At 42.5% G+C, this 1,139,213-nt stretch overlaps 6 protein-coding genes and 3 pseudogenes across 30 annotated transcripts; 4 read left to right on the top strand and 5 right to left on the bottom strand.

The window, feature by feature from the left end:
- Positions 1–11,233: 11,233 nt before the first annotated feature.
- On the top strand, positions 11,234–150,480 carry CYFIP1 (cytoplasmic FMR1 interacting protein 1). Its single transcript, XM_053582044.1, is given in 33 exon segments — positions 11,234–11,389; positions 60,102–60,224; positions 60,300–60,389; positions 62,279–62,356; positions 62,587–62,688; positions 63,588–63,769; positions 74,154–74,250; positions 74,339–74,467; positions 75,484–75,588; positions 80,798–80,889; positions 82,035–82,152; positions 90,968–91,090; positions 92,476–92,601; positions 93,059–93,169; positions 110,360–110,526; positions 112,155–112,302; positions 113,005–113,260; positions 113,263–113,544; positions 114,466–114,622; positions 115,884–115,980; positions 116,472–116,548; positions 116,651–116,759; positions 119,394–119,513; positions 125,167–125,366; positions 127,404–127,491; positions 136,469–136,612; positions 138,220–138,310; positions 140,311–140,441; positions 141,929–142,001; positions 143,822–143,916; positions 144,705–144,943; positions 146,597–146,744; positions 148,779–150,480. Coding segments are annotated over 32 exon segments (4,257 nt in total). The 5' UTR covers positions 11,234–11,389; positions 60,102–60,107; the 3' UTR covers positions 148,944–150,480.
- On the bottom strand, positions 21,881–22,039 carry LOC128579848 (phorbol-12-myristate-13-acetate-induced protein 1-like). The gene has a single exon (XM_053582064.1). It carries the CDS (start codon positions 22,037–22,039, stop codon positions 21,881–21,883), a length of 159 nt encoding a protein of 52 aa, XP_053438039.1.
- Positions 150,481–151,703: 1,223 nt separating the features above from the next.
- On the bottom strand, positions 151,704–188,342 carry NIPA2 (NIPA magnesium transporter 2). Of its 10 annotated transcripts, XM_053582056.1 has the most exons (10): positions 188,057–188,341; positions 187,257–187,302; positions 184,509–184,582; positions 180,150–180,236; positions 178,848–179,224; positions 177,632–177,863; positions 175,346–175,402; positions 163,985–164,075; positions 162,126–162,286; positions 151,704–153,330 (listed from the first exon to the last, which is right to left on the bottom strand). In XM_053582056.1, the coding sequence occupies exons 6-10, from the start codon at positions 177,768–177,770 to the stop codon at positions 152,702–152,704; spliced, it is 1,077 nt and encodes a 358-aa protein (XP_053438031.1). In that variant the 5' UTR covers positions 177,771–177,863; positions 178,848–179,224; positions 180,150–180,236; positions 184,509–184,582; positions 187,257–187,302; positions 188,057–188,341; the 3' UTR covers positions 151,704–152,701. The 10 variants fall into 10 exon arrangements, with proteins under 10 accessions (XP_053438031.1, XP_053438032.1, XP_053438033.1 ...); XM_053582057.1 differs by lacking the exon at positions 180,150–180,236; XM_053582058.1 differs by lacking the exons at positions 178,848–179,224; positions 180,150–180,236 and having other exon boundaries at positions 188,057–188,342.
- An 11,695-nt stretch (positions 188,343–200,037) lies between these two features.
- Positions 200,038–244,603, bottom strand: NIPA1 (NIPA magnesium transporter 1). Its single transcript, XM_053582043.1, has 5 exons — positions 244,329–244,603; positions 222,339–222,386; positions 221,124–221,214; positions 218,127–218,287; positions 200,038–202,173 (listed from the first exon to the last, which is right to left on the bottom strand). The coding sequence occupies exons 1-5, from the start codon at positions 244,489–244,491 to the stop codon at positions 201,662–201,664; spliced, it is 975 nt and encodes a 324-aa protein (XP_053438018.1). The 5' UTR covers positions 244,492–244,603; the 3' UTR covers positions 200,038–201,661.
- On the top strand, positions 244,598–520,334 carry HERC2 (HECT and RLD domain containing E3 ubiquitin protein ligase 2). 11 transcript variants are annotated; one of them, XM_053582025.1, is made up of 93 exons: positions 244,598–244,642; positions 266,886–266,988; positions 282,952–283,066; positions 320,157–320,294; positions 338,684–338,903; positions 358,610–358,710; positions 359,182–359,338; positions 360,880–360,990; positions 361,516–361,687; positions 363,546–363,719; positions 366,599–366,787; positions 367,678–367,829; positions 369,064–369,221; positions 369,318–369,431; positions 372,889–373,140; positions 375,329–375,522; positions 377,692–377,892; positions 379,815–380,043; positions 380,136–380,260; positions 381,232–381,410; positions 386,401–386,585; positions 388,438–388,593; positions 390,129–390,314; positions 409,710–409,880; positions 410,253–410,356; positions 411,677–411,827; positions 412,945–413,159; positions 413,443–413,575; positions 413,671–413,798; positions 413,889–414,084; positions 417,649–417,782; positions 418,582–418,755; positions 418,833–418,969; positions 419,087–419,238; positions 419,893–420,084; positions 421,894–422,081; positions 423,066–423,258; positions 424,681–424,863; positions 426,748–426,929; positions 427,508–427,655; positions 427,733–427,929; positions 428,017–428,247; positions 428,894–429,032; positions 430,377–430,520; positions 433,776–433,918; positions 437,475–437,745; positions 437,842–437,978; positions 439,136–439,234; positions 441,856–442,024; positions 442,125–442,250; positions 445,034–445,142; positions 445,262–445,401; positions 448,657–448,847; positions 449,959–450,064; positions 450,151–450,242; positions 451,707–451,882; positions 454,856–454,967; positions 459,591–459,672; positions 460,040–460,183; positions 461,969–462,059; positions 462,343–462,520; positions 462,712–462,793; positions 462,876–463,047; positions 463,754–463,898; positions 464,729–464,954; positions 469,499–469,667; positions 470,737–470,917; positions 471,499–471,639; positions 476,963–477,154; positions 480,827–480,980; positions 484,140–484,247; positions 485,686–485,817; positions 486,352–486,510; positions 486,596–486,714; positions 487,445–487,570; positions 488,040–488,195; positions 488,557–488,672; positions 488,762–488,960; positions 492,685–492,899; positions 497,851–498,028; positions 498,873–499,034; positions 501,183–501,274; positions 501,560–501,699; positions 503,388–503,575; positions 507,254–507,451; positions 509,605–509,688; positions 513,227–513,368; positions 513,481–513,675; positions 514,476–514,588; positions 515,139–515,329; positions 517,470–517,575; positions 517,907–518,119; positions 519,345–520,334. In XM_053582025.1, the coding sequence occupies exons 2-93, from the start codon at positions 266,917–266,919 to the stop codon at positions 519,615–519,617; spliced, it is 14,505 nt and encodes a 4,834-aa protein (XP_053438000.1). In that variant the 5' UTR covers positions 244,598–244,642; positions 266,886–266,916; the 3' UTR covers positions 519,618–520,334. The 11 variants fall into 11 exon arrangements, with proteins under 11 accessions (XP_053438000.1, XP_053438006.1, XP_053438010.1 ...); XM_053582027.1 differs by lacking the exon at positions 244,598–244,642 and adding an exon at positions 266,163–266,274 and having other exon boundaries at positions 424,684–424,863; XM_053582026.1 differs by lacking the exon at positions 244,598–244,642 and adding an exon at positions 266,164–266,274 and having other exon boundaries at positions 437,475–437,742.
- On the bottom strand, positions 317,993–318,584 carry LOC128579841 (26S proteasome non-ATPase regulatory subunit 10-like; annotated as a pseudogene).
- A 4,046-nt stretch (positions 520,335–524,380) lies between the features above and the next one.
- Positions 524,381–1,059,957, top strand: OCA2 (OCA2 melanosomal transmembrane protein). Of its 6 annotated transcripts, none has more exons than XM_053582036.1 (24): positions 524,381–524,479; positions 537,666–537,922; positions 591,873–591,971; positions 602,198–602,362; positions 611,447–611,504; positions 613,629–613,701; positions 619,493–619,653; positions 621,357–621,448; positions 622,622–622,775; positions 643,146–643,217; positions 644,686–644,751; positions 645,357–645,413; positions 646,363–646,487; positions 649,143–649,281; positions 662,547–662,679; positions 693,598–693,745; positions 695,497–695,554; positions 697,495–697,603; positions 740,751–740,878; positions 830,883–830,942; positions 831,497–831,601; positions 843,467–843,560; positions 847,758–847,851; positions 1,059,376–1,059,957. In XM_053582036.1, the coding sequence occupies exons 2-24, from the start codon at positions 537,687–537,689 to the stop codon at positions 1,059,458–1,059,460; spliced, it is 2,511 nt and encodes an 836-aa protein (XP_053438011.1). In that variant the 5' UTR covers positions 524,381–524,479; positions 537,666–537,686; the 3' UTR covers positions 1,059,461–1,059,957. The 6 variants fall into 6 exon arrangements, with proteins under 6 accessions (XP_053438011.1, XP_053438014.1, XP_053438015.1 ...); XM_053582037.1 differs by lacking the exon at positions 524,381–524,479 and adding an exon at positions 525,873–525,983; XM_053582039.1 differs by lacking the exon at positions 591,873–591,971.
- On the top strand, positions 638,893–639,640 carry LOC128579842 (probable ribosome biogenesis protein RLP24; annotated as a pseudogene).
- A 22,176-nt stretch (positions 1,059,958–1,082,133) lies between the features above and the next one.
- On the bottom strand, positions 1,082,134–1,130,821 carry LOC128560362 (chromobox protein homolog 1-like; annotated as a pseudogene).
- Positions 1,130,822–1,139,213: the final 8,392 nt, after the last annotated feature.

Raw genomic sequence — 1,139,213 nt, 5'->3', positions numbered from 1 at the left:
TGCAGCCGTCTCTGGCTGGATTCGAACCTGCCAGCTTAGGTGTCTCTGGCTGGCTCCTTACCCACTTGAGCCGCAGGCACCAAGCCCTTTTTCTTTTTTTTAGAGACAGAATCTCACTTTGTCACCCTTAGTAACAGCTCACAGAAACCTCCAACTCTTGGATTTAGGTGATTCTCTTGCCTCAGCCTCCCAAGTAGCTGGGACTACAGGCGCAGTCATCTTTTAAATAGAGATAGTCTGGCTCTTTTGGCAAAAGTCTATATACTTAACAAAAACCAAATATACTACAACACATTCTCGTAAATGAGTTACCGGTGTTACTAAACTGGATAGAAGGTAATTTTTTTGTTTGTTTTGCTTTCTTTGAGACAAGGTTTTGCTTGGCTGCCTGGGCTGGAGTGCAGTGTTGTAATCACAACCCACGGAAACTTCAAACTCCTGAGTTCAAGCAGTCCTCCTGCCTCCACCTGGAACCAGAGATGTGCATCGCCATCATGCCCAGCTAATTTTTTTTTATTTTTTGTAAATACACAGTCTGACAATGTTGCCCAGGCTGTTCTCAAACTCCTGGCCGCAAAGTAGTCCTCCTGCCTCAGCCTCCCAGAGTGCTAGGATTACAAACATGAGCCACCATGCCCACTAGAAGGTAAATATTTAGAAAAGGAAATGTTTTCATTTAAGAAAATTAGTATTTGGAATGTTTTGTCACTTAAAGTAAGATTTCATTCTGTGTCTATATTTTCCCTTTTCTTGAGATTTACAGAGTTGCTGAGTGGAGATTACCAGGTTTACATTGGAGGAAGTATAGACTTTACAAACTGTCACCAGGAAATGACCTGTGAATGAAATTAGATGTGAAACTGCCCTGTAGACAAGAGTGAGAGGGAGACCAACTGGCTAGAAAGGAAAGTTGGTCTGCAGAGCATGCCAGTGGAATTGGCCTGTCAGGTTTTCCTGTGTTGGAGAAAGATGGCCATACCTTTGGTACTTCACCTCTCTCTGTCATAATTGGAGGGTTGCTGGGAAGAGCAAGACCTATGCAGCAGAGTCAACCCCAGAAGCAGCTATAGCTGAGACTCTCTCTGCACTCAGCACACTCAGGGGTGAAGGATCTGAGCATCACAGGATCATGACCTGTGCAGCAGAATCAACCCCAGGAGCAGTTATAGGTGAGGCTCTCTGCATACAGATCTGAGGGGTGAAGGATCTGAGCATCACGGGATCATGGCCTGTGCAGCAGAGTCAACCCCAGGAGCAGTTATAGGTGAGGCTCTTTCTGCACACAGATCTGAGGGGTGAAAGATCTGAGCATCACAGGATCATGGCCTGTGTAGCAGAGTCAACCCCAGGAGCAGCTACAGGTGAGGTTCTCTCTGCACACAGCACAGTCAGGGGTGAAGGATCTGGGTATCATGTGATCATGACAACTACAGCCATATGATTGAGTTTTCTGAATGAAAAGACATTTTACACTAAATCTAAGAGCAGTTCCTTAGCTCATTTGTGTGTAAGAGCCAATATTATAGCTGGCATGGTGGTTCACCTATAATCCCAGCACTGTGCGAGGCTGAGGCAGGATAATTGCTTGAGCTCAGGAGTTTGAGACTTGTCTGAGCAAGAGCGAGAGCCTGACTCATTAAAAAAATAAAAAACCGGGCGGTGCCTGTGGCTCAGTTGGTAAGGCCCCGGCCCCATATACCGAGGGTGGTGGGTTCAAACCCGGCCCCGGCTGAACTACAAACCAAAAAATAGCTGGGCGTTGTGGTGGGTGCCTGTAGTCACAGCTACTTGGGAGGCTGAGGCAAGAGAATCACTTCAACCCAGGAGTTGGAGGTTGCTGTGAGCTGTGTGATGCCATGGCACTCTACCGAGGGCGATAAAGTGAGACTCTGTCTCTACCAAAAAAACTAAAAAACCGGCTTGGCGCCTGTAGTACATTGGTTATGGAGCCAGCCACAGACACTGAAGGTGGCAGGTTCAAAGCTGGCCCAGGCCAGCTAAAAAAACTGCAACAAAAAAAAATAGCCAGGGGTTCTGGTGGGTGCCTGTAGTCCCAGCTACTAGAGAGGCTGAAGCAGGAGAATTGCTTAAGCCCAAGAGTTTGAGGTTGCTGTGAACTGTGATGCCACAACACAAAACCTGAAAAACCCAGCTGGGTGCCATAGTGAATGCCTGTAATCGGCAGCTTCCAGAGGTTTAGGTGGCAGAATGCCCATAGCCCAAGTCTTGAGTGAACTATGACACCACTGCACTCTGCTCAGAACATATGGTGGGACTCTGCCTCAACAACAACAACAAAATAATATATAAAATAAAAGCTGGTGCTAGGATATACATTGCCCTGTCTTACATGTGAAATGGGTTGGATCTCTTTTACTTAGTTTTTCTTACATTTCTTTTTTTTTTTTCTCTTTTTATTTATTTATTTATTTTTGTAGAGACAGAGTCTCACCGTACTGCCCTCGGGTAGAGTGCCGTGGCGTCACACGGCTCACAGCAACCTCTAACTCTTGGGCTTACGCGATTCTCTTGCCTCAGCCTCCCAAGCAGCTGGGACTACAGGCGCCCGCCACAACGCCCGGCTATTTTTTTGTTGCAGTTTGGCCGGGGCTGGGTTTGAACCCGCCACCCTCGGCATATGGGGCCGGCGCCCTACTCACTGAGCCACAGGCGCCGCCCACATTTCTATTTAGACTTTTAAAAGATTTTTTTAAAGCCATAAGTGTTTTTCCAGTCAGGTGCATAAGAAGTCTGTATGTCATCACTCCCAGCCATAGTAAGGAAAACACTGAAACTGAAAATTAACTCTTATATCCATCAGAGAATTGAGGTCAATAAGCAAGTTAGTAAAGTAGTATTTACAGAATCGAGGTGATGGTTACATGGGTGTCCACCATAAAGTTCCTTCAACTAAAGTTCTATGTTTGGAATTTTTGGAAATATGTTGCAAGAAACAATATCATAAAATGACATTGAAAATACTGATTTTCCAGGAATGGATTAACAAGCTGTGGTATATGTATACCATGGAATACTATTCAGCCATTAAAAAAAAAGATGGAGACTTTACATCCTTTGTATTAACCTGGATGGAAGTGGAACACATTATTCTTAGTAAGGCATCACTAGAATGAAGAAGGATTAATCTATGTATTCAATTTTGATATGAGGACAATTAATGACCTAGTACACGGTGGGGGTTGGGGGAAAGGGGGAGCAGAGAGTGCCAAGGACGGAGGTGGGTGGGATCTCAGTGTGTGACACACCTCTTGGGGGCAAGACACAATTGTAAGAAGGACTTTACCTAACAAATGCAATCAGTGTAACCTGGTTTCTTGTACCCTCAATGAATCCCCAACAATAAGAAAAAGAAAATGCTGATTTTCAGGCTAGGTGCCTGTAGCTCAGCAGCTAGGGTGCCAACCACATACACCAGGGCCGGCAGGTTCAAACCCAGCCTGAGCCTGACAAGCAACAATGGCAATTACAACCAAAAAGTAGCTGGGCGTGGGCGGCCCCTGTAGCTCAGTTGGTAGGGCACTGGCCCCATATACCAAGGGTGGCAGGTTCAAACCCAGTCCCAGCCAAACTGCAACAACAAAAAAATACCTGGGTGTTGTGGCAGGCACCTATAGTCCCAGCTACTTGGGAGGCTGAGGCAAGAGAATCGCCTAAGCCCAAGAGCTACAGATTGCTGTGAGCTGGGACGCCATGGTACTCTACCAAGGGCAACAAAGTGAGACTCTGTCTCTAAAAAAAAAAAAAAAAAAAATAGCTGGGCGTTGTGGTGGGCGCCTATTGTCCCAAGCTACTTGGGAGGCTGAGGCAAGAGAATTGCTTAAGCCCAAGAATTGGAGGTTGCTATGAGCTGTGATGCCATGGCATTCTACCAAGGGCGACGTAGTGAGACTCTGTCTCAAAAAAAGAAAATACTGGGTCGGTGGCGCCTGTGGCTCAAGGAGTAGGGCGCCGGTCCCATATGCCGGAGGTGGCGGGTTCAAACCTAGCTCCGGCCAAAAAAAAAAAAAAAAAGGGTGGCGCCTGTGGCTCAGTGAGTAGGGCGCCGGTCCCATATGCCGGAGGTGGCGGGTTCAAACCCAGCCCCGGCCAAAAAGCACAAAAAAAAAAAAAAGAAAGAAAGAAAATACTGGGCAGCACCAGTGGCTCAAGGAGTAGGGCACCGGCCCCATATCCCAGAGGTAGTGGGTTCAAACCCTGCCCAATCAAAAACTGCAATTAAAAAAAAAAGGTGAGGTGGCTCATGCAAGTCAGTATTCCTAGCACTCTGGGAGGCTGAGGTAGGTGGATTGCCTGAGCTCACAGGCTCAAGACCAGCTTGAGCCAGAATGAGACCTTGTCTCCAAAAATAGCCGGGTGTTACAGCAGGCGCCTCTAGTCCCAGCTACTCGTGAGGCTGAGACAAGAGAATTGATTGAGCCCAAGAGTTTGAGGTTGGTGTGAGCTGTGACTCCATGGCACTTTACCAAGGGTAACATAGTGAGACTCCATCTCAAAAAAAAAGAAAGAAAGCTGCAAAGATGGATCGGATTAAATTGTAGAGAGCTCTGGGTACCATTAAATGTGTCACATGAACTTTTGGGCTGCAAGTAACAGAAATCAACAGTATTATTATCCATTGCTACACAAGTAACAGAAATCAACAGTGTTATTATCCATTGCTACCCAACAAATTACCCCATACTTAGCGCTTTAAAACATCTGTTGTCTCACAGTTTCTGTGAATCAGGGGTTTGGGTGCAGCTTAACTGGGTGCTTCTGGCTTAATAAAAGTGTCAGGGCTGGGTGCAGTGGCTCATACCTATAATCTTAGCCCAGGTGGGTGGATTTCTTGAGGCCAGAAGTCCAAAACCAATTTGAGCAATAAAAGACTCCATCTCTTCTAAAAAAATTAGCCAGGCATTGTAGAGGGTGCAGTGAGCTATGATCACACCACTGCACTGCAGCCTAATCAACAGAGTGAGACCCTGTCTCAAAGGGATAAAAAAGCAAAATATCAGGGTTGCTGCAGTGATTCCAAGGCTCTATGAGAGAATCTGCTTCCTGGCCCTTTCACATGAATATTGGCAGGACTGGGGTCTTAGTGGCCATTGGCCAGAGACATCAGTCCCTGGGCCTGGTCCTCTCCCCAGGGCTACTCACAACATACCCACTGGTTTCCGTCAGAGCACTGGCTGAGAGATGTAAGCCATAGTCCTTTTACAGCCTTTTACTGAAATGATATCCTATTACTTTTGCTATATTCTATTCAAAAGTGAATGTCTAGGGTGGTGCTTGTGGCTCAATGGGTAGGGCGCCAGCCCCATATGAGTGGTGCGTTCAAACCTGGCCCTGGCCAGCTAAAACAGCAGTGACAACTGCAACCAAAAAATAGCCGGGCCATTGTGGTGGGCGGCTGCAGTCCCAGCTACTTGGAGGCTGAGGCAAAGGAATCGCTTAAGCCCAAGAGTTGGAGGTTGCTGTGAGCTGTGATATTACAGCTCTCTACTGAGGGTGACAAAGTGAGACTGTAAAAAAAAGAAAAAGTGAATGTCTAAATCCAGCCCATGTTCAAGAGAAGTGCTTATATATGGAATGGGTACCAGAGACGAGGACTGTAGGCGTCACCACAGAAGCTACCACAGTCTGCCCTCTGAATCCTTCATGTCATTTGAAATACCAAAGTACAGGCACCCCCTTTCCAAGGATCCCAAAAGTCATTCCACTGCAGCATTAGTTCAGAGGTTGGAACAGCATCATCCAAACCAAGTTCGAGTGCTGAAGGGGCATCTCAGTGTAGCTCCTTAAATACAGCTCCTCACGCAGTTCCTTCTAGTCTGAACATATGTGACACTAAAGAGGCAAGTGGGGCGGCGCCTGTGGCTCAGTCGGTAAGGCGCCGGCCCCATATACCGAGGGTGGCGGGTTCAAGCCCGGCCCCGGCCAAACTGCAACCAAAAAATAGCCGGGTGTTGTGGCGGGCGCCTGTAGTCCCAGCTGCTCGGGAGGCTGAGGCAGGAGAATCGCTTAAGCCCAGGAGTTGGAGGTTGCTGTGAGCTGTGTGACGCCACGGCACTCTATCCAGGGCCATAAAGTGAGACTCTGTCTCTACAAAAAAAAAAAAAAAAAAGAGGCAAGTGATCTCCCCACACGCAGATATGCCATGGTGAGACAAGCATGGGGTAATTGGTGCAGATGGAACCTGTTCACAGGGGCCGGAGAGATGGAAATGGGAAGAAGATTAAGAAGGAGTCAGTGATCCAGCAATCCAGCTGACCAAAGGTGGGCGCTCCTCTCTTGACTAGGTCAGAGTAACTCCCCATAGCTCTCGGTCCTGCCTTCTGGCATCTGGGTTCTGCCTTCAGTCATCTTTCCTTTTTTTCTAAAAGGTATCACATCTGCAGCAGAATTGTTTTCTCAGCTTCCTTCTGACAATACAATTCTGGGAGCCCAAAAGTCTTTCCTTATCATAAGATCTCCGTTTCTTTCAGTCTAAATTGGCAATTTTTCTGGTAACATTACACTATTAAGAACTTTGTGGTGCTTGGCGCCCATAGCACTAATGGTTACAGCACTAGCCACATACACTGAGGCTGGTGGGTTTGAACCTTGCCCAGGCCAGCTAAACAACAAAGACAACTACAGCAACAACAACAAAAAGTGGTGGGTAGCAGTAGTTTCAGCTTCTAGGGAGCCTGAGGCAAGAGAATCACTTAAGCCCTAGAGTTTGAGGTTGCTATGATCTGTGACACCATGGAACTCTACTGAGGGTGACATAATGAGACTCTGTCCAAAAAAAAAAGAAAAAAGGCAGCACCTGTGGCTCAGTGGGTAGGGCCCTATATACCGAGGGTGATAGGTTCAAACCCAGCCCCAGCCAAACTGCAACAAAAAAATAGCCAGGCATGCCGGGCGCGGTGGCTCACGCCTGTAATCCCAGCACTGTGGGAGGCTGAGGAGGGAGAATCGCTTGAGCTCAGGAGTTCGAGACTCGCCTGAGCGACAGTGAGACCCCGACTTGTGAAAAAAAATGCAAAAACCCAGCCGGGCGCCGCGGCGAGCGCCTGTAATCCCAGCGGCTTCCGGAGGCTGAGGCAGCGGGGTGCCCGCAGCCCGAGTCTGAGGTTGTGGTGAGCTACCACGCCCACTGCACTCTGCTCAGGGGCATAGGGTGGGACCCTGTCTCAACAACAACAACAACAAAAAAATAGCCAGGCATTGTGGAGGGCACCTATAGTCCCAGCTACTCAGGAGGCTGAGGCAAGAAAATCGCCTAAGCCCAGGAGTTGGAAGTTGTTGTGAGCTGTGATGCCACAGGACTCTACCGAGGGTGATAAAAGTGAGACTCTGTTGGGCGGGGTCTGTGGCTTAGTGGGTAGGGTGCCGGCCCCATATACCAAGGATGGCGGGTTCAAACCTGGCCCTGGCCAAATTGCAACAAAAAAATAGCCGGGCGTTTTGGTGGGCACCCAAAGTTGTAGTCCCAACTACTCAGAGGCTGAGGCGGGAGAATCACCTGAGCCCCGGAGTTGAAGGTTGCTGTGAGTTGTGTGAGGCCACGGCACTGTACTGAGGGCCATAGGGTGAGACTCTGTCTCTAAAAAAAAAAAAAAAAGAACTTTGTGGATTTCCCGTGAATCCTTTCAGGTTCCCTCTATTAGACAAAAGCCACAACTGTAAATTTCTTTAAAATAAACTCCCCAGGAAGCGCCTGTAGCTCAACGGTTAGGGCGCTGGCCACATGCGCCCTAACCACTGGGTTTGAACTTGGCCCAGGCCCGCTAAACAAATAAACAAAAGTAGCTGGGCATTGAGTCAGGCATCTGAAATCCCAGCTACTAGGGAGGCTGAGGCAAGAGAATCACTTGAGCCCAAAAGTTTGAGGTTGCTAGGAGCTATTATGCTACAGTACTCTACAGAGGGCGACAAAGTGAGACTCTGTCTCAGTAAACTAGATAAATAAACTCCCCGCTGCCTTGGATTCCTCCTGAGTAGCAACCTTGTGTGTCCTAAAGACTTTGTCGTTTGAGAGGAGCTGTGAGATTTAATTTATTCACAGAGCCTTATGTGTCAATTCTCTCAGGCACAATTTTTTATTCTTCTGATGTCTTTTTTGTTTGTTTGTTTTTCTGATGTCTTAAGAAAAGATTTTACGGGCGGCACCTGTGGCTCAGTGAGTAGGGCGCCGGCCCCATATGCCGAGGGTGGCGGGTTCAAACCCGGCCCCGGCTGAACTGCAACCAAAAAATAGCTGGGTGTTGTGGCGGGCACCTGTGGTCCCAGCTACTTGGGAGGCTGAGGCAAGAGAATCGCTTAAGCCCAGGAGGTTGCTGTGAGCTGTGTGATGCCATGGCCCTCTACTGAGGGCCATAAAGTGAGACTCTGTCTCTACCAAAAAAAAAAAATAGCCGGGCATTGTAGCGGGCGCCTGTAGTCCCAGCTGCTCAGGAGGCTGAGGCAAAAGAATCCCGTAAGCCCAAGAGTTAAGAGGTTGCTGTGAGCCGTGTGACGCCACGGCACTCTACCCGAGGGCGGTACAGTGAGACTCTGTCTCTACAAAAAAAAAAAAAGAAAAAAAAAAAAAAAGAAAAGATTTTACACTGACACCTTCAGCTTCATCTTTAGATTATGTTTATTTGGTAGTGCCATGTATTTGATTTTGCTTGAAAGTTGTTTTCTTACCTTAGCATAATTTGCCATTTATAGAGGCTGGGAAATTTCAAAACCATTAATTCTGTCTCCCTTTTGTTTAAAAGAGCTTCTTTCATATTGTCACTTTCCTCTCACATCTTACAATATCCAGCAAGAAGAAACCAGGAAGCATCTTTAATACTTTGCTTGAAAAATTTTACTTAGTTCATTAGGTATAATTTGTTCTTACCAGGTAACTGCAGGCAACAGCATTGTTAAACTCTCTCTCTCTTTTTTTTTTGTGTGAGACAGAGTCTCACTCTGTCACCCTGGGTATCAGCATAGCTCACAGCAACATCAAACTCCTGGATTCACCAATTCTCCCAAGGCTAGCTAATTTTTCTATTTTTAGCAAGGTGAGGTCTCACTCTTGCTCAGGCTGGTCTCGAACTCCTGAGCTCAAGCAATCCACCTGCCTCAGCCTTCCAGAGGGCTGGAATTACACGTATGTGCCACTGCATAGGCCAGCATTGCTAAATTTTCTTATTATTTTATTTTTTTGTAGAGACATAGTTTCACTTTATTGCCCTCGGTAGAGTGCCGTGGCGTCACACAGCTCACAGCAACCTCCAACTCCTGGGCCTAGGCGATCCTCCTGCCTCAGCCTCCCGAGTAGCTGGGACTACAGGCGCCCGAATTTTCTTATTATTTATTTATTGAGACATAGTTTCATTATGTCACCCTCGGTAGAGTGCCATGGTGTCACAGCTCACAGCAACCTCAAACTCTTGGGTTTAAGCGATTCTCTTACCTCAGCCTACCGAGTAGCTGGGACTGCTGGTGCCGGCCACGATGCTCAGCTATTGTTTTTTTGTTGTTGCAGTTGTCATTGTTGCTTAGCTGTCCTGGGCCAGGTTTGAACCATTGAGCCTTGGTGCACGTTGCCAGCACTGTAATCACTGTGCTATGGGCGCCAAGCCCTTTTTTGTGTGTGTGTGTGTGACATGGTCTCATTCTGTTTCCTGGGCTAGAGTGCCATGTCTTCAGCCTAGTTCATGGCAACCTCATACTCTTGGGCTTAAATGAGTGATCCTCTTGCCTCAGCCACAGGAGTAGCTGGGACTATGGGTGCCTGCCACAACACCCCCGCTATGTTTAGAGATAGAGTCTCGCTCTGGCTCAGGCTGGTCTGGAACTCATGAGCTCAAGCAATCTGCCCATCTTGGCCTTCCAAAGTGCTGGGATTACAGACATGAGCCGCTGTGCCCAGCCTCCACTAATTTTATCTTGCTTTGCTCAGGCTGGCCTCAAACTACTGAGCTCAAGTGATTTTCCTGACTGGGCCGGCCTCCCAGAGTGCTAGGATTACAAGTGTGAGCCACGTGCTCTCCCTAAATTATGTCCTTTATAAACAGCATATATTTGGGTCTTGTTTCCATCCAACGTGATAATTTCTGTTTTAATTCATTTACATTTAGCGTATTTAGTAGTGAATTTAATGATTATGTGTCTAGTCCACGTGATTTAATGTAATCTAATGTTGTTGTATTTAAGTGTTCTCTGTCTTCCGTGCTTTTTGTTACTTCTTTCCTGCCTTCTTCTGGACTGAGTGTATTTTGGTATTTTACTTTATCTCCTCTTGAATTTTTGAAATTATATTTTGAAAGATTCATTGCTTTAGGGATTATATTTTAAAATTATCACATTATACCTTAGATTTGTGTTCTATCATCTATAGTGTAAAAAATCTTTGAAATCTAACTTAGCCTTGGCCAAATGTTAATCAAAGCTCCTGTTTTGTGAAGAAGTGTGAGGAATCTTTGGAGTTTCCAGAGAGGGTGATCTCAATATTAAGGCAACCGGTGGATTGTTTTAATCCTGGTCAGGATCCATTGGCTGTTAACTTTTGGTTTTATCCAGAGCACAGTCAGGGGGCAATTGAACCTGTGGTGGTTTTCACTATGTGAAAGCTACACTAGAAACCCTGATGCTCATCCCTATTGTTTTCCATAAGAACCAAGGTCTGGAGTGAAGCGGAAGTTACGTGGGTGGGCTTGGGTTAAACTGGGTAGTTTAGGGCAACTTTTCTAAGCATGTTTGTGACGAGTTTACTCTATTAAGCTTTTTCATGATTGTTTTTTTGGGACTGGTTCAAGTCAGGTTTTCTCCTGCCAGCCATTCCCACAAGTCTGCATACGTATCTGCCCACGGCTCAGAGGGAAAGTGAGGGTTGCAGTAGGCCCGGGAGGCGCGTACCTGCCGCACCTGCCGCGCCGGCCCCCAGCCGCCTGCCGCGCTCCCGCTCGGCGGCGGCGAAGGGAAGGTGGGGCCTCCTCACGTGGTGGTGGGGCGCTGCATTAGCGCGCCCGGGGTGTCCCCCGGGCTCCTGTCCTGCCCTGTGGAGCCCCGGGACGCGGTGCGGACCCAGTTCCTTCGGTACAACTCCACGCCTGCTTCGCCCCGGGCTCGCGCAAGCTGAGGCCGCTGGCCGGCAGGTGCTGCTCAGGGCCCTCCGCCCGGGACAGCACCTTCGGCCGGCGGCGAGGAAGGGGAGGGTGACGCCCAGGCAGGAGGCAGCGGCCTGGCCGCGGCCGAGGGAGGAGCGCTGGGAGGAAGAGGCCGAGCCGGGAGCCCCCGCCCTGGGAGGAAGGGGAGGAGGCCGAACGCTTCCTGGCGCATTCCCGGCCCGCCCGAGTGACTCACTCAGGCAGGAAACTCCCAGGGCCCGCCCGGGACCCTCGAGCCGCCGCCCGGGACCCAGGTGAGGAACCTCGCCGCGCTCGCTCCTGCCCTGCGGCCTCCGTGGGGTCCCGGTCGTCCTTGGAACTTGGGCCGGATAGGGCGGCGGCGGGGCCGGGATTTGACCCTAGGTGGCGCGGCCTCCCTGGCGGCGCGGCTTCCTTGGTCTCCCCGGCCTCCTTGTCCTCCAGTTCCGGGCCTCCGCTCTCCGGCCCCGGGGTCCCACACATCCCAGGCCTACCCTTACGGGTCTCCGATCGCGAGCGCCCCGACCCCGTGTGCCCGGGGTCAGCAGCCGGGATCCCGCGGCCCCGGCACGTGGCGGGGCTCCCTCTGGCTAGAGTGGGTCGCCGTCGTGCGTGTTATTGTTGGGAAGGAAGGCGCTGACGGATGCTAATCTTGCACTGAGGTCGTGCGATGACACCCCAACCGGTTTTTGTTCCGTGCCCCTGTTTGAGAAGCAGCGGGAGGTCGTGGTCTGAGGAATCCGGCCTGCAAATTAGGGGAGATTGAGTTTTGGGCTTTGTTAGAGGCGCGATCGCGACGTGGGCAGCCCTCTTACGCGCCGCATCGGCATCATGTATTTTAAGCCTAAAATGCTGGTGTTTAATTTGCAGCACGTTGGCGGGTGAGAAAAAGGGTGGAAGAATATTTAGGAAATGGGATGTAAGGAGCGATTTTAAGCTGAGCTAGGCGTCCGGGCGTTGTGAATTCCGCTGTTAAGTTTGGATACTGTCGACGGCGATTGCGTCTTGGTCCGGATCCCCGGGGATCTGCTCCCGCGTGGGCGTCGGAGATGCAGGAATGTACCTTTTCCGTGGTGAAGGGCACCGTGTGCAACACCTGACTGTTTTTTGCTGCGTTACGAGCCCGGTAGTATTTCTTGGCTGTCTTCTCACAGGATTCCCCAAGTGATGCGCGGCTGAGGCGGCGGGTATGCCTGGAGCTCTGGCTCCGGCAGCTGTGCACGCCAGCTGGGTGACAGCGCTGCAAAGTCCGGGCCAGGTCGTCAGCCCGAGCTGCATCAGCTGTAAGCCGGTGAGGGTTGCACACGTGCTGTCCCTTATCCCTGAGGGTGGCTAATGGTTTTCCTTGGAAAATCTGTATCTGCCGGCACAAGGCCTGAAAGAACCTAATCACGTTTCAAATAAACGTGGGCGGGGCAGGTGTGCATTTGTAGTTCCGCAGGAAAACGGTGCTGAAGTGGTGCGACTCCTGCTGCCCCTTTCCAGCAGCAGCATCCTCACTGTGACTGAGGCAAGGCAGAGCTGCGGAGAACCTTTCCTGTCTCAGTGCGTTTGTGTGTTAGAAGGTTATTCAAAGAAAACGTATCCCTGAAGTTTGTGTGTGTTTACATTTATTTTAAAATTTGCATATAGTAAAATTCACTTTTTGCCATACAGTTCAATGAGTTTTAACAGATGCATAGAGTCATGTGTCTCCCACCACCATCAGAGCGCAGAGCAGTTCCACCACCTCCTCCCTCTGTGCCCCTCCCTCGTAGTAGTTCCATCTCTTCATCCTCCCCTCCCGGCAGCCACTGATCTGTTCCCATATCTGCCATCTTGCTTTTTCCAGAGTGTCATGAGTGGGCTTTGAATCTAGCTCCTTCACTTGGCATAATGTGTATGAGATTCAGGTGTGCTGCACTTTGTCCCTGAGGAGTAAAGATGCAAGGGCTTGAAGAAACAGCCTGAAAGAGAGATTATTATTATTTTTTTTTTTTGTAGAGACAGAGTCTCACTTTATGGCCCTCGGTAGAGTGCCATGGCATTACACAGCTCACAGCAACCTCCAACTCCTGGGCTTAAGCGATTCTCTTGCCTCAGCCTCCCGAGTAGCTGGGAGTACAGGCGCCGGCCACAGCGCCCAGCTATTTTTTGGTTGCAGTTCAGCCGGGGCGGGTTTGAACCCGCCGCCCTCGGTATATGGGGCCGGCGCCTTACCGACTGAGCCACAGGCGCGCCCAAGACTAAAGTATTTTTAAGTGATGAGAAAAGTTGTAAAACTCCCAGTTTATTAAAAAATGTCAACAGCGTGGGACTACTTATACAAAAAGAGCAATCTTTCCTACTTCTGCTGTAGTGTATAGTCTTTTCTGTGCATACATAGCTTTTTTTGGTAACAATGAGATTATATTGAGTATATATTATACATTTTCACTTAATGATCTTTGATTAAAGTACTTAGATGTGTGCAGTATACATACACACATTCCCCTCAATCTTTTCGATAACTGTATGGTATTTCCTAGTGTGGCTGTATTATCATTTATTTAATCAGCCTCCTGTTAATTGACATTATGTTTATTTACCATTTTCTACCACTGTGTTCCTGCTAGGGGACAGTGGTCAATGCTTGTGTCTGTGTCTTTGTGCATATACTCAGCATTCTAAAGGTGAATTTGGGTTTAAATAATAGCTAATATTTTTTTTAATAGCTAATATTTCATGAGTATTTTTTTTTATTATTTACTTACTTTTATAGACACCTTGCTGTGATTCATAAGCATTTCTCTCTCTCTCTTTTTTTTTTTTTTTTTTGAGACAGAATCTCACTATGTAACCCTCGGTAGAGTGTGGTGGCATTACTGCTCACAGCAACCTCAAACTCTTAGGCTTAGAGATTCTCTTGCCTCAGCCTCCCAAGTAGCTGGGACTACAGATGCCCACCACAAGGCCCAGCTATTTTCTGTTGCAGTTGTCATTGTTGGTTAGCTGGTCCTGGCCAGGTTCAAGCTCACCACCCTTGGTGCATGTGGCTGGTGCTGAAAGCACTGTGCTATGGGCTCTGAGCCATTCATGAGCATTTGTTACGTTGTAGGGATCATTCTCCAGGCCAGGGTTACTTTGCTGATAAAGGTCCAGGTGGACCAGTCTTCTCTCTCAGCCCTCCTCATTGGGTCTCCATCTGATTACTGACTTTTCATTTGAATTTTACTAGTACCAGCTTATAGAGAGGTCAGCTCAGTTTGTGTAGTGCTGCCCAGATGGCCAGAGGGTGGAAGGACAGAGACTTCCCCAGCAGGGGAGATCAAGTTGGTCCTGGCAAATTTGACTTCTGTTGATGTCTGCTTCAACAGTGATTACCGAGTCCAGGTGGGCAAGTTGCTTGGCCTAGGATGGCCCATTTTCCTTTAACAGTGTGGAACTTACTAAATCATTAAGAAGAGCAAATGAGATAATATAGGAAAAGTGCTGTATAAGGGAGAGTTACTCTTTGTATTATCTTTTCTGAAAGATTTTATATTTGAAAACTATATTAAAGTATGAAGTTTAACTAATATGCATGTTCTGGCTATTTTTATTGGTTTTGCTACTTCAGTAACAAAATTTAGCTGATCCATAGAGGCCACAGTTGGAGCATGGGTCAATTATGTTGGCATAATTTAAAAGGTTTATTTTAGGGGCGGTGCCTGTGGCTCAGTGAGTAGGGTGCTGGCCCCATATGCCGAGGGTGGCGGGTTCAAACCCAGCCCTGGCCAAACTGCAACAAAAAAAGTAGCTGGGCGTTGTGGCGGGCGCCTGTAGTCCCAGCTGCTCGGGAGGCTGAGGCAAGAGAATCATGTAAGCCCAAGAGTTAAAGGTTGCTGTGAGCCGTGTGACGCCATGGCACTCTACCGAGGGTGGTACAATGAGACTCTGTCTCTACAAAAAAAAAAAAAAAGGTTTATTTTAGCCAGTGCAATAAGATCAGAAAAAGAAAGAAAAAGCAGCCAGACATGGTGGCTCAAGCCTATAATTCTAAAGCTGGGCACGGTGGCTCACACCTTTAATCCCAGAACTCTGGGAGGCTGAGGCAAATGGATGGCTTGAACTCAGGAGTTCAAGACCAGACTGAGCAAGAGTGAGACCTGTCCCTACTAAAAATAGAAAAACTAGTTGGACATTGTGGTGGGCATCTGTAGTCCCAGCTACTTGGGAGGCTGAGGCAGGAGGATAGCTTGAGAGCAGGAGACAGGGGTTGCTATGAGCTATGACACCACGACACTCTACGCACGGTGACAGACTAAGACTCTGTCTCAGAAAAATAAAAAAAGAAAAGAAAGAAAAAGCATACAAATTGGAAAGGGAAAATAAAACTATCCCTTTTTGCAAACAACATGATTACATAGAAAATTGAAGGAATCTGTGAAAAAAACTATTAGAACTATTAGCTCTAAAAAGCATTAGAACTAATTAGCAAGGTTATAAAATCCAACATCAAAATTGATGTTATTTCTATATACAGTGGTCCTTGAGGGATACATTCCAAGACCCTCAGTGGATGCCTGAAATCTTGGAAACCAAACCCTATATATACTATTGTTTTTCTATACATAAATAACTGTGATAAAGTTTAATATATAAATTAGGCACCGTAAGAAATGAATAACAATAGGCTTGGCATCTGTGGCTCAAGCGGCTAAGGCGCCAGCCACATACACCTGAGCTGGCAGGTTCAAATCCAGCCCGGGCCAAAAAATAGCCTGGTGTGGCAGATGCATGTAATCCCAGCTACTTGGGAGGCAGAGGCAGGAGAATCGCTTGAGCCCAGGAGTTGGAGGTTGCTGTGAGCTGTGATGTCAAGGCACTCTACCCAGGGTGACAGCTTGAGGCTCTGTCTCAAAAAAACAAAACAAATAAACCCCCCCCAACAAAAAAAATTAAAAAAATTTTTAAGAAATTAATAACAATATACTGCAATAGTTATGTGAAAATGTTCTGTCTTTCAAAATTACCTATTTTATTGTGCTCCCTATTTTCAGAGGGCAGTTGACTGTGGGTAACTGAAACCACAGAAAGAGAAACTGTGGATGACAAAACCACAGATAAAGGGGGACTACTGAACTAGCAGTGTACAATTAGAAAGTGAAATTAAAAGAAAAATACCATTTCGGTGGCTCGGAGCCTGTAGCACAGTGGTTACAGTGCTGACCACATACACCAAGGCTGGCGGGTTTGAACGCATGCCGGGCCAGCTAAACAACCATGACAACCTCAACAAAAAATAGCCAGGCATTGTGGCAGGCGCCTGTAGTCCCCACTACTTAGGAGGCTGAGGCAAGAGACTCGCTTAAGCCCAATGGGAGGTTGCTGTGAGCTGTGATGCCATGGTACTCTATCAAGAGCGACATAGTGAGACTCTGTCTCAAAAAAAAACAAACAAAACATTTCGGTAGCTTAAAAAAAATCACACTTAGATACAGTTGAATGAAACATATATAGAACTTGTATCCTGAAAACTACAAAAAGATGATGAAAGAAATCAACGATCACTTAAATAAGTGGAGAGACATACCGTGGTTGTGAATTGGAACACTGACCATAGTAAAGATGTCACTTCTCTCTAAACTGATCTGTAGATTTAATACAATACTAATTTTAAAATTGAAGCATGATTTCAAAACAAAAATTTTAAACAACTTTATTGAGGTATATAGTGTAATTACTTTATAAAATTTACCAGAAATATATAGTTGACCCTTGAATGATGTGGTAGGGCCCCCCCCATGAGGTTGAAAAATCTATATAAGTTTTGAGTTCCCCAGATTTTACTACTAATAGTCCACTGTTTTTTTTGAGACAGTCTCAAGCTGTCGCCTTGGATAGAGTGCTGTGGCATCACAGCTCACAGCAACCTCCAACTCTTGGGCTTAAGCGATTCTCTTGCCTCAGATTCCCAAGAATCTGTTGCTGGCGACTGAGCCACGGGCACCACCTAATAGTGCACTGTTGACTAGAATCCTTACCAGTATCTTAAACAGCTGATTAACACATATTTTGTATGTTATGTATATTATATATTGTCTTCTAGAGAAAAAATGTTACTAAGAAAATCATAAGGCAGGGAAAATACGTTCATTGTTCATTAAGTAGAAGTGGATCATCGTAAAGGTCTTTGTTGTCATCTTTGTGTTGATAGAAGGGAGAGGAAGGTTGGTTTTGCTGTCTCAGGGGTGGCAGAGGCAGAAGAGGTTGAGGGGACACTGGGTGGGCAGGAGAGTCAGGTACACTGGGGTGACTTTTATTGAAAAAAATTTTCGTGTAAGTGGACCTGCACAATTTAAACCTGTGTTGTTCATTGGTCCATTGTGTGATGATATTTAGAGGATTTACAGTTGTGCAACTATCATCATACTCCAATTTTAGATCATATTCGTCAGCTTAATAAAATCCCTCATTCCCATTTACAGTTAATCCCCATTCCTAACTCCGTCCCAGGTAATCACTAGTATATGTGTATTAATACTTTCTGTCTCTTATAGATCTGCTGTTTCTGGACATTTAACATCAAGTATGCAATATGAGGTCTTTATGTGTGGCTTCTTTGATTTACCATGTTAAATTCATTGGTATTAGAACATGCATGAGTATTATTTAATTCCTTTTTGTTGCTAAATTGTATTCTATCGTAGAGACCTGTCATATTTTGTTTGTTGGTAGTTGTTCCCACTTTTTGCGTTTTATGAATAATGCTGCTGTGAAGACTTAGATGCAAGGCCTGATGAGGTCGACAAAGAATAGCTGATGGACAGGGATTTATATGAAAGGGAAAATAAACTAGAATAGCTGCAAAAAATATTTAAGCAAAAATGAATGAGGGAATCACCCTACCTTTTTTTTTTTTTTTTGAGACAGAGCCTTAACCTGACCCCCTGGGTAGAGGGCTGTGGCATCACAGCTCACAGCAACCTCCAACTCCTGGGCTTAAGTGATTCTCTTGCCTCAGCTTCCCAAGTAGCTGGGACTACAGGCGCCTGCCACAACGCCCGGCTTATTTTGTGCTTGCAGTTGTCATTGTTTGACGGGCCCGGGCTGGATTTGAACTCGCTAGCTCTGGTGTTATGTGGCTGGCGCCTTAGCTGCTTGAGCCACAGGCGCTGAACCTCCCTACCTGATCTTTTAAAAGCTATAATAAAGTATATGTATAATTTACCTTTTTAGCTGTTTTTTTTTTTTTTTTTTGAGACAGTCTCTCACTATGTCGCCCTGGGTAGAGTGCTGTGGCATCACAACTCACAGCAACCTCAAACTCTTGGGCTTTAGCGATTCTCTTGCTTCAGCCTCCTGAGCTGTGACTGCAGCGCCCACCACAACGCATGGCTATTTTTTTTGGTTGCAGTTGTTATTGTTGTTTAGCAGGCCAGGGCTGGACTAGAACCCCCTAGCATGTGTCTGGCACCCTACTCACTGAGCTGCAGGCGCCGAGCCCATTTTAGCCATTTTGAATGTAGTTGAGTGGCATTAAATGCATTTACATTGCTGTACAACCATCACCACTATGTATCTCTATAGAACTTTTTGTCATCCCAAGCTAAAACTCTCTCCATTGTTCTAGTAACTACCGTTTTTTGTTTTTTTTTGTAGAGACAGAGTATCATCTTATCACCCTCGGTAGAGTGCTGTGGCATCACACAGCTCACAGCAACCTCCAAATCCTTGGGCTTAGGCGATTCTCTTGACTCAGCCTCCCAAGTAGCTGGGACTACAGGCGCCCGCCACAACACCCGGCTATTTTTTTGTTGCAGTTTGGCCGGGGCTGGGTTATGAACCCGCCACCCTCGCATATGTGGCATATGGGGCCGGCGCCCTACCCGCTGAGCCACAGGCGCTGCCGCCCACTACCGGTTTTTTTTTTTTTCTAACTACTGTTAGCTACAAGTAACCACCTTTCCACTTTGTATCTCTATTCTAGGTATCTCATGTAAGTGGACTCATACAGCCTTTGCCCTTTCATTTCACTTATTTCATTTACTATAGTATCTTCAGTGTTCCATCCATTTTGTAGCAGGTGTTAGCTTTTCATTACTTTCTAAGGCTGAATAATATTGCATGCCACATTTTATTTTTCTATTCATCTGTTGATGGATATTTGGGATTTTTCTACCTGTAGTATGCTGCTTGTGAACATTTGTGTACAAATGTCTGTTCAAAACCTTGCTTTCAATTTTTTGAAAGTTGAAATGGAATCACAGGATCATAGGATAATTTACTGTTTAATTTTTTTTTTTTTTTTTGAGACAGAGTCTCACTTTGTTGCCCTTGGTAGAGTGTGGTGGCATCACAGCTCACAGCAACCTCAAACTCTAAGGCTTAAGAGATTCTCTTGCCTCAGCCTCCCAAGTAGCTGGGACTACAGGCACCAACCACAACGCCCTGCTATTTTTTGGCAGGCCCCGGGGCAGGTTCGAACCTGCCAGCCACTGAGCTACAGGCATCCAGCCAACTATTTAATTTTTTTTGAGGGACTGTTTTGTATAGCAGCTTCACCATTTTACAGTTCACACCAACAGTATAAAATTTCAGTTTCTCTACATCCTTGGCAATACTTGTTATTTTCTGTTTGTATTTAATAGTCATCCTAATGGGTGTGAAGTATCTAATTCTGATTTTAATTTGCATTTCCCCATGATTACTGATGCTGAGCCCATCTTCATGTACTTATTGGCCATTTTACATATCTTCTTTGGAGAAATGTCTATTCAACCCTTTTGCCCATTTTTGAATCAGGTTGTTTTTTTGGTATTGAGTTTCAGCACTTTATATATTTTAGATATCAATCATTTATCAGATATAATTAGCAAATATCTGTTGGCTATCTGTTCACTCTCTTGATGGTGTCCTTGGATGTATAACACGTTTTATTTTATTTATTTATTTGTTTTGAGACAGAATCTTACTTTGTCACTCTCAACAGAGTGCTGTTATGTCATAGCTCACAGCAACCTCAAACTCTTGGACTCAAGTGATTCTCTTGCCTCAGCCTCCCAAGTAGCTGGAACTACAGGCACCAGCTACAATACCTGGCTATTTTGTTTTTGTTTTTGAGACAGAGTCTCACTATGTAGCCCTTGGTAGAGTGCCATGGTGTCATACCTCATAGCAACCTGCAACTCTTGGACTTAAGCGATTCTCTTGCCTCAGCCTCCCAAGTAGCTGGGACTAGAGGAACCTACCACAATGCCTAGCTATTTTTTTTTGTTGCAGTTGTCATCATTGTTCAGCTGGCCCGGGCTGGGTTTGAACCTGTCAGCCTCGTGTATGTGGCCGGTGCCATACCACTGTGCCACGGGCGCCAACACCTGGCTATGTTTAGAGACAAAGTTTCACTCTGGCTCAGGCTGGTCTCGAACCTGTAAGCTCAGGCAACCCACCAGCCTTTGCCTCCCAAGTGCTGGGATTACAGGCATGAGCCACTTTGCCCGGCCTATAACAATTTTAATGTTGTTTTTTTTTTAATGGTGATAACTTTTAATAGTTTTATAGTGACAACATACCAATTTTCATAGGTGTTCATACATTTAAATAGTTATAGACCATAAATACCCATATGGCAAAATATCTACCTCTTGGCAGAAAAAACATCTTTCCAATTAAACAGCCTTAAGTAATACTGAGAAAAACAAATGTGAGATAATTTTTCATAAAAAGTGACTATACCCTATATTATTTTTACTGTAAAAATTCAAGTAGTTATAAAATTCTTGTCTCATAACTCAAAAATGGAACTTTAACACACACCTTCAAATGAAACAAAAATATTTTGATTATAAATAGATAAAATAGTTACTTCTGAAATTCAATCATGCCATTATTTTTGTGCATGTCTATATGGGATTTGCGTTATGAATAAGAAATATCTGTCCCTTTTTTAATCAAAGTATATTCTAATTATGAAAATATTATTTATTTTAAAGATTGCTTTTCATAGGATACACACTGATTAGTATTTTAATTTTTAGGAACATCTTTAGAATGTGTACTGGCCTTCATAAATTTTAACTACATCAGTTGAAAAGTTCTGTTTTTTTCATTTTCCCTAGTTATTCCAAATCCTCTTTTCTCATTTTATGTTCATTTTGCAAGACTTAACTGGCACCAAGTAGTACTCCTATAAAACCCAATTTTTTCAAAGTTATTTTCCAGTTTTCCACACTTTCCAGTTAACCCCACGGAACATATTTAATGAAAGTCATCTGAACAGAAGTAGTACAATTTGAATCAGAACAAACAAATTAACTTATTTTACATTATGTAGTGACCTATGCAATCAACATTCAGTATAACATTCAGTGTTCTCAGAATGAAATTTGTCCTTTTCACAAGACAATATATATATAAACTAAATAGTATACAGTGCTCTGGAGTTGGCACTGAAAAGTAAAAAACAAAACAAAAAAAAACCCAACACTGAACTGTTTCTTTCAGCCTTAATCTTATTTTTAACTCCTTTTATACCAGGCTGGGCAATGACCTTCTGCAAAAATAACAGAATCATCCTCTAACTAAAAAAAGTTTTACAATGTTCTCACATCCCCAAAAATGATATATGAACCCCCCCCACAGAAATTCTGAGGTATTCCATCTTCACTTTTCAAGGGCGTCCACAAGCCAGTGAATGCTCCTTCTCACTCCTCTCAATTACATGCAAGGAGACCTCTCTTCGAATTGATGAAATTTGTACCACTTGCACCTATTGAGGGAAACTTCCCTTTTGAAGGAGTCCCCTTATGCTCAAGTTTTTGTTGCAGTCACGTTCCTGAGCAGAAGAATTTCGTTATCAGATTCAGAAGTTTCTGCTGGAAATTCAGTTTGTCTCCCAGTCTCCTGAGCTGAGCAGCACCCTCCTCTTCCAGCTCAGTGCGCCTGGGGCTCGGCTGTGCGTTCTTATGCACCTTCTTCCCGGCCATCTCGGCAAGTGCCGCTGCGAACGCTGCTGCGGATCCCCGGGTCTCAGTCTCCCAGCCCGAGCACCTCGGGCATCTGCAGGACGTGAAGTGCGTGCGGGCCGGGCGGGATGGGTTGGCTGGATGGGAAAAAACCAGAAGCACGAAGCTGCCAAGCACTGTGCCAGGAACCTCTGAGGTCCCCAACGCATTTTAATTTTGACATAGTCCATTTTTTTTTTTTTTTTTTTGAGACAGTCTTAAACTGTCACCCTGGGTAGAGTGCTATGGCGTCATAGCTCACAGCAACCTCCAACTCCTGGGCTTAAGCGATTCTCTTGCCTCAGCCTCCCAAGTAGCTGGGACTATAGGCACCCACTACAACTCCTGGCTATTTTTTGGTTCTAGTTCTCATTGTTTGGTGGGCTCAGGCTGGGTTCAAATCCACCAGCTCCCATGTATATGGCTGGCTCCCTAGCCGCTTGCGCTACAGGTGCTGAGCCAACATAGTCCAATTTATGTGTTGCTTCTTTTCTTTCTTTCTTTCTTTCTTTTTTTTTTTTTAGACACAGAGTCTTACTTTATCACCCTCAGTAGAGTGCAATGACATCACAGCTCACAGCAACCTTCAACTCCTGGGTTTAGGCAATTCTCTTGCCTCAGCCTCCTGAGTATCAGGCTTGTTGAGATATAATTCATATATCATACGTAATTTGTTACACCCAAGAATCAGGGTCCCCAAGGACCACACGAGAGAGTCAGACACTGATGCAATCACACAAGGACATTTATTCAAGCTCGAGCCTGGGCTGTCGGCAACCCCAGACGCAGCTGGGACCAAGAGCCCTGTGCTCGCAGCGCATGGGGGGTTTTTTATGAGGGGGATATGGGGTGATATGGAGTGTGGCCCTTGCATTGGTTATTTCTTGTGCCTATACTAGAGTTCAAGGCTGATTGGGTGGGTGGGTGGCGGAGGCACTTCAGGAGATAGGGACGCATCCCGGGAGATAGGGAGGGGTGTGGTTTACTGAGAAATGAAACTGGGAGATAGGGATGCATTCCAGGAGATAGGAAGCTTTCAGGTTTTCTAAAAATGGAGGATGAAAGACAAAAAAAAAAAAAAAAAAAAGCTCCAAATGGCGTCACAGCATCACTGGGTCCTTCATTCCCCTCTTCTCCTTATAACTAAGAGGACCCAATCATGGGACCTCAGTGGTGAGTCTGGAATCATCAGGGGAGCTTGAGTGGGTTGGCAGGGTCTTTCTCGAGCTTCCATTGTGGGATATAATCCTCCTTGATGGCAAACGGGTCTGCCAACCGGATGTGAGTGTGATGGACCCATGCAGCCATGCCGTCAACCTTGAGTGCAGTGGGGTTGGTCAGGATCACAGTCTAAGGCCTTTTCCACCGTGGTTCGAGAGTTTCCTGCTTGTGTCTCTTGACATAGACCCAGTCCCCTGGCCGAAACTTGTGAGGCTCTGGGATCAGGCCTGCCGCATAGGTGGCACTCAGGCGGTTCCAATTCTCTTTCTGAGCCTGCTGGTAATAGCTATTGCGTGAACTGAGACGCGAATGAGCAGCAGCTTTGCTGAAGGTGTAAACTCGCTCCTGTAATTATTAAGTCAAGAAACAGACTATACACCGTGGGATGGCATATAGCAAAGTTCTTTATTCCAAGTTTAAGTTTTATACTCTTCCAGTCATGTACACACCTAATCCATTATCTATTAGCTGAATTTTAACTTGAAAGGAAATATTTATCATATCAATGTAACCACTTGTGTAGTAAATCTCTTCCTCTAAACAGTGACTAGTTTTCCGAGCAGGGCACAAAGACAAAAACAGCTATAGGGGAACAGAGTTAATAGAAGAATATCTTCAAGCATTCACTCAGTTTACTCAGTATGAAGTAACGACTGTGACCTTCCTTCAGGGCAGAGCACCTATAGACCTCTGACAATATGTTGTTAACATATGTCAACCCTCTGGCCCGTATCTCTGAGGCAGGGCGGCATGCCCTTGGATCTCAGGCTTCACGGGGTGTACTGCTTCAGAGAAAAGGCCTAAGGAATTTTTACAATTCCAAAAAAACCTAACTCTGTGAGTAACCCAGGGGGGTCCAAGCCTCTTAAGCTTCTGGAAGAAAAGCATGTCATTTTAAACTCACACTGAATTTACTTTGTGTGCTTGATGTAGGATAAGTTTATTTCTAAATATTATCCTACAATAGCGGAGGGAAAGGAGAAAATCTTCATCATTTGCCTCTGTTAAAAGATCTATGCGGTTATTTGGAATAATAGGAGGTGGTCTCCCATAGAGAATTTCATAGGGAGAGAGACCTAGGGGGGGAATTTCTGACACTATATACGGCAAAGGGAAGGAGAGCCATCCAGTCCCCGCCAGACTCCAGGGTTAATTTGGTTAAGGTCTCGCTTTTTTTTTTTTTTTTTTGTAGAGACAGAGTCTTACTTTATCGCCCTCAGTAGAGTGCCGTGGCATCACACAGCTCACAGCAACCTCCAAATCCTTGGGCTTAGGCGATTCTCTTGACTCAGCCTCCCAAGTAGCTGGGACTACAGGTGCCCGCCACAATGCCCGGCTATTTTTTGTTGTTGTTGTTGCAGTTTTGGCCGGGGCTGGGTTTGAACCCGCCACCCTCGGCATATGGGGCTGGCGCCCTACCTGCTGAGCCACAGGCGCTGCCCTGGTTAAGGTCTCTTTTAAAGTTCTATTCATTCTTTCTACCTGCCCTGAGCTCTGGGGCCTGTATGCACAATGTAATTTCCAGGTTGTTCCCAGTGCTGTGGCTACCCTCTTGAGTTATTTGAGATATAAAGGCTGACCCATTTTATGAGCCAATTATAGCCAGCAGTCCATACCTGGGAAGAATGTTCTCTAGCAGCTTTTTCGCCACGGTTTGAGCAGTTTCATGTTTGGTGGTGAAGACTTCTACCCACCCTGAGAAAGTATCTACAAAGACTAAGAGTTATTTGTATCCATACCAACCAGGCTTAATTTCCGTGAAGTCTACTTCCCAATACGTACCAGGCTTGGTGCCCCTTGTGCGGGTGCCTTGAGTAGTAGGTCCGGCTTGGGCATTAATGAGCTGGCAAGCTTTGCAAGTGTTAGCTGTCTGTTCCACATTCACATCCATTCGCTCGCTCTTAATCCATGCATGTCGGATTAGATCTCTTAATTTCCTACTGCCCATATGGGTTGCTTGGTGCATGCACTGTAAAATGTCTAGCCCCAGCTGCGCAGGGAGGACGATTTTCCCATTGGCTGTGCACCACCAGCCATTATACTGGGAGGGGTTATGTGCCTGAGGGATGGTGCCGATCCAGGCCAAGTCCTCCGGGGTGTATTTGGGCTCTTCTGGCAGGACTGGAGGCCCAGTGTTGGGTAGATTAACTGTCAGGGCCTGGATGGCTCTGAGGGCTGCACTTCTGGCAGCCTTGTCCACCTGATGATTGCCCTTTTCCACTGGGGTAGTGGGCTTTTGATGTCCTGGGCAATGGATGATGGCTAGATTTTTTTGGTAGCCATTTGGTAGCTAGTAAGTCTAGTATTTCTTGTTTGTTTTTAACAGTCCTCCCCTCCGCTGTCAGCAATCCCCTCTCCCAGTAGATGGCTCCGGGTATGTGAGCAGTGGCGAACACGTATCTGCTGTCAGTATAGATATTAAGCTTTTTTCCTTGGCCTAGAACCAAAGCCTTGGTGAGGGCAATTAATTCAGCCCACTGGGCAGAGGTTCTGACTGGAAGAGGTTCAGCCCGGAGTGTACCTGCCTCAGAGACCACCACTGCCCACTGCGTACTGTTGGCCATCTTTTATAAAACTGTCATCTGTGAACCAGATCTCCTCAGCATCCCGCGGCAGTTGGTCAGTCAGGTCCTGGCGTGTGCTGTGGACTTAGGCTAGGATATCCTGGCAATTGTGGAGTGGTGTCTCCACATCTGGGTTGGGCAGGAGAGTGGCGGGGTTTAGGGCAGTGCAGGGCAAGAACTGGATTCGTGGTGGGTTAAGTTACAAGCTCTGGTAGTGTGTTAGACGCGCGTTGCTCATCCACCAGTCTGGGGGTTTCAAGACACCTTTGATGGCATGGGGCGTGGTCAGCAACAGTTCCTGCCCCAGGGTGAGTTTGTCTGCATGCTTTACGAGCAGCGCAGTGGCTGCCACAAGTTGGAGGCAGGGGGGCCATCCTGACACCACCGGGACTAGTTTTTTTGATAACTAGGCTACTGGGTGGGTCCAGGGCCCCAAAGTCTGGGTCAACACCCCCTTGGCTATCACTTTATGTTCATCTACACAGAGATGAAATGGTTTTGTAATGTCAGAGAGCCCCAAAGCGGGGGAAGAAAGCAGAGCAGTCTTAAGTCTCTGAAAGGCTAATTCTCTTTCTGTTGCCCACTCGAAGGGGTGCCCCTCCCTCGTGGCTTCATAGAGGGGTTTTGCAATTTTAGCAAAGCCTGGTACCCAAAGTCGACAGAATCCTGCAGACCCCAGAAACTCTTGCACCTGCCTGGGGTTGGTTGGTCGGGATCTTGAGTACAGTCTGCTTCCTGGTCTCAGTGAGCCACCTTTGACTATCTTTAAGGGTGTATCCCAGGTAACTTACAGTTTGCTGACAGATCTGGGCTTTCTTTGCTGAAGCCCAATACCCCCCATCCCCCACTGTGATGAGCAGGTCTCGCGTGCCTTGTAAGCAGTCCTGTTCGCTGATGGCTGCCACTAGGATGTCATCTGCATATTGGAGGAGGGTCAGATTGGGGTGCTGCCTGCGGAACTCACCCAGGTCCTTGTGCAGGGCCTCATCAAAGATAGTTGGAGAATTCTTTTTTTTTGTAGAGACAGAGTCTCACTGTACCGCCCTTGGGTAGAGTGCCGTGGCGTCACACGGCTCACAGCAACCTCTAACTCTTGGGCTTACGTGATTCTCTTGCCTCAGCCTCCCGAGCAGCTGGGACTACAGGCGCCCGCCACAACGCCTGGCTATTTTTTTGTTGCCGTTTGGCCGGGGCTGGGTTTGAGCCCGCCACCCTCGGCATATGGGGCCGGCACCCTACTCACTGAGCTACAGGCGCCGCCCAGTTGGAGAATTCTTTAACCCTTGTGGCAAGTGGGTCCATGTTAGCTGTCCACTGATGCCTCTCTCCGGGTCACTCCACTCGAAGGCGAACAGGGCCTGGCTCTGGGGCGCCAGCGACAAGCTGAAGAAGGCATCTTTTGAATCTAATACTGTATACCAGGTCTGGGACAGGGCCAGTGGGCTTAAGAGGTTGTAGGGATTTGGTACAGTAGGGTGAATGTCCATTACCTGCTTATTAACCACCCGGAGGTCTTGAACTGGCCAGTAATCATTAGTGAGGGTTTTTTTAACTGGTAACAAGGGGGTGTTCCATGGGGACTGGCAGGAGATCAGAATCCCGGCATCCAGTAGCCGCCGAATGTGTGGCAGGATTCCGTTTCTGGCTTCGGGGGTCATGGGGTACTGTCTTATCCGTACCGGCTCAGCTTCAGGCTTGAGCTCGACTATGATCGGGGCCCAGTGTTTTGCCAGTCCCACTCTCCCCGTTTCAGCCCAGGCTGACAGGTAGGACTTCAGTTACTCAGAGATATCCGCTTGGTTCGGTGGCAGAGGTCGTTGATGGAGTCGATACTCATCCTCTAAGTGCAGGATGAGTACATGAACAGGATGCCCCTGTCTGTCCATAACCTGTGGCATTCCTTGTTTGAAAGAAATTTGGGCTCTGATTTTACTAAGGAGGTCTCTATCAAGTAAAGGGTAAGGGCAGTCTGGGATGACCATAAATGTGTGTGACACTCGGCCTATCCCCATGTCCACTGTTCTTAGACTTCTTTCAGAAATAATTTAATTAATCTTAAAAATTTTTCGGGCAGACCTTCTCATAGCACACCGTTTGAAAATCACTGCCCTACAGCCATAATTCTTCTCTATCAAGTAGTTTAGATTCCAACAATTCTGCTCATACATTAAGCAATTCAGTCTATGCATACACATATATAATGGGGAAACACAGAGAATGATTTTTAGCTTATGCTGAAGACTTCATTTTATCATTTTCTTATTAACTATTACAAAAAGACAAAACCATTACCTGCAGTTTGAATTCATTAAACAATATCAAAGAAAACAGAAAACAGGAGGAAGTAGGCAAACTTATGCTCGCACCTCACTCAACTAGTTTTTGGCATGAGCTAAGTGTAATTAAGTTACAGACTGTGGTCTCTGAATTCACATCAGATGCTAATGGCCAATCTCCCTCCAGGCACTCGTGTGTCCTCTAATCTGTCCTTGAAAATGGCGTTTTCATGAAGGCAGATGTATACTAATGTTACTTATTTCATTATCAAGGTCATTATGCTTCCCCACTAGGATGTGGGCCCGGTTTCGAGGGGGATCCTTATTGTCCCATTTTTTGAACAGTCTCTGACCCAGTGGCCAGTCTCCCTGCAGTGTGCACACTGATCTCTCTGTAGCTGAGGTCAATCCCCCTGGGGCACCTCCCTACTTCCTCCGGCAGCCAGTTTCCGCAGCCTCTGCTCCTTCTCTTCGGAGCCGCTTACCATGGCAGTGAGCAGGATCTTAGCAAGGTTCTTGGTCTGCTTGTTGCTGGCATGTGTCTGTTTTCCTCTGGGCTCTCTCAGTTGTTGTATAGTCGTTCAGCCACCACCAGCAAGTCCTGCATAAAAAAAGCCATCGTAACAGCTGCCTTACTACTCTCCGCCTCTGGATCCATGAACGTGTAAGTGTGGAATGCCTCCATGATCTACTCTAGGAAGGCGGATGGGGACTCATCTGTCTCTTGCTGTACATTTCCTACTGTGGCCAAATTAGTCGGCTTCCTTGCCGCTTTCTGGAGACCCCCCCATTAGAGTCTGGCGGTAAACTCGGAGCCTCTCCTTACCTTCTGCCATATTAAAATCCCAATATGGCCGAGTCAGTGGGAACACGGTCTCAATTAATGTTGGGTTCGTGGTAGGCTGCCTATTGTTGTCCAGCGTCCAGGACGGACTTCGGTGCCTCTGCCAAGATTCCCTCTCCTCGGTAGTGAAGAGGACCTGTAGCAGCTGCTGGCAGTCGTCCCAAGCGGGCTGATGGGTGAAAAAGATAGAATCTAATAGGTCAATAAGGGTGACGGGTTTTTCTGAGAACTTAGGCTTTTGTATTTTTCAGTTGTATAGGTCACTCGTGGCGAAAGGCCAGTAGTGTAGGGTTCCCTCCTCAGCAGGGCCCACCGCCCAGAGTGGTAAGGCCGTAGAATCGGCTACAGCCCGCCCAGGCTGTCTAGATGCGTTCCGTAAGGCCCTCCTGTGGGTATGCGGTGGATTGCCGACAGGTGGTGCTGCTGCCACTTCAGCCTCTCCTGGGACTGGCTGGGCACTAGGGCGTGCCTGGATCAAGGGAAGGTAGGGCAGGGAGAAAGCTTTTCTGGGCTCGCCTCGCTCCACAAAACAGGATACAGGGGGGCTAGTCTCTTTGGGCTTAGGCTTTTTCTGCAGGGCAAGCACTGTGCTGGCCTCAGTTTTCTCCAACCAGGGCAGTAAGATACTTTTCAGCCTCAGGGAGGGGGATTCTCAACCAGATTCTGCTGCTGGCGTGCTGCTGCAGGGCCTGAGAGGGTGGGGGCGTGGGCGCAGCTGCCTCCGTTGCCACATGTGTCACCATCACCAGGGCCCGAAGCAGGGGGTGCAGGCACAGCTGCAGCTGTCTCCGCCACCACCCATGCTTTGGCTCGGTCTGGCTAACCGGAGCCCAGGCCGCCTTCTGCAGCGCCATGGTTGCTCCCTGCCTGGGCCCCGTGCCCCTGCACCGGCCCACTGCGCTCCTCACTGAAAACGCTCCTGCAAAAGGTCTCAAGTTTATGTTTCTTCACCACTAAACCCAGGTTCTAAGCTCGGGCCAAAAGTCCTGGAAGTGGTCAAGGATAAGTGAAAGGGGAGTCGTCTGAGTCTTATGGTCAGAGTCGCCCAGCCAACACACAACACAACACGACACAACACACACAAAAGAAAAACAAAGGCAGACACGGCCGCAGACTGAAGTGAAGCAAAACTGAAAGTGAATGGACAGCCTGGTGCTCGTAGGGGGGCATAGCCCACCCCTACTCAAAAGCCGTAAGGGGATCGATTCCACCTGATCCCCACTGTAGGAGGCTGGGGATTCCACGTCCCAGCCTTCCCCATGGGAGGTGGGAACATCTTCTGCTACCTCCGGTCTGTGGCCCTCCAAAGTGTTCACCTAGGCTGTCTTCTGACCACAACCCCAAACCTGGGCAGTACAGAAAGAATTCACAAAGACAAAGACACGTATACTTACCGGCCCTCTGGGTGGGGTCTCTCGGGATCTTGGGGCTTCCTGGCCAACGCACCAAATGGTTTTTTTTTTTTTTTTTGTAGAGACAGAGTTTCACTTTATTGCCCTCGGTAGAGTGCCGTGGCATCACACAGCTCACAGCAACCTCCAACTCCTGGGCTTAGGCGATTCTCCTGCCTCAGCCTCCCGAGTAGCTGGGACTACAGGCACCTGCCACAACGCCTGGTTATTTTTTTTTTTTTTTGTAGAGACAGAGTCTCACTGTACCGCCCTCGGGTAGAGTGCCGTGGCGTCACACGGCTCACAGCAACCTCTGACTCTTGGGCTTAGAGCGATTCTCTTGCCTCAGCCTCCTAAGCAGCTGGGACTACAGGCGCCCGCCACAACGCCCGGCTATTTTTTTATTTTTGGTTGCAGTTTGGCCGGGGCTGGGTTTGAACCCGCCACCCTCAGTATATGGGGCCAGCACTCTGCTCACTGAGCCGCAGGCGCCGTCCAACAACGCCCCAAATGTTACACCTGAGAATCGGGGTCCCCAATGACCACACGAGAGAGCCAGACACCGATGCAATCAAACCAGGGTGTTCATTCAAGCTCAAGCCTGGGCTGTTGGCACCCCCAGACACAGCTGGGACCGAGAGCCCTGTGCTCACATCGCTTGGAGTTTTTATGAGGGAGAATCGGGATGAGGGGTGTGGGAAGCAAAGTATGGCTCTTGGATTGGTTATTTCTTGTGCCTATACTAGAGTTTAAGGCTGATTGGGTGGGGGAGGGTGGAGGCATTTCGGGAGATAGGGATGCATCCCCGGAGATAGGGACGCATTCCATTCTGGGAGATAGGGAAGGGTGTGGTTTACTAAGAAACGAAACTGGGAGATAGGGAACTTTCAGGTTTTCTAAAAATGGAGGATGAGAGACCAAAAAAAGCCCAAAATGGTGTCACAGCATCACTGGGTCCTTCAAATTCACCTGTCTAAAGTGCGCAGTCCAGTGCTTTTAGTATGTTCAGAGCTGGGTAACCATCTCCACAGTCAGTTTAAGAGCATTTCATCATCCCATGGGATAGCCTGATAGTCACCCCCAAATTGCCTGTCATACCCACCTGTCTTCCCCCTGCCCCACCCCCAGGCAGTATTTCATTTACTTTCCCTCTTTATGTATTTGTGTGTTCTAGACTCTCCCCACTTGCCCATCTGATTATAAAAATATCTCCACCGATCAACATGTCCTTAACCTTCCTTCCCCCTAAGCGCCCCAGCCTCTGGTAACCACCTATCAGCTCTGTCCTTTTATGACATCAGTGTTTTTGGATTCCACATAGAATGAAATCATGCAATATTTGTCCTTCTGTACCTGGCTTATTATAATGTCCTCCAGGTTCAGGCGCCCTCCACAACGCCCTGCTATTTTTTTTGTTGTAGTTGTCATTGTTGGGTTGTTACAAATGACGAGATTTGTTCTTTTTGTTGATGGATAGTATTCCTCTCTGTGTGTGTATGTTATACTCATGCACATGTATCTGATTCTTCACTAGCTGTCTCTTGTTGGACAGCTAGGTTGATTCCACATCTTGACTATTGTGAATAATGTTGCAATAAATGCTGGAGTGCAGATATCTCTGATTTCATATCCTTTGGATACATACCCAGTAGTGAGATTGCTGGATCATATGACATTATCAATATTTTGAGGAGCCTCCAATATTATTTCCCATATTGACTGTACTAATTTATAGTTTCGCCAACAATGTGTGAGGGTTTCCTTACACAAGTCCATCAACAATTGTTACCTTTTTTTTTTTTTTTTTTTTTTTGAGACAGAGCCTCAAGCTGTCACCCTGGGTAGAGTTCCATGGCATCTTAGCTCACAGAAACCTCCAACTCCTGGGCTTAGGTGATTCTCTTGCCTCAGCTTCCCAAGTAGCTGGGACTACAGGCGCCCGATACAATGCCCGCCTATTTTTTTTGTCATTGTTGTTTGGTGGGCCCTGGGCTGGATTCGAACCTGCCAGCTCAGGTGTATGTGGCTGGCGCCTTAGCCGCTTGAGGCATAGGTGCCTAGCCAACACTTGTTATCTTTTGTCTTTTCGATAATAGCTATTCTAACAGGTGTGAGGTGATACCTCACTGTGGTTTTGATTTGCATTTCCTGATGATTAGTGATGTTGAGCATATTTTCTTTTCTTTTCTTTTTTTTTTTTTTTTGTAGAGACAGAGTCTCACTTTATGGCCCTTGATAGAGTGCCATGGCCTCACCCAGCTCACAGCAACCTCCAACTCCTGGGCTTAAGCGATTCTCTTGCCTCAGCCTCCTGCGTAGCTGGGACTACAGGCGCCTGCCACAACGCCCGGCTATTTTTTGGTTGCAGTTTGGCCGGGGCCGGGTTTGAACCCACCACCCTCGGTATATGGGGCCGGTGCCCTACTGACTGAGCCACATGCGCCGCCCTGTTGAGCATATTTTCATACACCCGTTGGCCATTTATAAGTCTTGTTTTGAGAAATGTCTTTTCAGGTTTTTGCCCATTTCTTTTTGAGACAGAGTCTGACTTGTCCTTGGTATGGCATCATAGCTCACAGCAACCTCAGACTCTTGGGCTCAAGCAATTCTCTTGCCTCAGCCTCCTGAGTCTACAGGCGCCTGCCACATGCCTAACTATTTTTAGAGACAAGGTGTTGCTCTTGCTCAGGCTGGTCTTGAACCTGTGAGCTCAGGCAATCCACTTGTCTCAGCCTCCCAGCATGCTAGGATTATAGGCATGAGCCACTGTGCCTGGCCTATTTGCCCATTTTTTAATAGGGCTATTTGTTTTCTTGCTATTGAGTTGAGTTCCTTACAAATTTTGGACATTAATGTCTTTTTCTTTTTTTTTCAGACAGAGTCTCACTAGTCGCCCTTGGTAGAGTGCTGTAGCATCATAGCTCACATCAACCTCAAACTCTTGGGCTTAAGTGATTCTCTTGCCTCAGCCTCCCAAGTAGCTAGGACTACAGGCCCCTGCCACAATGCCTGGCTATTTTTTGGTTGTAGTTGTCATTGTTTGGAAGGCCTGGGCTGGGTTTGAACGCGCTGGCTCCAGTGCATGTGGCTGGCGCCCTAGCCCCTGAGCTACATGTGCTGAGCTACACGTGCCAAGCTATAGAAATATTTTTTTCTATTTCTGTGAAAACTGTCATTGGCATTTTTTTTGGCCGGGGCTGGGTTTGAACCTGCCACCTCTGGCATGTGGGGCCAGCGCCCTACCCACTTGACCACACAGGTGCTGCCCTGTCATTGGCATTTTGATAGCAATATTGAATCTGTACATTGCTTTGGGCAGTATTTATCATTTCTTTTCTTTTCTTCTTTTTTTTTTAGTGACAGAGTCTCACTTTATTGCCCTGGGTAGAGTGCCATGGCGTCACAGATCACCGTAACCTCCAATTCCTGGGCTTAGGCGATTCTCTTGCCTCTGCCTCCCAAGTAGCTGGGACTACAGGCGCCCACCACAACGCCTGGCTATTTTTGTTATTGTTGTTTGGCCAGGGCTGGGTTCAAACCTGCCACCCTTGGTATATGGGGCCAGTGCCCTACTCACTGAGCCACAGGCACTGCCCAGTATTTATCATTTCTTTTTTTTTTTTTTTTTTGTAGAGACAGAGTCTCACTTTATGGCCCTCGGTAGAGTGCCGTGGCCTCACACAGCTCACAGCAACCTCCAACTCCTGGGCTTAAGCGATTCTCTTGCCTCAGCCTCCCGAGTAGCTGGGACTACAGGCGCCTGCCACAACGCCCGGCTATTTTTTGGTTGCAGTTTGGCCGGGGCCGGGTTTGAACCCGCCACCCTCGGTATATGGGGCTGGCGCCTTACCGACTGAGCCACAGGCGCCGCCCGTATTTATCATTTCTTTTTTTTTTTTCTTTTTTTTCATTTCTTTTGTTATCAGTGTTTTTGGGGTCATATCCAAGGGATTGTCGACAAATCCAATGTCATGAAGCTTTTATCCTATGTTTTCTCCAAGAGTATTATTATAGTATAGTTTTAGCTTTTATATTTAGGCTGAGCGTTGATCAGTATTGGTATAAGGTAATTATTCAGCTTAATTCTTTTGTGTGTGGATATCCAGTTTTCCCAACATTATTTGTTGAAAAGATTGATCTTTTTCCATTGATTGTTCTTTTTTCTCTCTCTTTTTTTTTTTATTGTTGGGGATTCATTGAGGGTACAATAAGCCAGTTACACTGATTGCAATTGTTAGGTAAAGTCCCTCTTGCAATCATGTCTTGCCCCCATAAAGTGTGACACACACTAAGGCCCCACCCCCCTCCCTCCATCCTCTTTCTGCTTCCCCCTCCCATAACCTTAATTGTCATTAATTGTCCTCATATCAAGATTGAGTACATAGGATTCATGCTTCTCCATTCTTGTGATGCTTTACTAAGAATAATGTCTTCCACTTCCATCCAGGTTAATACGAAGGATGTAAAGTCTCCATTTTTTTTAATGGCTGAATAGTATTCCATGGTATACATATACCACAGCTTGTTAATCCATTCCTGGGTTGGTGGGCATTTAGGCTGTTTCCACATTTTGGCGATTGTAAATTGAGCTGCAATAAACAGTCTAGTACAAGTGTCCTTATGATAAAAGGATTTTTTTCCTTCTGGGTAGATGCCCACCCATTGATTGAAAATCATTTGACCATATACTTGAGAGTCATTTAATGGCTCCTTAGTCTAATTCATTGGTCAGTGTATCTCTCTTTTTATGGCAGTGTTACACTGTTTGGGTTTCTGTAGATAAGTTTTGGAATCAGAAAGTGTGAAAACTCCAACTTTACTATTTTTCAAGGTTGTTGTAGTTATTTTGGGTTCCTTGGGATTCCATATGAATTTTAGGGTAGGTTTTTCTATTATTATCATTATTATTTTTAGACAGAGTCTCAAGCTGTCACCCTGGGTAGAGTGCTGTGGCAACCTCAAACTCATAGCTTACAGCAACCTCAAACTCATAGGTTCAATTTATGCTCTTGCCTCAGTTTTTCTTTTTTAGTAGAGATGGGGGTCTCGCTCTTGTGATCCACCCATTTCAGCTGCCCAGAGTGCTGGGATTACAGGCATGAGCCACTGCGCCTGGCTTTGTTTTTCTATCTATTTTTGCAAAAAGCCATAAATACCATTGGAATTTGAAAGAGACTGCATTAAATCTTTAGATTTGGATTGTGTTGTCATCTTAATAATATTACATTTTCCAATCTGTGAACAAGGGATGTCCTTTCAATTATTTGTATCTTTAATTTCTTTCAGCATTTTTACTTTATTTATTTATTTATTTTTTAGAGACAAAGTCTCACTCTGTCACCCTCAGTAGAGTGCCGTGGCATCACAGCTCATAGCAACCTCAAACTCTTGGGCTTAAGCAATTCTCTTGCCTCAGCCTCCCGAGTAGCTGGGACTACAGGCACCCACCACAACGCCCGGCTATTTTTTGTTGCAGTTTGGCCGGGGCTGGGTTGGAACCTGCCACCCTTGGTATATGGGGCCGGCACCCTACTGACTGAGCCACAGGTGCTGCCAGCATTTTTACATTTTTTTCGTGTGGAACTCTTTCACCTCTCTAGTTACCTAGTTTCTTTTTTTTTTTCTTTTGCTTATTTATTTTTTGGAGACAGGGTCTCACTTTGTTGCCCTTGGTAGAGTGCTGTGGCATCACAGCTCACAGCAACCTCAAAACTCTTGGGTTCGTATGATTGTCTTGCCTCAGCCTCCCAAGTATCTGGGACTATAGGTGCTCTCCACAACGCCTGGCTGTTTTTAGAGATAGGGTCTCACTCTTGCTTAGGCTGGTCTTGAACTCTTTTGTTTTGAGAGACAGAGTGTCACTATATGTTGCTCCTATATGTAGCTGGGACTACAGGCACCTGCCACAATGCCTGGTTATTTTTGTTGTTGTTGCAGTTTTCATTGTTTAGCTGGCCCAGCTGGGTTTAAACTCACCAGCCTGGGTGTATGTGGCTAGCACCATACCCACTGAGTTACATGCGCCGAGCCTCATTTGCCATTTCATGTGTTATGAGGCTACGTTGGTAGGTAGGTATGTGCTAATGATTGTTACTAATGGATTGACTCTTTTATCATAATGTTTGTAGTAATTTTTGTCTTCAAGTCTGTTTTGTCTATTATTTGTCTAGTGTTACTATAGCTACTTCTACTCTCTATTATTCTTTGAATGATATATACCTTTTTCCATTCTTTTACTTTTATCCTATTTGCGTCTTTAAATTTAAAATATATTTTTGGTGCAGATAATACTTGGTTCATTTTTACATATTTGGTTCATTCTATAAATCTCTGCCTTTCAATGTGTCTTTTCCATTTACATTTAATGCAAATACTTAACTGTATTTTGCTATGTAAAATGGGCATCTGTGTATAAAGTGCACCTATGTTTTGACCCAAACTTTCAGGAAATGACCCCTCAGGAAAGTGGCTGGCTCTTGGCTGGGAAAGACACTTCTGGGGAGTGCTAACGTTCCCCTGGTAAACACATAGATTGCTGCTTTCCTACAGCCACGAGCTTTGTGAAGGCTGCCCCTTCCCTCTCTCGGGAGCCTTTTCCTCTCTGCCACATCAGGGCTACGGCCAAGATGGCCCCGCATGTGCTGGCAAGGCAGGAGGTTGCTCAGCCATGGTAGCCAGGTGGGTCCCTGGGGCCTGTGTGGGGCTCCTGATCCTGAGAAAGTTGAGTTTCAGACAGGGATCCAGATAAGATACAAGTCCTCACCACCACTCTGACTTGGGGCCATGCAGTTCTTCAGAGCAGACCACATCTCCTGCGAGTGTCTTCAAGGATATATCCACACTCACACTTACTGTTCTAGTCAGGACAACCTTGTACAAGAAGTGATGTGCTGGCTCCATGAGGCTGGACTTTGGACCTCAGTCCTTGTCCTCCCTCCCATAGCTGTGCCCTGCCTCGTCAGTCCTGCCACCACTCTCTCCCTTGATCATGGTACTCAGAGTAGGCCCAGATCCCAGATCCTTGTGGACTGGAACCCTGTGTATCTGGCGGCCCCAGGAGGCCTGCTGGCCTTCTGCTCTAGTATCCACGTATGATGCACATCTGTAAAAACTTAGGCAAAAAGTATGCATCATGGATGGCAAAGTGTAGGGCAGGATTAACATTTGCCTTTTTGTTATTTGTTCTCTTTATGTATTTTATTTGGGAGGCCCAGTAGCCACAAACGTGGGGCTTAAACACTGAGGCTGTGGCCTATTTCAGATTAACAAGGGGATTTTAAAGCACTCCACGGACAGGATGTGATTTGCATTTGGATTTTTTGCATTAAAGGCCTTGTAGAGAGCATGGTCTCAAGAAAATAGAGATATGTTTTTTTGTTTTTACCTCTGTTAGCTTTAAGCCTGGTGTGTGTTTGCGCTTGCTGTTTAGCAGAGCCTCACTGAGTGTTCTTTTTCCTTGTTGGTCCTCCGTTTGTCATGACCACCTCTGCTGTGTGCATGGCTATGGAACAGTGATGAAGGGCATTGCCTTGTGGGTTCCAGGGTCTTCAATTTTTTTTTTTTTTTTTTGTAGAGACAGAATCTCACTGTACCGCCCTCCGGTAGAGTGCCGTGGCATCACACGGCTCACAGCAACCTCTAACTCTTGGGCTTACGTGATTCTCTTGCCTCAGCCTCCTGAGCAGCTGGGACTACAGGCGCCCGCCACAACACCCGGCTACTTTTTTGTTGCAGTTTGGCTGGGGCTGGATTTGAACCCGCCACCCTCGGCATATGGGGCCGGCGCCCTACTCACTGAGCCACAGGCGCTGCCCATTGTTAATAAGACAGATGTGCAGTGAGAGCTACTGTTACCTTGAAACCATCAGATTTGCAGTTTGCATTTATATCCCAGGTTCTCCATTAGCTAGACTTTGTCATGCCCTATGTTTTGCTTTCCCCTAGCTTCACAGGGAAGAAAAACTGGCCCTCGGAAAGCAGTGGGTTCTGTCTTAGAACCTGACTCCATTACCAGGATGTTATGCTTATTACCGATATGGTCACTTGCTCTCAGATTGTCCTGACCAGAACAGTGAGGGTGGGTGTTGATTATCCTTGAAGACACGGACAGAAGGAGGTGTGGTCGGCTCTGAAGAACTGCATGGCCTCAAGTCAGAGTGGTGGTGAGGACCTGTATCATATCTAGATCCCTGTCCGAAACTTGATTTTCTCAAGCTGTTCCTAGGAGGACCAATCTCTGCAAAACCAAGGAGCATTAAAACCACCTGGATCCTTGGCTCATTGGGGTTGGCTGCCCCCAGACATCATTGAACAACTAAGGGTATTAAATTGTCTGTGGGCATGAGAATTCTTTTTTTTTGAGACAGAGTCTTACTATGTCACCCTCTGTAGAGTGCTATAGTATCACAGCTCACAGCAACCTCAAACTCTTGGGCTTAAGCGATTCTCTTGCCTCAAGCTCCCAAGTATCTGGGACTATAGGTACCTGCCACATTGCCCAGCTATTTTTTGTTGCAGTTGTCATTGTTGTTTAGTTGGCCTGGGCCAGGTTTGAACCTGCCAGCCTTGGTGTATGTGGCTGGTGCCATACCATTGTGCTAATTGGTGCTGGGCCTGGGCATGAGAATTTCATGGGCTCTGGAGAGTCAGCCTTGTTCCTGTCCTAAAGATCACACTGATGAGGTTTTTGTAGACACAAATTGTGCTTCCTTGTTTGTTTTGATGGCAGGGTGTGGGGGTGGTAGTGGTGTTGCATTAGTCGGGGTTCTCCAGAGAAATAGAACCAATAGGATGTGTGTGTATATACATAGACGAGAGATTTATTTTAATTGTGGAGGCTGGCATGTCCAGAATTTGTGGAGCAGACCAGCAGGCTGGAGACCCAGCTTGAGTCTGAAGGTAATCTGGAGGTAAAACTCTACTTTTCTTTTTCTTTTTCCTTTTTTTTGAGAAACTCTTGCTTTGTCACCCTCAGTAGAGTGCTGTGGTTTCATAGCTCACAGCAACCTCAAATTCTTTGGCTCAAGCGATTTTCTTGCCTCAGTCTCCCAAGTAGCTGGGACTATAGGTGCCTGCCACAACATCCAGTTATTTTTATTTTATTATTATTATTATTGTTTTTTTTTTTTTTTTTGAGACAGAGCCGCAAGCTGTCACCCTGGGTAGAGAGCTGTGGCATCACAGCTCACAGCAACCTCCAATTCCTGGGCTCAAGTGATTCTCCTGCCTCTGCCTCCCAAGTAGCTGGGACTGCAGGCACCTGCCACAATGCCCGGCTATTTTTTGGTTACAGCCGGCATTGCCCAGTTATTTTTAGAGGCAGGGTTTGCTGTGGTTCAGGCTGGTCTTGAACATGTGAGCTGAGGCAATCCACCTGCCTTGGCCTCCCAGAGTGCTGGGATTACAGGCATAAGCTACCACAACCAGCCAATTCCCTCTTTCTTAAGGGAGGTCAGTCTTTTCGCTCTCAAGGCCTTTCTTTAACTGATGGGATGAGCCCCATCCAAATGATGGAGCGTAATCTACTTCATTCAAAGTCTACTGGTGTAAATGTTAATCTCTAAAAAATGTCCTCACAGTAACACCTAGACTGTAGTTAGACCAATAACTTGGTACCATGTCCCAGCCAACTTGACTCAAAAATAACTATCACAGGCCAGGCCTGGTGGCTCATACCCATAATCCCAGCACCCTGGGAAGTATAGGTGGGTGGAGTTTGAGGAGGAGTTTGAGACCAGCCTGAGTAAGAGCAAGACCCCATCTCTATTAAATATAGAAAAACTGTAGCCGGGCATTGTGGCAGGTGCCTATAGTTCCAGCTACCCAGGAGGCTTAGGCGAGAGAATCGCCTAAGCCCAAGAGCTGGAGGTTGCTGTGAGCTGTGATTGCATAGGACTCTACCGAGGGTGACAAAGTGAGACACTATCCCTAAAAAAAAAAAAAAAAACTAGCTAGGTGGGCATTTGTAGACCCAGCTACTCAGGACGCTGGGGTAGGAGGATCACTTGAGCATAAGAGTTTGAGGTTGCTATGAGCGGTGACACCAGGTACTCTACCCAGGACGGTAGGGTGAGACTCTGTCTCTATAAATAAATAAATAAACAAACAAAAAACCCAGATAAACAAAAACTACCACCAGGAGTGATTTCCCTTTGCACTTTAATACTTTGTGTTTTAGAGCATTACTTCCTCCCACAAAAATTGGCAAAGTGTGGGCTGCATAGTAAGCACTGTGCAGAGGGTGGGAGTCAGGGCTCCAGGTCTTTGAGACTGCCTGCTGACTGGGGAGAACTGATTCCGCCAGCCTGCCCTCTTCTAGGCACAGGTGGACACAGTTGGTCAGCAGTGCCTCTGTCAGACCTTGCAGACAGACTGTGGGAAGCTGTGCAGGTCAGTCAGCATCCACACATGGCCACGTATCCACCGGAATGGACAGAGCTGGATGGTCCTCTCCAGGATGGCTCTGTACAGTGGCTGAGGTCTGAGGCAGCTGCCGCAGGGGATGTGACTTTCTGTCCTGTGCTTTTGTGCAAGAGTCCAAGGTGCATCTCTTATATTTTATTCACACGTCAGGCTCATGACAAGCCATATGGGATGGATGGGTGTGGGGATGGGCCTGTGATGGGCATTTGAGAAGTATACGAAGCTCGTGGTTGCCCTAATTCTGTCCCAGACCCAGGCAGGAGGTGGAGGTGCTGCCTAGTCTCCCTGGGCTGGTGCTCAGCACGCTCCGGCATGCTAGGGTGGCAGGAACCCTGGAGGGCCCCCAGCAGTGTGTGCCCAGATGCAGCCTGGTGCACCTCTTCCCTGTACGCTTCTGTAAAATGAGCCAAGTTGCTAACATGTGCTTACAGTCCTGTGCGTCAGTGACCTGTGATTCCACTTAGAGAGACCCTGAAGTGCATTCCCAGTGCACAGCCGCTGGCGGGTCTCACAGGGGATGCCACTGTCGCCTTAGCTGCAGGAGGGGAAAGGTACACTTGGGCCGAGTTCCTTGTCACTAAGCCCCTCAGCCAGCAGGGAGCAACTGGGATCTATGTCCACTGTCTTCACTCTTGGGTAAGGCTCCCCAAGATTTATAAACAGCTAATGATAGTTGGGGTTGCTGACTGCAGCCCCTCATCCCAGTCACAGCCTCTGGTGCTTCCTGGGGCTTGGGGTGATGGGGATGCTGTCCTCTTGTCCTGAGTCCCCAACCACCAACCAGAATGAATGCTTCCAGGTGCCTCATGTTGCTTGGAAAAGTTCAAATAAATTATATGTACTTATTTGGTATTTCTTCTTTCATCTTTTCCTGGCAAAAATGAAACTGGAGATTTTGGGATGTACAGCATTTTCTCTCCCATCATTTCCCGTGCTGGCTCACCCAGCATTGCACTGGGTGCCTTCAAGACCAGGAGCCCGCATAGAGCTCTGTTTGCCTGTTTTTTTGTTTTTGTTTTTGAGACAGAGTCTCACTATGTCACCCTTGGTAGAGTGCCGTAGCATCACAGCTCACAGCAACCTCAAACTCTTGGGCTTAAGCGATTCTGTTGCCTCAGCCTCCCAAGCAGCTGGAACTACAGGCGCCCACCACAACGCCCAGCTACTTTTTTGTTGTTGCAGTTGCCATTGGTTGTTTTAGCTGGCCTGGGCTGGGTTTGAACCCGCCACACTTGGTGCATGTGGCCGAGGCCCTAACCACTGTACATAGGCACTAAGCCTGCCTGTTTTGGTGGCTTCATACTGGCTGTTATGAGCTCCCCCTAGGCATGGAGTGAGATGACGGGGGTGGGGAGGGGATTAGTGATAGCCCAAGCTGCCTTCTGAATCCTGGAGGGGTCTGTGGAGGCACAGCCCCAGCGGGAATAGCGCTGTGTATACTGTTGTGTTTTGGTGTGCTGGGGCATCATACTAGGTGGTTAGACCACACAGGCGTCTTCTCTCACAGTGGGGTTGACTCCTTCTGAGCCTTCTCCTTAGCTTGTGGGTGGCCATCTTCTCTACTGTCTTCCTGTGGACTTCCCTCTGTGTGTGTCAGTCCTGACCTCTGCTTCTTACATGGGCTGGGTGTTGTTGGATTAGGGACACCCCTAATGGCCTTACTTTGACTTGGTTACCTTGGTGAAGAACCTATCTCCAAATGCAGAGCTTTTTGAGGTACTGGGGTGGGGTGGCAACACCTGGATCTTGTAGGGACACAGCTCAGCCCAGAACAGTTCCCTTATTGGAACTCAGTCTTACCGATGTCACTGTGACCCCCCTGGGCCACACCTTTGATGAGCCGTGGGGCTGTGGGCTCCTGCTGCTCCCTGAAGCTGCCAAGACTGGGGGAGGACGAGGCAGGAGCCAGTCGTGTTGGCTGTGAAAAAAGACTGCCTCCTTGGGGGTTGGTGTAGCTGTGTGGACATCACAGCTGTTGGCACATAGCTAGCTGGCGCGGCCCGTGCGACACAGCCAGGCTGAGGGTACAGCGGAGCGCGCCAGGCCGCCACCCTGCCGAAAGTGCTGTGCGCTGCGGGCAGCTGTGCGGCGTGGTGATCGTGTGGTGTCTCAGTGCCTGTAAACGTGGAAGGGCACCATGGAAATGCGGTGTGCGGGGTAGCTCCGTAATGTTCTTGTGAAACCATAGCTATATATGTGGTTTGTTGATTGAATAGTCCTTATGCGACTCGTGACTATGCCGTTGTCCCTCCGTACATGCCGGGATTGTCCCCAACCTCCTGCCTACAGTGCATTAAAATCTGAGCAAACCAAGTCCCGATGTCGGTCCTGCACAACCCACATATTCAAAAACTTGGCTCTCCACACATGTCAGGAGCATGCTGAATTTCCCGTCCGAGTTCAGTGTGGACGTCCGCGTGTGGACGCACAGCACATTTGCAGCCAGGTATGGTGCTGCGTGTCACAGGCCAGCGCCCTGAGAATTCCTCTCAGTGCAGCCCAGAGGCTCCTGTCACCACGTGGGGCAAGACAGCCCTGAAAATGTATGTGCCCAGAGCCCCCCTCCACCCCTAGGGGTGAGTCTAAAAAGGGGCGTCGCCTGTGGCTCAGTGAGTAGAGCGCTGGCCCCATATGCCAAGGGTGGCGGGTTCAAACCCAGCCCTGGCCAAACTGCAACAAAAAAAATAGCTGGGCGTCGTGGCGGGCGCCTGTAGTCCCAGCTGCTCGGGAGGCTGAGGCAGGAGAATCGCGTAAGCCCAAGAGTTAGAGGTTGCTGTGAGCCGTGTGACGCCACGGCACTCAACCGAGGGCGATACAGTGAGACTCTGTCTCTACAAAAAAAAAAAGGGGGGGGGAGGCATTTGTGCAGAGCCTCCCTGTGCGTGGTGAAGCCGGCGCCTGTTCCAGCTTCCTGGATAGGAATCAGCTCAGGTGCTGAGCAGGACCCATTTCACTGTCAGCCTGGCTATGCCCCAGGGGCAGCCCCAAGAGGAGCCCTGTGTGAAGTCACCTAAGATTTTATGGTCCTTTGAATCATGAACTCACTTTACTAGCTTTGTAACAGAGGGAAACCTTTGTGTGCTAAAACCTCTTGAAAACGTTATTTCCCACAGAAATATTTCTACAGATAATGAAAACTAGGATTTGAGAGTCTTCCTGGCCTGGGAATGCTCCCATCTGTGGGCAGAGCCCCCCTCTGCAGCCTGGGGGAGGAGGGAGAGGGAGTGTCTCACTCTGGCTCAGCCAGAAACATGGACTCTAAGGGGCATGAATATTAAGCTGTCAGTGGTGGAAATTCCAGGATGTATGGAGGCACAGACAAAAGTCATGAACCCTCCAGAACTCTCAACAGTAATTTTATTTCATCCAGAAACTCCACTCCTCCCCTGCCTTGCTCTGTGGTGAAGTGGGTCCTCAAACAAACATTTCAGCATTTCATCTTCTTCACAAATACTTCAAGATGTGTCTCGAAGAGTGAGTTCTTTTGAAAACATAAATGGTGTTAGAGTTTTGCAGCTTTTTTATGGAGCAGAAATGGAAATGGTTTTGCTCTCAGTATTTTTTGTTTTGTAGAGACAGAGTCTCACTTTATGGCCCTCGCCCTGGGTAGAGTGCCATGGCATCACACAGCTCACAGCAACTCCTGGGCTTAGGCAATTCTCTTGCCTCAGCCTCTTGAGTAACTGGGACTACAGGCACCTGCCACAAGGCCCAGCTATTTTTTTGCTGCAATTTGGCAGGGGCCGGGTTTGAACCCCTTGGTATATGGGGCCGGCACCCTACTCACAGAGCCACAGGCACTGCCCCCTGCTCTCAGTATTTTCTAAGGGTGATTTTATTGATCTGAATGTGTAAAATTATTAAGTAATTAAAGATAAAAAATTGAGATATATTTTTAAAACAAAACCCAACACTTTTAGGTGGTGTCTATATTTATCAGTCTGTTTACTTGTTTATCAGTCTATTTGTTAATATATTATAGATATACACATGAAAATGGAATATTATTCATCCTTTAAAAAGAAGAATTTGTGGCAATATGGATAACCTAGAAGACAAAGCAAGTGAAATAAGCCAGGCACAGAAGGACAAATCCTGCATGCTCTCATTTCTATTTTTTTTTTGTGTGTGTGTGGAGACAGAGTCTCACTTTATTGCCCTCAGTAGAGTGCCGTGGCGTCACACAGCTCACAGCAACCTCCAACTCCTGGGCTTAGGCGATTCTCTTGCCTCAGCCTCCCAAGTAGCTGGAACTACAGGTGACCGCCACAATGCCCGGCTAATGCTCTCATTTCTATATGGAGTCTAAATAATTTGAAGGCGTAGGAGCGAGACAGGAATGGTGGCTGCTGGGGGAAGGGGAGGCTGCAATGGGAAGAGGAGGTTCAAAGGTACAGAACTTCAGGCTCAGCACCCATAGCACAGTGGTTATGGCACCAGCCACATACACTGAGGGTGGCAGGTTTGAACTTGGCCCGGGTCAGTTAAACAATTGCAACAAAAAAATAGCCTGGTGTTGTGGCGGTTGCCTGTAGTTCTAGCTACTTGGGAGGCTGAGACAAGAAAATTGCTTAAGCCCCAGAGTTGGAGGTTGCTGTAAGCTGTGATGTCACGGTGCTCTACCGACGGCGACATAATGAGACTGTCTCAAAAAAAGTACAGAACTTCAGTTAGAAGAAAGAGGTTCAGGAGATGTATTGTACAACATGGTGACTGTGGCTAATAATCATGTGTTAGATACTTGGAAATTGCTAAAAGAGATTTTATGTGTTCTCGCCACAAATAATGTTAAGTATGTGAAGTGGTAGATATGCTAATTAGCTTGATTTAACCAAATTTAACCAAGCTAATTTCACACAGCATATACATATATCAAAACATGACATCATATATAGTAAATATGTGCAATTTTAATGTCAACTATATCTTAATATTTTTTGATGTAAAAAAATTGCCAATTGATAATTTTTGTCTCTACATAAGTTTTGGCTCTTTCACACAGACAAAAAAAAATTCCTTTGCAGTGGTCTGAGCTTTCTGATGATAATGCTAAAGGTTTATTCACTCACAGGGCTGGAAGGCCCTCCCTACAAGCCGTCCCATGAGACGGTGGTCCCTAGGACCCTCTCAGTAATGTGGTGATAAAAGTTTTCTTCCCAGGAATGTGGGACTCTGGGTAAAACCTTCCTCAGGGCAGATGTGGGGTTTTTAGGGAAGGAGTTCTTGGTTGGTAAAATGCACTTTACTCTGTGGTGAATGCTGGCATCCCCCCTGCCATGAGGCTCCAACACTATTTATTTATTTATTTATTGTATAATTTTTGGCCGGGGCTGGGCTTGAACCTGCCACCTCTGGCATATGGGGCCGGCGCCTTACCCCTTTGAGCCACAGGTGCCACCCTAATTAATTATTTTTATTATTTTTTGAGACAGAGTCTCACTTTGTCGCCCTTGGTAGATTGCCATGGCGTCATAGCTCCAACTCTTGGGCTCAAATGATTCTCTTACATCAGCCTCCCAAGTAGTTGGGACTACAGGTGCCCACCATAATACCTAGCTATTTTTTTTTTTTTTTTTTTTTTTTTGGTGATGGAGTCTACTCACCTTGGCCTCCCAGATTGCTGGGATTACACACATGAGCCACCACACCCGGCCAACACTATTTTTTTAAATCTATGTATCTATTTTTTGAGACAAAGTCTCACTGTTGCCCTTGGTAAAATGCTGTGGTGTCATACATAGGGAGCACATAGCAACCTCAAACTCTTGGGCTCAAGTCATTCTTTTGTCTTAGCCTCTCGAATAGTTGGGACTACAGGTGCCTACCACAAAGCCTGGCTAGTTTTTCTGTTTTTTAGTAGAGACAATGTCTGGCTCTTGCTCAGGCTGATCTCAAATTTCTGAGCTCAAGCAATCCACCCGCCTTGGCCTCCCAGAGTGCTGGGATTATAGGCGTGAGCCACTGCTCCTGACCAGAAAACACTCTTTAGTTCAAGGGATTATGGCAAATCTGTTTTGAATATTTTAAGTTCCTTTTCTTTTATGTTCACCAAAAGTTTTCAGGGCATATTCTGTTTTTGTTCCTTTTAAATTATTTCAAACTTATAAAACACTGCAACCATGAAAATAGTACAAAGAACATACATGATCAATACGTTTCTCCCATCAATTTGAAGCCCTTTATCTCTAAACACTTTAGTGTTGGGCTAGCACAGTGGCTCATGCCTGTAATCCTAGCACTCTGGGAAGGTGAGGCAGGTGGATTGCCTGAGCTTCAGAATTTCAAGACTAACCTGAGCAAGAGGGAGACCCTGTCTCTTCTAAAAATAGAAAAAACTCACTGGGTGTGGTGGCGGCACCTGTAGTCCCAGCCACTTGGGAGGCTGAGACAAGAGAATCCCTTGAGTCCAAGAGTTAGAGGTTGCTGTGAGCTGTGATGCCATGGCACTCTACCAAAGGTGACAGAGTAAAACTCTGTCTCAATAAATAAATAAATAATAAATAAATAAATAAATGAGGATATTTTCTTAGATGCCACAGGCCAGTAATCAACTTCTAACTCTTTTTATTTAATTTTTAACTTTTTAATTTTCTTAAAGATAAGGTCTTGCTCTGTCACCCAGTCTGAAGTGCAGTGGCATGGTCATTAACTCACTGTAACCTCAAACTCCTAGGCTCAAGCCATCCTCCTGGTTCAGCCTTCTGAGTAGCTCTGGTCCTTTTTCAAAAAGGTTTGCTGTGGGCCAGGCGTGGTGGCTCAGACCTGTAATCCTAGCACTCTGGGAGGCTGAGGCAGGTGGATTGCCTGAGCTCACAGGTTCAAGACCAGCCTGAGCAAGAGTGAGACCCTGTCTCTAAAAATAGCCGGGCATTGTGGCAGGCGCCTGTGGTCCCAGTTAACTTGGGAGGCTGAGACTAGAGAATCTCTTAAGCCCAAGAGTCTGAGGTTGCTGTGAGCTGTGATGCTATGGCACTCTACTGAGGGTGACAGTGAGACTCTATCTCAAAAAAAAAAAAAAAAAGAAGTTTGCTGAGCCCTGCCCAAGCAAATGTATCGTCATTAAACAAGTGATTAAACTGACAGTGAGTTAAGGTCTAAAAATTATTATGTACCCAAGGTACAATTAAAAGAAATCATGTCATCCATCAGTTTACGGAACTTTTTATGGATGTCGGTATTACTTTTAAATTCTCTGAGATTATTTTTAGCTTCTGATAGTGGTGATAGCAATTTGCAGAAGCTGAGATGAAGATTAGAAACCTCTTCCTTCTCTGGGCCTGAGCAAGCAGAGTTCTTCCTACTTGGTAAATTTAGAAGTGAAAGAAGAAATTCGAAAAGGAAAGGCTGAAGAGTTTGATATGGTAAAGAATTAAGACTTTGGTTTCAAAGAAAATAGTCAGTGGCGTGAAAAGGGAAGTAGCGTGACCTGGAAAAAGTTTTACAGCAACTTTCACAAAGTTTTTATCTCTTTAATTCATTAATATAGTAAGTGCATGAAGAAAATATCAAGATTCCAAAGGATTAAGAAAAAAACAAACAGGCAAACCACCCAAGATGGCAAGTCACTAAGAATGACAGCAAACTGGTTACTGTGTAGATAAATATCTTAACCTCAGTAGCAGTGAAGGAAATGGAAATGGAAAGAACATTTAGGTGCTGAATTGCTTGTTAAATTGTAAAAGGTGGAAGTGACCTCCTGGGTACTATGGGAATGGGCCATACTGGCGGTGGACTCTGCTGGGACCATGTTGGAGGGCACCTGGCCTGAGCACCCCAAACATTTAAAGATGGTCAAATGAGGGCGGCGCCTGTGGCTCAGTGAGTAGGGCGCCGGCCCCATATGCTGAGGGTGGCGGGTTCAAACCCAGCCCCGGCCAAACTGCAACAAAAAAATAGCCGGGCGTTGTGGCGGGCGCCTGTAGTCCCAGCTGCTTGGGAGGCTGAGGCAAGAGAATCGCGTAAGCCCAAGAGTTAGAGGTTGCTGTGAGCCGTGTGACTCCACAGCACTCTACCCGAGGGCGGTACAGTGAGACTCTGTCTCTACAAAAAAAAAAAAAAAAAAATGGTCAAATGACCCAAGAAACCTCCTGGGATGCACTGTGAGGACAGCTGTCTGAACGCATGCTCTGAACCTTTCTGCCCAGAAATGGTGATGGCGGTCCTCTCTAGGGTGGCTACCCCCATGCCGCCAGCCCTGGCCCCGGCCCAGGGGTGTTTGTTCTGCACACACAGGTGCTGTGGTGGTGGAGGTTCTCATGGCCTCGGTGAAAGAACAGCTCTCTGTTTTTCTTCCATTGGTGGACAACTAAATGGCCTAGACATCTTTTCCCACAGTTCTTGTGAAGATGAGAGGAAACTGTGACTGTGAGATCAGGATTCTGGTTTGCCTGAGGAGCCCTCCTCTGTCCTTTGAATCCCTCCCTCCTGCCTCACAGTCACCTGGGGATGTACTGTGGCACCTCCCACGTCTAGAGTTGGTGCTTCTGCAGGGAAATCCATGAGGTCCGGGGGACACCTCAGAGCCTGGGTCAGCCAAAGTGGGGAACCCAGGGAACAGGCCACTGTGCTCTACTTTGTGGAAATTGAGAGGTCTTTTGGTGCTTGTGGAGGGAGCTGGGGAGGCTGAGCTGATATTTCCAGCTCAACAGTGGGGCCCTTGGTTGAGATTAGGGAGTAGTGTAGATGGCAGGTGGCCAAACAAGGTCGAGCTTGACCTTGGGCCGGACACAGTGGAGGAGCTTGGACAACACTGGTTTGAGTCCAGCCAGAACCAAGGATGGTCCGAGCCCCTCGTGGGTGTACTTGGAGCAGGCAGGGGATTGGGCTGCTGCAGACCAGCTAGATGGCAGGGGGCCAGGTAAGGGAGGGGCAAGGAGAGGAGAAAGTGCACACCTGGTGGTATGGGGTGCCGGGTGAAGACAGATCTGTTGGCCACTGTGTGGCTTTGGTCATTTTCTTGCAGCTTTCCCTGGAGAGCCCAAGAGGCTGGTGGGCATGGAACCTCGATGCCCGGGGGGCTGTCCAGCAGCTTCCAGGGAGCTGTGTGTGATAGATAAGTCAGGGACAAGGTAGGTGACAGGCAGCCCCTTCTTTTTTTCAACAGCAAGAATTGGAAAAGGTTGAGAACAAATGGGCCAGCGATGGAGTTACTTTGCCAAGTGCCTGGGGAGTGCCTGGTGCACAGCTGACTGCACAGTCTCCTGTGCAGAGCCTTGCCCTGGTCTTCTGTCCAGTTGGGACAGCTTGGGTTACTATGCTATGGCTATGGGGGACCCTGTGCTGGTTCAGGGAGGCTCATACACGGGTCCAGGGGGCTGTGGCGACCTCTTCTGCCTGTCTAGGCTCAGCTTCTGCCCCTGTGGGTGGGGATTAGCCACAGTGGAGTGTGGGGGGTGGTAGTGCCACCTGCACAGGATACTGTCCTCCCAGAGATGCTGTGGTAGGTCTGTTCTATCAGAAAGGAGAACTGGGGTTATGAATACTGTTGTCTTCTTTTGGTGTCTTAAATGTGACTGGCTTCAGTGTGAAAGAGGAACACTACAGTCACCAAGAAACAGCCATCACATGTGTTTAGATCCCAGATCTTGGTGAAAAACAGCCTTCTCCCACCAGTGAGATTTCTGCCGGGCATTGACATTTGTCACACTGCAAATCAGGTTTTCTGGCATTTTGTCATCTCTTTGCCTGGCATATTTATCCAGGAGGTCGAGGTTGGCATTTTCATTTTCGGGAGGGACCCGCTTGGGGCTGTGGGAACAGTGCGCACACAGTCCATCCAGGAGGCCATTGGCGATCGGTGCTGGGACTAATGTCATAGGGAGTAAGACTATTCTGTGGAATACCAGATCCTTTTTCTGCTTTTTCTTCATTTTAAAATTTTAAATAGATTTTTCATGCAAATCCAGAGAAGGGTCCCAATGTATAAAGTAGATAAAAGTAGAACCCCTCTCCATTGCTAGTGTGAGGCACCCTGAGGTTCCGTGGAGTCTGATTTCAAAACCATAGTGGTAAGTAGAGAAAGCCGGTGAAGATGGCAGCAGGAGAGTGACTCAAAGAGTGGCGGAGGCACCTGCAGGTTGGTCAGGGTGGTTGGGTGCAGGACACAGTGACAGGAAGCCAGGAGGCTGTGAGACCACTCAGCCTGGGAGCCTCCCAGAGGCAGCAAGGCCCTGCGGGTGCAGCGGCTGCAGACCTCAAGGGGGAGGTACAGCATGAGGGGCAATGTGGCATGTGGATGTTCACTCCTGAGCACTCAGTGTGCCTGGGCCGCCTGTTTCAGACCTCATTGTCAGGTTTTCAAACTTGGTTCTTATCTGTCTGTTGATGAGGCACTTTCTGGGCTGTATCGAGTTGCTGTTTTCCGGCGAGACTGGAATTTGAAATTTTTTGAAATTGAAATTTGAAATTGCCCCTTAACTGCATTAAAAATAGTGAAATTCTTCAGTAGTAAAGTTCGACTAGAATGTGTTATTTTGGGTTTGAATTATGTACTTTTTGCCTAGCTGGTCACAGCAGCCTTGCTGGCATATTCCCTTGCCTGGTGACACAGGACAGCACATTCTTTCAGCAAGTGGCAGAGAAAGGAGCAATGTGATGAAATAAGCATTTCTTTCCTAGATAATTTATTTCACTTGTAGGCAGATTGCATGAAGGTATTGGAAGTTTCTGCTTTTCTGGGAAAGGCTGTTATGCTGTTGTATAAACAGCATATAAGGCTATATGCTGTTATTTGCATATAGAGGAGGAAGAAAGTCAGCTTGATTCTTGCACATGTTCACAGAGACATTTCAGAGTTTATCTCTGATTACACTGTGTAGTTGGACAAGGGAAATACTTTCCAAGTTGCACACTTAAACGGTGACTGTTTGAAAATGCTGAGAAGACCAGTCTAGCAAAGCACCCTCTCGCCCCAGCCATGCTGTCTTGGCCGACACACAGGCCAACTGTGTCTGACCTGGGTGCTGATGCTGGGCGGGCACCACCGCCTTCAGTTCTGCATTTGCAGGATTGTGGCTTCATCATGTTTTGCAACTTTGGTGTCGAGCTGCCTTGGCAGTTTCTGTTTTAATGTATACAGAAACCCCTTTCAGGCCCTGTGAAAAGCTCCTTTTTCTGTTGGGTGGGGAAAGAAGTATGTCTCAAAAATGTGTCCTCTCATCTGGTAAAGCACAGTGTGTCCAGGGGCTGGCTAGAGTGGCCAGCGAAGGTTGTCCCTGTGTGTCTGGCCACTGCTCAGCTCTGCACCCTCATGGGTGGGGGGGCCCAGTGGGAGCAGAAGTAGGTGCTGCACTTTAGGGAGGGGCACAGTTGGGCCTTCTGGGTGGTGTGGCCTGCCTGTGACCCCCTTGTTCTGTCTGTTTTCTGATGGGACAGCCTGTGGTCCCCCAGCCGTCCTGGCTTGTTTGAAGAAACACATGCACGCTCACTTACACTCAGACACACAAATTCTTCTTTCTCTTTGAATTTCTCTCACTGCTTTAATCTCTGTCTGTTTTTGTGACTTTGTTGCTCTCTTCTCTTTTTCAAGACTGAGTGGTGCTGGGACTAATGTCATTGCCCCTTAACTGCCAGCTGCAGCAGAGAGGCTGCTTCTTCTCCACCTTGTGCTGCCTGGAGACAGGGAGAATGAACAAATCATACTGATTTTTTTTTTAAGTTCTGTTACTCACTGTTTTTTATTTCGAAGCATGTGATGATCATTAGGTTTCACAGAAGTCATCTTCCTTTTCCTTGGACACTCACTGAGTGGAGAAGTGGGGTGTGGCCCCTTGGGGAGTGGGTTCCCAGGAAGCAGTGTAGGACACATGTGCTGGCATCCTGAACCCTCAGGGAGGGAAACATGAGACTGTGGAAATTAAAATGAGGTGGTGTCATTAAACTCTAAATGCTGGCTAGTGCACCATAGAGAGGGTTGAGTGCTGTTCCAAGTGTCACATGTAGCCAGGGCTGTGTCCCAGGGGCTGCCAACACCAGCGGTTGGTGACTGGGCCACATCAGGTGCTCCTGCCTGGACACTCAGCGGCAGTGGCATGAGCAGAGAGATCAGAGGCTGAGCTGGGTGCCAGGGCCAGAAGGATCCACCCTCCACAGCAGGGCTCAAGATCAGAGGAGGGGCTGAGAGGATCCCCTGCTGGGCTGGGATCGCCTGTGTACTCATGTCCTGTGCTCCCTAGCAGTGATGTGCCAACATCTGGTGCTGGGGGTGCTGGCAGCAGTTAGAGATGGGTCACAGTGAATGGACCTCAAAGAGATTGGGGGGCTGGACCTGTGAGGTTTTCAGGGAGCAAGAGGTGATGGGGACATCAGACACTTGGATTCAGAGCTGATTACTCCAAATTGACTTGCCTGGTGTGAAGGTTAGAAGATGCCCAGGTGGAGAGGCCTGTGTGCCTGTGTGTGACAGCTGCTTGCCATCACACGTGACCATGTGTTGTAGGGGCTTTCATGGTGTGGAAAACTTTAAATATAAAAATGTGAAGAGCAGTGGTCTGCCGAGGCAGGGGAGCAGACAGACGCCTTGCCCTGGATGCTCTGTGTGGGCTGGGGGGGTTGCAGGGGTGGGAGGGGAAGCAACAGACACAGCAGTCTGTGGCACATTTTCCTGATTTTATAGGGGATGGGGGCTTATGGATGGTAACTTTTCTTTTTCCTTTTCTATATTTTCTCATTTATCTGTAATAAACATTGCTATTTTTTGCTCTCAGTTTTGTCACTGTGATATAATATCCATAACACAATTTACCTTAACCATTTTCAAGTGTCAGTGCACCGAGAACATTCACATATTCACATCATGGCACAGCTGTCCCTACCATTCCTCTCGGCACTTTTTCATTGTCCCCAACTGAAATTTTGCCCCCATTAAACAATAACTGCCCCTCCCCTGCTCACCCCTGGTAACTGCTGTTCCACTTTCTCTGTGGATTTGACAACTTGAACCTTATGTAAGTGGAATCAGGCAGAATTTGCGCTTTTGTGACAGGCTTATTTGTGCCAGAATAATGTGCCAGGATTTACTTCCTTTTTAAATTTAGTATTCCATATAAATAAACCACACAGACATGGCTATTTTTATACAAAGAAAGACATCTTAATGGGAGTAAGCTGAGCATTCCTTGTGTTTCCTTGAGTGTGACCCAGTGTGTCACTGACCTGGATCACAGCTGCTGCTGCAGCTTTGCTGTGTCTCTCCCCATGCGGGGGGCAGGGGCAAGGGGAGGAAGGCCTGTCCCTGTGAGTGCCCTGCAGAGAAGGCAGGCGGATGCAGCTGGATGAGCCCCAGGCCTCTCCTGGCCTGGTCTAAGATCAGGCAGAAAGGGCAGACAGTGGGCTGGGGACACACAGGGCAGCCCCCATGGGGCTGAGGCCTATCTGTGAACACCCGGCTGTGTCTTCCAGGGCTCCTTTGTTCTCTGTCTGGCCTGGGCTTCTCCTTTTTAATTGTGTGGAGCCGCAAGTTGTGATGATAGACGGAAGCTGATGATGGAAAGAGAAAGGCCAATCTCCTTGTTTTGAGAAGTTTCTGCTGCATTTTAAATTCATAGTTAGAAACATGGGGAAATAATCTTCCCTTCTGGTTGGGAGGAGTGTGCTGTAGGTTCAGTGAGGGCCAAGCTGCTGAGTGTGTGGATTTCCTCTCAATTACTGAGAGAAATTTTTGCTGTCTCCACCTGCCACTGGCCCAGCATAGTTCCCCATCTGTGGGCACACATTCCAAGTCCCTGTGGATGCCTGAACCCTGCGTATACCGTTTTTCCATATGCATAACTACCTATGATAAAATTCGGTTTATAAATTAGGCACAGTAAGAAAGTAAGAACAATAACTATGATAATTATGAAATAGGACAGTAAAGACAATATACTGCAATAGGTTATGTGAATGAGGTCTCTCAAAATACCTCACTGTGCTGTGCTCACTTCCCTTTTCATGACAATGTGAGATGATCGAACTCCCACCTGGTGAGATGAGGCGAGGGCATTGTGATGTCGTGTTAGAACACCACTTACCTGGAACACAGAATTGCCGTTTGGTGACAGTCTGGTAACTGGTAACCTAGTAATCTAGTAATCTAGTAATCTAGATGGCTGCTGAGTGGTCATTGGGCGGGTGGTGAATAAGTGTGGATGCCCTGGACAGAGGGCAGATTCCATGTCCCAGGCAGGACACAGCAGGACAGTCTGCTCAGAATGGCATACAATTTAAAACTTCTGAATTGTTTATTTCTGGAATTTTCTGTTTGATAGCTTTGGACTGCACCTGGCTGTAAGTAATGGAGACCATGGAGAGTATAGCCAAGATTGGGAGGGTCACTGTGTTTTTCTCCCTTCTGTTCTGGCGGTTTTTTTGGTGTAGTTTGAAGCTTTTTGGTTAGCTGCATACACATTTGGGATTGTTCTGTCACCTTAGGGAATTGATTCCTTCTGTTTCTGTGTGCTGTCCTCTCCACCTCTGGAAGTGTCTGTGACCCAGAGTCTGATCTGTCTGCATTGACACAGCCACTCTGGCCTCCTCGTGGCTGGCGCTTGTTTGGTTCCCCTTTTCCCCATTTCCTGTCATCCTGCTTCTGTCATTCTATTTGAGGTGAGTTTTTTTGTAGATGGTGTATAGTTGGGTTAGGATTTTATTTATTCTGATGATATCTGGGTGTTTCTAGATTATTGTGATAATGTCATTGCTGATTTTAGATCTACCACTTTCCTAAATAAAAAAAAATAGATCTACCACTTTGTCATTTGGTTCCTATTAGATCTCTTTCTCTTTTTTCTTTTCTTTTTTTTTTTTGTAGAGACAGAGTCTCACTGTACCGCCCTCGGGTACAGTGCTGTGGCGTCACACAGCTCACAGCAACCTCTAACTCTTGGGCTTATGCGATTCTCTTGCCTCAGCCTCCCGAGTAGCTGGGACTACAGGCGCCCACCACAACGCCCGGCTATTCTCTTTCTCTTTTTTCATTGTTCTGTTTCTTTTTCCTGCTTTATTGTAGGTTATCTAAACATTTTATAGTATTGTAATTTATTCTAGATTATAAATTATCTAACTTGCTTTATCTAGTTCTTTTTGGTGATAAAAAAAGCACATGTTTATTAACTTTTCACATTCTGGCTGGGCACAGTGGCCTGTAATCCCAGCACTCTGGGAGGCCAAGTTGGGTGGATTGCTTGGGGTCAGGAGTTCAAGACCAGCTTGAACAAAAGCAAGACCCTGTCTCTACTAAAAATAGAAAAACTAGCCAGGTGTTATGGCGGGCGCCTTTAGTCCCAGCTACTTGGAAGGCTGAGGCAGGAGGATCACTTGAGCCCAAGATTTTGAGGTTGCTGTGAGCTCTGACACCATGGCACTCTACCCAGGTGATAGAGGATACTCTTTCAAAAAAGAAAACCCCTTTTCACGTTCTATGTATGATTAATCTGCTTTTCTTTACTTCTGATGGAAAGTAGAAATCTTTTTCCCATGTAGATTTGCCATCCCCTTTCACATTATTAGTTGTTTTATATGTACAGAATTTATACACTTGTCTATATCTATAAATAAATATTATTTTTCTTTCTTTTTTTTTTGTAGAGACAGAGTCTCACTTTATGGCCCTCGGTAGAGTGCCGTGGCCTCACACAGCTCACAGCAACCTCCAACTCCTGGGCTTAAGCGATTCTCTTGCCTCAGCCTCCCAAGTAGCTGGGACTACAGGCATTATTTTTCTTTTTTACTTCATAATATTAGGGGGAGGTACATGGATAGCTTTTATAACGTGTAGGGCTGGGCTGTTAGTGTGCTCATTCCCTGAAGAGTGTTCGTTGTGCCTGTTAGGTAGGTTTGTGTCTCTCCCTCCCTCTCCCCTTCTTGATTTCCCGTGGTTTTTACTTCTGCACGTGTGTGCCCATCTGTTAGTTCCAGTTTATTAGGGAGTACGTGTGGTGTTTGAGATGCTTCACTTAGGATGATGGTCTCTAGTTTCATCCAAATGACTGCAAAAGACATTAATTCATTTCTCTTTATGACTTATAAATATCATTTATAACTATTCTATACCTATATAATTTACATTTCTATACACTGAAAACTCCTTCACATGTTATTTTATTTTATTTTTTTTTTAGAGACAGAGTCTTACTTTGTCACCCTCGGTAGAGTGCCATGGTGTCATAGCTCACAGCAAGCTCCAACTCTTGGGCATAGGCAGTTCTTTTGCCTCAGCTTCCCGAGTAGCTGGACTACAGGCACCCGCCACAATGCCTGGCTATTTTTTTGTTGCGGTTTGGCTGGGCCCGGATTTGAACCCACTATCCTTGGTATATGGGGCCAGCACACTACCCATTGAGCCACAGGCGCCGCCCCTCTTTTTTTTTTTTTTTTTTTTTATGGTGAAAAGTTACATATTTAGAATTAGCCAGCTGACTTGGTTTGTTTTTTTATTTATTTTTCTTTCTTTTTTTTTTGTGACAGAGTCTCACTTTATCACCACCCTGGGTAGAGTGCTGTGGTGTCACCACTCACAGCAACCTCAAACTCTTAGGCTCAAGCAATTCTCTTGCCTCAGCCTCCTGAGTAGCTGGGACTACAGTGCCCTGACGTCACAGTGCCTGTCTATATTTTTTTTAATTTTTTTTTTTTTTTTTTTTTTTTTGAGACAGAGCCTCAAGCTGTTGCCTTGGGTAGAGTGCTGTGACATCAAAGCTCACAGAAACCTCCAACTCCTGGGCTCAAGCGATTCTCCTGTCTTCGCCTCCCAGGTAGCTGGGACTCCAGGCACCTGCCACAGCGCCTGTCTATTTTTTGGTTGCAGCCATCATTGTTGTTTGGCGGGCCCGGGCTGGATTTGAACCCCCCAGCTCAGGTGTATGTGGCTGGCGCCTTAGCAGCTTGAGCCACAGGTGCTGAGCTGCCTGGCTGTTTTTAGAGACTGGATCTCGCTCTGGCTCAGGCTGGTCTTGAACCTGTGAGCTCAGGGCAGTCCACCTGCCTTGGCCTCCCAGAGTGCTGGAATTTATAGAGGTGAGCCACTGGGCCCGGCCTGGACTTGGTTTAGCTGATCCCAATTCTGTTGGCAACATCCAAAGCAGGAGCCAATCGAACACATGCCTTCTTCTCACCATCAGGCCTGACCAGGGTGGTGACCGTGGCCACATCAGTGTCATAGAGCCTCTTCACAGCTTGTCTGATCTGGTGCTTGTTGGCTTTGACATCCACAATGAACGTGAGTGTGTTGTCGTCTTCTGTCTTCTTCATGGCAGTCTCAGGGGTCTGGGGAACTTGATGATGGCACAGTGGCCAACCTTGTTTCTCCTGGGATGCTCTTCCCAGGACATTTGGGCTGCCTCCGGAGCATCAGTCTTAGGCCGCGGGAAGGTGGGTGATGTACAGGTCTTTTTTCTGTGTCTGTGGATGCCTTGAGCACGGCCTTCTTGGCCTTCAGTGCCTTCCCTTTGGTTTTGGCTTTGGGAGGGGCAGGAGCTTCCTTCTTCACCGTCTGTGCCATCTTGTGAAAGCTACTAGACGATTCTTTAAAAGAGTTGCAGAGGAGAGAGTCTGGTTCTGTGCACTGGGTATTTACCCCTTTCCTGCTTCTGCTTTGTGATTCACGTCTTCAGCTTCCTCTGTACCTTCCCTTCTGTCTGCAGAACTTTCCTTAGACTGATCTCGGTGCATCCTCTCAATTCTTCCTCATCTGAGAATGTCGATATTTCACCTCCACTTGTGGAGGGTATATTGATGCCTCTGAGGGGAGCAGGGGGAGCGTCAGGGTAGGAGGGTTTGTAAGGAGAGGATGCCAGTTCAGGAATTGGGACGGCTTTATTAGCAGGGAGAGGAGAGAAAGAGCAAAGTGGAGCCTGACCAGGAGCCAGCTCAGCTCTCACAGTTTTAACAGGGTTTTATGATCCCTTATCAGTGGGTTGAATGTAGGAGGGGGTTCCCAGAGGGAGTCATTTCTTCTCCGGTTGTCTCCCCCAAAGTGGCTGCTCTCCAGTCAGGGTCACCAGGATTCCTTCCCACAGGATTCCTAGCACCCTCGTGCCTAGGAATCCGTATAGGTTCCTAGGCACGAGGCTGCTTCTTTTCCAGACTCATGGAGTGCTGTCCTGCGTGCCTCTGAGGAGTCTATAGGCATTCCCGTAGCTGTTGATGCTCTGTTACTTTTCTCTGGCTGTTTCGAGATTTTTTTTTTTTTTTTAAGAGACAAAGTCTCATTTCGTCACCCTCGGTAGGGTGACGTGGCGTCACAGCTCACAACAACCTCCAGCTCTTGGGCTTAGGCGATTCTCTTGTCTCAGCCTCCCGGGTAGCTGGGACTATAGGTGTTTCAAGATTTTTTTTTTTCCTTATCTTTCGTGTTCAACAGTTTGACTTTGATATGTCTGGGTGTGGATTTCTTGGAGTTTATATGTTTGGGATCCACAGAGCTTCTTAAATCTATAAACAGAAGTCTTTCCCAACTTGGAAAGCTTTTAGTCTTTTTTCAGCTATTTTTCACCACTGCTCACTTTCTCTTGTGCTTGGAGGTGGTGAATTTTAGGCCTTTGCAGTTTCTTCAGTTCTTTGTCTCTCTGGCATTCAGGTTAGGTAATTTATGTTGCTGCTTTCAAACTCATGGGTTCTGTGCTCTTGACATCATGGAGGGAATTTTTTTTTTTTTTTCATTTTAACATTTCAGTGTTGTCTTTTAATTTTAAAATTTCCATTTGGTTCATCTTTACATCTTGCTTTTGTTTGTTAGTGTTTTGCTAACTTTCTCTCTTCTGTACTCATTTTGGGAGCTTCAGATTGTTAGGCTTTCCCATAGTGCAGTAGCGGGAAGTGTGCACCATGCCTTTGTGGTGGGGGTCCCTGTGGGCTGCCCATGGTCCTTGTAACCTCTGCCTATCTGTGCAGCTAGACCGTGAGTTTGGGGGACAAGGCTCTCCTCGTTTCCATCTCGGTCCTTGGTGTGTTTGGAAGAACCATTTGTGAGGCTGCTGCACCCAGGGGTGCATTGCAGCATTCCTCCGAGGCTATGCTGGGCAAATGTCGTATTGAAGAGGTTTCTGACCCTCAGCACCAGCAACCCAAGATAAGAGAGTGGCAGGAAGACATAGCACATGCGGTGGCCCAGGTCCCCTGCACTGTAGTGCTCTGGAGGCCAGGATAGCCTGTCCCCAGTGGGCGTGGAGGAAGGAGGGTCTGCACAGGGCTTCTGGCCCATGTGCCCTGGGAGAGGTATAAACTCCAGAGGCCTGGCCATCCCCATGTCAGCCATCCCCAGCACCTAGACCCCGAAGCCACCTCATGAGGTTAATCAGGTACCCCGCACTCGCTTCCTCACAGAACAAGTGGCTTTGTGTTTTGCTCTAGCCCAGGATGGCGGCCCAGGTCACTCTGGAGGATGCATTGTCCAATGTGGATCTCCTGGAGGAGCTGCCCTTGCCTGACCAGCAGCCCTGCATTGAGCCCCCACCATCTTCACTGCTCTACCAGGTGGGTGTCCCAGTGGCTGTGGGGGACACAGCCTGGGCTCTGACCTCTCCATGATTGTTTTTCTCTTCCTTTCAGCCAAATTTCAACACTAACTTTGAAGACAGAAATGCATTTGTCACCGGCATTGCAAGATACATTGAACAAGCAACCGTCCATTCCAGCATGGTAATCCTGTCTGTCTCTGTTTCTTTCTGGGGGAATGACATATTTGAGTGGCAGGTGCATACTTTTTTTGTTTTATACTGCAAAACTATACGGGGAGGAAAAAGAGAGGAAAATGAATGAGATGCATTATATTTTTAAGAAAGTCTTTGTTGGCTCAGTCCCCATAGTCAGTGGTTAGGGTGCTGGCCATATACATTGGGGCTGACAGGTTCGAACCCAGGCCTGCTAAACAGCAATGATAACTACAACAAGAAAATAACTAAGTAGTCCCAACTACTTGGGAGGCTGACGCAAGAGAATCGCTTAAGCCCATAGAATTTGAGGTTGCTGTGAGCTGTGATGATACACCACTCTACTGAGGGCAACACAGTAAGACTCTGTCTCAAAAAAAAAAAAAGTCTTTGTTTTCCTTATTATAAAAATAATACATGCTTTCTGAAGATTCAATGTCCATGGCCTAGAGATGTTTGTCATTATTTCTAGGGCATCCCATTCCTGTTAGCACACACACCCTCTCCAAATCCACACTTACACATACCTGTGTACACCCATGTGGGATTTAGATTTTATTTTTTGAGACAGAGTTTCACTTTGTCACCCTCGATAGAATGCCGTGGCATCACAACTCACAGCAACCTCAAACTCTTAGGCTTAAGTGATTCTCTTAAGAATCTGGTGGCCTCAGCCACCCAGCTAGCTGGGACTATAGGCACCCGCCACAATACCCGGCTATTTTTGTTGTTGTTGTTGTTGTTGTTGTTGTTTAGCAGGCCCAGGCTGGGTTCGAACCCACCAGCCTAGGTGTATGTGGCTGGTGCCCTAACCACTGAACTACGGGCACTGAGCCTGGGATTTAGATTTTATAAATGAATTGCATTGTTACATATTTTAATGATTTCATGCACATTTTCACATCATGAAAATGTACTAGAGAAAGTAATCTTTAATAACTATATAATCCATTTTGTGAATATCCACAATTTTAAGTTTTGTTACATGGTTTCCCCTTTTGGCTATTAAAAAAAGGCTGTGGTGACTATCTTTCTATAATACATATTGAAGACGTGAAGTTGTAGGGTCAAAGGTTGTGAGCATTTTAATTCAGATTATAGTTAACATTTTAAAGGATAAAGGAAGCAATGCAAAAAAAAGAATAGAGCAGAAAAGCAGTTTTTTTTTTTTGAATTTTGGCCGGGGCTAGGTTTGAACCCGCCACCTCTGGCATATGGGACCGGCGCCCTACTCCTTGAGCCACAGGCACCGCCCAGAAAAGCAGTTTTTTGAGTTTTTTTTTGTAGTTTTTGGCCGGGGCTGGGTTTGAACCCAGCACCTCCGGCATATGGGGCCGGCACCCTACTCCTTTGAGCCACAGGTGCCGCCGGAAAAGCAGTTTTATGCAAAGATGAGAATCTTCTTCTCGTGGACCTAGAGTGCTGTGGGAATGTGTCTAGCTTTTCCTCCCATGCTCCTAGGGTGCCCTGCTGCTGAGCCTTCTCTAGGAACCAGGAGACCTGTGTCACTCCGTGAAGAGACTGCTGAGTACCCTCTGTGTGCACAGCTGCACTGGAAGGGTCTCTGTCTCCAGTGTGTTCAGGGCTGGGTGGCGCCAAGGGCCAGCAGCTCATCTGAGATGGTGCAAGTCCCTGACACCCCTCCAGCCTGCAGAAATCCTGAGGTGTTTCAGGTGGTTGTTACAGCCTCACCCCCGCTCTCTGCGTCACTGTCTTCTTAGCAGCTGTCCTTGGCGTGCAGTCCTTAGTGCTTTTCTGTCCATCAAAGAGAGAGTCAGGACAGTTTACGGAGCTTTGCCTAGATCTTAGTAGTTGAACATCTCCCTCTTCATACCTATTTCCCTGCCTGCCTTTGACTTGCCCTGTGTTTTGTTGTAGAACGAGATGCTGGAGGAAGGCCAGGAGTATGCTGTCATGTTATACACGTGGAGGAGCTGCTCCCGGGCCATCCCACAGGTGCCCTGACTACTGTCCCCATCCTTCCAGGCCCCACCTAATGCTCTATGCCCTGTCCAGTCCCGTTTGTTTCTGCCAGGCCAGGCTCCTGTCCCCCCTAGTTTATTGTGGCCCAGCTGTTTGGGACCCCAGATCTAGCAGCCTAGCTTCTATCCGAGACCTGAGCTCTAGTGGCCCGGCTTCTGTTGGGGTGAGAGTCTCTTATGTCACTCTTTTCACATTATTCCTAGGTGAAATGTAACGAGCAGCCTAATAGAGTGGAAATCTATGAGAAAACCGTGGAGGTCCTGGAGCCTGAGGTCACAAAACTGATGAATTTTATGTATTTCCAGGTAAGACAGCAAAATAATCTGAGTGCTTTAGGGCAAAAGAGTGGGATGCCAACATGTTCCCACCCATCCTGTCACCATGACTCACACTCATGGAACAAAGTGCGTGTAAATTAAAGCTGCCATAGCAGTTTCTGAGACAAAAGGGAACTACAGCCTTTTTGACAGTCTAAAGCTTTACTGCCCTTTCAGAGTAAAAACTTCTTTTGTGTTTCACTTCTCTATTTCCTTCATGAAGCCTGCTTTCTGTCCCTTCCAAGTGCAACATTTTGACTTTCTGCCAATTTGTACTTTCAATTCATCTGGTTTTTCAGGTACTGTCTTTCTCTCAGCTTTGTTCTGACAGCCCTTCCTGGTGGTCCCCACCCTGGCTTTGGCCTCCTGGCCCTTGGGTTAGGCAAAAAGTGGGACTTGCTGGGATTTTAAAGAAGTACTTTAAAGAAGTACTCTAAAGATTTTCATTATAATTTCCTTTAGCAAAGGGAGAAGATAGAATTGACTAGGAGATGAGTTTTTGTGTTTTTGTTATGTTTTGAAAGTTAGTAAGAAGAAACCCCTCCTTTTTTTCACATCTGAAATTTACAACACCTAATTTTTATTGGTATTTTTTGGGAACATTTTGTTCAGTAACTGATGGAATAATCAACAAAATTTTCCTACTTAGGGAAATAGATGGTAAATTACAAAATAAAGTTATTTTGCTACAGAGCAAAGGCATATAGGGTCTGCTTTATAGAAGGGAAACCCTTTCCCTGAGTTGTGGAGACTCGGCCCCAGATCCTCATTGGGTTGATATTTTATCAACAAGTAACAGTGAATCTAGACACTGGGCTTGAAGTCAGAATATAGAGTTACCCCCTACTGATCAGCATCTTTTCTGCCTTCCCCATTCCTCTGCTCAGAGAAATGCTATCGAGCGTTTCTGTGGGGAGGTGAGACGCCTGTGCCATGCTGAGAGGAGGAAGGACTTTGTGTCGGAAGCCTATCTCATCACACTGGGCAAATTCATCAACATGTTTGCTGTGCTGGATGAGCTGAAGAACATGAAGTGCAGTGTGAAGAATGACCACTCAGCATATAAGAGGTGAGCTCCAACTTTGTGCACACCATGGATCTTGCAGAGAGTGCCCAGGTCAGTGCCAGGCCTTGCATGTAGCAGGTGTACATCCATTGTGTGCAGAAATCCTCACTCCTGGTTGGCAGCACCTTCTTTTTAGTCTCAAGGCTATGTGAGTGCATACTCCTAGGTATATGGTATGGGGTAGCCAGCAGTTTAAGTGCATGTTGTGGTTTTACAAAGCTAGAGTAGACTCTGGGTCTTCTGGTCATGTGCAGGTGTTTATGGAGGACTTCTGGGTGCTCAACACCCTTGGGCAGATGGATGCACACGACAGGCAGGCCCTGCTCATGAAACACAGGCGTTTGTCTCAGGGAGCATCTTGACAAGGGGGCAGCTGGGCTCTGCAACCCTCTGTGCTGGTCCTGCACCAATGAGGAGCCCTGGCACATGGGCACCAGAGCAATGGTTTGCAGATATGGTCCTTGGACCATCAGGGGTTCTCTTGGGGCCACTTTTAGCTCTCAGCTCCTCCAGGTGGCTCTCCTCCATGACAGTTTTCTTTTTGAATGTAGAGAATTTCTGGAGAAGAGGGTGGCAGGAGGGTTGGAAAGGCAGTCATGGCTCAGTATGTTTCTTCTGGAACACTGTGGGGGCAGTTGGTGGCCAGGAAGAGGCAGGCGGTGGGTGATACAAAATGTGCTGTCTTTTAACAGACTTTCTTTACTAAGTCTGTGCTTGGCACTGTTGAAAAAAAGATGTGTTTTGCTGGAATGAGATGCTAATTTCTTTCTCCTCTGCAAAGCAAGAAATCTTAGCTCTAAAATTAAATTAGAAGAGACTTTGCATTTAAGTATGCACTAGTTATGTTGCATCTTAAATCATATACCTGTTGCTATATCTTTATGATGAAATTAACTTGGAATGTGACACCAAAATGATTTTTGATGGGGTGGTGGTTGAAGTCAAGCCCAGTTGCCCAGAACTGTGAGCCTTATTTATTCATGTGAAATAAACACAATGTTCCCTTCACCATCTGAAATTAGGCTCTGCATAGAAGCCTAGATCTTCAGAACTAGAGAGAGATCTCTGGAGTTCACCTGAGTCTCCACATCCCCTGCTCCCAGCAGTAAAGTGAAGAAGTTTTAAAGGGAAGGGAACATTGGGAAGGGAATGACATGTTACCATATAAGTTAATATTAACTTTAACTATGTATAATTTGTTTTAAAAAAGATTGCACTTTTAAAAAGAAAATCCAAAAATGAGCAAAATCTGCTCCAAATGAGAATGGATCAGCAAAACTTCTCCAGATGCATGAAAAATCAGAGTGAAAGGTCATCCTTAAAAGAAAACAATAATTCTATACCAATGGAAACTAACCTAAATGAGAATATTGAAATGACTGATAAAGAATTTTGAAGGTGGATTGTTAAGAAACTCTATGAAGGGCGGCGCCTGTGGCTCAGTCGGTAGGGCGCCGGCCCCATATACCAAGGGTGGCGGGTTCAAACCCGGCCCCGGCCAAACTGCAACCAAAAAATAGCCGGGCGTTGTAGCGGCCGCCTGTAGTCCCAGCTACTCGGGAGGCTGAGGCAAGAGAATGGCTTAAGCCCAGGAGTTGGAGGTTGCTGTGAGCTGTGTGAGGCCACGGCACTCTACCGAGGGCCATAAAGTGAGACTCTGTCTCTACAAAAAAAAAAAAAAAGAAACTCTATGAAATACAAGAGAAAAGAGAAACCCTACACAAAAAAGTCACAAAACAATGTAGGAGATGAATGAAAGATTCACTATAGAAATCAAATGATTATGGCTCAGTGCCTGTAGCTCAAGCGGCTAGAATGCTAGCCACATACACCAGAACTGGCGGGTTCAAATCTAGCTTGGACCCGCCAAACAATGACAACTACAACCAAAAAAAAAAAAAAGAAGAAAATAGCCTGGCATTGTGGCAGGGAAGAGAATCGCTTAAGTCCAAGAGTTGGAGGTTGCTGTGAGTTGTGACGCCATGGCACTCTACCCAGGGCGACAGCTTGAGACTCTGTCTAAAAAAAAAATGGGGAGGAGGGAGGCGGCACCTGTGGCTCAAAGGAGTAGGGTTGTGGCCCTATATAACAGAGGTGGTGGGTTCAAACCTGGCCCCATCCAAAAACTGCAAAAAAAAAAAAAAAACAGGGCGGCGCCTATGGCTCAGTGAGTAGGGCGCCGGCCCCATATGCCAAGGGTGGTAGATTTGGACCCAGCCCCGGCCAAACTGCAACAGAAAAATAGCCGGGCATTGTGGCGCGTGCCTGTAGTCCCAGCTGCTCGGGAGGCTGAGGCAAGAGAATCACGTAAGCCCAAGAGTTAGAGGTTGCTGTGAGCCGTGTGACGCCATGGCACTCTACCCGAGGGCGGTACAGTGAGACTCTGTCTCTACAAAAAAAAAAAAAAAACAGAGGATAATATATAACACAGTAAAGACCTTAAGAATAGACCAGATCAGGCAGAAGAATCTCAGAGCTAGAAAACATGTTTGAATTCAGTTAGTCAAAGAGAAAGAACAGAGAAAGAAGAGGAACAAACAAAGCTTACAAGGCATATGGGGTTATGTAAGGATGCCTAATACAAGAATCATAGGCATTCCTGAGGGTGAAGAAAATACACAAGGGCTGGAAAATCTATTTGAGTGAGTGCATCAGGAAAACTCTCCAAGTCTTGGTAGAAATTTGGACATCCAGCTGCTAGCAGCACAGTGGACTCCTGAGAGTCCAAGAGGCAATCACCACAGACGTCATCAGACTCAGATGTCATCAGACTCACTCAAAGTTAACATAAAAGAGAAACGCCTATGAACCACATTGTGAAAGCAATGATAACTTACAAAGGAAAACCCATCAGCCTACTGCAGACTTCTCAACTGAGACCTTACAAACCCAAAGGGATTGGGGATCCCATTCTCCTTCTCAAACAGAATAATGGCCAGCCTAGAATTTGGTATCCTGTGAAACTAAGTTTCTTATGTGAGGGAGAAATAAAGATGTTCCAAGGCAAGCAAACACTAAGGGAATTTGTCGAGACCAGACCTGCCCTGCCATGAGTATTCAGAATCGGTAGTATACACTGGACAACATAGTAAACACCCACCAGTATAAAATTACTCAAAGGCTAAAGGTGAGAGCCTAGACACCACAGCGGCTCAAGTGGTAAAACGAAGCAACAGGATGAGTAAAAATCCACATCCACCACACTTATCAAATATTTCAATAAATGTGAATGGCTTGAATAGCCCACTCCAGAAATATGCTGGCTGAATGGACAAAATACATGCCAAAATACATGCCAAGTATCTGTTGTCTCCAGGAATCGCATCTAACCCACAAGGACTCATTCAGACTCAAGATGAAGGGATGGAAAACAATATTCCATTTAAATGAAAAGCAAATGAAAGCTATTATAGCCATCCTCCTATCTGACAACATATACTTCAAATCAGCAAAAGTAAAGAAAGACAAAATGCTCATTATAAAATGGTAAAGGAAACGATTTAATAAAAAGACATTAAAAATCCTCAATATGGGGCAGCACCTGTGGCTCAGTCGGTAAGGCGCCGGCCCCATATACCGAGGGTGGCAGGTTCAAACCCGGCCCCAGCTGAACTGCAAACCAAAAAATAGCTGGGCGTTGTGGTGGGCGCCTATAGTCCCAGCTACTTGGGAGGCTGAGGCAAGAGAATTGCTTCAGCCCAGGAGTTGGAGGTTGCTGTGAGCTGTGTGATGCCATGGCACTCTATCAAGGGCGATAAAGTGAGACTCTGTCTCTACAAAAAAAAAAAATCCTCAATATGAATGTAACACATGTGCACCCAGATTCACAAAGCAGATCCTACCTGATCTGAACAAAATGATAAACAGCTGCACTATAATATCCAGGGACTTCATGCCAGTGAGAGACAAAGAAAGATCCTCCAAGCAGAAAATAAGTGAAGAAACCGTGGACTTAAACAGAATTTTAGAACAAATGGGGCTAAAAGATATTTACAGAATATTCTACTAAAAACCATTTTATATACGTTCTTTTCATCAGTTCCTGGAATATTCCCTAAGAGTGATAACATCCTAGGGTACAAAATACCTCAACAAATTTTAAAAAATAAAAATTATACCATGTGTTTTTCTCAGACCACAATGGAGTAAAACTAGAACTCAATTCTAACAGAAACACTCATTTCTACATAAAGTTGTAGAAACTGAACAACCTACTGCTGAATGTTACGTCAAGGAGGAAATTAAGATGGAAATCAGAAGATTGTTCAAAATAAATGACAAAGGATGTAAATTATCAAAGTCTGTGGGATTCAACAAAAGCAGTCATAAGAGGAAAATTCATAGCCTTAAATGTCTACATCCAAAAGACAAAAAGATCATAAATCACCAACCTAATAATCTCAAGGAATTGGAAAAGAAAGAGCAAACCAATCCCAAACCTGGCAGAAGAAAAGAAATACCTAATGTCTGAACAGAGCTAAATGAAACCAGTAGCAAAAGAGTTGTATAGAAGATTAATGAAAGAAAAAGTAGGGTTTTTTGGTTTGTTTTTTGTTTTTTTTGAGACAGTCTCACTTTGTTGCCCTGGGTAGAGAGCTGTGGCATCACAGCTCATGGCAACCTCAAACTCTTGGGCTTAAGCAATTCTCTTGCCTCAGCCTCTCTAGTAGCTGGGACTATAGGCGCCTACCACAACACCCAGCTATTTTTTTGCTGTTGTGGTTGTCATTGTTGTTTTTTAGCTGGCCCAAGCTGGGTTCGAACCTGCCAGTCTTAGTGTATGTGGCTGGCACCATAACCACTATGCTATGGGCACTGACCCAAAAAGTAGGTTCTTTGAAAAGATCACTAAAATTGAAAGGCCTCCCACTTGATTAACCAGAGAACAGGAAAGAAAGAATCTTAATAAGCTTGATTAGACATGAAAAAGGTGATATTACAACTGATACCCTGCAAATACAAAATATCATCTTGGAATACTATGAAAATCTCTATGCATGCAAAGTTGAAATTGTTGAGGAAATAGACAAATGCTGGAAACACACAACTTCCCTAGGCTTAATTAGGAAGAAATAGAGCTCCCCAAAAGACCAATATCATGTAACAAAATTGAAGCAGCAATAGAAAATCTCCCTCCTAAAAAAATACTAAACCAAATGGTTTCATAGCCAAATTTAACCAGATCCACAAAGAATCTACTGTACCGAGACAGTATATAGTGGTACCTATATGGAAGAAATTATTTCATTAACATAGAGAAGGAGGGAACCCTCCCTAGTTCTATGAAGCCAATATCATCTTGATACCAAAGCCAGGAAAGGGCTCAACCAAAAAGAAAACTACTGACCAATATCTGATATGAATAGATGTAAAAAGTCTTTTTTTTTGCAGTTTTTGGCCAGGCTGGGTTTGAACCCGCCACCTCCAGTATATGGAGCCAGTGCCCTACTCCTTGAGCCACAGGTACCGCCAATATGATGTAAAAAGTCTTAATAACATCCTAGCAAAATGAATTCAGCTGGACATTAAAAAAAAAAAAAAATCGACCATGTAGGCTGGGCTTGGTGGCTCACACCTATAATTCTAGCACTTGGGAGGCCAAGGTGGGTGGATTGTCTGAGCTCACAGGTTCGAGACTAGCCTGATCAAGAGCTAGGCCCTATCTCTAAAAATAGCCAGGCCTTTTTCTGGGCACCTGTAGTCCCAGCTACTTGGGAGACTGAGGCAAGAGAATTACTTGAGCCCAAGAGTTTGAGGTTGCTGTGAGGTATGACGCCATAGCCCTATACCGAGGGCAACAAAGTAAAACTCTATCTCAAAAAAAAAAAAAAAAAGTTCACCATAGTCAAGTGGGCTTTATCCCAGAGATAAATGATTTGACATACACAGACCTATATTCATCACACAAATAAAAGCAAAAGCAAAGACTACACATGATTCTCTTGATAGACACAGAAAAGGCATTTGACAAAATTCAGCACCCTTTCCTGATTAGACTCTTAACAGTACAGACATTGGTGGAACATACCTCAATATCATAGCCATACATGACAAACCCACAGCCAACATGCTATTGAATGGGGAATAATTGAAAGCATTCCTGCTTAGTAGAACTGGAACCAGACAAGGTTGCACACTGTCACTACTTCTGTTCAGTATAATCCTGGAAGTTCTAGGCAGAGCAGTCAGGCAAGGGATAGAAATTAAGGTTATCTAAATAGGGAGAAAAGTCAAACTATCACTCTTGCTGAAGATAAGATCTTATATATAGAAACCCCCAAAGATTCCACCAAGGCACTCCTGGAATTGATAAATAAATTCATCAAAGTCTCAGTTACAAAGTCAATGTCCACAAATCAGTAGCATGCCTTTACACCAGCATAGTTAAGCTGAGAATCAAAGCAAGACTGAATACCTTTTGTAATAGCAACAAAGAAAATAAAATACCATGTTTCCCCAAAATAAGACAGTGTCTTATTTTAAGGTGTGCTCCCAAAATGCACTAGGTCTTGTTTTCAGGGGACACCTTATCTTACCTGTAAGTAGGTCTTATTTTCGGAGGATGTCTTATTTTCGGGGAAACAGGGTACCTACGAATGTATTTAACCAAGGAGGGGAAAGAGCTTTACAGGGAAAACTACAAAACACTTAGGAAGGAAATCACAGTAGATGTAAACAAATGGAAAAACATTATACTCATGGATTGGGATAATCAACATTGTTAACATGTCCACATCCAAAGTGTTTTATAGATTCATTGCAATACCCATTAAAATACCCATGTCATTTTTTGCATATCCAGAAAAAATAATTTTATGCTTCCTCTGTGAAACCTTGAAAGACCTTGCAACCTTAAGTAAAAAGAACAAATTGGGAGGCATTACTTTACCAGATTTCAAGCTATTCTATAAGGCCATAGTGACTCAGACAGCACGGTACTGGCACAAGGGCAGAGACAGAGACCAGTGCATCAGGACGGATACAAAACCATGTGTCGAAGTTGTGGCACATGGACCCTACTCAGGTTGAGAGCTGACAGGGAAAATGGCACTGGAGAAAATGATAATCTATATGAGTTTAAGACGTAGAGTCTGAGAATACCTGGAGAAAGATGAACATTATCTCAGGCCCAGCGGCAGACTGGAACAGGGCAGCAATTTTCTGGCTTCCTCAGAAGGCTTTTATTGATTTCTAACAAGCACACATGCAAAATGCAAATATGGCAAAACATAGAGTTAAAAGAATTCCAAGTCTCCAGGAAGACTGGCTAGGTAAAGATTGGCTAGAGAGAGAGGCTGGGTAAAAAGGTAAGGGGCTGCTAGCAAATTAGCCTTTTTAGAAAGGGGAAGGGGAAAACCAGTTCTATCCCCACAGAGAAAGTAAGCCAGGTTCTCTAATTTAACTGAAGATCTGGACTGCAAAGCATGCAGCTCAGCTTCAGTCCCGCCCCACCTGTTGACTCTTGGCGGGTGCACAGATATAATCTGTCATGTCCAGGCACCTCCAGGCTGTTTCATCTCCTAGTCTTAATGAGCCCCCTGGGATCATGCATCTGGGTGCTTCCCCCTGGATACCCCTGAATTGAGGCAGGGTGCCCTGCTGAGAAGTTGACCTCTCTACCTCTCACAACCATCCTCAAATTGCTGTTTGATCTTTGACAAAATAGACAAAACATCCAATGAGGGAAAGAATCCCTATTCAACAAATGATGCTGGGAAAATGAAAAAGCCACGTTTAAAAGACTGAAGCAGGATGTGCACCCCCCCAACATTCACAAAAATGAATTCATGGTGGATGAAAGACTTAAACCTAAGGTATGAAACTATGAGAATTCTAGAAGAGGCTGGAAAAACTCATAAATGGACCTAGGCGATGAATTTATGACAAAGACATCAAAGGTAATAATAACGAGAACAAAAATAAATAGATGAGACCTAATTACATTAAAAAAGCTTCTGCCCAGCCAAGGAAACGATCAGAATGGAAGAAAATATTAGCATGCTATATGTCTGATAAAGCACTAATAACCAGAATCTGCAAAGAACTGGAGCAAATCAGCAAGAAGACATCAAACAACCCTATTAAAAAGTTTGCAAAAGACATGAACAGAAGCTTTTCTTTTTTTTTTTTGGCCCGGGGCTGGGTTTGAACCCGCCACCTCCGGCATATGGGATCAGCGCCCTACTCCTTGAGCCACAGGCGCTGCCCTGAACAGAAGCTTTTCAAAAGAAGATAGACTCAGGGCCAATAAACATGAAAAATGATCAATATCTCTAATCATCAGGATAGTGCAAATCAAAATCGCCATGAGATGTCACGTAACTCTAGTGAGAGTGATTTGAATCTAAAAGTCCCAACACAGTGGATGCTGGCATGGATGTGGAGAGAAAGGAACACTTCTACATTGTTGGAAGGACTGCAAACTAGTACAATCTATGACATATGAGGATATGTCAAAGAATTGAAAGTCGACCTGCCATTTAATCCAGCAGTTCCACTACTGGGTATTTACCCAAAGGACAAAAAGACATTTTATTAAAAAGATGCCTGCGCTCAGGTGTTTATAGCAGTGCAATTCACAGTTGCAAAGATGTGGAAACAACCCAAGCACTTATCAATACAGGAATGGATTAATGAAATGTGGTATATGCCAGCACGGTGGCTCACGCCTGTAATCCCAGCACTCTGGGAGGCCAAGGCAGGTAGATTGCCTGAGTTTAGGAGTTCGAGACCAGCCTAAGCAAGAGTGAGACCCCATCTCTAAAAATAGCCAGGTGTTGTGGCAAGTGCCTGTGGTCTCATCTACTTGGGAGGCTGAGGCAAGAGAATCACTTGAGCCCAAGAGTCTGAGGTTGCTGTGAGCTATGACATCACAGCACTCTACCAAGGGTAACAAAGTGAGACTGTAAAAACAAAAAAGAAAATGTAGTATGTGTATACCATGAAGTACTACTCAGCCATAAAAAAAAAAAAAATGAACTAATACCTTTTGTAACAACCTGCATGGAATTGGAGACTGTTTTCTTAAGTGCAATATCAACAATGGAAAAACAAACACTACATTTACTCTTAAATTGGAACTAAATGAGGAACACAGATGTGTACACATGGTAGTAAAATTCATTGGAAATCAAGTATTTGGGGAGGGGTCGGGAGGGAATAGGTACATTCACACCCCACAGGTACAGTGCACACTATCTGGGGGATAAACACACAACTTTTGACTCAAAGCGTACAAAAGTAATGCACGTAACCAAAATGTTTGTACCCATGTAGTATTCTGAAATTAAAAAAATAAATAAATAAATAAAAGAAGGCTGAAGTGTATTTTTTGCTCACCTGAAAAAAGTCCTGAATTAGGTAGCCTGAGCTGATGAGCGTGTTCTATGGTGTCTTTAGGACCTAAGACCCATGTTGTCTTCCTACTCTACTCTGCCATGTGTTGCCTCATGGTCCAAAATGGCTGCTTGAGCTCCAGCATCATTTCTTCATTCCAGTCAGCAGGCAAGAAGGGAAAAAGAAGGGCTGTTCCTTATAAGTAAATTTTCAAGTACTTTTCATTGTTTTGGATTGTATCTTATGATCTAGCCCTTGGTCACATGGCCACAGCTAGCTGTAGGGGAGACAAGGTACACTACTGCTCAGTGAAAATTTGGGGCTTATTCCTAAGAAAGAATGTTACAGAGGTTGTCAGTCTCTGACATGGAAACTTTTCTCTGATCTTTAATTAAATCCCCAGGATTCTAGGTTGCAGAGACGTATCCTTATGTGGACAGTTGCCATTGAACTTTCTTGGGGTTGGCCCTAGGTGTGCAAAGTCCTCACCTGCACCTTCAGCATAGCTTATACCTTGTGGTGTGGTCGGGCCTCTCTGTACATGTCCTTTTGTGCAAAGTAGTGGTAGAGCTGAGACTCTGCCTCACAACTCTGGTACCAGTGGTCCCTGTGGCAGTGTGACCAGGGACACATGTTCCTTGTGGGGAAGTGTGACCCAGACAGCTCCAAGCAAAGAGGCTTCACATCGAGGACTGTCTTCCCTGTGGGGCTCTAGTAGTCACAGAGGAGGCGGTAGCCTGTGGATGAGGTGTGTCTGCTGGCACAGTTGAGAGGCCAGTGTGCAGCATTCCACTGAGCAAGTTCATCAGTTACGGCCAGCAGGGCAGTGAGCTGTCTGGAGCTGCGTCAGACACATCTAAGTTGGCAAAAGACTGACCCAGAGTCCAGGGCCAGAGACACTCCAGCAGTCACACCCGCCCTTCGAGAGCTGCATCTCTACAGATACTGTGGAGGAAGGAAGGGGACCCTGATTTCCCCGAGCCTTTTTATTTATTTACTTTTTTAAGTAGCGCTAGATGTGTTTGGCATCTAACTCTTTTTGCTTTCCAAGGGCTGCTCAGTTTTTACGTAAAATGGCGGATCCACAGTCCATCCAGGAATCGCAGAATCTGTCCATGTTTCTGGCTAACCACAACAAGATCACACAAGTAAGGGCTCACGCTCTCAGGCTTGGGTTGATAGGCGGGCTGCAGGCTGGGCGCTGCACTGTGACACAGGTCTCGTTCTGTATTCCAGTCTCTGCAGCAGCAGCTCGAGGTGATTTCTGGCTATGAAGAGCTCCTGGCTGACATCGTGAATCTGTGTGTGGATTACTACGAGAACAGGATGTACTTGACGCCGAGTGAGAAACACATGCTCCTCAAAGTGCGTGTGCAGGGAGGCAGCAGTGCCTGTGCCTGGGACAGCCTTGCTGTGGGATCAGGGGTTGCACTGTGTGGACAGCACCTCACTCCCACACACAGCCTGCACTGCAGGTTTTGGGCATGTCCTGTGAGTGTCTGGGAGGCTGTGGCAGGTGGATTGCATGAACTCAGGAGTTCAAGACCAGCCTGAGCCAGAGTGAGACCCTAACTCTACTAAGAATAGAAAAACGAGCTGGATGTTGTGGTGTGCACTTGTAGTCTCAGCTACTCAGGAGGTTGAGGCAGGAAGATCACTTGAGCCCAAGAGTTTGAGATTGCTGTGAACTAGCATGGCATGCTACCCAGGGTGACAGAGTAAGACTGTCTCCAAAAAAAGGTAGACTTTTGTCATCATATTATTATTCTTTTCCAAATTGGGGAAGTTTTCACCTCATTTCTCATGGGGTAGATGAGAAGGCAATAACTGTTCTTTTTGCTGTGCTCTCCTCCTCCACGCAGGTGGCCTTTGGGGACCCGGGAGGCAGTCAGGGCTGCGGTGGTACTGTCCATAGATCCCCTGGTGATGGTGGAAATACATCTGTGCTGGCTGTGGGAACCCCGGTGTAGTCCCTTGCGGAGCGCAGTGACAGGCACATGACCACACTACATCACGAGTTTGCAGCTCACATACACTGAAGTGTATACTTAGGTGTGGCTGCACATTGCAGTGAAGTTCTAGAACAGCCCTGCTACTCGGGTTAGGCAAGTGCAGGGTATGCTGCCTCAGCTTGTAGTGACTGGCCTCAAAGCCCAACCACCCTTCCATCCTTTTTTAACACTGTTTAGTTAGGAACAAGAACCAGATTTCAGTGAAGAACAAAGGAATGTGTTTGAAGCACCAGAAAAGCAGACTAAAAATATCTCTTGGTGATGCATTTTAAATTGTGTTTACAGAGTTGTCCGTTGTACCAGCGTAAGTACTACTGGGACTTAAATCTTCAACTCTGAGCTTTACTGCACCCTGTTGTGGCTTTTCAGGTAATGGGATTTGGTCTGTACCTGATGGATGGGAGTGTCAGTAACATCTACAAACTAGATGCCAAGAAGAGAATAAACTTATCCAAAATTGACAAGTACTTCAAGGTGAGTTAACATTGTTTCACGTGAGCTTTTTACTGACATATGTGCAGTTTGAACTTTTAGGAAGTAAACCCCAGTATGACCACAGCACCTCTCAGGAGACACCGAGGTTGAAGGCAGGTTGGAAGTCTGCTCATCTTCGCATCTGCAAGAATGATGCTTATCTATCTCTCTCTACCTCCCCTTGCTAGTTTGCAGGGGTTGAATTTCTCTGCCTGGAATTGTGCCATTTGCCTATGTGCTCTCTCGCATCTGGCTGCTCTCAACCCAGCCTCTTGTTTGTGAATTGCATCCCATAGAAGCCCGTGACCGCAGTGCTCAGGTTTCACTGTGACCGGCATCCCTGCAGGAACCCGTGACCGCAGTGCTCAGGTTTCACTGTGACCTGCATCCCTGTAGGAGCCCGTGACTGCAGTGCTCAGGTTTCACTGTGACCCGCATCCCTGCAGGAGCCCGTGACCGCAGTGCTCAGGTTTCACTATCACCCGCATCCCTGCAGGAGCCCGTGACCGCAGTGCTCAGGTTTCACTATCACCTGCATACCTGCAGGAGCCCATAACCGCAGTGCTCAGGTTTCACTGTGACCTGCATCCCTGCAGGAGCCCGTGACCACAGTGCTCAGGTTTCACTATGACCTGCATCCCTGCAGGAGCCCGTGACCGCAGTGCTCAGGTTTCACTATGACCTTCATCCCTGCAGGAGCCCGTGACCGCAATGCTCAGGTTTCACTGTGACCTGCATCCCTGCAGGAGCCCGTGACCACAGTGCTCAGGTGTCACTATGACCTGCATCCCTGCAGGAGCCTGTGACCACAGGGCTGAGGTTTCACTATCACCCGCATCACTGCAGGAGCCCATGACCGCAGTGCTCAGGTTTCACTATGACCTTCATCCCTGCAGGAGCCTGTGACCGCAGTGCTCAGGTTTCACTGTGACCTGCATCCCTGCAGGAGCCCGTGACCGCAGTGCTCAGGTTTCACGGTGACCCGCATCCCTGTAGGAGCCCGTGACCGCAGTGTTCAGGTTTCAGTATCACCCGCATCCCTGCAGGAGCCCGTGACCACAGTGCTCAGGTTTCACTATCACCCGCATCCCTGCAGGAACCCGTGACTGCAGTGTTCAGGTTTCACTGTGACCTGCATCCCTGTAGGAGCCCGTGACCGCAGTACTTAGGTTTCACTATGACCTGCATCCCTGCAGGAGCCCGTGACCGCAGTGCTCAGGTTTCACTATGACCTTCATCCCTGCAGAAGCCTGTGACCTCAGTGCTCAGGTTTCACTGTGACCTGCATCCCTGCAGGAACCCGGGATCGCAGTGCTCAGGTTTCACTGTGGTGTAGCATTCCCCATCATGATTGATCTTACTCACCCAATCTACTGTTGATGGGCATCAGTTACTCCAGGATTTCAGCTCCTACTTGCAGGGCAGCTCTGGCTGCGTGCCCTTGTGCACTGGTGGTTACGAACTTCGTAGTGCCTGTCATGATTTGCATTCCCACCCGAAGTGAGGGAGCTTTCCATTTCCCATGTCCTCACCAGCCTTTGTCACTTTCTTTTGGAGTGGAGGGGGGGCATCCTGAGGGTGGACACGTCATTGTGATTTATTTTATTTATTTATTTATTTTTTCTTAGAGACAGAGTCTCACTTTGTCGCCCTTGGTAGAATGCCATAGCTCACAGCAACCTTCAGTTCTTGGGCTTAGATAATTATCTTGCCTCAGCCTCCTGAGTAGCTGGGACTACAGGCGCCTGCCACAATGCCTGGCTATTTTTTGTTGCAATTTCCATTGCTGTTTTAGCTGGCTGGGCTGGGTTTCAACCTTTCACCCTCCGTATATGGCGCCCTACCCACTGTGCCACAGGTGCCGCCCACATCATGGTGATTTATTGGCTGGTGTTTCCTTGTGGTCTGGTTGATGGTTCCTTGACAGCTTTCTTTCTGTGTGATCACCCTTCTAGGTGTTGCCTCTGTGAAGTTCACTCGCAGACTTCTGCTCTTCTCTTCCCTGTTGATTTGTCATTCTTTATATAGTCTGGATACAACATGTTTTGTTAGGTGCTTTATATATGGATTCTCCCCTATATGGTCACCTTTTCACGTTTCCCTCAGTTTTATTAAGGTATAGCTGAAAAACAAAAATCTTACATGTTTATGGTGTACAGTGTGACGTTTTGAAGTTTGTATGTGTTGTGAAATGGTTAAATCAAGCTAATTAACATATCCATCCCCTTGCATACAGATCATTTCTTTGTGGTTAGAACATTTAAGATCTGTTCTTTTAGCAAATGTCAAATGTACGGAACAGTATTGTTACCTATACTCCTCATGCTCCAGAACTTATTCATCCTGTGTGATTGAAACTTTGTACCCTTGGACCAATATCTTCTCCCCTTGCCACTCTTTTCACTTTCTTAATGGTGTGATTTGATGAACAGTTGTTCTTTTTATGGGGAAGGGGATTTATTTTTTTTAGACAATCTCAAGCCATTGCCCTCGGTAGAGTGCCATGGTGTCACAGCTCATAGAAACCTCGAACTCTTGGGCTCAAGCGATTCTCTTGCCTCAGCCTCCCAAGTTGCTGGGACTGCAGGTGTCCGCTACAATTCCGGGCTGTTTCTTGTTGCAGTTGTCATTGTTCTTTAGTGGGCCCAGGCTGGGTTTGAACCCACCAGCCCTGGTGTATGTGGCTGATGCTGTATATTGTGCTATGGGTGCTGAGTTGCAACGTTGCTTTTTTTTTTTTTTTTGTAGAGACAGAGTCTCACTTTATGGCCCTCGGGTAGAGTGCCGTGGCCTCACACAGCTCACAGCAACCTCCAACTCCTAGGCTTAGGCGATTCTCCTGAGTGGCTGGGACTACAGGCGCCCACCACAACGCCCGGCTATTTTTTGGTTGCAGTTTGGCCGGGGCCGGGTTTGAACCCACCACCCTCGGTATATGGGGCTGGCGCCTTACTGACTGAGCCACAGGCGCCGCCCCAACGTTTTTTTTTTTTTTTTTTTTGTCTCACTCTGTCTCCCATGGTAGAGTGCTGTGGTGTCATAGCTTACAGCAAACTCACAGTCTTGGCTCAAGCCAGTCTCTTGCCTCAGCCTCCCAAGTAGCTGGGATTACAGGCACTATCACAACACCCAGCTGTTTTTAGTAGAGACAGGGTCTCTTGCTCAGGCTGATCTTGAACTCCTGAGCTCAAGGAATACACCTGCCTCGCCCTCGCAGAATGCTGGGATTATAGGTGTGAGCCACTGCACCTGGTAGGGTACCATTTTATTTTATTTATTTTTATTTTTATTTTTTTCTTTGAGACAAAAAGAGCCTCAAGCTGTCACCCTGGGTGGAGTGGGTGGAGTGGCATCACAGCTCACAGCAACCTCTAACTCCTGAGCTCAAGCAATTCTCTTGCCTCAGCCTCCCAAGTAGCTGGGACTACAGGCACCCATCACAATGCCCAGCTATTTTTTGGTTGTAGCCGTCATTGTTGTTTGGCAGGCCTGGGGCTGGATTCGAACCCACCAGCTCAGGTGTATGTGGCTGGCACCTTAGCCACTTGAGCCACAGGCTCTGAGCCGGGGTAACATTTTAGATGGAAGGTTCATACTTATTAGAAGTTTTTATGTTAGTGTACTTCAATATATCAATCTTTCATTAATGGCTACTTTAAGAAATTTTGGTACACAGGTTCAGGAGAATTTTCTACTGTGTTAGCTTCTAGAAGTTTTCTGTTTTCTTTTGTGGCTAAATCTATAGTCCTCCTGGAACTGGTATATGGTGTGAGGTAGGGGTTAACATGCTTGGATTTTTCCCTATATGGATATTCAGTTGGCCTTGATGGGTGATTGCAAAGATTGTCCTCCCCATTGTTCTGCAGTGTTACCCAGATCATAAGTCAGGCATCTGTCTATGTGTGGTCAAGTTCTGTGTACTGCCTATGGTCTTCCAACCCTGCTCCAGGGCCACAGTGCTTTGATTGAAGGAGCTTTCTAACAGATCTGCTGATCTTTAAACGTGTATCTTCATGTTTTGTCCTTCACATTTGTCTTGGCTATATCGTCTCTTCACTTTTTGAAATGTATTTTAGAATTGGTTTGCTGATTTATACACATAATCCCTAAAAAAACATTTTTCCTTCTGCAATTTTGATTGGGATTCCATTGAGCATATAGATCAGTTTAGGAGTCGCCGGACATGGTGGCTCATGCCTATACTTTTAGCACTCTGGGGGGCCGGGGTGGGTGGATTGCTTGAGCTCATAGGTTCAAGACCAGCCTGAGCCAGAGCAAGACCTCATTTCTAAAAATAGCCAGGTGTTGTGGCGGGCGCGTGCAGACCCAGTTACTCAGGAGGCTGAGGCTAGAGAATCACTTAAGCCCAAGAGTTTGAGGTTGCTGTGAGCTATGACACCACGGCACTTTACCAAGGGTGACAAAGTGAGACTCTGTCTCAAAATAAACAACAAACAAAAAGATCAGTTTAGGGAAAATGGACATTTAAGAATACTAGGGGGCGGCACCTGTGGCTCAGTCAGTAAGGTGCCGGCCCCATATACTGAGGGTGGCGGGTTCAAACCCGGCCCCGGCTGAACTGCAACCAAAAAATAGCTGGGTGTTGTGGCGGGCGCCTGTAGTCCCAGCTGCTTGGGAGGTTGAGGCAAGAGAATCGCTTAGGCCCAGGAGTTGGAGGTTGCTGTGAGCTGTGTGATGCCATGGCACTCTACCCGAGGGCCATAAAGTGAGACTCTGTCTCTACCAAAAAAAAAAAAAAACGAATACTAAGGCTTCCTATATAAAACATGATCTATCTCCATTCACTGGGAACTCTGTATAGAATTTTGGGAGTAATAATTTTGTTCAGAGGTCTTGGACATTTTTAGTTATACTAATTTGCATCGTTTAAATTTTTATCGTTTTTGATGCTATTGGAAATTGTTTTTCTTGACATTTTTGTTTTCTAACTGTTGATAGTAGATAGAAATGCAGTTTTTTAAATGACTATGAATCTATCAACATGGTAGGTTAATTTTAACATTTGATAAGTTTTTAATGTTCTTAAATTATATTTTGTTCCTTTCACAGGGAATGTAGAAGTCATTTACAATTTTTGTAGTGAATGATTTGCAGAGGTAGTGTTCAACTAAAGTAATTGTTAGCGTTAGTCATTTTCTTTGTGCTTAGGTAACATGCATAATGATCTTATTTTTTTCTTTGAATACAGCAACTCCAGGTGGTTCCATTGTTCGGGGACATGCAAATAGAACTAGCAAGATACATCAAGACCAGTGCCCACTATGAGGAAAATAAGTCACGGTAGGAGGAGAGAGAAGCTGCCTTGTTTGACCATTCTGTAAAGTCCTCATCTAGAGGCCACACTTTTAACCCTCTGGAACTGAATGTGCACTGTAGTAGCCCTTGACACATGTGCTGATTTATATTTAAATTAATTGAAAAATACAATTAGAAATTGAATCTCCTTTGCAGAATAGCCAGATGTCCAGTAGTTAGTGGCTATTGTATTGGACAGCACACAGAGAGAACGTTTTCATCACCCAGAATTTCTCCTGGGCAGTGCTGGTCAAGAATAGAGAAGTGCAAAAGAGTTCTCAGGGCCCAGTGGTGTGCTGGCAGGTACTTAGCACCAGGCCTGGTGGCAGGGTGGATGACTGCAATTATAAGAGCAGCATATACAGGAATGTCATCTGGAGGCCTTACCAGCCCAGGCCTGTTTGTGCAGGGTCCCTAGAGCTGAGAATGGTCTTCACATTTTTATTTATTTATTTTGAGACAGAGTCTCAAGCTGTCAACCAGGGTAGAGTGTCATGGCGTTATAGCTCACAGCAACCTCCAACTTGGGCTCAAGTGATCCTCTTGTCTCAGTTTTTCTATTTTTAGTAGAAATGGGGTCTCACTTTTCTCAGGGTGGTCTCAAACCCATGAGCTCAAGCAATCCACCTGCTTCGGCCTCCCAGAGTGCTGGGATTACAGGTGTGAGCCACTGCACCTGGCCAATCTTCACATTTTTAAAAGAAAGGTTGTCAAAAAATGGAACAGGATGACTATGTAACCGATGCACTATGGCCCACAAATCCTGAAGTGTTTACTCTCTGGCTCTGAATGGAGGAAGTTGGCCAGCCTCCAGCATGAAGGATCTGTAGCTCACAATTACAGCTCATAGTCCTGTGGAAGACTGCACAGTGCTGGTAGAGTCCCGCAGGAAGCTTTTGTTGACTTTTGCTGAGCTCTCGTACCTGTGACCAACCTGTAGTTGCCATTCACCCATGATTTCGACAAATGAAATTGCATCTCAGTCTCAGGGGTTGGCAAACATTATCTGTAAAAGCCAGAAGAAAACACTCTTGACTTTACCAGACACCCTCAGTTTCCTCAGCCCTGCCAAGGTAAGCCTTATTATTGTGCCTGGTTCAGGTAACGTGGTGCTTTCCCTCCACAACCAGGTGGACGTGCACATCCTCGAGCAGCAGCCCCCAGTACAACATCTGTGAGCAGATGCTCCAGATCCGAGAGGACCACATGCGCTTCATCTCTGAGCTGGCACGCTACAGCAACAGTGAGGTGTGTGCACCCACAGTCACGTCATGTCGCCCCCCAAGAACCCGCCAGGCACCTGAGGTTGCTTGTATTATTTTGCACCTAAACACGAGTTGCTTTTAATAATATAGATACAGCCAGATATAGCCTTCCATCACTTAAGGGACACATTCTAAGAAACACGTTGTTGGGTGATTTAGCCAGGGTGTGACACACCTAGATGTCACAGGTTACTGCACACCTCAGCTATACACGTGGACAACAGGGTGCTGTACTGAATACTCTAGGGAGTTGTAACACAGTGGTAAGTATCTGGGTACCTGATCATATCTAAACATATAAAAGTATGATAAAATCAGATATTGTAATACAATGTTATGGGGCCACCGTCACATGTGCTGCATGTCACAGACCAAAACGTCATCTTGCCGCTCATGATGATTGGCGAGGCAGGGCAGTTAGCATTGCCTATGTCTGTTCAGCTGTATAAAAAGCATCTTTTTTTCTCTCTCTTTTTTTTTTTTTTTCCAGAGGAACATAATCAGAATCCCAAAAGAGAGGACTAAGAGGGTTTATCAATTAAGTAGCATTTTTTTTTAATTGTTGAATCATAGCTGTGTACATTAGTGCACTCAAGGGGTACAATGTGCAGGTTTCATATACAATCTGAAATATTCTCATCAAACTGTTCAACGTAGCCTTCATGGCATTTTCTTAGTTATTGTATGTAGACATTTGCATTCTGCAGTTAGTAAGTTTTGCCTGTACCCATTCTAAGATGCACCGTAGGTGTGGCCCCACCCATTACCCTCCCTCCACCATAACCTCCCCCCTCCCTTCCCCTTCCTTGGCCCTTTCCCCAAAGTCTTGTGCTATAGTTGGGTTATAGCCTTCATGTGAAAGCTATAAATTAGCTTCATAGTAGGGCTGAGTACATTGGATGCTTTTTCTTCCATTCCTGAGATACTTTGCTAAGAAGAATATGTTCCAGCTCCTTCCATGTAAACATGAAAGAGGTAAAGTCTCCATCTTTCTTTAAGGCTGCATAATATTCCATGGTATACATGTACCACAATTTGCTAGTCCATTCGTGGGTCGATGGGCACTTGGGCTTCTTCCATGACTTAGCAATTATGAATTGGGCTGCAATAAACATTCTGGTACAGATGTCTTTGTTATATTGTGATTTTTGGTCTTCTGGGTATAAACCTAGTAAAGGAATTATAGGATCGAATGGTAGGTCTATTTTTAGGTCTCTAAGTATTCTCCAAACATCCTTCCAGAAGGAACGTATTAGTGTGCATTCCCACCAGCAGTGTAGAAGTGTGCTCTTTTCTCCACATCCACGCCAATATCTGGTTTTGGGATTTTGTTATGTGGGCTACTCTTACTGGGGTTAGGTGATATCTCAAAGTAGTTTTGATTTGCATTTCTCTGATGATTAAGGATGATGAGCTTTTTTTCATGTGTTTGTAGATCGTACATCTGTCTTCTTTAGAGAAGTTTCTCTTCAAGTCCCTTGCCCACCCTGAGATGGGATCACTTGTTCTTTTCTTGCTAATATGTTTGAGTTCTCTGTGGATTCTGGTTATTAAACCTTTATCGGAGGTATAGTCTGCAAATATTTTCTTCCATTCTGAGGGCTGTCTGCTTGCTTTACTTACTATGTTCTTGGCTGTGCAGAAGCTTTTTAGTTTGATCAGGTCCCAGTAATGTATTTTTGATACTGCTTCAATTGCCTGGGGAGTCCTCCTCATAAAATATTCACCCAGGCCGATTCCTTCAAGAGTTTTCCCTGCACTTTCTTCAAGTATTTTTATAGTTTCATGTCTTAAGTTTAAATCTTTTATCCAGTGAGAGTCTATCTTAGTTAATGGTGAAAGGTGTGGGTCTAGTTTCAGTCTTTTACAGATTGCCAGCCAGTTCACCCAGCACCATTTGTTAAATAGGGAATCTTTTCCTCACTGAATGTTTTTTTTTTTTTTTTCTCACTGAATGTTTTTAATTGGCTTGTCAAAGATCAAATAACGGTAAGTAGCTGGATTCATCTCTTGGTTCTCTATTCTGTTCCAGACATCTACTTCTCTGTTTTTGTGCCAGTACCAAAACAGCACAAAAACAGAGAAGTAGATGTTTTGATCACTATCGATTTATAGTATAGTCTCAGGTCTGGTAGCGTGATTCCTCCTGATTTGTTTTTATTTCTGAGTAATGTCTTGGCTATTTGAGGTTTTTTCTGATTCCATATAAAACAAAGTATTATTTTTTCAAGATTTTTAAAATATGACAATGGAGCTTTAATGGGAGTTGCATTAAAATTATATATTGCTTTGGGTAGTATGGACATTTTAACAATGTTGATTCTTCCCAGCCATGAGCATGGTATGTTTTTCCATTTGTTAACATCTTCAGCTATTTCTCTTCATTGTGGCCACTTCCATTCTCTCCTCCTGCCCAGAGTGGCTCCGAGCCAGTACTGCTGGCATTTGGACTGGGCAGGAGGGTGGTGACAGTTGCTGGGCAGGTTTGACCTCAGAGAAGCAGTGGAATGTCACTTGTCACATCTTAGCAGGTCAGGCAGTGAAGGGACAACTGGGTGTGTGCTACAAATAGTTGAGAGGAACAAAGGGTCTTTGGGGGCATAGGAACAGAACTGGTCAGTTCCTAGAAGGTCTTAGGAGGAGCATTAATGTTAAGAGGGACAACCGGTGTCTGGGTACATCATACACTCACCATGTCCCCAGTGTGGAGACCCCACCTCACCTCTGCCAGCACAGTCTTTGGGTAGAAATCAGGGCTCTGCCGCCCCTCAGAGCAGGGCATAATAGTAAACTGAGTTAGTAAGGAAAAAAATCAACCTTTGAATGCTTTATTCAATTTATTTTTTAAACATTTGTGGAGATATAATTCACATACTGCATAATTTACCCATTGAAAGTATACAGTTGGAAGGTTTTTAGTATATCACAGAGTTGTGCAATCATCACCACAATCCATTTTTGAGCATTTTCAGCACCCCCAGAAGAAACCAGAACCATTAGCAGTTGCCCCCACCCTCCCTTCTCCAGCACTGGCGATCGACTTTCTGTCTGTACAGATGTGCCTGTTGTGGACATTTTACACAAATGGAATCCCACTTCACTCAGTACTGTTTTCAGAGTTCGCCTATGTGGTAGTGGGTATGTTATTTTTATGGCTATTTGATATTCTGTTATATGGGTGTACCACATTTTGTTTATTCATCAGTGGATGGAAATTTGGGTTATGGATAATAATGCTGCTGTGAACATCAGAAAGGTCTTCTTGTCAGGAAGACACTGAGGAGTGGAATTGCTGAATCATCAAAACTCTATGTCTAACATTTTGAGGAAGCACCAGACCATCCTCAAGGTGGCTGTACCTTTTTATATTCCCATCAGCAAAGGTTGAGGTTTCTGACTTTTCCACATCCTCACCAACACGTCTTACTGCCTTCTGGTGAATGTAAAGAGGTATCTGTTGTGGTTTGGTTTGCATGTCTCTAACAACTAATGATGTTGAGCATCTTTTCATGTGCTCATTGGCCAGTTATATATCTCTTCTTTGCAGAAATGTCCATTCACCTCTGGGAGGCCAAGGTGGGTGGATTGCCTGAGCTCACAGGTTTGAGACCACCCTGAGCAAGAGCAAGACCCTGTCTCTAAAGGTAGCCAGGCGTTGTGGCGTGTGCCTATAGTCCTAGCTACTTGAAGGCTAAGACAAGAAAATTGCCTGAGCCCAGGAATTTCAGGTTGCAGTGAGCTATGATGCCATGGCTTTCTACCAAGGGCAACTAAGTGAGACTCTGTCTCGAAAAAACAAATCTATTCACATACTTTACTGTTGTTTTAACAGTTTGCCTTTTTGGCTATTGAGTTGTTTATTTTTAATATATTTTGGATACCAGTCCCCAACCCAATGTATGTTTTCAAATATTTGAAAAACTTTGCCAAGTTTTTCTTTCTTGATAGCATCCTTTGAAGCATAATTTTAAATTTTTGATGTCCAATTTCATATATTTTTTCTTTTGTTGCTTATATTTAAAGTGAAAAAATCATTGCCTAACACAAGATCATAAGGATTTTCCCTTGTTTTCTTCTAAGTGTTTTGTAGTCATAGCCTTAATTTAGATCTACAGTACATTTTCAGTTAATTTTTGCATGTAGTATGACATAGGGGTCCAAGATTGATTTTTTTTTTGTGTGTATGGATATCCTGTTTTTCTTGCACTACTTGTTGAAAAGACTTCTTTCTCTGTAAAGGCAGCTCATCAAAAATCAGTTGACTTTCGTCGTGAGGGTCTATTTCTGGGCTCTACTAACTTCTTTTTGTCCATATCTCTGTCCTTAAGCCAATACTACACTGTCTTGGTTGCATCAACTTTGAGGTAAGATTGAAATTGGGAAGCATGAGATTTCCAGCTATGTTCCTTCTCAACACTGTGTTGTCTTCTTTGCCAAGACTGTGAATCTTTTGAACTTTTTTTCCATACATTTATTTTATTTATTTATTTATTTTATTTTTTTGTAGAGACAGGTCTCACTTTATCGCCCTCGGTAGAGTGCCATGGTGTCACACAGCTCACAGCAACTTCTAACTCCTGGGCTTAGGTGATTCTCTTGCCTCAGCCTCCTGAGTAGCTGGGACATTTTTTTTTTTTTTTTTTTGAGACAGAGACTCACTATGTCACCCTGGGGAGAGTGCTGTGGCATCACAGCTCACAGCAACCTCAAACTCTTGGGCTCTAGTGATCCTCTTGCCTCAGCCTCCCAAGTAGCTGGGACTACAGGCCTCTGCCACAATGCCTGGCTATTTTTTGGTTGCTGTTATCGTTGTTGTTTGGCGGGCCCAGACTGGATTTCAACCCACCAGCTCTACTGTATGTGTCTGGTGCCCTAGCCTTTGAGCTATAGGTGCTGAGCCTCTTTTGAACTTTCATACAAATTTTAAGATCAGCTTGTCGATTTCTGCCAAAAATTGCAAATGGAATTTTATTTATTTATTTAGAGACAGAGTTTTACTATGTCATCCTCGGTAGAGTGCTGTGGCATCACAGATCACAGCAAGCTCAAACTCTTGGGCTTACGCGATTCTCTTGCTTCAGCCTTGCAAGTAACTGGGACTACGGGCACCCGCCACAATGCTCAGCCATTTTTTGGTTGCAATTGTCATTGCTATTCAGTAGGCCAGGGCCGGGCTCAAACCCACCAGCCTTGGTGTATGTGGCTGGTGCCCTATTCACTGAGCTGTGGGCTCTGATCCAGCAACTAGAATTTTTTTTTTTTTCTTTTTTACAAGGTGTTGATTTTTTTTATTTTTTAATTTTTATTAAATCATAGCTGTGTACAATTATGCAATGATGAGGTACAATGTGCTGATTTATATACAATTTGAAAAAAATTTTTATTAAGTCTTTTGTACATAGATCATAAATACATTTATGCCAATTTCAGTGTGTTGATTATTTGTACAAATTGGAGTGCTTACATCATACTAATCAGCATAGCTTTCACCTCATTTACCCAATTATAGCAACTAGAATTTTGATGGAGATTTGTTGAATCTGTGGAGTATTTCTGTCTTACCATTATTAAGTGTTCCAAACCATGAACACAGGATGTCTTTTTATTTATTTAGACCTTGTTTAATTTCCTTCAACCATTTTTTGTTGCCTTTAGAGTACAAGTTGTATTCTTTTGTTACATTTATTCTTAAGTATTTTGTTCTTTTTGATGCTATTATAAATAGAGTTGTTTTATTAAATTTTCATTTTTAGGTTGTTGCTTAGGCTCTTTTGACAAGAGGGTAAAGATTTGTTTTGAGCTGGGATAGCAGTTGGGTCTGAGTCCTTCAGAGAATCAGAAAATGTCCTTGGCTCGGCCTGCACAGGACACTGAGGCCCCCCAGAGACCCCAGGTCGGGTCACTACCACACAGTGACCAGCAACACCATGTTCTGGACAATTTTTTTCTTTTCTTTTCTTTCTTTCTTTCTTTTTTTTTTTAAACTTCCCATTAGGAAGATTCTCAAACATAGAAGGAAAGGGACCAGCTGTGGCCAGGTACCATCTCAGCTCCCTCGTCAGCCCGTTTCAGAGACCCTTCACCACTGCTATTGCGCCATGGCCTGGGTCCATTTGGAGCAAATCCAAGACAACGTAGCACTCCCTCTGAAGATACATCTCATGTGTCTCATAGGGCTCTTGTAAAACATAACCATAATGTCATTATCACACCTAAAATCATCAGGTACCTCTCAGTATTGAATAGCTGATCGTTGCTCACATTTCCCTAGCTGATTCAGAAATGCTAGTTTTTCATGTTTGTTTAACTCAGGCAGGATCCAAACATCTCTTAAGATGCCCTGTAGTGTTGTACACCTCGCCTTCCATACCCTCTGGTCCAAGTGCATCAGTAGTGAGGCACAGAGGCCAGTCAGAACCCTCTCTGTCCTCTCTCCCCCTCAGCCCTTGGTCAGCTGGGCTGTGACTGCTGGAGTCCAGTGTCCTTGGGACTCAGATTGTCCAGTGTCTAGGCCTGTGAATTCATCATGGCTGCAAAATGATGACCTTTTAATTCTGTTGTTCCTTCTCAACTTCTTGGAGCAGCACTGCCTTGCTCTGAGGTGTAGTCCTCCAGGAGAAGCTTGATTTCCTCTTCTTTTAAAATACAGCCACATGTTGCTTAATGATGGGGATATATTCTTAGAATTGTGTCCTTGGGCAGCCTTGTCATGTGAACACAATGGTGTTGATGGTCTCGTGCACCTGCACAAACCCAGAGGGCACACCCTGCCATACACCTAGCTGTGTGGCACCTGTTGCTCTTGGGCTGCATCCCTGTGTGGCATGAGACTGCTGAATTCTGTAGGTGCTTACAACACAGTGCTAAATGTCTGTGTATAAACGTATCTAACACAGAAAAGATGCAGTAAAAATACGGGGATTTTTTTTTTTTTAAGTTCACCTGTGTAGGGCACTTGCTCTGAGTGGGGCTTACAGGACTGGAATGTGGTTTGGGTCAGTCCGTGGGTGAACGGAGGGCCTGTGACATTACTGTACACTGCGGTACCTGTATAAACACTGTAACTTACGCCACATTAAGTTTACTTAAAATAGTTTTCTTTTTTCATTAATAAATTACTGTAACTTTTTTACTTTATAAACTTTCTTTTTTTTTTAAGAAACAGAGTCTCACTTTGTTGGCCTTGGTAGAGTGCTGTGGCCTCATAGCTCACAGCAACCTCCAGCTCTTGGGCTTAGGAGATTATCTTGCCTTAGCCTCCCAAGTACCTGGGACTACAGGCACCTGCCACAATGCCCGGCTGTTTTTTGGTTGCAGTTTGGCCGGGGCCAGGTTCAAACCCGCCATCCTTGGTATATGGGGCCAGCGTCCTACCTATGGAACCACAGGTGCCGCCCTATAAACTTTTAAATTTCTTTTATTAACTTTTTGACTCTTGTAATAACAGCTTAAAACAAACACATTGTACAGCTGAACAAAATATTTTATATACTATTCTGTGAGTTCTTTCTATTTGAATTTTCTCTTTTGACTGTATTTTTTTTTTTTTTTTACTTTTAAACTTTTTTGTTAAAAACTGAGACATACAGCCATTACCTTAGGGGCCTGCACAGAACCAAGCTGATTGGTATGTCACTGGCTCTAAGAATTTTCATCTGCACCATAACCCATTGGAACACCTTCATGTGTGCTGTGCATTGGAAGTGACATTATATCGTGGATGACTGTAATTATTCCCTAGCATCAGTAAGGTAACGAGTTAATTTTTTTGAGTGCCATTTTGCAGTGAATCCACTTCAGGGTTCTTCTTTTAGTTCACATGCTGAAATCCTGTTCTTAATAACTCTAGCAAGTGTGGTTTGATTTATGTAGCAGTCTGGTCTTAGAGTAGCAATACCAGCACCACCAATCACAGTGACTAGAAATTGTTTTAAGATTTGTTTTGCAGGTTGTTTGGTCTTTTGAGTTTAAATCAAATCAGGATGCTTTTTCTTTTTTTTTGAGACTTAGTTACACTTTGTCGTCCTTGGTAGAGTGCTGTGGCATCACAGCTCACAGCAACCTCCAGCTCCTGGGCTTAGGCAATTCTTTTGCCTCAGACTCCTGAGTAGCTGGGACTACAAGTGCCCACCACAACACCCAGCTATTTTTTTGTTTCGATTTGGCCGGGGCCAGGTTCGAACCCTCCACCATCGGTATATGGGGCCAGCACCCTACTCACTGAGCCACAGGTGCCATCCCCAAATCAGGATGTTTCAAAAGTGCTTGGGAGGGCTCCTGTGGGAGTGTTCACAATATCTGGATATATAATTCCATCCATTGTTTCATTTTGCTCTTGACTTTTAGAGATTGCTTTTTCTTTCTAATTTAAATTCTGTGTCCTAATTACATAAAATATTTACATAGTTCTAATGTCACATCTATTAAAAGCAGTATATTCAGCTAAACTGCCTTTCCCTTCCCTCTGCCCTCCCTTCTCGTAGATAAATGTCCTTAATTTTAAGTGATATAAGCAAATGCACCTGGTGTGTGGTTCTACTTAAGTGCATGTCTCCCTTCTACCACGTCCAGGAGATCCCTACAGGCAGTGGGCAAGCACCTCCTCTTCCTAGGGCACCCCAGAGCACCCGTTTTCTGGGCTCCGTGGGCCACATCACTGTTGCAGGGAGAGTCTTGTGCACACACCGTTTGTATTTTTGCTGTGTGTTTTTGGGATAGATTGTTATGGTGGGCTGTGTAGGATGGTGGGAAAACGCACCTGTGCCATTTCTGATGGTGCTATATTTGCCTACCTGCAGGTGGTGACAGGGTCCGGCCGCCAGGAGGCCCAGAAGACAGATGTGGAGTACCGCAAGCTCTTTGACTTGGCCCTGCAGGGCCTTCAGCTCCTGTCACAGTGGAGTGCACATGTCATGGAAGTGGTAGGTGCCAGCTCAGCCAGGCCTGGGGAAATCCCAACTAAAAACAGCCACCCCAGTGGTTGGTTAGAAGTGCTTTTCTTCCTGAAGTTGCCATGGTATTTTTTCTGCTTTAACTTTGGTCTTTGGGTTGAGAAGGGATGGGTTTTTTATCTTCCACTCTGGAAAGAAGAATGTGTGTCAATATAGTATGTAAACATCAAAGTTCATTTCATTTATGTGTTATCAGTAAAAGCCTTCACCTCTCACAACTTTCTGATATAATTGAATTTGTGCTATTATGATGGCCTTTAGTTTCTCTTTTTTTTTTTTTTTTTTTGAGACAGAGTCTCACTATGTTACCCTGGGTAGAGTGCCATGGCATCACAGCTCACAGTAACCTAAACTCTTAGGCTCAAGCAATTCTCTTGTCTCAGCCTCCCAAGTAGCTGGGACTACAGGTGCCCACCACAATGTCTGGCTGTTTTTGGTTTGTAGTTCACATTGTTGTTTGGCAGGCCTGGGCTGGGTTCGAACCTGCCAGCTCCGGTGTATATGGCCGGTGCCCTAGCTCCTGAGCTACAGGCACTGAGCCTAATTTCTCGTTTTTAAACATTTTCTCTTTGGAGTTCCAGTTGTTGGTATCTTTTGTTGAACATTAATAACATTGTTTCTGGTGTCGTGTAAAATATTTGGATACCTTAAATGATAACAAATTTTCCTATCTATCGTTTATTTTGATCAAAAGAAGTTATCAAATTGGAAAGATTATATGATTATTTAGCAGGCAAACTCTTTCTTTTTTTTTTTTTTTTTCCCTGAGACAGAGTCTCACTACATTGCCCTTGGTAGAGTGCCCTGGCATCACAGCTCATAGCAACCTCAAACTCTTGGGCTCAAGTGATTCTCTTGCCTTAGGCTCCCAAGTAGCTAGGACTACAGGAGCCCTCTACAATGCCTGGCTATTTTTGTGGTTGTAATTATTGTTGTTTGATAGGCCTGGGCTGGGTTTGAACCCGCCAGCTCCGGCATATGTGGCCGGCGCCCTAGCCTCTGAGCTACAAGTGTTGAAATGGCAAACTCTTTTTTTTTTTTTTTAAAGGGTGATAAAAAACTTAGAGGTTTAGATATTTAACACACAATATCCAGGACATTTTGCTTGGTGTGTTTCTTACACCTGAAGTCACACGCTGGGGTGAGTTCTGCCCTTTTGTGAAAATGGACTGCGTGTGTGTGTGTACACACGTACACGTAGGTTTGCATGCCCACACACACTCATGCCCATTTGTGTGACTTTCAGAGTGCAGTAGAAGGCTGACCTTTTGGCTTTGGCCATTGTGGTGCGAGTAAGACTAGAAGCCAAGCAATTCACGTTCACTGTGTGTCTCTGCTCTCTCTGACCACACCAGTATTCGTGGAAACTCGTGCACCCCACTGACAAGTACTCCAACAAAGACTGCCCTGACAATGCTGAGGAGTACGAACGCGCCACCCGCTACAACTATACCAGCGAGGAGAAGTTTGCCCTGGTCGAGGTGAGGACATCTTTCTGCTGTCTCTGCCTGCATGACTCTGGTCTCATTCTCTCTTTTTATTTTATTTTATTTTACTTACTTATTTATATATTTTTTGAGACAGAGTCTCACTTTGTCACCCTTGGTAGAGTGCTGTGGTGTCACGGCTCACAGCAACCTCAAACTCCTGGGCTAAAGTGATTCTCTTCCTTCAGCCTCCCAAGTAGCTGGGATTACAGGTGCCCGCCACAATGCCTGGCTAGTTTTTAAGAGACAGGGTCTCACTGTTATTCAGGCTGGTCTCCAAATCCTGAGCTCAAGCAATCCACCTGCCTCAGCCTCCTACAGTGCTGCAATTACAGGCTTGAGCCACTGCGTCCGGCCCCATCTCTTCCTTTTTAAATGGAAAATCAAAACCGTGAACAAAACTGCTCCACCCCTGCCAAACAAACTGCCTAATTTTTTTTTATTTCAATAGATCTATGGGGCACCAGTACAGTTTTGCTGCATGGACGTGTCTTGTCACACAGTGGTGTGGTCCAGGCTTTCAGGTACCCATCACCTGACTGGTGCACACTGTGCCCATCAGGTGGGTTTCCAGCCCTCAGCCCCTCCCACCTCTGAGGTCTCCCGTGACTGTTGTTCTACTCTGCACAGCCCTGTATGCCCAGAGTTTAGCTTCCACTTATAGCTGAGGACGTTTGGTATTTGATTTTCTGTTCCTGAGTCACTTCATGCAGGATAAAGGCCTCAGATCCCATCAAAGTTTCTGCAAAAGACATTGTTTCCTTTTTTTTTGCAGTTTTTGGCCGGGGCTCGGTTTGAACCCACCACCTCCGGCATAAGGGGTCGGCGCCTTACTCCTTTGAGCCAAAGGTGCTGCCCTGTTTCCTTCTTTTTAAAGTGAGAACTGCCTCATCTCTGTCTTTGCTTCTATGTAGGGCATCCCTTTTGCTTTGGTCAAAATAGTTAAAATAGCCGTGTTGACAGCTCTCTGTGGGCTGATCATTAACTTGCTGAAGAGTGGTTGTGAGCAGAGAGCAGTTTCTCAGGTGCAGGGAGGCCAGATGGGGCTTGGTCCCTGTCATTTGAGAGGGAGAAGGCTGCTAGAGCCCCTGGGCATTTTCCTCTGTGGGGCCACTGGCTCTTTGCTGTCATATTTGTCCAGCTTACAGTGCACTGTCCTCATGATGTACGGACATTCTTATTTCTAGTGTCCACACATTTCTTTGATGGTTTTGGTTTTCTTGTCTTTTTTTTTTTTTTTTAGAGACACTCTCACTTTGTCGCCATGGGTAGAGTGCAATGGCGTCATAGCTCACAGCAACCTCTAGCTCTTGGGCTTAGGTGATTCTCTTGCCTCAGCCTCCCAAGTAGCTGGGACTACAGGAGCCTGCTACAACGCCCAACTATTTTTTTGTTGCAGTTTGGCCGGGGCTGGTTTGAACCCGCCAACCTTAGTACATAGGGCTGGTGTCCTACTCACTGAGCCACAGGCACCACTCCAGTTTTCTTGTCTTGTTTAAGAAATCTTTCAAGGCTTGGCCCCTCTAGCTCAGCAGCTAGGGCACCAGCCATATACACTGGAGTTGGTGGGTTCAAACCCAGCCTGGGCCTGGCAAATAACAATGACAATGACGAAAAAAAGAAAAAAATAGCCAGGCGTTGTGGCTGGCGCCTGTGGTCCCAGCTACTTGGGAGGCTAAGGCAAGAGAACCTCAAGAGTTTGAGGTTGCTGTGAGTTGTGACGCAAGGGTACTCTACTGAGAGTGACATAGTGACACTCTTGTCTCAAAAAAACAAAAACAAAGAAAAATCTTTGCAAACTCTTGGGTCATGGAAATGTTCTTCTGTGTTGTCTCTAGATATTTTACTATTTCTCGTTGACACCGAGATCTGAAACTCACTGGACTTTTTTTGAAATGCATCTTGCCCCCACCATCTATGACCCCGCCCTTGCCTTCTTTGTACTAGAATAAGTGACTGTGCCTGTGTGGGTGTGTTTCTGCTCTCTCTCTCTCCTAATCCATGGATCTGTTTATCTGTTCTTGGTAAAATACTGATGTGTAGCTTAATTTATCATGTCCAGTAAAGCATGTATTTCTGTGTTCTTCAGGAGTTCCTCGGCTATTCTTGCTCTTGGTATTTTCATGTATATTTTAGAATCACTTTCATACTGTACTGCGCAACCTGTTGGAATTTTTTATCAGGATATGAGTAAATCTGTAGATCATACTAGGGAAAACTGACAGACTTCTAATGCAGTTTGCTGTCTGTATCCTTGGTTTCCATATCCGTGGAGTCAACCAGTCTTTAGTCCAAAATATTTTTTGGAAACAAAAATATCAATACAATAATGAACATAAAAATGAAGAATATACAGCATTACAACTATTTGTATAGCATTTACATTTTGTTAAGTATTACAAGTAACCTAGAGATGACGTAAAGTGTACAGAAAGATGAGCAGACACTGTGCCACTTCATATAAGATTTGAGCATCTGCAATTTTATTACCTGTAGCCAATCTCCTGAAGATATCAAGGGACAATTGTATTTGGTCTGTTTTTCTTGGTCTTTTTTTCATTGATACAAAAAATCAGATATACATATTTTTGGAGTGCATGTGATCGTTTGTTACATTCATTTAATCAAATCAGGATAATTGGGATATCCATTAACTGAACTGTCTTTACTCGAGGAACATTTTAATGATTCTCTTCTAGCTATTTTGAAATGTGCAGTTGATTAATGTTATCTAGTTACCCTGTCGGTCCTAAGTCTTTTTTTCAGTATGGTGTATGTCTTCATTTGTTCAGAGATTTCTCATTTGTAATCTGTGGAGAAACATTTTATGTCTTTTCTTGGCTTTAATTCTAAGTATTATAGATGGTTTATTCAAAAAATTTTCTAAATTTTAGTCACTTGTATTTAAAATGTAAATTTGTTGAAGAATTTTCCTTTGTATCTACCAACTTCCTAAACTCATTTATTTATTTCCTTTTTTAGAGACAGAGTCTCACTTTATTGCCCTCTGTAGAGTTCTGTGGCATCACAGCTCATAGCAACTTCCAACTCCTGGGCTTAGGTGATTGTCTTGCCTCAGCCTCCTGAGTAGTTGGGACTACAGGCACCTGCCACAATGCCCGGCTATTTTTTGTTGCAGTTTGGCTGGGGCCGGGTTCGAACCTGCCACCCTCTGTGTATGGGGCCCGCACCCTGCCCACTGAGCCACAGGCACCGCCCTAAACTCACTTATTAATTGTAATAAATTATCCGTAGATTCTTTTTGGCTTTCCTACTTGTATAATCATTATTTGCAAATGGTGATGACTTTATGTCTTCCATCCATCTTTTATTTTTCTTTTTAATCACATGGGTAGATTTCTAGTTGTTAAACAGAGGAGAGGGACCAGACATCCTTGAGTTGCCTCTCATCAGAAGGCTGCTTTCAAGACTGCCACATGCTATTTGCCCAGTTTATCATAGCTTCCCTTCATAGGATAGGAGGTTGCATTCTATTCCTAGTTTGGAAAAAAAACTTAATCATGGAAAGATATTAATTTAAGGCCATGTGAGGTGGCTCACACCTGTAATCTCAGCACAGTGGGAGGCAGAGGCTGGTGGATTGCTTGAGCTCACAAGTTCCAGACAAGCCTAAGCAAGAGCAAGATCTCGTCTCTACAAAAATAGAAAAACTAGCTGGGCATTGTGGCAGGCACCTTGGGAGGCTGAGGCAGGAGGATTGCTTGAGCCCAGGAGTTTGAGGTTGCTGTGAGCTGTACTCTACTGGTGCTCTACCCAGGGCGACAGAGGGAGACTTTGTCTCAAAAAAAAAAAAAGATACTGATTTTATTAAACAGTGCATGCTTTAGAATACTCTTGTGACTTTTTTATTCCAATAATATAGTAAATTTACATGATTGGCTTATTTATTTTCCTTTCTTTTAACTCACTGAGTTACTAAGCTAGCTTTGCTTTCCTGGTATAAACTCACATTGATAATACTGTATTATCCTTTTTATATATTGCCGGCTATTGTTTGCTAATATTTTGCTTAGAGTTTTTGCATCAAAGTAAATGAGTGGGAGTAGGCTTTACTACTACTTTTAGAGGCTGGATGCTATGGCTCTTGTCCATAATCCTAGCACTCTGGGAGACTGAAATGGGAGGATCACTTGAAGCTAGGAATTTCAGACCAGCCTAAGCAAGACTGACACCCCATCTCTACAAAAAGTAGAAAAAAATTAGCCAGATATAGTGGTGTACACCTATAGTTCTAGCTAGTCAGGAGCCTGAGGCAGGAGCATGGCTTGAACCCAGGAGTTTGAGGTTGAAGTAAGCTATGATGACACCACTGTACTCTACCCAGGGCAACGAAGTGAGACTGTCTCCCAAAACTGTGTCTACAGAGGGTTGCAAGAAAAGAATACACATTTTAAGAAAGGAAAAAAACCGTATTAAAATTCTAATACCCAAGTCACGTTTGACTTCTACAATTACAAGTGGTGCTCAAATGTGATTTGCATTCATCTTTGGTTATCAGTATATACTGAGTATTACAGTTTTAATACAGTTGTTTCCTTTGTTAAGATATGTATTCCTTTTGTTGGTACCCTCTGTATGTGCGTGTATGTGTATATATATGTATATATATGAAACTTAGGAAAAATAAACTTATTATATTAACAAAAAAATTACAAAGATGGTAGAAAGAGTTTCCATACACTCCGCTTCCATTTTCCTTTATTATTTACATCTTAAATTAGTACTTTTAATAATAATATACCCATACTGATAATACTACTATCTAAAGTTTATACTTCATTCACACATTCTCAATTTTTCTGTAATGTACTTTTTTCTGACCCAGGATTCCACATGACATCAAGTCATCTTGTCTCCTCTGCGCTGTGACAGTTTTTCAGATTTTTTTTGTGTTTGTGATGACCTTGATGGTGTTGAGGAGTCCTGAGTAGATGGATATGTTTGTTGTAGGGATCTGACTTTTTCCCATGATTAGACCAGTGTGATGGAAGTCTGTGAGAGGAGGACCACAGAGGTGAAATAAAAGTACCCTTCTGGTCCCATCACATCGAGGGTACATGCTGCCAGAGTGACATGTCACTGCTGATGTTGACTTTGGTCACCTGGAATCTGCCAGGATTCTCTACTGTTAAGGCACCTCTTACTCTTACCACACACTAGTTTTTTAAGGATGGATATCAGTTGTTTCGCTTGCACCTGCCGCTTGTACGATACTATCCCAGTAAACTTCAACTCTAATTTATTGGATGATAGCTTCATAAAATTCCTCATGGAATACTTTCTAAAGTGTAAAATTCAGTGCTTTCAGTGTATTCACAGAGTTATATAACCACATGAAATACAGAAAATTTTTGTTATCTCATAAAAGAAACCCTAGCCAGGTGTAGGGGCTCACACATGTAATCCCAGCACTCTGGGAGGCTAAGGCAGGCGGATCACTTGAGGCCAGGAGTTTGAAACCAGCCTGAGGAGCATAACAAGACTCTGTCTCTACAAAAATAGCAATGATAATAATAATAATAATAATAATAATAATAATAATAATAATAATACTAAGTAACCAGGTATGGTGGCATGTGCCTGTAGTCCCAGTGACTCAGGAGGCTGAAGCAGGAGTATCACGACCCCAGGAGTTCGAGGTTGTAGTGATCTGTGATTGCAAGACTGTACTCCAGCCTGGGAAGCAGAATGAGACCTTGTCTCCTAAAAAGAAAAAAGGGCTGAGCGCAGTGGCTGATGCCTGTAATACTAACACTCTGGGAGGCCGAGGCTGGATTGCTTGAGCTCTCAGAAGTTCAAGACCAGCCTGAGCAAGAGTGAACACCTATCTCTAAGAAATTAGCCTAGAGAGGCTGAGGCAAGAGGATCACTTGAACCCAAGAGTGTGAGGTTGCTATGAACTATGATGCCACAGCACTTTACCCAGGGCAATAAAGTGACTTTGTCTCAAAAATATAGATTAAATGTGAAGGAAATGGATCAATATTTGGAATCACACCCTCTCCCTAGACTTAGCCAGGAGGAAATAGAGCTCCTGAACAGACCAATTTCAAGTACTGAGATTAAAGACATAATAAAGAATCCTCCAACCAAAAAATGCGCTGGTCCAGATGACTTCACACCAGAATTCTATCAAACCTTCAAGGAAGAGTTTATTCCTGTATTGTAGAAATTATTCCAAAAAATCGAGGAAGAAGGAATCTTCCCCAACACATTCTATGAAACACATTCTATCACCCTGATACCAAAAACAGAAAAAGACCCAACCAAAAAGGAGAATTTCAGACCAATCTCACTCATGAATATAGATGCAAAAATTCTCAACAAAATCCTAGCCATTAGATTACAGCTTATCATCAAAAAAGTCATACATCATGATCAAGTAGGTTTCATCCCAGGGATGCAAGGCTGGTTTAACATACGCAAGTCCATAAACGTTATCCACCATATCAACAGAGGCAAAAATAAAGACCATATGATCCTCTCAATAGATGCAGAAAAAGCATTTGATAAAATCCAGCATCCTTTTCTGATTAGAACACTGAAGAGTATAGGCATAGGTGGCACATTTCTAAAACTAATTGAAGCTATCTATGACAAACCCACAGCTAATATTTTACTAAATGGAGTAAAACTGAAAGCTTTTCCTCTTGGAACTGGAACGAAACAAGGTTGTCCTCTGTCACCTTCACTATTCAACATAGTGCTAGAAGTTCTAGCCAATAGAATTAGGCAAGACAAGGAAATAAAGGGAATCCAAATGGGAGCAGAGGAGGTCAAACTCTCCTTCTTTGCTGATGACATGATCTTATACTTAGAGAATCCCAAAGACTCAACCACAAGACTCCTAGAAGTCATCAAAAAATACAATAATGTTTCAGGATATAAAATCAATGTCCACAAGTCAGTAGCCTTTGTATACGCCAATAATGTCACGATAAGAAGCTAATTAAGGACACAACTCCCTTCACCATAGTTTCAAAGAAAATGGAATACCTAGGAATATACCTAATGAAGGGGGTGAAGGACCTCTATAAAGAAAATTATGAAATCCTCAGGAAATAGCAGAGGATTTTAACAAATTGGAAGAACACACCATGCTCATGGATGGGAAGAATCAACATTGTTAAAATGTCTATACTTCCCAAAGCAATCTACCTATTCAATGCCATTCTTATCAAAATACCAACACCATACTTTCAACATTTGGAAAAAATGATTCTGCGTTTTGTATGGAACCAGAAAAACCCCCGTATAGCTAAGGCAGTTCTTAGTAATAAAAATAAAGCTGGGGGCATCAGCATACCAGATTTTAGTTTGTACTACAAAGCCATAGTGGTCAAGACAGCATGGTACTGGCACAAAAATAGAGACATAGACACTTGGAATTGAATAGAAAACCAAGAAATGAAACTAACATCTTATAACCACCTAATCTTTGATAAACCAAACAAGAACATACCTTGGGGGAAAGACTCCCTATTCAATAAATGGTGTTGGGAGAACTGGATATCCACATGTAAAAGACTGAAACTGGACCCACACCTTTCCCTACTCACAAAAATTGATTCAAGATGGATAAAGGACTTAAATTTAAGGCATGAAACAATAAAAATCCTCAAAGAAAGCATAGGGAAAACACTGGAAAATATTGGCCTGGGGAAAGAATTCATGAAGAAGACTGCCATGGCAATTGCAACAACAAAAATAAATGGGACTTCATTAAACTGAAAAGTTTCTGTACAGCTAAGGAGACAACAACCAAAGCAAAGAGACAACCTACCCAATGGGAAAGGATATTTGCATATTTTCAATCAGACAACAGCTTGATAACTAGGATCTATAGAGAACTCAATCCACATGAAAAAAGCCAACAATCCCATATATCAATGGGCAAGAGACATGAATAGAACCTTCTCTAAAGAAGATAGACGAATGGCTAATAAACGTGAAAAAATGTTCATCATCCCTATATATTACAGAAATGCAAATCAAAACCATCCTGAGATACCATCTAACCCCAGTGAGAATGGCCCATATCACAAAATCTCAAAACTGCAGATGCTGGCGTGGATGTGGAGAGAAGGGAACACTTTTACACTGCTGGTGGGACTGCAAGCTAGTACAACCTTTCTGGAAGGAAGTATGGAGAAACCTCAAAGCACTCAAGCTAGACCTCCCATTTGATCCTGCAATCCCATTACTGGGCATTTACCCAGAAGGAAAAAATTCCTTTTATCATAAGGACACTTGTACTAGACTGTTTATTGCAGCTCAATTTACAATCGCCAAAATGTGGAAACAGCCTAAATGCCCACCAACCCAGGAATGGATTAACAAGCTGTGGAATATGTACACTATGGAATACTATTCCGCCATTAATAATAATGGAGACTTTACAGCCTTTGTATTAACCTGAATGGAAGTGGAAGACATCATTTTTAGTAAAGCATCACAAGAATGGAGAAGCATGAATCCTATGTACTCAATTTTGATATGAGGACAATTAATGACAATTAAGTTCATGTGGTGGGGAAGGAAAAGCAGAGAGAGGGAGGGAGGGATGGGGTGGGGCCTTGGTGTGTGCCACACTTTCTGGGGGCAAGACATGATTGTAAGAGGGACTTTACCTAACAAATGCAATGAGCGTAAACTGGCTTATTGTACCCTCAATGAATCCCCAACAATAAAAAAAAAAAAAAAAGAATGTACTTTAGAAAAGCAAAAAAAAATATATATATATATTAAAAAAAGGAAAAGGGAAATGCATTTGCAGTTACCCACATTCTTCCCGTCCTCCAACCCTAGGCGACCTCCAATCTACAGTTGACCCTGAATCTGTGCATTTGCCTGTTTCGGGCACTTCATGTACATGGATCATACGGCAGGCAGCCCTTTGTGGCTGTTCCCTTTCACTTATAATGATAATAATTTTCAGGGTCCACACAGGCATCGGTGTTGTGTTCTGTTTATTTCTGAGTAATATTCCATTGCATGGATATGTCACATTTCTTTCTTTTCTTTTTTTTTTTGTTTCGAGACAGAGTCTCACTTAGTCACCCTTGGTAGAGTGCAGTGGCATCACATCTCACAGCAACCTCCAGCTCTTGGGCTTAGGCGATTTTCTTGCCTCAGCCTCCCAGGTAGCCCGCCACAATGCCCAGCTATTTTTTTGTTGCAGTGTGGCTGGGGCCGGCGCCCTACTCACTGAGCCACAGGCACCACCCGATACGTCACATTTCATGTGTCCATCTGTCAGTTGATGGACATTTGGACTATTTCCACCTTTTTTGGGCTTTTTTGAGAAAGAGTGTCATTTTGTCACCCTTGGTAGAATTCCATGGTGTCACAGCTCACCGCAACCTCAAACTCCTGGGCTCAAGCAATTCTCTTGCCTCAACCTCCCAAGTATCTGGGGATACAGGCACCTGCCACAGTGCCTGGCTATTTTTAGAGACAAGGTCTGGCTCTGGCTCTGGCTAGTCTTTTTTTTTTTTTAATTAAACTTTTTTTTTTTTATTGTTGGGGATTCATTGAGGGTACAATAAGCCAGGTTACACTGATTGCAATTGCTAGGTAAAGTCCCTCTTGCAATCATGTCTTGCCCCCATAAAGTGTGACACACACCAAGGCCCGGCTCTGGCTAGTCTTGAACTTCTGAGCTCAGGCAGTCCACCCACCTTGGCCTCCCAGAATGCTAGGATTACAGGCATGAGCCACTGCCTCCAGCTTATTTTCACCTTTTCAATATTGTGAATAATGTTGCTATGAATGTTTGCATTCAGGTTTTTGTGTGGATGAGTATTTTCATTTGTTTTGACTGTATAGCTAGAAGTGGATCTGCTATTTCATTTGGTGACATTATGTTTAAGTGAACTAGGTGACAGTTTTCCAGAATGGCAGTATCTTTACATTCTTCCCAGTAGTAAATGAGAGTTCCAGTGCCCACATCCTCATGACTTGTGCTAGCTTGTCTTTCTGATTCTGGCCATTCTGATGAATGTGGAGTGGTGTCTCATTGTGGTTTGATCTGCATTTTACTATGTGTTTTTTGGCCAAGAGTATGTATTCTTTGGAGAAATGTCTGTTCAGATCTTGTGCCTATTTTTAAATTAGGTTGTCTTTTTATTATTGAGTTTGTGTGTTCTAAATACCAGTTCCTTATCAGACATGTGATTGTCAGTATCTTCTCCCATTCTGGGTTGTCTTGTTTCTTTTTTTTGTGCTCAGAATCTATTTATATTTTAGGTCAATTAATGCAAATTAAGTTTATCTTCTACCACTTCATAGTTTCGTACTAATATAACAAAAAAAAATGACTTTACATTATTGACCTACCAGAAGTACTCTCATTAATATATATATGTTATCATAGTTGGTTGTTGTTTGAGAGAAATTTATGAGGGAAAGATGAAAAAAGTAGAAATGGCTACAAAACTAAAGAAATGAGAAGAGAAACAGAGAAGACACAAAGGAAAAAGGCAGAAAAACCTTAACAAAGATAGAAACCTCAATATTGAAGAAAATAGAAACGGAAAATAAAACCCAACAAAACAAAATGGAAAAAAATTAATACAATATATATTGCCTGGACACCAGCTGGTGCTTCAGGGTTAGGAGACTCAAAGCATACCCTCTGATTCTGCTGTGGGGGCAGAAAGCCACTGTCTAGTTGCCATGGAGACCAGCCCCAGCTTCCTGATGTATTTTACCTCCATTGAGGTTTGGTTGCTTTGCCAGCATTCAACCTCCGCGGGGTTGGGAGCCTGAAGCTCCTGCCAGACCTCTTGGGAGACAGACCTTGACCTTTCAAACAGTGCCCCTTGGCCATAAGGGGTCTGCATTTGGGTGCCCATTTGCCCAACTCTCCCATGGTGGCTGACTGAGATTCATAGGCACACCAGAGCCAGGTACAACAGACCCTGAGGTCTGTTTGCATGCGGCAGCCAGTTTGTAGCCAAGCCATCCCTGACTTCAAACCCACACAGAGGTTGAAACCTGGCTGCCAGGTGCCGTTCAAGTTCACTTGCTGGCTCAATCCTTCCCAAGGCTGTTCCGGCAAGCTCCCAAGTGCAGAAAAAGCAGAACAGACCTTCCCCGTCTCCAGCCCTCCACCAGAGTGCCAGCCGGTCTCTGCATGCACCCAGATACCCACCTGTGCCTGTCTTCCACTTCTTCTGACCACCTCAGCTCCTGGAGTCCCCTGCTGTCTCATTGTGCTCCTGGAATGATGTTTCTGGGCATGCATATCCAGTGAGAGGCGGCTGGAATCTGCTCCCGCAATCTTACCAGGAGCAGCTGGTGAAGACAAGTCTCTAGTCTGCCGTCTTGGCCCTTCCTCGTTTTTTTTTTTTATCTTTAGAACTGGAACAGAATATCAATGACATTTTGAAGTGTGGTAGACTTGATGTTGACTTCTGCTTTCATCCCCATTGGTTTCAAAAACTTGAAAATCCCCAGCCATTAGGTTCAGGAGCAGATAACTTTGCTTTTGGGAAGGAACCTTTACTTTTCCTATGGGGTCTTTTGAAACACAAAAGCTTTTGGGCAGTGCCTTTGGCTGAATGGGTAGGGTGCCAGTCCCTGTGGGGCCGAGGGTGGTGGATTCAAATCCAGCCCCAGCCAACCTGCAACAAAAAAATAGCCAGGCATTGTGGCAGGCGCCTATAGTCCCAGCTACTTGGGAGGCTGAGGCAAGAGCCAGATATTCCCTAAGCCCAGGAGTTGGAGGTTGCTGTGAGTTGTGACGCCATGGCACTCTACCCAGGGCGATAAAGTGAGACTCTGTCTCTACCAAAAAAAAAAAACAAAGAAAAGAAACACAAAAGCTTTTAATTTTGATGATGTCCGATGTACATGCTTATGCATTTTATATCATGTGTAAGAAACCATTGCCTACCCTAGTGATGAGGATTTATTCCTCTTCTAAGAGTTTTATTGTTTCAACTCTTAATTTAAATGTATGATTCATTTACATAGTGTGAGGAAATGATATCTTAAGTGTCCTGAAGACCTCTCTCAAGCTCCATGATGTGATATAATGGTTGGATTCATTAGTTGTTACAGTCAAGGTTATGCTTTATTACAGTGAAAAGTCAGCACAGGCAGGAAGTGCATTGGTGGTGTTCAGGAAGAGCAAGGTGCAAACTTCTAGATGTCTCCTGTTCGTGGAGTTGCATGGGGAGTACTTCTTTCTCTTAGCATTGATGTGTGACAACACCTGCAACATGTTCCTGACAGGGGCAGCTCACCTGATCCTTGGTGTCCAGAATTTTTATTTTATTTTATTTTATTTTTTGAGATAGAGTCACTTTGTTGCCCTCAGTAGAGTACTGTGACATCACAGCTCACAGCAACCTCAAACACTTGGGCTTAAGTGATTCTCTTGCCTCAGCCTCCCAAGTAGGTGGGACTACAGGCACCTGCCACAGTGCCTGGCTATTTTTTTGTGTGTTGTTGTTGCAGTTGTCATTGTTGTTTAGCAGGCCTGGGCCAGGTTCATACCTGCCAGCCCCAGTGTGTGTGGCCAAAACCCTAACCACTGAGCTATGGGCACTGAGCCCATTTCTGAGTTCTTAATTTCCTTCCATTGATCTGTATGTCTGTCCTGTGGTAGTAAATTCTCATAATCTCCTAATATCTGTAAACTATCAGAATGTCTTATTTTTTAATTTTTTTTTTATTGTTTCAGGTTAATTTGAGGGTACAAAGAATAAGATTACAATGTTTGCATTTTTAAGGTACAGTCCTTCCTATAATTGTGTCCTGCCCCCAAGAGGTATGCCTACTTCTTAACAATGTACTGTGAAGTGAGAGCATACCCTTCTATCTCCCTGCTCCCCTCCTGCTTAGTTTTCATTCTGAATCCAGGTAATCATGCCTTGCCTTTATTTTTCTTGATAATCTTTCTGGGCATTGTTGATTTTATTATTTATTCATTTATTAAATGGCTTTGTCTATGTTGAGCATCCTTGATCATATGGTTGTTTCTGGTTTGATTAAGTTTTGCTTTTATTTATTTATTTATTTTAGAGACAGAGTCTCACTTTATTGTCCTGGGTAGAGTGCCTTGGCGTCACACAGCTCACAGCAACCTCCAACTCCTGGACTTAGGTGATTCTCTTGCCTCAGCCTCCCAAGTAGCTGGGACTACAGGCGCCTGCCACAACACCTGGCTATTTTTTTGTTGTGGTTTGGCTGGGGCCGGGTTTGAATCTGCCACCTTCAGTATATGGGGCCAGCACCCTACTCACTGAGCCACACGTGCCGCCCCAGTTTTGCTTTTACATATTTCCTTCCTTCTTGAAAGAGTGGGGACTCAGGAGAAGCTCATGACTCGGGCTGGAAAAGGAATTCTTTTTTTTTTTTTTTTTTTTTGTTTGTTTTCTTTTTTTTTTATTGTTGGGGATTCATTGAGGGTACAATAAGCCAGTTACACTGATTGCAATTGTTAGGTAAAGTCCCTCTTGCAATCATGTCTTGCCCCCATAAAGTGTGACACACACCAAGGCCCCACCCCACTCCCTCCCTCTCTCTTTCTGCTTCCCCCCCTGGAAAAGGAATTCTTATGCCAGGAATAAGGTAGTTTTAGAGAAAGAGAATTTGTTTTACTTTCTCGAGGAAGGAAGAAAAGAAAGGAAAGAAAGAAGAAAGAAAAGGAAGGATAGGAGGGAGGAAGAGAAAGACAGAGAAGCGGGGAGGCGCTACCTTTCATTTCTGTTTTTAGGAGGTTTATTTTGCTGTTCTTATAAATTTGTGATTAATGGTCATCTCAGCCCTCTGGCTTTCTGATGTGAATTTGAATATGTAGTACTCTTCATTTTCATTCAGATAGTCTTTTCGCACTTGCTTTTTGGAACAGTTTAGTGCATCTCTTCCAGGTTTTTGCCTTTTCTTAGTTTAAAAATTTTTATTTTATTTTATTTATTTATTTATTTTTTAGAGACAGAGTCTCACCTTGTCACCCTCGGTAGAGTGCTGTGGCATCACAGCTCACAGCAACCTCTAACTCCTGGGCTTAGGCAATTCTCTTGCCTCAGCTCCTGAGTAGCTGGGACTACAGGCGCCCACCACAATGCCCAGCTATTTTTTTGTTGCAGTTTGGGCTGGGTTCAAACCTACCATCCTCTGTATATGAGGCTGGCGCCCTACTCACTGAGCCACAGGCTCCACCCTTTATTTTCCTTTTTTATCCTAGCTGCATGTAGACCATGAGTCTAAATGTCAGAAAGCCAGATGGGTTGGCTCACTCCTATGTCCCAGCATTCTTGGGGACTGAGGCTAGAGGCTCCCTCAAGCCCAGGAGTGTGAGGCTACTGTGAGCTGTGGTGACACCCCTGCATTCCCGCCTGGGTGCCAGCGCGCTGCCAGACACAAACCAGATCTGTTCTTCCTAGTGCCAGGGTAACCATAGCCAAGAACATGCAGGTTTGAATCATGCAGGAAGGTGATAGAGGCACCCCTTGTGTTCCTACTAATTAATTTTCAGATCAACAGATTATATAAGAATTTCCTGGGGAGATGCTGCCTTAGCTTTTAATCTGTCAAAAATTTTGAAATAAAAAACCTAAAATTGTTAGGACTGAAAACCATTTTAAGATGTTGGAGAATAGGCTTGGCACCTGTGGCTCAAGCGGGTAGGGCGCCAGCCACATACACCTGAGCTCGTGGGTTCAAATCCAGCCTGGGCCCGCCAAACAACAATGACGGCTGCAACCAAAAAATAGCCAGGCATTGTGGCGGGTGCCTGTAGTCCCAGCTACTTGGGAGGCTGAGGCAGGAGAATTGCTTGAGCCCAGGAGTTGGAGGTTGCTGTGAGCTGTGATGCTATGGCACTCTACCCAGGGTGACAGGTTGGGGCTCTGTCTCAAACAAAGAAGATGTTGGAGGACAGTTTTTTTTTTTTTTTTTTAGTCAGAGTCTCACTTGTCACCCTTAGTAGAGTGCTGTAACATCACAGCTCACAGCAACTTCAAACTCTTGGGCTCAAGCGATTCACTTGCCTCAGCTTCCCTTGTAGCTAGGACTACAGGTGCCTGCCACAATGCCCGGCTGCAGAGAACAATTTTAAAGATTTTTCTATGCCTATTAATCATAAGTACAAAGTTCTTTTTAGAAAATATGTCAGCTGGTGTGGTAGCATGTGCCTGTCCTCCTGGCAACCTGGGAGGCTGAGACTAGAGGATCACTTGAGCCCTGAAGTTTGAGGCTGCTGTGAGCCGCAATAATGCTGCTGCTCTCAAGCCTGGACAACAGAGTGAGATCTTGTCTCCAAAAAAAAAAAAAAAAGAACAAGACCTCGTCCTGCGCTGCTCCCAACGCCGCTTGTAGGCCCGGCTCCACTGTTTCCCTCCCCGCGTGCTGCCCAGCTGCCACCATGGCAAACGTGGCTGACATGAAGCTGTACAACGTCCTGGGCGTCCCGCCCGGCGCCAGCAAGAACGAGCTGAAGAAGGCATACAGAAAGTTAGCCAAGGAATACCATCCTGATAAGAACCCAAATGCTGGAGACATATTTAAAGAGATAAGTTTTGCATATAAAGTACTATCAAATCCTGAGAAGCGGGAGTTACATGACAGATATGGAGAACAAAGTCTCCGGGAAGGTAGTGGTGGAGGTGGTGGCATGGATGATATATTCTCTCACATTTTTGGTGGGGGATTGTTTGGCTTCATGGGCAATCAGAATAGAAGTCGAAATAGCAGGAGAAGAGGAGAAGACATGATGCATCCACTCAAAGTATCTTTAGAAGATCTGTACAATGGCAAGACAACCAAACTACAGCTCAGCAAGAATGTGCTCTGCAGTGCGTGCAGTGGGCAAGGTGGAAAGTCTGGAGCTGTTCAGAAGTGCAATGCTTGTCGAGGTTGAGGTGTCCGCATCATGATCAGACAGCTGGCTCCAGGAATGGTACAGCAGATGCAGTCTGTGTGCTCTGATTGTAATGGAGAAGGAGAGGTAATTAATGAAAAGGACCACTGTAAAAAAATGTGAAGGGAAGAAGGTGATTAAAGAAGTCAAGATTCTTGAAGTTCATGTAGACAAAGGCATGAAGCATGGGCAGAGAATTACATTCACTGGGGAAGCAGACCAGGCCCCAGGAGTGGAACCAGGAGGCATTGTTCTTTTGCTACAAGAGAAGGAACATGAGATGTTTCAGAGAGATGAGAATGACTTGCACATGACATACAAAATAGGACTTGTTGAAGCTCTCTGTGGATTTCAGTTCACTTTTAAGCATCTTGATGGATGTCAGATTGTGGTTAAATACCCCCCTGCCAAAGTAATTGAACTAGGATGTGTTCGTGTAGTTCAAGGTGAGGGAATGCCGCAATATCGTAATCCCTTTGAGAAAGGTGATCTTTACATAAAGTTTGATGTGCAGTTTCCTGAAAACAACTGGATCAACCCAGATAAGCTTTCTGAACTAGAAGATCTTCTGCCATCTAGACCAGAAGTTCCTAATGTAATTGGAGAAATAGAGGACGTAGAGCTTCAAAATTTTGATAGCACTCGAGGCTCAGGAGGTGGCCAGAGGCGTGAAGCCTATAACGATAGTTCTGATGAAGAGAGCAGCAGCCATCACGGACCTGGAGTGCAGGGTGCCCATCAGTAGACTCTGCAGACAGACTGCACAGGCGGGTCCTTCCACAGCTGCCTGACTTGTTCCCAGCAATCCAGCTAGAGTGTCTGATCAATCCAGATGAACTGAGGTCTATATGTAACTTTTAAAATTGGTATAGTATCTACAGAGTGTATAATTTAAACTAACCACAAAGCTTTACATCTTCATTTCAACTGTCCCATAGCAGAATAAAGCACTTGAAAGGAAACAAGACTCCCTTTCACACATGGGTTATAAGTTTCAGTCCTGATATCTGTGCTTGATTTTTATCAGTTTTGTGTAGATTTTATGCTTCTTATTTTAAATTCAAATCCCACATTGTAAAGTTTGTACAATTTGTCCTGAAGCTTTGTGTCTGGCTGCACCTGCATAAGCTGCTACAAATAGAATAGTTTCATGGCCAAAAAAAAAAAGAACAAAAATGCCACAGTAAAAACTTCGTATTTTCCTTCTGCTGTTAAATGTGTTGCTGCTGTGTCCTTGACATCATGTATCAGTGTACCAGGCAGATTTGTGATAAATTCGTCTTGCTGTTTCACTTGCTGTCTTAAGAGAGTCTTGAGCTTCTCACAGCTGTAGGAAAGTTGGCTGCAGAAATGATTAGAAACTGAAAAAGCAATAAGAAAACTTGTGCTATAGTAACCGTCATGTCTGGTTAATGTGCTTCAGAAAGTGATAAAGCACAATTACATTACCAGAATTACTGACTGGAAGCAGGAAAGTAATGAGCCACTGGTACCACTTTTCTGTCACATGAATGACTCTGGAAGCTCTTTGTCCTGTAATTGTGTTCAAATGAAATCTTCTCATTTTTTTTCCTATACATATTAGTTGAGTGTGCCATTATTGTATAGCAAGTGTGATTGGGCTACAGAGTCTTGTAACTTGTTTTCTTTTCTAGTTAATATTGTATTTTCTGAATCTGTTTTTCTTCATTTCTGTGTGGATGTAGAAGTGTTTAGAGTCAGATGTGCCCCTGCCCTCCAGGTGCACAGAGCCTCCTCTGGGGAAGAAGGCCAGGGGTGGAGGACGGGGGCAGCTACAAGAGGGGTGGTGTGTCTCTCCTTCTACTCCTGAAAGGGTCCCCCTTGCCTTGTTCCCTGCAGGTGGTAGCCATGATCAAGGGCCTGCAGGTATTGATGGGCAGGATGGAGAGCGTGTTCAACCACGCCATCCGGCACACTGTCTACGCCGCGCTGCAGGACTTTGCACAGGTGACCCTCAGGGAGCCACTGCGGCAGGCCATTAAGAAGAAGAAGAACGTCATCCAGAGGTCAGCCTTCTGTGTGAGCCCCCTGCCTGCCACGTCTTAAAGGCCTGGGATGAACCTGGGTTCCATTGACAGGAGCGTCACAGTTTTTTACACAGGTCCATTTCATTCATCTTCATCTCCAGCTCTGCTTTGGTGAATTTCCTTACATTGTTAATGCAGTGAGTCCAGGTATTGACCAGACAGAGGGACTAAGGAGCCTAGAGACAGTGAATCAAAACCTGCCTCTTGGGTGTGATCACCAGCCCCTTAGGTACACATAGCCCTGCACATCATCACCTCTCAAAGTGTGTCCTCTTTATGTTTTTGCTTTCATCCCTTCTGCCTTGTCCTACAAATCTGTCAAAATTGGTGTAGATACTACAGAAATCGAGTAACACTCTTAAACTATTGTTGATCCTTTAGATCAAGTTGCTTTTCGAGGGCATCTGTGTAAATTAGCTTACAGGCATTCACAGATATATGGCCTTTATCTTCCTGGTTTTAGTTGACATGTTCATCACCCAGCATGCTATGATTTTTGAGCATCAGTAGCTTTCTTTTTTTGAGACAGTCTCACTCTGTCACCCTGGGTAGAGTGCTGTGGCATCATAGCTCACAGCACCCTCAAACTCTTGGGCTCAAGTGATCCTCCTGCCTCACCCTCCTGAGTAGCTGAGACTACAGGTGCCCACCACAATGGCTGGGTAGTTTGTCTATTTTCAGTAGAGATGGGGTCTTGTTCTTGCTCAGGCTGGTCTCAAATTCCTGAGTTCAAGTAATACACTATCCTCACTGCCGAGAGTGCCAGGATTACAGGTGTGAGCCACCATGCCCAGCCTATCAACAGCATTTTATACTGTGATGCTTTCCAGTTTGATTTTTGTCACCACAAGGGCTTACATGGGGTTTCATTCTCAAGTCATGAGGGCTTCTGTGCCATGTTCATTCTTGAGTCTTGCTCCCTACCACTTCATGCACACCCTCACACACGCTGCAGTGTTCATGCAGGCGACCCAGGGGCATGCCTGGCTTTGGAGGGGTTGTCTCTGCAGATGGGGTTCATTTGAGGGATACCAGGTTTGACAAGGAACAGACCCCCGCCACAGAGCCCTTAGAATGTGTAGTGTCATCTCAGTTACTTGGATTTTAGCCAGAACGGTCCCTGGAGGTGATCAGGCTGGGCTGGTCCTGCTGTGGTCTGCATGTGGCTCTTGTGGGCTCTGTATGGTGCAGGCTCTGTATGTGGTGATAGGATCACGTTGTGAGTGAGCTGAGATACACACCCCGTCTCCTTGGCCACGTGGGCTACTTCCTGCTCCTGTTGGGTGGCAAATGCCTAGCCCCTGGCAAGTGAGGCATTCTGCTCTGCTCTGAGTGGGGGTGGAGGTCACCTTAATGTTCTGAGCATTCAGAAAATAAAACATCACTTCAGGCTAATTGGTGCAAAATGTAGCTCGGTCACATCTTCTGAGACTCAGTGACATTCTTAAGAAAACAATGCTGTTGTCTTGTTGCTCCCCTGCCCCAGAGGCTCTTGTATGTGTGAGGTGGCCATTCTGAGAACCTGCTAGTTAGGTGAGGACTCTGATTATAAAAGCCCCCGGGGATGTAGCTCCCTGCCTTACTGATGACTCCCTGGGGCTGTCCAGTGTCCTGCAGGCCATCAGGAAGACTGTGTGTGACTGGGAGACGGGGCATGAGCCTTTCAACGACCCAGCACTGCGGGGTGAGAAGGACCCCAAGAGCGGCTTTGACATCAAAGTGCCACGACGTGCCGTGGGACCCTCCAGCACACAGGTTCTCGTCCTCATGCCTTATCCTGGCTCCATTCCTGGGAGGGGTGATCTGGGGGGCCCTAACACCCTACAAGGCCAGGAATAAAGTGATGTCCCCTAGCTGCTGGGATCTGTGGGTTTTACACTGCTTCTTCTCCCTGCCCGAGTGAGTTAGCTGAGGCACCCTGGATTCTCTGGCATGTTCATTTGCATCCACGAGTTCTGTGTTTCCCAATGGGTGTTTAAATGTGTGCTTATAATTTTTATGTTGAGTCTGCAAGTAATCATTCCCAAAGAGAAAATGCTGGCAGATTATAAAACATTGCTTTCGTGTGTCACGGTTTTAACCTGCCACCACTGTCTCCCCCGGCACGGTCAGGCCTTTCCTGAGCACCCTGCGCTGATTCTCGCCTGATTTGATGCTTTCTACTACTTGTCCCCTCCTGAGCTGGGACCTGCACTTGCTCATCTCTCTGGAGGCTTTATGATCTCTCCTGCCAGTCGTGTAGGAAGTTGTCAGCTAATCATGTTGCTGGCTTTGCTGGAAACCCCTCGAAAGTCTGGGTGTCAGGGTCTGGCCCCTCTGTGGACAATGGTCCCAGGCCGGTGGAGGGTGCTGGACGCCTCCCTTCCTTGTCCGTGCATTTGTCCCATGTCCCTGCCCAGGCATGTGTGTCCTGTTACTAACGGCTCTCTCCGCTCTCCCCTGTCTGTCCACGTCTAGCTCTACCTGGTGCGCACCATGGCCGAGTCCTTGAGCTCTGCTGAGCTGCTCCGGCAGCTCAAGGCTCTGGGCATGGAAAGGCTCTTGCATGTGGTAAACACGTTTCTGAGGCAGTCGTACGCCTACCCGCCTCTTTTAACCTTTGGTGGTAAGACATCACTTGTTGTTCTTGTTGACGTTTGTGGCTTGGAGGTACACTGTGCTGCAAGTTGTTCCTTCCCCCAGTCAGCAGCTCCTGGGCCACTGAGATGGGTGCCCAGATCCTGCGGGGAGCCTGCACTGCCAGGCTCAGCGAGGCTTCCTGCTCCCACAGTCTCCCTGAGTTTGGCGTAACTAATGCACCGTGTATATTTTCTCCCCTACAAATGTTTCCTTGGATAATCCAGCTTTACATGGTGAGAACCATGCTAGAGTCCCTCATTGCAGACAAAAGTGGTTCCAAGAAAACCCTGAGAAGTAGCCTTGAGGGGCCCACAATACTGGACATAGAAAAGTTTCATCGAGAGTCATTCTTCTACACCCACTTGATAAATTTCAGTGGTAAGAGATACTGCTGACCAGTGCCCGGCCCAGCATGTCCTAATACCACTAACACCACCCAGACAGCTTCCACCTGCCTGACCGCCCTGCCCCATCCCTGGTGCGCCTAGATGGTGACATGTCCTGCTGTGGTGGCCTTGCTGGGGCTGGCCCTGCGACATGGACAGGGTCTTCCCCATCTACACAGGCCCAGAAACATAAGTGAATATATTGTGTTGCTTGGATTGAGACCCAGGCATTGATGAGGATCAGAACCGCCCCACATGGGAGAGGTGGCAGGTGTCCTTGAGCAGGCAAGCCTCTTCCTGGGTAGTACGGACCTGGTAGGTGTGCCTTCTGCCCCCAGGGTGTTTGCGTGTCCTCCTATACCCTCCACCTTTGCCTTTGTGCCCACCTCTGCACAGGGCAGAAGCTTCCCATCCTGGCTGCTGCAGGTGTGGGAGTGAATAGCTTTGCTGTTAACCCTATGAGAGTGAGGAGGTTTTTTTTTTGGTTGTTGTTTTGTTTTTAAATAACTGTCTCTATTTTTGCATCAGCTCAACATCCCATGTGTGGTGCTACATCCCAGACGTGGGCTTTTACCCAGAGCACAAGTACAGCCATCCTGTTTTTACTTCCCTTTTTCAAAAGAGCACCTCCCCCCAGTCCTGCCAAGAGGCTCAGAAGGCTGATGAGGCCCCATAGGCCTGACTGTTAGCTGGACACTCAGAATGCGCAGGCCCAGGTGGCTTCGCCTAAAGCCACACCCGATAGTCTTGTCCCTGATGAGGCTCTGGCAACCCCGCCTTGCTCATATCCTTACTGCATGGCCCCAGGCAGAGGCATGAGCACGCAGCATGTGGCCCTTTTTGTGTGGACTCTGCTGGATTTTTCCCTGCCTATGGAAGGTGACCTGGTGTTGTGTTGCTTTAATCTTCCAAGAAACACTGCAGCAGTGCTGTGACCTCTCCCAGCTGTGGTTCCGTGAGTTCTTCCTGGAGCTGACCATGGGCCGGAGGATCCAGTTCCCCATTGAGATGTCCATGCCCTGGATCTTAACGGATCACATTCTGGAGACTAAGGAAGCCTCGATGATGGAGTGAGGGTCCTGGGGCTCTGCATTCCTGGTGGCTGGGGGTTCTCTGTGGGGTGTGAAGGAGGGAGCTTTGGAGAGTGGGAGGAGCTCACATACTACAGTGGGTAGGCTTTTGCCTTGCCCAGGTGTGGGCAGGCCTAGGGCAGGACTGTGGCAAGTCTGGGCCTTCTCCAGGCCTTTGAGGAGAGATGAGGCAGTGCACAGGGCCCCACTGGCATGGCGTACTGTGTGGCACAGCCTCTGAGCCAGATGAAATTAGGATAGGAAATATTGATTGAACAGCTTTGTTTGGTGGGTAGGACTCTGAGCCCGGGTGAAGGGGTCAGTCTTCCAAACTATGAAGTCCATGGAAGAGAAAGCAATTGAAAGGGGAGTATCTTGTGGGGAACAGTTGGGGAGCAGCCCAGTGGTCTTTCTAAGCTTAGCCAGTGGGAGTGCCTGTGCTCTGTGCGCCAGTCCTCACAGGTCCCTTGTAGCACAAAGGCACAACCAGGATGTAGCCTTCCACTCTGTGTGCAGTGGCTGTGCTGTTGATGTGGGCAGAGCCTCTGGACAGCCCGACCTGTGGCAGGAAGGCCAATGTGAAGAGAGGGAGCCAGAGCGGCAACTCCAGGTGGGCGTCCTGGCCCCACCTGCACATGCGGCTGCCCTACTGTTCTTTCTGTTGCCTCCTGAGGCCTCTGGACACTGTTTTGTCCAGATCTGAGCTGGGGAAGATGAGCTTTAGGGTGCAGGCCCAGTGCTGGATGTGCCATGCTCAGCTGTTTAAGGCAGAAAGTTCTTTGTTAAAATAAGAAGATAACTCAGTGACTCTTGGGCTCAAGAAATTCTCTTGCCTCAGGCTCCCAAGTAGCTGGGACTATAGGCGTTGGCCACAATGCCTGGCTAGTTTTTCTGTTTTTAGTAGAGACAGGGTCTCCCTCTTGCTCAGGCTGGTCTTAAACTCCTGAGCTCAAGTGATTGGCCCACCCAGAGTGCTGAGATTACAGGCGTGAGCCACCTCACTCTGCAGCCTTGTACATGGCCTTTGAGTGAGTGTGACCTTCCCATGGGATTCTCGAGCATTTCTCCGACTTGACAGGTGTGATGGGGGCCCATTTGCAGCCACCAGGGGCTCTTGGCAGGGGCACCGTTTGGTGTTGGAAGTGAAAATAGATGTTCCTTGCCTGAGAGAGGAAAACTGAGAGTTGAATTTTTTGCGGAGTTGGAAGCTGTTGGGCACTGACTCTGGAGGGAGCTGGTGGTGACATGGCCGCCCCTGCAGGTACGTCCTCTACCCCCTGGACCTGTACAATGACAGCGCCCACTACGCTCTCACCAGGTTCAGCAAGCAGTTCCTCTATGACGAGATCGAGGCTGAGGTGAGCGCCCAGCACCTCTTCTGTCCGTTTCCTTTTCTTCTGGGTGTTGAAGAATTGCTCCTCCTTCAGAGCACAGGCAGCACAGGCTGTGAAGATGGGTCTGGGGCTTGGGCATCTGCTGACCAGCCTTACAACCAGAGCAGCCTGCCCTCCTCTAGGAGAGGGGCCCAGGAAGGGCTCCTCTGAGAGGCACTGCTGCCTTGGCAAGGGGACCCTGGAATACACAGTGGGGGGACGTTTTCGTGTCCCCTTGCGTGTTTCCTCCTTGGTGAGATGAGTTCTGGTGTAGTTCCCGATGGCTGTTTGGTGGTCACTCCCTCTTGGCCACACCATAACTTATTTAATGTGGTGTTGGTGGCGAGTAGGGTAGTTTCTAGTTTCTTTCTTCTAATAGGAGCCTCTGTTAGTGGCCTTAGCAAAAGATTGTGATTTTCAAGTTGTGTTAATTGGTTTAAGAGCTCAAACTCTAACATGCACTATCTGTTCCTCAGGTGAATCTGTGTTTTGACCAATTTGTTTATAAGCTGGCAGACCAGATATTTGCCTATTACAAGGTCATGGCAGGAAGGTGAGTATCTGTGATTTTGATAGGAAGTCTCAGATAGTTCAGTCTGATGCTTTTGTTAAAACGTACAGTATGTGCAGAATGTCCATCTCTCTTCTGTGCTAGTTTGCTTCTCGATAAACGGTTACGATCGGAGTGCAAGAATCAAGGAGCCACGATCCACCTGCCGCCTTCTAACCGCTATGAGACGCTGCTGAAGCAGAGGCACGTGCAGGTGCGTTGGTCAGCCCAGGCTGCTAGCTACAGGGCACAGTGGTTGTGCTGGGGTTCTCTCATGGCTGCCTAGGGGCTGCCCAGGTTGTAACAAGTATTGTGTCCTCGTGACATGTTAAGCTTTTAAAGACACATAGTTTCTAGTGGATAACCTCAAACACAGTGTGGACCTGAGCATTTTGCACCTGCCCTGCATGGGCTCCTGGAGTAGGTGTGGCCAGAGGGGTCGGCCCCCTCCAGGAATCCAGAAACCAGAGCAAGAAAAGGATGAAGGTGAGTAGCACTCACCAGCTGGAAGCAACAGGCTGGTTTTCTCCTATGTATCTGTAAATCCTGGGCTTAAAGACACAAAGTAGGTATGTCTCTGCAGCAGTAACTCTGGCATGGCGTGGTCCCTCCTGGCTCTCCTTCCTGTTAGAGAGGACCTTTTGCCTACCCTCTGGAGAGGCCCTGCCCGGTGTCTGTGCCCAGCAACATTGAGCTTCCCTCTGTTCACCTTGGAGAGACATAGGCCTAGTCTCAGGCGACCTGCTTTGGGAAAGTGCAGGAATCTCCTCCCAGCCACAGATGACAGTTGCATTTTGTCCAGCTCACAGCTAGGACTCCAGGGAGAAGACTGCAGCTTTTCTGAACTTGTTTGTGCAAGGGGTGTTCACACCACAGAAGTGGGAAAAGTTTCAACTGTTGGTGGATTCCTGTCCTCCAGCTGTTGCTGCTAGGGGGCAGCAAGTTAGTTTGTGCGAGGGAGAGTTGGGCTTCATGGGGGCAGGAACTTGGTCTATCTGCAGATACCCCTCCTCCAGCTGTAGACAGTGGGTGGTGGCAGTTGTTTGAATCTTTTATAGGAGGGACTCCAGAGAAATATGGCAGCCAGGCCAGGCACGGTGGCTCACATCTATAATCCTAGCACTCTGAGAGACCATGGCAGGTAGATCGCCTGAGCTCACAGGTTTAAGATCAGCCTGAGCTAGAGTGAGACTCCATCTTTAAAAATAGCCAGGCGTTGTGCTGGGCACCTGTTTTCCCAGGTACTTGGGAGGCTGAGGCAAGAGAATCACTTGAACGAAAGAGTTAGAGGTTGCTGTGAGCTGTGATGCCACATCACTCTACCGAGGGCGGCAAAAGTGACTCAAAAAAAAAGAAAAACAAGAAAAGACATACCACAGCTCCTTTAAATTGGATGGAGAATGGGCTGAAACCAGGACAGAATCAGTTCGTGCTATATGGGAGACTCCCCCAGCCTAGGACCCTTACCTAGAGGCCTCTGCAGCGCTATCTGACCCAAACTGGAACAAGCTAAGTTGGCCCTCAGAGACTTATGCTGCATCCCCAAAAGGGGGTTGCGGTTTTAGTTGCAAAAAGGTTTCTAGGCTACTGCCTAAGGGTCCCAAATTAGATTAACTCTCAGTAGCTATTAAGGGGTAACCTAATGTTTGAGATAAAAAAGTATAATTAATATAAAAAATAATCTGAAAATACACATGGGAAGGAACCAGCAGAAGAATCCTGGCAACATGAAAAATCAAAGCAGATCAACTCCCACAAGAAGTTACAAGAGAGACAGTAGAAATTACCATTGATACAGAGATTGCTGAAATGTGAGAAACAGAATTGAGAATATGGATGGCAAATTAGATGAATGAAATTGAGGAGAAGATGGAAAAGGAGATCCAAAGATTAGTTCAAAATTGTCTCAAGAAATTTAGAACATGGAGAAAAAAGAATTTCAGAAACCAAAAACAAGGCTTTTGAACTAACCCAATCATTCAAAGAGGCAGGGGGAAAAAAAGAGAACAAAACCAGAATATTCCCTGAGAGAGTTATGGGATACCTCCAAAAGATCAAACATTTGAATTACAGGGATTCCTGAAGAAGAGGATGGTCCCAAAGGCACTAAAGCTCTACTTCAAGACATCACAGAAGAGAATTTCCCAAGCATTGCACAGAAATTCAGATAGTAGCTTCAAAACCCCAGGATGACTCAATCCAAGCAAAGCATCTACTAGGCACATTATAATTAACTTTGCCAAAGTCAATATGAATGATAAAATTCTGCAAGCAGCCAGATGTAAGAGAAGTCTTACTTACAAAAGGAAAAAATCAGGATGACGGCTGACTTTTCAGCTGAAACTTTTCAAGCCAGAAGAGGGTGTACATTGGCTTTAACCTTCTTAAAGAAAACAGTTTTCAGCCCAGGATTCTGTATCCTGCTAAACTAAGTCTCATATGCAAAAGTGACATCAAATATTTTGCTGACATGCAAATGTTGAGGGAATTATACTATGCAAAATTAGACATGTCCAAGCCACACCATGTGTTAGGTGTCATTATGGAGATAGACCCACATGCTCCAGGGCCCTGGGGAAGCTCAAGGTTCTGTCCCCAGATTTAGGTATAAATTCAGTGCAAATGACACTTGTAGAATTTTAGCTCCAGGAAAGTAGGGTAAATACTTAAGTATCATTATTATACATACACATACATACACATATCATTTCACTTAAATTGTTTAAATTTCTATCATAATGTCCTACAGTTAAATTTTGTCTTTTGAAATAGAATGTTTTTGTTTTTTTCACTTGTTCGACTTTTGTGTTCACACTTCCCCTGTGTCCCTTCCTCTTCCTGCCCCCAGCTCCTGGGCAGATCCATAGACCTCAACCGTCTCATCACCCAGTGGGTCTCAGCAGCCATGTATAAGTCCCTGGAACTGGCAATTGGAAGATTTGAAAGTGAAGACCTAACATCAATAGTTGTAAGTACCAGAACTAATTTTACTTGTGTCCTTATTGGTAAAGTGAACTCATGGTTGGTCCAATTCTTGTACAGATAACAAAAGATGTTCACTAATTGAACTTGACTTATCTTGAGTCTGTTTTTTTTCTATCTCACTTTTTAGTAATTTTTTTTTTTTGCAGTTTTTGTCCGGGGCTGGGTTTGAACCCACCACCTTCCATATATGGGGCCGGCGCCCTACTCCTTTGAGCCCATAGTATTCAAAATTGTTGATAGACTTGAAAGAATAAATAATCCCAGTATCAAATAAACTGCAGCAAAAGACATCACACTACTTAATAGCAATTAATAGTAATTAGCTAGTAGGTAAACATTTTTTCAACTTTTTATCATAATAACCTCAAAAAATGTGTATTTTTGGAAATCAACCTGATGTGATAAAGTTTATGCAAAGCAATCTACAAAGTTGATGCAAATTAAGTGTATTGAGTAAATTAGGAAAAAAGCATTTTCTTAAATGGAATAGTAAAGATTGGTCCCCGCAATTAGTCCATAGATCTGATTTGAGCACTGCTAGATTTTTAAATACTTTATAGAATTTGGTAAAATAATTCTGAAGTTTGTTTTATAAAATAAATCATCAAGATTATCAAGTGCTACCCTGAATTTGACAAGGATAACAGTGGAAAACCAGATGTTAGACTGTGTTATCAGTCATAACTAAAACAGTGTGGACTTTTTCCTAAAGCAAAAGATAAAAGTCAGAGGAATTGAGCAGAATCGAGCGCTTAAATGGGTGAGAGCAGAGTCCCACTGCTGGTGTGACCAGCCCTCTTGGCGGGGGTGAAGAACAGGAGGTCTCTCAGGGGTTGTGTGACCCTAGCTCCGTGTGACCCTGACCTGCGACTTGAAGTAGGTACTTGAAGTGGTTTGCAGCTGTCCTGTGGAGGACAACTAGAAAGCTGAATAAAACACAGAAATTACAGTGCGGAAGCCCCTTTAGAACTACAAGTCTGACTCAGTGGGTAGGACACATGCACCGAGGTTGGTGGGTTTGAACCTGGCCCGGGCCTGCTAAACAATGACAACCGCAACAAAAAAATAGCTAGGTGTATTGTGGGCGCCTGTACTTGGGAGGCTGAGGCAAGAGAATCACTTAAGCCTAAGAGTTTGAGGTTGCTATGAGCTATGATGCCATGGCACTCTACCAAGGGCAACAGACTCTGTCTCGAAAAAAAGGAACTGCAAGTCTGTAAAGCACCCTAGGGAACTGCAGTTCCAGAGAGGGCAGACCTCTCAGCAGTGAGCTTAGGGTTTAGTTGATTTTCACAAGCATCAGAGGCTGGGAATCCCAGTGCAGCCCAGGCTGACGGCCCTGCTGAGGGGACAGAAAAGGCACAGAGCTTTGGGTGGTTGTGAGGCCTCCAGTGACCACGCTGCAGACCGGGTACCCAGGTTGCACTAGAGGACTCTGCCAGATTCTGGTGAGGTACAGAAAATCAGGCTGAAGAGGTACATGGTAGGATCCCCAAATCCAGAACAGCATTCCCACAGTCTCTCCATGCTGAGGGTCAGAGACTCACTGGACTCTGAAATGAAAGCTTCCTGGTGGTCAAATTGGAGTTAGACAGGGTCTTTGGAACTACAGCCCAGCCTAGACTCTGCTCCACCCTGATCAGAGGCAGGGTGTGCTCGGTGACAATGACTTCTTTGAGAGCTTCCATAGTTCCCTGAATATGCGTTGCTTAACACTCAACTTAAAATCAATAGACAAGGCTGGGCACAGTGGTATATGCCTGTCATACCAGCACTTTGGGAGGCTGAGGCAGGAGGATCACTTGAGCTAAGGGGTTGTTAGGCTGTTGTGAGCTACTGTACTCCAGCCTGGAAGACAGGGTGAGACCCCGTGTCTTTAAAAAAAAAAAAATATTAATGTAATGGCAAGATCCTGTGACCACATGCAAGAGCAAAAAGCAACAATAGAGACATCTCTTTGGTGATACTGGGTTAGCACACAAGGACTTACAGTAATTGTGATTAATCTGCCCAAGAAGCTGGAGAAACGATGGGTGAAAGACATAATGAAAGGGAAAATTTCTTCAGAGAATTAGAATCCACAAGAAAAGTTTGAAATAGGTATTCTATGCAGGGAACATAATGTTTTTTGAAGAGTTTATGGCAGTTTGAATACAGAGAAGATAGGATTAAGGAACAGAAAGAAATATAAGACATTAGAAAACGTCTGAGCTGAGGAATAGAAAAGTAAGACTTGAGGAAGCAGAAAGGAGCTTAAGAGGCATGGGAGCTAGTGAAGAAAGCTGACATGACTGGAGTGTCGCAGGAGATGGGAGAGAGGTTTGCAGAAGCCTGTCTGAGACCTCGCTGGTCCCTTGGGGGAGTAGGGGGGACTCAGGCTACAGCTCTGTGGACCCACCAGGCCTCCCCTCACCCTGGACCACAGTGTCTTTGAGTCATAATGAATTAATCTCAGTTGAGACCTGGTGTCCAGTAACCCCAAAACGGACTGGTTACTGGGATAAATGGCCGCATGTCCATTTCCACTGGGAAGTATAGCAGCAGGATTTACCCTGTTCACTTTTGTCCATGTCAGAGCACCCGGGGCAGCCATTTTATTACTTGGCTGTGTTGTCCACCTCTTGGCCCCACTGAACTCAGGGAGCCCAGGCTGATGGCTTTGCCTCTTGCTGCCAAGTGGGGGCTGCAGAGGATGGCTTCTGCAGAGCTCTTCAAGGATGCTTGAGGTGAGGTCAAGTTTGGTGGGGCTAGAACAGAGGTTCCATGAACTCGAGATTCAAGTGAAGTAAGATCCTCTTCTGAGACAGAGGTGCATGTGGGAGAAGCTGCCAGGGACAGCATGTGGGCTGATGTGGTTAGGGGTGATGGGGGAGGGAGAAGGCAGGCAGAGCGAGCCAGGGGGTGGGGCAGGAGAGACGAGCCAGGAGGTAGCAGGTGTTGTTACTCTTGGCCCTGGCTGGCCCTTCCTCCCCAACAGTGAGAAAGAGCTTTTTTCACTTAGCAGTCAAGCCATAGATGAGGATCGTGGCCCCAATCCTGTTAAAATGCACATGATTCTTGCAGTTAGCAAGAGCACATGAGAAAGATGGCCCTGAAATGTAGGAAACTGTAACTTTCATCTTTCAAAATGAGCTAAAAGAAATTCAAAAAGTGGTAGTTTCTGTGGAAGAACAATATAACTCAGAATTTTGAAAAATCTGGAAATAAGGTGATTGGAGAAAATAAAGTTTTTGTGTTTGTTTTTTGATTTTATTGAGACAGGAATGCTGGGCCATCAGCCTAGCTCACAGCAACCTCAAACTCCTGGTTTCAAGTGATCCTCTTGTCTCAGTCTCCAGAGTAGCTGGGACTATAGGCATCCTCTACGATGCCCAGCTAGTTTTTCTCTTTTTTGGTAGAGACAAGATCTCACTCAAGAGTTAGGTTGGTCTTGAATTTGAGCTCAAGGGATCCACCTGCCTTGGCCTCCCACAGTGCTGGGATTACAGGTGTGAGCCACTGCGCCTGGAAAGAGAGTTTCCAAAAGAAAAGATGATGGGGCTGATGAAAGAACTAAAAACTAAAGAAAAGAGGTTGTCTCAAAAATGAAGACTACAGTAAAAAGAACATAATGGATGATGACTTAGGAGAAATAAAATCCAAGGAGGAAAACGTTTTAAATCAAGAAGAAGTCAGAGGAAAAAAGAACTTGAGAAGAAGTGATGTCAAAGGCAGAAAACAGAGACCCATCACCTCACGCACATCATAGAGGTCCCTAAAGAAGAAAACCCAAACAACTGAGGGGAATAAAGATTACATTTATTTTTCAACAAAACTTGAAAGTGTGTTTTATAAGCATATATCACATACCTGGGAAAACCGACCCAAACTGGCCTATACCAAGAGATTGCAGTAAAAGTATCAGAAGAGATACTTCTGATAGAAGAGAAGAAAAATCCCTTTGGCTGTCTGAGCAGAGCTGTCAGGAAAAGAAGATCCAGTTTTCCTCAGCCCTTTGCCAGAGCCAAGGAAAGGAAGTGTGAAGCGAGGCTTGGGAGCTGGCCAAACAGATCTTTTGAGAATAAAGGCTGCAGACAGACAGTCATGAAAGTGGAAGGACTCAAGGAAGATAGTTCTTTGCTGTGGAATGAGCTTCAGCCAGAATGGGAGGGCCTCAGGGGGACCCGCACTGAGGACGGTGGGCATGGTGTTTGTGAACACCTCTCTGCCAGGGAACAAGAGGGTCTTTGGGTCCTTCCCTAGATCAGACAGGCAGGGACTCAGACCCACGGCTGCTTTTCTTTGCAAGCATAACTTGGCATGACACCTTGGTGGTTTACCTGTTATTGGCTAAATACGATTTAGATTAAAATTGTTGGTAGAGGCTTTGAACTACACTATACCATTCAATTGCTTTGTAATGCAATTTCGAAATTTACTTATAGTCATGTTAGAATAGGAAAAATCATCCTAGCACTTGGGAGGCTGAGATGGGGCGGATTGCCAGAGCTCACAGGTTTGAGACCAGCCTGAGCCAGAGTGAGACCCCCATCTCTAAAAATAGCTGGCGTTGTGGCAGGCCCCTGTAGTCCCAGGTACTCAGGAGGCTGAGGCAAGAGAATCGCTTGAGCCCAAGAGTTAAAGGTTGCTGTGAGCTGTGATGCCATGGCACTCTTATCTACTGAGGATAACCAAGTGAGACTTTGTCTCAAAAAAAGAAGAATAGGAAAAAGCAGTAGGTGAAATTATTTTTAATAATATCTTTTATTTAACCTTGTATTTTCCCAAATTACCAATTCGGTGCATCCTCCTTACAATGGTGTTACTGAGAGAGACGTGACATACTGGCTCTTCATACTGAATTGGAGTCTGGCACTGGCTGCTGCCTTGGACAGTGCAAATGAGGCAGTCAGTATGAGCATTTCTGGGGCCCTTGGAGAATGTGCTTGCCAGCTCTGCATCCACCTGTGCTTTTTTTTTCTCCTTTGAGTTGGAGTCCCACTTTGTCACCCTTGGTAGAGTGCTATGGTGTCATAGCTCACAGCAACCTCAATCTCTTGTGCTCAAGAGATCCTCTTGCCTCAGCCTTCCAAGTAGCTGGGACTACAGGCATCTGCCATAATGCCAGGCTAGTTTTTCCTTTTTTAGCAGAGACAGGGTCTCTTGTTCAGCCTGGTCTTGAACTCCTGAGCTCAGTTAATCTACCTGCCTCGGCTTCCCAGAGTGCTGGGATTACAGGAATGAGCCAAGATGTGTAGCCCTCTGCCTGTGCTTTTACATAACCCCCAGGGAGAGCTGATTCAGCTGGGACTTGCTGTGGCAGGCTGTGCTGTGCTGCAAGGGGTGGAGGCAGGCTTGAATGGTGTGCTGGGAGGCAGCATGTAGACTGTGCTCTTGTGGATGGCTGGAGGTGATTGCAGCAGAGAAAGGGCAGTGACCCAGTGGGGTGACCACAGAATGGAAGGGGCACTTTGAGGGCTGTGTAGAGGGCACAGTGAGAGGCAAGCTCATGTCGCTGCCACAGCTCACCCTTGCTGGCAGCCACCTTGGTGCAGCCCCCGCTAAGACCTGGAGACCTGAGGGGTGAATCAGGTGGAGGCGCCTGGTTCCTGCCTCGCCCAGAACTGTCCACACACCCTGTCTTTGTGTTCCCACAGGAGCTGGATGGCCTCTTAGAAATCAACCGCATGACCCATAAGCTGTTGAGCCGGTATCTGACCCTGGACAGCTTTGACGCCATGTTCCGGGAGGCTAACCACAACGTATCTGCACCCTACGGGAGAATCACCCTCCATGTCTTCTGGGAGCTCAACTATGACTTCCTGCCCAACTACTGCTACAATGGCTCCACCAACCGGTGAGCATGCTGGCCCATGGTGCTGCTCAGGCGCTACCAGTCTGCTGTTCCCTGTCTTCAGCTCCTTTTACTCCTTCTTATTCCCCACATGCCCCAATCAGAGGTGGACAGAGTTTACCAGTGGTGCAGCATTGCAGGTGTGATGCTTTCAGGGGCCTCCCACAGTGTGAGCAGAGCTTAGGAGCCTCTGGGGAACTGAGTTCCCTCTTCTGAGCATCACCCTGACCTTGGTGCTTCCTACTGGAAAGTTCCTGAAACAGGTGTGTGGACACGAGGCACACACATGAAAACACACACACACATGCAGATACACACGTCTGCACAGCTACATGCACACAGACAGTCACTTGCAGATACATGGAGATAAAACGTTCTTGTACACAGACACATGCGATACACACAGGTACACACACAGACACACATCCTTCTAGCACTGAGGGCTGTGCCAGATGTTCGTTTACTGACGCACAGTAGTCCCGGATCCTTTTGACAAAATCATACCAAGAAGGGAAATGTGCGACTTTCTACTGGGGCCTTAATTTAGGTAACTTTCAGGGCTGCTGTTGATGGGCTTGGCAGCAGTGCTGTGGTGGGCACCGAGCTGACCCAGCAGCCACCTTTCTGCCCCGCACATCCTGTCTGAACACAGGCACTTGTAGTGCAGGCCAAGGGTACCCTCAGACATAACTCTTTTTGTGTATAGCTGTGTTTGGGCAAATGCTTCCTTTTTTTTTTTTTTCCTTAAGTGTAATATGAGTTCATCAAGTTCTTAGAGTTAAATAATTAGCAGATCCACAAGTTTATCTTTGTTATACTTCTTTGCAAAAGTTTTATATGTTTAGTTGATCTTCTCCAGTTTGAAAATATTAGCCATGTTTGATGTTTACGCTGCAAAAGTTAAGCATTTGAGGCCAGATGTGGTGTCTCACACCTATAATCCCACCATTTTGGGAGGCCAAGGCAGGTGGAATGCTTGAGCTCAGGAGTTCAAGACCAGCCTGAGCAAGAGCAAGACCCCATCTCTACTAAAAATAGAAAAACTAGCTGGGCATTGTGGGCACTTGCGGTCCTAGCTACTTGGGAGGCTGAGGCAGAAGGATTGCTGAAGCCCAAAAGATTGAGGTTGATTGAGCTGTGATGATGCCATAGCACTCTACCCAGGGTAACACAATGAGACTTTGTCTTAAAAAAAAGAAAGAAAGAAAATTTAAGCATTTGATTTTAAATAGCCCCTAATCCATTGCCAAGATGAGGCCTCTAGACTAAACCAGTACAGTCCTAAGTACTTGAACAAACCTGTCCTCCCTGATAGCCTATGACTAGAGATCTGAGCATCTGTGACGGCCCATTTTCTCACAGGCTGCCAGCCCCACAGTCAGCACCTTCTGGAGGCACAGCAAAGCTCCATGGTTACCAGTTATCCGAGGATTGGGTTGGGCTCCATGGTTCTGATACCTGCAGACCAGACTCTTTCCCTGAGTTTGAACACTGTTTACAAGGTGTTCCCATTGCAGCTCCTGAGCTTTGGATACATTCATTGTATTTCAGAATTTATCACATTGTATTTAGAATTTATATGTAATTGGGGGCGGCGCCTGTGGCTCAGTGAGTAGGGCGCCGGCCCCATATACCGAGGGTGGCGGGTTCAAACCCAGTCCCGGCCAAACTGCAACAAAAAAATAGCCGGGCGTTGTGGCGGGCGCCTGTAGTCCCAGCTGCTCGGGAGGCTGAGGCAAGAGAATCGCTTAAGCCCAAGAGCTGGAGGTTGCTGTGAGGCGTGTGACGCCACAGCACTCTACCGAGGGCAGTAAAGTGAGACTCTGTCTCCACAAAAAAAAAAAAAAAAGAATTTATATGTAATTCATTCTGTGGTTTTTTGATTGACCAAGATTTCTCCATTTGACAATTATATCAGTTGACTTGGAGGCAGCATTTAATAGATAGGTTATAGAAATTTTTGGAATTTTAAAGAACTACCATTAAAGTTGGTTATCTCTTTTTTTATATCTTTTTCTTTTTAAAATCTTTCTTATTTAGGTTTGTTCGGACAGTATTGCCATTTTCTCAGGAATTTCAAAGAGATAAGCAGCCTAATGCTCAGCCCCAGTATTTGCATGGATCCAAGGTAGGATTGCTAGTATTTCTGTTATAATTTGTAAGTTCATAGCAAAGCTATTTTTAAGTTTAGTTGAAATCAGTTTCGTTGCAATGACTTAAATGTAATCTGCCATGTATGGAATGTTATTGTTTTCCCTTCCTTTCCATTATCATCTTCCTGAGAAGTAACAGTAATTTAAAACAGAAACCAACCACCCATCTCCCCCACCACTGTAAAACTGTCTCGAATTAGTTAGTAGTAACTTGGGCCTTCTGGTAGGTGTCTGGCTGCACCTGGCCTCATTCCTGGTTATAAAACAAGTTGGGAGATTTAAGTTTTAAAACATTGAGGCAAGAAAGTGTGTGGGAGAGGCTCGGGTGTGTTTCTGAGATGGGGCCATAGCTGTCCCAGCTCTATGCCCCAGAGGCAGGTAGGGGGCAAAGTGAGCACAGAGACGGGAAATAAAAAACGACAAGATGTCAGCTGGCAAGTGAGCGGAAACCCCAGAACACTGCATCTGAGATCTGTTAGCTGGGGCAGATGGACGGACAACTCTGGGTATTAGTAATGGTTCATCTTCTCAATATTTCAAGAACTTGTATGGTTCAATAAGGAAAAGCAAAACACTATAGCAAAAAATAAGACAGGTGAAATGAGCAGACACACTCTGCAAAACAAAAAAATAAAAGTAGGCTTGGCACCTGTAGCTCAGCGGCTAGGGCACAGGCCACATACACTGGAGCTGGTGGGTTCACCCAGTCTGGGCCTGCCAAACAACAATGACAACTACAACAACAACAACAAAAAATAGCTGGACATTGTAGTGGGCACCTATAGCTCTAGCTGTTTGGGAGGATGAGGCAAAAGAATACCTTAAGCCCAAGAATTTGAGGTTGCTGTGAGCTATGACACCATGGCCCTCTCCCAAGGGTGACATACCGAAACTCTGTCTCAAAAAAAAGAAATGAATAAAGATAAAATAAAAAGTAGAAATGCAGCCTCACCTGTAACTGGTGAGAAGTATTAACAGCAGTGAGGGGCATAGTGCCTGTCTGGAGGGAGCTGGTTAGAGTACTCGCTAACAGTGACATTCTCTTCCTTGCTGCTGGAGTCAGTGTCCCGGCCCCATGACTCTGGGGGCTACTGGGACTCATCAGTGTGCAAGTGTTCTCACAGGGGGTTGGGGGGGCAGACACTTAGGAAAACAGACAGGTACAAAGTTTGGTGTCTCAGGATGATGACAGGACTCTGTGTGTCCCGTCTGCTGAGTTTCAGAACCAGGGCAGGGAGGGCATGGGCCCTGCCACCCCACACGGCCTGCACCTGGGCACCGGGCCCTGTAAGGTGCCAGCTGGATCAGAGGCATGGAGAAGGACATTCTGGTGCACTCCTTCCTGCCCCTCTGTTCTGCCCCTCTGTTCTTCACAGCGAGACCATCTCCTTTTAGTCCTGTGGGTGCCTGCTGTCCTCTCCCTCAGGCTGGGGCTTAGTGGACTGAGGTGGAAGCATTTGCACCTTGGAGCTAGGAAGACCCCCCCAATCAGTGGGGTGTTTTTGGGGGGCGCCATAGCATCGGCACACACTGCCCACCCTTTGTCCCTTGCAGAGTGGGATCTAGGTGGGCTGAGGGTGACACTGTAAAGATTATGGTGTTGAAAAATTATGTTCTCAGCTCAGCATCTGTAGCTCTGCGGCTAGGGCACTGGCCACATACACTGGAGCTGGCGGGTTCGAACCCAGCCTGGGCCTGCCAAATAACGATGACAATAACAACAACAAAAAATAGCCAGGTGTTGTGGCGGGCACCTATTGTCCCAGCTACATGGGAAGCTGAGGCAAGAGAATCCCTTATGCCCAAGAGTTTGAGGTTGCTGTGAGCTGTGATGCCATGGCACTCTATTGAGGGCAACACAGTGCGAGACTCTGTCTCAAAAAAAAAAAAAAGAGAGAGAGAGAAATCATATTTTCTTTAGTTTTCTAGAGGCTTATTTATTTTTTAGCAACTCTAGGATGGCAATTAAAAATATAATGCAGGGCGGCGCCTGTGGTTCAGTCGGTGGGGCGCCGGCCCCATATACCGAGGGTGACGGGTTCAAGCCCAGCCCCAGCCAAACTGCAACAAAAAAAATAGCCGGGCGTTGTGGCGGGCGCCTGTAGTCCCAGCTGCTTGGGAGGCTGAGGCAAGAGAATCGCTTAAGCCCAAGAGCTGGAGGTTGCTGTGAGCTGTGTGACGCCACGGCACTCTACCGAGGGCCATAAAGTGAGACTCTGTCTCTACAAAAAAAAAATGCAATTTAGCTACTCCAGAAGGGTATGGATGTTTGAATGTGGTGGTTACTTTACAGATGTGAGATGAAGGACTAGCAGGGGCAGCAGCACTGGAGCAGAGAGAGAAGCACGGGGGCTGGGAGCCTTGTTGGTACATGGTCCCAGGGGATTCTGGGCCAGGGATATTCTCCATTCCTAAGATCGGCCATAGTCCTGCTTGTCCGACCTTCTCTCCTGTGGCACCACCTGTCAGTGGACACCCGGGTCTCTGTGTACTGGGCTTCCTGCACCTCCTCGACTTGTCCAGACAGATATGCAGGTGCCCAGCACGTGGTGACCGGGCCTCTCCTCCTGGGGATGGGACAGGTGTGCACATGTACTGTTCCTCACCTCCTGAAACCCTGTGGGTCATTGTAGGACTCAGCTGTACACCCAGCTCACGTGGTCCTTCTAGGAAGGGTTAAAGAAGGACTGAGGCTGATTTTTATGTTATAATGTGATATGCAAATCAAAAGGATATTCTTAAAAAGGATTAGAATAAGAATAAAAGTTCTGATGCTCCCTCAGAACTAAAATAATTTTTGTGTAATTTTACAAGACAGGCCTAGGAAGTTTGGTAAGTAAGATAAAAATTTCTTGGATCTCTGTGAACTAAAAGATTGGCTTGGCTTGCCACTGAACAATTTAATCCCTCTGAGAGGTGTGACCACCAAATAAATTTCTGTTACTCCCTGATGAAGAGAGAAGAATTTGTAGGGAAGATGAGCTGAGCCAGGCAACTCTACCTCCTGCACCTGCTTTCCATCCTACACCCACGAGCCTGGTGAGGGTAACGAGAGGAGTGTGGTTCTGGCTTGATGGTCTGCATGGCACTGGGCCATGTGGGTGGCAGCCATCCACCTTTGGTACTGGGGGACCGAGTCCTGGGAGAGAACCTAGGTGGTGTTTTTTCTTTTTTTGTTGTTGTTGTTGTTTTAAGATAGAGTCTCTCTCCACTGCCGTGGGTGGAGTGCCCTGGTGTCAGAGCTCACAGCAACCTCACTCTCTTGGCCCTCTGACCTCAGCCTCCCAAATGGCTGGGACTACAGGTGCCCGCCACAATGCCTAGCTATATTTTGGTTTTTAGAGACAGGGTCTCACTCTTGCTCAGGCTGGTCTCAAACTCCTGAGCTCAGACAATCCACCTACCTCAGCCTCCTAGAGTGCTGGGATTACAGGCGTGAGCCCCCACGCCTAGCTTGAGTGGTAGTTTTTGAGATCCCAAGACAGCATTGTCAAGTCCATTCTTACGGTCCAGAGCTCATCTGTGTGTCCACCATGGAGTTTAAGGCCCTGAGACAGGACGACAGAGAGACAGCATTTTGTCTGTGTCCAGAAAGACAAGATGTGAGTCCCCTGTGCTGGTGTTGTCGGACCCAGGGGTCTGTCTGTCTTTCATCTAAGCCAATTAATGGAGAAGTGGATGAGAGAATAATGATTTTATTTTTATTTCTAGAAAAGTAATTTCAGAGAATAGCGAGGATATTTCCTGAAAGAGCTGTTCTGTTCTCTTTGGGGTTTTTGTTAATTGTGTATTTTCTTTTCTTTCTTTTTTTTTTTTTTTTTAGAGACAGAGTCTCACTTCGTTGTCGTAGTGCCATAGAGTGCTGTGGTGTCACAGCTCACAGCAACCTCTAACTCCTGGGCTTAGGCAATTCTCTTGCCTCAGCCTCCTGAGTAGCTGGGACTACAGGCGCCCACCATAACACAGGGCTATTTTTGTTGCAGTTTGGCTGGGACTGGGTTTGAACCTGCCACCCTCAGTATATGGGGCCGGTGCCCTACTCACTGAGCCACAGGTGCTGCCCCGTTTATTGTGTAATATATATTAAATAAATTCTCCCTCATAGATTATAAGGTTGTATAAGGTTTTTTTCATCTTAAAGTGGTTATATTCTTAAAGTATTTTTACTTTGGATTAAATTTATACTCAGTCCGTACTTCGGTCTGCAGTTGGGGCGGGATAGGAACGGGTGGCAGACACTGGGGTTGGAGCGTCAGAGGAGCTATCAGAGGTATGCTGCTGCTCCACAGAGGCCATGTCGGCTGGGTGCCCACAGCGGATTCAAGTTTTGGCAGAACACCCTCTGATATTTCTAGAACATAGGAGGTTTGTGAGTTGTTACAAGTCTCCATCCCCAGCCCCCCAGCCTCCCAGCCTCTCATCCTCCTGGGAGGCTGTTTCCAGTACTATGGTTTTGGGATCTGGTCTTGTGACTTTATTTATAGAAGGCATTGTGCAAGAACAGACAATCCTAGATGGCGGCATACAGGTATCTGGACTCGCCACGGCCTGTCCCACAGCACCCTGTGAGTCATGGCTACTTAGGACAACGGCAGCTGCCATCACTGGAGGGCAGTCCCTGACCATCAGAGCACCGTGCCCACTTGGGACAGGGCACCCCCAGTGCCACCCCCATGGCTCATGATGGGGTCCACAAAGCAGGTGCCCTTTGGGGGAAAAAGAGATGACTTGACTTTGATTATTTGTCTTAATGCAACTGTTTGTAACTGAACTTGAACGTCACTGTAATAGATTTCAGCCTCAGATTGAGAAATTATGCCTGTGTCATTTTTGTTCTTAAAACCTAAACCAGTAATTTTTTGTTAGATTGTTTGGACTCTTTAATATAAGAGACACTGATATTGACAGCTCATCTTATGCATGTAATGTGATACTTTTCTAAGATTCCCTCCAAAAAGGCCAGATGCCAAAACACAATGTCAGAGTTGATTGGTGTGTCCAAAGCCAGGTAATTTACAGTGTCTGTGTTTCTGTCAGTTCAAAGAACTGATTAGGTCTTTCTTTCCAAATGATGAACAGGGCTGGTGTCTTGTGGGAATAAAATCAGCTAAGATGATCAATCTGATCATGACAATGTTATCTTTTTGGTTCTTGGGAATGGCACCACTTATGGAATGCCTGCTTTGCTAAAATGCTTTCTTGAGCACAGTCCTGGAATTCCTTTTCCTGTAAGATAAGATTATCTCTAACTCACAAAGACAGAGTGTAGTCAAAGTTAGAGAACGCTGGTTGGAAGGCCAGTTAGTCCACAGCCAGCTTTGTCAGGGTCCCCTGCCCACTCTGGATGGCAGACGAGGCCGGAGTCTGGGCCGGTGTGAGCAGTAGTCTTCCCTGACCCAGCCATGAGGCCCGACATGCGGAGCTCCTGGATTTAAGTGTTCGACAGGGTGGTGCTGTAACCTCCCTGCCTCCAAGTGGTTAACTCATATCCCCTATTTGTTCTCCTGCCTTGTGTTGTCTCTGGGGTGTGTCATCTTTGGGGTACGCCTCGTCCACAGGGATGTTGGGCACATAGGCCAGGGGCCACTGAGTGACACCTCCTGTCACAGCAGCACCTGAGCCAGTCAGGACCACTCTGGGAATGAATTTTCTCTCTTGTAACACGCGGTCATTTGATTTCACTGGTAATTTTCCCATTTTTCTTTCAAGCAAAAACCTTACAGAGAGCCCAATGCCTAAAGCCGCAGTGGTGGAGCTTAGAGGAAGGGGTGTATCTGTGGTTGACTCTGGAGGTTAGAAGACTTGGGCAGGGGACAGGCACAGGTCTCCATGCTATGATTTTGTCCCACCTGGTTAGTGCAGTATATTTTAATCAGTTTAGACTCTGACTCTATTTGGACACAAACCTGGGGATTCACTAAGACACTCAGGACTCACATGCTCACAGCTGTGGCTCATCACAGCAGGATATAGAGCAGGGTCAGGGAAGGGAAAGATGTGCCAGATGGAGTGTGCTCGGAGCCAGATGGAGTGTGCTCAGTGCCAGATGGAGTGTGCTCGGAGCCAGATGGAGTGTGCTCGGTGCCAGATGGAGTGTGCTCAGAGCCAGGCACAGGTTCACAGAGGACACGCAAACTCTTTTTGCCCAGGGAAGAGAAACCAGGTGGACACTCATGCCCAAGGCTGTCCTGGAGCTGGTCACATCAATTGGTAACACAGGGAACATTCCAAGAACTAGTTCCCTGCAGTTACAGATAGGCCCTCCTGAAGATATGTGAGAGTTGAGCAGCTAGGTATACTGTGTTCTTTCTGGTAACCCCTTGGAATCCTGGTGTCGTGCTGTGGTTCTCAGCGTCTGTACAGGAGATATGCAGCATGGTCACAAAAGGAAAGAAGATAGTTACCTAAATGGAGATAAGGTTGCTACCCTTTGCTCAAAGTACTGAGATGCTGGTAACAGTAGACTGTGGTAAGTTATGTATATATGTATATATATGATGCAACCCCTTAAACATTTTTTTTTTAATTTTCACTTATACATGTGTTCATTAGGCTTCCACTTTTTGCCTTCACAAAATTTAAAAGGCTCAACATTTATCAACAATAAGGACCAAATAGGGACCAGAAACAAAAACCTCGCAAAGAACGAACAAAGACAAATACATTCAGAAGAGAAATCAGATGATTGCTGCAACGAAGTATTAAGCAACAAAAATAATAGTAATGCAAAGAAGTAACATTCACATTGTCAAATGAGAGTATGTGTATTATGGAATGCTTTGACTCTGAGGTTCAGTATGGAGTCATCAATTAACTTCTTCTTCTTTTTTTTTTTTTAACTTTAAAAAAGTTTATGTGATTACCCAGGAAGGCAGAGAGAATGTAATGGAGGAATTATAAAACAAGAGATCAGTAGGTTTAAGCCCTAACATATCAATAATTACATTATGTGTAAACGTATAAATGGGCATAGATACAGTTGAAAGTCAGAGATTGGCAGAATGGATTTTTAAGAAAACAAGATTCAACTATGTGGCATAAGAAACTCACTTCTTATTAATGACAGAGATAGGACATAAGTGAAAAAGTGGGAAAAGATACAGCATGCTGGTATTCATCAGTAGAAAGCCAGAGGAGCTATGTAAATATAAAGAAGACATCAGAGGAAAAACATTACCAGGAACATTACATGACGATTAAAGTTTCAAACCACCAGGGAAACATGGCAACCCTAAATGTTTATGCACCAACAACAGAGCTTCTATCCTAGAAGCAAAACCTGATAGAAGTGAAAGGAAGAGTAAGCAAACACTTCTACAGCTCATGTGGGGGACTTCAGTCCTCTCTGTCAGCAATAGAACAAGTAGACACGAATTCAGCAACAGCAGCAAACTGAACATCGTCAGCCATCAGGATCTACCTGAGGTGTGGAGAACGCCCCGCTCACAAGGGCAGGGTGCACACTCTGTTCACCACAGTGGACCATATCCTATGCCATAAAGCAAACCTCAAAAAAGTCAAAAGAATTGACGTCACAGATGAACAGAGGGCATTCTCTGACCACAGTGAACCCACACTAGAAATGGGTAACGAAAAGGTGACCAAAAAATCTCAGACACTCAGATGTTGGCATACTTTTAAGTAATTCGTAGGTCAAAGAAGAAGTTGCAAGGAAATGTGAAAACACATTGATCTGAATGAAATGCAAATACATAGCGTATTACAATTTGTGGACACAGTGCTCACACTGGGGGGAGGTCTTCCTGTTGTCTGTCCATATCCCCAGGGAGCTCAGGGGGGTCCTCTTGTAGGAACCACCTGACCACCTTTCTTCGCTCTCCCAGCCTGGAGCAGCCTGTGACTCCAGGAGAAGATGGCTGCCCCTGCCCGGCCCCTGCCCTGTTGGAGTCTGTCCTTGGGCATCCCTCCCGGGGGTGGGGCGAGACTCGAAGGTGCATTCATTTCTCATTCCAGACCTCCAGACAGCTTCTGTCCAAATGGCAGTTCAATGAACAGTTGAAACACCAAATGATTTTGTTTTCTTTTTCTGTTTTACCAAGTTTGCTTTTCCTAATGGGTTGAACAGGTTTTGGGACACTAATCCCAGTAGGGATAGTGTGTTTTACAAGTAAATTCATGGATCTCCGAACCGGGTGGGGTGCCTGTGTGCGCTGTGTGATCCCCACCTGCCCTGCGTGATCCCCACCTGCCCTGGTGGTCCCCACCTGTGCTCCATGATCCCCACCTGCCCTGCGTGATCCCCACCTGTGCTCCATGATCCCACCTGTGCTCCGTGATCTCCACATGCCCTGCGTGATCCCCACCTGCCCTCCGTGATCCTCTCCTGCCCTGTGTGATCCCCACCTGCCCTGCGTGATCCCCACCTGTGCTCCGTGATCCCACCTGTGCTCCGTGATCCTCTCCTGCCCTGTGTGATCCCCACCTGCCCTGCGTGATCCCCACCTGTGCTCCGTGATCCCACCTGTGCTCCGTGATCCCCACATGCCCTGCGTGATCCCCACCTGTGCTCTGTGATCCCCACCTGCCCTGCGTGATCCCCACCTGTGCTCTGTGATCCCCACCTGCCCTGCGTGATCCCCACCTGCCCTCCGTGATCCCCACCTGCCCTGCGTGATTCCCACCTGTGCTCTGTGATCCCCACCTGCCCTGCGTGATCCCCACCTGCCCTCCGTGATCCTCTCCTGCTCTCCGTGATCCTCTCCTGCCCTGCATGATCCCCACCTGCCCTGCGTGATCCCCACCTGTGCTCCCCACCTGCCCTGCATGATCCCCACCTGTGATCCCCACCTGCCCTGCGTGATCCCCTCCTGTGCACCGTGATCCCCTCCTGTTCTCCGTGATCCCCACCTGTGCTCTTTGATTCCCACCTGCCCTGCGTGATCCCCATCTGCGCACGCCTGTACTGACCTGCTGACCCACCCCTGTCCGCAGGCTTTGAACCTGGCCTACTCGAGCATCTACGGCAGCTACCGGAACTTCGTGGGGCCTCCGCACTTCCAAGTCATCTGCAGGCTGCTTGGCTATCAGGGCATTGCCGTGGTCATGGAAGAGCTGCTGAAGGTCGTTAAAAGCCTGGTGAGCTTCCCTTGATGGACATGCCTCTCTCCGTGTCCCGGATCGGGTTCCCAGCAAGTTGCGGGCATGTGCAGTGAGAGACCTCCCCCGCCTTGCCAAACTCGGGAGAATGGTTTTGTGTTCCTTAACTGATTGGTAGGAGTTAAAAAATCATGAAAATACTGCTTTCCAAACACAGAGTATAGTTGGCCCTACATATCTGCAGGTTCTAATCTGCAGATAATGTTTAAGAAACAAAGCAGCACCTATAGCAACTATTGACACAGCACCTACTCATATCGGGTGTTATTAAGTAAACTAGAGCTGATTTCCAGGGTATAGGGTGGTGCACACAGGCTGTTTGGAGACATTGCCACTTTATTCCAGGCTTTGGTTCCCACAGAAAGTCCCTGCTCCTGCCCCTGGTAAAGGGCCACCGATGTTGCCCAGGACTTACAGGAAACAGCACTCTGGAGAGGGAGACAGGGCCAAGCTGCCTTTGCTGCTTTGTGTTGCGATTGGTGCATGTCTGGGAAAGGGCTGTTCTTTAAAGACTCCATTTTCCACGGGTGAAACACCAGTTTTCGTAAAACATGTATTTCAAAGAAACGTTGGTGTTGGGAGAGTGGAGTAGAGAGTGTTGGCTACGAGAAACTGTAAGTGCAAGGAGGCTGCTGGTGTTTCTGGGGCCAGGGCCACAGGGGTGGCGGCCTGCTCCTGTGCCACCTCCCTGCACAGGCACCTGTCACTCGGGCACAAGTATGGGATTTAGATGGCAGATCCAGGTCAGAATTATGCAGTGCTACCATTTGCCTGGAAGCCTCAGAGTCTCCAAGCCCTTTAGGAGGGAAAGATAGAGAGAATGATGTCATGTGTAGGCTATGAAGGATATGGTTTTTTACTTAGAATATCTGGCATTTATTGAGAAAGCACTTTTTAAAATCTTTATTCTTTTTTTATTTTAATAACCTTTCTGTAACTGATCCCATTTTGTTAAGCTTCTTTATTGCCAAGTACAGATTTTCTAGTCTTTCCCATAGTTTATACACGAGCCAGGGGAAAGCTTGAAGCTGTGTGTTATGGCCACCTGAGTATGGCAGCCCATCAGGACATAGGGTCCTGACCCTAATGCAAAGTACAGCCTAATGGAATTCTAAGAAATTGACAAATCCATGGCCATATAGGTCAGGATGAAAAAAGATTAATTAAACTACAGAAGAGCTGGGTCCTTTCACATAGCCATGACCCAAGACCCACCCAGGCCTGACAAGGACCCCTAGGGTAGGGTTACTGGCACCCCAATCGTGGTGACATGGGCCAGTCTAGATGCCAGACCTAGTCCATCGTGAGAACTGCAGTGCTTCAAGGTAATGATGTGTCATGTGTAACATAGCAGGTGGATCTCTCCCCCTTCTTCTGTCACTCCTTGCCTCTGAAAAGCAGAATTATGGTTTAGAATGTGAATTTAGTCTTGTGAAGACCCCTGGTGAAGGTGCCCCCCCCTTTCCATGCACAGCCAGCATGAGTCTGCAGCCCTGTCCTGCTGACAACTCATTTTTAGGGTGTGCCCCAGCTACAGCCTCCTGGGAGGGCAGAGGCCAGTGGCTGAAGCAGCCTGTCTCCTGCAGCTGCAGGGTACCATCCTACAGTACGTGAAGACGCTGATGGAGGTGATGCCCAAGATCTGCCGCCTGCCCCGGCACGAGTATGGCTCTCCTGGTAAGCACAGGACCCTGGGCTGGGTATAAGTGCCCCCTCAGCACACATGGAGTGCATGGTCACGTCCCTAGAGGAGGAAAAGTCCAGTCTTTAGACCACAGTGAAGGAGTACAGGCCAAAGGTTACTGAAAAATGTTAGATTCACCTTCTCCACATTAGGGCGGGGGAGTGGTGCCCAGACCAGAGTCTAATGTATGCTGTCTGTTTGCCACACTTGCCCTCTCCTTTGGGGAGCAGCATACATGAGCAATTAGGCTCTGGTCTGCCACACTTGCCCTCTGACTCAGGCCTGTCCTGCTTAAAGGCTGGGGGCCCTAGGGCAGATGTGCCCTTCCCGGCCGGGTTTGTGTGGCTTGTAGCAGGCTGGTTTAGGCTATCCAAACAGGTAGCTTTGGCTAGGTGTGGTGGCTTACACCTGTAATCCCAGCACTCTGGGAGTCTGAGGCGGGTAGACAGATTGAGCTCAGGAGTTGGAAACCAGCCTGAGCAAGAGTGAGACCCTTGCTCTACTAAAAATAGAAAAACTAGCCAGGCGTTGTGGCAGGTGCCTGTAGTCTCAGCTATTTGGGAGGCTAAGGTAGGAGGATCACTTAAGCCCAAGATTTTAAGGTTGCTGTGAGCTATGATGATGCCACAGTACTCTACCCACAGCACAAAGTGAGACTGTGACTCAAAAACAAAAGAAAAGAAAAACAAAACAACAAATAGATAGTTTTAATGGTCTCAAGCTGTTTTGCTTGAGTACCTTTGTCAGGGTACCTTTGTCACCTAATAAAACTGCCTTTTGTCTCTTAACCTCATATTTTCTTGAAAGCTGGACATTTGAATACTGGCTTTGTCTTGATCCCACACTCGGGTAACCAACAAGAGACCATCCTGATGGGCAGTCTGTCAGGGTGGCAGTCTCCCAGACACTGCCTGGTGCCTGCACTGCTACTGGTAGTTGAGGGGACGGCAATATGTCCCCTTTGGCTTCCATGAAGAGAAATAACCATCAATGTGCTTTGGAGAATCTAATCTTTTTTTTTTTTTTTTTTTTTTTGCAGTTTTTTTTTTGGCCAGGGCTGGGTTTGAACCTGCCATCTCCGGCATATGGGGCCGGTGCCCTACTCCTTTGAGCCACAGGCACCGCCTGGAGAATCTAATCTTAATTTATTGTCAGAAGGTAGACAAGGAATATTGGAATGATACACCTAATGTGGTGTCCTGAACAGAGATTGGAAATTTTAGGCCAAATCCAGCATAGGTCTGAGCCCACATAGTGGTGACTGGGCACCCTACTGAGAATGGAAGACAGTGAGGGTGGGGAAGCCAGGTGTGGGCTGTGGAGAGGAAGGCCGAGCAGGTGGCCAGCTGGTCCTGTTGGGGTGAGTGGTTTCAGATCTTTCACTCTCTAGCTTTGTTCTTGGTAGTTTCAGTTCTTTTGGGTCCTCTGCGTGACCACATTTCAGAGTGGAGTCAACCTGTCAAGTTTTTGATCAAGTCAGGCTCTCTGGTGCCTTGTGCCTTTCCGTGCCCTGGGACATCATCCAGGACATTGATGAGACAGACACTTGTCTCACCTGTCACTGAGGAAGTTTGCAGGTCTCCCCAAGGAATGTGATGTTAGCTGCAGAGTTCATAGACACCTTTTATCAGATCAGGTTCTTTCCCTTCTGTGCCTGAGAAGATACTGAATTGTAGCCAACATCTTGTTTTCCTTCACTGAGGATGATGATGTGGTCTCTCTCCCTTGTTCTTGTGATGTGGTGACATTCCATGGCCTCCTCTAAGACACAGGCTGACCAGGGAACAGGCATGGCAGCCAAGGTCCCGGACTGCAAGTTGTGTGGCAGGCATGCTCAGGTGGCAAACAAAGCTGATATTGGGGGAAGGACATTGTGGCCATAACCAGGCATGGTGGCAGAGTCAAAGAGCAGGTGCTTGCAGGGGTGGCCCAGGGCTGCTGAGGCTCTGCTCCTCCAACCTCCACCAACCCTGTCCCTGGCCATGTCACACAGGTATCCTGGAGTTCTTCCACCACCAGCTGAAGGACATTGTGGAGTATGCAGAACTAAAGACTGTGTGCTTCCAGAACCTGCGGGAGGTGGGCAATGCAGTGCTATTCTGCCTGCTTATCGAGCAGAGCCTGGTAAGTGCCCGCCAACTGCTCCAGCCACCCAGGGGAAGGTTTTCTGTGCTGAGTTCTCAGTGTGGGAGAGGGAGAGTTGTAGAGCTGGTTCTGTTCTATGGAGACTTTAATTTGAGTTTGTTCCTTATAATTGAAAAAGAAAAGCATAATAGAATTCGTTGTTTCAAGAATATTTTCCTATGTGAATGAACTTGAAAATGTTCTATGACCTAATAATTTGTGACATCTAAGCTAACATTTGACCTACACACACTCTGCGTTACCTGAGGCTGTTGAGCAATGGAAGTGTGGTTCCCTTGACTGAGGAACTGATGGTTACATTTTACTGAATTTTTTAACCAATTTAAATTTAAACACCTACATGTGCCCTGTGGCTGCTATGGTGGGCAGGGACACCTGGAAGCCTGCTGCACTCAGGAAGCAGCACAGTAGGTCTCGAATTCTTTTTTCTTTTGAGACAGAGTCTCACTTTGTCATCCTGGGTATAGTGCCATGGCGTCACAGCTCACAGCAACCTCAAACTCCTGGGCTCAAGCGATCCTCCTGCCTCCACCTCCCAAGTAGCTGAAACTACAGGCACCCGCCACAACGCCCAGGCTATTTTTTGGTTGTAGCCGTCATCGTTGTTTGGTGGGCCGGAGCTGGATTTGAACCTGCCAGCTCGGGTGTATGTGGCTGGCACCTTAGCCGCTTGAGCCACAGGTGCTGAGCTGGGCTCAAGTGATTCTCTAGCCTCAGCCTCCCAGGCGCCCGCCACAACGCCCTGCTATCTTTAGAGACGTGGTCTTGCTCTTGCTCAGGCTAGTCTTGAACCCGAGAACTCAGTTAATCCATCCACCTTGGCCTCCCAGAGTGCTAGAATTACAGGCATAAACCACACCCGTCCCAGACATGGAATTCTGGACTAATTGCCTCTCAGTGGTGTTACTGGGCTGCTTCTCTATCTTCTGCACATCATGACAGTGGATGGTGTCTCTAACCTGTGGTCTATAATGTTAATGTTTACCTCTACTGTCCTTCCTGATGTCAGAACCTTAGAAACCTTTAATCTATTTATCTACCTTTTATCTATTAAACCTACCAATTTATTTGCTGCAAATCTGCAATGTTACTGTAGTCATGGCTGTAATCTGAGCAGTTTGGGAGGCCAAGGCAGGAGGATCACTTGAGTGGGGGGGATGTGCCAGTGGTAAGTGGTGCTGCTCACCTGTGCCTGTGTTTGAGTTAATTAAAAGTAACTAAAATTCAAAATTCAGTCCCTGGAGCACACTGGCTGTATTCTAAGTACTTAATAGACACACATGACTGATGGCTGTTGTAAGGGACAGCTGAGGGCCAGGATGCTTTCATCACCCAGAGTCCTGCTGACAGGCTGCTGAGAGTCTGTTTTACACAAAAAGGGAAAGGTATACCTCGTTTTCAGCACTAGACTCTGCCCTCGCTGTGAGATACACTTCCTCACTCACCATTCTCTTTCTCTGCTCTAGTCGTTAGAAGAAGTGTGTGACCTGCTGCACGCAGCTCCTTTCCAGAACATCTTGCCTCGAGTCCATGTGAAAGGTGAGTCCGTGTGTTCCTCAACCCAGCAGTCTGGGCTGCCCTGCACGGAGCCGGTCATGACCCTGAAGAGTGTACAGAACCTAGTGAAGTGAATACCGAGGAGCTGAGGTTTATATGGCTAAAGTGACATGACGCTCCAAAGTAGTGTGAGAGCAGAGTTGGAAGTGGTTGGTAACTTCTGTAGCAGACGACGGACACTGCTGTTCATGGAACTAGTCTGCTTTCACTTGCATTTGGAATTTTTTTTTTTTTAGAATATATAAGTATACATTTATTTTATATTAGAGAAAGGGAGGTGAGTGGTGGGAAGAGATGAGAACAAGAGAGAAAGGAGCAGAGAGCAGGGAGTGAGAGAAGGGAAGATCGACATTTGGAATTCGTGATGAGTTTTAAAGAAATGAATATTGAGCAGAAAATCAGTCCTGTCATTTTGATTAAAATATCAAATAAACCAGCCAGTTCTGAAAAAGAATTTTCAGCCATCTGGCTCTGAGAAGCACCATGGCAGTTGGCAAGAACAAGTGCCTTGTGAAAGGCACAAAAAGGGAGCTAAGAAGAAAGTGGGTCATCCATTCTCTGAAAGATTGATGTGATGTGAAGGCACCTGCTCTATTCGGTATGAGAAATACTAGAAAACGTGAGTACAGAAGACTCAAGTACCAACATTGCATCTAAAGGCTGCAAGGATCACGTGTTTGAAGTGAATCTTGCTGATTTGCACAATGATGAAGTTGCATTTAGAAAATTCAAGCTGATTACTGTAAATGTTCAGGGCAAAATTTGCCTGATTAACATCCATGGCATGGATCTTACCCATCACCAAATGTGTTTCAAGGTTGAAAAATGGCAGACGATGATTGAGGCTCAAATTGATGTCAAGACTCCCGATGGTTATTTGCTTAGTTCTGTGTTGCTTTTACTAAAAAAAATGCAACAGTCAGATACAGAAGACTTCTTACGTCCAGCACCAACAGGTTCACCAAATGCAGAAGATAGAAATCATGAGCAGAGAGGGAAGACAAATGAAATGAATAGCACTGGAAAAGACACAGGGATCGACTTGCCACTCTGTTTATCCTGTCTGTGATGTCAGTGGAGAGTCATGGTGAAGGTCGTAGTTCTGGAAAAGGTACTGGGGGTGAGACAGGTGATAAAGAGGCGAACGAACTGATGGATATGAACCATGAGTGCAAGAATCTGCTTACAATAAAGATTTTTTTTTTTTTTTTTGAGACAGAGTCTCAAGGTTTCGCCCTAGGTAGAGTGCTATGGCGTCCAGCTTACAGCAACCTAAATTCTCTTGCCTAAGCCTCCCAAGTAGCTGGGACTACAGGCGCCTGCCATAACGCCCGGGTACTTTTTGGTTGTAGTTGTCATTGTTGTTTGGCAGGCCCAGGCTGGATTCGAACCTGCCAGCTCTGGGTGCCCTAGCCACTGAGCTACAGGCACCAAGCCTAATTAATAATGACAAAGAGGCCTATTTGTGAAAAAAGGAAAACAAGAATTTTCTTTTTTCTTTTTTTTTTAATTATTGGGGATTCATTGAGGATACAATAAGCCAGGTTACACTGATTGCATTTTTTAGGTAAAGTCTCTCTTACAATTGTGTCTTGCCCCCAAAAGGTGTGGCACACACCAAGGCCCCACCCCCTCCCTCCTTCCCACTCTCTGCTCTTCTTTTGAAAACAAGAATTTTCAAAGAGAATCTGTATAATGTTAACTTAAAAATCTTGTTTTTTTTTTTTTTAACAGATTTAAACTTTTGTAATACTCTTTCATACAGAGAAGCAGAATGTAATAAAATATTTTTTCTACTGCAGAGGGGGAGAGACTTGATGCCAAAATGAAAAGACTTGAATCAAAGTATGCCCCACTACATCTCGTCCCACTGATTGAGAGACTGGGGACTCCTCAGGTAAAGGCGATGTGACAGCCCTGGCTATGGCCAGCTGGGGTCCACATCAGGGCATGTGACTGGGTTGGGACACAGAGGGGAAGGCGCTGAGAAGGCCAGTGGGCTGCTCAGCCACTTGGGCCTCAGTGCCTCAAGAGGTTTGTAACAGGCCCACTGTGGGTGTGGTTTGTGAAGTTTAAATGTGCTAATACATGGATGGGTCTTTAGCACATCACCTGATGTGTACAACACACACAGTAAATGTCACTCACTGTTGTCATGATGAAACCTTTTTCATAGTTTTCTAAGAACAGATATAGGGGCAGAAGGCAAGTGTCAGAGCAGACCTCTATAGTTATCTACCAACATATGGTGAGTCAGGGTTCTCAGCCTCATACCTTTGCCATTTGGGGCCAGATGATTCTTGGTGGTGGGGTGACCTGCACATCGCAGGGTATTCAGCAGCATTCCTGGCCTCTACCACCTGATGCCAGTAGACCCATCCAACATTTGACACCAGAAATGACTCTGAACATTGCCAAATGTCCCCTGGAGGAGGAGGCAAGATCAGTTCAGTTAAGCACACATGTACCTATGCTCAACTCCCTCGGGCTATGAAATGTATTTAGTCTTCCAGGACGCATAGGTAACAGCTGATAACAGCTGTCTTGTTGATGTTTGCTTCCAAAACCCTCTTCTGCAGCTAAGATGGTTTTTCATTAGGATGTAATGGGACTGGGGCAGTGTGACATCAGAGCATTCCTGCTTCCTGCTGTGGCCCATGAATTCCACACTTTTCCTTTCTGTAGCAAATTGCCATTGCCAGAGAGGGGGACTTGCTGACAAAGGAGCGTCTCTGCTGTGGCCTGTCCATGTTCGAAGTCATCCTCACGAGGATCCGCACTTTCCTGGATGACCCCATCTGGCGTGGGCCTTTACCCAGCAACGGGGTCATGCACGTGGACGAGTGTGTTGAGTTCCACAGGCTGTGGAGTGCCATGCAATTTGTGTACTGCATTCCGGTGGGGACACATGAGTTCACTGTAGAGTAAGTGCCCAGTCAGACACCACCCTCCCACCCATGCAGGTTGGAGTTCAGTGGAGGGAAGGGGCTGCTGGGGGTGGAGTGAGGCACAGAGGTAGGTGTGGCTAACACAGGGACTGCACTTCTGGATGGGAAACTCACTGAGATGCTTTAAGCCTCCTAAGTGGGGCTTCTTTCTTAAGGCCAAAGAGTGGGCTTAGGACTCCAATATTCAGGAGTCTCTGAACCCACTGTACTCTATGCAAATTGGGCATGCATTTTTCTAGAGGTAAAGTTCATAAAGTCATTTTTTTTAAATTAATATGAGGTTTCAAAGATTTAGGTTACATTGTTTTTAATTTTAAGGTAAAGTTCAAGTTGTAGCTGACCCTTCACCCAGGAGGGGTGCTGAACACTCTGACATTGTAATGTTAGGAGAGATCCCACCAGTAGCCCTCCCTCCTCCTCTTTCCCTCTCCCCCTCCTCCTTACTAGACGGTATTTGTGTTTTATCTTTCATGTGAGTGTGTACATGTGTATTGTTTATATATTGGTTTCATATTAGTATTGAGTACATTGGATACATAAAACTCATTCTGAGACAGGGGGTCATAATTATTAAAAAGGTCAGGAAAGGGCTCGGCTCCTGTAGCTCAAGCGGCTAAGGCGCCAGCCATGTACACCAGAGCTGGTGGGTTCGAATCCAGCCTGGGCCTGCCAAACAACAATGACAACTACAACCAAAAAAAAAAAAAAATAGCCAGGCATTGTGATGGGTGCCTGTAGTTTCAGCTACTTGGGAGGCTGAGGCAAGAGAATGGCTGAAGCCAAGGAGTTGGAGGTTGCTGTGAGCTGTGATGCCATGGCACTCTACCCAGGGCAACAGCTTGAGGCTCTGTCTCAAAAAAAAAAAAGTCAGGAAAGGCTGGGCATGGTGGCTCACGCCTGTAATCACAGCATTCTGGGATGCTGAGGTGGGAGGATCCCTTGAGCTTAGGAGTTCAAGGCCAGCCTAAGGAAGATCAAGACTCCATCTCTACTAAAAATTAAAAACTAGTCAGGTGTTGCCGTGGGTGCCAGTAGTTCCAACTACTTGGGACACTGAGGCAGGAGGATTGCTTGAGACCAGAAGCATGAAGTTGCTGTGAGCTGTGATAATACCATGGCACTCTAGCTTGGGCAACAGAGTGAGACTGTGTCTCCCAAAAGAAAAACGGAAAAGGGCGGCGCCTGTGGCTCAGTTGGTAAGGCGCCGGCCCCATATACCGAGGGTGGTGGGTTCAAACCTGGCCCCGGCCAAACTGCAACCCAAAAATAGCCGGGCGTTGTGGCAGACGCCTGTAGTCCCAGCTACTCGGGAGGCTGAGGCAAGAGAATCGCTTAAGCCCAGGAGTTGAAGGTTGCTGTGAGCTGTGTGAGGCCACGGCACTCTACCAAGGGCCATAAAGTGAGACCCTGTCTCTACAAAAAAAAAAAGAAAAACAGAAAAAGTCAGGAAACAGCATACCAGAGGAACTGGAAAAAGGTATTTACCAAAAATAAGCTGATCACCCCTTGCTTAGCACTTTCCTGGTGGAAGCTGACCCTGTGGGCAGAGACAGTAATGCAGAAGACTTGGCCTTTGACATCTGGAGACTTTGCAGTTCCTCATTCATTGCCAATTCTGTTTGTTTCTAGGCAGTGCTTCGGCGATGGGCTGCACTGGGCTGGCTGTATGATCATTGTACTACTTGGGCAACAGCGGCGTTTTGCTGTATTGGATTTCTGCTACCATCTACTTAAAGTTCAGAAACATGATGGCAAAGATGAGATTATCAAAAATGTGGTACGTGGACAAAAGTCTTCCACTATATGCAGACATTTTGTAAAAGTTTACTATTGAGAGTTCTTGTTTCTAGGAATTTTTTCACCCTAGTACATAAAGTACCACCAATTCAAGCTTTCTTTTAATTTCCAAAAGGAATTCAAATTGTCTAGTAAAGCAGTCTGGAAGATAAAATCGTAACTGTTCCATTTTGTAGGTATATTTATGTCTACTTCGGATCTCTCCTCATAGAGTATAGATTTACATTTTCAGAATATTGGCATACTGTTCCAGTATTGTGGCTCCCTACAAGTCAGTATTCTTTTTTGAGTGCTTTGTCTTTGCCATTTTATGGATTCCTTGTAGCTGAATTCTAGAAAATACTCAGCCATTGTCTTTTCAAGTATTTTAACCTTTTTACCATTAGACATGTGTTAATCTCCTTCTAGTCCCCATGTCTCTCACCTGTTGTTAGTTTTCTCCTATAACAGGTTACCACAGGCTTAGCTGTTTGAGCAGCAGTTATCATCATCTCAGTTTTCTGGGTCAGGAATCTGGGTGCGGCACAACCCCCTGGGCCCTCTGCTTATAGTCTCACAAGACCAGAATCTATCATTGGTGCTGTGTTCCCTTTGTAGGCTCTGGGGAGGGGTCTGCTTCCAGGCTCATTCAGGTAGTTGGCTAGGCCTGAGGTCCTCATTCCCTCTCATGCACCTCCAGCAACCACAGTTCCAGCACTCTGCACTTCCAGTCTTCTGCATCCTTCTGCCATGTCCCTCCCTCCTCCAGCTGGAGAGTATTCTCTGCTCCTATGACTATTTGGATGTCCCTGGAGATCCAGGGCACTCCCTCTATCTTAGTCTGCAACTCCCCTCTGCCACGAGGTAGCACACACAGGTTCTGAGGAGGGTGCTGAATGTGGGCTGCTGAGGCTGGTCTACTTTGCATACCCCTGTGTCCTTGGCTCTGTCTGTATCCTGAGCACTTTCTGTAGGTAGCTTGACATCAGTGTGTCTCAATTTTTACTTTCAAAAATTATTATTTTTAAAAGTTCAGTTTGGTGGTAGCTGATAATTGTATTGTCTTAACTGAATTTTTTTCCATCTCATATTTCTTTACACATTTCACATATTTTACATTCCACATCTTTTAATTCTTGTATCTAAAGGCCTTACGAGCATCTAAACCTCTGAAACATTTCCTTGTGTACTGGAAAGCTCTGGTTTGAACATGAATCGTATTCTTTGGTTTTTTTTTTTTTTTTTTTGAGACAGAGTCTCAAGCCGTCGACCTGGGTAGAGTGCCATGGTGGCACAGCTCACAGCAACCTCCAACTCTTGGGCTTAAGCAATTCTCTTGCCTCAGTCTGCCGAATAGTTGGGACTACAGGCGTCGGCCCAGGCCAGATTCGAACCTACCAGCCTCGGTGTATGTGGCTGGCGCCCTTCCCACTGATTTACGGGTGCGGCCCATGAATTGTGTTCTTTCCTCCCAAGATCTGTCTGTGTTTGCTTTTCCTCCTCCCCAGGGACTGACACCCACCTGGGGTCACACTGGCCCTATTTGAGGGTCCTAGCTGCAGTCTCCAAGCGGGCCCAGCAGCCTGCCGCGGATGGCATCTGCTCCTTACCTTGCCCACTCCTGCGGCATGAGCTGAACCAGCAGTACATTACATGTCTTTTCTCATGTTTGTTCTCTATCCAGGGCTGTTACAGAGGGTCTGTCAAAGCATCCTATCCATAATATTGCCAGACTGGAAGTCTGTATTATATTAGTTTACTAGTGTTTCTCTGCCAACTATTTAATCATCTTTTCTCAGCTTTTAGCAGGCAGCGCAGGCCTATAAGTTGTGCGAGTGAGTGGATCTATACTCAGCAGCATGAAACCAACATGAGAAGTGTTTAAGTTCAAAATATATTCATTGTTCTAACGGTTGCACTAAAGAGACATGGTGTGTGTCATTACCATCAGCTGTAGTTTTCTGAGAAAATACGAAAATCCTGACATGTTAAAGCACGAAGAATAGATGTACAGGTGTTGATTTCATTTTTGTAGCCTTTGAAGAAGATGGTGGATAGAATCCGCAAGTTCCAGATCCTCAATGATGAGATCATCGCCATCCTGGACAAGTACCTGAAGTCGGGTGATGGGGAGAGCACACCTGTGGAGCACGTGCGCTGCTTCCAGCCGCCCATCCACCAGTCTCTGGCCAGCAGCTGAGGACACCTGTCCTGGCCCAGAGCAGTCAGTAACTCTAACGCCATGGTTTTTGCTCTGTGAACTATGTAGTGAGATTTTTAGGGCTATTTTTCACTATTTCTGTACCTGTTAAAGAGGGTGCATCTCGATTTAAAAGTTGAATTTTATAAAATTGACTTATTTTTCTAGACTGCACTTAGTTACTCATGCAGATTCTGGTAACTAAGAAGTCTGAGGGTACTGGCTGCCGACTGTTGCCATTGTCCTTATAAAATTATTCTCAACTTTCCTATGGAATGTTCCGGAAGCTCTGACATCACATGCTACTGAGTGTATTCATTTATCCCTTCTTACAAAAATGCTAACGAATGTATTAAAATCCTTTCCCAGTTACCATTAATGATTAACTCTAGCTTTTGTTTACGGATTTTTTGATGCTTTTATGAATAATCTTTTATAAATCATCAGTCCTCTCTTTTGTGTGTTTCACAAAATAGTGAATTTAACTGCTTCTATTAAATCCAATTGTGACAAACTAATTTGTGAGGTATCATTTAAATGTCATAGAAATAAAACTAATTAAATCTATTTTGTGTTCATTCCTTTACTATGACCCTGTGCTGCTTGGCTTGGGCATTATCTGAGCACACAGGATGGGCCCAGCTCCAAGCCCAGAGTGCCTCCAGGATGACGGAGGGCAGGATCGTGACACCACTCAGCACCTGGTTTTTCTTGCCAACACACATGCTTCGCATTTTCCTTAACGTTTCCACAGGCAACTGAGATGTAAAATAGGGCTGGCCATTCCACTCTGGATGCACAGAACACCTGTGTTGTATGTGCCTGTGACCTGGAGATTCTGTGGCTGCCACATTGCTTCCATTCGCCTTTAGAAATGCAACACCAAAGTCGAGGAGCATCAGGCATGGCACAGAAAGAGCAAACATAGGAGCTGCTCTGCTGTGCTGTTAGCCCGGGAGTGGAATGAAGCAGAGCAGAACTTTAATGTTTATTTTTTAAGACAGTCTCACCATGTCACCCTTGGTAGAGTGTCGTGGCGTCACAGCTCACAGCAAACTCCAACTCTTGAGCTTAAGCGATTCTCCTGCCTCAGCCTCCCAAGTTACTGGGACATTAGACGCCTGCCACAACGCCTGGCTTTTTTGTTGCAGTTGTCATTGTTTTATACAGTCCTGGTGTGTATGGCCAGTGTCCTACTCACTGGGACACTGCGCTATGGGTGCCGCCTACAAACTCTTGTTTATAAGTTACCTAAAGATGTTGCTTTTTTGGCTTGGCGCCCATACCACAGTGGTTACAGCATCAGCCACATATACCATAACAATAATGCTAAACAATATTGCTAAACAATTCTTACCCATGTTTGCTAAACAATAATGATAACTGCAACAAAAGAATAGCCATGTGTTGTGGCGGGCACCTGTGGTCTCAGCTACTAGGAGGCTGAGGCAAGAGGATTGCTTGAACCCAAGAGTTTGAGGTTGCTGTGAGCTGCAACAACACGGCATTCTACCAAGGGCAACAAAGTGAGACTGTCTCAAAAGAAAAGAAAAAAAAAAATTACTGATTGATTAGTTTATATTTTATAAAGTCTTAATTTTTTTTTTTTTTTTTTGCAGTTTTTGGCCTGGGGCTGGGTTTGAACCCGCCACTTCCAGCATATGGGGCTGGCGCTCTCCTCCTTTGAACCACAGGCTCCACCGCTAAAGGCTTAATTTTTTTTTTTTTTTTATTATTATTATTTTTTTCTTTTGTGGTTTTTGGCCGGGGCTGGGTTTGAACCCACCACCTCCGGCATATGGGACTGGCGCCCTACTCCTTGAGCCACAGGCACCGCCCAAGGCTTAATTTTTTATAAGGCATAATTATATGCCAAATGTCATACTTATGTACAAAGACAATTTCAAGTGCTATAAAACAAATAAGCAATTTATTAGTTTTAAACTATGCATCTTAATAAGGGCCCTGCCACTCCCCAAGGGGGTGAAAATTGGTTTTGTACATAGCACAGATACAGTACATAAGTAGATATACATTGTATCTGTGGTATTAAAAGTAAATGGGGTTTGGCTGGGCACTGTGGCTCACACTGTAACCTAGCACTCTGGATCACTTAAGGCTAGGAGGAGTTCAAGACCAGCCAGGGCAACATAGCAAAACCTGTCTCTACCATAACCAAAACAAATTTCACATGTTGAAGGGCAGGAAAAAACATCTAAAACCGTTCCTGGGTCAGAAGAAAACAAAGTTGGGAAAATGGCATTTACACGTAGCCAGTGGAGAGCTCTGTGGGATGTCAGTACCACGGGAAGGGAGCCCTGACATAGCCATAGCCACGGGGTGGCAGCTCAGTGCTCTCGCTGTGTAACCAGGCAGGACCAGCAGACTAGGACAGGCTGGAGCCCTTGCTCTTCCACCACCCAGGTGGAAATTCTAGCAATGCTATTTTTTTTTAAGAGACAGAGTCTCATTTTGTTGCCCTCAGTAGAGTGCTGTCGTGTCACAGCTCTTAGCAAACTCTAGCTCTTGGGCTTAGGTGATTCTCTTGCCTCAGCCTCCAGAGTAGCTGGGACTACAGGTGCCCACTATTAATACTATTTTTTTTTGCACTTTCTGGCCGGGGCTGGGTTTGAACCTGTCACCTCCAGCACATGGGGCCGGTGCCCTATCCCTTTGAGCCACAGGTGCCGCCCTATCAATACTTTTTTAAAAGAGCTAATCAATGAATGGCTAGGGCTGAAGTTTAAAGCTGGATGGAGTTTATACCTTTTTTATTCTACCTCTTTTGCTTATGTTGTCTGAAATTTTCCATGAACATTTTTTAATAAGCATTTTCTAATGGTCCAAACAAACTCTCAAGCAAAGTAAAATACTCAGTACAAAGAGCCCATTTTACAAACGTGAAGTTTGTTCTAAGCATTCAGACTTGGGAAAGAACATTGCTTCAACTTGTCTTTTTAATATAACACGAGCTAAATTTAATAACCCTTGTCTTCTGACTTTACTTCCCCAAGTTAAGTCTAAATAACAATATAACTCATAACTATATTTTCATAGTTATATGAAAATAGTTATATGAAAATATAGTTAAAAGTCCAAGATCTAATGTCAAATATCAATCAGAGTTCCCAGCACCATGGATTAGAGGACGAACCTGAAAGCACACAGGAAGCCATATTTGTAGTGACAAGTCACGGCCTGAGAAATACTTCCTTGGGATGATTTCCTATCTTTTTTTGTGCAAGAGTTTCCTTCATCCAGTAACTTAGTTTTCCCTTAAACTAACATTTTAAAATTAAAATCATTCATCAAACAGGAGTCAGTTTTATAGATAAAGTAAATCCTAGGATAATGTATTGGGATGATTCTGTTCTTTCCTAAAAAAACAGTAACTTTATATGGTCAGGGATTAGTGGAGCAGAGAAGACAAATGTACATTTCAGACTTTCATCACCAATTAAAAAATAAAGCATTTTTTATAGACATTAAGACTGCCATTAGTGCATTTACATCTTGGAGAAAGAATCAAATGCACAACAACTCTACAATAATACAATGTCAGTAGACACTGGTCATGTACTGAGGCCATTCCAGTGGGCCACCATCATTTAAAATAGAAGAAAAGTAATTTCTTGGTACAACGAGTTAAACCCTAAAAAAGATTGTCTTTAAAGAACATTATTTAAGGACAATGCATTTTCAGACACATTCTGATATTTAAATTCACTTTATAACAGAATTATACTTTGACATTTTTCTTAAAAAGATGCCAGATTTCCATTTCTTCGGGAGATATTTTCACCATTGTGTTCGATTCCACAGGTTAAGCTTTCTTCATTATTAAGAACTTCATACATATTACAGAGATTGCCATTCACAGCTTTTTCGTCTTTTCGAAAAGACACAGGCAGACTTGCTAGACTGAAGCTGACGTCTTTAAAGGCATGCAGCAAGAATATCCCTACGATGATTGTAAAGAAGCCACTCAGAGTGCCAATGACATCGTCCGCAGGCATATCTTGCCACTCCTTAAAAAGGATAGCTGAACAAGTTAAAACTGATGTTGTGAAGAATACATAATATATTGGCGTCACGATGGATGTGTTGAATATGTCCAGAGCCTTGTTCAGGTAATTGATCTGGGTGCTCACACAGACAACAAGGCTAACCAGCAGAACCCAGGCCAGGGGACGGCGCAGCACTGGCTTCCCAGCAAATACCTCCTTGATAGCGATGCCCAGGCCCTTCACACAGGACACAGAAAACGCTCCAATCACAGAACAGATTGTTATGTACACGAGGATGTTTGTCTGTCCATGCCGAGGACCCACCACAAAGATTAGTATCAAGGCTACAATGACCACAAGCGTTGCAAAGACCACAAAACCTGGGGAAGGCAAAGATATATTTAGTTATCCAGTCAGATGTTCTCAAACACAGAAAATCCAAAACAAAATATAATAAACCATCTAGAAGGAGAAAAGGCATGGGCTGAAGATAAAAATCTGCTTTATTGGCTCAGCGCCTGCCTGTAGCTCAAGCAGCTAAGGCACCGGCCACATACACTAGAGCTGGCGGTTTCGAATCCAGCTTGGGCCTGCCAAACAATGACAACTATAACCAAAAAGTGGCCAGGCGTTGTGGCAGGCACTTGTAGTCCCAGCTACTTGGGAGGCTGAGGCAAGAGAATCGCTTAAGCCTAGGAGTTAGGAGTTGGGGGTTGCTGTGAGCTGCAATGCCACGGCACTCTATCTAGGGTGACAGCTTGAGGCTGTCTCAAAAAATGCTTTACTTTGCTGCCCCAGCAAAAGTATCCCCAGGAGATTTAGATATGCAAACTAGAAGATTAAAATACACTTAGAATTTCCAAATCGATACTCCACTGTCATTTTAAAAAGTAGCATCTGATGCCCACTTAGTGCTCTAACTCACAAGGCAAGGGGAGCAGGTGAGATCAGAACAGGGACACAAAATGGAGGAACAATCACGAGGTGGCTGTAAGTGTTCAACAAGTTATATATGCTGAAACAGAAGTATTTTTAATCAAGTTTGGGGCTGGGCATGGCTCACGCCTGTAATCCCAGCACTCTGGGACACCAAGGTGTGAGATCACTTGAGGTCAGCAGTTCAAGACCAGCCTAGGCAAAGCAAGACCCCATCTCTACTAAAAATAAAAAAAATCTTGGTCCCCACTACTCGGGAGGCTGAGGCAAGAGAATGGCCTAAGCCCAGGAGTTGGAGGTTGCTGTGAGCCGTGACGGCACTCTACTGAGGGTGACAAAGTGAGAGTCTGTCTCTAAAAAAAAAAAAAAAGAAAGAAAGAAATCAGCTGGTCCTAGCTACCTGGGAGGCTCAGGCAGGAGGATCACCTGAACCCAAGAATCTGAGGTTGCAGTGAGCTAGGCACTTTCGCCTGGATGACAGAGTAAGATTCTGTTTCCAAAAGGAAAAAAAAAAAAAAAATCAAGCTGCGCATAAAAGAGGTAAATTTTTTTTAATATTTAGGGACAAGTGGTAGAGAAACAGAAGTCAATTAGAGTACTTGAAAACTCCTTCAGCATTCCGGGTGAGTATCTTTTATCACTTTGTCACAGTGTAACAAGTGAGCCCTGTGGGCAACACACTTTTCTCAGCAATTTGCACTCAACTAACCTCAAACACAGATACTACCCTTTGCACTCTTCTCAGACTCATCTCCCTAAGAATTTGGGAGAAAGGGTTTTTTTTTGTTTGTTTTTGTTGCAGTTTTGGCCAGGGCCAGGTTTGAACCCGCCACCCCTGGTATATGGGGCCGGCGCCCTGCTCACTGAGCCACAGGCGCCACCCACCCTTTGCACTCTTAAGATTAACAAACTCAGGTATGTAGAAGTGAAGTCAGTGTACTATGTTCATGCCTCAAATTCCACTAATAAATAGTAACAGGATTTTCTTTTTCTTTTTTTTTTTTTTGAGCCAGAGTCTCAAGCTGTCGCTCTGGGCGTCATAGCTCACAGCAACCTCCAACTCTGGGGTGCAAGCAATCCTTTTGCCTCAGTTTTTCCATTTTTAGTGGAGACTGGGTTTGGGTTTTTGCTCAGGCTGGTCTCAAACTCATTAGCTCAAGCAATCCACCTGCCTCAGCCCCCTAGAGTGCTAAGTGTGAACCACTAGACCTGGCCAGTAACTGGATTTTTTTTTTTTTTTTTTGAGTCTCACTTTGTCACCCTTCATAGAGTGCCGTGGCGTCACAGCACACAGCAACCTCTAGCTCTTGGACTTAGGCGATTCTCTTGCCTCAGCCGCCCGAGTAGCTGGCGCCTGCCACAACACTCGGCTATTTTTTTTTTAATTGTTGTTGCAGTAGTTTGGCTGGGCCCATGTCCGAACCCGCCACCCTCGGTACATGGGACCACCACCCCAGTAACTGGATTTTTAAAGAAGCAAATACACAGAAACAATAACAGCAAAGGAGATGACAGCAACAAGAACTTGTCAGTCAGAAAGCAGAGAATAACTAGTGACTGACACAGCAGATCCAAGAAGGATGAATCCTGTACTAGCAGTGATCAAAGATTAAAAGTGACTAAGCATGTAGTACAGGATGTCTGAAAGGTGCAAAGTCCACTCAGGAAGCAATGAGACCCCCGTCCAGCTCTGGAGACTGTACCTCCCCTGCCCCAGCAGATAGTGTCTGCACTGGGGGACTCCGAGCCAGGGTGAGACACACATCTGGGCATCAGCTACTCCTGACGCAGCTCCCCAGGTGCCCATAGCCACACAGGAAACTAAGCTTTTTGGGTAGGGATATGACCTGCCAAATTGTTAGGTAAGAAAAGGTAAAGAAGGCGGCACCCACTCAGTGGGTAGGGCCACATACCCGAGGCTGGAGGGTTCAAAACCGGCCCCGGCCACCTAAACAATGACAACTGCAATAAAAAAATAGCCAGATGTTGTGGCAGGTGCCTGTAGTCTCAGCTACTTGGGAGGCTGAGGCAAGAGAGTCGCTTCAGCCCAAGAGTTTGAGGTTGCTGTGAGCTGTGATGCCAGAGTACTCTACCCAGGGCGACAGCTTGAAACTGTCTCAAAAAAAAAAAAAAAAAAAAAAGAGAGAAGGCAAAGACCACCAGGATAGAGACCAAAACAAATGGAAACATGCACAGCCTTTGTTTCTCCCATGCAGCAGATGAAAGCTTTCAAGTGAACACTCCAAAGTATATAAAGCACCTCCCAAGGACAAGAAAGATGACCATGAAGATCTCAGAGATAAGGAGGAAACAGCAGACTAATCCTGCACCCAAGACTACAAAAAAACAGGTGAAATACAAAAATGAAACAAACAAAAAAACCCCCAAACAAACAAAAAAGAAACATTTATTTGAGAGCACTGAGTAATCAAAGCACCCAGGACTTAAGGGACCAAAATTCTGCAAAGGAGAAAAATTGGCCCAATTTTTACTTCTACTTTTGCCTCAATGCAGGACCAAACTTTTGAAATTTTCAGTGGACTGGGCAGCACCTATGGCTCAGTCAGTAAGGTGCTGGCCCCATATACCGAGGGTGGCAGGTTCAAACCCGGCCCCAGCCAAACTGCAACAAAAAAATAGCCGGGTGTTGTGGCAGGCGCCTGTAGTCCCAGCTACTTGGGAGGCTGAGGCAAGAGAATCGCTTAAGCCCAGGAGTTGGAGGTTGCTGTGAGCTATGTGATGCCATGGCACTCTACCTAGGGCCATAAAGTGAAACTCTGTCTCTACAAAAAAAAAAGAAAGAAAGAAATTTTCAGTGGACTGGGTAAAAACAAGTTGGAATAAGTTGGAATTGGGGACTGCCTATGTAGCTGGGACTTCATGAGCCAAGGTCCAGAGAGAAGGGCACAGCAGAGAGCTCACATTTCTCTGTCATTTCCCCTTACAGCTTTTGTGGGCACCTAACCTGCACAGCCAAAGTCAAAAGAGACAAGCTGGAAAGCTGGTCGAGAGGACACTTGGGGCTAAGCAGGATGTCAGGGGTCTCGTCAGACTAAGAAGCAGGTGCTAGAGCTCATGGCTGCCAGGTAGCAGGCCCCAGTCAAGATCCTGCTATCAGCTGGGAGCCAGAGGGTTATAAACAAAAACAAAGGCAGACTGGAAAGAAACCAGACCCAACAAAGCTTAATTCACAACACCTTCGGGGTGAAGGAAGGTGATCTATGGTGCTTTTATCTGCCTACCAGAAAAAATTTAAGTTCTCTTTGAAGCAAAAACACCTTGCTCAGAACCTTTACACTTTTCAATAGCTTATGTCAGGCATTCAATCAAAAATGACAAAGGACACTCTTTCCTCTCCTGTTCCCTTTATAAAAAATGACTAAGAACAAAAAAAATGCCTAAAAGCTAAAAGAAAAAAATAAACCATTTAAAGAGGGTAACCAATAATCCTGACACTGGCATTAGCAGACAAAAACTTTAATATAGGCTCAGCACCCTTAGCACAGTGGTTATGTGCCAGCCACATACACCCAGGCTGGCAGGTTCAAACCTAGCCCAGGCCAGCTAAAAAACAATTGACAACTGTAATAAAAAATAGCTGGTGTTGGCGACGCCTATGGCTTGAGGAGTAGGGCGCCGGCCCCATATACTGAAGTGGCGGGTTCAAACCCGGCCCAGGCCAAAAACTGCCAAAAAAAAAAAAAAAAAAAAAGAAAAAGCTGGGTGTTGTGGTGGGCACCTGCAGTCCCAGCTACTTGGGAGGCTGAGGCAAGAGAATTGCTTAAGCCCAAGAGTTGGAGGTTACTGTGAGCTGTGACGCCGCAGCACTCTACCAAGGGTGACATAGTAAGAACTATCTCAAAAAACAAACAAACAAACAAACAAAAAACCCCTTTAAAATAACAAAGAATCAAAGCAAATGTAAAAATTAAAAATGTAACAGTAGGGGAAAAAGAAAACTCAAAAGAAAGTCTGGAAGATAAAACTTCCCAGAGGGCAGAGCAAAAAGGCAATTTGGTAAAAATGGGGGATAGATAAGAAAACTAATGGTCTAGTTGGTCTAGTTCATGAGTTCCAATCAAGAGAAGAATGAGAATTTCACAAAGAGAAAACAGGAAAGGATATCAAGGAAGTAATTCACGTCAGTTCCCCAGAGTAAGACATAAATTTTCAAATTAAAAAGACTCATCAAGGTTGGTGTTTTCAGAAATCATTGCTGAGTTGTGCTGTTTATTATTTAAAAGCTACTGTGGTCTTTGCTGTGAACCATTATATATAAAACTGTGATTTTAGAAATGGAAGAACAGTCTTGAAGAGGCTACTCTCACTGTTCTCCAGTCTTCTGACAAAGATGGGGATAGGTCCATCCCCCACTTTGTTGGGGGATGGACCTATCCCCATCTTTATCTATTGGCTGACAGTGACAGGCAGCTGGACCCTCTTTGTCTGATAATACTAGTGCCATGGCTCACACCTGTAATCCTAACACTCTGGGAGACCAAGGAAGGAGGATCATTGAAAGGTGTAAACAGTGAGGCCAGAGAAGAGGCTACAGAGATGTTCAGGCCAGGTTTACTGAAAGGGGAGGGTGACCCATCTGAGCAGTGCAAACAAGGTGTCTGCTCCAGGGGCAGTTAGAAACCCTTTTCATATACAGCCTGGAGGACTGGGCACATTCCACAGATTAGAGCCTTTGGGCAGGAACTTCTGAGGGGTGGGGCTAGCCAGATGCTTTGTGTCTTTGTCTTAGAAGAAAAACAGAAGAAAGGGATTTATGTGTGGCTGCATTAGGCCCCTCAATTGTCATGTGACACCAAGAGTTCAAGACCAGGCAGAGTAAGAATGAGACCCCACCCACCTCTACAAAAAATGGAATTACAAAAATTACTGCTTTTGCTATGTATAATGTAGTACTGTATATATGCACACCCAAAGTTTCAGGAAAAAAAAACCTTTTAATTTTTTGAAGGTAGGTGGAAGTGGCCATGGAGAAGCACATCTCCCCCACCACCCACCCTGGTCTGAAGAGGTGTGAGGTGCACAGCCCATCGCTGTAGAGAAGCCAGGAGCAGCCCAGGCAGCAGGTCTGAGTGCTCCAGATAATCTGAGCACCTGACCTCCCCCAACTGTCCCCTCCTGGCCTACCTCATCCCCACAGACTCTCATTTTCTATTTCTACCTATGTCCCATCGGTGGGAACGTGGCCACAGCTGCTCCACTGAGAACCGTGATGGGCTAATTTTCTGGGAAGCTGGTGTGGGGTGCCCTGCCTGCCCCGGGCTTCTGATGACAGATCCCGGTCCCTTCCAGGCTGCTTCATCTCTCCTGAAGCTGGTCCCACTTTGAGGTCTGTGGGGACACACCACACTGAGGAGTCTTCCTTGAAAATACTCCAGTGAAGTGTTCTTCATTCACATTTCTGTTCAGGGACTAGACAGTGACTCCCTTGAGCCATCCAGACCTTGGGCACTCAGTAACATCCATTTAAAGATACTAGTCTTTCCCAAAATTGCAAATCCTACAAGTCACCTGGGGGGACTGATTAAAATTAGATTCTTGAACCACACTCAAATATACTCAATCAGCTCTCCAGGGTATCTGTTCTGTTTTTATTTATTTATTTTGGGGGGGTGGGTGGAGACAAGAGTTTCAAGCTGTCACCCTGGGTAGAGTGCTGTGGCATCACAGCTCACAGCAACCTCTTAACTCTTTGGCTTAAGTGATTCTCTTGCCTCCGCCTCCTAAGTAGCTGGGACTACAGGCACCCGCCACAATGCCCAGCTATTTTTTGGTTGTAGTTGTCATTGTTGTTTGGCAGGCCCGGGCTGAATTCGAACCTGCCAGCTCTGGTGTATGTGGCTATGGCTGGTGCCCTAGTTGCTGAGCTATAGGCGCTGGGCACAGGGTATCCGTTCTGTTAACAAGCATCCTAGAAGGTTCTTCCTACAGGCAAATTTGGCAAACTTCACCAACTCAACACTTTGGGGTTTGGACAAGTCACAGGCTCAAAATCACAATGTATGGAGGCAAGTACCAGAGCTTGTGTTGCTTCACTGCCAAGTACTCTCACAGACAGAAACTTTGTGGGGACTGAGGTCCAAGGTCAAAACGGCAGGCAGGCTACTAATAGAGCCAGGTCTCAGAACTCAGGTCTCCCAGTTCCCAGCTCAGAGATACACCTGCTCAGCATAGTGTCCCAGGGGCTAAAGAATGGGAACAGCTGTACCAGAAAGGGTAGCTCAGAAAAAGCAGGGATCTAGTGACAGGATCCTGGGGCTGATACCTTCACACCAGCTTCCCAGAAAATAAGCCTGCTCTTTCCTGCTCTGCTGAAAATCTCAGCAGAGCAGTCATAGCCATGTTTCCACTCACAGACTTGAGTGGAAACAGGAAATGAAAATGAGAAGATAGGGGCACAAGTGTGGGCCAGGAGGGGACAGCTGGGGAAGGTTAGGTTCTCGGGTTGTCTGGGCCACTCTCACCTGCAGGCTGGACTTCCACAGCAGCGGGCTCCACGCTTTGTGCCTCTCACAAGAGGAAGAGCCACTGAACAGCCACTGCTGCCCTCCTTCTGCCGAGGGCCTGACACTAACCAAGGTATTCTGGCTGGCAGCAAGCCTGCCTCCAAGATTGGAGCTGTCTCCAGCCCCATCAGCCAGGCAGGCTGGAGGCTCCCACAGCTGAAGTGCCTGCCCAGGAGGAGTGTTGGATAGAGCGGACACAATTACTGTATTCTAGGGTATTATTTTTATGTGGATATCATTATTGGGTTTTAGTTACATTTTTATTTTTATTTTTTTTATTTTTTTTGTAGAGACAGAGTCTCACTGTACCGCCCTTGGTAGAGTGCTGTGGCGTCACACGGCTCACAGCAACCTCACAGTCTTGGGCTTACGCAATTCTCTTGCCTCAGCCTCCCGAGCAGCTGGGACCACAGGCACCCGCCACAATGCCCGGCTATTTTTTTGTTGCAGTTTGGCCGGGGCTGGGTTTGAACCCGCCACCCTCGGTATATGGGGCCGGCGCCCTACTCACTGAGCCACAGGCGCCGCCCTTTAGTTACATTTTTAATGCATAAGCATAAATAAAAGAATTAAAAACATTTCTATAGATACAGAATTAGTACTAGCCATGCATATTGCACATACTTATTTTTTCCTCTCTAAAGTTTGGGCAAAAACATGTGCATTATGCATGGAAAAATACAGTAGCTGAATGTGGTGGCATGTGCCCACAGTTCCAGCTACTTGGGAGGCTGAGACAAGAGGATCACTTGAGCCCAGGAGTTTGACACTGCTGTGGGGTGTGATGATGCCACTGCATTCCAGCCTGGATGACAGAATGAGACTGTCTCCCCCGACAAAAAAATCAGTCTGATACCTAGCACAATGGACAAAAATGGACCCACAGCTAGGCATCTTAGGGGGAAATTTCAAAGGACAAAGGGAACATTCTATATTGTTCCAAAGACAACATAATCTGACAACACGAAAGGTAAAGAATCACCTGCCTTTGATTTCCCAACACAACATGGTAGGTTAATGAAAGACATTTTGAGATACACCAGGTACCAAAAACATTCATCTCTGTGCCATTTCCCATCTAGCATTAAAGTGGCACCACCAAAATAATGAAGCAAACCCAGGCTTCAGAAAAGAAGTGACCCAAGAAAAAGCAAATAGTCAAGGGAATGCCTAGGATACTAATGAAAGAAAATACAGATAACAGCTGCTAGCAGCCTCAAGACACAGCCTAGACTGAGGCCAAACAGAGGGTCTAGGAAGGAAAGGCTGGCTCAGCGCCCATAGCACAGTGGCTATGGTGCCGGCAATGTGCATGGAGGCTGGTGGGTTTGAACCCAGCCCAGGCCAGCTAAAAGCAATGACAACTGCAACAACAACAACAAAAAAGTAGCTGGGCGTTGTGGCTGGCACTTGTAGTCCCAGCTACTTGGGAGGCTGAGGCAAGAGAATCACTTAAGTCCACCAACAGTTTGAGGCTGCTGTAAGCTGTGATGCCATGACACTCTACTGAGGGTGACATAGTTAGATTCTGTCTCAAAAAAAAAAAAGAAAAGAAAAAGAGAAAGAAATGAAAGGCTAAGGGCTGAAGGCAGTGGGGAACCTGACTGTTAATTTGTCATAAGCCATATGGGACATTTTCTCTTTATATGCAAATTAAATTCTGATTATAGTAAAAACTAAGAAGTAAAACTAATAAAGCTTTTCTGTTTTCTTACCTGGATCACCTAGTTTCTGAGACATTTCATTTAAGGTCTCAATCTCCTCTTCTTTTGGAGCATGAATGACCATAACTGTGGATCCCAGAATACTTAGCAAACACCCAATTTTCCCATGCAGATTAAGTCTTTCACTCAGAAAGTATGAAGAGAGAATGGCACTATAATGGGGAGAAAAAAAAAGATCAAGAACTTTACTTTTCTCATTTCCAAATATCAACATAACTTGGAATTTAAACCACCACTGTTCTCTAGCCTGAGCAACACAGCAAGCCTCTGTGTATTAAACACATTGAGCTTGTGAATATCCTGGCTTTCTTCAAGACGAAGAAAATGCATAACCATAAAATCAAAAACATTCTAGGGAATAGCCAGGCGTTGTGGCAGGTGCCTGTAGTCCCAGCTACTTGAGAGGCTGAGGCAAGAGAATTGCTTAAGCCCAGGAGTTGGAGGTTGCTGTGAGCTGTGATGCCACAACACTCTACCGAGGGTGACATAGTGAGACTCTGTCTTCCAAAAACAAACAAACAAACTAGGGAATCATCTGCTTCATTAAACACTACTAACATTTTTCTACTTCAATAGGTCAACATAAAATTTATAATACGTAACTAGTTTGTACAAATTTATGTCCTAAAAATCTATATCCAGTCAGGTGTAGTAGCTCAAGTCTGTATGTAATCCCAGCACTTTGGGAGCCGTAGGCAGGAAGATTCCTTGAGCCTAGAAGTTCAAGACCAGCCTGGGCAACATATGGAGACCCAGTCTGTACAAAAAATTTAAAACATACAAAAATTAGCTGGCCATGGTGGCACGCACTTATAGTTCCAGCTACTCAGGAGGTTAAGGCAGGAAGATTGCTAGATACCAGGAGTTTGAGGCTGCAGTGAGCACCACTGTTCTCTAGCCTGAGCAACACAGCAAGACTCTGTGTATTAAAAAAATAGAAAAGAGGGCGGCGCCTATGGCTCAAAGGAGTAGGGAACCAGCCCCATATGCCAGAGATGGCAGGTTCAAACCCAGCCCCGGCCAAAAGAAAAAAAAATAGAAAAGAATAAGGAAAAAGGCAAAGAATTTATATCCAATCTAATGCTTAAAATTTGTTCAACTTTGGCTCAGCACCTGTAGCTCAAGCGGCTGGGGTGCCAGCCATATACACTGGAGCTGGCGGGTTCAAATCCAGCCTGGGCCTGCCAAACAACGACAACTACAACTTAAAAATAGCTGGGCTTTGGCGGCGCCTGTGGCTCAAGGAGTAGGGCGCTGGTCCCATATGCCAGAGGTGGTGGGTTCAAACCTAGCCCTGGCCAAAAACCACAAAAAAAAAAAAAAAAAAATAGAAATAAAAATAGCTGGGCTTTGTGGAAAATGCCTATAGTCCCAGCTACTTGGGAGGCTGAGGGAAGAGAATCGCTTAAGCCCAAGAGTTTGAGGTTGCTGTGAGCTGTGAGACCACAGCACTCTACCCAGGGCAACAGCTTGAGGTTCTGTCTCAAAAACAAAAAACAAACAAACCCCCCCCCATACTTCAATATGGGATTGGTTACTTTAACTACTAATTAAACTAACATAAACAGGACAAGTCTTCTGCTTCTTCAAAACGAGCACCCAGGCCAGGCATAGAGATCTACCCTGCCAAAGTGTGTGTGCAACTGAAACCGAAGTGGAGCTAGTGCTGATTGCAAATACAAGCAAGACAAAGCATTTTCTCCCACAAATCAGTAGCTTACACAGCTATTTCTCCCACAAATCATAGCCCATGCACAGAAGAAGTCTTCAAAGTTGTTGAAATGTGAACTATGTTCGACACCAGTAATTAGGTAACACTGAGCACTGTTTCCAGGTTAGTGTGCCCTTACCTTACTAGGACACTGAGAGCTCCTAGTGGAGTCACTAGCGTGGCTGGTGCAAATGCGTATGCAGCGAAGTTGGCCACCTCACCAGCTCCCACTTAGAGAGAGACAACAAAAGAAAAGTACTCAAATAGGATTATATGTATTTAACTTAGAAATAACTGCATTTTATGTAATATCTATATATATATCATTTCAACTGTATTTAGTAACTTCCACATCTTTTCCTATCTATTAATAAGGGTATGAGTCAGCAAATTTCTAACATTAGAATAGAGTCTACATCAATCACAAACAACTCACATCTATAATTTTAATGTTAATAAAAAAATTAAATAAATATTTACATCGCAGGACAACAAATACAAGTTACTTAACAGCAGCCCACACTGACATGAAGGCCCTCCCTGCAAGTCTCTTTCAATGGTTCCTCCTGTAAAAAGCCCAACTCACAATATATGCCAGGTCCTGTCCTTGGTTAAGAAATGCAGCAGGCAGCAAGGACACCACTCTCATAAAACTTTTACTAAGTGAAGACAGACAACCCAAACACATGTGTCAGGAAGTGAGAGTGCTATGAAGAGGCCAGGCGAGCACAGCAACTCACACCTACAGCCCAGCTACAGGGAGGCTGAGACAGGCGGATCCCTTGAGCCCAGAATTCAAGGTTGCAGTGAGCTGTGCCAACACAGGACTCCAGCCTGGGCAACAAAGTGAGAAGCCCTGCCTCTCTCTCTCTCTTTTTTTTTTTTTTTGTAGAGACAGAGTCTCACTTCATCGCCCATCACCCTCAGTGGAGTGCCCTGGTGTGAAATCACACACAGCTCTAGAAGCCCTGTCTCTTAAAAAAAAAAAAAAAAGTGCTATGAAGAAAAGCTGAGCATGGGGAAAGAACAAACAAAGTACAGGTGAGGGAGAAGGTGTTAGATAAGAGGTCACTGATAAGAGTTTTTGAACAGTTGGAAATTAAGGGGCATATACCCAGAAGACCAAAAATCACACCATAACAAAGATATTTGTATCAGAATATTTATTGCAGCCCTATTCATAATTGCTAAGTCATGGAAAAAGCCCAAGTGCCCATCGATCCACGAATGGATCAATAAATTGTGGTATATGTACACCATGGAATATTATGCAGCCTTAAAGAAAGATGGAGACTTTACCTCTTTCATGTTTACATGGATGGAGCTGGAACATATTCTTCTTAGTAAAGTGTCTCAAGAATGGAAGAAAAAGTACCCAATGTACTCACCCTTATTATGAAACTAATGTAGGACCTTCACATGAAAGCTATATCCCAGTTATAACCTAAGAATAGGGAGAAAGGGGAAAGGGGGGGGGAGGGAGGGGGAAGGAGGGGGATTAATGGGATTACACCTGCGGTGCATCTTACAAGGGTATATGTGAATCCTAGTAAATGTGGAATGTAAAGGTCTTAGCAAAATAACTAAGAAAATGCTACAAAAGCTATGTTAACTAATGTGATGAAAATGTGTCAAACGATCTATGAACCAAGTGTATGGTGCCCCACGATCATACTAATGTACACAGCTATGGTTTAATAAAAATAAAAAAATAAAAAAAAAGACAAAGAAAAAGAAATTAAGTCCCTTTACCAGCAAGGACTTTGAGTTGAAAAGGTGCTGGGGAGTCCTATGCAGGGGAGTCCTATGCAGGGGAGGAGCTGATCTCATAAAAGGATCCCCCTTGGCTGTGCTTTCCAAATAGGCCAATTTTCACTCAGCAGTGAGAGCTCCCTCTATTCCACATCTTTTGCTAGACTGTGGAAATAGGGGATTATTGCATTTAGCCTTCATGTGCATTTCCATTTGTTTATGGGCCAGATGAAATCTTTTAGGGAAGTAGCTACTCACTTTACCTCCTATCTTTTAGATTGTTTTTCTCTTTATTAGTTTATATATTTTAGGCATGAATCTTATTGAGTAAGCATGTGAGTTATCCCTTTCATACTCTGGATTTCCCTTTTAATTGTCTTAATAAACCCTTTCCTCTTTGACCTCTAAAATGTCTTCTATACATGACTTGCTCCTATAAAATGTAATCAGAATTTACCTGCATTCTCAAGTAGCTTTTAGCTAGCATACTCACCCATCCCTACTTATTGATAACACTGATTTCTTTTTTCTTTCTTTTTTTTTTTGAGACAGAGCCTCAAGCTGCCGCCCTGGGTAGAGTGCTGTGGCATCACAGCTCACAGCAACCTCCAACTCCTGGGCTCAAGGGAGTCTCCTGCCTCCGCCTCCCAAGTAGCTGGGACTACAGGCGCCCGCCACATGCCTGGCTATTTTTTGGTTGCAGCTGTCATTGTTGTTTGGCCCCGGGCTAGATTCGAACCCACCAGCTCAGGTGGTATGTGGCTGGTGCCTTAGCCACTTGAACCACAGGTGCCGAGCCAACACTGATTTCTTTAAGGGGGGGGGTAAAAGTTGAAGTCCCACTTTCTGGATTTTGTCTTACTGCTCCCATTTCTTACGGGGCATCTGTCTGGCAATTCAATTTTCTAGTCTTTATTGCTGTAAAAATTCCATTCTTTCCTCCATCCTTTTTTATATGTCTCTAACCTGTAGAGTCTATAATGTTAATGTTTATCTCTACTGTCCTTCCTGATGTCAGAACCTTAGAAACCTTTAATCTATTTATCTACCTTTTATCTATTAAACCTACCAATTTATTTGCTGCAAATCTGCAATGTTACTGCAGTCCAGTTTGTTGTTAGAACTACAGTTCCTTATAGTAAGCACAGTTGTGGTATTGTGTAATATTGTACATTTTAAAATTTTATGTATGGATATTAAGTCCATGAGCCATTTGTTATTACTTTTCTTCATCAGTACTCCCTCCGATGTACTCAGACTTACTCCCTTCCTGTATCTCTGAACTTCCACTTATATCACTTTTCTCTTCTGCTAACTGAACACCCTGTAAATTGGCTTTAGTGAGGTTACACTGTCAGCTGGTCTAGTTTTATTCCTGAAGGATATTGTTACTGAGTAGAGGATTCCACTGCCAGCTACATTCTTGGCACTTTGAAGCTTGTTGCTGATAACTAAGCTGTCAGTCAGACATTGTTTTATTCTGACTGCTTTGAAATACTCTGTCTTTGGTTTTTTGTTAGTTTTACTATGATGTGTTTAGGCCCAATTTCCTTTTCAGAGATTCTTCATTGGTTTCATGAGGCTTCTTCAATCAGTGGTTTGAATAACTGGTCAGTTTTAGAGAATTCTCAGCCATTTTCCCATCAAAAATCTCTTCTCCATTCTGTTTGTCCCGTCTTACTCTAAAACTCCAATGATTCACTGGATCCTCTGTTCCATAACCCTCCTTCCCATCCTTTTGTCTTTGCTTGCTTCATTCTAGATACTTTCTTCAAAACCACCTCTAGTTCACTACATCAGCAGCCGTACTAAACCTACAGTCACGGCAATTTCATTTTCATTATTATTTTTTTTTTTTGGTAGAGACAGAGTTTCACTTTATGGCCCTTGGTAGAGTGCTGTGGCATCATACAGCTCACAGCAACCTCCAACTCCTGGGCTTAAGCGATTCTCTTGCCTCAGCCTCCTGAGTAGCTGGGACTATAGGCGCCTGCCACAGCGCTCGGCTATTTTTTGGTTGCAGTTCAGCTGGGGCCGGGTTTGAACCCGCCACCCTCGGTATATGGGCTGGTGCCTTACCGACTGAGCCACAGGCGCCACCCTCATTTTCATTATTGTATTGTTTTTTTTTGAGATAGAGTCTCAAGCTGTCCCCCTCAGTAGAGTGCTGTAGCATCATAGTTCACAGCAACCTCAAACTCTTGGGCTCAAGTGATTCTCTTGCCTCAGGCTCCTGAGTAGCTGGGACTATAGGCACCTGCCACAACGTCCTGCTATTTTTTAGAGACAGGGTCTTGCTCTGGCTCAGGCTGGTCTCAAACCTGTGAGCTCAGGCAATCCACTTCACCTTGGCCTCCCAAGTGCTGGCATTACAGGCATGAGCCACCACACCCAGCCTCACTATTGCATTTTTTAAATTCCCTAATGTTTATTTAATTCTTCCATAAATCTGTAATATTACTATAGTCCAGTTTATTGGTAGAATTTCCTTATACGAAGCACATAATAATTCCAATATCTGGAGATTCCATGAACCAATTTTCTTCCAGTTTTTCCTAAATTTTCTCAATCTCGTATGCATTTTATTTCTTTTCTTTTTTTTTTTTGTGGAGACAGAGTCTCACTCTATCGCCCTCAGTAGAGTGCCATGGCATCACACAGCTCACAGCAACCTCCCAACTCCTCGGCTTAAGCGATTCTCTTGCCTCAGCCTCCTGAGTAGCTGGGACTACAGGCACCCACCACAACGCCCAGCTATTTTTTGGTTGCAGTTCAGCCGGAGCCGGGTTTGAACCCGCCACCCTTGGTATATGGGGCCGGCGCCTTACCGACTGAGCCATAGGCGCCGCCCTGCATTTTATTTCTTGAGACAGGGTCTCAGTCTACTGCCTGGGATAGAGTACGGTGGTGGTATCATAGCTTATTCTGACCTCCAATTCCTGGGTTCCTGTCTAAGCCTTCTGAGTAGCTGGGACTACAGGTGAATACCACCATGCCCAGATAATTTTTCTATTTTCTGGAGAGACAAGGTCTTACCATGTTGTTGGGGCTGGTTTCAAACTCCTAGCCTCAGGTGATCCCTCTCTCTTTTTAAAATATCTTTTCTTTAACTATTTATTGAAAGTGGCTGGGTATGACAGCTCATGACTATATTCCGACCACTCTGGGAGGCCAAGGCAGGAAGATCACTCAAGGCCAAGAGTTTCACACCAGCCAGGGTGAAGCAAGACCCTGTCTCTACAAATAGTAAAAAATTAGCTGGGTGTGGTGCCATATGCCTATGGTCCTGGCTACTCAGGAGGTTGAGGTGAGGCAGGACTATGTGAATCCAGGAGTGCAAGGTCATAGTGAACTACAATCAGACAACTGTACTCTAAGCCTGGGCAACAGAGACACTGCCTCTAAAAAAAAAAAAGGTGAAGATGATATTTCTTTAAGGAAGAATTTTTACTATCTTCTTCCATGTAGCCAAAGAACACTGGCAGTTTAGGACCAAGGCCAGAGGTATCCAGCATACACAAATGAGACTGCACACTTCCTACTTCACTCTCCAGGTAAACCCTTCCCAGAGTACCAGCCCATTCTTGGCACTAAACTCTGACCCTTCATAGTCCATTTCAAAGGTTCACTCTCAGCTGAGTCCTCTAGAATAGGGGTATCCAACCTTTTTTTCCACTGCCACACATTAAATACACAAACACTGATGAAAACTGATGAGCAAAAAAAAAAAAAAGGTCTATGCATACTTTTCATGATATCCAACACTACAGGAAAAAAAGTCCTGACAAAATGAGCATGCAGACCACAGGCCATAGTGTGGACACCCTTGCTGCTGGAGTCTGCACTTATCTGTAATACATAAGTAGTGTTGCAAAAGTAACTGCATTTCTGCATTGTTGAAATCTGCCATTTGATATTGGAATATATTCTCAAATAAATGGTTACTGGCTGGATGCGGTGGATCACGCCTATAATCCTAGCACTCTGGGAGGCTGAGATGGGTGGATGGCCTGAGCTCACAGGTTTGAGAACAGCCTGAGGAAAAATTGAGACCCCCATCTCTAGGAAAAATAGAAAAACTGAGGCAAGAGAATCGTTTGAGCCTAAGAGGTTGGAGGTTGCTGTGAGCCTTGACGCCACAGCACTCTCCCCAGGGCAATAGCTTGAGACTCTGCCTAAAAAAAAAAAAAGTGATTATTTTATACACCATTTTTATGAACATCTCTTGCTTTATGTTTTTTTTGCTAATGACTAATTATTTGCCATTTATTTTGTATTTAATTTTGGACTATGGAAATGATGATACACAAAAAGTAAATTCAAGCAATTTTCTTTTTCGAGTTCAAAATGGGTCATAAAGCAGTGGCGACAACTCACAACAACACATTTGTTCCAGGAAGTGCAGTGGGGGGTTCAAGAAGTTTTGCAAAGGAGAAGTGCCTTGAAGATGAAGAGTATAGTGATGAGCCATCAGAAGATGAGAATGACCAGCTGAGAGCAAGCACCGAAGCTGAACCTCTGATAGCTACACAAGAAGTTGCTGAAGAACTCAACATCAACCATTCTACTGTTGTTTGGGCATTTGAAGCAAATTGGGAAATTGAAAAAGCTCAGTAAGCGGGTGCCTCATGAGATGACTGAAAATCAGAGCAATCATCATTTTCAAATGCTGTCATTCTTGTTCACAACAATAAACCATTTCTCCACTGGACTGTGCAGTGCAATGAAAAGTTGATTTTATATAATAACTGGCGATGACCAGCTCAGTAGCTGCACTGACAGGAACCTCCAAAGCACTTCCCGAAGCCAAATTGGCACCAATAGGTCATGGTCACTATTTGGTGGCCTGCTGCCAGTCTGACCCACTGCAGCTTTCTGAATCCTGGCAAAATCATCACATCAGAGAAGTCTGCTCGGCAAATTGATGAGATGCACCAAAAACTTCAACACTGCAGCCGGCACTAGATAGGGCCCGATTCTTCTGCACAATGATGCTGGACCACACGTTGTACAACCAATGCTTCCAAAGTTGAAAAAACTGACCTATGAAGTTTTGCCTCATCTGCCACATTTACCTGACCTCTCACCAACCAACTGCCACTCCTATAAATATATTGACAATTTTCTGTAGGGAAAATGCACCCACAACCAGCAGGATGCAGACAATGCTTTCCAAGAGTTCACCAAATGCAGAAGCACAGATTTCTAGGCTACAGAAATAAACAAACTTATTTCTTGTTGGCAACCATGTGCTGACTGTAACGGTTCCTATTTTGATCACTAACGATGTGTTTGAGTCTGGTTATCATGATTTAAAATTCATGGTCCAGGGCGATGCCTGTGGCTCATTGGATAGGTTGCCGGCCCCATATACTGGGGTTGCGGGTTCAAACCCAGCCCTGGCCAGCTAAAACAGCAGTGACAACTGCAACAAAAAATAGCCGGGTGTTGTGGCAGGCACCTGTAGTCCCAGCTACATAGGAGGCTGAGGCAAAAGAATCACGTAAGCCCAAGAGTTCGAGGTTGCTGTGAGCTGTGATGTCACAGCACTCTACTCAGGGTGACAAAGGGAGACACTGTCTCAAAAAAATAAATAAATAAAACAAAATTCATGGCTCAAAACCACACAGACTTTTACACCAGCCTGGTATCTCCAGCTTCTTCTTCTGAGTTCTACTCCTTTCCTGATCTTGGCCAGGTAATTAATTCTTCACTGTCACGTAGCACTTTGATGGTTTTAAAAGGATAATTTTTATATTCTGTCCAGCTTTTTAATTTGTTTTCAGCAGGAATACTGATTCAATTATCTAGTCTACCATTACCATAAGCACTATATCGATTATTGCTGTTCAAATGTTTTCCATAAAATGCTATTCTCCAAGTCATCAGAGACTTCCTTATGGCTAAACTAATGGTCACTTTAATTCTCATGGCACCTGCTCTACATCAATCAACATCATCTGGCCCCAGGAAGTATGCTGCTCCCGAAACACTCCTGTGACACTAGGCTCACTTGAGTCTCCTGCCACTCTCACTGCTCCTTTTGAGCCTCTTTCCCCTCCTGAGAGCTGAATGAACTCAGACTACTCTCAGGCCTCTGATCCTAGGCCTCTGTTTCTATCTATTCTCAGTTCCTACACTATCTCATCCAGTTTTGTGACTTTAAATAGCAATGATGGAGCGGCGCCTGTGGCTCAGTCGGTAGGGCGCCGGCCCCATATACCGAGGGTGGCGGGTTCAAACCCGACCCCGGCTGAACTGCAAACCATAAAATAGCTGGGCGTTGTGGCGGGCGCCTGTAGTCCTAGCTACTCGGGAGGCTGAGGCAGGAGAATCACTTAAGCCCAGGAGTTGGAGGATGCTGTGAGCTGTGTGATGCCATGGCACTCTACCAAGGGTGATAAAGTGAGACTGTCTCTACAAAAAAAAAATAAATAAATAGCAATGATGGCTTGACTCTCAAACTTTTAACTTCAGCATGGATCACTGGAGGACCTTTAGATAGGAACTGCCTATCCAACATCTAACTTCATCTATCTACTTGAATATAGTATAGGCATTTCTAACTTGAACAGATCCAGACCAAACTCCCAACATTACTACCCCACCCCACTCCTGCCGTCAGCCTAGGTCCTCCCTGTACTCTTAACCATCAGTTTAACACCAACTCAATTCTTCTGGTTACTATGGCCAAAAATCATCATGTCATCCTCAACTCTTCTCTGTCACACCCTACATTTTGGTGAGTGAGCAAAGCTTATCAGTTCTACCCTTAGAACATATCCAGAATTCGGCTTAGCGCCCAGTTACCACGCCAGCCACATGACCTGAGGCTGGTGGGTTTGAACTGGCCTGGGCCTGCTAAATAACAATGACAACTGCAACAAAAGAATAGCTGGGCATTGTGGTGGGCACTTGTAGTCCCAGCTACTTGGGAGGCTGAGGCAAGAAAATCGCTTAAGCCCAAGAGTTGGAGTGATGCCAAGCACTCTACAGAGGGTGACATACCGAGACTCTGTCTCACCAGAAAAATAAAATAAAAACACATATCCAGAATTCTACTGCTTCTCACTGCACTCACTGCTACTGCACTGGTCTGTCATTGCCTCTTACCTGATTGTTGCAAGAGCCTCCCATCTGGTTTTTCTGCTTCTGTTCCTATGCATTCTGTGCCTCAACATAGCAGTCATTGAGATCCTATTAAACCCAAGTCTTGGGCGGCGCCTGTGGCTCAGTTGGTAAGGCGCCGGCCCCATATACCGAGGGTGGCAGGTTCAAACCCGGCCCCGGCTGAACTGCAACCAAAAAATAGCCGGGCGTTGTGGCAGGCGCCTGTAGTCCCAGCTACTCGGGAGGCTGAGGCAAGAGAATTGCTTAAGCCCAGGAGTTGGAGGTTGCTGTGAGCTGTGTGATGCCATGGCACTCTACCGAGGGCCATAAAGTGAGACTCTGTCTCTACAAAAAAAAAAAAAAACAAACAAAAAACCCAAGTCAGATTCCATAACCTACAAAGTCAGATCCAGCCACTACTTCCATAACCTACAAAGTCCACAGGATCTGGGCCCTCACTCCATCTGGGCCCTCATAGCGTCATCTCTGAAATTACCTCCTGTTATTTCCTCCCTATTCACTCCCTTCCTGCTACTCCTGCCACTTGAATGTTTCTTGAGGTTTTAGTCATTTAGTGCTACCTAACAAGCACCCTAAAATTTGGCAGTTCAAAGCAACCACCATTTACCCTTATGATCTCTGTGGTTGAGACTTAAGAAATGGGTCAGTAAGGAGTTCTCACTCAGGATCTCTCAAGAGATGCATTCAAGATTTATACTGGGCGGCTCGGCGCCTGTAGTTCAAGTGGCTAGGGAGCCAGTCACATACACCAGAGCTGGCGGGTTCAAATCCAGCCCGAGCCCACCAAACAACGACAACTACAGCCAAAAAATAGCTGGGCGTTATGGCGGGTGCCTGAAGTCCCAGCTACTTGGGAGGCTAAGGCAAGAGAATCACTTAAGCCCAGAAGTTGGAGGTTGCTGTGAGCTGTGATGCCCAGGGTGACAGCTTGAGGCTTTGTCTGAAAAAAAAAGAAAAGATTTACACTGGGGGTGCAGTCTGTGAAGGCTAGAGCTGGAGGGCCCACATCTGGGTGGCTCTCTCAGTGAGGGCCTAGGGGCTTCTCCAGAGTGGGCAATCCAAGAAATCAAGGGAAAAGCTGCAGTGCCTTTTATGATAGCCTCACAAGTCACATATCATCACTTCCACAGTGTTCTTTGATCACACTGAAACAGCACTAATTTGATGTGAAGGATTACACGAAGGTGCACACACCAGGTGGACACACTGAAGGGCATCTTGGACGCTACCCACCACTCATAAATTGGCCAGCCGTGGTCCTACTTCATGGCTTCAGTTACTTCTAATGATTTTCCCTGAAATATCCATATGGGCAGATCCCTCATTTCCTTTACATCTTTTACACAAATATCTCTTTGATGAGACTTGCCCTGACCACCTCCCTGACATTTTAAACCTCTTTATCTTCCATTTTATATGTCCCCTTTTGAATATATTCTTTCTTCCTAGCATTTATGACCACACACAGACATTTTAACTTATTTATCTTGTTTACTGTTTGTTTCCAATCTAGAATATAAGCTTCAAGTGGGCAGGGCTTTTTTTTTTTTTTTTGAGACAGATTCTCACTATGTTGCCCTCCATAGAGTGCCATAGCATCACAGCTCATAGCAAGAGTTGGAGAACTCTTGGGCTTAAGCGATTCTCTTGCCTCAGCCTCCCAAGTAGCTGGGACTACAGGCGCCCACCACAAGACCTGACTAATTTTTTTGTTGTTCTTGTCATTGTTTAACAGGCCTGGGTCAGGTTCGAACCTGCCAGCCTCACGTATGTGGTCGGCGCCCTACCCAGTGAGCTATGGGCATCGAGCTGTGAGCAGGGATTTTTAAGTGGTTTTCTCTCACTAATGTATTCCAGCACCTAGAACAATACCTGGCATAGAGAGATGATCAATAAATACTCAAGTAAATAGTCGAGGCTCAATGTCTTAAGAATAATTTTTCTCATGTACCTTTTTTTTTTTGGTAGAGACAGAGTCTCACTTTACTGCCCTTGGTAGAGTGCCATGATGTCACAGGACTCACAGCAACCTCTAGCTCTTGGGCTTCCGTGATTCTCCTGCCTCAGCCTCCTGAGCAGAGGGGGCTACAGGCGCCTGCCACAACGCCCAGCTATTTTATTGTTGTAGTTCGGCCGGGGCTGGGTTTGAACCTGCTACCCCCGGTATATGGGGCCAACACCCTACTCACTGAGCCACAGGCACACCCTCCCATGTACCTTTTAAAGGCAATCACCAAAACAAGGATAGACAATCTTACCAAATACATAGCTACTTCTTTTTCTACTGAAATGAGAATAGAGGGAGAAAAACTAAAAACAAGATTTCTCTATAACCTTTCACTTTCAAAATTACCTTCTTAAATTGAACACAATTTGTTAAAATACACAGGTGTATCAAATGTTGTAATCAGATGAGTAAAAAGTCTTGTCATTCAAATTAAATAAGCGATTAAACTGCTCAATAACTTCCACATGCTTAAATATTATATATGTCAGTTTTGTTAAGTAGAAAAACAAGATTTATTTAAAGTTTTAAAATTTGCTAATAACATGAGGCTATAGTAGATGCAAATATTTTAACATATAGCTGTTTTCTTAAAATGTTGTCTATACATACTTGATAGCAGTCCAGCCCACCACAACCATTCCTTAAGATATGCATGGCCACCTTGACCTGTGAATGAAGAAACATTTCACATCTTTGGAAGATTATCAGAGTCTTGTATAAGTTACAAGCACTTTACACTACTAGTAATGACGGATTTAAAAATCTGTTGCTGATTATTACCGCTTTATTTTTGTTATTGTTTTGTTGAGATGGGGTCTCACTCTGTTGCCTTGGCTAGAGTACAATGACATCACATCTCAAATGTGCAACCTCAAATTCTGGAGCTCAAATGATCCTCCTGCCTCAGCCTCTGAGTAACTGGGGCTAAAGACACATGCCGCCACGCCTGGCTGATTTTTCTATTTTGTGTACAGACAAGGTCTTACTTTTGCTCAGGCTGGTATCAAACTTCTAGCTTCAAGCAATCTTCCTGCCTTGGCCTCCTACAGTGCTGGGATTATATGTCTCAGCCATCACACCCAGCCTATCACTACTGTAAATAAAGGTTTCTACATCACTGTACAAGGGGATTTCTTAGATAATAATAAGGGAATATGAGGATCATAAGAATGTTTTAAAATGTTTAGGTTTTACTATACTCTAAGGAAGGAATAAAATCAATCCTTACATTCAGCTCACATTTCCTTCTTTTGTTTTGTGAACTCAGCTTCAACAAAGTAAAGAAAATGAACCAGCTCGGTGCCTGTAGCTCAAGCAGCTAGGGCACCAGCCATATACACCAGAGCTGGCGGGTTCTAATCCAGCCTGGGCCCGCCAAACAACAATGACAACTACAACCAAAAAATAGCTGGGCGTTATGGTGGGCACCTGTGATCCCAGCTTCTTGGGAGGCTGAGGCAAGAGAATCGCTTAAGCCTAGGAGTTGGAGGTTGCTGTGAGCTGTGATGCTACAGCACTCTACCCAGGGCGATAGCTTGAGACTCCGTCACAGAAAAAAAAAAAACAGAAAATGAAACAGTAAGAAATAACCCAACTTCAAATAAATTAGTCTGAAGTGGACAAGCCATTTGGGGGAGAGAGAAATCCCACTTACGAGGTGACAGCCTTGGAGACAGTGGTCCTGTGCTGACCAGGACAGGTCTCACACTCTGGGATTGCTAAAAAACACACTCTGCTTTTTCCTTGGCTTTCTTCTTGATCAAACTAATAGTCAGGAAGCAATCAGTATTTAAGCCACTCTCCAAAAGAAAAAGCAAAGGAGAATGAATCCTTTACAAGCATATTCATCATGGATAATTAAAGTACCTCTTCTTGGACAAAAAATGAGGGGCTGGATAGGCAGCGCCTGTGGCTCAAAGGAACAGGGCACTGGCCCCACATGCTGGAGGTGGCGGGATCAAACACAGCCCGACCAAAAACTGCAAAACAAAAAATGAGGGGCTAGGTAAATAAGCAGTAGATGCCAATGCCTTCTCCACTTCACCAATGTGCTCTATGTTTGAAGACTGCTGAATTAGGGCTAACCCTAGCGATGGCACAGGGAAGAGAGAGGGCGCTATTTTTTACTGCCAAAGCAGGTATATTCTTGAGGTCCAATCGGGTACAGAACTGAAGCAGAGGCAGAACAATGGAAAGGGACCACAATGCCCTGTAGCACTGGAAGTTGTCTGTGTGTGTTTTTTTTTTTTTTTTGGCCGGGGCTAGGTTTGAACCCGCCACCTCTGGCATATGGGACCAGCGCCCTACTCCTTGAGCCACAGGAGCCACCCTGGAAGTTGTCATGAATGCTTCAGGGATGTGCCCGAGGTATCAATGGCGTAAATCACATTGATATCCCCCAGGGTCTTGACTTGTCAGCAGTCTCTGGAGAAACAACCTACAAAATCCAGGAGAGTTCACTGAACTGGGTACTCTTCAAGCCAGGGAAACTTTCCTTCCTGTCTGCTAATTTGAGATTATCAGGCAAAATGTCTAAGGTAAAAGTCAGAACTTTCACTGTCATAGACAAAAGATCCCACCCTTCAGTAAGTTCTGATTCTAATCATGGACCCTTATTTCCTTCTCTGAAGACATACTGAAATTCAAAGAAAAGGCTGGACACTAATTTGGCATTGGTCCCTGTTTCCACTTTGACAGTAACTGTAGGAGTTAATAAATTATGGTATCTTCTCACTTTTTATTTTTCTCATTACAAAACTGATGTTTGACTCTCTGTAAACATGTCCAGTTCTGGAACAGTCATAAAGTTTCAAATATACTTACTAAGAATAAAGAGGTGGTCTTCTACAAAGTACATGCTGAAGTCATTTCAAAGTCACATAGAGTACAACCTACCTGCTCTCATTGAGCCTTTTCTAGCAAGTCGCAGAAGGCCTTTTTTTTTCAGAATGAAACTTCCTCCGATGAAAATGCTGGAGCTCATAGCCAACCCCAGGCCAATATAAAAGTCATATTTTCCACGCCCTGGGCTCATTTCGTTTGTGACTTAAGAAGTGCCTGTGAATCACACTGATCACAGAACAGAGAAACTGCTGGTACTGGTGGCAAGATGATGCAGTCTTCAAATCTGAACAATACAAAATGGAATGAGACTTTCACAGAATGATCACAACAGCTTACATGCAATTCAAAATTTTACACTATTTCTCCTCTCAAAAAGAAAAATATTTTCTTCATTATAAATATTAATAAATGTATTCATTACTTAAATTTAGCACCAATTCTTCCAATTATAGCAAAAGATGGTTTAAACTTGGTTTTAAATTGATTTCATAAACTGATTATATATATATTTTTTAAACTCTGATTATATATATATATATATTTTTTAAAGTTTCCAGTTTTATCCAACAGTCCACTGTATTAAAATTTTGCTGATGAGGAAAAAAATACTCTACAGAATAAAAAGTCAGGCTTAACAATATACAAATCTACCTTATAAATAAAATGCATTTATCAATTTCATAAAGTTGAGTCCTTTTGAATAATCTCCACAAAGAAATTCAAATTTTTCTGCCAATACGTGTTCTTTTTAAAACTATATTTGACAAAAGCAGACAGTAATTTATTAATTTAGCCTATTTGGGGATCTGCTGACATAAGGCATATTCCATATTATCTTGTTAGCAGAGGATGACGTGGTTCATAGAGAGATGTCTCCCAGGTCATGGGATGTGGTACTGGTGGCCTTAAGAGAACATGAGGACCATGGCACCCAGAGGGCTCAATCCACAAAAGCATTTGCAAATTTTTTTTCCAAATAGCCAATGCATGAACTTGGCTGACAAATGAACTAAAGCAAACTGTGGATAGCAGAGAAAAAAATAACACTTAGGAAATAAGACTTATGATCAGCTGATTACATAATAATTAGACATACAACTTTCTAGTATATGTTGGATTTTTAGTCCCACAGTTTAACTACTACTGAGTCCCAGAACTAATCTGCAAGTCAGTCAGGATCCTTACTAACTAGCCAACTATTCCATTCTTCAAGTCATAGACTCCGGCCTTTAACCAAAGGAAATTAAACTCCTAGCCCCTCAATTACCTTATTCGTCCACTCAAACAGCACTTCCTGGACATGTGATGCCCTAAGTAATAGGCATTATGCCAAACTCCCTGAATAAAACAGTGATAGCTTTTAGACTTAATGATTAATAGTTTTAGTCTTAAGAGTCATTAGGGGGTGGTGCCTGTGGCTCAGTGAGTAGGGCGCCGGCCCCATATGCCGAGGGTGGCGGGTTCGGACCCAGCCCCGGCCAAACTGCAACAGAAGAATAGCCGGGCGTTGTGGTGCGCGCCTGTAGTCCCAGCTGCTCGGGAGGCTGAGGCAAGAGAATCGCGTAAGCCCAAGAGTTAGAGGTTGCTGTGAGCCGTGTGACGCCACGGCACTCTACCCGAGGGCGGTACAGTGAGACTCTGTCTCTACAAAAAAAAAAAAAAAAAAAGTCATTAGGGATAGACAAAAGATAGTTAAAGGCTTATAACACACTATATTCATAATAAATGCAGTATTGGCTCAGCGCCTGTAGCACAGTGGTTATGGTGCCAGCCACATACACCAAGGGGGGCAGGTTTGGACCTGGCCCAGGCTAGCTAAACAACGACAACTACAACAAAAAATAGCCGGGCATTGTGACAGGAGCCTGTAGTCCCAGCTACTTGGGAGGCTGAGGCAAGAGAATCACTTAAGCCCAAAAGTTGGAGGTTGCTGTGAGCTGTGACGCCATGGCACTCTACCCAGGGTGACAGCTTGAGACTCTGTCTCAAAATAATAATAATAATAATAATAATAATAATAAATTCAGCATTATCACACTGAGTTGATAATCAATCCAAACAAGTGTGTTTAATTTTCCTTCTGAGGAACACTGTGATTCCTGTACACTGCAAGGAAAAGCCTATTCTTCCTCAGCCCACTCACCTGGAGCTTGGCCATCAAGCTTGCTTTGCCTGATGCCAGGCAGTGTAAGCAACACAATGGCCAGTTCCCAGTTCATATGTAAAGAGGTCCCTCACACTTCTGCTTGTCCCTTTGAATCCTGCCATCACCACGTAAAGAGCATAACCTGGGCAGCCCACTGATCACAACAGAGGGAAATGCATAGAAAAGCACTATCCTAGGTGACCCACAGAACTGTGAGCATGATCATAAAGGCTTATTCCAATATGCCACTGCGACAGCTAACATATGTACCTGAACAGGCTTATTACACTAAGTCTAAAATTTCCACCACAATTTATAAAAAACCAAAAACTGTCTGCAGAAAACAGAGCTTCTTGTGAAAGCTGGGTGGTAGGTACTCTTTGGCCACCAACTAAGAAAATGAATTATCTCATTCTGACTTACAGTTTGAAAATAGGGCAGCAGTGTGAATGTCCCAAAAGGAATGTGTTGCTTCACTCCTCTCAGACCTGGTGACACTCTGCTCCCACTCTATGGAAATGAAGGGCAATCACAGCTTAAAGTCTACATCAGAGATTTTTTTTTATTCTTAAGGATTAGCCACAAGGCAGGGGCAGGCTTAAAAACAGCTAAACAAGGGGGCGCCTATAGGTCAGTGGGTAGGATGCCGGCCACATACACGGAGGCTGGGGGGTTCGAACCCAGCTCAGGCCAGCTAAAACAACAAAGACAACTGCAACAACAAAAAAACATAGCCGGGCCTTGTAGTCCCAGCTACTTGGGAGGCTGAGGCAAGAGAATGGCTTAAGCCCAAGAGTTTGAGGTTGCTGTTAGATGTGATGCCACAGCACTCTACCCAGGGTAATAGCTTGAGACTGTCTCAAAAAAATAAAAAATAAAAAAATAACAACACAAAACACAGCTAAACAAGAAAACTTTGCTAAATTTCAATTCAACTACGTTCCCCAACGAGATATGCAGAGCAACGGGTCGGGAACCTGCCTACTTCACTTCTCAGAGGGGCTCAAATGGAATAACTCCCACCCACTAGAGTTATTTGCACATGGCCATCTGTTTTTTTTTGTAGAGACAGAGTCTCACTGTACTGCCCTCGGGTAGAGTGCCGTAGCGTCACACGGCTCACAGCAACCTCTAACTCTTGGGCCTACGCGATTCTCTTGCCTCAGCCTCCCGGGCAGCTAGAACTACAGGTGCCCGCCATAACGCCCGGCTATTTTTTTGTTGCAGTTTGGCCGGGGCTGGGTTTGAACCCGCCACCCTCGGCATATGGGGCCGGCACCCTACTCACTGAGCCACAGGCGCTGCCCGGCCATTTGTTTAATACACATACTAAGTAGCTGTTTATGTACCAGACACAGAAGTTATGAAGATGATCAAAGGACTCCACAGTTGAGAGAACTAAACATTTTAAAAATAACTTAATGAAATTTTAAACACACTTTTAAAGACTCTTAGAATTTTCATCTTATTCTAAATTTCAGCAAATGTGATCTTCACAACTGATTTTACTAATATTTATGAATACTTATAATGTGAACTTCATTAAATGAAGGCATATCAAAAAAGGAATAAACACATCTTAAAGAAAATAAAATGAAATTGGTCAACCTTCCTAAATAATGTGGACAACAGGTAATTTAAGGAGCAGGAAACAATGATTATTTAGTGTCAGGTGCAGCCACTCATGCCTATAATCCCCGCACTTTCAGAGTCCAGGGCAGGAAGGTCACTTGATCCCAGGAGTTCAAGAACAGCCTGGGCAACATAGAAAGATCCTGTCTTGGGCGGCGCCTGTGGCTCAGCTAGTAGGGCGCCGGTCCCATATGCTGGAGGTGGCGGGTTCAAACCCAGCCCCGGCCAAAAAAAAAAAAAACAAAAAAAAAACAAAAAAAAAAAAAAAGAAAGATCCTGTCTCTAAAAAATTAAAAAAAAAAAAAAATTAGCAGGTCATGGTGACAGGCACCTGTAGTCCCAGCTGCTTGGAAGGACAAAGCAAGAGGATCTTTTTTTTTTTGTAGAGGCAGAGTCTCACTTTACTGCCCTCGATAGAGTGCCGTGGCGTCACATGGCTCACAGCAACCTCCAGCTCTTGGGCTTACGTGATTCTCTTGCCTCAGTCTCCCAAGCAGCTGGGATTATAGGCGCCCGCCACAATGCCCGGCTATTTTTTTGTTGTTGTTGTTGTAGTTTGGCCGGGGCCGGGCCTGAACCCACCACCCTGGGTATATGGGGCCGGCGCCCTACTCGCTGAGCCACAGGCACTGCCCGCAAGAGGATCTCTTGAGCTCAGGAGTTAGATAGAGGCTGCAGTAAGCTATGATAGTGCCAGTGTATTCTATCCAGTGTTGGGAACAGAATGAGAACACTACTTAAAAAAAAAAAAAAAAAGAATGTACTACTATTCTTAAGATTTGTAAGCAACCCAACTGCCAAAGTCAACAAACAAAATTATACCAACTGAAATACACATACAGCTTTTCACTGTCACAGCACTTCTGACATTTTATTTTCACAAAGACTTGAAAAAACATGTGGTAAGGGCCTCTGATGATGAGACAGAGATGTTAAGTAATTTGTCACACAGTGGGGGCTAGGACACATTCCTCACCCCCACAGGAGTCTCCTTTTGGTCCCAGACGTGGAACACAAGTGGCAGTTCAGATCAGGCTCCCAGTGCAGGTGTTTTCTCTGCCCTGTCTGTTCCTACTTGTACTCTGAATGGCTACACCATCTTTGTCACCCTTTATGGACACAAGTGCCAAGAGTGCCAGAGGGCTTCTGCCTTTGAAATACCATCCCATGCCTGCTCTGGGTACCAGACCCAGACCTCTGCCTTAGTGTATCTCCCAACCCTGGTCCAGCTCAAATACATGGCATAGCGTGCTGGTCTACAACACACACCTCTGCTAACCTCATTCTTTTGCTTAAAAGCTTAAGTGACTAAGCTGTTTATAGTAAGTCCAAATTTCCAAATCCATCTTTTTATTTTTATTGATTTTTGAGACAGAGTCTTACTATGTTGCTCTGGGTAGAGTGCTGTGCTTAAAAAAAAAAGAGCTCAAGACCAGCCTAAGCAAAAGTGAGACTCCTGTCTCTACTGAAGAAGAAAAGAAAAGAAAAGAAAAGAAAAGAAAAGAAAAGAAAAGAAAAGAAAAGAAAAGAAAAGAAAAGAAAAGAAAAGAAAAGAAAAGAAAAGAAAAGAAAAAAGCAAGCTCACCAGCCATGGCGGTGGGAGCCTGTAATCCCAGCTACTTAGGTAGCTGAGGCAAGAAGATCACTTGAGCCCAAGAGTTTGAGTTTGCTGTGGGCTATGATGCCACAGAACTCTACCCAGAGAATAGAGTGAGGCTCTGTCTCAAAAAAGAAAAAAGTTTACTTACATAAAACATAGGCAAAAATGTCTAACACTGAGCATGCTCTAGGGTGACAGGTGCTCTCAGTTCTGCAATACAGATTTCATTTTCTTTTTTTTTTTTTTTTTTGGCTGGGGCTGGGTTTGAACCCGCCACCTCCAGCATATGGGACCGGCGCCTACCCGCTGAGCCACAGGCGCCGTCCTCGTTTTCTTTTTTAAGCTTGTCAAGTGGGGCTTTTCTTTCTTTCTGAGACAGAATCTCACTATCTCACCCTGGGTTGAGTGCCGTAGCATCACAGCTCACAGCAACCTCAAAGTCTTGGGCTTAAGTGATTCTCTTGCCTCAGCATCCCAAGTAGCTGGGACTACAGGGACTGGCCACAATGCCTGGCTATGTTTGGTTGTAGTTGTCATTGTTTTTAGCAGGCCAAGGCTGGGTTCCAACTTGCCATCCCCAGTGTATGTGGCCAGCACCTTAACTGCTGAGCTATGGGCGCAGAGCTGGCTTTTACGTCTTTCCTAAATAAATTTTATCATGTATGTTTGAGGTTTACAATATGATGCTACAATATACACAGATAATAAAATGGTTACTATAGTAAAGAAAATACCTATAATATGTAGTTAACATTTTTGTGACAAAAGCAACTAAAATCTATTTAACAAAAATCCCTATTACAATACAATTTTAATACTAATCCCCATGTTGTACACTCTATCCCCAAATTTGTTCCTCCTCCGTATCTGCTGCTTTGTACCTTTGACCTCCATCTTTCATTCCTCCCTCACCTCTGCCCCTAATAACAATTGCTTTATTTTCTAGAGAAGTCTATCTTAATATTCACAATATTACAATCACAAAATACACCAATAAAATACCAATCACTCTTCCTATGTAGACGCTATGGAAGAACAAGGTGTATATTTTCATGTGGTACTACTGATTAAGGCACATTCATGCATTTTTACATGTAATATACACTGAGAAAAATTCTAAGCCAAAGGTTCAGAAAATGAAAAACTACAGAATATTAAATATTATAATGTGCCCAAAGCTCTGCATAATTAAAAATTAAATATTTATTTTCTTCCCCAAGCTTTAAATAAGGCAAAGAGGCTCAGGAGTTAAATTTACAGATCTTTTTTGTCTCTGAGAACCAGCCCTCTAGTTTTATCTCTGAGAAGCATTCCTAAAACATTCTGTTGCTGCTCCCGTAGAGCTGGGGTTGGAGAGAAGCCTTATTCCTGAGAGCCTGATCTCATTCACTCCATGTCACTCATGTCCCTTCCACCTAAATATCTGCTAAGTTCTCTTTGGAAGGAGCCCTTTATTCTATAACTGATTGGATGGTCCAATGTCATTTTGATCTACTTTCCAGAATAGAAATAAAATTATAATAATCTTAAGAGTATTTTTTGGGTGGCACCTGTGGCTCAAAGGTGTAGGGTGCTGGCTCCGTATGCCGGAGGTGGCAGGTTCAAACCCAGCTCTGGCCAGAAACTGCAAAAAAAAAAAAAGTATTTTTTAAAACCACAAACACTATTGGTCACTTGATATTTATTAGTGGTGTATATAGTAAATGGTGTAGGCCAAATGTAGAATTTAATTATACTGGCTTAGAAGAGTTTCAGCTTTTTTTTTGCAGTTTCTGGCTGGGGCTGGGTTTGAACCTGCCATCTCCGGCATATGGGGCCAGCGCCTGATCCCTTTGAGCCACAGGCGCTGCCCAGAGTTTCAGCTTTATTCAACTTCCGGAGCAGCAGAACCTAGATTCAAAACAACTTCTCTTTTGCTACCTTTCATTCCACATTCCATCCTCTCACCTTCTGTTAGTAAGAATAATGTTAATATTCCAGCAGCACATTTTTATTTCCTCCATTAGAATAATAGAAAAGCTAATATATTCCCAAGCTGAATGTTCTTTAATTATCTGTATTTTGAATCTGTCTATGCTACTGTAGTTCCAGAATTACTAACTTTCTGGCATGTTTTTAAAGGTCTTCTCTGATAAGAAATGGGAATTTGGCTTCCTACCCTTTTCTGCAACAGCAGTGTTTGGGGGTGATAATTTTGGACTGATACCTAGATTCCTATTTCTGAGTTTTGTTGGCTTTTTGAAAACCTGGCTTTCCTTAAGGTTTGCAGCTTGGTAGCAAAGTAAGACTTTCTTTTTTTTCTTTTTTGTAGAGACAGAGTCTCACCGGACCGCCCTCGGGTAGAGTGCTGTGGCGTCACACGGCTCACAGCAACCTAACTCTTGGGCTTACGCGATTCTCTTGCCTCAGCCTCCCAAGCAGCTGGGACTACAGGCGCCCGCCACAATGCCCGGCTATTTTTTGTTGCAGTTTGGCTGGGGCTGGGTTTGAACCCGCCACCCTCAGCATATGGGGCCGGCGCCCTACTCACTGAGCCACAGGCGCCGCCCAAAGTAAGACTTTCTTGAAAAGACAGAAGAATTGGACTGTAGCTTGTAAACATGTTCCTTTTTTCCACTTTGTCATTGAAAATTGAAGAATCACGGGCGGTGCCTGTGGCTCAGTCAGTAAGGCGCCGGCCCCATATACCGAGGCTGGCGGGTTCAAGCCAAGCCCCGGCTGAACTGCAACAACAACAAAAATAGCCAGGCGTTGTGGCGGGCGCCTGTAGTCCCAGCTACTTGGGAGGCTGAGGCAGGAGAATCGCTTAAGCCCAGGAGTTGGAGGTTACTGTGAGCTGTGTGAGGCCACGGCACTCTACCGAGGGCCATAAAGTGAGACTCTGTCTCTACAAAAAAAAAAAAATTGAAGAATCACTTTTAACTTTTTGAGGTGTGGGTGTCCAAAGAATCAGCGAGGACTATATTTCTGGAATTTCAATAAGGATGCTTAATCTTAAAAACAAAAATAATTGTAAAAATCATCTTATAATAATTAGAAAAAATAAAATAAATAAATCAGAGCTTAAATGAAGCTTATTTTACCAATGGAGAAAAAAAATACATAATATCCCGAAAACAAGTGAAATTCTTTTTAAATTATATCTCCCTAATAATAACAGATACTATTTATCGAGCACCTACATTAACCCTCTTTGTGTGACTTACATCCATCATTTCTATCCTGCACAATAATGAAGAGATGGTATCATTATCCCTTCTTTACAGCTCAAGAAAGCGAACCTCCACAGAAAGTGGACTCTATGCCTGCAACTGATTGCCCAATCACATTAAAAGTTTATAGAGTTCTCAGTATTTACTTCTGCTTGGTTTTCACTGCTATGTAAAGTTAGCTTTTTTTCCCCAGCCTCTAATCTGGCTAATTATTCTTTTTGTTTTTTGAGATAGAGTCTCACTATGTCACCCTCTGTAGAGTGTCATGTAGTCATAGCTCACAGCAACCTCAAACTCTTGGACTTAAGCAATTCTCTTGCCTCAGCCTCCCAAGTAGCTGGGACTATAGGTGCCTGCCACAATGCCCAGCTTTTTGTTGTTGTTGTTGTTGCAGTTGTCATTGTTGTTTAGCTGGCCCGGGCTGGGTTAGAACACGCCAGCCTCGGTGCATGTGGCCGTAACCACCGTGCTACTGGGCGCCAAGCCTGGCTAATTATTCTTAAAAGCGTTTCTGTATTGGGCAGCTCCTGTGGCTCAAGGAGTAGGGCGCCGGTCCCATATGCTGGAGGTGGTGGGTTCAAACCCAGCCCCGGCCAAAAAAAAAAAAAAGGCATTTCTGTATTTATAAATACTACAGAACCTAAAATAAATTTTTTATTTTTTATTATTATTTTTTATTTCTTTTATTTATTTATTTTTTTTTGTAGAGACAGAGTTTCACTTTATTGCCCTCAGTAGAGTGCCGTGGCGTCACACAGCTCACAGCAACCTCCAACTCCTGGGCTTAGGCGATTCTCCTGCCTCAGCCTCCCGAGTAGCTGGGACTACAGGTGCCCACCACAATGCCTGGCTATTTTTTGGTTGCAGTTTGGCTGGGGCCGGGTTTGAACCCGCCACCCTCCGTATATGGGGCCGGCGCCCTGCTCACTGAGCCACAGGCGCCGCCTAAATAATTTAACAACAGTAGTTATAAATTAAAATTTTAACTTACATGTAAGTTTAATATGCTCTCTCATGAAGAAAAAAAAAAAAGCTGAAAGAAGTTAGAGATGATTTATTCACTCTCATTTCCTCGTAAATACTAACCTTTACTCGCATTTAGAATTTTAAACCCTGGCAGAGTAGCTCCAGCCTGGAAAGAAGAAAATACACAAGTAGGCAAAAGTACTGAATAAAGTTACTAAGTACTTTTAAAAATTTGATTACTAGCCTCCTTACTCGTTTTACTAACCAATTAACATAAAATCTACTAAATCCAGCATAAGGTACTGCTTCAACAGACAATTTACAGAAATGAAAGATCTCTACTATCTATTTCCTCTTATTTAAAAAAAGTACTAATGTTTTTAAGGCACGTGGTACATACAAAATTTCTAGAAAAAGAATTTAAGATGTAGTCCTGTACCAAACGAACTGACATTCTAGTAAAGAAATTGGAGAGGCACAAACACAGAACTAAATGTACAGAGTTTTATGCAATTGTTTGGAGAGGAAAATAGAATTGAGTTATTTCATAAAAGTTAGGAAATTACAACAGCCCTGTTCAAAATGTTACAGCACACGTAACGTTCAGGCTTGTACAACTGCCATTATTACCCCCGCAGTAGCTGAAACCACCTTCTAAAACTCATCTAGACAAATGAAATCATTTTAATGAACTTAATGAATAGAAGTCCTGGCAGGGCCAACGAGCTAAGTTTCCATGGGATGCGAACAGCCTTCTGATTCACAGGGGGCTTCCTCACTGCGGAAGAATAGCAAAACCGCTTCCATCCCTAAACACCCGGAAAGGAAAGTTGCCCTGATGGGCCCGTGCCCGCCCCAAACCGGGAGGATGGCCTGCAAGTCAGCCCCTACGCGCCTGCCTGAAAGGAAGTGGTGGCGACCTTAGTCCAGTCGGCAGGCCGGCCGCGCGGCTTCTCCTCGGCAATCTGTCCCTGGGCACCGTGGCTCACACTCCTGCACAGGCCGCCCCCTTTAGCGCTCGCTTAGCCACCGCCTTCCTCGAGGCCCAGTGGGAAGTGAGAGCATCCGGGGCTTCAGCCGTACACACCGCCTCCTCCATGGGGGACCGCAGAGCGGAACCCGCCCTGGTCAACCTCCAGCACCGCCGCCGCCTCCAGCACCCAGGGTGGCCGCGGAAAGCTGGGGCGCGGTCGAATGACGCAAGAAGTCGCGTACGCACGCGCAATGGCGCGTGTCCAAGGCCCCGCCCCCGTGTCCTTGCCTGGGTTTTTTCCCCCCCAGGGCGACCGTCCGCCAAGCGTAGTGGGTGGGCGGGGCGCGGAAGCGGGGCGGTACCCGAGGCGGGGCTTGGGCGGGGCTTGGGCAGGGCGGAGCGTGAACCTGAGTGAGCTGGGAGTTTGGCAATTTTGTATTTCACCAAGTGCCATTTTCTGACCGAGTGGTCAACATCGGAGTTCCGTGTGGCGCTTATTTAAAATGCGAATTCCCAAGAGCAGTCAGCAAGTGAAGCTGCATTTTGTGCAGTGTCCTCGGCGAGGCCCTAGGGGGACAAGCGGGTAAGGAGCGGGTCTCAGGCGGCTAGAGAAGCAGGGACGGCGTCTTCGCCTTTGGGGGCTTTCTTCCCAGATGCCAATTGACCGAACCCTGGAAGGGATGAGAGTTTGTGGTTTAGCGACAGCCTGTCTGGAGACACTTGAAACAGATTTGTTTTTCAGGAGCTGCATAGGAAACCCACGTTAGGCTGTCCCTCCAATGGCTCCTCCTGGAATGGAGAAATTCCCTAGGATCCACTATCATGGTTTCTCCCAAGGAAGACAAAGACAGTTCATTCATAAGAAGCAGGGTAGAGGTCCCCGGTAAAAAATAAAAATTTAAAAGAAGCAGGGAAGAGTAATTTAGCTAGACTGAGTTCTGCTGATAAATCAATGATTCCTTGGTTACAGGTGTGAAAGTCCCTTGGGGATGTTGTTCCTGGTGAGACTGAACACGAAAACACTATTATATTACATTTATATCACATGGGGTGAGAATCTTTATAACATGTTTATTGAAACAAAACGCCAAATATTATTTTCCCTTCTCAGACTTTAATCCTATTGGACAATTGTGTTCTAGACTGTATACACAGCCCCTGACCACTACAGTTTTGGTCATGATACAGCTTCTAATTTGAAAGCTTTTCATCTGCTTTGAGGTTGGCAACCAGGCAACCGTGTGTCTTAGAATTGGTTCAAAGGATCTGTTACTTTCTTGGTCTCAGCAATTTATAGCTAGATGACATTGTCAGGTAAGGAATTACATTGAATGTGGAAAGATGGTTGGCAAGTTGGCCTCTCATGCTACAGTGAATTGATGAAAAATGACTCATTCTCTAGCTACCCACATATTTCCCAATGACTTTGAAGCTCCACTCCATCCCCTGAATCTGCATTGGGCTTGGAACACTACTCAGCAATAAAAAGGAATGAACTATTGATACATGCTATAACATGGCTGACTTTCAAAATAATTATGTAAGGGAAAGAAGCTAGACCAAAAAAGCAGAGTATGGGCATGGTGCCTGTAGCTCAGTGGCTAGGGCACCAGCCAGTTCTCACATCTGTCTGAGCACTTTTTGTAATTGCAGAAGTCAAATGTGCCTTGCATTATTTTGTTATCAGTATATATTGAGTATTACAATTTTAATACTTTTTTTCCTTTCTTAAAGTGTATAGACTTTTTTTGGCACTCTCCGTATAGTGACAGAAAGCAGGTAAATAGTTGCCTGAAAGTGGAGAAGACAGGGTGGATGGAGGAATTACAGTGGGTTTAAAAGGAACTCTGCAGTGATGGGTGTGTCCACTGTTTTGCTCATGGTGACATATTCAAAACTTATGAAACTATGTTTTATATATGTCCAGTTTATTGGATGTCAATTATACATAATAAATATGTTAAAATCTTTGTCATTATTACACAAGCATAGGCAAGACTCCTTATTAAAAGTCATATACTAGGGTGGCACCTGTGGCTCAAAGGAATAGGGTGCCGGCCCCATATACTGGAGGTGGTGGGTTCAAACCTGGCCCTGGCCAAAAAATGCAAAAAAAAAAAAAAAAAAAAAAGTCATATACTAGGAAATCAAATCTTTTTTTTTTTTTTTTTTTTTTTTTTTTGTGGTTTTTGGCTGGGGCTAGCTTTGAACCTGCTACCTCTGGCATATGGGACCGGCACCCTACTCTTTGAGCCACGGGCGCCGCCCCTCAAATCTTTTTTTGTATTAGGAAATTGTATAGTTTTCTTTATGTATAATTTGTTCTCCAATTACTCTGTTTTGGTTTTGATACCACCAGAGCATGAGAACACCATAGCAGATGATTGCTTTTTCTTTAACTAAACTCCTTCCCTCTGGTTAAATTTGCCTTTGGCTTCCCAAGGTGAACAGTGGTGTTCTCTGGCATTTTAAAACATTAGTACAAAGTATTATGTAAATGCTTTTCAGTTAGTAGTATAGTAGTATTTAGTTTATTCAAGGCCATTAGATGACCTACAAATGTAGTAGGGCATTTTCTTCTTCTTTTTTTTTTTTTTGCAGTTTTTTGCCAGGGCTGAGTTTGATCCCACCACTTCCAGCATATGGGGCCAGCGCCCTACTCCTTTGAGCCACAGGCACCACCTGATAGTAGGGCATTTTCTAAAACGTTTGTTGATGGAAGCAGGGGAAAACTCTGAAAAAGATGGGAATAACTCAAAGTATTTGAGTCCTAATCCTCAAAACCTTGTAACCCTGTTACTCCACATGACAAAGGGACTATGCAGAAGGATGTTGAGATGGGGAGATGATCTTGGAATGTCCATGTGGGGCCAGAATAACCACAAAGGTCCTTATAAGAGGGAGCAAGTTGTGTCAGATTCAGAGGATGCGCTATGAGGAGGAGAAAGGACAGAGCATGTGACTTTAAAGATGGAGGGAGAAGCCATGATCCCAGGCATCAAGGCAGCCTCCAGAATCTCAAAAGGTAGGGAATGGATTCTCCCCAGAGCCTCCACAAAGATGTAATCCTACAGACACTCTGATTTTAGCCCTGTAAAACCTGTGTTGCACTTCTGACCTCCAGAACTATCAGGTAATAAATCTGTGTTGATACAAGCCACAGTGTTTGTTGTAACTCATTAGAGCAGCAATAAAAACTGACACAGTGAAGAAGTATGCCAAAATTAAGGGAAGAAGATACAAAGATCCTCCAAATGTCTTTGCCAAAAATAAAGATGCAATTTTATAGATGGATGACCTAATCTGACCTTTCCTCTATCTTCTGGACCATTATTTCAGTTATTCTGTACAAACTTACTGTTTTTGTCACTACCTTGCTCACCAAAGTCTAGTTCCACTTCCAACTTTGTCTAATGTCTAAGGCTGGAATTAATCCCTCTCTTCTCTGAAATGCTAATCAATAGGTCCCTAAATATTTTCTTTCTTTTTTTTTTTTTTTGAGACAGAGTTTCATTTTCTTGCCCTCAGTAGAGTGCTGTGGAGTCATAGCTCACAGCAACCTACAACTCGTGGGCTTAAGTGATTCTTTTGCCTCAGACTCCCAAGTAGCTGGGACTACAGGCACCTGCCACAATGCCCCGCTTTTTTTTTTTTTTTTTTTTGCAGTTGTCATTGCTGTTTTAGCTGGCCAGGGCTAAAACCCGCCACCCTCTGTGTAGGAGGCTGGCACCCTAACTACTGAGCCACAGGCGCCGCCCCCCTGAATATTTTCTTGACTGTGTCTCACCTCTGCAACTAAAAGCTCTTTGAAACCACCAAAGAGTGGCTTTGGTGAGAGGCTAAAGTGATGGTGTACAAATAAGCATGGCTAGCATTGCACGTATGCCAGCAATGTCAAAGTCTATGGGTCATCAATAGGAATGTCACCAAGCAAAAGAGGAACTTGACCTAAAGGTCCTTGGAGGACAGGGACCATGCTGGATTCTATGTGTTCCTCAGAACTAGGCATAACCCTCGCATTCAAGATCCATGCATGGTGAGCAACTAGCACCAGCAACTCCATGGCAGTAACAAACTAGGGCAAGATTTTGTTGAATGACTGCAGAATTGGCATTTATACACTTCACAGCCTCAAAAATCTGTCTGCAAAGGGTTATTCACAGAAATGATGATGGTTTCATAAAATGCTTGTTCTTGATTTCTATATAAGTATACTTTCATCAAAATGTAAGGCCAGGCATGGTGGGTCCTGCCTGTAATCCTAGTATACTGGAAGGCTGAGGCAGGTAGGTCACTTGAGCTCAGGAGTTCAAGACCAGCCTGAGCAAGAGTGAAACCCCATCTCTACTAAGAACAGGAAAAAGTAGACAGGCATGGTGTCGGGCACCTATAGTCCCAGCTACTTGGGAGGCGGAGACAAGAAGATTGTTTGAGCCCAAGAGTTTAAGTTAGGTTGCTGTGAGCTATGATGATGCCACAATACTCTACCCAGGACTACACAGTAAGACTCTTTCTCAAAAAAGTGAATAGGCGGCACTTATAGCTCAAGTGGCTAGGGTGCCAGCCACATACACTGGAGCTGGCAGGTTTGAATCCAGCCTGGGCCCACCAAACAACCACAACCACAACCAAAAAATAGCCGGGCATTGTGGTGGGTGCCTGTAGTCTCAGCTATTTGGGAGGCTGAGGCAGGAGAATCACTTAAGACCAAGAGTTGGAGGTTGCTGTGAGCAGTGATGCCATGGCACTCTACCCAGGGTGACAGCTTGAGACTCTGTCTCAAAAAAAAAAAAAAAAAAAGAATAATTACTTTTGGATAGAACCTAAGAAAAAAATCATTTTACTCAAAATGTTTTTCTCATCTAATAAAATAATTTATAGGACACTAATGAAAATTAATGACAAGATTTATGATGATGCTTAATATTAAGATGCGTTAGAATTTTCAAACGTTCTATGGGCTTAAAATGTAAAATCATATATATGGCTCAAAACATGTAAAAGTTATTAAGATATCAAAACAGACTGGAGTTCTTCAACCCATCATTTCAATGGATTGAGATGGTGAACAGGATGGTGAACTCCTGCACACTTCAAGAATTTGCCTCCAAGACAAATGCAGAGGTAAACTTTTTTTTTTTGAGACAGAGTGTCAACTTGTCACCCCTTGGGTAGAGTGCCGTGGCATCATAGCTCACAGCAACCTCAGACTCTCGGGCTCATGCGATTCTCTTGCCTCAGCCTCCCAAGTAGTTGGGACTATAGGCACCTGCCACAATGCCCAGCTATTTTTAGAGATGAGGTTTCACTCTGGCTCAGGCTGGTCTCGAACCTGTGAGCTCAAGCAATCCACCCACCTCAGCCTTCCAGAGTGCTAGGATTACAGGCGTGAGCCACCACACATGCTCAGCCTAAAACATTTTCTACATTGTTATGGGGAGCTATTCATTGCCACAAAGAAAATAGGAAAAAGCTGAGAAATTAGGATGACCTGGTATCTGAGACTACACAAGCATTTTAAGTAAAGAAAAAAATCAACAGCTGTTCAGCTAGAAATAAGTTATTTTATTTTAAAACACATACATATTAATAAATATTACTGGAAAACTTAATAAATAGCCTTTTTTATTTACATAAGGCAATTACAACATGCCAGGACTACTTCTACAAAGCAAAATATAAGCAAGTCTTAGCCATTGACAAATGTATGTATGCTAATTGGAAGCTCCCAGTACATTTACAATGAACAAATTTTTATGCAACCAATCACTGACTTTTAATTTAGCCTTCTTCCTCTTTCATGATTATAATCCATATTAGAAGAAAAGAATATTACACTTTAGAAAGGCAAAGACACCCAGAATGCTACTGAAAAACAAAACCCCTTAAGTTTTTGTCAAGTGTAAAAACACTAACAGGGTGAGGGACTAATATTATATTCTGACAAATATAGGAAATAGTCTGAACTTTTAAACATGACCCTTTGGCACTATTCATTAGGGGAGCTCCTGATATTTGCCTGGTGTCAGATAGATATTAATAGTTCAATAGGTATCAATCCTCAGGGTTGAGCTGTGTGGACACAGGGAGTTGAGCATCAAACATTACAAATCCAGTGCCACAGAATCAATGTGGTTCACAGGTCATGAAATCTGCAGAACAAACACCTAGGCAGAATGCCAGCAGAGCTCACTATACCGTAAGAGTGGGATCTTTCATTGCAGTGTTATAAAGTCCATGTTTAATTTCCACTGTTTCTTTTTTTTTGTTGTTGAGATAGAGTCTCACTATGTTGCCCTCAGTAGAATGTCATGGCATCACAGCTCACAACAACCTCAAACTCCTGGGCTCAAGCAATTCTCTTGCCTCAGCCTCCCATGTAGCTGGGACTACAGGCGCCCACCACAATCCCAGGTATTTTTTGTTGCAGTTGTCGTTGTTTAGCTGGCCTGGGCCAGGTTCAAACCTGCCACCCTCGATGTATGTGGCTGGTGCTGTAAACTGTGCTACAGGCGCTGAGCCTAATCTCCATTATTTTACAATAGGATATATAAAACCTTTCCTTTAACAAAAAAAAAAAAAGGAAAATTAAAGCTTCATGGAATCATGCAAACTTCACTCCCAGCACTCCCCTGCTTTCTCAGTGTTCAGTCCTGTGCAGACTCTGTGGCCAGGGTGAGCCACTGCATCACTCCCAGAGCATCCTGAACATGGCATTGTCACCCAAGGCCACTAGAGCACTGCTGAAAGTACCAGCACAATTGACTTGGAGAACCAGCCCACTCCTTTAGAGGTAGAAAAACTGAGGCACAAAAGGTTAAGTAACTCACCTATAGGGCGGCGCCTGTGGCTCAGTCGGTAAGGCGCCGGCCCCATATACCGAGGGTGGCGGGTTCAAACCCGGCCCCTGCCAAACTGCAACCAAAAAATAGCCGGGCGTTGTGGCGGGTGCCTGTAGTCCCAGCTACTCGGGAGGCTGAGGCAAGAGAATCACTTAAGCCCAGGAGTTGGAGGTTGCTGTGAGCTGTGTGAGGCCACGGCACTCTACCGAGGGCCATAAAGTGAGACTCTGTCTCTACAAAAAAAAAAAAAAAAAAAAAGTAACTCACCTATATTTACACAATTCAGGGATAAAAATAGAGAAAAGAATAAATAAATCCTCCTTGGCTCATGCACTGGGCTCTAGACTCTACTTTTTAATTGCTTTGGGTACATTTGGAATAGATGTTTACTTACATGATCCCCGTTTCAATGACTATCAACTTTTTACTAGACAACATTTTGTGGTGTAACAAAGTTACATTTTTTTTAAAATGTATTTCTTTTGTTGTATATGAGAAATGTGTAGGGAAACAAATGAATAGCAGTAATGGGCCAAATTCTCATTTCTGTTTCTATAATTCTTGGTCTTTTCAAGTATACAATGGAGGTATAAGAATCTGGCCAGACGTGAAAAATCACCTGTAAGCTGAAGGACAGACCCTTAAAATTAATCACTGTCAACTCTCAGGTGGAAGTGAGGAATACAAAAGAATTGAGGTATTTTATATGATAAACTGTCTTGTGGTGTGACTTTTGCACAAATTAGTCTTTTCTTTCCCACTCAAGTTAACAGAATCTAGCTACAAATATGAGTAAAATATGAATGTGGACATGTCCTTAGGAGAAAAGTCAATGCTAAGAAGTTAACGATACATTTTTGGTCCCTGAGAAGGCAGAACACCAAGATTCCATCCAATCCTGCTTGATGGGGGACAGCCTCCTTGGTGTCAGATGCACTGAGAAAGTTCACTCCTTCAAACATGGAAGCTAATCCATAGTCGTGAACAGACCTCACACTGGAATGTTCTCCTAATTTCCTGCTTGGTCACAAGAAGCCTAAATCAGGATCAAGTAGGTGGCAGAGAGGAGCAGTAGGCGTGGCTCTGTGAACCATCAGCACATTCTCAAGATTCTATTCTTCTAAATTCGTTGAGTGGCTTGGAAAAGAGGTATCATCTCCCAGCAAGAATTACGCAGCAGGTGAGCGGCCTGCACTCAACATCTGCTTCCAGGACTGAACATCTGTCTGCACCTGGGAGACGTGGCATCTCCAGGGCGTGACAGAAGTCTAGGAACTGGCTTCGAGAAGTTGAGCACCGTATTAACAAAAAGCCCAGCTGTTTAGAAAGAAGGAAGATGACAGGCGACATTTGAACGGTGCTCAAATCCACAGGTGAAATTCACAGAACAAAGACCTACATATTACTACTGGGATGAACTTCTGGAAATAAGGTGGCTTGTATCAGCTTGGCTTGAAAAATAGGAATTGAAAGAATTTTTCTTATTGCTGAACAAACAGCAGCGAAGTACATTTACTTCACTAACATTCTAATATGGAAAGATGGGAAAAAGTCTGAGTAATCAGCCTAGCAAGGCTACTAGGAAAACAGATTCCTCCTGAAGTTCCCAGCAAGGTCACTGCCTTGCTCCACGAGTGTCAGGGAGCAGCCTGCCCTCCCAGTCCAGAGGGAGCAGAGAGAGCGGGCCTGCAGACCAGGAAAAAAAAAAAGTTCCAGGTGCTGGGTGGGGGTTGGAATCCTTAATTGGCCCTATACTTCATCAACAGAAGCATCTTTTCAAATGCAAAGATTCAGATGAGAAAATAAGGCATTGTCTGAGTAGGAGTGGGAAGAGATGGTCTATTTAAGTGTCTATCAAGAGTAAATCTGCCAATTGCCATCAAAAACTTTTGATTTTAAGGGCGGTGCCTGTGGCTCAAAGGAGTAGGGCACCAGCCCCATACGCCGGAGTTGGTGGGTTCAAACGCAGCCCTGGCCAAAAAAAAAAAAAAAAAAAACTTTTGATTTTAGAGAAAACTTGAAAACAAGTATACAGGAGGGTTTCGTTTTTTTTCTCAAAGAATAGTATAATAATGAAAATGTTCCATGTACATTTACTTTTGGAAAGACCAATGAGAGACCCATCCCCATTCCAAGCCCAAAGCTTTTTCTTCCTTTGCATTTCCAAATGAATTATAAAAAATGTGAATTTGTAAAATAAATGTTATTCAATCAGAAGTGAAAAGCTCTATGTTAAAGGTGAAAATTAGACCATTTGACGCTGGCCATTTCTTTTTTTTGTTTTTTGATGCTGGCCATTTCATTTGCTTTGAGGCTAGTATGACATACTTGAAAAACAATGGATGACAGAAACTTTGCTCCACTGGAAGAAAAGCTAAAGTATCTGCTGAATGAGTATAAACCTGGGAGATTCTAACTGTCCCAGGACCAGTTCTCAATACTTTGAGGTTTTTCTTTCTTACACTAAGAAAATCATAGGAAATATCATCTACCACCTCTGAGTATCAATGGTATAATTGTGGATTAAAAATATAGTAACATTCACCCACCAATGGATGCATTTAAACTGAGCTTCACATGGAAGATGTAGCAAAATAAACATGATAATTTCCACATGACGAACATACTTTCTCATTATACTTGTTTACCCACAGATATTCTTTCAGTATCTCAAACTTCTTGGGTAGGAAAGTATTTTTATGATTAAAAGTATATTGATACTTCTGCATTATATTTTTATTATTTATTTATTGAGACAGAGTCTCACTCTGGCACCCTGGGTGGAGTGCTGTGGCATTACAGCTCACGGCAACCTCAAGCTCTTGGACTCAAGCAATTGTCTTGCCTCAGTTTTTTTTTTTTTTTTTTTTTTTTTTCTTTTTCTTTTTAGTAGAGACAGGGTCTCAGTGTTGCTCAGGCTGGCCTCAAACTCCTCACTTCAAGCAATCCACCCTCCTTAGCCTCTCAGAGTGGTGGGATTACAGGCCTGAGCCACCACACCCAGCCTACATTGTATTTTTAGAAAGTTCAGTTTAGGGCGGCGCCTGTGGCTCAAGGAGTAGGGCGCCGGTCCCATATGCCGGAGGTGGCGGGTTCAAACCTAGCCCCGGCCAAAATAAAAAAAATAAAAATAAAAAAAAGAAAGTTCAGTTTAATAAATTAAGGCCTGCTTTCCTAAAAAATACTGATGATAAAAAAACAAACCTTTAAGAGCTGATAAACAGTAATGGGCTTTTGAAGCATTTATTAATTATCAGTTAATATAAGATTTTTGTTTTTTTTTTGAGACAGAGTCTCAAGCTGTCACCCTGGGTGGAGTGCTGTGACATCATAGCTCACAGCAACCTCCAACTCCTGGGCTTAAGCGGTTCTCTTGCCTCAGCCTCCTAAGTAGCTGGGACTATAGGCGTGTGCCATAATGCCCAGCAATTTTTTGTTTGCAGCCGTCATTGTTGATGGTGTCCCCGGGCTGGATTCGAACCTACCAGCTCAGGTGTATGTGGCTGGCGCCTTAGCCGCTTGAGCCATAGGTGCCGAGCCTAATATAAGCTTTTTTAAATGTTTAATAATTTTGTTGCTGCTCTTAGTTCTCAAAACACTGACAACCCTTGTACTTTTAACTTACAAAGGCATTTTTTTTTTCTCTATGTCAAACTAGTGTCATTTTATTTAGTCTCTTTGTTTAACACTTTAGGGAATTATTCTCTGAGACTTAAGCAATGGTCCTTTTTTTGCCTAGAAAAAGGCAAAACTTCTTATTAACTTTCATTGGGTATTATTATTATTGTTACTATTTTTGAGACAGAGTCTCACTTTGTCCCCCTTAGTAGAGTGCTGTGGCGTCATACCTCACAGCAACCTCAAACTCTTGGGCTTAAGTGATTCTCTTGCCTCAGCCTCCCAAGTAGCTGGGACTACAGGCGCCCGCCACAACACCCAGCTATTTTTAGAGATCGGGTCTCGCTCTGGCTCAGATTGGTCTGGAACTCCTTAGCTTTGGCAATCCACCCGCCTCAACCTCCCAGAGTTCTAGGATTACAGGCATGAGCCACTGCGCCCAGCCCTTTAATTGGGTTTTATTAAATTTCACGTTCTACTTCACCTAACCTGCTTTAGCCTGTCCCCTCTCCCCTTGGTGGTAACCCCTCCTTAGATGTACATGATACTGCAGTGAAATGTTGGTCTCACTTCATGCTGTGTTCCAATTAATACATACAGGTTACTGCCGACAGAAGAAGTATTTCTTCAAGCCAAATATTGGCATAACTGATAGATATCTTGCATTCGGGACATACAATGAGAGGTTAGGTGAGAAACTATAGAATACTCTGCCATTAAAAAAACAAACAAACGGATATGGCTAGATTAAGAGTTTTCATTTTTGTTAGAAACTGTTTTAAAAAGTAAGTATTACAATTTTTTTTTTTTGAGACAGTCTCACTCTGTCACCCTTGGTAGTGTGAAGTGGCGTTACAGCTCACAGCAACCTCCAGCTCTTGGGCTTAAGCAATTCTCTTGCCTCAGCCTCCCAAGTAGCTGGGACTACAGGTGCCTGCCACAACACCTGCTGTTTTAGTTGGCTGGGGCTGGATTCGAACCCGCCACCATCAGTATATGGGGCTTGTGCCCTACCCACTGAGCCCCAGGTGCTGCCCTACGTATTACAATTTGTAGAAACTGGCCTAAGCCTGAGTGTGTTCTTAAACTTGTCCATGTGTGACAGGCCCTCAGTGTACACACTATGAGACAGTTACTCCCTCTTTTAAGAATCCTATAAGTTGGGCGGCGCCTGTGGCTCAGTGAGTAGGGCGCCGGCCCCATATGCCGAGGGTGGCGGGTTCAAACCCAGCCCCGGTCAAACTGCAACCAAAAAAATAGCCGGGCGTTGTGGCGGGCGCCTGTAGTCCCAGCTGCTCGGGAGGCTGAGGCAAGAGAATCGCTTAAGCCCAGGAGTTAGAGGTTGCTGTGAGCCGTGTGATGCCACGGCACTCTACCCGAGGGCGGTACAGTGAGACTCTGTCTCTACAAAAAAAAAAAAAAAAAAAAAAAGGAAAGAAAAAAAAAAAAAAAAAAAAAAGAATCCTATAAGTTAAATGATTTATTCTGAATGGCAATAAATACTTGCTGAAAGACAATGTGGACATATTTGACACTGGGTATCAGTTACACAGATTGAACAGAAATAAAATGCCTTGTGCTACTTAAATCAACTGTCTTTAAATGAACAACATTTAAGCTACATGCAAAACGGGTCAGTTTGCTCCGATGGGCTTTTTTTTTTTTTTTGAGACAGAGCCTCAAGCTGTCACCCTGGGTAGAGTGCTATGGCATCATAGCTCACAGCAACCTCCAACTCTTGGGCTTAAGCGATTCTCTTTCCTCAGCCTCCCAAGTAGTTGGGACTACAGGTGCCCACCACATTGCCCAGCTATTTTTTTTTTTTTTTTGGTTGCAGCCATCATTGTTTGGTGGACCCCAGGCTGGATTCGAACCCACCAGCTCAGGTGTATGTGGCTGGCGCCTTAGCTGTTTGAGCCACAGGCACTGAGCCCCGATGGGCTTTTTGTCCTGTTTTCCTAGTGAATACATACTGTGTGACACATAATGACATTTGGGTCAAGGACAGACCACATATATGGTGGTGATCCCATAAAGATTATATCAGAGTGTTTTTGCTGTTCCTTTTCTGTGTTTAGATATGCTGAGATACAAAATTGCTTAGCAATGTGTTATAATTGCCTGCAGTATTCAGTACAATGGTCTGCTGTGTGGTTTTATAGCCTACAAATGTCAGGCTATACTATGTGGCCTAGGTGTGTAGTAGGCTACAACATCCAGGTTTGTGTTAAGTATACTCTGATGTTCACACAATGACAGAATCACGTAATGACACGTCTCTCAGAACCCACTTGTCATTAAGTGATGCATAAATGTACTATTATTTCCAATTACTTTACACATTTATAACTTAAATATTGAAATACAAAGTATCATCAAGGAAGTTGCATTATTATAATCTAAGAGAACATATACACAATAATAGTCAAGTTAAGTGAACAATTCAAATGATAAAGGCACTGAAATTGACTTGAGCTATTGAAAAGTCATCCTGCCCACAGTACACTACATCAACTCTTCTCTCTCCATATGCTGTTAAAATGTCTTGGAGTAAGTGGGTGGGAAAGTCAACTTGTTAGTAGATTAAAAACAATTCAGTATATATACTTCTTATTTAGACAACTTACTTAAATGTTAAACATGCTTAATGCAACCTAATGCAACTACGGACACATCCACTGCTATGCAGAGCCAGACATCAAGACGTTTCTTCACTTCCAAAGGCTTCTTTTAAGTAAGGATATCTGCTCTCCTGCAAAGACTAACCAGAAAGAGCCCACTTTTTTCTACTTAAATAATGTTAACATATTTTAAGAGAAAAGAGTACCCATGAAAGCTTCCAGATTAATGGAAATGAAAATGAGATTCATCTTGTCAGAGAGAGATGGTCCCAGCCAACAGTGGGCGACTACGGACTTTGGAGGGCTGAGCCCTGCTCTCCCATCCACCGGCCCGGCCACCCATTATACAGGCAACTCTAACATAAGCAATTGAAGGCTTCTTCCACTTCACATCCAGCCAGGAGCAGAAACCACCTCCAGTAAGGCCAGAAAACCACCTGTTCCTCAAGCTACCCAACCCCCCATTGCATCCTAGTCTGTTTTCATGTTTGATTTGTTCATCTCCCCGAGGTTGAAATTGAACTCTTTGAACACCTGTATCAGGACAATCCCCACAGACACGGTCGTGAACCCGCAGGCCATGCCCAAGAAATCCACCAGCCCTACATTGCTCCACTCTCGGAAGAGGATTGCGGAGGCCAGCAGGACCAGCGTGGTGAAAACGACGTAGTAGATGGCCCCGAACACTGAGGAGTCAAAGCACTCGAGTGCCTTGTTGATGTACCGGAACTGCACGATGATGCTGCAGCCCAGCACGGCCAGGAGCACCAGGCACAGGCACAGCGCCCTCCGGCTGGACGGGTTGTCATGCAGGATGTCTTGGGCCGCCAGCCCAATGCCCTTGGTGGAAGGCACGGTGAAACTCCCCAGCAAGGAGCAGATGCTGATATAGACCATGATGTTGGTGGGCCCGTGGGCTGGTGCAATCCAGAAGATGAGCAGCAGCAACATGAGCAGCACGACACACAGGTAGCCGACAAACACTGGGGAAGAGAGCGCAGGCTGGGCAGAGCTCTGCACCCCCACCCATCTCCCTCCCTCTGCAGAGCCCAGAGATAGAGCTCTGCACCCCCACCCACCTCCTTCCTATTGGCAGAGCCCAGGGGCAGAGCTCTGTACCCCCACCCACCTCCCTCTGCAGAGCCCAGGGGCAGAGCTCTGCACCCTCATCCACCTCCCTCCCTCTGGGTAGAGCCCAGGGGCAGAGCTCTGCATCCCCATCTGTCTCCCTCCATATCCCGACTTGTCTCCCTCCCTCTGGGCAGAGCCCAGGGACATACCACTGTACCCCCACCCCCCACTTGTCTCCCTCCCTCTGGGTAGAGCCCAGGGACATACCACTGTACCCCCACCCCCCACTTGTCTCCCTCCCTCTGGGCAGAGCCCAGGGGCAGAGCTCTGCACCCCCACCTGCCTCCCTCCCTCTGGGTAGAGCCCAGGGGCAGAGCTCTGCACCCCCACCCGCCTCCCTCCCTCTGGGCAGAGCATTTCACCTCTCTTGTCTCCCACTGGGCAGAGCCCAGGGGCAGAGCACTGCACTCCACCTGCCTCCCTCATGCTGGGGCAGAGCACATCACCCCCACCTGCCTCCCTCATGCTGGGCAGACTCCACCTGCTGGAGCAGCCACCCTCAAAGCTGGGGCAATCTCCAATACTGAGGCAGCCACCCTCAACACTGGAGCAGTCACCCTCAACCCTGGGGTAGCACCCTTAACACTAGGGCAGAGCCCAGGCAGCACTATACATCCACTTGCCACCTGCCTCTCCTGTGGCAATGGCATGCGCAGGCAGGGTCTCTAGGGCTCTGCCTTGGGTTTACCAGATCCACTTTCATCACAGAAATAATTTCCAACACTTTTCACCATCTCAACATTCACTGCTCCTATGTGTGTCTGGTGGTTCTCTCTCCTTAGTAAAACCATTTTCATACATCACAAGTCACCACAGATACTCTGAAGTTCATGAAAAAAACCTATTCACAAAATGTTTTTTTTTTTTTTTTTTTTTTTACTTTAGAACCAAATCAACAAACCTTCACTAACGTCCCTCAGGGGGCAGGGCTGCAGTGGAGGAGCCTCAAACTATGGGAATATTTGTGGCTCTGTGGTGATAGGAGAGGGGTGAGGATAGTGGGCAGAAGAATTTGCACATAGCCTCAGGCCACCACAAAATGCTCTGCTGTCCTCCTCACAGCTTCTAAACAGGTTCTTGGGGTTCTAAGTGAAAAATGTGTTTAAAGGCTCGGTGCCTGTAGCTCAGCAGCGAGGGCGCTGGCCACATACACTGGGGCTGGCAGGTTTGAACCCAGCTCAGGCCTGCTAAACAACAATGGCAACTACAACAACAACAAAAATATAGCTGGGCATTGTGGAGGGTGCCTGTAGTCCCAGCTACTTGGGTGGCTGAAGCAAGAGAATCGCTTAAAGCCAAGAGTTTGAGGCTGCTGTGAGCTGTGATACAAAAGCACTCTACTGAGGGTGACATAGTGAGACTTTGTCTCAAAAAAACAAAAAAAACAAAATGTGTTTAGGCTTGAGGCCCATAGCTCAGTGAGTAGGGCGCCAGCCACATACACCAAGGCCTGGGCCTGCTAAACAACGACAACTCCAATAAAAAAATAGCCAGGCATTGTGGCAGGTACCTGTAGTCCCAGCTACTCGGGAGGCTGAGGCAACAGAATTGCTCAAGCCCAAGAGTTTCAGTTGCTGTGAGCTGTGACATAACTGCACTCTACAGAGGGTGACAAAGTGAGACTATGTCTCAAAAAAAAATGTATTTATAATAATGAGAGCCTCGAACCTATTGTATGTATACAACAAAGTAATTTTTGCATGGATTCAACACCCACTGAATTTTTCAGAAGTGCAACTTCTATGTAAATTGAGGGAGAACTGTTCTCTCCTTGATCAGGAACTTCATAAAGAGTTACTCTCCTGGCTTGACACCTGTAGCTCAAGGGGGTAAGGTGCCAGCCACATACACCAGAGCTGGCAGGTTCGAATCCAGCCTGGGCCTGCCAAACAATGACAACTACAACCAAAAAATTGCCAGGCGTTGTGGCGGGCGTCTGTAGTCCCAGTTACTTGGGAGGCTGAGGCAAGAGAATCACTTAAGCCCAGGAGTTGGAGGTTGCTGTGAGCTGTGATGCCTCAGTACTCTACCCAGGGTGACAGCTTGAGGCTGTCTCAAAAGAATTACTGTCCTGAGGGGGTGGAGCAAGATGGTGGCTAAGTAACAGCTTCTTTGCAACAGGGCTTGGTGAGATGGGGGAGAGAAGACTCCAGGCATCTCTGGCTGGTGGGATCTGCCCAGAAATATCCCTTTGGGGACACAGGGAGATAGCGAGAGACTTCTGGACCCCAAGAGGACAAAGGCAGTGGAAAACTGGCAAGTGGTTGCACTCCTTTGGTCTGAGGCTGCCTGCAGGTATAACTATAGCAGCAGCGAGACTGCAAACAGGAAAGGCCTTACCTGGGGGCTGTTTTGATTTTTTGGACTTGGGCACTTGGTTGAACTACCTTGGGAGAACTTGGGTGAGAGTGCAGATGACTTTAAGCATTGTCTAGTTCCCCGGACTGAGCTGCTGAGCCAGAAGGGAACTAATATTGTTTGGTTATGGTTTGCACACACAGCCATTGTGGGAGAACCGCCCCTGCAGGCTCCACCCTCAGGCCCAGAGTGAGGATCAGGCTGGGAGACCTTGGGCAAGTAACCTAGTGACTGAGCAGTGTCAAAGGCGGGGACTAAGACGCGGCGGGTGGGGGTGGGAGGGGAGTGGATATTTCAGTGAGTGTTTGGCACTAGCAGGGCTGCCTTACAGCCTCGGCCCTCAGGGGCATAGAATGAGACCAGTTTTGGTGCACTGGATAAGTGGACAGCCACTTCAGGAGAGATCCCAGTGACAAGTGCTTTCCTGGAAAGCTTCTGCTTAGCCAAGGTTATCAGTTTAAAGTGTCTTTTAAGTGGGCTGAAGAGAGATTTGGGATCTAAACCCTGCGGGGTTTGAGAAATCAGCACCGGCCTCCAGTTTCCATCTCATACAGTGGTATCAGCATTGTGATTAACAGATCACCTGTTGTCCAGACAATATTCAGCAAGATATATATATTGCTTTATTTTTGGTTTTAGGTTTAATTTTTTTTATTTTTACTTTTTTAGAGAGTCTTTATTTTGTTGCCCTCAGTAGAGTGCTATGGCATCACAGATCACAGCAACCTCCAGCTCTTGGGCTTAGGTGATTCTCTGGCTTTAGCCTCCTGCATAGCTGGGAGTACAGGCACCTACCACAACACCTGGCTATTTTTTGTTGCAGTTTGGCGGGGAGGGGTTTGAACCTGCCACCCTCAGTATATGGGGCCAGTGTCCTACTCACTGAGCCACAGGCGCTGAAAGGGTTTTTATTTTTATTTCAACATTTTCCCTCTAGATTTTTCTTTTCTCCTTTCTTCATTTTTCTAGTTTAAATATAATTTTCCATTGTTGGCTTCTTTAACAATTAGAACTTCATTTTTGCTAGTGTTTCTGCCCCTATTATTTGTTTTTTTCCCCTAATTTTATCCTGCAAGGTTTTCTGTTTGTTTAATTTATAGTATTTTTGTCTTTCCTCTCTACTTGGTTGAGGTGGGGTACTGTGTCTGAACAGGCTGAGAAAGAGCTGCTAACCTCAAGGGAACTACCAAACCCAGCACCCCCATAGGTTTGGGGTTTTTAAGGATTAGGTCAATGTACCCTACTTGTACACCTATATTAATCCTATCGCCCCCTTTCTGTGCCTCTCTTCTTTTTGTCAATATTCCCTTTTACTCATCCCCCCCCTTTTTTTTTGGCTAGGGCCAGGTTTGAACCTGCCACCTCTGGTATATAGGGCTGGGGCTTCACTCCTTTGAGACACAGGTGCCGCCCCTCTCCTTTCTCTTTTTTCTTTTCTTTCTTTCTTCTTCTTTTTTTAAATCTTTTTTTCCCTTCTTACTCTTCAATCTTCTCATTCTTCTGGTCCTGTACCAAAAGGATTCATCGAAACCTTAGGCCAGAGGCAAAGTAACTTAAAGAGCAAGAGGAAGTGAAATGAAAATTAAGGCAAGGAAACATAAAAGGAAGGAAAGTCAGCAGAAAAACCTTGGCAACATGAAATGCCAGTCCAGAGCAACCCCCTCAAGAGACCGTGAGGTAGCAACCTATAAAGAAATGTTAGACATGACAGAAGGGAAATTTAAAATGCAGATGATGAAAACGATGAAGGAAATTGCTGAGAAAGTGGAAAACAACCAAAAGGAAATCCAAAAACAGAATCAAATAACAGACGAATGATATGAAGAATATAGAAAGGATATAGCAGAGCTGAAGGAACTGAAGCAGTCAATTTGAGAACTTAAAGATGCAACTGAAGTAACAACAACACATTAAACCATGCAGAAGAAGGAATCTCAGAGGTAGAGGACAAAGCTCTTGAGATAACTCAGATAGTTAAAGAGGCTGAAAAGAAGAGAGAGAAAGCAGAACATTCACTGTCAGAATTATTGGACTTTATGAAGCATTCAAACATATGAGTTATAGGTATCCCAGAAGGGAAGAAGAATGCCCCAGAGGAATGGAAGCCATAGTAGAGAATATTGTAAATAAAAATTTCCCAAATATCACCAAAGATTCTGACACAAAGAATTATCAAAGAAATATCGGGGTGGCGCCTGTGGCTCAGCGGGTAGGGCGCCGGTCCCATATGCCGGAGGTGGCGGGTTCAAATCCAGCCCCGGCCAAAAAAATCACAAAAAAAAAAAAAAAAAAGAAATATCGGACCCCAGGTCACCTCAACTCAAACAGAGCTTCTCCAAGACACATTGTGATGAACCTGTCCAAAGTCAAGAGATTTTACCAGCTGCCAGGAGTAAGCGCCAGTTGACCTACAGGGGCAAATCTATCATGATGACCGCAGATTTCTCTAATGAAACTTTTCAAGCAAGAAGACAATGGTTGTCTACCTTTAATCTACTTACACAGAACAATTTCCAGCCCAGAATTCTATATCCTGCTAAGCTAAGCTTTAAAATTGACAGAGAAATCAAATCTTTTTTTTTTTTTTTTTTTTGTAGAGACAGAGTCTCACTTTATGGCCCTCGGTAGAGTGCCGTGGCCTCATACAGCTCACAGCAACCTCCAACTCCTGGGCTTAAGCGATTCTCTTGCCTCAGCCTCCCGAGCAGCTGGGACTACAGGCGCCCGCCACAACGCCCGTCTATTTTTTGGTTGCAGTTTGGCTGGGGCCAGGTTTGAACCCGCCACCCTCGGTATATGGGGCCGGCGCCCTACCGACTGAGCCACAGGCACCGCCCGAAATCAAATCTTTTACTGATATGCAAAGACTGAGGAAATATACCACAGGATCAGCTCTATAGGAAATACTTCAACCTGTTCTACACACTGACCATAACAATGGACTAACAGCAAAGTAAGCACCAAGAAATTAAAGGATAGAACTTAGCTTCCACAATGATGCAAAAGACAAAACTAAGCAACAAACTTTCACAAAATAAGATGAACAGAACACTACCACACTTATCAATTATCCCAATAAATATTAATGGCTTGAATTCCCCACTGAGAGGCACAAATTGGCTGACTGGATGAAAAAACACAAGCCATCCATTTGCTGTCAGCAGGAAACACAGCTAGCCTCAAAAGCCAAATTAAAACTCAGAATTAAGGGTTGGAAGACAATTTTTCATGCAAACAGAATTCAGAAGAAAAGAGGAGTTGCAATCTTATTTTCAGATACATGTGGATTTAAAGCAACTAAAGTCAAAAAAGACAAAGATAGTCACTTCATATTGGTCAAGGGAAAAATACAACAAGAAGACGTTTCAATTCTAAATATTTATGCACCCAATTTAAATGCTCCCAGATTCTTGAAACAGACCTTACTCAGTCTGAGCAACATGATATCTGATAATACCATAATAAGAGGGGACTTTAACACTCTTCTTACAGAGCTGGACAGATCCTCTAAACAGAAATTAAACAAAGATATAAGAGACTTAAATGAGACCCTAGAACAACTGTGCTTGATAGATGCATATAGAACACTCCATCCCAAAGATAAAGAATATACATTCTTCTCATCACCCCATGGAACATTCTCCAAAATTGATCATATCCTAGGACACAAAAGAAACCTCAACAGAATCAAAAGAATTGAAATGTTACCTTGTATCTTCTCAGACCATAAGGCACTAAAGGTGGAACTCAACTCTAACAAAAATGTTCGACCCCACACAAAGGCATGGAAATTAAACAATCTTCTGTTGAATGACAGATGGGTGCAGGGAAAGAAATAAAACAGGAAATCATTAACTTCCTTGAGCATAACAACAATGAAGACACAAGCTACCAAAACCTGTGGGTTACTGCAAAAGCAGTTTTGAGAGGAAAATTTATCGCTTTAGATGCCTATATTCGAAAAACAGAAAGAGAGCACATCAACAAACTCACAAGCCATCTTATGGACTTGGAAAAAGAAGAACAATCTAAGCCTAAACTCAGTAGAAGAAAAGAAATATCCAAAATCAAATCGGAGATCAATGAAATTGAAAACGAAAGAATCATTCAGAAAATTAATGAAACAAGGAGTTGGTTTTTTGAAAAAATAAATAAAATAGATAAACCATAGGCCAGACTAACTAGAAATAGGAAAGTAAAATCTCTAGTAACCTCAATCAGAAATCATAAAGGGGAAATAACAATTGATCCTAAGAGATACAAGAGATCATCTCTGAATACTACCAGAAACTCTATGCCCAGAAATTTTTTTTTTTTGGCCGGGGCTGGGTTCGAACCCACCACCCTCAGCATATGGGGCCGGCACCCTACTCCTTGAGCCACAGGCACTGCCCCATATGCCCAGAAATTTGACAATGTGAAGGAAATGGATCATATTTGGAATCACACCCTCTCCCTAGACTTAGCCAGGAAGACATAGAGCTTCTGAACAGACCAATTTCAAGCACTGAGATTAAAGAAACAATAAAAAATCTTCCAACCAAAAAATTCCCTGGTCCAGATGGCTTCACACCAGAATTCTATCCAACCTTCAAGGAAGAGCTTATTCCTGTACTGCAGAAATTATTCCAAAAAATCGAGGAAGAAGGAATCTTCCCCAACACATTCTATGAAGCAAACGTCACCCTGATAGCAAAACCAGGAAAAGACCCAACCAAAAAGGAGAATTTCAGACCAATCTCACTCATGAATATAGATGCAAAAATTCTCAAAAAAATCCTAGCCAATAGATTACAGCTTATCATCAAAAAAGTCATACATCATGATCAAGTAAGTTTCATTCCAGGTATGCAAGGCTGATTTAACATACGCAAGTCCATAAATGTTATCCACCATATCAACAGAGGCAAAAATAAAGATCATATGATCCTCTCAATAGATGCAGAAAAAGCATTTGATAAAATCCAGCATCCTTTTCTAATAGAACACTGAAGAGTATAGGCCCAGGTGGCACATTTCTAAAACCGATTGAAGCTATCTATGACAAACCCACAGCTAATATTTTACAAAATGGAGTAAAACTGAAAGCTTTTCCTCTTAGAACTGGAACCAGACAAGGTTGTCCTCTGTCACCTTTACTATTCAACATAGTGCTGGAAGTTCTAGCCAATACAATTAGGCAAGACAAGGAAATAAAGGGAATCCAAATGGGAGCAGAGGAGGTCAAATTCTCCCTCTTTGCTGACGACATGATCCTATACTTAGAGAATCCCAAAGACTCAACCACAAGACTCCTGGAAATCATCAAAAAATAAAGTAGTGTCTCAGGATATAAAATCAATGTCCACAAGTCAGTTGCCTTTGTATATGCCAAGAACAGCCAAGATGAGAGGTTTTTTCTTTTGTTGTTGCCCTCGGTAGAGTGCTGTGATGTGGTGTCACAGCTCACAGCAACCTCCAATTCCTGGGCTTAGGCAATTCTCTTGCCTCAGCCTCCCAAGTAGCTGGGACTACAGGCGCCCACCACAACACTCCGCTAGTTTTTTGCAGTATGGTTGGGGCTGGGTTCGAACCCGCCACCCTTGGTGTATGGGGCTGGCACCCTACTCACTGAGCCACAGGCGTCGCCCAAGATGGGAGGTTAATTAAGGACACAATAGCCATAGGCCCAAAGAAAATGAAATACTTAGGAACAGGGCAGCTCAAAGGGTAGGACACTGGCCCCATATACCAGACCAGGTGGCGGGTTCAAACCCAGCCCCAGCCAAAAAAAAAAAAAAAAATACTTAGGAATATACCTAACAAAAGATGTCAAGGACCTCTATAAAGAAAATTATGAAACCCTAAGAAAGGAAATAGCAGAGGACATTAACAAATGGAAGAATATACCATGCTTGTGGCTGGGAAGAATCAACATTGTTAAAATGTCTATAACTTTTTTTTTTTTTTTTTGTAGAGACAGAGTCTCACTTTATGGCCCTGGGTAGAGTGCCATGGCATCACACAGCTCACAGCAACCTCCAACTCCTGGGCTTAAGTGATTCTCTTGCCTCAGCCTCCCGAGTAGCTGGGACTACAGGTGCCCGCCACAACGCCCAGCTATTTTTTGGTTGCAGTTCAGCCGGGGCCGGGTTTGAACCCGCCACCCTCGGTATATGGGGCCGGCGCCTTACCGACTGAGCCACAGGCGCCGCCCAAAATGTCTATAACTTTCCAGAGCAATTTACCGATTCAACACCATCCCTATTAAAATACCAATATCCTACTTTCAAGACTTGGAAAAAATGATTCTGCGTTTTGTATGGAACCAGAAAAAACCCCTGTATAGCTAAGGCAGTTCTTAGTAATAAAAACAAAGCCAGGGGTATAACCATACCAGATTTCAGGCTGTATTACAAGGCCATAGTGGTCAAGACAGCATGGTACTGGCACAAAAATAGAGACATAGACATTTGGAATCAAACAGAAAACCGGGAAATGAAACTAAAATTCTACAACCACCTAATCTTCGATATAACAAACAAGAGTGTCCATTGAGGGAAAGACTCCCTATTCAATAAATGGTGCTGGGAGAATTGGATGTCCACATGTAAAAGACTGAAACTGGACCCGCACCTTTCTCCACTCACAAAAATTGATTCAAGATGGATAAAGGACTTAAATTTAAGGCATGAAACAATAAAAATCCACAAAGAAAGAATAGGAAAAACACTAGAAGATATTGGCCTGGGGAAAGACTTTATGAGGAAGATTGCCATGGCAATAGCAACAACAGCAATAATAAACAAATGGGATTTAATTAAACTGAAAAGCTTCTGCACAGCCAAGGAGACAACAACCAAAGCAAATAAGACAACCTACCCAATGGGAAAGGATCTTTGCATATTTTGAATCAGACAAAAGCTTAATAACCAGGATCTATACAGAACTTCAATTAATCCACAAGGAAAAAACCAACAACCCCATAAATCAATGGGGAAGAGAGATGAATAGAATCTTCTTAAAGATGACAGATGAGGGCGGCGCCTGTGGCTCAGTTGGTAAGGCGCCGGCCCCATATACCGAGGGTGGCGGGTTCAAACCCGGCCCTGGCTGAACTGCAACCAAAAAATAGCTGGGCTTTGTGGCGGGCGCCTGTAATCCCAGCTACTTGGGAGGCTGAGGCAAGAGAATCGCTTAAGCCCAGGAGTTGGAGGTTGCTGTGAGCTGTGTGATGCCATGGCACTCTACCGAGGGCCATAAGGTGAGACTCTGTCTCTACAAAAAAAAAAGATGACAGATGAATGGCTGGCAAACATGAAAAAATGCTCATCATCCCTAATTATTAGAGAAATTCAAATTAAAACCACCCTGACCCAGCTGCTCGGGAGGCTGAGGCAAGAGAATTGCTCTAAGCCCAAGAGTTAGAGGTTGCTGTGAGCCGTGTGACGCCACGGCACTCTACCGAGGGTGGTACAGTGAGACTCTGTCTCTACGAAAAAAAAAAAAAACAAAAAAAAACCACCGTGAGATATCATCTAACTCCAGTGAGAATGGCCTATATCACAAAATCTCAGAACTGCAGATTCTGGTGAGGATGTGGAGAGAAAGGAACACTTTTACACTGCTGGTGGGACTGCAGACTAATATAACCTTTTTGGAATGAAGTATGAAGAAATCTCAAAGAACTCAACCTAGACCTCCTGTTTGATCCTGCAATCCCATTACTGGGCATCTATCCAGAAGGAAAAAAACCCTTTTATTATAAAGATACCTGTACTAGGCTGTTTATCGCAGCCCAATTTACAATCGCTAAAATGTAGAAACAGCCTAAATGTCCTTCAACCCAGGAATGGATTGGTAAGCTGTGTTATATGTATACCATGGAATATTATTCAGCCATAAAAAATGGAGATTTTGGGTGGTGCCTGTGGCTCAGAGGAGTAGGCGCCAGCCCCATATGCCAGAGGTGGCGGGTTCAAACCCAGCCCCGGCCAAAAAAAAAAAAAAAAAAAATAGAGATTTTGCAGCATTTGTACTAATCTGGATGGAAGTGGAACACATTATTCTTAGAGAAGCAACACAGGAATAGAGAAGTATGAATCCTATGTATTCAACTTTGATATGAGGACAATTCATGACAATTAATGACATAGTAGGGCATGGGGGAAGAGGAGACCAGACAGAGAAGGAGGAAAGGGTTTGGGTAAGGAAAAGAAGGAAAAAAAAAGAACAAGAAAAAAATAGTAACTAATTCTTGCATAAATTGGATTTAATTTTGACCAAAGTACACTACTTAAATATTAATTTTTAATTCAACTTGTTAATATGTTGTTTAGGATACCGCATCCCCATTTATATGTGAAAAATGTTGGTAATTTCCCCTTTATAATAATATATTCTTTCCAATTTTAATGCCATGTGTTTCCAGATTAAGTAGAATGATTTTGAAGTATTTCTTCTTTTTCTATTGTCTATAAGATCTGGCATGATCTGTTTTTTAAAATTATCTTTTACTTTTATTTATAAATATTAGTTGTCTATTTTTTGAGACTTTGGAAAAAAAATAGTAAGAAGTTAACTGATGACTGTATACTGAACTCAGAGTCAAAGCATTCTATAATAGACACACTCTTATCTGACAATGTGAATGTTACTTTTTTTGCATTATTATTATTATTGCTTAATATTTTGATGCAGCAATTGTCTGATTTCTTTTCTGAATGTATTTATCTTTGTTCATTCTTTATGAAGTTTTTGTTTCTAGTCCTTATCTTAAACATTGTTATTGTTATTAAATTTTAAGCCTTTTTAATTCTGTCAAAGCAAAAAGTGGAAACCTAATAAACACATGTATATGTAAAAAAAAGTCAACAATCCCATATATTAATGGGGAAGAGAGATAAATAGAACCTTCTCTAAAGAAGACAGACGAATCGCTAGCAAACATATGAAAAAATGTTCATCATCTCAATTATTAAAGAAATGCAAATCAAAACCACCTTGAGGTATCATCTAACCCCAGCGATAAACGCCCACATCACAAAATCTCAAAACTGCAGATGCTGGCATGGATGTGGAGAGAAAGGAACACTTTTACACTGCTGGTGGGACTGCAAAATAATATAACTTCTTTGGAAGGAAGTACAGAGAAATCTCAAAGAACTTAAGCCATACCTCCCATTTGATCCTGCAATCTCATTACTGGGCTTCTACCCAGAAGGGAAAAAATCCTTTTATCATAAGGACACTTGTACTAGACTGTTTATCGCAGCTCAATTTACAATTGCCAAAATGTGGAAACAGCCTAAATGCCCACCAACCCAGGAATGGATTAACAAGCTGTGGTATATGTATACCATGGAATACTATTCAGCCATTAAAAAAATGGAGACTTTACAGCCTTTGTATTAACCTGGATGGAAGTGAAACACATTATTCTTAGTAAAGCATCACAAGAATGGAGAATCCTATGTATTTAATTTTGATATGAGGACAATTAATGACCTAGTACACAGTGGGGGGCAGGGGAAGGGGAGAACAGATAGAGAGAGAAAGGGAGAGGGGTGGAGGAAAGGAAGAGCAGACGGAGGGAAAGAGGGAGGGGGATGGGGTCTCCGTGTGCAACACACCTTTTGGGGGCAAGACACAATTGTAAGAGGGACTGTACCTAACAAATGCAATCAGTACACCTTGTTTCTCGTACCCTCAATGAATCCCCAACAATAAAAAAACAAGACCACATATTATATCTACTCATTCATATTCACTGATGTGAAATGTTTAAAATAGGTACATCTAGAAAGACAGAAAAGTAGATTACTGGTTGTGTAGGGCTGGGGAGTTGGGGGTGGGTAATGGAAGTGGCTCCTAATGGGCACAGGGTCTTTCTTAGGTGATGGAATGTTCTAAAACTGATTGTTGCACAATTCTATGAACATACTAAAGAAAATACTCATTGAATTGTATACTTTAAATGGATGAATTGTATCATATATGAATTATAATTCAATAAAGGTGTTTAAAATGAAAAAAAAAAAATAAGAGTTACTCTCCCACTCAGAGGATCGTGTTGCTGATGGTGAGACTTCCTGGGCATCTGGGTTGGGGTTACAACCCCCTCTTCAGTCAGTCTGTCTGTAGCTGGCAGATTCCCAGCAGCTTTGCGCAGGGTGTGGGGTCTCTCATAGTTGCACTTGAGCATTTTCATACTGAAATCCATATTTTATTGTAAAGTGCTGTCCTGCTATTTCTCCTTTATGTAACAGTTAGGGCTAATTATATTGATTGCTTTGAGAATTATACGAGGTTGTATTCTCTGTGAATTCTCGTAGATCGAAAATGGACCTGAGGGCACTTCTGGGAACCCACCTGCCCAGCAAACCAGCAGGTAAGGACAGGTAGACCAACAAAGCAAGCGTGGTCACACAAACCGCCAGGTATGGACACGTGGATCAGACAGCAGGGGGCACTTTCCAGAGGTGAGAAAAAGCAGCTAGGGAGCCCTGCTCTTAGAGCAGGTTTGGGAGACAGTATAGGAAAGTGACCCTGGAATGTCAGGGGACAGCTTTCAGGAGCCTGACCTACAAACTGGGGAGGAGCAATGGAAAGCAGGAAGATCCACACGTGTGAGGGTGTCTGGGCCGTGGCAGGAAGCTGAGGGGCTCTGAATGAGAGTGTGCAGGAGTGTCAGGAAGGTCAGGGGGCTGCATGTGGAGCAGCCTGGGTGTGTCTCAGGGGCAGGGGGCAGGGAACTTTCAGGCTGGGAAGGGATATAATTTGATTATGTTTCAGAAGGGCCTAGGCATCAAGATGGCTAGGGTTGGAATGGCTGGGGTAGAGATGGGTGGAAGCAGTGGAGATAACAAGAAGTGTCACCCCAAGGCGGCAGTGCTAAGGGGTAGGAATAAGAGGTGGGCAGTGGCCTGTGGAACAGAGTGGGGCAGGAGTGGGCATACCAGCCATAGGGCCGCTCAGACATGCCTCAGTAGCTGCACCTGAGAATGGGGCAGCGTGGAAAGACAAATGCACACCCAAGAAAACCTCACTATTTTCACGTGATCAACCTTGAATTCTTAGTTGCCTTTTGAGCAGGCAGCCAGATGCTCCTCAGTTTTGTGGCTGTTACCTTCTATTAGGGTCTTTAAACTATTTCATTATCACTCCCCCAAGGAACCATTTGACACTTTTCACTCTAATCACTCATGCTATTAGTTTTTTTTTTTTTTTTTTTTTTGAGACAGGGTCTTGCTCTGTTACCCTGGCTATGGTGCAGTGGCACCATCAGAACTCACCCTGCCCTCTATGAAATTTTAATATCATTGATAGGTGAATATCTGATTACATATTGCATTTACAACTATGCTTTATACATTAAAAGAGGGTGAGGAGGTGTACCTGGCGGCTCACACCTATAAACACAGCACTTTAGAAAGCTGGGTAGAAGGATCATTTGAGAACAGGCTGAGCAACATAGTTCTCTACCAAAAACAAACAAACAAACAAACAAACAAAAAAACCCCACATCTCAGTAGATGCACAACTACAGGCCCACATGAGAGAAAACAAAACTACATTCAAGAACGGTGGGGAAAGGGGGAGATTAGTAATCTCACACCTAATGGGTACAATGGAGAGTACAGGGCACACCTCCTGCACCCTCAACTACAACTTAGACTTTACCTAACAAATGCAAACAATGGGCGCAACGCCTGTGGCTCAGTGAGTAGGGCACTGGCCCCACATACCAGAGTGGCCGGTTCAAACTCGGCCCTAGCCAAACTGCAACAAAAAATAGCCAAACTGTTGTGGCGGGCACCTGTGGTCCCAACTACTCAGGAGGGTGAAGAGAATCACCTAAGCCCAGGAGTTGGAGGTTGCTGTGAGCTGTGAAAAAATAAATAAATAAAACCTTTAAAAAACAAAACAAATGCAAACAGGGTATGTATCCTTATGCTAATCTGAAAAAAATAAATAAGAAAAATTAGCTAGGTGTAGTGGCATTTCCCTGTAGTCTCAGCTACTCAGGAGGCTCCAATGAACTATGATTTTGCCACTGCTCTCTAGCCTGGGTGACTGAGGGAGACACTGTCCCTTAAAAAAAAAAAGTATGAGATTTTTCTCCCTCCAGGACTAGTTTTTACTCTCTGGGGATGATACTGAAAGAACACAAGCCTTACAGAGCTTTCCTCAATTTTCCATTACTTTCCTCTCTTTGAATATCAGGGATCATATATGATTCAGCTGTTTCAGAGATCAAGTACAGATTTAAAATTTCCTCTGAGGCAATTATTTGACAAAAATTCATTCTGGTGTTTTTACCTACAGAAAGAAAAAATAAGAAAAAAGAATAAATTAAGTGGCCACGATAATCTTATTTTATATGCCAGGTTTTAAAAAAAGTTTTTCATGTTAAAAATAAAATTTCTTTCCTGGCTGGGGATGGAGGCTCGTGCCTGTAATCCTAGCACTTTGGGAGGCCAAGGCAGGTGGCTCCCTTGATCTCATGAGTTTGAGACCAGCCAGAGCAAGAGTGAGACCAGGTCTCTACTAAAAATAGAAAAACTGAGGCAAGAGGATCGCTTGATCCCAAGAGTTGAAGGTTGCTGTGAACTATGATGATGCCATGGCACTCTACCCAGGGCGACAGCTTGAGACTGTATCTCAAAAAAAAAAAAAAAAAATTTCTTTCCTATGGTGATAATCAAATTAGCCACTTTTTTTATACAAATAAGTTAGGACCTGAATATGTTGGTATCATCACATTTATCAAAAAATATGTAGCCTTTGCATCTGTCCTTCTGGAAACTGTGAAAGTAAATCCCCCAGGACACTCACATCTGGTTCTCTGATCCCTTTTTTACACCATGACTTTGTGCTCTCGTTTCTTCCAGTATGGGACATAGTTTGCCTTTTTGGGAGTAAATGAGTATCATGATGCTAGGATGAAACATTACAGGGAGATGCAACTAGAATCCCTTTTTCAAGTTTCACAGTATTTACTGCTGCTGTGTCCATCACAGCAAAAGAGGCCACCTCTTCTGGTCTAGACATATCTGTAATCAGATACTGCTGCACTGGCACCTGCCTATGATTCTTGGTGAGTAACACAGGGCAGTCTACTGGCAGTGAAATCTACACGTTGATGTAATTAAGTAGTGTTTCTCATTGCATTTATAAAAACAAAACAAAACAAAACAGAGAAAGAGAAAATAAATTATATCAAAGGGATACCAGGTCTCAGCTCTCAGACAGCACCACATGGGATGGGAGAGGTGCCCAACTGGGTAGAAGGGCAGCAGGAAGGCAATCCATAGGGAAGGAGGCTGGATGGGCAGGGAGTGAAGGTCCACAGGGCTGGGGGCCTGGGCCAGGTGGTGACAGCTTTGGGTGCCGACAGGTTTGCCCAAGCTCCTAGCAGATGTCAGGGCAGAGGCCCGGATGCAGGGCTGGGGCTCCCCACACTCACCTGGATTGGTCAGCTTCTCTTCCAACTCTGCCTGCGTCGTCACGCTCTCCGACTTTGGGGAGTGGATAATGAGCACAACAGAGCCTGCACAGCTCAGCAGACACCCCAGCTTGCCCAAGATGTTGAGCTTTTCCTTAAGAAGGTAAGAAGCTAAAATGGACCTTCAGTGTAAAAAAACAAAGCACAGTGATCAGAGTTTAAATCCACCCATCTGACCTCTTTGTACTAACTGCAGATATTTTGTCTATTAAAAAAAATCACATTTTCTTAATAGCCATTATTATAAATTTCATTTTTAAGAACAGAAAAGATTAGGATTTTATTGAAGTTGTTATTTCAACACAAAAGGATTTTCATACCAATTCCATGCAAAATCACTACATAGTTAATGACACTCTTCTTTTCTTTTCTTTTCTTTTGAGGTAAGAGTCTCACTTTGTCACCCTGAATAGAGTACCGTGGCATCACAGCTCACAGCAACCTCCAACTCTCGGGCTCAAGCGATGCTCTTTTCTCAGTTTTTCTATTATTAGTAGAGGATGGAGTCTCACTTTGGCTCAGGCTGGTCTCAAACCTGTGAACTCAGGAAATACACTTGCCTAAGCCTCATGTTACAGCCATGAGTCACCTCGCTGGTTTAACATTCAAAACTTTAAAAGTAAGGTCACTTTACTTTTTCAAGGCAAAAAATATACATATTCTTCATAAAACATCTATAGTCTTCAGGTTTTATGTGTTCTGTTACTTCCCTGCATCAGTAAAAGGTCTGAATTGGGAAACTTATGCTCAATTCAGTAGGTCACAGGACCGCTCGTTCTCATTTTACTGGTGTGTAATACTCAAGAATACTCGGAACATGAATACCCAGGAGGAGGGCACAGCAGGCCCAGGTGTGTGCTGGATTATTTCCTTTAATCCTCATTTTACAGATAAGGAAACTGAACCTCAGACAGGATCAGCACTGAATCTAAGACCACAAAGCAAACAAAAGAAAAAACCCTGGTCATGTCATACCCATAAAGCCAAAATGCCCATCTTTTCCTTTATGCCACTATATCCCTTTGGCTAGACAGCCTTGTCCTCAAGGAACACCCAGCAATGTAGCTGGGAAAATAAGCAATGTCACTCAAAATACCAACAAAAGATCTAAGAATGCACAGCTGGGGCCAGGTGCATGGCTCACACCTGTAATCCCAGTACTCTGGGAGGCTGAGGCAAGTGGCTTACCTGAGCTCAGGGGTTCGAGATGAGCCTGAGCAAGAGTAAGATCCGACCTCTAAAAAAAATAGCCAGGTGTTGTGGGGCACTTGTAGTCCCACTTACTTGGGAGGCTGAGGCAAGAGGATCACTTGAACCCAAGAGTTGGAGGTTGCTGTGAGTCCATGGCACTCTACCCAGGGCAACAAAGTGAAACTTTTTCTTTCTTTTTTTTTTTTTTTGTAGAGACAGAGTTTCACTTTATTGCCCTCGGTAGAGTGCCATGGCATCACACAGCTCACAGCAACCTCCAACTCCTGGGCTTAGGCGATTCTCCTGCCTCAGCCTCCCGAGTAGCTGGGACTACAGGCGCCCGCAACAACGCCCAGCTATTTTTTTGCTGCAGTTTGGCCGGGGCTGGGTTTGAACCCGCCACCCTCGGCATATGGGGCCCGCGCCCTGCTCACTGAGCCACAGGCGCCACCCCCAAAGTGAAACTTTTTCAAAAACAACAAACAAACAAACAGAAAAACTGGTATTTCATTTTTTTCTTCTATCCTATCTCTGTGTATTGATGATTTCTTCAAAGATAAAACAGAATATAAATTGGTTCATGAGAGGACAGATGTTGAACTATTTAATAAATATTTCATAAAATCATTTTTGGAGGGCAGCAATTATGGCTCAAGGAGTAGGGCACCGGAGGTGGTGGGTTCAAACCCAGCCCCAGCCAAAAAAAAAAAAAAAAGAAAAAAAATCATTTTTGTAATTAGCCTGGTTATCAAAGCGAGAATCCATTTGCAATGTTCAACAGCTGACAGCCTTCACACCTCACTCCTCCCTTTCCTCTTTGTCCCACATCTAGGTAACCTGACCAGAGTTTGTACATGCCCTCGGTCCCTGAAGGTCTTGGTTCCTTGGTACAGGCAGAAATTTCAAACCACACAAGCTCCATTCTAAGCATGTGAACCCCCACCACTCATCTCCTAACTACAGTAAAAACTTAAAGCTTCCGGGCGGCGCCTGTGGCTCAGTGAGTAGGGCGCCGGCCCCATATGCCGAGGGTGGTGGGTTCAAACCCAGCCCCGGCCAAACTGCAACAAAAAATAGCCGGGCGTTGTGGTGGGCGCCTGTAGTCCCAGCTATTCGGGAGGCTGAGGCAAGAGAATTGCTTAAGCCCAGGAGTTGGAGGTTGCTGTGAGCTGTGTGACGCCACGGCACTCTACCGAGGGCGGTACAGTGAGACTCTGTCTCTACAAAAAAAAAAAACAAAAAAACAAAAAAACTTAAAGCTTCCTCCCACTCTCACTCACAACGCTTTTAGGGAATCCATGTGCTGTTGACTATGTGAGTCATAAACCCATTTCCCATCCACTGGTGCCCATGTGTCATTTGTCTCACAAGGTGAGCAGTGGGTGACTGCTCAGCATCCACACCCAGCAAGCGACACTAAGCACCAAATAAATACCAGCTGATCCCTCTGCTTAATGATTTCTCAGAATAACTTGTCATGCTGTCAGGAAGACTCTATAGTCTCTAAGAAGTTTTCCAGGGCAAAGCCCAGGAGAATGAGAGCATCGGATTCATCAGTAGGCATAAAGGAGTTAGAATTTAAAATACACTACAGCAAACTTTAAAAGAACTGTATTTGAAGGGATAAAATTAAATGACAGAGTGGAATACTACTGATCTTCAGTTACAATTTTACTTTTGTCTTTTTGACAACTATTTAAAATGAAAAGGTTTTTTAAATATCTGAACTACATACTAAACACTAAAACACAGAATCTTAACTCTCACCCAAACGGCACTCCAAGGGCACCCAGGGGCGTCACCAGGACCGTGGGGACTGCCGTGTAAGCCAGGAAATTTCCAATTTGGCCAACAGCCACTGTGAAGAAAATACAGGGATACTACCTGCAGTCAGAGAGCTCTCTTTTAGTGCTGATCACATAGTGGAATTCTGCAAGGCTCTGTTCTAACAGGGCTACTTCTTTTCCATTACTTGTGAGGATCAAATCTGGTGTGCCATTTGCACGTTTAAGGGTCATGGTGGCAGACAACAGCCCCACAGCCTCTCTGGTCCAACCAGTTAGGACAGTAGATTCAGTCTCTCATAAAAATGCCCAGCCTATCCAGCAGTGACTGACAGTGTGCGCGGCACTGAGTGTATTTCTACTGTCTTAACATATCCTTGTTTCAAGCCAGGCAGAACTTCCTGTGCCCCTTCACATGGCCTGAGACCTGCTCCAGTGTGGGAAGGTGGCCACAGTGACAGGCAGCTTCCTGTACAGGACTGTTCCTGGGGCTACACCCAGACAGAGCTTTTAAAGGAGCTCTTCAATAGATGGAATCACTGCTGGTTAAGCTGTGTCTTGTCTAAAAGATGACATATGGGGTGGTGCCTGTGGCTCAAAGGAGTAGGGCACCGTCCCCTTATGCTGGAGGTGGTGGGTTCAAACCCAGCCCGGGCCAAAAACTGCAAAAAAAAAAAAAAAAAAAGATGACATATGACAGATAAACCACATAATATTTTTGAAATTTCTCATATAATTTCTTTTACATTTAGAGCTCTTAACTTTATTATTTGCTTTTACATGATAGCACACAAACTTTGATCTGGTCTTTAAGTTGAGTCAAGAATCTCTCCTTTTTTAAACCAACTAAGTTGAGCAAAATGAGATAGCCTCACACATGGAATTTCCCCAAATGCCAAGAACTCAATGACTTGTGAGTAAGCCAGAGCTGTCTTAAATCCTTTAGGCCCAGGACAGGACTAGATTCAGGGCTACTTATGGGCAACACGAGCCTCTGCCACCTCTGTTGGTCCTGTGGTTGTCCATCTTCTCCTTCTCAACATACTGAAGGACAGCAGAGGAGGGACGAGCCTGGGAAGGTGGGGAACAGCCCCCTCTTCTGGACGGACCTCATCTCAGCCCCTTTGCCCTGCTCTGACAAATGGTCAATCTTAACAAAGAAAAAAGACCAGACTGTTCGCCACGCAGGCATACTTACTAGCAATGGTGCCGGCCCACCACACAATGTCTGTTAGATAGGAGGTGCCTGCAGAAGAATGAAAGAAAAAAGGTCAGGAGAGAGTATTTACAAGCCACAGGTTGTCAGCAAGCAACAAACCTAAAAGAGAAACTTTTATGTGAAAACTAAAATTGAAAAGAATTGAAGGCCATGCTGTTTATTCACCCTCTAAAGAATGTTTTGTTTAGTCTATAAATAGCAACGTAAGAGGCCAGGAAAAGTGTTCAAGTAAAGATATTTTTGCCATCAACACAAGCTGACCCAAATAAGCAAAAGAGATCTTTATAAATTGGCTTTCTTTGCCCCAATAACCCACTGTAGAGACACAGATATACTCCACAACAGAGTTTTATGTGGCTCTCAAATGAGATTGGGTCTTTAAAGCCCAAATCTCTCATGCATTTACTGTAACCCATTTATATGATAATTTTATTATCATAAGGTTCAATGGCTTAAATAGTTACTCAACCTTCATAACTTATAAGCCTTCTGAGATGGCTCTGCTTTTTAACCACTGGAGCACTAGAGCCTCACCCTCTCTTGACACCTTCACATTTCACAGGACACTTGCTGTGCCTCTGTCAGGTTAACCCCCCATCCTGGTGCAGGACGTGAGGCCTTACCCCATTGTGCCTCCTCCTGTCCTCTGGGACAGGTGCTTAACAGGGAGGGTCTCCCCACTTTTGAGAAACACTTGTGTCCTGCAGATATGTCAAAATGCTCCTAGTGTTAGAGGGATTTTTTTTTTTTTTACTGCAGATTGAAGTACCTAATTCTAATCAGATGTTTTATGCATAATTCTCAGTAGTAAAACACAGTGATTAAGTATAAGAAACACAGGAGGCCAGGCTGGAGGATCAGAGCTATGAAACTGAACCAATATGTAAGTAGGAATTGTGGAGTTAGAATATCACCATTTAGTTGGGTGCAGTGACTCACACCTGTAATCCAGCACTCTTGGGAGGCAGAGGTGGGAGGATGGCTTGAGCCCAGGAGTTCCATCCTGAGCAAAAGAAAGAACCCCATCTCTACTAAAAATAGGAAAATCAGCCAAGTGTCATGGCAGGCACCTATAGTCCCAGCTACTTGAGAGGCTGAGGCAAGAGGATCACTTGAGGCCAGAAGTTTGAGGTTACTGTAAGCTATGACGCCACGGAATTCTACCCAGGTGACAGAGTAAAACAAATAAACAAACAAACGGAATTCTACCCAGGTGACAGAGTAAAACAAATAAACAAACAAACAAAAAAGAATACCACCATTTGACTACCAAGAATAATCAATGGATACTAAAATAAATATGCTGAGGCAAGAGAATCGCTTGACCCCAAGAGTCTGAGGTTGATATGAGCTGTGACTCCATGGCACTCTACCAAAGGCGACATAGTGAGACTCTGTCTCAAAAAAAAAAAGTTAGGGGTGGTGCCTGTGGCTCACTGGGTAGGGCGCCGGCCCCATATACTGAGGGTGGCAGGTTCGAACCTGGCCCCAGCCAAATTGCAATAAAAAATAGCCAGGCAATGTGGTGGGTGCCTATAGTCCTAGCTACTCGGGAGGCTGAGGCAAGACAATCGCCTAAGCCTAGGAATTGGAGGTTTTTGTGAGCTGTGATGCCATAGCATTCTACCAAGGGCAACAAAGTGAGACTCTGTCTCTAAAAACAAAACAAACAAAAATCATTAAAAAAGATGTCAGTTTATGGAGGAACAGTACTATCACAAAAGAAAAAGTCATCTTTACGAGACGCCTGGCAGACAGCAGCAGCGGGATAGACAGCATCGTGGCCTCTGAGGGGAGGCACGTGGAGGACATAGCAAAACATCTGTCACACTCCTGCCAAACCAAAGCCTAAAACAAATCATGAGGACACAGGAGACAAATCCAGACTGTGGAAAGCGTAAAATCAGCTGGCCTGCATGCTTCAAAAAGAGCAAGGTCATGGGAGACCAAGGAAGGTGGAAGAACTATTGTGGATTAAAGGAAGCCAAAGGGACATGTTAACGAAACACAACACATGATGCCTGACTGGGAGAAAAAAAGGTTGTTATAAAGGACAGGTCTCCCTCACCTTTTAAGCCAAAATTAGGAAAAATTTTTCTGCATCCAAAGGTACTAGACAAGTCAAATTTTTCTTTGTGTAGGAAGCTGCCCCACACCGCTGCTGCAGATCAAAAGTGCATGTGGTCCCCAAGGGTCTCTTTCCAGGAGCACCCCCATGCTCAACCCTGAAGGATGTGCATGGCCCTCTGAGCCCTTCCACCTGTGCCCGTGTCCTCACAGAGCGGGCTGCCCTACAGTCCTTCCTCCTCCTTCAGCCCGGAGCTCAGATAGCCCGCATTCCACTTTAGTCCCCAGCCCTGTCAAAAGTAGATGTTTTTTTGGTACATCAAGAAACAATAGGGCTTCTTTACAGCTTCACCCTCAAGCATCACTGTCCCTGAAGCTCCTGAAGTCACTCAGCGGCACCCTCAGGAAATGCCGGTGCCTGGAGCCTCCTCTCTCCAGCAGGGCCCAGAGCCTTCTCTCTCCAGCTGGGCCAGCTTCTGTTGCTCTTCTGGCCCAACCTCAGCAAGACCGGGAGCCCTGAAGAACACCAAGAGGTTTGTTTGCATTGCCACACTCAAGCCCCCTCCTCACTCCTAACCTGGGAGGTAGCAGTGGCTAAGCTCCGGGGCAGGGGGTGTCCTACCTGCCGCCACATGTTGATTTTTGTGAGGACTTGTTCTGCTTATCTGTGGTGTTAGATATTGCAAAAAGTGTCCATGGACATTTTTTTTTTGTGCTAATCATCTTTTGTTAGTGTTTGTGTATTTAATGTGTGGCCTGAGCCAACTCCTCTTCTTCCAATGGATGGTAGAGAAAATAAAAGGTTGGACACCCCTGCCTGGGCTTCTCTCCACATCAGAAACTGAAAGCTGTGTGGTTGTTGATAACGGTTAAGCCATAAGACAATGATGGGTTTGCTAGTATGAAAATATCGATTGGCAGTGATACTGGCCAAGCATGGATTATGGCTTTTTTTTAAAAGACAGAGTATCCTCTGTCACCTTGGGTAGAGTGCTATGCCCTCAGCCTTGCTCAAAGCAACCTCAAACTCTTGGGTTCAAGTGATCCTGCTACTTCAGCCTCTTGAGTAGCTGGGACTACAGGTGCCCACCACATCACCCGGCTAATTTTTCTATTTTTAATAGAGACAGGGTCTCACTCTTGCTCAGGCTGGTATCAAACTTTTGAGCTCAAGGGATCCTCTGCCTCAGCCTCCCAGAGTGCTGGGATCACAGGTGTGAGCCACCGCACCTGGCCAGATGCATAGCTTTTAATACTTTCCATTTACTATAAATGTGATCAGAAATGGCCTTAAAATACAGCTTTCTAATATAAAAATACAGAGAATTGTCTATATTATTTTCCTTCCTTTTTTTCCAGAAAAAACTGCTTTCACTCACGTGTGCTCCTAATAGCAATGAGAGAAGTTGCTTCTAAAGCAAAGCAAGAGTGGATCACTAGTTCTTTGTACATTAGTGGTTTGACTTCAAGAATGTATAAAAAGGACAGGTGCAGTGGCTCATGCCTGTAATCCCAGCACTCTGGAAGGCTGAGGTGGGTGGACCACTTCAGCTCAGGAGTTTGAGACCAGCCTGAGCAAGAGCAAGACCTTGTCTCTAAAAATAGCTGGGTTATAACTAAGAAAATGCCATGAAGGCTACGTTGAACAGTTTGATGAGAATATTTCAGATTGTATATGAAACCAGCACATTATACCCCTTGATTGCACTAATGTACACAGCTATGATTTAACAATAAAAAAATAAATAAATAAAAAATAAAAATAGGTGGGTGTTAGGCCGGGCTCAGTGGCTCATGCCTATAATCCTAGCACCCTGGGAGGCCGAGGCAGGTGGATTGCTTGAGCTCACCAGTTCAAGACAAGCCTGAGCAAAAGCAAAACTCTATCTCTACTAAAAATAGAAAAACGGAGGCAAGAGGATCGATTGACCCTGAGTTGGAGGTTGCTGTGAGCTATGACACCACAGTACTCTACCCAGGGCAACAGCTTGAGACTCTGTTTCAAAAAAAAAAAGAAAAGAAAAGAATGTCTAAAAAGATGCCACATAGTTTTACAGGGTTCTTTAAAAAGAAGGACTAAGAATCAAGAAATACCCTTTCCTGACACCAACACAGCTAGATGAAACCATTAACTAGAATGAACCTGAGCACTGACATTCACCAATGTACTAATGGAATTAATATAATACTTGAAGCTCTTTTGCACACAGAATTTATTTTCCTAAAGAAATAGTCTGGGGTGGCACCTGTGGCTCAGTGAGCAGGGCGCTGGCCCCCTATACCAATGGTGGTGGGTTCAAACCCAGCCCCAGCCAAACTGCAACAACAAAAAAATAGCCGGGTGTTGTTGCGGATGCCTGTAGTCCCAGCTACTCGGGAGGCTGAGGCAAGAGAATCGTTTAAACCCAGGAGTTGGAGGTTGTTGTGAGCTGTGATATCATGGCACTCTACCAAGGGGGATAAAGTGAGACTCTGTCTCTAAAAAAAAAAAAAAAAAAAAAAAAAAAGAAAGAAATAGTCTGACAATCATGTAAAAGAATAGTTATAGGACTTACACTATCTGATTTTAAGATTTACTATAACTACACAATCAAGACAGTGTGGTAGGGGCATAAGGGCAGATATACACAATGGGACAGAATGGAGCTCCAACATGGGTGCACACGTGTCCAGTCAGATTACACTGCAGCCTCCCTGCCATCTCAGATACACACATTGGAACAGAACAGAACTCCAACAGGGGTGCACCTGCGCCCAGTCAGATCACAATGTAGCCTCTCTGCCATCTGATGGTGAGTAAAGGCATCTCTTCAATAAATGGTGCTAGAGCAACTGGCTGCTGGGAGGGAAAATACTGAACCTTGATTATTTCATCCCTCAGACTATACCCCAAAATTAGCTCAAGATGGCTCATGGACCTAAAGGCAATACTATAGCTATGGAGCTCCAATAAGACACAAGCAGACGGCACAGCAACCTGGGGAGAGGCGAGGGGATCACTTAAACCCAGAAGTTTGAAGTTGCTGTGAGGTATGATGATACTACGACACTATACCCAGGTGACAGAGTGAGACTCTGTCTCAAAAAACAAAACAAAACAAACATGAAAAGACAAGCCACAGAGAAAATACCTGTAATCTCTATGTCTAACAAACTACTTGCATCTATAAAATATATGTTTGTATGTAGATATTACAGATGCAGATACTCCCTGCCAATCAATAAGGAAAAGGTAGAACCTAACATGACACAGACAGAAGTCTTGAGAAGATTCTACACAAGAGAGCATTTACAAATACCCAATCAACTCTGTAAAAGTTGCTCAGTGTCATTAGGTATCCAGGAAATACAAATTAAAATCACAATGAGGCTTTCAGGCCACATACACTGGGGCTGGTAGGTTCGAACCCAGCATGGGCCTGTTAACCAATGATAACTACAACAAAAAAATAGCCGGGTGTTGTGGCAGGCGCTTGTAGTCACAGCTACTTGGGAGGCTGAGGCAAGAGAATGGCTTAAGTCCAAGAGTTTGAGGTTGCTGTGAGCTATAACGCCACGGCACTCTACTCTACCAGGGGGCAAGAAAGTAAGACTCCATCTCAAAAAAAAAAAAAAAAGGTTGCTCACGGCAACCTCAAGCTCTTGGGCTCAAGCAATTCTCTTGCCTCAATCTTCCAAGTAGCTGAGACTACAGGTGCCTGCCACAATGACCAGCTATATTTAAAGATGGGGTCTTGCTCTGGCTTAGGCTGGTCTTGAACCTGTGAGCTCAGGCAATCCACCTGCCTCAGCCTCCCAGAGTGCTGAGATTACAGGTATGAGCCACCGTACCTGGCTAACACATTGTATCTTTACAATCTGTGCAGCCTGCTCTATGTAGTTATCCCTCAATATCAAAAAAGAAGAAATGACTGACAAATAATAGTTAAATTTCTTGACAGTGATGATGGTTTCACAGGCATATACTTATCTTCACACTCATGGAGATGTACATGAAATACGTATGGTTTTTTATGTCAATAGTTCCTCAGTAAAGTAGTTTAAGTAATTTTAAAACAATTTTAATAAAAATGTTAAATTTCTAGGCTAGCCCACACAATGCTGACCATAACAGAACTAAGCACTGTAATAAAGTTACTCAGAGTTTCTATGAGAAATGTCATTTGTGTTTCAGGTGGAAAATAAGAGTCCAGCACCTTGGAACATATTCTCCCTCCAGGGAAGCTCAGCACGGAACCTGTGTTCTGTTTCTTTATCAATCCAACAAATATTTACTGAGAACCATCGGTATCCACAAAGACTTAAAAATATAAGACATAGACATGTGTCTGCCCTCACAGAGTCCTCTTCCTCTTTGCCTCAACCACGGAGGAACTTCTCTTTTTCTTTTTTTTCTTTCTAAGAGATGTGTCACTGCATTGCCCAGGCTGGACTCAAATGATCTTACCACCTCAGCCTCCCAAGTAGCTGAGACTACAGGCATATGCCACACCCAGCTTGTTTGTGTTTTCTTTTTATCATTTCTCCCCTCCCACCCGGCCACAAAGGAGCTTTCTCTTCTCCTTTCCCATCACAGAGATGAGGCTGCCCCCACTCACCCCAAGGGCAGAGAAGCTACAGGGCAGAGGCCTACTTCCCTGATAGGCAGACAGCTGGCATCATACCTGTACTGCTATAACCTATTGCTGTGAACAGAAAAATCCAGGTTAATGAGCTCTCAGATATGTGTACTAGAAAGGAACTGTGGCAGAGAAACCCCAACATGATGGGGTTGCAATTTGTGGCCGGGGCTGGGTTTGAACCCGCCACCTCTGGCATATGGGGCTGGTGCCCTACCCCTTTGAGCCATAGGCGCCACACGGAAAAAATATTTTTAATAAATGTTTATGTTTCTGCCACACTTAAATATGAATATGTCTCTCTTAAGCATTGCTGGTAGGAATGAAAACAAATATAATATTCCTGGAAATAAAAAAAAGAATATATACCTATGTGTTATAAAAACACTACACTTTTAAAACTCTTATTTTAGGCCGGGTGCAGTGGCTCACACCTGTAATCCCAGCTCTTGGAAGGTTGAGGTGGATCACCTGAGCTCACAGGTTTGAGACCAGCCTGAGCCAGAGTCAGACCTCGTCTCTAAAAATAGCCGGGTGTTGTGGTGGGTGCCTGTGGTCCCAGCTACTTGGGAGGCTAAAACAAGAGAATTGCTTGAGCCTAAGAGTTGGAGTTGCTGTGAGCTGTGAAGCCATAGCACTCTACCAAGTGAGACTCTATCTCAAAAAAATAGAATAATATAAAATAAAAAATAAGAAAACTTCTTATTTCCAGGGAACTACCCAAGAGAAATAATCAAAATTTAAATAAAGATTTATATGTATGGAAGCCAGGTGCGATGGCTCATGCTTGTAATCCTAGCACTCTGAAAGGCAGAGGCAGGTGGATAGCGTGAGCTCACAAGTTTAAGACCAGCTTGAGGAAAAGCAAGACCCCATCTCTACTAAAAATAGAAAAACTAGGCAGTACCAGTGGCTCAGTGGGTAGGGTGCCGGCCTCATATACCGAGGGTGGTGGTTTGAACCCGGCCCCACCAAACTGCAACAAAAAATAGCCAGGCATTGTGGCGGGTGCCTGTAGTCTCAGCTACTCAGGAGGCTGAGGCAAGAGACTCGCCTAAGCCCAGGAATTGGAGGTTGCTGTGAGCTGTGTGACGCCACCGCACTCTACTGAGGACGATAAAGCAAAACTCTGTGTCTTAAAAAAAAAAAATAGAAAAACTGAGGCAAGAAGATCGCTTGAGCCCAAGAGTTGGAGGTTGCTGTGATGCCACTGTACTCTACCCAGGGTAAAAACTTGAGACTCTGTCAAAAAAAAAAAAAAAAAAAAAGATTTATATGTATGGATGGTCATTATTTATAATAGCAAAGAAACTGGAAGTGTCCATCTCTAAAAAAAGTAGAATAACATTCATGCAGCTCTGTATGTTTTTTATTTATTTTTTATTTTTTTGTAGAGACAGAGTTTCCCTTTATGGCCCTTGGTAGAGTGCCGTGGCGTCACACAGCTCACAGCAACCTCCAACTCCTGGGCTTAAGTGATTCTCCTGCCTCAGCCTCCCGAGTAGCTGGGACTACAGGCGCCCACCACAATGCCGGCTATTTTTTTATTGCAGTTCGGCCAGGGCCGGGTATGAACCCGCCACCCTCGGTATATGGGGCCGGCACCTTACCGACTGAGCCACAGGTGCCGCCCAGCTCTGAATGTTTTTGAAGAGCACTGAACACCAGGGGGACAAGCCTGAGACAGAATGAACACAAGTGTGGGACACACATCGGCACATTGGGGAGGGACTCTGTGTGTCTGGCCTCATTTTCAGAGTACATGAGTGTAATGTATGTGGGTCCTGATTCTAAAAGAAAACTACGGAAAAACTTAGGATATAATCACAGAAATCACTGATCGGACATGCAAGATTAATAAGTAATTATTGTTAATTTTTAGATGTAATAGGAAGGGCACAATGGCTCACGCCTGTAAACCTTGCACTCTGGGAGGCTGAGGCCGGTGGATTGCCTGAGCTCAGGAGTTCAAGACTAGGCTGAACAAAAGAGAGATCTCATCTCTACTAAAAATAAGAAAAAAAAAAAAAAATATATATATATATATATATTAGCCAGTGCCAGGCATGATGGCTCATGCCCGTAATCCTAGTACTCTGGGAGGCCGAGGCAGGTGGATTGAGTGAGCTCAGGAGATTGAGACCAGCCTGAGCAAGAGCAAGACCCTGTATGTACTAAAAATGAAAATCTGAGGCAGAAGGATCACTTGAGACCAAGAGTTGGAGGTTGCTGTGAGCTGTGACGTCACAGCACTCTACCAAGGGTGACCAAGTGGGACTGTCTAAAAAAAAAGAAGCCAGGCATTGTGGCAGGCACCTATAGTTCCAGCTATTCTGGAGGCTAAAGTAAGAAGATTGCTTGAGGAGAGAGTCCTGCTTTGTCGCCCCTGGTAGAGTGCTATGGCGTCATAGCTCACGGCAACCTCAAACTCTTGGGCTCAAGCGATCCTCTTGCCTTAGCCTCCAGGGTAGCTGGGACTACAGGTGCCCACTACAATGCCCAGCTATTTTTAAACACAGAGTCTTGCTTTGGCTCAGGCTGGTCTCAAACTCCTGAGCTCAAGGAATCCGCTCACTTCAGAATAAATTTATTTCTCGAAAATAAATAAATACAAACTAACAAGTTCAATAACTAGGAAAAACCCCCAAATTACACAGAAATGGGGGTGGGGCTGGCACTGGTCATGAATGATGATTGCTGAAGCAAGTGACAAGTACATGGTGTTCATTATACTATTTCTTCTAAGCTGTATGTGTTTGAACATTTCCACAATAAAAATATATATATTTTGGGCAGCACCTGTGGCTTAGTTGGTAAGGTGCCGGCCACATATACTGAAGGTGGTGGGTTCAAACCTGGCCCCAGCCAAACTGCAACAAAAAAATAACTGTGTGTTGTGGTGGGCGCCTGTAGTCCCAGCTACTTGGGAAGCTGAGGCAAGAGAATCGCCTAAGCCCAGGAGTTGGAGGTTGCTGTAAGTTGTGTGATGCCACGGCACTCTACCGAGGGCCATAAAGTGAGACTCTATCTCTACAAAGAAAATAAATAAAAAACAAATAAATGTATATATATTTTTTAATTTTGAGGATATGTATTTCTGGGCCAGGCGCGGTAGCTCACTCCTATAATACTAGCACTTTGGGAGGCCGAGATGGGTGGATTGCTGGCGATCAGGAATTCGAGACCAGCCTGAGCAAGAGTGAGATCCCATTTCTAAAAATAGCTGGGCACTGTGGCAGGCACCTATAGTCCCAGCTACTCAGGAGGCTGAGACAAGAGGATCACTTGAGCCCAGGAATTGAAAGTTGCTGAGTTGCTGTGAGCTATGATGTCATAGTACTCTACCAAGGGTGACAAAGTAAGACTGTCTCAAAAAAAAAAAAAAAAAAAAGGATATATATTTCTTAGAATGTCTGACAGGTAAGAATTTATTATTTTCTATACCATATCTGTTATACGTATATTGTGCACAGGATTTACTTACTTATTTATTTGGGTTTTTGTTTGTTTTTTATTGAGACAGTCTAACTTTGTCTCCCTCAGTAAAGTGCCGTCATAGCTCACAGCAACCTCCAAGTCTTAGACTCAAGAGATTCTCTTGCTTCAGCCTCCCTAGTAGCTGGGACTATAGGTGCCTGCCACAACACCTGGCTATTTTTATTTTTTTTTGTTTAGTGGGCGTGGGCCAGGTTCGAACCCACCAGCCCCAGAGCATGTGGCCAATGCCCTAACCACTGAGCTACGGGTGCCCAGTCTCAATATTTGGTTTTGAAATATAAGTATTAAATGCGACGAGAAAAAAATGTAACCAAATTTTAACAGCAGCCACACTAAGGCAAGGAGATTAATAATTTTCATTTTCCTATTCACAGTTTCTATACTTCCCAGATTTTAAACAATGACCATGTAGTCTATAATCAGGAAGAAATGCTTTTTTTTTTTTTTTTTTGTAGAGACAGTCTCACTTTATGGTCCTCGGTACAGTGCCGTGGCCTCACCCAGCTCACAGCAACCTCCAACTCCTGGGCTTAAGCGATTCTCTTGCCTCAGCCTCCCGAGTAGCTGGGACTACAGGCGCCCGCCACAATACCCGGCTATTTTTTGGTTGCAATTTGGCTGGGGCTGGGTTTGAACCCGCCACCCTCGGTATATGAGGCCGGCGCCCTACTGACTGAGCCACAGGCGCCGCCCGGAAGAAATGCCTTTTTTTTTTTTTTTTTTGTAGAGACAGAGTCTCACTTTATTGCCCTCGGTAGAGTGCCGTGGCCTCACACAGCTCACAGCAACCTCCAACTCCTGGGCTTAGGCGATTCTCCTGCCTCAGCCTCCCAAGTAGCTGGGACTACAGGCACCCGCCACAACACCCGGCTATTTTTTGGTTGCAGTTTGGCCGGGGCCGGGCTTGAACCCACCACCCTCGGCATATGGGGCTGGCGCCCTACCCGCTGAGCCACAGGCGCCGCCCCGGAAGAAATGCTTTTTAAGAGTAGAACTATTCTGCTTGGCACCCATAACTCAATGAGTAGTGCACCGGCCACATACACTGAAGCTGGCGGGTTTGAGCCCAGCCAGGCCTGCTAAACAATGACAACTGCAACCAAAAAACAGCCCGGGCATTGTGGCGGGCACCTATAGTCCCAGCTACTTGGGAGGCTGAGGCAAGAGAATCACTTAAGCCCAAGAGTTTGAGGTTGCTGTGAGCTTTGATGCTACGGTACTCTACCGAGGGTGACATATGACATAGTGAGACTCTGTCTCAAAAATAAATAAATGAATAAATAAAAATAGGACTACTGGCTCAGTACCCGTTAACACAGTGGTTACAGCGCCAGCCACATACACTGAATTGGCAGGTTCAAACCTGCCCTGGGCCAATACCCAACAATGACAACTGCAACAAAAAATAGTCAGGTGTTGTGGTGGGTGCCTGTAGTCCTGGCTACTTGGGAGGCTGAGGCAAGAGAATCACTTAAGCCCAAGTGTTTGAGTTTCCTGTGAGCTGTAACGCCACAGCACTCTACCCAGGGCAATAGCTTGAGACTCTGAGAAGACCAAAAATCACATTACAACAAAGATAAATGTACCAGACACAAATGTACCAACAAAGATAAATGTTTATTTCAGCTCAACTCTTAATTGCTAAGTCATGGAAGAAGCCCAAGTGCCCATCGACCCATGAATGGATCAATATATTGTGGTGTATGTACGCCATGGAACATTATGCAGCCTTAAAGAAAGATGGAGACTTTACCTCTTACATGTTTATATGGATGGAGCTGGAACATATTCTTCTTAGCAAAGTATCTCAAGAATGGAAGAAAAAGTATCCATTGTACTCAGTCTTACAATGAACCAATTTATAGCTTTCTTATGAATTATAAGCCCAATTATAGCCCAAGAAGAAGGGGAAAGGGGAGAGGAAGGGGAGGGCAGGGGGAGAAGATGGGGGGAGGGAGAGTAATTGGTGGGACCACACCTACGGTGCATCTTACAAGGGTACATGTGAAATTTACTAAGTGTAGAATATAAATGTCCTAACACAATAACTAAGAAAATGCCCTGAAGGCTATGTTAACCAGTCTGATGAAAACATTTCAAATTGGGTGGCGCCTGTGGCTCAAGGAGTAGGGCGCCAGTCCCATATGCCGGAGGTGGCGGGTTCAAACCCAGCCCCGGCCAAAAAAAAAAAGAAAACATTTCAAATTGTATATAAAACCAGCACACTGTACCCCATGATTGCATTAATATACACAGCTATGATTTAATAATAAATAAATAAATAAAATAAAAATAGGACTATGGCCGGGCACAGTGGCTCACACCTGTAATTCCAGAACTCTGGGAGGACAAGGCGGGTGGATTGTCTGCCCTCATGGGTTCTTGCTCAGACCAGCCTGAGCAAGAGCAAGACCCCATCTCTAAAAATAGCCGGGCAATGTGGCAGGCACCTGGTAGTTCCAGCTACTCAGGAGGCTGAGGCAAGTGAATCGCTTCAGCCCAGGAGTTTGAGGTTGCTGTGAGCTATGATGGCATGGCACTCTACCAAGGGCAACAAAGTGAGACTCTGTCTCAAAAAAAAAAAAAGGAATAAATGAATAAAAATAGTACTATGCTTGTGTGCTGAATAATTCCATTATGCCTTAGAGCTCTGACTGGACACAGACAAGCCAGACACACCTGTGCCCCTGTGGCCCAGGGAGCGCCACTCATGGGCTTGTAGCCTGGAAGTATGAGAAGTATGGGTATGAACATTTCCTTTGAGAAAACGGATCTTTTCTAGTCCCTTATGGTTAAAACAAACAAAGTGTTGGTTACTCATTAAGGACTTAAGGGACTGAAAATCTAAATTATATTTTTACTATTTCTATAAATCTTTTTTGAGGCCCCAATACACTCTCTCTCCAAAGCAATTCACTAAGACCAAGGGGTACTGATTTCACGTAGAAATTTAACTACATTGTTGAACTCTTCCTGCTTCTATCACATGAAAACAAGAATAAATTCTTAGTTGCTTTAATGTATTTGGATATCATCTATTCTAGGAATAACCTAGTGTCAGAGCTCCTGTTTTTTTCCCAAATGAACAGTAAAGAAGCCCCTGCCCTAGGAAAGCCTTCCCTACACCTTCCCTGCAGAGGCAGGGTGAGAGACAGCTACTTCAAAATCAGCCCCAGCTGTGTTGAAATCCTGGCACCCACCCCTGCCACCAGCCGTGGGTGTTAGGATCTGTTCTGCCTTATGCCTCCTGGGTTTCACATCTGTCCATATCCCCTCCCACGCTGAACTTTAGCTGGCCCCAAGCAAGCCTGGAGATGCAGCAGAAGAGGCATTACTGGGACCCAGGGAAGCTCCCATGGTAACTTCAGGAAGTTTGGTCCAGGGGAGGCTGACCACAACTGCTCCAAAGACCAAGTGAGAGCCACCCAGCTGAGCCCAGCCAACCTACGGAGCCACGATAGACATGAGTCTGGGACACTGTGGGGCTTTAGTAAGTATAGTCGCCTTCATCTTCTTTTCTTAATGTAATTACAGTGGAACCTCTGTAAGTGGATGACCCACCTTGAGTGATCTAAGAAAATGAGGTCAACTTAAGGAGGTGATCAGCTATGGAGGTTCTGCTGTGGTACAAGTGTCCAAGTGCAGGCTGTGGAGCCTCTCAACTCTCCAGACACTCACCCTACTCTCCCATCAGTGATCTCCCCTCGGGGTGAGATAAAGATCAAAGAGGGTTCAGATTTTTAGATCTGGCAGTAACTCTGGATTCTGTTACTTAAGCAGAGGCTACAGCTGAATGCGGTCAGCTTGGAGGCAGCTCAGAAATTCTTTCATAAATTTTATCAACTTATTTTGGTTTCCAATTTTTAAAAATGTTTAGGTAAATCTTTTCCACCTTCCCCAAATCCTAATTCTTACAGATTCATTAGTGTTGAACCAATGCTTTCTCATGTCTCAATTCTTTGTATATGCATTCTTTTCAGATGTATTAAACAAACAAAAACTCTTAAATAAAAAAAAAAAAAAAAGAAATTCTTTCATAAAATATAAGGCTCAGTTTCTTTCTCCTCATTCCACAAGTGCTCTCGGCTACTAGAGCAGTCAGTGTCCAGTACAGATCTCCAGTGGACAGGACATGTGCCCTGCCTTCAAAGGGCGGTGATCTGAGGGGAATGCAGACAAGTAAACAGGCCATAACCCCACAGGTTTCATGGGCCTGGAGGTGAGAGCCGAGGACAGGCCTGGAGGTGAAGGTCGAGGACAGGTCTGGAGGTAAGGGATGAGGATAGCCCTGTAGGTGAGAGCTGAGGACAGGCCTGCAGGTGAGGGCTGAGGACAGGCCTGGAGATGAGGGCTGAGGACAGGCCTGGAGATGAGGGCTGAGGGTTGTATCAAGAAACAGAGAGACAAGGGACCTCAGGAGCTGGAGGGTACACAGAGGCAGTGGAAGCCGCCGTCTCTCTCTGTCTCCATCTCAGGGTGGGATGGCGAGAGCCACGTACACATATGTAATGGGGAGTCAGAAGCACGAGGATGACGGGAAAAGGAGTGAAAACGCATGCCAGCCCCAGAGCTAGGGAACTAACAAGTATTAGAAACTGCAAGTGTGGAAGGCTTGGGGCCTAGAAGCAGGATGCCTGGTCTCAGTGTCCACTCACGAGACAACTCCCTTCCTCCCAACAGTGTGGGGACTAGAAGCGGGGTGCCTGGTCTCAGCGTCCACACATGAGACAACTCCCTTCCTCCCAGCAGTGTGGGGACTAGAAGCGGGGTGCCTGGTCTCAGTGTCCACTCACGAGACACTCCCTTCCTCCCAGAAGCGTGGCGACTAGAAGCAGGGTGCCTGGTCTCAGCGTCCACGCATGAGACAACTCACTTCCTCCCAGCAGTGTGGGGACTAGAAGCGGAGTGCCTGGTCTCAGTGTCTACTCACGAGACAACTCCCTTCTTCCCAGCAGTGTGGGGACTAGAAGCGGGGTGCCTGGTCTCAGCGTCCACACGAGACAACTCCCTTCCTCCCAGCAGTGTGGGGACTAGAAGCGGGGTGCCTGGTCTCAGCGTCCACGCATAAGACAACTCCCTTCATCCCAGAAGTGTGGGGACTAAAAGCGGGGTGCCTGGTCTCAGCGTCCATGCATGAGACAACTCCCTTCCTCCCAGCAATGTGGGGACTAGAAGCGGGGTGCCTGGTCTCAGCGTCCACTCACGAGACAACTCCCTTCCTCCCAGCAATGTGGGGACTAGAAGCGGGGTGCCTGGTCTCAGCGTCCACTCACGAGACAACTCCCTTCCTTCCAGAAGTGTGGGGACTAGAAGCGGGGTGCCTGGTCTCAGCGTCCACTCACGAGACAACTCCCTTCCTCCCAGCAGTGTGGGGACTAGAAGCGGGTGCCTGGTCTCAGCTTCCACACATGAGACAACTCCCTTCCTCCCAGCAGTGTGGGGACTAGAAGCGGGGTGCCTGGTCTCAGTGTTCACTCCGGAGACAACTCCCTTCCTCCCAGAAGTGTGGGGACTAAAAGCGGGGTGCCTGGTCTCGGCGTCCACTCACGAGACAGCTCCCTTCCTCCCAGCAGTGTGGGGACTAGAAGCAGGGTGCCTGGTCTCAGTGTCCACTCACGAGACAACTCCCTTCCTCCCAGCAGTGTGGGGACTAAAAGCGGGGTGCCTGGTCTCAGTGTCCACTCACGAGACAGCTCCCTTCCTCCCAGCAGTGTGGGGACTAGAAGCGGGGATGCCTGGTCTCAGTGTCCACTCACGAGACAACTCCCTTCCTCCCAGAAGTGTGGGGACTAGAAGCGGGGTGCCTGGTCTCAGTGTCCACTCACGAGACAACTCCCTTCCTCCCAGAAGTGTGGGGACTAAAAGCGGGGTGCCTGGTCTCGGCGTCCACTCACGAGACAGCTCCCTTCCTCCCAGCAGTGTGGGGACTAGAAGCGGGGTGCCTGGTCTCGGCGTCCACTCACGAGACAGCTCCCTTCCTCCCAGCAGTGTGGGGACTAGAAGCGGGGATGCCTGGTCTCAGTGTCCACTCACGAGACAACTCCCTTCCTCCCAGCAGTGTGGGGACTAAAAGTGGGGTGCCTGGTCTCGGCGTCCACTCACGAGACAGCTCCCTTCCTCCCAGCAGTGTGGGGACTAGAAGCGGGGATGCCTGGTCTCAGTGTCCACTCACGAGACAGCTCCCTTCCTCCCAGCAGTGTGGGGACTAGAAGCGGGGATGCCTGGTCTCAGTGTCCACTCACGAGACAACTCCCTTCCTCCCAGCAGTGTGGGGACTAGAAGCGGGGATGCCTGGTCTCAGTGTCCACTCACGAGACAACTCCCTTCCTCCCAGAAGTGTGGGGACTAAAAGCGGGGTGCCTGGTCTCGGCGTCCACTCACGAGACAGCTCCCTTCCTCCCAGCAGTGTGGGGACTAGAAGCGGGGATGCCTGGTCTCAGTGTCCACTCACGAGACAACTCCCTTCCTCCCAGCAGTGTGGGGACTAGAAGCGGGTGCCTGGTCTCAGCGTCCACTCACGAGACAACTCCCTTCCTCCCAGCAGTGTGGGGACTAGAAGCGGGGTGCCTGGTCTCAGCGTCCACTCACGAGACAACTCCCTTCCTCCCAGCAGTGTGGGGACTAGAAGCGGGTGCCTGGTCTCAGCTTCCACACATGAGACAACTCCCTTCCTCCCAGCAATGTGGGCACTAGAAGCGGGGTGCCTGGTCTCAGCGTCCACTCACGAGACAACTCCCTTCCTCCCAGCAATGTGGGGACTAGAAGCGGGGTGCCTGGTCTCAGCGTCCACTCACGAGACAACTCCCTTCCTCCCAGAAGTGTGGGGACTAGAAGCGGGGTGCCTGGTCTCAGCGTCCACTCACGAGACAACTCCCTTCCTCCCAGCAGTGTGGGGACTAGAAGCGGGTGCCTGGTCTCAGCTTCCACACATGAGACAACTCCCTTCCTCCCAGCAGTGTGGGGACTAGAAGCGGGGTGCCTGGTCTCAGTGTCCACTCACGAGACAACTCCCTTCCTCCCAGCAGTGTGGGGACTAGAAGCGGGTGCCTGGTCTCAGCTTCCACACATGAGACAACTCCCTTCCTCCCAGCAATGTGGGGACTAGAAGCGGGGTGCCTGGTCTCAGAGTCCACTCACGAGACAACTCCCTTCCTCCCAGAAGTGTGGGGACTAGAAGCGGGTGCCTGGTCTCAGCTTCCACACATGAGACAACTCCCTTCCTCCCAGCAATGTGGGGACTAGAAGCAGGGTGCCTGGTCTCAGCGTCCACTCACGAGACAACTCCCTTCCTCCCAGAAGTGTGGGGACTAGAAGCGGGGTGCCTGGTCTCAGCGTCCACTCACGAGACAACTCCCTTCCTCCCAGCAGTGTGGGGACTAGAAGCAGGGTGACTGGTCTCAGTGTCCACTCATGAGATAACTCCCTTCCTCCCAGAAGCGTGGCGACTAGAAGCGGGGTGCCTGGTCTCAGTGTTCACTCCGGAGACAACTCCCTTCCTCCCACAAGTATGGGGACTAGAAGCGGGGTGCCTGGTCTCAGTGTCCACTCATGAGATAACTCCCTTCCTCCCAGAAGCGTGGGGACTAGAAGTGGGGTGCCTGGTCTCAGTGTTCACTCCCAAGACAACTCCCTTCCTCCCAGCAGTGTGATGATCCTGCTGGTGACACTCCTCTCAGGGAGGACATCATGAAATCTGAAATTCTTTTATTTTGGAAAACTATACATAAAATTTACTATCCGAACCATTTTTTGGTGTACAGTTCAGCGGTATTAAGTACATTCAAACTGTTGAGTAACCATCACCACCATCTCCAGAACAAGCACCCTAAACTGAAACTCTGTATCCATGAAACAACTCTCCACCCCCACCCTCAAGCAAGCTTCACTCCACTTTTCTCTACGAATGTTTTCCCAAAATTAATGAGGTTACAATTAGTTTACAATGTTTGCATTTGGTAGTTAAGGTCCCCATTGTAGTGTGCACCTCAATGTACCCTTACATTGTGCCTGTTAGGTGGGAACACACCAATCCCCTTCTTCCTCCCCTCTCTCTCATCTTGAATTAAATTTTTTCTCTTACGTGGGTATATATTAGTTTATTTGCTGGTTCATATTAGTAATGAATACATAGGATACTGGCTTTTCCATTCTTGTGATACTTTAGTAAGGTCTTCTGTTCTCCAACTCCATCTAGATTTGTCTCTATGAATTTGTCTACTTTGGGTCCTTCCCATAAGTGGAGTCATACAGTATTTGTCCTTTTGTGGCTGGCTTATTTCACTCAGCATGATGTTCTCAATGTTCATTCCTGTAGTAGCAGGTATCAGAATTTCCTCCCTTTTAAGGGTGAATAATGTTCCATCATATACAGACCACATTTTGCTTATCTATCCATTGGGTGACAACACTTAGGTTGTTTCCATCTTGGGCTACTTTGAATAATGCTGCTATAAACCTGGGTGTACAAATATCTCCTTATGTCCCTGCTTTTGCTTCTTTGGGTAATCCCAGAAATGGAATTTCTGGAACAAATGGCAATTCTCCGTTTAAATTTTTTAGAAATGGCCATGAAAAAACCAGCTATACTATTTTCCATCATCACCAGCAATGCACAAGAGTTCTAATTTCTCCACATCTCAGCCAACATTTGTGGTACGTCTTTTTGACAATAGCCAGCCTAATGCAAGTGCAGTGGTCTTTCATTGTGTTTTTTTTTTTTTTTTTTTTTAAGATAGTCTCCCTCTTGCTCAGCCTGGTTGCGAACTCATGAGTACAAGCAAGGCACTGGTGGCCTTGGCCTCCTAGAATGCTGGGATTACAGGTGTGAGCCACCTTACCCAGCCTTCATTGTGGTTTTGAAGAAAAGGATTTTTTTTTTTTCTGAGACAGAGCCTCAAGCTGTTGCCCTGTGGAATTACGGCTCACAGCAACCTCCAACTCCTGAGTTTAAATGATTCTCTTGCTTTAGCCTCCCAAGTAGCTTGGACTACAGGCACCTGCTACAATGCCCGGCTATTTTTTTTTTTTTGGTCGTAGTTGTCTTTGTTGTTTGTCAGGCCTGGGCTGGATTTGAACCCGCTAGCTCTGGTGTATGTGGTTGGCACCTTAGCTGCTTGAGCTACAGGTGCTGAGCAGAAGAAAAGGATTTTTTAAAGTTCTGCTGGTTTTGGTCTAGGACAGTGATTTCCAACCAGTGTGTGTTGAAAAATTTTAAAGATCATTAATTAAATTATTTTTAAAAGAAGTTCAAAGTACATAAGTATATTCCTTTTTTTTTTTTTTGAGACAGAGCCTCAAGCTGTTGCCCTGGGTAGAGTGCTGTAACATCACAGCTCACAGCAACCTCCAACTCCTGGGCTTTAGCGATTCTCCTGCCTCTGCTTCCCAAGTAGCTGGGACTACAGGTGCCCGCCACAATGCCTGTGTTTTGGTTGTAGTTGTCATTGTTTGGTGGGCCCAGGCTGAATTGGAACCCGCCAGCTCAGGTGTATGTGGCTGGCGCCTTAGCGGCTTGAGCCACAGGTGCCAAGCCTTTTTTTTTTTTGAGACAGAGTCTCACTATGTGGACCTTGGTGGAGTGCTATAACATCACAGCTCACAGCAACCACAAGCTCTTGAGCTTAAGCAATTCTCTTGCCTCACCCTCCCAAGCAGCTGGGACTACAGGTGCCTGCCACAATCCCTGACTATTATTTTTTGTTGTTGTTGTTGCAGTTGTCATTGTTTAGCTGGCCTGGGCCAGGTCCGAACCAGCCAGCCTGGGTGTATGTGGCTGGTGCCCTACTATGGGTGTTGCCAGCCAGTATATTCCTTTTTTATTTTTATTTTTTTTTTTGAGACAGAGTCTCACTATGTTGCCCTCGGTAGAGTGCTGTGCCGTCATAGCTCACAGCAACCTCAAACTCTTGAGCGATTCTCTTGCCTCAGCCTCCTAAGTAGCTGGGACTACAGGCGCCCACCTAAGTCCTTTTTTTGGATCAACATTATTTAAGTGTGATGAGGAAGTTTAACTATAGATTCAAATGTGCCATGAGATTAAAAAAAAAAAGTTGAAGAAACACTGGTGTAGGGCATCCCATGTGGAGTTAACAATCCATCAATCTCTGTTGTTTTAAGTTTGTCAAGTGAGGCAATGGGAAAGGACAGGGAATAAAGAAACCTGTAACTGGCTATGATCAAAGAGTTGTAAACACCACTGCAGTGCAACCAGCCTACCATCCAGTTCTTCAAAGCCTCCAACAAATTCCTGGGCACACAACTTTCCTGAGACTGCCCTCAGGAAGCCTGACCCAGGGGAGCTACACTGCCCCTCGATGACCAATGACCATCCTCTTGCAAAACAGCCTGGCCCATCCTCACCCATGAGCAGCTGGCCTCCACTGCACCTCTTGGCACCGCACCATTTTTTTTTTTTTTTGAGACAGTCTCATTACATCACCTCAGTAGAGCGCTGTGACATCACAGCTCACAGCAACCTCAAATTCTTGGGCTTAAGGGATTCTCTTGCCTCAGTCTCCCAAGTAGCTGGGACCACAGGTGCCTGCCACAATGCCCACCTATTTTTTTGGTTGCAGATGTCATTGTTTAGCAGGCTTAAGCTGGGTTCAAACCCGTCACCCTTGGTGTATGTGGCTGGCGCCCTACCCACTGAGCTACAGGCGCTGAGCCTGCAGGGCGCCATTATTCTAATGTCAGAACTGGCTTTCCATTAATGCCTTCTCACCCTGATTGCTTTTCTTATGCAACCCTTGCTTCACTGGGCCTCTGGCACTAAATACACTCAAGATTATCCGATTGTTTGGCCCCTTAACTCTTTTTTGAAGGCAGTCCTGGCTCAGGGTCCAGGGCGTGCAGGGAAAGTTTCATCCACGTTCTGCAAACTTAGTTTACTATAAAGTGAGTTTAATTCGCACAACCCGTGACCCCCTTGTCACGACCATCCCAGAGAGCGCTATTCTCCTGAGAGTACAGCTAACTCGCGCAGGCCCTTCTTGTCCCTCAGGAAGCAATGTTTACACTCCACATAGCATGCCGCATCCTGCCTTCGGTACGGTGTCTCAGGTCTCAACACAGAGATACCGGCGAAGACCTCTGCTACCCTTTCGCTGCCTACGTAGCTAAGGCGTGGAGTTTGGAGCTTTCCACTGAAGATCATTTGTATTTCGAGGGCTCCAGTCTAAAGCAGAGAAGGCTCAATCTGGGACCCCAGGAACAGATGCCACAAGAGAACACCTGGCGAGTGAGTGTCTCCCCTGCCCGCCGGGTCCTCACTTCTGCACTGGCGCGGCCACCGCAGGCAGCTGGAACCAGCGCATCCGGCTCGCCTAGGGCCCGCCGACCTGCCCCCAATACCGCCCCATCCCCGCGCCGGCCTCTCTGGACAGGTACTGGCTCCCCGCCACTTTAGGAATGCTTTAAAGAGGAAGGACCCTCGGCGGCGGGTGGGTGCGGGCCCCTGGATACATAACCTCCAGCCTACACACAAGCACGGGGGCGCGAGGCTGCAGACGGAGTAAGACGGCCTGGGAACGCAGAAAGAAGTCAGCTGGAGAAACCCTATAAAACTGAGCAAGGCCTCCCCAGGCGTTGGGAGGGGAGAAACACTGGAGGTGACAACGCCACCTGCGATTCCCGGGCCGCGCTCTTAGGTGCGCCGGCGACCAGGACCGCGTCCTACCCGCGCTCGGGCCGGGCGTGGGGCAGCAGAGTCACACCCGCGCGGAGCCGCGACCCCCACGCGCCGCCCGGCGCTCCCCTCCCCCTTCCTGTCCGGAGTCCGCCCTACCTCGCCGCTTGGCGCGCACGATGCCCTTCTTCTGCAGCACGAACGTGGACCCGTTCACCAGGCTCGACACGACGGCCACGCCCAGGCCGAGCGACACGGCGACGGGGCTCGGGCTGCGCGCCCCCTCCCCGGCCGCCGCCGCCGCCGCCGCCGCAGTCCCCATTCCGTCCGCGCCCGCCCTCCGCGCCTGCGCCTGCGCGCCGCGCCCGGCGGGTGGGAGGGCAGGGCTCGGGGCGGGGGAACCGGATCCGCTGCGCTGGGTCTAGGAGTCCCCGGCCTGCGCGGGGTGGCGACGGGTGCTCGAGATCAAGAGGGTGAGTGACCAGCGTCCGCGGGGCCCGGCGGCTGGGGGCGTGCGATCTGTCGGAGGGACGCGGGCCTGGCGTGTGCGGTGGGAGTAGGGGCTCTGGGGTGGCGGGAGTCCGGAGGAGGGTGCTAGTGAGCAGGGGCGGTGGGCGAGGAAGGAGGTCAGGCGACGAGGCTGAACGAACTGAAATACGGACGCCCAGTGAAGTTTTCATCTCAGATAAACCACGAGTATTGTTTTAATGCGTGTCCCATGAAGTGCCTGGGACGGGATGAGCGGGCAGGACGCAGCCCTCGCCGAGACCGCCGCCCCCTGCAGGCATCTCTCTGGTCCAGGCCCACGGAGCCTCCCCGGGACGATTCGAAAGCAGTCAGTTCTCTCTTTGGCCCTTCTTCGTCCTGTGAAGCCAGCTGCTTACACAGTGGAACAGTGTGCTGAATCCTTTCCACATTTTAATTTTTAATAAAATACACAAAAATTACAGAAAGCCTGGAAAATGGGGAAAAATATTTAAAAATTACACAAGCATGGCCGGGCCGGTGGTGGCTCTCTCCTGTTAGCCCAGCACTCCGGGAGGCCGAAGCGGGTAGATTTCCTGAGCGCAGGAGTTGGAGACTAGTCTGAGCAAGACTGAGACCCAGTCTTTACTAAAAATAGCCGGGCGTTATGGCAGATGCCTGTAGTCCCAGCTACTTGGGAGGCTGAGGCAAGAGGATCGCTCGAGCCCTAGAGTTGGCGGTAGCTATGACACCACAGCACTATCGAGTATCAGAAAAAAGAAAAATGTACACAATCTCACAACCCTTACCTACTTATTACTATTTTAGGCATTTTCTCACCTAAAACTAATGTATACATATTTTATATGTTTCCAATACAATGTATGAAATTTCTTTTTTACTTAATATTTTATCATAATCGGTTTCCATATTGTTGCATAATTATGATTATTTTCATGACAGTATAATTTTCATAAAGTTAATTACCATAATTACCTTTCCAGCTGTTGTTGGTTGCCAGATTGCTACCAGTTTTTTTCTTTTATAAATGATGCTATAATGAACAGCTTCATAAATTTTGAAAATACTAGTATAAAGAGTTATGAACCTTTTGCATCTTTGCATACAGCATTATTTTTATGTGAAGCAATAAAAATCATATACTACTTTTGAATAGTATACCATTTGAATGAAGCTATGCATTACTACATCTTTTTTATTGTAGTAACTTATATATAACACAAAATTTACCATTTTATCCTTTCTTTCCCCCTGAGACAAGGTCTCACTCTGTAGTGGTGTGATCATAGCTGACTGTAACCTTGAACTCCTGATCTAAAGGGACCCTCTCACCCCAGCCTCCCAAGTAGCTAAGACTGCAAGCATGAACCACCATACCCAGGTAATTTTTTAAATTTTTTTGTGGAGATGGAGTCTTGCTGTGTTGCCCAGCCTGGTCTTGAACTCCTGGCCTCATAGAATCCTACCTCAGCCTTCTTTTTGAGTTGCTGGAATTACATGCCAGCACACCTATTAATTTTTTATAGAGACAGAGTCTTGCTACATTGCCCAAGCTGATCCTGAACTGTTGGTCTCAAGCAATCCTCAGCCTCCCCAAATTTTGAGATTCTAGGTATAAATACTGCTGTTTTAACCATTTTCAAATTTACACTTCATTAGCATTAACAACATTCACAATGTTGTGCAACCATCACCACTATCTGTTACCAATATTCTGTAGCCACTAAATAGTCACTCACGATTTCTTCCTCCCCTCACTCCCTGGAAACTAATCTACTTCCTGTCTATATTAAGTTGCCTATTCTATTACAGAGGTTTCATGTAAATGGAATAATACAATGTTTGCCCTTATATATAACTGGCAATCGTTTCAAGGTTCATCAGTGTTGAGCATATGTCAGACTATTTTTTTTTTTTTTTGAGGCAGAGTCTTAAGCTGTGGCGCTGCGTAAAGTGCTGTGGCATCAAAGCTCACAGCAACCTCAAATTCTTGGGCTTACGCGGTTCTCTTGCGTCAGTCTCCCAAGTAGCTGAGACCACAGGCAGCCACCACAACGCTGGGTTATTTATTTATTTATTTATTGGTTGTAGTTGTCACGGTTGTTAGGCAGGCCCAGGCTGGATTTGAACCTGCCAGCTCTGGTCTCTGTGGCTGGTGCCTTAGCCACTGAGCTACAGGTGCTGAGCCATGAATTTAATTTCTTTTTATACCTGAGAAATACTCCATTGTATGTAAATACATTCGTTTATCCATCTATCAACAGACTTGGCTTGTTTCTTTTTTTTTTTCCCTGTCTTTTGGCTAATGTGAATAATGTTACAGTGAATATTGGCATGAAAGCCTCTGTATGGGCTCTGCACCTGTTAGCTCAGCGGCTAGGGTACCCGCCACATACACCAGAGCTTGTGGGTTTGAATCTGGCCCTGGCCTGCCAAACAACAATGACAACTACAACCAAAAAAAAAATAGCCAGGTGTTGTGGCAGGCACCTGTGGTGCCAGCTACTTGGGAGGCTGAGGCAAGAGAATTGCTTAAGCCCGAGAGTTTGAGGTTGCTGTGAGCTGTGATGCCACAGCACTCTACCCAGGGCGACAGCTTGAGACTCTGTCCCCCCACCCAAAAAAAGAAGAAGAAAGCATATGTATGGGTTCCCGATTTAAACTCTTTTGAGAATATTCTAGGAGTGGGATTATTGAATCATATGATAATTCTATCTTTAACTTTTTGAGGAACTGCCAAACTTTTCTACAGTGGCTGGATCATTTTACATTCCTGCCAGCAATGTGGAGGGTTCCACTTTCTTCACATTCTCACCAACACTTGCTATTTTCTGCTTTTTTTTGGAGACAGAGCCTCAAGCTGTCACCCTAGATAGAGTTCTATAGCATCACAGCTCACAGCAACCTCAAACTCGTGGGCTTAAGCAATTCTCTTGCCTCAGCCTCCCAAGTAGCTGGAACTACAGGCGTCCGCCACAACACCCGGCTATTTTTTTGTTCTAGTTGTCATTGTTGTTTAGCAGGCCCAGGCTGGGTTTGAACCCACCACCCTTGGTGTAAATGGCCCGCACCCTGCCGACTAAGCTATAGGCATCGCCAACACTTGCTATTTTCCAACTTTTTTCTTTTTCTTTCTTTTTTTTTTTTGTTGAGACAGGGTCCCATGCCCCTGAGCAGAGTGCAGTGGGCGTGGTAGCTCACCACAACCTCAGACTGGGGGCTGCGGGCACCCTGCTGCCTCAACCTCTGGAAGCCCCTGGGATTACAGGTGCTCCCCGAGGCGCCCGGCTGGGTTTTTCCATTTTTTTCATGAGTCGGGGTCTCACTGTCGCTCAGGCGAGTCACGAACTCCTAAGCTCAAGCGATTCTCCTTTCTCAGCCTCCCACAGTGCTGGGATTACAGGCGTGAGCCACCGCGCCTGGCGCTATTTTCCAACTTTATATATAAATATATATATTTTTTATTTTTGAGATCTTAGTATGAAGTGATTATTTTATTTATTTATTTATTTATTTATTTATTTATGTATTTCGACAGAGTCTCATTTTGTCACCCTCCGTGACAAAAGTAGAGTGCCATGGCATCATAGCTTACAGCAACCTCAAACTCTGGGGGGGTCAAGCGATCCTCTTACCTTAGCCTCCCTGGTAGCTGGGACTACTGGAACCTGACACAACACAAGCACAACTCTGGCTTAGGCTGGTCTCCAGCTCCTGAGCTCAAGCAATCCACCTGCCTCAGCCTCCCAGAGTGCTGGGATTGTAGGCATGAGTCATTGTACCCGGCCTAGATTGTTTATTCTTTTTAAATATACTTCTGCCCATGAACATCAATGATGTTTCCTGAAATAAGAAAAAACTTCTTTCATAAGCCTCAGCAGAAGCAAGTGAAAGCCACAGCCATAGCAGTGCCAACATAATCCAGTTATTCACTTAACTAATATTGCCAACATGACAAAAAAAAAAAAATGATGTCAAAAAGCTTCATGCTTGGGCAGTTCCTGTGGCTCAAGGAGTAGGGTGCCAGCCCCATATGCTGGAGGTGGTGGGCCACCGGCCAAAAAAGCTTCATGCTTATTATTTTTCAAAAACTTAATACATACGGTAAATGTCAAAGAATATAAAATATTGCCCCAAATTCCATGAACCCTAAATAACTATCATTACCATTGAGAACTCTAGACATTTTTCCATGTGAGTATATGGGTAAAAGGATAAGGATAGATAGACATTTTATCAAATAGAAAGATATGTATGGCATTTTAATTAAAAAAAATTTTTACTTTAACAGAAGAAAAACTGAAATGAAACTAAAGTAACTACTAAAGTTGAGATAAATACTGTTTTACTATGAGATACCATTTACTAAAAGATACAACTAAAATGAAAATTTGGGAAAACATTAAAAGGTGGGAGTTATTGTGTTTCTTCTTTCTTTCTTTTTTTTTTTTTTTTCTTTTTGGCCGGGGCTGGGCTTGAACCCGCCACCTCTGGCATATGGGACCAGCGCCCTACCCGTTGAGCCACAGGCGCCGCCCCTTTTTTTGTTTTTTTTGAGACAGAGTCTCAAGCTGTTTCCCTAGGTTGACTGCTATGGCGTCATAGCTCACAGCAACCTCTAACTCTTGAGCTCAAGCGATCCTATTGCCTCAGTTTTTCTATTTTTAGTAGAGATGAGGTCTCGCTTTTTGCTCAGCAGTTAGTCTTAAACTCATGAGCTCAAGCAATCCATCTGCCTTGGCCTCCCAGAGTGCTAGGATTATAGGCGTGACCCACAGTGTCCAGCCTATTGTGTTAATTTTAACTTTTATGTTTCAATTTTAGACATTGTCTATTAACTCCTTACAATGATAGATGAGATCAGTAAACTTTTCAGTTCCTCGCAGTTTTTTTTTTTTTGCAGTTTTTGGCCAGGGCTGGGTTTGAACCCACCACCTCTGGCATATGGTGCCGGCGCCCTACTCCTTTGAGCCACAGGTGCCACCCACAGTTCCTTGCAATTTTTATCTTTTTACTTTGTCAACACATATGTTATCTAGAGACTACTATGTATTCATAATTCTTTGTTTGATCTTAAATAAATATTTTCCATTCATCTTTCAGAAAATTTTCAGTGAGTAGTGGTACATGTACATATATTAAAAATGCACAACCATGGGCAGTGCCTGTGGCTCAGTCGGTAAGGCGCCGGCCCCATATACTGAGGGTGGCGGGTTCAAACCCTGCCTCGGCTGAACTGCAACTAAAAAATAGCTGGGCGTTGTGGCGGGCGCCTGTAGTCCCAGCTACTCGGGAGGCTGAGGCAAGAGAATCGCTGAAGCCCAGGAGTTGGAGGTTGCTGTGAGCTGTGTGATGCCATGGCACTCTACCGAGGGCCATAAAGTGAGACTCTGTCTCTACAAAAAAAAAATGCACAACCACAAGTGATATAATCTTTTAGTTCTTTTATGTTATAGAAGGTTTACCTGAACTCCAAATGAAAGACTTTAGTATTTGGGGACTATACTTTCACTAAAATATGGAAGGTATTGTCCCATTGTCCTCTTGCATTAAATGTTATTTAAAATAAGTCTGAGGCCACAATCAAGGATAATGGAACACTAACAGGGTATAAATAATATTAAGAAATGATTGTTAATTGTGTTGGCTGTGATAGTAAAATTGTGGCTATTTTCATGTACTTATCTATTACAGACAACTATTGACGTATTTATAAGTAAAATGATTATGTTGGAGATGTGCTTTTAAAAATTTTATAGCTGGGGGCGGGGCTGTGGCTCAGTGGGTAGGGCTTCTGCCCCATATACGGAGGGTGGCAGGTTCAAACCCAGTCCTGGGCAAACTGCAACAAAAAATAGCTGGGCGTTGTTGGCGGTGCCTGTAGTCCCAGTTACTCGGGAGGCTGAGGCAAGAGAATCGCCTAAGCCCAGGAGTTGGAGGTCGCTGTGAGCTGTGACACTACAGCACTCTACCAAGCATGGCAAAATGAGACTTAAAAAAAAAAATTTATGGCTGGGGTTGGATGAGGTGGCTCACACCTGTAATCCTAGCACTCTGGGAGGACAAGGTGGGTGGATTGCCTGAGTTCACAGGTTCAAGACGCCATCTCTAAAAATAGCTGGGCATTGTGGTGGGCGTCTGTAGCCCAGCTACCCGGGAGGCTGAGGCAAGAGAATCACTTGAGCCCAAGATTTAGAGGTTGCTGTGAGGTATGATGCCACGGCACTCTACCAAGGGCGACAAAATGAGACTCTGTCTAAAAAAAAAAAGTTTACAAGAAAAAAAGTCAGTGTGTCTTTGGAAAGCATCCCAAGAATGGAGAAGTGAGAATCAATGTAATTTATTCTAAAATGAAGGCAGTAGATGATCTAATACAGTGGCTCTCAACCTTCCTAATGCTATGATCCTTTAATACCAGTTCCTCATGTTGTGGTGACCCCCAACCATAAGATTATTTTTGTTGCTACTTCATAACTGTAATTTTGCTACTGTTATGAATCGTAATGTAAATATCTGATATACGGGATGTATTTTCTTTCCTTTTTTTTTTTTTTTTGCAGTTTTTGGCCGGGGCTGGGTTTGAACCCGCCACCTCCGGCATATGGGGCTGGCGCCCTACTCCTTTGAGCCACAGGCACCACCCTACGGGATGTATTTTCATTGTTACAAAGGGGTCGTGACCCACAGGTTGAGAACCACTGATCTAATACAAAGGTGGGGGTAGGGGAATGAGCAAGTGGGGAGAAGGGAGGAGGGAAGGGGATAGGGAGTCGTGGTATACTCCACACCTTTTAGGGGTGGGACACAATTATAAGAGGGACTTTATCTAACAAATGCAATCAGTGCAACCTAATTCTTTGTACCCCTAATGAATCTAAAACAATAAAAATAAATTTGGGGGGGGGAGCTTGGCGCCTACAGCTCAGCAGCTAGGGCACCAGCCGCATACACCAGAGCTGGTGGGTTCAAACTCAGCCTGGGCCTGCCAAACAACAGTAACAACTACAACCAAAAAATAGCCAGGTGTTGTGGTGGGTGCCTGTAGTCTCAGCTACTTGGGAGGCCAAGGCAAGAAAATCGCTTAAGCCCAAGAGGTGGAGTTTCCTGTGAGCTGTGACGCCACAGCACTATACCCAGAGTGACATAGTGAGATTCTGCCTCAAAGAAAAAACAAAACTTTTTTTTAAAAAAAAAAAAAAAAAGTGAATGTGTGAGCCAATTCAGGAATAGATTTCTCAATAGATGACACCTATTGCCACCCCCAGGACAAAAAATTGCACCACAAGAAAGACAGCAAATAGCACTAACAGCCAGGCCTGGTGGAGCAAGCCTGTAATTCTAGCTATTCAGGAGGCTGAAGCAAGAAGATTGCTTGAGGCCAGGCGTTAAAAACTAGTGGGCTCTCCCCCTGCTTGTGAATAGCCACTGTAATTCTGTTTGGGTGGCATAGTGAGATATCATCTGTTAAAAAAAAAAACAACTAAGCTAGGCTCAGTGCCCATAGCACAGTGGTTACAGTGCCAGCCACATATACCAAGGCTGGTGGGTTGGAACCTGGCCCGGGCCAGCGAAAACAACAATGACAACTGTAACAAAAAATAGCTGGGTGTTGTGGCGGGCACCTGTAGTCGCAGCTACTTGGGAAGCTGTGGTAAGAGAATCACTTAAGCCCAAGAGTGGGAGGTTGCTGTGAGCTGTGATGCTACAACACTATACCGAGGGTGACATAGTGAGATTCTGTCTCAAAAAAACCAAAACAAAAACAAAGCTAGGGCAAGGTGGCTCATGCCTATAATCCCAGCACTCTGGAAGGCTGATGTGGGTGGATTGCTTGAGATCAGGAGTTTGAGACCAGCCTGAGCACAAGTGACCTAACCTTTACTAAAAATAGAAAAATTAGTTGGATATGGTGGTGGGTACCTGTAGTCCTGTAGTCCCAGTTACTTGGAAGGCTCAAGCAAGAGGATTTCTTGATCCCAAGAGTTTGAGGTTGCTATGAGCTGTGATGTCAGCAGGGAGACAGACACTGTTTCAAAAAAAAAAAAAAAAAAAATAGGGCGGCACCTGTGGCTCAAAGGAGTAGGGCACCGGCCCCATATGCTGGAGGTGGTGAGTTCAAACCCAGCTCTGGCCAAAAACTGCAAAAGCCCCCCCACCCCCCAAAAAACCAATAATAATAATAATAATAATAAGTAGCTACCATCCAGAGCACGGGTGCAGCACTCCCAGGATATCTACTCACTCCATAGTTTGCAGATGTCAGGGTCATGAAGAAAGACATAACTCAGATAGGTATTGGGTGGAATAACATTTTACTTACACAGAAAAGAGATAGAGCAAGATCAGCTCCAGAAGTGGGCATTAGTCCCCTGGGGTCTTCAATCTGACCTCCAGCCAAGGTAGCAATTTTTAACAGTGATCAGTCGCCTACAAAACTGTGTCCAGCTGCTGTAGGCAAAAGACCTTGTTTCCCTCTTGCCAGGAGCAGATATAACAATGAGGGTGGCCCAATACCATAGGGCATACATGCTTAAGGGGACAACACACGAGTGTGAAACAGAGGACAAGATTCCCACAGAAGACTAAGGCCAGCCCAGGTTGTAAGGGTTCTTCATGTCCTGGGAAGGAAATGTTCCAGTCACAAAGCCCATTAAATGCTGCCAAGCAGGGGTCAAAAGACTGCCTTTATGTGACTGCCTTTCTCAACACATTTTTAAATTAAAAGAAAAGCTGCTCAGGCATGGTGGCTCATGCCTGTAAATCCTAATGCTTTAGGAAGCTGAGTTGGGAGGATCACTTTATGCCAGGAGTTTAAGACCGGCTGGAATAACATAGTGAGACCTCCTTGCTACAAAAAGTAGAAAAATCAGCCAGGCTTGGTGACATGTGCCTGTAGTCCCAGCTATTCAGGAGGCTGGAGAAGGAGGATAACTTGAGATCAGGAGTTTGGGGTTGCTGTGAGTTATAATCATGCCACTGCCCTCATGCCTAGGTAACAAAGCAAGACCTTGTCTACAAAAAATGAAGAAATGAACAAAAATAAGAAGTTGCTAATTGATTTAGTTTGAGTAATGGATATAAAATATATGTACACTGCATGCTTTTCTCTCTTCTTTATCTGTAGATTTGAAAACATCCATAATAAAAGCATATGTGGTTTGTTGTTTTGTTGTTTGGGTTTTAAATCTGAAGCAAGCCTGATTTTTTTTTTTTTGCTTATTTAATCTTCTTCTTTATTCAAAATAATTAATAATTGTGAAAAATATACATTAAACAATCACCTTCTAATTATTTTTAAAATATTAATCCCTACTTTCCATTTTCAAATTGATTTAGATTTTTATTGCACATTCCAGGCATTGCAATCATTAATTTTATTTCCACTAAGTATTCAAAGATAGTCCTTTCTCAAGTTACATAGCATATTTAAAATGATGGTGAGAAATCACATCACTAAAGCTTTACAGTGGAACCTCAGCAAGCCTGATTTTTAAAAACACAAGTAAGCTGACCACTTCAGGGACTGGAACAAAGTGGTCAACACCCGGAGGGGCCTACTCTACTGATGGTGCATATCTCATCTATGAAAGTTAGGTCAACATATGAAGGTGGTCAGTGTAGGGAATTGGTCAACCTCCCTACATTGGTATTTCTTATATCCGCCTTATAAATATATATATGGATGGATTTCTTTATTTCTGGATTTGAAAACAGTATTGATGCACATGAGAAAAATTGAAGAATCTTTTTATTTATTTATTTTTTAATTATTGGGGATTCAGTGAGGGTACAATAAGCCAGGTTACACTGATTGCATTTGTTAGGCAAAGTCCCTCTTGCAATGGTGTCTTGCCCCTAAAAGGTGTGGCACACACCAAGACCCCACCCCCTCCTTCCCTCTCTCTACTCTTCTTTTCTCTCTCCTCCCTCCTTCTTTCTCTCTCTACTCTCCCCTTCCCCCACTTTTTATTCTTCTTAATTATGAAATATTTTAAACACATGTAAAACAGCAGAGAATAATACTTAAAAATAACCATAGAGTGGGTGGTGCCTGTGGCTCAAAGGAGTAGGGCGCTGGCCCCATATACCAGAGGTGGCAGGTTCAAACCCGGCCCTGGCCAAAAACTGCAAAAAAACCCAAAAGTATTAATAGAAAAAAAAAAAAACCCTATAGCCATCTCCCCAATCTAATCACAATATTTTACCATATTTGCTTTAATTTTTTTAAGGAAATAGGTAACAGCAAAGATTCTTTTTGTATTTTTATTTATTTATTTAAAAGAGTTTCACTTTATCACTCTCAGTAGAGTGCTGTGGTGTCACACAGCTCACAGCAACCTCCAACTCCTGGCCTTAGGCGATTCTCTTACCTTAGCCTCCTGAGTAGCTGGGACTATAGGTGCCCACCACAATGCCCGGCTATTTTTTTGTTGCAGTTCGGCAGGGGCTGGGTTTGAACCCACCACCCTCGGTATATGGGGCCAGCACCCTACTCATTGAGCCACAGGTGCCACCCAAGATTCTTTTTTTATATTCTACCTCTTTCTTCTGCCTAGTGCCAACTGAATTAGTTTTTTTTTTTCTTTTTTTGAGACAGAGTCTCTCTATGTTGCCCTCGGTAGAGGGCTGTGGCATCACAGCTCACAGCAACCTCAACCTCTTGGGCTTAAGTGATTCTCTTGCCTCAGCTCCCAAGTAGCTGGGATTATAGGTGCCCACCCCAGCTCTGGGCTGTTTTTTTTTGTTGTGGTTGTCATTGTTGTTTAGGTGGCCTAGGCTGGATTCAAACCCGCCAGCCTGGGTGTATGTGGCCAGCACCCTACCCACTGAGCTATGGGCGGGCGCCACCCCAGAATTAGTTTTTTATCCTTGAAGCTCACTAACTCAATCAGGATGTCTCAGTACTGACTCATCTGTATCATTTTCCCATCATGTGCTACATTTTTTCTTTTGCAGATTGTCTTCTTTCTTTCAGACAATTTTCTACTACTGTATCTTTGAATATCCCCAGACTACTGCCCCGTCCTTTTGGGTCCATCAAATGAATTGCCTATTTTATGGACACCAATTATTGCATCTTTTATATCTGTTACCTTTTTATTACTTATCTTAATGTTTATTCTGTGTCTATAACTACTATAACAGAATAATGCTGATGTCCTGCTTGTTTCTTTAGCTCTGTAGGTTTTCCTTTTGACAAGACAACAATCTAATCTGTTGTCTTGTCATCTGACTTTGAGTTCTTCTTATTTATATGCTTTTTTTTTGGATACAGAGTCTCACTCTGTTGCCCTGGGAAGAGTGCTGTGGCATCAAAGCTCACGCAACCCCAAACTCCTGGGCTCAACAGCCAGCATGCCTGTAATCCTAGCACTCTGGGAGGCCGAGGCCGGTTCATTTCTTGAGGTCAGGAGTTTGAGACCAGCCTGAGTAAGAGTTAGACCCTGTCTCTAAAAATAGCCAAGCATTGTGGTGAGAAACTGAGGCAAGAGAATCAATCACTTAACTATTATATTTTATTTATTTATTTATTTTTTTAAATATTTTCATCTAACTGGTTAACATAGCCTTCATGGTATTTTCTTAGTTATTGTGTTAGGGCATTTATATTCTGTGTGTGTGTGTGTGTGTGTGTGTGTGTGTGTGTGTGTGTGTGTGTGTGTGTGTGTGTGTGTGTGTGTGAGACAGAGCCTCAACCTGTCACTGTGGGTAGAGTGCTGTGGCATCACAGCTCACGGCAACCTCCAACTCCTGGGCTCAAGTGATTCTCTTGCCTCTGCCTCCCAAGTAGCTGGGACTACAGGCGCCCACCACAACACCCGCCTATTTTTTTCTTTTTTGATCGCAGCCGTCATCGTTGTTTGTTGGGCCCGGGCTGGATTTGAACCCACTAGCTCAGGTGTATGTGGCTGGCACCTTAGCTGCTTGAGCCACAGGCACCAAGCCTATTATTATTATTATTATTTTTTTTTTTTTAGAGAGAGAGTTTCACTTTGCCACCCTCTATAGAGTGCTGTGGCATCCCAGCTCACAGCAACATCCAGCTCTTGGGTTAGGTGATTCTCTTACCTCAGCCTCCCAAGTAGCTAGGAGTACAGGCACCTGCCACAATGCCCAGCTATTTTTTCTTGCAGTTCGGCTGGGGCTGGGTTTGAACCTGCCACCCTTAGCATATGGGGCTGGTGTCCTACTCACTGAGCCACAGGCGCTGCCCAAGACATTTATATTCTACATTTAGTAAATTTCACATGTACACTTGTAAGATGTACCATAGGTGTGGTCCCACCAATTGCCCTCCCTCCACCCATCCTGCCACCTCCCCTCCCCTCCCTCTCCTCTTTCCCCATATTCTCGGGATATAGCTTTCATATGAAAGCTATAACTTGGTTTCATACTAGGGATGAGTACATTGGATATTTTTCTTCCATTCTTGAGATACTTTGCTAAGAAGAATATGTTCTAGCTCCATCCATGTAAACATGAAAGAGGTAAAATCTCCATCTTTTTTAAAGGCTGCATAATATTCCATGGTGTACATATACCACAATTTATTAATCCTTTCGTGGGTTGATGGGCACTTGGGCTTCTTCCATGACTTAGCAATTATGAATTGGGCTGCAATAAACATTCTGGTACACAAATTTGGTACAAATATATGGATATATACCTACTAAAGAAATTGTAGGATCGAATTGCAGGTCCATTTTTAGATCCTGAAGTGTTTTCCAAACATCTTTCCAAAAGGAACATATTAGTTTGCATTCCCACCAGCAGCGTAGAAGTGTTCCCTTTTCTCCACATCCACGCCAACATCTCTGGTTTTGGGATTTTGTATGTGGGCTAATCTTACTGGAATTAGATGATATCTCAAAGTGGTTTTGATATGTATTTCTCTGATGATTAAGGATGATGAGCATTTTTTCATATGTCTGTAGGCCGTGCGGCTGTCTTCTTCAGAGAAGTTTCTCTTCAAGTCCCTAGCCTACCCTGAGATGGGATCACTTGTTCTTTTTTTGCTTATACGTTTGAGTTCTCTGTGGATTCTGGTTATTGAACCTTTGTCAGAGACATAACCTGCAAATATCATCTCCCATTCTGAGGGCTGTCTGCTTGCTTTACTTACTGTGTTCTTGGCTGTGCAGAAGCTTTTTAGTTTGATCAGGTCCCAGTAGTGTATTTTTGGTGTTGCTTCAATTGCCTGGGGGGTCCTCCTCATAAAATATTTGCCCAGGCGGATTTCTTCAAGAGTTTTCCCTGCACTTTCTTCTAGTATTTGTATAGTTTCAGGTCTTAAGTTTAAATCTTTAATTCAGTGATAGTCTATGTTAGTTAATGGTGAAAGGTGTGGGTCCAGTTTCAGTCTTCTACAGGTCGCCAGCCAGTTCACCCAACACCATTTGTTAAATAGGGAGTCTTTTCCCTATTGAATGTTTTTAATTGGCTTGTCAAAGATCAAATAATGGTAAGTAACTGAGTTCATCTCTTGGTTCTCTATTCTGTTCCATACATCTACCTCTCTGTTTTTGTGCCAGTACCAGGCTGTTTTGATCACTATCGATTTATAGTATAGTCTGAGGTCTGGTAGCATGATTTCGCCTGCTTTTTTTTTTTTTTTTTTGAATAATGTCTTGTCTATTGAGGTTTTTTCTGATTCCATATAAAATGAAGTATTATTTTTTCGAGAACTTTAAAGTATGACAGTAGAGCTTTAATAGGGATTGCATTAAAATTGTATATTGCTTTGGGTAGTATGGACATTTTAACAATGTGGATTCTTCCCAGCCATGAGCATGGTATGTTTTTCCATTTGTTAACATCTTTAGCTTTTTTTTTTTTTTTTTGCTATTTCTTTTTTTTTTGTGGTTTTTGGCCAGGGCTGGTTTTGAACCCGCCACCTCTGGCATATGGGACCGGCGCCCTACTCCTTGAGCCACAGGGGCCGCCCTTTTTTGCTATTTCTTTTCTTATAGTTTTATAGTTCTCTTTATAGAGATCTTTCACGTCCTTCATAAGGTAAACTCCCAGGTATTTCAGCTTCTTTGGCATTACTGTGAATGGAATAGAGTCCTTGACTGTGTTTTCAGCATCACTATTGTTGGTATATATAAAGGCTACAGATTTATGAGTGTTGATTTTGTAACCTGAGATGCTGCTGTATTCCTTGATCACTTCTAAGAGTTTTGTAGAACAATCTCTGGTGTTTTTGAGATATTATACAATGATATCATCTGCAAAGAGTGAAAGTTTGATCTCTTCTGACCCTGTGTGGATACCCTTGATCGCCCTTTCTTCCCTAATTATGATGGCTAAAACTTCGATTATAATGTTAAAAATTAGTGGAGGCATTTGGCAACCTTGCCTGGTTTCAGATCTGAGTGGAAATGATTTCAATTTATTTAACTCCATTCAATACGATATTGGGTGTGGGTTTGCTGTAGGTGGCCTCTATCAGTTTAAGATATGTCCCTTCTATACTCATTTTCTTAAGTATTCTGATCATGAAAGGATGTTGTATATTATCAAAAGCTTTTTCTGTGGCAATTGAAAGAATCATATGGTCTTTGTTTTTTAATTTGTTTATGTGCTGAATTATATTTATAGATTTAGGTATATTGAACTAGCCTTGAGACCCTGGGACAAAACCCACTTGGTCATGCTATATAATTTTTTTGATGTGTTGCTGGTCATGCTATATAATTTTTTTGATGTGTTGCTGGATTCTGTCATAATTCTTGTTGAATTATGTTTGCATCAATATTCATTAGTGATATTGGTCTATAATTTTCTTTTCTTTTTGTATCTTTTCCTGGTTTACGGATCAGGGTGATGTTTGCTTCATAGAATGTCTTGGGTAGTATTCCTTCTTTTTCTGTATTTTGGAAAATGTTTTGTAATATAGGTACTAGTTACTCTTTAAGGGTTTGGTAGAATTCTGATGTGAAGGCATCTGATCCCGGGGATCTCTCCTTTCTTTTTAGGGAGATTTCGTATAGTTGATGCTATTTTGAACTTGATATAGGCCTGTTCAACATTTCTACTTGAGTCTGGCTAAGTCTTGGAAGGTGATGTGCTTCCAAGCATTGGTCAATTTCCTTCAGATTTTCATATGTGTGAGAATAGAGTTTCTTGTAATATTCATTAAGGATTTTTTGAATTTCTGAGGAGTTGGTTGTTATTTCGTCTTTGTCGTTTCTGATTGATAAGAGATTTTAGTCTTTTTTTCCTGTTTAGGTTAGCCAAAGTTTTATCTATTTTATTGACCTTTTCAAACAAACAACTTTTTGATTTATTGATCTGTTGTATAATCCTTTTGTTTTCAATTTCATTTAATTCTGCTCTAATTTTGGTTATTTCTTTTCTTCTGCTGGGTTTGGGATTGGAATGTTCTTCCTTTTCCAGTTGTTTGAGATGTCCCATTAAGTTGTTAACTTCCTCTCTTTTAATTCTCTTGAGGAAGGCTTGCAGTGGTATAAATTTCCCTCTTAGGATTGCCTTTGAGGTATGCCAGAGTTTCTGATAATTTGTGTCTTCATTGTCATTTTGTTCCAAAAATTTGGTAATTTCTTTTTTAATCTCATCTATGACCCAGCTATTATTCAGCATAAAGTTATTTAGTTTCCATATATATATATATATATATATATGTATTTTTTTTTTTTTTTTTGTAGAGACAGAGTCTCACTTTGTCCCCCAGGGTAGAGTGCCGTGGTGTCACAGCTCACAGCACCTTCTAGCTCTTGAGCTTAGTTGGTTCTCTTGGCACAGCCTCCCGAGTAGCCACAATGCGTAGCTATATTTTTTGCTTTAATTTCACCGGGGTCGTGTTTGAACCCACACCCTTGGTATATTGGGGCTGGCACCCTATCCACTGAGCCACAGGCGCTGCCCTAAGTTCCATATTTTTGTATGAGTATGCAGATTCCTGTTGATATGGAGTTCAATTTTTATTTCATGATGGTCTGAGAGGCTGGAAGGAAAAATTTCTATTCCTTTAAATTTGCTGAGGTTAGACTTATCACCTAAGATCTGATCAATTTTGGAGTATCTTCCATGGGCTGCTGAGAAGAATGTGTATTCTGATTTGTTAGCATGAAATGTTCTGTAGATGTCTGTTAAATCCAACTGTTGAATGGTTAAGTTTAAAGTCTAAAATTTCTTTGCTCAGCTTCTTATTGGGGGATCTATCCAACATTGCCAAAGGAGTGTTAAAATGTCCAACTATTATGGTGCTGGAGGAAATCAAGTTGCTCATGTCTGTTACAGTCTCTCTTATAAATTGAGGCACATTCTGGTTGGGTGCATAAATTTTAATAATTGAAATGTTATCATGTTGAGTGATACCCTTAACAAATATGAAGTGACCGTCTTTATATTTCCTTACTTTTGTTGGTTTAAAGCCTAGTGTATCTGCAAGTAAAATCGCAACACCTGTTTTTTTCTGGTTTCCATTTGCCTGAAATACAGATGACCATCCCTTCACCCTGAGTCTATATTTATCTTTTAAGGTAAGATGAGATTCTTGTATGCAGCAGATATGTGGCCAAAGTTTTTGTATCAAATTGGCAACCTCTGCATCTTTAGAGGACAATTTAAGCCATTCACATTAATTGTAAATATTGGTAAGCTTGGTAGAATTTTGGGTATCGCATTTTTTCCAATGTCCAGTGGACATTTTTAATCTTTTCATCACTGTGGAAATTGGAATTTGATAAAAAGTTTCTGAGCGAGTTTACTTTTGTGGTGGAGGATTGTGCTGGTCATTATGGAGGATAAGTCTGAGAATGTCCTGGAGTGCTGGTTTAGTTATGCCAAATTTCTTCAACATGTGAATGTCATTAAAGTATTTAATCTTTCCATCATAATTGAAACTCAGTTTCGCTGGATACAGGATCCTGGGTTGAATGTTATTTTGTTTTAGGAGATTAAAAGTCGATGACCACCCTCTTCTAGCTTGAAAGGTTTCAGGAGAGAGATTTTCAGTCATTTTAATATTCTTCTCCTTGTAGGTTATGGTTTCCTTACGTCTGGCTGCTTTCAGAATTTTCTCCTTCATTTTAACTTTGGTGAAGTTTATTATATAATGTGCCCAGGAGATGTCTTTTTTGGGTTGAGTCTTGCTGCGGTTCTGCAACTGTCTGCTATCTGAATTTCAGAATCTCTTGGCGTGTCTGGAAAGTTCTCCTTCATAATCTCATAAAGAAGAGCCTCTGTGCCTTGTGAAGCAACTTTGTTGCCTTCAGGGATTCCTATAAGGTGAATATTAGTTTTCTTTGAATTATCCCAGAGCTCTATGAGAGAATGATCTGTTTTTGCTCTCCATTTTTCTTCCTCTTTGAGAGTTTGGGAGCATTCAAAAGCTTTGTCTTCAATATCAGAATTCCTTTCTTCTGCTTGCTCAATTGTGTTATTAAGGGATTCTACTGTATTTCTCAGATCTTTGAGGGCTGCAAATTCTCATCTCAATGTGTCAAAATCTTTCATCATTTTGTCTTTGAATTCATTGAATTCCTGAGACAACTTTTGAAATGCTTCTTGAATTTCTAATTCCAACTTTACCTCTATTCTATTAATCTTATCTGCAATCCAGATTCTGAATTTGATTTCTGACATCTCAGCCATTTGTGCAAGAGAATCACTTGAGCCGAGGAGTTGGAGGTTGCTGTGAGCTATGCCACCGCAGCACTCTATGAAGAGTGACAAAGTAAGACTGTCTCAAATCCCCCCTCAAAACAAAAAACTCTCCTGGGCTCAAGCGGTCCTCTTCCCTCAGCCTTCCCTCTATAAATAAGAAGCTGGGACTATCAGTTCTTATTTATATTCTTAAAAATTATCTGAGTCAGGTGTCATGAAGAGAACCCTGAGGTTTGATGTATCACCAGAAGGATTCACAGGACACAGCACATATCACACTCATAGCTGTGAGTTATTACAATAAAGGAAACAAAGTGAAATTAACAAAGGAAAAAGGTCCATGGGGGCAAAGTCTGGAGAAAAGAAGGACTGTGCTTCCTATGGCATGTGCTTACTTGTTCCAGCAATGACTTATAACACCAGCTGTGAGTTGGTATGTTGGTGATTTGGTGAGTTTCCCAGGGTCCAGGAGTTGAGAGACTGTTACCAGTGATCAGTCATACCCCTAAATCTCAGATATCCTAGAGCAGTATTTTTCATCCTTTTTTATCTCACAGCACAGTTGAATCTATTGTTGAATTTCTGTGGCATGCTTAAATTATGTTGATTAATAAAAATTAGTAATAAAAGAGTATACAAAATAATTTAATTAATGATCTTTAAAAATTTTCGTGGCACCCTGTAGTCCCAGCTACTCAGGAGGTTGAGGCAAGAGAATCATGTTAGTCCAAGAGTTGGAGGTTGCTGTGAGCTGTGACGCACGGCACTCTACTGAGGGTGGCAAAGTGAAACTCTGTCTCAAAAAAATTTTTTTTTCTTTTGTGGCATACCTAAGATCCTCTCATGGCACATCTGTGTGCCGGGGCACACTGTTTGAAAATCAGGGCCCTAGTGCAGTTAGGCACTGATGAGCAGGCTCTCCAAGTTCCCAGATGTCAGCCAACAGCAAACTATAAGAAGCCTTCTTTAAGGACAGTAACCTCAGGCCTGCTATGCTAATCTTTTCTGAATAGCATCCCAAAGAAAATTCTTTTTCTTTTTTTTTTTTTTGAGACAGAGTCAAGCTCTGTTGTCCTAGTTTGAGTACAGTGGTGTCATCATAGCTCACAGCAACCTCAAACTCCTGGTCTTGGTCTCCAGAAATCCTCCTGCATCAGTCTCCTTAGTAGCTGGGACTATAGGTGTCCACCAGGATGTCCAGTTAGTTTTTCTATTTTTGTAGAAATGGGATCTTGCTTTTGCTCAGGCTGGTCTTGAACTTCTGAGCTCAAGAGGTCTTCCTGCCTTGAATGCCCAAAGTGGTAGGATTACAGCTGTGATCCAGTGTACATGGCTGAAAAATTCTAAATTTTTATCGTGGAGTTTTCTTATTCTGTTTCATTTTTAATTAATTAATTTTTTTTGTGATAGAGTCTCACATTGTCACCCTCGGAAGAGTACCATGGGGTCATAGCTCATAGAAACCTTCAACTCTTGGGCTCAGGTGTTCCTCTTGCCTCAGCCTTCCGAGTAGCTGTGAGTACAGGTGCCTACCACCATACCTGGCTATTTTTTGAGTGATGGGGTGTACCTTTGCTCAGGCTGGTGTCAAACTCCTGAGCTCAAGAAGTCTCCCACCTTGGCCTCCCAGAGTGCTGGGATTACAGGTGTGAGTCACTGTACCTTGCCTCCTTTTCATTTTTTAATACTGCTTTCATTTTTTTTCCTGTTGTATGTTTGCAGTAATAGCTTCCCCAACTAAGAAATCAACTAAAGTCAAGGAAGTCTGCTCCTAAAAGTTAGTTGAGTGGATAAACTAGGTATACCAAAGCCTAAAGATTGATTGTATTAACTTTTTTTTTTTTTGAGACGGAGTTTTCTGTTTGTCACCCTCAGCAGAGTACCATGGCCTCACGGCTCATAGCAACCTCCAACTCCTGGGCTTAGGTTATTCTCCTGCCTCAGCCTTCAGAGTAGCTGGGACTCCAGGCACCTGCCACAATGCCTGGCTATTTTTTGTTGCAGTTTGGCTGGGGCCAGGTTTGAACCCATCACCCTGGGTATATGCGGCTGGTGCCCTACCCACTGAGCCACAGGTGCTGCCCGATTGTATTAATTTTTAACGCACGAGGAACTCCTGAAGCTTTAAACTTGCTTAGAATTTCCTAAACTCTTCCCTGCTGAAAAATGTTAATAGATATGCTGTGGGCAACCAGGTAATCATATAGGAAAAATTAAATTGGATCCATTCATTATAACTTATGACTAAATAAATTTCAAGTAGATGATTTTTTTTCAATGTTAAAAATCATTCTATTCAGTATTTTGATTGTAGTTTATGCAACTTTTAAGGCCCAGGTAAGGCCCACCAACTCCTTTTGTATTGTATTATGTCAAGAAAATTGACATAATACACATGCATTTCTTTTAGGTCTCTATCTTTGTGATACATTATTTATGCAGCAATGGATAACTAATGCAGTCTGTCTGCCCTTTTCTCCGGTGTGTAATTTGTTCCTTTATCTGCTGTATTTTTTATAAACTGGACACTACTTTTAACCGTTTGATTAGATTCAGGTTCTACTGTTTATTTTACTATTATTTTTTGAGACAGAGTTTCACTCTGTCCCCCCTGTAGGGTGCTGTGGAGTCATAGCTCAAAGCAACCTCAAAGTCCTGGGTTCAAGTGATCCCCTTGTCTCAGTCTCTCTGGTAGCTGGGAGTCCAGGTGCCCATCAGAATGAATGCCCTACTAGTTTTTCTATTTTCATTTATTTAATTTATTATTATTATTATTTTTTACAGACAGAGTCTCACTATGTCGTCCTTGGTAGAATGCCCTGGTGTCACAGCTCACAGCAACCGCCAGCTCTTGGGCTTAGGAGATTCTCTTGCCTCAGCCTCCCAGGTAGCTGGGACCACAGGCGCTCACTACAACACCCGGCTATTGTTTCTTTGCAGTTTGTCTGAGGCCGGCCACCCTCGGTGTATGGGGCTGGAGCCCTACCAAATGGGCCACAGGTGCCACCGGTTTTTCTATTTTTAGTAGAGAAAGGGACTCTCTTTGCTGAAGCTGGTCTTGAACTCCTGCGCTCAGGTGATCTACTCACCTCGGCCTCCCAGAGCGCTAAGTAGGATCTACTTTTTAACATTAAAAAATGCATAATAGATGGTGCTAGTAATTTTTATTGCACTGAATCTGGAGGCACCCAGTGCCTGACTGTTCCACTTTAGCGGTGCTGGTTCAGTGGGTTTAGGTGATGACTACCCCCTCCATGGCAAAGTGTCCTATCATCCTTTGGTTAAGTTTGGTAGTTTCATCCATTGATATCATTACTCAATAAATACACCAAACCCCACAAAATGGTGTGTGTGTTTTTGCGCTGTCCTTTAAAAAATATTTTCTATTACCTTTGACATTTCTTCTGTGACCTATAGATTACTTAGACATGAGATGTTTAATTTAAACAAGTGTTTCCAGACTGTCCTATTTGTTGATTTGCAGTTTAATTCCACTATCAGAGAACATACTTCATATGATTTCAATTATTTCCAATTTTTAAATTGTTTCATGAGCACTGGCTCATCGAGGTCTGCCCGGCGAAGCGTGCACCCCGAGATGTTCAGGGGCGTCTATCCCACCACCTGACCTGCACAGCCATCCGTACCACCCGCCAGAGTTACCGGTAGCCCTCAGCGACCTGGCGAACTCTCGTGCGTGCGTGCGACGGAAGTCCCTCCTTCCGGCGCGTGCGGTTGGCTCTGGTAGCAATAGGAAGCTCCAAGGAGGAAGAAGAGTAGGATTGTAAGGAAGCTGGAGAGTCGAGAGGAGTTGCGAATTGGTTCCTCTTCCCCATTGGCTGTGACGGCGGACCTGCCTCACTGCGATTGGCTGGGTGTCGGGGCGGCAGGTCCGTGTCGGCCCGCCTCTCGAATCGCGAGAGGCGCCGGTATCGCGATCGCCGGCTGAGCTAGAGGTGGCCAGGAGGCTGTGTTCGCACGCTGGAGGGTGGGTCGCTGCGCTTCAGGTCCTTCTCCGGGGGCCCAAGGGCGGCCGGCGGCGGGAGCGCTGCGGGCCCGGGGCCGGGGCGGTCTAGTCGGGGCGGCGGGCGTTGGCCTGGCGGCCGGACCGTCCGCCGCGCGGGTTCCGGCTGTTTGTCCATGTCTAAGTGATTGTTGTGGATTTTTCTGCTGACTTGATTTTTGATTATTTGTTTCACGCTCCATGCGCTGGTCCAGGCTAAAGCGGCAGATGCATACTGGTGTCATCTGTCGTTGAAAGGATGGGCTTCCTGTCTTCTGTTTATGTGTACACCTTTGGGATTTAAGCGAAAGGGGTTGACATTGTGACTTGGTCGCCTATGACCGGCTGTTCTCAAGGTCTCGCCCGCGTGGTTCAGAAACTGGGCGAGCCCTACCTGTATTGGAAATGGGCTTTGCCCTCCTCCTCCCTCTCTCCATATTTCCCTCTCTTATCCGCCTACTCCCCTCCCCCAACTCTTCTTTCCCCTTTTTCTGATTTTCTTCTTCTTTTTTTTTAATCATATTAAACCTTGCAGGAGGGTCTTTGTAAAATTTTATAATACTTTAGGTATTTGATATTTCTGTTTTTACTTGCAGGCCTCACAACTGGGAAGAGCCTGGAGGAAAGATGCCCTCTGAATCTTTCTCTTTGGTTGCCCAGGCTCGACTTGACTCCAAATGGTTGAAGACAGATATACAGGTAGGGTTTGACATGCCTTTTTCCTGCTGTGTTCTTGCCTTCCTATTTAAGTTTCTGGTGTGAGGCTTTTTTTAGGGTATGTAAAGGGATGTCTTTTGGATCTTGCTATATTCAAGAAGCAGATTTATTTCCTGTAACTTACAATGTAACATTTTATGTTTATTTTTGTAGATTATGTGCAGTGGTATTTTAATTACTTTCATTTATTCATTTTTTTAAAAATGTGGTTTTTATTTATTTATTTTTTATATTTTTAAATATTTTTTATGTTTTTTATATTCACTTTGTCACCCTCGGTAGAGTGCTGTGGCATCACAGCTCACAGCAACCTCCAGCTTTTGGTCTTTAGGCAGTTCTTTTGCCTCAGACTCTGGAGTAGCTGGGACGACAGGCGCCTGCCACAAAGCCTGCCTATTTTTTTGTTGTTGCAGTTTGGCCAGCTCCGGGTTTAAACCCACCATCTTCAGTGTATGGGGCCAGTGCCCTACTCAATGAGCCACAGAAGCCACCCTTAATTAGTTACTTTTAAATGCAAGAAACTTGAGATGTAGTTGTGGAAAAGTTTTTCTTTTTTAATACTGTTGTTTGAGAAGTCTATATAATTCCTGACCACATTTAGGTGACTGTTATTTTTATTGGTAGTTTTGAGATGTTCAATTAACTGTATGGGAAATTGGAGAGGTGGCATGTGGATTTATTATGGTCTACAGAATCTTCCTGGTTTGGGGTTTCGTGTTTGTGTTTCTGGAGAGACAAGTGTTAGTTTATTTGAGCTGTTTGTTTTAGAGTGCTTGGAAGTTCACCTTAGGAACACAAGGAAAGAGAATGTTGGCCTGAGTATCTGTTGTTTTGACTTGTCAGGAAGTTATCAAATAAAAAGTCCTAGTGATATTTCTGTAGTGATTTTTTTTTTTGTCCCCCCAGGCTAATTCTGTTTGCAAATCGTTTGGAAAAATTACTTTTGGAACGCCATATAACCAGTAAAAAGAAGTGTCTAAAATATTTTCTAGTATATATGTGTTCTTCCTTCTTCTCAGAGGTTAATCATTTTAAGTATTGGTATTTCTCAAGTAATCTACCTTTTATAGTAAAATCTTACTTGACTGTTCAAGTCATGTAGTCTGTAAGCAGATCATAGATACTTGTGGGGAAGTGTTATTGTCCCTTCCTAATTCTTTTCCTTCTTTTTTTTTTTTGTTGGTTGTGAAGCAGGTTCTCCCTCTGTTGCTCAGGTTACAGTGCAGTGACATCATCATAACTCAACAGCAGCTTCAAACTCCTGCTTGCAGGTGATCCCTCCCACCTTAGCCTCTCTAGTTGTTGGGACTATAGACGCATGCCACTGGATAATTCTTTTCTATTTTTTAGTAGAGACAGGGTCTCTTTTTTTTTTTAAGAGACAGAGTTTCACTTTGTTGCCCTCGGTAGAGTGCTGTGGCGTCACAGCTCACAGCAACCTCAAACTGTTGGGCTTAAGTTATCGTCTTGCCTCAGCTTCCTGAGTAGTTGGAACTATAGGCGCCCGCCATAATGCCCAGCTTTTTTTTTGTTGTTGTTGTAGTTGTAATTGTTGTTTTAGCTGGCCTGGGCAGGGTTGGAACCCCACTGCATCAGTGTATGTGGTCAGCGCCCTACCCACTGAGCTACAGATGGTGCCCTAATCCTTGACTTTTTGATGGTTAGGCTGTTAGGCGAGTCAAGTCTGGGGCCCTGCAACAACCAGCTTCTAATGCAGGACTCTTTGTGTACCAGACACATATCTGGCTTTTACATAGATAACACTTTAAAGTTTTCAACACTCTTCTGATTGTTGTGTGGAGTTACTTGAATCACCATGTTTTCCTTCACTACTTTCTTTTTTTACATTTCAATTTTTTTCTTTAAAAGGAGTGAGTTGTGTACAGGGGGGTTAAATGCTTTATAGACAAGAAAGTTGGTTCTGTGCTAGAACCAACTTATTCATCATCATCATCTTCATCTTCCTCATCATCTTCATCTTCCTCATCTTCCTCATCTTCCTCCTCTTCCTTGTTTTTCTTGCTTTTTTCAGCCTTGACGACTCCCTTTTTGCTGCATCAGGCTTTCCTTTAGCTCGGTATGCAGCAATATCCTTTTCGTATTTTTTCCTTCAGTTTTGCAGGCTTCTTTTCATCAGGCTGCTTGTCATCCGCGGCAGTGTTATTCCACATCTTCTCCAGCTTCTTTGCGACATCACCAATGGATAGGCCAGGATGTTCTCCTTTGATTTTTGGGCGATACTCAGAACAGAACAAGAAAAAGGCTGAAGGAGGCCTCTTGGGTGCATTGGGATCCTTGAACTTCTCTTTTGTTTCCCCTTTAGGAGGGATATAGGTTTTCATTTCTCTTTCATAACGGGCCTTGTCTGCCTTTGCCATATCTTCTAATTTTTCTTTCTCTTTAGCAGACATGGTCTTCCAGCCTCTCTTAGCACTTAGAAAACTCTGAGTAGTTGACTGAAGCATCTGGGTGCTTCTTCTTGTGCTCCTCCTGACAAGTTTGCACAGAGAATGCATATGATGACATTTTGCCTCTTGGCTTCTTAGGATCTCCTTTGCCCATGTTTAGTTATTTTTCCTCAGTGAGGCACAGAGTCGCCCAGTGCCCATCCGGCTCTCACTTCCCTTCACTACTTTCTGGAAGAGGCATTAAAATACAGAACTGAAAAGTGGGAGTTGCATCACTTCTTATTTTTATAGTGAAATAGCTATCTGATGTGATCGCTAATTTTTCAGTGAACCCAAAAGTCATTTAAACATTAAGAACTGTAGAAAATATGCATTGTATCTCAAAAGTTTTTGGTTCTTAAGACATGAATATTTGCTTGTCTTGATATAAGGCTGAGGGCATGTCTTTGAGCATGAATCCAGAATGGGAATTATCCTGCCCTTTCTTGCATAAGCTGCACTCAGATGAATTTCCTACAGTTCTATTTTTGGATTCTTTGAAGTGGTGCATGAAATTAGATACACATGAGGCAATTTTTTTTTTTACTTTTTATTTTGAAATAATAATAGACACACAAGGAGGTTGTAAAGAAAGTAGAAAAGTCACTATGTACTTTTTATCCAAACTCTCCCAGCGGGTGAATCTCATATAACTATGGTACAGTAACAAAACCTGTAAATATCATTGGTTGCAGTGTGTGTGTAGTTCTGTGCCATTCCATCCAATGTGCCTGCTCATGTAACAGCTACTGCAGTTAGGATACAGAATCTGTTTCTTCACTACAAAGATCTCCCTCCTGCTGCCCCTCGCCCCTCTGTGGTCACACATACTCATACTCTCCTCCTGCCACCATCTCTAAGTCCTGGGAACCACTAATCTGTTCTTTATCTCTTTAATTTTGTTACTGTGAGATTGTCATAGTATATGTGACTTTTAATATTGGCTTTTTTCAATTAGCATAATGCCTTCTACTTCATTAGAGCATTTGAGTATATCAGTAGTTAAACTGGAACTATTTATTTGTCTTCTAATCATCAATTTCTTTTTTTTTTTTTTTTTTTTTTGTGGTTTTTTTTGGCCAGGGCTGGGTTTGAACCCGCCACCTCTGGCATATGGGACCGGCGCCCTACTCCTTGAGCCACAGGCGCCACCCCTAATCATCAATTTCAAATGATTAAACATAAAAGTAAGCTTTTAAAATTAAATTTATTGAGTATAGTCACTTTATACTTAGAAATATTAGTATTAAATGTGTAAATTTAATGTAAATGTAAAATTAGTATTGAAATGTGTAAATGAGTTTTAAAATGTGTAAATGAACATCTTGGTAAATTTTAGTAAGTTTTCTGATTAATAATCCACTTGATAATGACATGTAGAAATAAAAAATTCTTTTTTCCTTTGAGATAGTTTCACTATGTTATGCTTGATAGTGCTGTGGCATCACAGCTCACAGCAACCTCAAACTCTTGGGCTTAAGTGATTCTCTTGTCTCAGCCTCCCAAGTAGCTGGGACTACATGCGCTCGCCACAACGCCTGGCTATTTTTTTGTTGCATTTGTCATTGTTGTTTAGCTGGCCTGGGCCCGGTTCAAACCTGCTAGCCTGGATGTTTGTATGTGGCCGGCGCCCTACCCACTGAGCTACAGGTCCCACCAATAAGATAATTTTTTAAATAGAAGTAACAATTGGTGTTTTGGGCTAGATTCTAAAAGGTACTCTTTGCCTCCAGCATCCACATGTAGCTGCCTCAATAGAAAAATTTTTATTTTCAAAATTCCATGATAGGCCAGGCATGGTGGCTCACGCCTGTAATCCCAACACTTTGGGAGGCTGAGGCAGGTGGATCGCTTGGCTCAGGAGTTGAAGACCAGCTTGAGCAAGAGCAAGACCCCATCTCTACTAAACAGAAAAACTGGCTGGGTGCTGTGATGTGTGCCTGTAGTCCCAGCTAGTTGGGAGGTTGAGGCGAGAGGATCACTTGAGCCCAGGAGTTTGCGGTTGCCATGAGCTATGACACCAGGACAATCTACAGGGGGTGACAGAGTGAGACTCTGTCTCAGAAAAAAAAAATTCCATGATAAAAGCGTTTGGTGATGCTGTGTGTGACCTTTTGTCAGGTTAATTCAAAGCATTGTGCAGCATTGTCAATTTAGATGTCCTGTGCGGGTATTAAAAAAAAAAAAAAAAGTTCAGTTGGTAACTTGACTCTATTGTTTCTTTTTTAGGAGAAAAAATACCCAAAAGACAAAATGTCTCATTGTGTCTTTTTAGTAATGTTTATGTCTACCCAAACAATGTCATTTTCAGTACCACATCTTTCTTTATGGAGAACTTGAAGAGGGATGAAAAAAAGCAGTATATATTTTTGCAACATTTATCATACGGCTATTTAGAATACTATAACTGAATTTACTGTACAATATTGATGTTTGCTAATTTAGAATTATATAATTTCAGTAGTTTTTAGGAGTATTCTTTTTTTTTTTTGAGATAGAGCCTCAAACTGTCACCCTGGGTAGAATGCTGTGGCATCACAGCTCACAGCAACCTCTAACTCCTGGGCTTAAGCGATTCTCTTGCCTCAGCCTCCCAAGTAGCTGGGACTACAGGTGCCTGCCACAACGCCCAGCTATTTTTTGGTTGTAATTGTTATTGTTGTTTGGCAGGCCCAGGCTATATTTGAACTCGCCAGCTCTGGTGTATGTGGCTGGCATACCTTAGCTGCTTGAACTATAGGTACCGAGCTAGGAATATTCTTATGATAAAATAATAGTCTAACATGCAAACAATTTTCCTATATATTGTACTTTTCCTTTATGGTCTCCATCTTTGTGTTTTAAAGGGTAAAAATGGACTAATTTATTTTGCAAACATTTCTTGAAAATGTACCTTGTCAGTGTCATAAGCATCAGGGATATGAGGATTTAAAGCAGATCCTACCCAGAAGCTGCCATGGTCCAGTTAGGAAGCCGGATAGACAGGGATGGTGTAAAGTGATGTGAGTGTGTGAGTGAGATGCCCAGGGCTGGCAGATGTTGCTCACTGTGCACCACTGAGTTCCACCAGGGCTGGAACTGCTGCTCAACATAGTAGTAACTCAAGAAGCAGGCCCAGCCCAGAGTCGCATTACCACACTATAGAGATGAATGGGAAACAGCTTTTGCCTTTGGAGATGACGCTTGTCCCTGGGTTAACGGGATAAAAAGTGATGAGTGCCCTTTTGGAGGCGCATGCAGAATACTAGGAAGTCCAGAGGAGGGTGCCACCTGTTCTCTTCCTGGAGTTTAGTTCCTTCTTTGCTTTGTCATTTGCACCCCCACCTCCAATATTTAGCAGCCTCCTTTCTCCTTGCTGCCAGAATCTTTTCAAAGACTTTTTCAAGACTTCATACAAAGTTGCTATTTAGCAAATACCTCTAAATTTTCAAAGTAATTAGGATAATTTTTTTTTTTTTGAGGCAGAGTCTCATTATGTCGCCCTCGGTAGAGTGCCGTGGCATCACAACTCACAGCAACCTCTTGGTTTAAGTTATTCTCTTGCCTCAGCCTCCTAAGTAGCTGGGACTGCAGGCACACACCATAATGCCTGACTAGGGATAAAATTGTGATGACTTTTTGTAATGACTTTCATGTCTGTAGGATAGATAGCATTGCTCACTTTTTTATCTATGATTTTGATTGTGTCATCCCTATATTTTGGATCAATCTTGTCAGTGTTTTATAACTTACATTAGTCTTTTTTTTTTTTCCTTTTAAAAGATCTAACATTTAGTTCTGGTTCTTGGCAAAGACTAATCATAGTTATCAGGGAAAAGAAATGAGTTTACCATCAGACTTTGACAACAATTCTAGAAAACTGAGTAACATTTAAGGAACCTAGGAAAAGAAAATGTGATTCAAAGATTTTATGTTCTAGCAAAACTGAGTTTTCAGATAAAGACAAGTTTATTAATGAACAATTCAGGAGATACTGTTCCCATGAAACTTTCTAAGGAATTGAGTAGAAAAACATCTTCAGACAATTGAATGTAGATGGACATCGGATTGGAAGTAGGCATTAAACTGTAGTTAGGAGCTGGGCAAAGTAACTCATACCTATATCCTAGAGGAGTCTGGGAGGCTGAGGTAAGGTTTGCTTGAGGCCTGGGCAACATAGCGAGACCCCATGTCTACTAAAACTTAGCTGGGTATGGTGACATGTGCCTACAGTCCCAGCTACTTGGCAGGAGGATCACTTGAGGCTGGGAGTTTGAGGCTGCAGTGAGCTATGATTGTGCCATTGCACTCTAGCCTGGGTGACAGAGTAAGACCTGTCTCTAAAAACAAAACAAAACTTATAGGTACACATAAAACCTAGACTACATAAGTGTTAAAAGGGAAAGAGCATAGGTTATAGTAGCTACCCTGTTTTCCCGAAAATAAGACATCCTCTGAAAATAAGACCTACTTACAGGAAAGATATGACGTCCCCTGAAAATAAGACCTAGTGCATCTTTGGGAGCACACCTTAAAAGAAGACACTGTCTTATTTTCAGGGAAACAGGTTCTATGTGTAGACATTGTGCATAATGTTAATCTCATTTATTGGAGTTTTCACTTTGAGGTTCTTCCACGTCTTTTTTATATCTTGTTTTATTCCTTATAACATCCACATTCTCCTTTATTTTTGAGCACAGGTAACATAACTATCATAGACTTTTAATGTCCTGGTCTGCTGGTTGCATCATCTCTGTTGCTTCTGGATATGTTTCTGTTGGTTGATTCTGTCATTTCTATTGATAGATAGCTCTAGTTATGAGGATATTTGCATGCCTGCTAATTTTTGATTGAATGCTGGATATTATATAATATTATAGTCTATGTTGGATTTTGTTCCTTAAAGAACATTAGTTTTATTTTGGCATGCATGTAAGTAACTTGGGATCGATTTGCTCTTTTCAAAGTTTATTTTCATTTAATTATTTGTTTTTGGAGACAGAGTCTCACTTTGTCATCCTGGGTAGAGTGCCATGGCTTCATGACCTCACAGCGGCCTCAAACTCTTGGACTCAAGCAATTCCCTTGTTTCCTCCTCCCAAGTAGCTGGGACTACAGGCAGCTGCCACAATGCCCAGCTATTTTTAGAAACAGGGTCTTGGCTCTTGCTCAGTCTGGTCTTGAACCGGTTAGCTCAGGTGATCACCCGCCTCAGCCCCCCAGAGTGCTGGGATTGCAGGCATGAGCCACTGCATCCGGCCACTTTTCAAAGTTTAATCTTAATTTTGTTAGCGCTGATCTACAGCCTTTACTCTTGAGCTAATTTATTCACACTACTAAAACAAGATTCTTTTTAGGACTCTGCCTCATCGGTGTATTGGGAGGTCTTTCCAACCCCGTTTTTTGAAACACAAGCTTTACCCACACTGCATGAGTCCTGGGGATTCTCGTGCTTGTTGGCTCATCCTTGGGTAGTTTTCTCAGTCTGGACCCAGATTGGCCTTCAGCCAGAGTACACAAGGAATGTGCACAAGGTGTAAACCCTGCATTTGCAGAGTTTCCTTTCTCTTGTTGGCTGGTCAGTCTCAACACAAGACTTCTGGGTTCTATTTGGGTTCCCTCTTCCTGGGCTGCAATCTGGAAGCTTGTTTCTGGACAGTGTTTCACTTCCCTTAGGGATCACAGTTCTGGGCTTTCTGTTGTCCACTGAAAATAGCTGTGTGATGTATCCTATCTAGTTTTCTAGTTGATTACAGCAAGGAGATAATTTCTTTTTTTTTTTTTTTTTTTTTGGGACGGTCTCACTTTGGTAGAGTGCCCTGGCACAGCAACCTGAAACACTTGGGCTCAAGCAATCCTCTTGTCTCAGCCTCCCAAGCAGCTTGCATTACCAGTGCCCGCCACAATGCCCAGCTATTTTTTTTTTAAAGAGGGGGTCTTGCTCTTGCTCAGGCTGGTCTTGAACCCGTGAGCTCAAGCAGTCCACTCACCTTGGCCTTCCAGAGGGCTGGGACTATAGGCATGAGCCACCTCGCCAGGCCACAAGTGGGTAATTTCTAAAGAGTTAATCCTTCACAGGCAGAGGAAGCTTAACCCCTTCCAATCTGTTTCAATCTAATTCATTGTTATTAATTTTAACTGTTGAATTTTCAGTTCTAGAATTTTCGTGTCTTCTAAAAAAATGTTTTATTGAGGGTCCTTATTTATTAAATATATCCACTTAGAGTGTTTAGTTTGAGGCTGGGTGAGGTGGCTCTTGCTTATAATCCCAGCACTTTGGGAGGCCGAGGTGGGTAGATTCCCTGAGCTCACGGGTTCAAGACTAGCGTGTGCAAGAGCAAAACCTCGTTTCTAAAAATAGCTGGGCAGTGTGGCAGGTGCCTGTAGTCTCAGCTACTCAGGAGGCTGAGGCAAGAGAATCACTTGAGCCCAAGAGTTTGAGGTTGCTGTGAGCTGTGATGCCACGACACTACCCAGGGCAACAAAGTGACTTTGTCTCAAAAAAATGGATAAATAGACAGAAAAAGAGAAATGCATTTGCAGTCACTCCCATTCTTCCCGTCCTCCAACCGTAGGCGGCCTCCAATCTACAGTTGACCCTGACTGTGCATTTGACTGTTTTGGGCACTTCATGTACATGGATCATACGACAGACAAGACGGCCCTTTGTAGCTGTTTCCTTTTACTTAACAATGTTAATAATTTTCAGGGTCCACACAGGCATCAGTGTTGTGTTCTGTTTATTTATGAGTAATATGCCATTGCATGGATATGTCACATTTCATGAATCCATCTGTCAGTTGATGAACATTTGGATTATTTTCACCTTTTTTGTTTTTTTTGAGGCAGAGTCTTACTATGTTGCCCTCGGTAGAGTGCCGTGACCTCACACCTCACAGCAACCTCAAACTCTTGGGCTTAAGCGATTCTCTTGCTACAACTTCCCAAGTATCTGGGACCACAGGCGCCTGCCACATTGCCCGAGTATTTTTTGTTGTTGTTGTTGCAGTTGTCATTGTTCTTTAGCTGGCCCAGGGTAGGTTTGAACCCGCCACCCTTGGTGTACATGGCTGGTGCTGTAACCACTGTGCTATGGGCGCCAATCCTGGCTAATTGTTTTCTATTTTTGGTAGAGATGAGATCTCATTCTTGCTTAAGTTGGTTTCGAACTCCAGAGGTCAAGGGATCCTCCTGCCTCAGTCTCTCAGAGTACTAGGATTACAGGCATGAGCCACTGCACCTGGCTCAATATGATCTTTTAATTGTTTGAACATACTAATATTAAATGCAGTTACTTTGAAAGTGTGTTTAGAAACCGTGTGCAGCTTCTTAGATTCCTCTCTTGGTTGACTCACTGTTCTTCCATTTCTAGTTTCTTCTGATATATCACATACAGGCTTGGGTCTTAGCTTTCTGCCTGCCTACCAAGGAGCCGATGATGGCCTGGAAGGTGTGGGGACAGTGAGTCAACTTGGCAAGGACAGATAAGGGAACTGGGTGATTTTTCTCACAAACATTCTATTTTTTTTTTAGAGACAGAGTCTCACTCTGTCACCCTCAGTAGAGTGCCATGGCATCACAGGTCACAGCAACCTTTAGCTCTTGAGCTTAGGTGATTCTCTTGCCTCAGCCTCCCGAGTAGCTGGGACTACAGGCGCCTGCCACAATGCCCAGCTATTTTTTGTTTGCAGTTTGGCTGGGTCTGGGTTCAAACCTGCCACCCTTGGCATATGGGGCTGGCTCCCTACTCACTGAGCCACAGGCACCACCCCTCACAAACATTCCGGAAAAGCCCCACATACCTAATGAATGTGCCTTTTGGACAATCTCTTGTTTCTGCAGCTCTCTGAGACATGGCCAGTGTACTAACAAAGGGGTTGGCAAACTTTTTCTGTAAATTGCCAAGTACTGAGTATGTTTGTGGGCTGTATGTATTCTTTTGTAACCAGTCACCCTGGCCATTGGCATGGGAAATTAGCCACAACATGAGTGAGTGTGGCTGTGTTTCAGTACAACTTTATGGATGTAGAAATTTGAATGCCATAATTTTCATGTGTCAAAGTATTATTCTTTTGATTATTTTCCAACCCTTGAACAATGTAAAGTGACTTTGGCAGACCCTTGTGTGACACGCCCGTGCCTTCATGTGTCTCCTTGTCCCTCTTCTCCTTTCCTGTACCTACTGCCTGACCTGATGACTGCTGAGTAAACCTTCAGGGCTTCACTTTATTCCTCAGGCTTTTGTTCTTAGTACAAAGTCTGTGTCTGTATTTCTGTTTTCAGAATCTGCTCTTGGTCTGTTTCTATTTTCTATTTTTTAAAATTTTCATTCAAGTGGTCTTGCCTCTTTTCCATTATTATTTTTGTGTTCCTGATATTGTATGTGAAATACTGCAGTGATACTTTGAAGGTCTGGATAACGGTATTTTCCTCTAGAGAGGATATTTTAGGCTAAATGTACTAGTAGTCCTGTCAGGAGCTGACAGGACTCACGGTTAGGCTTGTTCCCTGTGAAGACTGGTCTGCTTGTGACCCACCGTACTTCTGGTGTGTGGCCCTGTGAGGTTCCAGCTTAGAACATGGAGCATTAACCATGCTGAAGGCCCTGTGCTGCTGCGGGTGGGAGTGAGGGCTCTGCTTGGCTTCCTGGTCTCAGCCCTACTGGCTTTGGTTCTCCACTTTCCTTCCTAGGGTCTCAGCTTGCTTGTCCTCACTCCTTTGTGCGTCTTCATTGTCTTCACGCAGATGTTCTTTATGTTCTGGCTACTTTTCCAGTTGTTATAGGAACCTGTTCCTAGCACTTTTTGGAATTGGTATGTTGTCCTAAGTACAACAGATGCTTAGTGTATTATTTTCCTGCAGGATTAAGGGAAAAAAACTTATACCTTTACTTTAGTTAGCTGCAAATATTTGAACAGATTACAGTTCAGGCAAATTTTAAAGATATGAAAAATAAAACATTTTCTAAGCTCTTTTTTTTTTTTGCAGTTTTTGGCTGGGGCTGGGTTTGAACCCGCCACCTCCGGCATATGGGGCCAGTGCTCTACCCCTTAGAGCCACATGCTGCCCCTCTAAGCTCTTAAATTAAGCAAAATGCCGTTTATTCATTTGTCAGATTACTCTGTTTTGGATTACACTGCCTATATCTGTAGTTTTGGGGTAGTCATTTTGATAAATGCATTAGGGTGTGCTTGACCAATCCTCTTTGGGGTTAAAGGTGGCACCTGTGTGATGGCTCGATGGCTCCCCTAGGCTGCCTTGCTGCAGGTGTGGGTGCAGTTGTGGTAGAAGTGGGAAGAAGTGTCTTAGTCTGAGTTAGGCTTCTTCCCAGATCCACCTCTTTGACAGCCTCAGTGTTGTGTGGAGCTGCAGCTGACAGCTTCATTTACTTGACCCAAGTAATTACTGACATAGACAAGTTGGCCCAGTCCTTCCCTGCTTGCTGGGTTCTTTTGATGATGGAAACACCTTTACTTGCTGTATGGTTTCAAAGGTGTGAGATAATGTGAGAGCAAATTGGAAAAGAGTCCTAAGCCCAAATACTACAATTAGAAGCATCTGGGATCTATACCAAAAAAGTCAAAAGAAAATTTAAAAAACCTGTGTCATCACCTACTGGGAACTTTTATGTAAGTCAGCTACTAATGAAGATGGGCTAATTTGAGTCAGTTGTCCAGATACTCTGCGAATTGAAGTGATTTTATTTCCTTAGCAGTCCCTGTCTCCACCGTGGCCAGGCTGCTTCCTCTTCAGGACCTTGTGCCTCCCTCTGTGTCCCTCTCTGCCTCCTGGCCGCCTCCAGGAAAGCTTGCTTTATTGCCTTAGTAAAGTTCCTCTGTCCTCTGAATCCTTTACAGTGCCCAAGCTGTTGTCCCTTTAATGGTGTTTATTTGAATCTGTGCCTAGTTTCCATCTTTGAGTCGTCAGTTCTTAGGAGGCTTCCACAGTCTGTGTCTCTCCAGAAGTCCATTCTCCACAATCCAAAAATGAATTCTTTGTCACCCACACAGTTTCTGTCCTATCCTTTTCCCTCCCTGCATTACCCAAGTGATGGGAGCATGGGCTACAGTAATTGTTCTTGTTTCCATGTACAAGGCTTTCCTCCTTGGCTTGGTTATTTTTTTTTTTATTTTTTTTATTTTTTGAGACAGAGTCTCACTATGTTCCCCTCAGTACAGTGCTGTGTTGTAATAGCTCACAGCAACCTCAAACTCTTGGGCTCAAGTCAGCAGTTCTCAACCTGAGGGTCACGACCCAGGAACTGTATTAAAGGGCCACGGCATTAGGAAGGTTGAGAACCACTGGCTTAAGTGATTGTCTTGTCTCAGCCTCCCAAGTAGCTGGGATTATAAGCACAATGCCTGGCTGTTTCTTTTTTTTTTTTGGCTGGGACCGGGTTTGAACCTGCCACCTCCAGTATATGAGGCCGATGCCCTACTCACTGAGCCACAGGCACCACCCCAATGCCCGGGTATTTATTTTAGAGATGGTTCTCGCTCTGGCTCAGGCTGGTCCTGAACCTGTGAGCTCAGGCAGTTCACCCACATTGGCCTCCCAGAGTGCTAGGATTATAGGTGAGAGCCAGGCGCCTGACTCAACGCTGGCTATTTTTTTTTAGAAACAGGCTGGTCTGGAATTCTTGAGCTCAAGCAGTCCACCCACCTTGGCCTCCCAAAGCGCTGGGATGGTGAACCACTGTGCCTGGCCTGGAACACCAGTGTTTCTCAGCGTAGATAGTCTGAACACTGATGTGCAGAGTCTAGCCAGTCAGGGGCAATGTCCGAGTGTAGTTGTGGCTGAGGACAGTGTTCTCTCCCTTTCCTTGAGTGTTGGCATTATCTCCTAGCCATCACCTTCTGTCCGTTTGCTGAGCACCCCAATCTGAGTCTTCAGCCCTTGCCCTTGGCTGAGGTCTGTGTCATGCTCACTGTGTGGTGCCCGGGGAATCCATGTCTGTTTGCTAAGCACCCCCAGGTCTGAGTCTCCAGCCCTCATCCTCTGCTGAGGTCTGTGTTCTTGCTAACTGTGTGGGGCCACGGGGAGAGCTCCATGTCCATGCTCTACGGTGAATGCACATCCTGGTTAGAATGGACCTCATTCTCATTCACTTCCCTGTGTCTTTCTGTCCCCCTTTTTATTGGATTTGACCTATTTGATGTGAAATCATCTTAAACAATCCACTCTCACTGTCTTGGCTTACTTCATCCCTTGTTTTTGCACTCTTGATAATGTTCTATTTCTCTTTCCATCTTCCTTTGTCTCCAGCCATTGTATTGAAACTGAATTGTTCCTAAAGATGGAGTATAATTCAGCACACCTGGGACTGGGGCATGGTCAGTGTTTGCCTCTCAGCACCTCTGAGGAGGGTCTTAGCTGCCTCCCCTCCGGCAGTGAACAGTGGAACCAGGCCTTTCCATGCTCTTGTTAGACCTTAGGCCCTGACTGCTCATAGCTTAGTTTTTAGGAAGGAGTTTACCTCTCTTTCTGTCACCTAGTACTTCTGCCAAGAGTCCTGTGTTTTGGTTCCAAGTATGTTTATGGGAGTTACCTTGTTAATGGTATGACATATTAAATAGGAGTGCTGAGAGAAGACTGTTGTTTCTACAAAAACAAATTTGGGCGCTTAGTTTTCGATTGCTGTGTAACAAGGGATAACCAGGAATTTAGCAAGTTTTACCTATGTAGGCTCTTATAGTTTCTGTGGGTCAGGGGTCTGGCTGGGGCTTAGCTCAGTCCTCTGCTTTAGGTTTCAGGAGGCTGTAGTCCAGTTGTGGGCTGAGCCACTCCCTATTCTGGTCGCTTGGGTCGCGACCCCTAAGACTATCCGAAACACATCCTGCATATCAGATATTTACATTACGATTCATAACGATAGCAAAATTACAGTTATGAAATACCAACGAAAATAATTTTGTGGTTGGGGGTCACCACAACATGAGGAACTGTATTAAAGGGTCTTGGTATTAGGAAGGTTGAGAACCATCACTTTAGAGTAAATTGCAGTATTGATGTATAGTTTGAAAATCCCTTAAAGTTGAAAAACTTTTTTTTTATTGAAATGGAGTTTTGCTCTCTTGCCCAGATCAGACTCAAACTCTTGGGGGCTCAAGTGATTCTCCTTGCCTCAGCCTTCTAGGCAGTTGGGAGATAAATTTTATATACATGGGTTAATTTGCATGTTACCAGTTGTAGGTTTTGCTTTTTTTATGAATTAATTTTTGAGGATGTAAGCATTTATATGTTTTTTAAATTGTATTTTTATTTTTTTTTTATTAAGTCATTCGTACATAGATCATAAATACATTTATGCCATTATGGGATTCGATGTGTTGATTAGTTGTACAAATTGGCATTTATATGTTTTAAAAGTAAAGACCTACAAAGTATTCCCTCAGTTTTGCCTTCAGTGGTCCCTGCTGCCTTCACTACAACCCCTCTTCATCTCCCCACAGGTCATCTATGTTATTTTCTCTTGGTTTACCTTTTCAGAGCATGTGCACACATATGTATGTGTCCTTTTTTCTTGTTTTCATACAAAAGTCAGCATATATATACTCCTATGCACTGTGCCTATTTATATTTTTTTGGCAATTTTTGGCTGGGGCTGGGTTTGAACCCACCACCTCTGGCATATGGGGCCAGCTCCCTACTCCTTTGAGCCGCAGGCGTTGCCCATGCACTGTGCTTGTTTCACTTAACAATACTTCTTAGATACTTAAATTTATTATTCAATAAGTAAATCATTGATTTATTATTGAATGATGGAATAAATGAGGGTAAATGAGATTTTTTTCCCCCATACATCTTTTATTTATTATTATTATTATTTATTTACTTTTTTTGGTTTTTGGCCGGGGCTGGGTTTGAACCCGCTACCTCTGGCATATGGGACCGGCGCCCTACTCCTTGAGCCACAGGCGCCACCCTTATCTATTATTTTTTTACTTTCATTTTATTTCTTTTTTTTTTGAGACAGTTTCAGTACGTTACCCTCGGTAGAGCGCTGTGGCGTCACAGCTCACAGCAACCTTAAACTCCTGGGCTAAAGTGATTCTCTTGCCTCAGCCTCCCAAGTAGCTGGGACTACAGGTGCCCGCCAGAACGCTATTTTTTGTTGCAGTTGTCAGTGTTGTTTTAGCTGAACTGGGCTGGGTTTGAACCTGCCAGTCTCGGTGTATGTGGCTTGCGCCATAACCACTGTGCTATGGGCGCCGAACCTATTTTTTTTTTTTTTTTGAGACGAGTTTTATTATGTCGCCCTGGGTAGATTACTGTGGTGTCACAGCTCACAGCAACCTCAAACTCTTAAGCTTAAGTGATTCTCTTGCCTCAGCCTCCCAAGTTGCTGGGGATTATAGGCGCCCGGCTATTTTTTTGTTAGTAGTTGTCATTGTTTCCAGGTGTATGGGGCTGGTGCCCTAGCCACTGAGCTACAGGCGCCAAGCCCTGTATATCATTCTTTAAGGACTGAATGGTGAGTATGAGCACTCTTTAAGTTTATCTTGTTTATCATTGCCAGCTTGCTTTCACAAGAGATGGGCTCTGTGGTCTGTGGAATGAAATGGTTAAAGATGGAGAAATTGTATATACTGGGACAGAATTACCCCCGAATGGAGAGCTCCCTCCTAGAAAAGGTAAGGCCTTTAAAGAGTATTTTTTACTTTGTAAAGATCATCATAATTTGTATTTTACAGAATTTTTTTTTTTTGCAGTTTTTGGCCGGGGCTGGGTTTGAACCCGCCACCTCTGGCATATGCCCTACTCCTTTGAGCCGTAGGCACTGCCCCTTATAGAATTTTTTTCTGTAAGGGGCGGCGCCTGTGCTGTAGGAATGGGGGAGCTTTTGAACATAACTCTATGAAATTTTGTTTTTCATTTGATGGTTAATATTTAAAACCACATGGATTTTATTGTTTTATGTGTACCAAAGGCATTTTCGTTGTAACACCATCTGGCTGCATTTTGGTGGTATTTTCTAGTGTCTGATTTGTGGCTTATAGGAACTGGTTGATATTTCTTTAAGTTTTGAAACAGGTCTTGCCTTTGCTAACTATAAATATAATTACAAGATTGAGTGAAAATAATTATTCTCAAAACTTTAACTGTATGACTCTCCTTTGGGAGTATATAAAATGCTAGAAGCCTTTGTTGACTCAGCACCTGTAACTCAAGCGGCTAGGGTTCGAATCTAGTCCGCCAAACAACAGTGACAACTATAACCAAAAAATAGCTGGGTGTTGTGGCGGGCACCTGTAGTCCCAGCTGAGGCAAGAGGATCGCTTAAGTCCAAGAGTTTGAGCTCTATTTTTAGTAGAGGCGGGATCTCACAGCTGTGAGCTGTCATTTCACAGCACTCTACCCAGGGTGACAGCTTGAGATTCTGTCTTAAAAAAAAAAGAAGCCTTTGTTATGCAAGGAAATGCCAGTGAATAATCTGTGGTCATGAAAACTCAGTAAGATTCTTGTCGTTTGTTGGTTCTGGACTTTGTCAGGATATATCAGTTATCAGAATCACTGTTGAGGCTGGACAAGGAAATGTATGCCTGTACCCACCCCAAACTCAATTGCCTCTGAACAGCTTGGGTTGGGATTCATTGCTGAAGTTTGTTAGTCCCACTAGTTGAAGTCATCATGGTGGATAAAGCTGCTTTAGAAAGTATTTCCTCTTCTCTTCTTGGAATGAATTGGGATAGTGTGTACTTGCAAACACATGGAAAAACATATTAGTGTGTCTTTTCAGTTACAACATCTAGCAGTTATCCCTGTTTTGTTTGAAAATTTTTGCACATGAACAGAATAACTGAAAGACTAGACAGTGAGCTGCCACACATCTACCCTGGTCTTACCGCCAGCCTTTGGCTTGCTCCTTGGTGACAGGCTACTGGATTCACATCCTTCTGTCCATCCATTCATGCACCTGTCTCACCGGGGTCTCTTCGGCACTCCATATGTATCATTAACTCAGGTTTAGGTTTTTGTCTTACAGGTAAAATTTGTGTATGATGGCAATGAATACATTTTAAGTTTACCATTCCATGAGTGTTGAGAAGGTAACCTAAACCTTTTATTACTCACTTGAGCCTTTTTGGGGTCTATGGCTGTCCTTACTGCCCAAAGGCATTGGCTGATCTGATAGTTTTGTTCGTTCTAGAACTTCCCATGAATGGAGTCATGTAGTCATGTGTGTTCTTTTATGTCTGGCTGTTTTCACTCTGCATAATGCTTTTGATTCTCTTTCTTTGTGTGTATACCAGTAGTACATTCTGTGTGTATATATTATATGTATATTTTTTCTTTTTTTTTAGACAGAGTCTCAGTCCCTCTTGGTAGAGTGCTGTGGCATCATAACTCACAGCATTCTCAAACTCTTGGGCTCAAGTGATCCTCTTGCCTCATTTTAGTAGAGATAGGGTCTCGCTTTTGCTCAGGCTGGTCTCAAACTCCTGAGCACAGGAGATCTACCTGCCTTGGTCTCCCAGAGTGCTGGGATTATAGGTGTGAACCACCGCACCCGGCCCATTCTGTAAAAGTTTTATACTACTTTTTAGCCTTCCAGTATAATAAAACAATGTTTCCCAAAGTGTTGCCCATGAAACAATAGGTCTTAAAGATGCTCTACTACTTACATGGAAAAACCCAAAGTATATTTTTTATTCACTACAATTGATCATTTTTTTCCTTTGTTCTTTTAAAAATGATGTAATTACAAAGCAAAGCCTAATTGTTCTTTATGTAGGTTCCAACTGAATGGGGTTTTGGAGGACATTTTTGGCATTAAGTAAAAGTTTCTATTTTTAGTGTGGTATGTGTGCTGTTTATTATTAGAAATACTTTATTTGGACTTCGCGCCTGTTGCTCAAGCGGCTAAGGCACCAGCCACGTACACCTGAGCTGGCGGGTTCGAATCCAGCCCGGCCCGCCAAACAATAGTGACAGCTGCAACCAAAAAATAGCCAGGCGTTGTGGCGGGCACCTGTAGTCCCAGCTACTTGGGAGGTGGAGGCAGGAGAATCGCTTGAGCCCAGGAGTTGGAGATTGCTGTGAACTGTGATGCAACAGCACTCTACTCAGGGTGACAGCTTTAGGCTTTGTCTAAAAAAAAAAGAAATTATTTGGAGATAGATTTATATATATAAATCAGTTTTTTAGTTTTATTTATTTTATCAATAGATTTATATATATCAATCAGTTTTTTAGTTTTATTTATTTATTTTTGAGTCAGAGTCTCACTTTGTCATACTGGGTAGAGTGCCATGGTCATAGCTCACAGCAGCCTCCAACTCGGGCTCAAGCGATCTTCTTGCCTCAGTTTTTCTATTTTTAATAGAGGCGAGGTCTTGCTTTTGCTCAGGCTGGGCTTGAACTTGTGAGCTCAAACAATCCACCTGCCTTGGCCTCCCAGAGTGCTGGGATTATGGTTGTGAGCCACCACGCCCAGCTTTTAGATTTATTTTAATGTCAGTTATAGCCAAATGTGAAGAAAATATAGATTACAGTAGAAATCCCTTAAATCTGCAATTTTGTTTTCATTTTGGGGGGTTTTCTTTTAGTTTGCTTGATTGCTTTCTTTCACAGTCACTCACTCTGTGTGGATTCTTTCTGTTGGCAAGTTGATTTCTTCATAGTTCATTTCCAAGAAATAGTGGTTTATCCCCTGGGATAAACTGTCCTTCCTTTCATTTGCTGTCACACTTAGAATCTCCTGGCCCTACTGATAAGGAAAGAAAACTCCCTCCCAGGTAGTAAGCTTTTGTGTTCCCCTTTGGGGTCACGTACCACGAACGATAAGCCCCAGACTTGGCTGGATTACAGGCAGTCCCCAAGTTAACAAGCATCCCGCGTATGTCCAACTTGTGTTTAGGACGCAGGCTGTGACAGCAAGTCCTTGAGTTACGAACATTTGGCGGATGTGCAACTTGCACTTATGAACGGAAGGTATTATAGGTAGTAGGTAATTGTATCTGTTTCAACTTAAGTACAAATTCAACTTAAGAGCAAACCTGCAGAACCCAGGGACTGCCCATGTAGTATTTAACTTTTTCAGGTTTGTGTTTCTTATTAACATTCAGAATCTCCTCCCTTGCCCCTGCCCTCAGTGGCCCCTTAGAACATTGCCTGGGGCTTTAGGATGGTCAGTGCTATACGCCCTAGCCTTACCTTCTTCCTGCATGTCATAATTTGCTGTGTGCTTGGACAGTCTGGTGTTTTCTCTCTGTAAGCTGAACCCTGCGGTGGTAGGAAGGAAAGTAGGCAGCACTGGAGCTCATGCCCATGCCGCCTCGAGCTGGTGGTGCAAGTCAATTGCTCTGTTTCCATAGCCTCCAGTGAGTTCGTCTTACTGTTGCTGTTGTGAGGTGCTCGAATTTAGCTCCTGAGAATAAAACTTGAGGTGTACTTAGCAGTGCTTCCTGTCCATTTCCTAGTGACTGTCGAAGATCCTTTTCCTCTTTAAGACATTATACATATGACTAGCATTCCAGTGTACAGAGTTTAAAATTAAAAATTTTGGGCTAGGTAATATGGCTCATGCCTATAATCCTAGCACTTTGGGAAGCCAAGGCAGGACTGCTTCAGGCCAGGAGTTCAGAACCAGCTTGGGCAACATAACAAGACCCCAAAAATGAATAGGCATGCTGGCATGTGACTGTAATCCCAGCTACTCGGGAGGGAGGCTGAGGCAGGAGGATTGCTTGAGCCCAGGAATTTGAGGCTACCGTGGGTTATGAATCCCACCATTATATTCTAGCGTAGGTGGCAGCCTGTCTCTGAAATAATGTTTTTGATTTCTTTTTTTATTTGTAACATTTTTAGCATGTATAGAGTTAAGAGTGGCATGCTTTCTGTAAAGGGCTGGATGGTAGGTATTTTAAGCTTTGTGGTCCATATGGCCTCTGTCATAACCATGTTATATTGCTAAAGTAGCTTCAGACAGTAAACCAAGGATGTGGCTATATGCCAATGAAACTTTTATTTGTGGACACAAATAAGTGGAGTACACATAATGTTTACAAGTCATGAAATATTTTTCTTTTTGTTATTTTCAGTCATTTAAAAATGTAAACTCCTTTCTTTACATTTGGAGTACACATGACAGTCTGCAGGCTGGATTTGGCACCTGGACTATGTAAAGTTGAGTCTGCCATTTGGAAGCAATACTTGTGTTGTCACCTGAGTCTGTGTTCCTGGCCAGGACCTACTCTGTCAGCTGTAGATTCTGCCTTGGTAAACTGGAGACAATAAAGGCCTGCCTTTTTGCAAGGTCATCTGTAAAGATTTGAAAGGATAATGTACAGTTTTGGGGCCAAAGGCTTTGCCTAGTGCATGTCAGCTTGTTCTTACTTTCCGTTAGCCACTTGTTTTCCCCCCACTAACATTCTACTTTCTTGTGTGTGACCATGTATATCATCTCTCAAACTTCCTAATTCGACTTTTGTTCTCACACTTCCCATGTCGTTAAAGTAAGAGGCCAGGGCGGCACCTGTGGGTCAAAGGAGTAGGGCGCTGGCCCCATATGCTGGAGGTGGTGTGTTCAAACCCAGCCCTGGCCAAAAACTGCAAAAAAATAAAAATAAATAAAAAGTAAGAGGCCAAACGAGACCTGTTTAAGCTTACATTTAGTTTCTCAGATCAGGAGAAATGCTCAGCTGTTGCAGAGTAGGACCCTGTTCTTGGTTTGCTTGGGATATGTTTCTCAGTTCCCTCCTGATTGCAGGCTATGCACTCCAGCCTTGGGACTCAGATCCCTGCTGTGATGTGCTTCCTCTAGGCTGCCTCTGGCTGTCCTTCCTGGGCATGGTTTCTTCTTTTTTCATGACCCTTTCCAGAGGCTGGTTTAGGTTGATTAATTAGGTGTGTGTGGTATTTTTTTTCTAAAGTATCTTTAGAATGATAAATGTTACCTTTTTACTTTTGTATAAAAGTACTCTGGGTATGCTGGATGTTAAATATATGTTTGTTGAATTTCATTGAAACTCTACAGTAATTTTAATGAGAACATTCAAAAAATTTTTATTTGGAAAATTATCATATAGTAAATTTTGTTCCTTTTTGGTGGCTACTTCAGTAGGTTTCAGCACACACATAGATGAATGTAACTCCCACTGTAATCAAGATGGGTCACAGGTTCATTGCTTCAGAGGGTCCCTTGTGTTGCCCCTTCACATCACACCTTCCCTGACTCTGGCCCCTGCCAAACACTGGTCTGTTCTCTGTTAGCACAGGTGTTTCTTTGTGAGAATGCTCTGTAAATGGAGTTAGATGTTGTGTAATATTTTGAATTTGATTTCATTTACTCACCAGTTACATCTTTGAGGCTCACCTGAGTTGTTTTCTATATTCTTTTATCACTGAGTAGAATGCCATCATTTGAGGGTACTGCAGTGTGTTTATCCGTTCACCTACTGATGGCCTTGGTGGTTGCTATTTTTTGGCATTTATAATAATAATCCTGCTCTTCGAGACACAGTCTCACTTTATCACCCACGGTAGAGAGCTGTGGCATCAAAGCTCACAGCAACCTCCAACTCCTGGGCTTAGGCGATTCTTTTGCCTCAACCTCCTGAGTAGCTGGTACTACAGGCACCTGCCACAACGCCTGGCTATTTTTTTGTTGCAGTTTGGCTGGGGCCAGGTTCGAACTGGCCACCCTCGGTATTGGGGCCGGCGCCATACCCACTGAGCTATAGGCACTGCCCATGGATACAGTTTCTATTTCCCTAGGATAAATATTAGTATTGTGACTGCTGGGATATGTGATAAACTTTATAGGAAATTGTCAAACTGTTTCCCAGAGGGCTTTATTATTTTGCATCACCACCAGTAAGGTATGACAGTTTCTTTAATTTATTTACTTATTTATTTATTCATTTTTTGATACAGTCTCACTGTATCACCCTTGGTAGAGTGTTGTGGCATCACAGCTCACAGCATCCTCAAACTTCTGGGCTTAAGTGATTCTCTTGCCTCAACCTCCCAAGTAGCTGGGACTACAGGTGCCCGCCACAACACCTGGCTATTTTTTGGTTGCAGTTGTCATTGTTGTTTAGCTGGCCTGGGCTGGGTTTGAACCTGCCAGCCTTGGTGCATGTGAACGGTGCCATAACCGAAGTGCCACGGGCTCCGAGCCTGTACGACAGTTTCTATTGTTCTGTATCTTAGTTAGCGCTTAGAATTACCAGCTTTTTTATTTTGGCATTCTAACAATTCTGTAGTAGAAGGATCTCTCGTGTGTGTGTGTGTGTGTGTGTGTTTTCTTTCAGACAGAATCTCATTGTGTTGCTCTGGGTAGATTGCCATGGCATCATCATAACTCACAGCAACCTCGAACTCCTAGGTTCAAGTGATCCTTCTGCCTCAGTTTTTTCTACTTTTAGCAGAGATGGGGATCTTGCTTTTGCTCAAGCTGGGCTTGAACTCTTGGGCTCAAGCAACCCACCCATCTTGGCCTCTCAGAATGTTGGGATTACAGGTGTGAGCCATGGTACCCAGCCTGATTGTGGTTTCATTTGTTTATTTATTTATTATTATTTTTTATTAAATTATAACTTTGTACATTGATGTTTCTATGGGGTTCAGGATACTGCTTCAATATACAATGTGAAATGCTTACATTGAACTAAGTAACACATCCATCACAATTATACTCATTTCTTAATAGTTTTGAAATGTACCATTGCATCGTGCACATTAGGTGAGGTTCCCCCAAATACCCTTTCACCTCCCGTATCCCTCTTCCCCTCCCCTCTCTCTCCTGTTCCCTTTTACTTTCTGGACTATAGTTATGTTTTGCCATTCATATGAGTGTGTAGGTGATTATATATTGATTTCATAGTAGTATTGAGTACACTGGATTTTTTTTTTCCATTCTTGAGATGTTTTACTAAGAAGAATATGTTCCAGCTCCATCCAGTTAAACATAAAAGAGATGTGAAGTCTCCATCTTTTTTATTATGTCTGGATAGTATTCCATGGTGCACATATACCACAATTTGTTAATCCATTCATGGGTCGATGGGCACTTGGGCTGTTTCCATGTCTTGGTGTTATGAATTGGGCTGCAATGAACATTCTGGTGCAAATGTCTTTGTTGTGAAATAATTTTTGACCATCTGGGTATATACCTAGTAGAGGATTTGCAGGATCGAACGCTAGGTCTACTTTTAGTTCCTTGAGTGTTCTCCAAATTTCTTTCCAAAAAAGGTCGTATCAGCTTGCATTCCCACCAGCAGTGTAGAAGCATTCCCTTCTCTCCACATCCATGCCGACATCTGTAGTTTTGAGATTTTGTGATGTGGGCTAATCTTACTGGAGTTAGATATCTCAAAGTGGTTTTGATCTGCATTTCTCTGATTAAGGATGATGAGCATTTTTTCATGTGTTTGTAGGCCATGCACCTGTCTTCATCAGAGAAGTTCCTGTTCAAGTCTCTTGCCCACATAGAAATGGAGTTTATTGATTAGTTTGAGGTTTTTTTTTTTTTTTTTTTTGTAGAGAAAGAGTCTCACTTTATGGCTCTCTGTAGAGTGCTGTGGCCTCACACAGCTCACAGCAACCTCCAATTCCTGGGCTTAAGTGATTCTCTTGCCTCAGCCTCCCGAGTAGCTGGGACTACAGGCGCCCGCCACAACGCCCGGCTATTTTTTGGTTGCAGTTTGGCGGGGGACGGGTATATGGGGCCGGCGCCTTACCGACTGAGCCACAGGCACCACCCTAGTTTGAGTTCTTTATAGATTCTAGTTATCAGACCTTTGTCAGAAGCATAACCTGCAGAAATCTTCTTCCATTCTGAAGGTTGTCTGTTTGCTTTACTTACTGTGCTCTTGGCTGTGAAAAGCTTTTTAGTTTGATCAGATCCCAGTAATGTAATTTTTGGTGTTGCTTCAATTGCCAGGAGGGTCCTTTTCATATTATCCCAGGCCGATTTCTTCAAGTGTTTTCCCTGCACTCTCTTCTAGTAATTTTATAGTTTCATGTCTTAAGTTTAAATCTTTTATCTTGTGAGAATCAATTTTTGTTAATGGTGAAAGGTGGGGGTCCAGTTTCAGTCTTCTACAGGTCATCAGCCAGTTCACCCAGCACCATTTGTTAAATAGGGAGTCTTTCCCCTACTTAATATTTTTGATAGGCTTGTTGAAGATCAAATGACAATAAGTAACTGGGTTCATCTCTTGTCTCTATTCTGTTCCATAAATCTACTGCTCTTGTTTTTGTGCCAGTAAAATGCTGTTTTGATCTCTATAGATGTATAATGTAGCCTGAAGTCTGGTAATGTGATACCTCCTGATTTATTCTTATTTCTGAGTAATGTATTTGCTATTTGAGGTTTTTCTGATTCCATATAAAATGAAGTACTATTTTTTCAAATTCTTTAAAGTATGACAATGGTTCTTTAATTAGGATTGCATTAAATCTGTAGATTACTTTGGGTAGTATGGACATTTTAACAATGTTGATTCTTCCCAGCCATGAGCATAGTATGTTTTTCCATTTGTTAACATCTTCAGCTATTTCTTTTCTTAGAGTTTCATAGTTCTCTTTATAGAGATCTTTCATGTCCTTTGTTAGGTACACTCCCGGATATTTCATTTTCTTTGGCACTACTGTAAAAGGAATAGTCTTTGACTATATTTTCAGCTTGACTATTGTTGACATATATAATAGAGTTGTAAGTATTGATTTTGCATTCTGAGATGCTGCTGTATTCCTTGATCACTTCTAAGAGTTTTTATGTTGAGTTCGTGGGATTTTCCAAGTATGGGATTGTATCATCAGCAAAGAGCGAGAGTTTGATCTCCTCGGACCCTATTTGTATACCCTTGATCGCCTTCTCTTGCCTGATTGCGATGGCTAAGACTTCCATTACTATGTTGAATAGCAATGGAGATAGTGGGCATCCTTACCTTGTTCCTGATCTGAGTGGAAATGTTTTCAATTTTACACCATTCAGTATGATAATTGGCTGTGAGTTTGCTGTAGATGGCCTCTATCAGTTTAAGAAATGTCCTTTCTATGCCTATTTTCTTAGGTGTTGGATATTATCAAAGGTTTTTTTCTGGCTTGGCACCTGTGGCTCAAGTGGCTAAGGCACCAGCCACATATACCTGAGCTGGCTGGTTCGAATCCAGCCTGGGCCCGCCAAACAACAATGACAGCTGCAACCAAAAAAAAGAAAAAAAAAAATAGCCAGGTGTTGTAGCAGGCACCTGTAGTCCCAGCTACTTGGGCAGAGGCAGGTTGCTGTGAGCTATATGCCACAGCACTCTACCCAGGAAGACAGCTTGAAGTTCTGTCTCAAATGAGAAAAAAAAAATTTTTTTCTGCATCAATTGAGAGAATCATATGGTCTTTATTTTTTATTTTATTGATGTGATGTATTATATTTATAGATTTGCATATGTTGAACCAACCCTGTAACCCTGGAATAAAACCATCTTGATCATGGTATATATATTTTTTGATGTATTGTTGAATTCTGTTTGGTAAGATCTTATTGAATATTTTTGCATCAATATTCATTAATGATACTGGTCTATAATTTTCTTTCTTTGTTTTTCCTGGTTTGAGGATCAGGGTGATAATTGCTTCATAGAATGTGTTCGGAAGTATTCCTTCTTTTTCTATGATGTGGAGAAGGTTGTATTAACAGGTACTAGTTCCTCTTGAAAGATTTGATAGAATTCGGAAGTGAAACCATCTGGTCCTGGACTTTTCTTTTTTGGGAGATTTCATATTGATGCTATTTCAGTGATTGATATAGGTCTAGTCAAGATTTCTAATTCTTTCTGGTTGGGTCTAGGAAGGTGGTGTGTTTCCAGGTATTGGTCCATTTCCTTCAGATTTTCATATTTCTGGGAATAGAGATTTTTGTAGTAATTGTTGTGGATTTTTTGAATTTCTTTTCTTTTCTTTTTCTTTTTTTTTTTTTTTTTTTGAGACAGAGCCTCAAGCTGTTGCCCTGGGTAGAGTGCTGTGGCACAGCAACTTCCAACTCCTGGGCTCAAGTGATTCTCCTGCCTCCACCTCCCAAGTAGCTGGGACTACAGGCGCCCACCACAACACCTGGCTATTTTTGGTTACAGCTGTCATTGTTGTTTGGTGGGCCCAGGCTGGATTCGAACCCACCAGCTCAGGTGTATGTGGCTGGTGCCTTAGCCGCTTGAGCCATAGGTGCCGAGCTGATTTTTTTGAATTTCTTAAGTGTCTGTTGTTATTTCTCCTGTATCATTTCTGATAGATGATATTAGAGATTTTACTTTTCTATTTCTGGTTAGAAGGCCAAAAGTTTATCAATTTTGTTAATCTTTTCAAAAAACCAACTTTTTGTTTTGTCGATCTTCTGAATGATTCTTTTCAGTTTCATTTAATTTTGCCCTAATTTTGGTTATTTCTTTTTTTCTGGTGGGTTTGGGGTTGGAATGTTCTTCTTTTTCCAGTTACTTGAGATCATCCATTACATTGTTGGCTGCCTCTTTTTCTGTTTTCTTGATGAAGGCTTCCAGTGCTATAAATTTCCCTCTTAGGACTGCCTTTGTAATATCCCACTGGTTTTGATAATTTATGTCTTCATTATTATTTTGTTCCAAAAATTTGGTGATTTCCTTCTTAATCTGTCTTTGACCTGGCTATCATTCAGCCTAAAATTATTTAGTTTCCATGACTTTGAGTATGAAGAATCTTATTGCTGTTCAGTTCAACTTTTATTCCATGGTGGTCCGAGAAGATACAAGGAATGATTTGTATTCTTTTAAATTTGCTGAGGTTCAACTTGTGTCCTAGGATATGATCTATTTTGGAGGGTGATCTGTGGGCTGATGAGAAGAATGTATATTCACTTTTATTAGGATGAAGTGTTCTTTAGAGGTCTGTAAAGTCCATTTGTTCTAGGGTCAGGTTTAAGTCTAATATTTCTTTGTTTAGTTTTTTCTTTAGTTTCTTTCTATCCAAAACTGTCAAAGGGTGTTAAAATCTCCAACTATTATAGTGCAGGAAGATATGAAGTTGTTCATATCCATTAGGCTATGCTTTATGAATTGAGGAGCATTTTGGTAGAGTGTATAAATGTTAATTATTGAAATCTCTTCATGTTGGGTGTTTCCCTTGACAAATGTGTAGGGACCTTCCTTACCTTTATCTTGGTTGGTTTAAAGCCAATTATCTGCTAAAATTGCAACCCCTGCTTTTTTCTTGTTTCCATTTCCCTGTAATATACAAGTCCATCCCTTCACCCTGAGTGTATTTTTATCTTTTACTAGCAGAGGTTCTCAAACTTTTTAACAGGGGGCCAGTTCACTGTCCCTCAGGCCATTGGAGGGCTGGACTATAGTTAAAAAAAAAAAAAACAAACTATGAACAAATTCCTATGCACACTGCACATACCTTATTTTGAAGTAAAAAAACAAAACGGGAACAAATACAATCACACCACTTCATGTGGCCCGTGGGCTGTAGTTTGAGGATCCCTGCTTTAGGGTAAGGTGAAATGCTTGTATACAGCAGATATCTGGTCTGAGTTTATGTATCCAGTCTGCCAGCCTGTGCCTCTTTAGAGGACAATTTAAACCATTGAGAGAATTGATAAGCCTGGTTGTATTTTGAGTGTCATGATCTTCGGATGTCCAGTAAGCCTCTACTCTGAGGCCCAGCAGGGGCTGGGGACCAGCCCTGTCTGCCAAACTCAGTCCACACGGGGCAACCACTCTCCCATTGTGGGTGCCGTCAGAGCCGGGGCTTCTGCACCCCGTCCCACCAGACACAGCCCAAGTCAAGGGTCAACACCACCACTGGCCGGGCGTAGTCATAAGCAGGGGACTGCTCCTCCTCCCGCCAAGTGTCCCTTTCTTCCCACACCCTCTCTCTTCCCCTTTAGTCACAGATTCTGTCCTGATGGTTGGTGGTCCACACTACGCACAGAACTCTCAGGACAAGACCAAACACTCTGCTCTGCGGGGGCGGGGGACAGAACTTCAGACTGCCATGCGAGGGGGAAAGGGTGGACTGGGAATTTGGACTGGTGGGGGAAAATATCTGTTCAATTTTATGTTTGGCGGGGTGGTGTCTAGGTTCATAAGTGGGACCTCCCTGGAGAAAGAGACCTGGAGTATAGTGGCTCTCTCCAGTGAAGTAAAATGAGAGGTATTCTGTTCCTTGCTTGTTCGCAGATAGCCTGCAGCAGGCCTCCTGCTTGGGGAAGAGTTTTTCCGTCCTCTAGTTGATACGCTTTGTACCTGTAATTTGTTTTATTGAATGCTCTTCCTTAGAGTTACAGCTTGCTGAACTTCTTTCTTGTCTCAGCTCCCCATCTTTGGCTTCAGAGTCTTATTCCATCCCATTTATCTTCCTCTGCTCAGGAGCCTGCTGAGGGTTGCTGCCAGTTGGCCATCTTCCCAGAATTCCCCCATTGTGGTTTTAATTTGCATTTCCTTAATGGCTAATTTTATATATATATATATATATATATATATTTTTTTTTTTTTTTTTTTTTCCCTTAGTAGAGTGCCCTTGTGTCTTAGCTCACAGCAACCTTAAACTCTTGGGCTCAAGCAATTCTCTTGCCACAGCCTTCCAAGTAGCTGAGACTATAGGCGCCCGCCACAATGCTTGGCTATTTTTTTTTTTAGAGATGGGGTCTCACTCTTGCTCAGGCTGGTCTCAGACTGGTGACTGCAAGTGATTCACTCGCCTCAGCCTCACTAATGATGTTGAATGTCTTTTCATGTTATTGTTCGCCACCCTTGTATCCTTTGTGGTGATGTTTCTGTTTAAATCTTATGTGCAGAAAAATCTGTATCATGGAACTGGTTAAATAGCCAAGGAGAAGTTAGTTAAAGCTCTGTTCTTTTCATAAATAACCCTAGGGGGTTCCTGTGCTGGGGTTATGGGAATGGCTGAAATGCAACTCCTGACACTGGAGATGAAACAGCAGCTGGTTAGTGATGTATACTCACAGCTCAGGGGATGAGTGGGGTACTGAAGGCCACAGGGCCACATGTAGCTGTGCCTGGGAGCAGAGTGTACCATAGGGAGCCAAAGAGGAACAGGAGGGTGGGAGGACCCTGGCTCTTATGAGAAGGTATGATTGGCTCAATGTGTAACTCTGTGGACTGGCAGGGACCCAAAGCTACTGCTCAAGATGAGCAGGACAGTGCCTGGTCCCGTGAGCAGGAGGGTTGCTTGGCTTTGGGACCTTACCTGTGGGAGCAGAGTAGGGAAGAAGCCTATGCTTAGGCATCTGGGGCCAGATGTGAAGGCAGCACACAATACTAAGCCTTAATCTCAGGCCACACACCACATTGTCCTGTAGATAACATGTCTTTCTTTCTCAGGCACTTTTCAAGGTTTTTTCCTTTGGTTTTAGCCGTTTGAGTATGACGTGTCTGGTTGGGCACAGCTGTCTTTGGGCTTACCTTGTTTGAGGTTTGCTCATAGTCTTCAGGTTTATGTCTTTTGATAAACTTAGGAAATTTGTAGCCAGTCATTCTTCAAATATTTTTGTCAGCATCATACATTTTCTTTCTTTGTTACTTTTCCCCACTGCCCTGTGACTGTTGCCATTTTCAGTCTCTTTTCTCTCTGTTGCTCAGTTCTGAGGTCTACTCGTTTATTTCTCTGTCATCTCCATTCCATTATTGGGTCTACCCAGTCACTATTTTAAAAGGTTTGTTATATTTTTGTATTCCAAAATTTCCATTTTGTTCTTCTTTGAAGATTTTTTTTTTTTTTTTGTGGTTTTTGGCCAGGGTTGGGCTTGAACCTACCACCTCCGGCATATGGGACTGGCGCCCTACCCCTTTGAGCCACAGGCGCCGCCCTTCTTTGAAGATTTTTATTTCTGTTATGACTTTCCTTTTTTTCCATTCTTTTCTGGAAGTCACAGCAGAAATAAACATCTATGTCAGGAAATTTCAGCATCTATCTTTTCATCCTTATCTGCTGGTTGTCTTTTCATCCTCATCTTTTTTTTTGACAGAGCCTCAAGCTGTCACCCATGGGTAGAGTGCTGTGACATCACAGCTCACAGCAACCTCCAACTCCTGGGCTCAAGGGATTCTCCTGCCTTCGCCTCCCAAGTAGCTGGGACTAAGGCGCTGCCACAACGCCTAGCTATTTTTTGGTTGCAGCGTCATTGTTGTTTGGTGGGCCCGGGCTGGATTCAAACCTGCCAGCTCAGGTGTATGTGGCTGGCACCTTAGCCACTTGAGCCACAGGCGTCGAGCCACATCCTCATCTTTTGATTGTCTTTTCTCATGCATGTCAGGGTTGTCGGGGTTCTTCCTATAGTGGATATTTTGTACTGTTTCCTGGTTGTTTTATTTTATTTAAAAAACTGATGTTTATTTTCTGCCAATCTTATTTCCATCTTGTTTAAGAGATCTTCTGAGATTGGTCTTGTTTGACTCCTATGGCAGCAATTAACCTGGCTATATTTAGGTCACAAGCTGTGGCCCACTGTGATATGGGCTGTGATTCTGATGTCAGCTCTGTTGTCTTGTCCCTAGAGTGTGAGTTGGCCCTGCCCTGGTGTGTTCTTAGTGTGGGGATGGGCAGAGGGCCATCTGCTAGCTCAGCCCTCAGTGTGTTTGGTATGTGGGCTGGGATCACATCTAAGCATGTCCAGATTAAGGGAAAACAAATAGTTGATAATTTGATGGGATCACTTTCCGAGCTCCTCCTTCCCAGCTGTCTCCCTGGTTTTGGTCCTTTGGCCAGAAGCCACTTTTCCTGTTTGCTGTATTTGGGCCTATGTGGTAGGAGCACAGAGAAAGAGAAAACCAACAGTGAAGGATTCAGCCTGCTGAATGGAGAAGACAGTTCTCTGAGTTTCAGCCCCTGAAGATTCTGTGGCCTACACTGCCTCCCATCATAATGGATTTCACAGGGCCTGGAGCTAGCGAACAGAGACAAGAAAAGGCAAACACAAGGCAGATTTCCACACTCCACTCCTTTTCCTCTCTTGGAAATAGACTGGAGGGCTTCTCTTGGTGCTGTCTGCCTCAGAGTACAAACTTGTGAATTACGTTCAGGCTATGTGGGGCATTTTAGAGGGAAAGAAATGGTGCGCTCACTGCTGGTTCTGTGTTACTGTGAATTCTGGTGATCTTCTTTCTCAGAGTCTTGAGAATGCTGCTCCATGTACCAGCCTGTGCTGCACGTTACCTTCATGGGATAGATGTGGTGGTGTGTGCACTCACTTTGGGGACCCAGAACCAAGTCGAGGTTTTCGTGTTTCTTCCTACTGTGGGTGATTTTGTATTGTTTCCTGGTTATTTTAAATATTATGTGCTGAGACTGGGTCTTGTTTGACTCCTATGACGGCAATCAGTCTGGTTATATACAGATCACAAGCTGCAGCCCACCATTTTGTGGCCTCTGTCCTCTTGTCCCCAGAGGGTTAGTTGGCTCACACCGAATACTTTCTTAATTTTTGCCTTAAAAATGAAATTTGGCATATATTTTAGGGAATAAAAGTTTCTACCTCTAGAATGAAATGTACACTTCATATTTTTAAAGTAGTTGTTGGTTATCAAGACTCATGTCTAGTAACACTTTCCTTTGTAGTAGGTAAGTTTATATTGTTTAAAAGGTATATCAGAAGAGTGTTTTTTGATACTGGTGGTTTCCTGTGGTTGTGAATTAACAGCTTTACAAGAAGCTGAGGCATCCCAGACTCATTCCTCATGGGACTGTGTTGACCAGAGTATGTGTGCTTGAACACCTAGCTGTAGCAGTGAATCTGCCCATGCAGCTCACTGCAGGCTGCTTATATGGGTTTGGAATAGTGATTCATTAAGTTAGTTACTCACTAAAATCTCTAGAATACGTGGCTAGTTACAACTTGTGATAGCCATATAATATTTTTGCTGTATCAGTCAGAGGGAGAATTTATTGTATTAGGGGACAAGAGAGTATTCAGAGTTTAAAAAATTTTTATTTATTTATTTATTTTTTTTGAGACAGTCTCAAGCTGTTAGCCTGGGCTGAGTGCTGTGGTGTCATAGCTCACAGCAACCTCCAACTCTTGGGCTCAAGACATCCTCTTGCCTTAGGTTTTCTATTTAGAGACGGGGTTTCGCTTTTTGCTCAGGCTGGTCTTGAGCCTATGAGCTTGGCAATCCACCCACCTTGGCCTCCCAGATTGCTAGGATTATAGGAGCCACCGTACTCGGCTTTAATTAATTTTTTTTTTTTTTTTATTGTTGGGGATTCATTGAGGGTACAATAAGCCAGTTACACTGATTACAATTGTTAGGTAAAGTCCCTCTTGCAATCGTGTCTTGCCTCCATAAAGTGTGACACACACTAAGGCCCCACCCCCCTCCCTCCATCCCTCTTTCTGCTCCCCCCCCATAACCTTAATTGTCATTAATTGTCCTCATATCAAGATTGAGTACATAGGATTCATGCTTCTCCATTCTTGTGATGCTTTACTAAGAATAATGTCTTCCACTTCCATCCAGGTTAATACGAAGGATGTAAAGTCTCCATTTTTTTTTAATGGCTGAATAGTATTCCATGATATACCTATACCACAGCTTGTTAATCCATTCCTGGGTTGGTGGGCATTTAGGCTCTTTCCACATTTTGGCGATTGTAAATTGAGCTGCAATAAACAGTCTAGTACAAGTGTCCTTATGATAAAAGGATTTTTTTCCTTCTGGGTAGATGCCCAGTAATGGGATTGCAGGATCGAATGGGAGGTCTAGGTTGAGTGCTTTGAGGTTTCTCCATACTTCCTTCCAGAAGGGTTGTACTAGTTTGCAGTCCCACCAGCAGTGTAAAAGTGTTCCCTTCTCTCCACATCCACGCCAGCATCTGCAGTTTTAAGATTTTGTGATGTGGGCCATTCTCACTGGGGTTAGATGATATCTCAGGGATGTTTTGATTTGCATTTCTCTAATATATAGAGATGATGAACATTTTTTCATGTGTTTGTTAGCCATTCGTCTGTTGTCTTTAGAGAAAGTTATATTCATGTCTCTTGCCCATTGATATAAGGGATTGTTGGCTTTTTTCATGTGGATTAATTTGAGTTCTCTATAGATCCTGGTTATCAAGCTTTTGTCTGATTGAAAATATGCAAATATCCTTTCCCATTGTGTGGGTTGTCTCTTTGCTTTGGTTATTGTCTCCTTAGCTGTACAGAAGCTTTTCAGTTTAATGAAGTCCCATTTGTTTATTTTTGTTGTTGTTGCCATTGCCATGGCAGTCTTCTTCATGAAGTCTTCCCCCAGGCCAATATCTTCCAGTGTTTTTCCTATGCTTTCTTTGAGGATTTTTATTGTTTCATGCCTTAAATTTAAGTCCTTTATCCATCTTGAGTCAATTTTTGTGAGTGGGGAAAGGTGTGGGTCCAGTTTCAGTCTTTTACATGTAGACATCCAGTTCTCCCAACACCATTTATTGAATAGGGAGTCTTTCCCCCAAGGTAAGTTCTTGTTTGGTTTATCGGAGATTAGGTGGTTGTAAGATGTTAGTTTCATTTCTTGGTGTTCAATTCGATTCCAAGTGTCTATGTCTCTGTTTTTGTGCCAGTACCATGCTGTCTTGAGCACTGTGGCTTTGTAGTACAGACTAAAATCTGGTATGCTGATGCCCCCAGCTTTATTTTTGTTACTAAGAACTGCCTTAGCTATACGGGGTTTTTTCTGGTTCCATACAAAACGCAGAATCATTTTTTCCAAATCTTGAAAGTACGATGTGGGTACTTTGATAGGAATGGCATTGAATAGGTAGATTGCTTTGGGAAGTATAGACATTTTAACAATGTTGATTCTTCCCATCCATGAGCATGGTATGTTCTTCCATTTGTTAATATCCTCTGCTATTTCCTTTCTGAGGATTTCATAGTTTTCTTTATAGAGGTCCTTCACCTCCTTCGTTAGGTATATTCCTAGGTATTTCATTTTCTTTGAAACTATGGTGAAGGGAGTTGTGTCCTTAATTAGCTTCTCATCTTGACTGTTATTGGTGTATACAAAGGCTACTGACTTGTGGACACTGATTTTATATCCTGAAACATTACTGTATTTTTTTGATGACTTCTAGGAGTCTTGTGGTTGAGTCTTTGGGGTTCTCTAAGTATAAGATCATGTCGTCAGCAAAGAGGGAGAGTTTGACCTCCTCTGCTCCCATTTGGATTCCCTTTATTTCCTTGTCTTGCCTAATCGTATTGGCTAGAACTTCCAGCACTATGTTGAATAGTAAAGGTGACAGAGGACAACCTTGTCTGGTTCCAGTTCTAAGAGGAAAAGCTTTCAGTTTTACTCCATTCAGTAAAATATTGGCTGTGGGTTTGTCATAGATAGCTTCAATCAGTTTTAGAAATGTGCCACCTATGCCTATACTCTTCAGTGTTCTAATTAGAAAAGGATGCTGGATTTTATCAAATGCTTTTTCTGCATCTATTGAGAGGATCATGTGATCTTTATTTTTGCCTCTGTTAATATGGTGGATAACGTTTATAGACTTGTGTATGTTAAACCAGCCTTGCATCCCTGGGATGAAGCCTACTTGATCATGATGAATGACTTTTTTAATGATAAGCTGTAATCTATTGGCTAGGATTTTGTTGAGAATTTTTCCATCTATATTCATGAGTGAGATTGGTCTGAAATTCTCCTTTTTGGTTGGGTCTTTTCCTGGCTTTGGTATCAGGGTGATGTTTGTTTCATAGAATGTGTTGGGGAAGATTCCTTCTTCCTCAGTTTTTTGGAATAATTTCTGCAGTACAGGAATAAGCTCTTCCTTGAAGGTTTGATAGAATTCTGGAGTGAAGCCATCTGGACCAGGGCATTTTTTGGTTGGAAGATTTTTTATTGTTTCTTTGATCTCAGTGCTTGAAATTGGTCTGTTCAGGAGCTCTATTTCTTCCTGGCTAAGTCTAGGGAGAGGGCGTGATTCCAAATATTGATCCATTTCCTTCACATTGTCAAATTTCTGGGCATAGAGTTTCTGGTAGTATTCAGAGATGATCTCTTGTATATCTGTGGGATCAGTTGTTATTTCCCCTTTATCGTTTCTGATTGAGGTTACTAGAGAGTTTACTTTTCTATTTCTAGTTAGTCTGGCCAATGGTTTGTCTATTTTATTTATTTTTTCAAAAAACCAACTCCTTGTTTCATTAATTTTCTGAATGATTCTTTTGTTTTCAATTTCATTGATCTCTGATTTGATTTTGGATATTTCTTTTCTTCTACTGAGTTTAGGCTTAGATTGTTCTTCTTTTTCCAATTCCATAAGATCTCTTGTGAGATTGTTGATGTGCTCTCTTTCTGTTTTTCGAATGTAGGCATCTAAAGCGATGAATTTTCCTCTCAAAACTGCTTTTACAGTATCCCACAGGTTTTGGTAGCTTGTGTCTTCATTGTTGTTATGCTCAAGGAAGTTAATGATTTCCTGTTTTATTTCTTCCTGCACCCATCTGTTATTCAACAGAAGATTGTTTAATTTCCATGCCTTTGGGTGGGGTCGTGTATTTTTGTTAGAGTTGAGTTCCACCTTTAGTGCCTTATGGTCTGAAAAGATACAAGGTATAATTTCAATTCTTTTGATTCTGTTGATATTTGTTTTGTGTCCCAGGATATGATCAATTTTGGAGAATGTTCCATGGGGTGATGAGAAGAATGTATATTCTTTGTCTTTGGGGTGGAGTGTTCTATATGCGTCTATCAAGCATAGTTGTTCTAGGGTCTCATTTAAATCTCTTATATCTTTGTTTAATTTCTGATTACAGGATCTGTCCAGCTCTGTAAGAGGTGTGTTAAAGTCCCCTGTTATGATGGTATTATCAGATATCATATTGCTCAGACTGAGTAAGGTCTGCTTCAAGAATCTGGGAGCATTTAAATTGGGTGCATAAATATTTAGAATTGAAATATCTTCTTGTTGTAGTTTTCCCTTGACCAATATAAAGTGACCATCTTTGTCTTTTTTGACTTTAGTTGCTTTAAATCCCCATGTATCTGAAAATAAGATTGCAACTCCTCTTTTCTTCTGAATTCCATTTGCCTGAAAAATTGTCTTCCAACCCTTGACTCGGAGCTTTAATTTGTCTTTTGAAGCCAGGTGTGTTTCTTGCAGACAGCAAATGGATGGCTTGTGTTTTTTAATCCAGTCAGCCAATCTCTGTCTCTTCAGTGGGGAATTCAAGCCATTAACATTTATGGAGATAATTGATAAGTGTGGTAGTATTCTATTCGTCTTATTTGGTGAGAGTCCATTGCTTAGTTTTATCTTTTGCATCAGTGTGGAGGTTAGGTTCTGTCCTTTGATTTCTGAGTTCTTACTTTGCTGCTGATCCATTGTGGTGGTCAGTGTGCAGAACAGGTCGAAGTATTTCCTGTAGAGCAGGTCTTGTTGTGGCGAATTTCCTCAATGTTTGTATATCCGTAAATGATTTGATTTCTCCGTCAATTTTGAAGCTTAGCTTAGCAGGGTACAGAATTCTGGGCTGAAAATTGTTCTGTTTAAGTAGATTAAAGGTAGATGACCATTGTCTTCTTGCTTGGAAAGTTTCATTAGAGAAGTCTGTGGTCACTCTGATGGATTTGCCCCTGTAGGTCAACTGGCGCTTACTCCTGGCAGCTTGCAGAATCTTTTCTTTTGTCTTGACTTTGGACAGGTTCATCACAATGTGTCTTGGAGAAGCTCGGTTAGAGTTGAGGCGACCTGGGGTCCGATATCCCTCTGAAAGCAGTGTGTCAGAATCTTTGGTGATGTTTGGGAAATTTTCTTTTATAATATTCTCTGGTATGGCTTCCATTCCTCTGGGGTATTCTTCTTCCCCTTCTGGAATTCCTATAACTCGTATGTTGGAACGCTTCATAAAGTCCCATAATTCTGACAGTGAACGTTCTGCTTTCTCTCTCTTCTTTTCTGCCTCTTTTACTATCTGAGTTATCTCAAGAACTTTGTCTTCTACCTCTGAAATTCTTTCTTCTGCATGGTCTAACCTGTTGCTGATACTTTCCATTGCATCTTTAAGTTCCCTGATTGACTGTTTCATTTCCTTCAGCTCTGCTATATCCTTTTTATATTCTTCATATTGTTCATCTCTGATTTGATTCTGTTTTTGGATTTCCTTTTGGTTATTTTCCACTTTATTAGCAGTTTCCTTCATTGTTTCCATCATTTCTTTCATTGTTTTCAACATGTGTATTCTAAATTCCCTTTCTGTGATTCCTAACATTTGTGTATAGGTGGAATCCTCTGCAGTAGCTACCTCATGGTCCCTTGGCGGGGTTGTTCTGGACTGGTTCTTCATGTTGCCTGGAGTTTTCTGCTGATTCTTCCTTATGAGTGATTTCTTTTATCTGTTTCCTTGCCCTAATTTTCCTTTCACTTCCTCTTGCTCTTTAAGTTCTTGTGCCTATGGACTAAGGGTTACAGGACCAGAAGGGTGATAAGGTTGAGGAGCAAAAAAGGGATGAAAGAAAGGAGGACCGAGTGATAAGAAAAAAAAAGAAAGATAAAGGAGAGAGGGTGGGGATAAGGAATATTGACAAAAAGAAGGGAGGTACAGAGAGAGGGAGACAGGGCAATATAGGTGTACAGTAGGGTACTTTGACACAACCTTAAAAAACCCCACCTTCTGGCGGTGCCCAGTTGGGTGGTTCCCTTGAGGTCAGCAGCTCTTTGCTAACCTGATCAGACACAGTACCCCACCTCCACCAAGTCGAGAGGAAAGACAAAAATGCTATAAATCAAACCAAAACAAGCAAACAGAAAACTTTACGGGGATACAATTGGGTGAAAAAACAAATGATAGGGGTAGAAACACTAGCAAAAATGAAGTTGTATTTATTAAAAAAGGCAGCAATGGGAAATTATAATTAAACTAGAAAAATTGAGAAAGAAAAAGGGATCTGTATGGAAAAGATTGAAATTAAAAAACAAAAGAACATCAACAACGTCACAATAAACAAACAAAAAAAAAAAACAAAGAAAAAAACAACCAAACAAAAAAAAAAAAGAAACAAATACACAACCAAAAACAAAGCAGTTTGTATATGTTATTGAATATTGTCTGGGCAACACGTGGTGTTCTGGGGTATGAGATGTTAGTCACAGTTCTGATACGACTGGAGGTTGCTGATTTCTCAAACCCCAGCAGGTAGACACCCTAAATCTCTCTTCAGCCCACTTAAAAGGCACTTTGAACTTGTAAACTTGCTGAGCAGAAGCTTTCCCAGCTTTCTCGCTGGAATCACTGCTGAAGTTGCTATCCACTTACCCAGTGTGCCAAAATCGGTCTCACTCTGCCCCTGAGGGTTAGGGCTGCAAGGCGGCTCAGACCCCACCCTTAGGCTACTTGGTTGCTGGGTTACAAGCTCCCACGGGTTTCTAGCTCTGCGACCCTGAGGGCGGAGCTTGCCGGGGCAGATCACTGGCAATGGTTCCGTGTGACCCACCGCCAAACACTATTAGCTCCGTCTGGCTCAGCGGCTCAGACTGGGGCCCTAGACAACGGCCAAAGTTCTCCGCACTTCCGCTCAGGCCTTCCCCAGGGCAGTTCAACTCAGTGCCAAGTCCAAGGACATCAAAACAGTTCACAGGTAAGGCCTTTCTGGTTTGTAGTCTCGCTGCTACTGAACTTACAGTTGTGGGTGGGTTTAGACGGATTGAACACATGCGACCACTTGCCGGTTTTGCACTGTTTTAGTCCTCCTCTTGGGGTCCAGAAGTGTCTCGCTGACTCCCTGTATCCTCATAGGAGTGATGCTAGGCAGTTCCCACCAGCCAGAGATGCCTGGAGTCCTATCTCCCCAGACTCACGGTGCCCAGATGCAAGGAAGCTGTTACTCGGCTGCCATCTTGCTCCGCCTCCTAATTTTTTTTTTTTAAGAGACACAGTTTTACTCTACTGTCCAGCCTAGAGTGCAGTGGTGTCATCATAGCTTGCTGCAGCCTTGAAATCTGGGCTAAAGCAATCCTCCCGCCTCAGTCTACTGAGTAGCTGAGAGTATAATGAGGTCTGACAATTAAGTTTGCAAACTATCCTAGAGCTACTGTTGTACGGCACACAAAATGTGCACCAATAGTGAAGGCTACTCAACAAGATACCAACACATGTTGACAAGAACAAAGCTGTGAGACACTGAAACACCAAGGCTATGAAACCACATCAAGTTGCACAGTGCTGCCCACATGAGCTCATGGTGCCAAGTTCACAAACTTAATTGTCTGACCTGTTGACAGCTCTGGTGGCCATTGCAGAAAGAGTTCTAAAATTGCTTTAAAGGGTGGACTAGGCCGTGGCATCAGTGCTTAGCTTCCCAAGGGGAGTACTTCATAGGTGACTATAGTGATACTCAGCAGTTAGGTATGTAGCACTTTTTCTAGAATAAGTTTGCTAAGTTAATTATCAAACATCATAGGCGTGAGCCATCGTGCTTGGCAATATTCAGTTCAGGGTAGGAGTAAAACAAAGTTAATAAATTTGAAAGTGTAACTGATTGAGGCTGCAGTTGACTTAAGGAATGAGCTGTACAATGGTGCATTGCAGAGCCATTGAGCTGAAGGCAGCAGGGGGCCAGTAGTGGTGATGTCTTGGTGGAGGCTGCCCCTACGCATGTGCCCAGTGGCCTATTGTGGTGATGCCATTGTGGGTAGAATTCCAGCAGGTGAAGGAAACAGCACTTGGTAGCCAACTCATGGGTGGACTTGCTTGCTGCACCTTGAAGGAAGTTGGGAAAGATTTGGAGAGTTTGTGCCACAGAGGATGGGGAAGAGGACAGGGAATTGGAGGCATATGTAAAGTGATTACTATGAGCTGAAGTGCTACAGAGAGGTTCTGGGTATGGTTGTTTCTCTTCTACATTTGAAGTAAGTACAGTAATAAGTGCCCTTGCTTTCTAATCTTTCATCCGTTCTGCTTCTTTGGTGTTGCTGTCTGGAAGAAATCCTAGACTGGGAAACATTGTGATTCCACTTTCCCAGTGCCTCTCAGGCCTTGGAGCTTTTGCAGCACTCTAGAACCTGAATTGCCTTTCCCAGCCTTATCTCCACCAGGACAGGCTGGCCAGAGAGGGCCATGGGGGGACATCAGCAAGTCCACAGATGACCACCCCACCTTCCACCCAGTCAGTCAGACAGGAACCTGGGAGTTGGCCTTCCTTGTTAGCCCCTGTGTGCAGCCAGTCATCCCATGCTGTGTGTCCTGCCTCTGTGTCATCCATCCCCTTGCCATGCCTCAGTTAAGGTTTTTGTTTTACAGGGGAGTGTCCAATCTGTGGGCCACATGGAGATTTTGTGAGGACTTTTTTGGCTTGTCTGTGGTGTCAGATATCCTGTAAAGTATGCACTGGACCTTGTTTTTGCTAATCAGCTTTCATTAACGTTTGTGTAGCCCAACTCTTACTTCTTCCAATAAAAAAAAAAGCAAAGGTTAGACATCTGTGTTGACAATCCTCTGTTTACCTCCGAGTCTGCCTTCACCATTTTCAGTGGAGTGGTCAGAATTAACCCCAGAGTGAAAATCGTGGGTGGCTTCTCACTGCTTGTGACATGCAGTTCAGCTTATTCAGTGTATTACAATTTTTATTTCATGATTTGGAACAAGTTTTCCTAGCGAGGCCAATTTGTTTTCATCCTGCTCGTCTCTGACCTTGCAGCCAACAGAGCCAGCCTGCAAATGTCTGAACACAACTTGGTTTCATTCCTCCATGCTGTTGCTCTTCCAGCAATATCATTGTTTACCTTCTTTTTTACCTTTCCTTTTTTTTTTTCTTATGGAGACATTTATAGAGATAAGATCTCACTCTGCTGCCCAGGCTGGAGTGGATCATCATTCATTGTGGCCTTGAACTCCTGGGCTGAAGTGCTTCTCCTGCCCCAGCCTCCTGAGTGTCTGGGACTATAGGAATGTGGCACCACACCTGGCTTATTAAACATTTTTTTTTAAAGTATATTACCTTTTTTTTAAAAAATTAAATCATAGCTGTGTATATTAATGCAATCATGGGATACAGTGTGCTAGTTTTATATACAACTTGAAATGTTTTCATCAGACTGTTTTTTTCTTTTCTTTCTTTCTTTTTTTTTTTTTTTTTGCAGTTTTTGGCCAGGGCTGGGTTTGAACCCACCACCTCCACCATATGGAGCCAGCACCCTACTGCTTTGACCCAGAGGCACCGCCCATCAGACTGGTTAACATAGCCTTCTGGCATTTTCTTGACATATTCTACACCGAGTAAATTTCACATGTACCCTTGTAAGATGCACCATAGGTGTGGTCCCACTAATTACTCTCCCTCCCCCCATCCTCCCCCCTCCCTTCCCCTCAACATCCCCTTTCCCCTTCTTCTTCGGCTATAATTGGGTTATCGCTTTCATAAGAAAGCTATAAATTAGTTTCATAGTAAGACTGAGTACATTGGATACTTTTTCTTCCATTCTTGAGATACATTACTAGAAGAATATGTTCCAGCTCCATCCATGTAAACATGAAAGAGGTACAGTCTCCATCTTTCTTTAAGGCTGCATAATATTCCATGGTGTACATATACCACAATTTGTTAATCCATTCGTGGATCGATGGGCACTTGGGCTTCTTCCATGACTTAGTAATTATGAATTGGGCTGCAATAAACATTCTGGTACATATCTTAGTTGTAATGTGATTTTTGGTCTTCTGGATGTATACCTAGTAGAGGAATTGTAGAATTGAATGGCAGGTCTATTTTTAGATCTCTAAGTGTTCTCCAGATATCTTTCCAAAAGGAATGTATTAGTTTGCATTTCCACCAGCAGTGTAGAAGTATTCCCTTTTCTCCACATCCACGCCAACATCTCTGGTTTTGGGATTTTGTATGTGGTCTGATCTTACTGGAGTTAAATGATATCTCAAAGTGGTTTTGATTTGCATTTCTCTGATGATTAAGGATGATGAGCATTTTTTCATATGTCTGTAGGCCGTGCCCCTGTCTTCTTCAGAGAAGTTTCTCTTCAAGTCCCTTGCCCAGTCTGAGATGGGATCACTTGTTCTTTTCTTGCTAATATATTTGAGTTCTCTATGGATTCTGGTTATTAAACCTTTGTTGGAGACATAACCTGCAAATATCTTCTCCCATTCTGAGGGGCTGTCTGCTTGCTTTACTTGCTATGTTGTTGGCTGTGCAGAAACTTTTTAGTTTGATCAGGTTCCAGTAGTGTATTTTTGGTGTTGCTTCAATTGCCCAGGGGGTCCTCCTCATAAAATATTTGCCCAGGCCTATTTCTTTAAGAGTTTTCCCTGTACTTTCCTCTAGTATTTTTTATAGTTTCATTTTTTAAGTTTAATCTTTAATCCAGTTAGAGTCTATCTTAGTTAATGGTGAGAAGTGTGAGTCCAGTTTCAATCTTCTACAGGTCGCCAGCCAGTTCACCCAACACCATTTGTTAAACAGGGAATCTTTTCCCCACTGAGTGTTTTTAATTGGCTTGTCAAAGATCAAGTAGCTGGCTTCATCTCATGGTTCTCTATTCTGTTTCATACATCTACCTCTCTGTTTTTGTGCTGGTACCATGCTGTTTTGATCACTATCAATTTATAATATAGTCTGAGGTCTGATAGTGTGATTCCTCCTGATTTATTTTTATTTCTGAGTAATGTTTTGGCTATTTGAGGTTTTTTTCTGATTCCATATAAAACGAAGTATTATTTTTTCGAGATCTTTAAAGTATGACAGTGAAGTCTCAATAGGGATTGCATTAAAATTGTATATTGCCTGTGTAGTATGGACATTTTTATTTTTTATTTTTTATTTATTTATTTATTTTTTTTTTTTGGTGGTATGGACATTTTAACAATGTTGATTCTTCCCAGCCATGAGCATGGTATGTTTTTCCATTTGTTAACATCTTCAGCTATTTCTTTTTTTTGATATTTTTTTTCTTAGAGTTTCACAGTTCTCTTTATAGAGATCATTCACGTCCTTTGTTAGGTAAACTGCCAAATATTTCATCTTCTTTGACACTACTGTGAACGGCATAGAGTCCTTGACTGTTTTCAGCTTGACTATTGTTGGTATATATAAAGGCTATAGATTTATGAGTGCTGATTTTATAACCTGAGACACTGCTGTATTCCTTGATCACTTCTAAGAGTTTTGTAGTAGAATCCCTGGTGTTTTCCCGATATACAGTGATATCATCTGCAAAGAGTGAAAGTTTGATGTCTTCTGACCCTATATTGATACCCTTGATTGCCTTTTCTTGCCCAATTGCGATGGCTAAGACTTCCATTACAATGTTAAAAAGTAGTGGAGACAATGGGCAACCTTGCCTGGTTTCTGATCTGAATGGAAATGATTTCAATTTAACTCCGTTCAATACAATATTGGCTGCGGGTTTGCTGTAGGTGGCCTCTATCAGTTTAAGAAATGTCCCTTCTATACCCATTTTTTTTTAAGTGTTCTGATCATGAAAGGATGCTGGATATTATCAAAAGCTTTTTCTGCATCAATTGACAATCATATGGGCTTTGTTTTTTAATTTGTTTATGTGCTGAATGATACTTGTAGATTTACGTATATTGAAGCAGCCTTGAGACCCTGGGATAAAACCCACTTTTTCATGGTATATAATTTGTTTGATGTGTTGCTGGATTCTGTTTGCTAGGATCTTGTTGAATTTTTTTTTTTTTAAATGTTAATTCACTTTATTTTTTTTCTTGTCACCATTTATTTTATTTATTTGTTTTGTTGAATATTTTTGCATCAATATTCATTAGTGAATTTTCTTTTGTTTTTGGGTCTTTTTCCTTGTTTGTGTATCAAGGTGGTGTTTGCTTCATAGAATGTGTTGGGTAGTCTTCCTTCTTTTTCTATATTTTGGAAAAGGTTGAGTAATATAGGTACTAGTTCCTCTTTAAAGGTTTGGTAGAATTTCTGATGTGAAGCCATCTGGTCCCGGGCTTTTCTTTTTAGGTAGATACTGTACAGTTGATGTTATTTCAGAACTTGATACAGGCCTGTTCAACATTTCCACTTGATTCTGGCTAAGTCTGGAAGGTGGCGTGCTTCCAAGTATTGGTCTGTTTTCTTCAGATTTTCATATTTCTGAGAATGGAGTTACACATTGTAATATTCCTGGAGGATTTTTTCAATTTCTGAGGAGTCTGTTGTTATTTCGTCTTTACCATTTCTGATTGATGAAATTAAAGATTTTACTTATTTTTTCCTGTTTAGGTTAGCCAAAGATTTATTTATTTTATTGACCTTTTCAAACAACCAACCTTTTGACTTATTGATCTGTTATATAATCCTTTTGTTTTCAATTTTATTTAATTCTGCTCTAATTTTGGTTATTTCTTCTGCTGGGTTTGGGATTGGAATGTTCTTCCTTTTCCAGTTGTTTGAGATGTCCCATTAAGTTGTTAACTTCCTCTCTTTCATTCTCTTGAAGGCTTGTAGTGGTATAAATTTCCATCTTAAGACTGCGTTTGTGGTGTCCCAGAGGTTCTGGTAATTCTTGTCTTCATTATCATTTTGTTCCAGAAATTTGGTAATTTCCTACTTAATCTCGTCTATGACCCAGCCATTATTCAGCTTAAGGTTATTTAATTTCCATATTTTTGTATAAGTTCGCAGATTCCTGTTGTTACTGAGTTCAAGTTTTATTCCATGATGGTCCGAGAAGATGCAAGGACTAATTCCTATTCTTTTAAATTTGCTGAGGTAAGACTTGTGACCTAAGATGTGATCAATTTTGGAGTATATTCCATGGGCTGATGAGAAGAATGTGTATTCAGATTTGTTAGGATGAAATGTTCTGTAGGTGTCTGTTAAATCCAAATGTTGAATGGTTCAGTTTAAATCTAAAATTTCTTTGCTCAGCTTCTTTTGGAGGATCTATCCAACACTGCCAAAGGAGTGTTAAAATGTCCAACTATTATGGTGCTGGAGGAAATCAAGTTGCTCATGTCTGTTACAGTCTGTCTTATACATTGAAGCGCATTCTGGTTGGGTACATAAATGTTAATAATTGAAATCTCATCATGTTGAGTGTTACCCTTAACAAATATGAAGTGACCATCCTTATTTTTCTTTACTTTTGTAAAGTAAAGAAAATAAAAATAAATAAAATTGGAACACCTGTTTTTTTTCTGGTTTTCATTTGCCTGAAATACAGATGGCCTCCCTTCACCCTGAGTCTATATTTATCTTTTAAGGTAAGATGAGATTCTTGTATGCAGCAGATATCTGGCCTAAGTTTTTGTATCAAATTGGCAACCTCTGCCTCTTTAGAGGACAATTTAAGCCATTCACATTAATTGTAAATATTGGTAACCCTGGTAGAATTTTGGGTATCGCATTTTTCCAATGTCCAGTGGACATTTTTAAATCCTTTCATCACTGTGGAAATTGGAATTTGATAAAAAGTTTCTGAGTGAGTTTACTTTTTGTGGCAGAGGATTGGGCTGGTCATTTTGGAGGATAGGTCTGACAATATCCTGTAGAGCTGGTTTAGTTATGGCATATTTCTTCAACATGTGAATGTCATCAAAGTATTTCATTTCTCCATCATAAATGAAACTCAGTTTTGCTGGATACAGGATCCTGGGTTGAAAGTTATTTTGTTTTAGGAGATTCAAAGTCGATGACCACCCTTTTCTAGCTTGAAAGGTTTCAGCAGAGAGATCTGCAGTCATTCTAATATTCTTGCCCTTGTAGGTTATGGTTTTCTTACGTCTGGGTGCTTTCAGAATTTTCTCCTTCATGTTAACTTTAGTGAGGTTAATTATGATTTGTCTGGGGGTTGTCTTATTCCGGTGATTGTGCTGGGATTCTGAAACTGTCCTATCTGAATTTCAGTATCTCTTGGCATGTCTGGAACATTCTCCTTCACAATCTCATGAAAAAGGGACTCTGTGCTTTGTGAAGCAACTTTGTCACCTTCCGGAATTCCTATAAGGTGAATATTAATTTTCTTCGAATTATCCCAGAGGTCTCTGAGAGAATTTATCCATTTTTCTCTCCATTTCTCTTCCTTTTTGAGCGCTTGGGAGCATTCAAAAGCTTTGTTTTCAGTATCAGAAATCCTTTCTTCTGCTTGTTCCGTTCTGTTACTGAGGGATTCTACTGTATTTCTCAGATCTTTGAGGGCTGCAAATTCTTGTCTCAGTGTGTCAACATCTTTGGTGGTGTTGTCTTTGAATTCATTGAATTCTTGAGACATCTTTTGAAATGCTCCTTGATTTTCTAATTCCACCTTTACCTCTGTTCTATTAATCTTATTTGCAATCCAAACTCTGAATTCGATTTCTGATATCTCAGCTCTTTGTCTATGAATAGGATCTTCAGTTTTGTCCACCGTATCGTTCCTTGGGGGAGTTTATCTACTCTGGTTATTCATGTTACCGGAGTTTTATTGCTGATTCTGCCCCATGATTATTTTACACCGTTTGGCTAGATGAGCAGATAAGGTGAAGTTGGGTTGGGGGGCTCCTGGAATAGAGATTAGCCCTTTACCCAAGGGCTGTGACTGGTGTCTGTACCTTTTCCTCTAGAGCTTCACAAAGGACCTGTGCAGTGCTTAGGCGTGAGACAGTGGGGACCTACTTGGTGTGGCTGGACTAAGTGTCTCTGTCTCGTATTCAGCTAGTCTCTGTCCTACCCTAGTGAATTAGTTACTCTGGGTTGAGGTCTCAGCTGTGGAGAAAGCACTTAAGTCACCCCACCCCTAATGGGCAGCAACTGAAAAAGGAAAATCAAACCTTCCCACAACCATACACCCAGGGTGCCAATTTTGATAGTCCTCAGGTGATCGGTCCATACCAAGAGATCCAAATCAATTGTCCCAGTCTCAAGTGAGGGATTTGAAAATGTCTGTAGCAACTTAAATAGTAGGGGTCTGCGGGCAGCTCTAGTATGACTCATTGTGGTTCTCCTTGGAGTCAGACCCCCCAGTAAATGAATTTGTGTGGGAAGGTTGATATCTCCTTCCCCACCTTGCACCTCTGTCACACCCAGTCACTGGTACCCCCACAGGGCTGTGACCCAGTTTCCTCCACAATGTGCAGATGCTCTAGAGTCTAGGAGTTTGAGTTTGCTTGAGTCACAGAGAGATATTATGTCTCCTTGGCGAGGGACTCGCCACATTCTGCCACCATCCAGCAGGGGAAGCTTAGGCCTGACAACCTTGGGTAGTTAAAGGAAACTGAGTGGGTTCACTCAGTTCCAGCCCCGCCCCCAATTGATGTTGCTGACACTTATATTTGCACAGAATTTGTGATTCTGTCTGGCTATATTCCCCTGCAGACCAGGTGCCGTTTGAGTTCACAGAAACTGCAACTCAACCCCAGTCTGTGCCGCTGCCCAGAGGTGGTGTTTTTGTTTCCTCTGCAGTCTGTGTTGGGGCAGGTGTGGTTAGAGCTTACACTCAGCTTTCGGTTTCCTGCCTGCCTTTGTCCCAGCTATGATCCCCTGAGGGCTGAGTGTTTCTTAGGCTCAATAAAGCAGTCCTCTGGCTCATCCCCACCCTGGGAGTATGCCGTCTCTGCACAAGCGTCTTCAATTCTCCGTCTGGTGCGATTGGCGCAGGCTGGTACTGCCTCAGGCATACCCTTTGCTCATAGGGTCTGCGTTACCATCCCAGATCTATTCCGTCAGCATCTGCTATCGGAGAAGATGCCTGGCTTTCTCTGGTTGCCCAGGGAGACAGGGAGTATCCTTCCAAAATATTTCCAAGGGTGTGAGCCCTATTGTTCCCGCTGCTGCCGCTGATGCTCTGTACTTCAGGGCACCTCCCTTAACTTTTTTTAATAGAGAGAAGGTCTTGGTATGTGGGTTAGGCTGGTCTCATAGCCTCACGTGATCCTTCTGCCTCAGCCTCTCAAAGGACAGAGGCATGATGCAGTGTGTCTGACACTTTTTTTTTGTAGACCTATTTCACACAATTTGGAGTGTGTCTTTTAGGAAACTGTTCCTTGTATAATACCTGTGTTGTTGTACTTGTTAACTTGTTCTCCTGTTAGATTGGAAATTTGTTGAAGGCAGGGTGACACCTTACTGAGGTTTGAGTACTTGACTTTATCAAGCCATCTGGCAGATGGTAGGTATTAAGAGTTGTGCTTATGAGCAGCACCTGTGGCTCAGTCAGTAGGGCACCTGCCCTATATACTGAGGGTGGCCAGTTCATACCTGGCCCAGGCCAAACTGCAACAAAAAATAGCCAGGTGTTGTAGCGGATGCCTGCAGTCCCAGCTATTTGAGAGGCTGAGGCAAGACATTCGCCTAAGCGCAAGAGCTGGAGGTTTCTGTGAACTGTGATACCACAGCACTCTACCAAGGACGACAAAGTGAGACTCTGTCTCCAAAGGAAAAAAAAAAAAAAAAGTGCTTAATTAAATAAAAATATTGGAAGGCTCTGTTTTCTGTTTTTTTTTTTTTTTTTTTTTTTTTCAGTGACAGGGTCTCATTTTATCCCCCTTGGTAGAGTGATGTGGCATCACAGCTCACAGCAACCTCCAGATCTTGGGCTTAGGAGATTCTCTTGCCTCAGCCTCCTGAGTAGCTGGGAGTACAGGCGTCTGCCAACTACGTCCGGCTATTTTTGTTGTTGCAGTTTGGCCGGGGCCGGGTTTGAACCCGCCACTCTCACTGAGCCACAGCTGCTGCCCCAAAGGCTGTATTTTCAAACTATCCTGTTATCTCACTTCTGGATTGGTTTCTGCTAACTGATTATTTTTATTGTGGGCTGTGTTTTTCTGATTATTTTCATCGTGGGTTGTGTTTTTTGCGTCTTTGCAATCTGGAACTCAGACTGGGTGCCAGCCATGTGAATGGGGTAGATATTTTGTGTTTCTTAAATCATCTTGAGCTTTTTTAGTGTGTTTCTGTTAAGTTTCTTGAAAACTATTAAGTGGTCCTTCATTCTGGCTGCATATTACTATTGGCTGGGAGTGTATTCATTCTGGACCCCATGGATCAGAATGAATACACTGAGGTGGTGGGACTCAGATGTGGTATTAAACTGTGTAAGTGAGCATTAGTGCATCCCTTTGACCTGTGTTTCTGCTGCACAGTGAGGTTTGAGAACTTGATTCTAATCCTGGATTTTTCCATGACTTAAGCAAATTTCTAGTGCTTAATTTAGAGGTGTTATATGATTTTACAATTGTAATATAAAAAATTATAGAAAATCTATACTTAATGCGTAGAGGCTTCTTGACTGTTTCTGTAAATAAGACAGGTTCTGTTAGTGTGCCGTGGCAGGGGGTTGGAAAAAAACGAAGTATACTGCTGAGAAGGGGCTTTTTCTTGGGCCTTGGGGAAGGTAGTTGAGTCAATTACACTCTGTAGTTCTGGCACATCATCTCCAAGGTTTTTAATAATGTTTTCCTTTTTTTTTTTTTTAATTTGTTTGGAATTCATTGAGGTTACAAAGTATTAGGTTACACTGATTGCAGTTTTACATAAAGTCCCTCTTATACTTGTGTCCTGCCCCCCAAGAGGTGAGACATACACCATGTCCCCCATCCCCTCCCTGTTCCCCTCTCTCCCCTACCTCAGTCCCCTACCCCACCCTTTGCAATAGCTCATCTCTGCCTTTGTATTAGAATTGAGTACATTGGATTCTTGCTTCTCCATTTTTGTAATGCTTTATTAAGAAGAATGTATTCCACTTCCATCCAGGTTAATACCAAAGATGTAAAGTCTCCATTTTTTTAATGGCCGAATAGTATTCCATTGTATACATATACCACAGCTTGTTTTTTTTTTTTTTTTTTTTTACTTTCAACATTTTATTTTTTAGTTTCTGAAATACAAATCAAAGTACATTTTTGTTACGTATTTTAACAAGCTTTTGACGTTCTTTTTCATACAGAATGACTCAGTACGGGTATCTTAGAACTTCCTTTTAAAAAACCATCCATGTTGGGTGGTGCCTGTGGCTCAAGGAGTAGGGCTCCGGTCCCATATGCCGGAGGTGGTGGGTTCAAACCCAGCCCCGGCCAAAAAAAAAACCATCCATGTTATTTTGAGGGAAAACCTTTATTAAAGAAATATGTGGATACATGGGCTATCGTTTTTCAGTCTTTTAGAGCATGCCCTCCAACTTAAAATTTGGTCCACTCAAATACATATGTGTTCCTTCTGTCACAAAATAACTTAAACTTCATGGTTGTAAAAACAGAAATATTTGGACTAGGTCTGTGTGAGGCTTGCAAAACAAGTGAGGATGTGTTTCAACTGAACATTATAGAATCCACTTAGAACCATCTGGCAAAACAACTGACCTGTTGCTGTTGCACTATTCTGCCTCAGAGCGGGTCAGAAGGTGCATGGGAGGGTACTGAAGACTCTTGACAGCCACAGAATCACATACTCAAAATTAACCAAAATTCAAAACAGAATACTACATGAGAACAGCAGAATAATCTCAACAGTTATTCCATGCCTGGAAAGCAAGTTATAAGCTTAGAACAAGTATGTCAGCAGGAACAAGAGTTAACATGTTTGTAAGACTTTGATGGTGAGAAAACTTCATCATTCATCAATGATGCCTTATGCACAAGTACATTAGTTTCCAGGACACTGGGGACAACAAAAAAACATACACAGTTAAGAATAAATCCCAGCTGCTTAACCTTCTACCATTCTTCTGATTATTAAACCCAGGCCACCCTTGGCCACTTGCAGGGGCGTCTTTTCCTCTTTATTTTCTATGTAAATACTTGCTCCTTGAGACACCAGCAGTTTTACTTCTTCCACTCTCTCCTCGTCACAGGCTAAGTGTCCTTGGCTGCTGCGCAGTGCATTGCTGTCGCCTTATAATGGTCCTTGGCATCTGGATTAGCACCTACCTTCCAGTAACACGACAGCAATCTCATGCCTGTATTTGGAAGCTGCGTAATGGAGGGGAGTACATCCATTTTGATTCACAGCATTCACTTGAGTACCTTTTCCCAGAAGGGCTCTCACAATCTCATCCAGGCCAGCAGAAGCAGCAATATGAAGAGGAGACCAACCCGCATCATCTTTATCATGTACTGGCACACCAAGTTGCAACAAGAATTATATGCCCGGCTGAGCATGCCCAGTGCAAGGCAGTTCTGTTGTCCTGGTCAGTTCTAGTAGCCAGGGATTTATCAGTCAGGATTCTCTCCTTCAATTCCTCTAGCTTCCCGCTGTAGGCCAGATTGCAGACCGTCAGATTAGACACACACCCCTCCATTTCGCTTTCCCAGGATCTCCGCCACAGCTTGTTTATACATTCCTGGATTGGCGGGCATTTAGGTTGTTTCCATGTTTTGGCGATTGTAAATTGAGCTACGATAAACAGTCTAGTACAAATGTACTTAATGAGAAAAGGATTTTATTTTCTTCTGGATAGATGCCCAGTAATGGGATTGCAGGATCAAATGGGAGGTCTAGTTTGAGTTCTTTGAGGATTCTCCATACTTCCTTCCAAAAAAGTTGTATTAGTTTGCAGTCCCACCAGCAGTGTAAAAGTGTTACCTTTTAGCCACATCCACGCCAGTATCTGCAGCTTTGAGATTTTGTGATGTTTGCCATTCTCAGTGGGGTTAAGGTAATATCTCAGGGTGGTTTTGATGTGCATCTGTCTGATGATTAGGGACAATGAACACATTTTCATATGTTTGTTAGCCATGTTTGTCTTTCTTAACTTCAGTTGCTTTAAATCCACTTTTATCTGAAAATAAAATCCTTTCTTCTGATTTCCATTTGCTTGAAGTACTGTTTTCCATCTCTTAACCCTGAACCTTGACTTGTCCTTCAAGGCTAGGTGTGTCTCCTGGAGATAGCTATGGATGATGCGCGCCATTTTAATCTAATCAGCCAAGCCCGTGCCTCTTCAGTGGTGAATTCAATACATTGACATTTATTGAGAGAATTGATAAGTGTGGTGGATTTCTATTCATCTTATTTTATGAAAGTCCATTGCATAGTTTTATGCCCTGTGCCATTGTGGAAGCTACGTTTTGACTTTTAACTTCTGGGTGTTTACTTTGTTGGTGGTCCTTAGAGATATTTACTACTTGTTTATAATGAATGGGATATAATTTCTTTCACAGATTGAACTATATATTTATCATATGTTATTTAAACAGTTATTTACTAATGATGTATTTATACTTCAAGTTTAACATTACTTCTTTCCTCTTCACTTGCTATGTAAGGAGTTTTATGGCCATTGTTCTTGACTGAAACTTTAAATTGTCAATGGCCTAAAGTCATTATTCTCAACTTTTCCTTTGTGTTGCGACGCTGTGGAATCCTACTCTGTCCCTGGTGATGGCCCTGTGTAGCAGTAGTTCTCAGTTGGCAGTGCAGGAAGTCATTGTGTACAGTTAAAAAATGGTTTTTGAATCCTACTCACATTCCATGTCCTTCCCTTTCCTATAGACACACAAACAATTGATATTCACTGGATAAAAGCAATTATCCAGTGTGAAATTCAAGTGGGTAAATATCAAAGACCAAATTTCTCAGTTGTAAAATCTAGTAGGAAATTGATGGAATATCATTTTTGAATACTCATGGTTTAAAGAATCTGAGTAATCTGAGTGATATATTGGTTACTTTATTAAAAGGGTCATTCACTCCTAAACAAATTACACTGGATCTTGTATAGTTATATAATATGTTTTTTACATCATCAAACTGTTGGTTAATGATGTGTGTTGTACCATTTCATTTTTGGGAGGGACATTTGCCAAGAGACTGACAAGTGGCTATTGCATTTTGGAAAGCAGTAACAGATTTAACAATTTTAATTTTCCAGATGATGTTGTTGATATTCAAAGTGGAACAAAGAAAGAAGATCTGAATGACAAAGAGAAAAAGGATGAAGAGGAAACTCCTGCACCTGTGTACAGGGCCAAATCAATTCTGGAGAGCTGGGTATGGGGCAGGCAGCCAGGTAATCTTCTGAGTTTGGTGCTTTGGAAAACTCTATCTGACACTCTTACTCGTTTTCTAAATATCTTAGATGTACTTTTTTTGGTGGTGGGGGAGGAGTCATAGAATTTTCTGAAACATAATTTAAAATTTTTTTACATTGTGATAAAATACATGTAACATAAAACTTAACTATTTTTTTAAATTAAATCATAGCTGTATATATCAATGCAATCATGGGGTACGATGTACTGGTTTTATATACAAAACTTACTATTTTAAATCACTTTTAAGTGAACAGTTCAATGGCTTTAAATACGTTCACATTGTTGCCCAGCCATCACCCACCATCCATCTCTAGGATTTTTTCTGCTTTTTTTTTTCCTCTTATTTAGAGACAGGATCTTGCTCTGTTGCTCAGGCTGGAAGGCAGTGGTATAATCATAGTTCAGTGCAACCTGAAACTCCTGGGCTCAAGGAATATGTTCTTTAGAGAATGTCTATTCAAGTCTTTTGCCTATTTTTGAACTGGATTGGGTTTTTTGTTTTTATTTTTGTTTTTGCGTTATAGGAGTTCTTTATTGTGAATGGGCTTGTACAATCATCTATGTCTTTTATCCAAGCAAATAAAACTCATGTTTTTATTCTTTGCTTCTTTTATCTTGCGTGATTTAGTTTTTTTTTTTTTCTTTTGGTTTTTGGCCAGGGCTAGGTTTGAACCCGCCACCTCCGGCATATGGGACCGGCGCCCTGCTCACTGAGCCACAGGCGCCGCCCGTGATTTAGTTTTTACAATGCCCGATTTAATTTTTTTCTTAATTTTTAAAATACACATGGACGAAATGAATTATTTTCTCGTAAAGAACGATAGACTGTAAAGTAGAAATTCCACCTGAACTCCCATTCCAATTGCAGTTTTCTTCTGAGAGTTAGCCCCTGTTACCAGTTTGCTGTGCATGTTCAGACTTTTTCGTTTGCATAGGCATAGATTTTTTTTTTTTTCTGTGACAGAGTCTCACTCTGTCACCCTGGATAGAGTGCTTTGGCATCATAGCTCAGAACAACCTCAAACTACTGGGCTCAGCTTCCCGAGTTGCTGGGACTATTGGTGTCTGCCATAATGACTGGCTAGTTTTTCTGTTTCTAATAGAGATGGGGTCTTGCTTTGTTCAGGCTGGTCTCAAACTCCTAAGCTTAGGCAATCTACCCTCCTTGGCCTCTCAGAGTGCCTGGATGACAGATGTGAGCCACTGAGCCTGTCCATAGGCATACATTTTTTTTTTCTTTTTTTTGAGACAGAGTCTCACTGTGTTGCCCTTGGTAGAGTACTGTGGCGTTACAGCTCCTAGCAACCCCAAACTCATGTGCTTAAGCGATTCTCTTGCCTCAGCCTCCTAAGTAGCTGGGATTACAGGCGTCCACCATAACGCCCAGCTATCTTTGTTGTCATTGTTGTTGTAGTTGTCATTGTTATTTGGCAGGGTTCGAACCGACCAGCCTTGGTATATGTGGCTAGCACCCCAACCGCTAAGCTATGGGCTCTGAGCCCCATAGCCATACATTTAAATGTGTGCGCATGTGTAAAATTTGTATTTATAGTTAGTATTACCTACCTCATAGGTTGTTATGGGATCAGGAGAGTAGGTCAGGCAAAGTGCTTATGCTGTCCTTCATCTTGCATACAGTATGTGCTGTTATTCAGAAATTTGTTGAAATGTGGCTGGTGTTTTCTCTGTTTTTATTTTGATCAGTCTTGTGGAAGTTATCAATTTAAGTGATTTTTTTCAAATAACCAGTTGATTTCATTGATCTTATTATTTTTTTGTTTTGTTTTTTGAGACAGAGTCTTACTTTGTCCCCTCCGTAGGGTGCTGTGGCATCATAGCTCACAGCAACCTCATACTCTTGGGCTTAAGCGATCCTTTTGCCTCAGCCCCCCATGTACCTGGGACTACAAGTGTCTCCATAGTGCCTGGCTGTTTTTAGAGATGGGGTCTTGCTCTTGCTCAGGCTGGTCTTGAACCTATGAGCTCAGGTAATACACCCACCTCGGCCTCCCAGAGTGCTGGGATTACAGGCATGAGCGACAGATTTTTTTCTGTTTTCTTTTCATTGATCTTTATTATTTCCTTTTTTCTGCTTGCTTTTAGTTCCATCTGCTTCTCTATCTTTTCTTGTTTCTTAACGTAGAAGAATCATAGATCATTGATTTTGGGGGTTTTGTCTTTCTAAAATGTGTTCAAAGCTGTAAATTTTACGGGCAGTGCCTATGGCTCAGTGAGCAGGACGCCGGCTCCATATACCGAGGGTGGCGGGTTCAAACCCAGCCCTGGCCAAACTGCAACAAAAAAATAGCCGGGCGTTGTGGCGGGCGCCTGTAGTCCCAGCTACTAGGGAGGCTGAGGCAGTAGAATCTCCTAAGCCCAGGAGTTGGAGGTTTCTGTGAGCTGTGTGACGCCACGGCACTCTACTGAGGGCAATAAAGTGAAACTCTGTCTCTACAAAAAAAAAAAAAAAGCTGTAAATTTTCCTCTAAGCATTGTTTAGCCACATGTTACAAATTTGGAAATGTTTATTCATTTTCATATTCATTCAGTTGAAAATATTTTCTAATTTACCTGTAATTTCTTTTACATGTTTATAATTTGTATGTATATTATTTAATTTCCAGATATTACTCTGGGAGGCCAAGGTGGGTGGATTGCCTGAGCTCACTGGTTCGAGTCCAGCCTAAGACAGTGCGAGACCTTGTATCTAAAAATAGCTGGGCATTGCAGTGGGTGCCATAGTCCCAGCTACTTGGGAGGCTGAGGGAAGAGAATCGCTTGAGCCTAAAAGTTAGAGGTTGCTGTGAGCTGTGAGACCATGGCACTCTACCGAGGGTGACAAAGTAATACTGTGTTAAAAAAAAAAAAAAAAGAGAAGAAAGAAAGGCCAGGTGCAGGGCTCATGTCTGTAGTCCAAGCACTCTGGGAGGCTGACGCTAGTGGATTGCTGGAGCTCACAGGTTCGAGACCAGCCCCAATAAGAGCAAGATCCTACCTCTAAAAATAGCCAGGTGTTGTGGCAGGTGCCTGTAATCCCTGCTACTTGGGAGGCCATAACAAGGAAATTGCTTGGGCCCAAGACTTTGAGGATGCTGTGAGCTCTGATGCCCTGACACTGTACCAAGAGTTGACAAAATGAGACTCTGTGTCAAAAAAAAAAAAAAAAATCCAGATATTTGTAGATTTTCAAATGTCTCCTTTGAATGATTTCTAATTTAATTTAGTTGCAGTCAGAGAACATATTCTGGGAGTTTCAGTTTTTTAGAATTCATTGAGATTTGTTTTATGGCCAGGATATAATCTTTTCTGTTGACTATTTCATGTTTACTTGAAAAGAATGTGTATTTTGCAGCTCTGTGAAGCTTAGAGATCAAGTTAGTTGACAGTGTTGTTCAAGTATTCTTGATTTGAAATAATTTTGTGCCCACTTTTACTGTTTACTATGGGGAGAGGAGTTGTACTAACACCTGAGATTGGATTATCAAATCATAGAGACATGAGTCAGAGATCTTACTTATTTAAACTTTAAGGATAGCCATATCCTCACTTATATGCACAGGCAAAGCCCAGAGAGATATGGGATGGTTGGAGCAGCTTCCCAGGTCTGTCTGCTTTGTGCTCAGGCTTCTCAGGGAGGTGTGCAGTCACCTTGCATAGTGAGGAGCATTTAGGATGTGGGGTGTCTTCATTTTATAAACTGTATAATTACCAGAGTATATAGACCTTTTAGAACCTTTTCCAGGGAGCCATGTCCCATGAACACATGGGTTTTAGGTATATTTACCCAAAGCAATCTAATGACATCTTGCTAAAAATATTTCATAGATAATGACTCCTCTCTTAACAAAGCCCAGTAGTTTATTTACTAAGAAGACAGTCTTGATGTTCTGTGGGATCAGACCCAGTCACTAGTCTCCTTTCTTTCCCATGTCTTTGTTGCAGTGTGGAGAAATGCTGAGCTGTCTGGCAGAAAGGTCCTCCTTCCTGGGAGTATTGAAATCTCTTGTGTTAATGATGTATTTTTTTCTTCGAGTTCTGTAATTTTTGCCTCATATTTTAAAACTGTTGTGAACATTGTTCACTGTTGATTCTTACGTTTGACCCCTTCCTTCTGCCTGATATTTTGTTCTGAAATGAGCTTGATTTGATCAAGCTCGGTGCTTCTTTTCTTTTCATTTGGTGTTTGAATGGTTTATATTGTTCACATTTTTGGTTTCAACCTGTGTCTGTATGTAAAGTGGGTTTCACATAGACATCAGTTGGGCTTTGCTTCTTTACCCAATCTCATAACCTCTGTCTTTTATTTGGAATGCATAGGCCATTTGGGTTTAAATTCACCATCTCTGATGTTGCTGTATGCATCTTTAAACTTGCAATTGTTCACCTTCAAATGATATTGTACCCCCAACCTACCATGCAGTGTTCTGACCACGGCTTCCTGCTTCTTACCTGTTCTTTTTCCTTCTTCTTGAAGATGTTCCTTTACCATTTCTAGCTCTTCTGGCAGAGAAGTTTCTCAGTCTGTCTGGGCTTTAATCCTGGCTTTATCTCTCTGACTTGGCACAGATTGCTTTTATCTGTCTTGCTTTGGGCTCCTTATCTGTAAAATGGGATAATTAATAAAAGTACTTACTCAGACCGTTGTTGTGAAGATGAGATGAAACACTGTGAATGAAGGTCCTAAATCAGTGCTTGGCAAGCAGAGTGTGTAGATGTTTGGTGCTGTGATTTTAAATTATTTTCTGTTTTGCCTTCCCCTCTTTTACCCCCTCCTAGGCATTGAGGTGCCCAAGGCTAGGGGTGGGGAGGTAGAACCTGTTACCTCCCCTGTTTAGAAGGAACCCAGCCTGACTCATCGTCTCAGGGTGGGCTTTAGTGGAGAGGGTTTCCTCTGGCAGCAATGCTTGTTTCTAGGAGTGGAGCTTACTTAGAACCAGCTATTTACTTGGCAGCCTCCAAGGACCTAGGATTTAAAGCATATTCTTAAGACAGGGAGTCTTGAAGTCAAACTGCAGGTGGAATTTGTATCTTTTAGACTAGTATCTGTTCCTTTAATTACTTTTATTTTTGCTCTCATCTCAACCTAAAAAAGAAAAACACATTAATTTACACTATAGAAACTTAGAACTTGTTTTTTCTTTGACTTAGAGTTGGAATTATACTTTTTCCTAAATTACTGTTTGCAACTTTTTTTTTTTTAAGAGACAGAGTTTCACTTTGTTGCCCTCGGTAGAGTGCTGTGGCATAACAGCTCACAGCAATCTCCAGCTCTTGGGCTTAAGCAATTCTCTTGCCTCAGCCTCCCAAGTAGCTGGGACCACAGGCACCCACAACACCTGGTTCAACTTTTTTTTTTAATGAAAAGTTAAAACATACAGGGAAGTTGAAAGAATTTTAGAGCAAGAGCCACTTACCTTGACTCCACCACTGGCATTTATTCTCCCACTTTATCACAGCTTCTCTACCTCTTTGCCCTCTGTACATCCACCCTCATCCCCCCTCCCCCACCACCCCACATTTCCAAGGAGACTTCCAGACACTTGCCCCTCAACACTGTAGCCTGCAGGTCCTCAGCAGGGGTTCAACACTGCACACTGCCTCAGTGGGCCCTTCTGGGAGTTTTGACACATCACAGCTTTTCTTTTTGTCTAACAGTAGTTCTCAACCTTCCTAATGCTGCGAACTTTGATACAGTTCCTCATATTGTGGTGACCCCAACCATAAAATTATTTTCGTTGTTACTTTGTAACTGTAATTTTCCTACTTTTATGTGGTAATGTAAGTATCTGAGATGCAGGATGTGTTTTCCAAAGGCCTTAGGGGTTGTGACCCATAGGTTGAGAACAGCTGGAACAGAAAGGGTTTGCTGGGCATGTGGTGTTGTAATCTCTTAGTGTTGGAATCTTAGCAGAATCCGTGCTAAGTAATTATTATCTAAGTCAGTGATTCTCTCTGCTGTGTTAGCATAGGACCTTGCAAATGGTATTTATCAAGGGGATGAGGCTCCCATTTCTTCTCACTCTCTTGAGTGTTTTTTTGTATTTTAAGACAGAGTTCTCTCCTTGTCACGCTTGGTAGAGTTCTATGGCATCATAGCTCACAGCAACCTCCAACTCTTGGGCTCAAGTGATCCTCTTACCTTAGCCTCCCAAGTACCTGGGACTACAGGCGCCCACCACAATGCCCAGCTATTTTTTAGAGACGGGGTCTCGCTCTTGCTCAGACTGGTCTAAAACCTATGAGCTCAGGTAGTCTACCTGCCTTGGCCTCCCAGAGTGCTGAGATTACAGGCATGAGCCACCTTGCCTGGCCCCTTTGTTGGGATTCTTAAAAAAACTTTAATTCAGTTTTCTTTCTTTCTTTTTTTTTTTTTTACTTTTTGAGACAGAGCCTCAAGCTGTCGCCCTGGGTAGAGTGCTGTGGCATCACAGCTCACAGCAACCTCCAACTCCTGGGCTCAAGTGATTCTCCAGCCTCTGCTTCCCAAGTAGTTGGGACTACAGCTGCCCGCTACAATGCCCGGCTATTTTTTGGTTGCGGCCGTCATTGTTATTTGTTTGGCGGGCACAGGCTGGATTTGAACTCGTCAGCTCAGGTGTGTGTGGCTGGCGCCTTAGCTGCTTGAGTCATAGGCGCCGAGGTCTAATTCAGTTTTCTTAACAGTTATAGGGTTATTCATATGGTCTATTTTATATTTGGTAAGTTATAGTAGTTTGTATTTTTCAGGCAGTCCATTTTGTCTAAGTTGTCAAATTTAGGTGTGTAAAGATGTTACTAATTATCTTTTTGATGTCTTTAGAGCCTGTTTCATTCCTGATGTTAATAATTTATGTCTGTTCTCTTTTTTCTTTTCTCACTCTTGCTTAGAGGTGTGTCAGTTTTATTGATATTTTCAAAGAACAGCTTTTTGTTTCACTTATTTTTCTGTATTTTTCCATTTTTAGCCTCATTGTTTCTGCTCTTAGTTATATCTTCTCTTTTTACTTTTGGGTTATTTTGCTTTTTAAAAAAATTTAGGTTTTTCAGGTGGGGCCTTATATTATTGATTTGAAAGTTTCTCCTTTTCTAATGTACCCATTTAGGGCTATAAAGTTCTCTCACATCACTACTTGAGTACTTTCCTACACTATTTTTTTTTTTTTTTTTTTTGAGACAGAGTCTCAAGCTGTCACCCTGGGTAAAGTGCTATGGTGTCATAGCTTATAGCAACCTCTAACTCTTGGGCTCATGTGATCCTCTTGCCTCAGTTTTCTTGCTCTTCCTCAGGATGGTGTCAAACTCGTGAGCTCAAGCTATCCACCTGTCTTGGCCTTCCAGAGTGCTAGGATTATAGGCGTGAGCCACCTGGCCCTGCCTTTTGTTGTTGTTGTTGCTTGTTTGAGCCAGAGTCTCACTCTGTTGCCCTGGCTAGAGTGCAGTGGCCTCATCTTAGCTCGCGGCAACTTCCAACTCCTGGGCTCAAACCATTCTCCTACCTCAGCCTCCCAAGTAGCCGATACCACAGGTGCTTAACACACCCAGCTAGTTTTTCTATTCTTTTTTTTTTTTTTTTTTTATTGTTGGGGATTCATTGAGGGTACAATACGCCAGTTACACTGATTGCAATTGCTAGGTAAAGTCCCTCTTGCAATCATGTCCTGCCCCCATAAAGTGTGACACACACTAAGGCCCCACCCCACTCCCTCCCTCTCTCTTTCTGCTTCCCCCCCCAATAACCTTAATTGTCATTAATTGTCCTCATATCAAGATTGAGTACATAGGATTCATGCTTCTCCATTCTTGTGATGCTTTACTAAGAATAATGTCTTCCACTTCCATCCAGGTTAATACGAAGGATGTAAAGTCTCCATTTTTTTTAATGGCTGAATAGTATTCCATGGTATACATATACCACAGCTTGTTAATCCATTCCTGGGTTGGTGGGCATTTAGGCTGTTTCCACATTTTGGCGATTGTAAATTGAGCTGCAATAAACAGTCTAGTACAAGTGTCCTTATGATAAAAGGATTTTTTTCCTTCTGGGTAGATGCCCAGTAATGGGATTGCAGGATCGAATGGGAGGTCTAGGTTGAGTGCTTTGAGGTTTCTCCATACTTCCTTCCAGAAAGGTTGTACTAGTTTGCAGTCCCACCAGCAGTGTAAAAGTGTTCCCTTCTCTCCACATCCACGCCAGCATCTGCAGTTTTGAGATTTTGTGATGTGGGCCATTCTCTCTGGGGTTAGATGATATCTCAGGGATGTTTTGATTTGCATTTCTCTAATATATAGAGATGATGAACATTTTTTCATGTGTTTGTTAGCCATTCGTCTGTCGTCTTTAGAGAAAGTTATATTCATGTCTCTTGCCCATTGATATAAGGGATTGTTGGCTTTTTTCATGTGGATTAATTTGAGTTCTCTATAGATCCTGGTTATCAAGCTTTTGTCTGATTGAAAATATGCAAATATCCTTTCCCATTGTGTGGGTTGTCTCTTTGCTTTGGTTATCGTCACCTTAGCTGTACAGAAGCTTTTCAGTTTAATGAAGTCCCATTTGTTTATTTTTGTTGTTGTTGCAATTGCCATGGCAGTCTTCTTCATGAAGTCTTCCCCCAGGCCAATATCTTCCAGTGTTTTTCCTATGCTTTCTTTGAGGATTTTTATTGTTTCGTGCCTTAAATTTAAGTCCTTTATCCATCTTGAATCAATTTTTGTGAGTGGGGAAAGGTGTGGGTCCAGTTTCAGTCTTTTACACGCAGACATCCAATTCTCCCAACACCATTTATTGAATAGGGAGTCTTTCCCCCAAGGTAAGTTCTTGTTTGGTTTATCGAAGATTAGGTGGTTGTAAGATGTTAGTTTCATTTCTTGGTGTTCAATTCGATTCCAAGTGTCTATGTCTCTGTTTTTGTGCCAGTACCAAGCTGTCTTGAGCACTATGGCTTTGTAGTACAGACTAAAATCTGGTATGCTGATGCCCCCAGCTTTATTTTTGTTACTAAGAACTGCCTTAGCTATACGGGGTTTTTTCCGGTTCCATACAAAACGCAGAATCATTTTTTCCAAATCTTGAAAGTACGATGTAGGTACTTTGATAGGAATGGCATTGAATAGGTAGATTGCTTTGGGAAGTATAGACATTTTAACAATGTTGATTCTTCCCATCCATGAGCATGGTATGTTCTTCCATTTGTTAATATCCTCTGCTATTTCCTTTCTGAGGAGTTCATAGTTTTCTTTATAGAGGTCCTTCACCTCCTTCGTTAGGTATATTCCTAGGTATTTCATTTTCTTTGAAACTATGGTGAAGGGAGTTGTGTCCTTAATTAGCTTCTCCTCTTGACTGTTATTGGTGTATACAAAGGCTACTGACTTGTGGACATTGATTTTATATCCTGAAACATTACTGTATTTTTTGATGACTTCTAGGAGTCTTGTGGTTGAGTCTTTGGGGTTCTCTAAGTATAAGATCATGTCGTCAGCAAAGAGGGAGAGTTTGACCTCCTCTGCTCCCATTTGGATTCCCTTTATTTCCTTGTCTTGCCTAATTGTATTGGCTAGAACTTCCAGCACTATGTTGAATAGTAAAGGTGACAGAGGACAACCTTGTCTGGTTCCAGTTCTAAGAGGAAAAGCTTTCAGTTTTACTCCATTCAGTAAAATATTGGCTGTGGGTTTGTCATAGATAGCTTCAATCAGTTTTAGAAATGTGCCACCTATGTCTATACTCTTCAGTGTTCTAATTAGAAAAGGATGCTGGATTTTATCAAATGCTTTTTCTGCATCTATTGAGAGGATCATGTGATCTTTATTTTTGCCTCTGTTAATATGGTTGATAACGTTTATGGACTTGCGTATGTTGAACCAGCCTTGCATCCCTGGGATGAAGCCTGCTTGATCATGATGAATGACTTTTTTGATGATAAGCTGTAATCTATTGGCTAGGATTTTGTTGAGAATTTTTCCATCTATATTCATGAGTGAGATTGGTCTGAAATTCTCCTTTTTGTTTGGGTCTTTTCCTGGTTTTGGTATCAGGGTGATGTTTGCTTCATAGAATGTGTTGGGGAAGATTCCTTGTTCCTCAATTTTTTGGAATAATAACTGCAGTACAGGAATAAGCTCTTCCTTGAAGGTTTGATAGAATTCTGGAGTGAAGCCATCTGGACCAGGGCATTTTTTAGTTGGAAGCTTTTTTATTGTTTCTTTGATCTCAGTGCTTGAAATTGGTCTGTTCAGGAGGTCTATTTCTTCCTGGCCAAGTCTAGGGAGAGGGTGTGATTCCAAATATTGATCCATTTCCTTCACATTGTCAAATTTCTGGGCATACAGTTTCTGGTAGTATTCAGAGATGATCTCTTGTATCTCTGTGGGATCAGTTGTTATTTCCCCTTTATCATTTCTGATTGAGGTTACTAGAGATTTTACTTTTCTATTTCTAGTTAGTCTGGCCAATGGTTTATCTATTTTATTTATTTTTTCAAAAAACCAACTCCTTGTTTCATTAATTTTCTGAATGATTCTTTTGTTTTCAATTTCATTGATCTCTGATTTGATTTTGGAGATTTCTTTTCTTCTACTGAGTTTAGGCTTAGATTGTTCCTCTTTTTCCAATTCCATAAGGTCTCTTGTGAGATTGTTGATGTGCTCTCTGTCTGTTTTTCGAATGTAGGCATCTAAAGCGATGAATTTTCCTCTCAAAACTGCTTTTACAGTATCCCACAGGTTTTGGTAGCTTGTGTCTTCATTGTTGTTATGCTTAAGGAAGTTAGTGATTTCCTGTTTGATTTCTTCCTTCACCCATCTGTTATTCAACAGAAGATTGTTTAATTTCCATGCCTTTGGATGGGGTCGAGCATTTTTGTTAGAGTTGAGTTCCACCTTTAGTGCCTTATGGTCTGAAAAGATACAAGGTAAAATTTCAATTCTTTTGATTCTGTTGATATTTGTTTTGTGTCCCAGGATATGATCAATTTTGGAGAATGTTCCATGGGGTGATGAGAAGAATGTATATTCTTTATCTTTGGGGTGGAGTGTTCTATATGCGTCTATCAAGCATAATTGTTCTAGGGTCTCATTTAAATCTCTTATATCTTTGTTTAATTTCTGATTAGAGGATCTGTCCAGCTCTGTAAGAGGTGTGTTAAAGTCCCCTGTTATGATGGTATTATCAGATATCATATTGCTCAGACTGAGTAAGGTCTGTTTCAAGAATCTGGGAGCATTTAAATTTGGTGCATAGATATTTAGAATTGAAATGTCTTCTTGTTGTAGTTTTCCCTTGACCAATATAAAGTGACCATCTTTGTCTTTTTTGACTTTAGTTGCTTTAAATCCACATGTATCTGAAAATAAGATTGCAACTCCTCTTTTCTTCTGAATTCCATTTGCCTGAAAAATTGTCTTCCAACCCTTGACTCGGAGCTTTAATTTGTCTTTTGAAGCCAGGTGTGTTTCTTGCAGACAGCAAATGGATGGCTTGTGTTTTTTAATCCAGTCAGCCAATCTATGTCTCTTCAGTGGGGAATTCAAGCCATTAACATTTATGGAGATAATTGATAAGTGTGGTAGTATTCTATTCGTCTTATTTGGTGAGAGTCCATTGCTTAGTTTTATCTTTTGCATCAGTGTGGAGGTTAGGTTCTGTCCTTTGATTTCTGAGTTCTTACTTTGCTGCTGATCCATTGTGGTGGTCAGTGTGCAGAACAGGTTGAAGTATTCCCTGTAGAGCTGGTCTTGTTGTGGTGAATTTCCTCAATGTTTGTATATCCGTAAATGATTTGATTTCTCCATCAATTTTGAAGCTTAGCTTAGCAGGGTACAGAATTCTGGGCTGAAAATTGTTCTGTTTAAGTAGATTAAAGGTAGATGACCATTGTCTTCTTGCTTGGAAAGTTTCATTAGAGAAGTCTGAGGTCACTCTGATGGATTTGCCCCTGTAGGTCAACTGGCGCTTACTCCTGGCAGCTTGCAGAATCTTTTCTTTTGTCTTGACTTTGGACAGGTTCATCACAATGTGTCTTGGAGAAGCTCGGTTAGAGTTGAGGCGACCTGGGGTCCGATAGCCCTCTGAAAGCAGTGTGTCAGAATCTTTGGTGATGTTTGGGAAATTTTCTTTTATAATATTCTCTAGTATGGCTTCCATTCCTCTGGGGCATTCTTCTTCCCCTTCTGGAATTCCTATAACTCGTATGTTGGAACGTTTCATAAAGTCCCATAATTCTGACAGTGAACGTTCTGCTTTCTCTCTCTTCTTTTCTGCCTCTTTTACTATCTGAGTTATCTCAAAAACTTTGTCTTCTACCTCTGAAATTCTTTCTTCTGCATGGTCTAACCTGTTGCTGATACTTTCCATTGCATCTTTAAGTTCCCTGATTGACTGTTTCATTTCCTTCAGCTCTGCTATATCCTTTTTATATTCTTCATATCGTTCATCTCTGATTTGATTCTGTTTTTGGATTTCCTTTTGGTTATTTTCCACTTTATTAGCAGTTTCCTTCATTGTTTCCATCATTTCTTTCATTGTTTTCAACATGTGTATTCTAAATTCCCTTTCTGTCATTCCTAACATTTCTGTATAGGTGGAATCCTCTGCAGTAGCTACCTCATGGTCCCTTGGCGGGGTTGTTCTTGACTGGTTCTTCATGTTGCCTGGAGTTTTCTGCTGATTCTTCCTCATGAGTGATTTCTTTTATCTGTTTCCTTGCCCTAATTTTCCTTTCACTTCCTCTTGCTCTTTAAGTTCTTGTGCCTGTGGACTAAGGGTTACAGGACCAGAAAGGTGAGAAGGTTGAAGAGCAAAAAAGGGATGAAAGAAAGGATGACCGAGTGATAAGAAAAAAAAGAAAGATAGAGAAAGGAGAGGGGGTAGGGATAAGGAATATTGACAAAAAGAAGAGAGGCACAGAAAGAGGGAGACAGGGCAATATAGGTGTACAGTAGGGTACTTTGACACAACCTTAAAAAACCCCACCTTCTGGGGGTTGGGTGCCCAGTTGGGTGGTTCCCTTGAGGTCAGCAGCTCTTTGCTAACCTGGTCAGACACAGTACCCCACCTCCACCAAGTAGAGAGGAAAGACAAAAATGCTATAAATCAAACCAAAACAAGCAAACAGAAAACTTTATGGCGATAAAATTGGGTGAAAAACCAAGTGATAGCGGTAGAAACACTAGCAAAAATGAAGTTGTAGTTATTAAAAAAGGCAGCAATGGGAAATTATAATTAAACTAGAAAAATTGAGAAAGAAAAAGGGATCTGTCTGGAAAAGATTGAAATTAAGAAACAAAAGAACATCAACAACGTCAAAATAAACAAACAAAAAAACCCAACCAAACAAAAAAAAAAAAAAGAAAAAAAAATACACAACCAAAAACGAAGCAGTTTGTATATGTTGTTGAATATTGTCTGGGCAACACGTGGTCTTTTGGGGTATGAGATGTTAGTCACAGTTCTGATACGACTGGAGGCTGCTGATTTCTCAAACCCCAGCAGGTAGACACCCTAAATCTCTCTTCAGCCCACTTAAAAGGCACTTTGAACTTGTAAACTTGCTGAGCAGAAGCTTTCCCAGCTTTCTCGCTGGAATCACTGCTGAAGTGGCTATCCACTTACTCAGTGTGCCAAAACCGGTCTCACTCTGCCCCTGAGGGTTAGGGCTGCAAGGCGGCTCAGACCCCACCCTTAGGCTACTTGGTTGCTGGGTTACCAGCTCCCACCCGTTTCTAGCTCTGCTACCCTGAGGGCGGAGCTTGCCGGGGCAGATCACTGACAATGGATCCGTGTGACCCACCGCCAAACACTATTAGCTCCGTCTGGCTCAGCGGCTCAGACTGGGGCCCTAGACAACGGCCAAAGTTCTCCGCACTCCCACTCAGGCCTTCCCCAGGGCAGTTCAACTCAGTGCCAAGTCCAAGGACATCAAAAGAGTTCACAGGTAAGGCCTTTCTGGTTTGCAGTCTCGCTGCTACTGAACTTACAGTTGTGGGCGGGTTTAGACGGGTTGAATACACGCGACCACTTGCCAGTTTTCCACTGTTTTAGTCCTCCTCTTGGGGTCCAGAAGTCTCTCGCTGACTCCCTGTATCCTCATAGGAGTGATGATAGGCAGTTCCCACCAGCCAGAGATGCCTGGAGTCCTATCTCCCCAGACTCACGGTGCCCAGATGCAAGGAAGCTGTTACTCGGCTGCCATCTTGCTCCGCCCCAGTTTTTCTATTCTTAATAGAGATGGGGTCTTGCTCTTGCTCAGGCTGGTCTCAAACTCCTGAGCTCAAGAGAATCTCCCCTCTGCCTGTCGGAGTACTGGAATTATAGGCGTGAGCCTCTGTGCTTGGCCTTTCACTCACATTTCTGTGTGTGGTATTTGCATTTTCATTTAGTTCAGTTCATATTTTTTAATTTTCCCTGAGACTACTTTGATCTATGGATGAGTTAGAGGTATGTTGTTTAGTTTCCAAGAGTTTGGAAATTTTCCTGTTACTATTCTGTTACTGTCTTCTAGTTTGTTTCTGTTTCTTAGGGGGATATTTCTACATGCTGTCAGTTCTTTTAGATTTGTGAAAGGTTTGTTTTATGGCTCAAGACATGGATTAACTTGGTGTTTGTTTTGTGGATACTTGACAACATTAAATATCTACTGTAGTTGACTGGAATGCTCTGTAACCTTTGATTAGGCCCTGTTGCTTGATGGTGTGGTGAATTCTTCCATTTCACTGATTTTTGTCTCCGTACCCTATCAGTTTTTGAGAGGGAGACTTTTTGTTTGTTTTGTTGCAGTTTTTGGCCCGGGGCCGGGTTTGAACCCACCACCTCTGGTATATGGGGCCGGCGACCTACTCCTTGCGCCACAGGCACTGCCCCAGAGAGGTCTCCAGCTGTAAAAGTCTGTGTCTTTTTCTCCTTTGGTTTCTATAGATTTTATTTTGTTTGGTGCATGCATGTTTAGGATTGCTGTGTCTTAATGGTGGATTGACTGTTTTCTCATTTTGTGATGTTGCTCTCTGATCCTGGTTATCTTTGCTCTGAAGTTGACTTTGTTTGATTTTAAAGTAGCCACTTCTGCTTAAAACTAAGTAATGTTTCTATGGTATTTTTTCTATACTTTTCTTTCAGTCTGCCTGTTTGAAGTCCAGTATGTTATTGACAGTATATACTTGGACTAGTTTTCTAGTCTGTCCTTCCAGTGTCTGTCTTTTAATTGATGTATTTAGACTATTTACACTTAATTCAATGTCATTATTGATAAATTAGCATTTAAGATTGCCGTTTTAGTTTGTGTTTTCTGTTATTCTGCTTTTCATTTCACTGCTTAGTTTGTCCTGTCTCCCTGTGGTTTCCAGGACCATTTTTAACATACTGTTTTGGTTTATCTCTAGTGTTTTTCTGTATATTTTTTATGTCTCTTCTTTTGTGACTTTTCTAGGTAGTATTTTATTTACACATTGAACATCTATAATCCAAAAATCCCAGATGTCCCCAAATTTGAAATTTTTTGAACACTGACATAATGCCACAAGTAGAAAATTCCTCACACGAGTATGAATACTTAACGTGAACTTTGTTTCATACAGAAAGTTGCTAAAAATATCATATAAAATTACTGTTAGGCTATGTGAATAAGGTGTATATGAAAAACATAAATGGCTTTTATATTTAGATTTGGGTCCCATCCCCAAGATACCTCACTATGTATATGCAGATATTCCTAACTCAGGAAAAATCTGTAATCTGGAGCATTTGTTTTCCCAAGCATTTCTGATAAATGATACTTATCCTGTATGTATTCAAAACCTTACCCCAACTTTTCTGGTGCTGCCATTTTCTAGTTTCATTGATTGATAGAAACCTTACCTCCCTTTTGTCCCTTCATGTTTTTCTGTTCATGATACTTGTCTTAAATATTTTCCTTTGTTTACATTTATAACCACATCTGACAGTATTATAAATCTTCAGTCATAATTTAGAAAAATCAAGAGGTGAAGAACAAACTCCCTGTGTCTCCTCACACGTGTCCGAGGTGATGAACAGACTCACTGCATCTCCTCACAGCTGTGCTTGTAACTTGTTTTCTCCTGAGGATTCCTGTTAGTGTTGGCTTTCTGTTCAGAGAACTTCCTGTGGCCTTTCTTGTACTGTGGGTACAAGAAAGCATAGTCTCTTAATTGTCCTTCCTCTGAGAATGTTTTCATTTTCTCTTTTCTGAAGGATGTTTTTGCTGATCTTGGATTTCTGGATTAAAGGTTCTTTTCTTTCATCAGTTGAAAAATACTTTGTACTCTCAGCTGGCCTCTTGGAAATTTGCTTATTATTCTGCTGCAGTTCAGGTGCTTCTCTAGCTGTTTTTGAGATGTTTTCCTTATCCTTTTCAGTTAAATATGGTATGCTCAGAGTGTATTTCTTAGGGTTCTTCCTGTTTGGAGTTTGCTTACCTTGTTGTATCTACAGATTTAGGTCTCTTGCAAAATTTGGGAAGTTTTAGGCCATTTTTAAAAAAAAACTTTTTAAAAAATTATTATGGGCACATAGTAGTTGTGTATCTTTATAGGGTCTCTGTAATGTGCTGATACAAGCCTGTAATTTCAGTTCATCCAGTCAGGTGTTTTTTCTGTTATGAACGTTCCAGTTGCACTCTAGAGGTCATTTTAAAGGGTCATTTTATACCCTGTTGATTCTAGTCACTCTGTTGTGCTATCAAATACTGTTCATTCTGTTAACTATATTTTTGTGCCCATTAACCATCTCCACTTTATCTCCCCCTTCCCAGGCTTTGGTAACTATCATCCTGCTCTCTTATCTCCCTGAGCTCAATTGTTTCTAATATTTAACTCCCACATGTGAGAATAGGAGAGATTTGTCTTTCTGTGCTTAAGCTGTTACTTCTCAGAGCACATTTTCAGCCCGACCTTCTTTTTCCTCTTTCTTACAGGAATGTTAGATCTTTAGTTATGGTCCTACAGATCCCTGGGCCTGTTCTTTTTTTTAATACATGTTTATTCTCTGTATTATTCTGACTGGGTAACTTTTATTTTCCATTTCACTGATTCTTTGCTCTTTTTCTTTCATTTTACTATTGAGCCCATTCTCTGACCTTTTTATTTTGGCTATATATTTGTCATTTGTAAACTTTGCATTTGGCTCTCCTTATGTCTTCAGCTTCCTATTTTTTCATTTATTTCTCGTGTTCATAATTGCTCATTGAAGCATTTTTACCCTGGCTGCTTTAAAATCTTTATCAGATTATTCTCACATCTCTTACCATCAGTCGATTGTCACCATCAGTCAAATGTCTCTATCAGTCAATTGTCTCTTAAATTTAGTTTTAGATTTTTCTGGTTCTTGCTATGATGAGTGACTTTCTCCTGAAATATGGACATTTTCATGTCATGTTGTGAGACTCTGGGTCTTACCTAAGCTTCCTTCTAACTGGCTTTCTGTGGCCCTGCTTTCCAGGGCTAGCTAGCATGTGTATCACCTTGTCACTGCCTGGCAGGTTCAATGTCCAGGCTTCCTGGCTGGCCTGGACACCCTGGTAGGCAGTGTGGGTGGGACTTCTGCCGACTCTCTTGTGGTCTCCACAGTTGTTACTCATTGCCCACTTGTTCAGGGTATCTAAGCATCATGGTTGCCTGCAATAGATGACTGATGCCCTGGGCAGTTAGGATGGCGAGCAGAGGGAGTGTGTCAAGAGGGATGTGTATGCTCCAAGTCAGTTGCTTTCTTTGAGCTTTGGGCTTGTCTCTGGGGTCTGTAGCCCTGCAGAGAGGAAACATAATACTGAAAAGTGGGAAATGAGTGATTTCAGGAAGGGCAAAACTTTGCTGAGACTCAGTTTTTAGAAGAAATTCCTCTGAGGGACATGTCCTTGACAAGGCTTCTCTGTTCTGGAAGGACTCAGGGGCTTGTCAGTTGTCAGTGCTGGGCTGGGTTCCTTGCTTGGAGGGCAACCTGGTAAGGCACCCTGAGAAGGGTAGGGGTGCTGCTTTACCTGCAGATCTTTCTGCTTTTCCATGTTAAGCCCAGTGTGCAATTTGAAGTGTTCTTCTTCTAGTTTTATGTAACTGTTAGCTCTCAGCTTCTGGAGCTTTTGATGCCAAGAGGGTCTGTTCCAAAGCTCCACTATGTCATGTGTCATACTCCAATGTGTGACCTCAGGCCAGTTACTTAACCACTCTGTGCCTCAGTGTCCTCATCTATAATATGTGGATAGTACTATCTCACTTTGGTGGGCATGAGGGTTGGCTAATTTGTGTAAACTGTTTAAACCATTTTGGCACATCATCTGCTCTCAGGTATTACCTATTATCATTATCCACTTTCTCAGCATTACAACAGACTGTGGCCAAGATATCGATCGATAGGTAAGATGTTTTCTTTCTTGTTTTCTAGATGTGAATGAACTGAAGGAATGTCTTTCTGTGCTGGTTAAAGAGCAGCAAGCTCTGGCTGTCCGGTCAGCCACCACTACCCTCTCAGCCCTGAGACTCAAACAGAGGCTGGTGATCTTGGAACGCTACTTCACTGCCTTGAATAGAACTGTTTTTCAGGAGAATGTCAAAGTGAAGTGGAAAAGCGGCAGCATTTCTCTGCCTCCTGTGGACAAAAAAAGGTAATGATAACATAAAGAAGGAATCATGATGTTAGCTAAATATAAAATTCAGGGTTTTTTTTTTTTTTTTTTAAAGAAAAGTTTAATCAAGGTTTTTTTGTTTTTTTTTTTTTTCTTTTTGAGACAGAGTCTCACTATGTCACCCTCGGTAGAGCAACATGGAGTCACAGCTCGCAGCAACCTCCAACTCTTGGGTTTAAGCAATTCTCTTGCCTCAGTCTCCCAAGTAGCTGAGACTACAGGTGCCTGCCACATGCCTGGCTATTTTTTGTTGGAGTTATTGTTATTGTTTAGCTGGCCCAGGCTGGGCTTGAACCCGTCACCCTTGGTGTATGAGGCTGGTTCCATAACCACTTTGCTTTGAATGCTGAGCCTAATCAAGGTTTTGTTTTCTTTTTTTTGAGACAGAGCCTCAAGCTATCACTCTGGGTAGAGTGCCATGGCATCATAGCTCACAGTAACCTTCAGCTCCTGGGATTAAGCAGTTCTCTTGCCTCAGTCTCCCAAGTAGCTGGGTCTACAGGCACCCGTTACAATGCCCGGCTAGTTTTTGGCTGTAGTTGTCATAGTTGTTTGGCAGGCCCGGGCTGGATTCGAACCCACCAACTCTGGTGTATATGATTGGCGCCTTAGCCACTTGAGCTATAAGCACTGAGCCTAATCCAGGTTTTCAATAAAGTCTCTTGGTTCACCTTCTGAAGTTTTATTCTTACTTTCTCTTTTTATATGTTTTGTATAATCTGAAGAATGGATTTGTCACTTTGCTCATATAGTAACAGGCCATCCCATATAATGTGTCATTATTTTAAACAACCTGTTCTGTCAGAAACTGCAGAAGCCAGGCTAGTCAGCTCAAATCCAGTTTCGAAAGTGAGCCCTGAATATTGTGTTGTGTTGTTTTGCTGCTGGGAAAGGAAGAGTCAGATTGTAGTGTTCAGTGCTAAATGCTCTAGGTGCTTCATATTTTTTTCTTACTAATGTGACTTTCTTATTCTTTTGTTATAAGAGATGCTTTTGGGCATATGAGTTTTAATTTGTCAGTCTCTGTTAATAATCAGAGGTATTTACAAACAGCACTAGAATGTTGAAGGCTTGTGTAAAATTGTATTTTTTCTAGGCGGTGCCTGTGGCTCAGTGAGTAGGGCATAGGCCCCATAACCGAGGGTGGCTGATTCGAACCCGGCGCCAGCCAAACTGCAACAAAAAATAGCTGGACGTTGTGGTGGGTGGCTGTAGTCCCAGCTACTTGGGAGGCTGAGGCAAGACAATCACCTAAACCCAAGAGGTGGAGGTTGCTGTGAGCTGTGATGCCATGGCACTCTACTAAGGGCGTCAAAGTAAGACTCTGTCTCTAAAAAAAAAAATGTATTTTTTTCTAAAATGTAGCTATCTACCAAACTTTTGTCCTGAGAAGGCTAAACTACCACTGTGCCTGATGGAACTCATTGTAGGTAGTCGAGAGAGTTGGCTTTGACTGTAGTAGGGACACTGACTCCTTGGAGAACTTCTTGAAAGTATAGGAGGCAGAAAGAAGCAGAGGAAGAATCCTGATCATCTTGCTCCCTGGAGGCGGGAGTGCTCCTTGTAGCCTGTGTCCTTGTTTTCTAATGGTTCTAGTTGAAATCACCTTGCAATCTGCCCTGCATGTTCTTGGCTTCCACATCCATGGATTTAACCAGTTGCAAATTGAAAATACTCTTAAGAAACCCAATAAAAAATAACAACAAATGGTACAAATAAACAATATGGTATAACAGCTATTTACATAGCATTTACATTGTATTAGGTATAAGTAATTTGAAACAATTTAAAAGTGTATAGGAGGATGTGTGAAGGTTGTATGTAAATCCTATGCCATCTTATACCAGGGACCTGAACATCCTTGAATTTCCATGTTAGTGTGGGGGAAGTTTTGGAACCACTTTGCTGCAGATAATGAGGGGCAACTATACGTGTCATATTTTTGAATATAATTTTAGAATAAAACGAACTGACAAATGAGATTCCTGCCCGTTTGGTAATAGCCAGTGGCATGCTTCTCTTTCCTTTGTGACAGACTGTGATGGTCCTTCCGGGGGTTCTGTGTGGGTGGGTGGTAGATGTTAAGATTGTCTGAGCACTCGCGTGCGTTGGTTAAATCAGACTGAATTCCCTCAAATTGAGAAGTGGTTGAGAGCCCAGCTGATTTTTCTGTCTGCTCATTTATTTGTGGTAACATAAGGGTTGTTGGATTAATTATAATGTTTTTCATTAAGTAGAAGAATTCTTAATGTTATAAAAACCTTTTTGAGATAATTGTGAATGCATATGCATTTGTGAGAAATAGTACAAGGATTCTTTATATGCAGGTTACTATGAAGGTTTTGAGACAGAATATGTTATGGTCCATTATTTCACTTCCAAGAAACACAGTCCACAGCGTCCTTTCTGAATGACCCGTGCAAGTTTCACCTTGCTCTGCTCATCAGTGTCACTGGGGAGCCTTCCTTTGTGTCCATCTGCTGCACTGCATCCTGTGGAGCTGGGAATAGAGCACTTTCATGTGATGATTTTCTGTGATTTTAAAGGAAGTTAAGCGAGTCTCAAAGCCTTGAGCATTTGCAACAGGCTTTCAATCAAGAATTTAGAAGAGGCTGAACTTCACTGAACGACAAGGAGAGAGTGGGCACCTGGTGACCACAGTGACTGAGGAAGACATCGCTGCTGTGGAAAAAATGGTTCTTGAAAAAAATTGAGTGAAAAAAAAAAGAAAACAATTGAGTGACATTAAAGGACACTAAAGCAGCACTACAGATTGCACCACTGGCAGTGTCCAAAAGCTTGCACGATTATCTTCAAGCCAGGAAAGTTTCATCCTGCTAGGTACCTTACACTTTGACAGATAAGCAAAAGCACATTCGTGTTGAATGGTGTGAAGAAATGCTGGTTCAGGTTTGATGCAGGCAGGTCTAGATGCATTTCTGACGTTATTGCTGGTGATGAAACCTGGACTCACCAATTTGATCAGAGAATAAATGTCAGTTGACATGGTGGATTTTTCCTGATGAAAACCCACTAACACAAGTGAAGCAGTCCAAAGTATTAGAAAGAAAATGGTGGCAACTTTCTTCCCTGAAAGTGGTTATGTTGCAGCTCTTCCTGTAGAGGAACATAGGACTGTTACTGCTCAGTGGCACACAGCAGTGTACGTAGCAAAAGTTTTTGGGATGCTTCAAGAGTAGTGGCCAAGGACAGGACTGCTGGGGAGCATCTTGCACCAAGACAATTCATCTGTCCACAAACTTCCACCCTACAGTCCTGACCTGGCCCCAGGTGATTATTTCTTGTTCCCTTTAGTCAAAAATTACATGAACAGAAGAATGTTCGAAACCAAGCTTAATGTCACTTGAAGAACATGAGTGGAAAGAGTGTTTCCAAAAGTGGTTCAAAAGAATGCAAAAATATGTAGAATGTCATGGCAATTATTTTGAGAAAATACAGTAATCAGAATGATTTTAAGTTTTGTAATTTTTGTGTATCTCAAACCTTTGATGGCAGTTCTCCTATTTTGCAGTCAGTTTCCCCTGGTGGAAGACATTTGTAAAACTTGAACACAGTTACAACACCTAGGATATTGACTTTGACACAATCTGATTGTCATTCAGTTCTCTGCAGTTTAACAGACCCTCCATTGTGTGGGTGTTTCTCTTTGCAGTTTGACCTTGAGTGGACTTATGTGAGACCACCACTTCAGTAGGGCACATGGATGGGGCCCTTCAATATCCGCACCCATCTCTTTCGCATTCTTCCCGCCTTAACCGCTGGAAACTGCTAACCTGTTCTCTATTATGTAATTTTTTTGAAATTTTTCTCTCTGTGTATTTCCCTTAAGATTTTCCAAGTATTGCCTGTATCATTACTCCTGAGGAGTATTCCATGGTTGTCCATGGAATGTTGTCCCAGTTATTTCCAGTTTGGGGGTATGACAAATAGAGCTGTTATGAATATTCATTTACAGGCTTTTAAAAAATTCAGTCATTTTTCTCTGTTAATGTCCAGGGTTTTGTATGTACATAAGTTTCATTTCTCTGGGATTCAAACCCAAACCCAAGAGTGAAGTTGTTGGGTCTCAGGATTAGGTTTAGATACAACTGTGAGGAACACTAATGTATGAAATTGCCATACTCCCCACCCCCACCCCCAGAGTCAAGGTTCTGGCTTTCATTTTTACTAGTTATGTCCAAGTGTTACCATTTAGATTTGTCACTTTTTTACATTAATCATGATAGATGGTATAGTGATGCTCCTAAATTTTTGTAGAATTCTTATCCTCATTTCTCAGCTTCCTGGATAGTGGTGTATTTTATCCTTCTTGTGGGACTAGCTTGGATAGTTGACTGGTATGGGTGGGGGAAGGTCCAAGCTATTTCTATTTTTTTTCTTGAACATCTGTAAAATAGAGAGGCACTTGCTAATGGTGTAGCACTTCTGAGACCATACACTCTTAGGGCTGTGGGGCTCTTTCTCCAGGTCGAGGATCCTGACTGCCTGAGGAGAACCAGGCTTCATGCTTACTCTGGACCAGCTTTCTCCAAGGCTGTCTTCCCACCTTCTCTGGACAGACTTAGAACATGTGCTTTAGATAGACTTAGAACATGTGAAGGTCCTGTTATACTCTTTATACCTTGAAACATTCATATTTCTTCTTCAGAGGCAAAGATTCCTGTCTCCCAGATACCTAGTGCCCTCCTCAGAGGCAACCTATAACTAGAATTTGTGTTTCCTTCAACCTTTTGACTGTGAACAGGTAGGCATTCTAACGATGTTCATTTGGTAGGAACAAGGCTTGGAGGCACTGTTCATTTTGTAAACAAAAACGTGATGACACATTTTACTACTTTGTCACCTGACTTGAGTCTGTAACCCTCAAATGCTTTGTTCTCAGTATTTTCACAGTTCTACCTGAAATAATTTGTATAAATAGTAGATTCTTGTGGGACTATATATAAATATGGAATACGATAAATTCAAAGAGTCAAGTTTTAGAAGACTCAATCATTGTTGGAGAATTTGGATATAGAGGTAGCTTTAAAAATACTTCTCACATGGTACTGGCACAAAAAGAGAGAGGTAGATGTATGGAACAGAATAGAGAACCAAGAGATGAACCCAGCCACTTACCGTCATTTGAACTTTGATAAGCCTATCAAAAACAAAAATTGGGGAAAGGTTCTCTATTTAACAAATAGTGCTGGTAAATTGGCTGGCAACCTGTAGAAGACTGAAACTGGACCCATACCTTTCACCATTAACAAAAATTGGTTTTCACTGGATAAAAGGTTTAAACTTAAGAAATGAAGCTATAAAGATACTTGGAGAGAGTGCAGGGGAAACAGTTGAAGAAATTGGCCTGGGAGAATATTGGAATTTATGAGGAGGACTTCTCTGGCAATTGAAGCAACACCAAAAAGATATCACTGGGATCTGATCAAACTAAAAATCTTCTACATAGCCAAGAACACAATAAGTAAAGTAAGCAGACAGCCTTTCAGAATGGGAGAATCCACAGAGAACTCAAACTTATTAGTTATTTCATTGTGGGCAAGATACTTGAACAGAAGCTTCTCTGAAGAAGAGAGGCACATGGCCTACACACACATGAAAAAATGCTCATCATCTTTAATTGTCAGAGAAATGCAAATCAAGACCACTTTGAGACACCATCTAACTCGATTAAGATTAGCCCACATCACAAAATCCCAAAACTACAGATGTTGGTGTGGATGTGGAGAGAAGGGAATGCTAATGGTGTAGCACTTCTGAGACCATACACTCTTAGGGCTGTGGGGCTGTAGCACACGTCTACACTGCTGGTGGGAATGCAAGCTAATATGTCCCTTTTGGAAAGAAGTTTGGAGAACACTAAGGGAACTAAAAGTAGACGTGCCATTCGATCGTGCAATTCCTCACCTACGTATATATTCAGAGGACCAAAAATCACTTTACAACAAAGATATTTGCACCAGAATGTTTATTGCAGCCCAATTCATAATTGCCAAGTCATGGAAGCAGCCCCAGTGACCACTGACCCATGACTGGATCAATAAACTGTGGTATATGTATACCATGGAATATTATGCAGCCATAAAAAGATGGAGACTTTATATCTTTTATGTTTAAATGAATGGAGCTGAAACTGTTGTTCTTAGTAAAATATCTCAAGAATGGAAGAAAAAATACCCGATGTACTCAGTACTATTACAAAACCAATATATAATCACCCGCACTTTCATACAAATGATGAAACACAACTATATCCCAGAATGAAGGAGAGAAGAAAAGGGGGAGGCCGGGTGGAGGGAGGGTAATTGGTGAGACCTCACCTATTATGCATAATGCCAAATTTATTAAGAGTAGAGTATAAATGTCTTAACACAACAAATAATTTAAGTGAGGTTAAGGCTGTGTTAACCAGTTTGATGTAAGCATTCCAAATTGTATATAAAATCACATTGTATCCCATAAATGCATTAATGTACACAGTTATGATTTAATAAAATAATAAATAAAAAATAAAAAAATAATACTTCTCACAATGGCCACGCACCATGGCTCACACCTGTAATCCTAGCACTCTGGGAGGCTGAGGCAGGTGGGTTGCTCGAGCTCATGAGTTCAAGACCAGCCTGAGTCAGAGCAAGACCCCATCTCTAAAAAATATCCAAGTGTTGTGGTGGGTACCTGTAGTCCCAGCTACTCAGGAGGATGAGGGAAGAGAATTTGAGCCCAAGAGTTTGAGGTTGCTGTGAGCTGTGATGCATGGCACTCTACCGAGGGCGTCAAAGTGAGACCCTGTCTGAAAAAATAAGAAAATATTCATCACAAAAAATGTTAACTCTCAAGTACCATAGGATCTGACTTGGAAAACGAAAAGTGTAAAACCTGTTTAAAGTTTAAAAGAAGTCAAGGCTTGGCAACTTCAATGGAGAGAAGACAATTTCAATCTGAAAATATATGATTTTGATGCCAGTATATCAGGAATAAAAGCCAATATTCCTAACAATTCATCAATTTTAGAAGTCTTCCAGATGTTTCTCTAAGAACATTTGGTTAATCATATTGAACAACTCTGGAGGAAGAGCTGTTTTCTGGTTAACAATCCTCTGTGTCTCACAGAAAGGCATTTTTCATCTAAGCCCAGCAATCCAACAGGAATACAGCAAGATGCCTGCCGGAGATGTGTTTGCACAAAACAAAGAGTGAAGCGAGACCTCACATCAGTGCATACAGTGTAATGGATTATGCACCAAACTGTGTTTTGAGTTCACCATACGGAAAAGGATTAAGTTTTTACTGATACTTGTTTCATATTATTTTTTAATTTTCATATTTTTAGTTGAATATAAAAATTGAAGCAGAAACCAACTTGGGTGAATTTTATTTTTCTTAGTGAGAAACCAGAAAATGTTCCAGTAGCGCCCATGTATCATGAAGGCTGTTGTGATCGCTGCATACCTCAGGTGGTGTGTTTGTTTCTGAGACCCATAGTCAGTGGGTTAAAAGTTACTTTTGCACTATTTCCAGTGGTTCTCAACCTTCCTAATGCCGTGATCCTTTAATACAGTTCCTCATGTTGTGGTGACCCCCAACCATAAAATTATTTTCGTTGCTACTTACTAATTGTAATTTTGCTACTGTTATGAATCGTAATGTAAATTTCTGATATGCAGGATGTGTTTTCCCATAGTCTTAAGGGTCGCAACCCACAGGTTGAGAACTGCTGATTTAAGCATTCACAGTTAAGTGGGTAGACTGCCCCCAGGGTAGTCGGTCCCACATCCTCACTTCTAATTGAGATATTGTATCTTGGGGAAATCATCCCTAGCATTATCTAATTTTTTTTTTTTTTGGGACTGTCTCACTCTGTTGCCCTCAGTAGAGTGTTGCGGTGTCACAGCTCATAGCAACCTTAAACTTTTGGCCTCTGCCTGCCACAATGCCAGCTATTTTTAGAGACAGGGGTCTCACTCTTGCTTGGGTTGGTCTCGAACTCCTGCACAGAAGTGTCCCACCTGCCTTGGCCTCTCATAGTGCTAGGATTATAGGGAGAAGCCACTGAGCCTGGTGTAATAATTACCTTTTTTCTTTTTTTGAGACACAGTTTCATTATGTCACCCTCGGTAGAGTGCTGTGCCATCACAGCTCACAGCAACCTCAAACTCCTGGGCTTAAGTGATTCTCTTGCCTCAGCCTCCCAAAAGCTGGGACTATATAGGTGCCTGCCACAGTGCCCAGCTATTTTTAGAGATGCTGTCTCACTCTGGCTCAGGCAGGTCTCAAACCTGTGAGATCAGGAGATCCACCTGCCTTGGCCTCCCAGAGTGCTGGGATTATAGGCATGAGCCACTGTGCCGGGCCCAGCATTATCTATTTTTAATAGCATTTCCCCTGATTATGAAAGCACATTATGCTAAATTTGGGGAGTGTAGTCTGTAGTAGAAATACTATACAGTGTGTGTATATTCCGAGGGTGCCAAAAAAATACATACACATTTAGTTAGCTCAGTGAGTGGCAGGTTCGAGCCTGTCTCAAAAAAAAAAAAAAAAATGCATACACATTTAAAGAAAGGAAAAATGTATTAAAATTGTAATACTCAATATGTGCTGATGATGTTTGTTATCTTATATGTTCTGTCTTGTATCTTTTTTAATTGCAGAAATCAAATGTGACTCGAGTATTATAATTTTATTTATTTATTTATTGAGATAGAGTCTCACTATGTTGCCCTGGGTAGAGTGCTATGGAGTTGCAGCTCACAGCAACCTCAAACTCTTGGTCTTCAACGATTTTCCTGCCTCAGCCTCCCAAGTAGCTGGGACTACAGGTGCCTGCCACAACACCCGGGTATTTTTTTGTTGCTGTTGTTATTGTTGTTTAGTAGGCCCAGGCCAGGCTCAAACCCACCAGCTTTGGTGTATGTGGCCAGTGCCCTACTCACTGAGCTACAGGCTCTGGGCCAAGTATTACAATTTTAATAGATTTTGTGTTAAAGTGTGTATCCATTTTTAGTACCTTCTGTATAGATACATGTAAATGCTATATAATATAGAGAATAAAATTGCTTGCTCCTATTATTGAATTTATTATATATGCATTTTCGTATTATAGTTATTTTTCTTTTTTTTTTTTTTCAGGATTTTGAGGTATACTATTTGCACAGCCTTTTACTGCATACAGAATGAAGCTGTGAGATGTTAACATATATGTGATAAAAAGCTTAAACATGTGAGAATGATAAGCACTACACTGAGATGTCACTCCACAGGATGGGCTGGGAGGGGACAGGTGGAGCACAGTGGCCCCTCACATGCTCTGGCTTGTGAATAGCCCAAGTGAACATGGCCCAGCTCAGGGTCAGAGTTCAAGTGTCATTTTCCATGCCCTTCCATTTCACCCACCTGCCTTTCCTGCATAAGGTTTACCCATCATTGGCCTCCAGTCCTACTGGAATATTGCCTCCCTGAGGTTATTTTTTTATTTTTATTTTTATTTTTATTTTATTTTTTATTAAATCATAGCTGTGTACATTAATGCAATCATGGGGCACCATACACTGGTTTTATAGACCATTTGACATATTTTCATCACACTGGTTAACATAGCCTTCCTGGCATTTTCTTAGTTACTGTGTTAAGACATTTATTTTCTACATTTACTAAGTTTCACACGTACCCTTGTAAGATGCACCTTAGGTGTAATCCCACCAATCACCCTCCCTCTGCCCATCCTCCCCCCTCCCTTCCCACCCTCTCCCCCTTCCCCGTATTCTTAGATTATAACTGGATTATAGCTTTCATATGAAAGCTATAAATTAGTTTCGTAGTAGGGCTGAGTACATTGGATACTTTTTCTTCTATACTTGAGATACTTTGCTAAGAAGAATATGTTTCAGCTCCATCCATGTAAACATGAAAGAGGTTAAGTCCCAATCTTTCTTTAAGGGTGCATAAGATTCCATGGTATACATATACCACAATTTATTGATCCATTTGTGGGTCGATAGGCACTTGGGCTTCTTCCATGACTTAGCAATTATGAATTGGGCTGCAATAAACGTTCTGGTACAAATATCTTCGTTATAATGTGATTTTTGGTCTTCTGGGTATATAGCTAGTAGAGGAATTGTAGGATCAAATGGCAGGTCTATTTTTAGACCACTAAGTGTTCGCGAAACACCTTTCCAAAAGGAACGCATTAGTTTGCATTCCCATCAGCAGTGCAGAAGTGTTCCTTTTCTCCACATCGATGTCAACATCTCTGGTCTTGGGATTTTGTGATATGGGCTACTCTTACTGGAGTTAGATGATATCTCAAAGTAGTTTTGATTTGCATTTCTCTGAATATTAAGGATGATGACCATTTTTTCATATGTCTGTAGGCTGTGCGCCTGTCTTCTTTAGAGAAGTCTCTCTTCAAGTCCCTTCCCCACACTGAGATGGGATCATTTGTTCGTTTCTTGCTAATATGTTTGAGTTCTCTGTGGATTCTGTTATTAAACCTTTGTCGGAGACATAACCTGCAAATATCTTCTCCCATTCTGAGGGCTGTCTGCTTGCTTTACTTACTGTGTTCTTGGCTATGCAGAAGCTTTTTAGTTTGATCAGGTACCAGTAGTGTATTTTTGATGCTGCTTCAATTGCCCAGGGGGTCCTCCTCATAAAATATTCACCCAGGCCGATTTCCTCAAGAGTCTTCCCTGCACTTTCTTCTAGGATTTTTATAGTTTCAAGTCTTAAATTTGAATCTTTAATCCAGTGAGAGTCTATCTTAGTTAATGGTGAAAAGTGTGGGTCCAGTTTCAGTGTTGTACAGGTCGCCAGCCAGTTCACCAGCACCATTTGTTAAATAAGGGAATCTTTTCCCCACTGAATCTTTTTAATTGGCTTGTGAAAGATCAAATAACAGTAAGTAGTTGGGTTCATCTCATGGTTCTCTATTCTGTTCCATACATCTACCTCTCTGTTTTTCTGCCAGTACTGTGCTGTTTTGATCACTATCGATGTATTATAGTCTGAGGTCTGGTAGCGTGATTCCTCCTGCTTTGTTTTTATTTCTGAGTAATGTCTTAGCTATTTGAGTTTTTTCCTGATTCCATACAAAACAAAGTATTATTTTTTCAAGATCTTTAAAGTATGACAGTGGAGCTTTAATAGCGATTGCATTAAAATTCTATATTGCTTTGGGTAGTGTGGACATTTTAACAATGTTGATTTTTCCCAGCTATGAGCATGGTATGTTTTTCCATTTGTTAACGTTTTCAGCTATTTCTTTTCTAGAGTTTTATAATTCTTTTTCTAGAAATCTTTCACATCTCCCACCAACCCAGGAATGGATTAACAAGCTGTGGTATATGTATACCATGGAATACTATTCAGCCATTAAAAAAAATAGAGACTTTACATCCTTCATATTAACCTGGATGGAAGTGTTAGACATTATTCTTAGTAAAGCATCACAAGAATGGAGAAGCATGAATCCTATGTACTCAATTTTGATATGAGGACAATTAATGACAATTAAGGTTATGGGGGGGAAGCAGAAAGAGGGACGGAGGGAGGGGAGTGGGGTCTTGGTGTGTCACACTTTATGGGGGCAAGACATGATTGCAATACCTAACAATTGCAATCAGTGTAACCTGGCTTATTGTACCCTCAATGAATCCCCAACAATAAAAAAAAGAAATCTTTCACATCCTTTGTTAGGTAAACTCCCAAATATTTCATCTTCTTTGGCACTACTGTGAATGGAATAGAGTCCTTGACTTTATTCAGCTTGACTGTTGTTGGTATATATAAAGACTACTGATTTATGAATGTTGATTTTGTAACCTGACACACTGCTATATTCCTTGTTCACTTCTAAGAGTTTTTTAGTAGAATCCCTGGTGTTTTCCAGATATACAAACATACCATCTACGAAGAGTGAAAGTTTGATCTCTTCTGACCGTATGTGGATACCCTTCATCGCCTTTTCTTCACTAATTGCGGTGGCTGAAACTTCCATTACAGTGTTAAAGAGCAGTGGAGACAATGGGCAGCCCTGAGTGGGAATGATTTCAATTTAACTCCATTCAATATGATATTGGCTGTGGGTTTGTTGTGGATAGCCTCTATCAGTTTAAGAAATGATCGCATTAATGTACACAGCTATGATTTAATAATAAAGAAAAATAAATTAAAAATAGTACTAAAAAAAACCAAAAGAAATGTCCCTTCTATACCAATTTTCTTAAGTGTTCTGATCATGAAGGGATGCTGGATATTATCAAAAGCTTCTTCTGCATCAATTGAGAGAATCATATGGTCTTTGTTTTTTAATTTGTGTATGTGCTGAATTACATTTATAGATTTACGTATATTGAACCAGCCTTCAGACCCTGGGATAAAACTGACTTGGTCGTGATGTATAATTTGTTTGATGTGTTGCTGCATTCTGTTTGTTAGGATCTTGTTGAATATTTTTGCATCTATATATTCATTAGTGATATTGGTGTATAATTTTCTTTTCTTGTTGGGTTTGTTTCCTGGTTTACTTCATAGAACGTCTTGGGTAGTCTTCCTTCTTTTTCTATATTTTGGAACAGGTTGAGTAATATAGGTACTAATTCCTCTTTAAAGGTTTGGTAGAATTCTGACGTGAAGCCATCTGGTCCTGGGCTTTTCATTTTATGGAGATTTTGTATGGTTGATGCTATTTAGAACTTGATATAGGCCTGTTCAACATTTCCACTTGATTCTGGCTAAGTCTTGGAAGGTGATGTGCTTCCAAGTATTGGTCAATTTCCTTCAGATTTTCATATTTCTGAGAATAAAGTTTCTTGTAATATTCATTAAGGATTTTTTTAATTTCTGAGGAGTCTGTTGTTATTTCGTCTTTGTCATTTCTGATCCATGAGATTAGAGATTTTACTCTTTTTTTTCCTGTTTAGGTTAGCCAAAGATTTATGTATTTTATTGTCCTTTTCAAAAAACCAACTTTTTGATTTATTGATCTGTTGTATAATCCTTTTGATTTCAATTTCATTTAATTCTGCTCTAATTTTGGTTATTTCTTTTCTTCCGCTGGGTTTGGGATTGGAATATTCTTTCTTTTCCATTTGCTTGAGATGTCCCATTAAGTTGTTTATTTCCTCTCTCTTCATTTTCTTGAGGAAGGCTTGCAGTGCTATAAATTTCCCTCTTACGACTGCCTTTGTAGTATCCCAGAGGTTCTAATAATTCGTGTCTTCATTGTCGTTTTGTTCCAAAAATTTGGCAATTTCCTTCGTCTTTTTTTTTTTTTTTTTATTGTTGGGGATTCATTGAGGGTACAATAAGCCAGGTTACACTGATTGCAATTGTTCGGTAAAGTCCCTCTTGCAATCATGTCTTGCCCCCATAAAGTGTGACACACACCAAGGCCCCACCCACCTCCCTCCTTCCCTCTTTCTGTTCCCCCCCCATAACCATAATTGTCATTAATTGTCCTCATATCAAAATTGAGTACATAGGATTCATGCTTCTCCATTCTTGTGATGCTTTACTAAGAATAATGTCTTCCACGTCCATCCAGGTTAATACGAAGGATGTAAAGTCTCCATTTTTTTTAATGGCTGAATAGTATTCCATGGTATACATATACCACAGCTTGTTAATCCATTCCTGGGTTGGTGGGCATTTAGGCTGTTTCCACATTTTGGCGATTGTAAATTGAGCTGCAATAAACAGTCTAGTACAAGTGTCCTTATGATAAAAGGATTTCTTTCCTTCTGGGTAGATGCCCAGTAATGGGATTGCAGGATCAAATGGGAGGTCTAGCTTGAGTGCTTTGAGGTTTCTCCATACTTCCTTCCAGAAAGGTTGTACTAGTTTGCAGTCCCACCAGCAGTGTAAAAGTGTTCCCTTCTCTCCACATCCACGCCAGCATCTGCAGTTTTGAGATTTTGTGATGTGGGCCATTCTCACTGGGGTTAGATGATATCTCAGGGTTGTTTTGATTTGCATTTCTCTAATATATAGAGATGATGAACATTTTTTCATGTGTTTGTTAGCCGTTCGTCTGTCGTCTTTAGAGAAAGTTCTATTCATGTCTCTTGCCCATTGATATAAGGGATTGTTGGCTTTTTTCATGTGGATTAATTTGAGTTCTCTATAGATCCTAGTTATCAAGCTTTTGTCTGATTGAAAATATGGAAATATCCTTTCCCATTGTGTAGGTTGTCTCTTTGCTTTGGTTATTGTCTCCTTAGCTGTACAGAAGCTTTTCAGTTTAATGAAGTCCCATTTGTTTATTTTTGTTGTTGTTGCAATTGCCATGGCAGTCTTCTTCATGAATTATTTCCCCAGGCCGATATCTTCCAGTGTTTTCCCTATGCTTTCTTTGAGGATTTTTATTGTTTCATGCCTTAAATTTAAGTCCTTTATCCATCTTGAATCAATTTTTGTGAGTGGGGAAAGTGTGGGTCCAGTTTCAGTCTTTTACATGTAGACATCCAGTTCTCCCAGCACCATTTATTGAATAGGGAGTCGTTCCCCCAAGGTAAGTTCTTGTTTGGTTTATCAAAGATTAGGTGGTTGTAAAATGTTAGTTTCATTTCTTGGTTTTGAATTCGATTCCAAGTGTCTATGTCTCTGTTTTTGTGCCAGTACCATGCTGTCTTGAGCACTATGGCTTTGTAGTACAGACTAAAATCTGGTATGCTGATGCCCCCAGCTTTATTTTTGTTACAGAGAACTGCCTTAGGTATACGGGTTTTTTTCCGGTTCCATACAAAATGCAGAATCATTTTTTCCAAATTTTGAAAGTACGATGTAGGTACTTTGCTAGGAATGGCATTGAATAGTTAGATTGCTTTGGGAAGTATAGACATTTTAACAATGTTGATTCTTCTCATCCATGAGCATGGTATGTTCTTCCATTTGTTAATATCCTCTATTTCCTTTCTGAGGATTTCATAGTTTTCTTTATAGAGGTCCTTCACCTCCTTCGTTAGGTATATTCCTAGGTATTTCATTTTCTTTGAGACTGTGGTGAAGGGAGTTGTGTCCTTAATTAGCTTCTCATCTTGACTGTTATTGGTGTACACAAAGGCTACTGACTTGTGGACATTGATTTTATATCCTGAAACATTACTGTATTTTTTGATGACATCTAGGAGTCTTGTGGTTGAGTCTTTGGGGTTCTCTAAGTATAAGATCATGTCGTCAGCAAAGAGGGAGAGTTTGACCTCCTCTGCTCCCATTTGGATTCCCTTTATTTCCTTGTCTTGCCTAATTGTATTGGCTAGAACTTCCAGCACTACGTTGAATAGTAAAGGTGACAGAGGACAACCTTGTCTGGTTCCAGTTCTAAGAGGAAAAGCTTTCAGTTTTACTCCATTCAGTAAAATATTGGCTGTGGGTTTGTCATAGATAGCTTCAATCAGTTTTAGAAATGTGCCACCTATGCCTATACCCTTCAGTGTTCTAATTAGAAAAGGATGCTGGATTTTATCAAATGCTTTTTCTGCATCTATTGAGAGGATCATGTGATCTTTATTTTTGCCTCTGTTAATATGGTGGATAACGTTTATAGACTTGCGTATGTTAAACCAGCCTTGCATCCCTGGGATGAAGCCTACTTGATCATGATGAATGACTTTTTTGATGATAAGCTGTAATCTATTGGCTAGGATTTTGTTGAGAATTTTTGCGTCTATGTTCATTAGTGAGATTGGGCGATTTCCTTCTTAATCTCATCTATGACCCAGCTATCATTCAACATAAGGTTATTTAACTTCCATGTTTTGTATGAGTATGCAGATTCCTGTTGTTACTGAATTCAACTTCTATTCCATGGTGGTCCGAGAAGATGCAAGGAATTATTTCTATTCCTTTAAATTTACTGAGTTTAGACTTGTGACCTAAGATGTGATCGATTTTGGAGTACATTCCATGCACTGATGAGAAGTATGTGTATTCAGTTTTGTTGGGATGAAATGTTCTGTAGGTGTCTGCTAAATCCAAATGTTGGATGGTTAGGTTTAAATCTAAAATTTCTTTGCTCAGCTTCTTATTGGAGGATCTATCGAACACTGCCAAAGGAGTGTTGAAATCTCTGACTATTATGGAGCTTGAGGAAATCATGTTGCTTATGTCTGTTGGAGTTTCTCTTATAAATTGAGGCGCATTCTGCTTGGGTGCATAAATATTAATCATTGAAATCTCATCATATTGAGTATTACCGTTAATATGAAGTGACCATTCTTATCCTTCCATTCTTTTGTTGGTTTCAAGCCTATTGTATCTGCGAATAGAATTGAAACACCTGCTTTTTTTTGGTTACCATTTGTGTGAAATATGGACGACCATTATTTCACCTTGAGTGTATATTTGTCTTTTAAGGTAAGATGTGATTCTTGTATGCAGCAAATATCTGGCCTGCCTTTTTGTATACAGTCAGCCAACCTGTGCCTCTTTATAGGACAGTTTAAGCCGTTCACGTTAGTGGAGAATATTGATAAGTCTGGTAAAATTTGGGGTATCGAGGTTTTCGAAAGTCCTGTGGACATTTTTAATCCTTTTACCACTGTGGAAGTTGGAGTTTGATCAAAAGTTTCTGAGTGAGTTTACTTTTGTGGTAGAGGATTTGACTGGTCATTATGGAGGATAGGTCTGAGAATATCCTGAAGTTTGGTTATGGCAAATTTCTTCAACATATGAATATCATTAAAGTATTTAATTTCTCCAACATTAATGAAACTCAGTTTAGCTGGATACAGAATCCAGGGTTGAAAGTTATTTTGCTTTAGGAGATTAAAAGTAGATGATCACCCTCTTCTGGCTTGAAAAGTTTCAGCAGAGAGATCTGCAGTCATTCTAATATTCTTCCCTTTGTAAGTAATGGTTTTCTTACATCTGGCTGCTATCAGAATTTTCTCCTTCATACTAACTTTACTGAAGTTAATTATGGTGTGCCTGGGGCATGTCTTATTTGGGTTCAGTCGTGCTCAGGTTCTGAAACTGCTATCTGAATTTCAGAATATCTTGGCTTGTCTGGAAAATTCTCTTTCATAAGTTCATGGAGAAGAGGGCCTCTGTGCCCTGTGAAGCCACTTCTTCGCTTTCAGGGATTCCAATGAAGCGGGTATTAGCCTTCTTCGAATTATCCCAGAGCTCTCTGAGAGAATGATCCGTTTTTCCTCTCCATTTCTCTTCCTCTTTGAGAGTTTGGGAGCTTTGAAAAGCTTTGTCTTCAATGTCAGAAATCCTTTCTTCTGCTTTCTCCGCTCTGTTGCTGAGGGATTCTACTGTATTTTTTCATATCTTTGAGGACTACAAATTCTTGCTTCAATGTGAGAAAATCTTTGGTGGTTTTGTCTTTAAATTTGTTGCATTTTTGAGACAACTTTGGAATTTCTCCTTGAATTTGTAATTTCAACTTTTGAATTTCTCCTTGAATTTCTAATTCCAAATTTTCCTCTATTCTATTAATCTTGTTTGCAATCCATATTCTGAATTTGATTTCTGACATCGCAGCCTGCTGTTTATGAATGGGATCTTCAGTTACATCTGCCATATTTTTCCTTGGGGAGAGTTGATCTACTGTGGTTTTTCATGTTACCTGAGTCTTTCCGCCGATTCTGTTCCATAATTATTTTACACCATTCGACTTTTCCCCTGCAGCTTTGTTGAGGACCCATACAGTGCTACGCCTTGAGAAACTGGGGACCTATTTGATGTGGTGGGGCTAAGTGGCTCTGTCTTGTTTTCAGCTTGTCTTTGTCCGACCCTAGTGAAACAGTTACTCTGAGTTGAAGTTTCTGCTGTGGAGAAATACGAGCAGTTAAGTTACCTTACCCCCCACAGGCAACAATTGGAAAGGGAAAATCAAACCTTCTTACAACCACACACCCAGGGCACCACTTGGATAGTCCTCAGGCAATTGGCTCAATTAAAAAGGTCCAAGTCAAGTTGTCTCAGTCAGGACCAGTCTCAGGTGGAAAAGTTTAAAAGGTCTCTGGCAACTGGATTGCAGGGGTCTGCTGACAACTCAAATATGACTTGCTCTGGTGCTCTGTGAGGTCAGGCTGACCCACCCAGCAAATAGATTAGTCTGGGAAGATTGATGCCTCCTTCCCCACCTTGTACCTCTGTCACATCCAGTCGCTGATAACCCTGCAGGGCTGTGACCCTGTTGCCTCCAATGAGTAGATACTCCAGGAGTTTGCACCTGCCTAAATCACAAGGAGATCTATGTCTCCTCTGCCTGGCCGCTGCTCTCTGCCTCTATCTGGCAGGGGGAGATGACGCCCGACAACCTCAGGCACTTGATGGAGGCTGGGGGTGTTCACTCAGTTCCAGCCCCACTCCTGATTGATGTTACTGACAGAACAGAACAACTTTGTGGGAATTTGTTTCTGTCTCTGCTAAATTCCCCTGCAGAAGGGAAGATGTTTGGAGTTCCTAGAACCTGTGCCTCATGCCCTGTCTGTGCTGCTGTAGTTTGTATTCTCAGCACAGTTACCTGTGAGTTCCAGCCTCTACCCGACCACCTTTGTTTAGGCAGATGATCCCCTAGGGGCCGGATGCCTCTTAAGCTCAGTAAAGCGGGTCCTCTGGGTCAGCCCCGCCCTGGGAATCTCCCGGCTCTGAGCATGCGTTTTCTAGTTCTTGCGCTCCATCCAGGCGGGTACCGCCTCAGGCAAACCCTTTACTCATGGGGCCTACGTTTACATCCCAGATCTGTTCCGAGGTGGTTGGCACTTGAGAAGATGCCCAACCTCCTCTGGTTGCCCAGAGAGACGGGGGTGTGACTCTGGAATATCCCGGGGTGAGCCCTATTGTTACCAAAAATGGCTGCTGCTTTGCACCTCAGGGCAGTGCTGCTCTGGTGTGGTTCCCTCTCATCCGACTGACCAGCTACAGTCCTGTCCCTGTCCACACCCCTCGAGAAATCACTCAAGAATCTGGACTCCTGGGGGACAGGCCTCCAGACCTCAGAGTGAGAGTGATAGGGGAGTGCTGGGAGCTCAAAATTGCAGGTAGAGAATATATACTGTTTTACACAGTTTTATGCCTGACAGGAGAGCGCCATGGTACCCTGGTAGGGGAAGTAGGTCCAGTTTTTAGAGGGTCTCTCCTGTGGAATATAATGGGAGGATCTGTGAACTCTGCTCATTTGTTTATGGGCCACTCCGAGCCGTTCTCATGGGGGAGGGGACTCCCGTCCTCTTGGTGATGGATTTTGTACCTTTTGTTTGTATCTTTGGGGTTGCAGCTCACCTTAGCAGGGTTGATGCGCATTCTTCAACCTTCTCTCTTGGTGCAGCTCTAATCCACCAGGTTACTTGCTAAATTTCTGTCCTTTAACTCTCCTTCTGGATGGGAGCCTCTGTGGAAAGCTGGGTTCAGTTAGCCATCTTGCCTCCGCCGTGCCTCCCCCTCCTGTTATTTTTCAAGCACTTATCTAAGTTATTTACAGTTAGTTGTAAATGTTTTTTTTTCCCTTTAAAGAAAGACTTGTCCTTTATGAAGGACATCTGATAAAAGGTTTTAAAAAATGAAACTAAAAATCACTTGTGAGCCTACCATCTAAAGAAAACCATTGATCACATTTTGCTACAAATTCTGTCATATTATGTATTTTATTTTAGTATTTGCGCATTCCTCTGACTGACCAGTTACCACCACACGTGTTTTGTCCCCAGCTCCCGGCCTGCTGGGAAAGGGGTGGAAGGACTTGCCCGCGTCGGGTCCCGTGCAGCTCTCTCATTTGCCTTTGCATTCCTACGTCGGGCCTGGAGGTCAGGTATGTGCCCAGCATGCTGTCCTGTTCCCTGACAGAGCGAGAGGTTTGTGTACTGTCCTGTCTGTCCTGCTCCCTGACACAGAGGGAGGTTTGTGTGCTGTGCTCAGCCTGCCAACATGTCCTTGGGCTGAGTACCTCCATTTTCTTTCTCTGTTTCCTTGTTTGTTCAATGAGAATCTGAGAGTCTGGTTGACTTTTCAGTACTATGCTTACAAGATCAAAAAAGAGTGCATGAATACCCTTGCTCCTAGGCAAACCATTGTCATTGAATACTTCAGTCCTAATTTATTTGTAGAAGTTAGTATTGCTCATGTGAGAGCCATAAGATACAGAATTGAGTTTGAGGCAGCTGTGTTAGTTTTTGATGTATCAGAGATTAGAAAAGTGACAGTGACAAATTCTGAGGGGTGGGAAGCCCACCGGGAGAGTGAGGGGAGTGAGCATCCTCCTCTGATGTGTATGTGTGCCCAGGTGAGGATGCGGACCTGTGCAGCGAGCTGCTGCAGGAGTCCCTGGATGCCCTTCGAGCTCTTCCCGAGGCCTCACTCTTCGATGAGAGCACAGTGTCCTCTGTGTGGCTAGAGGTGGTAGAGAGAGCAACCAGGTTCCTCAGGTCCGTCGTGACTGGGTGAGTTCTTCCCTTTTATACCTTCCTGGGGGAAAAGTTCTAGTGTGCTTCAGTCCCATTCTTGCATTTCTCTCCTTGGAGCTAGGAGACTTAATCACTTACACTCCCAGCACACCCTCAGCTCTGTGATTCCAGTCTTCTGTTCTCAGCTTTTCAGAAGGGTTGATTTGACCAAGGAAGCGGTCAAATGGATGAAATGGAAAATAAAATATGCTTTTGTGATTCATGTATTTGTTTTAGATATCTTATACCTTGGTGATTCATGAAGTGTTCAAGCACTTGTGTGGGTCTCTGTTATAACCAGGAGCCACTGCTGTGTGTGATGGGTGGTGTTCTGTTTGAAGATACAAATCTTTAAACAGCTAGTTTTTTTACTGTAAAAATTTAAATGTGAATTATTTGCAAGAAAAAACATGAACTCTGGTCTTGAGTGCTGTGTGTTTTTGTTAAGGTTTTTACATTTATCAAAAATGTATCAGGGCTGCCTGTGTCTGTGCCCCCGGGCTGTGATTCCTTCTCATGGGAGTGCTGGTAAAGGCTTCACCACAGAGCTTAAGGCTGGCGCCTCTGATGTCATGAAATCCTCCCTCCCCAACCTTGCGTTAAGAAAATAAGTTGTTTATTATTGAGTAACAAAGAAAAGTTTAAAAATATTTCTTTGATCTGAGATAAAAATAGGCATAGATATTTACCTGTGGATTCTTAGGTGGTTTTATAAATTGATTCTTCTCCAGTTCTGTAGGGGATTATTGATAATCTTACAGTGTTTTTAAGAGATGGGATATTGCTCTGTTGCCCAGGCTGGAATATAGTGGCATGATCATAGCTTACTATAACCTCAAACTTCTGGGCTCAGTATGCTTTGCCTCAGCCTCCCTAGTAGCTGGGACTTAGGGTGTGCAGCACCATGCCTGGATAATTTTTTTCCCAGTTTTTTTGGAGCCAATTGCCAAGGCTCATCTTAAACTCCTGGGCTCAAGTGATCTTCTGTTATCAGCTGTGGTTATACTATGCCTACCAAGCAATACTTACACTTTCATTGATACAGGAAACATATCTGTAAACATTCAAAACATTATTCATGTTTTGAATAATGATGCTATTTTATGCTTCAGAAACTTGGAGTATGTTCTAATGTAATAGTATCTGAATTAATACTTGTAATGAAATACAGTAGAACCTTCATAGTTGACCACCTCCTTAAGTTGATCCAATTTTCATTGGCCGGGCATGGACCACTGTACATATTAGTACAGTAGGCCTAGTTCCTTGTGTTGACCACCTGTGTGTATGGACCAGTTTGTTACAGTCCTATGGGTGGTCAACTTATAGAGCCTTTACTGTATATCTTCAAAAGTTGTTTTTCTACTTTAAAACCTCTCAATAAATTTGAGTACCATGTCTCAGAAACTTGATTCTAAGATATTAAAAATATATACCTTTCCATGGGAGAGAGAACGTAGTTAGCACATCAGTGAGATTTTAAGCTTGCTCCTTTCTCTGACATTGCTTTGTTCCTGCATCTACTGTTTTCATTTCAGGGATGTTCATGGAGCTCCAGGGACCAAAGGGCCAGGAAGCATCCCCCTGCAAGACCAGCACTTGGCCCTTGCCATTCTGTTAGAGCTGGCCGTGCAGAGGGGCACACTGAGGTGAGGGGTGCAATAGGCTGGGCACACTTTGAGGGGTACCTCTGTGCCTAAACATTCATTACACTTTGTGTCCTTTCCTTGAATTTTTTGCAGTTAGGGTATGTGGTGGTCTTTAATCAGAGAACCATGTCCCAGGGCCTCTCTTCTTTATGTTTGTCTAACATCCTTTTTAATGCTCAGTTTTCTTGGAAGTATTCTTTTTTTTTCTTTTAGTTTCCGTTGAAAAACTATTTTGAGGGAATGATTCTATTAATTTAAGGTTCTAGAAATTTCCTATAGCAAATGATAGTTGAACATCTTAACTGATCTTATATTTTCTATGAACAGATGGCAAATGTCCTGTGCCAAAATCTTGGTGTCAGTTCAGTGATTTTATTGCCACGAATTGTTTCTATGTCATTATTTTAGTTGCCTTTCATATCCAAAGTATTTCTTCACTTTTATTTAGCTATTTGTTTTTATTTTGGGTGGATCATTGGGAAAAAGTTAATCTGTTTTTACTAGGAAACCTATCTTCTCCTTTAGCCAAATGTTGTCTGCCATACTGCTGCTGCTCCAGTTGTGGGACTGTGGGGCGCAGGAGACTGACAACGAGCGTTCTGCTCAGGGCACCAGCGCCCCACTTTTACCTTTGCTGCAGAGGTTCCAGAGCATAATGTGCAGTAAAGACGCGCCTCACGCAGAGGGAGACATGCATGTAAGTCCCATAGCAGCCTTCTTCTTTCAGCTTTTTAAGTAATGGACTTCGGTGAGCAGGATCAGAGTGCTTGTCATGGCAGGGGTTGTCTCTGGGGGTGAGTGGTGATGACAGGAGTGAGTCAGAGAGGACAAGTGTGGGAGGCTGTGGTGTGAGTTCAGTGCACACAGCACGATACCACATGAGCCCATCAGGATCCTTCAGTGTGGCCATGCATGGCCAGAGCCAGCTCTGATGTGTAGGACTGGGCTCTGTGTCTGTTTTAGATTGTGTCTATTTTTTGGGATTTGTGTCTTTTTTTTTTTTTTTTTTTTTTGAGACAGTTTTACTCTGTCACCCTGGATAGAGTGCTGTGGTGTCATAGCTCATAGCAACCTTAAACTCTTCAGCTCAAGTGATCCCTTTGCCTCAGCCTCCCAAGTAGCTGGGACTACAGGTGCCCGCTATGAGCCCAGCTAGTTTTTCTATATTTAGTAGAGATGGGGTCTCTGTTCAGGTTGGTCTTGAACTCTTTAGCTCTAGCCTCCCTCCAGCTTCTAGCACTCCACCTTCCTTGGCCTCCCAGAGTGCTAGGATTTCAAGGCAGAAGCCACCTGCTTGGCTGGAATTTGTGTCTGGACAAGGTCAAAATACTTTAGACTTGTTTGCTGCCATGTTGACTGTGCAGCTTTCCTGCTGCTCTGGCAGAGCCAGAGCCCTTGGTGGATATGGCCAGTGTTTACGTGTTCCCAGCAGCTACCTTTGTTGTGTGTGGCTGTGAAGGGGTATTAGTGGCTATGGAAGATGTAAAAGAAGGCATGTTCACTTCATGAAGGCCTGAGTTGGTAGAGGGATGAAGAGGGTGCACACCTTGATGCTGTTGAAGGTGCAGAGCACTGAAGTGACAACACAGGGAGGCCTTGCTGAAGGCTGTGGCTCAGGGTGGTGTGGGAAGGAGCCAGGTCTAGCGGGGACTCTCACTTCATCCACATTGGAGGAGTCCATGCTGGCAGTCATGCCACTGTCCTGGCCAGCATCTCCCAGGTCAGCCAGTCAGTGTCCGTCTCTTGTTTTCCTCTGACCTGTTTATGGAGAGGACTCAGAGCAGTGAGACAAACCCAAGTCTGGAATACACACTTTTAAATACTCCTTATACAAAACCTAGGTCAACAGTGGCTCACTTTTTCGCCCTTCCTATGTGCTAGATACTATGGGGGGCACATCCCCTGAGTTGTCATTGTACTTGGTCCCAACCATGTCCTGTTCAGGTGAGGACACTGAGCTGGGGGAGTGGTGGGGAGCCAGGCCCTGGGCCTAAACTTCTAGGAGTGCTGCTCTGTGCAAGGACAAGGTAGATTTTGCTGTTCTGGAAAGATGTAGCTATTCCATTATCAGGCTTCAGCCTCATTTAGCTATTATTTTGCAGTGTTTAAACTCATGATAATAAGGCTGTTCTACTTTTAGAAGAATTAGAACTACAACTTAATTTGCGAAATTAAGTTTTCTCCAGAATGGACAACATTTAGATTAAAACAAGGGGTTTTGTTTTTGTTTTAGTATTCAAGGCCAGATTAAGGTGCTGTGCTGTGTTCCCTTGGAGCTCGCTCTGCATTTCTCTGGGGTGGTTTAGTTGTATTTGTGATCTGTGTGAAGTCTGCACCTATGGAGTAACAAGGCTGTGCACATTTATGCAGTAGATGTAGCGATGTGCAGATGTGTAATTGTCATTAACATTGTTATCTGATGGCCAGAATGAGCACATTTACAGATAATCCCTAACTCTGCTAGTACCAAATTATATAAAAAGTGGTTAAAGGCCAATTGTGTTACTTTAGTTTTTCCCACTGTTTGTGAATATGTTTGTTTACTTTTCATCTAGCTTTTGTCTGGCCCCCTAAGTCCCAATGAGAGTTTCCTGCGGTACCTTACCCTTCCACAAGACAACGAGCTCGCCATTGATTTGCGGCAGACAGCGGTTATTGTCATGGCCCATTTAGACCGCCTGGCCACGCCCTGTATGCCCCCGCTGTGCAGCTCTCCGACTTCACATAAGGTAATGGGGGAACAGTGTTCTTCTTGTGTGTCTGCAGTGGGTGCCACTCCTAGGTTGTCTGCCTCTGTAGAGACTTACTTGTTCTGGGATTGGTGGTGGTAGCTGGCTTACAGTTTTGTTTTTTTTTTGAGACAGAGTTTTAAGCTGTCACCCTTGGGGACACAGCTCACAGCTCACAGCAACCCCAAACTCTTAAGTGATTCTCTTGCCTCAGCCTCCCAAGTAGCTGGGACTACAAGTACCCACCAAAACACCCACCTATTTTTGTTGCTGTTGTTGTCATTGCAGTTGTCATTGTTGTTTCAACAGGCCCAGGCTGGGTTCGAACCTGCCAGCCCCGGTGTATGTGGCTGGTGCCCTTACCCACTGAGCTATGGGTGCCACCCTGGCTTACAGTTTTTAAACGTGTTTGTAGTTTAAGGTGTTGCCCGTTGTGAGCAAGCTGAGGTGCACAAGGCCTGAGGACCCACCCTCAGTCCCAAGTTGAGATTTAGGAGATGCGTCCCTGGAGAGCTTGCTCGTATCCACACAGCTCTAGGCATCACACCTTCTGCAGGGAGGCCCTGAGACTCTTCTGTGCTTTGAGCATGGGCTGTCTCTGTAGGAATGTGAGTTATGGTATTGTCAATTATTGTATATTTACAATAATGATGGTAATAATAGTGGTCTGTGTGTGCAGAGAGCCTTTGGGTGCCCACTAAGGACCTCATGTTCCCCCAATGTGTTCATGGCTGGGGTCATATGGAGTAATCCTGGTTTTAAACTCAGGTTTCTCTAACTTTTCATTAATTTATTTATTCTCTCCATCTCCTTAACTTTTGTTTTCTTTTCATTTTTTCTTTCTTTCTTTTTTTTTTTTTTCTTTAATTTATTTGCAGTTTTGGCCGGGGCTGGGCTTGAATCTACCACCTCCGGTATATGGGGCTGGCACCTTACTCCTTGAACCACAGGCACCACCCTTCTTTTCATTTTTTGAGACAGGGTTTTGTTCTGTCACCCTGGCTGGAGTGTGGTGGTATGATCATAGCTCACAGCAACCTCAAACTTGGGCTTTTGCCTCAGCCTCCTGAGTAGCTAGGAGTATAATTCCCGGCTAGTTTTTCTATGTTTAGTAGAGATGGGGTCTTACTCTTGCTCAGGCTGGTCTTGAACTTTTGAGCTCAAGTGCTCTTCCTTCCTTTACCTCCCAAAGAGCTGGGACTACAGGTGTGAACCACCGTGCCTAGCCTAGCTTTTAATTTTTAATATAAAGAATATTCATTTCATTTAATAGTAATTTTTTTTCAAATAAGTAATATAGTCACATAGTTGAGAAGTCAGAATTACAGGCAGAGATACACTGCTACTTCCTCCTCCCGGTTTCACTGCCTACTTGTCCTGACTTTCTAGTCTTTTCTATGACCGTTTGCCATTGTCTGGACTGAATATACAGGTGGACATAACATGGATGAACTTTATGTCCACATTGTGTTAGTGGTGGCATGTTGCATTTCTTCTGTAGCTTGTTTTGCTCATTAAACACACAGTTGGTGCCATAAGGAGGTGTACACATTTTAAGAAAGAAAAAATCTATATTAAAATTGTAATACTCGGGCGGCGCCTGTGGCTCAATCGGTAAGGCGCCGGCCCCATATACCGAGGGTGGCGGGTTCAAACCCGGCCCCGGCTGAACTGCAACCAAAAAATAGCCAGGCATTGTGGCGGGCACCTGTAGTCCCAGTTACTCGGGAGGCTGAGGCAAGAGAATCGCTGAAGCCCAGGAATTGGAGGTTGCTGTGAGCTGTGATGCCACTGTACTTTACCGAGGGCCATAAAGTGAAACTCTGTCTCTACAAAAAAAAAAAAAATTATAATACTCTATATGTACCGATAAGAAAAGATGAACATCTCCAGAGCTGGGCTAATAGGAATTGGTTTCACACTTGAGGCAGTTAGACACTTTGGAAGGTGGTATAACCTGTTTCACCTGGACTGCAGCATCTGGCACTAATTCACAGTACACCTTTCTCCTCACTGTATCCAGGTTCCTTTCCAGAGGAGCCACCCGTTCTCAGTGTGACACTCAGTTTCTCTCTTCTCGCTAGCTGACTGAACTTTTTTCTGTACCAGTTAATTTTTCCAACTAATAGAATAAAGGCAGTTTCCAAAAAAAAAAAAAAAGGAAAGATGAACACAAGTCACGTTGAGCAGGTCTTGTGATTGCAGAAGTCAAGTGTGACTTGAGTATTACAAATTTAATACAGCTTTGGAAAAAAGGAATTTGTTATAAAGTGTGTACGCAGGCTTTTGGTGCCCCTGCATCCTGGCAAGCGCTCTGTATCAGTAAATGGAGCTGCTTTCTTTTGCTGTAGTGGCTCAGTATTCCATTGGTGGATGTGTCTTTTTGTTTTTAATGTGTCTCCTATCTCCTAAAGGTGGACTCTGGGTTATTGCCAAAAATTTGCTATACATACAGTGTTTTGGTGCTGGACTTTGGGTGTGTGTGCCTGTGTGTGCACACTGGTGCCAGTGGCCCCAGTGTGGGTTGATTGCTTTTTGTAACCCCCATCCACAGAGCACTTGTTTCCCAGTCTGGTAGTTGGGTTTTTGCCTGTTGGAGCACAAAACTACCTGGTGTAAGTTTGACCATTTTAAAACACATTTAAGGGTCATTTGTACTATTTTTTACTGGGCTGTGTTAAAATGCAGTGTTATGGAAAGATATGTTCAGTCACCTCATTTTACCTATTAACTGAGTTAATATGGAATATTATGTGTTATTTTGATGTTTTGAATTAATTTCTTTTCTTTTTTTTGGGGGGGGGGTTTATTATCTCAGTGATACTCCTAGACATTTTTTTTGCTGCTGTAAAGAAAATGTTTACTTTGTTATCTTACAGGGATCACTGCAAGAGGTCATCGGTTGGGGGTTAATAGGATGGAAATACTATGCCAACGTGATTGGTCCAATCCAGTGTGAAGGCCTGGCCAGCCTGGGGATCACGCAGATTGCCTGTGCGGAGAAGCGCTTCCTGATCCTGTCACGCAACGGCCGTGTGTACACGCAGGCCTACAATAGCGACACACTGGTGGGTGTCCTAGGTGTTTTGCCAGCACTGTCCCCTTGGTTGGCGGGGCCTCTGCTATGGCTGCTAGTTGTTTGACTTCAAAGGATTGATGAGCAGCTGCTCATTGTATGTTATCAGTCTTGTTTAATAATCTAAGTTTAATTATTACTGTCAAGAATTTGGGCTGTTAAGATCATTAGGAACTCCTTACAGTGAAATGCATGACTGAGGTGGCACCTGTGGCTTAGTGGGTAGGGCGCCGGCCACATACACCCAGGCTAGCGGGTTCGAATCCATCCTGGGCCAGCTAAACAGCAATGACAACTGCAACAACAACAACAAAAATAGCAACATTGTGGTGGGCACCTGTAGTCCCAGCTACCTGGTAGGAGAATCGCTTAAGCCCAGTAGTTAGAGGTTGCTGTGAGCTGTGATGCCACAGCACTCTTATCGAGGGTGACATAGTGAAATTCTGTCAAAAAAAGAAAAGGAAATGCATAGCTGGTCATTATTCCTGTTGCAAAGTGACTTCTCACGTGTAAACTCATTTGACTTGGGGGCTGGGGAGGTAACAAGTGAGGTAATCAGGCTTCATGGGGATGATGACACATTGGGTTGTTCATGTTTCCTTTACAAGAAGGTGCCCCTTCCACTGGCTGGCTGTTCCCTCCGCAGTGTGGCCCAGCATGGCCCCAGTAGGCACTGGTCACACTGCGGAACACTGGGGGCTGCCCACCCTTCTGTCGGTACCAGGTAGGGGGGCTGGAGAACTGGCCATGCAGCTGCCAGAGGCTCATATCTTTTCAGTTAGAGTAGAGTTGTTCATGGGGGATGTGCGATGGAGCAGGGTTAAGCTGTTTAACTTATTCTTGGACTGATGACTAATTTTCTTCCTATTTTTACTCTTTTAGGCTCCACAGCTGGTTCAGGGACTTGCCTCCAGAAACATTGTAAAAATTGCTGCCCATTCTGATGGTCATCACTACCTGGCCTTGGCAGCCACAGGAGAGGTGTACTCCTGGGGCTGTGGGGATGGCGGCCGGCTGGGCCATGGGGACACTGTGTATGTACTGTACACTCCTATAACTGACACCCTGTCCTTTCAGAGTACTGTGTCCTGAGCAGGATGGAATGTACAAAGCGTGTCTGGGTGGGGTGGCACCACGGTGCGCCCACGAGTTGAGGGCAGCACTGATCGGCTTCCCACTTCTTTGCTCAGCTATAGCCAGCTATGTGCTCCTCCTGTTTCATCTACTGAAACCCACCCCCTATCGTCAGAGCTCTCTGAAGCACATCCCACTGCTGTCCCTTCATTCACACACTTTGCTCTTTCCTTGAACCATAACATCTTTTCCACAAGTACAAAAATCAAGTTTCTCAATATTTTGATTACAGTGAGAGAACAGAAATAAAGCTTGTTATAAATGCCAGGTTGTAAAAGTTAAGAGTTCTGGTAGTTTCCTTATAGTGATGGGAACCTTCTTATGCTTTGTTTTGTGAGTGGAGCCTGCTGGGGAGAGCGTTGGCATAGAGTTAGAATTAAGGATGCATGTACATGGTGAACCAGCAAGCCCAGGTCATGTAGGGCAGAGCTCTGAGCAGGGAATGTGCAGCTGCAGGATTTGAATTGACCCCACTGAGCTTTGTGAGGTTAACTTACAAGGAATGAATCAGTTTGAAGTATATGCTTGGATGGGTTTTGGCAAATGCACGTGGTCGGTGCCCCCACAATGAAGATGTATTGCATTTCCACTGTTTCGGAACTCTTTTTCTGTTGGTCCTGCTGCCCACCTCCAGCTCCTGGCAGCCTCGGATCTGCCCTCTGTCACGATTATTTTGTGTTGTCTCAAATTTAATATAAATGAAGTCACATAGCATATATTATATTGTACTTTGTTTCTGGCTTTTTTTCACATGGCGGTGTGAGATCTAGCCCTGTAGTTGGGCCTGTCAGCAGCTGGTTCATTTCCATTGCAGATGGACTACCACTTGGACAATTGTGAATAGAGCTGCAGTGGGTCTACCTGAACAAGTGTTCAATAGAACACCTTTGATCTTCCTACTGGGCACCATGCTTGGCGTTGGAGGTGTTAGGTGTTTTGAGTCCTCTCTTAATTATTTCATAAGGCACCTGAAAGGTCACCTTCCTACATACCTTCAGTGCCTTATGAAATAATTAAGAGAGGACTCAAAAATAATGAGTCCAGATGCTCTTTTTCCAGTAGTGAATTTACTTTGCCAGCACTAATGAGAAATGCCTGGAAGGGCATTCATGTTTGTTCCTTTTCTCCCCACAGGCCCCTGGAGGAGCCTAAGGTGATCTCTGCTTTCTCCGGGAAGCAGGCCGGGAAGCATGTGGTGCACATCGCATGTGGGAGCACCTATAGCGCAGCCATCACCGCCGAGGGGGAGCTATACACCTGGGGCCGCGGGAACTACGGCCGGCTAGGCCACGGTGTGTTGCTTCTTCAGAGCATGGCATGCTGGGGGGTGAGGCGGGAGATAGCTGCTTCTTATGCACTTGAGTAATGGAAATCCTGTTTGTTTGAAGGCTCCAGTGAGGATGAGGCCATTCCAATGCTGGTAGCTGGGCTTAAAGGATTGAAGGTCATTGACGTGGCATGTGGGAGTGGGGATGCTCAAACCCTGGCTGTGACTGAGAATGGTAAGTAGAGCTCTTGCTGTCTGGGCAGGCCCTTGAGGACGTGGATGGCTTTCCTGGAAAGGGTGATTTAGAGGAAATCTCAAGAGGCCACTCACCCTGTCACCCACCTTTAATTGGGTATCGGTGTTGGTAGCCTAAGGGAAAAGGCCCAGGAAACTACAAGGCTTCAGCTTGTGCAGAGCCTGACAGCTGGTTAGCAACTGCCGTCCTTCCTTTGTGGGCATTTTATTTTTTAACTGAAAATGAGAGTTAAAATGGAATTGACATTCTGAGTTGTCTCTGGTTATTATTGTTATTTACATTTCTAAATGTTCAGTTACTCTTGATTCCCTGTGGTATATCCTACTCTGTGTATTCAGCAGTCTGATACTACAGCGTTTGCTGGTTAATGATGGATTTGTTCATTGATTAACTGAAGCAGGGTCTGACACTGTTGTGTGATTATAGTCCACAGGAACCTCAGACTCCTGGGATCAGATGATCTTCCCATCTCAGCCAAGTGCCTAGGATTATAGGCACATGCCCGTGGACCCAGCTGATTTTTTAAATTTTTTGTAGGGATGGGGGTCTTGCTGACTGTGTTGCCCAGACTGGTCTTGAGCTCTTGGGCTGGAGTGATCCTTATGCCTCAGCTCCCAAAGTTCTAGGATTACAGGCGTGTAATCATGTCCTGCCGAGTTTGTTTTTAATTTTAGTTTTGTTCATTAGTTTGTGAGATTGTACTTACTTTCTTTTGGGAGGAAAAAGATTTTGATGATTTGATGGTTAAAATCACATTTTTTTTTTTGTCCCCTGGGTAGAGTGCTATGGCATCACAGCTCACAGCAACCTCCAACTCCTTAGCTTAAGCGATTCTCTTGCCTCAGCCTCCCAAGTAGCTGGGACTACAGGTGCCTGCCACAACACCCAGATGTTTTTTGGTTGTAGTTGTCATTGTTGTTTGGCCGGCCCAGCTGGATTTGAACCTGCCAGCTCTGGTGTATGTGGCTGGCGCCTTAGTTGCTTGAGCTGTAGGTGCTGAGCTAAAATCACATTGATTTTTTTTTTTTTTTTTTTTGCAGTTTTTGGCCAGGGCTGGGTTTGAACCCACCACCTCTGGCATTTGGGGCTGGCGCCCTACCCCTTTGAGCCACAGGCACCGCCCAATCACATTGATTTTTAAAAGCAGCTATACTGATCTGTTCGTCTCACAGAGATCTGTCTTTGACATCTTGTCTGTGGTTGTCATTGCGAGGTCTGTCTATCAGAACTAATCCATCTGCTTTTCCCCCATAGAGTTTGAGTGGTAGATGAAGACTTATTTCTGGGAGTTTCTTTGGGGAAAGATCAAAAATCCTTTCAGACACTTTCATGTACTTGGTGCCTGTAATTCCCACTGCCGCTGGCAGTGTAGAAGCAAGAGCCATCTTGTTCTGTTCCTGGAGTCTGAGAGCAAAGATGGTCTGTGTGTCACCTGCAGGGTTTCTGCCATGAAGTTTTCATGTTGGCATCTCATTTTAAAATATCTATTATTGAATGAATGATAGACATTGCAAACCTTTCATCCAAAAAGTATTTTCTTAACTGAGCTGCACTGGGGTACTGCCCTTGCAGTCTTGGTGTGAGTGTGAAGTTGCTGTGTTCGTACAGCTCCATGGTGGTATGCCAACTTATGAGGCTGTGGACATCATCTGCCTCACTCTGTATTTCTTTGGTGCAGATCTTACAGGGGAACGTCCTGGCTATACTGTTTTTTTCTGCCATGACTGGTATGGTGGAGGCAGTCCGGCTTGGGGTGATGAGCTCACTGAAAACATTGGTGAAATTGGGGAATCTGAAGGTGGGCTGTGTGAACAACAGACTTTTGACCAAAGTATATAGAAGTCCATATGCTCTCTGATTTTTGTGAATGGATCTGCTGTGTTTCCTTTTTGGCTACCTAATAGTATTTCATCTACAGTTTTCAGTGTATATCGGGAGTTTGCATGTTTTGCAAAAAGAGTTGTATTGGGATATAGCCTTGCCAGCTGGCTTGTGTATTGTCTGTGGCTGCTTTCATGAGACAGTGGCACAGCTGACTAGATAACTGTCACAGGGGGGCGGTGGCACAGCTGACTAGATACCTATTACAGGGACCGTACTTGGCACAGAGGCTATAGAAACACTTGATACCTGGCCTATGAAGTAAAGTTTACCACTCTTTGGTATAGATTATTTAAAATAGAAGGGTCACATAGTCACTTATATAGCAACCTGATTTCTACCTTCTGATTTTTTCTCATTTTTTATAGTTTTCTCCTATGCTTGATATAACAATTTTGGTTTTTAGCAATTCACCTTTATGTGTTTTGAGTTTTTACAAAGTATTCAGCTTAGTGTTCACAGTTTTAAAAAAGTATTTATTTTTGCGGTTACATTTTGTTCTTTTATGTGCAATTTAACCAAATCACATAATCGCGCTGACAGATGCACTTGGGAACAAATACAGTGGTGTACTGTGGTCGACCAGTGCGCAGGATGGTGGGAGCAGAAGCATACGGCCTCCTTGGAGAGCAGTCATGAGCCATAGTGTGCTCTGGGCCACAGTGACAGTGCTGAGTGGAGGCAGGGGGGCTTCAGTATATAGTTGAAGCAATTATTATTGAACCCTACCCAGTAAGAATCAGGACTTTGTGTTTCATGTAATTAAAACTAAACGAAAACCCAACCTCCCACCCCCCTTTTTTTTTAAGAGATGGGGTCTTCACTATGTTGCCTAGGCTGGAGTGCTGTGGCTATTCACAGGTGTGATCCCATTACTGATCACATGGGACCTTTGACCTGCTCTGTTTCCGACCTGGGCCTGTTCACCCCTCCTTAGGCAACCTGGTGGTCCCCCACTCCCGGGAGGTCACCATATTGATGCCGAACTCAGTGCAGACACCCGATTGGCATAGTGCACTATAGCTCAGAACTCCTGGACTCAAGCAATTCCCTGTCTCAGCCTCCCGAGTAGCTGGGACTACAGGCACATGCTACCGTGCCTACCCCAACTTTCCCTTTTTAATTGCTTCTTTTTTTTTTTTTGAAACAGAGTCTCACTTTGTCGCCCTTGGTAGAATGACGTGATGTCATGGCTAACAGCAATCTCAAACTCCTGGACTTAAGCAGTTCTCTTGCCTCAGCTTCCCAAGTAGCTGGGACTGCAGGCACCTGCCATAACACCTGGCTGTTTTTAGAGACAAGGTGTCACTCTTGCTCAGGCTGGTCTCCAACCCATGAGCTCAGGCAGTCCACTGGACTCGGCCTCCCAGAGTGCTGGGAACACTGCACTTGGCTTGTTAATTGCTTGTATGTCAACTTGAGGTGTAAACTGGATTTCATTAGGTCAGCCGCTACCCATGTGGTGGTAACTCTGTACATTGGGGACTATTTTGTTCAGCCATTTAAAATTTTTCATGCACATTTATTTATACCTAAATGCATTTGTATTTTTTAGGGCAAGTGTGGTCTTGGGGAGATGGTGACTACGGGAAATTGGGCAGAGGTGGTAGTGATGGCTGCAAAACACCAAAGTTGATTGAGAAACTTCAAGACCTGGATGTTGTCAAAGTCCGCTGTGGAAGTCAGTTTTCAATTGCTTTGACAAAAGATGGCCAAGTTTATTCATGGGGGAAAGGTGATAACCAGAGACTTGGGCACGGAACAGAGGAACACGTTCGTTATCCCAAACTCTTGGAAGGCTTACAAGGTGAGTGTAGAGGTAAACTTTTAAAACCCTTTGGGACAGTTTCTTTAGTAATCTTTAAAAGTTTGCACGGGTTTTCCCCCTTGACCTGACATTTCGTGAGTGGACCATCATTAGAAACTTTTACGAGCGTCTTGGTAGGGACACATAATAATTGGAAATTGTTTTGTCTATGTTAAAAAGTAGCCTGGAATTATTCTCACTGAATGAAATTTGAAACCCATTCAGTTTTATTAATATTTGAGAGCTCTTTCTGTGGCAGGCACTTATTCATCACTCAGTAGGCTGAGCTTCTGTGTGGTGAGGTTCTGTGTGCTTGTAGTGCAGACACTGGTGAGACCATGAGTGTGCCTGTGCTGGGAGGTGGGATTGGGGGTGCTCCCATTTGAACTTGTCCTTGGTGGGTAAATCCTGCTTGATCCGTTGGAAAGGTGTCCAGCATGTGCTATTGCTGGAGAGGACAGAGAGAAGCCAAGCTGTGTGGGGTGTGTACTGGCGCCTGCAGTGTGGGCTGCCAGTGTGGGCAGAGGGCAGGGACTTCTTGAAGAAGGCTCTGGAATGCTTTTATGGGACTTTTACTGGGGAGGTTGTGCTACAGGAAGTGAGAGGACCATCAAAACCATGAGAATTGGCCTGTGAGAGGGGTTTTTCAATGGGGAAACTCAGGTTTCCACCCTGCTTGGCCTGCTGGCTGGGAGGTGGTTTCCACCCCAGCAGAGTGAGCTGATGGCAAGGTTCGGAAGAAGTTGGAGGTCAGCGAGAGAGCATCCAGTGGGGTCTTCAGTGGCTTCACTGGTTTAGGGTTGGGCCTGCTGTGTTTCAACACAAATTTAATCACAAACACAGGCTTTGGTCTGCATTTTGTGCTATAGTGCATTCCTTATGCTTTTGCTTCTTTATTTAGGGGTTTTGGAAGTAGAACTTCTAAGTGGCGAGTTCCTTTCCCTGTCAGTTTTATTTTGAAGAATGTTAATATCTTGATGAGTAGGAGTTTGTGTGCTTATGTGGTATTGATTATTTTTTAGGCTTCTGAGATAAGTTGTAGAGCAGGAGTTTGCTGTATGTCATGGAAGTGTATTTGAATTGCGTTTGCCTTCTTATTTATAGTTTCTTCCTTTAGGGAAGGAAATCAGCTTTCTCACTTGCATTTATTAGATGCAACAATAGCTCAGTATGAGAATATTTAAATTACTGTTGTAAAATCTTTTCCAGTTGCTTTGTTAACTTATGGTAGACTCTTAAGGTAGTATAGAGATTTTCAGCTGTATAATTTTATATGTTGGCATTTCTGAGAAACATCCTTATTGCTGGTCATGTTAGATTTACTAATAAGGAAAAACATGATACTTCGCTAACACCACTTGAATAGAAAAAAAAGTTTTGTAACATTTATATCATATAATTGTGAGAGAAAAATAAATTTATTTTTATAAGAAAGCTTCCTCAGTGAAGAATGTGCTTTGCATGATGATGTCTGGGGCAGGAGAATATGATGTGTTAGTTAAGTTAAGAATATACTCATTTCTGGCGGTGCCTGTGGCTCAAAGGAGTAGGGCACTGGCCCTATATGCTGGAGGTGGTAGGTTCAAACCCAGCCCCACCAAAAACTGCAAAAAATAAAGAATATACTTGTTTCTTCCTAAATGAAAATCTGCATAAGGAGAAAAACTGACATATCCTTTTCATACCCTAGCATTATTCTATTTGTAGGCTGGAGGTCTTAGCAAATTGTATTTGACAAAGCACAAGAGTTTAAATCACATCCTCTAAGCAAATGAATTGTTCTTAATATTAAAACAACAAATTATCAGACTGGGTGCCGTGGCTTACATCTGTAATCCTAGTACTGTGGGGGGCTGAGTTTAAGACCAGCCTGAGCCAGAGTGAGACCTTGTCTCTAAAAATAGCCAGGCATTGTGGTGGGTACCTGTAGTCCCAGCTACTTGAGGGGCTGAGGCAAGAGAATCATTTAAGCCTAAGAGTCTGAGGTTGCTGTGTGCTGTGACGCCAGGGCACTCTACTGAGGGTGAGAAAGTAAGACTTTGTTTCAAAAACAAACAAACAAAAAAACCCAAATTACCCTCAAGAAGTTAAAATTAAATGTCTCTTACCTGAATGGCCAGGTGTAGATATCTTCATGCCACAGAATTCTTAGTCTTGACGCTACAACTACACCCCTGTTTGCTTGTAGGGAAGAAGGTGATTGATGTGGCCGCAGGCTCCACCCACTGCCTGGCTCTGACCGAGGACAGCGAGGTCCATAGCTGGGGGAGCAATGACCAGTGCCAGCATTTTGACACCTTGCGCGTGACCAAGCCAGAACCCACTGCACTACCAGGACTGGACACCAAGCACATAGTGGGAATCGCCTGTGGGCCTGCACAGGTGCTGCATATAGAGCATGCATTGGTATTCTGTAGAACTGGTTTCCACTTGTTCATTTCAGTATGTAGAAAAACCATGAATTTTTGTGTGTTTTCCGTATGTCCTGTAATTATACTGAACCCACTTGTTCTGTGAACTTCCTTGTGGTTTCCTTGGTGTTTTCCTTATAGACAGTTATACTGTGTATACAACAGGGACGTTTTTATTTCTTCCTTTCCTATCTCTGCCTTTTCTGTCTTTTCTTTGCCTTATTGTCCTGGTCACTACTGCCAATGTGATGTTTTACATGAGAGGTGAGAGTGGACACCCCTGCTGCGATTCCATTCTTCACCATCAACTGTGAGGATTTTTTTGTAGATGCCGTAAGGTTAAGGCAGTTTCCTTTAATTCCTAATTTTTGGAAGTTTTTTAAATAAGTCCTGATTGGATGGTGACATTTGTCAAATGCTTTTTCTTCTCAAATGAAATGGTCATGTAGTTTTCCTCCTTAGTTTCTTCACATTTTGGATCTTTACATGGGAACCCCGCCTTGTATTACTGAGGTAAACTTCATCTGGTCGTGGTATGTCATTCTATTTACATACTTGTGAATTTGATTTGCCAATACTTGGTCAAGGATTTCTCTGTTGATGGCTCGTGAGGGATACCGGTTTGTGGTTTTGTTTGCTTCTTTATTTCTTTGCCTGACTTTCTATTAGGGTCAAGCTGGCTTCATACACAATGTTGGTTCCTCCTCTTCTTTTTCCTAGAAGAGATTGTGTAGAATTAGTGTTATTTCTTTGAATGTTTATCTGTGAATTGATCCGAGCCTAGGGATTTATTTTTAGATGATTAACTACAAATTAAATTTCCTTTATAGATAATAGAACTATTTTGGTTATCTGTTTTTTTCTGGTTGGTTTTTGTGGTTTGTGGCACTCATGAGTTGCTCCATTTCATCTTAAGTTGAGCCAGTTTTTTTTTTTTTTTTTTTTTTGTGGTTTTTGGCTAGGGCTGGGTTTGAGCCTGCCACCTACGGCATATGGGACCGGCGCCCTACTCCTTGAGCCACAGGCGCCGCCCAAGTTGACCCAGTTTTGTGTGTGAAGTTGTCCTTGGTATCTTCTTACCTTTTGAAGTCTGTGTGGTCTGTGATATGTCCTTTCTTTCATTCCTGACACTGATAATTTTATCTTTTCTGTTTTTTCTTTGTTAGTTTTGCTAGGGGTTTATCAGTCTTGTTGAACCACCCATTAGTTCCTTTAATTTTACGTTTTTTTAAAAAGATTTCATTGATTTCTGCTCCTGTTGCTATTTTTCCCTTTTGCTTGTTATAGGTTTGCTTTGTTCTTTCTCTATTTTCTTAAGGTAGAAGCTTAGATTGTTGATTTTAGGCTTTTTTTCTTTTGTAATATAAAAGGCATCTACACGTTTTGATGTATTTTCATTTTTGTGCAGTTCACAGTATTTTCTGATTTCTCTTGGGTACTCTTTGACTCATGGATTATTAAGTATGTTATTTAATTTTGAAGTGTTTGGAGGCTGTTCTGTTACTGTTTTGTTACTGATTTCTACTTTAATTCCTTTGTGGTTGGAGAATAAACTCTGAATGATTTCACTTTTACATTTGTTTGGATTTATGTCTCAGAATGTGTTCTGTTAGTAAATATTCTCTGTGTGCTTAAAAAGCATATGCATTTTGCTTTTGTTGGGGGGAATGTCCTATAGATGTCAGATCTGGTTTATCAATCATATTGTCCAGTTCTTCTAGATCCTTGCTGATTATTTGTCCTCTGACTAGGAGGGTAGTATATACCTGTATATTATATATCCAGTATTCCACTGTCTACTTAGAGTTACTACTGTACCACTTCAAGTGGATCGAGATCCTCACTCCTGTCCACCAATGTCCATTAATAATTTTGAGAGTAAGATTTTTTAAGACCTTTTTACTTTTTAGGTACGGCAAATGAAATGGGACTAGTGAAATGGGAGAGAAAATTGAAAGCTGATTGTATACACATGTGTGAATTAGATAGCCGTGGGAGTCCATGTGCATTTGGGCTGTTAGAGGAAGGATAAATAATGATTTAAGGCCTCTTCATTATACACAGTGGTGAATCTCTCCTGTGGGACAGACCAGCAGATGAATTTGGAGAATCATTTTAGGTTCTTCTGTTTCCTCCACAGAGCTTTGCTTGGTCATCTTGTTCTGAGTGGTCCATTGGCCTCCGTGTCCCCTTTGTGGTGGACGTCTGCTCAATGACTTTTGAACAGCTGGACCTCCTGCTACGGCAAGTGAGCGAGGGGATGGACGGCACTGCTGACTGGCCCCCACCCCAGGAGAAGGAGTGTGTGGCCGTGGCCACGTTGAATCTTCTGCGCCTTCAGGTGGTGTTGGTTTCCCTTCCTCCTGCTCCTTTCATAAGTGTCTCAGGGATTTGTAAGAAGGTTTATATGTAAGGAAAGTTTATATGTATGGATTTTAGCCTGTTTGGTGAATTGTTAATGAAAACCTAAAATATTTTAAGGGAAGATTATGATGAAGTCATATGTATGAGGCTCAAAAAACTCGATGTGATTATTTTGTTTATCCTGGAGTCAGTGTCTGCATGCAAGTAAGAGACTGTGGACTGTGTTATTTCTGCTGTAATCTGCTTGTTGGCATTCATGGGGCAGGCTATCTTGGGTTTACTGTTGTTGTGTATGGAGAAGTGACTGGGTGAAACAGCCGGTGACTGAGAGAGATGAGAGAGAGCTCAGCTGACAGCACTAGCCAGTCTCCTCTGGACTGTGAAACCATCCTCAGTGAGATAGCGCCCCCAGCAATACCTTCCTTTCCTCAAGGTGGAGGTGACAGGGAAGTGTCAAAATAGAAGCTCCAGAAATCTTCCTCCCTCCCTCCCTGATAAAACGATAACTGAAATCTTTGGTCATTATATCTTTCTTTGTAATAAAATTCTATAAACTTATGACAAAACCACAGTTTTTCTGGACAAAGCATTAATACATTTTCCCTTTTACTACACAATGATTTCTGTGTAACCCATCACATCCCCTCCCCTTTTTGGCATTGGCTTCTACAGAGCACAGAATTGAACGCAGTGTTTACTGCGGTGATCAGCAGAGGTCTGGAGCAGACGTGTCTTCCTCCAGAGCCTTCTGGGGCAGCTCATCTGTTAGTGACACCTGTGGCGTCGTGTCCTTTCTGTGGATGTGCTCCAGCTGTTTGTTACTTAGTATGGTTTGTGGTGATGTTGCTGTTCTGGTCAGTGCTGGGGAGATTGACTTCATATATGTCTTAGGCTGTTGAGGTTTCCCCAGAGCACAGTTTTGTATCCACTTCTTGGGATTCTGTGGGTTTCACAGGTTCTGGCTGAGTTAGTGTTCATTTCATGATGTGTGACATCCATACCGATGACTGGTGTCTGTTTGACTTCACCTCTTGTCACAGGGCAGGCTTGGCAATGTGTGCCTTCTGGTTGGGGCTAGCTGGTGGGTAGGTGGTCCTGAGTGGCTCCCATCCTTCTGCAGGAAGCTTGGGTTCAGTGGGTTGTTGCAGGCAGTGGATTGTTGCAGAGGGGGCTGCCCCATTCCCCCGTGGTCTTGGCCCAGCTGTCATAGCCCAGAACTGTTTGCCTGCTGCTGTGGGTTTTAGCTGTACCCAGAGACGAGGAGAGGTTCAGGCCAAGGTTAATGAAATGGGACAGAGACCCACCTGGGCAAAGATGGTAGCTGCAATGGTGATAGTTGGGAGCTTGTTTTTATCCTGGGCGTAGGGGGAGAAAGATTCCACAGGTTGCTGGAAGGCTTTGGCAGGCTAGGGTCTTTCCAGGGGAACTCTTGGCATGGGGCCAGGTAGGCCTTTTGTTCTGGGAGGGGAGGTCAGGAAGGGCTTAGCCCCTAACATACGTGGGTTCTGGGTCTGCCTTTGAGGAAGTGCTTTCTGTATTCTCAGCTTGGCTATCTAATCTTTCACTGCATTTTTGGTTTATCATATCCTTGTTTGTCTGTTTGCAGAGTGCGGGGTGGGATGAGGTGCTGTGTCTGTATCATTTAGCCTTCTAGGCTGTCTTGAGCCTCTCCATGTCTGTATTCATAGCTGGGTTAGAAAAAATTCCTCTTTCTTGTAAAGTACCTTACAATGGATTTTGGCAAGCGTGGGTAAGATTCTTTTTTAGTACAACTTATAAAAATAATATGTACTGAGAAATTATTTAATATTTCAATTGAGTTTTGTTCAGTCTTTTATAAGATGTTGGTATTCGTTCTGTTTTAGAGCTTCTGAGTGAAAATTGTTTTTCTCCTTTCAGTTGCATGCTGCCATTAGTCACCAGGTTGACCCAGAATTCCTTGGTTTAGGTCTGGGCAGCATCCTCCTGAATAGCCTGAAGCAGACTGTGGTGACCCTGGCCAGCAGCGCGGGTGTGCTAAGCACCGTGCAGTCAGCTGCCCAGGCCGTGCTGCAGAGCGGCTGGTCTGTGCTGCTGCCCACAGCTGAGGAGCGGGCCCGGGCACTCTCTGCTCTGTTGCCTTGTGCAGGTGGGCTTGGTCAGGGCACAGGAGTGGGCGTAGGTGGGGCTGCCAGAGGGGATGGCACGTCACTCACATTAGCAACATTTTTTCTTTTCCAGTTTCAGGCAATGAGGTGAATATAAGTCCAGGTCGTCGATTCATGATTGATCTTCTGGTGGGCAGCTTGATGGCTGATGGAGGGTTAGAGTCTGCCCTCAATGCAGCCATCACTGCAGAAATCCAGGTATGGTCCCAGGAGCTCACACAAGCCTGCGCAGTGGTGCTACAGACCAGTGAGCTGGAATTGAAACAACCACATTCACACATGAGGAGTTGATCGGATGCCATAGTTAATGGAAAGCTAAAATACAAAGCTTTTAGTCATGTCTAAGTATAAGTATTTTCTTTTAAGTTAAAACTTTTTCATCCTGCTATTAATAATTCTAAAAAAATCATTGAGGTATTATTGAAGTGTGATCAACAAGCTTCTGCTGAAAGTGTCATTGTCAGTAAGCTTGATGGATCGATTATCTTTCCATTGTCCCATCACCCAGAAAGACCCTAGTGCATTTGGTCCCTCAGATCAGATTAATTTTTCCTGCTTGCATACCATGAATGGCATTTGTGTTTGCTCTCTCTTGCCTCACATGATTTTCAGATTCATGCATATTGTTGCGTATATTTCAACTTTGTCTATATTGTTCAGAGGTATCCCTTGCATGGTTATAGCGGTGTTCGGTTTTCCTTTCTTCTTTTGAAGGATTTTTGATTGTTTTGGTTTTTACTTTATAGAGCGACATGTTATATACAAGTCCTTTAGTGTAACATGTCTTCCCCCTGAGTAAATATTTTGTAGTAGAATTTCCCAGAGTGGCTTTGCTATTTACATGTGAACCCGTGTGTTAGAGTGATAGACTCCATGAGCATGGGGCAAATCACATTGGGTGTTCGTTAGAGCCAATATCAGGGATAAAGATTTTAGGGACTTCACAGAGGAGACTGGACACTGGATCCAAAGGAAGAATAGTCTGCTTAGAAACTGAGCACCTCAACAGTGGGTTTCTGGTGGAGGGTGGGAGCCTTTGTTGACGGGCCAGTGTGTGGTTAGCACATGAGGCTGGGCCAGCTGGGCACTGGGGTCAGGGCCTGGCCCAGCGTGCCTTCCTGCTTGCTAATGAGCTCTCTGGAAACCAGCTTCTGTTTTATGAATTACAGGATATTGAAGCCAAAAAAGAAGCACAGAAGGAAAAAGAAATTGATGAACAGGAAGCCAGTGCCTCAACATTTCATAGAAGCAGGACTCCATTGGATAAAGACCTTATTAACACTGGGATCTATGAGTCTTCAGGCAAACAGTGTTTGCCTTTGGTTCAGCTTGTACAGCAGCTTCTTAGGTAAGTAAGATTAATGGTGTTCAGTTTTAAGGGACAATTATTTATTTTCATACTAAGGTAGCAATATCTAGCAAGAATACTGAATAAATATTCTGAGAATTAGCTAGGATAGGCTTTAGGTAAAGAACAGAGTTAAAAATATAGGTTAGTGGAGAGGTTGAGTGAGGAGATTCTAAAGATTTTCATGGAAAAGAAATTGAAAAATTGGAGTATGCAATGAACATATAAGAAGATTTTCATTAATAAGCAGGTAGATGCAAGTAGAAATCATTCCTGTAAGGTTATTTTTTTAATTGGTTGTATCATGGCCTCAATCTGTATGTTATAGATTTATATATTTTTTATTTATTTTTTGAGACAGAGTCTTACTATGTCACCCTCAGTAGAATGCCATGGCATCACAGCTCACAGCAACTTCAAAATCTTGGGTTTCAGCGATTCTCTTGCCTCATCCTCCCAAGTAGCTGGGACTATAGGCTCCTGCCACAATGCCTAGCTATTTTTCTGTTGCAATTGTCGTTGTTGCTTAGCTGGCCGGGGTTAGGTTCAAACCCGCCAGCCTCAGAGTTTGTGGCTGGTGCCATAACCACTGTGCTATGGGCACCAAGCCGTATCTATATTATTTTTAATTTAAAAACTAAAGTAAACGTGGCTGGGCCTTGTGGCTCACACATATAATCCCAGACTCTGGGAAGCTGAGGCAGGTAGATTGCTTGAGCTCATGAGTTTGAGATCAGGCTGAGTAAGAGTGAGACCCTGTCTCTACTAAGAATAGAAGAACTAAGGCAAGAAGAGCTCTTGAGCCCAAGAGTTGGAGGTTACTGTGAGCTATGAGGCCAGGGCTGACTCCACCCAGGGTGACAGCTTGATACTGTTTCTCAAAAAAAAAGAAATATAAAGTAAACGAAAGAATGGTAAGTATTATTTGGGAAGGCCAGATCAGAAGGAAGTAAGAATAAACTAGAAGCTGACCTTGACAAAGGCCAGGGACACTGTCTGCTAGAGCAGCTCATTCAAAAAGAGCGAAAAAATAGGGCAGTGCCTGTGGCTCAAAGGAGTAGGGCGCTGGCCCCATATACTAGAGATGGCGGGTTCAAACCCAGCCCCGGCCAAAAACTGTGAGGGAAAAAAAAAAAAAAAGCGAAAAAATACATTGCAAGGGATCTATTTATGTACGGGATTCGTTAGAAATGAAAAACAATTGAACCTCTAGTTAAAAAAAACTGCTTTCTGGGCAACGCCTGTGGCTCAAAGGAGTAGGGCGCTGGGCCCCATATGCAAGAGACGGCAGGTTCAAACCCAGCTCTGCCAAAAACTGCTTTCTGTAAGCTTAGGCTCCTTGGTGTGATTAGTTTCTGCATGTACTGCTTTCTCTAATGACTGCCTCAGCTGCCAGGCAGAGAGCAGAGGCCCTGGGCAGGGCTGCAGTGCTCAGCTGTGTGGTGGGAGGCACCAGCAGGCCTGCTTTGTGCTGCTAGGAAAACCAGAATTAAGTGCGTATGTGGTGAAAGTTTGAAACTGGATGTTTTAGTGCTAGTCCCAACTTTATTTTGAAAAACTTTTCTCTGAATTTAGTTTTTCAGATCTCATGATTGTTTATCTTCATGGATATTTCACACACTCTGATCTTTAAATTAATAGATTGAAGTGAAGAGGATTGGACTAGTTTAGTCAGTCGTAGTGGAAAGAAATTGGTAGTCGGTTTAGAAAATTTCAGTTGTAATTCCAAGAATAAACTTGGCAGGTGAACCTCCACCCAGCACAGTGATTATGGGCGTGAGAATGTGAGTTAGGTTCACTTTCATGGAGTTAATCAAGGGTCAACACTATATGTGAAACTTGGTAAACGGTCTGTGAAGCTAGTGAATGATGCCCCATGAATATATCAATGTACACAGCTATGATTTAATAATAAAAAAAAAAAAAGGGTCAACACTTAGCACATTGATTATGGGAGTAAGAATAAGATTTAGGTTCCCTTTCATGAGTTAATTAAGGATCCCATGACAACATGGATGTTAAGTGCTTTGTAATTAAAATGTAGAGTTCTGTGCAAAAGTTTTAAAGTGAATGTTTTCCAGAAGTGCTTTTCTAGGTGTCGAGTGCACTTTCCTTCACTGGGGAGGCTGTGTCCTGGTCTGTCAATGTCCCTAGCAGAGGGCTAGTGCTGAGTTTCCTCTGTGGGTCATTTGTTCTCAGGAGGGGAGGCCTTTCTTCCTGGTCCATTAGTTTAGTCAGTGGTAGTGGAAAGAAGTTGGTAGTCGGTTTAGCAAGACCAGCTCTGTTTTACCTGCAGCTGTGTTGGCCTGCCCCGACCCCATCCAGCTGTATACCCGCAGTTGGCTGTGTAGCACTTGAAATGTGTCCAGTGTAGTCAAGATGCTGAATATTTCATCCATTTAATTTTTATCAATTAAAATGAAAATTAAAAACTACATTCAATTATTAGAGAACTTTAAAAGTATGTTTGAAATAACTTGACTGTATCAGTATACTCTTTCAACTGCACATTTTGTGAATTTAAGTGCAGATCAAGTGTTTTCAATGCAGTTTAACTATATGAATGTATCTAACTACATGTATCTAACTACATGTGTAAGATACACAGTGGCTTTTGAAGACTTGGAGTGAAACGCCAGTGTAGAAAGTCTCAATAATTCTTCTTTTGGTTTCATCTTAAATTAAAATATTTTAAATATATTGCTATAAATGTTGTACATTATTATAATTAATGTTATGTGTGTTTTTTCTTTTATTAATGTCATGAATAGAAAATTTTAAATTGCTCCCATTGCTCCACTGCGGCCCTGTCTGTGTGGGACAGCTGTCTGCTGTGTCTTCATCTGCACTGAGTGTGGCTTTTTGGCCATGGTGGTACATGCAGTCCTGTGTAGCACATTGGTTCCACTGCAGATTTATAGTAAACATGAACTTATTAAAAAAATACAAAACGAGAACTTAGGCATAGAAATAAATACTGCCTCACAAAAATTTTGGAAAATAGAAAAAGAAAATTGCATACCCTTTTCACTAACAGCACACCTGTAATCCATAATTTCATTTCTTACATTTTATAAGCATAGATAATGTGTTCCCCTTTGCACAGATAGACATTATTTTCTTACCTTAAGTGTTGGTATTTGAAGGATACTTAATGTGTTGACTTGGCTAATGGAATTGTTGAAAATTAGTATAAGGATGTAAGAGATTTTGAGACATCTCATGCCTTTTTTTCCTTGGAAAACTTGGGTTGAATAAATTGCTGCTTTCCAAAAATAAGCTATGAAACAGATTCAAGAGGAATTTTTTAGTCTTATTTTGGCAAAGAGCCACAGAATATTATTTCTATTTGAAAAGAAAGACCTGTGTAGTTTCTGTAAGTAGTAAACCCTTTAAAATTATGCATTTTAATTATGGCTCTAAATTAAAGGAAATAAGTTAAAAATTATTATTATATTATTGACTTTTGCCCCTTCAGTAGCATAAATGCCAGACTCTAGACTTGTTCCTCTGTTACGATGTTACCAGGTCAGGATGTTGGGTATTGAAGTTGAAAGGTGAGGTGGCAAGCAGTGGAGAGTCCAGTGCATGGCTTTGCTGTGGGGCCAGGCTCAGGTATACTTTTTTCTTAGCAGACCTTTGGGTACAACTTGAGTTGCTGTGGAACTCCCAACTACTGGCTCCTCTGTCTCCTGACCTTGGTCACACTGCTGGTAGTTTCCTAGTGTGAGTCATAGGGGTTGGCCAAATTGACAGCTTTCAGCAAACCTGCTATCACATTATGAATCAAAGAAGTGACGTGAAAAGCATGCCTTTGCCCTTGGTGTGCAGAGATCCCCAGGTGCCAGGCGTCGGCCACCCCAGCCACACATACTTTTGGTGGGAAGGATCTGGAATCCCGTCCTGCTTCAGCTTTTTCTCCTCTGCCAGCTTCCTACCTCCAGTCACGTAGTCCCTTCTCTTTATCCTCATCCTCAGTACCTATGACTAGGCCTGGTTCACCTGTGTGACAACTGGGTTTTATCAGGTATGCCCCCACCCCCTCTAATATGCTTTCACGCTGACAGAAAATGTCCCTTCCTTAAATGTAGACAAGTCGTCATTGTCTTCCTTTTTTTTTTTTTTTTTTTATTAAATCATAGCTGTGTACATTAATGTGATCATGGGGCATCATACACTAGTTTCATAGACCGTTTGACACATTTTCATCACACTGGTTAACATAGCCTTCCTGGCATTTTCTTAGTTATTGTGCTAAGACAGTTACATTCCGCATTTACTAAGTTTCACATCTGGCTCAGCATTGCAGAATCCCGTCCTAGACTCTGGGGATGGGGGTGCCCTGCCCTTCTCTGTTCCTTGTCCTGTTCTCCTGCCCGTGTCCCCTTGAAGACTGCACCAGGAACCAGAACATTACTTCTTCTGATTGCACCTTGCAGGAGCTCTCCTCTCTCACCTGCTGCTGGCTCCTTGCTCACATCACATTGTCATTGGAGTTGAAGCCTATGCCCCTTTGTTGCTGTGTTCTGGGGTGTTTGTGCCTACTCGGGGCTTCCTTGCCATATTCCTCAGCCGGGGGCACCCCCCACATGGCCCAACCCAGCTCTGCCCTTGAGTAGGTGCTCAAGGTAGACTTGAAGGGCAGGGACAGCAACCCGGAAAGTCTTGTCTTTAAGAATAGCATCATGTTTGTATTTGAAGTGCGGCTTTGGACAGAAGACAATGACATAATTGTCTTTTCTTCTAGAGGTTTGTACAGAAGTATTTCTTTCCAAGCAGGATCCTTTCTCATGTTGGGTCACTTTGCACAGTGCTCTGGGAGCACATTATAGCACAGAGCATCTCCTGTCACTGTGTGGTTTGAGGATGACATAGGTTTGAGGATGAAGCCAGCAGCAGCCACCTCATACAGACCTGTGATGCTCCTTCATGTTAGCATTTACCCTTGCCTCTTCTTGTTTAATTTTTCAATCCTCCTTTTCCTCCATAGAAACATTGCTTCTCAGACTGTAGCGAGACTGAAAGATGTTGCTCGCCGGATTTCATCATGTCTGGACTTTGAACAACACAGCCGTGAAAGATCTGCTTCACTGGATTTGCTACTTCGTTTTCAGCGTTTACTGATCAGTAAACTTTATCCAGGAGAAAGTGTTGGTCAGACTTCAGATATTTCTAGTAAGTTTCTTAACATGTGTTTTCCAGGTATTTAGAACTTTTCGATGTAAGCTTTTTGATGTGTCGATTCTGTGTTTCAAGATGTGTGTGGTTCTTATACTATGAAATGCAGTGAATTGGGGGCTTCGTTTTGGTTAAATATTTCTTTATTATACTCATCAATATTGTTAATTTTGTTGTCTTAACATTTAACTTGTTAAGCCATCAGAAATGGGTGTGTTGGGTGGTCTCACAGAGGATCTGTCACATCTGCATGTGTTAGTGATGGAGTGTTGGACACTGACGTGGGGACTGAGCAGTGATAGACTGTTCACATGGCACACTGGGGCCAGCTGGGTGTAGGGGAGGAAGATGGAGTTTCAGCTAAAGGTCCACTTAATTACTGTTAGACATTGGACTAAGTCTTCTGGGGCCAGAGACTTCTCACCTGCAGAATTGAGAGAGCAATGAGGTGGAAATAGGGCAGTGTGTAAGTGCTCTGGCCGAGCGTGCACCAGAGAGGGAGCGGTGCCCTGCCAGCACCCATGGCGGAGGCTGCCTCTCCACCAAGGAGCTTTCTCTGCGAAGCATGGGAAGGCCTACTGCTTTTGTTAATATTTTTTTGAGACAGAATCTCACTAGGTAGAGTGCCGTGGTGTCGCAGCTCACAACAACCTCACAACAACTCTTGGGCCTAAGTGATTCTCTTGGCTCAGCCTCCCAAGTAGCTGGAACTACAGGTGCCTGCCACAACACCTGGCTATTTTTTTGTTGGAATTATCATTGCTGTTTGGCAGGCCCGGGCCAGGCTTGAACCCACCAGCTCACTGAGCTACAGGTGCCAAGCCTGTTTTTGTTAATATTTTTATAGCTAGTTTTTTCTAAAGTAACTCAATTACCTCCTGAAAAGAGTTACACAATTATTGATGGAAACTTTATATTTAAACAGGTGAGTTTTAGTCTGAAAGAGGTGATTGTCTTGAAGGCATAAAGTCACAAGGACTGAAAAGCTATTAAGAGCCATATAGGCAGAAAATCAAAGATTTTTTGAAACTGAAAAAATGTTTAGATTTGTTTATTGGGAATAATCTATAAGCTTTAAGAAAACAAACACTTGTGTACTATATGTGAAATTAAAAAAATTTAGAACCAGTGGGCGACATCTGTGGCTAAGTAGGTAGGGTGCCAGTACCATATACTGAGGGTGGCGAGTTCAAACCTGGCCCCGGCCAAACTGCAACAAAAAAAATAGCTGGGCATTGTGGCGGGCGCCTGTAGTCCCAGCTACTCGGGAGGCTGAGGCAGGAGAATCGCCTAAGCCCAGGAGCTGGAGGTTGCTGTGAACTGTGATGCCACGGCGCTCTACCCAGGGAGGTAAGTTAGACTTTGTTGCTACAAAAAAAAAAAAAATTAGAGCCAGGTGTGGTAGGTAGTGCACGCCTTTAGTCCTAGCTACTTAGCAGGTAGGAGGATTGCTGAGTCTAGGAGTTTGAGTCCATCCTGGGCAACATGGCAAGACCATGTTAAAAAAAAAAAAAAAACAACCCTGTAGGGCAGCACCTGTGGCTCATATAATGGAGGTGGTGGGTTCAAACCCAGTCCCAGCCAAAAAAACCCTGTAAATTAGGACTTCTGTATTTATATATCCAGGTACCTGGGTATGTAGTTCAGAATATAAAATATGTCACTATTTTTCAAAAAACATTCACTATTTTTTAAGTTATGTGATGTAGGAAGAGCCAGGTCCTAAGGTTTAGTAGAGAAAATTATTCCAGGTGGAGAATGTGTAAAGGGAGCATATGGGAGGGGTAGAGAGCCTCACAGAATAAATTTTTAATAGTGAAAATGAAATTTTCGACAATCTTTCTTCAAGGCCCTGAGCTAATGGGTGTGGGCTCCTTGCTAAAGAAGTACACAGCTCTTCTGTGCACACACATCGGGGACATACTGCCTGTGGCAGCAAGCGTTGCTTCCACCAGCTGGCGGCACTTTGCAGAGGTGGCCTGCATTGTGGAAGGAGACTTCACTGGTATCTTTCTTATTTCTTGCCTATGGACTTAATGTTTATTTGGGGAGATTGATGAAAGCTGAAATGTACCCTTTCCTAATAAATCTGCCTGCATTTACTCTATCAATTTTCTTGTCATCCTGCTGTTTTTCCTTTAGTTTTGTTAGTTACTGGCAATTCTGTATGTCATCAGTTGTGGAACTCATAGTACTGTAAATATAATTGGTGATTTAGATTTATATATACTTTATTAGTACTTCAATGATGAGGTCCAGGGTAATTGTCTACTTTTATTTTGATGACATAAGAATTAGTTGCCCCCTTTGGGACCTTAATAAAGTTACCTAATAATTGTTACGTAATACTTTTTAAAATTAATTTTTTGGGGCTAGGTCCAGTGGCTCACACCTGTAATCTTAACACTTTGGGAGGCTGAAGTGGGTGGATCCCTTAAGAGCATCCTGATCTCTATTCCCAGCTATCTGGGAGGCTGAAGCAAAAAGATGGCTTGAGACCAGGAGTTTGAGGTTGCCATGAGCTAGGACAACACCACACATCACTCTTGCCAGGGCAACAAAGTGAGACTGTGTCTTAAAAAAAAAACATGAAGTTAATTTTTTGATGTTAGAGTATTATTTTTGAGTGTTTCTTTCTGGTAGTAAACATAACAATAAACCTTTAGTTGGCAGCGCTGTAGTTCCTTGGGTAGGGTGCCAGCCACATACACTGAGGCTGGCGGGTTGGAACCTGGCCCTGGCCTGCTAAAACAACAATGACAACTGCAACAACAAAAACAAGAAAATAGCCAGGTGTTGTGGCATGCACCTGTAGTTCCAGATACTTGGGAGGCTGAGGCAAGAGAATCACTTAACCCTGAGAGTTTGAGGTTGCTGTGAGCTGTGATGCTACGGCACTCTATGGAGGGCAACAGAGTAAGACTCTGTCTCAAAAACAAAACAAAAAAATTTAGTTTTCTGGGTTTTTTTTGTTTGTTTGTTTTTTGAGACAGTTTCACTGTGTTGCCCTTGGTAGAGTGCTGTAGTATCACAGCTCACAGCAACCTCAAACTCTTGGGCTTAAATGATTCTCTTGCCTCAGCCTCCCAATTATCTGGGCCTACAGGTGCTCACTCACCACAGCGTGATTATCTGGGCCTACAGGTATCTGGGCTCACTCACCATACCACATGGCTATTTTTTGGTTGCAGTTATCGTTGTTTAGCAGGCCTGGGGTGGCTCAAACCTGACAGCCTGAGTGTATGTGGTTGGAGCCCTTATTCACTGAGCTATGAGCGCTGAGCCAAAAAAAATTTAGTTTTCTGAATAAAAGTTCATAGTTCTGTGTTTGAAACAGTGTTTTGTGGAAAATATTTTTATAGTTCCAAAGATTTCTGTTTGATAGCTATCCCTGTTTCAAAAAAAGAGTAGAGATAATCCTTATTTTGTGACTTATTAAAATGTAAACATAGGGGAAATTATTAGTGGCTTATATAGGATAAACACTTTTATTTAAATCTTAGTTTTTTTTGTTTTTTTTTTTCCCCTTTTAAAATATAGGTGTTCTCCTTCCAGAACTGGTGGTTTCTATAGTGCTTCTGCTCAGTAAAAATGCTGGGCTCATGCAGGAAGCTGGTGCTGTTCCTCTGCTGGGCGGCCTGTTAGAGCATCTGGACCGGTTCAACCACCTGGCACCAGGGAAGGAGCGGGACGACCATGAAGAGTTAGCCTGGCCTGGCATAATGGGTATGCTGTTTTCGCTTATAGGACTTAAAGTTGAGGGAAATTTGGTCTTTGTCTGATCTGTTGTTGCCTTTCTGTTTGAAAGAATATTTTACAAAGGAAAACCAATTACTTGCCATGTCCACTGAGGAAAGTGGAAAATGAAGATAGTCCAAATCAGATCTTTGGGCTGTGTTTAAGGAATATTTTCTGTTGGTAGTTGTTAAATCCTGAAAAGGACGTTTTAGAAAGTTCTGGGAAACCCTTTCCTGGGAGATGTCTCTAGAAGGTATTATTGGGGTGGTTTATAAACAGTCAGCTCAGGAGGCATAAATTAATGCAGGAAGACTTTACAAAGTCATCTTTGCTATTTGATGTTAATGAGGTAGGGAATTCTTGGAGTCAGCTGAGCATATCCCATTACTGTTTGTAATGCATGTCGAACTGAGGTGAGACTCATCTTCTCAAAATGTTGAGCTCCGGCATTCTTGAATCTAAGTCATTACTGAAAGAGGAAAACAGTGGTGCCCAGAATGAGGTCCCAGAGGAGATAGATAGTAAGGCCAGGTTTATTGAAAGGGGAAGGCGACCTACATGGGCAATGCAAAGATGGAGCCTGTGCCCTGGGTGCAGGTAGAGACCCTTTTCATATAGTGCTAAAGACCCGGACTGGTGGTTGACTGGAGCTGTCTGCTGCCTCCCTTGTCACCTCAGTTGTCTGAGAACTTAGTCTGGTTGTACCTAGACCTGGCTCAGCTGATCCGCCTATCTGAGGGTCCTAGAGCATTTTGCCCCAACTGCCATTCAGATGTGAGTGAGATTTCTAAACAGCTTCACACAGAGCCCCCAGGCTCAGTTCTTTTCCTTGCTCCAAACTGCTGATGTCCTCACATCCCCCTGGTTCCTTTCTTCACTCCTTTGTCAGTTTGAACCTAATTAGAGGGCTTTGTCACAGTGCTGTGCTCTCTTCTGGGGCCTGTTTGGTTTTTCGTTTCTCACTTCAGGCCCACCACTGAATCCCAATTTAGGCTTCTTGTGTGTCTAACTAGAAGGACCCCAAACTGTTTCATTTTTCCTTTTTTGTTTTTGCTTCAAACCCAAAGCTAGATCTTCTTTTAGGCTTTTTAAGGTCCTATGGACCTTAAGTTCTCTGAGAAAAAACAGGGACACCTGGCCTTTCTCAGTCTTTCTTCGTTTTTGGCTCCTGGGTTTTGGGAAACAAGGGATGCCTTTTTTCTACCCAGATAGGAGAAGGACATGACATCTGAGACATGGGAGCTGACCCTTTCAGCCCCCTGAACAGAGACTCTCCTTCAATCTGAATACAAATTTGAAAACAGGACCTTTAATTTCAATATCTTAAAGACTTAAATAATTTCTTCCAAGAAAAAAAAAGGCAGATGGACTGAAATCATCTATCTTCAGGCCTTTCTCTTCCTCTGCTCCTACGCACCAAGATCTTTGTAACACAGAGACCTAAAACAAGTGTTAGCAATTGTCCTGAGGAGAACAGTCTTAGGGGCTTGGCGCCTGTAGCTCAGTGGCTAGGGAGCCAGCCACATACACCAGAGCTGGCAGGTTCGAAAACAGCCCTGGCCTGCCAAACAATGAAAACAACCAAAAAAAAAAAAAAAAAAAAAAACATAGCCAGGTGTTGTGGCAGTCTCCTATAGTCCCAGCTACTTGGGAAGCTGAGGCAAGAGAATTGCTTAAGCCCAAGACTTTGAGGTTGCTGTGAGCTGTCACTCCATGGCACTCTTCCGAGGGTGACATAGTAAGACTTCATTTCAAAAAAATAAAGAAAATAGTCTTAGGATATTTAACATAGATATTATAATTTTTATTAAACGAGATGAGTTTATTAATCCATAGCCTAAATGAAGCATTTTGAAATTCACTATGTGCTACTTGGTCACATACACTCAAGAAGCATTACTTTTTGTCTAATATAGTACTCTTAGAGCTATGCTTTATTTAAAGATGGAGGCTATTTAGTGCACATTGATTTGAATATTGACCTTTCAGATAGGAGTTAACTTTACTGTCCTCTGATATCTGTAAAGATATAGGAGTTATTTTTATTTTCCTCTGATATCTGTAAAGATGTTTTTATTTCTACTCATATCACATCAATTAATATTCAAGATTTCTAGGGTTGGCGCCTGTGGCTCAAAAGGATAGGGTGCTAGCCTCATATGCTGGAGGTGGCAGGTTCATACCCAGCCCTGGCCAAAAATTGCAAAAAAAAAAAAAAAAGAGAAAGATTTCTATGTTCTCTATTACATCAAATAATATTCAGGACTCGTAATTTGAGGATTAAACTACATCAGTATTTGCTTTTGAGTATTTTTTTGTGTGTGAGACAGTCTCACTCTGTCACCCTGAGTAGAATGCCATGGCGTTTTCATTGACAGCAACCTCCAACTTTTGGACTCAAACAATACTCTGGCCTCAGCCTCCCAAGTAGCTGGGACTACAGGCACCTGCCACATCTTGGCTATTTTTTTTTGTTGCAGTTGTCATTGCTGTTTAGCTGGCCCAGGCCAGGTTTGAACCCGCCAGCCTGGGTGTATGTGGCCAGTGCCCTACCCGCTAAGCTATGGGCGCCACCTGTCCTGACCACTTTTGAATAATTGTAAATATTTTCAGTACAAAGCATCCATGAATATATTAATAATTATACCTATCAAAACATAGAAGTTACTGCTCTTTTGAAAAATAAAATCAAATTATGTGATCTTCACATTTTTCTCTACAGTGAATACACGAAGTTAATGTAAAGTCTAGAAATGTCCTTTAGTTTTTACTTGTGTGAATCCTTTGAGGTACTTACAGTTAAGTTTTAATTAAATACTTCCACACATTTGTTGTCTGGTAAATGTTTTTCTTTGTATGAACTCCCTGGTGATGTCCAAGTTGTATATTTGTAATAAAACTCTTTTTACTTGTATTACATCTGTAGGGTTTCTGCAATATAAATTTTCGGATATTTTTACATTTGTAGGGTTTCTCTTCCTGTCTGTCTAAAGCCTGAACATTAAGTAAAGAATATGCCAGTCTTTACATATTTATGGTTTCTTTGTGGTATATATTTTCTAATGTTGAATAAACCTTGAAAAACAGTTAAAAGTTTTGCTACATTCTTCAAATTTTTAGCATTTCTCCTCAGTATTATGGATTTTTTGATGTTGAGAAAGATGTGACAAGGCTTTGCCAAATTATTTACATTAGTATTTTTTTTCTTTAGTATGTATTTTCTGATGTCTATGAAAGCGAAAATGAGAAGTAAAGGCTTTCCCACATTTGCAGGATTTTGCTCCAGTGTGAATTCTCTGATGTTATCAAAGTATTGAGCCCCATTTAAAGGCTTTGCCACATTCTTCACATTTGTAGGGTTTCTCTCCAGTATGAATTCTCTGATGCTATGTAAGGCTTGAAGTATGGTTAAAGCCTTTGCCACATTGTTCACATTTGTAGGATTTCTCTCCAGTATGAATTCTCTGATGTTTTGTAAAGTGTGAGCCCCATTTAAAGTCCTTGCCACATTCTTCACATTTATAGGGTTTCTCTCCAGTATTTATTCTCTGATGTTGTGTAAGGTTTGAGCACTAGTTAAATAAAGGCTTTGTCACATTCTTAACATTTGTAGAGTTTCAGTCTGGTGTGAATTATCTGATGTCGTCTAAGGTTTCTGCGCTGGTTAAATGCTTTGCCATATTCTTCATATTTGTCAGGTTTCTCTCCAGTATGAATTCTTTGATGTTTTGTAAGGTCTGAGCCCCATTTAAAGGCTTTGCTACATTCTTCACATTTGTAGGGTTTCTCTCTAGTATGAATTCTCTATGTTGTATGAGGTTTGAGCAACCATTAAAGGCTTTGCTACATTCTTCATATTTGTAAGGTTTCTCTCCATTATAAATTACATGATGTTTTATAAGGGTTGAATACTGGATAACGGCCTTGCCACATTTTTTTAAATTTGTACCGTTTCTCTCAGGTATGAATTTTGCTGTGACTACTAAGGTTTAAGCAGAATTTAAAGGCTTTGCCACATTTTTCACATTTCTAGGGTTTCACTCCTGTGTGAATTCTCTGATGTTTTGTAAGATTTGAGCACTGGTTCAAGGCTTTGCCACATTCTTCATGTATGTAGGGTTTCTCTTCAGTATGAGTTCTCTAATGTTTTATAAGTGTTAAGCCCCATTTAAAGGCTTTACCACATTATTCACATTTGTAAGGTTTCTCTCTAGTGTTAGTCCTCTGATATTCTTTGTCTAAGATTTGAAAAATGATTAAAGGCTTTGCCACATTCTTTACATTTCTAGGAGTTTTCTCAACTATGAACTATATTATTTTGTTGTACCTGTGAGTGGAATTATAGAGAAACATCAGCGTACTGAGCTTGAATTAAGCCAGGATCCTTTATTAGGCTGGCCTGTTAAGAGTAGGCTCACACCACAGTCTCGTGACCACCTTAAAGTGGGGGGGGGGGTGCAGTGTTTTTACAGGGCACTTCAAGTGGGGGATGGGAAGCTCTAGCATAAACACACTTATACAGAAGCCAATATCTGCCAGATTAGAATTATAGGGAAGGGTCTCTTACACATCTAAAAACTGCTCACAGACAGACCAGGCAGACTTGTGACAGTATTGTGGTTTTTGCAAGATTTTTTCAGTTCTCACAGAATTCTGCAGCTCTCAGCTAAATTTCCTTCCTGTTTCTGCAGCGTTGCTGCTTGCTGGTTCCACTTGCTCAAAAGGGATGGAGTTAGGGCATCACAATTTTTTAGATTGGATGACTACTCCAAGGCATTCTTGCATTTATTATGTCTGTATGAGTTTTTTCCATTATCTCTGTATGAATTCCCTGAGTTTTAGAATGTTTCCCTGACTGGGGAAAAGCTTCCACAATTCAGCACACTTAATAGAAATATTCTTGGTTATGGACATCATCATGGGTAGGTAATAAGCTTTAAACATTGATGAAGGACTTTCTCACATTGTTTACATTTATACTAAATCTCTGGATATTGAGCTTTTTAGAGATTTTATAGAGCATGAGACTTGATTCAAGGTCTTTTCAAGTTTATTGCATTCATAATTTCTCTCATCAGCATAATCACCTAGGTAATTATTTAAGTAAAATTCTGTAAAAAGGATATCAAAATTTTATTGATTATGTAATGCTTTTTCTAATTATTAATTCCCTGATAATGATTAAGCAACGATGACCGGAAAAACATCTTAGCATACTAATCCCAGTTGTAGATTTTGGCATGTCGGTTGGTGGAAGGATAACAATGTTTTATTGAATGCCTCATCAGTTTGACGACATTCATAAATATGCTCTTCAATTTTAAATCTCTTCTTTTCAGAAACATTTGGCTGAACACATAATCCAAACATATGCCCAGAGGCCTGAGTTTCTCTGGGGTTTTGAAAAGACTGGTCATTGCTTCCTGTAATAGGGGGTGCCGCAGAGACCAGTTTCTATATTTCTCTAACATCACATCTCTACATAAGTTCCACTGAGCAGGGTTCGAGTATTCCCACTCTTCTGGAGTAAATTCTGTGGTGACATCCCTAAACATCCACGGTTCTATTTCTTGGCTTTCATGTTGTCTCAGCATCCTCCTTTCAGATTTTTCAGTACTTGTAGGTCATTAGGATGCAGAGAATGTGGCAGCATACTCAGAATTTACACAGCGAAGGAGAAACCAAATTTTCTTCCCGATTTTGTAATTTTTCAATAGTTAATACTTTCAGCACATTCTTTTCTTTTTGTTTAACAGTGAACTTAAATTTTTTTTGTTACTTTTGTCTCTATATGAAATATGCTTTAGGGTATTAACTTGATTAGTAGGTTACTCATATTAAGGTCCTTTTTTAATTGTGAAGTATAACACATGCACAAAAGTACCCAAAGCAGCTCTGTGATTAATCTCACACACGCGCACACACACACACACCCCGTATTATCTCCACCCGGGCTAAAGAATGGGTCTTAGCCTCCCAAAACACAGCCGCCATCTCCCCAGAAGGTGTCTCTGTGAGGTCATTGGCACCTTCTTTCTCACTGTGTGCCTCTGAACAGATTTGCTTTTCTCTGCTCTTGGACTTCCTGTAAGTGGAATTACACAGCATGTACCCACCAGTGATTGGGGTCTGGCTTCTTTCTTGCTGCATTAGGTTTCTGAGTTTCATTCCATTAGTGAATTCTTTCATTTTTATTGCTATGTACATAGTATGCTACTGTTGGAATATACTACAATTTATTCATTCTACTTTTGTTGGAAATACAGGTGGTTTCCAGGAGTAGGTTAGGGTAAATACTTGGCTTTAAACATTCTTAGGTCTGTTTCTTGGTGGAGTTGCTGCTTTGTAGAGGATGCTTCCATACGAAATGCTCCTTTAGTCATGACTTGTCCGGATAATCATTTCCACTGCAAACTGTGGGAATTCTCACTTGTCCCCACAAGACCCACTCTCCATGATTGGCACTTCCTGTTGCAGCCATTCTGGTGGATGGACATTGGAATCTCACTGTGGTTGCAGTGAGCATTTCCTTGATTATTAGTGTGGTTTAATACCTTTTCATGTGTGCATTGACCAGTGGATATTCTCTTTTGTAAAATTTCAGTTCAGATTTTTTTTTTTGAGACAGAGTCTCACTATGTTGTCCTTGGTAGAGTGCCGTGGCATCACAGCTCACAGCAACCTCAAACTCTTGGGCTGAAGCAATTCTGTTGCCTCAGCCTCCCAAGTAGATGGGACTACAGGAGTCCACCACAACGCCCAGCTATTATTGTTGTTGTTGTTGTTGTTGTTGCAGTTGTCATTGTTTAGCTGGCCCAGGCCCGGCTTGAACCTGCCAGCCTCGGTGGCTGGAGCCATAACCCCTGTGCTACTGGCACCAAGTTGCCAGTTCAAACTTTATGCCCATTTTTCTATAGGGTTATCTTTTTTCTTTTTAATGATCGATAGGAGTGTTATTGTATATTTGAGCTAAAAGCCTTCAGCTTTTGCTTTTTGTAGAGACTTTTCTCTTATTCTGGCCTGTATATTCTCTCTCTCTCTCTCTCTTTTTTTTTTATGAAGTCATAGCTGTGTACGTTAATGCAATCATGGGGTGCAATGTGCTGGTTTTATGTATAATCTGAAATATTTTCATCAAACTGGTTAACATAGGCTTCACAGCACTCTCTTAGTTATTGTGTTAAGATGTATATTCTCTTAATATGCTTCCTTATAAGTAGAAGTTAGTTAATACAATGAAACGGAATTTCGGTTTCTTTTTTTTGGGGCTGGGTCTGTGTTTTAACTCACCACCACCGGTATATGGGGTCGGCGCGCTACTCCTTTGAGTCACATGCGCTGCCCAAATTTGTTCATCTTTTTGTGGTGGTTCATTTTGTGTCCTCAGAAATCTTTTCCCTTAGAGTCTAACAGTTCTCTTTATAGAGGTCCTTCACCTCTTCTGTTATGTATATTGCTAAGTATTTCATTTTCTTTGAAGCTACTGTGAAGGGAATTGTGTCCTTGATTACCTTCTCATCTTGGCTGTTATTGACATATACAAAGGCTACTGTTTTGTGGACATTGATTTTATATCCTGAGATGTTACTGTATATTTTGATCACTTCTAGGAGTCTTGTGGTTGAGTCTCTGGTATTTTCTAAGTATAAGATCATATCATCAGGATAGAGGGAGAGTTTGATGTCCTCTGCCCACATGTCAGTGCCCTTAATCTTCTCTTACCTGCAATCCTAAGAAATAGCAGAAAACATTAACAAATGGAAGAACACGGCTCGGCACCTATGGCTCAAATGGCTAAGGTGCCAGCCACATACACCTGAGCTAGCAGGTTCGAATCCAGCCTGGGCCTGCCAAACAGCAATGCCAGCTGCAACCAAAAAATAGCCAGGCATTGTGGCAGGCACCTGTAGTCCCAGCTACTTGGGATGCTGAGGTAGGAGAATAGCTTGAGCCTAGGAGTTGGAGGTTGCTGTGAGCTGTGATGCCACGGCATTCCACCCAGGGTGACAGCTTGAGGCTCTGTCTCAAAAAAAAAAAACCCCCCACAAATGGAAGAACATACTCTGCTCTTGACTGGGAATAATCAACATTGCTAAAATGTCTATACCACCCAAAGTGATGTGTAGATTTAATGCAATCTCCATTAAAATACCAACATTATACTTTGAAAACCTAGAACAAATAGTTCTTTATTTTGTATGGAACCAGAAAAAAAACCCATATGGCCAAGACAATTTTCTGTAATGAAAACAAAGCTTGGAGGCATCACCTTGCCAGACTTCAGGCAGTATTACAAGTCCACAGTGGTCAGAACAGCATGGTACTGGCATTAAAATAGAGACACAAATGTATGGAACAAAATAGAAAACCTAGAGATGAAATCAGTCTAGCATCACTATCTGATCGTCGATAAACCAAAGAAAAGCATACACTAGGGGAAAGAATCGATACCACATGTAAATGGTGTTGGGAGAACTCGGTAACCACATGTAAAAGCCTGAAACTGGACCTGCACCTTTCACCACTTTTTAAATTGACTCAAGATGGATAAAAGATTTAAATCCAAGACATAAAATGATAAAAATCCTAGAAGAAAGTGTGGGAAAAACTCTTAAGGATGTCAGTCTGGGAAAGATTTTATGAAGAAGACTTCAGTGGCAATTGCAAGAACAATAAAAATAAACAAATGGGACTTATTAAACTGAGAAGCTTCTGCATAACTGAAGATACAGTAAGTAAAGCAAAAAGACAACCTTCAGAATGAGAAAAGACATTTGCATATTTCAAATTTAATGAAGGCTTCATATGTAGAATTTACAGAGAACTCAAATTAGTCAAAAAAAAGAGCAAATAATATTATCTGTCACTAGGCAAGAGACATGAATAGACCCTTCTCTGAAGAACAGATGAATAGCTAATAAACATAATGAAAATATGCTCATCGTCCCTAATCATCAGAGAAATGCAAATCAAAGTGACCACGATATATCACCCAACTCCAGTGAGAATGGCCCACATCACAAAGTCTCACAGCTGCAGATGCTGGCGTGGATGTGAAGAGAAGAGAACATTTTTACACGGCTGGTGGAACTGCAAACTAAACAGCCTGTTTGGAAGGAAGTATAGAGAATCTTCAAAGAACTCAAATTAGACCTTCCATTTGATCCTGCAATCCCATTACTAGGCATCTACCCAGAAGAAAAAAAATCATTTTATCATAAGGATGTTTGCACTAAACTGTTTATTGCAGCTCAGTTTACAGTTGCAAAATTGTGGAATATGTGTACCATGGAATACTATTCAGCCACAAGAGCAATGATTGTATCTTTTGTGTTAACCTGGATGAAGTTGAAACACATTCTTCTTAGTAAAATATAAGAATTGGAAAAGTAAGAATCCAAGTACTCAATAAGAAGCCAATAGATGATATAATACATTCCCAAATAAGAAAAACTCAAGTCAATTCAAGTTTGGGGAGAGGGAAGACGGGAGAGAAGAGGAGGGCAGGGGATGGGTGAGCTCCCACTTACTGGGCATAAAGTAAGGGTGTATGGCACAACAAGAGGGACTCTACCTAACAAATGAAAACATTGTAACCTAGTTGTTTGTACCCTCATTTAACCGGAAATAAAAAAATATATATAGTTGAACCTATAAAGAATTTAAAATATTAAAATGTTTTAAAGGGGGAAGCCTTTCCCTGCCTCTGCTTTTTCCTTGTTGGGACAATGGGGGCCATTCATTGTCTATGGTGAATGTCTAAGGTGTAAGCCTATACCTTGCTCTTTCTCTGTAAACCTTTTTCTTTCTCAGTAAATCTTCTTTTTCAAATTTTCTTCCATATTTTACAAGTTTTATCATACTGTCTTTCCCATTTAAAGCTACTGTACACTTGAACTTGATTTTTTGCATGTTGTAAGGTATGGGTCACATGTCATTTTCATGGTAGGGTTTCTGATCATAAAGTCTTAGTGTCAGCACCTTTGAGTGAAAAGACCATACTTGGTTACTCTTCTGTAGTGCTGCCTTCGTCTCAGTCAGGTGACTCTCTGTACCTGTCTCTGTTCTGATCTCACAGCCTTTCCCCTCTTGTTGCACTTACTAAGACTTCTAGTGCTTTTCTGAGTAGAAATAGTGACAGGAAATCTTTGTCTTTTTCCTAGTAGCTGAGGGAAAGCTTTCCAGATTTCATACATGAAGGATGATGTTTGTGAGTAGGAATCTCTTAGTAGGTATTTTTGAATATTAAGGATGTTTCCTTCTATTTGTGCTTTGTGATGTGGTTTCAGTTATGATTTATTTATTTATTTATTTTTGAGACAGAGTCTTAAGCTTTTGCCCTGCGAGAGTGCCATGGTGTCAAACTCTTGGGCTTAAGTGATCCTCTTGCCTCAGTTTTTCTAATTTTAGTAGAGGTGGGCTTTTGCTTAGGCTGTTCTTGAACTTGTTCTCCAGAAGTCTACCTGCCTCAACCTCCCAGAATGCTAAGATTACATGCCTGAGCCACCGCACCCAGCTATGATTTGATGTTTAATTTCATCAAAAGATTTTTCTGCATTTCCTGATGACATAATTTTTTTCTATTAATAGGTGAATTATTGACTTTTCAAATGGTATATCAGCCTTCTATCTCTGGAATAAAGCTGCCTAGTCGTAATATATTTGTTATATTAATACATATTGCTGGTCTTAGTTTCCCTTTTATTTATTTATTTTTTTGAGATAGTCTGACTCTGTTGCCCAGGCTAGAGTATTATAGCCTCAGCATAGCTCATAGGAACCTCAAACTCCTGGGCTCAAGCAGTTCTCCTGCTTCAGCCTCCCAAGTAGCTGAGAGTATAGGTGCCCACCACAATTTCTGAGTAATTTTTCTATTTTTAGTAGTGACTGAGTCTTGCTCTTGCTCAAGCTGGTCTCAAACTCCTGAGCTCGAGCTTGGTTGTTCAGACTGGTTGGATTACAGGTGTGAGCCACCATACCTGGCCTGGTTTGCTCTTTTTTTAAAAACAATTTTGCATCTATGTTTGTCATTTTTCTATAATTTTTTCTATAACCTGTTATTTTCTTCTTTTTTTATTTTTGGCCGGGGCTGGGTTTGAACCCGCAATCTCCAGCATATGGGGCCAGCACCCTACTCCTTTGAGCCACAGGTGCTGTCCCATTTTCTTTTCTTATATTGCCCCTGTAAGTTTTTTTTTTTTTTCTTTTTCTTTTTTTGGGTGTCAAATGCTCCTTTATTGAAACATTTTCCTTTGTACTTTTTAACTAGCTGGGCATTCCACAGCACCACTGATGACATCATCTATGATGTCATGAGGGTGGTGGCCATCAACATTGCAGCCCACCAACTGGACCATCCCCAGGATCTCTTTAATGGTTCCAGAGAGTTCCCTGGCTAAAGATTGATGCAGCATCTTTAGTCACAATGTTGACAGTCTCATCAAACGTGATATTTCCATTGTGTTTACTGCTTTTCTGTTTCTTTCTGTCTCTTGGTGGTTCCTTGAGGGCTCTGATAATGAGGGCAGAGGCAGAAAGTACCACTTCAGTCTGGGCCTGTCTGTTCTGGAGAGTCAGTTTACTGTAATCCTCAGACCCTTCCAGTCACCGGTTGTCTTGGCAATGTCATCACCACCCTTTTTTTGAGACAAACCCAGGGGCTGATCTTGGGAGGCGCAGGGCAGATGTGGCACTGACTTTGCCACCAGGCACTTCAGGTACACGATTTTGATCTTGTTGTGGTCAAACTTCAGGGGCGTGGTAGAGGTGGCTGGTGTCGGATGAACCTGGATTTGGGACGACCAAAGAAAGCTGCACCTTGGCCTCCTGCAAGCCGAAAGGTGAAAGCCCTATAAGTTCTTTTTTTTTTTTTTGGACAGTCTCACTATGTGGCTCTTGGTAGAGTTTTAGAGCATCATAGCTCACAGCAACCTCAAACTCCTGGGCTCAAGCAGTTCTCTTGCCTCAGCCTCCCGAGTAGCTGGGACTACAGGGGCCCGCCACAATGCCCAGCTATTTTTTTGTTGCAGTTGTTGTTGTTTGGCTGGCCTGGGCTGGGTTCAAATCTGCCACCCTTGGTGCATGTGGCTGGCCAACTGTCCCTATAAGTTTTTGATAACCACCCTTTGCTAACAGTGAAGCTATAATTCAGGAAGAGGGTAGCTCACCCTTGTTAGTTTCTATTAGCAGTCTTTCCATCTGAGAATGTTAGCTAGTTGGGGGAAACTAGCTGATGGACCACATAGTAGGAAAACATAAAAGGCGTTCAGGGGTCTGTACCCATATTGTGCCAGTGCTATATAGTGAGTTGGAGAATGTTCTTTTCACGCCTTTTCTTGGAATCATGTGTATACAAGTGTTAGAATTTGCCATGTAATCATCTTGCCCTGTAGTTTTCTTTGTGACCAATCTGATGGATGGGGTGGGGCAGAGTGGAGACCCAACTTTTAAAAAAATTGCAGTAAAATATACACAACATAAAATACACCATTTTTTTTTTTTTTTTTTTTTTTTATTTATTGTTGGGGATTCATTGAGGGTACAATAAGCCAGGTTACACTGATTGCAATTGTTAGGTAAAGTCCCTCTTGCAATCATGTCTTGCCCCCATAAAGTGTGACACACACCAAGGCCCCACCCACCTCCCTCCTTCCCTCTTTCTGTCCCCCCCCCATAACCATAATTGTCATTAATTGTCCTCATATCAAAATTGAGTACATAGGATTCATGCTTCTCCATTCTTGTGATGCTTTACTAAGAATAATATCTTCCACGTCCATCCAGGTTAATACGAAGGATGTAAAGTCTCCATTTTTTTTAATGGCTGAATAGTATTCCATGGTATACATATACCACAGCTTGTTAATCCATTCCTGGGTTGGTGGGCATTTAGGCTGTTTCCACATTTTGGCGACTGTAAATTGAGCTGCAATAAACAGTCTAGTACAAGTGTCCTTATGATAAAAGGATTTTTTTCCTTCTGGGTAGATGCCCAGTAATGGGATTGCAGGATCAAATGGGAGGTCTAGCTTGAGTGCTTTGAGGATTCTCCATACTTCCTTCCAGAAAGGTTGTATTAGTTTGCAGTCCCACCAGCAGTGTAAAAGTGTTCCCTTCTCTCCACATCCACGCCAGCATCTGCAGTTTTGAGATTTTGTGATGTGGGCCATTCTCACTGGGGTTAGATGATATCTCAGGGTTGTTTTGATTTGCATTTCTCTAATATATAGAGATGATGAACATTTTTTCATGTGTTTGTTAGCCATTCGTCTGTCGTCTTTAGAGAAAGTTCTATTCATGTCTCTTGCCCAATGATATAAGGGATTGTTGGCTTTTTTCATGTGGATTACTTTGAGTTCTCTATAGATCCTAGTTATCAAGCTTTTGTCTGATTGAAAATATGGAAATATCCTTTCCCATTGTGTAGGTTGTCTCTTTGCTTTGGTTATTGTCTCCTTAGCTGTACAGAAGCTTTTCAGTTTAATGAAGTCCCATTTGTTTATTTTTGTTGTTGTTGCAATTGCCATGGCAGTCTTCTTCATGAAGTCTTTCCCCAGGCCAATATCTTCCAGTGTTTTTCCTATGCTTTCTTGGAGGGTTTTTATTGTTTCATGCCTTAAGTTTAAGTCCTTTATCCATCTTGAATCAATTTTTGTGAGTGGGGAAAGGTGTGGGTCCAGTTTCAGTCTTTTACATGTAGACATCCAGTTCTCCCAACACCATTTATTGAATAGGGAGTCTTTCCCCCAAGGTATGTTCTTGTTTGGTTTATCAAAGATTAGGTGGTTGTAAGATGTTAGTTTCATTTCTTGGTTTTCCATTCGATTCCAAGTGTCTATGTCTCTGTTTTTGTGCCAGTACCATGCTGTCTTGAGCACTATGGCTTTGTAGTACAGACTAAAATCTGGTATGCTGATGCCCCCAGCTTTATTTTTATTACAGAGAACTGCCTTAGCTATACGGGGTTTATTCCAGTTCCATACAAAACGCAGAATCATTTTTTCCAAATCTTGAAAGTATGATGTTGGTATTTTGATAGGAATGGCATTGAATAGGTAGATTGCTTTGGGAAGTATGGACATTTTAACAATGTTGATTCTTCCCATCCATGAGCATGGTAAGTTCTTCCATTTGTTAATATCCTCTGCTATTTCCTTTCTGAGGATTTCATAGTTTTCTTTATACAGGTCCTTCACCTCCTTCGTTAGGTATATTCCTAGGTATTTGATTTTCTTTGAGACTATGGTGAAGGGAGTTGTGTCCTTAATTAGCTTCTCATCTTAACTGTTATTGGTGTACACAAAGGCTACTGACTTGTGGACATTGATTTTATATCCTGAAACATTACTGTATTTTTTGATGACTTCTAGGAGTCTTGTGGTTGAGTCTTTGGGGTTCTCTAAGTATAAGATCATGTCGTCAGCAAAGAGGGAGAGTTTGACCTCCTCTGCTCCCATTTGGATTCCCTTTATTTCCTTGTCTTGCCTAATTGTATTGGCTAGAACTTCCAGCACTATGTTGAATAGTAAAGGTGACAGAGGACAACCTTGTCTGGTTCCAGTTCTAAGAGGAAAAGCTTTCAGTTTTACTCCATTCAGTAAAATATTGGCTGTGGGAAAATACACCATTTTTAACATTTTTTATTTTTTATTGTTTCAGTTTAATTGAGAGTACAAAGAATTAGGTTATAGTGTTTACATTTGTTAGGTTAAGTCCCTCTTGTAATAGTGTTCTTCCCCCAAGATGTGTGCTATACACCCTAATATTGTGCCCATTAAGTGGGAGCATATTCATCTCCCTCCCTCATCCCCTGCCTCCGCTCCCTCATGCCCCTGCCTCCCATCTTGAATTGATTGGAGTTTTTCTCTTATGTGGATAATAGATTGTCTGCTGGCTTTATATTAGAATTGAGTACATTGGATTGTTGCTTCTTCATTTGTGTGATACTTTACTAAGAAGAATGTGTTTCAACTCAGTTCCAGTTAATACAAAAGATGTAAGGTCTCTGTCTCTTTTAATGGCTGAATGGTAGGTATTCCATGGTGTACTTATATCCCAGTTTGCTAATCCATTCATGGCTTGGTGGACATTTAGGTTGTTTCCACACGTTGGCAGTTATAAATTGAGGTGTGATAAACAATTGAGTGTAAATGTCCTTATGGTAAAATGAGTTTTTTTCTTCTGGGTAGATGCCTAGTGATGGGATTGCAGGATCAAAATAAACCATTTTAACCCCTTTTAAGTATACAGTTCCAAGGGTATTAAGTACTTTTCTTTTATCGTGCATCCATGACCACCACCATTCATCTCTAGAATTTTTTCATTTTTCACAGCTAAAGCTCTGTGCCTATGAAGCAATATTTAGCCAGTCTGCCCTCCCCCAGCCCCTGGCATCCACTGTTGTATGTTCTGTTTCTATGACCCTGACCACTCAGGACTCTCTGCATGTCAAGAGCATATGGTGTCTGTCCTTCTGTGATTGGCTTCTTCAGCATGTCTTCAAGGTTCATCCATGTTGTAGTGTGCTCAAATTTTCTTTTTTTAAGGCTAAGTTTTTGATATTTTATTGTGTGTATATTGATAGATACTATATTTTGTTTGCCATTCATCTGTCATTGAACATTTGGGTTGTTTCTGCCTTTTGACTCGCATGCATATGGGTACAACTATCTTTTCAAGTTCCTGCTTTCACTTCTATTTGGTATACAGCCAGAAGTAAAATTGGTGGATTATATGGTAATTTTATGTTCTATTTTTTGGTGAATAACTGTATGTTTCTATGTCAGATGTACCATTTTCCATTGCCATCAGTAGTGCATGGAGGTTCTAGTTTGTTCATACTTTCACCAAATTTTTATTTTTCATTTTCAGGTTCATTGAGTTTGTTTGTTATAGTAGCCACCCTAATGAGTAGGAGGTGGTATCTCCTTGTGATTTTGTTTTACAAGTCCTTGATAATTAGTGGTGTTGAACATCTTTTCATGTGCTGAAGAACTATTTGCATACCTGCTTTGGAGAAATGTCTATTCAGGTCCTTTGCTCATTTTTGAATTGGATGGCTTTTTTATTTTGAGTTATAGAAGCTCATTATATATTCTAGATTTGTAGGATTTGAAATGTTTTTTCGCACCTGGATTGTCTTCTCACTCTTAGTAGTGTCACTGGATGCACAGAACAACTCAGCTGTTTTTTTCCTTTGTTGCCATATTTGAGATATCATTGCCCAAGCTTTTAGTGTCATGATGTTTTTCCTCTGTGTTTTCTTCTAAGAGTTTTATACTTTTAGCTCTTACGTTATATCTTTGAGCCTGGTTTTTCTTGCATCATTTGGCAAAAATACTGTACTTTCCCCATTGAAAGATCTTAGTTGTCTTTTCAAAAACCATTTCGCTAACTATGTGAGGATTTATTTCGGGGCTTTCTGTTCTTTTGCATTGGTCTATAAGTTTATCTCATGCTGCTATCACACTTTTTATTCCTTCCTTCTTAGGGTTTTTTTTTTTAGAGACAGAGTCTTTATCGCCCTTGGTAGAGTACTTTGGTATGACAGCTCACAGCAACCTCCCAACTCCTGGGCTTGTGTGATTCTCCTGCCTCAGCCTCCCAAGTAGCTGTGACTACAGGCGCCTGCCACAATGCCTGGCTATTTTTTGTTGCAGTTTGGCTGGGGCCAGGTTTGAACGTGCCACCTTGGTATATGGGGCTGGTGCTATACCCACCTAGCCACAGGTGCCGCCCCTTTCTTAGGGTTTTAATCTGATATTTTTCTAACCTTTTGAGAAATGGATGCTTATTATCACACCGATGTTTTGTAACCTATTTATTATGAGAATTTTGTAATACATACTAAAGTAGATAAAATAGTAAAAGAATCAACTTTAACAAATGTTTACATCCTCCTCCCATACTTTTATGCTATTTTAAAGCATTTATCTCCTTTAAAACATTCTAGGACACATTTTACTTCTGAATGGTAAGGAACTTCATTTATTTACCTATTTAGAGGCGAGGTCTTACGGTGCTGCCCAGGCTGGAATGCAGCATCTGTTCCCAGGTGTCCTCACAGTGAACTGCAACCTTGAGCTCCTGGGCTCCCGTGACCTTCCTGCCTCATCCTTCTGAGTAGCTGGTGCCTCACCCAGCAAGAACTTTAAAAGAAAACTCAAAACCATGATATCATTCTCCTATCTACAAGATTTTTCTTTTGCAGTTTTTGGCCGGGGCTGGGTTTGAACCTGCTACCTCCAGTATATGGGGCCGGTGCCCTACTCCATTGAGCCACAGGGGCCACACACACCCCTCCCCCACCCCCAGCCCTGAGATTTTTTTTTTTTTTTTTTTTAGACAGAGTTATACTATGTTGCCTCAGTAGAGGGCTGTGGAGTCATGGCATCATAGCTCACAGCAACCTCAAACTCTTGGACTTAAGAGATTCTCTTGCCTCAGCCTCCCAAGAAGCTGGGACTATAGGCACGTGCCACGACGCCTGGCTATTTTTCTGTTGCGGTTTTCATTGTTATTTAGCTAGCCTGGTCTGGGTTGGAACCCGCCAGCCTCAGTGTATGTGGCTAGTGCACAAGATTAATAGTGATTTCTTAATCTAACACACTGTCCACGTTAAATTTTCCTGGACTGTCTCAAAAATGCTTTTTATTGGTGGTGATTTTAAGGCAGGGTCTGAGCAGGGTGTGTACCTGGGAATTGGGGGCTAATGCCCCTGTGTTGCTGTCCTCTAGCCCAGTCAACGACACAGATGGAATGAATTATTTATTAAGGGAAGACTGTGGGCTCACTCGGGCTGACAGAGATTGTTCATCTTTATTCACTGTATTATATATCCAAACTCATCAGATAAGAATAAGTAACAATAAAGAACAAAAGCACTAGTTGAAACTGCCGTAAAAATTTCTCCTCAGCATAAATGTTGCAAAGCCCGTACACGTCATTTCTAAGTCTGGAGCATGTAATTTAAAGATAAACTACAGGGACCCCAGGCTGTTTGTTCTGTTCACCCACCTCCCTAAAAGGTTAAATGAAACTTTTGTGTAATTTGAAGTTAAGGAATGAAGAGCAACAGTTCAACCTCAGACAGGTGCTAAATCTCCAGCTGTCTTGGGGAAACATTTCTCAAGGCCTTATCAGCAAGAAGGGAAGAATTAACTCCTGTGTCTCTGCTGTTTTAGCAAACAGGGAGGAATTAACCCCCGAGTCTAGCTTATAGCCAAGAATGGAATTTTCCCGTCTTAGGTTCTCGTACCACAAGGAGCACTTATGAGACAAAGCCACCTTTCTGGGGTGCAGAAAACTGTGCACCTTCACCCCTGGTTGCCTTTCCCAGCAACAGAGCCCCTGCTCTCCTCTCCCAGTGTCTGGCCATACTGTTCTTTCTTCGGAGAAGCAGGGTGTTTGTTCTGGAGAATTTCACATTTTCTGAACTTGGTTGATCACATTCCCTTCCTAGTCCAGCATGTTCTTCTATCAGTTATATTTTCTCTGATCTGGTCAGATCTAGAGGTTTGTCTTTGTATCTATTTTGTTGGGTCTGAATCACATCTGAAGTCTTACTGTGTGCTTTGTGTTGGGTGAGGGCCATGGTCCTGGGTGCCCACCTTTAGTTCTACAGTGTCTGTCCTCTTAAAATTCTTTACCGATCTAGGCACCTGCTGTCTGGGTAACATGAGTTGTAGTTTGCACAGGGAGGGCATGATCCATGGGAGATTTCTCTCCTACTCCCCTTTAACTGTTCTTCATGATACTGAGCTGGTATCCTAGCACTTCCCAAGGTGCCCAGTTAGGTTTTTTTTTTTTAAGTATCGTTATGAATTAAAATTTTATTGATTTGATGTTAACTTGTTTACTTTTATTTTCTGGTTTGTCCTTTCAGCATATATACCTTTAAAGGGATAAATGCCCTCAAGCACATGGTTAGCTGTTTGTCACCAGATTTGATTTGCAGTATTTTTATTTATTTCAGTGTATTTTTTAATTTCTGAAGTTATTTTTCCTTGGAATTTTGTGTTCCATTGAGATGTACTTTGTAATTTTTAAATATATGAGGAATTGTTTTTAATACCTACTTATATTCTAGTTTAATGGCATCTTGTAAGTTCTGTAACTTCACTTCTTTGAAATCTATTGAGATTTGTTCTATGGCCTAGCATATGGCCTGATTTGATAGTCATGCTTATGTTTTTTTTTTTTTAAACGAAAATCATTTTCTAATTAATAAAAATTTCTTTGTAGTATTAGTTACTGAGATAGAAATGTTATTTTCCCATTATGACTGGGATTTATCTATTTCTCCTTGTGGTTCTTTCACACGGTTTGTTGTTTTCAAACTGTATTGATTGGTTAACTGACTGATTTTGCTTTCTTTCTATACAGAGTCATTTTTTACAGGTCAGAACTGTAGAAATAACGAGGAAGTGACACTTATACGCAAAGCTGATCTAGAGAACCACAACAAAGATGGAGGCTTCTGGACTGTGATTGACGGGAAAGTCTATGACATAAAGGACTTCCAGACACAGTCGCTCACAGGAAATAGTATTCTGGGTAAGGCCACATTTTTCACTCCATGGTTAAAAGTTGCAACGTGTCATTTTATGCAAGAGCGTTTGGCTTATAAATGATCTCTTTAATTCTGCTCCAGTCCCTGCATATTTTAATATATGTGTGACTTACCAAGAAATTCAGGTACATTTGAAGAATTTCTCACTGTGATATAACTTTTGTTTCAATATTTGTGGGGACTTGCCAGTTCTGAGTTGGCCCAGACAACTCTGGGAAGAGGGTGAGAGATTGTTATACTCTGGTAACCTCACTTTGGAGTTCACCTGCTTAACTTATTTCCTACTTGCTATTTCTACTGTGTCTGTCTAGGCAAATCGTATTGAAGTCACATTGCTTTTTTCATTTTTGTTTTAGCTCAATTTGCAGGGGAAGACCCAGTGGTAGCTTTGGAAGCTGCTTTGCAGTTTGAAGACACACGGGATTCAATGCATGCATTTTGTGTTGGCCAGTATTTGGAGGTGAGGCTGTGTTCCCTGAGTGCATTGGGGAGACCCCGCATGTGTATTTATGATAGAATGGTTTGACCCTAAAGTCCTGATACCTTTGTGGCGTATTAAGTGAAAAACATAAAGATCCTTTAGAAATTATTTCATAAATGACTTTACATATATTCTTGTTATGATTTATGATGTGCTGGTCTTGAAAAATTATTTTAGAAATTATTAATTTGTAAGAAATGAAGCAATTTTCACATAGAAAAAGAGGTTAAACTTCCGTCTTTACAATTTTCTTGGAAGTTTATTTAGAAATTTGGAATGGCTTACTATATTGAGGTATATATTTTTGGGGAAGAATTGTATAGAAGTATAATTCCTTTTTTTTTTTTTTTTTGAGACAGTCTCATTCTGTTGCCTCTGGCTATAGTGCTGTGGCTTTGTAGCTCACAGCAACCTCAAACTCCTGGACTCACACCATCCTCTTGCTTTAGCCTCCCAGGTAGCTGGGAACACAGGCGCCCACCACAATGCTTGGGTAGTTTTTCTATTTTTAGTAGAGACAGGGCCTTATTCTTGCTCAGGCTGGTCTCCAACTCCTGAGCTCGAGCAATCCACTTGCCTTGGCCTCCTGTAGTGCTAGGATTACAGGCGTGAGCCCCTGTGCCTGGTGAGAAATGTAATTCTTTACAGTAGAAATATGTCCTTCCAATGTATTCATGAGTACTGGTGTTCATATATTGGGATTGGCCTTCTAAATATTCAGATGTCCAGAAGTAATAAAATTCATTAAATGCCCTGGGGAAGATTAACTTTGGTTTGTAAATTGGTGTGACTAGAAAAGTTTAAGAATATTTGAACTCTTAACATTTGTTTGGTGAGTTTGCTTTTCATTAGAATAAATGTATTTTCTCCATATGTGTGGTCATGGTTGTCACACTTTTCAGCTTAGGCTTGTTAGGTCACATTTTTTTTTGTCTCTCATTAGGTTCTTTAGTCATGTAACAACTCATTACATGGGGTATTTTCTGAAGCATTGTCTACAATCACTTTGGAAACTATTTGATTTTCTAAGAAATGTTCTAGCTAAGTTGTTTATGTGTACTTTGATTTTTCCACCATTATAGCTGTGTGTTTACTGTCTGCTTTATAGGGTGTGCAGGGTTTATGTGGTTAACTTGTACACAGCAGTATAATCTCATTATTGTAGGATGTAGACAGGGGCCCAGAGCACCCACTTGTCTTCAACATGGCTGCACATTTTAAGGACATAAGCTGTTTCTTTAGGTTGATGTTTTTAATGAACTTCATTTTCTCAGACTGATGATGAATTTTTCTTTGAAGCCTGACCAAGAGGTTGTCACCATACCAGATCTGGGAAGTCTGTCTTCACCTCTGATAGACACAGAGCGGAATCTGGGCCTGCTTCTTGGATTACATGCTTCCTATTTAGCAATGAGCACGCCACTGTCTCCTGTCGAGGTCGAATGTGCCAGTAAGAAAATTTTGTTTTCTGCTAACTGATTAGCAGATTATTTTAGATGAACTATAAAGTGCCACCAGAAAGTAAGAGAGGGAGAAGAATCACTGAAGTTCTTTGTGACAAAAAATGAGTATAGGGAGACGCAGCTTCTTAGTTAGAGACAGCTATAAGTGACCATCATCTGCTGTCATGGTCTGGGCCACAGAGGAAGCTACGAGTGTGCAGGAAGGTCTCAGCGCCATGAGTCTCGCTTACCACATCCTCTCACAGATGGACCCAGGGTAGCTGTCATCTTCCTGTGTGCCCGGAAGTTGCACAGAATGTGGTTAGCTGTTCCTACTGGGGAATAGCATTCTGCTTGAGAGCAAATGCAAGGCAGGTATATTTTGGAATGGCAGTTTTTGTAATCACTTAAAATGAGGAAGTTGTTCCATCCATACCCTATAAGATGGATCTAAATTTTTCTTCATGTAGTTGCACATTTCCCATCTGTCTGTTCATGTATTCATCCAAGAAGCATCTGTTGACCCGTAGTTGTGGGGTCACCATGCTGGGAGTTCAGGATACAGAGGCAGCCAGGACGTGCCTCTGTACACAGCTATTGCTTGTTTGACGATGAGCCAGGATGCTAAGCAGCTGGAGATACATAAATGGCTGTAAATGATGGTTTTCAGGGAGGAAAGGCTTTGCAATGGCAGCAACCCTGGAATCAGGTGTGGGTGTTCTGGCAGAACCTTGGGGGTGTGAAGGGCACTGCTAGGAGCAGCAGGAGTGTCAGGGGCAGGCTGGTGGGTGTGGACAGCGTTGGTGCTGCATAGCCTCATGCTCAGTGGGCCCTTGGGCGCATGCTTGATGCTGCCCGGCCTTCCTGCTGCCCGCCCTTCCTGCTGCCTGCCTGCCCTTCTGAAGACATGCTATACCTTGGGAAGACAGGCTTCACATAGATTGGCAAGGAGAGTCCAACTAGAGAGCTCCAGGGTAGCAGGAACAGAAGGTGGTATGGGCTCTGGCAGGGAGGCGTGGTCATCCACCTTTTGAATCAAGTATTTACTCGAGCATCTTTTCTTCCATGTTTACTCCTGAGTAGTGCACTCGAGTTTCTCTTTAATATTTGCCTATGCATTTTTAGAGTGGCTTCAATCATCCATCTTCTCTGGGGGCCTGCAGACCAGCCAGATCCACTACAGCTATAATGAGGAGAAAGATGAGGACCACAGCAGCTCTCCTGGGGGTACACCTGCCAGCAAATCTCGACTTTGCTCCCACAGACGAGCACTGGGTGACCATTCCCAGGCATTCCTGCAGGCCATCGCTGACAATAACACCCAGGACCACAATGTGAAGGTGAACTAGGAACCCCCACCCACCCACCCACCCACCCATGAGTATTCTGTCTGGCTGAGAAGTTTGACATGGGAATATCCACATGCACTTGGATTAACATAGCACAGACTTTGTTTCACATGTTGGGAGGGGTGGCTTTGAGGTGAGAGACTGGTTCTGCTTACTTCCCAGGGAGGTTATAGAAGCATTACTGATTGCCAGCGTATCAGAAGCTGTGACACGTCTGGATTCGTCAGGACTCACTGGGTGCCTCTGAAGTCACCTCTAGTCATTTCTTTTGCAGGACTTCCTGTGTCAGATCGAGAGGTGCTGTCGGCAGTGCCACTTGACCACGCCAATCACATTTCCTCCGGAGCATCCTGTGGAGGAGGTTGGCCGCTTGCTGCTATGTTGTCTCTTAAAACATGAGGACTTAGGTATGTAGCTTGATGCCCATGTGCCTGAGCTGTGCTGTGCATCCTGCGACCGACATGTCTTCTCACGCGTCTTTCCCACCCACCCATCTTCACAGGTCACGTGGCGTTGTCCTTAGTTCATGCTGGTACTCTGGGGATTGAGCAAGTGAAGCACAGGACGCTGCCTAAGTCGGTGGTGGATGTGTGTAGAGTTGTGTACCAGGCAAAGTGCTCACTCATTAAGGTGAACAGATTTTAATTCTTCTTCTTTTGTGCCATGCAGTTTCTGAGATGTTCGTTGTTAAAGTTGTCTTTTTTCTATATAACCTTGCAGACTCATCAAGAACAAGGCCGTTCTTACAAGGAGGTTTGTGCTCCTGTCATTGAACGGTTGCGATTCCTCTTCAATGAACTGAGACCTGCTGTTTGCAATGACCTCTCTATAATGTCAAAGTTTAGACCCTTAAGTTCTCTGCCCCGTTGGAGGAGGATAGCTCAGAAGATAATTCGAGAACGAAGGAAAAAGAGAGGTAAGTATGGAAAAGGACGGAAATGATTGCTGAAGTGTGTACTTAGACCGTGTTGTTAGATCTGTGATTTCTGAGTGGAGTTTTGTTACCGTTCATTACATGTGTCATTTCCACCTACTGCCATCATTTTTACATGTATTTATGATTAAATGTAGAAATTGTGCATTTTGAGATCAGATAATGAAGCAACTTAGGAATTGAACCTATTATGATTTGAACTAGTAAATTGATGCTGGTAAAGGTAAACTTTACTAAATTGTTAGGGAAAAGGACATATTTTTTTCAAAATTCGTTGTCCTGGTAATTCCCCCCGGTAATGGGGAATTTAAACTTAATCTTTTTTTTTTTTTTTTTGAGACAGAGTCTCATTGTGTTGCCCTTGGTAGAGTGCTGTGGCTTCACAGCTCACAGCAACCTCAAACTCTTGGGCTGAAGCAATTCTCTTGCCTCCGCCTCCCAAGTAGCTGGGACTATAGGCGCCCACCACAATGCCTGGCTAATTATTTTTTGTTGTTGTAGTTGTCTTTGTTGTTTGGCAGGCCCAGGCCTGGTTTAAACCTGCCAGCCCCTGTGTATGTGGCCAGCACCCAAGCAGCTGAGCTACAGGTGCTGAGCCTTAAAATTTAATTTTGCCTTTCTTTCTTTTCTTTCTTCTCTTTCTCTCTCTCTTTCTTCTCTCTCCCTTCTCTCTCTTCCTCTCTCTTCCTCTTCCCTTCTCCCTCTCCTTCCTTCCTTTCTTTTCTTTCTCCCTTCCCTTCCCTTTTTCCCTTTCCTTCCTTCCTTCCTTCTTCCCTTTCCTTCCCTTCCCTTTCCTTTCCTTTTCCTTTCCCTCCCCTTCCCTTTCCTCCTCTTCCTTTCCTTCCCCTCCTCTCATCTTCTCCTCTCCTCCCCTTCCCTTAGCTATTGTCCAGGCTAGAGGCATAATCATAACTCTGGGCTTACCACAACGTCAAACTCCTGGACTCAAGTGATCTTTCTTGCACAGCCTCCTGAGTAGTTGAGACTATAGGCATATGCCACCTCACCCACGTATTTAAATTGTTTTGTAGAGACAGGACTTGCTATTACTCAGGGTGGTCTCCAATTCCTGGCATCAAGTGATCTTCCCCCTTTAGCCTCCCAAAGTACTAAGATTAGCACCTCAGGCTTGATGATTCACTAAAAGGACTTCACTGGTAGGACACAGAAGAGCAGTCATACTCAGTTATAGCTTACTCCTGCCAAAAATATTAAAATGAGCAGAAGCAAGGTTATGTGGATTATAGGTGTGAACTGCTGTGTTCAGCCCCAACGTAAATAATTTTTTTCTTTTTGGAGACATAGTCTCTCACTCTGTTGTCCTGGGTAGAGGCCGTGGTATCATCATAGCTCACTGCAACCTCAATCTCTTGGGCTCAGATGATCCTCTTATCTCAGCCTCCTGACTAGCTGGGACTTGCAGGCACCCACCGTGAAACCTGGCTAGTTTTTCTATTTTTAGTGGACAGGTCTTGCTCTTGCTCAGGCTGGTCTCGAACTTTTAGCTCAACTAATCCACTCACCTCGACCTCCCAGAGCGCTAGGATTATAGGCTTTAGCCACCTCGCCTGCCCAAGAAATATTTTTTGTTTGGAAATACTAAGTATTATCACACACAGAGAATTACTATAAAAGGGAACTTAAAGACTTAACTTTTGTTTTCATGGAAGCAACAGTGTAAGGGTACAGAAAAAAATTTTCTACCTTAAGTAATCCAAATTTGAGTAAAAATGCATAGAATACTTTAGATGGTCACTCGTGATAAGTAAACTATAGAAACAATGATTTATATTCTTATGACTTCCACTATTCACAGTCTTATAAACAATATTAATCATGGAGTTTTTGATGGTCATTTGGAATTATGAAAAGACTAATGTGTTTTTAGAAGCCATCCCAAATTGTTCCCGAACAAACCTTTCACCAACAGTAACTTGTCTGAATCCCAGAAGTGCTCTGGATCAGGGAGTCACAGCGCTGACTTCGGAGATACCTTTAACCTAGGCATCCAGGAAACTCAGCCAAATCACAGGCGTGGGAGCCAGCCAGGCCTGTCCCAGCATGACAGGGCTGACTCCTTCCCCCATCCAGTCACTTCATATTCATGGATTCTGAGCCCACAGTGTCATCTTTGAAAGTTCCTTGTTTGGGGTTTATAGATTTATTGTGTGATATTTGAAACTAGTTTTCATTTTTTTTTTTTTTTGGAAATTAAGTAACATTACCTCTCACCCCTTTGGCTGAGATCAAATATGTGTGAAAATTAAGTAACTTATGATGTATAAGTGTTATAATTAGTATTCCTGGTGCTGTGTTCAGGGTCCCCAAGCCCTCTCTCAGGCTTGATGATTCACTAAAAGGACTTCACTGGCAGGACACAGAAGAGCAGTTATACTCAGTTATAACTTACTCCTGCCAAAAATATTAAAATGAGCAGAAGCAAGGTGGAAAGTCCAGAAGAAACTAGGCTTCAGTTTGCAATGTCTCTTCCCAGTAGAGTCCCTTAGCTAAGCAGTGGACGTGCATAGCTTTCCTAGCAGTCATGTACGACATTATGCATGAAGAGCTCTTGAGCCGAGGGGCTCATCCAAGCCCAGAACAAGGTGATCCCTGTAAGTCACATTATAAACCTAGACAGACCAGTGGTATGTGGTGTGCTAGACTTCAGGTATACCACAACATTTGCAAGGCAGGATATTCCAGTGGTTCAGAAATCAGCTTCTAGAAGCACCAGTCCTGCAGGGACAGGCCTTTCCTGGAAATCTGCAGGGCTTGAGCAGCCCAGGCCTGTTGTGTTAGCCTATTACTGCCCAGGTCTATGGTGCTAATTTTTCATACTATATTCTGAAGAGATTTAGAAAAAAATTGTAAAGGTATTAAAAAAAAGGTAGGGAAGAAATACCACACATCACATTGCAGATTCAGTAGAAATTTCCCTGAGAAGGCACCAGCTTAATCCTCTGTGCACTGACAGAGAACAAAAGGGATCTAGCTAGTGACAGGCCAGCGTCTGTGGGACGGATGTGACCAGTGGTTTGCTTTGTGTTGCTTATGGGCTAAGTGGTTTTTGTAGTTTCACATTGTTTTAAAAAATAAAAAGAAGGGTAATATTTTTGACACATAAATATTACATGAAGTTTAAGTGGCAGCATCTATAAAGTTCGTTGGGTTACAGCCATACTTTTAGTGCTACAGTAGCAGGGTCGACTATTTGCAATGGACTAAATGACTCACAGAGACTCAGATGTTCACTGTCTGGCACTTGTAGGAAAGCTTGCTGACACCTGGGCTGCCCTCCTCCGGCTGCTCCCTCACAGCACTCGCCTGTGCTGACACGGTGACTAAGTGCTGTCATTGCCTGTCCTGTGAGACCACTTGAGATAGGTGATAGCTCTTACTTTTTTTGTTTGAGCATTATATTTTGCAATGTTTGTTCACATGTTTCTTTGAATAAAATATTCAGCTTTCTTGCAAATTTAAGTATTTCTTAATTAAAAAATTTATTAAGTAAATAATTTTTATAACGAATGATGTTTTTAAACATAGTTCCTAAGAAGCCAGAATCTACTGATGATGAAGAAAAAATTGGAAATGAAGAGAGTGATGTAGAAGAAGCTTGCATTTTGCCTCATAGTCCAATAAATGTGGACAAAAGACCCATTACTATTAAATCACCCAAGGTGAAGTATTTTCTGTGATTCTGAGATTGGCCAACTAGAAACATAGCAAAGGAATCCATGAGTGGGGAAGGGTGTTGTACCTTTGTCCCTAAGCATCTCCAGGGCAGTGAGTGTAGTTGGTGTAGGAGGGAGGCCCTAGGGATGTTTGATGGTTCCTTGTTCAGAGCAGTAGTTGGAGAAGTGTTTTTCTTTTCATTTTTAACACTATGTTGTAGCATTATTTATTCACCATTCAGTTCACTGAATGTATCCTTTGTTCTGGAAACTCTATTAGTCCCCAATGTGAACCATAACTTTGTATGACAAGTCAGCTTGATTGAAAGTATATTTGTGGGGCGGCGCCTGTGGCTCAGTCGGTAAGGCGCCGGCCCCATATACCGAGAGTGGTGGGTTCAAACCCGGCCCCCGCCAAACTGCAACCAAAAAATAGCCGGGCGTTGTGGCAGGCGCCTGTAGTCCCAGCTACTCGGGAGGCTGAGGCAAGAGAATCGCTTAAGCCCAGGAGTTGGAGGTTGCTGTGAGCTGTGTGAGGCCACGGCACTCTACCGAGGGCCATAAAGTGAGACTCTGTCTCTACAAAAAAAAAAAAACGAAAGTGTATTTCTGTAGAGATTAATTCAGTTACAGTCATATCTATAGCATAGTTTTTAAACCATGTATTAGTTACTAAATTTGACATATTTTAACCAATTTAAACCTAGTCGCATTATTTATTTACATGTATATTTGCGTACTGTTTCAGAGCACAAGTTACTATTAATAGAGTAGGCTAATTGTGGAAATTCTTTTCCTTCATTAGGATAAGTGGCAGCCACTATTGAGTACAGTTACAGGTGTCCACCGATACAGATGGTTGAAACAGAATGTGCAGGGCCTTTACCCTCAGTCTGCACTCCTCAGCACAGTTGCTGAATTTGCCCTTAAAGAAGAGCCAGTGGATGTGGAAAAAATGAGAAAGTGCCTACTAAAACAGGTAAAATATGATGAGATCATGTTTCTCTTCATTGGGTATTTGTATAGCGTTTAACTGTGTGTGTTGATATTTTGCAGTTGGAAAGAGCAGAGGTTCGCCTGGAAGGGATAGATACAATTTTAAAACTGGCAAGCAAAAATTTCTTACTTCCGTCTGTACAGTATGCTATGTTTTGTGGATGGCAAAGACTTATTCCTGAGGGAATTGATATAGGGTAAAAGTTTATAACATTTTTTTCTGAATTAAGGGAATTATGACAACAAAACATTATTCTATTACAATTAAAAGTCTGCCGGTGTCCTAAGTAAAATTTTTTATCTTTGTTTGAAAGGGAACCCCTTACAGATTGTTTAAAGGATGTTGATTTGATTCCACCTTTTAATCGGATGCTGCTGGAAGTAACTTTTGGCAAGCTATATGCGTGGGCTATTCAGAATATTCGAAATGTTTTGATGGATGCAAATGCCAAATTTAAAGAGCGTGGTGAGTTTAAAAAAAAACTCTGATGAATAAAAGACTAATAAAATTGATGTTGTAGTAGTGTCGGTGATTACGTCACCGTTATTTCATAGCTTGGCCCTAGTTATATGCTGTGGAAATTTGCAAGTGCCATTTTCACGTTGGGAAAGACTTTAATAACTTTGTACATTAGCTTGATAATCTGCACTGCTTTTAGTGTTCTGTTTACTTTAGAAGACAATCTCGAAGTACTTTATTAAAAAGCTTTTATAGCTTCACATTTTTATGTATATCACTTATACCATGTACCTCAGAGTGTCTGTGTCCTATATTAATATTTATTTCTGAATATTTTGAGCATTCACAGACAAGTGCTAGGATTAGTATTATGGAAGAAAAGTGAAACATAACTGTTGCATTTGAAATTAATAGGGCTCCAAGGCTATTAAGTCTTATAGACAGGTGGAGAGAGCCATGTGCGGGGGTTGTAAGACAATTGCAAAGCATGACAGAGCTACCTGACGTCTACACTCCATCAGGATAGTGATGGATACTATTACTATTTTTCATGGATACTCCCTGAAAAATAAAAGCACAAAGTAATCTCCAGTGCTTTCTGTAGCATTTATACTCTGGTATCAATGCATAAGAAATTTAGGTGGGTCCAATGCTTATTAGGTATCCAGCCTGTTCCCCTGCAAACCATCACCAACGAGAACCCGTCAGGACCAAGCCTAGGGACCATCCCACAAGCACGCTTCCTCCTGGTGATGCTGAGCATGCTTACGCTGCAGCACGGGGCAAACAACCTCGACCTCCTGCTCAACTCTGGCACCCTCGCCCTCACGCAGACAGCACTGCGACTGATTGGTAGGTCGGCACTGGCTTTAGGGCCTCAAGAAAATGCCAAGATTTGCCTTCTTTCTCTCTTTCCTTAAAAAAAGTTTTTGAAGATTGTGGTAAAATATAAATGACATAAAATGTGCCATTTTAACGTTTACAATTCATTGGGTGGTGCCTGTGGTTCAGTGAGTAGGGCGCCGGCCCCATATACTAAGGGTGGCGGGTTAGAACCTGGTCCTGACCAAACTGCAACAAAAAAATAGGCATTGTGGCGGGCACCTATAGTCACGGCTACTCGGGAGGCTGAGGCAAGAGAATCGCCTACACCCAAGAGCTGGAGGTTGCTGTGACCAAGTGCTAATACCACGGCACTCTACTGAGGGTAATGAAGTAAGACTTTGTCTCTAAAAAAATAATAATAAAGTTTACAATTCCTTGGTACTAAGCACTTTCATAATTTTGTGGAGCTATTGCCACTGTCTTGTTCTAGAACATTTTCATCACCTCAAATGCACCTGATTTCGCACTTATTCCCCATTTCTCCCAACCTACAGTCCCAGCACCACAGGGCTGTTTTCTCTCTCTGTGGATATATCGTGTAAATGGAGTTATACAACTTGTGGTCTTGGTGTCTAGGATTGTCTAGAGAACCTGCTGCCCTATCTGTGTCAGGACCATTAGAGCAGTGGTTCTCAACATGTGGGTTGCGACCCCTAAAACCTAACCCATCCTGCATATCAGATATTTACATTAAGATTCATAACAGTAGCAAAATTACGGTTATGAAGTAGCAATGAAAATAATTGTATGCTTGGGGGTCACCACAACATGAGGAACTATATTAAAGGGTCATGGCATTAGGAAGGTTGAGAACCACTGGTCTAGAGAGCCTGCTGCCCTACCTGTGTTAGGACCGTCTAGAGAGCCCCACTGCCCTGTCTGTGTTAGGACCATCTAGAGAGCCCTGTTGCCCAGTCTTGTCAGGGCTATCTAGGATCACTCCCAGGATCCATGATTTGCCAGGAGGACTCTATAAACTCAGCGTGTGGTTGTGCTCAAGTCTGTGATTGATAACAGCAAATGGAGACAGCAAAATCATCAAAGGAAAAAGGCACATGGGCCAAGTCTGGGCAAGCCAGGCACAGGCTTCCAGATCTTTCTCCCAGAGGAGTTTCAAGGACACACTAATCCCCCAGCACCAAGCTGCAGCAACTCCTACCAGAGAAGCTGATTAGGGTTGGTTGCACAGACACCCCTCTGCCTGGCAAGTACCATGTGCCAGACCCCAGGGGAAGGCAGGTTTCAGCACAGACCTCGCTGTGTGTACAGACAGATGAGGCCCAGTGAGCCACTCTTATCACCTAGGGAGCAGAGAGCCCTCCTGAAATCCAGTTCCCAGATGGCTGGCCTGCTGGAGGGCACGTCTCAGACTGGCTGTCAGCTCTTTTGTGCACAGAACCATAATTAAAGTTTGTTAATTTCTATTATTAGACATTTAGGGTTGGTTATCTTTATTTTTCTATTATTAAAAATATGGTGTCTTGCTAACTTAATCATTTTGTCTTTCAGAGGGACTAATCCCTAGAAGTAGAGCCAATACCTTTTCTGAGCATTTTTGAGCATATTTATATATTTTTTCTTTCCCTTTACCTTCTCTGTGTCCTAGATACAATCAATAAAATTTTCACAGTGCTTATTATACTAATTCATGAAAGATATACTATGGATTTACAATTACAATTACTTCGTTAACACTGGGCTGATTTTGTTCATGTGTGCAATAGAGAATTTTGCAGATGCCCACCTGTTCAGCTGACGTTGTGACTGTGCCAACAGGTCCCAGCTGTGATAGTATTGAGGAAGATATGAACGCTTCTGCACAAGGAGCCTCTGCCACAGTCTTGGAGGAGACGAGGAAGGAAACGGCTCCTGCGCAGCTCCCTGTCTCAGGGCCAGAACTGGCTGCTATGATGAAGATTGGGACCAGGGTCATGAGAGGTGTGGACTGGAAATGGGGCGATCAGGTACTCAGAGACTTGATTCGAATGTGCTAGTCGCATCCTGGTTGCTGTGGTGTGGGCGGTGGAGCTAAGGACATGTGCCATCCATGGATAACGTAGGTGTTGATTTCTGAGCAACTGAAGAGTCAAAACCGACAGAGTAATGGCAGTCTGCTGTGAGGGCATCTCCAGCAGGGGCAAGTCTGCAAAAAGTCGCAGCTATTTTCAGAAAACTCATTGGTGTGAGGCTCAATTTGATGTGCAGTTCAAACAAGAGAGTGAACATGCTGAATGATACGACTGTGAATGCTCCCTGTGCCCCTGCCCCTGTGAGCTGTTGGCCATGCGCCTTGAGTGCCTAAACCCAGCAATTCTGGTGTACCAGCTGGGTGGGTGGCCACCTCTCGTTTTCCCTCCTGGCTCCTGCTTCCAAATCTGTGTCAGGTGCTCCTATGGGGAGGTTGCTTACCACAGTCCTTGCTGATTGAGGACAGCATTCACCTTCCCATAGCTCTGTCTGGGGTTTCTTAATCATACTGTTCAGCACAGACTTTGTTCCAGTTATCTTAGAAATGAAAGTGTAGTCAGTGACCAGCATCCTATAAACTGCCTTCTCCTATAGAAAGGACAGATGGAGCTTCCAGTATAGGGCCCAGGGGTCAAACAGAAGTAGGAGTGTAAGGGTACTTAGGCTGTTGTAGCCCTATGGGGGCTTGAAGGGCCAGAGCAAGCTGCTAGGACCACGCTGGGGAGGCCCACCTTTGCCCAGAGAGGATCCTCACTGAGATGATTGTTTCTTTGCTGAAGGATATGAGCATGTTGTTTCATAGCATTTAATTTACAGTGATCTGAGTTGTCATTTTGCAGGTAGGTTTGGGGAGTCTGTTAACATGAATGTGTGTGCAGTGGTGGACCCCCTTATGGAGCCACCTGGGTGGCACAACTGGTGTGAAGGGACTGGGGAAGTACACATGCCCTCTTAATGGATCGTTATTTTGACTTTCTCAGGATGGACCTCCTCCAGGCCTAGGCCGAGTGATTGGTGAGCTAGGAGAAGACGGGTGGATAAGGGTCCAGTGGGACACAGGCAGCACCAACTCCTACCGGATGGGGAAAGAAGGGAAGTACGACCTCAAGCTGGCAGAGCTGCCGGCCTCTACACAGCCCTTGGCGGAGGACTCAGACACAGAGGACGACTCTGGTGGGTGGTTCTTGGAGGCATCAAGTCCAGGGCAGCCTAACAAATTGTCCAGGTGCTGGCTGGCTATCATTTTCATGTGGGAAGTTAAATAGTGTATCTGAGGTCATCTGTAGGCCGTACTAGCCTCTGACTCTGCAGGTGACTCTGATGCCAGTGCACAAAGAGACTTTGGGACTAGCGACCCAGCTGGAACAACTGCCCGCACTTTCCCTCCATTTGTGCTTTCACCCCTCTGAGAGTGTGATGGCAGGCCAGGTGCAGCCTCACCTCTGCTGGCGGTGTGTGCTTGCTGCTGAGCCTGAGTTCGAGGAAGTGAGCCGGGGCTCTGCAGAGTGGGCAATGCCCTGCAGTCCCTCTGCCTCCTTCCATAGCTACGGTCCCCAGCAGAGCATGGTCCACCTGCCTGCTGCCTCTGCCTCTCCTCTGTAGTCCCTGACTACAGAGTGAAGCAAGTTAGTATTTTACTGTTTCTATGAAATCAGAGGTGAGGACTTGGGGGTAGACCTAGGAAGTTAGATCCTTCATGACATGTTTTAGCTGTGTCAGAAAGACTTTGGGATGGATGTGGGAAGGAAGCTTCAAATGGCTGGTCTTGGTGAAACCATCCAAGAGGCCCTCACTGTCCACTGCTGGGGTGAGGTGCAGAGAAGACCTTTGCGGTGTGCTCAGTGGAGAGCAGGTGCTGTGGGGGTGAGAGTCTGTGCCCCACAGTGCAGTGTCAGCACTCACTCTGATATCACCACTCTGGGTACAGTCCGTTCAGATGTGAACAGAAGTGATACCTGCTGTGCGGGGCTGTTAGAGGTGATGCGTGCCGAGTCCCCATACCCTGGTAGTGGGTGCCAGTTGTTTTGCTGCTGCGTCTCACCTGCAGCCTGCTGCTCCAGAGTAGGAGCCAACTCTTTCTCTGCCCACCTTGATAGGTGGAGGCAGGCCTGGCCACCTGCTGGGAGGGCTTTTCCCCACAGGGATGTCAGAGTCTGGGCAGGGATGGCCATGTCTGCAAAGGTGGCTTCTGCGGTCACACACCTTCACCTTGTTTCAGAGCTGGCCAGGCTGTACATGTGAATATCTCATCTCCCTGCACTATGCAGGTCCTGGCCAGCTCATTGGAAACTTGCTTTTGACGTTTAATAAGTAGTCTTTCTAAAGAAGTGAAACCTTAGAATCGTTTCAGTGTTTCTGAGTTATGTGTATACATGTGCTGATGCTCTTTTAAAAAAATTAAAGGCTCATTTTCTTTGAGGAATATGGGAACAGAAATGATCATGGTGGGCATTTGATGTATCTCAGTACCTTTGTCTTAATTTTACTGTGTCAGCAAAAGGAGGAAATGTGATATTGAATCCTTTAAATTATGTACATGGGCATCATTTGATTTTATTTGGGAATGTATTTTCTTATTTTGATTATTTTTTTCAGAAGCTGAACAAATTGAAAGCAACATTCACCCCACTGCAGTGATGCTCACCAGCACTGTTAACTTGCTACAGACCCTCTGCCTCTCTGCTGGGGTGCATGCTGAGGTCATGCAGAGCGAAGCCACCAAGACTCTGTGTGGCCTGCTGCGCATGTTAGTGGAGAGTGGAACGACGGACAAGACACGTATGAAATGAGTGGCTGTAGGCCCGGGAGTCAGTGCAGGGGCTGCGGATTGGCCAGGGTTTTGTGGGTGTGTGTGTCTGAGTGAATATGTGTGTATGAGAGAGTGTGTGGGTCTGTGTTGTATCTATGAGTGTGTGTGTATGTCTGTGTCTGTGTGTGAGAGAGAATGTGTGTGTGTGTCTGTGTGTATCTGAATGAGTGTCTGAGTTCCTGTGAGTGTGAATGTGTGTGGGGGCAAGTGTCTTTGTGTGTGAGTGCATGAATGAGTATGTGTGTGTCTGTGTGAGAGAGAGAATGTGTGTCTGTGAGTGTGAATGTGGAGAGGGACAAGTGTGTTTGTGGGTGTGAGTGAGTGTATGTATGAGTTTCCTCTGGCTGCCATAACAAAGTACTAGGGACTGGGTGGCGCAGACAGCAGAAGTTCTACCTTTGGGAGCTGGAAGTCCAAGGGCTGGGCTGGTTCCTACTGAGAGCCCTGAGGGAGAGTGCCCCAGCCCTTCCGCTACTTCTGGTGGGTTGCTGGTGATCTTTGGTAATCCTTGCCTTGTTCAAGCATCACTCTAATTTCTACCTTTGTGTTCATATGACATTCTCTGTGTGTATGTGTCCAAATTTCCCCTTTTTATATGGACACTATTTAGCCGCATCTAAACTATTTGTGGTATTATTTGTAAATAATCTATTTACAAATATATTATGTTCTGAGGTACTGTAGGGGTTAGGGCTTCAGCATACAAATTTTGAAGGGGCTACTATTCAGCCCATAACATTGGCTCAAAGTAACAAATCTGTTGTCTTAGAGTTCTGGAGATCAGAAGTCCCAAATCCAGGTGTGGGCAGGGCCGTGCTCCCTCCGCAGACTCTCGGTGATGACCTTTCTTGTCTTGTCCAGCTCCTGGCTCTAGGCTTCCTTGGCTTGTTGCTGTATCACCCGGGCTCTGCCTCTTCCTCACAAAGCCACCTCCCTAGGTGTCAGTGTGTCCTTTCTGGTTCTTATAAGGACTTTTTCACTGGATTGGTTCACTCTAATCCAATATATCATCTGAATTTATTTATTTATTTATTTATTTTTGCAGTTTTTGGCCAGGGCTGGGTATGAACCGGCCACCTCCGGCATATGGGGCTGGTGCCTTACTCCGTTGAGCCACAGGCGCCGCCCGTCATCTGAATTTTTAACCTTAATCATACCTGTAAGAAACATGTTTACAAATAAGATCAGATTCTGAGGTTCCAGGAATGGTTCTGGGGTGGAATTCAATGCATAAAGTGTTTGTGTGTGAATGTGAATGTAAGTGAGGGAGTGTGAGTTGAGCAAGTAGGGTGAGTGTGTGTGACTGTGAGCAAACATAAGCGTGGGTGTAAATGTATGTGAGTGTATTTCAGAATACTTGTGCACTGTGTGTTAGAATGAGTATGATGTGTGTGTCAGTATGCATTGTGTGTGGATGAACATGCGTGGGAGACTGTGTCAGTGACTGATGCAGCATGGTGGGAGTCTATGGGCAGCATGAGGTGCATGTTTAGGGGTGTCATCATGACTAGGTGTGTGGGAGTGGGTGGAGAGCTGCATGTGGGCCAAGTCAGGGGCAGGGACATTGCACTGTGGTGTGTGAATGGTTTGAGTGTGAGCATGCACGAGGGTGTGAGTGAGTGTGAGCAGGTGTCAGAGGAGGTGTCTGACTAAATGTCAGGGAGAGTGTCCCGGGCTGAAAGAAGGTGGGTGTCTCTGTAACCCTGGCAAGCTGGAGGAGGGTGGGGGAAATGGGCCTGATTGTGTGGGGGGGGGAGAGGGACTGGAGAAGGGTCCCTCTTTGCCCTGGAGGGTTGCACTAATGATGTGCTTTCAGGGATTTGTTGCTAAGTGTGTTTGTTTTCTTCCCACAGCTCCTCCAAATAGGCTGGTGTATCGAGAACAGCACCGTAGCTGGTGCACACTCGGGTTTGTGAGGAGCATCGCACTCACACCTCAGGTGTGCGGTGCCCTCAGCTCCCCGCAGTGGATCACACTGCTCATGAAGGTCATGGAAGGGCATGCGCCTTTCACCGCCGCCTCATTGCAGAGGCAGGTAATGTGCTGTGGGCCCATCCCAGCCTGCTGAGCATGGCAGACCCCAGCCTGCTGTGGCTCCCAGGCCGCCAAGGCAGGGGCCTTCATTCAGTGATACATGCAGAGAAGAATTAGAAGGGATGCAGGGTAGATTCTAGAGGCAAGGAGGGAGGTGCCTAGTCACTTGGAGTTGGGTACATTGCCAAGCTTTAGTGTACTTGCTTTTTTGTTAAGTGATAAATTCTGCATCTGCTCTCATCTGCTTCACATCTTCACTCATCTACTGTTTTAAGAAGCATTAAATGAAAAGGAATTCTCTTTTGAGTTGAGCAGACATATCTTTTGTTTGCAATGTCTTTTAACCTCTGATAATCCTGACCATTAATCACCTTAGGTATAATCTGGCTATAAAATATTGTATGTCAAAATTTTCAGTGATGATGTCACTGTACTCAGAGACCTTCTCTTGAAAGAAAAAAATTTTTCACATGATTAATTGCATTATAGAAACAAAAAAAGAGCAAATAGCAATCTGTAATTTCTTAATCTATCAGATAAGTTATTTTTAATGCTTGTCATTGTGGATTGTCTTATCAGATCTTGGCTGTGCACTTACTACAAGCAGTCCTCCCATCATGGGACAAGACAGAGAGGGCAGGGGACATGAAGTGCCTTGTGGAGAAGCTGTTTGGCTTCTTGGGAAGTCTGCTCAGTACCTGTTCTTCCGACGTGCCCTTGCTCAGAGGTGGGTGGCTCTCTCCCCTGCCTGTGCAGTGGTTGGAGAGCAGTGCACAGTGCAGCTTCTCTGTGTTTCTTCCTCAGAATCCATGCTGAGGAGGCGCAGGGCCCGCCCGCAGGCCTCGCTGACGGCCACTCATAGCAGCACTCTGGCGGAGGAGGTGGTGGCACTGCTCCGCACGCTGCACTCCCTGCCCCAGTGGAATGGGCTCATCAATAAGTACATCAACTCCCAGCTCTGCCTGGTCACGCATAGCTACTCGGGAAAGCTGTCAGAGGGGGTGGGTTCTACTTTTCTCCCTAGATTGATGAGGGCTGGGCAGTGTGTGGACTCCCTTGTCCAGCTTGCCATCTGCTGTCTACACTAGGTTCTGCTGGAGGACTACTTCCCCGACTCTGAGAATCCAGAGGTGGGGGGCCTCATGGCGGTTCTGGCTGTGATTGGGGGGATCGACGGTCGCCTGCGCCTCGGGGGCCAAGTCACTCACGATGAATTTGGAGAAGGGACTGTGACCCGTATTACTCCAAAAGGCAGAATCACGGTGCAGTTCTCAGACATGCGGATGCGCCGTGTGTGCCCATTGAATCAGCTGAAACCAGTAGGTGAACTTGTGCTGTTCTGCATAACAAGGAAGTAGATTTGGATTAGAACTGGGTTCTGAAATTAAAACTTGGAGCACTTGGTTCTCAAACTTGGTGTCTGCCCTCTAGGAAACTGTGACTTCAGGAAAACCACTTCCATTTTATCTGTGTTAGTTTGTGCCTCTGTGATAAGCAGAGCCTGCCTCACAGGGCCCACAGAGCAGTGTTCGCAACCTTGCTTGTGTTGAGTGACATGGCCTGTATGGTAGGTAACTGCCATTACCTTAAACCTGTGAATCAGGGTGCATAGGGAAGTGAGCTGTTTACAGGATTTAATAAAGGACTGTTTTGATTATTGCAGGATTATATGTTGTGGAAAATTGGATGTGTATAGAAAATACCTAAGAAGATAATAACCATCACCCTGATGTGATTATTGTTGACAAATTGGTGAAGAAAAATCAATACAGATAATATTTATTATATGTATAAGTCTCTAACTTGTCTTTAATGGCATCCTTTGAAATGATCATTCTCTTATAGAAAAAGACTTACTGGGTATATGTGGTGTTCCAGAATTAAGATGCATGGTTATAGCTTTTCGAATGTTTTATTTGTTCATTTCCTTGGCCACATGTGAAGGTTTCTGTGCTCTGTCCTCAGCTTCCTGCCATGGCATTCAGTGTGCATAACCTGCCTTTCACGGAGCCCATGCTGTCCGTCTGGGCTCAGCTGGTGAACCTCGCTGGGAGCAAACTGGAAAAGCACAAAATAAAGAAATCTCGGAAGCCAGACTTTGCAGGTCAGCGTGTGGGATTTCGGTCTTCACTGGTGTTGTTTGGACAGTGTTTGTTCTTTGGGAGTTTGTGTGACTGCTGGAGTCTTTCATGTGGATTTAGTGTTTGTTGAGTTACAGTTGGGATTGTAACTTTGAGTGTGGTGGAAGTGTTTTTGGGATAACCTTCGACACTGTTTGGAGCCACATCTGCAGACCGCCCACTGGCCCAACCCCTCTTACTCAGCACTTCATCTGAGCATATTTTCAAAGAGGAATCTGTGCTGCATTCTATTCCTACTTGTTAACCCTCCATCCCGTGGCTGTGTGACCCAGTCACCCTTTTGGATCTTTACTCATGGCCTCTTAGTTGCCAGGAACAGGAGGCTTTTGTATTAGGATCTGCTTTGCTTTGTGATGTGCAAGGTGGGCTAAACTTGTGGCCACTTACACTTAAACTTTTCCTCTGCATCTAGAATACCCTACTGATTTTCCTTGCATACCCTTTCATGGTCTTAGAGAGTTCTCTGCCTATTCTTTGTACCCCAGGAATCCTTGTTGTTGTCACCAGTAACTTTTGGCTCATTCTGACCACTCTTTCTGAGTTTTCTCACTTATTTCCTGCCCATATCTGTGATTTGCGCTCCAGCACTGATGATGGTAACCACCTTCAACTCTGAATCTCCAGTTCACATCTCTGCTTGGAGGTCCAGTGTGTGTATATCGCAGCATGTCCAAAACTCAGCCAGCCTTCCCCAGTAGCCACTGTGTCCCATGATGGTGAAGAACGCTGTCTGCCAGTTGATCAAGCTCAGTGTCCAGGTGGCACCTGTTCTGATCTCCCACCCTGTCCTACATGGGCTCCCCTGGCCTCCAGCCACACCCTGTGTTTCAGTGCTGCTACCAGGTCTGTGGTTCGGGCCCTTGGACTCTGCTGGCTGCTCCTCCATTTTGGCCTGTGTCATCTCTGCACATCACTGGATTAGATAGGACTGTGGGGGAATGGCTGGGAGCTCCTTCAGTTAAAGAACTAGTGTATTTGACAAAATTTTCTCAGAGGAGCCTTGCAAGAAAAGGTGATAGTATCTTGCTTGTGACCTTGTATGTGGCTGAAATTCTAGCAATTTGGGAAACAGTTGATTATATTAACAGCTAATGTGGTTCTAACCATGGTAAACCATTTAATCTTCATTCCAGCCTGTTGAGGGAGGCACCAGGAGAGCAGGTAAGGAAGAAGACCCTGGGGGTCAGAGGACACTAACTCAGAAGCACAGTGTCTGTGTGTGGTTGGATTGTTGTCTTCACTGCAGAGGCCACTGTGGTGAGGGGAGCTGAGCAGGCATGCCCTTTCACTGGGCCTTCCTTCCACAGGACAAGTGGATCTGGACCTACTGCGCTCCCAGCAGCTGAAGCTGTACATCCTGAAAGCTGGCCGTGCGCTGCTCTCCCACCAGGACAAACTGAGGCAGATCTTATCTCAGCCAGCTATTCAGGAGGCGGGAACTGTTCATGCAGGTATCTTTTTACTAAAGTTCTTATAGATTTGTAAGAAAGGCAGATTCTCCAGTGGGAAAGTAGTCAAAGGACATGAACAAGCAGTTCATAAAAGGGTCACATTAGATGGCTTATAAATGTCAAGAAAGATACATGGTCAACTGGTGATTGTTGTCTTACAAGACGGACGAGACTGGGTGGGTGAGGAGAGAAAACAGTATCCTCATGCCGGTGGGCCAGCAGCATTGCCGGCACTTAGGAAAGTGTTAGAAATGCAGATCCCACCCTGCCCCAGATCAGAGAAATCAGAACCTGGACAGTGGCTCCTCCTATGCACATAAAGCGGCACTCTGTGAACACGTGAGTGGGAGTTGAAGTTGGCATACCCGTCTCATAGGCATTTGAGGAAACACATCAGATTTTAAGATGCATAAATATCTGTACTTATACACTTGGACCTAGCAAGTCCTCTTGTGGGAATTTACCACACAAAAAAGCCTGTAAAGATAACATACTTACAGTGTCATCATGGCATATATTTTGTGTTGAAAAACTAAAAATGTTGGGCGGCGCCTGTGGCTCAGTCAGTAAGGCGCCGGCCCCATATACTGAGGGTGGCGGGTTTAAACCCAGCCCTGGCCAAACTGCAACCAAAAAAATAGCTGGGCATTGTGGCGGGCGCCTGTAGTCCCAGCTACTCGGGAGGCTGAGGCAAGAGAATCGCTTAAGCCCAGGAGTTGGAGGTTGCTGTGAGCTGTGTGAGGCCACGGCACTCTACCGAGGGCCATAAAGTGAGACTCTGTCTCTACAAAAAAAAAAAAACTAAAGATGCTAAATGCCCATTATTTGTAGGATATCCATGCAGTGGAAAACTACAGCGCCATTCAAAATGATGGGCCGTGTACAGTTGTTTTTCCATGTTCATGGGGATTGGTTCCCGGACCCACCGAGAATGCCAGAACTAACTGGCGCTCTGGTCTCTTCTATAAAACGGCCTGTTGTTTGCATATAACTGTGCACATCCTCCTGTGTACTGTAAAATTGTAAATGATATGTAAATGGTTGTTATGCTGTATTTTTTTTAAAAACTGTATTTTTGAATTATATTGTTACAGTACTTTTTAAACTTTAAATTTTTTCCAAATTTTTTTAAAAATTCAGTAAATTTAAAACATTTTTTATTTTTATTTTTTATTGCAGATTAGTATGAGGGTACAAATGATTAAGTCACATTTTTGTATTTCTAAGGTAAAGTCAAGTTGTAGTTGAGCCCTTCACCCAGGAGGTGTGCTATGCACCCTCACGCCAAGTATCTTTAATCTGTGGTTGATTGAATCTGTGGATGTGGTGGGCCAACTGCATATGTTTATTGCCATGGAGACATGAAAATGATGTGTAGACAGAAAAGCACAGTGCTGTGTTTATCTGTTTACAGACATGCCATGGCTTCATCTATTTAGCAAAGTAGTGACAGTAATCTTTGGTGGAATTTGGGCTGATTTTATTTTCTTTATGCTTCTCTATATTCCTTTTTCTAGAATGAGCTCATACCACTTCTAACAGAATAAAAAGCTACAAACTGTTTTTTGATTATCTAATATTAAAAGACATGGTGTATGTGTTACGATGATTATTTTCTAGGTTTGGAATGGGGAGAGAATGAATGCTGGTGGCTCTGTCCTATGGGACCAGTGTGCTGTGAGGCCCGTTAGTTCTAAGGCATCTGGGGACAGTGGCAGCTGAGGCTGGCACAGGCAGTCTTTGAAGGGTATGGCGTACAGGTGCCAGGTGACAGTCTGGCATTGGTGGAGGAGACAGAAGGAGCACAGATGAAAGCAGTGAGTCTTTGGGAGAGTCCTGAGCAGCCCCTCTGCCTGGAGCTCAGGGCTCTTGGTGAGTCCAAGGCTACAGCTGGAGAGGCAGGTGATATCCTGGTGCAGGGTGCCTTGGAGACCAGGGTGGGATTAAGGACAACTGAGGAGTCTGTGGGGGGGGCCATGTGACAAGGGTGGACTGGTGTTTAGAGGCGTGGCGGATCTGCTATTAAGGTGTAGGCGTGTTTGAAATGGGAGATCAGGGGCATGGAGAATTACTCTGTCAGTGAGCTGGTGCCTTCCAGGGGAAGGCAGAAAAGTGGAGAATGTTCCTGGGGGCGCTGTGATGTTGTATTACACAGATGATAACTTTGTGTGAAGCCAGTGGAAAGTCAGAGATGCTGATGTTTCACATTTGGGCTGATGTTCTGGGTTGAGGGCAGAACAGTGAGTAGTGCATTTGCAAAGATGAGTCTAGCAGAATGTGGAGAGTTTGAGTTTGTTTCTTTATCTTAAGATGAGAGGATACTGTGAAATTAATTTTAAACCTTTAGCCTAGTTTGAGAGAAAGTGATTTCATTCTTATTCATTCTTATTAGAGGTGGTAGGGATGTTGAAGATAATTCGTACCTGAAGGGATTGGGAAACTGGAGCCTGGGAATTGGGTTGGCTGTTGTGCGCTGACCCTGATAACAGAGCTGACTCAGGGTTATGTGTTGGGCTGAACGGGGCAGGGGGGTGGGAGTGGTGCTCTAGGTGGAGCTGTGGAACTACCATGGCACCTGTTTTTGTAAGGACCAACAAACTCATGGCATCTGGTTTTGTAAATAAAGTTTTTTGGAAGGCAGGCGTCTCCTTGTTGGCAGAGTCCAGTACCTGTCACACAGACCTGATGGCCCATAAGCCTAAACTGTACACTGTCTGACCCTTTAAGAGAAAGATTTCCCACTGCTAGATAGACTGAATTGTGTGAAAGGTGCCTGGGGCTCTGGATACCTGGTGCTGTAGCAAAGGGAGCCTGAAAGTCCTCACGGAAAGCCCACTTAAAATAGACAAGACACCATTACCCTGACCACATGACCCCTATGGAATTAGTGCATTATGTGATTTGAGTAAGGCTCAGTGGGAAAAGCCAGAGCAGAAATGCAGACTTGAGAGGTGTCCATTGTAGGGGCTACTGAAGCAGTGAGCATGGAAGAATGGTGTGAGAGAATTGGACCAAGGGCAGAAATCTGAGACTAGGAGACCGATGAATTAATGAAGGACAGAGACCAAAAAGGTAGTGGAAAATTGTTTAAAGTCTAATTTTGTTTGTTTGATATCTGAGTCTTGAAGATTTGGTGATCTGTCTATAATGAGGCAGAGATCTATCTAGCTTAACATGCTCAATATGTCCTGTTTAATAATAGAGATGTTTGCAGTTGAAAATAGAATGTTGCGCATATTTTGTTTTTATGTTTAGATGATGGAGCAGTCGCATCCCCTGACCCCGGGGACCTGTCCCCTGAAGGGCCTCAGCCCCCCATGATCCTCTTGCAGCAGTTGTTGGCTGCGGCCACCCAGCCATCCCCTGTGAAGGCCATATTCGATAAACAGGAACTGGAGGTATAGTTGTTCACACCTGGCAAGTTTCTACTTCAGAGTACTCAGTTGTTAATGAATTTTTAAAAGATGTATATTCTATTAAGGATATATTCTGAATTTTAAATGGTCATTCCCAAATAAATGTTATGACTGTTAGACTTTGCTATGTTTGGGCACAGTCAGCAAAGCATCAAAAAGTGAAAGGTTGAAGTTTTGGATTTGTGTAAATTGTTTGCAAACACTCACTAGATGCAGCATGGCTTAAACACTCACATATTCACAGAGGGTCCTTTTCTAGGACTGGAAGAGACCGTTAGACTGAGGACTGTGGCACTTGCTTGGTATGTCCTTCACTCCTCAGCTTCCGGTGTGCTCTGTTGCTGCCGGGCCCTCTGCCCTCCCACACAGTGGGGCACACACTCTGGGCTGCTGGATGTTCCCACAGAGGAGGCAAAGTGTCGGGGTCTGAGAAGAACAAGAGATTCCATTGGCAGGCATTTAGAGGACTAGATGTTTAAAATCCTCTTGCTGTATAATTCAAACAAGTTCTGGGTAGGCTATGAAAGACAAAAGCAAAAACCTCAGCGCCTGGTTTGGCAGGCAGAAATTACCCTATTAGACGTCTTCAGACACTAAGGCCCTATGGAGCCAGGATCCAGAGTGAGGCAGTGTCTGTCTGGGGCCCATGGGAGGGCTTTCCTCAGTCCTTGAGTGAGCTGTAAAGATGAGGGGGGGACAGCAAGAAACTGGGGCATGGGGTAGGGAAGGAGGAGGTGGCCATGCCTTTTCTGAACTGGTGTCGAACTCCAGCTCCCTGCTAGGCCTGGAAATCTGAGGTGAAGGTTCAATGTAAAGGGGCTGCAGGGGCTGTCTCCAGTCTCCCTGGTAGGAAGAGCAGGAAGAAGCTGAGCAGTTTCAGAGTGTGTCAGGCGGGGCCCAGCCTGTGCCCAGCTGCGAGGAGGCTGCCTGTTAAGACTAAGAACGGAAGGTAGAGCTGTCATTGCAAAGAGAGGCAAAGGCCTTCTGTTGTTTTGAGTCCATTGGTTATGATGGGAAGTTGGCCATCATTCTTAACCTTTGTTCACCTGTGTCTCTTCTCTGGCCACTTTTAGTATTTTCTATTTTTCTTTGGTTTTCTGCAGCTTGGCTTAGATGCGCCTATGTATGCATGGTGTTGTCCTCCATCCTTTTTGGGATTTGCTTGTGTTATCTGTATCCATGACATGATTCCTCTTTTCCTATCGAATTTGAAAACTTTTTTTTTTTTCTTTTTTGAGACAGAGCTTGAAGTTGTCACCCTAGGTAAAGTGCTGTGGCATCATAGCTCACAGGAACTTCCAACTCCTGGACTTAAGCGATTCTCTTGCTACAGCCTCCCAAGTAGTTGGGACTACAGGCACCCACTACAATGTCCGGCTATTTTTTGGTTGTAGTTATCGTTGTTTGGCAGGCCCGGGCTGGATTTGAACCCGCTAGCTCTGATGTATGTGGCTGGCAACTTAGCCCCTTGAGCTACAGGCACCAAGCCGAAATGTGGAAACTTTTGACTATTGTTTTTTTCCTTTCTTGGTATCCTTTTTTTCTTTTATGGGACTACCATTACACATGTGAGACTGCTAGTTTCTTTCCATTGTTTTCAAAATCTTTTTTTGTCTTTACTAATCAGCTTAGTTAATTTGTAGCGATCTATTTTAAAGGTCAGGGTGCTCTGCGTTGTTGGGTCTGCTCTGCTGTCTTGCTTATCCAAGAAATGCTTCACATTGTTCAGCTCTCCTGTTTCCACTTTGTGCTCGTTCTAGAGTTTGATCCCTCTCCTGACAGCTCTCCTCATCCTGACGTCTGCCTTCACTTCACACTTTCAGCCTCCTTCTGGCATTCCTGTTTGCTGTTTCTGATGCCACACCCTGCCAGTCTCAGCACTTTCCTCCTGACTAACAGTCAGCTGTTGGTCCTTGCTCTTCGCATATCCAGGAATTATTTATTTGTTTATTTATTTATATTTTGCAGTTTTGGCCAGGGCTTGGCTTGAACCCGCCACCTCTGGCATATGGGGCCGGCAACCTACTCCTTTGAGTCACAGGTGCCGCCCTAGGAATTTTTTATTGTACTCTGGATGTTTGGGACCTTACATCGTATTGGGTCTGGATTCTGACTGGAGCGTGTGGGTTTCCTTTCACAGGCAGTCAGTGCCTGGCAGGTCTCGGTCCTGAGGAGACTTGGCGCTAGGCTTTTTAATGATGGTTTATTTTGTTTCTGTCCATTCTAGTTCCAGGTCCTTAATTCTAAGGAATTTAAAATCAATTTTGGGTTTTAGTGGAGGCTTCAACACCCTCTCTCCTGACACATACTCAGGTGGACTTGAATCTCAAATATGGCCCAGTCCTGGGCAGCTGCAGAGATCCCTCTGGCCTTCTCCAGTCCCTTGGGAAGAGCCAGGCTATTCACACAATGCTGTGTTTTGGAATCAGCCAAAGATTTGAGGGTAGTCTGTATACACGTTTGTGACCTTTCCCTCTGTGCTTTCTCCATCAGGGTCACTCCCCTTATTCTCTTAATTGTTCGGGCAGCTCCAAAGCTCAGCCTGCACCTGCAGTCCAGGAACACTGCTGCTGTCTGTGGTGACCTGCACGTCTCCCTGCATCCATGTTGCACTCATTCCAGTTCTGATTCCTTCAGCTGTTCTCCAGTACCCTCAAGCAATTTTTAAAACTATTTTGCCCAGGATTCATAATTATTAATAGCAGAGGATTAGTCTAATACTTCCTAACTACTTATTTCCAGAACCAGAACACTCAATCTGATTCTGAGTTACAAACTTTAGGGATGAAACCCATCACTTCGTCTTACTTAGACTTTGCTACAAAACCCTAGGCTTCTTAACTTCCTAAGCAGTGTCCTTGGTTTCATCCTCCTTTCTTCCTCATATGCTCAGCTTAACAGAATAGCAGGTCTTTAGCACCATGAGAGTGGCTGGGGTTGGGGACCAGGGGTTGCAAGTAGATCAGACAGTGGTGTGGGGCTATGATCAGGGCGTGTGCTGCACACAGTGGCGGTGTGGGTGTTCACTGTTTCACTGCAATGTGTCTCCTGACTAATATTCTTTATTTCTCTTATTTTTTAACACCATCTTAAACCTCCAAAGCAGGTGTTTTAGTCCTAAATAGCTGAGGTTGAGTTAGTGGTATGTGAGAGTCGCATGTTGTTTCTGGCCTGTGTTACAGAGGTAAGAGCAGGTGCCTGGCTGTGACAAGGGGGGCATGTCCTTCCTCCCTGCACTCTCTTTCAGTCAAGCTCTGGGCTGTTGGGAAGTTTTCCATATTGAATATTGACACTGGGCTAATTTACTAGGCTCTTGGTGTTCTGAAACAGTCATGGAAGTTATTTAATCACCAAATCTTCCCTTTTTATTAAACTGTCAAACCTGGCTTCGTCATTTTCTAACATTTTATTGACTCACTTATAATGCATGCAAATCTGGGCTTTTGATGCCTCTGCATTGCAGTTCATCCGCTCCTCATGTAGACTGTGCGTTAACTGAGGCGTGTCACAGACCTCTGGAATCCTCTTGTCTACGCAGGCTGCTGCCCTTGCAGTGTGCCAGTGTCTAGCTGTGGAGTCCACTCACCCTTTGAGCCCAGGGTTTGAAGACTGCAGCTCCAGTGAGGCCACCACGCCTGTGACTGTGCAGCACGTCCGCCCCACCAGGGTGAAGCGGCGCAAGCAGCCTCCTGTTCCCGCTCTGCCAATTGTGGGGCAGCTCATGGAAATGGGCTTTCCCCGGAGGAACATCGAATTTGCACTGAAGTCGCTCACGGGCACCTCTGGGAACGCGTCGGGCCTGCCTGGTAGTGTGTTTCCTCGCCAGCGCTCGTTGATGTGGGGTTCAAATTTCAGGCTGGGAGTCCTCACATGGCCCATGGTGTGCTATGTGTGCTTGCTCTTAGGTGTGGAAGCCTTGGTCGGGTGGCTGCTGGATCACTCTGACGTCCAGGTCACGGAGCTCTCGGATGCAGACACAGCGTCTGAGGAGTACTCAGATGAGGAGGAGGTGGAGGATATGGACGACACAGCCTACCCTGTGGTCAGTGCCTCCCATGACTTGCCTGCCCCCTGACCTGCTCCTGCCTTATGTCATGACTGTCCTGTGTGCTCCCTTCCTCTGTCCCTGGAGTCCCTAAGCTACTTACCTGCAGCTCTGCTGGGCACAGGACAAAGCCGTCTGTTTCAACACTGAAGTGATGATTGGGTTTTCTATATCAAAATTACTATTAGGTTCAAAACAGACTCTTGCTCAAACATCTGATGATGTTGGGTAGTCACTAGAAGATGTTTTTTATTGGACTGGGCGTGATGGCTTATACCTGTAAGCCTAGCACTTTGGGAGGCCGAAGTGAGAGCATCACTTCAGTAGTTCAAGATCAGCCTGAGCAAGAGCAAGACCCGTCTCTACAAAAAATAGAAAAATTCGCCAGATGTTGTGGTGGGTGCTGGTATCCCCAGCTACTTGGGAGGCTGAGACAGGAGGATCACTTGAGCCCAGGGGTTTGAGGTTGCTGTGAGCTAGCATGACGCCATGGCACACTACCCAGGGCTACAGAGTGAAACTCTTGTCTCTCAAAGAAAAAGAGAAGATACTTTATTAAAACGTCATGTTTTGTGTGATTGATTAAAATGTCATGTTCTGTGTGATTGATTTCTGACCTGAGTAAATTGTTTTATAGGATTAATTTGGAAATTTCTCCAAAATCTGTTACTTCAGCTTTGAGATTTGTTTCTTTCTCCCATGCTACTATACTAATCTTCTATAAATGAAGATTTTTATAGTATGAAATATATAGTATTTTTGAAGTATGGAATATAATGTAGTATTTCATTATGTATAGTTTTTGGGACAGAGCTTTAAGCTGTCGCCCTGGGTAGAGTGCTGTGGCGTTACAGCTCAAAGCAACCTCCAACTCCTGGGCTTAAGTGATTCTCTTGCTTCAGCCTCCCAAGTGGCTGGGACTACAGGCACCTGCCACAATGCCTGGCTATTTTTTGGTTGTAGTTGTCATTGTTGTTTGGCAGGGCCGGGCTGGATTGGAACCCACCTGCTCTGGTGTATGTGGCTGGTGCTTTAGCCACTTGAGCTACAGGTGCTGAGCCCATACTTTTTAATAGATTTCACAGACTTCTTTTTTAAGTAGATTGATCTAGTTTTCTCTTTTTTTAAAAAAATATTGTATTCATCTTTTGTAGTCTACTGGTGCTGTTGTGACAGAGAGCCGGACCTACAAAACACGATCTGATTTTCTGAGCAACGATGACTATGCTGTGTATGTGAGAGAGAGTGTTCAGGTGAGTCAACATCTTGGACTGGAGCCTTAATCACTACTATCTCCAGTAAGCCAGGCGTGAGTGGACAGAGGTGCTTATCCTCAGGGAGCCTGTGTGCTGGTGGCCCAAGGCAGGCCTGGGCAGTTAGCTGAGATAAGTTAGAAGCAGAGAGTGGAGGGAAGGGATCAGAGAGAGGGGTGTGTTGTTGGGGCTGGTGGGGGCTACCTTGAAGAGGTGTGAGGGTATGTGAACAGCTTAGCAGGATGGCACCCAATCTAGAGGGATCAAAGGACAGAGGGGCAGAAGATGGGTGGGTGGTCGGGGAGGGAGGGGGAGACTGTGTGACACAGAAATGGCTTTTCTCTGTTACTTTCATGGTGACACTTTTTGTATGTTTTTTTGCTTGTTTTCTTATATCATTCTCATGTCATCTAACTTTTAAAATCTAGTTATATTTTATGTGGTCTTATCCATCTTAAATCCTTTCTTTGCTTCGACTTCATTTGTTTTCAGAGGAGGGCCCCCAAATCATCTTATGTAAATGTGTCAGTATGTGTCCCTGATAGAGAAAGCATTTTATTTTTAAATAATGAATCTCAGTTATGTAAAATAACCCAATATGATCTTACATCTGGTGCTTGCTCAGGTTTTCCCAGTTTCTTGAAAGTTAGATTTTCCCAGTGTTTTTATGGTTAGTGTTTTAAATACAAACAAAATCATAAACCTTATTTATATTTGGGTAATGTGTTTCTGAAGTCTAATATATCTTTCCCAGTTTTTTTATGGTTAGTGTTTTAAATACAAACAAACTCATAAACCTTATTTGTTTGGGTAATGTGTCTCTGAAGTTACATGGCTCCCCCTTCTCTCAGATCAGCTCCGGCTGCTATGACAAAATAATCTGGACTGGCAGTAGCTTAACAACAGACGTTCACTTACGGCTCTGGAGGCTGGGTCAGGGTCCCAGTTGGGCTGGTTTCTGGTGGGGATTTTCTTCCTGGCTTGTAGGTGGCCACCTTATTACTGTGTCTTCACATGGAGGTGGGGCTGGGATAGGGGTAGCTGCAGCCAAGCAGGGTGCTCTGGTGTCTCTTCTTATAAAGAGACTAATCCTATTGGATCAGGACTCTGCCTTTATGACCTATTTTAACCTTATTACTTCTGTAGAGGCCCTGTCTCCTAGTACAGAGGGACTGGGGCTTCATTCAACACTATGAATTTGGTGGGAACACAGACATTCAGTCTGTAACAGCTCTCTTCTCCACTGTCATCCCTTTGTGATACTATTTATTTGTGGCCCCAACTTTGTTCTCTGAATGCCTTACATTCTGGATTTGGGGGTAGCTGCCTTGCGTTGGCTGCTTTTCTCTCTCCATTTCTCCAGTAAAGTAGGAGAGAGAGCGCTAGAGGGGAGACCTACACAGACCACATCTTAGTAGGAAGCCGCTATAGGTGGCAGTTTCCTCCTGCTTCATAGACGGGTTTGGTCTTGTCAACCTGCACCGTCCTAATCAAGTTCATGATTCACCTTGCAGCTCTAATAGCCACTGGTGTCATCACTTAGACTGGCGTTTCTCAACCTTTTTTTTATCTCATGGCATATTTGAACCGGTAGTTAAACTTCTATGGCACAGTTAAATTATATTGATCAACATATAGTTAAAAAAAAAAAAAAAGAATATACTTACTGTGCTTTGCACTTTTTTTTGAGACAGGAGTCTCACATTGTTGCCCTTGGTAGAATGCTGTGATGTCATAGCTCACAGCAACCTCAAACTCTTGGGCTGAAGCTGTTCTCTTGCCTCAGCCTTCCAGTAACCGGGACTACAGGTACCTGCCACAATGCCTAGCTTACTATTTTTTGTTGTTGTTGTTTGTTTAGCAGGCCCAAGCCAAGTTTTAACCTACCAGCCCTGGTGTATGTGGCTGGCACCCTAACCACTGAGCTACGGACACTGACCCTGTGCTTTGCACATCTTTTGAAAATAATCTAATTAATGATCTTTAAAAATTGGGCACACTGATGTAAATCACTGTCCTAGACCCATCATGAGAAACTTCCCCATGGTGATTTTCTAACTTTGTCGTGGTTTCTGAATTTAGCTCAATGGTTCTCCACCTTCCTCATGCCGCGGCCCTTTAATACAGTTCCTTCCTGGGGGTCGCAACCCACAGGTTGAGAACCACTAATTTAGCTGGAGTTCTCTTCAGTGAAGAAAACTATTTTATCAACCCTGATTACTCTTTATAACATAAGGAGGCTTTATTAATTTTCAAAATGATCCGTTGGGGCTATGGTGCTTATAAAAGTGACCAGGATGCTTTGGTGTTTATTATCATGATGAATTTGTGGGCTCTTAGACCTGGATGTGTGTCAGCTGTTATTCCTTTTGATGTGGGAGTGTCCTTTTGAGGAATTCAGTGATCTCTGGTGGCTCCCTCGCTTTGTGGCACAAGGCGATCCAGGATCATGTTGTCTGTTTCCTGCTTGAGACATAGAGCCAACCAGTTTTCTGAAGAGCCACAGTTCCATTTAGCATAAAGTGATGCTTATGTGAATTCCTTCTTAAGAATATAATGCTGCTTGTAGCTTGTTTCATCTGTGTCACTGGACTGGATGTTCAATTCCATTTTAATTTTAGGTGGGAATGATGGTTAGATGCTGTCGAACCTATGAAGAAGTGTGTGAAGGTGACGTGGGCAAAGTCATCAAGCTGGATAGAGATGGACTGCACGACCTCAACGTGCAGTGTGACTGGCAGCAGAAAGGGGGCACCTACTGGGTTAGGTACATTCACGTGGAATTGATAGGTGCTCATTCTTTATTACATTCTTCTGCTTTTTCTTAATTACAGACATAGTTCCCAGAAATGAATGCTAATTACATTGCATTTATTTTTGTTGTCTTTAGGCTATCCTCCACCAAGTTCTTCTTCTCACATCAAGATTGGTGATAAAGTACGGGTCAAAGCCTCTGTTACCACTCCAAAATACAAATGGGGGTCTGTGACGCATCAAAGCGTGGGGGTTGTGAAAGGTAATATTATCTAGGCAACAAAATTCCACTTGTTAACTTTTTATTAACTAATGTGAATTTTTTCCTTTATGGGCAAGAAAAGGGTGTGAAGAAGGTCGTACGATATGTAGTATTCTTTGGCTTGTCAGTGCCTTCCATCCAAAGGCCACAAAGGATACACCTGCAGGTGAACCAAGTCAGATTTGTTAACCCATTGCAATTTGGGAGGACATGTGCTTAGATACTGTTCTTAGGGAACAGGGTGTCTCCATCAGAAGATGTGAGTAAGGACTAATGAGGCTCGTGGTGGGTATTTTGGGCAGGGTGTAAGGAAGCATGGGTTGGGAGGGGTTGATTTAGAACTGAAGTGTCTTAATAAATCTTATGTAGAGAGATTATAAAGCAGAGAGAATGGAGCAAGACTGAAGTTATGATTGGTCAGGAAACAGTTGTTTATATCACCAGGAAAGGGGATGTGTGTTTGTGGTATGGATTAGACATGACCTGGATCATAGGTGGCTAAGGAGCTGTTTTGTTTTGTTTCTGTCTTGATCTGTCTGTCACAGACTAGTCTGGTCTGAGGGACAGGCAGCTATCAGAGACTGCTTTTCTTTCTCATGCCATATAAAAATTTAGGTCTGAATTTAAGAAATGTCAATATACTAGTGATGGGAGTTAGGAAGTGGACATGCCCATCTCAGGTTTTATGGTGATATTATTGACCTTTCTAGCCATTCCCCTGGCTCACTTTGAAAGGAATATTATGTCCATTTTAACAATCGCATGAGAATTAATCAAATATGCACATGATCTTATTTTCAGACTCTTTTGGTACTATAAAGAGATGATTTATTTATTTATTTTTTTATGGACTGTGCTGTAGAAAGCTCTTTATATCAGATTGCTTAGAAAACAGTCACATTTGACAGTGCTTCCCCAGTTGATAAGGATGGTGTTAAAGTTTCTCAGGTAACATCAGAATACATGGCCTAGGGCGGCGCCTGTGGCTCAGTGGGTAGGGCGCCAACCCATATACTGAGAGTGGCAGGTTTGAACCCAGCCCTGGCCAAACTGCAACAAAAACTAGCCAGGTATTGTGGAGGGTGCCTGTGGTCCCAGCTACTCAGAAGTCTGAGGCAAGAGAATCAGCTAAGCCCAAGAGCTGGAGGTTGCTGTGAGCTGTGACGCTATGGCACTCTATGGAGAGGACAAAGTGAGGCTCTGTCTCTCTCTATTTTTTTTTTTTTGGCAGTTTTTGTCCGGGGCCGGGTTTGAACCCACCACCTGCGTATATGGGACCAGCGCCCTACTCCTTTGTGCCATAGGCGCTGTCCCAGAGTCTGTCTCTAAAAAAAAAAATGGCCTAGTTAATATTTCACTTTATTGTAACATTTGTCTTTGCTTAAGAATTCTTAGTAAATTTATAAACATAAAAAGATTTAAAAACAAGAATTTAGGTTTAGAGACAAGAATTAGTTTCTAGGTTAATGTTTTGAGTGGCACATGGCATTTGTCACAGAATAGAAGTTTTAACATTATGAGTGTGGTTTTTATATGCTAAGCTGCTGAAAGTATGTAGTAAATGGGATTTTTGACACTGTAATTTAAATCGAACACATGAAGTTTCTTACGGTGGAAAATTTTAAACATATACAGAAGAAAAGAGTATAGTACAGGCAGTCCCTGGGCTGAGGGTGACCTGGCTTATGACATTCATATGTGTGAACAGGCGCTTAAGGATAATTGTAACTAAATAATTAAATTAATAATCTGGGAACTTGTTTGTCCCACATGTAAACATCTACATGGAGTAACAGCATGTTGGCACAGGGTTTCTGTGCCCACAGCAGGTCTCCCTGCTCTGTGGCTATTGATGCATACCATCCCTCTGATGGTAGCTTCTTGATTTGATTTTTGAGTCTGTGATTACCAGGTGACAGTGCCTGCAGAGTGACAAGTCCACTGCAAATCCAGATGGCCCTGCAGGGAGGAGAAAGGTCGTGAACAGTGAAGACCACAATAGAAACAGTTAAGCATTTGGAGAAAGGACAGACGTTGTCATTCATTGGGAGAGCCTGGGGCTTCTTTCAGCTGCAGGTGTATGGGAATGATGATAAGGATAAAGTGAGAATAAGGGAACGTGTGAAAGGCAGTGCTGCAGTGAGACCATGAGTCATTACTAGGTAGGGTAGTGGATTAATTGCTGAAGTGGAAAGGTTACTTATTATTGGTTTGGTTAGAAGATCAAAATAAGTGTAACATTTCTATCAGCCTAAGATTGATGCAACATTAGGTGAGTGTTAACCTTTAATATTCCTTTCTGAAATTTCTCCTGTCTCTTATCTAAACTTTTTTATAATTTTATGTTCTGTTTGAATTAAAAGAGTAGAATAGTTTCTGTAACTTGTTAATACAGTGCAGGGATATTATTGTTATTATAGTATTATGTGGTATTATTATCACATATGCACCCCTAGAGTATTCTTGTTGTTGTTATTATTACCATATACATACTATTCCTCAGAGATCTGAGTTACGTACAAAGACATTCTCTGGAATGTTACCTCACCCGTGACTTCGGGACCACCTATAGAATCAACCACCATGTGCCCATTACACAGCCTTAACATCATGTGTTATTTCATCCATAAGTGTCTCAGTACTTATCTCTAAAAGATTAGTACTCTATGTAAAACATAAACAATTATAATATAATATCACATGGCTAGGTATAGTTTTAATTTCCAGTTTAGATTTTTATTGGTGATAAAGAAGATATTCAGGTGATTTCCACTCTGTCCTAGCTTTCAGTGCTAATGGAAAAGACATCATTGTGGACTTCCCCCAGCAGTCTCACTGGACAGGCTTGTTATCAGAGATGGAGCTGGTGCCCAGTGTTCATCCTGGGGTCACGTGAGTTCTGATTTTTATCATTGCTAGATTTGTTTGCGGAAGAATGGGTTTCTTTTGAATTAAGTTTAATAAATGATCTCATCTTTTTCTTATCTGTTAAACGGCTATTTTAAAAACAGATGTGATGGCTGTCAAATGTTTCCTATCAATGGATCCAGATTCAAATGTAGAAACTGTGATGACTTTGATTTTTGTGAAACGTGTTTCAAGACCAGAAAACACAACACCAGGCATACATTTGGCAGAATAAATGAACCAGGTATGACAGAATAAATTCTCTCTTGCACCAAATATTATCATTTTGGACATGATAATAAGATAGTTACTGTGGACACAAACGTAGGGAAGTTTACTCTTGTAAGGCTTCTGTGCGTACAGTGAGCGTGAGAGTGAGCACAGTGAGATAAGAGACGATCTTACCCACTGATGACTGGCCCACTTTTAAGAAGTGGGGAGGAGTGAGAATAACTAGATTTGTTTGCTTGTATTTTCATTAAAAAACACTAAGAAACTGGGAGGCCGAGGCTAGTGGATTGCCTGAGCTCACAGGTTTGAGACCAGCTTGAGCCGGAGTGAGGCCTCATCTCTAAAAATAGCCGGGTGCTGTGGCGGGCGCCTATAGTCCCAGCTACTTTGGAGGCTGAGGCAAGAGAATTGCTTAAGCCCAAGAGTTTGAGGTTGCTGTGAGCTGTGATGCCACGACACTCTACTGAGGGCTACAAACTTAGACTTGGTCTCAAAAAAAAAAAAATAATAAATAAATAAAAAATATTGAAAGAATCTCAAGAAGTGAATTAGTGTTTTAGCTGCATGGAGTATGGAACTGATTAGATGGAGAGTGAGTTTTTATTTGTATGCCTTTTCTTATATATTTTATTATGACAAAATACACAGACGGCTATTATAACTAGATAATTACATATACACATTTTAAGAAAGGAAAAACTTATTAAAATTGTAATGCTCAGTATATACTGATAACACTTGTTATCTTGTATATTGTATCTTATGTCTCTTATAATTGCCGAAGTCAAATGTGTTTAGAATTATAATCTTACTACAGTTTTTCCCCCTTCTTAAAACATATGTACTTCTTTTGGCATATTGTGTATATAACTTAAAATTAGCCTCTGAGTTTATAATTCGAGGTATTAAGCACAGTGCCACACAACAGTCACCACTCTCTGTTTCCACAACTTGTCCACTGCCCCAAAGAGAAACTCTGTGCCCATTAAGCAATTTGACTTCCCCATTTGTCCCTGTGGCATTCCTGACAACCTTGACTCTTTGGTCTCCGTGAATTCACTCCAAGTACCTCATGTAAATGGAGCCAAATATTAATAATATCTATCATTTAGTGCCTGTCTTATTTCACTTAGCATAATGTCTCGAAGGTTCATTGTGCTGTAGAATGTTTCAGAACCTCATTCCTTTTAATGGGGTAACCTTCCATTATCTGTATATACTGTGTTTTATTTACCCGTGCATCTGTTAATGGACATTTGGGTTGTTTCTACCTTTTGGTCATAGTGAATAGTGTTTCTATGAGCACTGGTAGCTTTTAAGCCCCTGTTTTCAAAACTGTTGTGTACATACCTAGGAATGGAATTGCAGGGTCATATGGTAGTTCTTTGTCTAGCTTTTTAAGTAATGTAAAAATGTTTTCAATATTTTGTGCCATTTTACATTCCCATCAGTGGTGTATGAGTGTTCCAGTTTTTCTCCATCCCCACCAACACTTGTAACCTTTTCTTTTTTAACATGGCTATCCTAGTAGGTTGAGAAGTGGTACCTGTGACTTTGATCTGAACTTCCAAGATGCTTGTGATGTTGAGCCTCTTTCCATGTGCTTTTAAGTCCTTCACTCATTAAAATCTGTTGATGTTGAACTGTATGAGTTCTTTTTTTTTTTTTTTTTTGGTGGTTATTGGCCAGGGCTGGGTTTGAACCCGCCACCTCCGGCATATGGGACTGGCGCCCTACTCCTTGAGTCACAGGCGCCACCCTGAACTGTATGAGTTCTTTATAGATTCTGGACATTAAACTCTTCTTAGGTGAAACTTGCACATATTTTATCCCATTCTGTAAGCTATTGTTTCATTCTCTTGATAGGGTCCTGTAATGCATGAAAATTTTTAATTTTAATGAAATCCAATTTATCTACTTTTTTCTTTTTTACCTGTGCTGTGTTACCTTTATCTACTTTTTTCTTTTGTTATCTGTGCTGTGTTACCTTTGAATTTATTGTCAATTTAAATAACCATTGCTAGACCCAAGGTGATGAATATTAGCCTCTGTGTTTCTTTCTAAGGGTTTTATAGTTTTAGCTGTTAAATTTAGCTTTTTGATGCGCTTTGAGAAACTTTTTAAAATATGGTACAATCTGAGGATCCAACTGTATTCTTTTACATGTGCATGTCTGATTGCCCTGTTCCGTTTGTTGAAAAGGTGCTCCTTTTTATTGAATGGTCTTGTATCCCTTGTTGAAAATCAATTGACCAGAGAAGTGAGAATTTATTTCTTGCCTTCAGTTCTGTTTACCTCCAACCTTCTTGTAATTCCTTACTATCTTATTAATTCTGATTTTTTCAGGAGGGTTTATTCATTTTTCAATATTTTTGTCTGGTTCTTCTTAGCTTCAAATGGGGAGCCTAGTTGAATTTCTACATTTGCCATTAATGGAAGTAGAAACATTTTACAAATTTGTTTTTTGCTTTGTATTATATATTTTTTAATTTTGATTTTAAGTTTTGCTTTGTATTCATAAAAGTTTATTTGTTTGTTTGTTTGCTGAGACAGAATCTTCCCTCTATTGACTGGGCTAGAGTACAGTGGCATCACCATAGCTCACAGCAACCTCAAATTCTTAGGCAAGCAGTCCTCCTTCTTCAGCCTCCCAAATAGTTGGGACTATAAGCACCAGCCACCATGCCTGGCTAATTTTGTTATTTTTAGTAGAGACTGGGTCTTGCTCTCGTTTAGGCTGGTCTCAAACTCCTGGCCTTAAGTGATCCTCCCTTCTTAGCCTCCCAAACTTCCTAGGATTACAGGTGTGAGCCACTGTGGTCTATATTTATAGAAGGATTTCTAATAAGAACATTTTCTGTGAGCACTGTTATTGAACTTTTCCCAGAATTTATTCATATTCTTGTGGTTTGGGAATATATTAATCTGCTATTACCTGAGAGATTTTAGTGGAATATATCATAGCATTATATAGACTTCATCTCATAAATTGTTGTAAAGTATCTCAATTAGATTTTTAATGCCATTTTGGGCATTTATTAGCGCTAGCCTTTAAATTTGAAATTTTTTTTTTTTATTGTTGGGGATTCATTGAGGGTACGATAAGCCAGGTTACACTGATTGCAATTGTTAGGTAAAGTCCCTCTTGCAATCATGTCTTGCCCCCATGAAATTTTTTCTTGAAGTAGCTCATCATTGTCAAATTCTTGATTTTGGAATCATGAAGCTTGTGCCCTGTTTTAACTCTCTTTTTGAACACTTGAAATAGGACAGTCAGCAGTATTTTGTGGCCGTTCTGGAAAACAGCTGAAGCGTTGTCACAGCAATCAGCCTGGAATGCTGTTGGACAGCTGGTCCCGCATGGTGAAGAGCCTGAATGTGTCGTCCTCGGTGAACCAGGCATCTCGTCTGATTGATGGCAGCGAGCCCTGCTGGCAGTCGTCTGGGTCACAAGGAAAGGTAATGTATGGTAGGGGTGTCTGGAAGTACTTTTTATTCACCTGGTTTTGCATTTTAGATCTTCAGAATTAACTTTGAAAAACCTACAATGTTTTACTTGTTAGTACTCATTTTATATTTTAGTTTATAAGTTATTTCAAAGTTACAGAATTGTACGCCATTTAGTTCTTTTGTTTGTTTGATTGATTTTGGAGACAGGGTCTTGCTCTGTTGCCTGGGCTAAAGTACAGTGGCTTCCGACAGTTTACTGTAGCCTCCAATTCCTGGATGGGCTCAAGCGATCAATCTGCCTCAGCCTCCCCAGTAGCTAAGACTACAGGCATGTACCACCACACCTGCCTAATTTTTCTATTTTTTGTAGAGACAGGGTCTTGGTATTCCTTAGGCTGGTTTTGAACTCTTAAGCTTTAAGTGATCCTCACACGTTGGTCTCCCAGAGTGAGCCCTGCACCGAGCCTGATTGTTATTGTCAGAGATTTTAGACAATATGGGTAATAGATTTTATCTAGCTGACCAATTGATAGAGTTTTTTTTTTTTTTTTTTTTTTGAGACAAAGTCTCACTATGTCACCCTCAGTAGAGTGCTATGGTGTCACAGCTCACAGCAACCTCAAACTCTTGGGCTTAAGCTATTTTCTTGCCTCAGCCTCCCAAGTAACTGGGACTACAGGCACTTGCCACAACTCCCGGCTGTTACTTTTGTTGCAATTATCATTGTTGTTTTAGCAGGCCTGGGCTGGATTCGAACCTGCCAGTCCCAGTATATGTGGTTGGGGTCCTAACCACTGAGCTACAGACACCAAGCCAAGGATGTAGGGCTTTTCCCCACCTCCTCTCTGGTGTCTTCTGCTGTCTACTCGTTGATGGGTGCAAAGGGGCCCTTCTGGGTTAGACATCTATAAATACATTGTTTCTGGGACTTGTAGTGAGATTGTCATCTAATGAGCAGATATCATGGGGTAGAATATTCTTGTTTCTGTAGGGTTAGGAGAAAATTTTTATTCTCTAAATATTTCATGAAGATTCAAGCTTAAGTGATACTATTCTGGTAGCTAAAATATAGCTGAATTTTGCTAACAGAAAATGTGGTTTTGTTTTGATTTTTTTTAAGCATTGGATTCGTTTGGAGATTTTCCCCGATGTTCTTGTTCATAGATTAAAGATGATAGTAGACCCGGCGGACAGCAGCTACATGCCTTCCTTGGTTGTAGTATCAGGTAATTGGATTAATTTACTCAGAAAGAGGTTGTTTTCTGTCAAATAATAGAAATCCTTTGTTTGATCTCTTTACCTTTTTTTTTAGGTGGAAATTCTCTAAATAATCTAATTGAACTAAAGACAATCAATATTAACCCTGCTGATACCACAGTGCCCCTTCTGACTGACTGCACAGAGGTGAGTAGCTGTTGTAGTATTACCTGCGGATACTTTGCAAGGGATAAGGGAAGTGACTTGGCTATTTCTGTACAACAATTGAACCCAGGCAGCGCCTGTGGCTCAGTGAGTAGGGCGCCGGCCCCATATGCCAAGGGTGGCAGGTTCAGGCTCAGCCCCGGCCAAAAACTGCAACAAAAAAATAGCCGGGCATTGTGGTGGGCGCCTGTAGTCCCAACTGCTTGGGAGGCTGAGGCAAGAGAATCGCATAAGCCCAAGAGTTAGAGGTTGCTGTGAGCTGTGAGGGCGGTACAGTGAGACTCTGTCTCTACAAAAAAAAAGAATTGAACCTGATTTTTCCCCCTTAATTAAAATAGGTTGTATTTTTTTTTTTTTTTTTTTTGTAGAGACAGAGTCTCACTTTATGGCCCTTGGTAGAGTGCCATGGCCTCACACAGCTCACAGCAACCTCCAACTCCTGGGCTTAAGTGATTCTCTTGCCTCAGCCTCCCGAGCAGCTGGGACTACAGGCGCCCGCCACAACGCCTGGCCATTTTTGGTTGCAGTTTGGCCGGGGCCGGGTTTGAACCCGCCACCCTCGGCATATGGGGCCGGCACCCTACCGACTGAGCCACAGGCGCCGCCCCAGGTTGTATTTTTTTTTAATGTGACATTTTAATTTAACTTATTTTACACAACTTGAATTTGCTGCTATCAGATCAGCTTGGAAAGGAAGTGAAATAGGCTGGGTGCAGTGGCTCACATCTGTAATCCCAGCACTCTGCAAGGCTGAGGCAGGTGGATCACCTGAGCTCAGGAGTTTGAGACCAGCTTGAGCAAGAGCGAGACCCTGTCTCCACTAAAAATAGAAAAACCAGCTGGTGTGGTGGTGGGCGCTTGTGGTCCTGACTACTTGGGAGACTGAGGCAAGGGGATCACTTGAGCCCAAGAGTTTGAGGTTGCTGTGAGCTACGATACCATAGCACTCTATCCAGGGTGACTGAGTGAGACTCTGTCTCAAAAAAAAAAAAAGGAAATGAAGTGAATTTTGTTCTTACTCTCTTGGTTGCAAAGATATTATTGTCAAGTGTTTCAGGTTGCTGTTTGCATCCACACATTGTTGTTTTCACTAAAGATCTTTTAGTTTCTTCTGATCAGACATGTGATACCAGAATTGCTTTCTTTTTTTGTCACACCTGTTGGCATCAAGTGCTAAACTTGTTATGAAGTGATAATTTTATAGTAAGGCTGTCACTGATTTAATTTTATAAGAAAACAGAGTTGCAAGTCTCAGGGTAGACGCATTTGAAGGCAAACCTTACTCAGATGTAGCTGCATTGACTTTGACTGAGTTCATATTTCTAGAACTTAAATTAAGAAGCTCTAACTTTCCACATTTCCCTGTCTCAAATGCCCTGCTCTCCAGTTCAAGTATTTAATGTGTTTGATTCTAAACAATTTATAGCTCATTGTTGTTGCATCTAGTATCACAGGTATATTGAAATTGCTATAAAGCAATGTAGGAGTTCAGGGATCGACTGTAAGATCCATGGCCTCATCCTGCTGGGACGCATCCGTGCGGACGAGGAAGACTTGGCTGCAGTCCCTTTCCTGGCTTCAGACAATGAGGAGGAAGAGGACGAGAAAGGCAGTGGTGGGAGGTGAGAGCTGCTTGCCATTGGTGTTCACTTACCTTCTGCCCCACTCCAAAATTCTCACTTTGAGAAATAAATCTTTAATTACAGCATATCTCATAAGGGAAATAAGAATGATTGGTAAATCATAATCCACAAGAATGATTGGTTAATTTTAGTTGAGTTTTCAAAAATTATAATTTAACTTTTATTTCCAAGAAAATGTTTAATACAGAAACACATATTTAGGAAAACACAAAAGAGGTAGGTAAAAATGTTAAATTTTTCAACCTGAAATATCAATGTTACTGTTGTGGTGTGTATCTTTGTGTCTTTCCTCTACTTCTGTCTCTGAGTATATTTTCCTGTAGAAATAATATGGGATATTTTATAACTTTTTGCTAAGTATTTTAGTATTAACTTTTCAAAATCTATTTTTAGATGATGAAATATCCATAACATGATTGACCATTTTAACCATTTTTAAGTGTACAGCTCAGTGGCATTAAGTACATTGGCGCTGTTGTGTAGCCATCACTATCCAGGTCCAGAATATCCATATCCTTAAATAGGCTTCTGGTATGTGATTTTTGAGTGCAGTGTCTTGTCTTATGCTTGTGTTCCCATATATACACTTAGTTCTGTTTTTATGAGCACTGTGCTGGTGACCATTACTGTGTTTATTCATTCAGTATACTATCTATTGAGCACCTACGGTGGGCTGGGCCCCGTCTTCTGCCAGTGATACTGGTAGATCTGCAGAATAAAATGAGACATGTGTTACATTAGGGCCATGGTAAGTGATAGGAAGGAGATGCAGTTTAGAGAGTCTGTTGTAGCACATTCATCTGTCGGGATGACAAGGCACACTCCCCAGATGATAGAGGACAGCAAAGTGGGCAGGGCCCAGATCATACAGGACCGCAGAGTGGGCAGGTCCCCAGGTCATATAGGACAGCAGAGTGGGCAGGTCCCCAGGTCATATAGGATAGTAGAGTGGGCAGGTGCCCCAGTCACACAGAGTGGGCAGTAGGGTGGTCAGGGCCCAGATCATACAGGAAAGGAGAGTGGACAGGTCCCCAGGTCACACAGGATGGAGTAGGCAGGGCCCCTGGTCATATAGGACAGTAGAGTGGGCAGGGCCCACAGCAGAGTGGGCAGGGCCCCAGGTCACACAGGGCAGCAGAGTGGGAAGGCAGGTGCTTCTGGTGGGAGCAGCACATGCAGAGAATAGTGCTGCCTGCTGTACCTCTACCTGTTCGTTCGTTTATTCTCGACTGGTGTCAGGACTTGAATGTGTGCGGTTGTTCTAGGCCCGTTTACCATCCCAGCAGCAAACATTGCAGACCACTACTGTCCTCATATACATTTCTAGATAAATTGGTGGACATAAAATTGCCAAGTCAAAGGGTATACAAAATAAAATGATAGTTGCTGGATTCCCAAGGCACTGTGGATGGCTGGTGTGGCTATCCATACAGGGATGGGAGAGGAGGGAAGTTGCAGTACTGGCTGAACTCTGTTGACTGAAATGCCCTTTGCTTTAAGTGCTTTGCTATTTGCTGCCTTACATTGGTGCCAACCTAATCTTCTTAGACCAGACATGCAGCACTTGTGCATCAGCACAGTGTACTTGGTTCCTTGTGTCGGCCAACTCCACATGTTGACCAGTTTGTTCCATTCCCTTGGGAGGTCAACTTTACAGAGGTTCCACCATAACATGCACATTACCTTATCTAGAATATATGTTATGCTGCATGTTGTAATTCAAACTGATTGTATCTGCATACATTACTTTAATTAAATAAAGAAAATACCCATTTTGCTTAAATAAGGAAATCATTGGTATTTTTAAGAGAAAGGATTATATGTTAGCATTTTCTTATCCAGTACCTACTAACACGAATCGGGCAGACAGACTTAATATACATGCTGTGTATGTAAAATAACCAAAATTGTTTTAGCTTTACTCATTGATCAGATTTTTATAAAATTAAATATATTGACAAAAGAAAATCTGGACACTTGAATGTGATGTTTTTTCCTGCATATCATTATTAGTTAAGAACTTCAGGATGAATCAGTAGTTCATGATTTCTCCCCTAGGGCTGGCACCCAACAGGGCTGTGTCCGTGTGGACTACCTGTAGCTGGCCTCACTCTGACTGGTTGATACTTACATGGTGCCAGCCATTAGTTATCTATGATCACTCTAGTTTCCCATATGTATTATTGACTAAAGATATGTTACAAGATATTTCAATACCTTGTACATAGCTTGTTCTCCTAATAAAGAGTTTTCTTACATTCACTCCTGCCCCATAAAATTTTGATCCCTTAAAGCAAATATTTGGTAATATACAATGGGTTAAAAAATCGTACGTATCAAGGACGGAGTCTTTAGAGACGTCTGTTGTCTACTTTAGCTTATAAAAATTGAACAAATCAAACAAAAACTAAAACCTCACCCGAACACAAAGAAGCAACTTTAGCAGCTGGCATCAAACTACCAACCAAAAAAATCTAGCCCTGTCCTTTGCTTTCCTTTCTGGTTTCTTCCAGTTTAAGAATTAGAGCGCTGTGGCTGCTACTGATTTGACTCTAGCCTGACAGGGGCAGGTCAGGAGTTGGACTGAGCAATGTGGCAGGAGCTGGCCTCTGGGGAAGAGCAGGGCTGAGGACCTCCAGCTGAGCTGCCAGTAGCCAGGTGTTCCAGCAGGACGTGTGTATCCTAGAGTACCTCCAAGGTCATACGGCCACATCCTTTATTCTTTCTCTGGGGGAAAAAATAGCCAGATTCTTGGGTTTAGGAACATTGACTTGCCTCTGTGGAACACTTAACCTGAGGTTTTAAGTGCCCAGCAAACAGAGTATTTGAGGTTGTGCATACTTGAGGTTTTAAGTGCCCAGCAAACTTAAGAGTATTTGAGATTGTGTTTCTTTTATAAAATGTTTTATGCTGAAAAATTTCTATTTTTGTCTTTGTTTTTCCTTTGGCTAGCCTTATCAGAAAGAAGGCTGCAGGGCTGGAATCGACAGCTACCATAAGAACCAAAGTGTTTGTGTGGGGACTAAATGACAAGGACCAACTGGGCGGGCTGAAAGGCTCCAAGGTACGGCCTGCTGCCTTTGCTGGGGGAGATTCCGCACAGCCACTCTTCTCTGGAAGTGTTTGTAATTGGTTTACCTTCTATATGTTGTTTTTAAATTAACCTGTTAAGGTAATCATAGTGAGTTTCTGAGATGCCTTTGTCCTTGGATAATAGTGCACTTTATTTTTTTATTTTTTATTTTTTTAGAGACAGAGTCTCACTTTGTTACCCTTGGTAGAGTGCTGTGGCGTCACAGGTCAGAGCAACCTCTAGCTCTTTAGCTTAGGCGATTCTCTTGCCTCCTGAGTAGCTGGGACTACAGGCGCCCACCACGATGCCTGGCTATTTTTTTTGTTGTTGTTGTTGCAGTTTGGCCGGGACCGGGTTCAAACCCTCTACCGTTGGTATATGGGGCTGGCGCCCTACTCACTGAGCCACAGGCGCTGCCCTAACAGTGCACTTTAAATAGAGTTGTATTATCCCTGACTTATAAACTAGAAAATTAACTTTTGAAAAGATTTGACAAGTGCATAGATAAAAATTATATACCATCAGTATGTGATAAAATTATACAGTATGAGTATATATATCAATATACTCATCTTGCCTTCAGTACAAGAAATATGTTTGTTTACTATGAACAAAGTAACGTGAGTAAATGTATACTGTAATTACACGGAGATGAGGAAGATGTGATCCTGCCCTTCAGGACTTGGTGCCTGAGGTGCTTCAATGTGAAAAGCTTCTGTGGAGAGGGGATGCTTTGTGAGCATAGAGCAGGTCACACACACACACTTTTATTCTTGAGAGGCTTGTTGTGGGTGGAGACCTGCATCTCAGTCTCCAGTTAATGTCCTGAAACCGTGTGCAGAGGGGTGTGTCACAGTTCACAGCACACTTAATCCTGTTGAGACTTGAGTGAAAGCTTAATTGTAAAGTGAGGTTCATAGGAGAAAAAGACTAGGGTCTATAACAGATGATGCATTTGAACTAGAGTTGGATTTGGTGTTCCTTATATTATACAAAGTGTTGTATGACGAACTACAGAACAAATTCCTCCAAAGTTTAGTGCCCAGAGGTAGTTTCTTCCCTCCACATGTGTGCACTGCTTTCTTTCAGTCTCCTGTGAGACATCAACCTTCTCAAGTTCCCTTACTGCCTACGTTACTAATAAGCTAAGAAATAAAGTTGAAACTCACATTTGAGCTCTCTTCTTTCAAGGTGTGGTGAATTCTGATCTTCCTTTGAAGAGCCTGAATTACATTTGTGTTTTGAGGCACCTGAGCTCAATTTGGAAGTGAGCAGTAGGCAGGAAGCTGGGACAATGCAGGGCTATCCAGAGTCTGTGAGATGTGGGCCCTTGGGACCTGTGACCTTGTTCACTGCCAAATGTGGAGTTTCTGCATGAAGGATAGTCAGGCCTCCATGCTTGCGATGAAAATCCTTCCTCACTGCTGTGGTGATAGCCTATTAATTTCTGACAGATAGAATCATAAAGAATTTCTTAGACTAAAGGCCCTTAGAATTTTAAATTAAATAACATTCATTTACAATGGGGAATGTAAGCACATAATTCTTCTTAGAGATGCCAGAGATGGAATCAAAAAGATTAAGTGTTAGGGCAGAAAGCTCAGTAGGTATTCCATGCAGGATGAGAAAAGAATTTCTGTAGACCAAGATTAGGATATAAAATTGTACATTTATTTTATCTTTCAGAAGGAGAGAGAGAGAGCGGGGAAGAGAGTGGGGAAAGAGAAAAGAGAGTAGGGAGATGGCAAGGCATCCCAAAGAAAGAAATTAAAAATACCAGCAGTTGAGGTCAAGTGTTTACTGAATTTTAAAAGGTATTTGTAGCCAATTTTACAAGGTATTGTGAATGTGAATGTTGTGCCTGTTTTTTCTCCAGCAAAGTTAGAGACCTTTTCCCAGGTGTTTCTAGTTTTAAGGCCTGATATTCACACACCCCTGGTTCTTTTAGGAGCTATAGGAGCAAGTTCTAAAAGTCAGATTTAGTCAATAAATATTCCTTTCCTTTTGGTCTGCTGGGCTCTTTAATGGCTTGTAAAAACAAAAATCCACAGAGTGAGGCCGGATGCAGTGGCTTGCACCTATAATCCTAGCACTTGGGAGGCTGAGGCAGGTGGATGGCCTGAGCCCACAGGTTGGAGACCAGCCTGAGCCAGAGAGAGACCCCGTCTCCAAAAATAGCCAGGTGTTGTGTGTAGTCCCAGCTACTTGGAAGCCTGAGGCAGGAGAATCGCTTGAGCCCAAGAGCTTGAGGTTGCTGTGACACTACAGCAGTCTACTGAGGGGGACAAAGTGAGACTCTGTCTCAAAAAAGAAAAAACCCACTGAGTGCCCAGCAAGAGAATTTATAGGATTGATCTTTAACTGTTACTAGCAAATTGCAGTATTGGGTATTTTCTTGTTATTGTTGTAATTTTTGCAAGGCTATCCCTTTCAATGAGCATAGCATGACTTGAATAAAAAGCAGTTTACCAGATGTTTGCTTTTATCTTTATGGTGTGTACAGTCATCCCTTGGAATCCATGGGGATTGTTCCAGGGCCTCCTGTTGATGCCACAGCCTGGGGTGCTCAAGTCTCTGATATAAAGTAGTGTTGTGTTTGCATATAACCTAAGCACATCCTCTCACATACTTGGTAATAGCTATACATTGCTTCTAATGCCTAATACAGTGTAAATGCTATGTTAGTAGTTGTTATGCTGTATTGTTTAGGATATAACAGGAAGGAAAAAAGTCTGTACTTATTTAGTATAGATGTAGTTTTGCATATTTTTCCCCCCCAGAGTCTTACTCTGTCTTCCAGGCTGGAATTCAGTGACATCATCATAGCTCACTGTAGCCTCCAACTTCTGGGCTTAAGTGATCCTTTCTGCCTCAGCCTCCTGAATAGCTGGAACTTATAGGCACTTGCTACCACACCCAGCTAATTTTTTTATATTATGTAGAGATAAGGTCTCACTATTGCCCAGGCTGGTCTTGACCTCTTGGCCTCAACCGATCCTCCTGCCTCAACCTCCCAAAGTGCCAGGGTTACAGGCTTGAGCCACCTCACTTGGCTGGGATGCAATTTAAAAAATATGTATTTTCTATCCATACCTGGCAGGCTCTACGTATACACGGAATCCCTAATAGGATAGCCAGCTGTGTTTTATTTTTGATTTTCTTTTATGGAAATATTCAAACACACCCAAGTAAAATGAACAGGATCATGAGCTGTCCTATCCCTGGTACCAGCTTCAGCAGTTACCAACAGCAGCCTGTGTTTTTTCCTTTTATTTTCTCCAACCCCAACCCTTGTTTATTATTAAGTAAATCTCAGAACATCATTTAATCCTTAAAATTCTTAAGTGTGTATCTTCAAGAGATAAGAACTCCTTTGGTTAATACTCATAACCATACTGAGTAACAGTCTAGTCACGTGTTGCCAAATGGTGAGGATGAGTTCTGAGGACTATGTCTTTAGGTGGCTGGCCTGCCTCACACCACGCTCTGTGGGGGCCTGTTGTTGCTAAGCCACACCCCACACAGCATGTCACCGCACTGAACATGTAGTAGCTGACGCAGTGCTAAGCAATCTGTGTGTCTATGTCTCAACGTAGAACAGGCACAATGAGGATACAGCAGGAGATAAAGAACAGTGCACCTATACAGGGCCTTTACCACGAATGGAGCTTGCAGGACTGGAAGTAGTTCTGGGTGAGTCAGTGAGCAGTGAGTGAAGGCCTAGGATATTACTGTGTGCTTAGGGTACACTAAATAAAAAATTTTTTTCTTTTTTTCGATAGTAAATTAACCTTAGCTAACTGTAACTTTTTTACTTTATAAACTTTTACTTTTTAAAAAAACTTGTTGACCCTTATGACATAGCTGAAAACAAACACATTGTATAGCTGTACAAAAATATTTTTTTGTTATATCTTTGCTCTATAAAATTTTTTCTACTTACAATTTTTTTTTACGTTTTTAAACTTTTTTGTTAACAACTAAGACACAGTTACACTCATCAGCCTAGGCCTGCACAGGTCAGGGTCATTAGTCTCATGTCTTCCACTTCCACATCTTATCCTGCTGGGTGGTCATCAGTAAGAGGTACAGGGCTGCTATCTGCTGTGGTGATGATGATGACGCTTCCTGGAATGGAATACCTCCTGGTGGACGGGAGGAGGTATATATTACAGATATAACATACATATATATATATATATATATATATGTTTATATGTATATATAAATATATGTGTGTATATATATATTAAAGAAGTTTACTTTTTCTATATAATATAGTAAATATATAACCCAGTAATAGAGTTGTTTATTATCAAGTATTATATCTTAGTAACTATATGTGCTAGATTTTTATATGACTAGTGGCCCATAAGGTCTGTTTAGGTGAGTATCACCCTAAACAGTGAGTAATGGGCTGCACTGTGACATCTGGGACATGACCAGATAGTAGGAATTTTTCAGCTCCATTATAATCTTACAGGACCACTGTAATTGTTGACCAAAATGTTGGTATGCAGTGCATGACTGAAATTCCTTACACAATCTAATAAGGTTATGTGTAATTTTAAAAGTGCAAATATAATTCTTTTTTCTTTTTAAATCTTATTTTAGATAAAAGTTCCTTCGTTCTCTGAGACTTTATCTGCTTTGAATGTGGTACAGGTGGCTGGTGGTTCTAAAAGTCTGTTTGCAGGTATGATTATTCTCAGATTTAAAGAATTGTAAATAGGCTCAGCGCCCGTAGCACAGTGGTTATGGCACCAGACATATACACTGAGAGTGGCGGGTTCAAACCTGGCCTGGGCCAGCTAAACAACAATGACAACTGCAACAAAAAATAGCTGGGCGTTGTGGTGGGTACTCCCAGGCTGAGGCAAGAGAAGCCCAAGAGATTGAGGTTGCTGTGAGCTGGGATGCCATGGCACTCCACCGAGGGCAAAAAAAAAAAAATTTAATTTTTTAAATTTAAATATTAGTCTAAAAAATTTAGACTAATACTTTTTAAATATTAGTCTTTGTACTGTGAAAAGTGAGTCTTTTGTCTGTTCTTGTTCCTGCAGTGACAGTGGAAGGGAAGGTGTATGCCTGTGGTGAGGCCACCAATGGCCGTCTGGGTCTGGGCCTCTCCAGTGGGACGGTGCCCATCCCGAGGCAGGTCACAGCGCTCAGCAGCTACGTGGTCAAGAAGGTGGCTGTGCACTCAGGTACAAAGAGGCGTGGCGCTCCTGTTCTGCCAGTGACCAAGGCCTTTAAGTAATTTTCTCTAAGGTGTCCTTACATTCTTTTGAACGTTTTTTCCTCTGGGTGGCCTAGAATTTAATTATTGCTACTAAACGATGTATTTTGGAGAATAGCAGTTGGCATTGCAGGCATATGGGTGTATCCCTCAAAGGATGGGGTTTTCAGTCTTACAGCCATTGTCTCAGGTCCATAGTATCTGTGAAATCATAAAGTTCTATACTTTAATGTTTTTTTCCTACAAAGAAAGTCTGTAACTTTCATCAGATTTTGAAAAGCATCTGTGAACCCCAGTAATGGGAAAGGAACCTTTAAAAGAAAACATACTCCTTCAATTTAGGGAACCTTTTTTTTTTTTTTTTTTTGTAGAGACAATGTCTCATGTACTGCCCTCGGGTAGAGTGCCGTGGCGTCACATGACTCACAGCAACCTCTAACTCTTGGGCTTACCCGATTCTCTTGCCTCAGCCTCCCGAGCAGCTGGGACTGCAGGCGCCCGCCACAACACCCGGCTATTTTTTTGTTGCAGTGTGGCCGGGGCTGGGTTTGAACCCGCCACCCTCGGCATATGGGGCCGGCGCCCTACTCACTGAGCCACAGGCGCCGCCAATTTAGGGAACCTTTATTGAGTGGTATTTTGAAGCAGTGTGCTAGGCCTCTGAAGAATGGAGCTGATTTACACACAAAACCCAATTCATACCTGTGCTGAGGGGTTGGATGTAACCCTGCAGACTAGAAATCCAAATGATAGTGGCACACATATGCCAGATAGAGTTTTACTCTGTGTGTAAAGTCAGGAGGAGGGCCAGCTCTTTCTGTGTGTAAAACGTCAGGAGGAGGGCAAGTTCTTTCTATGCACCTTTGTGGAGGTTTGTCTGCAGCTTTAGCTAGAGGAAGCGTTGAGCCCTGCAGCCCAGCAGCCTCTCTGCCCTGCAGCTCAGCAGCCTCTCTACCTAGCCTTCTGAAGTTCTGCTCACTTCTGTTATCACCTGTGTGCAGGGAAGGCTGGAAACGTGGTCTTTAACTGAGCTCATAGTTGCCCCTCATAACACAGGGCTCTGCTGGGAAAGGAAGGAGCAAATGAACTTTTGGGGGACTAGGATCCCAGGAGCTGACGGAGACTTGAGGGTGTAACGAGAGATCACACCTTAAATCCTGGACTGGGGGAACATTTCATGGTGGGAAAGAGCATAGCTGATGTGTTTTGGGTAGAGTATAAGGCATTAATTGCAAATGATTAAGTCATCCCACTGCTGGGGAATATTTCTCAAGATCTTAAAATGCACCATACCTACAGTTTGCCTAATCACAAGTTGTTTCTACTTTTTCCCTCTAAATTTTGATCTTTATGTATTTAACGTAATGGGAACTCCATTAATAATCAGCATTATTTTGCCCTTTTTTTTGTTTGTTTTTTTTTTTTAAAAGAGACAGCGTCTCACTTTGTTGCCCTTGGTAGAGTGCTGTGGTGTCACAGCTCACAGCAACCTTCGGTTCTTGGGCTTAGCTGATTCTCTTGCCTCCTCCTCCCAAGTAGCTGGGACTACAGGTGCCCTATTTTGCCTGTTTTTTGCAAATTATTTCTAGAGTTAAAATTTGTAAAGCTAGAAAACTTTCATAATAACTGAAATGTTGATTCTTATTTATCCAACACACTGCGTATATTCTACATGCTGGGCAGGGTAAGCAGTTGTGCTGTGGACTCTTTGTGCATTGCCCTTTGGCAGCCCAAGTCTGTGTGAATGTTGCAGGTGGCCGGCATGCTACGGCTCTAACTGTCGACGGGAAGGTGTTTTCATGGGGTGAAGGTGACGATGGAAAACTTGGACACTTCAGCAGAATGTAAGGGCATTTTCTTCAGTCTTAACTTGCTAATAAGAAACTGTTACTGATAATAGTAGCAGATGCCTTTTGATATTTTGGAGAAATTTAAAATAGGTTAGATTATTTATAGAAATAGATTTAAAATTTTTTTGAATATGAGTTATGTGATTTGCCCTCACATGTTCTGCTTTAAGTTTTGATTGTGAAGTTGATCTGTAGGTTGTGTGTTAACTACATCTTTAACCTCATCTTTAAAAAAGGATGGATTGGTCAGAGGGAGTTGATTTTTGTCTTGTTTTAGGAACTGTGACAAGCCGAGGCTGATAGAGGCACTGAAAACCAAGCGTATCCGAGATATTGCCTGTGGGAGCTCCCACAGTGCGGCTCTCACTTCCAGTGGGGAACTATATACCTGGGGCCTCGGAGAGTACGGCCGCTTGGGACATGGGGATAACACAACGCAGCTGAAGCCCAAAATGGTGATTATACACATTTTTGTTACTTACAGAAAGCTTGCCATCTGATGATTTCAAAAGAGGATTAATCCTCAAATCTAGGGAAGTTCATAACAGACATATGCATTGTGGTTGGCTTTCAGTCTGTGGGGAAAGTTCACTTGTTTTCCTAGTGCCTGTGCTTGATTTTTTTTTATAAATTTGTGATTGAGTAGGTGAAAGTCCTTCTGGGTCACAGAGTAATCCAGGTTGCATGTGGAAGCAGAGACGCTCAGACCCTGGCTCTGACTGATGAAGGTGAGCTCTGCCGCTGCTCTAGGTTACTGGGTGAATGGGTGATATGAAGCAGTGGCCTGAAATATGTATTTTTTAAATCTAGGTTTGGTATTTTCCTGGGGAGATGGTGACTTTGGAAAATTGGGCCGGGGAGGAAGTGAAGGCTGTAACATTCCCCAGAACATCGAGAGACTCAATGGACAGGGAGTGTGCCAGATTGAGTGTGGAGCACAGTTCTCCCTGGCGCTCACCAAGTCAGGAGTGGTGTGGACATGGTACGTCGGATTCCCCAGTGTCCCTGTCAGGTTCTTACTTATCCAGGCCTCTCTCTCTGTCCTTTTTTAAAGTGTTGAGCTGGGATTAGACATTGTTAGAAGAAATTGCTCATTATAACTGGGTCATTTTAGAATACTGGAAAAATTTTAGCTCACCTGCCTTTCCTGTTTGGGTGAGGTTTTTGTAAAGGATTTTCCCACTTTCTTACCACACCACAAGCCTAAGGATAAAATGAGAGCAAAACATACTTCTGAATCTTTGATCCTAGAAAAGTTCACATATATTTCTTGTAAAAGCTTATTTTATTGAAGTGTAAATGAGCGAGTGCCCAGACTACCTTCGGACGGTGTGTCAGCCCTCGTGCCAGGGTCAGGACCAGAGGCAGCTTGAGAAAGACACACATTACATGGGGCTTCGGAGGGGTTTTTTAGTTGTGTGTCTTGCTTGCAGTCTCTTTATGTGAAAACTGACAATAGTAACTTCAATATTTTAAAACATTTATGACAGTATTAAGGTTTTTATAGTGGAATTAATGAATTAATTTGGGTTGATGGTGGACGGGTCAGAATGTGAGACCAGAGAGTATGATGCTGTGCCTGGTGCTGCCGCTAAGCTGGCTGTGAAGGTGTGAGGCAGTGAGCGTTTCTGTCGGCACTGCCAGGCCCTTACTGTGTCAGTGACATTCACGCTGTTGGCTTCTCTCAGGGGGAAGGGCGATTACTTCCGGCTGGGCCATGGCTCTGACGTGCACGTGCGGAAGCCACAGGTGGTGGAAGGGCTGAGAGGGAAGAAGATTGTGCATGTGGCTGTCGGGGCCCTGCACTGCCTGGCGGTCACGGACTCTGGGCAGGTAAGGCTGCAGGCAGCCTGGGGGTGCTGCCATCCTGAAGCTGTCCACACAACCCTTGTCTTGTCAGAATTGTGAGTCCTGCCAAAATGAGTCTTACTACTTGAAGAAGTGGGAAGGCTGGGCCGTGTCTGTTGTATTCACTGGTGCATATGCCCTGGGTGGCACAGGTTAGGGCCCTGGGGAGCAGCTCTGCCCACTCTGAAGTCTATGTGCAAATGTGAAAAGGTGGCTAGTATTTAAGGGGCTCCTACAGCTGAGGCATTGGCAATGTGTTACTACAGAGATTTGATAGCTGACCATGAGATTTACTGCATTTTAGATGTAAAGGTAATGCTTGACAAATACTATTCTTTTGCTTTGAGCAGTATGTACCATGATGACTGTTCATTGGTGTTACTTTTAATTATGTATGGAAACAAAATCACCATACTGTTTTTTAATCAAAATAAATTCTATAAAATTCTATAAAGCAAAGAAGCAAATCACTTGGAAAGTCCGCCTATTGTTTTACTCATTTTTCTTTGCAAAATAAAAGGAAAAAATATTGCACTTAGTTGAAGAGGAGATCCTACTTGCATCCTGTAACAACACAGAATAGATGGATTAATTAGATTAAAATTAATACTCCTTAAGACCATTGTTAAGCATTTTCATGGTTGAAGTTTCTTCAGAATTGTAGTACACTGATGCTATTTTGTAAGCTTGTGAAATGATGTTTTTATCTTTAAGAGCTCAGTTATTTCAAGTACCACAGCATATACCTAAGCATTTTGAAGTCAATTTAAAGACAATGTCTTGAAATGTTGAAAACTTTTTTTTCTCCCAAATAGGTATATGCTTGGGGTGACAACGACCATGGCCAGCAGGGCAATGGCACGACGACGGTCAACAGGAAGCCCACCCTCGTGCATGGCCTAGAAGGCCAGAAGATCACACGAGTGGCTTGTGGCTCCTCGCACAGTGTGGCTTGGACAACTGTCGATGTGGCCACACCTTCTGTACACGAGCCTGTCCTCTTTCAGACGGCAAGAGACCCGTTAGGGGCTTCCTATTTAGGTAATAAAGATTTGAGTCTTCTCTGAGCTCCTTCTGTAGCTTCCAGCAACATAACAGGTTTGTTCAGTAGTGCTGGTGGGTTGTAGGTTGCATCTGTCAACTGCATTATGAATCTGAAGACACAGAAGAACCGAGGTGTGCTCATGCAGTTTATACATGCCAGAAGGAAATTTTTAGACGAAAGTACATTGTTGATTGTTGTAATTAAGATCAGGTGAACTCTAGCAGTGCAGATGGAAGTTCTCTGATAACTACCTGAGACTTACAGGGGCTGTCACTGGGTTGCTTTTTGTTTAACAGCTTTCTGTAGATATAACTGGCACACAATAAACTACCTGTTTAAGGTATACATTGTGATCACCTTTTGAAGTATGTGTGTACTTGTGCAAGCATCACCACAGTCACAGATAATCAACACCCCCCCAGAGTCTCCTTTTGCCCCTTTGCTCTTAGCTCCCTCCTCTCCTCCACAATCGCTGACTCAGTTCGCAGTTTTGATGGTCAGATGTAAATGGGACTTTTCAGCATGTACTCTTCTTAATCTCACTGTTTTCACTTGGATAATGATTTTGGGATTCATCCATGTTCCTTGCATCAGTAGCTTATTCTTCTCTAATGGTTGCATAGTGTCTCATTTATGAACACCCTGCAGAATATTCATTCATCTGCTGAGCACCTGGACTGTTGCCCTATTTGACTTATACACATGAAACTGCTGATGGGTATTTTGTGCACATCTTTGTGTGGATGCGCTCCGAGTTTCTCATGAGTGAATTCCTAAAAGTTTAGCTGGACCCCATGGTTGGTGTGTGTCAAGCCTCTTCACAACAGGTGCTGACAGCTCTGCAATGGCCCCTCCTGCACCTTCACAGCTCTTGCTGTGGCCAGTCTGTCACTTCAGTCATGCTGATAGATGTGTCATGTGTATCACTGTGGTTTTAATTTGTATTTACTTAGTGACTAATGGTGTTGAGTATCTTATTTATCATTCAGATATCTTCTTGGTGAATGTTTAAATCCATAGCCTGTATTTAAAATTAGATTGTTTTCTTAGCGAGTTTAATGAGAGTTCTTTGTATATTTCAGATGTGTTGTCAAATGTATAATTTGCAGATATTTTCTGTTAGTGTGACTTGTTTGATTCTCTTCATAGGTCAGTTTTAAAGAGCAAAAGTTTAAATTTTGACTAAGTTTAGTGTATTTTTTTTTTTTTTTTGAGACAGAGTCTCACTATGCCACCCTTGGTAGAGTGCTGGCATCACAGCTCAAGATCATAATGATTTTCTTCCTGTATTCTCTTACAAAATTTTTATAATTTTAAATATTTATATGTAGGATCAATTTTGAATTAAATTATGGTGTGGGGGGTTTGGATCGAAATTCTTTTTTTTTTTTTTTTTGCACACGAACATCCAGTTGCTGTGCTGTTGAAAACCTGCTCTTTCTCACTGCGCTGCCTTTCACCGTTGTCAGAAGCCAGCTGTGCTTTTAACGGTGAAAGGCAAAGCAGTGAGTGCTGCCACCATGTCTGATTCACTACAGCTTTACAAGAGCCTGAGTCAGGCTGTGGTGGTTCGTTAGCTTTGTTCTTTGTCAGATATGTTTTGGCAAGTCTAAGCCCTTTGCATTTCCATGTAACTTGGAGAATCAGTCTGTTTTTATAAAACAGCCTTCTTGGTATTTTGATCAGGATTGCGTTAATTGCATAAATTAGTTTGGGGAGGATGGACATTTCACAGTATTGAATCTTCCAAGTTGTGAACACATACTTGTCATCCTTGGTTTAGGTCTTTAATTTCCCTTTGCAATATTTTGTAGTTTCAGTGTTGTGCAGGTCTTGTTAGATTTATAGCTAAAAATTTCAGATTGTTATTACTGTTATAAATGATATTTTAAAAATATCATTTGTTCCTTCTACTATACGGAAATATTCAAATTGTTCCTTGATAGTCTGTAAAAATACAATTGCTTATTTTTGTAAAGTGAACTTCATCTTTCTAAAGAAATTCACTTGTAAAGTGTCTTGTGGGCTCCCCCATCCCCCACCAGGTGGGAGACACAGTCTCCAGTGTCATCTGCTGTTAGAAATAATCAGCATGTGATGTTCTGGCTTCACTAGGCACGAGCTGTGTGAGCGGGGGTGAGTTGCTGACTTAGCCTTCTCTTGCTGTCTCCTTCCTGGGGAGGATGAAGATAAGGCTTGATTCCCGTCTAACCTGCTCAGTTTTATGTACAGTTCTTTTTATGTCATATTATATGTATAACTTTTTGGGTTTGACTTTTTTGATTCAGCGTAATCCTCTGGGGAGTCTTCCAAGTTGCTCCAAGTAATGTTCCATCATTTAACTATTCAATCATTGAGTATTGGATTATTTCTAGTTTTTGTCTATTATAAATAAACTTGCCATTTAATTTAGATGCAGGTTTTTTTGTGAAAATAAGTTTTTATTTCTCTGGTCTTAATGCCCAAGAGTGATTGCTGGGTCATGTGGTGTGGTAGGTCTGTGTTTCGTTTGACGAGGACGTGCCAAACTGAGTTCCAGAGTGAAAACGTGCCATTTTATTCTTGTGTGGAGTAGGGGGGGATGCAGTTTTCCCTCTTCCTCACCACTATTTTTTATTTTAGCCATTCTGAAGATTGTCTTGAGATGTCTTATGTGGTTTTAATTTGTATTTTCTGTGTAGCTGATTGTGTTAAATGTCTTTCCATGTGTGTATTTACCATCCATATCTTCTCTGTGATAAAATATTTCTTCATGGCATTTTCTAATTGGACTTTTTAAAACTGTTTGTAGAGTTTACAGTGTTTTTTATGTATCTAGGTCAGTGGTTCTCAATCTTCCTAATGCTGCGGCCCGTTAATACAGTTCCTGTGGGTCAACCCACAATTTGAGAACCGCTGGTCTAGACGCTTTTAGTACGCTGTCAGGTCAGTGTTATGCAAATGTTTTCTTCTTGTCTGTAGCTTGTCTTTTCATCTTCTTCCACAGAACAAAAGTTGTAAAATTTCAATAAAGTCTAATATATCAGTTTTTTCTTTTATGGATTATACTTTTGATGTGAAGTCTAAGGATACTTTGGCCTAGTCCTAGATCCTAAGGATTGTCTCTTACGTTGTTTACTAAAAGATTTATAGTTTTGTGTTTTGTACTTAACCATTTTAATTTTGTGGGATAGGTGTGAGACTGAGGGTGAGGTTTGGCTTTTTGCCTACAGGTGTCCAGTTACCCCAGTACTACTTATTGAAAGTAGGTCTTTCCTCTATGGAATGGCTTTTGCACATTTATCAAAAGTCATTTGGGCATATTTGAGTGGTTCACGTTCTCGGTTCTTTTTTTTATCCCATTGGTTCCCATGCCAGTAACACACAGCCTTGAGTATGATAATCTTATAAGCATTTTTGAAATTGGGTAGACTGATTTCTTCTCCTCATTCTTCTTTTTCTATAGCAGTTTTAGTTCCTTTATAAATTGTAGAATAATCTTGTTGAGGCTGTGTGTGGTGGCTCACACCTGTAATCCTAGTACTCTTGGAGGCTGGGGTGGAAGAATTTCTTGAACTTAGGAACTCGAGAGCAGTCTGAGCAAGAATGAGACCTCGTCTCTACTAAAAATAGAAAAACTAGCTGGGCACCTGTAGACCCAGCTACTTGGGAGGTTGAGGCATGAGGATCCCTTGAGCCCAAGAGTTTTAGGCTGCTGTGAATTATGATGCCATAGCACTCGTTGGACAACAAAGTGAGACTCTGTCTCAAAAAAAAAATCTTTTTGATATCTATAAAAGCTGTTGCTAGAATTCTGATAGAAGTTGTATTAAACTTGCTGATCAGTTTCAGGTGAGTTGACATGGACACATCCTAGCTCTGTCCGTCTCCCCACCTCTGCTGAGGCTTGGGTGCTATTTGGGATGTGGGTCTGATCCGACTTTGTTGGTAAATTTCTTCTCGTTCTGTTATTTTGGATTTGTTTTGTTTTTCCTCACAGGGTCAATTAAATACAGGCAGCTCTTACAGCATTTTCACAGCTTACACCCTGTTTCCCCAAAAATAAGACAGTGTCTTATATTAAGGCTTGCTCCCAAAGACGCGCTAGGTCTTATTTTTAGGGGACGCTTTATCTTTCCTGTAAGTAGGTCTTATTTTCAGACGATGTCTTATTTTCGGGGAAACGGGGTATGTATGTAACATAAACTATGATATTTGCATTTTGTGAAGGTATTTACATCTTTCTGCAGGTACAGTGAAACTTTGCTGGAAAACTTTGAAAGACTGTTAATGAGCCTAATACTCTGTGAAATAGTAAAATACATATTGCAGTGTGTTTTGGAACTAACCGGAAAGGTCAGACCTTATAGAAATAGAGCAAACTATGATCTTGAGTATGATAATCTTATAAGCATTTTTGAAATTGGGTAGACTGATTTCTTCTCCTCATTCTTCTTTTTCTATAGCAGTTTTAGTTCCTTCATAAATTGTAGAATAATCTTGTTGAGGCTGTGTGTGGTGGCTCACACCTGCAGATTCCAAATTTTATTTTCCTTTTCAGGCGTGCCTTCAGATGCTGATTCTTCTGCCAGTAACAAGATAAGTGGTACAAGTAGTTCTAAGCCACATCGCCCTTCTCTGGCCAAGATTCTCCTGTCGTTGGATGGAAATCTGGCCAAACAGCAGGCCTTATCGCATGTCCTCACAGCACTGCAGATCGTGTATGCCAGGTAGGCTGCTGTGCTGAGTCTTGAAATGCTGCAACTATGTAAGCTTTGGATTTTGTAATTTTTTGGTTTATCAAATGTCTACAAGAATATTGTATTATTGTCTTTCAATGCTGTGTGTCAGAGTCACATATTCTTTGATAGTGATTTGATGGTGTCTTTGTGCTTGCTTGTTTTGAAACATGAATCAGAAAACTAAGTTGAACATTTACATTATTCTTTTGGTTATTAAACTCTAATAAGCATTCATATTTGGGAAAGAGGAAGAATTAGTTGATAACTAATTTATGGTGATATAGGGCACCTTCCTCACTGCGTGGGTAAGACGGGTTCACAGTGTAGTCTTAATGAGATTTTGCTGCTGTTTGTTCACTGTCCAAGTGAGCTGCTCATCTTTTCATGTGTCAGGGGTGTGGACCTCACAGGTACAAAGCCTGAGTCCATCATTGGGAGGATGCCGGGTCCTTGTAGCCTAGCATGTGGCGCACTTTGAGTGAACACAGAGATTCCTGGTGTTCCTAAGGCTGTCACAGCCCAGCAGGGCTTCTCAGGGAGAGCTATGGGCTCACTGTGGTTCACTTTTACATTTGTCATCACTGTGGTTATTAAAATAAATAAGGTCCAGGGCAGGACATGTTTGCAGGAGGGACTTTGCCTAACAATTGCAATCAGTTTTACCTGGCTTATTGTACCCTCAATGAATCCCCAACAATAAAATAAATAAATAAATACGGTCCAGAGTAAACATTTTAGGTTTTGCCTGATAGGCACATGATAGTAATGTTTGGTATTTTTCTAAAACTCTTTTATTTTTTACTTCAGTTTAACATAAGGGTGCAAACGATTAGGTTATAATGTTTGTGTTTGTTAGGTGAGGTCCCTGTTGTGGTCGTACCCCTCCCCTAGGAGGTATGCCGGGTACCTTACTTACATTGTGCCCGTTAGGTGAGTGATACGTGTACCCTACCAGATTGAGGGAGTGCCTCAGTGAGCACTTGTCTTGCCTTGTGCGTCCTGTGTCATGTGCTACTGAAAGGGAGCTCACTGCAGGCCTGGTTTTCTGTTCTGGCAGAGACGCAGTGGTGGGGGCCCTGATGCCTGCCGGCATGATGGCCCCTGTGGAGTGCCCTTCCTTCTCGGCACCCCCTTCTGATGTGTCCACCATGGCTAGTCCCATGAATGGAAACGAATGTGTGCTGGGCCTGGACATTGAAGACAGACTGAGTCCAAACCCATGGCAAGAAAAGAGAGAGGTAAAAGTGAATCATAAAGCAGTATTAGATCAGAAAGGAGAGGGTGGCTATTTTGTGTCAGGGAAAGTCTCTTGACTTTCCTCAGTCATTCTGTCACTTGGTTTAGGCTGTTTTTGTGCTCACTACTTTGATTTTTGGCTTGACTTATAAAATATTTTATTCAAAGAAGCATTTTTAGTGTATAAGTGGAATTAGGTTTATTCTTTTAAAAAAATTACTAATGCAAGTTCACAGTCCTTTATCTGTGATTCAGAAACCTTAAAACTCTGATAGCCAAATGTTTTGGTAACTTGGTGAAAGACCCACTTGAAGATAAGTGAGCTGAGTTTTAGTCTAATGTGACCTGCTTGAATATAAATTGGTTGTCTTGGAAATATGAATGTGCTTAACTCCGCAGGACTGCCCCTGTCTACACTGGGGTAGTAGATGCTGTGCGGCACAAGCCCCAGGTGACCTCTGTACAATCTGGAACACTTCAGACAGCCCAAGTGACTTTAGATGAGTTATTTTGAACTCATGTGGGAAGTATGCCATTTTGCCAGACTTTTCAGTTAAATTCTCCTACTGTGTACTCCAATTAGATCTTGTCCTCTGAGGATGCTGTGACCCCCTCTGCGGTGACTCCGTCTGCTCCCTCCGCCTCCTCTCGGCCCTTTATCCCAGTGACAGATGACCCAGGAGCTGCCAGCATCATTGCAGAGACCATGACCAAAACTAAAGAGGTGAAGAGATAATCTTTAATTTCTTACTATGTAATAATCTTAAACGCATACACAAGCTCTTAGGAACACAGTGTGCTTCACGTGCTATTCACTTGTGAGGTGCCTCAGCCCACAGCCTCTGTCCACTGCTCAGCATCTCGGCGTGCACTCCCTGAGTATCAGGACATTAGCACTGATCCAGGATTACTTTTGTTTGTTTGTTTTTTTTTTTTTTTTTTGTAGAGACACAGCCCTCGGTAGAGTGCCGTGGCGAGTCACATAGCTCACAGCAACCTCCAACTCCTGGGCTTAAGTGATTCTCTTGCCTTAGCCTCCCAAGTAGCTGGGACTACAGGCGCCCGCCACAACGCCCGGCTATTTTTTGGTTGCAGTTTGGCCAGGGCTAGGTTTGAACCCATCACCCTCGGTATATGGGGCCGGCCCAGGATTACTTTTGAATCCACAGACCTGTTTGGAGTTTGCTCATCATCCTTGTAGTACCCCATGGGTCTAGCACCCAGCCTGGGTTTGTTAGTCTTCAGTATAGAATAGTCCTTCAGTCCTTCATTCTAACAGAAAACACCACGAGGATGCTGCGGAGTTGTTTTCAGTGCTCTGCTGGGATTCTTGCACCCTTGAGTTGTTGTGTTACTGGTGATGTAACTTACCGCTTGGTTAAGGGTGCCTGCCAAGCTTCTCCACTGGCAGTTCATCAGTCCTCGTGGGTAGATACTTAGAGACTATGACAAAACTTGTTCCTCATCATACTTTGACCCACCAGGTTTTAGCATCTATTAATGATTCTAGCTGAGTCCATTATTACTGTGGTTGCTGTCACATGGTCATCTTTCAAATTTTATCATTACTTCTAGAATGTAATTATTGCCATTCTTTTATTGGAAAGACCTTTACCTTCTCAAGTCTTCTGTCTGTCTGTCTTCTTTTAATATTTAATTATCTTCTTGTCATTGTGTTTTATAGATCAATCGGTTCCTATTTTATTTAATTAGTGATACTCATTACAGTCATTTTTTAATACCCACATTGTACCCATACTTGGCCACTGGGAGCCCTGCAGGCTGGTCCTTTGTCTTTCTGATGTGTCCCTCTAATTCCTAGAGCACTTCCTCACTTTCTGGCACAGTAGTGTGTTCCAGACTCATCTTTTACCTACCTCCCCCTGCTTTTCTCTAATGAGAATAGACTTCCTTTTACTGGATTATAGAATTTGGAAACCAAGGTCTGGGCGCTTGGTAAGCTGATTACTACTAGGTGTATGATCCTTTCATATGTTGCTGGATTTGGCTTGCTACGATTTTGTTGGGGATTTTTATATCTGTATTCATAAGGGATACTGATTTGTAGTTTCCCATCATGCCTTTCTCTGGCTATATAGATTGAACTGGGAAGTGCTCCTTCCTTTTCTGTTTTTTATAGGAGTTTGTGAAGGATTGAAGTTAATTCTTCTTTAAATATTTGATAGAATTTTATCTGTTCTAATGACATATTCCCATCATTCTTTGAGTGTTTCCTTGCTTTCTGGCAAACACAAAATTCCAGGCTCAACAAGATGTTTCTTTCTCCAAATAGGAATCAGCTATTTCTTTTAAGAAGTCCTGATTGATTTTAGTGGTAGATGGTATTTAGAAGTCAAGATTTGGGCCCTCATGTGCTTATTGCTGTTAGGGTGACAGAGCTAGGGAATAAATATAGGTGTGTTTATATAGGTTATAAATATATATCTACATTTATGGAAAACCACCAGTTTACCCAATATGATTGATTTTAGTCCATTTAGAATTCATTGTAGTTTTTACCCTTTTTAAATTACTGTCTTCTCTGAAGTGAAAACTTAGGCTCCTGTCTTCAGTGACTATTATAGTCCAGTCTCCTGTCTTGGCCACTACCTGCCCACTGGTGGGTGCCCTTCCCACCCTGCACAGCCTCTGGCACTCAAAAACTGTCTGCCTTCTGGAGGACTGACCTGTGGTCCTCCCCCTCACCCCCATCAATGCTGATTGGCCAAAAGGAAGAGTACCTTCCTCTCTTGTCCTGGCTCTGTCCCACCATCCACCCCACATGCAGACGCCCTTCCCAGCTCACTCAGGAGCTCCCACACCAAGCCACTTCTCCCTTGCCAGTCTGCCCCCTTGGGGATAAACATGCCTTCTTTTAAATTACATTTGGGACCTTTGATTTATTACAGTGTAACTGCTGGCAGGCAGTATGTCCTATGGAAGTTATTTATAACCATCTGTGATAATATGAAACTCCCTATTTATGAACCCTATTTATGTCTGGGCTCAAATTCTGATTTTGGACAGTCTCCCAGCATGAAGATTTAATTCAGGATTCAGAAATTATTCTGAAGAAGGCAAAATATTTTGCTTTAAGGTTAGAAGAAGGAGTATTTGATTTCATCTCCACTAATTTGTATAGGCATTATCTAGGTTATACACTTGAATTTCTATCATTGCTGTTTTGGTTTGACTCATATTATTAAGGCAAAATATAATCATTTTAATGTTAGTGTTAAGCTATAATTCATATTTAAGAATGTGCTACTAGTGATTTTCTTCTGTAGCAATTTCTTTACCAGTGGTTCTCAACCTTCCTAATGCCGTGGCCCTTTAATACAGTTCCTGTGGGTCGCGACACAGGAACATTGAGAACCGCTGCTGTAAGTTCTCAATGTATAATGTTTTCCAACCTTTTTTATCTCACTGCGCACTTGAACCTGTATTTATATTTCCACAGCACATTTAAATAAATTGTTTATCCAAAAAATGAGCGGAAAAAAAAAAAAGAAAAACGAATATACTTAGAACTTCTTTCAAAAATAATGTAATTAATGATCTTTAAGAACTGTCTCAGCACTCAGTGTGCCATGGCACACAGGCTGAAAGTCACTGCTCTGGGCATATTTTCTGTGTTGTTGTTGTTTTTTTTAAACACCCTGAACAAAAAAAATGTTAGGTCCATTTCAACTGCAAGACCAAAAATATTACATCTCATAGATATATATATATACACACACACATATATATATATACACACACACACACATAAAATATTATATTTTTAAAATTAAAAAAAAAACAAAACTTTTTTTTTTTTTTTTTTTTGAGACAGAGTCTCACTATGTCACCCCCGGTAGAGTGCTGTGGCATCACAGCTCATAGCAACCTCAAACTCTTGGGCTTAAGCGATTCTCTTGCCTTAGCTTCCCAAGTAGCTGGGACTACAGGCGCCAGCCACAACACCTAGTTATTGTTTTGTTGCAGTTGTCATTGTTGTTTAGTAAGCCCAGGCTGGATTCGAACCCGCCTGTCTCTGTGTATGTGGCTGGTGCCCTAATCACTGAACTACAGGCGTCGAGCCCTCATGGATATATTTCAATGAATGCTTTTGCTGACCTTCAGTGAACCATATTCTAGAATGTCATTTCCAATGGATTTAACTCACTGACTCCCTGGATCTCCACACAGAGGCAAGAGTACGATCTGTTTTTCTAAAGGGAGAACCTTATTCCTATCTCAGATAGAAGTGGTTTTCAGGGCACATTGGTTGTGTCCCCTTAACGGGGGCTCTGCTTCACCTGGCTCTTTTCTGTTTGTGGAAGGAGCTGCATTGGGTTTGCTGAGGTCCAGAAAGCAAGAGAGCAGAGAAAGGGTGTTTGTCTGGCTCTTGCTCTTCCTCTGGTGAGCTAAACTCTGTTTGGGGAACATGAAGGGCTTGGGGCCTGCTGATCTGCACAGGGTCACAGCAATTCCTACTTCAGGTCAGACATTGTGGGATTCCCACTTCTCATGGCCACCCTGCCCTTCTCTAGAGTGGAGCACCAGTGCTGATCTTCAGGTAGCTCTTGTGTTGGACAGCCATTTGAAATCTGGGGGTGTAGTGATGCTGGGTTATTGGCATATAGGAGACAACAAGCTCCTTCCTCTGCGGAAAAGGAGAGAACATGAATTGTCACAGATGTGGTATGTTTTAGCTGACGCAGGGGGAATGGGAAGTGACCAAGTATAGCAAGACTTTTGTTTTATGGATTGTTGTTTCACTATACAAGTGACCAAGTATAGCAAGACTTTTGTTTTATGGATTATTGTTTCTTGCTTCTTGGGTTCCAGAACCCAAGAAGCAAGAAATTATGGGCAGTGTGTTACATGCTAATAAGTTGCTTTAAATAAGATTCTAGAAAGAAATTATGGAGAGGCTCTAGACAGAATATAATATATAATATATAGGGCACAGATTTAGTTGATAAAAAATTCTCAAGTATACCTACCTTACAAGTAATGAGTATATTTTGTATGGTGTGACTTTGTTCCAAGACGACTCCTATAAATGTCTGTGATGCAAACTTGTTCACAGTAGTAAATGGTCATTTCTTTATAGTTTAAGACATCTCTTTTACATAGATGCTATTGGTAATCTTTTAAAAAATTGATTAGTCTTGCCGGGCGCGGTGGCTCACGCCTGTAATCCCAGCACTGTGGGAGGCTGAGGAGGGAGAATCACTTGAGCTCAGGAGTTCGAGACTCACCTGAGCGACAGTGAGACCCCGACTCGTGAAAAAAATGGAAAAACCCAGCCGGGCACCGCAGCGAGCGCCTGTAATCCCAGCGGCTTCCTGAGGCTGAGGCAGCGGGGTGCCCGCAGCCTGAGTCTGAGGTTGTGGTGAGCTACCACGCCCACTGCACTCTGCTCCAGGGGCATAGGGTGGAACCCTGTCTCAAGAACAAAAAAAAAAAAAAAAAAAAATTGATTAGTCTTGAAAACATAGTGGAGATTTTAGGGACCTGTCATTTCTTTCTTTCTTTCTTTTTTTTTTTTTTTTAAAGAGACAGAGTCTTACTTTATTGCCCTTGGTAGAGTGCCGTGGCGGGGACCTGTCATTTCTTTTTGTTTTTTTTAATTTATTTAATTTTTTTTTTTTGTAGAGACAGAGTCTCACTTTATGGCCCTCGGTAGAGTGCCATGGCCTCACACAGCTCACAGCAACCTCCAACTCCTGGGCGATTCTCTTGCCTCAGCCTCCCGAGTAGCTGGGACTACAGGCGCCCGCCATAACGCCCGGCTATTTTTTGGTTGCAGTTTGGCCGGGGCCGGGTTTGAACCCGCCACCCTCGGTATATGGGGCCGGCGCCCTCCCGACTGAGCCACAGGCGCCGCCCATGGGACCTGTCATTTCTTAATCTGTCTTGTCCATAGTCTTTAAACACCTCCAAGTCTCTTACTCATTGGTATTCAAATGTCTTTAGAGTTCATGGGTCTACGAGTGACTTTTTATATCTTAACAGCTCATTGCTCATGTTTAATTGTTGGATGTCATTTAACTTAGGATGTTGAAAGCCAAAATAAAGCATCAGGCCCAGAGCCTCAGTTCTTGGATGAGTTCACCAGTCTGCTGATTGCTGATGACACTCGTGTGGTGGTAGACTTGCTCAAGCTGTCTGTGTGCAACCGTGCTGGGGACAGGGGCAGGGATGTCCTTTCCGCCGTGCTGTCTGGCATGGGCACCGCCTACCCGCAGGTGAGTCTTGGAGAGGGTCGGGGCCAACCTGCCACATCTTTCTTCTTGCTGGGCCAAACTCCTCTTGGAGGGAGGTGCTGTCCTTAGTCACGTGTGATCTTGTTCTAGATTTTTTTCCTCAGAGAAAGCAATTCAGAAGCACTTTTTTAAAACAAAACTTTTTTTTGAGACAGAGTCTCACTCTGTGCCCTGGTAGAGGACCGTGGTGTCATAGCTCACAGCAACCATAAGCTTTTAGGTTCAAGCGATCTTCCTGCCTTAGCCTCTCAAGTAGCTGGAACCACAGGAGCCCGCCACAAGGCCTGGCTAGTTTTTCTAGTTTTTCTAGTTTTAGTAGAGACAGGGTCTCACTCTTGGTCAGGCCGGTCTCAAACTCCTAAACTCAAGGAAACCACCATCCTCTATCTCCCAGAGTGCTGGGATCAAACGTGTGAGCCACCATGCCTAACCTAAAACAAAATTTTTAATTATTCCTTTACCTGTTTTGGATCTAGTTAATGGATCCTTCCCTTACTGACTTGTTAAGAGTTTTTTGAATATGTGTTCTTTCTATCATATGTTTTTTGATGTTGGTTTGGTGCTTTTTGCCATGTAGAAATTTCTAGTTTGTATGTAGTCAGACCTGCCAGCTTTTCTCCTTTATGGCTTCCAAGTCTTATATCATGCTAGAAAAATGCTTGTATGACATTATTAAATAAATTCACCCCCAGTTTTCTTCTAATTGTTTTTATTATTTCATTTATTATATTTATATTTTTGAACCACGTAGGGTTTAGCTTGATGTAACATATAAAATAGAGATCCAGCTTTAATTTTTCTTGGGTGGTAAAGCAGTTGCCCTAACATCATTCATTGAATAATGTGTCTTTTCCCCTGTGGTTTGAAAACCACTAAATATTTTTGGGTCTTTTTATAGACTCTCTTCCGTTCTACTGATAAAACTCTTTAGACTCTAATACCTAGTGTTTTATCTATTGCAACTTTAAATAGCCACTAGCCACATGTGCCTATTCAAATTTAATCAAGATTTTAAAAGCTCTTCAGTTTCTCAGGTGCACTAGCTGTATCTCATATGCTCAGTAGTCACATGTGGCTGTGGCCACAGCCCTGGACAGCTCAGATACAGAGCATTTTGCAATAATAGAAAGTCCTCCTGGGCCCAGTGCTGCCAAATATTAAAGCATGTTTAGTCTAGATCATGAGTCTAGCGTGTAAAGTCAGTGGACTATCAGTATATGAATATCTTAGAAATAGGCTTGCTCAGCCCTGAAGTCCAGGCTTCCTGGAAGATTCTCACCAGCAGTGTTGCTGCTCTGTGCCAGGCGTCTGGCGTGGCCATCTTGGTGGCAGTTACTTTGTCTGTGTTTCTTGAGGCCCCTTTTCATGAGCACCAAAATGATAACGTACCTAAGTACAGCTGAGTGGCCTTAAAAGTCCAGGAAAGGTTCGGTGGATATTTTAGGAGTTTCTTAATCTACCATTCAGGAAGCACTAAAAAGTTACAGGTTTCCTTCTTTTTGTTTTTTGAGACAAGTTGGTTGGCATAATTCTAAGAGGTTAAATCAAGGTAAGCAAAGCATTTTTTTCAGAAGTGTGTTGCATTTGTGAGAAGAAAGGATCTGAATGAGAACTTCGATTTAAAATATTGCCCAGCATTTGCCATACACATCCCTGTCAGGCCTGGTTCTGGTGTACTCTCAGTACAGGGGCTGGGGTTACTTTTATATGCAATGAGGAAATTAAGGGTCAGAGGGGACACTCAATCTGCTGGTAGGTGGGTCCTCTGTGATCTCCACCTGCAAAGCTTGCTGCCCTTCTTCTCTAGGGACGGACAGACTGCAGGGGGATGTTCTGAGGGCTGGCACCTGCTGGGCTCTGTACCAGGTGCAGGAGGGTGTTCTGAGGGCAGCACCTGCTGGGCTCTGTGCCCAGGTGTTTGATGGTCCCAGCGTCTGTTTCCAGTAACTCAAAGACAGAACTGAGGATGAGATGGTCTTCAAATTGTTCTGACCAGGTTGGCAACATGGTTGTTGTATGTCCTGCCCTGACCTTATGTTTGTGACTCTCAAAGATAAAAAAGGCACATTTAGATTTTAAATAATTGTGCCAATGTAGGACATTGATACCATTGTTTGCTGAGCTATTTGTTATCTAAATTTGAGGAAAAATAATGACAAAGAACAATATATTTCTAAAAGGTACAGAATGGGCATTGTCAAGAGATGAGCTTTATTTTTTCTGAATCGAAAATTTTAGGGTTATGCCAGGCACAGTGTATCATACCAGTAATCCTAGCATGTTGAGAGGCTGAGACAGGAGGATCCACTTGAGGCCAGAAGTTTGAGACTAGCCTTGGCAATATAGCGATACCCTGTCTCTACAAAAAAATTTAAAAAATTAGCAGATGTAGTAGCTTGCACCTATAATCTTAGTTACGTGGGAGGATTGCTTAAAGCCAGGAGTTTGCAACCTGCTTGAGCAAGAGTGAGACCCTGCCTCTACTAAAAGTAGAAAAATTAGCAAAGTATGGTGGTGGGCATCTGTAGTCCCAGTTACTCAGGAGGCGGAGGCAGGAGGATCACTTGAGTCCAGGAGTTTGAGGCTGCTGTGGGCTATGATAACACCACTACATTCTAGCCCAGATGATGGCGCAAGACTCTGTCTCCAAAAAATTTTTTAAAAAGGAGTTAATACAATGTTGCTGTTATACTATATTCTTTTCTTTGCTTTTAAAAAATAACAAAGACTTTATTCTCATCGGTATTAACCATGTGAGTGGTATGAATCATCTCTTTTTTTTTTTTTTTTTTTTGTGGGTTTTGGCTGGGACTGGGTTTGAACCTGCCACCTCTGGCATATGGGACTGGCGCCCTACCACTTTGAGCCACAGGCGCCGCCCTGAATCATCTCTTTTTTTACAAGGGCCTTGCATGGGTGGCACCTGTGGCTCGAGTAGGGTGCTGGCGCCATATACCTGGCCCTGTTCAAAAACTGCAAAAAAATAAAAATAAATAAATAAAAGGGCGTTGCATTATGACATAACTATAGTAGCAGCTTCACTGGACAAATGGAAACGTTGTATCTCATCATTTGAGTCCTCATGTTAATTTGAAACAACGGCATTATAGCTTATTGGGAGAACAGGGTATGGCCAGACCCTTAGTGTCCTGGGTCGAGACACCCCTGCCCGCTTGTGTTGATAGGTGCAGCCCCTAATATTAGTCCTCTGCCACTGCTGGGCCCAGACGGCCTGCCCATTCTTAATTCCTGCCCCTCCTGCCTGATTCCAGTGCCTTCTAGGATCTTGTCATTTTTTAATCACCTTTCTGCTCCTTGCCTTGATGTTTCTGTTTCTGAGGCAGACTTTCCTCAGTAGGCAGCAGCCTGTCTTGGTGTGAACAGGACGTATTGTCATACAGGCATGTCACCTCATCACTTGGCTCTTGTTGAGGGCATTGGGCACCTTCTGACTACGTTTCATATAGATTTTCTGTAAGCTTCACAGCACCGCCACAAGCTCTGTGTTGTCTTGATTGAACCTCAGTTTCTCAAACTCCAAGTCCTGCACTCTGCCTCCCGTTTCTCTGGAGGTCTGGACAGGATGAGCAGAGTTGTGTCCAGAGCCCAAGTATGCAGCCAGTCAGCCACATCTCTGTCCCTACTTTCCCCCAGGTGGCAGATATGCTGTTGGAGCTCTGTGTCACCGAGTTGGAGGATGTGGCCACAGACTCACAGAGCGGCCGTCTTTCCTCTCAGCCTGTGGTGGTGGAGAGCAGCCACCCCTATACCGACGACACTTCCACCAGTGGCACAGTGAAGATACCAGGTACCTGGCTGCCCTGGGGGAGCTACAGGGTTCTGCACCTCCAGAATTCTGATTGTGGAATTGCTTCCATAGAAATACCCGCCCCCCCTTTTTTATAGAAAAGAGGTTACAGAATTACTGTGGAATTACTTTCCCACTTTTCTAAAAAAACTTCTTTTACAAAATAAAACATTACAGAGAGCCATGGACAGTAACTGTTAGCTTTATGGACCCCAGAAGCCCTGGGCATGTCCCCTAAGGTGGGTGCTGTCCTGCCCTTGAGCCGTCACCAATTTGCATTTCTGGACAGCTTGTGTCACCCAAGTGTGCATCTTTGTGTTCTTTTTCTTTCTTCCTTATTTTTGTGAGTCACTGTTGATGGTACCCTACTGCTGCAGTTCCGGGTCCGCAGTCTGTCCTAAAGTTGGTGCCTGGTTGGGAGGCCCCTCCAGGGAGCCCCTTGCAGCTGCACCTGCCTCGGGAGCCTCCTGTGTGCTTTCTCTGCTTCCTGCCATTAGCAGCTGCTGAGGCTCTGCACCTGGAGCCACTGACCTGCTGGGGCTGCAGAGCACTGCTGTTCTCATGGAATCATTTCCTTTTTATTTATTAGCTGGAATACTTTTTTTATAAAAAAACACTTCCCCTCATCCTTCAGTTGGTTACCCTGGAGCTATTTGCATAACCAACGCAGCTGAATGCTTGGTTCTTCCCTTCCATTTGCCACTTTCTCTAGTGTTTCCTTCTATTTACCAGAGACTGATTGGTTCCCTATTATCCTTCAAAGGTGACCCAACACCGTTTTTAAAGTATCATTATGAGCTCATGGACTGAACGTACATGATAGGTTTTAATCTGTTGTCTTTATTATACTCATTAAAGGTCAATTGTCTTCTCTCTAGATAGTGGCAGCCTCTTCAGTTTGGCTTCTGAAACAATTCTGGCATGACAAGATAGTCCATGCTTTCCTGTAGGCTTCTGCCTCCACCTGGGCTCTCTGCTGGTTTCTTTTGAGTTCATACTGACATTTTCAATCCAGATTCAAAAGTAGAAGTTTTCTAATTCTTCTGTTATATATCTGCATTTTTTTTCATGTCAAAGCCTGGTTCCAAGATAGGGTGTGATAGATATCTCATAATTTTTCATTTGCTTTATCCTGCGTTACATACACAGCAAACAGGACCTGATTCTACTTTTGTCTCTGTGATTACTGAAGATGCTAAACAGTGTTTCCATTCTCTCACATTTATTAAAGTGATTATATTATATTTATCAGCACGTAATACCTGTGAAATAACGATGCTTTTTCATCTCATCTGGTCTTACTTTATCCCGTTGAATGTTCTCTCTTCACTCTTTCATCTCTTTGGTTGTTGTCTGAAGTGTACTTTAGCAGTCCCTCAGATCAGACTTTTCCAGGAGAGTTTGTGCCCTTTGAACTTGAAAGGTCACTTTTCTGGATAGTAAACTCTTGATCACATGGTCTTCCTCTGTGAAGGTGTGATAACAGTAGTTTTCCCCCCTTTACATGCCTTTCTTCAGGCATTTTACTAGATGTGTTCATCTTGAGCATTCTGAGTCATAGTCTCAGATGAGAGGTGTGCCCTCTTAATATGTAATTTCAAGTCGGTCAGGACATGTTTTGTAATGGTTTATAGTGTTCTTGCTTTGTTCTCCTATCCAAGAACAGATGTGATCACAGTGACTTTCCTGGTTATTGTCAGCTGCTTCCCTTTCAAGTGCCTTTTACTTCTATTAAAAAAAAAAAATCTTTCTTTCTTGTATTTATTTTAAGTCATTATCTCTTATGTTTGATTTTTCTATTCTAGTCTTTATTTTGGACATTTATTTTAGTTGCAATCTTTTCTTTTTTCTTTTTGAGACAGAGTCTCACTTTGTTGCCCTCGGTACAATGCCGTGGTGTCATAGCTCACAGCAACCTCCAGTATCTTAGGTGATGCACTTGCCTTGGCCTCTTAAGTAGCTGGGACTACAGGCACCTGCCACAATCCCCAGCTATTTTTTGATTGCAGTTGTCATTGTTCTTTAGCAGGCCTGGGCTGGGCTCGAACTCGCCAGCCTTGGTGTATGTGGCTGGTACCCTACTCAGTGAGCACCGGCGTTGAGCCTCTTACTTTTTTCTAATAGTAACTTTATATTGGATTTGATCTTGGTACTTTTTATTTTGATCATTTTTATGTGACATTGTTTTCTTGAAATTTTAAAATGAGGTGAGTTTCAGAAAATAGTTTTTTTTTTTTTAATTTCAGCTTTCTTGTTCATCATGCTTCTTCATTTGAAGTACTCCTTTTTTTTTTTTTTGTTCATTTTCTTTCTTCTTTTTTCAATGCTTCCTCTAGCGATGCTCTGTCCTGTTGCCTCCCCAGTAGCTGGGATTACAGACGCCCACCACAACATCTGGCTGTTTTTGATGTTCGTAGAGACGAGGTCTTACTCTGGCTCACTGCTGCTCATACTGGTCTCAAACCTCTGAGCTAAAGGCAATCCACCTGCCTCGGCCTCCCACAGCGCTGGGACTACAGGCATGAGCCACCACACCCGGCCCAGAAAATAGTTTTCAACTTTAAAAATATTTAACTTTATTATTTCTTTTATTCTTTCTTCATAGAAATTTACAGAACAAAGGGTGTCTCACCTTGTGGCCTCTTTCTCTTCTCTGTTTCTTTCCTACTTCATAGTCTACCAGCAAGTGCTATCTTTTCTGTTTTAAAATGTATTCCAAATCAACCATTTCTCACTGACTTCCGACCGTTTTGTCTCACCTGGATCATTGCACGAGTGGCTGGTTCTAGAGCTTGCTCTTCCCCTGCTCCTGCCCAACCTCCTGTGTCATCCCAGAGCGAGCCCCAAATACTACCCCCAGAGACCTTCTCTTAAAACCAGGCAGTTTAAGGCGTGGTCTGGGTACTAGGGCTGCAGCATGACAGTTCACCCAGAAGCGAAAGCACCAAACACATTGGCCTGGTGGAGGTGTTCCCCAGCCTTCCTTTGCAAGGCAGAGACGTGGCCAGTCCAAGTTCTAGTTTTCGAAGCTGGTCCTTCTGACCCACCTGCATTTCATTAGCAGTAAGCGTGGTTTTCAGCCTGCCTGTTCCTCTGTATGTGTGTCTTTGGAGTGCTGACCAGGGTGGTCACTGTGCTTTGTGCTGGGCTGTCCCCCAGGTGCAGAAGGACTCAGGGTGGAGTTTGACCGGCAGTGCTCCACTGAGAGGCGCCACGACCCTCTCACAGTCATGGATGGTGTCAACAGGATTGTCTCCGTGCGATCAGGTGAGGAAGAGGGTGAGCGGGATGTGGTCTGCCTGCCCTGGGTTCTGTGGATGGAGCCCTTGACTTTGGGGGACAGAATACTGCTGGTTCATTCCTGTGCTAGCCTTATGGAAGGGCAGTAGAAGTCCCGTTCTGTGTGAGCTTAGGAAAGGGTGGTAGAAGTCCCTCTGGCTTTGTCTGCCTTGTTCCCCACTCTGAATGATGATTATCCATGCGATGTGTGTTCACACCACTAATGAGTGACCAGTGCAAGAGAAGCCCCTTGTTGGGACACACTCAGCATTGCCCAGACAGCTGGAGAAGGTATTGGGGATGTGTGGAGGTGGACGTACACAGAGCTCTGTAAAAGGGTTTACTTTGAATCTATTGCATTGAGGGCTTGGCCACATGCAGAATGAGTGTTATCCGTGTGCAGGACAGAGTACTGCACGGGCAGGAGACCTGGCGTCCACCTGTCCTGCTCTGCTGCCGAGCTCCTGAGGTCAGGGGCCACGCTGCTCCATCTGTGGGGCTTGTTCCGTGCTCACTGAAAAGGTATTTTAGAGCCCCACTGCAGAGGGGCATTATGTGCGCCTTCTACATGTTCTTCATCTTTCTTCTTGAGCAGGGCAGCAGAGTTTTCCTGTAAAGAGTCAAGTAATAACTATTTGAGGTTTTGTGGGCCTCTACTGTACACATCATGAGTGGGTACAGCTGTGTCCCAGTAAAAGTTAACTTCATGTGATATTGCTTATTTAAATGTCTGGTCTGAAGCTATGGATGAAGGGGTGAGATGGGTTTTCTGGCACTTTAACGTCTGTCAGTATAATTTTCAGTAGTTGTTAGATTTGACAGTTTCTCTACTTTCGGCAGAAAGCCCCTGCTGGCCATCCCCGCACTGCTGCCAGATGGACCTTCTAAGACAGAAATCTGGGTGTGGTCTTTGTGGTTCTTCCAAGATTCCTTAACACACCACCACAGAACCAGACCCTGTGCACTGGTTGGGCTGCTGTACTCCTAGCCAGGCTGGATGCACACGTGGCCCTTTGTGGGGAAAGCTGTGGCTCCGTGTCCTGTCCCTGGCTTACAGCAGACTTTCTGCGGGCAGCAGCCCGGCAGCCCCGGCATGGGTGTGGGTGGGCTGGCACTGCAGGCCCATCACTGCACCTGCTGTGCTGATGAGCATTTCCCCTCACGTGGCACCTGCTGTGGGGGCAGTGCTGGCCTATGTGCTTCCCCAGTGCTTGGTACAGGGGTTGAGTAGCTGTTAAAGAGTGTTCTGTAGTAAAGTGTGGTTCTCAAGAGGGTTGTGTCACCATGAGTTTAAACTTGAGAGACTTGGGTTGTAGGAGGTCATTCTTCAGATGCAGCACGAATGATTTTGCTCTATGTCTAAGGAAGTTTGGGTTGATCAGATGGTGGAGTGATCCTGACCCTTGGCCGTACCTTTCTCCTCTAGGCCGAGAGTGGTCTGACTGGTCCAGTGAGCTGCGCATCCCAGGGGATGAGCTGAAGTGGAAGTTTATCAGTGACGGGTCTGTGAATGGGTGGGGCTGGCGCTTCACAGTGTACCCCATCATGCCAGCTGCAGGTGAGGGGGCTCAAGGCCATCCAGGCTTGACCACAAGCTGTGATGGGTGGGAGTAGCGTGGAGGCACATGTCTCCTTCCAGTAGCATTCAGGCTGCCCCATGCTGCCAGGTCTCTGCCTTCAGGCTGCCTCACGCCACCTGGCGCTCTGCCTTCACAGCTGCCCCACCCTGCCTGGCACTCTGCCTTCACAGCTGCCCCACGCCACCTGGCACTCTGCCTTCATAGCTGCCCCATGCTGCACGGCATTGTGTATTCAGGTTGCCCCATGCCGCCTGGCACTGTGCCTTCAGGCTGCCCCATGCTGCAGGGCACTCTGCCTTCCAGGCTGCAGTGCTGAAGGCTTTTGATTGACATTAAAACGTTGCTGTGAAGAGCTCATGGCTCAGGCAGGGTGTGCCATAGGCCACCTCTAACTGCTCTGTTCCATGTGTGGGTGCCTCTTGTTAGCTGGATTTGTGCAGCATCTCCTTATGGGATAGCCCCCTCCCCACCCCTTGTGTCAACACAGGGACATTCCCGGTGCTCATTCACAGGCCCTAAAGACCTCCTTTCTGATCGCTGCGTCCTCTCCTGTCCGTCTATGGACCTGGTGACATGTCTGTTAGACTTCCGACTCAATCTCACCTCCAACAGAAGCATTGTCCCTCGCCTGGCGGCCTCCCTGGCAGCGTGTGCGCAGTTGAGTGCCTTAGGTAAATGTCACCTTTCTGGTCATGTCTGTCTGCCCATTTGGAATAAGTGGTCAGGCTTCTGACATTCTCTGTCTGCTCTTTTCAGCTGCCAGCCACAGAATGTGGGCCCTTCAAAGACTGAGGAAGCTGCTAACAACTGAATTTGGGCAGTCAATCAACATAAACAGGCTTCTTGGAGAAAATGATGGGGAAGCAAGAGCTTTGGTATGGAGCACTACAGCACAGCTTCTAGACGTGTGGCCCTTTGAGAATAAGAAATTGCTTTAATAACTTAAACCTCTAAATCATCAGGAATTGTTGGGGAGTGCCATGTAAATGAGAGGACTTTGTCACAGGCAGACTCTTCCTCATGGTGTTGTGAATACTGGGTCCACACAGGACTTTGGGTTTAAAACATGGCTGTGAACATGGCTTGGCGTTGACTGGCCTTCACATTGAGTCCTCCTGACCATATCTGCTTTGCATCCTGACCTTATGAGGAAACGGCGGGACTTGTGGTCGACGGGGGCTGAATGGCCATACTGAGATTGAGACTAAAGGTTCTGAGATGAATTTTCAAACTACTCTTTTTCTTTTTTTTTACTTTTTTCTGAGACAGAGTCTCACTTTGTGACTCTCGGTAGGGTGCCGCGGTGTCATCACAGCACACAGCAACCTCAAATTCCTGCCTTCAGGTTCAAGGATGGTTCAAGCCATCCTCCTGCCTCAGTTTTTCTATTTTTGCTTTTTCACCATGCCCAGCCTCAAACTCCTCTTTTTATATTAGTGTTTATGTCCTTGTACCTTTTTTCCTACTTGAGAATTCATAGGCATTTTTTAAAAAAGAAACAGTACCAACCTAATAAAACATTTGACTCATAGAAACATAGCAAGCTGTCAGCCTCCCCTGCACTTTAGATTCCTGCAATAGATTGTTGTTTTGCTATCTTCCCAGAGTTTCACAGGCAGTGCTCTTGCCGCCTTGGTTAAAGGCCTCCCGGAAGCCCTGCAGAGGCAGTTTGAGTATGAGGACCCTGTCGTGAGGGGCGGGAAGCAGCTGCTACACAGCCCATTCTTTAAGGTAACGTTTGATTTGTTCTCTAAAGTGATGGGAAAGCCATCAAGCTGAGAAGGCCACTGAGAACTGTCATACCCACTGTGCTATGTTTTAGGCCTCTTTGGAGGGCAGCTGCAGGTATCTGCTGAAGTTAAGTTGGGAAGTCCTGAGTAGTGGCTGTGTGATGTGAGCCCTCATATCTAAGCTTTTATCCAAGTATTAATGTGCCTGAGATGCACGGGTCATGTAGTCAGTGGGTGCAGGCAGCAAGTGCATGTGAGGTGCTTTACTAGGAACTGTTAGGGATCTCTGTGTTACAGGTGCTGGTAAAACACTTGTTGGGCCATGGCAGTCAGCCTGGGGTGAGGAACTACTAGCTCTGGGATGGTGGCCAGTGGCCAGCAGCAGTTGGTTCATCTTTAACACACAGTGTTGGGGACGTGTTCACTGCATTTCTAAGCATCCCTATGTCTTTAATTTCTGGTGACTGCAGGTGCTAGTCGCCCTTGCTTGTGACCTGGAACTGGACACCCTCCCTTGCTGTGCTGAGACACATAAGTGGGCTTGGTTCCGAAGATACTGCATGGCCTCCCGCGTTGCTGTGGCTTTGGACAAAAGAACCCCATTGCCCCGTCTGTTCCTTGATGAGGTATTGCATGTTATTTTGGAATCACTTTTGGGATGCAAAGAAATTTTCTTTATTTAGCTAAAATTTCTCTTGCTAAGGAAAACTGTAAAGGTATTCCTTTACAGTAGGTGAAAATAAATAAACTGACAGTATGAATTTCAGTTAATTTTTAGTAGAAAAAACTAAAGCTAGAATGGTACTGTCTAGACGATATAGTAGATTTGATAAAATCATCAGTTTTGCTTACTTACCATAAAATTGCAATGTTGATATTCCCTTGTATTCCCAGGCAGGGATTCCTCCTGTTTTCTTACCCTAATATTTATTTGTTTTATTCTTGAGATAAGTGTGTGACTTATAATCTCCTAATAATATTGTCCAGGTGGCTAAGAAAATTCGTGAGTTAATGGCAGACAGCGAGAATATGGACATTCTCCATGAGAGCCACGACGTTTTCAGAAGAGAGCAAGACGAGCAGCTCGTGCAGTGGATGAACAGGTCAGAGTATGGGAACCCAGGACTGAGGGGAAGAGGGGCATGAGTGCTGCTGGGTCCCTTATCACATGTTCCCTCAACGTCTGCTGCAGGCGACCAGATGACTGGACTCTTTCTGCTGGTGGCAGTGGAACTATCTACGGGTGGGGACATAATCATCGCGGGCAGCTCGGGGGCATCGAGGGTGCAAAAGTCAAAGTTCCCACTCCGTGTGAGGCCCTTGCAACGCTGAGGCCAGTGCAGTTAATTGGAGGGGAACAGACCCTGTTTGCTGTGACAGCTGACGGGAAGGTACGGATGCGTTTGGTGCCAAGGCGTCTTTAACACTTGAGGCTGCTATGGTTGGTGCGTCGCATGATTCTCGGCTCCTGTAGAGTTCTGTCCTGAAAAATCTTGTTACCAGAGTAATAGCACTTATGGTCTGCTGGAAGCAGTTCGAATTTAAGATGCTTTTGTGTCATCTTTAGGTGTATTCTGTAACTTTATACTTTTTTATTTTGAAATATATCATATATACAATTTTGTTAAAATTTTTATTTGCATATAATTTGTTAGATGTTGCTGTTTCTTGCTTTCTTTTTAAAAATTAATCGCTACTCGTGTGCAGAGATATTTGATGCTTCTATGCTGACTTTGTGTCTGTTGACCCTGCCCTATACCTTGTCTTTCTAACATATCTGAAGATTTTTTGTATCTTCTTTATAGAGGGCTGTAATCTGTGAGTGAATTTCATTGCTTCCTTTCCAATTTACCTATCTCTTATCTTTTTCCTTTTCTGTGGGAAAACAGGAGCAGATTGTGCTGCAGCATTGTAGTGGGTGGGGTGGAGGGAGTGGGTGTGCCCTGTTTGGACCCACATATGCCATCTTACAGTTACTCTGGGTCAGGACTGCAAGTGTCTGCAGCTGAGTTCTGTGGCTCAGAATCCATCATGGGCTACAGCTGTATCAAGGCCACATGAGGATTCAGTTCCTGTAGACTGTCTGGCAGAGGCTACAGGCCCTCATAAACTGTTGGCAGAGGCTGCCCTTGCTTAGTTCTTTGCTTGTGTCCACAGAGTATCTCACTGTGGCAGCTGGAGGCATCATCTTTGTTTTCCAGCCCACCTTCAGGGAGAGGGGATTACAGGCCTACCTTAGAGTTTTTGGGGGTTCAGTTCTAGACCACTGCAGTAAAATGAGTATCACAGTAGCGTCACATGAATTTTTTGTTTCCTAGTCAATGTACATACCTTAACTAAAAATTAGTTTATTGTTAAAAATGTGGATGATCATCCGAGCCTTCAGAGAGTTCTACTCTTTTTGCTGGCAGAAGATCTTGCGTAGACGTTGGTGGCTGTTGACTAATCAGGATGGTGGTTGCTGAAGGCTGGGGTGGTTGTGGCCATTTCTTAAAATAAAATAGTGAAGTTTGTCACATTGATTTGATTCTTCCTTTCACAAAAGGTTTCTCTGGCATGTGATGCTGTGTGATAGCATTTTACCCACAGTAGGACAACTTTTAAAATTGGAGGCAGTCCTTTCAAACCCTGCTCCTGCTTGATCACCTAAGTTTATGGAACATCCAAATCCTTTGTTGTTATTTCGACAGTGTTCACAGTACCTTCACCAGGAGCAGATTCCATCCAAGAAACATTTTCTTTGCTCATCCATCTGTTGATCACAAGATTACAGTAGTTCAGTCACCTCTGCAGGCTCCACATCTAAATCCAGTTCTCCTGCTGTTTTTACCACATCTGCAGTGACTTCCTCTACTGAAATCTTTTGAACCCCTCAAAGTCATCCATCAGGGTTAAGTCAGCTTTTTCCAACCCCTTGTCAATGGTGTTATTTTGACCTGCTTCCAGGAATCACCTTTGCTGACCATTATTTCTTACATCTCAGACCGCTGTCTGCAATCATTTTCCTTCTACTTTAAGCATATCTTTTTCACTTTCTTTTAGTGACATTCTTTTGTTGATTGATTATTTTTGTTGGTTTATTTAAAAATATCTTTAATTTACCCTTTTTCTAGGGTAGGAGTTGGGAAACATTTTCTGTAAGGGATACATTGGTATTTTTGACTTCGTGAGCCATTTCTTTTGCAACTATAAAAGCAGCCATGGGCATAATGTAAATGAGTGCATGTGCTGTTTCAAGAAAACTTTATTTACAAAACAGGTGATGGGCCCAATTTGGCCTGTGGGTTAAAACTGACCAACTCATGTTTCAGAATATAAAATTTTCAGTTGATAATTATTTTCTGTCAGCCTAGTAAGTGTTTTTTTATACTTGTAGGTTTTTGTCTTCCATTATTTCTAATGAGATGTCAGCAGTCAGACTAAGCTGTTACACAAATGAAGATAATATAGCTTTTCTTTATGGCTATTAAGATCATTTTTTTTCCCTGATCTTCAAATTCACGGCAATACATTTAGATGTCAACTTCTTTTAACTTTTCTTAACTTTTTTGTTTTGTTTGCTAAAGAGGCGAAGGATTGAAAGATGGTAGTGGGATGGGGTCTTGGCTCTGAGAAGTGGTCTTTTGATAATTCTGGCAAATGCCTAGACATTACTTTTTTCTATTATTTTTTCTTCCATATCCTTTGTGTGATCTCTACTTAAAATTCCAATTGATGTTGGAATGAGAAGGTCTTTCCATTGTATCTCTTAGTCCTGTCCTTCCTTTGTATTTACTCTTCACTTTGCCTTTCTGTTCCACGTGCTCCATAAATTCTTCATATCAGCCTTCCAGTTTTCTAATTTCTCTTTATCAGTATATAATCTGCTGTTTAATGAATCTGAATTTTGTATTACAACTATTTTTTTAATTTCTAAAAGTTCCGTTTTTAGTTGTTTTATAATCTTCTTATTCCTTGAGCAAACTTTTAAGCTTTGGTTTCTTTAAACATAATAGTAAATTATTGTTCTGCTGGCTGTCACTCATGGTGCCTTCTTTCCTATTTTATGATGTGAATTTTTAAAACTATGAGTTAGCCATTTGCCTTAGAATATTTTGTGTAGAAGTTCTTTGAGGCCTAATTTGAAGTCATTTATCCAAAGAGAATTTATAAACTTTGGACATTACCAGCCTAAGGATTTTAGTCCATAGGTAGCATAAATTCAGAGTGAAAACCAACCTGAGGATTAGCTGTGTGGTTACAGATTCTCAGAGGAGATTCCCCTCACTGCTAAAACTGAGAAAGGCATCTTTGTTGTTGTTTTCATTTCTTCTTCATAGTTACAGAGAGGGGGCTACCCTTTGGAGCCTCACCTGTCTATAGGGCATGTTTTTGAGGCTTGGCACCTTACCCACACACCCTGTGTGCTGGAGACCTCCCAGCACCCTCCCAAGAGAAGCTAGCCTGGGCCTGGTTTACCAACCGAGTTTTGTTTTCACTTCCTTAGCCCTTGTGGTCTCCTTACCGTTGTGTCAGTACAGCAGCATGTTTGAGAGAGGTTTAAAACAACATGAGACACCATGGTAGATTTTTGTCAGGAGAGATGCTAATCCTGGATTTGGAAATGGCAGTCTTTTTTTTTTTTTTAAATAAATGATAAAGATATTTTGTAGCTCCAGTTACCCACTTAAAGTGAAAAGGTTGGCTGTTATGTGATTTTATGTGCTGCTTCGCTGAAACATGAAAATGTATCTATACTTTTTTCTATGGGTATGTTTTTGTGGGTATTATTGTCAGGGATTTGCATATAGTTGATAATTAGTATTTTTGTTTGTTTTTCTTGGTATCAATCGTAGTTGGTATTCTAGATGAAAATGGAGGAGCTTACAGAGAGAAGACCTTATTTTGAAAGTATACTTTATGACTTCTGAATTTCTAGTAGCCTTCAGTTTTTCTTTTCATTTTTAGAGCTTTGTCATATAGCATGTATGAAGTCTTAAGCATTTCTATGGATTTTAATTATAAATTTCATTGTTGTAAAAATGTCTAGAGCACTGATTGGATTTATGTGTATTAACTACTAACTCCAGGGGATATTTACCTACAAATCTGTCGATCCAATTACTTTCCTCTTAGCTGTATGCCACAGGGTATGGTGCAGGCGGCAGACTGGGAATCGGAGGGACAGAGTCGGTGTCTACCCCAACGCTGCTTGAATCCATACAACATGTGTTCATTAAGAAAGTGGCTGTGAACTCAGGAGGGAAGCACTGCCTCGCCCTCTCTTCAGAAGGCGAAGTTTACTCTTGGGGAGAGGCAGAAGATGGGAAGCTGGGACATGGCAACAGAAGGTATTACACAAAGAATCATTTTCAGTGTCAACGTTTTCTTTGCTTTTGTTTGTTTTAATGCTGGTACATTGTATTGACACTTTGTTTTGCAGAACAACATTTACAATAATCTGTTCAAATTAACTAGTGTAATAACTCATATGGCAGAAATAGTTTCATGTACCGTCACATGAGCTTACCTATGTGACTCCTCTTTGGGGAAGAAGAGCCAGTTCTGGGTTTTGACTTACAAGCACAAAGCTGCTTTTTGTCTTTCTCCCCGAAGTCATCACCGAATCTCATTTTACATTTTGTATAACCTGCATGATACTAACTAACACTGTAAATATGGAGGAAAGGCAGAAGTGAGGGGATAGGATACACCAGTGACCGCATTCTTTGAACAAAAGAACTGAACCCACTAGTGTTTAAAAATTAAATAGAATTACTAGCCAAGTTTGAGTAACAGGGACCTTTCTTATCCTAGAAATAACTAAAACACCAAAGTATACAAAGTAAGAGCTCTAAAGACACTGGGTGTCAGGCAACAAAGCGCCATGCTCTCTAAGAAATGGAAAACAAACAAGGCGAGCTCTAAAAACTGCCCTAATGGCCTGAGACTTCCTGCAGACAGAAAGGGGAGCCTGTCATACAGAACGGGGGAAGGCGACAGGGTGGGGAGTGGGGGGAAGGTGGAGACTGTCGCATGGGAGGCAAGGGGAGGGAGGTGGAGACTGTTGCATGGGAGGCCGGGGGAGGGAGGTGGAGACTGTCACATGGGAGAGAAAGAAACAGTAAAAAATCTCCCAACAAAAAATGCCCTGGTCTAGATGGCTTCACTCCAGAATTCTATCAAACCTTCAAAGAGCTTATTCCCATACTGCAGAAATTATTCCAAAAAATTGAGGAGGAAGGAATCTTCCCCAACATGTTCTACGAAGCAAACATCACCCTGATACCAAAACCAGGAAAAGACCCAACTAAAAAGCACATCAAAGAATATTTTAGCTGGGATAAAAAGGGTAGTTTCATAATATTGAAGTGATCATTTAATAATCCTAAACATTTACATACCGAATAAAAGACCCTCTAGATAGATGAAATTTAAAAAGTGAAAGAATGGCAAGGAGAAATAGATAAATCCACAGTTATAGTTGGAGATTTTAATACTCCTTCTTCTCAATAATTGATGGAACAAGTAGATAAAAAAATGTGTGAGGGATAGATGATTTGAACAATTGTATATTTGAACTAACTTGACCTAATTGACATTTTTAGAACACTCTTTTTAGTCTACCTGGAACACCTACCAATGTAGACTATAATGTGGACCATAAAACAAATCATATACACCAAAATGATTCTAGTTAGCTAAAATATGTTCTCTGTCCACAATGGAATTAAATTAGTCATAAAAAAAACCCAGATCTCTGGAAAATCTTACTGATATTCAGTAAATAAAACAGTTGTAAATAAATGGTAGGTCAAAGAATGAATAAGAAGGTAAATTAGAAATAATTTTGAACAGGGTGAATATGAAAACAAGCTGTCAATATCAAAATGTGGGGTATAGAAATAGCAGTACATAAAAGGATTTATATTATGAAATGCATTCATTTTTTGAGGTAGGGTCTTGCTTTGTTGCCTGGGCATCAAAGTAGTTAACATGATCATAGCTCACTACAACCTCAGACCCATGACCTCCAGGGATTCTCCTGCTTCAGGCTATCCCGTAGTGGGTGCGCACTACCACACCTGGCTGATTTTTCTGTTTTTAGATTTTTTTTAGACATGAGATCTTGCTATGTTCCTCAGGCTGTTCTTGAACTCCTGGCTTCAAGTGATTCTCCTGTCTGGGCCTGCCAAAATGCTAGGATTATAGGCACGAGCCACCATGCTTGGCTAAAATGCATATTTTAAAAATGAAAGTTGATCCGAAAAGCATAACCTTTGTGTCTGTCTACACTAGAAAGGACAGATAGAACCCAGAGAAAGCTGAAGAAAGAGACTAAGAAAGATCAGAGCAGGAATCCATAACATAGAAAAGAGAAAAACAATAGAGAAAATCAAAGGAAACAAAAATCGGTTCTTTGAGAAGGTCAGTATAATCAATAAACCTCTATCTAGACTCATCACAGAAAAAGGGGAAGTGTTATAGGGAATGTTAGGAATGAGGGATTTTTCATCACTACAGAGTGTACAGATGTTAAAAGATAATGAAATATAATAAGCAATTTTATTCCAAACAAATTTGACTTTTTAGATGAAATGGGCAAATTCTTCAAAAGATATATATGCTTCAAAGCTCACTCAAGAAGAAATAGATGACCTAGGTAAATAGTTGTGTATAAGAAATTAAATTTCCAAATAAAGCTCCAGGACCAGTCATCACTGGTGATTTCTAACAGACATGTAAATAGTAGGTAATACCAATTCTTCACAAACTTTTTCAGAAAACTGGAGGAAGGCATTCTCTCCAACTCATTTTTTGATGATAGCTTTACTGTCATATCAAAACCAGATTCAGATATTATTAAGAAAACGCAGGCCATGCTGTACATGAACATTCTTAATGTTTTAGTACAGTCAATCCAACAGTATATAAAAGGATAACACACTGTTGCCAAGTGGAATATTTATGCCAGAAATCGCAACTTTGGTTTAACATCAGAAAATCAATAAATGTAAAAAAGAAAACCAAATGATTATCTTAGCAGGTGAAGAAGAAAAAAAGCATTTGGTAAACTCCAATATTTATTTTTGATAAAAATTTTTAGCAGTCTAGGAATAAAAGATCATTACTGTATCCTGATAAAGGGCATCTGTGCCCCATGTAGAGCTCACATTGTATTTAATTGTAACAGACTGAACGCTGTCCCCCTAAGTTCAGGATTGAGACAAGGTTGTGAGCACTGGTGCTCATGCAGGTTCAGCACGTGCAGCACAGCAATGCAGAGAAGTAAATGGCATTCAAGTTGGAAAGGGAATTAGAAAGAATCTGATGGTATCTAGAGAAAAGCTATGAGAGCTAGGGAGGTTAGCATGGTTGCAGGATACAGCAGTAAACAAGTGATTTGTCTCTGCTGCATATATGCAAATTAATCAGAAAGCAAAATTTTAAAACTGTTTACAGTACCAAATTTGAAATGATAAGTGCTAAATCTGAACTAAAAGTGTGTAAATGCTAAATCTAAACTAAAGATGTAGAAGAACTATAGGCAGAAAACTATAAAATATTGCTGGGAGACTTTTTAAAAGACCTACAATCATGAGAGGCATACTGTGTTCGTGGACCAGGAAGCTCAGTGCTATTAATTTGTCAGTTATCTCCAAATTAATCTAGACCCAAAACTTTCGTAGTCAGGAGTTCTATGGAAATTGACAAGCTTGTTATAAGATCCTTGTGGAAATACAAACTTTGAAAGTGAGGAGCACAGCTAAGCAGTTTGCATTAGCTGACTTCAAGCCTCATTCGTGAATTGGGGTGATCAGGACCGCGGAGCGTGGCATAAAGAGAACATGCTTCAGTGGATTAGAGCCAGGAGCCAGGTGCAGACCTACAAGTAATGACAAAGGCAATGGAAAAGGGAAACTTTTTCATAAGTTTCTTTCTTTTTTTTTTGGCCGGGGCTAGGTTTGAACCTGCCACCTCCGGCTTATGGGACTGGCGCCCTACTCCTTGAGCCACAGGCGCCGCCCTTTTTTCATAAGTTTCGATGTATAATTAATAAAAGCGCGAATGCAGTTCATTAGAAAAATATCTTTTCAACAAGTGCTTTTGAATAATTAGATAACCTTATGGTAAGAAATGAACATAAACTCAAACCTTGTACCATATCCAGACATTAGTTCAAAGTAAATCATAGCCATTAAGTGTAAAACCTAAAAGTAAAAAATTCTGGAAGAAAACATAAGAAAACTTTTGTCACCTTTGGTCAAAGATTTTAGACAGATCTTCAAAACCATGAAAAAAAAATATGATAAATTGGACTCCCTAAAAAAAAAGGTGGCGCCTGTGGCTCAAAGGAATAGGGCGCCGGCCCCATATAATGGAGGTGGCGGGTTCAAACCCAGCCCTGGCAAAAAAAAAAAAGACTGCAAGAAAAGAAAAAAAATTTTTTTCACCCTGGGCGTAGTGCTGTGATGTCATAGCTCACAGCAACCTCAAACTCTTGGGCTCAGGCGATTCTCTTGTCTCAGCCTCCCAAGTAGCTGGGACTACAGGCACCCACCACAACACCTGGCTATTTTTGTCGTTGTTGGGTAGGCCCAGACCAGGTTCCAACCTGCCAGCCCTTGTGCATGTGGCTGGCACTGGTAGCCTCTGAGCTACAGGCACCGAGCCCCTAAAAATTATTAATATTCTTTGAGAGACACTGTGAAGAGGTTGAGAAGACGTGCTGTGGACCAGGGAGGATATTCACAATCATGTGGTCTGACTGCAGGCCTGTCATCAGTGCTCGTCACGTGGTAGGCTGGCGACATTTGTAGGTTACAATCAGTGAAGCTTTTATTTGTGGGGGAGCAGGCTGACTATTTCTGTAAACGGCCATATAGTAAATATTTAGGGTTACATGTGATTTGATTCTTTGGGTTTATTTATTTATTTTTACAACACTTAAAAAATATAAAACCCATTCTCAGCTCACAGGCCTTTGCAAAAAAGTCTCTGGGTGGTCCTGGCCCAGTGCAGGCTACTGTTCTCCAGCCCCTGATGTAGAGCTATGAGCGCCCTGGGCCTTCTGGCATCTGGGTTCCTGGTGTAAAGGGAGAGAGTTAGGGCGTGATGGAATTTTTAGTTCAGGTCTGAATGATTCTTCTTGATTGATTTAACACTTAATTGATTGGTAGGATGTAGATTGAGAGAGGTATGTTGAGTAAATGAACAGCAAACAAAAACCTAGTATTTATAAGCTTAAAAATATTTAAGAATGAAAATGTATTTCCATCATATCTGGTAACTTTTTTGCAGCCCATGTGACCGTCCTCGTGTCATCGAGTCTCTGAGAGGAATTGAAGTGGTTGATGTTGCCGCTGGTGGAGCCCACAGCGCCTGCGTCACTGCAGCTGGGGACCTCTACACGTGGGGCAAGGGGCGTTACGGCCGCCTAGGGCACAGTGACAGTGAGGACCAGTTAAAGCCAAAGCTGGTGAGGAGGCACCATGTTCAGAGTCTCTGGAGGGTGCTGACTCCTTACTATTGATGTGGGATGTGTGTACCATCATCATTATGTTTTTTTTTTTTTTTTTTGAGACAGAGTCTTTGTCACACTGGTTAGAGTGCAATGGCGTCACAGCTGACAGCAACCTCAAACTCTTGGGCTCAAGGATCCTCTTGTCTCACCCTCCCAAGTAGCTGGGGCCACAGGCCTGCACTACAGCACCCAGCTAGTTTTCTTATTTTTAGTAGAGAGGAGGGTCTTGCTCTTGTTCTCTTGTTCAAGCTGGTCTTGAACTCCTGAGCTCAGGTGATCCACCTGCCTTGCCTCTTGGAGTGCTGGGATTACAGGCATGAGCTACTATGCCAGGCCATCATTATGATTTTAAAAAGTCCAAGTTATTTCCTGTTCCAGATTCTTTTTAGCTTTAGAGTTAATTGTTACAACTTCCCTAGTTATAAACAGATTTTCTTTTTGATGGAAATAAAAAGAAAACTATACACTCACCTCCTAGGGGTCATTTAAACAGGATAATATTTGAAACATCCCTTTTACTTACAATGATAAATATCTCCTAGCATCTAGTAAAATGCTTTGAAGGCCCGCTGCAGTTTAGTTGCTACAAAGGAATGAATAAGCAGCCTTTGTAGTGGTATAGAATTGGTTCATCAGAGGCGCTAATACTCCTTGGCTTGTTTTTTGTCTTACAGAATTGTTAAAATTAGCTCTTCTTTATAAAGGCTTGAACCCTTTATAAAAGTACCCCCGTAAAAGAAGAACGGTAACTTGAAGTGCTCCTTTGCTGTGCTCAGCTGACCTGTCCCTTTCTCTGAAGGTGGAGGCGCTGCAGGGCCACCGAGTGGTTGACATTGCCTGTGGCAGTGGTGATGCCCAGACCCTCTGCCTCACAGATGATGACACTGTATGGTCCTGGGGGGACGGGGACTATGGCAAACTCGGCAGAGGAGGAAGTGACGGCTGCAAAGTGCCCATGAAGGTATCTCTGCACTTTGTCCGCCGCTCCCCTGGGACCCGGGGTTAGTTGTAAGGTTGCTCCAGGTGGTCCCTCAGGGCCCCCACCCCCGAGTGAACACAGCCTCAGAGCCACTGTTACTGTTACTCCCTCCTACCCCCGCCAGAAGCATTTTAACTTCATTAGTACCCTTTTTTGCACAAAATGTAATGGGTAGTTGGGTAAAAAATGAGTATAGGACCCAGAGACATTAAAATGGTATAAGTGCTATCTGTGATGTGCCAGGAGATGTGTGTGACCCAGCAGGGGCTGCAGGGCCTACAGGGTCTCTCAGTGTGTAGGCCTCTTTGGGGAAGAGGATGACCTACTATTCACACCTTCTTTAGTTCAGAGCGGTATGCAGAAATTGCACCCCAAACTGTAGGATAAAACAGGACTTACTCAGAACTCTGCTGCCTCGGGTGGGCGTCCTGAGAAGAAAGAGCCCTGGAACCCCATTGGTTTCTTTGCTCCACACTCATGGCAAGTTTCTGAATTTTGCCAGACTGTCTTTTGCCCTCATAAATGGGTTTTTGGTAGAGGTTAGGTCAATCAGTGTTTTTAGACCTTGTACTTAGTGCTCACCAGCCGCAGTGTGTGGGGACACTGCAGTGTTATGTGGTTGAGGTGCTCCGCCATGGATCTGGGAGCCTGGTGCTATGAAAGGGAACCAGGACTGGGCTGTGCTCAGAGACCCAGGGCTGCCTCCGACCCCCCAAATCCTCAGGTGGTGGAAGAGCCTGGGCCCAACCATGCAGCTTTTCTTCTTGGAGCTGCGATGCCTATTACGGCAACTGTTGGCCACAGGTTGGGAGGAGACTGCATTCACCTGCAGGACTCAGAGCCACTCCCTGCACCCGCAGCTGTGCCTGTGGCCATCTTCTTGTATCTTAACCACATTAGAGGCTGCAGTTTCCACATTTAAGAAAAATGGTCTGTTGTAAATTGTCTGCCTCCCTCCCTCCCTCCCTCTTCCCTTCCTTCCTTCCTTCCTCTCTCACTCTCTCCCTCTCTCTCTCTTTCTCTCTTCCGTTCTTCTTCTTCCTTCTTCCTCTTCTTCTTTTTTTTTTAGACAAAGTCTCACTCCCAGGTAAGAATGCTGTAGTGTCAGCCTAGCTCACAGCAACGTCCAACTACTGGGCTCAAGCGATCCTGTCCTTAGCCTCCCAAGTAGCTGGGACTATAGGCATCTGCCACAATGCCTGGCTATTTTTTCTCCTCTTCCTCTCCTCTTCTGTCCTCTCTCCTCTCCTCCCCTCTTCTCCTTTTTTTCTTTCTTTTCTTAGTAGAGACATGAGTCTCAGTCTTGCTCAGGCTGGTCTCCAAATTACTGAGCTCAAGGGATTCTTCTGCCTTGGCCTTCCAGAGTGCTAGGATTACAGCCTCACTGTAGATTTTCTTAAGCTAAGGAAGGCTTTATACAAAGCTTGCACCTTTGAGGAGTAGGATGCTGGGAATTGGGAGGAGCTGGAGGGGAATGTCACCAATGCCATTGTGGTGGGGCCGGAGGCCAGGGGACAGTTTGCTAAGAGAATGAATTATTAATTAAAGTTAAAAATTGAACACAAGAACTTAATCATGAGAATAGTCACAGTGGCAATAAGGAGCAGGGTTTGTAAGTGGGCCTAGCAGGACCCCCAGGTGCTGGATGTTCAGGGCCTGGCCCTGAGTGTAAGGACTGGCTTGACGAGGGCGTACAAGATTAGATCACCTGGACAACGGGCAGGACCAGTGCTCCTGGCCATCCCTTTCCTGTAGTGCTCCTCAGGCCTGAGAGGGGCTGGGGCAGCTGTGGGGAGACCTAGGAAGTGCTGGAGAAAGGAGCTGCAGTGAGGCAAAATTTAGTCAGGAGAGCCCTTCCCTGGAGAAAGGCCTGCAGACCTCACCTGCGCAGTGCTGTGTTCCCAGTGCCATGCACCAGCTCTCATCCTGCCATGGGGTGTCAGCAGATGTACCCACAGTTGTGATCCTGCTTGCCTCTGGGAGTGCTGAGGTTAAGTGGACTATCATGTTTAGTTTTGTGCCAGTTATTGGACAGGGGCGTGTGTTTTCAGAGTTTTCACTAATCTCAGGGTGGTTGCAGCAGACTGACAGTGCCTGGTGCATCAGTCTAATTGAGCCTTTCCCTTCCAGATCGACTCTCTCACAGGCCTGGGAGTGGTTAAAGTGGAATGTGGATCCCAGTTTTCAGTGGCCCTTACTAAATCTGGAGCTGTTTACACATGGTATGTTAGGTTCTGTTTGTTTAATCCCACCAAAACCAGATTTTTAATTTTTAGCTTCCTTTTCATAGGTTAGAACATTCCCTGTTTCCCCGAAAATAAGACATCCTCTGAAAATAAGACCTAGCACATCTTTGGGAGCACACCTTAAAATAAGACACTGTCTTATTTTCGGAGAAACGGTAGCTTCCATGGCCGCCTGCAGTTGTGTCCTGAAGGCGGTGGGGGTGGGCAGGGTGGTAAATGAGGTGACCTTGCCTTGAGGCCCCATGTGTCTTTTGTGTGTAGGGGCAAAGGTGATTATCACAGGCTGGGCCATGGGTCTGATGATCATGTTCGAAGACCTCGGCAGGTTCAAGGGCTGCAGGGGAAGAAAGTCATCGCCATCGCTACTGGCTCCCTGCACTGTGTGTGCTGCACAGAGGACGGTAGGTGGGGGCTGGCACTGCGGGACCGAGGCCTCAGTGTCTTCAAAGGAGAGTGGCATTGAGAAGACAAAATCTGGGGGAAATAGGTGTGCTCATTGCTCTTGGGGTGTCACTGCTCCCCAGACTGCCTCCGTGGATAGGGCCATGTGTAAACAATACAGAAATTTGCATTTCACGTATATTTCTATATCTGTATGTGTATGTTGAAAATTATGAGTTTACACCAGCATCCCAGTTCTAGTTGAGTACTAGAGGGTTCATTCCAGTTTCTTTCTTTTAACATTGTAGCTTCTTTCTCTTTTGGTGATAAGCTGAATCCCTTTATCCCAGTGTAGTGATTTAGGAGTGATCCCACTTCTGTTTATGTGACCAGCGTCCTGTTGCTGCCTCTGCCCTCTCCCCATATGGCTCTGTACCTCACTGGGGCTGCCCACGTGTGGAGGCACTGCCTGGCTCTTCACTGGGCCAGCCGTGGGGAAGCCTCCCGACCTCAGTTCCCTGCACTCAGCTTTGCCTTTGCACAGACATCATCTGCCTCACCTCACTTGTGCTCTGTCACCCACCTCCTGGCTTTACGACTGAACTGTTGAGAGCAGGACAGGGTGGGGGACGAGCACCCAGCCTTCATTGTGCAGTTGCTGGGCTTTTCAGAGCAGTGCTGGTGGCTGCGTGACACCCCAGGATCCTCTGGGGTCTGACAAGGCTGGTGCCTCTAGAGAACACACACCTCATTCTGTCTTTGTCACCTCTGGCCTTATCTGTAGAATTTTTATGGTGGTATTTTTTTCTTTTTTTAATTTCAGATTAACATGAGGGTACATATGATCAGGTTATATAGTTTGCTTTTTTAAGGTTAAAGTCCAAGTTGTAGGTTTTTTTTTTTTTTAAGAGACAGGATTGTACTCTGTCGCCCAGGCTCTGGAGTACAGTGGTGTGATCACAGCTTACTGCAGCCTCTACCTTCTGGGTTCTAGTGATGCTCTTGCCTCAGTTTCTCAAGTAGTTGGGAGATGCCTGCCACCCTACCAGATGACTTCTTTACTTTTTGTAGAGATGGGGTCTCACTGTGTTGCACAGGCTAGTCTCAAGCACCTGTCCATAGCAGTCCTCCAACCTTGGCCTCCCAAATGCTAGGATTGCAGGTGTGAGCTACTGTACTCAGCCTATGGTGGTATTTTGTGGGTGGAGCCCAGCATGGCACACTGGAAAGTGGGGTGATTCTTGTTAGTGGTGTATCTTTTGTTTAGGATATGAGTAGAAAGAACTATATGTTCGTTTAGAAACATGAATTTGTTTATCTAAAAACTTACTTCTCCTTCTCCATGTAATATGCAAAAGCAATTTGGGTTGTTGGGATATTGCCATCTGTTTTAATATTATTTGCTCTGAGTGAGAACTGCTGCAGTCACGTGCCTGTGAAGTAACACTGTTGGATTTTTAAGAGCAGGGCTACCGAGAGACCCAGGATGTATACTCACCCCTTTGCGTGTGTGACTGGAGTGTATTCACATCTAGGTCACAGGAGAAGTCGACCTTCATAGAGGTGACTGTCGATACACAGTCGAAGGACAGTGAATGTTGATAGTGTTTGTGATGGGGAGATCCTGTGCGCACGCTTGTGTTTGTGTGTGTGTGTTCGTTCCTTGGTCCTGATATACACGCTCTTTTTCCAAATTCACTTTATTCAGGTGAAGTTTATACATGGGGTGACAATGATGAGGGACAACTAGGAGATGGAACAACAAATGCTATCCAGAGGCCAAGGTTGGTAGCTGCCCTTCAGGGTAAGAAGGTCAACCGTGTGGCCTGTGGCTCAGCACACACCCTCGCCTGGTCGACCAGTAAGCCAGCCAGTGCCGGCAAGCTCCCTGTACAGGTCAGTGCTGGGTGGGTAGGGTGTGGGCAGGAAGTGGGTGGGAGGCGGTGGAGGTGGCAGTCACATACACGCTTCATAGGTGTGTAAGTGAAACTACTTTCAGTTCATAATGTTACAAATGGTGCTTTTAAGAACCTTAATTATTTAAAAAACTTTTATTTTTCAGTCTTTTCATTTTTAATTTTTTTTATTGTTTCATGTTAATTTGAAGAATTCTTGTATGAAGAATTAGGTTACAGTGTATTCATTTTTTAGGTAGAGTCCCACTTATAATTGTGTCCCGCCCCCAGAAGTGTGCCATACCCATAACATTGTACCCCTTAAGTGGGAGCACACCCATGTCCCCTCCTCTCTCCCTGCTCCCCTGCACCCCACCTTGAGATGAGTTTTTCTCTTATGTGGGCATGTATTTAGATCCTCTGACTTCATATTAGTTTTTAGTACATTCGATTCTTGCTTCTCCATTCCTGTGATACTTTACAAAGAAGAAGATGTTTCATCTCTATCCATGTTAATACAAAAGATGTAAAATCACCATCTTTTTATGGCTTAATAGTATTCTATGGTACATCTACCACAGCTTGTTAATCCATTCCTGGGTTGATGGGCATTCAGATTGTTTCCATATCTTAGCTATTGTAAATTGAGCTGTGGAAAACAATAAACAATCCAGTGTGAAGGTCCCTATGATAAAATGATTTTTTTCTTCTGGGTAGATGCTTAGTAATAGGATTGCAGAATCAAATGGGAGGTCTAATTTGAGTTCTTTGAGGATTCTCCATACTTCCTTCCAAAAAGGTTGTATTAGTTTGCAATGTAAAAGTGTTACCAGTAGTATAAGTAGTATAAAAGTATTCCCTTCTCTCCACATCCATGCCAGCATTTGTAGCTTTGAGATTTTGTGTTGTGGGCCATTCTCACTGGAGTTAGGTGATACCTCAGGGTGGTTTTGATGATTAGGGATGATAAGCATTTTTTCAAGTGTTTGTTAGCCATTCGTCTGTCCTCTTCAGAGGGGGTTCTGTTCATGTCTTAGTGATAGATGGGATTATTGACTTTTTTTGTTGATTAGTTTGAGTTTTCTGTAGATTCTAGTTACCAACCCTTTGTCAGATTCATACTATGCAAATGTATTTTCCCATTCTGAAGGTTGTCTTTTTGCTTTACTTCTTGTGTCCTTAGCTGTGCAGAAGCTTTCCAGCTTACCTAAGTCCTATTTGTTAATTTTTGTTGTTGTGATGGCCCCTGAAGTCTTGGTCATAAACTCTTTCCCCAGTCTGACATCATCAAGAGTTTTTCTCATACTTTCTTCTAGGATTTTTATCGTTTCGTGTCTTTTTTCCATCATGAGTCAATTTTTATAAGTGGTGAAAGGTGTGGGTCCAGTTTCAGTCTTTTACATGTGGTTATCCAGTTCTCCCAGCACCATTTGTTGAATAGGGATTCTTCTCCCCAGTGTATGCTTTTGTTGAGTTTATCAAAGATCAGATGGCAAGTAGAGACTGGTTTCATTTCTTGGTTTTCTATTCTGTTTCATATGTATATATTTCTATTTTTGTGCCAATACCATGCTGTTTTGATCACTGTGGATTTGTAGTGTAGCTAGAATAAGCCTAAAGTCTGGTAGGGTGATGCCTCCAGATTTGTTTTTTTTTGTTTTTGTTTTTTTTTTTTTGTTGTTGTTGTTTTTTAGAGACAGTCTCACTTTATCACACTCACTAGAGTGTCATGGCATCACACAGCTCACAGCAACCTCCAACTCCTGGACTTAGGTGATTCTCTTGCCTCAGCCTCTCAAGTAGATGGGACAACAGGTGCCCACCACAATGCCCAGCTATTTTTTTGTTGCAGTTTGCCCGGGGCCGGGTTTGAACCCGCCACCCTCGGTATATAGGGCCAGCGCCCTATGGACTGAGCCACAGGCACCACTCTCCAGATTTATTTTTATTACTAAGAATTGCCTTAGCTATATAGGGTTTTTTTTTCTGGTTCCATAAGAAATGAAGAACTATTTTTTCCAAATCTTCTAAGTATGAATTAGTATGTGAATGGGGATTGCATTGAATCTGTAGATTGCTTTGGGTAGAATAGACATTTTGACAATATTGATTATTTCCAGTTAAGAGTGTGGTATATTCTTCCATTTGTTAATAGCTTCTGCTATTTCTTTTCTTAGGGTTTCATAATTCTCTTTGTGAATATCACCTCTTCTGTTAGGTATATTCCTAAGTATTTCATTTTCTTTGAAGCTACTATGAAGGGAATTGTGTCCTTGATTACCTTCTCATCTTAGCTGTTACTGGCATATACAAAGGCCAATAACATGATTTGTGGACATGGATTTTATACCCCGAGATGTTACTGTATTTCCTGATAAGTTCCAGGAGTTTTGTGGTTTAGTCTCGGGGGTTTTCTAAGTATAAGCAAAGAGCGAGAGTTTTACCTCCTCTGCCCCCTTTTGGATGCCCTTTATTTCCTTCTCTTGCCTGATTGTATTGGCTAGAACTTCCAGCAGTGTGTTAAATAGTAGTGGTGATAGAGGACAACTTTGTCTAGTTCCAGTTCTCAGTGGAAAAGCTTTCAGTTTTACTCTATTCATTGTGATATTAGCTGTGGGTTTATCATAGATAGTTGAAACCAGCTTAAGAAATGTGCCACCTATGTCTGTTTTCTTAAGTGTTCTTGTTAGAAAAGGATGCTGAATTTTATCAAACGCTTTTCCCCAGGATGAAGCCTACTTGATCGTGATGTATATATTTTTTAATTTGTAGCTGAATTTTTTTTTTTTTTGTCGAGACAGAGTCTCACTTTATGGCCCTCGGTAGAGTGCCGTGGCATCACACAGCTCACAGCAACCTCCAACTCCTGGGCTTAAGCGATTCTCTTGCCTCAGCTTCCCGAGTAGCTGGGACTACAGGCGCCCGCCACAACGCCCAGCTATTTTTTGTTTGCAGTTCAGCCGGGGCTGGGTTTGAACCCGCCACCCTCGGTATATGGGGCCGGTGCCTTACCGACTGAGCCACAGGTGCCGCCCGATGTAGCTGAATTTTTGCATCAATATTCATTAGTGAAATTGGTCTGTAGTTCTCCTTTTTAGTTGGTTCCTTTTTTCGTTGTGGAATCTGGGTGATTATTGCTTTGTAGAATGTGTTGGGGAGGATTCCTTCACAATGTTTTAGAATAATTTATGCGGTATAAGTACAAGCTCATCTCTGGAGGTGTGATATAATTCTTGTGAGAAGCCATCTGGTCCTGAGCTTGTTTTTGTGGAAAGTTTTTTTTTGTTGTTTCTTTAATCTCAGTGCTTGATACTAGTCTAAGAATCTTCATTCTTAACATTTTATGTGTATCAATATGTTGCCATCCATTCTTCATCTTACAAGCTGTACAAAAACTTCTGATGGTATGTGGCTCACAGCTATCTTAATAAATATATTTCTATAGGCTTTTTTTTTTTTTTTTTTAGCATTTTCCTTGGTTCACATTACTTGGCTCAAACAATCAGACTTAACAGATTACTATTCTAAAAGTAACACAAGAGGTTTTGTAAACCAAATTGAGAAATCATAGTGCTTCTGTTTCTGAAAAGATCACCTTCAGAACCCCATGTGGATTCCAAATGGTGCTCTATCTGTACCTTTGACAGCTGTGCTACTTTCCATGGTCCCATCATCTCAGGTTCCCATGGAGTACAATCACCTACAGGAGATCCCCATTCTAGCGCTGAGGAACCGGCTACTGCTGCTACATCACATCTCGGAGCTCTTCTGCCCCTGCATCCCCATGTTCGACCTAGAGGGCTCTCTGGATGAAACTGGGCTTGGGCCTTCGGTTGGGTTTGACACTCTACGAGGAATTCTGATATCCCAGGGAAAGGTACTCTAGATACAGTCTTTGCTGTTGGTGAAACCAGTATGTTCAGAAATTTTAATCCAGCAAAAATTCCTATGCTGGGAATAGAGGATGTAAATATATCTCCCTCAGCAAATGTCCACTGAGTGTCTTGTGTGTGCCAGGCTCTGTTCCGGGTACTTACAATATATATCAATGAAAAAAAAGCAGACAAAAATCATTTTTGAAGTGTATATTAAAAATTGATAGTATCATTCTGTATCTTTTCCTTGTTATCTCTGCCTCTCACCTTTCCAAAAGGATGAGAAGGCTTCTCCAAATGAAGCCTTGTTCACACAGTGATTCTCTGCTTTCCTGGCCTTGAGGCTTTACAGCAGATACCCACCACCCCTCCACCCCCAAACACACAGGCATTACAGCAGATACCCCACCCCACCACCCTCAAAACACACACACACACACACCAGAGGAAGATAATTAGGTAAGGTCCTTCCTGGGATGTCCAGCAGAGGGTGTCAGGAGGTACAGCTTTAGACGTGTGTCTAAGACTAGCGTCCCAGCCGGGCGGTAATTTAGGTGGTAAATACAGTTGTAAATGATGGCATCTCAAAGTCACCAGGCAGGTTTTGACCCATAAATATTTTTAATAATTAGAGTTTTTTAGAAGTGGAATATGTGATTCAGAAGTTAGGAGTTAGTTTCTGGCAAGCAGCTTTACCAGGTCATCGAGAAGGGACTCATTACTTACTGTACAGTGGTGGTGGGGCTCTTCTGTAGGAAGAAAGTGAAGAACTGGAGTGAGGAATCTCTAATGCCAAGTGTGGCTCTGTGGCAAGCTTTATCACCAAATAGTAGGGTCTGTTCTTAGTGATGTAATACAGTTTAGATATTTTGGCCAAATAGATTATTTTTAGAATTCACTTATTTCCAGTTAATTAGGAGAATTTCTGCAGGTAAGGCAGGCCAGTGCATTTTACTTTCATGTGTACCCGAGTGATAAGGGCTGTGTTTAATGGAAAGATCATCTCTTTGGTAAGGGGAGCAGAAAGAAATTGTAGGTGGGCAAAACTGATATGAAACTTAATTTCAACTGTTTTTACTAATAAAAGTAGCAAACTTGATTACTTTCACCTTCATTTTCTCTCCTTCAAAGTGGAGGAAAAAGCCTTTCTTTGTTGGGAGAAAAATGTGAGAGGCAGTGTACGTCCCATGTGGCACTGTGAGTGCAGGGGGCAGGGGGGGCTGTGAGCCGGGGGCTGTGGACTCAGGGTGGGCTGTAGGGGGTTGGGGGATGCACTGGGGTGTCTGAAAGGCAGCCTCTATTCTGGTCCTGGGCTCAGGCAAGGATCCGCTTCTGCAATAGAGGTTTGGGGAGTGCATGTCACATATTCAGAATCTTGCAGGGGTGGCCATGCTTAGGCTGCACCCTGCTCCCCAGCCTGTGCTCAGCTGGGACTTCAAGTGTTTGGCTTGACTGCCCTGGGCCAACTTCCCCACCCCAGCCTGGCTAGTTTCGCAGGGCTCCCTGATCCTGCTGTGGCTTCATGGCATAGTAAATGGTTTAATGTCAGTCCCTGCTACTGTGGACTTGTGGTTTGACAGGGAAACCTCTAGGCCTGAGTCAGAGTAGGTGTGCTATTGCCCAACCCGCTCCCCGGTGCCCTGCATGTGCGGGCCCCTCCACCCTTGAGCTCCGGGCTACGGCGCTGCTTGCTCTTCTGTCCACCCCTGTGTGTATCAGTGCCAGGCCACTATCCTGCAGCCTCACAACTTGAGAAAGGGATAGCAGATTTTCTGTTCTTAAAGTCTGACTTTCAAATCATAAGTTTTTAAGGCCAGGTGTGGTGTCTCATGCCACACTTCTAGCACACACTACTAGTACTTCGGGCGGTCGAGGAAGGTGGCTTGCTTGAGCTCACAAGTTGGAGACCAGCCTGAGCAAAAGTGAGACCCCGTCTCTACTAAAAATAGAAAAAACTAAGGCAAGAGGATGGCTTGAGCCAGAGTTGGACATTGCTGTGAACTATGATGCCAGGGTACTTTACCCAGGCTACCGCTTGAGACTCTGTCTCAAAAAAAAAAAAAAAAAAAAAAAGATTTTAAACACAACTATTACATGATCTCTATGGGTGATGCTTTCTATACTAGATCTAAATTTTGTTTGTTTGATGTTTTAGGAGGCAGCTTTCCGGAAAGTAGTACAAGCAACTATGGTGCGAGACCGTCAACATGGGCCTGTTGTGGAATTGAACCGAATTCAGGTAACACATGGCGATCTTCTGAGTTTACAGTTCTAGAAGTGGTGCTTTACTGGGCACACATGCAGGTGGTATCCCTGCAGTCTGAGGAGGGAGAGAGCACTTGTAGCCTGCCTTCCTGTAGGCCCTTCTTTAAAGAGCTGATACCACCTCCTTTTTGTTGCTTTATTTATGTGATGTTCTATGATGCTGAAGCTTTTGGGAAAGTAAATATGTTTCTTTCTAATGGAAGTAAGAATTATTTCAGATAATCCCCAAGTACAGATAAGCCAGTAAAAGAAAAATAAATAGGCATATTTCCACCACATCATAACTACTGTGGACTGTGTGTGTCTTATAACCCAAACTGGATTTCTCTCTTTTGTAAGTTGCTGCTTTTCCTACTTAATGCACTATTAAGTTCCCCGATGCTGTGGAGCAGGATTCTGTGGACTGTGTGTGTTGAGCAGCTGTTCTGCCCTGGTCACATGTGTCCTGGTGTGCCCACTTTCCTCTGCATCCACAAGCAGGGACACCCATGAGTGTCTTCAGTCACCCTCTTAGGTTAGGTTCCAAGAAGCGGAGAAGGTCAGGAGCCTAGTCACAATCTGCTGTCAGTCCAGCTATGGGCTCCCACTGTCCTCATACCCCCTGGCTCTGGCAGTTTCCTTTGCTAGTGTTGTGAGTCAGAATTACTAGGCTATCTCATGTAGCAGCCAAAGAAATGGAAAGTAGACCGTTCCTGAATTAATATTGCTGCCCACCGTACATAAAATTAATTAAAAAGAAGAGGAACTTGGCTGTGGATGCTGGTGGTACGTGGGGCTTGACATTTCGTGCTCACTGGAGACAGACCCTGTCTTTGGACCCACAACAGAACCGTAAAGAGCAAGCCCTTTGTCCTTGTATCTCTATGCCGACACGTGATTCTTACCCTGGTGCTGATTACATGACTAAAAGCTTTTTCAGAGTTGTACTTGGGGGCATTTTAAGTTGAGACATGAAACTCTTGCCCTTTGTTGGACAGCACATGTGACCATATTGATGAAGCTGGTCTCCTCCTTGACGTCAGAGGGCTGAATGCCAAGCTGTAGGCCAGTCAGCCACTTCCACAGATAAGTGGACAGTTTAATTAGGTTCATAAAAAAGCTTTTATTTTCCTACCTCAGGTGATCATTTAAGTCTGTATCATTAGGTCATAAACACTAACATTTGTCACTAAGGAGACTGATGGCACAAATGAGTGCACACTTGACCCAGCACTGCATGCAGGCTTCCGGCCAGGGCTCTCGGCCTACATGTCAGGCCCATGTTAGGCACCCTTGCTCTGTCTCGCCCTTGGCTCAAATGGTTAAGAAGTCATTACATGTTGAATCCTGCCTTCCTGCTCATCTTTCTATCCCCAGCCTTGTGTTCCTAAAGTGCGCAACACATTTTTGAGAGAGCAAACTGGATAGCTGACAAAAAAACTGAAATAGGCCTTTTCAAGAATCAGATAAGCACCCTCAGTCCAGTGTTTGGTGTGGATGGCTGTCTGGGGCTGCTCCAGCACAGCCCCAGCCCTGGGCACCACAGCCAACTTCACTTTGGGGGATCATACCCCCTCCTGAAACTGGGAAGTTCTCCACAAGTATGCAAACAGAGGTGTTTTTCTGACTGGAAAAGAAGCAGGGGAGAAGTGTTTGTTGAATCCAAGGTGAGCACAGGGTACCAATACTGATACGGAAAGCCTTTGCAGGCACTTCTCCCAGCCACCCCCCAGCTGTGGCTGTGCGCTTAGCATCAGCTCCCTTCCATGGGGCACCATGTGTGGACAGTTTCAGAGAAGAACACATGGGTGTTCTTCCTGGAAGGCTTTTGTTTGTTGTGAATTTGATTTATTTTTATAGCAGGATCTGGAATTCAGTCCTTAAAAACATTTTTAATTACTTCAAAATTTATTGCAGAATTAATGCATGCTCATTTCTGAAAATTCAGATGAATAACTATTAATTAGAGAATGTGTAAGTACTGACCAGAGAAAGCACTGTCTCACACAGGCTCACCTCCTTTCAGTGTCATGACCACTGGTGAGGACAGACAGCCGCTGCTAGCCGGCACTGCAGTGGGGGGAGAAGCAGTGCAGAGGCAATGTAGGAGGCCGTGTGTGCATCCCTCTGCTTGAGGGCAGCCTGTTGCTGTGGGTGCCTTCCATTCCATCTCTTTCTGCAGCAGTGTCCTCCAGGGTGACAGAGCCTTAAAGAGCTCCTGTGAGGGTTGGAGGAGCTGGTGTCTGAGCATCTAGTCAATTTATGGCACAGAGAGAAGTTTGCTTTATGGGAAAATGTTGTTGTTATTATTATTATTATATTTTTAATCTTGTTTTGGGGAATTCATGCTGTGAGGAGGATTAGCTGTTTAAATTCAATCTAAAATTCACTTAAAGTGAGTTAAAAATGACAAGCTTTTTCCTGGAGGACTCAACATAAAAATGCATTCTTTTTTTTTTTTTGAGACAGAACCTCAAGCTGTCACCCTGGGTAGAGTGCCGTGGCATCACAGCTCATAGCAACCTCCAACTCCTGGGCTCAAGCGATTCTCTTGCCTCAGCCTCCCAAGTAGCTGGGACTACAGGCACCCCCACAACGCCCGGCTATTTTTTGGTTGCAAAAAACATCATTGTTGTTTGGTGGGCACGGGCTGGATTCCAACCCACCAGCTCAGGTGTATGTGGCTGGCGCCTTAGCCACTTGAGCCACAGGCGCCGAGCCCAAAAACGCATTCTCATAACCAGTTTTTCTTTAACTTTTCATTTTGACATGACTTCAGACTGAGCTGCTGACTGTAGGGTAACCTGAGTCCACACTGGTGGAAGGGCCTCAGGGTCCCCAGTGTAATCTTATTAAAGATCTGAGCTCAGTGGACATAAAAAGTGATTGTACCTGTCAGGGAGACTTGGGGACCCCCAGGTTGAATAGCTGAGGGCAGAAGGCATCCTTCTGCTGGGTGGGGTCCACTTCAGTTTCAGAGCCATTTGATAAGAATCTCCCACCATTCAGTGAGAATCCATCCTGATCTGCAGGGTGGAGGAGGCTGCTTCTGGTGTCCATGTGATGAATTATGAATGGCTCTGCAGCAGTGCAGTGTTACCAGGTCCACTGTTGGCGGCACTCCGCCCCACATGAACAGTGGTATGCTTTTGTCAGTTTTCTAAAGGTGTTTTTGTTCAGACATCCCCAGTCCTGGGGGCTGCTGTGCAGATGACAACTGATGAGTGCAGTGGGTGGAGGGCAGTGACTGTAGCAGGGAGGAGGCTGTGCAGGTAGCCTCACCTCATGTACTTGTGGCCTTGGGGTGAGGGGCTTCAGAGGGCTAGCTCAGCGTCCCCAGAGGCTGCAGGCTGCGAGGGGGCCCAGTTGGTAGTGGCTGGAGGGGAGGGCACAGGAGACAGTAGCCCCGCACCCTCTCCAGCTTCTGTAGGCATCTGGCCCCTGGGCTGCGGGGGCTGTGGAGGGTGGGTGGGATGGGGTCCCTCTGTTTGCCCCAGACAGCACTTTCAGGCTTCCTTTCTGCCTCTCTCCAGGTCAAGCGCTCCAGGAGCAAAGGGGGGCTGGCCGGCCCTGATGGCACCAAGTCCGTCTTCGGGCAGATGTGTGCCAAGATGAGCTCCTTCAGTCCCGACAGCCTCCTGCTGCCTCACCGTGTCTGGAAAGTCAAGTTTGTGGGTGAGCATCTTCAGGCCCTAGGAGCCTGGAACCTGCAGCTGAGGTGTGGCTGGCACCTGCAGGGAGCATGGGGCAGTGCGGGGCAGTGAGTGGCCCCCCTCCTTTCCTCCAGGTGAGTCCGTGGATGACTGTGGGGGTGGCTACAGCGAGTCCATAGCTGAGATCTGTGAGGAACTACAGAACGGACTCACGCCCCTGCTGATTGTGACACCCAATGGGAGGGACGAGTCTGGGGCCAACCGCGACTGCTACCTGTTCAACCCGGCCGCCCGGGCGTCTGTGCACAGCAGCATGTTCCGCTTCCTGGGTGAGCCAGCCTGCACCCCTTCTATACCCCCAATTCCCGTCCCACAGGGAGGGTGCCGCTGGGAGACTTGTGCCTGTCCCCCTCCAACTCTCCCATGTTAGTTTGATGTCTGTGCTGTTTGGGGAGTGACAGTAGATAACTTTGAATATCTGCTTTTAGCTTTTTGAGACTGTCACCGCTCAAAATGACTTGTAATATGTGTCTCTCCATCGCGGAGTGGTGCACAGGTGCTCTGTTCACCTCTCTGCTGGCACTCAGGGCTGACAACTGCCTGTTCACACACCTGCATTGACTCACAGAGCTGAAGTCCTGGCCATGTGCTGAGGACTGAACGGTTCCTCTGGCACTTCAGAAATACTATGTTTCTGCATTTAAAATCAGATGGGTCAGGGTCTTGGTGGGCAGCTAGTCCTTCCCCCAGCCCCATGAAGGGTCTGTGGAGCACTATAGACTATGGGGTCCCACCACTGCCTGCCCCTCCCCTGGGGGTACTGCTGCTTGCCAGGAGGACACCCCTCTTAGAGAAATTTCAACTCTTTGCTTTGTTGTCAGAGGAAGGAGAATTGGCTTCTGTGTGGCTTACACCTGTGTGTAGAAAGAATAAGAGTTAAGAAACTTCAAGAACAAAAAGAAACAATGAATGTAGAACAGGATGCACTGTTTAAGGACGAGCCTAGGGCTCTGGACCTGGGTTCTGTTGGTTTAGCGGGCACTGTGGCCTCAGCACAGAGCTGTGGCCTGTACCGTGCAGCTTCGTCATCAAACCCAGTGTCTTCTGTGCTTGTGCTCTGAACGGCCAGGTGTGCTACTGGGCATCGCCATCCGCACTGGAAGTCCTCTGAGTCTGAGCCTGGCTGAGCCTGTCTGGAAGCAGCTGGCTGGGATGAGCCTCACTATTGCAGACCTCAGTGAGGTAACATGCCCAGGCCACTACAGGGGTCCCCAGAGCTTGAGAGGTACAGTCTGGTCCACGTCCCGCAGGCACTAGGGTCCCACCTGACTCCCACTACTGTGTGGGTGGAGGCTGCCGGCTGTGGAGCACCTATAAGGCCAGTTTGCTTCTAGAACTTGGTGGATCCATTTATTTTTGTGGTGCTTTGCAGCCTACACATTCCCATCAGTTAAGAGAGCTCACAGGGAACAGTGCTGAGCCAGGTGACCAAAGTCTCCTTGAGCAATGGCTGTGGAAAGGAAACCATCCTGGCCAGTTACTATTAGGTTTACGTTCTCAGCAGTTAATTTCAAGAATTTGAATTATGAATTCATTCTTTAGCACCTTGGGTGAAGTACTTTGTTATTGCTGTTTTCCTTCCTTTCTCAGTGTGTGTGACACACTGGTAGCCTCCCCACCCACCCTGGTGCAGACCAAGGCCCCTTTGGACTGACTAGCGTTGGGGTAAGCTGGGGCCCTTGGTGGGAGCAACCCTGACTCAGCACACAGACTCTCCTTCTCTCCTTAAAAGGTCGATAAAGACTTTATTCCTGGGCTCATGTACATCCGTGACAACGAAGCCACCTCAGAGGAGTTTGAGGCCATGAGCTTGCCCTTCACAGTGCCAAGTGCCAGCGGCCAGGACATCCAGCTGAGCTCCAAGTACACACACATCACTCTGGACAACCGTGCAGACTATGTCCGGCTGGCAATAAACTACAGGTTCATGGTCAACTGTCCTCAGTTTCTCTGATAAATAGCAAAAGCAGCAAAAAACGGTTGTGTGGATGTCTGTGTTTATTCAGGACTGTCATACACAGTAAATGTTAATGCATTTTGTTCTAAATATTAAGCTTATTTTGTGATCAGGATCAGAGTATTTATTATTCTAGTCTGAAGTTCCTGCCTCTAACTAGATTATTAAGGTAAATAAAACCACCTTTGCAGCGGCCATAGGGCCTCTTTGCACCCCTCTGTGCTTTCTCTATCAGCTCTCCTGGGACAGAGCTGTTTCTGGGGCTCTTTCAGCACTACATGTACTTACACATGACACAGAGCAGCCTTTGCCAGGTCTGAGTGTGCACTGGCCCTCAAGTGCCGTGGCTCAGGAATACCAGGGTAGCACCCCACACAGCATTGCCCTGCACATGATTACCCCACATACCACTGCCCACACAGCACAAGCCTACACACCACTGCCCCACACACCACTGCCGCAAAACCACTGCCCCAATACCACTCCCCCACACACCACTAGCCCACACACCACTAGCCCCACACACCACTGCCCACACACCACTAGCCCACATACCACTGCCCCACATACCGCTGCCCCACACACCACTGCTCACATACCACCGCCTCACCCACCACTGCCCCACACACCACCGGCTCACACACCACGGGCTCACACACCACCGGCTCACACACCACGGGCTCACACACCACCGCCTCACACACCACTAGCCCCACACACCACTGCCCACACGCCACTAGCCCCACACACCACTGCCCTACATACCACTGCTCACACACCACCGCCTCACATACCACTAGCCCCACACACCACTGCCCCACACACCACTATCCCACACACCACTGCCCCACACACCACTGCCCCACACACCACTGCCCTACATACCACTGCTCACACACCACCACCTCACACACCACTAGCCCCACACACCACTGCTCCACACACCACTGCCTCAACACCACTGCCCCACACACCACTAGCCCACACACCACTGCCCCAACACCACTGTCCCACACACCACTGCCCCACATACCACGGCCCCACAAACCACTGCCCCAACACCACTGCCCCACACACAACTGTCCCAACACCACGGCCCCAACACCACTCCCCCACACACCACTGCCCACATACCACTGCCCCACACACCACTGCCCCACACACCACTGTCCCACACACCACTGCCCCACACACCACTGTCCCAACACCACTCCCCCACACACCACTGCCCCACACACCACACCACTGCCCACATACCACTGCCCCACACACCACTAGCCCCACACACCACTGCCCTACATACCACTGCCTCACACACCACTAGCCCCACACATCACTGCCCACACACCACTAGCCCCACACACCACTGCCCTACATACCACTGCTCACACACCACCGCCTCACACACCACTAGCCCCACACACCACTGCCCACACACCACTGCTCACACACCACCACCTTACACACAATTTGCCTCACACACCATCACCTTACACACACCAGTACACACACCACCACTCCACACACCACTTGCCTAAGCACCAATAGCCCATACACCACTGCCCCACACGCCACTACCCCTGGTTCCACTGCCTGTTGTTGGTCCACACACCACTAGTCAGACCCTGTGTCCTCCAGAAGTGCTTTCAAGGCGTCTGCACAGATACTGCACATCATGTGGGCTTTGCTGGGCTGTGGTTGGTGGTGGTCCCGGCAGGTGTCCTGGGCTGTGCTGCCCACCCCACCATGTGTCCTTTTGGTCTGGATCCTGTCTCTGCACTGATTTGGCAGCGGATTGGGGCAAATGGGCATGTTCTTTACCCACTTTGATTCTGGCCCCTCCTGGGTATCCTGTTACATTGAAAATTGTCTCAGAGTATACAGTCAGCCATGAGGCTGTAGTCTATGTGCAGTCCATGTAGACTCTGCAGTGTAAGGGTCTACAGGGCACCCTCGTCTGCTGACTGAGGTCACTCTCCTCAGTCCCGGCAGTGGGAAAGCGTGTGGTGACAGTGCTGTGTGGGCTGTGTGGCCAGGCTTGGCGCTGGCAGAACAAAGGCAGTGCCTCCAGAGGTGGATGTTTGAAGTGAGCTTTGTGTTTTTCAGGCTCCATGAATTTGACGAGCAGGTGGCTGCCGTTCGGGAAGGGATGGCCCGAGTAGTGCCTGTCCCCCTGCTTTCTCTGTTCACTGGATATGAGTTGGAGACCATGGTATGCTAGCCTCTTCTATGGTGCTGCCTGGAATGGCCCTTCACATAGTTACCCACTGATCAATGTCATTAGTTACCTCTGTAGTCAAAACCTTGCATTTGGAAATCTAAGATATGTTCATGAGTATTGAATGAAGTAACAACACACACTGAATGTGTGTCCTTTACCTGCCCCCACAGGAGGTGGGGCTCAGAGCTTTGTGCATGTCCACCTAAGACCATCTCTCACCCCCCCAAACCAGCCTCCTGGGTAGACAGAAAAAGTGATTGAGTCCTGCTGAGATGAAAGGCATTGAGGTGCCAACTGGCTCTGACAGAGTGTCCTCCGGCAGGTGTGCGGCAGCCCTGACATCCCACTGCATCTTCTGAAGTCAGTAGCGACATATAAGGGGATTGAGCCATCTGCATCGCTGATCCAGTGGTTCTGGGAGGTGATGGAGTCCTTCTCCAACACAGAGCGCTCCCTCTTCCTTCGCTTTGTGTGGGGCCGGACAAGGCTGCCCAGGACAATTGCTGATTTCCGGGGCAGAGACTTTGTCATCCAGGTAGGGTCCTGGCTGGGCTCGTTGGGCACTGCTGTCTGCTGATGGAAACGTCCACCTTGCACATAATTCTGCAGTTGATTGAAATATGGGTCTCCTGTCTTTTCATGGAAATGAAAATGTTTGAAAACACCCAACTTCTGTGATTTGAAGGCTGAAAATTCTGTGATTATAGGTCTTAGGTACTGTTACCTGTTTTTTAAAAAAATAATCTGTCTGTCACCAGAATACTGTTATCAAGCACAGTTTTGGGTTTTTTTTTTTTTAGACAGAGTCTCACTATGTTACCCTGGGTAGAGTGCTCTGGCGTCACAGCACAAAACAACCTCGAACTCTTGGGCATAAGCAATTCTCTTGCCTCAGCCTCCCAAGTAGCTGGGACTATAGGTGCCTGCCACAACACCCGGCTATTTTTTTGTTCTCGTTCTCATTGTTTGGCAGGCCTGGGCTGGGTTTGAACCCGCCAGCTCTGGTGTATGTGGCTGGCACTCTGGCTGCTGAGCTACAGGTACCAAGCCTCAAGCACAGTTTTGAATTAGGTGAGTCACTAAGTAAATATGCTGTGTGCAGAGAAAAAACAAACCACTCAGCAGATCAAGAAGTTTGCTTTGGGTTCTAACTCTGGTCCCATGGTCAGAAACAAGTTTTATTTACCTGCCAGACCACTGAGGCAACGTGACCCCTGTCTGCTGAGCTCCTGTGGAAGTAGCATACTTGGATGGCTTCTTTCCAACCACAGCCTGATTTGTGTCTCTGGCTAGGGTTAGAAAAGTATACATTGTTCAGGAAGATCTTTGTGAGGATGTGTCATTTTTCTCTTAAAAAGGTAGGTTTGTCTGTAATTCTTGCTGTTTCCTAGTATCTTAATCTGTAGTGGCCAAAGTGAGCTGATGGGTTCATGAACAATTTCCCATGTGGTCAAGTGTCAGGGCTGAACCCACCTCCCTGCCCTTCCCAGGCCCCGCCCCAGCCAGGTGGAGCCACTGGACCCGCTTCGTGGGGTGATCATCATAAATAATTGCTGTGTTTTACTACAAGTTCTAGGAATGACTTGGTCCTTTTTATTTCTAAAATTGACTAGATTATGTTTTCTGATATTTTATTATTCTTAGCAAAAACTATGATTTTTGAGGAAGTCAAGAGTCTAATGAACATAGTGAAGTGGATTTGTGTAGTCTTAGCTATTATTGTACATAGTCACTGATTATTTAATATTTTTCGTCACCAGGTGTTGGATAAATACAACCCTCCTGACCACTTCCTTCCTGAGTCCTACACCTGTTTCTTTTTGCTGAAGTTACCCAGGTATTCCTGTAAACAAGTGCTGGAGGAGAAGCTGAAATATGCCATCCACTTTTGCAAGTCCATAGACACAGATGACTATGCCCGAATAGCCCTCACAGGAGAGCCAGCTGCCGATGACAGCAGCGATGACTCAGATAATGAGGATGTGGATTCATTTGCTTCAGACTCTACACAAGATTATTTAACAGGACACTGAGATATAGCCAGAGACTGAGCAAGGAGGCAGAGAGGCACTGTGCAGACTGCAGAACATCCCAAGTGTCTGATGGGAAGTGTCCTGGATCGTGTGGGGGGCTGGAGGCGGAGAGACTGACAGCTAGAAATTGGAGCAGTGACCAGGATAATGATGGGGGAGTCAGCCTGACCATGTGGAACACCGTGTGTACACTTGGATTTATTTGAGACTCCAAAGGGTCTTCTCACCCATAATGCTGCATTACATGTAGGACTGTGTTTACTGAAGTGTGTAAATGCTTATATGAATTCTGAATTGCAGCAAAATGAATAAAGCCTTTTTACTTGTGGGTGCAATAGATTTTTCTTTCTTTTTTCTTCAAGTGGTGTGAGTCATCTTGATTGTATATTGGAAATACTATGTAACAATTAAATCATATTATAAATACTTCAATTAATTTTGCCCTGAATTTGTTTATTAGAAGTTTTTCAACATTAAGTGATCAGTATTAACCTGAATGCATCCAGAGGTTATTTAAACCAAAACAAAAAACAGAAAGGCCATTTGGTTCTCTCTCTTGACCCCAGGTGTATGATTTTAGCATATGCATTATGTACTTTGAATTGAGGCCTTTCTGTGAGCAGTATCATTAACTCCTATCATGGAAAGTGTACTATATATAATGTTTGTGTCATGTATATGCCTAAATTTTAATTCCCTATAATAAAATATATGTCACAAAATTGTAGGCTGAACTTTCTTAACAAGCTAGACTAGCACTGGTGGATATGCTACAACTGAGAAGTAAACTGATGGTGTGCACATAGTAGTCAACTCATTCCAGCCTCGTGTAGTCTTTTTTGGTCACAAAAACCCTCAAGTGATCGTTAAGAGAACAGAAGGCTCTGAGAGCCAAGGAGTCCGGGAGCCTTCAGGGTTCACTCAGGCTCTTGCCCCAGTCTTGTCCTCTGCACAATCTTGGTCCCTGTCCCACAGGCCTGGGGTCAGGGATGTCTGTGTACAGGAGGGGGTAGGATTTGAGCTGCTTGTGTATGGCGAGCCGTCTGCAAAGGGAGGGACTGAGAACAGGGCAGGAAAACCAGCTGACAGGTCCAATGCACCAGAACTTGAGATGAATGGTACCAGGTCAAGACAGAGTGTGTTTCATACATTAATGCTGAGACAGTTTATTCAGGGACAAAATACTTAGCACTGACATACAAGATGGAAAGAGGGAAAGTGTTTTCCTAGGAGTTTATCCTTGACTGAATGTGTGAATGCCAAGATTAGTCCTATTTTCAGCATGGCTCACAATTTCCATCAGCTGTGTACTATTTTTTTAGTCACTGTCTCTTTTGTTGCCAGTCAGCTTTTGCTGATGACAGAATCATCCCAGAGTCAGTGGCATACAAGAAGCATCATTTGTGTCACTTGTGTCTCTGGCTTGACGGACTCTGGATGATGGTTTGTGCTATGGGCTAGGTGGGGCCACGCTTCCATGCCTCTGTCCTGAATCCAGGCCTGCTCAGCACAGTGACAGGACGGGTGCAAGAGGTCTCAGAACTGCAACATCAGTGGCTGACCAATGTATTCTTCCTCTAGAGAAGTGGTTTTCAAAGTCTTGTCTGAGGACCTCCGGGGCTCCTGAGGCCCTTTCAGGGTGTCCCTCCAGCTGCATACCTTTATGAGACCAGATTTTCTTCATATCCTGGTACCAAAACATATGGCAACATGGAGCTGTAGGAAAGGAATGAGAATTCAGCTATCTTCTATTAGAACCAAATAGTAAAGAGATTAGTGAAGTGCTAATGCCATCCCTCTGCTACATTTTATTCTGGAAAGTAATTTTTCAAAATAGTATCTGTGTTAACAAGTAATGGGTTTTAGTTTTAACTGTATTAAATAATTTCTTAACTTTTCCAGTTTTAATCTCCCGGATACACATACAATCCAGGAGAACTTTGAAGAGTATAAAAGGGTCCTCAGTCCAAGACTGCTCCAGAGAAGACATGCAAGCCACTGCAGAGGCATGGCCCAGGACATGGTGCTGGACAGCCACACTACTGCTATGTGGCTTGTCTGTACTTCTTTTGTGCTATTAGAAGCAATTTCCTGAGATCTTTTTATTTTATCTTCAGGAATTCTACAGGATTATCTGTTTTCTTCTCATATACCACTTTACTCCCATTCCAAAAAACCCAAAAAACAAAGAGGGACCTTGATTTTTATACTAACATCTTCATTTTCACCCAAGAAGATGAACGGTTACGTGTCTAACTTTATTCTCATCCAATTTAGGAATTCTAAAGTTACAACTCATTTTGGCAGATCAAAATTGGTACAGTGGAATCTGTTAAATAGGTCTGTTTTTCCTATACTTTCCTATCTGTGCTAGGAGTAGAGCCTTCAGTCACGCTTGGACATTCCACCAATGTTTTGAATTGTAGATTAATTATGTGGTGTTCAAGCATCATGTTTGTTTTTCTGCTGACGAGAGTGACAGTGGAAGCAACACTCTGCTTGGATTTAGAAGAACCCCCAGAGTTCCCAACAAAAGCCTCTGCTTTTCTCCTGTCCTCCAGGACTGTCCAGCTATGCCTTCTGTGTATCCCTCCATCAGAATCTCATGGCACGTCTGTTCACAGCCCACATGGCCTTGGCTTGGCTCTGTGGTTTATCCGCATTGTAAGCTGTTTATCCGTCTTTCTAAGCCCAAGTGCAAGCTCCACAAGCTGAGCTGGATTTCCTAGAGTGTGGCCAGCCTTGGCCCTGCACAGCTGGTGTGGAGGAGTGTGGTGGACCAAGAGTGGGCCAGCACCTCAGAAGGCACTTGGCTCGGCTGTGCCCAAGTTTCAGGTCTGCTTCAGGAAGCCGCCTGGACACTTGACAAACAGCTGACCTTCCACAGGCATATGCCACTGCCCAAAGGGCAGCTAGAGCGAGGACTGTGGTGGCAGCACCTGGCCAGGCAGGCTCACCAGTGTATTTTCATTTTCCTCAGCAAGGAATGTGCCTATCATCCTGGTGCCACTGGCTGCCTCAGTCTTTAAAGGTCTCACCCTCCAGTTTAACTAGCAACTTGGGAATACCATGGAGAGCAGACTTCACTTGCTAAAATGAAAAGGAACACCCACTTCCATTTTGGGAAGAGAAGGGAGAAGTCTGAGGTATGACCTTCCTTTTTGAAATGTGGAATCACCTGGGGTTTCCCGAGTGGAGTCAGTAGTGGGACAGCTCTCAGCCCCCATGCCATGCACCATCTCACTGTCACATGTGGACTGCAGTGGCACCTGGGAGGAGGGCGCTCCTGGCTCAGATTAAACCCTCAACTCAGCCGCAGCCGGGCGCCATGAATGTGAGATTTTCTGGGAGTTCAAATCTGCCGTGTGGCCCAGGTCTTGTGATTCTTCCTAGCTCTCTTTCTCGGCAGGGCTCATATGCATTAACTAAGCCTGATTAATCACAGCAAGGGTCTCTGCTAGAACCTGTCTCTTGTCTCTGGGATCCTACCAGTTAGGAGGAAACCCCGGTGGGCACCAAGAACGGGGCAGTGGAAGGATGTGACTCCCAGGAGTAGGAATTGGGGTGGGGTTGGGGTCGCCATGTGTGGCGCTCGAGAGTGTGTCCTGGACCGTGCACGGTGCTTGAGAGCATGTCCGCGCCTCTCACCAGGTGTCTGCCAAGACCGCATTGCATGTGATCTCCGTGCCCGGCCTCTCCTACAGAGGCCTCTGCCACACTGGGCTGGAGTACAAGGTCTGCGCCTTCCCAACAGCTAGACCCGGTGAGGGAGCGCTTCTCCAGTGAGGCTCTGGGAGACACTTTTGCTAAGGGGACCTTTTGGGTTCTGCTGTTCCTATGTGGACAGAGCTGAGAACCGGTAACTTCCTGCCAGTCCCCAGGAAGTGCCTGTGTGTCTATGTGTTTGGTGTGTATTTCTGTGTCTGTATGGTTCATGTGTACTTCTGTGTGTGATTCGTGTGTGTTTCTCTCTGTGTGGTTGATGTGTATTTCTCTGTGTGTTTGGTGTGTATTTCTGGGTGTGGTTCGTGTGTATTTATGTGTCTGTATTACTGCGTGTGTACAGTTTACAGGTCTGCATACACAGGGTGTAGTCTGTGTGTCTGAGTAAGCAGTTTGTCAGTCTCTCTCTCTGTGTCCATGCTGTATGAGAAAGAGCTTTACACATACGACTGCAGCTAGAGCCGGGGACTGAAGGGCAAACCAGGCTATGAGAGAGTGAGAGGAGGAGTGCTGGCCCAAACCATCAACTCTAGCTCTTAAAAAGGCAGCTCTGTGGTGACTCATGCCGGTGACCCCAGTACTCACCGAGGCTGAGGCAGGCAGATGCCTGAGCTCAGGAGTTCCAGACCAGTCTGAGCTACAGCCAGATCCCGTCTCTAAAATAGAAAGAACTAGCCAGGTGTTGTGGTGGGCACCTGTACTCCCAGCTACTCGGGAGGCTGAGGCAAGAGGATCGCTTGAGTCTGGGAGTGTGAGGTTGCTGTGAGCTGTGACGTCAATGCACTCTAGCCTGGGCACAGAGTAAGACTGTCAAAAAAAAAAATTAAAATGGGGGACAGAACATTCACTCAGTTGCCATTTTCCCAGTTCTTGTTCTTAGGGAAAAACCTGCCCTTGGCCACCTTCTCCAGAGCCATGCAGAGGGTCTGGGGAGGTTGTCCCGCAGTTCAGGCCGCCCGAGGGCGCAGGTTAGGACGGGAAGGCTGTGGGCATGACCAGCCCCGGAGTGGGCGTGGCCGGGCAGCGGGGGCGAGGCGGTGCCCGCAGAAGGTCCCCGCCAGTGCTGCCTCAGCGCAGCTTTGGGAGCCCGGGGTGCCGACCCGCAGCCTAGACCTCGGAGAGAACTTGCGCGCCTCCAGGTACGAGGCGCTCTGGGGTGTGGAGAGGGTGGTGAGCGGCGCCCGAGAGCCGGCAGGACTCGGGCCTATGCTGGGGGAAGATGCGCGACGCCGGGGAGAACGCGTCCGGGGACAGTGCTGCCGCAGGAGGCGCCAGACATAAATGTTCCGCTTGAACTCCCAGCGGCGGTCAGGTGTTTCTTTGGAATGGAGTGCACTGGGGCGAAAACATTAAATCCCTCCAAGCCGCTGCTCCTTGCCTGATCATGCTCGGCGAGACAAATGGGCTGTAATGCAGCCAGCTCTTTTTCAGGGTGCGGAGGTTGAGCACTGGCCTCTCGGTGTGTGGACGTTCCGGGTTCACACACCCAGGCCGAGGCCGGGGGCTCGGGACGCGTGGCCTGTGCTCCCACCTCCAGGACACATTAGTGCGTGCCTGATTTTGAAGCTCCCGGGGTGACTAACCTGCGCTGCTGGGAAGCACTGACTCAGGCCAATATGACAGATCTACAATGGGTAAATTTAGGGCCGGTGATCTGAGGAAAGCAAACAGGAGGCTGTCAGCCCTTGCGGACCTCTGTGGTCTCCCTAAACCGCCTAGGAAGTGCCAGGGCCTGAGTTTCGGTTGCTGGGCGGCCTGAGCTGGGTTGGGGGGAGTAGGCGCCAGGAGTGTGCAGCCTAGGCCCCTGCGGCAGGGCCAGCTAGGCCTGCAGCGCCTGGGCACTCGCATGCCCAGCTCTCACACAGGAGCTAATCTGAAAACAGAGACGAAACTCTACGTAGGCTGTGAAGGATTGCACAAAAACTGCTTGTTCCTGAAAATCTAGTTTACAAAAATCTGACTGCATTTCACATTGGTGTGAAGTAAGGATGATTTAGGAGCATAAGTTCCTAAAGTTGTATTACAGTGATGAAAAGCAAATGCTAACAACAGTCCGGCACAAGTGGCATGCTCCTGCAGGGGCTGAGGTGGGACATTCACTTGTGCTCTGTGGAGACCAGCTTGGGCCACGTAGTGGTCATCTCTAAAAATAAAGAGATAAATGCTAATACTGTCCTTGTCTTGGGCGAAAGCAATGACCTGACCACCCCCAGGGTCAGCTGAAGTCTGGGAAGAGGGAGGTCCTGGCTGCCCTTTGAAACCCTGTGACTGCTGAGCGTTTCTATGCTGGAGTGGCAGGTGGCAGGGAAAGGATTATGCTGGAGGAAGTGAGGTCAGATGAGTGTTGTGGGAAGATCACTGTGGCAGGGTGCTAGGGAGCAACTGGGGGACTCAAGTCACCTGTACAGTAGCCTCAGCCTTGTGAGAGGCTTCCAGTGCAGGTGATGGATCTGTAGGGGGGTCGTGGGTGGAGGGACTTCCACCTGGCCTCCTGGAATAAGTTACGGGGACCCCTTGAAAGGCTAGGAGAGGCTTCTGCAGTCTCAGGGCTTTGGGGCATCTTTGAATCCAGGAAGATAAGAAAGTAGCTGGACACAGTGGCCTGGGCTGTGGGAGGAGAACTTGGAGATCACGTGTCCACAGGTGAGTATGAACGGTGTTGGTAGAGGAGAGAGAAAAGGGGGTCTTTTAACTTCTAGGGGTGGAAAGATGGGTGGGAAGTAAGAGATATCTGAAAGACGAGCAAAACCTAGGGCCCGGAGGCGGCGGGAGGACCGACAGGCGGGGATGATGCGGTTTGCTGGAAATACTAGCAGAGACTACGGGGAGCAATTGCTAGCCCTTTGGGCTCTGGCTGCATCACCTCGCTCCCAGTTTTTATTACTGGCGGGATTGGCCATTGTAGCTAACTGTCCTGCCTGGCGGGGCGCGCGGAGGCAGATCTCGTACCTTGGAGAAGCCATGTCACCTGCCACCCTCGGAAAGCCGTCTGGTCTGGGACCGCGGCCCCGGCGCCGGGCACCCGCGGAACCCGAGCCGCTTTGGAGGAGTGTTGGATGGGGCCGGGCTCCACTTGGCTGTCGGGCTCGCTCGGATCTTGTGAGTCCGACCCCCGGCCGCGGGGAGCTGCAGCGCCAGGGGCTTGGGTCTCTGCCCGGCCGCTGCTGCCCCTGGTTGGGCGGGGCGTTGGGGGGAAGGAGGCGCTTTAGGCGGGCTGGGGCCGGCGGGACAGGCCGCGGCCCTGGAAGCGCGTTTGTGCGCTGGTCCTGCGGCCGGGATGCCACTGCCCCTGGAGGTCTTTCGAGTGTTCCCCTGAGCAGAGCCCACCGTGCGACCCCCGAGGCGCAGGGTGGAGCCCGGCCCACTCCCGGCCCGCAGCTTTCATCCCGGGCTCGACGGAGGCTTACTCTTTAGTGAGCATAAAAGGGATTAAAAGCCGTGATACTAGGTTTGATGTTCTACGAACTTTTAACCAACTCACATGTTGCAAAACCCATGCGGTCAGACTCATGGCCCCAGGTCTAAAGTGGGGAAGCATCACCGCCCGCCCTGCGTCGTCCCGGGCCGGGAGCCGGCCTCCCCAGGCCTCCTTGACCCCAGGTCTTCGCCAGCCCCCTTCTGACTTCATGAACTAGAAAGAGTGCGCGAAACGCAGTGGACACGGCCTTGTCCCTGCGGACACAGACGCGCCCCCAGACAGTCCGCGCCGAGGGCAGCCTCGGGCCGAACCGGGCCGTATGGGGCGAGGAGCCTTCGACACCAGGGTGTTTTCTTGGAACTTTATTTTATTTTTTATCAAATCATAGCTGTGTACATTAATGCGATCATGGGGCACCATACACTGGTTTTATAGACTGTTTGACACATTTTCATCACACTGGTTAACATAGCCTTCCTGGCAGACAGCGCCCACCAGAGGGTTGGCTGCGCGGCTTTAACAACGAAGTTTGTGCAGCCCCAGAAAGCTTGCTGCTTCTCTTTTCACAATTGTATTACGTAAAATGTGTAATGAACTTGAAGATACTTTTTCTTAAATTTTACGAAGATACTGTTTCCCACACGGTGCACCAATATACTGTTGCAACTGTGAAATCACCGTTCGGGGTCTGCGCTCTGGGACCCGCGGGTCTAGTCGGCTTGGGAGTGGCCCCATCGGCTCGGAGGGCCCCATTGTCGGGCTCTGTGGGGAGCGGCCTTGCTGGGTGGCGGCCCTAGGGCAGGGTCCTCGGCCCTTCTGCGCCCTCCGGTTTCCCATCCCTCATGCCTCTGCTGGCTCGTATGCGCCAAGCCTGGGATCTGGTCCATAGGTGCCAATCCCCTCTTTTGTCCCCCACCGGACCGGAACACCCAGACAAGTCTCCACAGGTGTATCAGAGCCATCAGGACGAGCTGGGGTTGTCCAGGCCCTCAGCAGGACTTGGGGTGTCCAGGCCTGCCTTGAGCATTGGGGAGCCCGGCTCTCATACACCCTCCCTCTCACACCTCGGTGGTCCTTTGCCCGGGCAGAGCCTCTGGTGCTACTGGACCAAGTGGAGAAGGCCCGGACGTAAACCCGGGAGGTCCTCGTCCTCGGCAGGGACAAGTGGCAGCGACGCCCCAGCGCCCTACCCCTACGCCTGGCCTCTGGCCATCCTCCTGCCCCTCACTCCCAGTGCTGTCATCCAGCAGCCGCCCCAGGCACATCTATGGGAGGAGCTTTTGGACGGTGCCACCAGTACAGGGTGGGTGACCGCCGGCGCAGCGGGTGAAGGCAGGGCACCCAGCGGTGGGAGAGAGCCTGGGACAGAAGGAGCAGCAGGAGGGGCCGAGGGCTCGGGACCTGGCAGGACTGGGGAGGAGGTCGGAGCGCTGCTAAGAGACTGGTGGGGAAAACAGAGCCGGAGAAAGGGCAGGCAGTGGCCCAGAGGGTTGGATGTGAAGACTGGAAGATTCCACTGGGTCAAAACATCTATTCCCCCCTCCCTAAAAATAAGCCACAGCCATCTATTACTTTCCCCCTAAATTTTAGTGACCACGTGCTAATTTTGGTGTGAGTTTTGCTTGGGAGTAGGGACCTGAAGGAGGTGCAGAGACACGTGAGAGTCTGTGCACACTCTGCCTGCTTGCTGTAGCTGTTTGTACCAGACCCAGCTTAGCCCCAGTACAGTGCTAGGTTCTCTGTGGGGTCTGCAGAGGGTGGGAACATGGGACTTCCCTCCAGGGCACAGGCACAGGCACAGGGGAGCGAAGCCAGGCTGAGGCTGTGGGTTCCAGGTCAGTGAAACCATGAACTGGGACCCAACCCAGAAAGAACACGAGATTATTATCATCCATGCAAAAATATTCAGTAAGATCTTAGCAAGCAGAAGATAGCAACACATTAAAAAAGTGATATACCATGATCAAGTTTGTTTTGTCCCAGGGTTAGAAGTTTAGTTCAACATACCTAAATCCATAAATATAATTCACCTAATAAATAAAATAAAAAACAAAGACCATATTATTCTCTCAATTGGTACAGAAAAGGCTTTTGATAATATCCAGCATTCTTTTATGATAAGAACACTTAAGAAAGTAGGCTTAGATGGGACATTTCTTAAATTGATAGAGGCCACCTACAGCAAACCCACAGCGAAGATCATACTGAATGGAGTAAAACTGAAGCATTTCCACTCAGATGTAGAACTAGACAAGGATGCCCATTGTCACCACTGCTATTCAACATAGTGCAGGAAGTCCTAGCTATTGTAATCAGGCAAGAGAAAGAGATCAAGACTGTTCAGATGGGGTCTGAGGAGGTCAAACTCTCACTCTTTGAAGATAACTTGATCTTTTTTTTTTATTGTTAAATCACAGCTGTGTACATTTGTGCAATCAAGGGGTACAATGTGCTGGTTTCATATACAATCTGAAATATTCTCATCCAACTATTCAACGTAGCCTTCCTGGCATTTTCTTAGTTATTGTATGTGGACATTTGTTGATCTTATCTTTTCACTTGGAAAACCCCAGGGACTCAACTACAAAGCTCTTAGAAGTGATCAAGGAATATAACAGCGTCTCAGGATACAAAGTCAATACCCACAAATCAGTAGCCTCCATATGTGCCAACAACATTCAGGCCAAGAATAAAAGCAAATACTCTATTTCTTTTACGGTAATGCCAAAGAAGATGAAATACCTGGGAATATATCTAACAAAGGACATGCAAGATTTCTATAAAGAGAACTATGAAAGAAACTCTGAGAAAGGAAATAGCAGAAGACGTCAGCAAATGGAGGAATATACTATGCTCCTGCCTTGGGAAGAATTAACATTGTTAAAATGTCCATACGATCCAAAGCAATTTACAGGCTTAATGCAATCCCGATCAAAGCACCAATGTCATACTTTAAAGAACCTGGAAAAATAGTACTTCATTTCATATGGAACCAGAAAAAACCTGAATAGCCAATACAATTCTTATAAATAAAAACAAATCTGGAGGCATCATGTTATACTACAAATCTATAGTGATCAAAACAGCATAAAAATAGAAACATAGACATATGGAACAGAATAGAAAGCCAAGAGATGAAACCACTCTCTACTTGCCATCTAATCTTTGATAAACCAAACAAAAACATACAGTGGGGAGAAGAATCTCTATTCAACAAATGGTGCTGGGAGAACTGGTTAGCCACTTGTAGAAGGTGTGAAATTGGACTCACACCTCTCACCATTGACAAAAATTGATTCTCTCTGGATAAAAGATTTAAATTTAAGACAAAACAATAACAATTCTAGAAGAGAGTGCAGGGAAAATGCTTGAAAATATTGGCTTGGGGAAATACTTTATTGGGAAGACACTCCTGGCAGTTGCAGCAACACTAAAAATAAATAAATGGGACATGATGAAGCTAAAAGGCTTCTGCATAGCTAAGGGTACTACAACCAAAGCAAACAGACAGCCTTTGGTATGGGAAAAGATTTTTGCATGTTGTGATTCTGACAAAGGTCTGATAAATAGAATCTATAAAGAACTCAAATTAATAAGAAAAGAGCAAACAACCCCATTTCTATGTGGGTAAGAGACGTGAACAGACACTTCTTTGAAGATGACAGAGGAATGGCCAAAAAACACATGAAAAAATGCTAATCTTTAAACATCAGAGCAATGCAACTCAAAACCACCCTGAGATGTCACCTAATTCCAGTGTGATTAGCCCACATCACAAAGTCACAAAACTGCAGATGCTGGCATGGATATGAAGAGAAATGAACACTTCTATACTGCTGGTGGGATTGCAAACTAATATAATCTTTATGGAAATAAGTATGGGAAATTCTGAAAGAACTAAAAAGTTGACCTTCCATTTGATCCCACAATCCCATTACTAGGTACCTGCTCAGATGAACAAAAATCATTTTGCCACAAAGACCTTTGCCCCAGAATATTTATTGCAGCTGAATTCATAATTGCCAAGTCACTGAAGCAACCCAAACCCCCTTCAACCCATGAATGGATTAACAAATTTTGGTATATATATACCGTGGAGTTATTCAGCCATAAAAAAAAGATGGAGACTTTACATCTTTTATATTTACCTGGATGGAGTTGAAACACATTCTTCTTAGTTAAGTATTTCAAGAATGGAAAAACAAGTATCCAATATACTCAATACTAATATGAGACCATATATAAACACACACTGATAGGAATGATAAAACACAAATATAGTCTAGCAAGGAAAGGGGGTGGGTGGAAGGCCAATTGGTGGAGAAGAGAGGGCATTTGAGATCTCACCTAATGTGCACAATGTGAGGGTGTTCAGCACACCCCCCTGGGTGAGGGGCTCTCCTACAACTTGAACTTTACCTTGGAAGTGAGAACAATGTAACCTAAAAATTTGTTCCCCCATATTAATTTGAAATAAAAAATAAATAAAATTAATCGGAGGTGTACTTCATCTCCTGTTCTCTGGAAGAAATTGTGTAGAACTGGTGTTATTTAATTGTTAGAGTTCACCAGGGAAGCCGCCTGATCCTAGAGATTCCTTTTTAAAAAAATTTCACATTCAGCCAGGTGTGGTTGCTCACGCCTGAAATCCTAGCACTCTGGGAGGCCAAGGCAGGTGGATTGCTTGAGCTCAGAAGTTCAAGACCATTCTCAGCAAAAGAAAGATCCCATCTCTACTAAAGATGTTAGCAAATGGAAGAATATACCATGGGCATTATGGAGGCACCTGTAGTCCCAATTAGTTACTTAGGAGACTGAGGCAAGAGGATCGCTTAACCCCAAGAGTTTGAGGTTGATTTGAGCTATGATGGCACAGCACTCTAGCCTGGGAAACAGAGTGAGACTCTATCTTCAAAAAATTTTTTTTCAAATTCAATTTACTAAATATTTATAGGGCTATTCAAATAACCTATTTTCAATTGAGTGAGTTATATTAATTTGTGCTTTTTAAGGAACTAGTCCTTTACACCTAAGTTGTCAAACTTACCTGTGTAAAGTTATAAAATGGTAATATAGTAGAACTTCCATATTAAGTTGATCACCCAAGAGACTGTAACAAACTGGTCAACGTACAGAAGTGGTCAACCTAGGAACTAGGCCTTAGTGCATTGGGTGTGTGTCCAGTCTATTAAAATTAGGTTGACTTAAGGAGGTGGTCAATGTAGGGAGATGGCCAGCTGTAGAGGTTCTACTGTATATTACACCATTATTATCCTGTTGATGTCTTCAGGGTCTGCAATAATATCTTGTTCAATTCCTGATATTGATAATTTGTTCAGTCTTGATAGAGGTTTGTCAATTCTATTGATATTTCCAATTAACCAGCTCTTTTGTTTCATTGATTTTTCTGCTGTTTTTTTGTTTGCTTTCTATTTCATTAATTTTTGCTTTTAGCTTTATTATTTTTTCACTTCTGCTTGCTTTGGGTTTATTTTGCTCTTTGTGTTTTAGGCTTTTAGGTTGATTTGAGACTTTTCCTCCTTTCTGATATGAGCACTTCTGCCCTTCACTTTCCTCTCATCACTGCTTAGGCTGTGTCCTACAAATTTTGATATGTTATATTTTCATTTGTATTCAGTTCAGTGTAATTCTGATTTTCCTTGATACTTCTGCTTGAATTGTGGATTGTTAGAAATGTGCTGTTCACTTTCCAAGTGTGTGTTTTCTCCTCCTGTCTCTCTGTTATTGATTTCTAGTTTTATTCCATTGTAGCTATAGAACACACTCTGTGAGATTTCAGTTCTTCTAAATTTGCTGGGGTTCGGTTTATGGCCCAAACTGGGCTCTATCCTATATGTGATAAGTGGTGAGAATACCCTGCTGTTGTTGCTAGATGGAGTGTTCCATAAATATTGATTATATATCTGGCTGATTTTTTTTGCCTACTTGTTCTTTCAGCTTGTGAGAGAAATTTGAAGTCTCCAATTATAAAACTATGAATGTTTTTTCCCTCCTTTCAGTTACGTTAGGTTTTTTTTTTTGGAGACACAGTCTCATTCTGTCACCTGGGTAGAGTGCTGTGGCATCATAACTCACAGCAACCTCAAACTCCTGGACTCAAGTGATCCTCCTGCTTCAGCTTCTCAAATAGCTGGGACTATAGGTGCCCACTACACCTGTCTAATTTTTCTATTTTCAGTAGAGATGGGGTCTTGCTCTTGCTCAGGCTGGTCTGAAACTCCTGAGCTCCAGCAATCTACCTGCCTCAGCATCCCAGAGTGCTGAGATTACAGGTGTGAACCACGGTGCCCAGCTGGTTCTATTAGTTTTTGCATTAAATATTTTTCAGCTCTCCTGTTCTGTGCATACACATGTAGAATTTCTATGTCTTCTTGGCAAATTGACCCTCTTGTCATTATATAATGTCTCTCTCTGTCCTGGTAATTTGCCTTTCTTTGAGGTATACTGTATCTTTCTTATATTAATATAACTTCTCTTGCTTTCTTTGGATTAATGCTTGAATGATATATCTTTTTCCATCCTTTTATTTACAGCCTACTTATATTGTTATTTTTGAAGTGAATTTATTTTAGGTCAGACATAATTGGGTCATGTTTTTAAATCTGTTCTGCCAATTTCTGTCTTTCAGTGGATGTATTCAGATCTGCATATTCATGTTAGGGCTGTGGATGACTTGAACCTTTTTCAGAATTACATTTTGATTTATCTATAGTTTTTTTTGATGTATCTCTTTTCTAGCTTTTTCTAATAGTTGTTTTAGGTAATAAAATATACCTTACTTGTCAGTCTGTTGGTGTCATTATTTCATCAGTTTGAATAAAATCAAGAAACCTTGCCTCCTCCTATACCCTCTTACTTTTCTCATTTGTGGTAAAATTATCTGAAATATTTCCTCTGCATACATTGATAACCCATCAGAGAGTGTTATCATTTTTGCATTAAACGTCAAAACATAATTTGGAAAATTCAAGAGGAGAAGGAAAATATATTTACTTAAATTCTTTTGACCTTCCTGATGCTACAAAATTTATTTTTTTATCTTTCCCTTTCTGCTTAGAGACCTTCCTTCAGCCATTCTTTTAGGGTCTGTTGGCAACAAAATCCTAGTTTTCTTTCATCTAAGAATGTCTTGATTTCCTCTTTTTTCCTGAAGGATATTTTCCTGAAGGGTACAGTGCTCTGAGTTGAGAGTTCTTTTCCTTTACTACTTGAAAAGTGTTATGCCCCTTCCTCCTGGCCACCCCACTCTGTCATCTAAATTGTTTTTCCCCTATGGAGACATTTTAACTTCTCTCTTCCTGGTTTCAAGTTATTTTTTCTTTGTTTTAGTTTTGAAAATTTTGACTGCTACATATCTTGGAGTGAACTTGATTGAGGTTATCTTGTTTGGGGTTTATTCAACTTCTTGAATCTGTATGTTAATGTCTTTTGTTACATTGAGGAAGTTTTTAGCCATTGTATCTTCAAATATTTTTTAAGTTGTATACTCTTTGTCATCTTCTGGCATTCTGATGACATGAAAGATCTTTTGGTATAATCCCATGTGTCTCTGAGGTTCTCTTATATTTTATCAGTCTATTTTTTCTTTATTGTTCACATAGAATAATTGCTATTGTTTTATCTTATTTATTTATTTAATTTCAGGTTTAAGTGAGGGTACAAATAATCACGTACAAATAACCATGTCATAACATTTGAATTTGTTAGGTAGAGTCCGCCTTGTGGTCTTTGCCAGGTAATTTTAACATCTTCCTGTTGTCATCTTTTTTTTTTCCAAGTTGGGATTTTCCTGGTTATCACTTTGACAGGTGGTTTTTGAGTGAAGCCTTAACATTTTGGGTGTTATAAGACTCTAATTTCTATTTATTTAAACCTTCTGTTAGCTGGCTTTCTTTGACATCACTCCAGAAGGAGGGCCTGGCACTATCTGCTGGGTGGGGTGAGAAGTCCAGTTTCCCCACTTGGCCTCAGTTGGCACTGGAGATGGGGAAGGAGTCCTCCTATTGCTGGATGGCCATGGGGCCTCTGGCTCTCCACTAGGCCTCTGTGTTATCACCCTGACTGGGAGGAGCTGGAGAACCTTATGTGGCTGCCAAGGGGGCGGGGGTGGCTGAGCAGATTGGAAATCCTTGATTCTCACTTGGCCTCCTCTGGTGTTACTGAGCAAGGAGGAAGAGGGGTCCCTGTTACTGCAGGGTGAGGATAAAACCCAGGCTCCCCACATGTTGATCTCCATTTACACAGGGTGGGGAGGGGGGTATAGGGAGGAGATGGGACTCCCTAGTACTCAGCGTAAGTGAACGTCCAAGCTCCCTACTCAACTTTTTCTGACAGCATTCTGGGGGAGAGGCAGCATATACAGCCTTTAGAGGTGTCCACTCAGCCCTTGCTGTGCTGGGTGGATATGAGCCTGCAGCAGAGCACTGATTATCTAAGAGTTTTCTGTCTTGCTAGGCCGTCCCTTCCCTGGTCCTCTGGATCTTTTTCTTTTGTGCCTGTTGGTGTTTACAGATTTCTAACTTCTTTAGCTCCTTGTCTTGGAGATATAAGGCAAAATGAAAACCCAGGGACCTCACTGCTGTGTTATTTCTCAGGCTCCTACCAGTCTGCCTTCCTTTCTCCATCTTTCAGCATCTTCTCATGTCCGTTTTTTATTTTTTAGTGACAGGGTCTCACTCTGTCACCCAGGCAGCATGTATTGGTGCGATCATAGCTCATTGCAGACTTGAACTCCTGGGCTCAAGCGATCATCATGCTTCAGTCTGGGACTATGGGGGATGTGCCACCAGGCCCAGCCAATTAAACAATTTTTTTTTGTAGAGATGGAGTCTCTCTTTGCTGCCAGGTTGGTCTCAAATTCTTGGACTCAAGTGATCCTCCTGCTTCAGCCTCCCAGACCGTTGGGATTAGACCTGAGCTACCACTCCTGGCCATAATGTCAGTTTTTTCGTTGTCTTTAGCAGGAGGAATTGGGAAAGTAGGTCGACTCTTATCTTCTTGAAAGCACAGGTCCAGAGGTGGATATCTTTAGTGTTGGTGCATATGACAGTATGTTTGCATGCTGGCCTGAGTGATTCAGGAGAGGGGACAGTTCCAGCAACGTGGTCTAAGCAGATAGGGGCAGGTGGGCTCCAGGGTGCCTGGCAGGGCTACAGACAGAAGTCCTTGTGAGAACTCTATCTCGATCAGTGTGGTGATCTTGATGCCTTTTGCTCTCTGAGATATTGCTTACTCTGCTCTGGATCTCAGTGTCTGACCCCAGTTTGGGCTCCTGGGTCAACAGTTTCCTGCTGGGCTCAGCCAACAGGAGACTTTGCCAGGAGAAAGGGTGAGGCAAGAAGGAGAAGTGGCACTTCTCCCCATTCCACTCTGCATTCCACTCCATCTGGGGCTCCAGCTCCAGCTCCAGCTCCTTCCAAAAGGCTCTTCAAGGTTTCTTTCTTACCTTCTCCCTCTGCCTCACAGCCACAGGGTGGTGGAGGTTTCCTGCTGGTATCTCTGGCCTCTGGGCAGCTTCTCAGTGTGCCACCCACACTGAGACCAGTTTCTGGGATGAAAGGCTCAAAGCAACTAGTTCCTTCTTGGACCTTGGCTGGCTCAGTCAGTGGAGGGCGGAGGAGGCGGGGCGAGCAGCTGAGATTGAAAAGGAGTATGGGCAAGTAGGAGCATAAGGGGGAGGTGGAATAGTGTGGGACCATCCTGGGAATTAGATAGGACTGTGGGGGAGCACTGGGGCTCACCTGGGGACCTTGCACATGGATGCCACACACAGCTGTCAGCAGATGGAGGATTTTCTACCAACACCTTCAACTGCTTGGGTGCTGGCACAGAGTGGGCATGCAGAGTTGGGAATTGACCATGGGTAAAAGACTCCAGTCGATAGGATACTGCAAGGTGACAGGGCATCACTCCCTGGTCATGTCACATTATATAATACTCTGCCTTGCTGGAAGACTGCTCTGGAAGCTTCCTTGATGCTTGATGAAGTAAACAAATGTGCAGGGTAAGCCACATGCAAGGAGCTGGAAGAAATGGAGAGGATATGAGGGTGGCCTTAATGCATTCAGGAGGGCAGAGCTTGTGACCTCATCATGTCTTAAAGGTCCCATCTCTCAACACTGTCGGATTGGGGATTAAGTTTCCAGCACATGAACTTTGGTGGACATGTTCAAAGTCTATCCCCAGGCTGCTGCAAAGCCAAAGGTTGTTGCTGGGGTCATGGGATGCTAGAGAATATGAAATGATAAAGTGGTAAATGGCTTAAAATAAAGTCCCCAGAGTAGGACACTGTAACCTTCCAAGTATAGTAATATTTCTCATTTTTATAACAGGTGTTCTTGTTTTCTTATTTCAAAAGTATTAATTTGCTAGATGGAAAAAAAAAAAAAACCATGAAAACCATAGCATGGACAGAGACAAAGAAAAAACCCTGCTGTCTGTGCCTTCACTATCCAGATGAAGCCATGACTGGAAGGGCATGTCCTTTTGGTTTTCTTTCCTATGCACACAATTTAAACATGTTTAATTGTAAAAACATCACAGTGTGCCCATCTTCCTTTCCATGTCTTTAGTATTTCCCAGTATCAGTGTTAGCCTTCCAAATCATTTGTGGTTGCACAGCACAGTTCACATGTCACCATACTCTTGACTGAATGCTCTGTGCTGAATGTGTAGGTCACTGCTGGCGCCAACTGAGCTGAAATTGCATCCTTGGAGACCAGCGAATGCTGTTTCTTGTATGATATTAGAATGCTGGGTCACTGCAAGGACCTTGTGATTAGCATCCTTTCTGTTGTACCATTGGTACAGTATAGATTTTATCAATGTGCAAACTATGTCTCCAGTTTGCTTTTCATTAGCAGCATTGTCTTTCTGGCAGACCATAGAGGGAAGACTGGCAAGAGGACATGCATCTGGAGGGCAGAGGTGGCAGTCTGGCATCCGGCATGCTGGAAGTGGAGCTGCAGCAGACGTCAGCTCTGATGGGGCAACCAGAGCCCAAGGGACCAACCCCCAGCAAGTTCAGGCCTCCTCCAGAAGCTGCCTGGGCAGACCCTCCGAGTTCCTGCCCTAGTGGGGCTGTGGGGCAGAGCTGCAGCATTCCTGCAAGACAGGATTTTGGCTTGTCTTTCATGAAGGGAAGGTGAGTTTAAAATAGTTTTATCTTGTAAGTGGGGAATTCACAAATATTCAGTTTCCGTGAGCACGATTCCCCCACATTTGTTGTGGGAGAAATTTCTAGAAAATTTCCCAAGAGTCTTTCCAGCATTATATTACTCTTCTGGCCTACTCTGGATGAATGATATATTCACTCAACATAGAATATGATGAATTTGGCCTAGTGCAGTGGCTCATGCCTATAATCCTAGCACTCTGGGAGGCTGAGATGGGTTCTCAGGAACTCGAGAGCAGCCTGAGCAAGAGTGAGACTGCGAGAGCAGCCTGAGCAAGAGTGAGACTGTGTCTCTAAAAATAGCTGGGCATTGTGGTGGGTACCTGTAGTCCCAGTCATTGGGAGTCTGAGGCAAGAGAATCACTTGAGCCCAGGCTTTTGAGGCTGCTGTGAACTATGATGCCACAGCACTCTACTTCGGATGACTGAGTGAGACTGAGTTTAAAAAAAAAAAAGATGAATTTAACTCAGCTTCAAGAGTTATTAAAAATGAAACAAGAGTTTGTGGCATGAAGACTTAGCATTTAGCACTATACATTACTTAAGGTATTCAAAGTGTCTCAGGATTTTGGAAAGCTGATGTAGGTGTATCTTAGAACATGCTTTATCTTCATACATACAGCAAGTGAATCAATTGAATATTGTTTTTCATGTCAGAAAAATCGGATTTACATGATAAAGAAAATGTTTCCATAAATCTTTAAATATTTACTGATATAAAAATAGTGACTACTACTGGTGGGAATGCAAGCTAGTATGTTCCTTTTGGAAGGAAGTTTGGAGAACACTTGGGGATCTAAACGTAGACTTGCCGTTTGATCCTGCAATTCCTCTACTAGGTGTATATCCAAAAGACCAAAAATCATTTGGCAACAAAGATATTTGCACCAGATTGTTCATTGCAGCTCAATTCATAATTGCCAAGTCATGGAAGAAGCCCAAGTGCCCATCAATCCATGAATGGATTAATAAATTATGGTATACGTATACCATGGAACACTATGCAGCATTTAAAAAAATGGAGACTTGGGTGGCGCCTGTGGCTCAAATGAGTAGGGCGCTGGCCCCATATGCTGAAGGTGGCGGTTTCAAACCTAGCCCTGGCCAGAAAAAAAAAAAAAAAAGGAGACTACCACTTTTATGTTTACATGGATGGTGCTGGAAAATATTCTTCTTAGTAAAGTATCTCAGGAATGGGAAAAAAATATCCAATGTACTCAGTACTACTATGAAACCAATTTATAACCACTCACACTTTCAGATGAGAGATGAATCACAACTGTAGCCTAGGATGAAGGAAGGAAGGGGAGAGGGGAGGGGAAAGCAGGGGAGTGGGTTGATAGAGGGAGGGTTAGTAGGGGGACCACACCTATGGAGCATATTGCAAGTACAAGTTGGATCTATCAGGTGTAGAACACAAATGTCTTAACACTGTAATTGAGTAAATGAGGTGAAGGCTATGTTGATTAGTAGGATGTAAGCACTCCAATTTGTATAAATAATCAACACATTGAATCCCATAATGGCATAAATGTATTCATGATTTATGTACAAATGACTTAATTAAAAAAAAAACCAAAACAAAAAAAAAATAGTGACTAGATTTTACAGGTAAGCAATCACACCCCAAATTCAGGATTTGCAGTTTACAGGGATGTCTGGGTATTGATGAAACCAGTGCTGTGTGAGTCTGTACGGCTGCCTCTGTCAGGGGCACACCCATTACCCTGCAGACCTGGCATCTTGTCACCAGAACTGATAAATCTCGCTCAGGTGTTGCTGAGCCAGAACCCTGACCCCTGTCATGGGAGAAAGAAAAGCACCATGGAAATGCATGACAGTGTAGCCTGTGCCTCCCCCAGCTCACTGTTGTCCTGCCCCCATCCCCTCTCACTCAGACTCATTTCAGCATCTCTAGAAGAGTCCATGCCCTTTTATCAAGTGATGAGCCTTTGAGTAGCTCTTTCTGCTCAGCACATTCTGGGATTTATCTATATTGATGCCTGCTCTTGCTCATTCATTTGAACTGCTTAACGTTTCAGAATCTGAATATGCCACCATTTATGTGTCTTCTCCGGCTGATGGCTATTCAGTTTCTTTCTCCTTTCACCCCCTAGCATCTTGTTTGTAAAAACTGCCTGCTACAGGGTGGCGCCTGTGGCTCAAGGAAGGAGGGTGCCAGTCCCATAATCCAGAGGTGGCAGGTTCAAACCAGCCCCTGCCAAAACAAAACAAAACAAAAAAACTGCCTGCTACAAATGTTTTCAGCTTTACATCGAGTGTCTGTGTTTCCCTGAAATTCGTATAGTGTTCTGTGTAGTAACCCTCTCTGGTCCCGTGTGGCAGGATCTTCTGCCAGCCAGAGACTTGTCTTTTGTTCTTATTTTGGGGGTGTTTTGTTGGATGGAAGTGTTTATTATGGTCACATTTATAAATCTTTCATGGTTATGTGTTTTTTCATCATTCCTAAGAACTCCCATCTCCTCTTGTATGTCATAAAGATTTTCTCCTATTTTCTAAAAATTTTAACCTTTTTAGATTTAAAAATATCTGGAATTTATTTTTAAGCCTCCCTCCGTCGCTCCTTTCTTTTAGAAAATCAACTAAAACTGCTGCCTTTTGTGATAAATGGTAACTGTAGGTCTGAGATGCATTGTGTTTAATAAGGGCACCCCTGGAAGGTGACAGAGTGGGTCTTTCTCCCTGGGTTTGGCTTAGGGCAGAGTCTGGGGAGGAGCTGGGGCTTGAGACCTTCCTTGGGTTTTCCTGGTGTGTCAGCTATCAACTATCACAGAACACTGACACAAACCTCTGTGCCTACCACGTGTGCTGGCTGGGTGGTCCACCTGTCCTGGCCAGATGCTGCCAGGTGGTATGGGATGGCTGGGCTCCTCATCTTCTGCCTCTCATCTTCACCCTGCCAGTCCTGCAGGGCCCTGGCCCTGGGAGAGGAAGCTTCAGGGCACAGGCTGGTATAAGTGTCTGACGCCTCACATCTGCTGTCATCCTATTAGCAGATCTAGGGATCAGAGTGGCACCTTCTGCTCTGCTAGGGTCACCAGAAGGCTACAGGAAACCCGGGTACATTTGAATTTCCGATAAACAATGAATATTTTAGAGGAAATTACTTATACTAATAAATCACTTAAAGTATCACACCCTTTAGGATGGCTGCTATCAAAATACCAAAATCCAAACCCAAACTGAAAAACCAGAAACCTCCAGAGTAACAAATTGGCAAGGGATGTGGGAAAACTGGAATCCTTGGGCACTGGAGAGGTGTAAAATGGTGTAGCTGCTGTGGAAAACAGTATGGTGGTTCCTCAAAAAATTAGAAATAGAATTACCATAAGATCCAGCAATTTCACTTCTAGGTGTATACCCCAGAGATTTGAAAACCAGGTGCTATGATTTGGATGTTCGTGTCCCTTCCAAAATTCATCTTGGAATTTAAACCCCTGTGTGATAGTGCTGAGAGATAGGGCCAGTCAGTCCCGAGGGTGGAGCCTTCACGATGGGGATCAGCAACTTTTTTTTTTTTTTCACATAAATTGGTTTTAATTTTGACCAAAGTATATTACTTAAACATTAATTTTTTTTTATTAAATCATAGCTATGTACATTAATGTGATCATGGGGCACCATACACTGGTTTTATAGATCGTTTGACACATTTTCATCACACTGGTTAACATGGCCTCCCTGGCATTTTCTTAGTTATTGTGTTAGGACATTTATATTCCACATTTACTAAGTTTCACATATACCCTTGTAAGATGCACCGCAGGTGTAATCCCACGAATTGCGCCCCCTCTGCCCACCTCCCCCCTCCCTCCCCTCCCTTTCCCTCTTCCCCCTATTCTTGGGTTATAACTGGGTTATAGCTTTCATGTGAAAGCCATAAATTAGTTTCATAGTAGGGCTGAGTACATTGGATACTTTTTCTTCCATTCTTGAGATACTTTCCTAAGAAGAATATGTTCCAGCTCCATCCATGTAAACATGAAAGAGGTAAAGTCTCCATCTTTCTTTAAGGCTGCATAATATTCCATGGTGTACATATACCACAATTTATTAATCCATTAACTCCAGTAAGATTAGCCTATATCACAAAATCCCAAGACCAGAGATGTTGGCGTGGATGTGGAGAAAAGGGAACATTTCTACACTGCTGGTGGGAATGCAAACTAATACATTCCTTTTGGAAAGATGTTTGGAGAACACTTAGAGATCTAAAAATAGATCTGCCATTCAATCGTATAATTCCTCTACTAGGTATATACCCAGAAGACCAAAAATCACATCATAACAAAGATATTTGTACCAGAATGTTTATTGCAGCCCAATTCATAATTGCTAAGTCATGGGATCAGCAACCTTTTGAAAGGGCTCAAGGGACCTGGCTAGGCCTGTTTTGCTTTCCCCCCTCTCACCTGGGGGGGGGATGGGGTCACACCTTCCACCAGGCGAAGACATAGTGAGAGGGCCCTCACCAGACACCAGATGCAGCACCTCGATATTGACCTTCCAGCCCGCAGAGTGATAAGAAATACCTTTCTGGTCTCAGGGAGTCTGTGATGGCGGTGTGACTAAGATACAAGTATCAAAGGGATGCTTGCACACTGATGTTCATAGCAGCAGTACTCAGCAATTGTCACAAGGTGTCAGTGGCATACATGTTCAAGTTCGTGAATGGGTAGACCAGGCGTGGGCTTTGCACACACAGGAACACTATTCAGTCTTAAAAGGAGGGACATTTTAACGTGAGGTACAACATGGATGCATCTTAAAGAATTATGCCAGCAAAATAAGCTAATCACAAAAGCAAAATCAGCCTGTATGATTCCACTGAATGATATTCTATTAGTCAAATTTACAGCTACAGAGAGTGGAATTGTGGTTGCCACGGGTTCATGGGGAGCTGTTGTTTACTGGGTACAGGGTTTCAGGTTTTTTATGTTTTGAGGTCAAGGAAGAGCATCTCTTATATTTAATATGTGGTAATTAAAGCAAATTATCGCAGTATTTAATTTGAACAATTAATTTAAATAGATCTTTCTAAAATTTCAGATTAATTAACAGGGTTTGTACAATTAGGACACATTGTTTGCATTTGTAAGGTAAAATGTGAGTTACAGTTGTGACCTTCCCCCAGGAAAGATGCCATTTACCCATACATTATACCTACTAAGTGAGAAATTACCGACTCCTCCTCTCTTCTGGAATTTAATTGAGTTTTTCTCCTATATGTGCACATTGTTGTTAATCCACAAGTTTCATCTTAGTATTGAGTGCAGGGGATGCTTGATTTTCTATTCTGGTGCTACTTTATTTAGGAGAGTGTCTCCAAATCTATCTGAGTTGTAACAAAAGATACAAAATCTTCATCTTTTTTATGGCTGAATAGTATCCCATGTACACATATACCACAATTTATTGGTTCATTCATGTGTTGGAGGACACTTGGGTTGTTTCCACATCTTTGCAAGTGTGTTTTTTTTAAACAGGTTCTCATTCTGTTGCCCAGGCTAGAGTGCGATGGCATCACAGCTCACAGCAACCTCAGACCTCTGGGCTCAAGTTATCCTCTTGTCTCAGCCTCCTGAGTAGCTGGGACTACAGGCACCGCCACAATTCTCAGCTAGTTTTTCTATTTTTAGCAGAGACAGGGTCCTATTCTTGCTCAGGCTAGTCTCGAACTCCTGAGCTCAAGCAATCTACCCACCTCAGCCTTCCAGAGCGCTGGGATTATAGGTGTGAGCCACCACATCCGGTCATTTGAGTGCAAATGTCCTTATGATAAAAACGACTTTTTTCTTTTGGTTAGATGCCCTAGTAATGGGATTGTAAGATCACACGGAAGGTCTACTTTTAGTTCTTTCAGGACTCTTCATACTTCTTGCCACAAAGGCTGTTCTAATTAGCAGCCCCACCAACAGTGCAGAAGCGTTCCCTGCTATCTGCATCTATGTATCTGGTGCTTTGCCATCTTGTGATGTGGGCCCTTCTCACTGGGGTTAGGTGATATCTCAAAGTAGTTTTAATTTGCGTTTCTCTAACAGTTAGAGAAATGTTTCATGAGTTTGTTGGCCACTTATCTTTCCTTGTAAGAAAAGATTCTGTTCATCTCTTGTCTAGATTTTAATGGGGTTGCTGCTTTTTTTTGTTGTTGCTGTTGATCTGCTTGAGTTCTTTGTAGATTCTGGTTATCAGCTCTTTGTTAGATTTGTAGCATTCAAATATTTTCTCTCACTCTGAAGGTTATCTTTTTGCTTTGCTGATCATGATTATGTTCTTAGCTGTGCAGGATCTTTTTAGCTTGATCAGATCCCATTTATCTATTTTTGTTGTTGTTGCAATTGCCAATGGGGTCTTCCTCATAAATTCTTTCCCCAGGCTGATATTGTTAAGAGTTTTGCCCACACTTTCTTCTAGAGTTTTCATCATTTTGTGTATTAGATTTAAATCTTTTATCCACTGTGAGTTAATTTTTGTAAGTGGTGGGAGGTTTGGGTCTATTTTCAGTCTTTTACACGTGGCTAACCAATTCTCTGGGTACCATTTATTAAATAGGGATTCTTCTTCCCAATGTATGCTTTTGTTTAGTTTATCAAAGATGAGATGATGATATGAGGATGGTTTCATCTCTAGGTTCTTTATTCTGTATGTATATTTATGTCAATACTATGCTGTTTTGATCACTGTAGACTTATAGTATAACCTGAAGTCTGGTAATGTGCTGCCTCCAGATTTGTTTTTATCTGGAGAATTGTGTTGTCTATTCAGGGTTTTTTTCTGGTTTCATATGAAACTATTTTTTCAAGTTCTTCAAAGTATCTTTTAATGGGGATTGTGTTAATTTTGCAGATCATTTTGGGTAGTATAGACATTTCAAACATGTTGATTCTTCCCAGCCATGAGCATGGTATGTTCTTCCATCTTTTTAACAGCCTCTGCTATTTCTTTTCTCAGTGATTAATAGTTCTCTCTATAAAGATACTTCACATCCTTTGTTAAGTAAATTCCAAGGTATTTAATTTTCTTTAGTGCTATTGTAAATGGTGTTTTATCTTTGCTTTGATTCTCAGCTTGCCTGTTGTTGGTGGATATGAAGGGTACTGATTTGTGAACATTGATTTTTGTATCCTTAGACAGTGCTGTCTGTATTTCTCTATCACTTCTAGGAGCCTCATTGCTGAGTCCTTGTGCTATTCTAAGTATAAGATCATATCATAAGCAAAGAGCCAGAGTTCGACCACCTTTGTCCCTTTTTGGATACCCTTGATCTCCTTCTCTTGTCTGATTGCATTGGCCAGGACTTCCAGCACCATGCTGAGTAGCAGTGGTGACAGAGGGCAGCCTTGTCTGGTTCCAGTTCCAAGCAAAAGTGCTTTCAGTTTTTATCCATTCAGTATGATGTTGGCTGTGGGTTTGTTGTAGATGGCTTTAATCAGTCTTAAAAATGACCCATTTATGCCTATTTTCTTAAGTGTTCTTCTCAGAAAAGGATGCTATATTTATCAAATGCTTTTTCTGCATCTATCGAGAGGATCATAGATCTTTGTTATTACTGCTGTTTATGTGATAAATTACATTTATGTATTTGTGTATGTTGACCCAGCCTTGCATCCCTGGGATGAAGCCCACATGGTCATGATGTATTATTTTTTTGATGTGTAGCTGAATTCTGTTTGGTATAATTTTATCAAGTATTCATCAGTATTCATTAATGATATTGGTCTGTAGTTTTCTTTTTTTGTTGAGCCCTTTCCTGATTATGGTGTCAGGGTGATATTTGCATCATAGAATGAGTTGGGGAAGGTCCCTTCCTTCTCAGTGTTTTAGATTAGGTTCTCCAGTATAGGTACAAGCTCTTCCTTGAAGGTTTGGTGGAATTCTGATGTGAAACCATCTGGTCCAGGACTTTATTTTTTGGAAGCATTTTTATTGTGGTTGCAATTTTGGTACTTGATATTGATCTGGTCAAGAATTCTATTTTTTCCTAGTTGAATCTAAGGAGGAAGTTTGATTCCAGGAATTGGTCTATTTACTTCATGTTTTCTTTTTTTAATGTTTGCATGATTCATTTATTCTTTTATTCAATAAATATTTTATAGTTATTTACTAGTCACAGAGAAGTGAACAAACATGAAAAAAAAATCCTTGTTCATGGGAAGCTCACATTTAAAAGGGATGATACTGACAGTAAACCAAATAAATCAGATATATAGAATGTTGGTGCTATGGAGAAAAAATAACACAGGGAAGAATGGTAGTGATTGCTGGAGGCAGTCTTGCAACTTTATTATTATTTTATTTTATGTTTACCATTATTCTATTATTTTTTAAGTTCGATATACGAATATCCATTGTATACCATTAACAATTAGAGAATTAAAGTTAACATGACAACACAAAATATGAAATACATAGAAATAATTCTTCAGAAATAATAGTATTTCTACATGGAAAATGTCTATTTATTATTGAAAATTTAAAAAGACACATGTCTGTATATATTGTAAAATTTTTATTAATGACTTCTAAAATTTGTTTAGATATTCCTTCTGTTATAACTTGGGTTGTTGTCTTTCTAGGGATATCAGTATACCACATAGCAAATTCAGTTTGCTCTGGGGCTTCAGAAGGATTGTAGCAAATAGCTGGCCCACTGCGGGGCGCACACATCTGATATTGGGTGTTATTATATATGCAAGTACCTTCAGGTTCTCCTGTACATTTATAATAAGAGTAAACCAATAACACAATTTTGACAGTTTGTCTAGTTTGGGTTACCTTTTGGATACATTTTTCAAAACCTTCATCATGTCTTACACCTAAGATTAAAGAAGGAAGATGAAAAAGTCCAAAGCAAAGAATCACTGATCAGTCCCACACCACTGCTGCTTAGTCTCAACCTTCTGTCATGCATAGACCAGTCAGCTCCTGGCATGAGACTGGGGCAGGACTGTAGTCTGTTTTTTTCAGGGTAAGATGGTGGGGATGCTCTGGGTGTTGTTGGACCATCCACTCCGCATCACTGGCTGGTTTCACATGTGAGTGATGTATCCAGGTAGGAATGCCATTCACCTTCACTGCTGTTGGGGTGGACAGGATCACTAATTAGGGGCCTTTCCACTGTGGTTCAGTGGGTTCAGGCTCCAATCTTTAATCAACACCTGGTTATCTGGAGAATAGGGATAGACTGGGGGTGATAAACTAACAGGATATCTATCATTCACTCATTCTGAAATCTTTTTTTTTTTTTTTTTTTGTTATTTTTCCCAGTGACATTAGTTGGTTAAAAAGTTAGTAAATTTTGTTTCTTCCAGTTCTCTCAGGGTCCCTGGTAAATTTCTTAAAATAGGAGGGGTCCTGTGATGTATTTTATAGGGTGAGTAACCTATTTTTTTTTTTTTTTTTAGTTTTTTGAACCAGGTTATATTGATTTGCATTTGTTAGGTAAAGTCTCTCTTATAATTGTGTCCTGCCTCCAAATGGTATGTCATATACTGTGTATTTCCTCCATGTTTTCAAATTTCTAGGCATAGAATTTTTTATAACATTCAGTGATAATCTTTTATATCTGTGTGGTATCTGTTTTTCCCCTTTTTTGTTTCTGATTGAGCTTATTAGAGACCTTATTTTTCTGTTTTTAATTAATCTGGTCAGAGGTTTATCATCTGTTTTTAATTAATCTGGCCAGAGGTTTATCAATATTTATCTTTTCAAAAAACCAACTTTTTGTTTTATTAACCTTATAAATGTTTCTGTTGTTCTCAGTTTTATTTAGTTCTGATCTAATTTTGGTTATTTCTTTTCTTTCTTTATTTTATTTATTTTTTACTAGATTTGGGATTGGATTGCTCTTCTTTTTCCAGTACATCGAGATGATTTATTAGATTGTTGATTTGCACTCTTTCAGATTTTTGGATCTGGACACATTTTCCCCCTTAGAACTGCTTTTGTAGTATCCCATACGTTTTGATAGCTTGTGGCTGCAGGTTTTTGTTTGAGGAATGTAATAACTTCCTTTTTTATTTCCTCTTTGATCCCACTGTCATTCAGGAAAAGGTTGTTTATTTTCCACAATTTCATGTAGGGTTGTGTGTTTCTGTTAGAACTGAGTTCTACTTTTATTCTGTGTAGTCTGTGAATATACAAGGTATAATTTCTGTTCTTTTAAATTTTTGAGGATTGATTTGTGTCCTAGGTTATCAATCTTGGAGAATCATCCATTAGCTGGTAAGAAGAACATATATTCAGTAGTATTGTAGTGAAATGTTCTGAATATGTCTGTTAAGCCCATTTGTTCTACAATTGTGTTTAAATTCATTGTTTCTTTGTTTAGTTTTTGCTTGGAAGATCTGTCCAGTTCTGTCAGTGGGATGTTAAAGTCCCTGACTATTATGATACTGTCCAAATCAAGTAGGGTTTGTTTTATAAATCTGGGGCATTAATGCTGGGTGTGTAAATATTTAGGATTGAAGTGTATTCTTGTATTTTTCCTTTGACGGGTACACAGTGACCATCTTTGTCTTTCTTTACTTTTGTTGATTTAAAGTCAATTGTATCTGAAAAAAGGACAGTGAGTTCTGATTTCTTTTGGTTTCTGTTTGACTGAAATATTATTTTCCAACTCTTCACCCTGAGTTGTGATCTGTCTCTGTGAGTTAGATGTGTTTTTTAGAAACACATACTTGAAAGCATGTACTTGACTTGTACCATTATATCCAGTCTGCCAGCCTGTGCCTCTTCAGTGGGGAATTCAAGCTATTCACACTTGTTGAGAGAATAGATAAGTATAATGGAATTCTCTTTGTCTTATTTTGTGGAAATCTGTTGCCTAGTTCTATCCCTTGGGCCATTGTGGAAGCTAGGCTTTTTCCTTTAGTTTCTGGGTGTCTTTACTTTGCTGGTGGTCCATTGTATGGTCTGTGCATAGTATAGGTCTGAGTACTTCCTGAAGAGCTGGTCTTGTTGTGGCAAATTTCTTCAATGCTTTCTTGTCAGTAAAAGATTTGACTTCTCCATCGAATATGGAACTTAAATTAGCAGGATACAGAATCCCATGTTGGCAGTTATTTTATTTGAGCTGTCTTCTGGCTTATGAAGACTGAAAAGTCTGCTGTCACCAAAATGGATTTGCCTTTGTAGGTCAACTGCTGCTTATGCCTGGCTGCTTGAGGAATTTTCTCATTCATTTTCATTTTGGCCAAATTAATTACTGTGTGTCTAGGAGATGCTTTGTTTGGATTGATTGGTCCTGGAGTTTGATAGCCATCTAGTGACTTTATGTCTGGGTTTCTGGCCATGCTTGGGGAGTTTTCATCTATAATGTCTTCAACTAGAGCTTCCATGCCTTGGGGGTGTCTCTTCTCCTTCAGGAATGCCTGTGATTCACATCTTTGTACTCTTTGCATATTCCCACATCTCTCTGAGAGGCTGCTCTGGTTTTTCTTTCTTTTCTCCCTCCTCTTTAAATGATTGGGTTAGTTTGAAAGTCTTATCTTGGATTTCTGAGATTCTTTCTTCTCTGTGGTCTGATCCATTACTGAGACTCTCTGCTGAGTTTTGGAACTCCCCAAATGTCTCTTTCAATTCTTTAAGCTCCTTTATATCCTTCTTAATTATGTCCAGATACTTCGTGACTTTCTCTTTAATTTCACTGATTTCTTGAGACAGTTTTTGGACTTCTTTTCCCACTTTCTTGTCATACATATCCTGAATTCCATTTCTGTCATTTCAGTAGTTTCTCTGTGGATAGAATTTTTAGCCATAGCTCCATTGTAATCCCTTGGGGCAGTTGATCTGCTCAGAGTTTTCATGTTGCAAGCATTCTTTTATTGAGTCCAACTCATGTGTATTTTCCGTTTATTTCTTTAACTCTAAGCTAAAAGGTTAGGGTGTCCCTGAATTGCAGTTGAGAGATATTCTGGTAGGGTTTCATTAGCCATTGACAGGAGCCAGTTAGTGCCTGGAGGGTGGAGCCTGCACCGACTGAGTGGCACACATCCCTGCCAGCTTTAGTGCTGTTCAGAAGGCTCTAGGCTATCAGGACACACATTCTAGTGGGTTGATTACAACACTGGCTGCCCTGGGTTGCAGAGCTGTCCACACCCCTTCTAGGACTTGCCAGGTGAGGTGGCAGCTCCTTGTTCTGCCCACTACTTAGCACATTTTAGGTCTGCTTAGTGGCCTGATCTGGCGGGCGCACGTCAGTTTCAGAGGCCCCCAAGGGCAGAGCTCACCACCTCTTTTCCAAGACTTGCCAAAGCAAAGTGGAAGCTTGCTATTCTCCTGCCCTCTCAGCTAGTTTTGGGGATGTTTGGATGCCCAAATCTGAGGGGCTGTTGCAGCTCACCATACCCCTTCCAGAATCTGCCAAAGCAAGGCGGCAGCTTGGTGATCCACTATCCCTCTTGGCAGGGTTTTAGGGCTGCTTTGATACTAAAACTGGCAGAATGATGTCAGTTTCAAAGGCTCTGGGATGTGAAGCTCACCACAACTCTTCCAGGTCCTGCCAAAGTGGAGCTGCAGCTTGCTGTCCCAGTGGTCTGCTCAGCAGGGTTTTAGGAAGGACTACTGGATATTTTAACTAGCAGGCCATGTCAGTTTCAGAGGCCACAGGCACAGGAGCTCATCAGGCCCCTTCCCAGACCTGCCTGACGCTAACTGGCAGTTTGCCCTTCCTCTGCCTGCTCAGTAAGGCCCCAGGCCCACTGGAATGCTAAATCCAGCGGGCTGTTGTCAGTTTCAGTGGCCCTGGGTCTTGAAGCATGCCACACCCCTAATGGGACCTGCCCATAGTGAAGCTAAGCATGGTCTAGCTGCCTCTCAGCTCAGAGCCTGCTGTGCCCTGCCTTCTCCTGTTCCCTGTGTTCAGCGTGCTGTGTGGGGGAAGCACTTGGTTTCAAATTACCACATGGAGGCCTCAAGTTCAATCCCTCCTGACTGCATTGGAGGCCTGTTGTGGTTCACCCAGGATCTCAGGCTACTTTAGCCTCAACCGGATCCCTGCTGTGCCTGCTGACCTGTGTTATGGCTCTGCACAGATTCCAGGGGGAATGGGAAGAGCGACAGCAGTCTGAACCCAGCCGATGGGGTTGGTAGAGCAAGTGTGGTGCTCCAGCAGGCCACTGCTCCCGCATGGACCTTGGACATGTGGTATATGTCCCCGTCAACTGCTTCCTAGAAGTTTCTTCTTCCTTCCTGTCTTTCTTTCTTTCTTTTTTTTTTTTTTTGCTCTGAGTGTCACACTTGCCTGTCTGCACTATCTGCTGTGTCTGTGAAGAGATGAGCAGTTCTGAGGGAGGCACCTGCCAGCACTTTTCCCAGTTCTCTGGGAACAGTGAGGATGCTGCTGCCTCTAGGTCACCCCTTGTCTTCTCTTCCAATTTTTAACTTAACCACTCGCTAGCTGATTTGGGCAAGTCACTTAAAGTCTCTGGTGCTTGGTAGTACAGTCTTCCTTGGAATTACTCCACTAACCTGGGATTATTTCGAAGCAAGTGGGATGTGTGCCGGTCCTTCCAAGAAAGCATCACAGAATGGTCTGTGTATCAACCATTAGACAGGCTTAGATGCGCCACTCACCCATGCTTGTTGATGCCTGTAGTCTGGCCCTTACTTACTGTGTCCATCTGTCCATCCCACAGCCTTGAAGGGAGGGTGAGAGGGGCATCCTTGGGGCTGAGACTGGTCCCCTGCAAGGTGATGAAAAGGACTCAGAAGAGGAGCTGAGGTCTCAGTGATGGCTGGTGCTAAGGATGCCACTGATTCCCTGGGTGGGACATGTCCTTGGGCTTGGGCCTCTGGGGTGCAGAGCTCACCCTGGGGTGGAGGCTGAGTGCTGGGACAGGGCAGGCTGATGGGGGCAAGATGGAGCTCTGGGGTTTCTGTTTAGCTAGATGAGTCCTGGAGATGGGTGGTAGAGATGTTGTGCAATATTATGAATGTATTTACCGTCACTGAACTGGTTAAGAAGATGAAATTTATGTTATGTGTATTATACCAACATTAAAAATAAAACCATGACAATTACTTGTAGTTCACCTGAAGCCAAATTGAGTGGTTTGCCCAGTATCTTTATTTGCCCAATCAGCCACAGCTCAGGGCATCTCCCTCTGGAGAGATGTGGGGTCTCATCGGGGCCAGACTTAGCTGATGCTACCCGTAATCTGTGGCCGCCAGCAAATTGGTCAGGTCCCCAAGTGCTATGTGGGCTCTGCACAGGACCTCTGGAGAGGGTGGGGGTAGTTGTGGTCAGAATTCACGGTGCAGATGGCAGAGGATTCCTGGAGACACTGAGCTAGTCCCACCTATGCCATCCGGCATAGAGGAAGAGCTGCCTGTGCTCTGTATGTGGGTGGGAGATGCCCATGTCCTGCGGATGCCCTGAGAATGGGTTGGGAGGGTTGGGTGAGTGGGGCACTGTGCCCCCATGCTGGGTGTGTGTGCAGGAGAGCTGGGGGTGGGAGGGTTGGGTGAGTGGGGTGGTGTGCCCTACTGCTGGGTGTGTGTGCAGGAGAGCTGGGGGTGGGAGGCTGCTGGGCCTGGAGGAGTCTTGTGCTGCCTTCTCATGGGGCTAGGCCACTGGGTTTTTGACTCATAACTGCAGTCACCTTTGAGGTGCTCCCTGAGGGAAGCTGTGCCCTGATGCTGGCACCTAAGCCGTTGGAGACTGTGCCAGTGAGGAGTGTGCAGAGTTAGACGTGACACAGCGTTCTGGTTCTTGTCCCTTGAAAGTCAGATGGGCAAGAAAGGGCAAAGGCTGAGAGTGGAAGAGGCAGATGATGACAGAGCTCCCTATAGGATATCGTCCAAAGCCCACGTGGGGCAGTTGTGCAGGGTATGAGGGCTGTTGGGGGGGGGGGTGCTCAGGATTGTCCCAGCCAGAGGGACAGTCCTGTGAGAGATGGAAGGCTAATGTTCAGCTTCACTGACAAATGAAGATCCTCAGGTCCTAGGTCACTGTTGGCTGAGCATGTCCTCAGTTCCTGTCCAGGTGGTCCCCTCTGTCAGGGCAGGTGTGAGAGACAGTCTTTTGTGACCTAATCACGGAAGTGGCACCATCACTTTTGCTGCGTTCTGTTAGTTAGAAGCACAGTATCAGGATCAGTCTGCCTTTGAGGGAACAGGATTCCACAAGGGTGGAAGACTGCCATGGGGCAGACTGCTGGGCGCCATGTCAGATGCTGCTGACCACAGAGATAAAGAGCAATGGAGGGAAAAATTGTGGAAGACTTTGACATGGACCAGAAAGACAACTCTTGTCTTCTGGAGGAAGTGAAGTGTTGTCTGGGGCCCTTCTAGATTACCTGCCTTTTTCATTGTTTACAACTGATCAGAAAACTGGCAACAATGCAAATGATTCTTGTAGCTAGAAATGAAATTGAACTGTGTCTGTGGAAGGCACTGTTCAGTTTTGCTCTGATCTGTAAATTCAGCATTCCTGATTGCCCGTGTAGTGAGAGGTATGGGTCTTTGCATGTTGTTGGTTTCCTCTAATTCATGAGTTAAACAGGATGGTTGACATGCATTCATTTTATGTTGGTATGAAAATCAAAGACATAAGGAGAAATCAGAGCTCCTTGTAGTAATGCCTGAACCTTGTCTTGGGGGCCCTGGGCATGCTCTGTGTCTCCACCTGCAGACTGCAGGGTGCCCCTGAAGCTCTTCTCCATGTGTCCTACCTGAGGACTTTAGCCCTTTTGCTACCTGAGGCCTCCCATGTTAGAAGAATACATTCCGTCCCCACAATTGTAAAGGCAAGGAACAAATGAAATTGCTGAGTTAAAGATGAATGATTTTTTTGTTGAACATGCTAATTTTCTCCATAAAAAATGTGAGCACAGGGTCACACACAGTCTTCCCTTCCTGTTTCACTCTCTTTTTTATTCCACTGGCCTGATTAAATACAGCATAATCATGGGTCTCAAATCTCTGAAAATTTTGAAGCAATGTACTTTTTTTTTCAGTTTTTGGCCGGGGCTGGGTTTGAACTCACAGCCTCCAGCATATGGGGCCAGCGCCCTACTCCCTTGAGCCACAGGCACCGCCAAAGCAATGTACTTTTTTTTTTTCTTAAAATAACATACAAGAATTAACAGGTTTGCTTACCTATGATTGGGTGTCAGAACAACAAACTTAAATTCCATGTTTATTCTGAGGCAAGATTGTGTGGGAAGATTTCTTTCCCTTTTTTTTTTTTGCAGTTTTTGGTTGGGGCTGGGTTTGAACCCACCACCTCCAGTATATGGGGCCGGCACCCTACTCCTTTGAGCCATAGGCGCCGCCCGGAAGATTTATTTCTAATCAGTGGAAATATAATTGTTATTTTTCTAATTGTTTCTACAAATGAGGAATTAATTGGCCTTAAAATTTGCCCTTTCAATATTAGCTAATTACCTTCCAGTTTTCTACTCTGCAGTAATAAATTTTTATTTATTTATTTATTTTATTATTAAATCATAGCTGTGTACATTAATGCGATCATGGGGCACCATACACTGGTTTTATAGACCATTTGACATATTTTCATCACCCTGGTTAACATTGCCTTCCTGGCATTTTCTTAGTTATTGTGTTAAGACATTCATATTCTACATTTACTATGTTTCACATGTACCTTTGTAAGATGCACCATAGGTGTAATCCCACCAATCACCCTCCCTCTGCCCATCCTCCCCGCTCCCTCCCTCCCTCCCCTCCCTCTCCCTTTCCCCCATATTCTTAGGTTATAACTGGATTATAGCTTTCATATGAAAGCCATAAATTAGTTTCATAGTAGGGTACACTGGACACTTTTTCTTCTATTCTTGAGATACTTTACTAAGAAGAATATGTTCCAGCTCCATCCATGTAAACATGAAAGAGGTAAAGTCTCTATCTTTCTTTAAGGCTGCATAAGATTCCATGGTGTACATATACCACAATTTACTAATCCATTCGTGGATCGATGGGCACTTGGGCTTTTTCCATGACTTAGCAATTATGAATTGGGCTGCAATAAACATTCTGGTACAAATATCTTTGTTATAATGTGATTTTTGGTCTTATGGGTATGTACCTAGTAGAGGAATTATAGGATTGAATGGCAGATCTATTTTTAGATTTCTAAGTGTTCTCCAAACATCTTTCCAAAAGGAATGTATTAATTTGCATTCCCACCAGCAGTGTAGAAATGTTCCCTTTTCTCCACATCCACGCCAACATCTCTGCTCTTGGGATTTTGTGATATGGGCTAATCTTACTGGAGTTAGATGATATCTCAAAGTAGTTTTGATTTGCATTTCTCTGATGATTAAGGATGATGAGCATTTTTTCATATCTGTAGGCTGTGCGTCTGTCTTCTTCAGAGAAGTTTCTCTTCAAGTCCCTTGCCCAGCCTGTGATGGGATCACTTGTTCTTTTCTTGCTTATATGTTTGAATTCTCTGTGGATTCTGGTTATTAAACCTTTGTTGGAGACATAACCTGCAAATATCTTCTCCCATTCTGAGGGCTGTCAGCTTGCTTTACTTACTGTGTTTTTGGCTATGCAGAAGCTTTTTAGTTTGATCAGGTCCCAGTAGTGTATTTTTGAAGCTGCTTCAATTGCCCAGGGGGTCCTCCTCATAAAATACTCACCAAGACCAATTTCTTCAAGAGTTTTCCCTGCACTCTCTTCTAGTATTTTTATAGTTTCATGTCTTAAGTTGAAATCTTTAATCCAGTTAGAGTCTATCTTAGTTAATGGTGAAAGGTGTGGGTCCGGTTTCAGTCTTCTACAGGTTGCCAGCCAATTCACCCAGCACCATTTGTTAAATAGGGAATCTTTTCCTCACTGAATGTTTTTTTTTTTTTGTAGAGACAGAGTCTCACTGTACCGCCCTCAGGTAGAGTGCCGTGGCGTCACACGGCTCACAGCAACCTCTTAACTCTTGGGCTTACGCGATTCTCTTGCCTCAGCCTCCCGAGCAGCTGGGACTACAGGCGCCCGCCACAACGCCCGGCTATTTTTTGGTTGCAGTTTGGCCGGGGCTGGGTTTGAACCCGCCACCCTCGGCATATGGGGCTGGCGCCCTACTCACTGAGCCACAGGCGCCGCCCCTCACTGAATGTTTTTAATTGCCTTGTCAAAGATCAAATAACGGTAAGTAGCTGGGTTCATCTCTTGGTTCTCTATTCTGTACCATACATCTACCTCTCTGTTTTTGTGCCAGTACCATGCTGTTTTGATCACTAGTATAGTATAGTCTGAGGTCCGGTAGCGTGATTCCTCCTGCTTTTGTTTTTATTTCTGAGGCTATTCGAGGTTTTCTCTGATTCCATGTAAAATGAAGTATTATTTTTTTCAAGATCTTTAAAGTATGACAGTGGAGATTTAATAGGGATTGCATTAAAATTGTATATTGCTTTGGGTAATTTGGACATTTTAACAATGTGGATTCTTCCCAGCCATGAGCATGGTATATTTTTCCATTTGTTAACATTTTCAGCTATTTCTTTTCTTAGAGTTTCATAGTTCTTTTTATAGAGATCTTTCATGTCCTTTGTTAGATAAACTCTCAAATATTTCATCTTCTTTGGCACTACTGTGAATGGAATAGAGTCCTTAACTGTTTTTTCAGCTTGACTATTGTTGGTATATATAAAAGCTACCAATTTATGAATGTTGATTTTGTAACCTGAGATGCTGCTGTATTCCTTGATCACTTCCAAGAGTTTTGTAGTAGAATCTCTGGTGTTTTCCAGATATACAATCATATCATCTGTGAAGAGCGAAAGTTTGATCTCTTCTGACCCTATATGGATACCCTTGATCGCCTTTTGTTCCCTAATTGCGGTGGCTGAAACTTCCATTACAATGTTAAAGAGCAGTGGAGACAATGGGCAGCCTTGTCTGGTTCCTGATCTGAGTGGAAATGATTTCAATTTAACTCCATTCAATATGATATTGGCCATGGGTTTGCTGTAGATGGCCTCTATCAGTTTAAGAAATGTCCCTTCTATACCAATTTTCTTAAGTGTTTTGATCATGAAGGGATGCTGGATATAATCAAAAGCTTTTTCTGCATCAATTGAGAGAATCGTATGGTCTTTGTTTTTTAATTTGTTTATGTGCTGAATTATATTTACAGATTTATGTATATTGAACCAGCCTTGAGACCCTGGGATAATACTTGGTCATGATGTATAATTTGTTTGATGTGTTGCTGGATTCTGTTTGTTAGGATCTTGTTGAATATTTTTGCATCTGTATTCATTAGTGATATTGGTTTATAATTTTCTTTTCTTGTTGGGTCTTTTCCTGGTTTGGGGGTCAGGGTGATGTTTGCTTCATAGAACGTCTTGGGTAGTCTTCCTTCTTTTTCTATATTTTGGAACAGGTTGAGTAATATAGGTACTAGTTCCTCTTTAAAGGTTTGGTAGAATTCTGACGTGAAGCCATCTGGTCCTGGGCTTTTCTTTTTAGGGCGATTTCGTATGGTTGATGCTATTTCAGAACTTGATATTGGCCTGTTCAACATTTCCACTTGATTCTGGCTAAGTCTTAGAAGGAGACCTGCTTCCAGGTATTGGTCAATTTCCTTCAGATTTTCATATTTCTAAGAATACAGTTTTCTTATAATATTCATTAAGGATTTTTTGAATTTCTGAGGAGTCTGTTGTTATTTCGTCTTTGTCATTTCTGATTGATGAAATTAGAGATTTTACGCTTTTCTTCCTAGTTAGATTACCCAAAGGTTTATCTATTTTAGCAGTAATCAATTTGATGCCTAATTGCTAAATTATTTGGTAAGTCTATGTTTTAATATGGGAAATGGTCAAACTGTTTCCCAAAGAAGCACTACCATCTTGCATTTCCTCCAGCAATGTATAAGATTTCCCATCTTCAGCATCATTGCCAGCTCTTACTATTGACTTTATTTTTAATTTTAGCCTTTCTGATAGGTGTGTGTGTCTCATAAATAGTTTTGTATATTTAGAGGGTAAAGTTTGCTTGTTTTCTTATTATTGAGCTTGTGATTCATTAAATACTCTCCATATGAGTCTTCTATGAAATGCATAGAAGTGCAAATATTGCTGACAGTTTATGCTTATTTTTGTATTCTTACAGTAGTATCTTTACAAGGGCAGAAATTTTTAATCTTGATGCTGTCCAATTTATCAATTTTTCTTTTACGATTATACTTTTGCAGTTGTATTTAAGAAATCCTTGCCTAAACCACAGTCACAAAGATTTTCTCCTGTTTTTTGTTTTAGAAATTATTTTAGTTTTAGGCTTCACATTTAGGCTTCTGATGTATTTTGAGTTAATTTGTGCATATGCTGCAAGATTTGTATTTTGCTTCTGGATGTCCACTTGTTCCAGAACCATTTTTTGAAAAGATTATCCTTTCTTCATTAAGTTGTCTCTGTCAGAAATAAATCAACTGTGTGTCTGTTGGTCTATTTCTAACCTCTCTCTTCTGTTCCATCAATCTATGTGATTACCATGTCATTGACACCATGTGGGCTTATTTACTGTAGTTTTATATCAAGTTCTGAAATCAAATGATGCAAGTCCTCCAACTTGATCCTTTCTGAAGATTGTTTTGGCTTTCCTATGTCCTTTGCCTTTCCATATAAATTTTACCATCAGTTTTTCAATTTTTATAACATTTCTGGTGGTATTTTTATTGGAATTGGATTGGGTTTATAAAATGAGTTTAGGGAGAATTGATAATAATATTGAGTTAAGGCTGGATGTCATAGCTCAAACCTGTGATTCTAGCACTCTGGGAAGCTGAGGAGGGTGGATTGTTTGAAGTCAGGAATTCAAGACCAGCCTGAGCAAGAGTAAGACCCTGTCTCTAATAAAAAAAAAAAAAATAGCTGGGTGTTGTGGTGGGAGCCTGTAGTCCCAGGTACTTGGGAGCTGAGGCCAGAGAATCGCTTGAGCCCAGAAGTTTGAGGTTGCTTAAATATGTTGATCAAAAAAAAAAAAAAAAAAAGTAAAAAAAGAGTATACTTACTGTGCTTTGAACTTCTTTTGAAAATAATTTAATTAATGATCTTTAAAAATTTTTGCAGCACACCTACGATCCTGTCATAGCACACCAGTGTGTTCTGTTCTCTCTGGGGGCTGCTACCTTTAAGTTTTGTTTACATAACCAGAGTTTGCTGGCTACCCATCCTCTTCCTCTCTCCTGCTCAGCCTGCATTTCTGCTTCCAACTCTCGTAGTAATGTCCTTCCTCTGCTGGGAAGGACCCAACTCAACCACAGGCTGCATTTAGTCGAGCATTTCCTTACTCTCTTTCAGCCTGGAACATCTTTTCAGTCTCTTCTCACCTTGTCTAACCTTGAAGACTGGAGGGCAGGTATTTTACAGAAGGCACCCAACTCCGCTTTGCCTGAGGAGCCTCACAAGGGATACAGAGCCACAGTGCTCTCCCCTCAGACCCTATGTATATTTGCCCCATCGCTGTTCATCTTCACTGCGATCGTGAAACAAGGTGGTGTCCCCAGACTTCCCACTGTGAGGTCGCTGGTTTCCCCTCTGTAAGTCACGCTCTGTGAATGTGTCTGTATCTCATTCCTCACCTAACTTTTTCAGCCATTTGTTTTAGCATCTATTGATGTTTCTTGTCTGAATTGTGACTTTGAGGGCTGCCTCGTGGAGGTCCTGGGTGGTCTGAATGCTCAATGACCCTCTTTGCTGGTGTCACTGGTGTGGTGGCCCCTCTCTGCATCCCTGTGAGGTCTGAGCACTGGACTTAGTCCCCCCTTTTCCTCTGGTCCTGTCATTTCATGAGTCATTCTCTCGTGAGAATGAGGCAAATCCAGCTTCAAAGTCCCTGACCTCCTGGCCTCTGGCAGCTTCTCTTCATGTGCTTATAGATGGCCACATCTGTCTTTGGTCACTCAGAGCTGCCTGTGAGTGCCCGGGTCCAGGCTTCCTGACCACACATGCCCATCCAGCCTCCTTGTCCTCTTGAACCCACCTCTTCCTCAAGCACATAAAGTGGTCAGCCTTCCCCCGGAAACATCTCCCTTTTCTCTTCTTCCTTGTCCAGCCTGTTCTCAGGGCTGCACCACTGGGCCATTCTTGTCACCTGTGGTCCCTCCTGACACACAGTCTGCTCCTCAGCTCCCCCTCTGCTGTGGGTCCCCAGCTCCTGCCCTGCACACTCCAGCTCTGCAGGGTCCCAGTGGCTGCCTTTTCCTGAGCCAGTCCAGTGTTCTCTCAGCTCTTGGGACCCATGAGCATGTCCCCACCTTCCCCACTTCCCCTTCAACCCATCTTCCAGCAAATGCCCTGTCTCTTACCTTAGAGAGGTTTGGGCAACCAATCTTAGATGCCTTGACTTTCTCTCCCTGTAGGACACTGGCTGCCCCTCTGGCCTCAGGGAGGGGCTGGACTCTGGAGAGTTAAGGGCCCCTGCTCTGATTCTGAGCTTGTCACCTGCTCAAACCTTCCACACGGCCTGGCCACCAGGGGTTGCCAGGAACTGAATCTGTCTTTCCTGGGCTATCAATTCTATCTCATGACGTGTACCCAGGGGTAACTCTGATGGCAGCGAGCACAGTGAGAGAGCTGCTGCCTGGCTGTCATGTGCTGGGGTAGGAGGCTTTTGACTAGGGCAGTGTCAAGCCTGCCCTGTCCATGGGCTGGTTCTGGACTGTACTTAGTTGCAGCAAATCAAGGTAGTGTGAACTGTGGCAATTCAATATGCACTTTTCTGTCATCTCAAGGGATCAAGTCACAATTTGGTTTCAGCATCAGAGGTGATGCTCTAGGGCCTAGAGACCCTTCACTAAGGGGTCCTGCCTGGCTCCTGGCATCTGGAGCTGACTCCTCGCCCCCCAGGGCTGCCAAGATGTTCCCAAATGCAGACTTGCTTCATCCCACACTCTGAGCTCACATGGACAGTGCAGGCTCGCAGATGTCTTCAGAAAGGGCAGTTTTGTCTCTGCTGGCAAGGGGTGTGTGCTTCATATGATCTAATGTCTTAATGGCCTCCTTCTCCAGGGAGAACATGGAGTGCTCCAGCCCCACAGGAATGTGTCCCTTCTTCTGGCACCAGAGCTATCCTCAGCCAAGGACCCCTTCAGGGCCTCCCTTCCACTTGAGACTTGTGGGAACAGTGGGAAGACCCAAGCCTGGGACTGCAGCCTCCCATAGCCACACAGCATCTTTACTGTGTTGTACTCTTTTGCCACCTGGAAGAAATACTCAGACCCCACTTCAGGTATAAATCAGATGGTGATTTATTACACCTGAGCAGGTGGGTCGCTGCCCAAAGGGCAAACGGCCCTGAAGAGAAAAGCAGGCTGTCTTTTATACCATTTTTGTGCTGTGTTGGCAGGCAAGCTTATGAGCACAGAAGCAGGACATGGCCAGTTAGCTCAGGGGCAGGGTTACCGTCAGGGGGGCTACAACGTGGTGGAGTTACAGTGAGCTGGCTCAGTTACAGTCGGGGGGCTACATGGTGGCAATTGGCACCAGGACAAACTTAGCCTGGGAATTTTTGCTTGAGTAAGCTTTCCATCATTGCTTAGCCATCACTAGGGGGTTGGGGTAAGTTCTACCATTGTTTTACCTGTGGCTAGGAGTTTTTTGGGAACTCAGGGAACTTCCTTGTTCTGAAAACTGTTCTCAGAATTAACCAAGGGAGGGGGTGTTGAGACATGCAGGGACTCAGGCTAAGACAGTTAGGGGCCTTTAGGGGTCCTTTGGCTGGTTACTACACCTGCACTCCCTTCTGGGTGGGCTCTGAGATGTCACATTCTTTACCTCTTCTGTGCCACTCACCTTGCAAGGGAGGTGATGTGGGTTGTCATTTTTCAAGCTCAAAACAGTGACAATTCTCTGGTAAGTATTTTGGTTACCTTGATGATTACTGTTTATCCAGAAGAGCAGAATACTCATAAAATTACTAACACTGACCTCTAAGAGGCAGGGACGTGACATAGTGTAAGGTGGGCAGGGTGCCACCCCATGCTCCTGGAGTATCTGTGTTTGTCGCCTAAGGAGAATCAGGAGATGACAGAGCCTGAGTCCAGAATCAGAGCAGAGCAGAGGCAGGTGGGCCGAGGGAGTTACGTGTAATGGTGGGTGGTGACCTCTCCGGGGCTGCCTGCACCTTGGCAAGTATGGTGCCCAGGGCTGCAGAGGAAGCCCCTATGTAGGAGGTAAATGAAGGAGGGAGCTCAGAACAGAGTGGGCAACGACCCAGCCATAGAGGAAGGACAGTTCTCAGAGGGGATCTGAGGGCAGAAGAGGCCAGGGAGGTATAGCCAGGTGTGAGCCCTCAGGGATGATCCTGAGCTGGCCTGTCACCTGTGGATGAGGTGGGACTCCTGCTATGCAAGTTTGCCTTCAGCATCTCCCACAGTGTCTCTACGCCATTGTTGGGTGTTTTACCAAAAGCTGAGCATTTGTCCTCAGGCCACATCAGAAGAATGAGGACAAGCGGTTGAAGGAAAAAAGGAGAAATTTATTAATTTGCTGGGAAAGGAGGAAAATGTCTTACTCTCACCTCAAAGTACCAAATTTCTCCCCCACAAATAAAAATACAGAGCTGTTATGGGGAGGTTCTGAGGTTCAGGGTGTCATTGCTCAACTACAGTTGATGGTTTTGATCATTTCATCTCAGGGAAGGTAATCCTGTGATCTTCTGCCAGCCGGTCCTCCACTAGGACCTCCTGGGACTGCCCCCACAAGACCTTTGCCAGGATGGTTCCCTTGAGCCATGTCCTGCAGTCTGAAAAAAAAGACACTCTTCTGCCAAGCAGTAGTGGAGGCAGGTTGTCAGTTTTAGTGAGGGGGTTTTAAAGAGACAGAAAATGATTTTTTTCCTTTTTTTCATGCCATCCTCTCTGTTCTAGGTGGACCCTCAAAATTAAGGGTCAGTCCCTTAGGGGCTGTGGGGCACTCTCCTGGGCCAGTACCCAGCCTATGGATCCTCAAGCCCACTCCCTGCCACGTGGGATCCTGCAGGTTGCCTCTCAGCATGTGGCAGATCCCCATGTCAGGGCCCACCCTGGAGGTTTTGTTTGATTTGTCTGGGGAGGGGTCAGTCTTGCTGGACAGTCTCCTCTTCCTTCCTACTTTACCTCCAGGTTTTCTGAGAACAAATCCTGTCTAGATGAGAATGGTTGCTGCTCCCACCTATGCCCATGTGGTGGCAGACACTTACCTGTCTTATTCTCAGGTGGATGATCATCAGTTGGGGGTCTGCTTTCTGAGAACAGAGAGCAGGGGACATGCCTTATTCATGTCTGCCCATGACCGAGTGGGCACTCAATACACATTTGAATGCAATTGTAGCTTATATGTATTTTCAGGCCAATATTTTTTTTTTTGTGTGTGTGTGTGTATGGTTACAACAGGACCATTTCCTGATGGGGAGCAGGTGCTTTGAGAATGCAGGAGTGTTATCCGTGGGGCTCTGTCTTTTTGAGAGCAGACTGCAGTGGTGATAGCAGCTGAGTGGGCAAAGGGGCCACTGTCCCTAGGGTGTCTCAGGAGGCGCAGGTCTTCTGACAAGGATGTGGGTAGCTCCTGGAAGGTCAGGCTCCAAAGAGAGGGACTGCTGTTACGTAGAGGGCCCTCGTAGCAACGCAAGGCAATGTCCTGGATTTTCAAGGAGTTGATCATTTTTTCGAGAGCTTTGGATTCTAGCCCTGAAGGTTGCCAGGTGATCTTGTGGATTAAAAATGAGAGAAGGCTGGGCGTGTGGCTCACACCTGTAATCCCCGAACTTTGGAGAGGCTGAGGCAGGAGAATCTCTTGAGGCCAGGAGTTTAACACCAGCTTGGGCACCACAGCAAGACTATCTCTAAAAAAGTAAAAATAAAAAACTCAGCATGGTGGCATCACCTGCAGTCCCAGCCACTCAGGAGGCTGATGCAGGACAATTCCTTGAACCCAGGAGTTGGAAGCTGCAGTGAGCTGTGATGACATCACTGCCTTCTAGCCTGGGTGAAAGAGCAAGACCCTGTCTCAAAAACAAACAAACCAACCAAAAAAAAAAATCACCCATGAGGTGAATCACCCTAACCCTAACCTAAAGAATTGGGTAGTTTCAAGAAGATGCCTTCTTCACTGTGTTGGTAAAATGTGAAATCTAATTGCATTCTGTTTGAAGCTTTTAGAAATCAGACTTTTCTGTGCCAAAATATTATCTTTCTAAAATCTGTGTTCCATTTTGTACTATCAGTCATTCAGACGTTGCCACAAAAGAAGCACGTTTGGAAAAGTGATAAAGCCTAGAGCACATACTCCCACCGGCTCTTCCGTTCTAGAAGTGCAGCGACTGCCTTGTCTGTGGCAATTACTTCTCAGGTGAGGAGGGGGCCAGAGAGGGTGCCCAAAGCCACACATGCAGCAGAGGAAGATGGCAGGTGACTGGGGCAGGGGTGGCCTAGCTGGCCTGTGTCCTCATGTCCTTTTCTGGCTCTGAGAGGGACACCCAATGTCTTGGTGTCTGTAAGGGTCCAGTGCCTGAGTCTCCATTCAGTGATAAGCTTGGTGGTCCCTCTGGCCTGTGGGGAAGGGAAACAAGCACCCAGCCTGAACTGGCTGCCCCAAATCAGTACAGTGGGGTGCCCAGACCCCAGGGCCACGAGGCTCAGAATAGCCCCCAAGGTGCTGGTGACCGGGGACAGTGTCCTCCGGACAAACCCCACTCTAAGTGTGCTCTCTGCCTTCTTGTCTCTTCTTTTCTCTTTGGCCCTTTTCTGCTCCCCTGGTCAGACTCTGGTTGAATTCTGGAGTCCCAGGTGGCCAACAGGTCCTTGGGGACAGTTTGCTGGATGCAGACAAGGATTAACTCAAGCCCCAGTGCCAACATGCTGCTTCACCCCGAGTAGGGCCAGGTGCCTGGAGGTGGAGGATGGAGAAACAGGGAGGCTGTAGGGCTGGGAGCTGGGCCACCACATGGCTGGGCTGTCACTGGGCCACATCCACTCATCTAAGGTGGCCCTGGCTTCAGGGAAGGGGTCCCTGGGATCCCACATGCAACTTCCCTGTGTCCCCAAAATACACATTTGGAAAGTATACAGGAAAGTGCTGATGGAGAATACAGCCCAAGACAGGGATAGGCCTCCTAGGAGGGCTCAGGACTTGCTCAGACTCTGGGTCTGGAGCTGGTACAGGCAGGGATTAGCTATAGATCCTAGGGATCACCTGTAGTGATCTTGAATCTGTTTTTTAGGGTCCCCTCTGCTGCTGAGTGTGCCTGGTCTCCAGGTACAGGGTTGGGAAGTGAGTGCTTGGTGAGTGTCACTTAGTCACTTCCCCCTGGACCTCAGGTCAGGGAGCTTGGTGACACATGTGGAAGAAGCTCAGGATGTTGGGTCATTTGAGGATTGTGACAGGGAAGGGTTGGCTCAGTGCAGAGGCAGCTGGGGTTGTTCCCGTCTCGCTCTCCCGCACAGCTGCTGTTCTCATAGCCTCAGCTTCCTCCTCTGCACCCTTGGTATGACAGTAGTGTCCCTCCAGCAAGGCGGGAGGGTGAGACACAGTGACACATGCAGGCCTTACTCAGTCCATGGCCAGAGGACTCAGCACTCAGCAATGTGGAGTCTTCCAGGCCGCTGCATGGGACAGCTGGGGGTGTGCCGTTGGCAGGAGTGAGGTGCTGGGAGGAGGCATCTGTGACCTTGGTTCCCCCAGCTGAGGGTGGGTCCCTGGAGTAGGGGCTCCTTTCAGCTGATGGGCACATCTGAGTGGGAGTCACCCGCCAGCCTCTGGGCAGGCTTCACAGGTATGTCCCCAAGGCTTTTCAGGGTGCTGTCCCAGGGGCAGGGGTCAGACAGTGTGTGCTCACTGAATGTGCTGCTGGAGCTGCTGGCTTTCTGAGCCCACGGTGGAGGGTTCTGGGGAGTTGGAGCCACTCTTTTTCATCTTTTCCTCAAGGGAGGAGTAGCATGAAAGCCACTTGTTCTCTGGCAGTGGCCAGGGCTGTGTTCACACCCCTCTAGGCATGATAGGAGCCAAGAATTGCAGTGAGCAGGTGTTCTCCCCAGGACAGACAGCCTGGCTGAGGCAGGCCACCCCCTTCGTCCTTCTCCTCTGTGTATTTTTAGTACTCACAGGCTCCTGCAGAAAGGTGGTATGGGATAGTTCCAGAGGACCCTGCAGGTTCAGGTGGGCCCCAGCCCAGTGCCACTCCTGAGAGTGTTTTCACACAGGGCACCCATGGATGCCACCTGGTGTCCCTCCTCTGTAACACTCCAGGTAGGCTGCTCTCTACTGATTCTGCTCAGGGGTCATGTCAGCTTTGAGTGAGAGATGTTTTCACAACATCTTTCATTGGTGGCAGAAGCTGTCCTTGTCATAGGAAGATGCTATGTTGGGTGACAGCCACACATGCTGGGCCAGCTCACCTGCCATCGAGCGTGCCTGGGTGTAGAGGTGATGCTGGTGATTTTGGGTTGGTCACAAATGTGCAGGGAGAGGGCTTCCCAGAAACAAACCACTCAGGCTTACCCACTCTGTGCCCCTCCACAGGCAGCCCTGGGGCCAGAGGCAGGGCCAGGAGTCCCTTGGAGGCACCAAGGCTGGCTGTGTGGCAGAATTCGTGGCCATTGATGGTGAAGAGCAGGATGTGGGCGGGAGTCTGCCTTGAGGGTCAGCACACCTCCCTAGTGGTATCTTAGAGGGGGACGCCCAGGTCAGGGTCAGTCAAGGCAGGTGTTAGAGGTGCTCTGCCAGGATCTGAAAACTCCTGACTTCAGTCATCTGACTCCTTCTGGAGGAGCAGCACACACCGTGTGTGTGTCTATGTACACATGTGCACATGCACTCTTACAGACACACATGCATGATTGTGAGCATCTACACAGACACGTGCACACACCCCCACACACACTTCTACACGGACACGTGCACGCCCACCCACACACACATTTGCACGGACACATGCATACCCACACACATGCACACATACACACAGACAGACATATCTACACATTCACGCACACACAATACACATATCTACATATGCACACACTGGTGCCATGATTTCCATTTCCTGTTAGCCTGGACCATTGAGAGTTTAGAAGAGGCCAGGTGGGGGCAAGATGCTGCAGGGAGGCTTCTGCTCTCCAGAGTGGTGGGAGCAGGTGACCTGGGCTCACACCTGGCTGCCACTTTCACCTGGCCTCTGTGTCTTCATTTTAGGTGGACATAACAACAGTCCCTGTGGTTGTCCCTGGTGCTAGTGGACCCAGGAGTCTGTCCACCTGCCACCTGAGCCAATGAACCGAGAAGCAGATGAGAGATCAGTTTCACTTTTATTTGCAGAAAAGCCAGCGATTCTGGAGAGCAGTGGGGATATCCCCCCAATAAGCTGCTCTGGCCCCTCTTGGCCTTTGTTACTTTTATTCTCACAGTAAAAGTAACATCAGCAATGTTATTGCTCATCAAACAGATTCCTTCTCACAGGTTCCAAAGTTACACAATATCTTCCTATATTGAACTGGTTTTATCTTCAAAGCATTCTTACTCTAGACTAAATTCATAGTCAACACTTCCCTGGGTGCGCAGAGTGCCCTGGGTCCTTGCCCCGTACCACGGAGTCCAGTCTCCCCTACTCTATGACAGCAGCCTTGGAAGTGAGTAAACAATCTCCAGATGTCAACACATGGGCTCCTCTGGCCTTGTTAGGGCCTGACCAGCAGTATCCTACAGGAAATGGCCATTCGGGTGGACAGTAGCTGCTAACACAGGCCTCGTGAGACATATGTGAAAAGTGCCCCTAACAGGCTCATCTGGGTGTAAGAGCTACGTGTTGTATGATCTTGCTCTGGGAGGGACCCCCAAGGTGAAGCCTTTTTGGGGGAAAGCCTATGGGCTGGGGAAGGATGTTTGGGCTCCCAGGGCTTCACCAACAAGAGTCCAGGTTTGTGCCGGATGCCTGGAGAGAGCAGCCATGCCCAGGACAAAGGCTGTCCCTGGGCAGTGTGGACAATGCCTTGGGCACTCTCAGGTCCGGATCTGTGCACCTGGGCTGGGAGGGGGTTGTGCAGTGCTACTTAGGGAGGAGGGGGACTGTCTTCCCTTGGTCAGGCTGCCCTCACTTCTCTGTGGTTCTCCCACATGGCACTACCTGGTGAAACTCTTCAGCTGTGTGTCAGAGATGGTGCCCAGATATTCCAGGTGCCACTGTAATGATGAAATTGTGGCCACAGGCCTTTCCGGCCAACAGTCCTTGGTGACCTTACCATGTCAGTATACCTTTTTGTTGTTGTTGTTCAGATTATTATGAGGGTACAAATGATTACTTTACAATGTTTGGTTTGTTAGGTAAGGTCCCTGTTGTAGTAGTTGTGCCCCTCACCCGGGAGGTGCGCCATAAATACACCCCATTAGGTGGGAGCACACCAATCCCCCTTCCCTTCTTCCAGCTCCCACCTCTCCCCCTAAATTAAATTGAGGTTTTTCTCTTGTGTGGGTCCAAATTAGTTAATCTACTAGCTTCATACTAGTATTGACTACATTGGATACTTGCTTTTCCAGTCTTGTGATACTTTACTAAAGATAATATTCTCTAACTCTATCCAGGTTAATGCAAAAGATGTAAAGTCTCCACCCTTTTTATGGCTGAATAATATTCCATGGTCTACATATACCACAGTTCATTAGTCCATTCTTGGGTTGGTGGGCATTTAGGTTGTTTCCACATATCAGTGATTATAAATTGAACTGCAATGAACAGTCTAGTGCAAATGTTCTGATGATAAAATGATTTTTTTTCTTCTGGGTAGATGCCTAGTAATGGGATTGTAGGATCAAATGAGAGGTCTAATTTGAGTTCTTTGAAGATTCACCATACTTCTTTCCAAAGAGGTTATATTCGTTTGCAGTCCTACCAGCCGTGTAAAAGTGTTCCCTTCTCTCCACATCCACCCCAGAATCTGTAGCTTTGAGACTTTTTGATGTGGGCCATTCTTGCTGGAGTTAGGTGATATCTCAGGGTGGTTTTGATTTGCATTTCTCTGATGATTTAGGGATGATGAGCATATTTTTCATGTTGGTTAGCCATTCATTTGTCTTCTTTAGAGAAGGTTCTGTTCATGTCTCTTGCCCAGTGATAGATGGGAGTGTTTGCTCTTTTTTTGATTAGTTAGAGTTCTCCGTAGATTCTAGTTGTCAGATTCATAACATGCAAATATCTTTTCCCATTCTGAAGATTGTCCATTTGTTTTAATCGTTGTGCCATTAGCTGTGCAGAAGCTTTTTAGCTGAATTAAGTCTCATTTATTATTAATTTTTGTTGTTGTGATTGCCAGTGTAGTCTTCTTCATAAACTCTTTCCCCAGACTGACATTCTCAAGAGTTTTTCCCATGCTTTCTTCTAGGATTTTTATGGTTTAGTGTCTAAGATTTAAATCTTTTCTCCATTGTGAGACAATTTTTGTGCGTTAATGTATTTTTGCACACATTACTAATCTAGGCTGTATCAGAATTGCCTTTGGGTTTCATTTTTGCAAGTGGAATCCCACTTCGTATTTTCATTCCTATCTATTCATTGAAGACCCATGTCCAGCTCCTCTGTGAAGCTTCACCCAGCAGCCCTGTGGACAGTCACCTCTGTCCCTCCCCCCTTACGCTCCATGGTCCAGCCTCACCTGCCTGACTAAGGGAGTAGGCCAGCCTCACTTGCCCATCAGCCCCTCCCTACAACAGCTCCTGCCTTAATACCCACTGAGGGACTGCAGGCATTGTGCTCGTATGAAATACAGATTTGCAAAATTTAACATTTCTCAATTTGGAATTTTGTCTGTGCCAGTGGGGTTTCCTAACACAGGGCCTTCATGAAAAATGCAAAAACAGTAATATGGTATTACTACGATGTTACTGTTTACTTTGTGTCTTTTCACAGTTTATAGAGTGGAATTATTTTGGGGGTTTATGGATTTGTTTTCACGTTTCCCAGTCAATTTTTCCTGGCCTCCTGTTAAAGCCCACAGATCTACATTAGGGTTGATTAGCCCTGAGCCTAACGTCACTCATCGTTAGGCTGAAGTTGCTGGACGCTGGATTCCAGGTTTAGCCTCTCAGCAAAGGCATAATTATTTTTATCTGTGACTGTTTTGTAATTAGAACACAGCTGTGAGAGTGGGTGATTTGCAAGTTTCTAAAGAGCTATTTCCTTCCCCAGTCACATTAGTCGGGGAGTTAATTGGGTCCATCTGGTGCACAATTCACAGTATCTCTAATATCTCTGATTTTATAAGCCTTCAGCAAACTTGGACTCTTGATTCACAAGGTGGAGTTTCCGTGTCAGGACTGAAAGAGGTAGTGACACGAAGGGGTTGAGAGGCTTGGCTGAACGGGGCTTTGCAGGAAGCTGCTCTGGCACACAGAATGGCAGGATTCCAGCCATGAGGTCAGGGCCTCTTCCTGGGGCCGCTCCCCGCCCAGCCAGCCATCGGGTCTGGTGTCCAAGAGAGGCTGCCTGGCCATGCCCAGCATCCAGTAAGAGGGTTTTTCCACTTGGGGAAGCAGAGAAGGTTGAGGTGGGTACAAAATGCTGGCTTGCTTCTCAGCGTGTCTGTGTCCTTTGCAGAACAGTGTGCTAGAGGGTCCACCAACAGACACTTGGTCAGAGGAGGACCAAGGCCACCCAGACAACCTGTCCTCATAGGAACTTGTCCAGTTTGCCCCCGGCAGGCCCCCTTCTGAGCCTACTCTTGGGGGCTGGCACCTCTCCCTCTGGGGTACCAAATTAAAAACGCCTCATCTCAATTAAAAACGGGTTCGGAGCTAGCCGCAGCAGTGCACACCTGTTATCCCAGGATCACTTGAGGCCAGGAGGACAAGGCTGTAGTGCACAGTGTCACCACACCTATGAACAGCCACTGCACTCCAGCCTGGGCAACTTAGAGAGACCTGTCTTATTGAAGACAATGAAAAGAAAAGGATCCAGGTGGAAACATCTTCATCCACTGTTTACATTTTAAAAAACTATATGGCAAATGTTTGCAGATTTCCCAAGTGCACTTACTTGCACATGGAAGCGTGGCAGATGGGACAGCATGACGGTGCTAGAGGGTAGGATGCCCTGTGCAGGTCAGTGTCCACCTCGAGATTCTCTACATGAGAGACAACTTGGTCCCCCCTCCACACATCCCCCGTGGGAGGCCCTGCCTGAGTGTGCAGACTCCGTGCTGTCCTGTCCAGGCGGGCGCTGCCCAGGTCACCCAGCCCTAATACGAGCCAGGGCCCCACTCACTTCTTGGGATGGCTCCCAACAACATCATATGTTTCTCTGCCTGTCAACAGACACATCTCTGCTGTAGGTGTGGATCTTGGTCCTGGGCTCAGAAACACCATATATGGCTTTATTTTCTAGTCTTGCCTCCTTTCGGCTACTCAGTCTTTGAAAGCTACTTCCCCTCTATGTCCTCTGCTCATCTAGGAAATGAGAATAAAAATGCCAGCTCCTAAGTTGCAGTGCTGAGACAGTTTTCAATTACAGAAAAAATATTAATATATATCATAAAATTTGCTATTTTAACCATTTTAAAGTGTACAGTTTGGTGGCATTAGTTTCAGTCAAATATACATGATCTAAAACATGTCTGTCACTTCAAACAGGAACTCTGCATTCATTAAGCAAAAACTTCCAAATTCCCTTTGCCCACAGCCCCTTGACAACCTCTAAAACTGCTTTACTTCTTTCTGCCTTTGCCTAGTGTATTGTAGATATTTCATATAAGTGATGTCATGCAGTGTTTGTGCTTTTGTTCCTGGCTTATTTATTGAGGACCTGCCAAATGTTTTTCCCAGATTTTTCCACACATTACTTTACCACTAGTAAAGCCTGAGCATTCCAATTCCTCTCTATACTTGCCAACATTTGTATTCTTCTTTGTTGTTGTTCCAGCCATCCAAATGTGTATGAAGTGGTATCTCGCAGTAGTTTTGATTTACATTTCTTTAATGAGTGATGATGTTGAGCATCTTTTTCATGTGCTACTAGCCACTTATATGGCCTTTTGGGAGAACTTTCTGTGTAAGTCTTCTGATCATTTGTAAATCAAATTCCCTTTTTGTTGAGTTGGACATTCCCTGACTGCTGTGCTTGGCTCATGGGAACTGCTATGATATGTCAGCTCCCCGCTGCCTCCTCTCACAGCTGTGGGACCGATGGCCTTTTCTGACCTGTCACCTGAGGTGGTGTTTTATCTCATCCTTACATTTTAAGCTGGCTGTTGACACAGCCTGCCCCTCCCCCGACTTCCATGTGCAGCTGTCCCAATGCTGGACTCAAAATGCATCTGTTAAATCGCTGAAGGGATGTTTGTGGAATGCTTCCCTTGAAGCAGAGGCATGGTCTCATGAAGGGCTATGGATCATGGTGAGAGGAATAACTCGAAACTCAGCACCTGGGGGCGGTTATTCAGCACTCAAGATGATCCCAGTCCTGTTGTCGTAAACACACTGTAGTTTGCCTGCCTTATTCCCCTGTCCTCTGGTGTGGGAAACTGACCTGGATGCATTTCTCAGAGCTCCTTGATCTGGCTTCTGGCTGGGCTAAGGCCTGTGGGAATATGGCAGGAACATGCAGGTGGGTTAGGGTTGGAGTGTGCAGGTGTTGTAGGGTCAGAACATCTATCCAGGTGGTGTAGGAGTGGAACGTCTGGGTGGGTAGGGGAGGAGAGAGAGGGTGGGCAATACCTGGGATGGCAGGGCCTGGAGTGAAATGGCGAATCCTCCCAGGCCACTCCTGGACTTGGTCCTGGTCCCCCTGAAGTGGAATGGGTGGGGAGCCTGGCAGTGGCCCCACCCCGAGCAGCTGCCATGCATTTGTCAGGACCAGCAGGTCTTGCTTTGAATATTCAGCATTGCTCACCTTGCCACCACCTGGAAGTTTTAGGGCTCCTGAGGGTGCTTGCGGCCTGACACAAGGAGACTGGGACTAACCCTGGGAGGTATTCGCTGCAGAGACATTCTGGAAGCCTGCGTTCAGCTGTTGTGGAATTTCTGCACTATGTGCTAGGTGCTGTGCGGGGCATGGCTCACTGTTTAGTTGAAGAGGAGGCAAATGTGGGAACAAGTAGCCCCCAGGAGCTGAGTTAAAAGTGACAATGCAAGGAGGTTCAAGGTATAGCAGGCAGAAGGAGCCAGAGGTCAGTCTCCTGTGCAAAGGAACAAAGAGCACTAGAAATGCTACTGGTTTACTGAATATCAGTGTTTCTTCTCCTTTTGTTAAAAGATAATTGACCATTTAAAGAAGAATAATAACAATGTACTGTGGGTTTTACATAACACGAGAAAACAGAACAGCAGTAGCACTGAGGCTGGGAGGGCAGAGACGGAAGCGCGCGCATGCGGGTGATCATCCCACATGATTAGAGTCTGTGTGTGTGTTATCATCGCACATGATTAGAACCTCTGTGTGTGTGATCTTCACCCATGATTAGAGTCTGTGTGTATGTGATCACCACACAGGATTAGAGTTTGTGTGTGTGTGTGATCATCGCACATGATTAGAGTCTGTGTGTGATCATCACACTTGATTAGAGTCTGCGTGTATTATCATTGCACGTGATTGGACTCCGTGTGTGTGTGTGTGTGTGTGTGTGTGATCATCGCACGTGATTAGACTCTGTGTGTATGTGATCACCGCGCATGATTAGAGTTTGTCTGTGTGTGCACCAAGGTATGTTAATTATTGCACATGGTTAGAGCCTGTGTGTCCGTGCCTGTTGTTCTTGCCCGGTATGTAGGAAGGGGCATAGTATCATTTTAAGTTAGAGTGTTGGAGTCTAAATATGTGCACTGTAAGCCTTCAATCAACAACTAAAATAACAAAAAAGAATTGTAGCTAATAAACCAACAAAAGGATAAAATGGAATCATGTAATATACTCAGTTAAAACAAAATAAGGCAGAAAAAAGGGGACACAGGGATCAAGGAACAGATAGACAAAACAAGGAGCAGAATGGCAGATTTAAACCTGAATACATCAATAATCACATTATATGTGAATGGATTAAATACCCTGATTAAACAGGGTAGACATTGTCATATCATATTGGGTATAAAAGCAAAATTGAACTATTTGCTATCTATAAAGAAACCCACTTTACATATAAAAGCACAGCTAGGTTAAAAATAAAAAGATGAAAATAGACATACGATGGTAAAACTGATATTGTGTAAAGGAAAATGGAGTGGCTATATTAATATCAGAAAAAGTAGGTTACAGAGCAAAGAATATTACTAGGATAAAGAAGGCCATTATGGGGGCAAGACATGATTGCAAGAGGGACTTTACCTAACAATTGCAATCAGTGTAACCTGGCTTATTGTACCCTCAATGAATCCCCAACAATAAAAAATAAATAAATAAAAAATGAAGGGGTAATTTATCAAAAGGACACAACTCTCAGTGTTTATTGACTTAACTTCGGAGCTTCAAAATATGTAAAATAAAAACTGAGAGAAATCATAGTTGGGGATTTCAATGCCCTCTCTCATTCCCTGATAAAGGGAGTAGACAGAAAATCCCTTCAGCTGTGGCTTGTTCTAATGCCCTTGGCACATGGCAGAGAGAACCATGATCTGCAGAGACATTTGGTGTTTCTGACTTTCTCTGTGTTGATCCCAACTCCATGTGTGTGTCAGGGCCACACCACACCCCAGGAAGAAGTGTGTCCTCTCTTCAGGAAGAGCTTAGGAAATACAGCAAAGTGTGTCTCTGGCATGGTCTACTAGAAATACAATGGTGTGGCGACTAAATCTGCCATCAGCTCCATGCACCCTGAGTCATTTATTGTCATCCTTTTTCAGAGAATGTCCTTGAATGCTTTGTTAATTCCAAATCAGTGATCAGCTGGAATAATTTTTTGAAAATATACTTCCTTATGTATTTGTTTATTTTTTCAACAGTCTCACTCTGTTGCCTTGGGTTGAGTGCTATGGCATCATCATTGCTCAAAGCAACTTCAGACTCTTGGGCTCAGGTGATCCTCCTGTCTTAGCCTCCTGAATAGCTGAGACTACAGGTGCTCACCACCATGCCCAGCTAGAGTTCTCTTTTTAAATATGGGTATTGCTGCCGAGCAAGTAGTTTGTGTACACACATATAATATGAAAAATGTTAACAAAAGTTGTAAAATGGCTTTCAGAGAGCTCTCTGCTCTGCAGAGTATAATGACCCAGGGTCCAGGCAGAATGAGCACCAAAGACCCCATTCTTGGTGAGGGAAAAACACCCCCAGAAAAAGGCAAAAACTAAAAAGTAAGCTGAGTGAGTGGGAACAAAGGAAACTCAGCTATTTTACCTTTAAACCAGCTTCTGCTAAATTTCTCATCTGAGCAAGTTTCCTTCTTTTCCTAGAACTCTGGCCTATTGGGGATACAGCTTATTAATACCCCTGCTGGGTCTGTGAACACTCTGAATAAGTGTTCAGAATGTTCTAATGGCCACAGAAGATGCTGTGGCAAGGCCTGGCAAGATACATTAACTAGGCTATTTCCTGCCCAGTAAACAGTCAGAGCAAATACCTCTTGTGGAGCTTTGGATATGGCTGGGGCAGAGATCAAGGGAACAGCTCTAGCCCTGAAATATGCGTAGGAAGGCTTATATCCTTTATAGCAGAGGAAGATCCTCTGTGGTGGTGATGAGAGGTAAATTCCTCTTTCCCACAGATTCTTCAGAGGAGATTGACACCAGTGGCATTTTACTCCACAGTGAACTAGCAGGTATTAACAACCCTGTAGGAATCTATGTGTGTGACCACAGATAGAAAGCTGCCCCCCCCCCCAAGCTCAGGTTCCAGATTTCTCAAGGCTGCTCAGACCCTTAAAGTTAATGATTATAGAAACAATAGGAGCTGATATGCTTGCTCAGAGAAACTGCTGGCATCTTTGTTCCCTTCCTCTGCTTACCCTCTGGGCTAATGAGCAAATAGTCTTCAATAAAAGCTGAGTGGAACTGACCCTAGGGACCACTGTTAGAACCCCATAAGCTGTGGTGGTCCCATGAGTTTCCATCTTTGAAAATTATATTCTGTGTGTCTTGTCTCTTTCTTTCTCTTTGTTTCTAACTTTATATTTCTTCAGTCTGCTGTGGCCAGATCCACAGGTCTTAATGGACCCTGTCCCAAGGGCATGACCCCAAAGGCAGGACCCCAAGGGCAGGACTCCCAAGGGCTTCATACTGTAACACAATGAGGGACTCTCAATCTCATCTGTGTTCCAATCTACAGTGGTGAGTGCTGTCCATCTTGGAGCTCAGGCATCCATTGGTCCCTCTAGGAAAAGATGGCCATTAGGAAAATATATAGCTTCTTAGTCAAGGCCTGCATGCTATTCATTAACACAAAGGATCTTATCTTCCTTGAAAACACACAGCCCATTGGGAAGCTGAGGCAAGAGAATCACTTAAGCTCTAGAGTTTGAGATTGCTGTGAGCTGTGATGCCACAGCATATTACCAAGTGCGACATAGTGAGACTCTGTCTCAAAAAAAAAAAAAGAAAGAAAGAAAGAAAGAAAACTCACAGGCCATCTGATTTATTTTGGGAGGAATACATTTTCATACTTTGTGCAATTAAAATAATTTATTCCTTCTGGATAGATGCTTAGTAACAGGATTGCAGGATCAAACAGGAGGTCTAGGTTGAGTTCTTTGAGGTTTCTCCATACTTCTTTCCAAAAAGGTTGTATTAGTTTGCAGTCCCATCAGAAGTATAAAAGTGTTCCTTTCTCTCCACATCTGTGCCAGCATCTGCAGTTTTGAGATTTTGTGATATAGGCCATTCTCACTGGGGTTAGGTGATATCTGAGGGTGGTTTTAATTTGCATTTCTCTAATAATTAGGGATAATGAGCATTTTTCCATATGAATGCTAGCCATTCATTTGTCATCTTTGAAGAAGATTCTATTCATCTCTCTTCCCTACTGATGTATGGGATTGTTGTTTTTTTTCTTGTGAATTAATTGAAGTTCTGTATAGATCCTGGTTATTAAGTGTTTGTCTGATTCAAAATATGCAAATATATTTTCCCATTGGGTAGGATGTCTATTTGCTTTGGTTGTTGTCTCCTTGGCTGTACAGAAGCTTTGCAATTTAATTAAATCCCATTTGTTTATTATTGGTGTTGTTGTTATTGCCATGGCAGTCTTCCTCATAAAATCTTTCCTCAGGCCGATATCTTCCAGTGTTTTGCCTATTCTTTCTTTGAGGATTTTTATTATTTCGTGCCTTAAATTTAAGTCCTTTATCCATCTTGAATCAATTTTTGTGAGTGGAGAAAGGTACGGGTCCAGTTTCAGTCTTTTACATGTGGATATCCAATTCTTCCAGCACCATTTATTGAATAGGGAATCTTTACCCCATTGGACGCTCTTGTTTGGTTTATTGAAGATTAGGTGGCTATAAGTTGTTGGTTTCATTTCCTGGTTTTCTATTTGATTCCAAATGTCTATGTTTCTATTTTTGTGCCGGTACCATGCTGTCTTGACCACTATGGCCTTGTAATACAGCCTCAAATCAAATATGTTGATACCCCCGGCTTTGTTTTTATTACTAAGAACAGACTTAGCCATACACATTTTTTTTCTGGTTCCATACAAAACGGAGTCCTTTTTTGCAAGTCTTGAAAATAGGATGTTGGTATTTTAATAGGGATGGCATTAAATTGGTAAATTGCTCTGGGAAGTATAGACATTTTAACAATGTTGATTCTTCCCAGTCATGAGCATGGTATGTTCTTCCATTTGCTAAAGTCCTCTGCTATTTCCTTTCTTAAGGTTACATAATTTTCTTTATAGAGGTCCTTCACCTCTTTTGTTAGGTATATTCCTAAGTATTTCATTTTCTTTAGGGCTATGGTGAAGGGAGTTGTGTCTTTAATTAACATCTCATCTTGGCTGTTGGCACATACAAAAGCAACTGACTTGTGGACATTGATTTTATATCCTGAAACATTACTGTATCTTTTAATGACTTCCAAGAGTCTTGTGGTTGAATCTAGGTTTCTCTAAGTATAAGATCATATCATCAGCAAAGAGGGAGAGTTTAACCTCCTCTGCTCTGATTTGGATGCCCTTTATTTTCTTGTCTTGTCTAATTGTATTGGCTAGAACTTCCAGCACTATGTTGAATAGTAATGGTGACAGAGGACAACCTTGTCTGATTCCAGTTCTAAGAGGAAAAGCTTTCAGTTTACTCCATTCAATAAAATATTAGCTGTGGGTTTGTCATAGATAGCTTCAATCAGTTTCAGAAATGTGCCACCTATGCCTATACTCCTCAGTGTTCTAATTAGAAAAGGATGGTGGGGGCGGCGCCTGTGGCTCAAGGAGTAGGGCGCCGGTCCCATATGCCAGAGGTGGCGGGTTCAAACCTAGCCCTGGCCAAAAACCAAAAAAAAAAAAAGAAAAGGATGGTGGATTTTCAAATGCTTTTTCTGTATCTATTGAGAGGATCATATAGTTTTTGGTTTTACTTCTGTTGATAGGGTGAATAACGTTTATGGACTTGCGTATATTAAACCAGCTTTGCATCCCTGGGATGAAACCTACTTGATCATGATGTATGATCTTTTTGATGATAGGTTGTAACCTACTGGCTAAGATTTTGTTGAGAATTTTTGCATCTATATTCATTAGTGAAATTGGTCTGAAATTCTCCTTTTTGTTGGGTCTTTTCCTGGTTTGGGTATCAGGGTGATCTTTGCTTCATAGAATGTGTTGGAGAAGATTCCTTCCTTCTCAATTTTTTGGAATAATTTCTGCATATAGAAATAAGCTCTTCTTTGAAGATTTGATAAAATTCTGGTGTGAAGCCATCCGGACCAAGGCATTTTTGTTGTTGTTGTTGTTTTAAGATTTTTTATTGTTTCTTTGATCTCAGTGCTTGAAATTCTATTTCATCTGGGGTAAGTATTGGGAGAGGGTGTGATTCCAAATATTGATCCATTTCCTGCACAATGTCAAATTTCTGGGCATAGAGTTTCTGGTAGTATTCAGAGATAATCTCTTATATCTCTGTGGCATCAGTTGTTATTTCCCCTTTGTCATTTCTGATTGAGGTTACTAGAGATTTTACTTTTTTATTTCTAGTTAGTCTAGCCAAAGGTTTATCTATTTTATTTATTTTTTCAAAAAAGCAATTCCTTATGATAAAAGGATTTTTTTCCTTCTGGGTAGATGCCCAGTAATGGGATTGCAGGATCAAATGGGAGGTCTAGCTTGAGTGCTTTGAGGTTTCTCCATACTTCCTTCCAGAAAGGTTGTACTAGTTTGCAGTCCCACCAGCAGTGCAAAAGTGTTCCCTTCTCTCCACATCCACGCCAGCATCTGCAGTTTTGAGATTTTGTGATGTGGGCCATTCTCACTGGGGTTAGATGATATCTCAGGGTTGTTTCGGATGGAAGTGGAAGACATTATTCTTAGTAAAGCACCACAAGAATGGAGAAGCATGAATCCTATGTACTCAATTTTGATATGAGGACAATTAATGACAATTAAGGTTATGGGGGGGAAGCAGAAACAGGGACGGGGGGTGGGGCCATGGTGTGTGTCACACTTTATGGGGGCAAGACATGATTGCAAGAGGGACTTTACCTAACAATTGCAATCAGTGTAACCTGGCTTATTGTACCCTCAATGAATCTCCAACAATAAAAAAAGAAAAAAAAAGAAAAAAAAAAGCAATTCCTTGTTTCATTAATTTTCTGAATGATTCTTTTGTTTTCAGTTTCATTAATCTCTGGTTTAATTTTGGATATTTGTTTTCTTCTTCTGGGTTTTAGGCTTAGGTTGTTCTTCTTTTTCCAATTCTATCAGATGGCTTGTGAGTTTGCTGATGCGTTCTCTTTCTGTTTTTCGAATGTAGGCTTCTAAAGAGATAAATTTTCCTCTCAGAACTGCTTTTGCTGTATCTCATAGGTTTTGGTAACTTGTGTCTTCATTGTTGTTATACTGAAGGAAGTTCATAATTTCCTTTTTTATTTCTTCTCGCACCCAACTGTCGTTTAGCATAAGGTTGTTTAACTTCCATGCCATTGTGTGAGGTAGAGCATTTTTGTTGCAGTTGAGTTCCACTTTTACTGCCTTGTGGTCTGAGAAGATGCAAGGTAGAATTTCAATTCTTTTCATTCTGTTGAGGTTTGTTTTGTGTCCAAGGATCTGATCAATTTTGGAGAATATGCCCTGGGACGATGAGAAGAATGTATATTCTTTATCTTTGGGATGGAGTGTTCTATATACATCTATCAAGGACAGTTGTTCTAGAGTCTCATTTAAATCTCTAACATCTTTGTTTAATTTCTGTTTAGAGGATCTGTCCAGCTCAGAGAGACAGGTGTTGAAGTCCCCTGTTACTATGGTGTTATAGGACATCATATTGTTCAAACTAAGCAAGGTCTGTTTCAAGAATATGGAAGCATTTAAATTGGGTGCATAAATATTTAGAATTGAAATGTATTCTTGTTGTATTTTTCCCTTGACCAATATGAAGTGACCATCATTGTCTTTTTTGACTTTAGTTGCTTTAAATCCACATGTATCTGAAAATAAGATTGCAACTCCTCTTTTGTTCTGAATTCCATTTGCCTGAAAAATTGACTTCCAACCCTTAACTCTGAGTTTTGTCTTTTGACGTAAGGTGTGTTTTCTGCAGATAGCAAATAAATGGCTTTGGTTTTTTAATCCAATCAGCCAATCTATGCCTCTTCAGTGGGGAATTCAAGCCATTGACATTTATTGAGATGATTGATAAGTGTGGTAGTGTTCTTCTGTTCATCTTATTTTGTATAAGTCCATTGCTTAGTTTTGTCTTTTGCATCATTGTGGAAACTAGGGTCCTTCAATTTCTGGTCTTTACTTTGTTGAAGGTCCATTGTGATGGTCTGTGTGTAGAACAGGTTGAAATATTTCCTGTAAGGCTGGTCTTGTTGTAGCAAATTTTCTCAATGTTTGTGTATCAATAAAAGATTTGATTTCTCTGTCAATTTTAAAGCTTAGCTTAGCGGGATATAGAATTCTGTGCTGGAAGTGGTTTTGTTTAATTAGATTAAAGACAGATGACCATTGTCTTCTGGCTTGAAAAATTTCATTAGAGAAGTCTGCAGTGACCCTGATGGGTTTGCCCCTGTAGGTCAGTTGGCACTTGTTCCTGGCAGCTTGCAAAATCTTTACTTTTATCTTGACTTTAGATAGATTCATCACAATGTGCCTTGGAGAAGCTCTATTTGAATTGAGGCGACCAGGAGACTGATATCCCTCTGAAAGGAGTATGTCAGAATCTTTGGTGATATTAGGGAAATGTTCATTTATAATATTCTCTAGAATGGCTTCCATTCCTCTGGGGCATTCTTCTTCCCCTTCTTGGATACCTATAACTCGTATGTTTGAATGCTTCATAGAGTCCCATAATTCTTTTTTTTTTTTTTTGTAGAGACAGAGTCTTACTTTATGGCCCTCGGTAGAGTGCCATGGCATCACACAGCTCACAGCAACCTCCAACTCCTGGGCTTAAGCGATTCTCTTGCCTCAGCCTCTCGAGTAGCTGGGACTACAGGCGCCCGCCATAACACCCAGCTATTTTTTGGTTGCAGTTCAGCCGGGGCCAGGTTTGAACCCGCCACCCTCAGTATATGGGGCTGGTGCCCTACCAACTGAGCCACAGGCGCCGCCCAGAGTCCCATAATTCTTTCAGTGAACGTTCTGCTTTCTCTCTCTTCTTTTCTGCCTCTTTAACTATCCGAGTTATCTCAAGAGCTTTATCCTCTACCTCTGAAATTCTTTCTTCTGCAAGATCTAATCTGTTGTTGATACTTTCTAGTGCATCCTTTAGTTCCCTAATTGACTGCTTCAGTTCCTTCAGCTCTGCTATATCCTTTCTATATGCTTCATATCTTTCATCTCTTATTTGATTTTGTTTTTGGATTTCCTTTCGGTTATTTTCTACTTTCTCAGCAATTTCCTTCATTTTTTTTTTATTGTTTTCCACTGTGTCAACAATTTCCTTGTTTTGAAGGAAATTGAAAACAATTGTTTTCATCATTTGTATTTTTTTTTTTTTTAAGAGACAGAGTCTCACTTCATCGCCCTCAGTAGAATGCCGCGGCATCACAGCTCACAGCAACCTCCAGCTCCTGGGCTTAGGTGATTCTCTTGCCTCAGCCTCCCAAGTAGCTGGGACTACAGGCACCCGCCACAACGCCTGGCTATTTTTTGTTGTTGTTGCAGTTTGACTGGGGCTGGGTTTGAACCCACCACCCTTGGTATATGGGGCTGGCGCCCTACCCACTGAGCCACAGGTGCTGCCCTTCATCATCTGTATTTTAAATTCCCCTTCTGTCATTTCTAATATTTCATTATAGGAGGACTCCTCTGCTGTAGCTACCTCATGATCCGTAGACGGGGTTACTCTGAACTTGTATTTTGTGTTACCAGGATTTTTCTGCTGTTCTTCTTCATGAGTGCTTTTTTGTATCTGTTTCCTTACCCTAATTATTCTTTCATTTCTTGCTCTTTAAAGTTTTAATGAGTTCTTTTGGTAGAGGACCAGAAGGATGAGAAAATTGAAGAGCAAGAAAGGAAAAAAATTTTTAAAAGAAAGAAAAAAGAGAAAGAAGGGGGGGTGAGTAAAAGGAAATATTGACAAAAAGAAGAAAGGCACTGAAAGAAAGAAACAGGAGTAATATAGGTGTATAATAGGGTACTATGACCCAACCTTGAAGACCCCCAATCTCTGGGGGTGCTGGGTTGGGTGATTCCCTTGAGGTCAACAGCTCTTTGCCAGCCAGATCGAAAACAGTACCCCACCTCCACCAGGTAGAGAGGAAAGCCAAAAATACTATAAATCAAACCAAAGCAAACAAGCAAGAACCCTTATGGGGTAATATTGGAAGAAAAAAACCCCCAAATAATAGGGGCAGAAACACTGGCAAAAATGAAAGTATAATTATTAAAGAAGGCAAAAATGGAAGATTGTATTTAAACTAGGACAGTGTAAAAAAACAGAAAAAGAAAAAAAAAAAGAAAAATGCCAAGGGAAAATGTTGAAATTAAGAAAACAAATAAACAGAAAAAGAAAAACACAAAAAACCCCCAAGAACCCCAAAACTGAAGATCCAAATAGTAAAAACTCTTGCTGAACATGGTCCGGGCAACAGGTGATCTTTTGAGGTGTAAGATGTCAATCACAACGTTGATACAGCTCTACAAGATGAAGACTGGAGGCCTCTGCTGATCTCTTAGACCCTGCAGGCTTGGGAGCCCAAAAATGTCCTCAGCCCACTTAAAAGACACTCCAAACTATGATCAGAAGCTTTCCAAAGAAAGCATTCATCCCTGAGATCTCTCCTGGTGTGTCTGCCGGCTTATCCAGTGTACCCAATCCAGACTCCCACTATGCCCCTGAGGGCCAAGGCTGTTAATCTGCCACACTTGGAACTTTGCATTTCCCCAGTGTCTCAGTACCCTCTTTTGGGCAACTCAGTCACAAGATTGCTTGCCCAAGGTCTCCCTGCTGATCTCTGTGCTACAAAACACAGGGGCAGCTCTCTCACAGCAGCTCACAGCTGAACCATATTCGCTCCCTTCCGGCTCAGGGTCTCAGACCGGGGCCCCAGACAACACCCAAAGTCATCTGCACACAGTGGCCCAAGATCTCCCAAGGCAGTTCGATGGAGTGCCCAAGTCCAAGAAAACCAAAACGGCCCACAGGTAAGGCTTTTCCTGCTTGCAGTCTCGCTGTTGCTATGGGTACAGCTGCAGGCAGCTTCCGTCGGAACAAATGCACCTACCACTTGCCAGATTTTCCACCACTTCTGTCCTCCTCATGGGGTCCAGAAGTCTCTCACCGGCTTCCTTTGTCACCAAAGGGAATCCTCTGGGCAAAATCTAGCGGCCAGAGATGCCTGGAGTCTTCTCTCACCACTCTCACTGTGCCTGGCTGCACAGAATCTGTTACTTGGCTGCCATCTTTTATTATAAAGACACTTGTACTACACTATTTATCGCAGCCCAATTTACAATTGCCAAAATGTGGAAACAACCTAAATGTCCCTCAACCCAGGAATGGATTAGTAAGCTGTGGTATGTGTATACCATGGAATATTACTCAGCCATAAAAAATGGAGATTTTGTAGCATTTGTACTAACCTGGATGGAGATGGAACACATTATTCTTAGTGAAGCATCACAGGAATGGAGAAGTATGAATCCTACATACTCAATTTTGATTTGAAGACAATGACATGGTGGAGCATGGGGGAAGGGGAGAGCAGACAGAGAAGGAGGGAAGGGGTGAGGGAAAAGAAAAGAAGAAAAGAAAAAGAACAAGAGAAGAAAATAGTGACTAATTTTCACATAAATTGGTTTTAATTTTGACCAAAGTATATTATTTAAACATTAATTTTTAACTCAACGTGTTAATACGTTGTTTAGGATATTGTATCCTCATTTATAAGTGACATATGTTTGTAATTTCTCCTTTATAATAATATATTTTCTCCAATTTTAATATCAGATGTACCCAGATCAAGTAGAATGATTTTGATGTATTTCTTCTTTTTCTGTTGTCTATAAGATTTAGCATGATCTGTTTTTTGAAATTATCTTTTACTTTTATTTATAAATATTAGTTATCTATTTTTTTGATACTTAAAATAAAAGAAGTTAACTGATGACTCCATACTGAATCTCAGAGTCAAAGCATTCTATAATAGACATACTTTTATTTGACAATGTGAATGTTACTTTCTTTGCATTATTATTATTATTGCTTAATATTTCAATGTAGCAATTGTCTGATTCCTTTTCTGAATGTATTTATGTTCGTTCATTCTTTATGAGGTTTTTGTTTCTAGTTCTTATCTTAAACATTGTTATGGTTATTAAATTTTAAGTCTTTAATTTTGTGAAGGCAAAAAAATGGAAACCTAATTGACACATGTATATGTAAAAATAAAAATCAATAAAAAAAGAATTTATTGAAGAGATAAATCATTTTGAGTGTAAAAAGTTATGAACTCATCTAATGTTAATGATGATGAATTTGGGGGGCTTTCCAGCTAACTGTAGTGAATGTTCATCTGATTTCTTCACTTGGGTTTTTTTCTGACTGAAAACAACCTTTGCAATACAAGTTTTGGTTTGAAAACTTGTTTATTACATTGCAGCCATCCTCCCAACTGGAGTCTTTGCTGTTACATCCATTTGCTTTGAAATGGAAGGATTCTGTCGTTACATCTAAGGAAAAAGCCTAAGGATGGCCTTTTCTGTCTTACTACCTGTGTTTAAGCCTTGGAAAAAGTGGCCACCAATCTTTTTTATTGTGATTTCTGGACATTTAATGAGTAGCAGTCACTAGCACCCACAGCAAGCACAGCCAGGCATGCCCTGCTCTGTTACCAATCTGTCTACTTCTCAAGTCCCACAGGCTCGGTCACTTTCCTACTGCCCCAAACCATCTTTTCCCTGCTCTGTTGAATTATAAACTTCAAAAATCATATCGCTAGGTCACTAGACATTCAAGTATTTTCCTTAAGGGAAAGAACAATTCAAATCAGTCTCTAAATACAGTTTATGTTCTTACATTCAAATCATTCCTAAAATTGCTCCAATAAATATTTCTCAGTAAAGGCCTCCTCAGGCTTTGGGGTATATGATTACACCTTTTGGGTATAAAATTATACCGTTGGGGTATATGATTATACCTTCAGACTAGTAACATCCATTCAAGTTCAACAAATTCTATGTTAGCTGTCTTTATAAATCCTCTTGGAGCATTTATAAGTCTCTAGACATTCTTTTAAATATATAAATTTGCACCTCTGTAACAAAACTGAGTCTTTAAACAAAGGTTAACATCAGCCCCAACATATTTTCAGTTAAGGTACACTTCCAAGATTAGTGGAGTGTAAATGAATAAGATTCTGTCATATTTGCAAATGAAAAAAGTGAAAAGATTATTTATAGGAATACATTCTTTTAATTTCTTTCTACTTTAGTGCACAGGGCATCTAGCTTTAGCATTTCATTCAGTATTCTTGTCAAGACCCACTTTTCTCTCCCGATCCCTTAAATTTTAGGAGGCTCTTTAAAAATAGGAGTTTCTTTACTTTCTGAACTAGAAATGATAAATATGAATAATTAATATTCATCCTGTACTTCAGGGTTTCAGTAGTCCTCTGTGCCATCATTTCTTATACTCCCATTTTCTATCTAATCATCTCTCTAACATTTCTTCATTGTGAAAATTTCCCTTGTGTTCAAGTTGATATATTCATTCTTCCTTTAAAAATAGCATATAATATTTGGTTCAATATAATATGTGTAACGTATGAATAAATTATGAAGCTTAGGTTTTGCAAATCCCAGTGTGTTCAGCAGCCAACTGGCTCCTTTTCTACCCTTGTCCCTTTGCTTCCCAACATGGAGACTGCTCTCTGCGATTCCTCTGTGTGTGTTTGTACACATCCACATGCACCCCTCTCTCTTCTATATATCCATCCATTCATCTGTTATTTATCCATCATATCTATCTATCTATCTATCTAAAAGCATATCAATAAATCCTAAACAATAGATTGTTTAGAGTTGGTTGGTTTTAAGCTTAAGCCTAATAAAAAATTGTATCATGCATATATTCTTCTGTTAATTCCTGTCTTCACTCTACATTGTGTTTCTAAGATTTCTTCACCTTGTTTTGTTTAGCTGTGGTTCATTAATTTCCACTATTGTGCAAAATTCCATTGTGTGAATATGTCATTGTGTGTTGATTCTGTATCCTTTGCCTTTTATTAGTTGCAATTGCTTTTTAAAAAATGGAATCTGTAGAGTTTTTAACATATAGGATCATATCATCTACAAATAGAGATAATTTTACTTCTTCCTTTCCAGTTTGGGTTGCCTTTTATGTGTATTTCTTTTTCTTGCCTACTTCTTCTGGCTAGCACTTCCAATTCTATCTTAAATAGAAGTGGAAACAATAGTCATCCTCTTCTTCCTGATCTTGGGAGAAGAACTTTCAGTCTCTCACCAGTGAGTGTGATGTTAGCTGTGTCAAGATAGAGACAGCACTCTGCGCGCCTTGTTACTGGCTCCGCATCACCCTGCCAAGTAGAGGTGACCTCAGTCATGGCTGTGTCCTTGATGTCCACATGGCACATGGCTTGGGAAAGATTGAGAGCAAACCTCTTCCTCTACCTCTGATACCCAAAGCACACCTCCCAGACTCTCATTTGTGCTAACCATTGTTTTGTTGCTGGTCTTTAAAAATGTAAATTCTCATGGAAGTGTTAATGTATGAGGTACATTATTTTCAACATCCCCTTTTCTCTCCATGTGATAACATGAGCATTGTGGGACTGTCAATTGTTTGGATCTAGAAAGAACTAGAGGATCTGGAGATGAGGAAATTGTTGAAGATGGGGACAGAGGAGGCAAAGGTGTGGGCATCAACGTGCATCTACCCCATGTCTGGCATGATTCTGTGTTGCTGATGATCATGGCAGCAAGACCTGGCTCAGGTCCACCAATCCTGACTCTTTAAAACTTACTGCTTGAGAATTTAAAACATGGTAAACACCCAGGACTGGTGAGAACAGAGACTTATTCCCGTCCATAACTACAAGGCACAGTCATGGCGACAGGCTTTCCTCCAGCAAGGAACTTCCAGGGATCCATCCTCAGGGGAATCAGAGGCATGTACAAAGATGTATCTACTTGTGCTCTCTGGGTATTTCTTTCTTAGTAAAAACTCAGAAATCTCTTAAATTTTTGTCAACAGACGGACGGTCAAGCTTAATGTGGTGATTTGTGTATGGAATATAGTGGCTGATGTTAAAACCACCTGGTAGAAGGATATTTAATCACATGAGGGATGCTAATGAGATGGCTGAGTTGGACAATTAAGGGACAAGGCAATTTATATGTGAACATGTGTCTGTACACACAGATATTTGAACCGGACTTAAAAAATTCTCACTTATATAGGAAATGAAGACTGAAAGAAAACTCTAAGTGTGCTGACATTGAATTATAGATGTTCAATTGTTTTATTTTTTATTTTCTGTAATTTCCAAGTTATTCAAATTACGAATTGCCTACTTATAAATTTATAGACATCTATGTTTAAAAATATGTCTACAGACTTTATTGGGACAAGGGGGAAATGAGATAATGGTGAATTGGTGAAATTAGACAGTTCCCAGGTTTAGAGTAGAAGTCAGGAAAATGTCAGTGGGATTTAATTTTTCAGAAGAGAAAAGGTCAGGAATAATATAGATCTCACACATATTTTCTACCTTAATTAAGTCGGAAGGAAAAAAGCCAGGCTTTTGGTTCTGTGGACTGCCACTTTTATTTCTAGCTTCAGGAATATGTGCTTTCTGAGGGATCCTGAATCTTTCCTATGAGTGGCCTGTGAGTTCTCTGGGATATAGGCCAATGATCCTGTCAAGTGATAGGGCCCAGAGGCCTCTTCTATGCTTCTGTCTCCATAGACAAGAAAGGATTTGGAACAGTGGAAAATAGTATCTGGATGGTGTTGAATGAAGTTCAAACTGGAAAGGCCTGTAGTCTCTTTGGGAAGTTTCCTGGTGAAACTCATTTATTTTTGGCTTTTTAGAAATGTAGCTATATAAGAAAGTTGAGAGGTGATTTCCTATATGCTTAACTACAGCTTTGAAATAGTCAGCCAGATGTGGCCACCACAGAGCAGATAAAAAGGACTTCTGACTTTTCCTCATTTGTGATTTTCCTTCTCAATTTTCCTTCCAGATGTGTAATGTGGTGCTGTGGGGGCTGCTCTGAGAGCCTCCCGGCCATCCTTCCCAGGAAGCAGTAGTGCCTTGACTCTTTTGAACACTGTCTGCTCTTTTTACTGCAATGATTCTAAGGACATGATTGGTTTAATGATACAGAAATCTTCTGTTTGAGTAAAAATCCAAACTCATGCAAATAAGCTGTGATTACTGGGGTTCAAGCCATTCATAATTAAGAATTTATAAATAACCTGTATTGCACTGAATACCTCTTCAAGATGAAAACACCATGGCAGCCACTTATAAGGTGCTCATAATCTAATCAACAAATGGACTTAGAGCCAAATTCTGTGCTTCCGTTTACACCTTGTTTAATGCAACAAAACCAAGGGTTTTTGTTTTTTAAATCTACATTAGAGGGCTGAGAAAATGGAAGCTCAAGGTGGCTAAATGATGTGAGGGAGGTCACTGCAACAGTCCAGTGTCCCAGTAATACTGTGCAACTGGAAATGGAAAAAGACCCAAATTCTGTAAAATAATTTGAAGAGGTTTATTCTGAGCCACGTATGTGTGACCATAGCCTGGGAAACCATGCCCAAGAAGTCTTGAGCAAGTGGTCCCAGGTGGTCAGGTTACAGTTTGGTTTTATAGTATACATTTTGGAGAGACGGGAATTGTGAGCAAAAGCGTAAGTCAATACATGGAAAGGCTACATTGGTTTTCCCCAAAAGGCAGGACATCTCAAAGCAGGGAGTTTATAGGTTATAAGTGGGCTCGAAGGTACTTTGATTTGGGATTGGTTAAAGAAATGAAGCTTTGTCTAAAGGCTGGGAATATTTTAAGATAAAGAAGTCTGTTAATCAGAGGCAAGTTGCAGTATTCCAACATGTAACTCAAATGATCTGTAAAGCACATTGACGGCCTGCAGATGATTTAATCTTTGTTTTGCATGGCTTTAGTTCCTGTTAATAATTTAGTATCTTACTGTCACAAAATAGTCTGTTTTGTTAGTTCTATTTATTTATTTATTATTTACTTACTTATTTATTTGAGAGAAGGGGTTCATGGCCAGGAACTTGGTTTTAAGGTTTTCCTGAGATCCTTTTGGCCAAGAGGGGTTCTGTCCACTGGGCTGTGGAGAGGGGCTTATAATTTTATTTCAGTTCACATAACAGATGACTCCACTCCATGGAGCAAGAGAAAACATTTGGATATTTTTGGACTCATTGAGACATTTATCTAGATGTACCTGAGGATTTACAGTTCTGGATTTAGTTATGAGAGATGGGCAGTGGGGGAGAATCTCAACTAATTGGTTAAGCCAGTTTGAGAAGCTAGAAGCACTTTAATTGTTAAATTCCTTGGGCAGAATTCATCTTCCATTTTTTACCTTCATCTGCCAAAGTCAAGGCACCTACTCTATACCACTGTCTCCTGCCATGCTCTCCTCCACTGGCTGTTAATTTCTCTGAGGAGAGTCCTTGGTCATCAGTATTCTCCACAAGAAGTGACCCAGGGCTGCCCAGAGTGGTGCCTCGTGGACAATCACTGGCTCAGATAGACTCCTTTTCTGTCTTCCCTGAGATATGATGGGTATTGTTAGACACAGTATAGGGGTCCAGGTTTTACTCATTCACAAGACCCAAGTCTTATTGTTTATCCCACAGGTGTAAAAGGAAGATAAAAATCTCAGGGCCAAACCTCACTTGCCCCAATTCCTTATGCAAAAGGGAAGCTAAAGGCCTCAGATACCTGGGAAGAACTAACCCCACAGATCATTCATTAAGGAAATTCCTTGCTAACCTCCCACAAGCAAGACCACACAAGTTGTAACTTTAGGTCCAACTAAAGTCTGTTACAAGTTCCTTCACAGGTGCAGAACAGAGACAGGACAGGATCAAACATTCTTCCACCTACCCAGGGACATCTACATAACTGATGCTTCCTTTACTGCCTTCTTCTCTTCTAACATTTGTTTTGTCTGTGTAAAATGGAGATTTTCCTGGGTTTCACAAGAATGTAAATATTTTGTCTCACTACCCCTATACCCTGACTTTTTTTTTTTGCAGTTTTTGCCCAGGGCTGGGTTTGAACCCACTACGTTTGGCATATGGGGCCAGCGCCCTACCCCTTTGAGCCACAGGCGCCGCCCTTTTTTTTTTTTTTTTTAAATCCATATGGCTTTAAATGCTGAAACTTCCAAATTCTCCTTTGGAAAAACACAAGCCACAGCCAAAGCATGCCCTCAACTTTGGCTTAATAAACCTCCATTGATTGAGATTTTTGCCTCAGTCACTTATTTTGGGTTGATACTGGTGAATGCTTGAATGAGAAGCAAGTGGAAATATTTTTCTTAAAATTCATTCCTTGTGTGCATCTGCATCAGATTTGCTGTTATTTTACCAGGTGAGTGATTCATGGCATCACAGCCTCTCAACATGGCCTCTTTTAAGGACAGCAATGTACCAGTGTATAAAATGACATATTCCCAATGGTGAGGAATAAAAATTATTTCTGCAATTTCTCATGAGAAACTGGATGCTTTTAAACATTATGTGTGCTTTGATGAGGGCAATCATGTATGGTGGGGGAACTTGCTGTGCGAGTGTGATTATTGCCCTTTAACAAAGCTCCTATTTTGTGTCCTATGTTTATGGTGGCCCTTCCTTCAGCAGACAGGCCAGTGTAGCAGGATGTCCAGTGTGCATCTTCACTTTGCTGCATTGTAGCTGCTGTCCTCTGGATAGCCCCCTCCTTGCCATTCTGATTATCATTTCATTTAGACCCCTTGTCCCTTATTTCTGCAGCATAGTCTTCCATTAGAATGTTTTACATGTAAATATCTTCTGATCTTAGGAGGTAGAATTTTCTGCATATAAAGGGGCTTATCATACTCTGAATGCTTTTTAGCTCTGTGGGGAATAGCAAAGATGGTCTGAATCTCCTATTAATACTAAAGTGAGCCTAACAGTGTCATCCCACATTGTGAGTTTCTGCTTTGCATTTTCAGTCCAGTTGGGGAGAATTATTTCTCTCTTAAAACTCTAGCTTTTTACAGTTCACATAGAACTTTGGTCAAAATTTCCAAGTAAAATTTATCACTGACTCTCAGACACGATCTTGAATTAGTGCCCAACTGCTGGGAACACATTTGTCAAGTTTTATGTTGGTGATTCCATTTCTTCCTCTGTCTTTTACAGGTCTCACTCTCCTATGCCCCAGATCTTCAGCTCCAGGTCTAAAGACCCCTGCTTTACAGAAAACACTCCTTTGCTAAGGAATTCCTCACAGGAGAAAGGGTGAGGTTTTTTCCCCCCTTCTTATGAAACTAAGAAATTTCTGAGCATTGTCCTGGGCACTTATGCTAGGGAATTTATTCCTGAGAATGAATTTTTGCCAGACATCTGCTGGATCCTTGACAATTCATTGTGGTAGATTGTCCATTATTCTAGTGGTTATACATGTATTCTGTGACTTATGAATTTCCAAACAGCCTTGAGCATAACCTTGTAATGATTACATAGCACAGTGGGCTTAGCCAGGCATGCCTGCAGCTCTGGAAGGCTGTCTCACCTGGCCAAAGTTAAGGCTGGTACTGTCTGGAGATAGTTTTGGTTGTCACATTGTGGGCTGGGTGCTGCTGCCATCTAAGAGTGGAAGCCAGGGATGCTGCTAAAGATTCTGCAATGCACGGGAGCTCCCATGGCAAAGAATTATCCAGCCAAATGTCAATGTTGATGCAGGTGAGAAACCCTTTATGTATGCTTCACAAGAAAACCCCATTTCCTATGAAGTGGAAGGTCCTTTTGGGCACAAATCCGAGTGGTTTTGGAATTGCTTGAGCAGGGATGAACTGGAAGATAATTTATGGATGCTTCTTTCTCAGGATGAAGCTGTGACCTAGGCCTTTAGCCTCCTGTCCTCTTCTTTCTGCAAATGTCCAGAAGCCAGAGCCACCTGCTTGGTATCTCCCCACTCCCTGAACATCACACACATTGTTACCAGACCTCAAAGGGGTCTAGTCTTGGTTCAGTTGTTTACTACAGAACAAAGACCATTACTGAGACAAGTATTGCCAGAGAAGAAATGGTTTTTATTGTAACTGATGCCAGCTGAGACACTGGAGATAGTTCTCAAATCTGCCTCCCCAACCAAATAAGGACAAAGACTTTTATAGTATGTTGTGGAGTGTAGGTCAAGTTGTGAGGCTTGAAGTCAGGTGGTGCGCAGGTGTCTGACTCAAGAGTCAGCTGTTGGTAATGGATGGTGAGTCGTCAGAAGTCCTGTGGAGAAGTTAGTTAAGCAAGAGTATGACATTCTGCTTGTTAGGCTTGACTGGTCTGAATGTCTGGGGTATTGGGGAAAGAACAAAATATAACCTAGGGATGGGGCCATCTTACAAGGTCAGTTATAACACAGGACATCATCACAGGGCCTCCTCCAGTGACCCTGTGTACTGCATTGACAGGTGACTGCTGTGTCTCTCCTTGCCTAAGGTATTGCTCACCCCCCTCTTTCCAGCCCTGTCTGCAGCTAAGGATAAGGGGGCTTCACATTTTAGCAGTACTTGCATGGCATGTGTGTTTCTGGCTTCACACTCCAAACACTCAGGTTCTCAGGATTTGGAGTGAGAATCTGGATTTATCACTACAGTGCAGGGATGATCTGCCTGGCTCCCTCCAGGAGATTCCTGATGTCTAGTTGTATCTCCTTGTGAAAGATCCCATCAAGCCCTTTAACTAGAGGAACCTCCTTCTCTCTACAGCTCTCAGGGCACTCTAAGGTCACTTCCTTTGAGACCCTTAGTACCTCTCCACCTCCCACCAGAGTAAATTCTGCTTCTCCTACCAGTGGTTCTCAACCTGTGGGTTGCGACCCCTAAGGCCATTGGAAAACACATCCTGCGTATCAGATATTTACATTATGATTCATAACAGCAAAATTACAGTTATGAAGTAGCAACGAACATAATTTTATGGTTGGGGGTCACCACAACATGAGGAACTGTATTAAAGGGTTGTGGCATTAGGAAGGTTGAGAACCACTGTATGCTCTCAAACACCACATTTACACGGACTTCTGAACTTACCCTTATCCATGGTTATGTATGTAGCCTGTGCTCTCTCCATCCTGTGTCCCTATGCCCAGAATGCCCCTGCTACCAGCCCCTCTGAGATTGGATAGGTCAGGGATACAAGCTGAAGCATTTCCACCCTGCTTAAAGCTGCTTTAGAGGAGGATAACTTAATTCCCCTCCACCTCTGCTAATTAATCTCTATGAAAACAAACACTTGGCATATCTACTTCCTTAATGCTTTTAATTATTTGGTAAACTTTTAAGGACTGAGACATTTTAGAACTTGCAATTCACTGCAAATTGCAGCAACATGTAAGTGTTTGTCCTGGGAATGTGCAGCTGGGCCTCCTGTCACAGAACCACTTCACAAAACCTTTGATCACAAAATGCTTTTCTTTCCTTTTCTTTTTTTCCATGAAGCTAACTAAGGTATTGGTGGTGAGAGGATCTTCTTGATGCTTTTATCAGCTTAATTCTGTTGCAGTTTTAATTTGCTCTAAATGGCTTATTGGAGAACATCCATTGATTTATATAATTTCAGAAGAGAAGTGTCCTTTCTAGGGTGTTGAGGGCAGGAATGTGTGGTACAGGGGTCAAAACATGTTCTGTCTTGGCAGTGACCAACTGGTAGTCACCCTTCACATGTTATTATTAAAGTTTAAATGAATGATAATTAAAAATTTAGTTCTTCGGTTGCACTAGCCACACTTTAAGTGGCCAGTAGCACATGTGGCTACCATACTGGATGGGGCAGAGGACACTTCCATGACCACAGAGTTCTGTTGCACAGCACTGTTCTAGAAAGCAATGGCATTAACTTGCAGTCCTCTTTCTACTTTAAAGAACTTAAAACAGCTTTCTTTAGTTCCAATTTTGCTATTTTTGTGGGGTTTCCAGCATTTAGGAGAAAAAGGATGATATTACTGAAATACCTGAGCATTTTCAGTCACAAAACTGATAGAAAATATTGGCTACTTTCAAAGGCATTTCAAAAGTCATTTTATTATATACTGGTTTTACACAGCATAATCTGCATTTCTGGGCTTCTCCTTTAGAGTAATTTTCTTGTGAACCAGTTACAAAGCAGGGATAAGTGTTCAGGAGAATCTCAATATCACATTGAGTTAGCTAGGTTTGATCCTTCTCCTTTTGAGTCACTGGGATTATACGCACATACCACCATGCCTAGCTAGATTTAAAAAAATTTTGTACAGACAGGGTCTAGCTATGCTGCTCAGGCTGCTCTCAAACACCCGGACTCAAGTGATGCATCTCAGCCTTCCAGAGTGCTGGGATCACAGGTGTGAGCACTGTGCCCAGCTTACATCACTTGTTTCTAACAAGTAACAGAGATCACAGTTGTTTTTAATGCCAATCTTGTGATACCGTGAGTATTTCATACAATACGTGAACATTTTAGCTTTTGGCACAACCTTTCTAGTCAAGTGCAGATGTACTGAGGGAAGTGCTCAGAAGCCCAGTAATTCAACTGAAAGTAAACAGCTATGTCCACATGTAATTTTGATATTATGATTCTCCTTGATTCATCCTTCCAGAGGTAGGCCCCATTCTCGGGTTTACTGAAGTTAGATACTGAAGCTCATGCTCTGGAGGATGCTCCGTGAAGCCCGGTAGCCCCCCTCCGCTGCAGCCTCATGACAGGACACCCACACACCCCGGCCCTTGCAGCCCCGTTATAGAAAAACACCCACACACCATCCCCCTGCAGCCCCGTTACAGAAGGACACCTGTACACCGCTACCCTGCAGCCCCGTTACAGAGAGACACCCACACACCCCCTCCTCTTCCAGTCCCATTACAAAAGTCACCCACACACCCTCTCCCCTGCCGCCGGTTATAGAAAGACACCCGCACACCGCCCTCCCTGCCGCCCTGTTACAGAAAGACGCCTGCCGGTACCCTGGAGGAAAGCTGGCATCGCTTACTCCTTTGAGAAGTGTTAACAGGTCTCAGCAATGGCTGACAATGCTCTTAGCATGTTTTATTTTTTTTTCCTTTTTTTTTTTTTACTGTTAAATCATAGCTGTGTACATTAGTGCAATCGCCTGTACCCATTCTAAGATGCACCATAGATGTGGCCCCACCCATTACCCTCCTTCCACCAAAACCTCCGCCTTCCCTTCCCCTTCCTTGGCCCTTTCCCCATAGTCTTGTGCTATAGTTGGGTTATAGTTTTCATGTAAAAGCTATAATTTAGCTTCATAGTAGGGCTGAGTACATTGGATACTTTTTCTTCCATTCCTGAGATACTTTGCTAAGAAGAATATGTTCCAGCTCCATCCATGTAAACATGAAAGAGGTAAAGTCTCCATCTTTCTTTAAGGCTGCATAGTATTTCATGGTATACACGTACCACAATTTGCTAGTCCATTTGTGGGTCGATGGGCACTTGGGCTTCTTCCATGACTTAGCAATTATGAATTGGGCTGCAATAAGCATTCTGGTACAGATGTCTTTGTTATATTGTGACTTTTGGTCTTCTGGGTATAAACCTAGTAAAGGAATTATAGGATTGAATGGCAGGTCTATTTTTAGGTCTCTAAGTATTCTCCACACATCCTTCCAGAAGGAACGTATTAGTGGGCATTCCCACCAGCAGTGTAGAAGTGTGCCCTTTCCTCCACATCGACGCCAACATTTCTGGTTTTGGGATTTTGTTATGTGGGCTACTCTTACTGGGGTTAGGTGATATCTCAGAGTAGTTTTGATTTGCATTTCTCTGATGATTAAGGATGATGAGCGTTTTTTCATGTGTTTGTAGATCTTGCGTTGGTCTTCTTTAGAGAAGTTTCTCTTCAAGTCCCTTGCCTACCCTGAGATTGGGTCACGTGTTCTTTTCTTGCTAATACGTTTGAGTTCTCTGTGGATTCTGGTTATTAGACCTTTATCGGAGGTATAACCTGCAAATATTTTCTCCCATTCTAAGGGCTGTCTGCTTGCTTTACTCACTATGTTCTTGGCTGTGCAGAAGCTTTTTAGTTTGATCAGGTCCCAGTAGTGTATTTTTGATACTGCTTCAATTGCCTGGGGAGTCCTCCTCATAAAATATTCACCCAGGCCGATTCCTTTAAGAGTTTTCCCTGCACTTTCTTCAAGTATTTTTATAGTTTCATGTCTTAAGTTTAAATCTTTAATCCAGTGAGAGTCTATCTTAGTTAATGGTGAAAGGTTGGGTTCAGTTTCAATCTTCTACAGGTTGCCAGCCAGTTTACCCAGCACCATTTGTTAAATAGGGAATCTTTTCCCCACTGAATGTTTTTAATTGGCTTGTCAAAGATCAAATAACAGTAAGTAGCTGTATCCATCTCTTGGTTCTCTATTCTGTTCCAGACATCTACTTCTCTGCTTTTGTGCCAGTACCATGCTGTTTTGATCACTATGGATTTATAGTACAGTCTCAGGTTTGGTAGCGTGATTCCTCCTGCATTGTTTTTATTGCTCAGTAATGTTTTGGCTATTTGAGGTTTTTTCTGATTCCATATAAAACGAAGTATTATTTTTTCAAGATCTTTAAAGTATGACAATGGAGCTTTAATAGGAATTGCTTTAAAGTTATATATTGCTTTGGGCAGTATGGACATTTTAACAATGTTGATTCTTTCCAGCCATGAGCATGGTATGTTTTTCCATCTGTTAACATCTTCGGCTATTTCTTTTCTTAGAGTTTCATAGTTCTCTTTGTAGAGATCTTTCACGTCCTTTGTTAGGTATACTCCCAAATATTTCATCTTCTTTGGCACTACTGTGAAAGGAATAGAGTCCTTGACTGTTTGTTCGGCCTGGTTATTGTTGGTTACAGATTTATGGGTGTTGATTTTGTAGCCTGAGACATTGCTATATTCCTTGATCACTTCTAAAAGTTTTGTAGTAGAATCCCTAGTGTTTTCCAGATATACGATCGTATCATCTGCGAAGAGTGAAAGTTTGATCTCTTCTGACCCTATGTGGATACCCTTGATCGCCTTTTCCTCCCTAATTGCAATGGCTAAAACTTCCATTACAATGTTAAAGAGCAATGGAGACAATGGGCAACCTTGCCTGGTTCCTTATCTAAGTGGAAATGATTTCAATTTAACTCCATTCAATACAATATTGGCTGTGGGTTTGCTGTAGATGGCCTCTATTAGTTTAAGAAATGTCCCTTCTATACCAATTTTCTTAAGTGCTCTGATCATGAAGGGATGCTGGATATTATCAAAAGCTTTTTCTGTATCAATTGAAAGAATCATATGGTCTTTATCTTTAAGTTGGTTTATGTGTTGAATTACATTTATAGATTTACATATATTGAACCAGCCTTGAGACTCTGGGATAAATCCGACTTCGTCATGGTATATAATTTTTTTGATGTGTTGCTGGATTCTGTTTGTTAGGATCTTATTGAGTATTTTTGCATCTATATTCATTAGTGATATTGGTCTATAATTTTCTTTTCTTGTTGGGTCTTTCCCTGGTTTGGGGATCAAGGTGATGTTTGCTTCGTAGAATGTGTTGGGTAATATTCCTTCTTTTTCTGTATTTTGGAAGAGGTTTAGTAGTATAGGTACTAGTTCTTCTTTAAATGTTTGGTAGAATTCTGACATAAAGCCATCTGGTCCTGGGCTTTTCTTTTTAGGGAGATTTTGTATAGTTGATGCTATTTCAGGACTTGATATGAGCCTGTTCAACATTTCCACTTTGATCTGGCTAAGTCTTGGTAGGTGGCATGCTTCCAGGTATTGGTCGATTTCTTTCAGATTTTCATATTTGTGAGAGTAGAGTTTCTTGTAGTATTCGTTAAGGAATTTTTGAATTTCTGAGGGGTCTGTTGTTATTTCATCATTACCATTTCTGATTGATGCAATTAGAGATTTTACTCTTTTTTTCCTGGTTAGGTTGGCCAAAGGTTTATCTATTTTATTGATCTTTTCAAAAAACCAGCTTTTGGATTTATTGATCTGTTGTATAGTTCTTTTGTTTTCAATTTCATTTAATTCTGCTCTGATTTTGGTTATTTCTTTTCTTCTGCTGCGTTTGGGGTTGAAGTGTTCTTCTTTCTCCAGTTGCTTGAGATGTTCCATTAAGTTATTGACTTCCTCTCTTTCCATTTTCTTGAGGAAGGCTTGCAGTGCTATAAATTTCCCTCTTAGGACTGTCTTTGCAGTATCCCAGAGGTTCAGTAATTCATGTCTTGATTGTTGTTTTGTTCCAAAAATATGGTGTTTTCCTTCTAAACTTGTCTATAACCCATGTATCCTTCAGCATAAGGTTGTTTAGCTTCCATGTTTTTGTATGGGTATGCAGGTTCCTGTTGTTATTTAGTTGAACTTTTATTCCATGATGGTCTGAGAAGATGCAAGGAATAATTTCTATTTTTTTTAAATTTTCTGAGGTTAGATTTGTGGCCTAGGATGTGGTCGATTTTGGAGTATGTTCCGTGGGCTGATGAGAAGAATGTGTATTCAGTTTTGGGGAGATGAAATGTTCTGTAGATGTCTGTTAAGTCCAGATGTTGAATTGTTGAGTTTAAATCTAAAATTTCTTTGCTGAGCTTCTTTTTGGAGGATCTATCCAGGACTGCTAAAGGGGGGTTAAAATCTCCAACTACTATGGAAGTGGAGGAAATCGAGTTGCTCGTGTCTGTTAGAGTTTCTCTTATAAATTGAGGTGCATTGTGGTTGGATGCATAAATATTAATAATTGAGATCTCATCATACTGAGTATTACCTTTAACAAATATGAAGTGTTCACCTTATCCTTATTTTGGTTGGTTTAAAGCCTGTCGCGTCTGTGAACAGGATTGCAACGCCTGCTTTTTTCTGCTTTCCATTTGCCTGGAATATAGATGACCATCCCTTCACCTTGAGTCTATATCTGTCTTTTAATGTAAGATGTGATTCTTGGATATCTGGCAGCAGCAGATATCTGGCTTGAGTTTTTGTATCCAGTCCGCCAACCTATGCCTCTTTAGAGGACAATTTAAACCATTCACATTAATTGAGAGTATTGATAAGCCTTTCAAGAGACCGGTGGACATTTTTAATCCTTTTGCAACTGTGGAAGTTGGAATTTGGTCAAAAATTTTTTGGGTGGGCTTACTTTTGTGGTGGAGAATTATATTGGCCTTTATGGAGGATAGGTCTAAGAATGTCCTGGAGAGCTGGTTTAGTTGTGGCAAATTTCTTCAACATGTGAATCTTGTTGAAGTATTCAATTTCTCCATCATAAATGAAGCTCAGTTTAGCTGGGTACAGGATCCTGTACCAGTTATTTTGTTTTAGGAGATTAAAAGTCGATGACCATCCTCGTCTAGCTTGAAAGGTTTCAGCAGAGAGATCTGCAGTTATTCTGTTATTCTTCCCCTTGTAGGTAATGGTTTTCTTTCGTCTGGCAGCTTTCAGAATTTTCTCCTTCATATTAACTTTAGTGAAATTGATTATGATGTGTCTGGGGGATGTCTTATTTGGTTGAGTTGTGCTGGAGTTCTGAAACTGTCTGCTATCTGAATTTCAGAATCTCTTGGCATGTCTGGAAAGTTCTCCTTCATAATCTCATGGAGAAGAGACTCTGTGCCTTGTGAAGCCACTTCATCACTTTCGGGGATCCCTATTAGACGAATATTGGTTTTCTTCAAATTATCCGAGAGCTCTGTGAGAGAGTGGTCTGTTTTTGCTCTCCATTTCTCTTCTTCTTTGAGGGTTTGGGAGCGTTCGAAAGCTTTGTCTTCAATGTCAGAAATCCTTTCTTCAGCTTGCTCCATTCTGTTACTGAGGGATTCTACTGTGTTTCTCAGATCTTTGAGGGATGCAACATCTTGCCTCAATGTGTCGAAATCTTTGGTCATTTGGTCTTTGAATCTGTTGAATTCTTGAGATAACTTTTGGAATTCTAATTCAATCTTATTTGCTATCCAGATCCTGAATTCAATTTCTGACATCTCAGCTATTTGTTTGTGCATGGGGTCTTGTGCTGTTTCTGCCCCATTGATCCTTGGGAGAATTGATCTACTCTGATTATTCATATTGCCAGAGTTTTTCTGTTGATTTTGCTTCATGATTGTTTTTCACCGTTGCCTCTGGCTGTCCTCAGAGTTGGGGAGGTGTCTCTCCAAGATTAGACCCCAGCGGGATCACTGGATCTTTGTAGGGAGTGACCCTGTGTAGTTCCTCTGGGGCTGCTCTAGGTAGGGAGTTCTGGTTGTGGAAGCAGCTCTGGTTTGTGACACACCCAGATCTAGCAATAGGGCTGGGGGTGGTGCGCATGGTTCTGGGAGTGCCAGGCGCCCAGTGACTTTGGCACAGAAAGCCCAAGGCTCCAGCAGTCTCTGGCCAGGAGAAGAGCTCTGTGCAGAGGCAGGGAGGGCTCCAAAGGGCACACAGCTACCAGAGTCCCTGTCCAGATGAACGGGCTAGTGTGGAAGCTGGGAGGACGCAGGGTTGCACGGATCCCGCAGTTCCTGGTCAGGGAATGTGGAGGCCCGGTCGGTGCGTGTCACCGGTCAGGGGTTGCTGCACAGCTCTTATGGAGGTCTGGGCGGCGCCAAGCCCAGGAGTTTGAGGTTGCTATGAGCTGTGACGTCACGGCACTCTACCCATGGCAACAGCCCAAGGTTTCAGTGTGCCAAAACTGTCTCACTCTGCCCCTAAGGATTAAGGCTGTAAGGCAGCTCAGTCCCTGCCTTTAGGCTGCTCAGTTAGTAGGTTACTTTGACCCGCCCAATCCTTGCTCTGAGACCCTGAGGGCGGAGCTTGCCGGGGCAGTTCTTTCACAATGGCTTCCTGCGCCCAGCTCAGTGGCTCAGTCTGGGGCCCCAGACAATGCCCAAAGTTCTCCACACTCCTGCTCAAGCTCTGCCCAAGGCAGTTCAACTGAGTGCCAAGTCCAGGAACACCAAAACAGTTCACAGGTAAGGCCTTTCTGGTTTGCAGTCACACTGGTGCTTGTACTTATGGTTGCCGGTGTGATTAGGTCGACTGAACACATGCAACCACTTGCCAGTTTTCCACTGTTTTCGTCCTCCTCTTGGTGTCCAGAAGTCCTTTGCTGGCTCCCTGTATCCTCAAAGGAATGATTATAGGTAGATCCCACCGGCCAGAGATGCCTGGAGTCTTGTCTCCCCAGGCTGGCTGTTCCCAGTTGCAGGGAAGCTGTTACTCGGCCGCCATCTTTAATCTCCATCCTCTTAGCACGTTTTAAAAGAAAGCAAATACCTAGTGGGAACTTGCCAGAAACAGCCTTATTGGGAGGCCCAAACCCAGAAAAGGCTGATGTTTCTTGATAGGCTCGCAGTTTATTTTGAAGCCTCGAGAGACCCCAGAAGGGTTCCTAGAGTCAAGTGTTCTGGGATGTCTCAGATGTGAAGAAGCAGACGCACATGCCAGATGAGTGGCACTCTTGCTTTGCAGGCGTTACTGTTCCAGGAAAGATAACCACACCCTTGCTCTGCAGGTCGCTGTGCGTGCTCAGCTGCCAGCCAGAGCCTGTCTCTGCCGAGGAATCCTGGGACAGCAGCTTGGGGGAGTGGGAGCGCAGGTGGCCACCCAGCGGGGGCCTGGCGGAGAAGGCCGAGCTTCTGGACAGCGGCCACGGCCACAGGCGGCTTCTGAGGCTGAGGTAGGTACACAAGACCCACACCTCCTCCCCGCAGAGAGGAGAAGGCGGGAGGTGGCAGTTCACATTCGCTCAGGCTGCAATTGTCCTTCAATGAGGAGGTGGCCATGGTGGCAGCCCTGCAACTGTGGGGCGGAACCGTGGGGCTGAGGAGACCAACTGCAGACACAGTGGCTTGCGGCTGTATTCCTCTCCCTCCAGCTGTGTGGTTGGGTTCATTCATGGCCAGTAGGTTTGCAAATAGCATCCGTTGGACTGAGAAGTCCCCTCTGATGCTATCTTTGTGGTTACTGATAAGCTGAGTCCTTCGCGTCACGCAGATGAAGGGACGCAGCGCCCTTCCCCGTGGGACCCGGAAACCCATGGTTGCGCATGCGTTGGGAAGGTGGGGTGGGGGAGGTGCGGAGGGTGCGCATGCGTGGGAGAGCTGAGGGCGCTTTGCTGGGCTGGGCAGGAGTGCTCTGATTTTACTGACTTTGTGCGCTGTTCTTTCTTAGTTGTACGGACTTGTTTGAAGGAATTTTTTTTTTTTTTTTTTTTTAGATAGCAATTACTTTTTCTTTCTTTCTTTTTTTTTTTTTTTATTGTTGGGGATTCATTGAGGGTACAATAAGCCAGATTACACTGATTGCAATTGTTAGGTAAAGTCCCTCTTGCAATCATGTCTTGCCCCCATAAAGTGTGACACACACTAAGGCCCCACCCCCCTCCCTCCATCCCTCTTTCTGCTCCCCCCCCATAACCTTAATTGTCATTAATTGTCCTCATATCAAAATTGAGTACATAGGATTCATCCTTTTCCATTCTTGTGATGCTTTACTAAGAATAATGTCTTCCACTTCCATCCAGGTTAATACGAAGGATGTAAAGTGTCCATTTTTTTTAATGGCTGCATAGTATTCCATGGTATACATATACCACAGCTTGTTAATCCATTCCGGGGTTGGTGGGCATTTAGGCTGTTTCCACATTTTGGCGATTGTAAATTGAGCTGCAATAAGCAGTCTAGTACAAGTGTCCTTATGATAAAAGGATTTTTTTCCTTCTGGGTAGATGCCCAGTAATGGGATTGCAGGATCAAATGGGAGGTCTAGCTTGAGTGCTTTGAGGTTTCTCCATACTTCCTTCCAGAAGGGTTGTACTAGTTTGCAGTCCCACCAGCAGTGTAAAAGTGTTCCCTTCTCTCCACATCCACGCCAGCATCTGCAGTTTTGAGATTTTGTGATGTGGGCCATTCTCACTGGGGTTAGATGATATCTCAGGGTTGTATTGATTTGCATTTCTCTAATATATAGAGATGGTGAACATTTTTTCATGTGTTTGTTAGCCATTCGTCTGTCATCTTTAGAGAAAGTTCTATTCATGTCTCTTGCCCATTGATATGTGGGATTGTTGGCTTTTTTCATGTGGATTAATTTGAGTTCTCTATAGATCCTAGTTATCAAGCTTTTGTCTGATTGAAAATATGCAAATATCCTTTCCCATTGTGTAAGTTGTCTCTTTGCTTTGGTTATTGTCTCCTTAGCTGTACAGAAGCTTTTCAGTTTAATGAAGTCGCATTTGTTTATTTTTGTTGTTGTTGCAATTGCCATGGCAGTCTTCTTCATGAATTCTTTCCCCAGGCCAATATCTTCCAGTGTTTTTCCTATGCTTTCTTGGAGGATTTTTATTGTTTCATGCCTTAAATTTAAGTCCTTTATCCATCTTGAATCAATTTTTGTGAGTGGGGAAAGGTGTGGGTCCAGTTTCAGTCTTTTAGATGTAGACATCCAATTCTCCCAACACCATTTATTGAATAGGGAGTCTTTCCCCCAAGGTATGTTCTTGTTTGGTTTATCGAAGATTAGGTGGTTGTAAGATGTTGTTTCATTTCTTGGTTTTCAATTCAATTCCAAGTGTCTATGTCTCTGTTTTTGTGCCAGTACCATGCTGTCTTGAGCACTATGGCTTTGTAGTATAGACTAAAATCTGCTATGCTGATGCCCCCAGCTTTATTTTTGTTACAAAGAACTGCCTTAGCTATACGGGTTTTTTTCAGGTTCCATACAAAACGCAGAATCATTTTTTCCAAATCTTGAAAGTACGATGTTGGTATTTTGATAGGAATGGCATTGAATAGGTAGATTGCTTTGGGAAGTATAGACATTTTAACAATGTTGATTCTTCCCGTCCATGAGCATGGTATGTTCTTCCATTTGTTAATATCCTCTGCTATTTCCTTTCTGAGGATTTCATAGTTTTCTTTATAGAGGTCCTTCACCTCCTTCATTAGGTATATTCCTAGGTATTTCATTTTCTTTTAGACTATGGTAAAGGGAGTTGTGTCCTTAATTAGCTTCTCATCTTGACTGTTATTGGTGTATACAAAGGCTACTGACTTGTGGACATTGATTTTATATCATGAAAGATTACTGTATTTTTTGATGACTTCTAGGAGTCTTGTGGTTGAGTCTTTGGGGTTCTCTAAGTATAAGATCATATCGTCAGCAAAGAGGGAGAGTTTGACCTCCTCTGCACCCATTTGGATTCCCTTTATTTCCTTGTCTTGCCTAATTGTATTGGCTAGAACTTCCAGCACTACGTTGAATAGTAAAGGTGACAGAGGACAACCTTGTCTGGTTCCAGTTCTAAGAGGAAAAGCTTTCAGTTTTACTCCATTCAGTAAAATATTGGCTGTGGGTTTGTCATAGATAGCTTCAATCAGTTTTAGAAATGTGCCACCTATGCCTATACTCTTCAGTGTTCTAATTAGAAAAGGATGCTGGATTTTATCAAATGCTTTTTCTGCATCTATTGAGAGGATCATGTGATCTTTATTTTTGCCCTGTTAATATGGTGGATAACTTTTATGGACTTGCGTATGTTAAACCAGCCTTGCATCCCTGGGATGAAGCCTACTTGATCATGATGAATGACTTTTTTGATGATAAGCTGTAATCTATTGGCTAGGATTTTGTTGAGAATTTTTCCATCTATATTCATGAGTGAGATTGGTCTGAAATTCTCCTTTTTGTTTGGGTCTTTTCCTGGTTTTGGTATCAGGGTGATGTTTGCTTCATAGAATGTGTTGGGGAAGATTCCTTCTTCCTCAATTTTTTAGAATAATTTTTGCAGTACAGGAATAAGCTCTTCCTTGAAGGTTTGATAGAATTCTGGAGTGAAGCCATCTGGACCAGGGCATTTTTTGGTTGGAAGATTTTTTATTGTTTCTTTGATCTCAGTGCTTGAAATTGGTCTGTTCAGGAGCTCTATTTCTTCCTGGCTGAGTCTAGGGAGAGGGTGTGATTCCAAATATTGATCCATTTCCTTCACATTGTCAAATTTCTGGGCGTAGAGTTTCTGGTAGTATTCAGAGATGATCTCTTGTATCTCTATGGGATCAGTTGTTATTTCCCCTTTATCATTTCTGATTGAGGTTACTAGAGATTTTACTTTTCTATTCCTCGTTAGTCTGGCCAATGGTTTATCTATTTTATTTATTTTTTCAAAAAACCAACTCCTTGTTTCATTAATTTTCTGAATGATTCTTTTGTTTTCAATTTCATTGATCTCTGATTTGATTTTGGATATTTCTTCTACTGAGTTTAGGCTTAGATTGTTCTTCTTTTCCAATTCCATAAGATCTCTTGTGAGATTGTTGATGTGCTCTCTTTCTGTTTTTCGAATGTAGGCATCTAAAGCGATGAATTTTCCTGTCAAAACTGCTTTTGCAGTGTCCCACAGGTTTTGGTAGCTTGTGTCTTCATTGTTGTTATGCTCAAGGAAGTTAATGATTTCCTGTTTTATTTCTTCCTGCACCCATCTGTTATTCAACAGAAGATTGTTTAATTTCCATGCCTTTGGGTGGGGTCAAGCATTTTTGTTAGAGTTGAGTTCCACCTTTAGTGCCTTATGGTCTGAGAAGATAGAAGGTAAAATTTCAATTCTTTTGATTCTGTTGATATTTGTTTTGTGTCCCAGGATGTGATCAATTTTGGAGAATGTTCCATGGGGTGATGAGAAGAATGTATATTCTTTTTTTTTTTTTTATTGTTGGGGATTCATTGAGGGTACAATAACCCAGTTACACTGATTACAATTGTTAGGTAAAGTCCCTCTTGAAATCTTGTCTTGTCTTTTTTTTTTTTATTTTTGGGGATTCATTGAGGGTACAATAAGCCAGGTTACACTGATAGAATGTATATTCTTTATCTTTGGGGTGGAGTGTTCTATATGCATCTATCAAGCACAGTTGTTCTGGGGTCTCATTTAAATCTCTTATACCTTTGTTTAATTTCTGTTCAGAGTATCTCTCCAAGTCTGTAAGAGGAGTGTTAAATTCCCCTGTTATTATGGTATTATCAGATATCATATTGCTCAGACTGAGTAAGGTCTGTTTCAAGAATCTCTGGGAGCATTTAAATTGGGTGCATAAATATTTAGAATTGAAACGTCTTCTTATTGTATTTTTCCCTTGACAAATATAAAGTGACCATCTTTGTCTTTTTTGACTTTAGTTGCTTTAAATCCACATGTATCTGAAAATAAGATTGCAACTCCTCTTTTCTTCTGAATTCCATTTGCCTGAAAAATTGTCTTCTAACCCTTGACTCGGCGCTTTAATTTGTCTTTTGAAGCCAGGTGTGTTTCTTGCAGACAGCAAATGGATGGCTTGTGTTTTTTCATCCAGTCAGCCAATCTATATCTCTTCAGTGGGAAATTCAAGCCATTAACATTTATTGAGATAATTGATAAGTGTGGTAGTATTCTATTTGTCTTATTTTGTGAGAGTCCATTGCTTAGTTTTATCTTTTGCATCAGTGTGGAGGTTTGGTTCTGTCCTTTAATTTCTGAGTTCTTACTTTGCTGCTGATCCATTGTGGTGGTCAGTGTGCAGAACAGGTTGAAGTATTTCCTGTAGAGCTGGTCTTGTTGTGGTGAATTTCCTCAATGTTTATATATCCATAAATGAGTTGATTTCTCTGTCAATTTTTAAGCTTAGCTTAGCAGGGTGCAGAATTCTGGGCTGGAATTTGTTCTGTTTAAGTAGATTAAAGGTAGATGACCATTGTCTTCTTGCTTGGAAAGTTTCATTAGAGAAGTCTGTGGTCACTCTGATGGATTTGCCCCTGTAGGTCAACTGGCGCTTACTCCTGGCAGCTTGCAGAATCTTTTCTTTTGTCTTGACTTTGGACAGGTTCATCACAATGTGTCTTGGAGAAGCTCGGTTAGAGTTGAGGCGACCTCGGGTCGGATATCCCTCTGAAAGCAGTGTGTCAGAATCTTTGGTGATGTTTGGGAAATTTTCTTTTATAATGTTCTCTAGTATGGCTTCCATTCCTCTGGGGCATTCTTCTTCCCCTTCTGGAATTCCTATAACTCGTATGTTGGAACGCTTCATAAAGTCCCATAATTCTGACAGTGAACGTTCTGCTTTCTCTCTCTTCTTTTCTGCCTCTTTTACTATCTGAGTTATCTCAAGAACTTTGTCTTCTACCTCTGAAGTTCTTTCTTCTGCATGGTCTAACCGGTTGCTGATACTTTCCATTGCATCTTTCCCCAATTGACTGCTTCAGTTCCTTCAGCTCTGCTATATCCTTTTTATATTCTTCATATCGTTCATCTCTTGTTTGATTCTGTTTTTGGATTTCCTTTTGGTTATTTTCCACTTTATTAGCAGTTTCCTTCATTGTTTCCATCATTTCTTTCATTGTTTTCAACATGTGTATTCTAAATTCCCTTTTTGTCATTCCTAACATTTCTTTATAGGTGGAATATTCTGCAGTAGCTACCTCATGGTCCCTTGGCGGGGTTGTTCTGGACTGGTTCTTCATGTTGCCTGGAGTTTTCTGCTGATTCTTCCTCATAAGTGATTTCTTTTATCTGTTTCCTTGCCCTAATTTTCCTTTCACTTCCTCTTGCTCTTTAAGTTCTCGTACCTGTGGACTAAGGGTTACAGGACCAGAAGGGTGATAAGGTTGAAGAGCAAAAAAGGGATGAAAGAAAGGAGGACCGAGTGATAAGAAAAACGAAGAAAAATAGAGAAAGGAGAGGGGGTGTGTAAAAGGAATACTGACAAAAAGAAGAGAGGCACAGAAAGAGGGAGACAGAGCAATATAGGTTTACAGTAGTGTACTTTGACACAGCCTTAAAAAAACCCCACCTTCTGGGTTGCCCAGTTGGGTGGTTCCTTTGAGGTCAGCAGCTCTTTGCTAACCTGATCAGACACAGTACCCCACCTCCACCAAGTAGAGAGGAAAGACAAAAATGCTATAAGTCAAACCAAAACAAGCAAACAGAAAACTTTATGGGATAAAATTGCGTGGAAAACCAAATAATAGCGGTAGAAACACTAGCAAAAATGAAGTTCTAATTATTGAAAAAGGCAGCAATGGGAAATCATAATTAAACTAGAATAATTGAGAAAGAAAAAGGATCTGTATGGAAAAGGTTGAACTTAAAAAACAAAACAACATCACCAACATCAAAATAAACAAAAAAACAACCAAACCAAAAAAAAAAAAAAAAAAAAACACAACCAAAAACAAAGCAGTATGTATATGTTATTGAATATTGTCTGGGCAACACATGGTCCTCTGGGGTATGGGATGTTAATCACAGTTCTGATACGACTGGAGGCTGCTGATTTCTCAAAACCCAGGAGGTAGACACCCTAAATCTCTCCTCAGCCCACTTAAAAGGCACTTTGAACTTGTTCACTTGCTGAGCAGAAGCTTTCCCAGGAAAGTGCTTGTCGCTGGAATCACTGCTGAAGTGGCTATCCACTTACCCAGTGTGCCAAAACTGGTCTCACTCTGCCCCTGAGGGTTAGGGCTGCAAGGCGGCTCAGACCCCGCCCTTAGGCTACTTGGTCGCTGGGTTACCAGCTCCCACCCAATTCTAGCTCCGTGACCCTGAGGGCGGAGCTTGCCGTGGCAGATCGCTCACAATGGCTCCCTGTGACCCACAGCCAAACACTATTAGCTCCGTCTGGCTCAGTGGCTCAAACTGGGGCCCTAGACAATGGCCAAAGTTCTCCGCACTCCCGCTCAGGCTCTCCCCAAGGCAGTTCATCTGAGTGCCAAGTCCAAAGACACCAAAACAGTTCCCAGGTAAGGCCTTTCTGGTTTGCAGTCTCGCTGCTACTAAGCTTACAGTTGCGGGCGGGTTTAGACGGATTGAACACACACGACCACTTGCTGGTTTTCCACTGTTTTAGTCCTCCTCTTGGGGTCCAGAAGTCTCTTGCTGACTCCCTGTATCCTCGCAGGGGTGATGATAGGCAGATCCCACCAGCCAGAGATGCCTTGAGTCCTATCTCCCCAGACTCACGGTGCCCAGATGCAAGGAAGCTGTTACTCGGCTGCCATCTTGCTCCACCTCCGAAATTTTTTTTTTTTTTTTTGAGAGCAATGTGCTTGAAAGCAGCACTTCCAGGAACAGAGCAAGTGCTGGGAGCCAGGACCAGTGGGTCTCCAATCTGGACCACCCTGAGGCAGCAGGGGACCTGGGAGAGCCTGGCGCAGATGTGCACCATCTCTGGCGCGTCCCTCACCCAGGAGCTCCCATGGGCTCACACTAAGGAGATGTGTGCAGAAGCTCTAGGTGTGGCGGTATCATGTCACTGCGTTTGGAGCCAGTCTTTTCCGAAGATACTTGAAGGCTGGATTGCAAGTGTACTTGTCTGCGTGCCGCAGCTGTTCCAACCTATTCCCCAAAGGGCCTGTGGTGTGCTGAGACTATCGCCCAGTTGTGCTGTTGGTCTTACCAACAGTTTCCGGGAAGTGGGTGTAGAGTGCTTCAAGGAGGGTAAGGGTTGTGCTCGTGTCAGAGCTTGTGAGCCAGAGATCAGAGAGTTGACCCCAGTGGTCCCCACAGCCGCTTGACCACGGCTCTGTCTCCACCCACTCTGACTTCCAACCATCTATAGCTTATTCACAATGACTGGTCTCAGCCCCCTAGTATGTGCAACAAATAATTTGGCTGATGAATCTTCTGTGAACCTATGTGAATGCGGACCTGAGGCCACAGGTCACCAGGATGGTGGACCCTGACACTATTAACATCTTTCCTCAGGGGACACTGTGTCCTTAACTGTCCCACAACACAGAAAAATAAAATCAAGTACATTTCTGACTTTACAGTCATGGTTTTATCTTGATTCATGGAATATTTTCTTTGAGCTTACCACTGAACTAAAGGCCTTTAGTACCATTGCTTGTGGCATGTCCAGAAAGTACTTGAATGGTGAAGAAACTTGTAAAATAATTCTTTTATTTTAGATTGCCAGTTCTGCTGCAGATGTCAGTTATATATAAAGAAATTTGTATTTAGAATAGCTCAATTAATGCTTCATGCTTTAAAAAGAAATGCCATTTTGATTCCTATTTAAGTAGGAGTTGTTAAATCATAATTTGAAAGCATGAAATGATTATTCATCAAATTCATTACATCTAAGAGAATGCAAAACAAGATTTTACCATTTTCAAAGGATCAGAAAGAAGGCTTTCAAAGACAGATGGAATTTTACTAAGTGAGGAGAGTATTAAATAGATGTCCCAACACAAGAGTTTCTTGCTTTATTGTACAGACATTTATCAAACACAGGCTAGGTACCAGCACCCTTCTGTGTGTGAGGACAGAGTAAAGTGCAGCTACTTTTTAAATTATTTCTGGGATTTTTTTTTTTGTATTTGATGATCAAATCTATATTCCCACCTTCCAGAAAAATTAGGAGAAAATAACCGATAAATATGAATTGGAGAGCCAAGATAAGGTATTAAATTCACTTTTTTCCTTAGGAAACTGGAGCTTTTAAAAGCAAGTGCCCCATATCTTGAATTCTAGTTTTCCTAGCAAGAAGTTGTGTCTAAATGTGGTTAATTTTGTTCCTCTCTGTAACCTCCACCAAACTCCTTTGGATGGGGCAGTATGTTTACTTGTCAATGGTGTTCTCTTTCATGTCATGTTATGGAAAGAATTGAAAACATGTGCGTTGAGATGGTATCTATGCAAGGCTTCAGAAAGGTGTCTGAGGCTGGCAAGCTCAAGCATGTGCAAATGGGACTGCTGCCCCTTGTGGCTAAAGACTGACTTTTTCTCTTGCAGGCGGTATGTGCGGTGGCTGAAAGTCTCTGGCCTGTTTATCTTTGTGGTTCTGTGCTCTGTGAGTACTGGGTTGGTGGAAACCCTGGGGGCTTTGGTGGCCAGGTATAGCATGTGGGTGCCTTGGGCTGGACAGCAGAGACATTGAGTGTGGGGCTTACTGTTTGGACCTCCTTTGCCTTTTTCTATGACTTTTCTTTGGAAGAGATGCTGAGGTGGGTAGGTGGTGGGAGGAGGGGGGTGGAGGTCACCTGGCCTCTTTGGCGGTGCTCCCATCCACACAGGAGAAGCCTAGGCGACCTGGTGTTGCTCTGCAGAAGGCAAGTTAGCTTGCCCTGGTCTGTCTTCCCACCTCAGTGGCTTACCAAATGCCCTTTTCAACCACGTACAGTAACATTTTTCCTTGGTGTTGGGACATATCCAGTGACTATGGGTGACCCCACAACTGTCTCAGTGCCCCTTCGAGACGGTGTTCTGGGCCTCCACCCAACTGGGCCACCCTGTGGGGAGGGAGTGAAGCTCTCCTGTTTGCCCCACTGTGGAGGCGGCTCTGATTTTATTTGTCCCCCATCCTTTCAAATACGTTAACATTCACAGTAGACTCATCCTGGGCCACATCAATGTCAGACGTACTTGTGAGGAAGAGGGTGTGGAAAAGAGGGGAAGGAGGGGCCATCCTAGTAACCCCAGGCAGCTGGTACGCTGTTCTTCATTGAGGACACTGTTGGGTATGGGACTGGCAGATGGGCCCTGGCCAGGCAAGGAGGAGCTGTAGATGGCTGGAACCTGGGAGGAAAGCCAGGGCAGCCAGGGAGGTCAGGGAAGCCATGGCTGTGGAGGCTCCTGAGTACACCCTTGGAGGTGATGGGCATGTGTCTCACTGCTAGTGTTTGTGTGCTCTGTGGCTTAATGTAGCCAGAGCCACAGTTCCAGTTGCCCAATATGTGGATGCGTGGTCATGTGTCTGGCTGGTGTAGTGTGTGCATCCTTGTGAGATCTGTGGGTCACTTGTGATCTGTGACCGTGATGGGGTTGTGTCTGGGCTTGGGGAGTAATTTTGGGTGAGTACCACTTTTTAGTGTTAGTGTAAGGTGGTGAGATGGTGAATAGTTGGGAGACCATAGTGGGTGGGGGTCACTGCTGCCACGGCAAGGTGTGGGATGTGAGCAAGGAGGGTGAGAGTGGTGTTCTGGATGTGGGTCAGCCAGGGTGACGGACACTGTGTGCACGACCTTGCATGACTCCTGTTGTCTGCACAGGTGGACATGTGGATTTGGGCTCTGCATGTAAGAAGGATTGTGTGTGACCACGAGACTGCTCTTCTCAGCTGTGATGTGAAGACAGCAGGGCAGTGCGTGAAGTTAGCACTCACTCACCTGAGTATAGTCAACTCTTAGAACCCACAGGGGAGGAGAGTAGTGGCCAGAAATATGGAACCTGTGTTTGAAACAGAAAACCAGTTCTTTCAAACTCTGAAAAATTAATGATTTTATATTTTTTGGTTACCAATTTGCCTGTCCATTCCCTACTCACAGGATTGTATGGTTCTGAAGCCCCCCCTGCTCAATAGGGCCTAGTGGGTGCTCTGGGATTCCACAGAGGGTGTCAGGGTGAGCCAGGTGTCCCTTGGTTCCATAGAGCTGACTTGAGCTCTGTGTCTAGTCCTCAGCCTTCTTCTGGGAGATGGAGTTCCAGTGATTTATGGACACATCCAAACTAGAACTTGAGGAATTTGATGTGAACATCAGTAATCTGTTATAAGTCACCACTTTAATTTACTTCTCAATGGTGTATAAGGTGCTTTGCAAGTTCCACAAACTTGTGCTAACCATCACTGCTGTATTCCTTACTTCCCTGCATGGAGGAGTACTACCTTTGACAATTTAATCCTTAAAACTGGCAGATACCAATAACCAAGGCTACTATAGCTTAACATAGTGTAATAAATCAGAATGTTTTAACATCCAAGGAAAGGGTAAGCTGGTGAAGTTTGGAGACTTAACCCAACACCATGTTATGTCGCTATTTTCAACTATTATCAAAAATAATTTCAGGGTAAGCTGGTGAAGTTTGGAGACTTAACCCAGCACCATGTTATGTCCCTATTTTCAACTATTATCAAAAATAATTTAAATCCTTTTGCTCTTGTACTAAACATATCATGAAATGTTTCTGGTTGTTACAGATTTTATTCAGCCTGTATCCAGATCAAGGAAAGTTCTGGCAGCTGTTGGCTGTGTCACCGCTGGAAAGCTACTGTATCCAAAATACAGAGGAATGAGATTCAAAAAGCAGAGGGGCCCTTGGGAACTATTGTCCTGTTGCTGAAGGTCCCAGCATAGCCCCGCACCACTCCTCTTCCTCCAGGACAGAGCGCAGGGGAGCTCCTAGGAGTCAGGAATGGGTGGTTGGTGGTGATGCCCACTAGGAGGGTGACAGCAGTGGTGTGCCATTGGGGCCTGGCTTTCCTGTGGCTCTGGGGTGCTCTGTTCCTCCCCACTGCCTTCTGCTTGCAGCTTGGGTGGTTCCTACCGATTACCTTCAAGTTCATGGGTGTCTGCCCTGGCTGGGTCAGTTGGGTCTGATGGATGCTCTGCATCTCTAATCCTGGCCTTTACTCAGACATTTTTGTTAAAGCCACATATATCCTATAGGCTGGTAGGTGCCAAGGTCAGTTTTTATAAGCTGTGAGATGAGCATGCTTTGATGTCTGCAGGTGTTGGTTGGGATTGTCCTGGAAATTAAGCGAGAAGTGGGTTGTGTTGTGGTTTGCAGTTGCCCTGGCAACCTCAGGTGCAGCCTTGGCTCTGCTCTGCCCTCTGCTGGGTGAAAGCTGCTCTTCCCTCAGCTGCAGGTAGTACCTGCTCCCTGTGGCCAGATTTGATGCCCTTCCCTGGCAAGTCCAGGCCTTTGCTCCTTAGGGGAGATGGAGGCTCTAGGAGTGGTTACAGGGTGGTACCACTGGGGACCTTTTCCCCGTACCTTCTTTGGCCTCCCTGCCTTCCTGGGGAGTGCCTGCTGGGGTCTCTGGAGGAGGAGCCTGCAGGAAGATGGCTGTACCCCTGCCGGTGGCTCCCAGGGCTCCCACTCTCATGCATGCCCACGCTGAGCTTGAGCAAGTTTTACACTTCCTGCCTGAAGCTCACCTGCTCCTAAAACATGGCAGTGGCTGCTGTTCCAGGGAAGCTCTTTCCCCTGCTGCCCTCTGTCTCACTCTGGGTATCAGGCGGGCTGTTTGCCTGTATCCTCGTTCTGGAATAAGGGGTAAGTTACTGACTTATGTTTATTTCAGACTTTCCTGGCTGGAAGGGTGGGCATGGTGCCTTCCCAGCTCTCCATGGATCCAAACTGAGATTGGGAGTCAAGAACCTCTGTCAGGATTAATTCTGAGCATGGGAGGCCCCGCAGTGCCCAGTGATGTCCAGGGTAGCAGATGTCAGTGGAGGGTCCTGGGAGAGGCTAGTGGGGAGGAAAGGGGAGGCAGCTCCATCCAGTCAGACAATTAATTCATTTAGATAGCTACATGGCAAGGTTTTTTTTTTTCCTTTAAATTCTTTTGCTGGCAATCTTGGTGAGCTCACATTTTAGGAAATTGGGTCATTTTCCTTGCAGTCACCAGTAATTAGTTGCATAGTCTTACTTTCCTTAGGCCTTCTGGGAGTCCCCCACATCTTCCTGGGACACCCTCCCCATGCAGGACATCTTCTGGAAAAGCCTGGTGCACCTGGGGCCTTGCATGTGCCTGGAGGTGCCCTTGTCTGGGTCCATGTGCCTCTCTCTGTTCCAGTAACAGTGGTTCTCACCACACTGTGCTCAGGTCAGGGTGGCTCTGATGTGAGTTGAGTGCTTGGGCAAGTCTTTGTGTTTTCTCACCCCTTTAACACTCTGTCTGAGCTTTAGTCAAAGAGAATTGAAGAGCTGTGTGATTTTACAAATTTTGCTCCTCATGCTGTGTCTTTTCTTGTGTCACTTCCATGGGTTGAAGAAAGCTCAGACATCCCCCTGCTCCCCTGGCTCTCCTGAGCTGCTCAGAGCACTGGCTTCATGACAGTCCCCAGACATGGGCGCCACCCTCTCCTTGCACAGGTGGTTGTGACCTGCTGCCCAGGCTGACCCACGAGCCTGAAGGAGGGGCTGGATCCCATCCAGAAGCATTTTCAGGGAGACTGAGACAGGGAGGATAGACACTGGCTGAGGCTGGTGAGTGGACACTCAGTGCTTTGCCCACCAGGGTGGACACCCGCATCCTGAGGCGTCAGGAGAAATTCTAGGTGAGTAGTAGGTTAGGACACCAAGGTCTCTGTTCATCCACTGAGGACTCTGTGTGCTTTTAATCTGAAGCATTTTGCAAAATTCTTTCCTGGAAGCAGGGATGGCAGGAAGCTCTCTCTCCTGCTCTGAGTGGCCAATGAGTTTGGACAGAGTGAGCGTGAGCTTGGGGAGACGAAAGAGCCAGGGGCAGGGGCTGGTATGCTGCTGTGTGGTTCCTCCAGTTCTGTGGATCCCTGGCCTCTGTGAGGGTTGCTTTGAGTATCCCGTGAGCTCTTTGGAAAAGTGCAATGTTCCCAGAGATTTCTGGAAGCTCAGGGTCTTCTTCCAAGATCCTGGACTAAGAATCTACTGTGGGTGTTTGTGAAAGCTGCAGACCTGGGGCCAAGGTTGGAGGCTGGAGAGGATGGGGCCATCCTGGCCTGTCCCAGGGCTACAGGAGACCTGCCCCGTTCAGAGAGAAAAGTGCTGCTGGGATCGAAGAAAGGAGATGGGACTTTGTGGGTGCTGCTCAGAGAAAGGGTGTTAGTGCAGGCCCAGCCAGGAGGTTTCTAGGCTGGTTTCAGAAGGCCTACAGAAGCTCCCTGAGCAAAAACTTCTACTCCCTCCCACCTTCCCTGGCTGGCCCTATGGGTGGGGCTGGAGGAGGGACACCAGGGCCTCTTGCTGTGATAGGAATGGCATGTGGAGAAAGCACCTCTCTCCTTTAGCTGGGGAGTGACAAACCTACCCTTCTCCTGTGAACTACCATGTCTTCTTGCAGCAGGTGGCTGTGTCAGCTCAGTAATGGCAGGGTTTGTTTTGGAAACCTGTAATTGCAGTCACCTGAAGTTCTTTGTCCCTGAATTGTTGTCCCTGCCTGGCTCCCAGGTCATTGGGCCAATGAGCTGAGGCAGTATAGTTTTACCTGGAGGTCAGTTAGGCTCACCCGCCTCTCTCCTCCTCTCCTTTACCCTCCCCCTTGCACCTGTACTCCCTTTCCTTGTTTTCTGCCTTCTCTCTCTCTCTTCTTCCTTTTTGCTCTTCCCTTTCTCTCTTTATTGTCCATTTTTCATCCTACGCAAGCCATAGAAAACACTGTGCAAGTGTTAAGAAGGGACGCTGTCCCCCACTGACTTTCCAACTGGGGCCTTGTAAATTACACTCACAAAAGACCAGCTAACCAGAGAAAAACATTTTACCTGACATGAGAGACTTCATAAGAAAATGAAAGCCCAAAGAAATAGGTGGGTTTGACTGTTTTTATACAGCTTGATGGCACCTTGTGGAAAATGTCATAGGCCCAAAGGCTGTAAGCTGAGGGTAGTGAGTGGGATGTTGCTGGGCTGAGTGTTAAGGTCCCTCCCTGCTTCTCTGCACCTGCAGAGATAAGGGTACATCTTTCCTTGGGGCAGAGGGGCACCTCCCACATGAGGGTCTTGCGACTAGCTTCCAGTGAGTCAGGTCTTGAAGGATGGCTTGGACTGGGGTGATGAATGGGAAAGATAGGAAGACCCTGGATGATGTAGACAAAAAGGAGGGACATCTCTGCTTCATACCTCTGTCATCTACCTGGCAATCTAGTCTACGCTTAGAGGGTTTCAAGATGGTACTGGAACAAATATCTGGTAGTGGAATCCATATTTAGTAGGGACATCTAACATGGGGGGAGCAACACTGGTCTCCAGAGAAGTAGAAAAATGACTAAGATGTGGCTCCTTCCCTGCAGCAGCTAGACCAGATGGGGGAAAATCTGAGGTAAACTGTCTCCAAGAGATACCAATGACCTTCAGTGGCAGAGTCCACACAGTCCACGGCAAAATTCCCTGGGGAGGGGGGGTACAGTTGCAGGGTGCAAGGACAGGCCTGAGCAGAGCAGGTGCCGGTGAGATCTCAGAGAGCCACAGCCGGGCTTTTCTGCTGTGGGGTGGGCAGGGAAGTGTGGCCTGGAGCACAGTGGTATGGGGTGGGTGTGTCCTGAGGCTCCTGTTGGCTAAAGTCTGGAAGTCACTGCTGACGCCAGAACATCGGGTGGGCCTGGAACCCTAAGTATGTGGTAGGCAGCTGGAAGAATGAATGGAAGGTGGGGTGGCAGTGTGTGTGGCCCTGGGTCCCTTGGGTTTGTGGTGTACTCTGTTTGGATGGCTGACCACAGAGTTTTCTGTTACCTGGTGACCTCCCTCTGGGGAGTGAGACTAGGACATGGGGTTAGGAGCTCTTGACAGGGGCTCCACCAACTCAGCTAAAAGCTGGGGGAGAATCCTGCTACCCTTCTGAAGGGTGGCTCTGGGTGGCACTGCCCGCCCCGGTGTGTGCAACTCTGCGGAAATATTTCTCTCTACCCGGTATTACCTGAGTCTGTCCTGGGGAGAGACCAGCACAGGAATTGGGTCAGGTGAGGCAGCAGCAGCAGCAGCGTCTCCTCGGGTCTTTTCTCAGTGTGATCTGCCTCACGTGTCCTACGGGGACCTGAGCAGTAGCACCGTTGTGTGGAGGTAGGGTCCAGCCCTGTGCCGGGGGCTGCCCACACTGGGCTCTCCGGGAGACAGGTGTTGACTAAACACTGTCTTCACCACAACATTGTGTACTTTTTAATCTTTTATTCACCAGTCCATTTTGCCAGAAGAAAAAAAGAAACAGTGAAAATGAAGTGACCATCCATTAACACTCCCTGGGACTTGGGCAAATTCTACAGATGCTCTGGCAACTGTGAGTTCTGCCTCCTCCTAAGTCTGCTCCATAAGCCACCGGCTGATTCTAGGGATTTAAGGAAGAAGAAAGGAATTGGTTACAGAATAATCCTAAAACCAAGGGGCTGCCGCTAAAAGACTTTTGACATCTGTTATCAAGCATCTTACCATTGTGAAATTGACTATTTCACCTACAACCATTTTCTCTTGAGGATGAAAATGACCGGGGTAGCTGCTGTCTAGATACACATCACTGTAGACAGCTGTGGCATGTAGGGTGTCGCAGGCATATTGGGAGGTGGCCCAGAGCAGAGCAGAGTGAGTCAGCAGCCCACATAGGTGGGATGTGGGAGCAGAGGGGAAGTGCTGCCAGGGGCTCAGTACTGTGAGGGTGGGGTGGCACTCTGAGGTGGGAGGAGCCTCTCTTCCTGACAGCTCTTCCCTGATCAAGAGCCCTTTAAATATGCTTTGTAGGAGTTTCTGTTTTCTGACTGAAGTGGACGTTACTGATTTAGCTAACTTCAGATTTTTTTTTTTTTTTATAAGACAGATTCTCTTGCTCTGTTGCCACAGGCTACAGTGCCATGACATCATAGCTCACAGCAACCTCAAACTCTTGGGCTCAAGCTATCTCTTGCCTCAGCCTCCCAAGTAGCTGGGACTACAGGTACCTGCCACAACGCCCAGTTATGTTTTCTCTTTTTAGCAGAGACGGAGTCTCGCTCTTGCTCAGGGTGGCCTCGAACTCCTGAGCTCAAGTGATTCCCCTGCTTTGGCCTCCTGGAGTGCTAGGATCATAGATGTTCAGAATAATTATTGCCAATTTTTTCTGTGATTTCTTACTTTATAAGCAGGCACTTGGTAATTAGTAGGACTGGGAGATGCCACTTAGGTCCTAAACCAGAGGGTGCCAAACATGATTAAACAACACAAAACCAACTGTGTGCATGCCGGGCTAGGGGATAAAGCTATAAGAATGGCCAAGGGTGTTGGGCGTTGGTAGAAGTGCCCAGATGTACATTTCATAGTGCACTGAGGAGGGAGTGCATCCTGCAGACTGCTGGGACATCAGGTATCGCCTTGCCTGGGGTTCACCTTGACATATCCCCAGCTGTGAACCTCAGCAGCCATGCAGACTCCACACTGCTGCAGGTGGACCTGGCAGGTGCGTTGCTGGCCAGCAGGCCAAGTCGTCCTGGGAGAGAAGAGCGCATTGTGGTGGAGGTGACTCAGGCAGATGCTCCGGGCTCCAGGCATTGGCGGCCACAGCAGGTTACACTTATAATTTATTTGAAAGGAACTGGAAAATCTCATTTCATTTCATTATAAATTGAGTTTCCTCTTGAATAGGTTTGATGGGAGCCATAGGTGAGGGCACCAGTATTAGTTCAGTCATTGACTTCTATGTCTAGCTTTGTCTTTGAAACTCTTTTCTCCTTTTCTCTAAATCAGTTGCAAGGCTCTTGCCATTTCAGAAAAATCAGGTTTGCGAGTTCTTTATTCAGAACTATTTTACTGGGCTACTCAAGGAAAGATCATAGTTTCGAAAGCAAGTTTTCCTTTCTGTTGTTAACCTGTAATTAACTCTAGGCCTCACCTTATGGTGTGGAAGGTGTTCCAACACTACAGTTACCTTGTGTTGGTGGTTGCTTGCTGAGACTGTGCCTGGATTGTTCCGGATTCTGCATCTGGGCCCACAGGCCCCTGTGTTCAGCCTTGTCTCAGAACCAAAGCCTCCAGGTCACATCCTGGAAAGGTAACCCATGCATGGCTGCGTGAAGTCCTGTCCCTAGTTCATGGACTTCCTTGCTATAGCCAGGACAAGAAAACCCTGCTTATGTGCAAAGCTCTTTCATCCACAGTGGAGAATCCTATGAATCAATGCACCACTCAAATTTTCCTCCCTTATAGAGCATGGCCCAAGCAGCCAGGGTCTCATCATGAATGAGGATGCAGCATCCTGGGCAGTGCAGATGTAACACCAGTGTTCTGAGCTGGTTGCCCCGGTTGTGGTCTCAGGGTGCAAGCTTGTTCCTCTGTGAAGTGCACAACAGGGGCTCCTTGGTGAAGAACAAGGAGAGGGCACCTCGTTCTGCCCAGTGTCCTGGGACCGCTGTCCAGATTGTGTACATTTATGGCCCAGATTAAATGGGCTACCCTGAGCTTCCCTGCTCTCCAGGGAAGGCCCTTTGTGATATGGTGACACACCTGAGCTGCCTACATGGAGGTCCAGCTTTAGAAAGGCAAAGAACATGAGAGATCTTTATTAGAGGGCTTTCTCAGACATGCCCTTTCCAGACAGCAAAGTGTTTTATGGGAACTGCTCTTCTTTCCTTCCTTCATCTCTCTGCTTTGGCCAGTTTCAGAGTTCCTGTTTGTAGTGTCCTTTGTGATTGATTTGTGAGTGAGCCTGGTGTCATCCCACTAAAAGTCCCCTCTCAAACTGCCAGCAGCTCCCACAGTGCCTGTCAGCTTTTCACTTGGCTGGGGCAAGGACAAGGGCAGGTTTGCCTGGAGTAAGTGGAGCTTTGTTTTGGGGCCTTGGCAGGGGCTCCTGGGAGCCTGGGTGTAATGAGTTTTCTGGGGGAGGGTTTATTGCTGCAGCCTTGCAAGCAGGAAGCAGTTCTCAGGGCTCAGGGCGCAGAGGACTTCTCCCAGTCTCCAGTGACTTGTAGTGATTTCTTTTTCTTGTAGTGAATCATTATTTACTTCTGTATCTTTCATAACGTTTGTACTCTAATTCTGTATTTGTTTTTTGAATTGTTCTTCTCAATTTCTCCCCAAATTGTGTAAATTTTCAGCACCAGACAACCTGGACTAGCCCCTGATGCCAGGAATGTGGGAACCCAAATCAAACATGCTGCTGCTCCCACCTTTGCCCCTCTCCCATTCCAAACTGACACTGAACTGAACAGTGCCAGATCCCAGGTGGTGGCTCACCAGGGTGAAAGCCTTACCACGGTTTCATGCTTCAGCTTTTACAGGTCACTTACAACTGGACAATATTTTTAAATCCGAGAAGAAATGAACGTTCAGTGCTGAGCAGGACCTTTGAAGTTTTGAGCAGGTAGGTTTTCAGGTGAACGGGGCCTTGGGTTGTAGTCTCTGGGACATTCTTGCCTCAAGAAATCTGGCCTGTAGGACACTGAGTTTTGGCACAGATAATGCCAGGTCAGTTATATGACTTGGACAAAGCACTCGAGCTGTGTAGATTGAGCTCAGAGAGTGGACCTGGTGCTCATGCTGTGTAGACAGAGCTTGGAGGCTGTACCAGGTGCTCATGCTGTGTAGACAGAGCTCGTAGGCTGTGGGAGGTTGTCAGGGCTGTCCTGTCAGGACAGAGGGCTGCTTTCAGGATCTACCTTAAAGCAAATAGTATTTTTTAGTCTGTGTTCTAACTTCATGAATATCATGAAGCTGTATCATTGGGAATTCTAGGAAGTTTAAGGATTCTCTTCCTTTAACACCACCTCACATTCCATCTGTGCCCCTGGTTACTGTGTTAGTCAGCTCTGGTTTCACCAAAGAGTGTCACTGACTGGTGGCTGAAACATCAGACGTGTATCTTCTTCCAGTCCGGGAGCTGGAAGGCCCAGGTGATGATGTTGGCAGGATCTGTTCTCCCGAGGCCTCCCCCCAGCTCACCAGTGGTCTTCCCTCTGTGTGACTGTCCTGATCTATCATAGGGACACTGGCCCTGTGGGATTAGAAGTCACCCCAGGGACCTCATTTAACTTTTGTTACCTCTGTGAAGACCTTCTGATAAATACAGTCATATTCTGAGGAATTAGGGCTTAGGACTTGAACATAAGTTTTTTTTTTTTTTTTTTTTTGTGGTGATGGGAACACAATTCAGCCCATAAAAATTGCTGGCTGAACTTTAAAAAGTGCTTCTGTTTCAGCCACAAACTCTCAGTTGTTCACAGGCTTTTTATTTGTGGTGCTGTCCCTGCTACCAGGGACAGAAGTTTCAGGAGTCAGCTTTGCTGTTACCAGGCAAAGTGATGCACGGGTGAGGGGGTGAGAGGCAGTTAAACGGCGCCGCCCCGAGGATGGATGTGCCTGCAAGCATGGGCTGGACTGGCTACAGGGAGGCTGTATCTTTCGTGTCTTGCTTCTGTGAATGAGATCAGGAGTTAGGCTCTGGGTACACCCCACTGTCTCACCGTCAGGGGCCTCAGTTGCTGATCTGGGATTTGTTTCCCTTGCTCACTGTGAGCTTTTCTGCTTCCTCCTGCAGAGAGCCTGTGTCCATCAGCATTCGGACCTCCCTCCAGCAGACCAAGGCCGTTCCTCTTCTGATGGCTCATCGGTACCTCCCTGCAAGTGTAGAAGCTCAAGTGACTATTGCTGCGGCCATCCTAGCAGGGGTCTATGCACTGATTATATTTGAGGTGACCTTCATGCCTCCTCCCCTTGATCTGTCTGTGCCCAGAGTTGGGATGTTTCAGATACTCTGGATAGGCCCACTCTGGACTGGGCCCATCCAGAGTGAGTGGGCCCATTCAGAGTGTCTATAATAAATTGGATTACTGTCTTCACTCCTACAAGCTAGCATGTCCCTCACCCTAGGTTGAAATGGTACTAGAATATTTGTTGAATCTGATGTGAGCACAGTGAGTTTTAGAGGAGCGGCATAAGTGTACCCAAGGAAATGGAATATGTACATGATTTTCTACTTTTTCTACTGTTCCTTCTAGGTGTAATTGGAGGGTAACTTTGAGGGGACAAGTTTTGAGCCCCTCTGAGCCTCTGGGTTTTCATCTGTATGAAGGGTGTATTAAGGTGTTCCTGTCCGCTCCGCACAACAGCGCTTGTGCAGGGGCCATGGGAGCCATGGGGTGGTGTGTGGGGAAGGAGTATTGTTTATTACACTTATCACCCTGGCTAATGAGCATTTCCGTGAATGATCTTAAGTGTTGTGATTTGGTGTTTCTGAGAAGCTATAAGCATGGCTATACCTTCAGTAGCATGAAGCAATGTGTAAACACCTTCTGGGCTGGGCAGGTCCAGTGCTGAAGTGAAACCAAGCTTCAAGGCAACACATAGGTAGGATTGTTGGCCAAGTAAGTGGAGCCCTGAGGGCAAGTGCTTGCTGTGGCTCTGCAGAGGGGCCTGTTAGTGAGCTTAGGGTAGGTATGAGAAATACCTTGGACCTGCCTTGCCCAGAGGCAAGAGGAATGGCCAGGAAAGTCCCAGAATTATGCCTGCCTCTGTCTGGTCTGCCTGATGAGGGATGTTGGCTCCAGTAGGTCAAGCCCCCCAGTTGTGTAACCAGGTCCACTCACAGGTTTAGTTGTTATACCTTTTATGTCTCTTATTCTAGAACACCTTTGTTCCCTCCATTTCTAATCTATTTAATCAATATTGTTATTATTTTGGGGTTCCCACAACTACTCTCTGATTTGCTACCAGAACTCTCAGACTCAGAGGCAGCTGTACCCTGGACTGTGGGTACATCCCTCTCTTCAGCAGCAAAAGACAGTGACAAATGGACAGGGTTTCCACTCAGGGCAGCCTGCTTGGAGTCTGTGTTAGGGCTGCTTAGAGAGTGTCATCAGCCCCTCACAGTCCAGAAGCCCAGAGGGAAAGAAAGCAGGTGTTCATCATAAATCTCATTTTTATACAGTCTAGGTATGTGGTACAGCTGCCTTATTAGTTGGTAGCATAAGGAATATTCCAAGAACTGAACCTTGGACCTCAGAATCGCTTGTGTAGGGGCTATGGGAAGGCCAGCCTCAGAGCAGGCCCTTCTAAAGATGATGTCCTCAGGTCTGGTTAAGTCTTTTCTGGACCACCATCCAATTGAAAAACCCTTTTCTGTTCCATAGAATATTCTACAGCCCAGGTTGGGTTGATAGGTTCCTCAGGGCATTAGTTTATTACCCCATTTCCTTTACTTCCTACGAGTAGAATTTAGATCTGAAGCCTTTGGGTTCAATTTTGGGGCCCTCATGCTTTACAGGTGTGTAGGGCTCTGAATTACAGCAGGAGGAGCATGTGTCTGGATGTCCCACTTTCAGGCATGCTGAGACCTCAGGGAGTTTAGGTGGTGACTACTCTGGCTCTGTCACCTGTTCTCTTGAGGGCTTCAGTGTTCACTGGGACCATTCCCTGATTCAGTTATTTCATCAGCATTTACAACGTACTTTCCAATTCTGTCATTCTGTCTGCATTCATAAATGAGTCATGCTGTATTGAAGAACTTTCTTCTACTCAGTTTCATTAATGTGAAACAGTTCAGGCCAGAAACAGGATACATTATTTTTCTTTAATTACCAGTTTTCATAGTAATGAGTTGTTGCCTTAGCAATTTGCAGTGGTAACCCTGAGTTGATTTAGTTTCTCTTTTCTTGTTTTTGGAGTATCATTCTGAACTTATGGATTTAATGAAATCAATGTGCTTTAATTAGTTATATCATTATTAATTAAATATAGCCCAATACCAATTTATTTTTTATAAGGCTTCTCTGTTATTCTGAGGTTTGTTCACTTTTTTTGTATAATTATACAACCTTTGAAAATTACATAATTTGTAAAGATTAATCAATCTTTCATTAATTAATGGTCATTAATAACCATTCAGATACAACTTTTCCCTCCCTCCCAGCAACCACATTGAGTTTTTTTTTTTTTTTTGAGTTTTTTTTGTTTTTGTTTTTTTTTGAGACAGAATCTTACTATGTCACCCTCAGTAAAGTACCATGGCATCACAGCTCACAGTAATTTCAAACTCTTGGGCTTAAGCGATTCTCTTGCCTCATCCTCCCAAGTAGCCGGGACTGTAGGCACCTGCCATAATGCCCAGCTGTTTTTTTGTTGTAGTTGTCATTGTTGTTTCATAGGCCTGGGCCAGGTTCGAACTACCAGCCCCGGTGTATGTGGCCGGCGCCCTAACCACTGAGGTACAGGTGCTGAGCCCACATTGAAATTTTTAAGTCTTGTAAAGAGGCCAGTTCAACATGGCTTTTGCTCTTGCAGAAACAAGAAGCATAGAGGCAGGAATGAAAATTTATAACTGGTCCCTTGAAAAGAAAGGCCCACTTTACAAAAGGGCCTCCCCTTGGAGGCAAAATGAGAATCAAGGGGTAGAGTCTAAAATTTCATTATCAGTTGACAATATGGGGGAAAGAGTTGGTTATTGTTGATCATATAGAAGTTTTATGTTGTCTTCATGCAGCTCTAGATTTAGAATACTTCTGACAAAATCTAAACATATCAGTTTTATAAGATTAACAGTGATAACATTTTAAATTGAAAGCTGGCTCCACACCTGTAGCTCAGTGGCTAGGGTGGCAGCCACGTACACTGGGGCTGGTAGGTTCGAACCTGGCCGGGGCCTGGCAAACAACAATGACAACTACAACAAAAACAACAAAAATAGCCAGGCATTGTGAGCTGTGATGTCACTGCACTCTACCGAGGGTGACATACTAAGACTCTGTCTCAAAAAAAAAAAAAAAAAAAAGAATTGAAAGCTAATACATCTAGAGAGATGTACTGAAGTATAATAAAGATATTTCCAAAAGCTTTGTTTCAAAGGATTATAGAATTTCTCCTTTCTTTCATACTTAATCTGAATTTTTAAGTGAAAATGATTTTTTATGATCTGAATAAAATAACAGTGCTATTTTGAGTAGAAAAACAAATGCCATTGTATCTTTGGAATAAGTCTTGTAGTTAATGTTCATTTGCATATTTCTATAATTCTAAAATGGATTTTCATTGTTCAAAATATATACAATTTTATTAAAAAAGTAAAATATTATAGACACTAGCTCTACACAGAGGGTGTGCTGCAGTGTCAGGATGGCATTGGTTGAGACCTCCCAGAGCTTTTTCTCCATACATTTTCTAGCCTGAGAAGGTTCCAATGTTGATTTACCTGTGAAACCAAATTTCCTGCTCTTCTTCTATGCATCTGCTTGTTCAAGGTCCTCTGTCATAGCCGGCCACATGTGCCTGCCTGTGACGGAGCTCTGGTCATTCTGTTGGTGTGTAGTAATGACTCGCTGTGGTTTCAGTTTACATTTCTCTAATGACAATAAATGTTGGACATCTTTTCATGTATTTGAAATCTGTTTATCTTCTTCAGTGAGATGTCTGTATATCCCTTTTTCTTATTTTCTAATTTAATTTTTTTAATGTTGAATTTTGAATGTTTTTTATATGTTTTAGATAGAAAGGTATGCTGGATATGTGGTTTACAAATATTTTCTCTCAGTCTGATTTATAATTTTTTCCTTGTATAGATAATGCTTTTGGTGTCAAGGTCTAAGAATTTATAGTTTATTCTCAGATCTCAAAGATTTTTTTCCCTCTGAAATTTTTTGGTTTCATTTTACATTTAAGCCCAGGATCCATTTTGAGTTAGATTTTGTGTTTATGTGAGTTTTTGATGGCAGTTAATTTTTAGACCTATGGATGTCCAATTGCTCCAGTACCACTTATTGAAAAAATTCTTGATTGCAAATCTAAACCACTCTAAGATACCACCTAACCCCAGCAAGATTAGCCCACATCACAAAGTTCCAAAACATCAGATGCTGGCATGGATGTGGAGAGAAGGGAACACTTCTACGCTGCTGGTGGGATTGCAAACTAATACAGCCCTTTTGGACAGAAGTATGGAGAATCCTCAAAGATCTAAATGTAGACCTTCCAACCCTGCAATCCCATTAGTAGGTATCTACTCAGAAGAACATAAATCATTTTACCACAAGGACATTTGCATTCGAATGTTTATTGCAGCTCAATTCATAATAGCCAAATCATGGAAACAATCTAAGTGCCCATCAACCCATGAATGGATCAACAAACTGTGGTATATGTATACCATGGAATGTTATGCAGCCATTAAAAAGATGAGGACTTTACATCTTTTACATTTACCTGGATGGAGTTGAAATACATTCTTCTTAGTAAAGTATCACAAGAATGGAAAGATAAACATCCAGTGTAATCCATACTAATATGAAATCAATATATAAATAGTTACATGTTCCTAAGAACAATAAAACACTATTATAGTCCAGTTCAGGGAAAGAGTGAAGCAGGAGGGTGGGTGGAGGGAGGACGTATGGTAGAAGGAGGGAGGGGATGAGGCGAGATCTCACCTAATGTGCACATAGTGAGGGTGTATAACATGCTCCCTGGGTGAGGGGCTCATCTATAAATGGAACTTTACCCTGGAAGTGAGAACAATATAACCTAAATGTTGTGCCTTCTTATTAATTTGAATAAAGTTTAAAAAAAATAATAATCATTCTGGCTGGTATAAGATGAAAAAAAAAAAGAAAAAATTCTTGATTAAATTGCTTTTGCTTCTTTGTTAAAGATTAATTGGGCATTACTGTGGAATATATTTCTGGGTTCTCTATTCCGTTCCACTGCTTATGTGTTTTCCCTTCACCAGTAGCATGCTGTCTTGATCACTGTAGGGTAGTATAACCCTTGATACTGGGAAGGATGATTCCTCTCTTTTATTCTACCCCCAAATTGTTTTAGTTATGCTGTAGTTTTTCTCTTTCCTTTTTATGATAGAATGGCCTTGCCCTCCGTACACATGGTATATTGCTCCATTTATTTTGATTCTTGTTGATTTCTCTTATAATTTTCATCATATTGCTCCTATACAATCTGCGGTTAAATTTATACCTAAGTATTTCCTTTTCTTTGGAGAAAATATAAGTGGTATTGAATTTTTATTTTGATTTCCACTTGCTCATTGCCATTACACATAAATGCAGTTGTTTTTCTTTTCTGTATGTCAGTCTTGCATCCTAGTATTTTATTGAACTTACTTATTAGTTCTTGGAATTTCCTTTTTAATAAACTTCTTGAGATTTTCTATGTAGACAATCAGGGCATTTGTGATGAAGACAGTTTTATTTCTTCCTTTCTAATATGTACATCTTTAATTTCCTTTTTTTGTTTTATTGGAGTGGCTAGAATGAGAATGGTGAGCGTGGATATCCTTTCCTTGTTCCCAATCTTAAAAGGAAAACATCTATTCTTTCACTGTTAAGTATAATATTTCCTGTAAGGTTTTTGTAGATGCTTTTTATGAGATTGGGGAGATTCCTTTCTTACTCTGGTTTATTGAGAGTTTTTTATTTTTAACCATGCTTAGGCATTGAATTTCATCAATGCCTTTTCTTTCTGAATTGATGTGATCATATGATTTTTTCATTAGCTATTTGATACGGTGGATTGATTTGAGAATAAATCATTGATTTATTTTAGAATATTGGGCAGACTTACACACCTGGAACAAATCCCTCATTTCAAATGTGAGTATTTAGTACTATAATTTTTCCTGCCAGTGCTGCTTAAGCTGCATCCAGCAGATTTTGATCTATTTTCAGTTTCATTTAGTTATATTTTTTATTTCCCTTGAGACTTCATATTTGATTCATAGATTACTTGGAAGTATGTTGCTTAATTTCCAAATGTTCTATGTTTTCCTGTTTTTCCTTTATTGAATTAGTTTGATTAACTTAAGGTCAGAGAACTTACTCTATATGCAGCTTTAAATTTGTTGATTTTTTTAATGGCCTAGGTTTATGGTCCATCTTGGTGAATATTCTGTGAGCTTAAGGTGTTGTAATTTTCCCCCTATTTTATATAACACTAGTGTAATTTGCAAATAGAAATTTTATATAATTGGGCCAAGCAAAAACTTGTGAAACCCCAGCACTGTCCTTTTGTTTTGTCTGTAATTTGATATAGAAGGTGGAGAAGGTTGCAGAGGTGTTTGGAAAATTGTATGTTCTACCTTAAGTTTCTGTAACTTCTTTGCTTCCAGAACTCAAGAGAGTTTCCCACATTCTGGAGGGTCCACATTTTGAGGGGACAGCTGGATGTAATCACTAACCCCATGGGCTCTCCAGAAGTGAAGGCAGGATTGCAGTGTTTCTAAAATCTACTCTGGGGTAGAATTAACTTTGGGTGGGGACTCAGACATTGTCTTGTCTTGGGGCAGAGCTGTTTTTCCAGAACTTGAGGTCTGTAGACTCTGCAGTCAGGCACTCTTGCTGTGTCCCTGCCATCTGTACCCCACTCCACTCAGGGGAGTGCGTCTTGGAGCAGTCTGCAGACCTGCCAGCCCACCCCTTCATCCCCACCACTCAATCTGCTGCTGCCAGCTGCTCCAGCCTCAGGCTGTGGCCTCTTCCATCATGCCTCCTCACCGTCTCGGTTCTGATGCCATCTCCCCTATTATATGTGCTGTCTCCTGTGTTTGTTCAGTGATGATTCCCAGTGCCCTTGACAGTGCCTGGCACAGAGCAAGAGCTCAATAAACATAAAGTATTTGAGACAGGTGCTGTGGTCTTCTGGGTCTGGTCTAACATGGCTCCTGAATGGGGGTGGCTCTGTCTATTCCTGACTTTGTGACCCAGGAGTGACTGAGCAGGAAAAAAAGATCAGCCTGGGTTCCCTTAGGTCTTTTAACAGTTTGATGGGATGAAATTATGTTAGGGAATTCCTTGAGTTATTTGTACTTCTGGTCCTACAGATAATCCTGATTGGCACTTTCTTGCTTAAGTACTTGGATTTGTGTCTCTCATCCTTGTAAAGTAGCTCTTGTTGAAAGCCCCAAAGAACTAAGTTGGAGCAATCCTCCTAACTTCCGCACTTTGCAGCTATAATGGGACTGCAGGAGTGTCTCAGTGTAGCCTTCTAAAAATTCAATTATCACAGCTAAGGCTTCTATGCCCTTATTCCACATAAAATCATATTAAAACCATTCTGACACAGTCTTAATGAAAAATATAACATAAAGGAGATAATACTTTCCCCATGTGTCCTTCATCTAACCCCTAGAATTACAGTTTTAAAAAGGATATTCATCTCAGCTCCATTCTGTTGGAAACACATAGGCTATTTTTTCCCTTTACCTACTTTATCTAATTGAAGGAAAATGATGCAGGCTTTGTGTAAGATCATGTTTCATTGCTCTGGGTCTTTTCATATTTAATTCAGGAGTTCATGTAGTGTCTGCTTTAACAATTAACTGTGAAATTCAAGAAAGATGAATAGAGAACACTTCCAGTCTTCTGGGGAGACTCCTCTGTAATTTACAAAAGTATGAGGCATGCTTGGAGAGACAGGGGGGAGGGAGCTGCTGCATCTCAGAGTGTAGTATGCACCCCACAGTGCTGTTTTTCAGAGGAAACCTCCAAGTTAAGTTTCTCTAATATCTGTTCTTATATTTTATAAGGCTGAAATTTAATTGCAGCTGCGGCTGGTGGCTCTGCCCTCACCTGCCTTCCTCCTGCTTGAAGCCTCGCCTTACTGCTGGTTCATGGAGCATGCTGCTTTCTGTGGCCTCAGCAGATGTGCCTCATTACCTCTTTCTAGAGATGTCGCTCCCTTTCTTCCATGAAAAGGATTAGTCTTTGAAAAGGATCCTTTCAGAACTGCAGGAAAACTAGTGGATTATGTAGCATGTACATATGTACACTCTTAACAGATGTACACTCTAAATTGCAAAGACACTTTTGCAATTGAAGGAGTTGAAATGGGACTCAGGCCTCTGGCTGCTGGGCAGTGCTGCACAGTTTCTTCTGATGAGCTAGCAGTCCAGTGTTTCAAGGCTTTTCATAGTGGGAGCCACATCATTCCTTAGAAGAATGGCACATATTTTGAAGACTGCTCTTGAAGGGAGTGAAACCTTTCCATGGCCAGGAGGGTGGCTCTCTCTTATGCATGTCTTGGCTTTTCCTGCGCATGTAGGCAGTGAGTTGGACTAGCCTATTGTTTGCAGCCAAGTCAAACAGGAGGTGGGAAGGTGAGGGGTGGGGGGTAACAGAAGCCAGTGCATGAAGATGGGCCACTATGAGACTTGAGGGCTTTCATGTCAAAGACGATGATGGCAGTGTTGACACCACAAGAGCTGGTGTGTAGATGGGCCAGCCATGTTGTGAGAATTCTGTGTGTGTTAGTGGACAGTCCCATGGGTGGGCTTTATCCTCAGCTCTGTGTTAAAGATGAGGACATCCAAGTAGGGAAGTCAGATTGCTAGCCCAGAGTTCCTGAGTGGGAAAGGCAGAACAAGGATTTGCTCTGTGGTAACTGCCTTTAGAGCTGGGAAGGCCACATAAGGTGAACAGACCCTGGGTCTGGCTTTGTGCTTGCCTCTGTCATGTTATTTAATTCTGAAAAGGTATGGGGGTGTTGAATAATGACACCCCTGCCCAAGATGTCTACATCCTGATCCTTGGGCTGTTTGCATATGTGACCTTATGTAGCAAAAGGGACTTCGTAGAGTGATTAGTGAAGGGCCTTGAGATGTGAGGGTTATCTGGGTGGGCCCAGAGGCTCTTTACAAGTAGAGAACCTTTCCCAGTTGTAGTCAGAGGGAGATGTGACTATGGAATAGGGTCATAGAGGTGTGACGTGAGGACCTGATCTGCTATTGATGGCTTTGGAGATGGAAAAGAGGGGTCCTGGTCATTGAACTGGGTGGCCTCTATGGGAAAGTCAGGATGCTGATTCTACCCTAGAGCCCATAGAAAGAATGTTGCCCTGCCTACATCTTTTTTCTTTTTGCAGTTTTTGGCCGGGGCTGGGTTTGAACCCGCCACCTCTGGCATATGGGGCCGGCGCCCTACTCCATTGAGCTACAGGCGCCGCCATCTATATCTTGATTGTAGCCCACCAAGACCCAGGCTGGATTTCTGACCTCCAGAGCTGCAGGAGGTAGGTCTGTGGTAGCTGTGAGAGCAGTCGTAGCAAACTAATGCAGCGGGCCCAGGAGGGAGGTGTGAGGCACCTGTTTACAGGTGGAGAAATGGGGGTCAGGAGAGTCACACCTTGGTGGGCGGGGCAGGATTGAACTCAGCCACATCCAAGTCCTTTCCGTGGTACTTCCTCCTCCTACGGTAGGGAGTGGAGAGGCCCGTGACATGTGTGGCCTTGGCTGCAGGGCAGGTTGAGAGGAGGCGCCTGAGCCCTCCAGCTTTCTCTACATCCTGACAGGCTATCTGTTCATGTGGGCAGTGCAGGGCAAGGTGCACATGCAGTCTACCTTCACCACTGCGTTGCCAGACAGGGGCACTTCCCTTTCACACACAAGGGTGTGGGTGGGTTGGATGACGGGGCAGGACCTGTTGGCTGCCTGAGCCCGAGGCATCACATGGAAGGCACTTGAGATACATGTGAGTGTATGAGAGTCAGTGTGTGTTATGTGTATGTTTATTTGGGACTCAGTGTGAGTCACAGTGAGGGGTATGTGAGGCTGTGTGTGACTGAATGTGAACGTTTGTGACTGTCATCTGTGTGTGATTGTGTGTGCACAAGTCAGTTCAGGAGGGTGTGAGACTTCTTGCAAGTGTGCGTTAGTGTGAGCGTGTGAGGCCTGTGTGTGGCAGAGTGTGTGTGCATATAAGTGAGTGTGAGGTGACGGGTGCTCCCTGGAATCCATTTGCTGGCTCACCCTCTGTGCCCAGCCTGCTCAGAGGTGGCGTGTCCGGCTTGTCCTGCACACCCTATGTTGCAGAGTGGCTCCCAGACGACCCTTGCTGTCAGGATGGGCAGTGTCGCATCTGTCCTTGTTGAGGATCCAGGCTGTGCCCCATCCTCACTGACCTCCTCCAAGTGACAGGTGCGGGGCAGACAGGACTCTGCAGCCCATGGGACCCCACTTAGGCAGAGTTAGGGCCTAAGATGGCTGGGTCATATCACACTGGGGCCGAGGCTTCCCAGGACATGGACAGGTGGCACCTGGTAGGGAGCAGGTGTATTCAGGGACAGCACAGCCCACCCGCCTCCTGACAGGAGTTGTGGGGCTCTGGCCTCACAGATGCACCCTACTGGGGTGACTCCCTGCTCCTAGGATCTAGTTTGCACAAGTCTCCGGTCGCTAGGTGCTTTTACACATGACAATATTGACACGTGCTCTTCCTGAGTCTACTCTGGCCAGTGGAAGGGTCAGTGAAGGGCAGGAAGACCCATACTTAGAAGTGATCAAGGAATACAGCAGCGTTTCAGGTTACAAAATCAACATTCATAAATCAGAAGCCTTTATATATACCAACAATAGTCAAGTTGAAAAATCAGTTAAGGACTCTATTCCATTCACAGTAGTGCCAAAGAAGATGAAATATTTGAGAGTTTATCTAACAAAAGACGTGAAAGATCTCTATAAAGAGAACTATGAAACTCTAAGAAAAGAAATAGCTGAAAATGTTAACAAATGGAAAAACATACCATGCTCATGGCTGGGAAGAATCAACATTGTTAAAATGTCCATACTACCCAAAGCAATATATAATTTTAACGCAATCCCTATTAAAGCTCCACTGTAATACTTTAAAGATCTTGAAAAAAGCAATACTTCGTTTTATATGGAATCAGAAAAAACCTCGAATAGCCAAGACATTACTCAGAAATAAAAACAAAGCAGGAGGAATCATGCTACCAGACCTCAGACTATACTACAAATCGATAGTGATCAAAACAGCATGGTACTTTCACAAAAACAGAGAAGTAGATGTCTGGAACAGAATAGAGAACCAAGAGATGAATCCAGCTACTTACTATTATTTAATCTTTGACAAGCCAATTAAAAACATTCAGTGGGGAAAAGATTCCCTGTTTAACAAATGGTGCTGGGTGAAGATTGAAACTGGACCCACACCTTTCACCATTAACTAAGACTCTCACTGGATTAAAGATTTAAACTTAAGACATGAAACTATAAAAATACTAGAGGAGAGTGCAGGGAAAACCCTTGAAGAAATCGGTCTGGGCAAGTATTTTATGACGAGGACCGCCTGGACAATTGAAGCAGCTTCAAAAATACACTACTGGGACCTGATCAAACTAAAACGCTTCTGCATAGCCAGGAACACAGTAAGTAAAGCAAGCAAACAGCCCTCAGAATGGGAGAAGATATTTGCAGGTTATGTCTCCAACAAAGGTTTAATAACCAGAATCCACAGAGAACTCAAACGTATAAGCAAGAAAAGAAAAGTGATCCCATCACAGGCTGGGCAAGGGACTTGAGGAGAAACTTCTCTGAAGAAGACAGGCGCGCAGCTTACAGACATATGAAAAAATGCTCTTCATCTTTAATCATCAGAGAAATGCAAATCAAAACTACTTTGAAATATCATCTAACTCCAGTAAGATTAGCCCATATCAGAAAATCCCAAGACCAGAGATTTTGGCGTGGATGTGGAGAAAAGGGAACACTTCTACACTGCTGGTGGGAATGCAAATTAATACATTCCTTTTGGAAAGATATATGGAGAAAACTTATAGATCTAAAAATAGATCTGCCATTCAATCCTATAATTCCTCTACTAGGCATATACCCAGAAGACCAAAAATCACATCATAACAAAGATATTTGTACCAGAATGTTTATTGCAGCCCTATTCATAATTGCTAAATCATGGAAAAAGCCCAAGTGCCCATTGATCCACGAATGGATTAATAAATTGTGGTATATGTACACCATGGAATCTTATGCAGCCTTAAATAAAGATGGAGACTTTATCTCTTTCATGTTTACATGGATGGAGCTGGAACATATTCTTCTTAGCACAGTATCTCAAGAATGGAAGAAAAAGTATCCAATGTACTCAGCCCTACTATGAAACTAATTTATGGCTTTCACATGAAAGCTATAACCCAGTTACAACCTAAGAATAGGGGGAAGGGGGAAAGGGAGAGGAGGGAGGGGGGAGGTGAGCAGAGGGAGGGGAATTGGTGGGATTACACCTGTGGTGCATCTTACAAATGGTATATGTGAAACTTAGTAAATGTGGAATGTAAATGTCTTAGCACAATAACTAAGAAAATGTCAGGAAGGCTATGTTAACCAGTGTGATGAAAATGTGTCAAACGGTCTATGAAACTAGTGTATGGTGCCCCATGATCACATTAGTGTACACAGCTATGATTTAATAAAAAAATAAATAAATAAATAAAAAGAAGGTAGACCAAGTGTCTGCACCCTGCGGTGTTCCTGCTGCTGGACCCTGCCTCTGCTCTGCCTGCCCGGGTGATAGGGACACCACCAGGCAAGGAGAAACAGCCTGAGATTGTGATTTTGAATCACCCCAAATCAGCTCTCTGCTCAGGGAGTGGGCTGGAAGGGCCAGGGTGGCTCAAGTGGAGTGGTGCTTGGTGTCTGGTGTTGGGGGGTGGCGCCTGTGCCCCAGGAGCTCCGGAGAAAGGGAGAGCAGGAGAGAGGCCCCAGGGTCTGAGCCCCTGTGCTTTAGAGAGCCCTGAAGATTGTGCATGGAGCGTTGCGGGGCTGGCACCTGAGCCCTGCGCCCACCTTCCAGTTATCTGTCGCTGCCCTGGTGTGGCAGAGGGAATGCAGCTTTGTGACTCTTGCGAGCTGGGCTGTTGGCCAGTTTTATCGCCCTCATGCACCACGCAGAGAAAATGACGGACATGTCCTCTGCTGTGAAAGCCCAGCAAGGCAGCAAGCATGGGGCATACACTGGGAAATGAACCGGTGGGCAATCCTGGCTGTGCCGGCCAGCCCTCAGATGGGTCTCCTGCCTGATTCCAGCTAGGCACAGCGCTCTGTAGGCTGTGAGAAGCCTGGCTCTGAGTTTGCTTCAAGGACTGATGGTGTTAATGCGCTGCCTGCGCCCTGGGCTCCCTATGTTCTTTCTTTTAGAAGGAGGTTACCTCCTCCTTGCCTTCCGTGTCCAGGCTGCTAAGAGGTGGCACGTGCACATCCTGCATTGCAGAGTGGCTCCCAGAGGACCTCACAGGAGTGGATGTGGTCCCTCTGTCCCACAGGGCACTCTTGTCTGGGTGCGCAGTGAACCACACACGTCCCCTTTGGAGTTAGGCATGGTTGTGCACAGAGATTGCTAGGTGTGCAGGACAACTCTTCCAGATGCTTATTTCACCTCCTCTGGATATGAACCTGCAAGTGCGACTGCTGGACCACATGCTAGTTCTTGGGGGGACCAAATGGTAGTTCTTGGGGGACTACATTGTAGTTCTTGGGAGATCACATGGTAGTTCTTGGGGGGACCACATTGCAGTTCTTGGTGGACCACATGGTAGTTCTTGGGGGATCATATGGTGGTTCTTGGTGGACCACATGGTAGTTCTTGGGGGACCACATTGTAGTTCTTGGGAGATCACATGGTAGTTCTTAGGGGGACCACATTTCAGTTCTTGGTGGAACACATGGTAGTTCTTGGGGAATCACAAGGTAGTTCTTGGGGGACCACATCGTAGTTCTTGGTGGACCACATGGTGGTTCTTGGGGGATCATATGGTGGTTCTTGGTGGACCACATGGTAGTTCTTGGGGGACCACATTGTAGTTCTTAGGGGAATCACATGTAGTTCTTAGAGGACTACTTTGTAGTTCTTGGGGGATCACATGGTAGTTCTTGGTGGACCACATCGTAGTTCTTCATGGAACACATGGTAGTTCTTGGGGGAATCACATGGTAGTTCTTCTTCTAATTTTTTTGAGGAACCTCCTGTACTGTTTTCCATAATGACTATGCCAATTTGTATTCTCACAGAGTACAAGGGTTCCCTTTTCTCCACATCCTTGCCAGCAGTTTCTATCTCTTGTCTTTTTGATAATCACCATTCTAACAGGTGTGAGGCAGTATTTCAGTGTGGTTTTGATTTGCATTTCCTTGACAGTGATGTTTCAATACAATGTCTGACTCCCGCTAGGCATAGAGCCCTGCCAGCCGTGAGAAGCCTGGCTCTGAGTTTGCTTCAAGGACTGCTGGTGTCAATGCACTGCCTGCACCCTGGGCTCCCTCTGCTCTTTCTCTTAGGAAGGAGGTTACCTTGGCCCCTCACAGGGTTGGATGCGGTCCCTCTGTCTGACATGGCACTCTTGTCCTGGGGGTGCAGTGAGCCACACACGTCCCCTTGGGAGTTAGATATATGGTCATTCATATATCTTCTTTGGAAAAAATGTCTATTTAGGTTTTTGTTCCTTTTATTTTGCTATGAGCTGTGTGCATCCTTATATATTTTGGATGTTACTCCATATCAGGTACATGGTTTGCATATATCTTATCCCATTCTGTAGGCTGTCCTTTTATTTTGTTGTTTGCTTCCTTTGCCATGCAGAAGATTTTCAGTTCAATAAGGTCCCACTTGCTTATTTTTGCTTTTGTGGCCTTTGCTTTTAGTGTCATATCCAAAAAAATCATTGCTAAGGCTAACATCAAAGAACTTTCCCCCTGTTTTCTTCTGGAAGTTTTATAGTTTTAGGTCTTCACATTTAAGTCTTTAATCAATTTCAAGTTAATTTTTATATGTGGTATAAGATAAGAGTTCAATTTCTTTCTTTTGTGTGTGGATGTCCAGTTTCCCCAACACCATTTATTGTAGATACTATTCTTCCCCCCCCGCCCCGTGTATTCTTGGGACCACTGTGAAATATGAATTGTCCATAATATTCATCAGTTTATTTCTGGGCTCTCGAATCTGTTTTATTCTACTGGCTTATGTGTCTGTTTTTATGCTGGTCTTACTATTTTGATTGCTATAGATTTGTGTGCAGTTTGAAATAAAAAAGTGTGAGTATGGTGTTGCCAGCTTTTTTCTTCTTACTCAAGATTGCTTTGGCTATTCTGCCTTTTGTATACATTTTAGGATTGTGTACTCTATTTCTACAAAGAAATGTCATTGAAATTTTGGAGATCGTATTGAATTTGTGGATTGCTTTGAGTTATATGGACATTTTAACTATTATTCTAATCAATCAACATGTGTCTTCTTTGTTTCTTTCATTAATGTCTTAGTTTCAGTGTTTTACTTCCTTGGTTAAATTTATTCCTAAGTGTTTTATTCTTTTTGATGCTATCAGATAGTTCATTGTTAGTGTGTAGAAACATAACTGGTTTTCATATGTTGATTTTTTTTTATCCCGTGGATTTATTGAATTTGTTTATTAGTTTTAAAAGATTTTTGGTGGAGTCTTCAGTTTTTTCTATATGAAGATCATGTCATCTGAAACAGACTATTTAACAACTTCCTTTTCAATTTGTATGCCTTTTATTTCTTTTTCTTCTTTAATAGTTCTGGCTAGGACTTCTATTAGCATGTTGAACAGAAGTAGTGAGAATGGGTGTCCTTCCCTTTTTCCTGATATTAGAGGAAAAGCTTTCAGCTTTTCACTATTGAGCATGATGTTAGCTGTGAACTTGTTATGTATGGCCTTTATTAAGTTATGGTACATTTCTTCTATACCTAATTCATTGAGAATTTGTTTTAATCACAGTAAGGAGGTTCAATTTTGCCAGATGTTTATCCTTAATTCTGTAATTTATGTATGTTGAACTGCCCTTGTATCACGATATAGGATTAATCCCACTTCATCATGGTATAGGATTCTTTTAATGGACTGTTAAATTCAGTTTGCTAATATTTTGTTGAAGATTTTTGCATCTAAAATAAGTTTGAAAGTGTTTCCTCCTCTTTATTTATTTATTTTTTTTGGAAAAGTGCGAGAAGGGTTGGCATTATTTGTTCTTTAAAAGTTTGGTAGCTCTCGAGTTTAGCTTTGGGTCTGCCGGGACCCATGCGAGTTCAACATGCGTATGGAGAAGTGTTATTTCTGTTCGGGGCCAATCTACCCTGGCCACGGCATGATGTTCGTCTGCAACGATTGCAAGGTGTTCAGATTTTGTAAATCCAAATGTCATAAAAAAAAAAAAGCGCAATCCTCTCAAGGTCAGGTGGACTAAAGCATTCCGGAAAGCAGCTGGTAAAGAGCTTACAGTGGATAATTCATTTGAATTTGAGAAACGTAGAAACGAACCTGTCAAATACCAGAGAGAGCTATGGAATAAAACTATTGATGCAATGAAGAGAGTTGAAGAGATCAAACAGAAACACCAAGCTAAATTTATAACGAACAGACTAAAGAAAAATAAAGAGCTACAGAAAGTCCAGGACATCAAGGAAGTCAAGCAAAACATCCATCTTATCCGAGCCCCTCTTGCAGGCAAAGGAAAGAAGTTGGAAGAGAAAATGGTACAGCAATTACAAGAGGATGTGGACATGGAAGATGTTGCCTAAAAATCTTACTGTTTGTGACCATTTCTATGTGTACATTTGAAAATGTTTTTTGGAGACTAGAGCTTATAAGTTATTGATTTTATTTTTTATATAAGGTCACTCAAATGAAAGCAGATTAAAAATATATCCCCTACATTGCAAGTCTGCAAAAAAAAAAAAAAATCACATAGTATGGATGTTTGATTGCATCTCAGTGTTAAACCTTTGCTACAGATGTGCTTATGTAAATTATGAAAGTCTGTTTGTAAAGACAGAAGTGAATTGTGTGCATACAATGGTCATGCCATAATAGCCCTGGACAGGTCCTATTATGTAATAACTAAGGACAAAAGTTCTGGCTAGTGATATGTGAAACTAAAATTTCCTTTACAGTAAAATAATCCCTTTATTAATCTTTCGTAGATGGGAGATACAGCAAGGAACTAACAATTTGTGACTATTAGTTTCCAATAATATCTTTTATTTTGATCGGTCTTCCCTGTTTTTAGCATCTTTCAAGACCATTATAGCCTTATATCATAAAGCCTAGACTGAACTATTTTGGCTGGGTTTAACTGTTCTAAAAAGCTAGTTATGGATGTTGGGGATGAAGGCTGAATAATTTTTCCCTGAAATGGCCCTGTATACTTTCCACTTAGGGAATACTCAGTTCCAACTTGTGATTCCTGGCAGAATAAGCTTTATTTTTCTAGTCCAGCGGTGATCTAGAAGGAGAGGAATCCATTGCCTTTTAAAGTTTGTTCTGAGATTTTCTTTATAAAAGTTCCTAATTGTTATTGGAAAGTAGAATTTATGGGTAGAACATCTGCCCATTAGTTGCACAAAAAATAAAAACATTTTTAAAGTAAAAAAAAAGTTTGGTAGAATTCACCAGTGAAGCTATCTGGTACTGGGCTTTTTTTTTTGTTGAAACATTTTTGATTACTGCTTCAATCTCCTTACTTATTATTGGTTCACTCAAATTTTCTCTTCTTGATTCAGTCTTAGTGGTTTATATATTTCTAGGAGTTTACCCATTTCTTCCAGGTTTTCAATTTGTGGGCATAGAATTATTAGTAGAGGCCTGTTAAATCCTTTGTATGTCTATGATATCAGTTGTAATGTCTCCTTTTCCATTTATAATTTTAATTTTTTGAGTCTTTGTTCTTTTCTGCTTGGTTAGTCTGATAAAGACTAATTTTGTTTATCTTTTTAAAAGGCCAACTCTTAGTTTTCTTCATCTTTTTGCTTGTCTTTCTAGTCTCTGTTTCGTTTATCTTTGCCCTAATCTTATTATTTCCTTCCTTGTGCTTACTTTGGGCTCAGTTTGTTCTTCATTTTCTACATCCTTAAGGTATAATATTAGAGTGCTTATTTGAGAGCTTTCTTTCTTAAATTTAAATTTAATCAACAAATTATAATCGTATGTGTTTATGGGATACAATGTGCTGTTTCAATCATATATAGTAGAATAATCAAATCAAGTTAATTGCTTGTAAACTTACCTCTTAAAACTGCTTTTGCTGCATCCCTTAACTTTTGGTATGTTGTATTTCCATTTCTGTCTATTTCAAGATGCCTTTTGATTTTCTCTTTAATTTTCCTTCTGATTTCTTTTTTGACCTATTGGTTGTTCAATAATGCATTGTTCAATTTTCACATATTTGTCAATTTTTCTGTTTTGGTCCTATTTTTGATTTTAGTTTTATTTATATCATTGTGTTTGAAAAAGATAGTTGATATAATTTTTGTCTTTGAAAATTTATTAAGACTTGTTTTGTGACCTGACCTGTGAACTATCCTGGAAGATATTCTGTGTCTATGTGAGAAGAATGTGAAGGTGGAGGGCTGCCTCCATCTGTTAGGTCCTCTTGATCTATAGTGTTGTTCAAGGCTGCTTTTTCCTTATTGTAAATGGGGTATTGAAATCATCTATTATTACTGCATTGCTGTCAGTTTCTCTTGTTAGATCTATCAATATTCTTTTTTTTTTTAATCAATATTTTTTTATGCACAGTATTTAGGAGCTCTGATTTGAGTGTCTGCATATGTATAAATGTTATACCTTCTGGTTCAATGGACCTTTTCATCAATTATGTAATGACCTTTGTCTCTAGATACAGTTTTTGGGGGAGTGCAGTGGTGTAATCATAGTTCACTGCAACCTCAAACTCCTGGACTCATACCACCAAGCCCAGCTAATATTTTAACTTTTTATAGAGATGGAGTATTGCTGTGTTGCCCAGGCTGGTCTTGAACTCCTGACCTCAAGCAATCCTCCCCCTTGGCTGCCCAAAGTGCTCACTCCCAGGTGTGAGCCATTGTTCCTGGCTTAAAACAAATGCACCAACTCCTAAAAACTTAAACTGTGAAAAAGAAAACACCTGACATGAAATTACCTGAGAACTAACTTTGAATCCAGTAGTATAAATTATTTTAATTAGAATTGAGTTTCAGATAATTGCTGTTAAAGGCAATCACATTCTGTGAGGTAGAAGTCATATAATGATTGAATGAAAATACAATATCCACTTTAGGATATTCAGAAATGAATAATGTCTGCTAGTGTTTAATTTTCTACTCAGTTCTGCCATGTTTTTGTTTTTTTTTGTATTCTTTAACAGCTCTGTTGAAGCTGTTAAATACCACAATTTCACCCTGTGGAAGTGTGCGATTAAATTATTCTTACCAGATTTAAAGAGTTTTGCAACCATCACTAATATCCAGTTTTAGGACATTCCACCACCCCAGAAAGAGCCCCATAAAAAAAGACTATTTTTAGTCAATCTTTGTTGCTGTCCTAGCTTCAGGCAACTCTGATCTTCTGTTTCTCTAAATTTACTTTTTTTTAGAAAATTCACGTGAATAGAATGATACAATATACAGTCTTCTGTGTCTGGCTTTCACCTGTGTAACCTTTCTTCCTTTCAGCATTTGTCCATTACACTGCACCTAACAGTTCCATGTAGTAGCATGCATTTCATTTATTAACTGTGGACGGGCAATTGGAATGTTTTCAGTTTTAACCTACTTTGAATGATGTGCGTATGAACATTCATGCCTTGTGTAGAAAAATATTTTCATTTCTGTTGGGTAGATTCCTAGTAGAATTGCTGGGTCATATGGCAAATTTATGTTTAATTTCTTAAGAAACTGCCAAATTGTTTTCCACAGTGGCTAGAGCATTTTAAATTCCCACTGGCAATTTACGAGGCTTCCAGTTTCTTCATATCTTTGCCTTTTCTCATATTTTGTTTTAGGAATTTCACTTCTATTTAGCTATAATTAAATCGAAAAAATGCGTTTGTGGTAACACTGAAGTCTCAATTACATTAAGCATTTAACCATGTACTTTTGGCTTGATAATAGTTTCAGGAATTAAGAAGAATTGATGTATGTTGTTGAACTAATGGTCCAGATGCGTAGGGAGCATATGGCAAATATTAATGACAGCTTGCTGCAGGCTTCCTTGTACAACATAGCTCATCCAGTCCTCTACTGTCTAATCGGTGTCATGTAGTTACTCAGGAAATGAAAGCAGCTTTCTCTAGAAGGCTGATTGGTGGGGGTTGTATATGTCTGTGGGGTGTCCAGACCCTGAAATATCAATACCCATGACTGACTTATCATTTTCATAGACATGGTATACAATGACAGATGTAGACAGATGCCCAGGACAGTGCGGGCTTCTGAGTGTGTTAAATCCCTGGAGGGGCTGGTGTAGTAATATCTTGTGTTTCCTTCCAGATCGTTCACCGAACCCTGGCAGCCATGCTCGGCTCCCTTGCAGCACTAGCGGCATTGGCTGTCATTGGCGACGTGAGTTGTAACGTTCCCGGTTGTTGGCTTGCCACTTGATAGATGTCAGACTCAAAGAGGTTCCAGATTTTTAGCTGGTGTTTTTCAAAATTTTAGATGCCACTTCTATGTTTTTTGCTCAGGAGCCATGCTAGGCTCTGCTAAGACCCTGGTCCTGCTGTTTGGCATAGTAATTACAGCCCTCATGCTAGAGGCATGAACTGACACACACAGCACTGAGGGGCATCTTTCATTTCATTTAATCACACATATGTCCTGGTGGTGTCATTCTCCCTTTTGGCCAGGGAACGACATATCATGGTCACACATCTACCCAGGTGAATGGTGCTGGGCTGGATCTGGGTGTTGTCTTCCCTGGGGAGCAAGAATGGCCTGTCCTAGCTGGAGCAGCAGTGGCAGGATGGTAGTCAGGGTTCTGTCCTGCAGACACCAGGAGGTCCCTAGCAATGCATGTATGGGGGTGACAGTGCCCTGGCAGGACTGAGCATGGTCCATCTGATAGAGATGTGGAGAATAAATGTAGGGAAGCAAAAGACTAAGTGATCTCTGCAGATGGAGGCCCACAGTTGTTTGAGGGGCAATTCTGGAACAAAGTAAGGGCCAGCCCAGAGGTGACCATGAATAAAATTGGATTTGAAAATACCTCTGTGGAATTCAATAGAATTATTCTAAAAACTGCTACCAGAGGCCATTCAATCAACCAATGAATAATAACTAAAAACTCTGTGTGGTATGTATGCTGATTTAGCTTTTTTTTTTTTAATTTAAATTTTGAATGTAGGCCAAGCCTGAAAGCAATATTAAGAATTTAAACTTTATCTTGGCTAGAGTTGGCATAAACAAATGGTGATCCTAAGGATAAAATGTCCCAGAACCCTAAAGCTTAGAAATAAAGCTGTTGTCACTATTATGAGTTAAGGAGCAGTGTAGTAACAGTCTGTTTCATTTTTAAGACCACTAATGTGGCATGTAGCACACATGTATGTGTTCTGGGGAGGCCCTGGGCCACCCATCATGTAGTCCTTCCCAGCAGCCATTTCCTGCAGGACTGTTACCCCTATTCCCTGTAAGAGTGGAGGACACATGGAGAATAGCACAGGCAGTCATCCAGGTCACTATCACCTGGCCTCAGGCCACTGTGCTGAGGAAAGCCCATATGGACTCCACTGAGTAAGTAACCTTAGGGGCTGTCCTGCTATCCCAGCTGCAGTTCTTAAGTGGCTGGGGACAGGTTAAAACATTTTTATTTTTATTGCTAATTCTATTGCTATAGATTTGACATTACAGATGGCTTAGGTCCTGAGTGCTTCTGAGCAAAAATAGAACCCAATTTTGAAGGCAGGAGTGGATGGTGTCACTTCCAGCTCTGGCCCAGCGAGTGGGTTTGTATAAGAGCAGCCTATTTTTCGAGCGTAACACTGGGAGGTGATGCACAAGATTAATTGGCAAATTTGTGCTTTGATTGCAGAGACCCAGCCTGACTCAGGTGGTGGAGTGGATTGATTTTGAGACCCTGGCCCTGCTGTTTGGCATGGTAATTACAGTCCTCCTGGTGGATCGCGGCTCCAAGCCCTCTGCAACCTGGGTCCTTCTCTTTTGCTGTGTTGCTGTTGATGCTTCAAAGACACCGTGCCACCTGCCAGTTAGGACTTGACTGAGATGTGTGAGAGCAGGTCTAGCTCCTTTCTCCTGAGGACAAATGTGGGGATTGGCGTTCTGGTTAGTTAGCTGGAAAATTTCAGTCTGAGGCCTGTCTGACAATGAAGTAACACTGTCATTTAGAAAAGTTAGTAATTGTTTTGAATTACTACTGTTAAAATAAGAAGTGGAATACTCCCAATAAACTAACCATACATGACTTTCAGTATTGCTTGGATAAAGGAAGATACTGTCCCTCAGTAATAGTTGGGGTGTTTGCTAATTTATCATATTGTCAAGAGGCACCCTGGGCTGTGAGGAATGTCATCAACAGCTTAAAGAAGACTTTGAGCACCCAAGTGGGTGGTGTGGGACCTGAGTCATAAACCCGTTGGTGATGTAGCTCTCTGGCCCAAGCTTGAGTTTGCACTGACATGCTCATGTCGTCAGGACAGTGCTCTGCTAACGGCTCTGCTCTCTCCTTCTCTCTTTTCCCCCTAGATGATATTAGTAGCCATATTTTCAGAAACTGGATTTTTTGATTATTGTGCTGTAAAGGTAGGTGTGATACTACCTTTCATAGTTATGTACTAATTAACTAATATATTTATTTTATTGACATTGTTTAGAAAATTAAACTATCATTTAAAGCAAATACAGTAGAACCTCCTGACCACGTTCCTACACTGACCAACTGCTTAAGTTGATCTAATTTTCAGACTGGACATGCACCACATGTATGTGTCGGTACAGTTAGCCTCATTCCTTATTTTGCCCATCTCTGTATGTTGTCCAGTTTGTTACAGTTCCTCGAATGGTTAGCTTACGGAGGCTCCTACTATATTTGAAAATTCCATCCATTTCCCTGGGGAGGTCTGGCAGGCTCTCCCCCCCCCCCCCCCCCAGTTTTCCTGGTCTTGTCACTCAGGCTTGTGGGAGGAGGTCTTTCCATGCCCTGCCAATGCAAAGGCCAGTGCTATACTCGATATTGTTTTGAAACAGAAAAGTTCTTTTAAAAATCATCCAACAAAGCCCCATGCATATTCTTACCACAGACCTGTGCTGTGATCTTTGTGTGCCATCTTGCATAATCCAGGTAGATATCTGGCCCTTCCTCCCCATACCTTTGTACTAAAAGTATCTTGTAGGTCTCCGGAGATCAGCAGATACTAGGGCCACATGGGTTGTAAATGCTATACCCAGCCTGTCTAGCCACAACACTAAATGATGTCAAAGGGAATGGGGGATGCCACCTTAAGACCCTTTGCAAGGGTACTGTGAAGAAGGAGCATCACTGTGGCTCACAGTAGACTTGAGTGTCCAGGAACCACAGTGTCTGGCATGGCCACTACTTGTCTCACCTTAGCAGGCCCAGAAGCCCATGTATGAAGTCCGAACCTGCATGCCATATTGGTTTTTGGGGTCCCTATTCCTTAGGATCTAATGAAAAGTGGCATTTGTTCTGTGAACCCTCTGATGCTGGCTTGTTCCCTCCATTCATGCCCAGGCGTACCGACTCTCCCGGGGGAGAGTGTGGGCCATGATCATTATGCTGTGTCTCATTGCCGCTGTGCTCTCTGCCTTCTTGGACAATGTCACCACGATGCTCCTCTTCACTCCTGTGACCATAAGGTATGCAGGGTGCATCTGCCAAGGGTGATGTGGCCAGCACAGGGTAGGCATGGTATGCTCATACCCCCCATTCTCACACGCAGGAGTCAGGTGGTAGTGCCCATGCTCAAGTCTTCCAGAGAGCCGACATCAACTTTGTGTGACCATGGGGCACTCTACGGTGGTGGTGTCTCAGTAGCTGGGTGGGAGAGATGCTATGGGGAGTGGGAAGACATCAGAGGCCTTGCTTTCCTGAAGACATGCTCCTGTGGTGGGGGACATGGGTGACCCCCTTGTCCCAGATCGTCAGGTGCCAGGAGTCCTTGTACAAACCCTCCCCCTCATCATTTGCCACCTCACTGACTTGGCAGGGACACCCATGCACAGTGGAAAGATGGAACAGCCACTGCCGGGCTTCTCCTCAAAGGCTTGGAGGTCATAGGAGCAGTTGGGCCCTGGAGTGAGGACTTGGTCTAGCAAGGCTTTGCAGGGAAATTTGGATCAATTCTATTCAATTTAATTCCACCCATTTAAATCATCTGACACTTACTGAAACCTGTAGACTTTTGCCCAGAATCTTTCACTTGCGCTGCAGTGTGGGTCCCTGCATCAGCCCCTTCTGAAGACACAGACCTGTATTTGTTCCCATACTTTATGTTCTTTACTTTGAAGATAGTTCCCCAGCTTTAGCCTCAGGCTTTCAAACCTGGGTCCTCTCCCTCTTGGGCCATTATAAGCTGGTGCTTGGCTGGTTGTGGGGCTATGGAGGGCAAGAAGGGTGGCCCCAGAGGCTCCTAGGGGTCCTGCTCATGACAAGGGCCTTGAGCAAGTCTCTTCAGGGGCACAGACCTGGGCGGTAGCATTGAAGAGTGCACCTCAGCGAGTGCTGAGGGACTGTGAGATAAGGACCTGCCTGGACACAGGCAGGAGACAGAGAAAATTCAAGGGCATTAGAAAGGCATTGCTTTTGGGCTCAGGATTAATTGTGGGGGCAACTCCTGGGGTAGTGAGTCAGGGCGTGGGCAGGGGAGAGAGAAGCAGGGAGTAGCCAGTGCCTCTGCAGATATTGCTACAGTATCCCAAGACTACCTCTTGGCTCAGTGTGGAAACTCAGTCTTGTACCCAGGCTCCTGCAGGCTTGGCCACGCTGTTAGAACCCCGTGCAGACAGAGACTTGGTGGGTAGGGGGTGCTGGGCTCTCACCTTCCTCTGCAGGGCTGAGGATGAATGAAGGATGGCATGGATGCATTTGAGGGGTGCTGCAAAAGATATTAAGTCTCTTGGGCATGACAGGGACAAAAGGCAGAACCCCCTCCCAGATTAGCATGACTCTACCCCTGGGTTGGTTTGAGAATGATAGTGCTACCCGTATGCTCATACCCTGGCTGTGGCCATGCTTTCCATAGAGACGGGCACCTTGTCCCCAGCATCCTTGCACAGCCCACATGGCTGAGGGTTGCTTCAGTCTTGCCAGAATTTGTTTATATCCTTACAACTCAGAGCTGGCTTGGCTTTGTAACATTATTAGGGCATTGATTCCATGTATTAGTCTAACAATTACATCTTTCACTGAGACTCACTATCGTCTGACCGTGTTCTTTATGACTTTGTGTTGGTCACATTCTTTGAGTAGCTTTCATCCTCATAGTAAATACATAGGCCCATGCGATTGAAGGCTGCCTCTGTGCCTTGTTCTGTGGTGTTGACTGGTGATACCAATTATTTTCTTGGTAGAAGCAGATCCTGGGGACTCTTCAACTGAGCACTGTTGCAGTCAGGGGACTGATGCTCACTGTGGAGTGGCTCCTGCTCCTGGTCCCCCAAAACACTTCTTCTGTAGCTTCCTCTGGGGTCTGTGGGCCTGTCTACTCCTCATGACAGTGGAGGGAAGGCTGTGCCACTGGCTGTTCTGTGAGCTGATGGCCGAGAGGTGGTAGGACGGCCCCTGAGTGCTGCAGAGCCAACCTCTGTGTGGGAGTGGGCAGGGATGGAGGATGCCATGATGCATTTTCTGCCCTGGACCCACCTGGAGGCCTATAGAACACTGCTATCCAGGCCCACCCGGGGGGTTGGTGTGCTGTGGGCCAGGCTATAGGACTTTCTAGGATTCCAAGACAGATACAGTGTGTGGCCCTGTGGAGAACCACAACTGTACAGCATGTAATTCTCCTCTGAGGAAGAAGTCAGAAGTTAGTGAAAGGCCAGGTAGGGGGAGAGCTCAGGGCCTTGGAATCTGAGAAGGGGAAGGTTGATAAAGACTAAGTCCGTGGCCCAGTGTGAGCCCCCAGTGCTCTCTATGCTGCCCCACCCTGATACGGTGGGGGGGTGGTCTGGCAGCAGCACCCACTCACCCATGTGAAGGCTGCACACAGCAGACTGCTCCTCCAGACCTGGGCTGGGAAAAGGTGCCTTATCACACTGGTTGTTCAGGGGATGGTAGGTTCTTTCGGAGAAAATGTAACTCCCAGACTCAGCTGTTATTGTGCTTGCTCATCTCCACAGCACTGCCTTTATCATGGGCTGTGGTTTGTGTGTGTGTGTGTGTGTGCGCGTGTGTGCATGTGCATGTATATATGCATGTGCCTCCCCATACAAGCATTTTGGAAATATTAGGTTGCACATGGGCCTTCCACCATGTGACAGTGAGACTGCTTCCATTTCCTTCCACTGTGACAGATTATGTGAGGTGCTCAACCTTGATCCACGACAAGTCCTGATTGCAGAAGTGATCTTCACAAACATCGGAGGAGCTGCCACTGCCATTGGGGACCCACCAAATGTCATCATTGTTTCCAACCAGGAGTTGAGGAAGATGGTATGTACCAGTATACTAGAGTTGCAGACGGCTCACTTAGCACTCTGCCTGACATGGACACCTCTGCTAGAAATCAGCACCGTCTGTGCTGCTTCCTCAGAGTAAATGCTGCTGGGTCATCCTACTGAAAGAGGAGGAAATGGAAAAAGACATCTGAGAAAAGGGACTTAAATTCCAAATTTTATGAATGGTATAAACCCACAGCTTTAAGCTCAATAAATCCAAAGCATAGGAAACATGAAGAATACTATGCTGTCACATCATAATCATATTGTTTGAGAACAATGATAAACAGAAAAATCTTAGAATGGTCAAAGAAAAGACACATACAAAGGAGCAAACATAAAGATGACAATATTTTTCTCCAGACACAATGCAAATGTGAAGATAATGGAATAATATCTTTAAAATATTGAAATACAAAAAAACCCTGTTAACTCAGAATACCATATCCAGTGAAGATATCTTTTTCTTATATGCAAAAATAGAATTTTCCCGATATAAAAAAGCTAAAAGAATTAATCAATAGTAGACCCATATGGTAAGTCATTCTAAGGGAAGTCCTTGAGGCAGAATAAAAATGACACAATATGGAAACACAGCTCTTCACAAAGGACTACAGAGGGCCACAGAAAGGGTAACTATGCAAGTAAGTCCACAGAATTTTCTTACCATTTAAATTTAAGAGATAATTGTTTAAACAAAATAATACTGTATTAAGTGTTTATAACATACAAGTAGGATGATGTTTGACAACAATAACAAAGGCTGGAAGAGGAGAAATTAAAGTACCCTAAGGTTCTTATTATAAATAGTATATGGAAATAGGTATAATGTCACAAGTCATCTGTGACAAGTTGAAAATGTATATGATAAACCCTAAAGCAACCACTAATGGGAAAAACAAAGAGTACCAGCTAGTAACTATCAAAGGGTATACAGCAGATTATAAGTGATATTTACTTAATGTAATAGAATTCAGAAAAAGATGTAAAAGGGAACAGAGATGACAGGCTAAAGATAAACCTGGCTTTATGAATAATTACATAAAATATAAACAGGTTAAGTATCCCAATTAAAAAATAAGAGTTGTCAGACTGAAAAAATAAGCATCACTCAACTACAGATGGTCCTCAACTTATGGGCAGGGGTACATCTGGATAAACCCATCATTAGTTGAAAATATCTTAAGACAACAATGTGTTTAATATACCTAACCTAGTGAACACGGTAGCTTAGCTTAACCTAACTTAACTGTGCTCCGAACACTTATATTAATCTATAGTTTGGCAAAATCATCTAACTGAAAATGTATTTTATAATAAAGTGTGAAAAACCTCATGTAATTTATTGAATACTGTACTTAAATTTTTTTTTAATTATTGTTAAATCATAGCTGTGTACATTAGTGCAATCAAGGGGTACAATGTGCTGGTTTCATATACAATCTGAAATATTCTCATCAAACTGTTCAACATAGCCTTCATGGCATTTTCTTGTTATTGTATGTAGACATTTGTATTCTGCATTTAGTAAGTTTTGCCTGTACCCATTCTAAGATGCACCGTAGGTGTGGCCCCACCCATTACCCTCTCTCCACCCCAACCTCCCCCTTTCCTTCCCCTCCCTTGGCCCTTTCCCCATATTAATGTGCTATAGTTGGGTTATAGCCTTCATATGAAAGCTATAAATTAGCTTCATAGTAGGGCTGAGTACATTGGATACTTTTTCTTCCATTCTTGAGATACTTTGCTAAGAAGGATATGTTCCACTCCATTCATGTAAACATGAAAGAGGTAAAGTCTCCATCATTCTTCAAGGCTGCATAATATTCCATGTTATACATGTACCATAATTTGCTAGTCCATTTGTGGGTCGATGGGCACTTGGGCTTCTTTCATGACTTAGCAATTGTGAATTGGGCTGCAATAAACATTCTGGTACAGATGTCTTTGTTATATTGTGACTTTTGGTCTTCTGGGTATATCCCTAGTAAAGAAATTATAGGATTATTTTTAGATCTCTAATTATAGGTCTATTTTTAGATCTCTAAGTATTCTCCAAACATCCTTCCAGAAGGAACGTATTAGTGTGCATTCTCACCAGCAGTGTAGAAGTGTGCCCTTTTCTCCACATCCACGCCAACATCTCTGGTTTTGGGATTTTGTTATGTGGGCTACTCTTACTGCGATTAGGTGATATCTCAAAGTAGTTTTGATTTGCATTTCTCTGATGATTAAGGATGATGAGCTTTTTTTCATGTGTCTATAGATTGTGCGTCTGTCGTCAAGTCCTTTGCCCACCCTGAGGTGGGATCACTTGTTCTTTTCTTGCTAATACGTTTGAGTTCTCTGTGGATTTTGGTTATTAAACCTTTATCGGAGGTATAGCCTGCAAATATTTTCTCCCATTCTGAGGGCTGTCTGCTTGCTTTACTTACTATGTCCGTGGCTGTGAAGATGCTTTTTAGTTTGATCAGGTCCCAGTAATGTATTTTTGATACTGCTTCAATTGCCTGAGGAGTCCTCCTCATAAAATATTCACCCAGGCTGATTCCTTCAAGAGTTTTCCCTGCACTTTCTTCAAGTATTCTTATAGTTTCATGTCTTAAGTTTAAATCTTTTATCCAGGAAGAGTCTATCTTAGTTAATGGTGAAAGGAGTGGGTCCAGTTTCAATCTTTTACAGGTCACCAGCCATTTCACCCCACACCATTTGTTAAATAGGGAATCTTTTCCCCACTGAATGTTTTTAATTGGCTTGTCAAAGATCAAATAACGGTAAGTAGCTGGATTCATCTCCTGGTTCTCTATTCTGTTTGAGACATCTATTTCTCTGTTTTTGTGCCAGTACCATGCTGTTTTGAACACTATCGATTTAAAGTACAGTCTGAGGTCTGGTAGCGTGATTCCTCCTGCTTTGTTTTTATTTCTGAGTAATATTTTGGCTATTTGAGGTTTTTTCTGATTCCATATAAAATGAAGTATTATTTTTTCAAGACCTTTAAAATATGACAATGGAGATTTAATAGGAATTGCATTAAAATTATATATTGCTTTGGGTAGTATAGACATTTTAACAATGTTGAATCTTCCCAGCCACGAGCATGGTATGTTTTTCCATTTGTTAACATCTTCAGCTATTTCTTTTCTTAAAGTTTCATAGTTCTCTTTATAGAGATCTTTCACGTCCTTTGTTAGGTATACTCCCAAATATTTCATCTTCTTTGGCACTACTATGAAAGGAATAGAGTCCTTGACTGTTTTTTCTGCTTGGCTGTTGTTGGTATATATAAAGGCTACAGATTTATGGGTGTTGATTTTGTAGCCTGAGACATTGCTATATTCCTCGATCACTTCTAAGAGTTTTGTAGTTGAATCCCTAGTGTTTTCCAGGTATATGATCATATCATCTGCGAAGAGTGAAAGTTTGATCTCTTCTGACCCTATGTGGATACCCTTGATTGCCTTTTCTTCCCTAATTGCAATGGCTAAAACTTCCATTACAATGTTAAAGAGCAATGGAGACAATAGGCAACCTTGCCTGGTTCCTGATCTAAGTGGAAATGATTTCAATTAATTCCATTCCATTGGCTGTGGGTTTGCTGTAGATGGCCTTTATTAGTTCATGAAATGTCCCTTCTATACAAATTTTCTTAAGTATTCTGATCGTGAAGGGATGCTGGATATTATCAAAAGCTTTTTCTGTATCAATTGAGAGAATCATATGGTCTTTATTTTTTAGTTTGTTTATGTGCTGAATTATATTTATAGATTTATGTATATTGAACCAGCCTTGAGACCCTGGGATAAATTCCACTTGGTCATGGTGTATAATTTTTTTGATGTGTTGTTGGATTCTGTTTGTTAGGATCTTATTAAGTATTTTTGCATCAATATTCATTAGCGATATTGGTCTATAATTTTCTTTTCTTGTTGGGTCTTTCCCTGGTTTAGGGATCAAGGTGATGTTTGCTTCATAGAATGTGTTGGGTAGTATTCCTTCTTTTTCTATATTTTGGAAGAGGTTTAGTAATATAGGTACTAGTTCTTCTTTAAAGGTTTGGTAGAATTCTGACGTAAAGCCATCTGGTCCTGGGCTTTTCTTTCTAGGGAGATTTTGTATAGTTGATGCTATTTCAGAACTTGATATAGGCCTGTTCAACATTTCCACTTCGTTCTGGCTAAGTCTTGGTAGGTAGCGTACTTCCAGGTATTGGTCGATTTCTTTCAGATTTTCATATTTCTGAGAGTAGAGTTTCTTGTAGTATTCATTAAGGATTTTTTGAATTTCTGAAGGGTCTGTTGTTATTTTATCGTTACCATTTCTGATTGATGAAATTAGAGATTTTACTCTTTTTTCCTGGTTAGGTTGGCCAAAGGTTTAACTATTTTATTGATCTTTTCAAACAACCAACTTTTGGATTTATTGATCTGTTATGTAATTCTTTTGTTTTCAATTTCATTTAATTCTGCTCTGATTTTAGTTATTTCTTTTCTTCTGCTGGGTTTGGGGTTGGAATGTTCTTCCTTCTCGAGTTGCTTGAGATGTCCCATTAAGTTATTAACTTCCTCTCTTTTCGTTTTCTTGGGGAAGGCTTGCAGTGCTATAAATTTCCCTCTTAGGACTGCCTTTGCAGTGTCCCAGAGGTTCTGATAATTCGTGTCTTCATTGTTGTTTTGTTCCAAAAATTTGGTGATTTCCTTTTTAATCTTGTCTATAACTCATCTATCCTTCAGCATAAGGTTATTTAGCTTCCATGTTTTTGTATGGGTATGCAGATTCCTGTTGTTATTGAGTTCAACTTTTATTCCATGATGGTCTGAAAAGATGCAAAGAATAATTTGTATATTTTTAAATTTGTTGAGGTTAGATTTGTGGCCTAGAATGCGGTCGATTTTGGAGTATGTTCCGGGGGCTGATGAGAAGAATGTGTATTCAGTTTTGTTGGGATGAAATGTTCTGTAGATGTCTGTTAAATCCAGGTGTTAAATGGTTAAGTTTAAATCTAAAATTACTTTGCTTAGCTTCTTTTTGGAGGATCTATCCAGTACTGCTTAAGGGGTGTTAAAATCTCCAACTACTATGGAACTGGAGGAAATCAAGTTGCTCATGTCTGTTAGAGTTTCTCTTATAAATTTAGGTGCATTCTGGTTGGGTGCATAAATATTAATAATTGAAATCTCATCATATTGAGTATTACCTTTAACAAATATGAAGTGTCCATCCTTGTGCTTCTTATTTTGGTTGGTTTAAAGCCTATTGTATCTGCGAATAGAATTGCAATGCCTGCTTTTTTCTGCTTTCCATTTGCCTGGAGTATAGATGACCATCCCTTCACCTTGAATCTATATTTATCTTTTAAGGTAAGATGAGATTCTTGTATGCAGCAGATATCTGGCTTGAGTTTTTGTATCCCGTCAGCCAACCTGTGCCTCTTTAGAGGACAATTTAAACCATTCACATTAATTGAGAATATTGAGAAGCCTTTTGATAGTCTGGTGGACATTTTTAATCCTTTTGCGACTGTGGAAGTTGGAATTTGATCAAAAGTTTCTGGGTGGGTTTACTTTTGTGGTGGAGGATTATGCTGGTCTTTATGGAGGACAGATCTGAGAATATCCTGGAGAGGTGGTTTAGTTTTGGCAAATTTCTTCAACATATGAATGTTATTAAAGTATTTAATATCTCCATCATAAATGAAACTCATTTTAGCTGGATACAGAATCCTGGGTTGAAAGTATTTTGTTTTAGGAGATTAAAAATCAATGACCATCCTCTTCTAGCTTGAAAGGTTTCATCAGAGAGACCTGCAGTTATTCTAATACTCTTCCCCTTGTAGGTTATGGTTTTCTTTTGTCTGGCTGCTTTCAGAATTTTCTCCTTCATATTAACTTTAGTGAAATTGATTATGATGTGTCTGAGGAATGTCTTATTCAGGTTGAGTCTTGTTGGAGTTCTGAAACTATCTGCTATCTGAATTTCAGAATCTCTTGGCATGTCTGGAAAGTTCTCTTTCATATCTCATGAAGAAGAGACTCTGTGCCTTGTGAAGCCACTTTGTCACTTTTGGAGATCCCTATAAGACGAATATTGGTTTTCTTTGAATTATTGCAGAGCTCTCTGAGAGAATGATCTGTTTTTGCCCTCCATTTCTTTTCCTGTTTGAGAGTTTGGGATTGTTTGAAAGCTTTGTCTTCAGTGTCAGAAATCCTTTCTTCTGCTTGCTCCATTCTGTTACTGAGGGATTCTACTGTGTTTCTCAGATCTTTGAGGGCTGCAACTTCTTCTCCCAATGTGTGAAAATGTTTGGTCATCTAGTCTCTAAATTCGTTGAACTCTTGAGACATCTTTTGGGTTACTGCTTGGAATTCTAATTCGATCTTATTCGCTATCCATATTCTGAATTCAATTTCTTACATCTCAGCTATTTGTTTGTGCATGGGATCTTGTGCTGTGTCTGCCCCATTGTTCCTTGGGGAGTTGATCTACTCTGATTGTTCATATTGCCAGAGTTTTTCCATTGATTTCTCTTCATGATTGTTTTTCACCTCAGAGTTGGGAAGGTGTCGCTCCAAGATTAGACCCCAGCGGGATCACTCTATTGTTGCTGGATCTTTGTAGGGAGTGACCCTGTGTAGCTCCTCTGGGGCTGCCCCAGCCAGGAAGTTCTGGTTGTGGGAGCAGCTCTGGAGTGTGAAACACCCAGATCCAGGAACATGGTGGGGGGTGGTGCACACGGTGCTGGGAGTGCCTGGCACCTGGTGACTTTGGCACAGAGAGCCCAAGGCTCCAGCAGTCTCTGGCCAAGAGAAGGGCTCTGCATGGACGCAGGGAGGGCTCTAGAGGGCGTGTGGCTACCAGAGTCCCTGGCCAGATGAGTGGGCCGGTGTGGAGGCAGGGAGGATACGCAAGGGAGGACGCGGGGTTGTGTGGCTCACGGAGTTCCTGGTCAGGGTGTGTAGAGGCCTGGCTAGCGTGGGGCATGGGTTGTGGCACTGCTTGGCTGCCATCAAGTCCCAGGCTGGGGCGGGAGTATGGAGGCCCCGGGCGGGCACCACTCAGCCACTGGCAAGTCCCTGGCTGGGGCATCCCTGTCTAGGACGGCCGTACGGGGGTCCCGGCTGGCACGGGTCATGGATTGTGGCGCCTCTGGTACGGAGGTCCAGGTGGTCGTAGGTTGTGGGTTGCGTCACCACTCGTACAGAGGCCCAGGCGGGCGTGGGCACAGGTCATGGGGTGCAAGGCCGCACGGCTGCCAGTAGAGATCCTGGTGGGGGTGGGGGCGGCTCTGCGCTGCCCCCATATTCTCTTGCTGGGGGGGGCGCTTGGTCCGGCAGACAGGGAGGGGGACACTGCACAAGAACCTCCTCCCTCAGTCTCAGCAGGGTTTAGGCTTCTGGTTCATCGGGTAAGGGGGGAAGGGCTTACTGGAAGTTCAGAACTGCAGGGAAGATCTTAGTTTGATATTTCTGCCTAGCAAGAGAGTGTTCAGAGTCATGGCAAGGTCTCTCTGAGGATGTAGTCCCCACTTCTCACAGCACTCACCCATGGGGTAAGGCAAGAGGTCCACAGTTCACTGCTTGTCCGTAGAAAACCTGCAGGAGCAAATGAAGAGAGAAAAGAAAGGAGACAGAAAAACAAAGAAAAACCACAGCTTTCTTGGGGCAGGGGACAGACACTCCTCCTTCCAGATGAATTTTGTACCTGAGGCTTGGTTTCTTGGAGTTGCACCTTGCCTTAACAGACATGACCTGCAGTTATCATCTCTCTCTCGGCTGGGCTCCCAGTCTTCAACTTAGTCGGGCTCTTTCTGGACATTATCTTTCCTTTTGGACAGGAGCCTCCCTTGGAAGCTGCTCTCAGTTGGCCATCTTGCCCTTCCCTTGAATACTGTACTTTATGTCAGTGTTTCACTTTGTGAAACAAAGTGAAAACAAATCTGAAATTAAAACATTTACACAACTAATGACAGAGGTTTGAAAATGGATGAAACTTAAACTAATTGTACTGCAGTGATAAAGTTACAGTTTCACACCATGGTACAGTTGAAAAATTGTACCACTGTAAGTTAAGCACTGTCTCTAAATTTTTCTTATAAGACATACACTTAAAATATAAAGAGAAGGAGGTTGAAAGTAAAGCAATGGCCAGACTCTTTTTTTTTTTTTTTTTTGTAGAGACAGAGTCTCACTGTACCGTCCTCGGGTAGAGTGCCGTGGCGTCACACGGCTCACAGCAACCTCTAACTCTTGGGCTTACGCGATTCTCTTGCCTCAGCCTCCCGAGCAGCTGGGACTACAGGCGCCCGCCACAACGCCCGGCTATTTTTTTGTTGCAGTTTGGCCGGGGCTGGGTTTGAACCCGCCACCCTCAGCATATGGGGCCGGCGCCCTACTCACTGAGCCACAGGCACCGCCCCAGACTCTTAAGAAGAAAGCTAGAGTAGGTATGTTAATATGTGACAAAGTAGACAGCAGAGTAGAGAATATTACCAGGTTTAAAGAACATTTCATAATGACAAAGGGGTAAATTCATATAGAGAATAGTAACAATTATGCAGCTAATGACAGAGTTTCAAAAAGGGATGAAACTTTAACTAATTGTACTGCAGGGAGCAACAGATAAATCCTTAATTATAATTGGAGAGTTCAGTACAGTTCTTACAATAGTGATAGAACAAGTAGACAGAAAATTATCAACTAACATGACCTAATTGCCATTTATAGAAAACTTTACCCAGTGATGGGAGAATGTATATATTTTTCTAAGTGCAAACAAAACACTGATAGACATGATTCTAGGCCATTAAACAAATATCATATTAAAAAAGATTCAAGTAGCTTAGGCACCTGTTGCTCAGTGGTTAGGGCACTGGTCACATGCACAAGGGCTGGTGGGTTGGAATCTGGCTGGGGCCTGAAAAACAACAATGACAACAATAACAACAACAAAAAATAGCCAGGCATTGTGGTGGGCATCTGTAGTCCCAGCTGCTTGGGAGGCTGAGGCAAGAGAATTGCATAAGCCCAAGAGTTTGAGGTTGCTGTGACTACAGGCACTCTACCGAGGGCAACAAAGTGAGACTCTGTCTCCAAAAAAAAAAAAAAAGATTCAAGTAATCCAGAATATTTTCTTTGACCACCGTTCAATTAAGTTATAAATTAATATCCAGGATTAGTTGGAAAACCCTGAAATAACTGGAAACTAAATAACATACTTCTAAATAATCCAAAGATGGAAGAAGAAAGTGAAACTGAAATTAAAAACCGTTTTTGTCAAGCCACACAGAAAGCTGAAGGCAAAGAACAGGTCTGTTAGACCATTTCCACAGTCCTACATGGTATACTGTCATGCTGTTATAAGATATCCAGCTTTTAAATCTGATGGTAATAGAGAAAGGCGAGGTTTTTGCAAAAATACTCAAGACAGCTCTGGAGGTGAGTGTCATCTCTAGTCAACGAGGCTCAGCCAAAGTCTGTCACACAGCTTTGTGCCAAAGTTATGTTCTCTGGGGACATGGCCTTTGTACACCACCCTCATTTTACTGAGGATGGCATTCCTTGTCTTCCACTTAATGACTTGCCATTAATTTTTGGGTTAAACTGTATCTTTCAGAAAATGTATCTAAAGAATGACCTTCTGTAGATAATCAAAAGTGGTGTTAATTCACTTCATGGTAGTTTGTGGATAAGGGTGGTATATTTCTCCGTATGGAGACACAAATGAACTCACAGTACTGGGCAGTATCTTCTGCAGAGTTTAATTTATAAAGGTGGATTATCCATAATGGAAGCATAGTCATATACTTGAATAACATGACATGCTCATTTATTTTGCATTTTTTTTGTTGACTGTCCATGAACTCAAATGGGAAGAAAACATTATAAAATAAATAAAATAAAATTTAAGCATGAAATCAATCTTTAAAATATTCACAAAGAAAATTCATATGCAATTTAGAATAATAATAAAGCAGCAGTAGGGTTTGGAAGAGTAAAAAAGTCACATCTGGAAAATTATCTACATTCTATGGGGATTAGGCAGAAATTACAGAAGTTGTGAGCAAAGTGCATCCCACCTGCTATTGCCACACCACGCTCTCGCTTCTCCCAGGTGCCCCGGGCGGCCCTGCGGTTGGGAGCTCCAGCACTGAGCAGACTGGTGGGGAAGACCTCCACGATCCACTGCATGGACCACCCCTTCCCCAAGCTCCGGGCATCCCTGAGCTGAGCGTGAGTCCCCACGGTAGCAGGACCCACACGCACGGGCTTGCTGCCTTCCGCCTCACAGGCGGTGGGCGATGGCCTCTTCTGCCCTTATGGGGCTCCTGTATGCCGGTCTGCAGAGACTCACCAGTGGTGAGCAAAACTGTCCAACCAGCTTTTAAACAACACTGGAAGAGTCTCTTCTGGGGAGGGTGTCCCATGCTTCTGAGTGTACTTTGCCGCTCAAGAGTTATCTTTTCCATCATACCATGCAGGCTGTGCCATTGGACTCAACCAACCCTATTCCCATCATGCCTCTGGGTTCTGTGTGCTCCTGACATGCCACATGCGCTGGGGCGGTCTATACGCCCTCCCACCATGCAGTGCGTGCTGGGCCGCCACCATTTTTCTCTACTCGTTGGGTGACAACTTCTGGTTCCTGTTTTGTCTCTTTGGCCACTTCTTAGTTTCCTTCTTCTACACATCTGTTCAATAATTGTAGCTTCAGTGTTATTTGTTTTTGACCCTTTTCCTCTTGAGTCAGCGATCTCTGGCAGAGCTCCTCCCGGCATTGGCTTGCTGGTTCCCGTTTGCCAGGACATCCCACCTGTGCCTCTGCCAGAGACCTTCAACCTCTCAAACCCGCATGTTCCAGGTCCTCGCCACCTCATGCTTGGTGACCCGCTTTATACCCTCCCTGGCCTCACGGCTGTCTCTGCAGTGCTGAGGTCTGTTCCTTACTGGGTGCCTGGACAGGATTCTATTTTCAAGTCATACCACGTATATTTTACTAAAACATTCAATAGATTCAGCTAAACTCTTAATAAGAATTTGAATTGTTCATTTAGAAGAGTTTAAGAAACTATTTGGGCTAGAACCATGCCCTTACAACATAATGGAGTGTTTTAACTTATTGCTCTGGCCTGAAGGCATTGTTCCTAGAAATAATGGTGGTGGTCCTGGAGTCCCTCAGCTACGTCCTCCTTTGATAGATGGTTTATGAAGCTAGGAATGTTCCAGTTTGATGGGGAGTCCCTCTTTGTTTTACATGTTCAACATTTGGCCACTTAATCTGTTAAATGAGGGCCCTGTGGAAAATAATGAAAATGGAAGAGTGGGGCCCAAAACAAAACAATAAAAAGCAACATTTAGAGGCTGCCATAAGCAATGATTGTGGCACTGTACTCCAACCTGGGTGACAGAGCAAGACCCTGGCTCAAACCAAAAAAAAAAAAAAAAAAAAAGTTGGAGGGTCACAGTAGAAACAGCTCCCTGTGAAAAGAAAAGGCTGTTTTGCAGCGCTGTATTCATGCCAAGTGTGATAGTGGTTTTATTACCGAGACCATTAGAGAGAAGAGTCTAGGAAATCACAGAGGTATACAAAAGCTGCAGGGAGACCCAAATATATGTGCCTAACAGGCTAAATGAAAGTGTTTGTATCCTACTGCACACTACTTCTGTCTGTACTGTTTCTTTTCCAAGCAGCATTGTTCATATTTGACAAATCTACCTGTTACAACTCTAGCAGCACTCAAATATTTCTACTTAGTGCTGTGTTATTTTGCTGTGGATGTGCTCCCAGAAGCTCCTTAGTCTTTTTTTTTTTTTTTTTAATCTACTCATCACTTTCTTCTAAAATTGCCTTACTATTTCTAATGGGGCAAAATGTGTAGTTATTACATGCCAATGGAACTCAGAATTTCTCAGGATACAGATCCTTCTGCTTTTGTAGGCAATTTCCTCTAAGAAATATTGACAATAACATTTCATGGCCAGTTGCTATACAGACAAATACATTAATATTACATTTTAAACTCTTTGATCCAAAATTTTTGTTTTTGCTTCTGATTTTACAGGAAAATTAAAACACTTCCATAAGCCCCTAAAAGTATCATGGACTTTTTCTGACAGATACCTTGGGTATGAATTCTATAGATAAACATAAAGCTCAAGGTAATATCCTTATTGAAGAACTGTCAGAAAAGTGGCGAATTCTAATATATGCCCATTCAAAGCATTTCTTTAGCCTCACCTCTTTGTAAGTTTCTCTGCCATCTGTGAAAGCTCCACCTGTTGTTTAAAAGGCTATTTTCAAGGACATCCATTGAATGTGTAGATAACTGCAAGAGATTAAGGATTTCAGATTATTGTACATTGGCAAGCCCTAAACTTTGATGCAAATTCATTGATAAATGGCTTCTTGTTGTGTTGTGTCTTTAGCAATGTTGTAGGTGGTTTTAGCCTTTATAGATGCGAGAGAGACAAACCTATTTTTGTAAGCAACAAATAGTATAGTTTAAATTATTCCTTCCAACCCAGGCCTTTGGAAGATGGTTTTCCTAACTGCTGTCTTGGGCATGGTCTCTGGGTGTCCTCTTGTATGTTTTGTGGGACTTGCTGCCTCTCCACTTGTGTAAGAGCTTCCCAAAGACAGAACTGGACTTCCCATGCCATGAGATCACACCACTTCATGGCTGTGGTCCCTTCTATCCCAGGCACCCCACAGACCTGTGTGGTCACTGTGCCTCTCACCTCCCCTCTTCCTATGGCACCAGTGGTTTATGGACATTACAGAAAAGACCTTGAGTTCTCAACAGATGGCCAGCTTTATGGGTGTGGACGCAGTCTGTCCTGCTGAGAGCTCAGGAGGTGCCTGCATGTGTTTGTTGATGGCATGAAAGCACCAAACCGGCCAGTGATGCTGCTGACTTAATCCCAGATGAATTAACCTAATTTTACTCAATAATAAAGGCACACTCGGTGCTGACCTTGGTGCATGGGATCCCAGGCAGACATAGGAAGCACAGGGGAAGGGCATGGACTCCTTTCTGGGCCCCTGCCGCTGGTCCTGTTACTGGGTGGCTACAGCCCTGAAGGCCAAGGGGTACCTTGTATGGGGCTGTGATTTCCAGCTGGGAGGATGCACTTTCAGGATATCAGGAACCCAAATGTTTAAAAAAGCCAATTTACCTTTAAATAGGTGAGTATTGTCACTTGTGAGCTGCCACCTGTGCCGAGGACAGCCTGTGTAATTCCCTTTCTCCTTTTCCACTTCTAGGGCCTGGATTTTGCAGGATTCACAGGGCACATGTTCCTGGGGATCAGCCTTGTCCTACTGGTCTCCTTCCCTCTCCTTAGACTCCTTTACTGGAACAGAAAGCTCTATAACAAGGAGCCCAGTGACATTGTTGGTGAGTGCACGCGCCTCCTCCTCAGATTTCATTACCATGGTTTTATTTTCTTCTCAGGGGAGGCTCTTACAGACAGGTGGGCAGTATTGTCACATGTAGAAAGTGTGTGTCACTGGGCTGCTCCATAGCAGTGACTATCTGCATCTCCTCTTACATGCAGTGTTTGTTCACAGGGTTTCTTAAGTTCATGAGCTGTGCCTCTGTAGTTATAAAAGTGTAATGTGGTAAAGTGTGAGAAATAGTGACCACCATCTACCACTTACATGTCGTGACATCCCAAAGCAGGAGGTGTCCAACATTGGAAGAATGTTTGTCATACATTGGAAGAATAAGAGTGAGTTGTTTTGGGCCACACATTAAATACACAAAACACTAAGGAAAGCTGATTAGCAAATAAAATGGTCTGTGCATACTTTCTGTGATATCCAACACCACAGATAAGTAAATAAAATACTCCCCACAAAATCACCATTTGGCCTGAGGGCTGGCTGCTGGTTTGACACCCTGCCCTAAAGCCACGTATGTGCATCTAGAATTTGTGCTGTGATCGTAGATCACAGTTTGAGTGTTGAGTGTGACTGCAGGTGAAGCAGTGTGGGCCAGCACAGAGGATGGTGTGCACCCAGTTGAGGCACCTGCCAACTGGAAGGGGGACGTAGAATCTTGGGTGCTTTGCGTTTTGCTTACTGAAAAAATGTTTTTATTGTTTCAGGTTAATTGAGGGTACAAAGAATTAGGTTACAATGTTTATATTTGTTAGGTAAAGTCCCTCTTATAATTGTGTCCCGCCCATAAGAGGTGTGCCATACCCCCAAACATTGTGCCCATTAAATGGGAGCACATCCATCCTTTCCCCACTACTTGCTGCCTCGTTCTCCTGTCCCTTACTTAAAAATTTTAGTAGCTGTTTTACTGAAAATGTTACTGACTTGAACACAGCATGAGCAAAAAATAATTTGAGAGACAGCCAGCTTCTGTGTGGTGAGGTCAGACTGTGGATGCTGAGCCGGTTGTGTGGGTAACGGGTGTCAAGCCAGTGGATGTAGGGACTGCTCTTCTTGGGGATTTTGGGGATGTGGTTGTTTTGTGTCATTGGCTCTTAGATTGTACATTTCTCCCTCATCCTGTGCTGTTCCTCTGGCCTGTGCCTTACAGGACCTCAGTTTCTTTGTCCTTAATCAGATAAGCAGATGTTGTGCCAGATCTTGAAATCTCCCACAAAGACCACTAAGGAGCCGAGTCCAATGCAAAAACAATAGAGCCATTTAATCACAGACTTGAGTCTGGGCTTCTCATTCCTGGCGTAGCAGGAGGACAGAGAGAAGCCCCTACTGCAGAGGGAAGAGCAGTTTTAAGGATACAGGAAAGTAAAAGGGGAGGAGGATAGGGGCTTAGGGACCTAAACAATGTTTGAGTTGGGCTGATTGTTTAGGGGAAAGATTTACTACTACTGGGGCCAAGGGTGGGGGGCCGTTATCGCTCGGGGTAGACACACTGGAGCCAGGGGTGGGGGAGGAAGCAGGTTGCCTATCACCTTTGGTATGCAGCTGTAAATTGAAGGCTATGGGGCAAAGTGGGGTCAGTGAAGGCTGTGAGACAAAATGGAGTTAGTTTTAACAAAATGAAGTTAGCTTGGTCCTTTCATTCCCCCCTTTTCTAGTGCATAGAAGATCCAATCATGGGTCTTCAGCAGGTTCTATGGGCCTGCTGTAGTCGAAATTAAGGTTGCGAGCCAGGGGGATTTACTGAACACAGATTTATACCAGCTCTGGGACTGTTCCTGTTCGAGTTTCCTCAGGCCTTAGCCGTGCGTTGACCAGCCAGCTCCCAGTATGTGACTGGAGCAGGGCATGTTGGATGTCAGGATGATGATATACCTTGGTTGACTTTTTTTACCTTGGTTTCAGGGGGACCAGGTTCTGATTCTAGACTTAGACTTGGTCCTCTTGATCTTCCAGAGAGATAAGAGGTACAGACACAAAAGACTGGAAGTCCTCAAAGAGCATTGCTCTATACGACTGGATTCTTGGGGGTACCGCTGGTCCTTGGCATGTGTTGAACTGGCTGCCAGTGACACACTGTAGACTGATAGTTTTGGCTAGGGCTGGCAGGTGGGAGATGTAAAAGTATTGGCCCAGCAACTTCATCGAATACTCCTGTTACTACGGTGGCTCTTAGAATTTGGGAGACTGCTACTCATCTGTCTGGCATCTTTATTTATCCTCTCTCTGTTTACTGGCTCCCCTCCACTGCTAACTATTCCTTTTCCTCCTGGGAGTAGATAGGGGTGAGCTCCGGAACCCATGGGATTAGGGGAGCTACTCCTGACACCTGGTAAGGCTGGGATACAGCCCTTTTTGCCTCAGTACTAACCCTAGTGTTCTCTTTAGCGATGGTGGAAGCATTTCTTTGATGTCCACAACAGTGCATAACTGCCACTTCTTGGGATTTCTATACTGCCTCTAACAACTGAAGTTATCTCCTGCTGATACTTAATGTCTTCATTTTTCTTCCAGAATTTAATACTTCTTTCTCCTGGTACAATGTCCTGTGTACTTGGAGAGTCAGAAAAACATTTAAATTTTTCCCTTGACTTAGTTCTAAGGTTCCAGTCAAGGCAATTAGCTCAGCCTTCTGAGTCAATGTCTCTTGAGGGAGGGGCTTAGCCTCCACAGTCTCTGTTAAGGTGACCATTGCATACCCAGCCCACCGCTCACCTTGTGCTGTCACGCAGCTGCTTCCATTTACATATAAGTTCTAGTCTGTATCTGTCCAGAGCTGGTCACGCAAGTCAGGTCTGTTAGAGTACACATTATCTATAACTTCTGTACAGTCATGCTTAGTCTCTCTTCTATTGACTGGAAGGAGCGTGGCTTGGTTCAGAGTGTTGCATTAGAGAGTCAAAAATGTCCCTCAGTGTCCATTAAATTAACCACAGAGTGCAGTACTTTCACTCTGAGACCCTGCCCAGAGTCAGCTTATTACCTTCTTGCATAAGGAGAAAAGTAGTGGCTAAGGCCCTTAGACAGGGTGCAGACCTTGGCCAGGACCCATCAGCTGGGTTAACACACCCTAGCCATTTTATTTTTCTCTGAGACATATAGAGTAAAGGGCTTGGCCAAGTCTGGCAGTTTTAACGCAGGTGCAGCTATCAGCCTCATCTTTAGCTGGGAGAAGGCATGTTCTTGTTTTCCTTCCTACTCCAAGGGCCCTCTTTCTTTTAGTTGCCTCGTACAAGGGCTTAGCTAAGAGGGCAAAGTTGGGAATCTAAAGATGACAGAAGCTGACCGGGCCTGAGAATTCCCGAACCTGCTTTTGGCTCTTGGAGGTGGGGAGGTGATTAATGACCTGTCTTTATTTCATGCCTAGATACTTCTATCCCTGCTGGACAGTAAATCTTAGATAACCTACTTGCTGCTGGCAGACCTGGGCCTTCTGCTTAGACATTTTATGACCACATACCTCTAGATGTCATGCCAAAAGACACTCCATGCCTTGGGCACAGCCCTCCTGGGTAGGGTGTCCTGAAAGGAGGTCATTGACATTTTGGAACAGCACACGTACCTGGATTTAATACAGGTAGGCCATAGCCTCTTTTTCTTCCTATTTTTCTATTTTTTAAACTATTTTTCTCTCTCCTATTTCTCTCTTTACTAAAGGCAAATTATAGTAGAATTAACTTATTTGCCAAAATAAACTGTACTTTCAATATACGGGGTCTGATTATTTGCATAAAGTGCAGTAAGAATAATTAATTATTAGCCATCTAGGCCCTTCTTTCCTTTAAAATTGGCTTTGCTGGAACCTTTTATAAGGAATCTCAGGCTGGACTTTTTGAAAGCCTTTCAGAGTCCAGGTGTCATCTGTGCCATTAGATACCTGTATGCATTGGGTAAGTTTTTCTTTTCTTGAGGTCCCCAAGCACATTTCAATTCCCGAACCTGTCAGCAAGTGACCTTCGTTACTTACTACAGATAAGGAAATGTTACTGATGGGCATCTGGCCAGTTTTCCAAAGGGCTTTTTTATTGGCCTTATAAAGTCAACCTGAATTCCTTAATGCAGTCTGGACACCTCTGGAAATATTATTCCAGCCAAAACCTTGGTAAAACAACCAGTGCCTTCATTATGTTCTATAGAAACAAAACAGATTCTTATTGAACTTATGCAAATTACTGTATTGTCAGAAATTAAGAATACTTACAAATGGCTTTCAAATTCTAGCGAAATCAAGGAGAGAGAAAAATACATGTTTCAAACTCTGCTCATAAGTACATACATTGCTTGAAAAGTTATAAATAGCTTGAAAGACAGAAAATTATTTTCTTGACTTCTGGAAAACAGAACACAGACAGAATCAACTATATTTCGAACAAAAAGCCATTACAAACTAGTCCAGTTCCACATAACTGATTTCTGTTTTTTATGAAGTTAAGTTAGTAATACTTATAGACATGTTATCTTTTTAATGAAAGTTCTAAAAATCTGCTTTTAGTCCGAAGGTATTCAATTTTTTAAAACATCAGTAATTTGAATTCGAGAGAATTCATTGGCCTCTCTTAATATTTCTTTTCTTTTTTAGGACAAACTTTGGACTTGGTCAGTTATTAAAAAAACACTTTTTTAGATGAATTAAAATTATTACCGATAATATATGTTAGGACAGATAATCCACACAAAATTAATTACCATTTCATAGTTGACAATGTTTCTTATATATTTTTAACAAATTAAACAGGTTTAATTTGTTTTCTCATGACTTTCAGTGGTCTTAATATTTCAAGAAGACCAAATTTAAAGTTGTTGTTGTTGCCCTGGGCCAAGTTTGAATCCGCCAGTCTCAGTGCATGTGGCCGGCGTTGCAACCACTGCTCTACTGGCACCAAGCCCCAGATTTAGAGTTTTGATTTTGGAAGGTTTATCAAATATCAGAGGCTTAAAACATTTGTTCAAATAAAATTACAAGCCAAAAGATTTTAAAGGAAATACATAGTCAACTGGATCATATGTAAAACATCTTCACAAATTCCCTTTTATGAGCAATTTAACCTTCACAGACAATCTACAAACTTTCTAAACTTTCTTTAACTTTTGCCCTGCCTTTCACTTCTTTACACAACCATTCTGTTTCAGGACAAAATTTAACACACAAGATTCTTTCTTTACACAATGCCATTCTCTTTTCTGTCTAATTTCTCTTACTCTCAAAAACTCACTTTCCATAAAACAGGATCCCAGTTTACCATGAAGTCACCCATTCACTCAGCCAAGCTGATAATTAGAAGGTTTAAAAGGCAAGAATCTTATACTTTGACAAAGATTCAGTTTGTAAAAATATTTTTCTATTTATACAAATTGCTAATGGCAAAGGGCTAATAATAAAGGCCCTTTATTATTGAGCTTTACCCAGGCATGGAGATTCTGGCAGCAACACTGTAACACTCAGGAGGCGGGCCCGCCCCACGAAGGGTGGGGCCCTAAGCTCTTTCCTCGCCAGGCCTTCTCAGCCATCCTGGAGCCGCCTGGCGGTGGCCGGTCACTGGCCAGGGGGGCGGTTCCCCGCCTCAGCTTTCATGCAAGTCCCCGACTTGACTCGCGCACGTGTTAGACTTCTTGGTCCATGTTTCAAGATGGGTGGGGTGGGTAGCCGACATGGCCACTGACCCTGTGCGCTCTCTTGGCTTTTTTTTTTTGAGTGGTCCCTGGAGAGAAAAAAAAGACCTCCAGGCCCAAAGGTGTGACCCACCCCCGCCCTCACTGCGTCCCCGCTCCATCATTGCCAGGACAGAGGGTTAACATGAAGGAGGTGGGGAGAGCAGTCCCATGGGAGGAGTGGCCCACTCCCCAGGAGAGCACTGGTGCAACCCCCACAGGGGGAGATGTTTAGCGAGGGGTGATATGAAGGAGGGCAAAGTAAATATTGGTTTGCACTATCCTGCAAAATGGAGTAAAGCAGCACAGAAGGTTTGTGGGGTTAGGGACTTAGGAGACTCTCAAGCACTGTGAGAACCAGGAAGTGCTTTCAGTCAGGGAGAGGGAGATGAAAAGTTCCCTCTGGAGGCCGGCCAACATTGAATGTCCTGCAAAAAGTAATCATTTTAGCTCTCTTTTTTTTTCCACCACAAGTCCCAAATTTTGAGCTCTGAGTTCAGCCACACTAAAATTCCAACAAAATACAAGAGACATACACGCTGAGATATACAAATCCACGGCCAACAGAAACAATAGGATGATGGTCTCTGACCATACTGCGGGAGCGACCTGCTTCATCCACCCAGAAAAACTACAAGTGGGCCTGCGTCCACACCATGCCCCGAGGGTTTCACATCTCAGGGGGGGAAGGCCTGCATCTACACCATGCCCTGAGGGTTCCAAATCTGGGGGGGGGCAAGGTCCCTTTCAGAAGGGGCCAGAACGTCTTCTCAGCACCCCTACCCAGCAGCCTCCAGCGCGCCCGCTCTGACTTTACACCAACCATCTTTACAGATTCCAGACTTCTAAAAACAACCACGGCAGACAAGGCAGACAAGACAGACAGACACTTAGCACATAGCGGCTCTTCAGGTCAGATGTCCTCAGGGGTCTTGGGAGACTTCCCGGCCAACGCACCAAATGTTGTGCTCAGATCTTGAAATCCCCCACAAAGACCACTAAGGAGCCAAGTCTGATGCAAAAACAATAGAGTTGTTTAATCACAGACTTGAGTCTGGGCTTCTCGTTCCTGGCGCAGCAGGAGGGCAGAGAGAAGCCCCTACCGCAGAGGAAAGAACAGTTTTAAGGATATAGAAAAGGAAAAGGGGGGGAGGATAGGGGCTTAGGGACCTAAACAATGTCTGAGTTGGGCTGATTGTTTAGGGGAAAGATTTACTACTACTGGGGCCAAGCGTGGGGGCCGTTATCGCTCGGGGCAGACACACTGGAGCCCAGGGTGGGGGAGGAAGCAGGTTGCCTATCACCTTTGATATGCAAGCAGGTTGCCTATCACTTTTGGTATGCAAGCAGGTTGCCTATCACCTTTGGTATGCAGCTGTAAATTGAAGGCTATGGGGCAAAGTGGGGTCAGTGAAGGCTGTGAGACAAAATGGAGTTAGTTTTAACAAAATGAAGTTAGCTTGGTCCTTTCACAGACACCATTTCCATGCGAGCAGCTAGAGGTCTGGGCATGGCTCACTGGCATCAGTCCTTCACATGGTGATGTCTGCCTTCCTGTCATGTATGACTTTGGTATCATTCAGAATCTCAGTATTTATGTTCTGGCTAGAAGAACATTGTGTTGCACACCTCCTTAGGAGTCATCTATTAAAACAAGCTTGTCCTTAGGAAACTCCAGACAACAAGCAGAAACTGCTACTTTGGTTAGTATTTCAACGACCAGATGAGTGGAAATTGTAGTACCTTCATAAATACACACGACCAAATAGCAGGGCATCCCTAGCTGTGTGGGGCCGAGCTCCCTGGAGGGTGCTGTGAGTACAGGACAAGCACCAACCTTCTTATTCTCAGCGGTTCCCAGTGGAGCACATGGGCACCAGCACTGCCCTGCCCTACCAAACTGCTGGTGTGGCCAGCTGGCAGGAAGGGGGATGCAGGCATAGGGCCTGGGGGTTGGGTGGAATAGCCCTGGAAACAGGGCCCTGAGGGTTCCCTGCAGGCATAGCGCCAGCCTGGTGGCACAGGTGGATGGGGAAGCAAGGATAATTCCTCATCTCTGCCCTCTGCAGAGCAAGGGATTGTGTCTTTCTTGAGAAAGTATGGGTCCTGGATCCTGTGTCCTCTTGCTGCTTTATAAGGGGACAATGACAAGTGGTCTCATTCCTTTCCTGTTCTGAAGAAAAATTTAATCAATGTTGGCCTTTTTAAAGAAGAATAATTAGAAATTGCTGGCAATAAAATACCTTGGTTCCCTCTCATTGCTGGCTGGTACATTAGTTTGCTGGTGCTGCTGTAACAGAGTAGCACAAACTGGGCATTGGAAGTGCATTTCTTCAGGCTCTGGAGGCTCTGGAGGCTGACAGGGGGTGTTGGCCGGTTAGCCCTTCTCCTGAGGGTCTGCTTCAGGCTGCCACCTCACCAGCAGGTGCCTGTGCTCCTATTACCCTCCCTCCCCCCCGTTAGTGTGTCTGTGTCTACATGGGCCTTTCTCTGATGACACCAGTTGCACTGGGTGAGGGCTCCCCTGAGGGCCTCATTTTAATTAATCACCTTTTTTAAATCAGCAAGGATAATTTGAGGTATTGGAGGTATTGGAGGTTAGAGTTTCAACATAGGACATTTTTGGAGGGAGCAGTTCAGTCCATAACAACCAGTTAAGGGTGTTCAGAATGTTTTATAATCTAGTATATATGAAGTAAGACAAATTAACTTATGGGTTTAGCTTCCTGGTGGGAAGGACGGAAGAAGCAGCGGAGCATGAAGGCTACGTGTGCACAGCTGTGCCTTCCTGGGGAACTTAACAGTCACTCTGTGCAACTATGTGCCCCACCCCCTCCCCAGCCTCCCTGGTGGTCAGAATGACCCAGGACAATTGTCATATATGCAGAATATGAGGCCCGACCCCAGGAATTCTGTGTTGTTAGTAAGCTCTCCTGGAGAGTCTTACCTGGAAATGAATTGGGGGTTCACAGATTTGGAGGTACAGAAAATAAATAAATCTGTCCTCTTTATTCCTCACTGTTCCTGAGTAAGGAACAAAGAAAGGCTTTGAGCAGTGCTTCTCAACCTTCTTAATCCCATGGCCCTTTAATACAGTTCCTGTGGGTCGCGACCCACAGGTTGAGAACCACTGGCTTAGAGAGACATGAGGAGGGATGGCTGGTGATGCTGGAACCCCATGGCAATGCCAAGACAGGCTGTCCATCAACCCAGAATGGGCTGTGCAGAGTCCGTGCCTGCTGTTGGGAAGAGGGGTCTCAAACTTGGGGTGCTTGGTAAAACTGGATTCCTGAGCCCCAGCTCTGATCATCGTCTGTTCTCAGAGCCCTGATCTGCTGGTTGCAAAGGCAGAAAATAACTTGGGTTCACTCTGCCACCAAGTGACACAGGCAGGCCCTATCCAGTCATAAGTGACCACCCAAATATGTTAATTTGTCTTACTTCATATATACTACTTGATTATAAAATATTCTAAACACCCTTAACTGGTTGTTATGGATTGAATTGCCCCCTCCAAAAATTTCCTGTGTTTAAACCCTAACCTCTAATACCTCAAAACTGACTGATTTGGAGACAGTCTTTAAAAAGGTGATTAATTAAAACGGGGCCCTCAGGGGACCCCTCACCCAGTACAGCCTGGCCTGGCAAGTGCTCAGAATGGGACAGAACATTGCTTATTTGGTGAAAAGCACAAATAACCTTTGGAGTTTGCCTCTCTAATCACCAAATACTCGGCTAATGCTGCTTCTTGATAATACTTTGTAGAGAACTTTCTTCTTCTTCTTCTTTCTTTTGTTTTTGTTTTTTTTTTTGTCACCCTCAGTAGAGTGCTGAGGTATCACAGCTCACAGCAACCTCAAGCTCTTGAGCTCAGGGATCCTCTTGCTTTAGCCTCCCAAGTAACTGGGACTACAAGTGTCTGCCACAATGCCTGGCTAGTTTTTCTACTTTTAGTAGAGATGGGTCTTGCTCTTGCTTAGCCTGGTTTGGAGCTCGTGAGCTCAGGCAATCTACTTGCCTTGGCCTCCCAGAGTGCTGGGATTACAAGCCTGAGCCACCATGCCTGGCAGAATTTTCACATCTGTGTACATTAGGGTACTGGTGTTCAGTCTCCTGCCTGTATCCTCATAGGATGAGTGCAGAAGTGTTCTCTCATCTTCAATATTTTTGGAAGACTTTGTACAGAATTGTTATTATGTTTTCTTTAAATGTTTTGTACCACATTTAAAGACCTAGATATTTTTGTGTGAAAATTTTCAGCTACAAATTCAAATTCCTTAAAATCTGTGTGTGTGCACGTATGTGTAGCTATATATATTTAGGTTATCTCTTTTTCTTTGAGTGAATTACTGAGAAACTTTAAGAAATTTGCTTATTTAATCTTTTTTTTTTTTTTTTTTTTTTGCTTGCTTATTTAATCTTAGTTGAATGTATTGGTATAGCACTATTCATAATACTCTTTTGTTATCCTTTTTTTTTTCTTTTGTTATCCTTTTAATGGGTCTAGAATTTTTGATAATGTCACCTGTCACATTCTTAATAGTGGCACTTTGTGTCTTTTAAAAAATATTGGTCTGGCTAGAGGTTTATGAATTTTATTGATCTTGAGGAACTAGCTTTTGATTATATAGATTTTTCTCTACAGTGTTTTCCTCTTTTAATGTTGTCTACTCTTTATTATTTATTTTCCTCTGCTTACTTTGGGCTTCCATTTTTTTCTTTTACTAGTTTCTTAAAGTAGAGGCTCAGGTTGTTGATTTTATATTTATATTTTCTAGGATAGGCATTTAGTACTCTAAATATCCTTCTAGGTACTACTTTCGTAGCCTCTCACCAAGTTTTGTGTGTTTTATTTAATTTCCATTCAGTTTACATTATTTTATAATTTCTCTTTTGATTTCTTCTTTGATCCTTGTGTATTTTAGATGTATTTACTTTCCAAATATTTGGGGATTTCACCATTACCTAATATAATCCTACCATAGTAAGAGAATATTTTAAAAATCTTGAATCCTTTTTTTAAAATTTTTTATTTGTTTTTGAGACAGAGTCTCACTGTGTCACCCTTGGTAGAGTGCTATGGCGTCGTAGCTCACAGCAACCTCAAACTTTTGGGCTTTAGCAATTCTCTTGCCTCAGCCTCACAAGTAGCTGGGACTATAGGCATCTGCCATAATGCCTGGCTATTTGTTGTTGTTGTTGTTGCAGTTCTCATTGTTGTTTGGCAGGCTCCAGGCTGGGTTCAAACCTGTCAGCCCTGGTGCATGTGGCTGGTGCTCTAGCCTCTGAGCTATAGGTGCTGAGCCAATCCTTCAAAACATATTGAGACTCATTTTATGGCTACAGAACGTGTCTGTCTTTGTAAATATTCTGTATTCACCAGGAAAGAATAGGTATCTGCTGTATATTCTTGGAGTGATCAATCATGTTGATTGTGATAGATTAGGTCAGGTTGGCTGGTGATGTTTTTTCAAGTATTTTATATTCCTGCTGATTTTATGCCTCTTCTATTAAATATCGAGGCATATGTGTGTCTGTGTGATTGTGGATTTGTCTATTTCTCATTGTAACTCTATTGTTTTTGCTTTACATACTTTGAAATTATTTTATGAGGGAACATGAATATTTAGGGTTGTTATTTCATCTTGATAAATTAAGATCTTTATTATTACAAAAAAGGTTTTCCCTATCCATGGTAATAATCTTTGCTCTGAAATCTACCTGGTTGTTAATATAGCATTTCTAGCTTTCTCTTGACTAGTGTTTGTGTGATATATGTTTTTCCATCATTTTATTTTTCACTGACTTGTGTCTTTATATTTAAGATGCATAGCCACACAGAGTTGAGTCTTGCTTTTTTAGCCAGTCTGATAATCCCTTAATTGGTGTGTTTAGATAATCTATGTTTAATGTGATTAGTGATGTAGTTGCATTTAAGTGTACTGTCATGTTATTGTTTTATATCTGTGCCTTCTCTTTCTTATTCCCCTTTCCCTCATTTCATACCTTCTTTTGATTTGAGTTTTAAAATATATTCTATATTATATACTTTTTTTGCTATAATTCTGTTTTGGGATTTTAGTGATGATTATGCCACTAACTTTGAATGATATTACACCATATAACCTATAGTTTAAAGTTTTAACAGTGGTATAATTTTGTTCTCTCCTCCTGGCTTGGGCTTCTTGGGCTTCTTTCCCTGAGATTCCTAACTCTGAGCTAACTCCTTTAAGTGTCCCTGGCAGCCCTCCTCCTGTGAGAGAGATACTCTACATCGCACCGTCTTTGCCTGTTTGAAACGTGTATATGGCCATCCCAAGTAATACTGTCAGAGGCTGATTGAGAAGATGAGGAAGACAGACTGATAGAAAGGTGAAAAGTGTGGCATCTGATGATGTCTCTTGGTCAGAGGCCAGAGTGCAGAAGCACAAAGTTGAAACTTACATGGCAAGATCAGAGCTCACAATGGTGCTTGAGGATCCTGAGTCTTCCCTGAAGATCTTTGAGATCTTTGGCTTTATTCTACAAGCCACAGGGAACCAGTGGATGTTTGAAAGAAGGAATTTATCTACCTTCCTACCTATATCTCATCTAGGAAGTGTTAGATATATCTAAGAACATGATGGATGGATAGATGGATGTATAAGTACATAAATATAACAAGGGTGAGTTGGCAGAAAGTGATTTTACTGAAAGGATGCTAAGGAGTGATCAGAATTTGCAAATGTGAGGAGAGAAGGCTGGACAAGCTGGTGACCCAGGACAGGGACTATGCCAACACATCCCGACCTGCACCTGTGGCTCACACTGCCCCAGTTATATTAGTTTATGATGTATCATACATCTTATATAAATTCCCAGCTCACTTGAGGCCATCACCATAGCTTACCAATTAATTTTTCTCCTTTAGCATCTAGCATGGTATCTGACACCCATCATACACCTGGTAATGTGATGTGGAAATGTCGAAGAGAATGACATGGATGAGATCAAAGTGACATTTCAATCTCAGTGTGCCTGGAGGAGCATGATGTCAGATAGAAACTGAGAGAGTCAGTGGGGAGGGGGTAAAGCGTTCAGCTGTGAGGTTGTAGCACAGGGCTTGGGAGACTGCTGAGCACCAGTGGGCCTGTAGTCATAGAGCCCAGCAGATCAGGCAGGGCAGGGGGGTGTTGGGGATATGGAGGACCTAACCGGTGAACACGTGTGGGCAAACTGAGTTCTGGGTACAGGAAGTGAGCTCCCTTTCAACTAAATTCCTTTGTAAATCATGTATTTCATTCTACAACTAGGAAAATAAAAATGCATTATCTGAGTGAAATGCATCAGTTTTGCTGAGCTGAGTGGCTCATCCTTTCTGATCTGGTGGGTTAGAAGACAGGTGGGATCTAGGTGTGCACAAAGGAGGCCAAGGATGCCTCTGGAGAGGACGTGACTGCAGAAAGGAGCTGGGGCCTGGAAGGCCAGTGTCCCTAGTGCTGTGTTGGTTCCTCTCCAGCCTGCCCCTGTGGGCTGGCTCTGCAGCAGAACCTCCCTGATGTGGAAACTCTTGATAGCTGATCAGGAGCTTTGGAAAGTGGCCATCACCATTCTCTCTTTAAAGAGCAGTTGGAAAGTACTTTATAATGGGTTTTTAATGATACCTCTTATGTAATGAGGTTCAGAACAATGGATGAAATACTGGCCCTGTCTGAACTTGGCTGGTGTCGTCCCCTGTGCAGACACATCAAAGCCCAGCACCCTCTCCTGTCTGGACATAGCATTTCTGTGTTCAGAGTTTCAGAGTGAGTTCATCAGTCTTTCCTGCCCTCTCCTTCTTCCTCCAAGTCTTTCTCCTTCTTTTTGTGTCATGGTAACCTTATAGGTGCTTTGATGAAGTGAGAGACTTCTCAAAGGGAATTCAGCATCTGTTTTTCTAAGAGGCCTCTAAATCACACCCAGGTCCCTTTTAATAAGTGAGCTACAAAGTGTCAGTATGCGTGAATTAAAACATATTATGAATCTCAATTCTAAAGGGTTTTCATCTTCCTGAGGCGGAGGCTCTGGTGGAGACAGTGTTGACTGAAATTGTTCCATCTGGTTTCAGCACATTGTGTATGCTTGCTCTTTCTGCTGGAGCCTTGCAGTCCTCATTCACAGCCTGCATCTCTCCGCCTAACTCAGCTTTGTTGTGGAGTAGTTCTGCCACATGGTGGGGGATGAGGGTCCTTGATGGTGGTGTTACTCTTTCCACTGGGCCTACCATGTTCACGCTGCCTCCTAGGTCTGTGGGGCACTGCTGGCCTTGCCTCTGTGCTGGCCCTGCCTTCCAGGCTGTGGTCCTCTAATTCCATCTTTCTTTTTTTCTTTTAGGGTTTAATAAAGACCTTGTTTCCCAGCTGTTCCTGTCTGGGTGCAGGACTGTCATCCCCCTCTGCCATCTTCCCTGTCTCTCTGTGGCCTCCTCAGGGCACTGCTGTCCTGGCCGCCTTTCATCCCTCTGTCAGGGGCAGATGCCTCCCCCCATCTTGGTACCTCTTCACTCCTCCCCAAACCCCGTCCAGTTCACATGAGCTCCTGCTGGCAATGGGTTATCTCGTCTTCTCTGTCTCTCCCAGGAGAGTTTCAGGGTTGGCTCTGGACTTCTCTTCTTTCCTTCTTAAAACTTTTTATATTCTGGACAGTCTTCAATGCTCCCAGTCCTGGCTTCTTTTTGGCTATGTTCTGGAATGTAGCAACCTCTACCATGGAAGGATATTTCAGGCCTTTACTGTCAGTGAAGATACTTCCATCAAAATGATCTCTAAAAAGAAGGAAGTCATCAGGATTTCTAAAATAAATGTCTGGGAATTCTGGGAAGATGGCCATCTAGTAGCAATCCTCAGCAGAGGCTTCTGAGCAGAGGAAGTAAAACTGGACAGAATCAGACTCTATGAAGCCAAAGATGGGGAGCTAAGCCAAGAAAGAAGTTCGGCAAGCTGTAACTTCAAGGAAGAGCATTCAAGAAAACAAATTATAGGTACAAGACCTATAAACTAGAGGATGGGAGACCCCCTCCCCAAAGCAGGAGGCCTGCCACTGGCTATCTGCGAACAAGCAGGAAACAAAAGACTTCTCATTTTACCTCGCTGGAGAGAGCTGCTAAACTTCAGGTCTCTTTCTCTAGGGAGGTCCCACTTATGAACCTAGATACCACCCATCCAGGCATAAAATTGAACAGATATTTTTCCACACAAGTCCAAACTCCCAGTCCACCCTTTCCCCCTCGCATGGCACTCTGAAGTTCTGCCCCCTGCACAGCATAGAGTGTTTGGTCTTTTCCTGAGAGATCTGGGCATAGTGTGGACTGCCAACCATCAGGATGGAATCTGTTACTAAAGGGGAAGAAAGAGGGTGTGGGAAGAAAGGGACACTCAGTGGGAGGAAGAGCAGTCCCTGGTTATGACTCTGCCTGGCCAGTGGTGGTATTGACCGTTGGTTCTGGCTGTGTCTGGTGGGACAGGGTGCAGAACCCCTGGCTCTGACAGCACCCACAGAGGGAGAGTGGTTGAGTTCGGCAGACAGGGCTGGTTTCCCAGCCCCTGCTGGGCCAGCAAGCAGAGGCTTGCTAGGCATGGACTGAGACCTGAGAGCAAGGAAATGGTTCCCTGATTCCAACAGAACCCTTGATCAGTGGCTTAATGGGTGTGAACCAATACTGAGGGCTAGGGCGTGGTCCCCTGTCTCCAGCAAAGCTGATGAGCGGAGGCTTACTGGGTGAGGACTGAGACCTGCAGGCAGAGTGCAATGTCCTGACTAACACAGCCTGTGAACAGAGGCTTTCCAGGCAGTAGACCAAGACTGGCAGGCAGGGGCGTGGTCTTCTGACTCCAGCTGGTCTGGCAAGCAGAGGCTAGCTGGAGACCGGTGGACTGAGACCGGTGTGCAGGGGCATTGTGCCTGGCTCCAACTGGGCCTATGAGCAGGGAAGCAGACAACAGTGTGGATTGGAGCTGGTGGATGGGAGTGTGGATCCTTGGCCCCAGTTGTGCTGTTAGAGACCCTTGAATACCTCTGTTGAGCAGGGTTTGCACTGCCTGAGACAATTTAATTGGAACCTGTGTCTGGGGCTGTCCACTCTGGGACATTCTGAGGTTGACCTTTGAAGTTCTATAGTGGAAAAGACTGAAGGGTGGGGGCTGGGGACTGCAGCTGTTTATATCTCTTCATAGTCGAGATTTAAACCTAATACTGTGGTTTCTTAGGATAGGGTAGAGGTTGGGTGATATCAAAACAGAGTTAGCTTGTGCTCTCTCACCTAGTAGGTCCTCAGAGTCTTCGGCCAAAACTCTGAAAGGGGCCTTTGTAAGGTTGTATGAGATAAGCCACATTACAAAACTTAGTGCTTTGGTAAGCAGCTATCTCTACTATCTGGGAACCCCAATTCAATCTCACTCTACCAGTTCTAATAACCAAATGGTGGAAAATAAACATGGTGCAAACCCAACAGAAGAACTCTGGCAACATGAATAACCAGAGTAGATCAACCCCCCATAAGAAATGACAAGGGAGATATAACTGAAGATGCTATGCATAGAAAAATGGCAGCAATGTCAGAAATTGAATTCAGAATATGGATTTCAAATAAGATAAATAGAATGGAAGAAAAGATAGGTATTGAATTCCAAAGAGAGGTTCTAAAGTTGTCTCAAGAAATTAATGAATTCAAAGGCCAAGTTACCAAAGAGATGGACATAATGAGAAAAGAGATAGCAGAGCTCAAGGAAATGAAAACGTTAGTTGAGGAGTTCCAAAATGCAGTAGAATTCCTCAGTAATAGAGTTGACCAGGCAGAAGAAAGGATCTCTGAAACTGAAGATGAAGCTTTTGAACATTCCAAAATGCTCAAAGAAGCAGACAAATGGAGAGCCAAGAATGATCATTCCCTGAGAGAGTTGTGGGATCACTCCAAAAGATCAAACATTCATCTTATAGGAATTCCCGAAGGAGAAGAGGATGGTCCTAAAGGTACAGATGCTCTACTCCAAGAGATTTCAGAGAAGAATTACACAAGCATTTCAAGAGGTATAAAATTTCAGATAGAAGACAGTTTCAGAACCCCCAGAAAGACTCAATCCAAATAAAGCATCTCCTAGACACATTGTGATTAACTTTGCCAAAGTTAGATGAAGAAGAAAATTCTGCAATCAGCCAGACATAAGAAAAGCATCACCTACAAAGGGACAAGTATCAGAATGACTGCAGACCTCTCAGCCGAAATGTTTGAAGCCAGGAAAAGATGGTCATTGACCTTCAATCTCCTAAAACAAAATAATGTTCACCCCATGATTCTGTATCCAGCCAAACTGAGTTTCATTAGTGATGGAGAAATCAAATACTTTAATGACATAGACATGTTGAAGAAATTTGCCATAATTAAAACAGCTCTCCAGGGATATTCTCAGACCCATCCTCCACAATGACCAGCACAATGCTCCACCTCCAAAGTCAACTCACCCAGAAATTTTTGAATAAAACCCAACTTCCACAGTGGTGAAAGGATTAAAAATGTCCACTGAACATCTGAAAAACATCCAAAACATCTGAAACATCTGAAAAACACCCAAAACACAACCAGGCTTATACATTCAATTAATGTCAATGGTTTAAATTGTCCTCTAAAGAGACACAGGCTTGCTGACTAGATACATAAACTCAGACCAGATATCTGCTCCATACAAGAACCTCACCTTACTTTAAAGGATAAAAATGGACTCAGGGTGAAGGGATGGACTTCTATAATACAGGCAAATGGAAACCAGAAAAAAGCAGGGGTTGCAATTTTAGTAGCAGATACAATTGGCTTTAAAGCAACAAAAATAAAGATAAGGATGGTCACTACATGTTTGTTAAGGGAAACACTCAACATGAAGAGTTTTGATAATTAACATTTATGCACCCTACCAGAATGCTTCTCAATTTACAAAGCAAACCCTAATGGATATGAACAACTTGATACTTCCTGCACTATAATAGTTGGAGATTTTAATGCCCCTTGGACAGTTTTGGATAGATCCTCCAAGAAGGAACTAAACAAAGAAATATTAGACTTAAACTTGACCCTAGAACAAATGGAATTTACAGACCTCTACAGAACATCTCACCCTAATAAAACTGAATATACATTCTTCTCATCAGCCCACAGGTCATCCTCCAAAATTGATGATATCCTGGGACACAAGTCTAACCACGTCAAATTTATAAACGTAGAAATTATTCCTTGTATCTTCTTGGACCACCATGGAATAAAAGTTGAACTCAACAGCAACAGGAATCTTCATAGTCAAACAAAGTCATGGAAACTAAATAATATTAGGCTGAATGATAGCTGGGTCAAAGATGAGATTAAGAAGGAAATCACCAAATTTTTGGAACAAAAATGATAATGAAGACACAAATTATCAAAACCTCTGGGATACTGCAAAGGCAGTCCTAAAAGGGAAATTTATAGCATTGGAAGCCTTCATCAAGAAAACAGAAAGAGAGGAAGCCAACAATTTAATGGTTCATCTCAAGCAACTGGAAAAGGAAGAACATTCCAACGCCAAATCCAGCAGAGAAAAGAAATAACCAAAATTAGGGCAGAATTAAATGAAATTGAAAACAAAAGAATCATTCAGAAAATCAATGAAACAAAAAGTTGGTTTTTTGAAAAGATTAATGAAATCAACATACCTTTGGCCAACCTACCCAGAAATAGAAAAGTAACATCTCTAAATCATCTGTCAGAAATGATAAAGGAGAAATAACAACAGATACTTCAGAATTCAAAAAATCCTCAATGATTACTACAAAAATCTCTATTTCCAGAAATATGAAAATCTGAAAGAAATGGACCAATACCTGGAAGCATGCCTCCTTCCTAGACTCAACCAGAAAGAATTATAGATCTTGTATAGACCTATATCAATCACTGAAATAGCATCAACAATACAAAATCTCCCAAAAAAGAAAAGTCCGGGACCAGATGGTTTCACGTCTGAATTCTATCAAACCTTTCAAGAGGAACTACCCTGTTTCCCCGAAAATAAGACATCCTCTGAAAATAAGACCTAATTACAGGAAAGATAAGATGTCCCCTGAAAATAAGACCTAGCGCATCTTTGGGAGCACACCTTAAAATAAGACACTGTCTTATTTTAGTAGAAATAAAATATAGAATATTTTAGAAACGGGGTAGTACCTACATTGTACAACATTTTCTAAAGCATAGAAAAAGAAGGAATACTTTCCAGCACATTCTATGAAGCAAACAGCACCCTGATCCCCAAACCAGGAAAAGATCCAACAAAGAAAGAAAATTATAGACCAATATCATTAATGAATATCCATGCAAAAATATTCAGTAAGATCTTAGCAAACATAATTCAACAACACATCAAAAAAATTATACAACATGATCAAGTTGGTTTTATTCCAAGGTTACAGGGTTGGTTCAACATATGCATATATATATATATCACATCAATAAAATAAAAAACAAAGACCATATGATTTTCTCAATTGATGCAGAAAAAGCCTTTGATAATATCCAGCATCCTTTCATGATCAACACTTAAGAAAATAGGCATAGAAAAGACATTTCTTAAATTGATGGAGGCCATCTACAGCAAACCCACAGCTGATATTATATTGAATGGTGTTAAATTTAAAAAAATTCTACTGAGGGGCGGTGCCTGTGGCTTAGTCGGTAAGGCACCGGCCCCATATACCGAGGGTGGCGGGTTCAAACCCGGCCCCGGCCAAACTGCAGCCAAAAAATAGCCGGGCTTTGTGGCGGGCGCCTGTAGTCCCAGCTACTCGGGAGGCTGAGGCAAGAGAATCACCTAAGCCCAGGAGTTGGAGGTTGCTGTGAGCTGTGTGAGGCCATGGCACTCTACCGAGGGCCATAAAGTGAGACTCTGTCTCTACAAAAAAAAAAAAAAAAAAATTCTACTGAAATCAGGAATGAGGCAAGGATGCCCACTGTCTCCACTGCTATGCAACATAGTAGTGGAAGTCTTAGCCTTCGCAATCAGGCAAGAGAAGGCAATCAATGGTATCCAAATAGGGTCAGAGGAGATCAAACTCTCACTCTTTGCTGATGATATGATACTATCATCAGTGACTCAACTTCAAAACTGGAAAATCCCAGGGACTCAACTTCAAAACTCTTAGAAGTGATAAAGGAATACAGCAGCGTCTCAGGATACAAAATCAATACTTACAAGTCAGTAACTTTTATATATGCCAACAATAAGCTGAAAATATAGTCAAGGACTCTATTCCTTTTACAATAGTGCCAAACAAGATGAAATATCTTGGAATTTACCTAACAAAGGATGTGAAAGATCTCTATAAAGAGAACTGTGAAACTCCAAGCAAAGAAATAGCTGAAGATCTTAACAAATGGAAAAACATACCATGCTCATGGCTGGGAAGAATCAACCTTGTTAAAATGTCCATACTACCCAAAGCAATCTATAGATTTAATGCAATTCCTTTTAAAGCACCATTGTCATACTTTAAAGAACTTGAAAAAATAGTACTTCTACTTTGAAAGCACCATTGTCATACTTTAAAGAACTTGAAAAAATAGTTTTATATGGAATCAGAAAAAACCTCAAATAGCAAATACATTACTCAGAAATAAAAACATATCAGGGGGTATCACATTATTAGACTTCAGGCTATACTATAAATCTACAGTGATCAAAACAGCATGGTACTGGCACAAAAACAGAGTGGGAGATAACTGGAACAGAATAGAGAACCAAGAGATGAACCCAGCTACTTATCATCATTTGATCTTGAACAAGCCTATCAAAAATATTCAGTGGGGGAAAGACTCCCTATTTAACAAATGGTGCTGGGTGAACTGGCTGGTGACCTGTAGAAGACTGAAACTGGACCCCCACCTTTCCCCATTAACAAAAATTGATTCTCACTGGATAAAAGATTTAAACTTTAGACATGAAACTACAAAAATACTAGAAGAAAGTGCAGGGAAAATATTTGAAGAAATTGGCCTGGGAGAATATTTTATGAGGAGGACCCTGTGGGCAATTGAAACAACACTAAAAATACATTACTGGGATCTGATCAAACTAAAAAGCTTATGCATAGCCAAGAACACAGAAAATCAGACAACCTTCAGAACAGGAGAAGATTTTTGCAGATTATGCTTCTGGCAAAGGTAGGATAACTAGAATCTATAGAGAACTCAAACTAATCAATAAGAAAAGAATAAATAACCCCATTTCCATGTGGGCAAGAGACTTGAACAGAAATTTCTCTGATGGAAACAGGTGCATGGCCTACAAACACATGAAAAAATGTGCATCATTCTTATTCATCAGAGAAATGCAAGTCAAATCCACTTTGAGATATCATTTAACTCCAGTAATATTATCCCACATCACAAAATCCCCAAACTATAGATGTTGGCATGGATGTGGAGAGAAGGGAATGCTTCTACACTGCTGTTGGGAATGCAAGCGAACATGACCTTTTTGGAAAGAAGTTTGGAGAACACTCAAGAAACTAAAAGTAGACCTACCATTCAATCTTGCAATTCCTCTACTACCCTGTTTCCCTGAAAATAAGACAGTGTCTTATATTAATTTTTGCTCCCAAAGATGCACTAGGTCTTATTTTCAGGGGATGTCTTATTTTTTCCATGAAGAAGAATATGGTACACATTTATTGTTGGCCGCAACCCATCTGCTCTGATCCTCCTGTTCTTCTACATGCATCTGCGAAAGTCTCCTCCTCTCTCCCACCCACGCTCACCGCTCACTCTGACCTCTGCTCCGCCTCCACACAGCAGTGACGTCAGGACTGCACATAATGTCACTGGTTGCTAGATGCCAGTTGGGGCGGCCCTAGCAACCAGTTTATGTAAATTAATTTTCATTCCGAGACAGAGCCTGGGGGGGCCTTATTTTCGGGGGGATGCCTTATATTTCACCCAGAAGGAAACCTGTAAGTAGGTCTTATTTTCAGAGGATGTTTTATTTTCAGGGAAACACGATAGGTATATACCCAGATGATCAAAAATTATTTTACAACAAAGACATTTGCACCATAATGTTTATTGTAGCCCAATTCATAATAGCCAAGACATGGAAACAGCTCAAGTGCCCATTGACCCATGAATGGATTAACAAATTGTGGTATATGTACATCATGGAATACTACGAAGCCATAAAAAATATGGAGACTTCACATCTTTTATGTTTACCTGGATGGAGCTGGAACATACTCTTCTTAGTAAAGTATCTCAAGAATGGAAAAAGTATCCAATGTACTCAATACTACTATGAAATCAATATATAATTGCCCTATACGCTCATATGAATGGCAAAACATAACTATAGTCCAGAAAGTAGAAAGGAAGAGGAGAGAGAGGGGATGGGAGTGGGGATATGGGAGAAGGGAAGGAATTGGGGGGACCTCACCTAATGTACATGATGCAATGGTATATTTCAAAACTATTAAGAAATTAGTATAATTGTGATGGACGTGTTACTTAGTTCAGTGTAAGCATTTCACATTGTATATCAAATCAGTACCCTGAACCCCACAAATGTATCAATATATGAAGTTAAGATTTAATAAAAAATAATAATAAAAAAAGTAAAATAAAAAATAGAAATAAAATCAATGTATGCTTGTGAGTACAGATGAGGATAAAGACTGATGTCCACCAAGAAGGACTCAAAGTCCTCATGTGTAGGCAGCCTGTAGTGCTCCCAGTATGGCTGGGCAGCCGCCTATGGCTATCTGGGGAGAGGCAGGCCCACCATGTTCATGCCTCCTGCCAGCCATGTGGAGGCCACCTAATTTCATGTTTAATTCTTGTGATGTGTAGTGTGGTGCATTGCACATAAGGGGTGGTTTACGAAAATATTTTTTCTACCTTTTTTTTTTTAATTTTTTTATTAAATCATAACTGTATATAATGATATGATTATGGGGCATCATACACTCACTACATAAACCATTTGACACATTTTTATCACAGTGGTTAACATAGCCTTTCTGGCGTTATCTCAGTTACTGTGCCAAAACATTTACATTCTACATTTACCAAGTTTCGCAAATACCCCTGTAATATGCACCACAGGTGTGATCCCACCGATTCCCCTCCCTCCACCCACCCCCCTTTTCCCACTTCCCCCTATTGTTAAGTTGTAGCTGGGTTATAGCTTTCATGTGAGAGTCCCAAATTAGTTTCATAGTAGGGCTGTGTACATTGGGTATTTTTTCTTCCATTCTTGGGATACTTTACTAAGAAGAATATGTTCCAGCTCCATCCATGTAAACATGAAAGAGGTAAAGTCTCCATCTTTCTTTAAGGCTGCATAGTATTCCATGGTATACATATACCACAATTTATTAATACATTCGTGGATCGATGGGCACTTGGGCTTTTTCCATGACTTAGCTATTATGAATTGGGCTGCAATAAACATTCTGGTACAAATATCTTTGTTATGTTGTGATTTTTGGTCTTCTGGGTATATGCCCAGCAGAGGAATTACAGGATTGAATGGCAGATCTATTTTTAGATCTCTGAGTGTTCTCCATATATCTTTCCAAAAGGAATGTATTAATTTGCATTCCCACCAGCAGTGCAGAAGTGTTCCCTTTTCTCTGCATCCACGCCAACATCTCTGGTCTTGAGATTTTGTGATATAGGCTAGTCTCATTGGAGTTAGATGATATCTCAAAGTAGTTTTGATTTGCATTTCTCTGATGATTAAAGATGATGAGCATTTTTTCATATGTCTGAAGGCCGTGCGCCTGTCTTCTTCAGAGAAGTTTCTCTTCAAATCCCTTGCCCAGCCTGCGATGGGATCCCTTGTTTTTTTCTTGCTGATGCGTTTGAGTTCTCTGTGGATTCTGGTTATTAAACCTTTGTCAGAGTTATACCCTGCAAATATCTTCTCCCATTCTGAGGGCTGTCTGCTTGCTCTGCTTACTGTGTTCTTAGCTGTGCAGAAGCTTTTTAGTTTGATCAAGTCCCAGTAGTGTATTTTTGAAGCTGCTTCAATTGCCCGGGGGGTTCTCCTCATGAAATGCTCACCCAGACCAATTTCTTCAAGGGTTTTCCCTGCATTCTCCTCTAGTATTTTTATAGTTTCATGTCTTAAGTTTAAATCTTTAATCCAATGAGAGTCTATCTTAGTTAATGGTGAAAGGTGTGGGTCCAATTTCAGTCTTCTGCAGGTTGCCAGCCAGTTCACCCAGCACCATTTGTTAAATAGGGAATCTTTTCCCCACTGAATGTTTTTAATTGGCTTGTCAAAAATCAAATAGCATTAAGTAGCTGGATTCATCTCTTGGTTCTCTATTCTATTCCAGATATCTACTTCTCTGTTTTTGTGCCAATACCATGCTGTTTTGATCACTATCGATTTGTAGTAAAGTCTGAGGTCTGGTAGTGTGATTCCTCCTGTTTTGTTTTTATTTCTGAGTAATGTCTTGGCTATTCGAGGTTTTTTCTGATTCCATATAAAACGAAGTAATGTTTTTTCAAGATCTTTAAAATATGACAGTGGAGCTTTAATAGGGAGTGCGTTGAAATTATATATTGCTTTGGGTAGTATGGACATTTTGATAATGTTGATTCTTCCTAGCCGTGAGCATGGTATGTTTTTCCATTTGTTAACATTTTCAGCTATTTCTTTTCTTAGAGTTTCATAGTTCTCTTTATAGAGATCTTTCACGTCTTTTGTTAGGTAAATTCCCAAATATTTCATCTTCTTTGGCACTACTGTGAATGGGATAGAGTCCTTAACTGCTTTTTCAATTTGACTGTTGTTGGTGTATATAAAGGCTACCGATTTATGAATGTTGATTTTGTAACCTGAGACGCTGCTGTATTCCTTGATCACTTCTAGGAGTTTTGTAGTAGAGTCCCTAGTGTTTTCCAGATACACAATCATATCATCTGCGAAGAGCGAGAGTTTGATTTCTTCTGACCCTATATGGATACCCTTGATCGCCTTTTCTTCCCTAATTGCGGTGGCTAAAACTTCCATTACAATGTTGAAAAGCAATGGAGACAATGGGCAGCCTTGTCTGGTTCCTGATCTGAGTGGAAATGATTCCAATTTAACTCCATTCAATATGATATTGGCTGTGGGTTTGCTGTAGATAGCCTCTATCAGTTTAAGAAAAGTCCCTTCTAGACCAATTTTCTTGAGTGTTCTGATCATGAAGGGATGCTGGATATTATCAAAAGCTTTTTCTGCATCAATTGAGAGAATCATATGGTCTTTGTTTTTTAATTTGTTTATGTGCTGAATTACATTTATAGATTTACGTATATTGAACCAGCCTTGAGACCCTGGGATAAAACCAACTTGGTCATGATGTATAATTTGTTTGATGTGTTGCTGGATTCTGTTTGTTAGGATCTTGTTGAATATTTTTGCATCTATATTCATTAGTGATATTGGTCTATAATTTTCTTTTCTTGTTGGGTCTTTTCCTGGTTTGGGGATCAGGGTGATATTTGCTTCATAGAACGTCTTGGGTAGTCTTCCTTCTTTTTCTACATTTTGGAACAGGTTGAGTAATATAGGTACTAATTCCTCTTTAAAGGTTTGGTAGAATTCTGACGTGAAACCATCTGGTCCCGGGCTTTTCTTTTTAGGGAGGTTTTGTATAGTTGATGCTATTTCTGAACTTGATATGGGTCTGTTCAACATTTCCACTTGATTCTGGTTAAGTCTTGGAAGGTGGCGTGCTTCCAAGTATCGGTCTATTTTCTTCAGATTTTCATATTTCTGAGAATAAAGTTTCTTGTAATATTCATTAAGGATTTTTTGGATTTCTGATGAGTCTGTGGTTATTTCGTCTTTGTTGTTTCTGATTGATGATATTAGAGATTTTACTCTTTTTTTCCTGATTAGGTTGGCCAGAGGTTTATCTATTTTATTGACCTTTTCAAAAAACCAGCTTTTTGATTTATTGATCTGTTGTATTATTCTTTTGTTTTCAATTTCATTTAATTCTGCTCTAATTTTGGTTATTTCTTTTCTTCTACTGGGTTTGGGGTTGGAATGTTCTTCCTTTTCCAGTTGCGTGAGATGTCCCATTAAGTTGTTAACTTCCTCTCTTTCCGTTCTCTTGAGGAAGGCTTGCAGTGCTATAAATTTCCCTCTTAGAACTGCCTTTGCAGTGTCCCAGAGGTTCTGATAGTTTGTGTCTTCATTGTCATTTTGTTCCAAAAAATTGGTGATTTCTTTCTTAATCTCATCTCTGACCCAACTATCATTCAGCATAAGGTTATTTAACTTCCATGTTTTTGTATGGGTATGCAGATTCCTGTTGTTACTCAATTCAAGTTTTATTCCATGATGGTCCGAGAAGATGCATGGAATAATTTCTATTCCTTTAAATTTACTGAGGTTAGACTTGTGACCTAAAATGTGATCAATTTTGGAGTAAGTTCCGTGGGCTGATGAGAAGTATGTGTATTCAGTTTTGTTGGGATGAAATGTTCTGTAGATGTCTGCTAAATCTAAATATTGGATGGTTAGGTTTAAATCTAAGATTTCTTTGCTCAGCTTCTTTCTGGAGGATCGATCCAACACTGCCAAGGGAGTGTTGAAATCTCCAACGATTATGGAGCTGGAGGAAATCAAGTTACTCATGTCTGTTAGAGTTTCTCTTATAAATTGAGGTGCATTCTGGTTGGGTGCATAGATATTAATCATTGAGATCTCGTCATATTGAGTATTACCCTTAACAAATATGAAGTGACCATTCTTGTCCTTCCTTACTTTTGATGGTTTAAAGCCTACTGTATCTGCAAATAAAATTGCAACACCTGCTTTTTTCTGATTACCATTTGCCTGAAATATGGATGACCATCCTTTCACCCTGAGTCTGTATTTGTCTTTTAAGTTGAGATGTGACTCTTGTATGCAACAAATATCTGGCTTAAGTTTTTGTATCCAGTCAGCTAACCTATGCCTCTTTAGAGGACAGTTTAGGCCATTCACATTGATGGAGAGTATTGATAAGTCTGGTGGAATTTTGGGTATCGAGTTTTTCAAAGGTCCAGTGGACGTTTTTAATCCTTTCGCCAGTGTGGAAGTTGGAGTTTGATCCGAAGTTTCTGAGTGAGTTTACTTTTGTGGTATAGGATTGGTTTGGTCATTGTGGAGGATAGGTCTGAGAACATCCTGAAGAGCTGGTTTACTTATGGCAAATTTTTTCAACATATGAATGTCATTGAAGTATTTAATTTCTCCATCATAGATGAAACTCAGTTTAGCTGGATACAAGATCCTGGGTTGAAAGTTTTTTTGCTTTAGGAGATTAAAAGTTGATGACCAGCCTCTTCTTGCTTGAAAAGTTTCAGCAGAGAGATCTGCAGTTATTCTAATATTCTTACCTTTGTACGTTATAGTTTTCTTTCGCCGGGCTGCTTTGAGAATCTTCTCTTTCATGTTAACTTTAGTGAAGCTAATTATGATATGTCTGGGAGATGGCTTGTTGGGGTTGAATCGTGCTGGGGTTCTGAAGCTGTCTGCTATCTGAATTTCAGATTCTCTAGGCATGTCTGGAAAATTTTCTTTCATAATTTCATGTAGAAGGGCCTCTGTGCCCTTGGCAGCCACTTCATCAGTCTCTGAAATTCCTATAACCCTTATGTTGTTTTTTTTCGAATTATCTGAGAGCTCTCTGAGTGAGTGATCTGTTTTTGCTCTCCATTTCTCTTCCTCTTTGAGAGATTGGGAGCATTCGAAGACTTTATCTTCAATGTCAGAAATCCTTTCTTCTGCTTGCTCCATTCTGTTACTGAGGGATTCTACTGTATTTTTCATATCTTTGAGGGCTGTAAGTTCTTGTTTCAGTGTGTCTAAGTCTTTGGTGGTTTTGTCTTTAAATTCGTTAAATTCTTGAGACAGTTTTTGAATTTCTCCTTGAATTCCTAATTCCATTTTATTAATCTTGTCTGCAAACCAAATTCTGAATTCGACTTCTGACATCTCAGCCAGTTGTTTATGAATGGGATCTTCAATCACATCTGCCGTATCTTTTCTTGGGGGGGGTTGATCTATTCTGGTTATTCATGTTACCAGAGTTTTTCCGCTGATTCCGCCCCATGGTTTACTCCCTTTGGTTTTTCCCCTGGGGTTTTATCGAGGGCCCGTACAGTGTTGTGGCCTGAGAAACTGTTGCCCTGTCTGGTGTGGTGGAGCAAAGTGGTTCTGTCTTGTTTTCAGCTGGTTTCTGTTCGATCCTATTGCAACTTCTACTCTGGCTTGAAGTCTCAGCTGTGTGGAAAAATCTGCAATTAAGTCACCCCGCCTGCCCACCTCTGGCCCCTTGGAAAAGGAGAAGCAAACCTTCCTACAATCGCACACCCAGGGTACCGCCTGAAAAGTCCTCAGTCTATTAGCCCAGTTCAAAAGGTCCGAATCAACTGTCTCAATCGGCACTTGTCTCGGGTGGAAGGGTTCAAGAGGTCTCTGGGAACTGGATCACAGGGGCCTGGTGACTCCTCTGACACAGCTCACCCCTGTGCAGCGAGGAGTCAGGAGGAGCCACCCAGCAAACAGAGCAGTCTGGGAAGGTTGACGTCTCCTTCCCCACTTTGCCCCTCCGTCGGACCCAGTCACTGGTATCTCTGCAGATGGCTAACCCAGTTGCCTGCAGTGAACAGACACTCCAGGGGTTTGCACCTGCCTGAATCGCAAGGAAGTCTGCCAGGCCCCTGCAGACTGCCGCTATCTAGCAGGAGGAGATGGGGCCTGACATCTTTGAGTGTTTGATGCAGGTGATGGGAAGGAGGTGTTCACTCAGGCTTAGCCCCGTCCCTGATGGATGCTGCTAACAGAACAGAACAGAACAGACAACTTTGTGAGGTTCTGTCTCTGTTCCTGTTGTCGCCTACAGGAGATGGGCTGTTTTGAGTTCAAACGTCTTTGCTGCTGGAGAATTGCGTCTGAACACCTCTCTGGGTTGGCCCCGCCCTGGAGGCTTCCGGGTTTGTGAGCCGTGTCACCGGTGGCCTCCTCTGGTTGCCCAGGGAGACAGGGGGCGTGGCCTCAGAATATCCAGAAGTGAGCGTTCTGCCGTTAAAGAAAAAACGGCTGTTGATCTACCTCCAGGGAACTGCTGCTCTGGTGCGGGCACTCAGGCGACCCTTTTCTCCTCTGTCCCGCGCCCCAGAGTCAGCACTGAGCGGCCGCAGTTTGTGCTGGGTCCACACCCCTTAAGAGATCCCCCAAGAATCAGAACTCTTGGGGGATGGGCCCCCAGACCCCGATTGGGAGTGGGGCGGGGGGAAGCTAGAGTTTCATTCAGTTTTACGCAACACTACGGTCCGGGGAGGGCTCCTGCACTGCACCGCAGGGAAGTGCTGCCAAGGCTTGATTACCCCTCAGCAGAGTGCCCTCTCCTCGCTCACGTGTCCCAGAGTCAGCGCTGACCTGACGCAGCTCAGGCACTGTGCACTCCCCTCGAGAAATCACCCAAGGATCCGAGCTCCGGGGGGATAGGCCCTCAGACCCCGAGTGAGAGTAGGGGTTCTCAGCTCTCAGCGGGGAGGCCAGAGTCTTATTCAGTCTTGGGCCCCCTATGCCCGGGGAGGGTTGGTGCACTGCACCGCAGGGAAGTGCAGCGAGGTGTGACTCCCCCTCAGCCCGTGCCCTCTCCTCACTCGGCGCGCCTCAGAGTCAATGCTGACCAGTCGCAACTCGGGGACTGTCCACTCCCCTTGAGAAATCACCCAAGGATCCGAAGTCCTGGGGGACAGGCCTCCAGACCTCAGTGGGCAGGAGGGGAGCGCCAGGGATTCAGGGTTGCCGGCAAAGGATTCCCAAAGTTTTATTTAGCCCTATGTCCGGCAGGAGAACGCCACGGCACCCCAGTAGGGGAGGTAGGTCCAGTTTTTAGAAGGTCTCTCGCGTGGAGTGTAGTGGGAGGGCCTTTAATTTCTGCCCGCTTGTTCAATTTTGGGGCTCTAGAGCCGGTCTCATGGGGGAGGGGGACTCACGTCCGCTTGGTGGTGGATTTTGTACCTTTTGTTTGCGTCCTTCTGATCACAACTTGCCTCAGCGGTGTTGATGTGCGTTCTTCAGCCTTCTCTCTTGGTGAGGCTCAAGTCCACCAGGATACTTACTAAATTCCTATCCCTTAACTCTCCTTCTGGACGGGAGCCTTTGTTGAAAGCTGGCTTCAGTCCGCCATCTTGTCTCCGCCTCCCCTCTACCTTTTTTTAATTTTTTTTTTTATTGGAGACAGTGTCTCAGTTGTCCTGGGTATAGTGCCAGAGGGCCGTAGCATCAACTCACAGCAACCTCAGACTCCTGGGCTCAACTGATCCTCTTGCTTCAGCCTCTCAAGTAGTTGGGACTACAGGCACCTGCCACACCTCCCGGCTAGTTCTGTTAGTAGAGACAGAGTTTGGCTCTTACTCAGGCTGGTCTGGAACTCTTGAGCTCAGGATTTCCGCCTGCCTCAGCCTCCCAGAGTGTTGGGATTGTAGGTGTGATCCATGTTGTCCGGTTAATGTTGTGCTTTCTTCTATATATAGTCTTTTAATGAAACTTTCAAGAAACTTATATCATGTTATTAATGGTAAAGTTGAAGTTAAATGGAAGCTTTTATGAAATATTTTAATATCTTGCAGTGATACAACATATCATTTTTCTCTTCTCTATCAGAAGGTGTCTGAATTCAGTGGTGGGTGAAAATTCCACTCATCCTGTTGTTTTTGGAATTTCATCAGGTTGCCTATCTCTGTCTTTCCTGTGTAGTAGACTTAAACTCACCAGGGGCTGGTTGGGAGGGAGGGCTATCTGCATCTCCTGCCTTGTACCAGGTGCCACTGTGGAGAGTCCTGCACACTACCTCTTGAGATTCTCACTTGTATTCTAATGTTCACTGGATCCACTCCTAAAATCCCTCGAAGACTGGACAACGTGTAGGTCTTGGCTGAAAGCAGACCTGAAGGATTTTGGGTGTTGGCACTGATGTGTTTGTTCAAGAAAGAAATTTATTCTTCACTCAAAGAGTTGAAATTGTGTTACTTTGCTTCCATGTTAAATTTTAGATGTCATCTTTGTCATCTGGTTGTGTCCCAATCACTTCTGTGCTGAGAAGCCATGGTCGTGTGTGCCCATGGGCTGCTTGCACATCAGGGGGGCATCTGCCATGTCCGGGGTGGTGGTGAGCAGAGGGCGGTGTTGCACATGTTTGAGGTCCTGGGAGATGCAAGATTCATTCTCCTTTCTCCCAGAACTGAAGCATGAGATTCACGTCTGGCGCCTGACGGCTCAGCGCATCAGCCCAGCCAGTCGTGAGGAGACAGCCGTACGCACCCTGCTGCTGGGGAAGGTGCTGGCACTGGAGCACCTGCTTGCCCGGAGGCTGCGCACCTTCCACAGGTACCAGGCAGGTTCAGCCCACACATGCTGCCTGCAGCAGCGGTTCTCAGGTTAGAGGTCATGCTTGCTGGTGGGATGGCACGAGCAGCCTGCTCACTGCCTCCCCAGTGATGTCCAGATGTCACACAATACATAAGTGACATGAGGTGATGTTGTTGCTCTTCAGAGCATCCCTGGCACTCCAGGCAGTGACACTAGCTTCACACTAGTGACTAATTTTAGGGGCTGCCAATGGGCCTCTTATGGTGTGTTTTATCGAACCCTCACTTAGCTCTGCAGGGTGTGTGCTGGTATTAGCCTAGTTTAAGGGACCAAACAGCAGAGGCTCAGAGAGTTTGAGCAATGAGCCCAGGGTTCCCCAGCTTGGAAGAAGTGGCACTGGGGACTGAGTTCATGTCACCAGCTGCTGGGCCTCACATCACCCACCTCAGAATTACTGTACAACAGAGATCAGAAACAGTTAGGAAATCTACCTGACAGCATATCCTCCCAGTAGCTAATCTTCAGGCACCCCAAGAATACCAAAGTCCTATTCAGTTCATTTCCTGGCATTCATCTTTAATCAAAGCTGGGACTTGCAGGGTAACAGGAATTAATGAGTCTTTCCTCTTGGCTATGACAAGTGAGTTCCCACTAGTCTTCCCACTGGAAGCTCCAACCAGAAAAGTGGGAGCCTATCAGCCCATGAGGAGTGTTGAAGCTGGGGAGTGGGTGGGGTGAGAAGTGCAGCAGGTCAGGGGGATGTGGCCCCCTGTGGTCAGAACCGAGAGTGGCTTGCATGTTGCAGTCTGTTGAGACCAGGCAACTTTTGAGGGGTCCTCCGGCATGGCTGTCTCGAGGTCTAGTCGGTAAGTGGGGAGAAGCTCACAGTCCAGAGTACAGCAGCATTGGCCTCCCCCCAAGTCTGGGACTTGCCTCTGCCCAGTGATGCTGAAGGAGCAGCATTGTGCCTACTGGCTGTAGGCTAGGGCTGAGATTCACCAAGCCCCAGAGTTCATGTTTGTCAGTCACAGGTGGGGAACCAAGGCCTGGGGAGGACTGTGCCTTCCCTTGGCCACACAGCTGCTGAGGAGCAGATCAGAATGAGGACAGCCTAAGGCAGCTCCTTCTTGTGCAGTTCTTATAGTCTCTGTTTAAAGATCATCTGGAATGTCATTTGACTGGTCCTGCTGTGATGTCCTTAGGACCTGGGAGGACTGTGTGGCCACCTCTTGTAACACTCACTGAGACTACTTTCTCCTGACTGGTGTGCAGACAAGTAACCAGAGAGGGTGGGCTGACTTGGAAAGGTTAGACAGGTCGGGCAAGTGAGAGCTAAGGAAAGGGGCCTAAAATGTGTAGGAGGACCTGCCACAGCAGGGGGATACAGATCTGAGAACTCCTTAAAGTTGATCAGTTTTAAAGGAAGTGGCATGTCTTTTACTGTTTTTGTCTTTAGTTAGCTGTCCAAGTTAGTTGTAAATGTAAAAGGACAATGCCCTCATTGGAAACAAAGAAACCTGGAAAAGTAGAAAACATATGTAACGAGGACAATCAGAGTCTTGCCCAGTTGGTAGGGTGGCACAGCCTCTTCAGGACACGTCCCGCACTCCTGAGCTTACAGGCACTGTGCACACGTTCTGGTATTAGGTTCATTTTATGTATTGTTCGTCTTTGGAAATCCAGAACAAGCATCTTCCCCAGTCCATAAGGCAAGTCCTGCCCTTACTTGGCTATGCTGGGGAAATAATGAGCTGTCCTTTTCTCTTTAGGCAAATCTCAAAAGAAGATAAAAATTGGGAGACCAACATCCAGGAGCTACAAAAAAAGGTATGTTGGGATTCTGACTCTTCTTTTTGAAGGAGAGAGCATCGATTCCTTTGCTTTACCTCACATGAAGTTACGACTAAAAACCGTTTTCTCTTTTTATTCCTGTAGTTGTTCCCAAGATGTTTATTTCTATGAGTTAGTGAGAGAAAATGTTTTCCAGGCATGTATGTGTATTCTGTCAGGAAATTGGAAAGTTAACATTTTAATATGACCTTTGAGGTGCCCTTCACGTGTGCCCTGGTGAGGCACATAGGCCTCTGTTCTCTGCTAGCCCTTGCTGACCCTGAAAGGCAGGTTTCCAGGTTCTCGTTTTGCAGAAAGGAGGCAGCAGCTGGGACCTATGAGATGTGGGGTGAGGGGCTGAGTGGCTTTGGGGACAGACACGGACATGTGTGTGTGCTGCTGATGGCTCTGACTTCTGGGGTTTTTATTTTGTTCATTTTCCTGCTGTGGTGACCTTCTCAGTGCACCTGCAGATGCTGAGGGTCCCTCTCCCAGCTGAGAGAGCCCTGCTCAAGATCTGTCAGGAGTCCTCTGCATCTCAGTGAAATTTCACATCTGCATAGTTTATTTTCTAGGGAGAGATTAAATATCCACTATCGAAATATAGCATTCTGCCCTTTGCTAAAGGAGATTAAATGGTTGGTGTCCTGGGGGGAGATGTGGTCTTAGAGGACTGGAGCTTGTGGACTCCATTCGCAAACTCGGCCCCCACAGACAGCCAGAGTTAGAGAGGAAGGGTGTTGCTCGCATACTTCCAGACCCATGTCTGTACAGACTCTGCTTGCCTTCCATGAGTACATTGTTTTAACCAGAGTTAGAGTATGGACTGTGAACCACTGGTGAGTGAGGGTTGGGGAGAGATGGAGGGCAGACGTGAGGGCTTGTAAATATCATGTTTGGGAAATGACCCTAGAGAGCTAAAAGGATCAACTCTAATGGACACCCAAAACAAACCTCCATGTGCAGCAGCCGAGTGATGCTGGAACACTACTTGACTGCCTATTCCTCTGCTTTTGGCTTTTGAGCTGGCTGTGGCAGGACCCACTTCCTAGTTTCATGTGACCCCAGGAAGGTTTTTGGTGTCCCCGTGGCAGCTGACAAGAGCCTCCATTGCTGTCTTCTGAGCACTTTCTGTTTGTTCCGGCCATGACCCTTTGCTCCTGATTCTCCAGCACAGAATCAAGCAGCAAAATCGGCCTTCCCTGGATGTGGGCAGGGCAAGATGAGTAGAGCCTACAGAGGGGGCAGGAAGGAGGGTGGGCATCCTGCAGGGTGGTTGAATGACATGCATGGTTATGCTTATGGTTTTGGTGGAAGCAGCTCTAATGGTGTGCCTGGAGGAACCAAGAGAGAACATCTTTCACTGGCTGTTCTAGTGCTGTGTCTCAGCCAAGACAGATACAGTGATCTGTAGTTATATAGAGGTATATTCATGTTTCTATAGATCTATGGGTTTCTGTGATCACAGAGATATGAAGCTTGGGCAACTGAGTCCACAAAGTCACCCTAGGAGAAGTGCTACACACCTTATTGCTGAATATCACTTTGGTCACGTCTGAAGTGCTCTTCTGGGCCATCTGGTGACTGCAGTGATATTCAGCAATGAATGCATGTGTCATCTCATTTAGTGCTGGGCATGGCCAGGACCAGCTATACAGTCTCCATGTTCTTCTGAAAAGCTGCTTAGTCAAGTGCCATATAAAAGGGTTGTGCTTCATTTCACACCTATAATGTTTATTTTTCGTAAAGATTCTGAAAGCTGCAATTCTGAATCTGTACAGTTTTCCTCCTGACGTGTTACCTTTCTTCAAGTTTGAGATGTCACAGTTTTCATCGTAAAAAGAAATGTAGTGATCCAAGTCATGTAGGATGAAGGACACGTTGCAGGGGTCAGAAGGCTGAACTGAGCCAATGAGCTGTGTGCTTCTCTTCTACAGCACAGGATATCAGATGGGGTCCTGCTCGCCAAGTGCCTGACAGTGTTGGGATTCGTCATCTTCACCTTCTTTCTCAATTCATTTGTCCCTGGCATTCACTTGGATCTTGGTAAGTCTAATCTTTTTGTTAGCTTCTGTTGACAGGCTTTGCAGGTGATGTCACAGTCTGGAAGGGCAAGTTTCAGAGTAGGTGTGCTGGTGAGCAGGCCAGAGAAGGCTGAGATTGGGGTGCTGCTGCGGCTGGTGTGGCACCCAGCAAGGCTTTGCTGCTTGTTTACTTTGTTTGAGAGGAGAGAAAGGGGGGAAAGAGGTAGGTGTGCACCCCTCAGCCCCTCCAGGGTCCAGCATCTTTAAACTGTTCCCAGAAGACACAGAAAATCCCCTCATCACAGCCAGTTTGTCTTTGGTGCATCTCAATGTGGTGATGAAATGGGGCCCTGTGAGGGGCGTAGGGAGCTACATATCCCCCCCGCCCCTTGTCTGGCATCGCATCTGGCACTTGCGTTTTCCCCGGGCAGCGGCATCTCTCTCCCACGTTCTCCCCTGGTGTCTTCTCTTTCACTTTGCTGTGCTACGGCTGTGAGATCTGATCTTTCCACGCTCTCCAGCCCTGTGTTTGGGGCCAGGCCTGTCCCCATCTGAGACATGGCTGTCCTTCCGGGGGAGCTTGCCACCCATGTGTCAACCCTTGTCATCCTCCACCGGCCATAAACATTCTCAACTTTGCTTTGAGTTTTTCAATCGATCTCGTAGTTACCTCTATTCATGTCATTATTTAAAACAAAACGAAGCAAAAACCTTTTCCCAGATCCTCCCCTCATGAAAGCACGCACAGGTTTATGGCAAAGATTTGTTTGAGGTGATTTCAGGGAGTCTTATATTTAACGAAAGATTTATGCATAGTTTTTCCCCGAAAGTGAGTTCTGCCAAGATGTTTAAAATATCTTAGTTTTATCTTAATTTTTATAAAAACTTGCTTCCCTGTAAAATTTGAGGAATGTTAATTGCTGTAGAAGCAAAGACTCTAAATTCTGTGAAACAGGTGGATCAAGTGTATGTCAGCACCATTGCTTGGTCCCTGGGTGCTGATATAAACACTTGAGAGCCAGTGTCCCTTTTCTGTTTTGTGTAAAGAAGCCATGTTTCTAGAGTCCCCCAAATAGTGTGTGAAGTGTATACTTCTGACTTGTTTCCAGTTTCATTGTTCTGTGTTCACAGGTTCTCAGAATTTTTTCCCCTAAATAATCTCAACTCCAACTTGCCAGGCAGCCTGGGCTTGGCTGTGTGCTGAGAGGCATTATTCATTCCCACCTGAGTGCTGTTGCACTTAGAATCTCGATGAAGTAGGGCAGAATGCCAGAGCTAGAGTGCAGAAAACGTCCTGAATTGCAATTGCATTTGGTGGTTACACCCAGAAATTGTTGCAGTGTAATTACTTTTTATTATAACTCAGACAGAATGTAATTTTAACGTTGTAAACCTGTTATCACTACAAGAACGTTAGGTGATTACCAGTGGTAATAGAACAAAGACGATGAAACTGGTGTTGTATGGGCAAAGGTTTCCATTGGAGAAGTCTTTTGGCTATTCACAGATTATTTTGCTTTGAATCTTATTTGATTTTACTTTCAAAGAATGTAACAGGCTTTTAAAAACTGAAAATATAGCCGGGTGCTGTGGCGGGCACCTGTAGTCCCAGCTACTCGAGAGGCTGAGGCAAGAGAATCGCTTCAGCCCAGGAGCTGGAGGTTGCTGTGAGCTGTGTGATGCCATGGCACTCTACCAAGGGCCATAAAGTGAGACTCTGTCTCTACAAAAAAAAAAAAAAAAAAAAACAAACCTGAAAATATATGAGAGCTTACATGCTATTTTGTTAGAATTTGGAAATAGTCCATCAATAATATATATTTTTTCAAAATATTAAGGGAGCACATTACTATTGTTACATGGATAGCTTGTATAGTGTTTAAGTCGAGGCTTTTAGCATGCCCGTCATCAGAATAGTGCTAATTGTACTCAAGAGGTAAGTTTTTACCCTTTACCTCCTCCCAGCTTCCTTCCTTCTTGGTTTCTAAGGCCCTTTACATCCCTGTGTGTGCCCATCATTTAGCTCCCAATTATTAGTGGGAACATGTAGTGTTTGGTTTCCATTCCTGAGATACTTCACATAGATAATGGACTCCTGTTACAGCCAAAAGACATTATTTCATTCCCTTTTATGGCTGAGTAGTGCTCTATGGTGTGTGTGTGTTATACATATAAGTACACATATATACACATAGTATATACAGCACATTTTCTGTATCCATTTAGCAGCTGATGGGCACTGAGGTTGATTCCACATCTTTGCAATTGTGAATTGTACTGCAATAAACATTCAAGTTGCAGGTGTCTTTTTGACAAAATGACTTATTTTCTTTTGGGTAGATACTCTGTAGTGGAATTGCTGGATCAAATGGTTGGCCTACATTTATTTCTTTGAGGAATTTCCATCCTGTTCTCCAAAGAGGTTGTGCCAATTTGAAGTCTCACCAACAGTGCATAAGTATTCCTTTGGGCACTCACACCAGGATCTATTATTTTTTTGACTTTTTAATAATGTCCCTTCTGACAGGGATAAGGTGGTATCTCCTTATAGTTTTAATTTGCATTTCCCAGATGTGTGGTGATGTCGAGCATTTTCCTTATATATTTCTTGGCCATGTGTCTGTCTTCTTCTGAAAGCCTTCTGTTCCCCACTTTTTAATGGGGTTGTTTGTTTTTATCTTGGTGATTTATTTGAGTTCTTTGCAGATTCTGGATCTTAGCCCTTTATCAGATATATAGCTAGCAAATAATTTCTCTCATTTTGTAAGTTTTATATTTACTCCGTTGGTTATTTCTTTTGTTGTACAGAAGATTTTTGGTTTAATTAAGTCCTGTTTATTTATTTTTGTTTTCACTATATTTGCTATTGGAGTCTTAGTCATCAATTCTTTACTTAGCCTGATGTCTAGAAGAGTTTCTTCTACATTTCCTTCTAGAATTTTAATGGTTTCATACCTTACATTTATGGTTTTTATCTATATTCAATTAATTTTTGTATATAGTGAGAGGCAGGGATCCTGTTTCATTCTTCTGCATGTGGTTATCCAATTTTCCTGAATAGGGCTTCCTCCTTAGTGTATGAATATGTTTGGGTCTGCTTTGTCAGAGATCAGTTAGTTGAAGGTATTTGAATTTATATGTGAGTTTTCTGTTCTATTCCATTGACTTATGTGTCTACTTTTATACCAGTACCATGCTATTTTGATTACTATAGCTTTGTAGTATAATTTGAAATAGGGTAAATGATGCCTCCAGATTTGTTCTGTTTTCTTAGAATTGCTTTGGCTATTCAGTCTCCTTTTTGGTTCTAATTGAAGCAAAGCACATTATTTTTTTTTTCTAGATCTATGAAATACAACATTGATATTTTGATAGGAATTTCATTGAATCTGTAGCTTATTTGGGGGAATATGGACGTTTTAACAATATTGATTCCTCCAATCCTTGAGGAATTATTTCTTTTATCAGTGTTTTTTAGTTCTTCTTATGGAGATTTTTCACCTCACTGGTTAAGTATATTCCTAGGTATTTTATTCCTTTATTTTTTTGCAGCTATTGTAAATGGAACTGAGTTCTTAATTTGATTCTCAGCTTAGTGTATTTATTTATTTATTACTATATAGAAATTCTGCTGATTTGTATATGTTGATTTTGTAACCTGAGACTTTATTGATTTCATTTATCAATTATAGGAGATTTTTTTGGAAAGTCTTTAGGGTTTTCAAGGTATAAGATCATATCATGGGCAAACAGACACCCCGACTTCCTCTTTTCCAATTTGAATACCTTTATTTCTTTTCCTTGCCTGATTGCTATGGCCATGACTTTCAGTACTGTGTTAAATAGAAGTGGTGAAAATGGACATCCTTGTCTTGTTCCAGTTCTTAGGGGGGATGCTTTCAGTTTTTCCTCATTTAGTATGATGTTGGCTGTGGGTTTATCATGTATGGCTTTTATGATTTTGAGGTATGTTCATTTTATGCCTGCTTTGTTGAGGGTTTTATCATGAAGGGATAATGGATTTTGGCAAATGCTTTTTTGGCATCTGTTGAGATGATCATATGTATTTTTTTTTCTCTTTGGAAATTATTTTTTTATTTTTTTAAATGAAATCATAGCTGTGTACGTTAATGCAGTCATGGGGTACAACGTGCTGGGTTTATATACAATTTGAAATAGTTTCATCAAACTGGTTAACATAGCCTTCATGATATTTTCTTAGTTATTGTGTAAAGACATTTATATTCTACATTTAGTAAATTTCACATGTATCTTTGTAAGATGCACTGTAGGTGTGGTCCCACCAATTACCCTCCTTCCACTCCTCTTCCCCCCTCCACTCCACTCCCTTTCCCCTTTCCTCATATTCTTGGACTATAATTGGGTTATAGCTTTCATGTGAAAGCTATAAATTAGTTTCATAGTAGGGCTGAGTACATTGGATACTTTTTCTTTCACTGTTGAGATACTGGCTGGTGACCTGTAGAAGACTGAAACTGGACCCACACCTTTCATGGTTAACTAAGATAGACTCTTACTGGATTAAAGATTTAAACTTAAGACATGAAACTATAAAAATACTAGAAGAAAGTTCAGGGAAAACTTTTGAAGAAATAGGCCTGGGCAAATATTTTATGAGGAGGACCCCCTGGGCAATTGAAGCAGCTTCAAAAATACACTACTGGGACCTGATCAAACTAAAAAGCTTCTGCACAGCCAAGAACACAATAAGTAAAGCAAGCAGACAGCCCTCAGAATGGGAGAAGATACTTGCAGGTTGTGTCTCCAACAAAGATTTAATAACCAGAATCCACAGAGAACTCAAACATATTAGCAAGAAAAGACAAGTGATTCCATCTCAGGGGTGGGCAAGGGACTTGAAGAGAAACTTCTCTGAAGAAGACAGGCACACGGCCTACAGACATATGAAAAAATGGTCATCATTCTTAATCATCAGAGAAATGCAAATCAAAACTACTTTGAGATATCATCTAACTCCAGTAAGATTAGCCCATATCACAAAATCCCAAAACCAGAGATGGTGGCGTGGATGTGGAGAAAAGGGAACACTTCTACACTGCTGGTGGGAATGCAAACTAATACGTTCCTTTTGGAAAGATGTTTGGAGAATGCTTAGAGATCTAAAAATAGACCTGCCATTTGATCCTACAACTCCTCTACTAGATATATATCCAGAAGACCAAAAATCACACTGTGACAAAGATATTTGTACCAGAGTGTTAATTGCAGCCTAATTCATAATTGCTAAGTCATGGAAGAAGCCCAAGTGCCCATCGATCCATGAATGGATCAATAAATTGTGGTATATGTACACCATGGAATATTATGCAGCCTTAAAAAAAGATGGAGACTTTACCTCTTTCATGTTTACATGGATGGAGCTGGAACATATTCTTCTTAGCAAAGGATCATATGGTTTTTGCTTTTAATTCTGTTTATATGATGAATTCCATTTATTGATTTGTTCATGTTTGCATCCCTGGAATGAAACCCACTTGATTGTGGTGAATTATCCTTTTGATGTGCTTTTGAATTGTTTGCTAGTATTTTGGGGGAATTTTTGCATCTCTGTTCATCAAGGATATGGGTCTATAGTTTTTCCTTTTTATTGTCTTTTCTTGGTTTTGATATCAGGGTGATACTGGCTCCAGAGAATGAGTTAAGAAAGCTCTCGTCTTTCTCCGTCTTTTGGGATAGTGTCCGTAGGATTTTTCTCTGTAGTTTGGTAGAATTCAGCCATGAATCCATCTAGTTCTGGGATTTTTTTAGTTGGGAGACTTTTTATCACTGATTCAATTTTGCTACTCATTATTAGTCTATTCAGGATTTCTATTTCTTCCTGGTTCAATCTGAAAATTTGTATGTTTCTAGGAATTCATCCATTTCCTCTAGATTTTCTAGTCTCTGTGTGTAGATGTGTTCAGAGTAGTTTTGGATGATCATTTGTATTTCTGTTGTGTCCACTATAATTCCTCCTTTTTAGCTTCTGATTGTGCTTATTTGAATTCTCTCTTTCCTTGGTTAATCCAGCTAGGGGTCTATCATTTTCATTTACCTTTTCAATGATTCAACTTTTTGCCTCATTTTTAGTTTGTATTGTTTATTTGGTTTCAATTTCATTTATTTGTGCTCTGATCTTTGATATTTCTTTTTGTCTAGCTTTGGATTTGGTTTTCTCTTGGTGGAAGGTTGTTAATTTGTGAGCTTTCTGTCTTTTTGTAGTTAGTGCTATAAACTCCCCCCTTAGCACTGCTTTTACTGTATACCAGAGTTTTTGGTAGCTCATGTCATTATTATCATTTATTTTGAAATAATTTTTAATTTTCATCTTAATTTTATCATTGACCCAAAGATCATTTGGCAGGAGGTCATTTAATTTCTTTTATTATTTTTATTATTTCTTTAATTTCAGGTTGATGTGAAGGTACAAACAACCAAGTCACGATATTTGAATTTGTTAGGTACAGTCTCTCTGGTAGCTATGTCCTGCACCAAAAAGGTGTGCCATACACATACACTACATTGTGCCCATTTAGTGGAAGCCCCCCAAACTCCCTATCCCCTTCCCTCATTTCCTCTCCCCCCAACTCAAATTGAAATGAGTTTTTCTCCCACGTGGGCATGAATTAGACCATCTACTGGCTTCATATTAGTATTGAGTACATTGGATATTTGCTTTTCCATTCTTGTGATACTTTGCTAAGAAGGTGTTTCAGTTCCATCCAGGTTAATACAAAAGATGTGAGGCCACCTTCTTTTTTATGGCTGAATAGTATTCCATGGTATGCATATAACACAGTTTGTTACTCCGATCCTGGGTTGATGGGCATTTAGGTTTCCTCATCTGGGTGATTGTAAATTGAGCTGCAATAAACATTCTAGAGGTTATTTAATTTTCATGTATTTGTACAATTTTGAGAGTTGCTCTTGGAATTGATTTCTAGTCTGTAGTCTGAGAAGATACTTGAAATGATGTCAGTTTTTAAAAATTTGTTGAGATTAGTTTTGTGGCTTAGTATATTATCTATCTTGGAAAATGTTCCATGTGCTGATGAGAAGAATGTATATTCAGTAGTTTGGAACTATAATGTTCTCTAAATGTGTTAGGTTTATTTGTTCTAGAGCAGTGGTTTTCAACTTTTTTTGTTTTTTTAATCTTACAGCACACTTGAACCTATAGTTAAACTTCTGTGGCACACTTAAATTATGTTGATTAAAATAAAGAATAAAAAAAGCACTTACTGTGCTTTGAACTTCTTTTGAAAATAATTTAATTAATGATCTTTAGAATTTTTCATGGCACATCTGAGATACTCTCATGGCACACTGGTGTATGGCACACCAGTTGAAAATTACTGTTCTAGAGTCTCATTTAAGTCCAGTGGGTTTTTTTTTTTTTTTGGCCTTCGTTATCTGTCTAGATCTGTCTAATTCTGTCAGTAGAGTGTTGGTATGTCCCACAATTGATGTACTGCTGTTTATATCTTTTCTTAGTGCTAGTAGGATTTGTTTTATGAATTGGGGAGCTCAGATGATAGGTGCATGTGTATTTAGGATTGCCATATCTCCTTGTTGAATTGAATCCTTTTTAATTATACATATAATCACTTTTTTCTACTGTTGTTGGATTAAAGACCATTTTATCTGATATAAGAATAACTATTTCTGCTTACTTTTGGTTTCCATTTGTTTGGAATATTTTTTTTTCATCTCTTTACCTTTAGGCTATGAGAATCCTTGTAAGTTAAGTGGGATTATCTTGGAGACAGCAGTTATTTGGGCTGTGTTTTTTAAATCCATTCTATCAATCTATATCTTTTAAGTGGGGCGTATAGACCATTTATGTTTAATGTTAATACTGACATGTGAGATGTGTTCTAGACAGTATGTTGTTATAGTTTTACTTAGTTGCTTTTCTTTGTATTCTCCCTTTTGTTACTGTTTTATAAAAGCTGTGCTTTTTTGTTATTTTTTTTTTTACTTTTGGATGTTTCTACTGGTGAGGATGAACCTTTTGTTTTGATGTTTAAAATCCTTTAAGTATTTCCTAAAAGGCTGGTCTGGTGGTGACAAATTCCCTGAGCATTTTCTTCTCCGGGAAAGACTTCATTTGTCCTTTATTTATGAAACTTAGTTTTCAGGATATAAAATTCTTGGTTGACAGTTATTCTGATGAAAAAAATAAAGAGTTGTTTAGTTACTTTAATATTTACCAAAATTAAGATCATAAAAAAAAGAATATTAAAGATAGGATCCCAATATCTTCTGTCTTATAAGGGTTCTATTGAGAAGTCTGGTGTTTGACTGATGAGTTTTCCTTTATAGGTTACTTTTTTTTTTTTTTTTTTGCAGTTTTTGGCCAGGGCTAGGTTTGAACCCACCACCTCTGGCATATGGGGCCAGCGCCCTACTTCTTTGAGCCACAGGTGCTCCCCCCTTTATAGGTTATTTGATGCTTTCACCTCACAGCTTGTAGGATTTTCTCCTTTGCTTTGACTTTGTCCAGTCTGATGACCTGTATGTGGAGTTGAGTGGTGACAACAGGAACACTTACCCACTGGCTCCCGTGGTACCTTGGCTAAAGTTCCTCCCTGGGCATGCCAACTTGCACTGTGTCCAGTGGCACCTGACTGGGGCCTTGCAGCAGTACTGACAGAGAAGCCCCACATGACAAGCATGCATTAGCACATGGGTCCAGGGGAGGGAGCACTGAGTAACTCAAGGGCATGCAGGAGGTGGCACAACATGAAAAAAGGCAGTTATGGGTTGTGGTCACAATCATACCCATCTGACAAAGAGGTAGTTCTCCAGTGTGCAAGGGCCTTCTCCTGAGTAACCCAAGGGCATGCAGGAGGTGGCACAATGTGAAGAAAGGCAGATGAGGGTTGTAATCACAATCATATTCATCTGGTAAAGAGGTAGTTCTCCAGTGTGCAAGGGTATTCTCCTCACAATACACTAGAACTAACGCAAGGTTGACCAATTGATCCACAGAGATCCACAGTCCCTATGTGAAAATCTCAGTGTTAGATACTTTTTAACATTCAGGTATTTTGGCTTGTATTTTAGAAAAGTAATTTAGTGTGTATGACTGAGTTATATGTGATACACATACAACACCCTGTGGGAGCCTCAGGGCCAGCACTCTGTCATCTATGCATTAGTATTTCTGTGGTGAAACATGAGTATTTATACAAAATGTAATCAACAAAGACCTCAAATACCCTCATTTCAGTTCAAGTCAGGTTTTGTTGAATTTTGACATAAAATTTATTTTAAAATTCTGCTTTCAACACTTTAGGGGTTTGGGATTGTGGGTAACTGATTATGAAACTGCAAAGAATCAGTGAGGCAAGCTTTAAAATTTTATCTTTAGCCTTAAATTTTATGACCTTGATTAGTATTTCCTAGATCTGCTCCTTCGATAATTAGTACACAATGTACTTCTCGACTCTCTAGGACAGCAGTTATCAACCTGTGGGTCGCCACCCCTTTGGACTGTATTAAAGGTTTGCAGCATTAGGAAGGTTGAGAACCACTGCTCTAGGACATATTTGATTAGATTTCGGTTATGGAAACTGTGATTATTTCCCTGATTGTGGCCTTGGTGTTGCTGGTCCCCTCAGTGTTCCTCACTGTCTATATTGTTGAGCACTTTTGTTGTTGTCTTTGTGAAAGTATTTTTATCTACAAATAAGGCAATCTTAAGCAAAATATAAGATTATTAGAATGATAACAGGTGAAGGTCAAACTCCAAGAAACAATGGGGCCTGTCGGAGAGGCCCCTGAGGAAGACAGGTAGCATAGGTGTTCAGACACAGGGCATCCCCCTCCCCGGGCACCCCCAGTGGCTCTTCTCTCAACTCGTGCTTCTCCATGATAGACTAGGTCATCTCATATTTTTTCTGTTCACAGCAGAATGGCTATTGCCCCATTAGTTTCCCAGTTATAGGATCTTAGCTTTAGCCACACACAGAGAAAAGGCTATTTTGAATCCCTTGCTCCCATGTGAAGAGTGATTGGCCCAGGTTGGTAACCTTCCTTTCCTAGCACAGAAAATTATGATGAAGAATGCAGGGACATAGGGCAAAATGCGGCCTGAGGTGGCTGAGGGTATACTTCTTAGAGGATGGAGGATCATTATAAGCTGGACAGACATCCCCCACACTTCCCAATATATTTTCTAGTCACTCTAGTTTCCAGCAAGTGATTCATTTCAATTAAATGATTAATTTGTCCATCCCTTCACTTAGTCATGCATTTATATGACAAATGCAGACAGTGGTTTGGGGATGGGGACAGAGTGGTGAACCTGAAAACCCAGTCCCTGCCCTCCTAGGTCTTTTTTTTTTGAGTAGGGAAAGTGTATCTATATTTATTCTGCCCAAGGAGTCACACTACGTGCAGCAAGAAGGACATAGTTAATTATGACATGAAGATCTTAAGAACTCTCATAGTCTAATACAAAGATAAGCCAAGGGTACCAAATTATAAAGCCAAATGTGATAATTTTCATAATCAAAGTACAGATGAAAGGCCTAATGAAACCTACAAAAGAAATGAGGAGCTCTAACCAAAAAGGCATATTAGAGAAAACTCTAATATATATAGGGTGGCCATAAAATTTGTGTAGAATTTAAGATAGTGTGCAATTTAAAATTACACACGAACTTTATGGACACCCTGCATATAAAGCAAAGAAGGCAGTTTTTACACACTTTTTGTGTTAACCTGATAACAGAAATGTTTAAGGCGGTGCCTGTGACTCAGTGAGTAGGGGGCCAGCCCCATATACTGAGGGTGGCGGGTTTGAACCCAGGACTGGCCAAACTGCAATAAAAAAATAGCTAGGCATTGTTGTGGGTGTTTGTAGTCCCAGCTACTCAGGAGGCTGAGGCAAGAGAATCACCTAAGCCTAAAAGCTGAAGGTTCCTGTGAGATGTGACACCTCAGCACTCTACCAAGGGCGACAGTGAGACTCTGTCTCTAAAAAAAAAAAAAAAAAAGTTTAAATTCCTGGATGATACCACTCTAGTTTTTGTCAAATATTTATCTTATTTTTACTTTATTTTAATTTTTATTACTTTTTATTTTTATAGATTAGGGGGTACGAGTGCAGTTTTGTTACATAGATATATTGTGCAGATTAACTGCTGGAAGTGAAGTCTGGGATTTTAGCAAGTGTTCATCTTTGATGAATGTAAATACCCACATGATTATTTCAGAATAATAATAAATGTAAATGGATCTTAGATTTTTAAGTGAGAATAAATTTTATTCTCTTATTATTCTCACTGTGAGTACATTTTCCACATTCACCATAATACTAAAGAAATAAAATCATGAGAGACAGGGAATGGCTCAGCTTTAAAAAGAATAGAGATATAGAATTTACACAGTATAAAATGCAGCTTGTGAAATTTTTTAGTTCAATATATTTCAATATATCCACAAAGTTGTGCAACTATTACCAGTATCCACTTCCAGGACATTTTCATCATGCTCCAGATAACCCCATACCTGTTAATGTTTGCTCACTCACCATTCTCTTTCCTGTCTGAGCCCCAGTCCCCAGAAACCACCAACCCTACTTTCTGTTTCTATGGACTGCCAGATCTTTTGTGTCTGGTTTCTTTCACTTAGTGTAATGTTTTCAGGGTTCATCCATGTTGTAGCATGCTTCATTTCGTTTTATGGCTGAATTATATTCGTGTACATATAGTATAGTATAGTAAAACTTCCATGGTTTCCCACTCCCTATACTGACTCCTCCCTAAGCTGACCTAATCTTCATGGACAGACATGCATCATGTGTACGTATTAGCACAGTAGCCTCTATCCTCATGTTGAGTACCTCCGTATGTGGTTAGTTTGTTACATTACATTTTTTTTTTGCAGTTTTGGCTAGGGCTCATATTGAACCTGACACCCCTAGTATATGGGATTGATTCACTACTCCTTGAGCCACAGGCGCCACCTGCTAGTTTGTTATAGTCTCTGTGATCAACTTACAGAGGTTCTACTGTATATATTTTTCTATTATTTCATAGATTAAAAAATAGACCACAAACTATTATTTTCTTTTACAGTAGTAGTAGGCTTTTATTTATAATACCCATTATGCCATGAATTCATAGGGAAAAGGTTCCAGTAGCTCAAGGAAGCACCTTGCCATTGAATGTGACAAAGCTTTGTATGACTATTATGCCATGAATTCATGGAGAATAAATAGGTTCCAGCACTTAATATCATAGTTCCATTGGTTCTCCTGTGTGCTATGCTGTATACCTATTAGGCCATGAATTCACAGGGCATGGGTTTCAGGAGCTCAGGCTCCTTTCCACTGGTTCTCACAGTGTGCTTCTCTGGGTGGAGCAGGCTGGCACTTCAGTTGAATCCAGGTACCTTTCTCTTTGGCTTCCTTCTTTTTCTGATCATTTTCCTTCACGAGTTCCAGGAAGCTATCTTGGCTCTTAGACTGCTTAATATGCTCAGTACTTGCTCTCCTGGCAAGAATCTTGCCCTTAACTTGTTTGTTTACAGGAGTGGTTCTCAACTTTCCTAATGCGCAAGCCTTTAATACAGTTCCTGTGGGTTGTGACCCACAGGTTGAGAACCTCTGGTTTACAGCAATGCCAACAGCATGCTGGGTGACACTGTAGACTCTTCCAGTTTTGCCATGGTGACATACATCTGTGTGGCACACCTTTTTGAGTAATACCCATTCCCTTGATGTCTACAATATCACTTTTCTTGTAGATTCTCATGTATGTGGCCAAAGGAACAACTCCATGTTTTCTAAAAGGCCTAGAGAACATGTATCGGTTGCCTCTCCTCTTTCCCTTTGTATTTGTCATTTTGGTGAATTACTGGAAGATGGCATCTCCCAGATCACAAATTATTTATTCACTTATTGACCAATTGGCATTTTTTCTTTGTGTGTTATTATGAATAATGCTGCTGTGAACATGTGTGTTCAAGTTCTTGTGTGGACATCTGTTTTCACTTCTTTTGGGTATATACCTAGGAGTGGAATTGCAAGGTCACGTAATAACTCTAAGTTTAACTTTTTGAAAAACTGCCAGACTGGCACTCTGGGAAGCTGAGGTGGGTGGATCGCCTGAGCTCAGGAGTTTGAGACCACCCTCAGCAAGAGCAAGATTCTGTTTTTACTAAAAATAGAAAAATTAGCTGCATGTTGTAGTGGGTGCCTGTTTTCCCAGCTACTGAGAAAGCTGAAGCAAGAGGATCACGTAAGCCCAAGAGTTTGAGGTTGTTGTAGGCTGTTATGCCACAGCACTCTACCCACGGTGATAGAGTGAGACACTGTCTCAAAAAAAAAAAAAAAAAAAAAAGAAAAAAAAGAAAAGAAAGAAAGAAAGAAAAACTGCCAGACTTTTTTCTCAGTGGATGTTCCTTTTTACAATCCCAAAGTGAAGGATGAAGGCTCTGATTTCTCCACACTTTCATGAACCCTCGTTATTGTTTGTCTTTAGGCTTATTTCCAACCCACTAGGCAGAAGTGGTTTTGGTTTGCATTTCTTTAATGATTAGCGATGTTGAGCATCTTTTCATGTGCTTATTGGCCAGTTATTTATCTTTGCAGGAATGCCTACTCAAATCCTTTGTCCGTTTTTAATTGGGTGATTTTTTTTTTATTGTTGAGCTGTAAGAGTTCTATATATATTTTTGACACACACACACACACACATATACATATACAGAGGGTGCCAAAAAATACATACATTTCTTTCTTAAAATGTAAGAAAGAAAAATCTCTATTAAAATTGTAACACTCAAGCCACATTTGACTTCTGCAATTACAAGCAGTGCTCAAACATGACTTATATTCACCTTTTGTTATCAGGATGTATTGAGTATTACAAGTCAAATGTGACTTGAGTATTACAATTTTAACAGTTTTTTCCTTTCTCAAAATGTGTATACATTTTTTGGTACTCTGTGTGTATGTGTGAATGACTAGCCCAAATTTTCTCCCATCTGTGGGTTGTCTTTGCACTTTCTCGATGCTGTCCTTCTTAAAGTGCAGAAGTTTTCATTTTTTTTAATTGTTGGGGATTCATTGGGGGTACAAAAAACCAGGTTACACTGATTACATTTGTTAGGTAAAGTCCCTCTTATAATTGTGTCTTGGTCCCAAAAGGTGTGTCACACACCAAGACCCCACCCCCTCCCTCCTTCCCGTTCTCTGCTCTTTCTTTCCGCCACCCCTCCCTCTTTCTCTCTCTCTCTGCTCTCCCCTTCCCCACCCACACTGTGTCATTAATTGTCATTAATTGTCCTCATGTCAAAATTGAATACATAGGATTCATCCTTGTCCATTCTTGTGATGCTTTACTAAGAATAATGTGTTCCACTTCCATCCAGGTTAATAAGAAGGCTGTAAAGTCTCCATTTTTAATGGCTGAATAGTATTCCATGGTATATATGTACCACAGCTTGTTAATCCATTCCTGGGTTGGTGGGCATTTAGGCTATTTCCACATTTTGGTGATTGTTAATTGAGTTGCAATAAACAGTCTAGTGCAAGTGTCCTTATGATAAAAGGATATTTTTCCTTCTGGGTAAATGCCCAGTAATGGGATTACAGGATCAAATAGGAGGTCTAGCTTGAGTTCTCTGAGGTTTCTCCATACTTCCTTCCAAAAATGTTGTATTAGTTTGCAGTCCCACCAGCAGTGTAAAAGTGTTCCTTTCTTTCCACATCTGCATCAGCTTCTGCAGTTTTGAGATTTTTGTGATGTGCGCCATTTTTGCTGGGGTTAGATGATATCTCAGGGTGGTTTTGATTTGGATTTCTCTAATAATTAGCGATGATGAGAATTTTTTTCATGTTTGCTAGCCATTCATTTGTCTTCTTTAGAGAAGGTTCTATTCATGTCTCTTGCCTATTGATATATGGGATTGTTGGCTTTTTCATGGGGATTAATTTGAGTTCTCTATAGATCCTAGTTATCAAGCTTTTGTCTGATTCACAATATGTAAATATCCTTTCCCATTGTGTAGGTTGTCTCTTTGCTTTGGTTGTTGTCTCCTTAGCTGTACAGAAGCTTTTCAGTTTAATTAAGTCCCATTTGTTTATTTTTGTTGTTGTTGCAATTGCCATGGCAGTCTTCTTCATAAAGTCTTTCCCCAGGCTGAAATCTTCCAGTGTTTTTCCTATGTTTTCTTTGAGGATTTCATGCCTTAAATTTAAGTCCTTTATCCATCTTGAATCAATTTTTGTGAGTTTCAGTCTTTTACATGTGGATATCCAGTTCTACCAGCACCATTTATTGAATAGTGAGTCTTTCCCCGAACGTATGTTCTTGTTTGGTTTATTGAAGAATAGATGGTTGTAAGATGTTGTTTCATTTCCTGGTTTTCTATTTGATTCCAGATGTTTATGTCTCATTTGTACCAGTACCATGCTGACTTGTAGTACAGCCTAAAATCTGATATGCTGATGCCTCCAGCTTTGTTTGTATTACTAAGAACTGCCTTAGCTATACAGTTTTTTTTCTGGTTCCATACAAAATGCAGAATCCTTTTTACCAAGTCTTGAAAGTACTATGTTGGTATTTTAATAGGGGTGGCATTGAATCAGTAGATTACTTTGGGAAGTATAGACATTTTAACAATGTTGATTCTTCCCAGCCATGAGCATGGTATGTTCTTCCATTTGTTAATATCCTCTGCTATTTCCTTTCTTAGGATTTCATAATTTTCCTTATAGAGATCCTTCACCTCTTTTGTTAGGTATATTCCTAGGTATTTCATTTTCTTTGAAGCTATGGTGAAGAGAGTTGTGTCCTTAATTAGCCTCTCATCTTGGCTGTTATTGGCATATACAAAGGCTACTGACTTGTGGACATTGATTTTATATCCTGAGACATTGCTGTGTTTTTTTATGACTTCCAAGAGTCTTGTGGTTGAATCTTTGGGGTTCTCTAAGTATAAGATCATGTCGTCAGCAAAAAGGGAGAGTTTGACCTCCTCTGCTCCCATTTGGATGCCCTTTATTTCCTTGTCTTGCCTAATTGTATTGGCTAGAACTTCCAGCACTATGTTGAATGGCAACAGAGGGCAACCTTGTCTGGTCCAGTTCAAAGTGGAAAAGCTTTCAGTTGTATTCCATTCAGTAAGACATTAGCTGTGTTCATCATAGATAGCTTTGATCAATTTAAGAAATGTGCCATGTATGCCTATACTCTTCAGTGTTCTAATTTGAAAAGGATGCTGGATTTTATTGAATGCTTTTCCTGTATCTATTGAGAGGATCACATGGTATTTGTTTTTGCTTGTGTTGATATGGTGAATAACGTTTATAGACTTGCATATATTAAACCAGCCTTGCATCCCTGGGATGAAACCTACTTGATCATGATGTATGACTTTTTTGATGATAAGCTGTAATCTATTGGCTAGGATTTTGTTGAGAATTTTTGCATCTATATTCATGAGTGAAATTGGTCTGGAGTTCTCCTTTTTAGTTGGGTCTTTTCATGGTTTGGTATCAGGGTGATGTTTGCTTCATAGAATGTGTTGGGGAAGATTCCCTCCTCAATTTTTTGGAATAATTTCTGCATACAGAAATAAGCTCTCCGTTGAAGTTTGAAAGAATTCTGGTGTGAAACCATTTGGCCCTGGGGCATTTTTTTCTTGGGAGATTTTTTATTGTTTCTTTGATCTCAGTGCTTGAAATTGGTCTGTTCAGGAGCTCTATTTCTTCCTGGCTAAGTCTAGGGAGAGGGTATGATTCCTATTATTGATCCATTTCCTTCACATTGTCAAATTTCTGTGCATAGAGTTTCTGGTAGTACTCAGAGATAATCTCTTGTATCTCTGCGGCGTCAGTTGTTATTTCCCCTTTATCATTTATGATTGATGTTACTAGAGATTTTACTTTTCTATTTCTAGTTAGTCTGGCCAAAGGTTTATCTATTTTATTTGTATTTTCAAAAAAGCAATTCCTTGTTTCATTAATTTTCTGAACGATTCTTTTGTTTTCATTTTCATTAATCTCTGGTTTAATTTTGGATATTTTTCTTCTCCTGGGTTTTAGGCTTAGATTGTTATTCTTTTTCCAATTCCATAAGGTGGCTTGTGAGTTTGTTGATGTGCTCACTGTTTTTTGAATGTAGGCATCTAAAGCGATAAATTTTCCTCTCAGAACTGCTTTTGCTGTATCCCACAGGTTTTTGTAGCTTGTGTCTTCATTGTTGTTATGCCCAAGGAAGTTAATGATTTCCTGTTTTATTTCTTCCTGCACCCAACTGTCATTCATCATAAGGTTGTTTAATTTCCATGCCTTTGTGTGGGTTTGAATGTTTTTGTTGGAGTTGAGTTCCATCATTAGTGCCTTGTGGTCTGAGAAGATGCAAAGTAAAATTTCAATTCTTTTGATTCTGTTGAGGTTTGTTTCATGTCCTAGGATATGATCAATTTTGGAGAATGTTCCATGGAGTAATGAGAAGAATGTATATTCTTTATCTTTGGGATGGAGTGTTCTATATACGTCTACCAAGCACAGTTGTTCTAGGGTCTCATTTAAGTCCCTTATATCTTTGTTTAATTTCTGTTTAGAGGATCTGTCCAGCTGGGTGAGAGGAGTGTTAAAGTCCCTTGTTATTATTGTAGTATAGGATATCATATTGCTCAGACGAAGTAAGTTATGTTTCAAGAATCTGGGAGCATTTAAGTTGGGTGCATAAATATTTAGAATTGAAATGTATTCTTGTTGTATTTTTCTCTTAACCATTATGAAGTGACTATCTTTACCTTTTTTGACTTTAGTTGCTTTAAATTCACATGTATCTGAAAATAAGATTGCAACCCCTCTTTTCTTCTGGATTCTGTTTGCCTGCAAAATTGTCTTCCAACCCTTAACTCTGAGTTTTAATTTGTCTTTTGAGGCTAGATGTGTTTCCTGCAGATAGCAAATGGATGGCTTGTGTTTTTTAATCTTTTAGCCAATCTTTGAGCCAGTCTCTGCTCCTCAGTGGAGGATTTCAAGCCATTAACATTTATTGAGATAATTGATCAGCGTGGCAGCTTTCTATTCATCTTATTTCGTGAAAATCCATTGCTTAGTTTTGTCTTTTGCATCATTGTGGAAGCTAGGTTCTGTCCAATTTCTGGGTGCTTACTTTGCTGGTGGTCCATTGTGATGGTCAGTGTGTAGAACAGGTTGACGTATTTCCTGTATTCTTGTTGTGGCAAATTTCCTCAATGTTTGCATATCAGTAAAAGATTTTATTTCTCCATCAATTTTAAAGTTAGCTTAGCAGGATATGGAATTCTGGGATGGAAATTGTTCTGTTTAAGTAGATTAAAGGTAGATAACCATTGTCTTCTGGCTTGAAAAGTTTTATTAGAGAAGTCTGCAGTCATCCCGATGGATTTGCCCCTGTAGGTCAGTTGGTACTTACTCTTGTCAGCTTTCAAAATCTTTTCTTTTGTCTTGACTTTGGACAGGTTCATCACAATGTGTCTTGGGGAAGTTCTATTTGAGTTGAGGCAACCTGGGGTCTGATATCCCTCTGAAAGGAGTGTGTCAGAATCTTTGCTGATATTTGAGAAGTTTTCATTTATAATATTCTCTAGAATGGCTTCCATTCTTCTGGGGCATTCTTCCCCTTCTGGGATACCTATAACTCATATGTTTGAACACTTCATAAAGTCCTATAATTCTGTCATGGACGTTCTGCTTTCTCTCTCTTCTTTTCTGCCTCTTTAATTATCTGAGTTATCTCAATAGCTTTGTCCTCTACCTCTGAGATTCTTTATTCTGCACGATCTAATCTGTTGTTGATATTTTCTATTGCATATTTAAGTTCCCTAATTGACTGCTTCAATCCCTTCAGCTCTGCTATATCCTTTCTATAGTCTTCATATCATTCATCTCTTATTTGATTCTGTTTTTGGATTTCCTTTTGGTTATTTTCTTTCTTTCTTTTTTTTTTTTTTATTAAATCATAGCTGTGTACATTAATGCAACCATAGGGCACCATACACTGGTTTTATACACCATTTGACATATTTTGATCACACCGGTTAACATAGCCTTCCTGGCATTTTCTTAGTTATTGTGTTAAGACATTTATATTCTACATTTACTAAGTTTCACATGTACCCTTGTAAGATGCACCATAGGTGTAATCCCACCAATCGCCCTCCCTCCTCCCATTGTCTCCTCTCCTTCCCCTTTCTCTCCCCCTTCCCCATATTCTTAGGTCATAACTGGGTTATAGCTTTCATATGAAAACCATAAATTAGTTTCATAGTAGGGCTGAGTACATTGGATACTTTTTCTTCCATTTTTGAGATACTTTACTAAAAAACAATATGTTCCAGCTCCATCCATGTAAACATGAAAGAGGTAAAGTCTCCATCTTTCTTTAAGGCTGCATAATATTCCATGGGGTACATATAATTTATTAATCCATTCATGGATACATTCCTTTTGGAAAGATGTTTGGAGAACACTTAGAGATCTAAAAATAGCCCTGCCATTTGATCCTACAATTCTTCTTCTAGGTATATACCCAGAAGACCAAAAATCATATTATAACAAAGATATTTGTACCTGAATGTTTATTGCAGCCCAATTCATAATTGCTAAGTCATAGAAAAATCCCAAGTGCCCATGAATCCTTTTGGTTATTTTTCACTTTCTCAGCAATTTCCTTCATTGTTTTCATCATTTGTATTTTAAATTCCCCTTCTGTCATTTCTAACATTTCTTTATAGATGGAATCCTCTGCAGTAGCTACCTCACAGTCCCTTGGGGGGTTTGCTCTGGACTGTTTTTTTTTTATGTTGCCAGGATTTTTTTGCTGATTCTTCCTCATGAGCATTTTCTTTTATCTGTTTCCTTGCCCTAATTTTCCTTTTACTTCCTCTTGCTCTTTAAGTTACTGTGCCTCTGACCTAAGATTTTGATGAGTCCTTTTGGTACAGGACCAGAAGAATGAGAAGATTGAAGAGCAAGAAGAGAAAAAAGATTTAAAAAAGAAAAAAGGAAAGGGAGAGGCGGGGTGAGTAAAAGGGAATATTGACAAAAAGAAGAGAGTCAAGGAAAGAGAGAGACAGGAGTAATGAAGGTATATAGGAGGGTACTTTGACCCAACCTTACAAACCCCCAACCTGTGAGGGTGCTGGGTTGGGTGGTTCCCTTGGGGTCAACAGCTCTTTGCCAGCCTGTTCAGAGACAGTACCCCATCTCCACCAAGTAGACAGTACCCTACCTCCACAAAAATGCTATCAATGAAACAAAATCAACCAAACAAAAGACCTTATGGGATAAAATTGGGGAAAAACGAAACAATAGGGGCAGAAACACTAGCAAAAATGAATTTCTAATTGTTAAAGAAGCCAACAATCAAAAATTATATTTAAACTAGGAAAATGAGGAAAGAAAAGAAAGAAAAAGAAAAGTCTGGAGGGAAAATATTGGCTAAAAACAAAAACAAAGCCATATATATACCTTGCTGCATATTGTCTGGGCAACAGGTGATCTTCTGGGGTATGAGATGTTAATCACAATGCTGATACAGCTGTATGAGATGGAGTCTGGAGGCCTCTGCTGATTTCTCAAATCCTATGGGGTTGAGATCCTTAATCTCTCCTCAGCCCAATTAAAAGACACTTTATTTTTTTTGAAGTTTGAATTAATTTATTAAAATGTTAATATCTTCTGGTCAGGCGCAGTGGCTCATGCCTATAATCCTAGCACTCTGGGAGGCTGGGGTGGGTGGATTGCCTGAGCTCACAGGGACTAGACCATCCTGAGCCAGAGCAAGAGCCTGTCTCTAAAAATAGCCGGGTGTTGTAGCAGGTGCCTGTAGTTCCAACTACTTGGGAAGCCGAGGCAAGAGAATCGCTTGAGCTCAAGTGTTTGAAGTTGCTGTGAGCTGTGAGACCATGGCACTCTGCTCAGGGCAACAAAGTGAGACTGTCTCAAAAAAAAGTTAGCATCTTCCTTGTTGCTTCTTTTTCTGTGCCCTGCTCTAAAACATGTTCTCTGCTAGTGAACATAATAGATACATGTTATGTTTTAGGCATATTGTCTTTTTTTTTTTTGAGACAGCGTCTCACTTTGTCACCCTTGGTAGAGTGCTGGGCGTCACAGCTCACAGCAACTTTCTTTCCTTCCTTCCTTCCTTCCTTCCTTCCTTCCTTCCTTCCTTCCTTCCTTCCTTCCTTCCTTCCTTCCTTCCTTCCTTCCTTCCTTCCTTCCTTCCTTCCTTCTTTCTTTCTTATTTATTTTTTTATTAAATCATAGCTGTGTACATTAGTATGATCATGGGGCACCATACACTTGGTGATGAAAATGTGTCAAAAGACACTTTAAACTGTTAACCTTGGCTAAGTAGAAGCTTTCCCAGGAAGGCACTTGTCACTGGGATCTTTCCTGAAGTGGCTTCCCGCTTATCCAGTGTGCCAAAACCAGTCTCACTCTATGCCCCTGAGGGCCAAGGCTATAATCTGCCAAATACTAAAATCTCTGCTCTTCCCCAGTGTCTCAGTCCCTGCCTTTGGGCTGCTTATTCACTAGATTACTCTCCCAAGGTCTCCATGCCTGATCCCGCACTGAAACCTAAGGGCCGGGCAGTTTTCCCACAATGGCTGCTCAGGCAGCCTACAGCCAAAATATATTAGCTCTGTTCTGGCTCAGCAGCTCAGTCCAGGGCCCTAGATAAGCATTAAAGTTATCTGCACTCTTGCCCAAGTTCCCCCAAGGTAGATCAACTGAGTACCCAAGTCCAAAAACAAAACAAAACAGCCACAGGTAAGGCCTTCCCTTTTCTCAATCTCACTGTTGCTGTAGTTACAGCTGTGGGTGGCATCCAACTGAACAAACACATGCTACCACTTGCCAGTTCTCCACTGCTTTTATCCTCCTCATGGGGTCCAGAAGTCTCTCACTGTCTCCGTGTGTCCCCAAAGGCATGTTTCTGGGCAGATACCCCAAGCCAGAGATGCCTAGAGTTTTCTCTCCCCAATCTCACCATACCTGGTTGTAAAGAAGCTGTTCCTCGGCTGCCATCTTGCTCCTCCCCCAGAAGTTTTCAATTGCGATGAAGTTCAACATATGTTTTTTTCTTTTGTTGCCTATATTTTTGGTATAATATCTAGCAAATCATTGTATAATCCAAGGTCATGAAGATATATCCTTTGCTTTATTCTAGGAGTTTTATACTTTTAGCTCTTCCACTTAGATCTTCAATCTATTGTCTTTGTGTACAGCATGAGAGAAGGGTCTGGTCTTTATAGGAGGAGACTGACTTAAGAAAAACAGAAAATCTGAATAAACCCATTATGATGAAGGGGACTGAACTTTTCTTAAGTCACTGTCAGTAGTTTGTATATTTCTAGGAATTTGTTCATTTCATCTGGGCTGTCTCATTTGAATTTTTCATAGTATATATTTCTTGGTTAGTCTAGCTAATGGTTTTGTCAGTTTGGGGATCCTTTCAAAGAACTTTTAGTTTCATTGGTAGTCTCTGTTGTTTCTAAATATTCTCTATTTCCAGTCTAATCTTCATTATTTTCTTTCTTCTGCTTATTTAGGGTTCAGTTTGCTCCTACTTTTTACATTTATTAACATGGAAGATTAATTTGAGATCTTTTCTCTTTTTGAATAGAGGTGTTTATAGTTACTGATTTCCTTCTAAACATGCTTTATCTGTATCTCATACGTTCTATTATAATGTGTTTCATTTCCATCACCTTAAGTATTTTTAATTTTACTTTTGATTTCTCCTTTGACTCATTGGTTTAAGGAGTGTATTGTTTAATTTACACACATTTGTGTATTTCCCAAATTTGCTTTGATTGTTGATTTTGAATTTCATCCATTATGGTCAGAGGCCATATTTGATATTATTTCAACCCTTTTAAATTTATTGATACTTGTTTTATGGACTAATAGCATATGGTCTGTTCTGGAAAGTGTTCCATATGTACTTTAGAAAAATGTATATTCTACTCTTGTTGGGTGGAGAGTTCTATTAGAATTGGTTGTATAGTGTTGTTCAAGTCTTCTGTATCCTTATTGTTTTTGTCTTTTATATTCTATCCAGTATTGCAAATGAGATGATGACTTTGCCAACTATTGTTGTTGAATTATTTTATGTTCTCTTCTATTCTGTCAGTTCGTGGTTCATTTATTTTAGAGCTCTGTTACTAGGTGCATATATATTTTTTTATCGATTGACATTTTTATTATTATAAAATAAAGCATCTCTAGTAACAAATTTTTGGTCTTGAAGTTTATTTTGGTTATGGTTCAGGGGTGTATAACTATTTTTCTTGTCTGCTGCACATTGGAAAAATAGGAGTTATCTTGGGCCACATAGTAAATACACAAATGCTAACAAAAGCTGATGATCAAAAGAAAAGGTCAGTGTATACTTTTTGTGACATACAACAACAGAGATAAGCAAAGCAGTCCTCAGATAATATTCATGCAGCCTGTGGGACACCCTAGACATGGTATTCCTTTTTTTCATAATTTTTAATTTCTACTATGAAGTGTCTTACACTCTAAAGCAGGGGTGTCCAAACTTGTGGCTTCTCTGGGCTACATTGGAAGAAGAGTTGTCTTGGGCTACATGTTAGATACACAAACACTAACAAAAGATTATGAGCAAGGTAAAGGTCCAAGAATAATTTTTGTGATACCTGCCACCATAGATAAGCACAATTCCTCACTTAATAATCCAAATGGTGGAGCAGCCCATTCAGAGAGTCTTGTAAAATCATCAGCCAGGTCCCAAGTTTGCAATCACTAATATAGAAAATGTATATATCTAAGTAGTAAAATGTCTTTGTTGTTTTTGATTTTTTAATTATGAAAGTAAAAGACAAGTGGACAACAAAACTAGTGGAATATATGACATTGTATCGGAGAAAGTAATGCATCCAGTGTCTGGTTTGATGGCAGTACTCGCAATTCTCAGTGAGTTTTCAAGGTGCTCATAAGATATTTTGGTTCTAATTTTACTCTTAATGTGCTCTATTCTTGAAAATAGTTGCTCACAAATGTAGGTGCTGCCAAAAAGTGATGATACCATAAGCCATGACTGTGAAGTGAGGGATTTTTGTCTCTGGGAAGACAGGATCTATAAAAGTCAAGCTGCTTTATTTTTCTGTGTTCACAGGACTGTATTTAGCCAATTTGTTGAAATGCATAAAATTATTTGTCTTAATTTGAGTTTCTATAGTTTCAGTTTCATTTGAAACATTTTTATGGTTTGAAATATGGTATTGCTAGGTTGATTTTCACCTTGAAGATGCAGCATTTAACTCATTTAAACTAGTGGTTAACTCCACTAAAAATACTCAATTTATAAGCCTGTTTACATTGTCAAGTTCTGGCACAAATTTAGGTTTTTTTTTTTTGTAGAGACAGAGTCTCATTTTACTGCCCTCGGTAGAGTGCCGTGGCATCACACGGCTCACAGCAACCTCCAGCTTTTGGGCTTATGTGATTCTCTTGCCTCAGCCTCCCGAGCAGCTGGGACTACAGGCGCCCGCCACAACGCCCGGCTATTTTTTTGTTGTTGCGGTTTGGCTGGGGCTGGGTTTGAACCCACCACCCTCGGCATATGGGGCCGGCGCCCTACTCACTGAGCCACAGGCACCACCCCAAATTTAGGTTTTGACACTGTAAAGACTTGATAACATGTCACAAGTTGTAAAATCTTTTCAACATTTGACCTCAACTTAGCTTTTACTTACTTCTCATAAGTAAACGATGCCACCGTATTCAACATCAGTGCTTCTAAGGAATTCCTGGAAATGGTGATGATTCAATCCCTTGGCCCAAGTGAAAATCACAGTCTTGACGATTTGCATGACATTGTCTATTTTAAAAACTTTTGTGCATACAATTTCTTGATGTTCTATGCAATGATGCATCATCAAAGGTGAGTTTGGGGCGGCAATTGCATTGTCTTTTATTAATTTTTTTTTTATTGAGAGTACAAAGGATTAGGTAAAGTCCCTCTTATAATCATGTCCTACCCCCTAGAGGTGCCATCCACCCTAACATTGTGCCCTTCAAATAGCCCTATCCCCCTCTCACTCCTTTGTTCCCCTGTCTCCACCTTGAGTTGAGTTTTTCTCTTATGTGGGTGTCTTATGTCTACTGGCTTCATATTAAAACTGAGTACACTGGATTCTTGTTTCTCAATTCTTGTGATACTTTACTAAGAAGAATGTGTTCCAACTCCATCCAGGTTAATACAAAAGATGTTAAGTCTCCATCTTTTTTAGTGGCTGAATAGTATTCCATGGTATACATATACCATAGCTTGTTAATCCATTCCTGGGTTGGTGGACATGTAGGTTGTTTCCACATTTTGGCAATTGTAAATTGAGCTGTTGAAAAATAGTCTTGTGCAAATGTCCTTATGATAAATGATTTTTTTTTTCTGGGTTGATGCCCAGTAATGGGATTGCAGGATCAAATGGGAGGTCTAATTTGAGTTCTTTGAGGATTCTCCATACTTATTTCCAAAGAGGTTGTATTAGGTTGCAGTCCCACCAGCAGTATGAGTGTTCTCTTCTCTCCGTATCTACCCCAGCATCTTTGAGACTTTGAGACTTTGTAATGTAGGCCATTCTCACTGGGATTAAGTGATATCTCAGGGTGGTTTTGATTTGTATTTCTCTGATGATTAGGGATGATGAGCATTTTTTCATACGTTTGTTGGACATTCATCTGTTTTCTTCAGGAAGGTTCTGTTCATGTCTCTTGCTCACTTATAAATGGGGTTGTTGAGTCTTTTCAGGTTGGTTAGTTTGAGTTCTTTGTAGATTCTAGTTGTCAGATTTGTTGCATGCAAATATCTTCTCCCATTCTGAATTCTGTTTGTTTAGTTATTGTGCCCTTAGCTGTACAGTAGCTTTTTAGCTCAATCATGTCTCATTTGTTTATTTTTGATGTTGCTCTAATTGCCAAGGGGGTCTTCTTCATAAAATCTTTTCCCAGGCTGATGTCATCAAGAGTTTTTCCCACACTTTCTTCTGTTATTATTTCATATCTTAAATTTATTTTTTTATCCAGCAAGAGTCAATTTTTCTTGCTGGTAAGATGTGCAGGTCCATTTCAGTCTTTTACATGTGGCTAATCAGTTCTCCTAGCAACATTTATTAAATAAAGATTCTTTCCCACAGTGTATGCTTTTGTCTAGTTTATCAAAGACCAGATGACAATATGTCACTGGTTTTATCTCTAGGTTCTGTGTTCTTTTCTCTAGATCTATATCTCTATTTTTGTTCCAGCACCATGCTGTTTTGATCACTGTAGTCTTATTATATAACCTGAAGTTTAGTGACATGATGCCTCCAGTTTTGTTTTTATTTCTTACAATTAACATTTTAATTTATAACAATGTTCTGGTCAGGGGCAATGTAATCTCACCACTGAGATTACAGATCCTGTAATCTCAGCACTTTGGGAGGCTATGGTGTGAGGATTGCTTGAACCCAAGAGTTAAAGATTACAGTGAGCTATGATTGTACCCCTGCACTCCAGCCTAATGCTTCAGAGTGAGACCCTATCTCAGAAAAGCAAAACTAAACAAAAAATCCAATCTAATTCATATCAATACTGACTTAGTTTGAATGCTATAAAATAACTTTTATACAGCTCTTCTCTGCTTTTTATGCCATTAATGTCATACAAATTCATCTTTATGCCTTTTTTATTCATCAACAGTTTTATGATTATTTTATGCTGTTATCTTTCAAATATTATAACAAACAAAAAATTACATTTCTATTTCTTTCTTTATATCCATACCTTGATCAGTGTTCTTTATTTCTTCATGTGGACTTGAGTTATTGTCCAAAGTTCTTTGATTTTAATTATAAAAGGTGCTAACAATGAATTTTTTTAGTTTTTGTTTATCTGGGAATGTCTTAATTTCTTTACTTTTGGAGGATAGTTTGGATATGGAATTCTTGGTTGACAGTCTTATTTTTCATCTCTTTTCTATGTCATCCAGTGCTATAAATGGCCTTTGTGGTTTCTGATTATAATTTATCTTTAATCTTACTTAGTACCTCTTGTATATGATAAGTCATTTCTCTTTCATTGCTCTAAGATTCTCTCTTTGTCTTTCAACAGTTTGATTATGATGTGTCTTGGTGGGTATTTCTTTGAGTTTATCATATTTGGACTTAATTGAGGTTCTTGGATGTTGAGATTTATGTTTTTCATTTTTAAAATCATATTTGGGGAGTTTTTGGCCATTATCTTTTCAAATATGCTTTCTTCCCTCTCCCTTACTTCTTTCCTTCTGGGATGCCTGTTATGTACTGTTCTTACTCTTTTTGCTGTCCTATAGGTTTCTGAGGCTCTGTTCATGTTTCTTCATTCTTCTTTTTACCTCTTTCTTTTTCCTAGACCAGAAAATGTCAGTTGACCTATCTTCAAGTTTACTTATTATTTCCCCTATTGGCTCAAATATGCTGTAGAGACCCATCTGTAAATTTTTAATTTTAGTTAACCTTTTCAACTCGGGGTTTTTCATTGTTTCATTTTTGGTAATTACTGTTTTTTTTTAAATTGTTATTCTTTTATTTATTTATTTTGGTAGACAACATTCTCATACTTTACTTTTCATTCTTTGGAAATAGTTTCTTTTATTTCTCTGACTATATTTGAAAATAGATTTAATGTTTTCGTTGAAAACAAAACCTAATGTCTGGTCTTCTCATGTTTTTCCTGGGCATGTACACAATACTACAAGTGCATATGCCCTTCTAGATTCTCAGAAATACATTGGAGGTTTTCAAAGTTCCCTGTGGACATCTCATTTTCCAGTTTTCCTTTTAAGTTTTTTTTTTTGTTGTTGTTGTTGTTATTTCTTAACACTACAACTGTTTTTGCTGCCTCAGACAGCTGAGATATTAAACAATTACCTCTGATTGTTTTCAAAAAATGCCTTGAGAAAAAGCTGTTCGTAGTAAGTGAGCTCTTAGGTTAAATAAATTAAAGCTGTGGGAGTGTGAGTTTTCAGGCAGGACAATTAGTGACATTTTTCTGGAAATTTGGCTTTTAGAGAACTTTGGCTCTGTTCTGTCCCTTTCAATGGCTGATAGGCTGCTGGTTTTCACCATCTGCCTTAGTACTGAGGGAGAGGGATGGGAATCAGGCAAGATAAAATGCCGTAAGACTTGCTTATTGATATTCCACTGTTTTTCCCCTTGAATAAACACTCCTTGTATTGTTGCACAATTTTTGGTTAATTTATTGAGTTCCAGAACAGTTCATTCTGACTACTTTTGCCAGTGCTATCATTGCCATTATGGAGAAGTAGATTTTTGGAGTTTTTATTTTGTCATTTCTAGTAGCTGTAATTGTAGATATTTGTTGCATCATTATCAACAAAAGCCATTTCCTTTCCTGGGGGATACAATTTTTGTCCATTAATCATTGGTGACCAGCAAGGTCTCTGCTGGGAAGCTGTTGAGAACCTTGACTACCTGGTGACCATTGGTTTTAGAAAAAGGTCAAGAGGGGCAGAGAACCTTGAGGATGTAATGCATGGGTTTATAGCCCAATTCCTCCTTACTGTGGAGAAGAGACGCTGGCCTGAGTGGAGTGGGGTTGGGATACATCCAACCAAGCTCAGCACTTCCCAGTCATTTGTGTAGCTCTTCAGGGAGTGTAGAGGACCCTCCTGTACCCTTCATCATCTTCAGAATCCTCCTGTTCCCTGTCCTGACAGCTGCACCCCAAGCATCTGCCGTTCAGAGATGCTCTTCTACTAAATAACGTGCAAACTTGTTTTCTCATCTATTTGGCAATTTAAACTGCAACTTACAGCAATAACAATCTTCTTTTCTTGCTGTAAAAGTAATTTGTTACTGAGCATCTTTACCAATGTGACTGAGCTGCACTTCTTGAGCCTGGTGCAGACGCCAGGATGTGGAGGTGGAGAAGGCTAACCCCGTCCCTCTAGTCACTTAGAATCACAGTCTTTCCAGGAACTCAGTGAAGCATTCCACAGTGTATTTTGACTGTAATTCTCCAATCATGAGTATTTATTGTTGTTTATTTTCCTTTTATGAGCTCCCATATGTTCTGAATAATGCAGCCAATATCCTCCATTGAGTTCACACACCTTAATGAATCAGGGTATGGAAAACAATGTACTGTCTGCTTCTCCCCTGGTTTTTCATTCCAGATTGCTTATATAATGTAGGTCTACACAGAACAGTAAGATTGGTGAGGTTTTTAAAAGGTTGGATGATTTTGCTAGAGAACCACATTAGCTTTTAAACCAATGAAATTTTCAGAAATGTTATTGGTCCATTTAAATAAAAATACCTGAGAGTGTTGGTTACTGGGGAGTAAGGTTTTAAGATATGTATTTCATCCAGTGAGTTGTTAAAACTCTCATATCAAATGATTACTTACTTACATTTTTTTCCATTGGTCATTAACCTTAGCGTTCTAAGTTGTCTTAATGTATATTAACATTGTTTTCTATATAAATTATTTTTCCTCTTATCATTAATAAAAAAGAAAATATTCATATTTGATATAGGAAACAAAATTCAGAGAAATCATACCTACAGGGTTATTAGAAATATTGGGAACAAGAAATTATTTCTTTCAGGACCCTGGATGTCCCTAACTTTGGAGTTATAAGGGTAGGAAGAGTAAGGAGGGTTGAAATTTTCAATTGCTTTTCTAAAGCAATGCTATAGTTATGTTTTAGTTTCTCAACATCAGTAATTTTGACAATGATTTAAATAAATTTTGAAAGACTGATGCTGTGGCAGTTCCTTTCTGGAACTTGTGATCATAAAAAATCCCCAGTTTTCCAATAGTTCATTTTTGGAATTTAGGTGTTCCATTGTTAGTGAATGACAATTAATTGGAACAAAACTCAACAACTGAAGACACGAGACTGACCTAGTTTTTCTTTCAACATCTGCAAATGCACACATGTCACATTTCACTCTATGCTATGCATTTGATGTTTTCTCAGGCCAGATGTTTCAAGATATGATGGGCTGCACTGGGTAAAACTCTGGCCCTGGCATCTCAGGAGCTGTCCAGTGTTTGTCAGTGTGGCTCCCTGTAGCATGGAGGCACTAGCGTTTTGTGATGGCATCATATCAGCACACAGCTCTCAGCATTACCTTGGCAAGGAAAAGATAGGACAGCACTAACAGCTGCCTTGAAAGTCCATGCTGGGAACGTGTGTCTCATCTGCTTAGTCAGATGGCTGTGTTGAACTTACAGCATCACCTGACTTGGGGCTGGGAAACCTTCCTGAGGTCCAGCAGGAAAAACAGTGGCAGGTGTGAGGAGCTCTGACAATCTGTTAGTGAACCCCCCTCAACACATTCTAAAAGGTTTTTTAGGGTTTCACACAATATAATGACTAATATTGGAATACTACCTAGTGGCCAACCAGCAGGAGTGACTCCCAACATGCCTGGATGTTGCTGGTTGTGGACAGAATGAATGAAAAATGCATTCTTGGAATTTCGAGGAGCCTGAGAAGTGAGGTGGTCAGTTCCAATGGCATGGCTGTACAATCTTGAGGGTCATCTGGGTGCATTTCTCAGGGACAGGCTGCTCTGTTGCCCAGTTCCCAGGGCTCTGTGCACATGGATGCAGCTCCCTGCAACTGTATGGTGAGTGATCTGCCTGGTTCCAGCATCCAGGTTTCCTTTGGGGGACCAAAGGAAAACCTGCACTGAGAATGGAATGTTACCGTCTCCAAGAAAGCTCAGGTTTTAAAGTATTTGGAGAATTTGTGTTCCTTGGTTAAGAAGATGCTTTAGCTCTCTTTTTTTCCGTTTCCTTTTTTTCTTTTTTTATTTTTTGCAGGTTTTTGGCCAGGGTGGGGTTTGAACCCTCCACCTCTGGCATATGGGACCAGCGCCCTACTCCTTGAGCCACAGACGCCGCCCGTCTTTTTTTCCGTTTCTGAAGCAAGTGTTTCTGAGTGTGTGATTCTCCTGCTCATCATTGTGAGAGGTGTTGGGGGCACGACTGCATAAAACATGATACCTAACAGTGCCTAACACACCTGCCTCTGTCTTAATGAGCCAGACTTCTTTAACAGACCCAAATGTGACATGAGAATCCTTAAACTGCATTTAGCATTCTTTGTTTATGCTTAATTTTGCATAAGGATTTTCCCATTTTACTCATTCACAATTTTATTTATTTTTTTATGAAATTTTTATCAAACATAATGGATTAATAGCTAAGGATAAGAAATGACTTTCCTTGTGCATTGTTATTAACATAAAATATGAGTTTGGTTTCTGAGTAATTAATTTCTGGTCCATGCTGGGATGCATGCTGGGATGAGCTTTGTTGGTACTTTGATTTTATCCAGTTCTCTTCAATATTCCTTTTTTTCTTATATAATGTTCTTTCTTTCTTTCTTTTTTATTAAATCATAATCACATAGATCATGTATACATTAATGCATTTTTGGGGTACAATGTGCTGATTTCATATAGAATTAGGAACACTTATGCACACCGGTTAATATATACCTCATCTCGTTTACTTATTGTGTTAAGACATTTATACTCTATACTAATAGATCTGACACGTACCCTTGCATTATGCACCATAGGTGTGATCCCACCATTCACCCTCCCTGGATCTGACCTCCCCCCTCCCCTCCCATCCCCCCTTTCTCCCTCCTTCTTCTTGGGCCATAGTTGTGATCTGTTCTTCATATGAAAGCGTGAGTGATTGTAAATTGGTTTTATAATAGTACTGAGTACACTGGATATTTTTTCTTCCATTCTTGAGATACTTTACTATGTAGGATATGTTCTAGCTCCATTCATGTAAACGTAAAAGAGGTAACGTCTCCATCTTTTTTAAGACTGTATAGTATTCCATGGTATACATATACCACAATTTATTAATCCATTCATGAGTCAGTGAGTACTTGGGCTTCTTCCATGACTTAGCTATTATGAATTGAGCTGCAGTGAACAATCTGGTGCAAATATCTTTGTTATAGTTTTGATCTTTTGGATATACATCTAGTAGAGGAATTACAGGATCAAATGGCAGGATCTACTTTTAGGTCCCTGAGTATTCTCCATACTTCTTTTCAAGAGGGATGTATTAGCTTTCACTCCCACCAGTAGTGCAGAAGTGTTTCCTTTTCTCCACATTCATGCTAATACCTATAGTTTCCGGATTTTGTTATGTGAGCCACTCTTACTGGAGTTAGATGAAATCTCAAAGGGGTTTTGATTTGCATTTCTCTAATGATTAAAGATGATGAGCATTTTTTTATGTGCCTGTAGGCCATGTGCCTATCTTCTCCAGAGAAACTTCTGTTCAAGTCCCTTGCCCTCAATGAAATGAGATTACTTGTTTTCTTATTAATAAGTTTGAATTCTCTGTGGATTCTGGTTATCAAACCTTTGTCAGAAGCATAACCTGCAAATATCCTCTCTCATTCTGAGAGCTGTCTGCTTGCTTTACTTACTGTGTTCTTGGCTGTGCAGAAGCTTTTTAGTTTGATCAGATCCTAGTAATGTATTCATTTGCCCCGGGGGATCCTCCTCATAAAGTATTCTCCCAGGCCAGTTTCTTCAAGTGTTTCTCCTTCACTCTCTCCAAGAATCTTTATAGTTTCATGTCTTAAGTTTAACTGTTTTATCCAGTGAGAGTCAATTTTTGTTAATGGTGAAAGGTGTGCATCCAGTTTCAGTCTTCTACAAGTCACCAATTCTCCCAGCACCATTTGTTAAATAGGGAATCTTTCCCCCAATTTATATTTTTGATGGGCTTATCAAAGATCAAATGACAATAAGTGTCTGGGTTCATCTCTTGGTTCTCAATACTGTTCCATATATCTATCTCTCTATTTTGTGCCAATACCATGCTGTTTTGATCACTATAGATGTATAGTTTGAAGTCTGGTAGCTTGATTCCTCCTGATTTGTTTTTATTTCTGAGTGATGTCTTGGTTAATTGAGGTTTCTTCTGGTTCCAAATAAAATGAAATACTATTTTTTCCAGATCATTAAAGTATGACAGTGGTGCTTTGATAGGGATTACATTAAATTTGTAAATTGCTTTGGGTAATACAGACATTTTAACAATGTTGATTCTTCCTAGCCATGAGAATGGTATATTTTTCCATTTGTTAACATCTTCAGTTATATCTTTTCTCAGAGTTTCATAATTCTCTCTATAGACTCTTCAACACTCCTTGAGGTTTTGTATTTTGCTACTCAGGTCTTCTCCATGCTGTTCTAACAACTCTTCCCAAAAAGCACACTTTCAGATATTAGTATTCTGAAGGGTGTGGACGGTGTGGTTTAGTATAAGATTCATTCACAATTTTAACTGTACTCCTTCATGATATCTGGAGGGCATGATCATTTTTCTTTTTTTTTTTTGGCATCTTGGATTTTATTTTTTTTATTAAATCATAACTGTATACATTGATCATATGATAAATTTCTAAGTCTTGAGGGTACAAGTTCAATACAAATGTTAGCAAAGTCTTATTTTGAGTGATAACATTGTTGACACTTCATTAATTTTTTTTAAAGTAGAGGTTAGAGACATTGAGACTTAAGAAATAAAAATAAGTTAATTAAAAGTTATGGCTTTTGCTGACATTTTCATGAGTTTCCCATTGAAGTTCTAGTTCATGTCAGTTGACAGACATGATCCTCAGAGGCTGGTCTCTCTCTCTCCATCATGAGAGGGACCCACTTCCAACTCTTTTTGGAAGTGCTCTAAACTTTCTCTTCATTCTTATTTTTTTTATTAAATCATAACTGTGTACATTGATGCATTTGTGGGTTTCAGTGTACTAATTTGATATACAATGTGAAATGCTTACATTGAACTAAGTAACACATCCATCACAATTACACTCTTTTCTTAATAGTTTTGAAACATACCATTGCATCACATTAGGTGAGGTCCCCACAAATACCCTCCCTCCTCCAACCTCTTACCTCCCCTCCCCTCTCTCTCCTCTTCCCTTCTATTTTCTGGACTATAGTTATGTTTTACCATTCATATAAATGTATAGGTGATTATATATTGATTTCATAGTAGTGTTGAGTACATTTGATAATTTTTCTCCATTCTTGAGATACTTTACTAAGAAGAATATGTTTCAGCTCCATCCAGGTAAACATAAAAGATGTGAAGTATCCATCTTTTTTATGGCTACATAGTATTCCATGGTGTACATATACCACAATTTGTTAAGCCGTTAATGGGTTGATGAACACTTGGGCTGTTTCCATGTCTTGGCTATTATGAATTGGTCTGCAATAAACATTCTGGTGTAAATGTCTTTGTTGTGAAATAATTTTTGATCATCTGGGTTTATACCTAGTAGGGGAATTGCAGGATTGAATGTTAGGTCTACTTTTAGATCTTTAAATGTTCTCCAAACTTCTTTCCAAAAAGGTTGTATTAGCTTGCATTCCCACCAACAGTGTAGAAGTGTTCCCTTCTCTCCACACTCTCCACATCCACACCCACATCTGCAGTTTTGGGATTTTGTGATGTGGGATAATATTACTGGAGTTAGATGATATCTCACAGTGGATTTGATTTGCATTTCTCTGATGATTAAGGATGATGAGCATTTTTCTATGTGTTTATAGGCCATGCACCTCTCTTCATCAGAGAAGTTTCTGTTCAAGTCTCTTGTCCACATAGAAATGGGGTTATTTGTTCTTTTCTTATTGATTAGTTTGAGTTCTCTGTAGATTCTAGTTATCCTACCTTTTTCGGAAGCATAATCTACAAAAATCTTCCCCCATTCTGAAGGTTGTCTGTTTGCTTTACTTACTGTGTTCTTGGCTGTGCAAAAGCTTTTTAGTTTGATCAGATCCCAGTAATGTATTTTTAGTGTTTCTTCAATTGCCTGGGGTGGGGGTATCCTGTCCTCCTTATAAAATATTCTCCCAGGTTGATTTCTTCAAGTGTTTTCCCTGCGCTCTCTTCTAGTATTTTTTTTTTTTTGGCGGGGGCTAGGTTTGAACCTGCCACCTCCGGCATATGGGACCGGCGCCCTACTCCTTGAGCCACAGGCGCCGCCCTCTTCTAGTATTTTTATAGTTTCATGTCTTAAGTTTAAATCTTTTAGCCAGCGAGAATCAATTTTTATTAATGGTGAAAGGTGGGGGTCCAGTTTCAGTCTTCAACAGGTCACTAGTAAAATTTGTTAAATACGGAGTTGTTCTTTCACTGAATATTTTTGATAGGCTTGTCAAAGATCAAATAACAATAAGTAGCTGGGTTCATCTCTTGGTTCTCTATTCTGTTCCATAAATCTATCTCTCTGTATTTGTGCCAGTACCATGCTGTTTTGATCACTATAGAATTTTAGTATAGCCTGAAGTCTGATAACGTGATACCCCCGATATGTTTTTATTTCTGAGTAATGTGTTTGCTATTTGAGTTTTTTTCTGATTCCATGTAAAACGAAGCATTTTTTTCAAGTTCTTTAAAGTATGACAATGGTGCTTTAATAGGGATTACATTAAATCTATAGATTGCTTTGGGTAGTATGGACATTTTAACAAAGTTGATTCTTCCCAGCCATGAGCATGATATGTTTTTCCATTTGTTAACATCTTCGGCTATTTCTTTGCTCAGAGTTTCACAGTTCTTTTTATAGAGATCTTTCACGTCTTTCATTAGGTAAATTCCAAGATATTTCATCTTGTTTGGCACTATTGTAAAAGCAATAGAATCTTTGACTATATTTTCAGCTTATTGTTGGCATATATTAAAGTTACTGACATGTTAAGTATTGATTTTGTATTCTGAGATGCTGCTGTATCCTTTGATCACTTCTAAGAGTTTTGAAGTTGAGTCCCTGGGATTTTCCAGGTATAGTATCATATTGTCAGCGAAGAGAGAGTGTTTGATGTCCTCTAACCCTATTTGGATACCATTGATTGCCTTCTCTTGCCTGATCGTGATGGCTAAGACTTCCATTACTATGTTGAATAGCAGTGGAGACAGTGGGCATCCTTGCGTCATTCCTGATCTGAGTGGAAATGTTTTCAGTTTTACACCATTCACTGTGATATTGGCTGTGGGTTTGATGTAGATGGCCTGTATCAGTTTAAGAAGAAATGTCCCTTCTATGCCTATTTTCTTAAGTGTTCTGATCATGAAAGGATGCTGGATATTATCAAAAGCTTTTCCTGCATCAGTTGAGAGAGTCATATAATCTTTGTCTTTTTATTTGATTGATATGATGTATATATTTATATATTTGTGTATGTTGAACCAACCCTGTAACCCTGGAATGAAACCAACTTGATCATGGTGTATAATTTTTTTGATGTGTTGTTGAATTCTGTTTGCTAAGATCTTATTGAATATTTTTGCATTGATATTCATTAATGATTTTGGTCTGAATGATTCTTTTGTTTTCAATTTCATTTAAATCTGCCCTAATTTTGGTTATTTCTTTTCTTCTGTTGGGTTTGGGGTTGGAATGTTCTTCCTTTTCCAGTTGCTTGAAATGATCCATTAAGTTGTTGGCTTCCTCCCTTTCTGTTTTTTTGATGAAAGCTTCCAATGCTATAAATTTCCCTTTTAGACTGCCATTGCAGTATCCCACAGGTTTTGATAATTTGTGTCTTCATTATCATTTTGTTCCAAAAATTTGGTGATTTCCTTCTTAATCTCATCTTTGACCTAGCTATCATTCAGCCTAAGATTAGTTTCCATGATTTTGTTTGACTATGAAGATTCCTGTTGCTGTTGAGTTCAACTGTTATTCCATGGTGGTCCGAGAAGATGCAAGGAATAATTTCTACATTTTTAAATTTGATGTGGTTAGACTTGTGTCCTAGGATATGATTAATTTTGGAGGATGACCTGTGGGCTGATGAGAAGAATGTATATTCAGTTTTATTAGGGTGAGATGTTCTGTAGAGGTCTGTAAAGTCCATTTGTTCTAGGGTCAAGTTTAAGTCTAATATTTCTTTGTTTAGTTTCTTCTTGGAGGATCTAACTGTCCAAGGGGTATTAAAATCTCCAACTATTATAGTGAAGGAAGATATCAAGTTGTTCCTCTTTTTCTTCAGAATACCCTTTCTCAGAGCTTAGGTGTTGAAGAGGCCTCTTGGTACAAGGCCAAAAGGAAAAGAAGGGTAAAGAGTGAACATGGAGAAACAAGAGGAGAATAAAGAAAGAAGAAAAAAGAAGGAAAAGTCGAAGAACAGGAGAGAAGGAGGACTGGAAAAGAGAATGAGAGTGGCAGAAAAAATGGTATTGATTGACATGGTGCTAAGACCACACCTGTAACTCAAGGATTTTGAGAGGCTGGGCTAGGTAGGTTCCTTGAAATCAGAAGCACCTTATGAGCCTGAGCCAAAAATAAAAAGAGAAGGAAAAGAGCAAAAACAAAAAGCAAGAAGGAAAAGTTAAGTAAGAATGAAAGAGAAATGGAAAAATTCTGCAGTGTGGTCTTGTCAATACTTTCTTTTTAGAGCTGATTAGAAAGGCTCCCTAGACAATGATCTCTTGGCCTCCTTGAACAAGGCTATTGCCATGACCTTCCTGCCAGACCACAGCTGTGCCACCCCAGCTAGAGAAAGAAAGAATAACAACAATAATAATAATAAAAAATAAGGACAGGAAATTAAAAATACATTTGTATCAAATGAAGGAGAGAGAGGGAGGAGAAAAAAGTAAAGAAAGAAGAAAACAAAAAATGGGGGGAGTAATATCTTGGTTGTTGCATGAGTGAAATGGGAAGGTTGAGAAGAGTTGAAGAGTCTCTATCAAAAGAGAAAATGGAGAGGAGTGAAATAGAGAGAATAAATGAAACTAAATTACCATAACCAAAAAATGCAGGAATGCTTGTTCTTGATAAAAGTAAAAATTGAAGAATAGAACCAACCAAACAAATTAACAAAAAACAAAACACATCAAAACACCACAAAAAAGCTCTTAAAGCTCTAAAGGCCAAAATAGCAGTAATCTCAACAACAAAGAAAGAACCAACTTTAATAGAAATATACATGTTGCAATATTGCTGGAACACCAAGTGGCACTGTGGTATTTTAAGGGATGGAGAAGACAGCCTGCAACCTCTCTCTAGTTTCCAGCCATGGTCCTGGTTCCCAACTTAGTTGCCCTTGGTGATCAACTGATTATTTCTTCAGCATTCAGACCCCACTGTGTGGGATCATAAAGTTCTCCAGAATCCTTCAGAGGCAGGTCTCACAGTGCCACTTGACAACAGTTCTGGTGGGATGGGGGTGTCCCTGAGCCTGTCCCAAGAGTGGAGTTCTAATCCCAGTAGGGAGAACAAAATGGCCATGCCTTAGGCTCCTGGTAAGAGGCTTATGCTCACGATCTTCCCATGACCTTCCCACAGTGACAGCCCCTGGCAGCTGGAACCTTCCCAGTGTGGCTGCCCCAAATGCCACCAAACTGATGGCTATTCCATTTCAACCGGCACTCAAATCTGGCTGCTGTATACTATTTGAATCTGTCCACTCTTCCAAGCTTTCTGCTCAATGCACAGCTTCTCCTGAGAACTGAAAACTGCAGAAGGCTTTGTCCTTTCCTCAGACCTGGGGGCAGGCAGGGGCAGCTGTTTCGGCTGGCTCCCAATCATTTGCCTAGTGTTTCAGATTTTCACTGCTCCAGATCATACAGTATACCACCACCTCTCTGTGCACCCCAAGCTATGACTCTGGGTAAGGTTCCCCACTCCAGGTGTGGCTGGGTTCTCTTTCTTTCCTCAGTTGTACTGAGATAGCTTAGCTAAACAAACCTTCTGGTCTGCCATCTCAGCCCTATTTGGAAAGTTTCTAACCATTATTTTTTCATTCTCTTCATCCCTTCTTTCCTCGTGTAACATCCAATATATGTATGTTGGTCTGCTTGATGGGTCCCTTAGGCTGTGTTCACTTTTCTTCACCTTTTTTATTTCTTTTCTTAGACTCAACACTGTATACTGTCCTCTCTTCAGATTTGTAGATTGTGCTGCACGCTCAGATCTGCTGTTGAACTCCTCTGGTGAATTTTTTTTTTGGCAGTTTTTGGCCGGGGCTGGGTTTGAACCCGCCACCTCTGGCATATGGGGCCAGCACCCTACTCCTTGGAGCCATAGGTACTGCCCACAGCTTTCTTTCTTTCTTTCTTTTTTTTTTTCATTAAGTCAAATACACATAGATCATGAATACATTCATGCATATGTGGGGTGCAATGTGCTGTTTTTTTTTTTTTTTTAAATACAATCTGACTTGGTTAGATCAAACCAATCAACATATCTTTCACCTCATATATGCAGTAATGGGAGTGCTGGGTCATACAGTAGTTCTGTTTTTTATTTTTGGAAGAACCACCATATTTTTTTGCATAGTAGTTGCACTGTTTTACATCCCACCAACAGTGCACAAGGCTTAGTCTCTATATATCCCTGCCAGTGGTGGTTGTTGTTTTCAAATTTAGATAGCAGCAGCCATTCTAATGAGTATGAGGTGATATCTTAGTGTGGTTTTGATTTACATTTCTCTCATTATTAGAGATATTAAGCATCACTTTATATATACTTTTGACCATATGCATATGATCTTTGGAAAAATGTCTATGTGGGTCTTTTGCCCATTTAAAACATTGTATTATTTGGTTCTTTTGCTTGTTGAGATGTAGGAGTTATTAATTAATTATTATTATTTTTTGAGACAGAGTCTCACTGAGTCACCCTGGGGTTGAGTGCCATGGCATCATAGCTCTCAGCAACCTCAAATTTGGAGGTGATTCTCTTGCCTCAGCCTCCTGAGTAGCTGGGACTACAGGCACCTGCCACAATGCCTGGCTAGATTTTTTCCCTATTTTTAGTAGAGACGATGTCTTACTTAGGCTGATCTCCAGCTCCTGAGGTCAAGCAATACACCCACCTTGGCCTCTCAGAGTCCTGGGATGACAGGCACGAGCCACCATGCCTGGCTTATTTATTCTTGATCAACCTTTGAATCAACCTTTTATTCAATTTTTTTAAAGTTTTAGAATTTTATAGGGTACGCATGTTTTGGTTACATAATTTGCTTTTGGGCATTTTAAGTCAAAGTTATAAGTTGCCCTTCACCCAGAATATGTATCATACCAGTTAGGTGTGAATTAATGAACCCCTCCTCCCTCTCCCATCTACTTGATTTCCCATTGAGTTTTACTTCCATACGTGCAACTTCACTTAAAAGAATAGTCTCCAGTCCCATTCAGATTGTTACAAAAGATACTAGGTCACCATTTCTTTTTATGATTGAGCAGTTCATAGTATATATATATATACACACACACACACATTTTATTAATCCACTAATGTATTGGTGGGTACTTGAGTTTTTTATACATTGCAATTGTGAATTAATGCTGCTATAAACCTTCAAGTGCAAGTATCTTTTTGATAAAATTTCTAACTGTTGGGTAAATGCCTAGTAACTGGGATTGCTGCATCAAATGGTAGGTCTACTTTTAGTTCTCTGAGGTATCTCTATACTACTTTTCATGGTGGTTGTATTAGTTTGCAGTCCATCAACAGTGTACAAGTATTCCTTTCTGTTGGCATCCACACCAGCATTTGTTGTTTTGGGGCTTTTTGATAAGAGCCATTCTCACTGGAGTTAGAAGACATGTCACTGTGGTTTCGATTTGCATTTCCCTGATGATTAGAGATGTTGAGCATTTTTCATGTATTTGTTGGCCATTAGATTGTATTCATTTGAGAAGTTTCTGTTGATGTCTTTTGCCCACTTTTTAATGGGATTATTTGATTTTTTTCTTGCTGATGTGCTTGAATTCTTTGTTAGCAGCCCTTTATCAGATGTCTAGCATGTAAATGTTTTCTCCCATTCTATAGGTTGTCTATTTACTCTCTTGATTGTGTTGTTGGCTGTGCAGAATATTTTTTTTAAAAAGGTCTCATTTGTTTATTTTTGTTGTTGCTGTGACTGCTTTTGGGGTTGTCTTCATAAATTCTTTGCCTCAGGCTGATATCTATGAGAGTTTTTCTAAAACTTTCTTCTAGAATTCTTATAGTTTTATGCCTTAGGTTTAAGTGCTTTATCCATCATGAATTAATTTTTGTGAGTGGTGAGAGGTGTGGATCCTGTTTTAGTCTGTTGCATGTGTCTATCCAGTTTGCCAAGAACCATTTATTGATTAGGAATTATTTCCCCCCATGTGTATCTTTGTCTGCTTTGTAAAAATCAGATGTAAATATGAGGATGGTTTCATTGCTGGGTTCTCTGTTGTGATCCATAGATTTATGTCTGTTTTTTTGTACTGGTATTTAGGGATTAGGGCTATGGATTAGGGATGGGCTACATATGGGGCTAAGGCTAGGGTGTGGGCTAGGGCTAAGGCTAGTGATTAGAGGTAGGGATTATGGATGGGCTGCAGCTGCAGCTGGGGCTAGGGCTTGGGTGTGGGCAGAGCTATTGCTAGGTGTTAAGGCTAGGGATTAGGGATGGGCTATAGCTGGGACTAGAGTATGGGCTAAGGGTAGAGTTAGGGCTTTAGGTCTAAGGATTAGGGATGGGCTACATCTGGGGCAAGGGCTAGGATGTGGATTAGGGCTAGGGCTAGGGGTTAGGGAGGGGCTTCAGCTGAGGCTAGAGCTAAGATCTGGGCTAGGGCTAGGTCTAAGGATTAGAGATGGGCTATAGCTGTGGCTAGGGTGTGGGCTAGGGCCAGGGGCTAGGATGTGGGGTAGGGATTAGGTCTAGGGAGTCAGGATGGGCTACAGCTGGGGCAAGGGAAAGGTTGTGGATTAGGGCTAGAAATTAGAGGTGGGCTATACCTGAAGCTAGAGCTAAGATCTGGGCTAGGGCTGGGCTAGGGATTAGAGCTAGGGATTAGAGCTAGGGCTTAGGGATGAGCTATAGCAGGGGCTAGAGCTTGGCTGAGGGCAATCTATAATCATGTCACTGATATTGTTCTTATTTTGTCTTCTTACATTTTGTCCTATAATTTTATTAATCTTACCCAATATTCTCAAATAAGTATGTTTGGGTATCATAGCTCTTTTCTAATATTTTTTCATTTCCTATTTCATGGATTTCTGCTCTAATCTTTATTATTTCTTCTACTTATGGTTTTTGTTTACCCAGTTAAAAATAATAACCAAACTATTTGAACAAAACTTTGTGAAAGAAGAAAACTTTGTGGCAAATAAGTACATGAAAACACGTTCACTATCATTAGTCACTAGACAATTGCTGTTTGAAACCACAATAAGATACCAGTTTATACCCATGGGAATGTTTAAAATAAAAAAAATCTGACTAAATCTTGAGGAAGATGTGGAAGAACTAGTATTTTCATACACTGCAGGTACAACCATTATGAAAAATATTTTTGCAGTTTCGTAAAACATAAATGTTCCATATAACATTCTATAATATTACCTTATATGATCCAGCCATCCCATTTGTAGGAATTTACCCAATGGAATTGAAAGTTTATGTACATGCAAAGAACTGTATGTGAATAAATGTTCATGGCATGTTTATTTGAAATAACAACAACAACAACAACAACAAAAAACCCCAGGAAACAATTGAAATGTACATTAATAGAAGAATGGTATGTACACTGTAGCATATCCATACAATGGCATAGTATTTAGCAGTAAAAAAGGAATGAACTATTGATCTGCACATAAACATCAAAGGATCTTAAATTGATTATGCTGGATATTGACTTTTTCATCTGCATGATCTGTGTATGCAGACACAAAAATTATGTACTGTATGTTTGATAGAAAATCTGCACTTGCAGGAAATATAGAAAATGTAACTAATCTATAGTGAAAGAAAAGAGATGAAGGGTTTACTGGGAGTGTGTGTGGGGTGACAACAGGAACCAGAAAAGGGTACAAGAACTTGGGCCTGAATAAAGTTCTTAGGGTAATGGGTATATTTATTATCTTGATAGTAGTATTGGTTTCATGAGTAATACACATAAACCTAAATAGAAACTGTACTTTTTAAATATGCAGTTTGTAGTGTATCAATTATCCTCAGAAAAGCAAAAAAGCAATCAGAAGATAAAAATTTAATTCATGTGTTAACAACTGAATTATATCTCTATGTCCATTTACTTATTTTTTCAGGATGGATTGCTATTCTGGGCGCCATCTGGTTGTTAATATTAGCTGATATTCATGATTTTGAGATAATTCTACACAGAGTGGAATGGGCAACTCTTCTGTTCTTTGCAGCACTCTTTGTTCTGATGGAGGTAAGACTTTAGAACTTTTGCAAAATAATCTTTTATCTGATATTTATATTTCATGTTTTATTTGATGAATAAAGAAAGCCTAAGTGTGTAAGTCTTTCCTAAGGGGAAAATGATGTTGATGGTGATTGAATTATTTTAAGTTAACTAACTTTTAACCTCAGCTATCTTAATATTTCCATAAAGTTGTTTGTTTGGTTGCTGTTTTTTTTTAAATCTTGAGTTATCTTTGTGGCTTGTAAGCTTCTTATAATTTCATTTGCAAGTAGAATTTGCTCTAAGTTGGATTTGGAGCAAAATGACTTGTGATAGCAAATTCACAGAGTAATGTATGTCCCTTTAATGATCTGTTTATTTTGTGTAATACCTGAGTATTTCCAGATACTATATTATTCATATGCAATTCTTTGAATGTATATAAACTTTATCATGGAAGAGACTACCTCCTAGAAAAGAGAGAATAATATGTATTGTTTCGGTTACAGTTGTTGTTAACAAATTATTCACAGTACTTTTAAATCTGGAGGCTTCATTTATAACTTTGTATCTTCCTCAAATGCAAAGGTTTACTAATAATAAAATGCCACTCCTCAAATGATCTCCCTAACGTCTTTTACAATTCTTAAATTTAACATGTATTGTGCTTTCATTTTCATCAAGCTTACATTTTCATCAAGTTAAAAGTATTTTCTAATTTTCCATGTAATTTCTTTTTTGACATATGGGTTATTATAAGGGTATTTTCAAAGTTCCAAATATGTATTTGGGGATTTCTGTTTTTGATTTTTAATTTAATTTACCTGTCACAGGACATACTTTGCATGATTTCAATTTCAGAGTTTTATTGAGACTTGTTTTATAGTCTAGTATTTGGTCTGTCCTGGAGAATAGTCCACTTGTTCTTAAAGAGTATGTGTATTCTGCTGTTATTTGGTTGAGTGTTCCTTAGATGTCAGATATGCTATGCTTGTTAATAGTTTTGTTTAAATCTTCTATAATTGCTACTGATATTCTGTGTGGCTGTTCTGTCAATTATTGAAAGTAGGGTATCAGAGTCCTCAACTACTATTGTTGAATTGTGTATTTTTCCTTTCAAGTGTGTCAGTTTTGCTTTATGTTCTTTGGGATCTGTTGTTAAGTTTGTATATCTTTGTAATTGTTATATCATTGAAATGAAAAAGAAACTTTTATCATTATTAAATGTCCCTATTTTTCTCTGATAATATTTTTGTGTTAGGGTCTATTTTGACTGATATTGATGTAGACAGTCTGCCCACATTTATTTACTGTTTTCATGGGCTGTCATTTAAAATGTTTAACCCATTCAAATTTATTTGTATGATTAGGTTCCTGTCTCTAATTTTGCTATTTGTTTTCACTGTCTCACATCTTTTATTATTCCTCTTTCTCTTTGACTGCTTTCTTTTGTGTTGAAAAAATTGTATTACGTATTTTAATTCTCTCTTTTGTTTCTTTTTTGAACCATATTTTTGAATTATCTTATTGGTTGCTCTAAAGGTTAAGATATACATTTTAATTTATTACAATCTGTGCTGGATTACTAATTTACTTCCAGGAAAATACAAGAATCTAGATCCACTTGTTTTTCCTCCTATGCACTTTTATATGCTTGACATGCAGTTTTATCATCATTATTATTTTTACAATGATCTTAAATCAATCAAAAGAAAAATGATATTTAAAAAAGACATACAGTTGACCCTTGAACAAAACAGGCTTCAACTACATGGGTCCACTTATACATGGATTTTTTTTCAATAAATGTATTGTAAAAAAATTTTTTTTTGACATTTGTGACAATTTGAAAAAGCTTGCAGTTAAACTATGAAGCCTAGAAATATATGTGTGTATGTATATATATTTAAAAAAATTTTGACTCTGAGGGAAGGAGGGAGAGGGGTGGGGCCTTGGTGTGTGCCACACCTTCTGGGGGCAAGACATGATTGCAAGAGGGACTTTACCTAACAAATGCAATCAGTGTAACCTGGCTTATTGTACCCTCAAGGAATCCCCAACAATAAAGGTGTGGTCCCCCTACTATCCCATACTTAACATTATATTTCCTAGCTTACTTTATTGTAAACACATAGTATAGTAACACACTGCAAAGTGTTAATTGACTATATTATTTGTAAAGCTTTTGGTCAGTAGTAAGGTATTGTTAAGTATATGGGGAGTCAAAAATTATAGTTGTTGCTCAAGGATCAGTTGTGTGTACACACACACACACACACACAATTTTTCCCATTTCTTTCATTTTATAGAGTTAAGTTGCCATGTGGTGTTAGCCTGAAGAATTTCCTTTAGTCTACTTTCTGATAGCAACAAATTCTGTCTTTGTTTATGTGTGAATGCCTTTATTTTGTCTTCATTTTCAGAGTATAGTTTTGCTTGATCTATGTAGAATTCTTGGTAGGCCTTTTCTTTCAGCAGACCAAATCTGCCATTCCACTGCCTTCTGTTCTCCATTGTCTTTTATGAGAAGTCAGCTGTTAATTGTCTTCCTTTTGCATACTGAGTGATTTTTCTGTTGCTGCTTTTGAGATTTTACTTTGTTTTTCAATTTTTTTAATGTAATGCATCTAGATGTGGATCCTTTTGTATTTATCCTACTTTTTAAAGCTTTTTGTATCTTTAGATTAATTTTTAAATCAAATTTGGATAGTTTTTGGTTATTATCTCTTTGTACATATTATTCTTTCCTCTTATTTTTTATATTATTTTCTTTTTCTGGGACTCTCATTATAGCATGTTTGTTTGCTTGATTGTGTCCTACAGATTTTGATACCTTATATTCATTTTTCTTCATTCTTTTTTCTTCTGTATTCTTCAGAGTGGATGTTTTTTATCTACTTTCATTTACCTATTTTCAGTGATTCCTTTATGTCATCTTAAATATTCTGTTGTGTTCTAATAATTTTTTAATTTTACTCATATTTTTAATTCCAGAATTTCCATTCTATTGTCTTAAAAACAGTTTTTTTTTTTTTGGTAGACTTCTTTTTTATTTTCTTCTTCATAAGTCAAATACACATAGATCATGAATACATTTATGTATTTAAAAACAGTTTTTATCTTCTGTGATAGTCTTACTGCACCTCTATCACCATTTTGGGGTTCTTTAAGCATGTTTTCTTTTAGTTCTTTCACTGTATTTAAAATTTGATTTGAAGTCTTTCCTAAGTTCATCACCCAAGCCCTCCCTCACAGTTAATTTCTGCTAACTGCTTTTCCCCTAAAGTGTGGGTCACATTTTCCTTTATTTTTTATTTTGGGCATATCTTGTAACTTTTGGTCAAAATTGGAAATTTTAAGTAATGTATTTTAGCAACTCTAGGTGCTGATTCATTTTTCTGGAAAGTTTTTTATTTTATTTATATGAAATTATCATGAAATAGTTTTCCTTGACTCTTGAAATAATTTTTGTCTTAAAGTCAATTTTGTCTGATATTAGCATAGTCACTTTAGCTCTTTTTCGGTGTGGTGGTGGGGTTTACTGTTTGTATGGTATATCTTTTTCCATTCTCTTACCTTCAACTTATTTGTGCCTTTGAATCTCCTTTAGACTGCATACAGTGGTATCGCATTAAAAAAAGACATTCAGCTTATATCTGTCTTTTAATTATGTTTATTCAATTTATATTTAATGTAAATACTGAGAAGGTTGACGTTTTCCTATTCATTTTTTATTTATGACTATTTCTTTCTCTGATCTCTCTGTTAAGGTGTCTCTCTATATGACACACAGATTTTAGGTTTCACTAATTTCTAGCTTGACTGCTCTTTTTTTTGTCTTAAAAAATTTTTTTTAATAATAAGAAGGGCTTTATTTACCAACCAGGAGCTTACAGCATAGAAGATGTCTTAATTTTTTAAGAGCAGTTTTGGTTCACAGAAAAATTGAGAAGCATGTAGAGAGATTTCCCATATGCGCACAGCCTTACTCATTATCAAAATCCTCTACCACAATTGTATATTTGTTACAATTGCTGACACATCATTAGCACTCAAGAGCTCATAGTTGATGTTAGTGTTCACTCTCAGTGTTGCAAATTTTATGGGTTTAGACAAATGTACATGCATAATGACATGGATTCTCCATTATAGTATCACCAGTAGTTTCACTAACCTAGAAGTCTTATGTGTTCCACCTATTCGTCCTTCCTTTTACTTAACCCCTAAAAAACTCTGTAATTTTTACTCTCTCCAGAGTTTTGAATTTTCCAGAATGTCCTATAGTTGGAATCATATAGCATGTGGTCTTTTCAGATGGATTTCTTTCACTTAATAATACACATTTAATTTTCATTCTTGTATTTTCATGGCTTGATAGCTCATTTCTTTTTAGAACTGAATAACATTCTGTTGTCTGGGTGTCCTATGTTTATTTATCCATTTACCTACTGAAGAACATCTTGGTTATTTCCAAGTTTTGGCAATTATAAATAAAGCTGCTATGAACATCTTTGTGTAAGTTTTTGTACAGACATAAGTTTTCAAGTTCTTTGGGAAAATATGAAGGACTATGTTCAGATTGATAATTGAAACACCCAGAGCACTCCCCAGCTGGTAATGTCCTCAGGCAATATCCTCAGCATACAGGTGGGATCTATTGGGACCATGTTTGTATTTTTTTTTACTACCATTGCCTAGCACTTCCTCATGTAACTTGGGGTATTGTGGATATTAGAGTAATAATAATTCTTTGAGAAGGGCTATATTTATCTTCTTGAATATCTAACTTATTTATAGATCATTATGGACTTCTTAATTCTTTATTTTTTGAGTGTATCTTTATAGCTCACTTCATTCTAATTGCCCCTTAAGATTTTCCTCTTTTATTTGTACTAACCGAGGCAACTGGGGAGTGAAACTGAGCATATTGATTTAGTTACCTTGACAATGGGAAAGGCTATTAGATCTCAGTTCCTTCTCATTATATTCCTTATTATATTGAAGTATCCTGGTGACAAAAATCAGGCAGTTTCTGCATGTGAGCACTAAATGGGGATATTTTACCTCATTGATTCCTTTAGCCTCCATAACCAATAGAGCAGATGCCTGTAGCATTGGTTATATTCATCTTAATCAGTCAAAATATAATTCTGTAGAACTTGGTTATATTGATTTTTAAAAACATTCTGGCAAATATAGGGACATAATGTGTTTTCACCTGGAAAAAAAGGAGATTTCATTTGTGCCTGAAATTAATGTCAACAATACCAGCTCAGCAAAACTGCTGTTTTCTAGTAATTACAGAACATTTTGAAATAGATATTGGTATATTAACCAAAAGAGGAAATTTTGGTGCAGAAAACAATGGGAAGGATTTCTGACTACAACTAAGAGATGCATTTTTGTCTTAGTTTCCAACTTCCATGCTTTGATTTGACTCCTCAGCAGAATATGTATCATAATTATTCACAACTTCTTGATACCATATCATTCTTCTAGAAAACCAGTAGGGCAGAGAGGTTTTGATTATTGCATTCCAAAGCTTGCTGATAACAAGCAAGCTTGTTATATAGATTGTGGTTTTCCCAGAAGTTCAATGCTTGAGCACGTGAAGTGTGGGAAGCTGAGGATCAACAGAATTTTTATGAAGTGTAACCTTCAGGAATCTAGTTAAGATGTCTGCCTTTCCTAGCACATGCTGAAGGGCTGGCAGGATCTCAACCCAAAGGGGATGATCGCCTGAGGAAGATACTCTGAAATAGGGGAAAGTGCTGTTAGGATTCATTTTAGGGTCTAAAGGCCACCAACTCTGTTATTTCATCCCCAAACACCCCTGTTCATTGTGCTCCCATTCATCTTTATGTAACAGGCCCTAATCTTGCTTCTCTTCTTCCAGCAATTTAAATAATGTCATCAACCTCAACTAGATCTCATTACAACCAGATCCAGCCTCTGGCAGAGGGGAGATGGATGGATCAGTAGCTTTGTTCCATACTGTGAATGCCACAGAACCATGAGAATCACCCCAGGGGGTGTGCTCAGGAGAGATATCTGCACTAATCTCCAGGTCCAGAAATGACTTTGTCAATTCAGATTAACAGGTTATGTTTAGCATAATGCTCAAGAGCACAGGCTTTAGCATCAGAGAGACCCATGGTCAGATCTTACTTAGCTTTGCTACTTCCTAGTTATGAAATTTTAGGCAAGTTTCTCATTCCCCCTAAGCTTCAATTTTTTTACCTTAAGAATAGGTTTATTAATGCTAATCTTGCAATATTGCTTGTGAAAGACTAATAAGATTGTATATTTTAAGTACTGAGCCCCATGTTGAACTCAAATTTGGCATTCAAAAACCACTGTATCTTATTTTTGATTAATAATTTCATTTTTTTATTGTTAAATCATAGCTGTGAACATTAGTGAAATCGCCTATACCCATTCTAAGATGCACCATAGATGTGACCCCACCCATTACCCTCCCTCCACCAAAACCTCCCCCCTCCCTTCCCCTTCCTTGGCCCTTTCACCATAGTCTTGTGCTATAGTTGGGTTATAGTCTTCATGTGAAAGCTATAATTTAGCTTCATAGTAGGGCTGAGTACATTGGATACTTTTTCTTCCATTCCTGAGATACTTTGCTAAGAAGAATATATTCCAGCTCCATCTAAAGTCTCCATCTTTCTTTAAGGCTGCATAGTATTCCATGGTATACACATACCACAATTTGCTAGTCCATTTGTGGGTCGATGGGCACTTGGGCTTCTTCCATGACTTAGCAATTATGAATTGGGCTGCAATAAACATTCTGGTACAGATGTCTTTGTTATATTGTGACTTTTGGTCTTCTGGGTATAAACCTAGTAAAGGAATTATAGGATCGAATGGCAGGTCCATTTTTAGGTCTCTAAGTATTCTCCACACATCCTTCCAGAAGGAACATATTAGTGGGCATTCCCACCAGCAGTGTAGAAGTGTGCCCTTTCCTCCACATCCACACCAACATTTCTGGTTTTGGGATTTTGTTATGTGGGCTACTCTTACTGGGGTTAGGTGATATCTCAGAGTAGTTTTGATTTGCATTTCTCTGATGATTAAGGATGATGAGCTTTTTTTCATGTGTTTCTAGAATGTGCATCGGTCTTCTTTAGAGAAGTTTCTCTTCAAGTCCCTTGCCCACCATGAGATTGGGTCAAGTGTTCTTTTCTTGTTAATACGTTTGAGTTCTCTGTGGATTCTGGTTATTAGACCTTTATCGGAGGTATAACCTGCAAATATTTTCTCCCATTCTGAGGGCTGTCTGCTTGCTTTACTTACTATGTCCTTGGCTGTGCAGAAGCTTTTTAGTTTGATCCCAGGTCCCAGTAGGGTATTTTTGATACTGCTTCAATTGCCTGGGGAGTCCTCTTCATAAAATATTCATCCAGGCCAATTCCTTCAAGAGTTTTCCCTGCACTTTCTTCAAGTATTTTTATAGTTTCATGTCTTAAGTTTAAATCTTTTATCCAGTGAGAGTCTATCTTAGTTAATTGTGAAAGGTGTGGGTCCAGTTTCAATCTTCTACAGGTTGCCAGCCAGTTTACCCAGCACCATTTGTTAAATAGGGAATCTTTTCCCCACTGAATGTTTTTAATTGGCTTGTCAAAGATCAAATAACGGTAAGTAGCTGGATCCATCTCTTGGTTCTCTATTCTGTTCCAGACATCTACTTCTCTGTTTTTGTGCCAGTACCATGCTGTTTTGATCACTATGGATTTATAGTACAGTCTCAGGTCTGGTAGCGTGATTCCTCCTGCATTGTTTTTATGGCTGAGTAATGTTTTGTCTATTCGAGGTTTTTTCTGATTCCATATAAAATGAAGTATTATTTTTTCAAGATCTTTAAAGTATGACAGTGGAGCTTTAATAGGAATTGCATTAAAGTTATATATTGCTTTGGGCAGTATGGACATTTTAACAATGTTGATTCTTCCCAGCCATGAGCATGGTATGTTTTTCCATCTGTTAACATCTTCGGCTATTTCTTTTCTTAGAGTTTCATAATTCTCTCTGTAGAGATCTTTCACGTCCTTTGTTAGGTATACTCCCAAATATTTCATCTTCTTTGGCACTACTGTGAAAAGAATAGAGTCCTTGACTGTTTGTTTGGCTTGGTTATTGTTGGTACATACAAAGGCTACAGATTTATCGGTGTTGATTTTGTAGCCTGAGACATTGCTATATTCCTTGATCACTTCTAAAAGTTTTGTAGTAGAATCTCTAGTGTTTACCAGATATACGATCATATCATCTGTGAAGAGTGAAAGTTTGATCTCTTCTGACCCTATGTGGATACCCTTGATCGCCTTTTCTTCTCTAATTGCAATGGCTAAAACTTCCATTACAATGTTAAAGAGCAATGGAGACAATGGGCAACCTTGCCTGGTTCCTGATCTAAGTGGAAATGATTTCAATTTAACTCCATTTAATACGATATTGGCTGTGGGTTTGCTGTAGATGGCCTCTATTAGTTTAAGAAATGTCCCTTCTATACCAATTTTCTTAAGTGCTCTGATCATGAAGGGATGCTGGATATTATCAAAAGCTTTTCTGCATCAATTGAAAGAATCATATAGTCTTTATTTTTAACTTTGTTTATGTGTTGAATTACATTTATAGATTTACATATATTGAATCAGCCTTGAGACCCTGGGATAAATCCGACTTGGTCATGGTGTATAATTTTTTTGATGTGTTGCTGGATTCTGTTTGTTAGGATCTTATTGAGTATTTTAGCATCTATATTCATCAGTGATGTTGGTCTATAATTTTCTTTTCTTGTTGGGTCTTTCCCTGGTTTGGGGATCAAGGTGATGTTTGCTTCGTAGAATGTGCTGGGTAATATTCCTTCTTTTTCTATATTTTGGAAGAGGTTTAGTAGTATAGGTACTAGTTCTTCTTTAAATGTTTGGTAGAATTCTGACGTAAAGCCATCTGGTCCTGGGCTTTTCTTTTTAGGGAGGTTTTGTATAGTTGATGCTATTTCCAAACTTGATATGGGCCTGTTCAACATTTCCACTTTGTTCTGGCTAAGTCTTGGTAGGTGGCGTGCTTCCAGGTATTGGTCGATTTCTTTCAGATTTTCATATTTGTGAGAGTAGAGTTTCCTGTAGTATTCGTTAAGGATTTTTTGAGTTTCTGAGGGGTCTGTTGTTATTTCATCATCACCATTTCTGATTGATAAAATTAGAGATTTTACTCTTTCTCCTGGTTAGGTTGGCCAAAGGTTTATCTATTTTATTGATCTTTTCAAAAAAACAGCTTTTGGATTTATTGATCTGTTGTATAGTTCTTTTGTTTTCAATTTCATTTAATTCTGCTCTGATTTTGGTTATTTCTTTTCTTCTGCTGCGTTTGGGGTTGAAGTGTTCTTCTTTCTCCAGTTGCTTGAGATGTTCCATTAAGTCATTGACTTCCTCTCTTTCCGTTTTCTTGAGGAAGGCTTGCAGTGCTATAAATTTCCCTCTTAGGACTGCCTTTGCAGTATCCCAGAGGTTCTGGTAATTCATGTCTTGATTGTTTTGTTCCAAAAATATGGTGATTTCCTTCTTAATCTCATTTATAACCCATGTATCCTTCAGCATAAGGTTGTTTAGCTTCCATGTTTTTGTATTGGTATGCAGGTTCCTGTTGTTATTTAGTTCAACTTTTATTCCATGATGGTCTGAGAAGATGCAAGGAATAATTTCTATTTTTTAAAATTTTCTGAGGTTAGATTTGTGGCCTAGGATGTGGTCAATTTTGGAGTATGTTCCAGGGGCTGATGAGAAGAATGTGTATGCAGTTTTTTTGGGATGAAATGTTCTGTAGATGTCTGTTAAGTCCAGATGTTGAATTGTTGAGTTTAAATCTAAAATTTCTTTGCTGAGTTTCTTTTTGGAGGATCTATCCAGGACTGCTAAAGGGGTGTTAAAATCTCCAACTACTATGGAAGTAGAGGAAATCAAGTTGCTCATGTCTGTTAGAGTTTCTCTTATAAATTGAGGTACATTGTGGTTGGGTGCATAAATATTAATAATTGAGATCTCATCATATTGAGTATTACCTTTAACAAATATGAAGTGTCCATCCTTATCCTTAGTTATTTTTGTTGGTTTAAAGCCTATTGCGTCTGCGAACAGGATTGCAATGCTTGCTTTTTTCTGCTTTCCATTTGCCTGGAATATAGATGTCCATCCCTTCACCTTGAGTCTATATCTGTCTTTTAATGTAAGATGCGATTCTTGTATGCAGCAGATATCTGGCTTGAGTTTTTGTATCTGTTCCACCAACCTATGCCTCTTTAGAGGACAATTTAAACCATTCACATTAATTGAGAGTATTGATAAGCCTTTCGAGAGACCGGTGGACATTTTTAATCCTTTTGCGACTGTGGAAGTTGGAATTTGATCAAAAATTTTTTGGGTCGGTTTACTTTTGTGGTGGAGAATTACGCTGGTCTTTATGGAGGATTGGTCTAAGAATGTCCTGGAGAGCTGGTTTAGTTGTGGCAAATTTCTTCAACATGTGAATGTCGTTGAAGTATTTAATTTCTCCATCATAAATGAAGCTCAGTTTAGCTGGGTACAGGATCTTGGGTTGAAAGTTATTTTGTTTTAGGAGATTAAAAGTCGATGACCATCCTCTTCTGGCTTGAAAGGTTTCAGCAGAGAGATCTGCAGTTATTCTGATATTCTTCCCCTTGTAGGTAATGGTTTTCTTTTGTCTGGCAGCTTTCAGAATTTTCTCTTCATGTTAACTTTAGTGAAATTGATTATGATGTGTCTGGGGGATGTCTTATTTGGGTTGAGTCATGCTGGAATTCTGAAACTGTCTGATATCTGAATTTCAGAAACTCTTGGCTTGTCTGGAAAGTTCTCCTTCATAATCTCATGGAGAAGAGACTCTGTGCCTTGTGAAGCCACTTTGTCACTTTTGGGGATCCCTATAAGACGGATATTGGTTTTCTTCAAATTATCCGAGAGCTCTCTGAGAGAGTGGTCTGTTTTTGCTCTCCATTTCTCTTCTTCTTTGAGGGTTTGGAAGTGTTTGAAAGCTTTGTCTTCAATTTCAGAAATCCTTTCTTCAGCTTGCTGCATTCTGTTACTGAGGGATTCTACTGTGTTTCTCAGATCTTTGAGGGATGCAACTTCTTGTCTCAATGTGTTGAATTCTTTGGTCATTTGGTCTTTGAATCCATTGAATTCTTGAGATAACTTTTGGAATTCTAATTCGATCTTATTTGCTATCCAGATCCTGAATTCAATTTCTGACATCTCAGGTGTTCGTTTGTGCATGGTGTCTTGTGCTGTTTCTGCCTCATTGATCCTTGGGGGAGTTGATCTACTCTGATTATTCATATTGCCAGAGTTTTTCTGTTGATTTCGCCTCATGATTGTTTTTCACTGTTGCCTCTGGCTGTCCTCAGAGTTGGGGAGGTGTCTCTCCAAGATTAGACCCCTGCGGGATCACTCTATTGTTGCTGGATCTTTGTAGGGAGTGACCCTGTGTAGTAGTTCCTCTTTTGCTGCTGTAGGTTGGGAGTTCTGGTTGTGGAAGCAGCTCCGGTTTGTGACACACCCAGATCCAGCAACAGGGCTGGAGGTGGTGTGCATGGTTCTGGGAGTGCCAGGCGCCCAGTGACTTTGACACAGAGAGCCCAAGGCTCCAGCAGTCTCTGACCAGGAGAAGAGCTCTGAGCAGAGGCAGGGAGGGCTCCAAAGGGCTCACAGCTACCAGAGTCCCTGTCCAGATGAATGGGCTAGTGTGAAAGCTGGGAGGACACAGGAGAGAGGATGCAGGATTGCATGGCTCCTGCAGTTCCTGGTCAGGGAATGCGGAGGCCCGGTGGGTGTGGGTCACCAGTCAGGGGTCGCTGCACAGCTCTTATGGAGGTCTGGGCGGCACCAAGCCCAGGAGTTTGAGGTTGCTATGAGCTGTGACGTCACGGCACTCTACCCATGGCAACAGCCCAAGGCTCCAGTGTGCCAAAACCGTCTCACTCTGCCCCTAAGGATTAAGGCTGTAAGGCAGCTCAGTCCCTGCCTTTAGGCTGCTCAGTCAGTAGGTTACTTTGACCCACGCAATCCTTGCTCTGAGACCCTGAGGGTGGAGCTCGCCAGGGCCATTCTTTCACAATGGCTTCCTGCACCCAGCTCAGTGGCTCAGTCTGGGGCCCCAGATAATGCCCAAAGTTCTCCACACTCCTGCTCAAGCTCTCCCCAAGGCAGTTCAACTGAGTGCCAAGTCCAAGAACACCGAAACAGTTCAAAGGTAAGGCCTTTCTGGTTTGCAGTCACACTGCTGCTTGTACTTATGGTTGCCGGTGTGATTAGGTCGATTGAACACACGCAGCCACTTGCCAGTTTTCCACTGTTTTTGTCCTCCTCTTGGGGTCCAGAAGTCCCTTGCTGGTTCCCTGTATCCTCAAAGGGATGATTATAGGCAGATCCCACTGGCCAGAGATGCCTGGAATCTTGTCTCCCCAGACTCGCTGTTCCCAGTTGCAGGGAAGCTGTTACTCGGCCGCCATCTTTAATCTCCTCTGATTAATAATTTTAATTAAAAGCTTTGCTCAACTTATTTATGTTCATCCTATTCATTGGTCAGCCCAGAAGCATGTGGTGTATTTGCATGCCCTCTGATCACAGTAATCTCCTGCATCCACTCCCTTCCTTTAGCAGCCATGCACTGTAGAGGGGATGCCTTCACCTTGATGTCTGACCCTGAGTTTTGGGTCTCATATCTATTGTTTGACACCTACCTTTCACTTCCTTCATATTTTGAGGGATTCCTAGCACTTTTCCTGCCATTTCAGACTTGAGTTCTCTAGCACACATTTCTTATTTAATCTCTCTTGTTTCATGGTGAATGTTTCGTCAAATCATAGAGGAGATGGTACAAGGAAAACTATAAACATCTGTTCCCTGGAATGAAGATTAATTTTAAGTTCTTCTACATTTTGGAAATTGTCAGGGTTACACGCCAGGGGCAGAATCCTCTAAGATCTGTGGAACTGGCAGCAACTGACTGAAGAAATATAGAATTAGAAATGACAGAAAGGAAAGAGACATGCGGCACAGAATAGAATTAAAGGTGGGAACCCAGGGGTCCATTGCCTGTTTGTGGGATTCTGGCAGTGGCCCAGAGTGTTTGCTCTCCTCTGCTTTTATTGAAGTCTATTTGCCCAAAGAGTAAGATGAGGGAGGGAACAAAGATGCCATCAGTTTCTCTGAGTGAGCATATCAGCCCCTATTATTATTATTATTATTATTATTATTATTTGAGACAGAGTCTCACTTTGATGCCCTCAGGAGAGTGCTGGGGTGTCACAGCTTACAGCAACCTCAAACTCTTGGGTTTAAGCAATTCTCAGGCATCAGCCTCCCAAATAGCTGGGACTACAGGCACCTGTCACAATACCCAGCTATTTTTTGTTGCACTTGCCACTGTTGTTTTAGCTTGCCCAGGCTGGATTTGAACCTGCCAACCTCCGTGTATGTGGCTGGCGCTGTAACCACTGTGCTATGGGTGCTGAGCCACCTATTATTATCATTTAAGTGTTTGAGTAGCCTTGAAAAATCTGAAATCTGAGCCTTGTATTGGGAGAGCCTCTCACTTGAGATCACACAGATTTCTAGGGAGGTGTTAAACTCTGCCAGTTCCCTGTGGAGTAAAATTCCACTGGAATTAATCTCTGAGGAATGGGTGGGAGGGAGGAATTTTCCTCCCATCACCACCACAGAGGAGTTTCCTGTCTGATAAGGGATATAAGCTCTTCTGCCCATATGGCAGAGCTTGAGCTACTCCCTTGATCACTGCCCCAGGCAAATTCAAATCTCCACAATGAGTATCTACTTTGCTTGTTTACTAGGCAGGAAATGACCCAGTTATTGTATCTTTCTAGGTCTTTGCCATAGTCTCTTCTATGGCCATTTTTCCTCAGAGTGCTCACAGACCCTCCAGGGGTGTTTGTAAACTGTATCCTCAACAGGCTAGAATTTCAGAAAAGGAAGAAAGCTTGCTAGCAATGGCTAGCTTAAATGTAAACTAGCTGACTTTTTTTTCTTTGTTCTGACTCACTCAGCCTACTTTTTAAATTTTCCTCTTTTTCTCAGTCCCAATTCTCCCAGCAGGAAATGTAACGTATTTTCTGAGATTTAGCAGCCTTTAAAGTTAGCTGATGACATGGTCTCTGTTAAGGAATGTCATCTTACTTATCCTGTTTTATAGGGATTCAAAATGGTAGTTGGAGTTTAAATCCACGTTTAGAACAGCCTGCATGGTTGTAGGATGTAGGAGTATATAGCTCTATATGAAACTGTTTGCTCTTAAAAAAGAAAATCTACAATGACATTGTTAGGCAAGAAATGTCTTGATCTTACCTGATGTACACAATAAATACAAGAACTAAAAATTTTCATGGCAGAGTTTTGTCCTCTCTTTCTCCCAGGTTATAGCAGTTTCTCTTGTAACAATAATTTAATAGCTTAAGGAAAAGCTCTATTCAGTATTCCCGTAGGCAGAACCAATAAGTATGAGCTCACAATCTAAAATTGCAAAACTCATAGAGAAAGAGTTCATCATGAATGAGAGCAAGCAAAACTTTTTTGTACTGAAATATTTTAAGAATGGTGAATATGATTTTTGAGATGAGATACTTTATGTATCTAATCTTTTCTTCTGTTCCCTTAAAATTATTTGAGAAAACCTAGGAAATAGGGAGATTTTTATGTGTTATTTCTCTCAAGTCAAATAACTATTTGTTGTTGTTATTGTCGTGGATTCGTTGAGGGTATAGAGAACCAGGTTACACTGATTGCATTTGTTAGGTAAAGTCCCTCTTATAATTGTGACCCATCCCCAAAAGGTATGTCACACCTTTTTTTAAAAATTAAGTCTTTTGTACATAGATCATAAATACACTTATGCCATTTTCAACGTGTTGATTCTTTGTACAAATTGGAACACTTACATCATACTAATCAACATAGCTTTCACCTCACTTACCCATCTATAGCATTAGGACATTTGTGTTCTACACATGATAGATCCAACTTGTACTTGCAATTTGCTCCATAGTTGTGGTCCCCTTACTATCTCCTACTATCCCTTTCACCCTGTTCCCTCCCGTCTCCCTCCCCTTCCCTCCTTCATCCTAGGCTAAAGTTGTGTTTTATTTTTCATATGCAAGTGTGAGTGATTATAAATTGATTTTGCAGTAGTACTGAGTACATTGAATTCTTTTTTTTTTCATTCCTGAGAACTTTACTGGAAGAATATTTTACAGCTTCATGGAAATGTAAACATAAGAGAGGTAAAGTCTCCATTTTTTTTTTACTGCTGCATAGTATTCCATGGTATAAATATGCCACAATTTATTAATCCATTCATGGGTCCATGGGCACTTGGGCTTCTTCCATGACTTGGCAATTATGAATTGAGCTGCAATGAACAATCTGGTGCAAATATCTCTATTGGCAAATGATTTTTGGTCCTTTGGATATACACCTAGAAGAGGAATTACAGGATCAAACGGCAGGTCTACATTTAGATCCCTGAGTATTCTCCAAATTTCCTTCCAAAAGGAACGTACTAGCTTGCATTCCCACCAGCAGTGCAGAAGTGTTCCCTTTTCTCCACATCCATGCCAACATTTGTTGTTTTGGGATTTTGTGATGTGGGCTACTCTTACTGGAGTTAAATGGTATCTCAGAGTAGTTTTGGTTTACATTTCTCTGATGATTGAAGATGATGAGGATTTTTTCATGTGTCTATAGGCCGTGCGCCTGTCTTCTTCACAGAAGCTTCTGTTCATGTCTCTTGCCCACAGTGAAATGGGGTAACTTGTTTTTTGCTTAGTAATAAGTTTGAGTTCTCTGTGGATTCTGGTTATTAGACCTTTGTCGGAAGTATAACTTGCAAAAATTCTCTCCCATTCTGAGGGCTGTCTATTTGCTTTACTTAGTGTGTTCTTGGCAGTGCAGAAGCTTTTTAATTTGATCAGATCCCAGTAATGTATTTTTGATGTTGCTTCAATTTCCTGGGGTGTCTTCCTCATGAAGCATTCTCCCAGGCCAATTTTCTCAAGTGTTTCCCCTTCACTCTGTCTAAGAATATTTATAGTTTCATGTCTTAAGTTTAAGTTCTTTAACCAGTGAGAGTCAATTTTTGTTAGAGGAAAAAGGTGTGAGTCCAGTTTCAGTCTTGTACAAGTTGCCAGCCAGTTCATCCAGCAGCATTTATTGAATAGGGAATCTTTCTCCCATTTTATATTTTTAATAGGCTTATCGAAAATCAAATGACAATAAGTGTCTGGATTCACCTCTTGGTCTTCAATTCTGTTCCGTACATCTACCTGTCTGTTTTTGTGCCAGTACCATGCTGTTTTGATCACTATCAATTTATAATAAAGTCTGAGGTCTGGAAGCGTGATTCCTTCTGATTTGTTTTTATTTCTGAGTAATGTCTTGGCTATTCGAGTTTTTTTCTGTTTCCATATAAAACGAAGTACTATTTTTTACAGGTCTTTAAAATATGAGAGAGGTGCTTTAATAGGGATCGCATTAAATCTATAAATTGCTAGGTAGTACAGACATTTTAACAATGTTGATTCTTCCCAGCCATGAGCATGGTATGTTTTTCCATTTGTTAACATCTTCAGCTATTTCTTTTCTCAGAGTTTCATAGTTCTCTTTATAGAGATCTTTCACGTCCTTGGTTAGATACACTCCCAGATATTTCATCTTCTTTGGCACTATTGTAAAGGGAATAGAATATTGGATTGTTTTTTTCCCTTGACTATTTTTGGAAATGATTTTAATTTTACTCTATTCACTATGATATTGGCTGTGGGTTTGCTGTAGATGGCCTCTATCAGTTTAAGAAATGTTCCTTCTATACCTATTTTCTTAAGTGTTCCAATCAAGAAAGAATCCTGGATATTGTCAAAAGCTTTTTCTTCATCAGTTGAGAGAATCATATGGTCATTGTTTTTTAAATTGTTTATGTGATGTATTATATTTATGGATTTATGTATATTGAACCATCCTTGGGACCCTGGAATGAAACGCACCTGGTCGTAGTTTATAATTTGTTTGATGTGTTGTTGGATTATGTTTGCTAGGATCATATTGAATATTTTTGCATCAATATTCTTTTTTTTCCCCACTTATTTTTTTATTTTATTTATTTTTTATTAAATCATAGCTGTGTACATTAGTATGATCATGGGGCACCATACGCTTGGTTCATAGACCATTTGACACATTTTCATCACACTAGTTAACATAGCTTTCATGGCATTTTCTTAGTTATTTTGCTAAGACCCTTACATTCCACATTTACTAAGATTCACATATACCCTTGTAAGATGCACCGCAGGTGTAATCCCATTAATTTCCCTCCCTCCACCTACCTCCCCCCATCCCTCCCCTCCCTTTACCCCTTCTCCCTATTCTTAGGTTGTGACTGGGTTATAGCTTTCATGTGGAGGTCCTACATTAGTTTCATAATAAGGGTGAGTACATTGGGTACTTTTTCTTCCATTCTTGAGACACTTTACTAAGAAGAATATGTTCCAGCTCCATCCATGTAAACATGAAAGAGGTAAAGTCTCCATCTTTCTTTAAGGCTGCATAATATTCTATGGTGTACATATACCACAATTTATTAATCCATTCGTGGATCGATGGGCACTTGGGCTTTTTCCATGACTTAGAAATTATGAATAGGGCTGCAATAAATATTCTGATACAAATATCTTTGTTATGATGTGATTTTTGGTCTTCTGGGTATATGCCCAGTAGAGGGATTACAGGATTGAATGGCAGATCTATTTTTAGATCTCTAAGTGTTCTCCATATCTCTTTCCAAAAGGAATGTATTAATTTGCATTCCCACCAGCAGTGCAAAAGTGTTCCCATAACTCCACATCCACGCCAACATCTCTGGTCTTGGGATTTTGTGATGTAGGCTAGTCTCACTGGAGTTAGATGATATCTCAAAGTAGTTTTGATTTGCATTTCTCTGATGATTAAAGATGATGAGCATTTTTTCATATGTCTGAAGGCTGTGCGCTTGTCTTCTTCAGAGAAGTTTCTCTTCAAGTCCCTTGCCCAGCCTGCACTGGGGTCCCTTGTTCTTTTCTTGCTAATGCGTTTGAGTTCTCTGTGGATTCTGGTTATTAAACCATTGTTGGAGACATAACCTGCAAATATCTTCTCCCCTTCTGAGGGCTGTTTGCTTGCTTTACTTACTGTGTTCTTGGCTGTGCAGAAGCTTTTTTGTTTGATTAAGTCCCCATAGTGTATTTTTGAAGCAGCTTCAATTGCCCAGGGGGTCCTTCTCATAAAAAACTCGCCGAATCCAATTTCTTCAAGGGTTTTCTCTGCACTCTCTTCTAGTATTTTTATAGTTTCATTTAGGTTTAAATCTTTAATCCAGTGAGAGTCTATCTTGGTTAATGGTGAGAGGCGTGGGTCCAGTTTCAGTCTTCTACAGGTTGCCAGCCAGTTCACCCAGCACCATTTGTTAAATAGGGAATCCTTTCCCCATTGAATGTTTTTAATTGGCTTGTCAAAGATTAAATAATGGTAATTAGCTGGATTCATCTCTTGGTTCTCTATTCTGTTCCAGACATCTACTTCTCTGTTTTTGTGCCAGTACCATGCTGTTTTGATCACTATCAATTTGTAGTATAGTCTGAGGTCTGGTAGCGTGATTCCTCCTGCTTTGTTTTTATTTTTGAGTAATGTCTTGGCTATGCGAGGTTTTTTCTGATTCCATATAAAATGAAGTATTGTTTTTTCAAGATCTTTAAAGTATGACAGTGGAGCTTTAATGGGGATTGAGTTGAAATTATATATTGCTTTGTGTAGTATGGACATTTTAACAATGTTGATTCTTCCCAACCATGAGCATGGTATATTTTTCCATTTGTTAACATTCTCAGCTATCTGTTTCCTTAGAGTTTCATAGTTCTCTTTATATAGATCTTTCACGTCCTTTGTTAGATAAACTCCCAAGTATTTCATCTTCTTTGGCACTACTATGAATGGGATAGAATCCTTAATTGTTTTTTTCAGCTTGACTATTGTTGGTATATATAAAGGCTGCTGATTTATGAATGTTGATTTTGTAACCTGAGATGCTGCTGTATTCCTTGATCACTTTTAAGAGTTTTGTAGTAGAGTCCCTAGTATTTTCCAGATATACAATCATATCATCTGTGAGTAGCGAAAGTTTGATCTCTTCTGACCCTATGTGGATACCCTTGATCGCCTTTTCTTCCCTAATTGCGGTGGCTAAAACTTCCATTACAATGTTAAAGAGCAATGGAGACAATGGGCAGCCTTGTCTGGTTCCTGATCTGAGTGGAAATGATTCCAATTTAACTCCATTCAATATGATATTGACTGTCGGTTTGCTGTAGATGGTCTCTATCAGTTTAAGAAATGTCCCTTCTATACCAATTTTTTTAAGTGTTCTGATCATGAAGGGATGTTGGATGTTATCAAAAGCTTTTTCTGCATCGATTGAGAGAATCATATGGTCTTTGTTTTTTAATTTGTTTATGTGCTGAATTACATTTATAGATTTACGTATATTGAACCAGCCTTGAGATCCTGGGATAAAACGGACTTGGTCATGATGTATGATTTGTTTGATTTATTGCTGGATTCTGTTTGTTAGAATCTTGTTGAGTATTTTTGCATCTATATTCATTAGTGATATTGGTCTATAATTTTCTTTTCTTGTTGGGTCTTTTCCTGGTTCGGGGATCGGGGTGATGTTTGCTTCATAGAACGTATTGTGTAGTCTTCCTTCTTTTTCTACCTTTTGGAACAGGTTGAGTAATATAGGTACTAATTCCTCTTTAAAGGTTTGGTAGAATTCTGACGTAAAACCATCTGGTCCCGGGCTTTTCTTTTTGGGGAGATTTTGTATGGTTGATGTTATTTCTGAACTTGATATGGGCCTATTCAACATTTCCACTTGATTTTGGTTAAGTCTTGGAAGGTGACGTGCTTCCAAGTAATGGTCAATTTCCTTCAGATTTTCGTATTTCTGAGAGTAAAGTTTCTTGTAATATTCATTAAGGATTTTTTGGATTTCTGAGGAGTCTGTTGTTATTTCATCTTTGTTATTTCTGATTGATGAGATTAGAGATTTTACTCTTTTTTTCTTAATTAAGTTGGCCAAAGGTTTATCTATTTTGTTGACCTTTTCAAAAAACCAGCTTTTTGATTTATTGATCCATTGTATTACTCTTTTGTTTTCAATTTCATTTAGTTCTGCTCTGATTTTGGTTATTTCTTTTCTTCTACTGGATTTGGGGTTGGAGTGTTCTTCCATTTCCAGTCTCTTGAGATGTCCCATTAAGTTGCTTACTTCCTCACTTTCCGTTCTCCTGAGGAAGGCTTGCAGTGCTATAAATTTCCCTCTTAGAACTGCCTTTGCGGTGTCCCAGAGGTTCTGATAGTTCGTGTCTTCATTGTCATTTTGTTCCAAAAATTTGGCAATTTCCTTCTTGATCTCATCTCTGACCCAGCTATCATTCAGCATAAGGTTATTTAACTTTCATGTTTTTGTATGAGTATGCAGATTCCTGTTGTTACTCATCTCAAGTTTTATTCCATGATGGTCCAAAAAGATGCATGGAATAATTTCTATTCCTTTAAATTTACTGAGGTTAGACTTGTGACCTAAGATGTGATCGATTTTGGAGTAAGTTCCGTGGGCTGATGAGAAGTATGTGTATTCAGTTTTGTTGGGATGAAATGTACTGTAGATGTCTGCTAAATGTAAATGCTGGATGGTTAGATTTAAATCTAGAATTTTTACTCAGCTTTTTCTTGGAGGATCGATCCATCACTGCCAAAGGAGTGTTAAAATCTCTGACTATTATAGAGTTGGAGGAAATCAAGTTGCTCATGTCTGTTAGAGTTTCTCTTATAAATTGAGGTGCATTCTGGTTGGGTGCATAGATATTAATAATTGAAATCTCCTCATATTGAGTCTTACCCTTAACAAATATGAAGTGACCATTTTTGTCCTTCCTTACTTTTGTTGGTTTAAGGCCTATTGTATCCGCAAATAAAATTGCAACTCCTGCTTTTTTCTGCTTACCATTTGCCTGAAATATAGATGACCATCCTTTCACCCTGAGTCTGTATTTGTCTTTTAAGTTAAGATGTGACTCTTGTATGCAACAAATGTCTGGCCTGAGTTTTTGTATCCAGTCAGCTAACCTATGTCTCTTTATAGGGCAGTTTAAGCCATTCACATTAATGGAGAGTATTGATAAGTTTGGTGAAATTTTGGATATTGAGTTTTTTGAAAGTCCAGTGGGCATTTTTAATCCTTTTGCCATTGTGGAAGTTGGAGTTTGATCAGAAGTTTCTGAGTGAGTTTACTTTTGTAGTAGAGGATTGGGTTGGTTATTATGGAGGATAGGTCTGAGAATATCCTGAAGAGCTGGTTTGGTTATGGGAAATTTCTTTAGCATATGTATGTTGTTAAAGTATTTAATTTCTCCATCATAAATGCAACTCAGTTGAGCTGGGTACAAGATCCGGGATTGAAAGTTATTTTGCTTGAGGAGATTAAACGTTGATGACCACCCTCTTCTGGCTTGAAAAATTTCAGCAGAGAGATCTGCAGTGATTCTAATGTTCTTCCCTTTGAAGGTAATAGTTTTCTTTCGCCTAGCCACTTTGAGAATTTTCTACTTCATATTAACTTTAGTGAAGTTAAGTATGATATGCCTGGGGGGTGTCTTATTGGGATTGAGTCGTGCTGGGGTTCTGAAGCTATCTGCTATCTGAATTTCCGGTTCTCTAGGCATGTCTGGAAAATTCTCTTTCATAATTTAATGCAGGAGGGCCTCTGTGCCCAGTGAGGCCACTTCATCTGTTTCAGGAATTCCTATGAGTCGGATATTTGCCTTCTTCGAGTTATCCCAGAGCTCTCTGAGTGAGTGATCCATTTTTGCTCTCCATTTCTCTTCCTCTTTGGAGTTTGGGAGCATTCAAAGGCTTAATCTTCAATGTTGGAAATCCTTTCTTCTGCTTGGTCCATTCTGTTGCTAAGGGATTCTACTGTATTTTTCATATCTTCCGGACTGCAAATTCTTGCTTCAGTGTGTCTAAGTCTTTCGTGGTTTTGTCTTTAAATTCGTTAAATTCTTGAGGCAGCTTTTGAATTTTTCCACGTATTCCTAGTTCCATTTTGTTAATCTTGTTCTCCATCCAAATTCTGAATTCGATTTCTGACATCTCAGCCAGTTGTTTGTGAATGGGATCTTCAATTACATCTGCCGTATCTTTCCTTGGGGGGGTTGATCTTTTCTGGTTATTCATGTTACCAGAGTTTTTCCGCTGATTCTGCCCCATGATTGTTTTGCTCCCTTTGCTTTCTCCCCTGGTGTTTTGTCGAGGACCTGTACAGTGCTGTCGCCTGAGAAACTTGGGCCCTGTTTGGTTTAGAGGGGCTAAGTGTTTCTGTCTTTTTTCAGCTGATTTCTATTTGACCCTAGTGAAACAGTTACTCTGGGTTGAAGTCTCAGCTACGGAGAAATACCAGCAATTAAGTCACCCCACCCACCACAGGCAATAAATGGAAAAGGAAAATCAAACCTTCCTACAACCACACACCCAGGGCACCACCTGGATAGTCCCCATGTGAGTGGCTTAGTTTAAAAGCTCCAAATCAATTGTCTCAGTCAGCAGCTGCCTTGGGTGGGAGAGTCCAAGAGGTCCCTGGGAACTGGGTCACAGGTGTCTGGTGACTGCTCTAATATGGCTTGCTCCAGTGCTGGGTGGAGTCAGGGAGAGCCACCCAGTAAGTAGATCAGTCTGGGAAGATTGATGCTTCGTTCTCCACCTTGCAGCTCTGTCACACCCAGTCGCTGCTATCCCCACAGGGCTTTGACCCAGTCAGTTGTCTGATCATGTCTGTAGTAAGCAGATACTCCAGGGGTTTGCACCTGCCTGTCACAGGGTAGTCTGTGTCTGCTTGTCTAGGCCGCTACTCTCTGTGTGAGCAGGGGGTGGTGTGGCCTGTCAACCTTGGGCACTTGATGGAGGCTGGAGGTGTTCACTCAGTTCCAGCCCCATGCTTATTTTATGTTACTGGGTGAATGGAACAACCCCTGGGAGTTTGTTTCTGACCCTGCTAAATTCTTCTGTATAGGAGAGGCCGATTTGAGTTCCCAGAACCTGTGCCTCAGGCCTTGTCTTTAGTCCTGCGGGTTTGTATTTGCAACATGATCAGTTGTTGGCTGTAGACTCTTGGCCTCCTTTGTCTATAGGCTATTGATCCCCTGAGCACCATGTGCATCTTAGGCTCAGTAAAGCGGTCCTCTGGATCAGCCCCACCGTGGGAGTTTGCCAGTTCTGCGGGTATGTTTTCTAGTCCCCGTGTTCCACCCAGGTCAGTGCCACCTCAGGGAAACCCTTTACTCATGGGGCCTGTGTTTCAGTCCCAGGTCTGTTCCAGGGTGGTTGCCATCTGAGAAGATGCTCAGCCTCATCTGGTTGCCCAGGAAGACAGGAGGAGAGGCTATGGGATATCTGGGGGTGGGCCTTGTTATTGCTGAAGACAGCTATTGCTCTGCACCTCGGGGCACCACCGCTCCAGTGTAATTCCCTCTTAGCCGACCGTCGTCTTCTCGCTTCTTTGCTAGAGAGTCATCACTGGCCAGCTGCAGTCCAGGTCCTGTCTGCACCTCTCGAGAGTTCACCCAAGAATCTGGACTCCTGGGGGGGGCAGGTCTCCAGATCATGGAGTGAAAGTGGAGGGGAGTGTTAGGAGCTCAGAGTTGCAGGTCGTAACACCAAGCTCATTGAGACCAAATGAAGAAACAAACAGATACAAAGGTTACCAGGCACACGGGCCCATAGATACCGAGATAGATGGAAACACATAGACATACAGGTCACAGCCACGACAACAGCAATATAGGAACAACTGCAATAAAAATAGTGATAATTGTAGAATAATTGAAAGAAAGGAAAAAAGAGAGAAAAAAGTGGTGTTAGTAGGAATGTTAAATGAGGAGAAAGAAGAAATTAAAATTAGAAGACATAGAAATAAAAAATATATCTATATAAAAAGTAATAATAAAAAATTATCGAAATCTCCTCTAAGAAAATGGTGAGGAAAAAACAGACAAAAACAAAGCAAACAAACAAAAAAACACAAAAAGCAAAAAAAAAAAAAGAAAAAAAGGGCACCAACTACAAAAATATTCTTGCGTGTAGAAATATACCTATATATATCTATATGTCTGCTGTATGGATCAACTTTCACAGGAATATATTCATACTGCAATATACTTTCTGGACACCAGGTGGCGCTGTGAGTTGTTCCGAGACTTGTACCTGATTTACAGTTTATAATGTTGCCATGGTAACCACCTTCCATGGCTGATCGCCATTTTGGAATTTCTGTAAAAGTTTGTTGCCTAAGAATTGTGTAACCTCGGCTGTTCTTTTCCAGACAGCAGTTGCAACCGACCTTCCCAGTCAGTGCAGGTGTCCATGCTTCTTACGTCTTTCCACTCTGTTCCCAGGTTCTCCTGCAAACTGGCGACTGCAATCGGCTGTAGGGGGAGTGGTGCTGAGTTCAAGCGGTCGTTGGCGGGGTTGCGGTTTTATCTGCTGTAGTTGGCTCCCAGGGCTGAAGCCAAGTTCGTGGCTTTAGGAGCTAAAGCTGGGTCTGCAGCTTCAGTAGCTACGGGGCTTTAGCAGTCAAAGCCGGGTCAGTGGCTTCAAGCCGGTTCCCATGGTTGGAGCGTTCGGGGGACTTATTCTGGGTTTTATGGTTCAGAGTTTCCCTTATGGATCGGCACCTGCCAGTTCGCCTCGCAGCCTGAACCGCCAGCCCCCTCCAACACCTGGGGGAAAAGTGCCCACCCTTTTGGGTAGTTCAAAATGTCTGTTTCCTGGGCAGGATCCCTTCCCTTCAATTGTCCAACAGTTTGCCCAGCTCCCCATGATTTTGAGTGGCTCTCTTTTCGGATGCCTCCCTCAGTTCAAGAATAATTATTTGTCAATTGGGTTTTGTCAGCAGTTACAAGCTGCTGACCTCCTTAGGGAGGGGCCTGCTGGCCTGCACGGCTGAGCAAGGAAGAATCTCTACAACAGAGTCTGTGATTTTAAATTACCCCTCATATATAGCAATCCGCCAGTTTTCTGGGTGTCTCCAGCTGTCTGTCCATCCAATAATCCACACACAGGGAAGGTCCAGACCGCCTTTCCTCTCACCTGATGGCTTGGGAGAGGTGGGCTACACGTCCGTCCTGTCCGCCATCATCTGCATCAATATTCATTAGAGATATTGGTCTATAATTTTCTTTTCTTGTTGGGTCTTTTTCTGGTTTGGGTATCATGGTGATATTTGCCTCATAGAATGTGTTGAGTAGTATTCCTTCTTTTTCTATGTTTTGGAAAAGATTAAGTAATCTAGGTACTAGTTCCTCTTTAAAGGTTTGGTAGAATTCTGATGTGAAGCCATCTGGTCTTTGGCTTTTCTTTTTGGGGATATTTCTTATAGTTGATGCTATTTCAGAGCTTGTTATAGGCTTGTTCAACATTTCCACTTCTTTCTGGCTAAGTCTAGGAGGGTGGCATATTTCCAAGTGTTGATCTATTTCCTTCAGATTTTCATACTTCTGAGAGTAGAGTTTTATGTAGTATTCATTAAGGACTTTTTGAATTTCTGAGGAATTTGTTCTTATTTGACCTTTATCATTTCTGATTGATGAAATTCGGGATTTTACTCTTCTACTTCTGGTTAGGTTAGCCAAAGGTCTATCTATTTTATTTACCTTTTCAAAAAACCAACTCTTAGATTGGTTGATCTGTTGTATAATTCTTTTGTTTTCAATTTCATTTAGTTCTGCTCCAATTTTAGTCATTTCTTTTCTTCTGCTGGGTTTAGGGTTGGAAAGTTCTTCCTTTTCCAGTTGCTTGAGATGTCCATTAAGTTATTGACTTCCTCTCTTTCTGTTCTCTTGAGGAAGGCTTGCAATGCTACAAATTTTCCTCTTAGGACTGCCTTTGCATTATCCAGAGGTTCTGATAGTTCATTTCTTCATTTTTGTTCCAAAAATTTGGTAATTTCCTTCTTAATCTCATCTGTGACCCAGCTATCATTCAGCATGAGGTTATTTAGTTTCCATGTTTTTGTATGTGTGTGGAGATTCCTGTTGTTACTGAGTTCAACTTTTATTCCATGGTGGTCTGAGAAAATACAAGGAATGATTTCTATTCTTTTAAATTTGCTGAGGTTAGACTTGTGACCTAAGATGTTTTTTTGGCTGGGCCTGGGTTTGAACCCACCACCTCCGGTATATGGGGCTGGCACCCTACTTCTTTGAGTGACTTGTGACCTAAGATGTGATCCATTTTGCAGGATGCTCCATGGGCTGATGAGATGAATGTTTATTCAGTTTTATTAGGATGAAATGTTCTGTAGATGTTTATTAGATGTAAATGTTGAAGAGGTTAGTTCTAAAATTTCTTTTGTTAGCTTCTTTTTTGAGGATCGATCCAACACTGCCAGAGTAGTGTTAAAGTTTCCAACAGTTATGGTGCTGGGGGAAATCAAGTTGCTCAAGTCAGTTAGAGTTTCTCTTACAAATTGAGGTGCATTCTGGTTGGGTGCTTAAATATTGATAATTGAAATCTCATCATGTTGAGTGTTGCCCTTAACAAATAAGAAGCAACCATCTCATCTGTTCTTAATTTAATTGGTTTAAAGCCTATCGTATGTGCAAATAAAATTGCAACACCTGCTTTATTCCGATTTTCGTTTGCCTGAATTATAGGTGACCATCCCTTTACCCTGAGTCTATGTTTATCTTTTAAGGTAAAGTGAGATTCTTGAATGCAGCAGATGTCTGGCCTGAGTTTTTGTATCCAGTCAGCCTACCTGACTCTTTAGAGGGCAGTTTAAGCCATTCACATTAATTGAGAGTAATGATAGAGTTTTGGGTATGAAGTTCTTCAAAAGTCCAGTGGACATCTTTAATCCTTTTGCCAGTATGGACATTGGAATTTGATCAAACATTTCTGAGTGAGTTTACTTTGGTGGGGGAGGATTGTGTTGTTCCTTATGGAGGATAGGTCTGAGAAAATCCTGAAGAGCTGGTTTAGTTATGGCAAATTTCTTCAACATGCAAATGTCATTAAAGTATTTAATTTCTCCATCATAGATGAAACTCAGTTTAGCTGGATACAGGATCCTGGGTTGAAAGTGATTTTGTTTAAGGAGATTAAAGGTCGATGACCACCCTCTTGTGGCTTGAAAGGTCTCAGCAGAGAGATCTGCAGTCATTCTAATGTTCTCCCCTTGTATGTAATGGTTTTCTTACATCTTAGAGCTTGAAGAATTTTCTCCTACATATTAACTTTAGCAAAGTTAATTATAATGTGTCTATGAGAATTTTTATTTGGGTCGAGTCATGCCAGTGTTCTAAAACTGTCTGCTATCTGAATTTCAGAATCTCTTGGCATGTCTGGAAAGTTATCTTTAATTATTTCATGAAGCAAAGCATCTGTATCCTTTGAATTAACCTCATCATTTTCAGGTATTTCTATAAGGCAAAAATTAGATCCCTTCGAATTATCCTAGAGCTCTCTGAGAGAATGATCTGTTTTTGTTCTCCACTTTTTTTCCTCTTTGAGTGTTTGGGAGCATTGAAAAGCCTTGTCTTCAATGTCAGAGATCCTTTATTCTGCCTCCTCCATTCTGTTACTGAGGGATTCTACTGTATTTTTTAGATCTTTGAGGGCTGTAAAATCTTGCTTCAATGTGTCAAAATCTTTGGTCATTTTGTCTTTAAATTCGTTGAATTCTTGGGACATCTTTTGAATTTCTGCTTTGATTTCTAATTCCATCATTTCCTCCATTCTGTTGATCTTCTTTGCTATCCAAACTCTGAACTAGATTTCTGACATTGCAGCCATTTGTTTGTGAATGGGATCTGGTTCTGTGTCTGCTTTATTGTTTCTTGGGGAAGCTGATCTACTCTGATTATTCATGTTGCCAGAGTTTTTCTGCTGATTCCACCTCATGATTGTTTTTCACTGTAGGCTAGGTAGTCAGATAAGGTGAAATTGGATTTGGGTTTCCCGGAGTTGTGGTCAACCAGCCCTTTGTTAATGATCTGGGACTGATGACTGCAGCTTTTTCCCCTTTAGCTTTGCAAAGGACCTGTACAGTATTACAGTCTGAGGCTGAGGAAACCTGCTTGGTGTGGTGGGGTTAGGTGAACCTGTCTTGTATTTAGCTGGTTCTTGTCTAATCCTGGTGGATCAGTGACTCTGGTGAAGTCTTAGCTGAAGATTGGTTTCTTGGAGTCACAGCTTGCCCCAGCAGAAGTGGCCTGCAGCTGTCTTACTTCTCTCTCAGCTCAGCTCCCAGTCATCAGCTTAATTGGGTACTTTCTGGATGTTATCCTTCCCTCTGGACAGGAGCTTCTGTTGGAGGCTGCTTCTTGTCAGCCATCTTGCCCCCCTAGTGCAGATATTCTTACAATAAAAGGATTTATGTTCTGGGTAGATGCCCAGTAATGAGACTGCAGGATCAAATGGGAAGTCTATTTTGAGGTCTTTGAGGATTCTCCATCCTTCCTTCAAAAATGGTTGTATTAGTTTGCAGTCCCACCAGCAATGTAAAAGCTTTGAGATGCAGGCCGTTCTCTTTGCTTATTAGCCATTCATCTATTTTCTTTAGAGAAGGTTCTATTCATCTCTCTTGCCCATTGAAATAAGGTATTGTTGGCTCTTTTTGTGTTGATTAATTTGAGTTCCCTGTAGTTTCTAGTTGTCAAGCTTTTGTCTGATTCATAATATGCAAATATCTTTTCCTATTGTGTAGGTTGTCTATTTGCTTTGGTTGTTGTTTCCTTAGCTGTACAGAAGCTATTGAGTTTAATTAAGTCCCATTGATTTATTTTAGTTGTCGCAATTGCCATGGAAGTCTTCATAGGGTCTTTCCCCAGGCCAATATCTTCAAGTGTTTTCCCTATGCTTTCTTTGAGGACTTTTATTGTTTCATGGAAATAACTATGTTTTAAAAGATATATGTGTGTGTATATATATGTGTATAAAAGATATACACATAAATCTTTTAAAACATAGTTATTTTTATGAAACAATAAAAGTTTTTTTACATATTTAATTATTATTGTTTAAATACATATTGTAGCAAAATGCAATTCTGTCTCTTTGGGAGTGCTATAATATTTAATGTTTTTCTTTTAAAATAATTTTAGACTTAAAAAATGTAAAAAACGCATAAGGTCTGCCTATATCCATCACTAGCTTTCCCTTAAATTAAAAAACACACACACACACACACACACATCCATAATGAAATGATCAAAACCAGGAAATTAACAATAATACCAGCAAAGATACAGGTACTATTCAGTTTTGCCAATTTTTTTCTTTGTGGCCATTTCTGTTCCAAGATGCCATCTACATTTCATTTAGTTGTGTGCTGCTTTAGTTTCCTCCTATCTCACTTGATTCTTTAGTTTTCTTTGTCTTCACACTTTTGAAAAGTAATTGGTCAGTTACTTTCTCAGTTTGGGGTTGTCTAATGTTTTCCCAGGAGAATTTTGAGGCGAGGTACTTTTGGAAAGATCACAAAGGTGACATGCAGTTGAGTTCACATTGATCACTTGGTTGTGTGGAGCATTGATGAATGATGTTGGGTGATGACTGTAGTATTTGCCTCGTGTCAATTTTGTATTATCCCTACTCTTTTTAAGTTTATTAACTGAAGTTCACCTGGAAGTAAGAGCTTTCCTTCTCCTTTATTTATATAATTACTTATTTATATCAGGAAAGGCTCATGGCAATCTATTTTCTTCTGTATTATATGGCTTATAACACAATATTATCTATCATTGATTTTGTTGCTCAAATTGTTCCAACTTTTACCATTGGGAGCAGCCTCAGTGTCCTTTTGACTCCTGTGTTCTTTTGACACATCTTTGCCAATATAGAAGAATTTCCTTGTTTTCTGGGATCACAAAATGTTCTGATTGCTTTTGTATTTTGCATGATTTTGCCCTGGAATAAATTGCTTTTCTGATGAGTTTGCATTCCTTTTATTGGAGAGTGGTAGTTACAAACCAAAACTCAATGCAGGTTATGCTTGTAGCAATTCAGGTTCATTGATTTTAGAACCACACACCTGTAGATTTATATCTGTTTCTATATCAACCTGTCACATATGTTTAAATACTTGAACTCATGTTGACTTCTCCAGTTCCCTGGAGACCCCTGACACACTGATCCTACTGGAACTATCTCCAGTGTATCCCTAAGAAGTAAGACACTGGCATGCATATATATATATATATATCTTTTATCATGTTAAGAAAGTAGACTTTGGGGGCGGCGCCTATGGCTCAGTCGGTAAAGGCGCTGGCCCCATATACCGAGGGTGGCGGGTTCAAACACGGCCCCGGCTGAACTGCAACCAAAAAATAGCTGGGCGTTGTGGCGGGCACCTGTAGTCCCAGCTACTCGGGAGGCTGAGGCAAGAGAATCGCTGAAGCCCAGGAGTTGGAGGTTGCTGTGAGCTGTGTGATGCCACGGCACTCTGCCGAGGGCTATAAAGTGAGACTCTATCTCTACAAAAAAAAAAAACACGAAAGAAATTAGCCTTTGATTTATGTTTTCTTGATTGTTTTAATCAAGGATGAGTATTGAATTTTGTCACATATTTCCCCTCCAGCATTTCTGAAAATAATCATGTTTTTCTCCGAGACTATTAATAGAATGTATGTATGACATTAATGAATTTCCTAATATTGAACCAACCTTGAATTTTAGAATGAATTATCCTTGCTCATGATAGATAATTATCTTAATGTAGGATGGATTCTGTTTGATAATACTTAATTTTAACATTTTATATTGATATTTATGAATAATACTGTCCTGTAGTACTTTTTTAAAAAAAATTATACCTGGTTTAGGTAACAGTGTTACATTTCCTTCATAAATAGAATTAGGAAAATATACCCTCTCCTAGTAATCTGGAATAAATCTGTAGAGATTGGGACTATTTGGTTTTTGAAGATTTGGCACAATTTCCCTGTGAGGCCATCTGGGCCTGATTCTTTTTGGGTGGTCTAGTCATTTTTTCAATAAATTTCTATTACTTTGGAAATAAGACTATTTAATTTTCCCAAATCAGATGAGGGTGAATATTGGGAATCTATATTTTTTGAGGGAACTATCCATTTCACCTAAGTTTTTGTTTTTGCTTTTTGAGAGACAGTGTCATTCTGTCACCCTGGGTAGAGTGCAGTGGCATCATCATAACTCACAGCAACCTCAAACTCCTGGGATCAAGTGATCCTCTTGCCTCATCCTCCTGAGTAGCTGGCATTACAGGTGCCCACCACCATGTACAGGTAGTTTTTCTATTTTTAGTAGAGACAGGGTCTCACTCTTGCTCAGGCTGGTCTCTAATTCCTGAGCTCAAGCAATCTTCCCACCTTGGCCTCCCAGAGTGCTAGGATTACAGGTGTGAGCCACCATGTCTGACCCATTTTACCTAGGTTTTAAAATTTATTTTTACAGAGGTATCTAAATTAGTCACTTATATTCTTCAAAAAATAATTTCTTCTGACTCAATAGTTACTTCTTTCTTCTACTTTCTTATGTTTAATATTTGTGCCTTTTCCCTTTTTATTTTCCCTTGATCAAGTTAGATTTTAGTTTTTCTCCCAAACCCCCCCACTAAGATTAAGTTTATTAATCTACCATTTTTCTATTTTCTATGTTATCAATTTCTTCTTTAATTTTATTATTTCTATTCTTTATTTTGGTTTATTCTGTTCTTTTTCTAGTTTTCCAAATTTATAATTTAATTCATTTAAAATATTTTGTTGATACATGTGTTTAGTCCAGTGGTTTTCCTCTGATCACTGCTTTAAATATATCCCTTATATTTTGATAGTGTTTTCATTATTATTATTTTTTAAACATTATAATTTCTGTTTTTATATTTCTCTAAGAGTTATCTTAACAGAAAGTTTTAAACTTTCCATATAGAAGGTCCTTTCTGTCTTTTGTTTTTGTTAGTGATTTCTAGTTAAATTACCTTGGGACCAAAGAGGTTTCTTGTTTTTAAAAATATTTCTGAATTATGGAAGTTATTGGTGTTTTCTTCGTAACTGAATATAGCAACTTTTCTTGTGAATGTGCCATGGGCACTAGAGAAAAGTTTATGTTCTTTATTTTCAAGGTGTAGTTTTCAGCATAAATTCATAAAATCTGTTCTATTGATTAAGCTGCCTAAATTTTTTATATTGTTTTCTACATGTGAATAATCTTATACTGGATGTGATATGTTTATATCTTCTGTTATTGTGTTTCAATCCTTGCATCTCATGGGATTTTAAAATTTTCATGTTTCTCTCTTCCATTTCTCTCATTTTTAGTATTTGCCTCAATTCTGCTTTATCACATATATGTAACAATTGTCTATTAGTCTTACACCTAACTGAAATCTTTATTTTACTCCTAGATACATTAAATATTAAAAATTTTTGACCATAATTTCTATTGCTGAAGTAATAATTGGTTGAATGAAGCTAATTCTCTAGTACAAGGGTCAGAACACTGATGTGTCTACTTTTACAAATAAAATTGTATTATATCACAGCTACACTTATTTATTGTTAATGGCTGCTTTTGTGCTATTTTAGCACAAAGTTGAGTGTTAGTGACCATGCAGCCTGCAGAGTACAAAATACTTACTTCCGGGCTCTTTACAAAAAAACATTTCTTGATCTAGAAGATTCCTCAGAAGAGGTAATGGGTACTGAATTTTAAGAAAGCTCTTGTATGTTGAAAATTATTTTTCTGCAGCCATAATATTTGAAAGCTTGTGGATCCAAATCCTTAGTTTATACTTTTTCTCACTGATTTCTTTTATAAAAAGTCCTGCTTCACCATTGTCTTGTTTTATATGTTGATTTCAAATTGTCTGATATAGGTCTGATTATGTTTTTGCCAGTTGTCCTGAATGATTTTGTTACCTTTTCCTTAAAATCTAATACTTTTATTGGAACATGTATCAGAGATTTAAGTTTTAAAGTTCACTCCATTCCATTATTCTGTTTTTCTTCCTTAAGGACCCCAATAAACAAACAGTATTCCTTCATTGCATCTTCCATTTCTACTACCATGTCTCTGACCTTTTTTATTGATTTATTTATTCATTTTTATTCTCTTGGCTTGATGCCTTTATTCAGTGACCCTTATTACATTTTCACTTATGTCTGTTGCCCATTGGGGACATCACATAACTTATCCCTTATTTTTAAGAAAAGTTTATATGTGTCTTTTATGTCATCCCTAGGTTAAATCAACTTTTTATTTCTCTCTATTATGTGTCCATTTCTGTTTTTGAATTTCATATTTTAAGATGGTTTTTTTTTTAAGTGCTGGCTTGAGCATATTTAATTCATTTTGAAGTGTGGGTTTGCAGTTGTCTTCTGCTTATTCCATGGCCATTTTCAGGGAGTAGTTTCCCCAGCTGATACATGTGACATCTCCATCCCTGATTCTTTTTTGCACTTCACTCTGGTTCATTTAATGCTGCTGTGTGTGTGTGTTACAGGCTTCCCGTTTGTTCTCTTTTCTGTCAGTAAAGCATGTTTCTTTGACCTTTGACTTGCAGGACCCCACTTTGACCTTCTTTTCTCATTTTCTGCTTGACCCTTCAAGTGCCAAGACCAGCCCTGCCTCTTTGCTCTTTTCTCCCTCAAAAGCTGCATGTTCCCAGGGGCCCTTTCAATGCTCTGACCCATTACCTGGCACCTTCCTGGAACCCCTTCTGTGGTCACCTCTCATGGTTCTTCCTGGTCCCTGCCCCCAGACTACCCCTGTCTTCCCATAGGCCTGTCTGCCTTGATTACTATCGAGCCTGTGACTGGGTGGCTGGGACATTAGTGTGATAGAGAGCAGGTTGGCTTTGGTAGTATTTTCTATTTTCATTTACAGATTTTTTTTTTTTTGTAGAGACAGAGTCTCACTTTATGGCCCTTGGTAGAGTGCTGTGGCATCACACAGCTCACAGCAACCTCCAGGTCCTGAGCTTAAGCGATTCTCTTACCTCAGCCTCCCGAGTAGCTGGGACTACAGGTGCCTACCACAACACCTGGCTATTTTTTTGTTGCAGTTTGGCCGGGGCTGGGTTTGAACCTGCCACCCTCGGCATATGGGGCCAGCGCCCTACTAACTGAGCCACAGGCGCCACCCGGCATTTACAGATATTTTACACTTACGGTGTTCTCTATCATCAAGTTATATGGAAGACACGGTTTTATAGAGTTAAATTTTTCCTTCTTGCTTTTTTTCTTGTTTGGGAGGAGATTTTGGTAGAGAAGCACTTATACCACTGTTGGTGTTCTTAGCTACCCACATTGCCAGTTTCTAAAAGGGAAGTTCTGTAAGTCAATTGACGAACACTATGCTGTGGTGGCCACAGGCCAGGTCTGGGATTTAACACAGTGTCCTGCCCCAGCAGGGTGGTATGAGTGGGGAAAGAGGGTAGAAGGGGTTGAGAAGATGAGAAGTTGGTGCCAGGGATCCCTGGCTGAGTTCCTGGCCTTGTCCTTGTTACATCGTAGTTTGATGTTTCCATGTTGGAGTTTGTGCTGAAGTTTGTCTGGAGTATCCCCAGGGCTGGAGGACGATGGACCACTGGCAGTAGAGGGGACTTGAATGCACATTTGCCAAGTGCCAGTGATCATTGATGGCCATGGCCTTTGCCCCACCACTGGCCCATCCATTGAGTTGGCCCAGGTAGGACTGAGCTCCGCCTTCTTCTTCTCTGGGGCCTGAGGTTTGCAACCATCTTGGCCTGGTGTTCCCCACACTGACGAGGAAGCAGCATCTCCTTGTCTCTGGGTGGGAGATGTGTCCTGGGCTCAGCATTTGTGGTTACACCATTTTTCAAAGCACATCTCTACTGGACATCTCTACTGGTTCTGCTTTCCAAGCTCTTCTGTCTGGTCTGGCTGAGGGGTCCCTGCTCTCTGCTGCCAGGTTTCTTAGCCAACAGCACTGCACATGCCTTTGAATTCCTGGGCATCTCAGTGCTGGAGGGGCCTGTCAGTGCCTCATCCACCTGAACCTGCAGCTGTGGGCCCTGTACATGGTCTCTTAGGAGTTTATACCAGTGGATATTGAAGGAGTGAACATCTCTCCACAAAGGCTCAGGGTCTAAATTAAATTAGAACCTGAGTTGTGACTTTGATTCACACTAAAGCTGAGTGAAGGGAAGGGTGGGAGTTGAGATACAGTGGAACCTTCATAGTTGAGCACTTCCCTACACTGAAAGTAGCACTTCCCTACTCCGTAAGTTGACCTAGTTACCATGGACTAGACATGTGTCACATGCACATATCATGTTGACCACTTTGTCACAGTCCCTTGGGTGGTCAACTTACAGAGGTTCTGCTGTATATCTGAATCTGTCATGTTAAATTTAATATTTTCTTGACAAATAGAAAACTGCATTCATCTTTTTAAAAATCTCATTAAAGGCTAAGACCAATTTCATGCACTTGAAAGAATTTTTACATTCCATGTTATTCTAATGGAGGAATAAAGTGGTTTCCAAATACTGTCACATGAAATATTCATTCATTCTAAAAATTCTTCTAGAATACACATTCTTACATGTAAAAAATACTCTGTGAATGTTAAAAATTAATTATTGAGTAAATAGTTTTTCCTAGATTTCTAAAATCAGGATCTAGGGCTCCCTTCCATCACAGGGGAGCTAAGGCCAGCCTTCCACCCTCGTCAGAGGCACTGAGCTGCTTCCCAGAGGAGAGGGGGCGGGGGCAGTGTCACCAAGCTCTTGGGTGAGGCCCCAGATCTTCTAGGAGCTCTCTTCTCAGTGGTAGGAAGTGCTTCCCAGTGAGTGGAGGGGAGTTTGAAATTGCTTAAATCTTCAGTTCAGTTTCCCTATCCACACTTTCTGAGGAGGCACCTTAGTGACTGGGTGTGCTTATAAAGGGGTCTGTGCAAGAGGAAACCCTTAATCTCAGAGTCTTTACCTGGTTGTGGGGAGCTAACAGTGCTAGGACAAGAGGGAAGTCGGTGATCCATGACGGCCCTCCAGGTGCTGGGTGGGGGGTTTAGAGCACAGGATGACAGCAGTGTTGCCCTCTGTACCAGTACCTGGGGAGATTACTGAAGGCTGGGGTTCATGCAGAGTCATGCAGAGGTCTGCCCTACAGGATAAGGGGTGTGGCCACAGAGGGGCAGAGGATCACTCCACACTGGCTACCTCCTCTTTTGGCTCAAGCAGCTTCAGCCCTCTCGAGTTTCTGTTGGGGAGGTGGAACAGTCTTCCCTCCTTCCCCTTCATCCACCTTCCATGCTGTCCTGTGGCCTCACTGCTAGGAGGGTGGGGGTGTGGTCCTCAGTGCTGCAGAAGGCTCCTGAGGTCTGGGTGGATGTTGGCAACTGTAGACCCACAGTTGTGGGTGGGTGCCTAAGCCAGGGCCTCTGTGCTCTAGGTGCTCACTCAGCAGGGTCATGGCAAGAAGCTCCCCACCCCCTGATCCTCCTGCATCCCCCTGAAGCCCTTGCCAGCCAGGGGCCTCTGGGCATAGTCTCTCAGGTGGATGGCAGCCTGTCCTGGGATGGCTGTCTCCTGTCCTTCACCTCTGACCATCACTGGTGGAAACCCCCCACTCTGGAGCCCCTGGGCTCCCCTGTGCTGCTGAGCACTTTTCTAGTTCAGGGCACTGAGGAAGATGTCCATATGGGTGCAGGTCGTCCTCAGGACATAGATCCCTATCTCAGTCGTGATCTTTGCCACAAGTGGAAGAAGATCAGGCTGTTCTTGAGCAGCAACCCAAGGCAGCTGTTGCAGATGGCCATGCATGGATCTTCTGCTGTCTTCAAGAAGAAATAGAGGGAAGGAATACCAGGATAAAATAGTAAGGGGAGTGGGAAGTACTGATAAGTCCTTAGAAAAAGCTATTTTAGATTAAATACTCTTTTACAAAGAAGCAACAACATCTCAGGGGACCAGGGAGCCATTTTATTTGCTGAGTAGACTCGATTGGCACAAAAGAGTAGAAGCTCTTGGGAGTCCAGTGAGCAGCTTCTAACTCCAGGCATGTGGGAAATTAAGAGTTCACTTCCCACCTTCTCCTCAGCTTTATTCCTTGACAGGCTCTTCTCAAGATCGTGTGGAGAAATTCAGCCCTTAGTCTGGGTGACACATCTATCCAGAAGGAGGAGGTGGCTGGGACTCACCTTACAGGGAGTAAGGGAGTCCACCTTCCAAAGGGAGACCAGCTTTTTTAGGAAAATTAATGTGTGTGCATGTGTTGGCTTGACCTTATGGAAAGCATTCTGCCCAAACACCTTCTGATTCTGTCCCTACCATGTGGTGTCCCAGGCCTGCTGTGCTGCCTAGCTGAGCCCTGGATCACAGAATGCTGGGTCTGCCCACTGGTGAGATACCATGCCCACTTTCAGATAGTCACTGCCCCAGAGTCCTTCCTAAATAGATCCAAAGTGTCCTTCCTAAATAACCAAAGTCCCTTTGTTTTCTCAGTGGTACTTCATGCCAGTTTTTGTTTGTATGAGGTGTGACTCCCCAGAGGAGGATGGCACATGTCAGAAGAGTGTCCCTCCATTCCCTGGAAACCAGAATGCCATATGTACCTGAGAATCCTCTGAGGAGTGCGGAGTTTACCATGAGCTTAGCAGTGTCCTCTGTTCACCGACTTTCCTTTTATTTTTTTCTAAATTAACTGAAAACAACATGAGAACTAGAGTTCTTAAAATCCAGTAGTTTATACTCAATTTGGGAAAAAGAAAAGCAGTCAAAAATAAATTTAATTACTCAACTATAATTACGGTACCAATAAGTTCCACTTAAGATGTAATGTTTTGAGCATTATAATTTGTTGAGTAAATCAAAGCACTGATACATTTTAATGTTCCTAAAATTATGAAATCATCTAAGTTTCATAAAAAGAAAGCATTTCATGTATTTTAATTTTCCCCAGAAGTCTCTCTTTGTTCAAAAATAGGAGAAAAACAGTTTTTCATTCATGATTTCAAAATTCGCCAATGTTATCTGCCTAGAGGAAATCAGTGGGGTTTCTCACACTTTCCCCACCATAGTTCTGCAGTCTTTGTGGCCAAGACTCTTCTTGGTCTCACATGATCTAGAACTTGTGTGGGAGGGGATGTTAGAGATTGTTTAAACAAACCCTTTCATTTTATGAATATAAATTAGAGGTCAGATGGGTTGAATAGTGCTCTGGGCACCTCACCAATCACAGTGCTCTGGGTGGGCAGCTCTAAACAGTTCTGCCTCTCAGAAACTCCTGGCCTGTTGGGCAGGACTACCAGAAACCCTTGTGTTCCCAGCCCCATAGGGCTGCCCTTGACACCTCAGGTGGGCAGGGCCCCGGTGGATTAAATGGCTGTGCCCTGGAGGGAGATAAGATGGCGGACTGAAGCCAGCTTTCAACAGAGGATCCCATCCAGAAGGAGAGTTAAGGGACAGGAATTTAGTAAGTATCCTGGTGGACTTGAGCCACACCAAGAGAGAAGGTTGAAGAACGCACATCAACACCGCTGAGGCAAGCTGTGATCACAAGGATGCAAACAAAAGGTACAAAATCTACCACCAAGCGGATGGGAGTCTCCCTCCCCCAAGAGACCGGCTCAAGAGCCCCACAATTAAATAAACGGGCAGAAATTAAAGGCCCTCCCACTACACTCCACGGGAGAGACCTTCTAAAAACTGGACCTACCTCCCCTACTGGGGTGCCGTGGCATTCTCCTGCCGGGCATAAAACTGAATAAAACTTTAAAAATCCTTTGCCGGCAATCCTGAATCCCCAACACTCCCCTCCCGCCCACTGAGGTCTGGAGGCCTGTCCCCCAGGAGTTCGGATTCTTGAGTGATTTCTCAAGGGGAGTGGACAGTCCCTGAGTTACGACTGGTCAGCATTGACTCTGAGGCATGCGAGTGAGGAGAGGGCACTGGGCTGAGGGGGAGTCACGCCTCGGTGGCACTTCCCTGTGGGGCAGTGCAGCAGCCCTCCCCGTGCATCAATACGGCCAGGGATAAAACTGAATGAAACTCTAGCTTCCCCCCCACTCTCCCTCGGGGTCTGGGGGCCTGTCCCCCAGGAGTTCAGATCCTTGGGTGATTTCTCGAGGGGAGCACACAGTGCCCGAGCCGCGACTGGTCAGCGCTGACTCTGAGACACGCGAGCGAGGAGAGGGCACCGGGCTGAGGGGGAGTCACGCCTCGGTGGCACTTCCCTGTGGTGCGGTGCAGCAGCCCTTCCCGGGCAACATTACGGCCGGGCACAAAACTGAATAAAACTCTAGCTTCCCCACTGAGCGCCCCTACTCTCACTCGGGGTCTGGAGGCCTATCCCCCAGGAGTTCGGATCCTTGGGTGATTTCTCGAGGGGAGTGCACAGTGCCCGAGCTGCGTCAGGTCAGCGCTGACTCTGAGACACGTGAGCGAGGAGAGGCACTCTGCTGAGGGGAAATCAAGCCTTGGTGGCACTTCCCTGCGGTGCGGTGCAGCAGCCCTCCCCGGGCAACAATACGGCCGGGCATAAAACTGAATGAAACTCTAGCTTCCCCCCCACTCCCACTCGGGGTCTGGGGGCCTGTCCCCCAAGAGTTCAGATTCTTGGGGGATCTCTTGAGGGGTGTGGACATAGCATAAACTGTGGCTGCTCAGTGCTGACTCTGGGGCGCAAGACAGAGGAGAAAAGGGTCAGCTGAGTGCCCACACCAGAGTGGCAGTTCCCTGGAGGCATAGCAACAGCCATTTTTTCTTTAACGGCAGAACGGCTCACTTCTGGATATTCTGAGGCCACACCCCCTGTCTCCTTGGGCAACCAGAGGAGGCCACTGGTGAGCGGGGGATTTCCTGACACTGCTCACAAACCCGGGAAGCTTCCAGGGCGGGGCCGACCCAGAAAGGTGATCGGACGCAAACCTTCAGCAGCAAAGAGGACACAAACCTCCAGCAGCAAAGACGTTTGAATTCAGAACAGCCCGTCTTCTGTAGGCGATTTCGGCAGGAACAGAGACAGAACCCCGCAAAGTTGTCTGTTCTGTTCTGTTAACAGCATCCATCAGGGACGCGGCTAAGCCTGAGTGAACACCTCCTTCCCATCACCTGCATCAAGCACTCAAAGATGTCAGGCCCCATCTCCTCCTGCTAAATAGCGGCAGTCTGCGGGGGCCTGGCAGACTTCCTTGCAATTCAGGCAGGTGCAAACCCCTGGAGTGTCTGTTCACTGCAGGCAACTGGGTTAGCCATCTGCAGAAATACCAGTGACTGGGTCCGACGGAGGGGCAAAGTGGGGAAGGAGACGTCAACCTTCCCAGACTGCTCTGTTTGCTGGGTGGCTCCTCCTGACTCCACGCTGCACTGGGATGAGCCGTGTCAGAGGAGTCACCAGGCCCCTGTGATCCAGCTCCCAGAGACCTCTTGAACTCTCCCACCTGAGACAGGTGCCGATTGAGACAGCTGATTTGGACCTTTTGAACTGGGCTAATAGACTGAGGACTTTTCAGGCGGTGCCCTGGGTGTGCGGTTGTAGGAAGCTTTGATTCTCCTTTTCCAACTGGGGCCAGAGGGGGGCAGGCGGGGTGACTTAATTGCAGATTTTTCCACACAGCTGAGACTTCAAGCCAGAGTAGAAGTTGCAATAGGATTGAACAGAAACCAGCTGAAAACAAGACAGAACCACTTAGGTCCACCACACAAGACAGGGCCCCAGTTTCTCAGGCCACAACACTGTACAGGCCCTTGATAAAGCCCCAGGGGAAAAATCAAAGGGAGTAAAATAACCATGGGGCGGAATCAGTGGAAAAACTCTGGTAACATGAATAACCAGAATAGATCAACCCCCCCAAGAAAAGATACGGCAGATGTGATTGAAGATCCCATTCATAAACAACTGGCTGAGATGTCAGAAATCGAATTCAGAATTTGGATTACAGACAAGATTAATGAAATGGAATTAGGAATTCGTGGAGAAATTCAAAAGTTATCTCAAGAATTTAACAAATTTAAAGACAAAACCACCAAAGACTTAGACACACTGAAGCAAGAATTTACAGCCCTCAAAGATATGAAAAATACAGTAGAATCCCTCAGCAATAGAATGGAGCAAGCAGAAGAAAGGATTTCTGACATTGAAGAACGCTCCCAATCTCTCAAAGAGGAAGAGAAATGGAGAGCAAAAACGGATCACTCACTCAGAGAGCTCTCAGATAATTCGAAAAAAAGCAATATACGAAGTATTGGGATTTCTGAGAATGATGAAGTGGCCTTGAAGGGCACAGAGGCCCTTCTGCATGAAATTCTGAAAGAAAATTTTCCAGACATGCCTAGAGAATCTGAAATTCAGATAGCAGACAGCTTCAGAACCCCAGCACGATTCAACCCCAATAAGTCATCCCCCAGACATATCATAATTAGCTTCACTAAAGTTAATATGAAAGAGAAGGTTCTCAAAGCAGCCCGGCGAAAGAAAACTATTACATACAAAGGTAAGAATATTAGAATAACTGCAGATCTCTCTGCTGAAACTTTTCAAGCCAGAAGAGAGTGGTCATCATCTTTTAATCTCCTAAAGCAAAATAACTTTCAACCCAGGATCTTGTATCCAGCTAAACTGAGTTTCATCTATGATGGAGAAATTAAATACTTCAATGACATTCATATGTTGAAAAAATTTGCCATAAGTAAACCAGCTCTTCAGGATATTCTCAGACCTATCCTCCACAATGACCAACCCAATCCTATACCACAAAAGTGAACTCACTCAGAAACTTCAGATCAAACTCCAACTTCCACACTGGCGAAAGGATTAAAATGTCCACTGGAACTTTGAAAAACTCAATACCCAAAATTCCAACAGACATATCAATACTCTCCATCAATGTGAATGGCTTAAACTGTCCTCTAAAGAGGCATAGGTTAGCTGACTGGATACAAAAACTCAAGCCAGATATTTGTTGCATATAAGAGTCACATCTTAACTTAAAAGACAAATACAGACTCAGGGTGAAAGGATGGTCATCCATATTTCAGGCAAATGGTAATCAGAAAAAAGCAGGTGTTGCAATTTTATTTGCAGATACAGTAGGCTTTAAACCATCAAAAGTAAGGAAGGACAAGAATGGTCACTTCATACTTGTTAAGGGTAATACTCAACATGATGAGATCAATTATTAATATCTATGCACCCAACCAGAATGCACCTCAATTTATAAGAGAAACTATAACAGACATGAGTAACTTGATTTCCTAATCATTGGAGATTTCAACAGTCCTTTGGCAGTGTTGGATCGATCCTCCAACAAGAAGCTAAGCAAAGAAATCTTAGATTTAAACCTAACCATCCAATATTTAGATTTAGCAGACATCTACAGAACATTTCATCCCAACAAAACTGAATACGCATCAGCCCACGGAACTTACTCCAAAATTGACCACATTTTAGGTCACAAGTCTAACCTCAGTAAATTTAAAGGAATAGAAATTATTTCATGCATCTTCTCGGACCATCATGGAATAAAACTTGAATTGAGTAATAACAGGAATCTGCATACTCATACAAAAACATGGAAGTTAAATAACCTTATGCTGAATGATAGCTGGGTCAGAGATGAGATTAAGAAAGAAATCACCAATTTTTTGTTTTTTTTCTTTTTTTTAATTAAATCATAACTGTATACAATGATATGATTATGGGGCATCATACACTCACTTCATAAACCATTTGACACATTTTTATCACAGTGGTTAACATAGCCTTTCCGGCGTTATCTCAGTTACTGTGCCAAAACATTTACATTCTACATTTACCAAGTTTCACAAATACCCCTGTAATATGCACCACAGGTGTGATCCCACCGATTCCCCTCCCTCTACCCACCCACCCCCTTTCCCACTTCCCCCTATTGTTAAGTTGTAGCTGGGTTATAGCTTTCATGTGAGAGTCCCAAATTAGTTTCATAGTAGGGCTGTGTACATTGGGTATTTTTTCTTCCATTCTTGGGATACTTTACTAAGAAGAATATGTTCCAGCTCCATCCATGTAAACATGAAAGAGGTAAAGTCTCCATCTTTCTTTAAGGCTGCATAGTATTCCATGGTATACATATACCACAATTTATTTTTTTTTCTTTTTTTTTTTTGGCCGGGGCTGGGTTTGAACCCACCACCTCTGGCATATGGGACCGGCGCCCTACTCCTTGAGCCACAGGCGCCGCCCACCACAATTTATTAATCCATTCGTGTATCGATGGGCACTTGGGCTTTTTCCGTGACTTAGCTATTATGAATTGGGCTGCAATAAACATTCTGGTACAAATATCTTTGTTATGTTGTGATTTTTGGTCTTCTGGGTATATGCCCAGCAGAGGAATTATAGGATTGAATGGCAGATCTATTTTTAGATCTCTGAGTGTTCTCCATATATCTTTCCAAAAGGAATGTATTAATTTGCATTCCCACCAGCAGTGCAGAAGTGTTCCCTTTTCTCCGCATCCACGCCAACATCTCTGGTCTTGAGATTTTGTGATATAGGCTAGTCTCATTGGAGTTAGATGATATCTCAAAGTAGTTTTGATTTGCATTTCTCTGATGATTAAAGATGATGAGCATTTTTTCATATGTCTGAAGGCCGTGCGCCTGTCTTCTTCAGAGAAGTTTCTCTTCAAATCCCTTGCCCAGCCTGCGATGGGATCCCTTGTTTTTTTCTTGCTGATAGAAATCGCCAATTTTTTGGAACAAACCGACAATGAAGACACAAACTAACAGAACCTCTGGTACACCGCAAAGGCAGTTCTAAGAGGGAAATTTATAGCATTGCAAGCCTTCCTCAAGAGACCGGAAAGAGAGGAAGTTAACAACGTAATGGGACATTTCAAGCAACTGGAAAAGGAAGAACATTCCAACCCCAAACCCAGTAGAAGAAAAGAAATAACCAAAATTAGAGGAGAATTAAATGAAATTGAAAACAAAAGTTAACACAACAGATCAATAAATCAAAAAGCTGTTTTTTTGAAAAGGTCAATAAAATAGATAAACGTCTGGCCAACCTAATCAGAAAAAAAAGAGTAAAATCTCTAATATCATCAATCAGAAACAACAAAGACGAAATAACAAAAGACTCATCAGAAATCCAAAAAATCCTTAATGGATATTACAAGAAACTTTATTCTCAGAAATATGAAAATCTGAAGGAAATTGACCGATACTTGGGCTCACGCCACATTCCAAGACTTAACCAGAATCAAGTGGAAATGTTGAACAGACCCATATCAAGTTCAGAAATAGCATCAACTATACAAAACCTCCCTAAAAAGAAAAGCCCGGGACCAGATGGTTTCACGTCAGAATTCTACCAAACCTTTAAAGAGGAATTAGTACCTATATTACTCAACCTGTTCCAAAATGTAGAAAAAGAAGGAAGACTACCCAACACGTTCTATGAAGCAAACATCACCCTGATCTCCAAACCAGGAAAAGACCCAACAAGAAAAGAAAATTATAGACCAATATCACTAATGAATATAGATGCAAAAATATTCAACAAGATCCTAACAAACAGAATCCAGCAACACATCAAACAAATTATGCATCATGACCAAGTTGGTTTTATCCCAGGGTGTCAAGGCTGGTTCAATATACGTAAATCTATAAATGTAATTCATCACATAAACAAATTAAAAAACAAAGACCATATGATTCTCTCAATTGATGCAGAAAAAGCTTTTGATAATATCCAGCATCCCTTCATGATCAGAACACTCATGAAAATTGGTCTAGAAGGGACTTTTCTTAAACTGATAGAGGCCATCTACAGCAAACCCACAGCCAATATCATATTGAATGGAGTTAAATTGGAATCATTTCCACTCAGATCAGGAACCAGACAAGGCTGCCCATTGTCTCCATTGCTTTTCAACCTTGTAATGGAAGTTTTAGCCACCACAATTAGGGAAGAAAAGGTGATCAAAGGTATCCATATAGGGTCAGAAGAGATCAAACTCTCGCTCTTCGCAGATGATATGATTGTGTATCTGGAAAACACTAGGGACTCTACTACAAAACTCCTAGAAGTGATCAAGGAATACAACAGCATCTCAGGTTACAAAATCAACATCCATAAATCGGTAGCCTTTATATACACCAACAACAGTCAAGTTGAAAAAGCAGTTAAGGACTCTATCCCATTCACAGTAGTGCCAAAGAAGATGAAATATTTGGGAATTTACCTAACAAAAGACGTAAAAGATCTCTATAAAGAGAACTATGAAACTCTAAGAAAAGAAATAGCTGAAAATGTTAACAAATGGAAAAACATACCATGCTCATGGCTGGGAAGAATCAACATTATCAAAATGTCCATACTACACAAAGCAATATATAATTTCAACGCATTCCCTATTAAAGTTCTACTGTCATATTTTAAAGATCTTGAAAAAACAATACTTCATTTTATATGGAATCAGAAAAAACCTCGAATAGCCAAGACATTACTCAGAAATAAAAACAAAACAGGAGGAATCACACTACCAGACCTCAGACTTTACTACAAATCGATAGTGATCAAAACAGCATGGTATTGGCACAAAAACAGAGAATTAGATATCTGGAACAGAATAGAGAACCAAGAGATGAATCCAGTACTTACCGCTATTTGATTTTTGACAAGCCAATTAAAAACATTCAGTGGGGAAAAAATTCCCTATTTAACAAATGGTGCTGGGTGAACTGGCTGGCAACCTGCAGAAGACTGAAATTGGACCCACACCTTTCACCATTAACTAAGATAGACTCTCATTGGATTAAAGATTTAAACTTAAGACATGAAACTATAAAAATAATAGAGGAGAATGCAGGGAAAACCCTTGAAGAAATTGGTCTGGGTGAATATTTCATGAGGAGAACCCCACGGGCAATTGAAGCAGCTTCAAAAATACACTACTGGGACTTGATCAAACTAAAAAGCTTCTGCACAGCTAAGAACACTGTAAGTAAAGCAAACAAACAGCCCTCAGAATGGGAGAAGATATTTGCAGGGTATATCTCTGACAAAGGTTTAATAACCAGAATCCGCAGAGAACTCAAATGCATCAGCAAGAAAAAAACAAGGGATCCCATCGCAGGCTGGGCAAGGGATTTGAAGAGAAACTTCTCTGAAGAAGACAGGCGCACGGCCTTCAGACATATGAAAAAATGCTCATCATCTTTAATCATCAGAGAAATGCAAATCAAAACTACTTTGAGATATCATCTAACTCCAATGAGACTAGCCTATATCACAAAATCTCAAGACCAGAGATGTTGGCGTGGATGCGGAGAAAAGGGAACACTTCTGCACTGCTGGTGGGAATGCAAATTAATACATTCCTTTTGGAAAGATATATGGAGAACACTCAGAGATCTAAAAATAGATCTGCCATTCAATCCTATAATTCCTCTGCTGGGCATATACCCAGAAGACCAAAAATCACAACATAACAAAGATATTTGTACCAGAATGTTTATTGCAGCCCAATTCATAATTGCTAAGTCATGGAAAAAGCCCAAGTGCCCATCGATCCACGAATGGATTAATGAATTGTGGTATATGTACACCATGGAATACTATGCAGCCTTAAAGAAAGATGGAGACTTTACCTCTTTCATGTTTACATGGACGGAGGTGGAACACATTCTTCTTAGTAAAGTATCTCAAGAATGGAAGAAAAAGTACCCAATGTACTCAGCCCTACTATGAAACTAATTTGGGGCTCTCACATGAAAGCTATAACCCAGTTAGAACCTAACAGTAGGGGGAAATGGGAAAGGGAGGGGGCGTGGTGGGTAGAGGGAGGTGGATTGGTGGGATCACACCTGTGGTGCATCTTACAGGGGTATTTGCGAAACTTGGTAAATGTAGAATGTAAATGTTTTGGCACCGTAACTGAGATAACGCCGGAAAGGCTATGTTAACCATTGTGATAAAAATGTGTCCAATGGTCTATGAAGCGAGTATATGATGCCCCATGATCATATCAATGTATACATTTATGATTTAATAAAAAAATAAAAAAAAATAAAAAAAATAAATGGCTGTTTCCTGCTACCCCTCAAGGTCTTGCATCCAGGATTTGTGTGGCCACTTTGCAGGGCCCTGGCACACCATCTGCAGCTTCTCCCCGTGAGCTGCTTAGCAGAACAGTGCCACTCTGCTGGTCCCAAACCTAAGGCAGCTATAACCCTCTGGTGCCAGCCCCTGTAGTGGGGGGAATCATGTGCTCTCCCACCTGCCAGACTCCCAACTCTGACACACTATCTCATCTGGCAGCTGTGATGCTGACCTTGGTCTGAGGGCAGTGTCCAACATGCCCTTCTACATTCGTGCTTTCCTTGGGTCTTCCTTCGTTTTTCTTGGCCAAATACTGGCATTGAATTTCTTCTGTCCAAATGGTGCTGTGGCAGCAGCTTCCCTTGCAGCACTGACAGGGCAGGTGGGTTTCTCCTTTGCTTCCCACCCTCTTGCATGGCGCTGACAGTAAAGGGAGTTTCCATGGACCCAGGATTGAAAGCTTGGAGCTAAGTTCCATTGAATCTGTGAAAGGGCTTTCCCTCAAAAGGCCCAAGTCCTACAAGGCCATGGTGACTGGTTCTGTTAGCAAGATACGTGCAGGTGTCATTCACTGTTAGGATATCTCCACCACATAAGTGATACCAGTTTTGAAATGTACTTAATTTCTTAGACTTATATTGATTTTCTTTCCTCTATTAATGATTTCTGCATATTCTCAACCATAGATTTGCTAATAGAATTTAAGTGCAACTGAAATTTGGTATTTGCCTTTGTTGACAGATAATCAACATAGATGGTAAATTTATTCTCTGATTATAGTTTTCTTTTGCATCTTGTTAAATTTTGAGATACTTACATGGGTGGTGAAACATTTGTTTATTCTTTTAAGATTATTGCCATTGCAATGGCAGTGAAATAAAGACTACAACTTAAAAACCTGCTGAGATGATTAGCTTTTTAACCTGCTGTTAGCTTTTGGAAAACCAGGTTTTCACTCCAGTTTGGTTTCTTTGTCTTGTTGTTTACTTCTGTCTAGTTGCACATGTTGCTCTCAGAGTGGTGTCATAAATATTAAATGTCCAATTGAACCAAAGCTTAGTTTATTATATCTCAAATAAGAATAAATACAATTAATTAAAATGTACATGTAAGCTGCCAACACAGTTTTCCCATCTTACTGGTGGCTTGTGTGTGCCAGCAACGAAGAAGCTTGCAGAGCGAATAGTGATAAAATTGAGAAAGATGGTTTCCACAGCTTGTTGAGAATTGAATATTTTTCCTTACAAGGGTAGTCCCTATTGTGGGAGGCCAGGGTTAGTGGATCACTTGAACTCAGGAGTTCAAAACCAGCCCAAGCAAGCGCAAGACCCCATCTCTAAAAATAGCTGGGCATTGTGGTGGAAGTCTGTAGTCCTTGCAACTTGGGAGGCTGGGGCAAGATAATCACTTGAGCCCAAGAATCTGAAGTTGCTGTGACCTATGATGCCATGGCACTGTACCCAGGGCAACAAAATGAGACTCTGTCTCAAAAAAAAAAAAAAAAAAGTCCCAAGCTCTGAAGAAGTGTTCAGTTGGTGCAAGGTCTGGTGAATATGGTGGATGACAGGGAGTTTACAAGCCCAATTTCTGTAGTCTGAGCAGCATTGTTTGTGTGACATGTGGTCAAGTTTGGTGTTGCAAGAGGACTGTCCTGGCTCTACTGACCAATCTTGGCTGCTACATGGCAGCATCCTCATCACATTGCCCAGTTGGTTGAGTAGACATTGCTGCAATCAACTGACCAGGTTTCATGAAGCTGTAGAATGAGACCACAGACACCATCAACTGGTTTTAATGAACATTCCATTTTAGACTGTGTTTTGGCACTTCATCTTTATCCAGTACTGAACACTTAGGATTGTCAAAACGAATCCATTTTTCATCACATGTAGCAATACAGTGTAGAAATGATTTTGCCTTTATGTTGTGACAGTGAAGAAAGGCAAGCTTTGAGGTTATTTCTTTTCTGATGCTCATTTAATTTATGCAGAACCCATCTATCCAGCTTCTTTATCTTGCCTATTTGTTTCAAATGGTCCAATAGTGTTGGAATAATAACATCAAACTTTGCTTTAATTCATGCATAGGTTGAGATGGATTTGCTTCTGTTACAGCTTTCAGCTCATTATTATTCATCTTGGTCTCGGGTCACCTACATGGCTCATTTTCAACATTAAAATCACCAGAATAGAACTTCTCAAACCATTGACATACTGTGCGTTCATTACATCCTTCCCAGACACTTTGTTGATGTTTATAGCTGTCTGTACACTGTATTGGTTCCATGATGGAACTCATATTCAAAAATAACATGAATTTTTGGTGTATTCATGGTTTCACAAACGTTGCTTTTAAAAAATTTTTGAAAAATAATAAGTCAAATGTACTTTTGAAAGAATGAGGATGTACCTTCACAATAAAAAAAAAAAAATTAAAAAGGAACCCCAAGAAGTACCAAAGTGAAGTGTCAGAGATATCAATTGTCAGTCTTAGTACTAAAGGTAATTATTTTTTTTCATACTTAATAACCTAATAAATTAGTCATTCTTCACTGTAGAGGAAGGGAATCCTCTTGTCTGAGCACTCTCTTGCCAGGCAGGAAAATTGAACTAATGTTTTCTCTGCCATTCTGAACTTCTACTCCACCCCCTGCCCCCTTGCCTGATGGCTCAGAAGCCTAATTCCTGCAGAGACTATGGGAGGAGGCTTGTGAGCAGCAGCGCTCTGCCCTGCCAGAGCTACGAGCCACATGCCTTGCCAAAGTCACCAGGCACCCTGCACTGCCAGAACCATGTACAGCGTGCCCCTCCCTGCTGCTGGATCCATGTGACCCGTGCTCCTGGAGCTGCTCCTACAGCCTAGGCCATGGCAGTTGCCTAGGAGCTGTGCAGGGACACTTCCCACAAAGATTCAGCAACAATAGAGCAATCCCACTGGTGTCTAATCTTGGAGAGACACCTCCCCAACTCTGAGGACTGCTAGAAGAAACCAGACCTCGCTCTATAGGGATACTAGTGCTACAGAGTGGCTGGGGCAAAGGTGCAGTGGCTGAGGTAGAAAAACATTTGCTGACTTGTTATCCTCAGGATTAGTTGAATTCAGGTGGAACACTCCCCTGTGGCTATTGAGTACCCACGGCAGGCAGGCCTGAGCTCTCCCAGTTGGCTGGTGGCAGAGGATAGTGGCTGGGCTGAGGGGGCATTGACCTTACTTTGACTCTGATGGGCACAAATCCCTGTAACATCTGCTTATTGGAGGGAGCAGGACCTCAGCCCTGTGGGGTCACCAGTGTCTGGGCATGAAAGAGTAGCAAAGTGAAGAAAGAGACACAACCCCCTGGTCTAACTCTGCTACTGGGTGGGCCTTTCTGACTCCACAGAGCACCGGGGCTAGTCAAATTTGAGCAGCCAGTAGACCTCTGCCATTTAGTTGCTGGAGACCTTTTGAACTCTCCCACTTGAGAGTTCGTACTGTCTGGGTCAATTGGTTCAGAACTCCTAATCTGGGCCAATCACCCAAGGACCCTCTCGGTTGGTACCCTGATTGTGTGGTAATGGAAGGGTTAATTTTCCTCTTCTAGTTCTTGTCCAAGGGGGGTGGGGTGTCTTAGTTGCTTATATTTCTCCACAGCTCGGACTTCAAACCAGAGTCACTGATCCACTAGAATCAGACAAGGACCAGCTGAATACAAGACAGAGCAACCTAACTCTACCACACCAAGCAGGTTTCCTCAGCCTCAGACTGTAATACTGTAAGGATCCTTTGCAAAGCTAAAGAGGAAAAAGCTGCAGTCACCAGTCCCAGATCCTTGACAAAGGGCTGGTTAACCACAACTCCAGGAGCTCCCAATCCAATTTCACCTTACCTGCCCATCTAGCCAATCAGTAAAAAACAATCATGTGGAATCAGTGGAAAAACTCTGGCAACATGAATTATCAGAGTAGATCAACTCCCTCCAGGAATGATATGGCAGACACAGCGCAAGATTCCATTCATAAAAAAAATGGCTGAGATGTCAGAAATAGAATTTGGATAGCAAATAAGATCAACAGAATGGAGGTAAAGATGGAATTAGAATTTCAAGGAGTAATTCAAAAGATGTCTCAAGAATTCAATGAATTTAAAAACTAAATCACCAAACATTTTGGCACATTGAGGCAAGAACTTGCAGCCCTCAAAGATCTGAGAAATACAGTAAAACCCCTCAGTAACAGAATGGAACAGGCAGAAGAAAGGATCTCTGACATTGAAGACAAATCTTTTGAATGCTCCTAAACACTCAAAGAAGTGGAGAGCAAAAGTGGATCATTCTCTCAGAGAGCTCTGGGATAATCCAAAGAGATCTAATATTTGCCTTATGGGAATTCTTGAAGGCAATGAGTTTGCTTGAATGATACAGATGCTCTACTTCGTGAAATAATCAAGGAGAACTTCCCAGACATGCTAAGAGATTCTGATTCTGAAATTCAGATAGCAGACAGTTTCAGAACCCCAGCATAACTCAACCCAAATAAAAAATCTCATAGACATATTATAATTAGTTTCACCAAAGTTAATATGAAGGAGAAAATTCTGCAAGCAGCCAGACAGGTTAAGAAAAGCATAACCTAAAAGAGGAAGAATATTAGAATGACTGAAGACCTCTCTGCTGAAACCTTTCAAGCTAGAAGAGAATGTTCATTGACCTTTAATCTCCTTAAACAAAATCACTTTCAACCCAGGATTCTGTACCCAGATAAACTGAGTTTCATTTATGATGGAGAAATTAAATACTTTAATGACATTCACATGTTGAAGAAATTTGCCATGACTAAACCAGCTCTCCAGGATATTCTCAGATCTATCCTCCATAATGAACAGCACAATCCTCCACCATCAAAGTAAACTCACTCAGAAACTTTTGATCAAATTCCAACTTCCACAGTGGTGAAAGGATTAAAAATGTCCACTGGACTTTTAAAAACTCAATACCCAAAATACTACCAGGCTTATCAATACTCTCAATTAATGCGAATGGCTTAAATTGCTCTCTGAAGAGGCACAGGTTGGCTGACTGGATACAAAAAACTCAGGCCAGACATCTGCTGCATTCAAGAATCTCACCTTACCTTAAAAGATAAACATAGACTCAGGATGAAGGGATGGTCATCTATAATTCAGGCTAATGGAAATCAGAAAAAAGCAGGTATTGCAATTTTATTCGTAGATACAATAGGCTTTAAACCAACAAAAGTAATGAACGATAAGGATGGTCACTTCGTATTAAGGGCAACATTCAACATTATGAGATTTCAATTATTAACATTTAAGCACCCAACCTAAATGCACCTCAAATTTATAAGAGAGACTCTAACAGACATGAGCAATGTGATTTCCTCCAGCACCATAATAGTCAGAGATTTTAACACCTCTTTGGCAGTGTCAAATGGATCCTCTAATAAGAAGCTAAGCAAAGAAATTTTAGACTTAAACTTAACCATTCAATAATTGCATTTAACAGACATCTACAGAACATTTCATCCTAATAAAACTGAATACACATTCTTCTCATCAGCCCATGGATCATCCTCCAAAATTGATCATATCTTAGGTCACAAGTCTAACCTTAGCAAATTTAAAAGAATAGAAATCATTCCTTGTATTTTCTTGGACCATCATGGAATAAAAGTTGAACTCAGTAACAACAGGACTCCGCATACTCATACAAAAACATGGAAACTAGATAACCTCATGCTGAATGATAGCTGGATCATAGATGAGACTAAGAAAGAAATCACCGAATTTTTGGAACAAAATGGTAATGAAGACACAAATTATCAGAACCTCTGGGATACTGCAAAGGCAGTCCTAAGAGGTGAATTAATAGCATCGCAAGGCTTGCTCAAAAGAATGGAAAGAGAGGAAGTCAACAACTTAATGGGGCATCTCAAGCAACTGGAAAAGGAAGAACTTTCCAACCCTAAACCCAGCAGAAGAAAAGAAATGACTAAAATTAGAGCAGAACTAAATGAAATTGAAAACAAAAGAATCATACAACAGATCAAGAAATCAAAAAGTTGTTTTTTTGAAAAGGTTAATAAAATAGATAGACCTTTGGCTAACCCATCCAGAATCAGAAGAGTAAAATTCCTAATTTCATCAATCAGAAATGATAAAGGCCAAATAACAACAGACTCCTCAGAAATTCAAAAAAATCCCTAGTGAATATTACATAAAACTGTATTCTCAGAATTATGAAAATCTGAAGGAAATAGATCAATACTTTTTTGAGCTATTATTTGATCACGTAAATAACTCCATGGATCAGAATTCTGAATTTTCTCAGGTGCAACATGAAGCCCATAAGTATCAAAAAGTTGACAAGCTTGTTTAACAATATCTTTTAAAATGGCCTGATCTGGATGAGCAAATAATATATCATCCATATAGTGATAGAAAATTCCATCAGGAAACTTCAAAGTTAATTTTTGTATGGGTTGTACATACATTTGACATAAAGCAGGACTATTTAACATTCCTTGTGGCAGAGCCTGCCACTGATATCTTAAAATTATACCTCAAATTAGGTACAAATTAGGAGGGATTCTTTAAAAACTTTGAATGATTTTCAAAAACTGTTAGGTGATATAAATTGGGTCCACCCTTCATTAGGAATTCCTACTTATTCCTTAACACATTTGTTTTCTATATTGGAAGGGAATCCTAAATTAGACAGCCCTTGAACATTGACTAAAGAAGCCAAAAAAGAGCTTCACTGGTTAGAGAAACATATTCAGGATGCACAGTTAGATCAAATTGTTACTTATGAAAACTTCATTTTCTATGTCTTTCCTAACCACTCCCCTACAGGATTACTAACACAAGAATCTGCTTGTATTGAATGGTGTTTTTTTTACCCCATAAAGCTACCAAGAAATTGCAGACTTATGTCCAAAAGATTGCTAGTTTAATTATCTGAGGTCGCCATTGACGTCATCAATTAGTTGGACAAGATCCTGAAAAGATTGTAGTGCCTTTAACAAATAAACAGATTTCAGATTAAAAAAAAAAAAAAAAAAAAGAAATAGATCAATACTTGGAAACACACCACCTTCCTAGACTTAGCCAGAAAGGAGTGGAAATGTTGAACAAGCTCTGAAATAGCATTAATTATAAGAAATTTCCCCCAAAACAAAAGCCTGGGAGCAGATGGCTTCACATCATAATTTTACCAACCTTTAAAGAGGAACTAGTACCTATATTACTTAACCTTTTCCAAAACATAAAAAAGAAGGAATACTCCCCCAACATATTCTATGAAGCAAATATCACCCTGATCCCTAAACCAGGAAATGACCCAACAAGAAAAGAAAATTATAGACCAATATCTCTAATAAATGTTGATGCAAAAATATTCAATAAGATCCTAGCAAACAGAATCCAAGAACATATCAAACAAATTATACATCATGACCAGATGGGTTTCATCCCAGGGTCCCAAGGATGGTTCAATATACACAGATCTATAAATATAGTACATCACATAAACAAAATAAAAAATAAAGACCATATGATTCTCTCAATTGATGCAGAAAAAGCTTTTGATAATATCCAGCATTCTTTCATGATCAGAACACTTAAGAAAATAGGTAAAGAAGGGACATTTCTTAAACTGATAGAGGTCATCTACAGCAAACCCACAGCCAATATCATGTTGAATTGCAGTAAAATTGAAATCATTTCCACTCAGATCAGGAACTAGGCAAGGTTGCCCATTGTCTCCACTGCTTTTTAACATTGTTATGGAAGTCTTAGTCATTGCAATCAGGCAAGAGAAGGCAATCAAGGGGATTGATTGTAGCCACGGAACAAAACTTTCTTAAGTGGGTTTCTGGTCATAGTAGTGAGAGGGGACCACTCCTGTGTCTTCTCTTTGGTTCTCACAAATGTGCTTTTCAGTGGGCTATGCAGGAAACAGTGATGTCCATTGGTTGTTTGAGCATACAATGCAAGCTATAGGATGGCATCCCAACTGTGTGGAGTTCTGGATTACAGCAGGTGGTGCAGGTGCAAGTCAGTTGCTTCTGGATAATGGAGCACATAGTACAACATTAGTTTTATTTCATTGTATCTGGATGATTTCATTTTTGTTTTCCCTTGTTAAGGTTTGTTTTATGACCCAGAATATAATATGGCCTATCTTGGCATGATTTCCATGGGAAGGTGAAAATGTGTATTTTTCTGGATTTTTTATTTGTGTGTGTGTGTGGAATGTTTTATGTATGTGAACTAAATCCTGTTGGTTCAATGTTGTTCAATTCATCTATATTTTAAATGACTTTCTATCTAGTAGAGCTATTAGTTACTGAGAGAAAGTTTCTGAAATCCCCAATTATAAGCATGAATTTGTTTACTTTTCCTTTCAGCATTAGCAGTTTCCGCTTCCTGTCTTTGTTGCTCTGTTATTTGGTGCATACATATTTAGCATTGTTATGTCTTTCTGCTGGATTGATTCATTAACCATTACTTAATAATATTCTTTGTGTCTAGTAATTTTCTTGGCTTTGGAGTGTACATAGCTCATCTTAAAATAGTCTCTACTGCCTAAATTTTTGTGGAAGTGTACCTTTTCCCATCATTTTATTTTCAATCTAGTTTTTAGTCCTTTAATTTGAAGTGAGTTTCTTGCAAATAGCATGCAGATTTTTTCAGTCCACACTGTCAATCTCCATATTTTGATAGATATATTTAGATAATTTACATTTAAAGTGATTATTGATGTGTTAGTGCTTAAATATGCCATTTTAATTACAGTTGCCCCCCCATGTCTGTGGGTTCTGCACCCGTGAGTTCAACTAACTGTGGGTCAAAAATATTCAGAAAAAGTTTCACAAAGTTCCAAAGCAAAACTTGAATTTGCTGTGCATTGAGTACTAGATTGAGTCCACATGAATGAAGTTTTGTGTAGGCATTGTGTTAGGATTATAGGTGATTTAGAGATGATTTAAAGCATAAGGAAGGATATGGTGAGCTTGTATGTAAATACTATGCCATTTTATGTAAGGGACTTAAGCATCCATGGACTTTGGTATCTATGGGGGTCCTTGAACCAACCTCTCACAAATACTGAGGAATAAATATATTTATTTTCTGTTTGTTTTCTCTGTTTCTAATACCTATATTTCCCTTTTGTTTACTTCCTGTGTGTCACTTGAACTTTCTTTAGGATTACATTTTAATTTATTTATTGTGTTTTTCCTTTTTCTTTTTCTTTTACTTTTATTTTTTGAGACAGAGTCTCACTATGTGGCCCTTGGTAGAGTGCTATGGCATCACAGCTCACAGCAACCTCCAACTCTTGGGCTTAAGCAATTCCCTTCCCTCAGCCTCCCAAGCAGCTGGGACAACAGGTGCTTTCCATAATGCCCAGCTATTTTTTTGTTGTAGTTGTTGTTGTTTAGCTGGCCCAGGCCACGTTTGAACCTTCCAGCCTTGGTGTACATGGCTGGTACTGTAACCACTGTGCTACGGGCACCGAGCCTGTTTATTGTATTTCTGAATGTATCTCTTTGTATAGTCTTTGGGGTGGTTGTTCAGAGAACTACAATATGCATATTGACAATAGAATTTATTAGCCACTTGGAGTTATGTTGGAAAGCTCACTTCCATTGAGATTCTTTTACATTTTCTTGTGTATCAGGTAGAGTTATAATTTTTGTTTCAATAATCTAATATGATTTATAAAACTTATGAAAAAAAGAAATAGTGTATTGTATGTACACATATTTCAGTTCTTTTTGTTTTCCTTTTTCCTTCCTGATGCTCCAAAATTCTTATTTATAATTTTCTTTATGTTGGAAGAACTTTTAGCCAATCTTTAAAGGTAGGTCTGCTAGTAGCAATTTTTTTTAGTTTTCTTTATTTGAAAGTGTCCTTATTTTCTCTTCACTCCTAAAAGACAGTTTAACTGGTTATAGAATGTATGGTTGACTTTTTTCTTTCTTTCAGTACTTCAAAAATATTCATTGTCTTCTGTCCTTCATAGTTTCAGATAAGAAATTTGCTGTCATTTGAATTTATGTTCACCTATAGGTAATATGTAGCACTCTGTCTTGCTGCTTTAAAGAAAAATGAATTTTGCCTGTATTTTTAAAGAGTTTATGATTTCTTTTAATGTGAATTTCTTTGGGTTTATCCTGTTATATTCCTGGGGTTTTCATAGCTTCTTGTTTCTATAGGTTTTCATCTTTTGCTAAATTTGGGAAAATTTAAACCTTTATTCTTTAAAGTACCTTTTCAACTTCACTCTAATTCTCTATCCCTAAAACTTCAATTAATGAATTGTTAGATTTTTTTTTTAATAGTCTCATAGGTCCTTCAATCTCTATTCTTCCCACTTCAAGAAAAAATCAATTTGCTCTGTGTTTAAATTGGGTGAATTCTATTGATCTTTCCTCAAGTTCACTGATTCTTTCCTCTTCATGCTAGTATTGCGTGTGTATCAGATTAAAAAATTTTTCTGTTACTGTATTTTTTTAGTTCTACAATTTTCATTTGGTTCTTTTTCTATAATTTCTATTTCTTGACTCTTTTTCACTTATTTCAAGAGAATTTTGTAACTGATTATTGAGACATTTTTATGATGGTTGCTTCAAAATCCATTTTATATAATCTGACATCTGATTCATCTCAGTGTTGGCTTTAGTTGGTTGTCTTTTCTCTTTCAAGTTGTTATTTTCTTGGTTTCTGATATGACAAATGACTTTTGATTGTATCCTGGATATTTTATCTATTATTTTAGGAAACACTGACTCATACCTAAATCTTTTATTTCAGTAGTAGTTACTCTGTTTAAGTTTAGTACGAAGGTTACAGACTACTTCTGTGGTGTGTGGTTTCATTTTTAAGTACCTCATAGTACTGCTTTGATCTGTTTGGTTTCTCTGAGGCTGCTGAATGCTCTTGAGTGGGCAGAAGGGAGTTTTCCAGTTTGGGCTGCCCAGATTTATCTTCACGTGGGAAGAAGAGATTCAAGTCTGCAGGAATGAAGAGGCTTCCATGGCTGATTTCTTGTAATGTGTTACCTCTTCCTGTGGGGGCCTCGGAACAGTTGTTGAGCTGTGTCCTGTGGTGGGATACCTCTACCAGTGTCCCAAAACTGTGCTGGGGGTCTCTTGGCAAGGGAAAGGGGTCTAGGGATGGTGTTAAAAGCCTGAGATGCCAGGTGTGTGTTGTGGTAGGGTCTCTGTGCAGATTCTGTCCACTCACCAGGTCTTTCTTAGCAGGTATAGAAGTGACTTCTGTGACCACTTTTGTTGACAGGCCTTCCACTATTCTTCCTTGCCAGGGGGCCATGATCCCCAGTGCCATTCTAGCTGGTAGAGGGACAAGTCCACCTAGCTGCCTCCTCTTGCTCTATCGGGGAATGGGGTGATCAGAAAATGCTGCTCCAGGGAGATGAGAGGCATCTGCTGCTGTGCTGCCCCATTGTCCTGGGATTCCAAACAATTTTGCTTTCCTGGCACCATCTTTTAGAATTCTCAAGTTGCCTTTTGCTTTATTTCCAGGGTTTATAGTGATGCATGACAGGGATGAACAGGGAGACGGGAGTCTGTGCCATTTTGTCTGGACTAGAAGTCTCCTAAAACTGTCCATTCATTCAATCTGTCATTTTATTTTTAATTTGTTTCTAGTAAAGAACATATAATGGAATTTAAACACAAAAATTTGCTATTATGCCTTGTATTTTATATATTGTTATATTTCTTTGAAATTTCATCTTCCCATGTACTCATGTGGTATATTGTTTTTTTTTTTTTTGTAGAGACAGAGTCTCACTTTATGGCCCTGGGTAGAGTGCCGTGGCCTCACACAGCTCACAGCAACCTCCAACTCCTGGGCTTAAGAGATTCTCTTGCCTCAGCCTCCCGAGTAGCTGGGACTACAGGCGCCCGCCACAATGTCCGGCTATATTTTGGTTGCAGTTTGGCCAGGGCCGGGTTTGAATCCACCACCCTCGGTATATGGGGCCGGCACCTTACCGACTGAGCCACAGGTGCCGCCCCATGTGGTATATTGTTAAAACATCCTTGCATCTCTTTTTTTCCAGGGCTTTGAATTTATAATAGTTGTATTCCCTTACCTGTTAGCTTAAACGTTTTACAAAAACATTTCTAAACCTATCTTTATCTATAAATCTTGAGAATATAATGAGAGTTGTCAGTTGTTTTAGGGTTCTGCTAGAGATTGAGTAGATTTATGGGCTTCTCAGCAGGTATTTAGTTTGATGACCTTGGATGAGAGACTGCTTTCTCTTTTGCTTCATAATATTAAAAAGTCAGACCTCAAGTGCCACTTGAATATTTTTGGAAAATCTTTTGAACAGCAGATTTCTTTCTGTCCTGCTGAAAACATGATTTATTTTCTCAGCATTCAAGAACAATGGCATTTGGGTCTTTTGTCCTTGTTGCACTTGGAATAAAATCCAGAGCCTCAACCAAAGCTCGTAAAACAATGAGAGACCTGGCTGCAGCTGCTGCTTATGTGTTATTTTCTGTCACATGTTCCTTGCGTACAGGACCCCAGCCACAATGGACTTCTTGCCAGGTAAATGTGCATATGTACTTGTCACCTTTATCGAGGGTGTTCTTTCCTAGCATGCTGGTGACTGGTTACCCCTCCAGAATCTGCTAAGGGAAGCCTTCCCTGGCCCTGGAGAAAGAGCTCTCCCATCCCTTGCTAGCTCCTTACTTTGCTTTCCTTTTCTTTCAGCATATTATTATCTAATACTTATCATATTGATGTTATAATATGTGTGTGTATATGTGACTGTGTGTATACATGTGTGTTTGTGCTTACCCTGTTTCCCCGAAAATAAGACAGTGTCTTATTTTCAGGTGTGCTCCCAAAGACGTGCTAGGTCTTATTTTCAGGGGAAGTCTTATCTTTCCTGTAAGTAGGTCTTATTTTCAGAGGATGTCTTATTTTAGGGGAAACAGGGTATATATGAATATATAAATTGCTTCTTGGGTGTCACCAGAATACCAGGAGGTCAGCAAACATGTCCCTCTTGGTCACCACTGAATCCCCAGTTCTCCTAACAGTTCCTGCCACATAGTACATATGATAAATACTTGTCAAACAAATAATAAATGAGACTGGCCAGTATGGGATGTTGGCTCAGGAGGGCTTCACATTTATGAAATATTTATGTTTAAATATCAAACTATTTACCAAGCTATGATAGTCATTCATAACAATTTTCACAGGTTTTGTGTGGAGAGTGGTTCTCAGATGGGTTCATCTAAGAAGGCTTTCTTGTAAGGATATATTATCAGGATATTTCACTGAAAAGAAAGAAAAATATAATTTTGTTAGCTCTCAGCAGTGTTGAAAAGCTTTGGTGATTTCTTGGTTCCTAAGTGATGGATTCTCTATGCAGGCAGTCATGCTTTGTGTTTGCTTCTTTCCTTACCCAAGGAAGTTTGGAAGTTTGGAAAGGCTTCCTTGTGTTTCTGTCAGTGTGGTACTCTCAGCTGCACCAGGCTCCGTCCTTGAAAGTAATGACAGTGCTAATGATTGGCAGGATAAATCTCTTATGTATAGGTGGAATGTGATCATTTCATGTTAATAGTTAATAACTCATGCCAGATTCCAAGCCAGGCTTAATTGCAGCCTTCCAGGTTCTCCTTGGCTGTTCATCACTTTCTTATATATGTGTTACTTTTTGGTATTAGCTATTTTTATTCCTAAACACTAAGGCTTAGAACATAAAAGTCATGTGGCTTTTATATTCTCAACTATCTTGAAAATGTTAAGGTCTATCAGTGTAACCTGGCTTATTGTACCCTCAATGAATCCCCAACAATAAAAAAAAAAACAAACAAAAAAAAGAAAATGTTAAGGTCTGAGAAGTAAAGTTAATGTGAAGGAGTGAGAGAACATTCCTTTACTGTAAAAATTAATTGCAGGGATAGCTGTTAAACAGCACAGTTGCCCATGTGTGCTCTGCTTTGAAAGGGCAAAGAGTGAACACCTGTAAGTTCAATTCAGAAGTTCAAAAATGCCAATGGTTCATTCTTCTTGACTTTGGGGAAAACATTGGATATATAGAAACCACTCCCTTAAAAAAAAATTAAAACACAAAAACAAAATGAAACAAAAAACACCTATCATCATCCAATAAAATCCCAATGAAAATAAACCTTGTTTTATTCCTTTAATTTAATGTTTTCCAATAATTACTTGGGTCACTTATAATGTTTCTCTTACATGGAACATAAAAATAGGTGGGATTAACTTTTAAATTATGGATGACTCTGAATCAGTCTCTAATTTCAATGTAAAGGAGCAGCAGAACAACTTTGATTTTAGAAAATAAGAGTGATCATCTACCTTTTCTGCTAGGCACATGAACATGAGAATCATTAAACTTTTGCTTTCTCTTATATTTGAGTCTTTAAGGAAGTGCTATCTTGCAAACAAGATTGTTAGTGAGGTTACTGGAAATATTCATGCATAATTCTGGAGGAAAATTGACACACAGGCATTTTGATTTGTAAATATTTGCAGCAAAGATGACTTGTAATGAGCTATTTGTCAAGTATGATAGTCTTTATAACCTTGCTATGACATTCTCCAAATTAGTATTGTAATTCAAATTCACTTAAAATAATTCCAGTTATAATATATTAAAAATGTTTGTGAAAATAGCTAAATATATCAGCTGTTAAACATGTAAGAACTTTCTTTTTTTTCTTTTTTTATTGTTGGGGATTCATTGAGGGTACAATAAGCTAGTTACACTGATTACAATTGTTAGGTAAAGTCCCTCTTGCAAACATGTCTTGCCCCCATAAAGTGTGACACACACTAAGGCCCCACCCCCCTCCCTCCATCCCTCTTTCTGCTTCCGCCCCATAACCTTAATTGTCATTAATTGTCCTCATATCAAGATTGAGTACACAGGATTCATGCTTCTCCATTCTTGTGATGCTTTACTAAGAATAATGTCTTCCACTTCCATCCAGGTTAATACGAAGGATGTAAAGTCTCCATTTTTTTTTAATGGCTGAATAGTATTCCATGGTATACATATACCACAGCTTGTTAATCCATTCCTGGGTTGGTGGGCATTTAGGCTCTGTCCACATTTTGGCGATTATAAATTGAGGTGCAATAAACAGTCTAGTACAAGTGTCCTTATGATAAAAGGATTTTTTTCCTTCTGGGTAGATGCCCAGTAATGGGATTGCAGGATCGAATGGGAGGTCTAGGTTGAGTGCTTTGAGGTTTCTCCATACTTCCTTCCAGAAGGGTTGTACTAGTTTGCAGTCCCACCAGCAGTGTATAAGTGTTCCCTTCTCTCCACATCCACGCCAGCATCTGCAGTTTTGAGATTTTGTGATGTGGGCCATTCTCACTGGAGTTAGATGATATCTCAGGGTTGTTTTGATTTGCATTTCTGTAATATATAGAGATGATGAACATTTTTTCATGTGTTTGTTAGCCATTCGTCTGTCGTCTTTACAGAAAGTTCTATTCATGTCTCTTGCCCATTGATATAAGGGAATGTTGGCTTTTTTCATGTGGATTAATTTGAGTTCTCTATAGATCCTGGTTATCAAGCTTTTGTCTGATTGAAAATATGCAAATATCCTTTCCCATTGTGTGGGTTGTCTCTTTGCTTTTGTTATTGTCTCCTTAGCTGTAAAGAAGGTTTTCAGTTTAATGAAGTCCCATTTGTTTATTTTTGTTGTTGTTGCAATTGCCATGGCAGTCTTCTTCATGAAGTCTTCCCCCAGGCCAATATCTTCCAGTGTTTTTCCTATGCTTTCTTTGAGGATTTTTATTGTTTCATGCCTTAAATTTAAGTCCTTTATCCATCTTGAGTCAATTTTTGTGAGTGGGGAAAGGTGTGGGTCCAGTTTCAGTCTTTTACATGTAGACATCCAGTTCTCCCAACACCATTTATTGAATAGGGAGTCTTTCCCCCAAGGTAAGTTCTTGTTTGGTTTATCGAAGATTAGGTGGTTGTAAGATGTTAGTTTCATTTCATGGTGTTCAATTCGATTCCAAGTGTCTATGTCTCTGTTTTTGTGCCAGTACCATGCTGTCTTGAGCACTATGGCTTTGTAGTACAGACTAAAATCTGGTATGCTGATGCCCCCAGCTTTATTTTTGTTACTAAGAACTGCCTTAGCTATACGGGGTTTTTTCCGGTTCCATACAAAATGCAGAATCATTTTTTCCAAATCTTGAAAGTACGATGTAGGTACTTTGATAGGAATGGCATTGAATAGGTAGATTGCTTTGGGAAGTATAGACATTTTAACAATGTTGATTCTTCCCATCCATGAGCATGGTATGTTCTTCCATTTGTTAATATCCTCTACTATTTCCTTTCTGAGGAGTTCATAGTTTTCTTTATAGAGGTCCTTCACCTCCTTCATTAGGTATATTCCTAGGTATTTCATTTTCTTTGAAACTATGGTGAAGGGAGTTGTGTCCTCAATTAGCTTCTCATCTTGACTGTTATTGGTGTATACAAAGGCTACTGACTTGTGGACATTGATTTTATGTCCTGAAACATTACTGTATTTTTTGATGACTTCTAGGAGTCTTGTGGTTGAGTCTTTGGTGTTCTCTAAGTATAAGATCATGTCGTCAGCAAAGAGGGAGAGTTTGACCTCCTCTGCTCCCATTTGGATTCCCTTTATTTCCTTGTCTTGCCTAATTGTATTGGCTAGAACTTCCAGCACTACGTTGAATAGTAAAGGTGACAGAGGACAACCTTGTCTGGTTCCAGTTCTAAGAGGAAAAGCTTTCAGTTTTACTCCATTCAGTAAAATATTGGCTGTGGGTTTGTCATAGATAGCTTCAATCAGTTTTAGAAATGTGCCACCTATGCCTATACTCTTCAGTGTTCTAATTAGAAAAGGATGCTGGATTTAATCAAATGCTTTTTCTGCATCTATTGAGAGGATCATGTGATCTTTATTTTTGCCTCTGTTAATATGGTGGATAATGTTTATGGACTTGCGTATGTTAAACCAGCCTTGCATCCCTGGGATGAAGCCTACTTGATCATGATGAATGACTTTTTTGATGATAAGCTGTAATCTATTGGCTAGGATTTTGTTGAGAATTTTTCCGTCTATATTCATGAGTGAGATTGGTCTGAAATTCTCCTTTTTGTTTGGGTCTTTTCCTGGTTTTGGTATCAGGGTGATGTTTGCTTCATAGAATGTGTTGGGGAAGATTCCTTCTTCCTCAATTTTTTGGAATAATTTCTGCAGTACAGGAATAAGCTCTTCCTTGAAGGTTTGATAGAATTCTGGAGTGAAGCCATCTGGACCAGGGCATTTTTTGGTTGGAAGATTTTTTATTGTTTCTTTGATCTCAGTGCTTGAAATTGGTCTGTTCAGGAGGTCTATTTCTTCCTGGCTGAGTCTAGGGAGAGGGTGTGATTCCAAATATTGATCCATTTCTTTCACACTGTCAAATTTCTGGGCATTGAGTTTCTGGTAGTATTCAGAGATGAACTCTTGTATCTCTGTGGGATCAGTTGTTATTTCCCCTTTATCATTTCTGATTGAGGTTACTAGAGATTTTACTTTTCTATTTCTAGTTAGTCTGGCCGATGGTTTATCTATTTTATTTATTTTGTCAAAAAACCAACTCCTTGTTTCATTAATTTTCTGAATGATTCTTTTGTTTTCAATTTCATTGATCCCTGATTTGATTTTGGATATTTCTTTTCTTCTACTGAGTTTAGGCTTAGATTGTTCTTCTTTTTCCAATTCCATAAGATCTCTTGTGAGATTGTTGATGTGCTCTCTTTCTGTTTTTCGAATGTAGGCATCTAAAGCGATGAATTTTCCTCTCAAAACTGCTTTTGCAGTATCCCACAGGTTTTGTTAGCTTGTGTCTTCATTGTTGTTATGCTCAAGGAAGTTAATGATTTCCTGTTTTATTTCTTCCTGCACCCATCCGTTATTCAACAGAAGATTGTTTAATTTCCATGCCTTTGGGTGGGGTCGAGCATTTTTGTTAGAGTTGAGTTCCACCTTTAATGCCTTATGGTCTGAAAAGATACAGGGTAAAATTTCAATTCTTTTGATTCTGTTGATATTTGTTTTGTGTCCCAGGATATGATCAATTTTGGAGAATGTTCCATGGGGTGATGAGAAGAATGTATATTCTTTGTCTTTGGGGTGGAGTGTTCTATATGCGTCTATCAAGCATAGTTGTTCTAGGGTATCATTTAAATCTCTTATATCTTTGTTTATTTTCTGTTTAGAGGATCTGTCCAGCTCTGTAAAACGTGTGTTGAAGTCCCCTGTTATGATGGTATTATCAGATATCGTATTGCTCAGACTGAGGAAGGTCTGCTTCAAGAATCTGGGAGCATTTAAATTGGGTGCATAGATATTTAGAATTGAAATGTCTTCTTGTTGTATTTTTCCCTTGACCAATATAAAGTGACCATCTTTGTCTTTTTTGACTTTAGTTGCTTTAAATCCACATGTATCTGAAAATAAGATTGCAACTCCTCTTTTCTTCTGAATTCCATTTGCCTGAAAAATTGTCTTCCAACCCTCGGAGCTTTAATTTGTCTTTTGAAGCCATGTGTGTTTCTTGCAGACAGCAAATGTATGGCTTGTGTTTTTTAATCCAGTCAGCCAATCTATGTCTCTTCAGTGGGGAATTCAAGCCATTAACATTTATTGAGATAATTGATAAGTGTGGTAGTATTCTATTCGTCTTATTTTGTGAGAGTCCATTGCTTAGTTTTATCTTTTGCATCAGTGTGGAGGTTAGGTTCTGTCCTTTGATTTCTGAGTTCTTACTTTGCTGCTGATCCATTGTGGTGGTCAGTGTGCAGAACAGGTTGAAGTATTTCCTGTAGAGCCGGTCTTGTTGTGGCGAATTTCCTCAATGTTTGTATATCCGTAAATGATTTGATTTCTCCGTCAATTTTGAAGCTTAGCTTAGCAGGGTACAGAATTCTGGGCTGAAAATTGTTCTGTTTAAGTAGATTAAAGGTAGATGACCATTGTCTTCTTGCTTGGAAAGTTTCATTAGAGAAGTCTGCGGTCACTCTGACGGATTTGCCCCTGTAGGTCAACTGGCGCTTACTCCTGGCAGCTTGCAGAATCTTTTCTTTTGTCTTGACTTTGGACAGGTTCATCACAATGTGTCTTGGAGAAGCTCGGTTAGAGTTGAGGCGACCTGTGGTCCAATAGCCCTCTGAAAGCAGTGTGTCAGAATCTTTGGTGATGTTTGGGAAATTTTCTTTTATAATATTCTCTAGTATGGCTTCCATTCCTCTGGGGCATTCTTCTTCCCTTTCTGGAATTCCTATAACTCGTATGTTGGAACACTTCATAAAGTCCCATAATTCTGACAGTGAACGTTCTGCTTTCTCTCTCTTCTTTTCTGCCTCTTTTACTATCTGAGTTATCTCAAAAACTTTGTCTTCTACCTCTGAAATTCTTTCTTCTGCATGGTCTAACCTGTTGCTGATACTTTCCATTGCATCTTTAAGTTCCCTGATTGACTGTTTCATTTCCTTCAGCTCTGCTATATCCTTTTTATATTCTTCATATCATTCATCTCTGATTTGATTCTGTTTTTGGATTTCCTTTTGGTTATTTTCCACTTTATTAGCAGTTTCCTTCATTGTTTCCATCATTTCTTTCATTGTTTTCAACATGTGTATTCTAAATTCCCTTTCTGTCATTCGTAACATTTCTGTATAGGTGTAATCCTCTGCAGTAGCTACCTCATGGTCCCTTGGCGGGGTTGTTCTGGACTGGTTCTTCATGTTGCCTGGAGTTTTCTGCTGATTCTTCCTCATGTGTGATTTCTTTTGTCTGTTTCCTTGCCCTAATTTTCCTTTCACTTCCTCTTGCTCTTTAAGTTCTTGTGCCTGTGGACTAAGGGTTACAGGAGCAGAAGGGTGAGAAGGTTGAGGAGCAAAAAAGGGAGATGAAAGAAAGGAGGACCGAGTGATAAGAAAAAAAAGAAAGATAGAGAAAGGAGAGGGGCTGGGGATAAGGAATATTGACAAAAAGAAGAGAGGTACCGAAAGAGGGAGACAGGGCAATATAGGTGTTCAGTAGGGTACTTTGACACAACCTTAAAAAACCCCACCTTCTGGGAGTGCCCAGTTGGGTGTTTCCCTTAAAGTCAGGAGCTCTTTGCTAACCTGATCAGACACAGTACCCCACCTCCACCAAGTAGAGAGGAAAGACAAAAATGCTATAAATCAAATCAAAACAAGCAAACAGAAAACTTTACAGGGATACAATTGGGTGAAAATCCAAGTGATAGGGGTAGAAACACTAGCAAAAATGAAGTTGTAGTTATTAAAAAAAGGCAGCAATGGGAAATTATAATTAAACTAGAAAAATTGAGAAAGAAAAAGGGATCTGTATGGAAAAGATTGAAATTAAAAAACAAAAGAACATCAACAACGTCACAATAAACAACAAAAAACAAACAAACAAACAAAAAAAACAACCAAACCAAAAAAAAAAAAGAAAAAAATACACAACCAAAAACAAAGCAGTTTGTATATGTTATTGAATATTGTCTGGGCAATACGTGGTGTTCTGGGGTATGAGATGTTAGTCACAGTTCTGATACGACTGGAGGCTGCTGATTTCTCAAACCCCAGCAGGTAGACACCCTAAATCTCTCTTCAGCCCACTTAAAAGGCACTTTGAACTTGTAAACTTGCTGAGCAGAAGCTTTCCCAGCTTTCTCGCTGGAATCACTGCTGAAGTGGCTATCCACTTACCCAGTGTGCCAAAACCGGTCTCACTCTGCCCCTGAGGGTTAGGGATGCAAGGCAGCTCAGACCCCACCCTTAGGTACTTGGTTGCTGGGTTACAAGCTCCCACCCGTTTCTAGCTCTGCGACCCTGAGGGCGGAGCTTGCCGGGGCAGATCACTGGCAATGGTTCCGTGTGACCCACCGCCAAACACTATTAGTTCCGTCTGGCTCAGTGTCTCAGACTGGGGCCCTAGACAACGGCCAAAGTTCTCCGCACTCCCGCTCAGGCCTTCCCCAGGGCAGTTCAACTCAGTGCCAAGTCCAAGGACATCACAACAGTTCACAGGTAAGGCCTTTCTGGTTTGCAGTCTCGCTGCTACTGAACTTACAGTTGCGGGCGGGTTTAGACGGATTGAACACACACGACCACTTGCCAGTTTTCCACTATTTTAGTCCTCCTCTTGGGGTCCAGAAGTCTCTCACTGACTCCCTGTATCCTCATAGGAGTGATGCTAGGCAGTTCCCACCAGCCAGAGATGCCTGGAGTCCTATCTCCCCAGACTCACGGTGCCCAGATGCAAGGAAGCTGTCACTCGGCTGCCATCTTGCTCCGCCTCCGTAAGAACTTTCAATATGTTTTGAGGTTTAAAAAGAACAGATTAACTTCACTAAAGTTAATATGAAGGAGAAAATTCTCAAAGCTGCTGGGAGAAAGAAAACCATTACCTTCAAAGGGAAGAATATTAGAATGACTGCAGATCTCTCTGCTGAAACTTTTCAAGCCAGAAGAGCATGGTCCCCAACTTTTAACTTCCTAAAGCAAAATAACTTTCAACCCCAGATCTTGTATCAAGCTAAACTGAGTTTCATTTATGATGGAGAAATTAAATACTTTAATGACATTCATATGTTGAAGAAATTTGCCATAACCAAACCAGCTCTTCAGGATATTCTCAGACCTATCCTCCATAATAATCAACCGAATCCTATACCACAAATGTAAACTCACTCAGAAACCTGAGATCAAACTGCAATTTCCACACTGGCTAAAGGATTAGAAATGCCCACTGGACTTTTGAAAAACTCGATACCCAAAACTTCACCAGGTTTATCAATATTCTCCATTAATGTGAATGGCTTAAACTGTCCTCTAAAGAGGCATAGGTTAGCTGACTGGATACAAAAACTCAGGCCAGATATTTGTTGCATACAAGAGTCATATCTTAATTTAAAAGACAAATACAGACTCAGGGTGAAAGGATGGTCATCTATATTTCAGGCAAATGGTAATCAGAAAAAAGCAGGTGTTGCAATTTTATTTGCAGATACAATAGGCTTTAAACCAACAAAAGCAAGGAAGGACAAGAATGGTCACTTCATATTTGTTAAGGGTAATACTCAATATGATGAGATTTCAATTATTAATATCTATGCACCCAACCAGAATGCACCTCAATTTATAAGAGAAACTCTAACAGACATGAGCAACTTGATTTCCTCCCACTCCATAATAGTCAGAGATTTCAATACTCCTTTGCTAGTGTTTGATCGATCCTCCAACAAGAAGCTGAGCAAAGAAATCTTAGATTTAAACCTAACCATCCAACATTTGGATTTAGCAGACATCTACAGAACATTTCATCCCCAAAAAACTGAATACACATACTTCTCATCAGCCCATGGAACTTACTCCAAAATTGATCACATCTTAGGTCACAAGTCTAAACTCAGTAAATTTAAAGGAATAGAAATTATTCCATGCATCTTCTTGGACCACCATGGAATAAAACTTGAGCTGAGTAACAGCAGGAACCTGCATACTCATACAAAAACATGGAAGTTAAATAACCTTATGCTGAATGATAGCTGGGTCAGAGATGAGATTAAGAGAGAAATCGCCAATTTTTGGAACAAAACGACAATGAAGACATGAACTATCAGAACCTCTGGGACACCACAAAGGCAGTTCTAAGAGGGAAATTTATAGCACTGCAAGCCTTTCTCAAAAGAAGGGAAAGAGAGGAAGTTAACAACTTAATGGGACATCTCAAGCAACCAGAAAGGAAGAACATTCCAACCCCAAACCCAGTAGAAGAAAAGAAATAACCAAAATTAGAGCAGAATTAAATGAAATTGAAAACAAAAGAATAATACAACAGATCAATAAATCAAAAAGCTGGTTTTTTGAAAAGGTCAATAAAATAGATAAACCTCTGGCCAACCTAATCAGGAAAAAAAAAGAGTAAAATCTCTAATATCATCAATCACAAACAACAAAGACGAAATGACAACAGACTCATCAGAAATCCAAAAAATCCTTAATGAATATTACAAGAAACTTTATTCTCAGAAATATCAAAATCTAAAGGAAATTGACCGATACTTGGAAGCACGTCACCTTCCAAGACTTAGCCAGAATCAAGTGGAAATGTTGAACAGGCCCATATCAAGTTCGGAAATAGCATCAACCATACAAAACCTCCCTAAAAAGAAAAGCCCGGGACCAGATGGTTTCACGTCAGAATTCTACCAAACCTTCAAAGAGGAATTAGTACCTATATTACTCAACCTGTTCCAAAAGGTAGAAAAAGAAGGAAGACTACCCAACACATTCTATGAAGCAAATATCACCCTGATCCCCAAACCAGGAAAAGACCCAACAAGAAAAGAAAATTATAGACCGATATCACTAATGAATATAGATGCAAAAATATTCAACAAGATCCTAACAAACAGAATCCAGCAACACATCAAATTATGCATCATGACCAAGTTGGTTTTATCCCAGGGTGTCAAGGCTGGTTCAATATACGTAAATCTATAAATGTAATCTAGCACATAATCAAATTAAAAAACAAAGACCATATGATTCTCTCAATGGATGCAGAAAAAGCTTTTGATAATATCCAGCATCACTTCATTATCAGAACATTTAAGAAAATCGGTATAGAAGGGAGATTTCTTAAACTGATAGAGACTATCTACAGCAAACCCACAGCCAATATCATATTGAATGGAGTTAAATTGGAATCATTTCCACTCAGATCAGGAACCAGACAAGGCTGCCCATTGTCTCCATTGCTTTTTTTTTTTTTCCATTCTTGTGATGCTTTATTAAAAAGAATGCAATACAACTACACCCAAGTTAGTACAAAAGATGTATAGTCCCCATCTTTTTAGTGGCCAAATAATGTTCCATGGTATACATATACCACAATTTGTTAATCCATTCCTGGATTGGTGGGAATTTAGGTTGTTTCCACATTTTGGCAATTGTAAATTGAGCTGTGATAAACAGTCTAGTGCAAATATCCTGATGATAAAATAATTTTTCTTCTTCTGGGTAGATGCCCAGTAATGAGATTACAGGATCAAATAGGAGGTCTAACTTGAGTTCTTTTAGCATTCTCCATATTTCCTTCCAAAAAGATTGCATCAATTTGTGGTCCCACCAGCAGTGTAAAAGTGTTCCCTTCTCTCCACATTCATGCCAGCATCTGCAGCTTTTAAACTTTGTGATGTGGCTTATTCTCACTGGGGATTAGGTGATATCACAGGGTGGTTTTGATTTGCATTTCTCTTATGATTAGGGACAACGAGTATTTTTTCATATATGTGTTAGCCATTTGTTTGTCTTCTCTAGAGAAGGTTCTATTCATGATTTTTACCCAGTTATACATGGGACTGTTAGCTGTTGTATTTTTATTTGTTGTTGATGTTTGGTTGTTTTCTGATTAATTTAAGTTCTCTGTAGATCCTAGTTATCAAGATTTTGTGCAATTCATTCTGAAAGTTGTCTATTTGCTTTGTTTGTTGTCTCCAGAAGTGTACAGAAGCTATTCAGTTTAATTAATTCCCACTTGTTTATTTATTTATTTATTTTTTACATTGGATACTTTTTCTTCCATTCTTTTTTTCTTTTTTTACTTTTTTTTTTATTATTAAATCATAGCTGTGTACATTAATGCAATCATGGGGCACCGTACACTGGTTTTATGCCATGGAAGTCTTCATAAAATCATTCTCCAGGATGATATCCTCAAGTGTTGTCCCCACACTATCTTCAAGGATTTTATTGTTTCATGACTTAGAATTAAATCTTTTATCCATCTTGAATCAATTTTTCTAAGTGGTGAAAGGTTTGGGTCCAGTTTCAGTCTTTTACCTGTGGATATCCAGTTCTTCAGACACTATGTATTGAATAGGGATTCATTTCCCCAGTTTATGTTTTTGTTTGGTGTATCAAAGGTCAGGTGGCTGTAAGATGTTATTTTAATTCCATGGTTTTCTATTTGGTTCTAAACGTCAATGTCTCTATATTTGTGCCAAATATGCTGTTTTGATTTTTTTTTCCCAAATCTTGATTGTATGATGTTGGTAGTTTAATGGGAATTGCACTGAATCTGTAGATTTTTGGGGAAGTATAGACATTTTAACAATGTTGATGTTTTCCTAGAGAAGAGCATGGTATGTTCTTCCATTTGTTATTATCTTCTCCTGTTTCTTTTCTTAGGGTTTTCTAATTTTCTTTATAGAGTTCCTTCACCTCTTTTGTTAGGTATATTCCTAGATATTTCATTTTTTTAAAGCAACTGTGAAGGGAATTCTGTCCTTGATTAGCTTCTCAAGTTGCTTGTTTTTGATTTATACAAAGGCTACTGATTTCTGGACATGGATTTTATATCTTGAGACATTACTCTATTTTTTTTTTTTATTGTTGGGGATTCATTGAGGGTACAATAAGCCAGGTTACACTGATTGCAATTGTTAGGTAAAGTCCCTCTTGCAATCATGTCTTGCCCCCATAAAGTGTAGCACACACCAAGGCCCCACCCATCTCCCTCCTTCCCTCTTTCTATTTCCCCCCCCATGACCATAATTGTCATTAATTGTCCTCATATCAAAATTGAGTACATAGGATTCAAGCTTCTCCATTCTTGTGATGCTTTACTAAGAATAATGTCTTCCACGTCCATCCAGGTTAATACGAAGGATGTAAAGTCTCCATTTTTTTTTTTTGTAGAGACAGAGTCTCACTTTATGGCCCTCGGTAGAGTGCCGTGGCCTCACACAGCTCACAGAAACCTCCAACTCCCAGGCTTAAGTGATTCTCTTGCCTCAGCCTCCCGAGTAGCTGGGACTACAGGTGCCTGCCACAACACCCGGCTATTTTTCGGTTGCAGTTTGGCTGGGGCTGGGTTTGAACCCGTCACCCTCGGTATATGGGGCCGGCGCCTTACCGACTGAGCCACAGGCGCCACCCAAGTCTCCATTTTTTTAATGGCTGAATAGTATTCCATGGTATACATATACCACAGCTTGTTAATCCATTCCTGGGTTGGTGGGCATTTAGGCTGTTTCCACATTTTGGCGATTGTAAATTGAGCTGCAATAAACAGTCTAATACAAGTGTCCTTATGATAAAAGGATTTTTTTCCTTCTGGCTAGATGCCCAGTAATGGGATTGCAGGATCAAATGGGAGGTCTAGCTTGAGTGCTTTGAGGTTTCTCCATACTTCCTTCCAGAAAGGTTGTACTAGTTTGCAGTCCCACCAGCAGTGTAAAAGTGTTCCCTTCTCTCCACATCCACGCCAGCATCTGCAGTTTTGAGATTTTGTGATGTGGGCCATTCTCAATGGGGTTAGATGATATCTCAGGGTTGTTTTGATTTGCATTTCTCTAATATATAGAGATGATGAACATTTTTTCAAGTGTTTGTTAGCCATTCGTCTGTCATCTTTAGAGAAAGTTCTATTCATGTCTCTTGCCCATTGATATATGGGATTGTTGGCTTTTTTCATGTGGATTAATTTGAGTTCTCTATAGATCCTAGTTATCAAGCTTTTGTCTGATTGAAAATATGCAAATATCCTTTCCCATTGTGTAGGTTGTCTCTTTGCTTTGGTTATTGTCTCCTTAGCTGTACAGAAGCTTTTCAGTTTAATGAAGTCCCATTTGTTTATTTTTGTTGTTGTTGCAATTGCCATGGCAGTCTTCTTCATGAAGTCTTTCACCAGGCCAATATCTTCCAGTGTTTTTCCTATGCTTTCTTTGAGGATTTTTATTGTTTCATGCCTTAAATTTAAGTCCTTTATCCATCTTGAATCAATTTTTGTGAGTGGGGAAAGGTGTGGGTCCAGTTTCAGTCTTTTACATGTAGACATCCAGTTCTCCCAACACCATTTATTGAATAGGGAGTCTTTCCCCCAAGGTATGTTCTTGTTTGGTTTATCAAAGATTAGGTGTTTGTAAAATGTTAGTTTCATTTCTTGGTGTTCAATTCGATTCCAAGTGTCTATGTCTCTGTTTTTGTGCCAGTACCATGCTGTCTTGAGCACTATGGCTTTGTAGTACAGACTAAAATCTGGTATGCTAGGAAGAATATTAGTAAAGTATCCCAAGAATGGAAGAAAAAGTACCCAATGTACACAGCCCTACTATGAAACTAATTTGGGACTCTCACATGAAAGCTATAACCCAGCTACAACTTAACAATAGGGGGAAGTGGGAAAGGGGGTGGAGTGGGTAGAGGGAGGGGGAATGGTGGGATCACACCTTTGGTGCATATTACAGGGGTATTTGTGAAACTTGGTAAATGTAGAATGTAAATGTTTTGGCACAGTAACTGAGATAACGCCGGAAAGGCTACGTTAACCACTGTGATAAAAATGTGTCAAATGGTTTATGAAGCGAGTGTATGATGCCCCATGATCATATCAATGTATACAGTTATGATTTAATAATAAAAAAAAATCTGGTATGCTGATGCCCCAGCTTTATTTTTGTTACAGAGAACTGCCTTAGCAATACGGGGTTTTTTCCGGTTCCATACAAAATGCAGAATCATTTTTTCCAAATCTTGAAAGTACAATGTTGGTATTTTGATAGGAATGGCATTGAATAGGTAGATTGTTTTGGGAAGTATAGACATTTTAACAATGTTGATTCTTCCCATCCATGAGCATGGTATGTTCTTCCATTTGTTAATATCCTCTGCTATTTCCTTTCTCAGGATTTCATAGTTTTCTATATAGAGGTCCTTCACCTCCTTTGTTAGGTATACTCCTAGGTATTTAATTTTCTTTGAAACTATGGTGAAGGGAGTTGTGTCCTTAATTAGCTTCTCATCTTGACTGTTATTGGTGTACATGAAGGCTACTGACTTGTGGACATTGATTTTATGTCCTGAAACATTACTGTATTTTTTGATGACTTCTAGGAGTCTTGTGGTTGAGTCTTTGGTGTTCTCTAAGTATAAGATCATGTCGTCAGCAAAGAGGGAGAGTTTGACCTCCTCTGCTCCCATTTGGATTCCCTTTATTTCCTTGTCTGCCTAATTGTATTGGCTAGAACTTCCTGCACTACGTTGAATAGTAAAGGTGACAGAGGACAACCTTGTCTGGTTCCAGTTCTAAGAGGAAAAGCTTTCAGTTTTACTCCATTCAGTAAAATATTGGCTGTGGGTTTGTCATAGATAGCTTCAATCAGTTTTAGAAATGTGCCACCTATGCCTATACTCTTCAGTGTTCTAATTAGAAAAGGATGCTGGATTTTATCAAATGCTTTTTCTGCATCTATTGAGAGGATCATGTGATCTTTATTTTTGCCTCTGTTAATATGGTAGATAACGTTTATAGACTTGCGTATGTTAAACCAGCCTTGCATCCCTGGGATGAAGCCTACTTGATCATGATGAATGACTTTTTTGATGATAAGCTGTAATCTATTGGCTAGGATTTTGTTGAGAATTTTTCCATCTATATTCATGAGTGAGATTGGTCTGAAATTCTCCTTTTTGTTTGGGTCTTTTCCTGGTTTTGGTATCAGGGTGATGTTTGCTTCATAGAATGTGTTGGGGAAGATTCCTTCTTCCTCAATTTTTTGGAATAATTTCTGCAGTACAGGAATAAGCTCTTCCTTGAAGGTTTGATAGAATTCTGGAGTGAAGCCATCTGGACCAGGGCATTTTTTGGTTGGAAGATTTTTTATTGTTTCTTTGATCTCAGTGCTTGAAATTGGTCTGTTCAGGAGCTCTGTTTCTTCCTGGCTGAGTCTAGGGAGAGGGTGTGATTCCAAATATTGATCCATTTCTTTCACATTGTCAAATTTCTGGGCATTGAGTTTCTCGTAGTATTCAGAGATGATCTCTTGTATCTCTGTGGGATCAGTTGTTATTTCCCCTTTATCGTTTCTGATTGAGGTTACTAGTGATTTAACTTTTCTATTCTTCGTTAGTCTGGCCAATGGTTTATCTATTTTATTTATTTTTGTCAAAAAACCAACTCCTTGTTTCATTAATTTTCTGAATGATTCTTTTGTTTTCAATTTCATTGATCTCTGATTTGATTTTGGATATTTCATTTCTTCTACTGAGTTTAGGCTTAGATTGTTCTTCTTTTTCCAATTCCATAAGATCTCTTGTGAGATTGTTGATGTGCTCTCTTTCTGTTTTTCGAATGTAGGCATCTAAAGCGATGAATTTTCCTCTCAAAACTGCTTATGCAGTATCCCACAGGTTTTGTTAGCTTGTGTCTTCATTGTTGTTATGCTCAAGGAAGTTAATGATTTCCTGTTTTATTTCTTCCTGCACCCATCTGTTATTCAACAGAAGATTGTTTAATTTCCATGCCTTTGGGTGGGGTCGAGCATTTTATTAGAGTTGAGTTCCACCTTTAGTGCCTTATGGTCTGAGAAGATACGAGGTAAAATTTCAATAATTTTGACTCTGTTGATATTTGTTTTGTGTCCCAGGATATGATCAATTTTGGAGAATGTTCCATGGGGTGATGAGAAGAATGTATATTCTTTATCTTTGGGATGGAGTGTTCTATATGCGTCTATCAAGCACAGTTGTTCTAGGGTCTCATTTAAATCTCTTATATCCTTGTTTAATTTCTGTTTAGAAGATCTGTCCAGGTCTGTAAAAGGAGTGTTAAGGTCCCCTGTTATTATGGTATTTTCAGATATCATATTGCTCAGACTGAGCAAGGTCTGCTTCAAGAATCTGGGAGCATTTAAATTGGGTGCATAGATATTTAGAATTGAAATGTCTTCTTGTTGTATTTTTCCCTTGACCAATATAAAGTGACCATCTTTGTCTTTTTTGACTTTAGTTGCTTTAAATCCACATGTATCTGAAAATAAGATTGCAACTCCTCTTTTCTTCTGAATTCCATTTGCCTGAAAAATTGTCTTCCAACCCTTGACTCGGAGCTTTAATTTGTCTTCTGAAGCCATGTGTGTTTCTTGCAGACAGCAAATGGATGGCTTGTGTTTTTTAATCCAGTCAACCAATCTATGTCTCTTCAGTGGGGAATTCAAGGCATTAACATTTATGGAGATAATTGATAACTGTGGTAGTATTCTATTCGTCTTATTTTGTGAGAGTCCGTTGCTTAGTTTTATCTTTTGCATCAGTGTGGAGGTTAGGTTCTGTCGTTTAATTTCTGAGTTCTTACTTTGCTGCTGATCCATTGTGGTGGTCAGTGTGCAGAACAGGTTGAAGTATTTCCTGTAGAGCTGGTCTTGTTGTGGCGAATTTCCTCAATGTTTGTATATCCGTAAATGATTTGATTTCTCTGTCAATTTTGAAGCTTAGCTTAGCAGGGTACAGAATTCTGGGCTGGAAATTGTTCTGTTTAAGTAGATTAAAGGTAGATGACCATTGTCTTGTTGCTTGGAAAGTTTCATTAGAGAAGTCTGTGGTCACTCTGATGGATTTGCCCCTGTAGGTCAACTGGCGCTTACTCCTGGCAGCTTGCAGAATCTTTTCTTTGGTCTTGACTTTGGACAGGTTCATCACAATGTGTCTTGGAGAAGCTCGGTTAGAGTTGAGGCGACCTGGGGTCCGATAGCCCTCTGAAAGCAGTGTGTCAGAATCTTTGGTGATGTTTGGGAAATTTTCTTTTATAATATTCTCTAGTATGGCTTCCATTCCTCTGGGGCATTCTTCTTCCCCTTCTGGAATTCCTATAACTCGTATGTTGGAACGCTTTATAAAGTCCCATAATTCTGACAGTGAACGTTCTGCTTTCTCTCTCTTCTTTTCTGCCTCTTTTACTGTCTGAGTTATCTCAAAAACTTTGTCTTCTACCTCTGAAATTCTTTCTTCTGCATGGTCTAACCTGTTGCTGATACTTTCCATTGCATCTTTAAGTTCCCTGATTGACTGTTTCATTTCCTTCAGCTCTGCTATATCCTTTTTATATTCTTCATATCGTTCATCTCTTATTTGATTCTGTTTTTGAATTTCCTTTTGGTTATTTTCCACTTTATTAGCAGTTTCCTTCATTGTTTCCATCATTTCTTTCATTGTTTTCAACATGTGTATTCTAAATTCCCTTTCTGTCATTTCTAACATTTCTGTATAGGTGTAATCCTCTGCAGTAGCTACCTCATGGTCCCTTGGCGGGGTTGTTCTGGACTGGTTCTTCATGTTGCTTGGAGTTTTCTGCTGATTCTTCCTCATGAGTGATTTCTTTTATCTGATTCCTTGCCCTATTTTTCCTTTCACTTTCTCTTGCTCTTTAGGTTCTCATGCCTGTGGACTCAGGTGTGGTGTGTTCACGGAAGGGATTAAGGGAACTAAGATAGGCTACTGCTGAGACAGGCAGATTCAGCGAGATTTTTCCTGGGTCTCCACTGCTGCCTCAGACAATCGTCTCCATTGCTTTTTAACATTGTAATGGAAGTTTTAGCCACCACAATTAGAGAAGAAAAGGCGATCAAGGGTATCCATATAGGGTCAGAAGAGATCAAACTTTCGCTACTCACAAATGATGTGATAGTATATCTGGAAAACACTAGGGACTCTACTACAAAACACATAGAAGTGATCAAGGAATACAGCAGCATCTCTGGTTACAAAATCAACATTCATAAATCGCCGGCCTTTATATATACCAACAATAGTCAAGTTGAAAAAACAGTTAAGGACTCTATCCCATTCACATACTGCTGAAGAAGATGAAATATTTGGGAATTTATCTAACAAAGGATGTGAAAGATCTCTATAAAGAGAACTATGAAACTCTAAGAAAAGAAATAGCTGAAAATATTAACAAATGGAAAAACATACCATGCTCATGGCTGGGAAGAATCAACATTGTTAAAATGTCCATACTACCCAAAGCAATATATAATTTCAATGCAATCCCTATTAAAGCTCCACTGTCATACTTTAAAGATCTTGAAAAAACAATACTTTATTTTATATGGAATCAGAAAAAACCTCGAATAGCCAAGACATTACTCAGAAATAAAAACAAAGCAGGAGGAATTACACTACCAGACCTCAGACTATACTACAAATTGATAGTGATCAAAACAGCATGGTATTGGCACAAAAACAGAGAAGTAGATGTCTGGAACAGAATAGAGAACCAAAAGATGAATCCAGCTACTTACCATTATTTAATCTTTGACAAGGCAAATAAAAACATTCGGTGCCAAAAAGATTCCCTATTTAACAAATGGTGCTGGGTGAAATGACTGGCAACCTGTAGAAGACTGAAACTGGACCCACACCTTTCACCATTAACTAAGATAGACTCTCACTGGATTAAACTTAAGACATGAAACTATAAAAATACTAGAGGAGAGTGCAGGGAAAACCCTTGAAGAAATCGGTCTGGGCGAGTATTTTATGATAAGGACCCCCAGGGCAATTGAAGCCGCTTCAAAAATACACTACTGGGACTTGATCAAACTAAAAAGCTTCTGCCCAGCCAAGAACACAGTAAGTAAAGCAAGAAAACAGCCCTCAGAATGGGAGAAGATATTTGCAGGTTATGTCTCCGACAAAGGTTTAATAACCATAATCCACAGAGAACTCAAACGCATTAGCAAGAAAAGAACAAGGGATCCCATCTCAAGCTGGGCAAGGGACTTGAAGAGAAACTTCTCTGAAGAAGACAGGTGCGTGGCCTTCAGACATATGAAAAAATGCTCATCATCTTTAATCATCAGAGAAATGCAAATCAAAACTACTTTGAGATATCATCTAAAATTAGCCCATATCACAAAATCCCTGGACCAGAGATGTTGGCACGGATGTGGAGAAAAGGGAACACTTTTTCACTGCTGGTGGGAATGCAAATTAATACATTCCTTTTGGAAAGAGATATGGAGAACACTTAGAGATCTAAAAATAGATCTGTCATTCAGTCCTGTAATCCCTCTACTGGGCATATACCCAGAAGACCAAAAATCACATCATAACAAAGATATTTGTACCTCAATGTTTATTGTAGCCCTATTCATAATTTCTAAGTCATAGAAAAAGCCCAAGTGCCCATCGATCCACGAATGGATTAATAAATTGTGGTATATGTATACCATGGAATATTATGCAGCCTTAAAGAAAGATGGAGACTTAACCTTTTTCATGTTTACATGGATGGAGCTGGAACATATTCTTCTTAGTAAAGTATCTCAAGAATGGAAGAAAAAGTACCCAATGTACTCAGCCCTACTATGAAACTAATTTAGGGTTTTCACATGAAAGCTATAACCCAGTTACAACCTAAGAATATGGGGAAGGGGGAAAAGGAGGGGAGGGAGGCGGGAGGTGGGTAGAGGGAGGGGGATTGGTGGGATTACACCTACAGTGCATCTTACAAGGGTATATGCGAAACTTAGTAAATGTGGAATGTAAATGTCTTGGCACAGTAACTGGGAAAATGCCAGGAAGGCTATGTTAACCATTGTGATGAAAATGTATAAAACGATCTATGAAGCTTGTGTATGATGCCCCATGATCATATCAATGTACACAGCTATGATTTAATAAAAAAAATTTTTTCTAATTTATTGTGGTTGAGTCTAGGAAGGTGGCATGCTTCTACGTATTAGTCCATTTCATCAAGATTTTCATCTTTCTGAGAATAGAGTTTTTTGTAGTAATCATTGAAGATTTTTTGTGATTTCTGAGGTGTTGTTATTTCTCCTTTATCTTTTCTGATTGGTGATATTAGAAATTTTACTTTTCTGTTTCTGATTAGGTTAGCCATAGGTTTATCAATTTTGTTAATCTTTTCAAAAAACCAACTTTTTGTTTCATTGATCTTCTGAATGATTCTTTTGTTTTGAGTTTCATTTAATTCTGTCCTAATTTTAGTTATTTCTTTTCTTCTGCTGGGTTTGGTGTTGGAATGTTCTTCCTTTTCCAGTTGCTTGACATACCCCATTAAGTTGTCGACTTCTCTTTCTGTTGTCTTGATGAAGGCTTCCAATGTTAAAAATTTCCCTCTTTGGGCTGCCTTTGCAGTATCCCACAGGTTTTGATAATTTGTCTACCTCTTTGAGAGTTTGAGAATGCTCAAAAACTGTCTTCAAAGATTTTCCCTCTTGGACTGCCTTTGTAGTATCCCACAGGTTTTTTTTTCTTTTTAACAAATTAAAACTTTTATTTATTTATTTTTATTAAATCATAGCTGTGTACATTGATATAATCATGGGGCATCATTCACTAGCTTCTCAGACCGTTTACCAAGTTTCACGTATACCCTTGTAAGATGCACTGCTGGTGTAATCCCACCAATCCCCTTCCCTCTACCCACCTCACCCCGCCCTCCCCTCCCTTTCCCCCTTCCCCATATTCTTAGGTTGTAACTGGGTTATAGCTTTCATGTGAAAACCCTAAATTAGTTTCATAGTAGGGCTGAGTACATTGGGTACTTTTTCTTCCATTCTTGAGATACTTTACTAAGAAGAATATGTTCCAGCTCCATCCATGTAAACATGAAAGAGGTAAAGTCTCCATCTTTCTTTAAGGCTGCATAATATTCCATGGTGTACATATACCACAATTTATTAATCCATTCGTGGATCGATGGGCACTTGGGCTTCTTCCATGACTTAGCAATTATGAATTGGGCTGCAATAAACATTCTGGTACAGGTATCTTTGTTATGATGTGATTTTTGGTCTTCTGGGTATATGCCCAGTAGAGGGATTACAGGATTGAATGGCAGATCTATTTTTAGATCTCTAAGTGTTCTCCATATCTCTTTCCAAAAGGAATGTATTAATTTGCATTCCCACAAGCAGTGCAAAAGTGTTCCCTTTTCTCCACAGGTTTTGATAATTTGTCTTCATTATCATTTTGTTCCAAAAATTAGGTGATTTCCTTCCTAATCTCATCTTTGACCCAGCTATCATTCAGCATAAGGTTATTTAGTTTCCATGGCTTCATTTGAGTATGAAGATTACTGTTGCTGTTGAGTTTAATTTTTATTCTGTGATGGTCCAAAAAGATACAAGGAATAATTTCTGTTCCTCTAGGTTTGCTGAGGTTAGACTTGTGTCCTAAGGTGTGACCAATTTTGGAAGATGATCTGTGGGCTGATGAGAAGAATTTTTCAGTTTTATTAAGATGAAATGTTCTGTCGATGTCTGTCAAGTGCATTTGTTGTAGGGTCAAGTTTAAGTCCATTATTTGTTTGTTTAGTTTCTTCTTGGAGGATCTATTCAAAACTGTCAAAGGGGAGTTAAAATCTCCAGCTGTTGTAGTGCAGAAAGATATCAAATTTTTCTTATCTGTTATGGTTTCCTTTATAAATTGAGGAGCATTCTGGTAGGGTGCATAAATGTTAATAATTGTTGAGTGTTTCCTTCAACAAATATGTAGTAATCACCCTTATTGTTCCTTATCTTTGTTGGTTTAAAGCCAATTGTATCTGGAAATAAAATTGCAACACCTATTTTTTCTGATTTCTATTTGCCTGTATTATAGATGTCCATCCCTTTACCCTGAGTCTATTTTTATCCTTTAAGGTAGATGAGAGTCTTGTATGTAACAGATATCTTGTCTAAGATTATGTATCTAGTCAGCCAACCCGTGCCTCTTTCAAGGACAATTTAAATGATTGACATTAATTCAGAGAATTTATTAGCATGGTAGTGTTTTGGGTGTCATTTAAAAAACATCCAGTGGATATTTTTAATCCTTTCACCACTGTGGAAGTTGGGTTTTGTTCATAAATTTCTGAGTGAGTTTACTTTTGTGGTAGAGCAATGTACTGATCATTGTGGAGGATGGGTCTGAGAATATCCTGGACAGCTGGTTTAGTTATGGCAAATTTCTTCAACATGTGTAAGTCAGTAAAGTATTTGATTTCTCCATCACAAATGAAACTCAGTTTAGCTGGATACAGGATCCTGGGCTGAAAGTTGTTTTGTTTTAGGACAGGGTCCTCAAACATTTTAAACAGGGGGCCAGTTTACTGTCCCACAGACCAATGGAGGGCTGGACGATAGTTAAAAAAAAAACCAAAACTATGAACAAATTCCTATGCATACTGCACATATCTTATTTTGAAGTTAAAAAACAAAATGGGAACAAATACAATCACACTGCCTCATGGGGCCCGTGGGCCACAGTTTGAGGACCCCTGTTTTAGGAGATTGAAGGTTGATGATCATCCTCTTCTGGCTCGAAAGGTTTTGGCTGAGATATCTGCAGTCATTCTAGTATTTCTCCCTTTGTAGGTAATGCTTTTCTTATACCTGGCTGCTTGCAGAGTTTTCTCCTTCATATTGACTTTGGCAGAGTTAATTACAATGTGTCTAGGAGATGCTTTATTTGGGTTGAGTCTTACTGGGATTCTGAAATTGTCTACTATCTGTATTTCTGTATCTCTTACAATGCTTGAGAAATTCTTCTCCAAAATCTAGAGCATCTGTACCTTTAGGACCATCCTCTTCTCCTTCAGGAATTCCTATAAGGTGGATGTTTGATCTTTTGGAGTGGTCCCACAACTCTCTCAGGGAATGATCAGTATTGGCTCTTCATTTTTCGATCTCTTTGAGAGTTTGAGAATGTTCAAAAACTGTCTTCGATTTCAGAGATCCTTTCTTCTGCCTGCCCAACTGTATTACTCAGGGATTCTACTGTATTTTGGAGCTCCTCAAATAACTTTTTTTGTTTCCTTGAGCTCTGCTATCTCTTTTCTCATTATGTCCATATCCTTGGTGACTTTGTCTTTGAATTCATTAGTTTCTTGAGACAACTTCAGAATTACTCTTTGGATTTCTATTTCCATCTTTTCCTCCATTATATTCATCTTATTTGCCATCCATATTCTGAATTCAATTTCTGACATTTCAGCCATTTGTCTATGTATGCCATCTTGAGTTGTATCTCCTTTGTTATTCCGGGGGAGGGGGAAAGGGTATGATCTCCTCTGATTATTCATGTTGCCAGAGTTCTTCCATTGGTTCCACCCTAAGATTGTGTTCTGTCATTTGGTTATGAAAACTGGTATAGTAAGGTTGAATTGGGGGTCCCAGACAGTACAGTTAACCAGCCCCTTATCAAAGCACTAGTTCTTATAATTGTGGCTTATCCCCTATAACCTTACAAAGGCCCCTTTCAGAGTTTTGGCCAGAGACTCTGAGGACCTACTTGGTGAGATAGCACAAGCTGGCTCTGTTTTGAAATCAGCCAACCTCTACCCTATCCTAAGAAGTCACAATATTAGTTTTAAATCTCAGCTGGGGAGAGATACAAACCGCTGCAGTGCCCCACCCCCCACCATTCAGTTCTTTTCTGCTATAGAATTTCCGCAGGTCAACCTCAGAGTGTCCTGGGTGGACATCCCTGGATGAGACTTCCGATCAGATTGTCTTGGGCAGTTCAAATCTTGCTCAACGGAGGGATTTAAGGATCTCCAACAGTGGATAGAAATCCACAATTAGTTCTGTTCCACAAACATCTTTGCCCATCAAAGCCCTAACTGGGGGGTCAGCACCCCTTCCCCCAGGCATAGTCAGCATTGGGGATCTACACTTCTGCTCACTGTCTCAGTTGGAGCTGGGGATCCATGACCCTGCCCTCTGGGCTCAGTCTGAACCAGGTGTCCACTGCTCGCAGGCACTGTCAGAGCCGGAGGTGTGGACACCACCCACAGGCACAGTCAGGACTGGGGTTCTGCGCCCCTGCCCTCCAGACACAGCCAGAACTGGGGTCAACATCACTGCTGGCTGGGCACAGTCATAGCCAGGGGAATTCTCCTCCTCCCACCATGCGTTCCTTTTTTCCCACACCCTCCTTCTTACCCAGGAGTCATAGATTCCATGCTGCTGTTCAATGTTTCACACTATGCCCAGATCTCTCAGGAAAAGGCCAAACACTGTGGGCTCTGCAGGGAGCAGAACTTTCATACCACCATGTGAGGGGAGAAGGGTGAACAGAAGTGCAGGGAAAATATTTATTCAGTTTTATGCTGGGCAGGGTGGTGTCTAGGTTCACACATGGGATGTCCCTGGAGAAGGAGCCCTGGGATTTAGCAGCTCTCTCCAGTGGGGTAAAATTGAGAGATCTTTTGTCCCCTGCTTACTTGGAGAGAGCCTATGGTGAGTCTCCCACTTGAGAGAGGAGTCTCCCATCCTTAGGTGATATGCTTTGTACCTGTAATTGTTTTCTTGAAAGCTCTTCCTTGGAGTCACAGCTTGCTGAACTTCTTTCTTGGCCCAGCTCCCCACTTTTGGCTTTACAGAGTCCAATTCTGTACAGTTTTTCTCCCCCTGTTAGGAGCCTCTGCTAGGCACATCTTCTCTGCCCCCCTCAATATTGTTTAGATTGCTGTTTTACCCACATTGACTTAGATATTCAAATGCAATCTCAATCAAAATTAAAGCAGGCTTTTCTGCAGAGAGTGACAAGCTAATTGTATAATTTATATAGAAATCCAAAGGACTAAATCAAAATAGCTAAAGTGATTTTTAAATATTGTCTCACTGATGTGCTGTGAGAGGATCTTAGGTATGCCACAAAAATTTCAAAGATCATTAAATAAATTACTTTCAAAGTAAGTTCAAAGCACAGTAAGTATATTCTTTTCTTACTCTTTTCTTGATCGATGTAATTTAAGTGTTCCATGGAAGTTTAACTATAGGGTCAAGTGTGCTGTGTGATAAAAAAGGTTGAAAAACACTGGCCTGCAGCCTCATTGGTGCTCTATGCCACCTCCTCCTTCAGTGCTTGATCAGCATCAAGATTCCAGGTGATTCCATTCTTTTCTGCTACCCATGTCTTCCAGCTCCCAGCCAGATGCAGGAAACATTTTCACAGGGAGAGAGATTCCCTGGAAGACCTTACACGGTCTTGGTAATTCAGGATGCTCCGAAAAGTGTTTTTTTCCAGGGTCTCTTCATTTGGTTGCAGAAGGGACCCTTAGTCCATCATTTTGAAGTGACTTATTGTACTGATGTATTTCCATGGGACAAGGATGTCAGTCAATTGTTGAATCAGTATTTCTGCAACAGAAGAATGATGTTTCATATTGTGATTTATGTATGCTGCACAGCCATCTTTTCATTGTGTAAACTGATGGAGGAGACAAGGGATGTATGTAATCTTCAGCTTTATTTACAACTCCAGGCTTGATGGAGGGAGGTGCTGTGCAATTATCTTGTCACTTTATAAAAGAGGACAAGATATTTGTATTTTCCTTTTGACTTTTTGACTTTGACTTTTTTTTAAAGAGCGAAGTTGTTTTGAGATGAATTACTAGATGCACTGTTCAACTATTTTAAAGATTTTATTTTTTGTCTTCTTACGCTACATATCATGGACCCTGATATTTGAGATAATTGCCTGACTCTGTACATATAGTTGCCTGTAGGCTCACATCGGGATGCACATGCAGCATTGTGTGTGTGGTGGTGGTGGGGACACAGATACACCTGGCGCCCTCTGTTTGGTATTTGGCAGAACAGCATAATCTGGTTTAGACCTCTGATCTTTCTTTCTTCCCTTTCTGCCTTCCTTCCTTCCTTCCTTCCTTCCTTCCTTCCTTCCTTCCTTCCTTTCTTTCTATTGTTTCAGGTTCATTGAGGGTACAAAGGATTAAGTTACACTGATTGCATTTGTTCTAATTGTGTCCCAACCCCAAGAGGTGTGCTATACGCTTTGACTTCCATTCCCCTCCCTCTCCCTGCTTCCTTGTTCCCCTATCCCCCACCTAGAATTGATTTGAGTTTTTTCTTATGAGGGCATGGATTAGATCATCTACTGGCTTCATATTAGAATTGAGTACATTGGATTCTTGCTTCTCCATTCTTGTGATACTTCACTAAGAAGAATGTGTTCCACATCTGTCCAGGTTAATACAAAAGATGTAAAGTCTCCATCTTTTTTAGTAGCTGGATAGTATTCCATGGTGTACCAGTTTGTTAATCCGTTCCTGGGTTTGTGGGCATTTAGGTTATTTCCACATTTTGGTGATTGTAAATTGAGCTGTGATAAACAGTCTAGTGCAAATATCCTAATTATAAAGTTTCTTTTTTCTTCTGGGTAGATGCCCAGTAATGGGATTGCAGAATCTAATTCGAGTTCTCTGAGGATTCTCCATACTTCCTTCCAAAAAAGTTTGTATTAGTTTCAAGTCCCATCAACAGTGTAAACGTGTTCCTTTCTCTCCACATCCATGCCAGCATCTGCAGCTTTGAGACTTTGTGATGTGAGCCATTCTCACTGGGTTTAGATGACATCTCAGGGAAGTTTTGATTTGCATTTCTCTGACGATCAGGGATGATGAGCATTTTTTCAAATGTTAGCCATTTGTCTGTCTTCATCATAGAAAGTTCTCATATCTTTTGCCTAGTGGTAGATGAGATTGTTTACTCATTTTTTGTTGATTAATTTGAGCTCTCTATAGATTTGAATCAACACATTGTCATATTCATACCCTGCAAATATTTTTTCCCATTCTGAAGAATGGGAAAGTCTCCATCTTTTTGCTTTACTGGTTCTGTTCTTAGCCATGCAGTTTTTCAGCTTAATTAAGTCCCATTTGTTAATTTTTGTTATTGTTATGATGGCTGATGGTGTCTTCATCATAAAATCTTTCTCCAGTCCAGCATCATCAAGAGTTTTCCCCACACTTTCTTCTAAGATTTTTATTGTTTTATGTCTTAGATTTAAATCTTTTTCCATCTTGACTCAATTTTTGTAAGTGGTGAAAGGTGTGGATCCAATTTCAGTCTTTTACATGTGGTTATTCAGTTCTCCCAGCACCATTTGTTGAATAGGGATTCTTTTCCCCACTGCATGCTTTTGTTTGGTTTATCAAATATCAGATGGCAAGTAGAGACTGGTTTCATCTCTTGGTTTTCTGTTCTGTTCCATATGTCTCTGTCTCTATTTTTGTGTCAATACCATGCTGTTTTGATTACTGTGGACTTGCAATATAGCCTGAAGTCTGGTAGAGTGATGCCTCTGGCATTCTTTTTGTTATTAAGAATAGCCTTGGCTATACGGGATTTTTTTTATGGTTTCATGATTTTTCTTTCAACTGAAAAAATTAAAGGTGTGGCAAAGTTTAATTTTTTCGATTTTTAGCTATTTTAATAAAATTTGAATTATTTTTAACTTGGTGGTTATTAACAAGGGGTGATTTTGTCCCCCAGGGGACATTGGCTCTGGCTGGAGACATTTTTGGTTATTGCACTGTGGTGCAGGTGGTACCACTGGCATCTATGGGTAGAGGCCGGGGCACTGCTCAGCATTTTATAACCACAGGTCAGTAGCCCTGACAAAGATGGGTTCAGCTGCAAACGTCAGCAGTGCTGAGGATGAGAAACCCTCCTCTGAATAGATTATCCTTACAATTTAGTTGGTATAAGAGCCATAGCTTTTTAAAAATTAAATCATAAGTGTCTACATTTATGGGGTATAGTGTGCTGATTTGATATACAATGTGGAATGCTTACATCAAACTGATTAACATAACCATCACTTCACTTATTTGTTGGGTCAGACATTTATACTCTACTCTTAATAGATTTGAAATGTACCATTGCATTGTGCACAAAAGGTGAGATCCCACCAAATACCCTCCCTCCTCCCACCCCCTCCCTTGTCCCTCCTCTTCCCTCCTTCTTTCTGGACTATAGTTGTATTTTATCATTTGTATGAATGTGTAGATGATTATATATTGGTTTCATAATAGTATTCAGTACATGGGATATTTTTTTCCCCATTCTTGAGATATCTTACTAAAAAAGATATGTCCCAGCTCCATCCAGGTAAACATAAAAGATGTAAAGTCTCCATCTTTTTTATGACTGCATAGTATTCCATGGTCTACATATACTGCAATTTGTTAGTCCATTCATGGGTTGATGGGCACTTTGCCTGTTTTCAAGACTTAGAAATTATGAATTGTGCTGCAATAAGTATTATGGTGCAAATGTGTTTGCTGTAAAATGATTTTTTTCAGCCATAGCTGAGAACCATAGCTTTTAAAGGAAGGCCAACTAACAACTGTACAGATGGACTGGGGTTCTTAACCTATATTTAAAAAGGTCAAGCTGACATTTTCAACATGTGTAACTTCTCAGCCTGGTCAAACTACAGAGGAAAAGCCACACACTGGAAGAGGTCTGGTAGCCACATCCACTTTCCAGACCTCTTCCCACTGACAGATCCTGCCTCAGCCTCAGAGCAACCTGAACAGGATGGCTCCCACACTCTCATCTCCTTTCTTCTAATCTTCTTTCCTACCTTTCCCTAGATACAGTTTTCTTAGTCTGTCTAGTAGTATGAAAATAGTTATGCACTTTGGTTAAATAGACCCTTTCTTCCTCCCTTCCTTCTTGAAGGTGTATTTTCCTTTTATACTTCTTTAACTTCCATGTTTAACTTTTAAAAAGAAATCAGAAATGCAGTTTACTTGAAAGACCCTCTGTATGGAATGGCATTTCATTACACACAATTGAACAGCATCCTCATGCTCAGCTCTTAAAAGAAAGAGATTTCCTTCCATTCAAATTTAAATTTAACATGGACATTACCTCAAATTAATGAGAAATTTCTGCTTCTGCTTTTGGATGTTTTCTCCATGAATCTTCCTTGTGCATAGATGATAGTAAATTATTTATAGACTGTGGATTTGAGTCTGATATTTTATAAGAAGTGAGAGTCTGGCCTTACCTTATGTTTATTTCTTTTCATTTTTAAAGACGTTTTCTTTAAAAAAAAAAAAAAAACTTGCATATACTCTCAGGTTTAAACTGATTGTCACACTTGCTTTCTTCTAGGCGCTGGCACACCTCCACTTAATAGAGTATGTTGGAGAGCAGACTGCTTTGCTAATAAAGGTACAATAAATGCTGTAATAGAATGTGCTCCAGCCACTGTTCTTTTATTTTTTAAAAGTCTGGTAAGAACTGGTCACATTAATTATGTAATAGGTACAGCAGGGAACCTGTGTAGCCTAGAGATGAAGGGAGACTTTTTCCTAAGGAATATATAATTGAAGATGCTTGTTATTTTGCTTCTAGCCTTTAGTTAAATCCTGTCTAAGGACAGCAGGTGACACCACCTCAATAAATTTACAGTGCAGATGTCCCAACCCCATGCTTTTCTGGGCCATAAGGCAGAGGTGACAGGTGTGATAGCCACCACGTGTGTCTTTCTGCCTCCTGTTTCAGAGGCTTGGCTACAGTGTGGCTGGGAATTGCTCCCACAGTTACTTGCAGGCCCAGGAGCTGAAGCTCCTGATGTGGGTGTGACCCTGCTTTGCACACCTCATCTGCCTTAGTTTAACTATGTGTACAAGGAAGGATTGACAGACACTCCTCTGATCCTTCTGAGTCTCCAGTCTCAATATGCATGGTTTAACAATGCAGCTGATATTATCTGCTCCTTCCAGATGGTCCCAGAGGACCAGCGCCTCATGGCTGCTGTCATCCTGGTGGTCTGGGTCTCAGCTTTGGCATCCTCCTTGATTGACAACATCCCATTCACGGCTACAATGGTGAGTCACTCTGACCACATGCTGAGGGCTCAGCTTCAGTCGGGACATAATTTGGGGTTCACCTTTCCTTTCCAAGGAAGCAGAACATGAAACCTGCCCCTTTGCCACACTCACATGTGAAGATGACAGAATGTGAGCAGAGGCAAGGGCAGCTGGGCAGGGAGCACTGTGAGTACGGACCACAGGCAGAAGCCAGGGGTCTGCAGCTGCCATGCACAGCCTGTCCAGGGTTAGGGTTAGGGTTAGAGTTAGGGTTAGAGATGCCATCCTTCCTAGGAAATCGTGAGACACTAGACACAAAGGCTTCTGTCTTTATTCCCTATGAATGCAGACGCTTCCCTGACCAGCCTGAACTCCTTTTGGGGCATGGCCTGGGTGGGATTTTCAATTCTCTGTGTGGCCCTGACACTTAGCTGAGACAGGAAAGACACAGGACAGGATTTTAGTAGGGCCAATGGGCCCCATTCCTGGTGGGGATATCTGGGATTGCTTGGCCCAGGGTGGGACCTGTGAGCCCTGTCATAGAGGAGTAAAGGAGGAGCAGGGTCTGCAGACAACACTGGCAGTCCTAGCTGTGACAGGAGACTGGTGGACAGTCCTCATGGGAGGACGCTGGACAGAAGAGTAATCTGTTGTTCCTGTGACCTCTGCCCCTTGCCCCATACAGTGCAAAGGAGCTCGCTGCATGTTCCACCACACTGTGTCAAAGTCAGGAAAACAGGGCCCTTAGGACTGGAGCGGGGGAACTGGCTGTGGGAGGAGGGGTAGGCTTCACAGACTCTGTGTCTCTGGAGTTCACAGTTGCTGCCTGGTGACCCTCCAGTCACCTCCTGCCTCTCCTTCTCTTTGCCAGGTTTAGGTTTGGTGACCCTTAACTAACTCTGTAGTTGTGGTTATTTCTTTGTGAAGTCCCAAATTGGAGAAGTTGTGTGGCCAAATGTTCCAGTTTCTGCTTAGTGGGATCCACCTTTCCCAAGCCCTGGGCAGACTGACACCTCTGGTGAAGCTGCCCCCATGGGGTCCTCAGCTCCTAAGGCAGCAAAATCAGCATCTGCACCTGTTCTATTCTCAGATGGAGAGGGTCTACAGAGATCCAGTGCCCCCCACCCCAGAGAGCCTATGGGGCGTGGCCATGGTACCTGGGATTGAATCACAAACCTTGGTCTGCTCTTCCTTCTGGTGCTGCATGCTTGCAGCTGAAAAGCCCCATCTTCTGGGCAGGCTTCAGAGGCTCTAGACCCAGATCCTTCGTGGCACTGAATTAGAATAAGCCTAGTGTTGACAGCTTGTCAGAGGTCTTCAAACTTTTTAAACAGGGGCCAGTTCACTGTCCCTCAGACCGTTGGAGGGCCGGACTATAGTTTTTTTTTAAAAAAACTATGAACAAATTCCTATGCACACTGCACATATCTTATTTTGAAGTAAATGTGGAATGTAAAGGTCTTAGCAAAATAACTAAGAAAATGCCAGGAAGGCTATGTTAACTAGTGTGATGAAAATGTGTCAAACGGTCTATGAACTGAGTGTATGGTGCCCCATGATCATACTAATGTACACAGCTATGATTTAATAAAAAAAAAAGAAAATGGGAACAAATACAATCACACTGCCTCATGTAGCCCACTTGAGGACCCCTGGCTTAGATTGTCCTATTTTCTAAAAATTGGACAATTTTCACATTTTCCTTTCCCAAATTTTAATGGCTACTTACATTTTATCTTTAAAAGGTAAATCAGAGGAATCAGAGAACATAGTACAACAAACATTCATGTGTTCACCACCTAAAATGAGGAATTTTGAACATTTTGTCCTCTTTGCCTCAAGGTTTCTTGTATTGTTAAGAGATAAAACATTGAGATAAATGTGAATTTCTCTGTTCCTCCTCTCAGCCCCAGGATTGTTTCTGCCCTCCCTGTTTGTGAGGGCACTAGCCTCATGAATTTGGGTCATATTTATTTATTTAGTGGCTCACTGTGGAGGGGGCTGAGGGAAGGATCTTGGTTCATGTGTGTCAATGTGGGCAGAAACCAAATACAGTGGGACTAAAGCCTGGCACATGCCAATGTGTAGCTGTGTAAAGCCCATCAATCTTCACTGAATGACTAGGCCTCATTAGCCCAAGGTGTCCACAGTTGCTGCATCAGAGGAGAGACATGGAGAGCCATGTGGGTGCACTGCCTTGGTCTGGAAATGGCATCCGCCATGGTCCTTGGGCAAAGTGAACACACAACACTGAGGTCCCTGTCACTTTCCCTCACTCCCTTCTTCCTGCCTTTGAGTGTCTTTTCACTACATTTTATTAGCTTTATTCACATATAAAAGATATTCAAAACACTATACATACACATTTTGATGAATTGGGCACATGCATACACCTGTGATGCTATCCACAATCAAGGAAGTAAACATCTCACCACCTCCAAAAATGTCTGTGTCCTCATGTCTGTGTGTGTTTGGTGGTGAGAACGCTAACATGAGATCTGTCCTATTTGCATCTTTAAAGTGCACAATGCTGTACTGTCTACTGTAAACACTGTGTCTCCAGCACCTCTTGGGAACTTGCTCCTGTTGGATAACTGAAACTCTACACCCAATGTCTAGCATCTGAACATTGCCCCTGCCTTTCAGCTCTTGGCACTCACCATTCTACTGTGAGTTTGACTATTTTAGATAATTGTGTAAGTAGAATCATGCAATATTTGTCCTTCAACAGATAGCAGCTGGTGCCTGTGGGGTTCTAGCAGCTCCTTACCTCCCCTTCCTCACTGTCTCCCTCTCACTGTGAGGACCTTCACTCTGTGTAGCCATGGAGCCCTCTGAACTCATGGTGACTCAGAGAGCATGTGGGCAGCAGTGAGGGTCTGGATTGTGCCTGAGACCTGTGGGGTCATGTGTGCCTCTCTGCACCTTCTCCTGAGGTAGGAAGAAGCTCAGCACCTCTACCTCACCTCCCTGAAGCCTGTGTAGTCTGGCCTGCTCACTGGATCTACAGTGCTTAGGCATCTGCACTCCCGGAGGCCTAAGTTTCCTGGACTGTCCATGGAAAACCCCTGGAAGTCCCTGGTTCAATCTGCACATAGTTCAAGGTCCGCTCAGAGTAGCTGGAGAATAAACAAGGACACCAAAGACCATGCTATGCACCTGTGGCCACCAGATGCATGGTGTGAGTGCAGGGAGCAGTGCCCCAGGCTCCCACCATGCAGGCTGAGCTGCCTGTGCCCTTCCCAGTGTGGGCAGCTGTGGGAGCAAAGCTCTGGTGAGGTCATTTGCTAGGTCAGCAGGACATTTGTCTGTAGGAATGTTAACATGGATGGACTTTAAAAAGCCAAAGAACTGTCAGGTGCTATTGCCTTCTCCAATGTCTACAAATGCTGGCGGGAGCCTGGGCTGTGTGGCTTCCACAGAAGGAGTCTTCCTAGAAACAGGCTGGAGTGGAATTCTTCCATTATTCCAGGGAAGCGGGTGTTTGTTTGCTTTTTTGAGACAGAGTCTCACTCTGTTACCCAGGCTAGAGTGTCCTGGCATCAGCCTAGCTCACAGCAACCTTGAAGTAACAGGTTGTTTGGTGGTGTCTCTCTAAAGTGTGTTGTCTTGAGTACACTTAGTTGTCTCTACAGAGGAATGCCTGGGGCTGGGTGATTCATAAAGAAAAGAGATTTATTTGGCTCATGTTCTATGGGATGTTCAGAAGCATGGAGCCCACCACATCTGCTCCTGGTGAGGGCTGCAGGAGCTTCCTCAGGGAAGGCAAGCCACCTCACATGGCGAGAGCTGGCAGGGAGAGAGGACAAGGTGCCAGGCTCTCTTGAACAGTTTCCTCCTGGGAACTAACTCGCTCAACACCAGAGGAGGGCACCAAGTCCTTCACGAGGGGCCACTCCATGACCCAGACCCCTCCTACCAGGTACCCCCTCTGACACTGAGAACAAATGTCAATGTGGGATTTAGAGGGGGCAAATGTCCAAACCTTAGCAAGCATCTGTAGCTTAGGGGCTTCCTACGTCCATGCTGTCAGCTATGTGCCGAGAGCAGCAGGAAGCTCTGTTCATGTTTGGCTGTGCTATTTCTCTTCTTTTAATGGTCAGGGAAGAATTTCGAATAATTCAGGAAATTCCAAAGACTTAGTTCATAACTAGTGAGCTCATCCTGTCATCCCATTAACTTTTTGCTAATTTTACGACATCCAGAGTGGACAGAACTAGATGGTACATAATGATCTGCCTATCCAGGTTGACTAAAGGGCTTTGGTGAGCCTTCCAGCTCAAGCTCTGGGGATTAGATTTTATCTTTTAAGTCATTTTTTGTCCCTCAGCCTTGGCCTTACCTGTGTTTGGTGCTATTAAACAATAGTTTATACTGTTATCCTAATTTAATGTCTTTTTAAAATTTCAATAGGGGTACATGTAGGTTTTGGTTGCATGGGTGAATTGTATAGTAGTTGGCCTGAGGTTTCAGTGCACCTGTCATGTAACGGTGACACTTTATCAATATCTAGTGCCATCAGAGCAGACATCAGAGCAGAATGGGGACGGAAGCAGGAAGCTTAAAGCCCCCCTTTGCCTCCCTGGGCCAGTGTGAGTCCCTCATGTGCTGGGGGCAAAAGGGAGCCCAGGGAGGCCAAGGCAACATGAGGCATTGGGGCCTGGGGCTGTGGCTCTCCATCAACTTGCCTAGAAATATTTCAATATTTCAACAGTATTTCCATGCAGGGAATATCTGTCCAGGTTAGGCCTCTCCTTGATTGCCATAAAGACTATTGGAAATTTCCAAAAAAAAAAAGGTATAATGACTGAGAATTCCTTTCTCCATTTAAACCGTATCCTTTCAACCTTATTCGCTTGAACAGGAAGACGTCTCAGGCCATTTTCAAGTTAAAACATCATTACTTAGCTGGGCATTGTGGTGGGTACCTGTAGTCCCAGCTACTTGGGAGGCTGAGGCAAGAGAATCAACTAAGCCCAAGAGCTGGAGGTTGCTGTGAGCTGTGATGCTACAGCACTCTACTGAGGGTGACAAAATGAGACTCTGTCTCTACAAAAAAAAAAAAAAGAAAGAAAGAAAAATGTCATTACTCTTGTCCTGGCTGTTGAGCTCAAAGCATGATGATTTATGTGCATAATTTTGTGGGTTCCCTTTAACTGACTTCTTGGACCCTCACCATCATCTGTGCTGTCATCCAGCATCTGTGTCCGAGTCATTTTCTCAAGGTTGCCTCTTTCTCATGCATCTTCTCCCCTCTGCCAGCCTCCCGGGAGGAGTCAAGGCAGACAGCCGGGCATGGCTCAACACAGGAAAGCAGTTTGAGGCTCAGAGGCACTTCATGTGGGCTTCAGCTTTCTGTTTTTACTTGTCTCATTTTTGTTTTTACTCATTGTTCCCTAAAACGTTCAGGAACAAAATACTGTAGAGGATGAACAAGACCCAGGTGATTGTGATTCGGTTAGTAACACTAGAAGTTGTAGGAATTAAGAGCTCAGGCGCTGCAGAAGGTGGAGCTGGGCTTGAGTCCCTGTTATGGGAACAGAAATGTGAGTAGCACAGAGTGCTGAGCCAGGCTCTGAGGTGGGTCTGCCCCAGGCCAGTGACAGTGGAAGACCCCCTGGTGGGACAGCAGCCTGGAGGGGTGCTGCAGTGGCCCACAGACAGGCCACACTTCCACGGGATACTGGCTGCACTGCACCACACAAAACAGAAGTGGCAGAGGATGACAAATGACAGGTTGTAAGAACACAAAGGGAGATGTAAGTAGAGCACAGAAAATAGTTTCTGCAACTAAAATCCATAGCTATTTTCACTAAAAAGATTGGATAATGAGTTGAAGAAAAGAGAAGTCAGTGCAAGGCCTGAGTGCTGGGTTTGCAGCGAGTGAGATAGATGTGTGCAGGCGCACAGCAAAAGTGTGGAGAAGCAATCCTGAGAACAGATAGAGGTTTGAGGCAATGCCCAGGAGACCAGCATGGCACTGCTGGGAGCCCCAGATGCAAACAGCAGTGTACTGTGTGAGCACACACCACACTCACCCTCGGGTGGGGCCTGGGCACCAGCAGCACCTGGTGCTCGCAGAGGTGCAGGGACTCAGCTGCCCAGCTCCACCTCAGAGACTACTTGTGGACAAGAGACCAGGTGATCCATCTGCACGTTGGCCTGGAGAAGCACGGGCCAGCCTGCGGGGTCTGTGCCTCTTCTGCCTCGCCGCAGTCCCCCTTGCAAGTGTGCAACTTCCCAGTGCTTACCGAGGTGCCTGCACAGTCCTGCCCAGGGTATTCCAGCTGGCTCTGTGGACAACTGTTCACTTACAACACTGCTGGGGATGGCTAGGGTGGCCCCCCAGCCAGCAGCAAACTGGACTGTCCCTCATCCCAAGGCAACGCTACCCCTTCCCAGGTGGCTGTCCTGTGTGGGGGCCTCTCCTTCCTGACAGGCTGCCCCTTGATGGTCAGCTCCTCCTGGGCCATAGGTCAGGCAGCAGAGACTGTGTACCCTCCTGCTCTCAGATAGCCAAAAAAGAGCTTTAGGTGCATTAGCAGATGAATTATGATATCATGGTATTTACATTTAAAAGTATGCATTTGAAAGAATGATGGATTTTTTAAAAAAGGATATTAATATATACTAGCAATTACATTACTTTGTACTTTATTTTTAATAGCACCTAATGCTTATAACATACTGAAGGGGTTTTTTTATTCTTTTTAAAAATTTTTTATTTTTTTTATTAAGTCATATATACATAGATCATGAATACGTTTATGCCTTTGTGGGATTCAATGTGTTGACTATTTGTACAAAATGGAGTGCTTACATCCTACTAATTAACATAGCTTTCACCTCATTTACTTAATCACAGTGTTAAAACATTTGTGTTCAATACTTGATAGATTTGACTTGTGCTCTTGCAATATGCTCCATAGATGTGGTCCCACCATTCATCCTCCCTCTATTGAAGAACCCCCCTCCTTTCCCATGTTCCTTCCCTTCCCTCCTTCATCCTGGGCTGTAGTTGTGATTCATCTCTCATATGAAAGTGTGAGTATCATTATAAATTGGTTTTATAGTAGTACCGAGTACATTGGATATTTTTTTCCATTCCTGACATATTTTACTAAGAAGAATATTTTCTAGTTCCATCCATGTAAACATAAAAGAGGTAAAGTCTCCATTTTTTAATGCTGCATAGTATTCCATGATATACATATACCACAATTTATTAATCCATTCATGGGTCGATGGGCACTTGGGCTTCTTTTAAGATTTGGCAATTATGAATTGAGCTGCAATGAACAATCTGGTGCATATATCTTTGTTGCCAATTGATTTTTGGTCTTTTGGATATACACCTAGTAGAGGAATTTCAGGTCTACATTTAGATCCCTGAGTGTTCTCTAAACTTCTTTCCAAAAGGAACGTACTAGCTTGCACTCCCACCAGCAGTGCAGAGTGTTCCCAGAAGTGTTCCCTCCACATGCACACCAACATGTGTAGTTTGGGGATTATGTGATAGGGCTACTCTTACTGGAGTTAGATGATATCTCAAAGTGGTTTTGGTTTGCATTTCTCTGATGATTAAAGATGATGAGCATTTTTTCATGTGTCTGTAGATCGTGCACCTGTCTCTTCAGAGAAGCTTCTGCCTACAATGAAATTGGATCACTTCTGTCTCTTGCCCACAATGAAATTGGATCACTTGTTCTTTTCTTTCTTTCTTTCTTTCTTTCTTTCTTTCTTTCTTTCTTTCTTTCTTTCTTTCTTTCTTTCTTTCTTTCTTTCTTTCTTTCTTTCTTTCTTTCTTTTTTTTTTTTTAGACAGAGTCTCATTTTGTCACCCTCAGTAGAGTGCCATGGCATCACAGTTCACAGCAACCTCCAGCTCTTGGGCTTAGGTGATTCTCTTGCCTCTGCCTCCTGAGTAGCTGGGACCACAGGTTTCCACCATAATGCCCGGCTATTTTTTGTTGCAGTTTGGCTAGGGCCGGGTTTGAACCCACCACCCTTGGTATATGGGGCCGGTGCCCTACTCACTGAGCCACAGGCGCCGCCCCACTTGTTCTTTTCTTATTAATACATTTGAGTTCTCTGTGGATTCTGGTTATTAAACCATTGTCGGAAATATAACCTGCAAAAATCCTCTCCCATTTTGAGGGCTGTCTACTTGCTTTACTTACTGTTTTCTTGGCAGTGAGGAAGCTTTTTAGTCTGATCAGATCCAAGTAATGTATTTTTGATGTTGCTTCAATTGCCCGGGGGTTCCTCCTTATAAAGTAGTCTCCCAGGTAAATTTTTTCAAGTGTTTCCCCTGCACTTTCTGCAAGAAGAGGGAAATGTATAGCATTGCAAGCCTTCCTCAAAACAATGGAAAGAGAGGAAGTCAACAACTTAATGGGGCATCTCAAGCAACTGGAAAAGGAAGAATCTTCCAACCCCAAGCCCAGTAGAAGAAAAGAAATAACTAAAATTAGAGCAGAATTAAATGAAATTGAAAACGAAAGGATTATACAACAGATCAATCAATCAAAAAGTTGGTGTTTTGAAAAGGTCAATAAACTAGATAAAACTTTGGCTAACCTAACCAGAAATAAAAGAGTAAAATCCCTAATTTCATCAATCACAAGTGATAAAGGCCAAATAATGACAGACTCCTTAGAAATTCAAAAAATCCTTAATGAATATTATAAAAGACTCTATTCTCAGAAGTATGAAAATATGAAGGAAATGGATCAATACTTGGAAACACGCCACTTTCCTAGACTTAGCCAGAAAGAAGTGGAAATGTTGAACAAGCCTATATCAAGTTCTGAAATAGCATCAATTATAAGAAATCTCCTCCAAAAGAAAAGCCTGAGAGCAGATGGCTTCACATTAGAATTCTACCAAACCTTAAAGAGGAACTAGTACCTATATTACTTAACCTTTTCCAAAACATAGAAAAAGAAGGAATACTCCCCAACACATTCTATGAAGCAAATATTACCCTGATCCCAACCCAGGAAAAGACCCAACAAGAAAAGAAAATTATAGACCAATATCTCTAATGAATATTGATGCAAAAATAATCAGTAAGATCCTAACAAACAGAATCCAGCAACACATCAAACAAATTATACATCATGAACAGGTGGGTTTCACCCCAGGGTCCCAAGGATGGTTCAATATATGCAAATCTAATAATAATACATCACATAAACAAAATAAAAAATCATATAGTTCTCTCAATTGATGCAGAAAAAGCTTTTGATAATATCCAGCATCCTTTCTAGAGCAGAACACTTAAGAAAATAGGTAAAGAAGGAAAATTTCTTTAACTGATGGAGGCCATCTATAGCAAACCCACAGCCAATAGTATGTTTAATGGAGTAAAATTGAAATCATTTCCACTCAGATCAGGAACCAGGCAAGGTTGCCCATTGTCTCCACTGCTTTTTAACGTTGTAATGGAAGTCTTAGCCATCGCAATCAGGCATGAGAAGGCAATCAAGGGTATCCAAATAGGATCAGAGGAGATCAAACTGTCACTTTTTGCAAAGGATATGATTGTAAATCTGGAAAACCCCAAGGACTCAACTATGAAACTCCTAGAAGTGATCAAGGAATACAGCAGTGTCTCAGGATACAAAATCAATACTCAGAAATCTGTAGCCTTTATATATATATGAATAATAGTCAAGGTGAAAAACAATCAAGAACTCTATTCCCTTTACAATAGTGCCAAAGAAGATGAAATATCTGGGAGTGTATCTAGCAAAGGATGTGAAAGATCTCTATAAATAAAACTAGGAAACTCTGAAAAAAGAAATAGCTGATGATGCTAACAAATGGAAAAATATACCATGCTCATGGCTGGGAAGAATCAACATTGTTAAAATGTCTATACTTCCCAAAGCAATCTACAGATTTAATGCAATCCCTATTAAAGTACCTCTGTCATACTTTAAAGATCTGGAAAAATTAGTACTTTGTTTTATATGGAACAGAAAAAAAACTTAAATAGCCAAGACATTACTCAGAAATAAAAACAAATCAGGAGGTATCATGCTATCAGACTTCAGATTATACTGTAAATCTATAATGATCAAAACAGCATGGTACTAGCATAAAAATAGAAAGGTAGATGTATGGAACAGAATTGAAAACCAAGAGATGAACCCAGACACTTATCATCATTTGATCTTTGATAAGCCTATCAAAAATATAAATTGGGGGAAAGATTCTCTATTTCATAAATGGTGCTGGATGAATTGGCTGGCAACTTGTAGAAGTCTGAAACTAGACCCACCCCTTTCTCCTCTAACAAAAATTGACTCTCACTGGTTAAAGGACTTAAATATTAAGACATGAAACATACTGAAGGTTTTACTGTTTTTTGTTGTTGTTTGTTTGTTTTGTTTTTTAAATATTTAAAATCTCACTCTGGTGCCCTGACTAGAGTGCTGTGGCATCATAGCTCATAGCAACCTCAAGTTCTTGGGCTAAAGCGATCCTCTTGCCTCAGTTTTTCTATTTTTAGTAGAGATGGAGTCTCGCTCTGGCTCAGGCTGGTCTCAAACTCCTGAACTCAGGCAATCCACCCGCCTCGGCCTCCCAGGTGCTGGGATTACAGGCATGAGCCACCGCACCTGGCCTCGAATGTTTTACTTATTCATTATTTTTAGAGCTGCTTAGTTTAATGTTTACTTTTAAATCAGGTTATACATATAGTTTAAAGTGCTAAGCCAGCCTTGAGTTCTTATTTAAGAAAATCAACACATGAAGTTCTATGGCTGAAGAGATGAGGGGGTAAGGCCCCAATTCCTGGTGTCAGGAGACTGGGGGTGCAGCAGGTGGTGGCTCTCCTTCCCTTTGTTCTCAGCATTAAATGCTGTCATGTGTCACTCATACACCTCCTCCACACTGGGCTTGGCTTTCTGTGTGTGATGGCTGCGTGATCTTCCCCAGATGTGTTACTGTCACTGCCCTCCTCCTGCTGCTCCCTATGGCAGTTGACATAAGGCACCTGTCCCAAGCATCAGGTCCAGGGATCCTGTCTCTGTCTCTGGGGATGTTCCGTAGTGCCTGGCAGTGACTGTGTGAACTTACATCTTCCTGAGCCTTCCAGTCGGCTCCATGGCTGCATCTTTCCCATTCCTCATTAGCAATGGCAGCAACCGGTGGCATGTGGGGTCGGGGGAGGGGGGATTGTGCCTTCTGAACACACAGAAATGCCACAGCCACTGGGTGTTCAATTAGTTACAATAAAGCAAAATTTATCTCTGCCAGAAAGGTGTGGTAGATGTGGCATGGCTCACTGGAGAGTTCTGCATAGCACCTGCTAGTTGTAGAGTCTGACACCTGTTATTGTGCTGCGATTGTCCACAGGCTCTGGGTGACTGGCGGTGGGGAAGTGGCTTGGCACAGATGCACCTCTGTGCGGTTTGTAGTCAGCTGCATTCTGATTCTTCTGAACACTAGCAAAATCAGCACTTCCGTGCCTTTTGGGAGTTCAGTGTCCTCATCTGCTGATCAAAGGAGCCCAGACCCACTTGCAGGATTCTCTGAGGGTTGAGTAAGTTGGTGCATGCACAGTGTCAGCACAGGGCTATCAGGTTCGATCCTCCCATTGGATCATGCATCCCAGGCTCCTGTGCCCCCAGCCCATGTGAGACCCACAAGGGCAGCTGAGGCACATTGAGGACAAGGAGAATGAGTTAGTCATGTGTCTAGAATCGGAGACACACAGGTGAGTCCAAGTTCAAGTTTGCTGTGGTTTCTCTTCTCGAGTCTTACATTTCTTAAGGTTTGCTGAAAAAGTGCCCTGGCTTTTGTAAGTTGGTCCCACGGTGGCAGCTCCCTTGAGCTCCATGGCATGTGGTATCAGTGTTTTTTCCCTCCACAGATCCCCGTGCTCCTGAACCTGAGCCAGGACCCAGAGGTCAGCCTGCCCATGCCACCACTAATGTACGCACTGGCCCTTGGCGCCTGCCTGGGAGGTAAGGGGCTGCTGGGCATGTTGGGGAGGGCATATCAGATTGAGAGCAAATTAGAGAGAGTGCGATGATTGTTGGGTGAAAATACACCTTCAGCTTTGTCCAGAGCAATTCCAGAGCCACTTGGGTCTGCTGTGAAGTCTGTCACTTCCCACTTTCTGCAGAAAGTGTCTCTGACATCCCAAACCTGCAGAGAGGACAGGCTGATGTGCTCCCACACCATGCCATGTGGACTATCTAGAAACAGACTCCATGAGAGAGGCCAACTGAGAAGCTGTCTTTCTTGCTCTCTCTTATTCCTTCCTTAAGTGGTAGAGGCACAAATGGAGTGGAGACTCAAACCAAAGACTGAGAAGAAAGAGTCAAGAACTTTTTTGGTGGTGGGGTTTGCACATTGGAGAAATTGAAGAATGTCAGGAGAGACTGGCCTCTGGTGACCAGACTGGCACCTGCGCCTGGGAAGTGGTTGTGTTGAAGAGGCTGATACGGAACCCTTCTCACACTTAAGAAGCCTGATCCCCTCTGGGGACACAAGAGGATTGTGAAGAATCTTGTTAGATGGATGCAACAGATACACTTTACAGTTTTACTCTTATATCCAGGAAGGCTCAGATAATCCAGCTTTCTTTGTTCTTTGATTGATCTCTGACTATTAAATCAATAATTTTCTTGTTAGTTTATCTTCTTGGTTGCAAAGGGGGATTAATGTCATCCAGTGAATTTTTTATAATTTCTGGAGATGGCTACTCCACTTAACTCAGTGACTGGGGTCTTCAGTTCTTAGGAGAGTGTAGAACTGTGGTAATAACTCCATCTGAGTACCAGCCCAAGGTAAGCAGTCCCTCCATTCAGGGCTATATTTAACACTGGCAGTAAGAAGTGGCATCCCAGGACACCTGGAAGAACATCCTCTGTGAGGGCTTTTGTTCGTTCTACCTTAGCAAGCGTTTGCTGTGACCTGGTGTTGTGCAGACCAGAAGCACCTCATCCCTGTCCTGCATGGGAAGGACAGTCCCCTGCAGCACAGATGGGCACTCCTGTCACAGGTGTACCAGGGAGTGATGGGGATGGTCAGAGGGGCTGCTCTGGGCAGGTAAAGGGGGAAATCCCTCCCAGGCTAGCAGGACAGGTGAACATGAGGAGATTTCTCAAGGAACAATGTTAATGTGGACTGTTTATAGCTAATACCTAAAATAGGATTAAATACTGACTGACTGAGCACATTCTGGAAGCAAGGATACAGCTGTGGTGAATAATAAGGTTTAAAGTTTTTAGATCTTTATTATTTAATTTTAATTATTTATTTTAGAGATAGGCTAGAGTGCAGTGGCATGATCACAGCTCACAACAGCCCCAAAATTCTGGGCTTAAGGGATTCTCCTGTTTTAGCCTCCTGAGTGGCTGGCACTACAGGCACCTGCCATAACACCTGTCATAGTCCTATCTGAAGGACTGGTGTCTCTTTACCTCACCACGGGGGATGCTAATTTTTATGCTTTCACCTCACCACGGGGGATGCTAATTTTTATGTTTTCTGTCCAGTGGAACATTATCAGTGGTTTGCGAGCATGACCTGGATAATCCAGCTTGTGCTGGCTGATCGATGCAGGAAGTTGCACTAGTTTCTCTCTGTGCAGTGTTCATCAGAAACAGCCAGGAGTAGTTTAAACGCCTCTCTTGTTATGCTGTAGACCATCTCTCTGTACAGGGTGGTCTACATGCCAGGACAGGTGAAGACAAGTGAAGCTGTTCACATGCACAGCCAAGCCCATGCAAGTCTCAGCACATGGGGCCCAGGAAGGAGGCTTTGGCTGGGGCAGTGACAGAGGGTGTCAGCCTCCTCACTTCATGCAGCCCCGTGCCCTGGGGGCACTGTCAGACCCTGCCAGCATCTTACTCCTGCAGCAACCATCCACATCTGAACCATGTGCTTGTATTCTTATAGTTGTGCAAACCCCATAGCTACACTGAGGTGCCAGGGAAGGTGATGAAGGCCCTCCCTTCACACAGATGGAGCTGTTCCCTGTCTCTTCCCTGCTGCTGACAGTCAGGGCCAGGCAGGTGCACCCCTCCCCCTGCCAGGGGCCAGCATGGAGCTGGGCAGACAGAGCCATGTGGAATCAGGGCAACTTTAGCGGGTGTTGTCTGTGTGGCAGGAGGGCCTCCTGGTAATTAGTGTCCTGGTCCGGAGGACAAACCTCAGAAGAGGGATGGTGGTCCTGCTTCTTTGTCTGCACACCATTGTGTCCAGATGGAAGATGCTGTGATGCCCAGAGCCATCCCCAGCCTGTGTGTGGGGCCCACTCTGCACGCTGTTGACAGTAGCAGCACACACGGTGGAGGTAACTGGTCCTCAGGGCTTGCTGAGGTCCACAGCAGATGCCTCTGGGCTTGCTCAGCTGCTCACCACCTGCCACCTGGACGGCATCTCCTTTTACATCTTCCTTTCCTTACAACCAAATACAAATTGATATCACAGAAATGATCATCTATTTTCTAATGTTATAAAGCTTAGAAGATTCATGAGTTCAGGGGAGGTTTTCAGAATCCAAGTCTAGCATGTTCCCATCACCCTGATGGGCAGACGTCATTTCCATTATGTGTGTGTGTGGGCCGACCCAGCTCATCCCCCACATCTCGGTTGTTCTATCTGCTGCACCTGCTGTGGCTGAGCGCTGCCGTGCTTGTCTCTCTCCACTGACAAAGAAGACATGGGTGACCATCTTGGAGCCTTCGATGTGACATAAACATTCTCCTCCCTGCCTTCCCGCCTCCCATGAGGCTGGAAAACTATCCTGTGGTGGGAAGGAGAGGCCTGCCTGGCATTGGGAACACAGGACTGAGGCTTGCCAGCACTCTGCCTCTGCACAGCTCCTCACAGGAAACAGTCACCACGCAGGACAGCTTGGAAGGGTTCTCAGCCTGGCAGAAGTGATGGGACAGATGCATCCATGCTGTGGCACCCTGGGGAGGCTGTCAGGGCTACACTGCCGTGGACAAGTGCACATCGCTACTTGCTCCAGCCCTGCAGATATTCTCCGTGACTGTCCACAGGAAGGGCTCAGCCAGCGTGAGACTCATCCCTTGCTGACCCATCCTTTAGTTCACCAATCTGAGAGAGAGAGAGAAAGAGAGAGAGAGAGAGAGAGAGAGAGAGAGTCTTTTTTTCGACAGTCTGAGAACAGATGTCAGAACTGAGCTGTACTGAGTCTAGGTCAAGTGCCTGTCCCCAAATGCTGACCACCATGGTTCAGTGGGATGGGAAAGCTTGTCGACTTGGCCGCATGAATTCAGCCTTCCCTGGGTGTGTGTGAGTGTGGGGGTAGATGGCCTGCTTGGCAAGCTCTGGCCCATGCCTCTCCCAGGCTTTGAGGACTACATGTGTTTGACTGTAGGGGCTGACCAGAGAGTGTTTTTTTTTTTTTTGTAGAGACAGAGTCTCACTTTATGGCCCTCGGTAGAGTGCCGTGGCCTCACACAGCTCACAGCAACCTCCAACTCCTGGGCTTAAGCGATTCTCTTGCCTCAGCCTCCCGAGTAGCTGGGACTACAGGCGCCCGCCACAACGCCCGGCTATTTTTTGGTTGCAGTTCGGCCGAGGCCGGGTTTGAACCCGCCACCCTCGGTATATGGGGCCGGTGCCTTACCGACTGAGCCACAGGCGCTGCCCTGACCAGAGAGTGTTTTATGGGAAGGAGGCCCTTTGGTACAGAATGCCAAGTCAAGTGGCTCCATCTGGTAGCTTTTATTCATCTTTTGTCCACTGAAATTTTCCTGGTAGGTGTGTAGGCCTGAAGTCCTGAGGAAGGTGACTCTCATCTGAGAGTTGATTCCAGTTGACACACATTCTCACCTTTACCTGTGACCTGCTTGTGTTTCCTCTCATAGCTGCCCCTGGTCCCTCAGTTTCTGTCCGTTCTGGTCAGCACTTTGCCACTTCTCTGTCTCATGGGTCAGCATAGCCTTATCCAGAAATGAATCATGATATTTATAGGCAGTGAGTTTATTTTCTGGTTGAGTGTGTGGATGCATTTGTGTCCGTGTGTTTCCAGATATTTGCAAACCAATCACTTTGATGGTGCCTGTAAAGTCATCATCAAACCAAAGCCTTTGGGATGATTCACAGATCGTGGAACAACACAGGACAGAAACTCACCACCAAGATAAGCTGAGATTTTATTATTGAAATTTTGGTTTTAGGTAATGGGACGCTGATTGGAGCCTCAGCAAATGTCGTGTGTGCAGGGATTGCAGAACAGCACGGATATGGGTTCTCATTCATGGAATTTTTCAGGTATTTTAAAAATGTATTTAAAAATTCTTTGAACTATCTAATTTCTAAGCTTAAAAGAAAAAGCACAAAGCAAATTATTAAACCCAGGATAAGCACGTTTTAGCATTTAGAGAGATTTTGGTATAGGTGAGGTTAGCACAGGAAAAAAACGCATTAAATATGTACTGCTGGGATTAGATGTAACACTGTGGGTAATTCAGACATTCTGAATGATTCAGGTTGTTGAGTCAGGAGCCCAGTAAAGGGCTGTGGGCTGCCAGTTATTCCATGTTGCTGTCTTTTTGAAGAGTCCAATGGGGCTTATGCCTTAACTATCTATGAAGATGGTACATAGCGGGACACTGCGGCCCTTGCTGCAGCCTAGAACTGGGTGGTGGTACTGGGCGTCACATAGCAGTGTTCCCTGTGTCTTCTGGTGCACACCCTTAGGAGCTCTGTACAGAGGAAGGGCCCATGGTGAGGCCCCGTCAGGAGGTCTGCACAGCAGTGAGGTCCATGGGGGGATACCCTCAGGAGCTCTGCACAGAGGCAAGGCCTGTGGGGGGGCACTCTCAGGAGGTCTGCACAGAGGCGTGGCTCCTAGGGGGCACACCTAGCACGTTTCTTCCTATTCAGAGGCACCTGCCTTTGGTGCCTGCAAAAGAGGCCCTGATCTGGGTGGGGAGCTGGGTCTACCTTGGGGTCCTGACTGCCTGCGAGCCAGTGTCCAAGTGGCACAGTTGCACACTGCAAGCAGGTCAGTGGGCAGAACTGAGGTTGGCAGCCCCTGAAAAATGGTGCTGTCAGAATGCGCTTAATTTATTTGGTGTTGAGCAAGAATCCTGCAAAGTTCTTTGACTATAAACTCACAGATGGGTGTGTGCACAGGGATGGTTTGGTGTTGGCTAAGTGGCGGAGAGACCAGACCTGCAGCTGGGGGAGGCAGTGGCCCTGGCCTCAGGCATTGCTGCTGCGGCCAGCTTGGTGCTCAGGCCCCACTGTCACAGCAGGGTGGCACCACAGGCAGTCTCTGTGTCTAACGGGGTTCTGACTTTTGTCAGATTGCTCTTTTGGCCGTTTCCATAGTTCTTGAGGAAGTTGTGATACTTTGTAATTTTTCTGAGACATTAATTTGAATTACACTCCAGGGTGACATGTGTGTGGGAAAGACCTTGGCTGGTGAGGGGGCTACATAACAGCCATGGAGCCGGGCACTTTGCTGACCCTGCCACTCAGAGACAAGGCTCAGAACCTAGTGCTCAGCCACCTTCTTCCTCTTCAGACTCTCATCTGCTTCTGAGAGGATAGAAGAAATAATCCATCACTCAAACAAGAATTCTCTTAGTAAGAATGGCAGTCATTGTAGCAGCTGTGGTGGTGGCCTCGCAGCAAGGCCACCCTACACTGCCATCTTCTCATCTGTGCCCCCAGGCAGTGTGGGTCCAGACCCAGAGAAGGCAGGGAGGGGGCAGAGACAAGGGGCAGTGGAGACACAGATGTGGGTCCAGCAGTCCCAGTCCCCTCCTGTTTGGGCCAGGCTCCTGATTTCTGGAAGGCTGTCTGTCATTCAGCCTTTGATCTCTGCTTTGGTTGGCCAAGCACCCTGAACAGTGGCCTGTCTGCTTTCTGGGGACCCATAGGCGGTACTAAAGAGAGCAGGAAAGCCTCATAGCCATGGTACAATGCCGGCTGGTCTCACAGGTGGGCACGGAAGGCCTGGTGTTAATACTGTGAAAACATTGAGGGTTTTTAGGGTAACAGTGCACCCAAGTCTGGTCTTTCCCACAGCATCACTTTGGAATGGTGACCAGGGAATCTGCCCACCTGAAAGGGCAGGTGTCCCCATACCAGAATATGCAAAGTCCCTGTAGGTCAGCTCCAGTGGGTGACACGTGTGTGAGCTGGACTTCCCATGTAGGTCTCACCTTTGGAGCACTGTGTGTGACACTGTCTATGTGTGTGTCTGCTGTTACAGTAGTGAACGGCACTTAGGAACTTGATGGCCTCAGAAACCTTGGGCAAGACTGCCAGTTGGCTCCCTAAAATTTCACTGGCCCCGGCCTTGTGAGTCACGTTATCTTCTCTGTCTCAGAGAGCAGCTGTGCCTTCGCTGGTTCTAGTTCTTCTCCCAGCTCTGACCACCCTTCTTGCCAGGTCCTGCTGTGTGAGAATCAGAATGGATTTCCCAGGGAATAACCATCTAATTGTTGGAGGCCGTATGGGCACCACATGCTGGATTTGCTGTGGCAGACGCACAATCTGAGTTCTATCTGACTTATTTAAAAATTTCTTTCCATAGAGGTGGCTTCCTGTGGTACACATCACAAAATGTTAAATTCCTGCTCTGTTTATTGCATAAAACAATAAAATATATGAGTAAACTATAATTTTGCCACCCAGAAATAACCACTGATGATAATTTGTTAAGTTTTCTTACATTTCCCTGCTTCCTGGATGATATGTATTTGTTTTTTAACAATGTTTCTTAATCACATTGTATCCTACCTTGTTTATTCTTTATAAGCTGTTGTGAGCATTTTATCAGGCCATTAATTACTCCTCCAAAGTGGAGTATTGATGCTGCAACACACAGATATATGCCTGTTTATTTCACCCTGAGGCACCGGGGGTGCTTCCTGTTCTTCACTGTCACAATGATAAATATCTTCACAAGTAAAACTTGCTTTCATTTCTGATAATTGAAGATGAAGTTCCTGATTTATGACACTGACTAGATGAATAATGTCTTAAGAACCTGGGTAACATGGGCAGGCTGGCACTCAGAAATGCTGCTCTCCACCCTCACCACTGAGCCTCACACTTTAATCGCTCAGGGTTCATCTGGCTGGCTAACCATAGATTCCTGTTTTGTTTTAATTAATTCTACTGAGATTAAACTCTTCCTGTTAAGTATTGAGTATTTGCATTTCTTATTTTGTAAACTTTATATTCTTATTCTTTGCCTATGTGTTTCTCTTGAGAGATTTGAATTCTTCCTATTTTGGGGGGAGCGCTCTTTGCATCTGTAGGAACAAGTTCTGACATGTAAGTTTTCAGTAGATTATTGACTATTTTTCAGTTTATCTGTGTGTTTTAAACTTTGCCGAGGAGCTTTTAGATAAACTTTAGTCAAAATTGATACACGTTACCTTTATTTTTAATCTAGACTTTTTCTGGTTTTGTTAAACAAATTTTATTTTATTTTGGAGGGGGTATTGCCTTACTTTCTTTGTTTTTATTGTTGGGGATTTTTTTCATTGAGCATACAAAGAACTGGTTACATTGATTGCATGTGTTAGCTAAAGTCCCTCTTATAATTGTGTCTCGCCCCCAAAGGTGTGTTACACACTGTGAAGCTCCCCACCCCTCTCCTTCCTTCCTTCTCTCTGCTCTTCCCTTCCCCCACCCTCTCCCCACTTCCTTCTCTCTGTTCTCCCCTTTCCTCACCCCCTACCATGTACTAGGTCATCAACTGTCCTCATATGAGAATTGAGTACATAGGATTCTTGCTTCTCCATTCTTGTGATGCTTTACTAAGAATAATGTGTTCCCCATCCAGATTAATACAAAGGATGTAAAGTCTCCATCTTTTTTAATGGATGAATGGTATTCCATGTATACATGTACCGCAGCTTGTTAATCTATTGCTGGGTTGGTGGGCATTTAGGCTGTTTCCACATTTTGGCAATTGTAAATTGAACTGCGATAAACAGTTTAGTGCAAGTGTCCTTATGGTAAAAGCATTTTTTTCCTCCTGGGTAGATGCCCAATAATGGGATTGCAGGATCAAATGGGAGGTCTAGCTTGAGTGCTTTGACGGTTGTCCATACTTCCTTCCAAAAATATCATATTAGTTTGCAGTCCCATCAGCTATTAAACAAATTTTAAATTAAACAGAGAAAGAGAGAGACACAGAGAGAGATAACTTGTGAACACTTTGCCCAGATGCTCCCAATAGTAAACTCTCAAAAAACCATAGTAAAACCAGGACTTTGAAATCAACACAGCCCAGGTACAGAGTTCCATCACTTTTTATATCTTTTTATAGCCACATCTGCTTCCCTCTCACCTTTACCCACCCCCACAGTTAATCTGTCTTCCATCTCTAAAACACTGTCATAGCAAGAATTCTCTATAAATGGAATCACACAATATGTGACCTTTCCGATTGGCCTTTTCCACTCAGCATCACGACCCAGCAATTCCTCCGAGTTAGCTCACATATCAATATTTTATTCCTTTCCTGCATCCTGTGCTACAGCTGTACCACATTTGGTTTAATAAGTCATGCGTGGAAGAGCATCTTAGGTTGTTCCCAATCTGTGGTTATTATAAATAGAGTTGATGTGACATTTCCTCCCAATCTCCAATTGTCTATTCATCTACTAACAGGTTCTTCTACAAAGCAAAAGATTTGAATCTTAAGGAGGCCCAATGTGCCAAATTTTCCTTTCACATATCATGCTTTTGGTGTCCAAAGCATGACAACATGAGAACTTGAACTCTCTGCCAAGCAAAGATTTTCTATCTTTTTTTACCTAAAAGTTGTATAGTTTTATATTTTATATTACAGTTCATGTTCCATTTTGAGTTAATTTTTGTTTGAGGTGCGAAATTTAGATCAAGGTTCTTGTTTTTTTGTCCCCCGCGGACAGCACATGACTGGAATCACTGGGTGTAAAGACTGTGCTTTTCCCTTGAATTGCTCCTGCGACCTTGTCAACAGTCAGGTGAGCATGTCTCTGCAACTCTCAGTGGGTACCCCGCTCCAGTCTGTTGAGCTGTGTGGGATCTATGTGGCTGCTCCTCCCTACACGCAGTGTGTCATGGTCGCTACAGCTGACAGAACTGCTTCAAAAGAGAAACACCACAGTGCATTACGTTTTCATCAGGATCAGAAATATTGGAATACACAAGAACTTAAAATAACCCTAATAAAATTGTTGGTATTGAGGTCTGTGAATAACTTCTTATAATTATTTAAAAATTTTGTCTGTTTCAGTGGTGATTTACACCTCCCATTTCTTATCTGGGGACTTGTTTTTGATTTGATCTATCTAGTTCTGCTTTATTTTTCAAAAACTAAGATTCTGATTTATTTATTAGGTATACTTTTCTATTTTCTGCCTCACCAATTTCTGCTTTTGTCTTTTTTTTATTATTAAATCATAGCTGTGTACATTAATGCGATCATGGGGCACCATACACTGGTTTTATAGACCGTTTGACACATTTTCATCACACCGTTTAACATAGCCTTCCTGGCATTTTCTTAATTATTGTGTTAAGACATTTATATTCTACATTTACTAAGTTTCACATATACCCTTGTAAGATGCACCGTAGGTGTAATCCCACCAATCACCCTCTCTCTGCCCATCCTCCCCCCTGCCCCCCTCCCTTCCCCATATTCTTAGGTTATAACTGGGTTATAGCTTTCATATGAAAACCATAAATTAGTTTCATAGTAGGGCTGAGTACATTAGATACTTTTTCTTCCATTCTTGAGATATTTTACTAGGAAGAATATGTTCCACCTCCATCCATGTAAACATGAAAGAGGTAAAGTCTCCATCTTTCTTTAAGCTGCATATGATTCCATGGTGTACATATACCACAATTTATTAATCCATTCGTGGATCGATGGGCACTTGGGCTTTTTCCATGACTTAGCAATTATGAATTGGGCTGCAATAAACATTCTGGTACAAATATCTTTGTTATAATGTGATTTTTGGTATTCTGGGTATATACCTAGTAGAGGAATTATAGGATTGAATGGCAGATCTATTTTTAGATCTCTAAGTGTTCTCCAAACATCTTTCCAAAAGGAATGTATTAATTTGCATTCCCACCAGTGGTGTAGAAGTGTTCCCTTTTCTCAACATCCATGCCAACATCTCTGGTCTTGGGATTTTGTGATATGGGCTAATCTTAGATGATATTTCAAAGTAGTTTTGATTTGCATTTCTCTGATGATTAAGGATGATGAGCATTTTTCCATATGTCTGTACGCCATGCACCTGTCTTCTTCAGAGAAGTTTCTCTTCAAGTCCCTTGCCCAGCCTGAGATGGGATCATTTGTTCTTTTCTTGCTTATACGTTTGAGTTCTCTGTGGATTATGGTTATTAACCCTTTGATGGAGACATAACCTGCAAATATCTTCTACCATTCTGAGGGCTGTCTGCCGCTTTACTTACTGTGTTCTTGGCTATGCAGAAGCTTTTTAGTTTGATCAGGTCCCAGTAGTGTATTTTTGATGCTGCTTCAATTACCTGGGGGGTCCTCCTCATAAAATACTCGCCCAGGTCGATTTCTTCAAGAGTTTTCCCTGCACTCTCTTCTAGTATTTTTATAGTTTCATGTCTTAAGTTGACATCTTTAATCCAGTGAGAGTCTATCTAAGTTAATGGTGAAAGGTGTGGGTCCAGTTTCAGTCTTCTACAGGTGGCCAGCCAGTTCATCTAGCACCATTTGTTAAATAGGGAATCTTTTCCCCACTGAATGTTTTTAATTGGCTTGTCAAAGATCAAATAACGGTAAATAGCTGGGTTCATCTCTTGGTTCTCTATTCTGTTCCATACATCTACCTCTCTGTTTTTGTGCCATTACCATGCTGTTTTGATCACTGTCAATTTATAGTATAATCTGAAGTCTGGTAGTGTGATTCCTCCTGCTTTGTTTTTATTTCTGAGTAATGTCTTGGCTATTCGAGGTTTTTACTGATTCCATATAAAATGGAGTATTATGTTTTCAAGATCTTTAAAGTATGACAGTGGAGTTTTAATAGGGATTGCATTAAAATTGTATATTGCTTTGGGTAATATGGACATTTTAATAATGTTGATTCTTCCCAGCCATGACCATGTTATATTTTTCCATTTGTTAACATTTTAAGTTATTTCTTTTCTTAGAGTTTCATAGTTCTCTTTATAGAGATCTTTCATGTCCTTTGTTAGATAAACTCTCAAATATTTCATCTTCTTTGGCACTACTGTGAATGGAATAGAGTTCTTAACTGTTTTTTCAGCTTGACTATTGTTGGTATATATAAAAGCTACTGATTTATGAATGTTGATTTTGTAACCTGACACGCTGCTGTATTCCTTGATCACTTCTAAGAGTTTTGTAGTACAATCCCTAGTGTTTTCCAGATATACAATTATGTCATCTGCGAAGAGTGAACGTTTGATCTCTTCTGACCCTGTATGGATACCCTTGATCGCCTTTTCTTCCATAATTCTGATGGTTAAAACTTCCATTACAATCTTAAAGAGCAGTGGAGACAGTGGGCAACCTTGCCTGGTTCCTGATCTGAGTGGAAATGGTTTCAATTTAACTCCATTCAATACAATATTGGCTGTGAGTTTGTTGTAGATGGCCTCTATCAGTTTAAGAAATGTCCCTTATATACCAGTTTTCTTTCTTTTTATTTATTTTTATTAAATCATAGCTGTGTACATTAGTATGATCATGGGGCACCATACACTTGGTTCATAGATCGTTTGACACATTTTCATCACACTAGTTAACATAGCTTTCGTAGTATTTTCTTAGTTATTTTGCTAAGAACTTTACATTCCACATTTACTAGGATTCACATATACCCTTGTAAGATGCACCGCAGGTGTAATCCCATTAATCCCCCTCCCTCCACCTACCTCCCCCCTCCCTCCCCTCCCTTTCCCCCTTCTCCCTATTCTTTTTTTTTTTATTAAATCATAACTGTATACAATGATATGATTATGGGGCATCATACACTCACTTCATAAGCCATTTGACACATTTTTATCACAGTGGTTAACATAGCCTTTCCGGCGTTATCTCAGTTACTGTGCCAAAACATTTACATTCTACATTTACCAAGTTTCGCAAATACCCCTGTAATATGCACCACAGGTGTGATCCCTCCGATTCCCCTCCCTCTACCCACCCCCCCCCTTTCCCACTTCCCCCTATTGTTAAGTTGTAGCTGGGTTATAGCTTTCATGTGAGAGTCCCAAATTAGTTTCATAGTAGGGCTGTGTACATTGGGTATTTTTTCTTCCATTCTTGGGATACTTTACTAAGAAGAATATGTTCCAGCTCCATCCATGTAAACATGAAAGAGGTAAAGTCTCCATCTTTCTTTAAGGCTGCATAGTATTCCATGGTATACTTATACCACAATTTATTAATCCATTCGTGGATCGATGGGCACTTGGGCTTTTTCCATGACTTAGCTATTATGAATTGGGCTGCAATAAACATTCTGGTACAAATATCTTTGTTATGTTGTGATTTTTGGTCTTCTGGGTATATGCCCAGCAGAGGGATTACAGGATTGAATGGCAGATCTATTTTTAGATCTCTGAGTGTTCTCCATATATCTTTCCAAAAGGAATGTATTAATTTGCATTCCCACCAGCAGTGCAGAAGTGTTCCCTTTTCTCCGCATCCACGCCAACATCTCTGGTCTTGAGATTTTGTGATATAGGCTAGTCTCATTGGAGTTAGATGATATCTCAAAGTAGTTTTGATTTGCATTTCTCTGATGATTAAAGATGATGAGCATTTTTTCATATGTCTGAAGGCCGTGCGCCTGTCTTCTTCAGAGAAGTTTCTCTTCAAATCCCTTGCCCAGCCTGCGATGGGATCCCTTGTTTTTTTCTTGCTGATGCGTTTGAGTTCTCTGTGGATTCTGGTTATTAAACCTTTGTCAGAGATATACCCTGCAAATATCTTCTCCCATTCTGAGGGCTGTCTGCTTGCTCTGCTTACTGTGTTCTTAGCTGTGCAGAAGCTTTTTAGTTTGATCAAGTCCCAGTAGTGTATTTTTGAAGCTGCTTCAATTGCCCGGGGGGTTCTCCTCATGAAATACTCACCCAGACCAATTTCTTCAAGGGTTTTCCCTGCATTCTCCTCTATTATTTTTATAGTTTCATGTCTTAAGTTTAAAGCTTTAATCCAATGAGAGTCTATCTTAGTTAATGGTGAAAGGTGTGGGTCCAATTTCAGTCTTCTGCGGGTTGCCAGCCAGTTCACCCAGCACCATTTGTTAAATAGGGAATCTTTTCCCCACTGAATGTTTTTAATTGGCTTGTCAAAAATCAAATAGCGGTAAGTAGCTGGATTCATCTCTTGGTTCTCTATTCTGTTCCAGATATCTACTTCTCTGTTTTTGTGCCAATACCATGCTGTTTTGATCACTATCGATTTGTAGTAAAGTCTGAGGTCTGGTAGTGTGATTCCTCCTGTTTTGTTTTTATTTCTGAGTAATGTCTTGGCTATTCGAGGTTTTTTCTGATTCCATATAAAACGAAGTAATGTTTTTTCAAGATCTTTAAAATATGACAGTGGAGCTTTAATAGGGAGTGCGTTGAAATTATATATTGCTTTGGGTAGTATGGACATTTTGATAATGTTGATTCTTCCTAGCCATGAGCATGGTATGTTTTTCCATTTGTTAACATTTTCAGCTATTTCTTTTCTTAGAGTTTCATAGTTCTCTTTATAGAGATCTTTCACGTCTTTTTTTAGGTAAATTCCCAAATATTTCATCTTCTTTGGCACTACTGTGAATGGGATAGAGTCCTTAACTGCTTTTTCAATTTGACTGTTGTTGGTGTATATAAAGGCTACCGATTTATGAATGTTGATTTTGTAACCTGAGACGCTGCTGTATTCCTTGATCACTTCTAGGAGTTTTGTAGTAGAGTCCCTAGTGTTTTCCAGATACACAATCATATCATCTGCGAAGAGCGAGAGTTTGATCTCTTCTGACACTATATGGATACCCTTGATCGCCTTTTCTTCCCTAATTGCGGTGACTAAAACTTCCATTACAATGTTGAAAAGCAATGGAGACAATGGGCAGCCTTGTCTGGTTCCTGATCTGAGTGGAAATGATTCCAATTTAACTCCATTCAATATGATATTGGCTGTGGGTTTGCTGTAGATAGCCTCTATCAGTTTAAGAAAAGTCCCTTCTAGACCAATTTTCTTGAGTGTTCTGATCATGAAGGGATGCTGGATATTATCAAAAGCTTTTTCTGCATCGATTGAGAGAATCATATGGTCTTTGTTTTTTAATTTGTTTATGTGCTGAATTACATTTATAGATTTACGTATATTGAACCAGCCTTGAGACCCTGGGATAAAACCAACTTGGTCATGATGTATAATTTGTTTGATGTGTTGCTGGATTCTGTTTGTTAGGATCTTGTTGAATATTTTTGCATCTATATTCATTAGTGATATTGGTCTATAATTTTCTTTTCTTGTTGGGTCTTTTCCTGGTTTGGAGATCAGGGTGATGTTTGCTTCATAGAACGTGTTGGGTAGTCTTCGTTCTTTTTCTACATTTTGGAACAGGTTGAGTAATATAGGTACTAATTCCTCTTTAAAGGTTTGGTAGAATTCTGACGTGAAACCATCTGGTCCCGGGCTTTTCTTTTTAGGGAGGTTTTGTATAGTTGATGCTATTTCTGAACTTGATATGGGTCTGTTCAACATTTCCACTTGATTCTGGTTAAGTCTTGGAAGGTGGCGTGCTTCCAAGTATCGGTCTATTTCCTTCAGATTTTCATATTTCTGAGAATAAAGTTTCTTGTAATATTCATTAAGGATTTTTTGGATTTCTGATGAGTCTGTGGTTATTTCGTCTTTGTTGTTTCTGATTGATGATATTAGAGATTTTACTCTTTTTTTCCTGATTAGGTTGGCCAGAGGTTTATCTATTTTATTGACCTTTTCAAAAAACCAGCTTTTTGATTTATTGATCTGTTGTATTATTCTTTTGTTTTCAATTTCATTTAATTCTGCTCTAATTTTGGTTATTTCTTTTCTTCTACTGGGTTTGGGGTTGGAATGTTCTTCCTTTTCCAGTTGCGTGAGATGTCCCATTAAGTTGTTAACTTCCTCTCTTTCCGTTCTCTTGAGGAAGGCTTGCAGTGCTATAAATTTCCCTCTTAGAACTGCCTTTGCAGTGTCCCATAGGTTCTGATAGTTTGTGTCTTCATTGTCATTTTGTTCCAAAAAATTGGTGATTTCTTTCTTAATCTCATCTCTGACCCAGCTATCATTCAGCATAAGGTTATTTAACTTCCATGTTTTTGTATGAATATGCAGATTCCTGTTGTTACTCAATTCAAGTTTTATTCCATGATGGTCCGAGAAGATGCATGGAATAATTTCTATTCCTTTAAATTTACTGAGGTTAGACTTGTGACCTAAAATGTGATCAATTTTGGAGTAAGTTCCGTGAGCTGATGAGAAGTATGTGTATTCAGTTTTGTTGGGATGAAATGTTCTGTAGATGTCTGCTAAATCTAAATATTGAATGGTTAGGTTTAAATCTAAGATTTCTTTGCTCATCTTCTTTCTGGAGGATCGATCCAACACTGCCAAGGGAGTGTTGAAATCTCCAACGATTATGGAGCTGGAGGAAATCAAGTTACTCATGTCTGTTAGAGTTTCTCTTCTAAATTGAGGTGCATTCTGGTTGGGTGCATAGATATTAATAATTGAGATCTCGTCATATTGAGTATTACCCTTAACAAATATGAAGTGACCATTCTTGTCCTTCCTTACTTTTGATGGTTTAAAGCCTACTGTATCTGCAAATAAAATTGCAACACCTGCTTTTTTCTGGTTACCATTTGCCTGAAATATGGATGACCTTTCACCCTGAGTCTGTATTTGTCTTTTAAGTTAAGATGTGACTCTTGTATGCAACAAATGTCTGGCCTGAGTTTTTGTATCCAGTCAGCTAACCTATGTCTCTTTAGAGGGCAGTTTAAGCCATTCACATTAATGGAGAGTATTGATAAGTTTGGTGAAATTTGGGGTATTGAGTTTTTTGAAAGTCCAGTGGGCATTTTTAATCCTTTTGCCATTGTGGAAGTTGGAGTTTGATCAGAAGTTTCTGAGTGAGTTTACTTTTGTAGTAGAGGATTGGGTTGGTTATTATGGAGGATAGGTCTGAGAATATCCTGAAGAGCTGGTTTGGTTATGGCAAATTTCTTTATCATATGTATGTCGTTAAAGTATTTAATTTCTCTGTCATAAATGAAACTCAGTTTAGCTGCGTCAAGATCCGGGGTTGAAAGTTATTTTGCTTGAGGAGATTAAACGTTGATGACCACCCTCTTCTGGCTTGAAAAGTTTCAGCAGAGAGATATGCAGTCATTCTAATGTTCTTCCCTTTGACGGTAATAGATTTCTTTCACCTGGCCGCTTTGAGAATTTTCTCCTTCATATTAACTTCAGTGAAGTTAATTATGATATGCCTGGATGACTTATTGGGGTTGAGTTGTGCTTGGGTTCTGAAGCTATCTGCTAGTTGAATTTCAGGTTCTCTAGGCATGTCTGGAAAATTCTCTTTCATAATTTAATGCAGAAGGGCCTCTGCGCCCAGTGAGGCCACTTCATCTGTTTCAGGAATTCCTATGAGTCGGATATTTGCCTTCTTCGAGTTATCCCAGAGCTCTCTGAGTGAGTGATCCATTTTTGCTCTCCATTTCTCTTCCTCTTTGAGAGTTTGGGAGCGTTCAAAGGCTTTATCTTCAATGTTGGAAATCCTTTCTTCTGCTTGGTCCATTCTGTTGCTAAGGGATTCTACTGTATTTTTCTAATCTTTGAGGACAGCAAATTCTTGTTTCAGTGTGTCTAAGTCTTTGGTGGTTTTGCATTTAAATTTGTTAAATTCTTGAGACAGCTTTTGAATTGCTCCATGAATTCCAACTTCTTGTTTGCCATCCAAATTCTGAATTTGATTTCTGACATCTCAGCCAGTTGTTTGTGAATGGGATCTTCAATTACATCTGCCGTATCTTTCCTTGGGGGGGGGGGTTGATCTATTCTGATTTTTCATGTTACCAGAGTTTTTCCACTGATTCCACCCCATGATTGTTTTACTCCCTTTGATTTTCCTCTGATGTTTTGTCGAGGACCTGTACAGTGATGTGGCCTGAGAAACTGGGGCCCTGTTTGGTGTAGAGGGGCTAAGTGGTTCTGTCTTGTTTTCAGCTGATTTCTATGTGACCCTAGTGAAAGAGTTACTCTGGGTTGAAGTCTCAGCTGTGGAGAAATACTACCAATTAAGTCACCCCACCCACCACAGGCAAGAAATGGAAAAGGAAAATCAAACCTTCCTACAACCACATACCCATTGCACCACCTGGATAGTCCCCAGGTGAGTGACTCAGTTCAAAAAGTCCAAGTCAATTGTCTCAGTCAGCAGCTGCCTTGGATGGGAGAGTTCAAGAGGTCCCTGGGAACTAGATCACAGGGGCCTGGTGACTGCTCTAAAATGGCTTGCTCCAGTGCTGCATGGAGTCAGGAAGAGCCACCAGTAAATAGATCAGTCTGGGAAGATTGATGCCTCCTTCCCCACCTTGCAGCTCTGTCACACCCAGTTGCTGCTAGCCCCACAGGGCTGTGACCCAGTCAGTTGTCTGCAGTAAGCAGATACTCCAGGGATTTGCACCTGCCTAAGTCACAAGGTAGTCTGTGTCTGCTCGACTAGGCCGCTGTTCTCTGTCTTTATCCAGCAGGGGGTGGTGTGGCCTGTCAACCTCGGGCACTTGATGGAGGCTGGAGGTGTTCACTCAGTTCCAGCCCCATCCTTAGTTTATGTTACTGGGTGAAGGGAACAACCCTGTGGGAGTTTGTTTCTGACCTTGCCAGATTCTTCTGCAGAGGAGAGGCTGATTTGAGTTCCCAGAACCTGTGCCTCAGGCCCTGTCTTTAGTCCTGCGGGTTTGTATTCAGAGAACGATCAGTTGTTGGCTGTAGCCTCTTGGCCTCCTTCGTCTATAGGCTGGTGATCCCCTAAGGGCCAGGTGCCTCTTATGCTCAGTAGAGCAGTCCTCTGGATCAGCCCCACCCTGGGAGTTTCCCAGCTCTGCGGGTGTGTTTTCTAGTCCCCGTGTTCCACCCAGGTTGGTACCGTCTCAGGAAAACCCTTTAATCCCGGGGCCTGTGTTTCAGTCCCAGGTCTGTTCCATGGTGGTTGCCATGTGAGAAGATGCTGGGCCTCATCTGGTTGCCCAGGAAGACAGGAGGAGAGGATATGGGATATCTGAGGGTGGGCCTTGTCATTGCTGAAGACGGCTGTTGCTCTGCACCTCGGGGCACCTCTGCTCCAGTGTAATTCCCTCTCAGCTGACCGTCATCTTCTCGCTCCTTTGCTACAGAGTCAGCACTGGCCAGCTGCAGTCCAGGTCCTGTCTACACCTCTTGAGAGTTCACCCAAGAATCTGGACTCCTGGTGGGGGGCAGATCTCCAGATCACGGAGTGATAGTGGAGGGGAGTTTTAGGAGCTCAGAGTTGCAGGTCGTAACACCAAGCTCATTGAGACCAAATGAACAAATAAATAGATACAAAAGTTACCAGGCACATGGGCCCATAGATGCAGAGACAGACGGAAACACATAGACATACAGGCAACAGCCACGACAACAGCAATATAAGAACAACTGTGATAAAATAGTGATAATCTTAAAATAATTGTAAGAAAGGAAAAAACAGAGAGAAAAAAGTGGTGTTAGAAGGAGTGTTAAATGAGAAAAAAGAAGAAATTAAAATTAGAAGACATAGAAATAAAAAATATATCTATATAAAAAGTTATCGAAATCTGCTCTAAGAAAATTGTGAGGAAAAAGCAAACAACAAAACAAACAAAACAAAACAACAACAAAAAAACCCCACGAAAACCAAACCAAAACAAAACAAAACAAAAAAAGTCACCAACTACAAAAATATTCTTGTGTGTTGAAATCCCCTGTGGCTCAGTCGGTAGGGCGCCGGCCCCATATACCGAGGGTGGTGGGTTCGAACCCGGCCCCGGCCAAACTGCAACCAAAAAATAGCCGGGCGTTGTGGCGGGCGCCTGTAGTCTCAGCTACTCGGGAGGCTGAGGCAAGAGAATCGCTTAAGCCCAGGAGTTGGAGGTTGCTGTGAGCTGGGTGAGGCCACGGCACTCTACCCAGGGCCATAAAGTGAGACTCTGTCTCTACAAAAAAAAAAAAAAAAAGAAATATACCTATAAATATCTGTATGTCTGCTGTAGGGATCAACTTTCGTAGGAATATATTCATACTGCAATATACTTTCTGGACACCAGGTGGCGCTGTGAGTGGTTGTGAAACATATACCTGATTTACAGTTTACTGTTACCATGGTAACCGCCTTCCATGTCCTATCGCCATTTTGGAGTTTCCGTAAAAGTTTGTCGCCTAAGAATTGTGCAACCTCAGCTGTTCTTTTCAGACGCAGTTGCCACCGACCTTCCCACTCAGTGCAGGTGTCCATGCTTCCTAAGTCCCTCCACTCTGTTCCCAGGTTCCCCTGCAAACTGGCGACTACAATCGGCCATAAGGGGAGCCGTGCTGAGTTTGCGCGGTTGTTGGCAGTCTCGCGGCTCTATCTCCTGTAGCTGGTTCCCGCGGCTTCAGCAGCCAAAGCCAGTCCACATCTTCAGTAGCTTCACGGCTCCAGAAGCCAAAGCCGGGTCCTAGGCTTCTACCTGGTTCCTGTGGTTGGAGCACTCAGGGGACTTATTCTGAATTTGATGGTTCAGAGTTTCCGTTTTGGATGGGCACCCGCCAGTTTGCCGCGCAGCCTGAACTGCCAGCCCCCTCCAACACCTGGGGGAAAGGTGCCCGCCCTTTTGGATAGTTCAAAATGTCTGTTTCCCAGGCAGGATCCCTTTCCTTCAATTGTCCAACAGTTTGCCCAGCTCCCTGTGGTTTTGAGTGGCTCTCCTTTCAGATGCCTCCCTCAGTTCAGGATTAGTTATTTGTCAATTGGATTTTGTCAGCATTTACAAGCTACTGACCTCCGTAGAGGAGGGGCCTGCTGGCCGGCATGGCCAAGCAGGGAAGAATCTCTACAACAGAGTCTGTGATTTTAAGTTACCCCTCATATATAGCAAACCGCCAGTTCACTGGGTGTCTCCAGCTGTCTGTCCACTCCAATAATCCACACACAGGGAAGGTCCAGACTGCCTTTCCTCTCACCTGGTGGCTTGGGAGAGGTGGGGTACACATCTGTCCTGTCCGCCATCATTCTTCGCCTCCCCTTAGTTTTCTTAGTGTTCTGATCATGAAGGGATGCTGGATATTATCAAAAGCTTTTTCTGCATCAATTGAGAGAATCATAAGGTCTTTGTTTTTAAATTTGTTTATGTGCTGAATTATACTTATAGATTTACGTATATTGAACCAGCCTTGAGACCCTGGGATAAAACCGACTTGGTCATGATATATAATTTGTTTGCTATGTTGCTGGATTCTGTTTGTTAGGATCTTGTTGAATATTTTTGCATCTATATTCATTAGTGATATTGGTCTATAATTTTCTTTTCTTGTTGGTCTTTTCCTGGTTTGGGGATCAGGGTGATGTTTGCTTCATAGAACGTGTTGGGTAGTCTTCCTTCTTTTTCTATATTTTGGAAAACGTTGAGTAATATAGATACTAGTTTCTCTTTAAGGGTTTGATAGAATGCTGATGTGAAGCATTCTATCAAATGGGCTTTTCCTTTTATGGAGCTTTTGTATGGTTGATGCTATTTTAGAACTTGATATAGGCCAGTGTTTCATTTCCACTTGATTCTGGCTAAGTCTTGGAAGGTGACGCACCTCCAAGTATTGGTCAGTTTCCTTCATGTTTTCATATTTCTGAGAATAAATTTTGTTGGAATATTCATTAACGATTTTTTGAATTTCTGAGGAGTCTATTGTTATTTCATTTTGGTCATTTCTTTCTTTCTTTTTTTTTTTTTTTGTAGAGACAGAGTCTCACTGTACCGCCCTTGGGTAGAGTGCCGTGGCGTCACATGGCTCACAGCAACCTCTAACTCTTGGGCTTACGCGATTCTCTTGCCTCAGCCTCCCGAGCAGCTGGGACTACAGGTGCCCGCCACAATGCCCGGCTATTTTTTTGTTGTAGTTTGGCCAGGGCTGGGTTTGAACCCGCCACCCTCGGCATATGGGGCCGGCGCCCTACTCACTTAGCCACAGGCGCCGCCCATTTTGGTCATTTCTGATTGATGAAATTAGAGATTTTACTGTTTTTTTCCTGTTTAGGTTAGCCAAAAGTTTATCTATTTTATTGACCTTTTCAAAAAACCAACTTTTTTATTTATTGATCGGATGTATAATTCTTTTGTTTTCAATTCATTTAATTCTGCTCTAATTTTAGTTATTTCTTTTCTTCTACTGGGTTTGGTGTTGCAATTTTCTTCCTTTTCTAGTTGCTTGAGATGTCCATTAAGTTTTTAACCTCCTCTCTTTTTGTTCTCTTGAGGAAGGCTTGTAGTGCTATAAACTTACCTCTTAGGAGTGCCTTTGTGGTATCCTAGATGTTCTGATAATTCATGTCTTTATTGTTGTTTTGTACGAGTGGCCCCACCCGTTGTCCACCCTCCACCAAGACCTCACCCCTCCCTTCCCCTTCCTTGGCCCTTTCCCCATAGTCTTGTGCTATAATTGGGTTATAGCCTTCATGTGAAAGCTATAATTTAGCTTTATAATAGAGCTGAGTACATTGGATACTTTTTCTTCCATTCCTGAGATACTTTGCTAAGAAGAATATGTTCCAGCTCCATCCATGTAAACATGAAATAGGTAAAGTCTCCATCTTCCTTTAAGGCTGCATAATAGTCCATGGTATACATGTACCACAATTTACTAGTCCATTTGTGGGTCAATGGGCACTTGGGTTTCTTCCATGACTTAGCAATTATGAATTGGGTTGCAATAAAAATTCTGGAACAATTGTCTTTGTTACATTGTGATTTTTGGTCTTCTGGGTAAAAACCTAGTAAAGGAATTATAGGATTGAATGGCAGATCTATTTTTAGGTCTCTAAGTATTCTCCAAACATCCTTCCAGAAGGAACGTATTAGTGTGCATTCCCACCAGCAGTGTAGAAGTGTGCCCTTTTCTCCACTCCACGCCAACATCTCTGGTTTTGGGATTTTGTTATGTTGGCTACTCTTACTGGGGTTAGGTGATATCTCAAAGTAGTTTTGATTTGCATTTCTCTGATGATTAAGGATGATGAGCTTTTTTCCATGGGTTTGTAGATTGTGCATCTGTCTTCTTTGGAGAAGTTTCTCTTCAAGTCCCTTGCCCACGCTGAGATGGGGTCATGTGTTCTTTTCTTGCTAATACGTTTGAGTTCTCTGTGGATTCTGGTTATTAGATCTTTATTGGAATTATAACCTGCAAATATTTTCTCCCATTCTGAGGGTTGTCTGCTTTCTTTACTTACTATGTCCTTGGCTGTGCAGAAGCTTTTTAGTTTGATCAGGTCCCAGTAGTGTATTTTTGATACTGCTTCAATTGCCTGGGGAGTCCTCCTCATAAAATATTCACCCAGGCCAATTCCTTCAAGAGTTTTCCCTGCACTTTCTTCAAGTATTTTTAAAGTTTCATGTCTTAAGTTTAAATCTTTTATCCAGTGAGAGTCTATCTTAGTTAATGGTGAAAGGTCTGGGTCCAGTTTCAATCTTCTACAGGTCGCCAGCCAGTTCACCCAGCACCATTCGTTAAATAGGGAATCTTTTCCCCACTGAATGTTTTTAATTGGCTTGTCAAAGAGCAAATAACAGTAAGTAGCTGAATCCATCTCTTGGTTCTCTATTCTGTTCCAGACATCTACTTCTCTGTTTTTGTGCCAGTACCATGCTGTTTTGATCACTATTGATTTATAGTACAGTCTCAGGTCTGGTAGCATGAATCCTCCTGCTTTGTTTTTATGGCCAAGTAATGTTTTGTCTATTCGAGGTTTTTTATGATTCCATATAAAACAAAGTATTATTTTTTCAAGATCTTTAAAATATGACAATGGAGCTTTAATAGGAATTGCATTAAAATTATGTATTGCTTTGGGTAGTATGGACATTTTAACAATGTTGATTCTTCCCAGCCATGAGCATGGTATGTTTTTCCATCTGTTAAAATCTTCAGCTATTTCTTTTCTTAAAGATTCATAGTTCTTTTTGTAGAGATCTTTTGCATCCTTTGTTAGGTATACTCACAAATATTTCATCTTTTTTGGCACTACTGTGAAAGGAATAGAGTCCTTGACTGTTTTTTCAGCTTGGTTTTTGTTGGTATATATAAAGGCTACAGATTTATGGGTGTTGATTTTGTAGCCTGAGACACTGCTGTATTCCTTGATCACTTCTAAAAGTTTTGTAGTAGAATCCCTAGTGTTTTCCAGATATATGATCATATCATCTGCGAAGAGTGAAAGTTTGATCTCTTCTGACCCTCTGTGGATACCCTTGATCGCCTTTTCTTCTCTAATTGCAATGGATAAAACTTCCATTACAATGTTAAAGAGCAATGGAGACAATGGGCAACCTTGCCTGGTTCCTGATCTAAGTGGAAATGATTCCAATTTAACTCCATTCAATATGATATTGGCTGTGGGTTTGCTGTAGATGGCCTCTATTAGTTTAAGAAATTTCCCTTCTATACCAATTTTCTTAAGTGTTCTGATCATGAAGGGATGCTGGATATTATCGAAAGCTTTTTCTGCATTGATTTAAAGAATCATATGGTGGTACATGTACATCATGGAATATTATGCAGCCTTAAAGAAATATGGAGACTTTACCTCTTTCATGTTTACATGGATGGAGCTGGAACATATTCTTCTTAGTAAAGTGTCTGAAGAATGGAAGAAAAATTACCCAACGTACTCAGCCCTACTATGAAACTAAGTTAGGGTTTTCACATGAAAGCTATAACCCAGTTACAACCTAAGAATAGGGGGAAGAGGGAAAGGGGAGGAGGGAGGGGAAAGGGGAAGGTGGGTAGAGGGAAGGGGATTGGTGGGATTACACCAGGGGTGCATCTTACAAGGTATATGTGAAACTTGGTGAATGGTCTGTAAAGCTAGTGAATGATGCCCCATGATCATATCAATGTACATAGCTATGATTTAATTAAAAAAAAAAGAATCATATGGTCCTTATTTTTTAGTTTTTTTATGTGCTGAATTATATTTATAGATTTACATATATTGAACCAGCCTTGAGACCCAGGGATAAATCCCACTTGGTCATGGTGTATAATTTTTTTGATGTGTTTTTGGCTTCTGTTTGTTAGGATCTTATTGAGTATTTTATCATCAATATTTATTAGTGATATTGGTCTATAATTTTCTTTTCTTGTTGGGTCTTTCCCTGGTTTGGGGATCAAGGTGATGTTTGCTTTGTAGAATGTGTTGGGTAATATTCCTTCTTTCTCTATATTTTGGAAGACGTTTAGTAATATAGGTACTAGTTCTTCTTTAAAGGTTTGGTAGAATTCTGACATAAAGCCATCTGGTCCTTGCCTTTTCTTTTTAGGGAGATTTTGTATAGTTGATGCTATTTCAGAACTTGATATAGGCCTTTTCAATATTTCCACTTCATTCTGGCTAAGTCTTGGTAGGTGGCGTACTTCCAGGTATTGGTTGATTTCTTTCAGATTTTCATATTTCTGAGAGTAGGGTTTCTTGTACTATTTGTTAAGGATTTTTTGAATTTCTGAGGGGTCTGTTGTTATTTCATCATTACCATTTCTGATTGATGAAATTAGAGATTTTACTCTTTTTTTCCTGGTTAGGTTGGCCAAAGGTTTATCTATTTTATTGATCTTTTCAAAAAAACAACTTTTGGATTTATTTATTTGTTGTATAATTCTTTTGTTTTCAATTTCATTTAGTTCTGCTCTGATTTTTGGTTATTTATTTTCTTCTTCTGTGTTTGGGGTTGGAGTGTTCTTCTTTCTCTAGTTGCTTGAGATGTCCCATTAAGTTATTGACGTCCTCTCCGTTTTTTTGAGAAATGCTTGCGGTTCTATAAATTTCCCTCTTAGGACTGCCTTTACAGTATCCCAGAGGTTCTGGTAATTCGTGTCTTGATTGTTGTTTTGTTCCAAAAATTTGGTGATTTCCTCCTTAATCTCGTCTATAACCCATGTATCCTTCAGCATAAGGTTGTTTAGCTTCCATGTTTTTGTCTGGGTATGCAGGTTCCTGTTGTTATTGAGTTCAACTTTTATTTCATGATGGTCTGAGAAGATGCAAGGAATAATTTCTATTTTTTTAAATTTGCTGAGGTTAGATTTGTTGCCTAGGATGTGGTTGAGTTTGGAGTATGTTCCATGGACTGATGAGAATAATGTGTATTCAGTTTTGTTGGGATGAAATGTTCTGTTGATGTCTGTTATGTCCAGATGTTGAATTGTTGAGTTTAAATCTATAATTTCTTTGCTTAGCTTCACTAATATTTTATATATACTATATTTTAGGTGCTCTATTTATTTTATACTATGTATCTTTTTTCTATTTTAGTTTCTAAAATTTCTCTTTATAATTAGGTTTATATTTTTGGTCAAGTGACTATCTTTATTCTTATGCCTTTTCTCATGCCTCTATTAATTAATCTTAAATACTTTGTCTTTGAAGATTCCCATTGGCTTCTATCTCTTGCCCATATAACCATTGGCAAGTTTATTCTGCAATACTTTTCTCTTTCCTTTTTTATACTCACTTACTTTATTTATTTATTTTTTTTAATACGTTGGTTTTATATACCATTTGACAAATTTTCTTTTTTCTTTTTTTATTCAGTCTTTTGTGCATAGATCATAAATACATTTATGCCCATTTCAGTGTGTTGATTATTTGTAGAAATTGGAGTGCTTACATCACACTACTCAGGATAGCTTTCATCTCATTTACCCAATTATAGTATTAGGACATTTGTGTTCTACACATGATAAAACCAACTTGTACTTGCAATGTGCTCCATAGTTGTGATCTCCCTACTATCCCCTACTAACCCCCCACCCCTTCCCCATCCCTCGCTCTCCCCTTATCTCCTTTATCATAGCCTAAAGTTGTGTTTCATTTTTCATATGCAAGTTTGAGTTATTATAAATTGGTTTCACAGTAGTACTCAGTACATTGGACACTTTTTTTCCATTCCTGAGATACTTTGTTAAGAAGAATATCTTCCAGCTCTATCCATGTAAACATAAAGGAGGTAAAGTCTCCGATTTTTTTTTTACTGCTGCATAATATTCCATGGTATACGTATACCGCAATTTATTAATCCATTCATGGGTCGATGGGCACTTGGACTTCTTCCATGACTTGGCATTTATGAATTGAGCTGCAATGAAAAATCTGGTGCAAATATCTTTATTGCCAAATAAATTTTGGTCCTTTAGGTATATACCTAGAAGAGGAATTGCAGGATCAAATGGTAGGTCTACATTTATATCTCTGAGTGTTCTCCAAACTTTCTTCCAAAAGGAACGTACTAGCTTGCATTCCCACCAGCAGTGCAGAAGTGTTCCCTTTTCTCCAAATCCACGCCAACATCTGTTGTTTTGGGATTTTGTGATGTGGGCTACTCTTACTGGAGTTAGATGGTATCTCAGAGTAGTTTTGGTTTGCATTTCTCTGATGATTAAAGATGATGAGCATTTTTTTCATGTGTCTGTAGGCCATGCGCCTGTCTTCTTCAGAGAAGCTTCTGTTCATTTCTTTTGCCCACAATGAAATGGGATAACTTGTTTTTTGTTTAGTAATAAGTTTGAGTTCTCTGTGGATTCTAGTTATTAGACCTTGGTTGGAAGTATAACTTGCAAAAATTCTCTCCCATTCTGAGGCCTGTCTATTTGCTTTACTTAGTGTGTTCATGGCAGTGCAGAAGCTTTTTAATTTGATCAAATCCTAGTAATTATTTTTGATGTTGCTTCAATTTCCTGGGGTGTCTTCCTCATGAAGCATTCTCCCAGGCCAATTTTCTCAAGTGATTCCCCTGCACTCTCTCTAAGAATATTTATAGTTTCATGTCTTAAGTTTAAGTTCTTTAACCACTGAGAGTCAATTTTTGTTAGAGGAGAAAGGTGTGGGTCCAGTTTTAGTCTTCTACAAGTTGCCAGCCAATTCGTGCAGCACCATTTATTGAATAGGGAATCTTTATCTCAATTCATATTTTTAATAGGCTTATTGAAAATCAAATGCCGATAAGTGTCTGGGTTCACCTCTTGGTCTTCAATTCTGTTCCACACATCTACCTCTCTATTTTTGTGCCAGTACCATGCTGTTTTGATCACTATCAATTTATAATATAGTCTGAAGTCTGGAAGCCTGATTCCTTCCAATTTGTTTTTATTTGTGATTAATATCTTGGCTTTCAAGGTTTTTTCTGTTTCCATATAAAAAGAAGTACTAATTTTTCCAGGTCTTTAAAATATGAGGGAGGTGCTTTAATAGGGATCGCATTAAATCTGTAAATTGCTTCAGGTAGTATAGACATTTTAACAATGTTGATTCTTCCCAACCATGAGCATGGCATATTTCTCAATTTGTTAACATCTTCAGCTATTTCTTTTCTCAGAGTTTCATAGTTATCTTTATAGAGATCTTTCTTTAATCTTACTTTAATATAGGTACTGTCCTTAATTAGATACACTCCCCGATATTTCATCTTCTTTGGCAGTATTGTAAAAGGAATAGAATCTTTGATTGTTTTTTCCTCTTGACTATTGTTGGTGTATATAAAGGCTACAGATTTATGAGTGTTAATTTTGTATCCTGAGATGTTACTATATTACTTGATCCCTTCTAGCAGTTTTGTATTTGATTCCCTGGGGTTTTCCAGATATATAATCATATCTTCTGTGAAGAGTGACAATTTGATCTTCTCTGGTCCTATTTGGATCTTTTTGATTGCCTTCTCTTGCCTGATTGTGGTGGCTAAGACTTCCATTGCAATGCTAAAAAGCAGTGGAGACAGTGGGAATGCTTGTCTGGTTTCTGATCTGAGTGGAAATGATTTCAATTTTACTCCATTCACTATGATATTGGCTGTGGGTTTGCTGTAGATGGCCTCTATCAGTTTAAGAAATTTTCATTCTATTCCTTTTTCTTAAGCGTTCTAATCAAGAAAGGATGCTGGATATTTTCAAAAGCTTTTTCTGCATCAATTGACAGAATCATATGGTCTTTGTTTTTTAATTTGTTTATGTGATGTATTATATTTATGGATTTATGTATATTGAACCATCCTTGGGATCCTGGGATGAAACCCACCTGGTCATGGTTTATAATTTGTTTAATGTGTTGTTGGATTCTGTTTGCTAGGGTCTTATTAAATATTTTTGCATCAATATTCATTAGAGATATTGGTCTATAATTTTCTTTTCTTGTTGGGTCTTTTCCCGGTTTGGGTATTAGGGTGATATTTGCTTCATAGAATGTGTTGGGAAGTATTCCTTCTTGTTCTATGTTTTGGAAAAGATTACATAATATAGGTACTAGTTCCTCTTTAAGGGTGTGGTAGAATTCTGATGTGAAGCCATCTGGTCTTTGGCTTTTCTTTTTGGGGATATTTCTTATAGTTGATGCTATTTCAGAGCTTGTTATAGGCTTGTTCAACATTTCCACTTGTTTCTGATTAAGTCTGGGAGGGTGACATGTTTCCAAGTATTGATCTATTTCCTTCAGATTGTCATACTTCTGAGAGTAGAGTTTTATGTAGTTTTGTTTTCAATTTCATTATGTTCTGCTCTAATTTTAGTTACTACTTTTCTTCTGCTGGGTTTAGGGTTGGAAAGTTCTTCCTTTTCCAGTTTTTTGAGATGACCCATTAAGTTATTGACTTCCTCTCTTTCTGTTCTCTTGAGGAAGGCTTGCAATGCTATAAATTTTCCTATTAGGACTGCCTTTGCTGTATCCCAGAGGTTCTGATAGTTCATTTCTCCATTATTGTTTTGTTCCAAAAATTTGGTAATTTCCTTCTTAATCTCCTCTATGACCCAGCTATCATTCAGCATGAGGTTATTTAGTTTCCATGTTTTTGTATGCATGTGGAGATTCCTCTTATTACTGAGTTCAACTTTTATTCTGTGGTTGTCCAAGAAAGTACAAGGAATGATTTCTATTCTTTTAAATTTGCTGATGTTAGACTTGTGACCTAAGATGTGATCAATTTTGGAAGATGATAGGGCTAATGAGAAGAATGTGTATTCAGTTTTGTTAGGATGAAATGTTCTATAGATGTCTATTAGATGCAAATGTTGAATGGTTAAGTTTAATTCTAAAATTTCTTTCTTTTCTTTTTTTTTTTTTGGTAGAGACAGAGTCTCACTTTACTGCCTTCAGTAAAGTGCCATGATGTCACAGGACTCACAGCAACCTCTAGCTCTTGGGCTTCAGCGATTCTTCTGCCTCAGCCTCCTGAGCAGCTGGGACTACAGGTGCCCACCACAATGCCCAGCTGTTTTTTGGTTGCAGTTCAGCTGGGGCTAGGGTTTGAACCCACCACCCTCGGTATATGGGGCCAGCGCCCTACTCACTGAGCCACAGGTGCCACCCTAAAATTTCTATGCTTAGCTTCTTTTTTGAGGATCTATCCAGCACTGCCAGAGGAGTGTTAAACTCTCCAGCAATTATGGTGCTGGGGGAAATCAAATTGCTCATGTCAGTTAGAGTTTCTCTTATAAATTGAGGTGCATTTTGGTTGGGTGCACAGATGTTGATAATTGAAATCTCATCATGTTGAGTGTTGCCCTTAACAAATAAGAAGTGACCATCATTGTCTTGTCTTACTTTGATTGGTTTAAAGCTTATTGTGTCTGTGAATAAAATTGCAACACCTGCTTTTTTTCTGATTTCCATTTGCCTGAATTATAGATGACCATCCCTTCACCCTGAGTCTATGTTTATCTTTTAAGGTAAGGTGCAATTCTTGAATGCAGCAGATGTCAGGCCTGAATTTTTGTATCCAATCACCAACCTGTGTCTCTTTAGAGGGCAATTTAAGCCATTCACATTAATTGAGAGTAATGATAAACGCGACAGAGTTTTGTGTATCGAGTTTTTCAAAAGTCCCATGGACATTTTTAATCCTTTTGCCACTATGGAAGTTAGAATTTGATCAAAAGTTTCTGAGTAATTTTACTTTGGTGGTGGAGGATTGTGTTGTTCATTATGGAGGTTAGGTCTGAGAAAATCCTGAAGAGCTGGTTTAGTTATGGCAAATTTCTTCAACATGTGAATATCATTAAAGTATTTAATTTCTTCATCATAGATGAAACTCAGTTTAGCTGGCTACGGGATCCTGGGTTAAAAGTTACTTTGTTTAAGGAGATTAAAGTTTGATGCCCACCCTCTTCTAGCTCGAAAGGTTTCAGTGGAGAGATCTGCAGTCATTCTAATGCTCTTCCCCTTGTATGTAATGGTTTTCTTATATCTTACAGCTTTCAGAATTTCTTCCTTCATATTAACTTTAGCTAAATTAATTATAATGTGTCTATGAGAATTTTTATTCGGGTTGAGTCATCCTGGTGTTCTGAAACTGTCTGCTTTCTGAATTTCAGAATCTGTGGGCATGTCTGGAAAATTCTCTTTAATTATTTCATGAAGCAAAGCATCTGTATCCTTTGCAGCAACCTCATCACTTGCAGGTATTCCTATAAGGCAAATATTAGACCTCTTCGAATTATCCCAGAGCTCTCTGAGAGAATGATCTGTTTTGGTTCTCCACTTTTTTTCCTCTTTGAGTGTTTGGGAGCATTGAAAAGCTTTGTCTTCAATATCAGAGATCCTCTCTTCTGCCTGCTCTATTCTGTTACTTAGGGATTCTACTGTATTTTTTAGATCTTTGAGGGCTACAAATTCTTGCTTTAATGTGTCAAAATCTTTGGTCATTTTGTCTTTAAATTCATTAAATTCTTCAGACATCTTTTGAATTTCTGCTTTAAATTCTAATTTCATCATTTCCTCCATTTTGTTGATCCTATTTGCTATCCAAATTCTGAACTCAATTTCTGACATCTCAGCCATTTGTTTGGGAATAGGATCTTGTGCTGTATCTGCTTTATCGTTTCTTGGGGAAATTGATCTACTCTGATTGTTCATGTTGCCAGAGTTTTTCTGCTGATTCCACCTCATGATTGTGTTTCACTGTTGGCTAGGTGGTCTGGAAAGGTGAGATTGGATTGGAGTTTCCTGGGGTTATGGTTAACCAGCCCTTTGTTAAGGATCTGGGACTGATGACTGCAGCTTTTTACCCTTTAGCTTTGTAAAGGACCTGTACAGTATTACAGTCTGAGGCTGGGGAAACCTGCTTGGTGTGGTGGGGTTAGGTGGCTTAGTCTTGTATTCAACTGGTTCTTGTCCGATACTGGTGGATCAGTGACTCTGGTGAAGTCTTAGCTGTGAAGAAATACAAGCAATTAAGAAACCCCCCTTCCCCAGACAATGACTTGTATGGGAAAATTGACCCTTCTTGTTACTACACAACCAGGGTATCCCCCTAGAGAGTCCTTGGGTGATTGTCCCAAGTTAGGGGTTCTGAACCAATTGATCCTATCAGTATGAACTCTCAGGTAGGAGAGTTTGAAAGGTTTCCAGCAGCTAGATAGCAGAGGTCTACTGGCTGCTCAGATTTTGCTCTCTCTGGTACTCTACGGAGTCAGAAAGACCTGGTAGCACAGTAGGACCAGGGGGCTGAGTCTCTTTCTCCACTTTGTTCCTTTTTCATACCTAATCACTGGTGACCCCACAGGGCTGCAGTCCTGTTTGCCTCCAATAAAATGAAGTGCCAGGGCTTAGCGCCTATCAGAGTCAAAGGAAGGTCAATGCCCCCAAGGCCCAGCCCCTGCCCTTGGCTACCCACCAGCTGGGGGAGTTGAGGTCTGCCTGCCTCTGGTGTTCAATTTCCACTGTCAAGTGTTCCACTCAGGCTCAGTCTAATCCTGGGGGTACCAGGCCTGCAAATGCTTATCTCCCTCAGCCACTGCGCCTTTGTCCCTGCCACTTTGCAGCACCAGTAACCCTACAGAGGGACTTCTAGTTTCCTCTGGCAGTGCACAGAGTTGGGGGGGTGTTTCTCCAAGATTAGACACTGGTGTGATCACTCTATTGTTGTTGGATCTTTGCGGGAAGTGCCCCTGCACAGTTCCACTACCACTGCCAAAGCCAGAGAATTCTCTTTGTAGGAGCAGCTCTAGGAGCGTGCTGCACATGGATCTGGCAGCCATTTGACAAATTTTCATCACACTGGTTAACATAGCCTTCCTGGCATTTTCTTAATTATTGTGTTCAGACATTCATATTCTACATTTAGTAAGTTTCACATGTATCCTTTTATGATGCACCATAGGTGTGGTCCCATCAGTTACCCTCCCTCTGCCCATCCTCCCCCCTCTGCTCCCCTCCTTTTCCCCTTTCCCCATATTCTTAGGTTATAATTGGGTTATAGCTTTCATATGCAAGTTATGAGTTAGTTTCATAGTAGGGCTGAGTACATTGGATACTTTTTCTTCCATTCTTGAGATACTTCACTAAGAAGAATATGTTCCAGCTCTATCCATTGTACTCACTTATTAATTGAATTATTTTTGCCTTCATAAACATGGCATTGGTCTTGGATCTACATGTAAGTCTTTTGGACATTCACCACTGGTCCTTTTGCTGCAGAGTCCCTCTAGTTTCATACTTCCCAGGAATTAATGACCCCCTGCCTCAGCTGGAGGGACCCAGACCACTAAGGAGAGGATGTGTGGCTCTGACTGGGTGAGCCCAAAAGTGGCATGCTGTTGCTGGGGTGTTGGAGGGTGCAGCCCCTAACCCTGGCCTAGGCAATGAGGAAGGGCCAGTACCTCCCACCCTCCTGGGAGCCTGACAGTGGGAGGCAGCAACAGTGATTTCCTTCCCCGCTTGTCTTCATAGATGGGAAGGCACTGGCTGGCTCTGCTTCACCCAGATCCATCAGGGCCAGGTAGCTCATTGTCATGTCAGTGGCCTGGGCTGTGGGGCTGCTGGGCAGGGCCCACCTGGAGGCTGTCTTAGCATATCTGCATCTCTGTGCCACAGGGCCCCCAAATTCAGGGGAAGGAGCCTCCTGATGCAGGAGTGTCACTGTCAAGACTGTAGGGAGGGTGTGCGAAATAGAATATATTAGCACAGAAACTCCATCCAGCCACACAATTTTATTTTCTCCAGATTCATAGTTCAAATGATCTCATAAATCCCTTTTGCTTTAGCCATCTTGGTGGGTTTTTCTGTCATGTAGACTGAAGGGCTGTGTTGCCATCTCCTGGTGTCTCCCAGTAGCACACACTGACTATGATGGTCTCAGGCAGGTGAGTGAGTGGTCACAAACCGATCCTTGTTTTTCTCCTTATGTCTCTAAGGCCCTCTCTGTTTCTGAACCTCCTAGATGTGTGACTTGGGCAGTGGGCAGCTCTCTGTGTGTTAGCGCATAGTTCACTGACCTTGTAAGGAGATGGACTGGCCAAGGCAAGCTCTGTGCAATGCCTTGTCTCTGCCGCAGCTGTGCCCCTGGGCCCCCCAGGAGTTCCCAGGTACTGTGGAAGACAGCTGCAAGAGAGGCTGATTTAGCAGTATTCTGCCACCACTAGCAAGTGGCTTTTTCTGCTCTTCCCACCAGCCATTCTGCAATTCTCCAACACCCAGAAGGTACCCTAAATTCACCTTGGTTCTGACACTGCCAGAGTCAGCGTCAGATTGCCCAAACTGAGGACTCAGTCCCACAAGACTCCCCCCACTTTAGACACCAGTCACCAGTTTCGGGGTATCCACACTTCTGTCCAGCTTGGCCACAAAAATCAGGGTTACCATAACCAGCACTCACCCCCCAGGTTTGATAATTTGCTGCCTCTGTTACAGGTCTATCTTACTCTGCTGCACTTCCAAGTCAGTGGGGGCTGCCTGTTCATGCGTGAAGGCCAGCCTCTTCTGGTTACTGCCTCCCCAGGCAGAAGCTGCTTTTTCTTGGGCAGCTCCTAGCTTTGTGTACCGTTAGTAATCACATCAGCGGTGCCTGTGCTGTAGATGACCACCAGCCCAGGGCTGGAATTTATGTGCTTTGACCTCATTTTACCTACATGCTACATTTTTTAGCCCACCACTCACTAGAGCAATGTGAAATGCCTAAGAAAAAATCAAGTTCAAGTCACAAGGTGAGCAAAATCTATACTTAAAAAATTTACATTAAAATCGTGCCTTGTCTGATAGACTACCTTATCCAGTGTCTTAGTTTCTATACACAAATAGATTATAAAAAACTTAGTTTATAAAAAGCAAAAACATGGATGGCAAATAGTCTTCAGAAATTTGAATTTATATTTTTAAAGGTGATTTACTTTCCTAATGATTAAAACAATAATATGATTATGCCCATTTTAAACATCTCTGTAGTTAGCTCTCTCATGGTCTTTTAATATTGCATGAGTTTTCCACTATAATACATATAAAATATCTCCACTTTCTAGAATTTAAATGGTTTTATTTCTGCCTGCCAGTAAGCTGACACATTAAGCATCATTGTGGTTTCCTTTGTATTTTACCTCCCTTCAGCAACTCATGAGAATTACAGGTAATAAATAAGACTCTCAGTAGCAGAATTACTTGTGTGTTGGGTTTGCTGGTGAGTTAATTGCACTCCCAGCTCCATCAGCATTCTGTGGAAGGGGGTATCACTCTGAATTTGCTTTTACTATTTTAAACTCAGAATTACTTGAGAACCAGTGTCTTTCTTTTAAAACTCAGCTTAATGATAACCTTTAAGAATTAATTTTAAGGTTTCTCGCCATTTAGCTTGCATTTTTTTTTTTCATTTAAATCAGAGTTTGATCTTCCAGCTCTTGGTTTTCAGCCCTTTGAGCATAGTGTGCTTCCTGTAGGACATGAGGCTTCCTGTCTCTGTGTGCCTGATGGCCATGTGCCTGCATGACAGCCTGTGTGCTGTCTCACGCGTAAAGCTGAGGTTAGTGTGTTGGAGAGAATGCTGTGGGACCTCACAGAAAAGCATATGTCTGCTCTGTAGGGACTTGTCACCCACACAGGGAAGGCGGCTCAGGGCAAGGCTCAGGACATGGTGTCTTTCTAGGAAGTAGGGAAGGAATCGTGTGTCAGTCGGGCTTCCCAGGAAGAAGGGTGCTGAATTTTCCTGTGAGAAATGGAGGAACAACATAATGAGTGCTTTGCCTTCAAATCGGTTTGAGAAACCTGGTGGTTCATCTCAGCAGCCTTGTCTGCGTATGGGCCTTGCTACCCCCATTTGCAAGGTAATTTCCACAGAGCATGGGGCCTGCGGCCCCATCTGTGCCCTTCCTGAGGACTCTGGCTCCAGCTGCAGGAGGCATGGACGCGGGAGGCTGGGTGTGCAGAGAGGGACTGAGGGGAGAGGGGAGCACACAGTCCAGGCCTGGGTTCCAGCTGTAGTGTTCAGGATTCGCCCTGCCATGGTGCTGATGGCTGTGGGAGTGCAGTGGCTGAGGGCTCTGCCTCTGGGTTTGAACCCTGGTGCTGCCCTTTACTCCTGTGTGTGCCAGGGGAGGTGCCTTGACTTCTCTGTGCTTTTTAAATGGGGCTGTAATTGGTGCTGTCTTGCCATCCTGGTGCCAGTGTGAAACCACTGACTCTTTAATTCAGGTCGATGTGCTCAGAGCAGTGTGACATGGCAGCATACCTTCACTGACAGGCTTGCTGGGTGACAGCGTCCGTCATCTACAGCAAACCTGAAGGCCAGGGCTGCTTGCTGGCTTTGATGGACTTCAGTGCAGATTCTTACGGGTCAATATGAAAAAGGTCCCCGTGGATTCCCTGTGCTCAGTTCCAGCTGGATGTCCTGGCAATATTCTCAGCTCTCACACCCAGTCCATAGTCTAGAATTGGAAGCTGAAAATCATTTCATTTTTTCAAGTGTGATATTATAATTTAAGAGGTAACTTGATTGCCCAAATTCACTCTGCACATTGTGAAGCTAAAGTTGAACCAGGCTCTCCCCATCATTGCCCGGGTCCTGGCTGACTGCTCTTTTCAGGGACTGGCGTGGAGCCAGCCAGACACCCAGTGGGTGCAGGATCAGTGCTGAGGGTGCCGGGCACATCCCCAGGGGGCTGTGGGGCACCTGTGAAGAAGAGTGAACACAGACTGGGGCTGGGAGCAGCACAGGGGCCAGGGCTGGCTCAGCACGTGCCTGGCTGGTGGTGGTCTGGGTGTGCTCCCTCGGGCTACCCTGGCCCTGCCCACCGCAGGCACCCATGGCAGCCTGCAACCTACACTCATGGCTGGCTCACCTCCTAGAGGGGCAGCCCGGTCTGCCTGGAGCCTCCTCCCATTACCCCTTCCCCACCTCCCTCACTGCTACTCAGTCTTGAAGGGAGGTCCTGGGCCCCACAGCTGTGTGCTAGGCAGGGGCCAGTCTTTCAGCTGTCTCTCCCTGCATGTCAGGAAATGACCTGTCCGCTAGCATGGGAGCCGTTTGCCTCATGTGTGCTCTCAGTCACATAGTGGGCACACAGCAGGCACACAGTGGCACCGCCTGGGCTGAGGCAGGCTAGTGGGAAGGGACAGACAGTCTTGGCACAGCTGGGGCTGCTCTGCTTGGTGCTGGCCAAGCAGAGTAGGCTCACCAAGAAGTCTCTTCTCAGTTAAGAGAAACATCTAGCATCAGTCTATAATTTTGTCTAATGTAATGGTTTTGTCATGTAATGATAATGTAATGGTTGCTGATTATTCAAATCACAGATCAGGCCTTGATTAAAACTACTAAATTCCTAATTGATTCCCAACAGGGGCCACTCCTGAGTAGAGAAAAAAAGCATTATCTTCGCAGAGATCTTTCTGCCATGCACCTGTGACTAACAGGGTGTGGATGTTAATGCACATGGCATCATGAGTGGGTGAATTCATGACATGGTCTCATAATACCTGGCTGGCAGTCCCCGAGGTCCTGCCTCCAGCAGAGAGGCAGCAAGCAGTACCTTCCCACAGCCATGGTGTGGCTGCCCACCTGCCCAAGTGGGGAGGGCTACAGGGCAAGTACACTGCCCTGAAGGGTGTACCGGGCACAGCAGAGCCCACTGTGGCCTGAGATGTGCAGGTTGGCCCTCGGCAGCCATGTGGGAACTGGATCTCAGGAGGGCTCTCTGCTCCCTAGGTGATAAAAGTGCCTTATCTGTCTGTACAAACAGTGAGGTCAGTGCTGAGACCTGCCTTCCCCTGGGGTCTGGCACGTGGTACTTGCCAGGCAGAGGGTGTTTGTGCAACCAGCCCTAACTAGTTTCTCTGGTATGGGTTGCTGCAGCTCGATGCTGGGGGATTAGTGTGTCCTTGAGACTCCTCTGGGAGAAAGCTCTGGAAGCTGTGCCTGGCTTGCCCAGACTTCGCCCAGGTCCCCCTTTCCCTTTGCTGACTTTGCTTCGTGTCCTTATCATTGTGATAAATTGTCCCTGTGAGTGTGACTATGCTGAGTCTTGTGAGTCCTCCTTGGTGCGTCACAGAGCCTAAGGGTGGTCTTGGGGCCCTTGACACATCACACTTTAATACAGATTGGGTTTCAACTACTTCAGTTACTAACAATATTTTCAGAGATTATCTCTCATTGTATCTTCTTTTTAATCTTTATTGTGGTAAATATGTGTAAAAAACAAAGCTTACTATTTAAACCATTTTCACATGTGTGGTCCAGGGACACCATTGCATCACTTTGCTGTGCAGCTGTCCCCACTGCCCAGGTCCAGAATCCTGCTCATCTGCTCCATGGAACCCCCAACTCCCCATTCTCCCAGCCCCTGGCACCACCATTCTTCTCTCTGTCTCTGTGAATTTGGCTATTCTGTGTACCTCACGTCACTGGAATCATACAGTGTGTCCGTTTGTAGCTGGCTTATTTCATTTAGCAGAATGTCCTCAAGGCTCATCTGCCTTGTAGCATGTGACAGAATCTCCTTCCTTTGCAAAGCTGAATATTTCCTTGTATGAATAAATGACACTTTCTTCATTCATTCATCCATAAAGGGAGGCCTGGGCTGCTTTTGCACTCTGTGTGTTTTTTTCTGTTGCCTTTATCTCTCTCTCTCCCTCCCTTCTTCTCTCTCTCTCCCCCCTCCCTTTCATCCTCCCTCTCTCCCTCTCTTTCTCCCCCCTCTCCCCCTCTCCTTCCTTCTCTGTCTCTTCCCCTCCCTCTCCCTCTCTCCCCCTCCCTCACTTCTTCTCTTTCCCTCTCTCTCCATTTCTCTCTCTTTCTCCTCTCTCTATCCCTCCCTCTCTCCCCCACCTCTCCCTCTCTTTCTCCCCTCCCTCTCTCTTTATCTTTCCCTCTTTCTCCCTTTCTCTCTCTCCCCCTCTCCCTCCCTTCCTCTCCCTCTCTCTCCCCTCTCCATGTCTCTCCCCCTCTCTCCTCCCCGCTCTGTCTCTCCCCTTCCCTATCACTCTCTCTCCCCCTCCTTCTCTCTCCCTCCCTCCCCCTCCCTTCCTTCTCTCTATCTCTTTCTCTCTCTTCCTCCCTTTGCCCCTCTGGATAACAGCCATCTTAATGGATGTGAATTAGTATCCAATTCTAGTTCTAACTGGTATTTTTAATGAGATTTGATTGTATAGATAAATGCAGAGAAGGTATAGAAGAAATTATCTTGATCCTTCAACAAAATGCTTTTGCCTCAAACGTAAAAGTACTCCAAGTGGGGAAGATTTGAAGTCAGAAAGCAGTTTACATGAAAGAAGGTTGGCTAGATATTTAATACTTGTTTCAATTTTTAGGCCTACAATTGCCAACCTGGGAAGAACAGTTTTATTTCAAATACTAAGTGGGTACAAGTGGTTTTGTTATGTGGGTGAATTTTTTTTTTTTTTATTTATTAGAGGAAGGGCTTTATTTACCAGTCAGGAGCTTACAGCATAGAATTCCAAATGGCTGTGCTTTCCAACTGGATTGGTCTTTCCCTTTTTATCGACAGTCAAAAAGTTCCACCCCACAGGTACCCTTCTTATTGGCCAGTTTAAATCAAGCAAGAGATGCTATTCCAGCCCCTAAAAAACTACAGGATTTTACAGAACTTGGAAACTTCCAAGTTCCAGGAAGTTAAGTCTACAAATTCCCAAGAGCTCCCATCGATCCACGAATGGATCAATAAATTGTGTTATATGTACACCATGGAATATTACGCAGCTTTAAAGAAAGATGGAGACTTTACCTCTTTCATGTTTACATGGATGGAGCTGGAACATGTTCTTCTTAGTAAAGTATCTCAAGAATGGAAGAAAAGGTATCCAATGTACTCAGCCCTACTATGAAACTAAATTATGGTATTCATAGGAAAGCTATAACCCAGTTATAACCTAAGAATATGGGGAAGGGGGAGAGGGAGGGGAGGGAGGGGGGAGGTTGGTCAGAGGGAGGGTGATTATTGGGATTATACCTGCGGTGCATCTTACAAGGGTACATGTGAAACTTAGTGAATGCAGAATATGATTGTCTTAACACAATAATTAAGAAAATGCCAGGAATGCTATGTTAACCAGTGTGATGAAAATGTGTCGAACTGTTTATAAAACCAGTGCATGGTGCCCCATGATTGCATTAATGTACACAGCTATGATCTAATACTAATTAAAAAAAAATTCCCAAGATCTGAGTCACCATGGAGAGGACCCTGCAGGTGTATCCTTGTGGTCTCCTTGAGAAGACCTGTTCTCCTAGACCTCACCGTTCTTGGGTATCCTCTCTCATTCCCCCCTTTTGAGACTCCAATATATTTTAATTTGTGGTCTCAATATCAGCTTGTTTCTGCAGGTGCCGATATTAATTACTTTTTAGCACTGAGGTTTTAGGGACTGTGGGTGAATTTTGTAATGCATAAGAACACACCCTTGCACAGTGTCGGAGCTTCCAGTGTGCCTTTCACCAAGTGGTATCCATGTACAGAGCAGGTGAGTTTCATCCCTCACACCTTCCCCACCTACCCCTTCTTGGCCTTTCTCACCAATGTTAAACACCTCTTTGTGCTTGTCTGTGCCCATCATTTACCTCCCACTTACTGGTGAGGAAACACAGTGCTTGGTTTTCCGTTCCTGGGATACTTCACTCTGTGGTGTGTGCATGTGCATGCATGCATACATACCTACATACCTACATATGTACATACGTACCACATTCTCTTTACCTACTCATGAGTTGATGGTTCCATGTGTTTTCCATTGTGAATTGTGCCGTGATAAACATTGAAGTGCATATGTATTTGCTATAAAATGACTTCATTTGGGGGGGTAGATTCCCAGTAACAGAATTGCTGGATTAAATAGTAAATCTACTTTTACTTGTTTGAAGAATCTCCACACTCTCCATTTTTTCTGTAGAGGTTATACTAATTTGCAGTCCCATCAACAGTGTGTAAGTATTCCTTTTCCACGGTATCTGTGCCAGCATCTGTTGTTTTTTGACTTTATAGTAATAGCCATTCTGACAGAGGTAAGTGCTATCTCACTGGTTTTAATCTGACTATCCCTGATTATTAGTGATGTTGAGCACTTTTTAATGTTTGTTCACCATTTTTCTGTCTTCTTTGAAAAAAGCTCTGTTCCTGTTTTGTGCCCATCTTTTGGTGGAGTGATTTGTTTGTTTTCTTGCTCATTTGTTTTAGTTCTTTATAGATTCTGGAGATAGTCCTTTGTCAGATACAATTTGTGAGTATTTTATCCCATTCTGTAGGTTGCCTTTCCTTTGCTGTGCAGAAGCTTTTTATTCAGTTAAATGTCTTTATTTATTTTTGTTTTTGTTGTATTTTGTGTTTGGGGTCTTAGTCATATTTATTATGTTTGCTTAAGCCAATGTCTAGGAGAGATTGTCCTACATTTTCTTCCAGAACTTTTCTGGTTTCATAACTTAGATTTAACTCTGATTCATCTTGGATTGGTCTCTATGTGTGATGACAGACAGCAATCCAGTTTCATTCTTTTGCAGGTGGCTCTCCAGTTTTCCCAGCACTGTTTATTCCCTTTCCCAAGTGTACATTTTTGTCTGCTTTGTTGAAAATCAGGTGATTATATTTGTATGGTTTTTTGTCTGGGTTCTCTATTCTGTTCCATTGGTCTATGTCTCTACTTTTATACCAGAACCATGCTGTTTGGGGAACTGTAGCTTATAGTATAATTTGAAGTCAGGTAATGTGATGACTCCAGATTTATTATTTTTGCTCAAGATTGCTTTGACTATTGGGCTCTTTTTGGTTTTGTATAAAGTTTAGGATTGTTTTACTCTGGATCTGTGAAACACGTTAGTGTTTTAATGGAAATTGCATTGAATGCAATTGCAATTCAATGCAATTTCCATTAAAGCACTGTAAGTCACTTCAGGCAGTGTGGACATTTTAATAATGTCAATTCTTCTAGTCCATAAGCATGGGACACTTATCCACTTCTTGGTGTCTTCTATTTTCTTTCATCAGTGTTTTGTGGTTCTCCTTGGTTAAGAGATCTTTCACCTCTTTGGTTAAGTATTTTCCTAAGTATTTTATATTCTTTGCAGCTGTTATAAATGGTATTAAGCTTTTTTTTTTTGTAGAGACAGAGTCTCACTTTATGGCCCTCGGTAGAGTGCCGTGGCCTCACACAGCTCACAGCAACCTCCAACTCCTGGGCTTAAGTGATTCTCTTGCCTCAGCCTCCCGAGCAGCTGGGACTACAGGCGCCCGCCACAACGCCCGGCTATTTTTTTTGTTGCAGTTTGGCCAGGGCTGGGTTTGAACCCTCCGCCCTTGGCATATGGGGCCGGCGCCCTACTCACTGAGCCACAGGTGCTGCCCGGTATTAAGCTTTTAATTCAAAGCTCTGCGTGACTGTTATCAGTATATAGAAATGCTACTGATTTGCATATATTGATTTGTAATCTGAGACTTTGCTGAGTCTATTCATCAATTCTAAGAGTCTTTTGGTTGAGCCTTTAGGGTTTCAAAAATCCAAGCTCATATTGTTGGCAAAAAGAACAGTGTGACCTCTTCTTTCCTGATTTGGATACCCTTTATTTCTCTCTCTTGTCTGATTGTTCTGCTGAGACTTTCAGTACTATGTCAAATAAAAGTGGTGATGGTTGGCACTCTTGTCTCATTCCAAGTCTTGGGCGGGGGGGCGGATGTTATCAATTCTTCCCCATTCAGTATGATGTTGGCTATGGGTTTGTCATATATGGCTCTTATAATTTTGAGGTATGTTCCTTCTATGCCTAATTTGTTGAGAGTTTTTATCATAAAAGGATGCTGGAATTCATGGAATGCTTTTCTGCACCTATTGAGGTGATCGCATGTTTTTTACTTCTATTTATGGGGTAAAACTCATTTATTGACTTGTGTATATTGAACCATCCTTGCATGGCTGGGATGAAACCCACTTGAATGTGGTGAATTATTTTGTTTGATGTGTTGTTGAATTTAGTTTGCTAGTATTTTCTTGAGGACTTTTGTACCTATATTCATAAGGACATTTTTCTATTTTTGTTGTGTACTTTCCTGCCTTCAGTATTGAGGTGATATGGGCTTCACAGAATCAGAATCAGGATTCCCTAATATTCAGCAGTCCAGTACAATTAAGCTGTAAATCTGTCTAGTCTGGGTTTTTCTGTTTGTTTGTTTTCTTTGGCATTATTAGGAATTTTTTATTATTGCTTTAGTCTTAGTGCTCCCCTTATTGATGTGTTCAGGAATTTTATTTCTTTCGATTCAGGTTGGGAGGTTGTATGTTTCCAGGAATTTATCCATTTTTTCTAGGTTTTCTGTTTGTGTGCATCAAGATTTTTGTATTAGTCATGGATGATATTTTGTATTTCTGTGTTATCAGTTGTAATGTCTTCTTTGTCATTTCTGATTGAGCTTATTTGAATCCTTTTTCTTATATTTTTGGTTAATCTGGCTAGTGACTATGACCTATCACTTTCATTTATCTTTTAAAAATATCTAACCTTTTATTTCATTGCTCTTTTGTGTTACTTGGTTTCTTTCTTCTTTTTTTTAGTTTTTCTCTGAGCTTAGTTACTTTCTTCTGCTAGCTTTGGGTTTGGTTTGTTCTTTTTCTAGTTTGTGGAGATGTGACAATAGTTTGTTAATTTATTTCCTTAAGATGTAACAATTTTTTGTTAATTATTTACCTTTCTTCTTTTGTATTTTTATTTATTTATTTTTATTGCTAAATCATAGCTGTGTACATTAGTGCAATCAACGGGTATAATGTGCTGGTTTTATATACAATCTGAAATATTCTCATCAAACTGTTCAACATAGTCTTCATGGCATTTTCTTAGTTATTGTATGAAGACATTTGTATTCTGCCTTTAGTAAGTTTTGCCTGTACCCATTCTAAGATGGACCGTAGGTGTGGCCCCACCCATTACCCTCCCTCCACCCTAACCTACCCACTACATTCCCCTTCCTTGGTACATTTTCTCATAGTCTTGTGCTATAGTTGGGTTATAGCCTTCATGTGAAAGCTATAATTTAGCTTCATAGTAGGGTTGAGTACATTGGATACTTTTTCTTCCATTCCTGAGATACTTTGCTAAGAAGAATATGTTCCAGCTCCATCCATGTAAACATGAAAGAGGTAAAGTCTCCATCTTCCTTTAAGGCTGCATAATATTCCATGGTATACATGTACCACAATTTGCTAGTCCATTCGTGGGTCGATGGGCACTTGGGCTTCTTCCATGACTTAGCAATTATGAATTGGGCTGCAATAAAAATTCTGGAACAGTTGTCTTTCTTATATTGTGATTTTTGGTCTTCTGGGTATAAACCTAGTAAAGGAATTATAGGATCGAATGGCAGGTCTATATTTAGGTCTCTAAATATTCTCCAAACATCCTTCCAGAAGGAACGTATTGGTGTGCATTCCCACCATCAGTGTAGAAGTGTGGCCTTTCTACACATCCATGCCAACATCTCTGGTTTTGGGATTTTGTTATGTTGGCTACTCTTACTGGGGTTAGGTGATATCTCAAAGTAGTTTTGATTTGCATTTCTCTGATGATTAAGGGTGATGAGCTTTTTTCCATGGGTTTGTAGATTGTGCATCTGTCTTCTTTGGAGAAGTTTCTCTTCAAGTCCCTTGCCCACCCTGAGATTGGGTCACGTGTTCTTTTCTTGCTAATACGTTTGAGTTCTCTGTGGATTCTGGTTATTAGACCTTTATTGGAGTTATAACCTGCAAATATTTTCTCCAATTCTGAGGGTTGTCTGCTTTCTATACTTATTATGTCCTTGGTTGTGCAGAAGCTTTTTAGTTTGATCAGGTCCCAGTAGTGTATTTTTGATACTGCTTCAATTGCCTGGGGAGTCCTCCTCATAAAATATTCACCCAGGCCAATTCCTTCAAGAGTTTTCCCTGCACTTTCTTCAAGTATTTTTAGTTTCATGTCTTAAGTTTAAATCTTTTATCCAGTGAGAGTCTATCTTAGTTAATGGTGAAAGGTCTGGGTCCAGTTTCAATCTTCTACAGGTCGCCAGCCAGTTCACCCAGCACCATTCGTTAAATAGGGAATCTTTTCCCCCCTGAATGTTTTTAATTGGCTTGTCAAAGAGCAAATAACGGTAAGTAGCTGGATTCATCTCTTGGTTCTCTATTCTGTTCGAGATATCTACTTCTCTGCTTTTGTGCCAGTACCATGCTGTTTTGATCACTATCGATTTGTAGTATAGTCTGAGGTCTGGTAGCGTGATTCCTCCTGCTGTGTTTTTATTGATGAGTAGTGTTTTGGATATTCGAGGTTTTTTCTGATTCCATATAAAATGAAGTGTTATTTTTTAAGATCTTTAAAATATGACAATGGAGCTTTAATAGGAATTGCATTAAAATTATATATTGCTTTGGGTAATATAGATATTTTAAAAATGTTGATTCTTCCCAGCCATGAGCATGGTGTGTGTTTCCATTTGTTAACATCTTCAGCTATTTCTTTTCTTAAATTTTCATAGTTCTCTTTATAGAGATCTTTCACATTCTTTGTTAGGTATACTCCCAAATATTTCATCTTCTTTGGCACTACTGTGAAAGGAATAGAGTCCTTGACTGTTTTTTCGGCTTGGTTATTGTTGGTGTATATAAAGGCTACAGATTTATGGGTGTTGATTTTGTAGCCTGAAACATTGCTGTATTCCTTGATCACTTCTAAAATTTTTGTAGTAGAATCTCTAGTGTTTTCCAGATATATGATCATATCATCTGCGAAGAGTGAAAGTTTGATCTCTTCTGATCCTATGTGGATACCCTTGATCGCCTTTTCTTCTCTAATTGCAATGGCTGAAACTTCCATTACAATGTTAAAGAGTAATGGAGACAATGGGCAACCTTGCCTGGTTCCTGATCTAAGTGGAAATGATTTCAATTTAATGCCATTCAATATGATATTGGCTGTGGGGTTGCTGTAGATGGCCTCTATTATTTTAAGAAATGTCCCTTCTATACCAATTTTCTTAAGTGTTATGATCATGAAGGGATGCTGGATAGTATCAAAAGCTTTTTCTGCATCAATTGAAAGAATCATATGGTCCTTATTTTTTAGTTTGCTTATGTGCTGAATTACATTTATAGATTTACGTATATTGAACCAGCCTTGAGACCCTGGGATAAATCCCACTTGGTCATGTTGTATGATTTATTTCATGTGTTGTTGGATTCTGTTTGTTAGGATCTTATTGAGTATTTTAGCATCAATATTCATTAGTGATATTGGTCTATCATTTTCTTTTCTTGTTGGGTCTTTTCTTGCTTTGGGGATCAAGGTGATGTTTGCTTCATAGAATGTGTTGGGTAATATTCCTTCTTTTTCTATATTTTGGAAGAGGTTTAGTAATATAGGTACTAGTTCTTCTTTAAAGGTTTGGTAGAATTCTGACTTAAAGCCATCTGGTCCTGGCCTTTCTTTTTAGGGAGATTTTGTATAGTTGATGCTATTTCAGAACTTGATATTTGCCTGTTTAACATTTCTACTTTATTCTTGCTAAGTCTTGGTAGGTGGCGTGCTTCCACATATTGGTCGATTTCTTTCAGATTTTCATATTTCTGAGAGTAGAGTTTCTTGTACTATTCATTAAGGATTTTTTGAATTTCTGAGGGGTCTGTTGTTATTTCATCATTACCATTTCTGATTGATGAAGTTAGAGATTTTACTCTTTTTTTCCTGGTTAGGTTGGCCAAAGGTTTATCTATTTTTTTGATCCTTTCAAAAAACCAACTTTTGGATTTATTGATCTGCTGTATAATTCTTTTTTTATTCAATTTCATTTAATTCTGCTCTGATTTTGGTTATTTCTTTTCTTCTGCTGCGTTTGGGGTTGGAGTGTTCTTCCTTCTCCAGTTGCTTGAGATGTCTCATTAAGTTATTGACTTCCTCTCTTTCCGTTTTCTTGAGGAAGGCTTGCAGTGCTATAAATTTCCCTCTTAGGACTGCCTTTGCAGTATCCCAGAGGTTCTGGTAATTCGTGTCCTGATTGTTGTTTTGTTCCAAAAATTTTCTGATTTCTGTCTTAATCTTGTCTATAACCCATTTATTCTTCATCATAAGGTTGTTTAGCTTCCATGTTTTTTTCTGGGTATGCAGGTTCCTGTTGTTATTGAGTTCATGAGTTTATTCCATGATGGTCTGAGAAGATGCAAGGAATAATTTCTATTTTTTGAAATTTGCTGAGATTAGACTTGTGGCCTAGGATGTGGTCAGTTTTGGAGTATGTTCCGTGGGTTGATGAGAAGAATGTGTATTCAGTTTTGTTGGGATAAAATGTTCTGTAGATGTCTGTTAAGTCCAGATGTTGAATGGTTAAGTTTAAATCTAATTTTTTTTTTTTTTGCTTAGCTTCTTTTGGAGGATCTGTTCAGCACTGCTTAAGAGGTGTTAAAATCTCCAACTACTATGGAACTGGAGGAAATCAAGTTGCTTATGTCTGTTAGAGTTTCTCTTATAAATTGAGGTGCGTTCTGGTTGGATGCATAAATATTGATAATTGAAATCTCATCATTTTGAGTATTACCTTTAAAAAATATGAACTATCCATCCTTATTCTTCCTTATTTCATTTTGTTTAAAGCCTATTGCGTCTGCGAATAGGATTGCAATGCCCGCTTTTTTCTGCTTTCCATTTACATGCAGTATAAATGACCATCCCTTCACCTTGAGTCTATATTTGTCTTTTAATGTAAGATGTGATTTTTCCCACTATTTTAGATATTTAATTTCACTTAGAAACATTTTATAATTTTTTATGTACATGTCTTACATATATTTTATTAAATTGGTGAGAAATTCATGTTTTTTATGTTATTTAAATTTTTAAATTTCCACGTCTAATTCTCTATTACTAGCATGCTGAATGTCAAATGAGTTTTTATTTATTTTTTAATTAAATCATAGCTGTGTACATTAATGTGATCATGGGGCACCATACACTAGTTTCTAGACCGTTTGACACATTTTCATCACACTGGTAACATAGCCTTCCTGGCATTTTCTTAGTTATTGTGCTAAGACATTTACTTTCCACATTTAAGATGTGATTCTTGTATGCAGCATATATCTGGCTTGAGTTTTTGTATCCAGTCAGCCAACCTGTGCCTATTTAGAGGGCAATTTAAACCATTCACATTAATTGAGAATATTGATAAGCCTTTTGAGAGTCCGGTGGACATTTTTAATTGTTTTGTAACTCTGGAATTTGGAATTTGATCAAAATTTTCTGGGTGGGTTTACTTTTATGGTGGAGGATTACACTGGTCTTTATGGAGGAAGGTCTGAGAATATCCTGGAGAGCTGGTTTAGTTATGACAAATTTCTTCAACATGTGAATGTCACTGAAGTACTTAATTTCTCCATCATAAATGAAACTCAGTTTAGATGGGTACAGGATCCTGGGTTTAAAGTTATTTTGTTTTAGGAGATTAAAAGTCAATGACCATCCTCTTCTAGCTTGAAAGTTTTCAGCAGAGAGATCTGCAGTTATTCTAATATTCTTCCCCTTGTAGGTGATGATGCTTTTCTTTCATCTGGCTGCTTTCAGAATTTTCTCCTTCATATTAACTTTAGTGAAGTTGATTATGACGTGTCTGGGGGATGTCTTATTTGGCTTCAGTCGTGCTGGAATTCTGAAACTGTCTGCTATCTGTATTTCATGATCGCTTGGCATGTCTGGAAAGTTCTTCTTCATTATCTCATGGAGAAGAGACTCTGTGCCTTGTGAAGCCACTTCATTGCTTTTGGGGATCCCTATAAGACGAACATTAGTTTTCTTTGAATTATCCCAGAGCTCTCTGAGAGAGTGCTGTTTTTGCCCTCCATTTCTCTTCCTCTTTGAGAGTTTGGGAGCATTCAAAAGCTTTGTCTTCAATGTCAGAAATCCTTTCTTCTGCTTGCTCCATTCTGTTACTGAGGGATTCTACTGTGTTTCTCAGATCTTTGAGGGCCGGAACTTCTTGTCTCAATGTGTCAAAATCTTTGGTCATTTCGTCTTTGAATTCGTTGAATTCTTGAGATATCTTTTGGGTTACTGCTTGGAATTCTAATTCAATCTTTTTTTGCTATCCAGATTCTGAATTTGATTTCTGACATCTCAGCTATTTGTTTATGTGTGGGACCTTGTGCTGTGTCTGCCCCATTGGTCCTTGGGGTAGTTAATCTACTCTGATTATTCATATTGCCAGAGTTTTTGTGTTGATTTTGCCTCATGATTGTTTTTCACCATTGCCTCCTGTTGTCGTCAGAGTTGGGGAGGTGTCTCTCCAAGATTAGACCCCAGCAGGATCACTCTATTGTTGCTGGATCTTTGTAGTGAGTGACCCTGTGTAGTTCCTCTGGGGCTGCCACAGCCAGGGAGTTCTGGTTGTGGAAACAGCTCCAGAGTGTGACACACCCAGATCCAGCAACAGGGCGGGTCGTGGTGCGCATTGTTCTGGGAGTGCCTGGTGCCCAGTGACTTTGGCACAGAGAGCCCAAGGGTCCAGATGTCTCTGACCAGGAGAAAGGCTCTACACAGAGGCAGAGAGGGCTCTGGAGTGCATGCAGCTACCAGAGTCCCTGGCCAGATGAGTGGGCCAGTGTGGAGGCAGGGAGGGTTCAGGAGGGAGGACACAGGGTTGTGTGGCTCCCACAGTTCCTGGTCAGGGCATGTGGAGGCCTGGCGGGTGTAGGTTGCAGGTCGGGGGATGCGGTGCGGCTCTTATGGAGGTCCGGGGGTGCCAAGTCCAGGAGTTTGAGGTTGCTATGGGCTATGATGCCACGGCAGGGTGCACAGGGCAACAGCCTGAGGCTCCAGTGTGCCAAAACATGTCTCACTTTGTCCCTGAGGGTTAAGGCTGTAAGGCAGCTCAGTCCCCGCCCTTAGGCTGCTCAGTCACTAGGTTACTAGCTCCCACCTGATCCTTGCTCTGCAACCCTGAGGGAGGAGCTTGCCAGGGCAGTTCTCTCACAATGGCTCCCTGTGGCCCACAGCCAAACACTATTAGCCGCCCGGCTCAGTGGCTCAGTCTGGGGCCCTAGACAATGCCCAGAGTTCTCCGCACTCCTGCTCAAGGTCTCCCCAAGGCAGTTCAACTGAGTGCCAAGTCCAAAAACACTGAAACATTTCACAGGTAAGACCTTTGCGGTTTGCAGTCTCACTGCTGCTTGTACTTATGGCTGCCGGCAGGATTAGGTCGATCGAACACACGCAACCACTTGCCAGTTTTACCCTGTTTTTGTCCTCCTCTTAGGGTCCAGAAGTCCCTTGCTGACTCCTTCTATCCTCAAAGGGATGATTATAGGCAGATACCACCAGCCAGAGATGCCTGGAGTCTTATCTCCCCAGACTCACCGTGCCCTGTTGCAGGGAAGCTGTTACTCGGGTCGCCATCTTGGATTGTCTCACCTTTCTTGTTTTTGATGTAAGCATTTAAGGCTATGAATTTCCCCTTTAGTTTAGCACTGATTTTTCTATATCCCATCGATTTTGGAAGTTTATATCCCCTTTGTTATTCAGTTTGAAGAATCATTTGATTTCCATCTTAGTTTCATCATTGATCCAAAGATTTTTCAGCACCAGGTTGTTTAATTTCCATGACTTTGTGTAGATTTGAGTTTCTCTTAGAATTAATTTCAAGCTTTATTCCATTATGGTCTGAGAAGACACACATGATGATTGCATTTTTTTCTTTTTGAATTTGCAGAGACTTGTTTTGTGGCCTAACATATGAGCCACAAAATGTGCCAGGTGCTGTTGAGAAGAATGTATATTTTGCATATTTTTGTTAGATTGTTTCATAAATGTCTGTTAGCTTAATATATTTTAGAGGGTTATTTAACTCCAGTGTTTCTTTACTGATTTTCAGCTTTGGTAATCTGTACAGTTCTGTCAGTGGGATTTTGAAGTCCCTAGCCATTATAATGATACTTTTTATTTCTTTGCTTATATCTAGTAGACTTTGTTTAATAAATTTGGGAGGACCTATATTAGGTATGTACATATTTAGAATTTTTTTTTATTAAATCATAGCTGTGTACATTAATATGATCATGGGGCACCATACACTTGGTTCATAGACCATTTGACACATTTTCATCACACTAGTTAACATAGCCTTCCTGGCATTTTCTTAGTTCTTAGTAAATTGTCTCAAGAATGAAAGAAAAAGTACCCAATGTACTCACCCCTACTATGAAACTAATTTAGGACCTTCACATATTTAGAATTTTTATATATTTTGCTGAATTTTTCCTTTAATCATTGTATACTATAATGCCACCTTTATCTTTTTTAAAAATTGTTGTTGATTTAAAGCCTATTTTATCTGATATAGGAATAACTACACCTGCTTGCTTTTCATTGCCATCTGCATGGAATATTTTTTTTCTTTCTTTTAACCTTCAGTTTATGGGACTTCTTGAAGGTTAGATAGGTTTCTTGGAGTCAACATAGACTTGGGTTGTGTTTTTTATGCATTCAGCCAAACTGTGTCTTTTAAATGAAGCATTAAGACTATTTAAATTCAATATTAGTATTCATATATGTATGTGAGATATTGTTCTGTTAATCATGTTCACTGAAATCTTGCTGCATTGGTTTATTCATCATCATTATTATTATTAGTAGTAGTAGTAGTACTACTACTACTATCTTATGAGAGCTGTGACTTTTAGGTTTTCAGTATTTTTACCCTGGTGGGTGTCTATTGTTCTGATCCATGTATAGTACACTTTTGAGCATGTCCCATAGGGCCAGTCTAACATAGGAAAATTCCCTTAGTGTTTGCTTGTCTGGCAAAGACTTTATTTGAAGTTAGTTGTTGCTATATCATGGAGGTTGTCCATCACTTTGACTTTGGCAAGACTGATGACTCTGTCTTGGCAATACCCTTTTTGCAATGAATCCTCTCAATGTTTGATGACCATCTTGTATCTGGACACCAGATTCTCTGGTGATATCAGGAAACTTTTGTTTAATAATTCACTCAAATAAATTTTGTATACTTTTTGTTTTTCTTCTTTTCCATCAGTGTTATCTGTGCTTCTTATATTAGCTCACTTTTCACAATTCCATATTTCCCTGAGGGAAATTTTTTTTTTTTTTTTGTAGAGACAGAGTCTCACTGTACCGCCCTCAGGTAGAGTGCCGTGGCGTCACACGGCTCACAGCAACCTCTTAACTCTTGGGCTTACGCGATTCTCTTGCCTCAGCCTCCCGAGCAGCTGGGACTACAGGCGCCCGCCACAACGCCCGGCTATTTTTTGGTTGCAGTTTGGCCTGGGCTGGGTTTGAACCCGCCACCCTCGGCATATGGGGCCGGCGCCCTACTCACTGAGCCACAGGCGCCGCCCTCCCTGAGGGAAATTTTGATTGACTAGGTTGATTCTAAAACCTTATCTTCAGTTCTGAAATTCTTTCTTCTGCTTTTCTGGCCTATCTTAAAGCTTTCTGCTGTATTTTGAAGTTCCCTAAATGACTCCTTCATTTCCTTAAGTTCTGTTAAATGTTATCTTATATGGTCCGTCTCTTTAGAGAAGTTTTAATTCATGTCCTTAAATTTTTTTTGGCTTTTAACTTTCTCATCAATCCCATTTATTTATTTATTATTTTCTTTTATTTATTTATTTTTTATTATAAAATCATAGCTGTGTACATTAATGCGATCATGGGGCACCATACACTGGTTTTATAAACAGTTTGACACATTTTCATCACACTGGTTAACATAGCCTTCCTGGCATTTTCCTAATTATTGCGTTAAGACATTTATATTCTACATTTACTAAGTTTCACATGTACCCTTGTAAGTGTAATCCCACCAATTACCCTCCCACCGCCCATCCTCCCCTTCCCTCTCCTCCATCTTGCCTTCCCCATATTCTTAGGTTATAACTGAGTTATAGCTTTCATATGAAAGCCATAAATTAGTTTCATAGTAGAGCTCAGTACATTGGATACTTTTTCTTCCTTTCTTGAGATACTTTACTAAGAAGAATATGTTCCAGCTCCATCCATGTAAACATGGAAGAGGTAAAGTCTCCACCTTTCTTTAAGGCTGCATAGTTTACTATGGTGTACATATACCACAATTTATCAATCCATTCATGGATCGATGGGCACTTGGGCTTTTTTCATGATTTAGCAATTATGAATTGGGCTGCAGTAAACATTCTGATACAAATATCTTTGTTATAATGTGATTTTTTGTCTTCTGGGTATATACCTAGTAGAGGAATTATAGGTTTCAATGGCAGATCTCATTTTTAGATCACAAAGTGTTCTCCATACATCTTTCCAAAAGGAATGTATTAATTTGCATTCTGACCAGCAGTATAGAAGTATTCCCTTTTCTCCACATCCACGCCAACATCTCTGGTCTTGGGATTTTGTGATTTTGGCTAATCTTACTGGAGTTAGATATTATCTCAAGGTAGTTTTGATTTGCATTTCTCTGATGGTTAAAGATGATCAGCATTTTTTTTTATATGTCTGTAGGACATGCGCCTGTCTTCTTCAGAGAAGTTTCTCTTCAACTCCCTTGCCCAGCCTGCGATGGGATCACTTGTTCTTTTCTTGCTCATACATTTGAGTTCTTTGTAGATTCTGGTTATTTAACCTTTGTCGGAGACATAACCTGCAAATATCTTCTCCTTTTCTGAGGGGTGTCTGCTTGCTTTATTTACTGTGTTCTTGGCTGTGCAGAAGCTTTTTAGTTTGATCAGGTCCCAGTAGTGTATTTTTGAAGCTGTTTCAACTGCCCGGGGGTTCTTCCTCATGAAATACTCGCCCAGACTGATTTCTTCAAGGGTTTTCCCTTCATTCTCTTCTATTATTTTTATAGTTTCATGTCTGAAGTTTAAATCTTTAATCCAGTGAGAGTCTATATTAGTTAATGGTGAAAGGTGTGGGTCCAGTTTCAGTCTTCTACAGGTTGCTAGCCAGTTCACCCAGCACCATTTGTTAAATAGGGAATCTTTTCCCCACTGAATGTTTTTAATTGGCTTGTCAAAGAGCAAATAACGGTAAGTAGTTGGTCTCATCTCTTGGTTCTCTATTCTTTTTGAGACATCTACTTCTCTGTATTTGTGCCAGTTCCATGCTGTTTTGATCACTATCAATTTGTATAATAGTTTGAGGTCAGGTAGCGTGTTTCCTCCTGCTTCGTTTTTATTTCTGAGTAATGTCTTGGCTATTCGAGCTTTTTTCTGATTTCCTATAAAGTGAAGTATTATTTCTTCAAGATCTTTAAAGTATGACAGTGAAGCTTTAATAGGGATTGCATTAAAATTGTATATTGCTTTGAGTAGTATGGACATTTTAACAATGTTGATTCTTCCCAGCCATGAGCATGGTATGTTTTTCCATTTGTTAACATTTTCAGCTATTTATTATCTTAAAATTCATAGTTCTCTTTATAGAGATCTTTCACGTCCTTTTTTAGATAAACTCCCAAATATTTCATCTTCTTTGGCACTACTGTGAATGGAATAGAGTCCTTAACTATTTTTTCAGCTTGACTATTATTGGTATATATAAAGGCTACTGATTTATGAATGTTGCTTTTGTAACCTGAGACTCTGCTTTATTCTTTGATCCGTTCTAAGAGTTTTGTAGTAGAATCCCGGGTGTTTCCCAGATATACGATCATATCATCTGCGAAGAGTGAACGTTTGATCTCTTCTGACCCTATATGGATACCCTTGTTCACCTTTTCTTCCCTACTTGCAATGGCTAAAACTTCCATTACAATGTTAAAGAGCACTGGGGACAATGGGTAGCCTTGTCTGGTTCCTGATCTGAGTGGAAATGTTTTCAATTTAACTACATTCAATACGATATTGGCTGTAGGTTTGCTGTAGATGACCTCTATCAGTTTAAGAAATGTCCCTTGTATACCAATTTTCTTAAGTGTTCTGATCATGAAGGGATGCCAGATATTATCAAAAGCTTTTCAAAATTGAGTACATAGGATTCATGCTTCTCCATTCTTGTGATGCTTTACTAAGAATAATGTCTTCCACTTCCATCCAGGTTAATATGAAGGATGTGAAGTCTACATTTTTTTTAATAGCTGAATAGTATTCCCTGGTGTACATATACCACAGCTTGTTAATCCATTCTGGGGTTCGGGGGCATTTAGGCTCTGTCCACATTTTGGCGATTGTAAATTGAGCTGCAATAAACAGTCTAGTACAAGTGTCCTTATGATAAAAGGATTTTTTTTTTCCTTCTGGGTAGATGCCCAGTAATGGGATTGCAGGATCAAATGGGAATTCTAGCTTGAGTGCTTTGAGGTTTCTCCATACTTCCTTCCAGAAAGGTTGTACTAGTTTGCAGTCCCACCAGCAGTGTAAAAGTGTTCCCGTCTCTCCACATCCAAGCCAGCATCTGTTTTGAGATTTTGTGATGTGGGCCATTCTCACTGGGGTTAGATGATATCTCAGGGTTGTTTTGATTTGCATTTCTCTAATAGAGATGATGAACATTTTTTCATATCTTTATTAGCCATTCATCTGTCATCTTTAGAGAAAGTTCTATTCATGTCTCTTGCCCATTGATATATGGGATTGTTGGCTTTTTTCCTGTGGATTAATCTGAGTTCTCTATAGATCCTAGTTATCAAGCTTTTGTCTGATTGAAAATATGCAAATATCCTTTCCCATTGTGTAGGTTGTCACTTTGCTTTGGTTATTGTCTCCTTAGCTGTACAGAAGCTTTTCAGTTTAATGAAGTCCCATTTGTTTATTTTTGTTGTTGTTGCAATTGCCATGGCAGTCTTCTTCATGAAGTCTTTCCCCAGGCCAATATCTTCCAGTGTTTTTCCTATGCTTTCTTGAAGGATTTCTATTGTTTCATGCCTTAAATTTAAGTCTTTATCCATCTTGAATCAATTTTTGTGAGTGGGGAAAGGTGTGGGTCCAGTTTCCAGTCTTTTACATGTAGACATCTAGTTCTCCCAACGCCATTTATTGAATAGGGAGTCTTTCCGCCAAGGTATGTTCTTGTTTGGTTTATCGAAGATTAGGTGGTTGTAAGATGTTAGTTTCATTTCTTGGTTTTCAATTCGATTCCAAGTGTCTATGTCTCTGTTTTTGTGCCAGTACCATGCTGTCTTGACCACTATGGCTTTGTAGTACAGACTAAAATCTGGTATGCTGATGCCTCCAGCTTTATTTTTATTACTAAGAACTGCCTTAGCTATACGGGGTTTTTTTCAGGTTCCATACAAAATGCAGAATCATTTTTTCCAAATCTTGAAAGTACAATATTGGTATTTTGATAGGAATGGCATTGAATAGGTAGATTGCTTTGGGAAGTATAGACATTTCAACAATGTTGATTCTTCCCATCCATGAGCATGGTATGTTTTTCCATTTGTTAATATCCTCTGCTATTTCCTTTCTGAGGATTTCATAGTTTGCTTTATAGATGTTCTTCACCTCCTTCGTTAGGTATATACCTAGGTATTTCATATTTCCTCTCAAATATGGTGAAGGGAGTTTTGTCCTTAACTAACTTCTTATCTTGACTGTTATTGGTGTATACAAAGGCTACTGACTTGTGGACATTGATTTTATATCCTGAAACATTACTGTATTTTTTGATGACTTCTAGGAGTCTTGTGGTTGAGTCTTTGGTGTTCTCTAAGTATAAGATCATGTCGTCAGCAAAGAGGGAGAGTTTGACCTCCTCTGCTCCCATTTGGATTCCCTTTATTTCCTTCTCTTGCCTAATTGTATTGGCTAGAACTTCCAGCACTATGTTGAATATAAAGGTGACAGAGGACAACCTTGTCTGGTTCCAGTTCTAAGAGGAAAAGCTTTCAGTTTTACTCCATTCAGTAAAATATTGGCTGTGGGTTTGTCATAGATAGCTTCAATCAGTTTTAGAAATGTGCCACCTATGCCTATACTCTTCAGTGTTCTAATTAGAAAAGGATGTTGGATTTTATCAAATGCTTTTTCTGCATCTATTGAGAGGATCATGTGATCTTTATTTTTGCCTCTGTTAATATGGTGGATAACGTTTATGGACTTGCGTATGTTAAACCAGCCTTGCATCCCTGGGATGAAGCCTACTTGATCATGATGAATGGATTTTTTGATGATAAGCTGTAATCTATTCGCTAGGATTTTGTTGAGAATTTTTGCACATATATTCATGAGTGAGATTGGTCTGAAATTCTCCTTTTTGTTTGGGTCTTTTCCTGGTTTTGGTATCAGGTTGATGTTTGCTTCATAGAATGTGTTGGGGAAGATTTCTTCCTCAATTTTTTGGAATAATTTCTGCAGTACAGAAATAAGCTATTCCTTGAAGTTGTGATAGAATTCTGGTGTGAAGCGATCTGGACCAGGGCATTTTTTGGTTGGAAGATATTTTTTTTGTAGAGACAGAGTTTCACTTTATGGCCCTCGGTAGAGTGCCGTGGCCTCACACAGCTCACAGCAACCTCCAACTCCTGGGCTTAAGCGATTCTCTTGCCTCAGCCTCCTGAGTAGGTGGGACTACAGGTGCCCGCCACAACACCCAGCTATTTTTTGGTTGCAGTTTGGCCGGAGCTGGGTTTGAACCCGTCACCCTCAGTATATGGGACTGGCGCCCTACCGAATGTGCCACAGGCGCCTTTGTTTCTTTGATCTCAGTGCTTGAAATTGGTCTGTTCAGGAGCTCTATTTCTTCCTGGCTAAGTCTAGGGAGAGGGTGTGATTCCAAATATTGATCCATTTCCTTCACATTGTCAAATTTCTGGACATAGAATTTCTGGTAGTAGTCAGAGATGATCTATTGTATCTCTGTGGGAACAGTTGTTGTTTCCCCTTTATCATTTCTGATTGAGGTTACTAGATATTTTACTTTTCTATTTCTCATTAGTGTGGCCAATGGTTTATCTATTTTATTTATTTTTTCAAAAAACCAACTCCTTGTTTCATTAATTTTCTGAATGATTCTTTTGTTTTCAATTTCATTGATCTCAGGTTTGATTTTGGATATTTTTTTTCTTCTACTGAGTTTAGGCTTAGATTGTTCTTCTTTTTCCAATTCCATAAGATGGCTTGTGAGATTATTATGCTCTCTCTTTCTGTTTTTCAACTGTAGGCATCTAAATGATGAATTTTCCTCTCAAAACTGCTTTTGCAGTATCCCAGAGGTTTTGGTAGCTTGTGTCTGCATTGTTGTTATGCTCAAGGAAGTTAATTATTTCCTGTTTTATTTCTTCCTGCACCCATCTGTTATTTAACAGAAGATTGTTTAATTTCCATGCCTTTGGGCGGCGCCTGTGGCTCAGTCGGTAAGGCGCCGGCCCCATATACCGAGGGTGGCGGGTTCAAACCCGGCCCCGGCTGAACTGCAACCAAAAAATAGCCGGGCGTTGTGGCGGGCGCCTGTAGTCCCAGCTACTCGGGAGGCTGAGGCAAGAGAATCGCTTAGGCCCAGGAGTTGGAGGTTGCTGTGAGCTGTATGATGCCACGGCACTCTACCCGAGGGCCATAAAGTGAGACTATGTCTCTACAAAAAAAAAAAAAAAAAAAAAATTTCCATGCCTTTGTGTGGAGTCGAGCGTTTTTGTTAGAGTTGAGTGCCTTATGGTCTGAGAAGATACAAGGTAAAATTTCAATTCTTTTGATTCTGTTGATATTTGTTTTGTGTCCCAGTATATGATCAATTTTGGAGAATGTTCCATGGGGTGATAGAAGAATGTATATTCTTTATCTTTGGGATGGAGTGTTCCATATTCATCTATCAAGCACAGTTGTTCTAGGGTCTCATTTAAATCTCTTATATCTTTGTTGAATTTCTGTGTGGAGGATCTGTCCAGCTCTGTAAGAGGAGTGTGAAAGTCCCCTGTTATTATGGTATTATCAGATATCATATGGCTCAGAATGAGTAAGGTCTGTTCCAAGAATCTGGGAGTATTTAAATTGGGTGCATAAATATTTAGAATTGAAACGTCTTCTTGTTGTATTTTTCCTTCGACCAATATAAAGTGACCATCTTTGTCTTTTTTGACTTTAGTTGCTTTAAATCCACATGTATCTGAAAATAAGATCACAATTCCTCTTTTATTCTGAATTCCATCTGCCTGAAAAATTGTCTTCCAACCCTTGACTTGGAGCTTTAATTTGTCTTTTGATGCCATGTGTGTTTCTTGTAGACAGCAAATGGATGGCTTGTGTTTTTCAATCCAGTCAGCCAATCTATGTCTCTTCAGTGGGGAATTCAAGCCATTAACATTTATTGAGATAATTGATAAGTGTGGTAGTATTCTATTCATCTTATTTTGTGAGAGTCCATTGCTTAGTTTTATCTTTTGCATCAGTGTGGAGGTTAGGTTCTGTCCTTTGATTTCTGAGTTCTTACTTTGCTGCTGATACATCGTGGTGGTCAGTGTGCAGAACAGGTTGAAGTATATCCTGTGGAGCTGGTCTTGTTGTGGTGAATTTCCTCAATGTTTGTATATCCGTAAATGATTTGATTTCTCCGTCAATTTTTAAGCTTAGCTTAGTAGGGTGCGGAATTCTGGGCTGGAAATTGTTCTGTTTAAGTAGATTAAAGTTAGATGACCATTGTCTCCTTGCTTGTAAAGTTTCATTAGAGAAGTCTGCCGTCGCTCTGATGGATTTGCCCCTGTAGGTCAATTGGCACTTACTCCTAGCAGCTTGCAGAATCTTTTCTTTTGGCTTGACTTGGAGAAGCTCGGTTAAAGTTGAGGCTACCTGGGGTCCGATATCCCTATGAAAGCAGTGTGTCAGAATATTTGGTGATATTTGGGAAATTTTCTTTTATAATATTCTCTAGTATGGCTTCCATTCCTCTGGGGCATTCTTCTTCCCCTTCTGGGGAAGTTATATTCCTATAACTCGTACGTTGGAACATGTCATAAAGTCGCATAATTCTGACAGTGAACGTTCTGCTTTTTCTCTCTTCTTTTCTGCTTCTTTTACTATCTGAGTTATCTCAAGAACTTTGTCTTCTACCTCTGAAATTCTTTCTTCTGCATGGTCTAACCTGTTGCTGATACTTTCCATTGCATCTTTAAGTTCCCTAATTGACTGTTTCAGTTCCTTCAGCTCTGCTATATCCTTTTTATATTCTTCATATCGTTCATCTCTTATTTGATTCTGTTTTTGGATTTCCTTTTGGTTATTTTCCACTTTATTAGCAGTTTCCTTCATTGTTTCCATAATTTACTTCATTGTTTTCATCATGTGTATTCCAAATTCCCTTTCTGTCATTCCTAACATTTCTTTATAGGTGGAATCCTCTGCAGTAGCTACCTCATAGTTCCTTGGCAGGGTTGTTCTGGACTGGTTCTTCATGTTGCCTGGAGTTTTCTGCTGATTCTTCATTATGAGTGATTTCCTTTGTCTGTTTCCTTGCCCTAATTTTCCTTTCAGTTCCTCTTGATGTTTAATTTCTTGTGCCTGTGGACTAAGGGTTCAATGAGTCCTTTTGGTACAGGACTAGAAGGATAAAAGGTTGAAGAACAAGAAAGGGATGAAAGAAAGGAGGACCTAGTGGAAAGAAAGGAGGACCTAGTGAAAAGAAAAAAAATAGAGAAAGGAGAGGAGGTGGGTAAAAGGAATATTGACAAAAAGAAGAGAGGCACAGAAAAAGGGAGACAGAGCAATATAGGTGTACAGTAGGGTACTTTGACACAACCTCAAAAAAACCCCACCTTCTGGGGGTACCCAGTTGGGTGGTTCCCTTGAGGTCAATAACCCTTTGGTAAGCTGATCAGACACAGTACCCCACCTCCACCTAGTAGAGAGGAAAGATAAAAATGCTATAAATCAAACCAAAACAAGCAGATAGAAAACTTTACGGGATAAAATTGGGTGAGAAAACAAATAATATCGGTGGAAACACTAGCAAAAATGAAGTTCTAGTTACTGAAAAAGGCAGCAATGGGAAATTATAATTACACCAGAAAAATTGAGAAAGAAAAAAGATCTGTACGGAAAATGTTGAAATTAAAAATCAAAACAACATCAACAACATCAAAACAAACAAACAAAAAAAACCCAACCAAACAACAACAACAAAAAAAAACAAAGCACAACCAAAAACAAAGCAGTATGTACATGTTGTTGAATATTGTCTGGGCAACACGTGGTCTTCTGGGGTATGAGATGTTAATCACAGTTCTGATACAACTGGTGGCTGCTGATTTCTCAAACCCCAGCAGGTATACACCCTAAATCTCTCTTTAGCCTACTTAAAAGGCATTTTGAATTTCTAAACTTGCTGAGCAGAAGCTTTCCCAGGAAAGTGCTTGTCTCTGGAATCACTGCTGAAGTGGCTATCCAGTTACCCAGTGTGCCAAAGCCAGTCTCACTTTGCCCCTGAGGGTTAGGGCTGCAAGGCGGCTCAGATCCCACCCTTAGGCTACTCAGTCGCTCAATTACTGCCTCCCACCCAATTCTAGCTCTGCAACCCTGAGGGCGGAGCTTGCCAGGGCAGATCACTCACAGTGGCTCCCTGTGGCCCACAGCCAAACACTATTAGCTCTGTCTGGCTCAGCAGCTCAGACTGGGGCCATAGACAATGGCCAAAGTTCTCCACACCTGCTCAGGCTCTCCCCAAGGCAGTTCAACTGAGTGCCAAGTCCAAAGACACCAAAACAGTTCACAGGTAAGGCCTTTCCGGTTTGCAGTCTCGCTGCTACTGAACTTACAGTTGCAGGCGGGTTTAGACGGATTGAATACATGCTACCACTTGCCATTTTTCCACTGTTTTAGTCCTCCTCTTGGGGTCCAGAAGTCTCTCCCTGACTCCCTGTATCCTCACAGGGGTGATGATAGGCAGATCCCACCAGCCAGAGATGCCTGGAGTCCTATCTCCCCAGACTTACAGTGCCCAGATGCAAGGAAGCTGTTACTCGGCTGCCATCTTGCTCTCCTCCCCCCAACTTTTTGATTTATTGATCTGTTGTTTAATTCTTTTTTTTTTTTTTTTTTTTTAATTTGGCCGGGGCTGGGTTTGAACCCGCCACCTCCAGCATATGGGACCGGCGCCCTACCCGCTGAGCCACAGGCACTGCCCCTGTTGTATAATTCTTTTGTGTTCAATTTCATTTAATTCTGCTCTAATTTTGATTATTTCTTTTCTTCTACTGTGTTTGTGGTTGGAATGTTCTTCCTTTTCCAATTGCGTGAGATATCCCATTAAATTGTTCACTTCCTCTCTTTTTGTTCTCTTGAGGAAGGCTTGCAGTGCTATAAATTTTCCTCTTAGGACTGCTTTTGCAGTATCCCAAAGGTTCTGATAATTCCTGTCTTCATTGTCATTTTGTTCCAGAAATTTGGCAATTTTCTTCCTAATCTCATCTCTGACCCAGCTATCATTTAGTATAAGGTTATTTCACTTCCATGTTTTTGTATGAGTATGCAGATTACTGTTGTTACTGAGTTTAACTTAAATTCCATGGTGGTCCGAGAAGATGTAAGTAATAATTTCTGTTCCTTTAAGTTTACTAAGGTTAGACTTTTGACCTACGATGTGATCAATTTCGGAGTATGTTCTCTGATTTGATGACAATTATGTTTATTCAGTTTTGTTGGGATGAAATGTTCTGTAGATGTCTGCTAAATCCGAATGTTGGATGGTTAGGTTTAAATCTAAAATTTCTTTGCTCAGCTTCTTATTGGAGGATATATCCAACACCGGCAAAGGAGTGTTGAAATCTCTGACTACTATGGAGCTGGAGGAAATCAAGTTGCTCAGGTCTGTTAGAGTCTCTCTTATAAGTTGAGCGCATTCTGCTTGGGTGCATAAATATTAATAATTGAAATCCCATCATATTGAGTATTACCCTTAACAAATATGAAGTGACCCTTCTTATCCTTCCTTACTTTTGTTGCTTTAAAGCCTATTGTGTCTGCAAATAGAATTGAAACACCTGCTTTTTTCTGATTACCATTTGCCTGAAACATGGACGACCAATCTTTCATCCTGAGTCTATATTTATCTTTTATGGTAAGCTGTGACTCTTGTTTGCAGCAAATATCTGGCTTGAGTTTTTGTATCCAGTCAGCTAACCTGTGCCTCTTTAGAGGACAGTTTAAGCCATTCACATTAATGGAGAATATTGATAAGTCTGGTAAAATTTTGGGTATCGAGTTTTTTTGAAAGTCCAGTGGACATTTTTAATCCTTTCGCCACTGTGGAAGTTGGAGTTTAATCAAAAGTTTCTGAGTGAGTTTACCTTTGTGGTAGAGGATTGGGCTGGTCATTATGGAGGATAGGTCTGAGAATATCCTGAAGAGCTGGTTTGGTTATGGCAAATTTCTTCAACATATGAATGTCATTGAAGTATTTAATTTCTCCATCATAAATGAAACTCAGTTTAGCTAGATACAGAATCCTGTTTTGAAAGTTATTTTGTTTTAGGAGATTAAAATTTCGATGACCATTCTCTTCTGGCTTGAAAAGTTTCAGCAGAGAGATCTGGAGTCATTCTAATATTCTACCCTTTGTAGGTAATGGATTTCTTACAATTGGCTGCTTTCAGAATTTTCTACTTCATATTAACTTTTGTGAATTTAATTATGATATGCCTGGAGGATGTCTTGTTCAGATTGAGTCATGCTGCAGTGCTGAAACTGTCTGCTATCTGAATTTCAGAATTTCTTGGCATGTCTGGAAAATTCTCTTTTTTAATTTCATGGAGAAGGGCCTCAGTGCGAGATCACTTCATTACTTTCAGGGATTCCAATGAGGTGATTATTAGCCTTTTTTGAATTATACCAGAGCTCTCTGAGTGAATGATCCTTTTTTGTTCTCTATTTTTCTTCCTCTTTGAGAATTTGGGAGCATTCAAAATCTTTGTCTTCTATGTCATAAATCCTTTTCTCTGCTTGCTCCACTCTGTTACCGAGGGATTCTACTGTATTTTTCAGATCTTGGAGGGCTGAAAATTCTTGCTTCAGTGGGTCAAAATCTTTGGTGGTTTTGTCTTTAAATTTGTTAAATTCTTGAGACAACTTTTCAATTTCTTCTCGAATTTCCAATTCTGACTTTTGAATTGCTCTTCAAATTTCTAATTCCAAATTTTCCTCCATTCTATTAATGTTGTTTGCAATCCAAATTCTGAATTCAATTTCTGACATCTTGGCCAGCTGTTTATGAATGGGATCTTCAGTTACATCTGCCATATTTTTCCTTGTGGTGGTCTGATCTATTCTGGTTATTCATGTTACCAGAGTTTTTCTTCAGATTTCACCTCATGATTATTTTACACCATTTGACTTTTCCCCTGGAGCCTTGTTGAGGACCCGTACAGTGGTATGGCTTGAGAAACTGGGGAACTATTTGGTTTGGTGGTGCTAAATGGTTCTGTCTTGTTTTCAGTTGGTCTCTGTCCAACCCTTGTGAAATAGTTACTTTGGGTTGAAGTTTCAGCTGTGGAGAAATACCAGCCATTAAGTTACACCGCCCCCCACAGGCAACATTTGGGAAAGGAAAAGCATCCTTCCTGCAACCACACACCCAGGGCACCACTTGAATAGTCTTCAGATGATTGGCTCAGTTCAAAAGGTCCAAATCAATTGTCTCAGTCAGCACCTGTTGCAGGTGGGAGAGCTTAAAAGGTCTCTGGCAACTGGATCGCAGGGGTCTGTTGACAACTCAAATATTTTCAACTCTGCTCGCTTGTTTGTGGGGCTCTTTGAGCTGTTCTCATGGGGGAGGGGACTCCCATCCACTTGGTGATGGATTTTGTACCTTTTGTTTGTATCGTTGGGGTGGCAGCTCGTCTCAGAGTGGTTGATGTGCGTTCTTCAACCTTCTGTCTTGGTGCAGCTCTAATCCACCAGGTTACTTGCTAAATTTCTGTCCTTTCACTCTCCTTCTGAACGGAAGCCTCTGTGGAAAGCTGGCTTTGGTCAGCCATCTTGTCTCTGCCTCTGAAAATAGTTTGTTTGGAGTTGTAGCTTGCCTCAGCAGGGAAGACGAGCAATTATCTATCTCATCTCTCAGCTCAGCTCCTCTCCTGCTGCTTCGGTGGGTTCTTTCTGGTCATTTCCTCTCCCTGTGGACTGGGGCTTCTATTGAGAGCTGGCTTTAATCAGCCATTGTCCCCCCATTCCCCATTGTTGTTGTTGAATTTGACAATTGGAGTTAGGGAAAATTGCCAACCCAAGTATTTAGCAAAACACCAAGCTCATTGAGACCATATGAGCAAACAAATAGATAAAAAGGCTACCAGAGGGCAGCGCCTGTGGCTCAGTGAGTAGGGCGCCAACCCCATATGCTGAGGGTGGAAGGTTCAAACCCAGCCCCGGCCAAAGTGCAACAAAAAAATAGCCGGGTGTTGTGGCGGGCGCCTGTGGTCCCAGCTGCTTGGGAGGCTGAGGCAAGAGAATCATATAAGCTCACGAGTTGGAGGTTGCTGTGAGCCCTGTGACGTCATGGCACTTTACCCAAGGGTGGTATAGTGAGACTCTGTCTCTACAAAAAAAATAAAAATAAAAAGGCTACCAGACACAAGCCCACAGATGCACAAACAATCAGAAACACATACACATACAAACAAGAAAACTACAATAAAAATAATGATAATCTTAAAGTAATTGAAAACAAAAGGTAAAAGCAAACAAACAAAATGAACAAACAAACAAAAAAAAACCTCTAAAAATCTGATGTAAGCACTCTCTGAAGCCATAAGAAGGGAAGAAGAGGAAGACAGAAGGGAAAGAGGAAAAAAAAAGTGGTGTTCATAAAAAAGTTAAAAAAGACGAAAGAAAAAATTAAAAATAGAAATAATAAAATATATATAAATATATATAAATAAAAAAATTAACAATAGCTCCTCCAAGAAAATGATGAGGAAAAGGAAAAAAAGGCACCAACCACAAAAATATTATTCTTGTATACATGTAGAAATATACATCTATATGTACAATGTAGTGATCAACTTCTGTAGGAATATATAATGCAATATACATTCTGGAAACCAGGTGGCGTTGTGGGTGGTTCCCAGTCTTATACCTTGTTCACAGTTTACAGTTACCATGGTAACCACCCTACCTGGCTGATGGCCATTTTGGAGTTTCTTTAAAAGTTTATTATCTAATTATTGTCCAACCTCAGCTGCTCTGTTCCGGACAGCACTCCTATCTGACCTCCCAACTCAGAGCAGTAGTCCTTGCTTCACAAATTTTTCCACTCTGCTTTCACATTCTCCTGTAAACTGGCAACTGCAATTGGCTTTGGGGAAGGGTGCTGACTGACACTGGTTTTAGCTGCTGCAGGCTCCCGTGGCTGCAGCACATTGAGACCTTATCCTCAGTTTTTGTGGCTCAGAGTCTCACTTTTGAATCTGGACTTTTGAATCTTGCCACCCGCCAGTTCACCTCAGAGCCTGAACTGCCAGCCCACACCAATATTCCCCACCAGGAATAGTTCAGTCTATTTAATCACTCCTGTTCTGGGGGAAGGTGTCTGCCATTTCGGACAATTCAAAATGTCTGTTTCCCGGGCGGGATCCCTTTCCTTCAATTTACCATTGGGTTGCTTAGCCCCTTGTGGCTCTGAGTGGGACCCCTTTCAGGTTGCTAAACTCGACTCAGGGTTTCATCAATTGGGTTTTGCCAGGAATTGCAAGCTGCTGTCCTCCATGAGGGAGGGGCCTGCCGGCCAGCATGGCCAAACAGGGAAAATCTCTACAACAGAGTCCGTGGTTTTAAATTACACCTTATATACAGCAATCCGCCAATTCACTGCACATCTCCAGCTGTCTGTCCACACCAATAATCCACGCAGGGAAAAGGTCCAAACCCCCCTTCCTCTCATCTGATGACTTGGGAGAGGTGGACTACACATCCGTCCCATCCGCCATCCATGAATCCCATTTATAACTTAACTTCTTATCTGACATTTTGAGGCTTTCCTTTTGGCTGACATCCATAAATGTAAACCTATTGTGAGGCTTTAGGGGTGTCAAACTAGCTTTTTTTTTCATTTTTTCCAATGTTCTTATACTGGTTCCTTCTCATCTGAAACTTCTTTTGTCAGCTCAGGACAGCTAAATTGTGTGGACCTAACCACCTTTGTAGGGAGCTTTCTCGATGTGCATGTGTGCTCCTATTTCAGAAGACTGACCCACCAGGAGAGCAGCAAGTGCAATGAGAGACTAACACAGCTGTTCTCCTGTGTTGTCCTATTCCCTGTAGTTGCCTTAGTCCAAGCTGGTGCTGGGGGATATTTGTGCAGGATGGTGGATTGGTCCCCAAGGCCACTGTGCAAAGCTCAGGCGGGGCTCTGGGTGAGTTGCTTTCCATGGAGGCTGGTAGTGTGGGAGATTGGTCTGCCCAGGTCTTCCTGTAGTGGTGGCAGTGTGGCTGGGAAGGTTATCTTGTTGATGGCCATGGATGTCAGCAATATGGGTATTTGCTCCACTCCTGGTCTAGGGGTAATGGCAACAGGTTGTGGCTAGCAGGTCTTTGGGCAAAGTCATAGGGCTACAAGTGGAGCACTGGGTATAGGGGGCTTTCTTGCCACACAGTTCTGGCTGTGGCTGCAGATGTGGCACTTTTTAGGTGGCAGTGAACCACCTGCTCTGCTCTAATCCTCTGGTGGTGGTGGTGCAGTGCACAGCCCCCAACTATGGGGTGCACAAGAGTATCTCCACTCCCTGGCCTGGCAGAGATATGGAAGTGATTGCAGTGAAGCCAACCCCTGTGTGCTCTAGGGAGAGCTCAGAATAGTATCAGTTGCAGTGACCAGGGAATGGAAACCTGTGGTCTACTCCCTGATCAGTTTGAAGGCCTGTTGTGGTGGGCATGCCCCCTCACAGCACAGGTGTTAGTGGCCACAGGGGGAGCATGGAGCCCCTGGGTTCTCTCTTCAGAACCTTGCCCATTGGTGGATGCTTGCCCAGGTACCCTCTGATCTTGCGGAGCAGATTACCCTGCCTCCCTCTCCTTTATTCTGATTGTCTGCTTCTCTGGTGATTCACAGTGCTTTCTCCAAGACAACCCACCTACAGGTGAGACCTGCTTTCAGCCTTTGATCCATTGATCCTTTGATCCTCTCCCAGAGAGCACTGTGTATAGGCTGCTGTAGTCCACCATCTTGGTCCCTTTTGCCACAAACTGTTTTTTTGACAAACTAATTTTTTTATATTGAAATTTTATTTACTAAAAAAAAATTCGACTTTGAAAAATTAACTTTGCACAAGTCAGTACCACTCGGTTCTAATTATTTCCCACCTTCACATCAGCTGGTCTTCACTTACTGCCTTAGAAGCAAGGCCCCAATCATGGTCCCTTATTTTGTGTATCACATCAGAGGCTGCACACTTTATAGCACCTCAAAGTTTAAAAGTATTAAAATTTATCTAGATGTATTTTGTTACTAGAACAGCTGAGTTATTCTTTTTGAGCTTGTGGAGTTTAAGGAGTATGCATAGATTATTATTCATAGTCTAAGCAGGCATCCTCAAACTTTTTAAAGAGGGGGCCAGTTCACTGTCCCTCAGACTGTTGGAGGGCCGGACTATAGTTAAAAAAAAAAAAAAAAAAACTATGAAAAAATTCCTATGCACACTGCACATATCTTATTTTGAAGTAAAAAAAACAAAATGGGAACAAATACAATCACACCGCCTCATGTGGCCTACAGGCCGCAGTTTGAGGACCCCTGGAAAGTTCCTGATGAGATTCATTATCTTATCTCATTCAGTTTCATAAATACTTTGAGCTCCCTCATGTAAACCATTTTGTTCTTTCATTTTTTATTTTTTTTGTAGAGACAGAGTCTCACTTTATGGCCCTTGGTAGAGTGCCATGGCCTCACACAGCTCACAGCAACCTCCAACTCCTGGGCTTAAGCGATTCTCTTGCCTCAGCCTCCCGAGTAGCTGGGACTACAGGCGCCCTCCACAACACCCAGCTACCATTTTGTTCTTTTAAAATGCTTTCTAAATGAGCATTTTAATTAGAAAATAAATCAATATTACATTTCATTTTCATTGTTGTAGCTACAGAACTAATTTATCAACAGTTTTCGAGGATAATCAGCAGTACTGTGAGCTAATATAGAACTTAGAGCTTTTGAGGGAGGCAGAAAGAGTGCTAATTTTGCTAATTGAATAAAGGTGTTTCTTGGTTCTATTTATTTGTTAGTCATTTAGATGATGTCTAGAAGGTGCTAAAATAACTGATTAAAAAGGTAAAAAGCCTTTTTAGGTGTTAAATTTTTTTTTCTTTTGATACATGGTTAGAGTTTTCCCTCTGTCAATTTGTTGTTTTTGTATTAGGTAAACGTGGCTTTAAGTTAATTTTTATCTATGAAATATTTATTATTTGGAGAAAATTTAATGACTGTCATCATAAGAGCAAACAAAATAATCATTGCAAACAATAAATAACTCCTTCAAATAAGTCTATGACCTCTCTTCCTTTCATCCTTCTTTTCTATCTCCCTTCTTTTCTTTCTTCCTTCTTTTTTTATTCTTTTTTATTGGCATATAAGTAAGCAATGCTTGAGGGTTATACAAGTAGATGTAAAGAAGTGTTAGAAAACTCTAACAATTAGGACAGTGTGGAATTAGTGCAAAGATAGAAAAATTTACCAGTGGAGAAGAGTAGAGAGCCCAAGAAAGACTCACACCTATACAGCTCTGTTCTTTATGGTAATGGGGACACTACAGTTCAGTGATGAGAGGAAAAATTTTATTTTTATTATATGGTCCCACCAATGTGAATTGCTGTCTACATGAAAGAAAATGTACCTTGGCCCTTACCTCATTCTGTACACAAAACCATTCCTATATGAATTACAGATCTAAATATCAAAAGCAAAATGTAAAAATTTATTATTTTTATTAAATCATAGCTGTGTACATTAATGCAATCATGGGGCACCATGCACAGGTTTTATATACAATTTGAAATATTTTCATCACACATAGCCTTCAGGCATTTTCTTAGTTATTGTGTTAAGACATTTACATTCTACATTTAGTAAGTTTCACATGTACCCTTGTAAGATACACCTTAGGTGTGGTGCTACCAATTACCCTCCCTCCACCTCTCCTCCTCCCTCCTCTCCCCTTCCATCCCTTTCCTCTTTCCCCATATTCTTAGGCTATAATTGGGTTATAGCTTTCATACGAAAGCTATAAATTAGTTTCATAGTAGGACTGAGTACATTGGATACTTTTTCCCCCATTCTTGAGATACTTTGCTAAGAAGAATATGTTGCAGCTCCATCCATGTAGGATGTAAAATTTTTAAAAGAAAGCAAAAATAATTACCAAACTTGCAATAGGATAATATTTAATAGACAGGATCTATAAAGCACTAGACATAAAGGAAAAAAATCAGACTGTATTGATGATCTTTTGATCATAAAATAGTTCCACTAAGAGAATATAAAAGACATCTTACAAAGTAGGAGAAGATATTTGTAGTATACACATCCAACAAAGACTTCTTAGTAAGACCATATAAAGAATTCCTACAAATCAGTTTGGAAAGAATCCCAGACCACCTAACAGAAAAATGAGCAATGTAGTTGGTTGTCATTTCAGCAGAAGAACTATCACATTTGGGCAAGTTTCAGCAGGCTCACTCAGACCGCGGTGGCGATGGGCAGGCTGCCAAAGGGCTGCAGTAGCATGGCTGCTCCTTTTGGGAGACTAGACTGTGCTTTCCCAAGTGGAATTTGGTGGCCAGATTGATTGCTGACTCCAGCGGCTCTAACGGGTGGCAACTAGTGAAGCATCCATATGGCCCAGACAGAGGAAAACCCACAGCGGCAAAGGTCCCAGGAGCGTGGATAAGCGAACATCCTGCCAGGCGCCAGCGGGAAGGGGCCCTTTACCCATAACAGGCCCTAGTGGTTTTGGGGGGACAGTTTGGGGTGCTGTCTAGTGTGGCCTCCCTGTGGATTCGAAGAAAAATCTGTATAGGGGAAAGTTGCCGATCGGGGATACTCCATTGTGGAGAATGGCAGGCCATAGTGCTGGCAGGCCTCTTGCTGGGGACCTAGGGCCCAGTGGATTGGATTCTGCCTGCGGGGAGGGTCCTTCACTCGGGACGGGCCCAGGGACCTCTGTTCCCCATGTTTGCCGGGGCCTGTCACTGAGGAATTGTGGGGAACTGTGGACTTCCAGATCTGTGGGGGCAGAGTGTTGAAGTGGACTGGTGACCACCAGGAACAAAGAAGTTGGCAAACTTCTCTAAGCCTGGGGACCTCAGAGGGGTTAATAGCTGTGTTGTTTGTCCCCAAATTCACAGTGCCACCTGGTGTCCAGGAAGTATATTACAGCATAAATATACTACAGAAATCGTGTCCCTATGTCATATATATGTGTGTATATAAATTGTTTTGACTTTTTCATTGCTGTTGTACTTTTTCTTTTTCCTTTCTTCCTTTTTTCTCTTGTTCTTAAATTAGCTTACATTATTATTATTATTTCTCTTTCTTTTTTCCTTCCTAAATTGGTTGCTGAGAGTGCTTACATCAGGCTGTCTTGGCATTTTTTTTCTGTTTTGTTTTGTTTAAGTTTTCTAATATCTTGTATCAATATGCTTTGCTTTTTACTAAGTTGTAAGGTTGGATCTTCTCCTATATTCCATTTTTACATTCAATAAGAGCAAGGACTTCTATATTCTTTTAATTATTTTTGTTTTTGTTTTGGTTGCAGAATTCTAGCTTGAACTATTCTCTCACCCTAGTACACTCCACAGCATTCTCTCAGTTGATAGAGCCCCTTCTACTCATCCCATCTCTCCCATATAAAGTACTTTGGCATAAGCCAAGATATTACTGCCACCCTGTTTCTTGTAGCTTTTCTGTTTTCTTTCTTTATCCCTCCTCCCTCCCACCCCTTAATTTGATCCAACAGTATTTAATTTTCCTTTATCTATGCTTATATAGTGTGTGTATGTGTGTGTGTGTGTGTGTATATATATATATATATATACACACATATTTCCCTCTTCTTTCTTTATTTTTCTTTCTCTTCCCACTTGTTCTTTGCTGAGGGTGAGTGTGACACAGTGGAGGCCTAGTAGGTTGAATGCAGCAGTAGCCTGGCTCAAAGAGGCCAGGAGAACTTTCTAATCTTGGCCCTAGGAAGAAAATAATAGGAAGGTCATGCTACAGAACTTTTCTGTGTTGGCCTAGCTCTGAAAAAGTGTAAAGTAGTGGTGGGCAGAGCCATGGGTAGCCGGGCAGTGAGTGGAGGCTTGGGAACACCTATGGACGCTTGGGAACCAGCAGGGAGGTGCAGGAACCTTTATGCAGGCATCTCCCATGCTGCATCAGCAATAGTAGAGCAATCCCACTGGGATCAAATTTTGGAGAGACAAAATTAGTAATATAGATATGAATTCCTCTTTAAAGGTTTGGTAGAATTCTGACGTAAAACCATCTGGTCCCGGGCTTTTCTTTTTGGGGAGATTTTGTATGGTTGATGCTATTTCCGAACTTGAAATGGGCCTGTTCAACATTTCCACTTGATTTTGGTTAAGTCTTGGAAGGTGACGTGCTTCCAAGTAACGGTCAATTTCCTTCAGATTTTCGTATTTCTGAGAGTAAAGTTTCTTGTAATATTCATTAAGGATTTTTTTGATTTCTGAGGAGTCTGTTGTTATTTCGTCTCTGTTATTTCTGATTGATGAGATTAGAGATTTTACTCTTTTTTTCCTGATTAGGTTGGCCCAAGGTTTATCTATTTTGTTGACCTTTTCAAAAAACCAGCTTTTGATTTATTGATCTGTTGTATTATTTTTTTTATTAAATCATAACTGTATGCATTGATATCATCATGGGGCATCATACACTCGCTTCATAGACCATTTGACACATTTTTATCACAATGGTTAACATAGCCTTTCCGGCGTTATCTCAGTTACTGTGTCAAAACATTTACATTCTACATTTACCAAGTTTCGCAAATACCCCTGTAAGATGCACCACAGGTGTGATCCAACCGATCCCCCTCCCTCTACCCACCAGCCCCCCCCTTTCCAAATTCCCCCTATTGTTAGGTTGTAACTGGGTTATAGCTTTCATGTGAGAGCCCCAAATTAGTTTCATAGTAGGGCTGAGTACATTGGGTACTTTTTCTTCCATTCTTGAGATACTTTACTAAGAAGAATATGTTCCAGCTCCATCCATGTAAACATGAAAGAGGTGAAGTCTCCATCTTTCTTTAAGGCTGCATAGTATTCCATGGTGTACATATACCACAATTTATTAATCCATTAGTGGATCGATGGGCACTTGGGCTTTTTCCATGACTTAGCAATTATGAATTGGGCTGCAATAAACATTCTGGTACAAATATCTTTGTTATGTTGTGATTTTTGGTCTTCTGGGTATATGCCCAGCAGAGGGATTACAGGATTGAATGGCAGATCTATTTTTAGATCTCTGAGTGTTCTCCATATATCTTTCCAAAAGGAACGTATTAATTTGCATTCCCACCAGCAGTGCAGAAGTGTTCCATTTTCTCCGCATCCACGCCAACATCTCTGGTCTTGAGATTTTGTGATATAGGCTAGTCTCATTGGAGTTAGATGATATCTCAAAGTAGTTTTGATTTGCATTTCTCTGATGATTAAAGATGATGAGCATTTTTTCATATGTCTGAAGGCCGTGCGCCTGTCTTCTTCAGAGAAGTTTCTCTTCAAATCCCTTGCCCAGCCTGCGATGGGATCCCTTGTTTTTTTCTTGCTGATGCGTTTGAGTTCTCTGCAGATTCTGGTTATTAAACCTTTGTCAGAGATATACCCTGCAAACATCTTCTCCCATTCTGAGGGCTGTTTGTTTGCTTTACTTACAGTGTTCTTAGCTGTGCAGAAGCTTTTTAGTTTGATCAAGTCCCAGTAGTGTATTTTTGAAGCTGCTTCAATTGCCCGTGGGGTTCTCCTCATAATATACTCACCCAGACCAATTTCTTCAAGGGTTTTCCCTGCATTCTCCTCTATTATTTTTATAGTTTCATGTCTTAAGTTTAAATCTTTAATCCAATGAGAGTCTATCTTAGTTAATGGTGAAAGGTGTGGGTCCAATTTCAGTCTTCTGCGGGTTGCCAGCCAGTTCACCCAGCACCATTTGTTAAATAGCGAATCTTTTCCCCACTGAATGTTTTTAATTGGCTTGTCAAAAATCAAATAGCGGTAAGTAGCTGGATTTATCTGTTGGTTCTCTATTCTGTTCCAGATATCTACTTCTCTGTTTTTGTGCCAATACCATGCTATTGTGATCACTATCGATTTGTAGTAAAGTCTGAGGTCTGGTAGTGTGAGTCCTCCTGTTTTGTTTTTATTTCTGAGTAATGTCTTGGCTATTTGAGTTTTTTTCTGATTCCATATAAAACGAAGTATTGTTTTTTCAAGATCTTTAAAATACGACAGTGGAACTTTAATAGGGAGTGCGTTGAAATTATATATTGCTTTGGGTAGTATGGACATTTTGATAATGTTGATTCTTCCCAGCCATGAACATGGTATGTTTTTCCATTTGTTAACATTCTCAGCTATTTCTTTTCTTAGAGTTTCATAGTTCTCTTTATAGAGATCTTTCACGTCTTTTGTTAGGTAAATTCCCAAATATTTCATCTTCTTTGGCACTACTGTGAATGGGATAGAGTCCTTAACTGCTTTTTCAACTTGACTGTTGTTGGTGTATATAAAGGCTACCGATTTATGGATGTTGATTTTGTAACCTGAGACGCTGCTGTATTCCTTGATCACTTCTAGGAGTTTTGTAGTAGAGTCCCTAGTGTTTTCCAGATACACAATCATATCATCTGTGAAGAGCGAAAGTTTGATCTCTTCTGACCCTATATGGATAACCTTGATCGCCTTTTCTTCCCTAATTGCGGTGGCTAAAACTTCCATTACAATGTTGAAAAGCAATGGAGACAATGGGCAGCCTTGTCTGGTTCCTGATCTGAGTGGAAATGATCCGAATTTAACTCCATTCAATATGATATTGGCTGTGGGTTTGCTGTAGATGGCCTCTATCAGTTTAAGAAAAGTCCCTTCTAGACCAATTTTCTTGAGTGTTCTGATCATGAAGGGATGCTGGATATTATCAAAAGCTTTTTCTGCATCAATTGAGAGAATCATATGGTCTTTGTTTTTTAATTTGTTTATGTGCTGAATTACATTTATAGATTTACGTATATTGAACCAGCCTTGACACCCTGGGATAAAACCAACTTGGTCATGATGTATAATTTGTTTGATGTGTTGCTGGATTCTGTTTGTTAGGATCTTGTTGAATATTTTTGCATCTATATTCATTAGTGACATTGGTCTATAATTTTCTTTTCTTGTTGGGTCTTTTCCTGGTTTGGGGATCAGGGTGATGTTTGCTTCACGGAACGTGTTGGGTAGTCTTCCTTCTTTTTCTACATTTTGGAACAGGTTGAGTAATGTAGGTACTAATTCCTCTTTAAAGGTTTGGTAGAATTCTGACATGAAACCATCTGGTCCTGGGCTTTTCTTTTTAGGGAGGTTTTGTATAGTTGATGCTATTTCTGAACTTGATATGGGTCTGTTCAACATTTCCACTTGATTCTGGTTAAGTCTTGGAAGGTGGCGTGCTTCCAAGTATCGGTCAATTTCCTTTAGATTTTGATATTTCTGAGAATAAAGTTTCTTGTAATATTCATTAAGGATTTTTTGGATTTCTGATGAGTCTGTTGTCATTTCATCTTTGTTGTTTGTGATTGATGATATTAGAGATTTTACTCTTTTTTTTTCTGATTAGGTTGGCCAGAGGTTTATCTATTTTATTGACCTTTTCAAAAAACCAGCTTTTTGATTTATTGATCTGTTGTATTATTCTTTTGTTTTCAATTTCCTTTAATTCTGCTCTAATTTTGGTTATTTCTTTTCTTCTACTGGGTTTGGGGTTGGAATGTTCTTCCTTTTCCAGTTGCTTGAGATGTCCCATTAAGTTGTTAACTTCCTCTCTTTCCGTTCTCTTGAGGAAGACTTGCAGTGCTATAAATTTCCCTCTTAGAACTGCCTTTGCGGTGTACCAGAGGTTCTGATAGTTTGTGTCTTCATTGTCATTTTGTTCAAAAAAATTGGCGATTTCTTTCTTAATCTCATCTCTGACCCAGCTATCATTCAGCATAAGGTTATTTAACTTCCATGTTTTTGTATGAATATGCAGATTCCTGTTGTTACTCAATTCAAGTTTTATTCCATGATGGTCCGAGAAGATGCATGGAATAATTTCTATTCCTTTAAATTTACTGAGGTTAGACTTGTGACCTAAAATGTGGTCAATTTTGGAGTAAGTTCCGTGGGCTGATGAGAAGTATGTGTATTCACTATTGTTGGGATGAAATGTTCTGTAGATGTCTGGTAAATCTAAATATTGGATGGTTAGGTTTAAATCTAAGATTTCTTTGCTCAACTTCTTGCTGGAGGATCGATCCAATACTGCCAAAGGAGTGTTGAAATCTCCAATGATTATGGAGCTGGAGGAAATCAAGTTACTCATGTCTGTTATAGTTTCTTTTATAAATTGAGGTGCATTCTGGTTGGGTGCATAGATATTAATAATTGAAATCTCATCATATTGAGTCTTACCCTTAACAAATATGAAGTGACCATTCTTGTCCTTCCTTGCGTTTGTTGGTTTAAAGCCTATTGTATCTGCAAATAAAATTGCAACACCTGCTTTTTTCTGATTACCATTTGCCTGAAATATGGATGACTATCCTTTCACCCTGAGTCTGTATTTGTCTTTTAAGTTAAGATGTGACTCTTGTATGCAACAAATATCTGGCTTGAGTTTTTGTATCCAGTCAGCTAACCTATGCCTCTTTAGAGGACAGTTTAAGCCATTCACATTGATGGAGAGTATTGATAAGTCTGGTGGAATTTTGGGTATCGAGTTTTTCAAAGGTCCAGTGGATATTTTTAATCCTTTCGCCATTGTGGAAGTTGGAGTTTGATCCGAAGTTTCTGAGTGAGTTTACTTTTGTGGTATAGGATTGGGTTGGTCATTGTGGAGGATAGGTCTCAGAATATCCTGAAGAGCTGGTTTACTTATGGCAAATTTTTTCAACATATGAATGTCATTGAAGTATTTAATTTCTCCATCATAGATGAAACTCAGTTTAGCTGGATACAAGATCCTGGGTTGAAAGTTTTTTTGCTTTAGGAGATTGAAAGTCGATGACCACCCTCTTCTGGCTTGAAAAGTTTCAGCAGAGAGATCTGCAGTTATTCTAATATTCTTACCTTTGTACGTAATAGTTTTCTTTCGCCGGGCTGCTTTGAGAATCTTCTCTTTCATGTTAACTTTAGTGAAGCTAATTATGATATGTCTGGGGGATGACTTATTGGGGTTGAATCGTGCTGGGGTTCTGAAGCTGTCTGCTATCTGAATTTCAGATTCTCTAGGCATGTCTGGAAAATTTTCTTTCAGAATTTCATGCAGAAGGGCCTCTGTGCCCTTCAAGGCCACTTCATCATTCTCAGAAATCCCAATACTTCGTATATTGCTTTTTTTCGAATTATCTGAGAGCTCTCTGAGTGAGTGATCCGTTTTTGCTCTCCATTTCTCTTCCTCTTTGAGAGATTGGGAGCGTTCTTCAATGTCAGAAATCCTTTCTTCTGCTTGCTCCATTCTGTTGCTGAGGGATTCTACTGTATTTTTCATATCTTTGAGGGTTGTAAATTCTTGCTTCAGTGTGTCTAAGTCTTTGGTGGTTTTGTCTTTAAATTCGTTAAATTCTTGAGACAACTTTTGAATTTCTCCTCGAATTCCTAATTCCATTTTATTAATCTTGTCTGCAATCCAAATTCTGAATTTGATTTCTGACATCTCAGCCAGTTGTTTATGAATGGGATCTTCAATCACATCTTCCGTATCTTTTCTTTGGGGGGGGGGGGTTGATCTATTCTGGTTATTCATGTTACCAGAGTTTTTCCACTGATTCCGCCCCATGGTTATTTTACTCCCTTTGATATTTCCCCTGGGGCTTTATCAAGGGCCTGTACAGTGTTGTGGCCTGAGAAACTGGGGCCCTGTCTGGTGTGGTGGAGCTAAATGATTCTGTCTTGTTTTCAGCTGGTTTCTGTTCGATCCTATTGCAACTTCTATTCTGGCTTGAAGTCTCAGCTGTGTGGAAAAATCAGCAATTAAGTCACCCCACCTGCCCCCCTCTGGCTCCAGTTGGAAAAGGAGAATCAAACCTTCCTACAACCGCACACCCAGGGCACCGCCTGAAAAGTCCTCAGTCTATTATCCCAGTTCAAAAGGTCCAAATCAACTGTCTCAATCAGCACCTGTCTCGGGTGGTAGAGTTCAAGAGGTCTCTGGGAACTGCATCACAGTGGCCTGGTGACTCCTCTGACACGGCTCATCCCAGTGCAGCGTGGAGTCAGGAGGAGCCACCCAGCAAACAGAGCAGTCTGGGAAGTTTGACGTCTCCTTCCCCACTTTGCCCCTCCGTCGGACCCAGTCACTGTTATCTCTGCAGATGGCTAACCCAGTTGCCTGCAGTGAACAGACACTCCAGGGGTTTGCACCTGCCTGAATCGCAAGGAAGTCTGCCAGGCCCCCGCAGACTGCCGCTATTTAGCAGGAGGAGATGGGGCCTGACATCTTTGAGTTCTTGATGCAGGTGATGGGAAGGAGGTGTTCACTCAGGCTTAGCCCCGTCCCTGATGGATGCTGTTAACAGAACAGACAACTTTGTGGGGTTCTTTCTCTGTTCCTGCCGAAATCGCCTACAGAAGATGGGCTGTTCTGAATTCAAACGTCTTTGCTGCTGGAGGTTTGTGTCCTCTTTGCTGCTGAAGGTTTGCGTCTGAACACCTCTCTGGGTCGGCCCCGCCCTGGAAGCTTCCTGGGTTTGTGAGCAATGTCAGGAAATACCCCGCTCACCGGTGGCCTCCTCTGGTTGCCCAGGGAGACAGGGGGTGTGGCCTCAGAATATCCAGAAGTGAGCCATTCTGCCGTTAAAGAAAAAACGGCTGTTGCTCTGCCTACAGGGAACTGCCGCTCTGGTGTGGGCACTCAGCCGACCCTTTTCTCCTCTGTCTCATGCCCCAGAGTCAGCACTGAGCAGCCGCAGTTTATGCTGGGTCCACACCCCTCGAGAGATCCCCCAAGAATCTGAACTCTTGGGGGACAGACCCCCAGACCCCGAGTGGGAGTGGGGGGATGCTAGAGTTTCATTCAATTTTATGCCCGGCCGTATTGTTGCCCGGGGAGGGCTGCTGCACTGCACCGCAGGGAAGTGCCACCAAGGCTTGATTTCCCCTCAGCAGAGTGCCTCTCCTCGCTCACGTGTCTCAGAGTCAGCGCTGACCTGACGCAGCTCGGGCACTGTGCACTCCCCTCGAGAAATCACCCAAGGATCCCAACTCCTGGGGGATAGGCCTCCAGACCCCGAGTGAGAGTAGGGGCGCTCAGTGGGGAAGCTAGAGTTTTATTCAGTTTTGTGCCCGGCTGTAATGTTGCCCGGGAAGGGCTGCTGCACCGCACCACAGGGAAGTGCCACCGAGGCGTGACTCCCCCTCAGCCCGGTGCCATCTCTTCGCTCGCGTGTCTCAGAGTCAGCGCTGACCAGTCGCAGCTTGGGCACTGTGCGCTCCCCTCGAGAAATTACCCAAGGATCTGAACTCCTGGGGGACAGGCCCCCAGACCCCGAGTGAGAGTGGGAGGGAAGCTAGAGTTTCATTCAGTTTTATGTCTGGTTGTATTGATGCATGGGGAGGGCTGCTGCACTGCACCATAGGGAAGTGCCACCGAGGCGTGACTCCCCCTCAGCCCGGTGCCCTCTCCTCACTCGCGTGTCTCAGAGTCAATGCTGACCAGTCGCAACTCGGGGACTGTCCACTCCCCTTGAGAAATCACTCAAGAATCCGAACTCCTGGGGGAGAGGCCTTCAGATCTCAGTGGGCAGGAGGGGAGTGTTGGGGATTCAGGGTTGCCGGCAAAGGATTTTTAAAGTTTATTCAGTTTTATGCCCGGCAGGAGAACGCCACGGCACCCCAGTAGGGGAGGTAGGTCCAGTTTTTATAAGGTCTCTCCCGTGGAGTGTAGTGGGAGGGCCTTTAATTTCTGCCCGTTTGTTTAATTGTGGGGCTCTTGAGCCTGTCTCATGGGGGAGGGGGACTCCCGTCCGCTTGGTGGTGGATTTTGTACCTTTTGTTTGCGTCCTTGTGATCACAGCTTGCCTCAGCGGTGTTGATGTGCGTTCTTCAACCTTCTCTCTTGGTGTGGCTCAAGTCCACCAGGATACTCACTAAATTCCTGTCCCTTAACTCTCCTTCTGGATGGGATCCTCTGTTGAAAGCTGGCTTCAGTCCGCCATCTTGTCTCCCTCCAAGTCAGCAGTTTGTGTTGTATTATTCTTTTGTTTTCAATTTCATTTAGTTCTGCTCTGATTTTGGTTATTTCTTTTCTTCTACTGGATTTGGGGTTGGAGTGTTCTTCCATTTCCAGTCTCTTGAGATGTCCCAGTAAGTTGCTTACTTCCTCTCTTTCCGTTCTCCTGAAGAATGCTTGCAGTGCTTAAATTTCCCTCTTAGAACTGCCTTTGCAGTGTCCCAGAGGTTCTGATAGTTCGTGTCTTCATTGTCGTTTTGTTCCAGAAATATGGCAATTTCCTTCTTGATCTCATCTCTGACCCAGCTATCATTCAACAGAAGGTTATTTAACTTCCATGTTTTTGTATGTGTATGCAGATTCCTGTTGTTACTCATCTCAACTTTTATTCCATGATGGTCCTTTAAATTTAGTGAGGTTAGACTTGTGACCTGAGATGTGATCGATTCTGGAGTAAGTTCTGTGGGCTGATGAGAATTATGTGTATTCAGTTTTGTTGGGTTGAAATGTTCTGTATATGTCTGCTAAGTCTAAATGCTGTATAGTTAGATTTAAATCTAGAATTTCTTTACTCACCTTTTTGTTAGAGGATCAATGCATCACTGCCAAAGGAGTGTTAAAATCTCCGACTATTATAGAGTTGGAGGAAATCAAGTTGCTCATGTCTGTTAGAGTTTCTCTTATAAATTGAGGTGCATTCTGGTTGGGTGCATAGATATTAATAATTGAAATCTCATCATATTGAGTCTTACCCTTAACAAATATGAAGTGACCATTTTTGTCCTTCCTTACTTTTGTTGGTTTAAAGCCTATTGTGTCCGCAAATAAAATTGCAACTCCTGCTTTTTTCTGGTTACCATTTGCCTGAAATATGGATGACCATCCTTTTACCCTGAGTCTGTATTTGTCTTTTAAGTTAAGATGTGACTCTTGTATGCAACAAATGTCTGGCCTGAGTTTTTGTATCCAGTCAGCTAACCTATGTCTCTTTAGAGGGCAGTTTAAGCCATTCACATTAATGGAGAGTATTGATAAGTTTGGTGAAATTTGGGGTATTGAGTTTTTTGAAAGTCCAGTGGGCATTTTTAATCCTTTTTCCATTGTGGAATTTGGAGTTTGATCAGAAGTTTCTGAGTGAGTTTACTTTTGTAGTAGAGGATTGGGTTGGTTATTATTGAGGATAGGTCTGAGAATATCCTGAAGAGCTGGTTTGGTTATCGCAAGTTTCTTTAGCATATTTATGTCATTAAAGTATTTAATTTCTCCGTCATAAATGAAACTCAGTTTAGCTGGGTCAAGATCCGGGGTTGAAAGTTATTTTGCTTGAGGAGATTAAACGTTGATGACCACCCTCTTCTGGCTTGAAAAGTTTCAGCAGAGAGATCTACAGTCATTCTAATGTTCTTCCCTTTGAAGGTAATAGATTTCTTTCACCTGGCCGCTTTGAGAATTTTCTCCTTCATATTAACTTTAGTGAAGTTAATCATGATATACCTGGGGGATGTCTTATTGGGGTTGAGTCATGCTGGGGTTCTGAAGCTATCTGCTAGTTGAATTTCAGGTTCTCTAGGCATGTCTGGAAAATTCTCTTTCATAATTTCATGCAGAACGGCCTCTGCGCCCAGTGAGGCCACTTCATCTGTTTCAGGAATTCCTATGAGTCAGATATTTGCCTTCTTCGAGTTATCCCAGAGCTCTCTGAGTGAGTGATCCATTTTTGCTCTCCATTTCTCTTCCTCTTTGAGAGTTTGGGAGCATTCAAAGGCTTTATCTTCAATGTTGGAGATACTTTCTTCTGCTTGGTCCATTCTGTTGCTAAGGGATTCTACTGTATTTTTCATATCTTTGAGGGCTGCAAATTTTTGTTTCAGTGTGTCTAAGTCTTTCGTGGTCTTGTCCTTAAATTCGTTAAATTCTTGAGACAGCTTTTGAATTTTTCCACGAATTCCTAGTTCCATTTTGTTAATCTTGTTTGCCATCCAAATTCTGAATTCGATTTCTGACATCTCAGCCAGTTGTTTGTGAATGGGATCTTCAATTACATCTGCCGTATCTTTCCTTGGGGGGGTTGATCTTTTCTGGTTATTCATGTTACCAGAGTTTTTCCGCTGATTCCGCCCCATGATTGTTTTACTCCCTTTGATTTTCCTCTGATGTTTTGTCGAGGACCTGTACAGTGCTGTGGCCTGAGAAACTGAGGCCCTGTTTGGTGTAGAGGGGCTAAGTGGTTCTGTCTTGTTTTCAGCTGGTTTCTATGTGACCCTAGGGAAAGCATTACTCTGGGTTGAAGTCTCAATTGTGGAGAAATACCAGCAATTAAGTCACCCCACCCATTACAGGCAAGAAATGGAAAAGGAAAATCAAACCTTCCTACCACCACATACCGCAGGCACCACCTGGATAGTGCCCAGGTGAGTGACTCAGTTCAAAAGGTCCAAGTCAATTGTCTCAGTCAGCAGCTGCCTCAGGTGGGAGAGTTCAAGAGGTCCCTGGGAACTGGATCACAGGGGTCTGTGACTGCTCTAAAATGGCTTTCTCCAGTGCTGCGTGGAGTCAGGAAGAGCCACCAGTAAATAGATCAGTAAATTGATGCCTCCTTCCCCACCTTGCAGCTCTGTCACACCCAGTTGCTGCTAGCCCCACAGGGCTGTGACCCAGTCAGTTGTCTGCAGTAAGCAGATACTCCAGGGGTTTGCACCTGCCTAAGTCACAGGCTAGTCTGTGTCTGCTCAACTATGCTGCTATTCTCTGTCTTTATCCAGCAGGGGGTGGTGTGGCCTGTCAACCTCAGGCACTTGATGGAGGCTGGAGGTGTTCATTCAGTTCCAGCCCCACCCTTAGTTTGTGTTACTGGTTGAAGGGAACAACCCTGTGGGAGTTTGTTTCTGACCTTGCCAGATTCCTCTGCAGAGGAGAGGCTGATTTGAGTTCCCAGAACCTGTGTCTCAGGCCCTGTCTTTAGTCCTGTGGGTTTGTATTCGCAGCACGATCAGTTGTTGGCTGTAGCCTCTTGGCCTCCTTTGTCTATAGGCTGGTGATCCCCTAAGGGTGAGGTGCCTCTTATGCTCAGTAGAGCGGTCCTCTCTATCAGCCCCACCCTGGGAGTTTCCCGGCTCTGCGGGTGTGTTTTCTAGTCCCCGTGTTCCACCCAGGTTGGTACCGCCTCAGGAAAACCCTTTACTCATGGGGCCTGTGTTTCAGTCCCAGGTCTGTTCCATGGTGGTTGCCATCTGAGAAGATGCTGGACCTCATCTGGTTGCCCAGGAAGACAGGAGGAGAGTCTATGGGATATCTGGGGGTGGGCCTTGTTATTGCTGAAGATGGCTGTTGCTCTGTACCTCAGGGCACCACTGCTCCAGTGTAATTCCCTCTCAGCCGACCGTTGTCTTCTCGCTCCTTTGTTACAGAGTCAGCACTGGCCAGCTGCAGTCCAGGTCCTGTCTATACCTCTTGAGAGTTCACCCAAGAATCTGGACTCCTGGGGGGGGGCAGATCTCCAGATCATGGAGTGAGAGTGGAGGGTTCTGTTAGGAGCTCAGAGTTGCAGGTCATAACACCAAGCTGATTGAGACCAAATGAACAAATAAACAGATACAAAGGTTACCGGGCACATGGGCCCATAGATACAGAGACAGACGGAAACACAGAGACATACTGGCAACATCTACAACAACAGCAATATAAGAACAACTGCAATAAAAATAGTGATAAACATAAAATAATTGAAAGAAAGGAAGAAAAGAGAAAAAAGTGTTGTTAGAAGGAATGTTAAATGAGAAGAAAGAAGAAATTAAAATTAGAAGACATAGAAATATATAATATATCTATATAAAAAGTAATAATAAAAAATTATCAAAATCTCCTGTAAGAAAATGGTGAGGAAAAAAACAGACAAAAACAAAACAACAAAAAAACCTATGAAAACCAAAAACCAAAAACAAAAACAAAACAAAGCAAAAAAAAAGACACCAACTACAAAAATATTCTTGTGTTTAGAAATATACCTATAAATATCTATATGTCTGCTGTAGGAATCAACTTTCATAGGAATATATTCATACTGCAATATACTTTCTGGACACCAGGTGGCGCTGTGATTGGTTCCGAGACTTATACCTGATTTACAGTTTATACTGTTACCATGGTAACCACCCTCCATGGCCCATCGCCATTTTGGAGTTTCCGTAAAAGTTTATCACCTAAGAATTGTGCAACCTCAGCTATTCTTTTCCAGACAGCACTTGCCACCGACCTTCCCACTCAGTGCAGGTGTCCACACTTCCTAAGTCCCTCCACTCTGTTCCCAGGTTCCCCCACAAACTAGCGACTGCAATCGGCCATAAGGGGAGCCGTGCTGAGTTCGCTCAGTCATTGGCAGGCTAACGGTTCCCGTGTAGCTGGTTCCCGTGGTTTCAGCAGCCAAAGCCGGTCCGCGGCTCCAGAAGCCAAAGCCGGGTCCTAGGCTTCAAGCCGGTTCCCATGGTTGGAGCGCTCGGGGGACTTATTCTGAGTTTTATGGTTCAGAGTTTCCGTTTTGGATGGGCACCCGCCAGTTTGCCGCAGCCTGAACCGCCAGCCCCCTCCAACACCTGGGGGAAAGGTGCCTGCCCTTTTGGGTAGTTCAAAATGTCTGTTTCCCAGGCAGGATCCCTTCCCTTCAATTGTCCAACAGTTTGCCCAGCTCCCCGTGGTTTTGAGTGGCTCTCCTTTCGGATGCCTCCCTCAGTTCAGGATTAATTATTTGTCAATTGGATTTTGTCAGCATTTACAAGCTTCTGACCTCCGTAGAGGAGGGGCCTGCTGACCAGCACGGCCGAGCAGGGAAGAATCTCTACAACAGAGTCTGTGATTTTAAATTACCCCTCATATATAGCAAAGCGCCAGTTCGTTGGGCATCTCCAGCTGTCTGTCCACTCCAATAATCCACACACAGGGAAGGTCCAGACCACCTTTCCTCTCACCTGGTGGCTTGGGAGAGGTGGGCTACACGTCCATCCTGTCCGCCATCATGCTCCACCTCCTCCAAATCACCTAATTTTTGGAACAAAATGATAATGAAGACACAACTTATCAGAACCTGTGGGATACTGCAAAGGCAGTCCTAAGAGGGAAATTTATAGCATTGCAAGCCTTCCTTAAGAGAACGGAAAGAGAGGAAGTCAACAACTTAATGGGGCATCTCAAACAACTGGAAAAGGAAGAACATTCCAACCCGAAACACAGCAGAAGAAAAGAAATAACCAAAATTAGAGCAGAATTAAATGAAATTGAAAACAAAAGAATCATTCAACAGATCAACGAATCAAAAAGTTGGTTGTTTGAAAAGTTTAACGAAATGTATAAACCTTTGGCTTACCTAAACAGAAACAGAAAAGTAAAATCCCTAATATCTTCAATCAGAAATCACAGAGGTGAAATAACAACATGCACCTCAGAAATTCAAAAAATCCTTAATGAATGCTATAAAAAACTCTGAAAGGAAATATGAAATATGAAAATCTGAAGAAAATAGACCAGTACCTGGAAGCACACCACCTCCTTAGACTCAGCCAGAAAGAATTGGAAATGTTGAATAGACCTCTATCAAGTACTAAAACAGCATCAACTATACAAAATCTCACAAAAAAGAAAAGTCCAGGACCAGATAGCTTCACATCAGAATTCTACCAAACCTTTAAAGAGGAACTAATACCTATATTACATGATCTTTTCCAAAAAAATAGAAAAAGGAGGACTACTTCCCAACTCATTCTTTGAAGCAAATACCACCCTGATCCCCAAACCAGGTAAAGATCCAACAAGGAAAGAAAATTATAGACCAATATCTTTAATGAATATTGATGCAAAAATATTCAATAAGATCCTAGCAAACAATTCAACAACAGATTAAACAAATTATACTCTATGACCAAGTTGGTTTTATCCCAGGGTCTCAAGGTTGGTTCAACATATGTAAATTTATAAATAGAATACAACACATAAACAAAAGAAAAATAAAGGCCATATGATTCTCTCAACTGATGCAGAAAAAGCTTTTGATAATATCTAGAATATTATTTCAGTTTAAGAAATGTCCCTTCTAGACCTATGTTTTAAAGTGTCCACTTAAGAACATAGGTATAGAAGGGACCACTTAAGAAAATAGGTATAGAAGGGACATTTCTTCAATTGATAGAGGCCATCTACAGCAAACCAACAGCCAATATCATATTGAATGGAGTAAAACTGAAAACATTTTCACTCAGATCAGGTACCAGGCAATGTTGCCCATTGTCTCCACTACTTTTTAACATTGTAATGGAAATCATAGCCATCGCAATCAGGCAAGAGAAGGCAATCAAGTGTATCCAAATAGGGTCAGAGGAGATCAAACTCTCACTGTTCACAGATGATATGATCTTATACCTGGAAAACCCAAGAGATTCAACTATAAAACTCTTAGAAGTGATTAAGGAATACAGCAGCATCTCAGGATGCAAAATCAATACTCACAAATCAGTAGCTTTTATATACACACAACACGCAAGCTGAAAAAATAGTCAAGGACTCTATCCCTTTTACAGTGGTACCAAAGAAGATAAAATATCTGGGAATTTACCTAACAAAAGATGTGAAAGATCTCTATAAAGAGAACTATGAAACTCTAAGAAAAGAAATAGCTGAAAATGTTAACAAATGGAAAAACATACTATGCTCATGGCTAGGAAGAATCAACATTGTTAAAATGTCTATATCATCCAAAGCAATATACAAATTTAATGCAATCCCTATTAAAGCACCACTGTCATACTTCAAAGATTTGGAAAAGATAGTACTTCATTTTATATGGAATCAGTAAAAACCTTAAATAGCCAAGATATTACTCAGAAACAAAAATAAATCAGGAAGAATCATGCTACCACACCTCAGGCTAAACTATAAGTCTATAGTGATCAAAACAGCATGGTACTGGCACAAAAATAGAGAGGCAGAAGTATGGAACAGAATAGAGAACCAAAAGATGAACCCAGCTACTTATCATCATTTGATCATTGATTAGCCTATCAAAAACAGAATTTTTTTATAGCATTTAGTTTATAGCATAGAATTTTTTTAATAGCATTCATAAATTGGGGGAAAGACTCCCTATTTAACAAATGGTTCTGGAAGAATTGGCTGGCAACCTGTAGAAGACGAACACTGAACCCACCCCTTTCACCATTAACAAATATTGACTCTCACTGGATAAAAGATCGAAACTTAAGACACAAAACTTTAAGATTATGGGAGAGAGTACAGGAGAAACACTTGAAGAAATTGGACTGGGAGAGTACTTCATGAGGAGGACCCCCCTGGCAATTGAAGCAACATTACATAGCAAAAATACATTACTGGGATCTGATTAAACTAAAAAGCTTCTGCACATCCAAGAACACAGTAAGTAAAGCAAGCAGATAGCCCTCAGAATGGGAGAAGATATTTGAAGGTTATGTTTCCGACAAAGGTTTGATAACCAGAATCCACAGAGAAGTTAAACTTATTAACAAGAAGAGAATAAGTGATCCCATTTCATTGTGGGCAAGAGACTTGAACAGAATCTTCTCAGAAGAAGACAGGTGCATGGCCTACAGACACATGAAAAAATACTCTTCATCTTTAATCATCAGAGAAATGCAAATCAAAACCACTTTGAGATATCATCTAACTCCAGTAAGAGTAGCCCACATAACAAAATCACAAAACTACAGATGTTGGCATGAATGTGGAGAGAAGGGAACACTTCTACACTGCTGGTGGGATTGCAAACTAATATGTCCCTTCTGGAAAGAAGTTTGGAGAACACTTAGGGAACTAAAAGTAGACCTGTTATTCTATCCTGCAATTCTTCTACTATGTATATATCCAGATAACCCAAAATTGCTCTACAACAAAGACATTTGCACGAGAATGTTTGTTTCAGCCCAATTCATAATTGCCACATCTTGGAAGCAGCCTAAGTACCTATCCATGAATGGATTAACAAACTGTGGTATATGTATACCACGGAATATTATGCAACCATAAAAAGATGGAGACTTCACCTCTTTTATATTCACATGGATGAAGCTGGATCATATTCTTCTTAGTAAAGTATCTCAAAAATGGGGAAAAAATACCCAAAGTACTCAGTACTGTTATGAAATTAATATATAACCACCCACACTTTCATACAAAAGATGAAACACAATTATAACCCAGAAAGGAGAGAGGAGGAGGGTGAGGGGAGGTAGGGAGATGGGTGGAGGGAACGTAATTGGTGGGACCTCACCTAGTGTGTATATTGCAATGTACATGTAAAATATATTAACAGTTGAGTATAAATGTCTAAACACAACAATAGAATAAGTGAAGTGAATGATATGTTGACCACTTTGATGTGAACATTCTAGACTGTATGTAGAGTTAGCATGTTGTACCCCATAAATGCAGTAATGTACAGTTATGATCTAATAAAAAACCACAATGTCATGTTACATCACACCCGTATAAATGATGAAATTGAAAAAGTTGAGATGTAGCAAATGTAGGTAAAGATTTGAAATGACTGGGACTCAGTGTATGAGAGTAACTCTCAGTGTAACAGAGAATTAAGTGGGGCTCAGTATGCTCACGTATAAGCTAATGGGAATGTAGATTGCTTCTGCCACTTTAAAATGGCTGAAGGGTGTCAATTATGAAAATTTGCATGACTTAGGTACTCAGAGTCTCATGCTTAGGTATATCCCTAACAATATGCAGCTATATTTTTATGTTAAAATGGTCTTAGCAGCAGTAAAATTCAGATATACAATATTCAACGGTCTAGAAGACTAAAGCAGAGTTTCTCAACCTTTCTTATTTCACAGCACACTCATTTAACCCACAGTTAAACTTGCGCAGTACACTTAAATTGTGCTGACCAAAAAGGAGTAAAGAAAGAATATACTTACTATGCTTTGAACTTCTTTTGAAAATAGTTTAATTGATGGTCTTTAAAATTTTTCACAGCATACCTAAGATTTTCTGACAGTACACCAGTTGAAAATCACTGATCTAAAGAATATGATGTTGAGTGAAAGAAATCAGGTACAAAAGAGCATGTGTTGTTTGTTTCAGTTATATAAAGTACAAATATAGGAAAACTAATTTGTGGTATTAGATGATAGGATAGGGATTACTTTTGGGGAATGTGATAATTAACACAGTCACGAGGGGCCTGATCCATTCATGCAAATTCAAGGTATGTGCAAGTTTTCTTTTTGTGGCTCCAACTCTATCCAGGGATTGACTGCCTGTGGGCTGGTCCTCTGTCTTTGTAACTGAAGTTTGTTGGGGCACAGCAGTGTGTGTTCAGTGACAGATTGTCCTGGCTACTTTCATGCTGTAATAAAGAGTTAAGTTGCCAGATTGATAGTACTTTGAAATACACAAACAAGTTTTGTTGAGACACAGACAAGGAAATTTTATACTCAAATATAAGTGTGTGTGTGTCCCCATATGTGTATGTGTGTTGGGTGTGCGTCTTTGCACACAGACATGTGCATGTTAGTGTTCATGCACGTGTGAGTGTGCTTGCATGTGTATTGTGTCTGCATGTGTGCATGTGTGGGTGAGTGCATGTGTGCACATGAACCTGTGTCTGTGTGCACATATGCATGTGTGTTAGTGTGGATGCACTAACATGTGGCCCACATGTCTACATGTATGTGACTGTGTGCACATGTGTGAGTCATGCTTTGATGTGTGGACACACACACACTTATGTGAGTGTGCATTCATATGCATAGTTGTGCCTGCATGTATCATGTGTTTTTATGTGAGTGTGTTCATGTATGTACATGTATGTTCAAGTGTGCATGTGGGTGGGTGTGTCACTATGTGTGTATGTTGTATGTGTATGTTGTTCCCACTGTCACTGTGTACAAGTACTTTTCTGAATTAGCATTTCTGAACAGCAGCAGCATTACCAGAAAACTGACTATTCTTTTTCACTTTGGATAAAATAAATAACTTTTAAGAATGAGCATAAACTCTAATACAAACAAACAAATGAAAACTTCTGCTTCTCCCAAATTTCTGTGTGCTTTGGAAATTATGGCTTTTGAAAGAAATTTTGCATTTTGAAAATAGTAATTTATGGACTATCAAAGAAATTATTTACGACATTGTTTCTAAATATTATTTTCTTTCTTGTGTGGGGGCAGAGAGAGAGAACCATGTGTTTCTCTCATGTGCTGCCTCACCTAGCAACCCAGGGATAAAAACACTCACATGCCATGTTGAGAATTGTGACCTTCTGCTGAAGCTCCCCCGTCCCTTGTGACTGTACATGACTGCTCCACTAGCTCAGACATCTTCATCCTGCCCCTGTACCTGTCTGATGTCTGAACTCTGCCCTGTACCACTGCTCTTCTTTTTCTATTCCTGCTACTCTGACCTGCTGAGAGAGAATTGACCTTCCCTTTGCAGGCATTGCTATGCCTCACAGCAACCCTACAAAACAGGTGTCATTAACTATGCTATATAGCTAAGGAAACAGAATAAGTCTCAGTTTCTTTTGTAAGGCTAGTGCAGTAGTCTCTGTCAGGAACTTTAAAAAGCCTAGATTTTCACCCTACCTGTAAGCTAACAAGTTAGCCTGGGACAGTGTCACGGATGCCAGTGGGAAACCAGACTCAGGTCAAACACAAAGGACTTCACTACTCACGCCACAGCAGGCAGTGAGCATAAGCCTATCTAAGGACAGTGCTCTAAGCCTTAATTCCCACAGGCAACTCGAACAGTGTGTGGCAACACAGGTATATGCAGTAATGTGTGTCAGGAGAAGAATTCTGACCTTAGGAAATGCAAACTATTATACGGGCAGAAAGCATCCCTGCCCTTCGCTCCAAAGGGAGATCTCTGTATTTCTATGCTGGTTGCTACACACACATGTTTGAATAGATAGTCCAGAATAAAAACAGACACTTCTGCTTGTAATATGTGCAGAAATACAAGAGACCAGCAAAGAGTCTTCTCTCACCAGCTGCCTCCAGCCCTTCTGTGACTTTCTGTTCAGTTTTGCCCAATGGCACAACCAACTCACACCCAATTCACCTTCCAAAGCACCACGCCAGCATGTCAGGCTTAAACATTGGCCTTGGTCCCTGCCACGTTCAGGAGCCTCTCAGGACTCTACAGGGTTTGTCAATTTTTTAAGGATGATGCTCTTTGAGGGATTCAGCACATTTTGCCTTCCTGTTTATCTTCCCTTTCCTGTGAGAATCTTGATGATAGAAACCATACTTTTAAAATTTTTCTAGTGCCTGACAATGTTTGCTGTACTAGTATATTTTTCAGTAAATGTTAAGTTGAATTGATATTTTCAGTCTTTCTAGGGAAATTAGAAGTACATTACTTGGGGATTAAAAATCTGAATTCTGAACCATCTTCCCTAATGTATCATTTTATTAGAAGTTGGATTACTAGGAACTATTGGAATCAGAATATCAATCCCACATCCAGATCTACACCATCTGTATCTCACATCAAGTCTGTGAAAGTCCAGCGCTCTACTTATAAGGATCCCAAAACTTAGTATATGACTCTTCCTTCATGAGGTTCAGGTGAGGAGGCGGGTCATAGACACAAACAAAGAAAGCTAAAAAAAAAAAAAATGAACAGAACAGGTAGAATGCTAGGGATGTAGGGCTAGGGGGATGGCTGTGACCTGGTCGCACGGGCTTGGCTTTGTGAGGGGTTTGGAAGCATAAGTGGGGTCAGATTAATGGAGAGAAAGGGGAAGGGCTTTCTTAGGAAACACCTGAGCAGTGAAGAGACAGGGGTGTGGGAGGCCTGGACTGTGCACAGTACTCAGACTAGCCCTCTCGCCAGTCACAGCAGCTGGTGGCTCAGGGGAGTCAAGGGGGCTGCCTGGGCCTCCATTTACTTCATGTCACTCGGAGGTCAGTATCAGAAGTCTTTGGACAGAGAAACCACCTACTTCACTAGGCCATGTCCAAATAAGAGGCAGATGGTACTGCAAATGGGAAATTTCAGAAGAGTATATCATAGGAAATACATATAAGGCTGTGTGCAAGGGAGAATTCAGAGCTGCAGGGTGTCACCATCCCTGGGCCTGAAGGGACAGGAAGGAAGGAGTTATGGGACCCACAGGAAGGGGCAGGAGAAAGTCCTGTGGAGAATGGAGGCAGCCAGGATTCACTCTCTGCCAGTCCCGCTGTGTCTCCTGTTCCCCAAGAGCTGGGCAGGGGTCTTCATCATCTGCATTACTGGGGCCCCTGAAATTCCATTCATGTACACATGGGACTTAATACTTGGCATTGGGAGGTTTATAGAATAAATGAGGTAATGATTTTTGTAGCTACATTATCTCTAAAGAGCACATGTCTGAAAATACAACTTGGAATTTTAACAATATAACATTTAGGTCAGTGTAGCCACTCACGCCTGTAGCCCTGGCATTCTGGGAGGCTGAGGTGGGTACACTGCCTGAGCTCAGGAGTTCGAGGCCAGCCTGAGCAAGAGAGAGACCACGTCTCTACTAAAAAAAAGTATGAGTGGATTTCTTATGTCTGCTGGGGAAAGATGTAGTCCTACATTTCCTAGTGATTTTGCGTGAACATTCTGAGCTTTTGTGTCTATTCATGTTGTCTCTAAAAAGTTTCCTTCTCCTTTCTTCTTCCCTCCCTCTTTTCTTTTAAAGTAAATTTCACTCCCAGAGATAATTAACCTCAATAATTTATAATGAATATGAAATTTTTCTTTTTGAGAAATAAAAATGTGGACTTGGCGCCCATACTTCAGTGGTTAGAGCTCCTGCCACATACACCGAGGCTGGCAGGTTCAAACGCAGCCTGGGCCTGCTAAACAACAATGACAACTACAATAAAAAAAAATAGCCAGCGTTGTGGCTGGTGGGCTGAGGCAGAATCGCTTAAGCCCGAGAGTTTGAGGTTGCTGTGAGTACCATGACACTCTACCAAGGATGACATAGTGAGACTCTGTCTCAAAAAACAAACAGACAAACAAAGATAAAAATGGGGCTGTTGTCTATGGTATTCTACTCCCAGTTGTTGTTCATTTAAACTTAATAAAACTTGGAGACAGTGCCAGTCAGCATTCATGTGACTTCACTCTCCAGCAGGCACATTTTTTCCATTATATAAAGGATCGTTATTTCACATCTGGTCTGCTGGTGGCCCTCTCAGTGTTTCACAGACCCTGACTCTGAGCTGTGCATGTCTCTGGAATACCATTCTGAGAAGTGGAGTTGCTAGTCTAAGGGTTCTGGGTTATTTAATTGACTATATATTATCAAATCACCCTTTAAATGAGTCACACTATCAGCCTTGCTGAGAGAGGTGGGAAGGTGCTTATTCTCTAAACTTTCATCAATGCTACATGCAATCTTTTCATCTTTGCCAATTCGGTGGGTAAAAAATGGCATCATGTTTTAAAATGTTAGATTAAACCAGCCAGCCCATTTGTACACACATCCTCTGGGAATAGCCAGTGCAGGGATTCCCATCCCTCTGCTCCCAACCATGTGCAGGGATTTCAGGCTGTGGCTGCCCAGTGTCACAGCTTTCACCAGGGGCAGAGGCGTCTGGGAAAATCAGACATTCCCCCCCATTCATTATGTCCTTAAATATTTTACTGTCTTATTTTATGTTACCTTAGGGCAGTGTTTTTCAACCTTTTTTAATCTTATGGCACACTTGAACCTAAGTTAAACTTCCACAGCACACTTAAATTATATTGATTTTAAAAAAAAGCAGAAAATGAGAATATACTTACTGTGCTTCGAACTGCTTTTGAAAGTAATTTAATTAGTGATCTTTAACATTGTTTGCAGCACACCTAAGATCCTCTTGTGAGGCACACACTGCCTTAGGGGACTGAGGGGGGGTGTTCAGCCTCTCACTCCCAGGAGCTGAGTCTACACCACAGCCCTGGGGTGCTCCTTTTGTGGTGGCCATGCTATCCCCTCATCTTTCCAAGAGGTAAATTCATATTTTTATTTTCATATGAACACACATGTACTTAGGATAATGATACCATGCTTTTAGAGCATGGTATCATGCTATCAAATCTAAATTTGAAACAAATTTAACTAATATTTAAAACTTTGTAATATTTAGGGCGGGGCCTGTGGCTCAGTGAGTAGGATGCCAGCCCCGTATACCGAGGGTGGTGGGTTCAAACCCAACCCCGGCCCAACTGCAACAAAAAATAGCTGGGCGTTGTAGTCCCAGCTACTCAGGAGGCTGAGGTAAGAGAACTGCCTAAGCCCCGGAGCTGGAGGTTGCTGTGAGCTGTGATGCCACAGCACTCTACTGAAGGCGATAAAGTGAGACTCTGTCTCTTAAAAAAAAAACCCTTGTAATATTTGCTATTACTGGTTTCCACTTTCCTATGAATATTCAATTGATTATAGAAGTGAAAAATAAAAACAGATATCCTAACTGGATGGATCCAGTCTTGGCCAAGAGGACCCCAGAGAAACTTTAGAACTAGTTCCCAGTCAGGATGGGGTGGGAGGCCAGCTGAGGACCCCAGAGAAACTTTAGAACTAGTTCCCAGTCAGGATGGGGTGGGAGGCCAGCTGAGGACCCCAGAGAAACCTTAGAACTAATTATCAGCCAGGATAGGACGGGAGGCCAGGAGCCTTCTCACGCCCCTCCCTTGCTGACTGCCACAGGCTTTCTTCCTGAGGGTCAGACAGACTCAGCCTCTGGGAAGACCTGCTCCCTGCGATTTTCACCAGCCACCTCATACTGCTTCTCTCTGCTTTGTGGTTTGGGCATGACCGACTGGCATTCTTTCCTGATAAATGGCCCAGTCCTGAGTCTACAGAGAGTACACAGTGACGCTCCCTGTCTTCCACTTCACCTTTAACGTCAGAGAGCCAAAACCTCATCCTTGGGTCATGGTAAGGTTGCCATTTTTCTAACACAGATCCCATGAAGGGCATGAAGCTCAAGTGCACACATCTCTCCTTCTGCAAACATTTGGGCTTCTCCTGCAGTTCATCAAACGTGTAATTGCCCACCTTCCTGTAAGTTCCTGACCCCATTACCTATCCCTGGAAGTACTTGCTTTTGGCTGGAGGCTATGCTTCCTGGCTGGGCAGAACGGCCACCTTGCAGGCTGCAGCCCTGATGAGAGATAAAGCTCTCTGCCCCAGCCTCATCTCTTTCCCTCTCTGCCCCAGCCTCATCATTCCTCAGTTGACAGAGGCATGTTTCACATCAGCTCATCTGTCTTTTGTCAATAAGAATCATTATGTGTTTTAAATGTCTTAACTTTATTTACTGTTATACCTTCTATGTCTTTATAGCCTATAGTCTTATCATTTCACGTGTACATTTCCTAGCACTTTATTCTCTTTATCCTTATAAGTATTATGCTTGTTCTTGTTTTTTCATTTTTATTTAAAAAAATAAATTGTACTTTATCCTATCTTCATCTTTCCTTTATAGATTTTAAAAGATGCAACATGTTGAATGAAGATGAAATAGTTGCCTTTAATGAACTTTAATAACTATTTACATCCCATGGTCTTTATACTTTCTCCCTCCCCTTTTTTTATTAAATCATGAACACATAGATCATGTATACATTAATGCATGTATAGGGTACAATGTGCTGATTTTGCATAGAATTAGGAATGCTTACATCACACTGGATAATATATACCTCATCTCATTTACTTAATTATTGTATTAAGACATTTATACTCTATACTAATAGATCCGACATGTACCCTTGCATTATGTACCATAGGTGTGATCCCACCATTCATCATCCCTTGATCTGACTTCTCCCCTCCTCTCCCCTTCACTCTTCCTCCCTCCTTCATCTTGGGCCATAGTTGTGATCTAGTCTTCATATGAAATTGTGAGTGATTGTAAATTGGTTTCGTAATAGTACTGAGTACATTGGATATTTTTTTTCCATTCTTTCTTCTTTCTTTATTATTAAATCATAGCCGTGTACATTAATGCAATCATAGGGCACCATACACTGGTTTTATATACCATTTGACATATTTTCATCACACTGGTTAACATAGGCTTCCTGGCATCTTCCTAGTTATTGTGTTGAGATATTTACATTCTACATTTAGTAAGTTTACATGTACCCTTGTAAGATGCACCGTAGGTGTGGTCCCACCAATACACTCTCCATCCGCCCATCCTCCCCCCTCCCCTCTTCTCCGCCTCTACCTCCCCCATATTATTAGGTTATAATTGGGTCATAGCTTTCATATGAAAGCTATAAATTAGTTTCATAGTAGGGCTGAGTACATTGGATACTTTTTCTTCCATTCTTGAGATACTTTGCTAAGAAGAATATTTTCCAGCTCTATCCATGTAAACATGAAAGAGGTAAAGTCTCCATCTTTCTTTAAGGGTGCATAAGATTCCATGGTGTACATATACCACGATTTATTGATCCATTTGTGGGTTGATGGTCTACTCTCTGTAGACTCAGGACCGGGCCATTTATCAGGAAAGAATGCCAGTCGGTCATGCCCAAACCACAAAGCAGAGAGAAGCAGTATGAGGTGGCTGGTGAAAATCGCAGGGAGCAGGTCTTCCCAGAGGCTGAGTCTGTCTGACCCTCAGGAAGAAAGCCTGTGGGCTTCTTCCATGACTTAGCAATTATGAATTGGGCTGCAATAAACATTCTGGTACAAATATCTTTGTTATAATGTGATTTTTGGTCTTCTGGGTATATACTTAGTAGAGGAATTGTAGGATCGAATGCCAGGTCTATTTTTAGATCACTAAGTATTCTCCGAACACCTTTCGAAAAGGAACGTATTAGTTTGCAATCCCACCAGCAGTGCAGAAGTGTTCCTTTTCTCCCCATCCATGCCAACATCTCTGGTCTTGGGATTTTGTGATATGGGCTACTCTTACTGGAGTTAGATGATATCTCAAAGTAGTTTTGATTTGCATTTCTCTGAAGATTAAGGATGATGAACATTTTTTCATATGTCTGTAGGCCTTGCACCTGTCTTCTTCAGAGAAGTTTTTCTTCAAGTCCCTTGCCTACCCTGAGATGGGATCACTTGTTCTTTTCTTGCTAATATGTTTGAGTTCTCTGTAGATTCTGGTTATTAAACCTTTGTCAGAGACATAACCTGCAAATATCTTCTCTAATTCTGAGGGCTGTCTGCTTGCTTTACTTACTGTGTTCTTGTCTATGCAGAAGCTTTTTAGTTTGATCAGGTCCCAGTAGTGTATTTTTGATGCTGCTTTAATTGCCTGGGGGGTCCTCCTCATAAAATATTCACCCAGGCTGATTTCCTCAAGAGTCTTCCCTGCACTTTCTTCTAGGATTTTTCTGGTTTCATGTCTTAAGTTTGAATCTTTAATCCAGTGAGAGTCTATCTTAGTTAATGGTGAAAAGTGTGGGTCCAGTTTCAGTGTTCTACAGGTCACCAGCCACCAGCACCATTTGTTAAATGGGGAATCTTTTCCCCACTGAATGTTTTTAATTGGCTTGTCAAAGATCAAATAACAGTAAGTAGCTGGGTTCATCTCTTAGTTCTCTATTCTGTTCCATACTTCTACCTCTCTGTTTTTGTGCCAGTACCATGCTGTTTTGATCACTATCAATTTATTATAGTCTGAGATCTGGTAGTGTGATTCCTCCTGCTTTGTTTTTATTTCTGAGTAATGTCTTGGCTATTTGATTTTTTTCTGATTCCATATAAAACGAAGTATTATTTTTTCAAGATCTTTAAAGTATGACAGTGGAGCTTTAATAGGGATTGCATTAAAATTGTATATTGCTTTGGTAGTATGGACATTTTAACAATGTTGATTCTTCCCAGCCATAAGCATGGTATGTTTTTCCATTTGTTAACATTTTCAGCTATTTCTTTTCTTAGAGTTTCATAGTTCTTTTTATAGAGATCTTTCACATCCTTTGTTAGGTAAACTCCCAAATGTTTCATCTTCTTTGACACTACTGTGAACGGAATAGAGTCCTTGACTGTTTTTTCAGCTTGACTATTGTTGGTATATATAAAGGCTACTGATTTATGAATGTTGATTTTGTAACCTGAGATGCTGCTGTATTCCTTGCTCACTTCTAAGAGTTGTAGTAGAATTCCTGATGTTTTCCAGATATACAGTCATATCATCTGCGAAGAGTGAAAGTTTGATCTCTTCTCACCCTATATGGATACCCTTGATCGCCTTTTCTTCCCTAATTGCAGTGGCTAAAATCTCCATTACAATGTTAAAGAGCAGTGGAGACAATGGGCAACCTTGTCTGGTTCCTGATCTGACTAGAAATGATTTCAATTTAACTTCATTAAATATGATATAGCCTGTGGGTTTGTTGTAGATGGCCTTTATCAGTTTAAAAAATGTCCCTTCTATACCAATTTTCTTGAGTGTTCTGATCATGAAGGGATGCTGGATATTATCAAAAGCTTTTAATGCATCAATTTAGAGAATCATATGGTCTTTGTTTTTTAATTTGTTTATGTGCTGAATTATATTTATAGATTTATGTATATTGAACCAGCGTTGAGACCCTGGGATAAAACTGACTTGGTCATGATGTATAATTTGTTTGCTATGTTGCTGGATTCTGTTTGTTAGGATCTTGTTGAATATTTTTGCATCAATATTCATTAGTGATATTGGTCAAATTTTCTTTTTTTGTTGGGTCTTTTCCTGGTTTGGGGATCAGGGTGATGTTTGCTTCATAGAACGTGTTGGGTAGTCTTCCTTCTTTTTCTATATTTTGGAAAAGGTTGAGTAATATAGGTACTAGTTTCTCTTTAAAGGTTTGGCAGAATGCTGACATGAAGCCATCTGGTCCCGGGCTTTTCTTTTTAGGGAGATTTTGTATGGTTGATGCTATTTCAGAACTTGATATAGGCCTGTTCAACATTTCCACTTGATTCTGGCTAAGTCTTGGAAGGTGACATGCTTCTGAGTATTGGTCAATTTCCTTCAGATTTTCATATTTCTGAGAGTAAAGTTTTCTTGTAATATTCATTAAGGATTTTTTTAATTTCTGAGGAGTCTGTTGTTCTTTTGTCTTTGTCATTTCTGATTGATGAAACTAGAGATTTTACTCTTTTTTTCCTGTTCAGGTTAGCCAAAGGTTTATCTATTTTATTGACCTTTTCAAAAAACCAACTTTTTGATTTATTTGTTGTATAATCCTTTTGTTTTCAATTTCATTTAGTTCTGCTCTAATTTTGGTTATTTCTTTTCTTCTGTTGGGTTTCGGGTTATAATGTTCTTCCTTTTCCAGTTGCTTGAGATATCACATTAATGTGTTAACTTTCTTTCCATTCTCTTGAGGAAGTCTTGCAGTGCTATATATTTCCCTCTTAGGACTGCCTGAGCTGTATCCCACAGCTTCTGATAATTCATTTCTTTGTTATCATTTTGTTAGATCCTTCTTAATTTCATCTATGACCCAGCTATCAATTCAACATAAGGTTATTTAACTTCCATGTTTTTGTATGAGTATGCGGATTCCTGTTGTTACTGAGTTCAACTTTTATTCCATGGTGGTCCGAAAAGATGCATGGAATAATTTCTATTCTTTTAAATTTACTGAGGTTAGACTTGTAACCTAAGATGTGATTGATTTTGGAGTATATTCCGTGGGCTGATGATAAGAATGTGTATTTAGTGTTATTGGGATGAAATGTTCTGTAGATGTCTGCTAAATCCAAATGTTGGATGGTTAGGCTTAAATCTAAAATTTCTTTGCTCAGCTTCTTATTGGAAGATCTATCCAACACTGCCAAAGGAGTATTGAAATCTCTGACTATTATGGAGCTGGATGAAATCAAATTGCTCATGTCTTTTAGAGTCTCTCTTAAAAATTGAGGCGCATTCGGTTGGGTGCATAAATATTAATAATTGAAATCTCATCATATTGAGTATTACCCCTAACAAATATGAAGTGACCATCCTTATCCTTCCTTACTTTTGTTGGTTTAAAACCTATTATATCTGTAAATAGAATGACAACACCTGCCTTTTTCTGATTTCTATTTGCCTCTAATATAGACGACCATCCCTTCACCATAAGTCCATATTTATCTTTTAAGGTAAGATGTGATTCTTGTATGCAGCAAATATCTGGCCTAAGTATTGTATCCAGTCAGCTAACCTGTACCTCTTTAGAGGACAGATTAAGCTATTCACATTAATGGAGAACATTGATAAGCCTGGTAGAATTTTGGGTACCGAGTTTTTCAAAAGTTCAGTGGACATTGTTAATCCTTTCACCACTGTGGAAGTTGGAGTTTGATCAAAAGTTTCTGAGTGAGTTTACTTTTGTGGTAGTGGATTGGGCTGGTCATTATGGAGGATAGGTCTGAGAATATCCTGAAGAGCTGGTTTATTTATGCCAAATATCTTCAACATGTGAATGTCATTAAAGTATTTAATATCTCCATCATAAATGAAACTCAGGTTAGATGGATACAAGATCCTTGGTTGAAAGTTATTTTGTGTTAGGAGATTAAAAGTCGACGCTTACCCTCTTCTGGTTTGAAAGGTTTCAGCAGAGAGATCTGCAGTCATTCTAATACTCCCTATGTAGGTTATTGTTTTCTTACATTGGGCTGCTTTCAGAATTTATTTTTTTATTTTTTCATTAAACCATAGCTGTGTACATTAGTATGATCATGGGGCACCATACACTTGGTTCATATATCGTATGACACATTTTCATCACACTAGTTAACATAGCTTTTGTAGCATTTTCTTAGTTATTTTGCTAAGACCTTTACATTCCACATTTACTAGGATTCACATATACCCTTGTAAGATGCACCGCAGGTGTAATCCCATTAATCCCCCTTCTTCCCCCTCCCTCCCCACTCCCTCCCCTCCCTTTCCCCTTTCTCCCTATTCTTAGGTTATAACTGGGATATAGCTTTCATGTGAAGGTCCTACATTAGTTTCATAATAAGGGTGAGTACATTGGGTACTTTTTCTTCCATTCTTGAGATACTTTACTAAGAAGAATGTGTTCCAGCTCCATCCATGTAAACATGAAAGAGGTAAAGTCTCCATCTTTCTTTAAGGCTGCATAATATTCCATGGTGTACATATACCACAATTTATTGATCCATTCGTGGATCGATGGGCACTTGGGCTTTTTCCATGACTTAGCAATTATGAATAGGGCTGCAATAAATATTCTGATACAAATATCTTTGTTATGGTGTGATTTTTGGTCTTCTGGGTATATGCCCAGTAGGGGGATTACAGGATTGAATGGCAGATCTATTATTAGATCTTTAAGTGTTCTCCATATCTCTTTCCAAAAGGAATGTATTAATTTGCATTCCCACCAGCAGTGCAAAAGTGTTCCCTTTTCTCCACATCCGTGCCAACATCTCTGGTCCAGGGATTTTGTGATATGGGCTAATTTTAGATGATATCTCAAAGTAGTTTTGATTTGCATTTCTCTGATGATTAAAGATGATGAGCATTTTTTCATATGTCTGAAGGCCATGCGCCTGTCTTCTTCAGAGAAGTTTCTCTTTAAGTCCCTTGCCCAGCCTGCAATGGGATCCCTTGTTCTTTTCTTGCTAATGCGTTTGAGTTCTCTGTGGATTCTAGTTATTAAACCTTTGTTGGAGACATAACCTGCAAATATCTTCTCCCATTCTGAAGGCTGTTTGCTTGCTTTACTTACTGTGTTCTTGGCTGTGCAGAAGATTTTTAGTTTGATCAAGTCCCAATAGTGTATTTTTGAAGCAGCTTCAATTGCCCGGGGGGTCTTTCTCATAAAAAACTCGCCCAACCCAATTTCTTCAAGGGTTTTCCCTACACTCTCTTCTAGTATTTTTATAGTTTCATGTCTTAGGTTTAAATCTTTAATCCAGTGAGAGTCTATCTTGGTTAATGGTGAGAGGTGTGGGTCCAGTTTCAGTCTTCTACAGGTTGCCAGCCAGTTCACCCAGCACCATTTGTTAAATAGGGAATCTTTTCCCCACTGAATGTTTTTAATTGGCTTGTCAAAGATTAAATAATGGTAATTAGCTGGATTCATCTCTTGGTTCTCTATTCTGTTCCAGACATCTACTTCTCTGTTTTTGTGCCAGTACCATGCTGTTTTGATCACTATCGATTTGTAGTATAGTCTGAGGTCTGGTAGCGTGATTCCTCCTGCTTTGTTTTTATTTTTGAGTAATGTCTTGGCTATTCGAGGTTTTTTCTGATTCCATATAAAACGAAGAATTATTTTTTCAATATCTTTAAAGTATGACAGTGGAGCTTTAATGGGGATTGTGTTGAAATTATATATTGCTTTGTGTAGTATGGACATTTTAACAATGTTGATTCTTCCCAACCATGATCATGGTATATTTTTCCGTTTGTTAACATTCTCAGCTATCTCTTTTCTTAGAGTTTCATAGTTCTCTTTATATAGATCTTTCACGTCCTTTGTTAGATAAACTCCCTAGTATTTCATCTTCTTTGGCACTACTGTGAATGGGATAGAGTCCTTAATTGTTTTTTCAACTTGACTATTGTTGGTATATATAAAGGCTACCGCTTTATGAATGTTGATTTTGTAACCTGAGACACTGCTGTATTCCTTAATCACTTCTAAGAGTTTTGTAGTAGAGTCCCTGGTATTTTCCAGATATACAATCATATCATCTGCGAAGAGTGAAAGTTTGATCTCTTATGACCCTATGTGGATACCCTTGATCGCCTTTTCTTCCCTAATTGCGGTGGCTAAAACTTCCATTACAATGTTAAAGAGCAATGGAGACAATGGGCAGCCTTGTCTGGTTCCAGATCTAAGTGGAAATGATTCCAATTTGACTCCATTCAATATGATATTGGCTGTGGGTTTGCTGTAGATGGCCTCTATCAGTTTAAGAAATGTCCCTTCTATACCAATTTTCTTAAGTGTTCTAATCATGAATGGATGTTGGATGTTATCAAAACCTTTTTCTGCATCGATTGAGAGAATCATATGGTCTTTGTTTTTTAATTTGTTTATGTGCTAGATTACATTTATAGATTTACGTATATTGAACCAGCCTTGAGACCCTGGGATAAAACCGTCTTGGTCATGATGTATGATTTGTTTGATATGTTGCTGGATTCTGTTTGTTAGAATCTTGTTGAATATTTTTGCATCTGTATTCATTAGTGATATTGGTCTATAATTTTCTTTTCTTGTTGGGTCTTTTCCTGGTTTGGGGATCAGGGTGATGTTTGCTTTATAGAATGTGTTGGGTAGTCTTCCTTCTTTTTCTACCTTTTGGAACAGGTTCAGTAGTATAGGTACTAGTTCCTCTTTAAAGGTTTGGTAGAATTCTGACGTGAAACCATCTGGTCCCAGGCTTTTCTTTTAGGGGAGATTTTGTATGGTTGATGATATTTCTGAACTTGATATGGGCCTGTTCAACATTTCCACTTGTTTTTGATTAAATCTTGGAAGGTGACGTGTTTCCAAGTAATGGTCGATTTCCTTCAGATTTTCGTATTTCTGAGAGTATAGTTTCTTGTAGTATTCATTAAGGATTTTTTGGATTTCTGAGGAGTCTGTTGTTATTTCATCTTTGTTATTTCTGATTGATGAGATTAGAGATTTTACTCTTTTTTTCCTGATTAGGTTGGCCAAAGGTTTATCTATTTTGTTGACCTTTTCAAAAAACCAGCTTTTTGATTTATTGATCTGTTGTATTATTCTTTTGTTTTCAATTTCATTTAGTTCTGCTCTGATTTTGGTTATTTCTTTTCTTTTACTGGATTTGAGGTTGGATTGTTCTTCCATTTCCAGTCTCTTGAGATGTCCCATTAAGTTGCTTACTTCCTCTTTTTTCGTTCTCCTGAGGAAGGCTTGCAGTGCTATAAATTTCCCTCGTAGAACTGCCTTTGCTGTGTCCCAGAGGTTCTGATAGTTCGTGTCTTCATTGTCGTTTTGTTCCAGAAATTTGGCAATTTCCTTCTTGATCTCATCTCTGACCCAGCTATCATTCAGCATAAGGTTATTTAACTTCCATGTTTTTGTATGTGTATGCAGATTCCTGTTGTTACTCATCTCAAGTTTTATTCCATGATGGTCCGAGAAGATGCATGGAATAATTTCTTTTTCTTTAAATTTGCTGAGGTTAGACTTGTGACCTAAGATGTGATCGATTCTGGAGTAAGTTCCGTGGGCTGCTGAGAAGTATGTGTATTCAGTTTTGTTGGGATGAAATGTTCTGTAGATGTCAGCTAAATCTAAATGCTGGATGGTTAGATTGAAATCTAGAATTTCTTTACTCAGCTTTTTGTTGGAGGATCGATCCAGCACTGCCAAAGGAGTGTTAAAATCTCCGACTATTATAGAGTTGGAGGAAATCAAGTTGCTCATGTCTGTTAGAGTTTCTCTTATAAATTGAGGTGCATTCTGGTTGGGTGCATAGATATTAATAATTGAAATCTCATCATATTGAGTCTTACCCTTAACAAATATGAAGTGACCATTTTTGTCCTTCCTTACTTTTGTTGGTTTAAAGCCTATTGTGTCTGCAAATAAAATTGCAACTCCTGCTTTTTTCTGGATACCATTTGCCTGAAATATGGATGACCATCCTTTCACCCTGAGTCTGTATTTGTCTTTTAAGTTAAGATGTGACTCTTGTATGCAACAAATGTCTGGCCTGAGTTTTTGTATCCAGTCAGCTAACCTATGTCTCTTTAGAGGGCAGTTTAAGCCATTCACATTAATGGAGAGCATTGATAAGTTTGTTGAAATTTGGGGTATTGAGTTTTTGAAAGTCCAGTGGGCATTTTTAATCCCTTTGCCATTGTGGAAGTTAGAGTTTGATCAGAAGTTTCTGAGTGAGTTTACTTTTGTAGTAGAGGATTGGGTTGGTTATTATGGAGGATAGGTCTGAGAATATCCTGAAGAGCTGGTTTAGTTATGGCAAATTTCTTTAGCATATGTATGTCATTAAAGTATTTAATTTCTCCGTCGTAAATGAAACTCAGTTTAGCTGGGTCAAGATCCGGGGTTGAAAGTTATTTTGCTTGAGGAGATTAAACGTTGATGACCACTCTCTTCTGGCTTGAAAAGTTTCAGCAGAGAGATCTGCAGTCATTCTAATGTTCTTCCCTTTGAAGGTAATAGATTTCTTTCTCCTGGCAGCTTTGAGAATTTTCTCCTTCGTATTAACTTTAGTGAAGTTAATTATGATTTGCCTGGGGATGTCTTATTGGGGTTGAGTCGTGCTGGGGTTCTGAAGCTATCTGCTATCTGAATTTCAGGTTCTCTAGGCATGTCTGGAAAATTCTCTTTCATAATTTCATGCAGAACGGCCTCTGTGCCCAGTGAGGCCACTTCATCTGTTTCAGGAATTCCTATGAGACGGATATTTGCCTTCTTCGAGTTATCCCAGAGCTCTCTGAGTGAGTGATCCATTTTTGCTCTCCATTTCTCTTCCTCTTTGAGTGTTTGGGAGCGTTCAAATGCTGTATCTTCGATGTCGGAGATCCTTTCTTCTGCTTGGTCCATTCTGTTACTAAGGGATTCCACTGTATTTTTCATATCTTTGAGGGCTGCAAATTCTTGTTTCAGTGTGTATAAGTCTTTCGTGGTTTTGTCTTTAAATTCTTGAGACAGCGTTTGAATTTCTCCATGAATTCCTAATTCCATTTTGTTAATCTTGTTTGCCATCCACATTCTGAATTCGATTTCTGACATCTCAGCCAGTTGTTTGTGAATGGGATCTTCAATTACATCTGCCGTATCTTTCCTTGGGGGGGTTGATCTATTCTGGTTATTCATGTTACCAGAGTTTTTCTGCTGATTCCGCCCTATGATTGTTTTACTCCCCTTGATTTTCCTCTGGTGTTTTGTCAAGGACCCGTAGAGTGCTGTGGCCTGAGAAACTGGGGCCCTGTTTGGTGTAGAGGGACTAAGTGGTTCTGACTTGTTTTCAGCTGGTTTCTATGTGACCCTAGTGAAACAGTTACTCTGGGTTGAAGTCTCAGCTGTGGAGAAATGCCAGCAATTAAGTCACCCCACCCACCACAGGCAACAAATGGAAAAGGAAAATCAAACCTTCCTACAACCACACACCCAGGGCACCACTTGGATAGTCCCCAGGTGAGTGACTTAGTTAAAAAGGTCCAAGTCAATTGTCTCAGTCAGCAGCTGCCTCGGGTGGGAGAGTTCAAGAGGTCCCTGGGAACTGGGTCACAGGGGTCTGGTGGCTATTGTAAAAGGCTTGCTCCAGTGCTGCATGGAGTCAGGAAGAGCCACCAGTCAATAGATGAGTCTGGGAAGAATGATGCCTCCTTCCCCACCTTGTAGCTCTGTCACACCCAGTCTCTGCTAGCCACACAGGGCTGTGACCCAGTCAGTTGTCTGCAATAAGCAGATACTCCAGGGGTTTGCACCTGCCTAAGTCACAGGGTAGTCTGTGTCTGCTTGACTAGGCCGCTATTCTCTGTCTTTATCCAGTGGGGAGTGGTGTGGCCTGTCAACCTCGGGCACTTGATGGAGGGTGGAGGTGTTCACTCATTTCCAGCCCCACCCTTAGTTTTTGTTACTGGGTGAAGGGAACAACCCTGTGGGAGTTTGTTTCTGACCTTGCCATATTCCTCTGCAGAGGAGAGGCTGATTTGAGTTCCCAGAACCTGTGTCTCAGGCCCTGTCTTTAGTCCTGTGGGTTTGTATTCGCAGCACGATCAGTTGTTGGCTGTAGCCTCTTGGCCTCCTTTGTCTGTAGGCTGGTGATCCCCTAAGGGCCAGGTGCGTCTTAGGCTCAGTAGAGCGGTTCTCTGGATCAGCCCCACCCTAGGAGTTTCCCGGCTTTGCGGGTGTGTTTTGTAGTCCCCGTGTTCCACCCAGGTCTGTACCGTCTCAGGAAAACCCTTTACTCACGGGGCCTGTGTTTCAGTCCCAGGTCTGTTCCATGGTGGTTGCCATCTGAGAAGATGCTAGGCCTCATCTCATTGCCCAGGAAGACAGGAGGAGAGGCTATGGGATATCTGGTGGTGGGCCTTGTTATTGCTGAAGATGGCTGTTGCTCTGCACCTCGGGGCACCACTGCTCCAGTGTAATTCCCTCTCAGCTGACCGTTGTCTTCTCGCTCCTTTGCTACAGTGTCAGCACTGGCCAGCTGCAGTCCAGGTCCTGTCTATACCTCTTGAGAGTTCAGCCAAGAATCTGGACTTCTGAGGGGGCAGGTCTCCAGATCACGTAGTGAGAGTGGAGGGGTGTGTTAGGAGCTCAGGGTTACAGGTCATAACACCAAACTCATTGAGTCCAAATGAACAAATAAACAGATACAAAGGTTACCAGGCACATGGGCCCATAGATACAGAGATAGACGGAAACACATAAACATACAAGCAATAGCCATGACAACAGCAATATAAGAACAACTGCAATAAAAACAGTGATAATCGTAAAATAATTGAAAGAAAGGAAAAAAAGAGAAAAAAGTGGTGTTAGAAGGAATGTTAAGTGATAAGAAAGAAGAAATGAAAATTAGAAGACATAGAAATAAAAAATATATTTATATAAAATGTAATAATAAAAAATAATCGAAATCTCCTCTAAGAAAATGGTGAGCAAAAATCAGACAAAAAGAAAACAACAGCAAAAAAAAAAAACCCATGAAAACCAAAAAAAAAAAAAAAAAGGCACCAACTGCAAGAATATTCTTGTGGTAGAAATATACCTATAAGTGTCTATATGTCTGCTGTAGGGATCAACTTTCATAGGAATATATTCATACTGCAATATACTTTCTGGACACCAGGTGGCGCTGTGAGTGGTTTTGAGACTTATACCTGGTTTATAGTTTATACACCATGGTAACCACCTTCCATGGCCAATCGGCATTTTTGAGTTTCTGTAAAAGTTTGTCGCCTAAGAATTGTGCAACCTTGGCTGTTCTCCTCTGGACAGCACTTGCGACCGACCCTCCCACTCAGTGCAGGTGTCCATGCTTCCTAAGTCCCTCCACTCTGCTTCCAGGTTCCCCCACAAACTGGCGACTGCAATTGGCCATCAGGGGAGTGGTGCTGAGTTCGCGTGGTGTCTCCTGTAGCTGGTTCCCGGGGCTTCAGCAGCCAAAACCGGTCTGCGGCTTCAGTTGCTCCGTGGCCCCAGAAGCCAAAGCCGGGTCCTCGGCTTCAAGCCGTTCCGTGGTTGGAGCGCTTGTGGGATTTATTCTGAGTTTTATGAGTCAGAGTTTTGGATGGGCAGCCACCAGTTCGCTGTGCAGTCTGAACCGCCAGCCCCCTCCAACACCTGGGGGAATGGTGCCCGCCCTTTTGGGTAGTTCAAAATGTCTGTTTCCCGGGCAGGATCCCTTCCCTTCAATTGTCCAACAGTTTGCCCAGCTCCCTGTGGTTTTGAGTGGCTCTCCTTTCGGATGCCTCCCTCAGTTCAGGATTAATTACTTGTCAATTGGATTTTGTCAGCATTTACAAGCTGCTGACCTCCGTGGGGGAGGGGCCTGCTGGCCAGCACGGCTGAGCAGGGAAAATTCTCTACAACAGAGTCTGTGATTTTAAATTACCCCTCATATATAGCAAACCGCCAGTTTGCTGGGCGGCTCCAGCTGTCTGTCCACTCCAATAATCCACACACAGGGAAGGTCCAGACCGCCTTTCCTCTCACCTGGTGGCTTGGGAGAGGTGGGCTACACGTCCATCCTGTCCACCATCATGCTCCTCCCCTGCTTTCAGTATTTTATATTAATTTTAGTGAGGTTAATTATGATGTGCCTGGCGGATGTCTTATTTGGGTTGAGTTGTGCTGTGGTTCTGAAACTGTCTGCTGTCTGAATTTCAGAATCTCTTGGCATGTGTGGAAAATTCTCTTTCATAATTTCATGTAGAAGAGCCTCTGTGCCTTGCAAAGCCACTTCATCACTTTCAGGGATTCCTATGAGGTTAATATTAGCTTTCTTTGAATTATCCCTGAGCTCTGTGAGAGAATGATCTGTTTTTGCTCTCCATTTCACTTCCTCTTTCAGAGTTTGGGAATGTTCAAAAGCTTCGTCTTCAATGTCAGAAATCCTTTCTTCTGCTTGCTCCAGTCCGTTACTGAGGGATTCTACTATATTTTTCAGGTCTTTGAGAGCTGCAAATTCTTACCTCAATGTGTCAAAATCTTTGATGATTTTGTCTTTAAATTCATTGAATTCTTGAGACAACTTTTTAATTGCTTCTAATTCCAACTTTTCCTCTATTCTATTAATCTTGTTTGCAATCCAAATTCTTAATTCAATTTCTGACATCTTGGCCATCTGTTTATGAATAGGATCTTCAGTTGCATCTGCCATATTTTTCCTTGGGGGGGCGGGGGTTGATCTACTCTGGTTATTCATGTTACCGTACATTTTCTGCTGATTCCGCCCCATGATTATTTTACACCATTTGACTAGATGAGCAGATGAAGAGAAGTTGGGTTGGGGGCTCAAGGAGTAGTGATTAACCAGCCCTTTGCCCAAAAGCTGGGACTGGTGTCTGTACCTTTTCCCCTAGAGCTTCGCTAAGGACCCATACAATGCTACAGCTTGAGAAACTGGAGACCTGCTTGGTGTGGTGGGGCTAAGTGGCTCTGTCTAGTTTTCAGATGGTCTCTGTCCTACCCTAGTGAATCAGTTACTCTCAGTACCAGTTGGATAGTCCTTGGGTGATTGGTCCAGTTCAAGAGGTCCAAATCAATTGTCTCAGTCAGCACCTGTCTCAGGTGGGAGAGTTTAAAAGGTCTCTGGCAACTAGATTGCAGGGGTCTGCTGACAACTCACATATGACTCGCTCTGGTGCTCCGTGAGGTCAGGAACCCCCCCACCCCCAGCAAATAGATTAGTCTGGGAAGGTTGATGCCTCCTTCCCCACCTTGCACCTCTGTCACACCCAGTCACTGATAACCCCGCAGGGCTGTGACCCAGTTCCCTCCAATGAGCAGATACCCAAGGGTTTTGCACCTGCCTGAATCACAGGGAGATCTATGTCTCCTTAGCCAGGCTGCTGCTTTCTGGCACTATCTGGCAGGGGGAGGTGAGGCCTGGCAACCTCAGTTGCTTAATGGAGGCTGGGGCTGTTCACTCAGTCCCAGCCCTGCCCATGATTGATGTTACTGACAGAATAGAACAACTTTGCAGTATTTGTTTCTGTCCCGGCTATTTTCCACTGCAGAAGAGACACTGTTTGAGTTCACAGAACCTGTGTCTCAGGCCCTGTTTGTGCTGCTGCCCATTCTTAGCTGCAGTTTGTATTCCAGTGGCACGGTTAGCTGTTAGTTCCAGCCTCTGCCTGCCCTCCTTTGTCTTGGCTAATGATGCCCTGAGGGCTGGGTACGTCTTAGGCTCAGTAAAGCAGTCCTCTGGATCAGCCCTGCCCTGGGAATGTGCCAACTCTGTGCATGCATATTCTAGTCCCCATGCTCCACCCAGGCTGGTACCACCTCAGGCAAACCCTTTATTCACAGGGCCTGCGTTTCCATCCCAGATTTGTTCTGCCATTGGCTACCACCAGAGAAGATGCCCAGCCTCCTCTGGTTGCCCAGAGCAATAGGAGTGTGGAATATCCAGGGGTGAGACCTATTGTTGTTGCTGTGCCTGCTGCTTTGTGCCTTGGGGTACCACTGCTTCCGTATGGTTGTGTCTCAGCCGACCATCCTCTCCTTACTCCCATGCCACAGAATCAGCACTGACCAGCAGCAGGCCATGCCCCATCCACACCTCTTGAGAAAATACCCAAGAATCTGGACTCCTGGGGGACAGGCTTCCAGACCTCAGAGTGAGGGTGGAGGTGGAGTGTTGGGATTTCAGAATTTCAGGTACAGAATATATAGAGTTTTACACAGATTAATGCCTGGCAGGAGAGCACCATGGCACCCTAGTAGGGGAAGTAGTTCCAGTTTTTAGAGGGTATCTCCCATGAGACATAATGTGAGGACCTTTGAACTCTGCTTGCTTGTTTGTATGGAGTACTCTGAGCCGTTCTCATGGGGGAGGGGACTCCCATCCACTTGGCGATGGATTTTGTAACTTTTGTTTGTATCCTTGGGGTCACAGCTCGCCTCAGCAGGGTAGATGTGCTTTCTTCAACCTTCTCTCTTGGCGCAGCTCTAATCCAATAGGTTACATGCTAAATTTCTGTCCTTTAACTCTCCTTCTGGAAAGGAACCTCTGTGGAAAGCTCGCTTCAGTCAGCCATCTTGCCTTCGCCCCCCTTTTTTTCCATTCTTGAGATACTTTAATAAGTAGGATATGTAAAGTCTCTGTCTTTTTTAGGGCTGCATAATACTCCATGGTATACATATACCCCAATTTATTAATCCATTCATGGGTTGATGGGCTCTTGTGCTTCTTCCATAACTTGGCTATTATGAATTGAGCTGCAGTGAACAATCTGGTGCAAATATCTTTGTTATAAAGTGATTTTTGATCTTTTGGATATATACCTAGTAGAGGAATTGCAGGATCGAATGTCAGGTCTACTTTTAGATCCTTGAGTATTCCTCATACTTTTTTTCAAAAGGGATGTATTAGCTTGCACTCCCACCAGCAGTGCAGAAGTGTTCCCTTTAAGACTTTTTTTTTTTGCAGTTTTTGGCTGGAGCTGGGTTCAAACCCACCACCTCTGGCATATGGGGCCAGTGCCCTACTCCTTTGAGCTACAGGTGCTGCCCAGAAGTGTTCTCTTTTATACACATCCATGCCAACAAATGTAGTTTGGGGGTTTTGTGATGTGATCCACTCTTACTGGAGTTAGATGATATCTCAAAGTGGTTTTGATTTGCATTTCTTTGATGATTAAAGATGATGAGCATTTTCTCATGTGTCTGTAGGCCATGCACCTGTCTTCTTCAGAGAAGCTTCTGTTCAAGTCCATTGCCCACAATGAAATGGGATTCCTTGTTCTTTTCTCATTAATAAGTTTGAGTTCTCTGTGGAGTCTAATTATCAAACCTTTGTCAGAAGCATAACCTGAAAATATCTTCTCCCATTCTGAGGGTTGTCTGCTTGCTTTACTTACTGTGTTCTTGGCAGTGCAGAAGATTTTTAGTTTGATCAGATCTCAGTAATGTGTTTTTGGTGTTGCTTCAATTGCCTGGGGGGTCCTACTCATAAAGTAGTCTCTCATGCCAATTTCTTCAAGTCTTTCTCCTGCACCCTCTCCAAGAATCTTTATAGTTTCATGTCTTAAGTTTAAATGTTTTCTTCAGTAAGAGTCAATTTTTGTTAATGGTGAAAGGAGTGGGGCCAGTGTCAGTCTTCTACAAGTCACCAGCCAATTCTTCCAGTACTATTTGTTAAATAGGGAATCTTTTCCCCAATTTATATTTTTGATGGGCTTATCAAAGATCAAATAATGATAAGCGTCTGGGTTAATCTCTTGGTTCTCAATTCTGTTCCATGCATTTACCTCTCTATTTTTGTGCCAATACCATGCTATTTTGATCACTATAGATTTATACTACAGTTTGAAGTCTGGTGGCATGATTCCTCCTGATTTGTTTTTATTTCTGAGTAATGTCTTAGCTATTCAAGGTTTTTTCTGATTCTATATGAAATGAAGTACAATTTTTTTCCAGATCTTTAAAGTATGATGGTGGTGCTTTGATAGGGATTGCATTAAATTTATATATTGCTTTGGGTGATATGGACATCATAACAATTTTGATTCTTCCTAGCCATGAGCATGGTATGTTTTTCCATTTGTTAACATCTTCAGCTATTTCTTTTCTTAGAGTTTTATAATTCTCCTTATAGAGATTTTTTCACATCCTTTGTTAGATAAATTCCTAAATATTTCGTCTTCTTTGGCACAACTGTAAAGGGAATAGAGTCCTTGATTGTTTTTTTTTGTTTTTGTTTTTGTTTTTTTGCTTGACCATTACTGGTATATATAAAAGCTACTGATTTGTGAGTATTGATTTTGTATCCTGAGACGTTACTGTATTCCTTGATCACTTCTGAGAATTTTGTGGTTGAGTCCCTGGCATTTTCCAGGTATAAAATCATATCATCTGCAAAGAGTGAAAGTTTGATCTCCTCTGATCCTATTTGTATACCCTTGATTGCCTTCTCTTACTGATTGCAATGGCTAAGACTTTCATTCAGTGTTGAAAAGCAGTGGAGACAATGGGCAACCTTGCCTGGTTCCTGATCTTAGCGGAAATGTTTTCTTTTTCTTTTTTTATTAAATCATAGCTGTGTACATTAATGTGATCATGGGGCACCATACACTAGTTTCATAGACCGTTTGACACATTTTCATCACACTGGTTAACATAGCCTTCCTGGCATTTTCTTAGTTATTGTGCTAAGACATTCGCATTCCACTTTTAACGAAGTTTCACATATAGCGGAAATGTTTTCAATTTTACTCCATTCAATATGATATTGGCTGTGGGTTTGCTGTAGATGGCCTCTATCAGTTTAAGAAAAGTCAATTATATACCTATTTTCTTAAGTGTTCTGATCATGGAAGCATACTGGATATTGTGAAAAGCTTTTTCTGCATCAATTGAGAGAATCATATGGTCTTTGTTTTTAGTTTGTTTATGTGATGTATTATGTTTATAGATTTATGTACATTGAACCAACCTTGAGAGCCTGGGATAAAACCCACTTAGTGATGGTGTATAATTTGCTTGATGTGTTGCTGGATTGTGTTTGCTAGGATCTTATTGAATATTTTTGCATCTATGTTCATTAAAGATATTGGTCTATAGTTGTTTTTTTTTTTTTTTCATGTTGTGTGTTTTCCTGGTTTGGGGATCAGGTGATACTTGCTTCATAGAATGTGTTGGGAAGTATTCCTTCTTTTCTGATGTTTTGGAAAAGGTTAAGTAATGTAGGTACTAGTTCCTTCTTAAAGGTTTGGTGGAATTCTGATGTGAAGCCATCTGGTCCTGGACTCTTCTTTTTTGGGAGCGTTCGTATAGTTGATTCTATTTCAGTACCTTGATATAGGTCTATTCAACATTTCCAATTCTTTCTGATTAAGTCTAGGAAGTTGGCATGCTTCCAAGTATTGGTCAATTTCCTTCAGATATTCATATTTCTGAGAATAAAGTTTTCTTCTAATATTCATTAAGGATTTTTTGAATTTCTGAAGTGTCTGTTATTATTTTGCCTTTTGTCATTTCTGATTGATGATATTTTGGACTTTAATTTTCTATTTTTGGTTAGGTTGGCCAAAGATTTATCAATTTTATTGAATTTTTCAAAAAACGTTTTGATTCATTGATCTTTTGAATAATTCTTTTGCTTTCAATTTCATTTAATTCTGCTCTAATTTTAGTTATTTATTTTCTTCTACTGGGTTTGGGGTTGGAATGTTCTTCCTTTTCCAGTTGCTTAAGATGCCCCATTAAGTTACTGACTTCCTCTCTTACTGTTCTCTTGAGGAAGGATTGCAATGCTATAAATTTCCCTCTTAGGACTGCCTTTGCAGTATCCCACATGTTGGGTATTCGTGTCTTCATTATTGTTTTGTTCCAAAAATTTGGCAATTTCCTTCTTAGTCTCATATATGACCCAGCTATCATTTAGTATAAGGTTATTTAGCTTCCATGTCTTTGTATGAATATGCAGATACCTGTTATTGGTAAGTTCAATGTTTATTGCATGATGATTTGAGAAAATACAAGGAATAATTTCTATAGTTTTAAATTTGCTATGTTAGACTTGTGACCTTAGATGTGATCAATTTTGGAGGATGTTCCATGGGCTGATGAGAAGAATGTGTATTTAGTTTTGTTAGGATGAAATGTTCTGTGGATGTCTGTTAAATTCAATTGTTGTATGGTGAAGTTTAAGTCCAAAATTTCAGCGCTTAGTTTCTTCTTCTTATTATTATTATTAAATCATAGCTATGTACATTAATGCAATCATGGGGTACCTTCCAGTGCTTTTATATACAATTTGAAATAGTTTCATCACACTGGTTAACACATCCTTCTTGGCATTTTCTTAGTTATTGTGTTAAGACATGTATATTCTACATTTAGTAAGTTTCACATGTACCCTTGTAAGATGCACCATAGGTGTGATCCCACCAATTTCCCTCCCTCCACCGATTCTCCCCTTTCCTCATATTCTTAGGCTATAATTGTGTTATAGCTTCCATATGAAAGCTATAAAATAGTTTCATAGTAGGGCTGAGTACATTGGATATTTTGTTTTTCCATTCTTGGGATACTTTGCTAAGAATAATATGTTCCAGCTCTGTCCATTGAAAGAGGTAAATTTACCTCTTTCAATTTACCTCCTGAAAGAGGTAAATTCTCCATCTTTCTTTAAGACTGCATAATATTCCATAGTGTACATATACCACAATTTATTAATCCATTCGAGGGTCGATGGGCACTTGGGCTTCTTCCATGATTTAGTAATTATGAATTGGGCTGCAGCAAACATTCTGGTGCAAATAGCTTTGTTATAATGTGATTTTTGGTCCTTTGAGTATATACCTGGTAGAGGAATTGTAGGATTGAATGGTAGGTCTATTTTTATATCACTAAGTGTCCTCCAAACACCTTTCCAAAAGGAACGTATTAGTTTGCATTCCCACCAGCAGTGCAGACGTGTTCCTTTTCTCCATATTCACCCCAACATCTCTCGGTTTGGGATTTTGCGATATGGGCTAATCTTACTGGAGTTAGATGATATCTCAAAGTAGTTTTGATTTGCATTTCTCTGATGATTAAGGATGATGAGCATTTTTTTCATGTGTCTGTAGGCTGTGCGACTGTTTTCTTCAGAGAATTTTCTCTTCAAGTTTCTTGCCCGCCCTGAGATGGGATCACTTGTTCGTTTCTTGCTAACATGTTTGAGTTCTCTGTGGATTCTGGTTATTAAACCTTTGTCAGAGCATAACCTGCAAGTATCTTCTCCCATTCTGAGGGCTGTCTGCTTGCTTTACTCACTGTGCTCTTGGCTGTGCAGAAGCTTTTTAGTTTGATGAGGTCCCAGTTGAGTATTTTTGATGCTGCTTCAATTGCCTGGGGAATCCTCCTCTTAAAATTTTGCCCAGGCCGATTTCTTCAAGAGTTTTCCCTGTACTTTCTTCCAGTAGTTTTTAGTTTCATGTCTTAAGTTTGAATCTTTAATCCAGTGAGAGTCTATCTTAGTTAATGGTGAAAAGTTGGGATCCAGTTTTCGTCTTCTACATCGCCAGCCAGTTCACCAGCACCATATGTTAAATAGAGAATCTTTTCCCACTGAATGTTTTTAGTATATGTGCTGCCAAAGTGAGCACCCACTGAATTTTTTTAATTGCCTTGTCAAAGATCAATTAACGATAAGTAGCTGGGTTAATCTCTTGGTTCTCTATTCTGTTCTATACATCTACCTCTCAGTTGCTGTGCCAGTACCATGCTGTTTTGATCACTATTGACATATACTGAAGTGTCTGAGGTCTGGTAGCATGATTCGTCCTGCTTTGTTTTTAATTCTGAGTAATGTATTAGCTATTTGAGGTTTTATCTGATTCCATATAAACCGAAGTATTATTTTTTTTGAGATCTTTAAAGTATGACAGTGGAGCTTTAATAGGTATTGCATTAAAATTGTATATTGCTTTGGTAGTATGGACATTTTAACAATGTTCATTCTTCCCAGCCATGAGCATGGTATGTTTTTACATTTGTTAACATTTTCAGCTCCTTTCTCAGAGTTTCATAGTTCTCTTTATAGAGATCTTTCACGTCCTTTGTTAGATAAGCTCCCAAATATTTCATCTTCTTTGGCACTACTGTGAACAGAATAGTGTCCTTGACTGTTTTTTCAGCTTGAGTATTGTTGGTATATATAAAGGCTACCGATTTATGAATGTTGATTTTGTAACCTGAGGCACTGCTGTATTCCTTGATCACTTCTTAGAGTTTTGTAGTAGAATCCCTGGTGTTTTCCAGATATACAATCATATCATCTGTGAAGAGTGAAAGTTTAATTTCTTCTGACCCCATATGGATACCCTTGATCGCCTTTTCTTCCCTAATTGTGACAGCTAAAACTTCCATTACAATGTTGAAGAGCTGTGGAGACAATGGGCAACCTTGCCTGGTTCCTGATCTGAGTGGAAATGATTTCAATTTAACTCTGCTAAATACGATATTGCCTGTGGGTTTGTTGTAGATGGCCTCTATCAGTTTACAAAATGTCCCTTATATATCAATTTTCTTAAGGATTCTGATCATGATAGGATGCTGGATAAGCTTCCTTTTCAAATGCATCAGTTGAGAGAATCAAATGGTCTTTGTTTTTTAATTTGTTTACGTACTGAATTATATTTATAGATTTACTTATATTGAACCAGCCTTGAGACCCTGGGATTACACCCACTTGGTCATGGTGTATAATTTGTTTGATATGTTGCTGGATTCTGTTTGTTAGGATCTTGTTGAATATTTTTGCATCATTGTTTATTAGTGATATTGGTCTATAATTTTCTTTTCTTGTTCGGTCTTTTCTTGGTTTTGGGATCAAGGTGATGTTTGCTTCATAGAATGTGCTGGGTGGTATTAGTTCTTTTTTTATATTTTGGAAAAGGTTGAGTAATATAGGTACCAGTTCCTCTTTGAAGGTTTGGTAGAATTGTGACGTGAATCCATCTGGTCCTGGGCTTTTTTTTTTAGGGAGATTTTGTATAGTTGATGCTACTTCAGAACTTGATATAGGCCTGTTCAACATTTCCACTTGATTCTGGCTAAGTCTTGGAAGGTGGTGTGCTAACAAGTATTGATCAATTTCCTTCAGATTTTCATATTTCTGAGAATAAAGTTTCTTGTAATATTCATTAAGAATTTTTTGAATTTCTGAAGAATCTGTTGTTATTTTGTCTTTGTCATTTCTGATTGATGAAACTAGAGATTTTACTCTTTTTTTCCTGTTTAGGTTAGCCAAAGGTTTATCTATTTTATTGACCTTTTCATAAAACCAACTTTTTGATTTATTGATCTCTTGTATAATCCTTTTGTTTTCAATTTCATTTAGTTCTGCTCTAATTTTAGTTATTTCTTTTCTTATGCTGGGTTTGGGGTTCTTCCTTTTCTAGTTGCTTGAGATGTCCCATTAAGTTGTTAACTTCCTCTCTTTCTGTTCTCTTGAGCAAAGCTTGCAGTGCTATAAATTTCAGTCTTAGGACTGCCTTTGCCATATCCCAGAGGTTCTGATAATTCATGTCTTCATTATCATTTTTTCCAAAAATTTTATTTGGATATTATTTCCTTCTTAATATCATCTATGACCCATTATCATTCAACATCAGGTTATTTAGCTTCCATGTTTTTGTATAACTATGCAGAGTCATGTTGTTGCTGAGTTCAACATTTATTCCATGGTGGTCCGAAAAGATGCAAGGAATAATTTCTATTCCTTTAAATTTACTGAGGTTAGACATGTGACCTAAGATGTGATTGATTTTGGAGTATGTTCTGTGGGCTGATGAGAAGAATGTGTATTCATTGTTGTGGGATGAAAGTTCTGTAGATGTCTGTTAAATCCAAATGTTGAATGGTTAAGTTTAAATATAAAATTTCTTTGCTCAGCTTCTTATTGGAGGATCTATGCAACACTGCCAAAGGAGTGTTAAAATCTCCGACTATTATGGTGCTGGAGGAAATCAAGTTGCTCATGTCTGTTAGAGTTTCACTTATAAATTGAGGCGCATTCTGGTTGGGTGCATAAATATTAATAATTGAAATCTCATCATATTGAGTATTACCCTTAACAAATATGAAGTGAACAGGCTTATCCTTCCTTACTTTTGTTGGTTTAAAGCCTATTATATTTGTGAATAGAAATGCAACACCTGCTTTTTTTTAGAGTTTCATTTGCCTGGAATATAGATGACCAGAGACCCTGAGTGTACATTTATCTTTTAAGGCAAGACGAGATTCTTTTATGTAGCCAATATCTGGCCTGAGTTTTTGTATCCAGTCAGCCAACTTGTGCCTCTTTAGTGTACAATAAGCATTCACATTAATGTAGAATACTGATAAGTCTGATAGAATTTTGGGTATCGAGTTTTTCAAAAGTCCAGTGGACATTTTTAATCCCTTTACCACTGTGGAAGTTGCAGTTTGGTCAAAAGTTTCTGAGTGAGTTTACTTTTGTGGTAGAGGATTGGGCTGGTCCTTATTGAGGACAGGTCTGAGAATATCCTGAAGAGCTGGTTTGGTTATGGCAAATTTCTTCAACATGTGAATGTCATTAAAGTATTTAATTTCTGCATCATAAATGAAACTCAGTTTAGCTGGATACAGAATCCTTGGTTGAAAGTTATTTTGTTTTAGTAGATTAAACCACCCTCTTCTGGCTTGAAAGATTTCAGCAGAGAGATCTGCTGTTATTCTAATATTCTTCCCAGGGTGGCGCCTGTGGCTCAGTGAGTAGGGTGCCAGCCCCATATGCCGAGGGTGGCGGGTTCAAACCCAGTCCCGGCCAAACTGCAACAAAAAAATAGCCAGGCATTGTGGCAGGCGCCTGTGGTCCCAGCTGCTTGATAGGCTGAGGCAGGAGAATCGCGTAAGCCCAAGAGTAAGAGGTTGCTGTGAGCCGTGTGATGCCACGGCACTCTACCTGAGGGCGGTACAGTGAGACTCTGTCTCTACAAAAAAAAAAATATTCTTCCCCTTGTAGGTAATGGTTTTCTTGCATCTGGCTGCTTGCAGAATTTTCTCCTCATATTAACTTTGGTGAAGTTAATTATAACGTGTCTGGGAGATGCTTTATTTGGATTGAGTTGTGCTAGGGTTCTGAAACTTTCTGCTATCTGAATTTCAGAATCTCTTGGCATGTGTGGAAAATTCTTTTATAATGTCATGTAGAAGAGCCTCTGTGCCTTGCAAAGCCACTTCATCACCTTTAGGGATTCCTATGAGGTGAATATTAGTTTTCTTCAAATTATCCCAGAGCTCTCTGAGAGAGTGATCCATTTTTGCTCTCCATTTTTATTCCTCTTTGAGCATTTGGGAGCATTCAAAAGCTTTGTCTTCAATGTCAGAAATCCTTTCTTCTGCTTGCTCCATTCTGTTACTGAGGGATTCTACTGTATTTTTCAGATCTCTGAGGAATGTAAATTCTTCCCTCAATGTGTCAAAATCTTTGGTGATTTTGTCTTTAAATTCATTGAATTCTTTTTTTTTTTTTTTATTGTTGGGGATTCATTGAGGGTACAATAAGCCAGTTACACTGATTGCAATTGTTAGGTAAAGTCCCTCTTGCAATCATGTCTTGCCCCCATAAAGTGTGAAACACACTAAGGCCCCACCCCCTCCCTCCATCCCTCTTTCTGCTTCCCCCCCCCATATCCTTAATTGTCATTAATTGTCCTCATATCAAGATTGAGTACATAGGATTCATGCTTCTCCATTCTTGGGATGCTTTACTAAGAATAATGTCTTCATTGAATTCTTAAGACAACTTTTTAATTGTTTGTGGAATTTCTAATTCCAACTATTCCTCCATTCCATTAATCTTGTTTGCAATCCAAATTCTGAATTCGATTTCTGACATCTCAGCCACCTGTTTATGAATGAAATCTTCAGTTGCATCTGCCATATCTTTCCTTGCAGGTGTTGATCTACTCTGGTTATTCATGTTACCAGACTTTTCCCACTGATTCCGCCCATGACTATTTTACACCATTTGACTAGATGAGCAGATGAAGAGAAGTTGGGTTGGGGGCTCTAGGAGTAGTGATTAACCAGCCCTTTGCCCAAAAGCTGGGACTGGTGTCTGTACCTTTACCCCTGGAGCTTTGCCAAGGACCTGTACAGTGCTACAGCCTGAGAAACTGGGGACCTGCTTGGTGTGGTGGGGCTAAGTGGCTCTGTCTTGTTTTCACTTGGTCTCTGTCCTACCCTAGTTAATCAGTTACTCTGGGTTGAAGTCTTAGCTGTGGAGAAATACCAGCAATTAAGTCACCCCACCTTCCACAGGCAACTATTGGAAAATGAAAATCAAACCTTCCCACAACCACACACCCAGGGTACCACTTCGTTAGTCCTTGGGCGATTAGTCCAGTTCAAGAGGTCCAAATCAATTGTCTCAGTCAGCACCTATCTCAGATTCCCATCTGAGAATCAGAGTTTAAAAGGTCTCTGGCAACTAGATAGCAGGGGTCTGCTAGCAGCTCAAGTCTGACTTGCTCTGGTGCTCCATTAGATCAGAAGGATCCACCCAGCAAATAAATTTGTCTGGAAGGGTTGATGCCTCCTTCCCCACCTTGCACCTCTGTCACACCCAGTCACTTGTATCCCTGCAGGGCTGTGATGCAATTGCCTCCAATGAGCAGATGCTCCAGGGTTTTGCCCCTGCCTGAGTCACAGGGAGATCTACATCTCCTTAGCCAGGCCACTGCTCTCTGTCACTATCTGGCAGGGGAGGTGAGTCCTGACAACCTCGGGTGCTTTATGGAGGCTGGAGTGGTTCACTCAGTTCCAGCCCCACCCCTGATTGATGTTACTGACAGAACAGAACAACTTCACAGAATTTGTTTCTGTCTTGGCTATATTCCCCTGTGGATCAGACGGTGTTTGAGTTCACAGAAACAGTGACTCAGCCCTGGTTTATGCTGCTGCCTGGTCTCGGCTGCAGTTTGTTTTGGAGTGGGCAGCATTAGAGCTCACACTCAGCTGTCAGTTCCAGCCTCTGCCTGCCCACATTTGTCTCAGCTATGATTCCCTTAGGGCCAGGTGCATCTTAGGCTCAGTAAAGCAGTCCTCTGGGTCAGCCCCGCCCTGGAAGTCTGCTGTCTCTGTGCACACATATTCTAGTCCCAGTGCTCTGCCCAGGCCCAGGATAACTGCTTCAGGTATCCTCTTTACTTACAGGGCCTGCATTTCTGTCCCACATCTCTTCCACCATTTGCTGCCACCAGAGAAGATGCTCAGCTTCCCCTGGTTTCCCAGAGAGACAGGGAAACCAGGTGTGAATCTGGTATATCTCCAGGGGTGTGAAACCTATTGTTCCTGCTGCTGCTGCTGCTGCTGCTGCTCTGTGCCTTGTATAGTTCCTTCTCAGTTGATCATCCTCTCCTTACTCCCATGCCACAGAATCAGCATTGACCTGCAGCAGTCCATGCCCTGTCCACACCTCTCAAGAAAATACTCAAGAATCTGGACTCCATTGGAGACAGGCTTCCATACCTCAGGGTGAGAGTGGAGGGTAGCGTTGGGAGTTCAGAATTGCAGGTAGAGAATATATACAGTTTTATACAGTTTTAGGCCTGGCAGCAGAGTCCCTTGGCACCCTGGTAGGGGAAGGAGGTTCGGTTTTAGAGGGTGTCTCCTGTGGGATAAAATGGGAGAATATTTGAACTCCGCTCACTTGTTTGTAGAAAGTGTTCTGTGAGCTGTTCTCATGGCAAAGGGAACTCCCATCCACTTGGCGATGGATTTTGTACCTTTTCTTTGTGTCCTTGGGGTCTCAGATCACCTCAGCAGGGTTGATGTGTGTTCTTCAACCTTCTCTCTTGGCTCGGCTCCAATCCACTGGCTTACTTGCTTAACTTCTTTTCTTTAACTCTCCTTCTGGACGGAAGCCTCTGTGGAAAGCTGGCTCCAGTCAGCCATCTTGCCTTTCCCACTCTGCTTTTTTTCTTATTGGAGGATCTGACCAGCACTGCCAAAGGGGTATGAAAATCTCCAACTATTATGGTGCTGGAAGATATTAAATTGCTCATATCTGTTAGGATCTCTCATAAATTGAGGAGCATTCTGGTTAGGCGCATAAATGTTACTAATTGACATCTCATCATGTTGAGTATTTCCCTTAACAAATATGAAGTGACCATCCTTGGCTTTCCTTTTGTTGTTTGAAAGCCTAGTGTATCTGCAAATAAAATTGCCACCCCTGCTTTTTTCTGATTTCCATTTGCCTGAATTACAGATGTTCATCCCTTCACCCTGAGTCTATGTTTATTCTTTAAGGTAAGATGAGATTCTTGTATGCTGCAGATATCTGGCCTGAGTTTTTATATCCATTCAGCTAACCTGTGCCTCTTAACAGGACAGTTTAAGCCATTCACGTTAATTGAGAGTATTGATAAGCCTGGTAATATTTTTGGTGTCAAGTTTTTTGAAAGTCTAGTGGACATTTTGAATCTTTTCACCATTGTGGAAATTGGGTTTTGGTCAAGAATTTCAGAGTGAGTTTACTTTGGTTGTAGGATATCCTGAAACACTGGTTTGGTTATGATAAGTTTCTTCAACATGTGTATGCCATTAAAGTATTTAACTTCTACATCACAAATGAAACTCAATTTACCTGGATGCAGGACCCTGGGCTGAAAGTTGTTTTGTTTTAGGAGATTGAAGGTCGATGACCATTCTCTTCTGGCTTGACAAATTTCAGCAGAGAGATCTGCGGTCATTCTAATATTATTCCCAGATGATTTTCTTACATCTGTCTGCTTGCAGGATTTTCTCCTTCATATTAACTTTGGTGAAGTTAATTACAATGTGTCTAGAAGATGCTTTATATGGATTGAGTCATGCTGGGGTTCTGAAACTGTCTGCTATCTGAATGTCAGTATCTCTTGCCATGCTTGGGAAGTTCTCCTCAATTATCTCTTGGAATAGAGTATCTGTGTCTTTCCGACCATCCTGTTCTCCTTTAGGGATTCCTATGAGGCGAATGTTTTCTCTTTTGGAGTGGTGTCCCAATTCTCTCAAGGAGTGATCTGCTTTTGCTCTCCACTTCTCTTCCTCTTTGAGCATTTGGGAGTATTCAAAAGCTTTGTCTTCAATGTCAGAGATCCTTTCATCTGCCTGCTCCATTCTGTTACTGAGGGATTCTACTGCATCTGTCAGATCTTTGTAGGCTACAAGTTCTTGCCTCAACTTGTCAAAATCTTTGGTGATTTTGTCTTTGAATTCATTGAATTCTTGAGACATCTTTTGAATTGCTCCTTGAATTTCTAATTCCATCTTTACCTCCATTCTTTTAATCTTATTTGCAATCAAAATTCAGAATTTGATTTCATGCATGTCAGCCATTTGTTTATAAATGGGATCTTCTGTTGTGTCTCCTTTGTCATTCCTTGCAGGAGTTGATCTACTCTGATTATTCATGTTGCCAGAGTTTTTCCACTTATTTTGCCCCATGATTATTTTTCACCATATGGCTAGAGAAGCTGGCAAGGTGAAATTGAATTGAGGGCTCCTGGAGTTCTTATTAACCAGTGCTTTACCAAATACCCAGGACTCATGATTGTGGCTCTTCCCTTAAAGCTTTACAAAGGTCCCATTCAGTACTACAGCCCAAAACTCTGGGCACCTTCTTGGTGTGGTAGGGCTAGATGGCTCTGACGTGTATTCAGCTAGTCTCTGTCCAAACCTAGTGAATCAGCGGCTTTGGGCTGAAATCTCAGCTGTGGAAATATATAAACAACTTAGATACCTTGTCCCTGGAAGAGGAGAATCCCACATTCCCACAACAATGCAAACATGGTACAACCTTGGTGGGTCCCCGGGTAATCATCCCAGGTCAACTGTTCCAAACCAATTGTTCTGGTCAACCCAAATACTGTTCACATGGGAGAGTTCAAAAGGTCTTCAGCATCTAAGCAGTGGGGGTCCACTGGCAGCTCAAGTGTAACTCACTCTGGTGCCCTGTTGAGTCTGGCCAGCAAAATAGTCCAGGGGGGACTGGTGCCTCCTTCCCCACCTTGCACCTCTGTTACACCCAGGCACTGGTAGCTTCATAGGGCTATGGCCAGTTCCCTCCAATGAGCAAATGTGCCAGGGATTTGGACCTGCTAGAGTCAGAGGGAAGTCAATGCCTCGTTGGCCAAGCAACCACACTCTGCCACCAGCTGGATGGGGGAAGAGAATTCTGATTACCTGAGGTGCTCAATGGAAACTGGGGAGTGTTCCACCTGAGCTCATTCAAAACCAGAGGTTAACAAATCAACAAATGTTTTTTACCCTCAGAGATCATGCCTCTGCCCCAGCCGCTCTCCTCCGCTGGTATCCCTGCAATGTGAGATCCAGCTCCCTTCTTCAGTCCACAGAATTGGGGAGGTGTCTCTCCAAAATTGGACTCCAGTGGGATTGCTCTATTAATGCTGCTGCTATGTGTGAGGTGTCTCCACTCAGGTTCTCACATCTCAGTGGTTCCCAACTCCACCCACTACTGAGTTCCTCTTTCTCAGAGCCAAGCCAGCCACCTCTCCACCCCAACCCCCCGTGCCTTTCTGCACTGTTACTGGATTCACAGTTACAGTGTAGTTATGCAAACTCAGACCAAGAAATGCCCAGTCTTAACAAAGAACTGTGAAGAACTGTGAATATTCTGGTCTCTGCAGGGGTTGGGCTTCTAGACTGCCAGGCCAGGGAGAAGGGTGGACTTGGAGTTCAAAGTGGCAGGGAAAATATTTGTTCAACCTTTATGCCAGACAAGAGAATGCCCAGGCTCATAGCAGGGACTCTCTGGAGAAGGAGTCCCAGCTTCCAGCAACTCATCACATGGGGTGAGAAAAGAGGACCTTAGTTCACCACTCACTAGTAGAGATCTCACAGTAAGAAAACAAGCAACTCTCTTGGGGTAGGGGATGGACATGCATCCTCTTTGGGATGGGTTCTTTACCTAAAATTTGTTTCCTAGGAGTTGTTTCTCTTGCCTCAGCAGAGATGATGTGCAATTATCAATCTCTTCTCTCAGCTCAGCTCCTACCCTTCAGCTTTGTTGGGTTCTTTCTGGCCATTATCTCTCTCTCTGGACAGGAGCTCTGTTGAAAGCTGGCTTCAATTGGCTATCATCACCCATTCCCCTTTGCTCTTGTTGAATGTAACAATTGGAGTTAGGGAAAATAACCCAAGGTTTTAGCAGAACACAGGGCACATTGAAATAAAATGAACAAACAAAAAAAAAATCAGACACACAAACAGACACACAATCAAAAACAAAAACAGAAATAAAACTCAAATACCCTGATGTAAGCAATCTCAGCAACCATAAGAGGAAGGGGAGGGCTTGGCACCCATAGCCCAGGAGCCAGGGCGCCAGCCACACACACAAGAGCTGGTAGCCTCTAACCTGGCCCAGGGCAGGTAGTCAAACAGCAATGACAACCAGAACCAAAAAACAGCCAGGTACTGTGTCAGGCACCTGCAGCTCCAGCCACCCAGGAGGCTGAGGCAAGAGAACTGCTCAGCCCAAGATAGTTAGAGGTTGGCGTGAGCTGTGATGCCACATTACTTCACTGAGGGCGGCGTAGTGAGACTCCGTCTTAAAAAAGAAAAATTTTTTTTCAATAACTCCTACAAGAAAGAAAAAAGAAAACAAGCAAAAAGAACGATCAAATTGATAAAAAGGTAACAAAATTATTTATATATATTATATATGTATATATAAACATACAACTGTATACATGCCATAGGCATCGTCTTTAGTAGGAATACATTTATGTTGCAATATACTTTCTGACACCAGGTGGCGCCATGAGTGATTCCAAGGCTTATGCCTGTATTGTTCTTGGTGTTGCCTGATTACCCATTTGGTGCCTAGACCCTGCCAAACTGCTGGTTCCACAGATCTCAAAAAATCTTCACAGGCAGATTTCTCAAATTCTCCCTGCAGCAGTTCCCATGAAGTGTGGGATATCCTGGGCCAGTTCTGAGTGTAGAACGACTGTCTGCTGGTGAGATTCAAATCACTGCACCTGGCCCACATGGAAAGGTGCCTACGGTGACTGCCATTTCCCAAATTTCAAAATAATGGCTTCTCCCTTTGGAGATCTTTCCCATCTGAGTTTCTCTCCCTCTGCCTAACTGTGGTGGTGCCCCACCAGACGGCACCCCACTCTGGCCACATAATTCTGCTCGGGACTCCACACTTCACTAATCTTTCCACACAATACCTAGTTTCCCTACAAACTGGGAACTGCAATCCTCTGTGGTGGGGCTGATTGCCGCTGCTGCTGCTGCCATTGGGTCCTGCCCAGGGCAAAACCTTTCCTGGCTGTCTCTGCAGCTCTGGATTATACTCCAAGTCCAGCAATCCCCCACCTTGCTGCACACCCCGAACTGCCACTCCACACCAATATTTCACGCTGGGAATGATCTAGCCCACTCACTCTCACCTGTTGTTCCAGGAGAGCTGAGCTAAACGTCCTTCCCATCTGCCATGACACTCCACCTCCTCTCCTTCCCTTTCTTAAAGTAAAGTTTTGTTGGGACCTGAAAGACCAAGAACTTTTTCTCTATTTTCTGTGTCACTTGAGCTGACTAAGGACACTCTTTCCTCTTAGGCCGTGTGTGTGTGGGGTGTGGGGTGTTGTGTGTCTGTATCTGTGTGCCTCTGTGTGAGTGTGTCTCTCTCTGTGTGTGTTGATGTGTGTGTTCCTGTGTGTGTCTGTCTGTCTGTGCATCTGTATCTGTGTGTCTCTGTGTGTGTGTAAGCCTCTGTGTGTGTCTGTGTGTGCATCTGTATCTATGTGCCTCTATGTGAGTGTGCCTCTGTGTGTGTGTCTGTATCTGTGTGCCTCCGTGTGAGTGTGTCTCTGTGTGTGTGTGTGTGCCTCTGTGTGTGTGTGCCTCTCTGTGTGTGTCTGTATCTGTGTGCCTCTGTGTGAGTGTGTCTTTCTGTGTGTGGGGGGTGGGAGACCATGCAGGCCATCCCCTCCTCTGTGTAGCTTAGGAGGGTGGCAGAGGGGCCCCCTGGCTGGGCCATGGAGAGACCCTGCCCCGTTTTTTGTCCCGATGTGGGGTGGCTGGAGGTGTCAGCCACAGAGCTGCGAGGACTCAGGACTCTGCCCTCTGCTCCCACACTCCTGCCAGGTGCCAGCCCCAAAGACCTGCAGTGCCAGCCCCTCCCTCCTTATTCCTCTGCCCAGAGAAGCCAGTGTGCTCAGTGGCAGCAGCACCCCTCTCTGGCCCTGGGAGCCTGCCCTGTTCTCTGGTGCTCTTTCTGTTCTTCTGCCTGTGTGCAGGGGCTGGTGCAGGACCCTGGAGCATCTGCAGAGGGGCTTGTAGAGAAGAGTCTGTTGGTGGCAGAGGAGGGTGTCTGAGGCCCCAAGTGGCTGCAGATGGACAGGCTCTGGCCACTGAAGCACTTGAGTTACCAGGGCCTCAGGATCTGACTTCTGCTTAGCCAAACAGCCACAGTTCAAGTCCAGGTGAGAGACAATTTGTTTAGTGGGGTGGGACATTCTGAGGGAATCACCACATCACACATTTCTTCCTCTAAGCCAGTGGTTCTCAACCTTCCTAATGCCATGACCCTCTAATGCATTTCCTCGTGTTGTGAGCACCCCCAACCATAAAATTATTTTCATTGCTACTTCATAACTGTAATTTTGCTACTATTATGAATCGTAATGTAAATATCTGATATGCAGGATGTGTTTTCCGATGGCCTTAGGGGTCGCAACCCACAGGTTGAGAACCGCTGCTCTAAGCAAAAGAGAGTTCTTGGGTTCCTTTTGGAATTAGATATTATTAGAAGCTTTAAATGAAAGATGAAAAGTGAGCTCAGTGTTTTATATTCTGAACTTGGAAGGAGCAGTAACTTAGCTAACACACAGCCCCCCAGGACAGAGAGGAATCCAAAATGTGCTTCATCATCTAATTGTCTTGAGTTAATCTTTCTAAATGAAATATTCTTTTCAAAAATGTTTTAGTTTTCTTCCTATCCATATTAAAACCTATCACAAACTTCTTTCCAGGCGAAAGTGCCGGCACTATTATTCTGTGGTGAGTTTTTGTGAGGGGAGACGAGCAAGCTCCCTGGGCCACACCACACCCAGACCCAGACCCAGCCTTCCTCCTCCTGCCTCCACAAGGGACAGTATTTCCTCTCAAACTTGTTTTCTCTTTTGGAAACCACTTACAATTTTAGAATCAAAGACTTAAAGTATTTTTCTTTATTTTGTTACTAAAAAGAATGTGGGTATTTTTATGCGTGGTAGATTTTGATAAACAAAAGCTTTCTCACCAGAAGTTACCTGACTCATGAAGGGCCTTACTCCAACATTTATCTCATAGTTGAATTGAGAACTTCAACATTGCTTAGTACAGATACTCAACTTTTTCTGAGAATTATTTATGGAATGCCTAAATCCAACTTCAAGATCATTTTTAAAAAGTGATTTGAAATAAAAATGAAGTAACCCTGGACCCAGTCGATCTCCATCAGGTCTGTAGGCTACAGGGCTCCTGTTTGCACACTCCTCCTGCACACAGATATTGGGCATGGCCCCAAATGCATCTGATTACCTGGTGCCCACAGTCACCTCAGTGTCTAATATCCAGCTCTTATTAGCTTCATTTTATAGGTGAGTAAGCAGAAGCCTGCATAATTTCTGTGACTTAGTCACAATGACAAAGCCAGACCATGGCGGGGGCAAGTGACCATGTCCTCTTCCTAAATGATGTCATCAACCCCAGACACAGTGTCCCCTTCGCGCTGGAGAGAGGAAGAAAAGGGAGCTCACAGCATTCCTAGGCACTGAGCCAGCACTAGCCATTTTCTTTTTGATCAACTTATAAATTGAAAAAAAATCAATAGATCTGTATTTCCTAGCCTCAAAAGCTGATTACGTTTTGAAGTGGAATAGTTCCTATATAAGGGGAAGCAGTGGAAGAAAAGGAAAAGAAAGCCAGTGTTGCCTAAGTGATGGGAATACCCCAGAACAGTGAGAGTCAGCCCACTGTCAGCCCAGAAGGGACCATATGGAGAGCAGAGAGATCTGAGGAGGCAGGGCTTGTGAGGACAGAGAAGTGCCCTGAGGCAGGAGAGAGAGTGGAGGGCGGGAGCTGGCTTGGTGTGCAGACCAGCTGGATCCCTAATGTGGCAGTGGGAGATGGATGGAGGAGAGACAGGAACGTGGAGTGTGGAAGAGGACATGGTGGCTGGCTCCCCACAGTCCTCAGCCGTCCGGTCTCTGGGAGGCTGTCTGGAGGGGGCTGCAAGGGAGTGGGGCATCAGTCCTGCAGGGGCACTGTGTAGCTGGTCTGTAGCTAGCCCCTCACCACCACTTACTGCCCCTAGCACTAGTTCCTTCCTCAGTGTCCAGACCAGCTTTTCTAAGCCCATCGCCTGCCCCCGGCACCCTGACACCCTGTTATGCCCAATGTGTAGCTCACCCCCTAACCCTGTCAATCCCCACAGCTTCTTCAATGTCAGGCCAGACATCAGGGCAAAGTGTCAGTGCTGTCTGGGGCATACAGGCAGCTCCCCACCCCCTACACACCATGCATCATTTCTAATTTCTGCCACGTGGCTTCCAGCCCCTAGAAAAGCCCCCTTTATCCTGAGGCAGCCCAGGGCTGGACCGCTTCTCCCAGTGAGCCAGTGCTCTGCCTTCACTCACCTGGCCTCCCCTGTTCCACACCCCAGTGCTAGGGAAGGATGCTGAGCTTTGCTCCTCCCACAAATCCTTGGGTCCTCAGGCTGCTCCTGTGACTTGGCCCTGGCTGACCAGTCTAGTCACGTTTGGGCTGGGCAGAGGGAAAGGTACCATCTCCCCCTCACTTGACTCCCACTGTGTTCAGACTCTGCGTTAGGCTCCCTGTGGGGTGGAGCAGGGGTGTCTTCACTGATCACCATGGGCTTTGGCGCCCTGTTCAGTGTGCCCAGCAGAGGTGGGCAGGAAGCTGCTGTCTAGCCTAAGAAAGCAGTGACCTGTGTCTTCCACTCCACACATGTCAGAATGGCCTGCACCTCCCTACCTGGGCAGATGGAGCCCCTACGTCGTTTTGATAGAAGGGCACTAACAAATCACAGGTGGGAGACTCACACTGAGATAGGGCACAGAGCTGTAGATTTATTGTTTGGCCTTTTTCACTCTTCTGAAGAAAATAGACTTTAAAAATAACCTGCTCTCCCATAAAAAAGAAGAAAGTCTCAGGAAAGAAAATCATTCATGCCATCCAGCTTACTGAAGGGCTCTCAAGGGCAAAGTTTTCCAAAATTCTTTTAAACTGGTTACATAACCTGGGTATGAAGACATAAAGCAAAGTTACCCTTGGACTTCAGGTACCTGCTATCCAGGGGAAGCTGGGCTGCCACTCCCTGAGGGCAGGGCTGGCTATCTTCCCAGTCCCCACTTCACATTGGTTGACATCACCTACCACTCCATGATTTCACATGTACGTGTGTGTGCACGTGTGTGTACATGGATTTCTGTGCAACACACCTGTGTGCACATGTGTGCCATGTACATGTGTGCATGCTCCTGTGTGCATGTGTGTCTGTGTATGTGCATCTGCGTGTGTGCATGCATGTGCGTGTGCATGCCTATGTGTGTGTGCATCTGTATGTGTGCATGCTTATGTGTGTGTGCATGCATGTCTGTGTGTGCATGTGTGCATGCATGCCTGTGTGCATGTGCAGGCCCATCTTTGTTTCCAGGCAGTGTTGAGCCACCCTAGGGTGGGGACTGGCTGGGCTCCTTCTGAGGAGTGGTCAGCAGAGGCTTCACTCTGCTCTTTGGTCCAGGTGAAGTGAGAGCCAGTCAGCAGACATTAGGAGAATGAGGCTGAGTCGGGGCACCACATAGAATGACTTGTGGCCTAGAGTGGAGAAGCCAGCCAGCCAGGCCCCTGGAGATCCAAGCGGGGGCTTGAATTTGTTTTCTGGTTTTATATGAGGTCATTAGGAGACTGTGCATGAGAGTGGTGTGGTCTGCTCTCACTTGTGACATCATTCTTTCTGTGGGCGAGAGCAGTGTGGTCTGCTCTCAATTGTAAACATCATTCTGGCTGTGGGCAAGAGTGGTGTGGTCTGCTGTCACTTGTGACATCATTCTTTCTGTGGGCGAGAGCAGTGTGGTTTGCTCTCAATTGTAAACATCATTCTGGCTGTGGGCAAGAGTGGTGTGGTCTGCTCTCACTTGTGACATCATTCTCACTGTGACTGCAGACCACACTGCTCTCACTTGTGACATCATTCTGGCTGTGGGCAAGAATGGTGTGGTCTGCTCTCACTTATAAACATTATTCTGGCTATTCTGGAGATGGTGCAGGGGTGACTCAGTTGTCTGGGTCAGGTGTGCTGGTGGCTTGGACCAGGGAATCATGGGCTGGGTGAGAGGTGGGACATATGATTTCAGCAGTGCTGAGGATAGGCAGGGTCTGGTGTGAGTTGGAGGTCTGGTCTGGGCAACTCCAGGTATTGGCAGGAGCAAGGACTGAACTAGGAGAGTTTAGGGGCCAAGGAGGCTAGCTGGCTTGTCAAAGAAAGGTGGTCAGGCTCAGGTAGCACAGATGCCTTTCATCTGGGCCACCTGCCAGCTGTTATTAAGGCGGTCAGTGTCCTCTCCATAGTCTTCATGGGAGAACCCGACACAAAGCTTCATGCCTGCCAGGCGCTAAATGAATACATATTAACTGAATGAATGAATGCCTGCTTTGAGGAAGGGGCCCAACCCTTGCACTGAGCATGGCGACCTTAGGCTCTGAGACACCGGTGGTTCCCAGGGCACTGGCTTTTGTTCTTAGTGAACTCACAGAAGAGTGGAGCCCAGGGTCCCGTGCCCAACCTCCTCCTGGCCTCTTTCCCAGGCACCTTTCCACTCTCTGGCTTTAGTTTACTCACCCATAAAAGAAGAGAAACCAGACGGTGTTTGAAGTCCTTTGTTGTGCTAGCATTTTATGACTCTATTTTTGTTATACCCCTTAGGAAATAAAATTGGAGTGTAAATAATGAAAATAAAAAAGAACATTCTACGTGAAAGTGCTTTGGGCAATTCCCTTTTTTTATACTCCTAAGAAGTGATTCTATTTCTATCCACAAGAAATTGGGCCATTCTTTCTACTTCATGAACTATAAAACTGGGCAACTTTTCCCCTTTGGTTTCAAGAAGACATTTTAAGTGTAAGGAACCTGGTTAATTCTGCTTTCCTTGTACCCAAATGTTGATTAAGGGCTGTTTGTGTCAAAATTCACAATCATTGAGCAAAATATCATTGTTCAGTTTTTAAAGCACTTCATAGTAGACAAAGGAGGACGGTCACAGTTTTCTATTCTAACGGTTTCTGAGTAAAAGTTGTACTTGTGGGTTAGTGGTTTTTCAGACTGAACTGGGAAACCTTTTCTGTTGTCACTTTAACATTTTGCTGTATTCTGCCATAGTCTCTTTTTGTCTTTTAAGCAGCCTCATTAAGGTGTAATTGACATACAAAAAATTGCAAATATTTAAAGTGTAAAATCTGTTAAATTTTGACACATTTACAGCTGTGAAATGTCACCACTATCCCACAGTTAACGTACTTGTTACATTTCTACCCAGAGAGCCCCTCCTGCCCCTTTGTAATCTCCCCTGGCCCTGCACATTGCACAGCCGGACAGCTGCGGACCTGCTCTCTGTTCCTGAAGATTAGTTTCCTCTTTACAGGGTTTCCTACCAATAAGATAGTGTGGGGGTATCCTTTTGTCTGGTTTCTTACATGAGCATAGTAACTGTGAAGGCCACTTCTGTTGCTTTGTGAATCAATGGTTCCTGTTACTGAACACTATTGTGTTCCACGGCTCGCCTATAGTTTGTTTACTCTTTCCTCTCTCAATGGACATTCCATTTGTTTCTAGAATTTGGCTATTACCAAAAAAAAGCCGCCAGTAACATTCAAATACTTTGTGTGGATATATCTGTTCTTTTAGTCAAACTCCTAGGAGCAGAATAATTGGATAAAATGCAAAGTGTGTGTTTAAATCTTTAAGAAGTTGCCAGCCTGTTTCCCAAAGGGTTATCGCATGTTTGGTTTCCAGCAACCGTAAATGAGAAGTCTTACTTCCCTGTCACTTTGCCAACATGTGTTAATGTTTGTCTTATTTATTACAGTCACTGTAGTGAGTTTGAGAGCTACTCACTGTTTTCTTTATTGTGGCAAAGTAAAACACATATAAAATGTATCATTTTAACCATTTTTACTTGTACTTTCCAGAGGCATTCAGTTATTTGTATTGTTGTGCAGCCATCACCACCATCCATCTCCAGAATTCTTTCATCTTGCAAAACTGAGACCCTCTATTCATTCAACACCAACTCCCTGTTTCTCCGCCCCACTCCCTGCTCCCTAGCAATCGCCATTTTACTTTCACCGTTTCTATGAATTTGGCTAGTCTAGATACCTCATACAAGGGAAATTTTGTGACTGGCTTATTTATGCAGCAGAACATCTTCAAGATTATCTGTGTTGTAGCATGTGTGAAAATCTTCCTTTTAAAGGCTGGACAATATCCCACAGTGTAAATATCCCACAGTTTGTTTCCTTTATTCATCCATTGATGTCTACTCAGGTTACTTCCACCTGGTGTCTATTTTTGATGTTACTTCTATGAACATGGGTGTACAGCCATCTCTTTGAGATCCTGTTTTCATTTCTTTTGAACGTATACCCAGAGGTGGGATTGCTACATAATGTCACTGTGACTCTGACTTAACCCTTTCTGTGTGACTAATGATGGCTGGCCATGTTTTCTCATGTATATATTCTTTTCTTTTTTTTTTTTTAATTTTCTTTTATTATTAAATCATAGCTGTGTACATTAATGCGATCATGGGGCACCATACACTGGTTTTATATACCATTTAACATATTTTGATCACACTGGTTAACATAGACTTCCTGGCATTTTCTTAGTTATTGTGTTAAGACATTTATATTCTACATTTACTAAGTTTCACATGTATCCTTGTAAGATGCACCGTAGGTGTAATCCCACCAATCACCCTCCCTCTGCCCATCTTCCCCCCTTCCTTCCCTCCCTCTCCCCCTTCCCCATATTCTTAGGTTATAACTGGGTTATAGCTTTCATATGAAATCCATAAATTAGTTTCATATTCTTCTTAGAAAAGTATCTCAAGAATGAAAGTAAAAGTATCCAATGTACTCAGCGCTACTATGAAACTAATTTATGGCTTTCATATGAAAGCTATAACCCAGTTATAATCTAAGAATATGGGGAAGGAGGAGAGGGAGGAGAGGGAGCGGGGAGGATGGACGGAGGGAGGGTGATTGGTGGGATTACACCTATGGTGCATCTTACAAGGGTACATGCACTGAGTACATTGGATACTTTTACTTCCATTCTTGAGATACTTTTCTAAGAAGAATGTTCTAGCTAGATCCATGTAAACATGAAAGAGGTAAAGTCTCCATCTTTCTTTAAGGCTGCATAATATTCCATGGTGTACACATACCACAATTTATTAATCCATTCGTGGATTGATGGGCACTTGGGCTTTTTCCATGACTTAGCAATTATGAATTGGGCTGCAATAAACATTCTGGTACAAATATCTTCGTTAGAATGTGATTTTGGGTTTTCTGGGTATATATGTAGTAGAAGAATTATAGGATTGAATGGCAGAGCTATTTTTAGATCTCTAAGTGTTCCCCAAACATCTTTCCAAAAGGAATACATTCTCACCAGCAGTGTAGAAGTGTTCCCTTTTCTCCACATCCACACTAACATCTCTGGTCTTGGGATTTTGTGATATGGGCTAATCTTACTGGAGTTAGATGATATCTCAAAGTAGTTTTGATCTGCATTTCTCTGATGATTAAAGATGATGAGCATTTTTTCATATGTCTGTAGGTCGTGCGCCTGTTTTCTTCAGAGAAGTTTCTCTTCAAGTCCCTTGCCTACCCTGAGATGGGATTACTTGTTCTTTTCTTGCTATTATGTTTGAGTTCTCTGTGGATTCTGGTTATTAAACCTTTGTCAGAGACATAACCTGCAAATATCTTCTCCCATTCTGATGGCTGTCTGCTTGCTTTACTTGCTATGTTCTTGGCTGTGCAGAAGCTTTTTAGTTTGATCAGGTCCCAGTAGTGTATTTTCGAAGCTGCTTCAATTGCCTAGGGGGTCCTCGTCATAAAATATTCGCCCAGACCAATTCACTCTCTTCTACTATTTTTATAGTTTCATGTCTTAAGTTTAAATCTTTAATCTAGTGAGAGTCTATCTTAGTTAATGGTGAAAGGTGTGGGTCGAGTTTCAGTATTCTACAGGTCACCAGCCAGTTCACCCAGCACCATTTGTTAAATAGGGAATCTATTCCCCACTGAATGTTTTTAATTGGCTTGTCAAAGATCAAATAATGGTAAGTAGCTGGATTCATTTCTTGGTTCTCTATTCTGTTCCATATAGCTACCTCTCTGTTTTTGTGCCAGTACCATGCAGTTTTATCACTATCGATTTATAGTATAGTCTGTCTGGTAACGTGATTCTTCCTGCTTTGTTTTTATTTCTGAGTAATGTCTTGGCTATTCAAAGTTTTTTTCTGATTCCATATAAAATGAAGTATTATTTTTTCAAGATCTTTAAAATATGACAGTGGAGCTTTAATAGGGATTGCATTAAAAGTGTATACTGCTTTGGGTAATATGGATATTTTAATAATGTTGATTCTTTCCAGCCATGAGCATGGTATGTTTTTCCATTTGTTAACATCTTCAGCTATTTCTTTGCTTAGAGGTTCATAGTTCTCTTTCTAGAGATCTTTCACATCCTTTGTTAGATAAACTCCCAAAGATTTCATCTTCTTTGGCACTACTGTGAATGGAATAGAGTCCTTAACTGTTTTTTCAGCTTGACTACTGCTGGTATATATAAAGGCTACCGATTTATGAGTGTTTGTTTTGTAACCTGAGGTGGTGCTGTAGTTCTTGATCACTTCTAAGAGTTTTGTAGTAGAATTCCTGGTGTTTTCTAGATATACAATCATATCATCTGCGAAGAGTGAAAGTTTGATCTCTTCTGATCCTATATGGATACCCTTGATCGCTTTTCTTTCCTAATTGCGATGGCTAAAACTTCCATTACAATGTTAAAGAGCAATGGAGACAATGGGCAACTTGGTTCCTGATCTGAGCGGAAATGATTTCAATTTAACTCCATTCAATATGATATTGGCTGTGGTTTGCTGTAGATGGTCTCTATCAGTTTAAGAAATGTCCCTTCTACGCCAATTTTCTTAAGTATTCTGATTATGAAGGGATGCTGGATATTATCAAAAGATTTTCCTACATCAATTGTGAGAATCATATGGTCTATTTTTTAATTTGTTTATGTACTGAATTATATTTATAGATTTACGTATATTGAACCAGCCTTGAGACCCTGGGATGAAACTGACTTGGTCATGATGTATAATTTCTTAGACGTGTTGCTGGATTCTTTTTGTTAGGATCTTTGATAGTCATTAGTGATATTGGTCATAAATTTCTTTTCTTGTTGGGTCTTTTCTGCCGAAGCCCACCGACAGGGTGGTCCGCGGCACTTTTCCTGGTTTGGGGATCAGGCTATGTTTGCTTCATAGAAGTGTTGGGTAGTCTTCCTTCTTTTTCTACATTTTGGAACAGATTGAGTAATATAGATACTAGTTCCTCTTTAAAGGAGGAATTCTGACGTGAAGCCATCTAGTCCTGGGCTTTTCTTTTTAGGGAGATTTTTTATGGTTGATGCTATTTCAGAACTTGACATAGCATTTCCACTTGATTCTGGCTAAGTCTTGGAAGGTGACGTGCTTTCAAGTATTGGTCAATTTCCTTCAGATTTTCATAATTCTGAGAATAAAGTTTCTAGTAATATTCATTAAGGATTTTTTGAATTTCTGAGGAGTCTGTTGTTATTTTGTCTTTGTCGTTTCTGATTGATGAGATTAGGATTTTACTCTTTTTTTCCTGGTTAGGTTAGCCAAAAGTTTATCTATTTTATTGACCTTTTCAAAAAAACAACTTTTTGATTTATTGATCTGTTATATAATTCTTTTGCTTTCAATATCATTTAATTCTGCTCTAATTTTGGTTATTTCTTTTCTTCTACTGGGTTTGGGGTTGGAATGTTCTTCCTTTTCCAGTTGCTTGAGCTGTCCCATTAAGCTGTTAACTTCCTCTCCTTCCATTCTCTTGAGGAAGGCTTCCAGTGCTATAAATTTCCCTTTTAGGACTGCCTTTGCGGTATCCCAGAGGTTCTGATAATTCTTCTCTTCATCGCCATTTTGTTCCCAAAAATTTCGCAATTTCCTTCTTAATCTCATCTCTGACTCAGCTATCATTCAGCATAAGGTTATTGAACTTCCATGTTTTTGTATGTGTATGCAGATTCCTGTTGTTACTCATCTCAAGTTTTATTCCATGGTGGTCCGAGAAGATGCAAGAAATAATTTCTATTCCTTTAAATTTACTGAGGTTAGATGTGTGACCTAAGATGTGATCGATTTTGGAGTATATTCCGTGGGCTGATGAGAATAATGTGTATTCAGTTTTGTTGGGATGAAATGTTCTGTAGATGTCTGCTAAATCCAAATGTTGGATGGTTAGGTTTAAATCTAAAATTTCTTTGCTCAGCTTCTTCTTGGAGGATCTATCCAACACTGCCAAAGGAGTATTGAAATCTCCAACTATTATGGAGCTGGAGGAAATCAAGTTGCTCTTGTCTGTTTCTCTTATAAATTGAGGTGCATTCTGGTTGGGTGCATAAATATTAATAATTGAAATCTCATCATATTGAGTATTACCCTTAACAAATATGAAGTGACCATTCTTTTCCTTCCTTACTTTTGTTGGTTTAAAGCCTATTGTGTCTGCAAATAGAATTGCAATACCTGTTTTTTTCTGTTAACCACTTGCCTGAACTATGGACGACCATCCTTTCACCTGAGTCTATATTTATCTTTTAAGGTAAGATGTGACTCTTGTATGCTGCATATATCTGGCCTGAGTTTTTGTATCCAGTCAGCAAACCTGTGCCTCTTTAGAGGACAGTTTAAGCCATTTACATTAATGGAGAGTATTGATAAGTCTGGTAAAATTTTGGGTATCGAGTTTTTTGAAATTCTTATGGACACTTTTAATCCTTTTGCCGGTGTGGAAGTTGGAGTTTGAGCAAAAGTTTCTGAGTGAGTTTACTTTTGTGGTAGAGGATTGGGGTGGTCATTATGGAGGATAGGTCTGAGAATATCCTGAAGAACTGGTTTGGTTATGGCAAATTTCTTCAACATATGAATGTCATTAAAGTATTTAATTTGTCCGTCATAAATGAAACTCAATTTAGCTGGATACAGGATCCAGGGTTGAAAGTTATTTTGCTTTAGGATTTTAAAAGTTGATGGCCACCCTCTTCTGGCTTGAAAAGTTTCAGCAGAGAGATCTGCAGTCATTCTAATATTCTTCCCTTTGTAGCTAATGGCTTTCTTTCATCTGGCTGCTTTCAGAATTTTCTCCTTCATATTAACTTTAGTGAAGTTAATTATGATATGCGTGGGGGATGTCTTATTCAGATTGAGTCGTGCTGGGCTTCTGAAACTGTCTGCTATCTGAATTTCAGAATTTCTTGGCATGTCTGGAAAATTTTCTTTCATAATTTCATGGAGACAGGCCTCAGTGCCTTACGAGACCACTTCATCACTTTTAGGGATTCCAATGAGGCGGATATTAGCCTTCTTTGAATTATCCCTGAACTCTCTGTGAGAATGATCCATTTTTGCTCTCCATTTCTATCCTCTTTGAAAGTTTGGGAGCATTCAAAAGCTTTGTCTTCAATGTCATAAATCCTTTTTTCTGCTTGCTCCACTTTATTGCTGAGGGGTTCTACTGTATTTTTCACATCTTTGAGGACTGCAAATTATTTCTTCATTATGTCAAAATCTTTGGTGGTTTTGTCTTTAAATTTGTTGAATTCTTGAGACAACTTTTGAATTTCTCCTTGAATTTCTAATTCTAACTTTTGAATTGCTCCTCGAATTTCTAATTCCAAATTTTCCTCCATTCTATTAATCTTTTTTTGCAATCCAAATTCCTAATTCAATTTCTGACATGTCAGCCATCTGTTTATGAATAGAATCTTCAGTTACATCTGCCATATCTTTCTTTGGGGGTGTTGATCTGCTCTGGTTATTCATGTTACCAGAGTTTTTCTATTGATTCCGCCCCATGATTATTTTACACCATTTGACTTTTCCCCTGGAGATTTGCTGAGGACCCGTGCAGTGGTACAGCCTGAGAAACTGAGAACCTGTTTGGTGTGGTGGGGCTAAGTGGCTCTGTCTTGTTTTCAGCTGGTGTCTGTCCAACCCTAGTGAAACAATTACTCTGGGTTGAAGTCTCAGCTGTGGAGAAATACCAGCAATTAAGTCACCCCGCCCCCTACAGGTAACCATTGGAAAAGGAAAATCAAACCTTCCTACAACCACACATCTAGGACACCAGTTGGATAGTCCTCAGGCAATTGGCTCCGTTCAAAAGCTCCAAATCAATTGTCTCAGTCAGCACCTCTCTCAGGTGGATGAGTTTAAAAGGTCTCTGGCAACTAAATTGCAGGGGTCTGCTGACAACTCAAATATGACTTGCTCCAGTGCTCCGTGAGGTCAGGAGTACCCACCCAGCAAATAAATTAGTCTGGGAAGGTTGATGCCTCCTTCCCCACCTTGCGCCTCTGTCACACCCAGTCACTGATAACCCCGCAGGGCTGTGACCCAGTTGCCTCCAATGAGCTGATACTCCAGGAGTTTGAACCTTCCTGAATCACAAGGAGATCTATGTCTCCTCAGCCAGGCCTCTGTTCTTTGCCTCTATCCGACAGGGGCAGGTGAGGCCTGACAACCTGGGGTGCATGATGGAGGCTTGTGGTGTTCACTCAGTTCCAGCCCCGCCCCTGATTGATGTTAATGACAGAACCGAACAACTTTTCAGAATTTGTTTCTGTCCCGGCTAAATTCCCCTGCAGAAAAGAAGCTGTTTTGAGTTCACAGAACCAGCGCCTCAGGCTCTGCCTTTCCTGTTGCAGATTTGTATTCATAGCACAGTTAGCTGTCAGTTCTAGCCTTCTGCCCTCCTTTGTCTAGTCTGATGATCCCCTGACTGCCAGGTATGTCTTACGCTCAGTAAAGCAGTCCTCTGGGTCAGCCCCACCCTGGGAGTCAGTTGGTACTGCGCGTGCGTTTTCTAGTCCCCGCGCTCCACCCAGGCCGGTACCACCTCAGGCAAACCCTTTACTCATGGGGCCTGCTTTTCCATCCCAGATCTGTTCCACTGGTGGTTGTCACCTGAGAAGATGCCCAGTCTCCTCTGGTTGCCCAGAGAGACGGGGGGTGTGACTCCGGAATACCCAGGAGTGAGCCCTATTGTTGCTAAAAACGGCTGCTGCTCTGCACCTCAGGGCACGGCTGCTCCAGTATGGTTCCCTCTCAGCCAACCATCCTCTCCTCACTCCCCTGCCGCAGAATCACCACTGACCAGCAGTTGTCTATGTCCTGTCCCCACCCCTCGAGAAATAAACCAAGAATCTGGACTCTTGGGGGACAGGCCTTCAGACCTCAGAGTGAGAGTGGAGTGGAGTGCTGGGAGCTCAGAATTGCAGGTAGAGAATATATAGTTTTGCACAGTTTTATGCCTGACAGGAGAGCACCATGGCATCCTAGTGGCGGAAGTAGGTCCAGTTTTTAAAGGGTCTCTCCCATGGAGTATAATGGGAGGAATTTTTGAACTCTGCTTGTTTGTTTATGGGGTACTCTGAGCCATTCTCACGGTGGAGGGGACTCCTGTCCACTTGGTGATGGATTTTGTACCTTTTGTTTGTATCCTTGGGGTCGCAGCTCGCCTCAGCAGGGTTGATGTGCGTTCTTCAACCTTCTCTCTTGGCGCAGCTCTAATCTGCTAGGTTACTTGCTAAATTTCTGTCCTTTAACTCTCCTTCCAGACGGGAGTCTCTGCGGAAAGCTGGCTTCAGTCAGCCATCTCTCACGTGTATTTTCTATCTGTATTTTCTTTTTTGCTAAAGTGCCTGTTCACATATTTTGCCAATTTTTGTGTGTTGTTTGTTTTCTTACTGTTGAATTTTTGGAGGTCTTTATATGTTCTAGATACAGCTCTCTTATGAGAGAGATGCTTAGCAAATATCTTCTCCCAGTCTGTGACTTTTTTGTTCATTCTTTTACTGGTGTCTTTTAAGTAGAAATTTTTTAAAATTTTGATGAAGTTCAATTAATCAACTTGTGTTTTCATGCATTGTGCTTTTGGTGTTATATCTAAGCAATTTTGTTTATGGCTTCATGGAATGAGTTAAGAAGTATTCTCTTTTATTCAAATTTTTAGAAGAGTTTATGTAGAGTTATTATAATTTTATCCTTATGCATTGGGTATAATTCACCAGTAATGACCTGTGAGTCTGAGGCTTTCCTTATGGGAAGGTTTCTTATTGTGACATCATTTTTTTAAATAGTAGCAGGGCTACTCCTGTCACCTCTTCTTGGATGGACTTTGATGATTTGTGCCTCCAGAGAATTTGTTCATTTTATGTGCTGTCTCCTTTATTCATCTTATTTTCTTATTGCCCTTTTAATATCTGTGCAATCTGTAGCATTGCTACCCCTTTCATTCCTGATGTTAATAATTTGCATCTTTTATTTTCTCCTGATAACTCTGGATAAAGGTTTATCAATTTTATTCATCTTCTGAAAGAAACTGTGTTTGATTTCATTGATTTTTCTCATTGTGCATTTATCTTTTTTATTTCATTGATACCTGCTTTGATCCTATTTTCTTTCTTCTGCTTACTTCACCTTTTTTCTTCCTTTTTCCAGATTTTTAGTGTTAGAGACATGTAAATTCTACCATGGGAGTGCTTTGGTGCCATCCTTAAATTTCCAATATACTGTGTTTTCATTTTTCTTCAATGTAGAATCGTGCTTTCTATTTCCCTTTTGATTTCTTTGATATGCAGGGTATTCAGAAATTCATTATTTATTTTCTAACTATCTGGGCATTGTCCAAGCATTTTTCTATTATTAATATGTAATTTAATTCCACACAGCCAGATAACATACTATGTATGACTCAAGTCCTCATGCTTACTTGTCTGATTATACCTCACTCCAGCCTCTTCCCCTCTCTCTGAGCATTCCCACCACACCAGTGCTCCAGGGTCCAGGGGCCTGTCACCTCTCTGGAACTCTTGCCCACCACGTAGGCTCACGACTGACTGCACACTTTCCCGGGCTTTTGCTCAGTGTCCTTTGTGAGAGAGGCTATTTCAACCACACTGATTATAGCAGAAGCCCAGACCTGTTCCTCCCTAATTTCCTTGTCACTGCTTCCCGTCCCACCTTATAAAGTGTACATGTGTCTGTCCTCTCTCTCCTCCAGCTAGAGCAGAAGACCTCTCAGGACAGAAGTGCTGTTGTGCTTACCTTGATGTGCTCACTGCTCTGTGCCCAGGGCTGGAACAGTACCTGGAGGCAGTAGGTGTTTAATGTATGTTGAGTGAAGGAGTGGATGATGCCTATTGGCCCCTGAGGGATGCTTGGAATTTAGGTCAGCCCAGTCCTTTTCTGAAAGAACAGGGACCATGTCACCCCTCCTCCTCTCCATAGAGTTTTCCTGACAACGTCAAAGAAAGAGGCTTCTATTTTGTGGAATAAGGACAAATAATCACGATTTTTAAACATGCTAATTAAGAGCGCTCTCATTTAATGATAAACACTGTTTGACTTTCTTAAGGTCCAGTGGCACTGTGGATCTGGCAGTGTGTACAGGCAGACTCTCTCTTAAATAAACAGCCCATCTGTGTTGTTTTCAAGGAGACCATATTCTAAATGCAATTCTTTAAAGCTGCAGCCTTTTTTTTTTTTATTGTTGGGGATTCATTGAGGGTACAATAAGCCAGGTTACACTGATTGCAATTGCAATCATGTCTTGCCCCCATAAAGTGTGACACACACCAAGGCCCCACCCACCTCCCTCCTTCCCTCTTTCTGTTCCCCCCCCAATAACCATAATTGTCATTAATTGTCCTCATATCAAAATTGAGTACATAGGATTCATGCTTCTCCATTCTTGTGATGCTTTACTAAGAATAATGTCTTCCACGTCCATCCAGGTTAATAGGAAGGATGTAAAGTCTCCATTTTTTTTAATGGCTGAATAGTATTCCATGGTATACATATACCACAGCTTGTTAATCCATTCCTGGGTTGGTGGGCATTTAGGCTGTTTCCACATTTTGGCGATTGTAAATTGAGCAAGCTGCAGCCTTTTTTAATCAAGTGGTTTTATAGCTACGCTTTGAGTCTACTTATGAATCTAACTTTCTTAAACACTTTGTACATCCTTGTAAGGAAGCCTTGTAAATTGTTTAAGAAGTGCACAAAATTCAGAAACCATTGATGTTAGTTTGAAAGTTAGGATCACACTCCAATCACAAAGTCACTATTTGCATAGTAATTAATGAGTCATTTATTAGTAATAATATTCAGTGTGCCTGGTATTTTTTGTGTTTGTTTAATGACAGAAAGTTTTTCATTAATTCAGTAAGACAATTTAGAAAGACTCCCATAACTTTAAACAATTCCTGAACATCATGGTAAGAAGTAAGGACGAGGATAGGGTCATCAGCTCCCGGCCCTTTTTCCCTGTGCCAAGGACACCTAAGTCTCCTCACAATCCTTCCTCTGGCTCTCAACTTCCTAGATTGTGAATATTCTTTTAAGGCAGTCTTATACAGAACATTTTAAAATAAGAAACAAAACAGAGAAGTTATATCACATTTAACAAAAAAAAAACCTCTTCTACTGTACAATATTTTTTGCAACTTTCAGGAGAAAATATCACCAAAAATCGGGAGTTCATTATTTCACACTGGCCTTGGCATCAGAACCAGGCTCGTTAGAGCCCTGCATCTGTCCGTTAAGAGCTGAGGGGAAATGGTTGGCCACAGCCTGGGCCTCCATCTCCCTCCAAGTCTCATCACCATGGTCCCTTAGTCTCTCTCATCAGCTGACCTTTGTCAGCTCTGTCCTCGTGCAGCTGGTCCCATCTCATTCTCACAAACATTTGTATCCAGTTGCGGGTTAATTGTGTTCTGAAAACTACCTATGTACAAACTAAACATTGCAAATTAAACTTGTATCACTGGGTTTTGGTCAGGAAACTTAACCTACAAAGTCATCAGCCAGGGTGACTCTTTCCCAAGGCCTGGGATGTTCCCCTAGATGTGGACAGAGGGTCCCACTGTGGACTGGAGCAGAGCTGGTCCTCACTCTTCACATAAACTGCTTCACAGACTTCCTTTCCTCCCCTTAGACTCAAGGCACAATAGAGCCAACATCTCTTCTAAGTTCATTCTCTGTGTCTGGATTGTCAGGGTTTCTACTTTGTAAAATAAGCCCACGTCACCTGCAGGGACTGCTGTGCTCATGGGGACCAGCCAGAGGATGGAGGGACTTCAGGGACCTTGAGGACTTTCCTGCCAGTGTCCATGGCTCTAAATTCCCGTTGATGCACCTGGACTGACTAAAGCCCGAAATTCCATCTTTGGAGCCAGCCCTTCGGATGAAAGCATTTCTACTTACAAAATGCAGCCACTTGTTTTTTTTTTTCAGGGGACAGGGGGCTAACACCCCATCAGGGGAATGTGAAGAGAGAAAAGCAGCAGCCCTGTGGCTCCCAGGGAGTGAGCACTTGACCGCTCAGGGGAAACTATACTGTGAAGAACAATCACCGTTCCTGAGTGTGAAGTGGATTATTCCCCTTGCTTCTTGCTGTGACACTAAGAAAATCTCACTCTCAGAGAGGGGTGGAGTGTTCCAGACCCTGGGGCCTTAAATTGGGTGGAGGTGCAAGAGCAGGGACAGGGGAGACCTCAGATGGGGAAAGGGAAGTGCAGGAGGCTATCCTGCCTGGCCACACTTGGCTGGCCACAGAGTTTTCTAAATAGCTTTTCATGCAGTTTGGCACCAGTGACATTAATGCTTGCAAGGTGGGGCCAGGAAAGTGTGACTGAGCTGGGAAAAGGGTGCTCTAGATGGTGACAGGTGACACTGTGGCCTGACTCTGTGTTTAGCCCTGTCTCAGTGTTGGGGGAAACTGACACTGGCTGGCTACCTGTCCCACAGCCCTGTAGTAAGTGCCCAGCACATTCCCCTCCCTGCAGGCCTCCCAGGCTTCATGTTGGCCCATTGTCAGGGGAGGGCACTGGTGCTCACGGTGGGCAGGGATGAGCTCACAGCCTCTCCCATGGCATGAGACATGGCTGGGCTCTTCACAGCTCTCCTTGCTCATGTCCAAGCCTTTCCTGGGGCTCTGTGCCTTCTCTCAGAGATGCCTTGCAAACACACATCTTAGTAGAAAGTTAATTAGCAGCGATGTGCAGGATGTGCAGGATTTGGTGGAATTCCAACAACCAATGGTCTCAAGGCCTGCCTGCCCCTCTGCATGGTGAACAGGTGTGTGGACCAGCAGAGCACGTGGTTTTCTTGGTAGTGTAGATGGCCAGAGTGTCTTCTTGGCCTCTCCTGGGGGTCGTGTACCAGCATCCAAGACTAAGGAGCTTGACTGAGATGCTGCAGAAGGTGCAAAAGAACATTTTGCTTGTTACAAAAACTATTGATTTTGTTCCTGACTTGACAAATTAAAGTGATTTAAGTACATTCCAAGTTATAAATCTTACAAGACATGCTCACCCAGGGTAGCCCCCCTCACACACACAGGTATGTGGATGGCCATGCAGTGCTGAGAGTGGTTGTAGGGGAACAAAACCTCAGAACCTGTATGACACTGCTGTCTCCCTCCCTACTCTGAAATCACAGGGCTTTCTGGCAGGGGCTTTGAGGGTGAGCAGCTGCAAATGAAGTCGGCTGGGCCTCGCTTCTTGTTTCTGCATCTTGTTTGATTATGTGCAGCTTATTTAACCTTTAATCTCAGTTTTTTGGCTCAATGAAATGCCTATTTCCTGCACAGCTGTCTGCCCTGTACCAAACTTGTCTTTATGGGTGTGGTCATTGCCCTGCATGGCTAGGGTTAGGATGGAATGGGACAGGAAGGAAAGGCCCAGCCTCAGCTGCAGCCCCAGCAGGGCTGTGCCTGCTAAGCTCAGCAGACTACATAGACCATCCATTTGGAAAAAGAAACAGAAAGCCTTAGCTCAGGCTCCCAGAAATACACATAATACTGTGCAGCCCTCACCGTCCCCAGAGCCTTTCTAAACACTGAGCAGGTGGGTGAGAGTCCCTGGCCTGAGCTCACTCCCTGTTGTAGGGCAGGTTTCCCAGCAGAGCTGGTGGGGGTAGCAGGAGGTCCAGGCCCCATGTGCCTCCAAAGTCTATGTTCACTGGCTACTGGGGACAGACAGCCACTGATGAGAGAGCTCAGATGCAGCCATGACTGGAGGACAACAATGGAATCAAATTAGAGGTTGATATCAAAAGGGAAACTGGACAATTTACAATATGTAGAAAATAAACAACGTATGTTTGAACTATCACCGGATCAAAGAAGAAATTATGAGAAAAATTAGAAAAGATCTTGATACAAAAGAAATAATAAAAATACACAACATATAAAAGTTTTCTACCAGAAACATATAAAAGTATGACTGGCGGCACCCATAGCTTGGTGGTTAGGGTGCCAGACATATACACGGAGGCTAGCAGGTTCAAACTTGACCCAGGGCAGCTAAAACAACAATGACAACTGCAACAACAATAAAAAATAGCTGGGCATTGTGGTGGTCACCTATGGTCCCAGCTATTTGGGAGGCTGAGGCAAGAGAATCGCTGGAGCCCAAGAATTGTTGTCCTAAAAGATAGTTGGTGTGGTTTCAGTCTCCTCAAATTTAAGACTCACTTTGTGACCTGATGTGTAATCTGTTCTGTACTGTGCTGTTGTTGAGTGGAGTGTTCAGAATGCATCTTTGAGATCCAGTTGGCTTACAGTGTTGTTCAAGTCCTCTGTCACCTTATTCATCTTCTGTCTGGTTGCTCTGTCCATTATTAAAAGTGGGGTATTGAGATCTGCTCTTACTGTGTCACTTTTTATTTCTCCCTTCAAATCTGTCAGTGTTTTCTTTATGTATTTGGGTGTTCTGATAAGGACATATATTTTTATAATCATTATATCTTCATGGTGAATTGAACCTTTTGTAATTATATAATGTTATTTTTTGTCTCTTGTGTTTTTGACCATAAAATTGTTTTTATAAGGTGAGGTGAAATTAAAAGTGTACAAGTCAGTGATGTTAAGTGCCTAGATGATGTACAAGCATCACCCCAGCCCCGAATATTTTCTTCACATCAAAGTAAGTCCTCCTTTCCATTATCCATTTCTTCCCCTTTCCCAGCTCCATTGAGCTGTTTCCATAGTTTATCTATTCTGGATATTTCCAGTAAGCAGAATCACATGATGTACACCCTGTGGTGTCTTGACTTCTCTCACTTAGCATGGTGCTTTCAAGGGGCAGCCACATCACAGGACCTGTCAGCATGTCATTCCTTTTTCATGGCAGAGCAATATTCAATTATATGTTATTCAGTAGGCACTTGAGTTGCTCCACCTTTTGGCTATTGTGAATAATGCTGCTGGGAACATGCGTGTGCAAATATCTCTTCATGAGTCTGCATTCAAAACCCAGGAGCAGAATTGCTGGCTTCTGTGGTATTTTTATGTGTAGTATTTGTAGGAACTGCTATACTGGTTTTATTCCCCCTAGTAGGCAGCAGGTTCAGATTTTTCCATGTCTTTTTTGAGACTTACTTTGTCTTTTTCTTTTTTTAATAAAAGCCAACCTGATGGGCGTGAAGTAGTATCTCATTGTGGTTTTGATTTGTATTTCCCTCATAATTAGTGATACTGTACTGTACATCTTCTATGTGCCTGGTGGCTATTTGCATATCTTTGGAGAAACGGCAGAATAATATTTCATTGCAAAGATATACTATTTTATTTATCCCCTCATGCAGTGATGGATATGTGGGTTGTTTCTACCTTTCTAATATTTTGAATAGTGTTAGTATGAACATGTGTATACATGAATTTGTGTACCTGTTTTCAAGTCTCTTGTGTATATACCTAGGAGTGTACTTGATAGGTATCTTTGCAATGTATTTTTTTTGGCTGGTTATAGAATTTTATGTTGATATATTTTTCTTTTTAATACTCTAAAGGTGTTATCCTACCACCTTCTAGCTTGCATTGCATGAGGTTTTCCATAATTCTTTACATTGTTCCTTTTGTAATGTTTTAGTTTTTTTTTTTTCTTTTGACTACCTTCAAGATTTTTTTGTTTGTTTCTGTGTGCTTTTTAGAAGTTTGAATATGGTATGATTTGTTTGATTTTTGGCATTTATTCTCCTTTGGTGTTCTTTAGATTTATAGTTTCATATTATTTATTTTGGAAAATTCTTGGCTATTTGGGGGCCCTGTTTCTTTTTTTCCCCCTAATTCTTGGATTCCAGTTACACACATTAGATATTTTGATATTGTCCCACAAGTTTTGTGTCCTTTGTTATATATTTTTTCTCCTTATGTTTCATTTTGGTTGATTTTTATTGATCTGTCTTCAAGTTCACTAATTACTTTCTGAGATTTGTTAAGTCTGTTGCTGAGCCTATCAGAGGCATTTTTCATTTTTGTTAATATGGTTTTCATTTCTAGCATTTTATTTGATTCTTTTTTATACTTTCCATCTCTCTACTCAAAGTACCCATTTAGTGTTGTATATTTTCCACATTTTCACATGTTAATCTCAGTTGTTTAAAATTTCTAATCTGAGAGGAGTGTCCATCCCTTCCCCCAAGAAAGCTGTGGGTTTTCTTTGTTTTTCTGTCTCCTTTCTTTTCTCTCTTCGTTTGCTCCTATGGGTTTTCTACAGACAAGTGGTGAACTGTGGACCTCTTGCCTCACCCCAAGGATGAGTGCTATGGGAAGTGGGGACTACTTCCTCAGAGGGACCTTGCCGTGACTCTGAACACTCTCCTGCTAGGCAGAAATATTGAACTAAGATCTTCCCTGCCATTCAGAACTTCCACTACGCCCTTCCCGCCTTACCCAATGAACCAGAATCCTAACCCCTGCTGAGACTGAGGGAGGAGGTTCTTGAGCAGTGCCCCCCTTCCCTGTCTGCCAGACCAAGTGCTCCCTGTAGCAAGAGACTCCAGGGGCTGCACCAAGCCTCCACCCAACAGGATCTCCACCGGCAGCTGTGTGGCCTTGCACCTGGAGCAGTGCGCCCGACGCCCACCCGGGCCTCCATATGAGCAGCAACCTGACCTGCGACCCGTGCCCGCCTGGACCTCCATAAGAGCGGCGCCGTGACCCATGACCCATGACATGCACCCACCTGGACCTCCATACAAGCGGTGCCATGACCTGTGACCCGTGCCTGCCCTGACCCCTGTACGCCCTCCCCATCCAGGGATGCCCTGGCCAGGGACTCGACAGAGGCTGAGCAGCGCCTGCCCAGGCCTCCATACTCCCGCCCTGGCCAGGGACTCGACAGCGGCCAAGCAGCGCTGCAACCCACATCCTGCGCCCGCTGGGCCTCCGCATGCCCTGACCAGGAAATCCAGGAGCTGCACAACCCTGTGTCCTCCCTCCCACACCCTCCCTTCCTCCACACCAGCCTGCTTGTCTGGCCAGGGACGCTGGTAGCTGCACACCCTCCAGAGCCCTCCCTGCCTCCTTGGGGAGCCCTTCTCCTGGCCAGAGACTGCTGGAGCCTTAGGCCCTCTGTGCCAAAGTCACATGGGGCCAGGCACTCCCAGAACCATGTGCACCACCCTCTGCCCTGTTGCTGGATCCAGGTGTGTCACACTTTGGAGCTGCTCCCACAACCAGAACTCTCTGGCTGGGACAGCCCCAGAGGAGCTACACAGGGTCACTCCCTACAAAGATCCAGTAACAATAGAGTGATCCTGCTGGGGTCTAATCTTGGAGATATCTCCCCAACTTTGAGGACAGACAGAGGCAATAGTGAAAAACAATCATGAGGTGAAATCAACGGAAACACTCTGTCAATATGAATAATCAGAGTAGATCAACTCCCCCAAGGAACAATGGGACAGACACATTATAAGATCCCATGCACAACAAATATCTGAGATGTCAGAAATTGAATTCAGAATCTGGATAGCAAATAAGATCAAATTAGAATTCCAAGCAGTAACCCAAAAGATGTCTCAAGAATTCAATGAATTCAAAGACCTAATGACCAAAAATTTTGACACATTGAGGCAAGAAGTTGCAGCCCTCAAAGATCTGAGAAACACAGTAGAATCTGTTGTATGACTGGAGACATGAAAGAGTTCATTGTTTGCTTGCATGTTTATTGTAAAAAACCATTTAATCCCATCTTTTTCCTCTAGTCTTTGCCAAGCTCTAATGCAAACATCTTCAACCTGCATTAATAAGTCTTGTGTTAATTGCAGCTGTTGGTGAATGTCAGCCTCAGGGCTAGTACCCATTAAAGAGTTAACTGGAGTTCCCCGAGCTTGGTTTTGCAAAGCTGTCTCTTCCAGCTGTCTCTTCCACCAAGCCTTGAATTGTAAAAATTGACCAGGGCTCAAGGTAGTACAAGTTAAAGTTTCCCAGACAGCAGGAATAAAAATATGATTCATGCAATATGAATTTAAAATGCCAATCACAAAAGGAGAAATAGGTCCATAAGCATAAATGGCATCTTTCATTGTTCTTAAAAATTTTACTTCTATAGGAGCATGTTGAGTGGCTCCTCATTGACCATTCTCTTGAATTTCCCTGAAAATAGGATATGCTTGTATAACAGGCTCTTTATTATTACCCAATTCTGAAATTTGAACTGAGTTCTCATTAGATATGGCCAATTCAGAAACATCTAAAGGAAAGTGATACCATGCAATGAAGCGAGTATCTGGGGGATTAGGCCACACAGGATAGATTTCTGGTGGAGCATTATGATGTAAGGGGCCTTCCCTCCAGACCATAGGACCTGCTGGCACAGAAGGAGTTAAAGGCTTGTAAGGTGGAAGCACATCTTTACAAGAACCTTCTTTAGAGCTTGCTCTAGAGGACAATATTGTAGCTCTCTTCTTTTCTAAGAAGGCAATTCTTTGATTCATTGTTTGAAAGTTTCAGCCATAACCTTTTTAAGATGTTCAAACTCAGACTCTTTTTGAGATGATACCTCAGCTATTTCCACTAATTCTGGACAGCTCAACATGTCACTCTCTAGACTAATTAAGTTACCCGCATATTTCTTAGTAGGCTTAGCCGGCCTATTAGGCTTGGGCTCAGAATGGGACTCTGGCATATCATATTTATGTTTGGGTTCTCTGGGACTTTCCACAGCCTGCTCTGGCTGGTCTAACTGACCCAGCTTGGGCAAAGGAGGCAGGGGTGGCAACTCGTCAGCGCCAATCTCCTCAGTCTCAGAGGTTTGCTCAGAACATGTCTGAAATGGTTCCAACACAATATGAACCAGCTGATACGCTGCCCATATTTCTCTGCTTATAAAATTGCTTTTGTGGTGGGCATGATGCAGAGCCCAGCCCACTTTCTTCCAGACTTTCAAATTAAGCTGGACTCTCTGGTCAGGCACGAACCAGTGGCAATGCTTAACAACCACACGGAAAAGTTCCCACAGGTTACTGGTTTTTACCAGAATTTTAGTGGTAGAAATCAGAGTTTTTAAAATGGCAATATATTGGTCCTCCAAAGAGGAAGACAGCTGAAGACTCATATTATTTCCTCCCATGTTTCTTGCTATGCTGGAGACGTCCCACATACTCTGCATGGCAATTGCACCGTCCCAGTTACAGGGTTCTCAAGCTTACCTCAAGTGGCTTCAGCAAAGATCTCTCCAAGGCATCCTGGTGGAGGCAGCCGTCCTCCAGCCCAGCGTCCAGAAAGGCTTTCTGCTCCTTTGCAATCCCCTCCTCCTGCCAACTACGCCAATATGTTGCATGACTGGAGACGTGAAAGAACAGCAGCTTTGCCATGGATATAAGCTTGCTCCTGTAATTTTAAGAAATAAGGGCAAGAAACAGACTACACAGCATGAGATGGCATGTAGCAAAGTTCTTTCTTCGGGGATCTGATTTTATACACTTCTAGTCACGTACACACTTAACTATCATGTGTTAGTTTCACTATTAACTCATTTTACCTATCTGAAATTAACTTGTAAGGAAATATCCTGTTACCACATCAACACAATCACTTCTGCAGTAAACATCCTTTTCTAGACACTGACTAATCTCTCAGGCAGGTATCTATATAAAGATCACAAAGAAGAAGGCAGCCACAGGGGAACAGAATTAATGGAAAAGTACCTTCAAGCATTCACTCAGTTTACTCAGCATGAAGTAATGACTGTGTCTCTCCTCAGGGCAGAGCACCTATAGACCTCTGACAATATGTTTTTAACATATTGTCAACCCTCTGGCCCATATCTCTGAGGAAGGTTGGAATGCCCTTTGGCCTCAAACTTAATGGGGCGCACAACTTCAGAGAATTGGCTTGTAGAACTTTAACTCCAGGCAAGTTAACTCTGAGCACGCCTCAGGGGGGCCCAGGTCCCTTAAGCCTCTGTAAGAATAGCAAGCCATTTTAAACTCACACTGAGTTCACTTTGTGTGCTTGATGTAGGACATGTTTATTTATAAATATTATCCTACAAGAATCCCTCAGTAACAGAATGGAGAAAACAGAAGAAAGGATTTCTGACATTGAACACAAAGCTTTCGAATGCTCCCAAACTCTCAAATAGGAAGAGAAATGGAGGGCAAAACTGTTTTGCTCTCACTCTCTCAGAGAGCTCTGGGATAATTTGAAGAAAACCAATATTTGTCTTATAGGGATCCCCAAAAGTGACAAAGTGGCTTCACAAGGCACAGAGTCTCTTCTTCATGAGATTATGAAAGAGAACTTTCCAGACATCCCAAGAGATTCTGAAATTCAGATAGCAGACAGTTTCAGAATTCCAGCACGGCTCAACCCGAATAAGACATCCCCCACACACATCATAATCAATTTCACTAAAGTTAATATGAAGGAGAAAATTCTGAAAGCAGCCAGACGAAAGAAAACCATAATCTACAAGGGGAAGAATATTAGAAAAACTGCAGATCTCTCTGCTGAAACCTTTCAAGCTAGAAGAGGATGGTCATCAACTTTTAATCTCCTAAAACAAACTAACTTTCAATCCAGGATCCTGTATCCAGCTAAACTGAGTTTCATTTATGATACCTAACAAAGGACATGAAAGATCTCTATAAAGAGAACTCTGATATGGGCTAATCTTAGTGGAGTTAGATGGTATCTCAAGGTAGTTTTGATTTGAATTTCTCTGATGATTAAAGATGATGAGCATTTTTTTCATATGTCTGTAGGCTGTGTGCCTGTCTTCTTCAGAGAAGTTTCTCTTCAAATCCCTTGCCCAGCCTGTGATGGGATCACTTGTTCTTTTCTTGCTTATACGTTTGAGTTCTCTGTGGATTCTGGTTATTAAACCTTGGATTAATAAACTGTGGTATATGTACACCATGAAATGTTATGCAGCGTTAAAGAAAGATGGAGACTTTACCTCTTTCATGTTTACATGGATGGAGCTGGAACATATTCTTCCTAGTAAAGTATCTCAAGAATGGAAGAAAAGGTATCCAATGTACTCAGCCCTACAATGAAGCTAAGTTTTGGCTTTCATATGAAACCTATAACCCAGTTATAACCTAAGAATATGGGGAAGGGGGAGAGGGAGGGATGGGAGTGGGGAGGATGGGCAGTGGGAGGGTGAATGGTGGGATTACACCTGCTGTGCATCTTACAAGGGTACATGTGAAAACTTAGTAAATGTAGAATATAATTGTCTTAACACAATAACTAAGAAAATGCCAGGAAGGCTATGTTAACCAGTGTGATGAAAATGTGTCAAACTGTTTATAAAACCAGTGTATGGTGCCCCATGATCGCATTAATGTACACAGCTATGATTTAATATTAATAAAAAAAGAGAACTATGAAACTCTAAGAAAAGAAATAGCTGAAGATGTTAACAAATGGAAAAACATACCACGCTCATGGCTGGGAATAATCTACATTGTTCAAATGCCTATACTACCCAGAGCAATATATAATTTTAATGCAATTACTATTAAAGCTCTATTGTCATATTTTAAAGATCTTGAAAAAATAATACTTCATTTTATATGGAATCAGAAAAAGCCTTGAATAGTCAAAACATTCCTCAGAAATAAAAACAAAGCAGGAGGAATCACGCTACCAGACCTGAGACTGTACTATAAATCAATAGTGATCAGAACAGCATGGTACTGGCACAAAAACAGAGAAGTAGATGTCTGGAACAGAATAGAGAACCAAGAGATGAATTCAGCTACTTACCATTATTTGATCTTTAACAAGCCAATTAAAAACATTCAGTGGGGAAAAGATTCCCTATTTAACAAATGGTGCTGGGTAAACTGGCTGGTGACCTGTAAAGGACTGAAACTGGACCCACATCTTTCACCATTAACTAAGATAGACTCTCACTGGATAAAAGATTTAAACTTAGAACATGAAACTATAAAAATACTTGAAGAAAGTGCATGGAAAATTCTTGAAGAAATCGGCCTGGGTGAATATTTTATGAGAAGGACTCCCCAGGCAATTGAAGCAGTATCAAAAATACATTACTGGGATCTTATCAAAGTAAAAAGTTTCTGCACAGCCAAGAACATAGTAAGTATAGCAAGCAGACAGCCCTCAAAATGGGAGAACATATTTGCAGGTAATACCTCCGACAAAGGTTTAATACCCAGAATCTACAGAGAACTCAAACACATTAGCAAGAAAAGAACAAGTGATGCCATCTCAGGGTGGGCAAAGGACTTGAAGAGAAACTTCTCTAAAGAAGACAGACGCATGATCTACAGACACATGAAATAAAGCTCATCATCCTTAATCATCAGAGAAATGCAAATCAAAACTATTTTGAGGGCGGTGCCTGTGGCTCAGTGAGTAGGATGCCGGCCCCATATGCCGAGGGTGGCGGGTTCAAACCCAGCCCCGGCCAAACTGCAACAAAAAAATGGCCGGGCGTTGTGGCGGGCGCCTGTGGTCCTAGCTGCTCGGGAGGCTGAGGCAGGAGAATCGCCTAAGCCCAGGAGTTGGAGGTTGCTGTGAGCCGTGTGATGCCACGGCACTCTACCAAGGGCAATAAAGTGAAACTCTGTCTCTACAAAAAAAAAAAAAAAAAAAAAACTATTTTGAGATATCACTTAACCCCAGTAAGAGTAGCCCACATAACAAAAACCCAAAACCCGAGATGTTGGTGTGGATGTTGAGAAAAGGGCACACTTCTACGCTGCTGGTGGGAATGCTCACTAATACGTTCCTTTTGGAAGGATGTTTTGAGAATACTTAGTAAAGTGTCTCAAGAATGGAAGAAAAAGTACCCAATGTACTCACCCTTATTATGAAACTAATGTAGGACCTTCACATGAAAACTATAACCCAGTTACAACCTAAGAATAGGGAGAAGGGGGAAAGGGAGGGGAGGGAGGGGGGAGGTAGGTGGAGGGAGGGGGATTAATGGGATTACACCTGCGGTGCATCTTACAAGGGTATATGTGAATCTTAGTAAATGTGGAATGTAAATGTCTTAGCAAAATAACTAAGAAAATGCCATGAAAGCTATGTTAACTAGTGTGATGAAAATGTGTCAAACGGTCTATGAACCAAGTGTATGGTGCCCCATGATCATACTAATGTACACAGCTATGATTTAATAAAAATAAATAAATAAATAAAAAGAGAAGGAAAATGGGGAAAAAAATAGACCTGCCATTCGATCCCATAATTCCTTTACTAGGTATATACCCAGAAGACCAAAAATCACAATGTAACAAAGACATCTGTACCAGAATGTTTATTGCAGCCCAATTCATAATTGTTAAGTCATGGAAGAAGCCCAAGTGCCCATCAATCCACGAATGGACTAGCAAATTGTGGTACATGTATACCACGGAATATTATGCAGCCTTAAAGAAAGATGGAGACTTTACCTCTTTCATGTTTACATGGATGGAGCTGGAATATACCCTTCTTAGCAAAGTTTCTCAAGAATGGAAGAAAAAGTATCCAATGTACTCAGCCATACTATGAAGCTAGTTTATAGCTTTCATATGAAGGCTATAACCCAACTATAGCACAAGAATAAGGGGAAAGGGCCAAGGGAGGGGTAGGGAGGGGGGAGGTTTGAATGGAGAGAGGGTAATGGGTGGGGCCACACCTACGGTGCATCTTAGAATGGGTACAGGTGAAACTTACTAAACGCAAATACAAATGTCTACATATAATAACTAAGAAAATGCCATGAAGGCTATGTTGAACAGTTTGATGGGAATATTTCAGATTGTATATGAAACCAGCACATTGTACTCGATTGCACTAATGTACACGGCTATGATTTAACAATAATTTATGAAATTAAAAAAAGTAAGTCAAAATATTCAAAAGGCACACAGTGCAAAGTCCTCTCCTCCCCTATCCCCTAGCCACCCATTCCTCCTCCCCAGAGGCAGCCACCGTTACCCACTGCTTGCAATCCTTTCCAGAAAAAATAGACCCATATATAATTAAATCCATATGTGTGCATATTCTTTTTTCTTTGTTCTGTTGAAATAGGAGTTTGTTATACACACTGTTCTCACCTTGCTTTGTTCGCTAACTATATACCCCAGGGACTGGTCCCCGTTTATGCATTTTTAGCCACCTCTGTCCTTTTCACAGCTGTGTTGCATTCCACTGTATGCGTGGCCCACTGTCCATTTGACTTTTCCTCTGTTAATGGACATTGAGATTGTTTCTGAACTTTTTGATTGAATGGACAACTCTACGGTGAATAGTTTAATACCTGTCTCATGAAAACTCTTGTTTAAGATCTTCAGGGATTGTGAGGTCTGGGCGGAATGGCACCCCTTCCTGGAAGCTGAGAAGGGCCACCACCGAATGAGGGAAGAGCACTCCAGACAGAGGCAAGTACAGTGCAAAGGCCCTGTGGTGGAAATCAGCTCCTTGTCTTTGGAGAACAGCAAGAAGGCTGCTGTACTGCAGTGGACCACTTCAGGGGAGAGTAGGAGGATGAGAGGTTAGAGGGGCCTTTGGGGGACAGGTGAGCTGTGGTGAGGCAGGAGAGAGTGAATGGATGAGCAACACATGAAAAGGTATCAGAGTCCAAGAGGCTGGCATGGCTCTCTCCCCTGACTTCTGGGTACCAGAAAGATTAGGGGCCCCTCCCCCCAAAAAAATTCCCATCTGAAATGTTTATACCTAAGTCTCATTTCAATGAGAGAGAATATGTGAGAATATACGTGTGTTTCTAGCTTATTTATATGTCTCAGAAGTTTTTTGAAAGGTGGATAGTAAAAGGCAAATATTCATTTGTGCCTGAAAATAAATGTATTTTTCCTTCTTTTAGACCTTTGATGTGGGGATTTGATTCAATCTTGCCAGCAGTTGAAGGGCTTTGTAAGTTGCTGTTGCTATGGCTACTGCCAGTGCAGGTGACCCTCAGGTTCCTCTAGTCTGCGTGGTATTTATCATGGCAGGGACTGGTTTGCCCGAGGGTTTTTTCAGTGTTTTTTCCATCCTCGTTTTTAGGTCCTCTCTTTGCACTGATTTTCAGAGTGCCAGCCTCTCTCCACATACCTATTTTCTGAGGTTATTATCATAACTTCAGCTTGACACTTGTTTGCCTGGTGGGGCTGTGGCAGGGTGTCCTTTGCTCTTCTGATTAAGTTTCTGCCTAAGGCAACTGCTAGGTCCCTGGGTCTCTGAGTAGACCCTGCAGACTTCAGCTTTCCTGCCCCTCCCCAAGCTGCCCTTCTCAGCCCCGCTGTTATTCTTGCCTCTACTCCCCTGCTTAGACTTTGTTTTTCTTCCCTTCTGCTGGCTGCAGTGGCTCTGAATCCGCGTGCTAGGGGTCTAGTGTTTGTAGCCTTTCCTAGCTGTTCTGGACTTCGGTCCATCAGGTGTCCTGGAAAGAGATCCTGCCTCATGCTGTGCCTACACCTTGTCCCAGATGCAGGCACAGCCAGGCCTGCACCACCTGGTTTCTCAGCAGTGAGTCCTCTGGCCAGGCCTACAAGACCCGCACTTTCTCAGCAGTGAGTCCTCTGGCCAGGCCTGCAAGACCCGCACTTTCCCAGCAATGAGTCCTCTGACAGTCTTTTCTGTGAGCATTCAATGAGTCCCGTGCTGAAGAGGGTGTAAGCACTGAAGTCCTCCTTTCCTTGAAGCTTCATGATTGCTTGTTTGCCTGTAGTTTACATTCTGCCTTTGCTGATTCCTTAGAAGTTTATGGCTGAATTCTTCCTGGTGCAATTTGGCATGTGTCTACCCAGGTAAGAAGATGCTCTCACCCTGTGTTTTCCCTGCAGGTGGCTGCCTTTCCTTAAATTTCAGATTAGTTAGTTGCTCCAAACACCTCTGCTCTATAATGGGTTCAAGAAAAGTCTTCAATTTGCAGCTTGGACTTTTTGTTACAAGACTGGGAGGGATGCTATTTCTAGTTTTCTTCTGAAAGGCCTGTACAGAAATTTAACCAGGATAGAGGTAATTCATTAAATCAGATGGATGTAATGATACACTCATGAAATCACAGTGTAAGGTGTAGGGACAGAAATCTTCCTAATGGCCCTGATTCTTTCTTTTTTCTCTATAAAGTTCCAGTAATTCACCTTCACATGTGTTTTCTGGGTGACTTTCACAGTCATGCTTTGGGTCCAAATGCTCACAGTGTCCCACTCACCAGGATGCCTCCCTCAGTGCCTGGGTGCTGGTAACCAGCTCACTGCTCGGGGTCCTGTCCGAGCAGTGCCCTCATGATGAAATGGTCGTAGGTCACCAGGGCAGTGTGTGTCATACTGTTCCCATTTGGCACATGATTACCTGTTCCTCGTGCTACTGTAAACAGCTGGTGCAGTTTCCCATGACCTGGTAGGCCTGTCCCAGCCAGTGTCACAGATGTCTTATGAATGATTTAATAAACAAGGACTAGTTAGACCTAGTTATAGACAATCACAGGGGCAGTGCAGTTTTATGGGATGTCTTCTCTATACACATGTAAACTACTGATGATCTTATTTGCTTTACAGCCCTATGGGGGTGGCAGGCTTTCAGTGGATATGTTGAGTAAATAAATCAAGGGCCTTCAGAGATGGGACACTCCAGTGGCACCATTAGAGGAGTGGGGAAGGAAGGTAATGAACAGGAAAAGAGAGGAAGTGCTATGAGGACAGCCAGGGCTGGCTTCTCCCAGGCCCCAGTCCATGAAGTGGAACCCCTCCCACCAAGGACATGCATCATGGCTGTGTCTGTGTAATCAATTTTCTGGGGTGGGGGTGTTCTTTGTGAAGTAAAGGTGAAAAGAGGTGACTACAAGTAAGACAAGCAAAAAAAGTTTAAAGAAGTTATTATTTTTAGAAATGTCACCTTTTATGTAAATTGACATGTTTGCTATGGTTTTTCAATTTTGTTGACAAAATACAGAAGTTCTCCTGTGTCCCTGACAAATCTGTGATGGAATTGTCTCTCAGCTCACATTAGAAAATACCCTCAGTGAAGCTATGTTGGGTGGTTCTGTGCTATCCCCTTTTCAGACCTCTCCCCTGTATTTTGTCACAGAGGCATGTAATCGGGAAGTTCAGACTATGTCTTCTTTCATTTCATCTCATTGAGGTTGCCCCATCTGGAGCCAGGTGCCTCAGAAATAGACTTAGTAGCTTTAATTACTTTACAAGGGTAGCTTTAATGTAAATGTAAATATTCTTCTATCAGGCTTAGACATTACATACAAATGGCATTTTAAAAGGACCATCGTGGAGCGGCGCAATCTTCCTGCATCAGCCTCCCAGAGTGCTGGGATTACAGGTACAAGCACCTACAGCTGGCCCGCTGTGTTGCTTTTGCTCAGAAACACGGAATCTTTATAGAAAGGTAACAGCAAAATGCCTTTTGTTTGTAAACTATAGCTTTGATCTGCTATAAAGCCTTTGGGGAAGGGAAGACAGATAGGAAGAATGTTTCAGTTTAAAACTCAAGTAGAGATGTCCTTAGTGAACATTTCTTTCTGGAAGCCAGGTCACTTTTTGGTGCACCACGCTCCCTTAGAAATGCCCTGGGCATAGTTCTGGGGCTTCCCCATTTCCAGCAACGGAAGCCTGGGCTCCTGGCCAGCACAGACAGATTTTTAACTTAAAACTAAATGCATGTAAGCCAGGTCGCTTGGGCCTTCCTCTGACATTTTACATCTTGATTCATGCTTTTAACATTCTCATACCTTTATTTTCTGTAACACAACATGTTGACAGAGCCAGATGGGTTGAAAATAGTCCCGAAGGGAAGAGAAAGCACACAGTGGTGCTGGATGCTAACAAATCCACCACTCTGGAGCCTTGTGGTGGAAGTTTTGCTTCTGCTAGAGGCTCAGGGAACAAGACAAATGAGTCTTCTGGGAAAGGGAAGGCTCCTGACAAACTTGGAACATCCTGGGTCTCTGGAGTCTGTGGGCCATGACAGGGAGTTATTACTTCTCTTCCAATAAGTCTCCCTCCAGAGGCTCTCAGCTGGGCAGTGAGCATGGCACTGAGACCCCTACCAGGCTTCCCGCACCCCTCTGGGAAAGCAGTGGAGCTCCACCAGAGCAGGAACATGCCAGCCTCTGAAGGGCCATGGAGAGAACGTCTTCACAGCTTGGATGCTTGGGCTGTGTGCCAGAGGCAACAAATGTCAATTTTAACAACATTCATAAAACGTGATTAGGTGTAGAGTTTATTGGAGCCCAGACCTTGAGGACGGCCAGCCAGGAGCACGGACTCATGTTTCCTTGATGTCCACGCCAGTTAGCAGCAGTTACTGGTGCATGGTTGGGAGGCATTTCATGTCGGAGGGCCACATTAGCTTAGTTGTAATTGAATAAGACTTCTCTCAAGAAACTTCAGTTAGATAGACTTAAAAGTGTATATTATCTTGTAAAGATATAACTACTATGTACTTAATAATATCAAAAAACAAAAACTTTAAATTTGTTAATGTTAACCTTTTGATGACTTTGCTGTGTCTGCTTTTTGTTGGAAAGCATTTGAATATCTGGTTGCAGCGTGGAGGTCCATGGTTTCAGTTCATCCTGTAGTTGGGCATCAGATCTGTGACCTTAACAGAGTCTTGATTTAGGTTAGGTAGAATGTAGACTTGTAGCAATAAGTGGTTAAAAAGCAAGAGAGCTTTTCTTTCAGGCATGTTGCTGGAATCGTGGGTGTTTTCCTGTGTTCGTGTGTATTTCAGTTGATGCTATCTTTGATTGCATCAAACAATGACCTTGAAATATTATCTCCTGAGAGCTAGATCAAGTCCATCTGTAGTTCTTTACAGGCCATGGTGATAGCAAGTAGGTGAGGGTGAAGCACTCACTTGAGTGTGAGGTCATAATTCTCAAAGTCAGTGAAGCTTTCATCACATTCTCCAATTAGTAGGTCTGTAACAGCGACATATTCTTCACAAGACTCTCATGAATCATCCTGCTCATCAGAGACCGTTGCTAACAGGGGAAAATGTTCACCCAAAATTTTCTTTTGAAGAAGTGTTTTGAAAAAAGATAGCTTTTTTTCAAAAGGCTTGGATTTTTTTTGCCACATACATATTATATACAGATGTAGTTTTACCTTGCAAAGGAATATTCAAGTCATTTTGATTTGATGTAATATCACACAGAAATGCCACATTCCTACAGAAATCTTCCTTCAATAATTCACATTGTTGATTCTTCCCTTTCCCTGATTTCTTTATAAAATTTATCTGTCCTAGCAGAGATAAGATTCTGGCTGACACCTGACTGTGTATTCAGTATGGCAAATCCACACAGACCACCTCATCTCTCAACTTTAGCATATTATGAAACTGACCATGCCATTCTGCATTTGGTTAACAATACTTACAACTCATTACAAAGCACCACTTAAAATAGCAGCTTTTGCATATTTTGCTGATGCAAGACAGAATGAAAAGAAATGAGAACATCTGGATGTGTTAATACTTGTGTTGTCTGTGTAATAAACCCTTCATGTTTTCCTGTCATGGAAGGTGCAGTATTTGTACATACAGTTAGCAGTTTACTAAATTCAGTCCAACTTCACATTTATCTTGAGAGATGCTGAAGTATTCCCTGTGTGCTGTTTACAAGAGAACTCTTTGTAGCAAAGAAAATCTTTTGTTATGACCCAAATGAAGTATAAAACCTGTTCTGAGTCAGCAGTATCAGTAGATTCATGCAAAGTGATTGAATAATATATACAGTAGATTCCACTGAGTAGAACCACCATAGCTTACCACTTCCCTCATTGACCACCTCTTTAAATTGACTTCATTTTCACAAACTGGACATATACCACATGTGTACATCAGTATAGCAGGCCTAGTTGCTTATGTTGACCACCTTAATATGTTGGCCAGTTTGTTACACTCCCCTGGTCAACTTGCAGAGGCTGTACTGTACTTTCCTTGTTAAGTATTATGTGAAGTTGTTCTGTTAAGTTGAAGGCTAATTTATGCTGCTGATCAGTTATGGTTCTCCTTGAAAGAGGCAGTTGTATTTTGAAACATTATTGGGTTTTAAGCATTCTATAATTTCAACAATACATTCTTAAGCAATTCCTACATCACCAAATGGCTTCCCTTTTTTCTCTGAGTGTATAAACTATAAGTTGTTGCAGTGACATTGGTTTCCAGGTCTTATTGCTGCTTGAAAGAATTGCCTTTGTTTTTGCTTTTCATTTTTTTGTTTTTGTTTTTATTTTGTTTTGTTTTTGAAACAGTCTCACTATGTCACCCTTGGTAGAGTACCATGGCATCATAGCTCACAGCAACCTCAAACTCTTGGGCTTAAGTGATTCCCTTGCCTCAGCCTCCCCAAGTAGCTGGGACTACAGGCACCCACCACAATGCTTGGCTAGTTTTGGGTTGTAGTTGTCATTGTTGTTTGGCAAGCCTGGGCTGTATTCGAACCTGCCAGCTCTGGTATATGTGGCTGGTACCCTGGCCTCTGAGCTACAGGCACTGAGCCTGCTTTTCATCTTTTAATTTCTGTGATACAGCCTTTTAATCGAGTGTTATTATGCTCATGAGCAATGAATTTCTTTAATGTTGATATTACAGTATGACAAAGCAAGAAATCATCTTTTCTTTAGCAGAAACAAGATGATATTGCACTTCCCAATCCTTATTAAGAAATCTGTTTTCCTCCTTCAGCATTCTTTTGTCTTCTTTGACATGACGGTCTGACAAGCAGACAGAATTTAAAAATACTGTCGAGTTGTGCAACTGTTCACAAATTCCACTTCAAACATTAACACAGTGCAACATTGTCAAATCTAATAACAGACTTGCATGCTCAACCCCCATAAACTCTCACCAACCACCTCATGCAGTTGTAGTGCCAGTCAGGCGGGGAAGTGAGAACGAAATCACGAGTGTAGCAGCCATAGTTTAGCCCTTATGGCTCACCAACATTCTTTTTTTTTTTTTTTTTGTAGAGACAGAGTCTCACTGTACTGCCCTTGGGTAGAGTGCCCTGGCGTCACACGGCTCACAGCAACCTCCAACTCCTGGGCTTAAGCAATTCTCCTGCCTCAGCCTCCTTAGTAGCTGGGACTACAGGCGCCCACCACAACACCCGGCTATTTTTTGTTGCAGTTTGGCCGGGGCTGGGTTTGAACCCGCCACCCTCGGCATATGGGGCCGGCGCCCTACTCACTGAGCCACAGGCGCCGCCCCCGCTCACCAACATTCTAATTGTGCCTGTCAGTCTGGGAAGATTGTTTCATTGAAACTTATTTTTTTTTGTATTTAATGTACACAATGCAAGGGTACAATTCAAAACAACTGAGAGTATGTTACCATAAAAATAAATGAGGTGTTGGTTATGTTAATTAGTTTGATTTAAGCATTCCACATTGTACCCCATAAATGTATACAGTACATTGTATGATATTAAATTATCACATTTATGTACCCCATAAATGTATGCAGTTATGATTTAATAAAAATTAAGTTAAAAAACTAAACATATATAAGACAAAAATGTATTAACAAAAATAAAAGGATTTGTTCTGTAAAAATTTGAATTCACTCAAAAGGCCACACTGAAGGACCTCCATGGCCACAAGTGTGGCCATGGCTTAAGGCCTCTTGTTTCTTAGCCCTGTAACTAGTAGGTTTTAAGAAAAACAGTAGACACAATTTCTTAATTGTTAAAAAGAATTTACATTAAAACAACATAAGCTATTGATTGACTATTCATTGTTCTTGCCACACAAATTCCAGGATAGTGAAGATAATGGGTATGGCAGCTAGTCAGGAAGAAAATATCCTTAAACAGTCTTGGGGGCAGAGGGCTTGGTTGAAGCCCCACACTCTTGTCCCTGAGCCTGATACAGTTTGTACACCTCACACAGTCCGCGCTGCTCTGAGCTGTTTCTTTTTGCTCACTAATGTTAAAAGAATATTTTTGTGTGAATGACTTTCAAGATGTGTAAGAAACTTCCCTGTGAGAAGTGCCCCACAGAGTGGTGGAGTCCTGCGCTGGGAGAGCTCCTGGAGCATACCTATCTCACCTAGGTTTTCTGCAGAAGCCTCAGGCCCTGGCTATCTACCCTGAAAGCTCCATCAGGCCAGCAGCCCCTGTGGCCATCCCAGCTTGGAGCCTGCCTTTCCCAGTGCATCAGCCGGAGGACTGGCCTCCTCAGCTAGCTATTGCTATGGCAGCCCCAAGCCACGTGGCTACTGAGCCTGGAGATGTGATAAGTGCAAGCAGACTGTGGGCTGTAAGTAGAAAGTCCACCCTGGGATGCAAAAGTTTAGTAAAAAATATATATATAAAATATTACCTTAAATCTTTATGTCGATTAAATGGCAAAATTATTTCTGGATATGTTAAACAAATTATACTTAATATCATCTGTTTCCATTTACTTTTTAAAATATATGGTACTAGAAAATTTAAGATTGCATAATGGCTCACCACGTGTTTATTAACTGGGTGGTCTGAACCTCTTGCACTTTGAGTGGGGGCTGACAAGAATCTCACAGGTTCCTTCCCCGTCCCAGGACTGATGTCCATGAGCATTGGCAGATGTCTGTGAAGGTGTTACATCCCATGGAGCTCTATCTTTCCTGGTCCCAGCTCCCAGTGTCAAGAATGAGCACTGTTCTCATGTTAAGCATTTGATGTAGTGATCCCAGAAAAAAAATCAATTTTACACAAACAACTTATCATGTGAAAGAAAAAATGAAAGAATGAAAATGCAGCAGGATGTTAACAAAGTGAAAACACCTTCCAGAGCAGAGGAGTAGCTAGGCTCCAGGGGTGCCTTTTATGAGCTCACCAGCTTGTCCCACCTTTCTCCTGCCAGGATTGGTTGTTGTTTCCTGCCTTTGGGGTGATTGACAGGTTAGGGTTACAGAATAGATTACATCCCAGGTTAACTAGATGGTAATCAGCCCTAGATCAGGGTCTGGAACTTTTGTGGTCCTGCTAGGGAACAGTGCCTAGCTGCAATTCAGTTCCCACTTTCCATCCTTAGCCACTTCCCAGCCACCTGTGTCTCCTCCACTAGACTTAACAGAGGGTGGCTGTAAATATCTAAGGCTTTGCAGACCATGCCATCTCTGTGGCAATTACTCACCTCAGCTCAGCTGTGCTAGCTCTAGAACAGCCAGAGACCAGCAATAAGTGGATGGTGCTGTCCTGCAGAACTTTATTTACAGAGATGGGGTAGGAGGACGAGTTTGGCCTGGGGCTGTAGTTTGCTGGCTTCTGGTGTAAAAAGGGGGTAATTTATCTAGATGAGTTATCTTTGGTCTGGGAACCACATCTCCTGTGCTCATGCTGTGCACACCTTTATCAGTTCAGGGCTCCTCAGGGATCTTGTGGCCCCTGCAAGTGCCTTTGAATGTGGGTGTCACTTTTTGCTGGCATGTCTAACCCAGCTGGCAGAGGAGGAAGACATGTCTACACCTTGAGACTGGTCTTTGATCTAAGTCCCCTATCCCCTCCTTTCTCACAGGGTTTCTTTCTCTCTTTCTTCTTAACCAAGTCTGTCATGGAGCAAACATTTTTTTAAAATGCCTTTTTTAAATTAAATCATGGTTGTGTGCATTAATGCAATTATGGGGTACAATGTGCTGGTTTTATATACAATTTGAAATACTTTCATGAAACTGGTTAACATAGCCTTCACCACATTTTCTTAGTTATTGTGTTAAGACATTTATATTCTACACTTAGTACATTTAACATGTACCCTGGTAAAAAGCATCATAGGTGTGGTCCCACCAATTTCCCTCCCTCCAACCATCCTTCCTCCTCCCCTCCCCTCTCCTTCATCTTTCCCCTTCATCTTGGGCTGTAGTTGGGTTATAGAATTCATGTGGAAGTGTGAGTGTTTATAAATTGGTTTAATAGTAGGGCTGAGTACATTGGATACTTTTTCTTCCATTCTTGAGATACTTTGATAGGAAGAATATGTTCCAGCTCCATCCATGTAAACATAAAAGAGGTAAAGTCTCCATCTTTTGTTTAAGACTGCATAATATTCCATGGTATACACATACCACATTAATCCATTCATGGGTCAGTGGGCACTTGGGCTTCTTCCATGACTTAGCGATTATGAATTGGGCTGCAATAAACATTCTGGTGCAAAGAATGTTTGGTTATAAAGTGATTTTTGGTCTTTTGGATATATACCTAGCAGAGAAATTGAAGGATTTAATGACAGGTCTATTTTTAGATCCTTAAGTGTTCTCCAAACATCTTTCCAAAAGGAACATATTAGTTTGCATTCCCACCAGCAGTGTACAAGTGTTCCCTTTTCTCCCCATCCATGCCAGCATCTCTGGTTTGGGGATATTGTGATATGGGCTAATCTTATTGGAGTTAGATGATATCTCAAAGTAGTTTTGATTTTCATTTCTCTGATGATTAAAGATGAGCATTTTTTCTTGTGTCTGTAGGCCATGCACCTGTCTTCTTCAGAGAAGTTTCTCTTCAAGTCCCTTGCCCACACTGAGATGGGATCACTTGTTCTTTTCTTGCTAATACATTTGAGTTCTCTGTGGATTCTGATTATTAAATCTTTGTCAGAGACATAACCTGCAAATATCTTCTCTCATTCTGAGGGCTGTCTGCTTGCTTTATTCACTGTGTTCGTGGCTGTGCAGAAACTTTTTAGTTTGATCAGCTCCCAGTAATGTATTTTTGGTGTTGCTTCAATTGCCCAGGGGGGGAAGGTCCTCTTCATAAAATATTCTCCCAGGCCAATTTCTTCAAGTGTTTTTCCTGCACTTTCTTCTAGTATTTTTATAGTTTTACATCTTAAGTTTAAATCTTTTATTCAATTACAATCTATCTTTGTTAATGGTGAAAGGTGGGGGTACAGTTTCAGTCTTCTACAGGTCGCCAGCCAGTTCACCCAGCACCATTTGTTAAATAGGGAATCTTTTCCCCATGAATGTTTTTGATTGGCTTATCGAAGATCAAATGATGGTAAGTATCTGGGTTCAACTCTTGGTTCTCTATTGTGTTCCATATTTCTACCTCTCAGTTTCTGTGCCAGTACCATGCTGTTCTGATCACTATCTATTTATAGTATAGTCTGAGGTCTGGTAGTGTGATTCGTCCTGTTTTTATTTCTGAGTAATGTCTTGGCTATTTGAAGTTTTTTCTGAATCCATATAAAATGAAGTATTTTTTTTCTAGGTCTTTAAAGTATGACAATGGTTGTTTAATAGGGAATGCATTAAAATTGTATATTTCTTTGGGTAGTATGGACATTTTAACAGTGTCAAGCATGGTATGTTTTTCCACTTGTTAATATCTTCAGATATTTCTTTTCTCAGAGTTTCATAGTTCTCTTTATAGAGATCTTTCATGTACTTTGTTAGGTAAACTCCCAAATATTTCATCTTCTTTGGTACTACTGTAAAAGGTACAGAGTCCTTGACTGTTTTTTCAGGTTGACTATTGTTGGTATATGTAAAGGCTACAGATTTGTGAGTATTGATTTTTTTTTTAATTAAATCATAGCTGTGTACATTAGTATGATCATGGGGCACCATACACTTGGTTCATAGACCATTTGACACATTTTCATCACATTCGTTAATGTAGATTTCATGGCATTTTCTTGTTATTTTGCTAAGACATTTACATTCCACATTTACTAAGATTCACATATACCCTTGTAAGATGGACCGCGGGTGTAATCCCATTAATCCCGCTCCCTCCACCTACCTCCCCCCTCCCTCCCCTCCCTTTCCCCCTTCTCCCTATTCTTAGGTTGTAACTGGGTTATAACTTTCATGTGAAGGTCCTACATTAGTTTCAAAATAAGGGTGAGTACATTGGGTACTTTTTCTTCCATTCTTGAGATACTTTACTAAGAAGAATATGTTCCAGCTCCATCCATGTAACCACGAAAAAGGTAAAGTCTCCATCTTTCTTTAAGGCTGCATAATATTCCATGGTGTACATATACCACAATTTATTAATCCATTCGTGGATCGATGGGCACTTGGGCTTTTTCCATGACTTAGCAATTATGAATAGGGCTGCAATAAATATTCTGATACAAATATCTTTGTTATGGTGTGATTTTTGGTCTTCTGGGTATATGCCCAGTAGAGGGATTACAGGATTGAATGGCAGATCTATTTTTAAATCTCTAAGTGTTCTCCAAACATCTTTCCAAAAGGAACATATTAATTTGCATTCCCACCAGCAGTGCAAAGTGTTCCCTTTTCTCCACATCCATGCGAACATCTCTGGTCTTGGGATTTTGTGATGTAGGCTAGTCTCACTGGAGTTAGATGATATCTCAAAGTAGTTTTCATTTGCATTTCTCTGATAATTAAAGATGATGAGGATTTTTTCATATGTCTGAAGGCCGTGTGCCTGTCTTCTTCAGAGAAGTTTCTCTTCAAGTCCCTTGCCCAGCCTGCGATGGGATCCCTTGTTCTTTTCTTACTAATGTGTTTGAGTTCTCTGTGGATTCTGGTTATTAAACCTTTGTCAGAGACATAACCTGCAAATATCTTTTCCCATTCTGAGGGCTGTTTGCTTGCTTTACTTACTGTGTTTATGGCTGTGCAGAAGCTTTTTAGTTTGATCAAGTCCCAGTAGTGCATTTTTGAAGCAGCTTCAATTGCCCGGGGGGGGGTTCTCATAAAAAAACTCGCCCAACCCAATTTCTTCAAGGGTTTTCCCTGCACTCTCTTCTAGTATTTTTATAGTTTCATGTCTTAGGTTTAAATTTTTAATCCAGTGAGAGTCTATCTTGGTGAATGGTGAAAGGTGTGGGTCCAGTTTCAGTCTTCTATAGGTTGCCAGCCAGTTCACCCAGCACCATTTGTTAAATAGGGAATCTTTTCCCCATTGAATGTTTTTAATTGGCTTGTCAAAGATTAAATAACGGTAATTAGCTGGATTCATCTCTTGGTTCTCTATTCTGTTCCAGACATCTACTTCTCTGTTTTTGTGCCAGTACCATGCTGTTTTGATCACTATCAACTTGTAGTATAGTCTGAGTTCTGGTAGTGTGATTCCTCCTGCTTTGTTTTTATTTCTGAGTAATATCTTGGCTATTCCATGTTTTTTTCTGATTCCATATAAAACAAAGTATTGTTTTTTCAAGATCTTTAAAGTATGACAGTGGAGCTTTAATGGGAATTGCATTGAAATTATATATTGCTTTGTGTAGTATGGACATTTTAACAATGTTGATTCTTCCCAACCATGAGCATGGTATATTTTTCCATTTGTTAACATTCTCAACTATTTTTTTTCTTAGAGTTTCATAGTTCTCTTTATATAGATCTTTCACATCCTTTGTTAGATAAACTCACAAGTATTTCATCTTCTCTGGCACTACTGTGAATGGGATAGAGTCCTTAATTGTTTTTTCAACTTGACTATTGTTGGTATAAAGGCTCCCGATTTATGAATGTTGATTTTGTAACCTGAGACGCTGCTGTATTCCTTGATCACTTCTAAGAGTTTTGTAGTAGAGTCCCTAGGTTTTTCAGATATGCAATCATATCATCTACGAAGAGCGAAAGTTTGCTCTCTTAGGCCCTAGGTGGATACCCTTGATCGCCTTTTCTTCCCCTAATTGCAGTGGCTAAAACTTCCTTTACAATGTTAAAAAGCAATGGAGACAATGGGTAGCCTTGTCTGGTTCCTGATCTGAGTGGAAATGATTCCAATTTAACTACATTCAATATGATATTGGCTGTGTGTTTGCTGTACATGGCCTCTATCAGTTTAAGAAAAGTCCCTTCTAGACCAATTTTCTTGAGTGTTCTGATCATGAAGGGATGCTGGATATTATCAAAAGCTTTTTCTGCATCAATTGAGAGAATCATATGGTCTTTGTTTTTTAATTTGTTTATGTGATGAATTACATTTATAGATTTACGTATATTGAACCAGCCTTGAGACCCTGGGATAAAACCAACTTGGTCATCATGTATAATTTGTTTGATGTGTTGCTGGATTCTGTTTGTTAGGATCTTGTTGAATATTTTTGCATCTATATTCATTAGTGATATTGGTCTATAATTTTCTTTTCTTGTTGGGTCTTTTCCTGGTTTGGGGATCAGGGTGATGTTCGCTTCATAGAACGTGTTGGGTAGTCTTCGTTCTTTTTCTACATTTTGGAACAGGTTGAGTAATATAGGTACTAATTCCTCTTTAAAGGTCTGGTAGAATTCTGACGTAAAACCATCTGGTCCCGGGCTTTTCTTTTAGGGGAGATTTTGTATGGTTGATGTTATTTCCGAGCTTGATATGGGCCTGTTCAACATTTCCACTTGATTTTGGTTAAGTCTTGGAAGGTGACGTGCTTCCAAGTAACAGTCAATTTCCTTGAGATTTTCATATTTCTGAGAATACAGTTTCTTGTAATATTCATTAAGGATTTTTTTGATTTCTGAGGAATCTGTTGTTATTTCGTCTTTGTTGTTTCTGATTGATGAGATTAGAGATTTTACTCTTTTTATTCTGGTTAGGTTGGCCAAAGGTTTATCTATTTTGTTGACCTTTTCGAAAAACCAGCTTTTTGATTTATTGATCTGTTGTATTATTCTTTTGTTTTCAATTTCATTTAGTTCTGCTCTGATTTTGGTTATTCCTTTTCTTCTATTGGATTTGGGGTTGGATTGTTCTTCCTTTTCCAGTCTCTTTAGATGTCTCATTAAGTTGCTTACTTCCTCTCTTTCCGTTCTCCTGAGGAAGGCTTGCAGTGCTATAAATTTCCTCTTAGAACTGCCTTTGCGGTGTCCCAGAGGTTCTGATAGTTCGTGTCGTCATTGTCGTTTTGTTCCAAAAATTTGGCAATCCTTCTTGATCTCATCTCTGACCCAGCTATCATTCAGCATAAGGTTATTTAACTTGCATGTTTTTGTATGTGTATGCAGATTCCTGTTGTTACTCAATTCAAGTTTTATTCCATGATGGTCCAAAAAGATGCATGGAATAATTTCTACTCCTTTAAATTTACTGAGGTTAGACTTGTGACCTAAGATGTGATAGATTTTAGAGTAAGTTCCATGGGCTGATGAGAAGTATGTGTATTCAGTTTTGTTGGGATGAAATGTTCTGTAGATGTCTGCTAAATATAAATGCTGGATGGTTAAATTTAAATCTACAATTTCTTTACTCAGCTTTTTGTTGGAGGATTGATCCAGCACAGCCAAAGGAGTGTTAAAATCTCCGACTATTATGGAGTTGGAGGAAATCAAGTTACTCATGTCTTTAGAGTTTCTCTTATAAATTGAGGTGCATTCTGGTTGGGTGCATAGATTTTAATAATTCAAATCTCATCATATTGAGTCTTACCCTTAACAAATATGAAGTGACCATTTTGTCCTTCCTTACTTTTGTGGTTTAAAGCCTATTGTATACACAAATAAAATTGCAACACCTGCTTTTTTCTGGTTACCATTTGCCTGAAATATGGATGACCATCCTTTCATCCTGAGTCTGTATTTGTCTTTTAAGTTAAGATGTGACTCTTGTATGCAACAAATGTCTGGCCTGAGTTTTTGTATCCAGTCAGCTAACCTATGTCTCTTTAGAGGGCGGTATAAGCCATTCACATTAATGGAGAGTATTGATAAATTTGGTGAAAATTTGGGTATTGAGTTTTTCTTAAGTCCAGTGGGCATTTTTAATCCTTTTTCCATTGTGGAAGTTGGAGTTTGATCAGAAGTTTCTGAGTGAGTTTACTTTTGTAGTAGAGGATTGGGTTGGTTATTATGGAGGATAGGTCTGAGAATATCCTGAAGAGCTGGTTTGGTTATGGCAAATTTCTTTAGCATATGAATGTCATTAAAGTATATAATTTCTACATCCTAAATGAATCTCAGTTTAGCTGGGTACAAGATCTGGGGTTGAAAGTTATTTTGCTTGAGGAGATTAAACGTTGATGACCAATCTCTTCTGGCTTGAAGTTTTTCAGCAGAGAGATCTGCAGTCATTCTAATGTTCTTCCCTTTGAAGGTAATAGTTTTCTTTCGCCTGTCCGCTTTCAGAATTTTCTCCTTCATATTAAATAGAGTGAATTAATTATGATACGCCCAGGGGATGTCTTATTGGGTTTGAGTCATGCTGGGGTTATGAAGCTATCTTCTATCTGAATTTCAGGTTCTCTAGGCATGTCTGGAAAATTCTCTTTCATAATTTCATGCAGAACGGCCTCTGCACCCAGTGAGGCCACTTCATCTGTTGCAGGAATTCCTATGAGTCAGATATTTGCCTTCTTCGAGTTATCCCTGAGCTCTCTGAGAGAATGATCCGTTTTTGGTCTCCATTTCTCTTCCTCTTTGAGAGTTTGGGAGCATTCAAAGGCTTTATCTTCAATGTCGGAAATCCTTTCTTCTGCTTGGTCCATTCTGTTGCTAAGGGATTCTACTGGATTTTTAATATCTTTGAGGGCTGCAAATTCTTGCTTCAGTGTGTCTAAGTCTTTGGTGGTTTTGTCTTTAAATTTGTTAAATTCTTGAGACAGCTTTTGAATTTCTCCACGAATTCCTAGTTCCATTTTGTTAATCTTGTTTGCCATTCAAATTCTGAATTCGATTTCTGACATCTCAGTCAGTTGTTTGTGAATGGGATCTTCAATTACATCTGCCGTATCTTTCCTTGGGGGGGTTGATCTATTCTGGTTATTCATGTTACCAGAGTTTTTCCACTGATTCCGCCCCATGATTGTTTTACTCCCTTTGATTTCTCCCCTGGTGTTTTGTTGAGGACCTGTACAGTGCTTTGGCCTGAGAAACTGGGGCCCTGTTTGGTGTAGAGGGGTTAAGTGGTTCTGTCTTGTTTTCAGCTGGTTTCTATTTGACCCTAGTGAAACAGTTACTCTGGGTTGAAGTCTCAGCTGTGGAGAAATACCAGCAATTAAGTCATCCCACCCACCACAGGCAAGAAATGGAAAAGGAAAATCAAACCTTCCTACAACCACACACCCATTGCACCACCTGGATAGTCCCCAGGTGAGTGGCTCAGTTGAAAAGGTCCAAATCAATTGTCTCAGTCAGCATCTGCCTCGGGTGGGAGAGTTCAAGAGGTCCCTGGAAACTGGAACACAGGAGTCTGGTGACTGCTCTAATATGGCTTTCTCCAGTGCTGCGTGGAGTCAGGAAGAGCCACCAGTAAATAGATCAGTCTGGGAAGATTGATGCCTCCTTCCCCACCTTATAGCTCTGTCACACCTAGTCACTGCTAGCCCCACAGGGCTGTGACCTAGTCAGTTGTCTGCAGTAATCAGATACTCCAGGGGTTTGCACCTGTCTAAGTCACAGGGTAGTCTGTGTCTGCTCGTCTAGGCCGCTACTCTCTGTCTTTATCCAGCAGGGGATGTTGTGGCCTGTCAACCTCGGGCACTTGATGGAGGCTGGAGGTGTTCATTCAGTTCCAGACCCACCCTTAGTTTATGTTACTGGGTGAACGGAACAACCCTGTGGGAGTTTGTTTCTGACCCTGCTAGATTCCTCTGCAGAGGAGAGGCTGATTTGAGTTCCCAGAGCCTGTGCCTCACGCCCTGTCTTTAGTCCTGTGGGTTTGTATTCGCAGCACGATCAGTTGTTAGCTGTAGCCTCTTGGCCTCCTTTGTCTATAGGCTGGTGATCCCCTGAGGGCCAGGTGCATCTTAGGCTCAGTAAAGTGGTCCTCTGGATTAGCCCCACCCTGGGAGTTTCCCAGCTCTGTGGGTGTGTTTTCTAGTCCCCGTGTTCCACCCAGGTCAGTGCCGCCTCAGGCAAACCCTTTACTCACAGGGCCTGTGTTTCAGTCCCAGGTCTGTTCCATGGTGGTTGCCATCTGAAAAGATGCTTGGCCTCATCTGGTTGCCCAGGAACAGGAGGAGGGGCTATGGGATATCTGGGGGTGGGCCTTGTTATTGCTGAAGACGGCTGTTGCTCTGCACCTTGGGGCATCACCACTGGGTAATTCCCTCTTAGCTGACCATCGTCTTCTCACTCTTTTGATACAGAGTCAGCACTGGCCAGCTGTAGTCCAGGTCCTGTCTGCACCTCTTGAGAGTTCACCAAGAATCTGGACTCCTGGGTGGGCAGGTCTCCAGATCACGGAGTGAGAGTGTAGGGGAGTGCTAGGAGCTCAGATTTGCAGGTTGTAACACCAAGCTCATTGAGACCAAATGAACAAATAAACAGATACAAAGGTTACCATGCAGACGGGCCCATAGGTACAGAGACAGACGGAAACACATAGACATGCAGGTAACAGCCACGACAACCGCAATATAAGAACAACTGCAATAAAAATAGTGATAATCATAAAATAATTGAAAGAAAGGGGAAAAAAGAGAGAGAAAAGTGGTGTTAGTAGGAATGTTAAAAGAGAGGAAAGAAGAAATTAAAATTAGAAGAAATAGAAATAAAAAATATATCTATATGAAAAGTAATAATAAAAAATTATCGAAATCTCCTCTAAGAAAATGGTGAGGAAAAAACAGACAAAAACAAAACAAACAAAAAAACCCACAAAAAAAACAAAAAAACAACAAAACAAAACAAAAAAAAGGCACCAACTGCAAAGATATTCTTGCGTGAAGCAATATACCTATATATATCTATATGTCTGCTGTAGGGATCAACTTTCGTAGGAATATATTCCTACTGCAATATACTTTCTGGACTCCAGGTGGCGCTGTGAGTGGTCCCGAGGCTTATACCCGATTTACAGTTTATTTTTTTTATTTTATTTTTTTTGTTTTTCTTTTTTTTTTTTTTATTAAATCATAACTGTATACAATGATATGATTATGGGGCATCATACACTCACTTCATAAACCATTGGACACATTTTTATCACAGTGGTTAACATAGCCTTTCCGGCGTTATCTCAGTTACTGTGCCAAAACATTTACATTCTACATTTACCAAGTTTCGCAAATACCCCTGTAATATGCACCACAGGTGTGATCCCACCGATTCCCCTCCCTCTACCCACCCCCCCCTTTCCCACTTCCCCCTATTGTTAAGTTGTAGCTGGGTTATAGCTTTCATGTGAGAGTCCCAAATTAGTTTCATAGTAGGGCTGTGTACATTGGGTATTTTTTCTTCCATTCTTGGGATACTTTACTAAGAAGAATATGTTCCAGCTCCATCCATGTAAACATGAAAGAGGTAAAGTCTCCATCTTTCTTTAAGGCTGCATAGTATTCCATGGTATACATATACCACAATTTATTAATCCATTCGTGGATCGATGGGCACTTGGGCTTTTTCCATGACTTAGCTATTATGAATTGGGCTGCAATAAACATTCTGGTACAAATATCTTTGTTATGTTGTGATTTTTGGTCTTCTGGGTATATGCCCAGCAGAGGAATTACAGGATTGAATGGCAGATCTATTTTTAGATCTCTGAGTGTTCTCCATATATCTTTCCAAAAGGAATGTATTAATTTGCATTCCCACCAGCAGTGCAGAAGTGTTCCCTTTTCTCCGCATCCACGCCAACATCTCTGGTCTTGAGATTTTGTGATATAGGCTAGTCTCATTGGAGTTAGATGATATCTCAAGTAGTTTTGATTTGCATTTCTCTGATGATTAAAGATGATGAGCATTTTTTCATATGTCTGAAGGCCGTGTGCCTGTCTTCTTCAGAGAAGTTTCTCTTCAAATCCCTTGCCCAGCCTGCGATGGGATCCCTTGTTTTTTTCTTGCTGATGCGTTTGAGTTCTCTGCAGATTCTGGTTATTAAACCTTTGTCAGAGATATACCCTGCAAACATCTTCTCCCATTCTGAGGGCTGTTTGTTTGCTTTACTTACAGTGTTCTTAGCTGTGCAGAAGCTTTTTAGTTTGATCAAGTCCCAATAGTGTATTTTTGAAGCTGCTTCAATTGCCCGTGGGGTTCTCCTCATAATATACTCACCCAGACCAATTTCTTCAAGGGTTTTCCCTGCATTCTCCTCTATTATTTTTATAGTTTCATGTCTTAAGTTTAAATCTTTAATCCAATGAGAGTCTATCTTAGTTAATGGTGAAAGGTGTGGGTCCAATTTCAGTCTTCTGCGGGTTGCCAGCCAGTTCACCCAGCACCATTTGTTAAATAGGGAATCTTTTCCCCACTGAATGTTTTTAATTGGCTTGTCAAAAATCAAATAGGGGTAAGTAGCTGGATTCATCTCTTGGTTCTCTATTCTATTCCAGATATCTACTTCTCTGTTTTTGTGCCAATACCATGCTGTTTTGATCACTATCGATTTGTAGTAAAGTCTGAGGTCTGGTAGTGTGAGTCCTCCTGTTTTGTTTTTATTTCTGAGTAATGTCTTGGCTATTCGAGGTTATTTCTGATTCCATATAAAACGAAGTAATGTTTTTTCAAGATCTTTAAAATATGACAGTGGAGCTTTAATAGGGAGTGCGTTGAAATTATATATTGCTTTGGGTAGTATGGACATTTTGATAATGTTGATTCTTCCTAGCCGTGAGCATGGTATGTTTTTCCATTTGTTAACATTTTCAGCTATTTCTTTTCTTAGAGTTTCATAGTTCTCTTTATAGAGATCTTTCACGTCTTTTGTTAGGTAAATTCCCAAATATTTCATCTTCTTTGGCACTACTGTGAATGGGATAGAGTCCTTAACTGCTTTTTCAATTTGACTGTTGTTGGCGTATATAAAGGCTACCGACTTATGAATGTTGATTTTGTAACCTGAGACGCTGCTGTATTCCTTGATCACTTCTAGGAGTTTTGTAGTAGAGTCCCTAGTGTTTTCCAGATACACAATCATATCATCTGCGAAGAGCGAGAGTTTGATCTCTTCTGACCCTATATGGATACCCTTGATCGCCTTTTCTTCCCTAATTGCGGTGGCTAAAACTTCCATTACAATGTTGAAAAGCAATGGAGACAATGGGCAGCCTTGTCTGGTTCCTGATCTGAGTGGAAATGATTCCAATTTAACTCCATTCAATATGATATTGGCTGTGGGTTTGCTGTAGATAGCCTCTATCAGTTTAAGAAAAGTCCCTTCTAGACCAATTTTCTTGAGTGTTCTGATCATGAAGGGATGCTGGATATTATCAAAAGCTTTTTCTGCATCAATTGAGAGAATCATATGGTCTTTGTTTTTTAATTTGTTTATGTGCTGAATTACATTTATAGATTTACGTATATTGAACTAGCCTTGACACCCTGGGATAAAACCAACTTGGTCATGATGTATAATTTGTTTGATGTGTTGCTGGATTCTATTTGTTAGGATCTTGTTGAATATTTTTGCATCTATATTCATTAGTGATATTGGTCTATAATTTTCTTTTCTTGTTGGGTCTTTTCCTATAAAGCTTTATAGGAAAAGCTTTATAGGAAAGCTTTATAGAACGTGTTGGGTAGTCTTCCTTCTTTTTCTACATTTTGGAACAGGTTGAGTAATATAGGTACTAATTCCTCTTTAAAGGTTTGGTAGAATTCTGACGTGAAACCATCTGGTCCCGGGCTTTTCTTTTTAGGGAGGTTTTGTATAGTTGATGCTATTTCTGAACTTGATATGGGTCTGTTCAACATTTCCACTTGATTCTGGTTAAGTCTTGGAAGGTGGCATGCTTCCAAGTATCGGTCTATTTCCTTCAGATTTTCATATTTCTGAGAATAAAGTTTCTTGTAATATTCATTAAGGATTTTTTGGATTTCTGATGAGTCTGTGGTTATTTCGTCTTTGTTGTTTCTGATTGATGATATTAGAGATTTTACTCTTTTTTTCCTGATTAGGTTGGCCAGAGGTTTATCTATTTTATTGACCTTTTCAAAAAACCAGCTTTTTGATTTATTGATCTGTTGTATTATTCTTTTGTTTTCAATTTCATTTAATTCTGCTCTAATTTTGGTTATTTCTTTTCTTCTACTGGGTTTGGGGTTGGAATGTTCTTCCTTTTCCAGTTGCGTGAGATGTCCCATTAAGTTGTTAACTTCCTCTCTTTCCGTTCTCTTGAGGAAGGCTTGCAGTTCTATAAATTTCCCTCTTAGAACTGCCTTTGCTGTGTCCCAGAGGTTCTGATAGTTTGTGTCTTCATTGTCGTTTTGTTCCAAAAAATTGGCGATTTCTTTCTTAATCTCATCCCTGACCCAGCTATCATTCAGCATAAGGTTATTTAACTTCCATGTTTTTGTATGGGTATGCAGATTCCTGTTGTTACTCAATTCAAGTTTTATTCCATGATGGTCCGAGAAGATGCATGGAATAATTTCTATTCCTTTAAATTTACTGAGGTTAGACTTGTGACCTAAAATGTGATCAATTTTGGAGTAAGTTCCGTGAGCTGATGAGAAGTATGTGTATTCAGTTTTTTTGGGATGAAATGTTCTGTAGATGTCTGCTAAATCTAAATACTGGATGGTTAGGTTTAAATCTAAGATTTCTTTGCTCATCTTCTTTCTGGAGGATCGATCCAACACTGCCAAGGGAGTGTTGAAATCTCCAACGATTATGGAGCTGGAGGAAATCAAGTTACTCATGTCTGTTAGAGTTTCTCTTATAAATTGAGGTGCATTCTGGTTGGGTGCATAGATATTAATAATTGAGATCTCGTCATATTGAGTATTACCCTTAACAAATATGAAGTGACCATTCTTGTCCTTCCTTACTTTTGATGGTTTAAAGCCTACTGTATCTGCAAATAAAATTGGAACACCTGCTTTTTTCTGATTACCATTTGCCTGAAATATGGATGACCATCCTTTCACCCTGAGTCTGTATTTGTCTTTTAAGTTGAGATGTGACTCTTGTATGCAACAAATATCTGGCTTGAGTTTTTGTATCCAGTCAGCTAACCTATGCCTCTTTAGAGGACAGTTTAAGCCATTCACATTGATGGAGAGTATTGATAAGTCTGGTGGAATTTTGGGTATCAAGTTTTTCAAAGGTCCAGTGGACGTTTTTAATCCTTTCGCCAGTGTGGAAGTTGGAGTTTGATCCGAAGTTTCTGAGTGAGTTTACTTTTGTGGTATAGGATTGGGTTGGTCATTGTGGAGGATAGGTCTGAGAACATCCTGAAGAGCTGGTTTACTTATGGCAAATTTTTTCAACATATGAATGTCATTGAAGTATTTAATTTCTCCATCATAGATGAAACTCAGGTTAGCTGGATACAAGATCCTGGGCTGAAAGTTTTTTTGCTTTAAGAGATTAAAAGTTGATGACCAGGCTCTTCTTGCTTGAAAAGTTTCAGCAGACAGATCTGCAGTTATTCTAATGTTCTTACCTTTGTACGTTATAGTTTTCTTTCGCCGGACTGCTTTGAGAATCTTCTTTTTCATGTTAACTTTAGTGAAGCTAATTATGATATGTCTGGGAGATGGCTTATTGGGGTTGAATCGTGTTGGGGTTCTGAAGCTGTCTGCTATCTGAAATTCAGATTCTCTAGGCATGTCTGGAAAATTTTCTTTCATAATTTCATGTAGAAGGTCCTCTGTGCCCTCGGCAGCTACTTCATCGTTCTCCGAAATTCCTATAACCCTTATGTTGTTTTTTTTCGAATTATCTGAGAGTTCTCTGAGTGAGTGATCCGTTTTTGCTCTCCATTTCTCTTCCTCTTTGAGAGATTGGGAGCGTTTGAAGACTTTATCTTCAATGTCAGAAATCCTTTCTTTTGCTTGCTCCATTCTGTTACTGAGGGATTCTACTGTATTTTTCATATCTTTGAGGGCTGTAAGTTCTTGTTTCAGTGTGTCTAAGTCTTTGATGGTTTTGTCTTTAAATTCGTTAAATTCTTGAGACAATTTTTGAATTTCTCCTCGAATTCCTAATTCCATTTTATTAATCTTGTCTGCAAACCAAATTCTGAATTCGACTTCTGACATCTCAGCCAGTTGTTTATGAATGGGATCTTCAATCACATCTGCCGTATCTTTTCTTGGGGGGGTTGATCTATTCTGGTTATTCATGTTACCAGAGTTTTTCCGCTGATTCCGCCCCATGGTTTACTCCCTTTGGTTTTTCCCCTGGGGTTTTATCGAGGGCCCGTACAGTGTTGTGGCCTGAGAAACTGGGGCCCTGTCTGGTGTGGTGGAGCAAAGTGGTTCTGTCTTGTTTTCAGCTGGTTTCTGTTCGATCCTATTGCAACTTCTACTCTGGCTTGAGGTCTCAGCTGTGTGGAAAAATCAGCAATTAAGTCACCCCACCTGCCCACCTCTGGCCCCAGTTGGAAAAGGAGAATCAAACCTTCCTACAATCGCACACCCAGGGCACCGCCTGTAAAGTCCTCAGTCTATTAGCCCAGTTCAAAAGGTCCGAATCAACTGTCTCAATCGGCACTTGTCTCGGGTGGAAGGGTTCAAGAGGTCTCTGGGAACTGGATCACAGGGGCCTGGTGACTCCTCTGACACAGCTCACCCCAGTGCAGCGTGGAGTCAGGAGGAGCCACCCAGCAAACAGAGCAGTCTGGGAAGGTTGACGTCTCCTTCCCCACTTTGCCCCTCCGTCGGACCCAGTCACTGGTATCTCTGCAGATGGCTAACTCAGTTGCCTGCAGTGAACAGACACTCCAGGGGTTTGCACCTGCCTGAATCGCAAGGAAGTCTGCCAGGCCCCCGCAGACTGCCGCTATCTAGCAGGAGGAGATGGGGCCTGACATCTTTGAGTGTTTGATGCAGGTGATGGGAAGGAGGTGTTCACTCAGGCTTAGCCCCGTCCCTGATGGATGCTGCTAACAGAACAGAACAGAACAGAACAGACAACTTTGTGAGGTTCTGTCTCTGTTCCTGTCGTCGTCTACAGAAGACGGGCTGTTTTGAGTTCAAATGTCTTTGCTGCTGGAGAATTGCGTCTGAACACCTCTCTGGGTCGGCCCCGCCCTGGAAGCTTCCCGGGTTTGTGAGCTGTCACTGGTGGCCTCCTCTGGTTGCCCAGGGAGACAGGGGGTGTGGCCTCAGAATATCCAGAAGTGAGCGTTCTGCCGTTAAAGAAAAAACGGCTGTTGATCTACCTCCAGGGAACTGCTGCTCTGGTGTGGGCACTCAGGCGACCCTTTTCTCCTCTGTCCCGCGCCCCAGAGTCAGCACTGAGCGGCCGCAGTTTGTGCTGGGTCCACACCCCTTAAGAGATCCCCCAAGAATCAGAACTCTTGGGGGATGGGCCCCCAGACCCCGATTGGGAGTGGGGGGGGAAGCTAGAGTTTCATTCAGTTTTATGCAATACTACGGTCCGGGGAGGGCTCCTGCACTGCACCGCAGGGAAGTGCCGCCAAGGCTTGATTTCCCCTCAGCAGAGTGCCCTCTCCTCGCTCACGTATCCCAGAGTCAGCGCTGACCTGGCGCAGCTCAGGTACTGTGCACTCCCCTCGAGAAATCACCCAAGGAGCCGAACTCCGGGGGGATAGGCCCTCAGACCCCGAGTGAGAGTAGGGGCTCTCAGCGGGGAGGGCAGAGTCTTATTCAGTCTTGTGCCCGGGGAGGGTTGGTGCACTGCACAGCAGGGAAGTGCCGCGAGGCGTGACTCCCCCTCAGCCTAGTGCCCTCTCCTCACTTGCGTGCCTCAGAGTCAATGCTGACCAGCCGCAACTCGGGGACTGTCCACACCCCTTGAGAAATCACCGAAGGATCCGAATTCCTGGGGGACAGGCCTCCAGACCTCAGTGGGTGGGAGGGGAGCACCGGGGGTTCAGGGTTGCCGGCAAAGGATTCCCAAAGTTTTATTCAGCCCTATGTCCGGCAGGAGAACGCCACGGCACCCCAGTAGGGGAGGTAGGTCCAGTTTTTAGAAGGTCTCTCCCGTGGAGTGGAGTGGGAGGGCCTTTAATTTCTGCCCGCTTGTTCAATTGTGGGGTTCATGAGCCGGTCTCATGGGGGAGGGGGACTCCCGTCCGCTTGGTGGTGGATTTTGTACCTTTTGTTTGCGTCCTTGTGATCACAACTTGCCTCAGCGGTGTTGATGTGCGTTCTTCAGCCTTCTCTCTTGGTGAGGCTCAAGTCCACCAGGATACTTACTATTCCTGTCCCTTAACTCTCCTTCTGGACGGGAGCCTTTGTTGAAAGCTGGCTTCAGTCCGCCATCTTGTCTTCCCTCTCCCGATTTACAGTTTATACTGTTACTATGGTAACCACCTTCCATGGCCGATGGCCATTTTGGAATTTTTGTTAAAGTTTGTCGCCTAAAAATTGCGTAACCTCAGCTGTTCTTTTCGAGACAGCACTTGTGACCGACCGTCCCACTCAGTGCAGGTGTCCACACTTCTTAAGTCTTTCCACTCTGTTCCCAGGTTCTCCTGCAAACTGGCAACTGCAATCGGCTGTAGGGGGAGTGGTGCTGAGTTCGCGTGGTTGTTGCCGGGTTTGTGGTTTTAGCTGCTGTAGCTGGCTCCCAGGGCTGAAGCCAAGTTCGCGGCTTTATCAGCTAAAGCCGGGTCCGCGGCTTCAGTAGCTGTAGCCGGTTCCTGTGGTTGGAGCGTTCTGGGGACTTATTCTGAGTTTTATGGTTCAGAATTTACATTTTGGATCGGCGCCCGCCAGTTCGCCACGCAGCCTGAACCGCCAGCCCCCTCCAACACCTGGGGGAAAAGTGCCCACCCTTTTGGGTAGTTCAAAATGTCTGTTTCCCGGGCAGGATCCCTTCCCTTCAATTGTCCAACAGTTTGCCCAGCTCCCCGTGGTTTTGAGTGACTCTCCTTTCAATGCCTTCCTCAGTTCACAAATAATTATTTGTCAATTGGGTTTTCTCAGCATTTACAAGCCGCTGACCTCCGTAGGGGAGGGGCTTGCTGGCCGGCACGGCCGAGCAGGGAAGAATCTCTACAACAGAGTCTGTGGTTTTAAATTACCCCTCATATATAGCAATCCGCCCGTTTGCTGGGTGTCTCCAACTGTCTGTCCACTCCAATAATCCACACACAGGAAAGGTCCAGACCACCTTTCCTCTCACCTGATGCCTTGGGAGAGGTGGGCTACACGTCTGTTCTGTCCGCCATCATGCATCGCCCCAAGTATTGATTTTGTAACCTGAGATGCTGCTGTATTCCTTGATCACTTCTAAGAGTTTTGTAGTTGAATCCCTGGGGTTTTCCTTACATACAATCATATCATCTGCGAAGAGTGAAAGTTTGATCTCCTCTGACTCTATACGGATACCCTTGATCACCTTTCTTGCCTGATAGCAATGGCTAAAACTTCCATTCCAATGTTAAAAAGCAGTGGAGACAATGGGCAAACTTGCCTATTTCCCGATATGAGTGGAAATAATTTATTTTTTTTTCCTTATCTTATTATTTTTTTTTATTGTTGGGGATTCATTGAGGGTACAATAAGCCAGGTTACACTGATTGCAATTGTTAGGCAAAGTCTCTCTTGCAATCATGTCTTGCCCCCATAAAGTGTGACACACACCAATGCCCCACCACCCTCCCTCCATCCCTCTTTCTGCTTTTCCTCCCCCCTCATAACCTTAATTGTCATAAATTGTCCTCATATCAAAATTGAGTACATAGGATTCATGCTTCTCCATTCTTGTGATGCTTCACTAAGAATAATGTCTTCCACTTCCATTCAGGTTAATACAAAGGATGTAAAGTCTCCATTTTTTTTAATACCTGAATAGCATTCCATGGTATACATATACCACAGCTTGTTAATCCATTCCTGGGTTGGTGGGCATTTAGGCTCTTTCCACATTTTGGCGATTGTAAATTGAGCTGCAGTAAATAGTCTAGTACAAGTGTCCTTATGATAAAAGGATTTTTTTCCTTCTGGGTAGATGCCCAGTAATGGGATTTCAGGATCAAATGGGAGGTCTAGCTTGAGTGCTTTGAGGTTTCTCCATACTTCCTCCCAGAAAGGTTGTACTAGTTTGCAGTCCCACCAGCAGTGTAAAAGTATTACCTCTCTCCACATCCACACCAGCACCTGCAGTTTTGAGATTTTGTGATGTGGGCCATTCTCACTGGGGTTAGATGATATCTCAGGGTTGTTTTGATTTGCATTTCTCTAATATATATAGATGATGAACATTTTTTCATATCTTTGTTAGCCATTCGTCTGTCATCTTTAGAGAAGGTTCTATTCATGTCTCTTGCCCATTGATATATGGGATTGTTGGCTTTTTTTCATGTGGATTAATTTGAGTTCTCTATAGATCCTAGTTATCAAGCTTTTGTCTGATTGAAAATATGCAAATATCCTTTCCCATTGTGTAGGTTGTCTCTTTGCTTTGGTAGTTGTCTCTTTAGCTGTACAGAAACATTTCACTTTAATGAAGTCCCCTTTGTTTATTTTTGTTGTTGTTGCAATTGCCATGGCAGTCTTCTTCATGAAGTTTTTCCCAGGCCAATATCTTCCATTGTTTTTCCTATGCTTTCTTTGAGGATTTTTATTGTTTCATGCCTTAAATTAAAGTCCTTTATCCTTCTCGAATAAATTTTTGTGAGTGGGGAAACGTGTGGGTCCAGTTTCAGTCTTTTACATGTAGGCATCCAGTTCTCCCAACACCATTTATTGAATAGGGAGTCTTTCCCCCAAGGTATGTTCTTGTTTGGTTTATCGAAGATTAGGTGGTTGTAAGATGTTAGTTTCATTTCTTGGCTTTCAATTCAATTCCAAGTGTCTATGTCTCTATTTTTGTGCCAGTACCATGCTGTAAGACCCCTATGGCTTTGTAGTACAAACTAAAATCTGGTATGCTGATGCCCCCAGCTTTATTTTTATTACTAAGAACTGCCTTAGCTATATGGGTTGTTTTCTGGTTCCGTACAAAACGCAGAATCATTTTATCCAAATCTTGAAAGTACGTTGTTGGTATTTTGATAGGAATGGCATTGAATAGGTAGATTGCTTTGGGAAGTATAGACATTTAACAATGTTGATTCTTCCCATCCATGAACATGGTATGTTCTTCCATTTGTTAATATCCTCTGCTATTTCCTTTCTGAGGATTTCATAGTTTTCTTTATAGAGGTCCTTCGCCTCCTTCGTTAGGTATATTCCTAGCTATTTCATTTTCTTTGAAACTATGGTGAAGAGAGTTGTGTCCTTAACTAGCTTCTCATCTTGACTATCACTGGTGTATACAAAGGCTACTGACTTGTGGACATTGATTTTATATCCTGAAACATTACTGTATATTTTGGTGACTTCTAGGAGTCTTGTGGTTGAGTCTTTGGGGTTCTCTAAGTATAAGATCATGTGGTCAGCAAAGTAGGAGAGTTTGACCTCCTCTGCTCCCATTTGGATTCCCTTTATTTACTTGTCTTGCCTAATTGTATTGGCTAGAACTTCCAGCACTATGTTGAATAGTAAAGGTGACAGAGGACATGAGTGAGATTGGTCTGAAATTCTCCTTTTTGGTTGGGTCTTTTCCTGGTTTTGGTATCAGGGTGATGTTTGCTTCATAGAATGTGTTTGGGAAGATTCCTTCTTCCTCAATTTTTTAGAATAATTTCTGCAGTACAGGAATAAGCTCTTCCTTGAAGGTTTGATAGAATTCTGGTGTGAAGCCATCTGGACCAGGGCATTTTTTCATTCGAAGATTTTTTATTGTTTCTTTAATCTCAGTGCTTGAAATTGGTCTGTTCAGGAGCTCTATTTATTCCTGGCTGAGTCTAGGGTGAGGGTGTGATTCCAAATATTGACCTTTGACCCATTTCCTTCACATTGTCAAATTTCTGGGCATAGAGTTTCTGGTGGTATTCAGAGATGATCTCTTGTATCTCTGTGGGATCAGTTGTTATTTCCCCTTTATCATTTGTGATTGAGGTTACTAGAGATTTTACTTTTCTATTTCTCGTTAGTCTGGCCAATGTTTTATCTATTTTATTTAGTTTTTCAAAAAACCAACTACTTGATTCATTAATTTTCTGAATGATTTTTTTTGTTTTCAATTTCATTGATCTGTGATTTGATTTTGGATATTTCTTTTCTTCTACTGAGTTTAGGCTTAGATTGTTCTTCTTTTTCCAATTCCATAAAATGTCTTGTGAGATTGTTGATGCGCTGTCTTTCTGTTTTTTGAACGTACGCATCTAAAGTGATAAATTTTCCTCTCAAAACTGCTTTTGCAGTATCCCACAGGTTTTGGTAGCTTGTGTCTTCATTGTTGTTATGCTCAAGGAAGTTAATGATTTCCTGTTTTATTTCTTCCTGCACCCATCTGTTATTCAACAGAGGATTGTTAAATTTCCTTCCTTTGTGTGGGGTTGAGCGTTTTTGTTAGAGTTGAGTTCCACCTTTAGTGCCTTATGGTCTGAGAAGATACAAGGTAAAATTTCAATTCTTTTGATTCTGTTGATATTTTTGTGTCCCAGGATATGATCAATTTTGGAGAATGTTCCATGGGGTGATGAGAAGAATGTATATTCTTTATCTTTGGGATGTACTGTTCTATATGCGTCTATCAGGCACGGTTGTTCTGCGGTCTCTTTTAAATCTCTTATATCTTTGTTGAATTTCTGTTTATAGGATCTGTCCAGCTGTGTAAGAGGAGTGTTAAAGTCCCCTGTTATGATGGTATTATCAGATATCGTATTGCTCAGACTGAGTAAGGTCTGCTTCAAGAATCTGGGAGCATTTAATTGGGTGCATAAATATTTAGAATTGAAATGTCTTCTTGTTGTATTTTTCCCTTGACCAATATAAAGTGACCATCTTTGTCTTTTTTTTTTTTTTATTGTTGGGGATTCATTGAGGGTACAATAAGCCAGTTACACTGATTACAATTGTTAGGTAAAGTCCCTCTTGCAATCATGTCTTGCCCCCATAAAGTGTGACACACACTAAAGCCCCGACCCCCTCCCTCCATCCCTCTTTCTGCTTCCACCCCATATCCTTAATTGTCATTAATTGTCCACATATCAAGATTGAGTACATAGGATTCATGCTTCTCCATTCTTGTGATGCTTTACTAAGAATAATGTCTTCCACTTCCATCCAGGTTAATACGAAGGATGTAAAGTCTCCATTTTTTTTAATGGTGAATAATATTCCATGGTATACATATACCACAGCTTGTTAATCCATTCCTGGGTTGGTGGGCATTTAGGCTCTTTCCACATTTTGGCGATTGTAAATAGAGCTGCAATAAACAGTCTAGTACAAGTGTCCTTATGATAAAAGGATTTTTTTCCTTCTGGGTAGATGCCCAGTAATGGGATTGCAGCATCGAATGGGAGGTCTAGGTTGAGTGCTTTGAGGTTTCTCCATACTTCCTTCCAGAAAGGTTGTACTAGTTTGCAGTCCCACCAGCAGTGTAAAAGTGTTCCCTTCTCTCCACATCCACGCCAGCATCTGCAGTTTTGAGATTTTGTGATGTGGGCCATTCTCACTGGGGTTAGATGATATCTCAGGGATGTTTTGATTTGCATTTCTCTAATATATAGAGATGATGAACATTTTTTCATGTGTTTGTTAGCCATTCGTCTGTCGTCTTTAGAGAAAGTTCTATTCCTGTCTCTTGCCCATTGATATAAGGGATTGTTGGCTTTTTTCATGTGGATTAATTTGAGTTCTCTGTAGATACTGGTTATCAAGCTTTTGTCTGATTGAAAATATGCAAATATCCTTTCCCATTTTGTGGGTTGTCTCTTTGCTTTGGTTATTGTCTCCTTAGCTGTACAGAAGCTTTTCAGTTTAATGAAGTCCCATTTGTTTATTTTTGTTGTTGTTGCAATTGCCATGGCAGTCTTCTTCATGAAGTCTTCCCCCAGGCCAATATCTTTCAGTGTTTTTCCTATGCTTTCTTTGAGGATTTTTATTGTTTCATGCCTTAAATTTAAGTCCTTTATCCATCTTGAGTCAATTTTTGTGAGTGGGGAAAGGTGTGGGTCCAGTTTCAATCTTTTACATGTAGACAACCAGTTCTCCCAACACCATTTATTGAATAGGGAGTCTTTCCCCCATGGTAAGTTCTTGTTTGGTTTATCGAAGATTAGGTGTTTGTAAGATGTTAGTTTCATTTCTTGGTGTTCAATTCGATTCCAAGTGTCTATGTCTCTGTTTTTGTGCCAGTACCATGCTGTCTTGAGCACTATGGCTTTGTAGTACAGACTAAAATCTGGTATGCTGATGCCCCCAGCTTTATTTTTGTTACTAAGAACTGCCTTAGCTATACGGGGTTTTTTCCGGTTCCATACAAAACGCAGAATCATTTTTTCCAAATCTTGAAAGTACGATGTAGGTACTTTGATAGGAATGGCATTGAATAGGTAGATTGCTTTGGGAAGTATAGACATTTTAACAATGTTGATTCTTCCCATCCATGAGCATGGTATGTTCTTCCATTTGTTAATATCCTCTGCTATTTCCTTTCTGAGGAGTTCATAGTTTTCTTTATAGAGGTCCTTCGCCTCCTTCGTTAGGTATATTCCTAGGTATTTCATTTTCTTTGAAACTATGGTGAAGGGAGTTGTGTCCTTAATTAGCTTCTCATCTTGACTGTTATTGGTGTATACAAAGGCTACTGACTTGTGGACATTGATTTTATATCCTGAAACATTACTGTATTTTTTGATGACTTCTAGGAGTCTTGTGGTTGAGTCTTTGGGGTTCTCTAAGTATAAGATCATGTCGTCAGCAAAGAGGGAGAGTTTGACCTCCTCTGCTCCCATTTGGATTCCCTTTATTTCCTTGTCTTGCGTAATTGTATTGGCTAGAACTTCCAGCACTATGTTGAATAGTAAAGGTGACAGAGGACAACCTTGTCTGGTTCCAGTTCTAAGAGGAAAAGCTTTCAGTTTTACTCCATTCAGTAAAATATTGGCTGTGGGTTTGTCATAGATAGCTTCAATCAGTTTTAGAAATGTGCCACCTATGCCTATACTCTTCAGTGTTCTAATTAGAAAAGGATGTTGGATTTTATCAAATGCTTTTTCTGCATCTATTGAGAGGATCATGTGATCTTTATTTTTGCCTCTGTTAATATGGTGGATAACGTTTATGGACTTGCGTATGTTAAACCAGCCTTGCATCCCTGGGATGAAGCCTACTTGATCATGATGAATGACTTTTTGGATGATAAGCTGTAATCTATTGGCTAGGATTTTGTTGAGAATTTTTCCATCTATATTCATGAGTGAGATTGGTCTGAAATTCTCCTTTTTTGGGGGGTCTTTTCCTGGTTTTGGTGTCAGGGTGATGTTTGCTTCATAGAATGTGTTGGGGAAGATTCCTCAGTTTTTTGGAATAATTTCTGCAGTACAGGAATAAGCTCTTCCTTGAAGGTTTGATAGAATTCTGGAGTGAAGCCATCTGGACCAGGGCATTTTTTAGTTGGAAGCTTTTTTATTGTTTCTTTGATCTCAGTGCTTGAAATTGGTCTGTTCAGGAGCTCTATTTCTTCCTGGCTAAGTCTAGGGAGAGGGTCTGATTCCAAATATTGATCCATTTCCTTCACATTGTCATATTTCTGGGCATAGAGTTTCTGGTAGTATTCAGAGATGATCTCTTGTATCTCTGTGGGATCAGTTGTTATTTCCCCTTTATCGTTTCTGATTGAGGTTACTAGAGATTTTACTTTTCTAATTCTAGTTAGTCTGGCCAATGGTTTATCTATTTTATTTATTTTTTCAAAAAACCAACTCCTTGTTTCATTAATTTTCTGAATGATTCTTTTGTTTTCAATTTCATTGATATCTGATTTGATTTTGGATATTTCATTTCTTCTACTGAGTTTAGGCTTAAATTGTTCTTCTTTTTCCAATTCCATAAGATCTCTTGTGAGATTGTTGATGTGCTCTCTTTCTGTTTTTCGAATGTAGGCATCTAAAACGCTGAATTTTCCTCTCAAAACTGCTTTTGCAGTATCCCACAGGTTTTGGTAGCTTGTGTCTTCATTGTTGTTATGCTCAAGGAAGTTAATGATTTCCTGTTTTATTTCTTCCTGCACTCATCTGTTATTCAACAGAAGATTGTTTAATTTCCATGCCTTTGGGTGGGGTCGAGCATTTTTGTTAGAGTTGAGTTCCACCTTTAGTGCCTTATGTCCGAAAAGATACAAGGTAAAATTTCAATTCTTTTGATTCTGTTGATATTTGTTTTGTGTCCCAGGATATAATCAATTTTGGAGAATGTTCCATGGGGTGATGAGAAGAATGTATATTCTTTGTGTTTGTGGTGGAGTGTTCTATATGCGTCTATCAAGCATAGTTGTTCTAGGGTATCATTTAAATCTCTTATATCTTTGTTTATTTTCTGTTTAGAGGATCTGTCCAGCTTTGTAAGAGGTGTGTTGAAGTCCCCTGTTTGATGGTATTATCAGATATCGTATTGCTCAGACTGAGCAAGGTCTGCTTCAAGAATCTGGGAGCATTTAAATTGGGTGCATAGATATTTAGAATTGAAATGTCTTGTTGTTGTATTTTTCCCTTGACCAATATAAAGTGACCATCTTTGTCTTTTTTGACTTTAGTTGTTTTAAATCCACATGTATCTGAAAATAAGGTTGCAACTCCTCTTTTCTTCTGAATGCCATTTGCCTGAAAAATTGTCTTCCAACCCTTGACTCGGAGCTTTAATTTGTCTTTTGAAGCCAGGTGTGTTTCTTGCAGACAGCAAATGGATGGCTTGTGTTTTTTAATCCAGTCAGCCAATCTATGTCTCTTCAGTGGGGAATTCAAGACATTAACCTTTATGGAGATAATTGATAAGTGTGGTAGTATTCTATTCGTCTTATTTGGTGAGAGTCCATTGCTTAGTTTTATCTTTTGCATCAGTGTGGAGGTTAGGTTCTGTCCTTTGATTTCTGAGTTCTTACTTTGCTGCTGATCCATTGTGGTGGTCAGTGTGCAGAACAGGTTGAAGTATTTCCTGTAGAGCCGGTCTTGTTGTGGCGAATTTCCTCAATGTTTGTATTTCCATAAATGATTTGATTTCTCCGTGAATTTTTACGCTTAGCTTAGCAGGGTACAGAATTCTGGGCTGAAAATTGTTCTGTTTAAGTAGATTAAAGGTAGATGACCATTGTCTTCTTGCTTGGAAAGTTTCATTAGAGAAGACTTCGGTCACTCTGATGGGTTTGCCCCTGTAGGTCAACTGGCGCTTACTCCTGGCAGCTTGCAGAATCTTTTCTTTTGTCTTGACTTTGGACAGGTTCATGACAATGTGTCTTGGAGAAGCTCGGTTAGAGTTGAGGCGACCTGGGGTCCGATAGCCCTCTGAAAGCAGTGTGTCAGAATCTTTGGTGATGTTTGGGAAATTTTCTTTTATAATATTCTCTAGTATGGCTTCCATTCCTCTGGGGCATTCTTCTTCCCCTTCTGGAATTCCTATAACTCGTATGTTGGAACGCTTCATAAAGTCCCATAATTCTGACAGTGAACGTTCTGCTTTCTCTCTCTTCTTTTCTGCCTCTTTTACTATCTGAGTTATCTCCAAAACTTTGTCTTCTACCTCTGAAATTCTTTCTTCTGCATGGTCTAACCTGTTGCTGATACTTTCCATTGCATCTTTAAGTTCCCTGATTGACTGTTTCATTTCCTTCAGCTCTGCTATCATCTTTGTCTTTTTTGATTTAGTTGCTTTAAATCCACACGTATCTGAAAAGAAGATTGCAACTTCTCTTTTATTCTGAATTTCATTTGCCTGAAAAATTGTCTTTCAACCCTTGAGTCGGAGTTTTAATTTGTCTTTTGAAGCCATGTGTGTTTCTTGCAGACAGCAAATGCATGGCTTGTGTTTTTTAATCCAGTCAGCCAATCTATGTCTCTTCAGTGGGGAATTCAAGCCATTAACATCTATTGAGATAATTGATAAGTGTGGTAGTATTCTATTCGTCTTATTTTGTGAGAGTCCATTGCTTAGTTTTATCTTTTGCATCAGTGTTGAGGATAGATTCTGTCCTTTAATTTCTGAGTTCTCACTTTGCTGCTGATCCATTGTGGTGGTCAGTGTGCAGAACAGGTAGAAGTATTTCCTGTAGAGCTGGTCTTGTTGTGGCGAATTTCCTCAATGTTTGCATATCCGTAAATGATTTGATTTCTCCGTCAATTTTAAAGCTTAGCTTAGCAGGGAACATAATTCTGGGCTGGAAATTTTTCTGTTTAAGTAGATTAAAGTTAGATGACCATTGTCTTCTTACTTGGAAAGTTTCCTTAGAGAAGTCTGCGGTCACTCTGATGGATTTGCCCCTGTAGGTGAACTGGCGCTTACTCCTGGCAGCTTGCAGAATCTTTTCTTTTGTCTTGACTTTGGACAGGTTCATCACAATGTGTCTTGGAGAAGCTCAGTTATAGTTGAGGTGACCTGGGGTCCTATATCCCTCTGAAGCAGTGTGTCAGAATGTTTGGTGATATTTGGGAAATTTTCTTTTATAATATTCTCTAGTGTGGCTTTCATTCCTCTGGGACATTCTTCTGCCCCTTCTGGGATTCCTATAACTCGTACGTTGGAATGCTTCATAAAGTCCAATAATTCTGACAGTGAACGTTCTGCTTTCTCTCTCTTCTTTTCAGCCTCTTTTACTATCTGAGTTATCTCAAGAACTTTGTCTTCTACCTCTGAAATTCTTTCTTCTGCATGGTCTAACCTGTTCTTCCATTGCATCTTTAAGTTCCCTAATTGACTGTTTCAGTTCCTTCAGCTCTGCTCTGTCCTTTTTATATTCTTCATATCGTTCATCTCTTATTTGATTCTGTTTTTGGATTTCCTTTTGGTTATTTTCCACTTTATTAGCAGTTTCCTTCATTGTTTCCATCATTTCTTTCATTGTTTTCATCATGTGTATTCTATATTCCCTTTCTGTCATTCCTAACATTTCTTCTTTTTTTATTCAGTATTTTTTTTTTTTATTGTTGGGGATTCATTGAGTGTACAATAAGCCAGATTACATTGATTCCAACTGTTAGGCAAAGCCTAACATTTCTTTATAGGTGGAATCCTCTGCAGTAGCTATCTCATGGTCCCTTGGCGGGGTTGTTCTGGACTGGTTCTTCATGTTGCCTGGAGTTTTCTGCTGATTTTTCCTCATGAGTGATTTCTTTTATCTGTTTCCTTGCCCTAATTATCCTTTCACTTCCTCTTGCTCTTTAAGTTCTTGTGCCTGTGGATTAAGGGTTCGATTAGTCCTTTTGGTACAGGACCAGAGGATGAGAAGGTTGAAGAGCAAGAAAGGGATGAAAGAAAGGAGGAACGAGCAAAAGAAAAAAAATAGAGAAAGAAGAGGGAGTGGGTAAAAGGAATATTCACAAAAAGAAGAGAGGCACAGAAAGAGGGAGACAGAGCAATATAGGTGTATAGTAGGGTACTTTGACACAACCTTAAAAAAATAACCACCTTCTGGGGGTGCCCAGTTGGGTGGTTCCCTTGAGGTCAGCAGCTCTTTGCTAACCTGATCAGACACAGTACCCCACCTCCACCGAGTAGAGAGGAAAGACAAAAATGCTATAAATCAAACCAAAACAAGCAGATAGAAAACTTTATGGGATAAAATTTGGTGAAAAGCCAAATAGTAGTGGTAGAAACACTAGCAAAAATGAAGTTCTATTTATTGATAAAGGAAGCAATGGCAAATTATAATTAAACTAGAAAAATTGAGAAAGAAAAAAATCTGTACGGAAAAGGTTGAAATTAAAAAACAAAAGAACATCAAAATAAACAAAAAACAGCCAAACAACAACAGCAGCCAGAAAACACAACCGAAAACGAAGCAGTATGTATATGTTGTTGAATATTGTCTGGGCAACACATGGTCTTCTGAGGTATGAAATGTTAATCACAGTGCTGATACGACTGGAGGCTGCTGATTTCTCAAACCCCAGCCAGTAGACACCCTAAATCTCTCTTCAGCCCTCTTAAAAGGCAGTTTGAACTTTTAAAGTTGCTGAGCAGAAGCTTTCCTAGGATAAAGTGCTTGTTGCTGGAATCACTGCTGAAGTGGCTGTCCACTTATCCAGCATGCTAAAACCAGTCTCACTCTGCCCCTGAGGGTTAGGGCAAAGGCAGCTCAGACCCCGCCCTTAGGCTACTCAGTCGCTAGGTTACCAGCTCCCACTCGATTCTTGCTCTGCAACCCTGAGGGCAGAGCTTGCCTGGGCAGATCACTCACAGTAGCTCCCTGTGGCCTACAGCCAAACACTATTAGCTCCGTCTGGCTCAGCGGCTCAGACTGGGGCCCTAGACAACGGCCAAAGTTCTCTGCACTCCTGCTCAGGCTCTCCCCAAGGCAGTTCAACTGAGTGCCAAGTCCAAAGACACCAAAACAGTTCACAGGTAAGGCATTTCTGGTTTGCAGTCTCACTGCTACTGTACTTACAGTTGCCGGCGGGTTTAGACCGATTGAACACACGTGACCACTTGCCAGTTTTCCACTGGTTTAGTCCTCCTCTTTGGGTCCAGAGGTCTCTCACTGACTCCCTGTATCCTCACAGAGATGATGATAGGCAGATCCCACCAGCCAGAAAGGCCTGGAGTCCTATCTCCCCAGACTCACGGTGCCCAGATGCAAGGAAGCTATTACTCGGCCACCATCTTGCTCTCTCCTCTGGAAATAATTTCAATTTAACTCCATTCAATATGATATTGGCTGTGGGTTTGCTATAGATTGCCTCTGTCAGTTTAAGAAATGTCCTTTCTATACCCATTTTCTTAAGTGTTCTGATCATGAAAGGATTCTGGATATTTTCAAAAGTTTTTTTGGATAAATTGAGAGAATCATATGGTCTTTGTTTTTTAATTTGTTTATGTGCTGAATTATATTTATAGATTTATGTATATTGAACCAGCCTTGAAACCTTGAGATAAAACCCACTTGGTCATGGTATGTAATTTGTTTCATGTGTTGGTGGATTCTGTTTGGTAGGATTTTACTGAATATTTTTGCATCAATATTTATTAGAAATATTGTTCTATAATTTTCTTTTCTTGTGTGTTTTCCTAGTTTGGGCATCAAGGTGATGTTTGCTTCAGAGGGTGTGTTGGGTAGCATTCCTTCTTTTTCTATATTTTGGAAAAGGTTAAGTAATGTAGGTACTAGTTCCTCCTTACAGGTTGGTGGAATTCTGATGTGAAGCTATCTGGTCCTGGACTCTTCCTTTTTGGGAGATTTTGTATAGTTGTTTCTATTTCAGTACTTGATATAGGTCTGTTCAACATTTTTACTTGATTCTGGCTAAGTCTTGGAAGATGGTGTATTTCCAAGTATTGTTCTATTTCCTTCAGTTTTTCATATTTCTGAGAATAGAGTTTCTTGTAATATTCATTAGGGATTTTTTGAATTTCTGGGGAGTCTGTTGTTATCATTTCTTTGTCATTTCTGATTGATTAAATTATAGATTTTACTCTTTTATTCTTGGTTAGGTTAGATAAAGGATCATCCATTTTATTGACCTTTTCATAAAATCAACTTTGATTTATCGATATGTTGTATAATCCTTTTGTTTTCAATTTCATTTAATTCTGCTCTAATTTCTTCTGCTTGTTTTGGGATTAGAATGTACTTCCTTTCCCAGTTACTTGAGATGTCCCATTATGTTGTTAACATCCTCTCTTTTCGTTCTTTTGAGGAACACTTGCAGTGATACAAATTTCCCTTTTAGGAATGTAGCAGCCCATATATCTTATTGCTAGGAGAAGTGAGTTATAAGAAATACCTGTATAGCTCAACAATGGAACATCTTGGTGAAAAGGGTATGGAAAGGGATTTAACTCCCCTAACATGCACGAGAGCTTGTGAGATGAGAGCATTGGTGAATTGGCAGTCTCTACACTTTTGCTATTGAGAGGCATGAGATCAGCCTTATATTAGGCTGGAACATAAGGCAGTTGGGAGCATGTGCATTCTATCATGGACCTGCTTACTCTAACTCTGTCTCCTCTCCTGCTTGCAGAAGGCCAGCATGATGTCTCTCTGCTGAAGATTACCAAGCTCTACTAAAGACTAAGATCTATATAGTCTAAGACTGATTTACTCTCTCTAAGTCTCTCTCTCTCTCTTTCTCATCAGCTAAAGTAGATAGCCCTCAGGCACCTAAGAGAAATTGTTTCTGAGCAAGGTAGCTTAGCAGTCCACATCTGGAACCTAGTTAAGCCAGGCCTGAGAACTGGCCAGTCCCAGGCCCTGACAAGCGATGGCAGTGGTGGGCTGTGAGTGTTTTTGTAGTATCCCAGAGATTCTGATAATTCATGTCTTCATTATCATTTTGTTCCAAAAATTTGGTAATTTCATTCTTAATCTCATCTATGATCCAGGTATTGTTCACCATAAAGTTATTTAGTTTTATGTTTTTGTATGAGTATGCAGATTTGTGTTGTTACTTAGTTCAACTTTTATTCCATGATGGTCTGAGCAGATGCAAGGAATAATTTCTATTCTTTTAAATTTCCTGAGGTTAGACTTGTGACCTAAGATGTGATCAGTTTGCAGGATGTTCCATGGGCTGATGAGAAGAATGTGTATTCAGTTTTGTTAGGATGAAATGTTCTGTAGATGTCTTTTAAATCCAATTGCTGAATGGTTTAAGTTTAAGTCTAAAATTTCTTTGCTTAGTTTCTTATTGGAGGATCTATCCAGCACTGCCAATGGAGTGTTAAAATCTCCAACTATTATGGTGCTGGAGGAAATCAAGTTGCTCATGTGCATTAGAGTTTCTCTTATAAATTGAAGTGCATTCTTTTTGGGTGCTTAAATGTTAATAATTGAAATCTTGTTATGTTCAGTGTTACCCTTAACAAATATGAAGCAACCGTCCTTATCTTTCCTTACTTTTGTTGATTTAAAGCCTATTGTATCTGTGAATGAAATTGCAACACCTGCTTTTTTCTGATTTCCATTTTCCTGAATGTAGATGACCATCCCTTCATCCTTAGTGTATATTTATCTTTTAAGATAAGATGAGATTCTTGTACGCAGCAGATGTCTGGCCTGAGTTTTTGTATCCAGTCAGCCAACTTGTGCCTCTTTAGAGGACAATTTAAGGAATTCACATTAATTGATAGTATTGATAAGCCTGGTAATATTTTCGGTATTGAGTTTTTCAAAAGTCCAGTGGACATTTTTAATCCTTTCACCACTGTGGAAGTTGGGATTTGATCAAAAGTTTCTGAGTGAGTTTACTTTTGTGGTAGAGGATTGTGCTGTTCATTATGCATAGAGGATAGATCTGAGAATATCCTGGAGAGCTGGTTTAGTTATGGAAAATTTCTTCAACATGTGAATGTCATTAAAGTATTTAATTTCTCCATCATAAATGACACTCAGTTTAGCTGAATACGGGATCCTGGGTGGAAAGTTATTTTGTTTTAGGAGGTTAAGGATTGATGACTACCCTCTTCTAGCTTGCAAAGTTTCAGCAGAGAGATCTACAGTCATTCTAATATTATTCCCCTTGTAGGTAATGGTTTTCTTGCATCTGCCAGCTTGCAGAATTTTCTCCTTCATATTAACTTTGGTGAAGTTAATGATAACATGTCTGGGAGATGCTGTATTTGGATTGAGACATGCTAGGGTTCTGAAACTGTCTGCTATCTGAATTTCAGAAGATCTTGCCATGTTTGGGAAGTTCTCCTCGATTATCTTTTGGAGTAGAGTATCTAGGCCTTTCCAGGCAACCTTGTCGCTTTCAGGAATTCCTATAAGGCGAATATTAGTTTTTTGGAATTACCCCATAGCTCTCTGAGAGAATAATCTGTTTTTGCTCTCCATTTGTCTTCCTCTTTAGCATTTGGGAGCATTCAAAAGCTCTACCCATGCCAACATCTGCAGCTTTGAGTCTTTGTGATCTGGGCCAATCTCACTGGGGTTAGATGATATCACAGGGTGATTTTGATTTGAATTTCTTTGATGATTAGGGATGATGAGCAATTTTTTACATGCTTGTTGACCATTCGTCTGTCTTTAGAGAAAGTTCTATTCCTCTTACTTCCCTATTGTTATAGGGGATTATTGGCTTTTTTGTTGTTGTTCTTGTTGCTTAATTTGAGTTATCTGTAGATTTTAGTTATCAAGCTTTTGTCTGAGCTTCCGCAACATGTTCTATGAAGCAAACATCACCCTGATACCAAAACCAGAAAAATATCCAACTAAAAAGGAGAACCAGAGACCAATTTCACTAATGAATATAGTTGCAAAAATTCTCAATATGTAAACCTTTTATTGTTAAATCATAGCTGTGTACATTTGTGCAATCAAGGAGTACAATGTAGTGGTTTCATATACAATCTGAAATATACCCATCAAACTATTCAACGTAGCCTTCATGGCATTTTCTTATTGTATGTAGATATTTGTATTCTGCATTTAGTAGATTTCACCTGTACCCATTCTAAGATGCACCGTAGGTGTGACCACACCCATTAGCCTCCCTCCACCCTGACTTCCCCCCTTTTGCCCCCCCTTTTCCCTCCCTTGGCCCTCTCCCCATATTCTTGTGCTATAGTTGGGTTATAGCCTTCATATGAAAGCTACAAATTAGCTTCATAGTACGGCTGAGTACATTGGATACTTTTTCTTCCATTCTTGAGATACTTTGCTAAGAAGAATATGTTTCAGCTCCATCCATGTAAGCATGAAAGAGGTAAAGTCTCCATCTTTATTTAAGCCTGCATAATATTCCATGGTATCAATTTGCTAGTCCATTTGTGGGTCGACGGGCACTTGGGCTTCTTCCATGACTTAGCAATTATGAATTGGGCTGCAATAAACATTCTGGTACAGGTGTCTTTGTTATGTTATATTGTGATTTTTGGTCTTCTGGGTATATACCTAGTAAAGGAATTATAGGATCAAATGGCAGGTCTATTTTTAGATCTCTAAGTATTCTCCAAAATCCTTCCAAAAGGAACGTATTAGTGTGCATTCCCACCAGCAGTGTAGAAGTTTGCCCATTTCTCCGCATCCACACCAACATCTCTCATGTGGGGATTTTGTTATGTGGGCTACTCTTATTGAGGTTAGGTGATATCTCACAGTAGTTTTGATTTGCATTTCTCTAATGATTAAGGATGATGAGCTTTATTTCATGTGTCTGTAGATTCTGTGTCTGTCTTCTTTAGAGAAGTTCTCTACAAGTACTTTGCCCACCCTGAGATGGGATCACTTGTTCTTTTTTTTTTTTTAATTGAACCATAGCTGTGTACATTAGTATGATCGTGGGGCACCATACACTTGGTTCATAGATCGTTTGACACATTTTCATCACATTAGTTAACATAGCTTTTGTAGCATTTTCTTAGTTATTTTGCTAAGAAATTTACATTCCACATTTACTAGGATTCACATATACCCTTGTAAGATGCACCGCAGGTGTAATCCCATTAATACCTCTCCTTCCCCCTCCCTCCCACCTCCCTCCCCTCCCTTTCCCCTTTCTCCCAATTCTTAGGTTATAACTGGGATATAGCTTTCATGTGAAGGTCCTACATTAGTTTCATAATAAGGGTGAGTACATTGGGTACTTTTTCTTCCATTCTTGACACTTTACTAAGAAGAATATGTTCCAGCTCCATCCATGTAAACATGAAAGAGGTAAAGTCTCCATCTTTCTTTAAGGCTGCATAATATTCCATGGTGTACATATACCACAATTTATTGATCCATTCGTGGATCGATGGGCACTTGGGCTTTTTCCATGACTTAGCAATTATGAATAGGGCTGCAATAAATATTCTGATACAAATATCTTTGTTATGGTGTGATTTTTGGTCTTCTGGCTATATGCCCAGTAGGGGGATTACAGGATTGAATGGCAGATCTATTTTTAGATCTCTAAGTGTTCTCCATATCTCTTTCCAAAAGGAATGTATTAATTTGCATTCCCACCAGCAGTGCAAAAGTGTTCCCATAACTCCACATCCACGCCAACAACTCTGGTCTTGGGATTTTGTGATGTAGGCTAGTCTCACTGGAGTTAGATGATATCTCAAAGTAGTTTTGATTTGCATTTCTCTGATGATTAAAGATGATGAGCATTTTTTCATATGTCTGAAGGCCATGCGCCTGTCTTCTTCAGAGAAGTTTCTCTTCAATTCCCTTGCCCAGCCTGCAATGGGATCCCTTGTTCTTTTCTTGCTAATGTGTTTGAGTTCTCTGTGGATTCTGGTTATTAAACCTTTGTCGGAGACATAACCTGCAAATATCTTCTCCCATTCTGAGGGCTGTTTGCTTGCTTTACTTACTGTGTTCTTGGCTGTGCAGCAGCTTTTTAGTTTGATCAAGTCCCAATAGTGTATTTTTGAAGCAGCTTCAATTGCCCGGGGGGGTCCTTCTCATAAAAAACTCGCCCAACCCTATTTCTTCAAGGGTTTTCCCTACACTCTCTTCTAGTATTTTTATAGTTTCATGTCTTAGGTTTAAATCTTTAATCCAGTGAGAGTCTATCTTGGTTAATGGTGAGAGGTGTGGGTCCAGTTTCAGTCTTCTACAGGTTGCCAGCCAGTTCACCCAGCACCATTTGTTAAATAGGGAATCTTTTCCCCACTGAATGTTTTAAATTGGCTTGTCAAAGATTAAATAATGGTAAGTAGCTGGATTCATCTCTTGGTTCTCTGTTCTGTTTCAGACATCTACTTCTCTGTTTTTGTGCCAGTACCATGCTGTTTTGATCACTAGCGATTTGTAGTATAGTCTGAGGTCTGGTAGTATGATTCCTCCTGCTTTGTTTTTATTTTTGAGTAATGTCTTGGCTATTCGAGGTTTTTTCTGATTCCATATAAAACGAAGAATTATTTTTTCAAGATCTTTAAACTAGGACAGTAGCGCTTTAATGGGGATTGCTTTGAAATTATATATTGCTTTGGGTAGTATGCACATTTTAACAATGTTGATTCTTCCCAACCATGAGCATGGTATATTTTTCCATTTGTTAACATTCTCAGCTATCTCTTTTCTTAGAGTTTCATAGTTCTCTTTATATAGATCTTTCATGTCCTTTGTTAGATAAACTCCCAAGTATTTCATCTTCTCTGGCACTACTGTGAATGGGGTAGAGTCCTTAATTGTTTTTTCAACTTGACTATTGTTGGTATATATAAAGGCTACCAATCTATGAATGTTGATTTTGTAACCTGAGACACTGCTGTATTCCTTAATCACTTCTAAGAGTTTTGTAGTAGAGTCCCTAGTATTTTCCAGATATACAATCATATCATCTGCCAAGAGCGAAAGTTTGATCTCTTCTGACCCTATGTGGATACCCTTGATCGCCTTTTCTTCCCTAATTGCTGTGGCTAAAACTTCCATTACAATGTTAAAGATTACAATTTCTGATTGATGAGATTAGAGATTTTACTCTTTTTTTCCTGATTAGGTTGGCCAAAGGTTTATCTATTTTGTTGACCTTTTCAAAAAAACAGCTTTTTGATTTATTGATCTGTTGTATTATTCTTTTGTTTTCAATTTCATTTAGTTCTGCTCTGATTTTGGTTATTTCTTTTCTTTTACTGGATTTGGGGTTGGATTGTTCTTCCATTTCCAGTCTCTTGAGATGTCCTATTAAGTTGCTTACTTCCTCTTTTTCTGTTCTCCTGAGGAAGGCTTGCAGTGCTATAAATTTCCCTCTTAGAACTGCCTTTGCTGTGTCCCAGAGGTTCTGATAGTTCATGTCTTCATTGTCGTTTTGTTCCAGAAATTTAGCAATTTCCTTCTTGATCTCATCTCTGACCCAGCTATCATTCAGCATAAGGTTATTTAACTTCCATGTTTTTGTATGTGTATGCAGATTCCTGTTGTTACTCATCTCAAGTTTTATTCCATGATTGTCCAAGAAGATACATGCAATAATTTCCATTCTTTTAAGTTTGCTGAGGTTAGACTTGTGACCTAAGGTGTGATCGATTCTGGAGTAAGTTCTGTGGGCTGATGAGAAGTATGTGTATTCAGTTTTGTTGGGATGAAATGTTCTGTAGATGTCAGCTAAATCTAAATGCTGGATGGTTAGATTGAAATCTAGAATTTCTTTACTCAGCTTTTTGTAGGAGGATCGATCCAGCACTGCCAAAGGAGTGTTAAAATCTCCGACTATTATAGAGTTGGAGGAAATCAAGTTGCTCAGGTCTGTTAGAGTTTCTCTTATAAATTGAGGTGCATTCTGGTTAGGTGCATGGATATTAATAACTGAAATCTCATCATATTGAGTCTTACCCTTAACAAATATGAAGTGACCATATTTGTCCTTCCTTACTTTTGTTGGTTTAAAGCCTATTGTGTCCGCAAATAAAATTGGAACTCCTGCTTTTTTTCTGGATACCATTTGCCTGAAATATGGATGACCATCCTTTCACCCTGAGTCTGTATTTGTCTTTTAAGTTAAGATGTGACTCTTGTATGCAACAAATGTCTGGCCTGAGTTTTTGTATCCAGTCAGTTAACCTATGTCTCTTTAGAGGGCAGTTTAAGCCATTCACATTAATGGAGAGCATTGATAAGTTTGGTGAAATTTGGGGTATTGAGTTTTTGAAAGTCCAGTGGACATTTTTAATCCTTTTGCCATTGTGGAAGTTGGAGTTTGATCAGAAGTTTCTGAGTGAGTTTACTTTTGTAGCAGAGGATTGGGTTGGTTATTATGGAGGATAGGTCTGAGAATATCCTGAAGAGCTGGTTTAGTTATGGCAAATTTCTTTAGCATATGTATGTCATTAAAGTATTTAATTTCTCCATCGTAAATGAAACTCAGTTTAGCTGGGTACAAGATCTGGGGTTGAAAGTTATTTTGCTTGAGGAGATTAAACGTTGATGACCACTCTCTTCTGGCTTGAAAAGTTTCAGCAGAGAGTTCTTCAGTCATTCTAATGTTCTTCCCTTTGAAGGTAATAGATTTCTTTCTCCTGGCAGCTTTGAGAATTTTCTCCTTCATATTAACTTTAGTGAAGTTAATTATGATATGCCTGGGGGATGTCTTATTGGGGTTGAGTCGTGCTGGGGTTCTGAAGCTATCTGCTATCTGAATTTCAGGTTCTCTAGGCATGTCTGGAAAATTCTCTTTCATAATTTCATGCAGAAGGGCCTCTGCGCCCAGTGAGGCCACTTCATCTGTTTCAGGAATTCCTATGAGATGGATATTTGCCTTCTTCGAGTTATCCCAGAGCTCTCTGAGTGAGTGATCCATTTTTCTCTCCATTTCTCTTCCTTTTTGAGAGTTTGGGAGCGTTCAAAGGGTTTATCTTCAATGTCGGAGATCCTTTCTTCTGCTTGGTCCATTCTGTTGCTAAGGGATTCCACTGTATTTTTCATATCTTCGAGGGCTGCAAATTCTTGTTTCAGTGTGTCTAAGTCTTTCGTGGTTTTGTCTTTGAACTCGTTAAATTCTTGAGACAGCTTTTGAATTTCTCCACGAATTCCTATTTCCATTTTGTTAATCTTGTTAGCCATCCAAATTCTGAATTCGATTTCTGACATCTCAGCCAGTTGTTTATGAATGGGATCTTTAATTACATCTGCCGTATCTTTCCTTGGGGTTGTTGATCTATTCTGGTTATTCATGTTACCTGAGTTTTTCCACTGATTCCGCCCCATGATTGTTTTACTCCCTTTGATTTTCCTCTGGTGTTTTGTCGAGGACTCGTACAGTGCTGTGGCCTGAGAAACTGGGGCACTGTTTGGTGTAGAGCGGCTAAGTGGTTCTGACTGGTTTTCAGCTGGTTTCTCTTTGACCCTAGTGAAACAGTTACTCTGGGTTGAAGTCTCAGCTGTGGAGAAATACCAGCAATTAAGTCACCCCACCCACCACAGGCAAGAAATGGAAAAGGAAAATCAAACCTTCCTACAACCACACACCCAGGGCAGCACCTGGATAGTCCCCAGGTGAGTGACTTAGTTCAAAATGTCCAAGTCAATTGTCTCAGTCACCAGATGCCTCGGGTGGGAGAGTTCAAGAGGTCCCTGGGAACTGGAACACAGGGGTCTGGTGACTGCTCTAAAATGGCTTGCTCCAGAGCTGCGTGAAGTCAGGAAGAGCCACCAGTAAATAGATCAGTCTGGGAAAAATGATGCCTCCTTCCCCACTTTGCAGGTCTGTCACACCCAGTCTCTGCTAGCCCCACAGGGCTGTGACCCAGTCAGTTGTCTGCAGTAAGCAGATACTCCAGGGGTTTGCACCTGCCTAAGTCACAGGGTAGTCTGTGTCTGCTCGACTAGGCCGCTATTCTCTGTCTTTATCCAGTAGGGAGTGGTGTGGCCTGTCAACCTCAGGCACTTGATGGAGGGTGGAGGTGTTCACTCAGTTCCAGCCCCACCCTTAGTTTATGTTACTGGGTGAAGGGAACAACCCTGTGGGAGTTTGTTTCTGACCTTGCCAGATTCCTCTGCAGAGGAGAGGCTGATTTGAGTTCCCAGAACCTGTGTCTCAGGCCCTGTCTCTAGTCCTGCGGGTTTGTATTCCCAGCACGATCAGTTGTTGGCTGTAGCCGCTTGGCCTCCTTTGTCTATAGGCTGGTGATACCCTAAGGGCCAGGTGCATCTTAGGCTCAGTAGAGCAGTTCTCTGGACCAGCCCCACCCTAGGAGTTTCCCAGCTCTGCGGGTGTGTTTTGTAGTCCCCGTGTTCCACCCAGGTCAGTACCGTCTCAGCAAAACCCTTTACTCACGGGGCCTGTGTTTCAGTCCCAGGGCTGTTCCATGGTGGTTGCCATCTGAGAAGATGCTCGGCCTCATCTTGTTGCCCAGGAAGACAGGAGGAGAGGCTATGGGATATCTGGGGGTGGGCCTTGTTATTGCTGAAGATGGCTGTTGCTCTTCACCTCGGGGCACCACCGGTCCAGTGTAATTCCCTCTCAGCCAACCGTTGTCTTCTCGCTCCTTTGCTACAGAGTCAGCACTGGCCAGCTGCAGTCCAGGTCCTGTCTATACCTCTTGAGAGTTCAGCCAAGCGTCTGGACTCCTGAGGGGGCAGGTCTCCAGATCACAGAGTGAGAGTGGAGGGGGGTGTTAGGAGCTCAGGGTTACAGGTCGTAACACTAAACTCATTGAGACCAAATGAACAAATAAACAGATACAAAGGTTACCAGGCACATGGGCCCATAGATACAGAGATAGACGGAAACACATAAACATACAAGCAATAGCCACGACAACAGCAATATAAGAACAACTGCAATAAAAATAGTGATAATCGTAAAATAATTGAAAGAAAGGGAAAAAAAGAGAAAAAGTGGTGTTAGAAGGAATGTTAAGTGAGAAGAAAGAAGAAATTAAAATTAGAAGACATAGAAATAAAAAATATATCTATATAAAATGTAATAATAAAAAATTATTGAAATCTCCTCTAAGAAAATGGTGAGGAAAAATTAGACAAAAAGAAAACAGCAAAAAAAACCCCATGAAAACCAAAAGAAAAAAACAAAACAAAACAAAACGAAAAAAAAAAGGCACCAACTGCAAAAATATTCTTGTGGTAGAAATATACCTATAAATGTCTATATGTCTGCTGTAGGGATCAACTTTCGTAGGAATATATTCATACCGCAATATACTTTCTGGACACCAGGTGGCGCTGTGAGTGGTTTTGAGACTTATACCTGGTTTACAGTTTATACCATTACCATGGTAACCACCTTCCATGGCCGATTGCCATTTTGGAGTTTCTGTAAAAGTTTGTCACCTAAGAATTTTGCAACCTCGGCTGTTCTCCTCCGGACAGCACTTGCGACCGACCCTCCCACTCAGTGCAGGTGTCCATGCTTCCTAAGTCCCTCCTCTCTGCTCCCAGATTCCCCCGCAAACTGGCGACTGCAATTGGCCATAAGGGGAGTGGTGCTGAGTTCCTGGGGTATCTCCTGTAGCTGGTTCCCGGGGCTTCAGCAGCCATAGCCGGTCCGTGGCTTCAGTTGCTCCGCGGCCCCAGAAACCAAAGCTGGGTCCTAGGCTTCAAGCCGTTCCATGTTTGGAGCGCTCGTGGGATTTATTCTGAGTTTTATGGTTCAGAGTTTTGGATGGGTGTCTGCCAGTTCGCTGCACAGCCTGAACCGCCAGCCCCCTCCAACACCTGGGGGAAAGGTGCCTGCCCTTTTGGGTAGTTCAAAATGTCTGTTTCCTGGGCAGGATCCTTTCCCTTCAATTGTCCAACTGTTTGCCCAGCTCCCTGTGGTTTTGAGTGGCTCTCCTTTTGGATGCCTCCCTCAGTTCAGGATTAATTACTTGTCAATTGGATTTTGTCAGCATTTACAAGCTGCTGACCTCCGTGGGGGAGGGGCCTGCTGGCTGGCACGGCTGGGCAGGGATGAATCTCTACAACAGAGTCTGTGATTTTTAAATTACCCCTCATATATAGCAAACCACCAGTTCGCTGGGCATCTCCAGCTGTCTGTCCACTCCAATAATCCACACACAGGGAAGGTCCAGATCGCCTTTCCTCTCACCTGGTGGCTTGGGAGAGGTGGGCTACACCTCCATCATGTCCGCCATCATGCTCCTCCTCCAGGGATCACTTGTTCTTTTCTTGCTAATACGTTTGAGTTCTGTGTGGATTCTGGTTATTAAGCCTTTATCAGAGGTATAACCTGTTAATATTTTCTCCCATTCTGAGGGCTGTCTGCTTACTCTACTTACTGTGTTCTTGGCTGTGCAGAAGCTTTTTAGTTTGATCAGGTCCCAGTAGTGTATTTTTGAAGCTGCTTCAATTGCCCGGAGGTCCTCCTCATAAAATATTCACCCAGAGTGTTTTCTTAAGGATTTTCCCTGCAGTCTCTTCTAGTATTTTTATAGTTTCATGTCTTAAGTTTAAATCTTTAATCCAGTGAGAGTCTATCTTATTAATGGTGAAAGGTTGGGTCCAGTTTCAGTCTTCTACAGGTTGCCATCCAGTTCACCCAGCACCATTTATTAAATAGGGAAGGTTTCCCCACTGAACATTTTAAATTGGCTTGTCAAAGATCAAATAACTGTAAGTAGGTGTATTCATCTTTTGGTTCTCTATTCTCTTCCAGACATCTACTTCTCTGTTTTTGTGCCAGTACCATGCTGTTTTGATTACTATCGATTTATAGTATAGTCTGTGGTCTGGTAGCATGATTCCTCATGCTTTGTTTTTATTTCTGAGTAATGTCTTGGCTATTCAAGTTTTTTTCTGATTCCATATAAAATGAAGTATTATTTTTTCAAGATCTTTGAAATATGACAATGGAGATTTAATAGGAATTGCATCAAAATTATGTATTGCTTTGGATAGTATAGACATTTTAACAATGTTGATTCTTCCCAGCCATGAGCATGGTATGTTTTTCCATTTGTTAACATCTTCAGCTATTTCTTTTCTTAATGTTTCATAGTTCTTTTTATAGAGATCTTTCACATCCTTTGTTAGATAAACTCCCAAATATCTCATCACCTTTGGCACTACTGTGAAAGGAATAGAGTCCTTGACTATTTTTTTTTTGGCCTGGCTATGGTTGGTATATATAAAGGCTACAGATTTATGGGTGTTGATTTTGTAGTGTGAGACATTGCTGTATTCCTTGATGACTTCTAAAAGTTTTATAGTAGAATCCCTAGTGTTTTTCAGATATACGAGCATGTCATCTGCAAAGAGTGAAAGTTTGATCTCTTCTGACCCTATGTGGATACCCTTGATCGCCTTTTCTTCCCTAATTGCAATGGCTAAAACTTCCATTACAATGTTAAAAAGCAATGGAGACAATGGGAAACCTTGCCTGGTTCCTGATCTAAGTGGAAATGATTTCAATTTAACTCCATTCAATATGATATTGGCTGTGGGTTTGCTGTAGATGGCCTCTATTATTTTAAGAAATGTCCCTTCTATACCAATTTTCTTAAGTGTTCTGATCATGAAGGGATGCTGGGTATTATCAAAAGCTTTTTCTGCATATTTTTAAAGAATAATATGGTCATTATTTTTTAGTTTATGTGCTGAATTACATTTATAGATTTACGTATATTGAACCAGCCTTGAGTCCCTGGGATAAATTCCACTTGGTCATGTTGTATAATTTTTTTTGATGTGTTGTTGGATTCTGTTTGTTAGGATCTTATTGAGTATTTTTGCATCAATATTCATTAGTGATATTGGTCTATGATTTTCTTTTCTTGTTGGGTCTTTCCCTTGTTTAGGGATCAAGGTGATGTTTGCTTTGTAGAATGTGTTGGGTAGTATTCCTTCTTTTTGTATATTTTGGAAGAGGTTTAGTAATATAGGTACTAGTTCTTCTTTAAAGGTTTGGTAGAATTCTGACGTAAAGCCATCTGGTCCTGGGCTTTTCTTTTTAGGGAGATTTTTGTGTAGTTGATGCTATTTCAGAACTTGATATAGGACTGTTCAACATTTCCACTTTGTTCTGGCTAAGTCTTGGTAGATGGCATACTTCCAAGTATTGGTCAATTTCTTTCAGATTTTAATATTTCTGAGAGTAAATTTTCTTGTAATATTCATAAAGGATTTTTTGAATTTCTGAGGGGTCTGTTGTTATTTCATCTTTACCCTTTCTGATTGATCAAATTAGAGATCTTACTCTTTTTTTTACTGGTTAGGTTGGCCAAAGGTGTATCTATTTTATTGACCTTTTCAAAAAACCAACTTTTGGATTTATTTATCTGTTGTATAATTCTTTTGTTTTCAATTTCATTTAATTCTGCTCTGATTTTGGTTATTTCTTTTCTTTTGCTGGGTTTGGGGTTGGAATGTTCTTCTTTCTCCAATTGCTTGAGATGTCCCATTAAGTTGTTAACTTGCTCTCTTTCCATTTTCTTGAGGAAGGCTTGCAGTGCTATAAATTTCCCTCTTAGGACTGCCTTTGCAGTATCCCAGATGTTCTGATAATCCATGTCTTCATTTTTATTTTTCCCCCAAATTTGGTGATTTCCTTCTTAATCTCATCTATAACCTATCTATCCTTCAGCATAAGGTTATTTAGCTTCCATATTCTTGTATGGGTATGCAGATTCCTGTTGTTATTGAGTTCAACTTTTATTTCATGATGGTCTGAGAAGATGCAAGGAATAATTTCTATTTTTTTTTTTAATTTGCTGAGGTTAGATTTGTGGCCCAGGATGTGGTCAATTTTGGAGTATGTTCCGTGGGTTGATGAGAAGAATGTGTTCATTTTTGTTGGGATGTAATGTTCTGTAGATGTCTGTTAAGTCTAGATGTTGAATGGTTAAGTTTAAATCTTAGATTTATTTGGTTAGCTTATTTTTGGAGGATCTATCCAGCACTGCTAAAGGGGTGTTAAATTCTTCAACTTCTATGGAACTGGAGGAAATCAAATTGCTGATGTCTGTTAGTGTTTCTCTTATAAATTTAGGTGCAGTCTGGTTGGGTGCATAAATATTAATAATTGAAATCTCATCATATTGAGTATTACCTTTAACAAATATGAAGTGTCCATCCTTATCCTTTCTTATTTTGGTTGGTTTAAAGCCTGTTGCATCTGTGAATAGGATTGCAACACCTGCTTTTTTCTGCTTTCCATTTGGCTGCAGTATAGATGACCATCCCTTCACCTTGAGTCTGTATTTGTGTTTTAATGTAACATGAGATTCTTGTATGCAGCAGATATCAGCTTGAGTTTTTGTATCCAGTCAGCCAACCTGTGCCTCTCTAGAGAACAATTTAAACCATTCACATTATTTGAGATTATTGATAAGCCTTTCGAGAGTCTGGTGGACATCCTTTTGCGACTGTGGAAGTTGGAATTTGATCAAAAGTTTTGGGGTGGGTTTACTTTTGTGGTGGAGGATTATGCTGGTCTTTATGGAGGATTGGTCTGAGAATATTCTGGAGGGCTGGATTAGTTGTGGCATATTTCTTCTATATGTGAATGTCATTAAAGTATTTAACCTCTCCACTATAAATGAAACTCAGTTTAGCTGGGTACAGGATCCTGGGTTGAAAGTTCTTTTGTTTCAGGAGATTAACAGTTGATGACCATCCTCTTCTAGCTTGAAAGGTTTCAGTAGAGAGATCTGCAGTTATTCTAATATTCTTCCCCTTGTAGGTAATGGTTTTCTTTCATCTGGCTGCTTTCAGAATTTTCTCCATCATATTAACTTTAGTAAAATTGATTATGATGTGTCTTGGGGATGTATTATTTGGGTTGAGTCATGCTGTAGTTCTGAAACTGTCAGCTATCTGAAATTCAGAATCTCTTGGGATGTCTGGAAAGTTCTTTCATAATCTCATAGAGAAGAGACTCTGTGCCTTGTGAAGCCACTTCCACTTTTGGGTATCCCTAAAAGATGAATATTGGTTTTCTTCAAATTATCCCAGAGCTCTCTGAGAGAGTGATCTGTTTTTGCCCTCCATTTCTCTTCCTCTCTGAGAGTTTGGTAGCGTTCAAAAGCTTTGTCTTCAATGTCTGAAATCCTTTCTTCTGCTTGCTCCATTCTGTTACTAATGGATTCTACTGTGTTTCTCAGATCTTTGAGGGCTGCAACTTCTTGTCTCAATGTGTCAAAATCTTTGGTCATTTGGTCTTTGAATTCATTGAATTCTTGAGACGTCTTTTGGGTTACTGCTTGGAATTCTAATTTGATTATTTGCTATCCATATTCTGAATTCGATTTCTGACATCTCAGCTATTTGTTTGTGCATGGGATCTTGTGCTGTGTCTGCCCCATTGTTCCTTGTGGGAGTTGATCTACTCTGATTATTCATATTGCCAGAGTTTTTCCTCTGATTTCATCTCGTGATTGTTTTTCACCATTGCCTCTGGCCATCCTCAGATTTGTAGTGGTGTCTCTCCAAGGTTAGACCCCAGGGGGATCACTCTATTTTTGCTGGATCTTTGTAGGGAGTGACCCTGTGTAGCTCTTCTGGGGCTGCCCCAGCCAGGAAGTTCTGGGTGTGGGAGCAGCTCTGGAGAGTGACACCCCTAGATCCACCAACAGGGTGGGGGGTGGTGCACATGGTTCTGGGAGTGCGTGGCACCCAGTTACTTTGGCACAGAGCACCCAAGTCTCCAGCAGTCTCTGGCCAGGAGAAGAGCTCCATGCAGAGGCAGGGAGGGCTCCGGAGGGCATGCGGCTACCCTAGTCCCTGGCCAGATCACAGGTGGTTGTGGAGGTAGGGAAGGTACAGGAGGGAAGACGCCGGGTTGCGTGGCTCCTGAAGTTTTTGCTCAGGGTGTGGGGAGGCCCAGCAGGCAGGGTAGCAGTCCTGGCACAGCACTTACTGGGGTCAGTCGGGCGCAGCTCTTACGGAGGGGAGGGTGCCGATGATGGGTCCCGGTGCAGCTCTTCCGGAGGTGGGAGGGTGCCAATCTCAGGTCCTGCGCAGCTCTTCCGGAGGTCTGGGAGGGTCCCTGCTCATCTCTTACTGGGATCCGGGAGGGTGCCGATCACAGGTCCCAGCACCTCAATATGTAAAGTTTTTAAATACTACTCCTTTTTCTGTTTGGGGGATAGAGTCTTACTCTTTTGCCCAGGCTAGAGTGGTATGGCATCATAGCTTACAGCAACCTTAGACTCTGGGCATAAGAGATCCTCCTGCCTCAGCCTCCTGAGTACAGGGACTACAGGTGTGAACCAACATGCTTGGTCAGTGCTCCCCTTTTATCCTTTCAGTGTCCATGGTGCCTGCTGTGAGTTCCCTTGTTCTACTTATGTTATCTTTGCCTTCTCTCTCTTTTGTCCCTTTGTCAGTCTTTCTAGAAGTGGGTTAACTTTATTGATATTTTAGCTCATTTTATTGATTTTCTATGCTGTTTTCCTGTTTTTTAATTTTATGGATTTATGCTCTTATCTTTATTATTTCATTCCTTCTGCTTGTTTTAATTTTATTTTTCTATTCTGTTTTTATTTCTGAACTTCCCATTTGGTTCTCCTTTATATCTCATATTTCTTTTCTGAAGAGTTTCTGTTTCTTCATTTGTTTCGAATGTTTGTGATTGCTTGCTGAAGACTTTATTTATTTATTTATTTATTTATTTATTTATTTATTTATTTTTGTAGCTTTTTGGCCAGGGCTGGGTTTGAACCTGCCACTTCCAGCATATGGGACTAGTGCCCTACTACTTTGAGTCACAGGTGCTTCCCTGAAGACTTTTTATGATGGCTGTTTTGAATTCCTTGTCATGTAACTTTAACACCCGTATCACATCAGTGTTGGCACTGTTGATCATCTTGTCTCATTCAACTTAAAAAATTGTTGGTTCTTAGGATGACGGGAGATATTTCATCACATCCTTCACATCTTCAGTGTTGTGTTATGACACATGGATCTCATGTAAGCCTTCTATTTTGGCAGACCTCTTCTGACCCCATGCTGGTGGAATAGGAGCCATCTCCCCACTGTTACTGGGTGGGGTTGGAAATCCAGGCTTCCCCCAGGCCTCTGTTGATGTCAGTGTATGAGGAAGTGCCTTACTGCCAAGGAGGTTGGGGATGTGGGTCCTCAGCAGGTCCCTGTCCCTACCACATAGAGGGTAGGAGGATTTTTATCTCCATGTGACCTCCAACTTGCTGATATTTTGGGGAGGGGGTGAAGCCTTATTGCTGGCAAAAGGTGATAAAAGTCGTGGAGTCCTAACTATGTTTCCTTTGAAACCACCGTACCCAAGGGAAAGAGGACCTCTCTCACTCCAGATGAGGGAGCAATTCTAGTGTCCCCACATGGTCCTCACTGACACTACAGGAGAGGTGGCTCATTATGGCAGGTGGGCTTGGAAGGAACAGTATTTGGTAGGAACAGCACAGTTACTATCTAGGAGTCTTCTGTCTGCCTCTTTGCCTGGAAGAACAGCCTTCTCTTGTTTTCCTTTTGTTTTGTTTGTCTACCATCCATTGACATTTCCCACTCTTTGGCTTCCCAGCAGTAGGATGTCTGAAGGAAATCAAAAAGGATATTCACTGTCATGGTGTTTTTTAGGGTCCTGAAGTTCTCAGCTGATATGCTGTAATCTCTCTAACTTCCTTTGTTTGTTTTATGTACTTCTCAGGCTTTTTGTCTGCCTTTAGTAGGGGAATAAGAAGAAATGCATCAATTTCATCTTGCTCCAGAACTAGAAGCCTGTTATATTTGTATAGCTTTTAGCTTGAGAGTAAAACAGTTCCATTCTCTCTTCTCCAACAAACCCTTCAAGTATTTGTGTAGTTGATTTCCTTACCACTAAACACAACTCATGCCACAACAAGGTGCATTTGGCTCACTCTTGTTGAGAGTTCATTATGTGGCCAGGCACTGTTCTCAGGGATTGGCAAGTGTGAACTCACACAGTCCTCATGTATGTAGAGATTGTCACAGTGTCTAAACTTGGGAGGGAACTGTGTGTTTCTGACGGAGTCTGAACTCCGGCATCAGTGCCTGGGTGATGTGCCTTCTCAGGCCTGGGGGCATCCTGAAACACCAGTGATCTCACTTGGCAACACAAATCCATCCAAACCCATCCCTGAGGAATCTCCTTCAGGTTTGGGCTCCTCAGGGACAAGCTCTGCTTTTTTGTGGGATCCATGCTTGGCGAGGCAGATTTGCTTCTGGAGCATGGTCTCAGATCCCTGGCAGAGGTGTTCAACATCTTACCTGAGATTAACTTGTTCTACAAAGTCTGTCACAGCAGCACAAATGTTTGTGTCTCTATGAAAGCTGGCAATGATGTTTGTGATGCCTGGAATTGATCAGACTCAGCCATGGGTTGTGTTTCTCCAGAATTCAATAAAAAGGGATGACTTTTTGCAAACATGTTTAGTTGTTTTCAAAACCAAGTTCATAAAGCTTTTAAAAATTGAAATGTTTTTCTGAAATCTGTTATGTGTGTGCTCTTTCATTTATTTATTTATTTATTTGTGGTAAAATAAAAGGTTTTCAGAAGAGAAACTAAGATAATCCTCCTACCTTGCTGAAATGCCTGTGTCTACTGTACAATTTAAGGGCTGTTTCACTCAGGTGTGTGGCTTCATGCTCCATCACAGCTCTGCAGAGAGACCTCAGCTCTTTCTGAGGGCCTTTTTCTCACACACACAGCCAGGAAAGGAGATGCCATGGGCCTTGTGATTGTCACACATGAGGTTCTTCTTGCTGGATTTCTTTCTTGACCTCTACCTTCCCCCTGAATTTTTAAGCCTTTTGAAACCCAAACTGTAATCTGTTCAGGGACCTTTCTGAGTGATAAAGCAGAACTAAACAGTGGCTGCAGAGGACAGATTCCAAATGCTGGTGGGAATCTGTCAGTATCTGTAAGACAGGGTATGAATTCACAGGAACCAGGCGCAGCACAGAAGCACAGCACAAATGTTGCATTTGTGCTTACTTGCGTACACATCTTCCATCTCTCCAATGTAGAAGAGAATCCTAGTCTTCCCACTTACCTCCTTTGAAAGACCTGGCCTTATTTTCCAAACCTACTTCTTAAGCTCCCCACAGCTTTGAATGTGAGGGATTTGGGGAGTCTGTGGGAATGCAACCTCTGTGGGAATTCCTCAGAGAAGATGTATTGGAAGATGACACTGTTGCAGGAAACATCCAGAGATTTAGAGTGGCCCAGCACACAACACTGGCAGTGAGGAAGGGCCGGCCTATTCATGCTCTGAGTGAACAAATGGAGGCTGCAAACACCCTTTAACAATGGGAAAAAATGCTGAACAGCTCTCACATGAAATTGTGTACAGTGGGCGATGTCAGCAGAAGTGTGCACCCACACAACCCAGTTTAAAACCACTTTCTGATTTCTAGGAATAAAAAGTAATGAACTTGTGTGTGTATGAAGATCCTAAGGCCATATTCTCTAAGAGTAATACGTTGTAAAAACCAGTCCATATCTCATGGTGCTCCTAGACATGAGATGTCATAACCAGTCTCTCTCTGCATTTCAGACTGGGCTTCCCGATGATGGTCGTGTCCTGTACCGTGGGGATGTGCTACCTGCTCGTCGCTCATGTGGTGGTGGGATGGGGCTAGCAGATCCCCACTCATTGCCCGAAGACTAAGGGAAACGTGATCTTCCACAAACATCAGTCAGAAAACTACCCTGACATCACTCTTTGGAGGAAAAAATGGTGCTCACTCTGGAGATGAGTCAGAGCAGAGCCACCCTGGGAAAGACCTCTGCTACTCATGCTCCTGTCCCAGTGGACCCTGGGAGATTTTGGCCTCTGCTGCCTGTTCTTTCTCCCCAAGAACAAAACAGGAAACACGAGATAACTCACTCGAGTCCCCTAAGAAAAATAGGTATATTTCAAAGTACTTCTTGCTGTTCTATGTAGGAAAGGAGACAGACCTGCTTGTCACTGCTTGTTCTGCTTTAATGCCACTTCAACTGGGGTGACACATGCATGATTTCTCTTCATGCAATCACTTTTCATGCTAAAATAATCAGCCTTCAAACTGTATGCCCTCTGCATAGAGACTGTTTCTGGGAAAAGGCACACTGCTTTTAAGGAAACATTTTCTGTATTAAAAAAATAAACTGTAAACTGTTCTTTGACAAACTGTTTTAGAATGTGTTATTCTTGGATTTTTAATAGTTTACAGGGTGTCAACTAGCATTTTATCCATTTATATTTTTATGTCTGGAGTTTTTAAGTTATCTATTAGAAGTCCAGAAATTTGACTTGTGGAAAAATTATAGATGCCTTTATAATAATAGTTTACATATTTAACAGACTAAAGCAATGATTCCCTCTGTTTTGGGAGTGTCTGTGCTATTTCCATCAATACACAAGTGCAGTAAATACCCTCTGCTTGGCTGGGCTTCTGAGACTCTGATGGTTCTGTCAATGCTATATTGTGGTTCTTTTCTGGAGCATTCCACACAGGACAGGAGTAAGTAATAAGAACAAAGGGCCTTGCTGCCTCTGCCTCCTTGTCCCTGGTGACACCCAGAGGGACTTCTTCAGTTTTAAGCCTTCTTTTCATGATGCCTTGAGATGAAAATGTCTACCAGGGACTCTGCTCCGAGATGATCACCACGTAAAGACTTCTAAAGGCTTAAGATGCTCAGGGCACAAAAACATCAAGGACTTTTCTGGTCCCATTTCTGTCACTCACACCCCCAGGTGCCCTTTCTCCTGTGAATTGGCAGCCTACTACCTTCCTGAAAGGCTGGGAGAATTTAGGAGAATATGGCCTTTGGATCCCTGGGCAGCAAAGCTACCAGGCAGCCTCATTTCTGTTTTAAATTCTGGCCTTGGGTGACATCATGCTGATGCCCCCCAGTACACCTGGCTGGATGCTGTGGAAGGGCCTGAGCCTCAGACTGTCCAGGGAAGGAGCCCCTAGCCCTTCCTGCTCGGCTCCTCTTTCTTGGCCACCCTAAAACCTAGATGTCCCCTCAGCCCTTTCACTAAAAGGAGTGGCGTCCTCTCTTACCCCTCATTGCCATGCTGCAAGTGGCCATGGCGTCTTCCTTGCCCCCAGCTGCATCTAGCTCAGCTTGTGTCCTCCTTTCCTCCCTTCATCTCCCCACCTGCTACCTCACTTTGCTGGTGCCTGGACCCTTCCTCCCTCTCCCTCATCCCCTCAGCTTTCCCTTTACATGCAGGCCTCAGGGGGCTTGGCTTGCTTTGGCCCCACCACCTCCCTCAACTCCATCGCCTCAACTCTACCTCCTCAACTTCACCTTCCTCAACTCCACCTCCAGGCCACACCACACTGTCCCCAGGAAGTGCCTTTTGAGCTTTTCATCTCAGCAGTGTCTCTCTGGTGCTCCTAACTGCCACTGTTCTCTCCAGCTTTATGCAGAGTGCATTTCCTGTCCCTGAAGCTCTGATTCCTCCGCCTTTCTCTTCTGCCGACTTCCTATGTCAGTCCCCACCTAGCTTAGTTTGCTATTTCTGTTCTTAAATTAAAGACTCTACCAACAAATTGGACAGCTGCTTTTACTTTAAAATAAAGACCCCAGGCATCAGGCAGCCTCTATCCTGCCTGGCTGGAGACTTGCCCACCCACATTGGGCAGCTGGAAATGACTTTAGCCAGGCAGGGATGGTGCTGTTCTTCAGGGATGGTCAGAGGAGGCTCCCCTTGGCTCTCAGAGTGAGGGATGGGGGCAGTTACCAGGACCTGGAGATGCAGAGAGCTGGATGAGAGGGACCATCCAGGAGCTGCATGAGTCATTTTGCCAGAGGGAGTGGTGGGAATGAATCACCTTGAGTTGCAGGGGTGTCCAATGCTATTTATTTTCTGTGGAACATTGGAAGAAGAGTTGTCTTGAGCCACATACTAAATACACAAACACTAAAGAAAGCTGATAAGCAACAAGAAAAGGTCTGTGCATACTTTTCATGATATCCAATGCTGATAAGCAAAAAATATCCTCACAAAATCAGCATACTGCCCATGGACCACAGGTTGGACACCCCTGGGGCCTTCTCTCCATGGTTTCCTCCTGTCCTTCCCATGGGCTGAAGCAGCCAGAGGCAAAGGGAGAGAGGTACTGTTGCTGCTATCCACACAGGGCAGTGTGTTTGGACAGAGAACAGGGAGGGGAAAATGGGGGTGAGGAAGAGGGGCAGAAGGAAGACCCTTGGCTTCATCTGCCACACCAGCTGTGCTCAGCAGAAGGCATGGCCACTTCTGCATTAATGAGACATCAGAAGTACCATCAGTTCTGCCACCATTGAGAGGCGATATGTTTTTGTCCACACTCCCTCCTAAACTGTCTCCAGCATTAGCAGGTGAACAAACTGATGCTTATTAAATACTGTTGTGAAATGACAAAAAAAGACATTGGGGGCAGATGGTGGCTCACTCTGAATGCTGCACTGCTGCAACCAGCTGGCATTTCCAGCTCCGTGGCTGCACATCTGACGGTCATGGCTGTGAGGACTGACCATTAGAGTCTAGGTGAAGCGTGTGTCTGCTCTCTGTTCCACGTGAGCATGTCTTTCCCAAGCTTGCACTGGTGGCTGTGTGTGGGACCTTTGGCACATGGCCATACATCCCACAGGAGCTCCTCACACACAGCCCAGCCTCACAAATATAACATGCTTAGTACAGACTAGAGTGTACATCCAGCTTGCAGGGTCAGCAGGCAGAAGGCACAGCTCTGTTACTGAGTCACCCTGCTCCCCACCCTCAGATATTCACTCTGAACCAGGGCCCAGTGGGGCCAAGAGCTACTTCCAAAGCAGAGGCCAGTGCTGCAGGGAGGGCAGGACGGTGTAACTTTATGCCACTCCTAGGTCTCCTGTCAGGCTCACCAGTGAGGACAGCTGCAGAAAAGCTGTTCCACAGGCCTAGCTGGCAGAGCAGCTTGAGTGACACCTGTCTATTGAGGGGCCTGTGCTCGCTGTGGCCTCCTCAGATTTTGAGGCCTCATGCGGTTACCTCCCAGTAGGTCAGAGAGAGCAGCTAACACTGTAAGTTTTATGTTGCCTACAAAATCACAGAAGGACCAATAATTGTATTATTATTAACTTATTGTATTTGGTGACTAATTCAGTTTGTCTCTCAGTTTGCAGGTGAGAGAGTCATTCATCTCTTAAAATGTCCATCAGGGTATCATATCTCTTTTGTGTTACTGTCTTGATGTGGGATTAGACCACTTCCTAATGTAGTAGGGAATAAACTTGGGAATTCTGACAGTTATTTGACATGTCTTTCTCCTCATTATGGAACCAAGAGAATGCCTACAGAGTGGGGACACTACTCCACAGGACCAACATTGTATAGACTGAGCCCAGAAGGCACCTGTCAGCCTCTATAAACCTCTATTCTGTCTCCTGGACAAGAAGACATGTTAAGTGTCTGAGGATCAGGAAAAATTTGGAGCCAATAGCTATGAACACCTGGACTATGTAGGTATTTCTCTTCAAGAATGTGAAATTCACCTAGTAAGTGGCCTCAGGTGCCTCTGGAAGGAGCCTGGGAAGAGCACTGAATACAGCCTTGGCTGTGTCATGGATTCCCTGTCAGAGGCACCTGCCTCCCTTCCATCAGAGACCTGGGAGCTAGGAATACAGGTCTGGGAAGGGGCTGGGGTCTTCATTAATCCTTTTATGGTGACTTAAGTTTCTTCTCACCAGATCTAGATTACTTCCACCTTTCTATGTCAGCTGTCCATAGAATCATTGCTGTGAACTCCACCATCCATAAGCCTTTGGGCATCGGCCTCTGAAGCTTACTGTGGTTACTGTGTCCACCTTGCCTACAAGATGTAAACACAATCCTGCCCTCTACCACCTTGGGATCCCATTATTTCCACTGAGAAAAGAGAATTTTATCTCTTATTGCCTCCCTTACTGTCATCATAGTCTCTAAAGCAAAGACATCATGGTGACATTTATGCTGCTCCCACCAAACAATACATTTATGGATGCTTTATTGAAGAAGTTGTCCCTTGAAGTCTCTCACAAGGAATTCTGGGGACAGCTGAGTATGCTGCACACAACCAGTCTGGGCCTTTGGACTCTTTTTTCTGTATGTCAAGTATTAACTAACTGTGCATATTAATAATGCCTCTTCCAAGCACTCAAGCTAACACATTACAACTCAAATTTCAGATAAGTGTACCCATCTATGAATGTGGCACATCCAAGCCTTATATTTCATCCTCTATGAATATCCTTAGACTTCAATTCCTTATGTTCTCCCCAAACAGAGTGGTGAATTTTTCAGGAGATGGCTTAATTCATCTTGAAGTAAATTTTCTACTTTCTACTTCTCTACTCAAGACACATCCCCTCGCATCACATAACAGCCCTGGAGAAAAATGAAGGATGTATTGGAGGATGAGTTTTGAGGCAAAATTCATCCAACAAAAACAGCTTATGAGGCAGCCAACTGGTTGTAGTCAGTCACTAAATGGGCTGAGGAATGTGTCTGTGGGTGAGCAGGAGAAAGAGTGATTTCTCTCATTTAACTCATGGTCAAACGTGTCTTTGCTTTTCTAAGCCTCTATTTACAAATAGACTTTAGGATATGCTTGTCTATACCTATAAAAAAATGTTGCTCTGACTGTGACAGGAAGTGCATTAAATCTATACATCAAGGTGGGGAGAAGTGACATTTTTACTATGTTGAGTCTTCCATTCCATGGACATGGTATGTCTCTCTGGTTATTTAGGTCCTCTTGAGGTTTCTTTTGTTAACATATTGCAGTTTTCACCATATAGAGCCTACGTAATTTTTGTTAGATTTGTAATTAAATATTTAATTTTATTTGAAGTGAAATGTATTATGTTTTCAATTCCAATTGCTATAGTGTTCATAATTAGTATGTAGAAATGTGATTGATTTGTGTGTGTAGATATTGTTGGGCAGATTGTATACTGTGACCTTGCTCAGACCACTTATTAGTTCTAGAATTTTTTTGGCAAATTCTCTATCTTTTTCATGTAGATCACCATGTCTTCTACTAATAGGGACACTTTTTCTACCTTTTCAATCTTTATGCCTTTATTTTACTTATTTATTTTTAAAGTTTTTTTTTTTTTTCTGTATTGCAGTAGCTAAAACTCATGAGGAGAAGGAATTTATTTTGGCCATTCTTTAAAGTAGATCTGATTGCCACAAATTCTTTTAGATTTTGTTGCTGTTGTTGTTTTCACTTTATATGAGTGTCATTTCATTTTCATTTGAAAGAAAGTTTCATTGGATATAAGATTCTGAGTTGTCAGGTCTTTTCTTTCATCCTGTGAAAAATGCTGTGCCTATGGGGTTTCCAGTGAGGAATCTTCTGTCATTCAATTTGATTTACCCTGTAGGTAGGATGCCAACCTCGTTTCTCTCTTGCTGCTTTCAAGAATTTCTTTTTCTTTTTCTTTAGCTTAGGACTTTGAGTACCTTGTGGCTTGGTGTAGATTTCTTTTGATCTAGTCTTTCTGAGGTTTCCTCAGTTTCTGGATCATTAGATTTATTTCCTTTACCAAAGTTGGGAATTTTTCATGCATTATTTAGCATTATTTAGCCCCATTCTCTGACTCTTCTCCTTTTAGAACTACAATGATACAAATGTTGGACCACAGGTCCCTGATGTAGGAGACTGAGCACCATGCTTATAGAAGCAGCCACCGGCTCTTGAAGAAGGCGATGGGAGTGAGACAATCTCCTAGCCAGCATGGAGATGTTTTGTAGCCCAAAGACAAGCCCCCAAGCAGCTGCATGCATTAATGAGATAAGATCAGTAGCTCATTAGCAAGCAAGTGTTATACTTTGTAACATTCATAGGGCAACAGGATGGGAGTTGAGCCCAGGCAGAAAGAGCACTTAGCAACCATTAAACATCTGATCCTACCACGTGGGCCCCACTCCTGTTGTATCGGGGCTCTTGGATGACAGATGGGAAGCCCACCTCTTGCAGGCATGTACCTTCAATCCATGTCCCAGCTGTTTTTATTCGCATGGTGATGGGGTGCCACAGCAGCACCAACAAATGGTGTAGTCATCAGGATCTGACGGAATCTGGACCAGGTCACAGACAGAAGGGGGAAATTACCCTTGGAGTAAATGAAACCTTCAGCAAATGATAAGAGGGAGTTTCAGCCAAAGGGGGAGCTGCACTTGAGTTAAACATGACCTTTGGTCTTTTTTAGTCAAAGGGGGAGCTGTGCTTGGGTTAGGTACGACCTTTGGCCCCTTTCAGCAAAAGGGGTAGCACTGCTCAAAGTAAGCAGTATCTTTTGGCAAACAGAAACCAGAGGGGGACATCATTCAGAGTAAGTGGACCTCTGGCAAACAGCAGTGTGTATGTGGAGTCATTTTGTTTGTCTCAGTGATGTGTCTGTGTTTGTCTGTTAAATTGTGAGATCTCATTCTGTAAACCAAGGGAACTCCCAAAAGTAGTGAGAACTTTGGCAAACCACAAAAGGGAATTTTTAATCAAGGGAACTTAACAGTAACTTAAAAGAAAAAACTAAGGCAAAAAATATAATCTAAAGAGTTTATTTGAGCCAAAGTAAGAACAACTGCCTGAAAGAATCAGAATTCAAATTAGTTAGGTGGAAGGAAAAGCAGTTGAATAGCCTCATAGTTAAAACTACTAAATGCCAAAATTGTGAGAAACTAGGGCATATGAGAAAAGAAAGTTGGAAAAAGAATAGCAATTAGTATCAGTGGAAAAGACCATTGCTCACTTAGTAATCAAAAAGAACAAGGAAAATGTAAACCCTCTGGTGTATGCCTAGAAGTTCCATTGGGCAAATGAATGCTGCTCTCAGTTTCATAGGGGAATGGAACACCTTTGCAGCAGAAAAGCTATCATTTGGGCCGAACCTGGGGCCCACAAGCAAAGAATGTGAGCATGGGGATTTAAACAACCTATTAAAAAAAAAAAAAACAAAAAACCCTGGTATGTCTCAACCGGAACCTGGTAATGTGTTAACCTAGTAATGTGCTACAAAGGGGTCAAGGTTTTGCCTATATCATTGCAGAACAACAAGAAAGGCAGTGGCTGCCTGCCCGTTGGATCAAAAAACCTTGACATGAACAAGAAACCTCGCCAGTCTTAAGGATTTTCTAAGTAACATCTAATTACGTGTCTGTAAATGTTGATTTACTAATTGGTTAATGGATAGCAAAACCCATTTGTAACTAATGTTCCTTGTTTATGTAATATTTTTCAATAGTTTGGCTTGGCATGTCAGTCTTATGCTGAACATAGTTTGGATTTGATGCAGTTTGAACATAACAGGAGACTTAAAATATTCTATTATAAATCAGATGTTAGATATTAATGGTGTGATTCTACTAAGAAGTTAAAGTTTATAGCATAACTGTCTTGAGTACATTGAAAATTTTTTTGGATTTATAAGCTGTGTCAGCCTCTAGCTACTAACTAGGATATTAAAAGGATAATTAGAAAATGCTAAGACCAATTCTAGTATATTTGGCAAATTAGAGAAAACAAATTCCTTATAAGATACAAACTGCCAAAAGGCCTTTCAAAGAGACCATTATTTTCATTCACTGTGAAATCTGGATCAACCTCCTCTGAGGAACCTCTAACTATCCCCCTAGATCATCATCCAGTTTTAGCAGGAAGTAATTTGGAGTGATCAGCATCCCTTTTCCCAATGGCAGTTGGAGCTTCTGTTCAGAAAGGAAGGATTGATATGGGCGTCCACCACTGAGGGAGCCCCCCCATTCTCTAGGCCCGGGTGAGTTCAGCACACACCCTCTGGGCTCTAACAAGGTTATGAATAAAGCAGTCAGTTTTATGGTGGTTGGTATGCATCACCAATTCCACTTCTCCATCAGAGGACTGTCAACAGCAGCGAGGGATTTGGTGACACACAAGGTAAAACACCAAACTTCTTGTTTCTAGTAATAATTACATTAACATTGGCAAAGGTGGAAGAATTTCATTTGTTGAACATATATGGAAGTGATCCCCAATCCTGTCACCCTTAAGAGCGTAATCTGTCACAAGAATCGAAATAATAAACACTGTCAACAGTGTAGCTACTCCTTTTTGTTCTGTGAAAGCCCTCACTGGTTTTGTTGGAGTAACTTTATTCATTACTTTGTGCTTTTTGTTCTTCTACTTAGCAGGAAGGAGAGCTACTCGATAAGAACAATAGACAAAACAGACAACTGTGGGTCTCTCCCTTATCTCTTACGAGAATATCTTAAACCAGTGATTCTCAACCTTCCTAATACCGCAACCTTTTAATACAGTTCCTATGGGTCATGACCCATAGGTTGAGAACCACTGTCTTAAACAAAAAAGGGGGACCAGGTAGGAAACTGAGCACCAGGCTTATAGAAGCAGCCACTGGCCCTTGAAGAAGGTGCTGGGAGTGAGACAATCTCCTAGCCAGCATGGAGATGTTTTGCAGCCCAAAGACAAGCCCTCAAGCAGCAGCATGCGTTAATGAGATAAATCGGTAGTTCTTTAGCAAGCGTTATACTTTGTAACATTCATAGGGCAACAGGATGGGAGTTGAGCCTGGGCAGAAAGAGCACTTAGCAACCATTAAACATGTGATCCTAGCACGTGGGCCCCATTCCTGTTGTATCAGGCTTCAAGGAAAGGCCATGAGAATGGTTTTTCAGGGCTCTTGGATGACAGACAGAAATCCCACCGCTTGCAGGCATGTACCTTTCAATCCATGTCCCAGCTATTTTTATTTGCATGGTGATGGGGTGCCACCGCAGGCAACAACATCCTGAGCGCTGTTTAATTTTTTTTTCAGTTTGTTTTCTCTGTGTTCATATTGAATGAATTTTTATTGATCTGACCTCACGTTCACTAATTCTATACCCTGTCATCTTTACTCTACTGTTGAACTGGTCCACAAATATTTTATTATTATTATTGTATTTTTAAGTTCTCAATTTCCATTTGGCTCATTTATTGCTTACTGAATCATTTTTATATGCTTCAAAAGCTTTGTCCTATAATTCGAACAACTGATTTCTCCTGGTTATTTCCATTAGTTGATTATCTTTTCCTATCCAACTTTTAATTTTCTAGTTTTTTTATGAGAGATGATTTCCACTTAATACTGGAAAATGTGTCTATTATATTAGAAGACTGTAGAGTACATTTAAAGTTTTTATTTTAGCATGCAGATATCCTTTTTTGGTTTGGCACAAGGGTTCTGGGCTACTATTATGAGCTGTGGCTCTAATGACAGTCTAGGTTTTGGTGCCGAAGGTGCTGTTTTTGTCTGCTTGCCTTATCCTGTAGTGTTGGTGTTACCACTGATTCCTGCTGAGGCTGCTGGAGTATGTGGGAGGGAATCCCCCAGGCCAAGCTATAGGGTGCTACAAATCGAGGATGGGGATTTCTGACTTTCTCTCTTGTTTGGGGAGCTCCTCTCTACTTGTGGGACAGTCTAGACTATGAATATCTCCCAGATCAAGTGATTCAGGGGGATGATCCCCCTCACAGGTGCCTCCTGGCCTTAGTGTTGCAAGCTGGGGAGAGGATGTTTCAGGCTTGGTGAGGAAGGTGACTACTTATGGTCAGTGGAAATCCAGGCTGATGTCCCTGGTTGGATCTTCCAGGCTCACCTGGTTCTGTGCGTGGAGTGTGTGTTCAACCTAGAGGAGGAGAGAGCCCACCTGGTCTGTCTTCCACTGGCGGATCAGGCCAGATGACACTGTGCTTGGGCTGGCACCAGCTGGTGGAGGGTGCGAGTGCCCCATCACTCTGTTGTTCCTCCCACCGTGGATTCCAAACTAGTTCACTTCCTCATCCACATTTCAGAGCTTTCCTTTTCATTTCCAGTTTTACCCCAGATTCATAATTATTCTGAGTGGGGAAACATAAGGAGAAAAAGTCTCTCTGGAAATGCCATTTTTCCAGACCCAAATACCTATTTCCTACTGAGAAGGACGAATCCATGTGATCAAAACAGAACACTCTTGAAAAAAGAAAAAACACTCTTGAAAAAAGAAAAAAGAAAAAACAGATGGCAAAGCTAGGTCTAAGATAAGCAGAGTTTTATCTCTTTAATTTCAAATGGGAGAGAGTCCATTTTAGGTGAAGAGGTAAAATCTATAGTGGAGTTTTAGGTAACTCCCCTATTAATCCACATGTGTGTGGGTTATTTACATAAGAACTGATTACAGGTGATCCCCACACAGCTCACTGCCCTGTAGTGAGTACCAGGCCTGCACAGAGCTGGTGTTGCCCTGACATTGGTTCCCTAGTATCTGAAGCCAGTAGCGTTTTAGTTTGGGTCTTGAAACTTCTGGCTGAATATACCCACACCCAGCTGTTATAAGTCAGGATGTCAGTATTTGATTTATAACAGCGGGTCTGGGTGTTTTCATCCAGCATCAAGGCAATTTCCTACCTTGCCACAGACTAGCTTTGTCCAGAGTAAGGAATGTAAACTGAACACTTACTCATGTTTCTGACCTTCACCTTTTCTGTGGAATGTTGGCTGTGCTTTATATAATCACAGTTCTCCCTAGGTCATTACTTTCCAGCAGGGGTTCTTGCCCCCACATCCCTGTCACCGGGACTGCATTGGTGACTTAGCCGTGGGTGAGGGCTGCTTACTGACGGTGTCCAGGTACCAGCCTGATGGTGTTCATCTCTAAGTGGCAAAGACAGTAAATTAAGAAAATACAATTGGGGGGCAGTGCCTGTGGCTAAAAGGAGCAGGGCGCCAGCCCCATATGCCGGAGGTGGCGGGTTCAAAGTCAGCCCTGGCCAAAAACAGCAAAAAAGAGAAGAGAACAGAAGAGAAAAGACATTAGGAATGGTAAATTCTGGAAAGAAAAATGCAGTCCAGCATTCCACACAGGTTGTTTGGGAGTGGGAATCTGAGCAGATACGTCAAGCCAGGGATCCTTGCCTGGAGCCAGGTGAGCTTGGCAGAGTGCTCAGGAGGGGCCAGAGGTGGAGGCTGGTGCTGTGTGCCCCTTGTGGTCAGGGGCAGAGGTGGAGGATGGTGCTGTGTACCCCTTGTGGTCAGGGCCAGAGGCAGAGGATGGTGCAGTGCCCCCTGTGTTATCAGGGCCAGAGACGGAGAATAGTGCCCTGTGCCCCTTGTGGTCAGAGCCAGAGGTGGAGGATGGTGCAGTGCGCCTGTTGTGGTCAGCACCAGATGCGGATGATGGAGCGGTGCACCCAGTGTGGTCAGTGCCAGAGGCAGAGGATGGTGCAGTGCATCCCTTGTGGTCAAGGCCAGAGGTGGAGGATGGGTGCCATGCACCCCTTTTGGTCAGAGCCAGAGATGGAGGATGGTGCAGTGTGCCCCTTGTGGTCAGAGCTGGAGATGGAGGATGGTGCGGTGTGCCCCTTGTGGTCAAGGCCAGGAGTGGAGGATGTTGGATTGGGCCCAGTGTAGTCAGGGCAGAGGTGGAGATGGTGCAGTGCACCCCTTATAGTCAGGGGCGGAGGTTGAGAATGGTGCTGTGTGCCTGATGTGGTCAGGGCCAGAGGTGGAGGATGGTGCAGCATACCGGGTGTGGTCAGAGGCAGAGGTGGATGACAGTGTGGTGAGCTCGGTGTGGTCACGGTGTCAACAGGCAGAGGCGGAGGATGGTGTAGTGCATCTGGCATGGTCACGGGCAGGGTGGCATGAACATGGTGAGTGAGACGAACCCAGTGTCTGATCCTGCAGGGTCTTTGCTGACTGGAGGAAAAAGCTAGATAAGAGAATGGGGAGAGTGGAAAGGAGGAGGGCACATCCATTTCCCAGAAACATGCTGCGTCTCCATGGCCACACCCCAGGAGAGAGAGCAATGACTGTACATAGTCAGTCTCAATGGGGAGGAGATACCCCAGACCCAAAGAACAGAGTGACACAGGGCAGCTTGGAATTTCACAGAAGGGGCAAACAAGTTGCAGACCGGGGTGATTCACAGTGGGGTTTTTCTGCAGAGTCGGTTACCTAAACGGGATGTATTTCTTTGTAGTTGTTAGTTCCAGGGGATCAAAGAGTCCTGATCTTAGCTAACCAGTCACAAAGAACAGTTTTGGTTTTAGCTAAGTCATGAGTTGAACAGACTGTCGTCCTGTCTGTGTTTGGCCCTGTCAGCTGCAAAAACCAGCTTGTTCTATTTCAACAGAGCAACATTCAAATAAAAGTCATCAGCAACAGAGAAAAACTGAAAATGGAATGTAAATCTTTATAGATATCTTAAGAGAAAAACAAAAGAGCCAATGCAAAACCCACAGCAAAAGTTGGGAAATGAAATCCTTTCCCCTCCACCTTTTCTCGGGTGTGTGGCAGAATGTCAGGGCCCCCCGCTCTCTGTTCTCTGCAGCCATCTGCCCCAGCCATCTGTCCCTCTCCTGCCCCAAACTACTCACTCAGCCTAGCCTCTTTCTTACTGAGTGAATAGCCTGGGGGAAAAATGGCAAAAATATTTTCTCTCTCCCCAGCTTTTGGGGAACTAAAGCTTATATCCCTGCCTCAGACCAGTGGTTGGAATGTCTCTTGCTGTTTGTGTCACAGGAGAGAGCTGACGATGGGATAGATCCAGGCAGAGACCACAAGGTTGTCTTAACCCAAGATGGAGTTATGGGACCAGAATCTTTAAAAGCTCTGTGCTGGTGCTCAGATTCAGGAATTTGGATTTTGAGACCATTGTCTGCCATTTTTCTTTTTTGTCAGCAAAGTAATAAACTTCTCTTTCCTTCTCCTCAACCACTGTCCCTCTTTTTCTGATGTGGCTTCAGGAAACAAGTGCCAAACTTTTGATAGCATTACCTGCCTTCCTGGCCTTCATTTTCAATGTCAAGTTCCCACAGTTCTGCCTTTGTTTACTTTAAATCCACAGCTCTTTTCCACACCTGTTTTAATGAATTCATCCACTTAGTAAAGGAACACTATCTCCTCCCGCCCTATCCTTAGTGATGCATACCATCTCAGGTGCCCAGGCTCAGGGCAGGAGAAGCCAGATTACCCAGCTTTTAGTCATTGTTTGTCCTTGTCTCGGTCCCTGAGCCAGCACAAGGGCAGGGCTGGGCAACACTGCAGTGAGGCTCAGGCATTGCTGCAGGAGTGTGCTCTGACAGCTGCAGGGGACTGGCTTCTGCTGGCCTCACAGAGCCTGCAGGGGTGGGAAATCAATGAGAGCTTCCGAGGGAGTGGGGGGAGTGGGAGAAGGGTAGGTAGGGGTTGGTTTTAGGGAAGCATTTGTTAAAAAGAAACAGCTGGTAAAGATCCAAAGCTGAGACACTGCCAGGTGTGAAAGTAGAAAGGCCATGTTCTCAGCATGGGCTGTTGGGTGAGGGTGGGTGTGCAGGTGTCTCAGAGCTGAGAGCCAGAGCAGGCAGCCTCCATCCCATCCCCACCCTTGCTGTGGCCATTGGAATTCACTTGCCAGGTGCTGCCTGGGCATAATCTGAGCCCTAGAACAAGGGGTGTCATCAAAATCCACTTGCTGATGATGTGGCTCCTGGCCTATGGACACATAAATTAAAAATAAATTCCTCAGCCTCCTGCCAATGGAATGAACCCCACTCTTGGCCAGGGGGACCCGAGTGAAATCTTAAAATCTGAATTCCCAGACCTGACAGATGGGAGGCCAGACACGCCTCTTCATACTCATGTCTTTTTGGAGTTTAGACACAACTGACCGGTATTCACGTTAAAAGAATGCCAAGGCAGACTCTGTGGCCCTAGGATACCAAATTAGAAACAGTGGCTAAGGCCATGCAAGGCCACGGTGAAGTCATGCCCACAGGCCATCAGTCTTGCTGAACTGGCCATTTTGACCCACCTCTGGCTGCTCTCAAAACGTGCCCCTAACACAACATTCTTACCTTAAACACTCCTTTCTGTGATTTCAGGTTTTTCAGGGGTGTTCAATCATTTTTTTTCCTCTGCTGCGTACTATTATCATATTATATACATTATATTATATATATATTATCCTGGGCCACCCATTAAAGACACAAATGCTAAGGAAAGCTAATAAGGAAAAAAAAAAAGGTATGTGCATCCTTTTTGTGATATAAGCAAAAAAAGTCCCCACAAATCCAGCATGAGGCCCAAGGGTTGGACAGTCCTTATTCAGTAAAGGAATAAGACAAAGCCTTATTCCTTTAACGAACTATAAATTGAAGAATCTCTGAATCCACCTATAACCTGCCTCTTTGGGCCACATCATTGTATTGGCTTTATGTCTTTGCCTATAACTCTTGCCCCCTGAAATATATAAAACAAAACCCAGCCACCTCGGAACTAGTCCCTGAGCGCTTCTCAACTCACCCTAGTTGTGGTCATATATATTTGCTCAGAATAAATCTCTTTAAAATATTTTGCAGTCTGTTTTTTTTTTTTTTTTTTTTTGTCAATCAACAGCAGGCATTTACCTGCTGAACTCACCAATTCATGGCCTCTCTGGGCTGCTGTGGTATTTATTTCTAGACCTGACAAACAGGCAACCCCTGTGTGACAGGAATGGATGCGTGTTCATGCGTGTCCCCCATACATTGCTGCCATCTACTCTGGAACAAGCTGACTGGGAAGACGGAGGAGGGCAGAAGTGAAATTCCAACTGAAGGCTTCTGGAGGCTCTCTGCCCTGGTGTTCAGGAAGCCAGACGGGGGGACCTGTTCTGCATGTCATCTTACTGGGGCATGCTGATTCTCCTCATGGCAGCCTGGAAGCAACTGGAATAGGCCTGTTCCCACCCCTTTCCCAGGTGTGTGCAGAATGTCATTGTCCCTCTCTAGTTAGTCTCTGCAGCCCTCAGCAGCACAGTCCTTGCAGACTGGGACACCAGCCATATGGATTTCCTCTGCCACTGTGAACCAGGTGCCACAGTACTCCCTTCCTGGGCCTGCAGGTGCAGACAGACAAGATGGGCCACGCAGCAGGAGAAGCAGGGCTGGCAGAGCGGCCAGGGACCCTCTTAGAATGCCTACCTGGTGGGATTTTATGCTGTGGATGAATTAAAAACAAGCCTTCTAATTAAGTGCCTAATAGAATACTCAGCCTCATGAGGAGCATGCAGAAGAAATGGGAGACAGCCTCTCCCCTCCCCCACTACCTCAGGCTGCGGCCACGTGAGTCATATTCTGACTTCACAGAGGGACTTACATTCCTGAGCTCTTAAAAAAGATGCCTGGGGGCTAAAGCAGCATTTCAGATTCTATCATGTTCATAAAGAGAGTTCTAGATGCCTGAAGGGATTCTTGGAGGGACAAGACCAGATTATAGCCTCAGGTTCCAGCTGTCCCTGTTCTGCTCTCAGGGCTTCCCCTTTCCCAGGTTCCTGAGCCTTCTTTTGCAACAGTGTGCAGAAAGCCCCCAAGGGACCACAGCCCAGAGTTGTGGCTTCCACTACACGCAAATCTCACAGGCTCAGCCTCATCCTCACTCTCACCTCCCCTGTCAATCTCTAGACAGGGGTGGGGCTCCTGGCCTCTCCTGCAGGGCCCTGCCCCCTTGCACGTGCCTAGTCAATCTGGGCTTGTCCGACCTTAGAACCAAAAGGTTGAAGACTGACCGTGTCCCAGACATGCTTTTCATCTCATGGCTGCTTTGCAGTGTGTCAGAGTCAGGCGCCAGTATCGTGGGAGAGGAGGTCTAACGGCAACCTGCAGCCAGGGATGGCAGCATCTGTCACCTTCTGTCTCCTGCACCCTGCTCTCACCTGCAGCCAGGGATGGCTGCATCTGTCATTTTCTGTCTCCTGCACCCTGCTCTCACTTCTCTTCCTCACAGCTCAAACTCAACCAGAAGGCAGGAGCTGTGACATCTTCCTCTATCCTCCCCAGACCGAGCATGGTGCTCTGTTCCTGGTGGCCTTGGTGTATGTGCTGGTGAAATGGACACATCACAGACTTCCAAGCACAGCTAGTTACTGTTGTAATACAAAGTGTCCCAAAGGTGGCCTAGAAAGTCATCATTCAGAGGGAAACTGGGAAATTGTAGCTAAATGTACCTTTGTTACAAAATATCCTTTTTACAAAACATTCTTCATTTGTTGGCCACACCCTGAGCACAGAGCTGGACACATCTGTCCTCAGTACCCCAGCATCACCTGCTCTGACAACAGTCATCTCTAAGACACCTACTGCCCCCTTGGAAGAGGTGGGCTCCACACTTGAGGTGCAGCTGCATTTCATCAGGTTGTAGAGGGCTGAGAAATGGGATTTATGCACGAGGTGAGCTCCAGTCGGGGTGTGAGAATTCATGTGCCTGTGAGTTATTAATATTATCATTGGTAAGTGCTATGATCAATGTGTAGCAGTATCCTCACTGCTTCTCCAAGAAGAATTTAAATCTGGAGACAGTACTTAGGCATGGCCTATCCTGTATGTAGGTGGCCCTCTTTTAGTCTAGTCCCTAAAGGATGGTGCAGCCTGGCAAACTTTAAGGAATGACCATTTTTATTTTTATTATTTATTTATTTATTTTTATTTTTTTATTAAATCATAGCTGTGTACATTAATGTGGTCATGGGGTACCATACACTAGTTTCATAGACCATTTGACACATTTTCATCACACCGGTTAACATAGCCTTCCTGGCATTTTCTTAGTTATTATGTTAAGACATTTATATTCCACATTTACTAAGTTTCACATATGCCCTTGTAAGATGCACCGCAGGTATAATCCCACCAATCCCCCTCCCTCTGCCCATCCTCCCCCCTCTCTCCCCTCCCTTTCCCCTTCCCATTCTTAGGTTGTAACTGTGTTATAGCTTTCATGTGAAAGCCATAAATTAGTTTCATAGTAGGCCTGAGTACATTGGATACTTTTTCTTCCATTCTTGAGATACTTTACTAAGAAGAATATGTTCCAGCTCCATCCACGTAAACATGAAAGAGGTAAAGTCTCCATCTTTCTTTAAGGCTGCATAATATGGTGTACATATACCACAATTTATTAATCCATTCATGGATCAATGGGCACTTGGGCTTTTTCCATGATTTAGCAATTACGAATTGGGCTGCAATAAACATTCTGGTACAAATATCTTTGTTAAGATGTGATTTTTGGTCTTCTGGGTATATGCCTAATAGGGGAATTGTAGGATTGAATGGAAGTTTAATAACCAGAATCCACAGAGAACTCAAATGTATAAGCAAAAAAAGAACAAGTGATCCCATTGCAGGCTGGGCAAGGGACTTGAAGAGAAACTTCTCTGAAGAAGACAGGCACACGGCCTACAGACCTATGAAAAAATGCTCATCATCTTTAATCATCAGAGAAATGCAAATCAAAACTACTTTGAGATATCATATAAATCCAGTAAGATTAGCCTATATCACAAAATCCCAAGACCAGAGATGTTGGCATGGATGTGGAGAAAAGAGAACACTTCTACACTGCTGGTGGGAATGCAAATAAATACATTCCTTTTGGAAGATATATGGAGAACACTTAGAGATCTAGGAATGACCATTTTTATATCTTTTCCTAGGACTTCCTGCCTCTCATCCTTTATGACTTAGGCACACACAGCTGGAGAGAGCACAGGTGGCTCTGGCTGGCAGGGTCTGTGCACCAAAACCATAGGCCACCCTTGCCCTGCTCCAGCTCAGCCAAGCCTCGGACACACCATTTAAACTCTAGAACAGAGGCTGTCAGTAAGATGCTGCTGAACTCTTCTTCACTTCAATCCTAACTTGTTTCATATTTCTACATGTGTACATGTGTGGATGTACAGCATAGCATACACATAAAAAGTCACAGATAGACCACAGGACGAATTTTTGCAAAAATTTCACTACCCAGAAGCCAATTTTTCTGTATGCCTTCTGGAAGCCACTGACTTTTAACACCATAAATTAATTTTGTCTGCATTTAAACTTCTCATAAGTGGAAACACACTCTGAGATTGTGTCTGTCTGTCTGTCTGTCTTCGTCCAACACCACACATGGTCTGGGCAGGTGGCCGAGTTTGCTCTTTTTGTGCCCACAGGGGCCCCCTTATGTGAACTTGCTGCAGTTCATTTATCCCTTCTGGGATTGGTGGGTATTTAGAGTTTAGTTTAGTTTTGTTTTCAGTTCTTATTAATGACTGCACTGGGGAGATTTTTGTACATAAGTTGTGCTTTGTTTTGTTTTCAGGGTACATGTATATGTATCTCTGGTTGCTGTCTGTCTACCCAGGAATAAAATATCTCAGTCCTAGGTTAGTATGTGTTCTCTATTAGCAGATAGTTTTACAACATGATTGTTGCTTTATACTCCTACCAGCAGGGTGTTAGATTCCACCTGCTCCCATCCTCAGAGTGGGAGCTGCTGGGGCTTTGTTCCTGATGTGCGTGTGTTCAGTGGTACTTCACCGTGGTTTTCATCCAGACACTTGATGTCCTGATGTGCGTGTGTTCAGTGGTACTTCACCGTGGTTTTGATATGCATTTCTTTGGTGTCTGATCATGTTGACTACATCCTCCTTTGTCAAGCATCTGTTCAAGCCTTTTGTTCACTCTCCTATTTTGTTGTCTTTTTTTGTAGGAGTTTTTTAAGAACCCTGGATCTGAGTCCTCTGTTCCATGTATGGCTTATCTTGTCCCCTCAGTGACTGCTCCGGCACTCTTCAAAGGTGTATTGGAACTCAAGTTTCTAATTTTAAGGCAATCTAATTTATGAATATTTTTCCTTATGGCTATTCTTTTTTGTGTCCTAAGTAAGGAATGTTTGCTTAACTCCCTAAATATGATAATTTCCCATTGTATCTTTTAGAAATTTCACTCTTTTACCTTTCATGTGCATCTCTCCAATCTGCCTCGTATTGATTTTTTAATGTACAGTATGTCACAGTCAAGGTACCTTTTCAGGAGGAGGAAGGATGTGGGTGCTTTGTTGACCTTTTATTGAAAGGACTGTCTTTTCTATTTCTAGACTATTTTGTTCTATTGACATATTTTGTTATCCTCAACCAGAAGCTCCCTGGGTTGTTGTTTGTTCCTTTTTCTTCTTCTTCTTCTTTTTTTTTTTTGCAGTTTTTGTGGTTTTTGGCCAGGGCTGGGTTTGAACCTGCCACCTCCAGCATATGGGGCCAGCACCCTACTCCTTTGAGCCACAGGCACCACCCATGTTTCTTTTTCTTTGAGACAGAGTCTCACTCTGTCAACTTGGGTAGAGTGCCATGGCATCACAGCTCACAGCAACCTCAGACCCTTGGCCATGAGCAATCCTCTTGCCTCAGCCTCCCAAGTAGCTGGGATTACATGTATGTGCAATCATGCCCAGCTAGTTTTTCTATTTTTAGTAGAAACAGGGTCTTGTTCTTGCTCAGACTGGTCTCAAACTCCAAAGCTCCAGCTATCCTCCTACCCTGGCCTCCCAGGGTGCCAGGATTATAGGTGTGAGCCACTGTACTATTCCCAAGCTCCTGGTTTTAATCACTGCAGCATTATAATGTGTCCAGACATGCCCATATGTGTCCTCCAACTTTGTCCTTTTTTCTCAAGGTCATCTGGACTATTTTGATTTTCATGAATAAATATCATAAAATAAATTTTAGATATTGCTCCTTAATTTCCACAAGAATATTTGCTATGGTTTTGCTTGGAATTACATTGTATCTACTAATAAACTTGGGAAGAACCAAACTCATGAGCATTTTATACATCTCCACTTATTTGGGCTTGCTTTAATTTCCCCAAGGAATGATATGATTCCTGTGGAGAGGGTGTGCATACTCTTTGCTCGATTTATTCCTGATAATTTGGTGTTATTGAGGCTATTATAAATAGTACCTTTAAAATTTTTTTCTAATTAATGATTACTGATATGAAGAGAAGTGATTGATTTTTTTTTTTGTACACTGACTCTAGCAATTTTGTTAAATGTAATTTCTAATTCCAATAACATATCTGAAATGAACTCCTGTGTTTTCCACATAAGCATGCCATTCATGAGTAATAGCATTTTAAATTTCTTTCTTTCCAATCCTATTCTCTTATTCCATTTCTTGAAATGTTGCCCAGGTCAGACTCAGGCATCTCTCTCCCATTCCTGAATTCAAGGAGGAAGCCTTCATATCTCATGGTTAAATATGATAATTGGCTATGAATTTTTGTGTATTTAATAGAAATTCTTTCTAGAGAGGATATTTCAGCAAATGGAAACTTGCTCCCTGTTTTCTGTGGGGACACTTGTGGCCATTCTCTTTTTTTCTTCTAACCAGACTTCTTGTGAACATGCTAATGGGATTTGTCCATTGGAAGATGCCCAGAGTCATTTAGGAGCCATCATGTGACAAGTTCTTCTGTGAGAATACTCCCAGCAGGGTATATCTGCTTTTTTTTTTTCTAGCCCCATGACGTCCCTGAAAACTCCACTTACTTAGCTTCTCAGACTCATAGCCACTCCATTCTAGTCTGTGTCAGGCCTCTAAGATGCCATTTCAGAAGCTCCTTATAAACTGTGGACTAAGTGCCACAAAGCCCTGCGCTCACCCTGGCATGCCTCTTCCTTCTCGCAGGATGTGGCCCCTGAAGTCTTCTTACTGCATGTTAGTTCTCAATGAAAATATTTTGTCCAACTTTTACATTATTCTCTTAGGCTCTCAATCTGTGGGGCGTGACCCTTTTTTAACAATGAAAATACATAGGAGCATTAGGAAGGTTGAGAACCACTGCTCTAGGGTGAGTCCGAAAATGACTCAATCTACTATCACAAGAAGCAGATGCAAATTTTTCTGAAAATTCAAGTTTTGGCATATGTGATATATAATTTTAAAGTGATAATTTTAATATTTTATGAATAGAACATATACGCTTATAATTTTATTTTTAATTAGCAGATAAAACTGAATGTATTTGTAATTTACAATATGATGTTTTGAAGTCTATAAACATTACAAATTCACTAAACCTAATTAATTAACGTATGTGTTACCTCATACGATTATTTTTGTGGCAAGAACACCTAATATCCACTCTTTTTCCTAGTGAGTTTTATACTTTCAGATGTTTTTTTTTTCAGGGATTATAAATCGATAATTTTATTAAGACAAAAACTGACAGTCGCATGCAGTTTACATTTAAACAAAGTTTTCACAGAAATCTAACACATGTCTAAAAAGATTTAACAATGTAGTTCTGGCTGGCAAGTCTAGATGTCAAGAACTGATGAAGTGATTCAAGACAGAGCATTTGGGTATGATTAAATTCTTAGGATTTTTTAAAAAATGTTTTCGTTTGTTGGGTTTTACAGTGAACCACTGCCCCAGTATGAAAGCTTAATCTCCTGAGCCCAGGGCTTTTGAAATCATTCAACTCTTGAACTGTTTCAATGAAACTTGTGCTGTCAGTGACTGTACCCTACTACCAAAGGGTTTTAGAGTTCAAAGTTCAAAAAAACTAAGAGCATGAACCCTTGTCTTCCCTACGCTCTCATCTCTTATACCAACCTTTCCTCCCATACTTCAGCCAGTAGCTTGGATGAACGAGTTGGTATTTATAACTTCGTAACTGAAAAAGGGTCATCTTGTTTAATTTCAGGAATTAGCACCTCTAAGACAGAATGATCTCATGTATATTCTCCAATAAAAGACTTATCTCTTCTCAATCAGTTTCTATCTCCAAAATGGCAGCTTTGGTAACTTACAAGCTGGCTTTGTTCTTTGTGGGGAATAGCGATAAGCTCAGGCAAGAACACCTTGGCTTATAGGTTTCAGGCATTCACAGCTTTTAAACAGTCTCTCACAGTCCTCATTTATGGTGCCAATGACATTTTTTTTAAAGTAAAATATTATGGACATAGAAGCAAATCATTAGTTGTCTGTTTTTTCCATTATTTCACTATTTCCCCAATCAGGCCCCAAATTTTAACCAAAATGATCTACTCATCTCCCTTCTTTCCCACCCTATCCCTCCTACCCCAAATCATACACCAGTAATAGCCAAAAACTACACACATGCTATGCTGTAAAAATGCAGAATTAACACTATTGGGAAGAAAGCTGTGGGTTGTGGAGATGCTCTTTGAAGTTCTAGTTTTGCTTTCCCACACACCCAATTCTTCAAATTTTGTCCTTCATAGAAGGCCTTTTGCTTTTCTCAGCAAAGTGCAGAATGGGTTGCCTTGAAACACTTATTCCCCTTCCCCTCCACTAGGATGTGTGTGCAAACTACACAGCTTGAATGGCTTTAAAGCACTTTGGGCTGCTGCAGGGCACAGAAACTATACTGGTTCTTCAAAGGACATTTTTTCAAGCCACCTCTATGGTATCAAGACAAGTAAAATTCCTTCCCTCACTATTTGAAACACACAGTCAGATGTGACAGGGGCTGGTACTTCAGGAAAGTTAATCCTTGTCATCTTTTTTGTCATCATCCTCTGAGGGGTAGGAATGCCACGTCAGCCTTTCCTCATAGAAGGATATGACAACCTGTGGGCACTTGACATTGGCTTCCTTGGCAGGGACCAGGTCAGCCTCATCAGTTTTTCCATTTCATCAGGAACATGAGCTCTCCGCTGGAGTCTGTGGCTCCAATAATCCGCTCTGGCTCCAAACCCCGGGCAGAGCCTCGTGGCTCTTCTGACTCTTCTTTCTTCTTTGGTTTGCTTTCCTGTCCCTTATCTTCGGAATCAGAATCAGCTTTGTGCTTGCCTCCCTCTGATTTATCTGTCTCATGTGCTGTTTTTTGTGACTGTAAAAACTCAGCAATGAGATCAGGGCAATCCAGGTTCTCTTCTGGCTCCCGTGTACTGTCCTCATCTGAGAAACCCTTCCAATTTAGGAGGTCCTCCACTTTGCCCTTTACCCCTCGATGGTCAAGAACTTTTCCCACCACATATTCCTCTTCCTCCTCTTCTAGCACCTCCTCTACTTTCTTCTTTTTAGTTTCTTCCCCATAGTGCCCACCAGCTTTCTGATATATAGGGTGACGCTGCACAGAGCAGCACCCAAAAACCGGAGAGGAATCTGTGCAGGGCTACTAGCGCATCGCGTCAGGCCAGTAGGAGAGTGGAGCTCAGGAAAACAAGTCGGGTGGCCATAGCGTAGCCCCTCAGTTATGCGTGCAGCAGGCCCCGGCCAAATATTCCCTTGAACAAAAGAGCCTTGAACTCTGCGCACACCGCAGCCCACGCTGCTTTTTTTTTTTTTTTAATTAAATCATAGCTGTGTACATTAATGCGATCATGGGGCACCATACACTGGTTTTATAGACCGTTTGACACATTTTCATCACACTGGTTAACATAGCCTTCCTGGCTTTTTCTTAGTTATTGTGTTAAGACATTTACCTTCTACATTTACTAAGTTTCACATGTACCCTTGTAAGATGCACCAATCACTCTCCCTCCACCCATCCTACTCCCTTCCTCCCCTCCCTTTCCCCCTTCCCCCTATTCTTAGGTTGTAACTGGGTTATAGCTTTCATGTGAAAGCCATAAATTAGTTTCATAGTAGGGCTGAGTACATTGGGTACTTTTTCTTCCATTCTTGAGATATTTTACTAAGAAGAATATGTTCCAGCTCCACCCATGTAAACATGAAAGAGGTAAAGTCTCCATCTTTCTTTAAGGCTGCATAATATTCCATGGTGTACATATACCAAAATTTATTAATCCATTCATGGATCAATGGGCACTTGGGCTTCTTCCATGACTTAGCAATTACGAATTGGGCTGCAATAAAAATTCTGGTACAAATATCTTTGTTATAATGTGATTTTTGGTCTTCTGGGCATATACCTAACAGAGGAATTACAGGATTGAAGGACAGATCTATTTTTAGATCTCTAAGTGTTCTCCAAACATCTTTCCAAAAGGAATGTATTAATTTGCATTCCCACCAGCAGTGTAAATGTGTTCCCACTTCTCCACATTCATACCAACATATCTGGTCTTGGGACTTTGTGATGTGGGCTACTCTTACAGGAGTTAGATGATATCTCAAAGTAGTTTTGATTTGCATTTCTCTAATGATTAAGGATGATGAACATTTTTTCATATGTCTGTAGGCCATGCGCCTGTCTTCTTCAGAGAAGTTTCTCTTCAAGTCCCTTGCCCAGCCTGAGATGGGATCACTTGTTCTTTTCCTGCTTATACGTTTGAGTTCTCTGTGGATTCTGGTTATTAAACGTTTGTCGGAGACATAACCTGCAAATATCTTCTCCCATTCTCATTGCTGTTTGCTTGCTTTACCTACTGTGTTCTTGGCTGTGCAGAAGCTTTTTAGTTTGATCAGGTCCCAGTAGTGTATTTTCAAAGCTGCTTCAATTGCCCGGGAAGTCCTCCTCATAAAATACTCACCCATACCGATTTCTTCAAGGGTTTTCCATGCACTGTCTTCTAGTATTTCGATAGTTTCATGTCTTAAGTTTAAATCTTTAATCCAGTAAGAGTCTATCTTAGTTAATGGTGAAAGGTGTGGGTCTAGTTTCAATCTTTTACAGGTTGCCAGCCAGTTCACCCAGTACCATTTGTTAAATAGGGAATCTTTCCCCCACTGAATGTTTTTAATTGGCTTGTCAAAGATGAAATAATGGTAAGTAGCTGGATTCATCTCTTGGTTCTCTATTCTGTTCCAGACATCTAATTCTCTGTTTTTGTGCCAGTACCATGCTGTTTTGATGACTATCAATTTGTAGTATAGTCTGAGGTCTGGTAGCATGATTCGTCCCGCTTTGTTTTTATTTCTGAGTAATGTCTTGGCTATTTGAGGTTTTTTCTGATTCCATACAAAACCAAGTATTATTATTTCAAGATCTTTAAAGTATGACAGTAGAACTTTCATAGGGATGGCATTAAAATTGTATATTGCTTTTGGTAGTATGGACATTTTAACAATGTTGATTCTTCCCAGCCATGAGCATGGTATGTTTTTCCATTTGTTAACATTTTCAGCTATTTCTTTTCTTAGAGTTTCATAGTTGTCTTTATAGAGATCTTTCATGTTCTTTGTTAGATAAACTCCGAAATATTTCATCTTCTTTGGCACTTCTGTGAATGGAATAGAGTCCTTAACTGTTTTTTCAGCTTGACTGTTGTTCATCATAAAGGCTACCAATTTATGAATGTTGATTTTATAACCTGAGACACTGCTGTATTCCTTGATCACTTCTAAGAGTTTTGTGGTAGAATCCCTGGTGTTTTCCAGATACACAATCACATCATCTGCTAAGAGTGAAAGTTTGATCTCTTCTGGCCCTATATGGATACCCTTGATCGCCTTTTCTTCCCTAATTACGATGGCTAAAACTTCCATTACAATGTTAAAGAGCAGTGGAGACAATGGCAGCCTTGTCTGGTTCCTGATCGCAGTGGACATGATTTCAATCCATTCAATATGATATTGGCTGTGGGTTTGCTGTAGATGGTCTCTATTAGTTTAAGAAATGTCCCTTCTGAGGCAAGAGAATTGCTTAAGCCCAGGAGTTGGAGGTTGCTCTGAGCTATGTGAGGCCATGACACTGTACCAAGGGCCATAAAGTGAGACTCTGTCTCTACAAAAAAAAAAAAAAAGAAAAAGAAATGTCCCTTCTATACCAATTTTCTTAAGTGTTCTGATCATGAAGGAAGCTGGATATTATCAAAAGCTTTTTCAGCATCAATTGAAAGAATCATATGGTCTTTGTTTTTTAATTTGTTTACATGCTGAATTATACTTATAGATTTACGTATATTGAACCAGCCTTGAGACCCTGGGATAAAACCAACTTGGTTATGATGTATAATTTGTTTGATGTATTGCTGGATTCTGTTTGTTAGGATCTTGTTGAATATTTTTGCATCATATTCATTAGTGATATTGGTCTATAATTTTCTTTTCTTTTGGGGTCTTTTCCTGGTTTGGGGATCAGGGTGATGTTCGCTTCATAGAACGTGTTGGGTAGTCTTCCTTCTTTTTCTATATTTTGGAAGAGGTTGAGTAATATGGGTATTAGTTCCTCTTTAAAGGTTTGGTAGAATTCTAATGTGAAGCCATCTGGTCCCGGGCTTTTCTTTTTAGAAAGATTTCGTGTGGTTGATTCTATTTCAGAACTTGATATAGGCCTGTTCAAAATTTCCACTTGATTCTGGCTAAGTCTTGGAAGGTGACGTGCTTCCAAGTATTGGTCAATTTTCTTTAGATTTTTATATTTCTGAGAATAAAGTTTCTTGTAATATTCATTAAGGATTTTTTGGATTTCTGAGGAGTCTGTTATTATTTCGTCTCTGTCGTTTCTGATTGATGAGATTAGAGATTTTACTCTTTTTTTCCTGGTTAGGTTAGACAAAGGTGTATCTATTTTATTGACCTTTTCAAAAAAAACAACTTTTTGATTTATTTATCTGTTGTATAATTCTTTTGTTTTTAATTTCATTTAATTCTTCTCTGATTTTGTTTTTTTCTTTTCTTCTACTGGGTTGGGGTTGGAATGTTCTTTCTTTTGCAGTTGCTTGAGATATCCCATTGAATTGTTAACTTCCTCTCCTTTTGTTCTCTTGAGGAAGGCTTGCAGTGCTATAAATTTCCCTCTTAGGATTGCCTTTGCGGTATCCCAGAGGTTCTGATCATTCGTGTCTTCATTGTCCGTTTGTTCCAAAAATTTGGCAGTTTCATTCTTAATCTCATCTCTGACCCAGTTATCATTCAGCATAAAGTTATTTAACTTCCTTGTTTTTGTAAGAGTATGCAGATTCCTGTTGTTACTGAGTTCAACTTTTATTCCATGGTGGTCAAAGAAAATGCAAAGAATAATTTCTATTCCTTTAAATTTACTGAGGTTAGGCTTGTGAGCTAAGATGTGATTGATTTTGGAGTATGTTTTGTGGGCTGATGAGAAGTATGTGTATTCAGTTTTATTTGGATGAAATGTTCTGTAGATGTCTGCTAAATCCAAATGTTGGATGGTTAGGTTTAAATCTAAAATTTCTTTGCTCAGCTTCTTCTTGGAGGATCTATCCAACACTGCCAAAGGAGGGTTGAAATCTCTGACTATTATGGAGCTGGAGGAAATCAAGTTGCTCATGTCTGTTAGAGTCTCTTATAAATTGAGGTGCATTCTGGTTGGGTGAATAAATATTAATAATTGAAATCTCATCATATTGAGTATTACCCTTAACAAATATGAAGTGACCATTCTTATCCTTCCTTTCTTTTGTTGGTTTAAAGCCTATTGTGTCTGCAAATAGAATTATACGACCTGCTTTTTTCTGATATCCACTTGCCTGAAACTATGGACGACCATCCTTTCACCCTGAGTCTATATTTATCTTTTAAGGTAAGATGTGACTCTTGTATGCAGCAAATATCTGGCCTGAGTTTTTGTATCCAGTCAGCTAACCTGGGCCTCTTTAGAGGACAGTTTAAGCCATTCACATTAATGGAGAATATTGATAAGTCTGGTAAAATTTTGGGTATCGAGTTTTTTGAAATTCCAGTGGACATTTTTAATCCTTTCGCCACTGTGGAAGTCGGAGTTTAATCAAAAGTTTCTGAGTGAGTTTATTTTTGTGGTAGAGGATTGGGCTGGTCATTATGGAGGATAGGTCTGAGAATATCCTGAAGAGCTGGTTTGGTTATGGCAAATATCTTCAACATATGAATTTCACTAAAGTATTTAATTTCTGCATCATAAATGAAACTCAGTTTAGCTGGATACAGGATCCAGGGTTGAAAGTTATTTTGCTTTAGGAGATTAAAAGTCAATGACCACCCTATTCTGGCTTGAAAAGTTTCAGCAGAGAAATCTGCAGTCATTCTAATATTTTTCCCTTTGTAGGTAATGGCTTTCTTGCATCTGGCTGCTTTCAGAATTTTCTCCTTCATATTAACTTTAGTGAAGTTAATTATGTTATGCCTGGGGGGTGTCTTATTTGGATTGAGTCTTGCTGGGGTTCTGAAACTGTCTGCTATCTGAATTTCAGAATCTTTTGGCATGTCTGGAAAATTTTCTTTCATAATTTCATGGACAAGAGCCTCTGTGCCTTGCGAGGCCACTTCATCACTTTCAGGGATTCCAATAAGGTAGATATTAGCCTTCTTTGAATTATCCCAGAGCTCTCTGAGAGAATGATTCTTTTTTGCTCGCCTTTTCTCTTCCTATTTGAGTGTTTGGGAGCGTTGAAAAGCTTTGTCTTCAATGTCAGAAATCCTTTCTTCTGCTTGCTCCACTCTGTTACTGAGGGATTCTACTGTATTTTTCCGATCTTTGAGGGCTGCAAATTCTTGCTTCAGTGCGTCGAAATCTTGGTGGTTTTGTCTTTAAATTCCTTAAATTCTTGAGACAACTTTTGAATTTCTCCTTGAATTTCTAATTCTGACTTTTGAATTGCTCTTCAAATTTCTATTTCCAAATTTTCCTCCATTCTATTAATGTTGTTTGCAATCCAAATTCTGCATTCAATTTCTGACATCTCGGCCAGCTGTTTATGAATGGGATCTTCAGTTACATCTGCCATATCTTTACTTGGAGGTAGTGATCTATTCTGGTTATTCATGTTACCAGAGTTTTTCCACTGATTCCGCCCCATGATTATTTTACACAGTTTGATTTTTCCCCTAAGCTTTGTCGAGGACCCGTACAGTGTTATGGCCTGAGGAACTGGGAACCTGTTTGGTATGGTGGGGCTAAGTGGTTCTGTCTTGTTTTCAGCTGGTCTCTGTCCGACCCTAGGGAAACAGTACTCTGGGATGAAGTCTCAGCTGTGGAGAAATACCGGCAATTGAATCACCCCACTCCCGACAGGCAACAATTGAAAAAGGAAAATCAAACCTTCCTACATCCACACACCCATGGCACCACTTGAATGGTTCTTGGGCGATTCGCTCAGTTGAAAAGGTTCTAATCAATTGTCTCAGTCAGCACCTGTCTCAGGTGGGAGAGTTTAAAATGTCTCTGGCAACTGGATCGCATGGGTCTGGTGACAACTCAGATATGACTTGCTCTGGTGGTCTGGGAAGTCAGGAGGACCCACCCAGCAAATAGATTAGTCTGGGAAAGTTGATGCCTCCTTCCCCACCTTGCATGTCTGTCAAACCCTGTCACTGATAGGCCTGCAGGGCTGTGACCCAGTTGCCTCTAGTGAACAGATACTCCAGGGGGTTGCACCTGCCTGAATCACAAGGAAATCTGTATCTTCTCAGACAGGCTGCTGCGCTCTGCCTCTATCCAGCAGGGGGAGGTGAGGCCTGACAACCTTGGGCACTTGATGGAGGCTGGGCGGTGTCCACTAAGTTTCAGCCCCACCCCTGATTGATGTTACTGACAGAACAGAACAACTTTGCAGGAATTTGTTTCTGTCTCAGCTAAATTCCCCTGCAGAAGAAAAGCTGTTTTGAGTTCCCAGAGCCTGTACCTCAGGCCCTGTCTTTGCTCCTGCAGGTTTGTATTCATTTAGCTGTCAGTTCTAGCCTCCTGCCTTCCTTTGTCTATAGGCTGACGATCCCCTGAGGGCTGGGTGCATCTTAGGCTCAGTAAAGCAGTCCTCTGGGTCATCTCCATCCTGGGAATTTCCCAGCTCTATGCGTGTGTTTTCTAGTCCCCATGCTCCAGCCAGGCTGGTACCACCTCAGGCAAACCCTTTACTCATGGTGCCTGCGTTTCTGTACCAGATCTGTTCCATGGTGGTTGCCACCTAAGAAGATGCCCGGCCTCCTCTGGTTATCCAGGGAGACAGGGGGTGTGGCTTCAGAATATCTGGGAGTGAGCCGTATTATTGCCAAAAACAGCTGTTGCTCTGCGCCTCACGGCACCACCGCTCCAGTGTGGTTCCCTCTCAGCCGAGCATCCTCTCCTCACTCCCATGCTGCAGAATCAGCACTGACCAGCTGCAGTCTAGGCCCTGTCCACACCCTTTGAGATATCACCCAAGAGTCTGGACTCCTGGGGGACAGGCCTCCAGACGTCAGAGTGAGAGTGGAGGGGAGTGCTGGAAGCTCAGAATTGCAGGTAGGGAATATATACAGTTTTATACAGTTTTATGCCTGCCAGGAGAATGCCGTGGCACCCTAGTAGGGGAGGTAGGTCCAGTTTTTAGAGGGTCTCTCCCATGGAGTATAGCAGGAGGACCTTTGAACTCTGCTCATTTGTTTAAGGGGCACTCTGAGCCATTCTCATGGGGGAGGGGACTCACGTCTGCTTGGTGATGGATTTTGTACCTTTTGTTTGTATCCTTGTGGTCACAGCTCACCTCAGTGGGGTTGATGTGCGTTCTTCAACCTTCTCTCTGGCGGAGCTCTAACCCACCAGGTTACTTGCTAAATTTCTGTCCTTTAACTCTCCTTCTGGATGGGAGCCTCTGTGGAAAGCTGGCTTTAGTCAGCCATGTTGTCTCCCACTTACTTTCAGATGTTTTCATGTTACTCATCAGCAGCCTCTTTGTTCAGTTCAAAGAACTCCTTTTAGCACTTTTTGTAAGATAAGTATGATATTGAATGCCCTTAGCTTTTGTTTGTCTAGGAAAGTCTTTCCTCAGCCTTTGTTTCTGAAGGATAGCTTGGTGGGTACAGAACTTTTTGTTGGTAGGCTTTTTTCTTCAGTACTTTGAATATATGATCTCACTCTTTCCCGAAATGTCAGGTTTACACTGAGGAACATGCTGCTAGCCACTTTAGACCTCCTTTATATATGATTTGCTTCTTTTTTTCTTGCTGCCTTCAGGACCTTCTCTATCTTTTCTTTCTTTCTTTCTTTTTTTTTTTTTTTGATAGTTTGATAATAATGTGTCTTGGGGGTAGTGTTGTTTGGATTAAATCTGACTGGAGAACTTTGACTTACTGTACGTGGGTATTTACATCTTTCTCCAGGTTTAGGAAGTTTCATGTTATTATTTCTTTAAATATACCTTCTACCTCTTTATCCTTCCTTTTCAACTCAAGTAACTTAAACATTTGCTCTTTTGATGCTGGCCCATAAATCTTTATTCATTTTTATTCTTTTCTCTTTATTCTCCTATGATTGTATATCTTTAAATAACTTGTCTTCAAGATAAGGTCACATTTTCTTCTGCTTGATCCTTTCTGGTATTGATGCTTTCCATTGAATTCTTTTTGTTTTATTCATTGTGGTTTTCAGCTCTAGGATATCTGTTTGATTTACAAAATATATATTCCCATGTCTCTGTTCAATTTCTCATTCTGGTCACTTACTGTTTTCTTCATTTCATTGGATTGTTCCTCTGTATTTTTTTTTTTAAGGTCTCTGAGCTTCCTTACTATAGTTAGCTTGGAATGTTTGTCATGGAGTTCATATAGCTCCATTTCTTTGGGGTCAGTTGCTGGCACTTTGCTCTGTCCCTTGATGATGTCGTGTTTCCTGATTGTTCTTGATCCTTATGGCTATGTGCTGATGTCTGCGTGCATGAGGAAGGAAGGACTTATTCCAGTCTTCACAGAGTGGTTTTATCTGAAAAGGCCCTTCAACATTCAACCTGTTCAGATATTTTGGGCAGGCTATCTGACATGGTTCTGGAGCCTGAAGCCACTGGGGGCCAGGCAGTGCTGGAACCTGGGACTGGTGAGGCCAGCATGGTGCCAGAAGAGGCTGTAAGCCTGGGGCTGCTAAAGATAGCACGACAATGGGAGATCCCTGAAATCTCAGGCCACTGCAGTCAACATGGTGCTAGGTAGGCTGGAGAGCAAGTCTACCTCACAACCTAGAACCTGGAACCTGGCTGGAGCTGGAGGTTCATTCTGTAGGTGCTAGTTGGAGTCCAGGGCTGTGGAGGCCTACTTGGGTACTGGATTTTACTGTGACAAGCCCAGTTTTGGGCTCCAGGGAAAATTTCTGTGCTTACTCTCCTTTCTTCTCTCAAGTAGATGGCATCTCTCTCCACTTTGTTCTGCCTGGGTTTGGGGGAGTGGTAGCATGGGTAAAGTAAAATCATCCTTTCTACCCTCTTCACTGAGTCTTTTCTTATTATTGTGATATAAGTAGGTACTGAAATCTCTCACTTGAACTTTTGAGCTCTTGTAAAGGTTTTTTGGGTTTTTTTTTTTTTTTTTTTTGAGACAGAGTCTCATTATGTCACCCTCTGTAGAGTGCCATGCTGTCACAGGTCACAGCAACCTCAAACTCTTGGGCTTAAGCAATCCTCTTGCCTCAGCCTCCCAAGTAGCTGGGACTACAGGTGCCTGCCACAACATCTGGCTATTTTTCTTGTTGCAATGTCATTGTTGTTTAGTAGGCCCAGGCCAGGTTCAAACCTGCCAGCCTCAGTGTATGTGACCGGCACTCTACTTACTGAGCTACAGGTGCTGCCAAGGTATTTTTGCATGCGGATCATTATTAAAATTAATGTTTCTGCAGGGAGATGATCACTGGGGAGTCCTATTCTGCCACCTTGTTGCACCCCGGTCATATATAAATTTAATGCTTCACCTTAAAGTGAAGCATATTTTAAGTGATATTTTATAATGTGAAATTATAAAGTGAAATTAAAGGTGTGTAAAATGTGATGATTTAAAATGGCAATATTCAATTTTGTGAATGTTCCTCAGTATTGATTAATTAGAAATCAGAAAATAAATGTTTAGTGAGCACCTCCTGTGCGCTGAGCAGTTTTAGGTGCTCAGGAAACAGCTGTGAGCAGCACAGAAACCCTGCATGGGGGCTGGGCCTGCCTTCTGTCAGGGCAGACTCAGCAACTCACACTAACTGCGCCAGCCTATGGGAAGTTCCAGGGGACCTGAGCAGTCCAGATGGGTGCAGATGACCAAAACAGATGACCACTGTTCCTAACAGTCTTGTTAGAAAAATGGGACAGCTTGTGGACAGGAGGACCTGAGCTGGGTTGGCTGAGGGAAGAGCATTCTGGGCAGCAGGTGGCCAGTCTGTGAGCCTGAGGCCCAGGACCAGTGTCGGTGGGCTCAGGATGGGGCTCAGGACAGAGGAGCAGCAGACATACATAGGACATGGACAAGCTTGCAGACCCAGGGGCTGTGAAATGTGGGTACAGTACTGGTTTCCACTAAAGGAATGATGAGACCTTACATTTCCAAGGGAAAAATATTCCATTTAAAAGAAAACAGGAAGAACTGTTAAAAAGCCAAGTATATGAATTTAACCATATCTCATGTCTCTTGAAAATCTAGATGAGCCAAAAACTTTTTTAGGTATGCTGATGAGATTTTCACCAAACTGGACCAGTTCAAAAGAATATAGGCATTAGAACCTCCATGAGAGATGAGCTAATGGATTTGGTGGTCACAAGGGTTCTGTCTCTGAGAGCACTTTTGTTCTCTGCTTTTATGCTTTTTGCTACATGGTTGTAATTATCCTTTGCCCCAATTTCCTGTAAGGAACAGATGAAGAAGGCTGTGTATCGTCAATTCAAGAATCTACGAATGGATTAATAAATTGTGGTATATGTATACCATGGAATACTATGCAGCCTTAAAGAAAGATGGAGACTTGACCTCTTTCATGTTTACATGGATGGAGCTGGAACATATTCTTCTTAGTAAAGTATCCCAAGAATGGAAGAAAAAATACCCAATGTACACAGCCCTACTATGAAACTAATTTGGGACTCTCACATGAAAGCTATAACCCAGCTACAACTTAACAATAGGGGGAAGTGGGAAAGGGGGTGGGTGGGTAGAGGGAGGGGAATCGGTGGGATCACACCTGTGGTGCATATTACAGGGGTATTTGGGAAACTTGGTAAATGTAGAATGTAAATGTTTTGGCACAGTAACTGAGATAACGCCGGAAAGGCTATGTTAACCACTGTGATAAAAATGTGTCAAATGGTTTATGAAGTGAGTGTATGATGCCCCATAATCATATCATTGTATACAGTTATGATTTAATAAAAAAAAAAAAACAGAGAAAAAAAAAGAATCTAAATGGCAATCAAATCAGTTCTTCCTGTTGGGTGAAATCAAAGGTGTGTTAAGTTATTAACTCTAAAAGTCATAAATGAGCTTTTAGTTTACTGAAACATCTGAGGGAAGAGACATGCTGTTCATGCAGCTGTGTCAGGGGTCCTGTGCTCTTCTGCTGCACGTCTGCCTTGGAGACATGGTTGGGGTAACCGGAGGTCAGGGGGAACTATAGGTTAGTGGGAACCAGAAGTTAGGGAGAACCAGAAGGGCAGATCCATGGAGGGGCTCACTCCCAGGGAACGCTCCTTCCACCCCCTAAACTGCTGTTGCTGCCCTGAATGCAGGAGATTCCAGTCTCTCTCCTTAGTTTCCAGCTGTGAAGTCTCCTTCCGGGAGTCCCCGCCATCATGGCTACCCATCTGCATCTTCTCTCTTGGCTTTTTGAGGACCGTACATGTTGTGGTGGGCTGTACCCTTGGGGTCCCTTAGACTGGGGCCTCCTCAACAGAGGGGGTGTCTTACTTGTCCCTGTGCCCTCAGGTATCTGGCACACAACAGGCATTGAAGGTAGAAACTATCCATTTGCCAAAACAGTATTTTTGTTCCTTCTTCCTCTGGTTTGAGGAGAGGCAGCTTTTTACCTTTATTCACACATTTTCAGACAGGATGGAATTGATTGTCCTTAAGTTCAAGTTTATATGTATTGTTTTGTTTAATTCTGAAATGAAAAGTGAATGTTGTATAGAAACAATTAGCATTTAAAATAAAAGCATCGCTCAGTGGGCATGGTGGCTCATACCTATCATCCCAACACTCTGGGAGACCAAGACGGGAAGATTTCCCAAGCCCAGGAGTTCAAGACCAGCCTGAGCAAGAGCAAGACCTTGTTGTCTCTTCTAGAAATTGAAAAGTTAGCCAGGTGGCAGGCACCTGTAGTTCCAGCTACTTGGGAGGCTGAGGCAGGAGGATTGCTTGAGTCCAGGAGTTTGAGGTTGCAGTGAGCTGTGATGACACCACTTCATTATTAGCCAGGGTGACAGAGCAGGGTCTCAAAATAAATAAAAATAAAAATAAACCATTAATCTGGGCACAGCAGCTCATGCCTGTAACCCAGCTGCTCAGGAAGCTGAGTGTCAAGGTCACTTCTGAGCAACAAAGCAAGACAACAACAGGTGAGGCCATGTCTTGTCAGTGAGCCCATCTCTTCTTAGCACATCCGTCTTAGTGCATGTGAGGACAGTGATCAAGAGACAGATACTTAGCAGTGTATGTGATACTCCAGGGTTCCTGACCTCAAACCTGAAAGTTGTTGACCCTCTTGGCAGTAATGAATTTGAGTCCACATTGTTGCTAATTGATGGGTTAAACATGTGAATGAAAATAACCCACATTGGGGATGCCGGTATGTTACAGAGTAGTTAAAAATGTCCTCAGAACTCTATCTATTTAAAGGAGATTCCTTCCTTCTCTCCTCTGAGCATGAGGTACACTCACTACCAGAATCTGGCCATATTCCTGGGAATAACTATGAATGTTTAAGGAGATTCAGGGTATCTGATGAAGGAGGTGCAAGCATGAGAGTAATGTTTTTGCAACTCCTTTATGTTTCATTAAATTAAAGATTGTAGTTAAACATTTCTATCTATAAATAGTTTAATGTTAGCATCACCAAATATTCATTTCCTTTATGTTCTTTTTCTCCTTTTCTGCGCACGCTAAGACCAAATCCCACACATGAGAAATCTCTATACCTGCCACAAAATATAATATGTACCATCAACATTTTCTTCTCTATGAATATATATACATAAATATAAATTAAATATATATGTATACACACACATATATGTCATAGCTAAGATAGCTATTCTTGCTTAGTAATATTTTATATTTATATATACATAAATATAAATTAAATATATATGTATACACATACACACACATATATATGTCATAGCTAAGATAGCTATTCTTGCTTAATATTTTTATACAAGTAATTTTCTCACCATGATAATTAATAGGAACGGTAAATACAGAGATCAGGTGTTGTCAAGAATCAGACACTTGCCATGTCGTCCTGTCCATCTCCTGTGGAGGGAGGAGCATGGGTGCACATGGTGGGCACATGGTGTACCATGGCTGTGAGGTTTTTCCTCTAATGATTGGCCACAAGAAAACTAGCATCAAAGCTTTCCAAATTGTGACTATCTATGTCTTTGCTGCCTGCCTTGAGACTGGGGCTGATGTTTCATGGTCTAACTTCTCTGACAGGCAGCACCCTACTATCCAGAGACACACCTTTACTCTTTGGGATCCAGTCTGTCAGCATATAATGGAGCTGCCTCTCAGCAGTAGCTGAGAAAGAGGAGGAGGATTTCGTTCTCACGTACCTTTCTGAAAGCAGACGGTCCAGGCACAAGGGTCTAGGCCCTTAGAGTGGGCCCTTTCTAAGGCACTTCCCACTGCTCTGGCCTCTACTCCTGTCTGTACCTGCAGGACAGACGTGCAGTGGGCAGGTGCACACTCTCTCCTTAGGGGGACAGGAGTGGCATCTATCACCCCCGACCTGCCATCTAGACCCAGTCACACATTGAGCTTCCCACAGGGCCCTCAACAGAAAGTTCAGGAGGCCTTCGTGTTAAACCTGCTGAGGGGAAGTCATGTCCTGGCAGAGGTTGCTAGCACCCTAGCACTGGGTGCCCTCTCCAGGGGTGGTATCTGTACATCTTTCTTTCTGTTTTTTTTTTTTTTTGAGTATTTTTTTGATTTTTTTCAAATTAATATGATGGTACAATTTTTAGGTTACATTGTTCTCACTTCCAGGGTACAATTCCATTTGTAGAAGAGCCCCTCACCCAGGGGGTGTGTTATACACCCCTCACACTGTGCACATTAAGTGAGACCCCACTTCATTCCTGCCCTCCCTCTGCCGAACGTACTCCCTCTTCTGCTTCCCCGAACTGGACTGTATTAGTGTTTTATTATTCTTAATGAGCATATAATTGTTTATATATTGATTTCATATTAGTATGTAGTACATTGTATATTTATTTTTCCGTTCTTGTGATGCTTTACTAAGAAGAATGGATTTCAACTCTATCCAGATAAATGTAAAAGATGTAAAGTCTCCATCTTTTTTAACGGCTGCATAATATTCCATGGTATACATATACCACAGTTTGTTGATCCATCCATGGGTTGATGGGCACTTAGGTTGCTTCCACGACTTGGCTATTATGAAATGAACTGCATTCTTTCTGAAAAGGGCCAGGTAGCATTTTTGGCTTTGTGTGGCCATATGCTATCTCTGTTACATTTCTTCCTTTCTTTAATTTGTTTTAAATGATCATTTAAAACTGCAAAAACCAATCTCATCTCAAACCCAGTACCAAAAACAAGGGCTGTAGTTCTCTGACCCCCATTGCCATGCAAAGGAACCACGGTGCTGAGCTAAGTATGGGGGACTGGGAATAGTGGGAACAGCCTTCAGGGCCCCTGTGGGAAGCTCAATGTGTGACTGGGTCTAGATGGCAGGTCGGGGGTGATAGATGCCACTCCTGTCCCCCTAAGGAGAGAGTGTGCACCTGCCCACTGCACGTCTGTCCTGCAGGTACAGACAGGAGTAGAGGCCAGAGCAGTGGGAAGTGCCTTAGAAAGGGCCCACTCTAAGGGCCTAGACCCTTGTTCCTGGACCTACTTTCAGAAAGGTACGTGAGAACGAAATCCTCCTCCTCTTTCTCAGCTACTGCTGAGAGGCAGCTCCATTATATGCTGACAGACTGGATCCCAAAGAGTAAAGGTGTGTCTCTGGATAGTAGGGTGCTGCCTGTCAGAGAAGTTAGACCATGAAACATCAGCCCCAGTCTCAAGGCAGGCAGCAAAGACATAGATAGTCACAATTTGGAAAGCTTTGATGCTAGTTTTCTTGTGGCCAATCATTAGAGGAAAAACCTCACAGCCATGGTACACCATGTGCCCACCATGTGCACCCATGCTCCTCCCTCCACAGGAGATGGACAGGACGACATGGCAGGTGTCTGATTCTTGACAACACCTGATCTCTGAATTTACTGTTCCTAATAGTTATCATGGTGAGAAAATTACTTGTATAAAAATATTAAGCAAGAATAGCTATCTTAGCTATGACATATATATGTGTGTGTATGTGTATACATATATATTTAATTTATATTTATGTATATATAAATATAAAATATTACTAAGCAAGAATAGCTATCTTAGAACTTTCTCTTTTTTTAATGTAGGAGGATGACAAGCTGGCCCTGTCCAACTTGAAACGAGTACCCATCATCTCCTGGGCACTGCGGTGCTCACGGCAGCTCTGGTGCTCACGGAGTGAGTGCTCTATTGCTGCCTCTCCCAAAGTGCTAGTCGAGGCCCTCACACAGGGTCTCTGGAAAACCCTCCCTGATCTGTCCAGTCACTCCTTTGTTGAGGAAAGTAAGTCTTGGTCTGGCTATAGATATAGCAAGGTAACCCACCAAGTGGCCCTGGCTGTATCGACCTTAGCATGTTGTGCAATATGCTATGGCTGGCCCTGGTGCAAGTTTCTCCTGGTTCATTCCTGTCTGTGTGGCACTTAGAAGGCCCCCTTCCAAAGCACCCACCCACCCTCTAGCTGCTGAGTGCATCTCTCTAGCTCTTGGCATTTCTCCTCACTTCGCCCAGAAGAACAACTCTAAGCTCTGCATTTGCTGAGAGAAAGAGCGTCAGTCATGGCTACTTGTCTCAAACAAGAGACATCACACTTCTGCAGGAACCTCAGCCAGAGACACCCTAGCTTGAGAACTGCTTCTTTGACTAATTCCTGTGAGTTCCTGATTGATTTTACCTGAGCCTCAGTTTTCTGATATGTATTTTGGGGTCATAATGCTGCCCTCCCTACAGTTGTGCTGTTTTTTTGAGGAGGGGAAGGATCAGGTATGTAATGTTTCTAAAGAACAAACAAGACAGTTCCCCTTCTTTTCAGCTGTTGCAAGACCAGGGCACTAAAGCAGTCAAGGGGTGGGGCCCTACTCCAGTGTGGCTGCTGTTCTTCTAGGAGCAGAGAGAGATACCGGGAATACACTCACTCAGAGAAAAGCGTGTGAGGATGCAGTCCAGGGCTGCAGGGCAAGATGGAGGCCCCAGGAGAAACCAACCCTGAAGACATCTTGATGCTGAACTTCCAGCCCCCAGAACTCTCAGCTGGAGGCCTGTGTCTGTGGTCCCAGCTACTCGAGAAACTGAGGTGGGAGGAGCCCTTGAGCTCAGAGCTTGGAGTACAGTCTGTGTATAACATAGCAAGGCCCTGTGTCTAACAAATACATCAATTAATTAATTTTAAAAAGTCACACAGTGTGTGTATTTTGTTATGACAGCTCTAGAAAATCAGTGCAATATGTATGTGCTCATAGGCACGTTGGGATGTGGGCAGTAAACATGTGTTTTCTCACTCCTTTGGAATCTCGCTGCAGGGCACTCACTGTCCTCTGTACTTCTGCTTGAGCAGTGTAATGCTGAGTCTATAGACAGTAGACCTCTAACTAATTCCAAACATGCTCTGGTCATGTCAGATGTGGAGCAGGGCATCAGGGATGCAATTCAATGGTAATGAAACACTTTTTCATGAGAGGAATGAGCCAATGTGCACACGTACATTGGAAGTGGAACAATCTATCCCCTTTGTTCATGCTGTTTCCCACAGGAACTGTTACAAGGTCCCTACCATGAGGCATTTGCCATCTGGTGGCCCAGGCATCTTCTGGACTAACCATTTTTCTTTTTTTTTTTTTATATTGTTGAGGATTCATTGAGGATATAAGAAACCAGGTTATACTGATTGCATTTGTTAGGTAAAGTCCCTCTTACAATCGTGTCTTGCCCCTGAAAGGAATGGCACACACCAAGGTCCCTCCCTCTTTCCCTCTCTCTGCTCTTCCTTTCCCCACCCCTCCCTCCTCCTTTCTCTCTCTGTTCTCCCCTTCCCCCACCCCACCATGTCCTTAATTGTCCTCATATCAAAATTGAGTACATAGGATTCATGCTTCTCCATTCTTGTGATGCTTTACTAAGAATAATGTGGTCCACTTCCATCCAGGTTAATACAAAGGATATGAAGTCTCCATTTTTTTAATGGCTGAATAGTATTCCATGGTGTACGGATACCACAGCTTGTTAATCCATTCCTGAGTTGGTGGGCATTTAGGCTGTTTCCACATTTTGGTTGAAAATTGAGATCAATAAACAGTCTAGTGCAAGTGTCCTTATGATAAAAGGATTTTTTTTCCTTCTGGGTAGATGCCCAGTAATGGGATTGCAGGATCAAATGGGAGGTCTAGCTTGAGTTCTTTGAGGGTTCTCCACACTTCCTTCCAAAAAGGTTGTATTAGTCTGCAGTCCCACCAGCAGTGTAAAAGTGTTCCTTTCTCTCCACATCCACACCAGCATCTGAAGTTTTGAGATTTTGTGATGTGGGCTATTCTCGTTGGGGTTAGATGGTATGGGTTAGGTGGTTTTGATTTGCATTTCTCTAATAATTAGGGATGGTGAGCATTTTTTTCATATGTTTATTAGCCATTCATCTGTGGCATGACCATTTTTCTATGAAACCATCTATAGACCCTGCCCTTCCTACCAAGTCTACCACCTCTGATTGGTTTGGATCTGACTCATGACTGGGGTACTGTGGCAGAGATGAAGGGTGGGGTGGGGACTGCTCAGTCTGAGGCTCAACTTTCTTCCAGAAGGAGGAGAATGTGAAGTAAACAAGAGCACTAGCTTCTGTGAGAAATCTAATCTTCTGTTTTCTGTAAGGTTCATGAAGTTTAATTCTTTTCCTCTAGAAGAAATATGCACTGTGACTCCTCATTTGTCATTTCACACCTCAGACTTGCTGAATTTGCAGTAGGGTAGGGTGAGAGGAGGCCTTGGCCTCATCCTTGCAGGGCTGGGGATGTAGGGAGGTTGCAGCAATAATCAGGGTGATCATGGCACAGAGCAGAGCAATGGTTCCACTGCCAACCTGAGCAGCTGGCATCACTGAACCTTTTGCTGTGAGGATTTTAACCTCATCTGTGATAGAAAACTAACTTTTTGCATTTGCCCACCACGTTCACAAGTCCCATAACAGATCCCCCCCCAATTCTTTCCATTCTAATTCTGATGGGCCTCATATGCTCAGCTGACCAGAGTTTAATTGTCACACGCAGTAACTCAATACTGTTTCAGTTGACATTTCCTATTTTTCAAGTTGTCACCCTCAAAGCTGAGTGGAAGAATACAGAATACCTTCTAACCTTACCTTATCTGAAAATCATTCTTCCCTAATGAAGGTCATGTGTCATAGTAACTGACTTATGTGAGGATATGCTTTATTTTAGTGGCACCCTTCTTCTGGGATGTCCAGGACTAACTGTCTGGGACTCAGATATGCATTGTAATAGCCTATGTAATGTCACACAGTTTTTATTCATAGATGAAGAAACAGACCATGTGTTCAAATATGAAAGCTTTTGAAATTTCCAGGGCCAAGTTGTTAGTACTATATATTTCTTTGCTTGTTTTAAAGAGAATATTTCAAGTGAATGAGAGTGAATATATGACACATGAAAATACATGGATGCAGCCAAGGCAGAACTAAGAGGTAAATTCATAGCATTAGAAAAGAGAAAAGAGCTTGAATCAATCATCTAAATTCCAACCCCAAGAAACTAGAAAGAAGAGCAAAATAAATTAAAAACAAACAGAAGGAAATCAATAGTGAAGATCAGAGAAAATAATAAAATTGAAAACAGAAAAATAGAGGAAATTAATATGTATAAATGAAACCTACTCTTCAAACAAGACCAGTAAGACTGATGAACTTGTGGTAAGATTTGAAAAGATAAAAAGACCAAAGACACAAACCACAAATATTAGGAATTAAAGTAGAGTCATCACTACAGATCCTGCAGCCATTCAGAGGATAGAGGACTACCATTTATTAGACAACTCTGAAGCAGTGAACTAGTTCCTTGAAAAGCAAAAACTAGGGTGGTGCCTGTGGCCCAAGGAGTAGGGTGCCGGCCCCATATACCAGAGGTGGCAGGTTCAAACCTGGTCCCAGTCAAAAACTGAAAAAAAAAAAAAAAAAAAAAAGAAAGAAAGAAAAGAAAAGAAAAAACTACCCAAATTCAAACATGTGGAATAGATAATTTGAAAAGCCTTATAATATGAAAGAATTAAAAATTATATTTATATATAGTCTTTTCTTAAAAAAAAAAAGAAATTACCATGTCCAGATGATTTCATAGGCAAGTTCTTCCAAATATTTAATGAATAATAAACCCCAGTTGTACATAGTCTCTTCAGGAGAACAGAAGAGGAGAGAATACTTGCCAAATATATTGCAAGGCTGTTACTAGCATAATGCCAAAACCAGATAAAGACGGTACAAGAAAACTGTAGATTAATATTCCTATAAATTTAAACACTAAAATACTTTAAAAAATTAATAAATAGAACACAGTAATATAAAAAATTACACACTATGGCCAAGTGGAGTTTATTTCAGGGATGAAAAGTTATAACTAACTTCAATATTTAAAATTAATCAATGTGGTCCACCATACCAATAGTCTAAAGAAGAAAAATAATGTGATTATATCAATTGATACAGAAAAGCATATGATGAATTGTAGTATCTATTTATGATAAAATCTACAAAAAATCTTACAGTTAACATCATACTTAATATTGAAAGTCTGAATGATTTCCTACTATGATGTCTGTAATCATCACTCCTATCAAACATAGTACTAATGCTAGGCAGCAAGATAAGCTAAGAAAAAGAGAGTTCATATAAAATGGAAAGGAAGAAATTAAACCATCCCTATTCGCAAATGACAGGAGAGTCTACAGAAAATCCCAAACAGTCTGCAAATAAACAAACAAAACATGAGCCTCCTTTCGGTAATTCATGAGTTTAATAAGATTGCACATCTCAGATCAATACAAGGCTTAACAGCATTTTTTCTTTTTTTTTTTTTGTAGAGACAGAGTCTCACTTTATGGCCCTCGGTAGAGTGCCGTGGCCTCACACAGCTCACAGCAACCTCCAACTCCTGGGCTTAAGCGATTCTCTTGCCTCAGCCTCCCGAGTAGTTAACAGCATTTTTATATATTAATAATAAACATAGGAAAATGTGGAAACTGAAATTGATAGTATATTACCATTCAAAATAGCTCCAATGAAAATGGAATGTCCGGGTATAAATCTACAAACATGTATAAGATCTGTGTGTTGAAAATTGTAAATTGATAATGAGAGAAATCACAGATCACTTGCGTGCAGAGACATGTTGCCCCCCATGGGCGAGGGCAGGGAGACGACCAGCTAAGGAATCTTGTGGGCATGGAATGGCTGTGTAACCTGAAAGTGGTAGTTACACAAATCTTCACATGTGATTAAATTTACATAGAATTAATTATATGCTCACAAATAGTGCATAGAAAGCTAGTAAAATCTGAGTGAGGTGTGTGGATTTACATGTCACTGCCTTGGTTTCAGCATTGCACTCTACCCTGTTTTCCCAAAAATAAGACAGTGTCTTATTTTAAAATAAGACAGTGTCTTATTTTAAGGTGTGCTCCCAAAGATGCGCTAGGTCTTATTTTCAGGGGACGTCTTATCTTTCCTGTAAGTAGGTCTTATTTTCAGAGTATGTCTTACTTTCAGGGAAACAGGGTAGTTATGTGAGAGTTATCCTGGAGAAATGGGGTTAAGGGTATCCCTGAGGAACTTGCAAGACTTTCCCCAACTATATTATTTGTTGAAGACTGGCTTTCGTTTTGGAACTATTTCTGTATTATTTGGCAATTTTCTCTCAATCTGTAATAATTTGAAAGTAAGACATTAGAAAATATCAAACTTGTGTCTGTCAGTACAGAGATAGGAACACAGACCTCAGCAACACAACAGAAGGCTCAGAGGCAGGCCTGTGGCGATGCCAACTTGCAGGAAGGCAGAGCTGTCACTGTGTGCTGACAGTCAACAAATGTGTGGGAACAGTCAGTTCCTCACTGGGAACAAAAAAGAAATTGGATCCTTACCTCATACCCTAGACAAACATTACTGTCACCTAGACCCAGTGGACACTATGAAAATGCTCATTCTAATCTCTCTCTCTCTCTTTTTTTTTTTACCTGCCTTTTCATTAAATACCAGAGTAAAAGTTGTCTGCTTTTCCTGGACATTCACGTAAACAAGGCAAGGAACATAAAGAAAAATGTTCAAATGTTGCCCTGCATGTTGTCAGGTTTCTTCCACATTCAGTTGTGTGGATAGATTAAATTGCATTAGTCTACTTACAACAGAGACCCAAAATTCTAGAAGTTAGATGAGATAGAAGCTGGTTTGCCTTTCCTGCAGCAGTGCAGAGGTAGACCACCCCAGGCTGAGTGGTGACTTTGTCAGCACTGATATGACTTTATGTGTCTTCCTTCTGTGCCATCTTTAAAGTCACTTTCTACAATGTCCACATTCCAACCATCAGGGAGCAGAAAGAGGGTCAGGATGGGCCATGTCCCCTCCATTTTTCCCATAATGATATTATACTTTCCATTGGGCAGAACTTGGTCACATAAACTCGCCACGCTGCAGGGATTCTGGTGAGCAGAGCCCTTACAATGGCTTGGTGGTGTACACAGCTAAGAACAGGGAACCCTAGTGCTACAAGGGATTGGTAGAGCTGTGTTCCTTTCCGGAGGCTCTAGGGAAGAATCCATTACCTAGTTCTTGTGGTGGCAGGATTTAGATCCAAACTATCATGCTGACTAAGAGCTAGGAGCCTTGCCCACCTTTTAAAGGACCCCCTCTGTCTTTGGCTCAGGGCCTCTTCTTCATGTTTTGGCCAGGAGGAGGCTGTGTCCTTTCCTTATCACATCTCATTATCACAACTGCAGTGAAAGGTGCTTCCCTCCTGAGGACCCATGCAATTAGACTGGGTCTACTAGAAAATCCAGGATAATAGCTTCACTCCAAGAGCTTTAATTATATATCTGAAAATCCCTTTCCATGTAATGGACCATATTCACAAGGCCCAAGAAGCGAGGCACAGATTCCTCTGGAGGACTGTTACTATACCTACCACTGTCTGCCCTCTAGGCCCCAAATATTCACACCCATCCCAATTACAAAATACATTTGCCCAGTTCCAAGATTCTCTTAAGTCTTATCCAGCTAGAAACTAAAAATATTATCTAAATATTATCAGATCAAAAGTCTCAGATCTCACTATCTAAATTAGGTGTGAGTGAGGATCGGGTACAATCTATCTTAGGACAAAATTTATTTCCACCTATAAACTTGTGAAACTAAAGAGACAAAGTATCTGCTCCCAAGATACAGTGTTGGGAGAGGAATAGGATAAGGGTTATACATATTTCTGTCCAAAGAGGGAGGAAACATAAGGATAAAGGAATCAGTGATCCCAGACAATTTTAAAATCCAGCCAGGGAAATACATCAGGTTTCAAGGCTTAGAAGTAATCCGTTGTTTCTGAAGGCTCTACCTCATGGGCCTGTGGTTCCACCCTCTGCACTCTGAGCTCTCCTCTTCAAGTTATACATCTTTTTTCATGAAAAGTATCTTGCATGTTTAGCTGAGCAATTTTATCATTCAGTTTCCTGCCCATGGAATCTGGAAAGTCCAAATTCTTCTTTCAAGTTCAACAGCTTTCTTTCATTTTGTTGTGTCTCTGACCCTTTCAGCCCAAGCTGGTGCTGTTTCTACTTGTATAAAATTCTTGAGAACCTTGTAGCTCTCTTGTATATGTCATGATTATCCAGTCCAACAGACCAGAGGCTTGTCCATGAATCTTTTATAGATAATCTTATCTCAAATATGTCAAGAAGTGTCAGTAAGTTTCCTAGAGGCTCTGTAGATTGATTAAGGAGATCTATGTGTTACACCTTTAATGTGTGCAAAGAGCCTTTGTATGACTGAAAACTATGACCTTTTGGTATTTCTAAGGTATTTACCATAAGCCATTTTTCTAGAACAGTATTTTTCAAACTTTTTTATCTACACTTGAACCTATAGTTAGACTTCTGTGGAACACATTATATTGATAAAAAAAGATTAAAAATAAAATATATACTTACTGTGCTTTGACCTTCTTTCAAAATAATTAATGACCTTTAAAACTTTTCACGGCACACCTATGATCCTCTCACAGCATACCAGGGTGCCACAACATGGCTGAAAATTGTTTCTCTAGATTATACTTTCTTGATAGTAAATCTTTCAATTGTCCTGCTTTTCACTGTCTGGATAGGCTATTTCTCAAGCCATCAAGTCCTAGTTCCTTTTTGTTTAACAGTTCTTCCCTCAATTTATCTCGTTCCTCTTACCTGTTACTGTAAGCAGCTGGAAGAAATCAGGCTACACCTTCAGCATTTTGGTTAGAAATCTTATCTGTTAAAGAACAATTTCATTGTTTACAAGTCCTACTTTTCACAAAACTAAGATGCAATTCAGCTAGGCTTTCTTCTACTGTAAAACAAGGATTGTCTTTCCTCCACTTTCCATTACATGTTCTTTACTTTCTTTGGAACTCTCATCACCATCACCTGTAATGTCAGTATTTCTATCAATGGCCTGTTCATGCAAATTTAGGTATTCTCTAATGTGACTTAATCTTTCTCTATAATGTTCCTCACTTTTTTCTCAGCCATAATCGGAACTATTGACAACCATATTTCTACTGACTCTGGCTAAGACAACTGAGTTCTTTTCTATCATGCTGCTCAAAATTCTTCTAGCTGCCAACCGAAGTCCAATTTTAAATTCACTTCTGCATTTTTAGGTATTTGTTACAGAAATATCCCACTTCTGATTACAAAAATGTGTGAGCTTTTTATTGCTGCCCTAAATTTATTGCTGGATTTCGAGACCAGCCTGAACTAGTGTGAGACCCTATCACTTAAAAAAAATAGAAAAAGTAGCCAGGCATTGTGGTGGGTGCCTGTAGTCCCAGATACTCAGGAGGCTGAGGCAAAAGGATTGTTTAAGCCCAAGAATTTCATGTAGCTGTGAGGTATGACACTCTAGCCTGGGTGACAGAGTGAGACTCTGTCTTAAAAGAAAAAACAAAACAAAACAGAAATTCACTATCTTTCAGTTTCTGTGATCAGTAGTCCAACTCAGTCTGACCAGGCCAGAGTCAGTGTGTTGGCAGGGCCAGATTCCTTTCTGGAGGCCCTAAGGAATGATGTGTTTCCTCACTGATTTGGTTTCTTGGCAGAATTTAGTTACTTGAAGTTGTAGGAGTGAGATACTATTTTCTTACTGGCTTTGAATCAAGGGCCATTTCCACTTTCAAAGGGGTCCTCAAACTGCAGCCCGTGGGCCACATGAGGCTGTGTGATTGTATTTGTTCCTGTTTTCTTTTTTTACTTCAAAATAACATATGTGCAGTGTGCATAGGAATTTGTTCATAGTTTTTTTTTTAACTGTAGTCCAGCCCTCCAATGGTCTGAGGGACAGTGAACTGGCCCCCTGTTTAAAAACTTTGAGGACCCATGTTAGAGGATTCATGGGACTCAATTAGGCCCATCCAGATAATCTAGGAAAATTTCCCTGTATCCCTTTTTTTCCTCTTTCTTTCTTTCTTTTTCTTTCTTTTTTTTTTTTAAATTAAATCATAGCTGTGTACATTAATGCAATCATGGGATACAATGTGCTGATTTGGTATACAATTTGAAATATTTTTATCACACTGGTAACATAGGCTTCATTGCATTTTCTTAGTTATTGTGTTCAGACATTTATATTCTGCATTTAGTAAGTTTCACCTGTACCCTTTGAAGATGCAACATAGGTGTGGTCCCACCAATTACCCTCCCTCCGCCCATCCTTCTCCTCCCTTCCCCTCCTTACCCTTTTCCCCATATTCTTGTGCTGTAATAGGTTTCATATGAAAGCTATAACTTAGTTTCATAGTAGGGCTGAGTACATTGGATACTTTTTCTTCCATTCTTGAGATACTTTGCTAAGAAGAATATGTTCCAGCTCCCTCCATGTAAACATGAAAGAGGTAAAGCCTCCATCTTTCTTTAAAGCAGCATAATATTCCATGCTGCACATATACCACTATTTATTGATCCATTTGTGGGTCGATGGGCACTTGGGTTTCTTCCATGACTTAGCAATTATGATTGGGCTGTAATAAACATTCTGGTACAAATATATTTTTTATAATGTGATTTTTGGTCTTCTGGGTATATACCTAGTAGAGGAATTATAGAATCGAATGGCAGGTCTATTTTTAGATCTCTAAGTATTCTCCAAACATCTTTCCAAAAGGACCATATTAGTTTGCATTCCCACCACCAATGTAAAAGTGTTACCTTTTCTCTACATCCACACCAACATCTCTAGATGATATCTCAAAGTAGTTTTGATTTGCATTTCTCTGATTAAGGATGATGAGCATTTTTTCATATGTCTGTAGGCTGTGCACCTATCTTCTTCAGAGAAGTTTCTCTTCAAGTCCCTTGCCCAGCCTGCGATAGGATCACTTGTTCTTTTCTTGCTAATATGTTTGAATTCTCTGTGGATTCTGGTTATTAAATCTTTGTCGGAGACATAACTTGCAAATGTCTTTCCATTCTGAGGGCTGTCTGGTTGCTTTACTTACTGTGTTCTTGGCTGTGAAGAAGTTTTTTAGTTTGATCAGGTCCCAGTAGTGTACCTTTGATGCTGCTTCAAATGCCTGGGTTGGGGGTGGGGGTCCTCTTCATAAAATATTCACCCAGGCCTATTCCTTCAAGAGTTTCCCTGCATTTTTTTGTAGTATTTTTATAGTTTCATGTCTTAAGTTTAAATCTTTAATCAAGTGGAGTCTATCTTAGTTAAAGGTGAAAGGTGTGGGTCCGGTTTCAATCTTCTACAGGTTGCCAGCCAGTTCACCCAGCACCATTTGTTAAATAGGGAATCTTTTCCCCACTGAATGTTTTTAATTGGCTTGTCAAAGATCAAATAATGGTAAGTAGCTGGATTCATCTCTTGGTTCTGTATTCTGTTCCATATATCTACCTCTCTGTTTTTGTGCCAGCACCATGCTGTATTGATCACTATTGATTTATAGTATAGTCTCAGGTCTGGCTGTGTGATTCCTCCTGCTTTGTTTTTATTTCTGAGTAATGTCCTGACTATTTGAGGTTTTTTCTGACTCCATATAAAATGATGTATTATTTTTTCAAGATCTTTAAAGTATGAAAGTGGAGCTTTAATAGGGATTGCATTAAAATTGTATATTGCTTTGGGTAGTATAGACATTTTGACAATGTTGATTCTTCCCACCCATGAGCATGGTATGTCTTTCCATTTGTTAACATCTTCAGCTATTTCTTTTCTTAGAGTTTCATAGTTCTCTCTCTCTCTCTCTTTTTTTTTGTGTAGATACAGAGTCTCTCTTTATCACCCTTGGTAGAGTGTTATGGCATCACAGCTCACAGCAACCTCCAGTTCCTGGGCTTAGGTGATTCTCTTGCCTCAGCCTCCCCAGTAGCATAGTTCTCTTTATAGAGATCTTTCATGTCCTTTGTTAAATAAACTCCCAAATATTTCATCTTCTTTGGCACTACTGTGAATGGAATAGAGTCCTTGACTGTTTTTTCAGCTTAGCTATTGTTGGTATATATAAAGGCCACAGATTTATGAGTGTTGATTTTGTAACCTGAGGCTCTGCTGTATTCCTTGATCACTTCTAAGAGTTTTGTAGTAGAATCCCTGGTATTTTCCAGATATACAGTTATATCACCTGCAAAGTGTGAAAGTTTGATCTCTTCTGACCCTATATGGATACCCTGATCGCCTTTTCTTCCCTAATTGTGATGGCTAAAGTTCCATTACAATGTTAAAGAGCAGTGGAGATAATGAGCAACCTTGCCTGGTTCCTGATCTGAGTGGACATGATTTCAGTTTAACTCCATTCAATACGATATTGGCTGTGGGTTTGCTGTAGATGACCACTATCAGTTTAAGAAATGTCCCTTCTATACCCATTTTCTTAAGTGTTCTGATCATTAAAGGATGCTAGATATTATCAAAAGCTTTTTCTGCATCAATTTAGAAATCATATGGTCTTTGTTTTTTAATTTGTTTATGTGCTGAATTATATTTATAGATTTACATATATTGAACCAGCCTTGAGACCCTGGGATAAAACCCACTTAGTCATGGTATATAATTTGTTTGATGTGTTGCTGGATTCTGTTTGTTAAGATCTTGTTGAATATTTTTGCATCAACATTCATTAGTGATATTGGTCTATAATTTTCTTTTCTTGTTGGGTCTTTTCCTGGTTTGGGGGATCAAGGGAATGTTTGCTTCATTGAATGTGTTGGGTAGTCTTCCTTCTTTTTCTATATTTTGGAAAAAGTTGAGTAATATAGGTACTAGCTCCTCTTTAAAGGTTTGGTAGAATTCTGTTGTGAAGCCATCTGGTCCCAGGCTTTCTTTTTACGAAGATTTTTTTTATAGTTGATGCTATTTCAGAACTTGATATAGGCCTGTTCAACATTTCCACTTCATTCTGGCTAAGTCTTGGAAGTTGGCATGCTTCCAAGTATTGGTCAATTTTCTTCAGATTTTCGTATTTCCGAGAATAAAGTTTCTTATAATATTCATTAAGGATTTTTTGAATTTTGGAGGAGTCTGTTGTTATTTCATATTTTCCATTTCTGATTGATGAAATTAGAGATTTTACTCTTTTTTTTCCTGTTCAGGTTAGCCAAAGTTTTATCTATTTTATTGACCTTTTCAAAAAACCAACTTTTTGATTTATTGATCTGTTGTATAATCCTTTTGTTTTCAATTTCATTTAATTCTGCTCTAATTTTGGTTATTTCTTTCCTTCTGCTGGGTTTTGGATTGGAATGTTCTTCCTTCTGCAGTCCTTTGAGATGTCTAATTAAGTTGTTAACTTCCTCTCTTTCCATTCTCTTGATTAAGGCTTGCAGTGCTATAAATTTTCCTCTTAGGACTGCCTTTGCATTAGTATCCCAGAGGTTCTGATAATTCGTGTCTTCATTATGATTTTGTTCCAAAAATTTGGTAATTTCCTTCTTAATCTCTTCTATGACCCAGCTATGATTCAGCATAAGGTTATTTAGTTTCCATGTTTTTGTATGAGTAAGCAGTTTCTTGTTGTTACTGAGTTCCACTTTTATTCCATGATGGTCCGAGAAGATGCAAGGAATAATTTCTATTCTTTTAAATTTGCTAAGGTTAGATTTGTTACCTAAGATCTGATTGATTTTGGAGTATGTTCCATGGATTAATAAGAAGAATGTGTATTGAATTTTGTTAGGATGAAATGTTCTGTAAATGTCTGTTAAATCCAAATGTTGCAGGGTTGAATTTAAATCTAAAATTTCTTTGCTTAGCTTCTTATGGAGGATCTATCCAATACTGCTAAAGGGGTGTTAAAATCTCTGACTACTATGGAGCTGGAGGAAATCAAGTTGCTCATGTCTGTCAGAGTTTCTCTATAAACTGAGGTGCATTCTGGTTGGGGGCATAAATATTAGTAATTGTAATCTCATCATATTGAGTATTACCCTTAACAAATATGAAGTAACCATCCTTATCCTTCATTACTTTTGTTGGTTTAAGTCTATTGTATATTGAATAAAATTGCAACACCCACTTTTTTCTGATTTCCATTTGCCTGAAATATAGATGACCATTCCTTCACCGTTAGTGTATATTTATCTTTTAAGGTAAGATGTGGTTCATCAGATGTCTGGCCTGAGTTTTTGTATCCAGTTAGCCAACTTGTGTCTCTTTAGAGGACAATTTAAGCCATTCACATTAATTGAGAGTATTGATAAGCCTGGTAGTATTTTGAGTATTGAGTTTTTCAAAAGTCCAGTGGACATTTTTAATTTTTTCGCCACTGTGGACATTGGAGTTTGATCAAAAGTTTCTGAGTGAGTTTACTTTTGTGGTAGAGGATTGTGCTGGTCATTATGGAGGATAGGTCTGAGAATATCCTAAAGAGCTGGTTTAGTTATGGCAAATTTCTTCAACATATGAATGTCATTAAAGTATTTAATTTCTCCATCATAAATAAAACTCAGTTTAGCTGGATACAGGATCCTGGTTTAAAAGTTATTTTGTTTTAGGAGATTAAAAGTCCATGACCACCCTCTTCTGGCTTGAAAGTTTTCAGCAGAGAGATCTGCAGTTATTCTAATAGTCTTTCCTTTGTAGGTTATGGTTTTCTTATGTCTGGTTCCTTTCAGAATTTTCTCCTTCATATTAACTTTAGTGAAGTTAATTATGATGTGCCTGGGGGATGTCTTATTCGGGTTGAGTTGTGCTGGGGTTCTGAAACTGCTATCTGAATTTCAGAATCTCTTGGCATGTCTGGAAATTCTCTTTCATAATCTCATGAAGAAGAGCCTCTGTGCCTTGCAAAGCTACTTCATCACATTCAGGGATCCCTATAAGGCAAATGTTTGTTTTCTTTGAATTATCCCAGAGCTCTCTGAGAGAATGATCCATTTTTGCTTTCCACTTCTCTTTCTCTTAGAGCATTTGGGAGCATAAAAGCTTTATCTTCAATGTTGGAAATCCTTTCTTTTGCCTGTTCCATTTGGTTACTGAGGGATTCTACTGTATTTCTCGTGTCTTAGAAGGCTGCAACTTCTTTTCTCAATGTGTCTAAATCTTTGGTGAGTTTGTCTTTGAATTCATTGAATTCTTGAGATATCCTTTGAATTATTCCCAGAATTTCTACCTCCAACTTTACTTCCATTCTGTTGATCTTATTTGCTATCCAAATTTAAATTTGATTTCTGACACCTCAGCCATCTGTTTGTGGATGGGATCCTCTGGTTTGGCTGGTTTGTCATTCCTTGGGGGAATTGAACTGTTCTGATTATTTATGTTGCCAGAGTTTTTCCACTGATTCTGTCCCATGATTGTGTTTCACTGTTTAGCTAGATGAGCAGATAAAGTAAAATTGGATTGGAGACTTCTGAGATTGTGGTTGACCAGCCCTTCACCAAGGAACCGGGACTGGGGACTGCAGCATTTTGTCTACAATTTTGCAAAGGACCTGTACAGTACTACAGTCTGTGACTCTAGAAGCCTGCTTGGTGTAGTGAGGGTATTGGCTCTGTCTTGTGTTTAGCTGATCTCTGTCCAATCCTAGTGAATCAGTGACTCTGGGTTGCAGTCTCAGTTTTGGAGAAATACAAGCAACTAGGACATCCCATCCCCCACAGGTAATACCTGGATGAGGAAAATCAAACCTTCCCACTACAACAAAATCATGGTACCACCTTGGAGGGTCTTTGGGTGATTTGTCCAGTTCATGAGTTCCAAACCTATTGTCCCTAATAGCACCCACTCTCTAGGTGGAAAGTTCAAAAGGTCTCTAGCAACTAGATATTAGGAGTCTCCTGGTAGCTCAAGTGTGGCTTAAGCACCTTTGGTGATCCAAGGAGTCAGAAAGGCCCATACAGTAGAAGGTTTGGAGCAAGGTTGATGCCTCTTTTCCCAACATGCTCACCCTCCACCACCAGACTCTGGTAACCCCAGTCTCTGGTAGCCCCACTGGCAGTCTCTGTTAACCTAGCCTCTGTGACACAGTTCTATCCAATAAGCAAATGTGCAGGGCTATGTGCCTACCAAAGTGAAAGTAAGGTCACTGCATCCTCTTCATGGTTACCACCCTCTGCCACCATCCAGCAGGGGAAGCTGAAGCCTGCCTGCCTCAGGCACTCAATGGCAGCTGGAGGAAAGTACCATCTGAGCTAAATCTAAACCTGAGGATATCCAGATGCAAAAGAATTTCTCCGGGAGGCAGAGCAAGATGGCGGCGGAGTAACATCTTCCTTGCATCTGGGCACCGTGAGTCTGGGGAGATAGGACTCTAGGCATCTCTGGATGGTGGGATCTGCTTATCATTACCCCTGTGAGGATACAGGGAGTCAGTGAGAGACTTCTGGACCCAAAGAGGAGGACTAAAACAGTGGAAAAACGGCAAGTGGTCGCTTGTGTTCAATCCGTCTAAACCTGTCCGCAAATGTAAGTTCAGTAGCAGTGAGACTGCAAACCAGAAAGGCCTTACCTGTGAACTGTTTTGGTGTCTTTGGACTTGGCACTCAGTTGAACTGCCTTGGGGAGAGCCTGAGTGGGAGTGCGGAGAACTTTGGCCGTTGTCTAGGGCCCCAGTCTGAGCCGCTGAGCCAGACGGAGCTAATAGTGTTTGGCTGTGGGTCACAGGGAGCCATTGTGAGCGATCTGCCATGGCAAGCTCCGCCCCCAGGGTCGCAGAGCTAGAATTGGGTGGGAGCTGGTAACCCAGCGACCAAGTAGCCTAAGGGTGGGGTCTGAGCCACCTTGCAGCCCTAACCCTCAGGGGCAGAGTGAGACTGGTTTTGGCACACTGGGTAAGTGGATAGCCACTTCAGCAGTGATTCCAGTGACAAGCACTTTACTGGGAAAGCTTCTGCTCAGCAAGTTTACAAGTTCAAAGTGCCTTTTAAGTGGGCTGAAGAGAGATTTAGGGTGTCTACCTGCTGGGGTTTGAGAAATCAGCAGCCTCCAGTAGTATCAGAACTGTGATTAACATCTCATACTCCAGAAGACCACGTGTTGCCTAGACAATATTCAATAACATATACATACTGCTTTGTTTTTGGTTGCGCATTTTTTGTTTTGTTTTGTTTTTGCTTTTGTTTTTTTTTTGTTTGGTTGCTTTTTTGTTTAATTTGATGTTGTTCATGTTGTTTTTTTTTTAATTTCAATCTTTTCCATACAGATCCTTTTTCTTTCTCAATTTTTCTAGTTTAATTATGATTTCCCATTGCTGCCTTTTTCAATAATTAGAACTTCATTTTTGCTAGTGTTCCTACTGCTATTATTTGGTTTTTCACCCAATTTTATCCCGTAAAGTTTTCTGTTTGCTTGTTTTGGTTGGATTTATAGCATTTTTGTCTTTCCTCTCTACTTGGTGGAGGTGGGGTACTGTGTCTGATCAGCTTAGCAAAGGGCTGCTGACCTCAAGGGAACCACCCACTGGGCACCCCCAGAAGGTGGGTTTTTTTTAAGGTTGTGTCAAAGTACCCTCTATACACCTATATTGCTCTGTCTCCCTCCTTCTGTGCCTCTCTTCTTTTTGCCAATATTCCTTTTACCCACCCCCTCTCCATTCTCTATTTTTCTTTTTTCTTTCTTATCATTCAGTCCTCCTTTCTTTCATCCGTTTTTTGTTCTTCAACCTTCTCACCCTTCTGGTCCTGTAACCCTTAGTCCACAGGCACGAGACTTAAAGAGCAAGAGGAAGTGAAAGGAAAATTAGGGCAAGGAAACAGATAAAAGAAATCACTAATGAGGAAGAATCAGCAGAAAACTCCAGGCAACATGAAGAAACAGTCCAGAACAACCCCGCCAAGGGACCATGAGGTAGCTACTGCAGATGATTCCACCTATAAAGAAATGTTAGGAATGACAGAAAGGGAATTTAGAATACACATGTTGAAAACAATGAAGGAAATGATGGAAACAATGAAGGAAACTGCTAATAAAGTGGAAATTAACCAAAAGGAAATCCAAAAACAGAATCAAATAAGAGATGAACGATATGAAGAATATAAAAAGGATATAGCAGAGCTCAAGGAACTGAAACAGTCAATTACGGAACTTAAAGATGCAATGGAGAGTATCAGCAACAGGTTAGACCATGCAGAAGAAAGAATTTCAGAGGTAGAAGACAAAGATCTTGAGATAACTCAGATAGTAAAAGAGGCAGAAAAGAAGAGAGAGAAAACAGAACGTTCACTGTCAGAATTATGGGACTTTATGAAGCGTTCCAACATACGAGTTATAGGAATTCCAGAAGGGGAAGAAGAATGCCCCAGAGGAATGGAAGCCATACTAGAGAATAGTATAAAAGAAAATTTCCCAAGTATCACCAAAGATTCTGACACACTGCTTTCAGAGGGCTATCGGACCCCAGGTCGCCTCAACTCTAACCGAGCTTCTCCAAGACACATTGTGATGAACCTGTCCAAAGTCAAGACAAAAGAAAAGATTCTGCAAGCTGCCAGGAGTAAGCACCAGTTGACCTACAGGGGCAAATCCATCAGAGTGACCGCAGACTTCTCTAATGAAACTTTCTAAGCAAGAAGACAATGGTAATCCATCTTTAATCTACTTAAACAGAACAATTTCCAGCCCAGAATTATGTTCCCTGCTAAGCTAAGCTTAAAAATTGACGGAGAAATCAAATCATTTATAGATCTACAAACATTGAGGAAATTCACCACAACAAGACCAGCTCTACAGGAAATACTTCAACCTGTTCTACACACTGACCACCACAATGGATCAGCAGCAAAGTAAGAACTCAGAAATTAAAGGACAGAACCTAACCTCCACACTGATGCAAAAGATAAAACTAAGCAATGGACTCTCACCAAATAAGACGAATAGAATACCACCACACTTATCAATTATCTCAATAAATGTTAATGGCTTGAATTCCCCACTGAAGAGACATAGATTGGCTGACTGGATTAAAAAACACAAGCCATCCATTTGCTGTCTGCAAGAAACACACCTGGCTTCAAAAGACAAATTAAAGCTCTGAGTCAAGGGTTGGAAGACAATTTTTCAGGCAAATGGAATTCAGAAGAAAAGAGGAGTTGCAATCTTATTTTCAGATACATGTGGATTTAAAGCAACTAAAGTCAAAAAAGACAAAGATGGTCACTTCATATTGGTCAAGGGAAAAATACAACAAGAAGACATTTCAATTCTAAATATTTATGCACCCAATTTAAATGCTCCCAGATTCTTGAAACAGACCTTACTCAGTCTGAGCAATATGATATCTGATAATACCATAATAACAGGGGACTCTAACACTCCTCTTACAGAGCTGGACAGATCCTCTAAACAGAAATTCAACAAAGATATAAGAGATTTAAATGAGACCCTAGAACAACTGTTCCTGATAGAGGCATATAGAAATCTCCACCCCAAAGATAAAGAATATACATTCCTCTCATCACCCCATGGAACATTCTCCAAAATTGATCATATCCTCGAACACAAAACAAATATCAACAGAATCAAAAGAATTGAAATTTTACCTTGTATCTTCTCAGACCACAGGGCACTAAAGGTGGAACTCAACTTTAACAAAAATGCTCGACCCCACCCAAAGGCATGGAAATTAAACAATCTTCTGTTGAATAACAGATGGGTGCAGGAAGAAATAAAACAGGAAATCATTAACTTCCTTGAGCATAACAACAATGAAGATACAAGCTACCAAAACCTGTGGGATACTGCAAAAGCGGTTTTGAGAGGAAAATTCATCCCTTTACATGCCTACATTCGAGAAACAGAAAGAGAGTGCATCAACAATCTCACAAGCCATCTTATAGAATTGGAAAAAAAAGAACAATCTAAGCCTAAACTCAGTAGAAGAAAAGAAATATCCAAAATCAAATCAGAGATCAATGAAATTGAAAACAAAAGAATCATTCAGAAAATTAATGAAACAAGGAGTTGGGTTTTTTTTGAAAAAATAAATAAAATAGATAAACCATTGGCCAGACTAACGAGAAATAGAAAAGTAAAATCTCTAGTAACCTCAATCAGAAATGATAAAGGGGAAATATCAACTGATCCCACAGAGATACAAGGGATCATCTCTGAATACTACCAGAAACTCTACGCCCAGAAATTTGACAATGTGAAGGAAATGGATCAATATTTGGAATCACACCCTCTCCCTAGACTCAGCCAGGAAGAAATAGAGCTCCTGAACAGACCAATTTCAAGCACTGAGATCAAAGAAACAATACAAAATCTTCCAACCAAAAAATGTTCTGATCCTGATGGCTTCACTCCAGAATTCTATCAAACCTTCAAGGAAGAGCTTATTCCTGTATTGCAGAAATTATTCTAAAAAATTGAGGAAGAAGGAATCTTCCCCAACACATTCTATGAAGCAAACATCACCCTGATAACAAAACCAGGAAAAGATCCAACTAAAAAGGTGAATTTCAGACCAATCTCACTCATGAATATAGATGCAAAAATCCTCAACAAAATCCTAGCCAATAGATTACAGCTTATCATCAAAAAAGTCATTCATCTTGAGGAATGAGGAGTTACTGTCTAATGGGTGCAAAGTTCCACTTATGCAAGATGAAAAGAATTCTGGAAGTAGATGATAACTGATGGCAGTACAACAATGTGAATGTCTTTAATATCACTGAACTGTACATAAGAATGATTAATATGTTATTTGTATTAAATGTTATGTTATATTCACACAATTGTTTAAATACAGGGTGGCCATAAAGTTCATATGCACTATTTTAAATTGCATACAACCTTTATGGCCACCTTGTATATAAATGAATTTCACTGATATATGTCTTTCAAAAAATATAAAGTGGCTGGGCGCCGTGACTTACACCTGTAATCCTAGCACTCTGAGAGGCCGAGGCGGGGTGGATGACCTGAGCTCACAGATTCAAGACCAGTCTGAGCTAGAGTGAGACCCCATCTCTAGAAATAGCTGGGCAAGGGTGGCGCCTGTGGCTCAGTGAATAGGGCGTGAGCCCATGTACCAAGGGTGGCAGATTCAAACCCGGCCCTGGCCAAATTGCAACAACAACAACAACAAAAATAGCTGGGCACTGTAGCAGGTGCCTGTAGTCCCAGCTACTCTGGAGGCTGAGGCAAGAGAATCATTCAAGCCCAAGAGTTTGAGGTTACTTTGAGCTATGAATCTAGCACTCTACCGAGGGTGACAAAATGGGACTGTTCCACACACAAAAAAAACAAAACCCAAAGTATTAGACATAAGAAATTCATGTTACTTTTTGCCTCTACAGAAGCAGGGAATGAATGAAAATACAGGTAACTTCAACTATATTTGTAATGTGTTTTTTAAAAATAAATAAACAAAAATGGAAAAAAGTAAAAAAAAAAAAAAAAAAAAAAAGTCATTCATCATGATCAAGTAGGCTTCGTCCCAGGGATGCAAGGCTGGTTTAACATACGCAAGTCCATAAATGTTATCCACCATATTAACAGAGGCAAAAATAAAGATCACATGATCTTCTCAATAGATGCAGAAAAAGCATTTGATAAAATCCAGCATCCTTTTCTAATTAGAACACTGAAGAGTATAGGCATAGGTGGCACATTTCTAAAACTGATTGAAGCTATCTGTGACAAACCCACAGCCAATATTTTACTGAATGGAGTAAAACTGAAAGCTTTTCCTCTTAGAACTGGAACCAGACAAGGTTGTCCTCTGTCACCTTTACTATTCAACATAGTGCTGGAAGTTCTAGCCAATACAATTAGGCAAGACAAGGAAATAAAGGGAATCCAAATGGGAGCAGAGGAGGTCAAACTCTCCCTCTTTGCTGACGACATGATCTTATACTTAGAGAACCCCAAAGACTCAACCACAAGACTCCTAGAAGTCATCAAAAAATACAGTAATGTTTCAGGATATAAAATCAATGTCCACAAGTCAGTAGCCTTTGTATACGCCAATAACAGTCAAGATGAGAAGCTAATTAAGGACACAACTCCCTTCAACATAGTTTCGAAGAAAATGAAATACCTAGGAATATACCTAAGAAGGAGGTGAAGGACCTCTATAAAGAAAACTATGAAATCCTCAGAAAGGAAATAGCAGAGGATATTAACAAATGGAAGAACATACCATGCTCATGGACGGGAAGAATCAACATTGTTAAAATGTCTATACTTCCCAAAGCAATCTACCTATTCAATGCCATTCCTATCAAAATACCAACATCGTACTTTCAAGATTTGGAAAAAATGATTCTGCGTTTTGTATGGAACCGGAAAAAAAACCCGTATAGCTAAGGCACTTCTTAGTAATAAAAATAAAGCTGGCAGCATCAGCATACCAGATTTTAGTCTGTACTACAAAGCCATAGTGGTCAAGACAGCTTGGTACTGGCACAAAAACAGAGACATAGACACTTGGAATCGAATTGAAAACCAGGAAATGAAACTAACATCTTACAACCACCTAATCTTCGATAAACCAAACAAGAACATACCTTGGGGGAAAGACTCCGTATTCAATAAATGGTGCTGGGAGAACTGGATGTCTACATGTAAAAGACTGAAACTGGACCCACACCTTTCCCCACTCACAAAAATTGATTCAAGATGGATAAAGGACTTAAATTTAAGGCATGAAACAATAAAAATCCTCAAAGAAAGCATAGGAGAAACACTGGAAGATATTGGCCTGGGGAAAGACTTCATGAAGAAGACTGCCATGGCAATTGCACAACAACAAAAATAAACAAATGGGACTTCATTAAACTGAAAAGCTTCTGTACAGCTAAGGAGACAATAAGCAAAGCAAAGAGACAACCTACACAATGGGAAAGGATATTTGCATATTTTCAATCAGACAAAAGCTTGATAACTAGGATCTATAGAGAACTCAAATTAATCCACATGAAAAAAGCCAACAATCCCATATATCAATGGGCAAGAGACATGAATAGAACTTTCTCTAAAGATGACAGACGAATGGCTAACAACACATGAAAAAATGTTCATCATCTCTATATATTAGAGAAATGCAAATCAAAACAACTCTGAGATATCATCTAACCCCAGTGAGAATGTCCCACATCACAAAATCTCAAAACTGCAGATGCTGGCGTGGATGTGGAGAGAAGGGAACACTTTTGCACTGCTGGTGGGACTGCAAACTAGTACAACCTTTCTGGAAGGAAGTATGGAGAAACCTCATAGCGCTCAAGCTAGACCTCCCATTTGATCCTGCAATCCCATTACTGGGCATCTACCCAGAAGGAAAAAAATCCTTTTATCATAAGGACAATTGTACTAGACTGTTTATTGCAGCTCAATTTACAATCATCAAAATGTGGAAACAGCCTAAATGCCCACCAACCCAGCAATGGATTAACATGCTGTGGTATACGTATACCATGGAATACTATTCAGCCATTAAAAAAATGGAGACTTTACATCCTTGGTATTAACCTGGATGGAAGTGGAAGACATTATTCTTAGTAAAGCATCACAAGAATGGAGAAGCATGAATCCTATGTACTCGATTTTGATATGAGGACAATTAATGACAAGGTTATGGGGGGGGAAGCAGAAAGAGGGATGGAGGGAGGGTGGTGGGGCCTTGGTGTGTGTCACACTTTATGGGGGCAAGACATGATTGCAAGAGGGACTTTACCTAACAATTGCAATCAGTGTAACCTGGCTTATTGTACCCTCAATGAATCCCCAACAATAAAAAAATAAAAAAAAAAGAATTTCTCCCTCAGCCACCGCACCTTTGTTGCCACTGTTGGGCAGCTCTGGTATCCCTACAGGGTGAGGTCTGATTCCCTATGACTCTCCAAAATTAGACCCTAGCATGATCACTCTTTTAATGCTGATATTAGGTGGGAGGTGTCTCCACCTGGGTTCATGCACCTCAGCAGTTCCCAAATCTCCACCCAGAGGGCAGAGACCCAAGCCTCCACCCACTACTGAGATACACTTTTTCAGGGCCAGGTGAGTCACCTTTCATTCTATGTCTTTCTGAACTGTTACTGGATTCACAGATACAGCACAGCTGCACTGCCTCCGTCTATGCAATGCCCTGTCCTAACCAAGAAGTGTAGACATTCTGGTCTCTGCATGGGTTGGACTTCTAGACCACCAGGCCATGGGGGAAGGGTAAACTGGATGTTCAAGGTGGCAAGGAAAATATTTGTTCAAACTTCTTGCCAGACAAGGGAATTCCTGGGATCACAGCAGCGGGTGTCTGGAAAAGGAGTCCCAACTTGCAGCAATTCTCTCCAGTGGGGTGAGGGAGGAGAACCTCAGTTCATCACTCACTAGTAGAGATCCTACAGCAAGCAAGCAACTCTCTTAGGGGAGGGGACAGACACACATCCTCTTTGGGATGAGATCTGTACCTGAAATTTGTTTCCTTCAAGTCAAAGCTTGCCTTGGCAGGCAAGATGTGGAATTATGTATCTCTTCTCCCAGCTTGGCTCCCCTCTTTCAGCTTTGTTGGGTTCTTTCTGGCTGTTATCTCTCCCTCTGGACTGGAGCTTCTGTTGAAAGCTGGCTCCAGTCAGCCATCATCTCCTATTCCCCCTTGTTCTTGTTGAATGTGAAAATTGGAGTTAGGGAAAGTAGCCAACCTGAGGATTTAGCAAAACATAAAGCACGTTGACACCAAATGGGCAAATAAACAGACAAAAAAGCTAGCAGGCACACAAGCACACAGATGCACGGATAATCAGAAACAAATAAACATACAGACAAAAACAACAACAAAAATGATGATAGTCATAAAATAATTTAAAAAACAACAACAAAAAAACTCTAAAAATCTGATGTAAGCACGCTCAGCAAACCATAAGAAGGGAAGAAGAGGAGGAAAAAAATAGTATTAATTAAAAAAATTAACAATAACTCCTACAAGAAAAGGATGAAAAAAGAGAAGGAAAAAAGGCACCAACCACAAAAATATTCATATATAATTTTTATATAATTATATATGAAAAAAATTATATATATAAAACAACATACGACTATACATATGATGTAGGGGTCAACTTTAGTAGAAATATATTTATATTGTAATATACTTTCTGGACACCAGGTGGCACTGTGAGTGGTTCCCAGGCTTATACCTGATTCACAGTTTACGCTGTCACCACAGTTATCATTGTACCTGGCGGGGAGGAGGAGATGCCTGTAGCAGTCGCTATTTCTGAAGTTTCAAAATATTTCTGTTTCCTGACTGTCTGCCTAACCTCAACTGTCCTGCTCCAGATGGCACGCCTACCTGACCTCTGAATTTGAGGCAGGAGTCCAGGCCTCACCAACTTTTCCACTCAGCTCCTGGTTTCCCTGAGAACTGGGAATTGCAATCTTCCATGGGGGAGGGGCTGGTTGCCACTGGTGCCCTCTGGTTCAGCAGTGGCACTGATCCATCAGTCTCCGGGCTGAGGATTACACTTTTGAGTCCAGTAATCAGCCAGTTCTCTGCACACCCTGAACTGCCACTCTATACCAATATTTCCCACCAAGAATGATCCAGTCCATTCATTCACACCTGCTGTTCTGGGAAAAGGTGTACATGGCAGTTGCCACTTCTGACATTTCAAAATGTGTCCGTTTCTTAGGCAGGATCCTTTCCCCTTAATTTTCTATCAGGCTGCCTGCCACCTGAATGGCACCCCTTTCTGGTGGCCAAATTCCGCTCAGGAGTCCACACTTCACCGAACTTTCCACAAAACACCTAGTTTCCCCAGGAACAGGGAACTGCAGTCCTACGTGGGGGAGGGGCTGGCACTGTTTCCACCATGGGACTGAAATTTCTCTAGCAGACTCCGCAGCTCCAGGTTACACTTCAAGTCCAGAAATCCACCATTTCGCTGCACACCCCTAGCTGCCTGTCTACACCAGCACTCCAGGCAGGGAAAGATCTAGCCCTCTCACTCTTACCTCATGATGAAGGAGAATTGGGCTAAACATCTGTCCCATCTGCCATCATGCTCCACCTCCTAGACTCTTTCTCTCTCTTTTTTTTTTTTGTGTGTGTGTGACAGGGTTTTACTCTGTTGCCTGGGTTGGAGTGCAGTGGCATCATCATTGAGCTCCAGGAATCCTCTTACCTCAGCCTCCTATATAGCTTGGAACTATAGTAAGTACCACTATGCCTAGCTAATTTTTCTACTTTTTTTTGTTTTTGGTAGATATAGGGCTCCAGAACTGGCTGATTACTGGACTCACTATATTTCTCAGGCTAGTTTCAAACTCATGGCCTCAAGAAAACCTCCTACCTTGGTCTCCAAAGTGGTAGGACTACAGACATGGGCCACTGCACCTTGTTATGGTGTTCCTTTTTTGTTTTGTTTTGTTTTGTTTTGCAGTTTTTTGCCAAGGCTGGGTTTGAACCTGCCACCTTCAGCATATGGGGCTGGCGCCCTACTCCTTTGAGCCACAGGTGCCACCCTATGGTCTGTACTCTTAATCACATCTGTAAGTCCCTTTTTCCATGTAACATATTATTTATAGATTCTAAGAATTGGGGCATGGCCATTTTCAAATGTCCATGATTTTGCTTAACATAATGTGTTAGGTAAGTGGTAGACATTCTCCCAAGAAAATATCATTTCCAAAGTGACGTTAGCAAAAAGGGGAGAGTGGGTATCTCTAAGAGCTTGATCCTTTATAGAAACACTGAAATAATGAGGAAAACTGTCATAATCTACTTTGTTTAAATTCTGAAAAATGGTTAAAGATTTACACCAGCCAAGTAGACACTAATATATAGAGATGGATGGGTAGATAGATAGATATAGAGAGGCAACCTAAAAATCAGTGTGAGATATTATTTGTGGCATTTTTACCTTCCCTTACTTTACCTCTGACTCCAGCTTGTCAGTACTCTGGGTGGGAGCTCTGGGAAGGTGGAGTAACTTACACCTGTAGTATTAGTACTCTGGGAGGCTGAGGGGTGATGATTAATCTCTTGAGGCCAGGAGTTCAAGACCAGCTTGAGCAAGAGCAAGACTCCACCTCTGTAAAAAAGTAGAAAACCAACCAGATGTAGTTGTTCATGCCTGTAGTCCCATCTACTCAGGAGGCTGAGGCAGGAAGATTAGTAGAGCCCAGTTTGAGGTTGCAATGAGCTGTGATGGCACCACTGCATTCTACCCAGGGTGACAGAGGAAGACTCTGTCTCAAAACGAAAGAAAGAAAGAAAGAGAGAGAGAAAGAAAGGAAGGAAGAAAGGATTACCTGCGTCTGTTCCGATATGTCTGGGAGCTACCAGAAGGTGCGATGCAAGGTGCTTATCTTTGTTTTACTTAAGGTGAAACTCTCTAAGAAAAGAAAAGTGACTATGTATTCTTCAAAAACACTGAAAGGCAAATGAAACACCCTCTACTGACTGGGGAAAATAGTATAGTTGAGACAAACAAAGACATCAAAAGCCTGAGATGAAAAGCTTAGACGAGAGAGTCTTTGCTGGATCAGAGCATTGAAAAATATCAGTTTATTTAGAAGATGTAGAAAGCCATATGTATGCCCAGACAGGACACAGATCAGAAAAGAGTCAGTAGGACCCTAAGCATCTGATTCTGGCAGATCTTTAATGTTGGTGTGAGGAGATAGTGAAGGGCCAAGGCAGAGTTGTAAATAGATAGGCTAAGCATCAGAGGAAGGTCCACACACAGCTATTCTTTAAAGCCTGCAAGCAGCTTCTTGCTTTTGCTTTTTATTGTATGGTTTTAGGCATTTTAACATCAAAAACACTATCTGACTATAAGCTAAAGGAGCAGAGACATCAGAGATAACACATGAAAAAGAATACAATCTTTATAAAAATAGTTTAAAAAGTCATCAAGCAATACTAACCAGTAGCAGGCAATGCAAACACCGAGGACAGAGAAGAAACTTGTTTTCTTAGTTACACATATAATATTTGAAAAGTCTAATTAAAAAAAAAATCATGAAGCATACAAAGAGACAAGAAAGGATGGGCCATTTATAGGTGAAATTCTTGTCCTGAGGAAGCACAGACATTGGACTTCATAGGCAGAAACTTTAAATCAACTGTCTTAAACCATGCTGAAAGAGCTAATGGAATCATGAACAAAGAGATAAAAGAAACCAGGAGAATAATGTCTTCACAGATATTAGAAATCAAGAAGGAGAAATGGTAAAAGGAAACCAACCAGAAATTCTGGAGGTGAAAAGTCCAAGAACTGAAATGAAAATTCAATACAAACATGCAATGTGAGTACCAGGAGGAGAAAAAGAAAGAGGAGGGAAGAATATTGGAAGAAATAATGCTCAGTATTTCCAAAATTTGATAAGAGATATGAATTTACATATCCAAGAAGCTAAAAAAAAAACAAACTCCCATATTGATAAACATAAAGAGACCCACATCTGGACGAATTTTAATCCTGTCAAAAAAAAAGACAAAGAGTAATATCACACAAGAGAAGTGATGAGTCACATAGAGGGAGTTCTCAGTAAGATTAACAGAGAAAACCATGGAGGCCACAGATGGTAGTGGGATGACACGTTTAAAGCACTGAGAGAGAGAAACCTGACAACTAAGAATGTTGTATTTGGCAAAAGTATACTCCAAAAATGAAAGAGAAATTAATACTATCCCAGTAAAACAAAACTTGAGGGAATTAGTGGCTAGCAGACCTGACACCTATAAGAAATGTAGAAATTTGTACTCTAGCCTGCAATGAAAGGTTTCTGGTCCTAAAGTAACTTTAGTTACCAGGTGGTAACTCAGATTAAGACAAAGAAGTAACAAAGTCTGGCAAAGGTAAATATTTACATAGGTAAATATAAAAACCTATATAATTATATCTCTGGATTGTAGCTCTTCTTTTTGTTTCTTGTATAATTTAAAAGACAAACTGATAAAGCAATAATTATAAACCTATATTAGTGATCTCTTGATAAAGATGTGATTTGTGACAATGACTACATAAGGTGAGAGGGTGAAGCTGTATAGGAGCAGGTGGGCTGATAGATGCTGAAGGCCTGTATTTAATAAGATTTGTTACAAAAGTATGAAGCTTTCCAGACTCACAGGAGTGATGTTTTGATGAAATAACAAGAACATCAGAATGTGTGGGATACCTTTTAGGAGATAAGGCTTATGACATTGTCAAGGCAAAAATTGTACCAAAGATAAACAGGTAGGGACAAATTTAAGCTACTGCAGTAGGGATTATTCAACTCCATGGAAACCAAAGACAGGAAGGTTCTTAAGTAATGTTAGGGAGGGTTGATCAGTGGGCTGAAGGCTATCTTGGTTAATATGTAAAACCTTAATCTCATTCAAATAGATCTTGGTCAAGGTCTGGTAACAAGGGGGTGATGGAGCCTGGTCCACTTTAACCACTGGGTCAGGCTGGTAAATGTCAAGGAGGAGCGGTGTGGAGGCCACACTGGGGTGTGGGGTGGAGAATGCCCCAGGGTCCCCATTGGGCCATGCTAAGGAACAGGGGCTGGCCTGGGCAGAGGATGGCTGGATACCCCCTTAGTCTTTGCTTCTCCCCTGCCATGTCTAGGAACCTTGCAACCTTCCTTCCTGGAGCCTGTACTTCTGGAAGTTGAAGTGCTGCCCTGAAGGCCTCTTGTGTACCCAGCAATAAGCGGGCAGTTGTATAAGCAGAGAGCCAGGCAGGAGGGCGAGCGGGGCTCTCTGTATCTGTAAGTACAGGCAGCACAGCTGTGCTCTGCAGAGGAAGACAAAAGATCTCAAATGTAAAATCCTCTGTTGCCATGGAGGAGAATGAGTCTGAAGGAGGAAGGTGGAGGGGTCACATTTAACCTCCCTCCCTGGCAGCCAGCCACGTAAGTGGGCAGTCACCCAGACCTGCTCAGACAGGTTTCTGGCAGCTCCTGGTGCTGCCCTGGTCATCCACTAATGCTAGCTAATCAGAGGTGGTCAGAAGAATGCATGAACTGATTGTTCTAAGCAATTCCCCACTTGGGGACAGAGTTGTCTGGATGACCGCATCAAGTATTTGAGAACAGTGTCGTGATCAGGGTGCTGAGGGAAAATGGTTTGTCATGATTTGTTCAATTAGAGATGGGCTGCCGTGCTTCACAAATTTATATTTAGATATAATATTAAACTGCTAGAAATACACTTATAGCAATGCTATTTCAATGCAAATGAGTTTTGTTTTGTTTTTTTAGGTTTTTGATAATGCTGGAAACTGAGAAAGATAAATCAGGGCACAGCTGTCTAGGGCACTAAGGAAGCTAACCCAAATAAAATCTACACCAAGCTTTCATAAGAACACAAAGGAAGGGATCTGACTATCACCTACCCACATGACAAACAGCAAACCTACATGTGTATTCTCCCAAGATGTGCAGAATGTCCAGCTCTAGCTGGACTCACCCAAATGTCCATTAGGAGTGGAATGAATAAATACCTTATGTTCCATTCACACAGTGGAGTGGTGCCGGGCAATGAGTATAAATGAACTAGAACAACACATGCCAACATAGGTGAATCTCCAGACACAAAGAGCACCTACTGTGCAGTTTGGGCACAGCTGGCCCAGACTACTGAAGTCAGAAGACAGATGGGAAGGATGCAGCTGCCCCTTGACCTGGGTGGGGGTGTAGTGCCAAGTGGCTGTCTGTCTGCATGGTGCTATCTGAGATGACTTTGAGCTTTCTTCACATGTGTCCTGCCTCACCAAGAAGGTGTGAGTGTTCCTAGCCTCCAGGGAACCAGGGAGGGGGACAGAGAACCTTTGAACCTCCAGGGTGACAGCCCTGTGGTCTGCAGTACCCAGCCACCCCTTCTATTATAGGACCTGCTGCCTCTATGGCCTCCATTGGTCACATTGAAATGCAGGACAGTCAACTTAGATTTGACCAGAAAAAGAAAAAGGGACATGAGAAATGCCACATGGGGCAACAGCACAGGGTGGGCGTTTTGGCCATCTGCCCTGAGTTTAACACAGCACTAATGAAAACCTTGGGCGTAGACAGGCAACACCTGGCTTCAGGTCTGACTGCGAGTAATTAGGGGCGGGAGACTGTTTGCCAAGTGTGCACAGCAGACAGAAAGCTTGGTTTCCAAATTTAGAAGTAAATAAAAAACTTACAGGTGTCAGTGCGCTGGACTCTGAGAAGAAATACGTTTTCTGTCCTTTTTCTTCAACTGTGGTAAAACACACTAACCGAAATAGTGACTGAGATGAGAATCCAATCAACTGACGTTTATGAAGTCAAAGTCTGATGACGCACCTGGGGAAAATGTAAGCTCTGCGACCTGTGCTGTCCAAAGAAAGCTTGGGAACTCAGTCCCGAAAGAGAGGTGTGTAGGAAGGTGAGGGGCTGAGAGTGGGCAGTGAGGCTCGGATTAGAGTTCAGTAAATCTACATTTTACATAATATAAGGCAAACACTTGGAAAAGAGGGAGTAGAGGAAAAAGCCAATTATGCAGCTGTCTCAGGGTATGTAGAGTGACTGATCCTATCTCATCCTTGTTTTGTGCCTGTGCAAATAAGCCTGTAGGGGACATTGACACTTAACAGAAGCTGGATTTAAGAATTTACTCAGGTTGCAGTCCGAAGGTTACAATTGGCATGTACTTGTTTATCCTGAAAGGTTTAGGGCAGTGGTTCTCTACCTTCTTAATGCCACGATATATTTTCATTGTTACAAAGGGGTCACGACCCACAGGTTGAGAACCGGTGGTTTGGGGGCTGATAGGGAATTCCCTTGGAGGCACTCTGTAGGGATGGCTATCTGGAGAGGAAGAAGGCCCTTGCCCTTTGTGGAACCCGGCTTAAGCATCACATTACATATGACACAGAGTTGTGAAGTCACAGCTATTCCTCTGGGGAAGGATGGCAGTGCTGTGTAACTCAGCACCCAGTCTTAGCCGTCCCTTTTGTGTGATGAGTTGGGGGTCCTGAGACTTTGTTTTTCCTTTATAACACATAACATAAAATTTACCAACTATTCACACTATCGTGCAGCCATCACCACCGACCATTTCCAGAACTCTTCCATCTTCCCCAACTGAAACTCTCAAGAAATGCAGTTTCTGTGGCTGTGTGTGAGGCTCTGGTAGCCTGTCAACAGGTGCTTGTGTGGTGCGCTGAAAGCTCTTATTCATTCTCTCAGGGGAAGTGGTGTGTATTCATGTAGGTTGGCATGAACTTGAAGGAAGTTTTGAATAACTGAAGAAAATTCTTTCAGCTAACAAATAGCCCCTAGGCATGTTTTACCATAAAAATTTAAAAATTATTCAGAATTAATTGCCAAAGGTGATGATCTGTGGGTCTGAGTCTCCAAGTAGTCGCTGGACTCCTGCTGTCATTAAACCCATGCAGGAGTTATCAGGGAGGAAAAGAGTTTTGACAAATTACATTGGCTCCACACATAGCTTTTATTCGTTTGTTTATTTTAGTTGCAAGGAATAGATAATTTAAAAAGAGAAAAGTTCACAGGTGGCCAGGGGCACAGGTGGCGGCTGGGCCACCCTGGAGGCTTAGCTGACACTGCCCACGATCTCAGCATGACCCGCTGTTAGGGGAACACTGCTTGACCAGGGATTTCTCAGGTCTTTCAACCCAGTGAAGAGTGTTAACCTGAGGCTGGCTGAAAGCTGGGTTGCCATGGCAATGGGCAGCCCAGGGGCCCTGCTTCTCTTGCAGAGCCCTCCCTGGCCAGCTCAGTAAAGTGGAGAGAGGGACAATGGAGGGCACCCTTCCCTGTCATTGGCATCTGCTTCCCCTGAACCAACTGCACGGAACTGGGGTTTCCTCCTGAGCATTTGGCAAGGGAAATGCTGATGATGGTGACAAGGAGGTGGAGTTAGTTCCACAAGGAGTTAGTTCATCATCTGGCCTTAAGGACTCTAAGGGGACCTGTGACATTCCCTGTCAGATGGAACGGAGTTTAGACGTGCGCGTGGGAGGCTGCTGTTTAAGGATTAGGCATGGTTGGCCAGTGGGAGTCCTAAGCTGTAAAGCTGACCAGTCCAGGCCTGTCCCAGAGGCGATGGAGAGAGGGCACTGGAAGGAAGCAGACAGGTGCCAGAGTCACAGAGCAGCCCAGCAAATTCTTGGGGCTTCTGAACATGGCGGGAAGTGTTTCCGAAAACATTGCTTTAGGTTTGATGTGGCTGGTCTGCACCCCAGCGTGTGGTTAACCAGCCAGCAGAACCGGTCCCTGCCTCGGTTCCCTCCCTGCTCTGTGCTCCCCAGCTGCCTCTTTTCCTTTGAAATTCTCCCCAACACCATGAAGCAGACCCTGTCACACCACTCTGGGAAGGAAGACACTGAGGCTCAAAGAGCCAGGGTCACTCACAAGCAGTGACGCCAGCGTTTGAGTCCAAGGCTCCTGCCCTGAGTCTGCCCTTGGCACCCCACTTAGTTCTGGCCTTACAGTCCAGTGACATGTCTGTGGTCAGTGCTGTGGTCTGCACCCTCCCCCCTGCACCCTGGTCTAGAGCTGGAGGAAAGAAGGACCCGAGGGAAGGGATGCTCTTTCATCAGGCCCCACCTGGATTGGTCTCCAGGCTCCAGAGGCCACCCGCTCAGGTCCCACTGTCACCTCCCTGTCCCACTGCATGTTGATTACCGGCATACTTGCATCTGGGTTCTTGATGAACTAACAACTCCTGTAACCCATGGCTTAGGTGAAGTATGTCCTGCTTCCAGGGCAAGACTGAGGCTGCTCAGGGAAGGACTCTGCCTCATGTTCATCTCTCAACCCCAATTCTCTCCGGGGCCATTCATTTGGACAGGCCTAGAGCAGAAAGAACTTTTCCTAGTGCCCTGTGTCTGTGACCAGAGGCAGATGAGGGCACAGAAAGGTCCCTCCCCTCACCCTGGCACACACAGCTGAGAGACCAGTGTCCTTTCTTCAGCATCATTGGGACAGGACCTTGTCAACACAGCTGTGGTGAAGATCAAATGGCCCCATGCAAGAGCTGAAAACTCTTTCATTAAAAATATAAACATCTAATAAGTAGGTGAAAAAGTGAGTTCAAATCTACACCAAATGGAAAAGAGGGAAGTTTCCCTCACTAGCATGGCATAGGGCCTGATACACAGCGAGCTCTCAGTAGGTGCTGGGTGCATTCTGTTTCTCCCAAATGACAGATGCTGGGAGAATCTCAGTGAGGGGACAAGAGAGGAAGAAGGGAAAGACTGACAAAGCAGAGGAAAAAACAGCATGAAGAAGACAAAGCAATTCCCCTGTAGGATTGGGGAAGCTGGAAGGGACTGGTTAATGAAGAGGTCACCTTGGATTGTTCCAAGCTCATGGGGCAGTAGAAAGGAGAAGGCCTGGGTGGGTGTAAGTTCTAGATCTGTGCAGCATTAACTGAGTCACTAAACCTCTCTGGTATTTTTATTTTCTTTCTCTTTGAAAATAATAATGTCTGCCCTGTATGTCCCATACAGCTGTTCTGAGACAGCTCTTTAAAATATTTATGAAACAATGTGATGAAAAATTATAATATGGTCTGTTGTTGCGAGGGCAAGAAATTGTATGCTTCTGAATGACAGCTTGACCAAATACACCACGGCATGGGAACCTGGGTCTTCTCTGTTCAGGCTGAGAACCTCTTCTAAGAAACAATCAGATAGCATTACAGGAATTCTGTCCGTAATAAGGAAAATCTGCAGTAACATACACCCAACAGAAATGTTATTGCAGGGCGGCGCCTGTGGCTCAGTGAGTAGGGCGCCGGCCCCATACGCCCAGGGTGGAGGGTTCAAACCCAGCCCCAGGCAAACTGCAACAAAAACTAGTCGGGCATTGTGGAGGGCGCCTGTAGTCCCAGCTGCTTGGGAGGCTGAAAGAGAATTGCGTAAGCCCAAGTGTTAGAGGTTGCTGTGAGCCATGTGACCTCAAGGCACTCTACCCGAGGGCAGTACAGTGAGACTCTGTCTCTACAAAAAAAAAAAAAAAGGGGGTGGCGCCTGTGGCTCAAGGAGTACGGCGCCGGTCCCATATGCCGGAGGTGGCGGGTTCAAACCCAGCCCGGGCCAAAATCCACAAAAAACAAAAAAAGTTATTGCATGCCTATAAGTGGTTATTGAAAGGGAAAAACTTTTAAGATAAGTGGTTATTGAAAGGGGAAAAAAGTTTTTAACATAACGAGTAAAAAAAGACTTAAAATAGGGCAGTGCCTATGGCTCAGTGGATAGGGCACCAGCCCCATATACAGAGGTTGGCAGGTTGGAACCTGGCCCCGGACAGTTAAAACAGCAGCGGCAACTGCAACAAAAAATAGCCGGGATTGTGGCGGGCACCTGTAGTCCCAGCCACTTGGGAGGCTGAGGCAAGAGAATCACTTAAGCCCAAGAGTTGGAGGTTGCTGTGAGCTGTGACACTACAGCATTCTACCAAGGGCGACAGAGTGAGACTCTATCTCAAAAAAAAAAAAAAGACTTAAAATAATAATTTCGTATTTTCAAGAATAATCCTAGAAGGATACAACTGAAAATGTTAGTATTCCTATAGATGTTAGGATATGTGATCCTATAAGTTTTATCTTTTGCAGTGAGTGCATGTCTTTATTTGAGTAGAAATGTATACAGCAGTATCTCTACAATACATACTGAGTCATCAGAGCAGATGGCACCCATGCAGGCTAGTGGTCACATATGTGCCTCCTCTGACCTCCTCCTGTGGCATCGAGCTCCTTCCTCTCATGGCGGCTTCTTTCCTGCCCCCTGACCTTTGTCAGTCTCCTGTTCAGAGACCCCCTGCTCCATCGCCTTGCTGTGCTGGTGCTTCTGAGGCTCTGCCTGTCCTGGAGCTTCTAGATGCAGCTCTCACAGCCTCAGGTTGCACCCCACCTCCCCGCCTCCCCACACGTCAGCCAACCCCAAGTCCCCTGACTGGTTCCATCCTTGTAACTCATTTGCGCAGCCACAGAGAGCTTAGCTTCACTGTCTAGTTTTAGAGGGGAGTCAGCGTCACGTAGCAGTGCCCGGGTCCTAACACCTGTGCATGAAGTCTACATCCCGCCCCACTGCCCCACCCCACCAGGTGCAGGCCCCATCAGCCTCCCTCTGCTGTCTTCCCTACTGAGTATTCTGTTACCCTTTTCCTTCCTTCCAAATCTGTCTTCTTCTCAGGCATCCATTAACCCATCTCCCCACTCTGGTGCTAACAATGGCTCTGTTCTTTCACCATTGATTGTTAAAAAACCAACTGTCTGCCCCATCACTGGGTCCACTGTGATCTGTTTTTACTCTCCAGTGTCCCACTGAATCCAGTCTCTCTAGGCCCTTAATAAGGGACAGATTTTAATGAATGTCCCTCGAGTGTGAGGTCTCTGCACCATGGGGAGCTCTGACAATATTCATTACTGAGAGTACTGGGAAGTCCTGTCGGAGAGAGACCTGCTGAACTGTGGCAGCCTCGCCTGGAGAGCACATGCAGCCAATGGGACACACAACTGCCAGCATGGGGATGTGACAGGTCCTCAGAGCCCAGCTTGAAAATGGATCGTCAGCTGCACCCTGACCCATCTGCCCACCTAGCCCTGCCCACCGCTCCTCCTACTTGAGTGTCTTCCTCAGGGGGCTATCCAGTGGGGTCCCCTCCCTCCCTCAAGACTCAGCCACGCTCTTCAGGAGGCTGTGCAGGCCCATCCCCTGCGAGACGCCCTATCCTTAAGCCCTTTGGGTGAGTCTCAGATCAAACACCTCAGATCAAAGGGCTGTTCTTGGCAATGACCTCACTCCTGCCCTGACCCTGGCTGGCTGGTGGGGGTGCACAGAAAATCAGTGGATCCGAGCTCCCTGAGTTGTGCCTAGCCGTTCCTGAATGCATGGGGGAGGAAGAAGGAAACTGAAGATGACTTAAACATTTGGAGGAGAAAGCCAATGGTGTGGAAGGTGGCAGGTGACCCTGCTTCCCTCTCCCTGAGGGCCTCCCTAGAAACTCACCCACTCCCTGTGTGATCCTGTCATTGGGAGTGTACATTCCACCCTCGGACACATTGCTGTGGGAAGGGGGTGTCTGTCCTGGTCTCTCAGAAGTGCTGGTGTGGCTGTGGCCATCTGGCTCTCGGGGCCACTGAAACAGGGAGGCCTGTCATGTGCATGACTTCTGACATGCATCCCCCCACCTTGGAAGAGAGGCTTCATTCTACTGGGGGGTGGAGTGTCATGCAGACAGCCAGTCTGGGGCTTCTGAACAGATGAGTGAAGGTGGCTGGGCTCTTGGCCTACAGGTCTTCAGAGCATCAGGAAAAATCACACAGATACCACGCTGTCAAAGGCACAGAACAATCAAAGCAACCCTCAGTGTTTCTTTGGTGCAGAGATTTTCAAGGTGAGCTTCCCACAGTCCTTTAGTACACCCTGTAGCTGTTCTGCCGCAGGAGATGTCAGCTGCTGAAGGGCCTGGGGGTGTCTGCTTGCACACAGCCAGTGACCCTGGCTCACCCCAGCCGGAGCCAGGAGCCCAGAGCTTGCTCTAGCAGTGAGAGGTGGGGCAATGGGTGAGCGGGGGTTGGGGGGATAATGGGGCTGGAGGGTGGGGGAGGGGTGAGCAGGGGTTGGGGAATAGTGGGGCTGAAGGCTGGGGTGGGGGAGAGCGTGGGGGGGCTGGACATTCAGCCACCACAGAGTCTATGTTTTCTACTCAGGAATTTTTTGCTACGAGAATGTACTGTTTTCTTATTCTTAACAAATATTTATTAGGCACTTACTAAATACTAAACACATTCTAGGCACTGGGTGCATAGTTATGAAGAAGCAGAAATGCTGCCCTTGTGGGGCTTATTTTCTGCTGCAGGAGGATGCAGTACATGGTCCACCGGTGGAGACGGTGCCAGGTGTCTGAGAAACAGCAGGGAGGGGAGGATCAGGACAGGAGGGCATCTTCATGGAGATCCATGCTTTATCAAGGCCTGGGACCCACACCTCGGAGGCAAGCAGCCCTTCCTTCATGTACCTGGGCTGCAAACCACCTTGCACTCTGACCACTATGGCCACAGCCTTGGAGGGGGCCTTGTTGGGGCTGTAGCATTTTGATGGCAGGACTTCATTCATTGGGATGTGAGGGGAGGTGGGAGGCCCCTCAGGGCTGCCGGGAGAATGGTGCTGGGCCTGGATATGGAGGAGGCTCTGGCCAGAGCTTGACAGGATGTGGGGAAGAGGGCCCAGGCCAGTCCTCCGGAGCCCCTAGAAAGGCCAACATCCAAAGTAATGGTCCTTCTTTTGTTAAACCTTCAATAATCTGTAGCTGGACCACCCATGGGAGGGAAGTGGGGATATAAGGACAGCCTGCAAAGTTAAGTCCATTTTCTTGGCCACATAGTTATCTTTGGGCACCGCATGTGTGTTTGCCCTCTCTTCTACACCCAGGACTGCCATCACCTCTCTCTTTGTAACACAGCTGTGCACAGGACACTTCTCCAAAGCCTACAGAGAAGCACTGAATGCTGTGAGAAACAAGCTGGGACCTGTGGGAATGATTTAGTGTGCTGTTCATCACCGTTAATGACATGCCAAAGCCTCATTCCTGAAAATGGCTTTGTGCATCACTGTGGGTGATTGTCGTGCCTCTTTCTGTGTCTGTAGGGGAAACGTGCTCTCAGCAGTACTTCTGTCTTATGTGTGAAAATGTCTTAAATGTGAAAACTCAGAGTGTGTGTGTTTGGTGTGTTTATTTGTGTGTGGTGTGTGCTGTGTGGTGTGCTGGATGCTAGGTGTCGGGTGGTGTTTCACATTTTCTGGGGTCAGGGAAACCAAGTGGGAGACATTCTGACATTTCCAAATGGCAGTGATGGTTTGCTTATTAGGTTTCTTTCAACATTTAGAAAAAAAAGGAAAAACTGTTGGGCCTTCTCACATGGGCAAGGCCTACTTGAGGCCTAGAGGAACTTCCTAAGCCTGAGTTGAGTTGGTGCTATCCACGCACTTCCACATAGGAGTGACTCAGCAAGACCCGACCTGAAACAGCCTCTGCCTGGATACAGGTGATGGGGTTAGATTTTATTGGCTTGAAGCCTGTCACCCCATTTTACGTACCCCTTCCTTCCTGCTCCCACCTCTTGCCCCCTAGCTGAAGTGTATAAAAATTGCAGCATGTTACAATAAAGTTGAGTTCCTGCTTCGACAGACTCCCAGCTCCGTGTGTCCCTGTTCGAGCCACCGACACTCGCCATTCCGCTCAACCCCTGGGATGAGATTGGGCTGGCCCCGATCTTCCTTCAACTGCGTCTGCCGGAGGACCCTGCAGATTGGTGCCCTGTGTGAGGAAATTAGGCTCCACACACGAAGATCGCTGACGGGCCAATCGGTCTGTGGGTGAGTGTACTCCCGTAAATTATGGGAAAGTCTTACTCTAAACCCCACTTTATAATCCCTTTGAGTTTTACTCAAGAGTTGAGGGCTTGACCTCTTGGATAGTCAGGCCTCCCAGGCTTGGGTGTGCTTGCTCTGGATTGTGCCCTGGCTTCCGGAGAGCAACCTCTTTGACTGGGACACTTGGGACAGGGTTGAAGGGTTGATTCGGAGAGCTCATACAGAAAAAGGAGAAATCCCACCTATCGGAGCTCTCCCCACAGTGTCTGCCCTGAAGGGTTGTTTCCCTCCCCGTCCGCCCAAGGAGGCGGACAAAGCTCCTCTCCCTCAAGGAACAGAGAACAAAAACTCCGACACCAGTCGGGACTCAAATCAGAGTCCCAAACCTGTTAGCCCCACTCCCCCACCACATCAGCCTCCCTCTCTTTATCCTTCTCTTGATCCATTCAGGAGCGCCCCTTGGCCCCATAAGGAGCCACATTCCCTATCACCCCGTCCAACACCTTTTGGGCCCCACCTGCACCTCCTCCGTGTGGTGGGGAAAGTGAGGTTGGGGACAGAACGACCGGCCTCTTTCTGGTCAATGTCAATCCTGGAGGCAATCGCCCTGCAGCCTGGTATCCTTGGGAGCCTCAAGATCTTAAAGACCTAAGGCAGTCGCTGAGGATGGTCCTAATTCATCTTGGGCAGAAACTATCTTAGAAGGGCTAGCCCATCGGGCTTGTGTTGCCCGCGACTGGAAGGAGCTTGCCAAAGCTGTGCTCCCCCGTCCTTCTTTCCTTAAATGGATGGCTTTCTTTCAGGAAGAGTGTCGCGTATATGGGGAACGTAACCAAGCCGCCGGACCCGGTATACCTATCACCTATGGCATGCTTTGTGGCATGGCTGATCAATTTTCCACTGGCCTCCAACAAGCTACCATCCCCCCTCCCTATCAAGACCAGGTCAGGGCCTGTGGGCCAGCTGCTTGGAAAAAGCTCAATGAGGGCCCAACTGAGTCCCCCATATCAGGAATTTTCCAGAAGGGCACTGAGGACTTCCCCACGTATGTTGACCGGGTCCAGAAAAGTTTAAAAAACAAGTTTCCTGCTGGTGAAATGCACGATCGTTTTGTTCACTCCCTAGTTTGGGACGGCATGACCAATGAGTGCAAGCTTGCTTGTGCTGGTCTTAGAAACCAGTCCATAGAGAGATGGATTATTGCTACCCGGGAGATTGGTACTGCGTCTCACCACAGGAGGGTGATGGTCTCCGCATTACAGGCTAACTGCCAGGAGGAGCTTCAAACGCTTATTAACATCTTGCAGTTAGCCCCCACATCAGGCAAGCGGACGTGCTTTGGGTGTGGCAGAGAAGGACACTTCCGACGAGAATGCCCAGCCAGCCTAAAGCCCCTTCCGCCTCCATGGGTGGAGACGGACCCCAGACCCCATGTCCCCATTGTAAAAAAGGTTTTCATTGGGCCCGTGACTATAAATTTAAATTTAATATCAAAGGTGAGCCTTTAAATTCCCAACGGGGCGGCCCCAGCCCCGTTAAATAAGGGGAGCCGACCTGTCCACACTCACTGGACCATCCCTCTCATCACGGGCCTGAGACGGAAAATGACTATTTCAATAGGAGACAAATCCTTTAAATTCCTCATGGATACTGGGGTGGATCGCACAGTCATCAGAAAGGAAGAAGTGCCTACATCCTGGCAGCTAATTCCTGGACCGCCCCTGGTAGGGGTGGGTGGCCAATCCACATCCTGGGAAACTGCCGACTGGCTCCCCTGGGTAGACCCTAGTGGAAACAATGGAGCGATCTGCCAGCTCGTAGTCCCTGGCTTAACCGCCAGTCTTCTGGGTCAAGATATTTTAGGTGAAGCTGAAGCATGTATTACCACTGACCACAAGATCCTTTATGACAACCTTTCAAACCATGACAGAATCAAGCAGCCGCTGCAACAACAATATAAAAGCCAGCCCAATCTGACACATAATTCACTTCCTGAGCCAATTACACAATTTTTTCCGGGGACTCACCCCCAACCCTAAGGGCCACTGCTCATCCCCCGGTATTCCAAATACAGTGGATACCCGGAGACCCTGTGTGGGTAGAGCAGTGGCCTCTTCCTATGAATAAACTCCAACAACTGCTTATGTTAATCAAACAGCAAATAGATCAAGGGCACCTAAAACCTTCTACTAGTCCTTGGAATTCCCCTGTTTTCATTATTAAAAATTCCAATGATTCCTGGAGGTTTTTACAAGACCTTTGAAAAATAAATGATAAAATGATCCCTTTTGGAACCCCCCAGAGGGGCCTTCCCTGGATTCCAGCAATTCCCTCAACTTACCACCTAACCATCATCGATATTAAAGACTGCTTCTTTTCCATCCCCCTTCACCCTAACGACACTGAAAAATTTGCTTTTTCTGTACCCTCAACTAATTTCCAAAAACCAGATTTAAGATTTGAGTGGACAGTATTGCTCCAAGGGATGGCTAACAGCCCCCCTATTTGCCAATACTATTTAACACATATTTTTACCCCATTAATAGAACACCCAGATATATTACTCTATATTTATATGGATGATATCATCATAGGAAATCCTACTCCACATGGCCTCCAGGAATTTACCACTAAATGTTTCAATATTCTCCAACAAAATAACTTCCAAGTCGCGCCTGAAAAAATACAAACTGACCCCCTTT

This window comes from Nycticebus coucang, chromosome 2 (assembly GCF_027406575.1).
Source record: "Nycticebus coucang isolate mNycCou1 chromosome 2, mNycCou1.pri, whole genome shotgun sequence".
NCBI classification, from domain to species: Eukaryota; Metazoa; Chordata; class Mammalia; order Primates; family Lorisidae; genus Nycticebus; species Nycticebus coucang.
The sequence above is the reverse complement of the archived record's forward strand: the minus strand, read 5'-3'. Positions and strand labels throughout refer to the sequence as shown.

Excerpts from the sequence above, each read along its gene's own strand:
- OCA2 (XM_053582036.1), top strand. The coding sequence starts at position 537,687 with ATGCATCTGGAGGGCAGAGGTGGCAGTCTGGCATCCGGCATGCTGGAA. Across the intron at positions 621,449-622,621 it reads ACCTTTGAAGTTTTGAGCAG|AGAGCCTGTGTCCATCAGCA; the intron begins GTAGGTTTTCAG and ends TTCCTCCTGCAG. Across the intron at positions 697,604-740,750 it reads TGGCATTCACTTGGATCTTG|GATGGATTGCTATTCTGGGC; the intron begins GTAAGTCTAATC and ends TTATTTTTTCAG.
- NIPA2 (XM_053582058.1), bottom strand. The coding sequence starts at position 177,770 with ATGAGCCCAGGGCGTGGAAAATATGACTTTTATATTGGCCTGGGGTTG. Across the intron at positions 164,076-175,345 it reads GTGGGCTGGACTGCTATCAA|TGGGAGCTGGTGAGGTGGCC; the intron begins GTATGTATAGAC and ends TCTCTCTCTAAG. Across the intron at positions 153,331-162,125 it reads TCAGAAACTAGGTGATCCAG|GTTTTGTGGTCTTTGCAACG; the intron begins GTAAGAAAACAG and ends TGCCTTCCCCAG.
- LOC128579848 (XM_053582064.1), bottom strand. The coding sequence starts at position 22,039 with ATGGCCGGGAAGAAGGTGCATAAGAACGCACAGCCGAGCCCCAGGCGC.
- HERC2 (XM_053582025.1), top strand. The coding sequence starts at position 266,917 with ATGCCCTCTGAATCTTTCTCTTTGGTTGCCCAGGCTCGACTTGACTCC. Across the intron at positions 320,295-338,683 it reads GGTATGGGGCAGGCAGCCAG|ATGTGAATGAACTGAAGGAA; the intron begins GTAATCTTCTGA and ends CTTGTTTTCTAG. Across the intron at positions 445,402-448,656 it reads TGGCAGAATAAATGAACCAG|GACAGTCAGCAGTATTTTGT; the intron begins GTATGACAGAAT and ends CACTTGAAATAG.
- NIPA1 (XM_053582043.1), bottom strand. The coding sequence starts at position 244,491 with ATGGGGACTGCGGCGGCGGCGGCGGCGGCGGCCGGGGAGGGGGCGCGC. Across the intron at positions 221,215-222,338 it reads GTGGGCCGGCACCATTGCTA|TGGCTGTTGGCCAAATTGGA; the intron begins GTAAGTATGCCT and ends TTTTCTTCACAG. Across the intron at positions 218,288-221,123 it reads GCCCTTGGAGTGCCGTTTGG|GTCCATTTTAGCTTCTTACC; the intron begins GTGAGAGTTAAG and ends TTTACACTGAAG.